The sequence below is a fragment of the Dipodomys merriami genome, unplaced genomic scaffold, assembly GCF_024711535.1.
Source record: "Dipodomys merriami isolate MVZ:Mamm:240054 unplaced genomic scaffold, mDipMer1.0.p SCAF_43, whole genome shotgun sequence".
Lineage (NCBI taxonomy): Eukaryota > Metazoa > Chordata > Mammalia > Rodentia > Heteromyidae > Dipodomys > Dipodomys merriami.
The window spans coordinates 5,105,001-6,258,433 of NW_027205937.1; positions in this window are offsets into that span (position 1 = coordinate 5,105,001).

Here is a 1,153,433-nt window from a genome sequence, read left to right on the forward strand (position 1 = left end):
GTTAGGACTAGCTTGAGTGTTAGGGTGAGGTTTAGGGTGAGAGTGAGTGTTAGGTTTAGGTTAGGGTTCGGGTGAGGGTAAGGGTTAGGTTGAGGGATAGGGTGAGTGTGAGGGTTAGGGTTTGGGTGAGGATTAGGGTGATTGTGAGGTTTAGTGTGATGGTTAGTGTTAGGGTGAGGGTTAGGGTTACAGTTAGGGTTAGGGTGATGTTTAGTGTGAGGGTGAGGGTTATGGTGAGGGTGAGGTTTCGGGTGAGTGTGAGGGAAAGGTTTAGGGTTAGGTTGAGGGTTAGGGCTAGTGTGAGGGTTAGGATAAGGGTTATGGTTAGGATTAGGTTGTGGATAATATTTAGGGTGAGGATTAGGGTGAGTGTGATTGTTAGGGTGAACGTTAGTGTTACGGTAAGGTTTAGGTTGAGGGTTAGGGTGAGAGTGAGGGTTAGGGTTAGGGTGAGGGTGAGGGATAGGATGAGGTTTCGGGTTAGGGTTAACATTAGGGTTAGGGTGAGTTTGAGGTTTAGGGTTAGGTTTAGGGTTAGGGTGAAGTCTAGTGTGAGGGTGAGGCTTAGGGTTAGGGTTAGTTTTAGGGTTAGTGTGAGGGTCAGGGTGAGGGTTAGCTTTAGGGTTAGGGTGAGGTTTAGGGTGACAGTGAGGATTAGGGTGACGGTGAGGGTTAGGTTTAGGGTGGGGGTGAGGGTGAGGTTGAGGGTGAGGCTGAGGGTAATGTTAGGGTGAGGGTGAGGGTTAGGCTGAGGGTACGGGTTAGGGTTAGGGTTAGGCTGAGGGAGAGGGTTAGGGTGAGTGTTAGAGTTAGGGTTAGGGTGAGGGGGAGTGTTAGGTTGAGAGTTAGGGTGAGTGTGAGGGTAAGGGATAGGGTGAGAGTTAAACTGACAGTGAAGGTTAGGGTTAGGGTTAGGGTGAATGTGAGGGTTAAGTTTAGGTTTAGGGTTAGTGTTTGGGTGAGGGCTAGGTTGAGGTTGATTGTTTGGGTGAGGGTGATGGTTAGGATTAGGGTTAGGGTTTGGGTGAGGCTGAGGGTGAGGCTAAGGGTGAGGGTGTGTGTGAGGGTTAGGGTTAGCTTTAGGGTTAGTTATAGGGTGAGGGTTAGGGTGATGGTAAGGGTTAGGGTGAGGGTTAGGGTGAGGGTGAAGTTTAGGGTTAGGGTGAGGGTTAGGGTTAGTGTGAGGGTTAGGTTGAGGATAAGGGTTAGGATGAGGTATAGGGTGAGGTTGAGGGTTAGGGTTAGGGTTAGGGTAAGGATTATGGTTCAGCTTAGGGTTAGTTTTAGGGTTAGGATGAGGGGTAGGTTGAGGGGTAGGATTACTGTTAGGGTGAGGATTAGAGTCAGTGTGAGGGTTAGGGTTAGGGTAAGGGTTAGGTTTAGGTTGAGCGTAAGGGTTAGGTTGAGGTTTAGGGTGAGGGTGAGGGTTAGGGTTAGGGTTTGGGTTAGGGTGAGGGTTAGGTTTATTGTTAGGTTATGGTTAGGGTGAGGGCTAGGGTGAGGGTGCGTGTTAGGTTGAGAGTGACGGTGAGGGTGAGGATTTCGGTTAGGTAAGGGTCAAGGTTAGGGTTAGGGTGAAGATTACTGTGAGGCTGAGGGTTAGGATAAGCGTTAGAGTTAAAGTGAGGGTTAGGAATAGGGTTAGGGTGAGGGTTAGAGTTATAATGATGTTTAGGTCAAGGGTGAGGTTTAAGGTGAGTGTGAGGTTTCGGGTGAGGGTGAGTCGTAGGGTGTGGTTTAGGGTTAGGGTTAGGGTGAGGGTTAAGGTGACAGTGAGGCTTTGGGTTAGTGTTAGGGTTAAGGTGAGGGTGAGGGTTATGGTTAGGGTTAGGATTAGGGTTAGGATTAGGCTGAGCAGTAAGGTTAGGGTTAGGGTGTGGGTAAGGGTTAGTGGGAGGGTTATGGTTAGGGTGAGGGTAAGATTTAGGGTGAAAGATAGGGTGAGAGTTAGTGTTAGGAGTAGCGTGAGTGTTAGGGTGAGGGGTAGGGTGAGGATTAGGGTTAAGGTTAGGATTATGTGAGGGTGAGGGTTAAGGTTAGGGTTAGGCTGAAGGTTAGGATTACGGTGAGGGTGAGGGTTATTGTTAGGGTTACGGTTAGGATGAGGTTGAGGGTGATGGTTAGAGTTAGGGTTATGGTTATGGTTAGGTTGAGGGGATGGTGAGAGTTTCCAATAAGTCAGGGTTAGGGTTAGGGTGAGGATTAGGGTGAGGGTGAGTTTTAAGGTGAGGGTTAGGTTTAGGGTTAGGGTTAGGGTTACGGTAAGGGTTAGGGTGATGTTTAGTGTGAGGGTGAGGGTTAGTGTGAGGGTGAGGTTTCAGGTAAGGATGAGGGTTAAGTGTGGGTGAGGGTTAGGGTTAGGGTGAGGGTTAGGGTGACGGTGAGAGTTAGGGTGAGTGTGAGGTTTATTGTTAGGTTTAGGTTAAGGATGAGGTTTAGGGTTAGGGTTAGCGTTAGGGTGATGGTTAGGGTGAGGATTAGTGTTAGGGTTAATGTGGGGGTTAGGTTAAGTGTGATTGTTGGGGTGAGGGTTACTGTTAGGATGAGGTTGAGTGTAAGGTTTAGGATATGGGTTAGGGTGAGTGTGAGGGTTAGGATGAGGTTTAGGATTAGGGTTAAATTTAGGGTTAGGTTGAGGATAAGGGTTAGGGTGAGGGTTAGGGTGCGTGTGAGGGTTAAGGTTACCTTTAGGATCAGGGTGAGTTTTAGGGTGAGGTTTAGGGTTAGGTTGAGTGTGAGGGTGAGAGTTAGGGTTAGGTTTAGGGTGAGAGTTAAGGTGACGGTGAGGGTTAGAGTGAGGGTGAGGGTTAGTGTTAGGGCTAGGGTGAGGATTAGGATGAGGGTTAGAGTTAGGGTTAGGGTGAGGTTCAGGGTGCGGGTGAGGGTTAGGTTTAGTATTAGAGTTAGCATTAGGGTTAGGCTTAGGGTGAGGGTGAGTGTGAGGGATAGGGTTAGTGTTAGGTTTAGCATTAGGGTTAGCGTTAGGGTGAGGGTTGGTTGAGAATTTCCATCAGGTAAAGGTTATGGTGTGGGTTAGGGTTAGGGTTAGGGTTAGGGTCAGGGTTAGGCTGAGGGATAGGGTTAGGTTTTGGGTGAGGGATACGGTGAGGATGAGTGTGAGGGTGAGGGTTAGTTTGAGGTTGAGGGTTAGGGTGAGGTTTTGGGTTAAGGTTGGGTTAGTATTAGTGTGAGGATTAGGGTTAGGGTTTCGGTTAAAATTAGGTTGAATGTAAGGATTAGGGTGAGGTTTAGGGTGAGAGTGAGGGATAGGGTTAGCTTTAGGGTTAGGCTGAGTTTGAGGGTGAGTGTGAGGGTTAGGGTTAGGGATTGGTTTAGGGTCAGGTTTGGGATTAGTGTTAGGGTTAGGGTGAGGTTTAGGGTTAGGGTTAAGTTTAGGTTAAGTTCACTGTTAGTGTTAGAGTTAGGGTAAGGTTGAGGTTAAGGGTGCAGGTTAGGGTAAGGGTTAGGTTGAGAATTAGGGTGAGGGTTAGGGTGAGGATTAGGGTTAGGATGAAGGATAGGGATAGGGTTAGGGTGAAGTTTAGGTTTAGTGTGAGGGTTAGGGTTAGGGTTAGGTGGAGGTTTAGGGTTTGTGTGATCTTTAGGTTGAGGGTGATGGTTTGTGTGAGTGTGAGGCTTCGGGTGAAGGTGAGGGTTAGTTTGTGGGTGAGGGGGAGGTTTACGGTGAGGATTAGGGTGACGGTGAGAGTTAGGGTGAGGGTGAGGGTTTAGGTTAGGTTTAGTGATAGGGTGAGGTGTAGGGTTAGGGTTAGTGTGAGGGTTAGGGTTAGGGTTTAGTTAGTATTTGTTTGAAGATTAGGGTTAGGATTAAGTTTAGAGTTGGGTTTTGGGTAAACGTTAGGGCGAGGTTTAGGGTGAGGGTGAGGCTTAGGATTAGCTTTAGGGTTAGGGTGAGTTTTAGGGTGAGGTTGAGGGTTAGGGTTAGGGATAGGATTAGTGTTAGGGTTTGGGTTATTGTTAGGGTTAGGGTGAGGGTTAGGGTTTGGGTTAAGGTTAGGTTAAGGTTACTGATATGGTTAGAATTAGGGTAAGAGTGAGGGTGAGGCTTAGGGTTAGGGTTATGGTGAGGGTTATGTGAGTGCGAGGGTTAGGGTTTGGATTAAGGTTATGGTTAGGGTTAGGTTTAGGGTTAGGGTGAAGTTTAGGGTGAGCGTGAGTGTGAGGGTTAGGGTTAGTATGAGGGTTAGCGTGAGGGTGAGTGTAAGGGTTAGGGTGAGAGTTAGTGTGAGGATGAGGTTTAAGGTTACGGTTAGCGTTAGGGTGAGGGTTAGGGTGAGTGTTAGGGTTAGGGTTAGGGTGAGGGTGAGGGTTGGGGTGAGTTTGAGGGTTAGGGATAAGGTGAGGATTAGTGTTAGGATTAGTGTTAGGGTTAGGGCTAGGGTGAGTGTGAGTCTTAGGTTTAGGGTTAGAGTTAGGGTGAGGGTTAGGCTTAGGGTGAGGGTGAGTGTTAGGTTTAGTGTGAGGGTTAGGGTTAGGGTTATTTTTAGGGTTAGGGTTATGCTTAGGGTATGGGTGAGGGTGAGGATTAGGGTTAGGATTAGGGTTAGGGTTAGGTTTAGGCTGAGGCTGAGGGTGAGGGTGAGGGTAATGTTTATGGTTAGGGTTAGGGTGAGGGCTAGGGTGAGAGTGTGGGTTAGGGTTAGGGTGAGGGTGAGGGTGAGGGTTTTGGTTAGGTAAGGGTTAGGGTTAGGGTGAGGATTAGGGTGAGTTGAGGGTTAGGTTTACCGTGAGGTTAGGGGTAGGGTGAGGGTTATGGTTAGGGTGATGTTTAGGGTGAGGGTGAGGGTTAGTTTTAGGGTGAGAGTTAGGTTGACGGTGAGAGTTACGGTGAGGGTGAGGGTTAGGGTTATGTCTAGGGTTAGGGTTAGGCTGACTGTAAGTGTTATGGTGAGGCTTAGTCTGAGGTTTAGGGTTAGGGTTAGGATGAGGGTTAGGGTGAGTGGAAGGGTTAGGGTTAGGGTTATGGTGAGGTTAAGGGTTAGGGTTAGGGTTAGGGTGAGGAAAAGGGTTATGGTGAGGGTTAGTGTTAGGTTGAGAGTGAATGTTAGGTTTAAGGTTAGGGTTAGGGTTAGGCTTAGGCTTAGGGTGAGGGTGAGTGTGAGGGTTAGGGTGAGGGTTAGGGTTAGGTTTATAGTGAGGACAAGGGTTATGTGATGTTTAGTGTGAGGGTGAGGGTTAGGGTGAGTGTGAGGGTTCGGGCGAGGGTGAGGTTTAGGGTGTGGGTGAAGGTTAGGGTTACGGTGAGGTTGAGGGTGACGGTGAGGGTTAGTGTGAGGGTGAGAGTGAGGGTTAGGATTAACGTTAGGGTGAGGTGTAGTGTTAGGATTACAGTTTGGGTGAGGGTTAGGGTTAGGATTACTGTGATGTTTAGGGTTAGGGTTAGTGTTAGAGTAAGATTGAGGGTAAGCGTTAGGGTGAGGTTTAGGGTGAGGGGGAAGGTTTGGTTTAGGGTGAGGGTTAGGGTTAGTGTGAGGGTTAGGGTTAGGTTTAGGTTAGGGTTAGAGTAAGGGTTAAGGTGAGGGTTAGGTTGAGGGTGAGGGTTAGGGTTACGTATAGGGTTATGGTGAGGGTTAGGGTTTCTGTGAGGGTTAGGGTAGTTTTATGGTTAGGGTGAGGAAAAGAGTTAGGGTGAGAGTTAGGGTCAGGGTGAGGGGTAGGGTTAGAGTTAGCTTTAGGGTGAGGTGTAGGGTTAAGGTTAGTTTGAGGGTTAGGGTTAGTGTTTATTTAGTATTTGTGTGAGGATTAGGGTTAGGGTTAGGATTAGCGTTAGGTTTAGCATAAGGGTTAGGGTGAGGAAAAGGGTTAGGGTGAGGGTTAGTGTGAGGGTGAGGGTTAGGTTGAGAGTGAGGGTTAGGTTTAGGATTAGGGATAGGGTTAGGCTTAGGCTTAGGGTGAGGGTGAGTGTGAGGGTTAGGGTAAGGGTTAGCATGAGGGTTAGGGTTAGTGTGATGTTTAGGGTGAGGGTGAGGTTTTCGGGTGAGGGTGAGTGTTCTGGTTAGGGTGAGTGTTATGTTGTGGGTGAAGGTTAGTGTTAGGGTGAGGGTGAGGGTGACAGTGAGGGTTAGGGTGAGGGTGAGAGTGAGAGTTAGGGTTAATGTTAGGGTGAGGGGTACGTTTAGGGTGAGAGTTAGGGTGAGGTTTATGGTGAGGTTTAGGCTTAAGGTTAGAGTTAGGATTAGTGTGAAGATTAGGATTAGGGTTAGGGTTAGAGTTAGGTTGAGGGTAAGGTTTAGGGTGAGGTTTAGGGTGAGGGGGAGGGTTAGGGTGAGTATGAGGGTTCAGGTGAGGGTGAGGGTTAGGGTGTGGGTGAAGCTTAGGGTTAAGGTGAGGGTAAGGGTGACGTTGAGGGTTAGGGTGAGGGTGCGAGTGAGGGTTAGGATTAACGATAGGGTGAGGGGTAGGGTTAGGATTACAGTTAGGGTGAGGGTTAGGGTGAGGTTTAATGTTAGGGTTAGAGTTAGGATTATTGTGATGATTAAGATTAGGGTTCGGGTTAGGGTTAGGGTTAGGTTAGGGTTAGACTAAGGGTTAAGGTGAAGGTTAGGTTGAGGGTGAGGATTAGGGTTAGGTTTAGGGTTATGGTGAGGGTTAGGGATTGTATGAGGGTTAGGGTAGTTTTATGGTTAGGGTGAGGAAAAGAGTTAGGGTGAGATTTAGGGTGAGGGTTTGTGTGACAGTGAGATGTAGGTTGAGGGTGAGGGTTAGGGTTAGAGTCTGCGTTAGGGTGATTTGTTGGGTTAAGGTTAGTGTGAGGGTTAGGGTTAGGGTTTAGTTACTATTTGTGTGAGGTATAGGGTTAGCGTTAGGGTTAGAGTTAGGTTTAGCGTAAGGGTTAGGGTGAGGTTTAGGGTCAGGGTGAGGGTTAGGGTGAGCATTAGGTTAGGGTGAGGATTAAGGTTAGAGTTAGGGTGAGGGTTAGGTTTAGGGTGAGGGTGAGGGTTACGGTGTGGGTGAGGGTGAGGGTGAGGTTGAGGTTTAGGGTGTGGGTATGGGTTAGGTTTAGTGTGAGAGATAGGTGGACAATGAGGGTTATGTTGAGGGTGAATGTTAGTTTTAGGTTTAGTGTTAGGGTTAGGGTGAGGATAAGGGCTAGTTTGAGGCTTAGGCTCAGAGTTAGGGTTACAGTTAGGATCAGGGTTAGATTGAATGGGAGGGTTAGGGTTAGGGTCAGCGTGAGGGTAAGGGTTAGCTTGAGGCTTAGGGTGAGGGTTAGGGTGATGAAAAGGGTTAGGGTGAAGGTTAGTGTAAAGGTGAGGGTTAGGTTGAGAGTGAGGGTTAGGTTTAGGATTAGGGATAGGTTTACTCTTAGGCTTAGGGTGAAGGTGAGTGTGAGGGTTAGGGTGAGGGTTAGGGTAAAGTTTAGCGTGAGGGTTAGGGTTAGTGTGATATTTAGGGTGAGGGTGAGGTGTAGGGTGAGGGTTCGGGTTCGGGTTAGGGTGAGGGTTAGGTTGTGGGTGAACGTTACTGTTAGGGTGAGGGTGAGGGTAACAGTGAGGGTTAGGGTGAGGGTGAGATTGAGGGTTAGGGTTAACGTTAGGGTGAGGGCTACGGTTAGGGTGAGAGTTAGGGTGAGGGTAATGGTGAGGTTTAGGCTTAGGGTTAGATTTAGGATTAGTGTGAAGATTAGGGTTAGGGTTAGGGTTTGAATTAGGTTGAGGGTAAGGGTTAGGGTGAGGGGGAGGGTTAGGGTTAGCATCAGGTTTAGGGTGAGTTTTAGGGTGAGGGTGAGGGGTAGGGTTAGGGTTAGGGTTAGTGTTAGGGTTAGGGTGAGAGTAAGGGTTAGGGTTAGGGTTAGGGTTATTGTTAGGGTTACAGTTAGTGTGAGGGTTATGTTGAGGTTTTGGGTTAGTGTTAGGTTCAGGTTTAGGATGAGGGTGAGGGGTAGGGTTAGTATTATGGTTATGGTTAGGGTTAGGCTGAAGGTGAGGGTAGGGGTGAGGGTTAGGTTTAGGATTAGGTTTAGAGTTAGGGTTACCATGAGTAAAAGGTTTAGGTTGAAGTTTAGGGTGAGGGTGAATGTTAGGGTGAAGGTGAGGCTTAGGTTTAGGTTTATGATTAGAGTTAGGGTTAGGCTTAGGGTGAGGGTGTACCTTAGGGTGAGGGTGAGTGTTAGGGTGAGTGTGAGTGTTCGGGTGAGGGTGACGGTTAGGGTGTGGGTGAGGTTTAGAGTTAGGGTGAGTGTTAGAGTGATGGTGAGGTTTTGGTTGATGGTGACGTTAGGGTTATGGTTAGGGTTATGGTTAGGGTGAGAGTAAGGGTTAGGATGAGTGTTAGGGTGATGGTGAGGGTGAGGGTTAGGGTTAACGTGAGGTTTAGAGTTAGGCTTAGGTGTAGAGTGAGGGTGAGTGTGAGGGTTAGGGTTAGGTTTAGGGTGAGGATTAGGGTTAGGATGAGGATTAGGGTTAGGTTTAGGGTTAGGGTGAGGGTGAGGTTGGGCATTAGGTTTAGGGTTAGTGTTAGCCTGAGGGTGAGGGTTAGGGTTAGGATTAGGTTTAGGGTTAGGCTGAGGCTGAGGGTGAGGGTGAGGGTTATGGTTAACATGTGGTTTAGAGTTAGGCTTAGGTTTAGAGTGAGGGTTTGGATTTGGGTAGGGTGAGGATGAGGTTTCGAGTGAGGTTCAGGTTTAGGGTTAGCACTAGGGTTAGGGTGAGTTTGAGGGTGAGGGTTAGGGTTAGGGTGAGGGTGAGGGTCAGGGTGAGGGGTAGGGTTAGGTTCAGGGTTAGGGTTAGTGTGAGAGTTATGGTTAGGGTTCGGATTAGGGTAAGGGTTAGGGTGAGGGTTAGGGTGAGTGTGAGGGTTAGGGTTAGCGTTAGGGTTAGGGTGAGCTTTAGGGTGAAAGTTAGGTTTAGTGTTAGGATTAGGTTGAGGGTGAGGGTGAGGTTTAGGGTTAGGTTTAGGGTTAGGGTTAGGGTTAGTGTGAAGATTAGGGTTAGGTTTAGGGATAGGGTGAGGGTGAGGGTCAGGATTAGGTTTAGGTTTAGTGTTAAGGTGAGGGTGAGGTTGAGCGTTAGATTTAGGGTTAGGGTTAGGGTGAGGGTGAGGGTTAGGGTTAGGTTTAGGGTTAGGGTTAGGCTGAGGGTGAGGGTGAGGGTGAGGGTTATGGTAAGCGTGAGGGTTAGACTTAGGCTTAGGTTTAGGGTGAGGGTTAGGGTTAGTGTTAGGTATAGGCTGAGGGTTAGGGTGAGAGGAGCGTTAGGCTGAGGTTTAGGGTTTCGCTGAGTTATTGTTAGGGTTAGGGTTAGGGTGAGGGTGAGGGTGAGGGTTAGGGTTAGGGTGAGGGTTAGGATTACGGTTAGGGTTAGGGTGAGGTTTAGGGTGAGGGTGAGGGTTAGGGTGAGTGTGAGGTTTCGGTTGGGTGTGGGGTTATGGTGAGGGTGAGGGTTTGGGTTAGGGTGAAGGTTAGAGTGACGATGAGAGTTAGGGTGAAGGTGATGTTTAGGGTTTGGTTTAGGTTTGGGGTGAGGGTTAAGGTAAGGGTTAGTGTTAGGGTCAGGGTTAGGGTGAAGGGTATGGCTAAGGTTAATGTGAGGGTTAGGTTTAGTGTGAGGGTTAGGGTGAGGGTTAGGGTTAGGATAAGTCTCAGGGTAAGGGTTAGGTTGAGGGTCAGGGTGAGGGTGAGGGTTATGGTAAGGTTTAGGATTAGGGTTAAATATAGGGTTAGGCTGAGGATAAGGTTTGGGGTGAGGGTTTTGGTGCGGCTGAGGGTTAAGTTTACCGTTAGGATCAGGATGAGGGTTAGGGTGAGGGTCAGGGTTAGGGTGAGGGTTAGGGTTAGGGTTAGGTTGAGGATGAGGTTTAGGGTTAGTGTTAGGGCGAGGGTTAAGGTTAGGTTGAGGTTTTGGTTTATGTTTAGTGTTAGGGTGAGGGTGAGGGTTAGGGTTAAGGTTAGGGTGAGGGTTAGGGTGAGGGTGAGGGTGAGGGTTAGGTATAGCATTAGGGTTAGGGTTAGGGTTAGGCTTATGGTGAGGGTGAGGGATAGGGTTATTTAGGGTTAGTGTTAGGGTTAGGGTTAAGGTGAGGGGAGGGTGAGAGTTTTGTTATATAAGGGTTATGATGTGGGTTAGTGTTAGGCTTAGGTTTAAGCTGAGGTTTAGGATGACGGAGTTAAAGTTAGGGTTAGGGATAGGGTGAGGGTGAGGGTGAGGGTAAGGTTGAGGTTGAGGATTAGGGATAGGGTTAGGGTGAGGAGCAGAGTTAGCCTTAAGGTGAGTGTTACGGTTAGTGTGAGGGTTAGGGTTAGGTTTAGGGTTATGTTAAGGGTAAGGGTTAGGGTAAGGGTTAGGGTGAGGGTGAGGGTTATGGTTAGGGTGAGGGCTAGGGTGAGGGTGATGTTCAGGGTTAGGGTTAGGGTTAGTATTTAGGTGAGGGTAAGGGCTAGGGTGAGGTTGAGGGTGAGGTTTAGGGTGAGGTTTAGGGTGAGGGTTTGGTTGAGGGTGAGGTTTAGGGTTTGGGTGAGGGTTAGGGTTAGTCTGACGGTTAGGGTTAGGGTTATGGTAAGGGTTAGGGTTAGGCTTAGGGTTAGGTTTAGGGTTAGGATGAGGGTTATGTTGAGGGGTATGGTTACTGTTAGGGTGAGATTTAGGGTCAGTGTGAGAGTTAGGGTTATGTTAAGGGTTATTGTTAGGTTGAGGGTAAGTGTTAGGTTGAGGGTTAGGGTGAGGGTGAGGGTGAGGGTTAGCGTTAGTTTTAGGGTTTGGGTGAGGGTTAGGGTGAGGTTTAGGTTTAGGGTAAGGTTGAGGTTTAGGGTGAGTGTTAGGGTGAGGGTAAGGTTTAGAGTGATGGTTAGGGTGAAAGTGAGGGTTAGGGTTAGTGTGAGGGTGAGGGTTAGGGTTAGGGTTAGGGAGATTTTTAGTGTTAGGTTTAGGATTAGTGTTAGGGTGAGAGTTAGGGTTAGGATTAGGGTAATTGTTAGGGTTAGGGTGAGGGTGAGGGTGAGGGTTAGGGTTAGGGTTAGGGTGAGGGGGAGGGGTAGGTTTAGGATTAGTGTAATGGTTAGGCAAAGGGTGAGGGTGAGGGTGAGGGTTGGGTTTAGCCTGAGGGTTAGAGTTAGGTTTAGGATAAGGGTTAGGGTATGGGTTAGGTTTAGGTTGAGGGTTAGGGTAAGGGGTAGGATTAGGGTTAGTGTGAGGGTTAGGGTTGTTGTTTGGGTTAGGGTTAGGGTTAGGATTAGTCTGAGGGTTAGGGTGAGGGTGAGTGATAGTGTTAGGGTTAGGGAGAGGGTTAGGGTTAGTGGGAGGGGTAGGGTGAGGTTTAGGGTGAGGATTAGGGTGACGGTGAGGGTTAGGGTTTGGGTTAGGCTGAGTTTGAGGGTGAAGGTGAGGGTTTGGGTTAGGTTAGGGATAGGGTTAGGGTTAGGGTGAGGCCTAGGGTGAAGGTGTGTGTTTGGGTGAGGGTGAGGGTGAGGATTTCGTTAGGTAAGTGTCAGGTTTAGGGTTAGTTTGAGGATTAGGGTGAGGGTTAGGGTTAGGGTGAGGGTTAGGTTTAGGGTTAAAGTTAGGTTTATGGTGAGGATAAGGGTTAGGGTGCGGGTGAGGGTTAAGGTTACCGTTAGGATCAGGGTGAGTGTTAGGGTTAGGTTTAGGTTGAGGTTGAAGATTAGGTTAGGGTCAGGGCGAGATTTAGGGTTAGGGTAAGGTTAATTGTTATGTTTACGGTTAGGGTGAGAGTGAGGGTGAGTGTGAAGGTGAGGGTGAGGGAGGGTTAGGTTCAACATTAGGGTTAGTTTTAGGGTTAAGCTTAGTGTGAGGGTGAGTGTGAGGGTGAGGGATAGGTTTAGTTAGGGTTATGGTTAGGGTGAGGGTTAGGCTGTGGTATAGGGTTAGGGTTAGGTTTAGGGATAGGGTGAGTGTGAGGATTAGTGTGAGGGTTAGGGTTACAGTTAGGGTGAGGGTAAGGGTTAAGGTGAGCGTTTGAGTTAGGGTTAGGTTGAGGTTTAGGGTGAGGGTGAATGTGAGGGTTAGGTTTAGGATGAGGTTTAGGTTTAGGGTGAGGTCTAGGGTTAGGGTTAGTGTTAGGGTGAGAGCTAGGGTGAGGGTGAGGTTTAGGGTTAGGGTTAGTGATGGGTTGTGGATTAGAGTTAGGGTTAGGGTTAGGTTGAGGGTTAGGCTGAGGGGTAGGTTTTGGGTTGGGGGAGGGTTAGGTTAGTGTGAGGTTAGGGTGAGGGTTAGGGTTATGGTGAGGGTGAGGGTAAGGGTTATGGTGAGGGTGAGGTTTAGGGTTAGCGTTAGGGTTAGGGTGTGAGTTGGGGTAGGGTTTGGGTTAGGGTTAAGATTATGTTGAGGGTGAGGGTTATGGATAGGGTTAGTGTGAGGTTTAGGTTTAGGGTTATGATTAGGTTTAGGGTTAGGGTGAGGGTTAGGTTTAGGGTGAGGTTGAGGTTGAGGGTTAGGGTTAGCATTAGGGTTAGGGTTAGGGTTAGTGTTAGGGTGAGGGTGAGGGTGAGTGTTAGATTTAGTGTTAGGCTTATGGTTAAGGTCAGGGTTAGGGTTAGGGTTAGGTTGAGGGTTAGGGTTAGGGTTAGGGTGAGTGTTAGAGTGACGATGAGGATTAGGGTGAGGGTGAGGGTTAGGTTGAGGTTTGGAGTTTGGGTTAGGATAAGGGTTAGGTTTAGGTTTACAGTAAGGATTAGTTTGAGTTTTAGGTTTAGGGTTAGGGTTAGGTTGAGGGCTAGTTTTAGGGACAGGGTTAGGGTTAGGGATAGTGTGAGGATTAGGGTTCAGGTTAGGGTTAGGTTTAGGTTTAGACTGAGGTGTAGCGTTAGGTTTAGGGTGAGGGTTAGGTTTATTGTGAGGGTTAGTGTTAGGGTTAGGGTTAGGTTGAGGGTAAGGGTTAGGGTGAGATTTAGGGTGAGAGTGAGGCTTAGTTTATCATTAGGGTTAGGCAGAGGGTTAGGGTAAAGTTCAGTGTTTGGGTGAGTGTGAGGTTGAGGGTTAGGTTTACAGTGAGGTTTAGTGATAGGGTGAGGGTTAGGGTGAGGTTGAGGGTGAGGGGTAGGTTTAGGATTAGGGTTATGTTTAGGGTTAGGCTGAGGATGAGGGTGAGGGAGAGGGTGAGTGTTAGGTGTAGGGTTAGGGTAAGGGTTAGGGTGAATGAGAGGCTTAGGTTTAGGGTTAGGATGAGGTTGATTGTTAGGGTGAGAGTGATGGTTAGGGTTACTATTAGGTTAGGGTGAGGGCCAGGGTGAAGTTGAGGTTTAGGGTTAGGGTTAGGTTTATAGTGAGGGTTAGGGTTAGGTTTAGGGTGAGGGTTAGTGTGAGGGGTAGGGTTAGGGTGAGGGTTAGCGTTAGGGTTCGGATTAGGGTGAGGTTAAGGGTGAGAGTGAGGGTTAGGGTTAGTGTAAGTGGTAAGGTGAGGGTTAGGGTTAAGGTTAGGTTAAAGGTTAGGGTGAGGGCGAGGGTTAGTGTTAGGTTGATCTTAGGGGTGCGGTTTAGGGTTAGGGTTATGGTTAGGGTTAGGGTGAGCGATAGTGTTAGGTTTAGGGTTAGAATGAGGGTTCCTGTTAGGATTAGGGTGAGGTTTAGGGCTAGGTTTAGGGTGAGGGTTAGGGGTAGGTTGATGTTTAGGGTGAGAGTTAGTGTGATGGTGAGTGTTCAGGTGAGGGTGAGGGTGATGTTTAGATTTAGGGTGAGGGTTAGAGTTTTAGGGTTAGAGTTAGGGTGAGGCATAGGGTTAGATTTAGGGTTAGTTTTAGGGTGAGGGTTAGGGTGAGGGTAAGTGTTAGGATGAGGGTTAGGGTGAGCCTGAGGTATTTAGGGTTAGGGTGAGGGTTAAGCTCAGTGTGAGGGTTTTGGTTTAGATTAGGGATAGGTTGTGGGTAAGGGTTAGGATGAGAGTTAGGGTTAGGGCAAAAGTTAGGGTGAGGGATAGGGTTAGGTTTAGGGTTAGGATGAGGGTTAGATTGAGGGGTAGGTTTAGTGAAAGTGTGAGGATTAGGGTTAGTGTTAGGTTTAGGGTGAGTGTTAGCCTGAGGGGTAAGTTTAGTGTTAGGGGGAGGGTTAGGTTTGTATGAGGGTTAGGGTGAGTTTACGATGAGGGTTAGGGTGAGGGTAAGCGTTAGGGTGAGGGTTAGGTTGAGGGTAAATATTAGGTTGAGGGTTAGGGTGAGAGTGAGTGTTTGGGTTAGCGTGAGTGTTAGGTTGTGGGTTAGTGTTAGGGTTATTGTGAGGGTAAGGGTTAGGGTGAGTGTTAGCGTGAGGTTGAGGTTTAGGGTTAGGATTAGGTTTAGGGTTAGGGTTAGGCTGAGGGTGAGGGTGAGGGTGAGGGTTAGGGTTAGAGTTAGGGTGAGGGTTAGGTTTAGTGTGAGTGTTAGGGTGAGTGTTAGGGTTAGGGTGAGAGTGTGAGGTTGACGTTTAGGGTTAGGGTTAGTGTTAAGGTGAGGGTTAGGGTGAGGGTTAGGGTTATGGTTAGGGTTAGTTTTAGGGTGAGGTTTAGGGTGTGTGTTAGGGTTAAGGTTAGGGTTAGGGTGAGAGTTAGTGTGAAGGTGAGGGTAAGGGTGAGGGTGAGGTTTATGTTTAGGGTGAGGATTAGGGTAAAGATTAGGGTTAGGGTGAGGGTGAGGGTTAGTGTGTGGTGAGGATGAGGGTTAGGGTGAAGGTTAGGATGAGGGTGAGACTTAGGGTGAGGGTGAGGGTTAGGGTGAGGGTTAGGGTGAGGGTTAGCATTAGTGTGAGGTATAGGGTTAGGTTTAGGTTGAGGGTTAGAGTGACGGTTAGGGTTCGGGTTGAGTTAGTATGACTGTGAGGATTAGGATTAGGTTTAGGTTTAGAGTTAAGTTAAGGGTAAGGGTTAGGGTGAGGTTTAGGGTAAAGGTGAGGTTTAGGGTTAGCGTTAGGTTTAGGCTGATTTTAGGGTGAGGGTGAGGGTTAGGGTTAGGGATTGGTTTGGGGTTACGGTTAGGATTAGTTTTAGGGTTAGGGTGAGTTTTAGGTTTAGGGTTAAGGTTAGGTTAAGGTTACTGTTAGGGTTAGAGTTAGGGTAAGGTTGAGGGTGGGGTGAGGGTTAGGTTTAGGGTTACGGTGAGGGTTAGGGTGAGGGTTTGGGTGAGGGTGAGAGTTAGGGTTAGGATGAAGATTAGGGTTAGGTTTAGGGTTAGGCTTAGGGTGAATTTTAGGGTGAGGGTGAGTGTGAGGGTTGGGGTTAGGGTTAGGGTGAGCATTAGGGTGATGGTGAGTGTTAGGTTGAGGGTGAGGGTTAGGGTTAGGTTTAGGTATAGGGTGAGGATTAGGGTGAGGGTTATGGTGAGAGTTAGGGTTAGGGTTAGTGTTAGGGTGTGGGCTAGGGTGAGGGTGAGGGTTAGGGTAAGTTTTAGTGATAGGGTGAGGATTAAGGTTAGGGTTAGTGTTAGGGTGAGTGTTAGCCTGAGGGGTAGTGTTAAATTTAGGAGGAGGGTTAGGTTAGTTGAGGGTTAGGATGAGGGTTAGGATTAGGGTTAGGTTGAGGGTAAGCGTTATTGTGAGGGTTAGGTTGAGGTTGAGGGTGAGGGTTAGGTTTATGATTAGGGTTAGGGTTAGGTTAATCTGAGGGTGAGGATGAGGTTTAGGGTTAGGGTGAGGGTGAGGGTAAGGGTTAGTCTGAGGATTAGGGTGAGAGTGATGGTAAGGGTTAGAGTGAGTGTTAGGCTTAGGGTGAGGTTTGGGGTTAGGGTTAGGGTTAGGGTGAGGGTTAGGGTGAGGTTTAGGTTTAGGGTTATTGTGAGCGTTAAATTACTGTGAGGGTTAGGGTTAGGTTTAGGGTTAGAGTGAGGGTAAGGGTTAGGGTGAGGGTTACGGTGAGAGTGAGGGGTAGAGTTAGCGTGTTAGAGTAAGGTTTAGGGTGACTGTTAGGGTTAGGGTCAGGGTTAGGTTTAGGGGTAGTGTTAGGTTGAGTGTTAGGGTTAGGGTGAGTTTTAGGGATATGGTAAGGGTTAGGGTAAGTTTGAGGTTGAGGGTTAGGATTAGGGTGAGGGTTAGATTTAGGCTGAGGGTGAGGGAGAGGGTTAGGTTTAGGATTAGGGTTATGGTTAGTGTGAGACTGAAGGTTAGGGTAAGGGTGAGGGTGAGGGTGAGGGTTAGGGTTAAGGTTAGGGTTAGGGTGAGTGTGAGGGTTATTGTTAGGTACAGGGTTACTGTTAGGGCTAGGGTGAGGGTGAGAGTTAGGGTTAGTTTTAGGGTGAGAGTTAGGTTGAGGGTGAGGTTTAGGGTTGGGGTTAGGTTGTCGGTTAGGGTGAAGGTGAGGGTTAGGTTGAGGGTGAGTGTTGGGTTTAGGTTTAGGAATAGGGTGAGGATTAGGGTTAGGGGGTGTGTTAGGGTTAATGTGAGGGTTAGGTTGAGTGTGAGGGTAAGGTTTAGGGTGAGAGTTAAGTTGAGGGTGAAGGTTAGGATTAGGGTTAGGGTGAGGGTGAGGGTGAGGGTTAGGTTTAGTTTTAGGGTTAGTGTTTGGGTGAGGGCTAGGTTGACGGTGAGTGTTAGGTTTAGTGTGAGGGTTAGGGTTAGGGTGAGGGTAAGGTTTAGGGTGAGAGTTATGGTAAGAGTGAGTGTTAGGGTTAGCGTGATTATTATGATGTGGTTTAGACTCAGGGTTCGAGTGAAGGTGAGGGTTAGGGTTAGCGTTAGGGTTAGGGTGAGGTTTAGGGTGAGGTTGAGGGTTAGGCTTAGGGATAGGGTTAGTGTTAGGGTTACGGTTTGGGTGAGGAAAATGGTTAGGCTGAGGGTTAGGGTTACGGTGAGGGTGAGGGTGAGGGTGAGGGTGAGGGTTAGGGTGAGGGTTTGGGATAGGGTAAGGTTTAGTGTGATATTTAGGGTGAGCGTGAGGTTTTGGGTGAGTTGGAGGGTTCGGGTGAGGGTGAGGGTTAGGGTTAAATTTAGGGTGAGGGTTAGCGGGACGGTGAGGGTTACGGTGAGGGTGAGGGTTAAGGTTAGGGTTAGCGTTAGTGTGAGGGTTAGGGTTAGGGTTAGGGTTAGTGTGAGGGTTAGAGTTAGGGTTAGGTTTAAGTTTTGTGTGAGATTTATGGTTAAGTTTAGGGTTAGAGTTAGGTTGAGGGAAAGGGTTATGGTGAGGGTTAGGTTTAGCGATGAGGTTAGTGTTAGGTTTAGGGTTTGGGTTATTGTTAGGCTTAGAGATAGGGTGAGGGTGAAGTTGACGGTTAGGTTTAGCGTTAGGTTTAGGGTGAGGGTGAGCGTGACAGTTAGGGTTAGGATTAGGTTCAGTGTTAGGTTTTTGCTGATTGTGAGGGTGAGGATGAGGGTGAGGGTTAGGGTTAGGTTTATCTTTAGGGTTAGGGTTAGGGTTAGGTTGAGGGTGAGGTTGAGGTTGAGGGTGAAGGTTAGGGTTAGGGTGGCGATGAGGGTAAGGGTGATGGTGAAGGTTAGGGTGAGGGTGAGGGTTAGGGTTATGGTAAGAATAAGGGTTAGTGTGAGAGTTAGGGTGATTGTGAGGGTTGGGGTTAAGATTAGCGTGAGAGTTAGGTTTACGGTGAGTGTTAGGGTTAGGGTTAGGTTGGGTTGAGGGTTATTTTTAGGGTGAGGTTTACTTTTAGGGTTAGGGTTAGGGTGAGTGTGACTGTGAGGGTTGGAGTTAGGGTTAGTGTGAGGGGTAGGGAGAGGGGTAGGATTAGGGTTAGGGTTAGGCTTAGGGTGAGGATTAGGGTGAGGGTGAGGGTTAGCCTGAGAGTTAGGGTTAGGGTGAGTGTTTGGGTTTCGTTTAAGGTGAGTGTTAGGGTTAGGGTGATATTTACGGTGAGGGTGAGGGTTAGGGTGAGGGTGTGGTTTAGTGTAAGGGTGAGGGTAAGATTATGGGTGAGGTTTAGGGTTAGGGTGAGGGGTAGTTGAGGTGTAGGTTTGGGATTAAGGTGAGGGTTAAGGTTAGAGATAGGGTTAGGCTTAGGTTTAGAGTTAGTGTGAGGATAATGGTTAGGGTCAGGATTAGGAAGATGGTGAGAGTTAGGGTTAGCGTTAGCCTTAAGGTGAGATTAAGGGTTAGAGTTAGGGTTATGGTGAGGGTGAGGGTGAGGGTTAGTGTTAGGGTTAGGCTGAGGGTGAGGGTGAGGGTTATGGTTAGGGTGATGTTTAGGGTTATGGTGAGTTTGAGGGTTCTGGTGAGGGTGAGGGTTAGGGTGTGGGTGAGGGTTAGGATTAGAGTTAGCTTTAGGGTGAAGGTTAGGGTTTTGGTTAGGAGTAGGGAGAGGGATAGGGTGAGGGTTATGGATAGGGTTAGTGTTAGTGTGAATATTAGGGTTAGGGTTAGTGTTAGGGTTGGGATGAGGGTAAGGTTTTGGGTGAGGTTTAGGGTGAGTGTGAAGGTTAGGATTAGCATTAGGGTTAGGGTCAGGGTTAACGTTAGAGTTAGGTTTAAGGTAAGGATTAGGGTTATGGTTAGGGTTAGAGTTAGGGTGAGGGTGAGGGTGAGCGTCAGGGTGAGGGTGAGGATTAGGGGTAGGGTTAGGGTGAGTGTTAGGGTTAAGGTTAGAGTCAGGGTGAGGGTGAGGGTTAAGATAAGGATCATGTTTAGGGTGAGGGTTAGAGTGATGGTTAGGGTTAGGATGAGGGTTAGGGTTAGGGTTAGCCTGAGGGTAAGGTGAGGGCTAGGGTGAGGGTGAGGGTGAAGGCTAGGGTTAGGATTAAGGTTAGGGTTTGGGAGAGGCTGAGATTGAGGGTGAGTGTGAGGTTTAGGGTTAGGGTGAGCTTTAGTATTAGGGTTAGGGATAGGGGAAGTTTAGGGTTAGGGTTAGTTTGAGGGTTAGGGTTAGGTTGAGGGTTAGAATGAGGGTTAGGTTTAAGATGAGGTTTAGGGTGAGGGTGAGGGTTAGGGTTAGGTTTAGGGTGAGTGTTAGGTTTAGTGTGAGGGTTAAGTTTAATAGGTTGTGGGTCAGGATTAGGTTGAGGGTGATGTTTAGGGTGAGGGTGAGGGTTTGGGTGAGGGTTTAGGTAAGGGTTATGTTTAGGGTTAGGGTTAATGTGAGGGTTAGGGTTAGGGTTAAGGTTAGGGTGAGAGCAAGGTTTAGGGTGAGGGTTAGGTTGATGGTGAGGGTCACGGTTAGCGTTAGCGTGAGGGTTAGGTTTAGGGTGAGGGTTAGTGTTAGGGTTAGGGTAAGGGTGAGGGTGAGAGTTAGGGTTAGGGTTAAGGTTAAAGTTAGGGTGAGGGTCAGGGCTAGGTTTAGGATTAGGGTTAGGGTTAGGGTGAGGCTTAGAAGGAAGGTGAGGGTGAGGGTGAATGTTAGGTTTAGGATGAGGTCTAGAGTTAGGGTTAGGGTTAGGGAGAGGATTAGGATGATGTGTTAGGTTAGGGTAGGGTGAGGGTTAGGGTTAGTGTGAGGGTTAGAGTTAGGTTTAGGCTTAGGTTTTGGTTGAGGGTAAGGGTTAAGTTGAGGGTCATGGGGAGGGTGAGGGTTAGGGTTAGGGTTAGGGTGAGGATTAGGTTGAGGTGTAGGTTTAGGTTTAGGGTGAGAGTTAGGGTGAAGTGTAGGGTTAGGGTAAGGCTGAGGGTTAGGTTTAGAGTTAGTGTGATGGTTAGGTTTAGGGTTAGGCTTAGCCTGAGGGTAAGGGTTAGGTTGTGGTTTTGGGTCAGGGTGAGGGTTAGAGGTAGTGTTAGTGTTAAGGTGAGGGTTAGGGTTAGGGTTAGGGTTAGGGTGAAGGTTAGGGTGAAGGTTAGGGTTAGTGTGAGGATTAGGTTTAGGGTTAGGGTTAGGGTGAGGGTAAGGGATAGGGTGACGGTTAGTGAGAGAGTGAGTTGTCAGGTTAGGATTAGGATTAGGGTGAGGTTGAGGGTGAGGGCTAGTGTTAGTGTGAGGGTAAGGGCAAGGGTGAGGGTTAGGGTTAGGGTTAGGTTTATGATGAAGGTGAGAGTGAGGGTGAGAGTTAGGGTTAGGTTAGGGTTAGGTTGGGGTTAGGGTTAGGTTTAGGGTGAGGGTGAGTGTGACGTGAGGGTTAGGGCTCTGATGAGGTTTAGGGTTAGGGTTAGGCTGAGGGTGAGGGTGAGGGCTACGGTGAGGGTGAGGCTATGGTGAGGGTGAAGGTTAGGTGAGTGTGAGGGTGGGGTTGAGTGTGAGGGTTTCGGTTAGGTAAGTGTTAGGGTTAGGCTTAGGGTGAGGATTAGGATGAGGGTGAGATTTAGCGTGAGAGATAGGGTTATGGTGAAAGTTTTGGTTAGGGTTAAGGTGAGGGTTAGGGTTAGGTTGATGTTTACGTTGATGGTTACAGTGAGGTTGTGGTTTCGTGTGAGTTTGAGGGTTAGTGTGTGGGTGAGGGTTAGGTTTAGGGTGATGGTTAGGGTGAGGGGTAGGTTTAGGATTAGGGTGAGGTTTAAGGTTAGTGTGAGGGTTTGGCTGAGGGTTTCGGTTAATGTGAGGATAAGTATTAGGGTGAGGGTTAACGGGATGGTGAGGGTTAGGGTGAGGGTGAGGTTTAGGCTTAGTGTTAGGGTGAGGTTTAGGGTTAATGTGAGGGTTAGTGTGAGGGTGAGGATAAGGGTTAATTAGAGGGTTAAGATGAGTGGGAGTTTTAGTTAGAGGGTTAGTGTTAGGGTGAGGGTTAGGGTGAGGGGTAGGTTTAGGATTAGGGTGAGGTTTAAGGTTAGTGTGAGGGTTAGGCTGAGGGTTTTGGTTAATGTGAGGATAAGTGTTAGGGTGAGGATTGGGGGATGGTGAGGGTTAGGGTTAGCGTTAGGGGTAGGATGAGGGTTAGGGTTAGAGTTCGGCTTACAGTGAGGGTGAGGGGAAGGTTAGGTTTAGGGTTAGTGTTAGGGTGAGGGTGAGGGTGAGGGTTAGGGTTAGGGTAATGTTTAGGGTGAGGGTGAGGGTTAGGGTGAGGGTGAGGGTTCTGGTTAGGGTGTGAATGAGGGGTAGGGTTAGAGTGAGGGTTTGGTTGACGGTGACGGTTAGGGTGAGGGTAAGGTTTAGGGTTAGAGTTAGCGTTAGGTTGAAGGTTAGGGTTAGTGTTAGGGTTATTGTGAGGGTTGGTGTGAGGGTTACGGTTAGGGTTAGTGTTAGTGTGAGGATTAGGTTTAGGGTTAGGGTTAGGGTATGGATGAGGGTAAGGGTTAGGGTGAGGTTTATGGTGAGGGTGTAGGTTAGGGTTCCGTTAGGGTTAAGGCGAGGTTTAGGGTGAGGTTTAGGGTTAGAGTTAGGTTTAAGGTAAGGGTTAGGTTTAGGTTTAGAGTTAGGGTGAGGGTGTGGGAGAGTGTTAACGTGAGAGCGAGGGTTAGGTTTAGGGTTAGGGTGATTGTTAGGGTGAGGCTGATATTTAGTTTGAGGGTGAGGGTGAGGGTGAATGTTAGGCTTAGGGTGTGGATGAGGCTTAAGCTTAGCGTGAGTGTTAGGGTGACAGTGAGAGTTAGGGTGAGTGTTAGTGTGAGGTTTTAAGTGGGGGTTAGGATTAGGGTAAGATTTAGGGTTAATGTGAGGGTTAGGGTTAGGGGTAGTGTGAGGGTTAGGGTAAGGATGAGAGTTAGGGTTAGTGTTAGGGTGAGGGTGAGGATGAGGGTTAGGGTAAGGGTTAGGTTTAGGGTGAGGGTGAAGGTGAGGTTTAGGGTTAGTATAAGTGTTAGGGTTAGGGTTAAGCTGAGGGTGAGGGTGAGGGCTGGTTTGAGGGTGAGAGTAAGGGTGAGGGTTAGGTTGAGCTTGAGGGTGAGGATTTTCGTTATGTCATGGTTAGGATGAGGGTTAGGGTGAGGATTTGTTTGAGGGTGAGGGTGAGGGTTAGGTTTAGGATTTGGGTTAGCGTTAGGGTTAGGCTGAGGTTGAGGGTCAGGGCTAGGGTCAGTGTGAGGTTTAGGGTTAGGATTAGGGTTAGGGTTAGGGTTAGGTTGAGGGTGAGGGTGAGGGATAGTGTTAGGGTGAGCTTCAGGATTAGGTTTAGATATAGGGGAGGGTTAGGGTTAGGGATAGGTTGAGGGTTAGGGTTAGGGTTAGGGTTAGGTTGAGTTTTAGGGTTAAGATGACGGTTAGGGTGAGGGTGACGGTTAGAGTAAGGTTTAGGGTGAATGTTATATTTAGTGTGAGGGTTTGGTTTAGGGTTAAGTTTAGTATCAAGTTGAGTGTCAGGGTGAGGTTGATGGTGATGTTTAGGGTGAGGGTGAGGGTTTGGGTGACGGTGAGGGTTAGGGTTTGGGGGAGCTTTAGGGTGAGGGTTAAGGTAAGGGTTAGGTTTAGGGTTAGGGTTAATGTGAGGGTTAGGGTTAGGGTTAGGGTGAGACCAAGTTTTAGGGTGAGGGTTAGGGTGATGGTGAGGGTCAGGGTTAGCGTTAGCGTGAGGGTTAGGTTTATGGTGAGGGTTAATATTAGGGTTAGGGTTTGGGTGAGGGTGAGGGTTTGGGTTAGGCTTAGGTTTAGAGTTAGGGTGAGGGTCAGGGCTAGGTTTAGGATTAGGGTTAGGGTTAGGGTGAGGCTGAGAATGAAGGTGAGGGTGAGGGTGAATATTAGGTTTAGGATGAGGTTTAGAGTTAGGGTTAGGGTTAGGGAGAGGATTATGGTGAGGTGTAGGTTTAGGGTTAGGGTGAGGGTTAGGGTTAGTGTGAGGGTTAGAGTTAGGTTTAGGGTTAGTGTTAGGTTGAGGGTAAGGCTTAGGTTGAGGGTTAGGGGGAGGGGGAGGGTTAAGATAAAGGTTAGGGTTAGGGTGAGTATTAGGGTGATGTTTAGGTATAGGCTTAGGGTGACAGTTAGGGTTAGGGAAGCGTTAGGGTTAGTGTGAGTGTTAGGGTTAGGGTTAGGGTTAGGATTAGGCTGAGGGTAACTGTTAGGTTGAGATTTAGGGTGAGGGTGAGGATTAGGGTTAGGGTTAGTGTGAGAGTTAGCATGAGGGTCAGGGTGGGGGTTAGGGTTAGGGTGAAGGTTAGGTTGAGGGTTACTGTTAAATGTTAGGGTTAGGTTTAGGGTGAGGTTAAGGTTTAGCTTGAGCGTTAAGCTTAGGGTTATGGTGAGGGGTAGGTTGAGAGTTAGGGTTAGCGTGAGGGTGTGGTTTAGGTAAAGAATTCGGGTTAGGGTTTGTGTTAGGGTTAGGCTGAGGTTTAGAGTGAGGCTGAGGGTTAAACTTAGGGTGAGGATTACGGTTAGTGTTAGTGTTAGGGTTAGTGTGGGTGTGAGGGTTAGGGTTAGGATTAGGTTGAGGGATAGGTTTAGGTTTAGGGTGAGTGTGAGGGTTAGGTTTAGGGTTCATGTTCCGGTTAGGGTGAGGGTGAGGGAGAACGTTATATATAGGATTAGGTTTAGGGTTAGTGTTAGGCTTAGAGTGAGGGTGAGGGTGATGGTTAGGGTTAGGTGAGGGTTAGGATTAGGGTTAGGTTTAGGGTTAGGGTGAGGTTTAGGGTGAGGGTGATGTTTACTGGGAAGGTTAGGGTGACGGTGAGGGTTAGGCTGAGGGTGAGGGTTAGGGTGAGGGTTAAGGTGAGGTTTAGGGTTAGTGTGAGGATTCGGAGTAGGGTTAGAGTTAGGGTGAGAGTAAGGGTTAGGGGGAGGGATAGGGAGAGGGGGAGGGTTGGAGTTAGGGTTAGGATTTAGTGAGGGTGAGGATGAAGGTTAGGGTTAGGTTGAGTGTTAGGTTTAGGGTTAGTGCGAGGGTGAGCATTAGGGTTAGGGTGAGGGTGAGGGTGAGGGTGAGGGTTAGGGTTATGGATAGGGTTATGTTGAGGGGATGGTGAGAGTTTCCTTTAGGTAAGGGTTAGGGTTAGGGTGAGGGTGAGGATTAGGGTGAGGGTGAGTTTTAGTGTGAGGGTTAGGGTTAGGGTGAGGGTTAGGATTATGGTTAGGGTTAGGGTGATGTTTAGGGTGAGGCTGAGGGTTAGGGTGAGTGTGAGTTTTCGAATGAGTGTGGTGTTATGGTGTGGGTGAGGGTTTGGGTTAGGGTGAAGGTTAGAGTGACGGTGAGGTTTAGGGTGAGGGTGAGGTTTAGGGTTTGGTTAGGTTTGAGGTGAGGGTTAAGTTTAGGGTTAGGGTTAGTGTCAGGGTTAGGGTGAAGGATACGGCTAGGGTTAATATGAGGGTTAGGTTTAGTGTGAGGGTTAGGGTGAGGGTTAGGGTTAGGATGAGGCTGAGGATAAGGGTTAGGTTGAGGGTTAGGGTGAGGGTGAGGGTTAAGTTAATGTTTAGTATTAGGGTTAAATTTAGGGTTAGAGTGAGGATAAGGGTTAGGGTGATGATTTCGGTGCGGGTGAGGTTTAAATTTACCGTTAGGATCAGGATGAGGGTTAGGGTGAGGTTTAGGGGTAGGCTTGGGTTGAGGTTGAGAGTTAGGGTTAGTGTTAGGGCGAGGGGTAGTGTTAGGTTGAGGTTTAGGGTTATGTTTAGTGTTAGGGTGAGGGTGAGGGTTAGGGTTAAAGTTAGGGTGAGGATGAGGGTGAGAGTGAGGGTTAGGTATAGCATTAGGGTTAGGTTTTGGGTTAGGCTTACGGTGAGGGTGAGGGATGGGGTTAGTTAGGGTTAGTGTTAGGATTAGGGTTAGGGTGAGGGGAGGGTGAGAGTTTTTGTTATATAAGGGTTTTGGTGTGGGTTAGTGTTAAGCTTAGGGTTAATGTGAGGTTTAGGCTGACGGATATTGTTAAAGTTAGGGTGAGCGATAGGGTGAGGGTGAGGCTGAGGGTTAGGTTGAGGTTGAGGGTGAGTGTTAGGGTGAGGGTTAGGGTTATGGTTAGGGTTAGGGTGAAGGTTAGGGTTAGTGTGAGGGTTAGGTTTAGGGTTAGGGTTAGAATGAGGTTAAGGTTTAGTGTGAATGTTAGCATGTCGGTGAGGGTTAAAGTTAGGATCAGGATTAGGGTGAGGGTGAGGGTGAGGATTAGGGTTAGTGTGAGGGTAAGGGTAAGGGTGAGGGTTAGGGTTAGGGTTAGGGTGAGGGTGAGGGTGAGTGTGTGGGTGAGGGTTAAGGTTAGGGTTAGGGTTAGGGTGATGGTGAGTGTGTGGGTGAGGGTGAGAGCTAGGTTGAGGGTGAAGTTTATGTGAGTGTGAGGGTGAGGTTGAGTGTGAGTGTTTTGGTTAGTTAAGGGTTAGGGTTAGGGTTAGGGCGAGGATAAGGGTGAGGGTGATTTTTAGTATGAGAGTTAGGGTTAGGGTGAGGGTTTGAGTTTGGGTTAAGGTGAGGGTTAGGGTTAGGCTGATGTTTACGGTGAGGGTGAGGGTTAGGGTGAGGGTGAGGTTTCTTGTGTGGGTGAAGGTTAGGGTTTGGGTGAGGGTTAGGGTGAGAGTGAGGGGTAGGGTGAGGGGTAGGTTTAGGATTAGATTGAGGGTAAAGGTTAGTGTGGGTTAGGCTTAGTGTTACGGATAGTGCGAGGATAAGGTTTATGGTGAGGGTTAGGGTTAGAATTAGAGTTAGGGTTAGGGTTAGCCTGAGGGTGAGGGTGAGGGCTAGGGTGAAAATTAGTTTTAGGGTTACGGAGAGGCTGAGAGTGAGGTTGAGGTTGAGGGTCAGGTTTAGGGTGCGTTTTAGGTTTAGGTTTAGACTTCGGGTTAGGTTGAGGGTTAGGGTTAGTGTTAGAATGAGGTTTAGGGTTAGGATGAGGGTTAGGGTGAGGGTGAGGGTGAGCCTTAGGATTAGGGTTAGGGTTAGGGTTAGGATGAGGGTTAGGTTGAGGGTTAGTCTTAGGGTTAGTGTTAGAATTAGGTTGAGGGTTAAAGGGAGGGGAAGGATTAGGGTAAGGTTTAGGGTTAGGGTGAGGATTAGAGTAAGGTGTAGGTATAGTTTTAGCGTGAGAGTTTCCTTGATGGGAAGGTTTCGGTTAGGGTGAGGGTTAGGGTTAGTGTGAGGGTTAGGGTTAGGGTTAGGATTAGGATGAGGGTAACTGTAAGGTTGAAATTTAGGTTGAGGGTGAGGGTTAGGGTTAGTGTTAGGGTTAGGGTGAGAGTTAGCATGAGGGTTAGGTTTAGGGTTAGGATTAGGGTGAGGGTTAGTGTTAGGGTTAGGGTGAGGGTGAAGGTTAGGGTGAGGGTAAGGATTAGCGTGATCGTTAGGGTTAGGGAGAGGTTGAGGGTTAGGGTGAGAGTTAGGGTTGGTGTTAGGGTGACGGTTAGGGTGATGTTTAGGGTGACGGTTAGGGTGAGAATTCGGGTTATGGTGTGTGTTAGGTTTAGGCTGAGGGTTAGGGTGAGGGTGAGAGTTATAGTTAGGGTGCGGGTTAGGGTTAGGGTGAGGGTTAGGTTGAGGGTTAAGGTAAGGTTTAGGGTTAGGGTTAGGGTTAGTTTTAGGGTTAGTGTGAGGTTTAGGGTTAGGGTTAGGGTTAGGGTGAGAGTAAGGTTTAGGGTGAAGTTTAGGGTGATATTGAGGTTCAGTGTTAGCGTTAGTGTGAGGGTTAGGTTTAATGTGAGGTTTAGTGTTAGGTTTAGGGTTAGGGTTATGGTTATGGTTAGGTAGAGGCTGAGATTGAGGGTGAGGGTGAGGGCTAGGGTTAGGATTAGGGTTAGGGTTAGGGAGAGGCTGAAAATGAGGGTGAGGGTGAGGGTTAGGGTTAGGATGAAATTTAGGGTTAGAATGAGGATTAGGGTGAGGGTGAGGTTTAGGGTTAGAATTAGGGTTAGAGTTAGGGTGAGGGTGAAGGCTAGGTTTAGGATTAGGTTTAGGGTTAGGGTGAGGCTGAGAATGAAATTGAGGGTAAGGGTGAATATTAGGATCAGGATGAGTTTTAGAGTTAGGATTAGGGTTAGGGAGAGGATTAGGGTGAGGTGTACTTTTAGAGTTACATTATGGGTTAGGGTTAGTGTGAGGGTTAGAGTTAGGGTTAGGCTTAGGGTTAGCTTGAGGGTAAGGTTTAGGTTGAGGTGTAGGGGGAGGGTTAGTGCTAGGTTTAGTGTTAGGGTGAGGATTAGGGTGAGGTGTAGGTTTAGGATTAGGGTGAGATTTAGGGTGAGGGGTAGGGTTAGGGTTAGGCTGAGGGTAAGGGTTAGGTTGAGGTTTGGGGTGAGGGTGAGGGTTATGTTTAGGGTTAGTGTGATTATTTGGGTGAGGGTTAGGGTTATGGTTAGGGTTAGGGTGAAGGTTAGTTTTAGTGTGATGGTTAGGTTTATGGTTAGGGTGAGGGTGAGTGTAAGGGTTAGGGTGAAGGTTAGAGTGAGGGTGAGGGTTAAGGTTAGGATAGGATTAAGGTGAGGGTGAGGGTGAGGGTTAGGGTCAGTGTGAGGTTAAAGGTAAGAGTGAGGGCGAAGTTTAGGGTTAGGGTTAAGGTGATGGTGAGTGTGTGGGTGAGGGTTAGTGTTACGGTTAGGTTTAGGGTGATGGTGAGTGTGAGGGTGAGGGTTAGGGCTAGGATTGCTGTTAGGGTTAGGGTTAGGCTGAGGGTGAGGTTGAGGGCTAGGTTGAGGGGGAAGTTTAGGTGAGTGTGAGGGTGAGATTGAGAGTGAGGGTTTCGGTTAGGTAAGGGTTAGGTTTAGGGTTAGGGTGAGGATTAGGGTGTGGGTGAGATTTAGTGTGAGAATTATGGTTAGGGTGAGGGTTTGGGTTAGGGTTAAGGTGAGGTTTAGGATTAGAGTGATGCTTACGGTGAGGGTGAGGGTTAGGGTGAGGGTGAGGTTTCGTGTGAAGGTGAAGGTTAGGATTTGGGTGAGGGTTATTGTTAGGGTGAGGGTTAGGGTGAGGTGTAGGTTTAGGATTAGGGTGAGGGTTAAGGTTAGTGTGAGGGTTAGGATTAGGGTTACTGTCAGTGTGAGGTTAAGGGTTAGGGTGAGGTTTAGGATCAGGATTAGGTTTAGGGTTAGGGTTAGCCTGAGGGTGAGGGTTAGGGCTAGGGTGAGGGTGAGGGTGAGGGCTAGGGTTAGGATTAGGGTTAGGGTTAGGGAGAGGCTGAGAGTGAGGGTGAGGGTGAGGTTAGCGTTAGGGTGAGTTTTAGGGTTAGGTTTAGGGTTAGGGTTAGGTTGAGGTTTAGTGTTAGGGTTAGTGTTAGGATGAGGCTTAGGGTTAGGATGAGGGGTAGGGGGGAGGGGTAGGGGGAGGGTTAGGGTTATAGTTAGGGTGAGGGTGAGGGCGAGGTTTAGGATTAGGTTTAGGTTTAGTGTGAGGCTGAGAAGGAAGGTGAGGGTGAGGGTGAATGTTAGGTTTAGGATGAGGTTTAGATTTAGGGTTAGGTTTGGGAAGAGGATTACGTGAGGTGTAGGGTAAGGGTTAGGGTGAGGTTTAGGGTTAATATGAGGGTTAGGCTTAGGGTTACGTTTAGTTTGAGGATAAGGTTTAGGTTGAGGGTTAGGGCGATTTTGAGGGTTAGGGTTAGCCTTAGGGTTTGGGTGAGGGTTAGGGTTAGAGTTAGGGTTAAGGTGAGGGTGAGTTTGAGGGCTAGGTTTAGGGTTAGTGTTAGGGTGATTGTGAGGGAGAGCGTTAAGTTTAGGTTTAGGTTTAGGGTTAGGGTTTTGCTTAGGGTGAGGGTGAGTGTTAGGGTTAGGTTTAGGGTGAGTGTTAGGTTTAGGGTAATGTTTAGGGTGAGGGTGAGGGTTCTGGTGAGGGTGAGGGTTCTGGTGAGGGTGAGGGTCAGGGTGTGGGTGTGTGGTAGGGTTACGGTGAGGGTTTGGTTGACGTTGACTTTTAGGGTGAGGGTGAGGGTTAGGGTTAGAGTTAGCGTTAGGGTGAAGGTTAGGGTTAGTGTTAGGGTTAGGATGAGGGTTAGGTTGAGGGTTACGGTTAGGGTGAGTGTTATTGTGAGTATTAGGGTTAGGATTAGGGTTAGGGTTTGGATAACGGTAAGGGTTAGGGTGAGTTTTAGGGTGAGGGTGAAGGTTAGGGTTAGTGTTATGGTTAGGGTGAATGTTAGGGTGAGGTTTAGGGTTAGATTTAGGTTTAAGTTAAGGGTTAGGGTTAGGGTTAGGTTTAGAGTTAGGGTGGGGTGAGGGAGAGGGTTAACGTGAGAGTGAGGGTTAGTTTTCGGGTTCAGTTGATGGTTAGGGTGAGGCTGATATTTAGGGTGAGGATTAGGGTTCGGGTGAGGGTTACAGTTAGGGTGTGGGTGAGGCTTAAGCTTAGAGTGAGTGTTAGGGTAACGGTGAGAGTTATGGTGAGCGTGAGGGTTAGGGTGAGGTTTAAGACGAGGGTTTGGGTTAGGGTAAAGGTTAGGGTTAATGTGAGGGTTAGGGTTAGGGTTAGGTTGAGGGTTAGGGTAAGGGTGAGATTTAGGGTTAGGGTTAGGGTAGGGGTGAGGGTGAGGGTAAGGATAAGGTTTAGGTTTAGAGTGACGGTGTTGGTGAGGGTTAGGGTTAGGGTTAGTCTGAGGGTGAGGGTGAGGGTTAGGTTGAGGGTGAGAGTTAGGGTCAGGGTGAGGGTGAGCTTGAGGGTGAGGATTTCTGTAGGTAAGGGTTAGGATGAGGGTTAGGGAGAGGATTAAGGTGAGGGTGATGTTGAGGGTTAGGGTTAGGATTAAGGTTAAGGTTAGGGTTAGCCTGAGGGTGAGGTTGAGGGCTAGGGTGAGGGTGAGGCTGAGGGCTAGGGTTAGGATTATGGTTAGAGTTAGGGAGAGGCTGAGATTGAGGGTGAGGTGTAGGGTTAGGTTTAAGGATAGGTTTAGGTTGAGGGTTAGGGTTAGTGTTAGGATGAGGTTTAGGTTTAGCATGAGGGTTAGGGTGAGGGTGAGGGTTAGGATTTGTATTAGGGTTAGGGGTAGAGTTAGGGTGAGGATTGGGCAAGGTTTAGGATTCGGGTTAGGGTTAGGGTGAGGCTGAGCAGGAAGGTGAGTGTGAATATTAGGTTTAGGATGAGGTTTAGATTTAGCGTAAGGGTTAGGAAGAGGTTTAGGGTGAGGTGTAGGGTTAGGGTTAGTATGAGGGGTAAGATTAGTGTGAGGGTTAGAGTTAGTGTTAGGCTTAGAGTTAGGTTTAGGGTAAGGGTTAGGTTGAGGTTTACGGGGAGTGTAAGGGTTAGGGTTAGGGTAAGAGTGAGGATTAGGGTGAGATGTAGGTTTAGGGTTACGGTGAGAGTTAGGGTGAGGCGTAGGGTTAGGGTTGGGGTTAGGTTAGGGTTAGGGTTAGTGTGAGGGTTAGGGTTAGGGTTAGGCTGAGGGTAAGGGTTAGGTTGAGGTTTAGCGTGAGGGTAAGGGTAAGGTTATGGTTAGGTTCAGGGTGAGGGTTTGGGTGAGAGTTAGGGTTAGGTTTAGGGATAGGGTGAGCGTTAGGTTGAGGGATAGTGTTAGGGTTAGGCTTAGGGTGAGTTTTGGGGTGAGGGTAAGGTATAGGGTGAGCCTTAGGGTTAGGGTTAAGGTGAGGGTTAAGGTGAGGATTAGGGTTAGTGTTTGTATTAAGCTTAGGATGAGGGTTAGGGTGAGGGTGAGTGTTAGGGTTAGGGTTAGGTTGAGGGTTAGGGTTAGGGTGAGTGTTAGGGTTAGGCTGAGGGTTAGGGTGAGGGTGACGTTTAGGGTTAGGGTTAGGGTTATGGGTAGGGTGAGGGTGACTGAGAGCTTTAGGTATAGGATTACTTTTAGGGTTAAGGTTAGGGTTAGCATTATGGTTGGATTAAAGGTAAGGGTTAGGTTGAGGGTTAGAGATAGGGTAAGGGTTAGGGTAAGTGTTTGGGTTACTGTTAGGGTTAGGGTTAGGTTGAGGGTTAGGGTGAGGATTACCGTTAGGGTCAGCGTTAGTGTAAGGGTGAGGTTTAGGTTGAGGGTGAGGATTAGGATTCGGGTTACGGTGAGGGTTAGGGTTAGTGTGAGGGTTAGTGTTAGGGTTAGGTTTAGGGTGATGGTTAGGGTCAGGGTTAGGGTTAGGGTGAGTGTGAGGGTTAGGGTGAGGGTTAATGTGAGGGTTAGGTTTAGGGTGACTGTTATGGTGAGGGTAAGGGTTAGCGTGAGCGTTAGGGTTAGGGTTAGGTTGAGGGGTAGGCTGAGATTTAGGGTTAGTGTTAGTGTTAGGGTTAGGGTTAGGGTGAGGGTTAGGGTGAGAATTCGGGTTAGGTTTTTTGTTAGGGTTAGGCTGAGGTTTAGGGTGAGGGTGAGGGTTATAGTTAGGGTGAGGATTTTTAGCGTTAGGGTTAGGGTTAGTGTGAGGTTAAGTGTTAGGTTAGGGTTAGGTTGAGGGTTAGGGTTTGGGTTAGCGTGAGGGTGAGGGTTAGGGTTAGGGTACCATTTCCGGTTAGGGTGAGGGTGACGGAGAGCATTAGATATAGGATTAGGTTTCGGGTTAGTGTTAGGCTTAGAATGAGGGTGAGGTTGAGGTTTAGGTTTAGGTGAGGGTTAGGATTAGAGTTAGGTTTAGGGTTAGGGTGAGGTTTAGGGTGAGGGTTCATGTTAGGGTTAGGGTTAGGGTTAGTGTGAGCAGTAGGGTTAGGGTTAGGGTTAGGGTGAGGGTAAGGGTTAGGGTGATGTTTAGGGTGAGGTATAGGGTTAGTGTTAGGGTTAGGCTGTGATTTAGGGTGAGGGTTAATGTTACTGTTAGGGTTAGGGTGAGTGTGACGGTTAGGGTGAGGGTTAGGGATAGGATTAGGGTTATGGTGAGGGCGAGGGTGACGGTTAAGGTGAGGGTTAGCGTTAGGGTTTGGGTTACGGTGATGGCAAGGGTGACGGTTAGGGTTAGGGTTAGGGTTAGGTGAGGGTTAGTGTTAGGGTGAGGATTAGGGTTAAGGTTAGGGTGAGCGTTAGTGTTAGTGTTAGTGTTAGGGTGAGGGGTAGGGTGAGGTTTAGGGTTAGTATTAGGGTTAGGGTTAAGGTTAGTGTGAGGTTAGGGTTAGGGTAAGGGTTAGGGTGAGCGTTAGTTTTATGGTTATGGTGAGGTGTAGGGGGAGGGTTAGGGTTAGTGTTATGTTTAGGGTTAGTTTTAGGGTGAGGCTTTTGGTTAGGGTTATTGATAGGGAGAGGATTTGGGTTAGGGTTAGGGTTAGGGTTAGGGTGAGGGTTAGGCTGAGCGGTAGGGTTAGGGTTAGGGTCAGGCTTACGTTAGGGCTAGGGTTAGGGTTGTGAGGGTGAGAGTAAGGGTGAGGGTGAAGGTGAGGGTGAGGGTGAGGGTGAGGGTTTGGGTTAGGCTTAGGGTGATGGTGGACGTTAGTGTTAGGGTTAGGGTTAGGATTAGAGTTAGGTTGAGGGTGAGGGGGAATTTAGGTTTAGGATTAGGGTTACAGTTAGGGTTAGGCTGACGTGAGGGTGAGGTTGAGGATTAGGGTTAGGGTGAGGGTTAAGTTTAGGGTTAGGTTTAGGGTGATCATTAGGGTTATTGGAGGGTTTGTTTTAGGATTAGGGTGACGGGTAGGGTGAGTATTAGGTTTAAGTTTAGGGTTAGGTTTAGGTTGAAGTTGAGGGGTATGGTGATGTTTAGGGTTAGGTTTAGGTTAGGGTTAGTGGAGGGTTAGGATGAGGGTTAGGTTGAGGGTTAGGGTTAGGGTTAGGGTGAGTATTAGGGTTAGGGTTAGGTTTAGGGTTAGGGTTAGGGTTAGGGTGAGGGTTAGTGTGAGGGTGAGGGTTATGGTTAGAGTGATGTTTAGATTGATGGTGAGGGTAAGGGTTAGGGTGAAGGTTAGTGTTAGGGTGATGGTCTGGGGTAGGGTTAGGGTTAGGGTGATGGTTAGGGTTCAGGTTCGTGTTAGGGTTAGGGTTAGGGTTAGTGTGAGCATTAGGGTTAGGGTTAGGGTTAGGGTTATGGTGAGGGTAAGGGTTAGGTTGAGGTTTAGGGTGAGGTTTAGGGTTAGCGTTAGGGTTAGGGTGTGGGTTAGGCTGAGGGTTAAGGTTACTGTTAGGGTTAGAGTGAGGGTGATGGTTAGGGTTAGGGTTACGGTAAGGGTTAGGGTTAGGGTTAGGGTTAGGGTGAGGGCGAGAGTGACGTTTATGTTTAGGGTTACGGTTAGGTGAGGGTTAGTGTTAAGGTGAGGTTTAGGGTTATGGTTAGGGTTACGCTAAGGCTTAGGTTTAGTGTTAGGGTTAGGGTGAGGGTTAGGGTTATGTTAAGGGTTAAGGTGAGCGTTAGTGTTAGGGATAAGGTGAGGGGTAGGGTTACAGGTAGGGTTAGTGTTAGGGTTATGGTTAGGGTTAGGGTGAGGCTTACGGTTAGGGTAAGGGTTAGGTTGAGCGATAGTTTTAGGGTTAGAGTGAGGTGTAGGGTGAGGCTTAGGGTTAGTGTTAGGGTTAGGGTTAGGTTTAGGGTTAGGGTTAGTGGTAGGGTTAGGGTTAGGGTGAGGGTGAGGGTTAGGGTTAGGCTTAGTGTGAGGGTTTGGTTTAGTGTTAGGTTTAGTATCAGGATGAGGTTCAGGGTTAGGGTTAGCGTAAGGGTTAGGGTTAGGTTGAGTGTGAGGATTAGGTTTAGGAGTAGGTTTTGGGTTAGGATTTTGCTTAGGGTGAGGGTTAGGTTTAGGGTGAGCTTTTGGTTTAGGGTTATGTTGAGGGTTAGGTTGAAAGTGATGTTTAGGGTGAGGGTGAGTGTTCAGGAGATTGTGAGTGTTAGGGGGAGGGTTAGGGTTAGGATGAGAGTAAGGTTTAGGGTGATGGTTAGGGTATTGGTGAGGGTCAGGTTTAGCGTTAGGGTGAGGGTTAGGTTTAAGGTGAGAGTTAGTGTTAGGGTTAGGTTTAGGGTGAGGGTGAGGGTTAGGCTTAGGGTTAAGTTTAGAGTTAGGGTGAGGTTGAGGGCTAGGTTTATGATTAGGGTTAGGCTGAGAATTAAGGGGAGGGTGAGGATGAATGTTAGGTTTAGGATGAGGTTTAGAGTTAGGGTTAGGGTTATGGGGAGGATTAGGGTGAGGTGTAGGGTTAGGGTTAGGGTGAGGGTTAGGGATAGTGTGAGGGTTAAAGTTAGGCTTTGGTTTATGGTTATGTTGAGGGTAAGGTTAGGTTGAGGGTTAAGGGGAGGGCTAGGTTTAGGGTTTGGTTTAGGGTGAGGATCAGGGTGAGGTGTAGGTTTAGGTTTAGGGTGAGAAATAGCCTGAGGGGTAGGGTTGGGGTTAGGGTCAGTGTGAGGGTTACGCTTAGTGTTAGGTTTAGGCTGAGGGTAAGGGTTAGGTTGAGGTTTGGGGTGAGGGTGAGGGTTAGGGTGAGGGTTAGGGTTATGGTTACGGTTAGGGTTTAGGTTATCATTAGTGTGAGGGTTAGGTTTAGGGTTAGGGTTAGGTTGCGGGTGAGGGTAAGGGTTAGGTTGAAGTTTAGCCTGAGTTTGAGATTTAAGGTTAGGATTAGGAATAGGGTGAGGGTGAGGGTGAGGGTTAGGATTATTGTGAGGGTAAGGGTAAGGGTGAGGTTTAGGGTTAAGGTTAGGGTGAGGGTGAGGGTGAGTGTGTGGGTGAGGGTTAGGATTAGGGATAGTGTTAGGTTTAGGGTGAGGGTGAGTGGGAGGGTGAGGTTTAGGGCTAGGATTGGGGTTAGGGTTAGGTTTAGGCTGAGGGTGTGGATGAGGGCTAGGTTGAGGGTGAAGGTTAGGTGAGTGTTAGGGTATGGTTGAGTGTGAGGGTTTCGGTTAGGTAAGGGTTAGGGTTAGGGTTAGGGTGAGGATTAGGGTGAGGGTGAGGTTTAGCCTGAGAGTTAGTGTTAGGGTGAGTGTTTGGGTTAGGGTTAAGGTGAGAGTTAGGATTAGGGTGATGTTTACGGTGAGGGTGAGGTTTCGTGTGATGGTGAGGTTTAGGGTTTGGGTTAGTGAGACGATAAGGGTTAGGGTTATGGTGAGGGTTACGGTTAGCTTTAGGGTTAGGATGTGGGTTAGGGTTATAGTTAGGGTTAAGGTGAGGGTGAGGTTTAGTTTTATGGTTAGGGTGAGGATTAAGGTAATTGTGAGAGTTAGGCTTAGGGTTACGGTTAGTGAGAGGATAAGGGATAGGGTTATGGTGAGGGTTAGGGTTAGCAGTAGTGTTAGGGTGTTGGTTAGGGTTAGAGTTAGGATTTTGGTGAGGGTGAGGGTGAGGGTTAGGTTTAGTGTTAAGGTTAGGTTGAGGGTGAGGGAGAGCTTTAGGTTTAGGATTAGGGTTAGGATTAGGGTTAGGCTTAGGGTGAGGGTGAGTGTTAGGGTTAGGGTTAGGGTTAGGGTGAGGGTTAGGGTTAGGGTGATGTTTAGGGCGAGGTTGAGGATTAGGGTGTGGGTGAGGGGTAGGGTTAGGGTTAGGGTTAGGGTTAGGTTTAGGGTTAGGGTTAGGGTTAGGGTGTGGGTGAGGGGTAGGGTTAGGGTTAGGGTTAGGGTTAGGGTTAGGGTTAGGGTGATGGTGACGATTAGGGTGAGGGTGAGGGTTAGGGATAGAGTTAGCGTTAGGGTGAAGGTTAGGGTTAGGGTGAGGGTTAGGGTGAGGGTTAGGTTGAGGGTTTAGGTTAGGGTGAGTGATAATGTGAGGATTAGGGTTAGAGTTAGGTTTTGGATGAGGTTAAGTGTTAGGGTGAGGTTTATGGTGAGGGTGAAGTTTAGAGTTAGCGTTAGAGTTAGGGTGAGGGTTAGGGTGAGGTTTAGGTTTAGAGTTAGGTTTAAGGTAAGGGTTATGGTTAGGGTTAGGGTTAGAGTTAGGGTGTGGGTCAGGGAGAGTGTTAAAGTGAAAGTCAGGGTTAGCATTAGGGTTCGGGTGATGGTTAGGGTTCGGGTGATGTTTAGGGTGAGGGTGAGGGTTTGGGTGAGGGTTACGGTTAGGGTGTGGGTGGGTGAGGCTTAAGCTTAGGGTGAGTGTTATGGTGACGATGAGTGTTACGGTGAGGGTGAGGGTTAAGGTTAGGGTTAAGTTGAGAGTTAGGGTTATGGTTAGGGTTAGGGTGAGGATTAGGGTAAGAGTGAGAGTTAGGGTTAGTGTTAGGGTGAGGGTGAGAGTTAGGGTAATGGTTAGGGTTAATGTGAGGGTTAGGGTTAGGGTTAGGGTGAGAGTTAGGGTAAGGATGAGAGTTAGGGTTAGGGTTAGGCTGAGGGTGAGGGTGAGGGCTAGGTTGAGGATGAAGGTTAGTTGAGTGTGAGAGTGTGGTTTGTGTGAGGGTTTCCGTTAGGTAAGGGTTAGGGTTATGGTTAGGGTGAGGATTAGGGTGAGGGTGATGTTTAGCGTGAGAGTTGATGTTAGGGTGAGGGTTTGGGTTAGAGTTAAGTTGAGGGTTAGGGTTAGGGTGATGTTTACGGTGAGGGTGAGGGTTAGGTTGAGGGTGAGATTTCCTGTGAGTGTGAAGGTTAGGGTTTGGGTGAGGGTTAGAGTTAGGGTGAGGGTTAGAGTGAGGGGTAGGTTTAGCATTAGGGTGAGGGTTAAGGTTAGTGTGAGGGTTATGCTTAGGGTTACGGTTAGTGTGAGGATAAGGGTTAGGGTGAGGGTTAGGGTTAGGATTAGGGTTAGGGTTAGGGTTAGCCTGAGGGTGAGGGTGAGGGCTAGGGTGAGGGTGAGGGTGAGGGCTTGGGTTAGGATTAGGGTTAGGGGTAGGGAGAGGCTGAGAGTGAGGGTGAGGCTGAGGGTTAAGGATAGTGTGAGTTTTAGAGTTAGGTTTAGGGTTAGGGGTAGGTTGAGGGTTCGGGTTAGGGTTAGTGTTAGGATGAGGTTTAGGGTTAGGATGAGGGTTAGGGTGAGGGTGAGGGTTAGGGTTAGTTTAAGGGTTAGATTTAGGGTGAGGGTGAGGGCTAGGTTTAGGATTAGGGTTAGGGTTATGGTGAGGCTGAGAAAGAAGGTGAGCGTGAGGGTGAATATTAGGTTTAGGATGAGGTTTAGAGTTAGGGTTAGGGTTAGGGAGAGGATTATGGTGAGGTGTAGGTTTAGGGTTAGGGTGAGGGTTAGGGTTAGTGTGAGGGTTAGGCTTAGGGTTACGGTTAGTTTGAGGATAAGGGTTAGGGTGAGGGTTAGGGTGATGGTTAGGGTTAGGGTTAGCCTTAGGGTTAGGGTGAGGGTTAGGGTTCGAATTAGGGTTAAGGTGAGGTTGAGGTTGAGGGTTAGGTTTCGGGTTAGGCTTAGGGTGAGGCTGAGTGTTAGGGTTAGGGTTAGGGTGAGGGTTAGGTTCAGGGTGATGTTTAGGGTGAGGGTGAGTGTTAGGTTGAGGGTTACGGTTATGGTGAGTGTTAGGGTTCATGTTAGGCTTAGGGTGAGTTAACGTGAGGGTTAGGGTGAGGGTTAGGTTGAGGTTTACAGTTAGGTTTAGTGTGAGTATTACGGTTAGGGTTAGGTTTAGGGTTAGTGTGAATGTAAGGGTTATTGTGAAGTTTAGGGTGAGGGTGAAGTTTATGGTTAGCATTAGGTTTAGGTTGCAGGTTAGTTTTAGTGTTATGTTTAAGTTAAGGTTTAGGGATATTGTTAGGTTTATAGTTAGGGGGAGGGTGAGCGTGAAGGTTAGCGTGAGTGTGAGGGTTAGGTTTAGGTTTAGGGTGAGGGTTAGGGTGAGGGTGATGTTTAGGGTGAGGGTTATGGTGACGGTGAGGGTTAGGGTGAGGGTGAGGGTTAGGGTGAGTGTTTAGGTGAGGGTTAGTGTTAGGGTTAGGGTTAGTGTGAGGATTAGAGTTAGGGTTAGACTTAGGGTGAGAGTAAGGGTTAGGGTCAGGGTTAGGGTGAGCGTGAGGGTAGGGGTAGCATTAGCGTGAGGGTTACTGTTAGGGAGAGGTTTAAGATTAGGGTTAGGTTTAGGAATAGGTTGAGGGTTAGGGTTAGGATTAGTGTTAGGATGAGGGTTAGCGGGAGGGGTAGGGTTAGGGTTAGGGTGAGGGTTAGGGTTAGTGTGAGGGTTATGGTTAGGGTTAGCGTTAGGGTTGGGTTGAGGGTAATGGTTAGGCTGAGGGTTAGGGTTAGTGTTAGGGTTAGGGTGAGGGTGAGGGTTAGGGTTACGGTTAGAATGAGAGGTAGGGTGACGGTAATTATTAGGGTCAGGGTTAGAGTGAGGGTGAGGTTTAGGGTTAGGGTTAGGGTAAGATTTAGGGTTAGGTGAGGGTTAGGTTTAGAGTTAGGACTAGGGTGAGTGTGAGGGTTAGGGATAAGGTTAGGATTACAGTTAAGGTGAAGCTGAGGGAGAGCATTAGGTTTAGGATTAGGGTTAGTGTAAGGATAAGGCTTAGGGTGAGCCTGAGGGTGAGGGTGAGTGTTAGGGTTAGGGTTAGGGTTAGGGTTAGGCTTAGGGTGATGTTTTGAGTGATGTTGAGGGTTAAGATGAGGGTGAGTGTTCGGGTGAGGGTGAGGGTTATGGTGTCGGTGAGGGGTAGGTTTAGGGTGAGGGTTACAGTTAGGGTTAGGGTGAGTGTGAGGATTAGGTTTAGGGTTAGTGTTAGGTTTAGGTTGACGGTGATGTTTAGGGTGAGAATGAGGATTAGGCTGAGGTTAAGATAAGGGTTAGCGTTAGGTTTAGTGTGAGGGTCAGGGTTAGTGTTAGAGTTCAGGTGAGAGGAAGGGTTAGTGTGAGGGTTAGAATGAGGGTGCAGTTTAGGGTTAGCGTTAGCATGAGGGTTAGAGTTAGTGTGAGTGTTAGTGTTAGGATTAGGGTTTGGGTGAGCGTGAGTGTTAGGGTGAGGATTAGGGTTAGTGTTAGGTTTAGGGTGAGGGGTAGGATTAGGATTAGGGTTCGGGTGATGATGAGAGTGAGGGTGAGGGTGAGGGTGACTGTTAGGGTGAGGTTTAGGGTTAGGTTTAAGGTTAGGGTAGGGTTGAGCGCTAGGGTTAGGTTTAGGGTTAGGATGAGGGTTAGGGTGAGGAGTAGAGTTAGGGTGAGTTTTAGGGTTAGGGTTAGGGTTAAGGTGAGGGTGAGGGTTAGAGTAAGTGTTAGGGTGAGAGTTGGTTTTAGGGTTAGGGTGAGTGGTAGGGTGAGTGTTAGGCTTAGAGTTAGGGTTAGGGTTAGTTTTAGGGTGAGGTTTAGGGTTAGGGTAAGGGTTAGAGTGAGCGTTAGTGTTAGTGTTAGGGTGAGGTGTAGGGTGAGGGTTAGGGTTAGTTTTAGGGTTAGGGTTAGGGTTAGGGTGAGAGTTTGGGTTAGTGTTACTGATAGGGTGAGGATTAGGGTTAGGGTTAGGCTGAGGGTTAGGCTGAGGGGTAGGCTTAGGGTTAGGGACAGGGTTGGGTTAGTGTGAGGTTTAGGGTTAGGGTGAAGGTGAGGGTAAGGTTTAGGGTGTGGGCTAGTGTGAGGGTGAGGGTGAGGGTTAGTTTTAGGGTGATTGTTAGGGTTAGGGTTAGGGTTAGGTTGAGGGTTAGGGTTTGGGTTAGGGTTAGGATGAGTGTTAGGGAGAAGGGTACCGTTAGGCTTAGGGTGAGGGTTAGGGTTATTGGAGGGTTAATGTTAGGGTTGGGGTGACTGATTCGGTGAGTATTAGGGTTAGGGTGAGGGTTAGGGTTAGGGTGAAAGTGAGGGGTATGGTGATGGTTAGTTTTAGTGTGACATGTAGGGTTAGTGGAGGGGTAGGGTTAGGGTTAGGTTGACGGTTAGGATTAGGGTTAGGGTTATGGTGAGGGTTAGGGTGAGGTTGTGGGTTAGGGTTAGGGTTAGGGTACGGGTTAGGGTTAGGGTTAGTGTAAGGAGAAGGCTTTAGGTTGAGATTTAGGGTTAGGGTTATTTTTAGGGTTAAGTTGAGGGTGAGGGTTAAGTTTAGTGTTAGGGTGAGGTTTAAGGTTAGGGTGAGGGTTAGGGTTAGAGTTAGCATTAGGGTGAGGGTTAGGGTTAGGGTTAAGGTTAGGGTTACAGTTAAGTTGAAGCTGAGGTTGAGCGTTAGTTTTAGGATTAGGGTTAGGTTTAGGATTAGACTTAGGGTGAGCCTGAGGGTAAGGGTGAGTGTTAGGGTTTGGGTGAGTTTTAGGGTTAGGGTTAGGGTGAGGGTTAGGCTTAGGGTGATATTTTGGGTTAGGGTGAGGATTAGGGTGACGGTGATTGTGAGGGTGAGTGTGAGGTTTAGGGTGTGTGTGAGGGGTAGGTTAGGAGTGAGGGTTATAGTGACGGTGACGGTTAGGGTGAGGGTGAGGGATAGGGATAGGGTTAGTGTTACAGTGAAGGTTAGGGTTAGTGAAAGGGTTTGGATGAGGTTTAGGGTGAGGGTTATGGTTAGTGTTAGTGTTAGTGTGAGGATTAGGGTTAGTGTTAGTGTTAGGGTTAGGGTGAGGGTAAGGGTTAGGTTGAGGTTTAGGTTGAGGATGAAGGTTAGGTTTAGGTTTGGGATGAGGGTTAGGGTTAGTTTGAGGGTTGGGGAGAGGGTTAGGGTTAGGGTTAGGGTTCGGTTGAGGGTAAAGGTTAGGTTGAGTGTTAGGGTGAGGGTTAGGGTTAGTGTTAGGGTTACAATGAGGCTTAGGGTGAGGGATAGGGTTAGGGTTAGTGTTATGTTGAGGGGTAGGTAGAGTTAGTGTTAGTGTTAGTGTTAGGGTTTGGGTAAGGATTAGGTTTAGGTTTAGCATTAAGGTTAGGGTGAGGGTTAGGGTGAGGGTTAGGGTTAGGTTAGTTTTAGAGTGAGGTTGATGTTTAGTGTGGGAGTTAGGCTTAGGGATAGGGTGAGGTTGAGTGTGAGGGTGAGGGTTAGGGTTAGGGTTAGGGTGAGGGTGAGTGTTAGGTTTAGGGTTAGGGTTAGGGTGAGGGTTAGGGTGAGAGTAAGGTTTAGGTGAGCGTTAGTATTAGGGTTAGGGTGAGGGGAAGGCTGAGTTTCGGGGTTAGGTTGAGGGTTAGGGTTAGTTTGAGGGTTATGGTTAGGGTTAGTGTTAGGGTGAAGGCTAGGTTGAGGGTGAAGTTTAGGGTTAGGCTTAGTCATATCGTGAGGATTAGGGTTAGATTTAGGGTTAGGCTGATGGTTAAGATGAGGAGTAGATTTAGGGAGGGGTGAGTGTTAGGTTAGTGCGAGGGTTAGGGTTAAGGTGAGAGTGAGGGTGAAGGTAAGGGTGAGGGTGAGTTTTAGGGTGAGGGTGAGGGTTAGGATTAGCATTAGGGTTAGGCTGAGTGTTAGAGTGAGGGTTAGGTTTAAGATCAGGGTGTAGATAAGGGTTAGGCTTAGGGTGAGTGTGAGGGTGAGGGTGAGGGTTAGGGTGAGTGTTAGGTTTAGGGTTAGGGTGACGGTTAGGGTGAGTGTGAGGGTTCGGGAGAGTTATGAGGGTTAGTGTGTGGGTGAAGGTTAGGGTTAATGTGAGGGTTAAGTTTAGGTTGAGGGTGAGGTTTCTGTTTATGTTTAGGTTTAGGGTTAGGGTGAGAGTAAGGGTTAGGGTGAGGATTAAGGTGAGGATGAGGTTTAGGGTTAGCATTAACATGAGGAGTAGGTTTAGGGTGAGGTTTAGGATTAGTGTTAGGTTTAGGGTGAGGTTGAGGGTTAGGGTTAGGGTTAGGGTTAAGGTTATGGTAGGCGGAGGATGAGGGTGAGGGTGAGGGTAAGTGTTAGTTTTAGGATTAGGTTTAGGGTTAGGGTTAGGCTTAGTATGACGGTGAGTGTGAGGGTTAAGGTGAGGGTTAGGGTTAGGGTGAGGGTGAGGGTTAGGGTTAGTTTGATGTTTAGAGTGAGGGTGAGGGTTAGGGTGGGGGTGAGTGTGAGGGTTTGTGTGAGAGTGCTGGTTCGGGTGAGGGTGAGAGGGTGTGTGTGATGGTTAGTTTGAGTGTGAGGGTTCGGGAGAGTTATGAGGGTTAGTATGTGGGTGAAGGTTAGGGTTAGGGTGAGGGTTAAGTTTAGGATGAGGGTTACATTTATGTTTAGGTTAAGGGATATTGTGAGAGTAAGCGTTAGGGCGAGGGTTAAGGTGAGGATGAGGTTTAGGTTTAGTATTAACGTCAGGGGTAGGTTTAGGGTGAGGTTTAGGATTAGGGTTAGGTTTAGGGTGAGGGTGAGCATTAGGGTTAGGGTAGGCGGAGGATGAGGGCGAGGGTGAGGGTGAGTGTTAGGTTTAGGATTAGGTTTAGGGTTAGGGTTAGGCTTAGGGTGAGGGTGAGTGTGAGGTTTAAGGTGAGGGTTAGGTTAGGGTGAGGGTGAGGGTTAGGGTTAGTTTGATGTTTAGAGTGAGGGTGAGGGTCAGGGTGGGGGTGAGGGTGAGATTTGGGGTGAAGTTTAGGTGACAGTGAGGGTTAGGATTAGGTTTAGGCTTAGCGTTAGGGTGATAGTTAGGGTTAGGTTTAGGGTGAAGTTTAGGGTTCAGGTTAGTTTTAGTGTTAGGGTTACTGTTAGGATTAGGGTTAGGGTTGGGGTTCTGGTTAGGGTGAGGGGAAGGGGGATGGTAAGGGTATGTGTGAGGGTTAGGTTGAGGGTGAGGGTTAGGGTTAGAGTTAGCTTTAGGGTGAAGGTTAGGTTTAGGGTTAGAGTTAGGTTGAGGGTTAGGGTGAGGGTTACCGTTAGGTTTAGTGGTAGTGTGAGGATTAGGGTTAATGTTAGGGTTAGGGTTTGATGAGGGTAAGGGTTAGGGTGAGGTTTAGGGTGAGGGTGACGTTTTGGGTTAGCGTTAGCAGTAGGGTGAGGGTTAGGGTGAGGTTTAGGATTAGAGTTATGTTTTATGTAAGGGTTAGGGTTAGGGTTAGAGTTAGGGTGAGGGTGAGGGAGAGGGTTAACGTGAGAATGAGGATTAGGTTTAGGGTTCGGGTGATGGTTAGGATGAGGCTGAAATTTAGAGTGAGGGTGAGGGTTCCGGTGAGGGTTATTCTTAGGGTGTGGGTGAGGCTTAAGCTTAAGATGAGTGTTAGGGTGACCGTGTGAGTTAGGGTGAGGGTGAGGGTTAGGGGGATGGTTAAGGTAAGTGTTAGGTTTAGGGTAAGGGTTAGGGTTAGTGTGAGGGTTAGGGTTAGGGTGAGGGTTAAGGTGAGTGTTAGGTTTAGGGTAAGGGTTAGGGTTAGTGTGAGGTTTAGGGTTAGGGTTAGGGTGACGGTTAGGTTAAGATTGAGGTTTAGGGTCAGGGTTAGGATGAGGGTGAGGGTGAGAGTTAGGGTACGGGTTAGGTTTAGGGTGAGGGTGAGGGTAAGGATTAGGGTTTGGATTAGGGTTAGGGTTAGGGTTAGTTTGAGGGTGAGGCTGAGGGCTAGGTTGAATGTGAGAGTTAGGATGTGGGTGAAGTTGATCTTGAGGGTGGGATTTTCGGTTAGGTAAGGGTTAGGATGAGGGTTAGTGTGAGGATTAGGGTGAGGGTGAGGGTGAGGGTTAGTTTTAGGATTAGCGTTGGGGTTAGGGTTAGGCTGAGGGTGAGGTTCAGGGCTAGGGAGGGTTAGCATTAGGGTTAGGTTTAGGGTGATTTTTAGGTTTAGGGCGAGCGTTTGCTTTTGTTTTAGTTTTGGGATGATAGGGTCAGGTGTAGGGTTAGGGTAATGGTTAGGGGTAGGGTGAGGGTGAGGGTGAAGTTTAGGATTAGTGTTAGGGTTAGGATTAGGATTAGGGTAAGGGTTAGGTTTAGAGTGAGAGTTAGGTTTACGTTTAGGGTAAGGGTTAGGTTTAGGGTGAGAATTAGTGTGAGGTGTAGGTATAGGTTTAGGGTTAGAGTTAGGTTGAGGGGTAGGATTAGGGTTAGGGTGAGGTTTAGGGTTAGTGTGAGGGTTAGGGTTAGGGTTAGGATTAGGCTGAGGGTAACTGTTAGGTTAGGTTTAGGGTGAAGAATAGGTTTTGGGTTTGTGTTAGTGTTAGGGTGAGGTTTAGGGTGAGGGTGAGGGTTATAGTTAGGGTGAGGGTTATGGTTAGTGTTAGGGTTAGGTTTAGTGTGAGGGTGAGTGTTAGTGTTAGGCTTAGAGTTAGGGCGAGGGTGAGGGTTAGGGTTATGTGAGAGTTAGGTTTATGGTGAGGGTTAGGGTGAGGGTGATGTTTAGAGTGAGGGTGAGCGTGACGGAGAGGTTTAGGGTGAGGGTGAGGATTAGGGTGAGGGTTAAGGTGAGGGTTAGGGTTAGGGTTAGGGTTCGTGTGAGGATTAGGGTCAGGGTCAGAGTTAGGGTGAGAGTAAGTGTTAGGGTGAGGGTTAGAGTTAGTGTGAGGGTTAGTGTTAGGGTTAGGATTAGGCTGAGGGTAACTTTTAGGTTGAGGTTTAGGGTGAGGGTTAGGGTTAGGATTAGGGTTAGGGTTTGTGTTAGGCTTAGGTTGAGGTTTAGGGTGAGGGTGAGGATTATAGTTAGAGTGAGGGTTATGGTTAGTGTTAGGGTTAGGTTTAGTGTGAGGGAGAGTGTTAGTGTTAGGCATAGAGTGAGGGCGAGGGTGAGGGTTAGGGTTAAGTGAGGGTTGGGTTAGGGTGAGGTTTGGGTGAGGGTGATGTTTACAGTGAGGGTGAGGGTGAAGGAGAGGTTTAGGGTGAGGGTGAGGGTTAGGGTGACGGTTAAGGTGAGGGTTAGGGTTAGGGTTCGTGTGAGGATTAGTTTAGGGCTATAGTTAGGGTGAGAGTAAGGGTTATGGTGAGGGTTAGGGTGAGCCTGAGGGTTGGCGTTAGCGTTAGCGTGAGGTTTAGTGTTAGGGACAGGTTTATGGTTAGGGTTAGGGTTACGATTAAGTTGAGGGTTAGGGTTAGAGTTAGGGTAAGCGTAAGTGTTAGGGTGAGGGTTAGGGTTAGTGTGAGGGTTAAGGTTAGGGTTAGCGTTCGGGTTGGGTTGAGGTTCAGGGTTAGGGTTAAGGTTAGGCTTAGGGTTAGCATGAGGGTTAGGGTGAGGGTTAGGTTTAGGGTGTGGGTTAGAGTGAGAGGTAGGGTGAGGGTAAGGATTAAGGTCAGGGTTAGGGTGAGAGTCAGGGTTAGGGTTTGGGTTAGGGTGAGGGGTAATGTAAGTGTTTGGGTTAGTGTTAGGTTTAGGGTTAGGGTGAGGTTTAGGGTGAGGATTACGGTTAAGGTTAGCATTAGTGTTAGGGTGAGGTTTAGGGTGAGGGTCAAGGTTAGGGTTCAGGTTAGGTTGAGGGTTAGGGTTAGTGAGAGGGTTAGGGTTAGGGTGAGGGTAAGGGTGAGGTTAAGGGTGAGGCTGAGGGTTAGTGTGAGGGTGAGGGTTAGTGTTAGCCTTAGGGTTAGTCTGAGGTTTAGGGTGAGAGTTAGGTTTAGGATTAGGGTTACAGTTAGGGTTAGGCTTAGGGTGAGGGTGAGGGTGAGAGTGAGGTTAGGGTGTGGGTAAGGTTTAGGTGTAGGGTGACAGATAGGGTTAGTGTGATGTTTAGCGTGAGGGTGAAATTTAGGGTGAATGTGAGTGTTCGGGTGAGGGTGATGGTTAGGGTTAGGGTGAGGGGTAGGGTTAAGGTGAGTGTTAGTGTGAAGGTGAGGTTAGGGTTATGTTTAGGTTAAGGGTTAGTTTGAGAGTAAGGGTTAGGGTGAGTGTTAGAGTGCGGGTGAGGTTTAGCGTTAGCGTTAGCATGAGTGATAGGGTTAGGGTGAGGGTTAGGTTTAGGGTTAGGTTTAGGGTTAGGGTGAGGGTTCGGCTGGGGGTAGGGTTAGGTTTAGGGTGAGTGTTAGGTTAGTGTGAGGATAAAGGTTAGGGTTAGGTTTACAGTTAGGTTGTAGGTGAAGGTGAGAGCTTGGGGGAGGATTAGGGTTGGGGTTAGGGTTAAAGTTAGGCTGAAGATGAGGGTGTGTTTGAGGGTGAGTGTTAGGTTAAGGATTGGGATTCGGGTTTGGGGTAGGCTTATGGTGAGGGTGAGGGTGAGGGTTAGGGTGAATGTTAGGGTTAGGGTTAGGTTTAGGGTTAGTGTGATGTTTATGGTGAGGGTGAGGATTAGGGTGAGGGTGATGGTTAGGGTGAGAGTGAGGGTTCGGGTGAGGGTGAGGGTTAGGGTGTGTGTGAGGGTTAGGGTTAGGGTGATGGTTAGGGAGAAGGTGACAGTTAGGTTTAGGATTAGGTTTAGTATTAGGGTGATGGTTAGGGTTAGGGAAAGGGATATAGGGTTCGGATTCGGTTTAGGATTATGGTTAGGGTTAGTGTGAGGATTAGGGTTAGGGTTAGGATTAGGGGTAGAGTGAGGGTGAGGGTTAGGGTTAGGGTTAGCCTGTGGGTTAGGGAGAGGGTGAGGGTGAGGGTGAGGGTTAAGGTTAATGATAGGGTGAGGATTAGGGTTATGGTTAGACTTAGCGTTAGGGTTAGGCTGAGTGTTAGAGTGAGAGTTAGGTTTAGGATTAGGGTTACAGTTAGGGTTAGGGTTAGGATGAGGGTGAGGTTGAGGGTGAGTTTTAGGGTGAGGGAAAGGGATAAGGTTAGGGTGATGGTTAGGGTTAGTGTAATGTTTAGGGTGAGGGTGAGGGTTAGGATAAGTGTGAGGGTTCGGGTGAGGATGAGGTTTAGGGTGTGCGTGAGAGTTAGTGTCAGGATCAGTTTTAGGTTTACAGTGAGGGTTAGGGTGATGGTGAGGGTTAGGCATATATTTAGATTTAGGGTTATGGTGAGAGTAAGGGTTTGGTTGAGGGTTAGGTTGAGGTTGAGGGTTAGGGTTAGCGTTAGCGTGAGGGTTAGTGTTAGGGTGAGGGCTAGGGTTAGGCTGAGGGTTAGGTTTAGGGTTAGTGATAGGGTGAGGATTAGGGTTAGTGTTATGGTGAGGGTGAGGGTTAGGCTGAGGATTAGGGTTAGGGTTAAGGTGAGGGTTAGGTTATTGTTAGGGTTTTGGTTATGGTTATAGTGAGGGTGAGGTTAAGGTTTAGGGTGAGGGTTAGGTTGAGGGTGAGGGTGAGGTTTAGGGTTAGGGTTAGAGTTAGGGTGAGGGTGAGGGCTAAGTTTAGGATTCGGTTTAGGTTTAGGGTTAGGCTGAGGGTGAGTGTGAGGGTGAAGGTGAGTGATAGGTTTAGGATGAGGGTTAGGGTTAGATTTAGGGTTAGCGTGAGGGTGAGGGTGAAGGTTACGGTGAGGGCTAGGGTTAGGGTTAGGGTGAGGGTTAGGATTAGTGTGATGTTTAGGGTGAGGGTGAGGGTTAGGTTGAGGATGAAGGTGAGGGTTAGGGTGAGAGTGAGGGTTCAGTTGAGGTTGAGGTTTAGGGTGTGTGTGAGGGTTAGAGTTAGCGTTAGGGTTAGGGTTAGTGTTAGGCTTAAATTGAGGGTGAAGGTCAGGGTTAGGTTTATTTGAGGATTAGGGTTAGGCTTAGGGTTAGGGTTAGGGTGATGTTTAGGGTGACGGTGAGGGTTAGGGTGAGGGTGAGGGTGAGGAAATGGGTGAGGGTTAGGGTTAGGGTGAGGGTGAATGTTAGGTTGGGTGAGGGGTAGGGTTAGGGTTAAAGTTTGGGTGACATTGAGGGTTAGGATGAGTTTGAGGGTTAGGGTTACGGTTTGCGTTAGGGAGAAGGTTAGGGCTAGGTATCGGTTTAGGTTGAGGGTTAGGCTGAGGTGTACAGTTAGGATAAGTGGGAGGATTAGGGTTAGGGTTAGGTTTAGGTTTAGGGTGAGTGTAAACGCTGGGGTGAACTTTAGTGTTAGCGTTAGGGTTAGGGTGAGGGTTAGGTTCAGATTTAGGTTTAAGGTAAGGGTTAGCGTTAGTGTTAAGCATAGAGTTAGCGTGAGGTTGAGAGTGAAGTTTGGCGTGAGTGTGAGGGTTAGGTTTAGGGTTAGGGTGAGGTTTAGGGGGAGGGGGAGGGTTAGGGTGAGGGTTACGGTGAGGGTTAGGGTTAGGTTTAGGTTTAGGATGAGGGTTAGCGTGAGGGGTAGTGTTAGGGTTAGGATGAGGTTTAGGGTTAGTGTGAGGGTTCAGGTTAGGGTTACGGTTAGGGTTGGGTTGAGGGTTAGGGTTAGGCTTAGGGTTAGAGTTAGGGTGAGGGTTAGGGTGAGGGTTAGGGTTAGGGGTAGGGTTAGGGTTAGTGTTAGAATGAGAGGTAGGGTGAGGGTAAGGATTAGGTTTAGGGTTAGGGTGAGGGTGAGGGTTAGATTTAGGGTGAGGGGTAGGGTAAGGGATAGGGTTAGGGTTAGCTTTAGTGTTAGGGGGAAGTTTAGGGTGAGGGTTAGGGTGAGGGTTAGGGTGCGGGTTAGGGTTAGTGTGAGGGTTAGGGTTAGAGTTAGTGTGAGGGTCAGGTTCATGGTTAGGGTTAGGGTTAGGGTGAGGTTGAGGGTGATGATGAGAGTTAGGTTTAGGATTAGGTTTTGGGTTAGGATTAGGCTAAGGGTGAGGGTTAGTGTTAGGGTTGAGGGCTAGGGTGAGGCTGAGGGTTAGGGTTAGGGACAGTGATACGGTGAGGATTAGGGTTAGAGTTATGTTTATTGTGAGATTTAGGCTGATGGGTAGGGTTAGGGTTAGGGTGAGGTTAAGGTTAGTGTGAGGGTTATTGTTAGGGTGAGGGTGAGGGTGAAATTTAGGATGAGGGTGAGGGTTAGAGTTAGCATTAGGGTTAGGGTGAGAGTTTGGGTGAGTGTTAGGTTTAGGATTAGTGTTAGGGTTAGTGTTAGGCTTAGGGTGAGGGTTAGGGTGAGGGTTAGTGTTAGGGTTACGTTGAGGTTTAGTGTTACTGTGCTGTTTAGGGTGAGGGTGAGGGTTAGGATGAAGGTGAGGGTGAGGTTTAGGGTGAGAGTGAGGTTTCGGGTGAGGGTGAGGGTTAGGGTTTGTGTAAGGGCTAGGGTTAGGGTGATGGTTAGGTTGACTGTGAGGGTTAGGGTTAGCGTTAGGGTTCGCATTATGGTGATGGTTTGGGTTATGTTTAGGGTTAGGGTGATGTTTAGGTTTAGGGTTCATCTTAGGGTTAAGTTAAGGGTTAGTGTGAGGATTTGGGTTAGGTTTAGGGTTAGGGTGAGAGTAAAGCTTAGTCTGAAGTTTAGGGTGAGGGTTAGGGTTAGCGTTAGGTTTAGGGTGTTGGTTAGGGTGAGGGTTAAGATTACTGTTAGGGTTAGGGTGAGGGTGACGGTTACGGGGAGGGTTTCAGTGAGGGTTAGGGTTAGGGTTGGGTAAGGTGAGGGTTAGTGTTAGGTTGATGGTTAGGGTTAGGGTTAGGGTGAGGGTGATGGTGAGGATTAGGGTAAGGGTTATGGTGAGCGTTAGTGTTAGGTTTATGGTGAGGGTTAGGGTGAGGTTTAGGGTTAGTGTTAGGGTTAGGGTGAGTGTTAGTGTTAGGGTAAGGGTTAGGGCGAGCTTTAGTGTTTGGTTAGGGTGAGGGGTAGGGTGAGGGGTAGGGTTAGTATTAGTTTTAGGGTTAGTGTTAGTGTGAGGGTTAGGGTTATGTTAGGGTTAGGGTGAGGGTGAGGGTTATGGTGTGGTTGAGAGGTAGGGTTAGGGTGAAGGGTTGGGTGCCAGTGAGGGTTACATGAGTTTGAGGGTTACTGTTAGGGTTAGCGTTAGGGTGATGGTTAGGGTTAGGGTTCGGTTTAGGTTGAGGGTTAGGTTGAGGTATACAGTTAGGGTTAGTGGGAGGATTAGGTTTAGGGATAACTTTAGGGTTAGGGTTTGTGTAAGGGTTAGTGTGAAGTTTAGGGTTAGCATAGGGTTAGGGTGAGGTTCAAGTTTAGAGTTAGGTTTAAGGTAAGGGTTAGGGTTAGTGTTAGGGATAGAGTTAAGGTGAGAGTGAGGCTGAAGGTTAGCGTGAGTGTGAGGGTTAGGTTTAGGGTTAGGGTGAGGGTTAGGCTGAGGGTGAGGGTTTGGGTGAGGGTTAGGTTTAGGGTTTGTGTGAGGCTTAGGGTTAGGGTGAGGGTTAGGGTGATGGTGAGGGTTAGGCTGAGGGTGAGGTTTGGGGTGACGGTTAAGGTCAGAGTAGGTTTAGGTTTAGTGTTAGTGTCAGGATTAGGGTTAGGGTTAGAGTTAGGGTGAGAGTAAGGGGTAGGGTGAGGGTTAGGGTGAGCGTGAGGGTTGGGGTTAGTGTTAGCATGATTGTTAGTGTTAGGGAGAGGTTTAGGTTTAGGGTTAGGATTAGGGTTAGGTTGAGGGTTAGGGTTAGGGTTAGGGTTAGAATGAGGGTTAGCGTGAAGGGTAGGGTTAGGGTTAGGGTGAAGGTTATGGTTAGTGTGAGGATTAAGGTTAGGGTTAGGTTTAGGTTTGGGTTGGGGGACGGGTTAGGTTGAGGGTTAGGGTTAGGGTTAGGGTGAAGGTTATGGTTAGTGTGAGGATTAAGGTTAGGGATAGGGTAAGGTTTGGGTTGGGGGACGGGTTAGGTTGAGGGTTAGGGTTAGGTTTAGGGTTAGGTTTAGGGTTAGGGTTAGGGTGAGGGTTAGGGTTATGGTTAGGGTTAGAATAAGAGGTATGGTCAGGTGAAGGATTAGGGTCAATGTTGGGGTGAGGGTGAGGGTTAGGGTTAGGGTGAGGGGTAGTGTAAGGGATAGGGTTATAGTTAGGGTTAGGGTTAGGGCAAGGGTTAGGGTGAAGATTATGGTTAGGGTTAGTATTATTGTTAGGGTGAGGATTAGGGTGAGAGTGAGGGTTAGGGTTTGGGTTAGGGTTAGGGTCAGGGTCAGGGTCAGGGTTAGGTTTAGGGTTAGGTGAGGGTGAGGATGATGGTGAGGGTCATGTTTAGGATTAGGTTTTGGGTTAGGATTAGGCTAAGGTAGAGGGTTAGTGTTAGGGTGAGTTCTAGGGTGAGGGGGACATTTAGCCTTACAGTTAGTGATGGGGTAAGGATTAGGTTTAGAGTTAGGGTTATGGTGAGTTTTAGGCTGTTGTGTATGGTTAGTTTTAGGGTGAGGTAAGGTTAGTGTGAGGGTTAGGGTTAGGGTTAGGATGAGGGTGAGGCTTAGGGTGAGGGTGAGGGTTAGGGTTAGCATTAGGGTTAGGGTGAGAGTAGGGTGGTTGTTAGGTTTAGGTTTAGTGTTAGGGTTAGTGTTAGGCTTAGGGTGAGGGTTAGGGTGAGGGTTAGGGTTAGTGTTAGGTTGAGGTTTAGTGTTACTGTGATGTTTAGAATGAGGATGAGGGTTAGGATGAGGGTGAGGGTGAGGGCTAGGGTGAGTGTGAGGTTTCGGATGAGGGTGAGTGTTAGGGTTTGGGTGAGTGTTAGGGTTAATGTGATGATTAGGTTGACAGTGAGGGTTAGGGTTAGGGTTAAGGTTACCGTTACGGTGATGGTTTGGGTTATGTTTAGGTTTAGGGTGATGGTTAGGGTTAGGGTTTGTGTGAGGGTTAGGGTAAAGGCTAGTGTGAGGATTAGGGTTAGGGTTAGGTTTAAGGTTAGGGTCAGGGTAAAGGTTAGGGTGAGGTTTAGGGTGAGGGTTAGGGTTAGAGTTAGGGTTAGGATGTGGGTTAGGGTGCGGGTTAAGGTTACTGTTAGGGTTAGCGGGAGAGTGATGGTTAGGGTGAGGGTCAGGGTGAGGGCTAGGTTTAGGGTTACAGTTAGGGTGAGGGTCAGGGTAAGGTTTAGGGTTAGGGTTAGGTGAGGGTTAGTGTTAGGGTGATGGTTAGGGTTAGGGTTAGAGTTAAGTTGAGGGTGAGGATTAGGGTTAGATTGAGCGTTAGTGTTAGGGTTAGGGTGAGGTGTAGGGTGTGGGTTAGTGTTAGTGTTAGGGTTAGTGTTAGGTTTAGGATGAGGGTTAGGGTTAGGGTAAGGTTTAGGGTGAGCTTTAGTGTTAGGGTTAGTTTGAGGATTAGGGTTAGGGTTAGTGTTAGGGTGAGGGCTAGTGTTAGGGTTAGGGTTAGGGTTAGGGTTAGGTTTAGGCTTAGAGTGAGGGTTAGGGTTCGGGTTAGGTTTAGGGTGAGGGTGAGGGTTAAGTTTAGGGTTAAGGTGAGGTTTTAGGTTAGGGTGAGGATTAGGGTTAGAGTTAGGATTAGAATGAGGGTTAAGGTTAGGGTTAAGGTTAAGGTGAGGCTGAGGGAGAGTGTTAGGTTTAGGATTAGGGTTAGGGTTAGGCTTAGGGTGAGCGTGAGGGAAACTGTGCGTGTTAGTTTTAGGGTGAGGGTTAGTGTTAGGTTTAGGGTGAGGGTTATGATTAGGGTGATGTTTTTGGTGAGGGTTAGGGTTAGGATGAGGGTTGGGGTTAGTGTGATATTTAGGGTGAGGGTGAGGGTTAAGGTGAGGGTGAGGGTCAGGGTTAGGGTGAGAGTGAGTGTTCAGTTGAGGGTGAGGGTTAGGGTGTGTGTGAGGGTTAGGGTTAGGGTGATGGTTAGGGTAACGGTGAGGGTTAAAGTTAGGATTAGTTTTAGCATTATGGTGATGGTTACGGTTAGGGTTAAGGTGATGGTTTGTTTCCGGTTAGGGGTAGGGTTAGGTTTAATGTGAGGATTAGGATTAGGGTTAGCATTAGGGTGAGTTTGAGGTTAAGGGTGAGGGTGAGGCTTAGGGTGAGCTTAGGGTTAGGCTGAGGGTTAGGGTGAGGGTTAGGTTTAGGATTTGGTTTATGGTTAGGATTAGCCTTAGGGTGAGGGTGAGGGTGAGGGTGAGGGTTAGGATGAGGATAAGTGTAAGGGTTTGGGTGACCTTAGGGTTAGTGTGAAGTTTAGGGTGAGGGAAAATGTTAGGGTGAGTGTGAGTGTACGGGTGAAGGTGAGGGTTAGGATGTGGGTGAGGTTAGGTTTAGGTTTAGGTTGAGTGTTAGGGTTAGGGTGAGGATTAGTGTGAGGGTGAGGGTTAGGGTTATGGGTAGGTTTAGGGTTAGGTTGAGAGTAAGGTTTAAGGTGAGGTTCAAGGTGAATGTGAGGGTTAGGTTTAGCGTTCACGTGAGGATTAGGGTTAGGGTGAGGGCTACGTTTAGGTTTACGGTTAGGGTGAGGTTGAGGGTGAGGCGTAGGGTGAAGGTTAGGGTTAGGTTTAGGTCTAGGGTTAGTGGATAGTTAGGGTTAGGGTTAGTTTTAGGGTTAGGGTTAGGGTTAGGGTGAGTGTTAGGGTGAGGGTTAGGGTGAGGGTTAGGGTTAGGTTTAAGGTGAGGGTAGGGTGACGGTGAGGGTTAGGGTTAGGTTTAGGGTGAGCGTAAGGGTTTGGTTTAAGTTAAGGGTTAGGGTAGGGTGAGGGTTAGGTTTAGAGTTAGGTTTAGGTTTAGGCTTAGGGTTAGGGGAAGTGTGAGGATTAGCGTAAGGGTTAGGGTTAGGGGGAGGTTAAGGATTAGGATGAGGTTTAGGGTGAGGGTTAGGGTTGGGGTTAGGGTTAGGGTGAGGATTTGGGTTAGTGTTAGGGTTAGGGTGAGGTTTACTTATAAGGTTAGGGATATGGTGAGGGTGAGGCTGAGGGGTTGGATTAGATTAAGGTTAGAGTTAGGTTGAGCATCTGGGTGAGAGATATGTTTTGTATTAGGTTTAGTTTTAGGGTTAGTCTGACGGTGAGGGTAATGGTGATGGTGAGGGTTAGGGTTAGGGCGAGGGTTAGGTTTTGGGTTAGGATTAGAATGAGGGTTAGGCTGAGGGGTATGTTTAGGGTTAGGGTGAGGGTTAGGGCTAGTGTGAGGGTTAGGGTTAGGGTTAAGCTTAAAGTGAGGGAAAGGGTTAGGGTGAGGGTTATTTTGAGTGTGAGGGTTAGTGTTAGTGTTAGGGTTAGGGTGATGGTGAGGCTTAGGGTTTAGCATTAGGGTGAGGAGTATGGTTAGGGTTAGGCTTACGATTAGGGTGAGGGTAAAATTGACCATTTGGCTGAGGGGTAGCATTAGGTTTAGGGTAAGGGTGAGGATAAGGGTTAGGTTTAGGATTAGGGTTGTGGTTGGTGTTAGGCTAAGGGTGACGGTGAGGGTGAGGGTTAGGGTGAGGGTAAGAGTTAGGGTTAGGGTGAAGGTTAGGGTTAGTGTGAAGTTTAGGTTGAGGGTAAGTGTTAGGGTGAGCGTGAGGTTTCAGGTGAGGTTGAGGGTTAAGGTGTGGGTGAGGGTTAGGGTTAGGGTGAGGGTTAGGTTTATGATTTTGTTTAGAATGAGAGTGAGGGTTAGGGTTAGGGTTACGCTTACACTTAGGCTGAAGGTGAGGGTGAATCCAGGGTAAGGATTAGGGTTAGGGTTAGGGTTAGTTGGAGGGTGAGGTTGAGTGTGACAGTGAGGGTGAGTGTTAGGTTTAGGATTAGGGTTAGGGTGAGGGTTAGACTTAGGGTGAGGGTGAGGGTGAGGTTGAGGTTTAGGCTGAGGGTTAGGGTTGGGGTTATTGTGAGGGTTAGGGATAGTGTGATGTTTAGTGTGAGGGTGAGCGTTAGGGTGACGGTGGGGCTAAGGTTTAGGGTGAGAATGAGGGTTCTGGTGAAGGTCAGGGTTAGGTTTTGGGTGAGGGTTAGATTTAGGGTGATGGTTAGTGTGACCGTGATGGTTAGGGTTAGGGTTAGCGTTAGGGTGAGAGTTAGGCTTAGGGTTAGGGTTAGGGTGATGGTTAGGTTTCAGGTTCGGGTTCGGGTTAATGTTAGGGTTACTGTGTGGATTAGGGTGAGGTTAAGTGTTAGGGTGAGGTTTAGGGTGAGGGTTAGGTTTAGCGTTACGGTTAGATTGTGGGTTCGGGTGAGGGTTAAGGTTAGTGTTAGGGTTAGGGTGAGGGTGACGGTTAGGGTCAGGGTTACGATTAGGGTTAGGTTTAGGGTTAGTGTGAGGATGAGGGTTAGGGTTAGTGTTAGCATGAGGGTTAGGGTTAGGCTGAGGGTGAGGGTTAAGTTTAGGGTTAGGGTGAGGTTGAGAGTGAGGTTTAGCGTTACAGTTAGGGTGAAGGTGAGGGAGAGCATTAGGTTTAGGATTAGGATTAGGGTAAGGCTTAGGTTGAGGGTGAGGGTGAGGGTGAGCCTGAGGGTTAGGGTTAGGGTTAGTGTTAAGGTGCATGTTAGGTTTAGGGTTAGGGTGAGGGCAAGTTTGAGGGTTAGGGTTAGAATTAGTTTTAGGTTAAGGTTTAGGGTTAGGGTTAGGGTATGTGTTAGGGTGAGGATTAGTGTGAGGGTTAGGGTTAGGGTGAGGGTGAGGTTTAGGGTGAGAGTTATGGTTATGGTTAGGGTTAGGGTGAGGGTGAGGGATAGTGTTAGGTTTAGGGTTAGGGTGAGGGTGAGGGGTAGTGTTAGGGTTAGGGTGAGGGTGAGGGCTAGTGTTAGGGTGAGGGTTAGGGTTAGGGTTAATGTTCGGGTGAGGACTAAAGTGAGTGTGAGGGTTAGTGTTAGCGTTAAGGAGAGGGTGATGTTTAGGGTTAGGGTTAGGGTTCGGATGAGGGTTAGGCTGAGGTGTAGGGTTAGGGCTAGTGTGAGTGTTTGGTTAGTGTGAGGGTTAGGGTTAGGGTGAGGGTTATGGTTAGGCTTAGGGTGAGGGTAAGGGTTAGGGTGAGGGTTAGGGTTAGAGTTAGGTTTAGGGTAAGGGTTAAGGTTAGGCTTAGGTTAAGGGTTAGGGTAAGGCTGAGGGTGAGGGTGAGGGTTAGGGTTAGGATAAGGGTTAGGGTTGGGGTTAGGCTGAGGGTGAGGGTGAGGGTGAGGGTTAGGGTTAGGAATAGTTTTATGGTTAGGGTTAGGCTGAGGGTGAGGGTTAGGGTTAGGTTTAGGGTTAGGTTTAGGGAAAGGGCTAGCCTGAGGGTGAGGGTTAAGGTGAGGGTGAGGGTGATGGTGAGGGATAGGGTGAGGGTTAGGTTTAGAGTAAGGGTTGGGTTTAGGATAAGGGTGAGGATTAGGGTTATTGTTTGGGTTAGGGTAAGGTTTAGTGTGAGGGTGAGGGTTAGATTTAGCATTAGAGTTAGTTTTAGTGTTAGGATGAGGGTTAGGGTGAGGGTGAGGTTTAGGGTGAGTGTTAGAGTTAGGGTTAGGGTGAGGGTTAGGGTTAGTGTGATGTTTAGGGTGAGGGTGAGAGTTAGGTTGAGTATGAGAGTTCGGGTGAGTTTTCAGGTGAGGGTGAGGGTTCGTGTTAGGGTGAGGGTGAGTTTTAGGGTTAGGGTGAGGGTTAGGGTGAGGGTGTGGGTAGGGTTATGGTTATAGTTAGGGTTAGGGTGACAGTACGTGTTAAGGTGAGGATTAGGATGAGGGTTAGCGTTCGGGTGAGGGTTAGGGTTAGGGTTAGGGTTAGGGTTAGGATGAGGGTGAGGGTTAGTGTGAGGGCTCAGGTTAGGCTTAGGCTTAGATTGAGGGTATGGGTTAGGGTTAGGTTTAGGCTGAGGGTGAGGTTAAGGTTGAAGGTGAGGGTTAATTTTAAGGTGAGGGTGAGGGATAGTGTTAGGGTTAGGGATAGAGCTAGGGTGAGGGTTAATTTTAGGGTTAGTGTTAGCCTGAGGGTTAAGCTGAGAGGTAGGGATAGGGTTAGGTTGAGGTTAGGGTTAGTGTGAGGGTTAGGATGCGGGTGAGGGTTAGATTTATGATTAGGGTGAGGGTTAGGGTTAGTGCGATCGTTAGGGTGAGGGTGTGGTTTAGGGTGAGGGTGAAGGTGAGAGTTAGGATGAGGATGAGGATTCGATTGAGGGTTAGGGTTTGGGTTAGGGTTAGGGTTAGGGTTAATTTGAGTACTAGGGTTAGGGTTAGGGTTAGATGTAGGGTGAGGGTAAAGGTTAGGGTGAGGTTTAGGTTGAGATTTAGGGCTAGAGTTAGTGTTAGGTTGAGGGTTAGGGTGAGGAGTGGGGTTGGTGTTAGGGTTAGGGTGAGGGTCAGGTTTAGCGTTAGGGTTAGGGTGAGGGTTAGGGTTAGAGTGAGATTTAGGGATAGGGTTAGGATTAGGGTGAGGGAGAGGGTTAGGATTAGGGTTAGGTTTAGAGTTAGGGTGAGGGTGATGATGAGGGTGAGTGTTAGGGTTAGGATTAGGGTTAGGGTTATGCTGAGGTTGAGTTTAAGGATTAGGGAGAGGTTAAGTGTTAGTTTCAGGATTAGGGTTAGGGTTAGGGTAAGGGTTAGTATGAGGAGTAAGGTAGGGGCTAAGTTTAGGGTGAAGGTAAGTTTTAGGTTGAGGCTTGGTGTGAGGGTGAGAGTTAGGTTTAGGTTTAGGGTGAGGGTAAGGGTTATGGTGAGGGTTGGAGTAAGGGTAGGTTTAGGGTAAGGGTTAGGTTTAGGGTGAGGGTTAGGTTGCGGGTTAGTGTGAGGGTTAGGTTTAGGGTGAGGGTTAGGATTAGTGTGAGGGTTAGGGTTAGGGTGAGGGTTAGGGTGTGGGTTAGGGTTAGGGTTAGGGATTTGGTGAGGATGAGGGTTAGGTTAAGGGTTAGGGTCATTGTGAGGGTTAGAGTTAGGGTTAGGGTGAGAGTTATGTTTAGTCTTAGGGTGAGGGTAAGAGTTAGGGTTAGGGTTATTGTGAGGGTTAGGTTGAGGGATAGTGTAAGAGTTAGGTTTGTGGTAAAGGTTAGGGTTAGGATTAGGTTTATGATTAGGGTTAGGCTGAGGGTGAGAGTGAGGGTTAGGTTTAGGATAAGGGTTAGGGTTAGGGTTAGGCTGAGGAAGAGGGTGAGGGCTAGGGTTAGGATTAGTTTTAGGGTTACGGTTAGGCTGAGGGTCAGGGGGAGGGGGAGGGGGAGGGATAGGGTTAGGTTTAGGGTTAGGGTGAGGGTTGGGTTTAGGGTAAGGGTGAGGGTTAGGGTTATTGTTAGGCCTGGGGTAAGGTTTAGTGTGAGGGTGAGGGTTAGATTTAGGATTAGGGTTAGGGTTAGGGTTAAGTTGATGGTTAGGGTGAGGGTGAGTTTTAGAGTTAGGGATAGGGTGAGGGTTAGTGTGATGTTTAGGGTGAGGGTGATGCTTAGGGTGAGTATTAGGTTTCGGGTGAGGGGGAGGGGGAGGGGAGGGTTAGTGTTAGGTTGAGGGTTAGGGTTAGGGTGAGGGTGTGAGTAGGGTTATGGTTATGGTTTGGGTTAGGGTGAGAGTAAGTGTTAGGGTGAGGGTTAGGATGAGGCTGAGCGTTCGGGTGAGGGTTAGGGTTAGGGTTAGGGTTAGGGTTAGGCTGAGGTTGAGGGTGAGTGTGAGGATTACGTTGATAGTGTTCTTGTGATTTTTAGGGTGAGGGTGAAGATTAGGGTGAGGGTGAAGATGAGGGTTAGGATGAGGGTTCGGTTTCGGGTGAGGATTAGTGTTTGGGTTAGGTTTAGGGTTAGGGTTAATTTGAGTATTAGGGTCAGGGTTAGAGTTAGGTTTAGGGTGAGGGTAAGGGTTAGGGTGAGGTTTAGGGTGAGATTTAGGGTTAGCGTTAGGGTTAGGGTGAGGGTTAAGATGAGGATTGGGGTTGGTGTTAGGGTTAGGGTGAGGGTGAGGGTTAGGTTTAGGCTTACGTTGAGAGTTAGGGTTAGGGTGAGGTTTAGGTATAGGGTTAGGGTTAGGGTGAGTGTGAAGGTTAGGATTAGGGTTAGGTTTAGAGTTAGGGTCAGGGTGATGGTGATGGTGAGGGTTAGGTTTAGGATTAGTGTTAGGGCAAGGTTTAGGCTGACGTTGAGGTTAAGGATTAGGGAGAGGTTAAGTGTTAGTTTGAGGGTTAGGGTTAGTGTGAGGATTAAGGTAGGTGTTAGGGTTAGGATGAAGGTAAGGTTTAGGGTGGGGCTTGGGGTGAGGGTGAGATTTAGGGTTAGGTTTCGAGTGGGGGTTAGGTTGAGGGTTAGGGTTAGGGTGAGGGTAAGGGTTATGGTGAGGGTTGGAGTGAGGGTAAGGGTTAGGGTTAGTGTGAGAGGTAGGTTGTGGGTTAGGTGAGGGTTAGGTTTTTGGTGAGGGTTAGTATTAGTGTGAGGGTTAGGGTTAGGGTGAGAGTTAGTGTGACTGTTAGGTTTAGGGTGTGGGTGAGGGTTAGGGTTAGTTTTAGGGTGAGGATGAGGGTTTCGTTAAGGGTGAGCGTTAGGGTGAGGGTTAGAGGGAGGGTTAGCTTAGTGTGGGGGTTAGATTTAGGGTTAAGTTGAGGGTAAGGGTTAGGGTTAGGGTGAGTGTGAGGGTTAGGGTTAGCATTTGGTTTACCGTAAGAATTAGGGTGAGGGTTAGGTTTAGGATTTCGGTTATGTTTAGGGTTAGGCTTAGGGTGAGGGTTAAGGTTAGGGTAAGGTTTAGATTTAGGGTGAGGTTTAGGTATAGTCTTAGGTTTAGGGTGAGGGTGAGGTTGAGGTTTAGGATGAGAGTAAGTTTTAGGGTGAGAGTTAGGGTGAGGTTTAGTGTTAGGGTTACGGTTACGGTGAGGGTAAGGGTTAGGTTTTAGTGTTAGGGTGAGGTTTAGGGTGATGGTGAGGGATAGGGTGAGGGTGAGGGTGAGGGTTAGGGTTAGGGTTAGGGTATGGACTAGGGTGAGGGTGAGAGTTAGGGTTAGGTTTAGGGTGAGGGTTAGGGTGAGGGTGAGGTTTAGGGTTAGTGTTAGGGTGAGGGTCAGGCTGACTGTGTGGTTTAGGGTGAGGGTGAGGTTTAGGGTTAGGTTTAGGGATTGGGTGAGGATTAGGTTTAGGGTGAGGTTTAGGATGGGGTGTAGGGTTAGGGTTAGGGTGAGGGTTAAGGTTAGTGTGAGGGTTAGGGTTAGGGTTAGGGTGACTGTAAAGGTTAGAGTGAGGCTTATGGTTTGTGTCAGCGATAGGGTTAGGTTGAGGAAAACGGTTAGGGTGAGGGTTTGGGTGAGGGTGACGGTTAGAGTGTGGGTGAGGATCAGTGTGAGGATTAGGGTTAGGGTTAGGATTAGGGTTAGTGTGAGGGTTAGGGTGAGGGTTATGTTTAGGGTTACGGTTAGGGTTACAGTGAGGGTAAGGGTTAGGGTGAGGTTTACGGTGAGGGTTACAGTTATGGTTAAGGTGAGGGTTACGGTGACAGGAAGGGTTAGATTTATGTTGAGCGTTAGAGTTAGGGTGAGGGTTATGGTGAGGGTTAGGGTTAAGATGAGCTTGAGTGTTAAGTTTAGTGTGATATTTATGTGTGGGTTAGGGTTAGTGTTAGGGTGAGGGTTAGGGTGAGGGTAAGGGTTAGGGTGAGGTTTAAGTTGAGGTTTAGGGTTAGGTTTAGGATGAGAGTTACAGTGATGGGAAGGGAGGATTATAGTGAGTGTTAGGGTTAGGGTGGAGCTTAGGGTGAGGATTATGGATAGGGTTAGGGTTAAGATGAGGGTGAGGGTTAGGGTAAGTGTGATATTTAGGGTAAAGGTGAGGGTTAGGGTGAATGTGAGTGTTCAGCTTAGGGTGAGGTTTAGGATGTGGGTGAGGGTTAGTGTTAGGCAGACGGTGAGGGTTCGGGTGAGGGTGAGTGTTAGGGTTAAGGTTAGCTTTAGGGTGAGTGGTATGTTTAGGTTTAGGGTTACGGTGAGGGTTAGGGTGTGGTTTAGGGTTAGGGTTAGGCTTAGTGTTAGTGTAAGGTTTAGGGTTAGGCTTAGGGTTAGAGTTAGGTTGAGGTTAAGGTTTATGGTGAGGTTTAGGGTGAGCGTGAGTGTTAGGGTTAGCATTGGGGTTAGGGTGAGGTTTAATTTGAGGGTGAAGATGAGGGTTAGGGTTAGGCTGAGGGTTAGGGTTACGGTTAGCGTTAGTCTTAGGGTTAGGGTGAAGGTTAGGTTTAGGGTTAGGGTTAGGGTTATTGTTAGTTTTAGAGTTAGGGTAAAGGTGAGAGTGATGGTGAGGTTTAGGTTTAGAGTTAGGTTTTGGTTGAGGGTGAGTGTGAAGGTTAGGTTTAGGTTTAGGTTTTGGGTTAGGCTGAGTGTGAGGGTGTGGGTAAGGTTTAGGTTTAGTATGATATTTAGGGTAGGGTGACAGTTAGAGTGAGTGTGAGGCTTCAAGTGAGCATGCGGGTTAGGTTGTGGCTGAGGGTTAGGGTGACGGTGAGTGTTAGGTTGATGGTGAGGGTTAGGGTGAGGTTGAGGGTTAGGGTTATGGTTATGGTTAGTGTTAGGGTAAGAGAAATGGTTAGGGTGATGGTTAGGGTGAGGTTGAGGGTTAGGGTTAGCGTTAGCGTCAGGGTTAGGGTTAGGTTTTGGGTTAGGGTGAGGGTTAGGGTGAGGGTTATGTTTAGAGTTAGGGTGAGTGTTAGTGTGAGTAATAGGTTTAGGGTTAGGGTTAGAGTGAGGATGAGGGCTAGGGTTAGGATTAGAGTTAGGGTTAGGATTAGGTTGAGGGTGCGGGTGAGGTTGAGGTTTAGGGTTAGGGTGAGGGTGAGGGTGGTTAGGGTTAGTGTTAGAGTTAGGCTGCGAGTAAGGGTTAGGGTGAGGGTAGAGTCAGGTGGAGGGTTAGGGTTAGCATTAGCTTTCGCGTTAGCATGAGGGTTAGGCTGAGGGGTAGGGTTGGGGTTAGGATGAGGGTTAAGATTACAGTGTGGGTTCAGTTTAGGGTTAGGGTTAGGATGAGGGTTAGGCTGCGGGGTTCCGTTAGGTTAGGGTGAGGGTTAGGGTGAGGGTAAGGGTGAGATTAAGGGTTAGGGTAAGGGTTAGGGTGAGGGTTAGGGATAAGGTGAGGGTTATTGTTAGGGTTAGGGTTAGGGCTAGGTTTAGGATTAGGGTGAGGTTTAGGATTAGTGTTATGGTGAGGGTTAGGCTGAGGGTTAGGTTTTGGGTTAGGGTGAGGGTTATGGATAGTGTGTGGGTTAGTGTTCGGTTTAGGGTACGAGTGAGGGTAAGGGTTAGGTTGAGGGTTCGATTAAGGGTTAGGGTGACAGTGAGGGTTAGGATGAGGGTGAGGGTTAGGTCTAGGTTTAGGGTGAGGGTAAGTTTTATTGTTAGGTTTAGAGTGAGGTTGAGGGTGACGGTTAGGGATAGGGTTAGGATTAGGGTTAGGCTGAGTGTTAGGCTGAGGGTTAGGTCTAGGGTGAGGGTGAGGGTTATGGTTAGCTTTAGGGTGAGGGTTAGTGTTTGGCTTTGGGTTAGGGTGAGGGTTAGGATGTGGGTTATGGTTAGGGTTAGTGTTAAGTTTAGATTTAGTGTGAGGATTAGGGCTAGGTTTAGGGTTAGGCTTAGTGTGAGGGTAAGGTATAGGTTGAGGTTTATTGTGAGGTTGAGGGTTAGGATTAGGGTAAGTGTTACAGTTAGGGTGAGGGTGAGGGTGAGAGCTAGGTTTAGGTTGTGGGGTAGGGTTAGGGTCAGAGTCAGGGTTAGTGTGAGGGTTAGGGTTAGGGTTTGGTTTAGGGTGAGGGTAAGGGTTAGGGTGAGGGTTAGTTTTTGTGTGAGCATTAGGGTTAGGGATAGGGTTAGGGTGAGGAAAAGGTTTAGGGTGAGGGTTAGGGTTATTTTTAGGGTTAGAGTTAGGTTGAGGGTGAAGGTGAGAGTAAGGTTGAGGGTTTGATTTAGATTTAGGTTTAGGGTGACGGTGAGGGTGACGGTTAGACTTAGGTTTAGTTTTAGGGTTGGGTTTAGTCTGAGGATGAGTGTGAGGGTGAGTGTTAGGGTTAGTGTGATATTTAGCAGGAGGGTGATGGTTAGGGTGAGAGTGAGGGTTCGGTTGACGATGAATGTTAGGCTGATGGTGAGGGTTAGGGTTAGGGTGAGAGTTAGGGTTATGGTTAGGTTTAGAGTTATGGTGAGAATAAGGGTTAGGGTGAGGGTTAGGGGGAGGTTGAGGGGTAGGGTTAGGGTTAGCATGAGGTTTAGGGTTAGGGTGAGAGTTAGGGTAATGGTTAGGTTTAGAGTTATGGTTATGGTGAGAGTAAGGTTTAGGGTGAGGGTTATGGTGAGGTTGAGGGTTAGGGTTAGCGTTAGCATGAGGGTTAGGGTTAGGGTGAGTGTTAGGATTAGGGTTAGGGTTAGGTTGAGGGGGAAGTTTAGGGTTAGGGTTAGGTTTAGAGTTAGGGTGAGGGTGAGCATGAGGACTAGGCTTAGAATTAGGTTTAGGGTTAGGCTTAGGCAGAAGGTGAGGGTGAGTGTGAGCGTGAGGGTTACAGTAAAATTTAGGGTGAGGTTTAGCTTTATGGTTAGTGTTAGGGTGAGGGTTAGGGTGAGGGTTATGGGTAGGGTTAGGGTTAGGGTTAGGGTTAGTGTGAGGATTAGGGTTAGGGTTATTGTTAGCGTTAGGGAGAGGGTAAGTGTTTGGGTGAGGTTTAGGGTGAGGGTTAGTTAAGCGTTTTTGTTAGGGTGAGGGTGAGAGTTAGGGTGAGGTTTAGGTTTAGTGTTAGGGTTAGGGAGAGGGTGAAGATTAGGGTTAGGGTGAGTGTTAGAGTTAGGGTGAGGTTTTCGGATAGAGTTAAGATTAGGTAAGGGTGAGGGTGAGGGTTAGGATTAGGGTTAGTGTTAGAGATAGGGTGAGGGTGAGGGTGAGGACTAGGATTAGGTTTAGGTTTAGGGTTAGGGTTAGGCTCAGTGTGCGGCTGAGGGTGGGGGTGAGGGTTACAGTTAGATTTAGGGTGAGGTTTAGCTTTAGGGTTAGTGTTAGGGTGAGGGTTAGGGTGAGGGTTAGGGGTAGGGTTAGGGTTAGGGTTAGGGTTAGTGAGGATTAGGGTTAGGGTTACTGTTAGGTTTAGGGAGAGGGTAAGTGTTAGGGTGAGCTTTAGGGTGAGGGTTAATTTAGCGTTTTTGTTAGGGTGAGGGTGAGAGTTAGGGTGAGGTTTAGGTTTAGTGTTAGGGTTAAGGAGAGGGTGAAGGTTGGGGTTAGGTTGAGTGTTAGAGTTAGGGTGAGGTTTTGGGATAGAGTTAAGGTTAGGGTAAGGGTGAGGGTGAGGGTTAGGATTGATAGAGTTTGGGTGAAGGTGAGGGTGAGTGCTAGGATTAGAATTAGGGTTAGGATTAGGTTTAGGCTGAGGGTGAGGCTTAGGTTTAGGGTGAGGTGTAGGTTTAGGTTTAAGGTGAGGGTTATGGTTTGTGTTAGTGTTAGGGTTAGGGTTAGGGTTAGTGTGAGGATTATAGTTAGGGTTAGGGTAGGATGAGGGCAAGGGTTAGGGTGAGGGTTAGGGTGATGGTTAGCATAACTGTTAGGGTTAGGGTGAGTGTGAGGTTTAGGTTTAGGATTAGGGTGAGGACTACTGTGAGTGTGAGTTAGGGTTAGGGTTAGGGTGAGGGTTAGGGATATGGTGAGGATTAGGGTTAGGGTTAGGGTTACGGTGAAGGTTAAGGTGCGTGGTAATGTGAGGGTTAGGGTGCGTGTTAGGGTTAGTGTTAGGGTTACAGTTAGGGTTAGGTTTAGGGTTAGGGTAAGGCTTAGGGTGAGGGTTAGGGTTTGTGTGAGCATTAGGGTTAGGGTTAGGGTTAGGGTGAGGGTTAGGGTTATTGTTAGGGTTAGTGTTATGTTGAGTGTGAGGGTGAGGGTAAGGGTGAGGGTTTGTTTTAGTGTTAGATTTAGGGTGAGAGTGAGGGTGACGGTTAGGGTTAGGTTTAGTTTTAGGTTTAGGTTTAGGCTGAGGGTGAGGGTTAGCGTTAGTGTGATGTTTAGGGTGAGGGTGAGGTTTAGGGTGAGAATGAGGGTTTGGGTGATGGTGAGGGTTAGGTTGATGGTGAGGGTTAGGTTTAGGTTTAGTGATACAATTAGGGTGAGGGTGAGGGTTAGGTTTAGGATTAGGATAAGGGTTAGGTTTAGGCTGAGGGTGCGGCTGAGTGTCTTGGTTAGCGTGAGGGGTAGGGTTAGGGTTAGAGTGAGGGTTTCGGTTTGGGTTAGGGTAAGGGTTAGGTTTAGGGTTAGGGTGAATGTTATAATTAGTGTTAGGATTAGGATGAGGTAGAGTTTAGGGTGAGGTTTAGGGTGATGGTTAGCATAACTGTTAGGGTTAGGGTGAGGGTTAGGGTTAGGATTAGGGTGAAGGCTACTGTGAGGATTAGAGTTAGGGTGAGGTTTAGGGCTTGGGTTAGGTTGACGGTGACGGTGAGGGTTAGGGTGAGGTTAAGGGTTAGGTTTAGGGTTAGGGATAGGGTGAGGATTAGGGTTAGGTTTAGGGTTAGGCTGAGGGTTAGGGTGCGGGATAGGGTTAGGGTTAGGTTAAGAGTTAGGGTTAGTGTGAGGGTTAGGGTTAGGTTTAGGTTTAGGGTGAGGGTAAGGCTTAGGGTGAGGTTTAGGGTTTGTGTGAGCATTAGAGTTAGTGTTAGGGTTAGGGTGAGGGAAAGGGTTAGGGTGAGGGTTAGGGTTATTGTTAGGGTTAGTGTTAAGGTGAGTGTCAGGGAGAGGGTAAGGTTGAGGGTTTGTTTTTGTGTTAGGTTTAGGGTGAGGGTGAAGGTGACCGTTAGGGTTAGGTTTAGTTTTAGGCTGAGGGTGAGGGTGAGGGTGAGGGTTAGCGTTAGTGCGATGTTTAGGGTGAGGTTGAGGTTTTGGGTGAGATTGAGGGTTCTGGTAACGGTGAGGGTTAGGTTGATGGTGAGGTTTAGGGTTAGGGTGAGTGTTAGGGTTAGGGTTATGGTGAGAGTAAGGGTTAGGATGAGGGTTAAGGTGAGGGTGAGGGTTAGGGTTAGCCTTAGCATGAGGATTAGGGTTAGGGTGAGTTTTAGGGTTAGGTTTAGGTTGAGGGTGAGGGTTAGGCTTAGGTTTAGGGTTAGAGATATGGTGAGGGTGAGGGTGCGGGCAAGGTTTAGGATTAGGTTTAGGGTTAGGGTTAGGCTGAGAGTGAGAGTGAGAGTGAGTGTTTCGGTTAGCTTTAGGTTGAGGTTTAGGGTTTGGGTTACATTTAGGGTGAGGGTTAGGGTGCGGGATAGGGTTAGGGTTAGGGTGAGAGTTAGCGATAGTGTGAGGATTAGGGTTATGTTTAGGTTTAGGGTGAGGGTAAGGCTTAGGGTGAGGGTTAGGGTTAGGGTTAGGGTGTGGGAAAGGGTTAGGGTTATTGTTAGGGTTAGTGTTAGGGTGAGTGTGAGGGAGAGGGTAAGGGTGAGGGTTTGTTTTAGTGTTAGGTTTAGGGTGCGGGTTAGGGTGACGGTTAGGGTTAGGTTTAGTTTTAGGCTGCGGGTGAGGGTGAGGATGAGGGTGAGGGTTAGTGTTAGTGTGATGTTTATTGTGAGGTTGAGGTTTTGGGTGAGAGTGAGGGTTCTGGTAACGGTGAGCGTTAGGTTGATGGTGAGGTTTAGGGTTAGGGTGAGGGTTAGGGTTATGGTTAGGGTTAGGGTTATGGTGAGAGTAAGGGTTAGGGTGAGGGTTAAGGTGAGGGTGAGGGTTAGGGTTAGCATTAGCATGAGAGTTAGGGTTAGGGTGAGTGTTAGGGTTAGGTTTAGTTTGAGGGTGAGGGTTAGGATTAGGTTTAGGGTTAGAGTTAGGGTGAGGGTGAGGGCCAGGGTTAGAATTAGGTTTAGGGTTAGGGTTAGGCTGAGGGTGAGAGTGAGATTGAGTGTTACGGTTAGATTTAGGGGGAAGTTTAGGGTTAGGGTTACGTTTAGGTTGAGGGTTAGGGTGAGGTTTATGAGTAGGGTTAGTGTTAGGGTTAGGGTTATTGTGAGGAATAGGGTTAGGGTTAGGGTGAGGCTTAGGGTTAGGGTGAGTTTTGGGGATAGGGTTATGTTTAGGGTGAGGTTGAGAGTGAGGGTTAGGATTAGGGTTAGTGTTAGAGTTAGGGTGAGGGTGAGGGTAAGTGTTAGGGTTAGGGTTAGGATTAGGGTAGGGTTAGGGTTAGGCTGAGTGTGAGGGTAAGTGTGAGGCTGAGGGTTAGGGTTAGGATGAGGGTTAGGGTTTGGGTTAGGGTTAGGGTTAGGGTTAGGGTGAGGTTTCGGTTTAGGGTTATAATTAGGATGAGAGATAGGCTGAGGGGTCCGGTTAGGGTTAGGGAGAGAGTTAGGGTTAGTGTGAGGGTTAGGGTTAGGGTTAGGTTGAGGGTAAGGGTTAGGGTGAGGTTAGGGTGAGGGTTAGGGTGAGGGTTAGGTTTAGGTTTAGGGTTAGAATTACGGTGAGGCTTCAGGTTATGTTTATGGTGAGGGTTAGTGTGTGGGTTTGTGTTCGGGTGAGGGTTAGTGTGAGGATGAGGGTGAGTGTTAGAATTAGGCTTATTTTTAGTGTTACAGTGAGGGTGAGACTGAGGTTTATGGTAAGTTTTAGGGTTAGGGTGAGGGCTACTATGAGGGTTTGGGTGAGGATGAGGCTGAGGGTGAGGTTTTCGTTTAGGTAAGGTTTAGGGTTAGAGTTAGGGTGAGGAATAGGTTGAGGGTGAGGGTTAGTGTGCGGGTTAGGTTTAGGGTGAGGTTTAGTGTTATGGTTAGTGTTAGGGTGATGTTTAGGGTGAGCATGAGGGTTAGGGTGAGGGTGAGGGTGAGGGTGAGAGTACGGGTGATGTGAGGTTTAGTGTGACTGTGAGGGTTAGGGTGAGGGTGAGGGTTAGGATTAAGTTTAGGTTTAGGGTTAAGGTGAGGGTTAGGATGAGTGCTAGGTTGAGGGTTAGGGTTAGGGTTAGGATGAGGGTTAGTGTGAGGGTGAGGGTTAGGTTTAGGGTGAGGGTTACAGTTAGGGTGAGGTTTAGCGTGAGATTGAGGGTTAGGGTTAGGGTTAGGGTTAGGTTGAGGGTAGGGTGAGGGTTAGGTTGTGGGTTACGGTTAGTGTTAGGGTGAAGGTTAGGGTGAGGTTAGGGTTAGGGTTAGGGTTAGTTTTTGTGTGAGGATGAGGGTTAGGTTGAGGATTAGGTTGAGGGTGAGGGTTAGGATTAGCTTTAGGGTTAGGGTTAGGGATAGTGTGAGGATTAGGGTTAGTGTGAGGGTTAGGGTGAGGTTTATGTTGAGGGTGAGGTTTAGGGTTAGCCTTAGGGTCACAGTGAGCGTTAGGGTGAGTGTTAGGGATAGGGTGAGGGTTAGGATTATGTTTAGGTTGAGGATTAGTTTTAGTGTGATGTTTATGGTGAGGGTGAGTGTTAGTGTGAGGGTGAGGATGATGGTTAGGGTTAGGGTTAGGGTTAGGTTTAGGGTGAGAGTGAGGGTGAGGGTGAGGTTTAGGGTTAGTGTTAGGGTGAGGATTAGGGTTAGGGTTAGGGTTATGGTGAGGGTAAGTCTTAGGGTGATGTTGAGTTTTAGGGTACTGTAAGGGTAAGGGTGAGGGGTGGTGTGAGTGTAAGAATTAGGGTTAGGGTGAGGGTTATTGTTAGGGTTAGGGTGGGGGTTAAGTTTAGGGTGTGGTCTAAGGTGAGGGTGAGTGTTAGGGTTAGTGTGAGGGGTAGGGTTAGGGTTAGGGTGAGGGTTACGGTTAGTATGAGGGTTAGGGTTAGGTTTAGGATTAGGGTTAGTGTGAGGATAAGGGTTAGGGTGAGGGTTAGGTTGAGGTTGAAGTTTAGGGTTAGCGTTAGGGTTGGGGTTATCGTTAGTGTTATGGTGAGGGTTAGGGTGAGTCTTAGGGTTAGGGTGAAGTTTAGGTTGAGGGTGAGCCTTAGGTTTAGGTTTAGGGTGAGGGTTAGGGTGAGGGTTAGAGTGGGGGTTAGTGTTAGGGTGAGGTTTAGGCTTAGGATTAGGGTTACGGTGAGTTTTAGGGTTAGGGTTATGGTTAGGGTAAGGGTTAGGGTTAGGATTAAGGTTAGATTGAGGGTTAGGGTTATTGTTAGGGTTAGGGTTAGGGTGAGGGTGAGGGTGAGGGTTGTCGTTAGGGTTAGGGTTAGTTTCAGGGTGATGGTGGGAGTGAAGGGTAAGTTTAGGATTAGGGTTATGGTTAGGCTGAGGGGAAGGCAGAGGATGAGGGTGAGATTTAGGGTTAAGGTTAGGTTTAGAGTTACGGTGAGGGCTAGGGTGAGGGTGAGGGTTAGGTTGAGGGTTATTGTTAGAGTGAGGGTTAGGGTGAGGCTAAGTGTTAGGGTTCGGGTGAGGGTTCGGGTGACGGTGAGTGTGAGGGTGAGGTTGAGATTTAGGGTGTGACTTAGGTTTCAGGTTAGGGCGAGGGTTACAGTGAGGTTTAGGGTTATGGTTAGGGTTAGGTTGAAGGTGAGGGTTAGGGTTAGGTTTAGGGTTAGGTTGAGGGTTAGGGTTAGGTTTAGGGCTAGGGTGAAGGGTAGAGTTTGGGTTAGGGTGAGGGTTAGGGTTAGTGTGAGGGTTTGGGTTAGAGTTAGGGTTAGGGTGAGGGTTAGGTTTAGGGTTAGGGTGAGAGTTAGTTTTAGGTACTGTTTAGCGTGAGGGTGAGTGTTAGGGTGAGGGTTAGGTTTAGGGTGATGTTTAGGGTTAGGTGAGGGTTAGGGTTATGGTGTGGGTTTGGGTTTAGTTTAGGTTTCGGGTGAGGGTGAGGGTTACTGTTAGGGTTAGGTTGGGGGTTAAGGTTAAGGTGAGGTCTAGGGTGAAGGTGAGGGTTAGGGTGAGGGTTAGTGTGAGGGTTAGGGTTAAGGTTAGGGATAGGGTTAGGGTTAGGTTTAGGTTTAGTGTGAGGATAAGCGTTAGGGTGAGGGTTAGGTTGAGTGTGAGGGTTAGAGTTAGGGTTAGGGTTAGTGTGAGGGTTAGGTTTAGGATTAAGGTTTGGTTTTTGGTTAGGGTTATTTTTAGGGTTAGTGTTAGGGTTTGGGTGAGAGTGAGGGTGAGGTTTGGTGTTAGGGTTAGGGTTAGGGTTAGGGTGAGGGTGGGGGTGAGGGTTAGGTTTAGGTTTTGGGTTAGGTTTAGGCTGAGGGGGAGGGGGAGCTTTTGGGTTAGGGTGATGTTTTGGGTTAGGGTTAGGTTTAGGGTTACAGTGAGGGCTAGATTGAGGGTGAGGGTTAGATTGAGGGTGAGGTTGAGGGTGAGGCTGAGGGTGAGGGTTAGGTTTAGGGTGAGGGTTAGGTTTAGGGTTAGTGTTAGGGTAAAGTTTAGGGTTATGGTGAGGGTTAGGGTAAAGGTTTGGGATAGGGTGAGTGTGAGGATGAGGGTCAGGGTTAGGGTTAGGGTGATGGTTAGGGTTAGGGTGAGGGTTAGGGTAAGGGTTAAGGTTAGGGTGAGGGTTAGGGTTTGGTTTAGGGTGAGTGTTAGGGTTAGGTTTAGGGTTAGGGTGAGGGTTAGGGTTAGGGTTAGGGTTAGGGTGAGGGTGAGGGTAAGGGCGAGGGTGAGGGTTAATTTTAGGGTTAGCATGTGGGTAAGGGATAGGTTGAGATTTAGTGTTAGGGTTAGGGTGAGGGTGTGGGTAAGGATGAGGCACAGAGAGTCCGTTTGCACAAACGTCAAATAAACTCCTCTTGTTATTGCATCTCCCGGCCTGGATTCTGAGTTTCTGGGGCGCCCTCCCGTTGAGGAAAGTATCCCAGGAGTCTGGGGTCTTTCATTTGGTACGTTGGCCGGGAACCAGGCTCCCCCAAAGCCCAGATACCAGGACCGGCAGGAGGTAAGATAGAGCTCTTGTCTTTTGTGTTTGTCGTGTTCATTTTATGTTTTGGGGATCCAAAAGTGCCTGTACAGGAAGTGTGTGGTGAACCAGAGGGAAAAGCAGACTTGCCCACTACCCTGGTCCCGCCCTGGGCTTCTACCCCAGGTGCGTGAATTTGTGGTGGACTAGAGGGAAAAGCAGACCTGCCCACGACCCTAGTCCTGCCCTGCAGTCCAACTCCAGGTTTGCGAGGAGGGGGAACGAGATCCGAGTGTCTCTGTGTTAGGGGGAGTTAAGGCACGGACGGCCTCTCCCTTCTGAAGTTTCTCTCCTCATTTGTGCTCACTCGGGGACCGCGCGGCGTTTTTCTAGTCTTGTCTGTGTCTGTCTGACGTTAATTGTCTTTGGTGTTTGTTTTGTGACTTTCCAGGAAATGTGTCAACAAGCGATTCCACTCCTAGGACACCTGAGACCTTGTCCTAGTTCGTTTAAAAACAAAAACCGCTGGTTCTGCTTTTGTAACTTGCTTGTTTGTCAATTATGAAGCTGCCACTGACCACCTGCGAGTGGCCTCAGTTAGATCTCAGCTTTGGGCCTTGGCTCGGGGGGGGGGGGTCTCAACGTGGGGGAGAACCTGTTAGTCTGAGGGGATGGCCGCTAGGGACTTCTTTCCCTTGCCACAAGATGAGTGGCAATTCTCCTCCGCCTTGGAAGGCCCCTGGGTCAACGTCTGCAGGAATCTAAGAGAAAAATCCTCTGGAGGTGAGTAGGGGTCTTGAGTCCCCTGGTAAGTGAATGGTGGTGAGATGTCGCCCCATTCACTGAGACCTGATTTTGTCTTTGTGGCCAGTTGTTTGTCTTGTTTACTTTAGTGTGTGTGTTTGTTTTGTGTTTTCTGGGGTAGGGAAGTTCTGGGTGAGTGTGGCAGGCTCACCTATCAGACTCTGGATTCAGCTTGCTGAGTGAGAACAGCACAGAGTTCCGGTAGGGATAAACTGGGGCCCATTAGTCCCCAACTCAGCCTTCAGTTCTTGTCTAGTTCTGTTTTAGAATTGGTACCAGTTTTAAATGTGGATCCTTGGTTTTTGTGTTTATCTGTGTTTTTGTTATTTATTTGAACATCTCTGGGGAAATAAAAGTTCCAGCGGGTCTTGGTCACAGACCTGCTATGCCCACCCCCCCCCTGAGGCATGGAAGGTTACTGGGCTAGTTTGGTTCCCCTCAAGCCTCAGGCTGCATTTTCTCCTTGTGGAGGCTGACAGCAGGGAGGGTGTAGAAGGCTGTGTGCCTAGTTTGGATTTTTTCAGCTAGTCCTGACAATGTAACAATTTGTAAAGTGCTCTTGTCTATCTGTGTGAGTGTTTTGTGTGTGCCTGTGAACGTGTTCAAAGATAAGAATTGTCAGCATGCTGTAACAATTGGGTGAGTTTAAATTTAAAATTCAAAAGGTTATGAGGTTTGGACATTACAAAAATTCTAAAAAAATCTTCACATTGTTTTAAATGGCTTTTTAAAGATTTTTTTAACTTGCAAATTAAAAAATCTGGTATTATAAAAAACTAATATTTTAAATGCATAAGACTGTTTATACTGTAATCACATTATCTAGCTTAACAAAATGCATTGGCTGTTTGGGATCTGGTTCCCTTGGCTAAAATTTGGGATAAATATTAAAAATTTAAATGTAAAGGTTAGTTTAACACTGTCAAAGATGTTACCTGTTCTGTCTGTCTAAAAACTGTGTATTTCATTCAGGAACCAAGAAAAGAGACGGGGAAAAACTTAGAAGCCAACAGAAGACCTATGTTTAGGGATAAGGGGTGAACAAGCAGAAGTGCAGTTCAGCTAGTCATGCATGGTGGGACAGGTCCTGGGAAGAGTCCATGCATGGTGAAAGAGGGCAAGCTGGCACAAACGCAGTTCATCTAACCCTAAAGAGTCAGATTGGGTGCGTACCCATTCCATAGAAGGGGCTGAGTGGCCCATCTTTGTTCTTTCTTTTCCCTGCAGATAGACACTAAAAACATGATGGTTAAAATGAGTGATGTGATGATATGATTAGTATTGCTAAAACTTCCCCTTGGATGTGTTAACATTAAAATTGGAAAGGCCTTAAAAAAAGGGTTAAAAAGTTATTTATATAATGTGACTTGCTTTTAATGTTTTACAATTAGGATGTTTTTAAAAGTCAGAAAGACACTAAGTCTAGCTTTTTGGTTCAGTTATGATGATTGTTATTTTCGCATTAAGGAAAAATTGTCATTTGAGTTTAAAAATCTTAATGTGTGTCTGTTTTAAAACAAGCAACTAAGAGGCAATGAGTGACACTTGGCCTCAAGATTTCAAGGGATCTTTTCAAAATGCAAATAAGAGGTTTTAAAAAAAATTAGGAATGGATTTTTGGATATAAAGTTTAAATGTAAAATTGTTCTTAACATTGGCTTCAGTGTACACAAAGGAAAAAATTAGGATTACCAAAATAATTGCTATTCCAGTTTGCTCTTATAGGTTGTTTTTTTTAAGTTTCCAGCAAGCCCAGAGCAAAGCACAGAGGATTCTTAAAAGTTTGTCAGATGTAACTTTGACTCTTAATAAGTTTCAGGTAATAGCATGCTTAAAACCTACTTCTATGTTGACCACCTTGTTGCTTATAATTGGAGTAAAATGGCCTTTTATAAGACTCACTGATCTGCAAACTGGTTCAAAGCTAGGCCTGGCACAAAAAGGTTCCTGTGAGACTGTCACCTCTATTCAGCCAGCAGAGTACTAGCCCTGGACTGAAGAGTCAGGGGACAGTACTCAAGCCCCAAGCTCGAGACTCACAGTGGCAGAGTACTAGCCCTGGACTGAAGAGTTAGGGGACAGCATTCAAGCCCCGAGTCTGGGACTCAAAGTGGCAGAGTGCTAGTCTTGAGCTGTAGAGCTGAAGGGACAGTGCTCAAGCCCCGAGTTCAAGTACAGCGACCAGCTAAAGGGAAATGTCAATCAGGCATTTTTCCCAATGTGAAGAAGACACTCCTGGGACAAAAGCAATGGAGTAGCATCCAGAGGCAGTAAGCCACTGCTTGGATGGCAGAAATGTCAGATCCTAGAGTCACTTGTGCGTGGCCCTTCAAAACTGGTCAGAGCCGGGAGGTCATAAAAAGAGTTTATAAGCATGCCAAATGTCCATGACTATCTACCTTGTAAGGGACAGGAACTTGCCAGTCTTCTGTGATAGTAAAAGCCAATGTTATAAAATGTGGGGGATAGTTTAAATCTCAACCCCTTTATGTGCCAAAAGCTCTAATTGAGCTGACACTAGTTACATGAAGTTCATCTGCTCAGGAAAAAGTTTGTAAACCTGAGAGTGTGTTTCTATTTGATATCTGTCTAAAGGCCTGCAAAGGTAACTTAGGCATTGTTTGGGATCATTAGAGATCACATTGCTAAGCCATCTAGAAAGATGCTTTTGCAAACCAGAGTGCTAAACAAGTTACACTGATGTAGCCGGAAAAAAAGGTCTGTGCAGTTGTCAAAAGTTAAATATTGTTCTAAATGACATCTAACCCTGATTGCCTCTTTGTAAAATAGGCTAAGGTTATAGGTTCCTGGCTAGGTAAGATCAACAAGTTACAGAAGATGGACCTTCCCCATTCTACCCCCATTTTAAGATCAAGGGTCCAGAGTCAGTTTTGGAGAAATGAGGCAAAATAGATAAAATAATTTTTTTAAAAAGGCATAAAAATAGTGTTAACAGTTGTCGGTGTACAAGGTGTAAAGACTGCATCTGTCAGAGATGGCTACAAGACTAAGCCTTCTGAGCCTTCTGTGTCTATTTACAAAAATATCTGGTTAGAAAAAAAGTTGTGATTTTGGTAAATTGTCCTGGACTATTGTTTAAAGATCTTAAAAATCAGCAGGATCAAAGCCTGCCAAGCATATGCAATGTATTTTTAACCAGTCTGTGTAAGAATTTACAGCCGAGCATGAGGTGTGAAACTCCCTTGGAGCCACTGAGAGATCCTGCTGCTGCTGCTGCTGCTGCTGCTGCATACCCTAATGGGTAAAGTTCAAAGACGGCCTGACAGCCACCTGGAGAAACTCCTGCCTGATTCCATCACCTGAGTCTGCTTCCTGGTTGACTGCTGCTAAATCTAAGATCTTGTGGGACATTCTTTTGGGTGATATCCAGAAACCCTCTCTTCCCACAGTGGATATTGAGGACAAGGATATCACTGGCTGGCTTGTCTTAGGCACTTCAGTGCATAGTGACTGAAAATCCACTCTATGGTCACAGCCTAGTTTAGCTCTGGTAATAACCTGAGTGTGTTATCAATGAAAATTGTAAAGGAGAGGGGGGTAGTAAAGAAAGCCTTGGAAAAGGAATTATAAAGGAGAGGGGGGTAGTAAAGAAAGCCTTGGGAAGGGAATTGGGGAAAAATTGGTATCCCCTTTAGATAAGAAAGGATTTAAAAAGTAAGGATTGTCTTTAATTGTTTGGAAAAGGGAAAGAAGACAAACCTCAGAAAGTTTAAGTATGTAGCAAATGGTATGTAGCAAATGTGTATGTCACAAATGGTATGAGTATGTCTTAAAATTGGAGCTTACAAGTACAACTGGTATAAAATTAAGTTAACTGTGATACACGGAGGCAGGACTGGTAAAAAGAAAATGTAAGGGGCTCTGGTATTGTTACTTTTGTTACAATTGGACCTTGTATACTCAACAGACTGATGTCTTTTCTAAAAGAGAAAAATCAGCGCAGTCCATCTATTAGTTCTGAGGTCTCAATACCAAGCACTGAGAAAAACTGACACCCCACAAAATAATATAGAGACACCCTAAATTTTAAGATTAAAATTACTCCAGAGAAGAAGTGGGGAATGAAGAATCAGAAAAATTAGGGCTGCGTCCATTTTACAATTTACTAACTGCTGACTCTGCTTCTGTAAACTTGCTTGCTTGAGCTAACACCAACCCCCACCCCCTGGAAATAAGGAATTGGGTAAAGTCCAGGTGTCGGCCCCAGGACAAGGTCAGTGGTCGTAGATAAAGAACAGACAGTACGTGTTCCTCAGTTCCCATTTAGAAATTTCCCAGACAGGACCTTGAGATAACGACCACCTGGCAAGACCACAAGCTAAGCCAAATGTCAACCAATCTTAGGCCTGTAACCATGTAAACCCCCTTTAAACCAACCATGGGCCAGTCATTTTACGAAGAGTGTTACAAAATTTCCCGCGTGGCAAAGTGATTGTTGGCGTATATGATGACCTTTAAATGGACCAATCATGGGATGCTTTGTGTTATGCATTAATCTTGTGGTTTTTGCGTTTAAAAGAAGGCTTGTAACCGCTGCTCGGGGCTCCCTGTCTGCTCAGGACAGAGAGTCCGTTTGCACAAATGTCAAATAAACTCCTCTTGCTTATTGCATCTCCCGGCCTAAAGTCTGAGTTTCTGGGGCGCCCTCCCGTTGACGAAAGTATCCCAGGAATCTGGGGTCTTTCAATGGTTAGTGTGAGGGTGAGGTTGAGGGTTAGGGTTAGGATTAGGTTTAGTTTTAGGGTTAGGCTGAGAGAGAGGGTGAGGGTGAGGCTGAGGGTGAGGTTTATGTTTAGGGTTTGGGTTAGGGTGAGGGCTAGTGCATGGGTGAGGGTGAGGGTTTCGGGTAGGTAAGTGTTAAGGTTAGGGTGAGGATTAGGGTGAGGTTGACGGTTAGTGTGAGTTAGGGTTAGGGTGAGGGTTAGGGTGACTGTGAGGGTTAGGGTGAGGGTAAGGGTGAGGGTAAGGGTTAGGGTAAGGGTTAGGGGGCTGGTGAGGGTTAGGGTTAGCATTAGTGTTAGGGTCAGGATGAGGGTTAGGGTGAGGTTTAGGGATAGGGATAGGGTTAGGATTAGGGTTAGGGTTAGAGTTAGGGTGAGGGTTAGGCTGAGGGGTAGGGTAAGGGTTAGGGTGAGGGTTAGGTTTAGTGTGAGGATTAGAGTTAGGTTTAGAGTTAGGGTGAGGGTAAGGATTAGGCTGTGGGTTAAGGTGAGTGTGAGGGTTAGGTTTAGCATTAGGGTTAGTGTTAGGGTGAGGGTTAGGATTAGGGTCAGGGTTAGGGTGAGGGTGAGGGTGAGGATTAGGGTTACTCTTAGTTTGAGTGTTTGGGTTAGGGTTTGGGTTAGGGTGAGGGTGAGGGTGAGGTGAAGGTTTCGGTTAGGTAAGGGTTATGTTTAGGTTAGGGTGTGGATTAGGTTGAGTGTGAGGGTTAGATTGAGGGTTAAGTTTAGGGTGAGGGTTAGGGTTAGGCCTAAGGTGAGGGTTAGGTTTAGTGTGATGTTTAGGGTGAGGGTGAGGGTTAAGGTCAGGGAAAGGATTAGGGTTAGAATTAGGGATAGGGTGAGGATTAGTGTTAGTGTGAGGGTTAGAGTTAGGGTTAGGGTTACTGTGAGCATAAGGGTTAGGGTGAGGGTTATGGTGACTGTGCGGTTAGGGTTAGCCTTAGGGCTATGGTGAGCGTTAGGGTGAGAGTTAGGGTTAGGGTGACGGTTAGGGTTATATTTAGGTTGAGTATTAGGTTTAGTGTGATGTTTATGGTGAGGGTGAGTGTTAGTGTGAGGGTGAGGATGAGGGTTAGTGTTAGGTTTAGGTTTAGGTTTAGGGTGAGAGTGAGGGTGAGGGTGAGTATAAGGGTTAGTGTTAGTGTGAAGATTAGGGTTACAGTTAGGGTTATGGTGAGGGTAAGTCTTAGGGTGAGGTTTAGGGTGAGGTTGAGGTTTAGGGTTAGCGTTAGGGTAAGGGTGAGGGTTGGTGTGAGGGTTAGAGTTAGGGTTAGGGTGAGGGTTATGGTTAGGGTTAGGGTGAGTGTAAGAATTAGGTTGAGGGTTCCGGTGAGGTTGAGGGTTAGGGTTATCATTAGGGTTAGGGTGAGGTTAGGGTTAGGGTGTGTTTATTGTGAGGTTGAGTGTTAGGCTGAGGGGGAGGTTGAGGGTTAGGTTTAGGGTTAGGGTTAGGTTTAGGGTTAGGGTGAGAGTCAGGGTGAGGGAGAGGGTTAGTGTTCAGATGCGAGTGAGGGTGAGCATTACTCTTAGGGTTATGGTGAGGGTTAAGGTTAGGTTGAGGGCTCGGGTGAGGGTGAGGATGAGGGTGAGGGTGAGTGTGAGGGTTTTGGTTAGGTAAGGATTAGGGTTAGGGTTATGGTGAGGATTAGCATGATGGTGAGGTTTACGTTGAGGGTTAGGGTTATGGTGAGGGTTAGGGTGAGGGTTAGGGTGAGGGTTAGGGTTAGGGTTAGGGTGAGGGTTAGTGTGAGGTTTAGGGTTAGGGTTAGGTTTAGGGTGAGGGTGAGAGTTAGTGTTAGAGTTAGGGTGAGGTTAAGTTTAGGGTGTGGGTTAGGGTGATGGTGAGGGTTATGGTGAGGGTGAGGGTGAGGGTTTCTGTTAGGTAAGTTTTAGGGTTAGGGATATGGTGAGGATTAGGGTGAGGGTGAGGGTTAGGTTGAGTGTTAGGGTAAGGGTGAGGGTTAGGGTAAGGTTTAGGGTGAGGGGTAGGGTTAGTGTGATGTTTAGGGTGAGGTTGAGTTTTAGGTTTAGGGTGAGGGTTCGGGTTAGGTTCAGGTTAGGGTTAGGGTGTATTTATGGTGAGGATGAGTGTTAGGGTGAGGGTGAGGTTGAGCGTTAGGTTTAGGGTTAGATTTAAGGAGAGAGTGAGGATGAGGGTGAGGTTTAGTTTTCGGGTGAGGGTGAGGTTGAGTGTGAGGGTTAGGGTGAGGGTGAGGGTTTCGGTTAGGTAAGTGTTAGGGATCGGTTATGGTGAGGATTATGGTGAGATTGAGGGTTAGATTGAGGGTTAGGGTTAGTGTGAGAGGTAGGTTTAGGGTTAGGGTTATTCTGAGGGTTAGGTTTAGGGTTAGATTTACGGTTAGGGTGAGGATAAGGGGTAGGGTGAGGGTTAGTTTGAGGGTGATGGTTAGGGTTAGCTTTAGGTTTACAGTTAGTATTAGGGTTAGGATGAGAGTTAGTGTTAGGATGAGGGTTAGGTGGAGCACGAGGTTTAGGGTTAGGTTTAGGTTCAGGGTTAGGATTAGGATTTGGGTGAGGGTTAGGTCAGGGTTAGGTTTAGGGTTAGGGTGAGGGATAGTGTTAGGTTTAGGATGAGGGTTAAAGTTAAGGTGAGGACTAGGGTGAGTGTGAGGATTAGGGTGAGGGTAAGGGTGAGTGTTTCCGTTAGGTAAGGTTTAGGATTTGGGTTATGGTGAGGAATAGGGTAAGGGTGAGGGATAGGTTGGGGGTTAGGTTAAGGGTGAGGGTGAGGGTTAGGGTTAGGGTTAGGGTGAGGGTTAGTTTTAGGTTGAGGGTTAGGATTAAGTTTAGGGTTAGGGTTAGGGTTAGTGTGAGTGGTAGGTTTTGGTACGGTGAGGTTTAGGGTTATGGTTAGCGTTAGGGTGCGGGTGAGGGTGATGTTGAGTGTTAGGTTTAGGATTTTGTTTATAGTTAGGTGAGTGTTAGGTTTAGTGTGAGGGTTAGGGATAAGTTTCGGATTAGGGAAAGTGTGAGGATAAGGGTTAGGGTGAGGGTTAGTTTGAGGGTGAAGTTAAGGGTTAGCGTTATGGTTGGAGTTAGCGTTAGGGTTAGGGAGAGGGTTAGGGTGAGTGTTAGGGTTGGGGTGAAGTTTAGCTTGAGGGTGAGCGTTATGGTTAGGTTTAGGTTGATGGTTAGGTTTAGGGTTAGGTTTAGGTTGAGGGTTAGGGTTAGGGTTAGAGTGAGGGTTAGTGTTAGTGTGAGGGTTAGGGTTAGGATTAGAGTTACAGTGAGTTTTATGGTTATGGTTATGGTTAGGGAAAGGGTTAGGGTTAGGATTAAGGTTAGATTTAGGGTTATGGTTATTGTTACGATTAGGAGTAGGTTTAGGGTGAGGGTGAGGGTGAGGGTGGGCATTAGGGTTAGGGTTAGGTTTAGGGTGATGATGGGGGTGAGGGGTAGATTTAGGATTAGGGTTATGTTTAGGCTGAGGGTGAGGCAGAGTGTGAGGGTTATGTTTAGGTTTAGAGTTATGGTGAGGGCTAGGGTGAGGGTGAGGGTGAGGTTGAGGGTTAGGTTTAGGGTGAGGGTTAGTGTTAGAGTTAGAGGGACGGTTATTGTTAGGTTGATCTTTAGGGTGAGGCTGAGTGTTAGGGTTCGGGTGAGTGTTCAGGTGAGGGTGAGTGTGAGGGTGAGGGTGAGGTTTAGGGTGTGGCTTAGGGTTAGGTTTTGGGTGAGGGTTAGGGTGAGGTTTAGGGTTAGGGTCAGGGTTAGGTTGAAGTTGAGGGTGAAGGTTAGGGTTAGGGTTAGGTTGAGGTTTAGGATTATGTTGAGGGCTAGGGTGAGGGTGAGGGTTAGGTTGAGGGTTAGGGTTAGGGTTAGGTTTAGAGTTAGTGTTAGGGTGAGGGCTAGAGTTTGGGTTAGGTTGAGGGTTAGAGTTAGTGTGAGGGTTTGGGTTAGAGTTAGGGTTAGTGTGAGGTTAAAGTTTAGGGTGAGGGTTAGGGTGAGGGTGAGGGTTAGGTTTATCGTTAGGGTTAGGGTGAGGGTTAGGGTTAGGGTGATGTTTAGGGTGAGGAGAGGGTTAGGGTGAGGATGAGGGTGAGGTTTAGAGTTATGGTTAGCGTTAGGGTGCGGGTGAGGGTGATGTTGAGTGTTAGGTTTAGGATTTTGTTTATAGTTAGGTGAGTGTTAGGGTGAGGGTAAGTATTCGGGTGAGGGTGAATTTTAGGGTGTGGTTGAGGGTTAGGTTTAGGGTGAGGATTAGGGTTAGGGTTTGGGTTATGGTGAGGGTAAGTATTAGGGTGTGGTTTAAGGTGAGGTTGAGGTTTTGTTTTAGCGTTTGGGTTAGGGTGAGTGTTAATGTGAGGGTTAGGTTTAGGTTTAGGGTGATGGTGAGGTTTAGAGTTAGGGTTAGGTGGAGGGTTAGGTTTAGGATTAGGGTGATGGTAAGGGTTAGGTTGAGGGTTAGGGTGAGTTTGAGTGTTAGGGTTAGCATTATTGTTAGGGTGAGAGTGAGGGTTAGGGTGAGGGTTAGGGATAGGGTTTGGGATAGGGTGAGGATTAATGTTAGTTTGAGGGTTAGCGTTATATTTAGTGTGAGGATAAGTGTTAGGGGGAGGGTTAGGGTGAGGGTGAGTGTGAGGGTTTCAGTTACGTAAGGGTTAGGGTTAAGGTTATGGTGAGGATTAGGGTGAGGGTGCTGGTTAGGTTGAGGATTAAGTTTAGGGTTAGGGTTCGTGTAAGGGTTAGGGATAGGGATAGGGTTAGGTTGATGGTGGGGGTGAGATGTAGGTTTAGGATTAGGGTTAGGGTTAGGCTGATGGTGAGGGGGAGGGGGATGGGGAGGTTTTGGGTTAGGGTTAGGGTTAGGTGATGGCTAGATTGAGGGTGAGTGTTAGGGAGAGGATGAGGGTGAGGGTGAGGGTTAGGGATAACTTTAGGGTTAGGGTGAGGGTTAGCGCGATTGTTAGGTTTAGGTTTTGAGTTAGAGTGAGAGTGAGGGTTAGGGTCCAGTTTAGGAAAAGGGCTAGGGTTAGGGTTAGGGTGAGTTTTAGGGTTAGGGTTAGGGTTAGGTTGAAGTTGAGAGTAAGGGTTAGGGTGAAGTTGAGTGTTAATGTTAGCATTAGGGTTAGGGTGAGAGTGAGGGTTAGGGTGAGGTTTAGGTTTAGAGTTAGGGATAGGGTGAGGATTATGGTTAGTGTAAGGGTTAAGGTTAGGTTAAGAGTGAGGATAAGTGTTAGGGTGAGTGTTAGGGTGAGGGTTAGCATTAGGGTGAGGGTTAGTGTTAGTGTTAGGGTGATGGTTAGGGTTAGGTTTAGGGTTAGGGAGAGGGTGAGGGTTAGTGATAGGGTTCGGGTGAGGTTTAATGTTATGTTGAGGATTAAGGTTAGGGTGAGGGCTAGGGTGAGGGTGAGGGTTAGGGTGAGGGTGAGTGTGAGTGTTTCGTTTAGGTAAGGGTTAGATTTAAGGTTATGATGAGGATTAGGGATAGGGTGAGAGTTAGAGTGAGGGTTAGGGATAGGGTGAGAGTTAGAGTGAGGGTTAGGGTTAGGGTTAGGGTTATGGTGAGGGTTAGGGTGAGGGTTAGGTTTAGGGTTAGGGTTAGGTTTAGGGTGGGTGTTAAGGTTAGGGTGAGGTCTAGGGTGAGGGTGAGTGTTAGGATGAGGGTTACGTGAGGGGTAGAGTTAGGGTTATGGTAAGGTTGAGGGTTACGCTGAGGGTGAGGGTGAGGGTTAGGCATAATATTAGGGTTAGGGTGAGTGTTAGGGTGAGGGTTAGGTTTACCTTTAGAGTTAGGGTGAGGGCGAGGGGTAGGTTTCGGGTTAGGGATAGGGTTATCGTTAGGGTTAGGGTGAGGTTTAGGGTTAGTGTTTGGTTATGTTGAAGGAGAGGTTGAGCGTTAGGGTTAGGGTTAGGTTGAGGATTAAGTTGAGGGTGAGGGTTAGGTTGAGGGTTAGTATTATGGTGAGTGTTAGGGTTGGAGTTAGGGTGAGGGTTAGGGTTAGGGTGATGTTTAGGGTGAGGATTAGGGTTAGGGTGAAGGTGAGGGTTCGGGTGAGTGTGAGTGTTCGGGAGATGGTGAAGGTTAAGTTGTGGGTGAGGATTAGGTTACGGAGCAGTGTTAGGTTGACAGTGAGTGTTAGGGTGATGGTGAGGGTTAGGGTTAGGGTTAGGGTTAGGGTGAGTGTTAGGGTTAGGGAAAGGGTAGGGTTAGGGTCAGTGTTAGGGTTAGGGTTAGGGTGAGGTTGAGGGTTCGGGGGAGTGTGAGTATTCAAGTGAGGATGAGGGTTAGAGTGTGGGTGAGGGTTAGGTTTCAGCTGAGTGTTAAGGTGATTGTGAGGGTTAGGGTTAGGGTAGCATTAGGTTTAGGGTGAGGGTTACGTTGAGGGTTAGGGTTAGGGTGAGTGTTAGGGTTAGGGTGATTTTTCAGTTGAGGTTGAGTTTTAGGTTCTGGGTGAAAGTTAGGGTTAGGGTGAGGATTAGGGTTAGGGTTAGGTTTAGGGTTATGGTGAGTTTAAGGGATAGGTTGAGGTTTCGTGTGAGGATGAGGGTTATGGTTAGTGTTAGGCTTAGGATGAGGGTTAGGCTTAGGGTGCGGGTTAGGTTGACAGGGTTAGGGTGAGGGTGAGGGTGAAAGTTAGGGTTAGGGTTAGGATTACAGTTAGGGTGAGGGTGAGATTAGGGTTAGAATTTGGATTAGTGTTAGGGGTAGAGTGTGCGTGAGGGTGAGGTTTAGGGTTAGGATTAGAGTTAGGGTGAGAGTGAGGGTGAGGTTCAGTGTTAGGATTAGGGTTAGGGTGAGTGTTAGGGTTAGGTTTAGGGTTAGGGTTAGGGTTAGGGTGAGTGTTAGGGTTAGGGTTAGGATGATGTTGAGGGTTCAGGTGAGTGTGAGTGTTCGCGTGAGGGTGAGGGTTAGAGTGTGGGTGAGGTTTAGGTTTCGGCTGAGTGTAAGGTGAAGGTGAGTTTTAGGGTTAGAGTTAGCGTTATGGTTAGGGTGAGGGTTACGGTGAGGGTCAGTGTTAGGGTGAGTGTTAGGGTTAGGGTTAGGCTTAGGGTTAGGGTGATATTTAGGGTGATGGTGAGGGTTAGTGTGAGGGTGATGGTTAGGGTTAGGGTTAGGGTGAGGTTTAGATTTAGTATTAGGGTTAGGGTTAGGGTTAGGGTGAGTGTTAGGGTGAGGGTGAGGTTTCAGGTCAGGTTTAGTTTTGAGTTTTGGGTGAGAGTTAGTGTTAGGGCGAGGATTAGGGTTAGGTTTAGGGTTAGGGTTAGGGTGAATTTAAGGGTTAGGGTGAGGTTTAGGGTGAGGCTGAGGGTTACGGTTAACATTAGGTTTGGGGTGAGGGTTAGGGTTAGGTGAGGGTTAGGGTGAGGTTTAGGGTTAGGGTGAGAGTGAGGGTGAGGGTTAGGGTTAGGGTTAGGGTTAGAGTTAGGTTGTGGGTTAGACTGAGGGTGAGAAGTTGGATTAGGGTTAGGGTTAGTATTAGGGTGAGGTTGAAGGTTAAGATTATATTTAGGGTGAGAGTGAGGGTGAGGTTCAGTGTTAGGATTAGGGTTAGGGATAGGGTTAGGGTGAGGATACGGGTAAATGTTAGGGTTAGTGTTAGGCTTACGGTTACTGTGAGTACACGGGTTAGGGTGAGGTTTAGGGAGAGGTTGAGGGTTAGGGATGGGTGATGTTTAGGGTTAGGGTTAAGGTGATGGTTAGGGTTAGGATGAGATTTAGGGTGAGGGTTAGGTTTAGGGTTAGGGTTAGAGTGAGGGTTAGGGTTAGGTTTAGGATTAGGGTGAAGGTGAGGGTTAGTGTTAGGGTTAGGGTGAGGTTAAGGTTAGGATGAAGGCTAGGGTGAAGGTGTTGCTTAGGGTGAGGGTGAGCGTGAGGTTGAGTGTTTCTGTTAGGTAAGGGTTAGGGTTAGGGTTATGATCAGGATTATGGTGAGGGTGAGGTTTAGGTCGAGGATTAGGTTGAGGTTGAGGGTTAGGGTTAGTTTTAGGGTGATGGTTGGGGTTAGGGTGGTGTTTAGTGTGAAGTTGTGGTTTACTGTGAGTTTTAGGTTTCGGGTTAAGGTTATTGTATGGTTTAGGGTTAGGGTTAGGGTGAGGGAGAGGGTAGGGTTAGCGTTAAGGTTAGTGTGATGGTGGGGGTGAGGGGTAGGTTTAGGATTAGGGTTAGGGTTAGGCTGAGGACTAGGGTGAGGTTGAGGGTGAGGGTGAGGGTTTATGTTAGGTAAGGGTTACGGTTATTGTCAGGTTGAGGATTAGGTTGAGGTTGAGGGTTAGGGTCAGGGTGAGGGTTAGGGTTACCCTTTTGGTGAGGGATAGGGTTAGGGTGAGGTTTAGGGTGAGGGTGAGTGTTAGGGTGAGCGTTAGGGTTCGGGTGAGGTTGATGGTTAGGGTGTGGGTGAGGGTTAGGCTTAGGGTGAGGTTTAGGGGGTCGGTGAGGGTTAGGTTGACTGTGAGGGTTAGGGTTAGATTTAGGGTGAGAATTAGGGTTCGGGTTAAGGTTAGGGTGAGGTTTAGGGTGAGGGGTAGTGTTAGGGTTAGGGTGCGGCTTAGGATTAGTTTGAGGGTTAGGGTTAGGTTTAGGGTTAGGTTGAGTGTAAGGGTCAGCGTGAGGGTTAGGGTGAGGGTAAGGGTTAGGGTGAGAGTTAGGGTGAGGGTAAGGGTTAGGGTTAGCGTTAGGTTTAGGGTGAGTGTTAAATTGAGGGTTAGGGTTTGGGTTAGATTTAGGGTTATTGTGAGGGTTAGGGTGAGGGTTAGGGTTCTGTTTAGGCTTAGGGTGAGGGTGAGGGTTAGGGTTAGGTTTAGGGTAAAGGTTAGTGTGAGAGTGAGGGTGAGGGTGAGGGTGAGAGTTTCTTTTAGATAAGGGTTAGGGTTAGGGTGAGGATGAGGGTGAGGGTGAGGATTAGGGTGAGAGTGAGGGTTAGGTTGAGAGTTAGGGTTAGGTTTACGGTTCGGGTGAGGGTGAGGTTGAGGCATAGGTTTAGGGTTAGGGTTAGATTTAGGGTGACGTTGAGGATTAGAAATAGGATTAGGTTTAGGGTTAGAGTTAGGGTGAGGTTGAGGGTGAGGGTGAGGGTTAGGGTTAGAGTTAGTGTGGGGGTGAGTTGAGGGTTACTGTTAGGATTAGGGTTAGGATTAGGGTTAGGGTGAGGGTGAGCGTGAATTTTAGGGATAGTGTTAGGGTTAGGGTTATTTTGAGGATAAGGGTTAAGTTGAGGGTTAGGTTGAGGGTGAGGGTGAGGGTGATGGGTAGGCTGAGGTTGAGGGTTAGGGTTAGGTTTAGGGTGAGTGTTAGGGTTAGGGTTAGGTTGAGGCTTAGGTTTAGGGTGAGGTTTAGGGTTAGGGTGAGTGTTAGGGTTAGGGTTTGGTTTAGGGTGAGAGTGAAGTTTAGTGTTAGGGTTACGGTGAGGGTTAAGTTTAGGGTGAGGGCTAGGGTGTGGGTGAGGTTTAGGGTGAGGGTGAGGGTGAGGGTGAGGGTTTCTGTTAGGTACGGTTTAGGGTTAGTGTTATGGTGAGGATTAGGATGAGGTTTAGGTTTAGTTTGAGGGTTAGGGTGAGGATGATGGTGAGTCTTAGGGTTAGAGTCAGGGTGAGGGTTGGGGTGAGGGGTAAGGTTATTGGTAGGGAGAGGATTAGGGTTAGGGTTAGGGTTAGAGTCAGGTTTAGTATGAGGATAAAGGTTAGGGTGAGGGTTAGGTTTAATGTTAGGGTTAAGGTTAGGGTTAGGGTGAGTTTTAGTGTTAGTGTTAGGGTTAGCATTAGGGTGAGTGTTGGAGTTAGGGTTAGGGTAAGTATTAGGGTGAGGGTGAGGGTTAGGGTTAGGGTTAGGTTGAGGTTTAGGGTTAGGGTTAGGTTTAGGGTGAGGGTTAGGTTTAGGGTTAAGGTGAGGGTGAGGGTTCTGTTGAGGGGTAGGTTTAGGGTTAGGGTAAGGTTTAGCGTTAGGGTGAGGGTTAGGGTTAGGTTTAGGGTTAGGTTGAGGGTGAGTGTGAGGGTGAGGGTTAGGGTTAGGTTTAAGTGAGGGTTGAAGTGTGGGTGAGTGTTAGGGTTAGGGTGACCGAGAGGGTTAGAGTGAGGGTGAGGATTAGGGTTAGGTTTAGGGTGAGGGTTAGTGTTAGGGTTAGGTTCAGGCTTAGGCTGAGCGTTAGGGTGAGGGGTAAGTGTTAGACTTAGGGTGAGGGTTAGTGTTAGTGTGAGGGTTATGGTTAGGGTTAGACTTAGGGTTAGTGTATGATTAAAGGTTAGGTTGAGGGTTAGGGTGAGTGTGAGTGTTAGGGTTACCGTTAGGGTTAGGTTGACGGTTAGGGTGAGGGTTAGGTTTAGGGTGAGTATTAGTGTGAGAGTACTTTTTAGCATGAGGGTGAGGGTTTGGTTGAGGGAGAGGGTTAGGGTTAGATTTAGGGTTAGGGTGAGGGTTAGGCTTAGGGTTAGGGTGAAGGTCAGGTTGAGGGTTAGAGTTAGTGTTAATTAAGGGTTAGGGTTAGGGTGAGGATTAGGTTGAGGGTGAGGGTTAGGTAGAGGGTTAGGGTTAGGGTGAGGGTTAGGGTAGGGGTTAGGGTTAAGGTTAGGGTTAGGTTGATGTTTAGGTAAGAGTGAGGGTTCGGGTTCGGGTGTGGGTGAGGGTTAGATTTCGGCTGAGTGTTATGGTGACGATGAGGGTTAGGGTGAGGTTGAGCATTAGGGTTATGATTAGTGTTAGGGTGAGGGTTAGAGTTAGGGTTAGTCTTAGGGTGTGGGTTAGGGTGAGGGTTAGGGTTAGGGTTAGGGTCAGGTTTAGGTTTAGTGTGAGGGTTAGGGTTAGGTTATGGTTAGGGTTTCTGTTAGCATAAGGGTGAGGGTGAGGGTTAGGTTGAGGGTGAGGTTGAGTGTTAGGGTTAGTGTTAGCGTAAGGGTGATGATTACGGTGAGTGTTAGGGTTAGGGTGAGTGTTAGAGTCAGGGTTAGGGTGAGGGTTAGGTTTAGGGTGTTATTTAGGGTGAGGGTGAATATTAGGCTGAGGGTGATGGTTAGGGTTAGGGTTAGGGTTAATGTTATGGTGAGGGAGAGGTATAGGATTAGGGTTAGGGTTAGGGTTAGGGTGATTGTAAGGTTTCATTTGATGTTTCGGGTGAACTTGAGTCTTAGGGTTTGGGTGAGGGTTAGTGTTAGAGTGCATATTATGGTTAGGGTTAGGGTCAGGGTTTTATTGAGTTTAAGGTTTAGGGTGAGGTTTATGGTGAGGGTTAGGGTTAGGATTAGCGTGAGGGTTAGGGTGAGGGTTAGGGTGAGGGTTTGGGTTAGGTTTAGGCTGAGGGTTAGGGTGAGGGTTAGGGTTAGGATGAGGGTTATGTTTAGGGTTAAGGTGAGTGTTAGGTTGAGAGTATTGCTTAGGGTGAGGTTGAGGGTCAGGGTGAGGGTGAGGTTGAGTGAGAGTGTTAAGGTGACAGTGACGGTGACGGTGACGGCGAGGGTTAGGTTTAGGGTTAGGGTTAGGGTGAGGGTGAGGGTTAGGCTTAGGATTGGGGTTAGGGTTAGGTTTAGGCTGAGGGTTAGGGTGAGCGTGAAGTTTAGGGTGAGGGTGAGGGTGATGGTGAATGTTAGGGTTAGGATTATGTTTAGAGTGAGATTTAGGGTTAGGGTTAGTGTGTGGGTGAGGGTTAGGTTTCGGATGAGTATTAGGGTGACGGTGAGGGTTAGGGTGAGTGTGAGGGTTAGGGTTATGGTTATGGTTAGGGTCAGGTTTAGGTTTAGGGTGAGTGTGAAGGTGAGGGTTAGGTTTAGGATTAGTCTTAGGTGTTTGGTAAGGCTTAGGGTGAGTGTGAGTGTGAGGGTCAGAGTTAAGATTGGGGTGAGAGTTATGGTTAGGTTTAGGGTTAGGTTGAGGGTGAGGGTGAGGGTTAGTTTGTGGGTGATGATCAGGGTGATGGTGAGGGTGAGGTTTAGGTTTAGGTAAGGTTTAGGGTTATGTTTAGGGTAAGAGTGAGTGTGAGGGTGAGGGGTAGGTTGAGGGTGATGGTGAGGTTGAGGGTGAGGGTGAGGGTTAAGGTTTGGGTTAGGGTTAGGGTTAAGGTTAGGGTGAGGGTTAGGGTTAGGGTTATGGTTAGGATGACGGTTAGGCTGAGGTTTAGGGTTAGGGTTAGGATGAAGGTGAGGGTTAGGATTAGGATTAGGGTTAGGGTCAGTTTGAGCATTAGGGATAGGTTTAGGGTTAGGGAAAGGGTTTGTTTAGGGTTAGGTTTAGAGTTAGGGTTAGGGTGTGGGTGAGGCTTAGGGTTTGGATTAGGGTTAGTGTTAGGGTTAAGCTGAGGGTGAGATTGAGGGTGAGTGTGATGGTTAAGGTAAAGGTGAGGATTAGGATTAGGGATAGGGTTAAGGGTTAGGTGAGAGTTACGTTTAGGATTAAGTTTTATATTAGGGTTAGGCTGAGGGTTAGGGTTAGGGTTTGTGGGAGGGCAAGGGTTACGTTGAGGGTTAGGGTGAGGGTGATGGTTAGGGTTAGGCCTTAGGGTTAGTGTGAGGGTGAGGGTGAGGGTTAGTGTTAGGGTTAGGGTTAGGGTTAGGCTGAGGGTAAGGGTTAGGGTGATTTTTAGGGTGAGGGTTAGTGTTACGGTTAGGGTTAGGGCTAGGGTGAATGTTAGGGTGTGGGTCAGTGTTAGGGCGAGGTTTATGGTGACAGTGAGGGTTAGGGTCAAGGAGAGGGTTAGGGTTAGGGTTAGGGTGAGGGTTAAATTTAGGGTGAGGGCTAGTGTGTTGGAGAGGTTTAGGGTGAGGGTGATGGGTAGGGGTAGGTTTAGCGTTAGGGTTAAGGTTAGGCTGAGTGTTCGGGTTAGTGTGAGGGTGAGGGCAAGTTTTAGCATTAGGGTTAGGGTTAGGTATAGGGTTAGGGTGAGGGCGAGGGTGAGATTGAGGTTGAGGTTAGGGTTAGGGATAGGGTTAGGCTGAGGGTGGGGGTGAGGGTGAGGGTGAGGTTGAGGGTTATGGTTAGTTTTAAGGTGAGGGCTAGTGTGAGGGTGAGGGTTAGGGTGATCTTTTGGTTGAGGATTAGGGTGAAGTTGAGGTTGAGGTTGAAGATGAGGGTTAGGTTTAGGGTGAGGATTAGGTTTAGGGTTAGGGTGAGGGTTAGGATTAGGGTGATGTTTAGGGTGAGGGTGAGAGTTAGGGTGAGGGCGAGTGTGAGGATTAGAGTGTAGGTGATTGTTAGGGTTGGGTGAGGGTTAGTGTGACGGTGATGGTCAGGGTGAAGTTGAGGCTTAGAGTTAGGGTTAGGGTGAGGTTTAGGGTTAGGTTTAGGGTGAGGGGTTAAGTGAGGGGTAGGTTAAGCTTTAGGGTGAGTGTTAGGGTTAATGTGAGGGTTAGGGTTAGGCTTAAGGTTAGTGTGAGGGTAAGGTTTAGGGTGAGGGTTAGGTGGAGAGTGAGGGTTAGGGTTAGCCTTAGTGTTAGGGTGAGGTTTAGGGTGAGGGATAAGGTGAGGGTTAGGGTTAGTATGAGGGTGAGGTTTAGAATTAGTTTTAGGGTGAGGGTTAGGGTTCGGTTGAGGTTTAGGGTAGTGTTAGGGTCATGGTGAGGGTGAGGGTGAGGGTGAGTTTTAGGGTGTGGATGATGGTTAGGGTTAGGGTGAGGGTTATGGTGATGTTGAGGGTTAGGATTAGGGAGAGGTTTAGGGTTACGGTGAGCATTAGGGTGACGGTTAGGTTTAGGTTTAGTGTGAGGATTAGGGTTATGGTAAGGGTTAGGGTGAGGGTAAGGGTTAGGGTGACTGTTAGGTTGAGAGTGAGGGTTAGGGTTAGCGTTAGGGTTAGGGTGAGGTTTAGTGTGAGGGATAAGGTGAGGGTTAGGGTTAGTATGAGGGTGAGGGTTAGAATTAGTTTTAGTTTGAGCATTAGGGTGAGGGTTAGGGTTAGGGTTAGTGTGAGGATTAGGTTTAGGGTTAGGGTTATGGTGAGGGTAAGGGTTAGGGTGAGGTTTAGTTTAGGGTTAGGGTTAGGGTTAGGGTTAGGTTTATACTGAGGGTTAGGGTGAGTGTTAGGGTTAGGTGGAGGGTTAAGGTTAGGGTGAGGGATAGGGATAGGGTGAGGGTGAGCGTGAGGATGAGGGTGAGGGTTTTGGTTAGGTTAGGGTTAATGTTAGGGTTATTGTGAGGATTAGGGTGAGGGTGAGGGTTAGGTTGAGGTTTAGGATTATGGTGAGTGTTAGGGTTAGGTTTAGGTTGAGGGTTATTGTTAGGGTTATGTTTAGGGGGAGAGGGAGCATTTGAGTGAGGGTGAGGGTTTGGGTGAGGGTGAGGGTTAGGGTTAGGATTAGGGTCAAGATTAGGATTAGGGTTAGGGTTAGGGTGAGGATTAGTGTGAGGGTTAGGGTGAGGTTTAGGGTTAGTGTGAGGGTTAGGGTTAGGGTTATGGTTAGTGTGAGGATAAGGGTTAGGGTGAGGGTTAGTTTGAGGCTGAGGGTTAGGGTTAGCGTTAGTGTTAGGGTGAGGGTTAGGGTGAGTTTTAGGGTTAGGGTGAGTGTTAGGGTTAGGGATAGGGTTAGAGTTAGGGTGAGGGTGAGGTTAAGGGTGAGGGATAGGTGTAGGGTTAGTGTCACGACCACCTCGACCAGCAAGGAAGACGCGACCCGGGATTCTTCTCAATGCGGTTTATTCAGGACCTTGTTACAATCTTCTCTCCTGCTTCTCTCCTGCCTGCTTCTTCCCACTTCTCTCTGCCCCCTGCACCCGCGCTCCGGTTATAAGCCTCCTGGATGGCCAATCCCTAAGCGCCACGTGGCATATACCGATAGGTTCGCAAACACGGAAGCAAACTAGGAGCCAAGTCATAGCCATATAAGGAGTTGTTTTTACAGAGAGCACTCGTCACCGGGAAGACGGAAGGTGGGAGCCACTGCCATCTTACCAAGGAGTTACAATATTGCTTTTGTGGCCGCTCCATACGGCCGCGCCGTCTTTGATCGCGGCTCCCGCAGCCTCTCCACAGTTCCCCCTTTTTTGTTTTATTAAGCAAAAGGTAAGAGTAGAGGTTGGGCCTCTGTCTAAAACATTAATGAGAGGACCTTGCACTGGTCTTCGCCTGAGGGGCGCCTTCCCCAATGATGACCAGGCCCGTCCGATGCCTTTTTTGCAGAGGTGGGATCTCGGGCATCAACCCACTTGCAACCCAACATGCTCTTCTTGGGCTCACGCCAGGGAGTGATTCCCAAGTGCAGTGCATTTGCCTCGCACCCTGTGCTATTCCTTTAACGTGGCAAGCCACGGGTAAGGGGACTGTCTGGCCTCAATGGCAGTGAAGGCCTGGACCACCGTAGCCATACTCCTGCACTGCAAGCCCCTAATCCGGCATATGCACCACAGGCACAGCAAGATCACCAATGCCAGGATACCAATAAGGGAGCCCATTCCCACCCACTCCTTCAAATGATCCACAGCTGTCAAAATCCAGGAGGAAACATCTTGTAACAGGGCATCATCCATCCGGGTAGAGTTTATTGCGACAATGGCCAATCGTAGCTGCAACATCAATTGGTCGAATTCCCCCGTCCAGTTGCCTAAAAGATAACTTGACAGTTGTTTAGACAAATTTGCTGCTTGGGTAGAGTTATAATACTGAATAGCAGTAATACAAAGCCCTTCATATTTTTGAACACATCCCAGCTGAGACAACTGCCACAGGATATCAACTTGCTCCTGCACAAGGTCAACCCTTTGATTTAACAGCATCAGTCCTCCTTTTAATTGTGCACCGGCCGCTTGTTGTAAATCCATAGCTCTAGCTGTAGTAGCCGACAAGTTATTTAAAGTCTGAGCCGTCTGCACAGTATGTGACATGGCGACAGCGGCAGCCGTCGCACCCGCAGCAGCCACAGCTATAGCAGTTACAATGGCCGCAGTGATGCCAAAATCTCTCTTATGCCTAAACAAGGTTACAGCTTGAGAAGCATCTACTGGCACAGGCACCCAACGTGGGATCCGTGTAACTATAGCTAACGGATACTGAGAACTCCAGCAGGTAGCATAATAGCAGGTTTCATTAGTGCAAGCACATACATCATCTGAGCATATAGAGGTGTTGTTAATTACCAAAAACACAAAAGGGGAAACCACACACACGGGTGTAGGCTGATAGCTAAATACCATATAATTCTTACTAAAATGACAATTGGCACCCACAGTACGGGCAGTACTAGTCAAATTGCAAGCTATGTTTGCTATAAAAAAGTGACCTCCTTGCAGCATAACTATAGGTTCGGCCTGCAAGCAACTTCCATTAAGACCACATAACATCCAATTATTAAAGGGATTAATTCCAGCCCAGAATTGTACACTAGCATTGGACAAAACACTAGGGGAGAATGAAAAACGCTCAGACTCATCAGCCCAAACAGCGCGTCGTGATTGGCGACCTGTCCAAGGCCAAGCCTCCCCCATATGGTCAGGAGAGCAAAAAGGGGCCTATTTAGGTTGCTTTACAATCCACGGGTCAGTACTTAACTTTAAGCTTTCATAATATCTGCCTAAGACAGTACCAACAAATCCAGTAGCATTTGCCCAAACCTCAGTTGATCCAGATTCCCATACCAATATCTAAAATAAGCGGCCGGGGAACGAGTCAAGGCCATGCAACTACCATTAAGGGTCACATCACTTACGCAAAAGCATAGCGTGCCCATCAAGCTAATATTTCTAGCTTCACCTATCCCTGCTATTTGTTTATCCTCTGGGTAAAAGGGAAGGTTAAGAGTCTTATTTGTAGTGAAAAATCTAGGGAAAAGAGAGGCATCATGTCTCACGGGCATGGGCCTCGGGAATGCAGACAGTATCCCCCATCTCGCTACCATCTGCCCCTGTTGGATCATCAGGAGCTGTATGATCAGCAACGCAATCTTTTGTTTCTTCCGTGTTCCGTTCATCTTGGACTCGCCGCACAAGTCGTTCGGGCACCCACACTGGATCCGAACGATTTTGAGGAAAAAACACAAACAGATCCTCGTGCCCATTCCAGCACGGGGTTAGGCCCGTTCCAGAGGCCCGTGAGCACATCCTTCCACAAAGCCGATCCTAAGGCCGAAGGAATGGAACAGTTATGCCTATCCACCGCTGAGCGACCAGCGTTATCCAAATTCAAAAAATTTAGGGTGAAAAGTGTCATGGCTATTCTTTGTCTTGTTGTAGCCACCAGGGGTCCAGCTCCCCCTTTTTGTTTTATTAACATTTCCTTGATAGTACGATGAGTTATTTCCACAATTCCTTGTCCTTGAGGGTTATAGGGCAGTCCATGCACCAGGGTAACACCCATTTGAGTGCAAAAGGAAACAAAGCGCTGCCCAGTATAGGCTGGACCATTATCAGTTTTTAGCTGTTTTGGCATTCCCCAGGCCGCCCACGCTTCCAGGCAGTGAGATATTACATCAGTAGCCTTTTCCCCTGACAGGGAGGGTGGCAAGTATAACACCCGAAAAGGTGTCAACAGAAACATGTAGATATTTTAAGCGGTCAAATTCTGGTACATGAGTTACATCCATTTGCCATACTTGTAAGGGTTTTAAACCACGTGGATTAACTCCAAACGTAGGGGGCTTATGGTAAATAATACATCGGGGACACTCCTTTACCACTTTACATGCATCCGCTCTAGAAAGGGAAAAGCGGCTTTGTAAAGTCCTGGCGTTTATATGAAATTTGGCATGAAAATCTTTTGCTAAGTCAACAGAAGAAGCATGGAGCGCCCACTCAGCACGAGTGTGTGCATCAGCCAGGGCATTACCCTTTGGCAGTGGTCCTGGGAGGCTCGTATGTGCTCGAATATGCATTGGAAAAAAGGGTTCCTTGCGTTGCCATATAAGGGATTGTAGCAAGGTAAAAGGAGCTAGAACAGAACTGGTAGCCTTTATTGTACCAACCGCTTCCAATATTTTTAAATCATTTATTACATAGGCTGAATCTGATATTAAATTAAAGGCACAAGGGAAAGCTTTAAATACTTCAATTACAATCATCAACTCAACAATCTGTGGGTTACCAGGGACAAATTGATGCTGCACGGGGTCTTTGTTACCTGCGACATATACCCCGCATCCCATTTTGGAACCATCTATAAAAATATTTATAGCCCCTCCAATAGGCTTTTGGGCAGTTACCTTTGGAAAAATCACTGGATGTTCCTTTACAAATCTCAGTAGGGGGTCTTTGGGCAAATGATTATCAATATCTCCTGGAAACATGCATCTCAAAATGGACCAATTATCAATAGTGGCACATAAAGTCTGAACTTGGTAGGCATTGTAGGGAACAATGATGGAGTGTGGATAAATTCCAAAAAATTGTAAACTCTGTTGAACTCCTTGCAGAGCTAAGCCCGCCACCGCCTCAGGGTAATAGTCCAGCGCCTTTCCGGGGGAAACATGAGAGTGTAACCACATCAACGGCCCCTCTTGCCAAAGTACCCCAGTTGGTTGGGTCTCAGTGGGAAGAATGCATAAATCAAAGGGTTGGTCATCTTGTAGCCTGTTTAAACAGGCAGCACTTAAAGCCTCCTCCACCCTTTTGAGAGCAAATCGGGCGCTCTCAGTCAGGTCTCGTGGGGAGTTTAAATCTATATCTCCTTTTAACATATCAAAAAGGGTTTTAATTCATAATTTGGCAATTTCAAATACTCCCTTATCCAATTAATATCCCCCAACAATTTTTGAAAATCATTTAAAGTCTTTAAGTTATCTTTTCTCAGGGTCAATTTTTGGGGCATGATGGACCTGGGATGTATCTTAGCTCCCAGGTACTCCACCACTCTGCCTGTTTGTATTTTTTCTGGTGCTGGATAAAAACCCTGTTCCCTTAAGGCAAAAACCAATTCTGCATAGTCCTTTTGTAACCCAGCTTCTTCCTTATGAGCTATCAAAATGTCATCCATATAATGGACCACCCTGAGTTCAGGATGCCGTTCTTTAACAGGAGCTATAGCCCTGCCGACAAACAGCTGACACATAGTGGGGCTGTTGGCCATACCCTGAGGCAGCACGACCCACTCATATCTTTGGTCAGGTTCTTCATGGTTACAGGAGGGCACAGTAAAGGCAAAACGTTCACAATCAGCAGAATGCAAGGGGATAGAAAAGAAACAATCTTTTATATCTATTACCATAATAGGCCAATGGGCAGGGAGTGCAGAAAGCAAAGGTAACCCTCTTTGTACAGGGTCCATAATTTGCATTTGTGCGTTTATGGCACGCAAATCATGAAGTAATAGCCATTTACCCGACTTCTTTTTTATCACAAATATTGGAGTATTCCATGGTGAAACTGAGGGTCTCACATGGCCCAGGGCTACTTGTTCTTCTACCAGTTTATGAGCGGCTAAAAGCTTTTCGGAGGATAGAGGCCACTGAGCTACCCATACCGGTACCTCCGTCTTCCAGGTAATGGGAACTTGATTCTCAGCGGCCCCTATGAAAAACCCAGCCCATGTCTATCAAGGTTTTGGTGGACATCAATAGGCTCTTTACAGCCTTGCAAGTTTTTTCCCAGTCCATGCCCTGGGCAGTAGCCCATTTGTAACATCATTTCCTTTGAGGTAGGAGAATATTCATTACTAAGGCAAAACCCCATCTCTTTTAGTAAATCTCGACCTCACAGGGAGACAGGCAATTCTAAAACATAAGGCTGGATGTTTCCAGAGTGTCCCTCTCCATCCTTCCAGTTGAGGGGTCTTGCACTTATGTCAGGGGCTTTGGCATAGCCCAACCCTCTCAGGGTTTGTTCTGAGGCCTGCAATGTTCTGAGGCCACCTTCTCGGCCAGTCCTTTTTGGCAATAATGGTACGATTGGCCCCTGTGTCTAACAGTCCTATAATCATTTTTCCTTCAATCTCCAGCTTAAGCGTGGGTCTCTGGTCTAAATCCAGGGCTAGGTACACTGACTCAATTCCGGAGGAGCCAAAACCCTTTTTACCTCTCTCAGACTGTATGGCAGGAAATTTTTCATGTAGGCTAGGCAGGAGTAACAATTGGGCAATTCTGTCTCCAGGGGAAATTGCTACAATACCTTTTGGAGCTTCTACCATGATTTTAACTATACCTGTGTAATCTGGGTCAATAACTGCTGGGTGAATTTTAAGCCCTCTAAGAGTAATGGAAGACCGGCTAAGTAGTAACCCCACTGTGCCCCGTTCTAGAGGACCTTGAAAATCTGACTCTATCAACTGAACGCCCATTTGCGGGGTTAGTACGAGTCTGGTAGTGGCACGGAGGTCCAGAGCCTGTAGTGGCTCTCCGCGGTTCTTGGGATGCCTCAGGGTAGGCCATCCTTCTTGGGAAATTTCCTCGTTTGGGCTCTCCATTGCCCCATACATTTGCGGGCCCTGGGGACAGGGGCCCCTGTGCCCGTTTTTTGGCTGCATGATGGGGCCCAAGGCCTGGCCATTAATATCTTTGACTGATCTACATTCATTGGCCCAACGCTTTCCTTTCTTACATCTGGGGCACAGCCTTGGCTGTTTACTCGTTTTAACTCCTCCAGCCCTTCCGGTTCCTTTTCTCTCTGGGCAATCTCTCTTAAAATGACCAGCTTAACAAACTTAAATCATACTCCAGATGTCACTCCAGAGCCACCCCGCCTATTTGAATACTGGAGTACTGCGGCAGCAAGGCCTGTATTAGTTAGAGGTCCTCCCAGCTCCCTGCACACTTTCATCCATGCCTCCAACCCTCTATTTTTATACGGGGTAATGGCGGCTTTGCATTCTTTGGTGCATTGCTCATAGACTAATTGTTTTATAAGAGGCATAGCCATGTCAGGATTCCCAAAAATTCTGCATGCTGCTTCCACCATTCTCGCCACAAAATCTGAAAAAGGCTCGGTAGCCCCTGCAGGATCTTGGTGAGATTGCCGCTAACTTCCCCCTTATTTGGTAGTGATTTCCATGCCTTAATGCAAATATCATTCATCTGTTGATACACTTCAGGGGGATATCCTATCTGAGCATTAGCAAGGCGGCCTTATCCTAGGAACATGTCTCTCTCCCAAGCCTGACATCCGTTCGCTTGATTGATGGCTGCCTGTTCATTACAAAATTCCAGCATAAATGCCCTCCAATCCAAGTATTGGCCTGGACTCAAACATGCCCGTGCTAGGCTTGCCCAATCAGAGGAGGTCATGCAATATCTCTTTATAGCTTCCACTTGAGCTATGGTAAAAGAGGCTGTAAGCCCATACGTCCGAACAGACTCAACCAGGGACTTAATTACCTTAAATTATAGAGGGTCATGGAATCTCTGTTGATTATTGTCTTGAAAAACTGGGAAGGCGAGTTCTGCTCGAGCAGTTCGCCAAGTGTCCGGGCAAAATGTGTGCCCATTGGCTCCATGTTGATATGGAGGAGGAGCTAAAGGGGTCTGACCGGAAGTTCTTTCTATGTCCTCATTAAGTGCAGGTTGGCTTAGCTTATGTTCCCCTTGTTTTATACAGCTCCTTTTCATCTGTTGAATAAGTGCTCTCACTTCTTCCTCCTCTAACTCGCTGGAACTCCCTCTTTCCGATTTTAGCTTGGACAGATCTGGGTATAGTCACCACCTTTTGCCTTGTTCACTGTCTCCCTTTTCACTGATCGCCTTCTCTGACCTCTCCTCCTGTAACTGCTCCAGTGCTGACTGTCCATTTTCTATAATCTCACAGCGGCTCTGATCCTCCAAGCAGCCACTAATCAATCTCCAAATGGGGCGGACTCCTGCTTTAGTGTGCCCTGTTCATAGGCAAAGTCCAAATCCCTCCCTAATTTATCCCATGAGGCTATTGTAAGGCTCCTGGACACTATGAACCAAGGAGCTACAATGTTGCATTCTTCAAGGAACCTCTGTAAAGTACCCTTCTTTAACTTTAGTCCTTTTGAGCGTATTAGCTCTTCCAGGGCCAGAAAAATTGGATGTGATGTCGCTGCACCAATCATAGTTATTAAATATTTTATTTTTTGTTACTTTCACTTTAGGCCTGTATTTTATTTCTTCCCGGGTTTCTGCTCTCTCTTTTATCTACAGAAAAGAGCCCGGTATTATGCCCGGTTTAATCGCGGATTCCCACTTCACCTGGGAACTTACTCTTGTCGCAGATTCCCCCTTTTCCTGGGAACTTACTGGTGCACCACCCTGCCTGCAAAGAGTTCTGAATTCCCCATATGGGCCAACAGCTGTCGCGACCACCTCGACCAGCAAGGAAGACGCGCCCAGGGATTCTTCTCAATGAGGTTTATTCAGGACCTTGTTACAAGCTTCTCTCCTGCTTCTCTCCTGCCCACTTCTTCCCACTTCTCTCCGCCCCCCCGCCCCCCCGCACTCCGGTTATAAGCCTCCTGGATGGCCAATCACGAAGCGCCACGTGGCATATACCAATAGGGTCACAAACACGGAAGCAAACCAGGAGCCAAGTCATAGCCATATAAGGAGTTGTTTTTACAGAGAGCACTGGTCACCAGGAAGACCGAAGGCGGAGCCAGTGCCATCTTACCAAAGAGCTACAATGTTGCTTTTGCGGCCCCGCCTTACGGCCGTTCCGTCTTTGGTCACGGCTATCCCAGCTCTCCACAGCTTACGGTTAGGGTTAGGGTTAGAGTGAGTGTGAACGTGAGGGTTCGGGTTCGGGTTAGGTTGAGTGTTAGGGTGTGGTTGAGGGTTAGGGTTAGTATGAGGATTAGGGTTAGGCTTAGTGTTAGGGTAATAGTGAGCTTTAGAGTTAGAGTGAGGTTTAGGGTGAGGGTGAGGTTGAAGGTTAGCAATAGGGTTAGGGTGAGGATTAAGGCAAGGGTTAGGTTTTGGGATAGGGTGAGGGTGTGGGTTAGGTTTAGGATTAGGGTTAGGGTTAGAGTTTTGGTGAGGCTGAGGGTGAGAGTTAGGGTTGGGATTAGGGTTACAGTTATTGTTAGGGTTAGGGTTAGTGTTAAGTTGAGTGTGGGTGTAAGAGTTAGCATTAGGGTTATGGTTAGGATTAGGGTGAGGGAGGGGGTGAAGGTTAGGTTTAAGATTAGGGTTAGGGTTTGTGTTAGGCTGAGGGTGAGGGTGAGGGTTAAGGTTAGGATGAGGGTTAGGTTTAGGGTTAGGATGAGGGTTAGGGTGAGGGGTAGGGTTAGGGTTAGGGTGAGGGTTAGTGTTATGGTTAGGGTTAGGGTAAGAGTGAGGTTTAGAGTTAGTGTTAGGGTGAGGTTTAGGTTTAGGGTGAGGGCTATGGTGAGGGTGAGGTTTAGGGTGAGTGTGAGGGTGAGGGTGAGGGTAAGGGTTATGATTTCCGTTAGGGTTATGGTAATGCTGAGGGTGCCAGTGAGTGTGAGGGTGAAGGTTAGGGTGAGGGTTAGGGTTATGTTGAGGGTGAGGTTGGGTGAGGGTGAGGGTTATGGTGAGAATGAGGGTGAAAGTGAGGGTTTCGGTTAGGTAAGAGTTAGGGTTATTGTTAGGGTGAGGATTGGGTTGAATGTAAGGATTAGTGTGAGGGTAAGGGTTAGGGTGAGGGTTAGGGTTAGGTTTAGGTTTAGGGTGAGGGTTAGGGTTAGGGTGAGGGTGAGGGTTAGGGTGAGGGTGAGGGTTACGGTTAGTGTTAGGGTGAGGGTGAGGGTTAGGGTGAGGGGTAGGGTTAGGGTTAGTTTGAGGGTTAGGTTTACTGTGAGGGTTAGGGTTAAGGTTAGAGTTAGGGTTAGTGTGAGGTTAAAGGCTAGGGTGAGGGTTAGGGTGAGGGTGAGGGTTAGGGTTAGGGTTTGGGGTTGGGTGAGTGTGAGTGTGAGGGTGAGTGTTAGGGTTAGGGTTAGGTTTAGGGTTAGGCTGAGGGTGAGGGTGAGGTTGAGTGTAAGGGTTAGGTTTAGGGTTAGGGTTAGGGTGAGGGCTAGGTTGAGGGTGACTGTTAGGGTGAGATTGAGGGTGAGTGTGAAGGTTTTGGTTAGGTAAGGGTTAGGGTTATTGTTAGCGTCAGGTTTAAGTTGAGGGTGAGGTTAGTGTGAGGGTTAGGGTTAGGTTGAGGGTTACGGTTAGAGTTAGGGTGAGGGTTAGGTTTAGGGTGATGTTTAGGTTGAGGGTAAGGGTTAGGGTGAGAGTTAGGGTTCGGTTGAGAGTGAGGGATAGGGTGTGGTTGAGGGTTAGCATTAGGGTGAGGTTTAGGGTGACGGGGAGCGTTAGGGTGAGTGTGCTAATTAGGATTCGTTTTCGGGTGATGGTTAGGGTTAGGGTTAGGGTGAAGGTGAGGTTTAGGTTGAGGGGTAGGTTTAGGGTTAGTGTGAGGGTTAGGGTTAATGTTAGGGTTAGGGTGATGGTTATGGTTAGGTTTAGTGTGTGAATAAGTGTTAGGATGAGGGGTAGGGGGATGGTGAGGGTTAGGGTTAGTGTTAGAGATAGGGTGATGCTTAGGTTGCGGGTTAGGGTTAGGGTTAGGGTTATGGTGAAGATTAGGGTGAGTGTTAGGGTTAGGTTTAGGGTGAGGGTTATAGTTAGTGTGATATTTAGGCTGAGGGGGAGGTTTAGGGTGAGGGTGAGGGTTTGGGTGAGTATGAGGGTTAGGGTTAGGGTTAGGGTGAAGATTAAGATTAGGGTTAGAGTTAGTGTGAGTTTTAGGGTTAGGGTGAGTGTTAGGGTTAGGGTTAGGGTGAGGTTTAGAGTTAGGGTGAGGAATAGGGTTAGGATTTTTATTAGGCTGAGTTTTAGGGTTAGGTTTAGGTTTAGGGTGAGGGTGAGGGTTAGTGTTAGGTTTAGGGTGTGGATTAGGGTGAGGTTTAGGGTTAGGGTGAGTGTTAGTGTTAGGGATAGTGTTAGGGTGAGGGTGGGGGTGAGGGGTAGGTTTTGGATTAGGGTTAGAGTTTGGGTTATCCTGAGCGGGAGAGGAGGGTGAGGGTGAGGTTTAGGGTTAGGGTTAGGATGAGGGCTAGGGTGAGGGTGAAAGTTAGGGTGAGGATGAGGGTGAGGGTGAGTGTTTCGTTTAGGTAAGGGTTAGCGTTATTGTTTGGGTGAGGATTAGTTTGAGGGTGAGGGTTATTGTGAGAGTTAGGGTTGAGTGACTGTTATGGTAAGGGTTTTCATGAGGGTAAGGATTAGTGTGAGGTTTAGGGTGAGGGTGAGAATTTGGGTGATGGTTAGGGTTCCGGTGAGGTTGAAGTTTAGGGTGTGCGTGAGGTTGAGGGTTAGGGTGACGTTGAGTGTTAGGGTGAATGTGAGGGTTAGGGATAGGTTTAGGGTGAGTGTTATGGTTAGGGTTAGGGTTAGTGTGATGGTTAGGGTGAGGGGTAAGGTTAGGGTTAGGGTTAGGGTGAGGGTTAGGTTTAGTGTGAGGGTTAGGGTTAGGGTTACTGTTAAGGTTAGGGTTAGTTTCAGGGTAAGGTTTAGAGTGAGTGTTAGGGTTAGGGTAAGCGTTAAGGTTAGCATTAGGTTTAGGGTGAGGGTTAGGGTGAGGCTTAGGGTTAGGATTAGGGTTAGGGTGAGGATTAGGGTGAGGGTTATTTTTAGGCTTATTGTTAGGATGACGGTGAGGGTCAGGGTGAGGGTGAGAGTGAGGGTGAGGGTTTCGTTTATGTAAGGGATAGGGTTAGGGTTCGGGAGAGGATTAGGTTGAGGGTGAGGGTTAGGTGGACGGTTAGGATTAGGGTGTCGGTTAGAGTTAGGTATAGAGTGAGGGTTAGGGTTAGGGTGAGGTTTAGGGTAGGGTTAGCATGAGGGAGAGGGTTTGGGTGAGTGTGAGTTTTAGGGTGTGGGTGACGGTTAGGTTTAGGGTTAGCTTAAGGTGACGGTGAGGGTTAGGGTAAGGGTGAGGGTTAGGTTTAAGGTGAGTGTTAGGTTGAGGATTAGGGTTAGGATTAGTGTGAGGATTAGGGTTAGGGTTAGGGTTATGGTGCAGGTAAGGTTTATGGTGAGGTTTAAGGTAAGGTGAGAGTTAGGGTTAACGTTAGGTTTAGGGTGAGTTTTACGGTGAGGGTTAGGTTTAGGGTGAGGGTTAATGTTAGGTTGATGCATCAGTAAGGGTGATTGTTAGGGTGAGGGTGAGGGAGAGGATGAGAGTTTTGGTTAGGTAAGGGTTAGGTTTGTTGTTAGGGTGAGGTTTAAGTTGAGGGTGAATGCTAGTGTGAGGGTGAGGGTTAGGGTGAGGTTTAGGGTTAGAGTTAGGGTGAGGGGTAGGATTAGGGTGATGTTTAGGGTGAAGGTAAGGGTTAGGGTGAGGGTGAGGGTTCGGTTGAGAGTGAGGGATAGGGTATGGGTGAGGTTTAGGGTTAGGGTGAGATTTAGGGTGACGGTGAGTGTTAGGGTGAGTGTGTGGGTTAGGCTTAGGTTTCGGGTGAGGGTTAGGGTTAGGGGGAGGGGGAGGTTTAGTGTGAGGGGTAGGTTTAGGGTTAGGGTGAGGGTTAGGGTTAGGGTTATGGTTAGTTTTAGTGTGAGGATAGGTGTTAGGATGAGGGTTAGGGTGAGAGTGAGGGTTAGGGTTAGGTTTAGGGTAAGGTATATGTTTAGAGTGAGGGTTAGAGTTAGGGTTAGGATTAGGGTTAGAGTGAAGTGAGAGTTAGGGCTAGTGTTAGGAATAGGGTGACCGTTAGGTTGAGAGTTAGGGTTAGGTTTAGGGTTAGGGTGAGGGTTAGTGTTAGGGTTAGGTTTAGGGTAAGTTTTAGAGTTAAGGTGAGGGTTAGGGTTAGGGTTAGGGTTGGGGTGAAGTGAGTGTTAGGGTTAGCGTTAGGGTTAAGGCGAGGGTTAGGGTGAGGGTTAGGGTTCGGGTGAGGGTTAGAGTTATGGTTAGGGTTAGGGTAAGGTTTAGGGTTAGGGTGTGGGTTAGGGTTAGGGTGAGGATTAGCGTGAGGGTGAGGGTTAGGTTGAGGGTTAGGTTTAGGGTTAGGGTTAGAGTGAGATTTAGGGTTAGGGAGATGTTTAGGGTGATGCTGAGTGTTAGGGTGAGGGTGAGGGTTCGGTTGAGTGTGAGGGTTCGGGTTCGGGTGAGGGATCAGGTGTGGGTTAGGGTTAGGTTTAGGGTAACTGTGAGGGTTAGGGTAAAGGTGAGGTTTAGGGTTAGGGTTATGGTGAGTGTTAGGGTGAGGGTTAGGGTTAGGGTGAGGGTTAGTGTTAGGATTATGGTTAGGGGTAGGGTTAGGCTGAAGGTGAGCATAAGGGTGAGTTTGAGAATGAGGGTTAGGGTTAGGGTGAGGGTTATGGTTAGTGTGAGGGTTATGGTGAGGTTTAGGGTGAGTGTTAGGTTTAGGGGTAGGTTGAGGGTTGGGGTAAGAGTTAGAGTTAGGGTGAGGGTTAAATTGAGGGTGCGGGTGAGGGTTAGGTTTATGGTTAGGGTGAGGGTGAGGTTTTGGTTTAGGATTATGGTTAGGGTTAGGGTTAGGCTTAGGTTGAGGTGAGGGTGAAGTTGAGGGTTAGGGTTTGGGTGAGGGGTGGGGTGAGGGTGAGGTTTAGGTTGAGGGTTAGGGTTAGGATGAGGGTTAGGGTCCGGGTAATGTTTAGGTTGAGGGTGAGGGTTAGTGTGAATGTGAGGGTTCGTGTTCGGGTTCAGGTTCGGTAAGGATGAGGGTTAGGGTGTGGGTGAGGGTTAGGGTTGGGGTGAGGGTTAGGGTGATGATGAGCGTTAGGGTGAGGGTGAGCGTTAGGGTTTTGGTTAGTGTTAGGGTGAGGGTTAGGGTTAGGGTTAGGATTAGGGTGAGGGTTATGGTGAGTGGCAGGGTTAGGGTTAGGGTCAGGTTAGGGTTAGTGTGAAGGTTAGGGTTAGGGTTAGGGTTAGTGTTAGGAGACGGGTGAGAGTGAGGTTTTGGGTGAGGGTGAGGGTGAGGGTGAGGGTTAGGATTAGGATTAGGGTTAGGATTAGGGTGAGGTTTAGGGATAGGTTTAGGGTTATGGTGAGGGATTGTTTAGGGTTAGGTTTAGAGTTAGGGTGAGGGTGAGGGTGAGGGTTAGGGTTTGGATCATGGTTAGTGTTAGGGTTAGACTTAGGATAAGGTTGAGTTTGAGTGTGAGTGTTAGGGGAAGAGTGAGTGTTAGGTTTAGTCTTAGGGTTAAGGATGAGGTGAGGGTTAGGGTTAGGGTTAAGTTTAATATGAGGGTTAGGCTGTGTTAGCTTTAGGGTTCATGTATGGGTAAGGGTTAGGGTGAGGGTTAGGGTGAGGGTTAGGGTGAGGGTTAGTGTTACTCTTAGTGTTAGGGTTAGGGTAAGGGTAAGGGTTAGGGCTAGTTTAGGGTGAAGGTGAGGGTTAGGGTGAGGGAGAGGTTTAGGGTGAGGGTGACTGGTAGGGGTAGGGTTAGGGTTAGGGTTAGGTTTAGGCTGAGGGTTAGGGTTAGTGTGAGGGTGAGGGCTAGTTTTTGCATTAGGGTTAGGATTAGGGTTAGGGTTAGTGTGAGGGGGAGGGGGAGGTTGAGGTTGAGGTTAGGGTTAGGATTAGGGTTAGGCTTAGGGTGGGGGTGAGGGTGAAGTTAAGGGTGAGGGTTAGGGTTAATTTTTGGGTGAGGGTTAGGGTGAAGGTGAGGGTGAGGGTGACGGTTAGGGTGAGGGTGAGGATTTCGGTTAGAAAAGGCTTAGGGTTTGGGTTAGGATGAGGATCAGGGTAAGTGTGCGGTTTAAGGTGATGGTTAGGGTTAGAGTGAGGATTAGGGTTAGGGTGTAGGTGAGGGTTATGGTTAAGTTGAGGGTTAGGGTGACAGTGAGGATTAAGGTGAAGGTGAGGGTTCGGGTTAGGGTGAGGGTGAGGGTGAGGGTTAGGGTTAGGGTGAGCTGTTAGGTGAGGTGTAGGGTAAGGGTTGGGGTGAGGGTTAGGGTTAATGTGAGGGTTAGGGTTAGGTTTTGGGTTAGTGTTAGGATAAGGGTTAGGGTGGGGGTTAGGTTTAGAGTGAGGGATAGGGTAAGCTTTAGTGTTAGGGTGAGTGTGAGTTTTAAGGTGAGTGTAAGGGTGAGGGTTAGGGAGAGGGATAGAGTTAGGTTTAGTGTGAGGTTAAATGTTGGGATGAGGATTAGGGTGCGCGTGAGGGTTAGGGTAAGGGTTAGGGTTAGGGTGAGTGTTAGTGTTAGGATTAGGGTTAGGTTTAGGGTTAGGGTTATTGTTAGGGCTAGGGTTAGGGTCAGGGTGAGTGTGAGTGTGAGGGTTAGCGTTAGGGTTAGGGTTAAGATGAGGATGAGTGTGAGTGTTGGGGTTAGGGTTAAAGTTAGGCTGCGGGAGAGGCTTTGGGTGAGGGTAAGTGTTAGGTTTAGGGTTACGGGGAGGGCTAGGTTGAGCGTGAGTGTTAGTGTGAGAGTAAGTGTGAGGGTGAGGGTTTCGGTTAGGTAAGAGTTAGGGTAATTTTTAGGGTGAGGTTTAAATTGAGGGTGAGGGTTAGTGTGATGGTTAGGGTTAAGGTGAGGGTAAGGTTTATAGTTAGGTTGAGGGTTAGGGTTGGGGTGATGTTTCGGGTGAGGGTGAGGGTTAGGGTGAGGGTTAGGGTGAGGGTGAGTATGAGGGTTAGTGTGTGGGTGATGGTTAGGATTACGGTGAGGGTTAGTGTGATGGTGAGAGTTAGGTTGAGTGTGAGGGTTAGGGTTAGGTTTTGGGTGAGGCTTAGGGTTATTTTTAGAGTGATGGTGAGGGTTAGGGTGAGGTGTAGGGTTAGGGTTAGGGTGAGGGTTAGGGTTAGTGTGAGGGTTAATGTTAGGATTAGCATTAGGGTAAGGTTTAGGGTTAGGGTGAGGGTTAGGGTTTGGGTTAAGGTTAGGGTTAGTGTTAAGGTTAGGGTTAGGGTTAGGGTTAGGCTTAGGGTCAGGTTAGTGTGATGGTGAGGGTTAGGATGAGGGTGAGGTTTAGGGTTAGGTTTAGGGTGAATGTTAGGGTGAGGGTTAGGTTGAGGGGTAGGGTAGGGTTAGGGTGAGCCTTAGGGTTAGTGTGAGGGTTAGGGTTAGGTTTAGGGTTAGGGTTAGTGTGAGGTTAAAGTTAAGGGTGAGGGTTATTGTGAGGGTGAGGGTTAGGGTGTGGTTTAGGTTTAGGGTTAGGGTCGGGTTAGGGTGACATTGAGGGTTAGGGTGACGTGAGGGTTAGGGTTAGTGTTAGGGTCATTGTTAGGGTGAGGGTTAGGTTGAGCGGTAGGGTTAAAGTTAGGGTGAGGTTTAAGGTGATGGCTAGGGTGAGGTTGAGGGTTTCGTTTAGGTAAGGCTTAGGGTTATTGTTAGGGTAGGTTTAGTTTGAGTTTGGGGGTTAGTGTGAGGTTTAGGGTTAGGGAGAGGGTTAGGATTAGAGTTAGGGTGAAGGTTAGGTTTAGGGTGATTTTTAGGGTGAGGGTGAGGGTTAGGGTTTGGGTTAGAGTTCAGGTTCAGGGGAGGGTTATGTTATGGGTAACCCTTAGAGTGAAGGTTAGGGGGACGGTGAGGGTTAGGGTGAGGGTGTGGGTAAGCGTTATGTTTAAGGTGATGGTTAGGGTTAAGGTTAGGGTGAGGGTGAGGGTTAGCGTGAGGATTAGGATTAGGGTTAGTGTGAGGGTTAGGGTTAGTGTGAGGGTTAGGGTTAGGTTTAGTGTGAGGATAAGGGTTATGGTGAGGGTTAGGGAGAGAGTGAGTGTTAGGTTTAGCGTTAGGGTTATTGTGAGATTTAGGAAGAGGGTTAGGGTTAGGATGAGAGTTACGGTTAGGGAGATGTTTTGGGTGAGGTTGAGGGTTAGGGTGAGGGTTGAGGGTGAGGGTGAGCGTTAGGGTGAGTGTGAGGTTGTGGCTGACGGTGAGGGTTAGGGTTAGGGTTAAGGTTAGAGTGAGGGTGAGGTTTATTGTTAGGATTACGGTTAGGGTTATGGTTAGGCTGAGGGAGAGGCTGAGGGTTAGTGTTAGGGTTAGGATCAGGGTTAGGGTTAGGGTGAGGGCTAGGGTGAGGGTGAGGGTTAGGTTAAGGGTGAGGTTGAGCCTGAGTGTTAGGTTTAGGGTTAGGGTTAGGCTGAGGGCGAGGGTGGGGTTGAGGGTAATGTTTAGGGTTAGGGTTAGGGTTAGGGTGAGGATTAGGTTGAGGTTGATGTTTAGTGTGAGGGTTAGAGTGAGGATTAGGGTTAATGTGATGTTTCGGGTGAGGGTGAGGGTGAGGGTGAGGGTTAGGTTTCGGTTCCACATGAGGGTTAAGGTGTGTGTGAAGGTTAGTGTTAGGGTGAAGGTTAGGGTGACGGTGCGGGTTAGGGTGAGGTTGAGGTATAGGATTATGTTTAGGGTGAGAGTTAGCATTAATGTTAGGGTTAGGGTGAGGGGTAAGTTGAGGGGTAGGGTTTGGGTTAGGGTGAGGGTTATGGTTAGTGTGACGGTTAGGTTTAGGTTTAGGGTTAGTGTGAGGATAAGTGTTATGGTGAGGGTTAGGATTAGGGTGAGGGTTAGGGTTGGCATTAGGGTTAGGGTGAGGTTTAGGGTGAGGGTTAGGGTGAGGGTTAGTTTAAGGGTTAGGGTTAGTCTGAGGGCGAGGGTGAGGGTTATTGTATGGGTTAGGGTGAGGGTTAGATTTAGTTTGAGGATTTGGTTTAGGGATAGAATTAGGGTTAGTGTGAGGTTAAAGTTTAGGGGGAGGTTTAGGGTTAGGTTGAGGGTTAGTGTTAGGATTAGGTTTAGGGTTAGGGTTAGGGTTAGGGTTATGGTTAGTGCTAGGGTTAGGGTAAGGGTGAGGGTGAGGGTGAGGGTTACCCTTAGGGTTAGAGTTAAGGTGACGATGAGGGTGATATTTAGGGTTAGGTTTAGGGTTAGCCTGAGGGCGAGGGTGAGGGTGAGGTTAAGGGTAAGGGTTAGGGTTAGGATGAGGTCTAGGTTGAGCCTGAGTGTTAGTGTGAGAGTGAGGGTGAGGGTGATGGTTTCAGTTAGGTAAGAGTTAGGATTATTGTTAGGGTGAGGTTGAAATTGAGGGTGAGGGTTAGTGTGAGGGTTAGGGTTAGGGTGAGGGTAAAGTTTATATTTAGGTTGAGGGGTAGGGTTAGGGTGATGTTTAGGGTGAGGGTGAGGGTTAGGGTGAGGGTTAGATTTAGGGTAAGTGTGAGGGTTAGGGTGTGGGTGAGGGTTAAAGTTACGGTGAGGGTTAGTGTGACGGTGAGGTTTCGGTTGAGTGTGAGGGTTAGGGTTAGGTTTTGGGTGAGGGTTAGGGTTAGTTTTAGGGTGATGGTGAGGGTTAGGGTGAGGTTTATAGTTACGGTTAGGGTGGGGGTTAGATTCAGGGTTTAGGGTTAGGGTGAGGGTGAGGGTTAGGGTTAGCGTTAGGGTTAGGATGAGGGTTAGGATGAGGGTTAGGGTTAGGGTTAGGGTGAGGGTTAAAGTTAGGGTTAGGGTTAGCTCAAGGTTTAGGGTTAGGGTTAGGTTTAGGGTGAGGATTAGGGTGAGGGTGAGGGTGAGGGTGAGGTTTCAGGTGAGAGTGAGGTTTAGGGTGTGGGTTAGAGTTAGGGTTAGAGCCAGGTTAGGGTGACGGTGAGGGTTAGGGTGAGGGTGAGGTTTAGGGTTAGGGTTAGGGTGAGTGTTAGGGTTAGTGTGATAGTTAGGGTTACGGTTAGGGTTAGGGTGAGGGTGAGGCTTAGGGTTAGCGTTAGGGTTATGGTGACTGTTAGGTATAGGGTTAGGGTTAGGGTGAGGATTAGGGTGAGGGTTTGAGTGAGGGTTAGGGTTAGTGTTAGGGTTAGGATGAGGGTTAGGCTGAGGGTTAGGTTTAGGGTTAGGGTTAGAGTTAGGGTTTAGCTTAGGGTAAGGTTTAGGGTTAGGATTAGGTTTAGGGTTTAGTTTACAGTTTTTGTTAGGGTTAGGGTTAGGGTTAAGTTGAGTGTGAGTGTGAGGGTTAGTATTAGGGTTATGGTTAGGATTAGTGTGAGGGAGAGGGTTAAGGTTAGGTTTAAGATTAGGGTTAAGGTTTGGGTTAGGCTGAGGGTGAGGGTGAGGTTGAGGTTGAGGGTTAGGGTTAGGTTCAGGGTTAGTGTTACTGTTATGATGAGGGTTAGGTTGAGGGGAAGGTTTAGGGTTAGGGTGAGGGTTAGATTGAGGGTTAGGGTGAGGGTTAGGTTTAGGGTTAGGGTGAGGGTTATGATTAGGGTGAAGTTTAGTGTGAGGGTTAGGGGTAGGCTTAGGGTGAGGGTTAGTGTTAGGGTGAGAGTTAGGGTTAGGGCTAGGGTGAGTGATAGGGTTAGGTTTAGTGTTAGTGTGAGGGTTAGGGTTAGCATTAGGTTTAGGGTTAGGGTTTCAGTTATTGTTAGGTTTAGTGTTAGGGTTTGGTTGAGGTGAGGGTAAGGGTTAGCATTAGGGTTACGGTTAGTGTTAGGGTGAGTGAGGGGGTGAGGGTTAGGTTTAGGATTAGAGTTAGGGTTAGGGTTAAGCTGAGGCTGAGGGTGAGGGTGAGGGTGAGTGTTATGGTTAGGGTGATGATTAGGGTTAGGGCTAAGGTGAGCGTTAGGGTGAGGGGTAAGGTTAGGCTTAGTGTGAGGGTTAGGGTTAGTGTGAGGGTTAGGGCTATGTATAGGGTTAGTGTTAGTGTGAGGATAAGGGTTAGGTTGAGGGTTAGGGTGAGGGTGAGGGTTTGTGTTAGGGTAACGGTAAGGGTTACATTGATGGTTAGGGTGAGGGTCATGGTTAGGGTTAGAATTAAAGTTAGGATTAGTGTGAGGGTGATGGTGAGGTTTTGGTTGAGGGTTTCGGTTAGGCAAGGGATAGGGTTAGGTGAGGATTAGTGTGAGGATGAGGGTTAGATTGAGGGTGAGGGTTAGAGGTACGGTGAGGGTTAGGGTTGGCGTTAGGGTGAGGGTTAGGTTTATGGTGATGTTTAGGTTGAGGGTGAGGTTTCGGGTTCGGGTGCGGGTGAGGTTTAGTGTGTGGGTAAGGGTTAGGGGTCGGGTGAGTTTTAGGGTGATGGTGAGTGTTAGGGTGAGGGTGAGGATTAGGGATAGGGTTAGTGTTAGGGTGAGGGTTAGGGTTAGTGTGAGGGTTAGGGTTAGGTATAGGGTTAGGGTTAGTGTGAGGATGAGGGTTAGGGTGAGGGGTAGAGTTAGGGTTAGGGTGAGGGTTAGGGTGAGGTTTAGGTTTAGTGTTAGGGTGAGGGTTATGGGTAGGGCTAGGGTGAATTATATGGTTAGGTTTAGGGTTATTGTGAAGGTCAGTGTTAGGATTAGGTTTAGGGTTTGGGTTACGGTAAGTGTGAGGGTGAGGGTGATTTTGAGCTTTATTGTTAGTGTTAGGGTTAGGGTGAGTGTGAGGTTTAGGGTTAGGGTTAGGGTTTAGTTAAGGGTTTGGCTGAGTGTGAGGGTGAGTGTGAGGGTTAGGGTTAGGGTTTGGGTGAGGGTTAGGGTTAGTGTGAGCGTTAGGGTGAGGGTGAATTTGAGGGTCAGGTTTAGGCTGACTGTGACAGTGAGGGTGAGGGTTAGGGTAAGGATTATGTTTAGGGTGAGTTTTAGTGTTAGGGTTAGAGTTAGGGTGAGGGTTAGGGTTAGGATTAGGGGTAGGATTAGGGTTATTGTTAGAGTTAGGGTTAGTGTTAGGGTTAGGGTTAGGGTAAGGGTTAGGGTTAGGGTTAGGGTTAGGGTTAGGGTTAGGGTAAGGGTGAGGGTTAGGGTTAGGATTAGGTTTAGGATTAGGGTTATTGTTAGAGTTAGATTTATGGTTAGTTTATGAGTGAGGCTTAGTGTTAGGGTTAGGGTGAGGTTTAGGTTTCGGGTGAGGGCTAGGTTGAGGGTGAGTTTTAGGGTGAGTGTGAGGGTGAGGGTGAGGTTAAGGGTTACGATTTTGTTTAGGCTTATGGTAAGGCTGAGGTTGACAGTGAGGGTGAGGGTGAAGGTTAGGGTTAGGGTTAGGGTTAGGGATAAGGTGAGGTCTAGGGTGAGGGTGAGCGTTAGGGTGAGAATGAGGGTGAAGGTGAGGATTTCGGTTAGGTAAGAGTTAGGGTTATTGTTAGGGTGAGGATTAGGTTAAATGTGAGGGTTATGGTAAGGGTTCGGTTTAGGGTTAGGGTAAGGGTTAGGTTAAGGGTGAGGGTTAGGGTTAGGATTAGGGTTAGGTTAAGGTTTAGGTTTAGGGTGAGGGTTAAAGTTAGGGTTAGGGTGAGGGTTAGGGTTAGGGTTAGGTTTAGAGTGAGGTTTAGGGTTAGGGTTAGGGTTTGGGTGAGGAGTAGGGTAAGGGTTAGGGTAAGTGTTAGGGTTATGGTGAGGTTTAAGGTGAGGACTAGGGTTAGGGTGAGGGTTAGGTTGAGGGTTAGGGTGAGGGTGAGGTTTAGGCTGAGGCTGAGGGTTAGGGTGAGGGTGAGGGTTCAAGTGAGGGTGAGGGTTCGATTGAGGGTGAGGGTTAGGGTGTGGGTTCGTGTTAGGTTTAGGGTGAGGCTTAGAGTGATGATGAGGGTTAGGGTGAGTGTGAGTATGAGGTTTAGGGTTATGGTGAGATTTAGGGTTAGGTTTAGGGTTAAGGGGAGGTTTAGGGAGAGGGTTTGGGTTAATGTGAGTGTTAGGGTTAGGTTTAGAGTAAGGGTTAGTCTGAAGATAAAGGTTAGGGTGAGGGTAAGGGTTAGGTTTAGGGTAAGGTTAGGCTTAGGGTGAGGGTTAGGTTTAGGGAGATGTTTAGGGTGAAGGTGAATGGTAGGGAGAGGGTGAGGTTGAGGATGAGGGTTAAGGTGATGCTGAGGGTGAGGGTGACGGTGAGGGTTATGATTAGGGTGAGGGTGAGGGTTAGGGTTAGGATTAGGGTTAGGTTCAGGGTTAGGTTGAGAGTGAGGGTGAGGGTTGGGATTAGGATAGGGTTAGTTTGAGGGTTAGGGGGAAGGTGAGTTTAAGGGTGAGGGTTAGGTTGAGGGTGACTGTGAGGATGAGGGTTAGGGTTAGGATTAGGGTTAGCATAGGGTGAGGGTTAGGATTAGGGTGAGGGTGAGGATGAGGGTTATGGTTAGGGTTAGGGTGACGGTTAGGATTAGGGTTAGGGTGAGGTTTAGGGTGAGGGTTAGGGTTTGGCTTAGGGTTAGGGTGAGGGTTAGATTTAGGTTTAGGGTGAGGTTTAGTTTTAGAGTGAGGTCTAAGGTGAGGGTGAGGGTTACAGTGAGTGTGAGGGTGAGGGTGAGGGTTTCAGTTGGGTATGGGTTAGGGTTAGGGTTAGGTTTAGAGTGAGGGTTAGGTTTAGGGTGAAGGTTCAGGTGAGGGTTCGGGGTCGGGTGATGGTGAGGGTTATAGGTTGTGAGTTAGGGTTAGGTATAGGGTGAGGTTTAGGCTGATGGTGAGTGTGAGGGGGAGGGTTAGGTTTAGGTTGAGGGTTAGGGTTAGGTTTAGGGTTAGGGTGAGGGTGAGTGTGAGGGATAGGGTCAGTGTTAGGGTTAGGATGAGGTTTAGAGTGAGGGTGAGTGTTAGCATTAGGGTTTGGGTTAGGGTAAGGGTGAGGGTGAGGGTGAAGGTTAGTGTTAGGATTAGATTTAGGGTTATGGTAAGACTGAGGATGAGGGTGAGGGTGAGGGTGAGGGTGAGGGTTAGGTTTACGGTTAGGGTGAGTGCTAGTGTGAGGGTGAGGTTTAGAGTGGGGGTGAGGGTGAGGGTGAGGTTTTCACTTAAGTAAGGGTTAGGGTTTTTGTTAGTGTGAGGATTATGTTGAGGGTGAGGGTTACTGTGAGGGTTAGTGTTAGGGAGTTTTAGGGTTAGAGTTACGGTGAGGGTTAGGGTTAGGGTGATGTTAAGGGTGAGGGTGAAGTCGAGGGTGAGGTTTAGGGTTGAGGTTAGGGTGAGGTTTTGGGTGTGGGAGAGGGTTAGAGTTAGGGTGAGGTTTATGGTAAGGGGTAGGGTTTGGCTTAGGGTTAGGTTGAGGTTGAGGGTGACGGTTAAGGTTAGGTTTAGTATGACAATAAGGGTTAGGGTGAGGGTTAGGGTGAGGGTGAGGTTTAGGGTTAGCGTTAGGGTTGGGGTGAGGTTTAGGGTTAGGGTTACGGTGAGGTTTAGGGTGAGGGTTATTTTTAGGGTTAGTGTTAGGCTGAGGGTGAGGGTGAAGGTTAGGTTTAGGGTTAAGTTCAGCGGGAGGGTGAGGGTTAGGTTTAGGATTAGGGTTAGGGTTAGGCTTAGGGTGAGAGGGTGAGGGTTAGGTTTAGGATTAGGGTTAGGTTTAGGGTTAGGCTTAGGGTGAGGGTGAGGGTGAGGGTTATGTTTAGGGTGAGGATTAGTTTAGGTTTAGGGTGAGGGTTAGGATTAGGGTGATGTTCAGGGTGAGGGTGAGGATTAGAGTTAGGTTGTGGGTGAGGGTTAGGCTTAGGGCGATGGTGAGGGTTAGGGTGAGGGGAGGTTTAGGGTTAGGCTTAGCATTAGGGTGAATATAAGAGTTAGGGTGAGGGTTAGGGTTAGGGATGGGGTGAATTTGAGGTTGAGGTTGAGGGTTAGGGTTAGGTTTATGGTGAGGGTTAGGGTGAGGTTGAGAGTTAGTGTTAGGGTTAGTGTTAGTGTGAGGAAGAGGGTGAGGGATAGGTTTAGGAAAAGGGTTAGGGTTAAGGTAAGGGGGAGGATTAGGGTGAGGGTGAGGGTTCAGGTGAGGGTGAGGGTTAGGGTGTGGTTGAGGATTGGGGTTAGGGTGAGGGTTAGGGTGAGGATTAGGGTGATGGTGAGGGTTAGGGTGAGGGTGAAGCTTAGGGTTTCGGCGAGCGTTAGGGTGAGGGTTAGGCTTAGGGTTATGGTTTGGGTTAGTGTGAGGATTAGGGTTAAGGTTAGGGGTTGGGATATGGTGAAGTTAAGGGTTAGGGTGAGCTTTAGGGCGAGGGTGAGGGTTAGGGTTAGGATAAGGTTTAGGGTGAGGGTTAGGTTTAGGTTTAGGGTTAGGATTAGGGTGAGGGTGAGGGTTAGGGTTAGGGTTTGGATGAGGGTTAGGGTTAGGGTGAGTGTTACAGATAGGGTTAGGGTTAGGGTGAGGGTGAGGGTGACAGTTAGGGTTAGGGTTATTGTTACGGTGAGGGTGAGAGTGAGGGTGAGGTTGAGGGTTAGGGTTAGGGTTAGTGTTACGTTTAGGGTAAGGGTGAGGGTTAGGGTTCAGGTGAGGGTTCAGGTGATTGTGAAGTTTAGGGTGTGGCTGAGTGTTAGGTTTAGGGTGAGGTGAGTGTTAGTGTGAGGGTGAGTGTTAGGGTTAGGGTGAGCGTTAGGGTGAGGGTTAGGTTTAGGGTTACGGTTCTGTTTAGTGTGAGGATTAGGGTTAGGGTTAGGGTTAGGGATATGGTGAAGGTAAGGGATAGGGTGAGCTTTAGGTACAGGGTGAGGGTTAAGTTTAGTGTTAGGTTTAGGATAAGGGTTAGGGTGAGGGTTAGTTTAGGGTTAAGGTTAGAGTGAGGGTGATGGTTAGGGTTAGGGTTCGGTTGAGGGTTAGGTTTAGGGTGAGGGTTAGGTATAGGTTTAGGGTTAGGGTGAGGGTGAGGGTGAGACTTAGGGTTAGGGTTAGAGTTACGGTGAGGGTGAGAGTGAGGGTTAGGGTGAGGGTAGTTTTAGGTTAAGGGTTAGTGTTTGGCTGAGGATGAGGGTGAGGGTGAGGGTGAGGGTGAGCGTTAGGGTTAAGTTTAGGGTTATGATCAGGGCTAGGGTGAGGGTGAGGGTTAGGGTGAGTGTGAGGAAGAGGGTTTTGGTTAGGTAAGGTTTAGTGTTAGTGTTAGGGTGAAGATTAGGGTGAGGTTGAGGGTTAGGGTGAGGGTTAGGGTTAGGGTTAGTGTTAGGGTTAGGGTTATATTTAGGGTGAGGGTGAGGATTATGGTGACGGAGAGGGTATGCATGAGGGTTAGGGTTAGGGTGTGTGTGAGGTTTAGGTTTAGGGTGAGTGTTAGGGTGATGGTGAGGGTTACGGTGAGGGTTAGTGTTAGGGATAGCACTAAGGTGAGGGTAAGGGTTAGGGTGAAGGTTAAGGTGAGGGTGAAGTTTAAGCTTAGGTTTAGGGTTAGGATTAGGGTGAGGGTTAGAGTTAGGCTTAGGGTAAGGGTAAGGCTTATGATGAGGGTTAGGTTGAGGTTGAGGTTTAGGGTTAAGGTTAAGGTTAGTTTTAGCATTAGGGTTAGGATGAGGGTAAGGTTAGGGTGAGGTTTCCGGTTAGGGTTAGGGATAGGGTGAGGATTAGGCTTATGGTTAGGTTTAGGGTGAGATTTAGGCTGAAGGGTAGTGTTAGGGTTAGTGTGAGGGTTAGGTTTACTGTTAGGGTTAGGATTAGGGTTAGGGTGAGGGTTAGTTTGAGGGGTAGGTTAAGTTTTGGCTGAGGGTTAAGTTTAGGGTTAGGGTGAGGTTAAGGGTTAGGGTGATGTTTAAGGTGAGGGTTCGGGTGAGGTTGAGGGGTAGGGTGTTGTTGAGAGTTAGGGCTAGAGTGAGTTTTAGGCTGATGGTGAGAGTGAGGGTGAGGGTTAGGGCGAGGGTGAGTGTTCGAGTGAGGGTTCCTGTGAGGGTGAGGGTTAGGTTGTGGGTTAGGGTTACGGTTAGGGTTCGGGTTAGAGTGAGGCTTAGGGTGAAGGTGAGGGTTAGGGTGAATGTGAGGGTTAGGGTTAGGGTTACGGTGAGGGTTAGGTTTAGGTTTAGGGTGAGGGTTAGTTTGAGGGGTAGGTTAAGTTTAGGGTGAGGTTGAGGGTTAGTGTGAGGGTTAGGGTTAGGATTAGGTTTAGGGTAATTTTGAGGATAAATGTTAGGGTGATGTTTAGGGTGAGGGTGAGGGTTAGGGTTAGGGTTAGGTTAGGATTAGGGTGAGGTTTAAGTTTAGGTTGAGGGTTAGTGTGATGGTGAGTGTTAGGGTTAGGGTCAGGGTGAGGGTTAGGTTTAGGATTAGGGTTAGTTTTAGGGATAGGCTGAGAGTGAGGGTGACGGTGAGGGTGAGGGTTAGGGTTATTGTTAGGGTGAGGGTTAGGGTTAGTGTGAGGGTTAGGGTGAGGGTGACGGTTAGGGTGAGGGTGAAGGTGAGGGTGAGTGTTAGGATTAGAATTAGGATTATGGTGAGTTTTAGGGTTAGGGTTAGGTTGAGGGTGAGAGTTAGGGTTATGATTAGGGTTAGGGTTAGATTTAGGGTAATTATTAGGGTTAGGGTTAGGGTTAGGGTGAAAGTGAGGCTGAGGGTTAGAGTTAAGTTTATTGTTAGGGTTAGGGTGAGGGTGAGGGTTAGGGTTAGGATTAGGGTTAGGGTTAGGGTTAGGCTCTGGTGAGGTTGAGGGTGAGGGCTCGGTTTAGGTTTAGGTTTAGGGTTAGGGTGAGTGCTAGTGTGAGGCTTAAGATTATGGTGAGGGTGAGGATGAGGGTTTTGGTTAGGGAAGCTTTAGGTTTATTGTTAGGGTGTTGATTAGCTTGAGGGTGAGGGTTAATGTGAGGTTTAGGGTTAAGGTGGAGGTTAGTGTTAGAGTTAGGGTGAGGGTTAAGGTTAGGATGATGTTTAGGGTGAGGGTGAGGTTTAGGGTGAGTGTTAGGTTTCGGGTGAGGGTGAGGGTTAGTGTGTGGGTGAGGGTTAGGGTGAGGGTGAGGGTTAGGGTTTGGTTTAGGTTAAGGGTTAGGATTAGGGTTAGGATTAGGGTGAGGGGTAGTGTGAGTGTTAATGTAAAGGTTAGTGTGATGGTTAGGGTTAGTGTGAGGGTTAGGGATAAGTTTAGTTTTAGAGTTAGGATAAGTGTTAGGGCTAGGGTTCGGGTTCGGGTTAGGGTTAGGATTAGCATTAGAGTTAGGGTTAGCGATAGGGTAAGGTTTAGGATTAGGATGAGGGTTACGGTTAGGGTTAGGGTTAGTGTTAGGGTGAGGGTGAGGTTGAGGGTTCGGGTTAGGTTTAGGGTTATGGTGAGGCTGAGGGTAAACGTTAAGTTTAGGATTAGGGTTATGGTTAGGGTTAGGGTTAGTCTTAGGGTGAGGGTGAGGGTGAGGTTGAGGCTTAGTGATAGTGTTAGGCTTAGGGTGAGGGTTAGCATGAGCATTAGGCTGAGGGTTAGTTTTAGGTTTAGTGTAAGCGTTAGCGTTAGTTTTAGGGTTAAGATGTGGTTTAGGGTTAGGTTTAGGGTTAGGATAAGGGATAGGCTGAGGGTTAGGGTTAAGGTTAGTGTGAGGGTTAGGTTTAGGGTTAGGGTTAGGGTTAGGGTGAGGGTAAAGTTTAGGGTGAGGGTTAGGGTTAGGCTTATGGTGAGGGTTAGGGTGAGGGTTAGGGTTAGGTTTATGGTGAGGATTAGGGTGAAGGTTAGGGTGAGGGTTAGGGTTAGGGTTAGGGTGAGGGTTAGGGTGTGGGTAAGGGTTAGTGTGAGGGTTAGGATGAGGGTGAGGGTTAAGTTTAGGGTGAGGGTAAGGGTTAAGGTGAGGGTTAGGGTGAGGGTGAGGGTTAGGGTTATCATTAGGGTACGGGTGAGGGTGAGGCTTAGTGTGAGGTTTAGAGTTAAGGTTCGGGATAGGGTGAGGACTAGGGTTAGGGTTAGATTTAGGGTGAGGGTTAGGCTGAGTTGTAGGGTTATTGTTAGAATGAGGTTTAGGATTACTATGAGCTTTACGGTTAAGGTTAGGGTTAGGGTGAGGGTAAGGTTTAGGGTCAGGGTTAGGGTTAGGGTGAGGGTTCGGGTGAGGATTCGGGTTAGGGTGTGGGGGACGGTTAGGGTTAGTGTGAGGGCTAGATTCCGGTTAAGGGTTAGGGTGAGGGTAAGGGTTAGGGTTAGGGTGATTCTAATGTTGAGCTTTAGGGTTAGGGTTAGGGTTATGGTGAGTTTGAGGGTTAGGGTTAGGGTTATGGTGAGGGTGAGAGCTGAGGTGAAGCTGAGGGTTAGTGTGAGGTTGAGGTTGAGGGTTAGGATTAGGAATAGGGTTAAGGTTAGGGTTAGGAGGAGTGTTAGGTTTAGTGTTACATTTAGGTTGAGGGTTAGCGTTAGGGTTAGGGTTAGGGTTAGGTGAGTTTGAGGATGAGGCTTAAGGTTAGGATTGGGGTTAGGTTTAGGTTTAGGGTGAGTGTTAGGGTGAGGGTTAGGGTTCTGTGAGGGTGAGGCTTAGGGTTTGGGTGAGGGTTAGGGTTAGGGTGAAGTTATGGTTAGGGTTACTGTAAGGGTTATGTTGAAGTGAAGGGTTATGGTGAGGTTTAGTGTGAGGATGAGGGTTAGGGTTAGGGTGAGGCTTAGGGTGAGAGTTAGGTTGAGGTTTAGGGTTGGGTTTAGGGTTAGGTTGAGGGTGAGGTATGGGGTGAGGGTTACGTTTAGGGTGAGGGTTAGGGATAGTGTTAGGGTGAGGGTGGGGGTCAGGGTGAGTGTTAGGGTTAGGTTTACGGTTAGAATTAGGGTGAGGGTGATGGTTAGGATTAGGGTTAGGATTAGGGATAGGATTAGGGTGAGGGTGAGGGTTAGGGTTAGGGGGAATGTTAGGGTTAGTGTTACAGTTAGGGTGAGGGTTAGCGTTACTGTTAGGGTTAGGATGAGCATTATTCTGAGGGATAGTTTTAGGGTTAGTGTGAGCGTTAGGGTTAGATTTATGGTTAAGATGAGGTTTAGGTTTAGGTTTAGGTTTAGGATAAGGGATAGGCTGAGTGTTAGGGTTAAGGTTAGTGTGAGGGTTAGGTTTAGGGTTAGGGTTACGGTTAGGGTGAGGGTAAAGTTTAGGGTGAGGGTTAGGTTTAGGGTTATGGTGAGGGTTAGGGTGAGGGATAGGGTTAGGTTTATGGTTAGGATTAGGGTGAAGGTTAGGGTGAGGGTTAGGTTTAGGGTTAGGGTTAGGGTGAGGGTTAGGGTGTGAGTAAGGGTTAGGGTGAGGGTTAGGGTGAGGGTGAGGGTTATGGTTAATGTTAGGTTTAGGATTAGTTTGAGGGTAAAGGTTAGGGTGAGGTTTAGGGTGAGGGTGAGGGTTAGGGTTAGGGTTAGGATTAGGGTGAGGGCTAGGGAGAACGTGAGGGTTAGTTTGAGGGTTAGGGTGAGGGTTTCTTTTAGGTAAGGGATAGGGTTATGGTGAGGATTAGGGTGAGGGTGAGGTTTAGGTTGAAGGTTAGAGTTTGGGTGAGGGTGAGGGTGAGGATTAGGTTGAGGGTTAGGGTGAGGGTGAGGGTTAGTGTTAGGGTTAGGGTTAGATTGAGGGTGAGCATTAGTGTGAGTGTGAGTGTTTGGGTTAGTGTGAGTGGGAGTGTGAGGATTAGGTTTAGGGTTAGGGTGAGAGTTAGGCTGAGGGTGTGGGTGAGGGTTAGGTATAGGATTAGGGTTAGGGTTAGGGTTAGGCTTAGTGTGAGGCTTCAGGTTCGGGTTCGGGTTAGGGTTAGGTTTAGGGTGAGGGTTCGGGGTAGAGTTAGGGTTAGGGTTAGGATGAGGGTTAGGGTTAGGATGAGGGTTAGGCTGAGGGTTAGTATTAGGGTTAGGGTAAGGGTTAGGGTTAGTGTGAGGATTAGGGTTAGGGTTCGGGTTAGTGTGAGGGTTCGAGTAAAGGTTGAGGTTAGGGTGTGGGTGAAGATTATGGTTAGGTTGAGTGCTAGCCTTAGGTTTAGGGTGAGTGTGAGGGTGAGGTTTAGGGGTAGGGTTACTGTTAGGTTGAGGGTTAGGATTAGGGTTAGGGTTAGTGTGAGGGATAGGGTGAGGTTCAGGGTTAGGGTTGGGATGAGGGTTAGGCTGAGGGTGAGGGTTAATGTGAGGGTGAGGGTGATGGTTAGAGTTAGGGTTAGACTTAGGTGAGTTTGAGGATGAGGATTAGGGTTAGGATTAGGGTTAGGTTTAGGGTTACAGTGAGTGTTAGGGTGAGGGTGAGGGTTCGGTTAGGGTGAGGCTTAGGGTTTGGTTGAGGGTTAGGGTTAGGGTGAGGATTAGGGTTAGGGTTACTGTAAGGGTTATGTTGAGGTGAAGGGTTATGGCGAGGTTTAGTGTGAGGATGAGAATTAGGGTTAGGGTGAGGGTTAGGGTGAGACAGGGTGAGTGTTAGGGTTAGGTTTACGGTTAGAATTAGGGTGACGGTGATGGTTAGGATTAGGGTTAGCATTAGGGTTAAGTTGAGGGTGAGGGTGAGGGTAAGGGTTAGGGTGAGGGTTAGGGTGAGTGTGAGGGCTAGGGTTAGCATTAGTGTAAGGGTGAGCGTGAGGCTTAGTGTGAGGGTTAGAGTTAAGGTTAGGGATAGGGTGAGGGTTAGGGTTAGTGTTACTGTTAGGGTGAGGGTTAGTCTGAGGGGTAGGGTTACTTTTAGGATGAGGTTTAGGTTTAGTGTGAGGTTTATGGTTAGGGTTAGGTTTAGGGTGAGGGTAAGGTTTAGGGTTAGGTTGAGGGTTCGGGTGAGGATTCGGGTTACGGTGTGGCTGACGGTTAGGGTTAGTGTGAGGGCTAGATTCCGGTTTAGGGTTAGTGTGAGGGTAAGGGTTAGGGTTAGGGTGATGCTAATGGTGAGTGTTAGGTTTAGGGTTAGGGTTATGGTAAGGGTGAGAGCTGAGGTGAGGCTGAGGGTTAGTGTGAGGTTGAGGTTGAGGGTTAGGATTAGGAATAGGGTTATTGTTAGGGTTAGGATGAGTGTTAGGTTTAGTGTTACGGTTAGGGTGAGTGTTAGCGTTAGGGTTAGGTTTAGGATGAGCTTTAGGCTGAGGGTTAGGTTTAGGGTTAGTGTGAGTGTTAGGGTTAGGGTTAGCATTAGGTTTAGGGTTAAGTTTAGGATGAGGGTTAGGGTTAGGTTTACGGTTAGGGTGTGGGTGAACGTGAGAGTTATGTTTAGGGTTAGGCTGAGGGTTAGTGTTGGGGTGAGGGCTAGGGTGAGTGTGAATGTTAGGTTGAGGGTGACGATGAGGGTGAGGTTTCCGGTTAGGTAAGGGTTATGGTTAGGTTTAGGGATTAGGATGAGAGTGAGGTTTAGTGTTATGTTGAGGGTTAGGGTGAGGTTGAGGTTTAGGGTTAGTGTTTGGATGAGGGTTAGGGTTAGGGTAAGATTGAGGGTGAGGATGAGGGTGAGGGTTAGTGTTAGAGTTAGTGTGAGGGTTAGGGTTACCGTGAGGGTTAGGGTTAGGTTTAAGTTTAGGGTGAGGGTGAGGGTGAAGGTTATGGTTAGGGTTAGGTTTAGTATGAGGGTTAGGCTGAGGGTTAGGGTTAGGGTTAGTGTAAGTGATAGGGTTAGGGTTGCGTGAGGGTTAGGGTTAGGTTTAGGGTTAGGGTTATCGTTAGGGTTAGGGTCAGATTAACATGAGGGTTAGATTTAGGGTTACTGTTAGGGTGAGTACTAGGGTGTGGGTAAGGTTTAGGGTGAGGGTTAGGGTGTAGGTAATGGTTAGAGTAAGGGTTAGGATGAGGGTGAGGTTTAGGGTTAGGCTGAGGGTGAGGTTTAGGGTTAGGCTTAGGGTGAGGGTAAGGGTTAGGGTAAGTGTTAGGGTGAGGGTGAGTTTTAGGTTTAACATTAGGTTTACCGTTAGGGTTAGGATGGGTGTTAGGGTTAGGGTGAGGGTCAGGCTGAGGGTGAGGGTCAGGGTGAGGGTGAGTGTGACTGTTAGTGTTAGGGTTAGTGTGACGGTTACTCTTAGGGTGTGGGTTAGGTTTAGGTTGAGGGTTAGGGTTAGTTTAAGGGGTAGGGTAAGAGTTTGAGCTACGGTTAGGCTTAGGGTCAGGGTGAGGGTTAGGGTTAGGGTGAGGTTTAGGATGAGGTTGAGTATTAGTGTGAGGGTGAAGGTGAGGGTGAGGGTGAAGGTTAGGGTGAAGGTCAGGGTGAAGTTGAGGGTGAGGGTTTGGGTTAGGGTTAGGGTTACGGTGAAGGTGAGGGTGATGGTTAGGTTAGGATTAGGGTTAGTGTTAGGGTTAAGCTGAGGGTAAAGTGTGAAAGTGAAGGGTGAGGGTTAGGGTTAGGGTTAGGGTGAGGGTTAGTGTTAGTGTGAGGTTTAGTGTGATGGTGAGGGTCAGGGTGAGGATGAGGTTTAGGGTTAGGATTAGGGTTGGGGTGAGTTTTAGGGTTAGGGTTAGAGTTAGGTTTAGGTTTAGGGTTAGGGTTATTTTTGGGTTAGGTTTTGGGTTAGGGTGAGGGTGAAGCTTAGCGTTAGGGTTAGGGTTAGGGTTAGAGTGAGGGTGGGGTTGAGGTTTAGGTTTAGGATTGGGTTTAGGTTTAGGGTAAGCGTGAGGGGGAAGGGGAGGTTGAGGTTGAAGGTTAGGGATAGGGTTAGGTTTAGGGTGAGGGCTAGGATGAGAGTGAGGGTTAGTGTGAGAGTTAGGGTGAGCGTTTCATTTATGTAAGGGTTAGGGTTAGGGTGAGGATTACTTTGATGGTGAGGGTTAAGCTGAATTTAGGTTTAGGTTGAGGGTTAGGGTTAGGGTTAGGGTGACGGTTATGGTTAGTGTGATGTTTAGGGTGAGGGAGAGGGTGAGGCTTATGGTGAGGGTGAGGGTGAGAGTGAGGGTTAGGTTTAGGTTTAGGGTGAGGATGAGGGTGAGGGTTAGGATTAGACATAAGTTTAGGGTTAGGGTTAGGCTGAAGTTGAGGGTAAAGTTGAGGGTGAAGGTTAGGTTTAGGGTTAGGATTAGGGTTAGGGAGAGTGTTAGGGTGAGTGTGAGTGTTTGGGTGAGAGTGACGGTTAGGTTGTGGGTGATTGTTATGGTTAGTGTGAGGATTAGGGTTAGGTTTAGGGATAAGGTTATGCTGAGGGTAAGGGTTAGGGTGAGTTTTAGTGTGAGGATGTGGGTTAGGGTTAGTATTAGGGTTAGGGTGAGGTTTAGGATTAGGTTTAGGGTTAGGGTGAGGGTGAGGTATAGGGTGAGGGTTAGGGTTAGGGTGAGGGTGAGGTATAGGGTGAGGGTTAGGGTTAGGGTGAGGTTTAGGGTTAGGGTTAGGTTTAGGGTGAGAGTTAGGGTGAGGTGTCGGGATAGGGTTAGGGTGAGGGTTAGGGTTAGGGTTATGGTTAGTGTGAGGATAAGGATAGGGTGAGGGTTAGGGTGAGGGTGAGGGTTAGGGTTATCGTTAGGGTTAGGGTTAGGGTTAGGGTGAGGATGAGTGTTCGGGTGAAGGTTAGGTTTATGGTTCGGGTTAGGGTGAGTGTTAGGGTGTGGGTAAGTGTTAGGGTGTGGGTTATGTTGAGGGTGAAGGTTAGGGTTCGGGTGAGGGTAAGAATAAGGATGAGTTTTAGGGTGAGGTTGAGGGATGGGGTGAGGGTTTGGGTTAAGGTTAAGGATAGGTGAGGATTTGGGTTAGGGTTAGGTTAAGGGTGAGGTTTAGGCTGAGGGGTATGGTTAGGGTTAGGGTGAGGGTTAGGCTTAGTGTGAATGTTACGGTTAGGGTTAGGGTGACAGTAAGATTTAGCATGAGGTTTATGGTGAGTGTGAGTTTTAGGGTTAGCATTAGGTTTAGGTTTAGGGTGAGTGCTGGGTTAGGTTTAGGGTTAGGGTTAGGGTGAGGGTGAGGGTTAGGGTTAGGGTTAGGTTGAGGGTTAGTGTTAGGGTTAGGGCTAGGATGAGGATGAGGGTTAGGATGAAGCTCAGATTTGTGTTTAGGTAAGGGTTAGGTTTAGGGTTAGGTTGAGCATTAGGGTGAGGGTGTGGGTTAGGGGTAGGGTGAGGGTGAGGGTGAGGGTGTGTGTTAGGATGAGAGTTAGTGTTAGGGTAGGGTGAGGGTGAGGGTGAGGTTGAGGGTTAGGGTTAGGCTTAGTGTGAGTGTTAGGGTTACAGTGAGGGTTAGGGTTAGGGTGAGGGTTAGGGATAGGTTTAGGGTGAGGGTTAGGTTTATGGTCATGTTTAGTGTGAGGATGAGGTTTAGGGTGAGGGTGAGAGTTAGTGTTAGGTTTACGGGTAGGAATAGGGTTAGCATTAGAGTTAGGGTTAGGGTTAGCCTGAGGGTAGGGTTGAGGGTTAGGGTTAGGATAGCATTTAGGGTTAGGGTAAGGCTGAGGGGGAATGGGAGGTTGAGGGTGAAGGCTAGGATGAGGGTGAGGTCTAGGTTGAGGTTGAGGGTGAGTTTGAGGGTTTCAGTTAGGTAAGGGTTAGGGTTAGGGTGAGGATTAGGGTGAGGGTGATGGTTAAGCTGAGGTTAGGTTTAGGGTGAGGGTTAGGGTTAGGTTTAGGGTGATGTTTAGGGTGAGGATGATGGTTAGGGTGAGGGTTAGGGTTAGTGTTAGGGCGAGAGTTAGGGTTAGGATGCTGTTTATTGTGAGGGTGAGGGTTAGGGTGAGGTTGAGGGTTCGGGTTAGGGTTAGGTTTAGGGTGAGTGTGAGGGTGAGTTTAAGGATTAGGAATAGGTTTAGGGTTAGGGTTAGGCTGAAGTTGAGGGTCAGGGTGAGGTTGTAGTTTAGGGATAGGGTTAGGGTTAGGTTTAGGGTGAGGGTTACGGTTAGTGTGAGGGTTATGTTTAGGGTTAGGGTTAGGGATAGGGTGAGCATAAGGGTTAGGGTGAGGGTTAGGGTGAGGGTGAGGTTTAGGGTTACGGTTAGGTTTAGGGTGAGGGTTAGCGTTTGGGTGATGTTTAGGGTGAGGGTGAGGGTTAGGGTGAGGATGAGGGTTCAGCTGAGGGTGAGGGTTCGGATTAGGGTGAGGGTTAGGGTGGCGGTGAAGGTTAGGGTGAGTATTGGGTTTAGTTTTAGAGTTAGGTTTAGGGTTCTCTTTAGGGTTACAGTTAGAGTGAGGTGTAGGGATAGGGTTAGGGTGAGGGTTAGGGTTAGTGTGAGGGTTAGGGTTAGGGTTAGGGTTAGTGTGAGGATAAGGTTTAAGGAGAGGGTTAGGATGAGGGTGAGGTTTAGGGTTAGTGTTAGGGTTAGGGTAAGAGTTAGGGTGAGGGTTAGGTTTAGGGTGAGGTTGATTGTTAGTGTGAGGGTGAGGGTGAGGCTGAGTTTTGAGGTGAGGGTGAGTGTGAGGGTGAGTGTGAGGGTGAGGCTTAGGGTTAGGGTTAGGGTTAGGGTGAAGGTGAGGGTGAGCGTTAAGTTAGGGTTAGGGTTACGGTTAGGTATGGATGAGGGTGAGTGTGAAAGTGATGGGTGAGGGTTAGGGTTAGGGTTAGGGTGAGGGTTAGTGTTAATGTGAGGGTTAGTGTGATGGTGGGGGTCAGGGTGAGGCTGAGGGTTGGGGTTAGGATTAGGGTTAAGGTGAGTTTTAGTGTTATGGTTAGGGTTAGGTTTAGGGTTAGGGTTAGGGTGAGAGTGAAGCTTATCGTTAGGGTTAGGGTTAGCGTTAGAGTTTGTTTTGGGTTGAGGGTTCGGTTTAGGATTATGGTTAGGTTTAGGGTAAGGCTGAGTGGGAAATTTAGGTTGAGGGTGAGGATTAGGGTTAGGGTTAGGTTTAGGGTGAGGTCTAGGATGAGGGTGAGGGTTAGGGTGAGGGTTTCAGTTATGTAAGTGTTAGGGTTAGGGTGAGGATTCCGGTGATGGTGAGGGTTAAGCTGAGTTTAGGTTTAGGTTGAGTCATAGGGTTAGGGTTAGGGTGAAGTTTAGGGTTAGTGTGATGTTTAGGTTGAGGGTGAGGGTGAGGCTTAGGGTGAGGGTGATGGTGAGGGTGAGGGTTATGCTTAGGGTTAGGGTGAGGGTGAGGATTAAGATTAGGAATAAAGTTAGGGTTAAGGTTAGGCTGAAGGTGACGGTCAGGGTGAGGGTGAAGGTTAGGTTTAGGGTTAGGATTAGGGTTAGGGAAAGTGTTAGGTTGAGGGTGAGTGTTTGGCTGAGGGTGAGGGTTAGGTTGTGGGTGAGCATTATGGTTAGGGTGAGGATTAGGGTTAGGGTTAGCGTTAAGGTTATGGTGCGGGTAAGGGTTAGGGTGAGGTTTAGTGTGAGGATGTGGGTTAGCGTTAGTGTTAGGATTAGGGTGAGGGTTAGGGTGAGGTTTAGGGTTAGGATTAGGTTTAGGTTGAGGGTGAGGTATAGGTTGAGGGTTAGGGTTAGAGTGAGGGTTAGGGTTAGAGTTAGGGTTAGGGTGAGGGTTAGGATGAGGTTTAGGGTTAGGGTTAGGTTTAGGGTGAGGGTGAGTTATAGGTTGAGGGTTAGGGTTAGAGTGAGGGTTAGGGTTAGGGTTAGGGTTAGGGTGAGGGTGAGGGTGAGTGTTAGGGTTAGGTTTAGTGTTAGAGTTAGGGTTAGGCTGAGGGTGATGGGGATGGTGAGGGTGAGGGTTAGGGTTAGGATAAGGGTTAGGGTTAGAGTTAGAGTGAGAGTTAGTGTTAGGGTTAGGGTTAGGGTTAGGATAAGGGTTAGGCTGACGGTTAGGGTTAGGATTAGTGTGAGAGTTAGGGTTAGGGTCACGGTTAAGGTCAGGTTTAGGGTGAGGATAATGGTTAGGCTGAGGGTTATGGTTAGGATTAGTGTGAGGTTTAGGATTAGGGTTAGGTTAAGGGTGAGGATGAGGCTTAGGGTTAGGGTGAGGGTTAGGGTGAGGGTGAGTGTTAGGGTTGGGCTGAGGATTAGGGTGAAAGTTGGTTTAGGGTAATGTTAGGGTGAGGGTTATTGTGTGGGTAAGTGTTAGGGTGAGGGATTGGTTGAGGGTGAGGGTTTGGGTTAGGTTGAGTGTAAGGGTTATGGTGAGGATTAGGGTGAGAGTGAGGGTTCGGTTTAGCATTAGGGTTAGGGTGAGGGTGAGGGTTAGGGTGAGTGTTTGTGTTCAGGTTAAGCACAGGGTGAGGATTAGGGTTAAGGTTGGGTTTAGGGTGAGGGTTAGGCTGCGGGATAGGGTTAGAGTTAGTGTTTGGGTTAGGTTTAGTGTGAGGGTTAGGGTGAGTGTAAGGTTTAGGGTTAGAATGACGGTTAGGGTTAGTGTTAGGATGAGGGTTAGGGTTAGGTTGAAGTTTAGGGTGAGGGTGAGGGTGAGGCTTAGAATTAGGGTTAGGGTAAGGGTTAGTGTTAGGGTGAGGGCTAGGGTAATGGTAAGGGTTAGGGTGAGGTTGAGTGTGAAGGTGAGGTTTTTGGTGAGGTATGGGTTACGGTTAGGGTAAGGGTGAGAATTAGGGTGAGGGTGGGGGTGAAGGTTATGGTTACGCTTAGTGTTAGGGTAAGGTTTACGGCTAGTGTGAGGGTTATGGTTAGTGTTAGGGTTAGGGTTATGGTGAGGTTAGCTTTAGGGTGAGGGTTAGGGTTAGGGTTAGTTTGAGGGTTATGGTTAGGGTGATGTTTAGTGTGAGGGTGAGGGTTAGGGTGAGGTTGAGTGTTCGGGTCAGAGTTAGGGTTAGGTTTAGGGTTATGGATAAGGTTAGGTTGAGGGTAAGTGTTAGGATGAGGGTTAAGGTTAGTGTGAAGTTTAGGGTTAAGGTAAGGGTTAGGGTTTGGGTTAGGGTTAGGCTGAGGGTAGGGTTAGGGTTAGGGTTAGGGTTTGGACGAGGGTTAGGCTGAGGGTTAGGTTTAGGTTAGGGTGAGGGTTAGGGTTAGGGTTAGGGTGAGGGTGAGGGTGAGGGTTAGAGTTAGTGTTAGGTTTAGGGTTAGGATAAGGGTTAGGCTGAGGGTTAGGATTAGGGTTAGTGTGAGTGTTAGGTTTAGGGTTAGTGTTTGGGTTAGGTTGAGGGTAAAGGTTCTGGTGAGGGTAACGGTTAGGGTGAGGTTTAAGGTCAGGGTGAGGGTCAGGATTAGCTTTAGGGTTTGGGTGAGGGTTAGGGTTAGAGTTAGGTATAGGGTGAGGATTACTGTTAGGGTTATATTAGGGTGAGGGTTAGGCAGAGGGGTAGGTTTAGGGTTAGGGTTAGGGTGAGGGTTAGGGTTAGGGTTAGGATTAGGGTGAGGCTGAGGGTGAGGTTAAGGGTTAGGGTGAGGTTTAAGTTGAGGTTGAGGTTTAAGGTTAGCATTCGGATTAGTGTTACGGGGAGGGTTAGGGTTAGGGTTAGGCATAGAGTGAGGAAGAGGGTTAGTGTTAGCATTAGGGTTAGGATAAGGTATAGTGTAAGGGTTAGGGTTAGAGTTAGGATTAGGGTTATGGTTAGGGTTAAGCTGAGGGTGGGGGTGAAGGTGAGGGTGAGGTTTAGGGTTAGGGTTAGGTTTAGAGTGAGGGCTAGAGTGAGGGTGTGGGTTAGGATGAAGGCATGGGTGAGGGTGAGGGTTTCGGTTAGGAAAGGCTTACAGTTAGGGTTAGGGTGAGGATTAGAGTGAGGGTGAGCTTTAAGGTGAGGATTAGGGTTAGTGTGAGCATTAGGGTTAGGGTTAGGGTTAGGGTTATTGTTAGATTGATGTTTAGGGTGAGGGTTAGGGTTAGGGTGAAGGTGAGGCTGAGGGTGAGTGTAACGGTGTAGGTGAGGTTTAGGTTTAGGGTGAGGGTTAGGGTGACTGTGAGGGTTAGGGTGAAGGTTAGGGTTAGGGTTAGGTTTAGGGTGAGGTTTATGATTAGGTTAAGGGTGAGGGGTAGGGTGAATGGTAGGGTTAGGGTTAAGGTGAGGATGATTGTTAATGTGAGGGTTAGGGTTAGGGTTAGGGTTAGTGTGAGGAAAAGCTTTAGGGTGTGTGTTTTTGTGAGAGTGCGGGAAAGGGTTAGCGTTAGGGTTAGGGTGGGGCTTAGACTTAGGGTTAGGTTTAGGGTTAGGATAAGGGTTAGGCTGAGGTTTAAGGTTAGGGTTAGTGTGAGTGTTAGGTTTAGGGTTAGGGTTTGGGTTACGTTGAGGGTAAAGATTAGGGTGAGGCCTAGGGTGAGGGGGAGGATTAGGGTTAGGATGCGGATTAGGGTGAGGGTTAGGCTTAAGGTAATGGTTAGGATTAGGGTGAAGTTTAGGGTGAGGGTTAGGTTTAGGGTTAGTTTAGGATGAGGGTTAGGGTGTGGGTAAGTTTTATGGTGAGGGTTAGGGTGAGGGTGAGGGTTGGGTTTAGTATTAGGGTTAGGGTGAGAGTGAGGGTTATGGTGAGGGTTAAGGTTAAGATTAGGGATAGGTTGAGGATTAGGGTTAGGGTTAGGTTTAGGGTGAGGGTTAGGCTGAGCGTTAGGGTTGGGGTTAGGGTGAGGCTTAGGTTTAGTGTGAGGTTTAGGGTTAGCTTTAGGGTGACTGTTAGGTTTAGTGTGAGGGTTAGGGTTAGGGTTAGGGTGAGGGTAAGAGTTAGGTTGAGGGTGAGGTTTAGTGTTAGCATTAGGTTTAGGGTTAGGGTTAGGATGAGGGTTAGGGTTAGGGTGAGGGTGAAGTGAGGGTGAGGGTGAGTGTTAGGGTTAAGTTTAGTGTGAGGGTTAGGTTTAGGGTGAGGGTTAGGTATAGATTAAGGGTTAGGGTGAGGGTTAAGTTTATGGTTATGTTTAGGGTTAGGGTGAGAGTTAGGGTGATGTGCCGGGATAGGGATAGGGTGAGGGTGTTTGTTAGTGCGAGTATAAAGTTTAGGGTGAGGGTTAGGGTGAGGGTGAGGATTAGGGTTAGCGTTAGGGTTAGGGTGCGGGTTAGGGTGTGGATGAGGGGGAGGGTGAGTGTGAGGGTGAGGGTGAGGGTTAGGTTGTGGTTGAGGATTAGGGTTAGGGTGAGGGTTCGCATTAGGTTTAGGTTTAGTGTGAGTGTAAGGGTTAGTGCTGGATTACGGTTAGGTTGAGAGTTAGGCTTAGGGTTAGGGTTAGGGAGAGGGGTAAGGTTAGGGTTAGGGTGAGATTTAGGGTGAGTGTTAGGGTTCAGGTAATGGTGAGGGTGACCCTAACCCTCACCCTAACCCTCACCCTAACCCTTACACTAACGCTAACCCTCACAATCACCCTAAACCTCACCCTTACCCTTACCCTCACACGAACCCTTTCCCTAACCCTAACCCTAACCCTAACTATCACCAGAACACTCACCCTCACCCTAACCCTCACACTCACACTAAACATCACCCTAAACCTAACACTCACCCTAAACCTAACCCTCACCCTAACCCTAACCCTCAACTTAACCCTAACACTCACACTAACCCTCACCCTCACCCTCACCCTCACCCTCACCCTCACCCTCACCCTAAACTAACCCTAACCCTCATCCTAACACTCACCCTCACCCTCACCCTAACCCTAACCCTAACCCTAAGCCACACGTCAACCTAATCCTCACCCTAACCCTAACCCTAACCTTTACCTAAACAAAAACCTCACCCTCACCCTCACCCTAACCCTCACCCTCACCCTAGCCCATACCCTAACACTAACCCTCAACCTAACCCAAACCCTTATCCTCACCCTAACCCTAACCCTAAACCTAAACTGAACCCTAACACTCATCCTAAACCTAACTCTAAACCTAATGCTAACCCTAAAACTCACACTCACCCTAATCCTCACCATAACCCTTACTGTCACCCTAACCCTAACGCTAAGCCTCACACTAAACCTAACCCTAACCCAAATCCTCATCCTATCCTTAACCTTAACCCAAAACCTTACCCTATCCCTCATCCTCATCCTAACCCTCACACTTATCCTTACCCTCACCAAACCCTAACCCTCACCCTCAACCTAACCCTCACCGTAACACTTTCCCACACCCTAACACTCACCCTAACCCGAACCATAAACCAAAACTTCATTCTAACCCTCAACCTAACCCTAACCTTAACCCTCACCATAATATTCAACCTAAACTTTACCCTCACCCTAACACTTACCCTAACCCTAAACCTAACCCTCAGACTAACCCTAACCTCAACCCTAACCCTCAACCTCACCTTTATCCTAACCCTAAACCTAAACCTAACCCTCACCCTAAACCTAACCCTAACCCTAACCCTACCCTCACACTAACCATAACCTTAACACTCATAACCCTAACCCTAACCCTAACCCTCATTTTAACCCTAACCCTCAACCTCACCCTCCACATCACCCTCAGCCTAACCCTAATCCTAAGCCTAATCCTAACCCTAATCGTAACCCTCACCCTCAACCTCACACTAACTCTAAACCTAAACCTAAACCTAACACTCACCCTCACCCTCACCCTAACCCTAACTGTATCCCTAACCCTCACCCTAACCCTATCCCTCACCCTATACCTCACCCTCACCCTAACCCTAACCCTAACCTGAACCTGAACCTGAACCCGAACCCGAACCCGAACCCTAACACTCACCTTAACCCTAACCTTATCCCTAATCCTAAACCTAACCCTCACCTTCAAACTGACCCTAACTCTAACCCTAAACCTAAACCTGACCCTCACTCTCACCCTGACCCTAATCCTCACCCTCACCCTAAACATCAAACTAAACCAAAACTCAGCTTAACCCTCAAGCTGACCCTAACCCTAACAATAACCCTCTCCTTCACCCTAACCCTCACTGTCACCCTAAATCTCGCCCTAACCATTACCCTCAGCCTAAACCTTACCCTAACCCTAACCCTAACAGTAACACTAACCCTCACCCTAACAATCATCCTAACACTTACCCTAACTCTCACCCTAACCCTAACCCTAACGCTAACCCTAACACTAACCCTCACCCTAACCCTCACCCTAACCCTAAGGCCTAACCCTAACCCTCACCCTCACCCTAACCCTCACCCTAACCCTTACCGTCCCACGAACCCTAACCCTAATCCTCAGCCTAACCCTCATATTAAACTTAATCCTAACCCTAACCCTCACCTTACCCTTAACCCTAACCCTAATCCTAAACCTCACCTTAACCCTACCTCTCACACTCACCTTCAACCTCACCCTCAGCCTAACCCTAACACTATTGCTAATCCAAACCGTAACCCTCACCCTCACCCTAACTCTAAACCTAACCCTAAACAAGCCCTCACCCTAACCCTAAACCTATCCCTAAACAAGACCTCACCCTAACCCTAAACCTATCCCTAAACTTCCCCCTAACCCTAATCCTAATCCTAAATCTAAATCTCACCCTCACCCTCACCCTCACCCTAACCCTAACCCTCACCCTAACCTTAACTGTAACCATAACCTTAACCCTCACCCAAACCCTAACCCTCACCCTCACCCTCAACCTCACCATCACCCTCAACCTACCCCTCACCCTCACACTCACTCTAACCCTAATCATAACCCTAAACCTTACCCTAAACCTAACCCTCAACCTCACCATCACCCTCACCATCACCCTCAACCTAACCCTCACACTCACCCTCAACATAAACCTAACCCTAACCATAACCCTCAACCTAATCTTTTTTTTAATTTAATTTAATTTTATTTGTGAACATACTGTACAGAGTGGTTACAATTTCATGGGCAGGATAATGCGTACATTTCTTACCAAGCATTGCAGCCTCCTCCTTTGGTTTAGCATTCTTACCAAACACCTAAGCCTAATCCTAAAACTAACCCTCACCTTCACCCTCACCCTAAACCTAAATCTGATCCTAACCCTAACCATAACCCTAACACTCACACTCACCCTATCCCTCCCCGTAACCCTAACAGTCAGCCGAAACCTCACCCTCACCCACACCCTAACCCTAACCCAACCCTAAAACTCACCCTAAACATAATCCTAACCCAAACATTCACCATCACCCTCACCCTCACCCTAACCCTCACCCTCACCCTCACCTTCAGCCTAAACCTAACCCTAAACCCAATCCTAACCCTCACCGTCAACTTAACACTAACCCTCAACCTCAACCTCACCCTAACCCTCACCCTCACCCTAAGCAGTACTCTCACCCTAACCCTCACACTAACCCTAACAAAAACCCTCATCCTAACCCTAACCCTCACCCTAACCCTCACCCTAAGCTAACCCAAAGCCTCACTCTAACCCTCACCCTAACCCTAACGCTAACCCTAACACTAACCCTCACCATAAACCTCACCCTAACCCTTAAACTCAACAAAACCCTGACCCTAAACCTAACCCTAATATGCACTCTAACGCTAACCCTCACCCAAAACCTAACACTCAATTTCACCCAAATCATCAACCGAACCCTTACAATCACACTAACCCTAACCCTAACCCTAATTCTATAACTATCCCTCACCCTAACCTTAACCCTAACCCTAACCCTAACCATCACCCTCACCCTAACTTTCACCCACACCCTAAATAACAACTTAAACCTAAGCATCAACCTAACCCTAACACTCACCCTAAATCTAACACTCATGGTAAACCTCACCCTAACCCTAACACTAACCCTAACCCTCACTCTCAACCTAACCCTCACCCTCACCCTTATCCTAACAATAACCCTAACCCTCACCCTAACCCTAACCCTCACCCTAACCCTAACCCTCACCCTAACACTAACCATAACCCTAACGCTCACAATCACCCTCACCTTCACCCGAACCCTCATCCTCACCAGAACCCTCACTCTCACACTAAACATCAACCTAACCCTAACTTTCACCCTAACCCCGACCTTAACCCTCACCCTAAACCTAACCCTCTGCCTAACCCTCACCCTCAACCTGATCCTCACCCTAACCCTAACCCTAACCCTTAATTAACCCTAACCCTAACCCTCAACCTGACCCTCACCCTAACCCTATCCCTAACCCTCACCCTAACGCTAAACAGTACACTCACACTAACACTCACCCTAAACCTAACCCTCACCCTAACCATCACCCTAACCCTAACAATAACCCTAACACTCACACTCACCCTAACCCTCACACTAACCTTTAACCATACACTAACCCTAAGTCTAATCCTAAACATAACTGTCACACTAACAATAACCCTCACCCTAACTCTAATCCTAACCCTCACCCTAACCCTCACCCTAAGCCTAAACCTAACCCTATCACTAACCCTCACCCTAACCCTAACCCTAACCCTCACCCTCACCCTAACCCTCACGGTCACCCTAACCCTAACCCTTACCCACACTCTAAACCTCACCCTAAAACTAACACTAACCCTCACCCTCACCCTCACCCTCAACCTAACACTAAACCTAACCCTAAGGCTCACCCTAACCCTAACCCTTACCCTAACCTTAAACCTAACCCTCAACCTAATCCTAAACCTAAACCTAACCCTAATCCTAAACCTCAACCTAAACCTAACCCTAACCCTCACCCTAAAACAAATCCTTACCCTAACCCTAACCCCAACACTCACCCTAACGCTAACCCTAACACTAACCCTCACCCTCACCCTCAACCTAACCCTAACCCTAACCCTAACCCTAATCCTAACCCTCACACTCACCGTCACCCTCATCCTCAACCTCACCCTCACCCTAACTCTCACTCTCACCCTAACCCTAACCCTAAAGCTAAACCTCACCCTCACACTCACTCTAACCCTAACCCTAACCCTAACAATAACACTAACCCTAACCCTAACCGTAATCCTAACAATAACACTCACCCTAACCCTAACACCCACCCTAAACTTAACCCTCAACATCAACCTCACTCTAACACTAATGCTAACCCTAACCCTCACCCTAACCCTTATCCTCACACTAACACTAACACTATACATAACCCTAACCCTCATACTAACCCTAACCCTCACCTTAAACCTAACCCTACCCCTCCTCCTAACATTCCCCTAACCCTAACCCTAATGCTAACCCTCACCCTAACCATAATATTAACCCTAACTCTCAAACTCACCCTAAGCCTCACTGTCACCCTAAAACTCACCCGAACCCTAACCCTCACCCACACCCTAATCCTCATCCTCACCGAACCCTAACCCTCACCCACATCCTAACCCTCATCCTCACCGAACCCACACCTGAACCCTCACCCTCACCCACAGCCTCAACCGAAACATCACCCTAACCCTAACCCTCACCCTAATCCCCACCCTAACCCTCACCTTAACCCTAACCCTCAACCTAAACCTCACTCCCACCTTACCCCTCACCCTAACCCTATCCTTCAACCTCACCCTCACCCTCACCCTAAGCCTAACTCTAACTCTAACCCTAATCCTAAACAAAACCTCACCCTAACCCTAAAACTAACCCTCACCGGCACCCTCAACCTAACCCTAAACTTAAACCTAACCCTCACCCTAACTCTAACGCTTACCCTGACCCTCACCCTACCCTTAAACCTAACACTCAGCCTAAACCTCATCCTAACCATCAAAGTAACCCTAACCCTCACCCTAACACTAACCTAACCCTCACGCTCACCCTCACCCTCACCCTCACCGTCAGCCTAACCCTAACCCTAACCCTAATCCTAACCCTAAACCTCACCCTCACCCTAACCCTCCCCCTAACATTTAACCTCACACTAACCCTAACCCTAAACCTAACCCTAACACTCACACTAACCCTAACTTTCAGCCTAACCCTAACCCTACCCCTCAACCTAACCCTCACCCTAAACCTAATCCTCACCCTAACACTCACCCTGACCCTTGGCCCAAACCTCACCCTTACCCTAACTCTCACAATTACCCTAAACCCAACCTAACCCTAACCCTAACCAACACCCTCACCCTCACCCAAAACAGAACACTCAGAATAACACTCACCCTCACCCTCACCCTAACCCTCATCCTCACCCTAAACCTCAGCCTAACCCTAACCCTCATCCAAACTCTAAACCTTACCCTAACCCTAAACCTAACTCTAACACTAACCCTGACCCTAACCCTCACCCTAACCATCGCCCTAATCATAACGATAACCCTAACCCTTACTTCATACTAAACTTAACCCTAACCCTAACCCTCACGCTAACCCTAACCCTAACCCTAAACCTAACCCTAAACCTTACCCTAACTCTAACACTAACCCTCACTCTAACAATAACGCTAACCCTAACCCTCAACCTAACCGTCACCCTATCCCTAACGCTAACCCTAACCCTCACCCTCACCCTAACCCTCATCCTAGCACTTAACCTCACAATAAACCTAAGCATAACCCTAACCCTAACCCTCACCTTAACAGTAACCCTCACCCTAACCCTAAACCTACCCCTCACCCTAATCCTCACCCTCAATCTAACCCTAAACCTAACCCTCACCTGAAAACTAACACTAACCCACACATTCACCCTAAATTTCACCATCACCCTAAATCTTACCCTAAACCTAACCCTCACCCATAACCTAACCCTCACTCTCAACCGAACCCTAACCCTCACCCTAACCCTTATCCTCACCTTAAACATCACCCAACCCTACCCCACATCCTTAATCTAACCCTAACCCTCACCCGAAACCTAACTCACCCTCAACTTAAACCTCACCCTAATAATAAGCCTAACCCTTACCTAACCGAAAACCTCACCCTCACCCTCAATCTCACCCTAAAAATTACCCACAACCTAGCCCTCAACCTAACCCTAACCCTAAACCTAAACCTTACTCTCAACCTCACCCTCGCCCTCAGCCTAACCCTTACCCTAACCCTAACCCTAACACTCACCCTCACCCTCACGCTCACCCAAAACCAAACCCTAAACTTAACCCTAACACTAAACCTCACCCTAACACTAAACCTACCTTTAACTTCACACTAACCACAACTCTAACCCTAACCCTAATCTTCACAGTAAACCTAACCCTCAACCTAACCCTAACCCTACTCCTCACACTAAGCCTCACCCTCACCTAACACTAAGCCAAAACCTCAACCTCACCCTAACCCTCACCTTCACCCTAACCCTAACCCTAACCCTCACCCTCAACCGAACCCTCATCCTCACCGAAACCCTCACCCTCACCATAAACCTCACCCTAACCTTTATCCTCATACTAACCCTAACTCTAACCCTAACCCTAACCCTAACCCTCACCCTAACCCTAACCCTAACCCTAACCCACACCTTAAACCTAACCCTAACCCTCACCCTCACCCTAACCCTCACCGTCACTTTAACCCTCACAATAAATCTAACACTAACCCAAAGTGTAACCCTCCCCATCACCGGAACACTCATCCTCACCCGAACCCGAACCCGAACCCTAACCCTCAGCCTCACCCTAAACATCACCCTAATTATAACCCTCAAACTAACCCTCACCCCCACCCTAATCGTCACCCTAACCCTAACCCTAATCCTTACCTAACCGAAAACCTCACCCTCACACTCAGCCAAAACCTCACCCTAACCATAGCCCTCACCCTAAATCTAAACCTCACCCTAACCCTAACCCTAAACCTGACCCTCACCCTCACACTAAACCTAACCACATCCCTAAACCTCAGAATAAACCTAACCCTTACCCTTACCCTAACCCTAACACTCACACTCACCCAAACCCTCACCCTAAATCTAAACCTAATCCTAACCCTACACTTCACCCTCACTCTCACCGTCACACTCACCCTAATCCTAAACCTAACCCTAACACTAACCCTAAAGTTTACTCTCACCCTAACCCAAAAAATAACCATAAACCTAACCTTAACCCTAATCCTAACCCTAACCCTCAACCTTATCCTAAGCCTAACCCTAAAAGTCACCCTAAACCTAATCCTAACCCTATCACTCACCATCACGCTCACCCTTACCCTGACCCTCATCCTCACCTTCACCCTCACCCTCAGCCTAAACCTAACCCTAAACCTAATCCTAACCCTAACCCTCAACCTCACCCTAACCCTAACCCTAAACCTAACCCTCACTGTGACCGTCACCCTCACCGTCACCTTAACACTCACCTTCAACTCACCCTCACCCTAAACCTCACCCTCACCCTAAGCAGTACTCTCAAACTAACCCTCACCCTAAACCTAACCATAACATTCATCCTAACACTAACCCTCACCCTAAACCTCACCCTAACCATAACCATAACCCTTAACCTCACCCTCACCGTAAGCCCCACCCGAACCTGCAACCTCACACTAACCCTAACTCTAACCCTAACCCTACCCCTCACCCTAACCCTCAGCCTAAACCTAATCCTAAACATAAACCTCACCCTCACCCTAACCCTCAACCTCAACCTAACCTTGACCCTCACCCTCACTCTAACCCTCACTCTCCCCCTAACCCTCACCCTAACTCTAACCCTAACCCACAAAAGAAACGTCACCCTCACCCGATCCCTCACGCTCACCCGAACCCTGAATCCCACTCCAACACTCAGCCTCACCCTAAAATTCACCATAACTCTAACTCACAATCTAACCCTAACCCTAACTCTCATCCTAACCCTAACCCTCAACCTAAACCTCACCCTCACACTAATCTTCACCTTAACCCTAACCCTAACCCTTACCTAACCAAAACCCTCACCCTAACCCTCACCCTCACTCTCACCCTAACCCTCACACTATTCCTAACCCTAACCCTCACCCTAACCCTAACTCTAACCCTCATCCTCACCCTCACCCTCACCCTCACAGTAACTCTAACCCTAACCCTACACCTCACCCTAACCCTCACCCTAACCCTAATGCTAAACTAACCCTCACCCTATCCCTAACCCTAACCCTCAGCCTAACCCTAACCCTTACCCTTACCCTAACTCTAACACTCTCACTCACCCTAACCCTCACCCTAAACCTAAACCTAAACCTAACACTAAAATTCACCTTCACCCTCACTGTCATCCTCTGCCTAACCCTAACCCTAACCCTAATCCTAACCCTAACCCTCACCCTCACCATCAACCTAAACCTAATCCTAACCCTTACCCTAACCCTAAACTTTACTCTCAACCTATACCTAACAATAACCCTAACCCTAACCCTAATCCTAACCCTAACCCTCAACCTAACGCCAAACCTAACGCTATAATTCCTCCTAACCCTAATCCTAAACCTAACACTCACCATCACCCACACGCTCACACTAACCCTCACCCTCACCCTCAACCTCAGCCTAAACCTAACCCTAACCCTAATCCTAACCCTAACCCTCAACCTCACCCTAGCCCTAACCCTAAACCTAAACCTCATCGTAACCATCACCCACACCGTCACCTTAACACTCAACCTCAAACTCACCCTCATCCTAAGCAGTACTCTCACCCTAACCCTCACCCTAACCCTTATCATAAGCCTCATCCTAACTCTAACCCTCACCCTAACCCTCACCCTAACCCTAACCATAACACTTACCCTCACCCTAAACCTAACTCCAACTCTACCCTTCAACCTCAAACTAACACTAACTCTAAGCCTAACCCTAACCCTCACACTAACACTAACCCTCAACCTAACCATAAATCTACCCCTCACCATAACCCTCAGCCTAAACCTAACACTAACCCTAAACCTCACCCTCACCCTAACCCTAAACCTTACCCTCAACCTAACCCTAACCCTCACGCTCACCCTAACCTTCACTTTCACCCTAACCCTCACCCTAACCCTAACCCTAAACCACAAACTAACCGTCACCCTCACCCGAACTCTCACCATCACCCGAATGCTCAATCTCACCCCAACCCTCAGCCTCACCCTAAACATCACCCTAACCCTAACCCTCACTCTAACCCTAACCCGAACCCTCACCCTAACCCTAACCCTCAACCTAAAACTCAACCTCACCATAATCCTCACCCTAACCCTAACTCTAACCCTAACCTAAACGAAAACCTCACCCTCACCCTCACCCTCACTATCACCCTAACCCTCACCCTAACCCTAACCCTCACCCTCAAACTCACCCTCACAGTAACCCTAATCCTAAACCTAACCTTCACCCTAACCCTCACCCTAACCCTCACCCTAACCCTTATGCTAAACCTAACCCTTACCCTCCCCCTAACCCTCAACCTAGCCCTTACCCTCAACCTAAACTTAAACCGAACCCTAAACCTCAGAGTCACCCTAACCCTCACCGTCACCCTAAACCTCATACTTACCCTAAACCTCAGCCACACCCGATCGCTCAACATCACCCGAACCCTAACACTCACCCTAAACCTCACCCATAATCTAAACCTCAGTCTAACCCTAACCGTCACCAAAACCGTAATGCTAACCCTCACCCTAACACTAACCCTGACACAAACCCTCACCCTCAACCTAATCCTCACCCTAAAAATATCCCTAACCCTTACCTAACCGAAACACTAACTCTCAACCTCACTCAAAACCTCACCCTCATCCTAGCACTCACACTAACCCTAACCCTAACCCTAACCCTAAACCCCACCCCCACTCTCACCCTCACCCTCAGCCTAACCCTAACCCTGACCATAAACCTAACGCTAACCATCAACCTCACCCGAAACCTAATCATAAACCTAACCCTAACAATAACCCTAACCCTAAACCTAAACCGAATCCTATCCCTAACCCTCACTCTATACCTAAACCTAACGATAAAACTCACCCTAATACCAATTCTAAACCTAACCCTCACCGTAAACCTAACCCTCACGATAACCCTTACCCTAACACTCACCCTAACCCTAAACCTCCCCCGAACCCTAATGCTAACGCTAACCCTCACCCTCAACTTAACCCTCACCCTAACCCTCACACGAACCCTAACCCTACCCTCACACTAACCATCACCCTAACCCTGACCCTCACCATAACACAACCCTATCCCTAACCCTCACACCCACCCTCCCCCAAACACTCACCCTAACCCTCACCCTGAACCTAAACATCACACTAAACCTAACCCTCACCCTCACCCAAAACCTAACCTTCAACCTAATGCTCACCCTTAACCTAATCCTCACCATACCCCTAACCCTAACTCTTACATAACCGAAAACCTCACCCTAATACTCACCCTCACCCTAAACCTCACCCTCACAATAGCCCTCACCCTAACCTTATCTCTCACCCTAAACCTAACACTAAATCTCACCCTCACCCTATACCTAAGCTTAACCCTAAACCTCATCCTATCCATCAACCTAAACTAAACCTAAACCTAACGCTCACCTTAAACCTCAAACTAACCCGAAACCTCAACCTCAACCTAACCCTCACCCTCACCCTCACCCTCCCCCTAACCCTCACTCTAACCCTTATCCTCACACTAACCGCAACACTAATCCTGACCCCAACCCTAACATTCACCCTCACTCTCACCCTAAGCCTAACCTTAACCCTAATCCTAACACTAACCCTCAACCGCACACTCACCCTAAACCTAAACCTAACCCTAACCCTAACCCTAACCCTAATGCTAACACTAACCCTAATCCTCACCCTATACCCAACTCTAACCCTAACCCTCACCCTAACCCTCACCCTCAACCTAACCCTAATGATAACCCTAACCCACACCCTCACCCTTATCCTTACCCTCAACCTAATCCCAACCCTCATCCTCACCCTAACCCTAAACCTAACTCTAACCCTCACCCTAAAACTCATCCTAACTTTAACCCTAACTCTAACCCTAAACCTCATTCTATCCCTAACCCTCAAACTCACCCTAACCCTCACCCTAACCCTTATCTTCACCATAACCCTAACCATAACCCTAAGCTTAACCCTCACACTATACCAAAACCTAACCCTCATCCAAACGCTAAAACCTAACACTAAACCTAAACCGCACCCTAACCCTAAACTTCACCCTAAGCCTCAGCCTCAGACTAAACCTATCCCTAAACCTAATCCTAACCCTAACCCACAAACTCAGATTCACCCTAACTCTGACCATAACATTAATCCTAAACTTCCCCCTCTCCCTTACCCTAACCCTAACCCTTACCCTAACCCTAAACCTACCCCTCACCCTAATCCTCAGACTCCCCCTACCCCTAACCCTCCCCCTCCCCCTATCCCTAACCCTAACTCTCACCCTAAACCTAACCCTAACACTCACCCTAGTCATCACCATAAACCTAATCCTAACCCTAACCCTAACCCTCAACCTAACAGACACCCTAACCCTAAAGCTAATCCTAACCCTCACCCTCACCCTAACCCTCATCCTAACACATATCCTCACACTAAACCTAACCATAAACCTAACTCTAACCCTCACATTAACCCTACACCTCACCCTAACCCAAAACCTACCCCTCACCCTAACACTCACCCTCAACCTAATCTTCACCCTAATCCTAACCCTAACCATTACCTGTCTGAAAACCTCACCTTCACCCTCACCGTAACCCTCACCCTCACTCTAGCCCTCACCCTTACCCTAGCCCTCACCCAAACCCTAACCCTAAACCTCAAACTCACCCTCATCCTAGCCCTCACCCTCACCTTAAACAGTTCCCTAAACCTAACCCTCACCCTAACCATAACCCTAACCCTCACCCTAAACTTTAAAAATACACTAACCTTAACACTATCCCTAACCCTAACCCTCACACTAAACCTAACCCTCACCCTAATCCTCACCCTAACCCTAACCCTAACCCTAACCCTAACTCTCACTCTCACCCTAACCCTCACCTACACCCTAACCCTCACCCTAACCCTAACCCGAACCCACACTCTAACCCTCACCCTCACCCTCACCTTCACCCTCACCCGAACCCTATCCCTCAGCCTCACCCTAAACATCTCCCTAACACTAACCCTCACTCTAACAATAACCGTAACCCTCACCCTAACCCTTACCCTCAACCTAACAATCACCCTCACCCTAATCCTCACCCTCACTCTAACACTAACACTTACCTAACCGAAAGCCTCACTCTCACCCTCACTCTCACCCTAACCCTCACCTTAACCCTAACCCTAAACCTCAGACTCACTCTCAGCCTAAGCCTAAACCTAACACTCACCCTAACCTAACCATAAACCTATCCCTCACCCTAAACTTCACCCTAACCCTAACGCTATCCCTAACCCTTAACCTCACCATAAACCTCACCCTAACCCTTACCCTCAACCTAACACTAACACTCACACTAACCCTAACCCTCACCAAAACCCTAACCCTAACACTCACCCTTACCCTAACCCTCACATTAACCCTCACCATCAACGTAATCCTCACCCTAACAATAACCCTAACCCTTACCTAAACGAAACCCTCACCCTCACCCTAATCCTCAGCCTCACCCTCACCCTCACCCTAAACCTAAACCTACCCCTAACTCTAAACCTCACCCTCAACCTCCCCCTCCCCCGCAGCCTAACCCTAACCCTAACACTAATCCTAAACCTAACCCTCACCCCCACCCTCACCCTAAACCTAACCCTAACCTTAATGCTAACCCTCACCCTCAACCTCACGGTAACCCTAAACCTAACAATAATTCTAACCGTAACCCTAATCCTAACCCTAACCCTCACCCTAACCCTAATCCTAACCCTAAAACTCACCCTAACACTAATCCTAACCCTAACATTCACCCTAACCCTAACCCGTACTCCAACCCTAGCCCTAACCCACACCCTAAACCCTATCCTCACACTAAACCTCAACCTATCCCTAACGCTAACCCTAACCCTCACCCTAAACCTAACCCTCACCCTAGCCCATACCCTAACACTAACCCTCAACCTAACCCAAACCCTTATCCTCACCCTAACCCTAACCCTAAACCTAAACTGAACCCTAACACTCATCCTAAACCTAACTCTAAACCTAATGCTAACCCTAAAACTCACACTCACCCTAATCCTCACCATAACCCTTACTGTCACCCTAACCCTAACGCTAAGCCTCACACTAAACCTAACCCTAACCCAAATCCTCATCCTATCCTTAACCTTAACCCAAAACCTTACCCTATCCCTCATCCTCATCCTAACCCTCACACTTATCCTTACCCTCACCAAACCCTAACCCTCACCCTCAACCTAACCCTCACCGTAACACTTTCCCACACCCTAACACTCACCCTAACCCGAACCATAAACCAAAACTTCATTCTAACCCTCAACCTAACCCTAACCTTAACCCTCACCATAATATTCAACCTAAACTTTACCCTCACCCTAACACTTACCCTAACCCTAAACCTAACCCTCAGACTAACCCTAACCTCAACCCTAACCCTCAACCTCACCTTTATCCTAACCCTAAACCTAAACCTAACCCTCACCCTAAACCTAACCCTAACCCTAACCCTACCCTCACACTAACCATAACCTTAACACTCATAACCCTAACCCTAACCCTAACCCTCATTTTAACCCTAACCCTCAACCTCACCCTCCACATCACCCTCAGCCTAACCCTAATCCTAAGCCTAATCCTAACCCTAATCGTAACCCTCACCCTCAACCTCACACTAACTCTAAACCTAAACCTAAACCTAACACTCACCCTCACCCTCACCCTAACCCTAACTGTATCCCTAACCCTCACCCTAACCCTATCCCTCACCCTATACCTCACCCTCACCCTAACCCTAACCCTAACCTGAACCTGAACCTGAACCCGAACCCGAACCCGAACCCTAACACTCACCTTAACCCTAACCTTATCCCTAATCCTAAACCTAACCCTCACCTTCAAACTGACCCTAACTCTAACCCTAAACCTAAACCTGACCCTCACTCTCACCCTGACCCTAATCCTCACCCTCACCCTAAACATCAAACTAAACCAAAACTCAGCTTAACCCTCAAGCTGACCCTAACCCTAACAATAACCCTCTCCTTCACCCTAACCCTCACTGTCACCCTAAATCTCGCCCTAACCATTACCCTCAGCCTAAACCTTACCCTAACCCTAACCCTAACAGTAACACTAACCCTCACCCTAACAATCATCCTAACACTTACCCTAACTCTCACCCTAACCCTAACCCTAACGCTAACCCTAACACTAACCCTCACCCTAACCCTCACCCTAACCCTAAGGCCTAACCCTAACCCTCACCCTCACCCTAACCCTCACCCTAACCCTTACCGTCCCACGAACCCTAACCCTAATCCTCAGCCTAACCCTCATATTAAACTTAATCCTAACCCTAACCCTCACCTTACCCTTAACCCTAACCCTAATCCTAAACCTCACCTTAACCCTACCTCTCACACTCACCTTCAACCTCACCCTCAGCCTAACCCTAACACTATTGCTAATCCAAACCGTAACCCTCACCCTCACCCTAACTCTAAACCTAACCCTAAACAAGCCCTCACCCTAACCCTAAACCTATCCCTAAACAAGACCTCACCCTAACCCTAAACCTATCCCTAAACTTCCCCCTAACCCTAATCCTAATCCTAAATCTAAATCTCACCCTCACCCTCACCCTCACCCTAACCCTAACCCTCACCCTAACCTTAACTGTAACCATAACCTTAACCCTCACCCAAACCCTAACCCTCACCCTCACCCTCAACCTCACCATCACCCTCAACCTACCCCTCACCCTCACACTCACTCTAACCCTAATCATAACCCTAAACCTTACCCTAAACCTAACCCTCAACCTCACCATCACCCTCACCATCACCCTCAACCTAACCCTCACACTCACCCTCAACATAAACCTAACCCTAACCATAACCCTCAACCTAATCTTTTTTTTAATTTAATTTAATTTTATTTGTGAACATACTGTACAGAGTGGTTACAATTTCATGGGCAGGATAATGCGTACATTTCTTACCAAGCATTGCAGCCTCCTCCTTTGGTTTAGCATTCTTACCAAACACCTAAGCCTAATCCTAAAACTAACCCTCACCTTCACCCTCACCCTAAACCTAAATCTGATCCTAACCCTAACCATAACCCTAACACTCACACTCACCCTATCCCTCCCCGTAACCCTAACAGTCAGCCGAAACCTCACCCTCACCCACACCCTAACCCTAACCCAACCCTAAAACTCACCCTAAACATAATCCTAACCCAAACATTCACCATCACCCTCACCCTCACCCTAACCCTCACCCTCACCCTCACCTTCAGCCTAAACCTAACCCTAAACCCAATCCTAACCCTCACCGTCAACTTAACACTAACCCTCAACCTCAACCTCACCCTAACCCTCACCCTCACCCTAAGCAGTACTCTCACCCTAACCCTCACACTAACCCTAACAAAAACCCTCATCCTAACCCTAACCCTCACCCTAACCCTCACCCTAAGCTAACCCAAAGCCTCACTCTAACCCTCACCCTAACCCTAACGCTAACCCTAACACTAACCCTCACCATAAACCTCACCCTAACCCTTAAACTCAACAAAACCCTGACCCTAAACCTAACCCTAATATGCACTCTAACGCTAACCCTCACCCAAAACCTAACACTCAATTTCACCCAAATCATCAACCGAACCCTTACAATCACACTAACCCTAACCCTAACCCTAATTCTATAACTATCCCTCACCCTAACCTTAACCCTAACCCTAACCCTAACCATCACCCTCACCCTAACTTTCACCCACACCCTAAATAACAACTTAAACCTAAGCATCAACCTAACCCTAACACTCACCCTAAATCTAACACTCATGGTAAACCTCACCCTAACCCTAACACTAACCCTAACCCTCACTCTCAACCTAACCCTCACCCTCACCCTTATCCTAACAATAACCCTAACCCTCACCCTAACCCTAACCCTCACCCTAACCCTAACCCTCACCCTAACACTAACCATAACCCTAACGCTCACAATCACCCTCACCTTCACCCGAACCCTCATCCTCACCAGAACCCTCACTCTCACACTAAACATCAACCTAACCCTAACTTTCACCCTAACCCCGACCTTAACCCTCACCCTAAACCTAACCCTCTGCCTAACCCTCACCCTCAACCTGATCCTCACCCTAACCCTAACCCTAACCCTTAATTAACCCTAACCCTAACCCTCAACCTGACCCTCACCCTAACCCTATCCCTAACCCTCACCCTAACGCTAAACAGTACACTCACACTAACACTCACCCTAAACCTAACCCTCACCCTAACCATCACCCTAACCCTAACAATAACCCTAACACTCACACTCACCCTAACCCTCACACTAACCTTTAACCATACACTAACCCTAAGTCTAATCCTAAACATAACTGTCACACTAACAATAACCCTCACCCTAACTCTAATCCTAACCCTCACCCTAACCCTCACCCTAAGCCTAAACCTAACCCTATCACTAACCCTCACCCTAACCCTAACCCTAACCCTCACCCTCACCCTAACCCTCACGGTCACCCTAACCCTAACCCTTACCCACACTCTAAACCTCACCCTAAAACTAACACTAACCCTCACCCTCACCCTCACCCTCAACCTAACACTAAACCTAACCCTAAGGCTCACCCTAACCCTAACCCTTACCCTAACCTTAAACCTAACCCTCAACCTAATCCTAAACCTAAACCTAACCCTAATCCTAAACCTCAACCTAAACCTAACCCTAACCCTCACCCTAAAACAAATCCTTACCCTAACCCTAACCCCAACACTCACCCTAACGCTAACCCTAACACTAACCCTCACCCTCACCCTCAACCTAACCCTAACCCTAACCCTAACCCTAATCCTAACCCTCACACTCACCGTCACCCTCATCCTCAACCTCACCCTCACCCTAACTCTCACTCTCACCCTAACCCTAACCCTAAAGCTAAACCTCACCCTCACACTCACTCTAACCCTAACCCTAACCCTAACAATAACACTAACCCTAACCCTAACCGTAATCCTAACAATAACACTCACCCTAACCCTAACACCCACCCTAAACTTAACCCTCAACATCAACCTCACTCTAACACTAATGCTAACCCTAACCCTCACCCTAACCCTTATCCTCACACTAACACTAACACTATACATAACCCTAACCCTCATACTAACCCTAACCCTCACCTTAAACCTAACCCTACCCCTCCTCCTAACATTCCCCTAACCCTAACCCTAATGCTAACCCTCACCCTAACCATAATATTAACCCTAACTCTCAAACTCACCCTAAGCCTCACTGTCACCCTAAAACTCACCCGAACCCTAACCCTCACCCACACCCTAATCCTCATCCTCACCGAACCCTAACCCTCACCCACATCCTAACCCTCATCCTCACCGAACCCACACCTGAACCCTCACCCTCACCCACAGCCTCAACCGAAACATCACCCTAACCCTAACCCTCACCCTAATCCCCACCCTAACCCTCACCTTAACCCTAACCCTCAACCTAAACCTCACTCCCACCTTACCCCTCACCCTAACCCTATCCTTCAACCTCACCCTCACCCTCACCCTAAGCCTAACTCTAACTCTAACCCTAATCCTAAACAAAACCTCACCCTAACCCTAAAACTAACCCTCACCGGCACCCTCAACCTAACCCTAAACTTAAACCTAACCCTCACCCTAACTCTAACGCTTACCCTGACCCTCACCCTACCCTTAAACCTAACACTCAGCCTAAACCTCATCCTAACCATCAAAGTAACCCTAACCCTCACCCTAACACTAACCTAACCCTCACGCTCACCCTCACCCTCACCCTCACCGTCAGCCTAACCCTAACCCTAACCCTAATCCTAACCCTAAACCTCACCCTCACCCTAACCCTCCCCCTAACATTTAACCTCACACTAACCCTAACCCTAAACCTAACCCTAACACTCACACTAACCCTAACTTTCAGCCTAACCCTAACCCTACCCCTCAACCTAACCCTCACCCTAAACCTAATCCTCACCCTAACACTCACCCTGACCCTTGGCCCAAACCTCACCCTTACCCTAACTCTCACAATTACCCTAAACCCAACCTAACCCTAACCCTAACCAACACCCTCACCCTCACCCAAAACAGAACACTCAGAATAACACTCACCCTCACCCTCACCCTAACCCTCATCCTCACCCTAAACCTCAGCCTAACCCTAACCCTCATCCAAACTCTAAACCTTACCCTAACCCTAAACCTAACTCTAACACTAACCCTGACCCTAACCCTCACCCTAACCATCGCCCTAATCATAACGATAACCCTAACCCTTACTTCATACTAAACTTAACCCTAACCCTAACCCTCACGCTAACCCTAACCCTAACCCTAAACCTAACCCTAAACCTTACCCTAACTCTAACACTAACCCTCACTCTAACAATAACGCTAACCCTAACCCTCAACCTAACCGTCACCCTATCCCTAACGCTAACCCTAACCCTCACCCTCACCCTAACCCTCATCCTAGCACTTAACCTCACAATAAACCTAAGCATAACCCTAACCCTAACCCTCACCTTAACAGTAACCCTCACCCTAACCCTAAACCTACCCCTCACCCTAATCCTCACCCTCAATCTAACCCTAAACCTAACCCTCACCTGAAAACTAACACTAACCCACACATTCACCCTAAATTTCACCATCACCCTAAATCTTACCCTAAACCTAACCCTCACCCATAACCTAACCCTCACTCTCAACCGAACCCTAACCCTCACCCTAACCCTTATCCTCACCTTAAACATCACCCAACCCTACCCCACATCCTTAATCTAACCCTAACCCTCACCCGAAACCTAACTCACCCTCAACTTAAACCTCACCCTAACAATAAGCCTAACCCTTACCTAACCGAAAACCTCACCCTCACCCTCAATCTCACCCTAAAAATTACCCACAACCTAGCCCTCAACCTAACCCTAACCCTAAACCTAAACCTTACTCTCAACCTCACCCTCGCCCTCAGCCTAACCCTTACCCTAACCCTAACCCTAACACTCACCCTCACCCTCACGCTCACCCAAAACCAAACCCTAAACTTAACCCTAACACTAAACCTCACCCTAACACTAAACCTACCTTTAACTTCACACTAACCACAACTCTAACCCTAACCCTAATCTTCACAGTAAACCTAACCCTCAACCTAACCCTAACCCTACTCCTCACACTAAGCCTCACCCTCACCTAACACTAAGCCAAAACCTCAACCTCACCCTAACCCTCACCTTCACCCTAACCCTAACCCTAACCCTCACCCTCAACCGAACCCTCATCCTCACCGAAACCCTCACCCTCACCATAAACCTCACCCTAACCTTTATCCTCATACTAACCCTAACTCTAACCCTAACCCTAACCCTAACCCTCACCCTAACCCTAACCCTAACCCTAACCCACACCTTAAACCTAACCCTAACCCTCACCCTCACCCTAACCCTCACCGTCACTTTAACCCTCACAATAAATCTAACACTAACCCAAAGTGTAACCCTCCCCATCACCGGAACACTCATCCTCACCCGAACCCGAACCCGAACCCTAACCCTCAGCCTCACCCTAAACATCACCCTAATTATAACCCTCAAACTAACCCTCACCCCCACCCTAATCGTCACCCTAACCCTAACCCTAATCCTTACCTAACCGAAAACCTCACCCTCACACTCAGCCAAAACCTCACCCTAACCATAGCCCTCACCCTAAATCTAAACCTCACCCTAACCCTAACCCTAAACCTGACCCTCACCCTCACACTAAACCTAACCACATCCCTAAACCTCAGAATAAACCTAACCCTTACCCTTACCCTAACCCTAACACTCACACTCACCCAAACCCTCACCCTAAATCTAAACCTAATCCTAACCCTACACTTCACCCTCACTCTCACCGTCACACTCACCCTAATCCTAAACCTAACCCTAACACTAACCCTAAAGTTTACTCTCACCCTAACCCAAAAAATAACCATAAACCTAACCTTAACCCTAATCCTAACCCTAACCCTCAACCTTATCCTAAGCCTAACCCTAAAAGTCACCCTAAACCTAATCCTAACCCTATCACTCACCATCACGCTCACCCTTACCCTGACCCTCATCCTCACCTTCACCCTCACCCTCAGCCTAAACCTAACCCTAAACCTAATCCTAACCCTAACCCTCAACCTCACCCTAACCCTAACCCTAAACCTAACCCTCACTGTGACCGTCACCCTCACCGTCACCTTAACACTCACCTTCAACTCACCCTCACCCTAAACCTCACCCTCACCCTAAGCAGTACTCTCAAACTAACCCTCACCCTAAACCTAACCATAACATTCATCCTAACACTAACCCTCACCCTAAACCTCACCCTAACCATAACCATAACCCTTAACCTCACCCTCACCGTAAGCCCCACCCGAACCTGCAACCTCACACTAACCCTAACTCTAACCCTAACCCTACCCCTCACCCTAACCCTCAGCCTAAACCTAATCCTAAACATAAACCTCACCCTCACCCTAACCCTCAACCTCAACCTAACCTTGACCCTCACCCTCACTCTAACCCTCACTCTCCCCCTAACCCTCACCCTAACTCTAACCCTAACCCACAAAAGAAACGTCACCCTCACCCGATCCCTCACGCTCACCCGAACCCTGAATCCCACTCCAACACTCAGCCTCACCCTAAAATTCACCATAACTCTAACTCACAATCTAACCCTAACCCTAACTCTCATCCTAACCCTAACCCTCAACCTAAACCTCACCCTCACACTAATCTTCACCTTAACCCTAACCCTAACCCTTACCTAACCAAAACCCTCACCCTAACCCTCACCCTCACTCTCACCCTAACCCTCACACTATTCCTAACCCTAACCCTCACCCTAACCCTAACTCTAACCCTCATCCTCACCCTCACCCTCACCCTCACAGTAACTCTAACCCTAACCCTACACCTCACCCTAACCCTCACCCTAACCCTAATGCTAAACTAACCCTCACCCTATCCCTAACCCTAACCCTCAGCCTAACCCTAACCCTTACCCTTACCCTAACTCTAACACTCTCACTCACCCTAACCCTCACCCTAAACCTAAACCTAAACCTAACACTAAAATTCACCTTCACCCTCACTGTCATCCTCTGCCTAACCCTAACCCTAACCCTAATCCTAACCCTAACCCTCACCCTCACCATCAACCTAAACCTAATCCTAACCCTTACCCTAACCCTAAACTTTACTCTCAACCTATACCTAACAATAACCCTAACCCTAACCCTAATCCTAACCCTAACCCTCAACCTAACGCCAAACCTAACGCTATAATTCCTCCTAACCCTAATCCTAAACCTAACACTCACCATCACCCACACGCTCACACTAACCCTCACCCTCACCCTCAACCTCAGCCTAAACCTAACCCTAACCCTAATCCTAACCCTAACCCTCAACCTCACCCTAGCCCTAACCCTAAACCTAAACCTCATCGTAACCATCACCCACACCGTCACCTTAACACTCAACCTCAAACTCACCCTCATCCTAAGCAGTACTCTCACCCTAACCCTCACCCTAACCCTTATCATAAGCCTCATCCTAACTCTAACCCTCACCCTAACCCTCACCCTAACCCTAACCATAACACTTACCCTCACCCTAAACCTAACTCCAACTCTACCCTTCAACCTCAAACTAACACTAACTCTAAGCCTAACCCTAACCCTCACACTAACACTAACCCTCAACCTAACCATAAATCTACCCCTCACCATAACCCTCAGCCTAAACCTAACACTAACCCTAAACCTCACCCTCACCCTAACCCTAAACCTTACCCTCAACCTAACCCTAACCCTCACGCTCACCCTAACCTTCACTTTCACCCTAACCCTCACCCTAACCCTAACCCTAAACCACAAACTAACCGTCACCCTCACCCGAACTCTCACCATCACCCGAAGGCTCAATCTCACCCCAACCCTCAGCCTCACCCTAAACATCACCCTAACCCTAACCCTCACTCTAACCCTAACCCGAACCCTCACCCTAACCCTAACCCTCAACCTAAAACTCAACCTCACCATAATCCTCACCCTAACCCTAACTCTAACCCTAACCTAAACGAAAACCTCACCCTCACCCTCACCCTCACTATCACCCTAACCCTCACCCTAACCCTAACCCTCACCCTCAAACTCACCCTCACAGTAACCCTAATCCTAAACCTAACCTTCACCCTAACCCTCACCCTAACCCTCACCCTAACCCTTATGCTAAACCTAACCCTTACCCTCCCCCTAACCCTCAACCTAGCCCTTACCCTCAACCTAAACTTAAACCGAACCCTAAACCTCAGAGTCACCCTAACCCTCACCGTCACCCTAAACCTCATACTTACCCTAAACCTCAGCCACACCCGATCGCTCAACATCACCCGAACCCTAACACTCACCCTAAACCTCACCCATAATCTAAACCTCAGTCTAACCCTAACCGTCACCAAAACCGTAATGCTAACCCTCACCCTAACACTAACCCTGACACAAACCCTCACCCTCAACCTAATCCTCACCCTAAAAATATCCCTAACCCTTACCTAACCGAAACACTAACTCTCAACCTCACTCAAAACCTCACCCTCATCCTAGCACTCACACTAACCCTAACCCTAACCCTAACCCTAAACCCCACCCCCACTCTCACCCTCACCCTCAGCCTAACCCTAACCCTGACCATAAACCTAACGCTAACCATCAACCTCACCCGAAACCTAATCATAAACCTAACCCTAACAATAACCCTAACCCTAAACCTAAACCGAATCCTATCCCTAACCCTCACTCTATACCTAAACCTAACGATAAAACTCACCCTAATACCAATTCTAAACCTAACCCTCACCGTAAACCTAACCCTCACGATAACCCTTACCCTAACACTCACCCTAACCCTAAACCTCCCCCGAACCCTAATGCTAACGCTAACCCTCACCCTCAACTTAACCCTCACCCTAACCCTCACACGAACCCTAACCCTACCCTCACACTAACCATCACCCTAACCCTGACCCTCACCATAACACAACCCTATCCCTAACCCTCACACCCACCCTCCCCCAAACACTCACCCTAACCCTCACCCTGAACCTAAACATCACACTAAACCTAACCCTCACCCTCACCCAAAACCTAACCTTCAACCTAATGCTCACCCTTAACCTAATCCTCACCATACCCCTAACCCTAACTCTTACATAACCGAAAACCTCACCCTAATACTCACCCTCACCCTAAACCTCACCCTCACAATAGCCCTCACCCTAACCTTATCTCTCACCCTAAACCTAACACTAAATCTCACCCTCACCCTATACCTAAGCTTAACCCTAAACCTCATCCTATCCATCAACCTAAACTAAACCTAAACCTAACGCTCACCTTAAACCTCAAACTAACCCGAAACCTCAACCTCAACCTAACCCTCACCCTCACCCTCACCCTCCCCCTAACCCTCACTCTAACCCTTATCCTCACACTAACCGCAACACTAATCCTGACCCCAACCCTAACATTCACCCTCACTCTCACCCTAAGCCTAACCTTAACCCTAATCCTAACACTAACCCTCAACCGCACACTCACCCTAAACCTAAACCTAACCCTAACCCTAACCCTAACCCTAATGCTAACACTAACCCTAATCCTCACCCTATACCCAACTCTAACCCTAACCCTCACCCTAACCCTCACCCTCAACCTAACCCTAATGATAACCCTAACCCACACCCTCACCCTTATCCTTACCCTCAACCTAATCCCAACCCTCATCCTCACCCTAACCCTAAACCTAACTCTAACCCTCACCCTAAAACTCATCCTAACTTTAACCCTAACTCTAACCCTAAACCTCATTCTATCCCTAACCCTCAAACTCACCCTAACCCTCACCCTAACCCTTATCTTCACCATAACCCTAACCATAACCCTAAGCTTAACCCTCACACTATACCAAAACCTAACCCTCATCCAAACGCTAAAACCTAACACTAAACCTAAACCGCACCCTAACCCTAAACTTCACCCTAAGCCTCAGCCTCAGACTAAACCTATCCCTAAACCTAATCCTAACCCTAACCCACAAACTCAGATTCACCCTAACTCTGACCATAACATTAATCCTAAACTTCCCCCTCTCCCTTACCCTAACCCTAACCCTTACCCTAACCCTAAACCTACCCCTCACCCTAATCCTCAGACTCCCCCTACCCCTAACCCTCCCCCTCCCCCTATCCCTAACCCTAACTCTCACCCTAAACCTAACCCTAACACTCACCCTAGTCATCACCATAAACCTAATCCTAACCCTAACCCTAACCCTCAACCTAACAGACACCCTAACCCTAAAGCTAATCCTAACCCTCACCCTCACCCTAACCCTCATCCTAACACATATCCTCACACTAAACCTAACCATAAACCTAACTCTAACCCTCACATTAACCCTACACCTCACCCTAACCCAAAACCTACCCCTCACCCTAACACTCACCCTCAACCTAATCTTCACCCTAATCCTAACCCTAACCATTACCTGTCTGAAAACCTCACCTTCACCCTCACCGTAACCCTCACCCTCACTCTAGCCCTCACCCTTACCCTAGCCCTCACCCAAACCCTAACCCTAAACCTCAAACTCACCCTCATCCTAGCCCTCACCCTCACCTTAAACAGTTCCCTAAACCTAACCCTCACCCTAACCATAACCCTAACCCTCACCCTAAACTTTAAAAATACACTAACCTTAACACTATCCCTAACCCTAACCCTCACACTAAACCTAACCCTCACCCTAATCCTCACCCTAACCCTAACCCTAACCCTAACCCTAACTCTCACTCTCACCCTAACCCTCACCTACACCCTAACCCTCACCCTAACCCTAACCCGAACCCACACTCTAACCCTCACCCTCACCCTCACCTTCACCCTCACCCGAACCCTATCCCTCAGCCTCACCCTAAACATCTCCCTAACACTAACCCTCACTCTAACAATAACCGTAACCCTCACCCTAACCCTTACCCTCAACCTAACAATCACCCTCACCCTAATCCTCACCCTCACTCTAACACTAACACTTACCTAACCGAAAGCCTCACTCTCACCCTCACTCTCACCCTAACCCTCACCTTAACCCTAACCCTAAACCTCAGACTCACTCTCAGCCTAAGCCTAAACCTAACACTCACCCTAACCTAACCATAAACCTATCCCTCACCCTAAACTTCACCCTAACCCTAACGCTATCCCTAACCCTTAACCTCACCATAAACCTCACCCTAACCCTTACCCTCAACCTAACACTAACACTCACACTAACCCTAACCCTCACCAAAACCCTAACCCTAACACTCACCCTTACCCTAACCCTCACATTAACCCTCACCATCAACGTAATCCTCACCCTAACAATAACCCTAACCCTTACCTAAACGAAACCCTCACCCTCACCCTAATCCTCAGCCTCACCCTCACCCTCACCCTAAACCTAAACCTACCCCTAACTCTAAACCTCACCCTCAACCTCCCCCTCCCCCGCAGCCTAACCCTAACCCTAACACTAATCCTAAACCTAACCCTCACCCCCACCCTCACCCTAAACCTAACCCTAACCTTAATGCTAACCCTCACCCTCAACCTCACGGTAACCCTAAACCTAACAATAATTCTAACCGTAACCCTAATCCTAACCCTAACCCTCACCCTAACCCTAATCCTAACCCTAAAACTCACCCTAACACTAATCCTAACCCTAACATTCACCCTAACCCTAACCCGTACTCCAACCCTAGCCCTAACCCACACCCTAAACCCTATCCTCACACTAAACCTCAACCTATCCCTAACGCTAACCCTAACCCTCACCCTAAACCTAACCCTCACGCTAACCCATATCCTCACACTAACCCTAACCCTAATCTTAACCTTAACCTTTACCCTCACACTAAACCTCATCCTAACCCTCACCCTAACCATAACCCTACCCCTCACACTAACCCTCACCCTAACCCTAACACTAATACTAACCCTTACCCTAAATCTAACCCTAAGCCTAACCCTCAGCCTCACCCTCAAACTCACCCTAACACTCACCCTCACCCTAACCATCACTCAAACCTTAACTCTCAACCTAAAACTAACCCTAATCCTCACCCTCACCCTAACCCTCAAACTAAACCAAAACCTTGTCCTAATCCTCACCATAACACTAACCATAACCCTTACCCAACAGAAACCCTCACCCTCACCATAAACCTCACCCTCCCAAGCCCTCACTCTAAACTTAACCCACACCGTAAACCTAACACTAACCCTCACTCTCACCCTAACCCAAACCCAAACCCTAACCCTCACCCTAACACTCACACTAATCCTAAACTTCACCCTAACCCTAAACCTCACCTAAACCCGAACCCTAACCCTCACCCTAACCCTAACGCTAACCCTCAACCTCAGCCTACCACTCACCCTCACACTCACACTCACCCAAACCCTCAACTTAACCCTTATCCTCACATTAACACTAAACCTAACATTCACCCTCACCCTCACCCTCACCCTAACTCTAACCCTAACCCTAACTCTCACCCTCAACCTCACCCTAACTCTAACCCTAAACTTAATCCTATTTCTAATCCTCACCCTCTCCCTAAATCTAACCCTAACCCCAACCCTATACCTCACCCTCTCCCTCACCCTAACTGTAACCCTAAACCTAACCCTCAACCTAAACCTCACCCTCACCTTAATCCTCAGCCTAACCCTAACCCTTACCTAAACGTTTCCCTCACCCTCACCCTCAATCTCACCCTAATCCTTACCCTAAACCTAACCCTAAAACACACCCTCACCCTCACCTTCAGTCTAACCCTAACCCTATCCCTCACCCTAACCCTCACAATAAACCTAAATCTAACCCAAAACCTAACCCTCAATATAACCCTCACCCTAAACCTAACACTAACCCTAACCCTTATCCTCACCCTAGCTCTCACCCTAAACTTTACCCTCACCCTAACCCTCATGCTGAACCTTACCCTCAACGAACCCTAACCCTAACCCTAACCCTCATACTAATCCTAATCCTCACCCTACCCCTAACCCTACCCCTCACCCTAAACCTCACCCTAATCTTAACCCTAAACTTAATTCTCACCCTAAATCTACCCTAACCCTCACAGTCACCCTAACCCTCACCGACACCCTAACCCTCACCCTAACCTTAACCCTCACCCACACCCTAACGCTCAAACGCACCCGAACCCTAACGCTCACCGTAACACTCACCCTCACCCTAAACCTCACCCTAAGCCCAACCCTCACCAAAATGGTAACCCTAACACTCACCGTAACCCTAACCCTCACACTTATACTCACCCTCAACCTAATCCTCACCCTGACAATAACCTTAACCCTTACCTAACAGAAACCCTCACCCTCACCCTCACCCTCAACCTCACCCTAGCTCTCAGCCTAACCCTAACACTAATCCTAAAACTACCACTCACCCCCACCCTCACACTAACCCTAATGCTAACCCTACCCTCACTCTCACTATAACCCCAACCCTAACCCATACAATAACCCTAACCCTAACACTAAAACTCACACTAAACCACATCTTCACCTTAACCACCACCCTAAACACAACCCTCATCCTAAACCTCACCCTAACCCTCAACCTCAAACTAACCCTCAACCTAAACCTTACCCTCACCTTAATCCTCACCCTCACCCTAACCCTCATCCTCACCCTAGCCCTCAACCTAACCCTAAACCTAACCCTCAGCCTCACCTTCAACCTAACCCTAACCCTAACCCTCAGCCTCATCTTCAACCAACGTAAACCTGACCCTAACCCTAACGAAAACCCTATCCCTAACCCGAACCCAAAACCTCACACTCACCCTAACTCTAAACGTAAACCTTACCCTCACGATAACCCTCACCCTAACCCTAACGTTATCCCTAACCCTCACACTCACCCTCACCCTCACCCTCACCCTAATCCTCAACCTCAACCTAACCCTAACGCTAACCCACAACCTAACCCTCAAAATAACCCTAAATCTAACCCAAACCCTAACCCTCAATGTAACCCTCACCCAAAACCTAATGCTAATCCTAACCCTTACCCTCAACCTCACTCTCACTCTAAACCTTACCCTCACCCTAACCCTCACCCTGACCCTTACCTCAAACTAACCCTAACCCTAACCCTAAACCTCAAACTTATCCTAACCCTCACCCTAACCCTAACCCTACCCCTCACCCTAAACCTCACCCTAACCTTAACCCTAACACTAATTCTCACCCTAAATCTAACCCTAACCCTCAACGACACCCTAACCCTCACCCTAACCCTAACCCTCACCCACACCATAACGCTCAACCTCACCCGAAACCTAACGCTCACCCTAACACTCACCCTCACCCTAAACCTCACCCTAACCCTAACCCTAACAAAAACGGGAATCCTAACCCTAACCCTCACACTAACCCTTACCCTCAACCTAACCCTCACACTACCCCTCACACTAACCCTCATCCTAACCCTCACCCTCAACCTAAACCTAACCCTAACCCTAACCCTCACCCTAACCCTCACCCTAACCCTAAACCTAACCCTAACCCTAACCCTCTCTCTCACCCTCCCCTAACCCTAATCCTCATCCTAACCCTCACCCTCAACCTAATCCTCAGCATAACCCTAAACCTAACCCTTACTTAAATGAAACCCTCACACTCAGCCTCACCCTAACCCTCACCCTCACTCTAGCCATCACCCTAACATTAATCCTCAACCTAACATTAACCCTCACCCGAACCCTATCACTAACCCTCACCCTCTCCCTAACCCTAACCCTAACCCTAGCTATCACCCTAAACCTAACCCTAACCCTCAACCTAACTCTCACCCTAAACCTAATGCTAACCTAAACCCTCACCCTCACCCTAACCCTCACCCTAACCCTTATCCTCACACTAAACCTAACCCTAACCCTCACACTAACCCTAATCCTCACCCTATCCCAAACCCTAATCCTAACCCTCACCCTAACCCTCACTCTGACCCCAACCCTAATGCTAACCCTCACACTCAAACTCACCCTAACCCTCAAACTAACACTTACCCTCACCCTAACCCTAAACCTAACCCTCCCCCTATCCCTAACTCTAAACATCACACTCACCCTAACTCTAAACCTAACCCTATCCCTCTCACTAACCCTCACCCTAACACTTACGCTAACCCAAAACCTCAACCTCACCCTAAACCTCACCCTAATACTTACCCTCACCATAACCCTAACCCTAACCCTAATCCTCACCTTAAACCTAACCCTCACCGACACCCTAACATTCAGCCTCATTCGAATCCTTACCCTCACCGTAACACTCACCTTACTCTAAACAAAATCCTAAACCTAAACTTCAACATGACCCTCAGCCTCACACTAACGCTAACCCTAACCCTAAACCTCACCCTCATCCTCACCCTAACCCTCACCTCACCCTAAATATCACTCTAACCCTCACCGTAACCTTGACCCTCATGCTAAACAGTACCCTAAACCTAACTCTCACCGTAACCCTAAACCTAAACCTAACTCTCACCCTAACCCTCACCCTAACCCTAAACATAACCCTAACCCTCACACTCACCCTAACCCTCTCCCTAAACTTTAACCTCACACTAACCCTAACTCTAACCCAAAACCTCACACTAACACTAACCCTCACCCTAACCCTAATTCTACCCCTCACCCTAACCCTAACTCTAAACCCAAACCTCACCCGAACCCTCACCCTAATCCTCCCCCTCACCTTAGCCCTCAACCTAACACTAAGCCTCAACCTAACTCTAACCCTAACCCTCACCCTCACCTTCAACCTAACACTAACCCTAACCCTAAACCTCACCGTTATCCTCACCCTAACCCTAACCCTTAGCCACACCCAATACCTCACCCTCACCCTCACCCGAACCCGAACCCGAACCCTCACCCGAACCCTCACCTGAATCCTAACACTCAGCCTCACCCTAAACATCAACCTAACCCTTACCCGCACTCTAACCCTAACACTAACCCTCACCGTAACCCTAACCTTCAACCTAACACTCACCTTCACCCTAGCCCTCAATGTAACTCTAAACCTAACCCTAAACCTAAACCTCCCCCTCCCCCTCTGCCTTCCCCTCAGCCTAACCATAACCCTAATCCTAAAACTACCCCTCACCCCCAACATCACCCTAAACGTTACCCTAACAATAACGCCAACCCTCACCCTCACACTCACCATAACCCTAACCCTATCAATAACCCTAACCATAAAACTCACCATAACCCTAATCCTAAAACTAACCCTCAACCTAACCCTCAAAGAAAACCTAACCCTAACCCTGACCATGAACGTAAACCCTACCCTAACGCTCACCCTCAACCTAAAACTCACCCTAACCCTAACACTCACCCTAACCCTCACCCTAACCCTAATGTTAACCCCAACCCTCGCGCTAACCCTAAATTTCACCATCAACCTAACCCTCACCCTAACCATTATCATCACATTAAACCTAATCCTAAACCTAACCCTAACACTCACACTAACCATAACCCTCACCCTAACCCTAATCCTACCCCTCACACTAGCCCTCACCCTAAACCTCAACCTAATCCAAACCCTCAACCTAACCCTCACCCTAACCCTAAACCTAATCCTCACCCGAACCCGAACCTGAACCCTCACAATAACCCTCAACCTCACCCTAAACATCACCCTTATACTAACCCCCACTGTAATCCTAACACTCACCCTCACCCTTAACCTAACCATCAAACTAACACTCACCCTCATACTGATCCTCACCATAACCCTAACCCTAAACCTTACTTACTGAAACACTCACCCTCACCCTGACCCTAATCCTCACCCTCATCCTAGCCCTCACCTTAACCTTAACCCTCACCCTAACCCTAACACTAACCCTCACCCTCACCCTAAAACTAACCCTAATCCTAACCCTCAAACTAAACCTCACCCAAACACTAACCCTAACCCTAACCCTCACCCTAACCCTCACCCTAACCATAACCCTAACCCTAACCCTCAACCAAACCCTCACCTTAACCCTAATGCTAACCATTAACCTAACGCTAACCCTAACCATCATCCTCAAACTATCCCTCACCCTAACCCTTATCCTCACACTAACCCTAAACCTAAATCTAACCCTAGCACTCACCCTCGCCCTAACCCTCACCGTCACCTTAACCCTCACAATAAACCTAACACTAACCCACACCCTAATCCCCCCTCATCCGAACCCTGATCCTCACCCGAAACCTCAACCTCACCCTAAACATCACCCTAACCCTAACCCTCAAACTATCCCTCACCCCCACCCTAATCGGCACCCTAACCCAAACCTCACACTCACCCTAAACCTCACCCAAAATCTAAACCGATTCCTAACCCTATACTTCAACCTCACCCTCACCGTCACCCTCAGGTAACCCTAACCCTAACCCTAATCCTAACCCTAACACTAACCCTAAACTTTACTCTCACCCTAACTAACCCTAACAATAACCCTAAACCTAACCCTAACCCTAATCCTAAACGTAACCCTCAACCTTATCCTAAACCTAACCCTAAAAGTCACCCTAACCCTAATCCTAACCCTAACACTCACCCTCACCCTCACCCTAACCTTAAACCTAACCCTAACCCTAACCCGAAACTTTACTCTCAACCTAAACCTAACAATAACCCTAACCCTAACCCTAACCCTAATCCTAACCCTAACCCTCAACCTAACTATAAACCTAATGCTAAAATTCACACTAACCCTAATCCTAACCCTAACACTAACCATCACCCACACCCTCAACCTAACCCTCACCCCCACCCTCACCCTCAGTTTAAACCTAACCCTAATCCTACCCTCAACCTCACCCTAACCCTAACCCTAAACGTAACCCTCACCGTCACCGTCACCCTCACCGTCAACTTAACAGTCACCCTCAACCTCACCCTCACCTTAAGGAGTACTCTCACCCTACCCCTCACCCTAAGCAGTACTCTCACCCTAAACTCACCCTAACCCTAACCATAACACTCACCCTAACCCTAACCCTCACCCTAACCCTCACCCTAACCCTAACCATAACACTTACACTCACCCTAAACCTAATCCCCAACCTAACCTTCAAGCTCAAACTAACCCTAACTCTAACTCTAACCCTAACCCTCCCACAAACACTAACCCTCAACCTAACCCTAACCCTACCCCTCAGCCTAACCCTCAGCATAAACCAAACTCTAACCCTAAACCTCAGTCTCACGCTAACGCTAACCCTCACCCTAACACTAACCCTCACACAAACTCTCACCCTCAACCTAATCCTCACTCTAAAACTATCCCTAACCCTTACCTAACCGAAACACTTACTCTCATCCTCACCCTCACCAAAAACCTCACCCTCATCCTAGCAGTCACACTAACCCTAACCCACTCCAACACGCTGCCCCTCCCCCTCAGCCTAAACCTAACCCTGACACTAAATCTAACGCTAACCCTCACCATCACCACAACCCTAACCCTAAACCTAACCCTAACAATAACCCTAACCCTAAACCTAAACCTAATCCTATCCCTAACCCTCACTCTATGCCTAAACCTAACGATATAACTCACCCTAACACCAATTCTAAAGCTAAACCTCATCCTAAACCAACCCTCACCCAAACCCTAACCCTAACACTCACCCTAAAACTAAAACTCACCCTAACCCTAACGCTAACCCTAACCCTCACCCTCAACTTAACCCTCCCACTAACCCTTATCCTCACACTAACACTAACCCTAACCCTAACCCTCACACTAACCCTAACCCTCACCCGAACCCTAAATCTACCCCTCACACTAACCCTCACCCTAACTCTGACCCTAATGCTAACCCTCACCATAACCCAACCCTAACCCTAACCCTCACACCCACCCTCCCCTGAACCCTCACCCTAAACCTCACCCTCACCATAAACATCACCCTAAACCTAACCCTCACCCTAACCCTAGCCCTAACCCTAACCCTAACCTTTAACCTAATGCTCACCCTCAGCCTAATCCTCAACATACCCCTAACCCTAACTCTTACATAACCGAAACCCTCACCCTCAAACTCACCCTCACCCTATCCCTCACCCTCACAATAGCCCTCACCCTAACCTTAACTCTCACCCTAAACCTAACACTAACTCTCACCCTCAACCTAAACCTATGCTTAACTCTAAACCTCATCCTATCCATCAACCTAAAAATAACCCTAAGCCTAAAGCTCACCGTAAACCTCAAACTAACCCTAACCCACAACCTCACCCTAACCCGCACCCTCACTCTCAGCCTCACCCTAACCCTCAACCTAACCCTGATCCTCACACTAACTGTAACCCAATTCTGACCCTAACCCTAACATTCACCCTCACTCTCAACCTAACCCTAACCTTAACCCTAATCATAACACTAACCCTCAACCGCACACTCACCTTAACTCTAACCCTAACCCTAACCATCACTCTCACCCTCACCCTAAACCTAAACCTAACGCTAACCCTAACCCTAACTCTAACGCTCACACTAACCCTAATCCTCACCCTATTCCCAACTCTAACCCTAAACCTCATCGTAAACCTACTCCTCACCCAAACCTTTATCCTCACACTAACCCTAACCCTAACTTTAACCTTAACCCTCACACTAACCCTCACCCTCACCCTAAAACTAACCCTAAACCTCACACTATCCCTCACAATAAACCTAACCTTAATACTAACCCTCACCCTAAACCTAACCCTAAGCTTAACCCTCACCCTCACCCTCAATCACACCCTAACACTCACCCTCACACTAAACAACCCCCAAACCCTAACTCTCACTCTAAACCTAACCGTAAACCTCACCCTCACCATAACCCTCAAACTAAACCAAAACCACATCCTAATCCTCACCATATCACTAACCCTAACCCTTACCTAACAGAAACAATCACACTCACACTCACCCTAACCCTAATACCAACCTTCATCCTCAAGCTAACCCTCACCCTAACGCTTACCCTCACCCTAACCACCACCCAAACCCTAACCCTAACCCTAACCCTAACCCTAAAACTCACCCTATCCCTAACCTTCAAACTCACCCTAACCCTCACCCTAACCCTTACCCTCACCCTAACTCTAACCCTAACACTAAGCTTAACACTTACACTAAACCAAAACCTAACCCTCAGCCTAACCCTCATCCAAACCCTAACCCTAACCCTAACCCTAACCCTAAACCTAAACCGCACCCTAACCCTAAACCTCACCCTAAGCCTCAGCCTCAGCCTAACCCTACCCCTAACCCTAATCCTAACCCTAACCCACAACCTCAGATTCACCCTAACTCTAACCATAATATTAATACTAAACCTCACCCTCACCCTCACACTAACCCTAACCCAAACTCTCACCCTAAACCTCAGCCTAACCCTAACGCTAACCCTAACCCTCACGCTCACCCTAAACCTCAGCCTAACCATTAAACTCACCAAAACCCTGACCCTAACCCTAACCCTAATATGCACCCTAAGGCTAAACCTCACCCAAACCCTAACACTCAAGGTCACCCGAATCCTCAACCAAACGCTTACACTCAACCTAACCCTAACCCTAACCCTATATCTATAACTCACCCTAACATTAACCCTAACCCTAACCCTAACCATCACCATCACCCTAACATTCAACTTCACCCTAAATATCACCCTAAAGCTAAACCTCACCGCAACCCTAACGCTAACACTCACCCTCACCCACACTCTAAACCTCACCCTTAACCTAAGCATATCCCTAACCCTCACCCTCACCCTCAACCTAATCCAAAACCTAAAACTAACCCTCACCCTAACCCTAACCCTTAACCTAACGCTAAACCTACCCCTCACCCTAAACCTCACCCTTAACCTAACGCTAACCCTAACCCTCACCCGAAACCTAACCCTAACCATAAACCTCAACTTATCCCTAAACCAAAACTTCACCATAACCCTAACCCTAAACCTAACCCTCACCCTCACCCAAACCCTCACCCTCACCCTAAACCTCCCCGTCACCCTGAGCATCACCCTTACCCTAACCCTCACCATACACCTAACCCTAACACTCACCCTAAACCTCACCATAAACCTAACCCTAACCCTAACCCTAACCCTCAACCTAACCATCACCCTATCCCTAACGCAAACCCTAACCCTCACCCTCACCCTAAACCTCATCCTAAAACTTACCCTCACTCTAAACCTAACCCTAAACCTAACCCGAACCCTCACATTAACCCTACCCCTCACCCTAACCCTAAACCTACCCCTCACCCTAAACCTCACCCTAACCCCAAACCTAACCCTCAACCGAAACCTAACCCTAACCCGTACACTCACCCTAACGCTCACCGTCATACTAAACCTCACCCACACCCTAACCCTCACTCTCAACCGAACCCTAACCCTCACCCTAACTGTAACCCTCACTCTCACCCTAAACAACACCCTAACCCTCACAATAACCCCTACCCTAATCCTCACCCTAACCCTATCCTCAACCTAACACTCATCGTCAACCTAATCTTCACTCTAATCCTAACCCTAAACATTACCTAACCAAAAACCTCACCCTCACCGTCACCGTAAGCCTCAACCTCACCCTAGCCCTCACCCTTACCCTAGCCCTCATCCAAACCCTAACCCTAACCCTCAACATCACCCTCACACTTAACCTCACCCTCACCTTAAACAGTTCCCTAACCTTAACCCTCACCCTAACCATAACCCTAACCCTCAACCCAAACCTAACCCTAACCCTAACCCTAAGGATAACCCTACCCAAACACTCACCCTAACCTTTAACCATACACTAACATTGACTCTATCCCTAACCCTAACCCTCACACTAAACCTAACCCTCACCCTAACCCTAATCCTAACCCTCTCCATAATCCTCACCCTAACCCTAACCCTAACACTAACCCTAGCCCCCTCACCCTAATCCTAACCCTCACCCTCACCCTAACTCTCAACGACACCCTAACCCTCACCCTAACCCGAACCTGAACCCACACTCTAACCCTCACCCTCACCCTCACCCGAACACGAACCCGAACCCTATCCCTCAGCCTGACATTAAACATCACCCTAACCCCAACCCTCACTCTAACAATAACCCTAACCCTCACCCAAACCCTAGCCCTAAACCTCAACCACACCCTCATCCTTACCCTCACCCTCACCTTAAACAGTTCCCTAACCCTAACCCCCACCCTAACCATAACCCCAAACCTCACCCCAAACCTAACCCTCACCTTAACCCTAAGGATGACCCTACCCAAAACCTCACCCTAACCTTTAACCATAAACTAACATTAACTCTATCCCTAACACTAAACCTCACACTAAACCTAACCCTCACACTAACCCTAAACCTAACCCTCACCCTAATCCTCACCCTAACCCTAACCCTAACCCTAACCCTAACCTTAGCCCTCACCCTAACCCAAACCCTCACCCTCAACCTCACCCTAACCCTAACCCGAACCCACACTCTAACCCGAACCCGAACCCGAACCCGAACACAAACCCGAACCCTATCCCTCAGCCTGACCCTAAACATCACCCTAAGCCTAACCATCACTCTAACAATAACCCTAACCCTAACCCTAACCCTTACCCTCAACCAAACCCTCACCCTCACCCTAATCTTCACTCTCACCCTAACGCTAACCATTACCTAACCGAAAGCCTCAGTGTCACCCTCACTCTCACCCTAACCCTCACCCTAAACCTAACCCTAAACCTCAGACTCACTCTCAGCCTAAGCTTAACCCTATCCCTCACCCTAACATCACCCTAACCCTAACACTAACCCTAACCATTACCCTCACACTAAACCGCACCCTAAACCTTACCCTCAACCTAACCCTAAACCTAACACTCACACTAACCCTAACCCTCACCATAACCCTAACCCTACATGTCACCCTAACCTTCACCATAACCCTAACCCTAACCCTCACCATAAACCTACCCGTAAACCTCAGTCACCCTAACCCTCGCCGTCACTCTGAACCTCACCATAAACCTAACCCTCACCCACAGCCTAACGCTCAATCTCACCCTCACCCTAACACTCACCCTAAACCTCAACCTAAACCTAACCCTCACCAAAACCCTCACCCTAACAATCACCCTTACCCTAACCCTCACACTAAACCTCACCCTCAACCTAATCCTCACCCTAACAATAACCCGAACCCTTTCCTAAATGAAACCCTCACCCTCACCGTCACCGTAAGCCTCAACCTCACCCTAGCCCTCACCCTTACCCTAGCCCTCATCCAAACCCTAACCCTAACCCTCAACATCACCCTCACACTTAACCTCACCCTCACCTTAAACAGTTCCCTAACCTTAACCCTCACCCTAACCATAACCCTAACCCTCAACCCAAACCTAACCCTAACCCTAACCCTAAGGATAACCCTACCCAAACACTCACCCTAACCTTTAACCATACACTAACATTGACTCTATCCCTAACCCTAACCCTCACACTAAACCTAACCCTCACCCTAACCCTAATCCTAACCCTCTCCATAATCCTCACCCTAACCCTAACCCTAACACTAACCCTAGCCCCCTCACCCTAATCCTAACCCTCACCCTCACCCTAACTCTCAACGACACCCTAACCCTCACCCTAACCCGAACCTGAACCCACACTCTAACCCTCACCCTCACCCTCACCCGAACACGAACCCGAACCCTATCCCTCAGCCTGACATTAAACATCACCCTAACCCCAACCCTCACTCTAACAATAACCCTAACCCTCACCCAAACCCTAGCCCTAAACCTCAACCACACCCTCATCCTTACCCTCACCCTCACCTTAAACAGTTCCCTAACCCTAACCCCCACCCTAACCATAACCCCAAACCTCACCCCAAACCTAACCCTCACCTTAACCCTAAGGATGACCCTACCCAAAACCTCACCCTAACCTTTAACCATAAACTAACATTAACTCTATCCCTAACACTAAACCTCACACTAAACCTAACCCTCACACTAACCCTAAACCTAACCCTCACCCTAATCCTCACCCTAACCCTAACCCTAACCCTAACCCTAACCTTAGCCCTCACCCTAACCCAAACCCTCACCCTCAACCTCACCCTAACCCTAACCCGAACCCACACTCTAACCCGAACCCGAACCCGAACCCGAACACAAACCCGAACCCTATCCCTCAGCCTGACCCTAAACATCACCCTAAGCCTAACCATCACTCTAACAATAACCCTAACCCTAACCCTAACCCTTACCCTCAACCAAACCCTCACCCTCACCCTAATCTTCACTCTCACCCTAACGCTAACCATTACCTAACCGAAAGCCTCAGTGTCACCCTCACTCTCACCCTAACCCTCACCCTAAACCTAACCCTAAACCTCAGACTCACTCTCAGCCTAAGCTTAACCCTATCCCTCACCCTAACATCACCCTAACCCTAACACTAACCCTAACCATTACCCTCACACTAAACCGCACCCTAAACCTTACCCTCAACCTAACCCTAAACCTAACACTCACACTAACCCTAACCCTCACCATAACCCTAACCCTACATGTCACCCTAACCTTCACCATAACCCTAACCCTAACCCTCACCATAAACCTACCCGTAAACCTCAGTCACCCTAACCCTCGCCGTCACTCTGAACCTCACCATAAACCTAACCCTCACCCACAGCCTAACGCTCAATCTCACCCTCACCCTAACACTCACCCTAAACCTCAACCTAAACCTAACCCTCACCAAAACCCTCACCCTAACAATCACCCTTACCCTAACCCTCACACTAAACCTCACCCTCAATCTAATCCTCACCCTAACAATAACCCGAACCCTTTCCTAAATGAAACCCTCACCCTCACCCTAAACCTCAGCCTCACACTCACCCACACCCAAAACCTAAACCTAACCCTAAACCTCACCCTCAACCTCCTCAAACCCCACAGCCTAACCCTTACCCTAACACTAATCGTAAACCTAACCCTCACCCCAACCCTGACCCTAAACCACCCTCACCCTCACCCTAACCCTAACGCTAAAACTCGCCCTAACACTAATCCTAACCCTAACACTCACCCTAATCCTAACCCCCACTCTAACCCTATCTCTAACCCTCTCCCTAAACCTAATCCTCACCCTAAAGCTCACCCTAACCCTAATGCTAACCCTAACCTTCACCCTAAACCTAACCCTCACCCTAACCCTTATCCTCACACTAACCCTAACCCTAACCTTAACCCTCACACTAACCCTCACCCTCACCCTCACCCTAACTCTAACCCTAACCCTCACACTAATGCTCACCTCAACCCTAACCCTAATAGTAAGCCTCACCTTAAACCTAACCCTAAGCCTAACCCTCACCCTAACCCTCAAACTAAACCAAAACCTCATCCTAATCCACACCATAACACTAACCCTAACCCTTACCTAACAGAAACCCTCACCCTCACCCTCACCCTCACCATAAACCTCACCCTCACCCAAGCCCTCACCCTAAACTTAACCCTCACCGTAAACCTAACACTAACCGTCACTCTCACCCTAACTCAAACCCTAAACCTAACACTCACCCTAACCCTAAACCTCACCCTAACCCTAACCCTTACACTCACACTAACCTTAAACCTAACCCTAATCCTCCCACTAACCCTAATACTAACCCTAAACCTCAAACTCACCCTAACCCTCACTGTCACCCTAACCCTCACTCTAAACCTAACCCTCACCCAAACCATAACCCTCACCCTAACCCGAGCATGTAACCTCACCCTAACCCTCACCCTCAACCTAAATATCATCCTAACCGTAACCCTCACCCTAAAACTAACCATAAACCTCACCTTCAATCTAACCTTAACCGTAACTTTAACCCTAAACCTAACCCTCATCGTAACCCTCACCCTAACACTCAGGCTAACCCTAACCCTCACTCTCACCCTAACAATCACCCTAAAACTTACTCTCACCCTAAACTTAAGCCGAACCCAAACGCTCACACTAAACCTAACCCTCACCATAACAATAAAGCTAACCCTACCCCTCACCCTAACCCTAACCCTCACCCTAATCCTAAACTTAACCCTAGCCCTCAACATCATGCTAGCCCTCACCTTAACCCTAAACCTAACACTAACCATACAACTAACCCTAAAACTAACTCTAACCCTCACCCTCACCCTCACCATTACCCTCACCCTAACCCTCACCCTCACCCTACCCTAACCCTAAACCTTACCCTCACCCTAACAATAACCCTAAACCTAACTCTAACCCTCACCCTCACCCTAAGCCTAACCTGAACCCTAACCCTCACCCTCACCCTAACTCTAAAGCTATCCCTAAACCTCACCCTCACGCTAAACCTCATCCTAACCCTTTTGCTCACCATAGCTCTAACCCTAACACTAACCCTAACACTCACATTAACCCTAACCCTCACTCTAACCTTAACCCTAACACTCAACTTCACCCTAAACCTCACTCTCACCCTAACCCTAACCCTAACCCTAACCCTAACCCTAACCCTAACCCTCATCTACACCCTCACACTCACTTTCACCCTCACCCTCACCCTAACCCTCACCTCAACCTAAACATCACCCTAACACTAACCCTCACCCTAACCCTAACCCTAACCTCACCTTAACCCTAACCCTCACCTTAAACCTGACCCTCACACTAACTTTCACCCTAACCGTCACCCTCACCATAGCCCTCACCCTAAAACCTTCACACTAACCCTCATCCTCCCTTGAACCCTAACCCTAAAAATCAGCCTAACCCTCATCCTAAACCTAACCCTAACCCTATCCCTCACCCTAATCTTAACCCTAACCCTAATCCTAACGCTCACCCTAACCAGAACCCTCACCCTCCAACTCAAGCTCAACCTCAATCTAACCCTAACCCTAACCCTAATTCAAACTTCACCCTCACCCTCACCCTAACTCTAAAGCTAACCCTAAGCAAAACTCTCACCCTAACACTAACCCTGTCCCTAAACCTCACCCTAACCCTAACCCTAATCCTTAACCTAACCCTCACCCTCAACCTAAACTTACCCTCAACATATTCCTAAGCCTAACCCTCATCCTAACCCTCATCCTAACCATAAACCTCACCCTAACCTTAACCCTAAACCTAACTCTCACCCAAACCCTTACCCTCACCCTGACCCTCAACATCACCATCACTCTCACCCTAACCATAACCCTAAATCTCACAATAAACCTAAATCTGACCCTCACCCTCACCATCACCCCAAGCCTAACCCTATTACTAAACCTAATCCTAAACCTAAATCTCACCCTCACCCTCACCCTAAACCTAAATCTCACACTAACCCTAACCATAACCCTAGCCCTCACCCTAACCCTTACCCTCACCATCACCTCAACCCTAACCCTCAACCTAAACCTAAACCTAAACCTAACCCTCACCCTCACCCTCAATCTAACCCTAACCCTAAACCTAACACTCACCCAAACCCTAAACCTAGACCAAATGCTATCCCTAACCCTCCCCTCACCCTAAACCTCATTCTAACCCTTACGTTTACCCTAACCCTCACCCTCACCCTAACCCTAACTCTAACACTAAACCTCACCCTAATCCTGGCCCTAAACCTAAACCTAAACCTAACCCTCACCGTAACGCTCACTCTAACCCTCAAACTAAACCTAACCTTCACCCTCACGCTAACCCTCACCCTAAACCTTACCCTCACCCTAACAATAACAGTAAACCTAACTCTAACACTCACACTCATCCTAAGCCTAACGTAAACCCTAACCCTCACCCTCACTCTCACCCTAACTCTAACGCTTTCCCTAAAACTCACCCTCACCCTAAACCTCATCCTAACCCTTACCCTCATCCTAACAATACCCTCATCATAACCCTAACCCTAACCATAACCTTAGCCCTCACCCTCACCCTAACCCTTACTGTCACCTTAACCCTCACTCTAAACCTAACCGCCACCCACACCCTAAAACTCACCCAAACCCGAACCCGAACCCTCACCCTTACCCTAGCCCTACCCTAAACCTCACCCTATACCTAAACCTCACCCTAAACCTAACTCTATCCATCACCCTCATACTAACCCTAACCCTCACCTTAACCCTCACCTTAACCTTCACCCTAACGCTAAGGCTAACCCTAACCCTCACTCTCACCCTAAACCTCACCCTAAACCTTATCCTCACACTCACCGTAACCCTAACCCTAAACCTCACATAAACCCTAACCCTCACCCTAACTCTAAACCTACCCCTCACATTGTCCCTCACCCTAACCCTAACCCTATCCCTCACTCCAACCCTAACCCTAAACTTCTCCTTCACCCTAACTCTCACCGTCACCCTAAATCTTACCCCAACCCTAAACCTCACCTACACCCTCACCCTCACCCTCACCCTAACCCTCACCCTAACCCTAACCTTAATCCTCACATAACCCTAACCCTCACCTTAAACCTCACCCTCACTGTAATCCACACCCTAACCCTATCCCTAAGTCTTTCCTATCCTACACCCTCACCGTCACCCTAAACCTCACCCTAACCCTAACCCTCACCTTAGCCCTCACCCTAAAACTAACCCTAACCCTAACCCTCACCCTCAACCTCACCCCCAACTTCAGGCTAACCCTAATCCTAACCCTAACCCTAACCCTCACCCTCACCCTCAACTAACCATAGCCCTAACCCTAACTCTAATGCTAAAACTAGCCCTGACTCTCACCCTAACCCTAATCCTAACCCTAACCTTCACCCTAACCCTAATACTAACCCTAAACCTCTACCTCAACCTAACCGTCACCCTAACCCTTACCCTCACCCTCAAACTCATCCTAACCCTAAATCTAACCCTAACCCTGAACCTCACCCTTACCCTCACCCTAAAGCTAACCCTAAGCCTAACCCTCAGCCTAACCCTCACCCTAAACCTAACCCTTGACCTAATCCTCTTCCTATCCCTAACCCTAACCCTAACCCTTACCCTAACCTCAGCCTCACCATAACACAAATGCTAACATTAACCCTCAACCAAATCCTAACACTCAACCTCACCCTTACCCTCACCCTAACCCTAACCCTAACCCTAACCCTCACACTAAACCTAACTCTTACCCTAAAAATAACGCTAACAATACCACTCACGCTAACACTGACCATAACAATAAACCTCACCCTAATACTAATCTTAACCCTAGCCCTCAGCCTCACCCTAGACCTCACCTTAATTCTAAACCTAACACAAACCATAAAATTAACCCTAACCATAACTCTCACCCTCACCCTCATGCTCACCATCAACCTCAACATAACCCTCACCCTCACCCTCTCCCTAAACCTAACCATAACCCGAACCCTCACCCTAAAACTAACTCTGAACCTCACCCTCACGCTAACCCTATGGCTAACCCTAAACCTAAGCCTAAACCTAAACCTAAACCTAAACCTCACCCTCACACTAAACCTAAACCTCACCCTAACCCTAACCCTAACCCTAGCCCTCACCCTAACCGTTAACCTCACTGTCACTCTAACCTTCACATTAACCCTAACACTCACCCTAACCCTAACCCTATCCATCACCCTCACCCTCACCCTAACCCTAACCCTAACCCTCACCCTAACCCTAACTCTAAACCTAATCCTACACCTCAACATAACCCTCACACTCAACCTAACCCTAACGGTTACCCTACCCCTCACCCTAATATTAACCCTAACCCTAAAGCTATCCCAAACATTCACCTTCAACCTAACCCTCACTCTAAGCCTTACCCTCACCTTAAACCTAACCCTAACCCTAAACCTAAACCTCACCCTAAACCTAACCCTAACCCTATCCCTCACCCTAACTCTTACCCTCACCGTCACTCTAACCCTCTCCCTAACCATCAAACTCACCCTAACCCTAACGCTAACCCTCACCCTCACCCTCACCCAAACCCTAAACCTAACCCTAATCCTCACCTTAACCCCAACCCTAACCATAACTCTCAACATAACCCTCACCCTCACACTAACCCTAACCGTAACCCTAACCCTCACTCTAACCCTAACCCTAAACTTAATGCTATCCTTCACCCTCACCCTCACCCTAAATCTCAGTCTAACCCTTACCCTCACCCTAACTCTAACCCTAACCCTTAAACTAAACCTCACCCTAGCCCTCAGCCTAAACCTAAACCTAATCCTAACCCTCAACCTAAGGCTCACTCTAACCCTCACCCTAACCCTAACACTCACTGTCACCCTAACCCTCACCCTAAACCTTTCGGTCACCCTAATCCTAACCCTAACCCTAAGCTTAACCCTCACACTAACCCTATGCCTCCCTCTAACCCTAACCCTAACCCTCAGCCAAACCCTCTTCCTAACCATAACCCTAAGCCTAACTCTAAGCCTCATGCACACCCTAAGCCTAACCTGAACCCTAACCCTCACCCTCAACCTCACCCTAACTCTAACACTATCCCTAAACCTCACCCTCACCCTAAACCTCATCCTAACACTTACCCTCACCGTAACCCTAACCTAACCCTAATCCTCACCACAACCCTAAACCTCAACTTCACCCTAACCATCACCGTCACCTTAACCCTCACCCTTACCCTTACCGTCACACACACCCTAAAACTCACCCTCACACAAACCCTCATAGTAACACTAACCCTCAACTTAACCCTCACCCTAACCCTCACCCTAACCTTAACGCTAACCCTAACCCTCACACTCACAATAAATCTCACCCTAACCCTTACCCGCACCCTAACCCTAACCGTAAGCATAACCCTCACACAAAACCTAACCCTCACCCTAAACCTAACAGTAACCCTCAGCCAAACCCTCTTACTAACCCTAACCCTAACCCTAGCCCTACCCCTCAACCTAACTCTAACCCTACCCCTAACCCTAACCCTGACCCATACCCTAACTCCAAAACTATACCTAACCCTCAAACTAACATTAACCCTCACAATTACCCTAACCCTAACCCTCACCCTAACCCTAAACCTCACACTCACCCTCACACTCATCCTCAGCCTACCCCTAAACCTAACCCTAATAATAAACCTAACCCTTACACTCACCCTCCCCCTAACTCTAACCCTAACCCTAACCCTGACCCTCACAATAACTCCAACACTATACCTAACCCTCAAACTAACATTAACCCTCACAATTACCCTAAACCTAACCCTCACCCTAACCCTAACACTAACCCTAATGCTATCCCTAACCCTCACCCTCACCCTAACCCTAACACTAACACTAAACCTCACCCTAACCCTCAACCTAACGCTAAACCTAAACCTAACCCTCACCCTAACGCTCACCCCAACCCTCAACTTAACCCTAACTCTCACCCTAACCATAAACCTTACCCTAAACCTTACCCTCACCTTAACACTAACCCTAACACTAACCCTAACACTAACTCTAACCCTCACCCTCACCCTAAGCGTAACATGAACTCTAACCCTCACCCTAAATCTAACGCTATCTCTAAACCTCACCTTCACCCTAAACCTCATTCTAACCACTACGCTCACCATAACCATAACCCTAAACCTAATCCTAATCCTCACCGCAACCCTAACCCTCACCCTCACTCTAACCCTCACGGTCACCTTAAAGCTCACCCTAACCCTAACCGTCACCCACACTCTAAAACTCACCCTCACCTAAACCCTCACACTCACCCTAACCTTACCCTAAACCTCAACCGCACCCTCACCCTCAACCTTATTGTAACCTTTGCCCTCACCAAAACATTATCCATAAAACTAACCCTAATCCTCACCACAACCCTAACCCTCAACCTCACCCTAACCCTCACTGTCACCTTAACCCTCAACCTAACCCTAACCGTAACACACACCCTAAAACTCACCCTCACCCTCAAGCTCACCCTCACCATAACCATATCATAAACCTCAACCTAAACCTAACCCTCACCCTAAACCTAACTCTAACCCTCATCCTCATACTAACCCTAACCCTCACCTTAACCCTCACCCTAAAGCTAACACTAACCCTAACCCTCAATCTCAAACTAAACCTCACCTTAACACTTATGCTCACACTAAACAGAACCGTAACCCAAAATCTCACATTAACCCTAACACTCACGCTAACCCTAAACTTACCCCTCACCCTACCCCTCACCCTAACCCTAACCCTAACCCTCACACTAACCCTAACCCTAACCCTCACATTGACCCTAACCCTCACTATCATCCTCACCTAACCATCACTCTAACCCTTACCCTCACCCTAAACCTCACCCTAAACCTAACCCTAACACTAACACTAAACCTGACTCTAACCCTCACCCTAACCCTCAACCTAAACCTAATCCTCACCTTAATGCTCACCCTAACCCGCAACCTAACCAAAATCCTCAGCCTCACACTCACCCTAACCCTCACCCTAAACTTTACCCTCACCATAACCCTAACCCTTACCCCAACCCTCAGCCAAACCCTCTTCCTAACCCTAACCCTAAACCTAACCCTAAGGCGAACCTTCACCCTCACCTTAACCCTACCCTAAACCTCACCCTAACCCTAACACTCAACTTAAACCTAACTCTAACCCTCACCCTCATACTAACCCTAGCCCTCACCTTAACCCTCACCCTAACCCTAAAGCTCACCCTAACCATCAGTCTAACCCTATCCCTCACCCTAACCCTAACCCTAAAGCTCACCCTAAACAACACCCTAACCCTAACCCTCTCCCTAACCTTAACTTTAATCCTCACATAACCCTATCCCTCACCTTAAACCTCACCCTCACCCTAATCCTCACCCTAAATCTAACCCTAAGCCTTTCCTAACTGAAACCCTCTCCTCACCCTGACCCTCACCCTATCCCTCACCCTCACCATAGCCCTCACCCAAAAACTAACCCTAACCATAACCCTCACCCTCAACCTCACCACCAACTTCAGCCTAACCTTACCCCTAAACCTAACCCTAAACCTAACCCTAACCCTCACCCTCACCCTCACCCTCACCCTAATCCTAACACTAACACTAAAGCTAACACTAGCCCTCACCCCAACCCTAACCCTAATCCTAACCCTAACCCTCACCCTAAACCTAATACTAACCCTAAACCTAAACATCACCCAAACTCTCACCGTAACCATTACCCTCACCCTCAACCTCAAACTAACCCTAACTCTCACCCTAACCCTAACCCTAACACTACGCCTCAGCTTAAACCTCTCCCTATATCTAACCCTAACCCTAATCCTCACAGTATAGCTAACCCTAATCCTCACTCTCACCCAAAACGTCCCCCACACCGTATCCCTAATGCTAAGAAATAAACCTCAACCTCAACCTGAACCTCGCCCTAACCCTTACCCTCACCTTAACCCTATCTCTCACCTTCCCCCTAAGCTTAAACCTAACCCTAACCCTAATCCTCACACTAACCCTAACTCTCATCCTATACCTAACCGTATATGTCTCCCTAATGCTAACTTTAACCTAACTCTAACCCTAAACCACAACCCAAACCTAACACTAACCCTCACCCTAATCCTCACCCTAAACCTAAGCCTAACCTTAACCCTAACATTACAGGCATCCTTACCCTTACCCTCCCCCGAACCCCAACCCTAACCCTAACCATCAGCCTAACCATCATCCTAACCCTAACCCTAACCCTAACCCTCACCCTAACTGTAACCCGAACCCTAACCCTAATCCTCACACTAACCATAACCCTCACCCTAAACCTAACCGTACACATCACTCTAACCCTAACTTTAACCTAACCCTAACCCTAACCTTCACCCTAACCCTTACCCTAAACCTAAACCTCAAATTCACCCTAACCCTGACCTTCACCCTAACCCTCACTCTAACCGTAAAGCTCAGCCACACCCTAACCCTCACCCTAACCACCCTAACCCTAACCCTAACCCTAACCCTTACCCTCACCCTAACCCTAACCCTAACCCAAATCTAAACCTCACCCTAACCCTAACCCTAACCCTAACCCTCACCCTAACCCTTACCCTCACTGTCACTCTAAACCTCACCCTAACCATAACCCTCATCCTAAACCTAACCCTAACCCTACCCCTCACCCTAACACTAATCCTAACCGTAACCCTAACCCTCAATATAACCCTCAACCTCACACTCACCTTAACCCTAACCATAACCCTAAACCTCACGCTAACCATAACCTTAACCCTAATGCTATCCTTTACCCTCACCCTCACCCTAAATCTCACTCTAAACCTTATCCTCACCCTAACCCTAACCCTAAAACTAAACCTCAACCGAACCCTCACCTTAACCCAAAACCTAACCCTAACCCTTAACCTAACGCTCACCCTAACCCTCACCCTACCCCTAACACTCACCGTCACCCTAACACTCAACCGAAAACTTTCTCTCACCCTAATCCTAACCCTAACCCCAAGCCTAACCTTCACAATAACCCTATCCCTCCCACTAACCCTAACCCTAACCCTCAGCCAAACTCTTTTCCTAACCTTAACCCTAATCCTCAACCTAAACCTAACATTAAACCTAAACCTAATTCTCACCCTAAACCTAAACCTCACTCTCACCTTCACCCTCACCCTCAGGCTAACACTAACCCTAACCCTAATCCTTACCTAACGGTCACACTCACCCTAAACCTAACCCTGACCCTCACCCTAACCCCAACCCTATCCCTAACCCTCAACCTAACACTAACCCTCAACCTAAACCTTAACCTAACCCTCACCCTAACCCTAACCCTAGCCCTAATGCTATCCCTAACCCTCACCCTCACACTAACCCTCACTCTAATTCTTACCCTCAACCTAACCCTCACGCAAACCCTAAACCTAAACCTAACGGTCACGCTATCCCTCAACCTAAACCTAAAGCTAACCCTAACCCTCACTCTCACCCTAATCCTCACACTAACACTTTTCCTCATAGCAACCCTAACCCTAACCCGCACATTAAGGCTAACCCTCACCCTAACAGTAACCCTAAACTTCACCCTACCCCTCACCCTAACCCTAAACCTAACTCTTAACCTATCCCTAACCCTAACCCTCAACTTCACCCTAACCCTCACTTACACCCTCACCCTCACCCTCAGCCTAAACCTAACCCAAACCCTAAATCTGATCCTCACCCTAAAACTAAACATCACCCTCACCCACACCCTCACCCTCAGCCTAACCCTAACCCTAACACTAATCCTAACCCTAACACTCACACTCCTCCTCACAATAACTCTAACCCTAATCCTAACGCTGACTTTCACCCTAACACCAACCCTATCCCTAACCCTCAACCTAACCCTAACCCTTACCCTAACCCTAATACTGAACATCACCCTAACCCTAACACTAACCTTAATTCTAAACCTCACCCTCAACCTAAGACTAACGTGAACCCCAACCCTCACCCTAACTCTCACCCAAACACTAACGCTGTCCCTAAACCTCACCCTCACCCTAGACCTCATTCTAACCCTGACCCTCACCATAACACTAACCCTAACCCTAACCATAATCCTATCACAACCCTAACCCTCTCCATCATCTTAACCCTCACCCTAACCCTAACCGTCACTGACACCCTAAAACTCACCCTCACCCGAACCCTCACCATCACCATAACCTTACCCTAAACCTCACCCTAAACGTAACCCTCATCCTAAACCTAAATCTAACAATCACCCTCATACTAAACCTAACCCTCACCTTAACCCTCACCCTAACCCTAACACTAACCCTAAAAATCGATCTCACACTAACCCTCACCCCAAACCTTATCCTCACACTAACCCTAACCCTAACCCTAACCCTCATGTTAAGCCTAACCCTCACGCTAACCCTAACCCTACCCCTCACCCTAACCATAACCCTAACACTCACCTTCACCCTAACCCTCACCCTAACACTCATCCTCACCCTAAACATCACCCTAACCATAACCCTCCCCCTAACCCTAAACCTAATCCTCACCCTAACCCTAACCCTCACTTTAAACCTCACCGTCACCCTAATCCTCACCCTAACCCTAACCCTAAGCCTTTTCTAACTAAAACCCTCAACCTCACCCTAATCCTCACTGTAACACTCACACTCAACATAGCCCTCACCCTAAAACTAACCCTAAACCTAACCGTCACCCTCAACCTCACTCCCACCATCAAGCTAACCCAAACCCTAACCATAACCGTCACCCTAATCCTAAACCTAATGCACCCGTAAACCTGAAACTCACTCTAAACCTCACCCTAACCCTTACCTGCAACCTCAACCTCAACCTAACCCTAACACTCACCCTAAACCTAACCATAACCCTACACCTCAGCCTAACCCTCACTCTAACCCTTACCCTCAACCGAAACCTAACCTTAACCATCAGTCTAACCTTAACCCTAATCCTACCCCTAACCCTCACCCAAACCCAAACCTCAACCTCAACCTCAAGCTCAACCTCAGCCTAACCCTAACCCTAATCCTAATTCAAAACCTAACCCTCACCCTCACCCTAACTCTAAACCTAACCCTAATCAAAACACTCACGCTAAACCTAACTCTATGCCTAAAGCTCACACTAAACCTAAACATAACCCTAAACCTAAACCTCCCCCTCACCCTAACACTTACCCTCACCCTAACCCTAAGTCTAACCCTCAACCAAACCCTAAACCTCACCATCACCCTCAACCTCACCATCACACTCATCCTAACACTCACAATCACCCTCAATATAAACCTCACCCTAACCCTAACCATAACCCTAACCCTCACCCTAAACCTAACCATCACCCTCACTCTCACAGTGAACCTCACCCTCACCCTCACCCTCACCCTAAGTCTAACCCTAAACCTAATCCTAATCCTAAACCTAACCGTCACCCTCACCCTCACCCAAACCTAAAACTCAGTCTAACCCTAAGCCTAACCCTTACCCTCACCGTCACCATAACCCTAATCCTCAACATAACCTAACCCTAATCCTAAACCTAACCCTCACCCTCACCCTCACCCTAAACCTAACCCTAGCCCTCACCCTAACCCTTACCCTCACCGTCAAGCTAACCCTCACCCTAACCCTAACCCTCACCCTAACCCTAACCCTTAACCTAACCCTCACTCTCACCCTAACCCTAACCCTAAACCTAAACCTCACCCTTACCCTATTCCTAACCCTAAACCTAACCCTCAACATAACCCTGACCCATACTGTCACCCTCACCCTAACTGCAAGCCTAACACTCCCCTAACCCAAAACCTAACCCTAATGCTATTTCTAACCCTCACCCTCACCCTAACCCTCACTCTAACACTTACCCTCACCCTAACACTAACCCTTACCCTCACCCTAAACCTAAACCTCACACTAACCCTAACCCTAACCCTACCCCTCAGCCTAACCCTCACCCTAAACCTAACCCTAACCCTAATTCTCACCCTATACCTAACCCTATCCCTTACCCTCACCCTAACCCTAACAGTAACCCTAATCCTCACACTAAACCTGACCCTCACCCTAAAAATAACGCTAACCCTACACTTCACCCTAACACTCACCCTAAACTTAATCCTCACCCTAATCCTAAACTTAACCCTCGACATCAGCCTCACCCTAGCACTAACCCAAACCCTAAACCTAAAACTAACAATAACCCTAACCCTAAACCTAACTCTTACCCGCACCCTCATCCTCACCATCACCCTCATCCGAATCCTCACCCTCAACCTCACCCTAAACCTTACCATAATCCTAACCCTCACCCTAAACCTAAATCTGACCCTCACCCTCACCCTCAGCCTCAGCCTAACCCTAAACCTAAGCTTAATCCCAAAACTAACTCTCACCCTCACGCTCACGCTCACCCTAAACCTAAACCTCACCCTAACCCTAACCCTAACCCTAGCCCTCACCCTAACCTTACTCTCACTGTCACTCTAAACCTCACATTAACCCTAACACTCACCCAAACCCTAAACGTAAACCTCACCCTCATTCTCACCCTAACCTTAACCCTAACCCTCACCCTAACCCTAACCCTAATCCTAAACCTAACCCTACAACTCAACATAAGCCTCACCCTCAACCTAATCCTAACGGTTACGCTAATCCTCACCCGAAACTTAACCCTAACCGTAATGCTATCCCTAAACTTCACCCTCACCGTAACCCTCACCCTAACCCTTACTCTCACCTTAATCCTAACCCTAAACCTAAACCTAAAACTCATCCTAAACCTAACCCTAACCCTATCCGTCACCCTAACTCTTACCCTCACCGTCACTATAGCCCTTACCCTAACCATCACCCTCACCCTAACCCTAACCCTAAACCTCACCCTCATCCTCACCAGAACCCTAACCCTAACCCTAACCCTCACCCTAACCCTCAGCCTAACTGTAACTCTTAATCATAACCCTCACCCTCAACCTCACCCTCACCCTAACCTAAGCCAAAGCCTCACCCTAACCCTAACCCTAAACCTAATGCTATCATTAACACTCACCCTCACCCTAAATCTCACTCCAAACCTTACCCTCACTCTAACCCTAACGCTAACCCTAAAACTAAACCTCACCCTAACCTTCATCCTAACCCTAAATCTAACCCTAACCCTCACCCTAACGCTCACCCTAACCCTCACACTAATCCTAACACTCACCGTCACACTAACACTCACCCTAAACCTTTCCCTCACCCTAATCCTAACCATAACCCTAAGCCTAACACTCACACTAACCCTATCCCTCATGTAAACCTAACCCTAACCCCCAGCCAAAGCTCTTCCTAACCCTAAACCTAACCCTAACTCTAACCCTCACCCTCACCCTTAGCCTAACCTGAACCATAACCCTTACCCTCACCCTCACCCTAACTCTAACGTTATCCCTAAAGCTCACCCTCACCCTAAACCTCATCCTTACCCTTACCCTCACCATAACCCTAACCCTAACCCTAACCCTAATCCTCACCGCAACCCTAAGCCTCACCCTCACCCTAAACCTCACTGTCACCTTAACCCTCACCCTTACCCTAACTGTCACTGACACCCTAAAACTCATGCTCACCTGAACCCTCACCCTCACCCTAAACTTATCCTAAACCCCAGCCTAACCCTAACACTCACCCTAATCCAAAGTCTAACGCTCACCCTCATACTAACACTAACCCTAACCCTAACCCACACCCTAAACCACACACTAAACTTAACGCTAACCCTAACCCTCACACTCACCCTAACCCTCATCCTTACTCTTACCCTCAACCTAACTCTAACCCTAACCCTAACCCTCACACTAAACCTAACCTTCACCCTACCCTAATATTAACACTAACCCTAACCCTCAACATAAGCCTCACCCACACCCCTACGCTAACCTTAACCGTAAACTTAACCTTCCCCGTAACTCTAACCAAAACCCTAATGCTATCCCTAAAACTCACCCTCACCCTAACCCTCACTCTAACCCTTACCCTCACAATAACCCTAACCCTAAAACTAAACCTCATCCTAACCCTCACCCAAACACTAAACCTAAACTTAACAATGACCCTAAAGTTCACCCTAACCCTCACCCTAACCCTAACCCTCACAGTGACACTAACACTGACCCTAAACCTTTCCCTCACCTTAATCCTAACCCTAACCCTAATCCTAACCCTCACTCTAACAATAACCCTCACCCTAAACCTAACATTAAACCTCAGCCAAACCCTTTTCCTAACCCAAACCACAAACCTCAACCTAATCCTAACCCTAACCCTCAACCTAACCCTAACCCTAATCCTAAACCCAAACCTCACCCTAACCCTAAATCTCACACTCAGCCTCACTCTCACCCTCAGCCTAACCCTAACCCTAACCCTAATCCTAAATCTAACCCTCACACTCAACCTCACCCTAACTCTAACCCTAACCCTAAACCTGACCCTCACCCTAACTCCAACCCTATCCCTAACCCTCAACCTAACACTAAACCTCATCCTTAACCTAACCCTAACCCTCACCCTAACCGTAACCCTAACCCTAATGCTATCCCTCACCCTCACCCTCACCCTAACCCTAGCACTAACACTAAACCTCACCCTAACCCTCACCCTAACCCTAAACCTAAACCTAACCCTCACCCTAACGCCACCCTAACCCTCAACTTAACCCTAAACATCACCCTAAACCTAACCTCAACCTAAAACTTACCCACACCCTAACACTAACCCAACAGTAACTCTAACCCTCACCCTCACCCTAAGCCTAACCTGAACTCTAACCCTCACCCTAACTCTAACACTATCCCGAAAACTCAACCTCATCCTAACCCACATCCTCACCAAAACCCTAACCCTCACCCTAACCCTAACGCTAACCCTCACCTTCACCCTAACCCTCACCGTCACCCTAACGCTCACCCCAACCCTAACCCTCACCTAAACCATCACCCTCAACCTAACACTCACCCTCACCCTAAACATCACTGTAAACCTAACCCTCACCCTAACCCTAATGCTCACCTTAAACCTCACCCTCACCCTAATCCTCACCCTAATCCTAACCCAAAGACTTTCCTAAATAAAACCCTCACCCTCACCCTCACCCTCACCCTACCACTCACCCTCAACCTAGGCCTCACCGTAAAACTAACCCTAACTCTAACCCTCAACCTCAAACTCACCCCCACCTTCAGCCTAACCCTAACCCTAAACCTAATCCTAAACCTAACCCTAAACCTCACCCTCACCCTCACCCTCATCCTAAACCTAACCCTAACGCTAACCCTAATGCTAACACTAGCCCTCACCCCTACCCTAACCCTAATCCTAACCCTAACCCTCACCCTAAACCCAATGCTAACCGTGAACCTAAACCTCACCCTAACGCTCAATCTAACCCTTACCCTCACCCTCAACCTCACCCTAACACTAACCCTAACCCTCACCCTAACCCTAACCCTAACACTACCCTTCAGCCTAAACTTCACCCTAAACCTAACCCTAACCCTAATCCTCTCCCTATAGCTATCCCTAACCCTAACCCTCCCCCTAACCCTCCCCCTCACCGTAACCCTAATGCTAACATTAACCCTCAGCCTCACACTAAACCTTGCCCTAACCCTTACCCTCACCTTAACCCTATCCTTCACCTTCACCCTAAGCTTAACCCTGACACTTACCCTAATCCTCACACTAACCCTAACCCTCACGCTAAACATAACCGTACATGTCAACATAACGCTAACTTTAACCTAACCCTAAACCTAACCCACACCCTAACCCTAACACTAACTCTCACACTAATCCTCAGCCTAAACCTAAGCCTAACCTTAACCCTCATATTATACTCACCCTTACCCTTACCCTCCCCCGAACCCTAACCCTAACCCTCAGCCTGACCCTCATCCTAACCCTAACCCTAACCCTAACCCTCACCCTAACCTTTACCCTAACCCTAAACCTAATACTCACACTAACCCTAACCCTCACCCTAAACATCACTGTACACGTCACCCTGACCCTAACTTTAACCTAAGCCTAACCCTAACCGTCATCCTAACCCTAACCCTACCCCTAAACCTCAAACTCACCCTAACCCTCAATCTAACCCTAACCGTCACCTACAACCTAAGCCTCACACTAACCCGAATCCGAACACTCAACCTAACTGTCACCCTCATACTAAATATCACCTTAACCATAACCCTCACCCTAACATTAACCCTCATCCTAACTTTAACACTAACCCCAACCTTAAACCTAACCCTCAAGGTAACCGTCACCCTAACACTCAGGTTAACCCTAACCCTGACTCTCACCCTAACCCTCACCCTAACCCTAACCATTAGCCTAACCCTCACACTAAACCTAACTCTAACCCTAATCCTAAACTTAACCATAGACCTCAACCTCACCCTAGCCCTCACCCTAACCCTAAACCAAAACTAACCATAACCCTAAACCTAAACCTAACTCTTACCCTCACCCTCACCCTCACCATCACCCTCACCCTAACCCTCACACTCACTCTCACTTTAAACCTAACCCTAAACCTAACCCTCAACCTAAACCTAACTGTGACCCTCACCCTCATTCTCACCCTCACCATAAGCCTAACCCTAAACCTAAGCCTAGTCCAAAAATTAACCCTCACCTTCACCCTCAACCTAAATCTAAACCTCACCCTAACACTAACCCTAAACCTAGCCCTCAACCTAAGCCTTACCCTCACCTTCACTCTAACCCTCACCCTAACCATAACCCTCACCCTAACCCTAACCCCAAGCCTCACCCTCACCCTCAACCTAACCCTAACCCTCACGCTAACCCTAAACCTAAACCTAACCCTAAACCTCAACATAACCCTCAACCTCACCCTAACCCTAACGGTAACCGAAACACTCACCCTAACCCTAACCCTAACCCTAATGCTGTCCTTAAACCTCACCCTCACCCTAAATCTCAGTCTAACCCTTGTCATCACCAAAACACTAACCCTAACCCTAAAAGTAAAACTCAACCTAACCATCACCTTAAATCTAAACCTATCCCTAACGCTCAACCTAACGCTCACCCTAACCCTAACACTCACCATTAACCTAACACTCAACTTAAAACTTTCCCTCACCCTAATCCTAAACCTAACCCTAAGCCTAACCCTCACACTAACCCTATCCCTCACCCTAACCCTAACCTGAACCGTCAGCCAAAGCTCTTCCTAACCTTAACCCTAACCCTCAACCTAACAATAACCCTAAACCTAATTCTCACAATAACCCTAAACCTCACCATCACCCTCACCCTCACCCTCAGCCTAACCCTAACCCTAACCCAAATCCTAACCCGAAACCTCACACTCATCTTCACCCTAACTCTAACCCTAACCCTAACCCTGACCGTCAACCTAACCCCAACCTTATATCTAATCCTCAACCTAACTCTAACCCTCACCCTAAACCTTACCCTAACCCACACCCTAACCCTAAACCTAATGCTATCCTTAACCCTCACCCTCACCCTTACCCTCATTTAACTCTTACCCTCACCCTAACCTTCAGCCTAACACTAAACCTAAACCTAACCCTAACCCTTATGCTCACCCTATACCTCAACCTAACCCTAACGCCAACCCTAACCGTCACTCTCACCCTAATCCTCACACTAACCCTTATCCTCAGAGTAACCCTAACCCTAACCCTAACTCGCACATTAACGCTAACCCTCACCCTAACCCTAACCCTACCCTTCACCTACCATTCACCCTAACCCTAAACCTAATCTGCACCGTCACCCTAACCCTCACCTACACCCTCACCCTCCACTTCAGCCTAACCCTAACACTAACGCTAAACCTGACCTTCACCCTAACCCTAAACCTCACCCTCACCTACACCCTCACCCTCAGCCTAACCCTAACCCTAACACTAATCCTAACCCTAACCCTCACACTCCCCCTCACAATAACTCTAACCCTAACCCTAACGCTGATTTTCACCCTAACACCAACCCTATCCCTAACCCTAATCCTAGCCGTAACCCTCAACCTAACCCTAACCCGAAACCTGACCCTAACCCTAACCCTAACACTAAGGCTAACCCTAACCCTCACCCTCACCTTAACCCTCATTCTAACCGTTACCCTCACAGTAGCCCTCACCCTAACCCTCACACTAACACTAACACTAAACCTCACCCTAACCCTCAACCTAACAATAAACCTAAACCTAACACTCTACTTAACGCTCACCCTAACCCTCAACCTAACCCTAACCCTCCCACTCACCCTAACCCTCACCCTAAACCTTACCCTAACCCTAATCCTAACCCTAACCCTAACTCTGTCCCTCACCCTGAACCTAACCCAAACCTGAAACCTAACGCTTACCCTAACCCTCACGCAAAATCTAACGCTGTCCCTAAACCTCACTCTCACCCTAAACCTCATTCTAACCCTTACCCTAACCATAACCCTAACGCTAACCCTAATCCTATTGCAACCCTAACCCTCACCCTCACCCTAAATGTCACCGTCACCTTAACCCTCACCCTCACCCTAACCATCACGCACACCCTAAAACTCACCCTCACCAGAATCCTCACCCTCACCATAACCTTACCCAATACCCTAAACATAACCCTCACCCTAAACCTAACTCTAACACTCACCCTCATACTAAACTTAACCCTCAACTTAACCCTCACCCTAACCCTAACGCTAATGCTAACCCTAAATCTCAACCTAACCCTCACCCTAACCCTTATCCTCACACTAACCATAACCCTAACCCTCACCCTAAACCTGATTCTGACCCTCAACCTCACCCTCATACTAAGCCTAACCCTACACCTAAGCCTAATCCTAAACCTAACCATCACCCTCAAACTCACCCTAAACCTAAACCTCACCCTAACCCTCACCCTACACCTCAACATAACCCTCACCCTCAACTTAATTTAACGGAAAACCTAACTCTCACCCTAAGCCTAAACCTAACCCTCACCATCACCTTAACCCTAACCCTAACCCTAACCCTCACCCTAACCCTATCCCTAACCGTAACACTAACCCTCACCATAACCCTAACCCTAAGCCTAATGCTATCCCTAACCCTCACCCTCACCCTAAATCTCACACTAACCCTTACCCTCACCCGAACCCTAACCCTAACCATAAAACTAAACCTCACCCTAACCCTGACCCTAAACCTAACCCTCTCCCTAACGCTCAGCCTAACCCTAACACTCACAGTCACCCAACCCTCACCCGAAAACTTTCCCTCACCCTAATTCTAACCCTAACCCTAACCCTCATTCTAACCCTATCACTCACCCTAACCCTAACCGTAACCCTCAGCCAAACCCTCTTCCTAACCCTAACCCTAACACTAACTCTAACCCTCACCCACACCCTAAGCCTAAACTATCCCTAAACCTCACCCTCAACCTAAACCTCATCCTAACCCTTACCCTCACCATAACCCTATCCAAAACCCTAACCCTAATCATGACCGAAAAGCTAACCCTCAACCTCACCCTATCCCTCACCGTCACCTTAACACGCACCCTTACCCTAACAGTCACCCACACCCTAAAATTCACCCTCACCCGAACCCTCACACTCACCCTAAACTTACCCTAGCCCTCACCCTAACCATTCCCCTCACTGTCACTCTAACCCTCACATTAACCCTAATTCTCACCCTAACCCTAACCCTAAACCTCAACCTCACCCTCACCCTAACCCTATAACTAACCCTCAACCTAACCCTAAAGCTAAACCTAACCCTACACCTCAACATAACTCTCACCCTCAACCTAAACCTAACGGTAACCCTAACCCTCACCCTAACCCTAACCCTAACCCTAAAGCTATCCCTAACTTTCACCCTCACCCTAACACGCAGTCTCACCTTTACACACACCCTAACCCTAACCCTCACCCTAAACCTAAACCTCACCCTAACCCTAACCCTCACCCTAAACCTAAGTATAACGCTCACCCTCATACTAAACCTAACCCTCAACTTAACCCTCACCCTAACCCTCACCCTAACCTTATCGCTAACCCTAACTCTCACACTCACCCTAACCCTAACACTAACCCTAAACCTCACACTAAACCTAACCCTCACCCTAACCCTAACCCTAAACCTAATCCTCAACATAACCCTCACCCTAACTCTAACCTAAACCCTAATTCTATCCCTAAACCTCACCCTCACCCTAACCCTCACTCTAACCCTTACCCTCACCCTAACCCTAAACCTAACCCTAACAATCACCCTAACCCTCAACCTAACCTAACCATCACATTCACCCTAACATTGACCCTAAACCTTTCCCTTACCCTAATCTTCACCCTAACCCTAACCCTCAACCTAACCTTAACCGTACACTTCACTCTGAACCTAAGTCTAACGCTCACCCTCATACTAACACTAAATCTCATCTTAACCCTCACCCTTACCCTCACCCTAAACTTAACGCTAACCCTCACCCTCACCCTAACCCTAACCCTAACCATAAACCTAAACCTCCCCCAACTCTAACCTAAACCCTAATGCTATCCCTAAACCTCACCCTCACCCTAAACCTCACTCTAAGCCTTACCCTCACCCTAACTCTAACCCTAACCCTGAAACTAAACTTCATCCTAACCCTCACACTAACCTAAACCTAACCCTAACAATCACCGTAACGCTCACCCTAACCCTAACCCTACAATCACCCTAACACTGACCCTAAACCTTTCCCTTACCCTAATCCTAACCCTAACACTAATCCTAACATTTACTCTAACCCTAACCCTCACCCTAAACATAACCCTCAGCAAAACCCTCTTCCTAACCCTAACCCTAACCCTCAACATAATCCTAACCCTAACCCTCAACATAATCCTAACCCTAACCCTCAACCTAACCCTCACCCTAACCCTAAACCTCATCCTCACCCTCACATTCACCCTCACCCTAACTCTAACCCTAACCCTAACCCTGACACTCACCCTAACTCCAACCCTACCCCTAAACTTCAAGCTAACACTAACCCTCACCCTTACCCTAACCCTAACCCTCACCGTAACGCTAACCCTAACCCTAATGCTATCCCTAACCCTCACCCTCACCCTAACCGTAACACTAACAGTAAACGTTACCGTAAACCAAACCCTAACCCTAAAACTAAACCTAAACCTCACCCTAACGATCACCCTAACCCTCAACTTAACCCTAACCCTCACCCTAACACTAACCCTCACCGAAAACCTTACCCACACCCTAAAACTAACCCTAACACTGACTATAACCCTCAGCCTCACCCTAAGCCTAACCGGAGCACTAACCCTCACCTAACCCTAACGCTAACCCTAAGCCTCATCCTAACCCTAACCTTTAAACTAAACTTTACCCACACCCTAACACTAACCCTAACCCTCACATTAACCCTAAACCTTACCCTATCCCTAACCCTACCCCTCACCGTAACCCTCACCCTAATCCTAAACCTAAACCTCACCCTAAACCTAACCCTAACCCTCACCTTCACCCTAAACCTCACCTACACCCTCACCCTCACCCTCAGCCTTACCTTAACCCTGAACCTAAACCTAACCCTCACCCTAAACCTAAACCTCACCCTCACCTTAACCCTCACCCTCAGCCAAACCCTAACCCTAAACCTAATCCTAACCCTAATCCTCACACTCACTCTAACCCTAACCCTAACCCTAATCCAAAAGCTGACTTTCACACTAACCCCAACCCTCTCTCTAACCCTCAACCTAACACTCACCCTCAACCTAACCATAACCCTAACCCTAACCCTAACCCTCACCCTAACCCTCACACTAAACCTTACCCTCACCCTAACCCTAATCCTAACACTAACCCTCACCCTCACCCTCACCCTAAGCCAACCTGAACCTTAACCCTCACCCTAAAGCTCACCCTAACTCTAACGCTATCCCTAAACCTCACGCTCACCCTAAAGCTATTCCTAACCCTTAAACTCACCACAGCCCTAACACTAACCATAACACTAATCCTAACCGCAACCCTAACCCTCACACTCACCCTAACCATCACTGTCACCTTAACCCTCACCCTAACCCTAACCATCACCCACACCCTAAAACTCACCCTCACCCGAAACCTCACACTCACCCTAACCTTACCCTAAAAGTCATCCTAATCCTAACCCTCACCTTAATTCTAATACTAAACCTCACCCACATACTAACACTAACCCTCACCTTAACCCTTACCCTAACCATCACCCTAACCCTAACGCTAACCCTAACACTCACTCAGACCCTAAGCCTCACCTTAACCTTATCGTCACACAAACGCTAACCTAACCCTAACCCGCACATTAATGCTAACCCTCACCCTATCCCTAACCCAACCCCTCACCCTACCCCTCATCCTAACCCTAACCCTAACCCTAACCCTAACCTTCACCTTCACCCTAAACCTCACATACACTCTCACACTCACCCTCAGCCTAACCCTAAAACTAACCCTAAACCTAACCCTCACCCTAACCCTAAACTTCACCCTCACCCTCAAACTTACCCTCAGCATAACCGTAACCTTATCCCTAATCCTAACCCTAACCCTCACATTCACCCTCACCCTAACTCTAACCCTAACCCTAAAGCTGACTTTCACACTAACCCCAACCCTATCCCTAACCCTCAACCTAATCCTAACCCTCACTGTAACCCTCACCCTAACCCTCACCCTAACCCTAACCCTAAATCTAATGCTAACCCTAAACCTCACCCTCACCCTAACCACAACCATAACGCTAACCCTCAACCTAAACCTAACCCTAACCCTAATGCTAACACTAAACCTCACCCTCACAATAACCCTCATCCTAAAACTTAATCTCAACCTCACCCTCACCCTCATCCTAACCCTAACCCTAACCCTCACCCTAACTTTCACACTAACCCTAACCCTAACCCTACCCCTCAGCATAACCCTCACCCTAAACGTAACTCTAACCCTAAGCCTCAGCCTATCCCTAACCCTAACCCTAAACCTCATCCTAACCTTCACCCTCACCCTAACAATAATGCTAACCCTAACCCTCAACCTTACCCTAACCCTCGCCCTAACCCTTACCTTGTCAATAACCCTATACCTCACCCTCACCCTAACCCTCATGCTAAACCTTACGGTCACCCTAATCCTCACCATAAACCCAACCCTAACCCTAACCCTAACGTCACCCTAACCCCCACCCTAACTTTCACCCTAACCCTCACGCTAACCCTAACCCTCATTCTCACCCTAACCCTCACCCTAACCCTTATACTAACACTAACACTAATCCTAATCCTAACCCTATCCCTCACACTAAGCCTAACCCTCACCATAACCCTAACCCTACCACTCAAACTATCCCTCACCTTAACCCTAACTCTAAACCTCACACTAAACCTAACCCTAACACTAATCCTGACACTAACCATAAACCTAACCCTATCCCCAGCCTTCTCCCTAAACCTCACCCTAATTCGAAACCTATCCCTAACCCTCATGCTAATGCTACCCCTAACCGGAACCCTAAACCTTACCCTAACCCTCTCAGACACCCTAACTCTCACCCTTAAAATCATCTTCACCCGAACACTCACCCTCACCATAAACCTCACCCTCACCCTAACCTTAAAAAGAATCCAAACCCTCACACTAACCTAACCCTCACCTTCACACACACCCTCACATTCATCCTCAACCTAAACCTATCCCTAACACTAACACTAACAATAACCCTCACCCCTCACCCTCACAATCACCCTTACCCTAACCCTCACCCTAACACTAACCATAACCCTCATCCTCACCCTAACGCTAACTCTAACCTAACCCTCGCCCTAACCCTCACACTAACACTCACGATAATCCTAACCCTCACTCTCACCCTAACCCTCACCGAAACACTTACTTCACCCTAACCCTAACACTAACCCTCACAATAAACCTAACCCTCACCGCAACTCTAACGCTAAACCAAACCCTAATCCTAAACCTAACCCTCACACTTACCCTCACCCTAAGCCTAACCCGAACCCTCACTTTGACCCTAACCCTCAGCCTCAAATGAAACATCACACTAACCCTAACCCTCACCCTAAACCTTACCCTAACCCTCACCTAAACCTAACCCTCTTCCTAACCTAAATCTAATCCTAACCCTCACCTTCACCCTAGCTCTCATCCTAACCGTAATCCTAACAATAAACATAAACCTAACCCTAAAGCTCAAGCTAACACTAACGCTAACACTCACCCTCACCCTTACTCTAACCTTAACCATAACCCTCACCCTCACCCTCACCCTAAGCCTTACCCTAAGCCTCACCCTCACACTAACCCTCACCCTAATCCTTATCCTCATCCTAACCATAACCCTAACCTTCACCCTTACCCTAACCCTAACCTTAACAATAACCCAAACCCTCACGGTAAACCTAAACCTCACCATAACCCTAACCCTCTCCCTCACCCTAACAGTGACCCTAATTGTAACACTCACCCTAACCCTCACCCTCAACCTAACCCTCACCCTCAACCTCAACCTAACCCTCACTCTCACCCTAAACATCACCCTAACCCTAACCCTCACCCTCGTACTAACCCTAACCCTAACCCTAACCCTCACCCTAAACTTACCCTAAACCTAACGATAATCCTAACCCTCACCCTCAACCTAAACCTCACCCTAACCCTTATCCTCACACTAATCCTAACCCTAACACTAACCCTAACCCTCACACTAACCCTAAACCTCCCGCTAACCCTAACAATACCCCTCACCCTAACCCTCACCCTAACCCTCACGCTAAACCTAACCCTCACCCTAAACCTAACCCTAACCCTCACAATTACACTAATGCTCACCATCACCCTAACACTCATCCTAACCCTAACCTTCACCCACATCCTAACCATCACCGAAATCTTAACCCCAAACCTCACCCTAAACCTAACACACACGAACCCTCAATCTCAACCTAATCCTCACCCTAAAAATAACGCTAACCCTTACCTAACAGAAATCATCACCCTCAACTTCACCCTAACCCTCACCCTCATCCTAAACCTAAACCTCAACCTAACCCTCTCCCTAACTCTAACACTAACGCTAACCCTCACCCTCACCATAACCCTCAACCTAACCCTATCCCTACACCTCACAATAACTCTCACAATAACCCTAACCCTAACCCTAAACCTCACCCTAACCCTAAACCCAAACCTAAACCTCAAGCACACCCTCACCATCACACTAACTCTCACACTAACCCTAACCCTCCCCCTAACCCTAACCCTAACCCTCATACTTACTTTCAACCTCACTCTCAGCCTAACACTAACCCTAAACTTAATCCTAACCCTAACCCTCACACTCACCCTAAAACGAACCCTAAGCCTCACCCTCAACCTCACCCGCACCCGCACCCTCAATCTAACCCTCACCCTCACCCTCACCCTCACACTAACCCTCAACCTCACACTAAACATCAACCTACACCTAACCCTCATCCTAAACCTTACCCTCACACTAACCACAACCCTAACCTTAAACCTCACCCTAACCATATCCCTAACCCTAACCCTGACCCTAACCCTAACCCTAAAGCTAACTTCCACACTAACCCCAACCCTAACCCTCACCCTAACCCTCACCCTAACCCTAAACCTAACCCTCATCCAAACCGTAAACCTCACCCTAACCCTCAACCTAAACTTTAACCTCAATGTAACCCAAACACTAACCCTAAGCCTAACACTCACACTAACCCTAAGCCTAACCCTCAGCCTAACCCTCATCCTAACCCTAACCCTAACTGTAACCCTCACCCTCACCCTAACCCTCCCTAACCCTAACCCTTACCATAACCCTAAACTTAACCCTAACACTCACCATAACCCTAACCCTAACGCTAAACCTAACCCTCACACTAACCCTAAACCTAACCCTCAGCCTAACCCTCATCCTAACCCTAACCCTAACCATAATCCTCACCCTCACCCTAACACTAACCCTAACTCCAAACCTCAAAATAACCCTAACTCTAACGCTAACCCTAACCCTCACACTAACCCTAACCCTAACCCTCAGCCTAAACCTCATCCTAAACCTAACCCTCACCCTAAAACTTACCTTCACCCTAACCCTATCCCTAAACCTAAACCTAACCCTAACTCTCACCCGAGCACTCCCCCTCACCCTAAACATCACACTCACACTAAAAATTGCCCTAACCCTAATCCTCACCGTAACCCTAACCCTCAACGTAACCCTAACCCTAACCCTAACACTAACCCTCACCCTCACCCTCACCCTCACCCTCACCCTAAACCTCACCCTATCCCTCATCCTAACACTATCCCTCACCATAACCCTAACACTAAAACTCACCCTCAACCTCACCCTAACCCTAAACCTAACCCAAACCCTCATCCTAACACTATCCCTAAACCTAATGCTAACCCTAAAACTCACAATCACCCTAACCTTCACCCTAAACCTTACCCTCACCCTAACCCTAACCCTAACCCTCACACTAAACCTAACCCTCAAATTAACTCTAACCCTACCCCTTAGCCTAATCCTCACCCAAAACCTAACCCAACCCTAATCCACAACCTATCCTTAACCTTAATCCAAACCCTCACCCTAACCCTCACACTCACCCTAACCCTAATGCTAACCCTAACACTCACACTCACCCTAACCCTCACCCTACCCTGACCCTAAACCTAACCCTCGTCCTCAACCTAACCCTCACCCTAACACTTACCCACTCCCTAAACCTAACCCTAACCCTAAACCTCACCCTCACTCTAACAATAATCCTCAACTTCATCCTCGCCCTAACCCTCACCCCAACCTTTACCCTGACCCTAAACTTTATCCTAACCCTAAACCTAACCCTCACACTAACCCTAACCTTAACCCTCAGCCTATAACTTATCCTAACGGTAAGCCTAACCCTAACCCTCACCCTAACCCTAACCCTAACCATAACCCTCACACTAACCCTAACCCTCACACTAACCCTAACCCTAACCCTCAGCCTAAGCCTCATTCTAACCCTAACCATAACCCTAACCCTTACCCTCATCCTAACCCTCACCATAACCCTAACCCTCACCCTCACACTAACACTTAACCTAACCTTTATCCTCAAACTAACCTCAAATCTAATCCTAAACCCAAAACTCACACTAACCCTAACCCTAACCATCAGCCTAACCCTTATTCTAACCCTAAACCTAACCCTAAACCTCACCCTAACCCTAACCATAACCCTAATACTAACACTAACCCTCACCCTAACACTCACACTAATCCTCACACTCACCCAAACCTCACCCTAAACCTACGCCTATCCCTCTCCATAACCCTCACCCTAACCCAAACCCTCAAACTAACAATAACTCTACCCCTAAGCCACACCCTCACACTGACCCTAAATCTATTGCTAACCCTCACGCTAACCCTAATCCTCACCCACACCATAACCCTCATCTTTACCCTCACCCGAACACTCACCTGAACACTCATCCTCACCCTGAACCTCATGCTCACCCTAAGCATCACCCAAACCCTAACCCAAACAATAACCCTAACCATATCCCTAACCCTCACCCTCACTCTCACTCACACCTTAACCCTTACCCTCAACTTAACCCTAACCATTAACCTAACCATAACCCTCACACTAAGAGTAACCCTCACTCTAACCCTAATCCTAAACCTAACCGTAAACTTCACTCTCACGCTGAACGTCACCCTCAGCCTAAACCTAAACCTAACCCTATTCCTAATCCTAACCCTCACCCTCACCCTAAACCTCAACCTAAACCTAACCCTCACCTAAACCCTCAACCTCAAGTTCACCCTGAAACTAAACCTAACCATAACCCTCACGCACACCCTCACCCTCACCCTCACACTAACCCTAACCCTCACCTTAACCCTCATCCTCACCCTAAACATCACCTTAAACCTAACCCTCACCCTAACCCTAACCCTATCCCTCAACGTAAACCTAAGCTCAGCTTAACCCCCACCATCACCCTAATCCTATCCCTAACCCTAACCCATACCTAACAGAAACCCTCACCCTCACTCTAACCATCACCCACACCCTAGCCCTCACCCTAAAACTAACCCTAATCCTAACCCTCAAGCTCAACCTCCCTTTCACCCTCAGCCTTACCCTAAACCTAACCTTAATCCTAACCCTAACATGCAACACCACCCTAACCCTAACCCTAACCTTAATCCTAACACTAAACCTCACCTGCACCCTCAACCTAACCCTAAACCTAACCCTAACAATAACCCTAACCCTAGCCCTAACCATAACCGTAACCCTAAAACTAACCCTAATCCTAATCCTAACCTTAAACCTCACCCTCACACTCATCCTAAACGTCACCCTCACCCTGACCCTCACCATAACACTAACCATCACACTAACACTAAACCCTAACCCTCACCATAAACCTAAACCTAACCTAAATCCTCACCCTATCCTTAACCATAACCCAAACCCTCACCATAACCCTCACTCTCACCTAACCCTAATGCTAACCCTAACCCTAAACCTCACCCTTAACCTCACCCTAACCTTACCTTCACTCTAACCTTAACACTCACCCTCAAACTAACCCTCACCCTAACACTTACCCATACCCTAACCCTCACCCTAAACCAAATGCTAACCCTCACCCTAAATTTAACCCTAACCCTAAACCTCACCCTCACCCTAACCCTCACCCTCACCCTAACCATAACCCTATCCGTAACCCTAAACCTCACACTAATCCTAACCATAACCCTCACCCTCACCAACACCCTCATCCTCACCCTAACCCTCATCCTAATACTCACACTCACCCTCACCCTCACCCTAACCCTAACCCTAACCCTAATCCTCACCCTCACCCTAATTCTAACCCTGAACCTGACCCTTAACCTTACCTAACCAAAAACCTCACCCTCATCCTCAACCTCATCCTAAACCTCACCCTCTCCTTAGACCTCACCCTAACACTAAAACTCACCCTAACCTGAACCCTAACGCCGATCCTCACCCTAACTTTAACCCTAAACCTAAACCTCACACTCACCCTAACCCTCACCCTGACCTTTACCCTCATCCTAAACCTAACCCTAATCCTTACCCTAACCAGTAAACTAACCCTAAACCTAACCCTCAACCTAACCCTCATCCTAACCCTAATCCTAACCCTAACCCTCACCCTCACCCTGCCCTAAACCTAACCTTCACCCTAAACCTAACCGACACCATCCCCCTCCCCATCACCCTCAGCCTAATCCTTATCCTAACCCTAATCATAAACCTCACCCTCACACTCACCCTAACTCTAATTCTAAACCTAACCCTAACACTCACCGAAAGCCTCACCCTAACCCTAACCTATCCCTATCCCTCACCCTAACCCTAACACTCTCCCTATACCTCACCCTCACCCTAACCCTAAACCAAACCCTAACCCTCACCCTAAACCTCAACCTAACTCTAACACTAACCCTAACCCTCATCCTCACACTAAACCTCACCCTAACTCTTACACTCACCATAACCCTAACCCTTAACCTAACCCTAATCCTCAACCTAACCCTAACCCTCACCCACACCCTAACTCTCAACCTGACCCGAACCCTTACCCTCACCCTAACACTCTCCCTAACCCTAACCTAACCCTAATGCTAAACCTAACCCTCACCCTCAAACTCACCCCAACCCTAAACCTAACCTTAACCCTCACCCTAACCCTAACCCTAACCCTCACGATCACCCAACAACTCCCCTTAAACCTAACCCTACCCCTCACCCTAACCCTAACCCTAACCCTCAACCTAACCTTAACCCTACCCCTAACCCTCACCCTCATGCTAAACCGAAACCTAATGCTAACTCTCACCCTAACCCTAATCCTCACCCACACCCTATCCCTCACCCTCACCCGAACCCTCACCCGAACCCTCATACTCTCCCTAACCCTCAACCTCACCCTAAACATCACCCAAACCCTAACTCTCATCCTAATCCTAACGCTACCCTAACCCTCACCCTAACCTCACCTTAACCCTTACCCTCACCCTATCCCTAATCTTAAGCCTAAGCATAACCCTCACACTAACCATAACCCTCACTCTAACCCTAATGCTAACCCTCACCCTAAACTTCACCTTCACTCTAACCCTCACCCTCAGCCTAAAGCTAACCCTAACTCTATTCCTAATTCTATCTCTCACTTCAACCAGACCCTAAACCTAACCCTAAACCTCACCCTCACCATGACCCTCACCCTAACTCTCACCCTCACCCTCACACTTTCCATCAACATCACACTAAACATCACCGTAACCCTAACACTCACCCTAACCCTAACCCTCACCGTAATGCTAACCCTCACCCTAACCCTCACCCTAACCCTAACCCTCACCGTAATGCTAACCCTCAACCTAACCCTCAACCTAACCCTAAACCTAATCCAAATCCTAACGCTAACATTAACCCTCAACTTAACCCTAAACCTCACACTAACCCTTACCCTCACCATAACCCTAACCCAAACCCTAACCATACCCCTCTGCCTAACCCACACCCCAAACCTAACCCTGACCCTAAGCCTAACCCTAAACCTCACTCTAACCCTAACCCTATCCGTAAACCTAACCCTCACACTAATCCTAACCATAACCCTCACCCTAACCAACACCCTCATCCTCACCCTAACCCTCATCCTAACACTCACCCTCACCCTCACCCTCACCCTAATCCTAACCCTAACCCTAACCCACACCCTCACCCTAATTCTAACCCTGAACCTGACCCTAAACCTTACCTAACCAAAAACCTCACCCTCACCCTCACCCTCATCCTAAACCTCACCCTAGACCTCACCCTAACACTAAACCTCACCCTAACCCTAACCCTAAATCTAACCCTCACCCTAACCCTAACCGTCAACCTAACCCTAACACAAACCCTACCCATCACTCTAATCCTCACCCTAAACCTAACGCTAAGCCTAACCCTTTCAATAAGGCTGACCTTAACAGTAACCCTCATCCTCATACTAAACATCACCATAAAGCTAACCCTCACCCTAACCCTAACGCTAACCTCACCCTAACCCTAACCCTCAACCTAACCCTCACACTCCTCTAAACCTCAACCTAATCCTAACCCTACCCTTCAAACTAACCCTAACCCTAACCCTTACCTAAACGAAACCCTCACCCTCACCCTCAACCAAACCTTCACCCTAACCCTAGCCCTCACTCTAACCCTAAACCTACGCCTCACCCTAATCCTCACCCTAACCATTACCCTCACCCTAACCCTAACCCTCTCCCTCACACTAACCCTAACCCTCACCCTAACCCTAACCCTACACCTTACACTAACCCTCACCCTAACCCTAAACCTCACCCTAAACGTAACCATAACCCTCACCCTCACCCTAACCCTCACAGTCAAACTAACACTCAACCTAACCTTAACACTCACCCACATTCCTAACACTCACCTTCACCCTAACCCTAAACCTCACCCTAAACATCACCATAACCCTAACCCTCACACAAATCCTAACCCTAACACTCACCCTAACCCTAACACTCACACTAACCCTCAACCTCAACCTAATCCTCACCCTACAAATAACCCTAACCCTTACCTAACCGAAACCCTCACACTCACACTCACCCTAACCCTCAACCTAATCCTATCCCTAAACCTCACCGTAACTCTCACCCTAACCCTAACGCTAACCCTAAACCTCACCATAACCCTAACCCTAAATCTAACCCTCATCCTCACCCTAACACTCACCCTCACCCTAACACTCCCCGTCACAATATACATCACCCTAACACTAACCCTCAGCCTAACCATAACCTAAACCTAATCCTAACACTAACCCTCACCCTCACCCTCACCTCAAACATAACCCTATCTGAAACCCTAACCGTGACCCTCATCCTAAACCTCAGCCTCACTCTAACTCTAATGCTAACCCTACCTCTCACCCTCACCCTAACCCTCACCCTAAACCTCACCCGAACCCTTACCCTCACCATAACCCTAACACTAATTCTAACCCTAATCCTCACCCTAACCCTAAACCTCGCCCACAACTTAACCCTCATCGTCACCCGAACCCTCACCCTCAAGCTAACCCTAACCTTAACCCTAACCCTAAACCTAATCCTCACCCTCACCCTAACTCTCACCCTCACCATAAACATCACCCTAACCCTAACCCTCACCCTAAACCTAATCCTAACCCTAACCCTAAACCTAAATCTCACCCTAATGCTCACCCTATCCCTAACGCTACACCTCACCCTGATCCTAACCCTCACCTAATCCTTATCCTCACACTAACCCTAAACCTAACCCTAGCCCTCAAACTAACCCTAATCCTCACCCTATCCCTAACCCTCACCCTAACCCACACCCTCACCCTAACCCTAATGCTAACCCTACCTCTCACCCTCACCCTAACCCTCAACCTAAACCTCACCCTAACACTTACCCTCACCCTAACCCGCAAACTAATACTAACCCTAACCCTAACGCTCACCCTAACCACCCTAAACCTAACACTAACCCTGATCCTCACCTTCACCCTAACCCTCACCCTAACCCTATCCCTAAACTTAACCCTAACCCTAACTCTGACCTGAAAACTCACGCTCACCTAACCCTCACACTAAACATCACCTTAACCGTAAAATTCACCCTAACACTTACCCTAATTCTAACCCTAACCGTCACCGTAATCCTAACCCACACATTAACCCTAATCATAACCCACACCCTCACCCTCGCCCTCACCCTCACCCTAACCCTCATCCTAACACTAACCCTCACCCTCACCCTCACCCTCACTCTAATGCTAAACCTAACCCTAATACTCACCCAAACACTCACCCTAACCCTAACCTATCCCTATCCCTCACCCTAACTCTAACCCTCTCTCTATACCTCACCCTCACCCTAACCCTAAACCAAACCCTAAACCTCACCCTAAGCCTAAGATTAACCCTAACCCTCATCCTCACACTAAACCTCACCCTAACGCTTAGTCTCACCATAACCCTAACCCTAAACCCAACCCTAATCCTCACCCTAACCCTAACCCTCACCCACACCCTAATTCTCAACCTGACCCGAACTCTTACCCTCACCCTAACACTCTCCATAACCCTAACCTAAAACTAATCCTAAACCTAACCCTCACCCTCAAACTCACCCAAACCCTAAACCTAACCCTATCCCTCACCCTCACCTTAACCCTAACCCTCACAATCACCCTACAACTCCCCCTAAACCTAACCCTACCCCTCTCCCTAACCCTAACACTAACCCTCAACCTAACCCTAACCTTTCCCCTAACCCTCACACTCACACTAAACCTAAACCTAACGCTAACACTCACCCTAACCCTAATCCTCACCCACACCCTATCCCTCACCCTCACCCTCACCCAAAACCTCATCCTCTCCCTAAACCTCAACCTCACCCTAAACATCACCCAAACCCTAACCCTCACCCTAATCCTAACCCTAACCCTAACCCTCACCCTAACCCTCACCCTAACCCTTACCCTCACCCTATCCCTACTCATAACCCTAATCATAACTCTCCCACTAACCATAACCCTCACTCTAACCCTAATGCTAACCCTAAACCTAACCTTCACCCTCACCCTCACCCTCACCCTCAGCCTAATACTAACCCTATCACTATTCCTAATTCTATCTCTCACCCTCAACCAGAACCTAAACCTAACCCTAAACCTCACCCTCAACATGACCCTCAACCTAAAGCTCACCCTCACCCTCACACTTACCATCAACATCACCCTAAACATCACCCTAACCCTATCCCACACCCTAACCCTAACCCTCACCATAATGCTAATCCTCACCCTAACCCTCACCCTAACCCTAACGCTAACCCTAAACCTCACCCTCACCCTAAACCTCACCCTAAACCTTATCCTCACAGTAACCATAAGACTCACCCTAACCCTAACCCTCACCCTACTCCTAACCCTAAACCTAACCCCCACCCTCACCCTAACACTCACCGTCACCCTAACCCTCACCCTAAGCCCAACCCTCAAGCAAACCCTAACCCTCACCCTCACCCGAACATTAACCCTCACCCTAACACTCCCCCTCACCCTAACCCTCACCCTCACAATAAACATCACCTTAATCCTACCCCTCAGCCTAACCCTAACCCACTACCTAACCCTAACCCTCAACCTGATTTTCAGCCTAAACCTAACCCTGGCCATAACCCTTGCCCTAACCCTAAGCGTCACCCTAAACTTAACTCTCACCCTACCCCTAACCCTCACACTAACCCTAACCCTAACCCTCACCCTCACCTCACCCTCACCCTAACCCTAACCCTAATCCTAATCCGAACCCTAACCTTAACCCTCAACTTAACCCTATACCTCAAGCTAAACCTTACCCACACCATAACCCTAAACATAACCCTAACCCTACCCCTCAGCCTAAGCCACACCCCAACCCTAACCCTGTCCCTAAGCCTAACCCTCAACCTCACCCTAACCCTAACCCTAACCGTAACCCTAACCTTCACACTAATCCTTACCATAACCCTCACCCTCAACAACACCCTCATCCTCACCCTAACCCTCATCCTAACACTCACCCTCACCCTCACCCTCACCCTCACCCTAACCCTAACCCTAACCCACACCCTAATTCTAACACTGAAACTGACCCTAAACCTTACCTAACCAAAAACCTCACCCTCACCCTCACCCTCATCCTAAACCTCACCCTCACTCTAGACCTCACCCTAACACTAAACCTCACCCTAAACCTCACCTTAAGTCTAACATTCAGGCAAGCCCTAACCCTCACCCTCACCCGAACATTCACCCTCACCTTAACACTCCCCCTCACCCTAACCCTCACCCTAACAATAAACATCACCTTAATCCTACCCCTCAGCCTAAACCTAACACACTACCTAACCCTAACCCTCACCCTTACCTTCACCCTAAACCTAACCCTGGCCCTAACCCTTACCCTAACCCTAAGCGTCACCCTAAACCTAACTCTCACAATAATCCTAAACCTCACACTAACCCTAACCCTACCACTCACCCTCACGCTCACCCTCACACTAACCCTAACCCTAATCCCAATCCTAACGCTAACATTAACCCTCAACTTAACCCTAAACCTCAAGCTAACCCTTACCCTCACCATAACCCTAAGCCAAACCCTAACCTACCCCTCAGCCTAACCCACACCCCAACCCTCACCCTGACCCTAAGCCTAACCCTCATCCTCACCCTAACCATAACCCTAACCGTAACCCTAACACTCACACTAATCCTAACCATAACCCTCACACTCACCAACACCCTCATTCTCAACCTAACCCTCATCCTAACACTCACCCTCACCCTCACCCTCACCCTCACCCTAAACCGAACCCTAACCCACACCCTCACCCTTATTTTTACCCTGAACCTGACCCTAAACCTTACCTAAACAAAAACCTCACCCTCACCCTCACCGTCTTCCTAAACCTCACCCTCACTCTAGACCTCACCCTAACACTAAACCTCACCCTAACCCTAACTCTAAACCTAACCCTAACCCTCACCCTAACCCTCACGCAAAACCTACCTATCAATCTAACCTTCACCCTAACCCTATCGCTAACCCTAACCCTTTCCCTAAGGCGAACCTTAACAGTAACCCTCACCCTCATACTAAACATCACCCTAACGCTAACCCTCACCCTAAACCTAACGATAACACTCACCCTAACCCTAACCCTCAACCTAACCCTCACACTCCCCTAAAACTCACCCTAAACATAACGCTCCCCGCAACTTAACCCTAACCCTAACCCTTACCTAAACGAAACCCTCAATCTCACCCTCAACCTCAACCTAACCTTCACCCTCACCCTAGCCCTCACCCTAACCCTAAACCTACCCCTCACCCTACCCCTCACCCTAACCTTTACCCTCAAACTAACCCTAACCCTATCCCTCACACTAACAATTACCCTAACCCTAACCCTACCCCTCACACTAACCCTCAACCTAACCCTAAACCTCACCCTAAATGTAACCATAACCCTCACCCTCACCCTAACCCTCACAGTCACCCTAACACTCAACCTAACCTTAACCCTCACCCAAACCCTAACCCTCACACTCACCTGAACCATAACCGTCACACTAAACCTAAACCTCATCCTAAACATCACCCTAACCCTAACCCTCACCCAAATCCTAAACCTAACCCTCACACTCACACTAAACCTCAACTGTAACCTAATCCTCACCGTAAAAATAACCTTAAGACTTACCTAACAGAAACCCTCACCCTCACACTCACCCTAACCCTCAACCTAACCCTATCCCTACACCTCACCGTAACTCTCACCCTAACCCTAACGCTAACCCTAAACCTCACCATAACCCTAACCCTAAATCTAACCCTCATCCTCACCCTAACCCTCCCCCTCACAATATACATCACCCTAACGCTAACCCTCAGCCTAACGATAACCCTCACCCTAACCCTAAACCTAATAATAACACTAACCCTCACCCTCACCCTCACCTCAAACATAACCCTATCCGAAACCCTCATCGTAACCCTCATCCTAACCCTCAGCTTCACCCTAACTCTAATGATAACCCTACCTCTCACCCTCACACTAACCCTCACCATAAACCTCACCCAAACCCTTAACCTCACCATAACCCTAACCCTAACACTAACCCTAATCCTCACCCTAACCCTAAACCTGGCCCACAAGCTAAACCTCACCATCACCTGAACCCTCATCCTCACCCTAACACTCACACTAACCCTAACCCTAACCCCAATCCTAACCCTCACACTCACCCTCAACCTAACCCTAACCCTAAACCTAAACCTAAACCTAATCGTCACCCTCATCCTAACTCTCACCCTAACACTCACATTCACCATAAACATCACCCTAACCCTAACCCTCACCCTAAACCTAACCCTAACCTTAACCCTAAACCTAAATCTCACCCTAACGCTCACCCTATCCCTAACGCTAACCCTACACCTCACCCACCCACACCCTCACCCTAACTCTAATGCTAACCCTCTCTCACACTCACCCTAACCCTCACCCTAATGCTCACCCTAACGCTTACCCTCACCCTAACCCGCAAACTAACACTAACCCTAACCCTAACGCTCACCCTAACCGTCACCCTAAACCTAACACTAACCCTCATCCTCACCCTCACCATAACCCTCACCCTAACCCTATCCCTAAAACTAAGCCTAACCCTAACTCTGAACTGAACACTCACGCTCACCCTAACCCTCACAGTAAACATCACCCTAACCAAAAAATTCACCCTAACACTTACCCTAATTCTAACCCTCACCCTCACCCTAACCCTCACCATAATCCTAACCCGCACATTAACCCTAATTCTAACCCTGACCCTGACCCTGACCCTCACCCTAACCCTCATCCTAACACTAACGCTCAACCTCACCCTCACCCTCCACATAACCCTAACCCAAACCCTAACCCTAACAGTCACCCTAAACCTAACCCTAACCATTACTTAACCAAAATCTTCACCCTCACCATTACCCTCCACCTAAATCTCAACATCTCTCTAGCACTCACCCTAACACTAACCCTCACACTAACCCTAACCCTAACCCTAACACTCATCCTAATTCTAACCCTAAACCTAATTCTAACCCTAAACCTCACACTCACCCTAACCCTCACCCTAACACTTACCGTCACCCTAACCCTAATACAAACCCTCACACTAAACCTAAACCTCACCCTTAACCTAACCCTAACCCTCAGCCTAAGTCTAACCCTAACCCTAACCCTAACCCTAATCCTTACCGTATCCTTAACCTTAAACCAAACCCTGACACTATCCCTCACTCTCAACCTAACCCTCACCCTTACCCTTAACCTCACACGAACCCTAACACTCACCCTCAACCTAACCCTCACCCTAACACTTACCCACACCCTAACACTCACCCTAAATCTAACCATAAACCTAAACTTCATCCTAACCCTCAATCTAACCCTTAGACACATCCTCACCCTAACCCTCACCCTAAACTTTACCCTCACACTAACACTTACCCTAACCCTAAAACTAACCCTCACACTAACCCTAACACTAACCCTCTGCCTAACCCTTATCAAAACCCTAAACCTAAACCTAACCCTCATCCTAAACCTAATCCTAACCCTAACCCTAACACTCACACTAATCCTAACCATAACCATCAGTCTAAATCTCACCCTAAACCTAACCATAACCCTAACCCAACCCTAACCCTAACCATAACAATAACATTCAACCTCCCCTTCTCCCTCAGTCTTACCATAACCCTAACCATAATACTAATACTAACACTCAACCCCACTCTCACGCTAACCCTAAATCTAATCCTAAAGCTAAACCTCAACCTCAGCCTAACCCTAACGCTAATCCTAACCCTAACACTCACCCTCACACTCACTCTCACCCTCTAAGCCTAAACCTAACCCTAATTCTCACGGTCAACCTCACACTCACCCTAACTCTCACCTTCATCCTCACCCTAACACTAACCCTAGCCCAATCTCTCACCCTCACCCTCACACTAACCCTAAACCTAACCCTAAACCTCACCATAACCCTAACGCTAAATCTAAACCTCACCCTCATTGTAACACTCACCATCACCATAACCGTCACCTTAACACTAACCCTCAATCACACCCTAACCCTCACACTCACCCGAACCCTCACCCTCACCCAAACACTCATCCTCACCCAAAACCTCACCCTCACAATATACATCACCGTAACCCTAAACCTCAGCCTAACACTAACCCTCATCCTATCCCTAAACATAATCCTAACACTAACCCTCACCCTCACCATTACCCTCCACCTAAATCTCACCCTCTCTCTAGCACTCACCCTAACACTAACCCTCACACTAACCCTAACCCTAAACCTAACCCTAACCCTAACCCTAACTCTCACCCTAACCCTAACCATAAACCTTACCCTCAAGTTCACCCTAAAACTCACCCTGAGGTTTTATCCTCATACTAACCCTAACTCTAACCCTATCGCTAACCTTCACACTAACCCTAACCCTCTCCCTAACCCTAATTGTAACACTCACCCTCAACCTAATCCTCACCGTCACCCTAACCCTCACCATAAACCTAACCCTAAACCACACCCTAACCCTCACCCTCACCCTCACCCTCAAAACGAACCGTCACCCTCACCCTAAGCCTCAGCTTCACCTTAAACCTCACCCTAATCCTAACCCTCAATCTAACCCTAACCCTAACTCTCACACTAACCCTAACACTGAAACAAACCCTCACCCTCAACCTAACCCTCACCCTAACCCTAAGCTTAATCCTTACCTAACTGAAAACCTCATCCTCACACTCACACTCACCCTAACCCACAACCTCACCATAGACCTCACCCAAAACCTAAACCTCACCCTAACCCTAACCCTAACCTCTACCCCACCCTCACCCTCACCCTAACCCTAACCCTCACCCTAACCCTAACCCTCACCCTAACCCTCACAATAAACCTAACCCTAAACCACACCCTAACCCTCACCCTCACCCTCACCCTCACCCGAACCGTCACCTTCACCCTAACCCTACCCTTCACCATAAACCTCACCGTAACCCTAATCCTAAACCTATCCCTTACCATAACCCTAATCCTAAACCTCACCCTAACCCTCACCTTAACCCGAACCATAACACTAACCCTCGCCCAAAACCTAATGCTAACCATAACACTCACCCTCACCCTAACCCTTATCCTCACACTAACCCTAACCCTAACCCTCACCCTCACCCTCACCCTCACTCTCATCCTCATCTTAAACCTTACACTAACCCTAATCCTAACCCTAACACTCACCCTCACCCTAAACTTCAACCTAAACCTTATTCTCACTCTAACCCTAAACCTAAACCTCACCATCACCCTCACGCTAATTCTAACCCTAAACTTAACCCTCAATCTAACCCTAACACTTACCCTAACACTAACGCTAACCCTAACACTAACCCTCACCCTAACCCTAAACCTAACCCTCACATTCACCCTCACCCTCACCATAACCTAACCCTAACCCTAAACTTCACCCTAACGCTCACCCTAAACCTAACGATAAGCCTTACCCTCATGGTAACTCTAAAACTCCCCCTAAGCTTTATCCTCATACTAATCCTAAGTCTAACCCTAACACTAACTGTCATACTAACCCTAACCCTCTCCCTAACCCTAACCCTACCCCCCTACCTAACCCTCACCCTAACCCTAAACCTTACCATAACCCTCACCCTAACCCTAACCCTCACTGTCACCCTAACCCTCACCATAAACCTCACCCTAAACCACAACCTAAACCTCACCTTCACCCTCACACTCACCCGAACTGTCACCATCAACCTAACCCTCAGCCTCACCCTAAACATCACCCTAAACCTAACCCTCAATCTAACCCTAACCCTAACCCTCACCCTAACCCTAACACTCAAACTAACCATCAACCTCAACCTAATTCTCACCCTAAACCTAACCCTAATCCTTACCTAACTGAAAACCTCACCCTTACCCTCACATTCACCCTAACCCACACCCTCACCCTAGTCCTCACACTAAACCTAAACCTCACCCTAACACTTATCCTAAACCTCACAATCACCCTCACCCTAACCCTAACCCTAACCCGAAACCTTACCCTAACCCTCACCCTCAACCTAACCCTCACCCTAACCCTAAACCTCAACCTAAACTTCACCCTAACCCTAAACCTCACCCTAACCATAATCCTAACCCTTACCTAAAGGAAACCCTCACCCTCACCCTCACACTCACCCTAACCCTCAACATCACCATAGCCCTCACCCTAAGCCTAAACGTAACAATAAACCTTACACTCAACTTCACCCTAACCCTAACCCTAACCCTAACCCTCACCCTAAACCTCACCCTAATCATAATCTTAACCCTAACGATAACCCTCAACCTAAATCTAATCCTTACCCTAACACAAACCCTAACCCTAAATCTCATCCTAACCCTAACCCTAACCCAAAACCTCACCCTGACCTAACCCTCACCTTAACCCTAACCCTAACACTAACCCACACATTAAACCTTTCACTAACCATAACCCTCACCCTTACCCTAAGCCTCACCCAAACCTTATCCTCACACTAATCCTAACCCTAATCCAAACCCTCACCCTCATCATCACCCTAACCCTAACCCTTACCCTCACCCTCACCATCACCCTACCCTAAAACTAACCTAAACCCTCACCCTAACCCTAACACTTACCCTACCCTAATCCTAACCCTCACACTAACCCTCACCATCAACCTCATCCTCACCCTAACCCTAACCCTAACCCTTACCCTAAGCCAAACCCTTACCCTAACCCTCACCCTCAGCCTAACCCTAAACCTAAACCTCACTCTAAACCTAAACCTAACCCTAACCGTACCCCTTACCCTCACCCTAACCATAACACTAAGCCTAACCCTCAATCTCACCCTCACCCTAAACTTAAACCTAACTCTCACACTCACCCTAAACCTAATCATAAACCTAACCCACACCCTCACTGTCACCTTCACCCTAAACCTCACTGTCAACCTCACCTTCATCCTCACCCTCAAAGTAACCCTAACCCTCACTCTAACCCTAACCCTAACCCTCACCCTCACCCTCACCTTTACCCTAACCCTAAACCACAACCTAAACCTCACCTTCACCCTCACACTCACCAGAACTGTCAACCTCACCCTAACCTTCAGCCTCACCCTAAACATCACCCTAAACCTAACCCTCAATCTAACCCTAACCCTAACCCTCACCCTAACCATCAACCTCAACCTAATCCTCACCCTAAACCTAACCCTAATCCTTACCTAACTGAAAACCTCACCCTTACCCTCACGTTCACCCTAACCCACACCCTCACCCTAGTCCTCACACTAAACCTAAACCTCACCCTAACACTTATCCTAAACCTCACAGTCACCCTCACCCTAACACTAACCCTAACCCGAAACCTTACCCTAACCTCACCCTCAACCTAACCCTCACCTTAACCCTAAACCTCATCCTAAACCTCACGCTAACTATAACCCTAACCCTTACCTAAAGGAAACCTTCACCCTCACCCTCACACTCACCCTAACCCTCAACATCACCATTGCCATCACCCTAAGCCTAAAGGTCACAATAAAGCTTACACTCAACTTCACCCTAACCCTAACCCTAACCCTAAACCTCACCCTAATCCTGACCCTAACCATAATCTTAACCCTAACGATAACCCTCAACCTAAATCTAATCCTTACCCTAACACTAACCCTAACCCTAAATCTCACCCTAACCCTAACCCTCACCCAAAACCTCACCCTGACCTAATCCTCACCTTAACCCTAAGCCTAACACTTACCCACACATTAAACCTTTCACTAATCCTAACACTCACCCTTACCCTATGCCTCACCCAAACCTTATCCTCACACTAATCCTAACCCTAATCCTAACCCTCACCCTCACCATCACCCTAACCCTAACCCTAACCCTAACCCTCACCCTAACCCTAACACTTACCCTACCCTAATCCTAACCCTCACACTAACCCTCACCCTCACCCTAAACCTACACCTACCCCTCACCCTCAAACTCACCCTCACCCTAACCCTAACCCTAACCCTTAACCTAACCCAAACCCTTACCCTAACCCTAACCCTATCCCTCACACTAACACTCACCCTCAGCCTAACCCTAAACCTAAACCTCACTTTAAACCTAAACCTAACCCTAACCCTACCCCTTAGCCTCACCCTAACCCTAACACTAAGCCTAACCCTCAATCTCACCCTCACCCTAAACTTAAACCTAACTCTCACACTCACCCTAAACCTAATCCTAAACCTAAGCCACACCCTCACTGTCACCTTCACCCTAAACCTCACCGTCAACATCACCTTCACCCTCACCCTCAAAGTAACCCTAACCCTCACCCTAACCCTAACCCTAAACCTCAACCTCACACTCACCCTTACCCTAACCCTAAACCACACCCTAAACCTCACCTTCACCCTCACACTCACCCGAAGAGTCAGGCTCACCCTAACCCTCAGCCTCACCCTAAACATCACCCTAAACCTAACCCTCAATCTAACCCTAACCCTAACCCTCACCCTAAACCTAACACTCAAACTAACCATCAACCTCAACTTAATCCTCACCCTTAACCTAACCCTAATCCTTACCTAACTGAAAACCTCACCCTTACCCTCACATTCACCCTAACCCACACCCGCACCGTAGTCCTCACACTAAACCTAAACCTCACAATAACACTTACCTAAACCTCACAATCACCCTCACCCTAACCCTAACCCTAACCCGAAACCTTACCCTAACCCTCACCCTCAACCTAAACCTCACCCTAACCCTAAACCTCTACCTAAACCTCACCCTAAACCTAAACCTCACCCTAACCATAACCTTAACCCTTACCTAAAGGAAACCCTCACCCTCACCCTCACACTCACCCTAACCCTCAACATCACCGTAGCCCTCACCCTAAGCCTAAACGACAGAATAAACCTTACACTCAACTTCACCCTAACCCTAACCCTAACCCTAACCCTCACCCTAAACCTCACCCTAACCATAATCTTAACCCTAACGATAACCCTCAACCTAAATCTAATCCTTACCCTAACCCTAACCCTAACCCTAAATCCCACCCTAACCCTAACCGAAAAGCTCACCCTGACCTAACCGTCACCTTAACCCTAAACCTAACACTAACCCACACATTAAACCTTTCACTAACTCTAACCCTCACCCTTACCCTAAGCCTCACCCAAACCTTATCCTCACAGTAATCCTAACCCTAATCCTAATACTCACCCTCACCATCACCCTAAACCTAACCCTAACCCTAACCCTCACCCTAACCCTAACACATACCCTACCCTAATCCTAACCTTCACATTAACCCTCACCCTCACCCTAACCCTAAACCTAACCCTCACCCTCAACCTTACCCTAACCCTAACCCTAACCCTAACCCTAACCCTAACCCTAACCCTAACCCTAAACCTACCTCTAACCCTAACCCTAACCCTAACCCTCACCCTAACCCTAACCCTCACCCTAACCCTAACCATAACCCTAACCTCACCGTCAACCTCAACTTCACCATAACCCTCAAAGTAATCCTAACCCTCACCCTAACCCTAACCCTAACCCTCACCCTCACCCTCACCCTTACCCTAACCCTAAACCTAAACCTAATCCTCACCCTAACCCTCACACTCACCCTAAACCTTACCCTCACCATCACCATCACCCTCACCCTAAACCTCACCCTCAACTTCACCCTCAACTTAACAGTCACCCTCACCGTGAACATCACCCTAACCTAACCCCCACCCTCACCCTCACCCTAAACCTAACCCTCACCCTAACCCTAATGACAAACCTTACCCTCATGCTCACCCTAAAACACACCCTAAGCTTTTTCCTCATACTAACCCTAACTCTAACCCCAACGCTAATCGTCACAGTAACCTAACCCTCTCCCTAACCTTAATCCTACCCCTCAACCTAACTGTCACCCAAAACCTAACCCTAACCCTAACCCTTACCCTAAACCTAAACCTCACCCTCACCCTAACCCTCACCTTCACACTAACGCTTACCATAAACCTAACACTAAACCACACCCTAACCCTCACCCTCACCCTCAAACTCACCCGAAACGTCACCCTCACCCTAGCCCTCAGCCTCACCCTAAACCTCACTCTAACTCTAACCCTCAATCTATCCCTAACCCTAAACCTCACCCTAACCCTAACATTCAAACCAAACCTCACCCTCAACTTCACCCTCAGCTTAACCCTCATCCTCACCGTAAACATCACCCGAACCCTAACCCTAACCCTAAACCTAACCCTAACTCTAACCTTCTACCTAACCCTAACGATAAACCTTACCCTCATGCTAACCCTAAAACTCACCGAAAGCTTTATCCTCATACTAAACCTAACTCTAACCCTAACGCTAAACATCACACTAACCCTAACCCTCGCCCTAACCCTAATCCTACCCCTCAACCTAACCCTCATTGTAAAGCTAAACCTATCCCTAACACTCACCCTAAACCTATCCCTCACCGTCACCCTCACCATAACACTCACTGTCACCAGAACCCTCACCTAACCCTAAACGACACCCTAACCCTCACCCTTACCCTCACCCTCACCCTAACCCTAACCCTAACCCTAACCTAACCCTAACCCTAACCCTAACCCTAACCCTAAACCTAACCCTATCCTAACCCTAACCTTAACCCTAACCCTAACCCTAACCGAAACCCTAAGACTCAAACTAAACCTAACCCTACCCCTCACCCTCACAATACCCCTAACCCTACTCCTAACACTGATTCACACCCTCACCCTCACGCTCACCCTAACCCTAACCCTCACCCTAACTCTCATCCTAAACCTAACGCTAACCCTAACCCTCACTTTCACCCTAAACCTCACCCTAACCCTGACCCTCACCATAACCTTAAACCTAACCCTAATCCTCACACGAAACCTAACCCTCGACCACACCCTAACCCTCACGATCAACCGAATCCTCATCCTCACCCGAACACTCACACTAACTCTAACCCTAACCCTTATCCTAAACATAACCCTCATCCTCACCCTCACCCTAAGCCTAAACCCTAACCCTAAACCTAACCCACACCCTCAACCTAACCCTCACCCTAACCCTATCCTTAACCCTAACCCTAACCCTAACTCTGACCTGAACACTCACCGTCACCCTAACCATCACACTAAACATTACCATAACCCTAACCCTCACCCTAACCCTTTCCCTAATCATAAACCTCACCCTAACCCTAAACCTCACCGAAACCCTTACTCTCACATTAACCCTAACCCTAAGTCTCACCATCACCCTCACCCTCACCCTAAGCTTAACCCTCATCCTAACACTAACCCTCACCCTCACCCTCACCCTCAACCTAACCCTAACCATATCCCCGACCCTAACCCTCACCGTAACCCTAACCCTAACCCTAACCCACACCCTCAACCTAATATTCACCCTAAACCTAGCCCTAACCCTTATCTAACCAAAAACTTCACCCTCACCCTTACACTCACCCTAAACTTCACCCTCACTCTAGCACTCACCCTAACACTAACCCTCACCCAAATCCTAACCCTAACCCTCACCCTAACCCTAACCCTGACCCTAACCCTCACCGTAACCCAAAGGCTAACCCTAAACCTAACCCTCACCATACCCCTCACCTTATCCCTTACCCAAACCCTAATACCCAACCTATCACTAATCCTAACCCTAATCTTAACCCTAAACCTCACCCTCACGCTAAACCTCATCCTAACCCTTACACTCACACTAATGCTAACCCTAACGCTAACCCTCACCCTAATCCTAACCCTCAACCTCACCCTAAGCCTAACCTTAACCCTAACCCTAATCTTAAATCTAACCCTCACTGTCACCCTAACACTAAGCCTAACCCTCACCTTCACCCTAACCCTCATCCTAACCCTAACCCTAACCCTCACCCTAACCCTATCCTTCACCCTCACCCTAACCCTCACCATCACACTAACACTCCACCGAATCTGAACACTCACGCCCTAACACTCACCCTCTCAGGAACCGTTACACTCACCCAAAATCTCACCCTCACCCTAACTCTAACCCTCACCCTAAACCTAACCCTAAACTTAACCATCATCCTAACCCTATCCCTAACCTTCACCCTAAATCTAACCCTCAAACTAACCCGCACCCTCACCCTAATCCTCAACCTAACCCTAACCCTAAACCTTACCTAAGTCAAAACCTCACTCTCAACCTCACCCTCACCCTCAAACTAACCCTCACCTTCACCCAAGCCCTCACCCTAATCCTACCCCCCACCCTAACCCTAAACCTAACCCTCACCCTCACCATCACCCTCACCGTCACTCTAACCCTAACCCTAAACCTAACCCTAACCCTCACCCTCACCCTTCCCTCACCCTCATACTAAAAATGACCCTAAACCTTACCCTCACCCTAAACCTTACACTGACCCTAACACTCACATTAACCTAACCCTCACCCTAACCCTAAACCTACATCTCAGCCTAAATCACACCCTAATCCTAACCCTAAACCTCACCCTACACCTCACCTTAACCCTTACCCAAAACCTAATACTCAACCTATCACTAATCCTAACCCTAATCTTAACCCTAATCCTCACCCTCACCCTAACCCTCACCCTAACCCTTACACTCATTTTAATGCTAACCATAACCCTAACACTCAGCCTAATCCTAACATTCACCCTCACCCTAAGAGTAAACTTAACCTTAACCCTAATCCTAAATCTAACCCTCACAGTCACCCTAACCCTAACCCTAACCCTCACACTCACCATAACCCTAACCCTAACCCTCACCCTGACACTCACCCTAACCCTAACACTAACCCTAACCTTCACCCTCACACTAACCCTCACCCTAACCCTTATCCTCACACTAAACCTAACTCTAGCCCTAACCCTAAACCTCACACTATCCCTAACGCTCACCATAACTCTAACCCTACACCTCACCCTAACCCTCACCCTAACCCTCACCCTAATCCTCACCCTAACCATAACACTTACCTAACCGAAACCCTCACCCTCATCCTCAACCTAGCCCTCACCCTAACCCTAACCCTCACCCTGACCCTCACCCTCAACCTCAGTCGAACCCTAAACCTAACCTTATTCCTAACCCTAACCCTCACTCTCACACTCACCCTAACTTTAACACTAAACCTAACCCTAACCCTCACCCACACCCTAACCCTCACCCTCTCGTGCACCCTCACCTCACCTGAAACCTCGCCCTCACCCTAACCCTCAAACTGACTCTAAACATAACCCTAACCCTAACCCCCACCCTAACCCCCAAAATAACCCTCAACCTCAACCTAATGCTCATCCTAACCCTAACCATAACCCTTACCTAATTGAAACAATCACCCGCACCCTCACCCTCAACCTCAACCTAAACCTCACACTCACCCTAGCCCTCAAGTAACCCTAACCCTCACCCTAACCCTAAACCTCACCCTTACCCTCACCATTACCCTAACCCTAAGCCTAAACCTCACCCTAACCCTAACCCTAACCCTAATGCTAAAGCTAATCCTCACTCTCACCCTAACCATCAGCCTAACACTTACCCTCATAATAAACCTTACCCTAACCCTAACATTCACACTAAACCTAACCCTCACCCTAACCCTAAGCCTTGCCCTCAGCCTAAACCTCAACCTATCCCTAATCATAACCCTAATCCTCACCCTATCCCTAAGCCTAACCATAACCCTCACCCTAACCCTCACTTTAACACTTACCCAAACCCTAATAATCACCCTATCACTAATCCTAACCCTAACCCTAAACTTCAACCTCACCATAACCCACACCCTAACCCTTACCCTCACCCTAATGCTAACCCTAACCCTAACCCTCACCCTAACCCTAAACCTCACTGTCACCCTAACACTCACCCGAACCGGAACCCTCACTCACACCCTATCCCTCACCCTCACCGTAAACATCACCTTAAGCCTAACCTTCACCATAACCCTAACCGTAACCCTCACCCTAAACCTATCCCCCACCCTTACCCTCACTGTAACCCTAAGCCTAACCCTAAACCTCACCCTCATCCTAACCCTCACCGGCACCTTAACACTAACGGTAAACCTAACCCTAACCCTAACCCTCAACTTAACCCTCACCGTAACCCTAATCCTAACCCTAAACCTCACCCTCACCCTAACCCTCACAATCACCCTAACACTCATCCCAACCCAAACTCTCAGCCACACCCTAACCCTCACCTTCTCCTGAAACTCACCCTCACCCGAAACCTCACCCTCATCCTAAAATTCACTCTCACCCTATCCCTAACCTAACCCTAACCCTCACCCTAACCATAACCTTAACCCTTATCCTCACCCTCACCTTAACCTTAATCCTAAACCTAATTCTAACCCTAACCCTCACCCACAGTCTAACCATCACCCTAACCCTTACCCTCACCCAAATCCTTAACCTAACAATAAATCAAATTAAACCTAAACTTCACCCTAACCCTAACCCAACCCCTCAGCCTAAACCTCACACTCACACTATCTCTAAACCTAATCCTCACCCTATCCCTAACCCTAACCCTAACCCTCACCTTAACCCTCACCTTAACCCTTACCCAAACCCTAATCCTCACCCTATCACTAATCCTAAGCCTAACTCTAACCCTCAACCTCACTCTAAACCTCACCCTAAACCTTACCCTCACCCTAATGTTAACCCTAACCCTAACCCTCACCCTAATCCTAACCCTCATCCTCACCCTCACCCTAACCTTAAACTTAATCCTAAATCTAACCCTAACCCTAACACTTACCATCACACTAACCCTAACCCTCACCCTAACCCTAACCCTCACCCTCATAACACTCACCCTAACCTTAACACTCACCTACACGCTAAACCTCCCCCTAACCCGACCCATAAACCTCACCCTAAGCCTCACCCTCACCGTAAACATCACACTTAACCCTAACACTCACCCTAAATCTAACCCTAACCCTCACCCTAACCCTAACCGTAATTCACACCGTCACTCTCACCCTCACCCTCAACCTCACCCTAACCCTAACCCTAACCCTCAACCTCATCCTAAACATCACACTAACCCTAAAGCTCAACCTAACCCTAATCCTCACCCTAACACTCATCCTAAACCTAACTATAACCCTGACCTTCACCCTCACTCTAACCCTCATTCTAACCCTTATCCTCACACTAACCCTAACCCTCAAACGAACCCTAACCCTCAGCCTTACCCCAATACTACCCCTCACCCTAACCTTCAACCTAACACTAACCCTAATACTCACACTTACTCTAACCTTCACCCTAACCCTAACCCTTAACCTAAACCTCACCCTAACCCTAACGATAACCCTAATCCTCAACTTCACGCTATCCCTCACCCTAACACTTATCCTCACACTAACCCAAACCGTCACACTAACCCTAACGCTCACCCTAACCATAACACTTACCCTCAACCTAAACCTAACCATAACCCTAAACCTAAACCTCACCCTCAACCTAACCCTCTCCCTAACCCGTACCGTCACCCTAACACTAACCCTAATCCTCACACTAACCCTAAACCTCACCCTCAACCTAAAACTCACCCTCACCCTCACCCTAACACTCACCCTAACATTAACACTAAACCTAATAATAAACCTAACCCTCATGCTCACCCTCAACCTAACACTAACCCTAACCCTAACGCTAACCCTCACCCTCACCGTAACGCTCACCCACACCCTAAACATCACCCTAACCCTAACCCTCACCCGAACCTTAAACCTAACCCTCATCCTAAACCTAACCCTCACCCTAAGCCTCAACATAACCCTAAGCCTATACCTAACCCTCACCCACACCCTAACCCTCACTGTCACCCTAACACTCACAGGAACCCGAACCCTCACCCACACCCCTAACCTCACCCTCTCCTGAACCTCACCCTCACCTTAAACCTCACTCTTATCCTAACCCTCACCCTCACCCTACCCCTTACTTAACCCTAACACTCACCCTAACCCCAAACTTAACCCTCACCCTCACCTTCAACCTCACCCTAACCCTAACACTAACTCTAAACCTCACCATAACCATAACACTAAAACTAATTCTAACCCTAACCCTCACCCTAAGCCTAAACATCACCCTAACCTTAAACCTCACACTAACCCTCACTCTCACCCTCACCCTAAACCTACTCCACAGCCTAACACTAATCCTAAACCTAGCCCTAACCCTAACCCTCACCCTAACCCAAACCTTCATCCACACCCTCACCCTCAGCCTAACCCTAACCCTAATATTAATCCTAAACCTAAGCCTTACCCACACCCTCATCCTAACTATAACCCTAAAACTATACCTAACCCTCACCCTCACCTTCACCCTCACCCTCATCCTAACCCTAACCCAAACCCTAACCCTAATACTCGCCCTCACCCTCACACTAACCCTAACCCTCGCCCTCATTCTAAACATCACCCTAACCCTAACCCTCAACCTAAACTTAATCCTCACCCTAACTCTCACCCTAAACCTAACAATAACACTTACCTTCACCCTCACTCTAACCCTCACTCTACACCTTATCCTCACACTAACCCTATCCCTCACACGAACCCTAACCCTCAACCTTACCCCAACACTACCCCTCACCCTAACCCTCAACTTAACTGTAACCCTAATACTCACACTAACTCTAACCTTCACCAGAAACCTAACCCTCACCCTAACCCTCACCTAACCCTAACGATAACACTAACCATCACCCTCACCCTAACCCTCACCCTAACCCTCACCCTAACCCTTATCCTCACACTAACCCTAACCCTAACACTAACCCTAACACTCACCCTAACCCTAATCCTTACTCTCAATGTAAACCTAACCATTACCCTAAACTTAAACCTCACACTAACCCTCACCCTCACCCTAAACCTACCCCACAGCCTAACACTCATCCTAAACCTAACCCTAACCCTAACCCTCACCCTAACCCAAACCTTCACCCCCAACCTCACCCACAGCCTAACCCTAACCCTAACCCTAATCATAAACCTAACCCTTACCCACACGCTCACCCTAACTATAACCCTAAACCTATTCCTAACCCTCACCCTCACCCTCACCCTCATCCTAACCCTAACCCAAAACCTAAACCTAACACTCACTCTCACCCTAAGCCTAACCATAACCCTAAACCTCAACCTAACACTACCCTAACACTAATGCTACACTTAACCCTCACACTCAGACTAACCATCACCCTAACCCTTACCCTCACCTTAAACCTTACCCTAAGCCTAACACTCACACTAAACCTAACCCTCACCCTAACCCTAAACCACCTGTGAGCCTAAACCTCACCATAATCCTAGCCCTAACCCTAATCCTCCCCATCCCTAACCCTAAACCTAACCTTCACCCAAACCATCAGCTTATACCTTACCCAAACCTAATCCTCAACCTATCACTAATCCTAACCCTAACACTAACCCTAACCCTCACCCTAATCCTAACCCTCACCCTAATCCTACCCCTCACCATAACCCTAAGCATAACCCTAACACCAATCCTAAATCTAACCCTCACCGACACACTAACCCTAACCCTAAACCTAACCCTCACACTCACCCTAACCCTCACCATCAGACTAACCCTCACCCTAACCCTTATATCACACTGAACCTAAACCTATTCCTAACCCTAACCCTCACACTAATCCTAACCCTCACCCTAACCCTAACCATACCCCTCAACCTAACCCTCACCCTAACAATCACACTATCCCTCACCGTAAACCTAAACCTGAACCTCACCAGAACCCAAACACTAAACCTCACCCTAAAACTCACCCTCACCATAAACATCACGCTAACCCTAACACTCACCATTACTCTAACCCTAAGCCTCACCTAAAATATAACTCTAACCGTTTCCCTCACCATCACACTCAACCTCAACCTAAACCTCACCCTCACCCTTACACTCACCCTCACCCTAAACATCACCCTAACCCTAACCCTCACTCTAACGCTAACCCTAAACCTCACCCTAACCCTAACACTCACCTTAACCCTCAACTTAACCCGAACAATAACTCTAACCCTCTTCCCTCACACAAACCCTCACCCTAACCGTTATCCTCACACTAACCCTAACACTCACACTAACCCTAGCCCTCACCCTATCCCTAACCCTAACCCTATCCCTCAACCTAACCCTCACCCTCACCCTAAAACTAATGATAACTCTAACCCTCACCTTAACCCTAAACCTCACCATAACCCTTACACTCATCCTAACCCTAAGTCCCACCCTCAAACTAAACCTCACCCTCACCCTTACCCTCACCCTAACCCTAACCCTAACCTTAACCCTCACCCTAATCCTAACCTCACCCTCACCCTCATACTCAACCTCAGCCTAAGCCTAACCCTAACCCTAACCATAATCCTAAACCTAACCCTCGCCCTCAGGCTCACCCTAACCATAACCCTAACCAACACCCTCAACCTCACCCTGAGCCTAAATCTATCCCTAACACTCACCCTAAATCTAACCCTCACTCTAACCCTAACTCTAACCCTCAGCCTCACCCTAAGCCTAACCCGAACCCTAATCCTCACTCTAACCCTAACCCTAAATCTAACACTCTCCCTAACCCTCACCCTCACCCTAAACCTCATCCTAACCCTTAACCTCACCATAACCCTAACCCTAAACCTAACCCTAATCCTCACCCTAACCCTAACCCTCACCCACACGCTAACACTCACCCTCACATTCACCCTAACACTCAGCCAAACCCTAAACCTTACCCTAATCCTAAATCTAACCCTCACGCTGACACTCACCCTAAACCTAACCCTAAACCTAACCCTACCCCTCACCCTCTTCCTAACCCTAACCCTAACCATAATGCTAACCATATCCCTTACCCTCACCCTAAACCCCACCCTAACATTTATCCTCACACTAACCCTAACCCTAACACTAACCCTCACACTAAACCTAACCCTCACCCTAATCTTAACCCTACCACTCAACCTAAGCCTCACCCTAAACCTAACCCTAACCTAACCCTCACCATAACCCTAACCCTAACCCTCACCGTCACACTCACCATAACCTTCACCCTAACCGTCACCTAAACCCGAAACCTGACCCACACCATAACCCTCACCCTCTCATGAACCTCACCCTCACCTTACCCACATCTTAACCCTTACCCTCACACTAACGCTAACCTAACCCTAACCTTCAACCTCACCCTAACCCTCGTTGTCCCCCTAACCCTCACCCTAAGCCTAACCCTCACCCAAACCCTAAACCTCACCCTAAGCCTAACCCAAATCCTATCCCTAATCCTAAACTTAACCCTCACTCTAAGCTCAAACCTCAAACTAACCCTAACCCTCACCGTCACACTAACCCTCACCGTCACCCTAACACTCACCCGAACACGAACCCTCACCCAGACACTAACCCTCACCCTCCCCCGAACCCTCACCATCACCCTAAACATTAACCTACTCCTAACGCTCACCCTAACCCTAAACCTAACCCTCACCCTTACCCTAAGCGTCATCGTCATCCTATCACTCACACGAATCCGAACCCTCACCCACACCCTTAACCTCACCCTCATCCTAACCCTCACCCTCACCCTAAACATCACCCTACCCCTAACCCTGACCCTAACCCTCACCCTCACCCTAACACTCAAAATAAACCTCAACCTCACCCTAACCCTAACCCTAAACCTTACCTAACTGAAAAGCTAACCCTCAACCTCACCCTCATCCTCACCCACAGTCTAACCCTCAACCTCACCATAGCCCTCACCCTAACCCTAAAACTCACCCTAACCCCAAACCTAACCCTCACCCTGACCCTAAACCTAACCCTAACCCTAAAACTCACCCTAACCCTAAACCTAACCCTAAAGCTAAAGCTAATCCTCACCCTCACACTAAACATCACCCTAAACTTTACCATCACCCTAAACCTTACCCTAACCCTAACACTCACACTAAACCTAACCCTCACCCTAAACCTAAACCTACCCCTCAGCCTAAACCTCAACCTAACCCTAATCCTAACCCTAATCCTCACTCTATCCCTAACCCTAACATTAACCCTCACCCTAACACTCACCTTAACATTTACCCAAACCCTAACCCTTACCCTATCCCTAACCCTAACTCTATCCCTCACCCTAAACCTCACGCTCACCCTAACACTAATGATAACCCTAACCCTCACCCTCACCATAACACTTACCTCATCCTAACCTTAAGCCTCACCCTCAGCCTGAACCTCACCCTAACCCTTACCCTCACCCTAACCCTAACCCTCACCCTAACCCTAACCTCACCCTCACCCTCACCCTCAGCCTCAGGCTCAGCCTCAGCCTAAGCATAAACCTAACCCTAACCATAATCCTAACCCCAACCCTCACCCTCAGCCTCACCTTTACTCTAACCCTAACTCTAAACCTAACCAACAACCTAACCCTCACCCTAACCCTAACCCTATCCCTAACACTCACCTTAAATCTAACCCTCAGCCTAATCCTAACTCTAACCCTCAGCCTAGCCCTAAGCCTAACACGAATCCTAAACCTCACCCTAACCCTCATCCTAAATCTAACGCTATCCCTAACCCTCAGCCTCACCCTAAACCTCATCCTAACACCCTCACCATAACCCTAACCCTAACCCTAACCCTAATCCTCACCCTAACTCTAACCCGAACCCACACCCTAACACTCACACTCACCCTAAACTTCATTCTAACACTCACCCAAACCCTAACCCTAACCCTAATCCTAAGCCTAACCTTCACGCTCATCCTCACCCTAAACCTCACCCTATCACTTATCCTCACACTAACCCTAACCCTAACCCTAACCCTCACACATTCCCTAACCCTCATCCTAACCCTAATCCTATCCCTCAACCTAAACCTCACCCTAAACCTAACCCTAACCCTAAACCTCAACTTAACCTTAACCCTAACCCTAACCGACACCTTCACCCTAACACTCACCGTCACCCTAACACTCACCCGAACCGGAACCCTCACCCACAACCTAACCTTCGTCCTCTCCTGAACTTCACCCTCATCCGAAACCACACAGTCACCCTAACCCTCACCCTCACCCTAAACTTCATCCTAACCCTACCCATCACCTTAATCCTAACCATCAAACTAAGACTCACCCTCACCGTAATGCTCTACCTAACCCTAACCCTAACACTTACCTAACTGCAACCCTAACCCTCAACCTCACCATCAACCTCAGCCTAATTCTCACCCTCACCCTAGCCCTCACCACAAACCTAAACAATACCCTAACCCTAACTCTAACCCTCACCCTCACCCTCACCCTAACCGTTACTCTAAGCCTAAACCCCACCCTAACACTAGCCCTAACCCTAATGCTTACCCTAACCCTCACCCTCACCTTACCTCACCCAAACCCGTACCCTAACCCTAACACCCACACTAAACTTAACACTCAACCTAACACTAAACCTCCCCCTCAGCCTAAATCTCAACCTAACCCTCACCCTAACATTCACCTTAACTGTTACCCAAACCCTAATCTTCACCATATCAATAATCCTAACTCTAGCCCTAACCCTAACACTCACCCTCACACTAAACCTAACCCTAAAACTTATCCTCACCCTAATGCTGATCTTAACCCTAAACCTCATCCTAATCCTAACCCTCACCCTCACCTTCACCCTCACCCTAAGCCTAACCATAACCCTAACCCTAATCCTAAATCTAATCCTCACCCTCACCCTAACACTAACCCTGACCCTGACCCTCACCTTACCCTCACCCAAACACTTACCCTCACCTTAACCCTCACCCTAACTCTAAAGCTAACCCTAACCCACACCATCACCCTAATAATAATGCTAAGCCTAACCCTCACACTAACACTACCCCTCACACTAACTCTCACACTAAACCTTACCCTAACACAAACCCTCACAGTCACCCTCACACTAACTCTAACCCTAACCCTAATCCTCAGACTAGTCCACACTCTCAACCTCACCTAACCCTAAGAATAACCCTAAAACTCACCCTAAAACTCACCCCCACCCAAACATTAATGCTAACCCAAACCCGAACCCGAACCCTAACCCTTACCCTCACCCTAATGCTAACCCTATCCTTAACCCTCACCATAATCATAAATCTCATCCTCACCCTAAGCATAACCTTAACCCTAACCCTAATCCTAACTCTACCCCTCACTATCACCTTAACCCTAACCCTAACACTAACCCTCACCTTCACCCTAATCCTAAACCTAAACCTCACCCTGACCCTCACCCTAACCCTCACAGCCTAACCCTCACACTAACCTTAACAATACCCCTCACCCTAACCCTCACCCTAATCCTAACCCTAACCCTCACCCTAATCCTCACCCTATCCCTAACATTTACCTAACCGAAAACCTAACTGTCACCCCCACCCTAGCTCTCACCCTAACACTAACCCTAACCCTAACAATCACACACACCCTCACCCTCACCCTCACCCTCACCCTCAGTCTAAACCTAAACCTCACCCTAATCCTAACCCCAAGCTTCACCGTCACCCTCACCCTAACCGTAACCCTAACCCAAACCCTAAACCTCATCCTCACCTTCAACCTCACCCTAACACTAACCCTAACCCTAAGCTTCCCCCTAACCCTAAACCTGACCCTAACCCTAACCCTCACCCTAACCCTAATCCTAAACCTAACACTAACCCTAACGCTCACCCTCACCTTACCCTCATCCTAACACTTACCCTCACACTAACGCTAAACCTAACCCTAAACTTCACCCTCACCCTTAATCTCATCGTCTCCCTAACCCTCATCCTAAGCCTAACCCTCACAAACATGCTAATCCTCACCCTAAACCTAACTTTAACCCTCACCCTAAACCTAACCGTAACTCTCACCCTAACCCTGACTCTAACTTAAGCCTAACACCCTCAACTTAAGCCTAATCTGAAACCTAACCATCACCCTAACCCTCACCCTAACTCTATCACTATCCCTAACCCTCACCCTAAGCCTCATCCTAACCCTTACCCTCACCATATAACAAAGCCTAAACCTAATCCTCACCCTATCCCTAAACCTCACCCATCACCTAACAGTCAACCTCATCCTCACCCTCACCCTAACACTCACCCTAACTCTATCCCTAACCCTAATCCTAAACCTAACCCTCACGCTCACCCTCAACCTAAACCTAACCTTAAACCTAACCCTAACCCTCACCCTCACCCTCACCCTAAACATCACCCTAATCCTAACCCTCACCCTAACCCTAATCGTAACCCTCACCCTAACCCTAACCCTCACCCTAACCCTAACCGTAACACTCACCCTAAACCTAAACATCAACCTAACCCTCACTCTAAACCTAAACGTAACCCTCACCCTAACCCTAACGCTAACCCTAACCCTCACCCTCAACCTAAACCTTACCCTAACACTTATCCTCACACTAACCCTAACCCTAAACCTAATGCTAACCCTACCCCTCAAACTAAGCCTCAACCTAAACCTAACACCAACCCTAACCCTCACTGTAACCCTAAAACACACCTTAAACCTCACCCTCAACCTAAAACTCACCATCACCCTAACACTCACCCGAACCCGAACCTCACCCACACCCTAACCCTCACCCTCTCCCGAACCCTCACCCTCACCCAAAAATTCACCTTCACCCTAACCCTGACCATCACCCTAAACATCACCTTAACCCTAACCCTTACCCTAACACTAACCCTCACCCGAACCCTAACCCTAAAACCAAGCTTCACACTCAACCTAATCCTTATCCTAACCATAACCCTAACCCTTACCTAATTGAAACCCTCATTCTCAACCTCAGCATCACCCTCAGCCTTACTCTCACCCTCACCCTAGCTCTGACCCAAAACCTAACCCTCTACCTAACCCTAACCCTAACCCTCACCCTCACCCTCACCCTAAACCTCACCCTCACCTAAGCCTCACAGTAACCCTTACCCTCAACCTAAACCTTACCTTAACCCTTACCCTCACAATAATGCTAACCCTAACCCTAACTCTCACCCTAATCCTAACCCTCAACATAACCCTCACCCTGACCCTCACCCTCACCCTAACCCTAATCCTAAATCTAATTCTCACCATCAACCTAACCCTAACCCTAAACCTAAACTTTACCCTCACCCTCAGCCTAACCCTAAAACTAACTCTCATCCTAACCCAAAGGCTAACCCTAACCCTCACCATCACACTAACCCTACCCCTTTCTCTAACCCTAACCTTCACAATAAACCTAATGCTAACCCTAACCCTAAACCTAATCGTCACCCTAACCCTAACCCTCACCCATCTCCTAACACTCACCCTCACCCTCACCCTAACACTCACCCTAACTGTAAACCTAACCCTAATCCTAAACCTAACCCTCAAACTCAACCTCACCCTCAACCTAACCCTAAATCTAACACTAACACTCACCCTCACCCTCACCCTAACCCTCAACCTCACCCTAAACATCACCATCTTCCTAACCCTCACGGTAACCCTAACCGTAACCCTCACCCTAACCCTATCCGTAAACCTCACCCTAAGCCTAACCCTCACCCTAGCCCTCACCCTAACCCTAATGATAACCCTAACCCTCACCCTCACCCTAAACCTCACCCTAACACTTATCCTCACACTAACCCTAACCCTAACCCTAATCTTAACCCTCAAACTAAGCCTCACCCTAAACCCAACACTAACCCTAACCCTCACTGTAACCTTAACCCTAACCTTAACCCTCACCCTCACCCTAAACCTCACCGTCACCCTAACACTCACCGGAACCCAAACCCTCACACACACACTAACACTCACCCTCTCCCAAACCCTCACCTTCACCGGATACCTCACCTTCACCCTAACCCTGACCATCACCCTAAATATCACCCTAACCCTAACCCTTACCCTACCCCTAACCCTCACCTGAACCCTAACCCTCAAACTAAGCCTCACCCTCAACCTAATCCTCATCCTAACCCTAACCCTAAGCTTTACTTAATTGAAAACCTCACCCTCAACCTCACCATCACTCTCAGCCTAACTCTCACCCTCAACCTAGCCCTGACCCTAAACCTAACCCTCACACTAACCCTAAACCTTACCCTCACTCTCACCCTCACCCTCACCCTAAGCCTCACCCTAACCCTTATCCTAACCCTAAACCTTACTCTAACCCTCACCCACACACTAAAACTCACCATTACCCTCACATTCACCCTCACCCTAAACCTCACCCTCACCCTAATCCTAAACTTAACCCTAATCCTTACCCTAACCCTAACCTTAAACTTCACCCTCACCCTCACTCTAATCCTAACCCTAACACTAACCCTAATCCTCTCCCTCAACTTAACCCTCACCCTAACCCTAACCCTAACACTAACCCTCACCCTAATCTTAACCCTCATCCTAAACCTAAACTTCCACCTCACCCTCACCCTAAACCTGGCCCTAACAGTAACGTAAAACCTCACTCTTACCTTAACCCAAACCCTACCCTTATCCTCATCCTAAACCTAACCATAACCCTAATGCTAACTCTCACACTAACCCTAACCTTCAACCTAAACCTAACCCTCAGCCTAGCCTCACCCTAACCCTAAACATTACCCTCACCGTAAACCTAACCATAACCCTAACCCTCACACGAACCCTAAACCTCACCAAAACCCTAACCCACATCCTCACCCGAAACTTCACCCTAACCCTAACTGTTCTCCACAGCCTAAACCTCACCCTAACCCTAACCCTAATCCTCACCCTATCCCTAACCCTAAATCTAACACTCACACTACCACTCAGCCTAACCCTCAACCTAACCCGCACCCTCACCCTAACCTTCAGCCTTACCTTACCGTCACCATAACCCTATAACTCACTCTCACCCAAAACCTCACCCTAAACCTTACACTCACCCTAACCCTGACCCTAACCCAAACCCTAACCCTAACCCTAAACTTCACCATAACCCTCAGCCTAAACTTATCACTAACCCTCACCCTAACCCTAACCCTAATCCTAACACTCACCCTGACACTAAATCTCACTTTAACCCTAACGTTAACCCTAACCCTCACCCTCACCCTAACCTTAACCTTAACCCTCACCCTAACTCTTACCCTCACCCTCACCCTAACTCTAACACTAACCCTCAGCCTGACCCTCATGCTAACGCTCACTCTCACCCTAAACATCATCCTATCCCGAACCCTCAGCCTAACCCTAACCCTAACCCTCACCCTCACCCTTAACCTTACCCTTGTCCTCACAATAAATCTAACCCTATCCCTTACCTAAACGAAACCCTCACCCTCACCCTAACCTTCAACCTAACACTAATCCTCACCCTATCCCTTACTGAAACCGAATCCTCACCCTAACCCTCACCCTCACCCTAACCATAATGCTAACCGTAACCCTCAACCTCACCCTAACCTTCACCCAGCCCTAATCTTCAACATAATCGTATCCCTCACCCTAACCCTAACCCTCACCCTAACTCTCACGCTCACCCTAATAGGCACCTTAATTCTAACCCTCATCCTAACCCTAATTCTCACCCTCACCCTAATCCTAACCCTAAAACTCACCCTAAGACTAATCCTCACCCTACCATTCACCATCACCCTAACCCTCTGCCTAAGCCGAACCCTCAACCACACCATAATCCTAAACCTCACGTGAACCCTCAACTTAACGCTAACACTCACCCTCAAACTAAACATCAGCATAACCCTAACAATCACCCAACCCTAACCCTAACCCTCAGGGTAACCCTAACCCTCACCCTCACGCTCACCCTCACCCTAAGACTAAACCTAACCCCAACCCTAATCCTAAACTTAAACCACACCCTCAGCCTCAACCTAACCCTAAACCTACCCTGAACCCTCACCCTCACCCTCACCCTCACCATCACCCTGATCCTAACCATAACCATAACCCTCATCCTAACCCTAAACATTACCCTATCCTAACCCTAACCCTTACCCTAATCCTAATCCTAACCCTAACCCTCACCCTCACGCTAACACTCACCCTAACACTTATCCTAAAACTAATCCTAATCTTAACCCTAACCTCACACTAACCCTAACTGTCAACCTAACCTTAACATTACCACTCACCCTAACCCTCAACCTAACCCTAAACCTAACCCTGATCCTCAACATAACCCAAACCCTAACCCTCACCCTCACCCTAACCCTCACCCACACCCTAACCCTCACCCTCACCCGAAACCTAAACCTCACCCTAACCCTCACGCTCACCCTAAACATCACCCTAAACCTAACCCTCACCCTAACTCTAACACTAACCTCAAACTTAACCCTCAACCTAATCAACACCCTAACAATAATCCTAAACCTTCCCTAACCGAAAACCTCACCCTCAACCTCTCACTAATCCTAACTCTCACACTAGCACTCACCCTAACCCTAAACCTAAACCTAACACTCACCCTCACCCTCACCATCACCCTGAGCCTAACCCTAACCCTAAACCTAATCCTAACCCTAACCCTCACCCTCACCCTCACCCTAATCCTAACCATAACCCTAAATCTAACCCTCACGCTCATCTTCACCCTAACCCTAACCCTAACAATTACCTTAAACCTAACCCTAACCCTAATCCTAACCCTAACCCTAACTCTCACCCTAACCCTAACCCTAACCCTAACCCTAAAACTCACCATAATCCTAATCCTGATCCTAACACTCAACCTCAACTTCACCCTCACCCTAAACTTCACCCTCACCCTCACCCTCACCCTAACCCTCACACTAACCTTAACCCTCATCCTAACCCTAACCCTAAACCTCACGCACACCCTCACACTCACCGTCACACTCACTCTCAGCCTAACCCTAAAACTAACCCTAATCCTAACCCTAACCCTCACCCTGACCCTAACACTAACAGTCACCATCACCCTCACCCTCACCCTAAACATCACCCTAAACCTAATCCTCACCGTAATTCTCAACCTAACCCTCACCCTAACCCTCACCCTCACCCTAACATTCACCCTAAATTTTATCCTCACAATTACCCTAACCCTAATTGTGGACCTAACCCTCACACTAACCCTAACACTCACCCTCACACTCAGCAACAGCCTCAACCTCACCCTAAACCTAACCTTTACCCACAGCCTATAACCCCCACCCTCACCCTCACCCTCACCCTCACGTGAACCCTCACCCTAACCCTAATCCTCACTATAACCCTAACCCTAACACTAACACTAACAGTAACCCTTACCTAACCGAAACACTCACCATCACCCTCACACTCACCGTAACCCGCACCCTCACAGTAGCCCTCAACCTAAACCTAAATCTCACCCTAACCCTAAACCTAACCCTCACCTTAACCATAAGCCTAACCCTAACCCTCACCCTAAACCTCACCCTAACACTATCCCTAACCGTAAACCTAAACCTCACCCTAACCCTCACCTTCACCCTAACCCTAAAACTTTCCCTAACCATGAACCCTCACCCTAATCCTTAACCTCAACGTGACCCTAAACCCAACCCTAACCCTAACCCTCACCCTAACCCTAACCCTAACCCTAAACCTAAACTTCACCCTCACCCTAACTCTCACCCTAACACTTACCCTCACCCTAATGCTAACCCTAACAATAACCCTCAAACCAACCCTCACCATCACCCTCATGCTAACCCTCACCAAAACCCTAACCCTCACCCTAACCCTCACTCTAACCCTAACCCTCAACCACACCCTAAACCTCATCCTCACCTGAACCCTCACACTCACCCTAACCCACACCCTTACACTAACCCTAACCCTAATCCTAAACCTAACCCTCACCCTCATCCTCACCCTAACACTAACCCTAACACTCTCACCCTCACCTTAATCCTCACCATAAACCTAACCCTAACCCTCAATCTCACCCTCACCCTAACCCTATCACTAACCCTAACCATCACCCTAACCCTAAACCTTACCCTAACCCTAAACCTTACCCTAACCCTCACCTTAAACCTAGCGGGAACACTAACCCTCTCCCTCACGTTAACCCTCACCCTAACCCTTATCCTCACACTAACCCAAAACCTAACACTAATCCTAACCCTCACAATAACCCTAAACCTCAGCCTAACCCTAAACTTAACCTCACCCTAACCCTTACCCTCACCTTAACGCTAAACCTAACCCTAAACCTCCGCTCACCCTAACCATCACCATCGCCGTAAACCTCACCTTAAGCCTAACCCTCACCCACAAGCTAACACTAATCGTCATCCTCAACTTGAACATCACCCTAACCCTAACCCTCACCCTAAACCTAAGCCTAATTCTCATCCTAAACCTAACTCTAACCCTCAACCTAACCCAAAGCCTAACCATAAAAATAACACTAATCCTAAACGTATCCCTCACCCTCACTCCCAACCTAAGCCTTAGCCTAAGCCTAACCCTAATCCTAACACTAACCCTCACCCTAACCCTAAACCTAACCCTAAAACTCACTCACAACCTCAGTCTAACCCTTACCCTAAACTTAATCCTAACCCTAACCCACACCCTCACCCTAAACCTCACCCTAACCCTTATCATCACACTAAGTCTAACCCTAACCCTCACAATCACCCTCAACCTAACCCTAACCCTAAATTTAACCCTCACTCTAACCCTAATTCTTACCCTAAACCTAACCCTCACACTAACCCTCACCCTAACCCTTATCCTAACATTAACCCTCACCCTAACCCTAAACCTCACCCTAACCCTAAACTTAACCCTCAGCCTAAACCTAATCCTCACCCTCACCCTAATCTGCACCCTAATCCTAACACTTACTTAACCGAAACCCTCACCCTCACCCTCAACATCACCCTAACCCTAACCCTCATCCTAACCCTGACCTCACACTAACCCTAATAGTAAACCTAACCCTCACACTAACCCTAACACTACCCCTCAGCCTAAACCTCACCCTAAACATAACCATAACCCTATTCCTCACCCTATCCCTAACCCTAACCCAAAACCTCACCCTAACTTTACCCTCACCCTATCCCTAATGCTAAACCTAACCCTCAAATTTACCCTAAACCTCACCCTCACCCTAACTCTCAATATAAGACTTACCCTTACCCTAACCCTAACACTAACCCTCACCCTAATCCTAACCCTAACCCTAACCCTAAACTTCACCCTCATCCTAACCCTCACCCTAACCCTCTCCATCAACCTAACCCTCAACCTAAGCCTAAACCTCATCCACACCCTAACCCTAACCCTCACGTGAACCCTCACTGTCATCCTAATCCTCACCCTCACCCTAAACATCACCCTAAACCTAACCCTCACCCTTATCCTAACCCTCACCCTAACCTTCAACCTCACCCTAATCCTCACCCTAACACTAACCCTTTCCTAACCCAAACCCTCTTCCTCACCCTCATCCTAACCCTCACCCTCACCCTAGTCCTGACCATAACCCTAACCCTAACCCTAACTCTCAACCTCAATCTCACACTCACCCTCAGCCTAACTCTCACCCTTAACCTATCCCTAATCCTCACCATCACCCTCACTCTCACCCTCACCATAACTCTAACCTTAAACCTAAATCTCACCCTCACCCACATCCTAAACCTAACCCTATCCCTAACCCTCACCCTAAGCCTAACCCTCACCCAAAACTTAACCCTAACACTCACCCTCACCCTAACCATAAACCTAAACCTAACCCTCAACCTAACCCTTATTCTAAACCTAACACGAACCCTCACCCTCAACTTCACCCTAAATCTCATCCTAACCCTTACCTTCACCATATCCCTAAACTTAACCTAAACCTAATCCTCACACTAACCCAAACTGTAACCCTAACCTTAAACCTCACCCTCACCCTAAGCCTCACCATCACCCTAACCCTCAACCTAACCCTAAAACTCAGCCACACCAAAAACCTCAGCCTCAACGGAACACTCACCCTCACCCTAATCCTCACCCTTACCTAACCCTAACCCTAATCCTAAACCTAATCCTCACCCTCATCCTCACCGTAACACTAACGCTAATACTAACCCTCAGCCTCAAGCTAACCCTCACCCTCACCCTAACCCTCATCCTAACCCTTATCCTCACACTAACCCAAACCCTAGCACTAATCCTAACCCTCACAATAACCCTAAACCTCAGCCTAACCCTAAACTTAACCTCATCCTAATCCTCACCCTAACCCTTTCCCTCACCCTAACCCAAACCCTCACCCTAAACCTAAGCCTAATCCTCATCCTAAACCAAACTCTCACCCTCACCCTACCACTAAGCCTAACCCTAAAAATAACACTAATCCTAAACCTATCCCTCACCCTCACTCTCAACCTAAGCCTAACCCTAACCCTAACCCTAATCCTAACACTAACCCTCACCCTAACCATAAACCTAACCCTAAAATTCACCCTCACCCTCATACTAACACTTACCCTAAATCTAATCCTAACCCTAACCCACACCCTCACCCTAAACCTCACCCTAACCCTTATCCTCACACTAAGTCTAATCCTAACACTCACCCTCAACCTCACCCTCAACCTAACCCTAACCCTAAACTTAACCCTCACTCTAACCCTAATTATTACCCTAACCCTAACCCTCACACTAACCCTCACCCTATCCCTTATCCTAACATTAACCCTAACCCTAACCCTCAACCTCAGCCTCACCCTACCCATCTGTGTAACCCTAAACCTCACCCTGACCCAGAACTTAACACTAAGCCTAAACCTAACCCTCACCCTCTCCCTAATCTGCACCCTAAGCTAACAATTACCTAACAGAAACCCTCACCCTCACCGTCAACATCACCCTCACCCTAACCCTCACCCTAACCCTGACCTCACCCTAACCCTAACCCTAATCCTAACCCTGACAGTAAACCTAATCCTCACACTAACCGTAACAATACCCCTCAGCCTAAACCTCACCCTAAACATAACCATAACCCTAATCCTCACCCTATCCCTAACCCTAACCCGAAACCTCACCCTAACCTTACCTTCACCCTAACCCTACTGCTAAACCTAATCCTCAGCTTAACCCTAAACCTCACCCTCACCCTAATCCTCAATATAAGCCTTACCCTTACCCTCACCCTAACCCTAACCTTCACCCTAATCCTAAACCTAACCCTAACCCTAAACTTCACCCTCATCCTAACACTCACCCTAAACATTACCCTCACCCTAATGCTAACCCTAACACTAACCCTCACCCTAACGCTCTCCATCACCCTAATCCTCAACCTCACCCTAAACATCACCCTAACCCTAAACCTCACCCTTATCCTAACCTTCACCCTAACCTTCAACCTCACCCTAATCCTCACCCTAACACTAACCCTAACCCTTACCTAATCAAAACCCTCTTCCTCATCCTCACCCTTACCCTCACCCTCATTCTAGCCCTGACCATAACAATAACCCTAACCCTAACTCTCACCCTCACTCTCATTCTCATCCTCAGCCTAACCCTAACCCTTAACCTATCCCTAACCCTCACCCCCAACCTCACTCTCACCCTCACCAAAACTCTAACCCTAAACCTAACACTCACCCTCACCCTCACCCAAACCCTAACCCTATGCCTAACCCTCACCCTAAGCCTAACCCTCACCAAAACCCTAACCCTAACACTCACCCTCACCCTAACCCTAAACCTAAACCTAAACCTCAACCTAACCCTTATTCTAAACCTAACCCTCACCCTAACCCTCACCATAACACTAACCCTAAACCTAAACCTAACCCTCACCCTAACCCTCACTGTCACCATACACTTCACCCTAACCCTAATCCTCACACTAATCCCAAATTAACCCTAACCCTAACCCTCACCCTAACCCTCACCCTAACCCTAAACCTACCCCTCACCTAACCCTAACCCTAATCCTCAACCTAACACTAACCCTCACTCTCACCCTCACCCTCAGCCTGAGCTTAACCCTAACCCTAACGCTAATCCTAAACCTAATACTCACACTCTCACAAACCCTAATACTAATCAGAACCCTAATACTAACCCTCACCCTCACTCAACCTTAGCCTAACCCTAAACCAAACAATCACTGAAACCCTAACCCTAACCCTAATCCTAACCCTAACCCTCACACTAACCCTAAACCTAACCCTATAATTCACCCTAACCCTAAACCTAACCCTCACACCTAACACTAACCCTCACCCTAAGCCTACCCCTAAACCTCACCCTAAACTTCACCCTAACCCTAACCCTCACCCTAACCCGAAATCTAACCCTCACCCTAACCCTCACCCTAACCCTAACGCTACCCTCAAACTAACCCTCATCCTAACCGTAACACTGACACTCACCCCAAACCTAACCCTCACCCTCACCCTCACCCTCACCCTGAGCCTCACCCAAACCCTAAACCTAATCTTAAACCTAACCCTCACCCCCTCCCTCACCCTAATCCTAAACATAAGCCTAATGCTAACCCTCACACTTACACTCAACTTAACCCTAACCCTAACCCTAACAATAACTGTAACCGTAACCCTAAACCTAATCCTAACCCTAACCCTCACCCTCAGCCTCACCAACACTCTAACCCTAATACTAATCCTAAGCCTAACCCTCACCCTCACACTATCCCTAAACCTAAACCTCACCCTAATCCTCAACCTAACCCTATTGCTAACCCTAAACCTCACCCTCACTCTAAACCTCATTCTAGCTCTAAAGCGCACTATAACCCTAAGCCTAACCCTAAACCTAATCCTCACCCTAACCGTAACCTTCAATGACACCCTAACACTCAACCTCACCAGAAACCGAACCCTCATGTTCACACTCAATCTAACCCTAACCCTACCCTAACCCTACACTTAACCCTCACCCTCACCCTCACCCTCACCCTCACCCTCACCCTAACCCTAACCCTAACACTCACCCTCACCCTAAATATCACCCTAACCCTAACCCTAAAACTAACCCTGACCGTAACCATCACCCTAACCCTAACACTAACCCTAACACTCACCCTCACCCTAAACCTCATCCTCACACTAACCCTAAACCTAACCCTAACCCTCACACTATCCCTAACCCTCACCTGAACCCTAAACCTACCCCTCATCTTAAACCTCACCCTAACCCTAACAATAAAGCTAACCCTAACCCTAATCCTAACCCTCTCCTTCACCCTAACACTCACCATCACACTAAAACTTACCTGAATCCTAACCCTCACCCACACACTAACCCTCACCCCCACCCTCACACTCACCCTCACCCTCACCCTCACCCTAACCCTCACCCTCAACCTAAACATCACCTAAGCCTCACCCTAATCCCAACCCTAACCCTCACCCTAACACTAACCCTCACCCTCAATCTTACCCTCATCCTCACCCTAATCCTCACCCAAACCCTATCCCTTACCTAAATGATACCCTCAACCTCACCCTCACCCTCACCCTCACACTAACCCTAACCCTAATGCTAACCCTAACCCTGACCCTCACGCTAACCATCCCCGTAACCCTTACTCGTACTCTAAACCTAACCCTCATCCTAACCCTAACTCTTATCCTCACACTAACACTAACCCTATACATAACCCTAACCCTCACACTAACCCTAACCCTCACACTAACCCTAACCCTACCCCTCACCCTAACCCTAACTCTAACGCTAACCCTCACTCTAATCATAAACTGAACCCTAACCCTCAACCACACCCTAACCCTCATCCTCACCGGAAACCTCACCCTCACCCTAACCCTCACCCTCAACCGAAACATCAACCTAACCCTAACCCTCAACCTAACCCCAACCCTAACCCTCACGCTAAACCTAACACTCAAGGTAACCCTCACCCTCACCCTAAACCTCACCCTAACCCTAACCCTTCCCTAACCGAAACCTCACCCTCACCCTCCCTCTCACCCTCACCCTAACGCTCACCCTCACCTTAGCCCTCGCACTAACCCTTACCCTCAACCTAATCCTAACCCTCAACCTCACACTCACCCTAACACTAACCAAAGCCTAACCCTCACCCTAAACCTAACCCTAACCCTAATGCTAACCCTAACCCTCATCGTCAATCTAGCCCTCAGCCTAAACCTAACTCTCAACCTAAACCTAACCCTCAACCTCACACTCACCCTCACCCTAACCCTGAACCCAAACTTCACCCTCACCCTAACCCTCAGCATAACGCTTACACTCACCCTAATCCTAACCTTAATCCTACCCCTCACCCTAAACGTATCCGTCAATCTACCCTCACCCTCACCCAAAGCATAGCCCTAACCCTAACCCTAATCCTAAACCTTACCCTTACCCTTACCCTAACCCTAACCCTAACCCTCACCCTAAACCTCACCCTAACCCTAAGACAAAACCTAACCCTCACCCTAATCCTAACCCTCAACATAACCCTTATCCTCACACTAACCCTAACCCTAAATCTTACCCTAACACTAACCCTAACCCTCACCCTAACCCTAACTCTACCCCTCAGCCTAACCCTCACCATAACCCTAACACACAACCACAACCTCACGCTAACCTTAACCCTCAACTTCACCCTAGCCCTCACCCTAAACCCAACCCTAATCCAAACCCTAACACTAACCCTCAGCCTCTCCCTCAGCCTAACCCTAACTGTAACCGTAATCCTAACAATAAACCTCACCCTAACCCTAACCTTAAACCTAACCCTAACCCTCACAGTCACCCTCACCCTCACACTCACCATAACACTCACCCTCACCCTAGACCCGCAACCTAACCCTCAACCTCACCCTAAACATCACACTAACCATAATCCTCATCCTAACCCTAACCCTCTTCTTAAATCTCACAATAACCCTAACGCTAACAGTAACCCTCACCCTCTTCCTAACCCTCACCATAACCCTTATGCTCACACTAAACCTAAACCTAACCCTCACACTAACCCTAAAACTAACCCTCACCCTAACCCTCACCGTCACTCTAAACTTCACCCTAACACTCATCCATAACCTAACCCTCACCTGAACCCTCACCCTAACACTCACCCTCACCCTAAACATCACCCTAAACCTAACCCTCACCCTAACTCTAACCCTAACCCTCACCCTAACCCTAAACCTCACACTAACCCCCACACTCAACCTAAACCTCACCCGAAAAATAACCCTAACCCTTACCTAACCGAAACCCTCAAACTCACCCTAGCCCACACCTTAACACTCACCCTATCTTTAACCCTGACTCTCACCCTCAACCTCAGCCTAATCCTAACCCTTAACCTCACACTCACCCTCAGCCTCAGCCTAACCCAAACCATAACCTTAATCCTAAACCTAACCCCCAACCTCACCCTAACCCTAACACTAACCCTAACGCTAACCTTCACCATCACACTCACCCTCACCCTAACCCTCAACCTCAACCTCACCCTCACCCTAACCCTCACACTAACCCTAACCTTCATCCTAACCCTAATCCTAACTCTCTCGCTCACCCTCACCCAAAACCTCACCCTTAGCTCAACCCTAACCCTGACCCTAATCCTAACCCTAACCCTCACCCTCGCCCTAACCCTCATCCTAACCCTAATCCTAACCTTCAACCTAACCCTAACCAACACCGTAATCCTCACCTAACCCTCACCCTCACCCTGACCCTCATCCTAAACTTTAAAATCACACTAACCTTAACCCTAACCCTAACACTAACACTCACACTAACCCTAACCCTCTCCCTAACCCTAAACCTACTGATCAACCTAACCCTCACCCTAACAATCACCCTAACACTAACCCTAACCCTCACCCTCACCCTAACCCTCAATGTCACCCTAACCCGACTCTAATCCTAAACCTAACCCACACCCTAACCCTCACCCTGACCTGAAACCTCACCCTCACCCAAAACCTCACACTCATCCTAAAGCTCGCCCTCACCCTAAACATCACCCTAACCATTACTCTCACTGTAAACGTAACCCCAACCCTACCTTAACACTAACCCTCAAACTAACCCTCATCCTAACACTAACCCTCACCGTAAACTTTAACCTCACACTAACCGTAACCCTACCACTAACCCTAACCCTCACACTAACCCTAAGGCTTACCTAAACCTAACCCTACCCCTCAACCAAAACCTCACCCTAACTTATACCCTAACCCTAACCCTCACCCTCACCCTAACCCTCACTCTCAACCTAACCTGACGCTAAACCTAACCCACACCCTAACTCTCAACCTCACCTGAACCCTCACCCTCACCCAAACCCTCACCCTAATCCTCACCCTTACCCTAACTCTAACCCTAAACCTTACCCTAACCCTACCCTAACCCTAAACCTTACCCTAACCCTAACCGTAACTCTAACCCTCACCCTAACCCTACCCTAACCCTAACACTTACCCTAAACCTCAACCTAACCCTAAGGCTAACCCTAACTCTCACCCTCACCCTAAACCTAACCCTAACCCTAACCCTCACTCTAACCCTAAACATTACCATAACCCTATCCCTAACCCTAAACCTCACATTAACCCTCACCCTCAATTTAAACCTCACCCTAACAATAACCCTAACTCTTACCTAACCGAAAACCTCACCCTCACCCTCAATCTCACACTAACCCTCACGCTCAACCTAGCCCTCAACCTAACCCTAACCCTAACCCTTACCCTCACCCCCAACCTCGCCCTCAGCCTAATCCTATCCCTAACACTAACACTCAACCTCATCCTCACCCTAACACTAACCCTAACGCTATCCCTCACCCTCACACTCTACCTAACCCTAACCCTAGCCCTAACAATAACCCTAACCCTAACCCTAATTCTCACACTAAAACTAACCCTCACCCTAACCCTAAACCTAACCCTCACCCTAACCATCACCCTCACCCTAACACTAACGCTATCCCTAACCCTCACCCTAAACCTAACCCTAATCCTTACACTCACCCTCACCATCGCCCTCAGCCTAACCCTAACCCTAACGCTAACCCTCACCCTCACACTCACCCTATACCTAACCCTAGCCCTAACAATAACCCTAACCCTAACCCTAACCCTGATCCTAACAATAACCTCACCCTAACCCTAACCCTAACGCTAATCCTAACCCTTAAACTCACCCTAACACACACCTTAAATATTTCCCTCAACCTAACACTAACCCTAACCCTCACACTAAACCTGACCCTCAAACTAACCCTAACCCTAACCCTCACCCGTACCGTCACCCTAACCTTAACCCTTACCCTAACACTAACCCTCACCCTAAACATATCCCTAACTCTCAAAGTCACCCTAAGCCTCACCGTCACCTTAACACTCAACCTAACCCTCAACCTCACCCACATGTTAATGCTCAAACTCACCCTAACCCTAACCCTCACACTCACCCTAACCCTCAACCTAACCCTTAACCTCAACCTGACCCTAACCCTAACCCTAACCCTAAACCTCACACTAACCCTAACCCTCACACTAAACCTAACCCTACCTCCCACTCTGACCCTCACCCTCACCCTAAAACTAACCCTCACCCTAACCTTAACCCTAACCCTAACCCTCAACCTCACCCTCACCCTAAACTTAACCCTAACTCTCACACTCACCCTAACCCTAATCCTAACCCTAACCCACAGCCTCACTGTCACCCTCACCCAAACCCTCACCGTCAACCTCATCTTCACCCTAACCCTCAAACTAACCCTAACCCTCACCCTCACCCCAACTCTAACCCTAAAACTAATCCTAATCCTCACCCTAACCCTCATCCCCACCCTAAACCTAATCCTTAAGATCACCCTCACCCTCACCCTTATCATAACCCTCACCCTCAACTTCACCCACAGCTTAACCCTCACCCTCACTTAAAACATCACCAGAACCCTAACCCTCACCCTAAACCTAACACTAACCCTAACCCTCACCCTATCCCAAACGATAAACCTTACCCTCATGATCAGCCTAAAACTCACCATAAGCTTTGTCCTCATACTAACCCTAATGCTAACCATCACACTAACCCTAACACTCTCCCTAACCCTAGTCCTACCCGTCAATCTAACCCTCATCGTAAACCTAAACCTAACCCTAACCCTCATCCTAACCCTAACCCGAAACCTCACACTCACCCTAACCCTCACCACCAACCTAACCCTCACCATAAACCTAACCCTAAACCACACCCTAAAAATCACCCTCACCCTCACCCAAACCGTCACCCTCACCGTAACCCTCAGCCTCACCCTAAACATCACCCTAACCCTGACCCTCAATCTAACACTAACCATAACCCTCACCTTAACCCTAACACTCAAAATAACCCCCAACCTCAACCTAAACCTCACCCTAACCGTAACTCTAACACTTATCTAATTGAAATCCTCACACTCATCCTCACACTCAACCTAACACTCACCGTCACTGTAGCCCTCAACCTAAACATAAACATCACAATAACCCTCACCCTCACCTTCACCCTAAACCTAACCCTAACCCTAAGCCTCACTCTAAGCCTCAACCTAACCCTAACCCTGACCATAACCATAACCCTCACCTTAACTCTAACCCTCAACCTCACCATCAGCCTAACCCACATCCTAAACCTAACCCTAACTCACAACATAACCCTCTAACTCAGCGGAACCCTCAACCTCACCTGAAACCTCACCCTCACCCTAACCCTCAGCCTCACCCTAAATATCACCCTAACCCTAACCCTAACCCTCACTCTAAACCTAACCCTAACGCTAACACTAACCTAACCCAAAACCTTACCAAACCGAAAACCTCACCCTCAACCTCACACTCACCGTAGCCCTCACCCTAAAACTAAACCTCACCCTAAACCTAAACCTAACCCTCACCCTAACCCTTACCCTAACCCTCACCCTAAACCTCACCCTAACCCTAACCCTAAAACTAACCCTAACTCTCACCCTAACCCTCACCCTCACTCTAACACTAACTCTAACCCAAACGCTCACCCTCACCCTAACCCTAACCCAAACCCTCACCCTCACCCTAACCCTAATCCTAACCCTCAACCTGACCGTCACCCTCACCCTCATCCTAACAATTACCATAACCATAACCCCAACCCTAACCCTCAGCCTCAACCTAACACTATCCCCAACATTCACCATCACCCTCACCCTCACCCTCAACCTCATCCTAAACCTCACCCTCACCCTAACCCTCACTTTCACCCTAAACATCACCCTAAGCCTCACCCTCAACCTAACCCTAACCCTTACACTAACCCTAAACCTAAACCTAACCCTCACCCTAAACCTAACCCTAACCGTCACCCTCAGCCTAACCCTAAACCTTACTCTAACCCTAATCCGAACCCTCACCCTAACCCTAACCCTAACCCTAACCCTAACCCCCACCTTAACCCTAATGCTAACCCTAACTCTCACCCTCACCCTAAACCTGACCCTAACCCTTATCCTCACACTAACACTAACCCTAAACCTCACCCTCACCCTAAACCTCACACTAAACCTAACTCTCACCCTAGACTTAAGCCTTACCCACACGCTCACCCTCACACTCAGCCGAACCCTAAACCAAACCCTAATCCTAACTCTAACCCTCACACTCATGCTAACACTGACCCTAACAATAACCCTCACCATCACACTCACTCTCACCCTCATCCTAATCCTCATCCTCAACCTCACATTCACCCTAACCCTCACCCAAACCCTAACCCTAACCCTCATGCTAACCCTAACCCTAACTCTAACCCTAAACCTAACCCTCACCCTTACCCCAACCCTCACACTGACGCTCAGCCTCACCCTCAGCCTAACCCTAACCTTCACCCTCACCCTCACCCTAAATGTCACCCTAACCCTAACCCTCACTGTAACCCTAACCCTCACCCTAACATTAACCCTAACATTTACCCTAAAACACACACTAACACTCACCCTCATCCTAACCCTCAAACTCCCCCTAAGCCTCAACATAACCCTTGCCATCACCCTAAACCTAACCCTCGCCCTAACACTAACCCTCATCCTAACCCTAACCCTAATCCTAATCCTAACCCTAACCCTCATCCTCAGCCTCACCAAAACTCTAAGCCTAACCCTAATCCTAATCCTAACCCTCACCCTCACCCTATCCCTAAACCTAACCCTTGCACTAATCCTCACCCTAACCCTATTGCTAACCCTAAATCTCACCCTCACCCTAAACCTCACTCTAACTCTAAAGCTCACTATAAACCTAACCCTAACCCTGACCCTAATCCTCACCCTAACCCTAAACCTCAACCACACCCTAACACATAACCTCACGCTCACCCTAACCCTAACCCTAATCCCAAACCTAAATCTCACCCTCAACATCACCCTCACCCTAAACCTCAACCTGAAACTCACCTTCACACTAACCCTCAAACGAACCCTAACCCACACCCTCACCCTCACCCTCAGCCTAACCCTAAACCTAACACTAATCCTAACCCTAACCCTCACCTTCAACCTAAACATAACCCTCAACATCACCCTCAACCTCACACTCACCCTAACCCTCAACCTCAATCTCACCCTAACCCTAATATTCAACCTCACCCTAAAAATCACCCTAACCCTAACCCTCAACCTAACCATAACCTTTACCCTAACCCTAACCCTAACCCTCATCCTATATTTTATCTTCAGACTAACCCTTACTCTAAACTTAACCCTAACACTCACACTAACCCTAACTCTCTCCCTAACCCTAAACCTACCCCTCAACCTAACCCTCACCCGAACTCTAAACCTAACCCTTAATCTCACCCTAACCCTATCCCTAACCCTCACCGTCACCCTAACCCTCATCGTCACTCTAACCCTCACCCTAAACCGAACAATAACCCACACCCTAACACTCACCCTCACCGGAAACCTCATCTTCACCTAAACCCTCACCCTCACCCTAATCCTCAGCCTCACCCTAACCCTTACCCTAACCCTAACCCTCAACCTAATCCTCACCCTAACCCTAATGCTCACCCTAAACATAAACCTAACCATTACTAAGGGAAACACTCACCCTAAACCTAACCCTAACCCTAAGACTAAACCTCACCCTAACCCTTACCCTAAACCTCACCCTCACCCTCACCCTAACCCTAACCCTAACCCAAAACCTCAACCTAACCCTAATCCTAACCCTAACCATAACTCTCAACCTCACACTAACCCTCAACCTAACCCTTACCCTCAACCTGACCCTAAACCTAACCCTAAACCTAACCCACCCACTAACCCTAACCCTCACAATAACCCTAACCCTACTCTCACCGTAACCCTCCCCCTCACCCTAACCCTAAACGTAAACCTAACCCTAACCTTCCCATTAACTCTGACCCTAACACTCACCCTAAACCTAACCCTCACACTAACCCTCACATTAAACCTAATCCTCACCCTAACAATAACCCCAACTCTTACCTAACCAAAACCATCACGTTCACCCTCATTCTCACCCTAACACTCACACTCACCCTAGCCCTCACCTTAAACCTAACCCTAACCCTAACCCTAATCTTCACCCTCACCCTCACCCTCACCCTCAGCTTCACCCTAACCCTAACCCTAATCCTAAACCTAACCTTCAACCTAACCCTCACCCTAACCCTAAACCTAAAACTAAGCTTCACCCTCACCCTCACCGTCACCCTCAGCCTTACCATAACCCTAACCCAAATCGTAACCCTTAAACTCACACTCACCCTCACACTCACCCTTAACCTAACCCTCACCATAGCCCTCACCCTGAACCTAAACCTCAACATAACCCTAATCCTAAACCTCACTTTTACCTTAACCCTAAACATAAACCGAACCCTGACAATAACCCTAACCCTAAACCTAATCCTAACTCTAACCCTCATCCTAACCCTAAGCCTATACCTAAAACTCTCCCTAACACTAATCCTAACCCTAACCCTCACCCTCACTATCACCGTCACCCTAACCCTGAACCTCAAGCTCACCCTCACCCTAACACTCACCATCACCCTAACCCTCACCCTAACCCTAACCCTCAACCACACCCTAACCCTCACACTCACCCGAACCCTAACACTCACTTTCACCCTAACCCTCACCCTCACAATATACAACACCCTAACCCTAATCCTCAGCCTAATCCTAACCCTCATCCTAAACCTAAACCTAATCCTAACACTAACCCTCACACTCACCCTAACCCTATCCCTAACCCTCACCCTAACCTTCACCCTAACCATCAAACTCACCCTTACTCTAATGCTAACCCTACTTCTCACCCTCACACTAACCCTCACCCTAAACCTCACCCTAACCCTTACCCTCACCATAACCCTAACCCTAACTCTAACCCTAACCCTCACCCTCACCCTCAAGCTAACCCTATCCCTAACCCTAAACCTTAACCTAACCCATACAGTGACCCTAACCCTAACCCTGACCCTAACCCTCACCTTAAACCTAACGGTAACCCTAAACCTCACACTAACCCTAACCCTCAGCATAAACCTAAACATGACCTCAACCTCACCGTAAACCTAACTCTAACCCTAACTCTAACCCTAACCCTAACCCTCACACTAACACTAAACCTAACCCTAAAACTCACCCTAGCACCAATCTTAACCCTAATCCTCACCCTAGCCCTAACCCTCACCGTAACCTTAACCCTAACACTCACCCTAACCCTAAAATTAACCCTAACCCTCACGCTAACCCTAACGCTAACCCTAACTCTCACCTTCAACCTAACTCTTACCCTAACCCTTATCGTCATAATAACCCTAACCGTAACCATAACCTTCACACTAACCCTAACCCTCACCCTAATCCTTACTGTCACCCTAACCCTAACCCAAACCCTCACACTAAACCTAAACCTCATACTTAACCTAACCCTACCCTTCAGCCTAACTCTAACCCTAAACCTAACCCGAACTCAAATCCTCACCCTATCCATAACCTTAAACCAAACCCTCACCCTATCCCTCACTCTAAACCTAACCCTCACCCTTACACTTACCCTTACCCTCACCCGTACCCTAACACTCACCCTCACCCTAACCCTCACCCTAACACTTACCCACACCCTAACACTCACCCTAAATCTAACCATAAACCTAACCTTCACCCTAACCCTCAATCTAACCCTTAGGCTCAACCTCACCCTAAACTTTACCCTCACCCTAACACTTACCCTAACCCAAAACCTAACCCTCACACTAACCCTAACTCTAACCCTCTGCCTAACCCTTATCATAACCCTAAACCTAACCCTAAAACTCACCCTAAACCTAAACCTAACCCTAACCCAAACCCTCACACTAAACCTTACCATAACGATCAGTCTAAACCTCATGCTAACCCTAACCATAACCCTAACCCTAATCCTAACCATAACCGTCAACCTCCCCTTCCCCCTCAGCCTTACCCTAACCCTAAACCTAATCCTAACCCTAACATTCAACCCCACTCTCACCCTAACCCTAAACCTAATCCTAAGGCTAAACCTCACCCTCAGATTAACCCTAACCCTAATCCTAACCCTAACACTCACCCTAACACTCACCCTCACCCTCACCCTAAGCCTAAAATTAACCCTAACTCTCACCCTCACCCTCACCTTCAGCCTAACTCTCACCTTCATCCTCACCCTAACACTAACCCTAACCCTCACCCTCACACTAACCCTAAACATAACCCTAAACCTCACCATAACCCTTACGCTAAATCTAAAACTCACCCTCACCCTAACATTCACCATCACCCTAACCCTCACCCTAATCCTAACCCTCAACCACACCCTAACCCTCACACTCACCCAAACCATCACCCTCACCCTAACACTGACTCTCACCCTAACCCTCACCCTCACAATATACATCACCCTAACCCTAACCCTCAGCCTAACCCTAAACCTCATCCTAACCCTAAACCTAATCCTAACACTAACCCTCACACTCACCCTAATCCTATGCCTAACCCTCACCCTAACTTTCATCCTAACCATCAACCTCACCCTAACCCTAATGCTAACCATATCTCTCACACTCACCCTAACCCTCACCCTAACCCTCACCCTAACCCTTACCCTCACCATAACCCTAACCCTAACTCTAACCCTAATCTTCACCCTCACCCTCACCCTCAGACTAACTCTCTTCCTCATCCTCATCCTAATACTAACCTTAACCCTAACCCTAACCTTCACCCTCACCTCACACTAACCCTAACCCTAACCCTAACCCTCACCCTCACCCTCAAACTAACCCTATCCCTAACCCTAACCCTCAACCTAACCTTAACTGTGACCATAAACCTAACCCTCACCCTAACCCTCACCTTAAACCTAACGGTAAACCAAACTCTCACACTAACCCTAACCCTCAGCATAACCCTAAACCTGACCCTAACACTTATCCTCACACTAACACTAAACCTAACCCTCACCCTCACCCTAACCCTCACACTAAACCTAACCCTCACACTAGACCTAAGCCTTACCCGCACCCTCATCCTCACACTCAGCAGAACCCTTAACCAAACCCTAATCCTAACCCTAACCCTAACCTTCACCCTCACCCTCACCCTCACTCTCATCCTATCCCTTACCATAACCGTAACCATAAACCTAATCCTCACATTCACCTTAAACCTAAACCTAACCCCAACATTCACCGTCACAGTCACCTTCACCCTCACCATCACGCTAAACATCACCCTAAACTTAACCCTCAACCTAACCCTAACTCTTACACTAACCCTAACCCTAACCCTAACCCTCACCCTAACCCTAATGCAAACCCTAACTCTCACCCTCCCCCTAAACCTCAACCTAACCCTTATCCTCACACTAACCCTAAACCTATCCCTCACCCTCACCCTCACCCTAACCCTAACCCTAAACGTAACCCTCACTCTAACTTTAACAATTACTCTAACCCTAACCCTAACACACACAATAACGCTCACCCTACCCCTTATCCTCACACTAAGCCTAACCCTCACACTAACCCCAACTTTACCTCATACCATAACCCTCACCCTCACGCTAACCCTAAACCTAACCGTAACCCTAACCCTCACAATAATTCTGACTCTAACACTCACCCTTACCCTAACCCTCACCCTAACCCAAACCCTTACCCTAACCCTACCCCTACCCCTCACCCTCAGCCTAACCCTAAACCTCATTCTAAATCTAACCCTAACCCTTAACCTCACCCTAACACTAACCCTAACCCTAACCCTAATCCTTACCTAACTGAAGCACACACACTCACCCTCAGACTAACCCTAAACCTCACCCTCACCGTAGCCCTCACCCTAAACCTAAACCTCAACCTAACCCTAAACCTCACCCTCACCCTCACACTAACCCTAACCTAACCTAACCCTCACCCTAAAACTCACCCTCACCCTAACCCTAACCCTAACCCTAAAACTCACATTAATCCTCACCCTAAACCTAACGCTAACACTAAACCTTACACTCACCCTAACCCTCTACCTAACCCTTACCCTCAACCTCTCACCCTAACACTAACCCTAACCCTAACACTCACCCTAACCCAAACCCTTACCCTAACCTTAACCCTACCGCTCACACTAACCCTCAACTTCAGCCTAAACCTAAACTTAAATCTCAGTCTAAACCTAACCCTAACCCTAACCCTTACCCTCACCCTAATCCTAACCCTAACCCTAACCCTAACCCTCACACTAACCCTAACCCTCACACTAACCCTAACCCTACCTCACACCGTAACCCTCACCCTCACCCTAACCCTAAATCTAACTCTCACCCTAAACCTCACCCTCACCCTCATCCTCACCCTCACCCTAAACCTAACCCTCACCCTAACCCAAACCCTTACTGTAACCATAACCCTACCCCTCACCCTCAGCCTAACCCTAAAACTAAACCTCACTCTAAACCTAACCCTAATCCTAAACCTAACCCTTACCCTCACCCTAATCCTAACCCTAAACCTAACCCTAACCCTCACACTAACCTTAACCCTACCTCTCACCGTAACCCTCACCCTCACCCTAACCCTAAACCTCACACTAACCCACACCCTAACCCTAACTCTGACCCTAACACTCACCCTAACCCTCACCCTCACACTAACCCTCATATTCAACCTAATCCTCACCGTAAAAATAACCCTAACTCTTACCTAACTGAAGCCCTCAGGTCTACCCTCATTCTCACCCTAACACTAACACTCACGCTAGCCCTCACCTTAACCCTAACCCTAATCCTAACCCTCATCTTCAGCCTCACCCTCACCGTCACCCTCAGCCTAACCCTAACCCTAACCCTAATCCTAAACCTAACCCTCAACCTCACACTCATCCTAACCTTAACCCTAAATCTAACCTTCAACCTCACTCTCACCGTCATCCTCAGCCTTAACATAACCCTAACCCAAATCTTAACACTTACCCTCACCCTCACCCTCACACTCACCCTAAACCACACCCTCACCATAGCCCTCACCCTAAACCTAAATCTCACCCTAAACCTAACCCTAAACCTCACTCTTACCCTAACCCTAACAATAACTCAAACCCTAAGCCTAATCCTAACCCTAACCCTAACCATAAACCTAAAACTCACTGTAACCCTAATCCTAAACCTATCCCTCAAACTCACTGTCACCGTAACCCTAACCCTGACCCTCAACCTCACCCTCACCTTAACCCTCACAGTAACCCTAACGCTCACCCTAACACTAATCCAAACCCTCACACTCACCCTAACACTAACCCTAACCCTAACAATAATGCTCACCATCATCCTCACCCTAATCCTCACTGTAACACTAACCCAAACCCTACCCCTCACCCTAAACTTCACCCTAACCCTAACCCACTCCCACACCCTAAACCTCATGCTATCCTGAACCCTTACCCACAACCTAGGACTCACCCTCACCCTAAACATCACCCTCACACTCACCCTAATCCTAACTCTAATACTAACCCTCAACCTAACCCTAAACCTCACCCTCACCCTCACCGTCAGACTAACCCTCACCCTAAACCTAACCCGACCCCTCACATTAATCCTCTCCCTAACTCTAAAGCTAACCCTAACCCTCACCCTCACACTAACACTCAACCTAAACCTTACCCTCAACCCGATCCAAACGCTAACCCTAACACTCACACTAACCCTAACCCGCACACTAATCCTAACCATACTTCTCACCCTAACCCTAACACTCAAACTAACCCTCACCCTCAACCTAATCTTCACCCTAACCATAACCCTAACCTTTACCTAAGGGAAACCCTCCCCGTCACACTCACACTCACCCTAACACTCACCATCACCGTAGCCCTCACCCTAAACCTAAACGTCACACTCACCCTCACCCTCACCTTAACCCTAACCCTAAACCTAAACCTAACCCTCACCGTAACCCTAAGACTTACATTAAACCTAAATCTAACCCTCACACTAACCCTCACCCTAACTCTAACCCTAACCCTAACCCTCACACTCACCTTCACACTAAACCGAAACCTAACCCAAACCATCACCCTAACCCAAAACCTTACCCTAACTCTAAACCTAACCCTCACCCCAACCCTCACCCTCAGCCTAACCCTAAACCTAAACCTCATTCTAAACCTAACCCTAAACCTATCCCTAACCCTTACCCTCACCCTCACCCTAACCCTAACCGTAATCCTTACCTAACTGAAAACATCACCCTCACTCTCAGACTCACCCTAACACACAACCTCACCATAGCGCTCACCCTAAACCTAAACCTCACCCTCACCCTCACCCTCACCCTCACCCTAACCCTAACCCTAACCCTAACCTAACCCTCACCCTAAACCTCACCCTCAACCTCACTCTAAACCTAAACCTAACCCTCACATTAAACCTCACTCTAACCCTAACGCTAGCCCTCACCCTCACCCTAACACTCAAACTAACCCTTACCCTCAACCTGACCCTAACCCTAACCCTAACCCTAACCCTCACACTAACCCTAACCCTCACCCTAACTCTGACCCTAACACTCACCCTAACCCTCACTCTCACACTAAACCTCACATTCAAACTTATCCTCAACCTAACATTAAACTCTTCCCTAACCGAAACCCTCACCGTCACCCTCAGCCTAACCCTAAACCTTACCCTAATCCTAAACCTAACCCTCAACCTCACCCTCACCCTAACAGTAACCCTAATCCTAAACTTCACACTCACTCTCACCGTCATCCTCAGACTTACCATAACCCTAGTCCAAATCATAACCCTTACCCTCACCCTCACCCTCACACTCACCCTAAACCACACCATCACCATAGCCCTCACCCTAAACGTAAACCTCACCCTAAACCTAACCCTAAACCTCACTCTTACCCTAACCCTAACCCTAACCCTATCCCTAACAATAACCCAAACCCTAACCCTAATAATAACCCTAAACCTCACCCTAACCCTAACCCTAAACCTAAAAGTCACCATAACCCTAATCCTAACCCTAACCCTCACCCTCACTGTCACCATCACCCTAACCCTAACCCTAACCCTAACCCTCACCCTAACCCTCACACTAACCCTAACTCTCACCCTAAACCTAACCCTAACCCTCACACTCACCCTAACCCTAACCCTAACCCTAAGAATAACGCTCACCCTCATCCTTAACCTAACCCTCACTGTAACCCTAACCCTAACCGTACCCCTCACCCTAAAATTCACCCTAACCTTAACCCACTCCCACAACCTAAACCTCATGCTAACCTCAACCCTAAACCTCACCTAGCCCTCACCCTCACCCTAAACATCACCCTCACCCTCACCCTAATCCTAACCCTAACCCTAACCCTCAACCTAACCGTAACCCTCACCCTCACCCTCACAGTCAGCCTAAACCTCACCCAAAGCCTAACAATAATCCACAACCTAACCCTCACCCGAACCCGAACCCTCACCTGAACCCTCACCCTCACCCTAACCCTCAGCCTCACACTAAACATCTCCCTAACCCTAACCCTCACTCTAAACCTAACCATAACCCTCACACTAACCATAATCCAAACCCTTACCTAACTGAAAACCACACCCTCACCATCACACACCCTAACGCTCATCCTCACCATATCCCTCCACCTAAACCTAAACCTCAACATAACCCTAACCCTAACCCTCACTCTAACCCTAATCCTAAACCTTAACCTCACCCTAAATCTCACCCTAACCCTAACCATAACCCTAACCCTCATCCTCACCCTCAACCTCACCCTCATAATATCCCTTACCCTAACCGTAAACATAACCATAAACCTCACCTTCACCGTAAACCTAAACCTAACCCAACATTCACCGTCACAATCACCTTCACCCTCAACCTCACACTCACAATCACCATCACCCTAAACAGCACCCTAATCCTAACCCTCAACCTAACCCTAACCGTTACACTAACCCTAACCCTAATCCTAAACCTCAACTTAACCCTAACCCTAACACTCACCCTAACCATAATGCTAACCCTAACACTCACCCTCACCCTAAACCTCACCCTAAACTTTATCCTCACACTAACCCTAAACCTAACCCTCACCCTCACCCTCACCCTAACCCTAACCGTAAACTTAACCCTCACTCTACCCTTAACAATTACTCTAACCCTAACCCTAAACCTCACACTAACCCTCACCCTAAACCTATCCTCACACTAACCCTAAGCCTAAACCTCACCCTCACCCTCAACCTAACCCTAACCTGAAACCTAAACCTCACCATAACCATAACCCTTTCTCTAACCCATAAAATAACCCTTACACTAACCCTAACCCTAACACTGACACTAAGCCTCACCGTAACCCTAAACCTAACCCTAACCCTCACCTTCACCCTCACCATAACCCTAAACTAAACCTGAAACTTACCCTAACCAAAACCCTAACCCTACCCCTAACCCTCACCCTCACGCTAACCCTAACCCTAACCCCAACATTCATTGTCACCCTCACTCTCACCCTAACCCTCACAGTCACCCTTCACATCTCCCTAACACTAATCCTCAACCTAAACCTAACACTTACACTAACCCTAACCCAAAACCTAACCCTCACGCTAACCCTAACTCTAACCCTAACTCTCACCCTCACCCTATCCCTACCCCTAAACCTAACCATAACCCTCACCCTCACCCTAACCCTAGCCCTAACTCTAACCCTAAACCTCAGCCTAACCCTAAACCTTCCCCTAAACCTAACCCTTACCCTCACCTTCACCTTCACACTCACCCTAAACCACACCCTCACTGTAGCCCTCACCCTAAACCTAAACCTCACCCTAAACCTAACGCTAAACCTCACCCTCATTCTCACCCTAACCCTAACCCTAACCCTCACACTAACCCTCACCCTCAACCTAACCCTCATACTCACCCTAACCCTAACCATAATCCTAACCCTCACATTAATCCTCACCCTAACCCTAAAGCTAACCCTAACCCTCACCCTCACATTAACCCTCAACCTAACCCTTACCATCACCCTGACCCTAACCCTAACCCTAACCCTCACACTAACCCTAACCCTCACACTAACCCTAACCCAACCTCTCACCCTAACCCTCACCCTCACCCTAACGCTAACCCTAACCGTAACCCTCAACTTCACCCTAACCCTACCCCTAACCCTAACCCTAACCCTCACCCTCACCCTAACCCTAGCCCTAACCCTAACCCTATCCCTCAACATAATTCTAAACCTTCCGCTAAACCTAACCCTAACCCTCAACGTCACCCTAACCCTCATTATAAACCTAATCATAAACCACAACCTAGCCCTCACCCTTACCATCACCCAAAGCTTCACCCTCACACTAACCCTCACATTCAACCTAATCCTCACCCTAACATTAAACCTAACTCTTCCCTAACCGAAACCCTCAACTTCACCCTCATTCTCACCATAACCCTCAAACTCACCCTAGCCATCACCTTAACCCTAACCCTAACCCTAACCCTAATCTTCACCCTCAGCCACAGCATCACCCTCAGCATAACTCTCACCCTAACCCTAGTCCTAAACCTAACCCTCAACCTCATCCTCACCCTACCCCTAAACCTAAACCTAACCTTCACCCTCACCCTCACTGTCACCCTCAGCCTTACAATAACCCTAACCCAAATCGTAACACTTACCCTCACCTTCACACTCACACTCACCATAAACCTCACCCTCACCATAGGCCTCACCCTGAACCTATACCTCACCCTAAAACTAACCCTAAAACTCACTCTTACCCTAAGCCTAACCCAAACCCAAAAATAAACCTAACCCTAACCCTAATTCTAAATCTAACCCTCATCCTAAAACTAACCCTATATCTAAAACTCACCCTAATCCTAATCCTAACCCTAACACTCACCCTAACCCTAACCCTAACACTAACCCTAACCCTAACCCTAACCCTCACCACCACCCTCACACTCAGCCTAAGTCTTAACCAAACCCTAATCCTAACCCTTACCCTCACACTCACCCTAACCCGAACCTTCACGCTCACAATAACCCTCAGCCTCAGCCTAAACATTACCCTAACCCTCAATATAACCCTACCCCTAACCCTTTCCCTAACCCTAACCCTAAAACTAAACCTCACCCTCAACCTAATCCGCACCCTAACCCTAACGCTAATCCTTACCTAACTGAAAACCTCACCCTCACCCTCACACTCACCCTAACCCACACGCTTACCATAGCTCTCAACCTAAACTGAAACCTCACCCTAAACCTAACCCTAAACCTCACCCTCACCCTCACCCTAACCCTAACCCTAACCCTCACCCTCACATTAACCCTCAACCTAAACCTTACCCTCAACTTGACCCTAACCCTAACCCTAACCCTAACATTAACCCTAAACCTCACACTAACCCTAACCCTATCTCTCACCCTGTCCCTCACCCTCACCCTAACCCTAAACCTAACCCTCACCCTAACTCTAACCCTAAACTTCACCCTAACTCTCACTCTCACACTAACCCTCACATTCAACCTAATACTCACCCTAACATTAAACCTAACTCTTCCCTAACCGAAACCCTCACCTTCACCCTCATTCTCACCCTAACCCTCACACTCACCCTAGCCCTCACCTTAACCCTAACCCTAAACCTAAATCTAACCTTCACCCTCACCCTCACCATCACCCTCAGATTAACTCTAACCCTAACCCTAGTTCTAAACCTAACCCTCAACCTCACCCTCACCCTAACCCTAACACTAACCCTAACCTTCACCCTCACACTCACTGTCACCCTCAGCCTTACCATAACCCTAACCCAAATCGTAACCCTTACCCTCACCCTCACACTCACACTCACCCTAAACCTCACCCTCACCATAGCCCACACCCTGAACCTAAACCTCACCCTAACCTAACCCTAAACATCACTCTTACCCTAACCCTAACCCTAAACCTAACAATAACCCTAACCCTAAACCTAATTCTAAATCTAACCCTCATCCTAACACTAACCCTATACCTGAAACTCACCCTAACACTAATCCTAACCCTAACACTCACCCTCACTGTCACCGTCACCCTAACATATAACGAAACCCTAATTCTAACCCTAAACCTCACACTAATCCTAACAATAACCCTCACCATCACCCTCACCCTCACCCTCACCCTAACCCTCATTCTCAAACTCAGCCTAACCCTAACACTCACCGTCACCTAAAACTCCACCCTAACCCTAACACTCACCCTAACCCTAAACCTATCCCTAACACTCACCCTCACCTTAACCCTAAACCTAAACCTAACTGTAAACCTAAACCTAAACCTAACCCTCACCCAAAATGTTATCCTCACAATAACCCTAACGCTAGCACTCACCCTCACATTCACCCTAACCCTAAACCTAAACTTAACCCTCACTCTAAACTTAACACTTACTCTAACCCTAATCCTAACCCTCACACTAAACCTCACCCGAACCCTTATCCTCACACTAACCCTAAGCCTAACCCTCAACCTCACCCTCACCCTAACCCTAACCTGAAACCTAACCCTCAACCTAACCCTAACCCTTACACTAACCCTAACACTAACCTTCACACTAAGCCTCACCCTAAACCTAAACCAAACCCAAACCCTCAACTTCACCCTCACACTGACCCTAAATCACACCCTCACCGTAGCCCTCACCCTAAACCTAAACCTCACCCTAACCCTAACCCTAAACCTCACCCTCTCCCTCACCCTAACCCTAACCCTAACCCTCACACTAACCCTCACCCTAATGCTAACCCTAAACCTAACCCTCACATTAATCCTCACCTTAACCCTAAAGCTAACCCTAACCCTCCGCCTCACACTAACCCTCAACCTAACCCTTACCTTCAAACTGACCCTAACCCTAAACTTAATCCTCACCCTAACCCTAACACTCACACTTACCCTAACCCTACCTCTCACACTAACCCTAACACTGAAACTAACCCTCACCCTCAACCTAATGCTCACCCTAACCATAACCCTAACCTTTACCTAAAGGAAACCCTCCACCTCACACTCACACACACCCTAACACTCACCATCACCGTAGCCCTCACCCTAAACCTAAACATCACACTAACCCTCACCCTAAACTTCACCCTAACCCTAACCCTAACCCTCACTCTAACCCTCACCATAACGCTAACCCTAACACAAACCCTCACCCTCACACTAACCCTCACCTTAACACTAACCCTAACACTAACCCTCACCGTAAACCTAACACTAACCCTAACCCTCACCCTCAACATAAACCTCACCCTAGCCCTTATCCTCACACTAACCCTAACCCTAAGGCTAACCCTCATTCTCACCATCACCCTAACACTAACACTAACCCTCATCCTCATCACCACCCAAACCCTAACCCTAACTAACACCCTCATCATCACACTAACCCTAACCCTAACACTAACCCTGACCCTAACCCTAACACTTACCCTAACCCTAACACTAACACTCACCCTAACCCTCACCCTCACCCTAACATTAACACTAACCCTCACCCTCACCCTCACACTCACACTCACTCTAACCCTAACCCTCACCCTAACCCAAAACTTTACCCTAACCCTAACCCTACCAGTCACCCTAACTCTCACCCTCAGCCTAACCCTAAACCTAAACCTCATCCTAAACCTAACACTAACTCTAACCCTTACCCGCACCCTAACCCTAACCCTAAACCTAATACTTACCTAACTGAAAACCTCAGCCTCACCCTCAGTCTCACCCTAACCCACACCCTCATCGTAGCCCTCACCCTAAACCTAAACCTCACCCTAACCCTAACGCTAAACCTCACCCTCACTTTCACCCTAAACCTAACCCTAACCCCAACCTAACCCTCACCCTAATCCTCACCCTCACCATAACACTAACCCTAAACCTCACCCTCACATTAATCCTCACCCTAACCCTAACGCTAACCCAAAAGCTCAACCTCACCCTAACCCTCAACCTAACCCTTAACCTCAACCTGAACCTAAGCCTAACCCAAACCCTAACCCTCACACTAACCCTAACACTCACACTAACCCTAACCCTATCTCTCACCGTAACCCTCACCCTCACCTTAACCCTAACCCTAAACCTAACCCTCACATTAATCCTCACCTTAACCCTAAAGCTAACCCTAACCCTCAGCCTCACAGTAACCTCAACCAAACCTTACCCTCAACCTGACCCTAACCCTAGCCCTAACCCTCACACTAACCCTAACCCTCACACTAACCCTAACCCTACATCTCACCCTAACCCTAACCCTAATACTCATCCTAACCCAAACCCTTACCCTAAGCCTAACCCTACCCTCACCCTAACCCTCACCCTCAGCCTAACCCTAAACCTAAACCTCACTCTAAACCTAACCATAAACCTAACCCTAACCCTTACCCTCACCCTAATACTAACCCTAACCCTAACCCTATTCCTTACCTAACTGAAAGCCTCACCCTCACCCTCACACTCACGCTAATCCACAACCTCACCATAGCCCTCACCCTAAACCTAAACCTCAACCTAAGCTTAACCCTAACCTTTACCAACAGTAAACCCTCCCCCTCACACTCACACACACCCTAACACTCACCATCACCGTAGCCCTCACCCTAAACCTAAACGTCACTGTAACCCTCACCCTAACCTTCACCCTAATCCTAAACCTAACACTAACCCTCACTCTAACCCTCACCCTAACCCTATCCATAACCCTAACCATAACCCTCACCCTAACTCTAACACTTACCCTAACACTAAGTCTAACCCTAAATCTCATCCTAACCCTAAACCTAACCCAAACCCTGTCGCTCACACTAAACCTCAGCTTAACATTAACCCTAACACTAACCCTCACCATAAACTTAACAGTAACCCTAACCCTCACCCTCAACCTAACCCTCACCCTAATCCTTATCCTCACACTAACCCTAACACTAAGGCAAACCCTCACCCTCACCCTCACCCTAACACTGACCCTAGCCCTCAACCTCACCATCATCCTAACCCTAACCCGAACCCTCAACCTAACCATAACCCTAAATCTCACCCTCGCATTAATCCTCACCCTAAACGTAACACTAAACCGAACCCTCACCCTCACCCTAACCCTCACATTAACGCTTATCCTAACACTAACACTAACCCTAACCCTAACCCTCATCCTCACCATCACGCTAACCCTAACCCTAAACCTAACCCTAACCCTCACCCTAACCCAAACCCTCACCCTAACCCTAACCCTAACCCTCACACTAACCCTCACCCTGACCCTAACCCTAACCCTCACCCTCACCCTCACCCTCACCCTAACCCTAACCCTAACCCTCACACTAACCCTCACTCTAACCCTAACCCTAACCCTAAACCTCACCCTCACCCTAACCCTAACCCTCACCCTAAAACAAACCCTTACCCTAACCTTAATCCTAACCCTCACCCTAACCCTCACCCTCAGTCTAACCCTAAACCTAAACCTCACTCTAAACCTAAACCTAACCCCAACCATAAACCTGACCCTCACCCTAATCCTAAACCTAACCCTAATCCTTACCTAACTGAAAACCTCACCCTCACCCTCACACTCACCCTAACCCACACCCTCACCATAAACCTAAACCTCAACCGAAACTTAACCCTCACCCTCACCCTAACCCTAACCTAACCCTCACCCTATCCCTCACCCTCACCCTAAACCTAACCCTAAACGTAACCCTCACATTAATCCTCACCATAACCCTCACCCTAACCCTCACCCTAACACTCATGCTAACCCTAACCCTAAACCTCACTCTCACCCTAACCTTAAACCTAACACTTACCCTCACATTAATCCTAACCCAAACCCTAACCCTAACCCTCACACTAAACCTAACCCTCCCCCTAACCCTAACCCTAACCCTAACCGTCACCCCCTAACCCTAACCCTAACCGTAACCGTCACCCTAACCCTCAACCTAACCCTTACCATAACCCTATCCCTCAACCTCACCCTATCCCTCAGCCTAACCCTTAACCTCACATTCACCTTAACCCTCACACTAACCCTAACCCTTACCCTAACCCTAACCCTATACCGCACCTTCACCCTCACCCTCAACTTCAGCCTAACACTCACAATAACCCTAAACCTAACCTTAACCCTAAATCGCACCCTACAGGTAACCATAACCCTAACCCTAACGCTCAAACTTACCCTAACGCTCACACTAACGCTGACCCTCACCCTAAACCTCACCTTAACCCTAACCCTAACCCTAACCCTAAACCTAAACTTACCTAAAACCTCACACTCAACCTCAATCACACACTAACACTCACCCTCACACTAGCCCTCACCCTAACCCTAACCCAAAGCCTAATCCTAAACCTCACCCTCACCTTCACACTCAATCTCACCCTCAGCTTAACCCCAATGCTAACCCTAATCCTAACCCTCACCCTCACCCTAACCCTAATACTAACCCTGACCATCACCCTTACCCTAACCCTAACCCTAACCCTAAACCTCACCAGAACACTAATCCGAAGCCTAATTCTAACACTCAGACTAACACGCACCATAATCCTAACCCTAACCCAATCCCTAAAGCTCACCTTTACCCTAACCCTCACCCTAACCCTTGCCCTCAACTTAACCCTAACCCTATTCCTAAACCTCACAGAAATGCGAACCCTAACCCAAACCCTAACCCTAAACCTCACCCTCACCCTTAGCTTTACCCTAACCCTAATCCTAATCCTAACCCTAACCCTCACCCTAACACTCAACCTAACACTCACGCTAACCCTAACCCTCACTCTCACCCTAACTTGAACCCTAATCCTTACCCTTACCCAAATTCTAACACTAACCCTAACCCTCACACTAAACCTAACCCTCCCCCTAACCGTAACCCTAAACCTAACCCTAACCGTCACTCTTACCCTAACACTCAACCTCACCCCATCCCTCACACTAACCCTTAACCTCACCTTCACCCTAACCCTCACACTAACCTTATTCTCACCCTAACACTATCCCTATACCGCACCCTCACCTTCACCCTCAACCTCAGCCTAACCCTCACAATAACCCTAACCCTAACCTAACCCTAAATCTCACCCTAAACCTCACCCTAACCCTCACCCTCAACCTCACTCTAACTACCCCTAAGCCTCACCTACACACTAACCCTCAACCTAAGCCTAAGTCTCACCCACACCCTAACATTCACACTCATCCGAACCGGAACACTCACCTTAACCCTGAACCTCACCCTAAACATCAACTGAACGCTAACCCTCAACCTAAACCTAACCCTAAACCTAACCCTCACACTTACCCTCACCCTCACCCTAAGCCTAACCCTAAGCCAAACCCTAATCCTAAACCTTACCCTCACCCTCACCCTAACCCTAACCCTAACCCTAATCCTCACCTTCACCCTCACCCTAAACCTAACCCTAACCCTAAACCTAAACCTCACCCTAAGACTCACTGTCGCACTAAGCCTATCCCTAAATCTCAACCTCAACCTAACGCTATCCCTAACCCTAACCCTCACCCTAAACCTCACCCTAACCCTAACGGTAACCTGAACCCTCACTGGCACCCTAATCCTCACCCTAACCCTTATCCTCACCCTAACCCTAAATTTAACCCAAATCCTAACCCTCACCCTAAAACTCACCCTCACCCTAACCCTCACCCTAACCCTTACACTCAGCCTTGTCCTATCCCTAACGCTCCCCCTAACCCTCACACTAAACCTAACCCTCACGCTAAACCTAACCCTACGACTCACCTTAACCCTCACCCTCAACCTAATCCTAACCGAAACCTAACCCTCACCCTCACCCTCACCCTAACCCTAACCTAAAACCTAACCCTCACCCTCACCCTCACCCTAACCCTAAACCTAACACTAACCCTCACCCTAACACTAAACATCACCTTAAACCTAACCCTAACCCTCACTCTCACCCTAATCCTAACCCTAAACCTAACTCTCACCCTAACCCTCACCCTAATCCTAATGCTATCCCTAAACCTTATACTCACCCTAACACTCACCCTAAACCTTACCCTCACCCTAACCCAAACCATAACCGTCACACTAACCCTAACCCTCACCCTAACACTAACCCTATATCTTACACTACACCTCACCCTAACCCTAACCCTCACCCTAACCCTAACCCTACATCTTACACTACACCTCACCCTAACCCTAACCCTCACTCTAAGCCTAACCCTCACCCTCACCCTCACCCTAACCCTTACCCTCAACCTAATCCTCACCCTAACCTTAACCCTAACATTTACCTAAACGAAATCCTCAGTTTCACCCTCACGCTCATGCTAACCCGCACTCTCACCATGGCTCTCACCCTAACGCCAACCCTAACTCTCACCCTCATCATCACCCTCAACCTCAGCATAACCACAACCCCAAAGTCACAATAACCCTCACCTTCACCCTAACAATCACCCTCAACCTCACCCTCACCCTAACCCTCACCCTCACCCTAGCCCTCACTCTTAACCTTACCCTCACCTAACCCTAACCCTCACACTAAACCTAACCCTCACCCTAACCCTAAGCTTCACCCTGAACCTAGTCCTCGCCCTAACCATAATCCTAACCCTAATCCTCATCCTAACGCTAACATTCACCCTCACCCTAAACATCACCCTCACCCTCACCCTCACCCTAACCCTAACCCTAAACCTCACCGTCACACTAAGTCTCACCCTAACCCTTACACTCACCCTCACCCTAACTTTCAAACTAACCCTAACCTACACCCTAACCCTAACTCTAACCCTCACCCTCACCCTCACCCTCAGCCTAATACTAACCCTAACCCTAATCGTATCCCTTACCCTCAACCTCATCCTACCCTAAAACTAAGCTTAAACCTCAACCTCACCCTCACCCTGAACTTCACCCTCCTCCTAACAATCACCCTCACCCTCACCCTATCCCTAACCCTAACCCTCTCCATCACCCTATCCCTCAACCTAACCGTTACCCCAACACTAACAATCAACCTCACCCTATCCCTCCCCTAACCCTTAACCTCACCTTCACCCTAATCATCAAACTAACCCAAACCCTCATCCTAACCCTATCCCTATCCTGCATCCTCACCCTCAACCTCAACCTCAGCCTAAACCTCACAATAACTCTAACCCTAACCCTAACCCTAAATCTCACCCTACAATTCACCCTACTCCTAACCCTAACCCTAAACCTCAACCTCACCCTAACCCTCACCCTAAAACTTAACCTCAACCTAACCCTCACCGTAACCCGAACAATAACCCTAACCTTCACTCTAACCCTCACAATAACCCTAAGCCTAAACCTAACCCTCAACCTAAATGTCACCCTAATACAAACACTAACTGTAACCCTCAACCTAAACCTAATCCTAAACCTAACCCTCAAACTCACCCTAACTCTCACCCTCACCATAACCGTCACCATAACCCTAACCCTCACCCTCACCTTAACCCTAACCCTCACCCTCACCCTAACCCTATCCCTAACCTCACCCTCATCCTAACCCTCACCCTTACCTTTAGCTCACGGTAACCCTAAACCTAACCGTAACCCTAACCCTCAAACTAACACTAAAGCTCACACTAACCCTAACCCTACCCCTCACCCTAACCCTCAACCTAAACCTAACCTTAACCCTAACCCCCACCCTAACCCTAACCCTCACCGTAACCCTCACCCTCACTCTCACCCTCACCCTCACCCTAACCCTAAACCTAGCCCTCACCCTAACCCTCAACCTAACCGTTACCCCAACCCTAACACTCAACCTCACTGTATACCTTATCCTAAACCTTAACCTCACCTTCACCCTAACCAACACACTAACCCTAACCCTCACCCTAACCCTATCCCTATCTCGCAACCTCACCCCCACCCTCAACCTCAGCCTAACCCTCAGAACAACCCTAACCCTAACCCTAAATCTCACCCTACCACACACCATAACCCTAACCCTCACCCTCAAACTCATCCGAACCCTCAACCTAACACTTACCCTCAACCTAACCCAAACCCTAAACCTAATACTAACCCTAACCCTCATTGTAACCCTCACAATATCTCCAAGCTTAAACTACCCCTCAAACTATACCTCACCCTAACCCAAAACCTAACCGTAACCCTCAATCTTACCCTAACCCTCACCCTCACCCTAACCGTCACCCTAACCCTAACCCTCACTCTCACCCTAGCCCTCACCCTCACATTAACACTAACAGTAACCCTAACCCTAACGCTAACCCTCACCCTAACCCTCCTCCTCCCCCTCACCCTAACCCTAACTCTCACTCTCACCCTAACCCTATCCCTAATCCTCACCCTCATCCTAAACCTCACCCTTACCCTTAGCTCACGGCTACCCTAAACCTAAGCCTAACCATAACCCTCACCCTAACTCTAAGGCTCACACTAACCCTAACCCTACCCCTCACCCTAACCCTCAACATAAACCTAACCCTAACCCTAACACTCACCCTAACCCTCACCCTTAACCTCACACACACCCACACCCTAACACTAAACCTAGCCCTCACCCTAACCCTCAACCTAACCATTACCCCAACCATAACACTCAACCTCATCCTATACCTCACCCTAAACCTTAACCTCACCTTCACCCTAACCATCACACTAACCCTAATCCTCACCCTAACCCTATCCCTATCTCGCACCCTCACCCACACCCTCCACATCAGCCTAACCCTCACAATAACCCTAACCCTAACCCTAACCCTAAATCTCACCCTACAACTCAACCTAACCCTCAACCTCACCCTAACCCTCACACTAACACTTACCCTCAACCTAACCCTCACCCTAACCTTCATTGTAACCCTCACAATAACCCTAAGCCTAAACCTAACCCTCAACTTAAACGTCACCCTAACCCAAAACCTAACCGTAACCCTCAACCTAACCCTAATCCTAAACCTAACACTCAACCTTACCCTAACCCACACACTCTCCCTAACCCTCACCCTGACCCTAACCCTCACCCTCACCCTAACCCTCACCCTCACATTAACATTAACAGTAACCCTAACCCTAACGCTAACCCTCAACCTAACCCTAATCCTAACCTAACACTCAACCTTACCCTAACACTCACACTCTCCCTAACCCTCACCCTAACCCTAAACCTCACCCTCACCCTAACCCTCACCCTCACATTAACACTAAAGGTAACCCTAAACCTAACGCTTACCCTCAACATAACACTTCCCCTCACCCTCACCCTAACCTTAACTCTAACATTAACGTTAACCCTAATCCTAAACCTCACCCTAGCCCTCACCCTCACCCTGATCCTCACCCTCACCCTAGCCCTCACCCTGACCCTCACTATAATCATTATCCTCACCCTAGCCCTAACCATAACCCTAATCCTAACCCACACACTAACACTAACCCTCACCCTAACCCTGCACTTATCCCTCACACTAACCCTCAAAATAACCCTCACCCTCAACCTCACCCTAGCCCTAACCCTCACCATAACCCTAAGCCTCATTCACACCCTAACACTCAACCTAAACCTAAGCAACACTCACACCTTAACCCTCACCCTCACCAGAACCCGAACCTTCACACTAAACCTGACCCACACCCTAAACATCAACCTAACGCTAACCATCACCCTAACCCTAACTCTCACCCTCACACTCACCCTCACCCTAAGCCTAACCCTAACCCTCACCCTATCCCTAACCCTAAACCTAAACCTCACCCTAATCCTAACCCTCCACTTCAACCTAACACTAACCCTAACCCTAAACCTAACCATGACCCTAATCCTCACCATAAACCTAACGGTAACCCTAACCCTCACCTGCATGCTAACCCTCACACTAACCATTATCCTCACCATGACCCTAATGTTAACCCAAATCCTAACCTCACCCTAACCCTTTCCCTCAACCTCGTCTGATTCCTAAACCTCACCCAAACCCTCACAGTAAACCTAACACTCACCCTAACCCTAACCCTACCCCTCACCCTACCCTTCACACTAACCCGAACCCTAACCCTAACCCTCACCCTCACCCTAACCTCCACCGTCATCCTAACCCTCTCCCTAAAACTAACCCTCACACAAACACTAACCCTCACCATTACCTGAAACCTCACCCTCACCCTAACAATCAACCTCACCCTAAACATCACCCTAACCCTAACCCTAACCATAGCCCTCACACTAACCCTAACCCTGACCCTAAACCACACCCTCAACCTAACACTCACCCTAACCATTACGCTCACCCTATCGCTAAACCTAACCCTAAACCTAACCCTCACACTACTCTAACCCTCACCTTAAACCTAACCCTACTCCTCAGCCTAACCCTCATCCTAACCCTAAACCTCAACCTAACCCTAACCCTAACCCTCACCCAACCCTAATCCTCACACATACCCTAACCCTCACCCTTACCTGAAACCTCACCCTCACCCTAAACATCACCCTAACCCTAAACCTAACCCTAGCCCTCACACTAACCATAACCCTGACCCTAAACCAAACCCTCACCCTAACACTCACCCTAACCATTACGCTCACCCTAACCCTAAACCTAACCCTATCCCTAACCCTCACCCTAACCCTAACCCTCACCCTCACCCTCACTATAACCCTCAACCTAACCCTAACCCTCACCTTAACCCTCACCGTAATCCGAACTCTAAACCTAACCCTCACACTATCTCTAATCCTAACACACAACCTCATCGTAACCCTGACCGTCACCCTAAACCTCAACCTAAACCTAACCTTCACCCACACATTAAACCTCACCATCATCCGAACCCGAATTCTCACCCTAACCCACACTCTAACCCTAAACCTAACCCTAATCCTAGCAGTAATCCAAACACTAAACCTCACCCCAACGCTAACCCTAACACAAACCCTCACCATAAATCTTATACTAACCCTCATCCTCAGCCTAAACCTAACACTAACCCTAATCCTGCACCTAAGCCTCACCAACACCCTCACCCTAACTATAACCCTAAACCTATCCCTAAACCTCACCCTCACCCTCACCCTCAACTTCACCCAAGCCAAACCCTAACCCTCACCCTAATTCTAACCTAAACCTCACCTTCACACTCACCTGAAGCCTAACCATAACCCTTACACTAATCCTAAAACCTAACCATCACCCTCACCCTCACCCTAACCCTAAACCTAACCCTAACCTTAACCCTCACCCTTACCCTCACACTAACCATAACCCAAACCCTATCCCTTACCCTCACCCTAACTCTAACCCTCACCCTAACCCTAACCCTAACACTCACCCTCATCCTAAACCTAACCCTAACCCTCAACCTCACCCTCACCCTAATACTAAAAGTAAACCTAACCCTCACCCTAACCCTAACCATCACCCTAAACCTAACCCTCACCCTCGCACAAACTCTCACCCTAACCCTTACCCTCATCCTAACCCTAACACTAATCCTCACAGTAATCCTAACCCTAACCCTAACCCTCACCCTAACCCTCACCCTCACCCTAACACTAATGCTAACATTAACCCTCAGCCTCACCCTAAACTTCGCCCTAACCCTTACCTTCACCTTAACCCTATCCCTCACACTCACCCTAACCCTCACTCTAACCCTTATGCTCACCCTAACCCTCACGCTAACCCTATCCCTAATCCTAACACTACCCTTCAACCTAACCCTCAACCAAAACCTAAGCCTAAACCTAACCCTAAGACTCACGCTAACCCTTACCTCACAGGAACATTAACCCTAACCCTCGGCCTAACCCTCATCCTAAATCTAACCCTAAACCAACCATCACCCTGACCTTAGCCCTAACACAAACCCTAACTCTAACCCTAACACTAATCTTCACCCTCACCCTCACACTTACCCTAAGCATAAGCTAACCCTAACCGTAATCCAAACCTTAAACCTAACCCTCACCCTAACTCTAAACTTAACCCTAAACAAAACTCTCACCCTAACCCTAACCCTATGTGTTACCCTCACCCTAAACCTAATTCAAATCCAATACCTGATCCTTACCTTACCCTAACCCTTACCATCACCCTAACCCTAACCCTCAGCCTAACTCTCATCCAAACACTAACCCTAACACTAACCCACACCCAAACGCTAACCCTCACCCTCACCCTCACCATCACCCTTATCCTAACAGTCACCTTCACCCTCACCCTAACCTTAACTATAACACTGACCCTAACCCTAAACGTAAGTCTGAACCTCACCCTCACCCTCAACCTAAGCCTAAACCTACACCTAAGCCTAATCCTGAACCTAACCCTCACCCTCAACCTAAACCTAACCCTCACCCTAACCATAAACCTCACCCTAACCATAACCCTAACATTAAGCTCACCCTCACATTAACCCTAACCCTAACCATAACCCTCAACCTAACCCACACCCTAACCCTAATGCTAACACTAAACCACACCCTCACCCTAAACCTAACACTAAGCCTAACCCTCACCCTCAACCTAAACCTAACTGTAATGCTAACCTTAACCCTCTCCCTCACCCTAACCCTCACTCTAACTCTTACCCTCACCCTAACACTAACACTAAACCTCACTCTAGCCCTCATCCTAACCCTAAACCTAAACCTAACCCTCACCCTAACGCTCAACCTAATCCTCAACCTAACACTAACCCTCACCCTTTCCCTAACCCTCACCCTAAACCCTACCCTCACCATAACCCTAAACCTAACCCTAACCCTAACCCTCAACCTAACCCTAACCTTAACCCTAAACCTAACCCTCACCGGATCCCTAACCCTCACTCTCACCCTCAGCCTAAACCTCAACCTAAACGTAATCCTAACCCTAACCCTCATCTTCACCCTAACTCTAACCCTAACACTACCCTGACCCTGACCTTAACCCCAACCCTCACTTTAACCCTGACTCTCACCCTCACCCTAACCCTAACTCTCACCATAACCCGAACGCTAACCCAAACACTCACGCTCACCCTAAATATCACCCAAAACCTAACCCTCACCTACATCCTAACCCTCACTCTCACCCTCACCCTCACTCTCACCCTCACTCTAAACATAAGTCTAAACCTAACCCTCACCCTAACCCTAACCCTAATCCTCACCCTAACCCTAACCCGCACCTTAAACCTCAACCTAAACCTAAACCTCACCCCAACCCTAACCCTAAGACTTTCCTAACCGAAACCCTCACCCTCACCCTAATCCTCACTCTAACCCGCACCCTCCCCCTAGCCTTCACCCTAAACCTAACCTAAACCCTAACCCTCACCCTCACCCTCACCCACAACCTTAGACTAAACCTAACCCTAAACTTAATCCTAACCCTAACCCCAAACCTCACTCTCACCCTAACTTTAACTCTAACCCTAACCCTAACTCTAATGCTCACACTAACCCTAACCCTCACCCTAAACCTAACCCTAAAACTAACCCTCACCCTAACCCTAACTCTAACCCTAATGCTAACACTAAACCTCAACCTCAACCTAACCCGCACGCTAACACTTACCCTAAACCACAAACTCACCCTAACCCTCACCCTAAACCTTACCCTAATCCTCAACCTAACCCTAACCCTAACCCTCACCCTAACCCGACCCATCAGCCCCACCCACACCTTCAATGTAACCCTAACCCTAATCCTCAACCTATCCCTAATCATAACTCTAATCCTCACCCTAAGCCTCTCCCTCGCCATAACCCTAATGCTAACATTAACCCTCAACCTCACCCTAAACAGCGACCTAACACTTATCCTCACCATAACCCTATCCCTCACTCGAAACCTAACCCCCAGCCTAACCCTTACCCTCACCCTAACCCTCACCCTAACCCTAACCCTAAACCTAACACTAACTCTCACCCTAACCCTCACCCTAACCCTAAGGCGAACCCCAACCCTTACACTCACCTTACCCTCAACCTAACCCTTACCTTCACCCGATCCCTAAACCGAACCCACAGCGTAACCCTCATCCTAACCCTATCCCTAAGCCTAACACTCACCCCCAAACTAACCCTAACCCTAACCCTCACCTTAAACCTCACCCTCACCCTAATCCTCACACTAACCCTAACCCTAAGCCTTTCCTAAGTGAAAGCCACAGCCTCACCCTAACCCTCACCCTAACCCTTACCTTAAACTTCACCCTCAACCTAACCCTAACCCTATGCCTATCCTATCTGAAACCCTCACCCTCACCATAACCCTCCCCCTTAACCTCCCCCTCCCGACAGCCCTCACCCTCAACTTAACCCTAACCCTAACCCTCACCCTTAACCTCATCCTAATTCTAACCCTAACCCTAACCCTAACCCTAACACTAACACTAACCCTCAACCTAACCATCACCATAAAACTAAACCTAACCCTAATCCTCAACCTGAGGTTCACTCTCACCCTAACCCTAACCCTAATACTCACCCTCAACCTAACCCTCACCCTAAACCTTACCCTCACCCTAACCTAAACCCTAATCCTAACACTAACCCTCATACTAAACCTAACACTCACCCTAACCCTAACCCTAAACCTCAGCCTAAACCTCATCCTAACCCTAACCCTAACCCTCAACCTAAACCTAACCCTCACCCTAACCCTAACCCTCAACCTCACCCTCACCCTCACTCTCAGCATTAATAATAACCCTAACCCTAATCCTAAACCTAACCCTCACCCTCAACCTCACCCTAACTCTAACCCTAACCCGAACCCTGAACCTCACCCTAAACCTAAACCTATCCCTGACACTCACCCTAACCCTAAGCCTCACCCTAAACCTAACTCTAAACCTCACCCTCACCCTAATCCTAAACCTCACCCTAACCATCACTCTAACCCTAATGCTAACCCTAAACCTCACCCTCACCATAAACCTAACCCTAACCCTTAACCTCACCATAACCCTAACCCTAACCCTAATCCTCACACATATCCTAACCATAACCCTCACCCTAAACCTAACCCTCACCCTAACCCTAACCCTCACCCTAACCCTAACCCTAACCCTCACCCGCACTCTCACCCTAACCCTAAACCTAACACTCATCCAAACCCTAACACTCACCCTCACCATCAACTTCACCATCACCCTCACCCTAACCCTCAAAATCACCCCCACCCTAACCCTAAACTTAAACCTAACGATCACCATAAACCTAATCCTCAACCTCACCCTCACCGTCACAATCAACCTCACCCTAACCCTCACCCTCACCCTCACCCTAAACCTAACCATAAACATAACCCTCACCCTAAACCTAACTATGACCCTCACCCTCACCCTCACCCTAAGCCTAACCCTACACCGAAGCCTAATCCTAAACCTAACCCTCACCCTCACCCTCACAGTAAAGCTAAACGTCACCCTAACCCTAACCCTAACCCTAGCCCTTACCCTAACCCTTAACCTAATCGTCACTTAACCCTAACCATAACCCTAACCCTAAACCTCACCCTCACCCTAACCCTAACCCTAAAACTAACCCTAACACTCACAATCACCCTAAACCTAACCCTAACCCTCACCCTCACCCTAACCCTAACCCTAAAGCTAACCCTAACACTCACAATCACCCTAAACCTAACCCTAACCCTCACCCAAACACTAACCCTAAACCTAATGCTATCCCTAACACTCACCCTCACCCTAACCCTCACTCTAACCCTTACCCTCAGCCTAACACTCAGCCTAACCCTAACCCTAACACTAACACTAAACCTCACCCTACCCCTCGCCCTAACCCTAAACCTACATAAAACGCTCACCCTAACGCTCACCCTAACCCTGAACTTAACGCTAAACCTCACCCTCACCCTAACCCTCACCCTAAAACTTACCCTCACCCTAAACATATACCTAACCCAAATTCTAAACCTCACACTCACCCTAAGCCTAACCCGAACCCTAACCCTCACCCTAACCCGCACCCTAACTCTAACCCTACCCCTAAACCTCACCCTCACCCTAAACCTCATCCTAACCCTTAACTTCACCATAAACCTAACCTTAACCCTAACCCTAATACTCACCGTAATCCTTGCCTTCACCCTCGCAATAACCCTCACCATCACCTTAACCGTCACCCTAACACTAACCATCACCCACACCCTAAAACTCACCTTCACCACAACCCTCACACTCACCCTAACCCTACCGTAAACCTCATCCTAAGTCTAACCCTCACCGTAAACCTAACTCTAACCCTGACCCTCATACTAACCCTTACCCTCACCTTAACATTCACCCTAAACCTCACCCTAACATTAACGCTAACCTTAACCCTCACTCTCAGCCTAACCCACACCCTAACCCTTATCCTCACACTAACGCTAAACCTAACCCTCATATTAACCCTAACCCTGACCAGAACCCCTCAACCTAACCCTCACCCTAACCCTAAACCTAACCCTCACGCTAACCCTAACCCTAAACCTAACCCTCACCCTAAACCTAACCCTAACACTAATGCTAACCCTAAACCTCAACCTCACCCTTAATCTCACCCTAAACCTCACCCTAATCTTTACCCTCACCCTCAACCTCACCCTAACCCTAACCCTAACCCTAATCCTCACACATATCCTAACCATAACCCTCACCCAAAACCTAACCCTCACCCTAACCCTAACCCTCACCCTCACCCTAACCCTAACCCTCACCCTCTCTCTCACCCTAACCCTAAACCTAACACTCATCCAAACCCTAACACTCACCCTCACCATCAACCTCACCATCACCCTCACCCTAACCCTCACAATCACCCTAAACCTAACCATAACCCTCACCCAAACCCTAACCCTAATCCTAATGCTATCCCTAACACTCATCCTCAACCTAACCCTCACTCTAACTCTTACCCTCAGCCTAACACTCAGCCTAACCCTAACCCTAACACTAACACTAAACCTCAACCTAACCGTCACCCTAACCCTAAACCTAAATCTAACCCTCACCCTAACGCTCACCCTAACCCTCAACCTAACCCTAAAACTCACCCTCACCCTAACCCTCACCCTAAAACTTACCCTCACCCTAACCCTATACCTAACCCTAATTCTAACCCTCACCCTCACCCTAAGCCTAACCCGAACCCTAACCCTCACCCTAACCCTCACCCTAAATCTAACGCTACCCCTAAACCTCACCATCACCCTAAACCTCATCCTAACCCTTACCTTCACCATAAACCTAACCTTAACCCTAAGCCTAATACTCACCGTAATCCTTACCTTCCCCCTCACCATAACACTCACCATCACCTTAACTGTCACCCTAACCCTCACCATCACCCACACCATAAAACTCACCCTCACCAGAACCCTCACACTCACCCTTACCCTCCCCTAAACTTCACCCTAAATCTAACCCTCACCCTAAACCTAACTCTATCCCTGACCCTCATACTAACCCTTACCCTCACTTTAACATTCACCCTAAACCTCACCCTAACTCTAACGCTAACCCTAACCCTCACTCTCAGCCTAACCCACACCCTAACCCTTAACCTCACACTAACGCTAACCCTAACCCTCACATTAAACCTAACCCTGACCATAACCCGTCACCCTACACCTCACCCTAACCCTAAACTTAACCCTCACCCTAACCCTAACCCTAAACCTAACCCTCACCCTAAACCTAACCCTAACACTAATGCTAACCCTAAACCACAACCTCACCCTAAACCTCACCCTAACCATAACCCTCACCCTAACCCTCACCCTATCCCTAACCCTAACCCTAACACTAACCCTAACACTAACACTCACCTTAACACTCACGCTAACCCTAAGCCGAACCCTAACCCTCACCCTCACCTTAACCCTGACCGTAACCTTTAACCTCACCCAAAACCTAACCCGAGCCCTCAGCCCAACCCTCATCCTAACCCTACCCCTAACCCTAACCCTCACACTCACCCTAACCCTAACTCTATTCCTCACCTTAAACCTCACCCTCACCCTAATCCTCACACTATCCTAACCCTAATCCTTTCCTCAATGAAAGCCTCAGCCTCACCCTAACCCTCACCCTAACCCTCACCTTAAACTTCACCTTCATCCTGACCCTACCCCTACCCCTATCCTAACTGAAACCTTCCCCCTCCCCCTAACCCTCCCCCTTACCTTCCCCCTCCCCCTAGCCCTCACCCTAAACCTAAACCTAACCCTCAACCTCACCCTAACTCTAACCATAACCCTAACCCTTACCCTTACCCTAAGCCTAACACTAACACTAACACTCACCCTAATCATCACCCTAACCCTAAACCTAACCTAACCCCCAACCTAATGCTCACTCTCACCCTAACCCTAACCCTAATCCTCACCTTCATCCTAACCCTCATCCTAACCCTTACTCTAACCCAAACCTAAACCCTAATCCTAACACTAAACCTAAACCTGACCCTAACCCTAAACCTAACCCTGACCCTAACCCTAAACCTAACCCTCAGCCTAAACCTTATCCTAAACCTAACCCTAAACCTCAACCTAAACCTAAACCTAACCCTCACCCTAAGACTCAACATCACGCTCACCCTCAACCTCAGCTGAAACCTAACCCTAAACCTAATCATAAACCTAGTCCTCACCGTCAACCTCACCCTAACTCTAACCGTAACACTAACCCTGAACCTCACTCTCAAACTCAGCTTCAGCCTAACCCAAACCCTAACCCTAATCCAAACCCTAAACCTCACCCTCACCCTCACCCTAATTCTAAACCTAACTCTAACCAAAAGCCTCACCCTAACCTAACGCTATCCCTAACCCTCTTCCTAACCCTAACCCTAATCCTAATCCTAACCCTCACCCTTAACCCAATCCTTACCCACATGCTAACCTTAACCCTCAAACTTACCCTTACCCTCACCCTCACCCTAACCCTAACCCTCAGCCTAACCCTCATCCTAACCCTAATCCTAAGCCTAACCCTCACCCAAACCTTAACCCTCACCCTCAACATCAACCTCACCCTAACCCTAACCCTCACAATCACCCTCACCCTAACCTTAACTCTATCCCTAAAACTCACCCTAATCCTAACCCTCACCCTCACCATCAAACTCACCCTAACCCTCACCCTCAACCTCACCCTAAAACTTACCATAATCCTAACCCTCACTCTAAACCTAACTATGACCCTCACCCTCACCCTCACCCTAAGCCTAACCCTACACCTAAGCCTAATCCAAAATCTAACGCTCACCCTCACCCTAAATCTAAAACTCACCCTAAACCTAACCCTAACCCTAGTCCTCACCCTAACCCTTACTTTACTGTCACCCTAACACTAACCTTCACTTTAACCCTAACCCTCACCCTCACCCTAACACTAACCCTCACCCTCACCATAACCCTAACCCTAAAGCTACCCCTAACACTCACAATCACCCTAAACCTAAGTCTAACCTTCACCCAAAAGCTATCTCTAACCTTAATGCTATACCTAAACCTCAACCTCACGCTAACCCTCACTCTAACCCTTACCCTCAGCCTAACACTCACCCTAACCCTAACACTAACTCTAACACTAATCCTCACCCTAAACCACACCCTAACCCTAAACCTACATATATCACTCACCCTAAAGCTCAAGCTTACCCTCAACCTAAGCCTAACCTTCACCGTCACCCTAACCCTAAACCTAAACCTTACCCTCACCCTAAACCTATACCTAACACTAACTCTAACCTCACCCTCACCCTAAGACTAACCCAAACCCTAACCCTAACCTTAACCCTGACCCTAACTCTAACGCTACCCCTAAAAGTCACCCTCTGTAGGGAGCCGAGGCGAGACTCCACCCACTCCCTTGCAGCTTTGAGGTTTCCACCCCTAACGGTGCTTGGTGGGAGGCCTGGGCTGTGCGCGTGCACGAGCCAGGTAGAGTTCCCAGCCAATCCCATGACACCTGGTGACGGTGAAAGGCAGGCGACCAACGATAGAAAGACCCGTGTTCCAATTCCCTATATAAGCGGCTGTGTTTCGGGTGCACGCTCTCTTGCGCCCAAGCTCTCCTACAACTAAAAGGCTCTCCAATAAAGCGTGATCTGAGACGACTCCTGGTGTGGTGGTCGTTTTTCCTCGCTGGTCGAGTAGACGGTAACTACAACTGGTGCCGAAACCCGGGAACAAACCAGGGACGGGACCCGCGCGAGAGGCCGAATCGGAGCCAGAACTCAACACGCGGAGAGGAGACGTCGGTAAATATCCCCCGGTATGCTGTTCACTGTAGATTTAGATATTTATTGGTTGCTTGCATTGCTTCTTCCCTTGTGGCTTGTCTTTTTGATGGTGCGCACTTGCCTCGAGGGGGGAGGGTTTGATTTAATCCAGGAAGGATGCAAAGTACTAACACGGCATCAGGATAGTCTATCAGAGTCAGCATACAGTAATGGGGAGGAAAAGAGGCCTAAAAGAAAAAGGGAAAAAAGAGAAAAGGATCCTAAAGAATTAAAGCAAGAGGGGCTGCAGCCCTCACAAAAGGAGAAGGGTTTCAGAGAGGAGGGGGTCTCAAGGAGACTCCCGCGCCCTTCTTTAAAAGCAAACCGGTTCTCAGCCTTACATGTGGAAGGGCGGGACCAAGAATATAGTAATCTTGTGAGTGATTCAGAGGAAGAAATGTTAGAGGAGGAGGGAGAGCAGCTAGATCCAGCTGATAGTGAAGAGTTAGAAGAGGCTGCGGCAGAGCACGTGGCAGACAGATATGGAGGGTGGCGCCCCCTAGGGGTGGGAGTACCGCAGCAGCCAGGGAGAGGAAACGGAGCTGCCCCTCACCCGTCGGCCCCCCCGCCGTGCCTGCCAGCAGGGAAGAGTCACTTTATAAAAGGCAGCACCTGGTCGCCATTAGCGGCCGCTTTTCCAGTCTTTGAAAATCCAATTACTAGTTAGAGAATTCTTGAGCCGGTTTCCTACTCCCAGTTAAAAGATTTAGTTGAGGCAGTCAGGACTTATGGAGTGACGGCCAATTATAACACTGCCTTGCTTCAAAGGCTAACTATTAATGCTATGATTCTGTGGGAGCAAAAACTGTTCAATATTTTCCTGAATTAGTGGCTAAACAGGCAATTTTGATCTGAGAAGAAAAAAATAAAAATAAAAATAATAAAAATAAAAAAAAGGCAATTTTGGGTATAAAGTATTGTTTGATGCACTTTGCAAAAATTCCAGATAAATTAATTATTCCATACACCCGTGAACAAGTTGAAATTTTAGCAGCCACAATGGATATGTGGGCAATTCTTGTTTGCTCATTTCCAAATGTAATTGATAATCATTATCCTAAGCATCCTCTGCTTGCCATAGTTAACAAAAATTTAGTGTATTTTCCTGTTGTCACTTCAAAGGAGCCCTTGGCTGATACTCTAACCATCTTTACGGATGGATCAAAATCTGGACAAGGTGCCTTTTTTGTTCAAGGACACAAACAGCCGGTAGTCTTTAATTTTCGGCCGAATGTCCCACAGGCTGTTGAATGTTTAATTGTGCTTGAAGTTTTTAAAAGATTTGATCAACCTTTTAACTTATTTTCTGATTCATTATATGTTGTAAATGCCGTTGCTTCTCTTGAAGTTGCTGCTTCAGTTAAGCAGGCCAGTACAATTTCTAATGTTTTGTTACAGATTCAGTCCCTTATCTTAAACAGAAAACATCCTTTTTATATTGGACATATTCGCGCCCCCTCTATGTTACCGGGCCCAATGGCAAAGTGTAATGATTTGGTGGACCAGGCAACTCGGGCTGTGGCTCTGGTCGCTGCTGATCCTGTAGAATTGGCAAAAGACTTTCATAGATTGTATCATGTACCTGCTAATACCCTTAGGAAAAGATATAATTTGTCCAGGCATGTGGCAAGAGATATTGTTAAAGCCTGTAAATCTTGTGTTACCTTTCTTCATCCTCCCCATGTGGGGGTAAACCCCAGGGGGTTGAGACCAAACGCCCTATGGCAAATGGATGTTACTCATCTGACAGAATTTGGTAAGTTGAAATATTTACATGTGTATGTGGACACCTTTTCCGGTGTCATTCATGCCACACCTTTGGCAGGAGAAAAGGTGTCTCACGTCAGAATACACTGCTTAGAAGCTTGGGCAGCTTGGGGAAAGCCCCTTAGACTCAAGACGGATAATGGCCCTGCTTATACTTCCCATGGTTTTCGCGCCTTTTGCGCACAAATGCAGGTTGCCCACACCACCGGATTGCCCTACAATCCTCAAGGACAAGGTATAGTGGAAAGAGCTAATAGAAGCATAAAAGAAATGCTTCAAAAACAAAAAGGGGGAGTTGCTGAGTCCGCGTCACCCAGGGAAAGACTTTCTCTTGCGCTCTTTACCCTTAATTTTTTAATTCTAAATGACAACAATCAGTCTGCCGCAGATCGGCATATGACAAGAGACTCCATGGATACTAAAGACATGGTTATGTGGAAGGATGTTATTAATAATAAATGGTATGGACGGGATCCGGTAATAACGAGATCCAGGGGAGCTGTTTGTGTTTTTCCACAGAGTCAAGAAGTACCTCACTGGGTGCCAACGAGACTGACCAGGCCGGTGGAGACTGCAGCAGAACCCGCTCTTGAAGATGCAGCTGATCTTCCTGCTGTTAGCAACAGTGCTAATAGCAATCCCTGTGATAGCTAAACCAATGATGCTGTGGGCTGTTACAATTTACTGACTGGATTGCCTCTGCGGTGTCCTTTTCCAAAGAGTGGGTGGGAGTCGGAATGTTTTTAGCCTGCTGCTTGGGAGGATGCGTGGTCTGCCTATGGTTGGTCTGTCGCCTTCGAGCCCAAACCAGAAGGGACAAGGTTGTTATCTCGCAAGCATTAGCCACTTTGGAGAGTGGATCCTCACCCCAGATTTGGCTGTCGGCCCTAAGAGGCAGTTAAGCCTTACCATTCTGCATAGCCTTAGCACCCCGAGGGATCAGGGGATCCCATTGCACCGGGACAGGTATGCAATTTGCAATTTGGGACAGGGTGCAAGGCAAGTGCACTGCACTTGAGATGGTTCTCATCTCCTCAAGAAGAGCATGCTGGGTTGCAAGTGGGTTGATGCCCAAGATCCCACCTCTGCAAAAAAGGCATCGGACGGGCCTGGTCATCACTGGGGAAGGCGCGCCCCTCAGGCGAAGGCCAGTGCAAGGTCCTCTCATTAATGTCTTAGACAGAGGCCCAACCTCTACTCTTACCTGTTGCCATAAAACAAAGAAGGGGGAATTGTAGGGAGCCGAGGCGAGACTCCGCCCACTCCCTTGCAGCTTTGAGGTTTCCACCCCTAACGGTGCTTGGTGGGAGGCCTGGGCTGTGCGTGTGCACGAGCCAGGTAGAGTTCCCAGCCAATCCCATGACACCTGGTGACGGTGAAAGGCAGGCGACCAACAATAGAAAGACCCGTGTTCCAATTCCCTATATAAGCGGCTGTGTTTCGGGTGCACGCTCTCTCGCGCCCAAGCTCTCCTACAACTAAAAGGCTCTCCAATAAAGCGTGATCTGAGAAGACTCCTGGAGTGGTGGTCGTTTTTCCTCGCTGGTCGAGTAGACGGTCACTACAACCCTCAACATAAACTTCATCCTAAACCTTACCCTCACCATATCTCTAACCTTAACCCTAACCCGAATACTCACCGTAATCCTTACCTTCACCCTCACCATAACCCTCACCATCACCTTAACCATCACCCTAACTTTAACCATCACCACACCCTAAAACTCACCCTCACCAGAACCCTCACACTCACCCTAACCCTACCCTAAACCTAACCCTAACTATAACCCTCACCCTAAACCTAACTCTAACCCTCATCCTCATACTCACCCGAAGCCTCACTTTAAACATCATCCTAAACCTCACCCTAACACTAACTCTAACCCTAAACCTCACTCTCAGCCTAACCAACACCCTAACCCTTATCCTGACACTAACGCTAACCCTAACTCTAACCCTCACATTAACGCTAACCCTCACCCTAACCCCTCACCCTACCCCTCACCCTAACCCTAAACCTAACCCTGAACCTAACCCTAACCTAACCCTATCCCTCAGCCTAATCCTCAACCTAAACCTAACCCTAACACTAATCCTCACCCTATCCCTAACCCTAACCCTAACCCTCACCCTAACCCTCACCCTCACCTTAACACAAATGCAAACATTAACCCTCAGCCTCACCCTAAACTTCGCCCTAACCCTTACCTTCAACTTAACACTATCCCTGACCCTCACCCTAACACTTACCCTAACCCTTACACTCACCCTAACCCTCACACTAACCCTAACCCTAAACCTAACACTACCCTTCACCCTAACCCTCTCCCAAGACCTAAGCCTAAACCTAACCCTAACATTCACCCTAACCCTTACACTCACATGAACACTAATCCTAACCCTCAGCCTAACCCTCATCCTAAACCTAACCATAACCCTAAACCTCACACTGACCTAAGCCCTAACCCTCACCCTAACCCTAACCCTCACCCTCACCTTCAACCTCACCCTCAGCCTAACCCTAACCCTAACCCTAATCCAAACTCTAAACCTCACCCTCACCCTCACACTAACAGTAAACCTAACCCTAAGCAAAACCCTCACCCTAACTGTAACCATATGCCTAACCCTCACCCTAACCCTAACCCTAATCCAAAACCTAACCCTCACCCTCACCCTAAGCCTCACCCTCACTCTAATCCTAACCCTAACCCTCTGCCTAACTCTCATCCTAACCCTAACCCTAAATAATCCAAACCCTAAAGCTGACCCTCACCCTCAACATCACCATCACCCTCACCGTAACCCTCACCCTCATCCTCACCTTAACCCTAACCACAACATTACTCTCACCCTAAACCTAACCCTCACCCTCACCATCACCATCACCCTTACCCTAACAATCACCCTCACCCTTACCCTCACCCTCACCCTAACCCTAACCCACACGGGCACCCTCACCCTCAACCTAACCCTAACCCTAACCCGCACCCTTAGCCTAACACTAAAACTAATGCTAACACTAAACCTAAACCTCACCCTCAACCTCACCCTAAACCTAAGCCTAACACTCACCCTAACCCTAACCCTAATGCTATCCCTAACCCTCACCCTAAAACTCATTCTAACCCTTACTCTCACCCTAACCCTCTCCATAACCCTAACCCTAACACTAACACTAAACCTCACCCTAACCCTCAGCCTAACCCTAAACCTAAACCTAACCCTCAGTCTAACGCTCAACCTAACCCTCAACCCAAGCATAACCCTCACCTTCACACTAAACCACACCCTAAACCTTATCCTCACCATAACCCTAACCCTAAACCTAACCCTAAACCTCAACCTAACCCTAACCCTAAACCTAAACCTAACCCTCACCGGAAACCTAACCCTCACCCTCACCCTAAGCCTAACCCTAAACCTAACCCTTATCCTAAACCTTACCCTCAAACTCATGGTGACTCTAACCCTAACCCTAAACCTGACCCTCCCCCTCCCCCTAACCCTAACCTTCACCCTAACCATAACGCTAAACCTAACCCTCACACTCACCCTAAATATCACCCAAACCCTAAAGCTCATCCTAACCCTAAACCCAATCCTCACCTACACCCTAACACTCACTCTCACCCTCACCCTCACTCTCACCCTCACCCTAAACCTCACCCTCACCCTAACCCTCACCATAACCCTAACCCTAATCCTCACCCTAACCCTAACCCTAACCTTAAACCTCACCCTCATCCTAAACCTCACCCCAACTCTAACCCTAAGCCTTTCCTAACTGAAACCATCACCCTCACCCTAAACCTCACCCTCACCCTAACCCTCACCATAACCCTTACCCTCACCCTAAACTTAACACTAATCGTAACACTAAGCCTCACACTAAACTTAAACCTCACCCTAACCCTAGCCCTAAACCTCAGCCTAAACCTCATACTAAACCTAACCCTAACCCCCAACGTAAACCTAAACCTAACCCTCACCCTAACCCTAACCCTCAACCTTACCCTCACCCTCACCCGCAGCCGAAACCTAACCCTAAACCTAATCCTAAACCTAACCCTCACCATCAACCTCACCCTAACTCTAACCCTAACCCAAACCCTGAACCTCACCCTAAGCCTAAACCTATCCCTAACACTCACCATAACCCTAACCTTCACCCTATACATAACCCTAAACCTCACCCTCACCCTAATCCTAAACTTAACCCTAACCATCACTCTAACCCTAACGCTAACCCTAACCCTCACCCTCACCATAAACCTCACCCTAACCCTTCCCCTCACCATAACCCTAACCCTAACCCCAATCCTCACACATATCCTAACCCTAACCCTCACCCTAACCCTAACACTAACCTTAACACGAACCCTCACCCTCACCATCACCCTAACCCTAGTCCTCACCCTAAACCTTACCCTCAACCTCACCCTAACCCTCACCCTCACCGAAAACCTAATGCTAACATTAACCCTCAACCATACCCTAAACCTCGCCATAACCCTTCCCTCACCTTAACCCTATCCCTCACCCTCACCATAACCCTCATCATAACCTTTACCCTTAGCCTAACCCTCACCCTAACCTTACCCCTAACCCTAACACTAATCCTCACTCTAACACTCACCCGAAACCTAAGCCTCAACTTAACCCTCACATGAACCCTCACCCTAACCCTTTCACTCACCCGAACCCTAACCCTAACCCTCAGCCTAACCCTCATCCTTACCCTAAACCTAACCCTAACTCTTACCCTCACCCTCACTCTCACCCTAACCCTAATCCTAATACTAACCCTCACCCTCACCCTATCCCTAACCCTAATTCAAACTCTTAGCCTCACCCTGACCTTCACCCTTAGCCTAACCCTACACCTAAGCCTAATCCTAAACGTAACACTCACCCTCACCCTAATCCTAAAACTCAACCTAACCCTAACCCTAACCCTAGCCCTCACCCTAACCCTCACACTAATTCTTTCCCTCACCCTCACCCTAAGCCATACCCGAACCCTAACCCTGACCCAAACCTTCACCCTAAATCAACTATATCTCTAAAACTCACACTCACCCTAAACCTCATCCTAACCCTTACCCTCAACATAAGCCTAACCCTAAACCTAATCCTCACAGTAATCCTAACCCTCACTCTCACCCTAACCCTCACCGTCACCTTAAACCTCACCCTAATCCTAACCATCACACACTCCCAAAAACTCACCCTCAAACGAACCGTCACCCTCACCCTAACCCTACATTAACCTCACCATAACCCTTACCCTCACCCTAAACCTAACTCTAACCCTCACCTTCATACTAACAATAACCCTAACCCTCACCTTAACCCTCACCCTAATCCTCACCCTAACCCAAAGACTAACACTTACCCTCACTCTCACCCTAAACCTCACCCTAAACCTTATCCTCACACTAAACCTAACACTAACCCTAACCCTCAAATTAACCCTAACATCCAACCTAACCCTAAACCTACCCCTCCCCCTAAACCTAACCCTAACCCTCACCTTCACCCTAAACCTCACCTTCACCCTAACCCTCCCCCTAACCCTAAACCTCACCTAAAACCTATCCCTCACCCTCAACCTCACCCTCACCCTAAACATCACCCTAAACCTAACTCTCACCCTAAACCTAACACTTATCCTCACCTTAACAATAACCTTAACCCTCGCCTTAAACATCACCCTCACCCTAACCCTAAACTTAAGCCTTTTCTAACCAAAACCTTACCCTGACCCTAACCCTGACCCTAACCATCACCCTCACCTTAGACCTCACTCTAAAACGAACCCTAACCGTAACCCTCACCCTCAACCTCACCCTCACCCTAAGTCTAACCCTAACTCTAACCCTAATCCTAAACGGAACTGTAATCCTCACCCTCACCCTCACCCTAACCCTACCCTAACCCTTACCCTAATGCTAACACTAGCCCTCACCCTCACCCAAACCCTAACCCTAACCCAAACACTCACCCTAACCTAACCCTAAACCTAAACCTAACCCTCAACTTAGCCCTCACCCTAACCCTAAGCCTAACCCTACTCCTCAGCCTAACCCTCACCCTTCACCTAACTCCAACCCTAATCCTCACCCGATCCCTAAACCTAACCCTAACCCTCACCCTAACCTTAAACTTCACCATAACCCTAATGCTAAAAATAACCCTCAACCTCAACCTAAACCTGTCCCATACCCTTACCCTCATCTTAAACCTACCCTCACCCTCACGCTAACCCTCACCCTAACCCTTACCCTCACCCTAAACCTCACCCTAACCATAAGCCTAACCCTCACCCTCAACATAACCCTAACCCTCACCCTAACCCTTACCCTCACTCGAACCTAAACCTCAGCCTAACACTCATCCTAACTCTAATCCTAATCCTTACCCTAACTGTAACCCCAACACTAACCTTAACCCTCACCCTTACCCTAAACCTCACCCTCACCCTCACCCTCAACCTCAGCCTCAGCCTAACCCAAACCTAACCCTAATCCAAACCCTAAACCTCACCGGCAACCTCACACTAACTCTAAACCTAACTCTAACCAAAACCCTCACCCTAACCCTAAATTTATCCCTAACCCTCTCCTTAACCCTAACACTAATCCTACTCCTAACCCTCAACCTCAACCTAATCCTTACACTCACCCTAAACCTAACCCTCACCCTAACCCTTACCCGAAACCCTCACCCTAACCCTAACCCTCAGCCTAACCCTCAGCCTAACCCTATCCCTAAATCTAACCCTCACCCAAACCCTAACCCTCAACACACCATCAACCTCACCCTAACCCTCAAAATCACCCTCACCCTCACCCTAATCCTAACCCTCAACATCACCCTCAACTTCACCATCACCCTCAACTTCACTATCACAATCACCCTAACGCTCACCCTCAACTTCAACCTAAATCTTACCATAACCCTAAACCTCACCCTCAACCTAACTATGACCCTCACACTCACCCTCATCCTAAGCCTAACCCTACACCTAAGCCTAATACTAAACCTAACCCTCACCCTCAACCTCACCCTAAACCTAAACCTCACCCTAACCCTAACCCTAAACCTAGCCCTCACCATAATCCTTAACCTCACCATCACCCTAATCCTAACCCTCAGCCTAACCCTAACCCTCACCTTCACCCTAACCCTAAACATAAAGCTAACACTAACACTCACAATCACCCTAAACATAACCCTAACCCTCACCCAAACACTAACGCTAACCCAAATGCTATCCCTAACCCTCACCCTCACCCTAACCCTCACTCTAACCCTTACCCTCAGCCTAACACTTAGCCTCACCCTACCACTAACACTAACACTAAACCTCACCCTAACACTCACCCTAACACTAAACCTAAACCTAACCCTCACCCTAACGCTTACCCTAACCGTCAACCTAACACTAACCCTCACCCTCACCCTAACCCTCACCCTAAACCTTACCCTCACCCCAAACCTATACCTAAACCTTACTCTAAGCCTCACCGTCACCCTAAGCCTAACCTGAACCCGAAACCTCACTCTAACCCTCACCCTAACTCTAACGTTACCCTTAAACCTCACCCTCATCCTAAACCTCATCCTAACCCTTACCCTCACCATAACCCTAACCCTAACCCTAACCCTAATACTCACTGTAATCCTTACCCTCACCCTCATCCTAACCCTCACCATCACCTTAACCGTCACCCTAACCCTAACCATCACCCACACCCTAAAACTCACCCTCCCATGAACCCTCACCCTCATCCTAACCCTACCCTAAACCTCACCCTAAATCTAACTCTCACCCTTAACCTAACTCCAATGCTCACCCTCATACTAACCCTAACCCTCATCTTAACCTTCACCCTAAACCTCACACAAACCCTAACGCTAATCCTAACCCTAACTCTCAGCCTAACCCACAACCTAACACTTAACCTCACACTAACGCTAACCCTAACCCTAACCCTCACATTAACACAAACCCTCACCCTAACCCCTCACCCTACCCCTCAAGCTAACCCTAAATCTAACCCTCACCCTAACCCTAACCCCAAACCTAACCCTCACCCTAACCCTAACCTTAACCCTAATGCTAACCCTAAAAATCAACCTCACCCTAACCTTTAACCTCACCCTCAACCTCACCCTAACCCTAAACTTAACCATAAACCTCACCCTATCCCTCAGCCTAATTTAATCTTAACCCTACCCCTCAGCCTAATCCTCAACCTAAACTTAAACCTAACACTAATCCTCACCCTATCCCTAACCCTATCCCTAATACTCACCCTCACCTTAACACTAATGCTAAAATTAACCCTCAGCCTCACCCTAAACTTCGCCCTAACCCTTACCTTCACCATAACCCTATCCAACACCCTCACCCTATTCCTCACCCTGAACCTTACACTCACCCTAACCCTCACGCTAACCCTAACCCTAACCCTACCAGTACCCTTCACCCTAACCCTCACCTGAAACCTAAGCCTAAACGTAAACCTAACCCTCACCCTAACACTCACCCTAACCCTTATGCTCGCACGAACACTAACCCTAACCCTCAGCCTAACCTTCATCCTAAACCTAACCCTAACCCTAACCCTCACCCTGACCTTAGCCCTAACACAAACCCTAACATTCACCCTAACCGTCACCCTCACCCTCACCCTCAACCTCACCCTCAGCCTAACCCTAAACCTAACAGTAATCCAAACCCTAAACCTCACCCTCACCATCACCCTAACTGTAAACGTAACACTAAGCAAAACCCTCAGCCTAACCGTAATCCTATGCCTAACCCTCACCCTAACCCTAACCCTAATCCAAAACCTAACCCTCACCCTCACCCTAACACTCAACTTCATCCTAATCCTAACCCTAATCCTCAGCCTAACTCTCATCCTAACCTTAAACCTAACCGACATCCAAACCCTAAAGCTCACCCTCACCCTCAACATAACGATCACCCTCACCTAAACCCTCACCCTAACCCTCCCGCTAACCCTAACCATACCCTTACCCTCACCCTAAACCTAACCCTCAACCTCACCCGCACCATCGCCCTTACCCTAAAAATCACCCTCACCCTCACCCTAACCCTAACCCTTAACCTCACCCTAAACCTCACACTAACCCTAACCATAACACTAATAATAAACCTCACCCTAACCCTCAGCCTTAACCTAAACTGAAACCTAATCCTCACCCTAACGCTCACCCTAACCCTCAACCTAACCCTAACTGTCACCCTCAACCTGACCCACACCCTAAACCTTATCCTCACCATAACCCTATCCCTGACCCTAACCCTAAACGGCAACCTAACCCTAACCCTAATCCTAAACCTAACCCTCACCGGAACACAAACCCTCACTGTCATCCTCAGTCTAACTCTAAACCTAACCCTAAACCTAACCCTAACCCTTACCCTCACCCTAACTCTAACCCTAACACTACCCTGACCCTCACCCTAAACCCAACCCTCACCCTAACCCTGACCATTAACCTCACCCTAACCCTAACCCTCACTCTAACCCTCACCCTAAACCTAACGCTAACCCTAACACTCACACTCAATCTAAATATCAACCAAACCCTAAGCCTCACCCTAACCCTAAACCTAACACTCACCTACACCCTAACACTCACCCTAACAGTCACCCTCAATCTCACCCTCACCCTAAACATGACCCTAACCATAACCCTCACTGTAACCCTAACCCTAATACCCAACCCAACCCTAACCCACACCTTAAACCTCACCCTCACCATAATCCTCACCCCAACCATAACCCTAAGCCTTTCCTAACTGAAACCCTCACCCTCACCCTAATCCTCACCCTAACCCTCCCCCTCCCCCAGCCCTCACCCTAAAATTAACCCAAACCCTAACCCTCACCCTCACCTTCACCCTCAACCTCAGCCTAACCCTAACCCTAACCCTATTCCTAACACTAACCCTAAACCTCACCCTTACCCTAAACCTAACCCTAACCCTAATGCTAACACTAGCCCTCACCCTCACCCTCACCCTAACCCTCACCATAACCCTACACCTCAGCCTAACCCTCACTCTAAAACCAATCCTAAAACTAATCCTCACCCTATCCCTAATCCTAACTCTAACCCTCACCCTCATCATAAGCCTAATGCTAACATTAACCCTCAACCTCACCCTAAACCTTGTCCAACACTTACCCTCATCATAACCCTATCCCTCGCCCTCACCCTAACCCCCACCCTAACCCTTAACCTCACCCTAAAACTAACCCTCACCATCAACCTCACCCTAACTCTAACCCTAACCCAAACCCTGAACTTCACCCTAAATTTAAACTTATCCCTAACACTAACCTAACCCTAACCCTCACCCTAAACCTAACCCTAAACCCCAACCTCACCCTAAACCTAACGCTAAGCCTAACCGGCACCCTACCCTAACCCTAACCCTCACCCTAAACCTAACGCTAAGCCTAACCGTCAACCTCACCGTAACCCTCACCCTATACCTTATCTTCACACTAACCTTAACCCTAACCCTAAGCCTCAATCTAACCCTAACCCTCACCCTAACCCTAACACTAACCCTAACATGAACGCTCACCCTACCCTTCACCCTAACCCTAGTCCTCACCCTAACCTTTACCCTCAACCTCACCCTAACCCTCACCCACACCGTAAACCTAATGCTAACATTAACCCTCAACCATACCCTAAACCTCGCCCTAACCCTTCCCTCACCTAAACCCTAACTCTCACCCTCATCATAACCCTCACCCCAACCGTTACCCTCAGCCTAACTCTCAACCTACACTTAACCCTCACCCTAACCCTAACCCTAACCCTAACCCTCACACTAACCTTAATGCTATCCCTAACCCTAACCCTCACCCTAGTCCTAGCCCTCACCCTCACCCTCAAAATCACCCTAATTCTAAACCTAACCCCAACCAAACCCACACTCTAATCCTAACCCTATCCCTAACCCTCACCCTAACCTTAACCCTAATCCTAATTCTAATCCTCCACCTAAACCTTACACTGAACCTAACCCTAACCCTAACCCTCAGCCTAACCCTCACCCTAAACTTAACCCTAACCCTAACCCTCACATTAACCTTAACCCTCACCCTAATCCTAACCCTCACCCAAAAACTAACCCTCACACTCACCCTCATTCTCATCATCAACCTCAACCTAACCCTCACCCTCACCCTCACCCTAAACCTAAGCATAACCCTAACCCTCACCCTAAACCTAACTCTGACCCTCACCCTCACCTTCACCCTTAGCCTAACCCTACAGCTAAGCCTAATCCTAAACTTACCACTCACCCTCACCCTAATCCTAAAATTCACCCTAACCCTTAACCTAACCCTAGCCCTCACCTTAACCCTTACCCTCACTGTCACCCTAAACCTAACCCTCACTCTAACCCTAACCCTCATCTAAACCCTAAGCCTCAACCTCACCCTAACCCTAACCCTCACCCTCAATCTCACCCTAAACCTAACCCTAATCCTAACCCTCACCCTCACCCTCACCCTAACCCTAAACAAATGCTAACCCTAACCCTCATCCTCACCCTAACCCTAATCCTAATGCTAACACTCACCCTAAACCTAACCCTAACACTAATGCTATCCCTAACACTCACCCTCACCCTAACACTCACTCTAACCCTCACCCTAACCCTCACCATCACCCTAACCATAACCCTAACCCTAACATTAAACCTCACCCTAACCCTCACCCTAACCCTAAACCTAAACCTAAACTTCACCCTAATGGTCACCCTAATCCTCAACCTAAACCTAACCCTCACCCTCCCCCTAACCCTCACACTAAATCTTATCCTCAACCAAACTCTAACCCTAACCCCAAATCTTACCCTCACCCTCACCCTAAGCCAAACCTGAAACGTAACCCTCAACCAAACCCTCACCCTAACTCAAACTATATCCCTAAAACTCACCCTCCACTAAACTACATCCTAACCCTTACCCTCAACATAAGCCTAACACTAACCCTAACACTAATCCTCACCATAATGCTAACCCTCACCCACACCCTAACCCTCACCATCATCTTAACCCTCACCCTAACACTCACCATCACCAACACCCTAAAACTCACCCTCACCCTCACTCTAACCCTAGCCTAAACCTCACCCTAATTCTAACCCTCACCCTAAACCTAACTCTAACCCTCACCCTCATACTAACCCTAACCCTCACCTTAACGTTCACCCTAAACCTCACCCTAACCCTAAAGCTAACCTTAACCCTCACTCTCAGCCTAACCCACACACTAACCCTTATCCTCACACTAACGCTAACCCTAACCCTCACATTAAACCTAACCCTGACCATAACCCGTCACCCTACAACTCACCCTAACCCTAAACCTAACCCTCACCCTAAACCTAACCCTAACACTAATGCTAACCCTAAACCTCAACCTCACCCTAAACCTCACCCTAAACCTCACCCTAATTTTTACCCTCAACCTCAACCTCACCCTAAACCTCACCCTAACCATAACCCTCACCCTAACCCTCACCCTATCCCTAACACTAACCCTAACACTAACACTCACCCTAAAACTCACGCTAACCCTAAGCCGAACCCTAACCCTCACCCTCAGCCTAACCCTGACCCTAACCTTTACCCTCACCCGAACCCTCAGCCCAACCCTCATCCTAACCCTAACCCTAACCCTAAAACTCACAGTAACACTCAACCTATCCCTAACACTATCCCTAACCCTCATCCTCACAGGAAACCTCACCCTAATCCTTAAACTCACCATAACCCTAACCCTAATCCTAACCCTAATCCTCACCATAACCCTAACCCTCATGCAGACCTAACCCTCAACCGAACCCTCACCCGAGCCCTCAACTTAACACACAACCTAACCCTAATATTAACCCTAATCCTAAACCTAACCCCCACCTTCAAACTCACCCTAACTCTAACCCTAACCCTCAATCTCACCATCGCCCTAATCCTCACACTCAAGCTAAACTTTACCCTAACCCTAACCCTAGCCCTAAACTTCACCCTCACCCTGACCCTCAACCTCAGCCTAAACCTAAACCTAAACCTATTCCTAATCCTAACACTTACCCTCACATTCAACCTAAACCTAACCCTAACACTAACCCTCAACCACACACTCACCCTCACCCTAACCCTCACCCTCACCCTAACCCTCACCCTCACCCTAAACTTCACCCTAACCCTAACCCTCACCCTAACCATAACCCTAACCCTCACCTTAAACCTAACCTCAGCTTAAACCTCACCCTCACCCTAATCCTCACCCTAAACCTAACCCTTACCTAAACGAAACCCTCACCCTCACCCTCACCCTCAACCTAACCCTAAGACTAACAGTAACCCTAACTCTAACCCTAACCCTAACCCTAAAACTCACCCTAAACCTAACTCTAAATTTCACCCTTCCCGCACCATCACCCTAACCCTCACACTAACCATAACCTTAACAATCAGCCTAAACCTCATCCTAACCCTAAACCTAATCCTAACCCTCAACCTAACCCTAAACCTCACCTTCAGGTTCACCCTCACCCTCACCCTAACCCTAACCCTAACACTAACCCTCATCCTCAACCTCACCCTCACCCTCACCCTAACACTCAACCTCATGCTAACCCTCACCCTAACCCTAACCCTAACACTAACCCTAACCCTCACCCTAACCCTATCCCGACACCTCACCCTAACTACCACCCTAACCCTAACCCTAACACTAACCCTCACCCTAACCCTAACCCTCACCCTCACCCTAAACCTAAGCCTCAACAACACAGTAACCCTCACCCTCACCTGAACCCTCACCCTCACCCGAACACACCCTCACAATAAACATCACCCTAACCCTAACTCTCACCCTAACACTAACCCTAAACCTCACCCTAAACCTAAGCCTCAACCTAACCCTTACCCTCACCCTGACACTCACGCTAACCCAACCCTAACCCTAACCCTCACCCTAAAACTTACCCTAACCATAACACTCACCCTGAAACTAACACTCCCCCTAACACTAACCCTCACACTATACCTAAACCTAACACTCATCCTCACCTTCTACCTCCCCCTCACCCTAACCCTTACCCTCATCCTTAAACCTAATGCTAACCCTAAAACTCACCCTCAGCCTAACGCTCACCCTAACCCTTACCCTCACACTAACGCTAACCCTCAGACTAAACCTATCCCTCACCCTTAACCTAACCCAAAACCTCACACTAAACCTAACAATCACCCTAATCCTAACCCTACCCCTCATCCTAACCCTCACCCTACACCTAACCCTAACCCTAATCCTCACCGTATCCGTAACCTTAACCATAACCTTCACCCTAACCCTAACCCTCACCCTCACCCTAAATCTAACCCTCAACCTAAACTTCACCCTAACCCTAACCCTCACCCCAACCCTAACCCTCACCCTAATCCTAACCTCAGCTTATCCCTCACCCTCACCCTAATACTCACCCTAAACCTACCGTTACCTAACCGAAACCCTCACCATCACCCTCATCCTCGCCCTAACCTTAACCCTAACAATAACCCTAACTCTAAACCTAACCCTAACCCTAAAACTCACCCTAAACCTAATCCTAACCCTAACCCTCACTCTCATCCTCACCCTCATTCTAACACTCACACTCAACCTGACCTTCACCATCACACTAACCCTCACAATTACCCTAAACATCACCCTAACCCTACCCCTCACTCTCATTTTCTCCCTCACCCTAACCCTAACAATAACCCTAACCCTCATCCTCAACCTCACTTGCACCCGTACCCTCACCCTAAACCTCACCCTCACACTAACCCTCAACCTCACCCTAAACCTAACGCTAAGCCTAACCGTCACCCTAGCCTAACCCTAACCCTCACCCTAAACCTAACGCTAAGCCTAACCGTCAACCTCACCATAACCCTCACCCTATTCCTTATCTTCACACTAACCTTAACCCTAACCCTAAGCCTCAATCTAACCCTAACCTTCACCCTAACCCTATCCCAACACCTAACCCTAACACTCACCCTAACCCTAACACTCACCTGACCCTCACCCTAACACTAACCCTAACTCTAACCCTCACCATGACCCTCACCCTCACCCTAAACACCACCCTCAACCTAAACCTAACCCTAAACCTAACCCTCACCCTCACCCTAGCCCTCACCCTAACCCTCACCCTCACCCTAACCGTAAACCTAACCCGCACCCTCACCCTAACCCTCCTCGTCACCCTAACCCTCACCCTAATCCTAACCCTCAACCACACCCTAACCCTCACACTCAACCGAACCCTCACCCTCACTCGAACACTCACCCTCACCCTCAGTATAAACATCTACATAATCCTAACTCACACCCTAACACTAACCCTTACCCTCACCCTAATCCTAAGCCTCAACTTAACCCTAACCCTCACCCTGACCCTCACCCTAACCCTCACCCTCACACTAACCCTTAACCTCACCCTAAATATCAACCTAACCCTAACCCTCACCCTCACCCTATCACTAACACTCATCCTAACACTAACGCTAAGCCTAACCATCACCCTCACCCTAACCCTAATGCTAACCCTAAACCTCACTCTCACCCTAACCCTAAACCTAACCCTTACCCTCACCCTCACCCTAACGCTCACTCTAACACTTACCCACATCCTAAATCTCACCCTAACCCTAACCCTAAACCTAACGCTCAACCTAAACCTTACCCTAACCCTAAACATAACTCTACTCATAACCCTCATCCTAACCCTCACCCTAAACCTAAACCTCACCCTCACACTAACCCTCAACCTCACCCTAAACATCACCGTAAACCTAACCCTCGCCCTCACCCTAACCCTAACACTCACCCTAAACCTAATGCTAAGCCTAACCATCACCCTCACACTAACCCTTTTCCTCACACGAATCCTAACCATAACCCTAACCCTCAATCTAACCCTAACCCTCACCCTAACCCTATCCCGACACCTCAACCTAACTCTCACCATAACCCTAAACCTAACCCTAACCCTCACCCTAACCCTCCCCGTCACCCTAACACTCACCCTAATCTTAAGCCTCAACCACACCCTAACCCTCATCCTCAACTGAACACTCACCCTTACCCTAACCCTCACCATCACAATAAACATCACTGTAATCCTAACTCTCACCCTAACACTAACCCTAACACTCACCCTAACCGTAAGCCTCAAACTAACCCAGGCCCTCACCCTGACCCTCACCCTAACCCTCACCCTCACACTAACCCTCATCCTCACCCTAAACATCACCCTAACCCTAACCCTCACCCTAACCCTACCGCTCACCCTAAGCCTTACCCTAACCCTAAACATAACCCTACTCCTAACACTCATCCTAACCCTCACCCTAACCCTAACCCTCATCCTCACCCTAACACTCACCCTAAACTTTACCCTCAACCTAACCCAAACACTAACCCTAAACCTAACACTCACACTAACCCTAACCCTAACCCTCAGCCTAACCCTTATCCTAAACCTAACCCTAACCCTAACCCTAAACCTCACACTCACCCTAACCCTAAACCTAAACCTCACCCTAAACCTAACCTCAGCTTAACCCTCATGCTCACCCTAATCCTCACCCTAAACCTAACCCTTACCTAACTGAAACCCTCAACGTCACCCTCATCCTCACCATAACCCTACCCCTAACAATAACCCTAACTCTAAACCTAACCCTAACCCTAAAACTCACCCTATACCTAATCCTAACACTAACCCTCACCCTATCCTCACTCTCATTCTAACACTCACTCTCACCCTGACCCTCACCATCACACTTACCCTCACACTTACCCAAAATGTCACCCTAACCCTACACCTCACCCTCACTTTCACCCTCACCCTCACACTAACCCTAATCCTAACCCTCATCCTCAACCTCAGCCGCACCCGTACCCTCACCCTAACCCTCACCCTCACACTAACCCTCAACCTCACCCTAATTATCAGCCTAACCCTAACCCTCACCCTCACCCTAACCCTAACCCTCACCCTAAACCTAATGCTAAGCCTAACCGTCACCCTCACCCTAACCCTGACCCTAAACCTTATCCTCACACTAACCCTAACCCTAAACCTCACCCTAACCCTATCCCAACACCTCACCCTAACTCCCAACCTAAGCCTAACCCTAACCCTAACCCTCACCCTCATCCTAACCGTAAACCTAACCCTAACCCTCACCCTAACCCTCCTCATCACCCTAACACTCACCCTAATCCTAAGCCTCAACCACACCCTAAACCTCACCCTCAACCATACCCTCACTCTCACTCGAAAACTCACCCTTACCCTAACCCTCACCCTCACAATAAACATCACCATAACCCTAACTCACACCCTAACACTAACACTAACCCTCACCCTAACCCTAAGCCTCAACTTAACCCTCACCCTCACCCTGACCCTCACCCTAACCCTCACCCCCACACTAACCCTCACCCTAACCCTAACACTAAACCTCAGCCTAACCCTCATCCTAACACTAACCTGAACCCTAGCCTTCACACTCAACCTTACCCTAACCCTAACTCTAACCCTCACTCTAACCCTAAACCTCACCCACACCTTAACCCTCATCCTAACACTTACCCTCAACCTAACCCTATCCCAACCCTAAATATAACCCTAACTCTCACCCGAACACTCAACCTCACCCTAATCCTCACCCTCACACTAAACATCACCCTAACCCTAACTCTCACCATAAAACTAAACCTAACCCTCACCCTGACACACACCCTAATCCAAACATAACCCTAACACTCACCCTAAATCTTACCCTAACCCTAACGCTAACCCTAACCCGAACCCTAACCCTAACCCACACCCTCACCCTAATCTTCACCCTAACCCTAACCGTAACCCATACCTAACCTAAAACCTCACCCTCAACCTCACCCTCACCCTAACCCTCACCCTCACCCTAAACCTAACCCTAACCCTAACCCACACCCTCACCCTAATCCTCACCCTAAACCTAACCGTAACCCATACCTAACCTAAAACCTCACCCTCACCCTCACTCTAACCCTCACCCTCACCCTAGCCCTCACCCTAACAATAACCCTCACCCTAACCCTAATCCTAACTCTCACCGTCACCCTCTCCCTAACCCTAAACCTAACCCTAACCCTCATCCTAACAATAACTCTAACCCTAATTCTCACCCTAAACCTTAAACTCACCCTCAGCTTCACCTTAAACCTTACTGTCACACTAACCTAACATTAACCCTCACACTAAACCTAATCCAAACATTAACTCTAACCCTACCCCTCAGCCTAACCCCCACCCTAAACATAAACCTAACCCTAACACTCACCCTGTCCTTAACCTTAACCCAAACACTCACCCTAACCCTCACTCTCACCCTAACACTAATGCTAACCCTAAACCTCACCCTCACCCTAAACCTCACCATAACCCTTACCCTCACCCTAACCCTAACCCTCACCCTCAACCTATCCCTCACCCTAACACTTAGCCACACCCTAACTCTTACGCTAACCATAAACCTAAACCTAAACTTCACCCTAAACCTCACCCTAACCCTAAACGTCACCCTCACCCTAAACATCACCCTAACCTTTACCCTCACCCTAACCCTTATCCTAACCCTAAACCTAACCCTCACATTAACCCTAACCCTAAACCTCATCCTAAACCTTATTCTAACCATAAACCTAACCCTAACCCTCACCCTAACCCTAACCCTAACCCTCAAACTAATCCTAAACATAACTGTCAGCCTAAAGATAACCATAACCCTAAACCTCACCCTAACCCTAACCCTAACCCTAACCCTCAAACTAATCCTAAACATAACTGTCAGCCTAAAGATAACCATAACCCTAAACCTCACCCTAACCCTCATCTTAACCCTAACCCTCACCCTCACCCTCAACATCACCCTCAGCATAACCCTAACTCTAACCCTAAACCTAACCCTAACACTCACCCTCACCCTCAATCTAAGCCTAACCCTAACCCTAACCCTCACCCTAACCTTATCACTAACCCTAACCCTCATCTTCACACTAAACCTCACCCTAACACTTACCCTCAACATAACCCTATCTCTAACCCTAACCCTAATCCTCACCCTAACCATAATCCTCACCGAGAACCTAACACTCACCCTCATCCGAACCCTCACAGTCATCCTAACACTCTTCCTAATCCTAATCCTAAATCTAACCCTAACCTTCACCCTCAACCTGACACTCACCTTCAGCCTAACCCTAGCCCTAACCCTATTTCTAATCCTAACCCTCACCCTCACTCTCACCCTAAACCTAACCCTCACCCTAAACCCTCACCTATACTCAGCTTAACGCTCACCATCACCATAATCCTCACCCTAACCCTAAACCTTACCTAACTGAAACCCTCACCCTAACCCTCACCCTCACCCTAGCCCTCACCCTAAACCTAACACTTACACTAACCCTCACCCTCAAACTACACTTCCCCCTCAGCCTTACCGTAAAACTAAACCTAATGCTAAACCCTACCCTCAAACCCACCCTCACTCTAACCTAACCCTAACCCTAACGCTAAGCTTCACCCTCAACCTAACCCTAAAACTAAACCTAACAATAACCCTAACCCTAACCCTAACCCTAAAACTCACCCTAACCCTAATCCTAACCCAAACTCTCATCCTCACCCTCAACCTCATTCTAACCTTCCCCATCACCCTGACTCTCAACATCACACTAACCCTCACACTAATCCTAACCCTCACCCTAACTTTAACCCTAACGCTCACCCTTCACTTTCACCCTCACCCTCAGCCTAACCCTAACCCTAAACCTAATCCTAACCTAACCCTCACACTCACCTTCACCCTAACTCTAACCCTAACCCACACCCTCACCCTAACCCTCACACTAACCCTCAACCTCACCCTAAATCGCAACCTAACCCTAATCCTCACCCTAACACTAACCCTAACACTCACCCTAACACTAACCGTGACCCTAACCCTTACCCTAACACTAACGATAACCCTAAACCTCACCCTCACCCTAACCCTCACCCTAACCCTCACCCTAACCCTTATCCTCACACTAACCCTAACCTAACCCTAACCCTCATATTAACACTAACTCTCACCCTAAACCTATCCCGACACCTCAACCTAACTCTCACCCTAACCCTAAAGCTAACCCTAATGTTCACCTTTACCCTAACTCTAAACCTAAACCTGACCCTCACCCTTACCCTCAAATTCACCCGATCCCTCACCCTAACCCTAACCCTCAACCACACCCTAACCCTCACCCTCACCCTAACCCTCACCCTCACGTGAACTCTCACCCTTACCCTAACCCTTACCATCACAATAAACATCACCCTAACACTAAATCTCACCCTCACCTTAACCCTTACCCTCACCCTAACCCTAACCATCACCCTCAATCTATCCCTCACCCTAACACTAACCCAAAACCTTACCCTAACCCTTACCCTAACCCTAACCCTCACCCTAACTGTAACCGTTACACTAACCTTAACACTAACCCTCACCCTCACCCTCACCCTCACCCTCACCGTAACACTAACCCTCATCGTAACCCTAACGTTAAACCTAATGCTAACCCTAAAGCTCATCCTTACCCTAACCTTTACCTCAACCTAACCCAAACGCTAACCCTAAACCTAACACTCACATGAACCCTAACCCTAATCCCCAGCCTAAACCTTAACCTAACCCTAACCCTCACCCTCACCCTCACCCTCACCCTCACCCTAACACTAACCCTCATCCGAAACCTAACGTTAAAACTAATGCTATCCCTAAAGCTCATCCTTACCCTAACCTTTACCTCAACCAAACCCAAACCCTAACCCTAAACCTAATACTCACACTAACCCTAACTCTAACCCTCAGCCTAACCCTTATCCTAACCCTAAACATAACCCTAACACTAACCCTCACACTCACGCTAACCCTCATCCTAACCCTAACCTCACCATAAACCTAACCCTCACACTAACCCTAACCCTAACCCTTACCCTCACCCTAACACTAACCCTAACCCTAACCCACACCCTCACCCTAATCCTCACCCTAACCCTAACCGTAACCCATACCTAACCTAAAACCTCACCCTCACCATCACCCTAACCCTCACCCTAACCTTAGCCCTCACCCTAGCACTAACGCTCACCCTAACCCTAATCCTAACCCTCACCGTCACCCTCACCTTAACCCTAAACCTACCCCTCAGCCTAACCCACACCCTAAAACTAACTCTAACCCTAATCCTCACCCTATCCCTAAACTTAACCCTAACCCTCACCCTAACCCTAACCCACAACCTAACCCTCATGCTAAGCCTAACCCTAACCCTCAACCTAAGCCTAACCCTAAACCTAACCCTCACCCTAACCCTAAACATAACCCTAACCCTAACTGTCACTCTAATCCTCACCCTGACCCTAACCCTCAACCTCACCGTAACCCTCACCCTTGCCTTTACCCTCAACCTAACCCAAACCCTATCCCTAAACCTAACACTCACACTAAGTTTAACCCTAACCCTCAGCCTAACCCTTACCCTAACCCTAAAACTAACCCTAACCTTCAGCCTAACCCAATCCCTAACCTTAACTCTAACCCTCACACTAACCCTAAACCTAACCCTCAGACTAACCCTCACCCTAACCCTAACGGTAACCCTAACCCTCACCCTCACCCTCACCCTAACCCTACCCCTACCCCTAAACCTAACCCTCATCCTTAATATCACCTTCACCCTCAGCCTAAACCTAATCCTTTCCCTAGTCCTAACCCTCACCCTCACCCTAACACTAAACCTAACAGTCTCCCTCACCCTAACCCTAATTCTCATCCTAACACTAATACTCACCCACAACCTAACCCGAACATGAACCCGAACCCGAACCCGAACCCTTACAATCAACCTACCCCTAACCCTAACCCTAATCTTAAACCTAACCCTCACCATCAAACTCACCCTAACCCTAACCCTAACCCTCACCCTCACAATAAACCTCACCCTCATCCTATCCCTCACCGTAACACTAACCCTAACCCTAACCGTCAACCTAATGCGAACCCTATTCCTAAACCTCACCCTCCCACTTACCCTAAACCTAACACTAACCCTCACCCTAACCCTCACCCTCACCCTAAACATCACCCAAACCTTAACCCTTACCTTAACCTAACCCTATCCCTCACCCTAATCATAACCCTCAACCTAACCCTCAACCTCACGCTAATCCTCACCATAACCCTAACCCTTGCCTAAAAGAATCCCTCACCCTAAACCTCACACTAACCCTCTCCCTAAAATTAGCCCTCAACCTAAACCTATCTCTAGCCCTAACGCTCACCCTCACCTTCACCTCACCCTAACCCTTACCCTCACCCTAACCCTAACTCTAACACTAATCATGATCCTCACACTAACCATAACCCACACCCTAACCCTAACACTAAACTGCACCCTCACCCTGACCCTTACCCTCAGCCTAACCCTAACCCTATTCCTAATACTAACCCACACATGCAACCTCACCCTAAACCTAACCCTAACACTAACCCCCACCCTCACCCTCAACTCACCCTCAACCTAAACCTAAACCTAACCAAAACCATAACAATAACACTCATCCTAACCCTAACCCTCACCCTAACCCTCACCCTAAATCTTACATTCACCATCACGATCACCCTCACCCTAACCCTTACCCTCACCCTAACCCTAACCCTAACCATAAACCTAACCCTCAAAATAAACATAACCTTCACCCACACCCTAACCGTCAATCTCACCCTCACCCTCACCCTCAACCTAAACCTTACCCTCACACTAAACCTAAACCTAACCCTAACCCTAAACCTAACCCTAACACTCACCATACCCCTTACCCTAACCCTAACTCTAACCCTAACCCTCACCCTCATCCTAACCCTCATCGTCACCCAAACAATCAGCCCAACCCTAAACCTCACCCTCACAATAAACATCACCCTAACCCTAACCCTCAACCTAACGCTAACCCTAACCCTAACATTAACCCTAACCCTAACTCTCACCCTGACCCTCACCCTAACCCTAACCCTAAGCGTAAACCTCACCTTAACCCTTACCCTAACACTAACCCACACCCTAAACCTAGCCTTCACCCTTACCCTAATCCTAACCCTCACCCTCACCCTCACCCTAACCCTAACCCGAACCTTAATCCTATCACTAACCCTCACCCTCACCCCCACCCTTACCCTAACCCTAATCCTAACCCTCACCCTAACCCTCACGAAACCCTAACCCTCACACTAACCCTAACCCTTGTCCTCAACCTCAACCTAAACCTACCTCTAACATTACCCCTCACCCTAATCCTCACACTAACACCCACGCTAATCCTAACCCTCACTCTCACCCTAACCCTCAACCTAACACTTACCCTCACCCTAGCACTAACCTTAACCCTCACACTAAACCTAACCCTCACCCTAACTCTAACCCTAAACCTAACCCTAATCCTAAACCTAACGCTCACACTCAAACTCACCCTAAGCCTAACCGTCACCCTAAATCTCACCCTCAACCTAAACATCAAGCTAACCCAAAACCTCACCCTAAACCTAATCCTAACCCTCACCTTCACCCTAGCCCTCATCCTAACCCTAATCATAACAATAATCATAACCCTAACCCTAAAACTCACCCTAACACTAATCCTAACGCAAAACCTCACCCTCTTCCTCACCGTCACCCTAACCTTCACTTTCAACCTCACCCTCACCCTAACCCTCACACTAACCCTAAACCTCACCCTAAACCTACCACTAACCCTCACCACTAAACCTAACCCTAACCCTCACCCTCACCCAAACGCTCAAACTCAGCCTAACCTAATCCTAACCCTAAACCTAAACCTAAACCTAACACTCACCCTCTGCCTAACTCTAACCTTAAACCTCACCCTCACCCTCACCCTCACCATAAACCTAAGCCTAATCCTAAACCTCACCCTCACCTTAACCCTTACCCTAAACCTTACCCTCATCCTAACCCTAACCCTAACACTCACCCTCACCTTAAAACTAACCCTAACCATAACACTCACCCTCAACCTAACCCTCAACCTCACCCTCAACCTAACCCTCACCCTCACCCTAAATATCACCCTAACCCTAACCCTCACCCTAACACTAACACTAACCCTAACCCTAACACTAGCCCTAACCATAACCCTAAACCTCACCCTCAAATTAACCCTCACACTAAACCTTATCCTCACACTAACCCTACCTCTAACCCTAACCCTACCCTCACACTAACCCTAACCCTCACACTAACCCTAAACCTACCCCTCACCCTAACCCTCCACCTAACCCTTACCCTAACCCTAACACTTTCCCTAAAGCTAATCCTAGTAAACATTACCCTAACTCTAACCCTCACCCTAACCCTAACCCTAATCTTAAACCTGAACCTAAACCTCAACCTCCCCCAATCCTCACCCTAACCCTAACCCCAACACTTACCTAAACGAAACCCTCACCCTCACCCTCACCCTCAACCTAACCCTCACCCGAACCCTTACCCTCAACCTAAACCTAAACCTAACCCTCACCCTATCTGTAACACTCACGGTAACGCTAAACCTAGCCCTCAGCCTACCCCTCACCCTAACAATCAGCCTAACCCTAACCCTCACCCTAAACCTAACCCTAAACCTCACCCTCACCCTAACCCTCACCATTACCCTAACACTCAACCTAACCCTAACCCTAACCCTATCCCTATCGCTAACCCAATCCCTTACCCTCACCCTAACCCTCACCCTAACCCTAACACTAAACTTCACACTATCCCTAACACTTACCCTAACCCTCACCCTCACCATAACCCTGACCTTAACCCTATCGCTACTCCTCACCCTAACTCTCAACCTAACCCTAACCCTAATCCTCACCCTATCCCTAACCCTCAATGACACCCTAACCCTACCATCACCCGAATGCTCTTCCTCACCATAAAACTCACACAAAACCTAACCCTAACCGTAATCCTAAACCTAACCCTCAACCTCAGCCTCTCCCTAAGCCTAACACTCACCCTCACCATAAACATCACCCTAATCCTAACCATCACCCTAAACCTATCCCTAACCCTCACCCTAACGCTCACACTATCCCTAACGCTAACCCTACACCTCACCCTCACCCTAACTCTCATGCTAACCCTTATCCTCACACTAACCCGAACAGTAACCCTAACCTTAACCCTCACACTAACCCTAATCCTCACCCAATTCCTAACCCTAACACTAAACCTCATCCTAACCCTCACCCTCATCCTAAGGCTAATGCTAACCCTAACTCTCACCCTAATCCTCACCCTCACCCTAAATCCCACCCTAACCCTTACTCTCACCCTAACCCGCAGACTAACCCTAACCCTAAACCTAACGCTCACACTAACCCTCAACCTAACCCTCACCCTAACACTTACCATCACACTAACCCTATCCCTCTCCCTAACCCTAACCCTAACTCTCACCAGAGCACTCACCCTCACAGAAAATCTCACTCTCACTCTAAACATCACCCTCAACCTAACCCTCACCCTAACCCTAACCCTAACCCTCACCCTAACCCTAACACTCACCGTAACCCTAACCCTCACACTAAGCCTAACCCTCACCCTCAAACTCACCCTCACCCTCACCCTAACCCTAACCCTCATCCTAACATTCACCCTCAACCTCACCCTCACCCTAAACCTAACACAAAGCCTCACCCTAATTCTCACCCTGAACCTGACCCTAAACCTTACCTAACCAAAAACCTCACCCTCACCCTAAAACTCACCATCACCCTAGCCCTCACCCTAACACTATCCCTCACCCTAACCCTAACCCTACAATTCACCCTCACCCTAACCCTAAACCTAAACCTATCCCTAACACTCATCTTAACCCTAATCATAAACCTAATGATAACCCTAAACCTCACACTCACCCACTAACCCCAACACTACCCCTCAGCCTAACCCTCACCCCAAACCTACCTCTAACCTTAATACTTATCCTATCCTTAACCTTAACCCAAACCCTCACTCTAACCCTCACCCTGACCCTATCCCTCACCGTAACCCTTACCCTCACAATAACCCAAACCCTAACCCTCCCCCTAAACCTCACCCTAACACTTACCCTAACCCTAACCCTAATCCTAACTCTCACCCTCACCCTCACCTTAACCCTCACCGTAAACCTAACCCTCACCCTCACCCTAATTCTCACCCTGAAGCTGACCCTAAACCTTACTTAACAAAAACCTCACACTCACCCTCAACCTTAACCTCACCCTCAACCTAAACCTCACGCTAGCCCTCACCCTAACACTAACGCTAAGCGTACACATCACTCAAACCCTCACCTTAACCCTAACGCGAACCCTAACACTTTCCATAAGGCTAACCCTAACAGTAACACTCACCCTCATACTAAACATCACCCTAACGCTAACCCTCACATTAACCCTAACCCTAAACCTCACTGTAACCTTAACCCTCAACCTAACCCTCACACTTCCCTAAAGCTCAGCCTAAACCTAACCCTAACCCTTACTTAACGGAAACCATCACCCTAACCCTCACCCTCAACCTAACCCTCACCCTCAACCTAACCCTAACCCTATACCTCAGCCTAAACCTCACCCTCACCCTCACCTTCACACTAAACCTAACCCTAAAACTCACACTTATTCTAACCTTCACTCTAACCCTAACCATATCCCTCCCACTAATCCTCTCCCTAAATCTCACCCTAACCCTAACCCTCAAACAAAACCTAACCATAACCCTCACCCTCACCCTAAACCTCACATTCACCCTAACACTCAACTTAACCATAACCCTCCCCCACACCCTAACACTCACCATCACCCGAACCGGAACCCTCACCCTAACTCTAAACCTCACCCTAAACATCACTCTAACCCTAATAGTCAACCAAATCCTGACCCTAACCCTCACCCTAAAACTAACACTCACACTAACCCTCAACCTCAACCTAATCCTCAAACTAAAAATAACCCTAACCCTTACCTAACCGAAACCCTCACACTCACACTCACCCTAACCCTCACCCTCACCCTAACCCTCACCCTATCCCTAACTATAACCCTAACCCTCACCCTCACCCTAACCCTCACACTAACCCTAACCCTACACCTTACTGTAACTCTCACCCTAACCCTAAACCTCACCATAACCCTAACCAAATATCTAACCCTCACCCTCACCCTAACCCTCACCGTCACCCTAACCCTCACTCTAACCCTAACCCTCAACCACACCCTAACACTCACTCTCACCCGAACCCTCACACTCACCCTAACACTCACCCTCACCCTAAACCTCACCCTCACAGTATACATTACAAAAAGCCTAACACTCAGCCTAACCTTAACCATAACCCTAACCCTAATCCTAACACTAACTCTCATCCTCACCCTCACCCTCACCCTAACACTAACCCTAAACCTAACCCTCACCCTTACACTCATCCTATCCCTCAACCTCACCCTAACTCTAATGCTAACCCTACCTCTCACCCTCACCCTAACCCTCTCCCTAAACCTCACCCGAACCCTTACCCTAACCATAAACCTAACATTAACTCTAACCCTAATCCTCACCCTAACCCTATCCCTTGGCCACACTCTAAAACTCACCATCACCCAAAAACTCATCCTCACCCTAACACTCACTCTAACCCTCACTCTAACTCTAATCCTAAACCTAACCCTCACCCTCACCCTCAACCTAACCATAACCCTACCCTAACCCTTAAACTAACCCTCACCCTCACCCTCACCCTCACCCTCACCCTAAAACTCACCCTCACCATAAATATCACCCTAACCCTAACCCTCATGCTAAACGTAACCCTAACCCTCACCCTAAACCGAACCCTCACTCTAACGGTCACTATCCCTAACGCTAACCCTACACCTCACCCTCACACTAACCCTCACCCTAAACCTTATCCTCACCCTATCCCTAATCCTCACCCTAACCCTCACCCTCACCCTAACTCCAATGCTAACCTTACCTCTCACCCTCACCCTAACCCTCACCCTAAACTTCACCCTAACCCTTATCCTCACCCTAACCCGCAAACTAACCCCAACCCTTACCCTAACGCTCCCCCTAAACGTCACCCTAACCCTAAACCTAACCCTAACCCTAATCCTCACCCTCACCCTTACCCTCATCCTAACCCTATCACTAAACCTAACGCTAACCCTAACTCTGAAATGAACACTCACGCTCACCTGAACCCTCACATTAAACATCACCCAAACACTAACCCTCACCCTAACCCTTACCCTCATCCTAATCCATGCCCTAACTCTAACCCTCACCATAACCCTAACCTTCACATTAACCCTAACCCTAAACCTCACCCTCAATCTCACCCTCAAGCGAACCATAACCCTCACCCAAACACTAACCCTCACCCTCAACCTCAATCTAACACTAACCCTTATCTAACTGAAACCCTCATCCTCACCCTCACCCTCACACTCACCCTGATTCTAGCAATCACCCTAACCGTAACCCTAACCCTCACCCTCAACCTCCCCTTCCCCCTCAGCCTTACTCTAAACCTAACCCTAATCCTAACTCTAACCCTCAACCCCACCCTCCTCCTAACAGTAACACTAACCCAAATGCTAACCCTCACCCTCATCTTCACCCTAACCCTAACCCTAACAATAACCCTAACCCTAATCCTAACCCTAACCCTAAAACTCACCCTAACCCTAATCCTAACCCTAACCCTCGCCATCACCCTCACCCTCATTCTAACTCTCAATCTCATCATGACCCTCACAATCACAATTACCCTCACAATAACCCTAACCCTCACCTAATACTAACCCTGTACCTCAACCTCACTTTCTCCCTCAACTTCAGCCTAACCCTAACCCTAACCCTAATCCTAACCCTAACCCTCACCCTCACCCTAACCCTAACCGTAACTCTCATCCTCAACCTCACCCTCACCCACCCCTAACCCAAACCCTCACCCTCACCCTCACCCTCACACTAACCCTCAACCTCACCCTAAAAATCACCCTAAACCTTACACTCACCCTAACCCTAAACCTAACCCTCTCCCTTACCCTAACCCTCACCCTCACCCTAATGCTAATCCTACCCATCACTCTAACCCTCAACCTAAACATAACGCTAACCTTAACACTTTCCTGAAGTTTAACTCTAACAGTAACCCTCACCCTCATGGAAATCTCACCCTAACGATAACCCTCACCCTAACCCTAACCATAACTCTCACCCTAACCCTAACCCTCAACCTAACCCTCACACTCCCCTAAACCTCATCCTAACCCTAACCCTAACCCTTATCTAACCGAAAACCTCACCCTCACCCTCAACCTAACCCTCACCCTCACCCTAGCCCTCACCCTAATCCTAACCCTAACCCTCACCCTAACGCTAACCCTCACCCTAACCCTAATCCTTACCCACACCCTAAACCTCACCCTCATTCAAACCCTCACCCTCACCTGAACCCTAATCCTCACCATAACTCTCAACCTCACCCTAAACATCACCCAAACCCTAACCCTCACCCTAACCCTAACCTTAACCCTAAAACTCACCCTCACCCTAACCCTTACCCTAACAGTTACCCTCACCCTCACCCTAAACCTAACCCTAAAGATAACCGTCAGACTAACCGTAACCCTCACCCTAACCGTAACACTACCCTTAAAGCTAACCCTAAACTTCAAGCACAACCTGACCCTCAACCTCAGCCTAACCCTTACGCTAACCCTACTCCTAATCCTAACCCTCACCCTCACCCTAAACCTAACCCTAACCCTAACCCTAAACCTCACCCTCACCCTTACCCTCACCCTAACCCTCACCCTTACAATAAACATCACCCTAACCCTAACTCTCACCCTAACGCTAACCCTAACCCTCACCCTAAAACTAACCCTCAACCTAACCGTAACCCTCACCCTGACCCTCACCCTAGCGCATCCCTAACCCTAATCCTCACCCTATCACTCACCCTAACCCTAAACCTAACACTAATCCTAAACCAGCCCTCACCCTCAAACTAACCCTGAAACTAACACTAACACTAACCTTCTCACTCACACTCACCCTAATCCTCAAACTCACTTTAAACCTCACCCTAACACTACCTCTACCCCTCTCCCTAACCCTCACCCTAAACCTACCCCTAACCATATCCATAACCCTACCTCTAACCGTCACCCTCACACTAACCCTAAACCTAACGCAAACCGTAACCCTAACACTAATCCTCACCCACAACCTAACCCTCACATTCACCCGAACACTCACCCTCAACCGAAAGGTCATCCTCACCCTAATCCTCACCCTAACACTTATCCTCACCCTAACCCTAACACTAACCCTAACCATAACCCATACACTAACCTTTAATCTCACACTAAGCCTAACCCTAACCCTAAGCCTAAACTTCAACCTCACTCTGACCCTCAACTTCAGCCTAACCCTAGCCCTAACCCTATTCCTATTCCTAACCCTCACCCTCATCCTCACACTAACCCTAACCCTCTCCTGCACCCTCACCCTCACCCTAACCCTCACCCTCACCCTAAACCTCAACCTCACCCTAAACATCACCCTAACCCTACCCCTAACCCTACCCCTCAACCTCCGCTTTCCCCTCAGCCTTACCCTAACCCTAACCCTAATCGTAACCCTAACACTCAACCCCACCCGCACCCTAACCCTAACCATAATCTTAATGCTAACCCTCGCCCTCACCTTCACCCTAACAATAACTGCAACCCTAACCAAAACCCTAACTCTAACCCTAACCCTACCCTAAAAGTCACCCTAAACCTAACCCTAACCCTAACCCTCACCCTCATTCTAACCCTCACCCTCACCTGACCCTCACCATCACACTAACCCTCACATTAACACTAACCCTCATCCTAACCATAATCCTAACCCTCACCCTCACTTTCACCCTCACCCTTAACCTAACACGAAACCTAACCCTAATCCTAACCCTAACCTAACCTCACCCTAACACTAACCCTAACCCTCACCCTCAACCTCACCCTCAACCGCACCCTCACACTAACCCATACTCTCACACTCACCCTCACACTAACCCTCAACATCACCCTAAACTTCACCGCAAACCTAACCCTCACCCTAACCCTAACCCTAACACTCACCCTAACCCAAACCCTCACCTTAATCCTAACGCTAACCCTAACTCTCACCTTCACCCTAACCTTCACCCTAACCCTTATCCTCACATTTACCCTAACCCTAACCCTAACCCTCACACTAACAATAAACCTCACCCTAACCCTATCCCGACACCTCACCTTAAATCTCACCCTAAACTAAACACTAACCCTAACCCTCACCCTAACCCTAACCCTCACCCTCAACCTAACACTCACCCTCACCCGAACATTCACCCTCACCATAACACTCACTCTCACAATAAACATCACCCTAAACCTAACTCTCACCCTAACAGTAACCCTAACCCTCACCCTAAAACTAACCCTCAACCTAACCGTAAGCCTCACTCTTACCCTCACACTAACCCAAACCTAACCCTAACACTCACACTAACACTCAAACTAACCCTAACCATAACCCTAATCCTAAACCTAACCCTCAACATCAAATTCACCCTAACCCTAAACCTAACCCTAACCACCACCCTCACCCCAACTCTCATACTCACCCTAAACCTCACCCTAATCCTACCCATACCCCTCTCCCTAACTTAACCCTAACCCTAACCCTACCGCTAAACCTAAACCTCACACTAACACTAAACCTAACGTTAACCTTCACCTTAACCCTAATCCTCATCCACACCCTAACCTGAACGCTCACCCGAACCCTCTCCCTCACTCGAACCCTCATCCTTACCCTAAACCTCATCGTCACAATAAACATCACCCTAACCCTAACTCTCACCCTAACACTAACCCTAACTCTCACTGTAACCCTAACCCTCACCCTAACACTAACTCTCACCCTGACCCTCACCCTACCCCTAACCCCAACCCTCACCCTAAACCTTACCCTAACCCTAAACCTCACCCTAAACCTAGCCCTCACCCTAATACTAAGCTTCACACTAAACCTAACCCTAACACTCACCCTCAACCTCACCCTCGCCCTAACCCTAAGTCTCATCCTAACCCTAACCTTAATCCTAATGCTAACCCTAAACCTCAATGTCACACTAACCCTAACCCTGACCCTCACCCTAACCCTAAACCTAACCCTCACCCTCACCCAAATATTCACCCTCATCCTACCCCTCAACCTCACACTAACCCTAAACCTAACCCTCACCCTCACCCTCACCCTAACCCTAACCCTCACCCTAACCCCAACATAACCCTAAACTTAACCCTCATCCTCACCATAACCCTAACTCTAACCCTAACCCTCACCCTAACCCTCACACAAACACTCACGCTAATCTTAACCCTCACTCTCACTCTAACCCTCACCCTAATATTTACGCTCACCCTAATCTTAACCCTCACACTAAACCTAACCCTCACCCTAACTCTAACCCTTAACCTAACCCTAATACTAAACCTAACCCTAACATTCATCCTCACCCTAAGCCTAACCCTCACCCTCACTCTCAACCTAACCCTCACCCTCAAACTAAACATCATCCTAAATCTAACCCTCACCCTAAACCTAACACTAACCCTCACCCAAAACCTTAATTCTCATCCTATTCCTAACCCTAAACCTCATCTTCAGCCTAGCCCTCATCTTAACCCTAATCCTAACAGTAACCAAAACCCTAACCCTAAAATTCACCCTAACCCTAATACTTAAACTAACCCTCACCCTCTTCCTCACCATCACCCTAACCTTCACCCTCAACCTCACCCTCACCCTAACACTCACAATAACCCTAAACCTCAACCTAAACCTAAACCTAACGTCACCCCTAAACCTAACCCTAACCCTCACCCTCACCCAAACCCTCAAACTCAGTCTAACCCACACCCTAACCCTAATCCTAAACCTATCCCTAACACTCACCCTCACCCTAAACCTCACCTCAACCCTCATCCCCACCCTCAGCCTAACCCTAACCCTTATCCTCACCCTAAACCTCACCCTAACCCTTACCCTCATGCTTTCCCTAAACCTAACGGTCACCCTCACCCTAACCCTAACCCTAACAATAACCCTCACCATCAACCTAACCCTAAAACTCACCTTCACCCAAACCCTAACCCTAACCGTAACCCTCACCGTCATCCTCACGCTAAACATCACCCTAACCCTAACCCTCACCCTAACCCAAACCCTAACAGTAACACTAACCCTCACCCTAACCGTAATGATAAACCTAAACCTCACATTCAACCTAACACTCACCCTAACACTTATCCTCACACTAACCCTAAATCTCACCCTAACACTCACCCTAACCCTACACCTAACCCTCACCCCAACCCTACCCCTTAACCTAACCCTCAACCTCCCCTAATCTTCACCCTAACTCTAACCCTAACCATTACCTAACGAAACCCTCACCATCAACCTCACCCTCAACCCGACCCTCACCATAACCCTAACCCTAACCCTCACCCCAAACCTAACCCTCACCCTAACCCTAAACCTAACTCTCACCCTAACCCTCACCTTAACCTAACTCTAACCCTCACCCTAAACCTAACCCTCACCCTGAACCAAAACTTACCCCTCACCCTAACCCTCAAACTAACCATCACCCTAACCCTAACACTCAGGCTAACTCTCAAACTCACCCTAAACGTCACCGTCAACGTAACACTCAACCTAACCCAAACCCTTACCCACACCCTAACCCTCACACTCACCCGAACCCTAAACCTTACCCAAACCCTAAACCTCACCCTAAACATCACCCTAACCCTAAACCTCACCTGAACCCCCACCCTGACAATTAACATCACCCTAACCTGAACCCTCTACCTAACCCTAAACATCACCGTGATCCTCACCCTAACCCTAATCCTAACCCTCAACCTAACCCTTACCGTAACCCTAACCCTCACCCTAAACCTAACCTTCACCCTAACTCTAAACCTCACACTAAACCTAACCTTAACCTTCACCCTCACCCTCACCCTCACAATACCCCTAACCCTAACCCCAATCATAAAAGTGAACCTCACCCTCACCCTCACCCTAAACCTAAACCTAACCCTAACCCTCACCCTAAACCTCATCCTAACCTTAACGCTAACCCTAACCATCACCTTCACCCTAAACCTCACCCTAACCCTTACCCTCACCATCACCCTAAACCTAACCCTAATCCTCACCTAAACCCTAACCCTTGCTCACGCCCTAACCCTCACCATCACCCGAACCCTGTCCCTCACCCGAACACTCACACTAACTCTAACCCTAACACTTATCCTAAACCTAACCCTCACCCTCACCCTCACCCTAAGCCTAACACTAACCCTATCGCTAAAAGTAACCCTCAACCTCACCCTAAACCTAACCCTCACCCTAACGCTCACCCTATCCCTAACGCTAACCCTACACCTCACCCTCACCCTAACCCTCAACCTAACCCTTATCCTCACACTAACCCTCACCCTAACACTAACAGTAACCCTCACACTATCCCTAATCCTCACCCTATCCCTCACCCTGACCCTAACCCTAACCCAAAACAAAACCCTCACCCTCACTCTCACCCTAACACTCACCCTCAGGATAAACATCACCCTAACGGTAACCCTCATCCTAAACCTAACCCTAACCCTCACCCTAAACCTAACCCTAAACCTCACCCTAACTTCACCCTATTCCTAATGTTATCCCTAGACCTCTCCCTTACCCTAACCCTCACCCTAACTCTAAACCTCACACTAACGCTAACCCTAACCCTGACCCTCAACCCTCACCCACACAATACCCCTACAACAAAACCTAATCCTTACACTAACCCTCACCCTCACCATCACCCTCAAAATACCCCTACCCCTAAACCTATTCCTAACACTAACCCTCACCCTCACTCTAACCCTAAACCCTCACCCTAAACCTCACCCTAACCCACATCCTAATCCTAACGCTAACCCTAACCCTAAACTTCACCCTAAACCTCACCCTAACAATAACCCTCACCATAACTTTAACCCTAACCCTAACCCTAATCCTCACCCTAACCATAACGCTCACCCACAACCTAACCCTCACCCTCACCCGAAAACTCACCCTAGCCCTAACACTCTCCCTAACCCTATTCCTAACACTAAACCAAACTTCACCCTCACCCTGACCCTCACCTTCAGCCTAACCCGAACCCTAACCCTATACCTAATCCTAACCATCACCCTCACCCTCACCCTCACCCTATCCCTCAACCTCATTCTCACTCTAAACATCACACTAAATGTAACCCTCACCCTAACTCTAACCCTACCCGTCAACCTAAACCTAAACTCAGCTTAACCTCACAATCACCGTAATCCTCAACCTACCCTAACTCTTACATAACTGAAACCCTCACCCTAACCCTCACCGTAACCCTCACCCTCATCCTAGCCCTCACCCTAAATCTAACCGTAACCCTAACCCTCACCCTCAACCTCCCCTTACCCCTCAGCCTTACCCTAAACCTAACCCTATCCCTAAACCTAACCCTCAACCCCACCCTCACTCTCAACCTAACCCTAACCCTCACGCTAAGCTTCACCCTCACCCTAACCCTAATCCTAAACCTAAAGATAACCCTAAACCTAACCCTAACCCTAACCCTAACCCCAAAACTCACCCTAACCCTAATCCTAACTCATCCTCACCCTGACCCTCACCATCACACTAACCCTCACACTAACACTAGCCCTCACCCTAACCCTAACCCTTTCCCTCACCCTTCACTTTCACCCTCACCCTCAGCCTAACCCTAACCCTAATCCTAATCCTAAACTAACCCTCACCCTCACCTTCACCCTAAACCTAAGCCTAAGCCTAACCCTCACCCTCACCCTCACCCTGACCCAAACACTCACCTTAAACCTCACCCTCACACTAACACTCAACCTCACCCTAACCCTCACCCTAACATTAAACCTAACACTCAGCCTAACGCTAACCCTCACACTAAACCTAATGCTAACCCTAAACCTCACACTCACCCTAACCCTCACCCTAATCCTTATCCTCACACTGACCCTAACCTTAACCTTAACCCTCACACTAACCCGAACCCTCACCCTAACCCTATCCCGACACGTCACTCTAACTGTAACCCTATCCCTAACTCTAAGCCTAACCCTATCCCTCACCCTAACCCTCACCGTCACCCTAACCCTCACAGTCACCCTAACCCTCACCCTCACCCAAACACTCACCATCACCCTAACCCTCACCCTCACAATAAACATCAGTTAACCCTAACCCTCACGCTAACACAAACCCTAACTCTCACCCTAACCCTAACCCTCAACCTAAACCTAACCCTCACCCTGACCCTGACCCTAACACTAAACCTTAACCAAACCCTTACCCTAACCCTTAGCCTAACCCTAACCCTCACCCTAAACCTAACCCTCACCCTAACAGTAACCTTCACACTAACACTATCACTAACCCTCACCCTAACCCTCACCCTGACACTCACCCTAACCCTAAACCTCAACCTCAACCTAAACCTAACCCTCAACCCCACCCTCACTCTAAACCTAACTCTAACCCTAACACTAAGCTTCACCCTCACCGTAACCCTAAACCTAAAACTAAAAATAACCCTAACCCTAAACCTAACCCTAACCCTAACCCTAAAACTCACCCTAACCCTAACCCTAACCCTAACTCTCATCCTCACCCTGACCCTCACCATCACACTAACCCTCACACTAAACATAAGCCTCAGCCTAACCCTAACCCTAAACCTCACCCTTCACTTTCACCCTCACCCTCAGCCTAACCCTAACCCTAACCCTAATCCTAAACTACTCCTCACCCTCACCTTCATCCTAACCCTAAGCCTAAGCCTAACCCTCACCCTCACCCTCACCCTCACCCTCACCTTAAAGCTCATCCTCACCCTCACCATCACACTAACACTCAACCTCACCCTAAACCTCACCCTAACCCTAACCCTCACCCTAATACTAACCCTAACACTCACCCTAACGCTAACCCTCACCCTAACCCTTACCCTAACCCTATCGCTAACCCTAAACCTCACCCTCACCCTAACCATCACCCTAATCCTTATCCTCACACTAACCCTAACCTTAACCCTAACCCTCACACTAACCCTAACCCTCACACTAACCCTATCCCGACACCCCACTCTAACTGTAACCCTAACGAGCACCCTAACCCTAACTCTAAACCTAACCGTAACCCTCACCCTAACCCTCACTGTCACCCTAACATTCACCCTAACTCTAACCCTCACCCTCACCCGAACACTCACCCTCACCCTACCCCTCACCCTCACAATAAACATCACCTAACCCTAACCCTCACGCTAACACAAACCCTAACCCTCACCCTAACCCTAACCCTCAACCTAAACCTAACCCTGACCCTGATCCTGACCCTAACCCTAACCCTAAACCAAACCCTTACACTAAACCTTACCCTAATCCTAACCCTAACCCTAACTCTAACCCTACCACTCAGACTCACCCTAACCCTAATCTTCACCCTAACCATAACCCTCACCCTAACCCTAACCCTCAACCTCCCCCTCACCCTAATCCTAACCCAACACTAACCCTAACCTTCACCCTCATTGTAACACTCACCCTAACCCTTACTCTCATCCTCACCCTAACCCTAACCCTATCCCTAATCCTAACTCTTTCACTAACCCTAACCTTCACCCTAAACCTTAGCCTATCCCAAACCCACAGCCTAGCCTCAACCTAATCCTACCCCTTACCCTCACTGTAAACCGAACCATAACCCTAACCCTCACACTAACCCTAACACTCACCCAAACCCTAACCAACATCTTCAACCGAAACTTCACCATCACTATAACCCTCACCCTCACAATAACTCTCACCCAAACCCTAACCCTAAATGAAAACCTATCCCTCACACTAAACCTATTCCTCACCCTAACCCTTCCCGTACCCCTCAGGCTAACCCCCACCCTAACCCTAACCCTAATCCTAAACCTCACCCAATCTCTAACCCTAACCCTAACTCTCACACACACCCTAGCCCTCACACTAACCTCACACTAACCCTAAACCTAACCCTTACCCTAACCATAACCCTAAACCTCACACTAACCCTAACCCTCACCCTAAACCTGACCCTACCCCACAGCCTAACCCTCATCCTAAACCAAAACCTAACCCTAACCCTCACCCTAACCCTAACCCTAAACCTAAACCTAACCCTCACCCTAACTCTAACCCTCACACTCACCCTCACATTCAGCCAAACCCTAACCCAAATCCTAAACCTAACCTTCACTCACACCCTCACCCTAAATATAACCCTAACCCTAACACTAATCCTCACCCTCACCCTCACCCGAACTCTCACCCTCACCCTAAACCTCACCCTAACCCTCACCCTCACCCTAAACATCACCCTAACTCTTATACTCACACTAAAACTAACTCTAATCCTAAACCTAACCCTCACTCTAACCCTAACCCTCACCCTAACCCTAAAGCTACCCCTCACCCTAACCCTAACCAAAGCCTAACCCTCACCCTAATACTAACCCTAACCCTAATGCTAACACTAACCCTCTCCCTCAATCTAGCCCTCACCCTAACCCTAACCCTCAACCTAACCCTAACCCTCAACCTCACCCTCTCTCTCAAACTAACCTTAAACCTAACCCTCAACCTCACCCTAACCCTCACCCTAACCCTTACCCTCACCCTAATTATAACCTTAACCGTACCGCTCGCCGTAACCGTAACCCTCAATCTCACCCTCACCCTCACCCTAAGCCTGACCATAACCCTATCCCTAATCCTAAACCAAACCCTCACCCGCAACCTCACCCTTACCATAAACCTAAACCTTATCCTCACCCTAAACCTAAACCTTACCCTAACCCTTACCCTAACCCTAACCCTAACCCTCACCCTAAACTTCACCCTAACCCTAACGCCAACACTAACCCTCACCCTCATCCTAGCCCTCATCATATCCTTATCCTCACACTAACCCTAACCCTAAACCTAACCCTCACACTAACCCTAACCCTCACCCTAACCCTAACCCTACCCCTCACCATAACCCTCACCCTAACCCTAACATTAACTCTAAATCTCACCCTAAAAATAACCGTAATCCTCACTCTCACCCTAACACTCACCGTCACCCTAACCTTAACCCCAACACTAACCCTCACCCACACCCTAACCCTCACCTGAAACCGAACCCTAACCCTCACCCTAACCCTCACCCTAAAAATCACCCTATCCCTAACCCTCACCCTAACTTTCACACTAAACTTCAACTTCAACCTAATCCTCACCCTAACCCTAACCCTTAACCTAACCCTTACCCTCATCCCCACCCTCGCCCTACGCCTAACCCTAAACCACACCCAAACCCTAACCCTAATGCTCACCCTCATCATAACTCTCACCCTAACCCTTACCCTCACACTAAACCTAACCCTAACCCTCATGCTAACACTCACCCTGATCTTAACCTCACCCTAAACCTCACCATAACCCTAACCCTAATTCTAACCCTAACGCTTAGCCTAACCCTCACCCTCACACTAACCCTAATCCTAACCCTCATCCTAAAACTAACCCTAATATTAACCCTCACCCTAACACTCACCTTCACCCTAACCCTAACACTAAAAATCACGCTAACCCAACTCCTAACCCTAACCATCACACTCACCCTAAACTTCACACTATCCCTAATCCAAACCCTAACCCTAACCCTAACCCTCAACCTCACCCTCAGCCTCGTCCTCAGCCTAACACTAACACTAAACCTAATGCTAATGCTAAGCCTCACCCTCACCCTAACCCTAAAACAAACCCTAACCCTCACCCTCACCCTTACCCTCAAACTCACCCTCACCCTAACTCTCACCCTCACCCTCACCCTAACCCTAACCCTAACCCTAACACTCACCCAAACCTTAACCCTCACCCTAAAGATAATCCTAACCCTCACCCTCACCCTCACGCTAATCCTCACCCTAACCCTCACCCTCACCCTAAACCTAACCCTAATCCTAACCCTCACTCTAAACCTATCCCTCCCCCTAATTCTCAATCTATTCCTAACCCTAAATCTAACCCTCACCCTCACCCTAACCCTAACCTAACACTAACACTAACCCTCAACCTAACTCTCATCCTAAAACTCACGCTGACCCTAAACCTCACGCTCACCGTAAGCCTCATCCTAACCCTTACCCTCACCCTAACTCTAACCATAAACCTAACCCTCACACTCATCATAAGCCTTAACCTCACCCTTATCCTCACTGTAAACCTAACCCTAACCATAAGGTTTAGCCTAACCCTCACCCTCACCCTAACCCTAACCCTAAACCTCATCCTAACACTAACCCTCACCCTAACACTCACCCTCACCCTCACCCTAACCCTAACGCTCACCCTAAACCTAGTCCTAACCCTAACCCTCACTCTTACCCTTACCCTCAACCTAAACCTTACCGTAACCCTAACGCTAACCCTAACCCTCACCCTCACCTTAACGCACACCCTAACCCTTATCCTGACCCTAACACTAAACTTAACTCTAATCCTAAACCTCACACTAACCCTAACCCTCACACTAACCCTAACCCTATCCCTCACTGTGACCCTAAACCTCATCCTAAGCCTAAATTTAACCCTCAGACTAACCCTCACCTTAAGCCTTAACCTCACCCTAATCCTGTCCCTAAACCTCATCTTCACACTAACCCTAACCCTAACCCTCATCCTAACACTCACCCTAACCCTAACACTCACCCTAACCCTAACACTCACCCTAACCCTAAAACTACCCCTATCCCTAACCCTCACCCTAAACCTAACCCTCAAGCTAAGCCTTACCCTCACACTCATCCTAACCTTAACCCTCACCCTAACCCTCACACTAAACCTAACCCTCACCATAACCCTAACCCTATTCCTCACCATAACCATCACCCTAATGCTAACCCTAACCCTAATCCTAACCCAAAACCTTACCTAACCAATACACTAACCCTCACCCTTACCCTCAACCACACCCTAACCCTCACCCTGACCCTTACACTCACCCTCACCCTAAACCTCAACCTCACCCTAAACATTACAATAACCCTAACTCATACCCTACCCCTTACCCAAACCCTCACCCTAACCCTCACCCTCACACTAACGCTCAGCCTAATTCTAACCCTAAACCTCAAGCTCATACTAAATCTCACCCTAATCCTTACACTCGAACTCACCCTAACCTTCAAACTAACCCTAACCTACACACCCTAACCATAACCCTAAAATTCACCCTAAACTTCAGCCTCACCTTCAGCCTAACACTAAACCTAAACCTAATCCTAACCCTAACCCTAACCCTAACCCTAATCCTAAACCTAACCCTCAACCTAAGCCTCACCCTAAACCTAACCCTAATGCTAACCCTGAGCCTAAATATCATCCTAACCCTAAACCTAACCCTCACCCTAAACCTAACCTTCACCATAACCCTAACCCTCACCCCCAACATCACCCTAAACCTTTCCTAACCCTAACACTAACACTCACCCTAACCCTCACCTTAACACTTACCCTCACCCTAATCCTAATCCTAAACCTCACCCTCACACTAAACCTAAACCTAACCCTAACCCTCACCCGAATCCTCAACCTAATTCTAACGCTCAACCTAACCCTAAAACTACCCCTCAACCCACCCCTCACCCTCACCCTAAACCTTACCCTAACCATTAACCTCACCCTCACCCTAACATTAACCCTCACGCTAACTCTCACACTAAACCTCACCCTCACCCTAACCCTAAACCTATCCCTCAACCTAAACCTCACCATAACCCTAACCCTAACCCAAACATTACCTTACCAAAACCCTCACCATCAAACTCACCCTCACCCTAAACCTCACTCTCAACCCTAATCCTAACCCTAATCATATTCCTAACCCTCACCCTCACAGTAAACTAACCCTAGCCCTAACCCTCACCCCAACCCTCAACCTAACCCTAAAGCTCACCCTAATCATAACCCTCACCCTCACACTAACCTTAATCCTAACCCTAACCCTCACCCTAAAACTCACCCTAACCCTAACCCTCACCCTCACCCTCACCCTAAACCTTTCCTAACCCTAACAATAACCCTCACCCTAACCATCACCCTAACACTAACCTTAACCCTAACACTCACCCTAACCCTAAGGCTCACCCTAAGCCTCACCCTAAGCCTTATCATCACCCTCACCCTCACCCTAAAACTTTCCTAAACCTAACACTAACACTCACCCTAACCCACACCCTAACACTTACCCACACCCTAATCCTAACTCTAACCTTCACCATCACACTAAACCTAACCCTAACCCTAACCCACACCTGAACCCTCAAGCTAACCCTAACGCTCAACCTAACCCTAAAACTACCTGTCAACCTAACCCTCACCCTCACCCTAACCCGCACATGAAACATCACCCTCACAGGAACCCTAACCCTAACCCTAACCCCTCACCCTAAACCTCACCCTAACCCTAATCATAACCCAACACTTACCTAACCAAAACCTACACCCTCAACCTCCCCCTCAACCTAAACCTCACCCTCAACTTAGCTGTCACCCCAACCCTAACCCTAATCATAATCCTAACCCTCACCCTCACAGTACCCTAACCCTAACCCTAACACTCACCCTAACCTTAACCCTCACCCTAACCCTCACCATAAACCTAACCCTAACCCTAACCGTCACCCTCACCCTAACCCTCACCCTAACCCTAATTCTAACCCTAACCCTAAACTTAACACTCACCCTAACCCTCACCTCACCCTAAACCTAACCCTAACCCTCACCCTAAGACTAACCCTAACCCTAACCCTCACCCTCACACTTACCTTCAACCTAACCCTTACCCTAACCCTGACGCTAACCCTAACCCTCACCCTAACCCTCACCCAAACCCTTATCCTCACCCTAAACCTAAACTTAACCCTAATCCAAACCCTCACACTAACTCTAAGCCTCACCCTAACCCTATCCCTATCCCTCACTCTAAACCTCACCCTAACCTTCACCTTCACCCTAGCCCTCACCCTCACCCTAAACCTCACGCTCACCCTCAACCTCACCCTAAAACTTACCCTCACACTAACACTAACCCTAACCCTAATCCTAAACCTAACCCTTACCCTCAACCTCACCCTAACCCTAACCCTAACCCTCACCCTGACACTGAACCTCATCCTAACCCTAACCCTAATCCTATTCCATACTCTCACCCTTACCCTCAGCCAATCCCTAACCTTCACCCTAACCCTCACCTTCACCATAATCCTCACACTAACCCTAACCCTAACACTTTCCTAACTAAAAAACTCATCCTTTCCCTAAGCCACACCCTCAACCTCAACCTGAACCTAACCTAACCCTAACTCTAACCCCACACTCACCCTCAACCTAAACCTAACCCTAAAAATAACCCTAACCCTTACACTCACACTAATCCTAACCCGAAACCTAACCCGAACCCTAAACCACACCCTAACACACACCTTCATACTAACCCTAAGCCTCAATCTAACCCTAACCCTAAAACTTACCCTAACCGACACCCTCACTTTAGACCACACCCTAACCCTAATCCTAACCCTAATCCTCACCCTAACCCTAACACTCACCCACACCCTAACCCTCATCCTCAACCTAACCCTCACCCTAACCCTAACCCTAAACCTCACCCTCACACTAACTCTCACCCTAACCCTTACACTCACCCTCAACCTTACCATCACACCAAAACTAAACTACACCCTAACACTAATCTTAACCCTCACCCTCGACCTCACCCTCACCCACAGCCTAACACTAACCCTAACCCTAATCCCAAGCCTAATCCTCATCCTCACCCTCACATTCACCCTAACCCTAACACTAACCCTCACCCTCACCCTCACCCTAAACCATTCCTAACCCTAACACTAACCCTCACAATATCTCTCACCCTAACACTTACTCTCACCCTAATCCAACCCTAACCCTCACCCTCACACTAAACCTAACCCTAATGCTCAACCTAACCCTAAAACTACCACTCAACCTAACCCTCACCCTCACCCTAACCCTCAACCTAACCCTTAACCTCACACTTATCCTAACCTTAACCCTCACCCTAGCCCTCACACGAAACCTCACCCTAACCATAACCATAACCCTAATCCTAACCCAACCCATACCTAAACAAAACCCTCACCCTCAACCTCACCCTCACCCTAAACCTCACCCTCAACCTTACCCTAACACTAATCCTAACCCTAACCCTCACGCTCACAGTAACCTAAACCTAATCCTAAGCCGCGCCCTAACCCTCACCCTAACCCTAAAGCTCACTCTAACCCTAACGCTAACCCTCAAACTAACCCTAACCCTAACACTAAACCTCACCCTAAAGCTCACCCTAACACTAACCCTCACCCTAACCCTCACCCTAACACTAACCCTCACCCTCACACTCATCCTAAAACTTTTCTAATCCTAACCTTAACCCTCACCCTCACACTAAACCTAACCGTAACCCTAACCCTCACCCAAACACTCAACCTAAACCTAACGCTCAACCTAACCCTAAAACAACCCCTCAACCTAACCCTCACCCTCACCCTAACCCTCACCCTAACCCTTAACCTCAACCTTACCCTAACCTTTACCCTCACCCTAACCCTCACCCTAAACCTCACACTCACCCTAACCCTAACCCTACCCCTCACACTAAAACTCTACCTAATCCTAACCATACCCCTAAACCTAACCCAACTCTTACCTAACCAAAACCCTCACCCTCAACCTCACCCTCACCCTAATCCTCACCCTCAACCTAGCTGTCACCCTAACCCTAACCCTAATCCTAACCCTAACCCTCACCCTCACAGTAACCTAACCCTAATCCTAACTCTCACCCTAACAGTAACCCTAACCTGAAAGCTCACCCTAATCCTAACCCTCACCCTCACACTAATCCTAACCCTAACCCTAACCCTCAGCCTAACCCTCACCCGAAAACTAACCCTCACCCTCACACTCACCCGAAACTTTTCCTAACCCTAAAACTAGCCCTCACCATCACCCTAAACCTAATCCTAACCATAATCCTCACCCTCACCCTAACCCTAACCCTCACCCTAACTTTCACCTAACCCTAACCCGCACCCTCACCCTACCCTAAACTTTTTCTAAACCTAAGAGTAAACCTCACATTAAACCTCACCCTAACACTTACCCTCACCCTAACCCTAACCCTAACCCTAACGCTCAACCTAACACTAAAACTACCCTCAACCTAAACCTCACCCTCACCCTAACCCTCACCATAATGCTTAACCTCACCCTTACCCTAACAATTACCCTCACGCTAACCCTCACACTAATCTTCACCCTCACCCTAACCCTAACCCTAAACTTCACCCTAAACCTCACCCTAACCCTAACCCTAACTAATCCTAACCCAACACTTACCTAACCAAAACCCTCACCCTCAACCTCACCCTCACCCTAAACCTCACCCTCAACCTAGCTGTCACCCTAACCCTAACCCTAATCCTAACCCTAATCCTCACCCTCACAGTAACCTAAACCTAACCCTAACACTCATCCTAACCCTCACCCTAACCCTAACGCTATCCCTAACCCTAAACCTACGGCTCAACCTAATACTCACCCTCACACTAACTTTCACCCTAACCTTAACCCTCACCCTCAACCTCACCCTAAACCTTTATTAAACCTAACACTAACCCTCACCCTAACCCTCACCCTAACACTTACCCTCACCCTAATCCTAACCCTAACCATCACCCTCACACTAAAAGTAACCCTAACCCTAACCCTCACCCGAACCCTCAACCTAACCCTAATGCTTAACCTAACCCTAAAACTACCCCGCAACCTAACCCTCACCCTCACCCTAACCCTCACCCTAACCCTTAACATCAACCTTACCATAACCTTTACCCTCACCCTAACCCTCACCCTAAATCTCACACTCACCTTAACCCTAAACCTACCCCTCACCCTAACCCTAACCCTAACCCTAATCCTAACTCAACTCTTACCTAACCAAAACCGTCAGCCTCACCCTCACCCTCACCCTAAACCTCACACTTAACCTAGCTGTCACCCTAACCCTAACCCTAATCCTAACCCTAACCCTCACCCTCACAGTAACCTAATCCTAACCCTAACACTCACCCTAACCCTCACCCTCAACCAAACGCTCACACTAACCCTAAACCTGCGCCTCAACCTAACCCTCACCATCAACCTAACCCAGAACCTCACCCTCAACCTTACCCAGAACCTCACCCTCAACCTAACCTTAACCCTCACCCTAATCCTCACACTAAACCTAACCCTCACACTAACCCAAACCCTACCCCTCAAACTACCCCTCACCATAACCCAAACCCTAATCATAATCCTAACCCAACCCTTACCTAACCAAAACCCTCACCCTCAACCTGACCCTCACACTAAAGCTTAACCTCAACCTAGCTGTCACCCTAACCCTAACCCTAATCTTAAACCTCACCCTCAAGTTAACTCTCACCCTAAACCTTACCCTCATCCTCACCCTCACCCTAACCCTAACCCTAACCCCCACCATCACCCTAAACATCTCCCTGAACCTAACCCTAACCCTCAACCTCACCGTAGCCCTCACCCTAACCCTAACCCTAAGCCTAAAACTCCCCCTCCCCCTAACCCTAATGCTCACCCTCACCCTAACCCTCACCCTAACCCTTACCCTCACACTAACCCTAAATCTCATCCTTACCCTAACACTCATCCTAAACCTTAACCTCACCCTAACCCTCACCCTCACTCTAATCCTGAGCCTAACCCTAACCCTAACCTTAACCCTCACACTAACCCTCACCCTCACCCTCACCCTAACCCTAACCCTAACCCTCACCTCGCACTTACCTTCAACCTAAATCTTACCCTAACCTTGACGCTAACCCTAACCCTCACCGTCACCTTAACCCTCACCCTAACCCTTATCCTCACCCTAACCCTAAACTTAACCCTAATCCAAACCCTCACACTAACTCTAACCCTGACCCTAACTCTATCCCTATCCCTCACCCTAAACCTCACCCTAACCTTCACCCTCACCCTAGCCCTCAACCTCACCCTAAACCGCACGCTCACCCTCACCCTCACCCTCACACTTACCCTCATGCTATCCCTAACCCTAACCCTAATCCTAAACCTAACCCTTACCCTCAACCTCACCCTAACCTTAACCCTAACCCTCACCCTCACACTCACCTTCACCCTAACCCTAACCCTAATCCTATCCTGAACTCTCACCCTAAACCTCACCCAAAACCTAACCTATACCCTAATCCTCACAGTCACCATAATCCTCACCCTAACCCTAACCCTAACACTTTCCTAACTAAAACATTCACCCTCACCCTAACCCTCACCCTCAAACTCACCCTAACCTAACCCTAACTCTAACCCTCACACTCACCTTAGCCCTCACCCTAACCCTAATCCTAACCATAATCCTCACCCTAACCCAACACTCACCCGCACCCTAAACCTCAGCCTCAACCTAACCCTCACCCTAACCCTAACCCTAAACCTCATATTCACCCTCACACTCACCCACAGCCTAACACTAACCCTAACCCTAATCCTCACCTGCAGCCTAATACTAATCCTAAACCTTCCCCTCAACTAACCCTTATACTCACACACACCCTAACCCTTACCCTAACCCTGATGTTAACCCTAATACTCACCCTCACACAAACCCTCACCCTAACCCTTATTCTCACCCTAACCCTAACCCTCACTGTAACCCTTACGCTCACACTAACCCTAACCCTAACCCTCACCCTCACACTCACCTTCAACCTCAACCTAAACCACACCCTCACCCTAATCCTAACTCTAAATATGACCCTCACCCTGAACCTAACCCCCAACCTAATCCTAACCCTAACCCTAAACTTAACCCTCACCCTCACCCTAACCCTAACACTAAACATACCTCTCAACCTCACACTCACACTAACCCTAAACCTAACCCTAAACATAAAAATAACCATAAACCTAACCCTAACACTAACCGTCTCACTAAGCCTTACTCTCACACTAACCCTAACTGTAGCCCTCACCCTAACCCTCACCCTCAGCCTAACCCTCACCCTAACTCTAAACCAAAGCCTCACACTCATCCTAACCATCTCCATAACACTAAACCTGAACCTCACCCTCACCCTAACCCTAATCTCACCCTCACCCTAAACCTAATCCTAACCCTAATTCTCACTTAACCCTAACCCTCACCCTCAGACTAACCCTCACCCTCACCCTAACCCTCACCCTAACCCTAACCCTAACACTAAACCTAAACATCACTTTCACCCTAACCCTCACACTAAACCTAACCTTCACCCTAACGCTAACCCTAACCCTCACTCTCACCCTCACCCTCAGCCTAACCCTAACCCTAACCCTAATCCTAACCCTAAACCTCACCCACACCCTCACCCTCTCCCTAAACCGCACCCTAACCCTCACACTAACCGTTACCCTCACCCTCATCCTAACCTTAACCGTACCCGAACCCCAACCCGAAACCAAACCCTAACCCCCATCCTCACCCTTAATATAACCCTAACCGTAACCCTCACCGTACCCCTAACCCTAAACATCTGCGTAAACCTAACCCTCATTCTAGCCCTCACCCTCACCCTAATGCTCACCCTAACCCTAACCCTAACACATTCCTAACTAAAACACTTACCCTCACTCTCACTCTCACCCTAACCCTTACCCTCACTAAACCTAACCCTCACACTCACCCTAACCCTCACCCTCTCCCTAACCCGAACTTTACCCTCAGCCTAACCCTAATACTAACACTAACCCTCACCCTCACCCTAACCCTTACTCTCACTCTAACCCTAACCCTCACCCTAAATCTTACCCTCACCCTAATCCTAACCCTAACCCTCACCCTCACCTTAATCCTAACCCTAAACCTCACTCTAACCCACAAATTAACCCTATGCTCACGCTAACCCTCACCCTACACCTCAACCTAAGCCTCATCCTAAACCTAAACCTAACCCTCACCCTAACCCTAACCCTCACCCTAACACTAGCCCTAAACCCTCACCCTCACACTCACACTCAGCCTAATCATAAACCTAACCAAAAACCTAACCCTAACCCTCACCCTCACCCTCAACCTCACCCTAACCCTAACACTAAACATAACTCTCTCCCTCAAACTCACCCTCACCCTAAACCTAATTCTAACCGTAAAAATAACCCTAAACCTAACCCAAACCCTCTCACTAAACCTTACCCTCACACTAACCCTAACCATAACGTTCACGCTAACCCTCAAACTCACCCTAAACCTAACCCTCACCCTCACCCTAACCCTAACCCTCACCCTCACCCTAGCCCTCACCCTAACCCTAATCCTAACCCTAATCCTCACCGTAAACCTAACCCTCTCCTTCACACTAACCCTCACCCTCATCCTAACCCTCACCCTCACCCTAACCCTAACCCTAACCCTCCTTTTCACCCAACCCTCATACTAAACCTAACCATCACCCTAATTCTTAACCTAACGCTCACCCTCACCCTCACCCTTATCCTAACCCTAACCCTAACCGTAATCCTAAACCTCACTCTCACCCTCACCCGAACCCTAATCCTAACCCTCATCCTCACACTCACCCTCACCCTCAACCTAAAACTAACCCTCACCCTAACGCTAACATTGACCCTCAACCCAACATTAACCCTCACCCTAACCCTCACCCTCAACCTCAACCTCCCCCCTACATCACCCTAACCCACACCCTAACACACATCCTCACACTAACCCTAACCCTCACTCTAATCTTAACCCTAACCCTTACCCTAAACCTCACCTTCACCCTAGCCCTCAACCTAACCCTAATCCTATCCCTAATACTCACCCTAACCCTAACACTCACCCTCACCCTCAGACTCACCCTCACCCTAACTCTAACCCTAACCCTAACTCTAAAACTCACTCTCAAAATAACTCTCACACTAACCCTTACACTCACACTCACCCTAACCCTCAATCTAACACGAATCCTAAACCTCATGCTCACACTAATTTTCAACCTAACCATTACACTCACCCTCACCCTAACCATCACACTAACTCTAACCTACACCCTAACCCTAAACTTAACCCTCAACCTCACCGTCACCCTCAACCTCTGCCTAACACTAACCCTAACCCTAATCCTAACCCTACCCCACACCCTCACTCTCACCCTAACCCTAACCTAACAATAACCCTCACCCTCACCCTCAACCTCAACCTCAACCTCAACCTCACCCTCACCCTAACCCTCACTCTCACCCTCACCGTAACCCTAAACTGAATCCTAACACTTACCCTAACCCTAACTCTCACACTCACTCTAACCCTCACCCTAACCCACACACAAAACCTAACCATCCCCCTAAGCCTAACTCTAACCCTCACCCTCACCATCATCCTCAGCATAACCCTAACCCCAACCCTAACACACACCCTCACCCTAAATCTCACCCTCACCCTAATCTTCACCCTAACCCTAACCCTAACCCTAACCGTAGCCTTCACCCTCACCCTAACCCTAATCCTAAAGCTAACCCTAAACCTTACCCTAAACCTAAGGCTAACTCTAACCCTCACCCTCACCCTAAACCTCTTCCTAACTCTGACACTCACTCTAACCCTAACCATAACCCTCACACTAATCCTAACCCTTACCCTAACCCTAAATTTCAACCTAACCCTCATCCTAACCATAACCCTCACCCACACCCTAATACTCACCCTCATGCCAACACTCACCCTAACCCTAAACCTCACCCTCACCTTAATCATCACACTAACCCTAACCCCCACCCTAAACCTAACCCTAACCCTCATCCTCAACCTCATCCTCACACTCACCTAAACCTAAACCTAAACCTAAGCCTAAACCTAACACTAGTCCTAAACCTAAATCTCACCCTAACCATCACCCTAACGCTAACCCTAAACCTAAACTTAACCCTCACCCTCACCATAGATATCACCCTAACCCTAACCCTCACCCTAACCCTCAACCTAACCCTTACTGTCCCCTTAAACCTAACCCTCACCCTAACCCTAACACTCACCCTAACCCTTACACTCACCCTAACCCTAACCCCAACGCTAATCCTAACCCTCAGACTAACCATAACCCTAAACCTAACCCTAACCCTACCGCTCACCCTAACTGTAAACCTAACCTTAAACCTAACCCTAATCCTCAAACTAACCCTAAATCTCACCCTCACCTTCACTCTAACTCTAACGTTAACCCTAACCCTAAACATCAGACTAAACCTATACCTCACCATAACCATAATCCGACCCCTCAGACTAACCCTCACCCTAAACCTCACCCTAACACTCAGGCTAACCCTAACCCTCACTCTAATCCTAACATTCACTCTAACACGTACCCTCACCCTAACCCTAATCCTAACCCTCACCCTCACCCTCACCCTCAGCCTAACCCTAACCCTAATCCTAACCCTAACGCTCACCCTCACCCTCACCCTAACACTAACCCTAACCCTAAACTTCACCCTCAGCCTCACCCTCAACCTAAACCTCATCCTCACTCTCACCCTCACCTTAAACCTAACGCTAACCCTCACCCTAACTATAATTCTCACCCTAACGCTAACCCTAACACTCACCCTCAACCTTAGCGTAACCCTAACCCTTACTCTCATCCTAACCCTCACCGTAACCGAAATGCTAACACTAAACCTCACACTCACCCTATCCCTCACTGTAACCATTACCCTCACTGTAAGGGTAAACTTAACCCTTACCCTTTCGCTCAGACTAAACCAAATCCTCCACCTAACCCAAACCCTACCCCTCAGCCTAACCCTCACCCTAACACTAAACCTAACCCTAATCCCTAAACCTAACCCTAACCTTCACCCTCACCCTAGCTCTCACCGTATTGGTAGCCCTAACCCTAACCCTCACCCTCATCCTAACCCTAACCCTAAAGCTCACCCTGACCCGAACCCTCACCCTAATCCAAACCCTAATTCTAACACTAACCCTTACTTTCACCCACACCCTCACCCTAACCTTAACCTAACACTAACCATCACCCTAACCCTCAACCTAACCCTAAACCTAACCCTAAGCCTCAACCTAATCCTCACCCTAAACATTACCCTAACCCTCACCTTCACCCTAACCCTCACGCTAACCCTTACCCTCACCCTAACCCTAAACCTAATCTTAAACCTATCCCTCACACTAAAGCTAACACTCACATTAACAGTAATCCTACCCCTCACCCTAACTCTCATCCTAACCCTAACCCTAAACCTAACCTAACCCTCACCCTCACTCTAAACCTAACCCTAACCCTCACTGTAACAAAAACCCTCACCCTCACTCTCTCCCTCAGTCTAAGCCTCACCCTAACCCTAATCCTAACACTAACTCTAACTTTAATCCTAACCCTAAACCTCACCCTCACCCTCACCCTAACTCTCTTACAAAAACCTAACTCTAAACCTCACCCTAAATCTAACCCTTACGGAACCCCAAACCTCACCCTCACACTCACCTTAACCCTAACCCTAACACTAACCCTCACCCTCCTCCTAATCCTAATCCTAACCCTAACCCTCACCCTAAACATCACCCGAATCCTAGGGCTAACTCTAACCTTCACCCTCACCCTAAACCTCTCCCTAACCCTTACACTAACCCTAAACCTATCCTAACCCTAACCCTAACCCTCACACTAATCCTGACCCTAACCCTAACCCTAACCTTAAACTTCACCCTAACCCTAAACCTAACCCTCACCCTCACCCTAACCCACAACACTAACCCTCACCCTCACCCTAACTCTCACCTTAAACCTAACCCTCACCCACACCCTGACTCTCACCCTCACCGGAACACTCACCTTAACCCTAAACCACACCCTCACTCTAAACATCACCCTAACTCTAACCCTAACCTCACGCTAAACCTAACCCTCGCCCAAACCCTTACCCTCACCCTAATCCTAACCCTAAACCTCACCTTATCCCTAACCCTAACCCTTAACCTCACCTTAACCCTAATCCTCTCCGTAACCCTAACCATCCCCCTAACCCTTACCTTCACGCGAACATTAACCCCAACCCTAAGCCTAACCCTCACCCTAACTCTAACCCTAACCCTAAGACTAACTCTAACCCTCACCCTCACCCTCACCCTAAACCTCTCCCTAACCCTTACACTAACCATAAACCTAACCTAACCCTAACCCAAACCCTCACACTAAACCTAACACTAACTCTAACCCTAACCATTACCCTCAACCTTACCCTAAGTCCAACTCTAACCCTAACCCTCACACTAACACTAACCATCACCTTAAACCTAAACCTAACCCTAACCCTAACTCTAATCCTCACACTAATCCTAAACCTCACCCTAACCCTAACATTCACCCTAACCCTCACCCTCACCCTCAACCTCATCCTCACCCTCAGCCTAACCCTAACCCTAACCCTAATCCTAACCGTAACACTCACCCTCACCCTAACCCTAACCCTAAACCTAACCCTCAGCTTCACGCTCACCCTCAGGGTAACCCTCAGCCTCACCATCACTCTCACCCTAACCAAAACCCAAACCATAACACTCACCCAAACCCTAAACCTCACCCTAACCCTAACCCTAAACTTCACCGTCAACCTCACGCTCACCCTAACATTAACCCTCACCCTAACCCTAAGGCTAACTCTAATCCGCACCCTCACCCTAAAACTCTCCCAAAACCTTACACTCACCCTAACCTTAAACCTAAACCTAACCCGCACACTAATCCTAACCCTAATCCTAACCCTAAATTTCAACTTAACCCTAACCGTAACTGTAACTCTCACCCTCACCCTAACCCTCACCGTCAACCTAACCCTCACACTCACCCTCATACTCACTCTAACCCTAACCCTAAAACTCACCTTCACCCTAAGCCTCACACTAACCCTAACCCTCACCCTAACCCTAACCCTAAACTTCAACCTCACCCTAACACTAATGGTCCCCCTTAATCTAAACCTCAGCCTAACACTTACCCTCACACTAACCCTAACACTTACCCGCACCCACACACTCATCCTAACCCTTAACCTCACCTTAATCCTCACCCTAACTCTAACCCTAACCGAAACCCTAACTCTCACCCTAACCCTAACCCTAACCCTTATCCTCACCTTAACCCTCACACTTACCCTCACCCTAACCCTAACCCTAACCCTCACCCTCACCCTTACCCTCAACCTGAACCTTACCCTAACCCTAACGCTAACCCTAACACTCACCCTCACCATAATCCTCACCCTAAACCTTATCCTCAGTCTAATCTTAACCTTAAGCCTAATCCTAACCCTCACACTAACCTTAACACTCACCATATCCCTAACTCTATCCCTCACACTAACCCTCACCCTAACCCTCACCTTAGCCTTCACACTCACCCTAACCTTTACCCTCACCCTAACGTTAACCCTAACCCTAATCCTAAATCCAACCCTCACCCTCTCGCTCACCCTAACACTAACCCTAACCTTCACCCTCAACCTCAACCTCACCCTAACCCTAACCCTAACCCTCAAACTAACCCTAACCCAGACCCTAAGCCTAACCCTAACCCTCACCCTCACCCTCAACCTAACCCTAACCCTAACACTCACCCTAACCCTCACATTAACACTCATGCTAACCCTAAACCTCAATCTCACTCTACCCTCATCCTAACCCTTACCGTCTCCCTAACCCTATCCCTAACCATAACCCTCACACTAAACCTAACCCTCACTCTGACCCTAACCCTACCCCTGACACTAACCCTAAACCTAACCCTAATCTGCATCCTCAACCTAACCATTACCCTCACCCTAACCCTCACCCTAAAATTAACACTAACCCTAACCCAAACCTTAACTTTAAACATCACCCTAACCCTTACCCTAAGCCTAACCCTCACCCTCATCCTAACCCTCACCCTAATAATTACTGTCATCCTAACCCTAACCCTAAACCTAACCCTAACCCTCACCTTAACTTTTACCCTCACTCTAACCCTATCCCTAACCCTAAAAATACCCCTCACCCTAACCCTCATCCTAACCCTAACCATAACCCTAATCACCACCCTGACCCTAACCCTAACCCTAACCCTAACCGTCACCCTCACCCTACCCTAAACTTCTGAGACAACCTCACCCTCACCTTCACCCTCACCCTCACCCTAAACCTCACACTCACCCCAGCCCTCAGCCGAACACTAATCCTAACCCTAACCCTCACCCTCACCCTAATCCTAACCCTATCCCTAACCCTCACACTAACCCTAACCCTCACACTAACACTAAGCCTGCCCCTCACACTAACCCTCATCCTAAACCTAATATTTACCCTCACCCTCACCCTAAACCTAACCCTAACCCTCACAGTAACCCTAAACCTCACACTCACCCTCAGCCTCAACCTAACCCTACCCGTCAAACTAAAACTCATCCTAACCCGAAGACTAACCCTAACACTCACACTAATCCTAAACCAAACCCTAAAACTCACCCTCACCCTCACTAACAGCCGAACACTAAACCTCACCTTAACCCTCAACCTAGCCTAACCCTCACCTACATCCTAAATCTCACCCACACCCTCACCCTCACCCTAACCCTCACCCTAACCCTTACCTTCAGCCTAACCCAAAACCTAACCCGAACATTAAACCTAACCATCACCCTAACCCTCACCCTCACGCTAACCTTAACCGAAACCTAACCCAAACCCTACCCCTCACCCTAACCCTAACCCTCACCCTCATCCTAACCCTGACCGTTACACTTACCCTCACGGTAGCCCTAATCCTAATTCAAACCCTCACACTAACCCTACCCCCTCACACTAACTCTAACCCTACCCCTCACCCTAACCCACATCCTAAATCTAATGCTAACCCTAACACTCACCCTAACCCTAATCCTGACCGTAACCCTCACCCTCACACTCACCCTCACCCTCACCCTAGCCCTCACCCTAATCCTAACTCTAACCCTAACACTCACCCAAACCCTAAATCTAACACTAACCCTAAACCTTAACCTCAAACTCAACGTCACCCTAACACTCACCCTAACCCTATCCCTAAACCACACCCTAACCCTCACCCTCACCCGAACCCTCATCCTAAACCTAACTCTAACCCTGACCCTCACGCTAACCCTAACCCTCACCCTCATGCTCAGCCTAACCCTAAGCCAAACTCTAATCGAACCCTCAGCCTCACTCTCACCCTCACCCTAACCCAAACACTAATCCTAACCCTAAGCCTCACCTTCAGACTCACCCTAACCTTAAACCTAAATCTAACCCTCAACCTAACCATAACCCTCACCCTAAACCTAACCGTGACCCTCACCCTAACCCTAACCCTAACCCTAACCCTCATCCTCTCCCTAACACTCCCCCATACCCCTAATCCTATCGCTAACCCTCACACTCATCCTAACCCTCACACTTTCCCTTACCCTCACGGTAAACCTAATGCTAACCCTAACCTTATCCCTCACAATAACCCTAGCCCTCACCCTAACCCTCAACCTAAACCTAACCCTAATCCTAACTCTCACGCTAACCCTAAACCTCACCTCATGCTCAGCCTAACCCTAACCCAAACCCTAATCCTAACCCTAAGCCTCACCCTCAGCCTCACCCTAACCCTAAAAGAAAACCTAACCCTCACCCTAAACTCTCCTCCTAACCCTAACCTTAACCCTAACCCTAACCCCAAACCTCACCCTAAACCTCACCCTAACCCTAAAAATGACCCTAACCCTCACCCTCACAATAACCCTCACCCTAAACCTTAACCTCACCCTAATGCTCACACAAACCTTAACCCTAACCCTCATCCTCAACCTAACCCTAACTCTCACATGAATCCTCACCTCACGGTTACCCTCACCCTCACCCAAAACATCCCCCTAACACTTACTATCACCCTAACCCTAACCCTAACACTCTCCCTAAACCTAACCCTCGCTCTAACACTCAAACTCACCCTAACCCTCAACTTAACCCTTACCCTCACCCTAACCCTAACTCTAAAACTCTCCCTAAACCTAACCTTAAACATCACCCTAACCCTAACCCTCACTCTCATCCTAACACTCAGCCTAACAATTACCCTAACCCTAACCCTAACTGTAACACTAACCCTCACCCTCACCTAACCCTTACCCTCTCCCTAACCCTAACCCTAACCCTACCCCTCACCGTAACCCTCATGCTAACACTAACCTTAACAGTACTCCTCAACCTGACCCTAACTCTAACCCTAACACTAACTCTAACCCTCACACTCAAGCTAACACTCTAACCCTTACCCTATCCTAATCCTTACCGACACCCTAACCATCACTCTCACCCTCACCCTAAACCACACTCTCACAGTAGCCATCAGCCTAACCCTAACCCTAACCTTAACACTCACCCTAATCCTAACCCTCACCCTAACCCTCACCTTCATCCTAACCCTCACAATAACCCTTACCCTCAACCTCAAACTAACCCTAAACCTAACCCTCACACTTACGCTTACCCTCACCCTAACCCTCACCCTCACCCTTTCCCTAAACCTATCCCTCACCCTAACCCTCACCCTCACCCTAAACATGACCCTAATTCTGACCCACACCCTAATCCTAAACCTAAACCTCACCCTAATGCTAAACCTCACCCTAAACTTCAACCACACTCTAATCCTCACCCTAACCCAAACCCTAAATCTTACCCTAACCCTAATCCTCACACTCACCCTCAGCTTAAGCCAAACCCTAACCCTAATCCTAACACTAACTTTCATCCTCACCCTAAACCTAATCCTAACCGTTACCCTAACCCTCACCCTCATCCTCATCCTAACCCTAACCCAAACCCTAACCCTAACCCTAACCCTCAAACTAACCCTAACCCTAACCCACACCCTAACCGTCATCCTAACCCTAACACGAACCCTAACACTAACTTTCATGCTAGACCTCACCCTAAACTTAACCCTAATCCTAACCCTCATCCTTACCCTAACCCTCAGCCTAACAATTGCCCTCACCCTCACCCTAAACCTAACCCTCACACTAACCCGAAATTTCACCCAAGCCCTCACGACAACCCTAATCCTAGCCATCACCCTAACCCTAACGCTAACCCTCACCCATACCCTAAGCCTCACACTCACGCTAACCCTCACTGTCAACCTAACCCTCACCCTAACCCTAACCCTCACCCACACCCTATCCCTCATCTTCACCCTCAACTTCAACCTCACCCTAACCCTCACACTCAACCTAACCCTATCTCTCACCCTCATCCTAAGCCTCACCCTAAACATTACCCTCACCCTAACCATAACCCTAAACCTAACCCTCACACTAACCCTAACCCTCACCGTAACCCTAACCCTAACCCTCACCCTAACCCTCATCCTGACTCTAATCCTCACCCTAAACCTAACCCTAAGCCTAACCCTCAGCCTCACCATAAACCTCACCGTCACTCTAACACTCACCCTAACCCTAACCCTCACCCACACCCTAACCCTTAACCTCACTCTCACCCTCACCCAACACCTCACACTTAACCAACCCCCACAGTAAACCTAAACCTAAATCTTACCTAACCGAAAACCTCACCCTCACCCTAACACTAACCCTAACCCGCACCCTCAACCTAACTCTCACTCTAAACATTAACCTCAACCTAATCCTCACACAAAACCTAACACTAACCCTCATCCCCACCCTAACCCTCACCCTCACTCGAACCCTCAACTCACGGTAACCCTCACCCTCACCCAAAACATCACCCTAACCCTAACCCTCACCCTAACCATAATGCTAACCCTCTCCGTAAGGCTAACCCTCCCTCTAACCCTCAAACTCAACCTAATCCTCACCCTAAACATAACCCTAACACTTACCTAACCCAAAATCTCACCCTCACCCTCACCTTAACACTCACCCTCACTGTAGCCCTCAGCCTAACCCTAACCCTAACCCTAAAACTCACCCTCACACTCACCCTCACCCTCAGATTATACCTAACCCTAAAACTAATCCTAATCCTACACTTCACCCTGAACCTCACCCTCACCCTAACCCTAACCCTCACCCTAACCCTAACCCTAAACCAAACCCTAACCCTCACCCTAACTCTAAACCTCACCCTAACCCTTACCCTAAACCTAACTGTAAACCTAACCCTCACCCAACCCCTCAACCCAACCCTAACCTAACCATCACCCTCACCCTAAACTTAAACCTCACCCTAACCCTCATCCTAAACCTATCCCTAACACTAACCCTAACCCTCTCCCTAACCCTCACCCTAACCATAATCCTAACCTTAAACTTCACCCTAACCCTAACACTCACCTCATTCTAACCCTCAACGTTAACCTTACCCTCACCCTAAATCTAACACTAAACCTAACCCTCACCCTCAACCTAACCCTAATTCTAAACCTCACCCTAACCCTAATCCAAACCCCAAAACTCACCCTCACCCTAACTTTCACCCGAACCCTTACCCTCACCTTAACCCTCACAATAACAATAACTCTAACCCTAACCCTAACCCTAACCCTCACACTAACCCTAACCCTAAACCTAACCCTAAACATAACCCTAACCCTCACCCTCACCCTAACCCTAAAACGCACCCTCATCCTAACCCTCAACCTAACCTTTACCCTCACCCTAACCCTAACTCTAACACTCTCCCTAACCCTCAAACTCAACCTAACCCTCACCCTGAAACTTATCCTCACCCTAAACCTCAAGCTAAGCCTAACCCTAACACTAACACTAACCCTAAACATAAACATTACCCTAAACCTAACCCTCACCCTCATCCTAACACTCAGCCTAACAATTACCCTAACCCTAACCCTAAACGTAACCCTAACCCTGACCCTCACCAAACACTTACCCTCACCGTAAACCTAACCCTAACCCAACGACTCGCCCTAACCCTCATGCTAACCCTAACCTTAACAGTAATCCTCACCCTGACCCTAAACGTAATCCTAAATCTAACCCACATCCTCACCCTAACACTCTAACCCTCACCCTACCCTAATCCTCAACGACACCCTAACCCTCACCCTCACCCTCACCCTAAACCTCACCCTCACATTAGCCATCAGCCTAACCCTAACCCCAAACCTAACACTCACCATAATCCTAACCCTAACCCTAACTCTCACCTTTACCTAACCCTCACAATAACCCTTACCCTGAACCTAAAACTAACCCTAAACCTAACCCTCACACTAAACCTTACCCCAACCCTAACCCTCACCCTCACCCTAAGCCTAACCCTCACCCTAAGCCTCACTCTAATCCTAAACCTAACCCTAAACCTCACCCTCATCCTAACCCTCACCCTTACCCTTACCCTCACGGTAACCATAACCCTAACGCTAAACCTAACCCTCACACTAACTCTAACCCTCACACTAACACTCACCCTCAGTCCAACCCTAACCCTCACACTAAAACTTACCCTCACCCTACCCTAACTCTAACCCTAACCCTAACACTCACCAAAACCGTAACCCTAACACTAACACTAAACCTAACCCTAACCCTCACCCTCACCCTAACACTAACCCTAAACTTTACCCTAAACCTAACCCTCAAACTCACTGTCACCCTAACACTCACCCTAACCCTTACCCTCACCTACACCCTAACACTCACCCGAACACTCACCCTCACTCTAAACCTCACCCTCACACTAAACATCACCCTAACCCTAACCCGCACCCTAAACCTAACCCTAACCGTCACGCTCACCCTAAAACTAACACTCAACCTCACCCTAACTCTAAGCCTAACGCTAACCCTAACACTAATCCTAAACATAACACTCACCCTCACACTAAACCTAAACATATCACTAAACCTCACCCTCACACTCACCCTAAACCTAACACTAACCATCATCCTCACCCTAACCCTAAACAAAACCCAACCCTAACCCTCACCCTAACCCTAACCCTCATCCGCACCCTAACCCTCACCCCAACCTTAACCCTAAACTTCATCCTCACCCTAACACTCACCCTCACCCTAAACCTATGCCTAACCCTCACCCTCAACCTAAACCTAACCCTGAAACTAACCATCACGCTAACCCTAACCCTCACCATCACCCTCAGCCTAACCTTAACCCAAATCCTAATCCTAACCCTCAGCCTCACCCTCACCCTCACCCTAACCCTAACCCCAACCATAACCCTCACCCTCACCGTCACCCTCACCCAAACCCTAAACCTAACCCTAACACTCACCATAACCTAACCATTACCCTCACCCTAATCCTAACCCTAACCCTAACCCTTACCCTAAACCTAACCCTAACATTAACGCTAACCCTCAAGCTAAACCTAAACCTAAGCTTAACCCTAATGCTAACCCTCCCCCTCCCCCTAACCCTCAACCTAACACTTCCCCTCATCCTCACCCTAACCCTCACAATAAACATAACCCTCACCCTAACCCTACCACTAACCCTCACCCACACACTCACGCTCACCCTCAGCCTAACCCTAACCCTAACACTAATCTTAACACTAACCCTCATCCTCAGCCTCAAACTCACCCTAACCTTAAACCTAACCCTCACCCTAACCGTAACCCTGACCCTAACATTAACCATAACCCACAGCCTATCCCTCACCCTAACCCTAACCCTCCCCATAACCCTAACCTTACCACTCACCTTAACCCTTATCCTAACCCTATGCCTAACCGTAACACTCAACCTAACCCAAACCCTAACCCTAACACTCATCCTCACCCTCAGCCAAACCCTAAACCTAACTCTAATCCTAACCCTATAACTCACCCTCATCCTCACACTAATTCTAACCCTAACCCTAACCTTAACCCTCAACCTCACCCTAACCCTAACTCTAATTTTCACCATAATCCTAGCCCTCACCCGAACCCTAACCCTAACCATCACCCTCACCCTAAATCTAAACCTCACCCTAACCAGCAACCTAACCCTAACTCTAAACCTAAACCTAAACCTCACCCTAAACCTCACCTTAACCCTTACCCTCACTCTAACCCTAACCTTAACCCTAACCCTCACACTAATCCTAACCTTCACTTTAACCTTAAGTATACCGCTCATCCAAACCCTCACCCTAACATTAATACGAACCCTAAACTTCACCCTAACCCTAACCTTAACACTCACCCTCACTCTAACCCTCCCTGTCATACTAACCCTCACCTTTAACCTAACCCTCACCCACAACCCAACCCTCACCCTCACCCTATACCTAACCCTAACCCTAACCCGAATCCTCACCCTCAACCTCACCCTCAACCTAACCCTTACCCTAACCCTCACACTAACCCTCACCCTAACACTCATGCTAAACCTAAACCTCACTCTCACCCTACCCTCATCCTAACCCTGACCCTCACGCTAAATCTATCCCTAACCATAAAACTCACACTAAACCTAACCCTCACCCTAACCCTACCCCTACCCCTCACACTATCACTAAACCTAACCCTAACCCTAAACCTCACCCTAACCCCAAGACTAATCCTAAACCTCACCATCACCCTAGCCCTCACCCTAACCCGAATCCTAACCCCAACCCTCACCCTAACCCTAAAACTCACCCTAACCCTAAACCTCACCCTCACCCTAACCCTTACCCTAAACCTAACCCTAACATTAACCCTAACTCTCACCCTAAACCTATCCCTTAACTTAACCCAAACCCTCACGCTAACCCTCACCCTAACCCTAACCCTAACCCTCCCCCTCATCCTTAACCTGAACCTAACCCTTACCCTCATCCTCACCCTAACCCTCACAATAAACCTATCCCTCTTTCTAACCCTAAAACTAAGTATCACTCGCACCCTCACACAGACCCTCAGCCTAATCCTAATCCTAACCCTAATCCAAACACTAACCCTCACCCTCACCCTCAACCTAACCCTAACCCGAACACTAACCCTCCCCTCACACTCACCCTCACCCTCAACTTAAACCTCAGCCTCACCCTCACCCTCAACCTAACCCTAACAGTAACCCTAAAAAGCACACTAAACCTAACCCTGACCCTAAACCACAACCTAACCCTTACCCTCACCCTAAACCTCAACCTCACTCTAGCCCTTACCCTAATCCTAACTCTAATCCTAACCCTCACCCTAACCCTAACCCTCACCCTAACCCTAACCCTCACCCTAACCCTCACCCTCATCTTAAACATCAACCTAAACCTTATCCTCATCCTCAACCTAAACTTCACACTAACCCTAACCCTCACCTTAACCCTAATCCTACCCCTCTCCTTAAACCTCATGCTAACCCGAAGCCTAACCCTAACACTCACCGTAACCCTAACCCTAAAACTAACACTTAATTCTGACCCTCAGCCTAACCCTAACCCTAACCCTAATGCTAACCATATTCCTCACCCTCACACTCACCCTAATGCTAACCCTTACACTAAGCCTAAATATACCCCTCACCCTAACCTACACCCTAACCCTAAACCTAACCCTAACCCTCACCCTCACCCTCACCCTCAGTCTAAACCTAACCCTCACCCTAAAGCTAACCTTCACCCTACCCTAACCCTCACACTACCCCCAATTCTAACCCTGACCCTAACCCTAACCGTAACCCTAACCCTAAACCTCACCCTCACCCTTACCCTCAATCTCACCCTAACCCCCACCCTAACCCTAAACATCACCCACACTCTAACCCTCATCCTCATCTGAACACTCACCCTACCCCTAATCCTAACCCTTACCCTAAAAATCACACTAAACCTAACCTTCAACCTAACCCTAGCACTAACTCTCACGCTAAACTTTACCCCCACCCGAACACTCACCCTCACCCTGATCCTCAGCCTAAACCTAAACCTAAACCTAAACCTCACTCTAACCCTAATCCTAACCCTAAAGCTAACCCTACCCTAAACCTAACCCTCAACCTCACCCTAACCGTAACCGTAACCCTCACACTAAACCTAACCCTCACCCTTACCCTAACCCTCACCCTCACCCTAACCCTAACCCTCACCCTCAACCTAATTCTAACTGTTACCCTTACCCTCACCCTCACCCTAACCCTCATACTAACCCTAACCCTAAACCTAACCCTAACCCTAACCCTAATCCTCACACTAAACCTAAACCTCAACCTAACACTAACCCTAACCCTAAACTTCACCCAAACACTTACCCTCAACCTAACCCTAATCTTAACCCTAACCTGATCCCTCAGAGTAAAACTAATACTCACACTAAACCTAACCCAAACCCTCAGCCTAACCCTCAACCTAACCCTCACCCTTATCCTCACCAAACCCTAACTTTAACCCTAATCCTAAACCTCACACTAACCTTAAACCTCACCATAACCCTAACCCTATCCCTCACACTAAACCTCACCCTAACAATAACCCTAGCACTCACAATTACCCTAAACTTTACCCTCACCCTAACCTTAACGCTAACCATAATCCTAAATCCAACCCTCACCTTCTCGCTCATCCTAACACTAACCCTAACCCTGAACCTCAACCTCACCCTCACCCTAACCCTAACCCTCACACTAACCCTAACCCAGACCCTAAGCCTAACCCTAACCCTCACCCTCACCCTCAACCTAAACCTAACCCTCACACTAACCCTAACCCAGACCCTAAGCCTAACCCTAAACCTCACCCTCACCCTCAACCTAACCCTAACCCTAACACTCACCCTAACCCTCACATTAACATTCATGCTAACCCTAAACCTCAATCTCACTCTACCCTAATCCTAACCCTTATCGTCACCCTAACCCTATCCCTAACCATAACCCTCAAACTAAACCTAACCCTCACTCTGACCCTAACCCTACCCCTCACAATAACCCTAAACCTAACCCTAATCCACATCCTCAACCTAACCCTTACCCTCACCCTAACAATCTCCCTAAAATTAACCCTAACCCTAACCCAAACCTTAATCTTAAACATCACTCTAACCCTTACCCTAACCCTAACCCTCACCCTCATCCTAACCCTCACCCTAACAATTACCGTCATCCTAACCCTAACCCTAAACCTAACCCTCACCCTCACCTTAACTGTTACCCTCAATCTAACCCTATCCCTAACCCTAAAACTACTCCTCACCCTATCCCTGATCCTAACCCTAACACTAACCCTAATCCCCATCCTGACCCTAACCCTAACCCTAACCCTAACCCTCACCCTAACCCTAGCCCTCAGCCTAACCCTAAACCTAACCCTAACACTAACCCTAAGCATCACCCTCACCTAATCCTCACCCTCACCCTAACCTTAAGCCTAACCTAAACACTCACCCTAACACTCAACCAAACCCTAACCCTAACACTAACCCTAACCCTCACCCTAACACTAACCTTTAGCATAACCCTAAGCCTCAACATACCCTAACCCTAACTCTAACCCTCACACTATCCTTACACCTCACACTAACTCTAACCCGACCACTCACCCTAACCCTCACCCTAAACCTAACGCTAACCCTAACACTCACCCTAACCCTAATCCTAACCCTAACCCTCACCCTTACACTCACCCTCACACTCACCTTAAACCTAAGCCTCAGCCTCAACCTCAACGTAACACTAAACCTAACCCTAACCATCAACCTAACGGTAACCCTGAACCCAACCATAACCCTAACCCACACCCTAACACTCACCCTAACCCTAACCCTCACCCTAACCCTCACCCTCACCCTAACCCTAAACCTAAACCTCCCCCTAAACCTAACCCTCACCTTAAATCTAACCGTAACCCTCACCCAAACTAACCCTTGCCCTAAACCTAACCCTTATCCTAAACCTAACCCTAATATAAACCCTAACCCTCACCCTAAATCTAAACCTAAACTTAACCCTAAACCTCACCTAATCCTTACCCTCATCCTCACCCTAACCCTCACAATAAACCTAACCCTCTTTCTAATCCTAACACTAACCCTCACCGTCACCCTCAAGCTCACCTTAAGCCTAACCATAACCCTCACCCTAACCCTCACACTAACCCTAACACTAACACTCACCCTCACTCTATCCCTAACTCTAACTCTCACCCTAACCCTAACCCTAACCCTAACCCTCACCCTCACCCTCACCCTAACTCTAATCCTCACCCTAAACCTCAACCTAACCCTAACACGAACCCTAACCCAAAACCTCACCCTCACCCTAATCCTAACCCTAAACCTAACTCTTACCCTAAACCTAACTCTAACATTAACACTAACCCTCACCCTAAACCTAACCCTAAACTTAACCCTAACCCTCACCCAAACCCTAACCCTTACCCTAACCCTCCCCCTCCCCATAACCCTCAACCTAAAACTTACCCTCATCCTCACCCTAACCCTCACCCTAAACCTAACACTAAACCTCACCCTCGCCCTCACTCTAACTCTCACCCTAACCTTAACCCTAACCTACACCCTCACCCTAAATCTAAACCTCACCCTAACCTTCAAACTAACCATAACTCTAACAATAACCCTAAACCTCACCCTAAACCTTACCTTCACCCTAACCCTAACCCTAACCCTAACCCTAACCCTCATCCTCACCCTATCACTCCCCCATCCCCCTAACCCTATCCCTAACCCTCACCCTCATCCTAACCCTCACCCTTTCCCTTACCCTCACGGTAACCCTAATGCTAACCCTAACGCTATCCCTCACAATAACACTAAGGCTCACACTAACCCTAACCCTAACCCTCACCCTAAACCTCAACCTAAACCTAACACTCACCCTAAACCTAACCCTCACCCTCACCCTCAACCTCACCTTCACCCTAACCCTAAACCTAGCCCTCACCCTAACCCTCAACCTAAACCTAACCCTAACCCTAACTCTGACACTAACCCTAAACCTCACCCTCATGCTCAGATTTACCCTAACCCAAAACCTAATCCCATCCCTAAGCCTCCCCCTCAACCTCACACTAACCCAAACCCTAATCCAAATCCTTAGCTTCAGCCTCAGCATCACCCTAACCCTAAAACTAACCCTAATCATCACCAAAACCCTAACCCTCACCCTAAACATAACCATGGCCCTCACCCTAACCCTAACCCTTACCCTAAACCTAACCCTAACATTAACCCTAACCCTCACCCTAAACTAACCCTAACCTTAAACCTAACCCTCATGCTAACCCTCACCTTAACCCTAACCCTAACCCTAACCCTCCCCCTCACCCTATCCCTCAACCTATTCCTTACCCTTATCCTCACCCTATCCCTCACAATAAACCTAACCCTCACCCTAATACTAAAACTAACCCTCACCCTCACCCTCACGCTCACCCTCATCCTTACCCTAAGCCTAAGCCTAAGCCTAACCCTAACCCTAATCTTATCCCTATTCCTCACCCTCTCCTTCACCCTAATTCTAACCCTAACCCTAACCCTCACCCTCACCCTAAACCTAACTCTAACACTCACCCTAACCCTAACACTCACCCTCAGCCTAACACTAACCCTCACCCTCACCCTAACTCTAAACCTCACCATAACAATCAACCTAAACCTAACTCTAACCCTAACCCTTAACCTCACCCTAAACTTCACCCTAACCCTTACCCTCATTCTATCCCTAACCCTAACCCTAACCCTCACACTAATCCTAACCCTCACCTGAACCCTAAAATTACCCCTCACCTTAACCCTCACCCTAACACTAATACGAACCCTAGCCATCACACTAACCCTAGCCTTAAACATTGTCTTCACTCTAACCCGCCCCGTCAACCTAACCCTCACCCTAAACCAACCCTCACCAACAACCCAACCCTGACCCTCACCCAACCATCACCTTATCCCTAAACCTAAACCTAACCCTCAAACTAACATTCATGCTAAGCTTAAAATTCAAGCTCACCTTACCCTTATTGTAACCCTTAACCTCACCCTAACACTATCCCTAACCATAACCCTCACACTAAACCTAACCCTCACCCTACCCTAACCCTAACCCTCACACTAACCCTAACCATAACCCTAATCCGCACCTTCAACTTAACCCTTAAACTCACCCTAAACCTCACAATCACCCTAACCCTAACCCTAACCCTAACCTAAACTTTAAACATAACCCTAACCCTAACACTCACCCTCATCCTAACCCTCACCCTAAAAATTACCCTTACCCTAAACCTAACCCAAACCCAAACCCTCACCCTCACCCTAAACTTAACCTCACCTTAACCCTAAACCTAACCCTAAACCTACCCCTCACCCTAACCCTCATCCTAACCCTTACCATAACCCTCATCCTCAACCTGACCCTAAACCTAACCCTAACCATAACCCTAACCCTCACCCTCACCCTAACCCTAGCATCCCCCGAACCCTCACCCTACGCTAATCCTCACCTACAGCCTAACCCTCACCCACACCCTCACCCTCAGCCTAACCCTCACCCTAAACCTAGCCCTCAACCTAACCCTAACCCTAACCCTAACCCTCACACTAACCCTATCCCTCACCGTAACCCTCATCCTAAAACTAACCCTAAACCTCTCCCTCACCCTCAACCTCAATCTATCCCCAAACCTAGCCCTCACCCTAACCCTCATGCTAACCCTAACCATAACCCTAACACTCAAACTAATCCTAAACCTAACCCTAAAGCTCACCCTCAGCCTAACACTAACCCTCACCCTAAGCCTTAACCTCACCCTTCCCTAACCATAAACCTAACCTTAACCCTCACCCTCAAGCTAACACTCACCCAAACCCTAACCCTAACCCAAACCCTCACCATACCCCTCACCTTCACCATAAGTCTAACCCTAACCCTTACACTAATCCTAAACCTAAAACTCACACTCAGCCTTTCCCTAAACCTAACCCTCACCGTAACCCTAAACCTAACCCTAAACCTCACACTCACTCTCACCCTAACCCTAACGCTAACCTAACCTTAAACATCAACCTAACCCTCACCCTAACCCTAACCCTCAACCTCACCCTAACCCTCACCCTAACCCTTACCCTCACCCTAACTCTAACCCTTAACCTAGCCCTCACACTAACCCTAACACTCACAATAATCTTAACCCTAAAATTCAACCTAACTCTCATCCTAACCCTAACCCTAACCCGAATCCTCACCCTAGCCCTAACACTAACCCTAACCCTCACCCGCATCCTAATTCTCACCTTCCCGGTAACCCTCAGCCTAAAGCTAACCCTCACCCATACCCTAAAAATAAGCCTCACCCTCACCCTAACCCTAACCCTCACGCTCACCCTTGTCCTCACCCTAAACCTAAATCTAACCCTCACCCTAAACCTCACCCTAATTCTCACCCTCAACCCATCCCTTAGCCTCACCTTTATCATCACCCTGACTCTAAACCTCTCAACCCTAACCTTAACCTTAAACATCACCCTAACCCTAACACTAATCCTAAACCTAACCCTAACCCTCACCTTCACCCTAACCCTTAACCTCACTCTAAACCTAACCGTAACTCTCACGCTAACACTCATCCTAAATCTAACCGTAAACCTAACACTCAAACCTCATCCTGATCCTAACACTAACCCTCCTAACACTAACCTTTACCATCACCATAACCCTCACCATAACCCTCACCGTCACCCTAACCCTCACCCTAACTTAACCCTCACCGACACTCTAACCCTGACCCTCAACCTCACACTCACCCTCACCTTAGACCTCACCCTAACCCATACCTTAACCCTAACCCTCACCCTACCCTAACTGTAACCCTAACCCTAACCCTAAACCTAACACTCACCCAAAGCCTAACCCTAACACTAAAACCCTAACACTAACCCTAAACCTAACCCTAACCCACATGCTCAACCTAACACTCAACCTATTACTTACCCTAAACCTAACCCTCAATCTCACTGTCACCCTAACACTCACCCTAACACTAAACCTCACCAACACCCTAAACCTCACCCTCACTCTCACCCTCACCCTCACCCTAACCCTCACCCTCACACTAAAAATCACTCTAACCCTAACCTGCTCCCTAACTCTAACCCTAACCCTCACCGTAACACTAACCCTCACCCTCAACATAACCCTAAGCCTAAGCCTAACCCTAACACTAATCCTAAACCTAACACTCACCCTTACCCTAACCCTAAACCTATCAGTAAACGTCACCCTCACACTCACCCTAAACCTAAGCCTAACCCTCACCCTCACCCTAAACATAATCAAAACCCTAACCCTTCACCCTAATGCTAAACCTAACCCTAACACTCACCCTAAACCTAACCCTCCCCCTAAACCTAACCCTAAACTTAACCCTAATCCTCACCCTAACCCTAACTCTCACCATAACCCTAACCCTCATCCTCAAGCTAACACTCAGCCTCAGCCTAACCTTATCCCTAACCCTCACCCTCATCCTAACTCTCACCCTTACCCTTACACTCACGGTAACCCTAACCCTAACCCTAACCCTAACCCTCACCCTAACCCTAGCCCTCAGCCTAACCCTAAACCTAACCCTAACACTAACCCTAACCATCACCCTCACCTAATCCTCACCCTCACCCTAACCTTAAGCCTAACCTAAACACTCACCCTAACACTCAACCAAACGCTAACCCTAACACTAACCCTAACCCTCACCCTAACACTAACCTTTAGCATAACCCTAAGCCTCAACATACCCTAACCCTAACTCTAACCCTCACACTATCCTTACACCTCACACTAACTCTAACCCGACCACTCACCATAACCCTCACCCTAAACCTAACGCTAACCCTAACACTCACCCTAACCCTAATCCTAACCCTAACCCTCACCCTTACACTCACCCTCACACTCACCTTAAACCTAAGCCTCAGCCTCAACCTCAACGTAACACTAAACCTAACCCTAACCATCACCCTAACGGTATCCCTGAACCCAACCATAACCCTAACCCACACCCTAACACTCACCCTAACCCTAACCCTCACCCTAACCCTCACCCTAACCCTAACCCTAAACCTAAACCTCACCCTAAAATAACCCTAAACTTAACCCTAAACCTCACCCTAACCCTAACCCTAATCCTAACCCTCCACCTCACCATAACCCTCATCCTACACCTTACCATCATCCTCACTCTAACCCTCACAAGGTACCTAACCCTCACTCTAAACCTAACTCTAACCCTCACCCTCACCCTCATGCTCACACTCAACCTAACCCTAACCCTAACACTAATCCAAACTCTAACCCTCACTCTCACCCTCATCCTAACCCAAACCCGAACCCTAAACCTCACCCTCACCCTCACCATAAAACTCAGCATCAGCCTCAACCTCATCCTAACCGTAACACTAACCTGCACCCTAACCATAACCCTGTCCCTAACCCTAACCCTAATCCACACCCTAACCCTCACCCTCACCTTCACCCTCACCCTCACCCTCACCCTCAACCTAGCCTTCACCCTAACCCTAAATCTAACTCTAACCCTAACCCTAACTCTAACCCTCTCCCTAACCCTCAGTGTCATCCTAACCCTCACAAAAATCATTACCATCACCCTAACCCTAACCCTCACACTAACCTGAACCCTCACCCTAATACAAACCCTACCCCTCAACTTAACCCTCATCCTAACCCTAAGCTTAAACCTAACACTCATCCTAACCCTAAGCCTAACACTCAACCTGCCCCTCATCCTAACCCTAACTCTAACCCAAATCCTAACCCTATTCCTCACCCTCACCATAACCCTAATTCTAACTCTAACACTAACCCTAACCCTCAGCCTCACCCTAACCCTAACTCTAACTCTCATCCTAACCTTAACCCTCACTCTAACCCTAACCCTAACCCTAACCCTCACCCTCACCCAACACTAAACCTCACCCTAAGTCTCAAACTAACCCGAACTCTACCCCTAAACCCAAACCTCACCCTAATTCTCACCCCAAACCTTACCCTCACTCTAAACCTAACCCTAATGCTAACCCTCACACTAATCCTAACCCTCACCCTAACCCTAACTATAACCCTCACCCTAATCCACACCCTAACACTAATACGAACCCTATCCATCAACCTAACACTAACCTTAACCCTAGCCCTCACCCTAAACCTCACCGTCACCCTAACCCTCACCCTACCCTAACCCTCACCGACACTCTAACCCTCACCCTCAACCTCACACTCACCCTCACCTTTGCCCTCAGCCTAACCCAAAACCTAACCCTAGCCCTCACCCTACCCTAGCCCTAACCCTAACCCTAAACCTTACAGTCACCCAAAGTCTAACCCTAATACTAACCCAAAACCTAACCCTAAACCTCACGCTCACCCTAAAACTCACCCTAGCACTTACGCTAAACCTAACTCTCAAACTAACCGTTACCCTAACACTCACCCTAACCCTTACCCTCACAAACACCCTAACCATCACCTTCACTCGAAACCTAACCCTCACCCAAACCCTCACCCTCACACTCAAAATCATCCTAACCCTAACCCGCTCCCTAACCCTAACCCTAAACATCACCCTAACCCTAACCCTCACCCTCAAACTAACGCTAAGCGTAACCCTAACCCACACACTAATCCTAAGCCTAACACTCACCCTCAGCCTAACCCTAAACCTATCAGTAAACGTCACCCTCACACTCACCCTAACCCTAACCCTAACCCTCACCATCACCCTAACCCTAATCAAAACCCTAACCCTTCACCTTAACGCTAAATCTAACCCTAACCCTCACCCTAACCGTAACCCTTACCCTAACCCTAACCTTCACCCTCACACTCACCCTTACCCTCACGGTAACCCTAACTCTTACCCTAACCCTAACCCTAACCCTCAAACTAACACTAAGGCTCACACTAACCCTAAGCAAAACCCTCACCCTAACCCTCAACCTAAACCTAACCCTAACCCTAACCCCCACCCTAAACCTTACCCTCACCCTAACCCTCACATTCACCATCACCCTCACCCACATCCTAACCATAAACCACCCCTCACCCTACAACTCAACCTAAACCTAACCCTAAACCTATCCCTCACGCTAACCCTAACCCTCACCATCACCCTCAGCCTTGGCCTCAGCCTAACCCAAACCCTAATACTAAACCTAAGCCTAACCCTCACCCTAACCCTAACCCCAAACCTAACCCTCACCCTAACCCTCAGCCTCAGACTCAGCCTAACCCTAACTCAAAAACTAAACCTACTCTAAGCCTCAGCCTCAGCATCACCCTAACTCAAACCCTAATCCTAACCCTAAGCCTCACCCTAACCCTCACCCTAACCCTAACCCTAACCCAAACCCTCACCCTAAACCTAACCCTCACCTTAAATCTAACCATAACCCTCACCCTAACTAACCCTTGCCCTAAACCTAACCCTTACCCTAAACCTAACCCTAATATAAACCCTAACCCTCACCCTAAATCTAACCCTAAACTTAACCCTAAACCTCACCTAATCCTTACCCTCATCCTCACCCTAACCTTCACAATAAACCTAACCCTCTTTCTAATCCTAACACTAACCCTCACCCTCACCCTCAAGCTCAACCTAAGCTTAACAATAACCCTCACCCTAACCCTCACCCTAACCCTAACGCTAACACTCACCCTCACTCTATCCTTAAATCTAACTCTCACCCTAACCGTAACCCTAACCCTAACCCTCAAACTTACCCTAACTCTAAACCTCACCCTAAACCTCAACCTAACCCTAACTCTAACCCTAACCCTAAACCTCACCCTAAACCTCACCCTAACGCTCACCCTGACCCTAACACGAACCCTAAACCAAAACCTCATCCTCACCATAAGCCTAACCCTAACCCTAACACTAATCCAAAACCTAAACTACACCCTCAATATAACCCTAAACCTAATGCTCACCCTAACCCTAACCCTAATCCTCACCATCACCCTAACCCTCACAGTCTCCCTAACCCTCAACCTCAACCTCACCCTCACCCTAACCGTCACCCTTACCCTACCCTCAGCCTAATCCTAACCCTAACCGTAACCCCCACTCTAACCCTAAGCCTAACCCTAACCCTCACACTAACCCTAACCCTCACACTAACCCTAACCCTACCCCTCACACTAACCCTCATTCTAAACCTAACCCTAACCCTCACCCTCAAACTAACCCTAACCCTAACCCTCACCATAACCCTAAACTTCAACCTCACTTTCACCCTTAACCTCACCCTAACCCTACCCCTCACCCTAAACTTCATCCTAACCCTAACCCTAACCTTAATGCTCACAATAATCCTAAACCTTACACTAAACCTCACCCTCACCCTCACCCTCAGCCTAACACTAACTCTCACCCTAACCCTCACCCTACCCTAACCCTCACGGACACCCTAAACCTCACCCTCACCCTCACCCTCACCCTAACCCTCACCCTCACCCTAGCCCTCAGCTTAACCCAAGCCCTAACCCTAACCAAACACTAACCCTCACCCTAACCCTCACCCTCATGTAACCCTACCCCTAACCCAAACCCTCACCCTAACACTCAAACAAACCCTAACCCTAACACTAACCCTAACACTCACTATAACACTAACTTTAATCCTAACCCTAACCCTCATCCTACCCTTATAATAACCCTAAAACTAACCCTAACCCTGTCCCTCACCCTAACCCTAACCCTAACCCTCAAACTCATCCTAACCCTCACAGTTACACTTACCCTCACGGTTAAACCTAAACCTAATCCTATCACTCACACTAACGCTAACCCTCACACTATCCCTAACCCTACCCCTCACCCTACCTCTCATCCTAAACCTAACACTAACCCTAACACTCACCCTAACACTTAGCCTAACCCTCACCCTAACCCTAACTTTCACCCTCACCCTCACACTAACCCTAATACTACACCTCACGCTAACCTTCATCCTAACCCTAACCCTTACACTCACCCTAACCCTAACCCTCACCCTAACCCTCACCCTCACCCTCACCCTAACCCTCAACCTAGCCCTCACCTTAACCCTGAACCTAAAACTACCCTAACCCTAACACTCACGCTAACCCTAAACCTCACCCGCACCCTCAACCTAAACATAACTCAAACCCTAAACCTAACATTAAGCCTCACCCTAAACCTAACCTTCACCCGAAACCTAACTGTAACAATCACCATAAGTGTAACCCTTACCCTAACCCTAACCCATACCCTAAATTTAACCCTACCATTAACCCTAACCCTCACCCTAAACCTAACCCTAAACTTGACCCTAACCCTCACCCTAACCCTCGCCCTAACCCTAACCCAACCCCTAAACCTCCCCCTCCCTCTAACCCTCAACCTAATCCTTACCCTCATCCCCACCCTAACCCTCACCCTAACCCTAACACTAACCCTCACCCTCACCCTAACCCTAATTCTAACTCTCACCCAACCCTAACCCTCAGCCTAACCCTCACCCTCACCCTCACCCTCATCCTAACTCTAAACCTCACGTTAAACCTTAACCTAACCCTTACTCTAACCCTATCCTTAAACGTCACCCTAAACCTCACCCTAACCCTTACCCTCACTCTTACCCTAACCCTAACCCTAACCCTCACACTAATCCTAAACCTCACCTTAATCCTAACTATACCTCTCACCCTCACACTCACCCTAAAACTAATATGAACCCTAACCATCACCCTAATACTTACCTGAACCCTCGCCCTCACTCTAACCATCACCGTCAACCTAACCCACACCTTTACACGAACCCTCTCCCAAAACCCAACCCTCACCCTCACCCAACCCTCAACCTATCCCTAAACCTAACCCTAACCCTCGCCCTAACACTCATGCTAACCCTAAACCTTACTCTCACCCTACCCTCATCCTAACCCTTACCCTCAACCTAACCCTATCCCTAACAATAATCCTCACACTAAACCTAACCCTCACCCTTACCCTAACCCTACCCCTCACACTAAACCTAACCGGAATCTTAATCTGCACCCTCAACCTAACCCTTACCCTCAGCCTAAACCTCACCATCACACTAACCCAACCCTAACCCTAAACTTCACCTTAAACATCACCCTAACCTTAACCATCACCCTCATCCTAACCCTCACCCTAACAATTACCCTCACCCTAACCCTAAACCTAACACTAACCCTCACCTTCAAACTAACCCTTAACCTCAGCCTAACCCTAACACTAACCATAAACTTAACACTCACCCTCACCCAAACCCTCACCTCCGCCCTAACCCTCACCCTACCCTAACTCTCAGAGACACCCTAACCCTCACCCTCACCATCACCCTCACCCTAACCCTCACCCTTACCCTAGCCCTTAGCCTAACTCTAACCCTAACACTAAACCTCACCCTAACCCTAACCCTAACCCTCACACTAACCCTAACCCTCACACTCAACCTAAGCCACCCGTTACCATAACCCTCATCCTAAACCTAACCCTAACCCTCACCATCACACTAAACCTAACCCTCACCCTCACCCTAACCCTAAACTTCACCCTCATCCTCACTCTCAACCTAACCCTAACCCTAACTCTCACTCTAACACTCATGCTAAAGCTAACCCAAACCCTATTACTCACACTAATGCTTAACCTAACCCTAAACCTCAATCTCACCCTACTCTCAGCCTAACCCTAACCCTAACCCTCACCCTAACCCTAAGCCTAACCCTAACCCTCACACTAACCCTAACACTCACACTAACCCAAACCATACCCCTCACATTAACCCTCAACCTAAACCTCACCCTCAGCCTAACCCTAACCCTAATCCTAATCCTAACCCTAACTCTCACCCTTACCCTCACCCTCAACCTCATCCTAACACTAAAGCTACCCTTCACCCTAACCTTCAACCTAAACCTAAGCATAAACCTAACCCTCACGCTAACCCTAGCCCTCACTCTCACCCTCAGCGTAAACCTAACCCAAACCATAATCCTAACCCTAACCTCACCATCACCCTAACACTAATCCCAACCCTAAACCTCACCTTCACCCTAACCCTAAACCTAACCCTAACCCTCACCCTAAACCTAACCGTAACCCTAAACCTAACCGTAATCCTCACCCTAACCCTAACCCTAACCCTAAACCTTACCCTAAACATAACCCTAACATTAACCCTAACCCTCACCCTAAAAGTAACCCTAAACTTAACCCTAAACCTCACCCTAACCCTCACCCTATCCCTTACCCTAACCCTAACTCTCTCCGTCACTCTAACCCTCAAACTAACCCTTACCCTCATCCTCATCGTAACACTCACAATAAACCTAACCCTCACCCTAAACCTAACACTAACCCTCCCCTCCCCCTCACGCTCACCCTCAACCTAACCCTAACCCTAACATTAATTGAAACACTAACCCTCACCCTCAACCTAACCCTGACCCGAGTCCTAACCCTCACCCTCACACTCACCCTCACCCTCACCTTAAAACTCAGCCTCAGCCTCAACTACATCATAAACCTAACCCTAAACCTCACCCTAATCGTAATCCTCACCATAATCCTAACCCTGACCCACAATCTAACACTCAACCTCACCCTAACCCTAAACTTAGCCCTCACCCTAGCCCTCACCCTAACCCTAACCCTAACCCTAACCCTCTCACCCTCAACCTAACTATAACCATAACACTTAGCCTCACCCTCAGCCTAACCCTAACTCTAGGCCTAATCCTAACCCTATTCCTCCCACTCTCCCTCACCCTAATTATAACCCTGACCCTAACTCTAACCCTCAAACTCACCTTCACGATAAAGCTCTCCCTAACCCTAACCTACACCCATACCCTAAACCTAAGCCTCAACCTCAACCTCAACCTAACCTTAACCCTCACCCTTGTCCACACCCCAAACCTAACCCTAAACCTAACACTAATCCTCACCCTCAACCTAACCCTTAACCTCACCCTAACTCTCACCCTGACCCTAACCCTAACCCAAGCCCTAAACTTAATCTTAAACAACACCCTAACCCTCAGCCTAACCCTAACTCGCACCGACATCCTAACCCTCACGCTAACAATTACCCTCAACCTAACCCTAAACCTAACCGTAACCCTGACCCTCACCCTAACCCTTAACCTCACCCTAACCCTAACCCTAACACTCACCCTAACAGTTAACCTAAACCTAACCGTGACCCTAAACCTCACCCTGAACCTAACACTAACCCAACTAACACTAACCCTCACGCTCACCCTAACCCTCAACCTCACCCTAACCCTCACCCTTACCCTCAACCTCACCCTAAACCTAAACCTACCCCTCACCCTACCCCTCAACCTCAACCTAACCCTAAACCTATCCCTCACGCTAACACTAAAACTCACCCTTGGCCTCAGACTAAACCTAACCCAAACCCTAATCCTAACCCTAAGCCTAACCCTTACCCTCACCCTAACACTTACCCTCACCATCACCCTCACCCTCAACCTAAACATAAACCTACCCCTCACCCTACAATTCAAAATAAACCTAACCCTAAACCTATCCCTCACGCTAACCCGAACCCTCACCCTCACCCTCAGCCTCAGCCTAACCCAAACCCCCATCCTAACACCAAGCCTAATCCTCACCCTAACCCTAACCCCAACCCTAACCCTCACCCTCACCTCACCCTCAGCCTCAGCCTAACCCTAACTCAAACCCTAATCCTAACCCTAAGCCTCACCCTAACCCTCACCCTAACCCTAAACCTAAACCTAACCCTCACCCTAAACCTAAACCTCACCCTAAATCTAACCCTAACCCTCAACCTAATTCTAACCCTTGCCCTAAACCTAAGCCTTACCCTAAACCTAACCCTAATATTAACCCTAAACCTCACCCTCAATCTAACCCTAAACTTAACCCTAACCCTCACCTAAACCTTACCCTCATCCTCACCCTAACCCTCACAATAAACCTAACCCTCACTCTATCCCTAACAATAACCCTCACCCTCACCCTCAAGCTCACACTCAGCCTAACCATAACCCTCACCCTAAACCTCACCCTAACCCTAACACTAACCCTCACCCTCACCCTAACTCTAAACCTCACCCTAAATCTCTACCTAACCCTAACTCTAACCCTAACCCTAATCCTCACCCTAAACTTCACCCTAACCCTCACCCTCACCCTAACCCTAACCCTAACCCAAACCCTCAGCCTCACCCTAAGCCTAACCCTATCCCTAACCCTAATCCTAAACATCACCCTGACCCTCACCGTCACACTAACCCTCACCCTCGCCCTTATCCTCATCCTAACCTTCACCCTCACCCTACACTCAGCATAACCCTAACCCTAACCCTAAACCCTACCCTAAACCTAAGCCTAACCCTAACCCTCACACTAACCCTAACCCTCACACTAACCCTAACCCTACCCCTCACACCAACCCTCATCCTAAACCTAACCCTAAAACTCACCCTCAACCTAACCCTAACACTAACACTCACCATAACCCTAAACTTCACCCTCACCCTCACCTTCAACCTAACCCTAACCCTACCCCTCACCCTACACCTCATCCTAATCCTATCCCTAACACTATCACTCACACTAATACTAAACCTAACCCTAAACCTCACCCTCATCCTCACCCTCAGCCTAACACTAATCCTCACCCTAACCCTCACCCTACCCTAACCCTCAACGACATCCTAAACCTCACCCTCACCCTCACTCTAACCCTCATCCTCATCTTAGCCCTCAGCCTAACCCAAACCCTAACCCTAACCTAACACTAACCCTCACCCTAACAATCACCCTTTCCTAACCCTATCCATAATCCAAACCCTCACCCAAACACTCAAACAAACCCTAACACTAATACTAACCCCTACACTCACCCTAAAACTACCCTTAAGCCTAACCCTAACCCTCATCTTACCCTTACAATAACCCTAAAACTAACCCTCACCCTATCCCTCACCCTAACCCTAACCCTAACACTATCCCTCAGCCTCATCCTAACCCTCACGGTTACAATTACCCTCACGGTAACCCTAACCCTAACCCTATCACTCACACTAACCCTACCCCTCACACTATCCCTAATACTACACCTCACCCTAACCCTCATCCTAAACCTAACACTAACTCTAACAGTCACCCCAACCCTAAGCCTAAACCTCACCCTAACCCTAACCCTCACCCTCACCATCACCCTCACCCTAATCCTACATTTCACCCTAAACCTCATCCTAACCCTAACTCTAACCCTTACACCCACCCTAACTCTAACCCTCACCGTAACCCTCCCCCTCCCCCTCCCCCTCCCCCTCCCCCTCACCCTCACCTTAACCCACAACCTAGCCCTCACCTTAACCCTCAACCTAAAACTAACCCTAATCCTAACCCTACCACTCAATGTAACCCTTACCCTAACCATTAATCTAAAACTAATCCTCTCCCTAACCCTAACACTAACCCTGACCCTAAGCCTCATCCTACGCAACATGCTTACCCTTACCCTCACGGTAACCGTATCCCTAACCCTAACCCTCACACTATCCCTAATCCTACCCCTCACCCTAACGCTCATCCTAAACCTAACCCTAACCTTCAACCTCATCCTAAGCCTAAACTTAACCCTTACACTTACCCTAAACCTCACCCTCACCCTCAACCTCAACCTATCCCTAAACCTACCCCTCACCCTAACCCTCATCATAACCCTCACCCTCACCCTAACAATCACCCAAACCCTAAACCTAACACTAACCTTAACCCTCCTCCTAACCCTCACCCTTACCTTAACCCTAACCCTAACCCAAACTCTCACACTACCACTCACCCTCACCCTAAGCCTAATCCTAAAACTAACCTGAAATATCACCCTAACCCTCACCTAACCCTAACACTCACCCTCATCTTAACCTCACCTTAAACCATATCCTCACCCTAAATCTAACCCTAACCCTCACCCTAACCCTGTAGGGAGCCGAGGCGAGACTCCGCCCACTCCCTTGCAGTTTTGAGGATTACCACTCCAGACGGTGCTTGGCGGGACGCCTGGGCTGTGCGCGTGCGCGAGCCCGGTAGTGTCCCCAGCCAATCCCATGACACCTGGTGACGGTAAAAGGCAGGCGACCAACAATAGAAAAGACCCGTGTTCGAATTCCCTATATAAGCGGCTGTATTACGGGTGCACGCTCTCTCGCGCCCAAGCTCTCCTACAACTAAAAGGCTCTCCAATAAAGCGTGATCTGAGAAGACTCCTGGAGTGGTGGTCGTTTTTCCTCGCTGGTCGAGTAGACGGTCACTACATAACCCTATCTCTAACCCTTACCCTCAAACTAAACCTCACTCTTACGCTTACCCTCACTGTAACCCTAACCGTAAACCTCACACTAATGCTAAGGCTCACACTAACCCTAACCATACCCCTCACCCTAAACCTCAACCTAAACCTAACCCTAACCCTAACCCGCACACTAAACCTTACCCTCACCCTAACCCTCACCCTCACCCTAGGCCAAACCCTAACCCTACCCCTAACGCTAACACTCACCCTATCTCTAAACCTCAACCTAACCCTCAGCCTCATCCTAACCCTCACCTTAACCCTTACCCTCACCCTAAGCCTAACCCTAACCCTAACCCTAAATTTAACCCTACCATTAACCCTAACCCTCACCCTAAACCTAACCCTAAACTTGACCCTAACCCTCACCCTAACCCTCGCCCTAACCCTAACCCAACCCCTAAACCTCCCCCTCCCTCTAACCCTCAACCTAATCCTTACCCTCATCCCCACCCTAACCCTCACCCTAACCCTAACACTAACCCTCACCCTCACCCTAACCCTAATTCTAACTCTCACCCAACCCTAACCCTCAGCCTAACCCTCACCCTCACCCTCACCCTCATCCTAACTCTAAACCTCACGTTAAACCTTAACCTAACCCTTACTCTAACCCTATCCTTAAACGTCACCCTAAACCTCACCCTAACCCTTACCCTCACTCTTACCCTAACCCTAACCCTAACCCTCACACTAATCCTAAACCTCACCTTAATCCTAACTATACCTCTCACCCTCACACTCACCCTAAAACTAATATGAACCCTAACCATCACCCTAATACTTACCTGAACCCTCGCCCTCACTCTAACCATCACCGTCAACCTAACCCACACCTTTACACGAACCCTCTCCCAAAACCCAACCCTCACCCTCACCCAACCCTCAACCTATCCCTAAACCTAACCCTAACCCTCGCCCTAACACTCATGCTAACCCTAAACCTTACTCTCACCCTACCCTCATCCTAACCCTTACCCTCAACCTAACCCTATCCCTAACAATAATCCTCACACTAAACCTAACCCTCACCCTTACCCTAACCCTACCCCTCACACTAAACCTAACCGGAATCTTAATCTGCACCCTCAACCTAACCCTTACCCTCAGCCTAAACCTCACCATCACACTAACCCAACCCTAACCCTAAACTTCACCTTAAACATCACCCTAACCTTAACCATCACCCTCATCCTAACCCTCACCCTAACAATTACCCTCACCCTAACCCTAAACCTAACACTAACCCTCACCTTCAAACTAACCCTTAACCTCAGCCTAACCCTAACACTAACCATAAACTTAACACTCACCCTCACCCAAACCCTCACCTCCGCCCTAACCCTCACCCTACCCTAACTCTCAGAGACACCCTAACCCTCACCCTCACCATCACCCTCACCCTAACCCTCACCCTCAACCTAAACCTCACCCTTACCATTACCCTCACTGTAACCCTAACCCTAACCCTCACACTAATGCGAAGGCTCACACTAATCCTAACCATACCCCTCACCTTAACCCTCAACCTAAACCTAACCCTAGCCCTAATCCCCACACTAACCCTTACCCTCACCCTCACCCTCACCCTCACCCTCACCCTCACCCTAACCCACACCCACACCCTAGCCCAAACCTAACCCTAAACCTAACGCTAACACTGACCATAACTCTAATTCTCAACCTAACCCTCAGCCTCATCCTAAACCTCACCCTAACCCTTTCCCTCACCCTAAGCCTAACCCTTACCCTACCCCTAACCCTCACCCTAACCCTAACCCTACCCTCACCTTAAACCTCATCCTAAACCTAAGCCTAAATGTAATACTAACACTAATCCTAACCCTAACCTTAACACTCACTCTCACCCTCAGCCTAACCCTAACCCTAATCCTAATCCTAAACCTATTCCTCAACCGCATCCTCACCCTCATTCTAACCCTAACCTAACCCTAAATTTCACCCTCACCCTAACCATAACTCTAACTCTCACCCTAACCCTAACCCTCATCCTAAACCTAACCCTAACCCTCACACTCACCCTAACTCTAAACCTCACCCTATCTGTAATCCTCACCCAAAACCTCAACCTAAACCTCACCCTAACCCTTACCCTCACTCTAACCCTAACCCTAACCCTATCCCTCACACTAATCCTAACCCTCACACTAACCCTAAATATACCCCTCACCCTAACCCTCACCCTAACACTAATACAAACTCTAACCATCACCCTAACCCTAACCTTAACCCTCGCCCTCACTCTAACCCTCCCCGTCAACCTAACTCTCAATTTTACCCTAACCCTCACCCACAACCCAACACTCACCCTCACCCAACCCTCACCTTATCCCTTAACCTAACCCTAAACCTCACCCTAACACTCATGCTATCCCTAAACTTTACTCTCACCCTACCCTAATCCTAACCCTTACCCTCGCCCTCACCCTATCCCTAACGATAACCCTCACACTCAACCTAACAACCCTCACCCTAAACCTAACCCTACCCCTCACACTAACCCTAACCGTAATCCTAATCTGCACCCTCAACCTAAACCTTACCCTCACCCTAACCCTCACCCTCACACTAACCCAACCCTGACCCTAAACTTCACCTTAAACATCACTCTAACCCTAACCCTCACCCTCATCCTAACCCTCACCCTAACAATTACCCTCACCTTCACCCTAAATCTAACCCTGACGCTCACCCTAACCCTTACCCTAATGTTAACCCTAAACCTAACGCTAAACCTACCCGTCACCATAACCCTCAATCTAACCCTAACTGTAACCCTAATCCTCAAGCTGAAACTAACCCTAACCATTACCGTAACCCTAATCCTCACCCTCACCCTAACCCTCATCGTCCCCCTAACCCTCACCCTACCCTAACACTCACCGACACCCTAAACCTCACCCGCACCCTCACCCTAGCCCTCAGCCTAACGCTAACCCTAACCCTAACCCTCAACCTAACCCTAAACCTACCCTAACCCTCATACTAACCCTAACCCTCACCCTCACCCGCTACGTAAACCTAACCCTACCCCCCACCCTAAACCTCATCCTAACCCTAACTCTAACCCTAAACCTCACACTAATCCTAAACCTAACCCTAAACCTCACCCTCACCCTCACCCTCAGACTAACACTAACCCTCACCATAACCCTTACCCTCACACTTCCTTAACCCTAACCCTATAACTAATCCTAAACCTAACGCTCACCCTCATTTTATCCATGAACCTAACTCTCACCCTAAGCCTAACCATAACCCTCATCCTAACCCTAACCTTAAACATCACCCTAACACTCACTCAAACCTAACCTTCAGGGACACTCTAACCCTCACCCTCAACCTCACCCTTTCCCTCACCCTCACCCTCACATAAGCCATCAGCCTAACTCAAACCCTAAACCTATCCCTCACCTTAACTCTAACCCTCATCCTAACCCTCACCCTCATCCTAAACCTCACCATTACCCTTACCCTCACGGGAAAACTAACCCTAAACCTAACCCTAACCCTCACACTAACCGTAACACTCACACTATCCTTAACCCAAACCCTCACCCTAACCCTCATCCTATCCCTAAAGCTAACCCTAATCCTCACCCTCAGCCTAACACTCACCCAAACCCCAACCCTAACACTAACCCTATCCCTCACCCTCACCCTAACGCTAATCCTTACCCTAACCCAAACCCTCACCCTTCCCCTCACCCTCACCCTAAGCCTAACCGTACCACTATTCCTAAACCTAACCCTCACCCTCACCCTAAACCTAAACCTAACCCTCACCCTCACCCTAAACCTAAACCTAACACTCACCCTCACAATAACCCTAACCGTCACCCTCACCCTCAACCTAAACCTAACCCTTACCCTCACCCTAAAAGACACCCTAAACACAACGGTAACCTTAAACCTCACCCTCATCCTAACCCTCACCCTAACCCTTACCCTCACCGTATCCCTAATCCTATCACTAAACCTAACCCTCACACTTACCCTAACCCTCCCCCTAACAATACCCTAACCCTCACCCTAACCCTAACCCTAACGATAACCATAACCATAACCCTAACCCTCACCCTAACCCTTACCTTAACACTAACCCTAATCCTAAACCTAACACATACACTAACCCTGACCCTCACCCGAAACCTCACCCTCACCCTAACCCTAACACTAACCATAACCCTCAACCTAACCCTCACCCTAAACCTAACCCTCACGGTAACCCTAACCCTCACCCTCATCCTTACACTCAACCTTAACCTTACCCTCATAGTACTCCTAAACCTAACCCTAACCCTAAACCTCACACTAACCCTAACCCTCACACTATCCCTAACCCTACTTCTCACTCTAACCCTCATCCTAAACCTAACCCTAACCTTCACCCTCACCCTAACCCAAGAGCTAACCATCACTTTTACCCCAAACCTCACCCTCACCCTCACCCTCAACCTAACCCTTAACCTACCCCTCACCCTAACCCTCATCATAACCCTAACCCTAACACTAACACTCACACTAAACCTAAACCTAAACCTAAACCGCACCCTCACCCTCACCCTCAGCCTAACACTAACCCTCACCCTAACCCTTGCCCTCACCCTTCCCTAACCCTAACCCTATCCCTCACCCAAACCCTCATCCTCATCCTAACACTCACCCTTACCCTTACCTTCACGGTAACCCTAAACCCTACACTAACCCTAATCCTCACACTAACACTAAGGCTCTAACCCTAACCCTAGCCCTCACCCTAACCCTCAACCTAAAGCTAACCCTAACCCTAACCCTCACCATAAACATAACCCTCACCATAACCCTCACCCTCACCCTCACCCTCACCCTCAACCTAAAATTAGCCCTCACCCTAACCCTCAACCTAAACCTAACCCTAAGCCTAACCCTCTTGCTAACTCTAATGCTCACCCTCACCCTCAGCCTAACCCTAACTCAAACACGACTCCTAACCTAAGGCTCACCCTCAACCTCACCCAAACCCAAACCCTAATCCTAAACCTAAGACTCACCCTCACACTTACTCTAACCCTAAACCTACCCCTAACCCTCACCCTAAACCTAACCCTCACCCTAAACCAAACCATAACCCTCACCCTAACCCTAACCCTTACCCTAATCCTAACCCTTACCCTAAACCTAACATTAACCCTAACACTCACCATTAACCTAACCCTAAACTTAAGACTAAGCTTCACCCTAACACTCACCCTAACCCTAACCCAACTTTAAATCTCCCCCTCACCCTAACCCTCAACCTAATCCTTACCCTCATCCTCACCCTAACCCTCACAATAAACCTAACCCTCACCCTAACCCTAACACTAACCCTCACCATCACCCTCACGCTCACCCTCAGCCTAACCCTAACCCTCACCCTAAACCTAACCCTAACCTTAACCCTCACCCTCACCCTAATCCTCAACCTAAACCTTACCCTCATCCTCACCATAACCCTCACCCTAACCCTAACAGTAACCCTCATCCTCAGGTTAACCCTAACTCTAACTCTCACGCTATCCCTAACCCTCACCCTAACCCTAACCCTAACCCTCACCCTCACCCTAATTCTAAACTCACCCTAACCCTCAGCCTAATCCTAACTCTAAGCCTAACCCTAAACCTCATCATAAACCTCACCCTAAACCTTACCCTCTCTCTAACCCTAACCCTAACCCTAACCCTCACAATAATACTAACCCTCACACTAACCCTAATTATACCCCTCACCCTCACCCTCACACTAACACTAATACGAACCCTATCCATCACCCTAAACCTTACCTTAACCCTCGCCCTCACTCTACCCCTCCCCGTCAACCTAACCCTCACAATTACCCTAACCCTCACCCACAACTCAACCCTCACCCTCACAAAAACCTCACCCTATCCCTTAACCTAACCCTAACACTCACCCTAACACACATGATAACCCTAAAACTTAATCTCACCCTACCCTCATCCAAACCCTTACCCTCACCTTAACTCTATCCTTAACGATAATCATCACAGTAAACCTAACCCTTACCCTAACCCTAACCCTACCCCTCACACTAACCTTAACCGTAACCCTAATCGGCAACCTCACTCTAACCCATACCCTCACCCTAACCCTCACGCTCACCCTAACCCTAACCTTAACCTTAAACATCACCCTAACCCCAACCCTCAATCTCATCCGAACCCTCACCCTAAAAATTACACTCACCCTAACCCTAACCTAACCCTAACGCTCACTTTCACCCTAACACTTACCCTCAACCTAACCCTAACCGTAACCCTAAACTTACCCCTAAACCTCACCCTCACCCTAACCCTCACTGTCGCCCTTACCCTCACCCTACCCTAACCCTCACCGACACCCAAAACCTCACCCTCACCCTCACAATCACCCTAATCCTCACCCTCAACATAACCCTCAGCCTAACCCTAACCCTAAACCTAACCCTCACCCTAACCCTAACCCTAAGCCTCACATTAACCCTAAACCTCAAACTAAACCTAACCCTGCTGCTCAACATAACCCTCATCCTATACCTAACCCTAACCCTCAACCTCACACTCATCCTAACACTAACCCTCACCCTAACCCTTACCCTCACCCTTCCCTAACCCTAACCCTCACCCTCACCTTAACACTCACCAAAACCCTAACCCTAACACTAAACCTAACCCTCAGCCTAACCCTAAACCTAACCCTAACACTAACCCTAACCCTCAGCCTAACCCTAAACCTAACCCTAACCCAAAACCTCACCCTACCCCTCACCCTCACCCTAAGCCTAATCCTAACCCTAACACTAATCCAAAAACTAAAGCTCACCCTCACCCTATCCCTAAACCTAACACTAACACTAACCCTAATATTAAACATCACCCTAAACCATACCCTAACCCTAACCCTCACCCTCATCCTAACCCTCTCCCACAACCTAAACCTCACCCTAACCCTTACCCTCACCCTAATTCTAACCGTATACGTAACCCTCACCCTAACCCTAACCATACCACTAACCTAACCCTAATCCTAAGGTTTAAGGTTAGTGTTAGGGTTAGGGTTAGGTTGAGTGTTAGGGTTAGGGTTAGGTTTCGGGTTAGGGTTAGGGTGAGGGTAAGGGTTAGGGTGAGGGTTAGAGTGAGGGTGAGGGTTAGGGTAAGTTATAGGTTTACGATTAGGGTCAGGGTAAGTGTGAGTGTTAGGGTTAGTGTGAGGGTTAGTCTGAAGGGTTATCCGCACCCTAACCCTAACCGTAGCCCTCACGCTAACCCTCATCCTATCCCTAAACCTAACCATAACCCTAACTCTAAACCTAACCCTTACCTAAAGAAAACCCTCACCCTCAGCTTCACCCTAACCCTAACCCTCAACCAAACCCTAACATTTACCCTAACCCTAACCCTCACCGAAACCCTAATCCTCTCCCAAACCCTAAACCTAACCCTTACATAACTCAAACTCAAACCCTCACCCTCACCTAACCCTAACCCTACCCTTCAGACGAACCATCACACTAACCCTAACTCTCACACATACCCTGACCCTAATCCTAAACCTATAACTTACCCTAACCCTCACCCTCACTCTAACCCTCACCCTAACCCTGATCCTCACCCTAACCCTAACCCGAAACCTAACCCTAACCCTAACACTCAACCTAACCCTAACCCTAACCCTAACCTTAAACCTCACCCTAACCTTCACACTATCCTAATCATAAAACTAACACTAACCCTCACCCTACCCCACACCCAACCCTAACCTCACCCTAAGCCTCAACCTCACCCTAACGCTAACCCTAACCCAAACCCTCACACTTCTGCTCACCCTCACCCTAAGCCTAACCCAATCACTAACTCAAATCCTAAACCTAACCCTACCCTTCACTCTAAACCTCATCCTAACCCTAAACCTAACCCTAACACTCACACTAATCCTATACCTAAACCTAAACCTCACCCTCACCCTCACCCTCACCCTGAGACTAACCCTAACTCAAACCTAATCCTAAATCTAAGCCTCACCCTCACCCACACCTTAACTCAAACGCTAATCCTTACCCTAGCCTCACCCTCACCCTCACCCTAATCCCAAACCTAAATCTGGCCCTCACCCTAAACCCAACCCTCACCCTAACCCTAACCCTTACCCTAAACCTAAACCTTATCCTAAAACTAACAATAATATTAAAACTAACCCTCACTCTAATTCTAACCCTAAACTTAACCCTAACCCTGACCTAATCCTTAATCTCATCAAAACCCTAATCCTCACAATAAACCTAACCCTAACCCTAACCCTAACCCTAACCCTAACCCTACCCCTCACCCTAACCCTCAACCTAAACCTAACCCTCACCCTCACCCTAACCCTCACCCTAACCCTAACACTAACCCTCACCCGCACTCTATCCCTAAATCTAACTCTCACCCTCACCCTAACCCTCACACTTACCCTCACCCTAACCCTAAACCTCACCCTAAACCTCACCCTAACCCTTACACTCACTCTAACCCTAACCCTAACCCTAATCCAAACACTAACCCTCACCCTCACCCTCAACCTAACCCTAACCCGAAACCTAACCCTCACCCTCACACTCACCCTCACCTTCACCTTAAAACTCAGCCTCAGCCTGAATCTCACCCTAAACCTAATCCTAACATTAACCCTCACCCTAACCATAATCTTGACCCAAACCCTGACCCTAACGCACACCCTAAACCTCAGCCTCACCCTAACCCTCACGCTAACTCTCACCCTCACCCTAGCCCTCACACTAATCCTAACTCTAACCCTAACCCTCACCCTAAACCTAAACCTATCAGTAAACCTCACCCTCACACTCAACCTAACCCTAACGCTAACCCTCACCCTCACCCTAACCCTAAACAAAACCCTAATCCTAAACCGCACCCTACCACTCACCTTAACCCTTAACCTAAGCCTAACCCTCAACCTGAACCGAACTCTAAATCTAACCCTAAGCCACACCCTAATCAAAATCCTCACCCTAACCCTAACCCTAACCCTCATCCTCACCCTAACAGTCACCCTCACCCAAACCCTAACCCTAACCCTCAGCCTCATGCTAACCCTCACCGTTACCCTTACCCTCAAGGTAACCCTAACCCTAACCCTAACCCTCACACTAACACTAAGGCTCACACTAACCCTAACGCTACCACTCACCCTAACCCAAAAGCTAAACCTAACCCTGAACCTAAACCTCACCCTAACCCTTACCTTCACCCTCACCCTCACCCTCATCTTCACCCTCACCCTAACCATAAACCTACCCCTCTACCTAACCCTCAACCTAAACCTAAACCAAACACTAAGCCTCACGCTAACCTTAACCCTCACCTCAACCTCAGCCTAACCCTAACCCAAACCCTAATCCTAAACCTAAGCCTCATCCTCACCCTCACCCTAACCCTAAACCTACCCATCACCCTAATGCTCACCCTAAACCCAACCATAACCCTCACCCTAACCCTAAACCTAACTCTAAACCTTACCCTAAACCTAACCCTAACATTAACCCTAACCCTCACACTAAAACTAACCCTAAACTTAACGTTAAACCTCACCCTAACCCTCATCCTAACCCTAACCCTCACCCTCCCCCTAACCCTCAACCTACCCCTTACCCTCATCCTCACCCTAAACCTCACATTAAACCTAACCCTCACCATCACACTCATGGTCAACCTCAGCCTACCCTAACCCTAACACTAATACAAACACTACACCTCACCCTCACCCTCAAACTAACCCTAATCCGAACCCTAAACCTCACCCTGACACTCACCCTCACCCTCAAATTAAAACTCAGCCTCAGCCTCAACCTCACCCTAAACCTAACCATAACCATCACCCTAAATGTAACCCTGACCCTAACCCTAACCCTAACTCACACCCTAAACTTCACCCTCACCCTCATCCTCACCCTAAGCCTCACCCTCACATTAACCCTCACCCTAACCTTCACCCTAACCCTAGCCCTCACCCTAACTCTAACCCTCGACCTAATCCTCAGCCTCATCGTAACACTCACCCTAACCCTTACCCTCACCCTAACCCTAAACCTCTCCCTAACCCTAACCCTCACCCTAACCCTAACCCTACCCCTCACCATAACCCTCATCCTAACCCTAAGCCTAACACTAACACCCTAACCGTAACCCTAACCCTAGCACTCACCCTCACCCTCAGCCTAATCCTAACCCTAACCCTAATCCTAACCCTATTCCTCACCCTCACCATCACCCTAATTCTAATCTTAACCCTAAACCTTACCCTCACCCTAACCCTAACCCTGACCCTAACCCTAACCAACACCCTAACCCTCACCCTCACCCTCACGCTAACCCTCACCCTAACCCTAACCCTATCCCTCAACTTAACCCTCATCCTAACCCTAAGCCTAACCCTAACACTCACCCTAAATATAACCCTAACCATAGCAATCACCCTGACCCTCAGCCAAACCCTAACCCTAACCCTAACCCTGTTCTTCACCCTCACACTCACCCTAATTCTAACCCTAACCCTAACCCTAACTCTACCCCTTATCATAACCCTCACCCAAACCCTAAACCAAACCCTAACCATCACCCTGACCATCACCCTCAGCCTAACCTTAAACCTCACCAAAAACCTTACGCTCACCCAACCCTAACCTTAACCCTAACCCTAACCCTAACACTCTCCCAAACCCTATCTTTAACACTAACCCTAAAACTAAACCTAACCCTAACACTAATCCTAAACCTAACACTCACCCTAAGCCTAAACCTAACAGTAAACCTCACCCTTACCCTCACCCTAACCCTAAACCTAAACCTCACCCTCACCCTAACCCTAACTCTAAATCTCACCCTAACCCAAACCCTCACCATAAACCTATTCCTTTTTTTTTTTTTTTTCATCTTCATAAAAATATAATTTTAATCTTTCCCTTCAGGTAATTCTTATGCTTTCAATTGAAAAAGTAATCAGAATTCTATCATATAAGATATTATCTTAACCTGCAATTCCAACTCATAGTGAATAATTTTCATAAACATTTATTTTAATTAGCTAAGTTCCTATCTTCCTAATTGATCTTTTGTTTTGTCTCTCTTATTTTTTCTTGTTTTGAGGGGTATCCCTCTCACTGTCTTACTTGATTTTCTTTTTAAATTAATTGATTGATTGATTTTTACTGTCAAGGTGATGTACAGAGGGGTTATGGTTATATAACTAAGGTAATAAGTACATTTCTTGTCAAACTTTTATGCCTTCCCTCATTGTTCTTCTATTTTCCCTGGTCCCAAGTTGTACAGATCGTTTCCAACATATTGTCTTGCATCTATCACTGGTGCATTGGTTCCCCTCCTTGTCCTCATCTTACCATTCTGGTATTCCCTTCCCTTCCCTACTTCAAATAAATGTATATGCAATACAAAGGTACTAAAATCAAATACAGTGACAACAGGGGATACACCATAGGGGAAAGAGCATACAAAAGAAACAAAAAAGTCACATAGTAATTAAAAACAACAACAAAGAAAAACCTCTTGTGTCCATGTCTTTGAGTTCATTTCACTTAGCATCATCTTTTTTTTTTTTTTTTTTTAATTGTATTTTATTTTATTTGAGAACATACTGTACAGAGGGGTTACAATTACATGGGCAGGATAATGCATACATTTCTTACCAAGCATTGCAGCCTCCTCCTTTGTTTACCCTTCACTTCCCTTCCCCGCCTCCCCCCTCCCCCCACCCAATTTTACCCCCCTCCCCCCACCCAATTATACCCCCCTCCCCCCCCACACCGAAATTGTAAAGCTGGTTTTGACATGACATTTTGTACTTCTCATTGTTGCAACAGGTCCCCCTGAATCCTTAAACGACTTGTTTGTCCCCATCTCCTCCACACGTTATACTGACATCAAATATAGTGAAAGCGGGGGTTACACTGTGGGGGAGGGACATACAAAGCAACAAAGAAATAATCTTATAAATGCATTAGAAACACATGCATGAAAGAAACAAAAACATTAAAATACATATTTAAGGGTTCATTTTCCTAACATCACAATATCTGGCCTTTTCTGCTTGACTCATACCTATACTAGATATTGCAAATAAGGGAAACCATGGGACCTATGCTTCTTTGGGCCTGGCTTACTTCACTTAATATAATTTTTTCCAAACCTTTCCATTTCCTAACAAATGGGGAAATGTCATTCTTTCTGATGGAGGCATAGAATTCCATTGTGTATATATACCACATTTTCTTGATCCATTCATCTACTGAGGGGCATCTGGGTTGGTTCCATATCTTAGCTATGGTAAATAATGCTGCAATAAACATAGTTGTGCTGGTAGCTTTAGTGTGGTCTTGTTTGTAAACATTTGGGTAAATGCCCAAAAGTGGGATTGCTGGATCATAGGGGAGATCTATGTGAAGTCTTTTGAGGAACCTCCATACTGCTTTCCAAAGTGGTTGAACAAGTTTACATTCCCACCAACAATGAAGTAAGGTTCCTTTCTGTCCACATCCCCTCCAGCATCTGTTGTTATTAGAGTTCTTGATTTTTGCTGTTCTAACTGGAGTGAGGTGATATCTCAATGTTGTTTTGATTTGCATTTCTTTTATGGCTAGGGATGTTGAACATTTCTTCATGTGTCTATTGGCCATCCTTCTTTCTTCTTCAGAGAAGCTTCTCTTTAAGTCTTTCGCCCACTTATTTATTGGGCAGTTGTTTCTTTGAGGATTTGTTGTTGAGTGGTTTAATTTTTTGAGTTCCAAGTATATTTTTGATATGAGACCTTTGTCCGTTGTATGGCTAGTAAAGATCTTCTCCCAATCGGTGGGCTTTCTATTGATCTTGCCAGCTATGTCATTTGCCCTGCAGAAGCTCTGCAATCTTATGCAATCCCATTTGTCCAACCTTTCTTTGATTTGTTGTGCTTCCGGGTCTCTATTCAGAAAATTTCGACCTGAGCCAAGGAGACCTAGGGTTTCTCCTATTCCATCCTGTAATGTTTTCAGAGTGTCTGCTTTGAGTTCAAGGTCTTTGATCCATTTGGAGTTGATTCTGGTGCAGGGTGATATATAAGGATCTAGCTTTAGTTTTCTACATGTAGTTAACCAATTTTGCCAGCACCATTTACTGAAGAGGCTGTCTTTCTTCCATTCTATTGTTTTAGCTTCCTTATCGAAGATTAGATGGCTATAGGTCTGTAGGTTCATTTCTGGGTTTTCAATTCTATTCCATTGGTCCTGAGGTCTGTTCTTATGCCAATACCAAGCTGTTTTGATTACTATGGCTTTATAGTAGAGTTTGAAATTTGGTATTGATATTCCTCCAGCAGTGTTCTTTCCGTTGAGGAGCGTTTTTGCTATTCGGGGTCTTTTATTGTTCCATATGAATTTTTGGATTGCCTCCTCTATTTCCTTGAAGAATGAGGGTGGAATTTTGATAGGTATCGCGTTGAATTTGTAGATAGCCTTGGGAAGTATTGCCATTTTCACGATGTTAATCTTGCCAATCCAGGAGCATGGGAGGTTTTGCCATTTTTTAAGTTCTGTGTTGATTTCCTTTTTCAAGATTTTAAAGTTTTCATCATAGAGGTCCTTCACTTCTTTGGTTAAGTTAATTCCTAGGTATTTTATTTTTTGTGGGGCTATTACAAATGGAGTTGCTTTCCTAATTTCAGCCACACTTTTCTCATTGTTGGCATATAGAAAAGCCATTGATTTTTGGGGGTTAATTTTATAACCTGCTACTTTGCCAAAGTTTTGAATCAGCTTGAGTAATTTGGGAGTGGAGTCTATGGGATTCTTTAAATACAAGATCATGTCATCTGCAAAGAGGGAAAGTTTTATTTCTTCTTTCCCTATTTGGATCCCCTTTATGTCTGCATCTTGCCTTATTGCTGTAGCTAGGCATTCTAATACTAGATTGAAGAGAAGTGGAGAGAGTGGGCATCCTTGTCTTGTTCCTGAGTTAAGAGGAAATGGCTTTAGTTTTTCACCATTGAGTATAATGCTGGCTGTAGGTTTGTCATATACAGCCTTTATTGTATTGAGGAATGTTCCATGGATTCCTAATTTTTCCAGAACCTTCATCATAAAGGGGTGTTGGATCTTGTCAAATGCTTTTTCTGCATCTATTGAGATAACCATGTGGTTCTTATTCTTGCTCCTGTTGATGTGATGAATAATATTAATTGATTTGCGTATATTGAACCAGCTTTGCATCCCTGAAATGAATCCTGTTTGATCATGGTGTATGATTTTTTGGATGAATTGTTGAAGTCGATTGGCCAAAATTTTGTTGAGAAGTTTTGCATCAATGTTCATCAAAAAAATGGGTCTATAGTTTTCTTTCTTTGATGAGTCCCTGCCTGGTTTTGGGATGAGGGTTATGATGGCTTCATAGAATGTGTTTGGTAGTGAGCTTTCTCTTTCAATTTCATTGAAGAGTTGGAGGAGTATTGGTGTGAGCTCTGCTTTGAAGGCCTTGTAAAATTCCGCTGTAAAACCATCTGGTCCTGGACTTTTCTTAGCTGGGAGGTCTCTTATTGCTGTTTCTATTTCAATGGTTGATATGGGCCTGTTAAGCTGGTTTAACTCATCTTGGTTTAGTTTTGGCATGTCAATATTTGCTAGGAAAAGGTCCATTTCTGTCAAGTTCTCAAACTTATTAGCATAAAGTTTAGAGAAGTATTCCCTTATAATGTTCTGAATCTTGGTTGTTTCCGTGGTGATGTTTCCATTCTCATCTCTGAGTTTATTAATTTGGGTGTGCTCTCTCCTTTTTCTGATAAGGTTTGCTAAGGGTCTGTCGATTTTGTTAAGTTTTTCGAAGAACCAACTCTTTGTTTTGTTGATTCTTTCTATAGTTTTTTTGGATTCTAATTCATTTAATTCTGATTTAATTTTGATTATTTCTTTCCGTCTACTGGATTGGGGTTTATCTTGCTGCTCTTTTTCAAGGAGGTTTAGATGTGTCATTAAATTGTTAGTTTCCGATCTCTCCAATTTGTTGATGTAGGAGCTCAGAGCTATAAACTTGCCTCTGAGTACTGCCTTTGCTGTGTCCCAGAGGAGCTGGTAATTTGTGTGTTCATTTTTGTTGAATAGCATGAACATTTGAATTTCCTTTCTAATCTCTTCCATGACCCACTCATGATTCAGTAGTGTGTTGTTCAGCCTCCATGTGATACCGGACTTTCTTTGGTGGCTTTTGGTGTTGAGTTCTAATTTTATTCCCTTGTGGTCAGAGAGAATGCAAGGTATAACTTCAATGTTTCTGAATTTAGACAAGTTTGCTTTGTGGCCTAAAATGTGGTCTATTTTAGAAAACGTTCCATGTGCTGCTGAGAAGAACGTGTATTCTGATGCTGCTGGGTGAAATGTTCGGTAAATGTCTGTTAAGTCTAGTTGATCTATGCAGCTGTTTAGATCTGCGGTTTCTCTGTTGAGTTTTTGCCGAGTTGATCTATCTAGTGGGGAGAGTGGTGTGTTAAAATCCCCAACGATTAATGTCTTTGGATCTATCTGGGATTTGAGGGAAAGTAGTGTTTCTTTGATAAATTTGGGTGCTCCATTGTTTGGCGAATAGATATTTAGAATTGTAATATCCTCCTGAAGGAGAGATCCTTTAATTAGTATGTAGCGACCTTCTTTATCTCTTCTCACGAATTTTAATTTGAAGTCTATTTTATCTGATATTAGGATTGCAACTCCCGCCTGTTTATGAGGGCCGTTTGCTTGGTAGATTTTGTTCCAGCCTTTAACCTTGAAAATATGTTTGTTTTTACGGGCAAGATGTGACTCCTGCAGGCAGCAGATAGAAGGGTCTTGTTTTTTAATCCAACTAGACAGTCTATGTCGCTTAATTGGAAAGTTCAGTCCGTTAACGTTAAGAGATAGGACTGAGAGGTATTTGGGAGTTCCTGCCATGTTATCCACCTTCTTGGGGGCTGTGAAAACTGGGTTCTTCCTAAGGTTCTTGGATTCTCCGTTTGTGTGCAGTTTCTTGGCCTTTGTTGCGTTCTTGTTGGTTTTCTATGTGTAGGACATCTTTAAGAATCTTTTGCAGGGCTGGTTTGGTGGAGATGTATTGTTTCAATTTTTCTTTGCTATGGAAGGTTTTTATTTGGCCTTCAGTTATGAAGGAGAGTTTAGCTGGGTACAGTATTCTTGGTTGATAGTTGTTTGTTTTTAGGGCATGGCATACGTCATTCCAGGCTCTTCTTGCTTTGATTGTCTCTGCTGAGAAATCTGAGGTAATTCTAATTGGTTTCCCTTTATAGGTGATTAATCTTTTCTCCTTGACAGCTTTAAGGATCTTTTCCTTGGTCTGGGTTGATCCTGTGTGGATTATAATGTGACGGTGGGATGTCCTATTCTGGTCTGGTCTATTTGGGGTTCTAAAAGCTTCTTGTATCTGAATAGGCCTATCTTTTTGTATGTTTGGGAAGTTCTCTGCTAGGATCCTGTTAAACAAATTTCCTAGACCATTAACTTCTGTTTCTAGGTGCTCCTCTACACCCATTATCCTTAAATTGGGCCTTCTGATGGTGTCCTCCAGGTGTTGGATAGACCTATCATATTTCTTGGACTTGTCTTGGATGGTTGTATGTTCTTTCTCTATAATATCTAGGCTGTCTTCAATCCCTGAGATTCGATCTTCTGCATGGTCTAACCTGCTGTCAAGACTCTCTACTTTGTTTTTTATCTCTTTTCCTTCTACTTGGTCAGCTTTGATGGCTTCAAGTTCTTTGTTGTAGCTCTGTTTTAGGTCTTGTATGAATTTCTTTACTTCCTTAATTTGGTGTTCAGTGTTTGTTCTCAAATCACTTAGTTGATTGGTTATGGTTTCTTTGGACTCCCATTCCTTCTGTTGGGTTCCATTCAACATTCCCTTTGTGGTCTCCCTGACTTCCTTCAGCTCTTTGTTAATGGATTCCATGAATGTCTTTAGTGATCTTTGTGTATTCTCTACCTGGTCTCTTAATTCGTGAATTACTCTTTGATTAGTTTCCTCCCTTCTGTGGGATTCCTGCAGTTCTCTTTGAGTGTTCTCTGCCTGCTCACGCCATTCCTCCCTTTCTCTTTGAGTATTCTCAAGTTGTTCATGCAAATCCTGTATCAGTTTTTGAGAAGCTTCCTCACGCTTATGATATTCCTGTATAAACTTCTGGGATGCCTCCTCTCTCTCCCTATCACGCTCATACAGAGTCCTTTGTACATTGTCAAACTTCTCGTTTATCATGTTTGCTATTAGTGTTTGTAGAGCTATTTGGGAACTCTCCTCTGGGTTATTCTTTATCTGTTCTAATCCCTGATTATCAAGGTTGGGAATTGAGATACCCGAATTTGCCATTTTTCTTGTGTTTTTCCGGCTTACTCGGCCCATTTGAGATAAAGATTGCACCAGTTTTGTGCTAGAACACTATCTTAAGGCAACCATCAACCAAAGTTTGCATTTGTACAGTCAATAGTCTACAGATACAATCTAGTTCAACAGATACATCTATTCAACATCAAACGACTATATGTTAAAGGACTTCGAACCGCAGAAAAGAATTTGGAAAACCAGAAATTATTAGGATTAGTAAGAGATGTGGGTAAAAAATAGGAATAGATTGGTGTGGGGAGGCACAAGGAGAGTTAACTATGTCCTACTCACAGTGCAGGAAATGGGTTGGGTAGGATGCAAGTAGAGAGAGAGAGAAAAAGAAGAGACGGAAAGGGGTATAAAGAGAGACCAGAAAAAGAATAGAAACGTAAAAATTAATGTTATTATAGAGGTTAAAAGACCGTCTATTTAGAGAGGAATGTGAATATGTTCAGAGAAGGGGAGGGACATTGAGGAGATGTGAAAAGCTTTAAGGGAGAAGAAAAGATCAGAAGTTCAGTAGAGCTAGATAAAAAACAAAAAGATAATTAAGAAAGAAAGAAAAAGAGAAAGAAGACAAGAAAAGAAAGGAAAACTCTCATTCACGTAATTCTGAAATAAAAATTATAAGATGAGAAAAAAAAGTTACTGGAAAACAATTATTTTTTCAGAAGAGGCAAAAATTAAAGATTGATAAAAGTTTTAGAAGGGAAAAAAATTTATATACATATATATATATATATATATATATATATATATATATATATATATATAAGGTAACAAAAAACAAAAAACAAGCAAAAAAAAGAAAAGAAGAAGAAGAAAAAAAAGAGAAAAAAAAAAAGAAAAAAAAAAGAAGAAAAAAAAAAGTCTTTTGATTTTTTTTTTGTTTTGTTTTTTTTTTGTTTTTGGGGGGGGAGGAGTGGGAAGAATCCTGTATCTCCCTTTTGTCTGCAACCAGTCTCTTGGAGTCTCTGGTCAGCTTGAGGTCCTGTGGCTTGATTGGTTTCTTAAGTCAGTTGGTTGGAAGAGGCAGAAAAATGCTCTGCTTTACCCAAGATTTTGAGATCCCCCTCCCAGGTTAGTTTTCTGGGAGGGTGGTCTGCTTTGAGAGTCACAAAAGAGGGGGATGTGGTGATGAGGCTAGGTTCTGGGTGGAGTTGAGGCCTTTCAGCAAACAGTAGCTTTTCCCTGGGGCTATTTTGTGATAACTCACAGCGCCCAGCCTGGAGCCATTCTCAGGGTTTCTGTTTTTCAATTGATTGTGGTGGCTGCTAGAGGGAGGGGCAGCCTCTGGCTCTGGTTACCCAGTGAGGCTAGGCTGGCGCCTGTGCTGGGTGACTTTTCCCTGGATGGAGCTGAGTCTGGCAGGTCACTTCGGCGTTAAGTTCTTGTGACCTGCTAAATGACTCATTTTATTCCAAGGCCTGAGCTGAAGCTAGCAGCAACTCCGAGCTTTGTCGGTATCCAAGATGGAGATCACCGGTGCTGGGGGGGGAGGGGTGGCCTTCCTTCCTCTGCTCCCTGAGGAGTGAGGATGTCGGGCTTGTACTCACGCTGAGTCTTGGGTCCTGGGTCGTCTCTGGTGCCGAGTCTTGGATCCTGGGTCGTCTCTGGTCTGCAAGCTGCAGGGTGAAGATGTCCGCTCTTTGTTGGTTCTTGCTGGTGTTGAGTAGAATCCGCTCGCCAGCTGCGTCTGGCTCCTTCGTCCCGGACTCTCTGTGTGAGCGCTCAGGTATGGCCCCCGGCTGTGGTCTCTGCCGCTTGCGACCCTGTCGCCGCCGCCGCCGCCGTGGCGGCTGCTGGCGACCACTTGCCTTGGCTTCCCCTCTCTTGTCTAACTCTCTGTCCTGTGATGGCACACTTGGTGTGATTCTCTGGCTTAGGACTGTTCACTGGAACTCTAAAGCTGCTTTCTATGCGAGAGCTTGTTCAGATTCCAGCTTCTCCTCCGCCATCTTCCCGGAACTCCCCCATAAACCTATTCCTAACCCGCACCCTCACCCTAACTCTAAACATCACCCTAACCCTCAACCTAACCCTAACTCTAAACCTATGCCTCAACCTCAACCTAACCACACCCTAACCCTTAGGCTCACCCTAACCCTAACCTTATGTCTAACCCTCACACTATTCCTAACCCTCACCCTAACCCTAACCATGCCCCTCACTCTGACCCTCACCCTAGCACTAATACTAACCCAAACCATCACCCTAACCCTAACCCTAAACCTCAACCTCACTCTAACACTCCCTGTCACCCTAAACCTCACACTTAACCTAACCCTCACCCACAACCCAAACCTCACCCTCACCAAAAACCTCACCCTATACCTAACTCTAACGCTATCCCTCACCCACAACCTCACGTTCACCCTCACACTAACCCTCACCCTCACCCTAAACATCACCCTAACTCTAACCCTCAACCTAATCCTAAACCTAAACCTCACCCTAAAGTTAACCCTCACCCTAAACTTCACCCACACTCTAATCCTAACCCTAACCCTAACCCTAGATCTTACACTAACCCTAACACTAATCCTCACCCTAACCCTCACCCTCAACCTAAACCAAACCCTAACCCTAATCCTAACCCTAACTCTCACCCTCACCATAAACCTAACCCTAATCTTTACCCTAACCCTCACCCACATCCTTAACGTAACCCTAACCCTAAGCCTAACCCTAACCCTCAAACTAACCCTAACCCTAACACTCACCCTAACCCTCATCCTAACCCTAATCCGAACCCTAACCCTAATCCACATACTAGACCTCAACCTAACCTTAACCCTAATCCTAACCCTCATCCTTAACCTAACCCTCAGCCTAAACATTGCTCTCACCCTCACCCTAACCCTAACCCTCACACTAACCCGAAACTTCACCCTATCCATCACGATAACCCTAATCCTACCCCTCACCCTAACCCTAACCCTAACCCTAACGCTAACCCTCACCCGTACAATAAGCCTCACCCTCATGCTAAACCTCAATGTCAACCTAACCCTCACCCTAATCCTAACCCTCACCCACACCCTAACCCTCATCTTCAACCGTACCTAACCCTAACACTCACCCTAACACTAACCCTCACCCTAAACATAACCCTGACCCTAACCGTAACTCTCACCCTCATCCAAAACCTCATCCTAAACCTTATCCTCACCCTAACCCTAACCCTAAATCTAACCCTCACCCTAATCCTAACCCTAACCCTCACCCGTACCCTTATCCTGACCCTAATCCTCACCCTAAACATAACCCAAAACTTAACCCTCAGCCTCACAATAATCCTCATCTTCACTCTAACCCTCACCCTAAACCTAACCCTCACCCACACCCTAACCCTCAACATCACCCTCACCCTCACCCAAAACCTCACCCTTAACCTAGCCCTCACCGTAACCCTAACCCTAAACCTTACCTAAACGAAACCCTCACACTCACACTCACCTTCACCCTAACCCTAACCCTCACCCTCAACCTAACACTTACACTCACCCGAACCCTCAGGCTAACCCTAACCCTCACCCACACCCGCACCCTCACGGTCACCCTCACCCTAACCCTAACCCTCAAGCTTATCCTAACCCTTACCCTCACCCTAACCCTCATCCTCACCCGAACCCTCACCTCAGGGTAACCCTCACCCTCACTCAAAACATCACCCTAATCCTAACCATCACCCTAATCCTATCCCTAAACCTCACCCTAATCCTAACCCAACATGTAACCTTCAAATTCACCCTAATCCTCACTCTAACCATAACCCAAACCCTTATCTAACCGAAACCCTCATCCTCACCCTCACCCTCAACCTAGCCCTAACTCTCATCCTAACCCTAACCTTAACCCTAACTCTCACCCTAACCCTAAACCTAAACCTCACCCTCACCAAAACCTAACCCTAACCCTCACCCTAAACCTAAAACTAACCCTAAACCTCACCCTCAACCTAACCCTCACCCTAAATCTTAACCTCACCCTAATCCTCACACAAACCCTAACCCTAACCCTCATCCTCACCCTAACCCTCACCCTCACTCGAACCCTCACCTCACGGTAATCCTCAACTTCACCCAAAACATCACCATAAAACTATCCCTCACCCTAACCATAACCCTAAACCTATCCCTAAGGCTAACCCTCCCTCTAAACCTCAAACTCACCTTAATACTCACCCTAATCATAACCATAACACTTACCTAAACGAAACTCTCACCCTCACCCTCACTCTCACCCTAAACCTCATCTTCACTGTAGCCCTCAGCCTAACGCTAACCCTAACCCTAACTTTCAACCTCACACTCACCCTCACCCTAAAACTATCCCAAACCTAAAAACTAATCCTAACCCTAAACTTGGCCCTGACCTTCACAATCACCCTAAAGCTAACACTAACCCTCACCCTAACCCTAACGCTCACCCTAACCCTTACCCTAGCCCTAACCTTAAACCTAACCCTCACCCTACCCCTCACCCTAACCCTAACCCTAAACATCACCCTCATCCTAAACTTCACCCCAACCCTTACTGTCACCCTAACCCTCATCCTGAACCTATCCCTAACACTAACCCTAACCCTCACCCTAACACTCACCCTAAACCTAATCCTAACCTTAAACATTACGGTAACCCTAACACTCACCTCATCCTAAACCTCAACCTAACATTTACCCTCACCCTCACTCTAACCCTAAACCTAACCCTCACCCTCAGCCTAACCCTAACTCTAACTCTCACCCTAACCCTAACCGTCACCCTAAACCTAATCCTAACCCTAACCTACACCCTAAACCTTACCCTCACACTAACCCTCACACTAACCCTAACTCTAAACCTAACCCTAACCCTAACACTAACCCTAACCCTAACCCTAAACATCACCCTAACCCTCACCCCAACCCTAAACCTCACCCTCATCCTAACCCTCATCTAACCCTTACCCACACCCTAAACATAACCCTAACCCTCACACTAACCTTAACCCTCACCCCAACCCTAACCCTACCCTTCATCCTAACCCTCATCCTGACCCTAATCCACATGCTAAACCTAACCCTAACCCCAACCCTCATCCTCACCCTAACCCTAACCCTAACCCTAACCCTCACCCTATCCCTAACCCTCACCCTAACCCTAACCCTCACACTAACCATATCCCTCACCCAAACCCTAACCCTACCCCTCATTCTAACCCTCATCCTGACCCTAATCCTCACGCTAAACCTAACCCTAACCCCAAACCTCAGCCTCACCCTAACCCTCATTGTCACTCTAACCCTCACCCTAACCCTAACACTCACCCACACCCTAACCCTCAACCTCACCCTCACTCTCACCATAAAACTCACCCTTAACCTAGCCCTTACCCTAACCCTAATCCTAATCCTTACCTAACTGAAACCCTCACCCTCAACCTCACCCTCACCCTAACCATATCCCTCACCTTCACCCTAACACTTACCCTCACCCTAACCCTAACCAAACCCCTCAACCTAATCCTCTTCCTGACCCTAATCCTCACCCTAAACCTAACCCTAAACCTAACCCTCAGCCTCACCATAAACCTCACCGTCATTCTAAGCCTCACCCTAAACCTAACCCTCACCCACACCCTTACCCTCAACCTCACCCTCACCCTCACCCAAAACCTCACCCTTAACCTAGCCCTCACCATAACCCTAACCCTAAACCTTACCTAACCAAAACCCTCACACTCACCCTCACCCTCACCCTAACCCTAACCCTCACCTTCACCCGCACCCTCACGGTCACCCTCACCCTAACCCTAATCCTCACCCTCACCCTAACCCTTACCCTCACCCTACCCCTCACCCTCACCTGAACGCTCACCTCAGGGTAACCCTCCCCCACACCCAAAACATCACCCTAAACCTAACCATCACCCTAACCCTAAGCCAAAACCTCACCATCAACCTAAACCTCCCTCTAACCCTCAAATTCACCCTAATCCTAACCATAACCATAATCCTAACCCTTACCTAACCGAAATCCTCACCCTCACACTTACCATCAACCTAACCCTCACCCTCACAGTAGCCCTCAGCCTAACCCTAACCCGAACCCTCACCCTCACACTCACCCTCACCCTCAGACTATCCCTAACCCTAAAACTATTCCTAACCCTAAACTTCACCCTGACGCTCACCCTCACCCGAAACGTAACCCTAACCCTCACCCTAACCCTAATGCCCATTCTAACACTTACCCTAACACTAACCGTAAACCTAACCTTCACCCTACCCCTCACGCTCACCCTAACCTTAACCATCACCCTCACCCTAACCTTCAAACTAACCCTTACCCTCACCCTAACCCTCATCCTAAACCTATCCCTAACACTAACCCTAACCCTCCCCCTAACCCTAATCTTAACCTTAAACATCACCCTAACCCTAACAGTCAAGTCATCCTAACCCTCAACCTAAACCCAAACACTCACCCTAAGTCTAAACCTCACCAAAACCCTAACCGTAACCCTAAACCTCACCCACACCCTAAGCTTCACGCTAACCCTTACCCTCACACCAACCCTCACACTAACCCTACCTATAAGCCTAAACCTAACCCTCACACTAACCCTAACCCTAACCATAACCATAAACATCACCCTAACCCTCTCCCTCACCCTAACCCTAAACCTCACCCTCATCCTAACCCTCAGGCTAACCCATACTCTCACCCTAACCCTAACCCTCATCTTGAACCTAATCCTCACCCTAAACCAAACCCTAACCCTAACCCTCAGACTCACCCTAACCCTCACCGTCATTCTAACTCTCACCCTAACCCTAAACCTCACCCACACCCTAACCCTCAACCTCACCCTCACTCTCACCATAAACCTCACCCTTAAATTAGCCCTTACCGTAACCTTAACCCTAAACCTTACCTAACTGAAACCCTCACCCTCACCCTCACCCTCACCCTAATCATAACCCTCACCCTGACCCTAACACTTACCCTCACCCTAACCCTCACGTTAACCCTATCCACCCTCACTCTCACCCTCACGGTCACAGTCACCCTAACCCTAACCCTTACCCTCACCCTAACCCTCACCCTCACCCTCACCCTCACCTCACGGTAAACCTCACCCTCACCCAAAACATCACCCTAAACCTAAACGTCACCCTAACCCTAACTCTAACTATCACCCTAACACTAACCCTCCCTCTAACCCTCAAACTCACCCTAATTCTCAATCTAAACATAAGCCTGACACTTACCTAACCCAAACTCTCCCCCTCACCCTCACTCTCACCCTAACCCTCACCCTCACTGTAACCCTCAGCCTAACCCTAACCCTAACCCTAACCCTCACCCTCACACTCACACTCACGGTGAAACTATTCCTAACCCTAAAACTAATCCTAACCCTAAACTTCAACCTGACCCTCACCCTCACCCTAACCCAAACCCTCAACCTAACCCAAACCCTCACCCTAACCCTAACCCTAACCCTAATCCAAACCCAAACACTAAACCTCACCCTAAACTTTACCCGAACCCTAACCGTAAACCTAACCCTCACCTTACCCCTCACCCTAACCCTAATTCAAACCATCACCCTAACCCTTACACTCACCCTAACCCTCGTCCTAAACCTATCCCTAACACTAACCTTAAACCTCACCATAACCCTCACCGTAACCTTAATCCAACCTTAAACATCACGCTAACCCTAACACTCACCTCATGCTAACCCTCAACCTAACACTTACCCTCACCCTAACTCTAACCCTAAACCTAACCCTCACCCTCAACTTAACCCGAACTCTAACTCTCACCCTAACCCTAATCCTCACCCTAAACCTGACCCTATCCGAAACACTCACCCTAAGTCTAAACCTCACCCTAACCCTAATCCAAACCCTAAATCTCACCCTCACCCTAACCTTCACCCTAACTTTTCCCTCACCCTAACCCTCACACTAACCCTAACTCTAACCCTAACCCAAACCCTCACATTAAACCTAACCCTAACCCTAACCCTAAACATCACCATAATCCGCACCCTCACCCTAACCCTAAAACTCACCCTCATCCAAAACCTCACCCTAACACTTACCCTCACCCTAACCCTTACCCTCACCCTAAACCTAACTCTAACACACTCCCTAACCCTCACCCTCCTTCTAACCCTCAAACTCAACCTAACACTCACCCTAAACCTTATCCTCACCCTAACCCTCAAGCTAAGCCTAACCCTAACACTAACACTAACCCTAAACTTAAACATTACCCTAACCCTAACCCTCACCCTCATCATAACCATCAGCCTTACAATTACCCTTCCCCTAACCCTAACCGTAACCATAACCCTCACGCTCACCTAACCCTTACCCTCACCGTAAACCTAACCCTAACCCAACCCCTCACCCTAACCCTCATGCTAACCCTAAATTTAACAGTAATTCTCACCCTGACACTAAACCTAACCTTAACTCTAACCATCATTCTCACCCTAACACTCTAAACCTCACCCTACCCTAATCCTCACTGACACCCTAACCCTCACACTCACCCTAACCCTTACCCTCACAGTAGCCATCAGCCTAACCCTAACCCTAACCCTAACACTCACCATAATCCTATCCCTCACCCAAACTCTCAACTTTATCCTAACCCTCACAATAACCCTTACCCTCAACCTAAACCTAACCCTAAACCTAACCCTCACACTAAACCTTACCCCAAACCTAATCCTCACCCTCACCCTCACCCTAACCCTAACCCTCACCCTAAGCCTCACCCTAACCCTAACCCTAACCCTAACCCTCAGCCTCATCCTAACAATCCCCCTTACCCTTACCCTCACGTTAACCCTAACCCTAACCCTAAACCCAACCCTCACACTAACTCTAACCCTTACACTAACACTCACCCTCAGTCTAACCCTAAACGTTACCCTCACCCTACCCTAACACTAACACTAACCCTAACACTCATCAAAACCCTAACCCTAACACTAACCTTAAAACTAACCCTAACCCTCACCCTCACCCTAACACTAACCCTAACCCTTACCCTAAACTTAACCCTCAAACTCACTGTCACCCTAACACTCACCCTAACCCTAACCTTCACCCACACCCTAACCCTCACCTGAAAACTCACCCTCAACCTAAAACTCACCCTCACACTAAACATCACCCTAACCCTAACCCGCACCCTAAACCTGACCCTAAACCTCACCCTCACCCTAACCCTAAACCTAACCCTCAACCTCACCCTAACTCTATGCCTAACCCTAATCCTAACACTAATACTAAACATAACACTCTCACACTAAACCTAAACCTATAACTAAACCTCACCCTTACACTCACTATAAATCTAACACTAACCCTCACCCTCACCGTAACCCTAAACAAAACCCTAACCCTCACCCTAACACTTAATCTAAACCTAAACCTCAACCTCACCCTAAGTCTAAACCTAACCATAAACCTCTCCCTAACCCTAACACTCACCCCAAACCTAAACCTAAATTTCATCCTCACCCTAACACTCACCCTCACCCTAAGCCTATCCGTAACCCTCACGCTCATAATAACCCTCAACCTTACCCTTACCCTCACGTTACCCCTAATCCTAACCCTAAAGCTAACCCTCACACTACCACTAAGGCTCACACTAACCCTAACAGTACCCTCACCCTAACCCTCAACTTAAACCTAATTCTAACCCTTACCCTCAACATAACTTTAACCCTCACCCTAACCCTCAACCTCCCACTCACTCTCACCCTTAACCTTACCCTTAACCTACCCCTCACCCTAACTCTCAACCTAAACCTAACCCTGAAACTAACCCTCACGCTAACCCTAACCCTCACCCTCATCATCAGCCTAACCCTAACCCAAACCCTAATCCTAAGCCTAAGCCTCACCCTCGCCCTCACCCTAACCCTAACCCCAACCATAACCCTCCCCCACCACCTCCCCCTAACCATAAACCTAACCCTAACCTCACCTTAACATAACCATTACCCTCACCCTAATCCTAACACTAACCCTAACCCTAACCCTTACCCTAAACCTAAACCTAACATTAACCCTAACCCTCAAACTAAACCTAACCCTAAGCTTAACCCTAACCCTAACCCTCCTCCTCACCCTAAATCTCAACCTAATCCTTACCCTCATCCTCACCCTAACCCTCACAATAAACTTAACCCTAAGCCTCATCCTCACACTCACCCTCACCCTCACTTTAAACCTCATTCTCAGCTTCAACCTCATCTTAACCCTCACCCTAACCGTAACCCTGACCCTAACATTAACCATAACACACACCCTAACCCTCATCCTAACCCTAACCCTAACCCTAACGGTCACCCTCACCCTAAACCTAACCCTAACCCTAACCCTCAACCTAACCCAAATCCTCACCCTCACCCTCTCCTTCACCCTCAGCCTAACCCTAACCCTAACTATAATCCTAACCCTATAACTCACCCTGACCCTCACGCTAATTCTAACCCTAAACCTAACTTTAATTCGAAATCTCACCCTAACCCTAACTCTAACTTTCACGCTAATGCAAACACTCAACCGAACCCTAACCCTAATCGTCACCCTCACCTTAAATCCAAACCTCACCCTAACCTCAACCTAACCCTAACTCTAACCCTAACCCTAAACCTCACCCTAAACCTCACACTAACCCTTACCCTCACTCTAACACTAACCTTAACCCTAACCCTTACACTAATCCTAAACCCTCACATTAACCCTATCTATACCCCTCACTCTAACCCTCACCCTAAACCTCAACCTCACCTGAACCCTCACCCTAATACTAACGCTAACCCTAACCTTCAACCTAACCCTAACCTTAACCCTGTCCCTCACTCTAACCGCCCCTGTCAAATTAACCCTCGCCTTTAACCTAACCATCACCCACAACCTAACCCTCACCCTCACCCTAACCCTCACCCTATCCCTAACCCTAAACCTAAGCCTAACCCTGACCCTCAACCTTACCCTTACCCTAACCCTCACACTAGCCCTCACCCTAACACTCATACTAACCCTAAACCGTACTCTCACCTTACCCTCATCCTAACCTTACCCTCACACTAACCCTATCCCTAACCATAACACTCACACTAAACCTAACCCTAACACTAACCCTAAACCTACCCCTCACACTAACCCTAAACCTAAACCTAACCCTAAACCCCACCCTAACCCTAAGCCTAATCCTAACCCTCACCCTCACCCTAGCCCTCACCCTAACCCTAATCCTTACCCCAACCCTCACCCTAAACCTAAAACTCACCCTAAAACTAATCCTCACCCTCACCCTAAACCTTACCCTAAACCTAAGCCTAACATTAACCCTAACTCTCACCCTAAACCTAACCCTTAACTTAACCCAAACCCTCAACCTAACCTTCATCCTAACCCTAAACCTAAACCTAACCCTCCCCCTCCCCCTAACCCTAAACTTAACCCTTACCCTCATCTCACCCTAAACCTCACAATAAACCTATCCCTCACTCTAACCCTAACACTAAACATAACCCTCACCCTCACCCTAACCCCTCAGCCTACCCTAATCCAAACACTAACCCTCACCCTCACTCTCAACCTAAGCCTAACCCAAACCCTAAACCTACCCTCACACTCAATCTCACCCTCACCTTAAACCTCAGCCTCAGCCTCACCCTCAACTTAACCCTAACCTTAACCCTAACACTCCCACTAACCCTAACTGTGACCCTAACCCTAACACTAACCACACCCTATCCCTCACCCTCACCCTCACCCTCACCCTAAACCTCAACCTCACCCTAAACCTCATCCTCATCATAAACATCACCCTAAACCTTATCCTCACCCTCACCCTAAACTTCAAACTAACCCTAACCCTCACCCTAACCCTAACCCTACCCCTCACCTTAAACCTCATGCTAACCCTAACACTCATCCTAACCCTAACCCTAACCCTAACACTCATTCTGACCCTCAGCCTAACCCTAAAGCTAACCCTAATGCTAACCGTATTCCTCACCCTCACACTCACCCTAATTCTAACCCTAACCCTAACCCTAACCGTAACCCTCACCCTCACCCTCAGACTAAACCTAACCCTCACCCTAAAGCTTACCCTCACCCTACCCTAACCCTAACCCTAACCCTAAACCTAACTCTCACCCAAACCCTAATCCTAACATTAAACCTAAACCTAACCCTAACCCTCACACTCACCCTAACACTCACCCTAATCCTTACCCTAAACCTAACACTCAAACTCACCGTCACTCTAACACTCACCCTAACCCTAACCCTCACCCCTACCCAAACCTGAACCCTCGACCTAACCATCACCCTCACACTAAACATCACCCTAACCCTAACCTGCACCCTAACCCTAACTCTCAAACTCAGCCTAAACCTAACCCTCACCCTAAACCATACCCTAAACCTAACACTCACCCTCACCCTAACCCTCATCCTTACCCTTACCTTCACCCTCACCCTATAAGTAATCCTAACACTAACCCTCACCATAACCCTCATCCTAACCCTAAACCAAACCCTAAACCTCACCCTAACCCTCACCCTAACCCTAACCCTAACCCTCACCCTCAACCTAACCCTCACACTAACACTTACCTTCACCCTAACACTAACATTAACCTTCACATTAACCCTACCCCTCACCCTAACCCTCATCCTAACCCTAACCCTAACCCTAACCGTCACCCTCACCCTAAACCTAACCCTAACCCTAACCCTCAACCTAACCCAAATCCTCACCCTCACCCTCTCCCTCACCCTCAGTCTAACCCTAACACTAACCGTAATCCTAACCCTAACCCTCATCCTCATCATCACCCTAACCCTCAACCTAAATCAAACCCTAAACCTAACCCTCACCCTAACCCTAACCCTCACACTGACCCTTAACGCTAACCCTAAACCTAACTCTCACCTTCACCCTAACCCTAAACAAAACCCTAACCGTAAATCTCACCCTACTCCTCACCCAAACCCTTAACCTACCCCTAATCCTCAACCTCACCCTAACCCTAAAACTAACCCTCACCCTCACCGTAACCCTAACCCTCACCCTAACCCTAACCCTAAACATAATCCTCACCCTAACACACACCCTCACCATAAACCTATCCCTAACCCTCACCCTCATCCTAAGCCTAACCCTTACCCTTACCCTCACGGTAACCCTAACCCTAACCCCAATCCTAACCCTCACACTAACACTAAGGCTCACACTAACGCTAACCCTACCCCTCATCTAAACCTCAACTTAAACCTAACCCTAAACCTAACGCTCACACTAACCCTCACCCTCACCCTCAGCCTAAACCTAACCCAAACCCTAATCCTAAACCTCAGCCTCACCCTCAACCTCACCCTCACCCTAAACTTAACCCCAACCCTAAACCTCACCCTCACCCTCACCCTAAAATTAAACCTAACCCTAACCCTCACCCTAACCCTAAACCTCACGCTAAACCTAACCGTAACCCTCACCCTAACCCTAACCCTTACCCTTACCCTAAACCTAACCCTAACATTAACCCTAAACCTCACCCTAAACCTAAACCTAAACTTAACCCTAACTCTCACCCTAAACCTCACCCTAACTCTAACCCTAACCCTCCCCCTCACCCTAAACCTCAACCTAACCCTTACCCTCATCCTCAACCTAATCCTCACAAGAAACCTAGCCCTCAACCTAACCCTAACACTAAACCTCACCCTCACCCTGACGCTCACCCTCACCCTAACCCTAAACCAAACACTAATCCTAACACTAAACCTCACCCTCACTCTCAAGCTAACCCTAAACCGAACCCTACTCCTGACCCTCACACTCACCCTCATCCTCAAGTTAAACCTCAGCTTCAGCCTAACACTAACCATAACCCTTCCCCTCACCCTAACACTTAAACTAACCCTAAACCTCACCCTCACACTAACTCTAAACCTAATCCTAACCCTCACCCAAACCGTAACCCTGACCCTAACACTAACCATAACTCACACCCTAACCCTCACCCAAACTGTAACCTTCACCCAAACCCTAAACCTACCCCTCATCTTAACCCTTATCCTAAACCGAAGCCTAACCCTAACATTCACCATAACCCTAACCTAACCCTAACACTCTCCCTCAACCTCAGCATAACCCTAACCCTAACTCTAATAATAAACTTATACCTGACCATCACCCTCACCCTAATTCTAACCCTAAACCTAACCCTAACCCTCACCCTCAATCTAACCCTAACTCTAACTCTCACCCTAACCCTAACCCTCACACTAACCCTATCCCTAACCGTCACCCTCACCCTAAATCTAAACCTTACTCTAACCCTCAACCTAACCCTAACCCTAAACCTAAACCTAAACCTCACCCTAACCCTTACCCTCATTCTAACCCTAACCCAACCCTAACCCTCACACTAATCCTAACCCTCACACTAATCCTAACCCTCACCTCAACCCTAACTATACCCCTCACCCTAACCCTCAACCTAACCCTCACCCTAACATTAATACGAACCCTAACCTTTACAGTAACCCTAACCTTAACCATCGCTCTCACTCTAACCCTCCCTGTCAACCTAAACCTCACCTTTACCCTAACCCTCACCTACAATCCAACCCTCCCCGTCACCCAAACCCTCACCCTATCCCTAACCCTAAGCCTAATCCTAACCCTCACCCTCAACCTCACCCTCAACCTAACCTTAACACTAAACCTCACAGTAACTCTCACCCTAACACAAATGCTAACCCTAAACCTCACTCTCCCCCTACCCTCATCCTAACCCTTACCCTCACCGTAACCCTATCCCTAACCATAACACTCACACTAAACCTAACCCTCACCCTACCCTCACCCTAACCCTAAGCCTAACCCTAACCCTCACCCTAACCCTAAACCTCACCCTAACCCTAACACTCACCCTCACCCTAACCCTTACTCTAAACCTAACCCTAATATTAACCCTAACTCTCACCCTAAACCTAACCCTTAACCCTCACCCTCACCATAAACCTCACCCTAACCCTAACCCTAACCCTAACCCTGCCCCTCACCCTAACCCTAAACCTAACCCTTACACTCATCCTCACCCAAACCCTCACCATAAACCTATCCGTCACCCTAACCCTAACACTACCCATCACCCTCACATTCACCATCACCCTCAGCCTAACCCAAACCCTAACCCTGATCCAAACACTAAAACTCACAGTCACCCTAAACCTAACGCTAACCCAAAACCTAACCCTCCCTTCACACTGACCCTCACCCTCACCTTAAACCTCAGCCTTAGCCTCACCCTCAACTTAACCCTAAACTTAACCCTAACAAGCACACTAACCATAACCCTGACCCTAACGCTAAACCACACCCTAACCCTCAAGTTCACCCTAACCCTCAACCTCACCATAGCCCTCACCCTAATCCTAACTCTAACCCTAACCCTCACCCTAACCCTAACCTTCACCCTAACCCTCACCCTCATCCTAACCCTCACACTAAACCTTACCCTCACCCTAAACCTAAACTTCACACTAACCCTAACCATCACCCTAACCCTAACCCTACCCCTCACCTTAACCCTTATCCTAACCCTAAGCCTAACCCTAACACGCACCCTAAACCTAACCCTAACCCTAACACTCATTTTGACCCTCAGCCTAAACCTAAACCTCACCCTAATCCTAACCCTATTCCTCACCCTCACACTCACCCTAATTCTAACCCTAACCCTAACCCTAGCTATACCCCTCACCCTAACCCTCACCCTAACCCTAAACCTAACCCTAACACTCGCCCTCACCCTCACCCTCATCCTAGGCCTATCCCTCACCCTAAATCTTACCCTCACCCTACCCTAACCCTAACCCTAAACCTAACCCTAACACTCACCCAAACCCTAATCCTAATACTAACACTAACCCTAACCCTAACCATCACCCTCAACCTAACACTCACCCTAACACTTACCCTAAACCTAACACTCAAACTCACTGTCACTCTAACACTCACCCTAACCCTAACCCTCACCCGCACCCGAACCCTCACCCTCACCTGAACGCTCACCCTCAACCTAACCATCACCCTCACACTAAACATCACCCTAAACTTAACCCTCAACCTCACCCTAACCCTAACTCTAACTCTCACCCTAACCCTAACCCTCACCCTAACCCTAACCGTTACCCTCACCCTAAATCTAAACCTCACCCTAACCATCAACCTAAAACTAACTCTACCCCTAACATTAAACCTCACATTAAACCTCATCCTAACCCTTACCCTCACTCTAACCCTAACCCTAACCCTCACACTAATCCAAACCCTAACCTTAACACTTGCCCTCACTCTAACCCTCCCTGCCAACCTAACCCTCACCTCTAACTTAACTGTCACCCACAATCCAACCCTCACCCTCACCCAAACCCTCACCCTATCCCTAACCCTAACCCTAACCCTAACCCTAACCCTCAACCTCACCCTCAACTTTACCCTAAACCTAACCCTCACACTAACCCTCACCCTAACACTCATGCTAACCCTAAACCTCACTCTCACCCTACCCTCATCCTAACCCTTACCCTCACCCTAAACCTATGCCTAAGCATAACACTCACAATAAACCTAACCCTCACCCTAAACCTAACCCTACCCCCCACTCTGACACTAAACCTAACCTTAACACTAAAGCTCACCCTAAACCTAACCTTCACCCTCACCCTAACCCTAACCCTAAACCTAACTGTAACCCTAACCCTCATACTAACTCCCATCCTAACCCTAAAGCTAACCCTAACCCTCACCCTAACCCTAACCCTAACCCTAAACCTAACCGTAACCCTCACCCTAACCCTAACCCTAACCCAACCCTTACCCTAAACCTAACCTGAACATTAACCCTAAACCTCACCCTAAACCTAAAACTAAACTTAACCCTAACTCTCACCCTAAAGCTCACCCTAACCCTAACCCTAACCCTAACTCTCCCCCTCACCCTAAACCTCAACCTAACCATTACCCTCATCCTTACCCTAACCCTTACAAGAAACCTAACCCTCACACTAATCCTAACACTAAACCTTACCTTCACCTTCACGCTCACCCTCAGCCTAACCCTAAACCTAACACTAGTCCAAACACAAACCCTTAACCTCACTCTCAAGCTAACCCTAACCTTAAACCTAACCCTGATCCTCAACTTCACCCTCAACCTCACGTTAAACCTCAGCTTCAGCCTCAACCTCACCTTAAACCGAACCATAACCCGAAACCTCACGCTAACTCTAAACCTCAACCTAACCCTCAACCTAACCCTCAACCTAACCCTAACTCTAACCCTAACCATCAGCCTGACCCTGGTCCTCACCCTAACCCTAACCCTCACCCTAACTCTAACCCTCACCCTAACCCTCACCCTCATCCTAACCCTCACCCTAACCCGTACTCTTACACTAACCCTAGGCCTCACCCTAACCGTAACCCTACCCCTCTCTTTAACCCTCATCCTAACTCTAACCCTAACCCTAACACTCACCCTGAGCCTCAGCCTAACCCAAACCCTAACCCTCATCCTAATCCTAAAACTAACCCTCACCCTCACACTCACCCTTATTCTAACTCTAACCCTAACCCTAACTATACGCCTCACCTGAAACCTCAGCCTAACCCTAAACCTAACCCTAAGCCTCACCCTCACCCTCAGCCTCAGCCTAACCCTAACCCTCACCCTAAACCTTACCTGCACCCTACCCTAACCCTAACCCTAACCCTAAATTTCACCCAAAACCTAAACCTCACACTAACCTTAAATCTAACCCTAAACCTCACCCTCACCCTAACCCTTACCCTAAACCTAACCCTCAAACTCACCGTCACTCTAACATTCACCCTAAACTTAACCCTCACCAACAACCTAACCCTAACCCTACCCTCACCCTTACCCTAACCCTCACAGTAACCCTTACCCTCACCTTAACCCTAACATTGTACCTCACACTAACCCTAACCCTCATCCTAACCATAACCCTATGCCTTACCCTACCCCTCATCCTAACCCTACACCTAAACCTAACACTCACCGTCAACCTCGCCCTAAACCTAACCCTCCCCCTATCCCAAAACCTCACCCTCACCCTCACCCTCAGTCTAACCCTAACCCTAAACGTACCCTTAACCCTAATCCTAACCCGCATCCTCACCCTAACACTCACCCTCACCCTAAACCTATCCCTAACCCTCACCCTCATCCTAACCCTCATCCTTACACTTACACTCATGGTAACCCTAACCCTAACACTAATCCTAACCTCAAACTAACATTAAGGTTCACACTAAGCGTAACCCTATCTCTCACACTTACCCTCAACCTAAAAGTAACCCTAACCCTAAACCTCAACCTAACCATAAACCTCAGCCTAACCCTCACCCTCAACCTCACCCTAAACCTGAACCTAACCCTCAGGCTAGCCCTTAACCTAAACTTAACCCTAACCCTAACACTCACGCTAACCCTCACCCTCACCCTCAGCCTAAAACTAACCGAAACACTAATCCTAACCCTAAGCCTCACCCTCACCCTCACCCTCACTCTAACCCTAATCCCAAACCTAACCCTCACTCTCACCACCACCCTAACCCTAAACCTAACCCTATCCCTCACCCTAACCCTAACCCTCACCGTAAACCTAACCGTAACCCTCACCCTAAACATAACCCTAACCCTAACCCTTACCCTAAACCTAAACCTAACATTATCCCTAACCCTCACCCTAAACCTAAACCTAAACTTAACCCTAACCCTCACCCTCACACTAACCCTAACCCTCACCCTCACCCTAACCCTCAACCTAACCCTTACCTTCATCCTCACCTTAACCCTCACCATAAACTTAACCCTCGACCTCAACCTCACGCTCACCCTCTGCCTAACCCTATCCCTAACACCAATCCAAAAACTAATCCTCACCCTCAAGTTAATCCTATCCCGAACCCTAACCCGAACCCTCACACGCAATATCAAACTCACCTTAAACCTCAGCCTCAGCATCAACCTCACCCTAACCCCAACCATAACCCTTACAAAAGCGAATCCCTGATCCTAAATCTAACCCAAAACCCACACACTAACCCTCACCCTCACCCTCACCCTCACCCTAACCCTCACCCTCACCCTAGCCCTCAACCTAACCCTAACCCTAACTCTAACTCTCACCCTAACCCTAAATTTCACCCTAACCCTAAACCTAACACTCAACATCACCCTAACTCTAAACCTCATCCTAACCCTCAACCTAATGCTAACTCTAGCCATAACCCTAAACCTCACCCTAAAGTTCATGTTAACCCTAAACCTAACTCTCACCCTACCCTCATCCTAACCCTTACCCTCACCCTAACCCTATCCCTAACCATAACCCTCACACTAAACCTAACCCTCCCCCTAACCCTAAACCTAACCCTCACACTAATCCTAACCCTAAACCTAATCTGCACTCTCAAGTTAACCCTTACCCTCACCCTAACCCTCACCCTAACCCTAACCCTAATCCAAACCCTAACCTTAACCTTAAACATCACCCTAACCCTTACCCTAATCCTAAACCTCATCCTCATCCTAACCCTCACCCTAACAGTTACCCTCACCATAATCCTAAACCCTACCCTCACCTTCACCATAACCCTTAACCTCACTGTAACCCTAACCCCAATCATAAAACTACCCCTCACCCTAAGCTGCATCCTAACACTAACAGTAACCCTAATCCTCACCCTGTCCCTAACCCTAACCCGAACCCTTACCCTCACCCTCAATCTAAATATCACTGTCACCCTAACCCTCACCCTCACCCTCACCCTCACCCTCACCCTCACCCTAAACCTCACCCTCACTCTAGCCCTGGCATAACCGTAAACCAAACCCTAATCATTACCCTAACCCTAAACCTAACCCTAACTGTCACACTAACCCTAACGTTAACCCTAACCCTAACCCTAACCCTCACACTAACCCTCATCCTAAACCTAACCCTAACCCTCATGCTCATCCTAACCCTAACACTAACCCTCACCCTAACCCTAAACCTCACCATCACCCTCACCCTCAACCTAACCCTAAACCTACCCCTCAACCTAAACCTCATCCTAACACTAACCCTAACCCTAACACACGCACTAATCCTAAACCTAACACTAAACCTCACACTCAACCTCATCCTCACCCTAAGCTAACCCTACACTTCACACTAAACCTCATCCTAACCCTAACCATAACCCTAGCCCTAATCGTCACCATCACCCTAAACCTAACCCTAACACTTACCCTCAACCTAAACCAAACCCTCACCCTCACCCTCACCCTCAGTCTAACCCTAACCCTAACCGTAATCCTAACCCTAACCCTCACCCTCACCCGCACCCTATCCTCACCCTAAACCTAACCCTCACCCTAACCCTAACCCTCACCCTAAACCTCACGCTAAACCTAACCCTAACCCTCACGTTCACCCTAACCCTAAACTAAACCCTAACCCTAAACCTCACCCTACCCCTCACACAAACCCTTAACCTAACCCTAATTGTAACCCTCACCCTAACCCAAAAACTAACCCTCACCCTCACACAAACCCTAACCCTCACCCTAACCCTAACCCTAACCTTCATTCTCACCCGAACACTCACCTTCACCCTAAACATATCCCTAACCCTCACCCTCATCCTAACCCTCACCTTTACACTTACCCTCACTGTAACCCTAACCCTAAACCTAATCCTAACCCTCACACTTACACTAAGGCTCACACTAACCCTATCCCTACCCCTCACCCTAACCCTTAACCTAAACCTAAACCTGACCCTAAACCTCACTGTCACCCAAACCCTCACCCTACCCTAAACCTCAGTGACACCCTCACCCTCACCTTCTCTCTCAACCTCACCATAAACCTCACCCTCACCCTAGCCCTCAGCCTAACCCTAACCCTAAACCTATCCCTAACCCTCACAATAACCCTAACCCTCACACTAACCCTAACCCTACCCCTCACACTAACCCTCATCCTAAACCTAACCCTAACCTCACCCTCACCCTTACCCTAAAAATAACACTCACCCAAACACTAAACCTCACCCTCACCCGCAAACTCAACCTAACTGTAACCCTACCCCTTACACTAAACCTCATCCTAACCCTAACCCTAACCCTAACACTCACACTAATCCTAAACGTAGCCCTAAACCTCACCCTCACCCTCACTATCAGCCTATCACGAAACCTCACCCTAACCCACACCCTAGCCTAACCCTCACCTACACCCTAAACCTCACCCTCACCCTCACCCTCAGCCTAAGCCTCACCCTAAACCTAGCCCTCAGTCTAACCCATACACTAACCCTAACACTAACCCTAACCCTCCCCCTAACCCTCACCCTCACCCTAAACCTAAGCCTAAGCCAAACACTCACCCTAACACTCAACCAAACCCTAACCCTAACACTAACCCTAACCCTTACTCTAACACTAACCTTTAGCCTAACCCTAACCCTCACACTACCCTAACCATAACCCGAACCCAAACCCGAACCCTAAGCTCACCCTCATCCTCACCCTAACTTTAATCCTCACCCTAACCCTCAACCTAATCATAACTCTAACACAAACCCTAAAACTCACGCTAAACCTCACCCTAATCCTTACCCTCATTCTAACCCTAAACCTAACCCTAACCGTCACACCAATCCTAACCTTCACCCTAACCCTAACTATACCCCTCACCCTAAACCTCACCCTAACACTAATACGAACCCTAACCATCACCCTAACTCTAACCTTAACCCTCACCCTCACTCTAACCCTCCCCGTCAATCTAACCCTCACCCTTACCCTAGCCCTCACCCACAACCCAACCCTCAACCTCACCTAAACCCTCACCCAATCCCTAACCATAACCGTAAACCTAACCCACAACCTCAACCTCACCCTCACAATAACCCTAACCCTAACCCTCATCCTAAGCCTAACCCAGACCCTAACACTAACCCTAAGCCTAACCCTCACCCTCACCCTAACACTTACCCTAACCCTAAGCCTAATCCTAACCCTCACCCTCACCCTAACCCTCACCCTCACCCTCAAACTCACCCTAACCCTCACCCTTACACTACTCCTCACCCTAATCCTAACTTTGACCCTAACACTCACCCAAACCCTAACAACAACACTAATCCTAAACCTAACCATCAAACACACCATCACACTAACACTCACCCTAATCCTAATTCTCACCAACGACATAACCCTCACCCTCACCCGAACACGAATACTCACCCTACACCTCACGCTCACACTAAACATCACCTAACCCTAACCCGGACACTAACCCTAACACTAACACTCATGCTATCCCTAACCCTCAACCTCACCCTAACCATAAGCCTCAGCTTAACCCTAAACCTCACCCTCATCCTAACCCTCACCATTCCACTTACCCTCACGGTAAGCCTAACCCGAACTCTAACCCTCACACTAACTATAACTCTCAAACTAACCCTAACCCTACCCCTCAACCTAACCCTCATACTAAACCTAACACTAACCCTAACACTCACCCTAACACTAATCCTAACCCTAACTCTCACCCTCACCCTCACCCTCACCTTCACCTAAAACCTCAGCCTCAGCCTCAACCTCAACCTAACCCTAACCCTAACCATAACCCTCACCCTAATGGTAACCCTGACCCTAACCCTAACCCTAACCCACACCCTTACCCTCACCCTCACCCTCACCCTCAAACTAACCCTCACCCTCAACCTAGCCCTCACCCTAACCCTAACTCTAACCCTAACACACACCCAAACCCTAAATCTAACACTCACCCTAACCCTAATCCTCACCAAAACCCTAACCTACACCCTCACCCGAACCCTCATCCTAAACCTAACCCTAAACCTAACCCTCACGCTAACATTAACCCTCACCCTCATGCTGAGCCTAACCCTAAGCCAAACTCTAATCGAAGCCTAAGCCTGACCCTCACCCTCACCCTAACCCAAACACTAATCCTAACCCTAAGCCTCACCCTCAGCCTCACCCTAACCCTAAGCCTAAATCTAACCCTCACCCTAAACATTACCCTCTCCCTAAACCTAACAGTGACCCTCACACTAACCCTAAGCCTAACTTTAACATTCACCCTAACCCTAAACCTAAGACACACCCTGACCCTCAGCCTAACCCTAACCCTAACCCAAATCTGAACCCTATTCCTCATGCTCACACTCACCCTAATTCTAAACCTAACTCTAACCCTAAATATACCCCTCACCCTAACCCTCACCCTAACCCTAAACCTAACCCTATCCCTCATCCTCACCCTTACCCTCAACTAAACCTAACCCACAGCCTAAAACTTACCCTCACCTTACACTAACCCTAACCCTAACCCTACCCCTAACACTCACGCAAAACTTAACCCTAACACTAACCCTAACCCTCACCCTCACCCTAACACTCACCCTAACCCTTACACTAAACCTAACCCTCAAACTCACGGTCACCCTAACACTCACCCTAACCCTAACTCTCACCCACACCCTAACCCTTAGCCTCACCCGAACTCTCACCCTCACCCTAAACCTCACCCTCACCCTAAACATCACCCTAATCCTAACCCCCACCCTAACCCTAACCCCCAACCTAACCCTAACCCTAAACCTCAACCTAATCCTAATCCTCACCCTCACCCTTAACCTAAGCGGAACCCTAAGCCTAACACTAATCCTAAACCTAAAACTCACCCTCACCCTAAACCTAAACCTATCAGTAAACCTAACACTCACCCTCACCCTAAACCTAAACCTATCAGTAAACCTCACCTCACACTCACCCTAACCCTAATCCTAACCCTCACCCTCACATTAACCCTAAGCAAAATCCTAATCCTAAACCTCACCCTACCCCTCACCCTAACCCTTAACCTAACCCTAACCCTCACCCTCAAACTCACCTTCACGCTAACCCACACACTAAGCCTAGACTTTACCCTAAAACTAACTCTAACCCTAAACCTCACCCGAACCCTAACCCTCACTCTAAACCTACTCCTACCCCTCACCTTAACCCTCATCCTAACCCTAAGCCTACACCTAACACTCACCCAATCAATAACCTTAACCCTAACACTCAACCTGACACTCAGCCTAACACTAATACGAAACCTAACCATCACCCTAAACCTAACTTTATCCTTCGCCATCACTCTAACCCTCCCCTTCAACCTAACCCTCACCTTTACCCTAACCCTCACCCACAACCCAACCCTATCCCTAACTCTAACCATAACCTAACCCTCACCCTCAAACTCACTCTCACCCTAACCCTAAACCTAACCCTATCATAACCCTAACCCAGATCCTAACCCTAACCATAACCCTCACCCTCACACTCACCCTAACCCTAACCCTAACCCTAACCCTAAGCCTAATCCTAACCCTCACCTTCACACTAGCCCTCACCCTAACACTAATACTAACCCTAACCCTCACCCTAAACCTAAACCTCCCCCTAACCCTAACCCTCACACTAACCCTAAACCTTACCCTAAACATAACGCTAACATTAACCCTAACTCTCACCGTAAACCTAAACTTTAACTTAACCATAATCCTCACCCTAACCCTCAACCTAACACTAACCCTAAACCTAACCTTCTCCCTCACCCTAATCCTGAACCTAACCCTTACACTCATCCTCACCCTAACACTAAAAATAAAGCTAACCCTCACCCTAACCCTAACACTAACATTCACACTCACCCTCATGCTCACCCTAACCCTAACACTAATCCAAACACTAATCCTCACGCTTAAGCTCAACCTAACCCTAACCCGAACTCTAACCCTCACCCTCACACCAACCTTCAACCTCACCTTAAACCTCATCCTCAGCCTAAACCTCACCCTCACCATAACCCTGACCCTAAACCCAAACCTAACCCACCCCCTAACCCTCCCCCTCACCCTCCCCCTAAACCTCACCCTCATCCTAGCCCTCACCCTAATCCTAACTCTAACCCTAAACCTCACCCTAACCCTAATCTTCACCCTAATCCTCACCCTCACCCTAACCCTTATCCTCATCCTAACAGTAACTCTCAACCTAACCCTAAATCTACACCTCACCTTAAATTTCATCCTAGTCCTAAGCATAACCTAACACTCACCCTAACCCTAACCCTAACCCAAACACTCACCCTGACCCTCAGCCTAACCCTAACACTAACCCTAATCCGAACCCTATTCCTCACCCTCACACTCACCCTAATTCTCACCCCTAACCCTATCTATACCCCTTACCATAAACCTCATCCTAACTCTAAACCAAACCCTATCCCTCACCCTCACCCTCACCCTAACCCTAAATCTAACTCTCACCCTAACCCTAACCCTCACCCTAAACCTAACCCTAACCATCACCCACAACCTAACTCTAAACCTCACCCTAACACTCAACCTAACCGTAACTCAAAGCCTAACCCTAAACCTCACCCTAAACCTCAACCTAACCCTTATGCTCACTCTAACCTTAACCCTAACCATCACACTAATCCTAACTCTCACCTTAACCCAAACTATACCCCTCACCCTAACCCTCACCCTAACAAAAACTATCCATCACCCTAACCCTACCCTTAACCTCGTCCTCACTCTAAACCTCACCTTCAATCTAAACCTCACCTTTACCCTAACCCTCACCCACAACCCAAACCTCACCCTCACCCAAACCCTCACCATAACCCTAACCCTAACCCTAACTCTCACACTAACCCTAACACAGATCCTAAGACTAACCCTAACCTTCACCCTCACCCTCACCCTAACCATAACCCTAACACTCACACTAACCCTCACATTAACACTCATGCTAACCCTGAAACTCAATCTCACTCTACCGTCATCCTAACCCTTACCGTCACCTTAACCCTATCCGTAACCATAACCCTCCCACTAAACCTAACCGTCACTCTAACCCTAACCCTACCCCTCACACTAACCCTAACCCTCACCCTAAAATTAATTCTAACCCTAACCCAAACCTTAACCTTAAACATCACCCTAACCCTTACCCTAACCCTAACACTCACCCTCTTCCTAACACTCACCCTAACAATTACCGTCATCCTAACCCTAAACCTAAACCTAACCCTCACCCTCACTTTAAACGTTACCATCACAATAACCCTAACCCTAATCCTAAAACTACCCCTCACCCTAAACCTCATCCTAACCCTAACCATAACACTAATCCGCACCCTGACCCTCACCCTAAACCTAACCCTCACCCTCACCCTAGCCCGCACCGTCACCCTAACCCTCACCCTACCCTAACCCTCAGCAACACCCTCACCATCACCTTGACCCTCACCCTCACCCTAAACCTCACACTCACTCCAGCCCTCAGCCTAACACTAACCCTAACCCTATCCCTCACCCTAAACCTAAACCTAAACATATCCCTAAACCTCACACTATCGCTAACCCTCACACTAATACTAACCCTACCCCTCACACCAACCCTCATCCTAAACCTAATCCTAACCCTCACCCTCACACTAACCCTAACCCTAACACTCACCCTAACCCTAAACCTCACCCTCACCCTCACCCTCAACCTAACCCTAACCCTACCCCTCACCCTAAACCTCAACCTAACCCTAACCCTAACCCAAACACTCACACTAATCCTAAACCTAACCCAAAAAATCACCCTCACCCTCACTATCAGCCTAACACTAACCCTCACCCTAAACCTCACCCTAACCCTAGCCCTCAGCCTAAACCAAACCTAACCCTAACACTAACCCTAACACTCACCCTAACCCTCACCCTCAACCTAACCTTAAGCCAAACCCAAACACTCACCCTAAAACTCAACCAAACCCTAACCCTAACACTAACCCTAACCCTCAACCTAGCACTAACCTTTAGCCTAACCCTAAGCCTCAACCTACCCTAACCATAACCTGAAACCTAAACCGAACCCTACCCCTCACCCTAACCCTAACCCTAACCCTAACCCTAACCCTAAACCTCATTCTAACCCTCACCGTTACACTTACTCTCACGGTAACACTAAACCTAACTCTAACCCTCACATTAACCCTACCCCTGACACTAACCCTAACCCTACCCCTCAACCTAACCCACATTCTAAACCTAACGCTAACCCTAACACTCACCTAACCCTAATCCTAACCCTCACACTCACCCTCACCCTCACCTTAAATCTCAGCCTCAGCCTCAACCTCAACCTAACCCTAAACCTAACACTAACCCTCACCCTAACGGTAATCCTGAGCCTAACCTTAACCCTAACCCACACCCTAACCCTCACCCTCACCTTCACTCTCACCCTAACCATCACCCTCACCCTAGCTCTCAACCTAATCTTAACTCTAATCCTAACACTCACCCAAACCCTAACTCTAACACTAACCCTAAATCTAATCCTCAAACTCAACATCACCCAAACAAACACCCTAAACCTAACCCTAAAACACACCCTAACCTTCACCCTTACCGGAACCCTCATCCTAAACCTAACCCTAAACCTAACCCTCACGCTAACCCTAACCATAAACCTCAGCGAAACCCTCTTCTTAACCCTAAACCTAACCCTAACGCCTAACACTAAGCCAAACGCTAATCGAACCCTAAGACTCACCGTCACCTCACCCTAACCCAAACACTAATCCTAACCCTAAGCCTCACCCTCAGCCTCACCGTAACCCTAAACCTAACTCTAACCCTCACCCTAAACATAACCCTCACCCTAAACCTAACCGTGACCCTCACCCTAACCCTAAACATAACCCTTACCCTAAACCTAACCCTAACATTAACCCTAACCCTAAACCTAAACCAAACCCTAACCTTAACCCTAAACCTCACCCAAAACTTAACCCTAACCCTAAACCTCCCCCTCCCCCAAACCCTCTACATAAACCTTACCCTCATCCTCACCCTAACCCTCACCCTAAACCTAACACTAAACCTCACCCTCACCCTATACCTTACTCTAACTCTCAACCTAACCCTAACACTCACCCTCACCCTAAACATAACCCTCTTCCTCACCGTAACTCTAAACCTCACCCTAACCCTCAACCTAACCCTAACGCTAACAGTAACCCTAAACCTCACCTTAAATCTCACCCTAAACCTAACCCTCACTCTAACCCTAACCCTCACACCAATTCTAACCTTCACCCTAACCCTAAATATACCCCTCACCCTAAAACTCACCCTAACACTAATACAAAACCTAAACATCACCCTAAACCTAACCTTAACCCTCGCCCTCACTCTAAGCCTCCCAGTCAATCTAACCCTCACCTTTACCCTAACCCTCACCCACAACCCAATCCTCACCCTCACCCAAACCCTCACCTTATACCTAACCCTAACCCTAAACCTAATCCACACCCTGAATCTCACTCTCACCCTAACCCTAAACCTAGCCCTCACCCTAACCCTAAACCAAACCATCACTCTAACGCTAACACTAACCCTAATCCTCACCCTCACACTCACCCTAACCCTAACCCGAACCCTAACTCTCAACATAACCCTCAATCTCATCCTAACCCTAACCCTAACCATAACCCTCACCCTATACCTAACCCTAAACCTAATTCTATCCCTAACCCTCAGCCTAACCCTAACCCTCACCCTCACCCTATCCCTAATTCTAAACCTAAACCTCACCCTAACCATAACCATAACCCTAACCCTAACCCTCAACATATCCCTCAGCCTTACCCTCACCCCAACCCTAACCCCAACCCTAACCCTCACCCTAACGCTAACCCTAACCCTACTGCTATTCCTAACCTTCACCCTCACCCTAACCCTCATTCTAATCCTTACTCTCACCCTAAACCTAACTCGCACCCTAAACCTTACCCAAAACCTAACCCTGACCCTAAGCCCAACCCTAAACATCACCCTCATCCTAAGCCTATCCCTCACCCTAACCCTCAACCTAACCCTCACCCTTACCGTAACCCTAACACTATCTCTAAAACAAACCTCATCCTAACCCTCACCCTAACCCTAAACGTAACCCTAACCCTCACCCTAATGCTCACCCTAACCCTCACCCTAACCGTAACCCTCACAGTCATCCTAAAACGCACCCTAAACCTTTCCCTCAGCCTAATACTAACCCTAACCCTAATCCTAACCCTCACACTAACCCTAACCCTCACCCTAACCCTAACCATAAACCTCAGCGAAACCCTCTTCTTAACCCTAAACCTAACCCTCAACCTAACCCTAACCCTAACCCTCAACCTAACCCTAACCCTAAACACCTAACCCTAACCCTAACCCTAAACCTAACACTAAACCTCACCCTCACCCTCAGCCTAACGCTAACCGTAACCCTAATCCTAACCCTAACAATCACACTCATCCTCACTCTAACACTAACCCTAATCCTGACCCTCACTCTAACTCCAAACCTATCCCTAACCCTCAACCTAACACTAACTCTCACCCTTACGCTAACAATAGCCCTCACCCTAACCCTAACTCTAATGCTATCCCTCACCCTCACCCACACCCTAACAATAACCCTAACACTAAACCTCACCCTAACCGTCACCCTCAACATAAATCTAATATTAACATTAACCCTCAACCTCACCCTAAATCTCGCCTTAACCCTAACCGTCACCTTAACCCTATCCCTCACCCTCACCCTAACCCTCGCCTTAACCCTTACCCTCACACTATGGCACAACCTCACCCTAACCCTCACCCTAACCCTTATCCTCCCCCGAACCCTAAACCTAACCGTCGGCCTATCCCTCATCCTAAACCTAACCCTAACTCTCACCCTAACCTTAACCCTAACCCTAACCCTAACCCTAACCCTAACCCAAACCCTCACCCTCAGCCTCAACCTCAACCTCAGCCTAATCCTAACTCTAACCCTAATTCAAACCCTAACCCTCACCCTCACCCTAACTCTAAACCTAGCCCTAACCAAAACCCTCACGCTAAACCTAACCTTATCCCTAACCCTCACTATAACCCTAAACCTAATCCTAATCCTAACCCTCACCCTCACCCTACTCCTTAACCTCACCCTAACCCTGACTAACCCTCATACTAACCCTAACCCTAACCTCACCCTCATACTAACCCTCACCCTAAACCTTACCCTCACCGTAACCCTAATCCTATCCCTAACCCTAACCCTCAATCTAAACCTAACTCTCACCTACACGCTAACCCTCACCCTAACACTCACCCTCACCCTCAACCTGACCCTCAACCTAAACATCGCCCTAACCCTAACCCTCATTCTAAATCTAACCCTAAATCTCACCCTAACCCTAACCCTCACCTTAAACCTCACCCTCAACCTAATCCTCACTCTACCCTTAACCCTAAGCCTTTCTTAACTGAAACCTTCACCCTCACCCTAAACCTCACCCTAACCCTCACCCTCACCCTAAAACTAAACCTAACCCTAACCCTCAACCTCAACCTCACCGCCACCCTCAGCCTAACCCAAACCCTAACCCTAAACCAAGCCCTAACCCTAACCCTCACCCTCACCCTCACCCTAATCCTAACCCTAAACCTAACCCTAATGCTAACACTAGCCCTCAGCCTCACCCTAACCCTCACCCTCACTGTAACCCTAATGCTAACATTAACCCTCAACCTCACCCTAAACCTCGCCCTAACCCTTACCCTCACCTAAACGCTAACCTCTCATTCTCCCCAACCCTCACCCTAAGCCTTACCCTCACCCCAAAGCTCACCATAACCCTAAGCCTAACCCTCGACTCACCCTCATCCAAAACCTGACCCTAACCCTTACCCTCACCCGAACCCTAACCCTAACCCTCAGCTTAAACCTCATCCTAACCCTAACCATTACCCTAACCCTCAACCTAACCATAACCCTAACACTAACCCAACCCTCACCCTCACCCTAACTCTCACCCTCACCCTCACGCTCAACCTCATCCTCAACCTAACCCTAACTCTAACCCTAACCCTCACCCAAACCTTCATCCTGACCCTTACCCTCAACCTCAACACCACCCTCACCCTAACCCTCCCCCTCCCCCTCAACCTAACCCTAACCATATCCCTAACCTTCACCCTAAACCTAATTCTGACCCTCACACTCACCCTCCCCCTCAGCCTAACCCTACACCTAAGCCTAATCCTAAACCTAACCCTCACACTCAACCTCACCCTAAACCTAATTCTCACCCTAATGCTCATCTTAACCCTAAACCTCCCCCTCCCCCTAACACTCACCCTAAAGCTTACCCTCACCCTAACCCTAATCCTAACCCTAACTGTAACTCTCACCATCACCCTAAGCCTAACCCGAATCCTAACCCTCACAATAACCTTCACCCTAACTCTATAGCTATCCCTAAACCTCACCCTCACCCTAATCCTCATCATAACCCTTACCCTCACCATAACCCTAACACTAACCCTAAGCCTAATCCTCACTGTAATCCTTAACCTCACCCATAACCTAACCCACACCATCACCTTAACCCTTACCCTATCCCTAACCATCACGCTCACCCTAAAATTCACCCTCACCAGAACCCTCACCCTCATCCGAACCCTACTCTAAACCTCACCCTAACCCTAACCTTCACCCTAAACCTAACTCTAACCCTCACCATCATACTAACACAAACTCTCACCTTAAACTTCACCCAACCCTCACCTTAAACCTAACGCTAACCCTAACCCTCACCCTCACCCTAAATATCACCCTAACTCTAAACCTAACCATAACCCTCACATTAAAACTCTAACACTCCCCCTATCCCTAAACATACCCCTCACCCTACCCCTCACCCTAAACCTAATCCTAACCCTCACCTTAACCCTAGCCCTAACCCTCACCTTGATGTAACCCTAGCCCTAACCCTCACAGTCACCCTAACCCTAACCATCACCTACACCCTCACCCTAACCATCACCCTCACCCTTACACTCAATCTCACCCTAAACATCACCCTTACCCTCACCGTCACCCTAAACCTAACTCTCACCCTAACCCTAACCCTAACCCTCACCCTAACCCTAAAACTAACCCTCACATTAACCCTAACCCTAACACTAATGCTAACCCTAACCCTCAACCTCACCCTCACCCTCACCCTCACCATAACCCTAACCCTAACTCTAACCCTCACCCTCTCTCTAACCCTAACCCTAATGCTATCCTTAAACCTCACCCTCACCCTAACCCTCACTCTAACCCTTACCCTCACCCTAACCCTCACCCTAACCCTCACAATAACCCTAACACTAACCCTAACATTAAACCTCACACTAAACCTCACCCTAACACTAAACCTAAACATAACCCTCACCCTAATGCTCACCCTAACCCTCAATCTAACACTAATCCTCACCCTCACCCTAACCCTCACCCTAAACCTTACCCACACCCTCACCCTAACCCTAACGCTAACTCTAAGCCTCACCCTCACCCTAACCCTAACCTGAAGCCTAACCCTCACTCAAACCCTCACCCTAATTCTAATGATATCCCTAAAACTCACCCTCATGCTAAACCTCATCCTAACATTTACCGTCAACATATCCCTAACCCTAACCCTAACCCTAATCCTCACCGTAATCCTAACCCTCACCCTCAACCTAACCCTCACTGTCACCTTAACCCTCACCCTAAACCTAACCATCACAGTCTCCCTAAAATTCACCCTCACCCTGACCCTAATCCTACCCTAAACCTCACCGTAACCCTAACACTCACACTAACCCTAACACTAACCCTAACGCTTACATTAGCCATAACCCCAAAACTAACCCTAAACCTACCCCTCACCCTACAACACCCCTAACCGTAATCCTAACCCTCACCCTAACCCTAACCCTAACCCTCACCTTCAAACTAGCCCTCAACCTAACCCTAAACCAAACCTAAACTCTTATCCTCAACTTCAACCTCAGCCTCACACTAAACATTACCCTAAAACTAACCCTCACAATAACCCTAACCCTAATCCTCACCCTAATCATAACTATGACCCTCACTCTCACCCACACCCTAAGCATAACCCTACACCTAAGCCTAATCCTAAACCTAACCCTTACACACTCACTAAACCTAAACCTCACCCTAACCCTAACCCTAACCCTAAAGGTAACCCTAACACTCACCATCACCCTAACCGTAACCCTAACCTTCACCCAAACTCTAACCCTAACCTTAATGCTATCCCTAACTCTCACCCTCACCCTAACCCTCACTCTAACCCTTACCCTCACCATAACACTCACCCTAACCCTAAACCTAACACTTATAGTAAACCTCACCCTAACCCTGACCCTAACCCAAAACCTAAACCTAAACCTCAACCTAACGCTCACCCTAACACTCAACCTAACCCTAACACTAACCCTAACCCTAACCCTCCTCCAACCCTCACCCTAACCCTAACCCTAACATTAAACTTTAGCCTAATGCTCACACTAAATGTAACCCTAACCCTAATCCTCACCCTATACCTAACCCTAAACCTAAACCTCACCCTAACCTTCACCCTCGCCATAAATCTAATGCTAAAATTAACCCTCAAAACCATCCTAAACGTCGTCCTAACCCTTACCCTCACCTTAAACCTATTGCTCACCCTCAACCTAACCCTCACCTTAACGCTTACCCTCACCCTAAACCTCACCCGCACCCTAACACTCACCCGAAACCTTACCCTCCCACAAACCCTCACCCTAACCGTCAGCCTAACCCTCATCCGAAACCTAACCCTATCCCTAATCCTCATCCTAACCTTAACCCTAACCCTAACCCTAACCCTAAAACTCGCCCTCACCCGAACCCTAACCCTAAACTTAACCCTCACCCTAACCCTAACCGTCACCCACACCCTAAAACTCACCTCACCCGAAACCACACCCTCACCATAACCTTACCCTAAACCTCACCCTAAACCTAACCCTCACCCTACACCTAACTCTAACCCTCACCCTCATACTAACCCTAAACCTCACCTTAAAACTCACCCTAACCCTCACCCTCAGCCCCAACCTCAACCTCACCCTAACCCTACCACTAACCCCAATTCAAACATTAACCCTCACCCTCACCCTAACTCTAAACCTAACCCTAACGAAAACCGTCACTCTAAGCCTAACCTTATCCCTAACCCTCAACCTAAACCTAAACCTAATCCTAAACCTAACCCTCACACTTACCGTAACCTTTATCCTCACCCTAACTCTAAGGCTAACCCTCAGCCTAACCCTCATACTAACCCTAACCCTAACCCTAACCCTCACCCTAACCTTAACCCGAACCCTAACCCTAACCCTCACCCAAACCCTAAGCCTCAACCTCACCCTCAACCTCACCATCGACCTGACCCTATCCCTCACACTCACCCTCACCCTTACCCTAACCATAACCCTTACCCTAACCCTAAACCTAACCATCAACCTCACCCTCACCATGACCCTCACCCTAACCCTCACCCTCATCCTAACCATAACCCCAACCCTCAACCTAAAACTAACTCTGACCCTCACCCTGACTTTCACCCTAAGCCTAACCCTACATCTAACCCTCACCCAAACAGTAACCCTCACCCTCACCCTCAACCTAACCGTCACCCTCACCCTAACCCTCACACTCACCCTCACCCTAAACCTAACCATAACACTAAACCTCACCCTAAACCTAACCATCACCCTCACCCTCACCATGACCCTCACCCTAATCCTCACCCTCTTCCTCACCCTAACCCTAACCATAACCCTAACGCTCACCCTAAACCTAACTGTGACCCTCATCCTCACCTTCACACTAAGCCTAACCCTACACCTAAGCCTAATCCTAAAACTAAGCCTCACTCTCACCCTCACACAAACCTAAAACTCAGCCTAAACCTAAGCCTAAACCTAGCCCTCACCCTAACCCTTACCCTCACCATCACCCTAACCCTAATCCTCAAACTAAACCTAAACCTCACCCTAACCCTCAAGCTCAACCTCATCCTAACCTATCCCTATCCCTCACCCTCACTCCAACCCTAACCCTAACCCTATCCCTAATGCTAACCCTAACCCTCACCCTCACCCTCACCTTAACCCTAACCCTAAGACTAACCCTCAACCTAACCCTAACCCTAATGCTATCCATAACCTTCATCCTCACCCTAACCCTAAAACTAACACTAACACTAAACCTCTCCCTTACCCTCACCCTAACCCTAAACCTAAACCTAACTCTCACCCTAACGCTCATCCTAACCCTCAACCAAATCCTAACCCTCACCCTCACACTAACCCTCACCCTAAACCTTAACCTCACCCTAAACATAACTGTAATCCTAACTCTAACCCTCACACTCACCCTTAGCCTAACCTGAACCCTAACCCTCACCCTAACTCTAACGCTATCCCTAAATCTCACCCTCACCCTAAACCACATTATAACCCTTACCAACACCATAATCCTAAACCTAATCCTCACCCTCACCCTAAGGCTCACCCTCACCCTAAGGCTCACCCTCACCTTAACCCACACTCTACACCTAACCGCCACCCACACCCTAAAATTCACCCTCACCCAAACACTCATCCTCACCCTAACCCTACCATAAACCTCACCCTAACCCTAACCCTCACCCTAAACCTAACTCTAACCCTCACCCTGATACTAACCCTAACCCTCACCTTAATCCTCACCCTAACACTCACACTAACACTAACGCTAACCCTAACCCTCACCCTCACACTAACCCTCACCAAAACCCTTATCCTCATTCTAACCCTAAACCTAACCCTAACCCTCACAATAACCCTAACCCGCACCCTAACCCTAACCCTACCCCTCACCCTACCACTCACCCTAACACAAACCCTAACACTCACTCTAAACCTAACCCTAACCCTCACCTTCACCGTAACTCTCACCATAACCCTAACCCTCACCTCAACCCTAACCATCACCTACACCCTCACTCTCACCGTCTTCCACACCTAACACTCACCATCACCCTAAACATCACCCTAACCATAACCCTCACCCTAACCCTAACCTTAATCAACACATAACCCTAACCCTCACGTTAAAGCTCACCCTCACCTAAATCCTAACCCTAAACCTTTCTTAACCGAAACCCTCATTCTCACCCTAAACCTCACCCTCATACTAGACCTCTCCCTAAAACTAACCCTAACCCTAAACCTCACCCTCAACCTCACCCCACCTTCAGTCTAACCCTAAACATAAACCTAATCCTAACCTGAAACCTAACCCTCAACCTCACGCTCACACTAACTATAACCCTAAACCTAAACCTAATGCTATTTCTAGCCCTCACCGTCACCCTAACCGTCACCCTAACCCGAACCTGAACACTCATCCTAATCCAAATGCTAACCCTAAATCTCAACCTCACCTAACCCTCACCCTAAACCTTACACTCACCCTAACCCTAAACCTAATCCTAAACCTAACCCTCACCCTAACCCTCAAACTAACCCTAACCCTAACCCTACCCCTCAGCCTAACCCTCACCCTAAACCTAACCCTAACCCTAATCCTCACCCTATACCTAACCCTAACCCTCACCCTAACACTCACCCTCACCGTAAACCTAATGCGAACATTAACCCTCAACCATACCCTAAACCTCGCCCTAACCCTTCCCTCATATTAACCCTATCCCTCACCCTCACCATAACCCTCACCCTAATCGTTACCCTCAGCCTCACCCCCAACCTAAACTTAACCCTAACCATAACACTAACTCTCACACTAACCCTCACCTGAATTCTAAGCCGAAACCTAACCCTAACCCTAACGCTCAACCTAACCTTAACGCAAACCCTAACCCTAACCCTCACCCTAAACCTAACCCTCACCCTCAGCCTCACCCTCACCCTCAACCTAACTCTAAACCTAACCCTAAACAAAACACACACCCTAATCCTAACCCTATCCCTAAGCCTCACCCTAAACTTAACCCTAATCTTAATCCTAAACCTCAAACTTAACCTTACCCTCACGCTAACCCTAATGCTAACCCTCAGCCTAACCCTCACCCTAACACTAATCCTATCCCTAACACTCACCCTAACCTTAACCCTAACCCTAAAACTAACCCTCATCCAAACACTAACCCTCACTCTCACCCTCAACCTCACCATCACCCTCACCCTCACCCTCACCCTAACCATAACCTTAACCGTCACCCTAAACCTAACCCTCACCCTCAACCTCACCCTCATCATCAACCTCACCCTAACCCTCACCAATACCCTCACCTAACCCTAAGCATAACCCTAACCCTCACCCTAAACCTAACTGTGACCCTCACCCTCACCTTCACCCTTAGCCTAACCCTACACCTAAGCCTAATCCTAAACCTAACACTCACCCTCAACCTAATCCTAAAACTCACCCTAACCCTAACCCTAACCCTAACCCTCACCATAAACCTTACCCTTCCCCTGACCCTAACCCTCACCCTAACCCTAATCCTAACCCTCACCCTCAACCTAACACTAACCCTAATGCTAACCCTAACCCTCACCCTCACCCTAACCCTAATCCTAAACCTAACACTCACCCTAAAACTAACCCTAATCCTAATGTTATCCCTAAAACTCACCCTCATCCTAAAACTCATGCTAACCCTTACCCTCACCCTAACCCTCATCCTAACGCTAACCCTAACCCTAACACTAAACCTCACCCTAACCCTCACCATAAACCAAAACTTAAACCTAAACCTCACCCTAACGCTCACCCTAACCCTCAACCTCACCCTAACCCTCACCCTCACCGTAACCCTCACACTAAAACTTACCCTTCACCTTAACCCTAACCCTAACCCTAACTCTAACCCTCACCCTCACCCTAAGCGAAACCCGACCCCTAACCCTCACCCGAACACTCACCCTAACTCTAACTATATCCCGAAAACTCACCCTCACCCTAAACCTCATCCTAACCCTAACCCTCAACATAAGCCTAAGCCTAACCCTAACCCTAATCCTCATAATCCTAACCCTCACCCTCATCCAAACCCTCACTGTCACCTTAACTCTCACCCTAAGCCAACCCATCACCCACTCCCTAAAACTCACCCTCAACCGAACCCTCACCCTCACCCTGACCATACCCTATACCTCACCCTAACCCTAACCCTCACCCTAAACCTAACTCTAACCCTCAACCTCATACTAACCCTAACCCTAACCCTGATCTTAATCTCCAACTTATCCTCACCCTAACCCTTTGATTAACCCTAACCCTCACTCTCACCCTAACCCTCAACCTAACCCTTATCCTCACGCTAACACTAACAGTAACCCTAACCCTCACAATAAACCTAACCCCCAACCTAACCCTAAAACTACCCCTCCCCCTCCCCCTCCCCCTAAACCTAACCCTCACCTTCACCCAAACCCTTAACTTCACCCTAACCCTCAACCTCACCTACACCCTAACCCTCACCCTCAACCTCACCCTCAGCCTAAACATCACCCTAACCCTAAAACTCACCCTAAGCCTAACCCTAATCCTCACCCTAACCATAAACCTAACCCTCACCTTAAGCATCACCCTCACTCAAATCCTCACCCTAACCCTAAACTTAAGCCTTTCCTAACCGAAACCCTGACCCTGAACGTGACCCTAACCCAAACCCTCACCCTAACTTAACCTTAACACTAATACTAACCCTAAACCTCAACCGCACCCTAAAACTCCGCCTAACCCTTACCCTCACCCTCAAACTCACCCTAACCCTAACCCTAACCCTAACCCTAACTCAACCTAACCCTCACGCTACCCCTAAACCTAACCCTACCCCTCAGCCTAACCCTCACCCTACACCTAAACCCAAGCCTAATCCTCACCCTATCCCTAACCCTAACCCTCACCCTAAACCTCACCCTCACCATAACCTTAATGCTAAAAATTACCCTCAACCTCACCCTAAATCTCGCCCTAAACCTTACCCTCACCTTAACCCTACATTCACCCTCACACTAACCCTCACCCTAACCCTTACCCTCAACATAAAACTCACCCTAACACTAAGCCTAACCCTCACCCTCACCTTCACCCTAACCCTCACCCTAAAAATTACCCTCACTCGAACCCAGACCCTAACCCTCAGCCTAACACTAAACCTAACCCTAACCCTCACAATAACCTTAACCCCAACACTAACCCTAACCCTCATGCTCACCATAAGCCTAACCCTCACCCTCACCCTCAATGTCAGCCTCAGCCTAACCCTAACCCTAACCCTAATACAAACCCTAAACCTCACACTCACCCTCACCCTAACTTTAAACCTAACTCTAACCAAAACACTCACCCTAACACTAACCCTATACCTAAACCTCTCCCTAACCCTGACCCTAAACCTAACCCTAACCCTCACCCTCACCCTAACCCTATCTCTCACCCTAACTTTTACCCTCAACCTAACCCTAAACCTAACCCTCAGCCTAACCCTCATCCTAACCCTAACTCTAAACCTAAACCTCACCCAAACCCTAACCCTCACCCTCATCCTCAACCTCAAAATCACCCTCACCCTAAACCTAACCCACACCCTAAACCTAAAAATAACCCTAACACTCACCCTAAACCTAACTATGACCCTCCCCCTCCCCCTCACCCTAAGCATAACCCTACACCTAAGCCTAATCCTATACCTAACCCTCACCCTTACCCTAAACCAAAACCTCATCGTAAACCTAACCCTAAACCTAGCCCTCACCCTAACCTTAACCCTAAAGCTAACCCTAACAATCACCATCACCCTAACCCTAACCCTAACCCTCACCCAAACTCTAACCCTAAACTTAATGCTATCCCAAACTCTCACCCTCACCCTAACCTTCAATCTAACCCTTACCATCACCCTAACACTCACCCTAACCCTAAACCTAACACTAACACTAAACCTGAATCTAACCGTCACCCTAACCCTAACCCTAAACCTAACCCTCACCCTAACGCTTACCCTAAACCTCAAACTAACCCTAACCCTCACCCTCACCCTGATTCTCAACCTAAACCTTACCATCACCATAACCCTATCCCTAACCCTAACTCTAACCCTCACCCTCACCCTAAGCGTAACCCGAACCCTAACCCTCACCCTAACCCTCACCCTAACTCTAACGCTACCCCTAACCCTCACCCTCACCCTATCACTCACCCTCAGCCTAACCCCAACCCTAATCATAATCCTAAACCTAACCCTCACCCTCAACCTCACCCTCACCCTAAATCTAACCCTAAACCTCACCCTCACCCTATCCCTAACCCTCACGTAACCATCACTCTAACCCTCACACTAACCCTAACCCTCACCCTCACCATAAACCTCACCCTAACCCTTACCCTCACCATAATCCTAACCCTAAACCAAATCCTCACACATATCCTAACCCTAACCCTCACTCTAATCCTAACACTAACACGAACCTTCACCCTAACCATCACCCTAGCCCTAGTCCTCACCCTAACCCTTACCCTCAACCTCACCCTAACCCTCACCCTCACCGTAAACCTAATGCTAACATTAACCCTCAACCATAACCTAAACCTCGCCCTAACCCTTCCCTCACCTTAACCCTATCCCTCACCCTCACATAACCCTCACCCTAACCGTTACTCTCAGCCTAACCCTCAACCTAAACTTAACCCTAACCCTAAAACTAACCCTCACCAGAAACCTAAGCCTAAACCTAACCCTCAACCTAACCTTTCACTCACCCGAACCCTAACCCTAACACTCAGCCTAACCCTCATCCTAACCCTAACCCTAACCATAAACCTCACCCTAACCTTAATGCTAACCCTAACCCTCACCCTAACACTCACCCTAAGCTTAATGCTAACCCTAACCCTAAACCTCACCCTAACCCTAAGCCTCACCCAAACCCTAAACCAAACCCTAAGCCTAACCCTCATTCTAACCCTATCCCTTACCCTAACCCTCACCCTCACCCTAACCCTAACCCTAAGCCTTTCCTAACTGAAACCCTCAGCCTCACCCTAACCCTCACCCTAACCCTCACCTTAAACTTCAACCTTCATCCTCAGCCTAACCCTAAGCCTATCCTAACTGAAACCCTCACCCTTACCCTAACCCTAATCGTCACCCTAACCATAACCCTAACCCTCACCTTAAAAAACACCCTCACCCTAATCCTCACCCTAACCCTAAACTTAAGCCTTTCCTAACCGAAAACCTCACCCTGACCCTAACCCTCACCCTAACCTTCAACCTCACCCTAGCCCTAACCCTAAAACTAACTCTAACCCTAACACTCACCCTCAACCTCACCCTCACCCTCAATATAACCCTAAACCTAACCTTAATCCTAAACCTAAACGTAATCCTCACCCTCACCTTCACCCCAACCCTAAACTCTATCCTAATGCTAACACTAGCTCTCACACTCAACCAAATCCTAACCTTAACCCAAACCCTCAGCCTAAAATAACCCTAACCCTAACAATCACCATCACCCTCACCCTAACCCAAACCATAATCAAAAAGCTCACCCTAAACCTAACTCTGACCCCCACCCTCACCCTAACCCTAAGCCTAACCCTAATGTTCATAGAAACACTAACCCTCAACCTAACCCTTAACCTCACCCTAAACGTAACCCTAAACCTAACCCTCACACTAACCCTAACCCTACCCAGCACCCCAAACCTCACCCTAACCCTAACCCTAATCCTCACCCTATCCCTAACCCTAAACCTAAACTTCATCCTCACCCTGAACCTCACCGTCACCGTCACCCTAACCCTCAGCCTAAGCCTAAGCCTAACCTTTACCCTCTCCCTAACCCTCACCCTCACCCTAACCCAACCCTAACTCTCACACTTACAGTTGCCCTCACCCTAACCCTAAACCTAAACCTCACCCTCACCCTCACCCTAACCCTAATATTCAGCCTAACCATCACCCTAAACCTCATCATAAACCTTACCCTCATCCTAAACCTAACCCAAACCTTAAACTTCACCATAACCCTAGCACTCACCCTCACCCTCACCCTAAATGTAACACTAAGCCTAATCCTAAACCTCACCCTCACTGTACACCTCACCCTATAACTTACCCTAAACCTAAGCCTAACCCTAAACCTAACCCCAATCTTCACATTAAACCTAACCCTAACTCTAACCCTAAACATACCCCTCATCCTAAGCCTCACCCTAACCCAAACCTTAACACTAACCCTCACCCTAAAGCAAACCATAAACCTCACCCTCACCCTAGGCCTAACCCTCAGCCTAACCCTAACCCTAGCCCTAATCCTAACCCTATCCCTCACCCTCTCCTTCAACCTCATTCTAACCCTAACAATAAACCTTACCCTCACCCTAACCCTAGCCCTAACCCTCACCCTCATCCTAACCTTCACCGTCACCCTAACCCTCAATAGAACCCTCACCCTAACCCTTAACCTCACCCTTACCCTAACCCTAACAATAATCCACACACTAACCGTAACCCTCACCCTAACCCCAAACCTAACCCTCATCCTAACCCTAACCCTAAACCTAACCCTCAACCTAATCTTAACCCTAGCCCTAAACCTAACCCTAAACATAACCCTAACCCTATCCTTAACCCTCACCCTAACCCTCACCCTAACCCTTACCTCACCCTAACCCTAACCTTAACCCACAACCTTACCATAACCCTCATTTAACCCCAACTTACCCCGCAGCCTAACCCTCATCCTAACCCTAACCCTAACCCTAACCCACACAGTAACCCTAACCCTCACCCAAACCCAACCCTACCACTAAGCCTAACCCTCATCCTTACGCTCAAGCTAAAGCTAACCATAACCCTCAACCTTACCCTAAACCTCACCCTAAACCCTTATTCTCACCCTAACCCTAATACTAACCCTAACACTCACCTTCACCCTAACCCTAACCCTCACCTTCACCCGCACCCTCAGCCTAACCCTAACCCTAACTTTAATCCTAACCCTAGCCCTCACCCTCACCCTCAACATCACCCTAACACTCATCGTCACGCTAACCCTCACCCAAAACCTAACCCGCACCCTCACCCGAACCCTCACACTCACCCTAACCGTCACCCTACCCTAAATATCCCACTAAAACTAACCCTTACCCTTACCCTCACCCTCAGCCTAAACCTAAACCTAAACCTAACCCTAACCCTAAAACTAAACCTCACCCTCACCCTCAACTTTACCCTAATTCTAACCCTAAAAATAACCCTAACCCTAACCCTAACCCTAACCTTCACCCTATCCCTAACACTAACCCTAACCCTAACCCTCAGCCTAACCCTGACCCTCATCTTCACACTCACCTTAAACCTCACCATAAGCGCAATGCTATCCCTAACCCTCATGCTCAACCTAAACCTCACCATAAACCTTAACCTCAACTATCTCTAACCCTAAACCTAACCCTAAACCTCACCCTAACCCTAACCCTAAACCTAATACTCAAGTTCATCCTAACCCTCACCCTAACCCTAAACCTAACCATTCCACTCACCCTAATGCTAACCCTAACCCTAACCCTCACCCTCACCCTAAGCCTAACCCACACCGTCACCCTAAACCTCACCCTAACCCTAACCCTCACCCTCACCCTAAGCCTCAACCTCACCTGAACACTCACACTCACCCTAACCCTCACCTTCACCTTAAATATCACACTAACCCTAACCCTCAACATCATCTTAACCCTAACCATAACCGTAATCCTCACCCTAAGCCTCACCCTAACCCTAAAGCTCACCATAATCCTCCCTTCCCCTCACCATAAACTTCATGCTAAACCTAACCCTAACCCTCACCATAAACCTCACCCTAACCCTTACCCTCACCCTAACCCTAACCCTCAACCTAATCCTAAAACTAACCCTCACCCTAACCCTCACCCTAACCCTAACCCACACCCACACCATAACCCTCACCCTCAACCAAACCCTATCCCTCAACCTAATACTTATCCTAACCCTAACACTAACCCTAGCATTCACCCTCACCCTGACCCTCACCCTCAGCCTAAACCTAACCCTAACCCTTTTCCTAATCCTAACCGTCACCCTCACCCTCACACTAACCCTAAACCAAACATTAACCCTAACACTCCCCCTCACCCTAGCCCTCACCCTAAACCTCAACCTCACCCTAAACATCACCCTAACCCTACCCCTCACCCTAATCTTAACACTAACCCTAACCCTAACCCTCACCCTTAACCTCGTTCCCCCTCAGCCTTACCCTACGTCTAACCCTAATCCTAACCCTAACACTCAACCAAACCCTCACCCTAACCCTAACCTTAAACCTAAGGCTAAACCTCGCCCTCACCCTCACTCTAACCGTAAAAATAACCCTAACAATAACCCTAATTCTAACCCTAACCAGAACCATAAAACTCACCCTAAACCTAATCATAACCCTAACCCTAACTCTCACCCTCACCCTCATTCTAACCCTCACCCTCACCTGATCCTCACCATAACACTAACCGTCACACTAACCCTAACCCTCACCCTAACCCTAACCCTAACCCTCACCCTAAATTTCACCCTCAACCTCAGCCTAACCCTAACCCTAAACCTAATCAAAACCCTAACCCTCACCCTCACCCTAACCATAATCCTACCCCTCACCCTCAACCTCAACCTCACCTGCAACCTCACCTATCCCATACCCTCAACCTCACCCTCACACTAACCCTCAACATTGCCCTAAACATCACCGTAATCTACCCTCACACTAACCCTAACCCTCACCCTAACTCTAAACCTCACCCTCACCCTAACCTCCACCCTAACCCTTATCCTCACACTAACCCTGACCCTAACCTTCACACTAACCCTAAACCTCACCCTGACCATATCTTGACACCTCACCCTAACTCTCACCCTAAGCCAAATCCTAACCCTAAAACTCAACCTAACCCTAAACCTAAACCTAACCCTCACCCTCACCCTAACCATCACCGTCACCCTAACACTCACCCTAACCCTAAACCTCAACCACACCCTAACCCTCACCCTCACACAAACCCTCCCCCTCACCCGAACACTTGCCCTCACCATAACCCTCACCCTCACAATAAACATCACCCTAACCCTAACTCTCACCCTAACAATAACCCTAACCCTCACCCTAAAACTAAACCTCAACCTAACCATAACCCTCAGTCTGACCCTCACCCTAACCCAACCCTAAACCTAATCCTCACCATAACACTCACCCTAACTCTAACCCTAACCCTAATCCTAAACCTAACCCTCATCCTCAAACTCACCCTAAACTTAACCCTAAACCTAATCCTCACCCTCACCCTCACCCTAACCCTAACCCTAAACTTAACCCTAACCCAACACTTAACCCTCAACCTCACATTAACCATAAAGGTAACGTTAACCCTCACCCTAACCCTAGTCCTCACTCACACCCTAACCCTCAAACTCACCTGAACCCTCACCCTCAACCGAACCCTCATCCTCACAATAACCCCGATCCTAAACATCAACCTAACCCTAAAACTCACCTAACCCTAACCCTAACCATCACTCTCACCCTAACCCTTATCCTCACCCTAACCCTAACCCTAACACTGACCATAACCCGCCCACTAGCCGTATCCCTTACCCTAACCCTAACCCTAAACCTAACCTTCATCCTCACCCTGACCCTCACCCTCAGCCCAACACTAACGCTAACCCTATTCTAATCTTAACCTCACCCTCACCCTAAAACTAACCCTAACCCTAACCCTCACCCTAACCCGAAACCTCATCCTAACCGTAACTATAACCCTCACCCTAATCCTATCCTCTGCTAATCCATCAACCTCACCCTAATCCTCACCGTAACCCTTAACTAACCGAAACCCTCACCCTCACCCTCACCCTAACATTCACACTCACCCTAGCCCTCACAGTAACCCTTACCCTAACCCTCACCCTCAACCTCCCCTTCCCCCTCAGCCTTACCCTAACCCTAATCCCAATCATAACCCTAACCCTCAACCCTCACCCAAAACCTAACCCTAAACCTAACTCTAACGCTAACCCTCACCGAAACCCTAACCCTCACACTAACCCTAACCCTCACCCTAAACCTCACCCTCACCCTAACCCTCACCCTAACCCTAACCATAACCATAACCCTCACACTAACCGTAATTCTCACCTTAACCCTAACCCTAACCCTAACCCTAAATTTCAACCTCACCCTAACACTCAACCTCAGGCTAACCTTAACCCTAACACTATTCCTAATCCTAACCCTCACCCTCACCCTCACCCTCACCCTAACCCTAACCCTAACCCTCACCCTCACCCTCACCCTCACCCTAACCCCCATCCTCACAGTAAACATCACCCTAACCCTAAATCTCACCCTAACACTAACCATAAATCTCACCCTAAAACTAACCCTCAAACTAAGTGTAACCCTCATGCTGACCCTCACCCTAACCCAACCCTAACACTAACCCTTACTCTATCACTCACCCTAACCCTAACCCTAACCCTAATCCTAAACCTAACCCTCACCCTCAAACTCACCCTAACACTAAGCCTACACCTCTCCCTAACCCTCACCCTAACCCTACCACTAACCCTAAACCTAACCCTAACCCAACCCTTAACCCTCATCCTCACACTAACCATAAACCTATCGTTAACACTCACCCTAATCCTAACCCTCACCCTACGCTGAACCCTCACCCTAACCGTAACCGTAACCCTCACCCTAAACCTAACCTCAGCTTATCCATCACCCTCACACGAATCCTCACACTCACCCTACACCTCACCCTAACCCTAACCCTAAACCTAACCTTCAACCTCCCCTTCCCCCTCAGCCTTACCCTAACCCTAAACCCAATCATAACCCTAACTCTCAACCCTCACCCAAACCCTAACACTAACCCAAATCCTAACGCTAACCCTCACCGAAACCCTAACCCTCACCCTAACCCATACCCTCACCCTAACCTTAACCTTAACCATAACCTCACACTAACCGTAACTCTCACCCTCACCTTAACCCTAACCCTAACCCTAAACTTCACCCTCACCCTGACACTCAACCTCAGCCTAACCCTAAACCTAACCCTATTCCTAATCCTAACCCTCATCCTCAACCTCACCCTAACCCTAACCCTAACCCTCACCCTCACCCTCACCCTAACCCCCATCCTTACAATAAACATCACCCAAACCCTCACCCTCAGCCTAACACTAGCCCTAACCCTAATCCTCACCCTACCCTCACCCTCAACCAAACCCTAACCCTAACCCTCACCCTCAACCTCACCCTCACCTGCACCCTCAACCTAACCCATACCCTCACCCTCACCCTCACACTTACCCTCAAGGTAACCCTAAACATCACCGTAAACCTAAACTTCACCCTAATCCTAACCCTAAGCCTGCCCTAACGCTCACCCTCACCCTAACCGTAACGCTAACCCAAACCCTCACCCTGACCCTAACCCTAACCCTAACCCTACCCCTAAACGTAAACCTCACACTAACACTAAGCCTAAGGTAAACCTTCACCCTCAGGCTAATCCTCCCCCACACCCTAACCCTCACCATCACCCGAACCCTCACCATCACCCGAAACCTCATCCTCAACCTAACTCTCAGCCTAAACATCACCCAAACCCTCACCCTCACCCTAACCCTCACCCTCAACCTAACCTTAAACCTCATCCTAATACTTATCCTCACCCGAACACTAACCCTAAAATTCACCCTCACCCTGACCCTCACCTGAGCCTAAACCTAACCCTAACCCTATTCCTAATCTTAAGCATCACCCTCACCCTCACCCTAAACCTAACACTAACACTAACCCTAACCCTCACCCTCACCCTCATCTTAGCCCTCACCCTAAACATCAACCTCACCCTAAACATCACCCTAACCCTAACCCTCACCCTAATCCTAACCTTGACCCTAACCCTAAACCTCACCTTCAACCCCCCTACTCCCTCAGCCTTACCCTAACCCTAACCCTAATCCTAACCATAACACTCAACCCCACCCTCACCCTAACGCTAACCCTAATCCTAAGGCTAAACCTTGCCCTCACCCTCACCCTAACCGTAACGATAACTCTAACAATAACCCTAAACACAACCCTAAAACTCACCCTAAACCTAATCCTAACCTTAACCCTCAATCTCACCCTCACCCTCATTCTAACCTTCACCCTCACCTGCCCCTCACCATAACACTAACCGTCACCCTAAACATAACCCTCACCCTCACTTTCACCTTCAACCTCAGCCTAAACCTAACCCTAACCCTAATCAAAACCCTAACCCTCACCCTCACCCTAACCATAATCCTAACCCTCACGCTCAACCTCACCCTCACCTGCACCTTCACCCTAACCCATACCCTCAACCTCACCTTCACACTAACCCTCAACCTCACCCTAAACATCACCGTAATCCTAAACCTCACACCAACCCTAACCCTTACCCTCATCCTAACCCTAACCCTCACCCTAACCCTAACACTCACCCTCACCCTAACCTTCACCCTAACCCTTATCCTCACACTAACCCTGACCTTAACCTTCACACTAACCCTAAACCTCACCCTGACCCTATCCCGACACCTCACCCTAACTCTCACCCTAAGCCAAATCATAACCCTAAACCTCATCCTAACCCTAACCCTAACCATCACTCTCACCCTAACCCTTATTCTCACCCTAACACTAACCCTAACCATAAGCTTCACCCTCACCCTCACCCTCAGCCCAACATTAACACTAAACGTATTCTTAATCCTAACCTCACCCTCACCCTAAAACTAACCCTAACCCTAACCCGAACCCTCACCCTAACCGTAAACGTAACCCTCACACTAAACCTAACCTCAGCTTATCCATCACCCTCACCGTAATCCTCAAACTAAACCTAACCATTACCAAACCCAAACCCTCACCCTCACCCTAACCATAACCCTCACCGTCACCCTAGCCCTCACCATAACCCTAAACCTCACCCTAACCCTAACCCTAACCCTAAACCTTTCCCTAACCCTAACCCTAACAGTAACCCTCATCCTCATACTAAACATCACTCTAACGCTAACCCTCACCTTAATCATAACCATACCCTTCACCCTAAACCTAGCCCTCAACCTAACCCTCACCCTAAACCTCACCCTAACCATACCCCTCACACTAACCCTAAGCCTCAACCTAACCCTAACCCTAACCCTAACCCAAATCTTCAAACTCACCCTGACCCTCAACCTCAGCATAACCCTAAACCTAACCCTTTCCCTAACGCTAACCCTAACCGTAAATGTCACCCTCATACTAAACATCACTCTAACACTAACCCTCACCCTAATTATAACCCTCACCTAAGCCTATCCCTCAACCTAACCCTCACCCTCCCCTAACCCTTACACTAACCCTAACCCTCACCCTAACCTTAACCCTCACCCTCACTTTCAACCTCACCCTCAGCCTAACCCTAACCCTAACCCCAATCCTAAACCTAACCCTAACCCTTACCCTAACCCTAACCTAACCCTCAACCTCAACGTCAATCTCACCCCCACTCTCAACCTAACCCTCACCCTCACACTCCCCCTCACAGTAACCCACAACCTCACCTTAAACATCACCCTAACCCTAACCCTCCCCCAACCCTAACCCTAACTGTCAACCTAACCTTAACCCTAACCCTAGCGCTAAAAGTAACCCTCACCCTAACCCTAACCGTTACCTTCACACTAACTCTAACTCTAAACCTAACCCTCACCCTAACCTATCCCGACACCTCAACGTAACTCTCACCCTAACCCTAACCCTAAACCTAACCCTCACCCGCACCCTAACCCTCACCGTCACCCTAACCCTCACACTAACCCTAACCTTCAACCACACACTAACCTTCACCCTCACCCGAACCCTCAGACTAACCGAAAACTCACCCTCACCCTAACCCTCACCCTCACAATAAACATCACCCTAACCCTAACTCTTACCCTAACACAAACCCTAAACCTCTACCTAACCCTAACCCTCAACCTAACCGTAACCCTCACCCTGACCCTCACCCTACCCCTAACCGTAACTCTCACCCTAACCCTTACCATAACCCTAAACCTCACCCTAAACCTAATCCTCACCCTAACACTAACCCTCACACTAAACCTAACCCTAACAGTCACCCTCACCCTAAACAACACCCTCATCCTTTAGGTTTAGGGTTACCTCACACTCACCCGAAGCCTAAACCTAACCCTTATTCAAACCGTAACCATCACCCTAAACCTATCCCTCGTCCTACCCCTAACCCTCACACTAACACTAACCCTAACCCTCACCCTCAACCTCACCCTCACAATACCCCTAACCCTAACACTAATCCTAACACTAAACCTCCCCCTCACCCTCACCCTAACCCTAACCCTCACCCTAACACTTAACCTAACTCTAACACTCACCCTAAACCGAACCCTCACCCTAACACTAACCGTCACTCTAAACCTAAACCTAACACTCATCTTCAACCTCTACCTCACCCTCTCACCCTAAACCTAATCCTCATCCTTACCCTAACCCTAAAGCTAATGCTAACCCTAAATCTCACCCTCAGCCTAACCCTCACAATATCCCTTACCCTCACCCTAAACCTAACCCTAACCCTAAAGCTAATGCTAACCCTAAATCAATCCCTCAGCCTAACCCTCACGCTATCCCTTGCCCTCACCCTAAACCTAACCCTAACCCTCACACTAAACTTAACCCTCACCCTAACCCTAACCCTAAACCTCAGACTAAACGTAACCTTCACCCTAATCCTAACCCTACAACTCAACCTAACCCTCACCCTAAACCTAACCCTAACACTAATCCTCACCCTATCCCTAACCTTAACCCTCACCCTCACCCTCATCCTAACCCTAATGCTAACCCTCACCTTCACCCTCACCCGAACCCTCACCCTAACCCTAAACCTCACCATAACCCTAAAACTCACCCTCACCCTAACACTTACCCACAACCTAAACCTCACCCTAACCCTAACCATAAACCTAACCCTCACCCTAACCATCACCCTAACCCTAACGATAACCCTAAACCTAAACCTCAACCTAACATCACCTTAACCCTAATCCTCACCCTCACGCTATCCCTCACCCTAATCTTTACTCTCAACCTAACCCAAACCCTAACCCTAAACCTAAAACTCACACTAACCCTAACCCTAAACCTCAGCCTTATCATAACCCTAAACCTAACCCTAATCCTAACCCTCACCCTAACCCTAACCCTAACCTTAACACTCACCCTAACCCTAACCCTAAACCTCAGCCTAATGCTCGTCCTAAACCTAACCCTAACCCTAACCCTCACCCTCACCCTAACCCTAACCCTAACCCTAACCCTCACCCTAACCCAAAACTTAACACTCACCGTAACCCTCATCCTAACACTTACCCTCAATCTAACCCTAACCCTAACCCTAAACCTAACCTTATCTCCCACCCAAACACTCACCCTGACCCTAACCCTCAACCTCACACTAAACATCACCCTAAACCTAACACTCAACCTAACCCTAACCCTAACCCTCACCCTAACCGTAACCTCACCATAACCCTAACCCTCACACTAACCCTAACCCTAACCCTCACACTCACCCTAATGCTAACCCTAACCCTAACCCACACCCTCACCCAAATCCTCACCGTAACCGTAACCGTAACCCATACCTACCCGAAAACCTCACCCTCACCCTCATGCTCACCTTAACCCTCACCCCCCCTAGCCCTCACCCTAACACTTACACTCACCTTAAACCTAATCCTAACCCTCACCCTCACCCTCACCCTAACGTAAACCTAACCCTAACACTCATCCTAACACCAACCCCAACCCTAATTCTTACTCTAAACCTTAAACTCACCCTAACCCTCACCCTAAACCTTACTGGCACTATAACCCTAACCCTAACCCTCACACTAAACATAACCCAAACACTATCTCTAAAACTATCCCTCAGCCTAACCCTCACCCTAAACCTAACGCTAACCCTAATCCTCACCCTGTCCTTAACCTTAACCCAAACACTCACACTAAACCTCACCCTCACCCTAAACCTAAGGCTAACCCTAACCCTCACCCTCAGCCTAAACCTCACCATAACCCTTACACTCAACCTAACCCTAAATCTCACCTTCAACCTATCCCTCACCCTAACACTTACTCACACCCTAACACTCACCCTAACCCTAAACCTAAACCTAACCTTCACTCAAATCCTCACCCAAACCCTAAACATCACGCTTACCCTAACCCTCACCATAAACTTTAGCCTCACCCTAACCCTTAACCTAACCCTAAACCTAACCCTCACACTAACCCTAACCCTAACCCTCAGCGTAAACCTTATCCTAACCCTAAACCTAACCCTAACCCTGACCCTAACCCTAATGCTCACACTAATCCTAACCCTAACAATCAGCCTAACCCTTTCCTAATTCTAACACTAACACTAACCCTCACCCTAACCTTAACCCTCATCCTAACCTCAACCCTCACCCTCACCCTCATCACCCTCAGTATCACTCTAGCACTAACACTAAACCTAACCCTAACACTCACCATCAACTTCACCCTAACCATAACCCTAACCCTAACCCTCACCCTATACCTCACCCTCACCCTATCCCTAAACCTAACCCTATCCCTCACACGAACATTCACCCTAACCCTAACACAAACCCTAAACCACATCCTCACACTAAACCTCACCCTATCCCTAACCCTCACCATAACCTTAACCCTAACCCTAACCCTAATCCTCACCCTAACCATAACGCTCACCCACAACCTAAACCTCACCCTCAGGCAAACAGTCACCCTCACCCTAACACTCTCCCTAAATCTAATCCTAACCCTAACCCTAACCCTAACGCTCACACTGATCCTCAATTTCAGTCTAACCCGAACCCTAACCCTATTCATAATCCTAACCCTCACGCTCACGCTCACCCTAAATCAAACCCTAACCCTCACCCTCACCCTCACTCTAAACATCACGCTAACCCTAACCCTCACCCTAACCCTAACCCTCACCCTAAGACTAACCCTAAAACTCACCCTAATGCAAACTCTCACCCTAACCTTTACCCTAACCCTAAAACTAACCCTAAACCTAACCCTCACCCTAACCCTCACCCTATCCCTTATCCTCACACTAACCCTAACCCTAACCCTCACACTAACCCTAACCCTCACCCTAAACCTGTCCCGACAGCTCACCCTAACTCTAACCCTAACTAACACCCTAACACAACTCTAAACCTAACCCTAAACCTCTCCCTAAACCTCACCGTCACCCTAACCCTCACCGTAACCCTAACCCTCACCCTAACCCGAACAATCACCCTTACCCTAACCCACACCCTCACCTTAAATATCACCCTATCCCTAACTCTCACCCTAACCCTAACCCTAACTCTCACCCTAACCCTAACCCTCAACCTAAGCCTAACCCTCACCCTGACCCTGACCCTAACCCTAACCCTAACCCAAACCCTTACCCTAACCATTACCCTAACCCTAACCCTCAACCTAAACCTAACCCTCACCCTAACAGTAACAGTCACACTAACCCTAACAGTGAACCTCACCCTCACCCTCATCCTGAACTTCACCTGAACCCTAACCCTCATCTTAACCCTAACGGTAAAACTAATTCTAACCCTAAATCTCAACCTCACCCTGTAGGGAGCCTAGGCGAGACTTCGCCCACTCCCTTGCAGCTTTGAGGTAACCACCCCAGACGGTGCTTGGCGGGACTCCTGGGCTGTGCGTGTGCACGAGCCAGGTAGAGCCCCCAGCCAATCCCATGACACCTGGTGACGGTGAAAGGCAGGCGACCAACAATAGAAAGACCCGTGTTCCAATTCTCCTATATAAGCGGCTGTGTTTCGGGTGCACGCTCTCTCGCACCCAAGCTCTCCTACAACTAAAAGGCTCTCCAATAAAGCGTGATCTGAGAAGACTCCTGGTGTGGTGGTCGTTTTTCCTCGCTGGTCGAGTAGACGGTCGCTACAACTGGTGCTGAAACCCGGGAACGAACCTGGGACGGGACCCGCGCGAGAGGCCGAATTGGAGCCAGAACTCAACACGCGGAGAGGGGACGTCGGTAAATATCCCCCGGTATGCTGTTCACTGTAGATTTAGATATTTATTGGTTGCTTGCATTGCTTCTTCCCTTGTGGCTTGTCTTTTTGATGGTGCGCACTTGCCTCGAGGAGGGAGGATTTGATTTAATCCAGGAAGGATGCAAAGTACTAACACGGCATCAGGATAGTCTATCAGAGTCAGCATACAGTAAGGGGGAGGAAAATAGGCCTAAAAGAAAAAGGGAAAAAAGACAAAAGGATCCTAAAGAATTAAAGCAAGAGGGGCTGCAGCCCTCACAAAAGGAGAAGGGTTTCAGAGAGGAGGGGGTCTCAAGGAGACCCCCGTGCCCTTCTTTAAAAGCAAACCGGTTCTCAGCCCTACATGTGGAAGGGCGGGACCAAGAATATAGTAATCTTGTGAGTGACTCAGAGGAAGAAATGTTAGAGGAGGAGGGAGAGCAGCTCGATCCAGCTGATAGTGAAGAGTTAGAAGAGGCTGCGGCGGAGCACGAGGCAGACAGATATGGAGGGTGGCGCCCCCTAGGGGTGGGAGTACCGCAGCATCCAGGAAGAGGAAACGGAGCTGCCCCTCACCCGTCGGCCCCCCGCGCCGTGCCCGCCGGCAGGGAAGAGTTACTTTATAAAAGGAAGCACCTGGTCGCCTTTAGCGGCCGCCTTTCCAGTTTTTGAAAATCCCATTACTAATGAGAGAATTCTTGAGCCGGTTTCCTACTTCCAGCTTAAGGATTTAGTTGAGGCAGTCAGGACTTATGGGGTGATGGCTAATTATACCACTGCCTTGCTTCGAAGGCTAACTATTAATGCTATGATTCTGTGGGAGCAAAAACTGTTCAATATTTTCCTGAATTAGTGGCTAAACAGACAATTTTGGTCTGGAAAAAAAAAAAGAGAAAAAATAAAAAAAAAAAAAGAGGCAATTTTGGGTATGAAGTATTGTTTAATGCATTTTGCAAAAATTCCAGATAAATTAATTATTCCATACACCCGTGAACAAGTTGAAATTTTAGCAGCCACAATGGATATGTGGGCAATTCTTGTTTGCTCATTTCCAAATGTAATTGATAATCATTATCCTAAGCATCCTCTGCTTGCCATAGTTAACAAAAATTTAGTGTATTTTCCTGTTGTCACTTCAAAGGAGCCCTTGGCTGATGCTCTAACCATCTTTACGGATGGATCAAAATCTGGACAAGGTGCCTTTTTTGTTCAAGGACACAAACAGCCGGGAGTTTTTAATTTTCGGCCGAATGTCCCACAGGCTGTTGAATGTTTAATTGTGCTTGAAGTTTTTAAAAGATTTGATCAACCTTTTAACTTATTTTCTGATTCATTATATGTTGTAAATGCCGTTGCTTCTCTTGAAGTTGCTGCTTCAGTTAAGCAGGCCAGTACAATTTCTAATGTTTTGTTACAGATTCAATCCCTTATCTTAAACAGAAAATATCCTTTTTATATTGGACATATTCGTGCCCACTCTATGTTGCCGGGCCCGATGGCAAAGTGTAATGATTTGGTGGACCAGGCAACTCGGGCTGTGGCTCTGGTTGCTGCTGATCCTGTAGAATTGGCAAATGACTTTCATAGATTGAATCATGTACCTGCTAATACCCTTAGGAAAAGATATAATTTGTCCAGGCATGTGGCAAGAGATATTGTTAAAGCCTGTAAATCTTGTGTTACCTTTCTTCATCCTCCCCATGTGGGGGTAAACCCCAGGGGGTTGAGACCAAACGTCCTATGGCAAATGGATGTTACTCATCTGACGGAATTTGGTAAGTTGAAATATTTACATGTGTCTGTGGACACCTTTTCTGGTGTCATTCATGCCACACCTCTGGCAGGAGAAAAGGTGTCTCACGTCAGAATACACTGCTTAGAAGCTTGGGCAGCTTGGGGAAAGCCCCTTAGACTTAAGACGGATAATGGCCCTGCTTATACTTCCCATGGTTTTCGCGCCTTTTGCGCACAAGTGCAGGTTGCCCACACCACCGGATTGCCCTACAATCCTCAAGGACAAGGTATAGTGGAAAGAGCTAATCGAAGCATAAAAGAAATGCTTCAAAAGCAAAAAGGGGGAATTGCTGAGTCCGCGTCCCCCAGGGAAAGACTTTCTCTTGCGCTCTTTACCCTTAATTTTTTAATTCTAAATGACAACGATCAGTCTGCCGCAGATCGGCATATGACAAGAGACTCCATGGATACTAAAGACATGGTTATGTGGAAGGATGTTATTAATAATAAATGGTATGGACCGGATCCGGTAATAACGAGATCCAGGGGAGCTGTTTGTGTTTTTCCACAGAGTCAAGAAGTACCTCACTGGGTGCCAACGAGACTGACCAGGCCGGTGGAGACTGCAACAGAACCCCATCTTGAAGATGCAGCTGATCTTCCTGCTGTTAGCAACAGTGCTAATAGCAATCCCTGTGATAGCTAAACCAATGATGCTGTGGGCTGTTACAATTTACTGACTGGATTGCCTCTGCGGTGTCCTTTTTCACGGAGCAGGTGGGAGTCAGAATGTTTTTAGCCTGCTGCTTGGGAGGATGCGTGGTCTGCCTATGGTTGGTCTGTCGCCTTCGAGCCCAAACCAGAAGGGACAAGGTTGTTATCTTGCAAGCATTAGCCGCTTTGGAGAGTGGATCCTCACCCCAGATTTGGCTGTCGGCCATAAGAGGCAGTTAAGCCTTACCATTCTGCATAGCCTTAGCACCCCGAGGGATCAGGGGATCCCATTGCACCGGGACAGGTATGCAATTTGCAATTTGGGACAGGGTGCAAGGCAAGTGCACTGCACTTGAGGAGATGGTTCTCATCTCCTCAAGAAGAGCATGCTGGGTTGCAAGTGGGTTGATGCCCAAGATCCCACCTCTGCAAAAAAGGCATCGGACGGGACTGGTCATCACTGGGGAAGGCGCACCCCTCAGGTGAAGGCCAGTGCAAGGTCCTCTCATTAATGTCTTAGACAGAGGCCCAACCTCTACTCTTACCTGTTGCCATAAAACAAAGAAGGGGGAACTGTAGGGAGCCGAGGAGAGACTCCGCCCACTCCCTTGCAGCTTTGAGGTAACCACCCCAGACGGTGCTTGGCGGGACTCCTGGGCTGTGCGCGTGCACGAGCCAGGTAGAGCCCCCAGCCAATCCCATGACACCTGGTGACGGTGAAAGGCAGGCGACCAACAATAGAAAGACCCGCATTCCGATTCTCCTATATAAGCGGCTGTGTTTCGGGTGCACGCTCTCGCGCCCAAGCTCTCCTACAACTAAAAGGCTCTCCAATAAAGCGTGATCTGAGAAGACTCCTGGTGTGGTGGTCGTTTTTCCTCGCTGGTCGAGTAGACGGTCGCTACATCACCCTACGCCTCACCCGAAGCCTCACACTAACCCTTACCCACACCCTAACCCTGACCCTAAACCTAACCCTAAACGTAACACTCACCCTAACCCTAACATAACCCTAACCCCAACACTCACCCTAACCCTCAACCTAACCGTATCCCTCACCCTCACGCTAACCCTCACACCAACCTTTACCCTCAACCTAACCCAAACCCTAACCCTAAACCTAACACTCACACTAACCCTAACCATAACCCTGACCCTAACCCTAACACTCACCCTAACCCTCCCCCGTACCATCAACCTCTACGTCAGCTTAAACCTAATCATTACCCTAATCCTAACCCTCACCCTTAACGGCACCCTAACTCTAACCCTAAACTGCACCCTCACCCTAACCCTATCCCTAACCCTAGCCCTCAACCTACACCTCACCCTCACCCTAACCCTAAACCTAACCCTAACCCTCATCCTAACCCTCACCCTAGCACTAACACTAACACTAACCCTTATCATTACACTAAACCTTACCCTCAACATAACCCTAATCCTCATCCTCACCCGAAACCTCACGTTCACCCTAACCCTCAACCTAACCCTAACCCTAACCCTAAACCTAACCCCAACCCTAATCCTAAACCAAAACCTCACCCTCAAACTAACCCTAACCCTAAGCCTAAACCTCACCCTCACCCTCACAATAACCTTCACACTCAACCTAACACTCACCCTAACACTAACCCTAACACTCACTCTAACACTAACCCTAAACGTATCCCTCAACCTAACCCTAAACCTAGCCCTAACCCTCACCCTCACACTTACCCTAAACCTAACGCTAACCCTCACCCAAACCATAACCCTCACCTTAACCCTAACCCTCACCTTAGCCCTGAGCCAAACCCTAACCCTCACCTTCACGCTAATCTTCACCATAACCCTAATGCTAAACTTACCCCTCAACCTCACCCTAACCCTCATCATAACCCATACCCACAACCTAAATTTACCCTAAACGTAACCCTCACCCTCTACCTAACCCTAATCCTAACCATTACCCTAAGCCTAACCCTCACCCTAATCATCACCCTAACCCTCACCCTAAACCTAACCCTCAGCCTCACCCTAACACTCACCCAAAACTATACCCTCAACCTAACCCAAACCCTAACCCTAAACCTAACAGTCACCCTAACCCTAACCCTAACCCTCAGCCTAGCCCTTATCCTAAACCTAATTCTAACCCTAAAACTAACCCTCACCCTAACCCTAACAATAACCCTAAACCTCAGCATAACCCTAAACCTCACCTTCACCCTAACCCTCTCGCTAACCCTTACCCTCAACATAAACCTATCCCCAACCCTAAACCTAACCCTAAATCTCAACCAAAAACTCAACCTCACCTTAACCCTCACCCTCACACCAAAAATCACCCTAAACCTAACCCTCAACCTAACTCTAACCCTAACCCTCACCCTCACTCTCACACTCACCCTAACATTAACCCTAACCCTAAACCTCACCCTCACCCTATCTATCCCTCACACTGACCTTTACCTCACCCTAACCCTTATCCTAACCCTAAAAATAACCCTCACACTAACCCAAACCCTAACCCTCAGCCTAACCCTTATCCTAACCCTAAACCTAACCCTAACCCTAAACCTCACACTAACCCTCATACTAACACTCAACCTAACCCTCATCATAACCTTAATTCTAACCATAACCCTAACCCTCACCCTAACCCTAAGCCACAGCCTCACCCTCTCCATCACCCTAATCCTTAGCAAAATCCTAACCCTAATCCTAACCCTCACCCTCACCCTAAATCTAATGCTAAACCTAACCCTACCACTCACCCACACCCTAACCTTAAACCTATCATTATAGCTCACCTTAACCCTAATCCTCACCCTATACCTCACCCTCACACTAACCATAAACCAAACCCTAACCCTCATCCTAACTCTCACCCTAACCTTAACCCTAACCCTAACCCTCACACTCACCCTAAAACAAACCCTAACCCTATCTCTAACACTCACCCTCACACTAAACCTAAACCTCTCTAACCCTAACCCAAACCCTAATCCTCACACACACTCTAACCCTCACCTTCACCTTCCCCCTGACCCACACCCTTGCCCGAACCCTCTTAATCACCCTAAACCTCAACCTCACCCTAAACATTATCCAAACCCTGACCCTCACCCTACTCCTCACCCTGAACCTAAACCTCAAACTAACGCTCACCCTAACCCTTACCCTCACCCTATCCCTAAGCATAACCATAACCATACCCTCACTCTAACCCAAACCCTAACCCTAACCCTAACCCTAACTTTCAACCTCACCCTGACCCTCACCCTCAGCCTAACCCTAACCCTAACACTATTCCTAATTCTAACTCTCACCCTCACCCTCACCCTTAACCTAATCCTATCGCTCAACCTCACCCCTACCCTCACCCTCACCCTCACACTAACCATCAACCTCACCCTAAACATCACCCTAACCCTAACCCTCAACTTAACCCTAACCCTAACCCTCACACTAACCTTCACCCTAACCCTAATGCTAACCCTAACCGTCATCCTCACACTAAACCTCACCCTAAACCTTATCCTCACACTAACCCAAACCCTAAGCCTAACCCTCACACTAACCCTGACCCTCACCCTAACCCTATACCGACAGCTCATCCTAACTCTCACCCTAACATTAACCCTAACCCTAACTCTCACCCTAACCCTAACTCTAAACTTAACCCTCACACTCACCCTAACCCTCACCATCACCCTAACCCTCACCCTAACACTAACCCTCAACCATACCTAAACCCTCACCCTCACCCGAACCCTAACCCTCACACAAACACTCACCCTCACCCTAACCCCTCAACCTCATAATAAACATCACCCTAATCTTAATTCTCACCCTAACCCTAACCCTAACCCTTACCCTAAACCTAACACTCAACATAACACTAACTCTCAACAAAACCCCCAACCTAACCCTTACCTTATCCCTAACCCTCAACCTAAACTTAACCCTCACCCTAACACTAACCCTCACACTTAACCCTAACCCTAAACCTCACCCTCACCCTCAACCTAAACCTAAGCCTCATCCTAACCCTAACGGTAAACCTAATGCTATACCTCAACCTCACCCTCACCCTAACCCTCACCCTAATCATTACCCTCAACCTAACCCTAACCCTAACCCTCACACTAAACCTAACCCTCATCCTAAACCTAACCCTACCCCTCAGCCGAACCCTCACCCTAAACCTAACCGTAACCCGAAACCTCATCCTAACCTTAACCTTAACCATAACCATCACACAACCCCTCACCCTCATCCTGACCCTCATGCTAACCCTAAAACTCACACTCACACTAACCTTCACCCTAAACCTTACCCTCACCCGAAACCTAAACCTCACCCTCATCCTAACCCTCACCCTAACCCTTACCTACACCCTAACCCTCACCCTAAGCCTAACCCTAAACCTAACCCTCACCCTAATCCTCACCCTAAACCTTACCCTCATTCTAACCCTAACCTTAACCGTCAACCTCACCCTCACCCTAACCCTTACCGTAACCCTTACCCTCAATCTAACGTTCACCCTAACCCTAACCTTAACCCTCACCCTCACCCTAAAACTAAGCCTAATCCTAAATCTAACCCTCACCCTAACCCTAACCCTAACACTCACCCTAAACCTTCCGCTACCCCAAACCCTAACCCTCACCCTGAACCTCACCCTAATCCTAACCATAACCCAAAACCTCACCCTCAAACTAACCCTCACCCTAACCCTTAACCTCACACTAACCCTACCTCTAACCCTAACCCTTATCCTCACACTAACCGTAATCCTCACCCTAAATCTAAACCTACCCCTCATCCTTAACCTCAACCTAATCCTTACCCTAACCCCAACCCATTCCCTAAAGCTAACCCTAATATTAACCCTAACCCTCATACTAAACATCACCCTAACGCTAACCCTCACCCTAACCCTAACCCTAACCCTCACCCTAACCCTAACCCTCAACCTAACCCTCACGCTCCCCTAATCCTCACCCTAACGCTAACCCTTCCCTAAACGAAACCCTCACCCTCACACTCACATTCAACCTAACCCTCAACCTAACCCTTACCCTCAACCTAAACCTAACCCTAACACTCACCCACCCCTAACCCTCACCCTAACGCTAAACCTACCCCTCACCCTATCCCTCACCCTAACCCTGAGCCTAACACTAACCCTCACCCTAAACCTAAAGATGACCCTCACCCTCACCCTAAAACTCACCGTCACCCTAACACTCAATCTAAACGTAACCCTCACCCAGACCCTAACCCTCACCCTCATCTGAACCCTAACCCTCACCCTAACACTAAACCTCACCCTAAACATCTCCGTAACCCTAACCATCACCGAAATCCTAACCCTAACCCGCAGCCTAACCCTAACATTCACACTAACCCTCAATCTAAACATAATTCTCACCCTAAAAATAACCCTAACCCTTAACTAAACGAAAACCTCACCCTCACCTTCACCCTAACCCTCAGACTGACCCTAGCCATCACCCTAACCCTAACCCTAACCCTATCCGTTACTGTCACCCTAAGCCTCACCCTCACCCTAACCCTAACCCTCACCCTAACAGTCACCCTATCCCTAACGCTAAGCCTAACCCTCACCCTCATCCTAACCCTCACCCTAACTATATCCCTACACCTCACCCTAACTCTCACCTTAACCCTAACCCTAACCCTCACCCTAAACCTAACCCTCAACCTAACCCTCACCCTCACTCTTAAACTCACCCTCACCGTAACCCTCACCCTAACCCTAACCCTCAAGGACACCATAACCCTCACCCTCTCCCGAACCTCCAACCTTAACCTAACACTCTCCCTCACCCAAACCCTCACCCTCACAATAAACATCACCCTAACCCTACCCCTCAGCCTAACCCTAACCCTCTACCTAACCCTAAACCTCACCCTAATCCTCACCCTAACAATAACCCTAACCCTAAACCTCACACTAACCCTTAACCTAACCCTAAGCCTCACCCTAAACCTAGCCGTCACCCTACCCCTAACCCTCACACTAACCCTAAACCTCGCCCACATCCTAACCCTCACCATTACCCGATAGCTCATCCTCACCCTAACATTCACACTAACCTTAACCCTAACCCTAATCCTAAACCTAACCCTCAACCTCACACTCACCCTCACCATAAGCCTAAACCCAGCCCTAAACCTAAACCTAACCCTCCCCCTCACCCTAAACCTAACCCTCACCCTAACGCTTATGTTCACACTAACCCTAACCCTAATCCTAACGCTAAACCTCACACTAACCCTAATCCTCACCGTATCCCTAACTCTAACCCTAACCCTAACATTAACCCTAAACCTAATCCTCAACCTCACCCTCACCCTAACACTCCCCATATCCCTAAGCCCAATCCTACACCTCACCCTCAACCTAACACTCAGGCTAACCATTATCCTCAAACTAACCCAACCACTAATCCTAACCCTAACCCTCACACAAACCCTAATCCTCACCCTATCCCTTACACTAACCCCAACCCTCATCTTAACCCTCACCATCACCCTAAGTCTAATGCTAACCCTAACTCTCACCCTCACACTAACCCTCACCCTAAACCATACCCTCGTCCTAACACTAACCCTCACCCTCACCATAAATCTCACCCTAACCCTTATTCTCACCTTAACACGCAAACTAACCCTAACACTAACACTAACATTAAACCTCACCCTAAACCTCACCCTCAAACTCACCCTAAGACTCACCCTAACACTTACCCTCACACTAACCCTATCCCTGTCCCTAACCCTAACCTTAACTCTCACCAGAACACTCACCCTCACCGTAACCCTCACTCTCACTCTAAACATCACCCTAAACCTCACTCTCACCCTAAGCCTAACCCTAACCCTCACCCTAACTCTAACACTCACCGTAACCCTATCCCTCACACTAACCATAACCCTCACCCTCACCCTCACCCACATACTCACCCTAACCCTAATCCTCATCGTAACACTCATGCTCACCCACACCCTCTTCCTAACCCTCACCCAAACCCTAACCCACACCCTCACTCTAATTCTCACCCTGAACCTGACCCTAAACTTTACCTAACCAAAAACCTTACCTTCAACCTCTTCCTCATCCTAACCCTCACCCTCACTCTAACCCTCACCCTAACCCTATCCCTACACCTCACCGTAACTCTGACCCTAACCTTAACGTTAACCCTAAACCTCACCATAACCCTAACCCTAAATATAACCCTAACCCTAACCCTAACCCTCAACCTCACCCTAACCCTAAACCTAACCGTCACTCTCACCCTAACCCTAACCATAAACCTAAACCTAACACTCATCCTAACCCTAATCCTAAACCTAATTCTAACCCTAAACCTCACACTCACCCTAACCCTCACCCTAACATTTACCGTCAGCCTAACCCTAACCCTAACCCTCACACTAACCCTAACCCTCACACATAACCTAACCGTACACCTCAGCCTAACCCTGACCCTAAACCTAACCCTAACCCAAATCCTCGCCCTATCCTTAATCTTAACCCAAACCCTCACCCTTATCCCTCACTCTCACCCTAACTCTCACCCTTACCCTTACCCTCACCCGAACCCTGAGACTCACCGTCACCCTTACCCTCACCCTCACACTTATCCACACCCTAACACTCACACTAAACCTAACCATAAACATAAATTTCACCTTACCCTCAAAATAACCCTAAGCCTCACCCTCAACCTAACCCTCACCCTAAACTTTACCCTCACCCAAACACTTACCCTAACCCTAAACCTAACCCTCATACTAACCCTAAATCCAACCCTCAACCTAACCCTTATCATAACCCTAAACCTAACCCTAACCCTCACCCTAACCCTAACCCTAACCCTAACCCTGACCTTCACCCTAGCCCTCATCCTAACCCTATTCCTAACAATAACCCTAACCCTAACCCTAATACTCACCCTAACACTAATCCTAAAGCTAACCATCACCCTCTTCCTCACCCTCACCCTAAACTTCACCCTCAACCTCACCATCACCCTAACCCTCACACTAACCCTAACCCTCACCCTAAACCTAACCCTCACCCTGACCCCTAAACCTAACCCTAACCCTCACCCAAACCCTCAAGCTCAGCCTAAACCTAAACCTATCCCTAATCCTAAACCTAACCCTAACACTCACCCTCACCCTAACCCTAACCTTAAACCTCACTCTCAACCTCACCCTCACCATAAACCTAAGCCTAATCCTAAACCTCACCCTCACCCTAACCCTCACCCAAACTCTTACCCTCATCCTAACCCTCACCGTAAACCTCACCCTCACCCTCACCCTAACCCTAACCATAACCCTCAACCTCAACCTAACCTTCACCCTAAGCCTAACCTTAACCCTCACCCTCACCCTCACCCTCACCCTAAACCTAAGCCTAATCCTATACCTAACCCTCACCCTAACCCTCACCCTAACCCTAACGCTAACACTCACCCAAACCCTTCCCCTACCCCAAACCATATCCCTCACCCTAAACCTCACCCTAATCCTAACCATAACCCAAAACCTCACCCTCAAACTAACCCTCACTCTAACCCTTATCCTCACACTAACCATACCTCTAACCCTAACCCTTACCCACACACTAACCCTAACCCTCACCCTAACCCTCAACCTAACCCCTAACCTAACCCTAGCCCTTTCCTTAAAGGTAACCATAATATTAACCCTAACCCTCATATTAAACATCACCCTAAGGCTAACCCTCACCCTAACACTAACCCTAACCCTCACCCTAACCCTAACCCTCATCCTAACCCTCACCCTCCTCTAATCCTCAACCTAACCCTAACCCTTACCTAAACGAAACCCTCACCCTCATCCTCAAACTCAACCTAAACCTCAACCTAAACCATAACCTCAACCTACACCTAACCCTAACACTCACCCACCCCTAACCCTCACCCTAACGCTAAACATACCCCTCACCCTAACCCTCAGCCTAACCTTTACTCTCACCCTAACACTTACCCTAACCCTAAACCTAACCCTCACAGTAACCTTAACTCCAACCCTCAGCCTAATCCTTATACTAAACCTACCCCTACCCCTACCCCAAACCATAACCCTCACCCTAAACCTAACCCTAATCCTAACCCTAATCCTAAAACTCACCCTCATCCTCATTCTAACTCTAAACCTAAACCTAAACCTAACACTCAACCTCACCCTCCCCCTCAACATGAGTCTAAACTTAACCTTAAACCTAAACCTAATCCTCCCCCTCACCCTAAACCTAACCCTCACCCTAACGCTCACCCTATCCCTAATGCTAACCCTACACCTCACCCTCCGCCTAACCCTCACCCTAACCCTTATGTTCACACTAACCCTAACCCTAATCCTAACGCTAAACCTCACACTAACCCTAACCCTCACCGTATCCATCACTCTAACCCTAACCCTAACATTAACCTTAAACCTAACCCTCACCCTCACCCTCACCCTAACACTCACCCTCACCATAAATATCACCCTAACCCTAACTGTCACCCTAAAACTAACCCTAACACTCACCCTAAACCTAACCCTCACACTAAGGCTTACCCTATCCCTAATGCTAACCCTACACATCATCCTCAACCTAACCCTCACTCTAACCCTTATCCTCACTCTAACCCTAACCCTAACCCTAACCCTCACACTAACCCTAAACCTCACCCTATTCCTAACACTCACCATAACCCTCACCTTCACCCTAACACTAATCCAAACTCTACATCTCATCCTCACCCTAACCCTCACCCTAAACCTCACCATAACCATCATCCTAACCCTAACCCTACCCCTCACCCTAACCCTACCCCTCACCCTCACCCTATCCCTAACCCTAACCCTAAACCTAACTCTGACCTGAACACTCAGGCTCACCCTAACCCTAACCCTCATCCTAACACTAACACTCACCCTCAACCTCACCCTCACCCAAGCCCTCAGCCTAACCCAAACCCTAATCCTAACCCTCACACTAACTCTAACAATCACGGTAATCCTAACCGTCACATTAATCCTAACCCTAACTCTAACCCTCACCCTCACCCTCACCCTAACCCTAACCCTCATCCTAACCCTAACCGACACCCTCACCCTAATACTCACCCTAAACCTAGCCCTAACCCTTACCTAACCAAAAACTTCACCCTCACCCTTACCCTCACCCTAAACCTGACTCTCACCCTAGCACTCACCCTAACACTAACTCTCACCATATCCCTAAACCTAACCCTCACCCTCACCCTAAACCTAACCATAAACCTAACCCTAACACACATACTAAACCTAACCCTAATCCTAATTCTAACCCTAAACCTCACACTCACCCTAACCCTCACACTAACACGTACCGTCATCCTAACCCTAATCCTAACCCTCACACTCAACCTAACCCTCACACTTAACCTAACCCTACCCCTCAGCCTAAACCTCACCCTAAACTTAATCTTAACCCAAACCCTCACCCTATCCTTCACTCTCACCCTAACCCTCACCCTTACCCTTACCCTCACCCGAACCCTAAGACTCACCCTCACACTTACCCTCACCCTAAAATTTACCCACACCCTAACACTCACACTAAACCTAACCATAAAACATTCACCTTACCCTCAATCTAACCCTAAGCCTCATCCACACCCTAAACCACTCCCTAAACTTTACCCTCACCCTAACACTTACCCTAACCCTAAACCTAACCCTCACACTAACCCTAACTCCAACCCTGAGCTTAACCCTTATACTAACCCTAAACCTAACCCTAACCCTCACCCTAAACCTAACCCTAACCCTAACCCTAACCGTCACATTAAACCTAACGCTAACCCTCAGTCTAAACCTCATCCTAACCCTAAACATAACCCTAACCCTAACCCTAAATCTTAACCTCATCCTAACCCTAACCTTCACCCTCACCCTCCCCATCACCCTCAGCCTAACCCTAATCTTAACCTTAATCCTAACCCTCACCCTCATCTTCATGCTAACTCTAACCCTAAACCTAAACCTAACACTCACCCACATTCTCACCCTAACCCTAAACGTATCCCTAACCCTGTCCTTAACTCTAACCCTCACCCTATACCTTACCTTCACCCTAATCCTAACCCTGACCCTAACCATCACACTAACCCTCACCCTAACACTAACACTAACCCTAAACCTCATCCTCACACTAAACCTCACCTTAACCCTTACCCTCAGCATAAACCTAAACCTAACCCTAACCCTAATCGTCACCCTAACACTCACACTAACCCAAACCCTAAACCTAATCCTAAACCTAACCCTCACCCTCAAACTCACATTAACACTAACCCTAACCCTAACCTTCACCCTCACCCTCACCCTAACCCTCACACTCACCCTAAACTGCACCCTAACCCTACACCTCCCCCCTCCCTAACTCTCACCCAAACCCTCAGCCTAACCCTCAACCTAACCCTAACCCTACCCCTAACCCTCACCCTCACACTAACACTAAACCTAAGGCTAACCATCACCCTAAACCTAATCCTCACCCACACCCTAACCCTCACCCTCACCCTCACCCTCACCCTCACCCGAACCCTCATCCTCACATTAACCCTCACCCTTACCCTAAACATCACCCAAACCTTAACCCTCACCCTAACCCTAACCCTAACCCTAACCCTCACCCTCACCCTAACCCTCACCCTAATGTTACTCTCTCCCTAACCCTAACCCTAACCCTATCCATAACGCTCCCACTAACCATAACCCTCACCATAACCCTAAACATAAGCATAAACCTGACCCTAACCTTCACCCTCACCCTGACCCTCACCCTCAGCCTAACCCTAACCCTAACTCTATTCCTAATCCTAACCCTCACCCTCACCATAAACCTAACCATTACCCTAACCCTCACCCTCACCCTCACCCTCGACCTCACCCTAATCCTCACCCACACACTAACCCTCACCATCACACTAAACATCATCATAACCCTAAACCTCTCCCTAATCTTAACCCTCAGACTCACCTTAATCTTCACTGTAACCATAACCCTTACCTAACGGAAACCCTCATCCTCACGCTCAACCTCACCCTCACAATGAACCTAGCCCTCACCCTAACCATAACCCTTACCCTCACCCTCAACCTCCCCTTACCCCCCAGCCTTACCCTAACCCTAATCCTAATCCTAACCCTAACCCTCCACCCCACCCTCATTCTAACACTAACACTAACACTAAAGCTGACCGTCACCCTCACCCTCACCCTAACCCTAACCCTGACAATAACCCTAACCCTAACCATAACCTTAACCCTAAAATTCACCCTAAACCTAATCCTAACCCCAACCCTCACCCTCAATCTCACCCTCATTCTAACCCTCACTCTCATCCTGATCCTCAAAATCACACTTACCCTCACACTAACCCTAACCCTCACCCTCACCCTAACCCTAACCCTCACCCTCACTTTCACCCTCAACTTCAGACTAACCCTAACCCTAACCCTTATCCTAACTCTAACCCTCACCCTCACCCTAAACTTAACCCTAAACCTCACGCTCAACCTCACCCTCTCCAGCCCCCTCGCCCTAACCCTCACCCTCACCCTTACACTAACCCTCAACCTCACTCTAAATATCACCCTAAACCTAAACCTAACACTAAACCTAACCCTATACCTCACCCTAACCCTAATCCTCACGCTAACCCTAACGGTAACCCTACCCATCACTCTAACCCTCACCCTACCCCTAACGCTATCCCTAACCCTTTCCCTAAGGCTAACCCTAACAGTAACCCTCAACCTCATACTAAACATCACCCTAACACTAACACTCACCGTAACACTATCCCTAATCCTCACCCTAAACCTGAACCTCAACCTAACCATCACACTCCCCTAAACCTCAACCTAACCCTACCTAATTGAAAACATCACACTCACCCCCACCCTCAACCTAACCCTCACACTCACACTAGCCCTCACCCTAACCCTCACCCTAACCCTATCCCTAACCCTCACACTAACCCTAACCCTCACCCTAATCCTAAACCTACCCCTCACCCTAATCCAAACCCTACCCCTCACCCTCAACCTAACCCTCACCATTACCCTAACACTCAAACTAAACCTAACCCTCACCCACACCCTAACCCTCACCCTCACCCTAACCCTCACCCTAACCCTAAACCTCACCCTAAACATCACCTAAACCCTAACCCTCACCCAAATCCTAACCGTAACCCTCTCCCTAACCCTAAAACTAACACTAACCCTCAACCTCAAACTAATCCTCACCCTAAAAATAACCCTACCCCTTACCTAATGGAAACTCTCACACTCACACTCACCCTAACCCTCACCATCAACCTAACCCACACCCTATCCCTAACGCTAAACATAACCCTCAACCTGACCCTAACCCTCACATTAATCCTATCTCTACACCTCACCGTAACTCTCACTCTAACCCTAACCTTAACCCTAAACCTCACCATAACCCTAACCCTAAATCTAACCCTCACCCTCACCCTAAACCTCACCCTCAAAATATACATAACCCTAACCCTAACCAACAGCCTAACCTAACCCTCACCCTAATCCTAACACTAATCCTAACACTAACCCTAAACCTCACCATAACCCTAACCCTAAATCTAACCCTCACCCTCACCCTAAACCTCACCCTCAAAATATACATAACCCTAACCCTAACCAACAGTCTAACCTAATCCTCACCCTAATCCTAACACTAATCCTAACACTAACCCTTACCCTCACACTCACCCTCACCCTAACTCTAACCCTAACACTCACCCTAACCCTCACCCTAACCCTCACCCTCACCCTAACTCTAATTTTAACCCTAACTCTCAGCCTCAGCCTGACCCTCACCCTAAACCTCACCCTAACCCTTACCCTCACCGTATCCCTAACCCTAACTCTAACCCTAATACTCACCCTAACCCTAAACCTCGCCCACACCCTAACCCTCACCATCACCCGAACCCTCATCCTCACCCTAACACTCACAATAAACCTAACCCTAACCCTAATCCTAGACCTAACCCTCACCCTCAACCTAACCCTAACCCAAAACCTAAACCTAAACCTAAACCTCACCCTCACGCTCACCCTCACACTAACACTCACCCTCACCATAAACATCACCCTAACCCTCACCCGAATCCTCACCCTCACCCTAAGCTTAGGGTGAGGGTTAGTGTTAGGTAGAATGTTAGAGTGAGGGTGAGTGTTCGCTGAGGTTGAGAGTTAGGGTGTGGGAGAGGGTTAGTGTTAGGGTTAGGATTAGGGTTAGGGTTAGGGTTATGGTATGAGTAAGGGTTACGATGAGGTTTAGTGTGAGGATGAGGGTTAAGGTTAGTGTTAGGGTTAGGTGAGGGTTAGGGTGAGGGTTAGGGTGAGGGTGAGGTATAGGGTGAGAATTAGGGTTAGGGTGAGGGGTAGGGATAGGGTTTGTTAGGGTTAGGTTGACCATTAGAATTAGGGTGAGGCTGAGGGTGAGGGTTAGGATTAGGGTTACGATTAGGGTTAGGCTGAGGGTGATGCGGAGGGTGAGGGTGTGGGTTAGGGTTCGGGTGAGTGTTAGGGTTCGGGCACGGTGAGGGTGAGGGTTAGGGTTAGTATTAGGGTTAGGATGAGGGTTAGGTTTAGGGTTAGGGTGAGGGTTAGTGTGAGGGTTACGATTAGGGTTAGGGTTAGGTTTAGGGTTAGGATAAGTGTTAGGCTGAGGGTTAGGGTTAGGGTTTGTGTGAGGGTTAGTTTTAGGTTTAGGATGGGTAAATGTCCGGGTGAGGGTGAGGGTGAGGATGAGGTTTAGGGTTAGGGTGAGGGTAAGAGTTAGGGTGAAGTTTGGGGTAAGGTTGAGGATTAGGGTGAGGGTGAGGGTTAAGATGAGGTTAGGTTTAGGGTGAGGGTTCAGGTTAGGGTTACGGTGAGTGTTAGGGTAGGGTGATGTTTAGGGTGAGGATGAGGGTTAGGGTGAGGGTGAAGGTTAGGGTGAGGGTGAGGGTGAGGGTGAGGATTAGGGTTAGGGTTAGGTTTAGTTTTAGGGTGATGGTGAGGGTGAGGGTTAGGAATAAGAATATTTTTAGGGTTAGGTTTAGGCTGAGGGTGACTGTCAGGGTGAGGGTCAAGGTTAGGCTTAGGGTTTGGGTTAGGGTGAGTGTTATGGTTAGTGTGAGGGTTATGGTTAGGTTTATGGTTAGGGTTAGAGTGAGGTGTAGGGTGAGTGTGAGCGTTAGGGGGAGGGGGACCGGGAGGGTTAGGGTTACGGTTAGGGTGAGTTTGAGTGTGAGGGTTAGGTTTAGGATTAGGGTTAGGTTTAGGGTTAGGGTGAGTGTTAGAGTCTGGGTGAGGGTTCAGGTGAGGGTTAGGGTTAGTGTGAGGGTGAGGTAAAGGGTGAGATTTAGTGTTTGGGTGAGGTTGAGGGGGAGTGTTTGGGTGAGGTTGAGGGGGAGTGTTTGGGTTAGGTTTAGCTATAGAGTTAGGGTGAGGGTGAGGGTGAGGGTAGCGATTAGGGTTAGGATTAGGGTTAGTTTGGCTGAGGGTGATGGGGAGGGTGAGGGTTAGGGTTAGGATTAGGATGAGGGTTAGGGTTTAGGTTAGGGGTAGGATGAGGTTTAGGCTGAGGTTTAGGGTTAGGGTTAGTGTGAGGGTTAGGGTTAGGGTTAGGGTGAGGGTTAGAGTTAGGTTTAGTATGAGTTTTAGGATTAGTGTTAGGGTAAGGGTTAGGGTGAGGGTAAAGCTGAGGGTGAGGTTTAGCGTAAGGGCGAGGGTAAGCGTTAGGGTGAGTGTTAGGGTGAAAGTTAGGTTTAGGGTTAAAGTTAGGGTGAGTTTTAGGGTTATGGTTAGCGTGAGGGTTACTGTTAGGGTGATGTTTAGGGTGAGGTTGAGGGTTAGGGTGAGGGTGAAGGTGAGGGTTAGGGTGAGGGTGAGCGTGTGGGTGAGGGTGAGTGTTAGGGTTAGGTTTAGGGTTAGAGTTAGTGTTTGGGTGAGGGTTAGGGTTACGGTGAGGATTAGGGTTAGGGTTAGGGTTAGGGTGAGGGTTAGTTTTAGGGTTAAGGTTAGGATGAGGGTTAGGCTGAGGGTTAGGTTTAGGGTTAGTGTGCGTGTTAGGGTTAGTGTTAGGTTGAGGGTTAGGGTGAGGGTTAGGGTGTGGGTAAGTGTTAGGGTGAGGATTAGGTTGAGGGTGAGGGTTAGGGTTAGGGTTAGGATGAGGATTAGGGTCAATGGTGAGGGTTAGTTTTGCGGTGAAGTTTAGAGTGACAGTGACGGTAAGGGTTAGGGTGAGGGCTAGGGTTAGGGTTAGGGTTAGAGTGAGGTTTAGTTTTAGGATTAGAGTTAAGGTTAGGGTGAGTTTAAGGGTTAGAGTGAGTGTTAGGGTTAGGGTGAGGTTTTGCTATAGCATTAGGTGTAGAGTTAGGTTGAGGGATAGGGTTACGGTTAGGGTTAGCGTGAGGGTGAGGGTTATGTTTAGTGTTAGAGTTAGGGGTAGGGTTAGGGTTAGGGTGAGTGTTAGGGTTAGGGTTAAGTTTAGGGTGAGGGTGAGGGTTAGGTGTGTGTTATGTTGTGTGTAAGGGTTAGGTTTACAGTGAGGGTTAGGGTGAAGGTTGGGGTTAGGTTGAGTTTGAGGTTTAGGGTTAGGGTTAGGGTTAGTGTGAGGATTAGGGTTAGGATTAGGCTTAGTGTGAGGGTAAGGGTTAGAGAGAGGGTTAGGGTAAGGGTGAGGGTTAGGATTTGCATTAGGGTTAGGTTGAGGGTTAGGGTGAAGTTTAGGGTTAGTTTTAGGGTTAGCGTTAGGGTGAGGGTTAGAGTTATGGTTAGGGTGAGGCTTAGGGTGAGGGTTAGGGTTAGGGTTAGGGTAAGGTTGAGTGTGAGGGTGAGGGTGAGGTTTAGGGTTAGGTTTAGGTTTAGGGTGATGGTGAGGGTTAGGTTTAGAATTAGGGTTAGGTTTAGGGTTAGGCTAAGGATGAGGGTGAGGGTGAGGGTGAAGGTTAGGTTTAGTGTGAAGATTAGTGTTAGGGTTAGGATTAGGGTGAGGGTTAGGTTGAGGGTGAGGGTTAGGGTAAGGGTGAGGTTTAGGGTTAGGGTTTGCGTTAGGGTGAGGGTTAGTGTTAAGGTTAGTATTAGGGTAAGGTTTAAGGTGAGGGTTAGGGTTATGGTTAGGTTTAGGGTTAGTGTGAGGATTAGGGTTAGGGTGAGGTTTAGGTTTAGGGTTAGGGTTGGGGTGAATTTGAGGGTGAGGTTTAGGGTTAGGCTTAGGTTGATGGTTAAGCCTACGGTGAGGTTTAGTTTGAGGGTGAGGGTAAGGGTTAGGATGAGGGTTAGGGTGAGGGTGAGGGTTAGGCTTTGCATTTGGGTTAGGGTTAGGGTGAGGGTTTGATTTAGGGTTAGGGTTTGGGCGATGGTTAGGTTGAGGTTTAGGGTTAGGGTAAGGGTTAGGTTTAGGGTTAGGGTTTGGATTAGGGTTAGGGTGAGGTCTATGGTGAGGGTGATGTTTAGGGTTAGGGTTAGGGTGAGGGTTAGGTTTAGGGTGAGTTTTATGGTGAGGGGTAGGTTTAAGGTTAGGGTTAGGGTGAGGGTTATGTTTAGTGTGAGTTTAGGGTTAGGGTTAGAGTTAGGTTTAGGGTAAGTGTAAGGGTTAGGCTGAGGGTTAGACTGAGAGAGAGGGTTAAGATTAGCATGAGTGTGAGTTTGAGGGTTAGGGTGAGTTTCAGGGTTAGGGTTCGGGTGAGGGTGAGTGTTATGGTAGGGTGAGCGTGAGGGTTAGGGTTAGGGTGACGTTTAGGTAAGGATGAGGGTTAGAGTGACAGTGAGGGTTCTGGTGATGGTGTGGGTTACGTTGTCCGTGACGGTTAGATTTAGAGTGAGGGTTAAGGTGATGGTGAGTTTTAGTGTGAGGGTGAGGATTAGGGGTAGGATTCAGGTTAGGGTGTGGTTTAGGGTTAGGGATACTTTTAGGGTGAGGTTTAGGATGAGGGGTATGGTCCGGGTTAGGGTGAGGGTTAGGGTTACTGTGAGTGTTAGGGTTAGGTTTAGGGTTAGTGTTAGGATAAGGGTTAGGGTGAGGGGTAGGGTGAGGGTGAGTGTCAGGGTTAGCCTTAGGGTTAGCGTGACGGTTGGGGTGAGGTTGAGGTTTAGTGTTAGGGTTAGGATGAGTGTGAGGTTAAGGGTTATGGTTAGAGTGAGTGTTAGGGTTAGGGTGTGGGTTAGGGTTAGGATTAGGTTAAGGGTGAGGATGAAAGTGAGGTTTAGGTTTAGGTTTAGGATGAGGGTGAGGGTGAGGGTTAGGTTTAGGATTAGGGTTCAGGTTCGGGTTAGGCTTAGGGTGAGGGTGAGATTAAGGCTGAAGGTTAGGTTTAGGGTGAGGATTAGGTTTAGTGTTAGTGTTAGGGTGAGGGTGAGGGTTAGGGTTATGGTGAGGGTTAGGGTGACGTTGAGGGTTCGGGTGAGTGTGAGCATTAGGGTTAGGTTTAGGGTGAGGGTTATGTTTAGGGTGATGTTTAGCTTGAGGGTGAGGGTCAGGGTGAGATTGAGGGTTAGGGTTGGGTGAGGGTTAGAGTTAGAGTGAAGGTTAGGGAGGGATTAGGGTTAGAGTTAGACTGAGGGTGAGGGTGAGGTTGAGGGTGACGGTTTGGTTTAGGTTGAGGGTTAGGTTTAGGGTTAGGGTGAGGGTAAGCATGAGGGTTAGGGTTAGGGCTAGTATGAGGGTTAGGACGAGGGGTAGGATTATCATGAGGGTGTGGGTTAGGGATACTGTGAGGGTTAGGGTTAGGGTTAAGTTTAGGTTTAGGGAGACGGTAAGGGTTAGCGAGACGGTAAGGGTTAGCGTGAGGGTTAGGTTGAGGTTGAGGGTTAGGGTTAGGGTTAGGGTGATGGTTATGGTGAGGGTTAAGGTTAATGTTAGGGTTAGGGTTAGAGTGAGGGCTTGGGTGAGGGTAAATGTTAGGGTGAGGATTAGGGAGAGTGAGAGTTAGTGTTAGGGTTAAGGTTAGGGTTAGGATGAGGTTTAGAGTGAGGGATTGGGTTAGGGTTAGGGTTAGTGTTAGGGTGAGGGTTAGGGTCAAGGTGAAGGATAGGTTTAAGCTTAGGGTTAGTGTTAGGGTGAGTGTGAGGCTGAGGGGTAGGGTTAGGATTAGGGTGAGTGTTAGGTTTCGTGTGAGGTTTAGGGTTAGTATTAGGGTTAGGGTTAGGGTGTGGGTGAGGTTTAGGTTTAGAGTTAGGTTTAGGGTGAGGGTGAGAGTGAGGTTTAGGGTTAGGATTAGGGTTAGGCTTAGGCTCAGGTTTAGTGTGAGAGTAAGAGGGAGGGTTAGGGTTAGGGTTCGAGTTAGGGTTAGGGTGAGGGTGAGGGTTAGGGTTATGGTGAGGTTTAGGGTTAGGTTGAGGGTTAGGGTTAGGTTTAGAGTTAGGGTGAGGGGGTGGGTGAGGTTGAGGTTTTGGGTTAGGGTTAGGGTTAGGGTTAGGGTGAAGGTGATTGTTTAGTTTAGGATTACGTTTAGGATTAGGTTTATTGAGTGGTTGATCGTTAGAGTTATTGTTAAGTTTAGGGTGAGGGCTAGGGTGCGGGTCAGGGTGAGGGTGAGAGTGAGGGTGAGGGTTTCGCTTATGAAAGGGTTAGTTTTTGGTTAGGTTGTGGATTAGGTTGAGGGTGAGATTTAGGTTGAGTGTTAGGGATAGGGTGAGGGTTGGAGTTAGGGTTAGGGTGAGGGTTAGGGTTAGGTTTAGGGTGATGTTTAGTATGAGGTTGAGGGTTAGGGTGAGGGTGAGGGTTAGGATGAGGGTTATGGATAGGGTTATAATTAGGGTGAGGGCTACAGTGAGGTTGAGGGTTAGGGTTAGGTTTAGGGAAAGGTTGAGAATTATAGTCAGGGTTAAGGTTAGGGTGAGGGTTAGGCTGAGGTGTAGGGTTAGGGTTAGGGTGAGGTTTAGGGTTAGGGCATGGTTAGGTTTAGGGTTAGGGTAAGGGTTAGGGTGAGGTTTATGGTGAGTTTGAGGTTTAGTTTTAGCATGAGGATTAGGGTGAGGGATAAGGTGAAGGTTAGGGTTTGGGTTATGGTTAATGTGAGAGTGAGGGTTAGGGTTAGGTTGAGGTTTAATGTTAGGGTGAGGGTTAGGGTTAGGGTGTTGGTGAAGGTGAGGCTGAGGGTTAGGATGAAGGTGAGGGTGAGGGTGAGGTTTAGGGATAGGGTTAGGATGACGGTGAGGCTGAGGGTTAGGGTTAGGATTATGGTTAGGGTTAGTGTTAGGTTGAGGGTGAGGGTGAGGATGAGGGTTAGGGTTAGGGTTAATGTGAGGGCTAGCGACAGGGTGAGAGTTAGGGTTAAGCTTAGGGTGAGAGTAAGGTTTAGGTTTAGGATTAGGGTTAGGTTTAATTGAGGGGTAGGTTTAGGGTTAGTATGAGTTTTAGGTTTAGTGTGAATGTTAGGTTTAAGTTTAGTGTTAGGATTTCTGTGTGAGTGAGGGTCAGGGTGAGGGTTAGGGTGAGGGTTAGGTTTAGGATGCAGGTTAGGGTTAGATTCAGGGTTAGGGTTAGGGTGAAGTTTAGGTTTAGGATTATGGTTAGGGTGTGGGCTAGGGTGAAGGTGAGGGTTAGGGTTAGCTTTAGGGTTAAGGTGAGGGTTAGGGTTAGGTTTAGGGTTAGGGTTAGTGTGAGTTGCAGTTTTAGAGTTATGGTTAAAGTTAGGTTTAGTGTGAGTGTTAGGGTTAGGTTTAGGTTTAGGGTGAGGCTATGGTTTAGGGTGAGGGTGAGGTTTAAGGTGAGAGTGAGTGTTAGGGTTAGCATGAGTGTTAGGGTGAGGGTTACTGTTAGGGTTAGTGTTAGGGTTAGGGTTAGGGTGAGGGTGAGGGATAGTGTTAGAATTAGGATTAGGGTTAGGGTTTATATTAGAGAGAGGTTGACTTTGAGGGTTAGGGTTAGGGTGACAGTGCGGGTCAGGGTGAGGGTTTGGGTTAAGGTTAGGTTTAAGGGTAGGGTGAGGATTAGTGTTAGGGTTCTGTATAGTGTGAGGGTTAGGCTGAGGGATAGGGTTACCTTTAGGGTGAGGGTAAGGTTTAATGTGAGAGTTAGCGTTAGGGTTAGTGTTAGGGTGAGTGTTAGGGTTAGGGTTAGGTTTAGATTTGGGGTTATTGTTAGGGTTAAGGTGAGGGTGATGTTGACAGTGAGGGTGAGGTTTAGGGGTATGGTTAGGATTAGAGTGAGTGTGGGAGAGAGGGTTAGGGTTAGAATTAAGATTAGGGTTAGTGTTAGGCTGAGGGTGAGTGGGAAGGGGAGGGGAAGGTTAGGGTTAGGGGTAGGTTTAGTGTTAGGGTTATGGTGAGAGTTAGGGTTAAAGTTATTTTTAGGATTAGGGTGAAGGTGAGGGTGAGGGTTCAAGTGAAGGTTAGGGTTAGGTATAGAGTTAGGATGAGGGCTAGGGTGAGTGTGAGGTTTAGGTTTATGGTTAGGGATAGGGTGAGAATTAGGGTTAGGGTTAGGGTTAGTGTGAGGTTGAGGTTTAGTCTGAGGGTTACGGTTAGGTTTAGGGTTAGGTTTAGGCTTAGGGTGAGGGTAAGGGTTAGGGTGAGGGTTAGGGTTAGGGTGAGGTTTAGGGTTAGGTTTCGGGTAAGGGTTGGTTGAGGGTTAGGGTTAGTGTTAGGGTTAGTGTGAGGGTGAGGGTTAGGCTTAGGGTTAGGGTGATGGTGAGAGTGAGGCTGAGCATTAGGGTGAGGGTGAGGGTGTGGGTGAGTTTGAGGGTTAGGGTTAAGGTGAGGGTAAGGGTAAAGATTAGGGTAAGGCTTTGGGTTAGGATTAGGGTTAGGCTGAGGATGAGATTTAGGGGGAGGTTGATTGTGAGGGTTAGGGTAAGGATTAGGGTTAGGATTAGGGTTAGGCTGAGGATGAGCTTGAGGGTGAGGGTGAGGGTTAGGATTAGGGTTAGGGTGAGGGTTAAGGTTAGTTTGAGGGTTAAGGTGAGTGTAAGGGTAAGGTTTAGATTGAAGTTAGGGTGAGGCAGAGGGTTAGGGTTAGGGTGAGGATGTGGGTGGGGTTAGGATGAGGGTTAAGTTTAAGTTTAGCGTTAGGGTTAGGGTGAGGGTTAGGGTTAGTGTGAGGGTTACGGTTAGGTTGAGGTTTAGGGTTAGGATTAGGGTTAGCCTGAGGTGTAGGTTTAGGGTGAGGGTTAAGGTTAGTCTTAGGGTTAGGGTGATGGTTAGGGTTGAGTTGACAGTTTGGGTTAGGGTGAGGGGTAGGTTTAGGGTTACGGTGAGGCTTAAGTTTAGTGTGAGTGTTAGGGTGAGGATAAGGTTTCGGGTGAGGGTTTGCTTGACAATGAGGGTTAGGTATAGCGTAAGTGTTAGGGTGAGGTTTAGATTGAGGGTTAGGGTTAGGGTTAGGGTGAGGGTGAGGGTTACAGTTAGGGTTAGGGTGAAGATAAGGGTTAGCGTTAGCTTTAGTGTGAAGGTTAGGTTTAGGGTTAGGATTAGGGTTATTGTTAGGGTTAGGTTAAGGCTGAGGGTGAGGGTGAGGTTGAGGTATTGGTTAGGTTTAGGGTTAGGGTGTGGGTGAGAGTGAGGGATAGGGTTTGGATTTGAATTAGGGTTAGGGTTAAGCTGAGGGTGAGGGTGACAGTGAGGGTTAGGATTACGGTGAGTGTTAGTGTTGGGATTAGGTTGAAGTTTAGGGTTAGTGTGATGGTGAGGGTTAGGGTTAGGGTGAGGGGTAGGGTTAGGGATAGGATGAGGGTTAGGGTTAGTGTGAGGGATAGCGTTAGGGTTAGGATGAGGGTAAGGGTTAGGGAGAGGGTTAGGGTGAAGTTGAGGTTTAGGGTTAGGGTGAGGGTAAGGGTTAGGGTGAGGCTTAGGGTGTGGGTTAGGGTTAGGCTTAGGGTTAGGGAGAGTGCTAGGGTGAGGGTGAGAGTTAGGGTTAGGTTTAGCGTTACGGTTTGCCTTAGGGTGAGGGTGAGGGCGAGGGTGAGGGTGAGAGTGAGAGTTAGGTTTAGGATTAGTGTTAGGTTTAGGGTTAGACTTAGGGTGAGGGTGAGGGTGAGGGTAAGGGTTAGGATGAGGGTTAGGGTTAGGGTTAGGGTGAGGGTTAGGTAAAGGTTGATGTTTAGGGTGAGGGTGAGGGTTAGGTTTAGGGTTAGGATTAGGGTGAGTGTTAGGGTTAGGGTTAGGGTTACGGTGAGTGTGAGGGTTAGGATGAGGGTTAGGGTTAGAGATAGGGTTAGGTTGAGGGTTACGGTTAGGGGGAGGATTAGTGTTAGTGTTAAGGTGAGGGTGAGGGTGAGGGTTAAGTTTAGGATTAGTGTTAAGGTTAGGGTTAGACTTAGGTTGTGGGTTAGGGTGAGAGTGAGGTTTAAGTTTAGGGTGAGGGTTAGTGTGTGGGTGAGGGTTAGGATTAGGATGAGAATTAGGGTGACAGTGACGGTTAGAGTGAGCGTGATGGTTAGGCTTAGGATTAGGGTGATGTTAGGGTTAATGTTAGGGTTAGGGTGAGGGTGAGGATAAGGGTTAGACTGAGGGTTAGGATGAGTGGGAGCTTTAGGGGTAGGGTGAGGATTAGGGTGAGAGTTAGGGTTATGGTTAGGTTAGGGTTAGGGTGAGGGTTAGGGTTATTGTTAGGTTTAAGGTTAGGGAAAGTGTTAGGGTGAATGTTAGGTTTAGGGTGAGGGTTAGGTATAGGGTGTGGGTTAGGGTTAGAATGAGGGTTAGGGTTAGGGCGAGGTTTAGGGTTAAGATTATTGTTAGGGTTATGGCTAGGGTGAGGGTGAGTGTTAGGGTTAGGCTTAGGGTTAGGGTGAGGGTTAGGGTTAGGTTTAGGCTTAGGGTTAGCCTGAGGTGTAGTTTTAGGGTTAGGGTGAGGATTAGGTTTAGTGTGAAGTTTAGAGTTAGTGTTAGGGTTAGTGTGAGTGTTACGGTGAGGGTTAGGGTAATGGTTATTGTTAGGATTAATGTTAGTTTTAGGGTTAGGGTTAGGTTGAGGGTGAGTGTGACGTGGGGGTGAGGTTTAGGGATAGGGTTAGGTTTAGAGTGAGGGTGGGAGTGATGGTTAGGGTTAGTATTAGGATTAGGGTTAGGGTTAGGGTTAGGCTGAGGATGAGTGGGAAGGAAAGGGGGGAGGGTTATGGTTAGGGGTAGGGTTAGGGTTACAGTGAGAGTTAGGTTAAAGTTATTATTAGGATTAGGGTGAGGGTGATGGTGAGTGTGAGGGTTCGGGTGAAGGTTAGGGTTAGGGATAGAGTTAGGGTGAGGGCTAGGATGAGTGTGTGGGTTAGGGTTATGGTGAGGGATAGGGTGAGAATTAGGGTTAGGGTTAGGGTTAGGGTGAGGGTTAATCTGAGGTGTAGGGTTAGGGTTAGGGTGAGGGTTATGTTAATTCTGAGGTTTACGGTTAGATTTGGTGTTAGGTTAGGCTTAGGGTGAGGGTAAGGGTTAGGGTGAGGGTTGGGGTGAGGGTGAGGTTTAGGGTTAGGTTTAGGGTGAGGGTTGGGTGAGGGATAGGGTTAGGGTTAGGGTTAGGGTGTGGGTGAGGTTTACGTTTCGGGTTAGAGTTAGGGTGAGGGTGAGAGTGAGGCTAAGGGTTAGGGTGAGGGTGAGGGTTAATCTCAGGTGTAGGATTAGGGTTAGGGTGAGGTTTATGTTAAGTCTGAGGTTTACGGTTAGATTTTGGGTTAGGTTAGGCTTATGGTGAGGGTAAGGGATAGGGTGAGGGTTAGGGTGAGGGTGAGTTTTAGGGTTAGGTTTAGGGTGAGGGTTGGGTGAGGGATAGGGTTAGGGTTAGAGTTAGGATGTGGGTGAGGTTTACGTTTAGGGTTAGAGTTAGGGTGAGGGTGAGAGTGAGGCTAAGGGTTAGGGTGAGGGTGAGGGTGAGGGTGAGTTTTAGGGTTAGGGTTAAGGTGAGGGTAAGTGTGAGGATTATGGTAAGGATTTGATTTAAGATTAGTGTTAGGTTGAGGGTGAGCTTGAGGGTGAGGGTGATGTTTAGGGGTAGGTTTAGGGTGAGGGTTACGGTTAGGTGTAGGGTTAGGGTTAGGGGCAGGGTGAGGGTTAGGGTCAGGGTGAGGGTTACGGTTAGGGTGAGGGTGAGGGTGAGGGCTAGGGTGAGAGTGAGGGTTAGGCTGAGTGTGAAGGTGAGGGTTAGGGTTAGCATAAGGTTTAACTTTAGGGTTAGGGTGAGGATTAGGACTTGAATATTAGGGTGACAGTAAGCGTTAGTGTGAGGGTTAGCGCTAGGGTTAGGGTGAGGATGAGGTTTAGTGTGAGCGTGAGGGTTAGGGTGAGAGTCATGGTTCGGGTCAGGGTTAGGGTTAGGGTTAGGGTGAGGGTGAGGTTGAGGGTTAGGGTTAGGTTAGCGTTAGGGTTAGGGTGAAGGTGAAGGTGAGTATTAGTGTGTGGGTTAGGGTTAGAGTTAGCATTAGGGTAAGGATGAGAGTGAGAAGTAGGTTTAGGATTAGTGTTAGGTTTAGGGTTAGGCTTAGGGTGAGGGTGAGGGTGAGGTTTAGGGTTAGGGATAGGGTTAGGGTAAGGGTGAGGGTTAGGCTTAGGGTGATGTTTAGGGTTAGTGTTAGGGTTAGGGTGAGTTTTAGGGTTAGGGGTAGGGTTAGGTTTAGGGTTAGGGTTAGGGTGAGGGTTAGGGTTAGGGTTAGGCTTAGGCTGTGAATGAGGGTGAGGGTGAGTGTTAGGTTTAGGGTGAGGCTTAACGTTAGGGTTTAGGTGAGGGTTATCTTTAGGGTGATGTTTAGGGTGAGGCTGAGGGTCAAAGTGAGAGTTAGGGATAGGTTGTGGGTGAGGGTTAGGGTTATGTTGAGGGTTAGGTTGACGGTGAGGGTGAGGATTTGGGTTAGGGTTAAGGTGAGGTTTAGGGTTAGTGTTAGGGTTAGGGTGAGTGTTAGGGTTAGGGTTAACATTAGGATTAGTGATAGTGTTAGGGTTAGGGTTAGGGTTAGGGTGAGGGTGAGGGTTAGGGTTAGGGATAGGATGAGGGTTACGGTGAAGGTTAGGGTTAATGCTAGGGTTAGGGTTAGGGTTAGGGTGAGGGTGAGGGTTAGGGTTAGTGTTAGGATGAGGGTAATGTTTAGGGTGAGGGTTAGTGTTAGTGTTAGGTTTAGGGTGAGTGTTAGGGTGAGAGTCAAGTTTAGGATTAGTGTTAGGATTAGGGTTAGGCCTAGGGTTAGAGTGAGGGTTAGGTTGTTGGTGAGGGTTAGGTTTATGGTGAGGGTGAGGCTTAGGTTTAGGATTAGGGTTAGGCTGAGTGTTAGGGTTAGGGTTAGGTTTAGGGTGAGGTTTAGGGTGAGGTTTAGGGTTAGGGTTAGGTTTAGGATTAGTTTGAAGGTTAGGGGGAGGTTAAGGTTTAGGGTCCTGGTTAGGGATCGGGTTAGGGTTATGGTTAGGTTTAGGTTGCAGTTTAGAATCAGGGTTAGGGTGAGGATTAGTCTGACGGGTAGTGTAAGGGTAAGGCTGAGGGTTAGATTTCGTGTAAGAGTTAGGGATAGGGTTAGTGGTAGGGTGAAGTTTAGGGTTAGGGTTAGGGTGAGGATATGGGTTGGTCTGAGGGGTAGGGTAAGGGTTTGGGTGAGGGTTAGGTTTAGGGTTATTTTTAGTGTTAGGGTGAGGGTGAGGGTGAGGTTGAGGGTGAGGGTGAGGTTGAGGGTGAGGGTTAGGGTTAGGGTGATGGTTAGGGTGAGGTTTAGGGTTAGGGTTAGGGTTAGGCTGAGGATTAGAGTGAGGGTTATGGTGAGGTTAAGCTTTAGGCCTTGGGTTAGGGTGAGGGTTAGGATTATGGTTAGGTTTAGGGTGCATGTTAGGGTCAGGGTTAGTGTGAGGGTTATGCTGAGGGGTAGGGTAAGGTTTAGGGTGAGGGTTAGATTTAGTGTGAGGCTTAGGGTTAGGGTTAGGTTTAGTGTTAGGTGAAGGTTAGGGTTAGGGTGAGGGTGAGGGTTAGGCTGAGGAATAGGGAAAGGGTTGGGGTGAGATTTTGGGTTAGGGTTAGGGTTATTGTTAGTGTTCAGGTGAGGGTGAGGGTGAGGTTGAAGGTGTGGGTGAGTTTTAGGGATAGGGTTAGTTTTAGGGTGAGGGTGAGATTGAGGATTAGGTATAGGATTAGGATTAGGGTTAGGGTTAGGCTGAGGATGAGAGTGAGGGGTAGGGGGAGAGTAGGGTTACAGTTAGGGGTAGGTTGAGGATTAGGGTGAGGGTTAGGCTGACGGGTTAGGGTTAGGTTGAGCAATAGGTTTAGTGTGATTTTTAGGGTTAGTGATAGGTTTAGTGTGATTGTTAGGGTTAGGTTTAGGGTTAATGTTAGGGTTAGGGTGAGAGTTAGGGTTAGGGTTAGGGTTAGGGTAAGGGTGAGGGTTAAGGTTACGCTTTGGGTGAGGGTGAGGGTAACGGTTATGCTGAGGGTGAGGGTGAGGGTGAGGGTTAAGTGTAGGGATAGTTTGATGATTAGGGGTAGGATTAGTGTTAGGGTGAGTGTTAGGCTGACGTGTAGGGTTAGGTTTAGTTTGAGAGATAGGTTTAGTGTGATAGTTAGTGTTCGGGTTAGGGTTAATGTTAGCGTTTGGATGAGGGTTAGGGATAGGTTTAGGTTTAGGCTGAGGGTGAGGGTTAGGGTTAAGTGTAGGAAGAGGGTTATGGTTAGGATTAGGTTGAGGTTGAGGTTGAGGATGAGGGTTAAGGATAGTGATAGGTTAAGGGAGACGGTGAGGTTGAGGGTTAGGGTTATGTTTTGGGTGAGGGTTAGATGTAGGGTGAGGGATAGGGTTAGGGTTAGGATTAGGGTTAGGCTGAGGGTGAGGGTGAGGTTTAGGTTTAGGGTTAGGGTTAGGTTTAGGGTGATGGTTAGTTTTAGATTTAGAATTACTTTTAGGGTTAGTTTTAGGTTTATGGTGAGGATGAGGGTTAGGGTTAGGGTGAGGGTTAGGGTTTTGGGGAGGGTTAGGTTTAGGGTGATGTTTAGAGTGAGGGTGAGGGTTAGGGGAAGGGGAAGGGGGATGGAGAGTGTGTGAGTGTTGGTTAGGGTTAGGGTTCGGGTGAGATTTAGGGTGACGGTGAGGGTAAATTTGAGCGTGAGTGTTAGGGATAGAGTTCGGGGGAGGTTTATGGTTAGGGTTAGGGTGAGGGTTTGGGTGTGGCTTAGGTTTAGGGTGAGGTTTAGGGTGTGAGTGAGGGTGAGGGTGAGGGTTAGTGTTACGGTTAGGGTTACTGTGAGGGTGAGGGTTAGGTTTAGGATTAGTGTTAGGGTTAGGGTTAGGCTTAGGTTGAGAGTGAGGGTGAGGGTGAGTTTTAGGGTTAGGATGAGGGTTAGGTTTAGGGTGATGGTGAGAGCTCAGGTGAATGTGAGTGTTAGGGTTTGGTGAGGGTTAGGTTTAGGGTGAGGGTTAAGTTGAGGGTGAGGGTTAGGTTTAGGTTAAGGGTTATGGTGAGGTTTAGGGTTAAGGTTAGGTGTAGGGTGAGGGTTAGGGTGAGGGTTAGGGTGAGGGTTAGGGTTAGGGTGAGGTTTAGGGTGAGGGTGAGGGTAAAGGTTAGTGTTACAGTTAGGGTTAGTGTGAGGGTGAGGGTTAGGTTTAGGATTAGTGTTAGGGTTAGGGTTAGGCTTAGGTTGAGAGTGAGGGTGAGGGTGAGTTTTAGGGTTAGGATGAGGGTTAGGTTTAGGGTGATAGTGAGAGCTCAGGTGAATGTGAGTGTTAGGGTTTGGTGAGGGTTAGGTTTTAGGTGAGGGTTAAGTTGAGGGTGAGGGTGAGGGTTAGTTTAAGGGTTATGGTGAGGTTTAGGGTTAGGGTTAGGTGTAGGGTGAGGGTTAGGTTGAGGGTTAAGTTTAGGGTTAGTTTTAGGGTAAAGGTTAGGGTTAGTGTGAGGTTTAGGTTTAGGGTTAGGGTTAGGATAAATGTAAGGGTGAGGTTGAGTTTTAGGGAGAGGGTGAGGGTTAGGGTTAGCTTTAGGGTTAGGGTCAGGGTTAGGATTAGGGTGAGGGTGAGGTTGAATGTTAGGATTGGGTTAGGGTTAGACTTACGGTGAGGGTGAGGGTTAGAGTTAGGATTAGGGTTGGGGTTATGTTTAGGCTGGGAGTTAGGGTGAGGATGAGGGTTAGGTTAAGGGTGAGGGTTAGGGTCAGGGTTAGTGTTAAGATTATTGTAAGTGTTAGGGTTAGGGTGAGGGTTAGGATGAGGGTTAGGGTGAGGGGTAGATTTAAGGCTAGGGTGAGGGTTAGGTTTCATTTGAGGGTTAGGTTTAGGGTTAGGGTTAGGGTTATGGTGAGAGTAAGGTTTAGGGTTAGGGTGAGGGTTAGGAATAGGGTTAGGATTAAGGTTAGTGTCAGGGTTAGGGTCAGCCTTAGGGTGATGGTTAGGGTTAGGGTTAGGGTTAGGGTGAGGTTAAGTTTCTGGGTGAGGTTTAGGGTGAGGGTGAAATTTAGGTTTAGGATGAGTGGAAGGGTGAGTTTTAGGGTTAGTGTTAGGTTTAGGGTGAGCGTGTGCAAGAGGTTTAGGGATAGGGTGAGGATTAGGGTTAGGGTTAGGGTCAGTGTGAGTTTTAGGCTGAGTGGTAGGGCTAGGGTAAGGTTGAGGGATAGTTTTATTGTGAGGGTGAGGTTTAGGGTTAAGGCTAGTGTGAGGGTGAGGGTTTGGGTGACGCTATGGGTTAGGGTGATGGTTAGGGTGAGGGTTAGGGTGAGTGTGAGTGTGAGGGTTAGGGGTAGGATTAGGTTTAGGTTTAGGGTTAGTCTGAGGGTGAGGGTGAGTGTTAAGGTTAGGGTTAGATTTAGAGTGCGCCTGAGGATGAGGGTTAGTGTTTGGATTAGGGTTAGGCTGAGGGTGAGGGTGAGGCTGAGGGTGAGGGTTAGTGTTAATGTTAGGGTTAGGGTGAAGGTGAGGGTTAGGTTTAGATTTAGTGTTAGGCTTAGGGGTAGGCTTAGAGTGAAGGTAAGGGTGAGGGTGAGGGTTAGGTTTAGGGTGAGGGTTAGGTTTAGGGTGAGGGATAGGGTTTGGATTAGGGTGAGGGTTATGGTCAGGGTGAGGGTGTGGGTAAGGTTTAGGATTAGTGTGAGGGTTTGGTTTAGGCTTAGGGTGAGTGTGAGGGTGAGGGTTAGGGTTAGGGTGAGTTTTGGGGTTAGGGTTACGGTGAGAGTTCGGTTTAGGGTGATGTTTAAGGTGAGGGTTAGGGTGAGGGTAATGATTAGGGTTAGCGTTAGCGTTAGGGTTAGTGTGAGGGTTAGGTTTAGGGTTAGATTAAGAGTTAGGGTGAGGTTGAGGGTTAGGGTTAGTGTTAGGGTGAGCATTAGAGTTAGGGTTAGGGTGAGGGTGAGGTTTCGGGTCAGGGTGAGGATTAGATTGTGGGTGAGGTTTAGGTTTAGGGAGAGGGTTAGGTTGACAGTGAGAGTTAGGGTAAGGGTGAGGGTTAGGGTTAGATTTAGTGTGAGGGTTAGTGTTAGGGTTTGGGTTAGGTTTACTTTGAGGGTTAGGTTTAGGTTTACGGTTATATGTGGTTTACTATTAGGGTGAGGGTTAGGGTTAGTGTTAGGGTTAGGGTGAGGGTGAGGGTTAGGGTTAGGTTTAGGGTCAGGGTGAGGGTGAGGGTTAGGTTTAGGAATAGTGTTAGGGTTATGATTAGGCTTAGGGTGTGTGTGAGTGTGAGGGTGAGGGTTAGGTTTCAGGTGAGGGTTAGGTTGAGGGTTAGGCTGAGGCTTAGGGTGAGGGATAGGGGTAGGGGTAGTGTGAGGGTTAGGTTGAGGATTAGGGTTAATGTTAAGGATAGGATTAGGGGGAGGGTTAGTTTGAGGGTGAGATTTAGCGTTAGGGTGAGGGTTAGGTTTGGGGTTACAGTGAGGGTTATGTTTGAGGGTAAGTGCTACGGTTAGGCTTAATGTGAGGGTGAGGGTTAGGATTAGGCTTAGGGTTAGGGTTATGCGGAGGGTCAGGGTTAGGTTTAGGGTGAGGGTGAGGGCTAGGTTGAGGGTGAGGGTGAGGGTTAAGGTTAGGGATAGGGCGAAGATTAGGGTTAATATTAGGGTTAGGGTGAGGGTTAGAGTTAGGCTGAGGGTGCAGTTGAGGGTTAGGGTTAGGTTTACCTTTAGGGTGATCATGAGGATGAGTGTTAGGGTGAGGATTTATTGTTAGGATTCGGCTTATGGTGAGGGTGAGTGTTAGGGTTAGAGTGAGGGTTAGGGTTACGTTGATGTTTAGGTTGAGGGTGAGGGTTTGGGTGAGGGTGAGTTTTCCGTGAGGTTGAGGGTTAGGGTGTGGGTGAGGTTTAGGATTAGGGTTAGTATGAGGGTGATGGTGAGGTTTAGGGTGAGGGTGATTGTTAGGGTTACGGTTAGGGTTAGTGTGAGGTTTAGGGTTAGGGTTAGGTATAGAGTGAGGATTAGAGTGCTTGGTTGGGTTAGGGTTAGGGTTATTGTGAGGGTTAGGGTTAGGGTTAGGGCTAGGTTGAGGTTAAGGGTTAGGGTGAGTGTTAGGGTTAGCGTTAGGGTTAGGGTGAGGAATAGGGTGAGGGTTAGGTTTAGGGTTATTTTAAGGGTTAGGTTAAAGTTGACGGTTAGAGTTAGGCTTAGGGTGAGCGTTTGGGTTAGGGTTAGGTTTAGGGTGAGGTTTAGGGTTAGGGTTAAGGTAAGGGTTAGGATAATGATTAGGGTGAGGGATAGGGTGAGGTTGAAGTTTAGGGTTAGGGTGAGGGTTAGGTTGAGGGTTAGGGTTAAGTTTAGGTTTAAGGTCAGGGTTAAGTTGAGGGTTAGGGTTAATGTTAGGGTGAGGGTTAGAGTGACAGTGAGGGTTAGGCTTTGGGTTAAGGTTAGGGTACGGGTGAGGGGTTGGGTGAGGATTAGGATTAGTTTTAGTGTGAGGGGTTGTGTGAGGGTTAGGATTAGTGTTAGGGTGAGGGTGAGGGTTAGGATTTGTGTGAGGTTTAGGGTTAATGTTAGGGTTAGGGTGAGGGTAAGGGTTAGGGTTAGGTTGAGGGTTAGGTTTAGTGTGAGTGTTAAGGTTAGGGTTCTCGTTAGGGTTAGCGTGAGGTTAATGGTTAGGGTCAGGGTTAGGGTTAGGTTGAGGCTTAGTCTGAGGGGTAGGTTTAGGGTGAAGGTGAGGGTTTGGGTGAGGGTGATGGTTCGGGTCAGTGTAAGGGTTAGGGTTTGGTTGAGTGTTATGTATAGGGTGAGTGTAAGGGTGACGGTGAGTGTTAGGGTGAGGGTTAGGTTTAGGTTTAGGGATAGGTTTAAGGTCAGGATGAGGAGTTGGGTTAGGTTTCGGGTGAGGGTTAGGTTTAGTGTGAGGGTTAGGGTTAGGGGTAGGGTTCGGATGAGGTTAAGGGTTAGGGTTATATTTAGGGTGAGGTTTAAGGTGATTGTGAGGGTTAGGGTTAGGGTTACGGTTAGGGTGAGGGTAAGAGTTAGGTTGATTGTTAGGTTTAGGGTAAGGGTTAGGGTTAGCATTAGGGTTAGGATGAGGGTTAGGGGGAAGGTTAGGTTTAGGGTTAGTGTTAGGGTGAAGGTGAGGGTGAGGGTTAGGTTTAAGTTTAGGGTTTGAGTTAGGATGAGGGTTAGGGTGAGTGTGAGGGTGAGTGCTAGGGTTAGGATTAGGGTTAGGGTGAGGGTTAGGCTGAGGGTGAGGTTGAGGCTGAGGGTGAGGTTTAGGGTTAGGGTTTGGTTAGGGTTAGCATGAAGGTGAGGGTTAGGTTTAGGATTAGTGTTAGCTTTAGGGGTAGGCTTAGGGTGAGGGTAAGTGTGAGGGTGAGGTTTAGGGTTAGAGTGAGGTTTCGAGTAAGGGTGAGGTATAGGGTTAGGCTTAGGGTTAGGGTGAGGGTTAGGTTTAGGGTTAGGATTAGGGTGAGGGATAGGTTTAGGATTTGTGCTGGATTAGGGTTAGGCTCAGGGTGAAGGTGAGTGTGAGGGTGAAGGTTAGGGTTCGGGTGAGTTTTCGGGTTAGGGTTAGGGTGAGGGTTAAGGTTAGAGTGATTTTGAGGTTGAGGGTGAGGATTAGGGTTCTGGTGAGTCTGAGGTTTAGGGTTTGTTTGAGAGTTAGGGCTAGGATGATGGTTATTTTGACAGTCAGGTTTAGGGTCATGGTGAGGGTTAGGACTAGGGTTAGGTTGAGGGTTAGGGTGAGGTTTAGTGTTAGGGATAGGGTGAGTGTTGGGGTAGGGTTAGGTTTAGAATGAGAGTTAGGTTAAGGTTTAGGGTTATGGTTAGGGTGAGGTTTAGCTTGAAGGGCAGGGTTAGGTTTAGTTTGAGAGTTAGTGTTAAGTTTAGGGTTAGGGTGAGGACTAGGGTGAGGGTGAGGGTGAGGGTTAGTGTTAAGGATAGGGTGAGTATTAGGGTTAGGTTTAGGGTAGGCTGATGGGTAGGGTTAGGGATAGGCTGTGGGATAGGTTTAGTGTGTGGGTTAGGGTTAGGTTTAGGGTTAATATTAGGGTTAGGCTAAGGGTTAGGGTGAATTTTAGGGTTATGGTGAAGTTTAGGTTTAGCATTCGGTTTAGGATGAAGGTTAGGGTGAGGCTAAGGGATAGGGTGAGGTTAAGTGTTAGGGTGAGGGTCAGGCTGAGGGTGATTGTTAGGGTAAGGATTAGGCTTATGAGGAGGGGTAGGGTTAAGTTTAGGGTTAGTGTGAGTGTTAGGTTAAGGGTTTTTGTTAGTGTTAGGGTTAGGGTTAGGGTGAGGGTTAGGGTCATGGTGAGGGTTAGGGTTAGGGTGAGGGTTAGGGTCATGGTGAGGGTTAGGGTTAGGGTGAGGGTTAAGGTTAAGTTAAATGTTAGGTTGAGGGTTAGGGTCGGTATGAGGGTGAGGGTTAGGGATACGGATAGGGTGAGGATTAGGGTTAGGCTTATGGTTAGGGTAAGGGTTAGGCTGACGGTTAGATTTAGGGTTAGGCTGAGGGATTGGATTAGTGTGAGGGTTAGGGTTAGGGTTAGGGTTATTTTTAGGGTGAGTTTAAGTGTTAGGTTGAGGGTTAGAGTTAGGTTGAAGTTTACGGTTAACATTCGGTTTATGATGAGTGTTAGTGTGAGGGTTAGTGTTCGGGTTAGTGTTAGGGTGAGGGTGAGGGTTAGGGTTAATGTTAGTGTGAGGGTTAGTTTTAGGTTGAGGCTAAGGGTTGGGGTTAGGGTAAAAGTGTGGGTGAGGGTGAGGGTGAGGTTTAGGGTGAGTCTGAGGGTGAGGGTTACAGTTAGGCTGAGGGTGAAGGTGAGCGTTAGGGTTAGGGTTAGGTTTAGGGTGAGCGTGAGGGTGAGGGTTAGGTTTATGGTTATGGTTAGGGTTATTGTGAGGTTTAGGATTAGAGTAAGGGTTAGGGTTTAGGTAAGTGTGAGGCTGAGGTTTAGGGTGAGGGTGAGGGCTAGGGCTAGCGTTAGGGTTAGGGTGAGGGATAGTGTGAGGGTTAGGAGTAGGGGTAGGTTGAGGTTGAGAGTTAGGGTTAGGGTTAGTTTGAGGGTTAGAGTTAAGGTGAGGTTTAGGGTTAGGATAGGGTTAGGGTGAGGGTGAGTGTTAGTGTTAGGGTTGGGTTAGGGTTAGAGTTAGGATGATGGTGAGGATTAGGGTAAGGATTAGGGTTAGGGTGAGTTTTAGGCTGGGGGTGAGGGTGAGGATGAGGGTTATGTTCAGGGCGAGGGTTGGGGTTAGGAGCAGGGTTAGGGATAGGGTGAGTGTTAGGGTTAGGATGAGGGATAGGTTGTGGGGTAGAGTTAGAGTTAGTGTGAGGGGTTGGTTTAGTGTGAGGGTTAGGTTTAGGGTTAGGTTTGGGGTTAGGGTTAGGGTGGGGGTGAGGGTTAGGGTTATGATGAGATTTAGGTTTAGGGTGAGGGCTAAGGTGAGGGTGAGGGTTGGAGTGAGTGTTTGGGTGAGGATCAGGGTTAGGGTTAGGGTTAACTTTAGGATGAGGGTTAGGATGAGGGTGAGGGCTAGGGTTAGTGTTACGCTGAGGGTGAAGGTGAGTGTGAGTATGAGGGGTACGTTTAGTTTCGGTTGAGGTTTAGGGTTAGGGTGAGGATTAGGGTTAGGGTTAGAGTGAGGGTTAGGGTTACATTGATGTTTAGGGTGAGGGTGAGGGTTTGGGAGAGAGTGAGGTTTCGGTGAGTGTGAGGGTAGGGTGTGGGAGAGGTTGAGGTTTAGGGTGAGTGTTAGGGTGAATGTGAGGGTTAGGTTGAGGGTGAGTGTTAATGTTACGGTTATGGTTAGTGTGAGGTTTAGGGTTAGGGTTAGGGATAGAGTGAGGGCTAGGGTGCTTTGTTGGGTTAGGGTTAAGGTGAGGGTTAGGGTTAGTGTGAGGTTTAAGGTAAGGGTTAGGGTTAGGGTTAGGGCTAGGGTGAGTTTAAGGGTTAGAGTGAGGTTTAGGGTGAGGGTGAGGGTTAGGTTTTGTGTTAGGTTTAGTGTGAGGGTTAGGGTGAGGTTTAGGTTTAGGGTTAGATTAAGGGTTAGGGTGAATATGAGGGTTAGGGTTAGGGTTAGGGTGAGGGTTAGGGTTAGGGTTAGGGTTAGGGTGATGGTAAGGGTGATGGTTAGGTTTAGGGTTAGGGTGAGAATAAGGCTAAGGGTGAGGGATAAGGTGAGGGTGAGGGTTAGGTTTAGGGTTAAGTTTAGTGTGAGGTTTAGGTTGAGGGTTAGGGTTAGGGTGAGGTTTAGGTTGAGGGTTAGGGTGAGGGTCAGGGTTAGGGTTAGGTTTAGGGTGAGGGTTAGGTTGAAGGTTACGGTTAGTGTTAGGGTGAAGTTTAGGGTGACGGTAAGTGATCGGCTTAGTGTTTGGGTTAGGGTACGTTTGAGGGGATGGGTGAGGTTTAGGGTTAGGGTGAGGGTGAGGCTTAGGGTTAGGATTTGTTTTGGGGTTAATGTGAGGGGTAGTTTGACGGTAAGGTTTAGTGTGAGGGTTAGTGTGAAGATGAGGGTTTGGGTTAGGTTTAGGGTGAGGGTTGGGTGAGGGTTAGGGTTAGGGTTATGGTGAGGGTTAGAGTTACTGTTAGGGTTAGGGTTATGTTTAGGGTTAGGGTGAGGGTTAGGATTAGTGTGAGGGTTAGGGTTAGGGTTAATATTAGGGTTACGGTTTGGGTAAGGGTTAGGGTTAGGTTGAGGTTTAGGGTTAGTGTGAGGGTTAGGGTTAGGGTTTGTGTTAGGGTTTGAGTGAGGGTAAGCGTTAGGGTGAGGGTTAGTATGAGATTGAGGGTTAGCATTAGGTTTAGGGCTAGGTTTAGGTTGAGGACTGGGTAAGGTTGAGGCTTAGGCTCTGGGGTAGTTTTGGGTGAGGGTGAGGGTTAGGGTGAGGATACAGGTGAGAGTAAGGGTTAAGGTATGGTTGAGGTTTAGGGTTAGGGTGAGTGTTAGGGTGAAGGCGAGGGTTAGGGTGAGGGTTAGGTTTACGGTTAGGGATAAGGTGAAGGTTAGGGTGAGGGTTTGGGTTAGGGTTAGGGTGAGGGTTAGGTTTAGTGTGAGAGTTAGGGTTAGGGTGAGGTTAAGGGTTTGGAAGATGTTTAGGGTGAGGGTGAGGGTGAGGGTTAGCGTGTGGGTTAGGGTTTGGGTTAGGTTGAGGGTTAGGTTGACAGTGAGAGTTAGGGTAAGGATTAGGGATAGGGTTAGGTTTAGGGTGAAGGCTGGGTTAGGTTGAGATTTAGGTTGAGGGGTAAGGTTAGGGTAAGGGTGAGGTTTAGGATGAGGATACGGTTGTGGGTAAGGGTTAAGTTATGGTTGAGGGTTAGGGTTAGGGTGAGTGTTAGGGTGACGGTGAGGGTTAGGGTGAGGTTTAGGTTTGGGTTAGGGATAGGGTGAAGGTTAGGGTGAGGGTTTGGGTTAGGGTTAGGGTGAGGGTTAGGTTTAGTGTGAGAGTTAGGGTTAGGGTTATGGTTAGGGTGAGGTTAAGGGTTTGGAAGATGTTTAGGGTGAGGATGAGGGTTAGGGTCAGGGTGAGGGTTAGCGTGTGGGTTAGGGTTTGGGTTAGGGTGAGGGTTTGTTTGACAGTGAGAGTTAGGGTGAGGGTGAGGATTAGGGTTTGGTTTAGGGTTTGGGTTCGGGTTAGGGTTTGTGTTAGGGTTAGTTTGAGGGTGAGGGTTAGGTTTAGGGTTAGGTGGGGGTTACGGTTAGGGTGAGGGTTAGGATTAGGGTTAGGGATAGGGTTAGGCTGAGGGTGAGGGTGAGTGTAGGGATGAGGGGTAGGTTTAGGTTTAGGTTGAGGTTTAGGGATAGTGTGAGGTTTAGGGTTAGGGTTCGAGTGAGGGTAAGGGTTACGTTGATGTTTAGGTTGAGGGTGAGGGTTTGGATGTTGGTGAGGTTTAGGTTTAGGGTGAGTGTTAGGGTGACTGTGAGGGTTAGGGTGAGGGTGAGTGTTAGGGTAACGGTTAGGGATAGTGTGAGGTTTAGGGTTAGGGTTAGGGATAGAGTGAGTGTTAGGGTGCTGGGTTGGGTTAGGGTTAGGGTGAGGGTTAGGGTTAGTGTGAGGGTTAGGTTTAGGTTTAGGGTTAGGGATAGGGTGAAGTTAAGGGAAAGGGTGAGGGTTAGGTTGAGGGTGAGGGTTAGATTTTGCTATAGGGTTAGAGTGAGGGTTAGGTTGAGATTTAGGTTTAGGTTTAGATTAAATATTAGGGTCAATGTGAAGGTTAGGGTTAGGGTTACGGTGAAGTTTAGGGTTAGGTTTAGGCTTAGGGTGAGGGTAAGTGTAATGGTTAGAGTTTGGATGAGAATAAGGGTTAGGGTGAGGGATAGGGTGAGGGTTAGGGTGAGGGTTAGGGTTAGGGTTATTTTAGGGTGAGGGTTAGGTTGAGGGTTAGAGTTAGTGTTCGGGTGAGGGTGAGGGTACGGGTGAGGGTAAGGGTTAAGTTTTGGTTGAGGGTTAGGCTTAGGGTGAGTGTTTGGGTAACGGTGAGGGTTAGAGTAAGGCTTAGGTTTAGGGTTAGGGATAGGGTGAAGGTTAGGGTGAACGGTTGGGTTAGGGTTAGGGTGAGGGTTAGGTTTACTGTGAGGGTTAGGGTTAGGGTTAGGGTTAGGGTGAAGTTAAGGTTTAGGGTGAGGTTTAGGTTCAGGGTGAGGGTTATCATTAGCATTAGGGTTAGTGGGATGGTTAGGGTGAGGTTTGGTTTAGGGTTAGGTTAAGGGTTAGGGTGAGGGTGAGTGTTAGTGTTAGGCTGAGGGTGAGGTTTAGGGTTAAGTTTAGGGTATGTGTGAGGATTATGTTTAGGGTGAGGGTTAAGGTGATGGTGAGGGTTAGGTTTAGGGTTCGGGTTAGGGTGAGTGTTAGGTTGAGGGTTAGGGTTACGTTTAGATTTAGGGTGAGGGTTAGGTTGAGGGTTAGGGTTAATGTTAGCTTTAGGTTTTGGGTGAGGGTTAGGGTGACAGTGAGGGTCAGGGTTAGGGTTAGGGTTAGGTGTCGGTGAGGGTTAGGTGAGGGTAAGTGTTAGGGTGAGGGTTAGGGTGAGTGTGAGGGTGAGGGTTAGGGTTAGGATTAGGGTTAAGGTTAGGGTCATTGTTAGGCTGAGGTTGAGGGTGAGGATTAGGTTTAGGTTTAGGTTTCGGGGGAGCTTGAGTGTGAGGGTTAGCTATAGTGTGAGGATTAGGGTTAGAGTTAGGGTCAGGATGAGGGATAGGCTGAGGAGTAGGTTTAGGATTAGGTGAGGGATAGGTTTATTGTGAGGGTTAAAGGTAGGGTTAGGGTTAATGTTAGGGTGAGGGTATGAGTTAGGGTGAGGGTTAATGTTAGGGTGATGGTTAGGGTTAGCATGAGGGTGCAGGTTAAGTTTTGGATTGGTGTTAGGTTTAGTGTTAGGGTTAGGATGAGGGTTAGGTTTAGGTTTAGGGTAAGGGTAAGGGTGAGTGTGAGGGTTAGGGTTTGTGTGAGTTTTAGGTTTAATGTGATGGTTAGGGTGACGGTGAGTGTTAAGATGAGGGTGAGGGTTAGGGTTAGGGTTAGGGTTACGGTGAGGTTTAGGTTTAGCGTTTGGTTTAGGGTGAGGGTTAGGGTGAGTGTTAGGGTTAGGGTTAGGGTTAGGGTTATGGTTAGTGTGAGGTTTAGGTTTAGGATTAGGTTTAGGGTAAAGGTAAGAGTGAGGGTGAGGTTTAGGGTGAGGGTGAGGGTTAGGGTTAGTGTTAGGGTTAGTGTGAGGCTTAGTGTGAGGGTTAGGATTAGTGTTAGGTTGAGTTTGAGTGTTAGGGTTAGAGTTAGTGTGAGGGTTATGGTTAGGTTGAGGGGTAGGGTTAGGATTAGGGTTAGGGTGAGGGTGAGAGTGAGGGTTATGGTTGGGTTAGGTTTAGAGTTAGGGGGAGGGTGAGGGTTAGGGTTAACTTTTGGGTTAGTGTTAGGGTTAGTGTTAGGCTTAAGGTGAGGATGAGAGTGAGATTGAGGGTTAGGGTTAGGGTTAGGTTGAGGGTTAGGGTTAGTGTGAGGGTTAGGGTTAGGATGAGGGTTAGGGTGAAAGGGAGGTTTAGTGTAAGTGTGAGGGTTAGGGTTAGGGTTAGGGTGAGAGTGAGGTTTAGTATCAGGGTGAGGGTTAGGGTTAGTGTGAGGGTGATTGTTATGGTTAGGGTTAGGAGTAAGTGAGGGTTAGGGTTAGGGTGATGGGTAGGTTTAGGGTTAGGGTGAGGGTTAGGGTTAGGGTGATGTTTAGGGTGAGGGTGAGGTTTAGGGTGAAGCTGAGGGTGAGGGTGAGGGTGAGGGTTAAGTTGTGGGTGAGGGTTAGGTTTAGGGTGAGGGTTAGGGTAAGGGTGAGGATTAGGGTTTGGGTTAGGGAGAGGGTTAAGGTTAGGGTTAGGGTTATCTTTAGTGTGAGACTGAGGGTTAGGTTTAGGGTTATTTGAGTCTTACGTTTATGTATAGAGTTAGGGTGAGGATAAGGGTTAGGGTGAGGGTGAGGGTTAGGATTAGGGTTAGTTGAGGCCTACGGTTAGGGATAGGGTTAGGGATAGGCTTAGGGTTAGGTTGGGGGTGAGGGTGAAGTTTAGGGTTACGGTTAGGATTAGGGTAAGGGTGAGGGTGAGGGTTAGATTTAGGATTAGTGTTAGTGTTAGGGTTAGGCTTATTGTGAGTGAAAGGGTGAGGGTGAAGTTTAGGTTAATGGTGAGGTTTAGGGTTTGGGTTAGGGTGATTATTAGGTATAGGTAGAGGGTTAGGGTTAATATTAGGGTTAGGGTCAGGGTGAGATTTATGGTGAGGGTGAGCGTTAGGTTTAGGGTGAGGGTCCGGCTTATGGTTATGATTAGGATGTGGGTGAGGGTTAGGGTTGGGTTAGGGTTAGAGTTAAGGTGAGGGTGAGGGTGAAATTTAATGTTAGTGTGAGGGTTAGGGTGAGGGTTAGGGTTAGGGTGTGGGTGAGGGTTAGGTTTGGGTTAGGGTTAGAGTTAGGGTGAATGTGAGGGTGAGGGTTAGGTTTAGGGTGAGAGGTATGGTGAGGGTTAGGGTTAGGTTTAGACTGAGGGGTAGGGTTAGGTTTAGGTTGAGGGTGAGAGCGATGGTTTTGGTTAGGTAAGGGTTAGGGTTGGGGTTACTGTGTGGTTTAGTATGAGGGTTCGGTTGAGGGTGAGGGTTGTGGTGATGGTTAGGGTTAGGGTTAGGGTTAGGGTGATTGATTGGTTTAGGGTTAGGGTGAGGGTTAGGGTTAGTGTGAGAGTTAGGGTTACGGTTAAGGTGAGTGTAAGGGTTTGGGTTAGCGTTAGGGTGAGGGTTAGGGTTAGGATTAGCGTTAGGGTTATTGTCAGGTTTAGGGTGAGGTTTAAGTTTAGGGTTACGGTAAGGGTTAGGGTTAGGGTTAGGGTTAGGTTTAGTTATAGGGTGAGGGTTAGGGTTAGTTTTAGGGTTTTGGTGAGGGTGAAGGTAATGTTTAGGGTGAGGGATTGGATGAGGGTGAGGGTTAGGGTTAGGGATAGGGTGAGGGTGAGGGTTAGGTTGAGGGTTAGGGTGATGGTGAGTTTTGAGGTTATTGTTATGGTTAGGGTGAGGGTTAGGCTGAGGTTGATGTTGAGGGTGAGCGTTAAGGTGAGGGTTAGGGTTAGGGTGAGGGGGAGGGTGAAGTTTAAGGTTTGAATTAGGGTTAGGTTTAGGGTTAGGGTGAGCTTGAGTTTGAGGGTGAGGGTGAGGGTTAGATTTAGGTATAGGGTTAAGTTTAGGGTTAGGGTTAGGGTGAGGGCTAGGTTGAGGGTGAGGGTTAAGGTCAAGCTGAGGGTTAGTGTTAGAATGAGAGTTAGGGTTAGGGTGAGGGTTAGGTTTAGGGTTAGGGTTAGGGTGAGGTTTAGGGTTAGTGTTAGGTTTAGGTTGAGCGGGAGGGTGAGGGTTAGTGTTAGGATTAAGTTAGGGTTAAGGTTAGGCTGAGGGTGAGGTTGAAGCTGAGGTTTAGGGTTAGATTTAGGGTTAGGGTTAGGGCGAGTATAAGGGTGAGGGTTAGGTTTAGGATTAGTGTTAGGGTTCAGGTTAGGCTTAGGGTGAGGCTGAAGGTGAGGTGGACGGTTAGTGTTAGGGTGAGCGTTAGGTTTAGGGTGAGGGATAGGGTGAGTGTTAGGGTTAGGGTGAGTTTCAGGGGTAGGGTGAGGGTGAGGGTGAGGGTTCAGTTTAGGATTATCGTTATTTTTAGAGTTAGGCTTACGATGAGGGTGAGGGTTAAATTTAGGGTGAGGGTTAGGTTGACAGTGAGGGTTAGGGTACGTGTGAGGTTTAGGGTTAGGCATAGGGTGAGTGTGAGGGTTAGGATCAGGGTTATGTTTAGGGTTAGTGTGAGGGTGAGGGTTAGGGTTAGGGTGAGGTTTTGGGATTGGTTAATGTTAGGGAGAAGGTGAGGGTGAGGCTTAGGATTAGGGTTAGGGTTAGAGTTAGGGTGAGGTTGAGAGTTAGGGTTAGGATTAGGGTTAGCGTTAGGGTTAGTTTGAGGGTGAGGTTAAGGGTGAGGGTTAGAGTTAGGGTTGGGGAGAGGGTTAGGGTTAGGGTTAGGGTAAGTATGAGGGTTAGGCTGAAGGGTAGGGTTAGGGTTAGGGTGAGGGTTAGGGTTGGGGAGAGGTTTAGGGTTAGGGTAAGGATGAGGCTGAAGCTGAGGGGTCGAGTTTGGGTTAGTGTGAGTTTTAGGTTTAGGGTTATTGTTAGGGTAAATGTAAGGGTAAGGGTGAGGTTTAGGTTGAGGTTTACGGTGAGGGTGAGGGTTAGGGTTACCGTTAGGGTTAGTGTGAGGGTGACTTTGAGGGTTAGGATTAGGGTTAGGTAGAGTTTGAGTTTTAGGGTTAGAGTTAGTGTGAGGGTTAGGGTTAGGGTGAGGTTTAGGGTTAGGGTGAATGTGAGAGTGAGGGTTAGGTTTGGGTTAGGGTTAGAGTAAGGGTGAGAGTGAGGGTCAGGGTTAGATTTAGGCTTAGGGTTACTTTTAGGCTGAGGGTGAGGGTGAGGATGATGGTTAGGTTTAGGGTGAAGTTTAGGGTTATAGGTAGGGTCAGAGTTAGGGTGAGTGTTAGGGTGAGGGATAGGTTTAGGATGTGGTTTAGGGTAAATGGTAGAGTTAGGCTTAGGGTGAGGTTTAGGTTTAGTGTTTGGGTTAGGTTTAGGATTAGGATTAGGGTGAAGGTGAGGTAAGGTTTGGGGTGAGCGTTAGGAAGAGGGTGAGTGTTAGGGTTAGGCTTAGGGTTAGGATGGGTGTTAGGGTGAGGGTGAGGGCTAGGGTTAGGCTGAAGGTTAGGGTGAGCATTAGGGTGACGGATAGGGTTAGGGTTAGGGTGAGGTTTAGGGTGAGGGCAAGTTTTAAGCTGAGGGTTAGATTGAGGGTGAAGGTTAGGGTTAGGGTGAGGGGAAGGGTGTGGTTTCGGGTTAGGGTTAGGGTTAGGCTGAGGAGTAGTTTTAGGGTTAGTGTGAGGTTGAGGGTGAAGTTTTCATTTAGGTAAGGGTTAGGGTTAGGGTTAAGGTGAGGATTAGGGAGATGGTTCGGGTGAGGGTTCTGGTTAGGGTTTGGGTGAGGGTTAGGATTAGTGTGAAGGTTAGGGTGACAGTAAGGGTTAGTGATGGTGATGGTGATGTTTAGGTTTACGTTTAGTGTTAGGGTTAGGGTTAGGGTTAGGGTTAGGTTGAGGGATAGCATTAGGTTTAGGGTTAGGGTGAGGGTTAGGGTTAGGGTTTCGGTTAGGGTGAGGGTGACCGTTAGATTTAGGATTAGTGATAGGGTTAGGGTTAGGCTTAGGGTGAGGGTGAGGGTGAGGGTTAGGGTTAGGTTGAGGTGAGGGTGACTGTGAGGGTTAGGGTAATTGTGAGGGTTAGGGTTAGGGTTAGGGTAAGGGTGAGGGTTAGGATCATGTTTAGTCTTTTGGTTAGCGTGAGGGTGAGGGTTAGCGTTAGGGTTAGGGTGAGGGTGAGGGTGAGGCCTAGGGTTAGGATTAGGTTGACAGGTAGGGTTAGGGTAGGGTTAGGCTTAGGGTTGGGGATAGGGTGAGAATTGGGATGAGGGGTTGGGTTAGGGTTAAGATGAGGGTTAGGTTTAGTGTGAGAGTTACAGATAGGGATAAGATTAGGGTTAGGGTGAGGATAAGGGTTAGGGTGAGGGTGAGGGTGAGGTTTAGGATTAGCTTTAGTGTTAGGGTTAGTGTGAGTGTTAGGATGAGGTTTAGGTTTAGGGTTTGGATAAGGGTTAGATTGAGGGTTAGGGTTAGGGTTAGGGTTTGGGTGAGGGTGAGGGTAATCTTTATGATGAGGATTAGGGTGATGTTGAGTATTAGGGTTAGGTTTAGGGTTAGGGTGAGGGTGAGGGTTAGATTTAGGGTTATGGTGAGGTTTAGGGTGAGGGTTAGGATTAGGTTTAGGTTTAGGGTGAAGGTTAGGGTGAGCGTGAGGGTTAGGGTTAGGGTTAGGTTGAGGGTTAGGGTGAGGTTTTGGTTGAGGGTGAGGGTTAGGGTTAGGGTGAGGGTTAGGATTAGTATTAGGGTTAGGGTGATGTTTAAGATAGGGTGAGGCTTAGGGTGAGGGTGAGGGTGAGGGTGACGGTGTGGGTGAGGTTTAGGTTTATGGTGATGGTTAGGGTGACTGTGAGGTTTAGGGTGAGTGTGAGGCTTATGGTTAGGGTTAGGTTTAGTGTGAGGTTTAGGGTTTGGGTTAGGTTTAGGGTGAGGGTTAGGGTAAGGGGTAGGGTTATTATTAGGGTGAGGCTTAGGTTTAGTGTGAGGGTTAGGGTTAGGGTTAGGGTTAGGGTGAGGCTGAGGGTGAGGGTTAGTTTTAGGATTAGGGTTAGGGTTAGGGTTAGACTGAGGGTGAGGGTTAGGTTTAGGGTTAGGGTTAGGGTGAGGATGAAGGTGAGGGTTAGGTTTATTATTAGTGTTAGGTTTCTGGTTAGGCTTAGTTTGAGTGTGAAGGTGAGGTTGAGGTTTAGGCTTAGGGTGAGGGTTAGGGTTAGGATTAGGGATAGGGTTAGGGTTAGGCTTAGGGTGAGGGTGAGGGTTAGGTGTAGGGTTGGGTGAATGTGAGGGTCAGGGTTAGGTTTCGGATTAGTGTTATTGTTAGGGTTAGGCTTAGGGTGAGGGTGAGGGTGAGGATTAGGGTTAGGGTGACGTTTAGGTTGACAGTGAGGGTCAGGGTAAGTTTGAGGGTTATCCTTAGGGTTAGGCTGAGGGTTAGGATTAGGGTTAGGTTTAGGGTTAGTGTGAGGGTGAGGGTTAGGGTTTGGGTTAGGTAAGGGTTAGGGTTAGGGTTAGGTATAGGGTGAGGGTGAGGTTTAGGTTTAGGATGATGTTTAGGGTGAGGGTGAGGTTTAGGGTTAGAGTGAGGGTTCGGTTGAGGGTGAGCCTTAGGGTGTTGGTTTGGGTTAGGGTTAGGGTGAGGGTTAGGGTGACAGTGAGTGTTAGGGTGAGGGTGAGCGTTAAGTTTAGGGTTAGGGTGAGGGTCCATTTTAGGGTTAGGGATAGGGTTAGGGTGAGGATTAGGGTTAGGGTTAGGTGAGGCTTACAGTTAGGATGAGGCTTAGAGTTAGTGATAGGGTTAGGATGAGCGTGAGGTTTAGGGTTAGGGTTAGGTTCAGGGTGAGGGTGAGGGTGAGGGTTAGATTTCAGATTAGTGTTAGGGTTAGCCTTAGTCTTAGGGTGAATGAGAGGGTTCGGTTGAGGTTTAGTGTAAGGGTGAGGTTTAGGTTTAAGGTTAGGTTGATTGTTAAGGTGAGGCTTAGTGTTACGTTTAGGGAAAAGTTTAGGGTGATGGTTAGGGTTAATGTTATGATTAGGGTTACAGGGAGTATTAAGGTGAGGTTGAGGATTAGTGTTAGGGTTAGCGTTAGGGTTAGGGTGAGTGTGAGGGTTAGGGTTAGGTTAAGGGATAGGGTGTGGGTTAGGCTGATGGGTAGAGTTAGCGGTAGCTTGAGGGATTGTTTTATTGTGAGGGATACTGTTAGGATTAGGGTGAGAGTAAGGGTTAGGATGAGGGTTAGGGTGAGGATGAGGGTTAGGGTTAGGGTTAGGGTTAGGGTTAGGGTTAGGGTTAGGGTTAGAGTTAGTGTGAGGGTCAGGGTTTGTGTGAGTGTTAGGGATAGGTTTAGGGTTAGGGTGAGGTTAAGGGTTAAATTTAGTATTAGGTTTATGTTTATTTTTAGGCTTAGGGGGAGTGGGAGGGGGAGGCGGATGGTTAGGGTGAAATTTAGGTTGAGGGTTAGGGTGAGGGATTGTGTTAGGGTTAGGGTGAGCGTTATTTTTAGGTTGGTGTTTAGGGTGAGGATGAGTGTTAGGGTGAGGGCGAGGCTTAGGGTGAGGGTGAGGGTTAGGGTGTGAGTGAGAGTCAGGGTTAGGCTGAAGCTTAGGGTGATGGTGAGGGTTAGGGTTAGTGTGAGGGTTAGCGTTAGGGTGAGGTTTAGGTTTAGGGTAAGTGTAGGGTGAGTGTTAGGGTGAGGGTTAGATTTAGGTTTAGGGTTAGGGTTACTGTTAGGATTAGGGTTAGGGTTACGGTCATGTTGAGGGTAAGCATTAGGGTGAGGTTTAGGGTGAGGGTTAGGTTTAGGATTAGGGTTTGGGTTAGGATTAGGCTTAGCGTGAATGCAAGTGTTAGGGTTGGGTTTAGGGTGATTGTTAGGGTTTGTGTGAACGTTAGGGTTCGGGTTAGAGTGAGGGTCAGTGTGAGGGTGAGGGTTAGGGTGAGATTTAGGTTTAGGTTTAGGGTGAGGATTAGGGTTAGTGTGATGTTTAGGGTGAGGGTGAGGGTTAGGGTGAGATTGAGGGTTCGGGTGAGGGTTCGGGTGAGGGTGTGGGTGAGGGTTGGGGTTAGGGTGAGAGTTAGGGTTAGGGTGAGGGTAAGGGTTAGGTTTAGGGTGAGGGTTAAGCATATGGTTAGGGTTAGGGTGAGTCCGAGGTTGAGGGCTAGGTTTAGTGTTAAGTTTAGGGTGAGGGCGAGGGTTAGGGTGAGGGTGAGGTTTAGGGTTAGGGTGAGGGTGAGAGTTATGGTTAGGGTTCGGTTTAGGGTGAGGGTTAGGTTTAGGGTTAGGTTTAGGATGAGGTTTAGGCTAAGGAGTAGGCTTAGGGTTAGGGTGAGGGTTAGGGTTAGTATGAGGGTTTGGGTTAGGTTTAGGGTTAATATTAGGAAGAGGGTTAGGGTTAGGGTAACGTTTAATGTTAGGGTTAGGCTTCTGGTAGTGTTAGGGTTATGGTGAGGGTAAGGGTAAGGGTGAGGGTTAGGGGCAGGTTTAAGATTAGGGTTAGGGTTAGGCAGAGGATCAGGGGGAGGTTTAAGGTGAGGGTGAAGGTTAGGGTTAGGTTGAGGGCTAGACTGAGTGTAAGGGTTAGGGTGATGGTGAGGGTGAGGGTTTCGTTTAGGTAATGGTTAGGATTAGGGTTAGGGTGAGGATTAGGTTGAGGGTGATATTTAGGGTGCGGGTTAGGGTTAGGGTGAGGGTTAGGTTTAGGATTAGGGTTAAGGTGATGTTTAGAATAGGGTGAGGGTTAGGGTTAGGGTGAGGGTGAGGGTGAGGGAGTGGATGAGGTTTAGGTTTATGGTGATGGTTAGGGTGACTGTGAGGTTTAGGGTGAGTGTGAAGCTTATGGTTAGGGTTAGGGTTAGTTTGAGTTTTAGGGTTTGGGTTAGCTTTAGGGTGAAGGTTAGAGTAAGGGGTAGGGTTATTGTTAGGTTGATGCTTAGGTTTAGTGTGAAGGTTAGGGTTAGGTTTAGTATTAGGGTTAGGGTGAGGGTGTGGGTGAGGATTAGTTTTAGGATTAGGGTTAGGGTTAGGATTTGGCTTAGGGTGAGTTGAGCATTAGGGTTAGGGTTAGGGTGAGGGGTAGGGTTTGTGTGAAGGTTAGGGTTAGGTTTAGGGTGAGGTTGAGGGTGAGGTTGAGGGTTAGGTTTAGGGTTTGGTTGAGGGTTAGGTTTAGTGTGATGTTTAGGGTGAGGGTGAGGGTTAGGGTGAGTATGAGGATTCGTGTGAGGGTTACTTTGTGGGTGACAGTTGGGGTTAGGGTGAGAGTTAGGGTGACGGTTAGGGTTAGGGTGTGGGTGAGGGTTAGGGAGAGGGTAAGCGTTAGGGTGAGGGGTAGGGTTATGGTTAGGGTTAGGGTGAGGTTTAGGGTTAGGGTTACGGTTAGTGTGAGAATTAGGGATAGAGTTAGGGTTTTAGTTATGTTGAGGGTAAGGTTTAGGGTGAGTTTTAGGTTGAGGGTGAGGGTTAGGTTAAGCGTTAGTGTTAGGGTGAGGGTTAGGGAGAGGGTTATTCTTAGGGTTAGGGTGAAGGTGAGGGTTAGGGTTAGGGTTAGCATTGGGGTGAGGGTTAGGTTTAGGTGAGAGTAAGGGATATAGTTAGGGTTAGGGTGAGAGTGAGTGTGAGGGTTAGGGTGAGAGTTAGGGTTAGGGTTACGGATAGGGATAGGGTGAGGGTTAGGTTTACGGGTAGGGTTAGGATGAGGGTTAGGGTTAGGGATAGGGTTAGGGTTAAGATTAGGGTGAGGGTTATGGTTCGGGTAAATTTTAGGGTTAGGTTTAGGGTTATTGTTAGTGTTAGGGTTAGGGTGAGGGTGAGGTTGAGTGTGTAGTTGAGGGATAGGATTAGGGTTAGTGTGATGGCTAGGGTGAGGATTAGGGTTAGTGTGAGGGTGAGGTTGAGGTTTTCGGTTAGGGTTAGGGTTAGGATGAGAGTTAGGGTTAGTGGAGGGTTAAGGTTAGGCTTAGGTTTAGGATTAGGGTTAGGGTAAGGGGTAGGGTGAGTGTTAGGGTCAGGGTTAGGGTTAGAGTGAGGGTTAGGGTGAGAGTGAGGGTTAGAGTTAGTGGAGAGTTAGGGTGAGGGTAAGTGTAAGGGTTAGGTTTAGGGTTAGGTTGAGAGTTAGGGTGAGGGTGAGGGTTAGGGTTAGGGTGAGTGTTTGGGTTAGGGTGAGGGTGAGGGTTAGGTTGTGGGTGAGGGTTAGTTTTATGGTGACGGTTAGGGTGAGGGTTATGGTGAAGGTTACGTTTAGGGTTAGGGTGATGGTTAAGGTGAAGTTGAGGGTTAAGTTTAGGTTTAGGCTGAGGTTTAGCATTTGTGTTAGGTTTAGGGTGAGGGTTAGGGTGAGGGGTAGGGTTATTGTTAAGGTGAAGGTTAGGTTTAGTGTGAGGGTTAGGGTTAGGTTTACGGTTAGGGTGAGGGTGAGGGCAAGGGTTAGGGTGAGGTTTAGGGTTAGGGTTATTGTTAGGGTTAGGGTTAGGGTGAGGGTGAGGGTGGGATTGAGGTTTAGGGTTACGGTTAGTGTGAGGATTAGGTTTTTTTTAGGGTTAGGGTTAGTGTTAAGTTGAAGGTGAGGGTTAGGGTGAGATTGTGGTTGAGGGTAAGCGTTAGGGTTAGGGTGAGGGTTAGGGAGAGTTTTAGGGTTAAGGTTAGGGAGAGGGTAAGGTTTAGGGTTAGGGTTAGCATTGGGGTGAGGGTTAGGGTTAGGGTGAAGGTTAGTGTGAGGATTAGGTTTAGGGTTAGGGTTAGGATGAAGGTGTGTTTTAGGGTTATGTTTAGGGTGAGGGTAAGGGTTAGGGTGAGGCTTAGGTTGAGGGTTAGTTTTAGGGTTAGGATGAGGGGTAGGATGAGGGGTAGCTTTAGGGTTAGGGTGAGCATTAGGGTTAGGGTGAGGATTAGGGTGCTGGTTAGGGTCAGGGTTAGAGTTAGGGTGAGGTTGAGGGTTAGGGTTAGGGATAGGTTTAGGGTGAGGGTAAGCGTTAGGGTGAGGGTTAGGTTGAGTGTGAGGGTTAGGATATGGGAAAGGGTAAGTGTTAGAGTGAGGGTTATGGTGAGGGTGAGGTTTAGGGTTAGCATTAAGTTTAGGGTGAGGGTTATGGTGAAGGTTACAGTTAGTGTTAGGGTGATGGTTAAGTTGAAGTTGAGGGTTAGGGTTAGGGTTAGGCTGAGGTTAAGCATTTGGGTTAGGGTTAGGGTGAGGGGTAGGGTTATTTTTAAGGTGAGGGTTTGGTTTAGTGTGAGAGTTAGGGTTAGGGTTAGGGTTAGGGTTAGGTGAGAGCAAGTGTGAGGGTGAGGTTTAGGGTTAGGGTTATTGCTAGGGTTAGGGTTAGGGTTAGGGTGAGGGTGGGATTTATGTTTAGGGTTACGGTTAGTGTGAGGAGTAGGTTTAGTTTAGGGTTAGGGTTAGTGTTAGGTTGAGGGTGAGGGTTAGGGTGAGGGTGTGGGTGAGGGTAAGCTTTAGGGTTACGGTGAGAGTGAGAGTTAGGGAGAGGGTTAGGTTTAGTGTTAGGGAGAGGATGAGGTTTAGGGTTACGGTTAGCGTTGGGGTGAGGGTTAGGGTTAGGCTGAGGGGAAGTGTGAGGGTTAGGGTTAGGATGAAGTTGAGGTTTAGGGTTATGTTTAGGGTGAGGATAAGGGTTAGGGTTAGGCTTAGTTGAGGGTTAGTTTTAGGGTTAGGATGAGGGGTAGGATGAGGGGTAGCTTTAGGGTTAGGGTAAGCATTAGGTTTAGGGTGAGGATTAGGGTGATGGTTAGGGTTAGGGTAAGGGTTAGGGTGAGGTTGAGGGTTAGGGTTAGGGTTAGTTTTAGGGTGAGGGTAAGGGTTAGGGTGAGGGTTAGGTTGAGTGTGAGGGTTAGGATATGGGAAAGGTAAGTGTTAGAGTAAGGGTTATGGTGAGGGTGAGGTTTAAGGTTAGCATTAAGGTTAGGAAGACGTTAGGGTTAGGGTTAGGGTTAATGTGAGGGTGAGGGTTAGGGTTAGGGTGAGGAGAAGGGTTAGGGTGAGGTTTATGGTGAGGGTTAGGGTTATTGTTAGGGTTAGGGTTATGGTTAGGGTGAGGGTGGGATTGAGGTTTAGGGTTAGGATTAGAGGGAGTGTTAGGATTAGTTTTAGGGTTAGGGTTAGTGTTAGGTTGAGGTTGTGGGTTAGGGTGAGGGTGAGGGTTAGTTTTAGTGTGAGGGTTAGGTTGAGGGTTAGTTTGACGGTAAGGGTTATTGTGATTGTTAGGGTTAGGGTTAGTCTGAGGTTGAGGGTGAGGGTGAGAGTTAGGTTTAGGGTTAGTGTTATGGGTAGGGTTAAGGTGAGGACTAGGATGAGGGTGAGGGTTAGGGTGAGGGTGAGGATTTCCGTTAGGTAAGGATTAGGTATATGGTTAGGATGAGGATTAGGCTCAGAGTGTTGGTGAGGGTTAGGGGTAGGGTCAGTGTTGGGGTGAGGGTTCGGGTTAGGGTGTGGGTGAGGGTTAGGGATAGGGTGAGTATTAGGGTTAGTGTGAGAGTTAGGATTATGGTTAGGATTAGGCTTAGGGTCAGATGTAGGTTGAGGTTAGGGTAAGGGTGAGGGTTAAGGTTAGGGTGATGTTTAGGGTGAGGGTGAAGTTTAGCCTGATGGTGAGGGTGAGGGTGAGGGTGAGGGTTAGCGATTGGGTGAGGACTAGGTTTAAGCTGAGTGTTAGGGTGATGGTGACGGTTAAGGGGAAGGTGAGGATAAGGGTTAGGGTTAGGGTTAGAGTGAGGGTGAAGGTTAAGGTTAGCGTTAGGGTTAGGGTGAGGGTTACGATGTTGGTTAGTGTTGGAGTTACGTTTAAGGTAAGGGTTAGGGTTAGGCTTCACTTAGGGTTAGGGTGAGGATGAGGGTGAGGTTTAGGGTGAGGTTGACGGTTAGTTTTAGGTTTAGGGTGAGGTTTAGTTTGAGGTTTAGGGTGAGGGGTAGGGTTAGGGTTAGAGTGAGGGTGAGGGTTAGACTTAGGGTTAGGACTAAGGTGAGGGTTAGGGTGAGGGTAAGTGTTAGGGTAAGTATAAGGATGAGGGTGAGGGTTAGGGGTAAGTTTACGGTGAGGGGTAGGGTTAGGGTTACTTTAAGGGTTAGGGTGAGGATTAGAATTAGGGTGAGCATAGGGTCAGGGTGATGGTTAGTGTGAGGGTGAGGATGAGGGTTGGGGTTAGGATTAGGGTGAAGCTTAGGATGTGTGTGAGGGTTAGGGTTAGTGTTAGGGTTACTGTGAGGGTGAGCGTGAGAGTTAGGGTTAGGGTTAGGGTTAGGGTGAGGTTGAGGTTGAAGGTTAGATTTAGGATTAGGGTTAGGGTTAGGATTAGGCTTAGGATGAGGGTGAGGGTGAGGGTTCTGTTTAGGGTGAGGGTTAGGTTTAAGGTTAGGGTGAGGGTTAGTGTGAGGATTAGAGTTAGGGTTAGGGTTAGGGTGAGGTTGAGGGTAAGGGTTAAGGTTAGGTTTAGTGTGAGGGTAAGGTTCGGGTGAGGGTTAGGGTTAGGGTTAGGGTTAGGGTTATTGTGAGGGTTAGGTTTAGGGTTAGGGTCGGGGTGGGATTGAGGTTTAGGGTTTGGGTTAGTGTGAGGGTTAGGTTTAGGTTTAGGGTTAGGTTTAGTGTTAGGGTTAGGGTGAGGGTTATGGGGAGAGTGTGGGTGAGGGTAAGGGTGAGTGATAGGGTTAGAGTGAGGGTTAGGTTGAGGTTTAGTGTGACGGTAAGTGTTATTGTGAGTGTTAGGGTTACGGTTAGGCTGAGGTTGAGGGTGAGGGTGAGGGTGAGGGTTAGGATTAGTGATAGGGTTAGGGTTAGGGTGAGGGCTAGGAAGACGGTGAGGGTTAGGGTGAAGGTGAGGGTGAGGGTGAGTATTTCAGTTTGGTAAGGCTTAGGGATAGTGTTAGGGTGATGATTAGGCTGAGGGTGAGGGTTAGGGTGAGGGTTAGGTTTAGGGTGAGGGTTAGGGTTTGGGTTAGGGTGAGGGTTAGGGTTAGGGTGATGTATAGAGTGAAGTTGAGGGTTATGGTCACTGTGAGGGTCCGGGTGAGGGTGAGGGGTAGGGTGTGGTTGAGGTTTAGGATTGCGTTGAGGGTTTGGGTGATGGTGAGGGTTAGAGTTACAGGTATGGTTAGGATAAGGGTTAGGTTTAGAGCTAGGTTTAGGGTTAGTGTTTGTATTAGGGTGAGGGTAAGTGTTAGGGTGAGGGTGTGGGTGAGGTTGAGGGTGAGGGTTAGGCTTACACTGAGGGTTAGGTTGAGGGTTAGTGTGATGGTAAAAGTTATTGTGAGTGTTAGGGTGAGGGTGTGGGTGAGGTTGAGGGTGAGGGTGAGGGTGAGGGTTAGGTTTAGGGTGAGGGTGAGGGTGAGGGTTAGGGTTACGGTTAGGGTGAGGGCTAGGATGAGGGTGAGGGTTAGGGTGAGGGCGAGGGTGAGGGTGAGGATTTCGGTTAGGTAAGGCTTAGGGATAGGTTTAGGGTGAGGATTAGGCTGAGGGTGACGGTTAGGGTGATTGTTAGGGTTAGGGTCAGGATGAGGGTTTGGGTGAGGGGGAAGGTTAGGTGAGGGTTAGGATCAGCGTGAGGGTTCGGGTGAGGGTTCGGGTTAGGGTCTGGTTGAGGTTTAGGATTACGTTGAGGGTTAGGGTGATAGTGAGGGTTAGGGTTAGGGTTATGGTTAAGGTGAGGATTAGATTTAGGGTGACTGTTAAGGTGAGAGGTAGGGTTAGAATTAGGGTGAGGGTTTTGTTTAGTGTGAGGGTTAAGTATAGGATTAGGGTGAGGGTAAGGTTTAGGGTGAGGGTTAGAGTGAGGGTGAGGGTTAGGGTTAGTATAAGGGTTAGGGTTACAATTAGGTTTAGGGTGAGGGCTAGGGTGAGGGTGAGGGTTAGGATTAGGCTTAGGGTTAGGGTGAGGTTTGGGGAAACGGTGAGGGTTAGGGTTAGGGTGAGGGTTAGGGTTAGTGTGAGAGTTAAGGTTAGGGATAGGGTTAGGGTTAGGTTGAGGGTAATGTTAAGGGTGAGGGTGAGGGTGAGGATTAGGGTTAGCGTTAGTTGTAGGGTGAGGGTTAGGATGAGGGTTAGGTTTAGGGTTAAGTTGAGGTTGAGGGTTAGGGTTAGAGTTAGTGTGAGGTTTATGGTTAGGGTGAGGGTTAGGGTTAGGGTTAGTGTTATGCTGAGGGTGAGGGTGAGGGTTAACTATAGGGTTAGTGTTAGGGTTAGGATTAGGCTTAGGGCGAGGGTGAGGTTGAGATTGAGGATTAGGTTTAGGGTTATGTTGAGGGTTTGAGTGACAGTGAGGGTTAGTGTAAGTGTGACGGTTAGGGTTAGGGTTAGGGTGAGGGTGAGGGTTAGGATCAGGGTTAGGCTTGGGGTTAGGGTTAGTGTGAGGGTGAGCGTTAGGGTTAGGGTCAGGGGTAAGTGAGGCTGAGGGTTATGGCTAGGATTGGTGTTAGGGTTAGAGTTAGCCTGAGGCTGAGTGTGAGGGCTAGGTTGAGGGTGAAGGTTAGATGAGTGTGATGGTGAGGTTGAGTGTGAGTGTTTTGGTTAGGTAAGGGTTAGGGTTTGGGTTAAGGTGATTGTTAGGGTGAGGGTGAGGTTTAGCGTGAGAGTTAGGGTTAGGGTGAGGGTTTGGGTTAGGTTTAATTTGACGGTTAGGGTTAGGGTGATGTTTACGGTGAGGGTGAGGGTTAGGGTGATGGTGAGGTTTCGTGAGAGGGTGAGGGTTAGGGTTTGGGTGAGGGTTAGTGTTAGATGAGGGTTAGGTTTATTATTAGGGTGAGGGTTAAGGTTAGTGTGAGGGTTAGGCTAGGGTTACGGTTATTGTGAGGATCAGGGTTAGGGTGAGGGTTAGGGTGATGGTGAGGGTTAGGGTTAGTGTTCGGGTTAGGGTGAGGGTTAGGGTTAGAGTTAGGGATATGGTGAGGGTAAGGATGAGGGTTAGGTTTAGTGTTAGGTTTAGGGTGAGGGTGAGGGAGAGAGTTAGGTTGAGGATTCGGGTTAGGGTTAGGGTTAGGCATAGGGTAAGTGTGAGTGTTAGGGTTAGGGTTAGGGTGAAGGTGAGAGTGAGGTTTAGGGTAATGTTTAGGTTTAGTGTGATGGTGATGGTGAGGGTTAGGGTTAGCATTAGGGTTAGGGTTAGGGTTTGGCTGAGTGGGAGGGTGAGGGTTAGGTTGAGGGTGAGAGTTAGGGTGAGGGTGAGGGTGAGCTTGAGGGTGAGGATTTCGGTTAGGTAAGTTTTAGGATGAGGGTTAGGGTGAGGATTAGGGTGAGGGTGAGGGTGAGTGTTAGCGTTAGGATTAGTGTTAGGGTTACGGTTACCTGAAATTGAGGGTCAGGACTAGGGTGAGGGTGAGGGTTAGGGTTAGGATTAGAGTTAGCCTTAAGGTTAGGCTGAGGGTGAGGTTGAGGTCTAGGGTGAGGGTGAGGGCTAAGGTTAGGATTAGGGTGAGGGTTATGGAGAGGCTGAGAGTGAGGGTTAGGGTTAGGGTGAGTTTTAGGATTAGGGTTAGGGATAGTGGAGGGTTAGGTTTAAGGTTAGTTTGAGAGTTAGGTTTAGGGTTAAGGTTATGATGAGGGTTAGGTTTAAGATGAGGGTTAGGGTTAGGGTTAGGGTAAGGGTTAGGGTTAGGGTGAGGGTGAGTGTTAGGTTTAGGATTAGGGTTAGGGTTAGGTTTAGGCTTAGGGTGAGGAATAGGTTTAGGGTGAGGGTTCGGTTTAGGGTTAGGGTGAGGGTGAGGGTTAGGGTGAGGGTTAAGGTTAGAGTTAGGGTTAGGGTTAGGGTTAATGTTAGTGTGAGGGTTAGGGTTAGGGTGTCAGTAAGGTTTAGGGTGAGGGTTAGGATGATGGTGAGTGTCAGGGTTAGCATTAGGGTGAGGGTTAGGTTTAGGGTGAGGTTTAGTTTTAGGTTTAGGATTAGGGTGAGGATGAGTGTGAGGGTTAGGATTAGGGTTAGGCTTAGACTTAGGGTGAGGGTGAGGACTAGGTTTAGGATTAGGGTTAGGTTTAGGGTGAGGCTGAGAATGAATGTGAGAATGAAGGTGAGGGTGAATGTTAGGTTTTTGATGAGGTTTAGAGTTAGGGTTAGGGTTAGGATTAGGGTGAGGATTAGGGTGAGGTGTATGTTTAGGGTTAGGGTGAGAGTTAGGGTGAGGGGTAGGGTTAGGGATAGGCTTAGGGTTAGGTTGAAGGTTAGGGAGAGGGTGAAGGTTAGGGTTAGCGTTAGGGTTAGGGTGAGGATTAGGGTGAGGTGTACGTTTAGGTTTAGGGTGAGAGTTAGGGTGAGGGGTAGGGTTAGGGTTAGGGTGAAGGTTAAGGTTAGGTTTAGTGTTAGTGTTAGGGTTAGGTTTAGGTTGAGGGTAAGGGTTAGTTTGAGGTTTGGGGTGAGGGTGAGTTTTAGGGTTAGTGTTAGGGTTAGGGTGATGGTTAGGGTTACGTTTAGGGTTAGGGTGAAGTTTAGGATCAGTGTGACGGTTAGGTTTAGGGTTAGCGTTAGGTTGAGGTTAAGGGTTACTGTGAAGGTTAGGGTAAGGGTGAGGGTTAAGTTTAGGATTAGGATTATGGTGATGGTGAGTGTGAGGGTTAGGGTTAGTATTAGTGTTAGGGTAAGGGTGAGGGTTAGGGTTAGGGTTAGGGTTAGGTTTAGGGTTAGGGTGATGGTGAGGGTTAGGTTTAGGATTAGGGTTAGTGTTAGGGTTAGGCTGAGGGTGAGGTTGAGGGCTAGGTTGAGGGTGAGGGTGAGGTTGAGGGTGAGGGTGAGGTTTAGGGTTAGGGTGAGGGGTAGGTTTAGTATTAGGGTGAGTTTTAATGTTATTGTGAGGGTTTCGCTTAGGGTTAGGGTTAGTGTGAGGATAAGGGTTAGGGTGAGGTTTAGGGTACTGGTGTGGGTTAAGGTTAGAGTTAGGGTTAAGGTGAGGTTTAGGGTGAGTGTAATGGTTAGGGTTAGTGTTAGGGTGAGTGTGAGATTTAGGGTTAGGGTTAGGGTGAGCGTGAGTGTTAGGGTGAGGTTTAGGGATTGGTTTAGGATTAGGGTGAGGGTGAGGGTGAGTGTTAGAATTAGGGTTAGGATTATAGTTAGGGTGAGGGTGAGGTTGAGAGTTAGGGTTAAGTTTAGGGTTAGTGTTAGGGTTAGGCTGAGGGTCAGGGTAAGGGTGAGGGTTAGGATTAGGGTTAGGGTGATGGTTAGGGTCAGGTTTAGTGTTAAGATGAGGGTTAGATTGAGCGATAGGTTTAGCGTTAGGGTGAGGGTTAGGGTTATTGTGAGGGTTAGGGTTAGGGTTAGGTTTAGCGTGAGAGTAAGGGTTAAGGTGAGGGTTAGGTTGAGGGTGAGGGTTAGGGTCATGTTTAGGGTTATGGTGAGGGTTAGGTTTTGTGAGGGTTAGGGTTAGGGTTAAGGGTAGGGTGAGTGTAAGGGTTAAGGTGAGGGTTAGGTTGAATATGAGGCTTAGAGTTAGGTTTAAGGTTATGGTGATGGTTAGGGTTTGTGTTAGGGTTAGGGTTAGGGTTAGGGTGAGGAAAATGGTTAGGTTGAGTGGTAGGGTGAGGGTGAGGTTGAGGGTGAGGTTGAGGGTTAGGTTTAAGATTATTGTTAGGTTTAGGTTTAGGCTTAGGTTGAGGGTGAGTGTGAGGATGAGGGTTAGGGTGAGGGTTATGGTTTGATTTTGGGTTAGGGTTAGGATGAGAGTTAGGTTGACGTTGAGGGTAAGGGTCAGGGTGAGGGTTAGGGGTTGGGTTAGCGTTAGGGTAAGGGTTAGTGTTGGGTTTAGGGCTAGGGTGAGGTTTAGGTGAGGGTTAGGCTTCGGTTTACATTAAGTGTGAGGATTAGGGTTAGGGTTACGGTTAGAGTTAGGTTGAAGTTAAGGTTTATGGTGAGGGTGAGGTTTAGGGTTAGTATTGGGGTTAGGGTGAGTATTAGGGTGACAGTGAGGGTTAGGGTTAGGTTTAGGTTTAGAGTTAGGGTTAAGCTGAGGGTTCGGATAGGGGTTCAGGTGACGGTGAGAGTTAGGGTGTGTGTGTGTGGATTAGGGTTTGGGTGAGGGTTAGTGTGACGGTGCGGTTAGGGTTATTGTGAGGATTAGGGTGAGGATGAAGTTTAGGGTTATGTTTAGGGTTAGGGTGAGAGTAAGTGCAAGGATGAGGTTTAGGGTTAGGGTGAGTCATAGGGTGAGGGTGAGGGTTAGCGTTAGCGTTAGCTTGAGGGTTAGGGTTAGGGTTAGGATTAGGGATAGGTTGAGGGTGAGGGTTAGGTTTAGAGTTAGGGTGAAGGTGAGGGGAGGGTGATGGTTATGATTAGCATTAGGGTTAGGGTTAGGCTGAGGGTGAGAGTGATGCTTAGGGTTAGGGTTAGGGTGAGGTGTAGGGTTAGGGTTAGGGTGAGGTGTAGGGTTAGGGTTAGGGTGAGGGTTAGGTTTTGTGTGAGGATTAGGGTTAGGATTAGGGTTAGGGTTAGGGTGAGGTAAAGGGTTAGGTTGAGGGTTAGGGTAAGTCTGAGTGTGAGGAAGAGGGTAAGGGTTAAGTTTAGGATTAGGGTTAGGGTTAAGTTTAGGCTTAGGGTGAGGGTGAGTGTGAGGGTGAGGTTTAGGGTGAGGGTGAGGTTTAGGGTGAGGGTTCGGGTTCGGTTGAGGGTGAGGGTTAGTGTGTAGGTGAGGGTTAGGGTTAGGGTGATGGTTAGGGTGAGGGTGAGTTTTAGGTTTAGGGTTAGAATTAGCGTTAAGTGAGGTTTAGTTTTAGGTTTAGGGTAGGTTTGGGGTTAGGGTGAGGGATATGTTTAGAGTTATGTTTAGGGTTTGTGTGAGGATTAGGGTTAGGGTTAGTTTGAGGATAAGGGTTAGAGTGAGGTTTAGGGTGAGGTTAGGATTAGTGTTAGGGTTAGGGAGGGTTAGGGTAAGGGTTACTGTTAGTGTTAGGGTTCGTGTGTGGCTGAGCTTTAGGGTTAGGGTGAGGGTTAGGGTTAGGGTGAGTTTTAGGGTTTGGGTTAGGTTTAGGGGAAGGGGGTCTGTGAAGTTTAGCATTAGGGTTAAGGTTAGACTTAGGGTGAGGATGAGGGTGAGATTTAGGTTGAGGGTGAGGATTAGGGTTAGGGTTCGGTTTAGAGTTAGGGTTAGGCTGAGGGGGAGGGTAATTGTGAGGTTGCGGGTTAGGTTAAGATGAGGGTTAGGCTTAGGGTTATGGAAAGGATGAGGTTTAGGACTAGGATTAAGGTTAGGATGAGAGTTAGGCTGAGGGTAGGGTTAGGGTGAGGGTTAGGGTTAGTGTGAGGCTTAGGTTTACGTTTAGAGTTAGGGTGAGGATAAGGTTTAGGATGAGGGTTAGGGTGAGGGTGAGTGTTTGGTTTAGGGTTAGGGATAGGGTGAGGATTAGAGTTAGGGTTAGGGTTGGGTGATGGGTAGGTTGAGAGGTAGGGTTAGGGTTAGGGTGAGCGTTAGGTTTAGGGTGAGGGTTGGGGTGAGGGTGAGTGTTAGGGTTAAGCTTAGGGTTAGGGTGAGGGGTAGGGTTTGTGTGAGGGTTAGGGTTAGGGTTAGGTTGAGGAAAAGGGTTAGGGTGAGGATTAGAATGAGCGAGAGTTTAAGGGTGAGGGTGAGGGTTAGGTTTAGGATTTGGGTTAGTGTTAGGGTTAGTTTTAATGTGAGGGCCAGAGTGAGGGTAAAGGTGAGGTTTAGGGTGAGGGTTTGGGATAGGGTTAGGGTGAGTGTTAGGGTGAGTGTGATGTTTAGGGTGAGCGTGAGGGTTTGGGTGAGTATGAGGTTTCGGGTGAAGGTGAGGGTTAGGGTGTGGATTAAGATTAGGGTTAGAATGAGGGTTAGGGGGATGCTGAGGGTTAGGGTGAGTGGTAGGGTTAGGTTTAGGGTTAGGGTGAGGGTTAGGGTTAGGTGAGGTTTATGTTTAGGATGAGAGTTAAGCTAGGGTTAGGGTTAGGGTTAGGGTGAGGCTTAGGTTTAGTGTTAAGCTTAGGTTTAGGATTAGGTTTAGGGTGAGGATAAGGGTTAGGATGAGGGTTAGTGGTAGGGTGAGTGTTAGGGTTAGGGTTAGGGTTAGGGTGAGGGTGAATATTAGGGTTAGGGTCAGGGTCAGGCTTAGGGTGAGGGTGAGGTTTAGGTTGAGGTTGAGTGTTAGGTTTTGTGTTAAGGATAGGGTGAGGATTAGTGTTAGAGTTAGGGTTGGGTGAGGGGTAGGTTGAGGGGTAGGGTTAGGGTTAGAGTGAGGGTTAGGGTTAGGGTGAGGGTTGGGGTGAGGGTGAGGGTTAGGTTTAGGCTTAGGGTTAGGGTGAGGGGTAGGGTTTGTGTGAGGGTTAGGGTTAGGGTTAGGGTTTGGGTTAGGTTGAGGAAAAGGGTTAAGGTGAGAGTTTGGGTGAACGAGAAGGTAATGGTGAAGTTGAGGGTTAGGTTTAGGATTAGGGTTAGGTTTAGGGTTAGGCTTAGTGTGAGTGCGAGAGTGAGAGTTAGTGTGAGGATTAGGGATAGGGTTAGGGTGAGGGTTAGTGTTAGTGTGATGTTTAGGGTGAGCGTGAGGGTTTGGGTGAGTATGAGGGTTCGTGTGAGGTGAGGGTTAGGGTGTGATTTAGGGTTAGGGTTAGGATGAGGGTTAGAGGGACGGTGAGGGTTAGGGTGAGGGTGAGGGTTAGGGTTAGGGTTAGCGTTAGGGTGAGGTGTAGGGTTAGGTTTAGGGTTAGCGTGAGGGTTAAGGTGAGGGTTAGTGTTAGGCTTAGGTTCAAGGTTAGTGTGAACATTAGGGTTAGGTTTAGCGTTAGAGTTAGGTTGAGGGTAAGGTCTAGTTTGAGGTTTAGTGTGAGGGTGAGGTTTAGGGTAAGCGTTGGGTTTTGGGTTAAATTTAGGGTTAGGGTTATTTTTAGGGTTAGATATAGGATGAGGGTGAGGGTGAGAGTTAGGTTTAGGGTTAGGTTTATGGTAAGGGTGATGGTGATGGTTAGGGCTAGGATTAGGGTTAGTGTTAGGTTTACACTGACTGTGAGGGTTAGGGTTAGGCTTAGGGTTAGGTTTAGGGTTAGGGTTAGGCTGAGGCTGAGATTGATGGTGAGGGTGAGCGTTAGGGGTACTCTGAGGGTGAGGGTGAGTGTGAGGTTTAAGGTGTGATTGAAGGTTAGGATTAGGATGATGGTGAGTGTTAGGGTGATTGTGAGGGTTACGGTGGGGGTGAGTGTTAGGTTTAGTTTTAGGGTTAGTGTGAGGTATATGGTTTGGATTAGGGTTAGGGTGAGGGTTAGGTTGAGGGGTAGGGTTATTTTTAGGGTGAGGGTTAGGGTTAGTGTGAGGGTTAGTGTTAGTTTTAGAGTGAGGGTGAGGGTAATGTTTAGGGTGAGGGTTAGGGTGAGGGTGAGGGTTGGGTTAGCATTGTGGTTAAGGGGAGGGTTAGCTTGAGGTTGAGGGTTAGGGTTGGTATGAGGTTTAGGTTGAGGGTTATGGTTAGGGTTAGGGTGAGGGTTAGGGTGAGGGTGAGGGTAGGATGAATGTTAGGGTTAGGTTTTGGGTTAGGATTAGTGTAGGGTTAGGGTGAGGTTTAGGTTGAGGGTTATGGTTAGGGTTAGGTTTAGGGTGAGGGTGAAGGTGAGGGTTAGGTTTAGGGTTAGAGTTAAGGTGAGCTTGAGGGTGAGGGTTAGGATTACGGTTAGGGTTAGTCTTAGGCTTAGGGTGAGAGTGAGGTTGAGGGTTAGGGTTACGGTGAGTGTTAGGGTGAGGTTTAGGCATAGGGTTAGGGTGAGGAAAAGGGTTAGGGTTAGGGTTACGGTGATGTTTGGGGTGAGGGTGAGGGTTAGGATGAGGGTGAGTGTGAGGGTGAGAGTCATTGTGAGGGAGAGGGTTAGGTTTAGTTTTAGGGTTAGTATGAGGTTTAGGGTTTGGGTTAGGATTAGGGTGAGGGTTAGGGTGAGGGTAGGGTTATTTTTAGGGTGAGGGTTAGGGTTAGTGTGAGGGTTAGGGTTAGGGTTTCAGTTAGGGTGAGGGTACGTTTTGGGGTGAGGGTTAGGGTGAGATTGAGGGTTCGGGTTAGCATCATGGTTAGGGGGAGGGTTAGGGTTAGGATTAGGGTTAGGTTGAGGTTGTGGCTTTGGGTTAGTGTTAGGGTTAGGGTGAGAGTGAGTTTGAGAGTTATGTTTAGGGTGAGGGTGACGAGAGCATTAGGTTTAGGATTAGGGTTAGAGTTAGGCTTAGGCTTAGGATGAGTGTGAGTGTAAAGGTTAGGTTGAGGGTTATGGTGATGGTGAGGTTTAGGGTGAGGGTGAGGGTTTGGATTAAGGGGAGCGTTAAGGTTGTTATTAGGGTTAGGGTGATTGCTAGCGTGAAGTTGAGGGTTAGTGTTAGGTTGACGGTTAGGGTGAGGTTTAGGTTTAGAGTTTGCATGAGTGTTAGGGTGAGGTAAGGGTTAGGGTGAGCGTTAGGGTTAGGCTTAGTGTGAGGATTATGGTGAAGTTTCGGGTTAGTGTTAGGCTTAGGGTTAGAGGCAGGTTTAGGGTGAGGATTAGGTTTAGGGTTAGCCTTAGTATTAAGGTTAGGGATACGGTGAGGGTGAGGGTTAGAGTTAGGGTGACGGTTAGGGTTAGGGATAGGGTGAGGGTTATGGTTAGGGTTAGTCTTAGGGTGAGAGCAAGCGTGAGGGTGAGCTTTAGGGTTAGGGTTAGTGATAGGGTGAGGATTAGGGTTAGGGTTCGGATTAGGGTGAGTGTTAGGCTGAGGGGTAGGGTTAGGGTTAGGGTGAGAGTTAGGTTAGTGTGAGAGTTAGGGTTCGGTTTTGGTGAGGGTGAGGTTTAGGTTTAGGGTTAGGGTTAGAGTTAGGGTGAGGGTGAGGGTGAGTGTGAGCATTAGAGTTAGGCTGAAAGTGATTGTGAAGTTTCGGGTGAGGGATTGGTTTAGGGTTACGTTGAGGGTTAGGGTGAGTGTTAGGGTGAGGGTAAGGGTAAGGGTTACTGTGAGGGTTAGGGTGAGGTTTAGGTTTAGGGTCAGGTTGTGGTGTAAGTTTAGGGTTAGAGTGAGTGTTAGGGTTAGTGTGAGGATTAGATTTATGGTTAGGGTTAGTGTGAGGATAAGGGTTAGGTTGATGGTGAGGGTTAGGGTTAGCGTTAGGATTGAGATGTGGGTTAGGGTGAGGGTTAAGGTTAGGGTTAGTTTGAGGCTTAGGGTTAGGGTTAGAGTGAGGTTTAGGGTTAGGGCGAGGGTTAGGGTTAGGGTTAGGATGAGGGTGAGGATGAGGGTGAAGGTTATGGTTATGGTTAGTGTGAGGGTGAGGGAGAGCATTAGGTTTAGGATTAGGGTTAGGGTTAGGGTTAGGCTTAGGGTGAGTTTGAGTGTGAGGGATAGGGTGAGGTTTAGGGTTACGGTGAGGGTTAGGGTTAGGTTTAGGTTTAGGATGAGTGTTAGGGTGAGCGTTAGGGTTAGTGTGCGTGTTAAGGTTATTGTAATGCTTAGAGTTAGATTGAGGCTAAGGTTTTGGTTGAGGGTTAGGGTGAGGGTGAGGGTTAGGGTTAAGGTTAGGGTTAGCGTCAGGATTAGGGTTAGGGTTAGGGTTAGGGTGAGGGTTAGGTTTAGAGTTAGGGTGACGTTTAGGATGAGGTAAGGTTTAGGGTGAGCGTTACGGTTATGGTTGGACTTAGGGTTAATGTGAGGGATAGGGTGAGGGTGAGGGTTCGGGTTAGGGTGAGGGTTAGCAATAGGGTGAGGGTTATGGTTAGGGTTAGTGTTAGGGTGTGAGCATGGCTGAGGGTGAGGGTTAAGATGAGGGTTATGGTTAGGGTTACTGTGAGGGTTAGGGTGAGGGTGAGGTTGAAGGTTAGGATTAGGTGTAGAGTTAGGGTGAGGTATAGGGTTAGGGTTAGGGTGAGGTTTAGATTTAGTGTGAGGGTTAGGGTTAGGGTTAGGTTTAGTGTGAGAATAAGGGTTAGGGTGAGGGATAGTTTGATGGTGAAAGTTAGGGTTAGGGTTAGGGTTAATGTGAGGGTTAGGGTGAAGGTTATGGTTAGGTTTCAGGTTATGGTGAGGATTAGGTTTAGGGTTAGGGTGAGTTGTAGTGTTAGGATGAGGGTTACAGTTAGGGTTAGGGTGAGGGTGAGGGGACGGTGACGGTGAAGGTTACGGTTATGATTAGGTTGAGGGTGAAGTAGAGCCTTAGGTTTAGGATTAGGGTTAGGGTTAGGGTTAGGGTTAGGCTTAGGATGAGGGTGAGTGTAAGGGTTAGGGTGAGGTTTATGTTGAGGGTGAGGTTTAGGATGAGGGTGAGGATTTGGGTTAGGATTGTGATTAGGGTTAGGGTGAGTGCTTGCGTGAAGTTGAGGGTTAGGGTTAGGTTGAGGTTTAGGGTGAGGGTTAGGTTTAGAGTTAGGGTGAGGGTTAGGGTGAGGTAAGTGTTAGGGTGAGCGTTAGGGTTAGGGTTAGGGTGAGGATTAGGGTGACTGTTAGGGTTATTGTTAGCGTTAGGGTTAGGGGGAGGTTTTGGGTTAGGATTAGGATTAGGGTTAGCCTAAGCGTTATGTTTAGGGATATGGTGAAGGCGAGGGTTAGGGTTAGGGTGAGGGTTATGGATAAGGTTACGGTTAGGGTTAGGGTTAGTCTTAGGATGAGGGTGAGTGTAAGGGTTAGGGTGAGGTTTATGTTGAGGGTGAGGTTTAGGATGAGGGTGAGGATTTGGGTTAGGATTGTGATTAGGGTTAGGGTGAGTGCTTGCGTGAAGTTGAGGGTTAGGGTTAGGTTGAGGTTTAGGGTGAGGGTTAGGTTTAGAGTTAGGGTGAGGGTTAGGGTGAGGTAAGTGTTAGGGTGAGCGTTAGGGTTAGGGTTAGGGTGAGGATTAGGGTGACTGTTAGGGTTATTGTTAGCGTTAGGGTTAGGGGGAGGGTTTGGGTTAGGATTAGGATTAGGGTTAGCCTAAGCGTTATGTTTAGGGATATGGTGAAGGCGAGGGTTAGGGTTAGGGTGAGGGTTATGGATAAGGTTAGGGTTAGGGTTAGGGTTAGTCTTAGGGTGAGAGCAAGGGTGAGGGTGAGGGTTAGGGTTAGTGTTAGTGATACGGTGAGGATTAGGGTTAGGGTTCGTGTTAGGGTGAGTGTTCAGCTGAGGGGTAGGTTTAGGGTTAGGTTGAGGGTTAGGTTAGTGTGAGGGTTAGGGTTAGGTTTAAGCTGAGAGTGAGGGTTTGGTTTAGGGTTAGGATTAGAGTTAGGGTGAGTGTTAGGGTGATGCCTAGGGTTAGGATTAGGGTTATGGTTAAGGTTAGGCTTAGGGTGAGGGTGAGCTTTAGGGTTAGGCTGAGGGTGAGGGTTAGGTTTAGGGTGAGGGTTAGGTTTAGGTTTAGGGTATGGGTTAGGGTGGACATTAGGGTGAGGGTTAGGTTTAGGGTAACTCTGAGGGTTAGGTTTAAGGTTAGGGTTAGTTGTAGGGTTAGGGTTAGTGATAGGGTGAGGTGTAGGATTAGCCTTAGGGTTAGGGTGAGTGTTAAGCTTAGGGGTAGGTTTAGGTTTAGGGTGAGTGTTAGGGTGAGGTGTAGGGTTAGGGATAGGCTGTGGGTTAGGTTTAGGGTTAGTGTGAGGGTTAGGTTTAGGGTTAGTGTTAGGCTGAGGGTAAGGGTTAAGTTGAGGTTTTGGGTGAGGCTGAGGGTTAGGGTTAGGGTTAGGGTTAGCATGAGGGTTAGGGTGAGGGTTAAGGTTATATTTTGGGTTAGGTTGAAGGTTAGTGTTAGTGTCAGTGTTACGTTTAGGGTTAGGGTTAGGGTGAGGGTAAGGGTTAGGGTAAAGGTTAGTGTGAGGGTGAGGGTTAAGTTTAGGATTAGGATTAGGGTGAGGGTGAGGGGGATTGCTAAGGTTAGTGTGAGGGTAAGGCTAAGGGTGAGGGTTAGGGTTAGGGTTAGGGTTAGGTTTAGGGTTAGGGTGAGGGTGAGGTTGAGGGTTAGTGTTAGGTTTAGGGTGAGGGTGAGGGTGTTGGTTAGGGTTAGGGTTAGGGTTAAGTTTAGGTTTAGGGTGAGGGTGAGTGTGAGGGTGAGGGTTATGTCTAGGATTAGTTTTAGGGTTAGGGTTAAGCTGAGGGTGAGAGTGAGGGCTAGGGTGAGGGTGATGATTGGGTGAGTGTGAGGGTGAAGTTCAGTGTGAGGGTTTCGGTTATGTAAGGGTTAGGGTTAGGGTTAGGTTGAGGATTAGGGTGAGGGTGAGGGTTAGCTTGAGAGTTAGGGTTAGGGTGAGGGTTTGGGTTAGGGTTAAGTTGAGGGTTAAGGTGAGTGTGAGGGTTAGGCATAGGGTTACGGTTAGTGTGAGGATAAGTGTTAGAGTGAGTGTTAGGGTGATGGTGAGGGTTAGGGTTATCATTAGGGTTAGTATGAGGGTTAGGTTTAGAGTTAGGGTTACAGTGAGGGTGAGGGTTAGATTGAGGGTTAAGGTGAGGGTTAGGTTTAGGGTTAGTGTGAGGATTAGGGTTAGGGTTAGAATAAGGGTGAGGGTGTGGTTAGGGTTATGGTTATGGTTAGGGTGAATGGTAGGGTGAGGTTTAGGGTTATGGTTAGGGTTAGGGTGAAGGTTAGGGTTAGTGTGAGGGTTAGGTTTAGGGTTAGGGTTAGGTTGAGGGTGAGGGTTAAGGTTAGGATTAGGATTAGGGAGAGGCTGAGGGTTAGGGTTAGTGTGAGGGTAAGGTTAAGGGTGAGGTTAGGGTTAGGGTTAGGCTTAGGGTTAGGATGAGGGTGAGGGTGAGGGTGAGGGTGAGAGTTAGGGCTAGCATTGGGGTTAGGGTTAGGGTTAGGCTGAGGCTGAGGGTGAGGGCTAGTTTGATGGTGATGGTTAGATGAGTGTGGGGGTGAGGTTGAGTGTGAGGGTTAGGTTAGGCTTAGGGTGATGGTGGGCGTGAGTGTTAGGGTTAGGGTTAGGATTAGAGTTCGGTGAGGTTGACGGTGAAGGTTGGTTTAGGATTAGGGTTACAGTTAGGGTTAGGCTGACGTGAGGGTGTGGGTGAGGATTAGGGTTAGGGTAAGGCTTAGGGTTACGGTTAGGGTTAGGGTGATGGTTAGGGTTATTGGAGGGTTTGTGTTAGCGTTAGGGTGAAGGGTAGGGTGAGTGTTAGGTTTAGGGTTAGGTTTAGGTTTAGGGTGAAGGTGAGGGGTAGGGTGATGGTTAGGGTTAGGGTTAGGTTTAGGTTTAGTGGAGGGTTAGGGTGAGAGTTAGGTTGAGGGTTAGAGTTATGGTTAGGGTTAGGGTGAGTGTTGGGGTGAGGTTTAGGTTGTGGATTAGGGTTAGTGTTAGTGTGAGGGTTAGGGTGAGGGTGAGGGTTAGGGTTAGGGTTAGGGTTAGATTGATGTTGACGGTTAGAGTTAGTATTAGGGTTAGGGTTAGGGTTAGGGTTAGAGTGACTGTAAGGGTTAGGGTGAGGGTTATGGTTTGTGTGAGTGATAGGGTTATGGTTAGGAAAAGGGTTAGGGTGAGGTTTAGAGTGAGGGTTAGGGTTAGAGTGAGGGTGAGGGTGAGTGTGAGGATTAGGGTTAGGGTTAGGATTAGGGTTAGTGTGAGGTTTAGGGTGAGGGTTAGGTTTAGGGTTACTGTTAGGGTTAGGGTGAGGGTAAGGGTTAGGCTGGGGTTTAGGGTGAGGTTTATGGTTAGGGTTAGGGTGAGGCTTAGGGTGAGGGTTAGAGATAGTTTTTGGGTTAAGATGAGCGTGAGTGTTAGCTTTAGTGTGATATTTAGGGTCAGGGTGAGGGTTAGTGTCAGTTTGAGTGTTCAGGTGAGGGTGAGGGTTAGGTTGTGGGTAAGGGTTAGGGTTAGGGTGAGGGTTAGGGTGAGGGTTAGGGTGAGGCTTAGGGTTAGGGTTAGGTTTAGGGGTAGGCTTAGGGTGAGGGTAAGGGTTAGGGTGAGGTTTAAAGTGAGGGTTAGGGTTAGGTTTAGGATGAGGGTTAGGGTGAGGGGAAGGGAGGATTATGGTGAGCTTTAGGGTTAGGGTAAGGCTTAGGGTGAGGAATAGTGTTATGGTTAGGATTAAGATGAGGGTGAGGGTTAGGGTTAGTGTGATATTTAGGGTGAAGATGAGGGTTCGGTTGAGTGTGAGTGTTCAGGTGAGGGTGAGGGTTAGGGTGTGGGTGAGGTTTAGGGTTAGGGTGAGGGTTAGTGTGATGGTGAGGGTTAGGGTGAGGGTGAGGGTTAGGATTAGGGTTAGCGTTAGGGTGAGTGATATGGTTAGGGTTAGGATTAAGGTGAGGGTTAGGGTGATTTTTAGGGTTAGAGTTAGGGTTAGCGTTAGTGCGAGGATTAGGGTTAGAGTTGTGGTTATAGTTAGGTTGAGGTTAAGATTTATGGTGAGGTTTAGGGTGAGCATGGGGGTTAGGGTTAGCATTGGGGTTAGGGTAAGGTTTAAGTTGAGGGTGAAGTTGAGGTTTTGGGTTAAGCTGAATGTTAGGGTTAGGGTTATGGTTAAGGTGAAGGTTAGGGTTAGGGTTAGGGTTAATGTTAGGTTTAGATTTAGGGTAAAGGTGAGGGTGAGGTGAGGTTTAGGTTTAGGTTTAGGTTTAGGGTGAGAGTGAGGGTGAGGGTTAGCTTTAGGTTTAGGTTTAGGGTTAGGCTGAGCGTGATGGTGTGGGTAAGGGTTAGGGTTAGTGTGATATTTAGGGTAGTGTGACGGTTAGGGTGAATGTGAGGGTTCGGGTGAGGGTGCGGGTTAGGTTGTGTGTGAATGTTAAGGTGACGGTGAGTGTTAGGGTGATGGTGAGGGTTAGGGTGAGGGTGAGGGTTAGGGTTATGGTTATGGTTAGGGTTAGTGTGAGAGTAATCTTTATGCTGAGGGTTAGGGTTAGGTTGAGGGTTAGGGTTAGCGTTAGCATCAGGTTTAGGGTTAGGGTTTGGGTTAGGGTGAAGTTTAGGGTGAGGGTTATGGTTAGAGTTAGAGGTAGGGTGAGGGTTAGTGTGAGGATTAGGGTTCGGGTTAGGGTTAGGGTTAGGCTGAGTGTAGGGGTGAGGTTGAGCATTAGGGTTAGGGTGAGGGTGAGGGTTAGGGTTAGTGTGATGTTTATGGTGAGGTTGATGGTTAGGGTGAGAGTGAGATTTCGGGTGATGGTGAAGGTTAGGTTGATGGTGAGGGTGAGAGTTAGGGTTATGTTTACGTTTAGGGTTATGGTGAGGGTTAGGGTGAGAGTGAGCATTAGGGTTAGCGTTAGCATGAGGATTAGGGTTTGGGTGAGTATTAGGGTTAGGGTTAGGGTTAGGTTGAGGGGGATGGTTAGGGTTAGGGTTAGGTTTAGAGTTAGGGTGATGGTGAGGTTGAAGGCTAGGGTTAGGATTAGGTTTAGGTTTAGGGTTAGGCTGAGGGTGAGGGTGAGGTTGAGGGGAGGTTTACAGTTAGATTTAGGGTGAGCTTTAGCTTTATTGTTAGTGTTAATGTGAGGATTAGGGTGAGGGATATGGATAGGGTAGGGATAGGGTTAGGGTTAGTGTGATTATTAGGGTTAGGGTTAAGTTTAGGGTTAGGGTGAGGGTGATAATTAGGGTGAGGTTTAGGTTTAGTGTTAGGGTTAGGGAGAGTGTGAAGGTTAGGGTTAGGGTGAGTGTTAGTTTTAGGGTGATGTTTTGGGATAGGGTTAGGTTTAGGGTAATGGTGAGGGTGAGGGTTAGGATTAGGGTTAGTGTTAGAGTTAGAGTGATGGTAAGGGTGAGTCTAGGGTTAAGATTAGAGTTAGGGTAGGATGAGGGCAAGGGGTAGGTTGAGGTTTAGGGTGATGTTTGGCATAACTGTTAGGTTAGGGTGAGGGTGAGGTTTACGGTTAGGATTAGGGTGAGGGCTACTGTGAGGGTGAGAGTTAGGGTTAGGTTTAGGGTGAGGGTTAGGGATAGGCTGAGGATTACGGTTAGGGTTAGGGTTAGGGTGAGGGTTAAGGTGCAGGGTAGGGTTAGGGTTAGTGTGAGAGTTAGGCTTAGTGTGAGGGTTATGGTTAGGGTTAGGTTTATGGTAAGGGTAAGGCTTAGGGTGAGGCTTAGGGTTTGTGTGAGCATTAGGGTTAGGGTTAGGGTTAGGTTGAGGAAAAGGACTAGGCTGAGGGTTAGGGATATTTTTAGGGATATTGTTAGGGTGAGTGAGAGGGTGAGGGTAAGTTTAAGGATTTGTTTTAGTGTTACGTTTAGGGTGAGGTTGAGGGTGACGCTTAGGGTTAGGATTAGTTTTAGGATTACGTTTAGGCTGAGGGTGAGGGTGAGGGTGAGGGTTAGCGTTAGTGTGATTTTTAGGGTTTAGGGTGAGGTTTAGGGTGACAGTGAAGGTTTGGGTGACGGTGAGAGCTAGGTTGATTTTGACGTTTAGGGTTAGGGTGAGGGTTAGGGTTAGGGTTAAGGGTAGGGTTATGGTGAGAGTAAGGGTTAGGGTGACCTTAGGGTGAGGGTGAGGCTTAGGGTTAGGGTTAGCGTTAATGTGAGGTTTAGGGTTAGGGTGAGGGTTAGGGTTAGGGTTAGTGTTAGGTTGAGGGTGAGGGTTAGTGTTAGTGTTAGGGTTAGAGTTAGGGTGAGGGTGAGGGTGAGGGCTAGGGTTAAGATTAGGTTTAGGATTAGGCTTAGGCTGAGGGTTAGGGTGAGGGTTATGGTTAGATTTATGGTGAGGTTTAGGGTTAGGGTTACATTTAGGGTTATTGTGAGGATTAGGGTTAGTGTTATGGTTAGGGTTAGGGTGAGGGTAAAGTTTAGCGTGAGGTTTAGGGTGAGGGTTGAGTTAGCGTTAGGGTTAGGGTGAGTGTTAGGGTGATGTTTAGGTTTAGTGTTAGGGTTTAGCTGAAGGTGAGGGTTAGGGTTAGGGTTAGGGTGAAGTTTTGGGATGGAGTTAGGGTTAGGGTGAGGATGAGGGTGAGGGTTAGAATTAGAGTTTGTGTTAGAGTTAGGGTGAGGGTGAAGGTAAGGGTTTGGGTTAGGGTTAGGATTACGGTAGTGTTAGGGTTAGGCTGAGGGTGAGGGTAAGTGTGAGGGTGAGTGTTAGGGTTAGGATGAGGGTTAGTTTTAGCGTTAGGGTTAGGATTAGGTTGAGAGATTGGATGAGGAATCGGTTTAGGGTTAGGGTGAGTGTTAGGGTTAGTGTGAGGGTTAGGGTTAGGTTTGGGTTGAGGGTAAGGATTAGGTGAGGTTAGAGTGAGGGTTAGGGTGTCGGTGAGGGTTAGGGTGAGGGTTCAGGTTTGGGTTTGGGTGAGGGTTAGGATTAGTGTGAGGGTTAGGATTTGGGTGAGGGTTAGGATGAGGTGAGGGTTAGAGTTAGGGTTAGGGTGAGGGTTAGGGTGACGGTGAGGGTTAGGGTGAGGATGAGGGTCATGGTTAGTGTTAGGGTGAGGGTTAGGGTGACGGTGAGGATTAGGGTGAGGGTGAGGGTTAGGGCTAGGGTGAGGGTTAGGGTGAGTGGTAGGGTTAGGGTTAGGGTTAGGTTGAAGGTTAGGGTTAGGTTGAGGCTTAAGGTTAGGGTGAGGGTTAGGATTAGGGTGAGGTTTTGGGTTATGGTTAGGGATAGGGTGAGGATTAGGCTTAGGGTTAGGGTGCAAGTTAGGTTAAGGACTAGGGTAAGGGTTAGTGTTAGGATTATGGTGACGGTTAATGTGAGGTTTAGGGTTAAGTTTAGGTTTAGGGTGAGGGTGACGGTTAGGGTTAGGGTTGGGATTAGGTTTAGTGTTAGTTGAGGGTTTGGGTTAGGGTTAGAGTTAGTGTTAGGGTTAGGTTTAGGGTGTGGATTAGGGTTAGGATGAACTTTAGGGTTAGGGTGAATCCTTTTGTTAGGGTTATGGTTAGGTTTAGGGTGATGGTATGGGTTAGGGTTTATGGGTTAGGGTGAGCATTAATTAAGCGTTAAGGTTAGGAGTAGGTTTAGTGTGAGGGTTAGGTTTAGTGTTAAGGTTAGGGTTAGGATTAAGTTAAGGGTTAGGGTTAAAGTGAGGTTTAGGGATAGTCTTAGGATTAGGGTGAGGGTGAGGTTTAGGATTAGGGTTAGGGTTAGATTTCAGGTGAGAGTGAGGGTTAGGTTTAGGTTTAGGGTTAGGTTTAGGGTTAGGCTGAGGGTGAGGGTAAGTGTGCTGGTGAGGGTTAGGGTTAGGATGAGGGTTAGGGTTAGGGTTGGGTTAGGGTTAGGATTAGGGTTAGGGTAAGGGCGAGGGTGAGGGTGAGATTTATGGTTAGGTATAGGGTGAGAGTTAGGGTGAGGGTGAGGATTAGGGTTAGTGTTAGAGTGAGGGTAAGTGTGACGGTTTGGTTAAGGTTGAGCGTGATGTTTAGGGTTAGGTTTAGGGATAGGGTGAGGATTAGGTTTAGGTTTAGGGTTACGGTGAGGGTTAGGGTGGGGGGTAGGGTTTGGTTTAGGGTGAGGGTTAAAATTAGTGTGAGGGTTATGGTTAGGGTTAAGGTTTGGGTGACTGCAAGGGTTAGGGTGAGGATTATGGATAGTGTGAGCGATAGGGTTAGGGTTAGGGTTAGGGTGAGGAAAAGGGTTAGGGTGAGGTTTAGGGGAAGGGGGAGGATTAGAGTGAGGGTGAGGGTTAGTTTGAGGATTAGAGTAAGGGTGATGATTAGGGTTAGTGTGAGGGTTAGGGTGAGGGTTAGGTTGAGGGTTAGGGTGAGGGTGAGGGTAAGTGTTAGGGTGAGGTTTACAGTGAGGGTTAGGGTTAAGGTTAGTATGAGGGTTACGGTGAGGGAAAGGGCCAGGTTTATAGTGAGCTTTAGGATTAGGGTGAGGGTTAAGGTTAGGGTTATGGTTAAATGAACGTGAGGGTTAGGTTTAGTGTGATATTTAGGGTCAGGGTGAGGGTTAGTGTTAGTGTGAGTGTTCAGGTGAGGGTGAGGGTTAGGGTGTGGGTGAGGGTTATGGTTAATGTGAGGGTGAGAGTTATGGTTAGGGTGAGGTTTAGGGTTAGGGTTAGGGTTAGTGTGAGGGTTAGGGTAAGGATTAGGGTGAGGTTTAAGGTGAGGGTTAGGGTTAGCTTTAGGATGACAGTTACTGTGAAGGGAAGGGAGGTTTATGGTGAGCGTTAAGGTTAGGGAGAGGCTTAGGGTGAGGGTTAGGGTTACTGTTAGGGTTAGGATGTGGGTGAGGATTAGGGTTAGTGTGATATTTAGGGTGAAGGTGAAGGTTAGGGTGGGTGTGAGGGTTAGGGTTAGGGTGAGGCTTAGGGTGAGGGTTAGGGTTAGGGTTAGGATGAGGGTTATGTTCAGGGTAAGGGAGGTTTATGGTGAGCGTTAGGGTTAGGGGGAGGCTTAGGGTGAGGGTTACGGTTAAGGTTAGGGTTAGGATGACGGTGAGGATTAGGGTTAGTGTGATATTTAGGGTGAGGGTGAGGGTTAGGGTGAGTGTGAGTGTTCAGGTGTGGGTGAGGGTTAGGTTGTGGGTGAGTGTTATGGTGACGGTGAGGGTTAAGGTGACGGTGAAGTTTAGGGTGACTGTGAGGGTTAGGGTTAGGGCTATCGTTAGGGTGAGTGGTATGTTTAGGGTTAGTGTTAGGGTGAGGGTTAGTGTGATGATTAGGGTTAGGTTTATTGTTAGGTTTAGTGTGAGGTTTAGGTTAAGGGTTAGGGTTAGAGGTAGGTTGGGGTTAAGGTTTATGGTGAGTTTTAGGGTGAGTGTGAGGGTTAGGGTTAGCGTTGGTGTTAGGGTGAGGTTTAAGGTGAGGGTGAGGATGAGGGTTAGGTTTAGGCTGAGGTTTAGGGTTAGTGTTAGTGTTACGGTGAGGGTTAGGGTTAAGGTTATTGTTAGGGGTAGATTTAGGTTAAGGGTGAGGGTGAGGGTGACGTTTAGGTTTAGGGTTAGGTTTAAGGTGAGGGTGAGGGTCAGAGTTAGTGTACGCGTGAGGGTTAGCGTTAGCGTTAGCGTGAGGGTTAGGCTAAGGGTGAGTGTTAGGGTTAGGGTTAGACTTAGGTTGAGGGTGAGGGTTAGGGTTAGGGTTCGGTTTATATTTAGGGTAAGGGTGAGGGTGTGGGCTAGGGGTAGGATTAGGTTTAGGTTTAGGGTTAGGCTAAGGGTGAGGAGAGGGGGAGGGGGAGGGTTACGGTTAGATTTAGTGTGAGATTTAGCTTTAGGGTTAGGGTTATGGTGAGGGTTAGGGTGAGGTTTATGGGTAGGGTTAGGGTTAGGGTTAGGGATAGTTTGAGGATTAGGGTTAGGGTTACATTTAGGGTTAGTTTGAGGGTAAGGTTTAGGGTGAGGGTGAGGTTAGTGTTAGGGTTAGGGTGAGGGTGAGGGTTAGGTGAGGGTTCAGTTCAGTGTTAGGGTTAGGGTCAGGGTCAGGGTTCGGTTCAGGGTGAGTGTTAGGGTTAGGGTGAGGTTTTGGTATAGGGTTAGGTTTAGGGTGAGGCTGAAGGTTAGGATTAATTTTAGTGTTAGAGTTAGGGTGAGGGTGATGTTGAGGGCTAGGTTTAGGAGTAGGGTAAGGATTAGGGTTAGACTGAGCATGCAGCTGAGGGTGAAGGTTAGGGTTAGTGTGAGGAGTAGGGTTAAGGTTAGAGTGAGGGTTACAGTTTGGATTAGTGTTAGGGTTAGTGTTAGGTTTAGTGTGAGCGTTATAGTTAGGTTTATGTTTAGGATGAGGATAAAAGTTACGGTGTGGTTTAGGGTGATGGTTAGCATAAGTTTTAGGGTTAGGGTGAGGGTTAGGGTGAGGATTAGGGATAAGGTGAGGATTAGGGTTAGGGTTAGGGATAGGCTGAGGGTTAGGGTGTGGGATAGGTTTAGGGTTAGGGTGAGAGTTAGGGTTAGTAATGAGGGTTAGTGTTAGGTTTAGGTTTAGATGAGGGTAAGGCTTAGGGTGAGGGTTAGGGTTTGTGTGAGCATTAGGGTTAGGGTTAGGGTGAGGAAAAGGGTTAGGGTTAGGGTTAAGGTGAGGGTGAGTGTTAGTGTTGGTGTTAGTATGAGGGTTAGGGTTAGGGTGACTTTTAGGGTTAAGTTTAGGTTGAGGGTGAGGGTTAGGGTTAGGGTTAGTGATAGAGTTACGATGAGGGTGAGCGTGAGGGCTAGGGTTAGGATTAGGTTTAGGGTTAGGGTTAGGCTGAGGGTGAGAGTGAGAGTGAGGTTTAAGGTTAGATTTAGGGTGAGGTTTAGGGTTAAGTTTTAGGGTGAGGGTTATGGTGAGGTTTATGGGTAGGGTTAGGTTTAGGGTTACTGTGAGGATTAAGGTTAGGGTTACGGTTATGGTTAGGGTGAGGGTAAGGGTTAGGATGAGGTTTAGGGTGATTGTTAATTAGCGTTAGGGTTAGGGTGAGAGTTAGGGTGAGGGTTAGGTTTAGTGTTAGCATTAGGGTGAGGGTGAGGGTTAGGGTTAGGGTTAGGGTGAGGGTGAGAGTTAGGATGAGGTTTTGGGATAGGTTTAGGGGTTTGGGTGAGTTTGAGGGTGAGGGTTAGTATTAGGGTTAGTGTTAGAGTTAGGGTGATGGTGAAGTTGAGGGTTAGGGTTAGGGTTAGGCTGAGGGTGAGAGTAAGTGTGAGGATGAGGGTTAGGTATAGAATGAGGTTTAGTGTTAGGGTTAGGGTTAGATTGAAGGTTAGGTTTAGGGTTATGATTAGGATGAGAGATAGGCTGAGGGGTCGGTTTAGGGTTAGGTGAGTGTTAGGGATAGTGTGAGGGTTAAGGTTAGGGTTAGGGTTAAGTTGAGGGTAAGGGTTAGAGTGAGGATAGAGTGAGGGTTAGTGTGACGGTGAGCGTTAGAGTGAGGGTGAGGCTTAGGGTTAGTGTTAGGATGAGGGCTAGGGTGAGGGTGAGAATTACGGTTAGGGCTATGGTGAGAGTTAGGATGAGGGTTAGAGTTAGGGTTAGCTTTAGGGTGAGGATTAGGTTGAGGTTTAGAGTTAGGGTTAGTGTGAAGGTTAGGGTTAGGGTTAGGTTTAGGGTTCGGGTGAGGGTACGGGTTAGGGTGAGGTGTAGGGTGAGGGTGAAGATTAGGGTTAGCCTTAGGGTTAGGGTGAGGTTTAGGTTAGGGTTAGGTTTAAGTTAAGAGTTACGGTTAGGGTTAGGGTAACAGTTAGTGTGAGGGTGAGGTTGAGGGTTAGCGTGAGGGTGAGGGTTAGATTAAGGGTTATGGTGAGGGTTAGCCTAAGGGTGATGTTTAGGGTGAGCGTGTGTGTTCGGGTGAGCGTTAGGGTTAAGGTGTGGGTCAGGCTTACGGTTTGGTTGAGGGTTAGGGTGATGTTGAGTTTTAGGGTGATAGTGAAGTTTAGTGTGAGGGTTAAAGTGACGCTTAATGTTAGGGTTATGGTTAGTGTGAGCATTAGGGTTAGGGTTAGGGTTAGGTTGACAGTAAGGGTTAAGGTGAAGTTTAGGTTGAGGGTGAGGTTTAGGGTTAGCGTTAGCGTGAGGGTTAGTGTTAGGGTGAGGTTTAGGGTTAGAGTTAGGGTTAGTGTTAGGTTGAGGGTTAGGGTTAGGATGAAGATTAGGGTGAGGGGTAGGGTTAGGCTTAGGGTGAGGGTGAGGGGTAGTGTGAGGTTAGCGTTAGGGTTAGAGTTATGTTGAGGGTAAGGTTAGGTTGAGGGTTAGGGTGAGGGTGATGGTTAGGATTAGGGTTAGGGTGAGGGTAATGGTTAGGGTTAGGGTGAAGGTCAGGATTAGAGTGAGGGTTAAGTTTAGTGTTAGGGTTAGGTTGAGGGTGAGGGTTAGTGTTAGGGTGAGTGTTAGGGTTAGGGTGAGGTTTTAGTATAGGGTTAGGTTTAGGGTGAGGGTGAATGTTAGGATTAGGGTTACTGTTAGAGTTAGGGTGAGGGTCACGGTGAGAGCTAGGTTCAGGATTAGGGTAAGGGTTAGTGTTAGTCTGAGGGTGCACCTGAGAGTGGGGCTGAGGGTGAGTGTTAGTGTTAGTGTAAGTGTTAATGTGAGGGTGAGGGTTAGGGTGAGTTTTAGGGTTAGGGTGAGGGTTAGTTTTAGGATGAGGGTTACGGTGAGGGGAAGGGAGGTTTATTGTCAGCGTTAAGGTTAGTTTGAAGCTTAGGGTGAGGGTTATGGTTAGGGTTAGGGTTAGGATGAGGGTGAGGGTGAGGGTTAGTGTGATATTTAGGGTGAAGGTCATGGTTAGGGTGATTGTGAGTGTTCAGGTGAGGGTTAGGGTGAGGGTTAGGGTGAGGGTTAGGGATAGTGTGAGGGTGACGGTAAGGGTTAGTGTGAGGTTTACTGTGAGGGTTAGGGTTAGGGTTAGGATAAGGGCTACGTTCTGGGAAAAGGAGGTTTATGGTGAGCGTTAGTGTTAGGGTGAGGCTTAGGATAAGGGTTAGGGTTACGGTTAGGATTAGAATGATGCTGAGGATTAGGGTTAGTGTGATATTTAGGGTGAGGGTGTGGTTTAGGGTGAGTATGAGTGGTCAGGTGTGAGTGAGGATTAGGTTGTGGGTGAGGGTTAGGGTTAGGGTGAAGTGAGGGTTAGGGTGAGGGTGAGGGTTAGAGTTAGGGATAGCGTTAGGTTGAGTGGTATGTTTAGGGTTAGGGTTAGGGTGAGGATTCGTTTTAGGGTTACGGCTAAGGTTAGTTTGAGGGTAAGGTTTAGGGTGAGTTTTAGGGTGAGGGTGAGAGCGTTAGGGATATGGTGAGGTGAGTGTAAGGGTGAGGGTTAAGTTTAGTGTTAGGGTTGAGGGGGAGTGTGAGGGTTAGGGTTAGGTTGAGTGTTAGGGTTAGGGTGAGGTTTTGGTATAGGGTTAGGTTTAGGGTGAGGGTGAGGGTTAGGATTAGGGTTAGTGTTAGAATTAGGTGAGGGTGATGCTGAGGGCTAGGTTTAGGGTTAGGGTAATGGTTAGGGTTAGGCTGAGGGTGCGGCTGAGGGTGCGGCTGAGGGTGAGTGTTAGGGTTAGTGTGAGGGCTAGGGTTATGGTTAGGGTGAGGGTTATAGTTAGGGTTAGGTTTAGGATGAGGATAAATGTTAGGGTGAGTGTTAGGGAGATGGTTAGCATAACTGTTAGGGTTAGGGTGAGGGTTAGGGTTAGGCATAGGGATAGGGTATGGATTAGGGTTAGCGTTAGGGTTAGGCTGAGGGTTAGATTGTGGGATAGGGTTAGGGTTAGGGTGAGAGTTAGGGTTAGTAATGAGGGTTAGGGTTAGGTTTAGGTTTAGGGTGAGGGTAAAGCTTAGGGTGAGGGTTATGATTTGTGTGAGCATTAGGGTTAGGGTGAGGAAAAGGGTTAGGGTGAGGTTTAGGGTTATTGTTAGGGTTAGTGTTATTGTGAGTGTGACGGTGAGGGTAAGGGTGAAGTTTTGTTCTAGTGTTAGGTTTAGGGTGAGGGTGAGGGTGACGGTTAGGGTTAGGTTTAGTTTAAAGCTGAGGGTGAGGTTGAGGGTGAGGGTGAGGGTTAGTGTTAGTGTGATGTTTAGGGTGAGGGTGAGGTTTAGGGTGAGAGTGCGGGTTCACGTAACGGTGAGGGTTATCTTGATGGTGAGGGTTAGGATTAGGGTGAGGGTTAGGATTATGGTTAGGGTTAGGGTTATGGTGAGAGTAAGGGTTAGGGTGAGGATTAAGGGGAGGGTGAGGTTTAGGGTTGACGTTAGCGTGAGGGTTAGTGTTTGGGTGAGTGTTAGGGTTAGATTTAGGTTGATGGTGAGGGTTAGGGTTGGGGTAGTGTTAGAGTTAGGGTGAGGGTGAGGGTGAGGGCTAGGCTTAGGATTAGGTTTAGGTTTAGGATTAGGCTGAGGGTGAGAGTGAGAGTGAGGGTTAGGGTTAGATTTAGGGTGAGGTTTAGGGTTAGGGTTAGGGTTAGCGTGAGGGTTACGGTGATGTTTAGGGGTAGGGTTAGGGTTAGGTTTAGGGTTATTGTGAGGATTAGGGTTAGATTTCCGATTAGATTTAGGGTGAGGGTAAGGGTTAGGGTGAGGTTTAGGGTGAGGGTTAATTAGCGTTAGGGTTAGGGTGAGAGTTAGGGTGAGGATTAGTTTTAGTGTTAGTGTTAGGGTGAGGGTGAGGGTTAGGGTTAGGGTTAGGGTGAGGGTTAGGTTTCCGAAGAGGTTTTGGGATAGGGTTAGAGTTATGGTGAGGTTGAGGGTGAGGGTTAGGATTAGGGTTAGTGTTAGAGTTAGGGTGAGGTTGAAGGTAAGGGTTAGGGTTAGGTTTAGGATTAGGGTAGGGTTAGGGTTAGGCTTAGGGTGTGGGTAAGTGTGAGGATGAGGGTTAGGGTTAGGATGAGGGTTAGAGTTAGGGTTAGGGTTAGGTTGAGGGTTAGGTTTAGGGTTATGATTAGGATGAGAGATAGGCTGAGGTGTCGGGTTAGGGTTTGGGTGAGGGTTAGGGTTTGTGTGAGGGTTAGGGTTAGGGTTAGGTTGAGGTTTACAATTAGGGTTAGTGTGAAGGTTAGGTTTAGGGTTAGGTTTAGGGTTAGGTTTAGGGTTAGGGTGAGGGTACGGGATAGTGTGAGGTGTAGGGTGAGGGTGAAGTTTAGGTTTAGCCTTAGTGTTACGGTGAGGTTTAGGTTTAGAGTTAGGTTTAAGGTAAGGGTTACGGTTAGAGTTAGGGTTAGAGTTAGGGTGAGGGTGAGGGTGAGGGTTAGCATGAGGGTGAGGTTTAGGTTTAGGGTTAGGGTGAGGTTTAGCCTGAGGCTGATGTTTATGGTGAGAGTGTGTGTTCAGGTAAGGGTTAGGGTAGGGTGTGTGTGAGGCTTATGGTTAGGTTGAGGGTTAGGGTGACGGTGAGGGTTAGGGTGAGTGTGAGGTTTAGGGTGAGGGTTAAAGTGAGAGTTACGGTTAGGGTTAGGGTTAGGGTTAGGTTGACAGCAAGGGTTAATGTGAAGTTTAGGTTGAGGGTTTGGTTTAGGGTTAGCGTTAGCGTGAGGGTTAGTGTTAGGGTGAGGTTTAGGTTTAGGGTTAGGGTTAGTGTTAGGTTGAGGGTTAGGGTTAGGGTTAGGATGAGGGTTAAGGTGAGGGGTAGGGTTAGGCTTAGGGTGAGGGTTAAGGGTAGTGTGAGGGTTAGCGTTAGGGTTAGAGTTATGTTGATGGTAAGGGTTAGGTTGTGGGTTAGGGTGAGGGTGATGATTAGGGTTACGGTTAGGGTGAGGGTGAGTGTTAGTGTTAGGCTTTGGATGAGGGTTTGGTTTAGGGTAATGCTAGGTTAGGGTGAGGGTTAGGGTTAGGGTTAGTGTGAGAATTAGGGTGAGGGTGAGGGTGAGGACTACGGTTAGGATTAGTGTTAGGGTTAGATTTAGGCTTAGGGTGAGGGTGAGGGTGAGTGTTAGGTTTAGGTTTAGGGTTAGAGTTAGTGTTAGGCTGAGGGTGAGGGTGAGGGTGAGGGTGAGGGTTAGGATGAGGGTTAGCGTGAGGGTTAGGGTTCGGGTGTGGGATAGGGTTAGATTTACTGTTAGGGTGAGGGTGAGGGTTAGGGTGAGGTTTAGGGTGAGCATTAGGTTTAGGGTTAGGGTAATGGGTAGAGTGAGGGTTAGGTTTAGTGTTAGGGTTAGGGTTAGGATTAGGGTGAAGGTTAGAGTTAGGTTTACTGTTAGGGTGAGGGCTAGGGGGAGGGTGAGTTTTAGGGTTAGGGTTAGTGATAGGGTGAGGATTAGGGTTAGGGTTACTGTTAGGGTGAGTGTTAGGCTGAGGGTTAAGGATAGGGTTAGGGTGAGGTTTTGCTTAGTGTGAGGTTTAGGGTTAGGGTGAGGTTGAGGGTAAGCCTTAGGGTTAGGCTTAGGGTGAGTGTGAGTTTTAGGGTTAGCGTTTGATTTACGGTGACAGTTAGGGTGAGGTTTAGGTTTAGGATTACGGTTATGGTTAGGGTTAGGCTTAGGGAGAGTGTGATGGTGAAAGTGAGGGTTATGTTGACAGTGAGGGTTAGGGTAATGTTTAGGGTGAGGGTGAGGGTTAGGTTTAGGGTTAGGGTGAGGGTTAGGTTTAGGGTGAGTGTTAGGGTGAGGGTGAAGGTCAAGGTTATGGTTAGGGTTAGGGTTAGGGTGAGAGTATGTGTTAGGGTGAGAGTTAGGGTGAGGATGAGGGTTAGTGTTAGCGTTTGCTTGAGGTTTAGTATTAGGGTGAGGGTTAGTTTTAGGGTTAGGATTAGGGTGAGGATGAGGGTTAGGGTCAGGGTTAGGGTTAGAATTAGGGTGAGGATGAGGGTGAGGACTAGGGTTAGGATTAGTGTTTGGGTTAGGGTTAGGCTGAGGTTGAGGTTGAGGGTGTGTGTTAGGTTTAGGATTAGGGATAGGGTTAGGGTTAGGCATAGGGTGAGGGTGAGGGTTAGGGTTAGCGTTAGTGTGATATTTAGCATGAGGGTAAGTTTTAGCGTGAGAGTGAGGGTTCCAGTAACGGTGAGGGTTAGCTTGATGGTGAGGGTTATGGTTAGGGGGAGGGTTAGGGTTATGGTTAGGGTTAGGGTTACGGTGAGACTAAGGGTCAGGGTGAGGGTTAAGGTGAGGGTGAGGTTTAGGGTTGGTGTTAGCGTGAGGGTTAGGGTTTCGATGAGTGTTAGGTTTAGGTTTAGGTTGAGGGTGAGGGTTAGGGTTAGGGGTAGTGTTAGAGTTAGGGTGAGGTTGAGGGTGAGGGCTAGGGTTTGGATTAGGTTTAGGTTTAGGGTTAGGCTGAGGGTGAGAGTGAGAGTGAGGATTACATTAGATTTAGGGTGAGGTTTAGGGTTAGTGTTAGGGTTAGGGTGAGGGTTAAAGTGAGGTTTATGGGTAGGGTTAGGGTTAGGGTTAGGGTTATTGTGAGGATTAGGGTTAGGGTTACAGTTAGTGTTAGGGTGAGGGTAAGGGTGAGGGTGAGGGTTAATTAGCGTTAGGGTTAGGGTGAGTGTTAGGGTGAGGGTTAGATTTAGTGTTAGTGTTAGGGTGAGGGTGAGGGTTAGGGTTAGGGTTAGGGTGAAGGTTAGGGTTAGGATGAGGTTTTGGGATAGGGTTAGGGTTAGGGTGAGGTTGAGGGTGAGGGTTAGATTTAGAGTTAGAGTTAGTGTGATGGTTAGGGTTAGGGTTAGGGTTAGGGTTAGAATTAGGGTGAGGGTGAGGGTGAGGGCTAGGTTTAGGATTAAGGTTAGGGTTAGGGTTAGGCTGAGGGTGAGGTTGAGGGTGAGGGTGAGGTTTAGTTTTAGATTTAGGATTAGGGTTAGGGTTAGTGTTAGGCTTAGGGTGAGGGTGAGGGTGAAGTTGAGGATTAGGGTGAGGGTTAGGTTTAGGGTTAGGGTGAGTGTTAGGGTTAGTGTGATGTTTAGAGTGAGAGTGAAGGTGTGCATGAGAGTTAGGTTGAGAGGGAGGGGTCAGGTGAGGGTGAGGGTTAGGGTGTGTGTGAGGGTTTGCGTTAGGGTGATGGTTAGGTTGACGGTGAGGGTTAGGATTAGAGTTAGGGTTATCGTTAGGGTGACAGTTATGGTTATGGTTAGGGTTAGGTTGATGGTTAGAGTTAGGGTTAGGGTTAGGGTTAGTTGAGTGTAAGGTTTTTAGGGTGAGGGTTAGGGTTGGCGTTAGGGTTAGCGTGTATGTTAGGGTGAGGGTAAAGGTTAGTGTTAGGATTAGGGTGAGGGTGATGGTTAGGGTGAGGTTTTGGCTACGGTTAGGATTAGGGTGAGGTTGAGGGTTAGGATTAGGGTTACCGTGAGGGTTAGGGTTATGGTGAAGGTTAGGATTAGAGTTAGGCTTAGGGTGTGGGTTAGATTTTGGTTTAGGTGAGGGTTAGAATTAAGGTGAGGGTTAGGGTTTGAGTGAGCCTTAGGGTTTGGGTGAGGAAAAGGGTTAGGGTGAGGGTGAGGGTTTGGTTTAGGCTTAGGGTAAGGGATAGCTTTACGATTAGGGTGAGAGTTAGGGTTAGGGTACTGGTGAGGGTTAGGGTGAGGATGAGGGTTAGGTTTAGGCTGAGGGTTAGGGTTAGTGTTAGGGTTAGGGTGAGGGTTAGGGTTAGGGTTATTGTTAGGGTTAGATTTAGGTTAAGGGTGAGGGTGAGGGTGAAGTTTAGGTTTAGGTTTAGTTTTAGGGTGAGGGTGAGGGTCGGGGTTAGTGTAAGGGTGAGGGTTTGGGTTAGTGTTAGCGTGAGGGTTAGGGTAAGGGTGAGTGTTAGGTTTAGGGTTAGGGTTAGGTTGAGGGTGAGGGTTAATGTTAGGGTTCCATTTATAATTAGGGTGAAGGTGAGGGTGAGGGCTAGGGTTAGGATTAGGTTTAGGTTTAGGGTTAGGCTGAGGGTGAGGGTGAGTTTGAGGGGGAGGGTTATGGTTAGATTTAGGGAGAGGTTTATTTTTAGGGTTAGGTTTACGGTGAGGTTTAGGGTGAGGGTTATGGGTAGGGTTAGGTTTAGGTTTAGGGCTAGTGTGAGGGTTAGAGTTATGGTTACGGTTAGGGTTAGTTTGAGGGTAAGGTTTAAGGTGAGGTTTAGGGTGAGGGTGAGGTTAGCGTTAGGGTGAGGGTTAGGGTGAGTGTTAGGGTGAGGGTTAAGTTTAGTGTGAGGGTTAGGGTGATGGTGAGGGTTAGGGTTAGGGTGAGTGTTAGTATTAGGGTGAGGTTTTGGTATAGGGTTAGGTTTAGGGTGAGGATGAGGGTTACATTAGGGTTAGTGTTAGAGTTAGGGTGAGGGTGATGGTGAGGGCTAGGTTTAGGATTAGGGTAATGGCTAGGGATAGGCTGAGGTTGCGGCTGAGGATGCGGCTGAGGGAGAGGGTTAGTGTTAGTGTGAGGCGTATGGTAAGGGTTAGGGTGAGGATTACGGTTTCATTTAGGGTTAGGGTTAGGGTTAAGGTGAGGGTTATAGGTAGGGTTAGGTTTAGTATGAGGATAAAGGTTAGGGTGAGGGTTAGGGTGATGTTTAGCACAACTGTTAGGGTTAGGGTGAGGGTTAGGGTTAGGTTTAGGGATAGGGTTTGGATTAGGGTTAGGGTTAGTGTTAGGCTGAGGGTTAGGGTGCGGGATAGGGTTAGGGTTAGGGTGAGAGTTAGGGTTAGTATTGAGGGTAGGGTTAGGTTTAGGTTTAGGGTGAGGGTAAGGCTTAGGTTGAGGGTTAGGGTTTGTGTGAGCTTTAGGATTAGGGTTTGGGTTAGGGTGAGGGTAAGGCTTAGGGTGAGGGTTAGAGTTATTGTTAGGGTTAGTGTTAGGGTGAGTGTGATGGTGAGGGTAAGGGTGATGGTTTGTTTTAGTATTAGGTTTAGGGTGAGGGTAAGGGTGACCGTTAGGGTTAGGTTAATTTTAAGCTGAATGGGAGGGGGAGGGTTAGCATTAGTGTGTTGTTTAGGGTGAGGGTGAGCTTTAGGGTTAGAGTGAGGGTTCGGGTAACGGTGAGGGTTAGCTTGATGGTGAGGGTTATGGTTAGGGTGAGGTTTTGGGTTATGGTTAGGGTTAGGGTTCTGGTGAGATTAAGGGTTAGGGTGAGGGTCAAGGTGAGGGTGAGGGTTAGTGTTGGCGTTACCGTGAGGTTTAGGGTTTGGTTGAGTGTTAGGTTTAGGTTTAGGTTGAGGGTGAGGGTTAGGGTTGGGGTTAGTGTTAGTGTTAGGCTGAGGGTGAGAGTGAGAATGAGGGTTACAGTTAGTTTTAGGTTGAGGTTTAGGGTTAGGGTTAGGGTAAGGTTGAGGGTGAGGGTGAAGTTTATGTGTAGGGTTAAGGTTAGGGTTAGTGTTATTGTGAGGATTAGGGTTAGGGTTACGGTTAGGGTGAGGGTGAGGGTAAGGGTTAGGGTGAGGTTTAGGGTGAGGGTTAATTAGCGTTAGGGTTAGGGTGGGATTTAGGGTGAGAGTTAGGTTTAGTGTTAGTGTTAGGGTGAGGGTGAGGGTTAGGGTTAGAGTTAGGGTGAGGGTTAGGTTTAGGATGAGGTTTTGGTATAGGGTTAGGGTTAGAGTGAGGTTGAGTGTGAGGGTTAGATTTAGGGTTAGAGTTAGGGTGAGGATTAGGTTTAGGGTTAGGGTTAGGGTTGGAGTTAAGGTGAGGGTGAGGGAGAAGGCTAGGGTTAGTTTTAAGTTTAGGGTTAGGTTTAGGATGAGGGTGAGGTTGAGGGTGAGGGTGAGGTTTAGTTTTAGATTTAGGATTAGGGTTAGTGTTAGGGTTAGGCTTAGGGTGAGAATGAGGGTGAAGGTGAGGGTTAGGGATAGGGTTAGGGTGATGGTTACGGTTAGGGTTAGGGTTAGGGTTAGATGAGTGTAAGGGTTAGGGTGAGTTTTAGGGTTGGCTTTAGACATAGGGTGTGTGTTAGTGTGAGTGTTAAGGTTAGTGTTAAGGTTAGGGTGAGGGTAACGGTTAGGGTGAGGGTTTCGGCTAGGGTTAGGATTAGGATGAGGGTGAGTGTTAGGGTTAGGGTTAGAGTGAGGGTTAGGGTTAGGGTGAAGGTTAGGATTAGAGTTAGTATTAGGGTGTGGGTTAGATTTAGGGTTAGGTGAGGGTTATTGTGAAGGTGACGGTTATGGTTTGAGTGAGCCTTAGGTTTAGGGTAAGGAAAAGTTTTAGGGTGAGGGTGAGGGTTTGGTTTAGGTTTTGGGTAAGGGTTATCTTTAGTATTAGTGTGATGGTCAGTGTTAGGGTACAGGTGAGGGTTAGGAAGAGGGTGAGGGTTAGGGTTAGTGTTAGGGTGAGGTTGACGGTGAGGGTTAGGGTTGGGGTTTGAGTTAGTGTTAGGGTTAGGGTTAGTGTTAGTGTTAGGTTCAGGGTGAGAGTTAGTGTTAGGTTGTACGTTAGTGTTAGGGTTAGGTGTAGGGTGAGGGTGAGGATGAGGGTTAGGGTTATGGTTAAAGTTAGGTTGAGGGTGAGGGATAGGTTTAGGATTAGGGTTAGGGTTAGTGTGAGGCTGAGAATGAACGTGAGGTTGAGGGTGAAGGTTAGGTTTAGGGTGAGGTTTAGGGTTAGGGTTAGGGTGAGTTTTAGGGTTAGTGTGAGGTTTAGAGTTAGTTTTAGTGTTAGGGTTAGGTTGTGGGTAAGGGTTAGGTTGAAGGTTAGGGGGATGATGAGGGTTAGGTTTAGGGTTAGGTTTATTGTTAGGATGAGGATTAGGTGAGGGGTAGGTTTAGGGTTAGGTTGAGGACTAGGGTGAGGGTGAGGGTGAGGCTAGGGTTAGGGTTTCCGTGAGGGGTAGGGTGAGAGTAAGGGTTAGGGTGAGTGTTAGGGTTAGGATTAGGGTTAGGCATAGTGTGAGAGTTAGGGTTAGTTTTAGGGTTAGGGTTAGGGTGAGGGTTAGTGTGAGTATTAGGTTTAGGGTTTGCATCAGGGTTATTGTGAGATTTATGGTAAGGGTGAGTGTTAGGGTTTGGGTTAGGGTGAGGGTTAGGGTTAGGGTTAGGTTTAGGGTGAGAGTGAGGGTCAGGGTTAGTTTTAGGGATACGGTTAGGGTGACGGTGAGAGAGAGCGTTAGGTTTAGGATTAAGTTTAGGGTTAGTGTTAGTCTTAGGGTCAGGGTGAGCGTGAGGATTAGGGTTAGCATTAGGGTTAGGGTTAGGGTTATGGTGATGTTTAGCATGAGGGTGAGGGTTAGGGTGAGGGTTATGGTGAGTGTTAGGGTGAGGGTGAGGGTTAGGGTGATGGTGAGGGTTAGGCTGTGGATGAGGGTTAGGATTAGGGTGAGGGTTTGGGTGAAGTTTGGGGTTTCGTTTAGGTTTAGGGTGAGGTTTAGGTTGGGGTTTAATGTTAGGGTTATTGTTAAGATTGGGGTTAGTGTTCGGTTTAGAGTTAGGGTGAGGGTAAGATTTAGGGTGAGTTTTAAGTTGAGGGTGAAGGTTAGGGTTAGCGTTAGGGTTATTGTGAGGGTTAGGTTTAAATTTAGGTTTAAGGTAAGGGTTATGGTTAGAGTTAGGGTTAGAGTTAGGGTGAGGTTGAGGGTGAGGGTTATCGTGAGGGTGAGGTTTAGGTTTAGGGTTCAGGTGACGGTTAAGGTGAGAGTGATGTTTAGGGTGAGGGTTTGGGTTCCGGTGAGTGTTAGGGTTAGGGTGTGGGTGACGCTTAGTGTTAGGGTGAGGGTTAGGGTTACGGTAAGTGTAAGGGTGAGGGTGAGGGTTAGAGTGAGGGTTAAGATGAGGGTTAATATTAGGGTTAGTGTGAGGGTTAGGGCTAGGGCTAGGGTGAGAGTAAGTGTTAGGGTGAAGGTTAGGGTGAGGGTTAGGGTTATGGTTAGCATTAGCATGCAGTGTAGTGTTAGGGTGAGGTTTAGGGTTAGGGTTAGGGTTAGCGTTAGGGTTAGGTTGAGGTTTAGGTTTAGCGTTAATTTTAGGATGAGGGGTAGGGTGAGGGGTAGGGTTAGGGTTAGGTTGAGGTTTAGGTTTAGTGTGAGTGTTAGTGTTAGGGTGAGGGTGAGGGTTAGGGTTAGGATTAGTGTTAGGTTTAGGGTTAGGGTTAGAGTGAAGATATGGGATAGGGTGAGGTTTAGGTTGAGCGTTAGGTTAGCGTTAAATTTAGGATTAGGTTTAGTGTCAGGATTAGGTTTAGTGATAGGGTTAGGGTCAGAGTGAGGGTGAGGGTTAGGGTTAGGTATGGGTTAGGTTTTAGGTGAGGTTTAGGGATAGTCTTAGGGTTAGGGTAAGGGTGAGGGTTAGGATTAGGGTTAGGGTTAGAGTTCCGGTGAGAGTGAGGGTTAGGCTTAGGATTAGGATTCGTGTTAGGGTTAGGCTGGGGGTGAGGGTAAGTGTGATGGTGAGGGTTAGGGTTAGGATGAGAGTTAGGGTTAGGGTTACAGTAAGGGCTAGGGTGAGGGTGAGAGTTAGTGTTAGGTTTAGTGTGAGCGTTAGGTTGAGGGTGAGGGTTAGGGTTAGTGTTAGGGTGAAGGTCACGGTAACGGTGTGGTTATGTTTAGGGTGAGGTTTAGGCTTACGTTTAGGCATAGGGTGAGGATTAGGTTTAGGTTTAGGTTTAGTGTGAGGGTTAGCGAGGGGTTAGCGTTAGGGTTAGGGTGAGGGTTAAAGTTAGTGTGAGGGTTATGGTTAGGGACAGAGTTAGGGTGAATGTAAGGGTTAGGATGAGGGTTATGGTTTGTGTGAGCGATAGGGTTAGGGTTAGGGTGAGGGTGAGGAAAAGGGTTAGGTTGAGGGTTGGGGGAATGGGAGGGTTAGAGTGAAGGTGAGGGTTGGGGTGAGGATTACGGTTAGGGTGAGGATTAGGGTTAGTGTGAGGGTTAGGGTGAGGGTTAGGTTGAGGTTTAGGGTGAGGGTAAGGGTTAGGGTGAGGTTTAAGGTGAGTGTTAGGGTTAGGGTTAGTATGAGGGTTACGGTGAGGGGAGGGTCATGTTTATGGTGAGCATTAGGTTTAGGGTGATGCTTAGGGTGAGGGTTACGGTTAGGGTTAGGGTTAACATGAACTTGAGGGTTAGGTTTAGTGTTATATTTAGTGTTATATTTAGGGTGAGGGTGAGGGTTAGGTTTAGGATGAGGGTTAGGGTTAGGGTTAGCGTGAGGGTGAGGGTGATGATAAGGGTTAGGGTTAGGTTTATGGTGAGGGTTAGGGTTAGTTTTAGGATGAGAATTACAGTGAGGGGAAGGGAGGTTTATGGTGAGCGTTAAGGTTAGGGTGAGGCTTAGGGTGAGGGTGAGGGTTAGGGTTAGGTTTAGGGTGAGGATGAGGACTAGGGTTAGTCTGATATTTAGGGTGAAGCTAAGGGTTAGGGTGAGTGTGAATGTTCAGGGAAGGGGTAGGGTTAGGGTGTGGGTGAGGGTTAGGGTTAGGGTGAGGGTTAGGGTGAGGGTTAGGGTGAGGGTTAGGGTGAGAGTTAGGGTTAGGGTGAGGGTGACGGTAAGGGTTAGTGTGAGGTTTACGGTGAGAGTTAGTGTTAGGGTTAGAATGAGGGTTACGTTCAGGGGAAGAGAGGTTTATGGTGAGCGTTAGAGATAGGGTGTGTCTTAGGACCAGTGTTAGGGATACGGTTAGGGTTAGGATGATAGTGAGATTTAGGGTTAGTGTGATATTTAGGGTGAGGGTGAGGGTTAGGGTGAGTGTGAGTGTTCAGGTGTGGGTGAGGGTTAGGTTTTGGGTGAGGGTTAGTGTTAGGGTGAGGGTTAGGGTGACGGTGAGTGTTAGGGTGAGGGTGAGGGTTATGGTTAGGGATAGCGTTAGGTTGAGTGGTATGGTTAGTGTTATGGTTAGGGTGAGGTTTAGGGTGAGGATTAGGGTTAGGGTTAGGGTTAGGGTTAGTGTGAGGTTTAGGGTTAGGTTAGGGTTAGAGTTAGGTTGAGGTTAAGGTTTATGGTGAGTTTTAGGGTGAGCGTGAGGGTTAGGGTTAGCGTTAGGGTTAGCGTGAGTTTTAAGGTGAGGGTGAGGATGAGGGTTAGGTTTAGGCTGAGGGTTAGGGTTAGTGTTAGGGTTAGGGTGAGGGTTAGGACTAGGGTTATTGTTAGGGTTAGATTTAGGTTAAGGGTCAGGGTGAGGGTGAGATTTAGTTTTAGGGTTAGGTTTAGGGTGAGGTTGAGGGTGAGGGTTAGTGCAAGGGTGAGGGTTAGGGTTAGCGTTAGCGTGAGGGTTAGGGTAAGGTTGAGGGTTAGAGTTAGTGTTAGGGTTAGGTTGAGGTTTATTGTTCGGGTTAGGATTAGGTTTAGGTTTAGGGATAGGCTCAATATGAGGGTGAGTGGGAGGGGGAGGGTTACAGTTAGATTTAGGGTGAGGTTTAGCTTTAGTGGTAGGGTTAGGGTGAGGGATATGGATAGGGTTAGGGTTAGGGTTAGGGATAGTGTGAGGATTAGGGTTAGGGTTACGGTTAGGGTTAGTTTGAGGGTAAGTTTTAGGGTGAGGTTTAGGGTGAGGGTGAGGTTAGCGTTAGGGTGAGGGTGAGGGTGAGGGTTAGGGTGAAGGTTAAGTTTAGTGTTACGGTTAGTGTGAGGGTGAAGGTTAGGTTTAGGTTGAGTTTTAGGGTTAGGGTGAGGTTTTGGTATAGGGTTAGGTTTAGGGAGAGCGTGAGGGTTAAAATTACGGTTAGTGTTAGATTTAGTTTGAGGGTGATGGTGAGGGCTAGGTTTAGGAATAGGGTAATGGTTAGGGTTAGGCTGAGGGTGTGGCTGAGGGTCGGGATGAGTGTGAGGGTTAGGGTTAGTGTGAGGGGTAGGGTTAGGGTTAGGGTGAGTGTTACTGTTTGGTTTAGGGTTATGGTTAGAGTTAGGGTGAGGGTTATAGTTAGGGTTAGGTTTTTGATGAGGATAAAGTTTAGGGTGAGGTTTAGGATGATGGTTAACATAACTGTTAGAGATAGGGTGAGGGTTAGGGTTAGAATTAGGGATAGTGTTTGGATTAGGTTTAGGTTAGGGTTAGGCTGATTGTTAGGGTGCGGGATAGGGTTAGGGTTAGGATGAGAGTTAGGGTTAGTAATGAGTGTTAGGGTTAGGTTTAGGTTTAGGTTCAGGGTAAGGCTTAGGGTGAGAGTTAGGGTTTGTGTGAGCATTAGGGTTAGGCTTAGGGTTAGGGTGAGGAAAAGGGTTAGGGTGAGGGTCAGTGTTATTGTTAGGGTTAGTGTTAGGTTGAGTGTGAGGGTGAGGGTTTGTTTTAGTGTTAGGTTTAGGGTGAATGTGAGGGTGACAGTTAGGGTTAGGTTTAGTTTTAAGCTGAGGGTGAGGATGAGGGTAAGGGTGTGGGTTAGCGTTAGTGTGATGTTTAGGGTGAGGGTGAGGTTTAGGGTGAGAGAGAAGGTTCGAGTAATGGTGAGGGTTAGCTTGATGGTGAGGGTTATGGTTAGGATGAGGGTTAGGGTTATGTTTAGGGTTAGGGTTATGGTGAGAGTAAGGGTTAGGGTGAGGTTTAAGGTGAGGGTAAAGGTTAGGGTTGGTGTTAGCGAGAGGGTTAGGGTTTGGGTGAGTGTTAGTGTTAGGTTTAGGTTGATGGTGAGGGTTAGTGTTAGGGTTAGTGTTAGGGTTAGGGTGAGGGTGAGGGTGAGGGCTAGGGTTAGAATTAGGATTAGGTATACGTTTAGGCTGAGGTTGAGAGTGAGAGTGAGGGTGACAGTTAGATTTAGGGTGAGGTTTAGGGTTAGGGTTCGGGTGAGGGTGAGGTTTAGGGTGAAGTTTACGAGTAGGTATAGGGTTAGGGTTAGGGTTATTGTGAGGATTAGGTTTAGGGTTACGGTTATGGTTAGTGTGAGTGTCAGGGTTAGGGTAAGTTTTAGGGTGAGGGTTAATTAGCGTTAGGGTTAGGGTGAGAGTTAGGGTGAGGGTTAGGTTTAGTGTTAGCTTTAGGGTGAGTTTGAGGGTTAGGGTTAGGGTTAGGGTGAGGGTTAGGTTTAGAATGAGGTTTTGGGATAGGGTTAAGGTTAGGGTGAGGTTGAGGGTGAGGGTTAGGATTAGGGTTAGTGTTAGAGTTAGGGTGAGGGTGAAGGTAAGGGTTAGTGTTAGGATTAAGATTAAGTTAGGGTTAGGGTGAGGCTGAGGCTGAGGGTAAGTGTGAGGATGAGGATTAGGTTTAGGATGAGGGTTAGGGTTAGGGCTAGGGTTAGGTTGAGGGTTAGGGTTAGGGTTATGATTAGGATGAGAGATAGGCTGAGGTGTCGGGTTAGGGTGACGGTGAGGGTTAAGGTTAGTGTGAGGGTTAGGTTTAGGGCTATGGTTAGGTTTAGGGTGAGGGTGAGGCTTAGTGTTAGTGTTAGGGAGAGGGCTAGGGTGAGGGTGAGAATTAGGGTTAGGGTTATGGTGAGAGTTAGAATGAAGGTGAGGGTTAGGTTTAGGATGAGGGTTAGGGTGAGGGGTAGGGTTAGGCTTAGGGTGAGTGTTTGGTTGAGGTTTACAGTTATTGTTATTGTGAAGATTAGGGTTAGGGTTAGGTTCATGGTTATGGTGAGGGTATGGATTAGGGTGAGGTGTACGGTGAGGGTCTCGTTTAGGGGTAGCCTTAGGGTTATGGTGAGGTTTAGGTTTAGAGTTATGTTTTAGGTAAGAGTTATGGTTAGAGTTAGGGTTAGAGTTAGGGTGAGGGTGAGGGTGAGGTTTAGCGTGAGGGTGAGGGTTAGGTTTAGGGTTAGGGTTAGGGTCAGCCTGAGGATGATGTTTACGGTGAGCATGAGCGTTCTGGTGAGGGTTAGGGTTAGGGTTAGGGTGTGGGTGTGGCTTACGGTTAGGATGAGGGTTAGGGTAACGCTGAGGGTTACGGTGAGGGTGAGGTTTAGGGTGAGGGTTAAAGTAAGGGTTACGTTTAGGGTAAGGTTTAGGGTTAGCATTAGCATGAGGGTTAGTGTTAGGGTGAGGTTTAGGTTTAGGGTTAGGATTAGAGTTAGGTTGAGGGTTTGGGTTAGGGTTAGGATGAGGGTTAAGGTGAGGGGTAGGGTTAGGGGTAGTGTGAGGATTAGCCTTAAGGTTAGAGTTATATTGAGGGTAAGGTTTAGGTTGAGGGTTAGGGTGACGGTGATGGTTAGGGTTAGGGTTAGGGTGAGGGTGAGTGTTAGTGTTAGGCTTGGGATGAGGTTTTGGTTTAGGGTTAGTGTTAGCTTAGGGTTAGGGTTAGGGTTACAATTAGGGTGAGGGTGAGGGTGAGGACTACAGTTAGGATTTGTGTTAGGGTGAGGGTGAGGGTGAGTGTTAGGTTTAGGATTAGGGTTAGGGTTAGTGTTAGGCTCAGGGTGAGGGTGAGGGTGAGGGTGAGTGTTAGGGTGAGGGTTAGGTTTAGGTTTAGGGTGAGGGTTACGGTTAGTGTGATGTTTAGGGTGAGAGTGAGGGTTAAGGTTAGGGTGATGTTTAGGGTTAGGGTTAGGTTGAGAGTAAGGGTTAGTGTGAGGGTTAGAGTGAGGGTGAGGGTAAGGTTAGATTTTGTGTGAGGTTTTGAGTTAGTGTGAGGATTAGGTTAAGTGTTAGGTTTACGGTGAGGGTTAGGGTTAGGGTTAGAGTTAGGGTGAGGGTGAGGGTGAGGGCTAGGTTTAGGATTAAGTGTAGGGTTAGGGTTAGGCTGAGGTTGAGGGTGAGGGTGAGGGTGAGTGTTAGATTTAGGATTAGGGTTAGGTTTAGTGTTAGTCTTAGGGTGAGGGTGAGGGTGAAAGTGAGGGTTAGGGTGCAGGTTAGGTTTAAGGTTAGGGTGAGGGTTAGGCTTATTGTGATGTTTAGAGTGAGGGTGAATGTGTGGATGTCGGTTAGGTTGAGAGTGAGGGTTCAGGTTATGGTGAAGGTTAGGGTTTGTGTGAGGGTTATGGTTAGGGTGATGTTTAGGTTGATGATTAGGGTTAGGTTTAGGGCTAGGCTTAGCTTTAGGGTGATGGTTAGGGTTAGGGTTAGGGTTTGGGTGATGGTTTGGTACGGGTTAGGGTTTTGGTTTAGGGTTAGTGTGAGTATTAGGGTTAGGGTTAGGGTTACCGTTAGGGTGAGGGTACGTTTAGGGTGAGGTTTAGGGTTAGCGTTAGGTTTATGGTGTGGGTTAGGGTGAGGGTTAAGGTTAGTGTTAGGGTTAGGGTGAGTGTGACGATTAGGGTGAGCGATACGTTTAGGGTTAGGGTTAGGGTTAGGTTAAGGGTGAGGGTGAGGGTGAGGGTTAGGTTTAGGGATAGCATGAGGGTTAGGGTTAGGGTTAGTGTGTGGGTTAGGGTTAGGGTTAGGGTTAGGGTGAGGGTGAGGGTTGGGGTGAGGGTTAGGGTGAGCATTATGTTTTGGGTTAGTGTAATGGGTAGGGTGAGTTTTAGGGTTAGGGTCAGTGATAGGGTGAGGATTAGGGTTAGGTTTAGGGTTAGGGTGAGTGTTAGGCTGAGGGTTAAGTTTAGGTTTAGAGTGAGGGTTAGCTTAAGTTGAGGGTTAGGGTTAGGTTGAGGGTGAGGGTGAGGGTTAGGGTTTGTGTTAGGTGTAGAGTAAGTGTTAGAGTGAGGGTTACAGTGAGTGTGAGGTTTAGGGTAAGCGTTTGCTTGAGGTTTAGGGTTAGGATGAGGGATAGATTTAGTGTTAGAATTAGCTTAAGGGTGAGGGGTAGGGTTAGGGTTTGGGTTAGAATTAGGGTGAGGGTGAGGGTGAGGCTACGGTTAGGATTAAGGTTAGGTTTAGGCTGAGGGTGAGGGTGAGGTTTAGTTTTAGATTTAGGATTAGGGTTAGGGTTAGTGTTAAGATTAGAGTGAGGTTGAGGGTTTAGGTGAGGGTTAGGTTGAGCGTTAGGGTTAGGATTAGGGTGAAGGTTAGGGTTAGTGTGATGTTTAGAGTGAGGTTGAGGGTGTGGGTGTGGGTTAGGTTGAGAGTGAGGGGTCAGGTGATTGTGAGGGTTAGGGTGTGTGTGAGTGTTTGGGTTAGGGTGATGGTTATGTTGAAGGTGAGTGTTAGGGTTAGAGTTAGGGTTATCGTTAGGGTGATGGTTAGGTTCAGGGTTAGGGTTAGTTTGATGGTTAGGGTTAGGGTTAGGTTTAGGGTTAGGGTGAGTGTAAGAGTTAGGGTGAGGTTTAGGGTGAGGGTTAGGGTTGGCGTTAGTGTTAGGGTGTGTGTTAGGGTGATGGTTAATATTAGAGTTAGGGTTAGGTTGAGGGTCACGGTTAGGGTGAGGGTTTTTGCTAGGGTTATGATTACGGTTAGGGTGAGGGTTAGGGTTAGGGTTACCGTGACGATTAGGGTTAGGGTGAAGGTTTGGATTAGAGTTAGGCTTAGGGTGAGGATGCGGGTGTGGGTTAGATTTAGGGTTAGGTGAGGGTTAGTGTTAAGGTGAGGTTTAGGGTTTGAGTGAGCCTTACGTTTATTGTTGGGAGCCAAGAAAGTGTATGGAAAGATAAGATTCCTCCAGCCCTAAGCAAACTACATTTGGCTAACCATAAATATTCCTCCAGCCCTCAGCAGACAACATTTGACTAACCATAAACATTTCTCTTATCTCCAGCCCTCAGCAAATGGCGCCTGGCTAATCATAAATATTTCTTAGAACGACTAGCACAACGGCCAAAGCATGACCCATCCCTGACCCCCAGAATTCTCACCCTTGCTTCTGCAAAGTTTTTTCATGCTTTCCTTTCCCCTGTCCCTCCCTTACTTTAATAAAGCAGAACTTGACGCGACTCAGACTGACTTTGTCTTTCTTTATGCGCTTGGTCTCATTTCTCTTTCACCACCATGGTTCTTAGGAGGTGCCTCCTCGAGTCTAATGAATAACTGAACCTGCTGGACGGGTCAAGTGGCGCCCAACGTGGGGCTCGAGGCGTGGTGAACTACCCGACGGCGCTGGAGATGGGGATCCCCAATCATTTAATGGTAGAGACGCCCACATCACATCACTCGTGCACCATGGGAAGTCTTGAGGTAAGTTTGCCGCAATTAACCATGGGAAAAGCAGGCTTTATTTATAAAGGAAATGAAGGAAGCTCTTAGGGAGAGAGGAATAAGAGTAAAAAGAAAGGATCTTGTAAATTTTTTTTGTTTTGTTGGGAAAAATGTTCTTGGCTAATTTTGAGTGGCCCCGACATTCATCCCCTTACCTGGAGTAAAGTAGGGAAAAATATTAATGATTTAGAGGCTAAAGGAGAAGAAATTCCCGAGGCCTTTTTTAGTTTTTATGGGATTATCAGGGACATTTTAAAAGAGGTAGAAAAGGGAAGAGATGGTGCCCGCTTATTGATTTTAACGGAGGACACCTGCTGCCTCATGAATGGAATAGGATTGTACAATCGGTCCGGACCAGAGGTCAATATTTAACCTGGAAGGCTGAATTTATAGATAAGGCAGAGGCTCAGGCTATCATAAACAAAAACATGTTCAGATGGCCACTCCCATCTGAAGTTGCTTTTTCTGTTTGCAGTCCTTCGACTGCCGCGCAGCACCTGTCTGGTTTCCTCTGTTTCTGTTTAGTGTTAATTGTCTCTTTTGTCTGTCTTGTTGTCCTTAAAGGGAAGGGGCGGCAACTAACAACCCCCTTAAGTCTGACTTTAGATCACTGGAAAAAAGTTACAGCTCGAGCCCAGATTGTCAGGTTTTAGGAACTTGCTTTTTATCAATTATGAAATTGCCACTGACCACCTGCGAGCGGCCCCAGTTAGATCTCAGCCTTGGGCCTTGGTTCAGGGGGTCTGAGTGTGGGGGAGAACCTGTCAGTCTGAGGGGATGGCCGCTAGGGATTTTTCTTTTCCCTTGCCCCAAGATGACTGGGAATTCTCCTCCACCTTGGAAGGCCCCTGGGTCAACGTCTGCAGGAATTTAAGAGAAAAAATCCTCCGGAGGTGAGTAGGGGTGTTGAGTCCCCTGGTAAGCGAATGGTGGTGAGATGTCGCCCCATTCACTGAGACCTGATTTTGTCTTTGTGGCCACTTGTTTGTCCTGTTTAGTGAGTGTGTTTGTTTTATGTTTTCTGAGGTAGGGAAGACTTGGGTGAGTGTGACAAGCTCACTCAGCAGACTCTGGATTCAGCTTGCTGAATGAGAACAGCACAAAGATTCAAAAGACTAATTCGTGAATTGTCTTTCTAGGTAAGCAAGCTCTGGGAAAATGAAGCCCAACAAAGGTACCTGGTTTAAAAGAAATACTGTCTTAAATTTGGTTTAAAAGAAATACTGTCTTAAATTTTTGTTTAAAAACTTTAAAAGGTGTACATACAACTGATTTTGATTTTTGCGCACTTTAAGATCTGTGTGAGTGTTTTGTGTGTGTCTGTAAACGTGTTCAAAGATAAAAATTGTCATCATGCTGTAACAATTGGGTGAGTTTAAATTCAAAATTCAAAAAGTTATGAGGTTTGGACATTGACAAAAAAATCTTCGCATTGTTTTAAATGGCTTTGTAAAGATTCTTTAACTTGCAAATTAGAAAATCTGGTATTTTAAAAGAATAATGTTTTAAAATGCATAAGACTGTTTATACTGTAACCAAGTTATCTGGCTTAACAAAAATGCATTGGCTGTTTGGGATCTAGTTCCCTTGGCTAAAATTTGGGGATAAATATTAAAAATTTAAATGTAAAGGTTAGTTTAACACCGTCAAAGGTGTTACTTGTTCTGTCTATCTAAAACTGTGTATTTCATTCGAGAACCAAGAGATAAAAAAAGGGAAAACTTAAAAACCAACAGAAGACCTTTAGGGGTAAGGGGTGAACAAGCACAAGTGCAGTTCAGCTAGTCATGCATGGTGGGACAGGTCCTGGGAGAAGTCCACGCATGGTGAAAGAGGGCAAGCTGGCACAAACGCAGTTCATCTAACCGACTCTTTAAGTCAGATCGGGTGTGTGCCCATTCCATAGAAGGGGCTGAGTGGCCCATCTTTGTTCTCTTTTTTCTCTGCAGATAGACACTGAAAACATGGTGGTTAAAATGAGTGATGTGATGATCTGATTAGTATTGCTAAAACTTCCCCTTGGATGTGTTAACATTAAAATTAGGAAGGCCTTAAAAAGAGGGTTAAAAAGTTATTTATATATTGTGGCTTACTTTCAATTATGTTCTACAATTAGGATGTTTTTAAAAGTTATAAAGGCGTTAAGTCTAGCTTCGTGGTATAGTGATGGTGACTGTAATTCTTGCATTAAGGAAAAATTGTCATTTGAGTTTAAAAAACTTAATGTGTGTCTTTTTTAAAACAAGCAACCAAGAGGCAATGAGTGACACTTGGCCTCAAGATTTCAAGGGATCTTTTCAAAATGCAAATAAAAACTAAAGTATAAAATAGTAAAGGTGATTAATAAGAGGTTTTAAAAAAATTAGAAATGGATTTTTGGATATAAAGTTTAACTGTAAAATTGTTCTTAACATTTGCCTCAAAGTGCACAAAGAAAGAATTAGGATTACCAAAATAATTTCTAATCTAGTTTGCTCTTATAGGTTTTTTAAGTTTCCAGCAAGCCCGGAGCAAAGCACAGAGGATTCTTACAAGTTGTCAGATGTAACTTTGACTCTTAATAAGTTTCAGGTAAGAGCATGCTTAAAAGCTACTTCTATGTTGACCACCTAGTTGCTTTTAATTGGAGTAAAATGGCCTTTTGTAAGACTCATTGATCTGCAAACTGGTTCAAAGCCAGCCCGGGCACAAAAAGGTTCCTGTGAGACTGTCACCTCTATTCAGCCAGCAGAGTACTAACCCTGCACTAAATAGTCAGGGGACAGTACTCAAGCCCCAAGCTCAAGACTCAAAGTGGCAGAGTGCTAGCCTTAAGCTGTAGAGCTGAGGGACAGTGCTCAGGCCCCAAGTTCAATTCCAGCAACCAGCTAAAAGGAAATGCCAATGAGTCATTTATCCCAATGTGGAGAAGACACTCCTGGGACAAAAGCAATGGAGCAGCATCCAGAGGCAGTAAAGCCACTGCTTGGATGGCAGAAATGTCAGATCCTAGAGTCATTTTGTGGCCCTTCAAAACTGGTCAAAGCCGGGAGGTCATGGGAAGAGTTTGTAAACATGCCTAATGTCCATGACTATCTACCTTGTAAGGGACAGTAACTTGCCAGTCCTCTGTGATAGTAATAAAAAGCTAATGTTATAAAATGTGGGGGATAGTTTAAATCTCAACCCCTTTATGTGCCAAAAAGGTCTAATTGGCAGCTCTAATTGAGCTGACACTAGTTACATGAAGTTCATCTGCTCAGGAAAAAGTTTGTAAACCTGGGAGTGTTTTTCTATTGATATCTGTCTAAAGACCTGCAAAGGTAACTTAGGCATTATTTGGGATCATTAGAGATCACATTCCTAAGCCATCTAGGAAGATGCTTTTGCAAACCAGATTGCTAAACAAGCTACACTGCTGTAGCCGGGGAAAAGGTCTGTGCAGTTGTGAAAAGTTAAACATTGTTCTTAATGACATCTAACCCTGATAGCCTCTTTGTAAAATTGGCTAAAGTTATAGGTTCCTGGCTAGGTAAGATCAACGCCCCTAAAGTGAGCTTGAAGAAGTTACGGAAGATGGACCTTCGCCCTTCTACCCCCATTTTTAAGATCAAAGGTCCAGAGTCAGAAATTTTGGAGAAATGAGGCAAAATAGATGAAAAAAAGGCATAAAGAATAGTGTTAATTGTTGTAGGTGTTCAAGGTGTGGAGACTGCATCTGTCAGAGATGGCTACAAGACTAAGCCTTTTGAGCCTTCTGTGTCTATTTACAAAAATATCTGGTTAGTAAAAAGAGTTGCTATTTTGGAAAATTGTCCAGGGCTATTGTTTAAAGATCTTAAAAACCAGCAGGATCAAAGGCTGCCAAGCCTATGCAATGTATCCTTAACCAGTCTGTGTAGGAATTTACAGCCCAGCATGAGGTGTGACAGTCCCTTGGAGCCACTGAGAGACCCTGCTGCTGCTGTTGCTGCTGCTGCTGCTGCTGCTGCTGCTGCTGCATACCCTGATGGGTAAAGTTCAACGACGGCCTGACAGCCACCTGGAGGAACTCCTGCCTGATTCCATCACCTGAGTCTGCATCCTGGTTGACTGCTGCTAAATCTGAGATCTTATGGGACATTCTTTTAGGTGATATCCAAAAATCCTCTGTATTCCCACAGTGGATACTGAGGACGAGAATATCACTGGCTTGCTTGCCTTAGACACTTCAGTGCATAGTGACTGAAAATCCACACAATGGTCACAGCCTAGTTTGGCTCTGATATGGTAATAACCTGAGTGTATTATCAATGAAGGTAATATGCTTAGCCTTAAAATCTAGCAAGCTTCTGCATCACAGTGGTGCCTTAAGGCAGTTCTAAGATAAAGGTTCCACAAGCCAAAGGAAAATTGGGCAGTTTTTAAATTCTAGCCACAAAGATGCTCAAGAAATTGTAAAAAAAAAAAAAAAAAAAAAAAAGGTAGTAAAGAAAGCCTTGGAAAGGGAATTGGGAAAATTTAAAAAGTAAGGATTGTCTTTAAGACAAACCTCAAAAAGTTTAAGTATGTAGCAGATGGTATGAGTATGTCTTCAAATTGGAGCTTACAAGTAAAGCTGGTATAAAATTAAGTTAACTACGATACACGAGTCAGTACTGGTGGAAAAAAATGTAAGGGGCTCTGGTACTGTTACTTTTGTTACAATGGGACCTTGTATACTCAACAGACTGGTGTCTTTTGTAAAAGAAAAAGATCAGCGTAGTCCGTCTATTAGTTCTGAGATCCAAATACCAAGCATTGAGAACAACTGACAACCCACAAGATAATATAGAGACACCCCTACGACTGAGATATGAACCCCCTAAATTTTAAGATTAAAATTAGCCCAAAGAAAAAAGAGGGAATAAAAGATTAAAAATTAGAGTTACATTTTACAATTGCTAACTGCTGGTTTTGCTTCTGTAAACTTGCTTGTGCTAGCACTGACCCTTCCCCTCCCTGGAGATATATAAAAAGTTTCGGAGTCTAGATGTCGGCCCTGGGACAAGCTCTGTAGTCGTAAATAAAGGGCTAACAAGTAAATTCCCCAAATGGCCAAATGGGACACAAGGTAAGGAACAAAGAGTATGTTCCTCTGCATTCCTGTGTAAAAATTCCCGATTTAGGGGGCTCAAAATAAGGGCCATTTGATGAGCCCAGCAGAGTAGGCCAAGTGTTAATCGATCACAAGCCTGTAACACTGTAGATTCCCTAACACTTACCGCCCAGAGTGACTACCTCAGTTTGATCATCCGCGCTAATTGTTTTATTGCAAAGAGTGTTATAAACTTCCCCAGGTAGTATGACATTGATGATGGGATATCCTCCTTTTCCCTGTGCAACAATGTTATTAATGTTTCTGCTTCTCTATGCTCACAACAGAGCCAGGTTTTTGTTTGTGGCAATAATATGGCCTACACTGTACTTCACCAAAATTGGACAGGGCTCTGTATTCCAGCTATTTTGCTCCCAGACATTGACTTGATTTCCAGAGATGAGCCAGTACCCATTCCTGACTTTGATTATTTTGTTCCCCGACATAAAAGGGGGGTGCAATTTATTCCCCTACTGATAGGACTTGGAGTGGCTGGTGCTTTAGGCACTGGGACTGCAGGATTAGCCACTGCTGTCTCCTCATACTCCCAGCTTTCACAACAATTAGCTGATGTTATTACTAAAGTTTATCAATCTGTTAAAGATCTTCAGGATCAGTTAGATTCATTAGCTGAGGTGGCTTTACAAAATCGCAAAGGTTTAGATCTTTTAGCTGCTGAAAGAGGTGGCATTTGCTTAACTTTACAGAAAAAGTGCTGTTTTTATGCCAATAAGTCTGGCATTGTAAGAGATCGAGTTTAAAAACATCAGGAGGAGATTGAAAGACGGTGACACGAGTTTTTTGAGCGCCCTATTTGGGCTGCTTGAGGGGGACTTTTAACCTATGTACTTTCCCTCCTGGGTCCCCTTGTTGGATTACTTTTGCTTGTTTCCTTTGGCCCTTGGGCTTTTCAGCGCCTTAAGCGCTTTATAAAAAATCAAATAGATTCTGCTCTTCCAAAAATTTGATCTAGGTGCATTATCATCGCTTGGAGACTCAGGAGGACCCCACGGAGCACACCGCAGCCACCCCTAGAGAAGGACTGCAAATCCATACACTTCTTCCCTAATGATTCCTAAAAAAGCTAGAAAACATCCAATGGTGGGAGTATTATGAAGCTTACCCTGGGTAGCACTACATATAGAGGCCGTACAGGCTGGCTCAACAAGGCATGTAGCCAGTGGTAACGTGGCCCTCCATACAGCCTAAGATAGGATGTTTTCTCATAACCTACCTTTGGAAAATTTGTTGATAAAACAGGTGCATGGCTTGCTATAACCCAGGGGAAACCTTCCCCCTGAGGATGATGCCTTTTCTCTTACAGATGCAGCTAGAACTCCAGACTTGGTGCTTCCTGTCTGAATTTATTAAATAACAGATTAATCTCTGGTCTTCTAAGCCCATACAGGTTCATCACCATCACCTCAATATGGCGGACTAAGGCATTGAGATCGAGCATTTACCCTAGGCTTTTAATTAGTCCTTTGCCGTGAGCTTGTTCCAGTGGGAAACAGCCCCCCTTTTCTTTTTCTTATTTAGAAAATCTTTCTTCTTATTCGTAACTTCTGACCATTCAACGGGAAAGACCTTTTGGCATAAGGGATAAGTTCACCCCTCCTCCTATAGGCCCCTCCGCTTGGAGAAGGATGCACCTATGGGAGGAAGAAGAAATGTTCTAATCAAGGGTGCAGGTAAGACTGCAGGGGGATGGATTCGCGATATCCCAAAACCCAAGACCCCTGAGTGTCAAGCTCTGGTGCTTGACGGTTGGCATTCATAAACAAGAGCCGTCTCCTCAAAAAACATGCCAAGGCCTGTAAAACTCCCCTCCCCTAGTGAGGACGCTCACTCGGGAGTGGAAAAAAACCCTGGGCCCATAGAGGAACAGAGCCTCTGTCACCCCCTTAAAAAGAGCAGCCAACAATTGATGGTCAATTTTCTAAATAAGAAAGGGGGATTTGTTGGGAGCCAAGAAAGTGTATGGAAAGACAAGATTCCTCCAGCTCTAAGCAAACTACATTTGGCTAACCATAAATATTCCTCCAGCCCTCAGCAGACAACATTTGACTAACCATAAACATTTCTCTTATCTCCAGTCCTCAGCAAATGGCGCCTGGCTAACCATAAATATTTCTTAGAAAGACTAGCACAACGGCCAGAGGAAAAGCATGACCCATCCCTGACCCTGGGACTTCTCACCCTTGCTTCTGCAAAGTTTTTTCATTCTATCCCTTCCCCTGTCCCTTCAGGTATATAAACCCTGCCTCACTTTAATAAAGCAGACCTTGACGCCACTCAGACTGACTTTGTCTTTCTTTATGCGCTTGGTCTTGTTTCCCTTTCACCCCCATGGTTCTTAGGAGGTGCCTCCTCTAGTCTAACGAATAACTGAACCTGCTGGACGGGTCAGGTTAGGGTGAGGAAAAGGGTTTGGGTGAGTGTCAGGGTAAGGGTTAGGGTTAGGGTGAGGGTTAGGGTTAGGTTTAGGTTTAGGGTAAGGGTTAGCTTTAGGATTAGGGTGATGGTTAGGTTTAGGGTACAGGTGAGGGTTAGGGTGATGGTGAGGGTTAGGGTTAGGGTGAGGGTGACAGTTAGGGTTAGGGTTGGGGTTAGGGTTAGTGTTAGGTGATGGTTAGTGTTAGGGTTAGGGTTAGTGTTAGGGATATGGTCAGGGTGAGGGTTAGTGTTAGGGTGAATGTTAGTGTTAGGGTTAAGTTTAGGGTGAGGGTGAGGATGAGGGTTAGGGTTAGGGTTAGGGTTAGGGTGAGCATGAGGGATAGGTTTAGGATTAGGGTTAGGGTTAAGGTGAGGTTGAGAACGAAGGTGAGGGTGAGAGTGAAGTTTAGGGTTAGGGTGAGGTTTAGTGTTAGGGTTAGGGTGAGGTTTAGGGTTAGTCTGAGGTTTAGAGTTAGTGTTAGGGTTAGGGTTAGGTTGAGGGTAAGGGTTAGGTTGAGGGTTAGGGGGAGGATGAGGGTTAGGGTTAGGGTTAGGTTTAGGTTTAGTGTTAGGATGAGAATTAGGTGAGGGGTAGGTTTAGGGGTGGGTTGATGACTAGGGTGAGGGTGAGGGTGAGGCTAGGGTTAGGGTTACAGTGAGGGTTAGGGTGAGAGTAAAGTTAGGGTGAGTGTTAGGGTTAGGATTAGGGTGAGGTATAGGGTGAGAGTTAGGGTTAGATTTAAGGTTAGGGTTAGGGTGAGGGTTAGGGTGAGTATTAGGGTTAGGGTTTGCGTCAGGGTTAGGGTGAGGTTGTTAGGGTTAGGGTGAGGGTGAGGGTTAGGGGTAGGTTTAAGGTTACGGTTAGAGTGAGGGTGAGAAAGAGCATTAGGTCTAGGATTAAGTTTAGGGTTATTGTTAGCCTTAAGGTCGGGGTGAGGGTGAGGAATAGGTTTAGCATTAGAGTTGGGGTTAGGGTTAGGGTGATGTTTAAGGTGAATGTGAGGGTTAGGGTTAGGGTGAGGTTTAGGGTGAGTTTTAGGGTGAGGGTGAAGTTCAAGGTTATGTTTATGGTTAGGGTTAGGGTTAGACTAAGTGTTAGGCTGAGAGTTAGGGTGAGCATGAGGGTTAGGGTTAGGGTTTCCATGAGGTTTAGTATTAGGGTGATGGTTTGTTTTAGGGTTAGGATTAGCGCGAGGGTGAGGGTTAGGGTTAGAGTTAGGGTAAGGGTGAGGATGAGGACTAGGGTTAGGATTAGTGATAGGGTTAGGGTTAGGCTGAGGGTGAGGGTTAGGGTGAGTGCTAGGTTTCGGATTAGCGTTAGGGTTAGTGTTAGGCTTAGGGTGAGGTTGAGGGTGAGGGTGATGGTGAGGTTGAGAGTTACCGTTAGGGTTAGGGTCAGGGTTAGTGTTAGTGTGATATTTAAGGTGAGGGTGAGGGTTAGGGTTAGGGTTAGTGTTTGGGTTAGGGTTAGATTAAGGTTTAGGGTGAGGGTTACCATGAGTGTGAGGGTTAGGGTTAGCGTTTCGTGAGGTTTAGTATTAGGGTGAGGTTTAGATTAAGATTAGAGTTAGGGTAAGGGTGAGGCGTAGGGTTAGGTTTAGGGTTAGAATTAGGGTGAGAGTGAGGGTGAGGGCTAGGGTTAGGATTAAGGTTAGGGTTAGGGTTAGGCTGAGGGTGAGTGTGAGTTTTAGTTTTAGATTTAGGATTATGATTAGGGTTATTGTTAGGCTTAGGGTGAGGGTGAGGGTTTAGGTGAGGGTTAGGGTGAGGGTTAGGGTTAGGGTTAGGGTCAGGGTTAGGGTTAGTGTGATGTTTAGAGTGAGGATGAGGGTGTGGATGAGGGTTAGGTTGAGAATGAGGCGTCAGGTGAGGGTGAGGGTTAGAGTGTGTGTGAAGGTTTGGGCTAGGGTTATCGTTATGTTGATGGTGAAGTTAGGGTTAGAGTTAGGGTTATATTTAGGGTGATGGTTAGGGTGAGGGTTAGGGTTAGTGTGATATTTAGGGTGAAGGTGAGGGTTAGGGTGAGTGTGAGTGTTCTGGTGAGGGTTAGTTTAGGGTGTGGGTGAGGGTTAGGGTTACGATGAGGGTTAGGGTGAGGGATAGGGGTAGGGTGAGGGTGACGGTAAGGGTTAGTGTGAGGTTTACTGTGAGGGTTAGAGTTCGGGTTAGGATGAGGGTTACGTTCAGGGGAAGTTAGGTTTATGGTGAGCGTTAAGGTTAGGGTGAGGCTTAGGATGAGGGTTAGGGTTACGTTGAGGGTTAGGATGACAATGAGGTTTAGTGTTAGTGTGATATTTAGGGTGAGGATGAGGGTTAGAGTGAGTGTGACTGTACAGGTGTGGGTGAGGGTTAGGTTGTGGGTGAGGGTTAGGGTTAGGGTTAGACTGAGGGTGAGGGTGAGGGGGATGGTTACGGTTAGATTTAGGGTGAGGTTTTGCTTTAGAGTTAGGGTTACCGTGAGGGTTAGGGTGAGGGTTATGGGTAGAGTTAGGGTTAGGGTTAGGGCTAGTGTGAGGATTAGGGTTAGAGTTACAGTTAGGGTTAGTTTGAGGGTAAGGTTTAGGGTGAGGTTTATGGTGAAGGTGAGGTTAGAGTTAGTGTTAGGGTTAGGGTGAGGGTTAAGTTTAGTGTTAGAGTTAGGGTGAGGGTGAGGGTTAGGTTTAGGTTGAGTGTTAGGGTTAGGGTGAGCTTTTGGTATAGGTTTAGGTTTAGTGTGAGTGTGAGGGTTAGGGTTAGGGTTAGTGTTAGACTTAGGGTGAGGGTGATGGTGAGCGCTAGGTTTAGAGTTAGGGTAAGGGTTAGAGTTAGGCTGAGGGTGCGGCTGAGGGTGAAGGTTAGGATTAGGTGTGGGTGAGGGTTACCGTTTGGGTTAGGGTTAGGATTAGGTTTAGGGCTATGGTGAGGGTTATAGTTAGGGTTAGGTTTAGGATGAGGATAAAGGATAGGGTGGTGGTTAGCATGTTAGGGTTAGGGTGAGGGTTAGGGTTAGGTTTAGTGATAGGGTGAGGATTAGGGCTAGGGTTAGTGTTAGGTTTAGGGTTAGGGTGTGGGATAGGGTTAAGGTTAGGGTGAGAATTAGGGTTAGTAATGATGGTTAGGGTTAGGTTTAGGTTTAGGGTGAGGGTTAGGCTTAGGGTGAGGGTTAGGTTTGTGTGAGTATTAGGATTAGCGTTAGGTTTAGGGTGAGGAAAAGGGTTAGGGTGAGGGTTAGGGTTATTGTTAGGGTTAGTGTTAGGGTGAGTGTGAGGGTAAGCGTGAGGGTTTGTTTTAGTGTTAGGTTTAGGTTAAGGGTGATGGTGACGGTTAGGGTTAGGTTTAGTTTTAGGCTGAGGGTGAGGGTGAGGGTTAGCGTTAGTGTGATGTTTAGGGTGAGGGTGAGGTTTAGGGTGAGAGTGAGGATTATGGTTAGGGTTAGGGATATGGTGAGAGTAAGGGTTAGGGTGAGGGTTAAGGTGAGTGTGAGTGTTAGGGTTGGCGTTAGCGTGAGGGTTAGGGTTAGGGTGAGTGCTAGGTTTAGGATTAGGTTGAGGGTGAGGGTCAGGGTTAGGGTTAGTGTTAGACTTAGGGTGGGGGTGAGGGCGAGGGTAAGTGCTAGGGTTAGGATAAGGTTCAGGTTTAGGGTTAGGCTGAGTGTGACAGTGAGAGTGATGGTTACGGTTAGATTTACGGTGAGGTTTAGTGTTAGGGTTATGGTTAGGGTGAGGGTTAGGGTGAGGTTTATGGGTAGGTTTAGGGTTAGGGTTAGGGTTATTGTGAGGATTAGGGTTAGGGTTACGGTTAGGGTTAGGGTGAGGGTAAGGTTTAGGGTGAGGTTTAGGGTGAGGGTTAATTAGCATTAGGGTTAGGGTGAGAGTTAGGGTGAGGGTTACGTTTAGTGTTAGGGTGAGGGTGAGGGTGAGGGTTAGGTTTTGGGTTAGGGTTAGAGTAAAGGTTAGGATGAGGGTTACAGTGGTGTGAGGGTTAGTGTTAGCGTTTGCATGATGTTTAGGGTTAGGGTGAGGGTTAGATTTAGGGTTAGAGTTAGCTTAAGGAAGAGAGGTAGGGTTAAGGTTAGGGTTAGAATTAGGGTGAGGGTAAGGGTGAGGGCTAGGTTTAGGATTAAGGTTAGGGTTAGGCTGAGGGTGATTGTGAGGTTTAGTTTTAGATTTAGGATTAGGGTTAGGGTTAGTGTTAGGCTCAGGGTGAGGGTGAGGGTTTAGGTGAGGGTTAGGGTGAGGGTTAGGGTTAGGTTTAGGGTGAGGGTTAGAGTTAGTGTGATGTTTAGAGTGAGGGTGAGGGTGTGCATGTGGGTGAGGTTGAGAGTGAGGGTTCAGGTGAGGGTGAGGGTTAGAGTGTGTGTGAGGGTTTGGTTTAGCGTGATGGTTATGTTGAAGCTGATGGTTAGGGTTAGAGTTAGGGTTATCGTTAGGATGATGGTTAGGGTTAGGGTTAGGGTTAGTTTGATTGTTAAGTTTATCGTTAGGGTTAGTGTGAGTGTAAGGGTTAGGGTGAGGTTTAGGGTGAGGGTTAGGTTTGGCGTTAGGGTTAGGGTTTGTGTTAGGGTGAGGGTTAAGGTTAGTGTTAGGGTTAGGGTGAGGGTGACGGGTAGGGTGAGAGTTTCCACCAGGGTTAGGATTAAGGTGAGGGTGAGTTTTAGGGTTAGGTTTACCATGAGTGTTCGGGTTAGGTTGAAGGTTAGGATTAGAGTTAGGCTTAGCGTGAGGTTGAGGGTGTGGGTTAGATTTAGGGTTAGGTGATGGTTAGTGTTAAGGTGAGGGTTAGGGTTTGAGTGAACCTTAGGTTTAGGGTGAGGAAAAGGGTTTGGGTGAGGGGCAGGGTTAGGGTGAGTGTTAGGGTGAGGGTGAGGGTTAGTTTTAGGTTTTGGGTAACGGTTAGCTTTAGGATTAGGGTGAGGGTTAGGGTTAGGGTACTGGTGAGGGTTAGGGTGATGGTGAGGGTTAGGGTTAGGGTTAGGGTTAGGGTTGAGGGTGACGGTTAGGGTTAGTATTGGGGTTAGGGTTAGTGTTAGGTGAGGGGTAGTGTTAGGGTTAGGGTTAGTGTTAAGGTTAGGGTCAGGGTGAGGGTTAGTGTGACAATTAATGTTAGGGTTAGCGTTAGGGTTAGGGTGAGGGTTAGGGTGTGGGTGAGGGTTAGCGTTAGGGTGAGGGTTTGGGTTAGAGTGAAGGTTAGGTTTAGGGTTAGTGTGAGGCTGAGGGCTAGAGTGAGGTGAAGGTTATGGTTAGGGTTAGTGCTAAGGTGAGGATTAGGGTTAGAGTTTGGGTTAGTGTGTGGTTTAGGCTGAGGTGTAGCCTTTGGTTTAGGGTTCGGGTCAGGGTGAGGGTTAGGTTTAGGATTAGGGTTACAGTTAGTGTTATGCTTAGGGTGAGGGTGAGGGTGTGGGTTAGGGTGAGGGTAAGGGTTAGGGTTAGGGTGACGGTTAGGTTTAGTGTGATGATTAGGTTGATTGTGAGGATTAGCGTGAGCATGAGGGTTCGGGTGAGGTTGAGGGTTAGTGTATGGGTGAGGGTTAGGTTTAAGTTGAGGGTTAGGTTTTTGGTTTGTGTTAGAATGAGGGTGAGGTTTAGGGTTAGGGTTAGGGTTACAGTTAGGTGAAGGTGAGGGTGAGGGCCAGGGTTAGGATTAGAGTTAGGGTTAGGGTTAGACTGAGGGTGAATGTGAGTGTGAGTGTGAGGGTGAGTGTTAGGTTTAGGATTAGGGTGAGGGTTAGGTTTAGGGTTAGGGTGAAGTTTAGGGATAGTGTGATGTTTAGTGTGAGGGTGAGGGTTAGGGTGTGATTTAGGGTGAGGGTTAGGGTTAGGGTTAGGGTTACGGTGAGGGTTAGGGTGAGGGTTAGGGTAAGGGTTAGGGTGAGGTTTAGGGTAAGGGTTAGAGTGAGGGTTATTTTTAGTGTTAGTGTAAGGGATAGGTTTAGGGTGAGAGTGAGGGTGAGGGTCAGGTTTAGCATGAGGATTAGGGATAGGGTTAGAGTTAGGTTGAGGGTGAGGGTGAGGTTTAGATTTAGCGTTAGGGTCAGAGTTAGGGTGAGGTTGAGGGTGAATTTTAGGGTTAATATGAGAGTTAGGTTTAGGGATAGATTGAGGGTGAGGGTGAGGGTGAGGGTTAGGCTTAGTGTGAGGGTTAGTATTAGGTTTCGGTTTCTGGTAAGGGTTGGAGTGAGGATTAGGGTTAGGGTTAGGATGAGGTTTAGGCTGAGGGGTATAGTTAGGGTTAGGGTGAGGGTTAAGGTTAGTGTGAGGGTTAGGGTTATGGTTAGGCTGAGGGTTAGGTTTAGGGTTAGGATTAGGGAGAGTTTGAGGGTGAGGATGAGGGGTAGGGACAGGATTAGGGTGAGGTTTAGGTTTAGTGTAAGTGTTAGGGTTAGTGTGAGGGTTAGGGTGAGGAGGAGGGTTAGTGTGAGAGTGAGGGTTAGGGTGCTGGTTATGGTAAGGTTTCGGGTTAGGGTTAGCGTTAGGCTTAGGGTTTGGGTTAGGGAGAGGATTACATTGAGTGTTACAGTTAGGGTTAGGGTGAGGTTGAGTGTGTGGGTGAGGGGTAGGGTTAGGGTTAGGGTGAGGTTTAGGTTTAGTGTAAGTTTTAGGGTTATGGTTAGGGTTAGGGTGAGGGTTAGGGTGTGGGAGAGGGTTAAGTTTAGGGTTTCGGTGATGGCTAGGGTGAGGGTTAGTGTTAGGGTGAGGTTTAGGGTTAGGGTGAGGGTGAGGATTACGGTTAGGGTTAGGGCTATGGTGAGCGTGAGGGTTAAGTTTAGGATTATGGTTAGGTTTAGGGTTAGGCTGAGGGAAGGGGGAGGGAGAGGGTTAGAGTTAGGTTTATGTTTAGGATGAGGGCTTGGGTGTGGCTTTGGGTGAGGGTGAGGGTTTCGGTTAGGTAAGGGTTTACTTAGAGTTAGAGTGAGGAGTAGGTTGAGGATGAGGGTTAGGTTGCGGATTAGGTTTAGGGTGAGATTTAGGGTTAGGGTTCGGTTTAGGGTGATATTTAGGGTGAAGGTGAGGGTTAGGGTGAGGGTGAAGGTTAGGGTGTGGATGAGGGTTAGGTTTAGAGTTAGGTTTAGGGTTATTGTTAGGGTTAGGGTGACGGTTAGGGTTAGTGTTAGGGTCAGGGTGAGGCTAGGGTGAGGGTTAGGGTTAGGGTTAGGGTTAGGTTTAGGGTGAGGCTTAGCGGTAGGTTTAGGGTTAGGATTAGGTTAAGGTGAGGCTTAGGCTGAGTGTTAGGGTTAGGGTTATTGTGAGGGTACGGTTAAGGTTTAGGGCAAGGTGTAGGGTGAGGTTGAGACTTAGGGTTAGGTTAAGAGTTAGTGTGAGGGGTATGGTGAGGTTTAGGGTTAGGGTGAATGTTAAGTTGAGGCTTATGTTTAGGGTTAGGGTTAGGTTGAGGGTTAGTTTGAGGGTGAGGGTTAGAGTTAGGTTGAGGTATAGGGTTAGGGTGTGGCTTAGGTTTAGGATTAGGATTAGGGTGTGGTCTAGGGTGAGGGTGAGGGTTAGGGATAGTGTGAGGGTAAGGGTGATGGTTCGGGTGACGGGTAGGGTTGGGGTTAGGCTGAGGCTTAGGTTTAGGGTGAGGTTTAGAGTTACGGTTAGGGTTATGGTTAGGCTGAGGATAAGGGTTAGTGTGAGGATTATGGTGAGAGTGAGGGTTAGGTTTAACATGAGTGTTAGGGTGAGTGTTAAGGTGAGGGGTAGGGTTAGGGTTAGGATTAGGGTGAGGGTGAGGTTTAGGGTTAGAGTTAGAGTGAGGGTTAGGGTTAGGGTTTCGATTAGGGTTAGGGTTAGGGTGAGGTTTAGAGTTAGGATTAGGCTTAGGATTAGTTTATTGTTAGCGTCAGAGTTATTGTTAGGATTAGGGTTAGTGTGAGGGTGAGAGTGAGGATTAGGCATAGGGCTAGGTTTAATGTGAGGGTTAGGGTGAGGGTTAGGTTTAGGTTTAGGGGGATGGTTAGCGTTAGTATTAGGATGAGGGTTAGGCTGAAAGGTAGAGTTAGGGTTAGTTTGAGGGTGAGGGTTAGAGTGAGCTTTAGCGTTAGGGTTAGGGACAGGGTGAGGGTGAAGTTTAGGGTTAGGATTAGGGTTAGGGTTAGGGTTAGGCTGAGCTGAGTGGGAGGGGGAGGGGGAGGATGAGGGTTAGAGTTAGGGTTATGTTTAGGGTGAGGGATAGGGTGTGGCTTTGCGTGAGAGTGAGGGTTTCTGTTATGTAAGGGTACAGTTAGAGTTAGAGTGAGGATTAGGTTGAGGGTGAGGGTTATGGTGCGGGTTAGCGTTAATGTGAGGTTTAGGTTTAGGGTTAGGCTGAGGGTAAGGGTTAGGGTGAGGATTATGGAGAGAGTGAGATTTAGGGTTAGTGTGAGTGTTAGGGTGAAGGTTAATGTGAGGGTTAGGATTAGGGTTAGGTTTAGGGTTAGGGTGAGGTTTAGGTTTAGGATTAGGGTGAGGTTTAGAGTTAGGGTTAGTGTTAGGGTTAGTGTTATTGTTAGCATTAGGGTTATTGCTTGGGTTAGGGTGAGGTTGAGGATGAGGGTGAAGATTAGGGTTAGGGCTAGGTTTAGGATGAGGGTGAGGGTGAGGGTTAGGGTTAGGATGAGGTTTATTATTAGTGTAAGTATTAGGGTTCCGGTTGGGGTTAGGGTTATGGTTAGGGTGAGTGTAAGGGTTAGGGTGAGGGTTAGGGAGAGAGTGAGTGTTAGGGTGCCAGTGAGGCTAAGGTTTAGGGTTAGGCTTAGCGTTAGCGTGAGGCTTATGGTTAGGGTTAGGCTTAGACTTAGGCTTAAGGTTAGTGTTAGGGTTAGGGAGAGGGTTAGAATGAGTGTTAGGGTTAAAGTTAGGGTGAGGGCTAGGGTGTGGGATTGGGTGAGAGTGAGTGTGAGGGTGTGGATTAGGGATAGGATTAGGTTGAGGTTTAGGTTTAGTGTAAATGTTAGGGTTAGGTTTAGGGATAGGGTGAGGGTTAGGGTGTGGGAGAGGGTTAAGTTTAGGGTTAGGGTGATGTTTACGGTGAGGGTTAGTGTTAGGGTGAGGGTTTGGGTGAGAGTGAGGGTTAGGGTGTGAGAGACGGTTAAGTTTAGGGTTAGGGTGACAGTTAGTGTGAGGGTCAGGGTTTGGGTTAGGGTTAGGGTGAGAGTTACGGTTGGGTTAGGGTTAGGGTGAGGGTGAGGGTGAGGGTGAGGGTTAGGGTTAGGATTAGGGTTAGGGTTAGGGTTAGACTGATGTACGGTTAGAGTTAGGGTTAGGGTTAGGATTAGGGTTAAGGTGTGGGTTTGGGTTAGGGTGAGTATGAGGTTGAGGGTTTCAGTTAGGTAAGGGTTTAGTTACAGTTAGAGTGAGGATTAGGTTGAGGGTGAGGGTTAGGGTTTGGGTTAGGGTTAGGGTGAGGTTTAGGGTTAGGGTTAGGTTTAGGGTGATATTTAGGTGAGAGTGAGGGTAAGTGTGATGGTGAGGGTCTGGGTGAGGTTGAGGGTTAGGGTGTGGATGAGGGTTAGGTTTAGGGTGACTGTGAGGATTAGGGTGAGGGTTAGGGTTAGGGTTAGGCTGAGGGTAGGATGAGGGTTAGGGTTATGGTTAGGGTTAGGGTGAGGGTTAGGGGTAGGGAAGGTTAGGTTTAAGGTAAGGATTAGGGTTAAGGTGAGGATTAGTGTGAGGGTTAGTGTGATGGTAAGGGTAAGTGTTAAGTGGAGGTTTAGGGTGAGCATGAGACTTAGGATTAGGATTAGGGTTAGGGTGATGGTTAGGGTTAGTGTTAGGGTTAGGATGAGGGTGAGTGTTAGGGTTAGTGTTAGTGTTAATGTGAGGTTTAGGGAAAGGATTACGGTTAGGTTGAGAGTTAGGGTGAGGCTTATGGTCAGTTTTAGGGTTAGGGTGAGTGTTAGGATGAGGGTGAGTGTTAGGGTTAGGGTTAGTGTTAATGTGAGGTTTAGGGTGAGGATTACGGTTAGGTTGAGAGTTAGGGTGAGGCTTATGTTCAGGTTTATGGTTAGGGTGAGGGTTAGGTTGAAGGTGAGGGTTAGTGTTATGGTGAGGGTTAGGGTAACAGTGAGGGTTAGTGTTAGGATTAGGGTTAGGGTGAGAGTAAGGGTTAGGATTAGGGTTAGGGTGAGGGTTAGGGTTAGGATAAGGGTTAGGGTGAGGGTTAGGGTAAGGTTTCGTTTAGGCTTAGGGTTAGGGTGAGGGTTAGATTTAGGGTTAGGGATAGGGTTAGTGTTAGGGTTATTGTTAGGTTAGGGTTAGGGTTAGGGTGAGGGTAAGGGTGAGGATTATGGTTAGGGTTAGGTTTAGGATGAGGGTTAGTGTGAGGGTTAATGATAGGGTTACGGTGAGTGTTAGGGTTAGTGTTTGAGTTAGGGTGAGTTTTAGGCTGAGGGGTAGAGTTAGGTTTAGGGTGAGGGTTAGGGTAATTTTGGGGGTTAGCATTAGGTTTAGGGTGATGGTTAGAGTGAGGGTGAGGGTTAGGATTAGGTTTAGGGCTACCTAGCGGGATAAGGGTAAGGGTTAGGGTTAGGGTGAGGGTGAGGGTGAGGGGTAGGGTTAGGATTAGGGTAAGGATTAGGTTTTGTCTCACACGGTTAGGGTGAGGAAAAGTGTTAGGTTGAGGTTTAGGGTGAGGGTTAGGGAAAGGGTGAGTGTTAGGTTTAGGATTAGGGTTAGGGTTAGGGTTAGGCTTAGGGTGAGGTTGAGGGTGAGGGTTAGGTTGAAGATTAGGGTGAGGGTTAGGGTTAGTGTGATGTTAAGGATGAGGGTGAGGGTTTGGGTGAGTGTTCGGGTTCGGGTGAGTGTTCGGGTTTGGGTGAGGGTTAGGGTTAGGGTTAGCAACAGGGTGAGGGGTAGGGTTAGGTTAGGGTGAGGGTGAGGGTTTGGGTTAGGGTTAGTGTGAGATTTAGGTTTAGGGTTAGGGTTAGGTTGAGGGTTAGGGATAGGGTTAGGGTTAGGGTGAGGGTGAGCCTGAGGGTGAGGGTTAGGGTTAGGGTTAGCATTAGAGTTGGTTTGAGGGTGAGTTTTGAAGTTAGGATTAGAGTTAGGATTAGGATTAGTGTGAGGGTTAGGGTGAGGATGAGCGTTAGGGTTAGATTTAGGGTTAGGGTGAGAATTAGGGTTCAGTTTTGGTTTAGGGTTAGGGTTAGAGTTAGGGTTATTGTGAGTGTCAGGGTTAGGATTAGGGTTACAGTGAGGGTGAGGGTGAGGGGTAGGGTTAGTGTCAGGTTGAGGTTTAGTTTTAATGTATGTGTTAGGGTTAGGGTTAGGGTAAGGGTAAGGTTTAGGTTGAGGGTTAGGTTGAGAGTGAGTGTTAGGGTTAGTGTGAGTGTTAGGGTGAGGGTTAGTGTCAGGGATAATGTTAGGGTTAGGTGTAGTTTTAGGGTTAGGTTGAGGGTGAGGGTTAACTTTAGGTAAGGGTCAAAGTTAGAGTTATTGTGAGGGTAAGGTTGACTGTGAGGGTTAGTGTGCGGGTTAGGGTTAGGGCGATGTTTAAGGTGAGGGTGAGGTTTAGGGTGAGAGTGAGGGTTCAGGTGAGGGTGAGGGTTTGGGTGTGGGTGAGGGTTAGGTTTAGGATGACTGTGAGTATTAGGCTGAGGCTGAGGGTTAGGTTTAGGGTGAGGGTTAGGGTGAGGGGTATGGTTAGGGTTTAGGTGAGGGTTAGGGTTATTGTGAGGGTTAGTGTTAGGGTTAGGGTGAGGCTGTGGGTTAGTTTTAGGGTGACAGTTTGGGTTAGGGTGAGGATTAGGGTGAGTACGAGGGTTAGGGTTAGGATTAGGCTTAGGGTGAAGTTAGGGTGAGGGTCACGGTTAGGGTTAGGGTGAGGTTAGGGTGAGGGTCACGGTTAGGGTTAGGGTGAGGTTAGGGTGAGGGTCACGGTTAGGGTTAGGGTGAGGTTAGGGTGAGGGTCACGGTTAGGGTTATGGTGAGGTTAGGGGGAGGGTTACGGTTTGTGTGAGGGTTAAGATTAGGGTTAGGTTTAGGGTGAGGGTTAGGGTAAGAGTTCGGGTGATGGTGAGGTTAAGTTTTAGGCTGAGTGTTAGGGTGAGGTTGAGACTTAGGGTTAGCACTAGGGTTAGGGTGAGGGTTGGGGTGAGGGTTAGGGTTAGGATTAGGGTGAGGGTGAGTGCTAGGGTTAGGTTTAGGGTTAGTGTGTGTGTTAGGGTGAGGGTTAGGGTTAGCGTGTGTGTTAGGATGAGGGTTAAGTTGAGGTTTAGGATTTGGGTTAGGATTAGGGTGAGGGTGAATTTAGGGTTATGGTTTTAGGGTTAGAGTTAGGGTTAGGGTTAGGGTTAGGGTTAAGGTGAGGGTGCGGGTGAGGGTGAAGTTTAGGGTTAGGGTTAAGGTTAGGATGAGGGTTAGAGTTAGGGTTAGGCTGAGAGTGAGTTTGAGGGTGAGGGTGATGCTTAGGGTTTGGTTGAGGGTTAGGGTTAGGATTTGTGTTAGGGTTAGTTTGAAATTTGGTGTTAGGTTTAGGTTTAGGGTGAGGATTAGTGTTTCCATTAGGGTTAGGGTGAGGGTGAGGGTGAGGGTGAGTGTTAGGATTAGTATTTGGGTTAGGTTTAGGGTTAGGCTGAGGATGAGGGTGAGGGGGAGGTTGAAGCTTAGGTTTAATCTTAGGATTAGGGTTAGGCTGAGGGCTGGGTGAGGTGAGGATTAGGGTGAGGGTGAGGTTTTCAGTTATGTAAGGTTTTGGGTGAGGGTTAGGGTTAGTGTGATGTTAAAGGTGAGGATGAGGGTTTGTGTTAGGGTTAGGGTTAGAGTTCAGCTGTGGGTGTGGGTGAGGATTAGGGTTAGGGTGAGTGTTAGGTTTAGGGTTAGGCTGAGGGTTAGGGTGAAGGTTAGGGTTAGGGTGAGATTTTGGGTTAGGTTTCCGGTTAGGTTAAGTGTGAAGATTATCGTTAGGTTAAGGATGAGGTTTAGGCTGAGGTGTGGTGTTAGGGTTAGGGCGAGGATTAGGCTTAATGTGAGGGTTAGGATTTGGGCTAGGGTGAGGGTAAGGTTTAGGATGAGGTTTAGGGTGAGTGTGAGTGTTAGGGTTAGGGTTATGTTTAGGGTGAGGCTTAGGGTGAGGGTTAGGATTAGGGTTAGGTTTAGGGTGAGGGTGAGGGTTAGGGTTAGGTTTAGGTTTAGGGTGAGGGTTAGGGTTAGATTTAGGGATAAGTTGATGGTTAGGGTTAGGTTTACGTTTAAGGTTAGGGTTAGAGTTAGGGTTAGGGTGAGTGTTAGGGTTAGGATTATGGTTAGGGTGAGGGTGAGGGTGAGGAATAGGATTAGGGTCAGGATGATTTTTAGGTTTACTGTAAGTGTTAGACTTAGGGTTAGGTTTAGGGTAAGTGTAAGGTTTAGGGTGAAGATTATGGTGAGAGTGAGGGTTAAGGTTAGCGTGAGTGTTAGGGTGAGGGTTAGTATATGGCTTAGGCTTAAGGTTAGGTTTAGTGTTAGGGTTAGGATGAGGATGAGTGTTAAGGTTAGGTAAGGGTTAGGGTTAGAGTTAGGGTGAGGACTAGGTTGAGGGTGAGTGTTAGGGAGCGCGTTAGGGTTAGGGTGAGGTTTAGGCTTATGGTTAGGGTTTGTGTGATGTTTAAGTTGAGGGTGAGGATTAGGGTGAGGGTGAGGGTTTGGTTGAGGGTGAGGGTTAGTGTGTGGGTGAGGGTTAGGTTTAGGGTGAGGTTTAGGGTGACTGTGAGTGTTTGGCTGAGGGTGATGTTTAGGTTTAGGTTTAGGTTTAGGGTGAGGGTTAAGGTGAGGGGAATGGTTAAGTTTAGGGTGAGGTTTAGGTTTAGTGTGAGTGTTAGGGTGAGGGTTAGTGTGAGGGTGAGGGTTAGGGTTAAGGTGAGGGTTAAGATGAGGGCTAGGGTGAGGGTCAGGGTTAGGTTTAGGGTGAGGGTTAGGGAGAGGGTGAGGGTTAGGTTTCGGGTGAGAGTTGGGATTAGGGTGAGCGTTAGGGTGAGTGTGAGTGTTATGGTTAGAGTTAGGGTAACGGTGAGGTTAGGGTGAGGTTTTGGGTTAGGGTTAGGGTGAGGGTGAGGGGTAGAGTGAAAGTTGGTTTTAGGTTTAGAGTTAGGGTTAGGGTTATGATCAAGGTTAGGGTGAGGTTTAGGGTTAGCATTAGGGTGTGGGTTGCGGTGAGGGTGAGGGTTAGGGTAAGGGTGAGTCTGGTGTTTAGATTTAGGTTTAGTGTGAGGGTTAGTGTGAGGGTTAGGGTTAGCCTTTATGTTAGGGTGAGGTTTACGATTAGGGTTAGGTAGAGCATTAGGGTTAGGGTTTTGGTTAGGGTTAGGGTTAGTGTGAGGGTTAGAGTAAGGGTTGGGTTTAGGCTGAGGTAAAGGTTTAGGGTTCTGGTTAGGGTTAGGGTTAGGCTGAGAGTGAGGTTGAGGTTGAGGGTGAGGATTAGGGTTAGGTTGAGGTTTTAGGGTAAGGGTTAGGGTTAGGGTGAGGGTGAGTGTGAGGGTGAGGTTTAAGGTTAGGGTGAGGGTGAGGGTTAGGGTTAGGGTTTGGGTAAGGGTTAGTGTGAAGTTTAGGGTTAGGGTTAGGGTGAGGTTGAAGGTTAATATTAGCGTTAGGGTTATGGTGAGGATTAGGGTGAGGTTTAGGGTTAGAGTTAGGTTTAAGTTAAGGATAAGGTCAGGGTTAGGTTTAGAGTTAGGGTGATGGTGAGGGTGAGGTTTAGCGTGAGGCTGAGGGTTAGGTTTCGGGTTTGGGTTCGGGTTCGGGTTCGGGTTAGGGTTAGGGTGAAATTTAGAGTAAGGGTGAGGGTTAGTGTTAGGGTTAGTGTTAGGTTTACAGTGAGGCTAAGGGTGAGGGAGAGTTTTAGGTTTAGGATTAGGGTTAGGGTTAGGGTTATGTTTAGGGTGAGGGAGAGGGTTAGCGTGAGGGTGAGGGTTCTGATGAGGGTTAGGGTTAGGGTGTGGTTCAGTTATAGCGTTAGGGTGACCGTTTGGGTGACGGTGATGGTTAGGGTGAGAGTGAGGTTTAGGCTTAGGGTTAGCATTAGTGTGAAGTTTAGGGTTAGTTTTAGGGTTAGGATGAGGGTTAGGGTGAGGGTTTCAGTTAGGGTTAGCATTAGGGTTAGGGTTATTTTTAAACTGAAGTTTAGGTTTAGGGTTAATGTTAGGGTGAGGGTTAGGGTTTAGGGTGAGGGTTAGCGTTAGGGTGAGGGTTTAGGGTAAGGGTTAAGGTGATGGTGAGGGTGAGGGTTATGGTGAGGGTGAGGGTGAGTGTTAGGGTTGGGGTTAGACTTAGGGTGAGGCTGAGAGTGAGAGTTATTGTTCGGATTAGATTTAGGGTTAAGGTTAGGCGGAGGGTGAGGTGAGGGTTAGGGTTAGGGTTATGGTGAGACTGAGGTTTTGGGTGAGGATGAGGGTTAGGGTGAGATTTTGGATTAGGATTAGGGTTAGGGTGAAGGATATGGTGAAGGTGAAGTTTAGAGTTAGGTTTAGGGAGAGGTTGGTGGTTAGGTTTAGTGTGAGATTTAGGGTTAGTGTTAGGGTGATCATAAGCGTTAGGGTGAGGGTTAGGGTGAGAATGAAGGTTAGGGTTAGCGTGAGTGTTAGGGTGACGATTAGGTTGAGAGTTAGGGATATGGTTAGGTTTAGGGTTAGGGTGAGGGTGAGGGTGAAGGTTAGCGTTAGGTTTAGCGTGAGGGTTAGGGTTAGGTTTAGGGTTACGGGCAGGGTTAGGTTTGTCTGAAGTTTAGGGTGACGTTGAGGGTTTGGGTTAGGGTTAGAGTCAGGGTTAGGTTGAGGGAGAGGTTGAGGGTTAAGGTTAGTGTGAGGGTTAGTGTAAGGGTGAGGGTTAGGTTTAGGGTTAGGGTGAGAGTGAGGGTGAGGTTTAGGGTTAGGGTTAGCTTTAGGGTGAAGGTGAGGTTTAGGGTTAGGATTAGGGTTAGGGTTAGAGATAGGCTGAGGGTGAGGGTGAGAGCTAGGGTGAGGGTTAGGGTTAGGTTGAGAGTGAGGGTGAGGTTGAAGGTGAGGGTTTCGTTTAGGTAAGGGTTAGGGTTAGGGTTAGGGTGAGGATTAGGATGAGGTTGAGCATTAGCATGAGGGTTAGGGTGAGGGTGAAGTTTTGGGTTTGGGTTAAAGTGAGAGTTAGGGTGATGTTTATGGTGAGGATGAGGTTTAGATTGAGGGTGAGGATTCTGGCGAGGGTGAGGGTTAGTGTGTGCGTGAGGGTTAGGGTTAGGTTGAGGGTTAAGCTGCATGGTAGCTTTAGGGTTAGTGTGTGGTTTAAGCTTAGTGTGAGGGTTAGGCTTAGGTTTTGGGTTAGTGTGATCATAAGGGTTAGGGTGAGGTTTAGGGTTAGCGTTAGGTTTACTGCGAGGGTTATGTTGAGTGTTATGGTTATGGTTAGGGTGAGGGTTAGTGTTAAGATGAGGTTTAGGGTTAGAGTTAGGGTTAGGGTGAGGGTGACGGTTAGGGTTAGTTTTACGGTTTGGGTGAGCGTGAGGGAGAGCTTTAGGTTTAGTTTTGGGGTTAGTGTTAGGGCTAGGCTTAGAGTGAGTTTAACGGTTAGGTTTGGGTGTGGTTGAGTTGTAGGGTTAGGGTGAGGGTTTGGGTGATGGATACGGTTAAGGTGAGGGTGACGGTTAAGGTTAGTGTTAGTGTTAGGGTGAAGTTTAGGGTTAGGGTGAGGGTTAGGGTGAGGGTTAGGGTAAGGTTTACGGGTAGGGTTAGCCTTAGGGTTAGGGTTATTTTTAGGTTGAAGTTTAGGTTTAGGGTTACTCTTAGTTTGAGTGTGAGGGTTAGGGTTAGGTTTCCGTTGAGGGTTAGTGTTAGGGTGAAGATTAGGGTTATGGTTAGGGTGAGGGTGAGGGTGAGGGTGAGTTTTAGGGTTCAGGTTAGGGTTAGGGTGAGATTGGGGGTGAGGGTGAGGTTGGGGGTGAGGGTTAGGGTTATTGTGAGGGTGAGGTTTAGGGTTAGGATGATTGTTAGGGTGAGAGTTAGGGTTTGGTTTAGGGTTCGTGTGAGGGCTAAGCTGAAGGTGAGGTTTAGGGTTAGGGTTAGATTTAGCGTGAGCGTAATGGTTAGGTTTAGTGTTAGTTAGGTTTAGTGTTAGTGTGAGCGTAAGTTTTTGGGTGAGGGTTAGGATGAGAGTGAAGATTAGGGTTAGCGTAATTGTAAGGGTGACTGTTATGTTGAGATTTAGGGTTAGGGTTTGGATAGGGTTAGTGTGAGGGTTAGGGTTAGGGTTAGGGTGAGTGTTAGGGTTAGGGTTAGGGTTAGGGTGAGGGTTAGGGTTAGGTTTAGGGTTAGGTTTAGGATTAGGCTGAGGTAGGGTGAGGGGTAGGTTTAGGGTGATCTTTTTAGTTTTAGGGTGAGGGATAGGGTGAGGGTGAGGGTTAGGGTTAGGGTGAAGGTGAGTGTGAAGTTGAGGCTTGGGGTGAGTGTGAGGGTTCTGGTGAGGGTGAGGGTTTGGGTGTGGGAGAGGGTTATGTTTAGGGATATGGTGACGGTTTGGGTTAGGGTGATATTTAGGGTGAGGGTGAGGGTTAGGGTGAGTGTGAGGGTTAGGGTGTGATTGAGAGTTAGTGTTACGATGAGATTTAAAGTGAGGGTGAGTGTGAGGGTTAGCGTTAGTGTTAGGGTGAGGTTTAGGGTAAGTGATAAGGTTAGGGTTAGGGTTACTGTTAGGGTGAGGGTTAGGGTTAGTATGAGGGTGAGTTTTAGGGTTAGGGGGAGGTTTAGGGACAGAGTTAGGATTAGGGTGAGGGTGGGGTGAAGGTTAGGGTTAGGTTTAGGGTAAGAGTTAGTGTGATGGTGATGGTGAGGTTTAGGGTGTGGGTGAGAGTTAGCATTACGGTGAGGTTTAGGGTGAGGTTGAGCGTTAGGTTTAGCGTTAGGATTAGGGTGAGGGAAAGGGTGAGGTTTAGAGTCAGGATTAGAGTTAGGGTTAGGTTGAGTGTTAGGGTTAGGATGAGGGTTCAGGTTAGGTTTAGGGTAAGAATGAAGGTTAGGCTGAGGGGTATGGTTAGGGGAAGGCTGAGGGTAAGGGTTAGGTTTAGGGTGAGTGTTAGGATTAGGGTTAGGGTTAGGATTAGGGTGAGGGTTAGGGTTAGGTTTAGGGTTAAGGTGAGGGCTAGGGTGAAGTTGAGGGTTAGGGTTAGATTTAGGGTTACGATTAGGGTAGGGTGAGGGTTAGGTTTAGGGTTAGGGTTAGGAAGAGGGTGAGGGTGAGGGTTAGGGTGAGGGTTGGGTTTAGGGTGAGGGTGAGGGTTAGGATGAAGGTTAGGGTTAGGGTTAGGGTGAAGGTTAGGCTGAGGATTAGGGTGAGGGTTAGGGGTAGTGTGAGCGTGAGGGTTAGGGTTAGGTTTAGGGTGAGGTTTAGAGTTAGGGTTATGGTGAGGGTTAGGGTTAGGCTGAGTTTTAGGGATAGAGTTAGGGTAAGGTGAGGGTGAGGGTGAGGGTTAGGTTTAGAGTTAGTGTGAAGGTGAGGGTGAGTGTTAGGTTTAGGATTAGGATTAGCGTTAGGTTTAGGATGAGGGTGAGGGTAAGGTTTACGTTTAGGTTGAGGGTTAGGGGAAGGTTTAGGTTGAGTGTTAGGGGTAGAGTTAATGTTAGGATTAAGGTGAGGGTTAGGGTTAGGTTTAGAGTTAAGTTGAGGTCTAGGTTGAAGGTGAGGGTTAGGCTTAGGTTTAGTGTTAGGGTTAGGTTGAGGGTGAGGGTTAGGGTTAGGGTTAGGGTTTTTGTTAGGGTTTGGGTTAACGTGAGGGTTGGGGTTGGGGTGATGGTGAGGGTTATGGTTAGTGTTAATGTTAGGGTTATTATTAGTGTTAGGGTTAGGGTGATGTTTAGGGTGAGGGTGAGGATGTGGGTGAGGGTTAGGTTTAAGGTTAGGGTTACGGTTAAGGTTAGGCTGAGGGTTAGGGTTAGGGTTAGGGTGAGGGTTAGGGTGAGGGTGAGGGCTAGGGTAAGGTTGAGTTTTAGGTTGAGGGTGAAGGTGAGGGTTACGGCGAAGGTGAGGTTTAGGGTGAGGGTTAGGTTGAGGGTAGGGTGAGAGTTAAGTTTAGGGTGATATTTAGGGTGAGCGTGAGGGTTATTGTGAGTGTGAGGGTGAGGGTGAGTGTGAGGGTAAGGACTAGGTTTAGGGCTACGGTTAGGGTGAAGGTGAGGGTGAGGTTGAGGCTTAGGGTTCTGGCTCAGGTTAGGTTTAGGGTTAGGGTGAGGGTTAGTTTTAGGTTGATGTTTAGGATGAGGGTGAGTGTTAGGGTGAGGGTTAGGTTGTGGGTGAGGGATAGATTTAGGATGAGGGTTAGGGTGACGGTTAGAGTTAGGGTGAGGGTGAGTGGTAGGTTTAGGGTTAGTGTTAGGGTGAAGTTTGGGCTTACGGTTACGGTTAGGTGAGGGTGAGGTTGAGGGTTAGGGTTAGGGTTAGTGTGAGGATTAGGGTTAGTTTTTGGGTGAGGGTGAGGGTAAGGTTTAGGGTGGGGTTTAGGGTGAGGGTGAGGTTGAGGGATAGGTTTAGGGTTATCGTGAGGGTGAGGTTTAGGGTGAGGGTGATGGTAAGGGTTAGGTTTAGGGTTACAGTTAGTGTTAGGCTGAGGGTGAGCGTTAGCGTTTGGGTGAGGGCTAGGGTAAGGTTGAGTTTTAGGCTGAGGGTGAATGTGAGGGTGAGGGCGAAGGTGAGGTTTACGGTGAGGGTTAACTTTAGGGTAGGGTGAGGGTTAAGTTTATGGTGATGTTTAGGGTGAGCGTGAGGGTTAGTGTGAGTGTGAGGGTGAGGGTGTGTGTAAGGGTGAGGGTTAGGTTTAGGGCTACGGTTAGGGTGAGGGTGAGGCTTAGGTTTAGGGCTCAGTTTAGGTTTAGTGTTAGGGTGAGGGTTAGGTTTAGGTATATGTTTAGGATGAGGGTGAGTGTTAGGGTGAGCGTGATGGTTCGGGTGAGGGTGAGGGTTAGGTTGTGGGAGAGGGATAGATTTAGGGTGAGTGTTAGGGTGATGGTGAGTGTTAGGGTGAGGGTGAGTGTTACGGTTAGGGTTAGCATTAGTGTGAAGTTTAGGGTTACGGTTACGGTTAGCTGAGGGTGAGGTTGAGGGTTAGGGTTAGTGTGAGGATTAGGGTTAGTGTTCGGGTGAGGGTGGGTGTAAGGTTTAGGGGGAGGTTTAAGGTGAGGGTGAGGTTGAGGGTTAGGGTTAGGGTTATCGTGAGGGTGAGATTTAGGGTGAGGGTGAGGGTAAGGGTTAGGTTTAGGGTTACTGTTAGTGTTAGGCTGAGGGTGAAGGTTAGGGTTAGCTTGAGGGCTAGGTTTAGGCTTAAGGTTAGGATTAGGGTGAGGGTTACCGTTAAGGTGATGTTTAGTGTGATCATGAGGCTTAAGGTGAGTGTGAGGGTTAGGGTTTGGGTGAGGGTTAGGTTGAGGCTTAGGGTTATGGTTAGGGTTAGGGTGACGGTTAGGGTTAGGGGTATATTTAGGGTGAGGGTGAGGGTTAGGGTGAGTGTGAGTGTTAGGTTGTGGGTGAGGGTTAGGGTTACGGTGAGATTTACGGTGAGTGTTCCGGTTAGTGTTCGGGTTAGGGTTGGGTTGAGGGTTAGGGTGAGTGTTAGATTTAGTATTAGAGTTAGGGTTAGGATTAGGCTGAGGGTGAGGATGAGGGTGAGGGTGAGGTTTAGGGGAATGGTTATGGTTAGGTTTAGGGTGAGGGCTAGGGTGAGGGTGAGGGTTATGGTGAGTGTGAAAATGAAGGTGAGGGTTTCAGTTAGGTAAGGTTTAGGGTTATGGTTAGGGTGAGGGTTAGTTTTAGGGTGATGTTTAGGTGAGGCTGAGGGTTAGGGTGAGAGTGAGGGTGAGGGTGAGGGTTAGGGTTAGGGTTAGGTTTGGGGATAGGCTTAGTGTGATGGTTAGTGTTAGAATGAGGGTTCGGTTTAGGGTAAGTGTTAGGATGAAGTTTAGGCTGAAAGGTATGGTTAGGGTAAGGCTGAGGGTTAGGGGTAAGGTTAGGGTGAATGTTAGGTTTAGGGTAAAGATTAGGATTAAGGTGATGGTTAGGGTTAGGTTTAGGGTTAAGGTGAAGGCTAGGGAGAAGATGAGGGTTAGGATTAGGGTAAGCGTTAAGGTTAGGTTTAGGGTTAGGTTGAGGGTGAGGGTTTGGGTTAGGGTGAGGGTTTGGGTTAGGGTTCGAATTATTGTTAGTGTTAGGGTTAAGGTGAGGGTTAGGGTGTGGGTGAGGGTTAGGGTTAGATTTAGGGTTAGGCTGAGGGTGAGGGTTAGGTTTAGGGTGAGAGTTACGGTTAGGGTGAGGGCTAGGGTGAGGGTGAGGGTTAGGCTGGTGGTGAAGGTGAGGTTGAGGGTGAGGGTGAGGATTAGAGTGAGGGTTAGTGTTAAGTTTAGGGTTAGGGTTATGGTTAGAGTGATGTTTAGGGTGAGGGTGAGTGTTAGGGTGAGTGTGAAGGTTGGGATGAGGGTGAGGATTAGGGTGTGGGTGAGGGTTAGGGGGAGGGTTAGGGTTAGGTTTAGGTTTAGGGTGAAGGTGAGGGTTAGGCTTAAGGTTAGGTTGAGGGTTAGGGAGATGGTTAGGGTTAAAGTTAGGGTTAGGGTTATATTTAGGGTTAGGGTTAAGGTTAGGGTGATGGTGAGCGTGAGGGTGAGGGTTAGGGTTAGGTTTAGGGTTAGGCAGAGTGTGAGGTTTAGGGTTTGGGTAAGGGTTAGGGTTTGGGTAAGGGTTAGGGTTTGGGTGAGGGCTAGCGTGAGGGTGAGGGTTAGGCTTAGGGTGAAGGTGAGGGTGAGGGTGAGGGTGAGGATTAGTGTGAGGGTTAGTGTTACAGTTATTGTGAGGGTTATGGTTAAGGTGATGTTTAGGGTGAGGGTGAGGTTTAGGGTGAGTGTGAGGGTTGGGGTGAGGGTGAGGGTTAGGGTGTGGGTGATGGTTAGGTTGAAGTTTTGGGTTCTGTTTAGGTTGATGGTTAGGGTTAGGGTTAGGGTGAGGGTTAGGGTGAGGGTGAGGGTGAGGGTTAGGGTTAGAGTTATGGTTAGGGTTAGGGTGTGGGTGAGCATTAGAGTTAGGATTAGGTTTAGGGTGAGACTGAGTGTGAGGGTTAGGTTTAGTGTGAGGGTTAGGATTAGGGTGAGGGCTAGGGTGAGGGTGAGGTTTAGACTGAGGGTAAAGTTGAGGATGAGGGTGAGGGTGAGGATTAGGGTGAAGGTTAAGGTTAGTGTGAAGGTTAGGGTTAGGGTGCGGTTTAAGGTGAGGGTGAGGGTTAGGGTGAGTTTGAGGTTTGGGGTGAGGGTGATGATTAGGATGTGGGTGTGGGTTAGGGTGAGGTTTAGGGTGTGGGTGAGGGTTAGGGTGAGGGTTAGGGTTAGGGTGATGTTTAGCGTGAGGGTGAGGGTGAGGGTGAGTGTGAGGGTTCAGGTGAGGGTGAGGGTTAGGGGTGCGTGAGGGTTTGTGTTAGGTTGAGGTTTAGACTGGGGGTGAGTGTTATTCTTAGCGTTAAGCTTACGGTGCGTGATAGGGTGAGGGTTAGGGTTAGGGTTAAGTTTAGTGTGAGGTTGAAGGTTAGGGATAGTAATAGGGTGAGGGTTAGGGTTACGGTGAGGGTTAGGGTTAGGGTTAGGGTTAGGGTGAGGGTTGGGGTTAGGATGAGGTTTCGGGTTAGGCTTAGGGTTAGGATGAAGGTTAGGTTGAGGGGTATGGTTAGGGTTAGGGTGAGGGTGAGGGTGAGGGTGAGGGTTTCAGTTAGGTAAGTGTTAGGGATAGTGTTAGGGTGAGGGTTATGGTTAGGGTGACGTTTATCGGGAGGGTGAGGGTGAGGATGAGGGTTAGTGTGAAGGTGAGTTTTAGGGTAAGGATGAGGGTTCGGGTGAGGGTTAGGTTTAGGATGAAGTTTAGGCTCAGGGGTATGGTTAGGTTTAGTCTGATGGTTAGGGTTAGGGTTAGGGTGAGTGGTAAGGTGGGAGTGAGGGTTAGGGTGAGTGTGAGGTTTAGGGTTTGGGTTATAGTTAGGGTTAGGGTTAGGGTGAGGGTGCGGGGAGGGTGAGGGTTATGGTTAGGGTTAGGCTGAGGGTGAGGGTTAGGGTTAGGGTGGTGCTTAGGGTTAGGGTTAAGGTGAGGTTTTGGGTTAGGTTTAGGGTTAGGGTGAGGGTGAATTTGAAAGTGAGGGTGAGGGTTTCGGTATGGTAAATGTTAGGGTTAGGGTTCAGGTGAGGACTAGGTTAGGGTGAGGGTTAGCCCGAGGGTTAGGTTTAGGGAGAGGTTTAGTGTTAGTGTTAGGGTGAGGGTTAGGGGAAGGGTTAGCCTTAGGGTTAGGTTATGGGTGAAGTGTAGGTTTAGGGTGAGTGTTAGGGTTACAGTGAGGGTTAGGGTGAGGTTGAGGGTTAGGGTTCGGGTTAGCGTTAGGGTGAAGTTTAGGGTAAGGTTTATGGTGAGGTCAGGTGGAGGGTTAGGGTTAGGTTTCAGTTAGTTTGAGGATTAGGTTTAGGTTTAGGGTTAGGGTTAGGGTGAGGGTAAGTGTTAGGGTGAAGGTTAGGGTGAGGGTGAAGGTTATGGTTAGGGTGAGGGTTATTGTTAGAGTTAGGATTAGGGTAAGAGTTAGCGATAGGGTTAGGGTTTGAGTTAGCGTGTGGGTGAGGGTGAGGTTTAGGGTGAGGGTGAGGGTTAGGGTTAGGTTTAGGGTTAGGGTTAGTGTTAGGGTGAGGGTTAGGCTGAGGGTGAGGGTTAATATTAGGTTGAGGTTTAGGCTTAGGGTGAGGGTTAGGGTTAGAGTCAGGGTTAGGGTGTGGGTTACGCTTAGAGGTAGGGTTAGATTGAGGGCTAGGGTGAGGATTAGTGTTAGGGTTAGTTTTAGGGATTGTGTGAGCATTAGGATTAGGGTTATGGTTATGGTGAGGCTTAGGCTGAGGTGTAGGCTTAGGGTTAGGGTGAGGGTTAGGATTACTGTGATTGTTAATGTTAGGATTAGGGTTAATGTTAAGATGAAGTTAAGGGTTAGGGTTAGTGTTAGGGTGAGGGTGAGAGTTAGAGTTAGGTTTAGGGTGAGGGTGAGGGTTAGGGTTACGTTTAGGGTTAGGGTTAGTGTTAGGGTGAGGTTTAGGCTGAGGGTGAGGCTGAGGGTGAGGGTTAATATTAGGTTGAGGTTTAGGCTTAGGGTGAGTGTTAGGGTTAGAGTTAGGGTTAGGGTGTGGGTTAAGGTTAGGGTTAGGGTTAGGTTGAGGGCTAGGGTGAGGATTAGGGTTAGGGTTAGTTTTAGGGATTGTGTGAGCATTAGGATTAGGGTTATGGTTATGGTGAGGCTTAGGCTGAGGGGTAGGCTTAGGGTTAGGGTGAGGGTTAGGATTACTGTGATTGTTAGTGTTAGGATTAGGGTTAATGTTAAGGTGAAGTTAAAGGTTAGGGTTAGTGTTAGGGTGAGGGTGAGAGTTAGGGTTAGGTTTAGGGCGAGGGTTACCGTTAGGGTGAGGTTTAGGGTTAGGGTTACGGTGAGGGTGAGGGTGAGGTTTAGGGTGAGTGTGAGGGTGAGCGTGAGGGTTGGGGTTAGTGTTAGGCTTAGGGTGAGGGTGAGGGTGAATGTTAGGGTTAGGTTTATGGTGAGAGTGAGGCTTAAGGTGAGGGTGACGGTAAGGGTTAGGTTTAGGGTTACTGTTAGGGTTAGGCTGAGGGAGGTTAGGGTTAGTATGACGGTTAGGTTTAGGGTGAGGGCTAGGTTGAGAGTGAGGAATAGGGTGAGGGTGAATATGTGGGAAAGGGTGCAGTTGAAGGTGAGAGTGAGGGTGAGGGTTAGGGTGAGGGTTAGGGTTAGGGTTAGGGTGAGGTTTAGGGTTAGGGTGAGGTTTAGGGTGATGTTTAGGATTAGCGTTAGGGTTAGGGTGAGGTTTAGGTTGAGTGTTAGGGTTAGGGTTAGGGATAGTGGGAGGGTGAGGGTTAGAGTTAGGGTTAGAGTGAGGGTTATGGTTAGGGTGAGGCTTAGGGGTAGTTAGGGTTAAGGTGAAGTTGATTGGTGACGGTTAGGTTTAGGGTTAGGGTTAGAGTTAGTGTGAGGGTGAGGGTGAGGGTTAGGGTTAGGATTAGAATTAGGGTTAGGGTTAGGCTAAGGTTGAGGGTGAGTGTGAGGGTGAGGTTTAGGGTTAGGGTGAGGGTTAGGGTTGGTGTTAGGGTTAGGCTGAGTGTGAGGGTGAGGGTTAGGGTTAGGGTGAAGGTGAGGTTTAGGGTTAGGGTTAGGGTTAGTGTTTGGTTTATGGTTAGGGTTAGGTTTAGTGTTAGGGTGAGGGTTCGTGTTCGTGTTATGGAGTGGTGAGGGTGAGGGTGAGTGTTAGATTTAGTATTAGGTTTAGGGTTAGGATTAGGCTGAGGGTGAGGATGAGAGTTAAGGTGAGGGTTAGGGAAAGTGTTAGGATTAGGTTTAGGGTGAGGGTGAGGGATTTGGTGAGGGTGAGGTTGAAGTTGAGGGTTTCTTTTAGGTAAGGTTTAGTGTTAGGGTTATGGTGAGGGTTAGTTTTAGGGTTATGTTTAGGGTGAGGCTGAGGGTTAGGGTGAGTTTGAAGGTGAGGGTGAGGGAGAAGGTTAGGGTAAGTGTGAGGGTTGGGGATAGGTTTAGTGTGAGGGTTAGGATGAGGGTTAGTCTGAGGGGTATTGTTAGGGTAAGGATGAGGGTTAGGGTTAGAGTTAGGGTGAGTGTTAAGTTTAGGGTTAAGGTTAGGATTAGGGTGAGGGTTAGGGTTAGGTTCAGGGTTAAGGTGAAGGCTAGAGAGAAGGTGAGGGTTAGGTTTAGTCTTAGCCTTAGTGTTAGTGTTAGGGTTAGGGTGAGAGTGGAGTTTCGGGTTAGGGTGAGGGTTTGCGTTAGGGTTAGGGTTATTGTTAGGGTTAGGGTTAAGCTGAGGGTTAAGTTTCGTGTGAGGGTTAGGGTTAGGGTAAGGGTTAGGGTGAGGGTGAAATTTATGGTTAGCGTGAGTGTTAAGGTGAGGTTTAGGGTGAGGGTTAGTGTGAGGGATAGGGTTAGGGTTAGGGTGAGTTTTAGCATTAGGGTGAGGTTTAGGGATAGAATTATGGTTAGGGTGAGGGTGAGGGTGAGGGTTAGGGTTAGGGTTAGAGTTACTGTGAGGGGGAGGAGGAGGTGTAGGGTGAGTGTTAGGGTGAACATTAGGGTTAGGGTTAGGATTAGTGTGAGAGTGAGGGTTATCGTAAGGGTTAGTGTGAGTGTTAGAGTTAGGATGAGTTTTAGGGATAGAGTTAGACTTAGGGTGAGGGTGAGGGTGAGGCTGAGGGTTAGGGTAAGGCTTAGATTTAGTGTGAGGTTGAGGGTGTGGGTTAGGGTTAGGATTAGGATTAGGGTTAGTGTTAGACTGATGGTGAGGGTGAAAGTGAGGTTTAGGGTTATGGTGAGGGTTATGGGTAGGTTTAGGTTTAGGCTGAGGGTGAGGGTGAGTGTGAGGGTTAGGTTTAGGGTGAGGGTGAGGGTTAGGTTTAGGGTTAGGGTTAGTATGAGGGTTAGGGTTAGGGTGAGGGTAAGTTTTAGGGTGAGGGATAGGGTGACGGTGAGACTTAGGGTTAGCATTAGTGTTAGGTTGAGGGTTAGGGTGAGGGTTATGTTTAGGGCAAGGGTGAGTTTATGGATTAGGGTTAGGGTTAGTGTGAGGTTTAGGGTGAGGGTTAGGTTTTGGGTTAGGTTGAGAGTTAGGGTTAAGATTAGGTTTAGGTTTAGGGTCAGGGTTAGGCTTAGGTTGAAATTTAGGATGATGGTGAATGTTAGGGTGAAGGTGAGTTTGAGGGTGAGGGTTAGGGTGAGGGTCATGGTGAGGGTGATTGTGAGGGTTATTTTTAGGGTTAGGGTTAGGGTGAGTGTGAAGGTTAGGGTTAGGATTAGGGTTTGGTTAAAGGTTAGGCTGAGTATGATGGTGAGGGTGAGGGCTAGGTTTAGTGTGAGGGTTAGGGGGAGGGGGAGGTTGAGGGTCATGGTTAGGGTGATGGTTACAGTGAGCGTGAGGTTTAGGGTTAGGATTAGGGGTAGGGTGAGTTTTAGGTTTAGGTTTAGGGTTAGGGTGAGGGTTAGGGTTAGGATTAGGATTAGGGTTAGGGTTAACATTAGGGTTATGGTTAGTGTTAGTGTGAGTGAAGGGGTGAGGGTTAGGTTTAGGGTTAGGGTTAGGTTTAGGGTTAGGCTGAGGATGAGGGTGAGGGTGAGGGTGAGGGTTAGTGTTAGGGTGTGGGTTAGCGTTAGGGTTAGAATGAGGGTTAGGTTGAGGGTTATGGTTAGGATGAGGGTTATTGTTAGGTTTAGGGTGAGGGTTAAGGTGAGGGTTAGGGTGAGGGTTAGGGTTAGGGTTAGGTTTAGGTTTAGGGTGAGGGTTAGGGTTAGGAGGAAGTTTAGGTTGACGGTGACGGTTAGGGTAAGGGTGAGTTCGAGGGTGAGGGTGAGAGTGAGGGTGATGGAGAGGGTGATTGTGAGGGTTATTGTTAGGGTTAGGGTTAGGGTGAGTGTGAAGGTTAGGGTTAGGATTAGGGTTTGGTTAAAGGTTAGGCTGAGTATGAGGGTGAGGGTGAGGGTTAGGGTTAGGGTGAGGGTGAGGTCTATGGTTAGTGTGAGGGTTAGGTTGAGGGTGAGGTTGAGGGTCAGGGTTAGGGTGATGGTTACAGTGAGGGTGAGGTTAAGGGTTAGGATTAGGGTTAGGGGGATTTGTAGATTTAGGTTTAGGTTTAAGGTGAGCGTTAGGGTTAGGATTAGGGTTAGGGTTAGGGTTATTTTTAGGGCTAGGGTTAGGTTTAGGGTTAGGGTAAGAGTGAGGTTTAGGGTTAGGCTTAATGTGAGGTTTAGGTTTAGGGTGAGGTCTATGGTGACGGTGAGGTTTAGGGTGAGTATGAGTGTGAGGGTGAGGGTAAGGGTTACGATTTGGGTGAGGGTTATGATAAGGCTGAGGGTGACGGTAAGGGTGAGGGTGAAGGTTAGGGTTAGGGTTAGGGTGAGGGTTTGGGTTAGGGTTAGGCTGAAGTTGAGGGTGAGGGTAAAGGTTAGGTTTAGGGTTAGGGTGAGTATTAGGGTTACATTGAGGTTTAGGGTGATGGTGAGTTTGAGGGTGAGGATTAGGTTGAGGGTGACTGTGAGGGTGAGGGTTAGGGTTTGGATTAGGGTTAGGCTTAGGATTAGGGTTAGGGTGATGGTGAGGGTGAGGGTTATGTTTAGGGTTAGGGTAAGGATTAGGGTTAGGATGAGGGTTAGGGTGAGTGTGAGGGTTAGGGTTAGGTTAAGGTTTAGGGTTAGGGTTAGGTTTTGAGTGAGGGTGTGGGTTAAGGTTAGGGTGAGGGTGAGGGGCAGGTTTAGGGTTAGAGTAAGGGTAAGGGATAGGGTGAAGTTTAGGTTTAAGTTTAGGGTTAGGTTGAGAGTGAGGGTGAGGTTTAGGGTCAGGGTTAGGGTGAGGGTTACAGTGTGGGTGAGGATTAGATTTAGGGTGAGGTTTAGGGTGACTGTGAGGTTTAGGGTGTCCGTGAGGGTTAGGGTTAGGGTTAGGATTAGGGTGAGGGTTAGCGTTAGGTTTAGGGTTAGTGTGAGGTTTAGGGTGAGGTGTATGGTTAGTGTTAGGGTGAGGGTTAGGTTAGTTTGAGGGTTAGGGTTAGGTATAGTGTTAGGGTTATGGGAGGATGAGGGTTACGGAGAGGGTGAGGGTTTGGGTTAGCTTTAGGCTTAGGCTGAGGGTTACGGTGAAAGTTAGGGTTAGGTTTATTGTTAGGGTTAGGGTTAGGGTGAAGTTTAGGTTTAGGGTGATATTTTGGTTGAGGGTGAGGGTTAGGTTCGAGGGTTAGGGTTAGGGTGAGGGTGAGGTTCAGTGTTAGATTTAAGGTTAGGGTTAGGGTGAGGGTTAGGGTTAGGGTGAGGTTTAGGGTGAGGCTGAGGTTTAGGGTGAGGTTGAGGGTCCAGGTGAGTTTGAGGGTGAGGGTTAGGGTGTGGGTTAGGGTTAGGTTTAGGGTGAGGGTTAGAGTTAAGATGAGGTTTAGGGTGAGGGTGAGGGTTAGGGTTAGGGTTAGGTGAGGTTAAGATTTAAGTTTAAGGTTTGGGTGAGGGTTAGGGTGAGGGGTAGGGTTAGGTTTAGGTTTAGTGTTAGTGTGAGGATAAGGGTTAGGGTTAGGTTTAGGTTGAGGTTGAGGATTAGGTTTAGCTTTAGGTTTAGGGTGAGTGTTAGAGTGAGGGTTAGGTTAAGGTGTGGGTTTGGGGTAGGGTTAGGTTGAGGGTTAGTGTTAGGGTGAGTGTTAGGGTTAGGTTTAGGGTTTGGGTTAGTTATAGTGTTAGGTTCAAGGTTAATGTGAGGGTTAGCGTTATGATTGGGTTTAGGGTTAGGGTTACAGTTATTGTTAGGTTTAGTTTGAGTGTAAGGGTGAGGGTTAGGTTTAGGATTAGATTGAGGGTTAGGGTTAGGGTGATTTTCAGGGTGCGGCTGAGCATTAGGGTGAGGTTGACAACTCTGGTGAGTGTGAGGGTGAAGGTTAGGTTGTGGTTTAGGGTTAGGTTTATGGTGAGGGTTAGGGAGACAGTGAGGGTTAGGGTTAGGTTTAGGGTAAGGGTTAGGGTTAGGGTGAGGTTTAGGTTCAGGGTTAGGGTTAGGGTGAGGGTGATGGTGAAGTTGAGGTTTACGGTTAGGGTTAGGGTTAGGGTGAGGGTTAGGTTTCAGGTTAGGGTTAGGTTGAGGGTGAGGTTGAGTGTTAGGGTTAGGGTTAGTCAGAGGATAAGGGCTAGGGTGAGGGTTAGTGTGAGGGTTAGGGTAAGTATTAAGGTGAGAGTGAGGGTTAAGTTTAGGTTTAAGGTTAGGGTGAGGGTGAGGGTGAGGTTTAGTGTTAGGGTTAGTGTGAGGATATTGGTTAGGGTGAGGTTTAGGGTGAGGGGGAGAGTTAGGGTTAGCATTAGGTTTAGGGTGAGGTTTAGGGTTAGGCTGAGGGTCAGGTTTAGGCTGAGGGTTAGGGTTAGGGTGAGTGTGAGGTTAGGATTAGGGTTAGGGTTAGTGTAAGGGTTTGTCTTAGGTTGAAGGTTAGGGATAGGGTGATGTTTGGGGTGACAGTGAGGGTTAGGGTGAGGGTGAGGGTGAGGGTGAATGTTAGCATTAGGGTTAGGGTTACGGTGAAACTGAGGGTTAGGGTTAGGGTTATGGTTAGGTTAAAGGATAGGATGAGGTTGAGGGTGAGGATGAGGGTGAGGGTTAGGGTTAGGGTTAGGGTGAGGGTGAGGGTTATGGTGAGGGTTAGGTTTAGGGTTAGGGTGAGTTTAGGGTGAGGGTTAGGGTTAGGGTGAGGGTAAGGGTGAGGTTTAGGGTGAGGATTAGGATGAGAGTGAGGGTTAGGTTGAGGTTTAGTTTTAGGGTGTGGTTTAGGCTTTGGTTTAGGCTGAGGGTTAGGTTTAGGGTGTGGGTGAGGGTGAGTGTTAGTGTTTGGGTTATGGGTAGTGTTAGGCTGAGGGCGAGGGTGAGGATGAGGGTTAGGGTTAGGGTTACGTTGAGCGTGAGGTTTTGGGTGAGGCTGAGGGTTCGGTTGATGATGAGGGTTAGGGTGTGAGTGAGGGTTATGGTTCGGGTGAGTTTTTGGGTGACGATGAGTGTTAGGGTTTAGAGTTAGGGTGAGCGTGAGGGTGAGGGTTAGGGTTAGTTTTAGGAAGAGGGTGGGCTTGAGGGTTTGGTTTAGGTTTAGAGTTAGGGTTAGGATTAGGCTTAGGTGGAGTTTGAGGGTGAGGGTGAGGGTTAGGGTTTTGGTGAGGGGAAGGGTTAGGGTTAGGGTTAGGGTGAGCGTAAGGGTTATGGTGATGGTTAGGGTGAATGTCATTTTTTGGGTTGGCATTAGGGTTAGGGTTAGTGTGAGCGTTAGGTTGAGGGTTAGAGTGAGGTTGAGGATGAGGGTTTCGGTTAGGTAAGGGATAGGTTTAGGGTGAGGATTAGGGTCAGGGTGTGGGTTAGGTTGAGGTTGAGGGTTAGCATGAGGGCTAGGGTGAGGGTCAGCATTATGGTGAGTGGGAGGGCGAGGTGATGGTGAGGGTTTCGGTTAGGTAAGGGTTAAGGTTAGGGTGATGATAAGGGTGAGGGTGAGGGATAAGTTGAATGTTAGATTTAGGGTGAGGGTTAGTGTTGGGGTTAGGGTGAAAGTTAGGGTTAGGGTGAAGTTTAGGTGCAGCGTGTGGGTTAATGTGAGGGTTCGGGTTCGGGTTATGTTGAGGATGAGGGTTAGGTTGTGGGTGAGGATTAGGGTTCGGGTGAGTTTTAGGGAGATGGTGAGGGTTAGGGTGAGGGTGAGGGTTAGGGTTAAGGTTATGATTAGGGTGAGGGTTAGCATTAGGTTTAGGGTTAGGATGAGGATTAGGGTGAGGGGTAGGGTTAGGGTTAGGGTTAGTGTGAGGGTTAGTGTTATGTATAGGATCATTGTTAGTGTAAGGATAAGGGTTAGGTTTAGGGTTAGGGTGAGGGTTAGGGTTAGGGTTAGGGTTAGCGTTAGGGTTAGGTTGAGATTTATGATGAGGGTTAGGGTTAGGGTGAGTGTTAGGGTTAGGGTTAGGGTGATTGTTAGGGTTAGGGTGGTATTTAGGGTGAGGGTTAGTTTAGTGTGAGGGATAGGGTTATGTATAGGATTATTGTTAGTGTGAGGATAAGGGTTAGCGTTAGGGTTAGTGTTAGGTTGAGGGTTAAGGGTAGGGTTAGGGTAAGACTTAGGTTTAGGGAGAGGTTTAGGGTTAGAGTTAGGGTGAGGATGGGGTTGAGGGTTTGGTTTAGGATTAGGGTTAGGTTTAGGGTTAGGCTTAGGACGAGGTTGAGGGTGAGGGGTAGGGTTAGGGTTAGGGTGAGGGGTAGGTTTAGGGTTAGGGTGAGGTTAAGGGTTACGGTGATGGTTATGGTGAGGTTCACGGTTAGGGTTAGCATTAGGGTTAAGGTAAGGCTTAGGGTGAGGTTTAGGGTGAGGGTTAGGGTTAGCAGTAAGGTTAGGGTGAGGGTGAGAGTTAGGGTTAGGGTTAGAGTTTTGCTGAGGCTGAGGGTTAGGGTTAGGATTATGTTTAGGTTAGGGTGAGGCTGAGGGTGAGGGTGAGGATGAGTGTTTGGGTTAGGATGAGGGTTAGGGTTAGGGTTTGGTTTAGGATGAGCATTAGGCTGAGGCTTAGGTTTAGGGTTAGTGTGAAGGTTAGGGTTAGGGTTAAGGTAAGTGTGAGGGTAAGTGTTACGGTGAGGGTTAGGGTGAGTTTGAGGTTTAAGGTTAGGGTGAGGTTTAGGTTCATGGTTAGGGTTAGGGTGAGGTTTAGTGTGAGGGTTATGGTTAGGCTTAGGGTTAGTTTTAGCGTGCCATTAGGGTGAAGGTAATGGTAAGAGTGAGGGTTTTTGTGAGGGTGAGGGTTAGGGTTAGGGTGAGGGTATGGGTAAGGGTGAGATTGAGGGTGAGGGTTAGGTTGAATGTGAGCGTTAGGGTGAGGGTGGGGGTTAGGGTTAGTTATAGGGTTAGGGTTAGTGTTAGTGTGTGGGTGAGAATGAGGGTTAGAATTAGGATTAGGGTTAGGATTAGAGTTAGGGTGAGTTTGAGGGTGAGTTTGATGTTTAGGGTTAGCATTAGGGTTAGGGTGAGGGTGAAGGTGAGGGTGAGGGTTTCACTTAGGTGAGGGTTAGTATTAGGGTGAGGATTAGGGTGAGGATGAGGGTTAGATTGAGGGTGAGGGTTGGGGTTGGGGTTTGGGTGAGGGTTAGTGTGAGGGGTAAGGTTCGGGTTAGGGTGAAGGTTAGGATTAGAGTGAGGGGTAGGGTTAGTGTTAGGGTTAGTGTGAGTGTGAGGGTTAGGGTGAGGGTGACAGTGAGGTTGAGGATTAGGGTTAGGGTGAGAGTTAGGGTTAGGGTTAGGTTTAGGGAGAGGGTTAGATTTAGGGTGAGGGTGAGGGGTAGGTTTAGGGTTAGGGTAAGGGTTAGGGTTAGGGTGAGTATTAGGATTAAGGTGAGGGTTAGGGAGACTGTGAGGGTTACCGTGAGGTTGAGGGTTAGGATTAGGGTTAGGATTAGTGTTAGGGTTAGCTTGAGGTTTAGGGTAAGATCTAGGGTTAGTCTTAGCGTGAGGGTTATGTTATTGTGTGGGTTAGGGTTAGGTATAGGGTTAGGGTTAGTGGGAGGATGATGGTTAGGATGAGGGTGAGGGTATGGGTGAGCATTAGGGCTAGGATGAGGGTTACGGTGAGGGTTTGGGTTAGGGTTAGTGTTAGGGTTAGGGTTAAGGTGAGGGTTAGGGTTAGGATGATATTTAGGGTGGGCTTGAGGGTTAGGTTTAGGGTTAGGTTTAGGGTGAGGGTGAGGGTGAGGGTTAAGTTTAGGGTGAGGGTGAGGTTGAGTGTTAGGGTTAGAGTTAGTGTTAGGGTGTGGGTAAGGGTTAGGGTTAGGGTTAGGGTAAGGGTTAAGTTTAGGGTGAAGGTTAGTGTTAGGGTTAGTGTGAGGGTTAGGGTTAGGGTTAGGGTAAGACTTAGGGTTAGGGTGAGGGTAAGTGTTAGGGTTAGGGTGAGGGTTAGGGTGAGGGTTAGGTTTAGAGTGAGGTTTAGGGTTAGGGTTGGGGTGAGGGTGAGGGTTAGGGTGAGGGGTAAGGTTAGGGTTAGGGTAAGGGTTTGGGTTAGGGTGAGGGTTAGGGTTAGGGTTACGGTTAGGGTGAGGGTGAGCATGAGGGTTAGGGTTAGGTTTCGTTTTAGGGTGAGGTTTAGTGTGAGGTTAGGTTTCGGGTAAGTGTTAGGGCTAGGGTGAGGGTTAGGGTTAGGGTTAGGTTTAGGGTGTTGGTGAGGGTGAGGTTTAGGGTTAGGGATAGGGTTAGCGTGAGGATACGGGTTAGGGTGAGGGTGAGGGTTCGGGTTAGCATTAGGGTTAGGGTTAGTATTAGGGTGAGGCTTAGTGTTAAGGTGATGTTTAGGGTGAGGTTTCGGGTGAGGGTGACGGTTCCGGTGAGGGTGAGGGTTATTGTTAGGTTTAGCATTAGGGTGAATGTTTGGATTAGGGTTAGGTTTAGGGTCAGGGTTAGTGTGAGGGCTAGGGTGAGTGTTAGGGTGAGGGTTAGTGTGAGGGTTAGGGTTAGGGTTAGGTTTAGGGTTAGTGTGAGGATAAGGGTTAGGTTTAGGGTTAAGTTGAGGGTGAGGGTTAAGGTTAAGTTTTTGGTTCGTATGAGGGTTAGGGTTAGTATTAGGTTTAGGGTTAGGGTTACAGTTATTGTAAGGGTTAGGGTTGAGTGTGAGGGTGAGGGTTAGCATTAGGGTTATGGTTAGGATTAGGATGAGCGAGGCGTTGAGGTTTAGGTTTAAGATTAGGGTTAGGATTAGCGTTAGGCTGAGGGTGAGGGTGAGGATGAGGGTTAGGTTTAGGGTGAGGGTTAGGTTTAGGGTTAGGATGAGGGTTAGGTTGAGGGGTAGGGTTAGGGCTAGGGTGAGGGTTAGGGTCAGGGTGAGGGTCAGGGTGAGGGTTAGGGTGAGCTTTAGGTTTAGGTTTAGGGTTAGGGTTAGGGTGAGATTTAGGGTTAGGGTGAGGATTAGAGCTAGGGTGATGGTTAGGGTGAGGGTGAGGGTTAGGGTGAGGGTTAGGGTAAGGGTTTGGTTTAGGGTTATGGTGAGGGTTATGGTAAGGATTAGCTTTAGGGTTAGGTTTAATGTGAGGGTGAAGGTGAGGGTTAGTGTTAGGGTAAGGGTGAGTGTTTAGGTTGAGGAGTAGGGTGAGGGTGAGGGTTAGGGGGAGGGGGAGGGGGAGCATTTTGGGTAGGAAATTGATACGCTTTCAGTTACGGTGAGGATTGGGTTGAGTGTGAGGGGTAGGTTGAGGGTTAGGGTTAGGGTTAGGGTGAGGGTTAATGTTAGGGTGATGTTTAGGGTGAGGGTTAGGGTGAGGGTTCAGGTGAGGGTGAGGGTTTGTGTTAGGGTTAGGATTAAGGTGAGGGTTAGGATTAGGGTTAGGTTTAGGGTCAGGGTTAGTGTGAGGGGTACGGTTAGTGTTAGGGTGAGGGTTAGGGTTAGTGTGAGGGATAGGGTTATGGTTAGGTTTAGGGTTAGTGTGAGGATAAGGCTTAGGGATAGGGTTAGGTTGAGGGTGAGGTTTAGGGTTAGATTTAGGGTTAGGATGAGGGTTAGGGTGAGGGTTATATTTAGTGTGAGGGTTAGGGGTAGGGTTATGGTGAGGGTTAGTTTTAGGGTGAGGGGCAGGGTTAGGTTTAGGTTTAGGGTGAGTTATAGGGTTAGGTTTAGGGTTATTGTGAGGGTTAGCGTTATGATTAGGTTTAGGGTTAGGGTTACAGTTATTGTTAGGGTGAGGGTTCGGGTTAGGTTGAGGGTGAGGGTGAGGGTTAACTTTAGGGTTATGGTTAGTGTTAGGGTGAGTGAGGGGGTGAGAGTTAGGTTTAGGTTTAGGGTTAGGTTTAGGGTTAGGCTGAGGCTGTGGGTGAGGTTGCAGGTGAGGTTTAGGGTTAGGGTGGGGGTTATGGTTAGGGTTAGAGTTAGAGTTAGGGTGAGGGTTATGGTTAGGATGAGGGTTATTGTTAGGTTTAGGGTGAGGGTTGGGGTGAGGGTTAGGGTGAGGGTTAGTGTTAGGGTTAGGTTTAGTGTTAGAGGGATGGTTAGGTTTAGGATGAAGTTTAGGGTGACGGTGAGGGTTAGGGTGACTGTGAGGATGAGGGTGAGGGTTAGGGTGAGGGTGAGGGTGAGGGTGATTGTGAGGGTTATTGTTAGGTATAGGTTTAGGGTGAGTGTGATGGTTAGGGTTAGGATTAGGGTTTGGTTAAGAGTTAGGCTGAGTGTGAGGTTGAGGGGTAGGGTTAGGTTTAGGGTTATGGTGCGGGCTAGGGTTAGTTTGAGGGTTAAGGTGAGAGTGGAGTTGAGGGTCAGGGTTAGGTTGAGGGTTAGGGTGAGTGTGATTGTGAGGGTTATTGTTAGGTATAGGGTTAGGGTGAGTGTGAAAGTTAGGGTTAGGATTAGGGTTTGGTTAAGGTTTAGGCTGAGTGTGAGGGTGAGGGTGAGGGTTAGGGTTAGGATTAGGATTAGGGTGAGTTTTAGGTTTAGGGTTAGGGTTAGGGTAAGGGTTAGGGTTAGGATTAGGGTTAGGGTTAGGGTTATTTTTAGTGTTAGGTTTAGGGTTAGGGTTAGGGTAAGAGTGAGGTTTGGCGTTAGGGTTATTGTGAGGTTTTGGTTTAGGGTGAGGGCTATGGTGAGGGTGAGGTTTATGGTGAGTGTGAAGGTGAGGGTGAGGGTAAGGGTTACGATTTGGTTGAGGGTTATGGTAAATCTGAGGGTGACGGTGAGGGTGAGGGTGAAGGTTAGGTTTAGGGTTAGGGTTAGGTTGAGGGTGAGGTTGATGGTTCGGTTTACAATTAGGGTTAGGGTTAGTGTTAGATTGAGGGTTGGGGTTAGGGTGATGTTTAGGGTGAGGCTGAGGGTTACAGTGAGGGGTAGCATGAGTGTGAGTGTTAGGGTGAGAATGAGGGTGAAGGTGAGTGTTTTGGATAGGTAAGAGTTAGACTTATTGTTAGGGTGAGGATTAGGTTGAATGTGAGGTTTAGTGTGAGGGTTAGGGTTAGGGTGGGGGTTAGGGTTAGAGTTAGGGTGAGGGTTAGGGTCAGGGTTAGGGTGAGGGTGAGTGTGAGGGTTAGGGTGAGGGTGAGGGTTAGGGTTAGGGTTAGGGTAGGGTTACGATTTATGTGAAGGTTAAGATTAGGGTTAGGTTTAGGTTGAGGTGAGGGTGAGGGTTAGGGTGAGGGTTAGGGTGAGGGTGAGGGTTAGGGTGAGGGTGAGGGTGAGGTTTAGTTTTAGGGATAGAGTGAGGTTTAGGTTTAAGCTCAGGGCTACGGTGAGGGTGTGGGTTACAGTGAGTGTGAGGGTGAGGGTGATGTTTTCAGTTAGGTAATGATTAGTGTTAGGGTTAGGGTGAGGATTAGGTTGAGGGTGAGTGTTAGTTTGAGGGTTAGGTTTAGGGTGAGAGTTAGGGTTAGCGTTAGATTGAGGGTTGGGGTTAGGGTGATGTTTAGGGTGAGGCTGAGGGTTACAGTGAGGGTGCCGGTTCGGGTGAGGTTTAGGGTGTGGTTTAGGGTTAGGTTTATGGTGAGGATTAGGGTGATGGTGAGTGTTATGCTGAGGGTGAGGGTGAGGATTAGGGTTAGAGTGAGGGTTAGGATTAGGGTTAGGTTTACGTTGAGCGTTAGGTTGAGGGGTAGGATTAGGGTCAGGGTGAGGGTTAGGGTTAGTGTGACAGTTAGCGTTAGGGTTAGTGTTAGGTTTAGCAGGAGGATAAAGCTTACGGTAACTTTTAGGGTGAGCGTGAGGGTAAGGTTTATCCTTAGGGTTAGGGTGAGCTTTAGGGTTAGAGTTAGGTTTAGGGTGAGGTTGCGGGTTAGGTTTAGGGTGACGTTTAGGGTGACCGTGAGGGTTAGGGTGTGGGTGAGTTTGAGGGTAAGTTTTAGGGTGAGGGTGAGGGTGAGGGTGATGGTGAGGGATATGGTTAGGATTAGTCTTAGAGTGAGTGTGAGGGATAGAGTTAGGATTAGAGTTTGGTTAAGTGTTAGGCTGAGTGTGAGGGTGAGGGTGTGGTTTAGGGTTAGGGTTAGGGTGAGGTCTAGGGTTAGTGTGAGGGTTAGGGTGAGGGTGAGTTTGTGGGTCAGGGTTAGGGTGACGTTGACAGTGACAGTGAGGGTTAGGGTTAGGATTAGGGTTATGGTGAGTTTTAAGTATAGGTTTAGGGTTAGGGTGAGGGTTAGATTTAGAATTAGGGTTAGGGTTAGGGTTATTATTAGGGTTAGGGTTAGGGTAAGAGTGAGGTTTAGGATTAGGTTTACGGTGAGGTTTAGGTTCAGGGTTAGGGCTATTGTGAGGGTGAGGTTTAGGGTGAGTGTGAGGGTGAGGGTGAGGGTAAGTGTTACGATTTGGGTTACGGTTATGGTAAGGCTGAGGGTGATGGTGAGGGTGAGGGTGAAGGTTAGGTTTAGGGTTAGGGGTAGGGTGAAGGTGAGGTTGAGGGTTAGGTTTAGGAATAGGGTTAGGATTAGAGTTAGGCTGAGGGTGATGGTGAGGGTGAAGATTCGGGTTAGGGTTTGGATTAGGGTTAAGGTGAGGGCTAAGGTGAGTGTGAGGGTTAGGGTGAGAATGAGGGTGAAGTTGAGGGTTTCGTTTAGGGAAGAGTTAGGTTGAATGTTAGGGTGAGGATTAGGTTGAATGTGAGGGTTAGTGTGAGGGTGAGGGTCAGGATGAGTGTTAGGGTTAGGGTTAGGTTTAGGGTTATGGTGAGGGTGAGGGTTAGGGTGAGAGGTAGGGTTAGGTTTAGTGTGAGGGTTAGAGTTAGTGTGAGGGTTAGGGTTAGGGTTAGGGTCAGGTTGAGGATATAGGTTAGGTTGAGAGTTAGAGTGAGGGTTAGGGTTAGGGTTAGCTTTAGGGTTAGGGTAAGGTTTAGGTTTAGGGTGAGGGCTACAGTGAGGGTGTGGTTTAGGGTGAGTGTGAGGGTGATTGTGAGGTTTTCAATTAGGTAATGGTTAGGGTTAGGTTTAGGGTGAGGATTAGGTTGAGGGTGAGGGTTAGTTTTAGGATTATGGTTAGGTATATAGTGAGGGTTAGGGTGAGGGTTAGGGTTAGGGTTAGGTTTAGGATAAATTTTAGGGTTAGGGTGAGGGTTAGGGTTAGTGTTAGGGCTAGGGTGAGGGTGAGGGTGAGGGATAGGTTTAGGGTTAGTGTTATGGTGAGGGTGAGGGTTACGGTTAGGGTTAGGGTTAGTTTGAGGGTTAGGTTTAGGTTTAAGGTTAGTGTAAGTGTTAGTGTTAGTGTAAGTTAGGCTTAGGTTGAGGGTTAGTGTTAGGGTGATGTTTAGGGTGACTGTGAGAGTTATGGTGAGCGTGATGGTGACAGTGAATGTTGAGTTTAGGGTTAGTGTTAGGGTGAGGGTGAGAGTTAGGGTTATGGGTAGGGTTTTGGTTAGGGTAATGGTTAGGGTTAGGGTGAGGGTAAGGTTCAGGTTTAGGTTTAGTGTCAGGGTGAGGTTGAAGGTGAGGGTTAGGGTTAGGTTTATGTTTAGAGTGAGGCTTAGTGTGAGTGTTAGTGTTAGGGTTAGTGAAAGGGATATTTTAAAGGTTAGTGAAAGGGTTAGATTTAGGGTGAGGGTTAGCTTTCAGGTTAGGGTTAGTGTGAGGGTGATGTTGATGGTTAGGATTAGGGTTAGTGTGAGGATAAGGGTTAGGGTGAGTGTTATTGTGTGGGTTAGGGTTTGGGTTAGAGTAAGTGTTCAGTTTAGAGTGAGGGTAAGTTTAGGGTTAGGTTTAGGGTGAGGGTGAGGGTGAGGTTTAGGGTTAGTGTGAGGATAATGGTTAGGGTGCGGTTTAGGGTGAGGGTGAGTGTTAGGGTTAGCATTAGGGTTAGGGTTAGGGTTAGGGTTAGGGTTAGGGTTAGGTTTAGGGTTTAGTTGAGGGTTAGGGTTAGGGTTAGGGTTCGTGTAAGGGTTAGGGTTAGGTGGAGGGTTAGGGTTAGGGTGATCTTTAGGGTGACGGTGAGGGTGAAGATGACAGTGACGGTGAATGTTGGGGTTAGGCTTAGGATTACGTTGAAGGTGAGTGTTAGGGTTATGGTTACGCTTAGGGTAAGGGATAGGATGAGAGTGAGGGTGAGGGTGAGGTTGAGGGTTAGGGTTAGGGTTAGGGTGAGGGTGAGAGTTAAGGTTAGCGTTAGGGTTAAGGTGAGGATGAGGGTTAGGGTGAGGGTTAGGGTTACGGTTAGGATTAGGATTAGGCTGAGGTTTATGGTGAGGGTTAGGGTGAGGGTTAGGATTAGGGTGAGAGTTAGTGTTAGGGTTATGTTGAGGTTTAGGTTTAGTTTGAGGGCTACGGTGAGGGTGAGGGTTAGGGTGAGTGTGAGGTTGAGGCTGTGGTTTTTGGTTAGGTAAGTGTTTGGGTTATGGTTAGTTTTAGGGTTATGATTAGGTTTAGAGTGAGGGAGATGATTAGTGTGAGGCTGATGGTTATGGTGAGGGTGAGGGTTCAGGTGAGGTTGAGGGTTCGGGTTCGGGTGAGGGTTAGGTTGTGGGTTAGGGTTAGGTTTATGGTGAGGGTTAGGCTGACGGTGAGGGTGAGGCTGAAGATTAGTGTTAGGGTTAGGCTGAGGGTTAAGGTGAGGGCTAGCGTGAGTGTGAGTGTTAGGGTGAGAATGAGGGTGAACGTGAGGATTTCTGTTAGGTAAGGTTTAGGCATATTGTTAGGGTGAGGATTAGATTGAATGTGAGGGTTAGTGTGAGGGTTAGGTTTAGGGTGCGTGTTAGGGTCAGAGTTAGGTTGAGGGTTAGGATTAGGGTTAGGGTTAGGGTTAGAGTGAGGGTGAGGGTTACGGTGAGAAGTAGGGTTAGGTTTAGTGTGAGGGTTAGGGTTAGTGTGAGGGTGAGGTTTAGGTTTAGGGTTAGGGTTAGCATTAGGGTTAGGGTGAGGTTTAATGTGAGGGTTAGGTTTAGGTTTAGGTTTAGGGTGAGTGTTAGGTTGAGGGTTAAGTTAGGGTTAGGGTTAGGGTTAGGGTGAGGGTGAGGGTGAGGTTTAGGGTGTGGGTTAGGGTGAGGTTTAGGTTTAGTGTAAGGGCTACGGTAGGGTGTGGATTAGGGTGAGTCTGAGGGTGAGGGTGAGGTTTTCACTTAGGTAAGGGTTAGGGTTAGGGTTAGGGTGAGGATAAGGGTTAGGTTTAGGATTAGGGTTAGGTTTAGGGTGAGGTTTAGGTTTAGGGTTAGGCTGAGGGTGAGGGTTAGGGTGAGGAGTAGAGTTAGCGTTAGGGTAAATGTTTGGGTTAGGTTGAGGGATAGGGTTAGGGTTAGGGTAAGGGTGAGGGTGAGGGTTAGGGTTAGGGTTAGGGTTAGGGTGAGGGTGAGATTGAGGGTTAGTCTTAGGGTTAGTCTGAGGATAAGGGTTAGGGTGAGCGTTAGTGTGAGGGTTAGGGTTAGGTTTAGAGTAATTGTTAAGGTTAGAGTGAGGGTTAAGTTTAGGTTTAGGGTTAGGTTGAGGGTGAGGGTAAGGGTTAGGTTTAGGGTTAGTGTCAGGATAATGATTAGGGTGAGGTTTAGGGTGAGGGTGAGTGTTAGGGTTAGCATTACGGTTAGGGTGGGGGTTAAGGTTAGTGTTAGGGTTAAGGTTAAGTTGAGGTTTAGGGTTAGGGTTAGGGTTAGTGTAGGGGTTAGGGTTAGGTTGAGGGTTAAGTTTAGGGTGATGTTTAGGATGACGGTGAGTGTTAGGGTGAGGCTGAGTGTGAAGGTGAAAGTGACGGTGAATGTTGGGGTTAGTGTTAGGGTTACCGTGAAAGTGAGGGTTAGGGTTATGGTTATGGTTAGGGTAAGGAATAGGATGAGGGTTAGGGTGAGGTTGAGGGTGAGGGTGAGGGTTAGGGTTAGGGTTAGGGTTAGGGTGAGGCTGAGAGTTAGGGTTAGCGTTAGTGTTAGGGTGAGGGTGAGGTTTAGGGTGAGGGTTAGGGTTAGGTTAGGGTTAGGGTGAGGGTTAGGGTAGGGTTATGTTGAGGTTTAGGTTTAGGGTGAGGGCTACGGTGAGGATGATTGTTAGGGTGAATGTGAGGGTAAGGGTGTGGTTTTCAGTTACATAAAGTTTTGGTTATGGTTAGTGTTAGGGTTATGGTTAGGTTTAGAGTGAGGGTTAGGGTTAGAGAGATGTTTAGTTTGAGGCTGAGGGTTAGGGTGAGGTTGAGGGTTCAGGTGAGGTTGAGGGTTTGGGTTCGGGTGAGTGTTAGGTTGTGGGTTAGTGTTAGGTTTAGGATGAGGGTTACACTGACAGTTAGGGTGAGCGTGAGGGTTAAGGTTAGTTTGAGTGTTAGGGTAAGGGTTAGGATTAGGGTGAGTGTGAGGGTGATGTTTAGGGTGAGGGTCAGTGCGAGGTGAGGGTTAGGGTTCAGGTTAGCATGAAGTTTAGGGTGTGGGAATGGGTTAGGTTTAGGGTGAAGTTTAGGGTGAGGGGTAGGGTTAGGGTTAGTGTTATGGTGAGGGTTAGGATGAGGATGATGGTGAGCGTTATTGTTATGGTTAGGGTTAGAGTTAGGTTTAGTGTGAGGGTTAGGGTTAGGGTTAGGGTGAGGGTTAGGGTTAGTGTGAAGGTGAGGTTGAGGGTCAGGGTTAGGGTGACAGTGACTGTGAGGGTGAGGTTTAGGGTTAGGATTAGGGTTACGGTGAGTTTTAGGTTTAGGTTTAGGGTTAGGGTTAGGTTTAGGTTTAGGGTTAGGTTTTGGGTTAATGTTAGGGTTAGGGTTAGGGTTAGGGTTAGGGTAAGGGTAAGGTTCAGGGTTAGTGTTAGGGTGAGTGTGAGGGTGAAGGTGACGGTTAGGGTTAGGTTTAGGGTTAGGGTGAGGCTTAGTGTGAGGTTTAGGGTTAGGGTTAGTGTAAGGGTTAGGGTTAGCGTGAAGGTTAAGTTTCAGTTTAGGGTTAGGGTGAGGGTGAGTTTGAGGGTTAGGCTTAGTGTTAGGGTTAGGGTGAGGGTGAGGGTGACGGTTAGCATTACGGTTAGTGTGAGGATAAGGGTTAGGGTGAGGGTTAGGGTTAGGTTTAGGTTTTGAGTTAGGTTTAGGTTTAGGGTTAGGGCGAGGGTAAAGGTTTTCATGAGGGTGAGGTTGAGGGTGAGGGTGGGGGTGATCTTGAGGGTTAGATTTATGGTGAGGTTGAGGGTTATGGTGAGGATTAGGGTTAGTTTTAGGGATAGGGTAAAGGTGAGGGTGAGGGTGAGGGTGAGGGTTAGGGTTAGTTTTGGGTTAGGGTGAAGGTGAGGTTGACGGTGAGTGTTAGGGTGAGGTTGACAGTGAAGGTGTGGGTTAGGGTTAGGATTAGGGTTAGGGTGAGTGTGAGAGTTAGGGTTAAGTTTAGGGTGAGGGTGAGGTTGAGCGTTAGGGTTAGGGTAAGGGTTAGGTTGAGGGTAAGGCTTAGGTTTAGGGTTAGGTTAAGCGTTAGGTTTAGGGTGAGGGTTAGATTTAGTGTTAGGTTGATGGTTAGTGTTAGGGTTAGGGATAGGGTAAGAAATAGGGTTAGGGTGTGGGTTAGTGTTTTGGTTAGGGTGAGGGTGAGGGTTAGGGTTAGGTTTAGGTTTAGGGTGAGGGTTAGGGTTGGGGTGAAGTTTAAGGTGATGGTGAGGGTTAGGGTGAGGGTGAGGGTGAGGGTTAGGGTGAGGGTGAGGGTGAGGGTGATGATGAGGTTTATTGTTGGATTAGGGTTAGGGTGAGTGTGAGGTTTAGGTTTAGGGTTAGGGTTTGGTTAAGTGTTAGGCTGAATGTGAGGGTGAGGGTGAGGGTTAGGGTTAGGGTTAGAGTGAGGTCTATGGTTAGTGTGAGGGTTGGGGTGAGGGTGAGGTTGAGGGTCAGGGTTAGGTTTACTTTTATATTGAGGATAAGGCTTAGGGTTTGCATTAGGGTCAGGGTGAGTTTTAGGTATAGGATTAGGGTTAGGATTTGGATTTGAATTAGGATTAGGGTTTAGGGTTACGGTTATTGTTAGTGTTAGGGTTAGGGTTAGGGTAAGAATGTGGTTTAGGGTTAGGGTGAAATTTAGGTTCAGGTTTAGGTCTATGGTGAGGGTGAGGTTTAGTGTGAGTGTGAGGGTGAGTTTGAGGGTAAGGGTTACGATTTGGGTTAGGGTTATGGTAAGGCTGAGGTTGATGGTGAGGGTGACGGTGAAGATTAGGGTTAAGGTTAGGGTTAGGGATAAGGTGACGCCTAGCGTGAGTGTGAGTTTTAGTTTGAGAATGAGGGTGAAACTTAGGGTTTCGGTTAGGTAAGAGTTAGCGTTATTGTTAGTGTGAGTATTAGGTTGAATGTGAGCGTTAGTGTGAATGTTAGGGTTAGGGTGAGTTTTAGGTTCAGAGCTAGTCTGAGTGTTAGGGTTAGGGTTAGGTTTAGGGTTAGGGTGAGAGTGAGGGTTAGGGTGAGAGGTAGGGTTAGGGTTAGTGTGAGAGTTAGGATTAGTGAAAGGGTTAGGGTTAGGGTCAGGTTGAGGGTAAGGGTTAGGATGAGGGTTAGGGTGAGTGTGAGGGTTAGGGTGAGGGTTAGTTTAGGGTTAGGGTTACGGTTAGGGTGAGGGTTGAGGGTGAGGTTTAGGGTTAGGGTTAGGGTGAGGTTTAGGTTTAGGGTGAGGACTACGGTTCGGGTGTGGGTTAGGGTGAGTCTGAGGGTGATGGTGAGGTTTTCAGTTAGGTAAGGATTAGGGTTAGGTTTAGGGTTAGGGTTAGGGTGAGGGTAAGGGTTAGGGTTAGGGTTAGGTTTAGAGTGAGGTTTAGGTTTAGGGTTAGGCTGAGTGTGAGGGTTAGGGTGAGGGGTAGGGTTAGGGTTAGGGTTAGGGTTAGGGTTAGGGTGAGGGTGAGGGTGAGGTTTAGGGTTAGAGTTAGGATGAGGATTAGTTTGTGGATGAGGGTTAGTTTGAGGGTTAGGGTTAGGGTGGGGGTTAGGTATAGGGTGAGATTGAGGGTTAGTATTAGGGTGTGGTTTAGGGTGAGCCTGAGGGTTAGGGTGAGGGTGACAGTTCAGGTGAGGGTGAGGGTGAGGGTGAGGTTTAGGGTGTGGTTTAGGGTTAGGTTTATGGTGAGGGTTAGGGTGACGGTGAGGGTGATGGTGAGAGTGAGGGTTAAGTTTAGGGTTAGGGTGAGAGTTAGGGTTAGGGTTAGGTTTAGGGTGAGGGTTAGATTGGGGTGTAGGATTAGGGTTAGGGAGAGGGTTAGGGTTAGTGTGACGGTTAGCCTTAGGGTTAGTCTTTGAGTTAGTATGAGGCTAAAGCTTAGGGGGAGTTTTAGAGTGAGCATGAGGGTAAGGTTTATCGTTAGGGTTAGGGTGACGTTAGGGTGAAGGTTAGGGTTAGGGTTAGGGTTAGGGTGAGGGTGAGGGTTTGGGTTAGGTTTAGGGTTAGGGTTAGGGTGAGGGTTAGGGTTAGGGTTAGGGTAAAAGTTAGGGTTAGAGTGAGGTTTAAGTTTAGGGTTAGAATTAGGGTGATGGTGAGGGTGAGGATTAGGGTTAGGTTTAGAGTGGGGATAGGGGTTAGGGTGAGGTTTAGGGATAGGGTGAGTGTTAGGGTTAGGATTAGGTTTTTGGTAAGGGTTAGGGTTAGGATTAGTGTTAGGGTGAGGTTTTGGTTGAGGGTTAGGGTTAGGGTTAGGATTAGGGTGAGGATGAGTGTGAGGGTGATGGTTAGGGTTAGGTTTAGGGTGAGGGCTAGGGATAGTGTGAGGGTTATGGTGAGGGTGAGGTTGAGGTTCAGGGTTAAGGTGATGGTGACAGTGAGAGTGAGGTTTAGCGTTAGGGTTAGGATTAGCGTTAGTATTGGGGTTAGAGTTAGGATTAGGTTTAGGTTTAGGGTTATTGTTAGGGTTAGGGTTAGTGTTAGGTTTAGGGTAATAGTGAGGTTTAGGGTTAGGGTTAGGGTGAGATTTAGGTTCAGGGTGAGGGCTAATGTGAGGGTGTGATTTAGGTTGAGTGGGAGGGTGAGGGTGAGGTATTCAGTTAGGTAAGGATTAGGATTAGGGTTAGGAAGAGGATTAGGTTTAGGGTGAGGATTAGTTTGAGGGTTAGGGTTAGGGTGACGGTAAGGGTTAGGGTTAGATTGAGGGTTAGGTTTCGGGTGACGTTTAGGGTGAGGCTGAGGGTTAGGGGGAAGGTGACAGTTCAGGTTAGGTTTAGGGTGAGGGTTAGGGTGTGGTTTAGTGTTAGGTTTATGGTGAGGGTTATGTTGACGGTGAGGGTTAGGGTGAGGGTGAGGTTTAGGGTTAGGGTAAGGATTAGGGTTAGGGTTAGGTTTAGGGTGACAGTTAGGTTGAGGGGTAGGATTAGGGTTAGGGAAAGGGTTAGGGTTAGTGTGACCGTTAGCTTTAGGTTTAGAGTTAGGGTTAGTATGAGGATAAAGCTTAGGGTGAGTTTTAGGGTGAGCATGAGGGTAAGGTTTATCGTTAGGGTTAGGGTGAGGGTTAGGTTTAGGGTTAGGGTGAGGGTGAGGGTTATGTTGAGTTGTAGGGTTAGGGTTAGGTTTAGGGATAGGGTGAGTGTTAGGGTTAGGGTGAGGGTGAGGTTGAGGCTTAGGGTTAGGGTTAGTGTTATTGTTAATGTTAGGGTGAGGGTTAGAGAGACTGTGAGTGTAAGGGTTAGTGTGAGGGCTAGGTTTAGGGTTAGTGTTAGGGTGAGGTTTAGGTTTAGGTTGAGAGTGAGAGTGAGGCTTAGTTTTAGGACTAGGCTTATGTTTAGGGTTAGGTTGAGGGTCAGAGTTAGGTTTAGCGTGAGGGTTAGGGTTATGGTTAGGGTGAGGGTGAGGGTGAGGGTTAGGGTGAGGGTCATGGTGAGGTTGAGGTTGAGGGTGAGATTTAGATTTAGGTTTAGGGTTATGGTTAGTTTTAGTTTAGGGTTTGGATGAGGGCTAGGGTGAGGTTGAGGTCTAGGGTTATGTTTAGGATTAGGGTGAGGGTTAGGTTTAGTGTGAGGGTTAGGGTTACAGTTAGGGTTAGTGTGAGGGTAAGAGTTAGGGTGAGTTTTAGGGTGAGAGTCAGGGTTAGGGTTAGCCTGAGTGTTAGGGTGAGGGTTACGGTGAGGTTTAAGTTTAGTGAGAGTGAGGGTGTGAGTTATGGTTAGGGTTAGGGTTAGTGTGAGGGTTAGGGTTAGATTTAGGGTCAGTGGTAGGGTTAGGGTGATGTTTATGGTGAGGGTGGGGCTTAGGGTGAGGTTTAGGTTTGGGGTGAGGGTGAGGTTTAGTGTGTGTGTGAGGGTTAGGATTAGGGTGAGAGTTAGGGTGACGGTGAGGATTAGGATGAGGGTTAGGTTTAGGGTTAGGGATAGCGTGAGGATTAGGTATAGGTTTAGTGTTAGGGTGAGGTTTAGGCTGAGGGGTGGGGTTAGGGTTAGGGTGAGAATTAGGTTTAATATAAGTTAGTGTTAGGTTAAGGATTAGAGTGAGGGTAATGGTTAAGGTGATTGTTAGGCTGAGGGTGAGGGTTAGGGTTTGAATGAGGTTTAGGGTTATGGTTATGGCGAGGTTTAGGGTTAGGGTTAGGGTTAAGGTGAGGGTGAGGGTGAGGGTGAGGTTTATGGTGAGGGTGAGGGTTAAGTTAGGGTGAGGGTTAGGATCAGGGTGAGGTTTCGGGTGAGGGTGAGGTTCAGGAGAGCATAAGGGTTAGTGTGTGGGTGAGGGTTCGGGTTCCGGTGAGTGTTAGGGTGACAGTGAGGGTTGGGTGAGGGTGAGAGTTAGGTTTAGGCTTAGGGTTACAGTGAGGGTTAGGGTGAGGGTTAGATTTAGGCTGAGGGTTAGGGTTAGGGTTCGGGTGAGGGTTAGGGTTAGGCTGATGTTTAGGGTGTGGGTGAGCGTTCGGGTGACGTGAGGGTTAGGGTTAGTTTTAGGGTTAGGGTTAGGGTGAGGGTGAGCATGAGGGTTAGGTTTAGGATTAGGGTTAGGGTTAATGTTAGGGTGAGTGTTAGGGTGAGGGTGAGGGTGAGTGTAAGGTGGAGGGTGAGGGTTAGGTTTAGTGTGAGTATTAGGGTTAGAGTCAGTGTGACGGTACGGGTTAGGGTGAGGGTTAGGGTGAGGGTGAGGTTTAGGTTAAGGGTTATGGTTAGGTTTAGGTTGAGGGTAAGTGTTAGGGTTAGGGTGAGTGTTAGGTTTAGTGTGAGGGTTTGGATTAGTGTGAGGATAAGGGTTAGGGTGAGGGTTAGGGTGAAGATGAGGGTTAGGGTTATAGTTAGGGTTAGGTTGAGGTTTAGGTGAGCGTTAGGTTTAGGGTGAAGGTTAGGGTTAGTGTGAGTTTTAGTGTTAGGTTAGGTTGAGGGTTAGGGTGAGGGTTAGGGATAGTGTGAGGATAAGGGTTAGAGTGTGGGTGAAGTTAAAGGTTATAGTTAGGTTTAGGGTGAGGGTTAGGGTGAGGGTTAGGGTTAGGTTGAGGGTTAGTGTTACGTTTAGAGTGAGTGTTAGGGTTAGGGTGATGTTAAGGATGAGAGTGAGGGTTAGAGTGAGGGTGAGGGTGAGAGTGAGGGTGTGAGTTATGGTTAGGTTTAAGTTTAGGGTGAAGGGTAGGGTTAGATTTAGGGTGAGTGTTAGGGTTAGGGTGAGGTTTACGGTGATGATGAGGCTGAGGGTGAGGTTTAGGGTGAGGGTGAGGATGAGGTTTAGCGTGTAGGTGAGTGTTAGGATTAGGGTGAGAGTTAGGGTGACGGTAACGATTAGGGTGAGGGTGAGGGTTAGTGTTGGGGTGAGGGTTATGGTTAGTGTGAGGGTTAGTGTTAGGGTTAGGTTTAGGGTTAGTGTGAGGATAAGGGACAGGTTGAGGGTTAGGTTGAGGTTGAGGTTTAGGGTTTGTGTTAGGGTTAGGGTGAGTGTTAGGGGGAGGGTTAGGGTTAGATTTAGGATTAGGTTTAAGGTTAGGGTTAGGCTTAGGGTGAGGTTGAGCATGAGGGTTAGGATTAGGGTGAGGGTTAGGGTTAGGGTTTGCATTAGGGTGAGGGCAAGGTTTAGGGTGAGGGTTAGGGTGAGGGTGAGGGTTAGAATAAGGTTTAGGATTAGTGATAGGGAGCGGATTAGGGATTGGGTAAGGTTGAAGGTGAGGGTTAATGTGAGGGTTAGGGTTAGGGTTAGGGATATGGTGAGGATTACGTTTAGGGTAAGTGTTAGGGTGAGGTTTAGGTTGAGGGGTTGGGTTAGGGTTAAGGTGAATATTAGGTTTAATGTGAGTTTTTGTTAGTTTAAGGATTAGGGTGAGGGTAAGGGTTAGGGTGATGGTTAGGCTGAGGTGAGGGTTAGGGTTAGAATTAGGGTTAGGGTTAAGGTGAAGGTGAGGGTGAGGGTGAGGGTGAGGTTCAGGAGAAGGTGAGGATTAGGGTGTGGGTGAGGGTGAGGGTTCGGATGATTGTTAGGGTGACAATGAGGGTTAGGGTGAGGGTGAGGGTTAGGGTTAGGCTTAGGGTTCCAGTGAGGGTTCCGGTGAGGGTTAGGGTTAGGGTGAGGGTTACGGTTAGGTTTAGGTTGACGGTGAGGTTTAGGGTGAGGGTGAGGGTTAGGGTTAGGCTTAGGGTTACGGTGAGGGTTAGGGTGAGTGTTAGGGTTAGGGTGAGGGTTACGGTTAGCGTTAGGGTGAGGGTAAGGGTTAGGGTGATGTTTAGGGTGAGGGTGCGGGTTAGGGTGAGGGTGAGGGTTACGTTTAGGTTTAGGGTTAGGGTTAGGGTGAGGGTGAGCATGAGGGTTAGGTTTTTAATTAGGGTTAGGGTTAGTGTTATGGTGAGTGTTAGGGTGAGGGTGAGGGTGAGGATGAGTGTGAGTGTTAGGGTGAGGGTGAGGGTTAGGGTTATGGTGAGGATTAGGGTTAGGTTTAGTGTTAGGGTTATGGTGAGGTAAGGGTTAGGATGAGGTTTAGGGTTATGGGTAGGGATAGAGTTAGAGTTAGGGTGAGGGTTAGGGTGAAGATGAGGGTTAGGGTTAGAATTAGGGTTAGGGTTAGTGTTAGGGTGAGGTTTAGTGTTAGTGTTAGGGTTAGGGTGAGGTTGAGGGTGAGGGTTAGGGTTAGGGTGAGGGTTAAGGTTCTGTGAGGGCTAGGGTGAGGGTGAGGGTCAGGTTGACGGTGAGGGTGAGGGTGAGGGTTTCAGTTAGGTAAGGGTTAGGGTTATGGTGATATTAAGTGAGGGTGAGGGTTAGGGTTTGGGTGAGGGTTCAGGTTCGGGTGAGTGTTAGGGTGACGGTGAGGGTTAGGATGAGGGTGAGGGTTAGTGTTAGGGTTAGGGTTCTGGTGAGGGTTAGGTTAGGGTTAGGTTTCGGGTGAGGCTTAGGTTGAGAGGTAGGTTCAGGGTTAGGGTGAGGGTTAGAGTTAGCGTTAGTGTTAGGGTGAGCGTTAGGGTGAGTGTTAGGGTTAAAGTGAGGGTTAAGGTTAGTGTTAGAGTGAGGGTTAGGGTTAGGGTGATGTTTAGGGTGAGGGTGAGGGTTAGCGTGAGGGTGAGGTTTAGGGTAAGTTTTAGGGTTAGTGTAATGGTGAGGGTGAGCATGAGGGTTAGGTTTAGGATTAGGGTTAAGTTTAGCGTTAGGGTGAGTGTTAGGGTGAGGGTGAAGGTGAGGGTGAGTTGAGTGGTAGGGTCTGGGTGAGGGTTAGGGTTAGGTTGAGGATTAGGGTTAGGGTTAGTGTTAGTGTTATGGTGAGGGTAAGGGTTAGGATGAGGTTTAGGTTGAGGGTGAGGGATAGGCATAGTTTTAGCGGTAGGGTGAGGGTGAGGATGAGGGTGAGGAATAGGGATAGGATTAGGGATAGGGTGAGGTTTGGTGTTTGTGTGAGTGTTAGTCTCAGTGTGAGGATAGGGTTAGGGTGAGTGTTAGGGTTCAGGTTAGGCTTATGGTGAGGATGAGGTTTAGAGTTAGTGTTAGGGTGAGGTTTACGGTTAGGGTAAGTGGTAGGGATAGGTTTAGGGTTAGGGTGAGGCTGAGGGTGAAGGTTAGTGTTAGGATTAGGGTTAGGTTTATGTTTAGGCTTAGGCTGAGGCTGAGGGTGAGGGTGAGCTTAGGGTAGGGTGAGGGTTAGGGTTAGGGTTAGGATTAGTGTGAGGGTAAGTTTGAGGGTAAGGTTTAGGTTGAGTTTTAGGTTGAGGCTGAGCCTTAGGGTTAGAATGAGGGTCAGGTTTAGGGTGAGGGTTAGGGTAAGGTGAGGGTTAGGGTTATCATTATTGTTATAGGGGGAGGGTGAGGGTTAGGGTTAGGAATAGGGTGAGGTTTAGGGTTAGTGTGAGTTTTAGGGTTGTGTGAGGATAAGGTTTAGGGTGAGGGTTAGTGTAGGGTGAGGGTGAGGGTTTGGTTTAGGTTTAGAGTGAGGGTAGGGTTAGGGTGATATTTAGGGTGAGGGTGAATGTAAGGGTGAGGGTGAGGGTGAAGGTGAGGGTGAGGTTTAGGTTGAGGGTGAGAGTGAGTTTGACGGTTACTGTTAGGGTTAGGGTTAGGGTGATGGTTAGTGTTAGAGTTAGGGTGAGGGTTAAGGTTAGGGTGATGTTTATGGTGAGGGTGGGTTTTTACGTGAGGTTTAGGGTTCGGGTTCGGGTGAGGTTTAGGGTTAGGTTGAGTGTGAGGGTTAGTGTGAGTGTTAGGGTGAGAGATAGGGTGAGGGGAAGGGTTAGGTTTAAGGTGAGCGTTACGGTTAGTGTGAGGGTAAGGGTTTTGGATAGGGTTAGGTTTAGTGTGATGATAAGGGTTAGGGTGATGATTTGTGTGATGGTGAGGATAAGGGTTAGCGTTAGAGTTGGGGTGAGGGTTAGGGTGAGCGTTAGGGTTACTGTTCGGGTGAGGGTTAGGGTGAGAATTAGGATTAGGGTTAGCATGAGGGCGAGGGTTAGGGTTAGTTTTAGTGTTAGGGTGACAGTGAGGGTTAGATTTAGGATTAGGGTTAGGATTAGGCTTAGGGTGAGTGTGAGGGTAAGGGTGAGGTTTAGGATTAGGGTGAGGTTTAGGGTTAGGGTTAGCATTAGGGTGAGGGTAAGGGTTAGGGTGAGGGTTATGGTGGGGATGAGCGTAAGGGTTAGGGTTAGGGTTAGGAATAGTGATAGGGTGTGGATTAGGGTTTGGGTAAGTGTTAAGGTGAGGGTTAGCATGAGGGTTATGATTAGGCTTAGGGATAGGGTGAGGATTAGAGTTATGGTTAGGGTTAGTTTGAGGTTTAGGCTGAGGGGTAGGTTTAGGGGTAGGGTGAGGGTTAGGTTTAGTGTGAGTGTTAGGGTTATGGTAAGGTTTGGGGTGAGGGTAAGTGTTAGGGTGAGGGTGAAGATTATGTTAGCATTAGGTTTAGCGTTAGGGTTAAGGTGAGTGTTAGGTTTAGGGTTAGGGTTATTGTAAGGGTGAGGGTGAGGGTGAGGTGAGGGTTAGGATTAGGGTGAGGTTTAGGCTTAGGGTGAGGGCTATGGTGAGGGTGAGGGTTAGGTTGAGGTTGAGGGTGATGGTGAGGCTGGTTGTTTCAGTTAGGTAAGGGTTAGGGTTACGGTTATGGTGAGGATTAGTGTGAGGTTGAGGGTTATTTTGAGGGTTAGGTTTTGGGTGAGGTTTATGGTGGGGGTTAGCGTTAGGGTTATGTTTAGAGTTAGGGTGAGTTTTAGGTTGAGAGTGAGGTTTTGGGTGAGGGTGTGGGTTCAGGAGAGGGTGAGGGTTAGTGTGTGGGTGAGGGTTCAGGTTCGGGGGAGTTTTAGGGTGATGGTGAGTGTTAGGGATAGTGTGAGAGTTAGGGTGACGGTGAGGGTTAGGGTGAGGGTGAGGGTTAGGGTTGCGGTGAGGGTTAGGGTTAGTGTGAGGTTAGTGTTAGGGTTACGGTTAGGGTTAGTGTGAGGATAAGGGTTAGGGTGACGGTTAGGGTGAGGTTGAGAGTTAGGGTTTGCGTTAGGGTTAGGGTGAGGGTTAGGGAGAGGGTTAGAGTTAGATTTAGGATTAGGGTGAGGGTTCAGGAGAGGGTGAGGGTTAGGGTTTGGGTGAGCATTCGGGTTCGGGTGATTGTTAGGGTGATGGTGAGGGTTCGGTTGAGAGTGAGGGTTAAGATTAGGGTTAGGGTTACAGTGAGGGTTAGGTTTAGTGTTAGGTTTAGGATGCGGCTTAGTTTGAGGGGTAGGGTTAGGGTTAGGGTTAGGGTTAGTGTGAGGATAAGGGTTAGGGTGAGGTTTAGGGAAAGGTTCAGATTTAGGGTTTGCATTAGGGTTAGTGTGAGGGTTAGGGTGAAGGTTAGGGTTGGATTTCGTGTTAGGTTTAAGGTTAGGGTTAGGCTTAGGGTGAGGGTGAGGATGAGGGTTAGGTTTAGGGTGAGGGTGGGGGTTAGCGTTAGGGTTAGGGTGAGGGTTAGGGTGAAGGTGAGGGTTAGGCTTAGGTTTAGGGTTAGGGTGACAGTGAGGGTTAGATTTACGATTAGGTTTATGGTTAAGGTTAGGCATAGGGTGTGGGTAAGTGTTAGGATTGGGGTGAGGTTTAGCATTAGAGTGAAGGTAAGGGTTAGGGTTGAGTATTTTGGTTTGGGTAAGGGTTAAGGTGAGGGGTAGGGTGAGGGTTAGGGTTAGCCTTGGCTTAGGGTTATGGTGAGGGTTAGGGTGAGGTTTAGGTTTAGGGTGAGGGTTAGGTTTAGGGTGATGTTTAGGGTGTGGGTGAGCGTTAAGATGAGGGTGAGGTTTAGGGTAAGTTTTAGGGTTAGTGTAATGGTGAGGGTGAGCATGAGGGTTAGGTTTAGGATTAGGGTTAAGTTTAGCGTTAGGGTGAGTGTTAGGGTGAGGGTGAGGGTGAGGGTGAGGGTGAGTGTTAGGGTGAGGGTGAGGGTTAGGGTTAGGTTGAGGATTAGGGTTAGGGTTACGGTTAGGGGTATGGTGAGGATTAGTGTTAAGATAAGGTTTAGGGTGACGGGTAAGAATAGCATTAGAGTTAGGGTGAGGGTTAGGGTGCGGGTTAGCTTGAGGGTTAGGCTTATGGTTAGGGTTACGGTTAGGGTGAGGGTTAGTGTTAGAGTTAGGGTGAGTATTAGGGTTAGGGTGATCTTTATGGTGAAGGTGAATTTTAAAGTGAGGTTTAAGGTTCGGGCGAGGGTGAGGTATAAGGTTAGGTTTAGGGTGAGGGTTAGTGTGAGTGTTAGGGTGAGTGTTAGGGTGAGGGGCAAGGTTAGGTTTAGGGTGAGCCATAGGGTTAGTGTGAGGGTTACGGTTAGGGATAGGGTTCGGGTTAGTGTGATGATAAGGGTTAGGGTGATGGTTAGTGTGATGGTGAGGGTAAGGGTTAGCGTTAGGGTTGGGGTGAGGGTTAGGATGAGCGTTAGGGTTAGGGTTAGGGTGAGGGTGAGGGTTAGGGTTAGGGTTAGGGTTAGGGTTAGGGTGATGGTGAGGCTTAGTTTAGGATTAGGGTTGGGATTAGTCTTAGGGTGAGGGTGAGGGTTAGGTTTAGGCTTAGGGTTAGCATTAGGGTTAGGGTTAGAGTGAGGTTTAGGGTTAGTGTTAGGGTTAGGATAATGGTGGGGGTGAGGGTGAGGTTTAGGGTTAGGGTGAGGGTGAGGTTTCGGGTGAGGATAAGGGTGATGGTGAGGGTGAGGGTTAGGGTGTGGGTGAGCGTTCAGGTTCGGTTGAGTGTTAGGGTGACGGTGAGGATTAAGGTGAGGGTGAGTGTTAGGGTGACGGTGAGGGTTAAGGTGAGGGTGAGGGTTAGGGTTAGTGTGTGGGTTAGGTTTAGTGTAGGGTTAAGATTAGGTTGAGGGTTAGGCTTAGTGTGAGTGTTAGGGTCAGGGTAAGTTTTAGGCTGAGGGTGAGGGTTAGGATGATGGTTACCGTGAGGGTGAGGGTTAGGTGTAACATTAGGGTTAGGGTTAGGTTTAGGGTGAGTGTTAGGGTTAGGGTTAGTGTTAGGGTGAGGGTGAGTGTTAGGGTTAGGGTGAGGGTGAGGGTGAGGGTGAGGATTTCAGTTAGGTGAGGTCTAGTGTTTCGGTTAGGTTGAGGATTAGGTTGAGGTTGAGGGTTAGTTTGAGGGTTAGGGTTAGGGTTAAGGTTAGGGTTAGGGTGAGGGTGAGGTTTAGGTTTATATTTAGGTTTAGTGTTAGGTTAGGGTGAGGGTGAGGTTTCTGGTGAGAATAAGGGTTTGGGTGAGGGTGGGGTTAGGGTGTGGCTGAGCGTTCAGGTTCGGTTGAGTGTTAGGGTGATGGTGAGGTTGAAAATGAGGGTGAGGTTTAGGATTAGGGTTATGGTGAGGGTTAGGGTTAGGTTTAGGGTTAGTGTGTGGGTTAGGTTGAGGGGTAGGGTTAGGGTTAAGGTGAGCATTAGGGTTAGTGTGAGGGTTAGGGTTAGGGTTAGTGTGAGGATAAGGGTTAGGGTGAAGTTTAGGGTGAAGGTTAGCGTTAGCATTAGGGTTAGGGTAAGGGTTATTGTAAGGGTTAGGTTTAGGTTGAGGTTTAGGGTAAGGGTTATGGTGAGGGTTAGGGTTAGGGTGAGGGTGAGGGTTAGGGTTAAGGTTAGGATTAGTGACAGGTTGAGGATCAGGGTTGGGTAAGGGATAATGTGAGTGTTTGGGTGAGGGTTAGGCTTAGGGTTAGGGATAGGGGTAGGATTAGGCTTAGGGTTAGGCTTAGGGTGAGGTTTAGGCTGAGGTGTAGGTTTAGGGTTAGGGTGAGGTTAGGTTTAGTATGAGTGTTAGGGTTAGGGTAAGGATTAGGGTGAGGGTAAGGGTTAGGGTGATGGTTAGTCTGAAGGTGAGGGTTAGGTGTAGCATTAGGTTTAGGGTAGGGTTAGGGTGATGGTTAGGGTTAGGGTTAGGGTGAGGGTGAGGGTGAGGGTGAGTGTTAGGGTTAGGATTAGGGTGAGGGTAAGGGTTATTTTGAGGGTTTGGGTTAGAATGATTGTTAGGGTTAGGGTTAGGGTTAGGTTGAGGAGTAGGTTTAGGGTTAGGGTGAGGGTTAGGGTTAGTGTGAGGGTTAGGGTTAGGTTTAGGGTTAGAGTGAAGATAAGGGTTAGGGTGAGGTTTAGGGTGAGGCTGAGGGTTAGGTTTAGCCTTAGGTTTAGAGTGAGGGTTAGGGTTAGGGTGAGGGTGAGGGTTAGGGATAGGGTGATGTTTACAATGAGGTTGAGTGTTAGGGTGAGTGTGAGGGTTAGGGTTAGGATTTTGTTTAGGGTTAGAGTTAGGATGAGGGTTAAGTTTAGTGTTAGGGTTAGGGTTAGGTTTAGGATGAGGTTTAGGGTTAGAGTTCGGGAGATGGTAAGGGTAGTGTGACATATAGGGTGAGCTTGAGCCTTAGGTTTAGGCTTAGGGTTAGGGTGAGGGTTAGGGTGAGTGTTAGTGTTAGGGTTAGGTTTAGGGTTAAGGTACAGTTTAGGGTCGGAGTAAGGGTTAATGTGAGGGTTAGGGTGAGGGTGATGAATAGGTTAAGTTGAGGGTTAGGGTTACTGTTAGGGTGAGGGCTAAGGTTATTGTGAGTTTTAGGTTTAGGGTTAGGGTTAGGTTTTGGGTGAGGGTTGGGATTAGGTTTAGGTTTAGGGTTAATGTTAGTGTGAGGGGTAGGGTTAGGGTTAGGGTGAGGGTTAGAGTTAGTGTGAGGGTTAGGTTTAGTGTGAGGGTTAGGGTTAGGGTGAAGGTAAGGGTTAGCGTTAGGGTTGGGGTTAGCGTTAGGGTTAGGTTGAGGTTTAGGTTGAGGGTGAGCGTTATGATTAGGTTTAGGTTAATGGTTAGGATTACGGTTAGGTTTAGGGTGAGGGTTAGGGTGAGAGTTAGAGTGAGGGTTAGTACTAGGGTGAGGGTTAGTTTTAAGATTAGGGTTACGGTGAGTTTAAAGTTAGGGTTATGGTTAGGGTAAGTGTTAGGGTTAGGATTAAGGTTAATTTTAGGGTTAGGTTTATAATTAGGGTTAGATTTTGGGTGAGGGTGAGGCTGAGGGTTGGCGTTAGGGTTAGGCTTAGGTTTAGGGTCATGGTGGGGGTAATGGGTAGGTTTAGGAATAGGGTTATGGTTAGGATGAGTGGAAGGCAGAGGGTGAGGGTGAGGTTTAGGGTTAGGTTTAGGTTTAGAGTTATGGTGAGGGCTAGGTTGAGGGTGAGGTTTAGGTTGAGGGTTAGGCTTAGGGTGAGGATTAGGGTTAGGATTAAAGTGAGGAATAGGGTTAGGTTGATGTTTAGGGTGAGGGTTAGGGTTAGGGTTAGTTTGAGGGTTAGGGTTAGGTTGAGAGCTAGGGTGAGTGTGAGTGTTAGGGTGAGGGTTAGGGTGAGGTTTAGGTTTAGATTTATGGTTAGGTTGAGGGTTAGGGTCAGGGTGAGGGTTAGTGTTATAGTTAGGGTTAGGATGAGGGTTAGGGTGAGGCTTAGGTTTAGGTTGAGGGTTAGGTTTAGGTTTAGGATGAGAGTTAGGGTTAGGGTACTGTTTAGCGTGAGGGTGGGGGTGAGGGTGAGGGTGAGGGTAAGCATTAAGGTTATTGTTAGGTTTAAGGTGAGGGTGGGGGTGAGGGGTAGGTTTAGGATTAGTGTTAGGTTTAGGGTTAGTCTTAGGTGGAGGGTGAGGGTGAGGGTGAGGTTTAGGTTTACTGTTAGGGTTAGGGTGGGTGTTTAGTTTAGGGTGAGGTCCAGGGTGAGGGTGAGGGTTAGGGTGAGGGTTAGTGTGAGGGGTAAGGTTAGTATTAGGGTTAGGGTGAGTGTGAGGGATAGGGTGAGGGTTAGGTTTAGGGTTTGGGTTAGGGTGAGGATTAGGGTTAGTGTGAGGGTTAGTTTAGGTTTAGTGTGAGGATAAGTGTTAGGTGGACCGTTAGGGTGAGGTTGAGGGTTAGGGTTAGCATTAGGGTTAGGGTGGAGTGTAAAGGTGACAGTTAGCTTTAGGTTGAGTTTTAGGGTTAGGATTAGGGTGAGGGTTAGGGTTAGGGTTAGGAAGAGGGTGAGGGTTAGTTATAGGGTTAGGGTGAGGGTTAAGATTAGCGTGAGGGCTAGATTGAGGGTGAGGGTTAGTGTGAGGGTGAGTGTGAGGGTTCGGTTAGGTAAGGGTTAGGGTTAAGGTTATGGTGAGGATTAGGGTGAGAGTGAGTGTTAGTGTTAGGGTTAGGGTGAGGGTTAAGTTTAGGGTGAGAGTTAAGTTTAAGGTGAGGGTTAGAGTGAGGGTGAGTGTTAGGGTGAGGGTGAGGGTTTTGGTTAGAGTTAGGGTTAGGGTTAGTGTGAGGTTAAAGTTTAGGGTGAGGTTTAGTGTGAGGGTGAGTGTTAGGGTTATCGTTAGGGTTAGGGTGAGAGTTAGGGTGAGGGTTAGGTTTAGGGTTAGGGTGAGAGTTAGGGTTAGGGTACTGTTTAGAGTGAGGGTGAGGGTTAGGGTGAGGTTTAGGGTTAGGGTGATGTTTAGGGTGGGATGAGGGTTACAGTGAGGATGAGGCTGAGGGTTAGGGTTAGGGTTAGCGATAGTGTGCGGGTGAGGGTGATGTTGAGGGTTAGGCTTAGGATTTTGTTTAGAGTAAGGTGAGTGTTAGGGTGTGGGTAAGGATTCGGATGAGGGTGAATTTTAGGGTGGGGGTTAGGGTTATTTTTAAGGTGAGGATTAGGGTTAGGGTTAGGGTTATAGTGAGGGTAAGTATTAGGGTGAGGTTAAGGTGAGGTTGAGGTTTGGGTTAGCGTAAGCGTTAGGGTGAGGGTTAGTGTAAGGGTTAGGTTAGGTTTCATGTTAGGGTGAGGGTGAGTTTTAGAGTTAGGGTTAGGGGGAGGGTTACGTTTAGGGTTAGGGTGATGGCAAGGGTTAGGGTGAGGGTTAGTGTGAGTTTGAGTTTAGGTTTAGCATTAGGGTTAGGGTGAGAGTGAGGGTTAGGGTGAGGGTTAGGATTTTGGTTTGGTATAGGGTGAGGATTAGGGTTAGTGTGAGGGATAGGGTTAGGTTTAGTGTGAGGATAAGTGTTAGGGGGAGGGTTAGGTTGAGGGTGAGGGTGAGATTTTCGGTTAGGTAAGGATTAGGGTTAAGGTTATGGTGAGGATTAGGGTGAAGGTGGGGGTTAGGTTGAGGATTAGGGTTAGGGTGAGGGTTTGGGTGAGGGTTAGGGATAGGTTTAGGGTTAAGGTGATGGTGGGGGTGAGGTGTAGGTTTAGTAATAGGGTTAGGGTTAGACTAAAGGTGAGGCGGAGGTTGAGGGGGAGGTTTAGGGTTAGGTTAGGGTTAGGTGAAGGCTAGGTTGAGGGTGAGCGTGAGGGAGAGTGTGAGGGTGAGGGTGAGAGTGAGGGTTAGGGATAACTTTAGGGTTAGTGTGAGGGTTACCATGAGGGTTAGGTTTAGGTATTGAGTTAGGGTGAGGGGAGGGTTAGGGTTCAGTTTAGAGATATGGTTAGGGTTAGGGTTAGGGTGAGGTTTAGGGTGAGGGTTAGGGTTAGTTTGAAGGTGAGAGTAAGTGTTAGGGTGAAGTTGAGTGTTAGGGTTAGCATTAGGGTTAGGGTGAGCGTGAGGGTTAGGGTGAGGGTTAGGGTCAAATTTAGGGATAGGGTGAGGATTACTGTTAGTGTGACGGTTAGGGTTAGGTTTAGTTTGAGGATAAGTGTTAGGCTGAGGTTTAGGTTGAGGGAGAGTGTTAAGGTTAGCATTAGGGTTCGGGTGAGCGTTAGGGTGAATGTTAGCGTTATGGTGAGGGTTAGGGTTAGTGTTAGGGTGATGGTTAGAGTTAGGGTCAGGGTTAGGGAGAGGGTGAGGGTTAGTAATAGGGTTCGAGTGAGGGTTAATTTTAGGTTGAGGATTAAGTTTAGGGTGAGGTCTAGGGTGAGGGTGAGGGTTAGGGTGAGGCTGAATGTGAGGGTTTCCTTTAGGTAAGGGTCAGGGTTAAGGTTTTGGTGAGGATTAGGGTGAGGTTGAGGATTAGAGTTAGGGTGAGGGTTAGAGTGAGGGTTAGGGTTATGAATAGGGTTATGGTGAGGGTTAGGGTGAGGGTTAGGGTTAGATTTAGGTTTAGGGTGAGGGTGAGGGTTAGTGTTAGGGTTAGGGTGGGGGTTAATGTTAGAGTGAGGTCTAGGGTGAGGGTGAGGGTTAGAATGAGGGTTAGTGTGAGGCGTAATGCTAGGGTTAGGTTGAGGATGAGGGTGAGCGTGAGGGTGAGGGTGAGGGTTAGGGATAACGTTAGGTTTAGGGTGAGGGTTAGCGTGAGGGTTAGGTTTAGGTTTAGAGTTAGGGTGAGGGTGAGGGTAAGGGTGAGGGTGAGGGTAGGGTTAGTGTTTAGGGTTAGGGTGAGGGTTGGGGGTGAGTAGTAGGTTTAGGATTAGGGTTAGGGTTAGGCTGAGGGCTAGGGTGAGGTTGAGGGTGAGGGTGAGGGTTTCTGTTAGGTAAGCATTATGGTTATTGTCAGGGTGAGGATTAGGTTCACGGTGAGGTTTAGTGTGATGTTTAGGGTTGGGGGAGTGTTAGGGTTCCCGTTTTGGTGAGGGTTAGGTTTAGGGTGACGTTTAGGGTGAGGGTGAGTGTTAGGGTGAGCGTTAGTGTTCAGGTGATGTTGAGCGTTAAGTTGTGGATGAGGGTTAGGGTTAGGGTGAGGGTTAGGGTGTCAGTGAGGGTTAGGGTGACTGTGAGGGTTAGGGTTAGATTTAGGGTGAGAATTAGGGTTAGGTTTAAGTTTAGGGTGAGGTTTAGCGTGAGGGGTAGGGTTAGGGTTAGGATTATGTTGCGGGTTAGGGTTAGGGTTAGGTTGAGGGTAAGGGTCAGCAAGAGGGTTAGGGTGAGGGTAAGAGTTAGAGGGAGAGTTAGGGTGGGGGTAAGGGTTAGGGTTAGCGTTAGTTTTAGGGTGAGGGTTAAATTGAGTGTTAGGTTTTGGGTTAGATTTAGGGTTATTGTGAGGGTTAGGGTGTGGGTTAATATTAGGGTTAGGTTGAGGGTGAGGTTTAGGTTGAGGGTGAGGGTGAGGCTGAGGGTGAGGGTGAGGGTTAGGGATAACTTTAGGGTTAGGGTGAGGGTTAGCGTGAGGGTTAGGTTTACGTTTAGAGTTAGGGTGAGGGTGAGGGTTAGGGTTCGTTTTAGGGATAGGGTTATCATTAGGGTTAAGGTGAGGTTTAGGGTAAGGGATAGGGTTAGGTTGAAAGTGAGGCTGAGGGTTAGGTTTAGGGTTAGGATGAAGATGAGGCTGAGGGTTAGGGATAGGGTTAGGTTGAGGGCTAGGGTGAGGGTGAGGGTTAGGGTGAGGGTGAGGGTGAGGGTGAGGGTTTTGATAAGGTAAGTGTTAGGCTTAGGGTCAGATTGAGGATTAAGTTGAGGGTGAGGGTTAGGTTGAGAGCTAGGGTTAGCGTGAGTGTTAGGGTTGGGGTTAGGTTGAGGGTTAAGGTTAGGGTGATGTTTAGGGTGAGGATGAGTGTTAGGGTGTAGGTGAATATTCGGGTGAGTGTGAGTGTTCGGGAGATGGTGAAGGTCAGGGTGTGGGTGAGGATTAGGTTACGGAGTAGTGTTAGGGTGAGGGTGAGGGTTAGGGCTACAGTTAGGGTTAGGGTGAGTGTTAGGGTTAGGTTTAGGGTTAGGTTTAGGGTCAGTGTTAGGGTTAGGGTTTGGGTGAGGTTGAGGGTTCGGGTGAGTGTGAGTGTTCAGGTGAGTGTGAGGGTTAGAGTGTGGGTGAGGTTTAGGTTTCGGGTGAGTGTTAGGGGGATGGTGAGGGTTAGGGTTATGGTTAGTGTTAGGGTTAGGGTGAGGGTTACATTGAGGGTTAGGGTTAGGGTGAGTGTTAGGGTTAGGGTGATGTTTAAGTTGAGATTGAGTTTTAGGTTGTGGGTGAGAGTTAGGGTTAGGGTGAGGATTATGGTTAGTGTTAGGTTTAGGGTTATGGTGAGTTTAAGGGATAGGGTGAGGATTAGTGTGAGGTTGAGGGTTATGGTTAATGTTAGGGTTAGGGTGAGGGTTAGGCTTAGGGTGCGGTTTAGGGTGACAGTTAGGGTTAGGGAGAGGGTGAGGGTGAAAGTTAGGTTTAGGGTTAGGGTTAGAGTTAGGGTGAGGGTGAGAGTAGGGTTAGAATTTGGATTAGGGTTATGGTTAGAGTTAGGGTGAGGTTGAGGATTAGGGATAGGATTAGAGTTAGGGTGAGAGTGAGGGTGAGGTTCAGTGTTAAAATTAGGGTTAGGGTTAGGGTTAGGGTGAGTGATAGGGTTAGGGTCAGGGTTAGGGTTAGGGTTATGGTTAGGGTGAGTGGTAGAGTTCGGGTTAGGGTGAGGTTGAGGATTCGGGTTAGTGTGACTGTTCGTGTGAGGGTGAGGGTTAGAGTGTGTGTGAGGGTTAGGTTTCGACTGAGTGTTAGGATGATGGTGAGTATTAGGGTTAGATTTAGCGTTCCGGTTAGGATGAGGGTTACGGTGAGGGTTAGTGTTAGGGTGAGTGTTAGGGTTAGGGTGAGGGTTAGGGTTAGGGTGATATTTAGGGTGATGGTGAGAATTAGTGTGAGGGTGATGGTTAGGGTGAGGGTTAGGTTTAGAATTAGGGTTAGGGTTAGGGTTAGGGTGAGTGCAAGGGTGATGGTGAGGTTTCGGATGAGATTGAGTTTTGGGTTTTGGGTGAGAGTTAGGGTTAGGGCGAGGATTAGGGTTAGGTTTAGGGTTAGGGTTAGGTTGAGTTTAAGGGTTAGGGTGAGATTTAAGGTGATGGTGAGGGTTATGGTTAGCGTTAGGATTGGGTTGAGGGTTAGGTTTAGGGTGCGGGTTAGGGTGAGGCTTAGGGTTAGGCTGAGAGTGAGGGTGAGGATTAGGGTTAGGGTTAATGTTAGAGTTAGGGTGAGTGTGAGACTGAGGGTTAGAATTTGGATTAGGGTTAGGGTTAGAATTAGGGTGAGGGTGAGGGTTAGGATTAGAGTTAGGGTGAGAGTGAGGTTGAGGTTCAGTTTTAGGATTTGGGTTAAGGTTAGGTTTAGGGTGAGGATACGGGTGAATGTTAGGATTAGGCTTAGGGTTAGAGTTAGGGTGAGTGTTAGGGTTCAGGTTAGGGTGAGGATGAGGATTCGGGTTAGTGTGAGTGTTCGTGTGAGGGTGAGGGTTAGAGTGTGGGTGAGGGTTAGGTTTCGGCTGAGTGTTAGGATGATGGTGAGTATTAGGGTTAGATTTAGCGTTATGGTTAGGGTGAGGGTTACGGTCATGGTTATTGTTAGGGTGAGTGTTAGGGTTAGGGTGAGGGTTAGGTTTAGGGTGATATTTAGGGTGATGGTGAGGGTTAGTGTGAGGGTGATGGTTAGGGTGAGGGTTAGGTTTAGGATTAGGGTTAGGGTTAGGTTTAGGGTGAGTACAAGGCTGAGGGTGAGAGTTAGGGTTAGGGCGAGGATTAGGGTTAAGTTTAGGGTTAGGGTTAGGGTTAGGCAGAGGGCTAGGGTGAGGTTGAGGGTGACAGTGAGGGTGAGGTTTTCTATTATGTAAGGGGTATGTTTATTGTCAGTGTGAGGATTAGGTTGAGTGTGAGGGTTAGTGTGAGGGTTCGGGTTAGGGTGAGTGTTAGGGTTACCGTTTTGGTGAGGGTTAGGCTTAGGGTGAGGTTAAGGGAGAGGGTGAGATTTAGGGTGAGCGTTAGGGTTCTGATGAGGTTGAGTGTTAGGGTGTGGGTGAGGGTTAGGTTTAGGGTGAGTGTTAGGGTGTCGTTGAGGGATAGGGTGACTGTGAGGTTTAGGGTTAGATTTAGGGTGAGAATTAGGGTTAGGGTTAAGGTTAGGGTGAGGTTTAGGGTGAGGGGTAGGGTTAGAGTTATGGTGAGGGTTAGGATTAGGTTGAGGGTTAGGGTTAGGGTTAGGGTTATGTTGAGGGTAAGGGTCAGCATGAGTGTTAGGGTGAGGGTAAGGGTTAGGTTGAGAGTTAGGGTGAGGGTAAGTGTTAGGGTTAGCGTTAAGTTTAGGGTGAGGGTTACATTGAGGGTTAGAGTTTGGGTTAGATTTAGGGTTATTGTGAGGGGTAGTTTGAGGGTTAGGGTTAGGGTTAGGGTTAGGGTTAGGCTAAGGGTGAGGGTGAGGGTTGGGGTTAGGTTTAGGGTAAGGGTTAGGGTGAGAGTGAGGGTGATGGTGAGGGATTCGTTTAGGTAAGGGTTAGGTTGAGGGTGAGGATTAAGGTGAGAGTGAGGGTTAGGTTGTGGGTTAGGTTAAGGGTTATGGTTAGGGTGAAGGTAATGTTGAGGTATAGGTTTAGGGTTAGGGTTAGATTTAGGGTGAGGGTGAAGATTTGATATAGGATTAAGAAGAGGGTTAGAGTTAGGCTGAGGTTGAGGTTGAGGGTTAGGGTTAGGGTTAGAGTTAGGGTGAGGGTGAGGGTGAGGGATAGTGTTAGGATTAGGGTTAGGGTTAGGGTTTGGGTGAGGGTGAGGGTGAATGTTAGGGTTAGGGTTAGGGTTATTGTGAGGATAAGGGTTAAATTGAGGGTTAGGGTGAGGGTGAGGATGAGGCTGAGTGGTAGAGTGAGGTTGAGGATTAGGGTTATGGTTAGGGTGAGGGTTAGGGTTAAGGGTTAGGGTGAGGCTTAGGGTTAGGGTGAGGTATAGGGTTAGGGTGAGTGTTAGGGTTAGGGTTTGGGTTAGGGTGAGAGTGAGGGTTAGTGTTAGTGTTACAGTGAGGTTTAAGTTTAGGGTGAGGGCTTGAGTGAGTGTGAGGCTTATGGTGAGGGTGAGGGTGAGTATGAGGGTTTCTTTTAGGTAAGATTTAGGGTTAGTGTTATGGTGAGGATTAGGATGAGGTTTTGGTTTAGTTTGACGGTTAGGGTGAGGGTGAGGGTTAGGGTTAGGTTTAGGGTGAGAGTTAGGGTTTGGATGATGTTTAGGGTGAGGGTGAGATTTAGGGTGAGTTTGAGGGTGAGGGTGAGGGTTAGGCTTAGGGTTAGGTTTAAGGTGAGGATTAGTATTAAGGTTAGGGTTAGGGTGAGGGTTAGTGTGAGGGTTAGGGTTAGGGTTAGGGTGAGGGTGAGGGTTAGTGTGAGGGTTAATGTTAGGGTTAGGATTAGGGTTAGTGTGAGGATAAGGGTTAGGGTGAGTGTTAGGTTTAGGGTGAGGTTTAGGGATAGCGTTAGGGTTAGGGTGAGGTTTAGGGTGAGGATTAGGTTTAGGGTGAGGGTTATGGTTAGGATTAGTGTTAGAGTGAGTTTTAGGTTTAGGCTTAGGGTTAGGGTGACGGTTAGGTTTAGGATTAGGGTTAGGATTAGGGTTATTGTTAGGGTTAGGGTTAGGGTGAGGGTGAGGGTGAGGGTGAGGGTTAGTGTTATGTTTAGGGGTAGGTTTAGGGTGAGGGTGGGGGTGATGGTTAGGTTTAGGATTACTGTTAGGTTTAGGGTTAGGCTGCTGGTGTGGGGGAGGTTGAGGGTGAGGTTTAGGTTTAGGGTTAGGTTTAGGTTTAGGGTGAGGGTGAGTTTGAGGCTGAGGTTTAGGGTGAGGCTGAGGGTTTCGTTTAGGTAAGGGTTTGTGTTATTCTTAGGGTGAGGATTAGGTTGAGGCTTAAGGTTACTGTGAGGGTTAGGGTAAGGGTTAGGGTTAGGGTTAGGGTTTTGGTGAAGGTTAGGTTTAGGTTGAGATTTAGGGTGAGGGTGACGTTTGGGGTGAGGGTTAGGGTGAGGGTGAGGGTGAGCGTTAGGTTGTCAGTGAGGGTTAGGTTTAGGGTGAGGCTTAGGGTGACAGCGAGTGTTAGGGTGTCTGTGAGGTTTAGGGTTAGGTTTAGGGTGAGGGTTAGGGTTAGGTTTATGCTGAGGTTAGGGTGACGGGTAGGGTTAGGGTTATGGTGAGGTTTAGGGTTTGTGTGAGTGTTAGGGTTAGGGTTAGGTTGAGGGTAAGGGTTAGGGTGAGGTTTAGGGTGATGGTAAATGTTAGGGTTAGCGTTAGGGTTATGGTGAAGTTTATGGTGAGGGTTAGGTTTATGGTTAGGTTTAGGGTGAGGGTTAGGGAAATGGTTAGGTTTAGGGTTAGGCTAAGAGTGAGTCTAAGGCTTAGGGTTATGTTTAGGGTGAGGGTTAGGGTGAGAGTGAGGGTGAGGTTGAGGCTTTCGGTTAGGTAAGGGTTAGTGTTAGGGTGAGTGTGAGGATTAGGGTGAGGGTGAGGGTTAGGTTGAGGGTCAGTGTTAAGGTTAGGGTTAGGGTTAGGGTGAGGATTAGGGTGAGGGTTAGGGTTAGGGTTAGGGTGAGGGTTAGGTTTAGTGTGAGGGTTAGGGTTAGGGATAGATTTAAGCTTAGCGTGAGGGTTAGGGTGAGGTTTTGGGTAGGGTTATCCTTAGAGTTAGGGTGAGGTTTAGGTTTGGGGTGAGGGTTAGGGTTATGGTTAGGTTGAGGGTTAGGGTAAGGGAACTGTTGAAGGTGAGGTTTAGGGTTAGGGTGAGGGTGAGTTTGAGGGTTAAGGGTAGGTTTTGTTGAGGGCTAGGGTAAGGCTGAGAGCTAGGGTGAGGGTGAGTGTTACAGTGAGGGTGAGGGTGAGGTTTTCGGTTAGGTAAGGGTTAGGGTTAGGATTAGGGTGAAGATTAGGTTTCGGTTGAGGTTTAGCTTGAGAGTTAGGGTTAGGGTGAGGGTTAGGATAGGGGTTATTGTGAGGGTTAGGGTGTTGCTTAGGGTGAGAGTGAGGTTTAGGTTTAGGGTGAGGGTTAGGATTCGGTTGAGAGTGAGGGTTAGGGTGTGGGTGAGGGTTAAGATTAGGGTGAGGTTTAGGGTGACGGTGAGCGTTAGTGTGAGTGTGCAGGTTAGGGTTAGGTTTCAGGTGACGGTTAGGTTTTGTGTTAGGGTGAGGGTGAGGTTTAGGGTGAGGGGTAGGTTTAGGGTTAGGGTGAGGGTTAGGGTTGATGTGAGTGTAAGGTTTAGGGTTATGGTTTGGTTTAGTTTGAGGATAAGTGTTCGGATGAGGGTTAGTGTGAGGGTGAGGGTTAGGGTTAGTTTGAGGTTTAGGGTGAGCGTTAGGATTAGGGTTAGATTTAGGTTGATGGATAGGATGAGGTTTAGGGTTAAGCTTAGGTTTAGAGTGAGGGTGAGAGTTAGTGTTAGGTTTAGGGTGAAAGTTAAGGTTAGGGTGAGGGCTAGGGTGAGGGTGAGGCTTAGGGTGAGGGTGAGGTTGAGGGTGAGGGTTTCGGTTATGTAAGATTTAGGGATAGGGTTATGGTGAGGATTAGGGTGATGGTGAGCATTAGGTTGAGGGTTAGGGTTAGGGTGAGGGTTAGGGCTATGGTTAGTGTGAGGGTTAGGTTTTGCGTGATGTTTAGGGTGAGGGTGAAGGTTAGGGTGAGGGGGAGGGGGAGGGTGGGTGTGATGGTTAGGGTTAGGGTTGGGTTATGGTGAGGGTTAGCATTAGTGTCAGAGTTACGTGAGACTTCGTGTGAGGGGTAAGGTTAGGTTTCTGGTGAGGGTTAGGGTTGGTGTGAGGGTTAGGGTTAGGGTTAGGTTTAGTGTGAGGATAAGGGTTAGGGTGAGGGTTAAGTTGAGGGTGTGAGTTAGCGTTAGGGTTAGGGTGAGGTTTAGGGTTAGGTTGAGAGTTAGGGTTAGGGTTAGGGTGAGGGTTAGGTTTAGGGTGAGGGTTAGGTTTAGAATTGGTGTTAGGGTGAGTTTTGGTGTTTCGTTTAGGTATAGGGTGAGGGTTAGGGATAGGATTAGGTTTAGGTTTAGGGTTAGGGTTATTGTTAGGGTAAGGTTTAGGGTTACGGTTGGGGTGAGGGTGAGGGTTAGCGTTAGGGTTAGGGTCAGGGTTAGGATTAGGCTGAGGGGAAGGGGGAGAATGTAGGTGAGGTTTAGGGTTAGGGTTAGGGTTAGGGATAGTGTGAGGGCTAGGATGAGGGTGAGGTTTTGGGTGAGGGTGAGGGTGAGGGTAAGTTTTTCGGTTAGGGAAGGGATAGGGATATTGTTAGGGTGAGGATTAGGTTGTGGGTGAGGGTTTGTGTGAGGGTTAGTCTTAGGATGAGGGTTAGTGTTATGGTTTTGGTGAGGGTTAGGGTTAGACTGAGGTTTAGAGTATGGGTGAGGTTTAGGGTGAGTATTAGTGTTCGGGTGATGTTGAGTGATCGTGTGTGGCTGAGGTTTAGGGTAAGGATGAGGGTTAGGGTGATGGTGAGGTTTAGGGTGACTGTGAGGGTTAGGGTTAGGGTTAGGTTGAGGGTTAGGGTTAGGGTGAGGGTTACGGGTAGGGTTAGGTTTAGGGGTAGCATTAGGGTTAGGGAGAGGGTGAGCATGAGGGTTATGTTAGCGTTACGGTTAGGTTTAGGGTGAGGGTTAGGTTTAGGGTTAGGGTTACTGTGAGGATGAGGGTGAGGGTTAGGGTTAGGGTTAGGGCTAGGGTGAGGGTTTGGGTGACAGTGAGGGTGAGGGTGAGGATTTCGTTTAAGTAAGGGTTAGGGTTAGGGTTAGGGTGAAGTTTAGGGTGAGGTTGAGGTTTACGTTCAGGGTTAGGGTTAGGGTGAGGGTTAGGGTTAGGGTTAGAGTGAAGGTTAGGGTTAGGGTGATGTTTAGGGTGAGGCGGAGGGTTGGGGTGAAATTGAGCGTTCTGGTGAGGCTGAGAGTTCGGGTGAGGGTGACGGATAGTTTGTGGGTTAAGGTTATGGTTAGGGTGAGGGTTAGGGTGACAGTGAGGGTTAGGGTGAGGATGAGGGTTAGGGTTAGGGTGAGGGTGAGAGTTAGGGTTAGGGTGAAGGTGAGGGTTAGGGTTAGGGTGAGGGTGAGAGTTAGGGTTAGGGTGAAGGTGAGGGTTAGGGGTAGGGTGAGGGTGAGGTTTAGGGTTAGGTTTACGTTTAGGCTCAGGGTTAGTCTGTTGGGTAGCGTTAGGGTTAGGTTGAGGGTTAGTGTTAGTGTGAGGGTTAGAGTTAGGGATTGAGTTAGGCTTAGTTTAAGGTTGAAGGGTAGGGTGGGGGTTAGGGTGAGGGTGAGGGTAAGTGCTATGTTTATGGTTAGGTTGAGGGTTAGGGTGAGGGTTCGGTTAGGATGAGGGTTATGTTTAGGGTTAGGGTGAGGGTTATGGTGAGAGTAATGCTTAGGGTGAGGGTGAGGTTGAGGGTGAGTGTTAAGGTGACGGTGAAGGTGACCGAGACGGTGAGGTTTAGGTTTAGGGTTAGGGTTAGGGTGAGGTTGAGGATTAGGGTTAGGATTATGGTTAGGGTTATGGTTTAGGCTGAGGGTGAGGGTGAGGGTGAGGGTTAGGTTTAGGGTGAGAGTGTAGGTGATGTTGAATGTTAGGGTTAGGATTAGGGTTAGGGTAACTTTTAGCGTTAGGTTTAGCTTTAGCTTGAGGGTTAAGGTTAGGGTTAGGATTAGGGTTCAGGTTAGGGTTAGGGTTATTTTTAGGTTTAGGTTGAGAGTAAAGTTTAGAGTTAGGGTTAGGGTTAGAGTTAGGGTTAGGGTGAGGGTGAAGGTGAGGGTTAGGGTTAGGATTAGGGTTAGGGTTAGGTTTAGGCGGAGGGTGACAGTGAGGGTGAGGGTGAAGTTTACGGTTAGGATTAGATTTAGGTTTAGGGTGAGGGTTAGTGTGAGTTTGAGGGTTAGGGTTAGGGTAAGGGTGAAGGTGAGGGTAGCGTTAGGGTTAGGGTGAGGGTGAAGGTGAGGGTTAGGGTTTGGGTTAGATTTAGGGTTATTGTGATGGTTAGGGTGAGGGTTAGGGTTAGGGTTAGGGTTAGGCTGAGAGTGAGGGTGAGGGTTAGGGTTAGGTTTATGGTATAGTTAGGATGAGAGTGAGGTTGAGGGTGAGGGATTTGTTTAGGTAAGGGTGAGGATTAGGGTGAGGGTGAGGGTTAAGTTGAGGGTTAAGGTGAGGGTTTCGGTTAGAGTGAGGGTGAGGTTGAGGAATAGGGTTAGGGTTAGGGTTAGATTTAAGGTGAGGGTGAGGATTAGAAATAGGATTAAGTTTAGGGTTAGAGTTAGGGTGAGGTTGAAGGTGAGGGTTAGGGTTAGGGTTAGACTTAGGGTGAGGATGAGTGTTAGTGTTACGATTAGGGTTAGTGTTAAGTTTAGGATGAGGGTGAGGGTGAATGTTAGGGTTAGGTTTAGGGTTAGGGATATTGTGAGGATATGGGTTAAGTTGAGGGTGAGGGTCAGGGTGAGGGTGAGTGGTAGGGTGAGGTTGAGGGTTAGCGTTAGGTTTAGGGTTATGGTGAGGGTTAGGTTTAGGGTTAGGGTTAGGGTTAGGGTTTGGTTTAGGTTGAGAGTTAGGGTTAGTTTTAGGATTATGGTGAGGGTTAAGTTTAGGTTGAGGGCTTGGGTGAGGGTGAGGTTTATGGTGAGGGTCAGGGTGAGGGTGAGGGTTTCTGATAGTTAAGGGTTAGGGTTAGTGTTATGGTGAGGATTAGGATGAGGTTTTGGTTGAGTATGAGGGATAGGGTGAGGGTGAGGGTTAGGGTTAGGTTTAGGGTGAGAGATAGGTTTTGGGTGATATTTAGGGTGAGGGTGAGAGTTAGGGTGAGCTTGAGGGTGAGGGTGAGGGCTAGGCTTAGGTTTAGGTTTAGGGTGAGGGTTAGTATTAGGGTTAGGGTTAGGGTGATTGTTAGTGTGAGGGTTAGGGTTAGGGTTAGGGTGAGGGTGAGGGTGAGGGTTAGTGTGAGGGTTAATGTTAGGGTTAGGGTTAGGGTTAGTGTGACGATAAGTTTTAAGGTGATGGTTAGGTTTACGTTGAGGGTTAGGGTTAGCGTTAGGGTTAGGGTGAGTTTTAGTGTGAGGATTAGGTTTAAGGTGAAGGTTAGGGTTAGGGTTAGAGTGAGGGTTAGGCTTAGGTGAGGTTTAGGGTTAGGATTAGTGGTTAGGGTTAGGGTTATTTTTAAGTTTAGTGTTAGGGTGAGGGTGAGGGTGAGGGTGAGGTTTAGCTTTAAGTTTAGGGTTAGGTTTAGGGTGAGGGTGGGTGTGAGAGATAGGTTTAGGATTACTGTTAGGGTTAGGTTTTGGCTGCGGGGGAGGTGGAGGTTGAGGGTGAGGTTTAGGGTTAGGTTTAGGTTTAGAGTGAGGGTGAGTGTTTTGGGCGACGGTAAGGGTTAGGGTGAGGGTTAGGGTGAGGATGAGGTTTGGGATTAGGGTGAGGGCAAGGATAAGGGTGAGGGTTAGGTTGAGGGTACGGGTTAGGTTTATCATTAGGGTTAGCTTGAGGGTGAGTGTTAGGGTGAGCGTTAGGGTTAGAGTTGGGTATAGGGTGGGGATTAGGGTTAGGGTTAGGGTTAGGTTTAGGTTTAGGTTTAGGGTTAGGGTTAGGTTTAGGTTTAGGGTGAGGGTGAGAGTGAGGGTTAGGGTTAGGGTTAGAGTTAGTGTGAGTGTGCGGTTGAGGGTTAGTGTTAGGATTAGGGTTAAGGTTAGGGTTAGGGTGAGAGTGAGGGTGAATGTTAGGGTTAGTTTCAGGATTAGGGTTACGATTAGTGTGAGGATAAGCGTTAGGGTGAGGGTTAAGGTGAGGGTGATGGTGAGGGTTATGTTGAGGTTGAGGGTTAGGGTTAGTTTGAGGTTTAGGGTGAGCGTTAGGGTTAGGGTTAGATTTAGGTTGATGGATAGGATGAGCTTTAGGGTTAAGCTTAGGTTTAGGGTGAGGGTGAGATTTTGTGTTAGGTTTAGGGTGAGAGTTAAGGTTAGGGTGAGGGCTAGGGTGAGGGTGAGGCTTAGGGTGAGGGTGAGGTTGAGGTTGAGGTTTTCGGTTATGTAAGAGTTAGGGTTAGGGTTATGGTGAGGATTAGGGTGAGGGTGAGCATTAGGTTCAGGGTTATGGTTAGGGTGAGGGTTAGGGTTAGGTTTAGGGTGAGGGTTAGGTTTATGTGTGATGTTTTGAGTGAGGGTGAGGGTCCGGGGGAGGTTGGGTGTGAGGATTATGGTTAGTGTTGGGTTATGTTGAGGGTTAGCATTAGGGTCAGGGTTAGGGTTAGGGTTAGTGTGAGGGGTAGGGTTAGGGTTCGGGTGAGGGTTAGGGTTAGTGTGAGGGTTAGGGTTAGAGTTACGGGTAGTGTGAGGATAAGGGTTAGGGTGAGGGTTAAGTTGAGGGTGAGGGTTAGCGTTATAGCGTTAGGGTTAGTGTGAGGTTTAGGATTAGGGTGAGTGTTAGGGTTAGCGTGAGGGTGAGGGTTAGGTTTAGGGTGAGGGTTAGGTTTAGAATTGGTGTTAGGGTGAGTTTTAGCGTTAGGTTTAGGTATAGAGTGAGGCTTAGGGATAGGATTGGGTTGAGCTTTAGAGTTAGGGTTATTGTTAGGGTTGGGTTTAGGGTTAGGTTTGGGGTGAGGGTGAGGTTTAGCGTTAGGGTTAGGGTCAGGGTTAGGGTTAGGCTGAGGGGGAGGTGGAGGGTGTGGGTGAGGATTAGGGTTAGGGTTAGATTTAGGGTTAGTCTGAGTGCTAGGATGAGGGTGAGGTTTTGGGTGAGGGTGAAGGTGAGGGTAATAGTTTAGGGTAGGTAATTGTTAGGGATATTTTTAGAGTGAGGATTAGCTTGAGGGTGAGGGTTTGTGTGAGGGTTAGTATTAGGGTGAGGTTTCGCCTTACGGTTTTGGTGAGGGTTAGGGTTAGACTGAGGTTTAGAGTATTGGTGAGGTTTAGGGTGAGAGTTAGGGTTCGGGTGATGTTGAGCGATCGGGTGTGGCTGAGGTTTAGGGTAAGGATGAGGGTTAGGGTGATGGTGAGGTTTAGGGTGACTGTGAGGGTTAGGGTTAGGGTTAGGTTGAGGGTTAGGGTTAGGGTGAGGGTTACGGGTAGGGTAAGGTTTAGGGGTAGCATTAGGGTTAGGGAGAGGGTGAGCATGAGGGTTATGTTAGTGTTACGGTTAGGTTTAGGGTGAGGGTTAGGTTTAGGGTTAGGGTTACTGTGAGGATGAGGGTGAGGGTTAGGGTTAGGGTTAGGGTTAGGGTGAGGGTTTGGGTGACAGTGAGGGTGAGGGTGAGGATTTCGTTTAAGTAAGGGTTAGGGTTAGGGTTAGGGTGAAGTTTAGGGTGAGGTTGAGGTTTACGTTCAGGGTTAGGGTTAGGGTGAGGGTTAGGGTTAGGGTTAGAGTGAAGGTTAGGGTTAGGGTGATGTTTAGGGTGAGGCTGAGGGTTGGGGTGAGATTGAGCATTCTGGTGAGGCTGAGAGTTCGGGTGAGGGTGATGGTTAGTTTGTGGGTTAGGGTTAGGGTTAGGGTGAGGATTAGGGTGACAATGAGTATTTGGGTGAGGGTGAGGGTTAGGGTTAGGGTGAGGGTGAGAGTTAGGGTTAGGGTGAAGGTGAGGGTTAGGGGTAGGGTGAGGGTGAGGTTTAGGGTTAGTTTTAGGTTTAGGCTGAGGGTTAGTCTGAGGGGTAGCGTTAGGGTTAGGTTGAGGGTTAGTGTCAGTGTGAGGGTTAGGCTTAGGGATAGAGTTAGGGTTAGTTTAAGGTTGAAGGGTAGGGTGGGGGTTAGGGTGAGGGTGAGGTTTAGGGTGTGGGTGAGGATTAGTGTTAGGGTGAGGGTTAGTGTTAGGGTTAGGGTTAGTGGGAGGGTGAGGGTTAGGGATAGGGTTAGAATTAGGTTGAGGGTTAGGGTTAGGTTTAGTGTTAGGGTGAGGGTTAGGGTTAGGATTATAGTGAAGGTAAGGTTTAGGGTGAGGTATGGTGTGTGGATAAAGGTTAGGTTTAGTGTTAGGTTTAGGCTGAGGGTTAGGTTGACGCTTAGGCTTACATTTAGTATTAGGGTGAGGTTGAGGTATAGGGTGAGGGTTAGCGCTAAGGTGAGGGTTAGGGATAGGGTTAGGGTGAGGGTGAGGGTGAGTGTTAGGTTTAGAGTTAGGGTGAGGGTGAGGGTGAGGGTTAGGAATAGGTAAGTATTAGGGTTAGGATGAGGGTGAGTGTGACAGTAAGGGTGTGGGTTAGGGTTAGGGTCAGGGTAAGGTATAAGGTTAGGGTTAGGGGGACGTTTAGGGTGTGCGTAACTTTTACGGTGAGGGTTAGGGTGAGGGAAAAGGTTAGGGTGAGGGTTAGGGAGAGGTGGAGGGTTAGGGTTAGCATTAGGGTTGGGGGAGGGTGAGGGTTGGGGTTAGAGTTCAGATTGGGGATAGGGTGAGGATTAGGGTTAGAGTTACTTTTAGGGTGAGGGTTAGGATGAGGGGTAAGGTTAGGATTAGGGTGAGGGTTAGATTTAGTGTGAGGTTTAGGGTTAGGTTTAGGGTGAGGGATAGGTTTAGTCTGAGGGTTAGGGTTAGGGTTAGGGTGAGTGTAAGGTTTAGGGTGAGGGTTAGGCTGAGGGTGAGATTTAGGGTTAGCATTATGTTTAGCGTTAGGGTTAGGATGAGGGTTAGGGTTAGGGTTAGGTAGAGGTTGAGGAAGAGTGTTAGTTTTAGGTATAGTGTGAGGGTTAGTGGTAGGGTGAGGGTTAGTTTTAGGGTGAGTGTTAGGGTTAGGGTAAGGGTTAGGGTGAGGTTTAGGGTTACGTTTGGGTTAGGGTGAGTTTCAGGGTGAAGGTTAGTGTTAGGTTGAGGCTTAGGGTTACGTTGAAGGTTAGGGTTAGTGTTAGGGTGAGATTTAGGGTTAGGGTGATGTTTATTTTGAGGGTGAGGCTGAGGGTAAGGGTGAGTGTTCGGGTGAGGGTGAGGGGTCGGGTGAGGGTGAGGGTTAGGGTGTGTTTGAGGCTTAGGGTTAGGGTGAAGGTTAGGGTGACGGTGAGGGTGAGGGTTAGGGTTAGGGTTAGGATTAGGGTGACAGTTAGGGTGAGGTGTCGGGATAGGTTTAGGGTGAGTGTTAGGGTTAGTTTGAGGGTTAGAGTTCGGGATAGGGTTAGTGTGATTTTAAGGATTAGGGTGAGGGTTAGGGTGATAGTGAGGCTTAGGGTTAGTGTTAGGGTTAGGTTTAGGGTGACCGTGAGGTTTAGGGTTAGGGTGCTGTTTAATGGGAGGTTTAGTGTTAGTGTGAGTGTGAGGGTGAGCGTGAGGGTTAGTGTGAGGGTGCGGGAGAGGGTGAGGTTGAGGATAAGGGTTAGGGTTGGGGTTAGGGTGAGGGTGAGGGTGAAAATGAAGGTGAGGGTTAGGATGAGGTTGAGGGTTAGGTTTAGGGTTAGGGTTAGGATGAGGTTTAGCCTGAGTGTTAAGGTTATGGTTAGTGTGAGGGTTAGGGCTAGGGTGCGGGTGAGGGTGAGGTTTAGGCTTAGTTTTAGGGTGAGTTTTAGGGTTAGTGTTAGAGTTAGTGTTAGGGTTATTGTTAGGGTTAGGGTTAGGTTGAGGGTCAGGCTGAGGGTTTCATTTAGGTAAGGGATAGGGTTAGGGTGAGGATTAGGGTGATGGTGAGGGTTAAGCTGAGTTTAGGTTTAGGGTGAGGGTTATGGTTAAGGTTAGGGTGATGTTTAGGGTGAGGGTGAGGGTGAGGTTGTGGGTGAGGGTTAGGGTTACGGTTATGTTTAGGTTGAAAATGTGGCTAAGCGTTAGGATTAGGAATAGGGTTAGGGTTAGGATTAGTCTGAGTTTGAGGGTCAGGGTGAGGGTGAATGGTAAGGTTAGGTTTAGGGTTAATTTGAGAGTTACGGAGAGGTGTAGGGTTAGGGTGAGTGTGAGGATTAGGGTGAGGGTGAGAGTGAGGGTTAGGGTTAGGGTTAGGGTTAGTGTTAGGGTGAGTTTGAAGGTGAGTGTTAGGTTTAGGATTAGGGTTAAGGTTAGGATTGGGGTGAGTTTTAGGGTGAGGGTAAGGGTGAGGGTGAGGGTTAGTGTGTGCATGAGGGTTAGGGTTATAGTGAGGATTAGGGTTAGGATTAGGGTTAGGGTTCTGGTGAGCTTAAGGATTAGGCTGAGGTTTAGTGTGAGGATGAGGGTTCGGGTTGGTGTTAGGGATAGGGTGAGGGTTACGGTGAGTGTTAGGGTTAGGGTTAGGGTTAGGGATACGGTTAGGATTAGGGTGAGGGTGATTGTGAGTGTTAGGGTTAGGTTTAGTGTTAGAGTTAAGGTGAGGGTGAGGGTGAGTGTTAGGATTAGTTTTAAGATTAGGGTTTGGCGGAGGGTGATGTGGAGGGTGAGGGTGAGGGTTCGGTTAGGATGAAGTTTAGTGTTAGGGTTAGGGTTAGATTTAAGTTTAGGTTGAGGGTTAGGGTTAGGTTTAGGGTTAGGATAAGGGTTAGGTTGAGGGTTAGGTTCAGGGTTAATGTGAGGGTTAGGTTTAGGGTTAGGGTAAGTGTTAGGGTGAGGGTAAAATTTAGGGTGAATATTAGGGTGATGGTGAAGGTTAGGTTTAGGTTGAGTCTTAAGGTGCAGGTAAGGTTTATGGTTTGAGTTAGAGTTAGTGTTAGCGTGTGGGTAAGTGTTAGGGTGAGGGTTAGGTTGAGGGTGAGGGTTAGGGATCAGGTGAGGGTAAGGATAAGTGTGAGGGTTATGGTGAGGTTGAGGGATAGGTTGAGGGTTTGGGTTACGGTTAGGGATAGGATGAGGATTTGGGTTAGGTTTAGGTTTAGGGTGAGGGTTAGGATGAGGGGTAGCGATAGGGTTAGGGTGAGGCTTAGGTTTAGTGTGAGGGTTATGGTTATGGTTATGGTTATGGTTAGTGTGAAGATAAGGGTTTTTGTGAGGGTTAGGGTGAGGGTGAGGTATAGGGTTAGCGTTAGTGATAGGGTGACATTAGGGTGAGGGTTAGGGTTAGGTTTAGGGTGAGGGTTAGGGTTCGGTTTAGGATGAGGGTTAAGGTTAGGGTGACGTTTATGGTGAGGGTGAGTGTTGGGGTGAGGGTGAGTGTGAGGGTTAGGTTTTTGGTTAGGGTTAGGGTGAGGGTGAGGTATAGGTTGAGGATTAGGGTTAATGTGGGGGTTAGTGTTAGAGTTAGGGTGAGGGTTAGTGTGAAGATAAGGGTTAGGGTGAGGGTTAGGGTGAGGCTGAGGTGTAGGTTTAGCTTTAGCGATAGGGTGAGCGTTAGGGTTAGAGGAGGGTTTGGTTTAAGGTGAGGTTTAGTGTTAGGGTAGTTTTAGGGTGAGGGTTAGGGGTAGGGGTAGGCTGAGCATCAGGGTGAGGGTTAGAGTTAGGTTGAGGGTTAGGTTTAGGGTGAGGGTTAGGGTTAGTGTTAGGGTGAGAGTTAGGTTTATGTTGATGTTTATTGTGAGGGTGAGATTAGGGTGAGGTTGACTGTTCGCGTGAGGTTGAGGGTTCGAGTGAGGGTGAAGGATAGGGTGTGGTTGAGTGTTAGGTTTAGGGTGAGTGTTAGGGTGACAGTGAGGATTAGGGTGAGGGTGAGGGTAAGGTTTAGGGTTACGGTTAGGGTGACGGTTAGGGTTAGGGTTAGGGTTAGGTGAGAGTAAGGTTGAGGTGTCGGGATAGGGTTAGGGTGAAGGTTAGGGTTAGGTTGAGGGTTAGTGTGAGGATAAGGGTTAGGGTGAGGGTTAGGTTGTGGGTGAGGTTTATGGTTCGTGTTAGGGTTAGGGTTAGGGTGAGGGTGAGGGTTAGGGTTAGGTTTAGGTAGAGGGTTAGGTTTAGGGTTAGAGTGAGGGTTAGGTTTAGGGTGATGTTTAAGGTGAGGTTGAGGGTTAGTGTGAGGGTGAATCTGAGGTTGAGGGTTAGGTTGAGGGTCCGGGTGAGGGTGAGGGTGAGGATGATGGTTAGGGTTAGGGTTAGGGTGAGGTTTATGGTTAGGGTTAGGATTAGGGTTAGGGTTAGAATTAGGCTGAGGGTGAGGGTGAAAGTGAGGGTGAGGGTTAGGGTTAGCGTGAGGGTTAGGGTTAGTCTGAGTGTTAGGGGAGGGTGAGGGTTAGGTTGAGGTGTAGGGTTAGGGGGAATGTTAGGGTTAGAGTGATATTTAGGGTGAGGGTGAAGGTTAGGATGATGGTGAGGGTGAGGGTGAGGGTGACGATTAGGGTTAGGGTTAATTTTACGGTGATGGTGAGGGTGAAGTTTATGGTTAGGGTTAGGGTTAGGGTAAGGGTTACGGCTAATGTGACGGTTATGGTTAGGGTTAGGGATAGGGTTAGGGTGAGGATAAGTGTTAGGGTGAACGTTAGGGTGTGGGTGAATGTTAGGGTTAGGGTTAGGGTGAGGGTTAGGTTTTGCGTGATATTTTGGGTGAGGGTTAGGCTGAGGATGAGGGTTCGGGTTATTGTTAGGGTTCACGTGAGGTTGAGGGTTAGGCTGTGGGTGAGGATTAGGGATAGGGTGAGGGTTAACGTTAGGTTTATGGTTAGTGTGAGGGTGAGGGGTAGGGATAGGGTTAGATTTGGGTTTAGGGTTAGGGTTAAGGTGAGGGTGAGGTTTAGGGATAGGGGAAGGGATAGGGTTAGGTTGAGGTTTGTGGTGAGTGTGAGGGTTAGCGTGAGAGTGAGGGTGAGGGTTTGGCTTAGGGTTAGGGTTAGGGTGAGGATTAGGGTGAGGGGGAGGGTTAGGGTGAGGGGGAGGGTTAGGGTTAGATTTAGAGTTGGGATGAGGGTTAGGCTGAGGGTTAGGGTTAGGGTTACTGTGAGGTTTTGGGTTAGGGTTAGGGTTACGGTTGTGGTTATGGTTAGGGTTAGGGTTAGGGTTAGGATAAGGGTTAGGCTGAGGGTTAGGGTAAGGTTTAGTGTGAGTGTTAGGTTTAGGGTTAGGGTTTGGGTTAGGTTGAGGGTAACGTTTAGGTTGAGGGTAAGGGTGAGGGTGAGGTTTAGGGTTATTGTGAGGGTTAGGGTCAGGGTTAGGCTTAGGGTTGTGGTTAGGCTTAGGGTGAAGTTTAGGGTGAGAGTTAGTTTTAGGGGTAGGGTGAGGGTTAGGGTGTGGGTAAGTGTTAGGGTGAGGGTAGGGTGAGGGTAAGGGTTAGGGTTAGGGTGACGGCAAGGTTTAGGGTGATGGTTAGGTTTAGTGTGACGGTTAGGGTTAGGGTGAGGGTGAGGTTTAGGGTTAGCATTAGGTTTAGGGTTTGGGTTAGGATGAGGTTTATGGTTAGGGTGAGGTTGAGGTTGAGGGTGAGGGTGAATGTTAGTGTTAGGTTTAGTATGAGGGTTAGTCTTAGGAGAAGGTTAGGTTTAGGGTGAGGGGTAGGGTTAGGTTGAGGGTTAGGATTAGGTTGAGGGTTAGGTTTAGTGTTAGGGTGAGAGTTAGTGTTAGGGTGATGGTCATTGTGAGGGTCACGTTTAGGGTGCAGCTGAGTGTTCAGGTGAGGGTCGAGATCTGGTGAGGATGAGGGTTAGGGTGTGGTTGAAATTTAGGGTTAGGGTGAGGGTTAGGGTGATGGTGAGTGTTACGGTGAAGGTGAGGGTTAGGCTTAGGTTTAGGGTTAGGGTGAGGGTTAGGGTTACTTTTAGGGTTAGGGTGAGTTGTCGGGATAGGGTTAGGGTGTAGTTTAGGGTTAGTGTGAGGGTTTGGGTTAGGGTTAGGTTTAGTGTGAGGATAAAGTTTAGGGTGAGGGTTAGGGTGAGGGTTAGGGTGAGGGTGAGGGTTAGGGTTAGGGTTAGGGTTACAGTGAAGTTTAGGGTTAGGGTGAGGCTTAGGATTAGGGTTAGGTTGAGGGTTAGTGTTAGGGTGATGTTTAGGGTGAGGTTGAGAGTTAGTGTGAGGGTGAGGTTTAGGTTGAGAGTGAGTGTAAAGTTTAGGGTTAGGATGTGGGTGAGTGTTAGGGTTAGGATTAGGGTTAGGGTTAGGGTTAGGCTGAGGGTGAGGGTGAAGGTTAGGGTGAGGGTAAGGGTTAGGGTGATGGTTAGGGTCAGGTTCAGGGTGAGGTTTAGGATGAGGGTGAGGGTGAGGGTGAGGGTTTGGGTTAGGTTAAGGGTTAGGGTGAGTTTTATGGTTAGGGTTAGGGTTAGGGCTAGGGTCATGGTTATTTTTAGGGTTAGGTTTAGGGTTAGGATGAGGATGAGGGTGAGGGTTAGTGTTAGGGTTAGGGTTAGGGTTAGGGTAAGGGTGGGGTTGAGGGTTAGGGTTAGGATTAAGGTTAGGTTTAGGGTAAGGCTTCGGGGGAAGGGGAGGTGGAAGGTGAGGATTAGGTTTAAGGTTAGGTTTAGGGTGAGGGCTAAGGTGAGGGTGAGTGTTAGGGTGAGGATATGGGTCTCGGTTAGGTTAGGATTAGGGTTAGGGTGAGGATTAGGGTGAGGGTGAGTGTTAAGGTTAGTTTTAGGGTGAGGGTTAGGGTTAGGGTTATGGTGAGTGTTAGGGTTACGGTGATGTTTAGGGTGAGGATGAGGGTTAGGGTGAGGGTGAGGGTTAGGATGAGAGTGAGGGTGAGGGTGAATGTGAGTGTTAGGTTTAGGTTTAGGTTTAGGCTGAGGGTGAGGGTGAGGGTTAGGAATAAGAAGAGGGTTAGGGTTATGTTTAGGCTGAGGGTGACGGTCAGGTTGAGGGTGAAGATTAGGCTTAGAGTTAGGGTTAGTATGAGGGGCACGGTTAGTTTGAGGGTTATGGTTAGATTTATGGTTAAGGTTAGGGTGAGGGTTAGGGTGAGGGTGAGGGTGAGGGTTTGGGTTAAGGTTCGGGTTAGGTTTTGGGTTATGATTTGGGTGATGTTTAGTGTGAGGGTTCGGGTTAGGGTGAGGATGAGGTTTCGGGTGAGGTTGAGTTTTCGGGTGAGCATGAGGGTTAGGGTGTGGGTGAGGATTAGGGTTAGGATGAGGGTTAGCGTTAGGTTTAGGGTTAGTGTGTGGGTGAGTGTTAGGGGTAGGGTTAGTGTTAGGTTGAGTGTTAGGATTAGGGTGAGAATTATGGAGTGGGGTGGGGGTAGGGTTAGGTTGAGGTTGTGGTGAGTGTGAGGGTTAGGGTGAGGTGAGGGTGAGGGTTAGTGTTAGGATTAGAGTTAGGGTTAGGGTTAGGGTGAGGGTAAGGGTTAGGTTTAGGGTTAGGATAAGGGTTAGGCTGAGGGTTAAGGTTAGGGTTAGTGTGAGTGTTAGGTTTAGGGTTAGTGTTTGGTTTAGGTTGAGCGTAAAGTTTAGGATGAGTGTTAGTGTGAGGGTGAGGGTTAGGGTGAGCTAAGGGTTAGGGTTATGGTTAGCGTTAGGGTGAGGGTGAGGGTGAGGGTTAGGTTTATTGTTAGGGTTAGCGTGAGGGTTAGGATGTGGGTAAGGGTTAGGGTGAGGGTTAGGGTGAGGGTGAGGTTTAGGGTTAGGGTGTGGGTAAGGGTTAGGTTGAGTGTTAGGGTGAGGGTGAGTGTTCGTGTGAGGGTTAGGGTTCGGGTGAGGGTGAGGGTTTGGGTGTGGTTATGGGTTAGGTTTACGGTGAGGTTTAGGGCGTCCGTGAGTGTTAGGGTGAGGGTGAGGGTTAGGTTTAGAGTGAGGGTTAGTGTTATGCTTAGGGTGAGGGTTAGGTTTAGAGTGAGGGTTAAGGTTAGGGTTATGGTGAGAGTTAGGGTGAAGTGTCGGGATAGGATAAGTGTGAGGGTTAGGGTTAGAGTGAAGGTTAGGATTAGGTTTAGGGTTAGTGTGAGAATAAGTGTTAAAGTGAGTGTTAGGGTGAGGGTGAGGTTTAGGGTTAGCGTTAGGGTTAGGGTGAGATTTAGGGTGAGGGTTAGCGATAGGGTGAGGTTTAATGTTATGGTTAGCGTGAGAGTTAGGGTTAGGGTGAGGTTTAGGGTGAGGTTGAGAGTTAGTGTGAGGGTGAGGGTGAGGGTTAGGGTGAGGGTGAGGGTGAGGGTTAGGATTACGGTGAGGATTAGGGTTAGGGTTAGGGTTAGGGTTAGGTTTAGGTTTAGGGTTAGGATGAGGGTTAGGCTGAGGGTTAGGTGTAGGGTTAGTGTGCGGGTTAGGGTTAGGGTTAGGTTTAGTTTATGGTTAAGTTTATGGTTAGGGTGAGGGTTAGGGTGTGGGTAAGTGTTAGGGTGAGGATTAGTTTGAGGGTGAGGGTTAGGATTAGGGTGAGGGTAAGGTTTAGGCTGAGGGTTAGGGTGAATTTGAGGGTTAGGGTTAACATTAGTGTTATGGTGAGGGTGAGGTTTAGGGTGAGGGTTTGGGTTAAGCTTAAGGATAAGTTAAGGATTAGGCTTGTGTTAGGTTCAGGGTGAGGTTTAGGCTGAGGGGTAGAGTTAGAGTTAGTCTGATGGTTAGGTTTAGTGTGAGGTTTAGGGTTAGGATTAGGGTGACGGTAATGTTTAGGGTGAGGGTTAGGGTGAGTGTGAGTTTTAGGGTTAGCAGTAGGGTTAGGGTTAGTGTTAGGATGAGGGTTAGAGATAGGTTGATGGTTAGGGAGAGTTTGAGGGTGAGTTTGAGTGTTACGGTTAGGGTGAGGGTTAGTGTTAGGGTGAGGGATTGGTTGAGCGTGAAGTTTAGGGTGAGGGTGAGGTTGAGGGTGAGTTTTTCGGTTAGGTAAGGGTTAGGGTTAGGGTTAGGTTGAGGATTTGGGTGACCGTGTGTGTTAGGGTTAGTGTTAGGGTTAGGGTGAGGGTGAGGATGAGGCTGATAGTTATTGTTAGGATGAGGGTTAGGGTTAGGATTAGGGTGAAGGTGAGGGTGAGGGTGAGGGTTATGTTAGGGTTAGTGTGACTGTTAGGGTTACGGTGAGTGTTAGGGTTAGGGTGAGGGTTAACCTGAGGGTGAGCTTTAAGGTGAGGATTAGGGTTAGGTTGAGCATTATGGTTAGGGTTAGGGTTATTGTTAGATTGATGTTTAGGGTGAGGGTGAGGGTTAGGTTGAAGGTGAGCGTGAGGGTGAGGGTGAGGGTGTAGGTGAGGTTTAGGGTTAGGGTAAGGTTTAGGGTGACTGTGAGGGTTAGGGTGAAGGTGAGGGTTAGGGTTAGGGTTAGGGTGAGGGTTACGGTTAGGTTTAGGGTGAGGGGTAGGGTGAAGGCTAGGGTTAGGGTTAGGGTGAGGGTGAGGATAATGTTTAGGGTGTGTGTTATGGTGAGAGTGAGGGTTAGGGTTAGTGTTAGGGTTAGGGAGGGGGTTAGGGTTAGGGTGAGGGTTCGGGTGAGGGTGAGGGTTAGGGTTAGGTTTAGGTTTAGGGTGAGGGTTTTGTTTAGGTTTAGGGTGAAGGTAAGCTTTAGGGGCAGGGTTAGGTTTTGGGTGAAGGTTCGGGTGAGAGTGAGGGTTTGGGTGTGGGTGACGGTTAGGGTTATGGTGAGTGTTAAGGTGACGGTAAGCGTTAGGGTGAGGGCGAGGATTAGGGCTAGGGTGAGCATTAGGGTGAGTGTTAGGGTTAGGGTTAGTGTGAGGATTAGGGTTAGGGTTACAGTTATTGTTAGGATTATGGTGAAGATGAGGGCTAGGGTGAAAATGAGGGTTCGGGTTAAGGTTAAGATGATGGTTAGGGTTAGGTGAGGGTTAGGGTTAGGTTTAGGGTGACGGTTAGGGTTAGTGTGTTGTTTAGGTTGAGGGTGAGGTTTAGGGTGAGTGTGAGTGTTTGGGTTAGGTTTAGGGTGAGGGTGAATGTGAGGGTTAGGTTTCGGATTATGTTTGGTTTAGGGTTAGATTTGGGGTGAGGGTTAGGTTTAGTATGCGGGTTAGGGTTAGGGTTAGGTTGAGGGTAAGTATTTAGGTGAGGGTTAGGGTGAGAGTGAGGGTTAGGATTAGCGTGAGTGTTAGTGTGAGTTTTAGGGTGAGGGTTAGGTTTAGAGTTAGGGTTAGGGTGAGTGTGTGGGTTCTGGTTAGGTTTAGGGTGAGGGTTAGGTTTAAGGTGATGTTTAGGCTGAGGGTGAAAGTTAGGGTTAGGGCTAGAGTGAGTGTGAATGGGAGGCTGAGGGTTAGGGTTAGGGTTAGGGTTAGGGTAAGTGTGAATTTGAGGGTGAGGGTTAGGGTTATTGTTAGTGTTAGGGTTAGTGTGAAGGTGAGGGTTCGGATGAGGGTGATATTTAGGGTGAGAGTTAGGGTGCCTCTGAGAGTTAGGGTAAGTGTGATGGTTCAGGATTGGGGTAGCATTAGCCTGAGGGTTAGTGTTAGGGTTAGGATTAGGGTGAGGGTTAGGGTGAAGGATGGGGATAGGGTTAGGGTTATGGTTAGTGTGAGTATTAGGGTTAGCATTAGGGTTAGGGTGAGGGTTAGCGTTAGGGTTAAGATGAGGGTTAGGGTGAGAGGTAGGGTTAGGTTTAGGGTTAGATTTAAGGTTTGGTTGAGGATGAGGGTTATGGTTAGTGATAGGGTGAGGATTAGTGTTAGGGTTAGGGTTAGGGTGAGGGTTAGGATGAGGGTTAGGGTTAGGATTGGGGTTAGGGTGAGGGTTAGTGTGAGGGTTAGGGTCAGGGTAAGGATTAGGGTGACGGTGAGGGTGAGGATAAGGGTTAGGGTGAGGTTTAGGGTGAGTTTGAGGTTTAGATTTAGCATTCAGATTAGGATTAGGGTGAGGGTTAGGGTAAGGGTTAGGCTTAGAGTGAGGGTGAGGGTAGTGTTAGCATTAAGCTTAGGATTAGGTATAGTGTAAGGGTTAGGGTTTGGAGTAGGGTTATGGTTATGGTTAGTCTGAGGGTGGGGGTGAAGGTGAGGGTGAGGTTTAGGGTTAGGGTTAGGTTTAGGGTGAGGGCTAGGGTGAGGGTGTGTGTTAGGATGTGGATATGGGTGAGGGTGAGGGTTTCGGTTACGAAAGGCTTACGGATAGGGTTATGGTGAGGATTAGAGTGAAGGTGAGCTTTAAGGTGAGGATTAGGGTTAGGGTGAGCATTAGGTTTAGGGTTATTTTTAACTTGATGTTTAGGGTGAGGGTTAAGGGTTAGGGTGAATATGAGGGTGAGGGTGAGGGTGAGGGTGAAGTTGAGGGTTAGGGTTAGGATTAGGTTGAGGGTTATGATTACATTTAGGGTGAGGGATAGTGTGAAGGCTAGTGTTAGGATTAGGGTGAGGGTGAGAGTTAATGTGAGGTTTAAGGTTAGGGTTAGTGTTAGTGTGAGGATAAGGTTTAGCGTGTGAGTTATTGTGAGAGTGCGGGATAGGGTTAGCGTTAGGGTTAGGTTTGGGGTTAGGGTTAGGGTGAGTGTTCGGGTTCATTTGAGGGCTAGGGTTAGGGTTAGGTTTAGGGTGAGGGTTAGGGTGAGGTTTAGGGTGAGGGTAAGCGTGAGGGGCAGGGTTAGGTTTTGTGTGAGGGTTCAGGTGATGGTGAGGGTTAGGGTGTGGGTGACGGTTAGGGTTAGGGTGAATGTTAAAGTGACGGTAAGTGTTAGGGTAACGGTGAGGATTAGGGTTAGGGTTAGCATTAGGGTGTGTGTTAGGGTTAGGGTTAGTGTGAGGATTAGGTTTAGGGTTAGGTTTAGAGATATGGTGAGAATAAGGATTAGGGTGAGGTTTAGGGTGAGGGTGAGGGTTAGGGTGAGGGTTGGGGTTTGGGTGAGGGTTAGGGTGAGGGTTAGGTTAGGGTGAGGGTGAGGGTGAGGGTTAGGGTTAAGGTGAGGGTGAGGGTTAGGTTTAGCATGAGGGTTTGGAATAGGGTTAGGTTTAGTGTGAGAGTTAGGGTTAGGCTTAGTATTAGAGTTAGGGTGATTTTAAGGCTTAGGTTGAGGGATAGGGTGATGTTTAGGGTTAGGCTTAGGGTGAGGGTGAGGGTAAGTGCTAGGGTGAGGGCTAGGTTATAGGTAGGGTTTGGGTGAGTGTTAGGGTTATGGTGAGTGTGAGTGTGAGTGTTAAGATTAGGCTGAGTTTTATTGTTAGCATGAGGGTTATGGATAGGGTTAGGGTTACGGTGAGGGTTAGGGTTAGGGTTAGGTTTAGAGTTAGGGTGTGGGTGAGGGTGTGGGTTAAGGTTTGGATTAGTGTTAGGGTAAGGGTTAGGGTGAGGGTTAGGCTGAGGGGTAGGGTTAGGGTTAGGGTGAGGGTGAGGATAAAGTTGACTGTGATGGTTAGGATTTGAGTGATGTTTAGCGTTAGCATTAGGGTTAGGGTTAGGGTTAGTGTGAGTGTTATGATTAGGGTTAGGGTTAGGGTGAGGGGTAGGGTTAGCATTAGGGTTAAGGTTAGGTTTAAGTTGAGGGTTGGGGTTAGGGTAGGGTTAGGGTGAGTGTGAGGGTGAGGGTTAGGGTTAGGGTTAGGGTGAGTTTTAGGGTTAGGGTTAGGGTTAGGTTTAGGGTTAGAGTGAGGCTTAGGTTGAGGGTTAGTGTTAGGGTGAGGGTTATGGTGAGGGTGAGGGTGAGGGTAAGGGTTAGGGTGAGGGTGAGGTTTAGAGGAAGTTTTAGCGTTAGAGTGAAGATTGGGTTAGTGTTTGCATTAGGGTTAGGGTTAGGCTTAGTGTGAGGGTTAGGGTTAGGGTTAGGGTGAGGGTGAGGATGAGGTTAAGGGTTAGGGTTAGGTTTAGGGTGAGGGCTAGGGTGAGGGGGAGGGTTTAGCTGAGGGTTACGTGGAGGATGAGGGTTTCGGTTAGGAAAGACTTAGTGTTAGGTTTAGTGTGAGGTTTAGGGTGAGGGTGAGGTTTAAGGTGAGGATTAGGGTTAGTGTGAGGATTAGGGTTAGCGTGAGGGTGAGGGTTAGGGTTAGGGTGATATTTAGGGTTTGGGTGAGGTTTAGGGTAAGGTTGAGGGTGAGGGTGACGGTGTGGTTGTAGGTTGGGGTTAGGTTTAGGGTGAGGGTTAGGGTGACGGTGATGGTTAGTGTGAAGGTGAGTGTTAGGGTTAGGGTTAGGGTGAGGGTAAGGGCTAAGTTTAGGGTGAGGTTTACGTTTAATGTGGGGGTTAGGTTTAGGGTTAGGATTACTGTGAGGATAAGGTTTAGGGTGTGGATTAGGGTGAGAGTGAGGGTTAGCGTTAGCGTTAGGTTAGGGTGTGATTTATTGTTACGGTGAGGGTTATGGTGAGGGTTAGGGTTAGTTGGAGGCTTTGTGTTAGTGTTCGGGTTAGTGTGAAGATATGGGTTAGGGGAAGGTTTAGGGTGAGAGTGAGGGTTAGGGTTAGCATTAGGTTTAGGAGGAGGTTTGTGGTGAGGGTTAGGGTTAGGGTGACGTTGAGGGTTAGATTCAGGTTTAAGGTGTGGGTTAGGTTTATGGTTAAGGTAACGGTGAGGGTGAGGGTGAGGGTGAGGGTGAGGGTGAGGTTTAGGGTGTTGGTGACGGTTCGGGTTAGGGGGAGTGTGAAGGTGAGTGTGAGGGCTAGGGTTAGGGTTAGGGTTATGATGAGGTTAAGAGTTAGGGTGAGGTTTAGGGTGAGGGTGAGGATTAGGGTTAACGTTAATGTGGTGAGGTTTAGGGTGACGGTTAGGGTTAGGGTCAGGGTGAGGGTGAGGGTTAGGGTTAGGGTTAGGGTGAGGGTTAGGATTAGGGTGAGGATTAGGGATAGGGTTAGGGTTAGGATGAGGGTTAGGCTGAGAGTTAGGTTTAGGGTTAGAGTTAGGGTTAGAGTTAGGGTGAGGGTAAGGGTTAGGGTGAGGGTTAGGGTGAGTTTGAGGGATAGGGTTAGGGTTAGGTTTAGTGTGGGCATTAGGGTGAGGTTTAGAGTTTGGTTTAGGATAAGGGTTAGGGTGAGGATTAGGGAGAGGATAAGGGTTAGGGTGAGGGTGAGGGTGGGTGTTTAGGGTAGGGTGAGGGTATGGTGAGTGTGAGGGTTAGGGATAGCATTAGGGTTAAGGGTAGGGAAGGGTGAGGGTTAGGGTTAGGGTTAGGGTGAAGTTTAGGGTTAGGGTTAGATTTAGAGTGAGGGGGAGGTGAGGTTTAGGGTTTGGATTAGAGTTAGTGTTAAGGTTAGTGTGAGGGTTAGGTTGAGGGGTAGGGTTAGGGTCATGGTGAGGGTGAGGGTGAGGTGTAGATTTAACATCAGTGTTTCAGTTAAGGTTATGTTGAGGGTTAGGGTTAGGGTAGGTTAGGGTGAGTGTGAGAGTGAGCGTTAGGGTTAGGGTTAGGGTCATGGTTAGGGTAAGGGTGAGGGTTAGTGTTAGGGTGAGGTTGAGGGTGAGGGATAGGGTTATGATGAGGGTAAGGATTAGGGTGAGTGTTAGGGTTATGGTGAGGGTGAAGGTGAGGGTTAGGTTTAGGATTAGGGTTAGGGTCAGTGTGAGGTTTTGGGATAGGTTTAGGGGTAGGGGTAGTGTTAGAATTAGGGTGAGGTTGAGGGTGAGGGTTACGATTTGGATTAGTTTTATGTTTAGGTTTAGGCTGAGGGTGAGTTTGAGTGTGAGTGTGAGGGTTAGGGTTAGGGTGAGTGTTAGGATTGGGGTTAGGGTTAAGGTTAAGGTGAGGGTTAGGGTTAGGGTTAGGATGAGGGTTAGGCTGAGGGTTAGGGTTAAGGTTAGGTTGAGGGAAAGGTTTAGGTTGAGTGTGAGGGTTAGTATTACGCTTAGAGTTAGGGTGAAGTTTAGGGTGAGGGTTAGAGTTTGGGTTAGGTTTAGGGTTAGGGTGATGGTTAGGGTGATTGTTAGGGTTAGGGTGAGGGTGAGGGTGAGGGTAAGGCTTAGGTGAGGTTTAGGGTGAGGGTGAGGGATAGGGTTTTTGGTGAGGGTGAGGGTTAGGGCGAGGTTTAGGGTGAGGGTGAGGGATAGGGTTATGGTGAGGGTAACGGTTAGGGAGAGGTTTAGGGTGAGGTTGAGGGTTAATGTTAGCATTAGTGTTACGGTGAGCGTGAGGGTTAGGGTGAGGGGTAGGATTAGGGTTAGGGAGAGGGTGAGGATTAGGGTTAGGGTTAGGGTTAGGGTGAGGGTTAGGCTGAGTGTTAGGTTTAGTGTAAGGTTTAGTGTGAGGGTTAGGGTGAGGTTTAATGTTAGGTTTAGGTTTAGGGTGAGGTTAAGGATGAGGGTAAGGTTTAGGGTGAGGGTTAGAGTGAGGTTGTGGTTTAGGGTTAGCATTAGGGTTAGGGATAGGGTTGGGCTTAGGGTTAGTTTTAGTGTTATGTTTAGGTATAGGGTGACATTGAGATAGAGGGTTAGGTTTAGGGTTAGGTTTAGGGTGAATTCTATGGTCATGGTGAGGGTTAGTGTGAGGGTGAGTGTTTCGGTTAGAAAAGGCTGAGGGTTAGGGTTAGTATGAGGATTAGAGTGAGGGTGAGGTTTAAGGTGAGGGTTAGGGTTAGGGTTAAGGTGAGGGTGAGGGTGAGGCTGAGGATTAGGGTTAGGGTTAAGATTAGGGTTAGGGTTAGGACAGGCTGAGCGTGGGGGTAAGGGTGAGGCTTAGGGTGTAGGTGAGGTTTTGGGTGAGGGTGAATGTTAGGGTGATGGTGAGGGTTAGGGTGAAGGTGACGGTTTCAGTTAGGGAGATGCTTAGGGTGAGGGATAGGATGAGGGGTAGCGTTATATTTAGGATGAGCGTTATGGTTAATGTGTGTTTTAGGTTTAGGTTTAGGGTTAGAGTGAGAATAAGGTTTAGGATGAGGGTTAGGGTGAGAGTGAGGGTTAGAGTTAGCATTTCGGCTAGGGTGAGTGTTAGGGTGAGGGTTAAGGTGAGGGTGAGTGTGAGGGTTCGAGTTAGGCTTAGGGTGAGGGTTAGGGTTAGGTTGAGAATTAGGGTAGGGTAAGGGTGAGGGTGTGGGTCTGGGTGATGGTGAGTGTTAGGATGTGGGTGAAGTTTTGGGTTAGGGTGAGGGTTAAGGTGACAGTGAGTGTTTGGGTGAGGTTGAGGGTTAGGGTTACGGTGAGCATTAGGGTGAGGGTTATGGTTAGGGTTACTGTGAGGATTAGGGTTAGGGTTAGGGTTATGGTGAGGGTAAGGGTTAGGGTGAGGTTTAGGGTGAGGGTGGGGGTTAGGGTTAGCATTAGAGTTAGGGTGAGGGTTAGGGTGACGGTGAGGGTTAGACATAGTTTTGGGGTTAGGGTCAGGGTCAGGGTTAGGGTTAGGTTTAGAGTTAGGGTGAGGGTGAGGGTTAGAGTTAGGATTAGGGTGAGGGTTAGAATTAGGATTAGGGTTAGGGTTAGGGTTAGTCTGAGGGAGAGTGTGAGGGTGAGGGTGAGGGTTAGGGATGGGGTGAGCGTTAGGGTGAGAGTTATGGGTAGATTTAGGTTGAGGGTTATGGTTAGGGTTAGGAAGAGGGTTTGGCTGAGGGTTAGGGTTTGAGTTTGGCTGATGGTTAGGGTTCGTGTGAAGGTTAGGGTGAGTGTTAGTGTGAGAGTTAGGTTTAGGGAGAAGGTTAGGGTGAGGGTTAGGTTTAGGGTGAGGGTTAGGTTTAGGGATAGGGTGACGATAAAATTTAGGGTGAGGGTTAGGGTGAGGGTGAGGGTTGGGGTTAGGATGAGGGTTTGTATGAGCGTTAGGGTGAGGTTTAGGGTTAGGTTTAGGGTTAGGCTGAGTTTTAGGGTGAGGTTTTATGTTAGTGTTAGGGATAGGGTTAGGGTGAGGGTTAGGGTGAGGGCAAAGGTTAGAGTCAGGGTTAGGTTGAGTTTGAGGGTAAGGGATAGCATTAGGGTAAGTGTTACCTTTAAGGTGAGGGTTAGGGTTAGGGTTAGGATTAGGGTGCAGGTGAGGGTTTTGGTTATCATTAGGGTTAGGGTTAGGGTTAGGGTGAGGGTTGGGTTAGGGTGAGGGTTAGGGTGAGTGTGAGGGTGAATGTGAGGTTTTGGGTTAGGGTGAGGGTTAGGATTAGGGTGGGGGTTATGTTTAGGGTGAAGGTGAGGGTAAGGGTTAGGGTGAGGGCTAGATTTAGGGTTAGGGTTAGGGTGAGGTTTAGGTTTCGGGTGAGGGTGAGGGTGGGGGTAATTTTTAGGATTAGGCTTTGCTATAGGCTTAGACTTAGGGTGAGGGTGAGGTTGAGGGTCAGATTTAGGTTTAGGGTGAGGGTTAAGGTTATGGTTAAGGTTAGGGTGAGCCTGAGGGTGAGGGTTAGGCTGAGGGTGATGCTGAGGTTGACAGTTAGGGTTTGGGTGAGGGTTAGGGTGAGAGTGAGTTTTAGGGTTAGCGTTAGGTTTAGGGTGAGGGTTATGGTGAGGGTTCGGGTTAGGGTTAGGCTGAGGGTTAGAGTTAGGGTTAGGGTGAGGATTAGGATTGGGGTGAGGGTTAGGGTTATGATTACAGTGAGAGTGAGGGTGAGGGTGAGAGTGAGTTTTAGGGTTTGGGTGACGGTTAGGGTTAGGTGGAGGGTTAAGTTGAGGATGAGGATTAGAGTGATGGTGAGGATTAGGGTAAGGGTTGAGGGTTAGGTTTAGGGTTATTATGAGGATTAGGGTTAGGGTAAAGGTTATGGTGAGGGTAATGATTAGGGTGAGGTTTAGGGTAAGGGTGAAGTTTAGGGTTAGGGTGAGTGTGAGGGTTAGTTTTAGCGTGAGGGTTAGAGATAGGGTTAGGGTTAGGGTTAGGGTGAGAGTTAGGGTTAGGGTTTGGATTAGAGTTAGGGTGAGGGTGAGGGTGAGGATTAGGTTTAGGATTAGGGTTACGGTTAAGTTTAGGCTGAGGATGAGGGTGAGGGTGAAGCTGAGGTTTAAGTTTAGGATTAGGGTTAGGGTTAGGGTTAGGGTCAGGGTTAGGGATAGCGTTAGGGTTAGGGTGAGTGTTAAGGTTAGCTTTAGGGTTAGTGTTAGAGTGAGGGTGAGGGTGAGGGTTAAAGTTAGTGTGAATGTTAGGGTGAGGATGAGGTTTAGGGATAGCATTAGGGTTAGGATTAGGGTTAGGGTTAAATTGAGTTTTAGGGTTATTGTTAGGGTGAGGGTGAGGGTTAAGTTTAGGATTAAGGTTAGGTTTAGGGTGAGGGTTAAGGATAGAGTTAGGGTTAGGGTGAGTTTTAGTGTTAGGGTGAGGGTCAGGGTTAGAGTTAGAGTGAGGGTGAGGGTTAAAGTTTGGATTAGGGTTAGTGTTAGGGATAGACTGAGGGTGAGGGTGAGGGTTAAGTGTAAGGTGAGGTTTAGGGTGACGGTGAGGTTTAGAGATAGCATTAGGTTTAGGTTTATGGTTAGTGTTAGGGTGAGGGTGATATTTAGATTTAGCATTGGGGATATGGTTAGGGTTAGGTTGAGTGTGAGGCTTAGGGTAGGGTTACGGTGAGTGTGAGGTTGAGGGTTAGGGTTAGGGTTAGGGTGAGGGTGAGGGTTAGGGTTAGGGTGAGGTTGAGGGTAATGGTTAGCGTGAGGACTAGGGTTAGTGTGATGGTTAGGGTGAGGGTTCATGTTAGGGTTAGTGTTAGGTTTATGGTGAGGGTTAGGATTAGGATATGTGTGAGAATTAAGATTAGTGTTAGGGTTATGTTGAGGTAAGGGTTGGTGTGAGGTTTATGGTGACATTGAGGTTTAGGGTTAGCATTAGGGTGAGTGTGATGGTTAGGGTGAGGGTTAGGGTTAGGGTGAGGGTGAGGTTTAGGGTTAGGTTTAGGGTGAGGGTTAGGGTTAGGGTGAGGGTTAGGGATAGGTTTAGGTTTAGGGTGAGGTTCAGGGTTAGGATTAGGGTTAGAGTTAGGGTGAGGATGAGGGTGAGGATTAGCTTTAGGATAAGGGTTAGGGTTAGGGTGAGGCTGAAGTTTAGGCTGAGGGTGAGGGTGAGGGTGAGGGTTAGGGTGACAGTTAGGGTTAGGGTTAGGGTTGGTTTAGGTTGAGAGTTAGGGTTTGGGTTATGATGAAGTTTAGGCTGAGGGTTAGGGTTAGGTTTAAGGTGAGGGTTAGGTTTAGTGTGAGGTTTAGTGTTAGGATTAGGGTTTAGTTTAGGGTGAGGATAAGGGTTAGGGTGAGGGTTAGCGTGAGGGTGAGGGTTAGGCTGAGGGTGAGGATTAGGGTTAGATTTAGGGTTAGGGTGAGAGTGAGCGTTAGGTTGAAGGGTAGGGTTAGGTTTAGAGTTAGGGTGATGTTTAGGGTGAGGGTTAGTGTTAGTGTTAGAGTTAGGGTTAGGGTGAGGTTTGGGGTTAAGGTTAGAGTTAGGGTGAGGGTGGGGATGAGGGTTAGGGTTAGGTTTAGGTTTAGGGTGATGGCTAGGATGAGGGTGAGGATAGGGGGGAGGGTTAGGGTGAGGGTGAGGGTTTCAGTTAGGATAGGTGTAGGGTTATGTTTAGGGTGAGGGTGAAGTTCAAGTTGAGGGTTAGGGAGACGGTTAGGGTGAGGCTGAGGGTTTCAGTTAGGACAGGCTTAGGGTTAGGGTTAGGGTGAGGATTAGGGTGAGGGTGAGGTTTAAGGTGAGGGTTAGGGTTAGGGTAAGGGTGAGTGTGAGGGTTAGGGTGAGGGATATGGTTAGGATGAGGGATAGGTTTAGGATGAGGGTTAGGCTGAGGGTTCGTGTTAGGGTTTGGGTGAGGGTAAGGGTTAGGGTGAGGGTTAGGGTGAGGGTGAGGTTTAGGGTTAGGCTTAGGGTTTGGATGAGGTTTAGGGTGAGGGTAGGGGTTAGGGTGGGAGTTAGGGTGAGGGTAAGGAATAGGGTTATGGTGACGGTAAGTGTTAGGGCGAGGTTAAGGGTGAGGTTGAGGGTTAATGTTAGAAATAGGGTTATGGTGAGGGTGAGGGTTAGTGTGAGGGTTAGAGTTAGGATTAGGACAGGGTAAGGATTAGGGTTAGGGTTAGGTTTAGCGTGAGGGTTAGGCTGAGGGTTAGGGTTAGGTTGAGGGTTAGGTTTAGGGTTAGGGTGAGAGTTAGGGTAAGGGTTACAGTTAGGGTTAGTGTGAGGTTGAGGGTGAGGGTAAGTGTTAGGGTGAGGGTAGGGTGAGGTTGAGGGTGAGGGTAAGTGTTAGGGTGAGGGTTAGGGTGAGGTTGAGGTTTAGGATTAGCATTAGGGTTAGAGTTAGAGTTCGGGTGAGGGTTAGGGTTGGGGTTAGGGTTAGGGGGAGGGGGAGGTCTAGTGTTAGCATTAGGTTTAGGGCTAGGATTAGAGTTAGGCTTAGGGTGAGGGTGACGTTTAGGGTTAGGGTTAGGAATAGGGTTAGGGTTAGGGTTAGGCTGAGGTTGAGTGTGAGGGTGAGGTGAGGGTTAGTGTTTGGGTTAGTTTTAGGGTGAGGACTAGGGGGAGGTGGAGGTTTAGGGTGAGGATTAGGGTGAGAGTGAGTTTTTTAGTTAGGAAAGGCTTAGGGTTAGGGTTGGGGTCAGGGTTAGGGTGAGGGTGAGGTTTAAGGTGAGGGTTAGGGATAGGGTGAGGATTAGGGTTTTGGTTAGGTTGACGGTTCGGGTTAGTGTTATGATTAGGGTGAGGGTGAGAGTGAGGGTGAGAGTGAGTGTGCGGTTTAGGTTGTAGGTGATGGTTAGGTTTAGGGTTGGGGTGGGGTTTAGGTTTTGGGTGATATTTAGGGTGAGGGAGAGGGTTAGGGTTAGCGTTAGGGTTAGGGTGAGGGTTAGGATTAGGGTGAGGGTGAGGGTCAGGGATAGGGTGAGGTTTGGGGCTAGACTGAGGGTCAGCATAGTGTTAGGGTTAGAGTTAAGTTTTGGGTGAGGGTTAAGGTTAGGATTAGGTTTAGGATTAGGGTTAGGCTGAGGGTGAGGGTGAGGGTTAGTGTCCTGGTGAGAGTTAGGTTTAGGGTTAGGGTTAGGGTTAGGTTGAGGGTGAGGGTTAGGGTTAGGGTTATGGTGAGGGTAAGGTTTAGGGTGAGGGTTAGGGTAACGGTGATGGTTACTGTTAGTTTGAGTGTTAGGGTGAGCGTTAGGGTGACGGTTAGGTTTAAGTTTAAGGTTAGGCTGAGGGTTAGGGTGAGGTTTAGTGTTAATGTTAGGATTAGGGTTAGGGTGAGTGTTAGGGTTAGGTTAAGGGTTAGAGTGAGGTTTACGGTTAGGGTGAGGGTTAGAGATAGCATTAGGGTTAGGATTAGGGTGAGCGTTAGGTTTAGTGTTAGGGTTAGGGTGAGAGTGAGCGTGAGGGTTAAGGTTAGGGTGAGGATTGGGTTAGGGTGAGGATTAGGGTTAGGGTGAGGATTAGGGTTAGTGTGAGGGTGAGGATTAGGGTTAGGTTTAGGATTAGGCTTAAGTTTAGGGTTTGGCTTAGGTTAAGGCTGAGGGTGAGGGTCAGAATTTGGTTTAGGGTGAGGTTTATGGTTATGGTTATGGTTAGGGTGAGGGTGAGGGTGATTGTTAGGTTAAGGGTGATGGTGAGGGTGAGGGTGAGGGTTAGGTTTAGGGTGAGGGTTAGGGTTATGGTTAGGGTTACGGTGAGGGTGAGGGTGAGGGTTAGGGTGAGAGTGATGGTGAGGTTGAGAATGAAGGAGAGGGATAGCTTTTGGGTGTGGGTTAGGGTTAGGTTTAGGATAAGAGTTAGACTGAGGGTTAGGGTTAGGGTTATCGTGAGGGTAAGGGTTAGTTTGAGGGTGAGGGTTAGGTTTTGGATTATCTTTAGGGTTAGGGCGAGGATTAGTCATAGGGTTAGGGTTAGGGTGAAGGATTTGCTTAGGTTTAGGTTTAGAGTTAGGGTGAGGGTGAGGATGAGGTTTAGGGTTTGGATTATGGTTAGGGTTAGGGTTAGGCTGGGGGTGCGGTTGAGGTTGAGGGTGAGGGTTAATGTTAGTGTGAGGGTTGTATTTTGTTTTAGGGCTAAGATCAGTATGAGGGTTAGGGTTAGGGTTAGGTTTAGGATGAGGGTTAGGCTGAAGGTTAGGGTTAGTGTTCGTGTGAGGGTAAGGGTTAGGGTGAGTGTTAGGGTTAGGTTTATGCTTAGGTTTCAGATGAGGGTTAGGGTGAGGTTTAGTGTTAGTGTTAGGGTTAGGGTTAGCGTGAGGGTTAGGGTGAGTGTAAGGTTTAGGGTGAGGGTTAGGGTGAGGGTGAGGGATAGGGTTAAATTGAAGGTATGGGTTAGGGCGAAGCTTAGGGTGAGGTTGAGGGTTATTGTTAGTATTAGTATTAAGGTGAGGGTGAGGGTTAGGGTGAGGGTTAGGGTTAGGGTTAGGGATAGGGTGAGGATTAGTGTTAGGGTTAGGTTTAGGTTGAGGATTAGGCTGAGCGGTATGATTATGGTTAGGGTTAGGGTGAGGGTTAGGGTGAGGTTTATGCTTAAGGTTAGGGTTAGGGTGAGGTTGAGGGTGAGGGTAAAATTTAGGGTGAGGTTTAAAGTGAGGTTGAGGTTTAGGGTTAGCATTAGGGTTAGGGTTAGCTTGAGGGTTAGGTTCAGGGTTATGGTTAGGGTGAGGGTGAGGGTTAGGTTTAGGGTTACGGTGAGGGGTAAGGTGAGGGGTTAGGGTGAGGGTTAGGGTTAATGTGAGGGTTAGGGTTAGGGTTAGCTTTAGTGTGAGAATAAGGGTTAGGGTGTGGGTTAGGCTGAGAGTGAGGGTTAGGGTTTGCATTAGGGTTAGGTTGAGGTTTAGCGTGAAGGTTAGAGTTAGGTTGAGGTTTAGGGTAGGGTTAGCGTTCAGGTTCGGTTTCAGGTGAGGGTGAGTTTTAGGGTGTGGGTGATGGTTAGGCTTAGGGTGAGGGTTAAGGTGATGGTGAGGGTTAGGTTTAGGGTTAGGGTTAAGGTTAGAGTTAGGGTGAGGGTTAGGGTTAGTGTTATGTTGAGGTTTAGGTTTAGGGTGAGGGCTTCGTTGAGGATGAGGGTTGGGGTGAGTGTGAGGGTGAACGTGAGGTTTTCGGTTAGGTAAGGATTTGGGTTATGGTTAGTTTTAGGGTTAGGGTTAGGTTTACAGTGAGGGTTAGGGTTAGGGTGATGTTTAGTGTGAGGCTGAGGGTTAAGGTGAGGGTGAGGGTTCAGGTTCGGGTTCGGTTTCAGGTTCGGGTTCGAGTTAGGTTGTGGGTTAGGTTTAGATTCAGGGTTAGGATCAGGCTGAATGTGAGGGTGAGGGTGAGGGTTACGATTAGGTTGAGGGTTAGGATTAGGGTTAGCATCAGGGTGAGGGTGAATGTGATGTTTCGGGTGAGGGTGAATGCTAGGGTGAGGATTAGGGTTCAGGTTAGCGTGAGGTTTAGGGTGTGGGAATGGGTTAGGGTTAGGGTAAAGTTTAGGGTGAGGGGTAGGGTTAGGGTTAGGGTTACGGTGAGGGTTAGTGTGAGGATGATGGTGAGCGTTATTGTTAGGGTAAGGGTTAGGTTAGCGTGAGTGTGAGAGTTAGGATTAGAGTTAGGGTGAGGGTTAGGTTTAGTTTGAGGGTTAGGGTGAGGGTGAGGTTGAGGGTCAGTGTTAGGGTGATGGTGACAGTGAGGGTGAGGGTTAGGGTTAGGATTAGAGTTACGGTGAATTTTAGGTTTGGGGTTTGTGTTAGGGTGAGGGTTAGGGTTAGGCTTAGGGTTAGGGTTAGGGTTATTGTTAGGGTTAGGGTTAGGGTAAGAGTGAGGTTTACGGTTAGGTTTAGGGTGAGGTTTAGGTTTAGGGTGAGGGCTATGATGAGGGTGTGGTTTAGGGTGAGTGTGAGGGTGAGGGTGAGGGTAAGGGTTACGATTTTGGTTAGGGTTATGGTAAGGCTGAGGATGACGGTGAGAGTGAGGGTGAAGGTTAGGTTTAGGGTTAGGGTTAGGGTGAAGGTGAGGTTGAGCGTTAGATTTAGGATTAGGTTTAGGGTTATGGTTAGGCTGAGGGTAACGGTGAGGGTGAGTGTGAAGATTAGGGTAAGGGTTAGGGTTAGGGTTAAAGTGAGGGCTAGCGTGAGTGTGAGTGTTAGGGTGAGAATGAGGGTGAACGTGAGGGTTTCGTTTAGGTAAGAGTAAGGGTTATTGTTAGGGTGAGGATTAGGTTGAATGTGAGGGTTACGGTTAGGGTTAGGGTTAGCGATAGGGTGAGGGTTAGGGTTAGGGTTTGGGTGAGGATGAGGGTGAGGTTTAGGGTTACGGTTAGTGTGAGGTTTAGGTTTAGGGTGAGGGCTAGGGTGATGGTGTGTTTTAGGGTGAGTGTGAGGGTGAGGGTGAGGTTTTCAGTTAGGTAAGGATTACTGTTAAGGTTAGGATGAGGATTAGGTTGCGGATGAGTCTTAGTTTGAGTGTTAGTGTTAGGGTGAGGGTTAGGGTTAGAGTTGCATTGAGGATTAGTGTTAGGGTGATGTTTAGGGTGAGCCTGAGTGTTAGGGCTAGGTTGAGGTGAGGTGGAGGTGAGGTGGACGGTGAGGTTGAGGGTTATGGTGTGGTTTAGTGTTAGGTTTATGGTGAGGGTTAGGGTGACGGTGAGGATTAGGGTGAGGGTGAGGGTTAGGGTTAGGGTGAGGATTAGGGTTAGGGTTAGTGTTAGGTTTAGGGTGACTGCTAGTTTGAGGGGTAGGATTAGGGTTAGGTAGAGGGTTAGGGTTAATGTGATGTTTAGCGTTAGGGTTAGAGTTAGGGTTAGTATGAGGATAAAGTTTAGGGTGAGTTTTAGTGTGAGCGTGAGCATAAGGTTTATCGTTAGGGTTAGGGTGAGGGTTAGGGTTAGGGTTAGGGTTAGGGTGAGGGTGAGGGTGAGGGTTAGGGTTAGGTTTAGGGTGATGTTTAGGGTGAGGTTGAATATTAGGGTGAGTGTGAGGTTGAGGGTGAGGGTTAGGGTGATTGTGAGGGTGAGGGTGACGTTGAGGGTTATGTTTAGAGTGAGGGTGAGGGTTAAGGTTAGGATTAGGGTTAGGGTGAGGTTTAGGCTGAGGGTGAGGGTGAGGGTGGGTGTTAGGGTGAGGGTTAGGGTGAGGGTTCAGGTTAGTTTGAGAGTTAGGGTGAAGGTGAGTTTGAGGGTGAGGGTGATGGTGAGGGTGACGGTGAGGGTGAGGATTAGGTTTAGTATTAGGGTTAGGTTAGGGTGAGGGTTAGTTTAGGGTTATGGTTAGGGTGAGGGTCAGGGTGATGGTTAGGGTTAGGTTAAGGGTGAGGGTTATAGTTAGAGTAAGGGTTAGCGTTAAGGGTGGGTTGGGGGGAGGGTTAGGGTTAGGGTTAAGTTTAGGGTAAGGGTTAGGGTTAGGGTGAGGGTTAGGTTTAGGGTTAGGGTGAGGTTTCAGTTAGGGTTAGGTTTATGGTGAGGGTTAGGTTTTGGTATAGGGTGAGGGATAGTGTTAGTGTTAGGGTGAGGATTAGTGTTAGGGTTAGGTTTAGGGTTAGGGTTATGGTTAGGGTTAGGGTGAGGTTTACGGTGCGGGGTAGGGTTAGGGTTAGTGTAAGGGTTAGGGTTAGGGTGAGGGTTTGGTTCAGGGTTAGGTTTAGGTTGAGGGTGAGGGTGAAAGTGAGGGTTAGGTTTAGGGGTACGGTTAGGGTGAGAGTTTGTGTGACAGTTATGGTTAGGGTTAGTGTAAGGGTGAGGGTTAGGTTTAAGGTTAGGGTTAGTGTGAGGATAAGGGTTAGGGTGTGGTTTATTGTGAGGTTTAGGGTTAGGGTTACGGTAAGTGTTAAGGTTAGAGTGAAGGTTAAGTTTAGTGTTAGGTTTAGAGTGAGGCTGATGGTGAGGGATAAGGTTCGTGTTAGTGTGAGGATAAGGGTTAGGGTGAGGTTTTGGGTGAGGGTGAGGGTTAGGGTTAGCATTAGGATTAGGGGTGAGGATTAGGATTTAGCTTAGTGTTAAGGTTAGGCTGAGGGTGAAGTTTAGCGTGAGGGGTAGGGTTAGGGTTAGGGTGAGGGTTTGGTTCAGGTTTAGGTTTAGGTTGAGGGTGAATGTGAAGGTGAGGGTTAGGGTTAGGGTTACGGTTAGGGTAAGAGTGTGAGTGTTATGGTTAGGATTAGTGTAAGGGTTAGGGTTAGAGTGAGGGATAGGTTTAAGGTTAGGGTGAGGGTGAGATTGAGCATTAGGGTTTGGTTTAGTGTGAGGATAAGTGTTAGGGTGTGGGTTAGTGTGAGGGTTAGGGTTAGGGTTAGGGTAAGTGTTAAGGTTAGAGTGAGGGTAAAATTTATTGTTAGGGTTAGATTGAGGGTGAGGGTGAGGTTTAGGGTTAGTGTTAGTGTGAGGATAAGGGTTAGGGTGAGGTTTAGGGTGAGGGTGAGGGTTAGGGTTCGCATTAGGGTTAGGGTGAGGGTTAGAGTTAGGTTTAGGGTTAGGGTTAGGGTGAGGGTTCGGATTAGGTTTAGGGTAATGTTTAGGGTTAGGCTGAGGTTTAGTGTTAGGGTTAGGGTTAGTGTGAGGCTGATTGTGAGGGTTAGGTTTAGAGTTAGGGTGAGGGTTAGGTTTAGGGTTAAGTTTAGTGTAAGGGTTAAGGTTAGGTTGAGGGTTAGGGTTAGACTGATGTTTAGGGTGACAGTGAGGTTTAGTGTGAGGGTGAGGGTGAGGGTGAGGTTTAGTGTGAAGGTGAGTATGAGGGTGAGGGTGAAGGTGCATGTTGCGGTTAGGGTTAGGTTTAAGGTGAGGGTTATGGTTGGGTTTATGGTTAGGGTAAGGTTTAGGATGAGGGTGAGGGTGAGGGTGAGGTTGAGGGTTAGGGTTAGTGTTAGGGTGAGGGTGAGGATTTGGGTTAGGGTTAGGGTTATGGTGAGGGTGAGGGTTAGGGTGAGTGTGAGGTTCAGGGTGAGGGTTAGGGTTAGGGTTAGGGTGAGGGTTAGGGTTACGTTTAGGGTTAGGGTGAGGTTTAGGTTTAGGGTGAGGGCTACGGTGAGGATGAGGGATAGGGTGTGTGTTGGGTGAGGGTGAGATTTTCGGTTAGGTAAGGGTTTGGGTTAGGTTTAATGTTAGTGTTAGGATTAGGGTTAGAGTGAGGGTTAGGGTTAGTGTTAGGGTGATGTTTAGGGTGACGCTAAGGGTTAGGGTTTGGGTGAGGGTTCAGGTTAGGGTGAGAGTTCGGGTGAGGTAGAGAATTAGGTTTTGGGTTATGGTTAGGTTTAGGGTTTGGGTTAGGCTGATGGTGAGGGTGAGGGTGAGGTTTAGTGTTAGGTTGAGGGTAAGGGTTAGGGTTAGAGTGAGGGTGAGGTTGATGTTTAAGGTGAGGGTGAGTGCTAGGGTGAGGTTTAGGATTCAGATTAGGGTGAAGTTTAGGGTGTGGGAGAGGGTTAGGGTTAGGGTGAAGTTTAGGGTGAGGGGAAGGGTTAGGATTAGAGTTAGGGTTATGGTAAGGCTGAGGGTGACGGTGAGGGTGATGGTGAATTTTAGGGTTAGGATTAGTGTGAGGGTGAAGTTGAGGGTTAGGTTTAGGATTAGGGTTAGGTTTAGTGTTAGACTGAGGGTGCTGGTGAGGGTGAGGGTGAAGATTAGGATTAGGGTTAAGTTTAGGGTTAAGGTGAGGGCTAGGGTGAGTGTGAGGGTTACTGTGAAACTGAGGTTGAAGGTGCGGCTTTCGGGTAGGTAAGAGTTATGGTTCTTGTTAGGTTGAGGATTAGGTTGAATGTGAGGGTTAATGTGAGGGTTAGGGTTAGGGTGAGGTTTAGGGTTAGATTTAGGGTGAGGTTTAAGGTTAGGGTTAGGGTTAGGGTGAGGGTGATGGTTAGGGTGAGAGGTAGGGTTAGGATTAGTGTGAGAGTTAGGTTTAGTGTGAGGGTTAGGGTTAGGGTTAGTGTTAGGGTCAGGTTGAGGGTAAGGGTTAGGTTGAGGGTTAGGGTGAGGGTGAGGGTTAGGGATAGCGTTAGGGTTAGGGTGAGGATTAATGTGAGGGTTAGGTTTAGGTTTAGGGTTACGGTGAGGTTGAGGGTAAGGGTGAGGGATAGTGTTAGGGATTGTGTGAGGATAAGTTTTAGGGTGAGGGTTCACGTTAGGGTTAGGGTTAGGTTGGGAGTGAGGTTTAGGCTTAGGGTTAGGGTTAGTGTGATGGTGAGGGTTAGCGTGAGGGTTAGTGAGAACGTTAGCATTAGGGTGAGGGTAAGGGTTAGTGTGAGCGTTAGGTTGAGGGTGAAGTTTAGGGTTAGGGTTAGGGTTAGGATTTGGGTGAGGGTGAGGGTGAGGTTGAGGGTTAGGATTAGGGTGAGGGTTAGGGTTAGTGTGAGGGTTATAGTTATGGTTAGTGTTAGTATGAGAATAAGGGTTAGGGTGAGAGTTAGGTTGAGGTTGAGTGTTAGGGTTAGCGTTAGGGTTAGGGTGAGTGTTAGGGTGAGTTTTAGGGTTAGGGTGAATGTGAGGGTTAGGGTGTGGTTGAGGGTTAGGTTTAGGGTGAGGATTAGTGTGATGGTGAGTGTTAGGGTGGGGGTGAGGTTTAGGTTTAGCGTTAGGGTTATGGTGAGGTTTAGGGTTAGGGTTAGGGTGATGGTGGGGGCGAGGCTGAGGGTTTTTGTTAACGTAAGCGTTAGGGTGAGGGTAAGGGTTAGGGTGAGGGTTCGCGTGAGGGTTAGGGTTAGGGTGAGTGTTAGTGTTAGGGTTAGGGTGAGGGTTAGGGCTAGGGTGAGGATTATGGTTAGGGTTGGTGGTAGGGTGAGTGTTAGGGTTACGGTTAGGGTTAGTGTGAGTGTGAGAGTGAGGGTTAGAGTTAGTGTTAGGGTTAGGTTTAGGGTGTGGGTGAGGTTATGTTTAGGGTTATGCTGAGGGTTAGGTTTAGTGTGAGGGTTAGGGTTACCGTTAGGTTTAAGGTGAGGGTTAGGGTGAGTGTTAGAGTTAGGGTCTGGGTTAGGTTTAGGGTGAGGGTTAGGGATAGGGATAGGGTTAGGTTAAGGATGAGGTGTCAGGGTGAGGTTTAGGGTTAGGGTTAGTGTGAGGGTGAGAGGTATCGTTAGCATTAGAGTAAGGATGAGGGTTAGGGTTAGGATGAGGGTTAAGGTGAGGGTGAGGGTGAGGGTGAGGCTTAGAGTTAGAGTTAGGGTTAGGGTTATGGTGAGAGTAAGGGGTAGGGTGAGGTTCAGTGTGAGGGTTAGTGTGAGGGTGAGAGGTAGGGTTAGCATTAGAGTTAGGGTGAGGGTTAGGGTTAGGATGAGGGTTAGGTTGAGGTTTAGGGATGGGGATAGGGTGAGGTTGAGGGTTAGTGTTAGGATTAGTTTTAGTGTTAGGGTGAGGGTTAGGGTTAGGCTGAGGGTTAGGGTTAGGGTGATGTATATTGTGAGGTTGATGGTTAGGGTGAGGGTGAGTGTTAGGGTTCGGGTGACGGTTCGGGTGAGTGTAATGGTTAAGGCGTGGTTCATGGTTAGGGTTAGGATGAGGGTTAGGGTGATGGTGAGTGTTATGGTGAGGGTGAGGTTTAGAGTTAGCTTTAGGTTTATGGTGAGGTTTAGGGTTAAGGTTAGGGTTAGTGTGAGCGTGAGGGGGAGGGTTAGGGTTAGGGTTAGTGTTAGGGTGAGGAAGAAGGTGAGAGTTAGGCTGAGGGTGGGTGTGAGGTTGAGAGTTAGGTTTAGGTTTAGACTTAGGGTGAGGTTGAGAGTGAGGGTGAGGGTGAGTGTTATGGATAGGATTAGGGTTCAGGTTAGGCTGAGGGTGAGGGTTAGTTTTAGGATTAGGTTTAGGGTTAGGGTGAGAGTGGTGTTGAGTGTTAGTGTTAGGATTAGGGTTAGGTTTAGGGTAAGGCTGAGGGCTAAGAGGAGGTTAAGGGTTATGGTTATGGTTATGGTTATGGTTAGGGTGAATGTTATGGTTAGGGTTAGGGTGAGGTTTAGACTAATGGTTATGGTTAGGTTTAGTGTGACGTTTAGGGTTAGTGTTAGGATTAGGTTTAGGGTGAGGTTTAGAGTTAGGTTTAGGGTTATGATAAGGGTTAGGCAGAGCGTTAGATTTGGGGTAAGTGTGAGGGTTAGGTTTAGGGTTAGAGTAAATGTTAGTGTGAGGGTAAAGTTTAGGGTGAGTGTTAGGGTGAGGGTGAGGCTAAGGGTTAGATTGAGGGTTAGGGTGAAGGTTAGGTTTATGGTTAGATTTAGGGTGAGTGTTATTGTGTGTGTAAGTGTTAGGGTGAGGGTTAAGGTGAGGGTGAGTGTTAAGGTTCAGGTCAGGGTAAGGTTAACTGTGAGGGTTAGGTTGAGAGTGAGGGATAGGTTGAGGGTTTGGTTTAAGGTTAAGAATAGAGTGAGGATTTGGGTTAGGTTTAGGTTTAGGTTTAGAGTTAGGCTGAGGGGTAGGGTTAGATTAACGGTGAGGCTTAGGTTTAGTGTGTGGGTTTGGATTAGGGTTAGGGTGACGGTAAGTGTTAGGGTGAGGGTTACAGTGAGTGTGAGATTTAGGGTTAGAATTAGGTTTAGGGTTAGGGTTAGGATGAGTGTTAGGGTTAGGTTTATTGTTAGGGTTTGGGTGAGGGCGAGGGTTAGGGTTAGGGTTAGGGTGAGGTTTAGTGTAAGCGTGAGTGCTAGGGTGAGGGTGAGGTTTAGGGGGAGGGTAATGGTGAGGGTGAAGTTTTGGGTTAGGTAAGGGTTAGAGCTAGGTTTAGGGTGACTATTAGGGTTAGGGTTTGGGTTGGGGTTATGTTGAGGGTGAGGATGAGGGTGAGGGTTAGTGTTAGGATGAGGGTTAGGGTGATGGTGAGGGTGAGGGTGAGGGAGAAGGTTAGGGTTAGGGTTAATGTGCGGGTTAGGATTACGGTGACGGTTATGGTTAGGGGGAGGTTTAGAATTAGGGTAAGTATTAGGGTGAAAGTTAGGGGTAGGGTGATATTTAGTGTGAGGGTTAGGGTGAGCGTGAGTTTTCAGGTCAGAGTTAGGGTTAGGGTTAGGTTTAGGGATAGGGTTAGGGTGAGGGTTAGGGTGAGGCTGAGGGTTAGGGTTAGTGTTAGGTTTAGGGTGATGGTTAGGGTGAGCGTTAGGGTTAGGGTTAGTGTTAGTTTGCGGGTTAGGGTGAGGGTAAGCGTTAGGGTGAGATTTAGTGTGAGGGTGTGGGTTAGGGTGAGGGTTAGGGATAGGGTGAGGATTAGGTTTAGTGTGAGGATAAGTGTTAGGCTGAGGGTTAGTATCAGCGTGAGGTGTAAGGTTAGAGTTAGGGATAGGGTGACCGTTAGGGTGAGGTTTAGGTTTAGGGTTAGGGTTAGGGTTAGGTTTAGAGTGAGGGTAAGGGTTAGGGTGATGTTTATGGTGAGGGTGAGTGTTAGGGTGAGAGTGAGGGTGAGGGTGAGGATTAAGTTTAGGGTTAGGGTTAGGGATAGGGTTAGGTTGAGCATGAGGGTGAGGGTGAGGGTTAGGTTTAGGATTATTGTTAGGGTTAGGGTTAGTGTGAGTGTTAGGGTGAGGATGAGGGTTCGGATGATGCTGAGTGTTAGGGTGTGAGTGAGGGTTAGGGTTAGTGTGAGGATTAGGGTTAGATTTAGGGTTAGTGTTATGGTGAGGGTAAGGGTTAGGGTGAGGTTTAGGGTGAGGTTGAGAGGTAGGGTTAGCATTAGAGTTAGGGTGAGGCTGAGGGTTAGGATGAGGGTTATGTTTAGGGATAGGGATAGGGTTATGTTTATGGTGAGGGTGAAGGTGAGAGTTAGTGTAAGGATTAGGATTAGGGTTAGGGTTAGGATGAGGGTTAGTGTTAGAGGGATGTATATTGTGAGGGTCAGTGTTAGGGTGAGGGTTCGGGTTCGGGTGAGTGTGAGGGTTAGGGTGTGGTTGAGGGTTAGGGTTAGGGTGAGGGTTAGGGTGATGGTGAGTGTTAGGGTGAGGGTGAGGTTTAGATTTAGCATTAGGGTTCTAGTGAGGTTTAGGGTTAGTGGTAGGGTTAGTGTGAGGGTGAGGGTGAGGGTTAGGGTTAGGGTTAGTGTTAGTGTGAGGATGAAGGTGAGTGTTAGGCTGAGGGTGAGGGTGAGGTGAGAGTTAGGGTTAGGTTTAGGCTTAGGGTGAGAGTGAGAGTGAGGGTGAGGGTGATGGTTAGGGTTAGGTTCGGGTTAGGATTAGGCTGAGGTTTAGTTTTAGGGTGAAGTATATTGTGAGGGGAGGGTTAGGTTGAGGGTTAGATTTAGGGTTAGGGTTATGGTGAGGTTTAGGGTGAGGGCTAATATGAGGGTTAGTGTGAGGTTGAAGGTGAGGGTGAGGTTTACGGTTAGGTAAGGGTAAGGATTAGGTTTAGGGTGAGGATTAGGGTGACGGTTAGTGTTAGGATAAGGGTTAGTTTTAGGGTTAGGTTAAGGGTGAGTGTGAGGGTGATGGTTAGGGTTAGGTTTATTTTGAGGGTTAGGGTTACGGTGAGGGTAGGGTTAGGGTGACGGTTAAGGTTAGGGTTAGTGTGAGGGTTAGTGTTAGGGTGATTTTTGGTGTTAGGGTGTGGGTTAGGGTGAGGGTGAGTGTTCAGGTGAGAGTTAGGGCTAGGTTTAGGGTTAGCAATAGGGTTAGGTTGAGGGTAAGAATTAGGGTGAGGGTTAAGTTGAGGGTGAGGGTTAGGGTTAGGGTTAGTGTGAGGGTTAGGGTTAGGGTTAGGATTAAGTTTAGGGTTATGGTGTGGGTCAGAGTTAGGGTTAGGTTTAGGTTTAGGATAAGGGATAGGCTGACGGTTATGGTTAGGTTTAGTGTGAGTGTTAAGTTTAGGGTTAGGGTTTGGGTTAGGTTGAGGGTAAAGTTGAGGGTGATGGTTAGGGTGAGGGTGAGGGTTAGGGTGAGGGTGACGGTGAGTTTGAGGGTCAGGGTTAGGGTGTGGTTGAGCGTTAGGTTTAGGGTGAGGGTTAGAGTGATGGTGAGGAATATGGTGAGGGTGAGGGTTAGCTTTATGGTTAGGTTTAGGGTGAGTGTTAGGGTGAGTGTTTGTGTTAAGGTTAGGGTTAGGGTTAGGGTGAGAGTTAGGGTGAGGTGTCGGATAGGGTTAGGTGGTGGGTTAGCGTTAATGTGAGGGTTAGGGTTAGGGTTAGATTTAGTATGAGGATAAAGTTTAGGGTGAGGTTTAGGGTGAGAGTGAGGGTTAGGTTTTACGTTAGGGTTAGGGTGAAGGTTAGGATTAGGTTTAGGGTGAGTGTTAGTGTTAGGGTGAGGTTGAGGGTTAGTGTGAGGGTGAGTGTGAGGGTGACGGTTTGGTTGAGGGTCCAGTTGAGGTTGAGGTTAAGGGTGAGTGTTAGGGTTAGGGTTAGGGTGAGGGTGAGGTTTAGGGTTAGGATTAGGGTTAGGGTAAGGGTTAGGCTGAGGGTGAGCATGAAAATTTGGGTGAGGGTTAAGGTTAGGTTTAGGGTGACGGTTAGGGTTAGTGTGATGGTTAGTGTGATGGTGAGGGTCAGGGTGAGGGTGAGGATAAGGGTTAGGGATAGGGTGAGCATTAGGCTTAGTGTTAGGATAAGGGTTAGTGGGAGGGTGAGGGTTAGGGTTAGGGTTAGGGTTAGGGTGAGGGTGAGTGTGAGGGTGAGGGTTAGTGTTAGGGTTAGGGTTAGGGTTAGGGTGAGGGTGGTGTTGAGTGTTAGGGTTAGGATTAAGGCTAGGTTTAGGGTAAGCCTGAGGTGGAAGGTGTGGTTGAGGGTGATTGTTAGCATTAGGGTTAGGTTTAGGGTGAGGGCTAGGGTTAAGTTGATGGTAAAGGTGAGGGTGAGGCTTTCGGTTAGGTAAGGGTTAGGGTTAGGGATAGGATTAGGGTGAGGGTGAGGGTTAATCTGATGTTAGGTTTAGGGTGAGGGATAGGGTTAGGGTTAGGGTGAGGGTTAGGTTTAGGGTGTTTAGGGTCAGGATGAGGGTTAGCGTGAGTGTCAGGGTTAGGGTGACGTTTAGGGTGAGGGTGTGGGTGAGTGATAGGATTAGGTTTAGGTTTAGGGTGAGTGTGAGGGTGAGGGTGAGATTTAGGATTAGGAATAGGGTTAGGGTTAGGTTTAGGCTGAGGGTGACGGTCAGGGTGAGGGTGAAGGTTAGTTTTAGTGTTAGGGTGAGGGTGAGGGTTACGGTTAGTGTGAGGGTTATGGTTACGTTAATTGTTAGGGTTAAGTTGAGGGTAAGGGTTAGGTTGTGAGTTAGGGTGAGGGTGAGGGTGAGGGTTAGGGATAGGATTAGGGTTAGTGTTTGGGTTAGGGTTTGGGTGATGTTTAGGTTGAGGGTGAGGGTTAGGGTGAGGATGAGGGTTCAGGGGTGGGTTCTGGTGAGGGTGAGGGTGTGGTTGAGGATTAGGCTTAGCATGAGGGTTACAGTTAGGTTTAGGGTAAGTGTGAGGGTGAGGGTTAGGGGTAGAGTTAGGGTTAGGTTGAGGGTTAGGTTTAGGGTGAGGTTTATGGAGAGGGGTAGTGGTAGGGTTAGGGTGAGGTTTGGGTGAGTGTGAGGATTAGGGTGAGGGTTAGGGTGAGGGTGAGTGTTAGTATTAGGGTTAGGGTTAGGGTTAGGGTTAGGGTTAGGATTAGGGTAAGGCTGAGGCTGCTGGGGAGGGTGAGGGTGTGGTTTAAGGTTATTGTGAGGGTTAGGGTTAGGGCATGGTGAGGGTTAGGGTTAGGGTTAGGATTAGGGTTATGATGAGGGTTAGGTTGAGTGTTAGTGTTAAGGTTAGAGTTAGTTTGAGGGTTAGTTTTAGGGTTAGGATACGGGTTAGGGTGAGGGTAAAAGTCAGAGTGAGAGTTAGGGTGAGGGTGAGGTTTAGGATTAGAGGTTAAGTTAGGGTGAGTGTTAGCATTAGGGTTAGGGTGACGGTTAGGTTGTGGGTGAGTGTTAGGGTTAAGGTGAGGGTAAGGGTTAGGTTGAGGTTTAGGGTGAGGGTTAGGGTTAGCATTATGTTAGGGTTAGTGTTAGGATGAGGGTTAGTGTAAGTATTAGTGTTAGGTTGAGGGTGAGGGTGAGGGTTTGGGTTACTGCTGGAGTGAGGGTTAGAGTTAGTGTGAGGGCTAGTGTGAGGTTGAGGGTTAGGGTGAGGTTGAGGGTGAGGGTGAGTTTTTCGGTTAGGTTAGGGTTAGAATTAGGGTTAGGGTGAGGATTAGGGTGAGGGTGTGGGTTAGGGTTAGGTTTCGGGTGAGGGTGAGGGTGAGGTTTGGGTTAGGATGAGGTTGAGGGTTAGGGTTAGGGTGAGAGTGAGGGTGAGGTGCGGGTTAGGGATAGGGTTAGTGTGAGGGTTAGGGTTACTGTGAGGGTTAGGGTTAGGGTGAGGGTTAGGGTTAGGATTAGGGTGAGAGTTTGTGTTAGGGTGATTTTTTGTTTGAGGTTGAGGGTTAGGGTGAGGTTGAGTGTTCGAGTGAGAGTTAGGGTTAGGTTTAGTGTCAAGGATAGGGTTAGGTTGAGTGTAAGGTTTAGGGTGAGTGTTAGGTTGAAGGTGAGTGTTAGGGTTAGAGAGAGGGTTAGGGTTAGTGTTAGGTTTAGGGTGAGGGTGAGGGTAAGGATTAGGATTAGGGTAAGGATTAGGGTTAGGCCGAGGGTTAGGATTAGGGTGAGGGTGAGGTTGAGGGTGAGGGAGAGTGTTAGGGTTAAGTTTAGTTTGAGGGATATTGATAGGGTGAGGGTTACGTTTAGGGTGAGGGTTAGGGTTAGGGTAAGGATTAGGGTGAGGTTTAGGGTTAGGGTTAGGGTTAGGGTTAGGGGGAGAGTTAGGTTGAGGTGCCGTAATAGGGTTAGGGTGAGGCTTAGGGTGAGGGTTAGTATTACGGTGAGGGTTAGGGTGAGGGTTAGGGTAAGGGTCAGGGTTAGGGTGATGTTTAGGGTGATGTTGATGGTAAGTGGGAGGGTGAGGGTGAGGGTTAGGGTGAGGGTCATGGTGAGGGTGAGGGTTAGGGTTAGGGTTAGGTTGAGGTTGAGGTTGAGAGTTAGAATTAGAAATAGTGTTAGGGTTAGCGTTAGGCTGAGGGTGAGGGTCAGAGCGACGGTGAAGGTTAGAGTTAGGGCTAGCATTAGGGTTAGAGTGAGGGTTATGGTTAGTGTGAGGGTTATGGTTAGGGTTATGATTAGGAATAGGGTGAGGGTAAGGATTAGGGTGAGGTTTAGGATGAGGTTTAGGGTTAGGGATAGGATTAGGGTGAGTATTAGAGTTTGGGTGATGTTTAGGGTGAGGTTGAGGGTTAGGGAGAGGATGAGAGTTCGGGTAAGGGTTCGGCTGAGGGTGAGGGTGAGGGATCAGTGGGGGTGAGGATTAGGGTTAGGGTGAGAGTTACCGTTAGGTTTAGGTTTAAGGTGAGGATGAGTGTTAGGGGTAGGGTTAGTGTTAGGTTGAGGGTTAGGGTTAGGGTTAGGGAGAGGGGTAGGGTTAGGGTTAGGGGGAGTTTTAGGGTGATTGTGAGGGTTAGGGTGAGGGTGAGGGTGAGGGTTAGGGTTAGGGTTAGGGTGAGTTTGATTGTGAGGGTTAGGTTTAGGATTAGGTTTAGGTTAGGGTTAGGCAGAGTGTTAGGGTGATGGTGAGGGTGAGGTTCAGGATGAGGGTTAGGGTGTGGGTGAGGGTTAGGTTTAGGGTTAGGGTTACGGTTAGGTTTAGGATGAGGGTTAGGGTTACGGTGATGTTTATGGTAAGGATGAGTGTTATTGTGAGGGTGAGGGTGAGGGTTAGGTTTAGGGTTAGGGTTAGTGTGAGGGTGAGGGTGAGTCTTAGGTTTAGGGTTAGCCTTATGGTTATGGTTAGTGTGAGTGTTAGGGTGAGGATGAGGTTTCGGGTCATGGTGAGGGTTCGGTGTAGGCGAAGGTTAGGGTTAGGGTGAGGATTAGGGTAAGGGTTAGGGTTAGGGTTATAGTGAGGGTAAGGGTTAGGGTGAAGTTTAGGGTGAAGGTGAGGTTTAGGGTTAGCGTTAGGGGTAGGATGAGGGTTAGGGTGATTGTTAGAGTTACGGTTAGGGTTAGGGTTAGGGTGAGGTTAAGGGTTAGTGTTAAGATTAGGGTTAGGGTTAAGATTAGGCTGAGCATGAGGGTGAGGTTTAGGGTGAGCGTTAGGGTTAGGATTAGGTTTAGTTTGCAGGTTAGGGTTACGGTTAGGTTTAGGGTTAGGGTTAGTGTGAGGGTAAGGTTAAGGGTGAGGGTTAGGGTGAGGGTGAGGGTGAGGGTGAGGGTTAGAGTGAGTGTAAGGGATAGGGTGAGGCTTAGGGTGAGGGTGAGAGTTATGATTAGAATTAGAGTTAGGGTGAGGGTTAGGGTTACGGTGAGCGATAGGGTTAGGGTTAGGGTTAGGGTGAGCATTAGGGTTAGTGTGAGGATAAGGCTGAGGGTGAGGTTTAGGGTGAGGATAAGGTGTAGGGTGAGGTTTAGGGTGAGGGTTACGGTGAGGTTGAATGTGAGGGTTAGGTTTAGGGTTAGTGTGAGGGTGAGGTTGAGGGTTAGGTTTAGGATTAGCTTTATGGTTATGGATAGTGTGAGTGTTAGGGTGAGGATGAGGGTTTGGGTGATGGTGAGATTTAGGGTGTAGGCGAGGGTTAGGATTAGCGTGAGGATTAGGGTAAGGGTTAAGGTTAGGGTGATGGTGAGGGTAAGGTTTAGGGTGAGGTTTAAGGTGAAGATGAGGTTTAGGGTTAGCGTTATGGTTACGGTGAGTGTTAGGGTTAGGGTTAGGTTTAGGGTGAGGGTGAGGGTGAGTGTTAAGATTTAGGTTAGGGTTAGGGTGAGTGTTAGGTTTAGGGTGAGGGTTAGCTTTAGGGTAAGGGTTAGGGTTAGGATTAAGTTTAGTGTTAGGATTAAGGTGAGGGTCAGGGTGAGGGTTACTGTTATGTTGAGGGTTAGGGTTAGGCTGAGGTTTAGGGTTAGGGTGATATTTATTGTGAGAGTGAGGGTTAGGGTGAGCATGAGTGTTAGGGTGAGAGTGAGGGTTTGGGTGAGTTGAGGGTTAGGGTGTGCTTGAGGGTTAGTTTTAGGTTTAGGGTTAGCGTGAGGGTTAGGGTTATGGTTAGGGTTAGGGTGAGAGTTATTGTGAGGTGTAGGGATAGGGTTAGTTTAAGGGTGAGGGTTCTGGTGAGCATTAGCGTTAGGGATAGGGAGAGGGTTAGGTTGAGGTTTAGGTTTAGGGTGAGGGTGAGGGTTAGGGTGAAGGTGAGGGTGAGGGTTTCTGTTATGTAAGGGTTAGCGTTATTTTTAGGGTGAGGATTAGGTTGAGGTTGAGGATTAGTGTGTGTGTTAGGGTTAGGGTGAGGGTTGGGGTTAGGATTTGGGTGAGGGTTAGGGTGTGGGTGAGGGTTAGGGTTAGGTTGAGTGTTAGGGTGAGGTTTATTTTGAGGGTGAGGGTTAGGATTATAGTTGGGGTTAGGGTAAGTATAGGGTGAGGGTTAGGTTTAGGGTTAGGGTGAGGGTGAGGGTTAGAGTTAGGGTGATGTTTAGGGTGAGGGTGAGGGTTAGGGTGAGGATGAGGGTGAGGGTTAGTTTGAGGGTGAGGGTGAGGGTGAGGGTTACATTTAGGGTCAGGGTTAGGGTGAGGGTGAGGGTTAGGGTTAGGATGAGGATTAGGTTTACTGTGAGGGTTAGGGTTATGATTACAGTTAGGGTTAGGGTGAGGGTGAAGGTTAGGGTAACTGTTAGGATGAGGTTAAGGGTTAGGGTCAGGGTTAGGGTGAGGGTGAGGCTTAGGGTAAGGCTTAGGGTGAGGGTGAGGTTTAGGGTTAAGGTTAAGGTTAGGGTGAGGGTGAGTGTTAGCGTTAGGGTTAGGGTGAGCTTTAGGTTTAGGTTTAGGTTTATTGTTAGGATTACAGTTAAGATGAGAGCTAGGGTGAAGTTGAGGGTTAGGGTTAGGGTTAGGGTTAGGATGAGGGTTAGGTTTAGGTGAGGTTTAGGGTTAGTGTGAGGGTTTAGGGTGAGGGTTAGGGTTAGTGTGATGTTTAGTTTGAGGGTGAGGGTTAGGGTCAAGGTGAGGTTTTGGGTTAGGTTTAGGGTGAGGGTAAGTGTGATCGTTATGTTTAGGATTAGGGTTAGATTTAGGGTTAGCGTTGAGGTGAGGGTTAGGTTTAGTGTGAGGGTTATGTTTAGGGTTAGGGTAAAGTTAAGTATTAGGGTGAGAGTGAGGGTTAGGATTATCGTGAGTGTAAGTGTGAGGGTTAGTGTGAGGTTTAGGTTAGAGTTAGGGTTATGGTGAGGGTGAGGGTTATTGTTAGGGTTAGGGTTAGGTTGAGTGTGAGTGTGAGGGTGAGGGTGAAGGTGAGGGTTAGGGTTAGTGTGAGGGTTTGGATTATTTTTAGAGTTAGGGTGAGGGTGAGGATTAGGGTGAGGATGAGGGTTCTGGTGGGGATGATGTTAAGGGTGAGAGTTAGGGTGTCTGTGAGGGTTAGGGTAAGGGTGAGGGTTCTAGTTAAGGGTAGCATTAGCATGAGGGTTAGGGATACGGTTCGAATTAGGGTGAGGTTTAGGGAGAAGGATGGGGATAGGGTTAGGCTTATGGTTAGTGTGAGGATTAGGGTTAGGGTTAGGGTTAGGGAGAGGTTTAGAGTTAGGGTTAAGGTGAGGATTAGTGTGATAGGTAGGGTTAGGGTTATGGTGAGGGTTAGGCTTAGTGTGAGGGTTAGGGTTAGGGTTAGGATTAGGGTTAGGGTGTGTATAAGGGTTAGGGTGAGGGTTAGTTTGAGAGTGAGGGTTAGGGTAAGCGTGAGGGTTAGGGTGAAGGTTAGAGTGGGGGTTAGGGTGAGGGTTATGGTTAGGGTTAGAGTTGAGGATTAGGGTGAGCGTAAGGTTTAGCATGAGGGTTAGGGTGAGGGTGAGGTAAAGGGTTACGGTCAGGGTAAGGGTTAGGGCGAGGGTTAGGGTAAGGTTGAGGGTTAGGTTAGCATTTTTATTAGGGTGAGGGTGAAGGTTAAGGTGAGGTTTAGGTTTGGGGTTAGGGATAGGGTGAGGATTAGGGTTATGGTTACGTTTAGGGTGAGGGTTAGGCTAAGTGGTAGGGTTAGGGTTAGGGTTAGTGTGAGAGTTAGGGTGAGGGTTATGGTTTGGGTCAGGTTAGGATGACGGTGAGGGTGAGGTAGAGGTTAAGTTTTAGGGTGAGAGTTAGTGTGAGGGTGAGGTTTAGGGTTAGCATTAGGGTTAGGGTTAGGGTTAGGTTGAGGGTTAGCGTTATGGTTGTGGTTAGGGTGAGTGTGAGCTTTAGGTTTAGCATTAGGGATAGGGTTAGGGTTAGGGTGAGGTTTACGGTTAGGCTTATGTTGACTGTGAGGGTGAGGGTTAGGTTTAGGATTAGGGTTAGGGTTAGGGTTAGGCTGAGAGTGAGGGTGAGGGTGCGGATGAGGGTTAGGGTAAGGGATAGGTTTAGCGTGAGGGCGAGGGTCAGTGTGAGGGGTAGGGTTAGGGTTAGGGTGAGGGTGAGAGTTTTGGTTAAAAAAGGGTTACGGTTAGGGTTATGTTGAGGATTAGGGTGAAGTTTCCGGTGATAGTGAGGGTTAGGGTTAGTGTGAGGGTTAGGGTTAGGGTGAGTGTTAGGGTGACGGTGAGGGTTAGGGTTAGTGTAAGGGTTAGGGTTAGGGTGAGTGTTAGGGTGACGGTGAGGGTTAGGGTGAGGGTTATGGTGAGGGTGAGGGTTAGGGTTAGGGTTAACGTGAGGGTTAGGGTGAGGGTTAGGGTGAGGGGCAGGGTTAGGTTTAGTGTGAGGGTTAGGGTTAGTGTGAGGCTTAGCGTTTGGGTTAGGGATAGTGTGAGGATAAGGGTTAGGTTGAGGGTCAGGGTGAGAATGATAGTTTGGGTTAGCGTTAGGATTAGGGTGAGGGTTATGGTGATGGTTAGGGTTAGATTTAGGGTTAGTGTGGGGGTGAGGGTTAGAATTAGTATTACTGTGAGGGTTAGGGTTGGTTGAGGGTTAGAGGTAGGGTTAGGTTTAGTTTGAGGGTTCGGGTGAGGGTTCGGGTGTAGGTGAGTGTTAGGGTCTGGGTGACGGTTAGGGTTAGGGTGAGGGTTCACGTGACAGTAAGGGTTAGGGTGAGGGTGAGGATAGGGTTAGGGTGATTGTTAGGGTTTGGGCGAGGGTTAGGGTTAGTGTGAGGATTACGGGTAGGGTTAGGGTTATGCATATGTTGAGGGTAAGGGTTAGGGTGAGGTTTAGGGTGAGGGTGAGGGTTAGGGTTAGTGTTAGGGTTTGGGTGAAGGTTAGGGTGAGGTTTAGGGTTAGGGTGAGATTGAGGGTGAAAGTTAGGGTTAGGGTTAGTGTGAGGTTTAGGGTTAGGATGAGGGTTAGGGATAGGTTTAGGGTTCTGGTGAGAGTTAGAGTAAGGGTTAGAATTAGAGTTAGGGTGAGGATATGGCTTAGGGTGAAGTTTAGGGTTACGTTGAGGGTTAGGGTGAGGGTGAGGGTGAGAGTAAGTGTTAGGGTGAGTGCTAGGGTTAGGCTTATGTTTTGGGTGAGTGTTAGGTTTATCGAGAGTGTGAGGGTGAAGGTTAGGTTTAGGATTAGTGTTAGGGGTAGGGTGAGGCTTATGGATAGGGTTAGGGTTAGGGTGAGCATTAGGCTGATGGGTTGTGGTAGCGTTAGGGTGAGGGTGAGAGTAAAGTTAACGGTGATGGTTAGGGTTTGGGTGAAGATTAGGGATAGCATTAGGATTAGGGTTAGGGTTAGGGTGAGTGTTATGGTTAGGTTTAGGGTGAGGGTGAGGGTTTCTGTTAGGAAAGGCTTAGGGTGAGGGTGAGGGTAATGGTGAAGGTGAGGGTATAGTTGAGGGTTAGGGTTAGGTTGAGGGTAGGTTGACGGTGAGGGTTAGGGTGAAGTTGAGGGTTAGGGTTAGGGTGAGGGTGAGGGCTAAGGTTAGGTTTAGGGGGAGGGTTAGGGTTAATGTGAGGGTTAGGGTTAGGGTTAAGGTTAGTGTGAGGATAAGAGTTAGGGTGAGGATTAGGGTGAGATTGAGGGTTAGTTTTAGTGTTAGGGTTAGGGTGAGCGTTAGGTTGAGGGTTAATGTGAGGTTTAGGGTTAGTATGAGGGTGAGTGTTAGAGTTAGGTTTAGGGTGAGGGTTAAGTTTAGGGTGAGGTTTAGTGTAAGATTATGGTGAGGGTGAGAGTTCGGGTGATTGTGAGTTTTAGGGTGTGGGTGACGGTTAAGGTTAGGGTAAGGGTTAAGGTGATGGTGAGGGTTAGAGTGAAGGTGAGGGTGAGGGTTAGGGTTGTGGTAGGATTGGTGTTAGTGTTAGGGTTAGGGTTATGGTGAGGGTAAGGGATAAAATGAGGTTTAGGGTGAGGGTGAGGTTTAGGGATCAGCGTTAGAGTTAGGGTGAGAGTTAGGGTGAGGGTTAGGGTTAGGGATAAGTTAAGGTTTAGGGTGAGGGTTAGGGAGAGGGTACGGGTTAGGGTTAGTTTGAGGATTAGGGTGGGCCTTAAGGACAGTGTTAATTTTAGGTTTAGGGTTAGGTTGAGGGTTAGGGTGAGGTTTAGTGTTAGTGTTAGGGTTAGGTTTAGGATGAGGGTTAGGGTGAGGGTAAGGGTTAGAGTGAGGGTTAGGGTAAGGGTGAGGGTTAGGGTTAAGCATTAGGGTTAGGTTTAGGGTTAGGGTGAGGTTTAGGGTTAGGGTTAGGGTTAGTTTGAGGGTTAGGGATAGGGTTGGTGTTAGGATCAAAGTCAGCTTTAGGGTTAGGGTTACAGTTAGGGTTAGTGGGAGTGTGAGGGTTAGGGTTAGGATTAGGGTTAGGGTTAGGTTTAGGCTGATTGTGAGGCTGTGGGTTAGGGTGAGGTTTAGGGTTAGGGTGAGGGTCAGGTTTAGGGTTAGGGTTAGGGTTAGACTGAGGGTAAGGGTGAGTTTGAGGCTGAAGGGCAGGGTTAGGGTTAGGGTTAGCATGAGGGTTAGGGTTAGGGTTAGGGAGGGGTAGGGTGAGGGGTAAATTAGGGTTAGTGTGAGTTTTAGCATTAATGTGAGGGTTAGGGTTAGGGTTAGGATTACTGTGAGTATAAGGGTTAGTTTGAGGATTAGAGTGAGAGTGAGGGTTAGGGTTAGCATTAGGGTTAGGTTGAGGGATCAGGTGAGCGTTTGGTTGAGGGTTAGGTTTAGGTTTAGGGTTAGGGTAAGGATTAGGGTGAGGGTAAGATTTAGAGTGAGGGTTAGGGTGAGAGTGAGAGTTAGGGATAGCATTAGGGTTAGGATTAGGTTTAGGTTGAGGGTTAGAGTGAGGGTTTGGGTGACGGTGAGGTTTAGGGTGAGGTTGAGGTTTAGGGTTAGGGTTAGGGTTAGGGTTAGGATGAGTGTTAGGGTTAGGTTTAGGTTAAACTTAGGGTTAGGGTGACATGTACGGTTAGGTTTAGGGTGAGGGTTAGGGTTAATGTGAGGATTAGGGTTAGGGTTACGATTAAGTTTAGGTTGAGGGTTAAGGTTAGGGTGAGGGTTAGGATGAGGGTTAGGCTGAGGGTTAGGGTTAGGGTTCAGGGGAGGGTAAGGGTTAGGGTGAGGGTTAGAGTAAGGTTAAGGTAAGGGTTAGGGTGAAGATGAGGGTTAGGATTAGGATTAGGGTTAGGGTTAGGGTGAGGGTTAGGGATAGGGTTAGGGTGAGGGTTTTGGTTATATTTAGGTTCAGAGTTAGGTTGAGGGTGAGTGTGAGGTTTAGCGTTTGGATTAGGTTTAGGCATAGGCTTCAGCTGAGGCTGAGGTTGAGTGTGAGGGTGAGGGTTAGGGTTAGGGTTAGGGTTAGGGTGAGGGTGAGGGTGAGTGCTAGTGTTAGCCTTAAGGTTTGGGTTAGGGATAGGGCTAGGATTAGGGTGATGGCTAGGGTGAGCGTGAGGGTTAGCGTGAGGGTTTCAGTTAGGAAAGGTTTAGTGTTAGGGGTAGGGTGAGGATTAGGGTGAGGGTGAGTTTTAAGGTGAGGGTTATGGTTAGGGTGAGGATTAGGTTTAGGGTTAGAATCAGGGTTCGGGTTAGTGTGATGTTTAGGTTGAGGGTGAGTTTGAGGGTGAGGGTAAGGTTTAGGGTGAAGCTTAGGGTGTTGGTGAGGGTTAGGTTTAGGTTGAGTTTTAGGGTGACGGTGGGGTTTAGGATGAAGGTGAGGGTTAGGGTCACTTTTATGGTGAGTGTTAGGGTGAGGCTTAGTGTGAGGATTAGGGTTAGGTTTAGGGTTATGGAGAAGGTAAGGGTTAGGGTGAGGTTTAGGGTGAGGGTGAGGGTTAGGGTTACCGTTAGAGTAAGGGTGAGGTTTAAGGTGAGTGTTAGGGTTAGGGTGAGGTTGAGGTTTAGGTTTAGGGTGAGGGTTGAAGTTAGGATGAGTGTCATGGTTAGTGTTAGAGTTAGAGTTAGGGTGATGGTGAGGGTTAGGGTTCAGATTAGGGTTAGGGTTAGGGTTAGGCTGAGGGTTAGGGTGAGGGTTTGGTTTAGGTTGAGGGTTAGGTTTAGGGTTATTTTTAGGGTTAGTTGTGTGTTTGGGTTAGGGTTAGGAAGAGGGTTTGGCTGAGGGTTGGGGTTAGGTTTAGGGTTATGGTGAGGGTAAGGTTTAGGGTGAGGGTTAGGGTGAGGGTAAGGGTGAGGATTAGGGTTAGGTTGAGGGTTAGGATGAGCATTAGGGTGAGGGTTAGTTTTAGGTTGAGGGTGAGGGTGAGCGTTAGAGTGAGGTTTAGTGTTAGTGTTAGGATTAGGGTTAGAGTGAGGTTTAGGGTGAGGGTAAGGGATGGAGTGATGGTTAGGTTGAGGGTGAGGGTGAGGGTGAGGGTGATGGTGAGGGTTAGGGTGAGGGTGAGGGTTTTAGTTAGAAAAGGCTTAGGGATAGGGTTCGGGTAGGGATTATGGTGAGGGTGAAGTTTAAGGTGAGGGTTAGGGTTAGGGTGAGGATTAGGATTAGGGTTAGGGTGAGGGTGGGTGTTAGGGTGAGGTTGAGGGTGATGGTGAGGGTGAGGGTGTAGGTGAGGTTTAGCGTTAGGGTGAGGGTACGGTGACGGTGAGGGTTAGGGTGAAGGTGAGGGCTAGGGTTAGGGTTAGGGCGAGGGTTAGGGTTACGGTTAGGGTCAGGGGTAGGGTGAAGGATGGGGTTAGGGTTAGGGTGAGGGTTAGGGTTAATGTGAGGTTTAGGGTTAGGGTTAGGTTTACTGTGAGTAAAAGGTTTAGGGTGAGGGTTAGGGTGAGATTGAGGGTTAGGGTTAGCGTTAGGTTTAGGGTAAGGTTTTTTTTTTGTTTTTTTTTTTTGTATTTTTATTTTTTGAGTCCAGTCATGGGGCCTGAACTCTGGGCCTGGGCGCTGTCCCTCAGCTCTTCAGCTCAAGGCTAGCACTCTACCACTTGAGCCACAGCGCCACTTCTGGCTTTTATTCTTATGTGGTGCTGGGGAATTGAACCCAGGGCCTCATGCATGCAAGGCAAGCACTTTACCACTGAGCCACCTTCCCAGCCCCTAGGGTAAGGTTTAGGGTGAGGGTTACGGTGAGTTTTAGGGTTAGTATGAGGATGTGGGTTAGAGTTAGGTTTAGGGTGAGTGTTAGGTTTAGGGTGAGGTGTTGGGTAAGGTTATGGTGACAATGAGGGTTCAGGTGAGGATGAGTTTTAGGGTGTGGGTGACGGTTAGGGTTAGGGTGAGGGTTAAGGTGACGGTGAGGGTTAGGGTGAGGGTGAGGTTTAGGGTTGTGGTGAGGATTAGGGTTACGGTTAGGGTTAGGGTTATTGTGAGGTTATGGGATAGAATGAGGTTGAGGTTGAGGTTGAGGGTGAGGTTTACGGACTGCGTTACATTTTGCGTGAGGGTTAGGGTGAGGGTTAGAGTTAGGTTTAGGGTTAGGGTTAGGGTGAGGGTTAGGTTTAGGGTGAGGGTAAGGGTGAGGGTGAGGGTTAGGGTTAGGTTGAGTGTTAGGGTGGGCGTTAGGGTGAGTGTTAGGTTTACTTTTAGGGTTAGGGTGAGGGTTAGGGTATGGTTTAGTGTTAATGTTTGGTTTAGGGTTAAGGCTTGGGTTAGGGGGAGGGTAAGGGTTAGAGTGAGGTTGAGGATTAGGGATAGCATTAGGGTTACGGTTATGTTTAGGGTGAGGGTTAGGGTTATTGTTAGGGTGAGGATTAGGATTAGGTTGAGGGTTAGGAATAGGGCTGGGGTTTGTGTGAAAGTCAGCTTTAGGGTTAGGGTTAGAGTTAGGGTGAGCGTGAGTGTGAGGGTTAGGGTTAGGATTAGGGTTAGCGTTAAGGTTAGGCTGAGGGTTAGGTTCAGGGTTAGGCTGAAGGTGAGGGTGAGGGTGTAGGTGAGGGTCGGGGTGAAGGTGAAGGTTAGGGTAAGGTTTAGGGTGAGGATAAGGTTTAGGGTGAGGCTTAGGGTGAGAGTGAGTGTTAGGGTTAGCGTTAGGGTTAGGGTGATGGTTAGGATGAGGGTTAAAGTGAGAGTTAGTGTTGGTATGTGGGTGAGGGTTAGAGTTAGAATTAGGGTTAGGTTAGGATTAGGATGAGGTTTAGGCTAAGGTTAGGGTGAGTGTGAGGGTTCGGGTGAGGGTGAGCTTTAGGGTGTGGGTGATCGTTAGGGTTAGGGTGAGGGTTAAGGTGACGGTGATGTTTAGTGTGAGTGTGAGGGTTAGGAATGCGGTGATGATTAGGGTTAGGGTTAGGGTTATGGTTATGGTGAGTGTAAGGGTTAAGAATAGCTTTAGGGTGAGCATGAGGTTTAGGGATAGCGTTAGAGTTAGGGTGAGGGTTAGGATTCTGGTTATGCTTAGGGTGAGGGTGAGGGTTAGGATGAGGTTTAGTTTAAGTTTTAGGGATAGAGTTAGGGTGAGGGTAATGGTTAGAGTGAGGGTTAGGGTGAGGGTGAGGTTTAGGGATAGCATTAGGATTTAGGTTAGAGTTGGGGGAGGGTTAGGTTTACGGTTAGGGTTAGGGTGAGGGTGAGGTTGAGGGTTATGTTGAGTGTTAGGGTCAGGGATAGTGTTAGGGTGAGGGTTAGGTTTAGTGTGAGGGTTAGGGTTAGGGTGAGGGTAAGTGTTTGGGTGAGAGTTAGGGTGAGTGTGAGGGTTAGGGTTAGCGTTAAGGTTAGGGTGAGGTTTAAGTTGAGGGTTAATGTTACTATGAGGGTGAGCGTTAGACATAGCTTTAGCGTGAGTGTTAGGGTTAAGGTTAGGTTGAGGGTTAGGGTTAGGGTTAGGAAGAGGGTTTTGCTGAGAGTTACGTTTAGGGTTAAGGTGAGTGTTAGGGTTAGAGTAAGGGTTAGGATTAGGGTTAGGGTTAGGATTAGGGGAAGGGAAAGTTTTAGGGTCAGTATTAGGGTGACTGTGAGGGTTAGGGTTAGGGTGAGGTTTAGGGTGATTGTTAGGGTTAGGTTTCGGGTTAGGGTGAGGTTAAGGCTTAGAGTGAGGGTTAGGGTGAGGGTGAGGTTCAGGGATAGTATTAGGGTTTATGTTAGTGTTAGGGGGAGGTTTAGGTTTATATTTAGGTTTAGGGTGAGGGTGAGGGTGAAGGTTATGTTGAGGGTTAGGGTTAGTGTTAGGGTTAGGGTAAGGGTTAGGGTTAGGGTGAGGGTGAGTGTTAGGATTAGTGTGAGGGTTAGGGTTAGGGTTAGTGTTAGGGTGAGGGTAAGGGTTAGGGTGAGGGTTAGGGTGAGTGTGAGGGTTAGGGTTAGCGTTAAATTTAGGGTGAGGATTAGGGTGAGTGTTAAGTTGAGGATTAGGTTTAGTATGAGGGTGAGCGTTAGGCTTAGGTTTCGGGTGAGGGTTAGGGTTAGGGTGAGGTTTAGGTTTAGGTTGAGGGTTAGGGTTAGGGTGTGGGTAAGGGTTAGAGTGAGTGTTAGGGTGAGGGTGAAGTTTAGGGATAGATTTAGGGTTAGGGTTAGGGTGAGGGTTAGGGTTAGTGTTAGGGTGAGAATTAGGGTTAATGTGAGTGTTAGAGTGACAGTGAGGGTAAGCGTTAGGGTGAGGACTAGGGTAAGTTTCGGGTGAAACTGAGGGTTCGGGTGAGGGTTAGTTTTAGGGTGTGGGTGACTTTTAGGTTAAGGGTGAAGGTTAAGGTGACGGTGAGTGTTAGCGTGAGGTGAGGATTAGGTTTGCGGTGAGGATTAGGGTTAGGGTTATGAATAGGTTTATGGTGAGATTAAGGGTTAGGATGCGGTTTAGGGTTAGGGTGAGGTTTAGGCATAGCGTTAGAGTTAGGGTGAGGGTGAGGGTGAGGGTGAGGGTTAGGGTTCAGTTTAGGCTTAGGGTGTGGGTGAGGCATAGACTTAGTGTTAGGTTTAGGATTAGGTTTAGGGTTGGCTGAGGGTGAGGGTGAGGGTTAGGTTTAGGGTGAGGTTAGGCTTAGGTTTAGGATGAGGGTTAGGGTGAGGGTGATGTTCAGGGTGAGGGTGAGTTTTGGGTTAGGTTGTGGGTGAGGGTTAGGCTTAGGGTGAATGTTAGGGAGATGGTGAGTGTTAGGGTGAGGGAAGGCTTAAGGTTAGGGTTAGCGTTAGGGTGAGGGTAAGGGTTATGGTGAGGGTTAGGGTGAGGTTAGGTTTAGGGTTAGGCTGAGGGTTAGGGTTAGTGTGAGGGTTAGGGTTAGTTGTAGGGTTTGGGTTAGTGTGAGGATAAGGGTTATGGTGAGGGTGAGGGTAAGGGTTAGGTTTAGGTTTAGGTTGAGGGTTAGGGTGAGGGTGAGGGTTAGTGTTAGTTTTAGTGTTAGGGTGAGGATGAGGGTCAGGTTTAGGTTTAGGATTAGGGTTAGAGTGAGGGTAACGGTGAGGGTTTGGTTGAGCGTGAGGGTTGAGCTAAGGGTGAGAGTTAGGGTGTAGCTGAGGGTTAGGTTTAGGGTGAGGGTGAGGGTTAGGGTGAGGTTGAGGGTTTGTATTAGCATTAGTGAAGATGAGGGTGAGGGTTAGGTTGAGGATTAGGGTTATGGTTAGGGTAAGGGTAAGGGTGAGGGTTAGGGTGAGGGTGAGGGTTCAGGTGAGGTTGAGGTTTAGGGTGTGGCTGAGTGTTAGTATTAGGGTGAGGATTAGGGTGATGTTGAGGGTTAGGGTGAGGGTGAGGGTTAGGGTGAGCGTTTGGGTGAGGGTTAGGTTTAGGGTTATGGTTTGGTTAGGGTTAGGTTTAGGGTTACGGATATGGTGAAGGTAAGGGTTAAGGTGAGCTTTCGGGTGAGGGTGAGGGTTAAGGTTAGTGTTAGGTTTAGGGTAAGGGTTAGGGTGAGGGTTAGGATTAGGGTTAGGGTTAGGGTGAGGGTGAGGTTTAGGGTTAGGGTTTGGGTGAGTGATAGGGTTAAGGTGAGGGTTAGGGATAGGGTTATGGTGAGGGTGAGAGGTAATGTTAGGGTTAGAGTTACGATGAGGGTGAGAGTGAGGGTGAGGGTGAGGGTTGGGGTTAGGTTAAGGGTTAGGTTTAGGCTGAGGGTGAGGGTGAACGTTAGGGTGAGGGTGAGGCTTAGGCTTAGGGTTAGGGTTATGGTCAGGGCTAGGGTGAGGGTGAGGGTTAGGGTGAGGGTGAGGAAGAGGGTTTCGGTTAGGTAAGGGTTAGGGTTAGTGTTAGGGTGAGGATTAGTGTGAGGTTGAGAGCTAGGGTGAGGGTTAGGGTGAGGCTTAGGGATAGGGTGATGTTTAGGGTGAGGGTGAGGATTAGGGTGACGGTGAGGGTTCACGTGAGGGTAAGGGTTAGGGTGTGGGTGAGGTTTAGGCTTAGGGTGAGGGTTAGGGTGATGGTGAGTTTTAGGGTGAGGGTTAGTGTTAGGGTTAGCGTTAGGGTGAGGGTACGAGTTAGTGTGAGGGTTAGGGTGAGGGTGAAGTTTAGGGTTAGGGTTACGGTTAGGATTATGGTCAGGGTTAGGGTTAGGGTTAGGGTAAGGGTAAGGCTTAGATTGAGGGTTAGGATGAGGGTGAGGTTTAGGTTTAAGGTGAGGGTTAGGTTTAGCATTAGGGTTAGGGTGAGGGTAAGGTTAGGGTGAGGTTTCGGCTTAGGGTTAGGGATAGGGTGAGGATTAGTGTTATGGTTAGGTTTAGGCTGAAGGGTAGTGTGAGGGTTAGGTTTACTGTTAGGGTTAGGATTAGGGTTAGGGTTAGGGTGAGGTCAGGGTTAGGGTGAGGGTTAGGGTTAGGGTGCTGTTGAGGGTGAGGGTGAGGGTTTCGGTTAGGTAAGTTTTAGGGTTAGGGTGCAGATTAGGGTGAGGGTGAGGGTTAGGTTTAGGCTGAGGGTTAAATTTAGGGTTAGGGTGAGGTTTAGGGTTAGGGTGAGGGGTAGGGTGAGGGTGAGGCTGAGGTTGAGTGTTAGGATTAGGGTTATTGTTAGGATCAGAGTTAGGGTGAGGGTTAGTGTGAGGGTTAGGGTTAGGGAAAGAATTAGGGTTAGATTGAGGGTTAAGTTTAGGGTTAGGTTTAGGTTGAGGGTGACGGTGAGGGTTAGGATTAGACTTAGTGTGAGGATAAGGGTTCTGGTGAGGTTTAGGGTGAGGGTGTGGTTTAGGGTTAGGATTGGGTTTAGGGTAAGGTTTAGGATGAGGGTGAGGGTGAGGGTGAGGGTGAGGGTTAGGGTGAGGGTTGGGGTTAGTGTGAGTGTTAGGGTTAGGGTGAGGTTGAGTGTCAGGTTTAGGGTGAGGATGACGGAGAGAGTGAGGATTAGGGTTAGGACTAGGATTAGGGTGAGTTTTAGGGTTAGGTTTAGGGTTACGGTGAGGGTTAGTTTTAGGATTAGGGTTAGGGTTAGGTTTAGAGTTATTGTTATGGTTAGGTTTAGGGTTAGCATAAGAATGGGGGTTAGGTTTAGTGTGAGGGTTAGGTTTAGGATTACAGTTATGGTGAGGGTAAGGGTGAGGTTTAGGGTTAGGATTATGGTTGGTTTAGGGTCAGGTGAGGGTGAGATTGAAAATTCTGATTAGCTTTAGGGTTAGTTTTAGGGTGATGACTAGGGTGAGGGTAAGGTTTAGGGTGACATTGAGGTTGAGGGTGAGGGTTAGTGTGAGGTTTAGGGTGAGGATGAGAGTTGGGGTTAGAGTTAGGGTGAGGGTTAGGGTTAGGGTAAGGGTTAGAGTGAGTGTTAGGGTTAGGGTTAGGCTTAGTTTCATGTTGAGGGTAAGGGTTAGGTTGAGGGTTATGGTGAGGGTTACTTTTAGGGTTAGCTTTAGGGTTATGGTGAGGGTGAGGATTAGAGTGAGGGTTAGGGTTACGGTTATGGTTAGGGTTAGGGTGAAGTTTAGGTGAGGGTAACGGTTAGGGTTAGGGTTAGGGTGAGGTTTAGGTTTAGGGTGACGGCTAGGGTGAGTGGGAGGGTTATGGTGAGTGTGAGGGTTAGGGTGTGGGTTAGGGTTAGGTTTACGGTGAGGTTTAGGCTGACAGTGAGTGTGAGTTTGAGGGTTAGGTTTAGTTTGACGGTTAGGCTTAGGTTTAGGGTTAGGGTGAGGGTGAGGGTGAGGGTGAGGGTGAGGGTTAGGGATAGTGTTAGGGTTAGAGTGAGGGTTAGGGTGAGGGTGAGGGTTAGCTTTAGGGTTAGGTTTAGGGTAAGGGTGAGGGTGAGGGTGAAGGTTAGTGTTAGGATTAGATTTAGGTTTATGGTAAAGCTGAGGGTGAGGGTGAGTGTGAGGGTTAGGTTTAGGGTTAGGGTGAGGGCTAGTTTGAGGGTGCGGTTTAGATTTGAGGTGAGGGTGAGGGTTTAGCTTAGGTAAGGGTTAGGGTTATTGTTAGGGTGAGGATTAGGTTGAGGGTGAGGGTTAATGTGAGGGTTAGGCTTAGGGAGTGTTAGGGTTAGAGTTAGGGTGAGGGTTAGGGTTAGGGTGAGGTTTAGGGTGATGGAGAGGGCTAGGGTGAGGGTTTGGGTTCAGGTTAGGTTGAGATTTATGTTGTCGGAAAGGGTTAGGGTTAGGGTGTGGTTTAGGGTGAGGGGTAAGTTTAGTGTTAGGGTTTGGGTGAGGGTGAGGGTGAGGGTTAGGGTTAGGGTTAGTATGAGAATAAGGGTTAGGGTGAGGGTTACGGTGAGTGTGAGGTTTAGGGTTAGCAGTAGGTTTACGGTGAGGGTTAGGGTTAGGGTTACGGTGAGGTTTAGGGTGAGGGTTATTGTTAGGGTTAGGGTTAGCGTGAGGTTGAGGGTGCAGGTTATTGTTAGGTTTAGGTTTAGGGTTAGGGTTAGGGTTAGGCTTATGGTGAGTTTGAGGGTGAGGGTTAGGTATAGGATTAGAGTTAGGGGTAATGTTAGGCTTAGGGTGAGAGTGAGGGTGAGGGATAGGTTTAGGATTAGGGTTAGGGTTAGGGTTAGGATTAGTGTGAGGGTGAGGGCGAGGGTTAGGTTTAGGGTGAGGATTAGGTTTAGGGTGAGGGTTAGGTTTAGGGTGATGTTCAGGGTGAGGTTGAGCATTAGGATTAGGTTGTGGCTGAGGGTTAGGCTTATGGTGAGGGTTAGGGCGATGGTGAGGGTTAGGGTGAGGGGATGTTTAGGGTTAGGGTTAGGGTTAGGGTGAGGGTAAGGGTAAGGGTTAGGGTGAGGGTTAGGGTGAGGTTAGGTTTAGGGTTAGGCTGAGGGTTAGGGTTACTGTGAGGGTTAAGTTAGTGTTAGGGTTTGGGTTAGTGTGAGGATAATGGTTAGGGTGAGGGTTAGGTTTAGGGATAGATTTAGAGTTATGGTGAGGGTTAGCGTTAGGGTTAGGGTTATTGTTTGGGTTAGTGTGAGGGTCAGGTTAGTGTTAGAGTTAGGGATATGGTGAAGTTAAGGGTTAGGGTGAGCTTTAGGGTGAGGGTGAGGGTTAGGGTTAGTTTTAGGTTTAGAATAAGGGTTAGGTTGAGGGTTAGGTTTAGGTTTAGGGTTAGGGTGAGGGTGAGTGTTAGGGTTAGGGTTTGGGTGAGGGTTAGGCTTAGGGTGAGGGTTAGGGATAGGGTTAGGGTTAGGGTGAGGGTGAGGATGGGAGTTAGGGTTAGGGTTAGAGTTATGGTGAGGGTGAGAGTGAGGGTGAGGGAGAGGATTAGGGTTAGGTTAAGGATTAGGTTTAGGCTGAGGTGGAGGGTGAGGGTGAGGGTGAGAGTTAGTGTTAGGGTTAGGGTTATGGTCAGGGCTACTGTGAGGGTGAGGGTTAGGGTGAGGTTGAGGAAGAGGGTTTCGGTTAGGTAAGGGTTAGGGTTAGTGTTAGGGTGAGGATTAGGATGAGGTTGAGGGTTAAGGTGAGGGTTAGGGTGAGGGTGAGGAAGAGTGTTATGGTGATGTTTAGGGTGAGGGTGAGGATTAGGTTGACAGTGAGGGTTCGCGTGAGGGTTAGAATTAGTGTGTCGATGAGGTTTAGGCTTAGGGTGAGGGTTAGGGTGATGGAGAGGGTTAAGGTTTGGGTTTGGGTTTGGGTTAGCGTTAGGGTGAGGGTAAGGGTTAGGATGAGGTTTAGGGTGAGGTTGAAGTTTAGGGTTAGGGTTGGGGTTAGGATTAGGGTGAGGGTTAGTGTTAGAGTTAGGGTAAGGGTAAGGCTTAGATTGAGGGTTAGGGTGAGGTTGAGGTTTAGGGTTAAGGTGAGGGTTAGGTTTAGCATTAGGGTTATGGTGAGGGTAAGGTTAGGGTGAGGTTTCGGCTTAGGGTTAGGGATAGGTTGAGGATTAGGCTTATGGTTAGGTTTAGGGTGAGGTTTAGGCTGAAGGGTAGTGTTAGGGTTATTGTGAGGGTTAGGTTTACTGTTAGGGTTAGGATTAGGGTTAGGGTTAGGGTGAGGTCAGGGTTCGGGTGAGGGTTAGGTTTAGGGGGATGTTGAGGGTGAGGGTGAGGGTTTCCGTCAGGTAAGTCTTACGCTTAGGGTGCAGATTAGGGTGAGGGTGAGGGTTAGGTTTAGGCTGAGGGTTAAGTTTAGGGTTAGGGTGCGGTTTAGGGTTAGGGTGAGGGGTAGGGTGAGGCTGAGGTTGAGGGTTAGGGTTAGGGTTACTGTTAGGGTAAGGGTTAGGGTGCGGGTTAGTGTGAGGGTTAGGGTTATGGTAAAAATTAGCGTTAAAGTGAGGTTTAAATTTAGGGTTAATATTAGGTTGAGGGTAAGTGTGAGGGTTAGGATTAGACTTAGTGTGAGGATAAGGGTTTGGGTGAGGTTTAGGGTGAGGGTGTGCGTTAGGGTTTGGTTTGGGTTTAGGATAAGTGTTAGAATGAGGGTGAGGTTGAGTTTTATGGTTAGCTTCAGGGTTAGGGTGAGGGTTAGTGTTAAGATTAGGGTTAGGGTTAACGTTAGGCTTAGGTTGAGAGTGAGGGTGAGGGATAGGTTTAGGATTAGGGTATTGTTAGGGTTAGGCTTAGGGTTAGGGTGAGGGTGAGTGTTAGGTTTCGGATGAGGATTAGGCTTAGGTTTAGAGTGAGGGTTATGGTTAAGGTGATGTTCAGGGTGAGGATGACGATTAGGGTTAGCTTGTGGGTGAGGGTTAGGCTTAGGGTGAGGTTTACAGCGATGGTGATGGTTAGTTTGAGGGGAGGTTTAGGGTTAGCGTTAGCGTTAGTGTGAAGGTAAGAATTAGGTTGAGAGTTAGGGTGAGGTTAAGATTACGGTTAGGCTGAGGTTTAGGGTTACTGTGAGGGTTAGGATTAGTGTTAGGGTTTGGGTTAGTGTGAGGATAAGGGTTATGGTGAGGGTTAAAGTGAGGGGAACGTGAGGGAGAGGGTTAGGTTTACCGTTAGTTTTAAGGTGTGGGTTAGGGTTGTGGTAAGGTTTAGGGTTAGGTTGAGGGTTAGGGTTAGTGATAGGGTTAGGGTGAGGGTGAGTTTGAAGGTTAGGTTTATGTTTATGGTGAGGGTTAAGGTGAGGGTGAGAGTTAGTGTTAGGGTTACTGTTATGGTGAGGATGAGGGTGAGGTTTAGGTTTAGGATTAGGGTTAGGGTTAGTGTAAGTGTGAGGGTTAGGGTGAGGATGAGGTTTCAGGTGAGGGTGAGAGTTAGGGTGTGTTTGAGGGTTAGGGTTAGAGTGAGGGTTAGGGTGAGGGTTTGTGTGATGGTGAGGGTTAGGGTGAGGGTGATGGTGAGGGTTAGGTTGAGGGTTAGTGTTAGGGTTAGCGTTTTGGTGATGGTAAGGGTTAGGGTGAGGGTTAGGTTGAGGGTGAAGTTTAGGTTTAGGGTTAGTGTTAGTGTTAGGGTGAGGGTGAGGGTTAGGGTAAGGGTTAAGGTTAGGGTTAGGCTTAGGGTTAGGGTGAGGTTAAGGGTGAGGGTTAGGGTTAGGCTTAGGGTTAGGGTGAGGTTTAGGTTTACGGTGAGGGCTATGGTGAGGGTGCGAGTTAGAGTGAGTGTGAGGGTGATGGTGAGGGTTTCAGTTAGGTAAGGGTTAGGGTTAGGCTTAGGGATAGGGTTAGAGTGAGGGTTAGGGATAGGGTGAGGGTTCACATGAGGGTGAGGGGTCGGGGGAGCGTCGGGCTTATAGGGTGTGGGTAAGAGTTAGGTTTACTGAGTGTGAGGGTGATGGTGAGTGTGAGGGTGAGGGTTGGGGTTAGTGTGAGGGTTAGGTTTAGGATTAGGGTTAGGGTAATTGTGAGGATAAAGGTTTGGGTGATGGTTAGGGTGAGGGTGAGGGTTAGGGTGAGGGTTAGGGTTAGGTTTAGAATTAGAGTGAGCTTTAGGTTTAGGGTGAGGTTGAGGGTGATGGTGACTGTTAGGGTTAGGGTCAGGGTTAGGGTCAGGGTTATGGTGAGGCTTAGGGTTAGTGTGAGGTTTAGGGGGAGGGGGAGGGGGAGGGTGACGGTTAGGGTGAGGGTGAAGTTAAGGGTGAGTGTTAGGATTAGGATTAGGATTATGGTGAGTTTTAGGGTTAGGATTAGGATTAGGGTGTGGGTTAGGATTAGGATTAGTGTTAGGGTAAGGTTTAGGGTAATTGTTAGGGTTAGGATTAGGGTTAGGGTGAAGGTGAGGGTGAGGGTTAGAATTAGGGTTATGGTTAGGGTTAGGGTGAGGGTGAGGGTGAGGGTTAGGTTTAAGATTTGGGTTAGGTATAGGGTTAGGCTTAGGGTGAGGGAGAGGGTGAGGGTATGGGTTAGGATTAGGTTTAGGGTCAGTGCTAGTGTGAGGGTTAGGATTAGGGTGAGATTGAGGGTGAGTTTTTCGGTTAAGGAAGGTTTAGGGTTTTTGTTAGGATGTAGATTAGGTTGAGGGTGAGTGTTAATGTGAGGCTTAGGATTAAAGTGGAGGTTAGTGTTAGAGTTAGGGTGAGGGTTAGGTTTCGGGTGAGTTTGAGGGTTAGGGTGTGGGTGAGGGTTAGGGTGAGGCTGAGTGTTAATGTTTGGTATAGGTTGAGGGTTAGGGTTAGGGTTAGGGTTAGGGTGAGGGGTAGGGTGAGTGGTAATGTTAAGGTTATGGTGACAGTTAGGGTTAGTGTGAGGGTTAGGGTTAAGATTAGGGTTAGGGTTAGGATAAGTGTTAGGGTGAGGGTTAGGGTGAGGGTGAGGTTTAGGGTGAGGCTTAGGGTTAGGATTAGGATTAGGGTGAGGGTTAGGATTAGGATTAGGGTAAGTTTTAGGATTAGGAGGAGGGTTATGGTTAGGGTTAGGGTGAGGCTGAGGGTGATGGTGAGGATGAGGGTTCGGGTTAGGTTTAGTTTTAGGTTGAGGCTGAGGGTGAGGGTTAAGATTCGCATTAGGGGTGGGGTTAGGTTTAGTCTTAGAGTGAGGGTGAGGGTTAGGGTTACCCTGAGGTTGAGGGTTAGGGTTAGGATGATTGTTCGGGTTAGGGTGATGTTTAGTTTGAGGGTGAGGGTTAGCGTTAAGTTGAGGTTTAGGATTATGGTGTAGTTGACGGTTAGGCTTAGGGTGTGGGTTAGGATGAGGTTTAGGGTTAGGGTGAGGGTTAGAATTAGGGTTACTATTAGGGTGAGCATGAGAGTTAGGGTGAAGGTTAGGGTTAGGGTGAGGGATACGATTATGTTGAAGGTAAGGGCTGTGTGAAGTTTAGGGTGAGGTTGAGGGTTTCGGTTAGCATTATGGTTTGGGTGAGGGTGAGGGTTAGGGTGAGGATTCTGGTTTAGTTTAGGGATAGGGTGAGGATTAGTGTTAGGGTGAAGGTTAGGGTGAGAATAAGGGTGAGGGTGAGGGTTTCGTTTAGGTAAGGGATAGGGTTAGGTGTAGGGTGAGGATAAGTGTAAGGTTGAGGGTTAGGGAGAGGGTTAGGGTTAGGGTTAGTCGGAGGGTTCGGGTTAAGGTGATGTTTAGGGTGAGAGTGGGCATTAGGGTGAGGGTTAGGCTGAGGGTTTGGGTTAGAGTTAGGGTGAGGGTGAGGGTTAGAGTTAGGGTGAGGGTTAAGGTTAGGGTTAGGGTTAGGGTGAGGGTTAGGGTTAGGGTTAGCGTTAGGGTTAAGGTGAGGTTTAGTTTCAGGGAGAGTGTTCAGGTTAAGGTTAGGGTTTGTGTGAGGGTTAGCATGAGTGTTAGGGATAAGGTTAGGGTGAGGGTTATGTTGAAGTTTAGGGTTAGTGTTAGGGTTTGGGGTAGGGTGAGGGTTAGGGTGAGTATCAGGGTTAGGGTGAGGGTTAGGGTGAGAGTGAGTTATAGGGTTATGGTGACGGTAAGGGATTGCTGAAGTTTAGGGTGAGGGTGAGGGTTAGGTTGAGGTTTAGGCTGAGTTTTAGTGTGAGGGTTAGTGTAAGGGTTAGGGAAATGGTAAGGATTAGGTTTAGGGTTAGGGTGAGGTTTAGGCTGTGGAGTAGGGTTATTGTTAGGGTGAAGGTTTGTGTGAGGATGTGGGTTAGGGGTTGGGTGAGTGTTAGGGTTAGTGTGAGGGTTAGGTTTATGGTTAGGGTTACGGTGAGGGTAAGGGTTAGGGTTAGAGTGAGGCTAGGCTGAGGGTTTCGGTTAGGGTTAGGTTTAGGGTGAAGGTTAGGGTTCGTGTGAGAGTTCGCATTAGGGTTACGGTTAGGGATACGGTGAGGATAAAGGTAGGTGAGGGTTAGGGTGAGGGTGAGGATTTAGGTTAGTGTTAGGGTTAGCTTTAGGATGAGGGTGATGGTGACGTTTAGGTTTAGGATGAGGGTTAGGATTAGGGTGAGGGTTAGTGTTAGGGTTAGGGTTAGAGTGAGGGGTAGGGTGAGGGTGAGGGTTAGGATTAGTGTTAAGGTTAGGATTAGGTTTAGGGTGAGGGTGAAGCTTAGAGTTAGGGTGAGGGTTAGGGTTAGGATTAGGGTGAGGGTGAGAGTTACGATTAGGGTTAGTGTTAGGGTAAGGTCTAGGGTGAGGGTGAGGTTTAGGGTGAGGATGAGGGTTTAGTTTAAGTAAGGGTTAGGGTTAGTTTAGAATGAGTATTAGGCTGAGGGTGAGGGTTAGGGTGATGTTTTTGGTGAGGTGAAGTTTCGAGTGAGGTGGAAGGTTAGGGTTAGGGTTAGTGTGAGGGTTACTTTAGGTTTAGGGTTAGGGTGAGGGTGAGGGTGAAGGTTAGGGTGAGTGTGATGGTGAGGGTGAGGGTGAGGGTTAGGGTTAGGGTGAGGGTTTGGGTTAGGGTTAGGGTTAGGGTGAGTGTGAGCGTTAGGGTGAGGATGAGGTTTCAGGTGAGGGTCAGGGGGAGTGTGAAGTTTAGGGTTAGGGTTAATGTTAGAGTTAGGGTGAGGGTTTGGGTAAGGGTTATGTTTAGGATTAGGGTTAGGTTTCGGGTTACGCTAAGGGTGAGTGTGAAGGTGAGGGTGAGGGTTAGGGTTAGGGTGAGGGTGAGGGTTAGGGTTAGGTTGAGGGTGAGGGTTAGGTTTAGGGTTAGGGTTAGGATGAGGGTTAGGCTGTGGATTAGGGTTAGGGTTAGTGTGAGGGTTAGTGTAGTGTGAGTTTTAGGGTTAGGGTAAGGGTTAGGGTTAGGATTAGGAAAGGGTTAGGGTGAGGGTTAAGTTGAGTGTGAGATTCAGGGTTAGGGATAGTGATAGAGTTTGGTTAAGGTGAGGGCTAGGGTGAGTGCGAGTCTTAGGGTTAGGGTTATGGATAGGGTGAAGCTTAGGTTTAGGGTTAGTGTTAGGTTGAGGGTTAGGCTGAGGGTAGGGTTAGGGTTAGGGTGAGTGTTAGGTTTAGTGTGAGGGTTAGAGTTAAGGTTAGGGATAGGGTCAGGATTAGGGTTAGGGTTAGGGTGAGGTTTCGCCTCTGGAGTAGAGTTGGGGTTAGGGTGAGGGTTAGGTTTAGTGTGAGGGTTTGGTTTAGGGTTAGGGTTAGGGTTAGGGTTAGGATAAGTGCAAGTCTTAGGGTAAATGTTAGAGTGATGGTGAGGGTGAGGATGAGGGTTAGGGTGAGTGTTAGGCTTAGTGTGAGGGTTAGGGTTAGGGTTGGGGTGAGGGTTAGGGTGAGGGTTAGGGTGAGGATGAGGGTAAGGGTTAGGGTAAGGGTTACAGTGAGATTGAAGGTTATGGTTAGTGTTAGGGTTCGGATTAGGGTGAGGGTGAGGTTGAGGGTTAGGTTTAGGGTGAGGGTTAGGGATAGTGTGAGGTTGAGGGTGAGGATTATGTTTACATAAGTGTTAGGGTTAGGGTGAACATTAGGGTACGGGTGAGGGTTAGTGTTCGAGTGAGGGTGAGTGTTAGGGTGTGGGTGAGGTTTTGGGTTATTGTGAGGGTTAGCGTTAGGTTTAGGGTGAGTGTGAGGGTGAGGCTTAGGGGAAGTGTTAGGGTTAGGTTGAGGGTTAGGCTTAGGGTTAGGGTTAGGGTGAGGGATTGGGTGAGGGTGAAGTTTAGGGTTATGGTTAGGTTTTGGGTGAGGGTTAGCGTTTGGGTTATATTTAGGGTGAGGGTGAGGGTTATGGTGAGTATGAGGTTTCAGGTGAGTGTGAGGGTTCGGATGAGGGTGAGGGTTAGGGTCTGGGTGAGGATTAGGGTTATGGTGAGGGTTCGCATTAGGTTTAGGGTTAGTGTGAGGGTGAGGGTTAGGGGAAGTGTTAGGATTAGGTTGAGGGTTAGGGTTAGGGTGAGGGTTAGGGAGAGGGGTAGGGTTAGAGTTTGGGTGAGTTTAAGGGTGAGTGTAAGGTTTAGAATGAAGGTGAGGGTGAGGGTGAGGGTTAGGGCTAGTGTTAGAGTTAGGGTGAGTTTGAGTGTGAGGGTTATGTTTAGGATTAGGTTAGGGTTAGGGTTAGGGTTAGGGTGAGTGTTAGGATGAGGTTGAGAGTTAGTGTGACAGAGAGATTTAGGGTGTGGGTGAGAGTTATGGTTAGTGTTAGGATTAGGGTTTGGGTTAGGTTTAGGGTTATGGGGAGGGTAAGGATTAGGGTGAGGTTTAGTGTGAGGATGAGGGTTAGGGTGAGGGTTAGGGTGAGGGTTAGGGTTAGGGTTAGGGTGAAGGTGAGGGTGAGGTATCGCATGAGGGTTACAATCAGGGTGAGGTTTAGGGATACGTTTAGGGTTAGGGTGAGGGTGAGGGTGAGTGTTAGCGTTAGGTTTAGGTTTAGAGTTAGTGTGAGGGTGAGGGTGAGGTTTAGGATTAGTGTTACGATTAGGGTTATGCTGAGGGTGATGGGGAAGGTGAGGGTGAGGGTTAGTGTTAGGATGAGGGTTAGGGTTAGGGTTAGGGTTAGGGTTCTGGTTAGGTTTAGCATGAGGTTTAGACTGAGGTTTAGGGTTTAGTTTTATTGTGAGACTTAGGGTTAGGATTAGGGTTAGGGTTAGAGTGAGGTTTAGGGTTAGGTTTAAGTTTATGATAAGGGGTAGGCTGAGAGGGTTAGAGTTAGGGTTAGTGTGAGGGTTAGGGTTAGGGTTAGGGTAAGTGTTAGGGTGAGGGTAAAGGTTAGGGTGAGGGTTAGGGTGAGGGTGAGGCTTAGAGTTAGAATGAGGTTTAGGGTGAAGTTTAGGTTTATGGTTAGATTTAGGGTGAGTGTTAGGTTGTGGGTAAGTGTTAGGGTGAGGGTGAGTGTTAGGGTTCCGGTGAGGTGAAGGGTAGGGGTGAGGGTTAGGGTGACAGTGAGGGATAGGGTGAGGGTTTTTGTTAAGGTTAAGGATAGGGTGAGGTTTTGGATTAGGTTTAGGTTTAGGGTGAGGGTTAGGCTGAGGGAAGTTTTAGGTTAAGGGTGAGGGTTAGGTTTAGTGTGAGGGTTAGATTTAGGGTTAGGGTGACGATAAGTGTTAGGGTGTTGGTTAGGGTGAGTGTGAGGTTTAGGGTTAGAATTAGGTTTATGGTTAGGGTTAGGATGAGTGTTGGGGTTAGGTTTATGGTTAGGGTTAGGGTGAGGGTTAGGGTTAGGATTAGGGTGAGGGTTAGTGTTAGGGTGAGTGCTAGGGTCAGGGTGAAATTTAGGGTGAGTGTAAGGGTGAGGGTGAAGTTTTTGCTTAGATAAGGGTTAGGGCTAGGTTTAGGGTGAATATTAGGTTGAGGGTGTGGGTTAGGGTTAGGGTTAGGGTTAGGGTTAGGTTGAGGTTGAGGGTGAGGGTGAAGGTGAAGCTTAGTGTTAGGATGAGGGTTAGGGTTAGGGTGAGGGTGAGGGTGATGGTGAGGCTTAGGGTTAGAGTTAATATGAGTTAGTGTTTCAGTGAGGGTTAGGGTTAGGGCGAGGGTTAGGATTAGGGTAAGGGTTAGTGTGAGGGATAGGGATAGGGTGATGTTTAGTGTGATGGTTAGGGTGACCGTGAGTGTTCAGGTCAGAGTTAGCGTTAGGGTTAGGGTTAGGGATAGGGTTAGGGTGAGGGTTAGGATGAGGATGAGGGTTAGGTTTAGGGTTAGGCTTAGGGTGAGTCTGAGGATGAGGGTTATGTTTAGGATAAGGGTTAGGGTTAGAGTTAGTGTGAGTGTACGGGTGAGGATGAGGATTCGTCAGATCTTGAGGGTTAGGGTGTGGGCGAGGGTTAGGGTTAGTGTGAGGATTAGGGTTACGGTTAGGGTTATGGTGAGGGAAAGGGTTAGGGTGAGGTTTACGGTGAAGTTGAGGGTTAGGGTTAGCGTTAGGTTTAGGATGAGGGTTAGGGTGAGGGTTAGGGTTAGGGTGAGGGTGAGTTTGAGGGTGAGGGTCAGTGTTAGGAGTAGGGTTAGGGGTATTGTGAGGATGAGGGTGAGGGTTAGGGTTAGGGTTAGGGTTACGTTAAGAGTTAGGGTGAGGGTCAGGGTGAGGCTTAGTGTTAGGTAGAGGGTTAGGGTTAGGCTGAGGGGTAGGTTTAGGGTGATGTTAATTGTGAGGGTTCAGGTGCGGTGAGGGTTAGGGTTAGGGTGATGTTTAGGGTGAGGTTTATTGTTAAGGTAATATTTAGGTTTTGGGTGAGTCTGAGGGTTAGGGTGTGGGTGAGCGTTTGGGTTACGTTGATTGTTAGGTTGACGGTGAGGGTTAGGGTGACGTTCAGGGTTAGGGTTAGGTTTAGGGTGAGTGTTAGTTTTAGGGTGTGGGTTAGGGTGAGGGGTAGATTTAGGTTTAGGTTGAGGGTTAGGTTCAGGGTGAGGGTTACTGTTATGTTTAGGGTATGATAAGGGTTATGGTGAGGGTTAGGTTGAGGGTGAAGTTGAGGGTGAGGGTTTCATTTAGGTAAGGGTTAGGGTTAGAGTTATGGTGAAGATTAGGGGAGGGTGAGGTTTAGGTTGAGTTGTAGGGTTAGGGTGATGTTAGGGTTAAGGTTAGGGTTAGGGTTTGGGTTAGGGTTAGAGTTAGGATGATGTTTAGTATGTGGATGAGAGTTAATGTTAAGGTTAGCGTTAGGGAAAGAGTTAGGGTTAGAGTTAGGGTGAGGGTTAGGGTGAGATGTAGGTTTAGGGTTAGGGTGAGGGTTAGGGTTAGTGTGAGGGTAAGGGTTAGGGTTAGAGTTAGTGTGAGCATAAATATTAGGGTGCGGGTTAGGGATAGGGTTAGGGTTTGGGTTAGGGTGAGGGTTAGGGTTAGGGTGATGTTTAGGGTGAGGGTGAGGGTTAGGGTGAGGGTGAGTTTGAGGGTTATTTTGAGGGTGAGGGTGAGGGTTACGATTAGTGTTAGGGTTTCGGTGAGGGTGAGGGTTAGTGTTAGGGTGATGGTTAGGGTTAATGTTAGGGTTAGGGTTAGGGTGAGGGTGAGGGTTAGGGTTAGGGAAAGGATGAGGGTTAGGGTTAGGGTGAAGGTTAAGGTGAGGATAAGGTTTAGGCTTAAAGCTGAGTGTGGGGGTGAGGCTGAGTTTTAGGGTTAGGTTTTGGATTAGGGTTAGGGTTAGGGTTAGGGTTAGGCTGAGGTTGAGGGTTTGGTTGTGGGTGAGGGTTAGGGTTAGGTTTAGGTGTCAGGGTTAGGGTTAGGTTTAGGTTGAGTTTTAGGGTTAGTGTGAGTGTTAGTGTGAGGGTGAGGTTGAGGTTGAAATTTAGGGTGAGGGTGAGGAAGAGGGTGAGGGCTAGCGTTAGGATTTGGGTTAGGGTGAGTTTTACGGTTAGGGTTAGGTTTATTGTTAGGATTAGGGTTAGGATGAGGTCTAGGGTGAAGAAGAGGGTTAGGGTTAGGGATAGGATGAGGATTAGGTTTTTGGGTGAGGGTTAGGGTTAGTTTTAGGGTGACGGTAAGGGTTAGGGTGATGTTTAGTTTGAGGGTGAGTGTTAGGGTGAGGGTGAAGGTGAGTGTTAGGCTTAGGGTGAGGGTGAGTGTGAGGGTTAGGTGTAGGATTAGGGTTAAGTTAAGGGTTAGAGTTAGGGTGAGGGTTAGGATTAGTGTGAGGGTTAGTGTGAGGGTAAATATTAGGGTGAGTTTTAGAGTTGTAGTGAGTGTTAGGATTAGCGTGAGTGTTAGTGTGAGGGTTAGGATGAGAGTTAGGGTGAGGGTGAGGGTTAGGGTGAGGGTGAGGTTGAGGGTTAGGTTGAGGGTGAGGGTGAGGGTGATGGTGATGGTTACGATGAGGGTTAGTGTTTGGTTGAGGGTGAGGGTTAGGGTTAGGGTGATGGTTAGGGTTATGGTTAGGGTGAGGGTGAGGGTTAGGGTTACGGAAAGGATGAGAGTAAGGGTTAGGTTGAGGGTTAGGAGGAGGATAAGGTTTAGCGTTAGGCTGAGGGTGGGGTTGAGGGTTAGGGTGAGGGTGAGTTTTAGGGTTAGGTTTAGGATTAGGGTTAGTTGTTAGGGTTAGGTTGAGCTTGAGGGTTTGGGTGAGGGTGAGGGTTATGGTTAGGTTTAGGGGTGAGAGTTAGGGTTATGTTTAGGTTGATTGTTAGGGTTAGGGTGTGTGTTAGGGTGAGGGTGAGGTTGAGGTTGAAGTTTAGGGTGAGGGTGAGGAAGAGGGTGAGGTTTAGCGTTAGGATTAAAGTTAGGGTGAGTTTTAGGCTCAGGGTTAGGGTTATTGTTAGGATTAGGTTTAGGATGAGGGCTAGGGTGAAGATGAGGCTTAGGGTTAGGGATAGGATGAGGATTAGGGTTTTGGGTGAGGGTTAGGGTTAGGATTAGGGTGATGTTTAGGGTTAGGGTGATGTTTAGTTTGAGGGTGAGGTTTAGGGTAAGGCTGAGTGTTAGGTTTAATGTGAGGGTAGGGTTAAAGTTAGGGTTCGTGTAAATATTAGGGTGAGGGTTAGAGTGAGAGTGACTGTTAGGATTAGCCTGAGTGTTAGTGTGAGGGTTAAGATGAGAGATAGGTTTAGATTGAGGGTGAGTTTGAGGGTTAGGGTGAGTGTTAGGGTTAGGTTTAGTCTGAAGGTTAGTGTTAGGGTGAGGGTTAGGTTCAGGGTGAGGTTTAGGATTAGGGTAAGGGTTAGGTTGAAGGTTAGAGTTAGGGGTAGGGTGAGGGTCAGTGTGAGGGTTAGGGTTAGGCTGAGGGTTAGGGTTAGGGTGAGGGTTAGACTTAGTGTTAGTGTGAGACTTAGGGTTAGGCTGATGTTTATTGTGAGGGTGAGTGTTAGGGTGAGGGTGAGTGTTCGGGTGAGGGTGAGGCTTTGGGTGATGCTGAAGTTTAGGGTGTGGTTGTAACTTAGCGTTAGAGTGAGTTTTAGGGTGACAGTGAGGGTTAGGGGAGGGTGAGGGTTAGGTTTAGGGGTAAGGTTAGGGTGAGGCTTAGGGTTAGGTTTAGGATTAGTGTGAGAGTTAGGTTGAGGTGTTGGGGTAGGGTTAGGGTGAGGGTTAGGGTTAGGGTTAGGGTTATTGTGAGGATAAAGTGTTAGGGTGAGGGTGAGGGTTAGGGTGATTTTTAAAGTGAGGTTGATGGTTAGTGTGAGTGTGAGTGTGAGAGTGAGGCTTAGGTTGAGGGTGCGGGTGAGGTTGAGGTTGAGAGTGAGGGTTAGGGTTAGGGTTAGGATGAGGTTTAGGGTTAGGGTTAGGAATAGGGTTATGGTTAGGGTTAGGGTGAGGGTTAGGGTTAGTATGAGGGTTAGGGGAGGGTGAGGGTTGGGTTGAGGGTTAGGGTTAGGGTGAGGGTTAGGGTTATGATTAGGGTGAGGGTTAGCGTTAAAATGATGTTTAGTATGAGGTTGAGGGTTACTGTTAGGGTTAGCGTTAGGGAAAGGGTTAGGGTTAGGATTAGGGTGAGGTTTAGGGTGACGGGTAGGTTTAAGGTTAGGGTGAGGGTAAAGGTTAGTGTGAGGGTAACGGTTAGGGTTAGAGTTATGATTAGTGTGAGGATAAGTGTTAGGGAGAGGATTAGGTTGATGGTTAGTTTTAGGGTTAGGATTAGGTTTATGGTTAGGTTTAGGCTGATGGTGACGGTGAAATTGAGGGTGAGAGTTAGGGTTAGGGTGAGTGTTACGGTTAGTGTTAGGTTTAGTGTAATGATGAGGGTCAGGGTGAGGGTGAGGGTTAGAATGAGGGTGAGGTTGAGGGTGATGTTTAGGGTTAGAATGAGGGTTAGGTTGAGTTTTAGGTTTAGGTTTAGGGTTAGGGTTAGGCTTATTGTTAGGGTGAGGGTGAGGGTTAGGGTGAGGGTGGTGCAGAGGGTTAGGGTTAGGATTGGGGTTAGGGTTAGGGTAAGGCTGAGGGGGAAGGGGAGGTTGAGGGTGAGGGTTAGGGTTAGGGTGAGGGTGAGGGTTAGGTGCAGGGTTAGGGTTAGGTTGAGGGTTAGGTTTAGGGTTTGGGTTAGGGTGAGAGTTAGGGTGAGGTGTCAGGATAGGGTTAGGGTGAGGTTTAGGGTTAGGTTGAGGGTTAGGGCTAGGGTTAAGGTTAGAGTTAGTGTGAGGATAAGGGTTATGGTGAAGGTAAGGGTGAGGGTGAGGTTTAGGGTTAGCGTCTGGGTTAGGTTGAGGGTTTGGTTTAGGGTTTCGGTTAGGGTTAGGTTTAGGGTGAGAGTTAGGTTTAGTGTCATGTTTAGGCTGTGGTTGAGGGTTAGTGTGAGGATGATGGTGAGGTTGAGGGTGAGGGTTCGGGTGAGGGTGCAGGTGAGGGTGAGGTTTTGGGCGAGGGTTAGGGTGAGTGTTAGGGTTAGTTTTGGGGGGAAGGGAAAGGGTTAGGGTTAGGATTAGGGTTAGGGTTAGGGTTAGGCTGAGGGAGAGGTTGAAAGTGAGTGTAAGGTTTAGGGTTAAGGTTAGGATTAGGGTGAGTTTTAGGTTTAGTGTGAGGGTTAGGGTCAGGTGAGGGTGAGGTTTAGAACAAGGGTGAGGTTGAGGGTGAGGGTTAGGGTTAGGATTAGGTTTAGGGTGAGTTTTAGGGTTAGGGTTAGGGTTAGAGTTAAGGTTATTGTTAGGGTTACAGTTATGGTTACGAAGAGGGTGTGGACAAGGGTTAGCATTAGGGTTACGGTTAGGGTTAGGGTGAGGGTGGGGTTGAGTGTTAGGGTTAGGGTTAGGGTTAGGGTTTATGGTGAGGTTTAGGCTGATGGTGAGTGTGAGGGGGAGGGTTAGGGTTAGGTCGAGGGTTAGGGTTAGGGTGAGTGTTAGGGTGAGGGTGAGGGTGAGGGTTCAGTTGATGGTTAGGGTGTGCATGAGGGTTATGGTTATGGTGAGGATTAGGGTTAGGATTAGGGTTGGGGTTCTGGTGAGCTTAAGGACTAGATTGAGGTTTAGTGTGAGGATGAGGGGTTGGGTTAGTGTTAGGGGTAGGATGAGGGTTACGGTAAGTGTTAGGGTTAGGGTAAGGGTTAGGGTTAAGGATACGGTTAGGGTTAGGGTGAGGGTGATTGTGACTGTTATGGTTAGGTTTAGGGCTAGAGTTAGGGTGAGGGTGAAGGTGAGTGTTAGGATTAGGGTTACAATTAAGTTTAGGCTGAGGGTGATGTGGACGGTGAGGGTGAGGTTTAGGGTTAGGATGAGGGTTAGTGTTAGGGTTAGGGTTAGGTTTAAGTTTAGGTTGAGTGTTAGGGTTAGGTTTAGGTTTAGGATAAGGGTTAGGCTGAGGATTAGGGTTAGGGTTAATGTGAGGGTTAGGTTTAGGGTTAGGGTAAGTGTTAGGGTGAGGGTAAAGTTTAGGGTGAATATTAGTGAGACGGTGAAGTTTAGGGTTAGGTTGAGGTTTAGTGTTAAGGTTAGGGTTATGGTTCGTGTTAGGGTGAGTGTTAGCGTGTGGGTAAGTGTTAGGCTTAGGGTTAGGTTGAGGGTGAGGGTTAGGGTTCGGGTGAGGGTAAGGATAAGGGTGAGGATTAGGGTGAAGGTGAGGGATAGGGTGAAGGTTTGGATTAAGGTTAAGGATAGGATGAGGATTTGGGTTAGGGTTAGGTTTAGGGTGAGGGTTAGGCTGAAGGGTAGTGTTAGGGTTTGGGTGAGCCTTAGGTTTAGTGTGAGGGTTAGGGTTATGGTTATGGTTAGGGTTAGTGTGAGGATAAGGGTTATTGTGAGGGTTAGGGTGAGGATGAGATGTAGGGTCTGCGATAGTGATAGGGTGACGTTAGGGTGAGGGTTAGGGTTAGGTTTAGGGTTAGGGTCAGGGTTCGGTTTAGGATGAGGGTTAAGGTTAGGGTGATGTTTATGGTGAGGGTGAGTGTTGGGGTGAGGGTGAGTGTGAGGGTTAGGTTTTCTGTTAGGGTTAGAGTTAGGGTGAGGTATAGTGTGAGGATTAGGGTTAATGTGAGGGTTAGAATTAGTGTTAGGGTGAGGGTTAGTGTGAGGTGTAGGTTTAGCGTTAGCGATAGGGTGAGCGTTAGGGTGAGGGTTAGGTTTAGGCTGAGGGTGAGGTTTAGGGTTAGGGTTAGGGTTAGGCTTAGGGTGAGGGTGAGGGTGAGGGTTCAGTTTATGATAAGAGTTAGGGTTAGCTTTCCTGTGAGTTTTAGGGTGAGGATGAGGGTTCGGGTGATGGTGAGGGTTAGGGTGTGGGCGAGGGTTAGGTTTACGGTGAGGATTAGTGTTAGGGTTAGCGTTAGGGTTAGGGTTAGGTTTAGGGTTATGGTGTTGGTAAGTGTTAGGGTTAGGTTTAGGGTCAGGGTTAGGTTTAGGGTAAGGGTTAGGGTAAGGGTTAGGGCAAGTTTTAGGGTTAGGGTGAGGGTCGGAGTGAGGGTTAGGTTTAGGTAGAGGGTTAGGATTTGGCTCAGGGGTAGGGTTAGGGTGATGTTTATTGTTAGCGTGAAGGTTAGGGTGAGGGTGAGTGTTAGGGTGAGTGTGAGGGTTCGGGTGAGGGTTAGGGTTAGGGTGATGTTTAGTTTGAGTTATAGGGTTAGGGTAAGTTTTAGGCTTCGGGTGAATATGAGGGTTCGGGTTTGGGTGAGGGTTTGGGTTAGGTTGAGTGTTAGGGTGACAATGAGGTTTGGGGTGAGGGTGAGGGTTAGGGTTAGGTTTAGGATGAGGGTTAGGGTTATGGTGAGGGGTAGGGTTAGGATTAGGGTGAGGGCTAGGGTGAGTGTGAGGGTTAGTATGAGGGTGAGGGTGAGGGTGAGGCTTCGTTTAGGTAAGGGTTAGGGTTAGAGTTAGGGTGAGGATTAGTGGATGGTGAGGGTTAGGTTGAGGGATAGGGTTAGGGTGACGGTTAGTGTTAAGTTTAGGGTGAGGGTTAGGGTTAGTTTGATGTTTAGTATGAGGGTGAGGATTCCTATTTGGGTTAGCGTTAGGGAAAGGGTTAGATTAGGGTTAGGGTTAGGGTGAGGGTTAGGGTTAGTGTGAGGGTAAGGGTTAGGGTTAGAGTTAGGGTAAGTGTGAGGATAAGTGTTAGGGTGAGGGTTAGGTTGTGTGTGAGTGTTAGGTTTATCGTTGGGGTTAGGGTGAGGATTAGGGTGACGGTTAAGTTAGGGTTACAGTTTGGGTTAAGGTGAGGGTTAGGGTTTGAGTGATGTTTATGGTGAGGGTGAGGGTTAGGGTGAGGGTGAGTTTGAGGGTGAGGGTTAGGGTTAGGTTTAGGGGTGAGGGTTAGGGTTAGGTTGAGGCTTAGGGTTAGAGTGAGGGTTAGGGTGAGGGTGAAGTTTAGGGTGAGGGTGAGGAAGAGGGTGATTTTTAGCGTTTTGATTAGGGTTAGGGAGAGTTTTTGGGTTAGGGTTAGGGTTTTGTTAGGATTAGGGTTAGGATGAGGGCTAGGGTGAAGATGAGTGTCGCTACCGCCTCGACTAGCAAGGAGACGCGACACTGGACTCTTGTCTCTGCCGTTTATTCAGGACCTTTTTTTAATCTTGTGACCCCAACCCCGGGGAGAATTCCCACAGCCTTAAGTACCCGCTGGGTAGCCAACCCTGATATGCCACGTGGGAACCACCAATAGGTTCAGGTGCGCGGAAGCAAGCCAGATTCTTTGCCTTAGCCATATCAGGAGTTGTTTACCACGAGAGCACTCGCCATCGGGAAGGCGGAGGGCGGAAACCGGCACCATCTTCCAGGTGCGGCCTCTCGCAGCTCTCTACAGTTCCCCCTTTTTTGTTTAAAGAACACAGATGAGAACAGAGGTCTGATGCCTGTTGTGCAATTGCAAGGACTGCATACAAGCCTTCTCCCAGAGGGCGCCTTCTCTAGGGATGACTCAGCCTGTCCATTGATTCGTTTTTCACAAGGACGGGAAAAGGCGAATCGAACCCGTGTGCAATCAAACATGCTCTCCTCGAGGGCAAAACTCATGCCTCTCGACTGCAGTACTTTGGCTTTGGAATCTGTGTTCATTGTTTTAGGGTGGCAAGCCACGCTTAGGGGGACTGACCTGCTCCAATGACTGTAAAGGCTTGGATAATCATGGCTGCACTGCGACGCTGAGAACCTCTAATTTGGCAAATGCACCACAGACATACCAAGGAGGCTAACACCAGAAGGCCTATCAGGGCTCCCAAACCCGCCCCCTCCTTGAGATGAATCATAGCAGCGGAGATCCATGAAGATAACCCCTCCGCCAATCCGGCATCCACTCGGGTCGAGTTCACCATGACGATGGCAACCCTGAGCTGTTCCATCAGGCTGTCGAACTCCCCAGTTCAATTACCTAAAAGATAACTAAACAACTGTTTAGACAAATTTGCAACGTTTTTTAAATAGGTTTTTTCCTGGGCCTGAACTCTGGGTCTGGGCGCTGTCCCTCAGCTCTTCAGCTCAAGGCCAGCGCTCTACCACTTGAGTCACAGCGTCACTTCCAGCTTTTTCTTTTTGCTTATGTGGTGCTGAGGAATTGAACCCAGGGCCTCAGGCATGCAAGGCAAGCGCTCTACCACTGAGCCACCTTCCCAGCCCCTTTTCTTCTGGGTTAATTGCACCACAGCAGCAGCTAATCCAGCATTAATTAGTGGTCCGCCCAGCTCTCTGCAAACTTTCATCCATGCTTCTAGTCCCCTGTTCTTATATGGGGTTATGGCGGCTCTGCATTCCTTAGTGCACTGCTCGTAAACAAGTTGTTTAATTAATGGCATGGCTGCGTCTGGGTCACCAGAAATTCTGCCAGCAGCCTCGACCATACGGACAACAAAGTCCGAAAACGGCTCCATAGAGCCCTGCAGGATTTTGGTGAGATTGCCACTCACCTCGCCTTTATTTGGTAAGGCCTTCCATGCCTTTATGCCAATTTTATTGATTTGTTCATAAACTTGAACCGGGTAGCCTATCTGCTGATTGGCGAATCTCCCCTGTCCAAGCAGCATATCTCTGTCCCAAGCTGGGTTTCCCCCAGCCTGATTGGCCGCAGCCTCTTCACTAGCAAATTCAATCAAAAAAGCCTTCCAATCTAAATACTGACCTGGGCTCAAACAAGCTCGTGCGAGCCCACTCCAATCACCGGGTGTCATGCAGTGTCTGTTTAGGGCCTCCACCTGGGCTACAGTAAAGGAGGCCGTGATTCCGTATGTCCGCACAGACTCAGCTAAAGATTTTATCACCTTAAAATCTAAGGGTTCATGATACCGCTGTCCCTGTGGATCCTGAAATATTGGACAGGCTAGATGTAACTCGGTTCTGACCGCTTTCCACACGCCTGGGCTGAAAGAACAGCCGGGGCTGCCACTTCCGGGGTCCTCCGCATAGAGCGGAGGGGCCGAAGGTGTGGGGCGGTGCACGGAGGGTGTGCATTCGTCTTTATCTGGGTCATCTCTCTCCTTCCTTTTCCTCCTCTTTCTTATCTTTGTTTTTTCTATTTGTTCTATGAGTGATTGTAGTTCCTCTGAGTCTGTAGACTCAGAGGTCTCTAGTTCGGCAAAATCAGGGCATGACCCCCCCCTGCTCTCCTCCTTTTCGCTGTCTGCCCTTTCTGATCTTTCTTCCTGCAGCATTTCTAAGGCGGCCTGACCATTCTCTACCGCCTCACTGCAACGCTGGTCCTCGAGACAGCCTCTTATCAGTTTCCATATTGGTCTCACTCCGCTCTTAAGCGTTCCTTGTTCAGAGGCAAAATCTAGGTCCCTCCCTAGTTTCTCCCAAGAGGCCACCATGAGGCTTCCAGAGACAGCGAACCATGGGGCAACGGTGTCACATTCATTCAAAAATCTCTCTAAAGTACTCTTTTTTATTTTTAACTTTTTTGAGTGCAGTAGCTCATTGAGAGCCAAAAAAATTGGGTGCGAAGAAGAAGCGCCCATGTTTTAAACATTTAAAGCTGGTAAACAAACTTTTATTTTCACTTTTGGCTACTCTATTGACTAGCCCCGGGTTCTCACTCTCTATCTACCGAGAAGAGCAAAAATCCCCCCGCTCTTGTGGCGGATTCCCCTTTTACCTGGGAACTTACTCCCCGCTCTTGTGGTGGATTCCCCTTTTACCTGGGAACTTACTCCCCGCTCTTGTGGCGGATTCCCCTTTTACCTGGGAACTTACTCCCCGCTCTTGTGGAGGATTCCCCTTTTACATGGGGACTTACCCCCGCTTTTGTCGCGGATTCCCCTTTTACCTGGGGACTTACCGGTGCACCACCCTGACCGCAGAGAGTTCTGAGTCCTCGTTGGGGTTATGGCTGAGTCCCCGTACGGGCCACCACGTGTCACTACCGCCTCGACCAGCAAGGAGATGCGACACTGGACTCTTGTCTCTGCCGTTTATTCAGGACCTTTTTTTAATCTTGTGACCCCAACCCCGGGGAGAATTCCCACAGCCTTAAGTACCCGCTGGGTAGCCAACCCTGATACGCCACGTGGGAACCACCAATAGGTTCAGGTGCGCGGAAGCAAGCCAGATTCTTTGCCTTAGCCATATCAGGAGTTGTTTACCACGAGAGCACTCGCCATCGGGAAGGCGGAGGGCGGAAACCGGCACCATCTTCCAGGTGCGGCCTCTCGAAGCTCTCTACAGATGAGGTTTAGGGTTAGGGGTAGCATGAGGGTTAGGGTTTTGGATGAGGGTTAGGGTTAGGTTTAGGGTGAGGGTTAGGGTTAGTGTGATGATTAGTTTGAGGGTGAGTGTTAGGGTGATATTGAGGGTGAGGGTTAGGCTTAGGGTGAGGGTGAGTGTGAGGGTTAGTTTTAGGATTAGGGTTAGGTTTAGGGTTAGAATTAGGGTGAGGGTTAGGTTTAGTGTGAGGGTTAGGGTTAAGGTTAGGGTGAGGGTAAATATTAGGGTGAAGTTTAGGGTGAGAGAGAGGGTTAGGATTTGCTTGAGTGTTAGTGTGAGTTTTAAGGTGAGGGTTAGGGTTAGAGTTAGGATTAGGGTGAGGTTGAGGGTTAGGGTTAGGGTTATGGTGTGGGGTTAGTTTTAGGGTGAGGGTTAGGGTGAGGGAGAGGGTGAGGGTGAGGGTTAGGTTTAGTGTTAGTGTGAGGGTTCGGGTTAGGGTTCGGGTTCGGGTTCGGGTTCGGGTGAGGGTGAGGGTTAGGGTTAGGGTGAGGGTCAGCGTTAGGATTAGTGTGATCTGGAGGTTTAGCTTTAGCATTAGGATTAGGGTTAGAGTTAGGATGAGAGTTAGGGTTAGGGGAAGGGTGAGGTTGAGAGTGAGTGTTTGTGTTAGGGTTAGGTTTAGTGTGGGGGTTAGTGTTAGGGTGAGGGTTAGATTTAAGTTGAGGTTTAGTGTTAGGGTAGGTTTAGGGTGAGGGTTAGGGTTAGGCGTAGGGTGAGGGTCAGGTGAGGGTTAGGGTTAGGTTCAGGGTTAGGGTTAGGGTGAGGGTTAGGGTTAGCGTTAGGGTGACAGTTAGGGTTAGGTTGATGTTTATTGTGAGGGTGAGGTTTAGGTTGAGGGTGAGTGTTCGAGTGAGAGTGAGGATTCGGGTGAGGGTGAAGGTTAGGGTGTGGTTGAGGCTTAGGGTTAGGGTGAGTGTTAGGGTGATGGTGAGGGTTAGGGTGAGGGTGAGGGTTAGGTTTAGGGTTAGGGTAGGGTTAGTGTTAAGATTCGGGTGAGAGTGAGGTTGAGGTGTCGGGATAGGGTTAGGGTGAAGATTAGGGTTAGGGTTAGGGTTAGTGTGAGGATGAGGCTTAGGGTTAGGGTTAGGGTGATGGTTAGTGTTATGGTGATGTTTAAGGTGAGTTTGTGGGTTAGTGTGTGGGTGAGTCTGAGGGTGAGGGTTAGGTTGAGGGTGGGGTGAGGTTGAGGTTGAGGATGATGTTTAGGCTTAGGGATAGGGTGAGGGTTAGTGTTAGGGTGATTTTTAAGGTGAGGTTGTGGGTTAGTGTGAGGGTGTTAGGGTGAGGGTTAGGTTGAGGGTGGGGGTGAGGTTGAGGTTGAGGGTGATGGATAGGGTTAGGTTTAGGGTGAGGTTTAAGGTTAGGGATAGGATTAGTTTTAGTGTTATTGTTAGGCTGACGGTGAGGGTGAAAGTGATGGTGAGGGTTAGGGTTAGTGTGAGGATTAGGGTTAGTGTGAGGGTTAGGGGAGGGTGAGGGTTAGGTTCACCTTTAGGGTTAGGGTGAGGTTTAGAGTTAGGGTAATATTTAGGGTGAGGGTGAAGGTTAGGGAGAGAGTGAAGGTTATATTTAGGGTGAGTGTAAGATTTACGGCTAGTGTGACGGTTATGGTTAGTGTTAGGGTTAGGGGTAGGGTGAGGATAAGGGTTAGGGTGAGGGTTAGGATTAGGGTTAGGGTTAGGGTGATGGTTAGTTTTTGGGTGATGTTTAGGTTGAGGATTAGGGTGAGGATGAGATTTCGGGTGAGGGTGAGGGTTCAGGTGAGGTTGAGGGTTAAGTTGTGCGTGAGGATTAGGGTTAGGGTGAGGGTTAACTTTAGCTTTAGGGTTAGTGTGAGGGTGAGGGTTAGGGGTAGGGTTAGGGTTGGTGTTAGGGTTAGGGTTTGGGTTAGGGTGAAGGCTAGGGAGAGGGGTAGGGGTAGGGTTAGGGTGCGGTTTAGGGTGAGTGTGAGGGTTAGTGTTAGAGTGAGGGTGAGGGTTAGGCTTATGGTTAGGGTTAGCCTGAGGGTGAGTGTGAGGGTCAATGTTAGTATGAGGGTTAAGGTTAGGGGTATTGTGAGGGTGAGGGTTAGGGTGAATTTTAGGTTTAGGGTTAGTTTGAGGCTTAGGGTTCGGTTTAATGTGAGGTTTAGGCTTAGCGTGAGGATTAGAGTGAGGGTTAGGGTTAGGGGTAGGTTTAGGGTGAGTGCGAGGGTTAGGGTTACGTTTAGGGATAGGGTGAGGATTATGTTTAGGGTTAGGTTTAGGGTGAGGTTTAGGCTGAGGGGTAGGTATAGGATAGGTTGAGTATTAGGTTTAGTGTGAGGATTAGGGTTAGGGTTAGGGTGGCAGTAAGGGTTAGGGTGAGGGTTAGGGTGAGTGTAAGTTTTAGGGTTAGAATTAGGGTTATGGTTAGTGTTAGGATGAGGGTTAGGGTTAGGTTTCCTGTTAGGGTGAGGGTGACCATGAGGGTTAGGATTAGGGTTAGGCTGAGGGTTAGCATTAGGTTGAGGTCTATGGTGAGCGTGAGGGTTAGGGTGAGGGAAAGGGTGAGGGTGAGGTTTTCGTTTAGGTATGGGTTATGGTTAGGGTTAGAGTGAGGATAAGGTGAGGGTGTGGATTAGTGTTAGGGTTAGGGTTAGGGTGAGTGTGAGGGTTAGGGTTAGGGATAGTGTGAGGGTTTGGATTACGGTGAGGTTAGGGTTAGGGTTTGGGTGAGCGTTAGGGTTAGGGTGATGTTTAGTGTGAGGTTGAGGGTTAGGGTGAGGGTGAGGGTTAGGGTGAGGATTAGGGTGTGGGTGAGGGTTAGGGTTAGGGTGAGTTTTAGGTTGAATGTGAGGGTAAGTGTTAGGAATAGGAATAGGATTAGAGTTAAGGTTAGGCTGAGGTGGAGTTCAGGGTGAGGGTTAAGTTTAGGGTTAGGGTTAGGGTTAGGTTGAGAGTTATGGAGAGCTGTAGGGTTAGGGTTAGGGTTAGTTTTAGGGTGAGGGTGAGAGTGAGGGTTAGCTTTAGGGTTAGGGTTAGAGTTAAGGTGAGTTTGAAGGTGAGGATTAGTTTTAGGATTAGGGTTAAGGTTAGAGTTAGGGTGGTGTTAGGGTGAGGGTTCAGGTGAGGGTGAGGGTGAGGATTTGGGTGTGCATGAGGGTTAGGTTTATGGTGAGGATTAGGGTTCGGTTTAGGGTTAAGGTTCTGGTGAACTTAAGGATTAGGCTGACGTTTAGTGTGAGGATGATGGTGAGGGATAGTTTTAGGGATAGGGTGAGGGTTACGGTGAGTGTTAGGGTTAGGGTGAGGGTGAGGGTGAGGTATAGGGTGAGGCTTGGGGTTAGGGTGAGGGTTAGGGATACAGTTAGATTTAGGGTGAGGGTGATGGTGAGTGTTAGGGTTAGGTTTAGGTTTAGAGTTAGGGTGAGGTTGAGGGTGAGTGTTAGGATTAGGGTTAGGCTGATGGTGATGTGGAGGGTGAGAGTAAGGGTTAGGGTTAGGATGAGGGTTAGTGTTAGGGTTAGGGTTAGGTTTAGGTTTAGGTTGAGTGTTAGTGTTAGGTTTAGGGTTAGGACAAGGGTTAGGCTGAGGTTTAGGGTTAGGGTTAGTGTGAGGGTTAGGTTAAGGGTTAGGGTAAGTGTTAGGGTGAGGTTAAAGTTTAGGGTGAATATTAGGGTGACGGTGAGGTTAGGGTTAGGTTGAGGGTTAGGTTGAAGGTTAGGTTTAAGGTTCGGGTTAAGGTGAGTGTTAGGGTGTGTGTAAGTGTTAGGGTGATGTTTAGGTTGAGGGTGAGCTTTAGGGTTCGGTTGTGGGTAAGGATAAGTGTGAGGGTTAGGATGAGGGTGAGGGTTAGGGTGAGGGTTTGGGTTAAGGTTAAGGATAGGATGAGGATTTGGGTTAGGGTTAGGTTTAGGGTGAGTGTTAAGGTGAGGGGAGGTTTAGGGTTAGGGTGAGTCTTAGGCTTAGTGTGAGGGTTAAGGTAAGGGTTAGGGTGACAGTAAGGGTTAGAGTGAGGGTTAGGGTGAGTGTGAGGTTTACGTTTAGCATTAGGTTTAGGGTTAGGGTTAGGATGAGTGTTAGGGTTAAGTTTAAGGTTAGGATTAGGGTGAGGGTGAGGTTTAGGGTTAGGGTTAGTTTGAGGTTTAGTGTTAGGTGTGGGCTAGGGTGAGGGTAAGGGTGAGGTTGAGGGTGAGGGTGAGGTTTTTGGTTAGGTAAGGTTCAGGGTTAGGGTTAGGTTGAGGATTAGGTTGAGGGTGTGGGTTAGGATTGGTGTTAGGTTTAAGGTGAGGGTGAGGGTGAGGGTTAGGGAGAGGGGCAGGGTTAGGGTTAGGGTGCGGTTTAGGGTGAGTGTGAGGGTTAGGGTGAGAGTGAGGGTGAGGGTTAAGCTTATGGTTGGGGTTAGCCTGAGGGTGAGGGTGAGGGTGAGGGTCAGTGTTAGGATTAGGGTTAAGGTTCGGGGTATTGTGAGGGTGAGGGTGAGGATGAGTGTTATGTTTAGGGTTAGTTTGAGGGTTAGGGTTAGGGTGAGGGTTAGGTTTAGTGTGAGGTTTAGGGTTAGGATGAGGATTAGGGTGAGGGTTAGGGTGAGGGGATGGTTTAGGGTGAGTGTGAGGGTTAGGATTATGTTTAGGGATAGGGTGAGGATAAGGTTTAGGGTTAGGTTTAGGGTGAGGGTTAGGCTGAGGGGTAGGTATAGGGTAGGTTGAGTGTTAGGTTTAGTGTGAGGATTAGGGTTAGGGTTAGGGTGACGGTAAGGGTTAAGATGAGGGTTAGGGTGAGTGTAAGTTTTAGGGTTAGAATTAGGGTTATGGTTAGTGTTAGGATGAGGGTTAGGGTTAGGTTTCCTGTTAGGGTGAGGGTGACCATGACGGTTAGGATTAGGGTTAGGTTGAGGGTTAGAGTTAGTTTGAGGACTAGGGTGAGCGTGAGGGTTAGGGTGAGGGAGAGGGTGAGGGTGAGGTTTTCGTTTAGGTATGGGTTATGGTTAGGGTTAGAGTGAGGATAAGGTGAGGGTGTGGATTAGTGTTAGGGTTAGGGTTAGGGTGAGTGTGAAGGTTAGGGTTAGGTTTAGTGTGAGGGTTAGGATTACGGTGAGGTTAGGGTTAGGGTGAGGGTTGGGGTTAGTGTTAGGTTGAGGGTTAGGGTTAGGGTGATATTTAGTGTGAGGTTGAGGCTTAGGGTGAGGGTGAGTGTTCGGGTGAGAGTTAGGGTTAGGTTTAGTGTAAGGGATATGGTTAGGTTGAGGGTAAGTTTTTAGATGAGGGTTAGGGTGAGGGTGATGGTTAGGTTTAGGGTGAGGGTTAGGGTTAGGGTTAGGGTGAGGTTAAGTTTTAGGGTTAGGGTGAGGGTGAGCGTTAGGGTTAGGGTTAGGGTTAGGGTTAGGACGAGGGTTAGGCTGATGGTTAGGGTGAGGTTTAGGGTGAGGTTTAGGGTTATGGTTAGGGTTAGGGTGAGTGTGAGGGTTAGGGTTAGGGTTAGGTTTAGGGTTAGGATAAGGATTAGGCTGAGGGTTAGGCTTAGGGTTAGTGTGAGTGTTAGGTTTAGGGTTAGGGTTTGGGTTAGGTTGAGGGTAAAGTTTAGGGTGAGTGTTAGTGTAAGGGTGAGGGTTAGGGTGAGGGTGAGGGTTAGGATGAGTGTTAGGTTTAGGGTTATGGTTAGGCTTAGGGTGAGGGTTAGTGTGAGGGTTAGGGTGAGGGTGAGGTTGAGTTTCAGGGTTACTGTGACGGTGACAGTGAGAGTGAGGGTTAGAGTTAGGATTAGGATCAGGGTGAGTTTTAGGTGTAGGTGTAGGGTTAGGATTTGGGTTAGAATTAGGATTAGGGTTAGGGTTAGGGTTATTGTTAGGGTTAGGGTTAGGGTTAGGGTAAGAATTAGGTTTAGGGTTAGGGTTAGGGTGAGGTTTAGTTTCAGGGTGAGGGCCATGGTGAGGGTGAGGTTTAGGGTGAGGGCTACGGTGAGGGTGTGGGTTAGGGTGAGTCTGAGGGTGAGGGTGAGGTTTTCAGTTAGGTAAGGATTAGGGTTAGGTTTAGGGTTAGGTTTAGGGTGAGGGTAAGGGTTAGGGTTAGGGTTAGTTTTAGAGTGAGGTATAGATTTAGGGTTAGGCTGAGGGTGAGGTTTAGGGTGAGGGGTAGGGTTAGGGTTAGGGTGAGGGTTTGGGTTAGGGTGAGGGTTAGGGTTAGGGTGAGGGTGAGGGTGAGGGTGAGGGTTAGGTTTAGGGTTAGTGTTAGGGAGAGGGTTATTTTGAGGGTTAGGATTAGGGTTCGGGTGAGCGTGTGGGTGAGGTTGAGGGTTAGGTTTAGGGTTAGGGTTAGGGTGAGGGTTATTTTGAAGGTTAGGGTTAAGGTTAGGGTAAATGTTAGGGTTAGGGTGAGTGTTACATTTAGGGTTATGGTTAGGGTGATGGTGAGGGTGAGCGTAAGGGTTAGGGTTAGGGTGATGTTGAGGGTGAGGGTTAGGGTTTGGGTTATGCTTAGTGTGAGGATAAGGGTTAGGGTGAGGGTTAGGGTGAGGGTGCGGGTTAGGTGTAGTGTTAGGTATAGGGTGAGGGTTAGTGTTAGGGTTAGTGTTAAGGTGAGGGTTAGGGTGAGGTTGAGGGTTGGTGTTAGGGTTAGGGTTAGGGTGAGATTTAGCTTAGGGTTAGGGTTAGGCTAAGGGTTAGAGTTTGGTCGAGGGTTATGTTTATAGTTAGTGTTAGGGTTAGGTTGAGGGTTAGAGTGAAGGTTGGGGTTAGGGTTAGGGTTAGGGTGAAGGTGAATGTGAGGGTTAGTGTGACGTTTAGGTTTAGGGTGAGGGCTACAGTGATGGTAAGTGTTAGGTTGAGTGTGAGGGTGAGGTTGAGGGTTTCCGTTAGGTAAGGGTTAGGGTTATGGTTAGGGTGAGCATTAGGTTGAGGGTGAGGGTTAGTTTGAGTGTTTGAGTTAGGGTGAGGGTTAGGATTAGGGTTAGATTGAAGGTTAGGCTTAGGATGATGTTTAGGGTGAGGCTGAGTGTTACGGTGAGGGTGAGGGTTGGTGTGAGGGTGAGGGTGAGGGTTGGGGTGTCATTTAGGGTTAGGTTTATGGTGAGGGTTAGGGTGACGATGAGGGTTAGGGTGAGGGTGAGGGATAGGGTTAGGTTTAGGGTTATGTTTACAATGAGGGTTAGGTTGAGGGGTAGGTTTAGGGGTAGGGAGAGTGTAAGTGTTAGTGTGACGGTTAGAATTAGGGTTAGAGTCAGGGTTAGTATGAGGCTAAAGCTTAGAGGGAGTTTTAGAGTGAGCATGAGGGTAAGGTTTATCGTTAGGGTTAGGTAGAGTGTTAGGGTTAGGGTTAGGGTGAGGGTGAGGTTTACGGAGAGAGGGAGAGTTAGGATTAGTGTGAGGGTTAGGGTTAGTGTGAGGGTTAGGGTTAGGGTTAGGGTTAGGGTTAGGGCCAGGTTGAGGGTAAGGGTTAGGTTGAGGGTTAGGGTGAGGGTGAGGGTTAGGGTTAGCATTAGGTTTAGTGTGAGGATTAATTAATGTGAGGGTTAGGTTTAGGGTTAAGGTTAGGGTGAGTGTGGGGGTTTGGGTGAGGGTTAGGTTTAGGTTTGGAGTGAGGGTTGGGGTTAGGTTTAGGGTTAGGGTGAGATTTAGCTTAGGGTTAGGGTTAGGGTAAGGGTTAGAGTTAGGTTGAGGGTTATGGTTATAGTTAGGTTTAGGGTTAGGTTGAGGGTTAGAGTGAGGGTTTGGGTTAGGGTTAGGGTTAGGGTGAAGGTGAGGGTGAGGGTTAGTGTGACGTTTAGGTTTAAGGTGAGGGCTACAGTGATGGTGAGTGTTAGGTTGAGTGTGAGTGTGAGGGTGAGGGTTTCCGTTAGGTAAGGGTTAGAGTTATGGTTAGGGTAAGGTTTAGGTTGAGGGTGAGGGTTAGTTTGAGTGTTAGGGTTAGGGTGAGGGTTAGGGTTAGGGTTAGATTGAGGGTTAGGTTTAGGGTGATGTTTAGGATGAGGCTCAGTGTTATGGTGAGGGTGAGAGTTGGGGTGAAGGTGAGAGTGAGAGTTAGGGTGTCGTTTAGGGTTAGGTTTATGGTGAGGGTTAGGGTGATGGTGAGGGTTAGTGTGAGGTTGAGTGTTAGGATTAGGGTTAGGGTGAGGTTTAGGGTTAGTGTTAGCTTTACGATGAGGGTTAGGTTGAGGGGTAGAATTAGGGTTAGGGAGAGGATTAGGGTTAGTGTGACGGTTAGTGTTAGGGTTAGAGTTAGGGTTAGTATGAGGATAAAGCTTAAGGTGAGTTTTAGTGTGAGCATGAGGGAAAGGTTTATCGTTAGGGTTAGGTATAGAGTTAGAGTTAGGGTTAGGTTTTGGGTGAGGGTTAGGGTTTGGGTGATGTTTATGGTAAGGGTGAGTGTTAAGCTGAGGGTGAAGTTGAGGGTGAGGGTTAGGATGAGGGTGAGGGTGAAGGTGAGGGTGAGGGTGATCTTGAGGTTTAGGTTTAGGGTGAGAATTACAGTTAGGGTGAGGATGAGGGTTAGTTTTAGAGTGAGGCTTAAGGTGAGGATGAGGGTGAGGGTTAGGGTTAGTTTGAGGGTTAGGGTGAAGGTGAGGTTGACGGTGAGTGCTGGGGTGAGTTTGTCAGTGAGGGTGTGGGTTAGGGTTAGGATTAGGGTTAGGGTGAGTGTGAGAGTTAGGGTTAAGTTTAGGGTGAGGTTGAGGTTGAAGGTTAGGGTTAGGGTTAGGTTTAGGGTGAGGGTAAGGTTTAGGTATAGGGTTAGGGTAAGCGTTAGGTTTAGAGTGAGGGTTAGAGTTAGTGTTAGGTTGAGGGTTAGGATTAGGGCTAGGGTTAGGGTAAGAGTTAGGGTTAGGGTGAGAGTGTTTGGTTTAGGGTGAGGGTTAATGTTAGGGTTAGGTTTAGAGTGAGGTTTAGGGTTAGGTTTAGGGTGAGGGTGAGGGTTAGGGTTAGGTTTAGGGTTAGGGTTAGGGTTGGGGTGAAGTTTAGGGTGATGGTGAGGGTTGGGGTGAGGATGAGGTTGAGGGTGAGGTTTAGGGTGAGTGTGAGGGTGAGGGTGATGGTGAGGGTTATTGTCAGGATTAGGGTTAGGGTGAGTGTGACCGTTAGGGTTAGCATTAGGGTTTTGTTAAGTGTTAGGCTGAATGTGAGAGTCAGGATGAGGGTTAGGGTTAGGGTTAGGGTGAGGGTTAGTGTTAGTGTGAGGGTTAGTGTGAGGGTGAGGTTGAGTGTCAGGGTTAGGGTGACGGTGACAGTGAGGGTGAGGGTTAGGGTTAGGATTAGGATCAGGTTGAGTTTTAGGTTTAGGGTTAGGGTTAGGATTTGGGTTAGAATTAAGATTAGGGTTAAGGTTAGGGTTAGTGTTACGGTTAGGGTTAGGGTTAGTGTAAGAATGAGGTTTAGGTTTAGGGTTAGGTTGAGGTTTAGGTTCAGGGTGAGGGCTATTGTGAGGGTGAGGTATAGAGTGAGTTTGAGGGTGAATGTGAGAGTAAGGGTTACGAATTGAGTTAGGGTTATGGTAAGGCTAAGGGTGACGTTGAGGGTGAGTGTGAAGATTAGGGTTAGGGTTAGGGTTAGGGTTAAGATGACGGCTAGTGTGAGTGTGAGGGTTAGGTTGAGAATGAGGGTGAACTTGAGGGTTTCGGTTAGGTAAGAGTCAGGGTTATTGTTAGGGTGAGGATTAGGTTGAATGTGAGGGTTAGTGTGAATGTTAGGGTTAGGGTGAGTGTTAGGGTCAGAGTTAGGATGAGGGTTAGTGTTAGGGTTAGGTTTAGTTTTAGGGTTAGGGTGAGGATGAGGGTTACGGTGAGAGGTAGGGTTAGGGTTAGTGTAAGGGTTAGGGTTAGTGTAAAGGTTAGGGTTAGGGTTAGGGTTAGGGTCAGGTTGAGGTTAAAGGTTAGGTTGAGGGTTAGGGTGAGTGTGAGGGTTAGGGTTAGAATTAGGTTTAGGGTGAGGATTAATGTGAGGGTTAGTTTTAGGGTGAGGGTGAGCGTTAGGGTGATGGTTAGCGTTAGGGTTAGGGTGAGGGTGAGGGTGAGGTTTAGGGTTAGGGCTATGGTGAGGGTGAGGTTTAGGGTGAGGGTGTGGGTTAGGGTGAGTCTGAGGGTGAGGGTGAGGTTTTCAGTTAGGTAAGGATTAGGGTTAGGGTTAGGGTTAAGTTGAGGCTAAGGGTTAGTGTTGGGGTTAGTGTTAGAGTGAGGTTTAGGTTTAGGGTTAGGCTGAGCGTGAGGGTTAGGGTGAGGGGTAGGGTTAGGGTTAGGTTATGGGTTTGGGTTAGGGTGAGGATTAGGTTTAGGGTGAGGGTGAGGATGAGGGTGAAGGTGAGGGTTAGGTTTAGGGTTAGGGTCAGGGTGATTGTTTTTGTGAGGGTTAGTGTAAGGGTTAGGGTAAGTGTTAGGGTTAGGTTGAGTTTTAGGGTTAGGGTGATGGTGAGGGTGATCGTAAGGGTTAATGTTAGGGTGATGGTGAGAGTGAGGGTTAGGTTTAGGGTGAATTTTAGGGTGATGGTGAGGGTTAACGTGAGGGTGAGTTTGAGGGTGAGGGTTAGGGTGAGTGTGAAGGTTACTGTTAGGATTAGGGTTAGGGTTCGGATTCGGGTTTGGGTGAAGTTTAGGGTGATGGTGAGGGTTAGGGTGAGGGTGAGATTTAGAGTTAGGGTTAGGGTAAGGATTAGAGTTAGGGTGAGGGTTATCGTTAGGGTTAGTGTTATGGTTAGGGTGAGGTTTAGGGTGAGGGTTAGGGTTAGGGTTAGGGTTAGGTTGAAGTTGAGTGTAAAGTTTATTGTGACGTTTAGGCTTAGGGTGAGGTCTACGCTGATGGTGAGTGTTAGGGTGAGTGTGAGGGCGAGGGTGATGGTTTCCGTTAGGTAAGGGTTAGGGTTATGTTTAGGGTGAGGTTTAGGGTTAGGGTGAGGTTTGGGTTGAAATTTAGGTTTAGGGTGAGGTTTAGGGTGAGGGTGAGGGTTAGGGTAAGAGTTTGGGTTAGGGTTAGGGTTATGGTGAGGTGGATTGTGAGGTTTAGGGTAGGGGTTAGGGTGAAGTTTAGGTTTAGGATGAGGGCTATGGTGAGGATGTGGGTTAGGGTGAATGTGAGGGTAAGGGTGAGGTTTTCAGTTAGGTAAGGATTAGGGTTAGGTTTAGGGTGAGGCTTAGGTTGAGGGTGAGGTTTAGTTTGAGTGTTAGGGTTAGGGTGAGGGTTAGGGTTAGGGTTAGATTGGGGGTTACATTTAGGGTGATGTTTAGGGTGAGGCTGAGGGTTAGGGTGAGGGTGAGGGTGATTAGTGTGGGGGTTTGGGTTACGGTTAGGGTAAGGGTTAGGTTGAGGGTTAGGGTTAGGCTTAGGGTCGGGGTTAGGTTTTTGGTGTGGGTAAGGCTGAGGGGTAGGTTTAGGTTTAGGGTTAGGGTTATGGTGAAGGTAAGGGTTAGGGTGAGGTTTAGGGTTAAGTTGAGGGTTAAGGTTAGTGTTAGGATTAGGATTAGGTTTAGGGTTAGGATGAAGGTGAGGTGAGGGTGAGGATTAGGGTTACGGTTAGTGTGAGGGATAGGGTTAGTGTGAGAGTTAGGTTTAGGGTGACGCTTAGGGTTAGGGTGAGGGTTAGGGTCAGGGTTAGGTTGAGGGTGAAGGTCAGGGTGAGGGTTAGGGTTAGGTAGTGGGTTCAGTTTAGGCTGAGGTGTAGGATTAGGTGATGTTTATTGTGAGGGTGAGGGTTAGGGTGAGGGGGAGTATTGGGGTGAGGGTGAAGGTTCGGGTGAGGGTGAGGTTTAGGGTGTGCTTGAGGGTTAGGGTGAGGGTTAGAGTGACGGTGAGTGTTAGGGTGAGGGTGATGTTTAGGTTTAGGGTTAGGTTTAGGGTTAGGTTTAGGCTTAGGGTGAGACTTATGGTTACTGTGAGGATAAGATTTAGGTTGAGGGTTAGGGTGAGGGTGAGGTTTAGGGTTAGCGTTAGGTTTAGTGTGAGGGTTAGGGTGAGGGTTAGCATTACGGTGAGGGTTAGGGTTAGTGTGAGGTTTAGGGTGATGTTGATGGTAAGTGTGAGGGTGAGGGTGAGGGTTAGGGTGAGGGTCATGGTGAGGGTGAGCGTTTGGGTTAAGTTTAGGGTCTGGTTGAGGGTGAAAGATAGAATTAGGAATAGTGTTAGGGTTAGCGTTAGGCTGAGGGTGAGGGTCAGGGTGAGGGTGAAGGTTAGGGTTAGGGTTAACATTAGGGTTAGAGTTATTAGAGTTATGGTTAGTGTGAGGGTTATGGTTATGGTTACGATTAAGGAAAGGGTGAGTGTAAGGATTAGGGTGAGGTTAGGGTGAGGGTTAGGGTTAGGGTTAGGATTAGGGTGTTAGGTTTTGGGTGATGTTTAGGGTGAGGTTGAGGTTTAGGGAGAGGATGAGGGTTCGGGTGAGGTTGAGGGTGAGTGTGAGGGTGAGGGATAGGGTGTGGGTGAGGATTAGGGTTAGGTTGAGAGTTAGCGTTAGGTTTAGGTTTAGTGTGAGGGTGAGGGTTAGGAGTAAGGTCAGGGTTAGGTTGAGGGTTAGGGTTAGGGTTAGGGAAAGGGGTAGGGTTAGAGTTAGGGAGAGTTGTAGGGTGATTGTGAGGGTTAGGGTTAGGGTGAGGTTTAGGGTTAGGGTTAGGGTTAGGGTTTGGGTGAGTTTGAGGGTGAGGGTTAGGTTTAGGATTAGGGTTGGGTTAGGGTTAGGGAGAGTGTTAGGTTGAGGGTAAGGGTTCGGGTCAGGTTGCGAGTTAGGGTGTGGGTGAGGGTTAGGGTTAGGGTGAGGATTTGGGTTAGGGTAAGGGTTAGGGTTATGGTGAGAGTAAGGGTTAGGGTGATGTTTAGTGTGAGGATGAGGGTTAGGATTAGTGTTAGGGTTAGGGTGAGGTTTAGGGTGAGGATGAGGGTTAGGATTAGGGTTAGGGTGAGGGTGAGGTATAGGGAGAGTGTTAGGGTAAGGGTGAGGGATAGGGATAGGTTTGGCTTAGGGTGAGGGTTTCGGTGAGTGTTAGGGTTAGGTTTAGCATTAGAGTTAGGGTGAGGGTGAGGGTGAGGTTTAGGATTAGGGTTAGGATAAGGATTAGGCTGAGGGTGATGGGGAGGGTGTGGGTGTCGGTTAGGGTTAGGGTGAGGGTTAGGTTTAGGGCAGGGTGAGGGTTAGGGTTAGGGTTAGGATTAGGGTTAGGATGAGGGTTAGTTTGAGGGTTAGGGTTAGGGTTAGTGTGAGGGTTAGGGTAAGGTTTAGCATTAGGTTTAGGATGAGGATAAAGGTCAGGTTGAGTGTTAGGGAGAGGGTGAGGTTTAGGGTTAGGGTTAAGGTTAGGGTGAGGGTTAGCATTATGGTTAAGGTGAGGGTTAGGGTATGGGTAAGTGTTAGGTGAGGGTTAGTTTGAGGGTGAGGGTTAGGGTTAGGACGAAGGTAAGTTTAGGGTGAGGTTTAGGGTGAGGTTGAGGGTTTGGTTTAGCATTAGGGTTAGGTGAGTGTGAGGGTTGTGGTGGTGGTTTGGGTTATGTTTAAGGATAGGGTGAGGATTTAGGTTAGGTTTAGGTTTAGGGTGAGTGTTAGGGTTAGTGTGAGGGTTAGTGTGATGGTGAGGGTCAAGGTGAGGGTGAGGGTTAGGATGAGGGTGAAGGTGAGGGTTAGGGTTAGGATTAGAATTAGGGTGAGTTTTAGGGTTAGGGTTATGGTTAGGGCTAGGGTTAGGGTTATTGTTAGGGTTAGGTTTAGGGTTAGGGTGAGGGTGCAGGTGAGGGTTAGTGTTAGTGTTAGGGTTAGGGCTAGGGTTAGGGTTAGGGTGGTGTTGCGTGTTAGGGTTAGGATTAAGGTTAGGTTTAGGGTAAGGTTGAAGGGGAAGGGGAGGTTGAGCGTGAGGGTTAGGATTAGGGTTAGGTTTAGGGTGAGGGCTACGGTACGGGTGATGATTACGGTGAGGGTGAAGATTTCGGTTAGGTATGGGTTAGGGTGAGGGATAGGATTAGGGTGAGGGTGAGGGATAAGCTGAGCTTAGGTTTAGGGTGAGGGATAGGGTTAGGGTTAAGGTGAGGGTTAGGTTTAGGGTGATGTTTTGGGTGAGGATGAGGGTTAAGGTGAGTGTTAGGGTTAGGGTGAGGGTGAGGGTGAGGGTGTGGGTGAGGGTTAGGGTTAGGTTTAAGTTCAGGGTGAGGGTGAGGGTGACGGTGTGGGTGAGGGTTAGGTTTAGGTTTAGTTTTAGGTTGAGGGTGAGGTTGAGGGTGAGGGTTAGGATTAGGAATAGGGTTAGGGTTAGGTTTAGGCTGAGGGTGACGGTCAGGGTGAGGGGGATGGTTAGGGTTAGGGTTAGGGTGAGGGTGAGGGTTACGGTTAGTGTGAGGGTTATGGCTAGGTTAATGGTTAGGGTTAAGTTGAGGGTAAGGTTTAAGGTGTGAGTGAGGGTGAGGGTGAGTCTTAGGGATATGGTTAGGGGTATTGTTTGGGTTAGGGTTTGGGTGATGTTTAGGGTGAGGATTAGGTTTAGGATGAGGATGAGTGTTCGGGTGAGGGTTCGGGTGAGGGTGAAGGTAAGGGTTAGGGTGTGGGTGAGGATTAGGGTTAGCGTGAGGGTTAGCGTGAGGTTTAGGGTTAATGTGAGGGTGTGGGTTAGGGGTAGAGTTAGGCTTACTTTGAGGGTTAGGGTTAGGGTTAGGGTTATGGAGAGGGGTAGGGGTAGGTTTAGGGTGAGGTTTGGGTGAGTGTGAGGATTAGGGTGAGGGTTAATGTTAGTATTAGGGTTATGGTTACGGTTAGGGTGAGGGTTAGGGTTAGGTTTAGGGTTAGGATAAGGGTTAGGCTGATGGTTAGGGTTAGTGTGAGTGTTAGGTTTAGGCTTAGGGTTTGGGTTAGTTTGAGGATAAAGGTTAGGTTGAGGGTTAGTGTGAGGCTGAGGGTTAGGGTTATGTTGTGGGTGAAGGTGAGGGTAAGGGTTAGGGTTATGGTTAGGGTTACGGTGAGGCTTAGGCTGAGGGTTAGGGTTAGGGTTAGTGTGAGGGTTAGGTTTAGGGTTAGGGTTAGGTTTAGGGTTAGGATTAGGGTTAGGATAATTTATAGGCTGAGGTTAGGGTTAGGGTTAGTGTGAGGGTTAGGTTTAGGGTTAGGATAAAGTTTAGGGTGAGGGAAAAGTTTGGGGTGAGGGTTAGGGCGAGGGTGATGGTTAGGGTTATTGTTACGGTGAGGGTGAGGGTTAGGGTTAGGGTTAGGTTTAGGGTGTGGTAAGTGTTAGGGTGAGGGTTAGGTTTAGGGTCAGGGTAAAGGTTAGGGTTAGGGTTAGGGTGAGTGTGAGGGTCAGGGTTAGCATTAGGGTTAGGGTGAGTGTGAGGGTTAGGGTGAGGGTTTGGATTAAGGTTAAGGATAGTGTGTGGATTAGGGTTGGGTTAGGTTTAGGGTGAGTGTTAGGCTAAGGCGTAGGGTTAGAGTTAATTTGAGGGTTCGGTTTAGTGTGAGGGTTTGGGCTAGGGTTAGGGTGTCGGTAAAGTTTAGGGTGACAGTTAGTGTGATTGTGAGTTTTAGGGTTAGCATTAGGTTTAGGGTTAGTGTTAGGATGAGGGTTAGGGTTAGGTTTAGGGTTAAGGTGAGGTTGAGGGTGAGTTTTAGTGTTAGGGTTAGGGTGAGGGATAGTGTTAGGATGAGGGTTAGGGTGAGGGTGAGGGTGAGGGTTAGGGTTAGGGTTAGTGTTAGTGTTAGGGTTATGGTGTGGGTTCTGGTGAGGGTTACGGTGAGTTTTAGTGTTAGGGCAATTTTTAGTGTGAGGGTGATGTTTAGGGTGAGGGTGAGTGTTCGGGTGAGAGTTCGGTTTAGGTTTATGTTTAGGGATAGGATTAGGTTGAGGGTAAGGTTTAGGTTGAGGGTTAGGTTTAGGATGCGGTTTAGGCTGAGGGTTAGGGTGAGGGTTAGTTTGAGGGTTAGGGTTTGCGTTAGGGTTAGGGTTATTGTGAGGATTACGGTTAGGGTTAGGGTTAGGATGAGGGTTAGGCTGAGGGTTAGGGTTAGGTTTAGTGTGAGGATTAGTGTTAGCGTTAGGGTTAGGGTTATGGTGAGTGTTAGGGTTAAGTTAAGGGTTATGGTGAGGGTTAGGGTTAGGGAGGGTTAGGGTGAGGGTGAGGGTTTCAGTTAGGGTTAGGGTTAGGATGTGGTTTAGGCTTAGTGTTAGTGTGAGTGTTAGGCTTAGGGTTAGTGTTTTGGTTAGATTGAGGGCAAAATTTGCGTTGAGGTTTACGGTTAGGATGAGGGTTACATTTAGGTTTACGGTGAGGGTTAGGGTGAGGGTTAGGGTTAGGGTTATGGTTATGGTTCTGGTTAGGTTTAGTGTAGGGATTAGTGTGAACGTCAGCTTTAGGTTTAGGGTTAGGGTCAGGGTTAGGGTTAGGGATAGGGTTAGCGTGAGGTTTAAGGTTAGGTTTGTGGTTAGTGTGAGGGTAAGGTTTAGGGTGAGGGTTTGGGGTAGGTTGATGTTTAGTGTGAGGTTGAGGTTTAGTGTGATGGTGGGGGGAGGGTGAGGGTTAGGTTGAGGGTGCGGGTGAGTGTGAGGTTGAGGGTGAGGCTTAGGGTTAGCGTTAGGATGAGTGTGAGGTTTAGGGTTAGGATTAAGTTTAGGGTTTGTGTTAGGCTGAGGGTGAGGTTGAAAGTAAGTGTGAGGGTTAGGGTTAGGGTTAGGGGGAGGGTTAGTGTGATGGCGAGGGTGAGGTTGAGGTTTAGGGTTAAGATTAGGTTTAGGGTGAATTTTAGGGTTAGGGTTAGGTTAGGATAATTGTTTGGATTAGGGTTTGGGTGAGGGTGAGGGTGAGGGTGAAGGTGAGGGTTAGGGTGACGGTGAGGGTTTCGGTTAGGTAAGGGTTAGGTTTTGGGTGAGGATTAGGGTGAGGGTGAAGGTTAAGCTGAGGTTAGGTTTAGGGTGAGGGTTAGGGTCAGGGTGAGGATTAGGGTTAGGGTTTGTGTGATGTATAGGGTGAGGGTGAGTGTGAGGGTTACGGTTAGGGTTAGGTTTAGGGTGAGGTTGAGGGTGAGGGTTAGGAATAGGAATAGGGTTAGGGTTTGGGTTGGGCTGAGGTTGAAGGTCAGTGTGAGAATGAAGCTTAGGGTTAGGGTTAGGGTTAGGGTGAGGGTTACGTTTAGTGTGAAGGTTATTGTTAGGGTTAGGGTTAGTTTTAGGGTTAGGGTGAGGTTTAGGTTGTGGATGATGTTTAGGGTTTAATGTTGGGGTTAGGGTGTGTGTTAGGTTATGGGTGATGTTCAGGGTAGGGTGAGGCTTAGGGTGAGGAGGAGGGTTCTGGTGAGGGATGGGGTCGGGTTCGGGTGAGGTTTAGGGGTGGGTTAGGATTAGCGTTAGGGTTAGGGTGAGGATTAGGGAGAGTGGAAGGGGTAGGGTTAGGGTGAGGTTTAGGATGTGGGTAAGTGTTAGGGTGAGGGTTAGGGTGAGGGTGAGGGTTAGGGTTAGAGTGAGGGTAAGGGTTAAGTTGAGGGTTAGGGTGAAGTTTAGGGTGAGTGTTTGGGTTAAGGTTAAGGATAAGGTGAGGATTAGTGTTAGGGTTAGGGTTAGGCTGAGGGTTAGGCTAAGGATTAGCGATAGGGTTAGGGTGAGGGTTAGGTTTAGTGTGAGGGTTAGGGTTAGGGTTAGGGTTAGGGTGACTCTAACGGTTATGATGAGGTTTAGTGTGTGAGGTTTAGGGTTAACATTAGGTTGAGGGTTAGGGTTAGGATGAGTGTTAGGGTTAGGGTTAGGGTTATGGTTAAGGTGAGGGCTAGGTTGAGGGTGAGGGTGAGGTTGAGGGTGAGGTTTTCAGTCAGGTAAGTGTTAGGGTTAGGGTTAGGGTGAGGATTAAGGTGAGGGTGTGGGTTAAGGTTAGGGTTAGGGTTAGGATTAGGGTGAGCGTGAGTGTAAGGGTTAGGGTGAGTGTGAGGGTGAGGGTTATGGTTAGGGTTAGTGTGAGGGTTAGGGTTATAATTAGGGTTAGGGTTAAGGTGAGGGTTATGGTTAGGGTTAGGGTGAGTGTTAGGGTTAGGGTGATGTTTAGTGTGAGTGTGAGGGTTAGGGTGAGGGTGAGTGTTCTGGTGAGAGTTAGGGTTAGGGTTATTGTTAGGGATAGGGTTAGTGTAGGGGTAAGGGTAAGGGTGAGGGTCAGGTTGAGGGTGAGGTTTAGGGTTAAGATGAGGGTTAGGGTTAGGGTAAGTGTGAGGGTGAAGGTGAGGGTTAGGGTGAATGTTAGGCTTAGGCTTAGGTTTAGTTTGGGGGTTAGGGTGAGGGTAAGTGTTGGGGTGAGGTTTAGGTTGAGGGTGAAGTTTAAGTTTAGGGTGTGTGTTGGGGTGATGGTGAGAGGGTTAGAATTAGAGTAAGGGTGAGGGTGAGGGTTAGGGTGAGCGTTAGGGTTAGGGTTAGGTATAGGGTGAGCTTTAGGGTTAGTGTGAGGATAAGGGTTAGAGTGAGGGTTAGGGTTAGGGTGAGGGAGAGGTTTAGTGTTAAGATTAGGGTTAGGGTTAGGATTAGGTTGAGCGTGAGGGTGAGTGTTAGGGTGAGCGTTAGGGTTAGGATTAGGTTTATGGTTAGGGTTAGGGTTATGGTTAGGTTTAGGGTTAGGGATAGGGATAGGGTTAGTTTGAGGGTAAGGGTAAGGGCGAGGGTTAGGGTGAGGTTGAGGGTTAGGGTGATTGTAAGGGATAGGGTGAGGGTTAGGGTGAGGATGAGAATTAGGGTTAGCATTAGAGTTAGGGTGCGGGTGAGGGTTAGGTTGAGCGTTAGGGTTAGGGATAGGGTGAGCATTAGGGTTAGTGTGAGGATAAGGGTTACGGTGAGGGTTAGGGTGAGAGGAAGGTGTAGGGTGAGGGTTAGGGTTAGATTTAGGGTGAGGGTGAGGATTAGGGTTATGTTTATGCTAAGGATGAGTGTTAGGGTGAGGTTGAGGGTGAGGGTTAGGTTTAGGGTTAGGGTTAGTATGAGGGTGAGGTTGAGGGTTAGGTTTAGGTTTAGCTTTATGGTTATGGTTAGTGTGAGTGTTAGGGTGAGGATGAGGGTTCGGGTGATGTTGAGGGTTAGGGAGTAGGCGAGGGTTAGGGATAGGGTGAGGATTAGGGTAAGGGTTAGGGTTTGGGTTATGGTGAGGGTAAGTGTTAGGGTAAGTTTTAAGGTGAAGATGAGGGTTAGGGTTAGCATTAGGGTTACGGTTAGGGTTAGGGTGAGGTTGAGGGTTAGTGTTAAGATTAAGGTTATGGTTAAGGTTAGGGTGAGGGTCAGGGTGTGGGTGAGGGTTAGGTTTATTGTTAGTGTGAGGGTTAGGCTTAGGGTGAGTGTTAGGTTTAGGGTGAGGGTTAGGTTTAGGGTAATGTTTAGGGTGAGGGTGAAGGTTAGGATTAAGGTTAGGTTTAGGGTGATGGTGAGGGATAGATTTAGGATTAGGGTTAGGGTGAGGGTGAGGGTGATGTTGAGGGTGATATTTATTGTGTCAGTGAGTGTTAGGTTGAGGATGAGTGTTAGGGTTCGAGTGAGGGTTCGGGTGAATTGAGGGTTAGGGTGTGCTTGAGGGTTAGGTTTAAGTTTAGGGTTATGGTGAGGGTTAGGGTTAGTGTTAGGGTTAGCGTGAGATTTATTGTGAGGTTTTGAGATAGGATTAGGTTGAGGGTTAGGGTGAGGGTGAGGGTTACCATTAGCGTTAGGGTTAAGGAGAGGGTTAGGTTGAGGTTTAGGTTTAGGGTGAGGGTGAGGGTTAGGGTGAAGGTGATGGTGATGATTTCTGTTAGGTAATGGTTAGCGTTATTTTTAGGGTGAGTATTAGGTTGTGATTGAGGGTTAGTGTGAGAGTTATGGTAAGGTTGAGGGTTGGGGTTAGGATTTGGGTGAGGGTTAGGTTGTGGGTGAGGGTTAGGGTTAGGTTGAGTTTTAGGGTGATGGTGTGCATTAGGGTAATTGTGAGGGTTAGGTTTGAGTTTAGGTTGAGGGTTAGATTTAGAGTGAGGGTCAGGGTGAGGGTTAGGGTGAGGGGTATTGTTAGGGTTAGCGGGAGGGTTAGGGTTAGTGTGAGGGTTAGGGTTAGTGTTAGAGTTAGGGTTAGTGTGAGGATAAGGGTTAGGGTGAGGTTTAGGTTAAGGGTGAGGGTTAGGATTATCGTTAGGATTAGGGTAAGTTTAGGGTGAGGGTTAGGGTTAGGTTTAGGGTTAGGATGAGGGTGAGGGTCAAGGTTAGGGTGATGTTTAGGTTGAGGGTGAGGGTTAGGTTGAGGGTGATGGTGATGGTGAGGGTTAGGGTGAGGGTTAGGGTTAGGGTTAGGGTGAGGTTTAGGTTTACTTTAAGGGTTAGGGTTATTGTTAAGTTTAGGGTTAGTGTGAGGATGAAGGTTAGGGTTACGGTTAGGATGAGGTTAAGGTTTAGGGTGAGGGTTAGGGTGAGGGTGAAGCTTAGGGTAATGCTTAGGGTGAGGGTGAGGGTGAGGGTTAGGGTGAAGTTTAGGGTTAGGATTAGTGTGAGGCTTAGGGTTAGGTTTAGGGTGAAGGTAAGTATTAGGGTGAGGGTTAGGGTGATAGTGAGGGTAAGGATTATCGTGAGTGTTAGTGTGAGGGTTAGGGTGAGTGTTAGGTTAGAGTTAGGGTTAGGTTTAGGGTGAGGGTGAGTGTTAGCGTTACTGTTAGGTTGAGCTTTAGGGTTAGGTATAGGTTTTTTGTTAGGATTACGGTTAGAATGAGAGCTAGAGTGAAGGTGAGGTTTAGGGTTAGGTTTAGGTTAGGATGAGGGATAGGTTTAGGAGAGGATTAATGTTAGGTTTAGGGTGAGGGTTAGGGTTAGTGTGATGTTAAGTTTGAGGGTGAGGTTTAGGGTCAAGTTGAGGGTTCGGGTTAGGCTTAGGGTCAGGGTAAGTGTGAGGTTTAGGTGTAGGATTAGGGTTAGGTTTAGGGGTAGAGTTGCAGGGAGGGTTGGGTTTAGTGTGAGGGTTAGGGTTAGGGTTAGGGTGAAGGTAAGTATTAGGGTGAGGGTTAGGGTGATAGTGAGGGTTAGGATTATCGTGAGTGTTAGTGTGAGGGTTACGGTGAGTGTTAGGTTAGAGTTAGGGTTAGGGTGAGGGTGAGGGTTATGGTTAGTGTTAGGGTTAGGGTTAGGTTAAGGGTGAATGTGAGGGTGAGGGTTAGGGTTATTGTTATTGTTAGGGTTAGGGTTAGGTTGAGAGTGAGTGTGAGGGTGAGGGTGAAGGTGAGTGTTAGGGTTAGTGTGAGGGTTTGGATTATTTTTAAAGTTAGGGTGAGGGTGATGGTAAGGGTGAGAGTTAGGGTGTCTGTGAGTGTTAGGGTAAGGGTGTGGGTTCCGGTTAGGGGTAGCATTAGCATGAGGGTTAGGGATAGGGTTCGAATTAGGGTGAGGTTTAGGGAGAAGGATGGGGATAGGGTTAGGGTTATGGTTAGTGTGAGGATTAGGGTTAGGGTTAGGTTTAGTGTGAGGTTTACACTTAGGGTTAAGATGAGGGTTAGGGTTAGGGTTAGGATTAGTGTTAGTGTGAGTATAAGGGTTAGGGTGAGAATGAGGGTTAGGGTTAGCCTGAGGGTTAGGGTTAAGGTTAAAGTGGGGGTTAGGTTGAGGGTTAAAGTTAGGGTTAGGGTTGGGGTTAGGTGAGGATTAGGGTGAGCATAAGGTTTAGCATGAGGGTTAGGTGAGGGTGAGGTATAGTGTTATGGTCAGGGTAAGGGATAGGGCGAGGGTAAGGGTAAGGTTGAGGGTTAGGGTTAGCATTATTGTTAGGGTGAGGGTGAATGTTAGGGTGAGGTTTAGGGTTAGGGTTAGGGATAGGGTGAGAGTTAGGGTGAGGGTTAGAGTGAGGGTTAGGGTTAGGATGAGGGTTAGGGATAGGGTTGGGCTTAGTGTGAAAGTCAGCTTTAGGGTTTGGGTTAGAGTTAGGGTGAGGGTGAGTGTGAGGGTTAGGGTTAGGATTAAGGCTAGTGTTTGGGTTATGCTGAGGGTAAGTGTGAGGGTGAGGGTGAAGTTTAGGGTTAGGGTGAGGGTTAGATTTAGGGTTAGTTTTAGGGTTACGCTGAGGGTGAGGGCGAGAGTGTACGTGAGGTTTAGGGTGAAGGTGAAGGTTAGGGTTTGGGTGAGGGTTAGGTTTAGGGTTAGGATGAGGGGTATGGTGAGGGGTAGGGTTAGGGTGAGGGTGAGGGTTAGGGTAAGGTTTCGTGTTAGTGCTACGGTTAGGGTGAGGGTGAGGTTTAGGGATAGCATTAGGGTTAGCGTTAGAGTTGGGGTGAGGGTTGGGTTAGGGTAAGGGTGAGGGTTAGTGTTAGTTTGCGGGTTAGGTATAGGGTTGGAGTTAGGGTCAGGGTGAGGGTTAAGGTTAGGGTTAGATTTAGGGTGAAGGTGAGGGTGAGTGTGAGGGTGAGGGTGAGTTTTAGGTTTAGGGTAAGGGATAGGTTGAGGGTTAGATTTAGTGTTAGGTTGAGGGTTAGGGTTAGGATTAGGAAGAGGGTTTGGCTGAGGGTTACAATTAGGGTGAGGGTTAGGGTTAGAGTAAGGTTTAGGATTAGTGTTAGGATTAGGATTAGGGTAAGGGAAAGGTTTAGGGTCAGTATTAGGGTGACTGTAGTGTTAGGGTTAGGGTTAGGTTTTGGGTGAGCGTTAAGGTGATTGTTAGGGTTAGGTTTAGGGTTAGGGTGAGGGTTAGGATGAGGTTTAGTTTCAGGGTTAGGGTTAGAGTTAGGGTGAGGGTAACGGTTAGAGGAAGGGTTAGGGTGAGGGTGAGGTTTAGGGATAGCATTAGGGTGTAGGTTAGAGTTAGGGGGAGTGTTAGGTATACGGTTAGGTTTAGGGTGAGGGTGAGGGTGAGGGTTATGTTGAGGGTTAGGGTTAGGGGTTAGGGTGAGGGTTAGGTTTAGTGTGAGGGTTAGGGTTAGGGTTAGGGTTAGGGTGAGGGTAAGGGTTAGGGTGAGGTTAGGGTGAGTGTGAGGGTTAGGGTTAGCGTTAAGGTTAGGGTATGGGTTAGGGTGAGGGTTAAGTTGAGGGTTAGTGTTAGTATGAGGGTGAGCGTTAGACTTAGGTTTAGGGTGAGGGTTAGGGTTAAGGTTAGGTTGAGGGTTAGGGTTAGGGTTAGGAAGAGGTTTTAGCTGAGGTTTATTTTATGGTTAGGGTGAGGGTTAGGATTAGAGTAAGGGTTAGGGTTAGGGTTAGGGTTAGGATTAGGGTAAGGGAAAGTTTTAGGGTCGGTGTTAGGGTGACTGTGATGGTTAGGGTTAGGGTGAGTGTTAGGGTGATTGTTAGGGTTAGGTTTCGGGTTAGGGTGAGGGTAAGGGTTAGAGTGAGGGTTAGGGTGAGGGTGAGGTTTAGGGGTAGCATTAGGGTTTAGGTTAGAGTTAGGGGAAGGGTTAGGTTTATGGTTAGGGTTAGGGTGAGGGTGAGGGTGAGGTTTATGTTGAGGGGTAGGGTTAGGTTTAGGGTTTCGGTTCAGGTGAGGGTTAGGTTTAGTGTTAGTTTTAGGGTTAGTGTGAGGGTAAGGGTTAGGGTGGGGGTTAGGTTGAGTGTGAGATTTAGGGTTAGCTTTAAGGTTAGCGTGAGGGTTAGGGTGAGGTTTAAGTTGAGGGTTAGGGTTAGTATGAGGGTGAGCGTTAGAATTAGGTTTAGGGTGAGGGTTAGTGTTAGGGTGAGGTTTAGGTTTAGGGTGACAGTTAGGGTTAGGGTGTGGGTAAGGGTTAGAGTGAGTGTTAGGGTGAGGGTGTTGGTTAGGGATAGCTTTAGTTTTAGGGTTAGGGTTAGGGTGAGGGTTAGAGTTACCTTTCGGGTTAGGTTGAGGTTGAGGGTTATGTTGAGGTGTAGGTTTAGGGTTAGGGTGAGGGTTAGTTATAGGGTTAGGGTGAGGGTAAGCGTGAGAGTGAGGGTTAGGGTTAGGGTGAGAATTAGTGTTAATGTGAGGGTTAGAGTGACGGTGAGGGGAAGGGTTAGGGTGAGGACTAGGGTAAGTTTCGGCTGAATGTGAGGGTTCGGGTGAGGGTGAATTTTAGGGTGTGGGTGACTGTTAGGGTAAGGGTGAGGGGAAAGGTGACGGTGAGGTTTAGGGTGGGGTTGAGGGTTAGGTTTGCGGTGAGGATTACGGTTAGGGTTATGGATAAGGTTATGGTCAGGGTAAGGGTTAGGATGGGGTTTAGGGTGAGGGTGAGGTTTAGGGATAGCGTTAGAGTTAGGGTGAGGGTGAGGGTTAGGGTTCAGTTTAGCCTTAGGGTGTGGGTGAGGGTTAGAGTTAGGGTTAGGGTTAGGGTTAGGAAGAGGGTTTGGCTGAGGGTTACGGTTAGGGTTAGGGTGAGGGATAGGGTTAGTGTGAGGGTTAGGGTTAGGGTTATATTTAGGGTGAAAGAAAGGTTTAGGGTGAGGGTTAGGGTGACGGTGAGTGTTAGGATTAGGCTGAGCGTTAGGGACAGGGTTAGGATTAGGGTGAGGGTTTGGGTGAGGTTTAGTTTTATGGTTAGGGTTAGGGTTTGGGTGAGGGTAAGGGTTAGAGTGAGATTTAGGGTGAGGGTCAGGGTTAACGATAGCATTAGTGTTAGGGTTAGGGTTATGGTGAGGTTTAGTTTTATGGTTAGGGATAGGGTTAGGGTGAGGGTTAGGGTTAGGGTTATGGTTAAGGTGAGGGTGAGGGTTAGGTTTAGGCTTAGGCTGAGGGTTAGGTTACCGTTAAATTAGGTTGAGTGTGAGGGTTATCTTGAGGTGTAGGGTGAGGTTTAGGTTTAGGGTGGGTTTGAGGGTGAGGGTTCATTTTAGGATTAGGCTTAGGTTTAGGGTTAGGCTTAGGATGAGGGTGAGGTTGAGGGTCAGAGTCAGGTTTAGGGTGAGGGTTATGGTTATGGTTATGGTTAGGGTTAGGGTGAGGGTGAAGGTTAGGGTGAGGGTGATGGTGAGGATGAGGGTGAGGTTGAGAGTTAGGTTTAAGGTTAGGGTTATGTTTTGTTTTAGGCTTAGGGTTAGTGTGAGGGCTAGGGTGAGGCTGAGGTCTAGGGTTAAGTTTAGGATTAGGGTGAGGATTAAGGTTACGGTGAGTGTTAGGGTGAGGGGTATGGTTAGGGTTAGGGTGAAAGTGAGGGTGAGGGTTAGGGTTAGGGTGGGGGTTAGGTTTAGGTTGAGGATTAGGTTTAGAGTGACAGTGAGGGTAAGGGTTAGGTGAGAGCTAGGGTTAGGCTTAGGGTTAGGCTGAGTTTTAGGTTTGGGTGAGGGTGAGGGTGAGGGTTAGGTTCAGGATTAGGCTTAGGTGTAGGGTTAGGCTTAGGGTGAGGTTGAGGGTGAGGGTCAGAGTTAGGTTTAGGGTTATGGTTAGGGTTAGGGTGAGGGTGAGGGTGAGGGTTAGGGTGAGGGTCATGGTGAGGGTGAGGGTGATGTTTAGGATTAGTGTGTGGGTTAGTTTTATGGTTAGGGTTAGGGTGAGGGTGAGTGTGAGGAGTAGTGTTAGGGTTAGGGTGAGGGTTAGGTTTAATGTGAGGGTTAGGTTTAGGGTTAGGGTTAGTGTGAGGATAAGGGTTAGGGTGAGGGTTAGGTTGAGATTGAGGGTTAGGGTTAGCGTTAGTGTTAGGGTCAGGGTTAGGGTGAGGGTTAAGGTGAGGGTTAAGGTTAGTATGAGGGTGAGTGTTAGAGTTAGGTTTAGGGTGAGGGTTAGGTTTAGGGTGAGGTATAGGGTAAGGTTATGGTGAGGGTGACGGTTCGGGTAAGGGTGAGTTTTAGGTGTGGGTGATGGTTAGGGTTAGGGTGAGGGTAAAGGTGACGGTGACGGTTAGGGTGAGGGTAAAGGTTAGGGTTGCGGTAGGATTAGGGTTAGGGTTAGGGTTAGGGTTATGGTGAGGTTAAGGGTTATAATGAGGTTTAGGTTCAGAGTGAGGTTTAGGGACAGCTTTAGAGTTTGCGTGAAGGTTAGGGTGAGGGTTAGGGTTCAGGTTAGGGTTCGGTTGAGGGTGAAGGATAGAGTTAGCGTTAGGGTTAGGATTCGGGTTAGGGTTCGGGTTAAGGTTAGGTTGAGGGTTAAGGTTAGGGTGAAGGTCTGGGGGAGGGTTACGGTGAGGGTAAAGGTTAGATGAGGGGTAGGGTGATGGTGAGGGTTAGGGTTAGCCTTAGGGTTAGGGTTAGGGTTAGGTTGAGGTTTAGGGTTAGGTTAAGGTTGAGGGTTAGGGTTAGGATGAGGGTTAGGGATAGGGTTGGTGTTAGGGTGAAAGTCAGCGTTAGGGTTAGGGGTAGAGTTAGGTTGAGCGGGAGCGGGAGGGTTAGGGTTAGGATTAGGGTTAGGGTTAGGTTTAGGCTGAGGGTGAGGGTGTGGGTGAGGGTGAGGTTTAGGGTTAATGTTAGGGTTATGATGACGGTGAGGGTGAGGGTGTAGGTGAGGTTTAGGGAGACAGTGCAGGTTAGGGTTAGGGTTAGGGTTAGGGTGAGGGGTAGGGTGAAGGGTGGGGTTAGACTTAAGGTGAGGGTTATCCTTAATGTGCGTGTTTGGTTTAGGGTTAGGGTTACTGTGAGGATAAGTGTTAGTGTGAGGATTACGTTGAGAGTGACGGTTAGGGTTAGCGTTAGGGTTAGGTTGAGGGATAGGTTGAGCGTTAGGTTTAGGGTTAGGTTTAGGTTTAGGGTTAGGGTGAGGGTAAGTGTTAGAATGAGGGTAAGGGTGAGGGTGAGGGTTAGGGATAGCATTAGGGTTAGGGTTAGGGTGAGGGTTACGGTAAGGTTTAGGGTGAGGGTTAGAGTTAGGTTGAGGGTTAGATGTAAGGTTGGGGTTAGGGTGAGAGTCAGGATTACAATTGAGGTTAGAGTTAGGGTGAGGGTGAGTGTGAGGGTTCGGTTTAGGATTTGTGTTAGGGTTAGGGTTAGGCTGAGGGTGAGGGTGAGTGTGAGGGTGAGGTTTATGGTTATTGTGAGAATTAGGTTTACGGTTAGGGTTAGGGTGAGGGTTAGGGTTAGGGTTAGGAAGAGGGTTTGGCTGAGGTTAGGGTTAGGGTTAGGGTGAGGGATAGGGTTAGTGTGAGGGTTAGTCTTAGGGTTACGGTTAGGATTAGAGTGAGGGAAAGTTTTAGGTTGAGGGTTAGGGTGATGGTGAGTGTTAGGTTTAGGGTGAGCATTAGGGTGAGGGTTAGGTTTAGGTTTAGGGTTAAGGTGAGGGTTAGGTTGAGGTTTAGTTTTAGAGTTAGGGTTAGTGTTAGGGTAAGGATAAGGGTTAGAGTGAGATTTATGGTGAGCGTGAGGGTTAAGGATAATATTAGGGTTAGGGTTAGGGTTAGGGTGAAGGTTACGGTTACCGTTAGGGTTAGGGTGTGATTGAGGGTTATGTTGAGGTGTAGGGTTAGGTTTAGGTTTAGGGTTAGGGTGAGGGTTAGGGTTAGGGTGAGGGTGAGGGTGAGGCTAAGGTTTAGGGTTAGGGTGAGGGTTAGCGTTAGGGTGAGGGTTAGAGTGAAGGTGAGGTTAATGGGTAGGTTGAGGGCTAGTTTTAGGGTTAGTGTTAGGTTGAGGTATAGATTTAGGTTGAGGGTGAGGGTGAGGGTTAAGTTTTGGACTAGGCTTAGGTTTAGGGTTAGGCTTATGGTGAGGGTGAGGGTCAGAGTTAGGTTTAGGGTGAGGGTTAGGGTTATGGTTAGGGTTAAGGTGAGGGTGAGTGTGAGGGTTAGTGTGAGGGTGATGGTGAGAGCGAGGGTGAGGGTGAGAGTTAGGTTTAGTTTTAGGGTTATGGTTAGTTTTAGGTTTAGGTTTAGGGTGAGGACTAGGGTGAGGTTGATGTCTAGGGTTAAGTTTAGGATTAGGGTGAGGGTTAGGTTTAGTGTGAGGGTTAGTGTGAAGGTTAGGGTTAGGGTGAGGGTAAGAGTGAGGTTGAGGGTTAGGGTGAGAGTGAGGGTTAGGGTTAGCCTGAATGTTAGGGTGAGTGTTACGGTGAGGGTTAGGTTTAGGGTTACGGTTAGTGTTACGTTTAGGTTGAGGTTGAGGTTGAGGGTAAGGGTTAGGGTGAGGGTTAGGGTGAGTTTGAGGTTTAGGGTTAGCATTAGGGTTAGGGTTAGGGTGAGGGTTAGGGTTAAGGGTAGGGGTAGTTTGAGGGTGGGGGTGAGGTTGAGGGTGAGGGTTAGGTTTATGGTTAATTTTAGGGTGAGGGCTAGGTTGAGGTTGAGGGTTACTGTGAGGGTTAGGGTGAGGATGAGGTTTTTGGTTAGGCAAGGCTTAGGGTTAGTGTTAGGGTGAGGATCAGGTTGAGAGTGAGATTTAAGGTGAGGGTTAGGGTTAGGGTGAGGATTAGGGTTAGGGTTAGGGTGAGTGTTTGTAGCGACCGTCTACTCGACCAGCGAGAAAAAACGACCACCACACCAGGAGTCTTCTCAGATCACGCTTTATTGGAGAGCCTTTTAGTTGTAGGAGAGCTTGGGCACGAGAGAGCTTGCACCCGAAACATGGCCACTTATATAGGGAATAGGAACACGGGTCTTTCTATTGTTGGTCGCCTGCCTTTCACCGTCACCAGGTGTCATGGGATTGGCTGGGGACTCTACCTGGCTCGCGCACGCGCACAGCCCAGGCGTCCCGCCAAGCACCGTCTGTGGTGGTTACCTCAAAGCTGCAAGGGAGTGGGCGGAGTCTCGCCTCGGCTCCCTACAAGTGTTAGGTTTAGGATGATGTTTAGGGTGAGGATGAGTGTTAGGGTGAGGGTTAGGGTGAAGGTGAGGATTAAGGTTATGGTTAGGGTGAGTGCTAGGGTGAGGGGTAGGGTTAGGGTTAGGGTGAGGGTTAGGGTTAATGTAAGGGTTAGGGTTAGGGTTAGGGTTAGTGTGAGGATAAGGGTTAGGGTGAGATTGATTGTTAGGGTTAGCTTTAGGGTTAGGGTGAGGGTTAGGGTGAGGGTTAAGGTGAGGGTTAGGTTTAGTATGAGGGTGAGTGTTAGATTTAGGTTTAGGATGAGGGTTAGGATTAGGGTGAGGTTTAGGGTAAGGTTATGGTGATGGTGAGGGTTCGGTTGAGGGTGAGTTTTAGGGTGTGGGTGACAGTTAGGTTTAGGGATAGGGTTAAGGTGATGGTGAGGGTGAGGGTGAGGGTGAGGGTTAGGGTTGAGATAGGATTATGGTTATGGTTAGGGTTAGGTTTATGGTGAGGGTCAGGGTTAGGATGAGGCCTAGGGTGAGGTTGCAGTTTAGGGACAGCGTTAGTGTTAGGGTGAGGGTTGGGGTTCACGTTAGGGTTAGGTTGAGGTTGAGGATTAGAATTAGGGTTAGGTTTAGGGTTAAGGTGAGGTTTAGGATTAGGGTTAGTGTGAGGGTTAGGGTTAGGTTGAGGGTTAGGGATAGGTTTCGTGTTAGGGTGAAAGTCAGCGTTAGGATTAGGGTTAGAGATAGGGTGAGGGGGAGTGTGAGGTTTAGGGTTAGGATTAGGTTTGGGTTAGGGTTAGGCTTAGGGTGAGGGTGTGGGTGAGGGTGAGGTTTAGGGTTAGGGTGAGGGTCAGGTTTAGGGTTTGGGTTAAGGTTAGGCTCAGGGTGAGGGTGAGGGTGTAGGTGAGGGTTAGGGTGAAGGTGAGAGTTAGGGTTAGCATAGGGTGAGGGTTAGGTTTAGGGTTAGGGTGAGGGGTAGGGTGAAGGTTAGGATTACTGTTAGGGTGAAGGTAAGCGTTAATGTGCGGGTTAGGGTTAGGGTTGCTGTGGGGAAAAGGGTTAGTGTGAGGATTAGGGTGAAAGTGAGATTTAGCGTTAGCGTTAGGTTTAGGTTGAGGGATAGGGTGACCGTTAGGGTGAGGGGTAGGTTTAGGTTTAGGGTTAGGGTGAGGGTTAGGGTAAGAGTAAGAATTAGAGTGAGGGTTAGGCTGAGGGTGAGGGTTAGGAATAGCATCAGGGTTAGGTTTAGGGTTAGGGTGAGTGTGACAGTTAAGGTTAGGATTAGGGTTAGGGTTACGGTTAGGCTGAGGATGAGGGTGAAGGTGAGGGTGAGGTTTAGGGTTAGGGTGAGAATAAGGTTTAGTTTTAGGGTTAGGTTGAGGATTAGGGTAAAGGTTAGGAAAAGGGTTTGGCTGAGGTTTAGGGTTAGGGTTAGTGTGAGGGATAGGGTTATTGTGAGGGTTAGGATTATGGTTAGGGTTAGGATTAGGGTGAGAGAAAGTTTTCGGTTGAGGGTTAGGGTGACGGTGAGTGTTAGGGTTAGGGTGAGGGTTAGGGTGAGCGTTAGGGTGAGGGTTAGGTTATGTTTTGGGTTAATTTGAGGGTTAGGTTGAGGTTTAGTTTTAGGGTTAGGGTTAGGGTTAGGGTTAGGGTGAGGGTAAGGATTAGAGTGAGATTTAGGGTGAGGGTGAGGGATAAGGATAGCATTAGGGTTAAGGTAATGATTAGGGTGAGGGTGAGGGTTAGGGTTAAGGTTAGGGTTAGGGTGAGTTTGAGGTTCAGGGTTATGTTGAGGGTTAGGGTTACGGTTAGGGTTAGTGTTAGGGTGAGGGTTAAGGTTAGGGTTAGGTTTGGGATGAGGGTTATGGTTAGGGTGATGGTTAGTGTGACGGTGCGGGTAAGGGTTAGGGTGAGGGATAGTGTTAGGTTTAGGGTTAGGGAGAGCTTTAGATTTAGGGTTAGGGTTAGGGTTAGGGTGAGGGTAAGGGTTAGGATTAGGGTTAGGGTTAGGGTTACGGTGAGGATTAGGGTGTGGCTGAGGTTTAGGGTTAGAGTGAGGTTTAGGGTGACGGTGAGGGTTAGGGTGAATTTGAGGTTTAGGGTTAGGGTAAGGGATAGGGTGAGGGTTAGGGATAGGGTTAGGTTAAAATTAGGGTTAGAGTGATGTTTACAGTTAGGTTTAGGGTTAGGGTTAGGGTTAGTGTGAGGTTTAGGGTTAGGGTTAGGGGTAAGGTTAGGGTGAGGGTTAGGGTTAGGGTTAGGGTTAGGATGATGTTTAGGCTGAGGGTTAGGATTAGGGTTCAGGGGAGGGTAACGGTAAGGGTGAGTGTAATGTGAGGGTTAAGGTTAGGCTTAGGTTTAGGGTGAGGCTTAGTGTTAGGGTTAGGTTGTGATTTAGGGTTAGGTTAAAGTTAGCGTTAGGGTGACATGTACGGTTAGGTTTAGGGTGAGGGTTAGGGTTAGTGTGAGGATTAGTGTTAGGGTTATGGTTAAGCTTAGGGTGAAGGTGAGGGATAGAGTTAAGGTGAGAGTAAGGGTTAGGGTGAGGTTTAGGTTGAGGTTGAGGGTTATTTGTTAGCATTAGGGATACGGTGAGGGGGAGGTTTTGGGTGAGGGTGAGGGTTAGGTTTAGCTATACTGTGAGGATTGGGGTTACGGTTAGGTTTAGGGTGAGGGTTAGGGTGAGGGTTAGGGTTAGGGTTAGGATTAGTGTTAGTTTGAGGTTGAGGGTGAGGGTAAGGGTTAGCGTGAGCGTTAGGGTGAGGTTTAGGTTTAGGGTTAGCATTAGGTTTAGGGTGAGGGTTACGGTTAGGATTAGTGTTATGGACGGGGTGAGGGCTCGTGTTAGCTTTAGTGTTAGTGTTGGGATTAGGGTTAGGGTGAGGGTGAGTGTGAGGGTTAGGGTTACGTTTAGGATTAGGTTTAGGGTTAGGGTTAGGCTGAAGTTGGGGTTGACGTTTAGGGTGAGGGTTAGGGTTAGGGTTAGTTTTAGGGTGAGGGCTTGGGTGAGTGTGAGGGTTAGGTTGAGGGTGAGGGTTTTATGATAGTAAAGGCTTAGGGTTAGGTTTAGGGTGAGGATTAGGGTGAGGGTGAGGTTTAATGTGAAGGTTAGGGTTATGTGAGGATTAAGGTTAGGGTTAGGGTGAGGGTTAGGGTTAGGGTGATGTTTATGGTGAGGGTGAGTTTTAGGGTGAGGGTGAGCATTAGGGTGAGCGTTAGGGTTAGGGTTAGGGTGAGGGATAGGGTGAGACTGAGGGTTAGGGTGAGCTTAAGGGTTAGGGTGATGGTTAAGATGAGGGCAAGAGTTAGTATGAGGGTGAGGGTTAGAGTTAGGTTTAGGGTGAGGTTTAGGGTTAGGGTGAGGTTTAGGGTAGGGTTAGGGTGAATGTGAGGGTTCGGCTTAGGGTGAGTTTTAGGGTGTGGGTGGCGGTTAGGGTTAGAGAGAGGTTTAAGGTGATGGTGAGGGTTAGGGTGAGGGTGAGTTTTAGGGATTTGGTTAGGATTAGGTTTAGGGTTATGTTTAGGTTTACGGTGACAGTAAGGGTTACGATGAGGTTTAGGGTGAGGGTGAGGTTTACGGATATGGTTAGAGTTAGGGTGAGGGTTAGGGTTCAGGTTAGGCTTAGGGTTAGCATGAGGGTAAGGAATAGGTTGAGGGTGAGGGTGAGGGGGAGGATTACGGTTATGGTTAGGGTTAGGTTGGGGGTGAGGGTGAGTTTTAGGATGAGGGTGATGGTGAGGTTGAGGGTGAGGGTGAGGGTTAGGGTTTGGGTGATGGTTAGGGTTAGAGTTAATGTTAGGGTGAGGGTTAGGGTTAGGGTTAGGGTTAAGATGAGGGTTAGGCTTAGGGTTAGGGTGAGGGTAAGTGTTAGGGTGAGGGTGAGGGTTAGGCACAGGGTTAGTTTTAGGGTTAGGGTGAGAATTTTGGTTAGGCTTAGGATTGGAATTAGAGTGAGGGTGCGGGTTAGGGTTTGAATAAGTGTTAGGTTTAGGGTTAGGCTGAGGTTTAGGTTGAGGGTGAGGGTGAGGCTTAGGGTGAGGTTGAGGGATAGGGTTATGGTTATGGTTAAGGTTAGGGTGAGGATTAGGGTTAGGGTTAGTTTTAGGATGAGGTTTAGGATGTCGGCTAGGTTTAGGGTTCGTGTGAAGGTAAGGGTTACGGTTAAGGTTTAGGGTGAGGGTGAGGGTTAGGGTTAGCGTTAGAGTAAGGGTGAGGTTTAAGGTTAGTGCTAGGGTTAGGGTGAGGGTGAGGATTGGGGTTAGGCTGAGGGTTGGGGTTAGGGTGAGGGTCAGGGTTAGTGTTAGTGTTAGAGTTAGGTTGATGGTGAGGGTTAGGGTTCAGATTAGGGTTAAGTTTAGGGTTAGGCTGATGGTTAGGGTGAGGGTTAGTTTTAGGGTGAGTTTTAGGTTTAGGGTTAGGGTTAGGTTTAGTTTGAGTGTTAGGTTTAGGGTTAGGAATAGGGTTTGGCTGAGGGTTGGGTTAAGGGTTAGGGTTATGGTGAGGGTATGTTTTAGGGTGAGGGTTAGGGTCAAGGTGAGGGTTAGTGTTAGGGTTAGGGTGAGGGGTAGACTGAGGGGTAAGGTTAGGGTTAGCGTGAGTGTTAGGGTTAATGTGAGAGTTTGGGTTAGGGTTCGGGTTAGTGAGAGGATAAGGGTTAAGGTGAGGTTTAGGTTGAGATTGAGGGTTAGGGTTAGCGTTAGGTTTAGGGTTGAGGGTTAGGGTGAGGGTTAAGGTGAGGGTTAGGGTTAGTATGAGGATGAGGGTTATAGTTAGGTTTAGGGTGAGGGTTAGGTTTAGGGTGAGGTTTAGGGTAAACTTATGGTGAGGGTGAGCTTGTAGGTGAGGGGGAATTTTAGGGTGTGTTTGACGGTGAGGGTTAGGTTGAGGGTTAAGGTGATAGTGAGGGTTAGGGTGAGGTTGAGGGTTAGGTTTGTGGTGAGGATTAGGGTTAAGGTTAGGGGTAATGTTATGGTGAGGGCAAGGGTTAGAATAAGGTTGAAGGTGAGGTTTAGGGACAGCGTTAGAGTTAGGGTGAGGGTTAGTGTGAGGTTTAGGGTTCAGGTTACACTTAGGGTGAGGTTGAGGGTTAGAGTTAGGGTTAGGATTAGCGTTAGGGTAAGGGTAAGTTTTAGGGTGACGGTTAGGTTTAGGGTGAGGTTTAGGGTTAGGTTTAGTGTTAGTGTTAGGGTTAGGGTTATGGTGAGGGTTAGGGTGAGAGTAAGGGTTAGAGTGAGGGTTCGGGTGAGGGTGAGGGTTAGGGATAGCATTAGCGTTAGGGTGAGGGTTAGGTTTAGGCTAAGGGTGAGGGTTAGGGTAAGTTTGAGGGTTAGGGATATGGTTGGGGTTAGTGTGAAAATCTGCTTTAGGGTTAGGAATAGAGTTAGGGTGAGTGTGAGTGAGAGGGTTAGGGTTAGGATTAGGGTTAGGCTGAGGGTGAGAGTCAGGGTGAGGGTGAGTTATAGGGTTAGGGTGAGATTTAGGTTTAGGGCTAGGTTTAGGGTTATGTTGAGGGTGAGGGTGAGGGTGTAGGTGAGGGTTAGGGTGAAGGTGAGGGCTAGGGTTAGGTTTAGAGTGAGGGTTAGTGTTAGAGTTAGGGTGAGGGTTAGGTTGAGGTGTAGGGTTAGGGTTAGGTTGAGTTTTAGCGTTAATGTGCAATTTAGGGTTAGGGTTAAGTTTAGTTTGAGGATAAGGGTTAGGGTGATGGTTAGGGTGAGGGTTTAGGTGAGCATTAGGGTTAGTTTGAGGGTGAGTGTTAGAGTTAGGTTTAGGGTGAGGGTTAGGGTTAGGTTGGGTTTAGGGTAAGGTTAGGGTGAGTGTGAGAGTTTAGGTGAGGGTGAGTTTTAGGGTGTGGGTGAGGGTTAGGGTTAGGGTGAGCGTTAACGTTACGGTGATTGTTAGGGTGAGGGTGAGGGTTAGGGTTGCGTTGAGGATTAGGATTAGGGTTAGGGTTATGGTTATGTTGAGGGTAGGTGTTAGGATGAGGTTTAGGGTGAGGATGAGGTTTAGAGATAGCGTTAGAGTTAGGTGAGGGTTAGAGTTCAGGTTAGGCTTAGGGTAAGAGTCAGGGTTAGGGTTAGTGTTAGGGTTAGTGTTAAGGTGAGGGTAAGGTTTAGGGTAAGGGTTAGGTTTAGGGTGAGAGTTAGGGTTAAGTTGAATGTTAGGGTGAGCGTTATGGTGAGAGTTAGGTTTAGGTTTAGGGTTAGGGTGAGGATTAGAGTGAGGTTTAGTGTTAGTGTTAGGGTTAGGGTGAGGGTGAGGTTTAGGGATAGCATTAGGGATAGGGTTAGGGTTAGGGTGAGGGTTAGGGTTAGGGTAAGGGTGAGGGTTAGTATTAGGTTGAGGGTTAGGGATAGGGTTGGAGTTAGGGTGAGGGTCAGGGTTAGGGTGAGGGTTAGAGTTAGGGTGAGGGTGAGTTTGAGGTGTAGGTTTAGGTTTAGGGTTAGGTTTAGGGTTAGCCTGAGGGTGAGGGTGATGTTGAATGTGAGTGCTAGGATGAGGGTGAGGTTTGGGGTGAGGGTGAGAGTAAGTGTTTCGGTTAGGTAAGGGTTAGGGATATTTTTAGGGTGAGGAATAGGTTGAGGGTGAGGGTTTGTGTGAGGTTTAGTGTTAGCGTTACAGTTTTGATGAGGGTTAGGTTTAGACTGAGGTTTAGAGTATGGGTGGGGTTTAGGGTGAGTGTAGGGTTCGGGTGATGTTGAGCGATTGGGTGTGGCTGAGGTTTAGGGTAAGGATGAGGGTTAGGGTGACGGTGAGGGTTAGGGTGACTGTGAGGGTTAGGGTTCGGGTTAGGGTTAGGTTGAGGGTAAGGGTTAGGGTGAGGGTTAGTGGGTGGGTAAGGGTTAGGTTTAGCATTAGGGTTAGGGAAAGGGTTAGGGTGAGGTTTAGGTTAGCGTTACGGTTAGGGTGAGTGTTAGGGTTATGGTTAGGGTTACTGTGAGGGTGAGGGTGAGGGTTAGGGTTAGGGTTAGGGTGAGGGTTAGGGTGATAGTGAGGGTGAGGGTGAGGGTTTCGGGTGAGGATTAGGGTGAGGTTGAGGTTTAGGTTGAGGTTTAGGGTTAGGGTTAGAGTTAGGGTTAGGGTTAGGGTGATATTTAGGGTGAGGCTGTGGGTTGGGGTGAGATTGAGTGTTCGGTTGAGGGTGAGAGTTCGGGTGAGGGTGACGGTTAGTTTGTGGGTTAAGGTTAGGGTTAGGGTGAGGGTTAGGGTGAAAGTGAGGGTTAGGATGAGGGTTAGGTTGAGCGGTAGGTTTAGGGTTAGGTTGAGGGTAAGGGTTAGGGTTAGGGTGAGGTTGAGGGTTAGAGTTAGGGTGAGGGTGAGGTTTAGGGTTAGGGTTAGGTTTAGGCTGAGGGTTAGGTTGAGGGGTAGGTTTAGGGTTAGGTTGAGGGTTAGTGTTAGTGTGAGGGTTAGGGTTCGGGTTAGAGTTAGGGTTAGTTTGAGGTTGAAGGTTAGGGTGGGGGTTAGGGTGAGGGTGAGGTTAAGTGTTATGGTTAGGGTTAGGGTGAGGGTTAGAGTGAGGATTAGATTTAGGATGAGGGTTATGGTTAGGGTTTGGGTGAGAGTTAGGGTGAGAGTACTGCTTAGGATGAGGGTGAGGTTGAGGGTGAGTGTTAAGGTGACGGTGTGGGTGACGGTGACAGTGAGGTTTAGGATTAGGGTTACGGTTAGGGTGAGATTGAGGGTTAGGGTTAGGATTAGGGTTAGCATTAGGTTTAGGCTGAGGGTGATGGTGAGGGTGAGCATGAGGGTTAGGGTGAGGGTGTGGGTGATGATGAGTGTTAGGTTTAGGATTAGGGTTAGAGTGAATTTTAGCGTTAGGTTTAGCTTTAGATTGAGGGTTAGGGTTAGGATTAGGGTTAGGATTAGGGTTAGGGTTAGGATTAGGGTTAGGGTTAGGCGGAGGGTGCCAGTGAGGGTGAGGGTGAAGTTTAGGGTTAGGATTAGGTTTAGGTTTAGGGTGAGGGTTAGGGTGAGTGTGAGGGTTAGGTTTAGGGTAAGGGTAAGGGTTAGGGTTAGGCTGAGGGTTAGGGTCAGTGTTAGGGTGAGGGTTAGTTTAGCATTAGGGTTAGGGTTACGGTTAGGGTTAGGGTTAGGTTTACTGTGAGGGTGAGGGTGAGGGTTAGGGTTAGGGTTAGGGTGAGGGTTAGGGTGAGGGTGAGGGTTTCAGTTAGGTAAGGGTTAGGGTTAGTGTTATGGTGAAGATTAGGGTGAGGGTGAGCTTTAGGTTGAGGTTTAGGTTTAGGGTGAGGGTTAGGGTTAGGGTTAGAGTGAGGGTTAGTGTTAGGGTTATGTTTAGGGTGAGGCTGAGGGTTGGAGTGAGATTGAGGTTTCGGGTGAGCGAGAGGTTTTGGGTGATGGTGACTGTTAGTTTGTGGGTTAGGGTTAGAGTTAGGGTAAGGTTTAGGGTGAGAGTGTGGTTTAGGGTGAGGGTTAGGGTCAGGGTTAGGTTGAGGTTGAGGGTTAGGTGTAGGGTAAGGGTGAGGGATAGGGTTAGGTTGAGGGTGAGGTTTAGGGTTAGGATTAGGTTTAGGCTGAGGGTTAGGGAGAGGGGTAGGGTTAGGGTTAGAGTTAGGGTTAGTGTAAGGTTGCAGGTTAGGGTGTCGCTTAGGGTGAGGGTGAGGTTAATTGTTATGGTTATGATTAGGGTGAGGTTTAAGGTGAGGGTTAGTGTTGAGTGTTATGGTTAGGTTTAGGGTGAGGGTTAGGGTGAGTGTACTGCTTAGGTTGAGGGTGAGTTTTAGGGTGAGGGTGAGTTTGAAGGTGAGTGTTAAGGTGACAGTGAGTGTGACAGTGACTTGTGGGTTAGGTTTAGGGTTAGGGTTAGGGTGAGGTTGAGAGTTAGGTTTAGGATTAGGGTTAGGGTTAGTTTTAGGCTGAGGGTGAGGGTGAGGGTGAGGGTGAGGGTTAGGGTGAGGATGAGGGTGATGGTGAGTGATAGGGTTAGGATTAGGGTTAGGGTGACTTTTAGGGTTAGGTTTAGAATTGGTTGAGGGTTAGTGTTAGGATTAGGGTTAGGGTTAGATTTAGGGTTATTGTTAGGGTTAGGGTGAGAGTAAAGTTTAGTGTTAGTGTTAGAGTTACGGTTAGGGTTAGGGTGAGGGTGATGGTGAGGGTAAGGGTGAAGTTTAGGGTTAGGATTATGTTTAGATTTAGGGTGAGGTTTAGGGTGAGTGTGAGGGTTAGGGTTAGGGTAAGCATAAGGGTTAGGTTTAGGCTGAGGTTTAGGGTTATCGTTAGGTTTAGTGTGAGGGTGAGGGTGAGGTTTAGGGTTAGGGTTAGGGTGAGGTTTAGATTTAGGATGAGGGCTATGGTGAGGGTGAGGTTTTGGGTGAGTGTGAGGTTGAGGTTTTCGGTTAGGTAAGGATTAGGGTTAGGGTTAGGGTGACAATTAGGGTGGGGGTGAGGGTTAGTTTGAGGGTTAGGATTAGGGTGATGTTTAGGGTGAGGCTGAGGGTTAGGGTGAGGGTGAGGGTGAGGGTGAGCATGAGGGTTCGGGTGACGGGGAGGGTTAGGGTGTGGGTTATTGTTAGGTTTATTGTGAGGGTTAAGGTGATGGTGAGGGTTAGGGTGAGAGTGAGGGTTAGGGTTAGGTTTAAGGTGAGGGTTAGGGTTAGGGTTAGGGTTAGGGTGAGGGTTAGGGTTAGGGTTAGAGTTAGGGTTAGAATAAGTATAAAGGTTAGGGTGAGGTTTATGTTGAGGGTGAGGTTTTGGGTGAGGATGAGGGTTCGTTTGAGGGTTCGGGTTATGGTGTGGGTTAGGGTTAGGGTTAGGGATAGGGTGACGGTTGGGTTGAGGGTTAGGGTGAGGGTTAGTGTTAGGTTTAGGGTAAGGTTTAGGGTTAAGGTGAGGGTTAGGGTTAGGGTTAGGGTTAGGGTTAGTGTGAAATGAGGGTTAGGTTTAGCGTTAGGATTAGGGCGATGTTTAGTGTGAGGGTTAGGGGTAGGGTTAGGGTTAGAGTTAGGGTTAAGGTTAGGGTAAGGTTTAGGGTTAGGGTGAGGGTTAGGCTTAGGCTGAGGATTAGGGTGAGGGTGAGGTTTACGGTGAGGTTGAGGGTGAGTCTGAGGGTTCGGGTAAGGGTGTGGGTTAGGGTTATGGTTAGGTTGGGGTTAGGGCAACTGTGAGGTTTAGGGTAAGGGTGAGGGTTGGCGTTAGGGTCAGGGTGAGTGTTAGGGTGAGGGTTAAGGTTAGGTTGAGGGGTAGGGTTTGGGTTAGGCTGAAAGTTAGGGTTAGTGTGAGGGTTAGGGTTAGGGTTAGGGTTAGAGTTAGTGTGACGTTAAAGGTTAGGGTGAGGGTTAGGGTGAGGGTGAGTGTTAAGGTTAGGATTAGGTTTAGTGTTAGGGTTAGGCTGACGGTGAGGTTGAGGGTGAGGGTGAGCGTGAACTGTTAGGTTAGGGTTAGGGTGAGGGTTAGTGTTAATATGATGGTTAGGATGAGGTTTAGGCTGAGTGTTAGGTTTAGGGGTTGGGTGAGGGTTAGGGTAAGGGTTAGAGTTAGGGTGAGGGTTAGGTTTAGCTTTAGGGTTAGGTTGAGGGTGAGGGTGAGGGTTAGTTTTAGGGTTAGGGTGAGGATGAGGGTGAGGTTTGGTTTAGAATTAGGGTTAGAGTTAGGGTTAGGCTTAGGGTGAGGGTGAGGTTGAGGTTGAGGGATAGGGTTAGGGTGAGGGGTAAGCTGAGGGTGAGGTTTAGGTTGAGGTTTAGGGTTAGGGTGAGGGTTAGTGTGGGGATTAGGGTGAGGGTTAGGGTTAGGGCAATATTTAGATTGAGGCTGAGGGTTAGGGTTCGGGTTTGTGTTTGGGTTCGGTGAGGTTGAGGGTTAGGGTGTGGGTGATGGTTAGGGTTCGGGTCAGTTTTAGGGTGACGGTGAGGATTAGGGTGAGTTTGAGTGTTAGGGTTAATATTATGGGTAGGGTGAGGGTTAGCGTTAGGTTTAGGGTTAGGGGGAGTGTTAGGAGGAGGGTTAGTGTTATGGTTAAGGTGAGGGTTAGGTTAGTGTGAGGGTCAGGGTTATGTATAGGGTTAGTGTTAGTGTGAGGATAAGGGTTAGGGTGAGGCTGAAGTTTAGGGTTAGCATAAGGGTTAGAGTGAGGTTTATGGTGAGGGTTAGGGTTAGGTTGGGTGTTATGGTTAGGGTTAGGGTGAGTGTTATTGTTAGGATTATGGTTAGGGTTAGGGTTATTGTTATTGTTAGGGTTAGGGTTAGGGTTAGGGTGAGTGTGAGGGTGACGTTTAGCTTTAGGTTTAGGGTTAGGTTGAGAGTGAGTGTTAGGGTCAGGGTGAGGTTGAGGGTGAGGGTGAGGGTGAGGGTTAGGATTAGGTTTAGGGTTAGGGTTAGGGTTAGGGTTAGGTTGAGGGTGAGGGTGAGGGTTAGTGTTAGGGTTAGCGTTAGGGTGAGTGTTGGGGTTACGGTTACGGAAAGGATTAGGTTTAGGGTGAGGGTGAGGGTTAGGTTTTGGTTGAGGTTTAGGATTAGGGTTAGGTTTAGGGTGAGGGTTAGTGTTAGGTTTAGGGTGAGGGTTAGGGTTAGGTTTAGTGTTAGGTTGAGGGTGACGTTGAGGGTGAGGGTTAGTGTTAGGTTTAGGGTGAGGTTTAGAGTTGGGTGAGGGTTAGGGTTAGTGTGAGGGTTAGGTTAGGGGTTCGTGTGAAGGTTAGGGTCATGTTGATGTTTAGTGTGAGAGTGAGGTTGAGGGTGAGGGTGAGGGTGATGGTGAGCGTTAGGGTTATGGTTAGTGTTAGGGTGAGGTTTAGGTTTAGGGTTAGGTTCAGGGTTAGGGTTAGTGTGATGGTTAAGTTTAGGATTAGTGTTAGGAAAGGGTGAGGGTGAGGATTAGGGTGAAGATGAGGGTGAGGGCTATGGTTAGTGTTAGGGTTAGGGTGATGTTTACCATGAGTGTTAGAGTTAGGGTGAGTGTTAGGGTTAGGCTTAGGGTGATGGTTAGGTTTAAGTTGTTATTTAGGTTGAGGGTGAACTTTAGGGTGAGGGTGATGGTTAGGTTTAGGGTTAGGGATAAGGTTAGGGTGAGGGATAGGGATAGGATTAGGGTTAGTGTTAGGGGTAGGGTGATTGTAAGGGTTCGCTTGATGATTCGGGTGAAATCGAGTGTTAGGTTTTGTGTGAGGGTTAGTGTTAGAGTGCATATTAGGGTTAGGGTTAGTGTCAGGGTTTTGTTGAGTTTAAGGGTTAGGGTGAGGTTTATGGTGAGGGTTAGGGTTAGGGTTAGCATTAGGGTTAGTGTGAGGGTTATAGTGGGGCTTTGGGTTAGTTTAGGGTGAGGTTTAGGGTGAGGGTTAGGGTTAGGATGAGGGTTTTGGTTAGGGTTAGGGTGAGACTTAGGGTGAGAGTACTGCTTAGGGTGAGTGTGAGGGTTAGGGTGAGGGTGAGGTTGAGAGTTAGTGTTAAGGTGACGGTGAGGGTGAGGGTTAGGTTTAGGGTTAGTGTTAGGGTGAGGGTGAGGGTTAGGGTTAGGATTGGGTTTAGGGTTAGGTTTAGGCTGAGGGTGAGGGTGAGGGTGAGGGTTAGTGTGAGGGTGAGGGTGATGGTGTGTGTTAGGGTTAGTATTATGTTTCGGGTGGGTTTTAGAGTTAGGATTGGGGTAGGGTAAGGGTGAGAGTTAGGATTTGGCTGAGTGTTAGGGTGACGGTGAGGGTTAGGGTGAATGTGAGGGTTAGGGTTATGGTTAGGGTTAGGGTTTAGGTTTAGGGTGAGGGTGAAGATGAGGGTTAGTTTTAGGATTAGGCTTAGGTGTTTGGTAAGAAGGGTAAACCAAAGGAGGAGGCTGCAATGCTTGGTAAGAAATGTACGCATTAACCTGCCCATGTAATTGTAACCACTCTGTACAGTATGTTCACAAATAAAATTAAATTAAATTTGAAAAAAAGATTAGGGTGAGGGTTAGGGTTAGGGTTAGGGTTAGGCTGAGGGTGAGGGTGAGGATTAGGTTGAGGGTGATGGTGAGGGTGATGGTGACCTTGAGGGTTAGGTTTAGGGTTATGGTTAGGGTTAGAATGAGTGTGAGGGTGAGGGGTAGGGTGAGGGTGATGGTGAGGTTGAGGGTGAGGGTGAGGGTTAGGGTTTGGGTGAGGGTTAAGGTTAGGGCTAGGGTTAAGGTTAGGGTGAGTTTTAGGTTTAGGGTTAGTTTTAAGATGATGGTTAGGCTGAGGGTTAGTGTTAAGGTTAGGTTGAGGGTGAGGTTTAGATTTAGGATTAGGGTTAGGGTTAGGGTGAAGTTTAGGGATAGTTTTAGGGTTAGGGTGAGGGTTTGTTTAGGGTTAGGGTTAGAGTTAGGGTGAGGGTGAGGGTGAGGGTTACGGTTTGGATTAGCAATAGTGTTAGTGTTAGGCTGAGGGTGAGGTAGAAGGTGAGTGTGAGGGGTAGCGTTAACGTGAGGTTTAGGATTAGGGTTAGGGTTAAGGGTAAGGTGAGCGTTAGGGTTAGGATTAAGTTTAATATGAGGTTTAGGCTGAAGGTTAGGTTTAGGTTCGATGGAGGGTAAGGGTTAGTGTGAGGGTTAGGGTGAGGGTGAGGGTTAGGGTTAGGCCTTAGGGTTAGGGTGAGGGTTAGGGTGAGGGTTAGTGTTAGGGTTAGGGTTAGCATTAGGGTTAGGGTGAGGGTTAGGGTAAGGGTTAGGGTGATTGTTATGGTGAGGGTTAGTGTTACTGTTAGGGATAGGGTTAGGGTAAGGGTTAGGGGGAGGTTTAGGGTGACAGTGAGGTTTAGGGTGAAGGGGAGGGTTAGGGTTAGGGTTAGGGTGAGGTTTTGGGTTAAGCTGAGGTTTGGTTTAGGGTGATGTTTAGGGTGAGGTTGAGCGTTCGGTGAGGGTGAGGGTGTGGGTTAGTGTTAGGGTTAGGTTTAGGGTGAGCGTGGTTGTGAGGTTTAGGATTACAAATACATTTAGGGTTAGGGTTAGGCTGAGGGTAGGGGTCAGCATGAGGGTGAAGTTTAGTGTTAGGGTTAGGGTTAGAGTGAGGGTGAGGGTTAAGGTTAGTGTGAGGATTATGATTAGTGTTAAGGTTAGGTTTAGGGTGAGGGGAAGGGTTAGGGTGAGGTTAAGGGTGAGGGAGAGGGTTAGGGTTAGGGATAGGTTTAGGATGAGGGCTAGGGTGAGGGATAGGGTGTAGGTAAGGTTTAGGGTGAGGGTTAGGATAAGAGTGAGGTTTAGTTTTAGGGTGAGGGTAAGGGTTAGCGTGAGGGTTATGGTGAGGGTGAGATTTAGGGTTACCATGAGGGTTAGGGTGACGGTGAGGGTTAGGGTTAAGTTTAGGGATAGGGTGAGGATTAGGTTTAGGGTTGGGTTTAGCGTGAGGGTTAGGCTGAAGGGTAGGTTTAGGGTTAGTTTGAGTGTTAGGTTTAGTGTGAGGATTAGGGTTAGGGTTAGGTTGAGGGTAAGGGTTAGGGTGAGGGTGAGTTTTAGGGTTAGCATTAGTTTTACCGTTAGGGTTAGGATGAGGTTTAGGGTTAGGGTGAGGGTGAGGGTGAGGGTTAGTGTTAGGGTTAGTTTGACGGTTACTGTTATGGTGAGGGTTAGGTTTAGGGTGAGGGTTAGGTTTAGGGTAAGGGTTTGGGATAGGTTTAGTGTTAGGGTGAGGGTCAGAGTGAGTGTTAGGTTTAGGTTGAGGGTTAGGTTTAGGGTGAGGGTTAGGGTTAGGGTTAGGGTGAGAGTTAGGTTTAGGGTGATGTTTATTGTGAGGGTGAGGGTTAGGGTGAGGCTGAGTGTTCAGGTGAGGGTGAGGGTTAGGGTGAGGGTGAAGGTTAGGTTGTGGTTGAGGGTTAGGGTTGGGGTGATGAATAGGGTGACGGTGAGGGTTATGGTGAGGGTTAGGGTTAGGTTTAGAGTTAGGGTTAGGGTGAACGTTACGGTTAGGGTTAGGGTTAGGGTGAGAGTTAGGGTGAGGTGTCGGGATAGGGTTAGGGTGAGGGTTAGGGTTAGTGTGAGGAAAAGGGTTACGGTGAGGTTTAGGGTAATGGTGAGGTTTAGGGTTAGCGTTAGGGTTAGGGTAAGGGTTTGGGTGAGGTTTTGCGTTAGGGTGAGTGTTAGGGTAATTGTTAGGGTGAGTGTTAGGGTTAGGGTGCGGTTTAGTGTGAGGTTGGGTGTTAGTGTGAGGGTGAGGGTGAGGGTTAGGGTTTAGGTGAGGGTTAGGTTGAGGGTTAGGGTTACGTTTAGGGTTAGGGTGAAGCTGAGGGTGAGTGTTAGGTTTGGATTAGGGTTAGGTTTAAGGTTAGGCTGAGGTTGAGGTTGAAATTGAAGGATGAAGGTTAGGGTTAGGGTTAGGGAGAAGGTTAGGTTTAGTGTGAGGGTTACTGTGATGGTGAGAGTCAGGGGGAGGGGTAGTGTTAGAAGGAGGGTGAGGGTGAGGATGAGGGTTAGGGTTAGGATTAGGGTTAGGGTGAGTTTTAGGGTTAAGGTTAGGGTTAGGGTTATTGTTAGTTTAGGTTTAAGGTTAGGGTGAGGGTGAAACTTAGCGATAGTGTTAGCATTAGGGTTAGAGTGAGGGTGGGGTTGAAGGTTAGGGTTAGAATTAGGGTTAGATTTAGGTGAGGGTTAGGGTGAGGTTGAGTGTCAGGGTGAGGGTTTCAGTTAGGAAAGGGTTAGGGTTAGGGTGAGGATTAGGGTGATGGTGAGGGTTAAGCTGAGTTTAGGTTTAGGTTGAGGGTTGGGTTAGGGTGAGGGTGAGGTTTAGGCTGATTTTGAGGGTCAGGGTGAGATTGAGTGTCAGGGTGAGGGTTTCAGTTAGGAATGGGTTAGGGTTAGGGTGAGGATTAGGGTGATGGTGAGGGTTAAGCTGAGTTTAGGTTTAGGTTGAGGGTTGGGTTAGGGTGAGGGTGAGGTTTAGGCTGATTTTGAGGGTCAGGGTGAGGTTTAGGGTTAGGTTAGGGTGAGGTTGAGTATGCGGGTTAGGATTAGGACTAGGGTTAGTTTTAGGGTTAGGCTAAATTTGAGGGTCACTGTGAGGTTGAAGGTTAGGGTTAGTGTTAGAGTTATGGTTAGGGAGATTGTTAGGGTGAGGGTGAGTGTGAGGGTGAGGGTTAGGTTGTCTGTGAAAGTTATGGTTAGGGTGATTATTAGGGTTAGTGTTAGTGTTAGGGTTATGGTGATGGTAAGGGTTAGGGTTAGGTTTAGGCTTAGGATAAGGGTTAGGCTGAGGGTTAGAGTTAGGGTTAGTGTGAGATTTAGGTTTAGGTTTAGGATAAGGTTTAGGATGAGGGTAAAGTTTAGGGTGACAGTTAGGGTGAGGGTGAGGGTTAGGGTTAGAGTGAGGGTTAGGGTGAGGGTTAGGGTGAGGGTTAGGTTTAGGGTTATGTTTAGGGTTATGGTGAGTTTTAGGGTGAGGTTTCGGTTTAGGGTTAGTGTTAGGGTGAGCTTTAGGGTGTGGGTAAGTTTTAGGGTGAGGGTTAGGGTGAGGGTGAGTGTTAGGGTGAGGGTGAGGGAAAGGATAAGGGTGAGGGTAGGGTTAGGGTGAGGGTTAGGCTGAGGGTGAGATTTAGGGTTAGCATTAGGTTTAGGGTTAGGGTTAGGATTAGTTTGAGGGTTCAGTTTCGGGTTAGGGTGAGGGTTATGGTTTGGTTTACGATTAGGATAAGTGTAAGGCTGAGGGCTATGGTTAGGCTTAGTGTGAGATTTAGGTTTAGGTTTAGAATAAGGGTTAGGGTGAGGGTAAAGCTTAGGGTTAGAATTAGGTTTAGGGTGAGGGTGAGTGTTAGGGTTAGTGTTAAGTTTAGGGATAGGGTTAGGGTTAGGGTTAGTGTTAGGGTTAGGGTGAGTGTTAGGATGAGGGGTAGGGTTAGGATTAGGGTGAGTGTTAGGTTTAGTGTGAGGTTTAAGGTTAGAGTTAGGGTGAGGGTTAGGTTTAGTCTGATGGTTAGGGTTAGGATTAGGGTGAGGGTAAGGGTTAGCGTGAAGGTTAGGCTGAGGTTGAGATTTAGGGTCAGCATTAGGTTTAGGGTTAGAGTTAGGGTGAGAGTTAGGGTTAGGGTGAGGGTGAGGCAGAGGGTGAGGATGAGTGTTAGGTTTAGGTATAGTGTGTGGGTTATTGTTAGAGTGAGGGTTAGGTTTCACGTGAGTGTTAAGGTTAGGGTAGGGGTTAGGGTGAGTGTTAGTGTTTGGGTTGGGTTAGTGTGAGTGTCAGGGTGTGGGTTAGGGTTAGGTTGAGGCTTAGGTTTAGGGTGAAGTTTAGGGTTAGTGTTAGGGTGAGAGCTATGGTTAGGGTGATGTTTATTGTGAGGGTGAGTGTTAGGGTAAGGGTTAGTGTTCGGGTGAGGGTTCAGGTTTGGTTTCAGGTGAGGGTTAGGGTATGGTTGAGGCTTAGGTTTAGGATGAGGGTTAGGGTGATGGTGAGGGTTAGGGTGACGGTGAGGGTTACGTTTATGGTTAGAGTTAGAGTGAGGGTTAGTGTGAGGATAAGTGTTAGACTGAGGGTTAGGGTGAGGTGTCGGGATACGGTTATGGTGAGGGATAGGGTTAGTGTGAGGGTTAGGGTTATGGTTAGGGTTAGTGTGAGGATAAGGGTTAGGGTGAGGGTGAGGGTTAGGGTTAGGGTGATGTTTAGGGCGAGGTTAAGGGTTTGTGTGAGGGTGAGGGTGAGGGTGAGGGTTAGGGTTAGGCTGAGGGTGAGGGTGAAAGTGAGGGTGAGGGTTAGGGTTAGGGTGGGGTTAGGGTTAGTGTGAGGGTTAGTGTGACGGTTATGGTCAGAGTGAGAGTGAGGGTTAGAATGTGGGTGAGGGTGAGGGTGAGGGTTAGGGTTAGGATTAGGTTTAAAGTGATTTTTAGGGTTAGTGTTAGGGTTAGAGTTAGGGTTATTGTTAGGGTTAGAGTTAGGGTTTAGGTGAGGGTGAGGGTTTCGTTTAGGTAAGGGTTAGGTTTAGGGTTAGGATTAGGGTGAGGTTGAGGGTTAAGCTGAGGTTTGGTTTAGGGTGATGGTTAGGGTTAGGGTTAGGCTGAGGTTTAGGGTTAGGGTGATGTTTAGGGTGAGGGTGAGGGTGAGGGTTAGGGTGAGGGTGAGGGTTACAGTGAGGATTAGGGTGAGGGTGAGAGTTAGCTTTAGGGTGATGTTTAGGGTGAGGTTGTGGGTTTGTGTGAGGGTGAGGGTGAGTGTGAAGTTTAGGGTGAGAGTGCGCATGAGGGTGCGGTTGAGGATGAGGTTTAGGGTTAGGCTTAGGGTGAGGGTGAGGATTAGATTTAGGATTAGTGTTAAGGTTAGAGTTAGGCTGAGGGTGAGGGTGAAAGTGAGGGTGAGGGTTAGTGTTAGGGTGATGGTTAGGGTTAGTGTGAGGGTAAGTGTGACGGTGATGGTCAGGGTGAGAGTGAGGGTTAGAATGAGGGTGAGGGTGAGGGTGAGGGTTAGGGTTCGTATTAGGTTTAGGGTGATTTTTAGGGTTAGTGTTAGGGTGAGAGTTAGGGTTATTGTTAAGGTTAGAGTTAGGGTTAGGGTGAGATTGAGGGTGAAGGTATCGTTTAGGTGAGGGTTATGTTTAGGTTGAGGATTAGGGTGAGGTTGAGGATTAAGCTGAGGTTAGGTTTAGGTTGATGGTTAGTGTTAGGGTTAGGCAGAGGTTTACGGTTAGGGTGTTGTTTAGGGTGAGGGTGAGGGTGAGGATGAGGGTTAGGGTGAGGGTGAGGGTGTGGGTGAGGGTTAGGGTTAGGTTTAGGGTGAATGTGAGGGTAAGAGTTAGGATTAGGAATAGCGTTAGGGTTAGGGTTAGGCTGAGATTGAGGGTCAGGGTGATGGTGAAGTTTAGGATTAGTGTTAGGTTTAGGGTGAGAATTACGGAGAGGGGTAGGGTTAGGGTGAGGTTTAGGGTGAGTGTGAGGATTAGGGTGAGGGTGAGTGTGAGGGTTAGGGTTAGGTTTAGGGTTAGAGTTAGGGTGAGTTTTAAGGTGAGTGTTAGGTTTAGGAGTAGGGATAATGTTAGGGTTAGGGTGAGTGTTAGGGTTTGGGTTTGGGTTCGGGTTCGGCTGAGGGTTAGGGTTAGGGTTAGGGTGAGGGTGAGTGTTAGGGTTAGGTTTAGGGTTAGATTTAGTGTGAGGGTGAGGGTGAGGGTTACAATCAGGGTTAGGATTAGGGTTAGGATTAGGGTTAGGCTGAGGGTGATGTGGAGGGTGAGGGTGAGGGTTAGGGTTAAAATGAGGGTTAGGGTTAGGGTGAGGGTTATGAGTGTTAAGGTTATGGTTGGTGTGAGGTTTAGGGTTAGGGTTAGGGTTAGGTTTAGGGTGAGGGTTAGGTTTAGGTTTAGGGTTAGGATAAGGGTTAGGCTGAGGGTTAGGGTTGAGGTTAGTGTTAGTCTGAGGGTTAGGTTTAAGGTTAGGGTAAGTGTTAGGGTGAGGGTAAAGTTTAGGGTGAATATTATGATGAGGGTGAAGGTTAGGGTTAGGTTGAGGGTTAGGGTGAAGTTTTGGTTTATGGTTCGTGTTAGGGTGAGTGTTAGGGTGTGGGAAAGTGTTACGGTGAGGGTTAGGTTGAGGGTGAGGGTTAGGGTTTGGGTGAGGGTAAGGATAAGGGTGAGGATTACGGTGAGGGTGAGAGTTTGGGTTAAGTTTAAGGATAGGATGAGGACTTGGGTTAGGGTTAGGTTTAGGGTGAGGGTTAGGCTGAGGGGTAGGTTTAGGGTTATGGTGAGGGTTAGGTTTAGTGTGAGGGTTAGGGTTAGGGTTAGAGTGACAGTAAGGGTTATGGTGAGGGTTTGGGTGAGTGTGAGTTTTAGGGTTAGCATTAGGTTTAGGGTTAAGGTTAGGATGAGTAATAGGGTTAGGTTTAGTGTTAGGGTTAGGGTGAGGGTGAGGTTTAGGGTTAGGGTTAGGTTGAGGGTTAGTGTTACGGTGTGGGCTAGGGTGAGCGTGAGGGTTAGGGTGAGGATGAGGGTGAGGTTTTTGGTTAGGTAAAGTTTAGGGTTAGGGTTAGGTTGAGGATTAGGGTGAGGGTGTGGCTTAGGTTTAGGGTTAGGGTTACGGTGAGGGTGAGGGTGAGTGTTAGGATGAGGGTTATGGTTAGTTTAGGGTGAGGTTGAGGGTGAGGGTGTGGCTTAGGTTTAGGGTTAGGGTTACGGTGAGGGTTAGGGTTAGGGCAAGGGTTAGGGTTAGGTTTAGGGTGAGTGTTAGGTTTAGGGTGATGTTTAGTGTGAGTGTGAGTGTTAGGGTGAGGGTGAGTGTTCTGCTGAGAGTTAGGGTTAGGGTTAGGGTTAGGGAGAGGGTTAGTGTGAGGGTAAGGGTTAGGGTGAGGGTTAGGGTGAGTGTGAGGATTAGGGTGAGGGTGAGTGTTCTGCTGAGAGTTAGGGTTAGGGTTAGGGTTAGGGAGAGGGTTAGTGTGAGGGTAAGGGTTAGGGTGAGGGTTAGGGTGAGTGTGAGGATTAGGGTTAGGGTCAGGGTTAGGGTTAGGTTTAGGGTTAGGGTGAGGGTGAGGGTTAGGGTGGTCTTTAGGGTTAGGGTTAGGGTTAGTTTGCGGGATAGAGTGAGTGTAAGGTTTAGGGTGAGATTTAGGTTGAGGGTGAGGGTTAGCCTTAGGGTGAGGTTAAGGGATAGGTTGAGGGTTAGGGTGATGGTGAGAGTTAGGGTTAGCATTAGAGTTATGGTGAGGGTGACGATAGGGTGAGGGTTAGGGTTAGGGTTAGGGATAGGGTGAGGATTAGGGTTAGTGTGAGGGTTATGGTTATGGTTAGGGTTAGTGTGAGGATAAGGGTTATGGTGAGGGTTAGGGTGAGGGTGATGTGTAGGGTTAGGGTGAGGGTTAGGTTTAGGCTGAGGGTGAGGGTTAGGTTTAGGGTGAGGGTGAGGGTTAGGTTTAGGGTTAGGGTTAGTGTTAGGATTAGGGTGAGTGTGAGGGTTAGGTTTATGATAAGGGTTAGGTTTAGACTTAGTGTGAGTGTTAGGGTGAGGATGAGGGTTCAGGTGATGATGAGGGTTAGGGTGTGGGCGAGGGTTAGGGTTACGGTTAGGATTAGGGTTGGATTAGGTTTAGGGTTATAGTGAGGGTAAGAGTTAGGGTTAGGTTTAGGGTGAAAGTTAGGATTAGGGTAATGATTAGGGTGAGGGTTTGTGTGAGGGTGAGGTTTTGGGTTCCCTAACAATAACCATAACCATAACCCTCACCCTAACCCTTATTCTACACCTAAACCTCACCCGTAACCTAACCCTCACCCTAACACTAACCCTCACACTAAACTTAACCCTATCACTCACCCTCACCCTCAACCTCACCCTCACCCTAACCCTAACCCTCATCCTAACCCTTACCCTAAACCTAATGCTAACACTAAACCTCACCCTCACCCTAAACCTTACCCTCACCCTAACCCTAACCATAACCATAACCATAACCATCACCCTCACACTTATTCTAAACCTAACCCTCACCCTAACACTAACCCTCACACTAAACTTAACCCTAACACTCACCCTCACCCTCAACCTCACCCTCACCCTAACCCTAACCCTCATCCTAACCCTAACCCTAAACCTAATGCTAACTCTAAACCTCACCCTCACCCTAAACCTTACCATCACCCTAACCCTAACCCTAACCCTCACACTAAACCTAACCTTCAACCTAACGCTAACCCTAAACCTCACAGTAAACCTAAGCCTCACCCTAACCCCAACCCTAACCCTCAGCCTAACCCTCTCCCTAAACCAATCCCTAACCCTAATACTCACCCTATCCCTAACCTTAACCTTAACCCTCACCATAACCCTCACTCTCACCCTAACCCTATACTAAACCTAACCTTCACCCTCACCCTCACCCTCACCCTAACACTTACCCACACCCTAACCCTCACCCTAAACTAACCCTAAACCTAACCCTCACCCTAAACTTCACCCTAATCCTAACCATTACCTGAAGCCTAACCCTCACCCTCACCCTAGGCCTCACCCTAAACTTTACCCTCAATGTAACCCAAACCCTAATTCTAAACCTAACACTCACACTAACCCTGACCTTAAACCTCAGCCTAACCCTTATCCTAACCCTAAACCAAACCCTAAGGTTAACTCCCACCCTAACCCTAACGCTAACCCTTAACCGCACTCTCACCATAACTGACACCCTAAAGCTTATCCTCACACTAACCCTAACCCTCACCCTAAACCTCACATTAACCCTCACCCTCACCCTAAACCTAACCCTAACCCTCACCCTACCCCTCACCTTAAACCTAATCATAACCCTCACCCTAAACCTAACCCTAACCCTCACCTTCACCCTAACCCTCACAGTCACCCTAACTAACCCTCACCCTCACCCTAAACCTCACCGACACCCTCACCTTCACCCTCAGCCTCACCTTCATCCTAAACCTAACCCTCACCCTAAACATCAATCTAACAATAACCCTAACCCTAATGCTCACCCTAACCCTAATCCTCACCTTATAGCTCACCCTCACTCTAAGCCTCACCCTAACCCTAACAGTAAGCCTTTCCTAACCGAAACCCTCACCCTCCTCCATGCCCTCATCCTAACCCCCACCCTCACTCAAGCCCTCACTCTAAACCTAACCCTAACCCTAACCCTCACCCTCACCCTCACCCCCACCCTCAGCCTAATCCTAACCCTAACCCTAACCCTTACACTATACCTTATCCTAACCCTAATGCTAAAACTAACCCTCACCCTCACTGTAAGCCTAACCCTAACCCTAACCCTCACCCTAACCCTAATCCGAATGCTAACCTTAAACCTCAACCTCACCCTAAAACTCATCCTAACCCTTACCCTCACGTTCACCTTCACCCAAATCCTAACCCTAACCCTAACCTCACCCTAACCCTAACCCTAAACCTACCCCTCTGCCTAATCCTCACCCTAATATAACCCTAACAGTAATCCTCACCCTATACCTAACCCTCACCCGAACCTTCACCCTAAGCCTAACCCTAACTCTAACCCTCACCCAAACCATCACCTTAAAAATCACCCTCACCCTCATCCTCACCCTAACCCTAACCATAATCCTTTCCTAACCAAAACCCTCACCCTCACCCTAACCCTCACCCTACCCCTCACACTGACCCTAGCCTTCACTCTAAACCTAACCCTTACCCTAACCGTCATCCTCACCCTCACCCTCAACCTCAGCCTAACCCTAACGCTAACCCTAAACCTAACCTTATCCCTCTCCCTCACCCTCAATCTAACACCAACCGTAATCCTCACCCTAACCCTAACACTAACCCTAATGCTATCCGTAAACCTCACCATCACCCTAACCCCAACCATAACCCTAACACTCAACCTAACCCTAACACTAACCCTAACCCTAATTCTAACCCTTAACCCATTCCACACCATAACCCTCACCCGAACCTTCACCCTAAGCCTAACCCTAACCCTCACCCTCACCCAAACCATCACCTCACACTTAACCTCACCCTCACCCACATCTTCAGCCTAACCCTAACACTAACCCTAATGCTATCCGTAAACCTCGCCATCACCCTAACCCCAACCATAACCCTATCAATCAACCTAACCCTAACCCTAACCCTAACCCTAATTCTAACCCTAAACCCATTCCACACCCTAACCCTCACCTGAACCTTCACCCTAAGGCTAACCCTAACCCTAATCCTCACCCAAACCATCACCTCACACTTAACCTCACCCTCACCCACATCCTCATCCTAACCCTAACCCTAACCATAATCCTCACCCTAACTCTCACACTAACCCTAACCCTACCCCTACACCTCAGCCTAACCCTCACCCTAACCCTTACACTAACCCTAATCCTCACCCTAACCGTCACCCTCACCCTAACTATAATGCTAACCCTAACCCTCAACCTCACCCTAAACCTCGCCCTAACACTTACCCTGACCATAACACTATCCCTCACCCTCACCCTAATCCTCACCCTAAAATATATGCTCACCCTAATCCTCAGCCTAACCCTAAACTTAACCCTAACCCTAAACCTCACCCTTACCCCCACCCTAACCTTCACCCTAACCCTCACGCTAACCCTAACCCTCACTCTAACCGTAACCCTCACCCTAACCCTTATCCTCACACTAACCCTAACCTTAACCCTAACCCTAACCCTCACACTAAGCCTAACATTCATCCTAAACCTAACCCTTCCTCTCACCCTAACCCTAAACTTTACCCTAAAGCTAACCCTCACCCTAACCCTAATGCTAACCCTAATCCTCTAACCATAACACTAACCATAACATTAACCCTATCCCCATCCTTCACCCTAACCCTCACCCTAATCCTAACTCTAACACTAACCCTCACGCTAATGTTACCCCTATCCCGATCCATCACACTTACCCTAACCCTCACAGACACCCTAACTCTCACCCTAACCATCACCCTCACAAGAACCCTCACCCTCAGACTAACCCTAACACTAAAAATAACCCTAACACTCACCCTCAACTTCACCCTTACCCTAACCCTAACCCGAACCCGAACCCTCACGTTCACACTCACTCTAACCCAAACCCTAACTTTCACCCTCACCATAAACATCACCTTAACCGTAACCTGAACCCTAACCCTAACCATAACCCTCACCCTCACCCTAACCCTAACTATAACCCTAACCTTCACCCTAAACCTCATACTAACACTCACGCTAATCCTAACCCTCACTCTCACCCCAACCCTCACCCTAATACTTACCCTAACCTTAACCCTAACCCTAACCCTCACACTAAACCTAACCCTCACTCCAAATCTAAGCCTAAACCTAACCCTAATCCTAAACCAAAACCTCACACTCACCCTCAACCTAAGCTTAACCCGAACCCTTGCCCTCACCCTAAAACTAAACCTCAACCTAAACCTATCCCTAACCCTCACCTAACCCTGAACCTCATCCTAACCCTAACCCTAACCCTCACCTTCACCTTAGCCCTCATCGTAACCATAATCCTAACAATAACCCTAACCCTTACCCTAAATCTCACCCTAACCATAACCCTAACACTCACCCTCACCCTAACCCTAAACTTAAACCTAACCCTCAATCGCACCCTCACCCTAAGCCTAACGCTAAGCCTAACCCTCACCCTAACATTCACCCTAAACCTTTCCCTCATCCTAATCCTAACAATAACCCTGACCCTTACCCTAACCCTAAAAAGAACCCTAACCCTCACAGTAAACCTAACCCTCACGCTAATCCTAAACCTCACGCTCTCCCTAACCCTAACACTAACTATAACCCTCACCCTCACCCTCACCCTCAACCTAACCCTCACCCTCATCCTCACCCTAACCCTCACCCTCACCCTAAACATCACCCTAACCCTAAACCTCACCCTCACCCTAAACCTAACCCTAACCCTAACACTCACCCTAACCTCACCCTAACCCTAATGATAATCCTAATCCTCAACACTCATCCTAAACCTCACGCTAACCCTTATCCTCACACTAACACTGACCCTAACCCTAACCCTCACACTAACTATAACCCTCACCTTAACCTTAACAATACCCCTCAACGTAACCCTCACACTAACCCTAAACATAACCCTAACCCTTTCCCTAACCCGAAGCTTAACAGTAACCCTCACGCTCATACTAAATATCACCCTAACGCTAAGACTCACCCTAACCCTATCCCTGAACATAACCCTCACTCTACCCTAATCTTCACCCTAAACCTCACCCTAACCCTAACACTAACCGTACCCTCATCCTCACACTAAACCTCACCCTAACCCTTATCCTCACGATAACCCTAACCCTAATCCTAACCCTAATCCTTACCCTAAACCTAACCCTCTCCCACACCCTAACCCTCAACCTCACCCTCACCCTCACCCTCACCCTAACACTCTCCCTAAACCTAACCCTAACCCAAATCCTGAACCTAATCCTCACCCTGAAACTCACCCTAACCCTAAGCATAACAATAACCATAACACTAACCCTCACCCTCTCCATCACCCTAACCGTCACACTCAGGCTAAAACTCACCCTAACGCTAAACCTACCCCTCTCCCTAACCCTAACACACAACATAACCCTAACCCTACCCCTAACCCTCACCCTCACAAGAAACCTAAACCTAATGCTAACCCTCTCCCTAAACCTAATCCTCACCCATACGCTCACCCTCACCCACACCCGAACCAGCATCCTCTCCCTACCCCTCAACCTCACCTTAAACATCACCCAAACACTAACCCTCACACTAATCCTAACCCTATCCCTAACCCGCACCCTAACCCTCACCGTAACACTTACCCTCACCCTATCCCTAATCATAACCCTAACCACAACCCTCACACTAACCTTAACCCATACTCTAACCCTAATCCTAACCCTAACCCTAACCTTCAAACTCACCCTGACCCTCACCCTCATCCTAACCCTAACTCTAACACTATTCCTAATTCTAACTGTCAGCCTCACCCTCACCCTAAACATCACCCTAACCCTCACCCTCACCCTGACCCTCACCCTATCCCTCACCCTCACCCTCACATTAACAATCAACCTCACCCTAAACATCAGCCTAACCCTAAACCTCACCCTAACCCTCACCCTAACCCTCACCCTAACGCTAAACCTCACCCTAACCCACTCTAACCCTAATGCTAACCATAACCCTCACCCTCACCCTAAACTTCACCCTTAACCTTATCCTCACAATAAACCTAACCCTAAGCCTAACACTCACACTAACCCTAACCCTCACCCTAAACCTATCCCGAAACCTCATTCTAACTCTCAAACTAACCATAACCCTAACCCTAAACCTCAACCTAACCCTAACTCTAGACTTAACCCTCACCCTCACCCTAAACCTCACTGTCACCCTAACCCTTACCCTAACACTAACTCTCAACCACACCCAAACCCTCACCCTCACCCTCACCCTAACACTCACACGAACACTCACCCTCACCCTAACCATCAACCTTATAATAAACATCACCCTAACCCTAACTCTCAGCCAAACCCTAACCCTAACCCTTACCTAACCCTAACCCTAAACCTAACCCTCACCCAAACACTAACCCTCACACTAACCCTAACCCTAACCCTCACCCTCAACCCTAAACCTAACATTCATTCTAAACCTATAGGTAAACCTAATGCTAAACCTAAACCTCATCCTCACCCTAACGCTCACCCTAACCCTAACCCTACCCCTCAGCCTAACCCTGACGCAAAACATAACCGTAACCCTAATCCTCACCCTAAACCTAACCTTTACAATAACCCTCACTCAACCCCTCACCCTAAACCTCATGCTAACCAGAACCCTCACCCTCACACTAACCCTCACCCTAACTCTTATGTTCACCCAAAACCTAAAACTCACCCTCATCCTAACCCTGACCCTAACTCTTAACTACACCCTAACCCTCACCCTAAGCCTAACCCTAAACCTAACCCTCACCCTAACCCTCACAGTAACCCTAAACATAACCCTAACCCTCACCCTAAACTTTACCCTCAACCTAACCCAAACCCTAAACCTAACACTCACACTAAACCTAACCCTAACCCTCAGCCTAACCCTTATCCTAACGGTAAAACTAAGCCTAACCCTCACACTAACCCTAACCCTAACCCTCAGCCTAACCCCCAACCTAACCCTAACCCTAATCCTAACCCTGACCCTCCCCCTCACCCTATCCCTAACCCTAAACCTAACCCTCACCCTAACCCTAACCCTCACCCTTACCATTACCCTAACCCTCAGCCTAACCCTAATCCTTAACCTAATCCTAACACTCACCCTCACCCTCACCCTAAACCTATCCCTAACCCTCACCATAACGCTAACCCTCACCCTATACCTCAACCTCAACCTAACCCTAAACCTAAACCTAACCCTTACCCTAACCCTAAAACTAACCCTAAACCTCATCCTCACACTATACCTCACCCTAACCCTTACCTTCACCATAACCCTAACCCTAACCCTACCCCTAATTCTAACTCTAACCCTAACACTCACCCACATCCTAACCCTCACTCTCACCCGAACCCTCACCCTCAACCTAACACTCAACCTAATCCTAATACTAACCCTAATACTAAACCTAACCATCACCCTCAAACTTACCCTAACCCTAACCCTAACCCTCACCCTCACCCTCACAATAACCCTCACCCTCACTCTAACCCTCACCCTAACCCTAACCCTCAACCTAATGTTAACCCTATCCCTAACCGTCACTCTCCCACTAACCCTAACGCTAACACTAACCCTCACCCGATACCTAATCCTCACCTACACACTAACCCTCTCCCTCAAACGAACCCTCACCTTTCCCCCAATACTCATCCTCAACCTAAACCTCAACCTCACCCTAAACTTTCACCCAAACCCTAACCCATACCCTAAACCTAACCCTAACCCTCACCCTAACCGTAAAACTCAACCTAAATCTCAACCTCACGCTAATCCTCACCATAACCGTAACCCTTAGCTAAAAGAATCCCTCACCCTAACCCTCACACTAACCCTCACACTCACCCTAGCCCTCAGCGTAAACCTATCCCTAACCCTAACCCTCAGCCTTACACTTAACCTCACCCTACCCCTTACCCTCACCCTAACGCTAAACCAAACACTAATCATAATCGTCACACTAACCGTAACCCTCACCCTAACCCTAACCCTAACCCTAACCCTAAACTTCACCCTCACCCTGACCCTTACCCTCAGCCTAACCCTAACCCTAACCCTATTACTAATCCTAACCCTCACACGCACCCTCACCCTAAACATCACCGTAAACCTAACCCTCAACCCAAGCCTAAGCCGAACCCTCCCCCTAAACCTAACCTCCTCTTAACCCTCACCCTCAACCTAATCTTTGCCCTAACCCTAACCCTAAGGTAAATGAAACCCTCAACCTCACCCTCACACTAACCCTCACCCTCACCCTAGCCCTCAACCTAAGCCTAACCCTAACACTTACCCTCAACGTCACACACCCAAACCCCCTCAGCTTAAACCTAACCCTTACCATAACCCTAACCCTAACCCTCACCATCACCCAAAATTTCACCCTAACCCTTACCCTCACCTTGACCCTAACCCTAACACTAAACCTCACCCTCACCCTCACCCTAATACTAACCCTAACACTATCCCTAACCCTCACCCTAATCCTAACCCTAACATTAACCCTAACCATCACCCTCACCCTAAACCTCACCTTAACACTTACCCTCACCCTCAACCTAAACCTAACCCTAACCATAACCATAACCATAACCATAACCCTCACCCTAACCCTAACCCTCACCCTAAACCTAAACCTCTCCCTCACCCTAAACCTAATCCAAACCCTAACAATAACCCTCACCCTCACCCTCACCCTAACCATCACCCTAATACTTACACTCACCTTCATCCTTACCGTAATCCTCACCCTCACGATCACCCTAACCCTAACCCTAACCCTAAACATAACACTCACCGTAAACCTAAGCTTCATCCACACCCTAAACGTCACTCTCAACTTCACCATCACCCTTACCCTTACCCTCACCCTAAACCTAACCCTAAGATTAACCCTCACCCTCATCCTAACCCTCACCCTCATCCTAAAAATCACCCTAAACCTAAACCTCACCCTCACAATAAGCATCACCCTAATCCTAACCCTCAACCTAACGCTAACCCTAACCGTCACCCAAACCCTAACACTTAACCTAACCCTAACTCTCAACTTGACCCTCACCCTCAACCTAACCCTAGCCCTAACCATCACCCTAACACTTACCCTAAACCAAAGCCTCATCCTAAACCTAGACCTCACACTTACCCTAACCCTAACCATCACCCTCACCCTCAACCTCACCCTAAAACTTACCCTAACCCTAAATTTCAACCTTACCCTGACCCTTACCCTCAGGCTAACCCTAACCCTAACCCTATTCCTAATCCTAACCCTCACACGCAACTTCACCCTAAACCTAACCCTAACACTAACCCTCACCGTCACCCACACCCTCAACCTCACCCTCACCGAACGCTCACCCTCACCCTAAACCTCACCATAACCCTAACCCTCACACTAAGCCTAAGCCTAACCCTCACCCTAAGCCTAACCTCAGCTTAACCCTCGCCCTCAACCTAATCTTCACCCTAACCGTAACCCTAACCCTAAGGTAAATGAAACCCTCACCCTCACCCTCACACTTACCCTCACCCTCACCCTATCCCTCACCCTAACCCTAAACCTAACACTTACCCTCAACCTTGCCTTCCCCCTCCCGCTCAGCCTAAATCATAACCATAACCATAACCCTAACCCTAACCATCACGCAAACCTTCACCCTAACCCTTACCTTCACCCTGACCCTAACCCTAACCCTAAACCTCACCCTCACCCTCACCCTCACGGTAATACTAACCTTAACACTAACCCTAACCCTCACCCTAATCCTAACCCTAACACTAACCCTAACCCTCACCCTCACCATAACCCTCACCCTAACCCTTACCCTCACCCTCAACCTAAACGTAAACCTAACCATAACCCTCAACCTAACCCTAACCCTCTCATTCTCCCTCACCCTAATCCAAACCCTAACAATAACCCTAAAATTTACCCTCACCCTAACCCTCACCCTAACTCTTATACTCACCCTCACCCTTATCATAACCCTCACCCTCACAATCACCCTAACCCTAACCCTTACCCTCACCCTAAACATAACCCTAACCCTAAACCTAACCCTCACACTAATCCTAAGCTTCACCCACACCCTAACCGTCACTCTCACCCTCACCCTCACCCTAAACCTTACTCTCACTCTAAACCTAACACTAACCCTAACCCTAATCCTAACCCTAACGCTCACCATACCACTCACACTAACCCTAACTCTAACCCTTAACCTCACACTCATCCTAACCCTCACCCTCACCCGAAAAATCACCCTAAACCTAAACCTCACCCTGACAATACACATCACCGTAACCCTAACCCTCAACCTAACGCTAACCATAAACCTCACACTAAACCTAACCCTCACCCAAAACCTAACACTCACCCTAACCCTAACTCTCACCTTGACCCTCACCCTAACCCTAACCCTCACCCTAACCCTTACCCTAACCCTAACCCTCACCCTAAACTTAGCCCTCACACTTACCCTAACCCTATCCCTCACCCTCACCCTCATCCTCACCCTAACCCTAAACCTAACCTTGATCCTATCACTAAACTTCACCCTCACCCTCACCCTAACCCTCACACTCACCCTAACCCTAAACCTAACCCTCATCCTAAACTTCACCCTAATCCTAATTATTACCCTAAGCCTAACCCTCACCCTAATCCTCACCGTAACCCTAAACCTCACCCTCATCCTAACCCTCACCCTAAATTTACCCTCAACCTAATCCAAACCCTAACCCTAAACCTAACACTCACACTAACCCTAATCCTCATCCTCAGCCTAACCCTTATCCTAACCCTAAACCTAACCCTAATCCTAACCCTCACCCTAACCCTAACACTAACCCTAACCCTACCCGTCACACTAACCATAATCATAACCCTCAGCCTATCGCTAATCCTAACCCTAATCCTAATCCTTACCCTCACCCTAACCCTAAACCTAACTCTCACCCGAACACTGAACCTCACCCTAACCCTCACCCTCACACCAAAAATCACCCAAACCCTAACCCTCACCCAAACCCTAACCCTCACACTAACCCTAACCCTAACCCTCACCCTCACCCTCACCATAAACCTAAACCTAACACACATCCTCACCCTAATCCTCATCCTAACCCTAACCCTAACCCTTACATAACCTAAAACCTCACTCTCACCCTCACCCTCACCCTAAACCTCAACCTCACACTAGCCCTCACCCTAATTCTAACCCTCACCCCAGCCTTAACCCTAACCCTCCCCTTATCCCTCCCCCTAAAACTAATCCTAACCCTAACCCTCATCCTAACACTAACGCTAAACCTAATGCTAACCCTAAAACTCACACTCACCATAACCCTTACCCTAAATCTTACCGTCACCCTAAACCTAACCCTAACCCTCACACTAACCCTAACCCTCAGACTAACTCTAAACCTACCCCTCGACCTAACCCTCACCCTAAACCTAACCCTAACCCTAATCTTCAACCTATCCTTAACCATAACCAAAACCTTCACCCTAAACCTCACCCTCACCCTAACCCTAATGCTAAACCTAACCCGAAACCTCACACTAACCCTCACCCTAATCCTTACCCTCACCCTAACCCTAACCCTCACCCTCAACCTAAACCTCACCCTAACACATACCCAAACCCTAACTCTCACCCTGACTTTACCCTCACCCTCACCCTTAGCCTAAACCTAAAACTAGCCCTCACACTAACCCTAAACCTAACCCTTAGCCTAAACCTTATGCTAACCCTAAACCTAACCCTAACTCTCACCCTAAACCTAACCCTAACCCTAACACTAACACTAACCCTTACACTAACCCTAACCCTAACCCTCAACCTAACCCTAATCCTAATCCTAACACTCACCCTCACCCTGCCCTAACCCTATCCCTCACCCTAACCCTAACTCACAGTCTAATCCTCCCCATCACGCTCAGCCTAACCCTAATCCTAACACTAATCCTAAACTTGATCCTCACCCTCACCTTAACTTTAACCCTATCCCTATTCCTCACCTTTACCCTAACCCTCACCCTATACCTCACCCTCACCTTAACCCTAAACCAAACCCTAAACCTCACCCTAACCTTCACCCTAACCCTAACACTAACCTTACCGTCATCCTCACATTAAACCTCACTCTAACCCTTACTCTCACCATAACCCTAACACTAATCCTTACCCTAAACCTAAACCTCTCCAACACCCTAACTCTCAACCTCACCCTCCCCCTCACCCTCACCCTAACACTCTACCTAACCCTAACACTAACCCTAATCCTAAACCTAACCCTCACCCTCAAACTCACCCTAACCCTAACCCTAACCCTCACCCTCACCCTCACCATCACCCTAACCATCACACTCACCCTAAAACTCACCCTAAACCTAACCCTACCACTCTCCCTAACCCTAAACCTCAACAAAACCCTAACCCTCCCCCTAACCCTCCCCCTCACAAGAAACCTAAATCTAAAGCTAATCCTCACCCTAACCCTAATCCTCACCCACACCCTCACTCTCACCCTCACCCGAACCATCAGCCTCTCCCTACCACTCAACCTCACCCGAAACATCACCCAAGCCCTATCCCTCACCCTAATCCTAACCCTAACCCTAACTCTCACCCTAACCCTTACCCTCAACCTATCCCTAATCGTAACCATAACCATAACCCTCACAAAAACCGTAATCCTCACTCTAACCCTAATTCTAACCTTAAACCTAAACTTCACCCTCACCCTGACCCTCACCCTCAGCCTAACCCTAACCCTAACACTATTCCTAATTCTAGCTCTCAGCCTCACCTTCAGCCTAATCCTAAACCTAACCGCACCCTCACCCTGACCCTCACGCCAACCCTCACCCTCACCCTCACATTAACCATCAACCTCACCCTAAACATCACCCTAACCCTAAACCTCACCCTAACCCTAACCCTAACCCTCGCCCTAACGGTAACCCTCAACCTAACCCTCACTCTAACCATAACGCTAACCCTAACCCTCAACCTCACACTAAACCTTATCCTCACACTAACCCTAACCCTAAGCCTACCCCTAACACTAACCATAACCCTCACCCTAACCCTATGACGACACCTTACCCTAACTCTCACCCTAACCATAACCCTAAAGCTAAACCTCAACCTAACCCTAACTCTAGACTTAACAATGACCCTCACCCTAACCCTCACCGTCACCCTAACCCTCACCCTAACACTAACCCTCAACCACACCCAAACCCTCACCCTCACCCTCACCCTAACCCTCACACGAACACTCACCCTCACCCTAAACCTCAACTTTATAATAAACATCACCCTAACTCTAACTCTCACCCTAACCCTAACCCTAACCCTTACCCTAACCCTAACCCTCAACCTAGCACTAACCCTCACCCTGACCCTCACCCTAACCCTAACCCTAACCTCACCCTATCCCTTACCCTAACCCTAACCCTTACCCTAAATCTAACCCTCACCCTAACACTAAACCTCACACTAACCCTAACCCTAAACCTCACCCTCACCCTAAACCCAACCCTCACCCTAACGCTAAACCTAAGCCTAACCATAAACCTCATCCTCACCCTAACCATCACCGTCACCCTAACACTCAACCTAACCCTGACCCTCACCCACACCCTAACCCTCACCCTCACCTGAACTCTAACCCTCACCTTAACCCTAAACCTCACCCTAAACATCACCCTAAGAATAACCCTCACCCAAATCCTAACCCTAACCCTCACTCTAACACTAAAGATCACACTAAACCTCAATCTCAACATACTTCACACCTTAAAAATAACCCTAACCCTTACCTAACAGAAACCCTCATCCTCACCCTCACCCTCACCCTAACCCTCACCCTCACCCTAGCCATCACCCTAACCTTAACCCTAACCCAATCCCTAACGCTAAACCTATCCCTTACCCTCATCCTACCCTCACCCACACCCTAAAACTAACCCTCACCCTAAAATTCACCCTATCCCTAACTCTAACACTAACCCTAACCCTCATCCTAACCCTCACCCTAACCCTATCCCTACACCTCACCCTAACTCTCACCCTAACCCTAACCTTAACCATCACCCTAACCCTAACCCTAAACCTAACCCTCACCCTCACCCTAACACTCACTCTCAGCCTAACCCTAACCCTCAAGCACACCCTAACCCTCATCCTCACCCAAACCTTCACCCTCACCCTAACACTCTCACTCACCCTAACCCTCACCCTCACAATAAACATCACCCTAACCCTACCCCTCAGCCTAACCCTAAACCTCTACCTAACTCTCACCATCACCCTGACTCTCACCCTATCCCTAACCCTAACCCTAACCTTCACACCAACCCTTAGCCTAACCCTAAGCCTCACCCTAAACCTAGCCCTCACCCTAACACTAACCCTCACAGTAAACCTAACCCTAACCCTCACCTTCACCCTCACCCACATCCTAACCCTAATCCTAATCCTAACACTAAAGAACACCCTCACCCTGACCCTCACTGTAACCCTAACCCTAACCTTAACGCTAACCCTCATCCTAACACTAACGCTAACCATAACCCCCACCTTAACCTAAACCTCACCCTAACCATCACCCTCACCATAACCCTAACCCTAACCCTAACCCTAATCCTCACCCTAATCCTAACCCAAGCCCACATCCTAACCCTCACCATTACCCGAACGCTCATCCTCACCCTAACACTCACACTGACCCTAACCCTTACCCTAATCCTAAACCTAACCCTCAACCTCACCCTCACCTTAAGAATAAACCTAGCCCTAACCCAAAACCTAACATTCACCCTAACCCTAAACCTAAACTTCACCCTAACGCTCACCCTATCCCTAACGCTAACCCTACACCTCACACTCAGCTTAACCCTCACCCTAACACTTATCCTCTCACTAACCCTAATCCTAATTCTAATGCTAAACCTCACACTAACCCTAATCCTCACACTATCCCTCACTCTATCCCTAACTCTAACATTAACCCTAAACCTAACCCTCACCCTCACCCACACCCTAACACTCACCCTCACCATAAACATCACCCTAACCCTAATCCTCACCTTAAACCTAACCCTAACCCTCACCCTAAACATAACCCTCACCCTAACACTCACCCTAACCCTAACTCTAACCCTACACCTGACCCTCACCCTAACCCTCACGCTAACCCTTATCCTCACACTAACCAAAACACAAATCCTAACCCTAACCCTCACACTAAGAGTAATCTTCCCCCTATCCATAAACCTAACCCTAACCCTCACCCTCACCCAAAGTCTAATGCTAACCCTAACTCTCACCCTCACCCTAATCCTCACTTGAAACCTTACCAACATCCTAAACGTAACCCTCACCCTCACCCTAAATCTCATCCTAACCCGCAAACTAACCCTAACCCTAAACCTAACGCTCACCCTAACCCTAACCCTCATCATAACCCTAAGCCTCACACTCACCCTAACCCTTACTCTCACACTAAGCCTATTCCTGTCCCTAACCCTAACCCTAACTCTCACCATAACACTCACCCCACCATAACACTCACTCTCACTCTAAATATCACGCTAAACCTAACACTCACCCTAAGCCTAACCCTAAACCTCACCCTAACCCTAAACCTCACCGTAAACCTACCCCTCACCCTAACCCTAACCCTCACACTCACCCTCACCCACACCATTACCCTAACCCTAACCCTCATCCTAGCACTCACCCTCACCCCCACACTCACCCTCACCCTAACCCTAACCATAACCCACATTCTCACCTCAATTCTCACCCTAACCCTAACCCAAACCCTCACCCTAATTCTCATCCTAACACTAACGCTAACCCTAACCCTCACCTTCATCCAAACCTCACCCTAACCCTTACCCTCACCATAACCCTATCCCTAACCCTAACCCTAATCCTCACCCTAACCCTAACTTTCGCCCACATCCTAAACCTCACAATTACCCTAACTCTCATCCTCACCTTAACACTCACACTAACCCTAACCCTAACCCTAATCCTAAACCTAACCCTCAACCTCACCCTCACCCTAAGCCTAAAACTAGACCTAACCCTAAACCTAAACCTCACCCGCACCCTAAACCTGACCCTCACCCTAATGCTCACCCTATCCCTAACGCTAACCCTACACCTCCACTCAGCCTAACCCTCACCCTAACCCTTATCCTCACACTAACCCTAACCCCAATCCTAACGGTAAACCTCACACTAACCCTAATCCTCACCTTATCCCTCACTCTAACCCTAACACTAACATTAACCCTAAACCTAACTCTCACCCTCAACCTCACCCTAACACTCACCCTTACCATAAACATCACCCTAACCCTAATGCTCACCCTAAACCTAACCCTAACCCTCACCCTAAACTTAACCCTCACCCTAACACTCACCCTATCACTTATGCTCACCCTACAGCTCACCCTCACCCTAACCCTCACGGTAACCCTTATCCTCACACTCACCCAAACACTATACCTAACACTAACCCTCACACTAACACTAATCCTCACCCTATCCCTAACCCTAACCCGAACCCTCACCCTAAACCTCAACCTCACCCTAAGTCTAATGCTAACCCTCACTCTCAATCTCACCCTAACCCTCACCCTAAACCTTAGCCTCATCCTAACCCTAACCCTCAACCACACCCTAAAACTCACCCTAACCCTTACTCTCACCCTAACCCGCAAACTGACCCTAAACCTAACCCTAAACCTAACCCTAACCGTCACCCTAACCCTAACCCTCACCCTCATTCTAACCTTCACCCTAACCCTTACCCTCACACTAACCCTATGCCAATCCCTAACCCTAACCCTAACTCTCACCAGAACACTCACCCACACCCTAAACCTCACATTCACTCTAAACACCTTAAACCTAACCCTCACCCAAACCCATACCCTCACCCTAATTCTCACCCTGAACCTGACCCTAAACCTTACCTAACCAAAAACCTCACCCTCACCCTCACTGTCACCATAAAACTCAACCTCACCCTAGCACTCACCCTAACACTAACCCTCACCCTAACCCTAACCCTACCCCTCACCCTCACCGTAACCCTAACCCTAAACATAACAATAAGACTCATCCTAATCCTAAACCTAAATCTAATTATAAACCTCACACTCATACTAACCTCACCCTAACCCTTACCATCACCCTAACCCTAACCCTAACGCCCACACTAAACCTAACCCTAAGTCTAAACCTAACCCTACCCTTCAGCGTAACCCTCACCCCAAACTTAAACCTAACTTTAATTCTCACCCTATCCTTACCCAAACCCTCACACTAACCCTCCCCCTCACCCTAAACCTCACCCTAACACTTACCCTCACCCTAACCCTAACCCTCACCCTCACCCTAACACATATCCACAACTTAACCCTCACCCTAACCCTAAACCTAAACCTAACCTTAATCCTCACACTCACCCTCACCCACACCCTCACCCTAATCCTAACCCTCATCCTAACACTCACCCTCACCCTCACCCACACCCTAACTCTAACCCTAACCCTAACCCACAACCTCAACCTAATTCTCACCCTGAACCTGACCCTAAAGCTTACCTAAACAAAAACCTCACCCTCACCCTCACCCTCAACCTAAACCTCATCCTCACCCTAGCCCTCAAACTAACCCTAACCCTAACACTAAACCTAACACTAAACCTCACCCTCACGCTCACCCTCACCCTAACCCTAAACCTAACCCTTACCCTCACCCGAACCCTCATCCTAACCCTCACCCTCACCCTAACTCTAATGCTAACCCTACCTCTCACCCTAACCCTAACCCTCACCGTAAACCTCACTCTAAACCTTACCCTCACCATAACCCTAAACCTAAATCTAACCCTAATCCTCACCCTAACCCTAACCCTCGCCCATACCCTAACCCTAACCATAAGCTGAATCCTCATCCTAACACTAACACTCACACTAACCCTAACCCAAACCCTAATCTGAAACCTAACCCTCTCCCTCAACCTGACACTCAACCTAACCCTAACCATAACCCTAACCCTAAACCTAACCCTCAACCTCAACCTGACCCTCACCCTAACACTCACCCTCACCATAAACATCACCCTAAACCTAACCCTCAGCCTAACGCTCACCCTATCCCTAACGCTCACCCTATCTCTAACGCTAACCTTACACCTCACCCTCAACCTAACCCTAACTCTAACCCTTATCCTCACACTAACCCTCACCCTAACCCTAACCCTCACACTTAACCTAATCCTGACCCTATTCCTAACCCTCACCCTAACCCTCACCCTCACGCTAACACTCATGCTAACCCTGCCTCTCACCCTCCCCCTAACCCTCACCCTAAACCTCACCCTAAACCTTACCCTCACCTTAACCCTTAAAATAACCCTAGACATAACCCTAACGCTCACCCTTTCCCTCGCCCTAACCCTAACCCTCACCCTCACCCTAAACCTCACCCTAACCTTATGCCTAACCCTAAACCTAACCCTAACTCTGACCTGAACACTCACGCTCACCCTAACCCTCACACTAAACATCACCCTATCCCTAACCCTCACCCTAATCCTTACCCTAATCCTAACCCTCATCCTAAACCTAATTCTCACCCTGAACCTGACCCTAAAGCTTATCTAACCAAAAACCTCATCCTCACCCTCACCTGCAACCTCAACCTAAACCTCACCCTCGCCCTCACCATAACCCTAACCCTCACCCTCACCCTAATGCTAAACCTACCCATCACTCTAATCCTCACCCTCACCCTAACCCTAACCCTTACTTAACCGAAAACCTCACCCTCACCCTCAACCTCAACCTAACCCTCACCCTCATCCTAGCCCTCACCCTAACACTAAAACTACCACTCATCCTAACCATCACCCTAACTCTAACACTCACCCTAACCCTAACCCTAACCCTCAAACTAACCCTAACGCTCATCCTAACCCTAACCCTACCCCTCACCCTAACTCTCACCCTAACTCTCACCCTAACCCTCACCCTCACCCTAAACCTAACCATAATCCTCACCCTCACCCTAACCATAACAGGCACCCTAACAGTCAATCTAACCCTAACCCTGACCCACAACTTAAACCTCACCCTCATCCGAAAGCTAACCCTCACCCTAACCCAAAACCTCACCCTAAACATCACACTAAACCTAACCCTCACCCAATTCCTAACTCTAACCCTCACACTCACCCAAACCCTAACCCTCACCCTATCCCTAACGCTAACCCTAACCCTCACCCTCACACTAACCCTCCCCCTAACCCTATCCATATACCTCACCGTAACTCTCACCCCAAACCTAACCATAACCCTAAACCTCACCATAACCGTAAACCTAAATCTAACCCTCACCCTCACCCTAACCCTCACCGTCAACCTAACCCTCACCCTAAAACTAACCCTCAACCACACCCTAACCCTCACACTCACCCGGACCCTCACCCTCACCCTAACATTCACCCTCACCCTCACAATATACATCACCCTAACCCTAACCCTCAGCCTAACCCTAACCCTCACCCTAACCCTAACCCAAAACTTAACACTAAACCTCACCCTCACCCTCACCCTCACCCTAACCCTAAACCTAACCCTCACCCAAACCCTCATCCTAACCCTCATCCTCACCCCAACTCTAATGCTAACCCTACCTCTCACCCTCACCCTAACCCTCACCCTAAACCTCACCCGAACCTTTACCCTCACCATAACCCTAACCCTAACTCTAACCCTAATCCTCACCTTAAACATAACCCTCACCCACACCCTAACCCTCACCATAAGCTGAACCCTACCCTCACTCTAACACTCACACTAACCCTAAACCTAACCCTAACCCTAAACCTAACCCTCAACCTAACGCTCACCCTATCCGTAACGCTAACCCTACACCTCACCCTCAACCTAACTCTCACTCTAACCCTTTTCCTCACACTAACCCTAACCCTAACCCTCACACTAAGCCTAATCCTCACCCTATTCCTAATCATCACCCTAACTCTCACCCTCACCCTACCAGTCATGCTAACCCTCACCCTCACCCTCAACCTAACCCTCACCCTAAACCTCACCCTAAACCTTACCCTCAGCCTAACCCTTAAAATAACCCTATACCTAACCCTAACGCTCACCCTATCCCGCACCCTAACCCTAAAACTCACCCTCACCCTCACCCTAACCCTATCCCTAATCGTAACTCTGACCTGAACACTCACGCTCACCCTAACCCTCACACTAAACATCATCCTATCACTAACCCTCACACTAAACCTTACCCTAATCCTAACCCCCACCCTAACCCTAAAAATCACCGTAACCCTAACCCTCACAATAACCCTAACCCTAACGCTCACCCTCACCCTCACCCTCACCCTAACCCTCTTCCTAACACTAACCCTCACACTCACCATCACCCTCAAACGAACCCTAACACTAACCCTACCCTAACCCACACCTTAACACTAATATTCACCCTAAACCTAGCCCTAACCCTTACCTAACCAAAAACTTCACCCTCACCTTTACCCTCACGCTATCCCTCACCCTCACCGTAGCACTCACCCTAACAATAACCCTCACCCTAACCCTAGCACTAACCCTCACCCTCACCCTAACCCTAACCATAAAACGAACCCTAACACTCATCCTAACCCTAACCCTAAACCCAATTCTAACCCTAAACCTCACACTCACTCTAACCCTCACCCTAAACCTAACCCTAACCCAAATCCTCACCCTATCCTTAACCTTAACCCAAAACCTCACCCTGTCCCTCACTCTCACCGTAACCCTCACCCTTACCCTTACCCTCACCCGAACCCTAACACTCACCCTCACCCTAACCCTCACCCTAACACTTACCACAACCTAACACTCACCTTAAACCTAACTATAAACCTAACTATAAACCTAACTTTCACCTTACCCTCAATCTAACCCTCAGCCTCACCCTCACCCTAACCCTCACCCAAATATTTACCCTCACCCTAACACTTACGCTAACACTAACCCGAACCCTTACCCTCATCCTAACCCTAACCTCACCCTCACCCTCTCCATCACCCTCAGCCTAACCATAATCCTAACCCCAATCCTAACCCTCACCCTCACCCTAACTCTAACCCTAAATCTAACCATAACAGTCACCCTCACTCTCACCCTAACCCTAAACGTATCCCTAACCCTGACACTAACTCGAAACCTCACCCTGTACCTCACCTTCACCCTAATCCTAACCCTAACACTCATCCTCACACTAAACCTCAAACTAACCCTTACCCTCACCATAACCCTAACCCTAACCCTAACCCGAATCCTCACCCTAACCTTAATCCTCATCCACACCCTAACTTGAACCTGAACCCGAACCCGAACCCTTACACTGACACTCACCCTAACACTAACACTAATCCTAAACCCATCCCTAACCCTCAAACTACCCCTAAACCTAACCCTAAACCTAACCCTCCCCATCACCCTCACCCTCACCCTCACACTCACCCTAAACCTCACACTAACCGTACCCGTACCCTTCTACCTACCCGTCTCCCAAACCCCAACCCTAACCCTAACCCTCAACTTAACCTTAACCCTACCTCTAACCCTCACCCTCACACTAACCCTAAATCTAAAGCTAACCCTCACCCTAACCCTAATCCTCACCCACATCCTAACCCTCACATTCACATTCCTAAGCCTAACCCTCACCCTCACCCTCACAATCACACTATCCCTCAGCCTAAACCTAACTCTCACCCTCACCCTAACCCTAATGCTAACCGTAACTATCACGCTCAACCTAACCTTCACCCTAAACCTCCCTCTAACCCTTACCCTATCACTAACCCTAACTCTAATACTAATCCTCACCATAAACTAACCTTAACACTAACCCTCACCCTCATCTGAACCCTCACCCTCACCTGAACCATCATCCTTACACTAAACCTCACCCTAAACATCACACAAACCCTAACACTCACCCTAACCCTTACATTAACCCTAAACCTCAACCTCACCCTAACCCTCACCCTAACACTTACCCTCACCCTAAACCTAACCCTAACCCTAACCCTCACACTCACCCTAAACCTCACCCTAACACTACCCCTATCCCTCTCCCTAACCCTCACCCTACCTACCCCTAAACCTAACCATAACCCTACCCGTAACCCTCACCCTCACAATAACCCTAAACCTAACGCTAACCCTCACCCTAAACATCACCCAAAACCTAATCCTCACCCTAACCCTAACCCTATCTCTAACCCTCACCCTAACCCTCACCCTAAAACTTATCCTCACCCTAACCCTAACCATAATCTTCACTGTCACCCTGACCCTCACCCTCAGACTAAACCTAATCCTAACCCTATTCCTAAACCTAATCCTCACCTTCATCCTAATCCTAAGCCTAACCCTAACCCTTAACCTCAACTTCCCCCTCACCCTCACCCTAAACCATACCCTCACCCTCACCCTGAAACTAACCCTCAACCTCACCCTAAACATCACCGTAAACCAAACCTTCACCATAAACCTAACGCTAACCCTAACCCTCACGCTCACCCTAACCTACACCCTAAACCTTATCCTCACACTTACCCTCACCCTAAACCAACCCTAACCCTCACACTAACCCTAAACCTCACCCTAACCCTATCCCGACACCTCACCCTAACTCTCACCCTAAACAATCCCTAACCCTAAACCTCACCCTAACCCTCAGCCTCACCCTAAACCTCAGCCTCACCCTAAACCTCAACGTCATGCTTACCCTCACCCTAACCCTAACCATCAACCACACCCTAACCCTCACCCTCACCAAACCCTCACCCTCATCTGAGGTCTCGCCCTCACCCTAACCCTCACACTCACAATAAACATCACCCTAACCCTAACTCTCACCGTAACACTATCCCTAACCCTCACCATAAAACTAAACCTCAACCTAACCGTAACCCTCACTCTGACCCTCACCTTAACCCAACCCTAATCCTAACCCTCACTCTAACACTCACCCTAACCTTAACCCTAAACCTTATACTCACCCTAACCCTCACCATAACCCTTACCCTCATCCGTTCCCTAACCCTATCCCTCACCCTCACCCTAACCCTAACCCAAACACTAACCCTAACCTTCACCCTAACCCTAACCCTCACCCTCACCCAAACCCAAACTTAAACCGTAACCCTCACCCTCACCGTCACCCTCAACCTAACATCAACCTCACCCTCACCTAACCCTTACCCTCACCCTAAGCATCAACCTAAACCTAACCCTCACATTAACCTAAATCCTAACCCTCTCCCTAACCCTAACGATAAACCTAACCCTCACACTCAAACTAACCCTCACCCTAATATTTATCCTCACACTAACCCTAACTCTAACCCTAACCCTTACCCTCACACTAACCCTAACCCTCACCCTAACCCTAAACCTAACTCTAACCCTAGCCCTCACCCTAACCCTAACCCTAACCCTTTCCCTAACGCTAACCCTAACATTAACACTCACCCTCATACTAAACATCACTCTAACGGTAACCATCACCCTAACCCTAACCATAACCTTCACCCTAACCCTAGCCCTCAACCTAACCCTCACCCTCACCTAATCCTCACCCAAACTCTAACCCTAACCCTTACCTAAATGAAACCCTCACCTTCACCCTCACCCGCAACTTAACCCTCACCATAAACCTTACCCTCACCCTAAACCTAACTCTAACCCTCAGCCTAAACCTAAACCTCACCCTAACCCTAAACCTAACCCTCACCCTAACCTTCATCCTAACCCTCACCCTAAACCTAACCCTAACCCTCAAACTCACCCTAACCCTCACTGTCACCCTAACACTTAACCCAACCTAAACTCTCACCCGAACCCTAAACCGTATGCTAACCCTAAACCTCACCCTAAACATAACCCTAACCCTAACCTTCAACCGAACCCTCACCCTCACAATAAATATCACACTAACCCTACCCCTCAGCCTAACCCTAACCCCCTACCTAACCCCAAACCTCACCCTGACCCTCACTCTAACCCTAACCCTCAACCTAACCCTTACCCTAAAACTAACCCTCAACCTAAACCTCACCCTCACCCTCACAATAACTCTAACCCTAACCCTAATACTAACACTGAACCTCACCCTCATCCTCACCCTAACCCTAACCCTAAACCTAAACCTTACGCTCAGTCTCACCCTAACCCTCACTTCCACCACAAACCTCACCCTAAACCTACCCCTACCCTCTCCCTAAAAATCATCCTAACCCTAATCCTAACCCTTACCCAAACCCTAATCCTTACACACACCCTAACCCTCAAACTCACCTGAAGCCTCACCCTCACACGAACCCTCAGCCTCACCCTAAACCTCACCCAACACTAGCCCTCACCCTAACCCTAATCCTAACACTCACCCTAAACCTCACCTTAACCCTTATGCTCACCCTAACCCTAACCCTAACACTAGCCATAACCCTCACACTAGCGGTAAACCTTACCCTAACCCTAACCCTAACCATAACCTTCACCCTCACCCTCACACTAAAACTAACCCTAACCCTCACCCTCACCCTCACCCTCGCCCTCACCCTCAACCTAACCTACACCGACACCCTTAATATCACCCTAACCCTAATTCTCAGCACAACCCTATACCTCAACCTAACCCTAACCCTCCCCTTACCCTCACACTAACCCTAACCCTCACCCTAATCCTAACTCTCACCCTCACTTTCACCCTCACTCTAAGCCTAAACCTAACCCTAACCCTAATCCTAACCCTAACCCTAAACCTCACCCTAACCCTAAACCAAACCATCACCCTCAACCTCACCCTCACCCGCACTCTCAACCTAACACTCACCCTCACACTGACCTTTACCCTAAACCTCAACCTCACCTTAAACATCACACTAACCCTAACCTCACTCTAACCCTAACCCTCACCCTCACCATAAACCTAACCCTAACCCTAAGGCTAAACCTAAACCTCACCCTCGCCCTAACCCTAAACCTAACCCTAACTCTAGCCCTAACCCTAACCCTCAACCTAACCCTAACCCTAAACCTAACCCTCACCCTCACCCTAACCCTCACGGTCACCCTAACACTCACCCTAACCCTAACCCTCAAATTAAACCTAACCCTGACCCTAACTCTAACCCTCACACTAACACTAACCCTAATCCTCTACCTCACACTCACCCTCAAAATACCCCTAACCCTAACCCTAATCCTAACACTGACCCTCACCCTCACAATCAACCTAACCCTAACCATAACCCTAACCCTTACCCTCACTCTCACCCTAACCCTCAAATTCAACCGAAATCTCACCCTACTCCTACCCCTACCCCTCTCCCTAACCCTCACCCTAACCATAAGCCTAACCCTACCCCCAAACCTAACCCTACCCCTAACCCTCACCCTCACACTAACCCTAAACCTAAAGTAAACCCTCACCCTAACCCTAATCCTCACCCACACCATAAGACTCAACCTCACCTGAAGCCTCACCTTCACCCGAACCGTCATCCTCAAACTAAACTTCAACCTAAACATCATCCAAACCCTAACCGTCACCCTAACCTAACCCTAACCCTCACCCTCACCCTAACCCTCACCCTAACCCTTATCCTCACCCTAACACTAACTCTAACAATAACCATAACCCTCACACTAGCCGTAAACGTTACCCTAACCATAACCCTAACCATAACCTTCACCCTCACCCTCACCCTAAAACCAACCCTAACCCTAAACCTCACCCTCACCCTCGCCCACACCCTCACCCTAACCTTCAACCTCACCCTAAATATCACCCAAACCCTAACCCTCACCCTAATCCTACACCTCAACCTAACCCTCACCGTCCCCTAACGCACACACTAACCCTAACCCTCACCATAACCCTAACCCTCACCCTAATCCTAACCCTCACCCTCACTTACACCCTCACTCTAAGCCAAACACTAACCCTGACCCTAATCCTAACCCTAACCCTAAACCTCACACTAACGCTAACCCAAACCACCTCCCTCAACCTCACCCTCAGCTGCACCCTCACACTCACACTCACCCTTACCCTAACCCGCAACCTCACTTTAAACATCACCCTAACCCTAACCCTCGCCCTAACCCTAACCTTAACCCTCACCCTAACCCTAACCCTAACCCTAACGCTATACCTAAACCTCACCCTCACCCTAACCCTAACCCTAACCCTTATCCTCACACTAACACTAACCCTAACCATCTCCCTCACCCTAACCCTCAATCTAACCCTAATCCACCACCATAACCATAACCCTAACACTCATCCTCACCCTAACCCTAACTCTAACCCTAACATTCACCCTAACCCTCACACTAACACTCACGCAAATCATAACCCTCTATCTAACCCTCACCTTCACCCTAATATTTACCCTCACCCAAACTTAACCCTAACCCTCACACGAAAACTAACCCTCACCCTAACTCTAACCATAAACTTAACCCTAATCCTAAACCTCACCCTCACACTCACCCTCACCCTATGCCTAACCCTCACCCTAACACTTACCCTCAAACTTAACATCACGCTAACCCCAACCCTCATCCTAACACTAACCCTAACCGTAAATCTAACCCTAAACCTTACACTCACCCTAACCCTCACCCTAACCCTTACTGTCACCTTAACACTAACCCTAACCCTCTCACTAAACCTAACCCAAACACTAACTCTAACCTTACCCCTCAGCCTAACCCTCATGCTAAACCAAACCATAACACTAATCCTCACCCTGTCCTTAAACTTAACACAAACACTCACCCTAACCCTCATCCTCACCCTAACCCTAATGCTAAACCGAAACCTCACCCTCACCCTAATCCTCACCATAACCCTTACACTCACAACCTAACCCTAACCCTCACCCTCAACCAATCCCTCACCTAACACTTACCCACACCCTAACCCTGACACTTACTTTAACCCTAACCCAACATTCACCCTAATCCTCAGCCCAACCCTAACACTCACCCTCACCCTAACCCTCACCCTAACCTTAATCCTCACCCTACCCCATAACCTAACACTAAACCTAACCCTCACACTAATCCTAAACATAACCCTCAGCCTAACACTTATCCTAACCCTAAACCTGACCTTAACCCTGACCCTAACCCTAACTCTCACACTAATCCTAACCCTAACCGTCAGCCTAACCCTTATCCTAAGCATAACTCTAACACTAACCCTCACCCTAAACCTAAACCTAGCCCGTATTCTAACCCTAACCCTCACCCTCACCATCCCTATCACCCTCAGGCTAACCCTAACTCCAACACTAAACCTAACCATAACACTCACCCTCACCCTCACCCTCACCCTCACCCTAACCCAAACCCTAACCCTAACCCTAACCCTCACCCTAACCCTCACCATAATCCCAACAATAAACCTAAAGCTCACACTCAACCTAACCCTCACCCTAACACTTATCCTCACACTAACAATAACTCTAACCCTAACCCTTACCCTCACACTAACCCTAAACCTCACCCTTACCCTAAACCTACCGCGCACCCTAACCCTCACCCTAAACCTAACCCAAACCCTAACACTTTCCCTAATGCTAACCCTAATAGTAACCCTCACCCTCATACTAAACATCAAACTAACGCAAATCCTCACCCTAACCCTAACGCTAACCCTCACCATAACCCTACCCCTCAACCTAAACCTTACCCTCCCCTAATCCTCACCCTAACTATAACGCTAACCCTTATCTGAACGAAGACCTGACCCTCACCCTCACCCTCAAGCTAACCCTTACCCTCACATTATCCCTCACCCTAAACCTAACCATAACCCTCACGCTCACCCCAAACCTCATCATCACCCTAACACTCAACCTAACCCAAACGCTCACTCACACCCTAACCCTCACACTCACCCGAAGCCTAAAACTTACGCTAACCCTAAACCTCACCCTAAACATCACCCAAACCCTAACCCTCAACCGAACCCTCATCCTCACCCTAAGAGTCACCCTCACCCTAAACTTCACCCTCACAATAAACATCACCCTAACCCTACCCCTCAGCCTAACCCTAACCCACTACCTAAACCTAACCCTCACCCTGACCCTCACCCTCACCGTAACCCTAACCCTAACACTCACCCTAACCCTTACCCTAACCCTAACCCTCACACTAAACCTAACCTTAACCCTTACCCTTACCATAACCCTAAACCTAACCCTAACCCTAACCCTAACCCTCACCTTCACCCTAATCCTCACACTGACCCTTAACCTCACCATAACCCTAACCATAACCCAACCCTAATCCTCACCGTAAACCTAACCCTTGCCCACAACCTAACCATCACAATCACCCGAACCCTCATCCTTAACCTAACACTCACACTAACTCTAACCCTAACCTTTATCATAAACTTAACCCTCGCCTTCACCCTCACCCTAAGCCTAATCCTAAACCTAACCCTTAACCTAACCCTCACCCTCAAATTAACCTAACCCTCACCCTAATGCTCACCCTATCCCTAATGCTAAACCTACCCTTCAACCTCACCCTAACCCTCACCCTAACCCTTATCCTCACCCTAACCCTCACCCGAACACTAACACTAACCCTCACATTAAAACTAATACTAACCCTATACCTCACCCTAACCCTAACCCTAACCCAAAACCTAACCCTCACACTCACCGTAACCTTCATCCTAACACTTACCCTCAACCTAACACTATCCCTAACCCTCACCGTATCCTTAAACCTCAATCTAAACCTGACCCTCACCCTAACCCTACCCCTAAACCAAACCCTTACACTAAACCTAAACCTCACCCTAAACCTAACCCTCTGCATAACAGTAACCATCACACTATCCCTAACACTAAGCCTCACCCTCACCCTCACCCTCACCCTCACACTAACCATAACCCTCACCCTAACCATAACAGTAAACCTAATGCTAACCCTAAAACTCACTCTCACCCTAACCCTCACCCTAACCCTAACCCTTACCCTAACCCTCACCCTAACCCAATCCCGACACCTCAAGCTAACTCTCATACTAACCCTAAACCTAACCCTAACACTAACCCTAACCCTAAACCTAAAACTAAACCTCACCCACACCCTAAAACTCACCCTAAGCCTAACGCTCAACCACACCCTAACCTTCACCCGAACACGAAACCTCACCCTAACACGAACTCTCACCCTCACCCTAACCCTCACCCTCACAATAAACATCCCACTAACCCTAACTCTCACCATAACACTATCCCTAACCCTCAACCTAACCCTAACCTTCATCCTAACCCTAACCCTCACCCTGACCCTCAACCAACCCCAACCCTAACTCTCACCCTAACCCTTACCATAACCCTAAACCTCACCCAAAGCCTAATCCTCACCCTAACACTAACCCTCACACTAAACCTAACCCTAACATTCACCCTGACCCTCAAACTCACCCTCACCCTAACTCTCACACTCACCCGAAGCCTAAACCTTAACCTAACCCTAAACCTCACCATAAATATCACCCTAACTCTAAACCTCACCCGAACCTGAACCCTCACCCTAACACTCACCCTCACACCAACCTTCACCCTCACAATAAACATCAACCTAACCCTACCGCTCAGCCTAAACCTATCCCTCTACCTAATCCTAACCCTCACCCTGACCCTCACCGTAACCCTAACCCTAACCATAACCCTCACCCGAAAACTTACCCTAACCCTATCCCTCACCCTAAAACTAACCCTCACCCTAAACCTAACCCTCACACTAACACTAACCCTAACCCTCACCCTCACAATACCCCTAAACCTAACCCTAATCCTAGCACTAATCCTCACCCTCATCTTCACCCTCACCCTAACCCTAACTCTCAATTTAACCCTCATCCTAACCCTAATGCTAACCCTAACCCTCACCTTCACCCTAAACCTCACCCTAAACCTTACCCGCACCATAAACCTAACCGTAACCCTAACCCTAATCCTCACCCTAACCCTGACCCTCGCCCACACCCTAACCTTCAACATCACCCAAACCCTCGTCCTCACCCTAACACTCACACTAACTCTAACGCTAACCCATATCCTAAACCTAACCCTCACCCTCACCCTCACCATAAGCCTAACCCTAACCTTAATCCTAAACCTAACCCTCACCCTTACCCTAAACCTAACCCTCAACCTAACGCTTTCCCTATCCCAAATGCTAACCATACAGCTCACCCTCACCCTAATCCTCACCCTAAGCGTAAACCTAACCCTTACCTAAACACAAACCTCACCTTCACCCTAACCCTCATCCTCATCCTAGCCCTCACCCTAACATTAACCCTCATCTAATCCTAACTCTAACCCTCACCCTCACCCTAACCCTAACCCTACACCTAACCCAGCACTCATCCTAACCCTAAACCTAAACCTAATGCTAACCCCAAAACTCACACTCACCCTAAACCTCACGCTAAACCTTACTGTCACCATAACCCTAACACTCACACTAAACCTAACCCTCACCCTAACCCTAACCCTACCCCTCAGCCTAACCCTCACCCTTAACCTAAACCTAAGCCAAATCGTCCCCCTATCCTTAACCTTAACCCAAACCCTCACCCTATCCCTCAACCTCACACTAACCCTAAACCTAATCCTCACACTATCCGTAACCCTAACCCTAAGACTCACACTCACCCTACCCCAAACCTTCACCAAACTCTAACCCTATTCCTCACCCTAAATCTCACCCTTAACATATCCCTCACCATAACCCTTACTTAATCCTAACCCTAACCCTAACCCTAAAACTCACACTACCCTAACCCTCACACTAACCTTAAACCTACTCCACAGCCTAACCCTCATCCTAACCCTAACCCTAACCCTAACCGTAACCCTCACCCTCACCCTCAACCTAACGCTAACCCTCACCCTCACCTTCACACTCACCCTTAGCCTAAACCTAAACCTAACCCTAATCCTAAACCTACCCCTCACCCACACCCTCACCCTAACCCTCACACGCCCCCTCAACCTCACCAAACCCTTACTCACACCCTAACGCTCAGACTCACCCTATCCTTAACCCTAACCCTAACCCTCACCCTAACCCTAATCCTCACACTCACCCTCACCATCACACTCACCCTAACCTTCACCTTCACCCTCACCATCACCCTTACCCTAAACTAACCCTCACGCTAACCCTAACCCTAACCTTACCCCTCACTCGAACCTCCACCCTTACCCTAAACATCACCCTATCCCACTCACCTTAACCCTCACCCTCACCCTAAAACTCAACCTCACCCTAGACCTTACCCTAACCCTAACCCTAAACGTAACCCTCACCCTCACCCTCACCTTAAGCCTAACCCTAAGACCCACCCTAATCCTAACCCTCACCCTAACCCTAACCTTCACCCTCACCCTCACCCTAATACTAACCCTAACACCAACCCTAACCCTCACCCTCACCATAACCTTCACCCTAACGCTAACTCTAACACTAACCCTCACTCTAATCCTAACCCTCACCCTAAACCTAAACTTCACCCTCAACCTCACCCTAAACCTAACCCTAACACTAACATAAAACCTCACCCTTCCCCTCCCCCTTCCCCTACCCTTATCCTCACCTAACCCTAACCCTAACCCTAATCCTAACTCTCACACGAACCATAACTTTCACCCTAAACCTAACCCTAATCCAAACCCTCAGCCTAGCCTCAACCTAATCCTAACCCTTAGCCTCACCGTAACCCTAACCATAACCCTAACCCTCACACTAACAATAACCCTCACACAAACACTAACCCACATCCTCACCTGAAGCTTCAACATCACCCTAACCCTCACCCTCACAATAACCCTCACCCTAACCCTAACCCTAACGGGAAACCTAAACTTCACATTAAACCTAATCCTCACCCTATCCCTAAACCTAACCCTAACCCTCAAACACACCCTTGCCCTCACACTCACCTCACCCTAACCCTAAAAATAACCCTTACCCTAACCATAACCCTAAACCTCACACGAACCCTAACCCTCAACCTAAACCTTACCCTCACCCTAACCCTAACCCTTACCCTAACACTAACCCTAAACCTCACACTAACCCTAACCCTCACCCTAAACCTGACCCTACCCCACAGCTTGAACCTCATCCTAAACCAAACCCTAAACATAACCCTCACCCTAACTCTAACCCTAACCTTAAACCTAACCCTCACCCAACCCTAAACCTCACTCTCACCTCACACTCAGACAAACCCTAACCCTAATCCTAAACCTAACCTTCACCCACACCCTCACCCTGACTATAACCCTAACCCTAACACTAATCCTCACCCGCACCCTCACCTGAACTATCACCCTCACCCTAAACCTCACCCTAATCCTCACACTCACCCTAACCATCACCCTGTTATCCTCACACTAAACCTAACTCTAATCCTAACCGTAACCCTCACACTAACCCTAACCCTCACCCTTAACCCTATCCCTCACCCTAAACCTATCGCTACCCCTCACCCTTACACTCACCCTTACCCTAATCCTAACCCTAAACCTCAACTTTGACCTAACCCTAAACCTAACCCTCATCCTCACTCTAACCCTCACCGTCACCCTGACACTCACGCTAAACCTAACCTTCACACACACCCTCACCCTCACCCTCACCCTCACACTCACCCTAACCCTCACCCAAACCCTGACCCTCAGCCTAACACGAACCCAAACCCTAACCCTCACACTAACCCTAATTCTCACCCTAAGCCCATCCCTAACCCTAACCCTAACACTCAACATCACCCTAACCCTAACCTTAAACCTAACACTCACCTCACCCTAAACCTCTCACTAACCCTAATCCTAAACCAAACCCTCACCCTAACACTCAACCTCACCCTCACCCTCAACCTCATCATAACCCTCACCCTAACCCTAACCCTAACCCTAACTCTCACGCTAACACTAACCCTAAAACTCCCCCTCACTCGAACTTTCACACAAACCCTAAACATCACCCTAACCCAAACCCTCACCTTAATCCTCACCCTCAAACTAATCCTCACCCTAACCTAACCCAAAATCTTACCTAAACTAAACACACACCCTCACCCTCAACCTAACCCTCACACTAACCCTAACCCGAACCCTAATCCTCTCATTAACCCTAACCCGAACCCTAACCCTAATACTAAACCTCAGCCTAACACTGATCCTAACCCTAACCCTAACCCAAACCCGAACCCTCAACCTAAACCTAACCCTAACCCGAACCCGAACCTGAAGCCTCACCCTAAGCCTAACACAAACCCTAACCCTAATCCTAAACCTAACACTCACCCACACCCTCAGCTTAACTCTCACCCTAACCCTAACCCTAATCCTCACACTCCCACTCACACTCACCTAAACACTCACACTTACCCTAACGCTCACCCTGACTCTAACCCTAACCCTAGCACTAACCCTCACCCTCACCCTAACCCTCACCCTAATCCTCACACTCACCCTCACCCTAACTCTAACCCTCAAACTAAATCTCACCCTCGCGCTAATCCTCAACATAACCCTATCCCTTACCTAAAAGAAAACCTCACCCTAATCCTCACACAAACCCTCATGCTCACCCTAGCCCTCACTCTAATCCTAACCCTAACCCTAACCCTCACCCTCACCCTAACCCTCACCCTAACCCTCAACCTCAAACTAATCCTAAACTTAACATTAACCATAACCTACACAGTAATCGTAACCCTCACCCTAAGCCTAACACTATCACTAAGCCTCACCCTCACCCTCACCCTCACCCTCAGCCTAACCCTAACCCTATTCCTAATCCTTACCATCACCCACACGCTCACATTAACCCTCACCCTCACCTCAGCCCTCACTCTCACCCTAACACTATCCCTATCCCTAACCCTAACCCTAACCTTCACCCCATACCTCACCTTCACCCTAACCCTAACACCAACACTAAACCTCACCCTAACTCTCACCCTAACCCTCACCCTAACCCTAACCATCATCGTCACATTAACCTCACCATAACCCTTCACCTCAACTTAACCCTTACAGTAAACCTAACCCTAATCCTCACCCAAACCCTAACCCTCATCCAAACCCTAAGCCTCACCCTCACCGAACCCTCACCCTCACCCTAACACTCACCCTAACCCTAACTGTAACCCCAATCCTAACCGTAAGCCTCATCCTCAAACTCACCTAACCCTAACCCTAACCCTAACCCTAACCCTCACCCTCACCCTCACATTAACCCTCACCTTCAGCCTAACCGTAACCCTAAACCTCACCATAACCCTCAAACTAACGCTAACCCTAATCCTAACCCTCAGCCTAACGGTAACACTACCCCTGACGCTCACCCTCATACTCACCCAAAACCTAACGCTAGCACTCAACCTAAACCTAATCCTCAAACACACCCTAACTCCCACCTTTACTCGGACCCTGATCCTCACCCTCACTCTCATCCTCACCCTAACCCTAACCCTAACCCTCACCTAACCCTAACCCTCAACCTAAACCTCACCCTCGCCCTAATGCTCACCATAACCCTATCCCTTACCTAAAAGAAACCCTCACCCTAACCCTCACACTAACCCTTACCCTGATCCAAACCCTCACCCCAACCCTAACCCTACCCCTAACCATCACACTCACACTCACCATAAACCTAATTCTAACCCTCAAACTAAGCCAAATCCTCACCCACACCCTAACACTCACCCTCACTCGAACCTTCACCCTCACCTGAACCCTAATCCTCACCCTACCCCTAACCCTTACGTAAAAAATAATCCTCACCCTCAACCTCACACTAACAGTAACCCTACCCCTAGCCCTCACCCTAACCCTCAACCTCACCCTCAACCTCACTCTCTGCCTAACCCTAACTCTAACCCTAACCCTCAAAATTACCCTCACCATAACCCTAACCCTAAACCTAATCTTCAACCTAAACCTAACCCTGACCCTAACCCTAACCCTCAACCTCCTCCTCACACTCACTCTAACCTTCCTCACCCTAACCCTAACCCTCACCCTCACCCTAACGCTAACCATAACACTCAGCCTAACCCTCACCATTAATGCTCACTCTCACCCTAAACATCACCCTAAACCGAACCCTCAGCCTACTCCTAACCCTAACCCTCACTCTAACCCTAAACCTCACCCTTATCCTCACCCTAAACCTAACCCTATCCCTTACCTAAAATAAACCCTCACCCTCACCCTCACCCTAACCCTCACCCTAAAACTAATCCTCACCCTATCCCTAACCGAAACACAAATCCTCACCCTAACCCTCACCCTCACCCTAACCATAATGCTAACCCTAACCCTCAACCTCACCCTAACCTTCACTCAGCCTTTACTTTCAACATAATTGTATCCCTCACCTTAAAACTAAATCTCACCCTAACTCTCACGCTCACCCTAATAGTAACCCTAACTCTAACCCTCACCCTAACCCTAAACCTCACCTTAACACTAACCCTCACCCTCACCCTAATCCTAACCCTAAAACTCACCCTAATGCTAACCCTCACCATAACACTCAACGTAACCCTAACCCTCAACCTAAACCTAACCCTCAACCACACCATAATCTTAAACCTCATGCTAACCCTCACCTTAATGCTAACCCTCACCCTCAAACTAATCATCACCGTAACCCTAACAATCACCCTAACCCTAACCATAACCCTCAGGGTAACCCTCACCCTCACCCTCACCCTAAGACTAACCCTAACCCTAACCCGAACCCTAATCCTAAACTTAACCTTTACCCTCAGCCTCACCATAACCCTAAACCTAACCCGAAAACTCAACCTCACCCTCACTCTAACCCTAACCCTAACCATAAACCTCATCCTAATCCTAAACCTTACCCTATCCCTAACCCTAACCCTCACCCTAATTCTAACCCTAACCCTAACCCTCACCCTAACCCTCACACTCACCCGAACCCTCACCCTAACACTTATCCTAACCCTAACCCTAATCTAAACCCTAACCCTCACACAAACCCTAACCGTCACACTAACCTTAACATTAACACTCACACTACCCCTCACCCTAATCCTAACCCTAACCCTAACCCTCACCCTCACCCTAACCCTTATCCTCACACTAACATTAACTCTATACATAACCCTAACTTTCACACTAATGCTAACCCTCACCCTAAGCCTAACACTACCCCTCACCCTAACCATAATATTAACCCTAACCCTCATCCTCACCCGAATACTCACGGTCACCCTAAAACTCACCCGAACACTAACCCTCACTCACACCTTAACCCTCATCCTCAGCGAACCGGAACCGGAACACGAACCCTCAGCTTCACCCTAACCCTCACCCTCAACCTAAACATCACCCGGACCCTAACCCTAACCCTAACCCTAACCCTCAACCTAAACCTCAACCTCACCCTACCCCTCACCCTAACCCTAACCCTCAACCACACCCTCACCTCACCCTAAGCCTAACCCTAACACTAACCCTAATCCTAACCCAAAACCTCACCCTCACCCTAACCCTAAACCTAACCCTCACCCGCACCCTCAATTTAACCTTCACCCTAACTCTAAACCTTACCCCAACCCTCACCCTACCCCTAAAACTAACACTCACCCTAAACCTCACCATAACCCTCACACTAATCCTAACCCTCACCATAACCCTAACCCTCACTCTCAACTTCACCCTCACTTTCACCTTCATCCTAACCCTACCCCTAACTCTAATCCTAACCCTAACCCTCACCCTAACCATAACCCTCACCCTAACACTCACCCCTAACCCTAACCCTCACCCTAAACCTAACCCTCACATTTACCCTAACCCTAACACAAACCTGAAACCTCACCCTCACCTGAACCCTCACACTCACCCGAAACCTCACCCTCACCCTAACACTCAGCCTCAACCTAAACATCACCCTAACCCTAACTCTCACTCTAACCCTAAACCTGAACCTAAACCTAAACCTAACCCTCAACCTAACCCTCACCCTCACCAATCCTCACAATAACCCTAACCCACACCATAACCCTAAACCTTACCCTGACCCTAATCCTAACTCTAACCTTCACCCTAACCCTAACCCTCACCTTAACCCTCGCCTTAACCCTAAAGCTAACCGTAACACTCAATTCACCCCAACCCTAACCCTAACCCTAACACTAACCCTCACCTAAACTCTAATCCTTCCCCTAAACGTAACACTAACACTAACCCTCACCCTAACCCTAAACCTAACCCTAACTCTCAACCTAACCGTCACCCTATCCCTAACACTAACCCTAATGCTCACTTCACTCTAAACCTAATCCTAACCCTAACCCTCACCCTAACCATAAACTTTACCCTAAACCTAACCCTAAGCCTCACCCTCACCCTAACCCTCATCCTAACACTTATCCTTACACTAAAACTAACGATGACCCTAACCCTAACCCTCAAATGAACCCTAACTCTCACCCTAACCCTAAACCTCCCCCTCACCCTAAACCTCACCCTCACCCTAACCCTAACCCTCACCGAAACCTAACCCTAACCCTCACACTGACCCTAACGCTCACTGTCACCGTAAACCTCACCCTAAACCTAACCCTCACCCACACCCTAACCCTCACTCTCAACCGAACCCTAACCCTCACCCTAACTCTTACCCTCACCCTAAACATTACCTTAACCCTACCCCTCACCCTAACTCTAACCCTAACCCTCACCCTAACCCTAACCCAAACAATAGCACTCACCCTCAACTTAAACCTCACCCTAACAATAAACCTAACCCTTACCTAACCGAAACCCTCACCCTCACCCTCACTCTCACCCTAACCCTCACCCTCAAACTAGCCCTCACCCTAAACCTAACCCTTACCTAACCAAAACCCTCAACCTCTCCCTCACCCTCACCCTAACAATCACCCTCACCAATGCCTCAACCTAAACTTAACCCTCACCATAAACTTAACCTTCACCCTAAACCTCACCCTAAACCTAACGCTAACCCTAACCCTCACCCTACCTTAAACCTTACCCTAAACCTTACCTGCACCATAACCCTAACCCTAACCCTAATCCTCACACTAACCCTAACCGTAATCCTCAACCTAAAGCTCACCGTAAACCTAACCCTCACCGTCACCTTAAGCTCACCCTAACCCTAACCGTCACCCACACCCTAAAACTCACACTCACCCAAACCCTCACCCTCGCGCTAACCCTACCCTAAAACTCACCCTAACCCTAACCGTCACTCTATACCTAACTCTAACCCTCACCCTTATCTAACTGTCCACCTAACCCTCACCCTGAACGTAATACTCTCCCGAACCCTAACCCTATCCCTTACATAACAGAAATCCTCACCATCACTCTCACCCTAACCCTGACCCTAACCCTGACCCTCACCGTCATCCTAACACTAACCCTAAACCTAACCCTCAAACTAACCCTCACTCTAACCCTAATCCTAAACCTAAGCCTCACCCTAACCCTCACCCTAACCCTAACGCTAACCCTAACGCTTACCCTAACCCTAACACTCACTCTAAACCTTACCCTCAAACTAACCCTATCCCTAACTGTAATCCTAAACCTAACCCTCACACTAACCCTAACCCTCACCCTAAACCTAACCCTAAATCTACCCCTCACCCTAACCATCACCCTAACCCTAACCCTAACCCTAAACCTCAACCTAAACCTATCCCTAACCCTCACATTCATCCTAACCCTCACCGTCACCCTAAACCTCAAACTCACCCACACCCTAACGATAAACCTCACCGGAACCCTAACCATCACCCAAAATCTCACCCTCACCCTGAACCTCACACTAATCCTTACCTTCACGAAAACCCATACCCTAACACTCACTCAACCCTATCTCTCACACTGACCCTCACCCTCAATCTAATCCTCACCCAAACAATAACGCTAACCCTTACCTAACAGAAACACTCACCCTCACCCTCATCCTCACCCTAACTTTCACCCTCACCCTAGCCTTCATCCTAACCCTAACCCCAAACCTCACCCTCATCCTCATCTCTCCCTCAGGATATCCCAAACTCTAACCCTAATCCTAAACCTACCCCTCAACCCCACCCTCACCCTAACCCTAACCCTAATCCTAACACTAACACTCACCCTAACCCTAAACCTCACCCTAATCCTAACACTAAACCTCACACTCACCCTAACCCTAAACATAACCATAAAACTCAGCCTAACAAAAATCCTAACCCTATTCCTCACCCTAACTCTAAACCTCACCCTAACCCTATCCTAACACTCACCCTAACCCTAAAACTCACTCTAACCCTCACCCTAACTCTAACGCTAACCCTAACCCTCACCCTCAAACTAACCCTCAACCTAACCCTTATCCTCACACTAACCCTAACCCTAAACCTAACCCTAACCCTCACTCTAACCCTAACCCGAACCCTAACCCGAACCCTACCCCTCACACTAACCTTCACACTAACTTTAACCCTTTTCTAAACATTCACCCTAACCATAACCCTAACCCTCACACTCACCCAAGCCCTCACCCTCATCCTAACCTTCCCCCTCACCCTAAACATCACCCTAACCCTAACCCTCACCCTAAACTTAACCCTAACAGTCACCCTAATCCTCACCATAACCCTAACTCTAACCCTAACCCTCAACCTAAGCGTCACCCTATCCCTAACTCTAACCCTAACACTCACCCTCACCCTATCCCTCATCCTAACACTTATCCTCACACTAAACCTAACAATAACCATAACCATAACCCTCATATTAACCCTAACCCTCACACTAACCCTAAACCTACCACTCACCCTAAACCTCAACTTCACCTTAACCCTAACCTTAACCCTCACCCCAAACCTAACCCTAACCCGCACACTCACCCTAACACTCACCGTCACCCTAAACCTCACCCTAATGCTAACCCTCACTCACACCCTAACCCTCACTCTCAACCGAACTCTAACCCTCACCCTTACCCTTACTCTCAACCTAAACATCACCCTAATCCTAACCCTCACCCTAACTCTAACCCTAACCCTAACCCTCAACCTGACCCTAACCCTCACACTAACCCTCACCCTCAACTTAAACCTCACCCTTACAATAACCCTAACCCTTACCTAACCAAAACCCTCACCCTCACCCTCAATATCACCCTAACCCTCACCCTCAACGTAGCCCTCACCCTAACCCTAACCCTAAACCTAACACTTACCCTCAACCTCACCCTCGCCCTCAGCCTAACCCTAACCCTAACCCTAACCCTAACACTCACCCTCACCCTCACGCTCACCCAACCCCAAACCCTAAACCTAACCCTAACCCTCACCCTCAGCCTAACCCTCACCCTAGCCTTTAACCTCACGCTAACCCTAACTTTAACCCTAACCCTAACCCTCACAGTAAACCTAACCCTCAACCTAACCCTAACCCTACCCTTCACCCTAACCCTCACCCTCACCCTAACACTAAACCTAACCCTAACCCTTACCCTAACCCTAACCCTCACACTAACCCTCACATTCATCCTAATCCTCACCCTAAAAATAACCCTAACTCTTACCTAACTGAAACCCTCAACTTCACCCTTATTCTCACACTAACCCTCACCCTCACCCTAGCCTTCACCTTAACCCAAACCCTAACCCTAACCTTAACCTTCACCCTCATCCTCCCTGTCACCCTCAGCCTAACCCTAACCCTTACCCTAATCCTAACCCTTATCCTCAACCTAACCCTAACCCTCACCCTAACCTTCACCCTCACCCTCACCGGCACCCTCAGCATTACCATAACTCTAACGGAAATCGTAACCCTTACCCTCACCCTCACCCTCACACTCAGCCTAAACCTCACCCTCACCATAGCCCTCACCCTAAACCTAAACCTCACCCTAACACTAACTCTAAACCTCACTTTTACCCTAACCCTAACCATAACCCTAACCCTCACCCTAACCCTAACCCTACCCCTCACCCTAACCCTACCCCTCACCCTAACCCTAATCCTAACCCTAACCCTCACCCTCACCCTCAGCCTAACACAAACCCTAACCCTAATGTTAAACCTAACCCTCACCCCCTCCCTCACCCTAATCCTAACCATAACTCTAATGCTAACTCTCACACCCACACTCAAATTAACCCTAACCCTAACCCTAACAAGAACTGTAAATCTAATCCTAAACCTAACCCTCACCTTCAGCCTCACCAAAACTCTAACCCTAACGCTAATCCTAAACCTAACCCTCACCCTCACCCTATCCCCAATCCTAACCCTTGCCTTAATCCTCACCCTTACCCTATTGCTTCAACCTTCAACCTCACCCTCACCCTAAACCTCACTCTAACTCTAAAGCTCACTATAACCCTAACCCTAAGCCTAATCCTAATCCTCATACTAACCCTAACCCTAACCCTAAGCTGTGGAGAGCTGCGGAAGCCGTGACCAAAGATGGCATGCCCGTAAGGCGCGGCCACAAAAGCAACATTGTAGCTCCTTGGTAAGATGGCGCTGGCTTCGCCTTCCGTCTTCCCGGTGACGAGTGCTCTCTGTAAAACTATGACTTTGCTCCTGGTTTGCTTCCGTGTTTGTGAACCTATTGGTATATGCCACGTGGCGCTTCGGGATTGGCCATGCAGGAGGCTTATAACCGGAGCGCGGGGGGGGGGGGGGGGGGGGCGGGGGGGGGGAGCGGAGAGAAGTGGGAAGAAGCGGGCAGGAGAGAAGCAGGAGAGAAGCTTGTAACAAGGTCCTGAATAAACTGCATTGGGAAGAATCCCGGGTCGAGTCTTCCTTGCTGGTCGAGGTGGTCGCCACAGCTGGCGGCCCGTACGGGGAATTCAGAACTCTCTGCGGTCAGGGTGGTGCACAGGTAAATTCCCAGGAAAAGGGAGAATCTGCAACAAGAGGGGGGGTAAGTTCCCAGGTGAAGTGGGAATCCGCGATTAAACCGGGCATAATACGGGGCTCTTCTCTGTAGATAAAAGAGAGAGCAGAAACCCGGGAAGAAATAAAATACAGGCCTAAAGTGAAAGTAACAAAAAATAAAATTTTTAATACCTATGATGGGCACCGCGATGTCACATCCAATTTTTCTGGCCCTGGAAGAGCTACTACGCTCAAAAGGACTGAAGTTAAAGAAGGTTCCTTGAAGAATGCAACATTGTAGCTCCTTGGTTCATAGTGTCCAGGAGCCTTACAATAGCCTCATGGGAAAAATTAGGCAGAGATTTGGACTTTGCCTATGAACAGGGCACATTAAAGCAGGAGTCCGCCCCATTTGGAGATTGATTAGTGGCTGCCTGGAGGATCAGAGCTGCTGTGAGATTATAGAAAATGGACAGTCAGCACAGGAGCAGTTACAGGAGGAGAGGTCAGAGAAGGCGATCAGTGAAAAGGGACACAGTGAACAGGGCAAAAGGGTGCGACTATACCCAGATCTGTCTGAGCTAAAATTGGAAAGAGGGAGTTCCAGCGAGTTAGAGGAGGAAGAAATGAGAGCACTTATTCAACAGATGAAAAGGAGCCGTATAAAACAAGGGGAACGTAAGCTAAGCCAACCTGCACTTAATGAGGACATAGAAAGAACTTCCGGTCAGACCCCTTTAGCTCCTCCTCCATATCAACATGGAGCCAATGGGCACACATTTTGCCCGGACACTTGGCGAACTGCTCGAGCAGAAGTCGCCTTCCCAGTTTTTCAAGACAATAATCAACAGAGATTCCATGAGCCTCTAGAATTTAAAGTAATTAAGTCCCTGGCTGAATCTGTTCGGACGGATGGGCTTACAGCCTCTTTTACTGTAGCTCAAGTGGAAGCTATAAACAGATATTGCATGACCCCCTCTGATTGGGCAAGCCTAGCACGGGCATGTTTGAGTCCAGGCCAATACTTGGATTGGAGGGCATTTTTACTGGAATTTTGTAATAAACAGGCAGCCATCAATCAAGCGAACGGACGTCAGGCTTGGGACAGAGACATGCTCCTAGGATAAGGTCGCTTTGCTAATGCTCAGATAGGATATCCCCCTGAAGTGTATCAACAGATAAATGATATTTGCATTAAGGCATGGAAATCACTACCAAATAAGGGGGAAGTTAGCGGCAATCTCACCAAGATCCTGCAGGGGGCTACCGAGCCTTTTTCAGATTTTGTGGCCAGAATGGTGGAAACAGCAGGCAGAATTTTTGGGAATCCTGACATGGCTATGCCTCTTATAAAACAATTAGTCTATGAGCAAAGCACCAAAGAATGCAAAGCCACCATTACCCCGTATAAAAATAGAGGGTTGGAGGCATGGATGAAAGTGTGCAGGGAGCTGGGAGGACCTCTAACTAATGCAGGCCTTGCTGCCGCAGTACTCCAGTATTCAAATAGGCGGTGGGGGGGGGGGCTCTGGAGTGACATCTGGAGTATGTTTTAAGTGTGGTAAGGCTGGTCATTTTAAGAGAGATTGCCCAGAGAGAAAAGGAACCGGAAGGGCTGGAGGAGTTACAACGGGTAAGCAGCCAGGGCTGTGCCCCAGATGTAATAAAGGAAAGCAATGGGCCAATGAATGTAGATCGCTCAAAGATGTTAACGGCCAGGCCTTGGGACACATCATGCAGCCAAAAAACGGGCACAGGGGCCCCTGTCCCCAGGGCCCGCAAATGTATGGGGCAATGGACAGCCCAAACGAGGAAATTTCCCAAGAAGGATGGCCTACCCTGAGGCATCCCAAGAACTGCGGAGAGCCACTACAGGCTCGGCGGGACTGGACCTCTGCACCAGCACCAGACTCGTACTAACCCCGCAAACGGGCGTTCAGTTAATAGAGTCAGATTTTCAAGGTCCTCTAGAACGGGGCACAGTGCGGTTACTACTTGGCCGGTTTTCCATTACTCTTAGAGGGCTTAAAATTCACCCAGCAGTTATTGACCCAGATTATACAGGTATAGTTAAAATCATGGTAGAAGCTCCAAAAGATATTGTAGCAATTTCCCCTGGAGACAGAATTGCCCAATTGTTACTCCTGCCTAGCCTACATGAAAAATTTCCTGCCATACAGTCTGAGAGAGGTAAAAAGGGTTTTGGCTCCTCTGGAATTGAGTCAGTGTACCTAGCCCTGGATTTAGACCAGAGACCCACGCTTAAGCTGGAGATTGAAGGAAAAAGGATTATAGGACTGTTAGACACAGGGGCCGATCATAGCATTATTGCCAAAAAGGATTGGCCGAGAGGGTGGCCTCAGAACATTACAGGCCTCAGAACAAACCCTGAGAGGGTTGGGCTATGCCAAAGCCCCTGACATAAGTGCAAGACACCTCAACTGGAAGGATGGAGAGGGACACTCTGGAAACATCCAGCCTTATGTTTTAGAATTGCCTGTCTCTCTGTGGGGTCGAGATTTACTCAAAGAGATGGGGTTTTGCCTTAGTAATGAATATTTTCCTACCTCAAAGGAAATGATGTTACAAATGGGCTACTGCCCAGGGCATGGACTGGGAAAAAACTTGCAAGGCTGTAAAGAGCCTATTGATGTCCACCAAAAACTTGATAGACATGGGCTGGGTTTTTCATAGGGGCCGCTGAGAATCAAGTTCCCATTACCTGGAAGACGGAGGAACCGGTATGGGTAGCTCAGTGGCCTCTATCCTCCAAAAAGCTTTTAGCCGCTCATAAAATGGTAGAAGAACAAGTAGCCCTGGGCCATGTGAGACCCTCAGTTTCACCATGGAATACTCTAATATTTGTGATAAAAAAGAAGTCGGGTAAATGGCTATTACTTCATGATTTGCGTGCCATAAACGCACAAGTGCAAATTATGGGCCCTGTACAAGGAGGGTTACCTTTGCTTTCCGCTCTCCCTGCCCATTGGCCTATTATGGTAATAGATATAAAAGATTGTTTCTTTTCTATCCCCTTGCATTCTGCGGATTGTGAGCGTTTTGCCTTTACTGTGCCCTCCTGTAACCATGAAGAACCTGACCAAAGATATGAGTGGGTCGTGCTGCCTCAGGGTATGGCCAACAGCCCCACTATGTGTCAGCTGTTTGTCGGCAGGGCTATAGCTCCTGTTAAAGAACGGCATCCTAAACTCAGGGTGGTCCATTATATGGATGACATTTTGATAGCTCATAAGGAAGAAGCTGGGTTACAAAAGGCCTATGCAGAATTGGTTTTTGCCTTAAGGGAACAGGGTCTTTATCCAGCACCAGAAAAAATACAAACAGGCAGTGTGGTGGAGTACCTGGGAGCTAAGATACATCCCAGGTCGATCATGCCCCAAAAATTAACCCTGAGAAAAGATAACTTAAAGACTTTAAATGAGTTTCAAAAATTGTTGGGGGATATTAATTGGATAAGGGGGTATTTGAAATTGCCAAATTATGAATTAAAACCCTTTTTGATATGTTAAAAGGAGATATAGATTTAAACGCCCCACGAGACCTGACTGAGAGCGCCCGATTTGCTCTCAAACGGGTGGAGGAGGCTTTAAGTGCCGCCTGTTTAAACAGGCTACAAGATGGCCAACTCTTTGATTTATGCATTCTTCCCACTGAGATCCAACCAACTGGGGTACTTTGGCAAGAGGGGCCGTTGATGTGGTTACACTCTCATGTTTCCCCCGAAAGGTGCTGGAGTATTACCCTGAGGCAGTGGCGGGCTTAGCTCTGCAAGGAGTTCAACAGAGTTTACAATTTTTTGGAATTTATCCACACTCCATCATTGTTCCCTACAATGCCTACCAAGTTCAGACTTTATGTGCCACTATTGACAATTGGTCCATTTTGAGATGCATGTTTCTAGGAGATATTGATAATCATTTGCCCAAAGACCCCCTACTGAGATTTGTAAAGGAACATCTAGTGATTTTTCCAAAGGTAACTGCCCAAAAGCCTATTGGAGGGGCTATAAATATTTTTACGGATGGTTCCAAAACGGGATGCGGGGTATATGTCCCAGGTAACCAAGACCCCGTGCAGCATCAATTTGTCCCTGGTAATCCACAGATTGTTGAGTTGATGATTGTAATTGAAGTATTTAAAGCTTTCCCCTGTGCCTTTAATTTAATATCAGATTCAGCCTATGTAATAAATGCTTTAAAGATATTGGAAGCGGTTGGTACAATAAAGGCTACCAGTTCTGTTCTAGCTCCTTTTATCTTGCTACAATCCCTTATATGGCAACCCAAGGAACCGTTTTTTCCAATGCATATTCGAGCACATACGGGCCTCCCAGGACCACTGACAAAGGGTAATGCCCTGGCTGATGCACACACTCGTGCTGAGTGGGCGCTCCATGCTTCTTCTGTTGACTTAGCAAAAGATTTTCATGCCAAATTTCATGTAAACGCCAGGACTTTACAAAGCCGCTTTTCCCTTTCCAGAGCGGATGCACGTCAAGTGGTAAAGGAGTGTCCCCGATGTATTATTTACCATAAGCCCCCTACGTTTGGAGTTAATCCACGTGGTTTAAGACCCTTACAAGTATGGCAAATGGATGTAACTCATGTACCAGAATTTGGCCGCTTAAAATATCTACATGTTTCTGTTGACACCTTTTCGGGTGTTATACTTGCCACCCCCCTGTCAGGGGAAAAGGCTACTGATGTAATATCTCACTGCCTAGAAGCGTGGGCGGCCTGGGGAATGCCAAAACAGCTAAAAACTGATAATGGTCTGGCCTATACTGGGCAGTGCTTTGTTTCCTTTTGCACTCAAATGGGTGTTACTCTGGTGCATGGACTGCCCTATAACCCTCAAGGACAAGGAATTGTGGAAAGAACTCATCGTACTATCAAGAAAATGTTAATAAAACAAAAAGGGGGAGCTGGACCCCTGATGGCTACAGCAAGACAAAGAATAGCCATGACACTTTTCACCCTAAATTTTTTGAATTTGGATAACGCTCAGCGGCGGATAGGCATAACTGTTCCACTCCTTCGGCCTTAGGATCGGCTTTGTGGAAGGATGTGCTCACGGGCCTCTGGAACGGGCCTAACCCCGTGCTGGTATGGGCATGAGGATCTGTTTGTGTTTTTTCCTCAGAATCGTTCGGATCCAGTGTGGGTGCCCGAACGACTTGTGAGGCGAGTCCAAGATGAATGGAACACGGAAGAAACAAAAGATTGCGTTGCTGATCATACAGCTCCTGATGATCCAACAGGGCTAGACGGTAGCGAGATGGGGGATACTGTCTGCATTCCCGAGGCCCATGCCCGTGAGACATGACGCCTCTCTTTTCCCTAGATTTTTCACTACAAATAAGACTCTTAACCTTCCCTTTTCCCCAGAGGATAAACAAATAGCAGGGATAGATGAAGCTAGAAATATTAGCTTGATGGGCACGCTATGCTTTTGCTTAAGTGATGTGACCCTTAATGGTAGTTGCATGGCCTTGACTCGTTCCCCCGCCGCTTATTTTAGATATTGGTATGGGAATCCGGGATCAACTGAGGTGTGGGCAAATGCTACTGGATTTGTTAGTACTGTCTTAGGCAGATATTATGAAAGCTTAAAGTTAAGTACTGACCTGTGGATTGTAAAGCAACCTAAATGGGCCCCTTTTTGCTAGCCTGACCGTATGGGGGAGGCTTGGCCTTGGACAGGTTGCCAATCACAACGCGCTGTTTGGGCTGATGAGTCTGAGCGTTTTTCATTCTCCCCTAGTGTTTTGTCCAATGCTAGTGTACAATACTGGGCTGGAATTAATCCCTTTAATAATTGGCTGTTATGTGGTCTTAATGGAAGTTGCTTGCAGGCCGAACCTATAGTTATGCTGCAAGGAGGTCACTTTTTTATAGCAAACATGACTTGCAATTTGACTAGTACTGCCCGTACTGTGGGTGCCAATTGTCATTTTAGTAAGAATTATACGGTATTTAGCTATCAGCCTATACCCGTGTGTGTGGTTTCCCCTTTTGTTGTTTTTGGTAATTAACAACACCTCTGTATGCTCAGATGATGTATGTTCTTGCACTAATGAAACCTGCTATTATGCTACCTGCTGGAGTTCTCAGTATCCGTTAGCTATAGTTGCACGGATCCCATGTTGGGTGCCTGTGCCAGTAGATGCTTCTCAAGCTGTAACCTTGTTTAGGCATAAGAGAGATTTTGGCATCACTGCGGCCATTGTAACTGCTATAGCTGTGGCTGCTGCGGGTGCGACGGCTGCCGCTGTTGCCATGTCACATACTGTGCAGACGGCTCAGACTTTAAATAACTTGTCGGCTACTACAGCTAGAGCTATGGATTTACAACAAGCGGCCAATGCACAATTAAAAGGAGGACTGATGCTGTTATATCAAAGGGTTGACATTGTGCAGGAGCAGGTTGATATCCTGTGGCAGTTGGCTCAGCTGGGATGTGTTCAAAAATATGAAGGGCTTTGTATTACTGCTATTCAGTATTATAACTCTACCCAAGCAGCAAATTTGTCTAAACAACTGTCAAGTTATCTTTTAGGCAACTGGACGGGGGAATTCGAACAATTGATGTTGCAGCTACGATCGGCCATTGTCGCGATAAACTCTACCCGGATGGATGATGCCCTGTTACAAGATGTTGCCTCCTCGATTTTGACAGCTGTGGATCATTTGAAGGAGTGGGCGGGAATGGGCTCCCTTATTGGTATCCTGGCATTGGTGATCTTGCTGTGCCTGTGGTGCATATTCCGGATTAGGAGCTTGCAGGGCAGGAGTATGGCTGCGGTGGTCCAGGCCTTCACTGCCATTGAGGCCGGACAGTCCCCCTACGCGTGGCTTGCCACGTTAAAGGAATAGCACAGGGTGCGAGGCAAACGCACTGCACTTGGGAATCACTCCCTGGTGTGAGCCCAAGAAGAGCATGTTGGGTTGCAACTGGGTTGATGCCCTAGATCCCACCTCTGCAAAAAGGCATCGGACGGGACTGGTCATCACTGGGGAAGGCGCCCCTCAGGCGAAGACCAGTGCAAGGTCCTCTCATTAATGTTTTAGACAGAGGCCCAACCTCTACTCTTACCTTTGCTTAATAAAACAAAAAAAGGGGAGCTGTGGAGAGCTGCGGGAGCCGCGACCAAAGACAGCGTGGCCGTAAGGAGCGGCCGCAACAGCAACATTCTAACTCCTTGGTAAGATGGCGCTGGCTTCCACTTTCCATCTTCCCGGTGACGAGTGCTCTCTGTAAAAACAACTCCTTATATGGCTATGACTTGGCTCCTAGTTTGCTTCCGTGTTTGCGACCCTATCGGTATATGCCACGTGGCGCTTAGGGATTGGCCATCCAGGAGGCTTATAGCCGGAGCGCGGGTGCAGGGGGCGGAGAGAAGCGGGAAGAAGCAGGCAGGAGAGAAGCAGGAGAGAAGCATGTAACAAGGTCCTGAATAAACCGCATTAATAAAAATCCCAGGTCGTGTCTTCCTTGCTGGTCGAGGTGGTCGCGACATTAACCCTACACCTAACCCTCACCTTTACTCTCACCCTCACCCTAACTCTAACCCTATCCCTAACCCTAACACTCACCCTAACCCTAAAACTCACCCTAATGCTCACCCTAACACTAACGCTAACCCTAACCGTCAGCCTCAACCTAACCCTCACCCTAACCCTTATCCTCACACTAACCATAAACCTAACCCTAATCCTCACACTAACACTAACCCTCACGCTAACCCGAACCCTACCCCTCACACTAAACCTCACCCTAACCCTAACCCTAATCATAACCTTCACCTTAATCCTAACCCTAACCTTCACCCTCACCCAAACCCGCACCCTCACTCTAATGCTCCCTCTCCCCCTAAACATCACCCTAACCATAACCATCACCCTAAACCTAACCCTAAAACTCACCCTAATCCTAAACCTTAAACTAACCCTCACCCTCACCCTTATCCTCAGAATAACCCTAACCCTAACCCTAACCTAAACAAAACCCTCACCCTCACCCTCACCCTCACGCTCACCTTCACCCTCTCCCTACCCTCACACTAACCTTAACCCTCCCAGTAACCCTACCACTCACCCTAACCCTCAGCCTAAACCTAACACTAACCCTAACACTCAACCTAACCTAAACCTCACCCCAACCCTTACCCTCAACATAACCCTAAACCTAACACTAATCCTCACACTAACCCTAACCCTAACCCTCACCCTACCGCTCTCCCTAAAACTGATTCTAACCCTCACCCTCATACTAACCCTAACCCTCACCTTATCCCTCACCCTAAACCTCACCCTAACCCTAAAATTCACCCTAAAAATAATCCTAACCCTAACAATCACCATCACCCTCAACCGCACCCTAAACCTCACCCTCACCCTAACCCTCAGCCTAAACCTAACCCTAACCCCAATCCTAAACCTAACCCTCACCCTCACCCTAAACCTAACCCTAAACCTAACCCTCACCGTCACCCTCAACCTCACCGTCACCTTAAAACTCACACTTAACCTCACCCTCACCCTGACCCTCACCTTCACCCTAAGAAGTACTCTCACCCTAACCCTCACCTTAACCCTAAATATAACCCTCATCATAACCCTAACCCTCACCCTAACCCTCACCCTAACGCTAACCCAAACCTTTACCCTAACCCTCACCCTAACCCTCTCGCTAATCCTAACCCTAACCCTCACCATAAACCTCACCCTAACCCATAAACTCACTAAAACCCTGACCCTAAACCTAACCCTAATATGCACTCTAATGCTAACCCTCACCCAAACCCTAACACTCAAGGTAACCCGAAACATCAACCGAAATCTTACAATCACCTTAACCCTAACCCTAACCCTAATCCTATACCTATCCCTCACCGTAACCTTAACCCTAACCCTAACAGTAACCATCACCCTCACCCTAATATTCACCCTCACCCTAAATAACACCCTAAACCTAACCATCACCCTAACCCTGAACCTAACACTCACCCTAAACCTAACACTCACCGTAAACATCACCCTTACCCTAACACTAAACCTAACACTCACCCTCACCCTCAACCTAACCCTCACCCTCACCCTTATCCTAAAACTAACCCTAACCATAACTCTAACCCTACCCCTCACACTAACCCTAAACCTGACCCTAACTGTAATCCTAACCCTCACCCTAAGCCACACCCTAACACTAATCCTAACAGTAAATCTCACCCTAACACTAACCATAAACCTAACGCTCACCCTCACCCTAACCCTCATCATCACCATAACACTCAGCCGAAAACTAACCCTCACCCACAACCTAACCCTCACCCTCACCCTCAGCCTAAACCTAACCCTAACCCTCACCCTAACCCTCACAATTACCCTAAATCTAACCCAAACCCTAACCCTCAATTTTACCCTCACCCTAAACCTAATGCTAACCCTAAACCTTACCCTCACCCTAACTCTCACCCTAACCCTTACCCTCACCCTATCCCTCACGCTGGCCCTTACACTCAACCTAACCCTAACCCTAACCCTCAAACTAATCCTAACGCTCACCCTAACCCTAACCCTAACCTCACCCTAAACCTCACCCTAACCTTAACCCTAATCCTAATTCTCACCCTAAATCTAACCCTCACCCTCACAGTTAACCTAATCCTCACCGACACCCTAAACCTCTCCCTAAACCTAACCCTCACCCACACCCTAATGCTCAACCTCACCCGAACACTAACGCTCACCCTAACACTCACTCTCATCCTAAACCTCACCCTAACCCTAACCCTCACCAAAACGGTAACCCTAACACTCACCCCAAACCTAACCCTCACCTTCAACCTAATCCTCACCCTGACAAAAACCATAAACCTTACCTAACAGAAACCCTCACCCACAACCTCACCCTAGCCCTCAGCCTAACCCAAACCTAATCCTAAACCTACCCCTCACCCCCAGCATCACACTAACCAAAACGCTAAACCTACCCTCCCCTCACCCTAACCCTAACCCTAAACCATACAATAACCCTAACCCTAACCCTAAAACTCAAACTAAACCACACCTTCACACTAAACAACACCCTTACCCCAAAACTCACCATAAAACTTACCCTAACCCTCAACCTCAACCTAACTCTCAACCTAAACCTCACCCTCACCCTAATCTTCATCATAACCCTAACCCTAAACCTTACCTAACCGAAACACTCACCCTCACACTCACCCTCACCCTAACCAACACCCTCACTCTAGCCTTCATCCTAACCTTAACCCTCACCCTAACCCTAACACTAACCCTCACCCTCACCCTAATCCTAAACCTAACCCTAACCCTCACCCTAACCCTCATGCTAACCCTAACCCTTACCTTAACCCTAACCCTAACCCACACAATAACCCTAAACCTCAAACTCTCCCTAACCCTCACCCTAACCCTTATACTCACAGTAATCCTAACCCTAACCCTAACACTTACCCATATCCTCACCCTAACCCTATCCCAAACCCTAATCCTAACACTGAACCCTCACTCTCACCCTAACTCTAATCTTAACCCTCACCCTCACCCTAATTCTATCCCTAACCCTAATCCAAATTCTCACCCTCAGTCTGACCCACACCCTAACTCTAACCCTAACCCTAACCCTAACCCTCACCCTCACTCTCACCCAAACCCTAAACCTCACCTTAACCCGCACCTAACCCTAACCCTCACCCCAACCCTAATGCTAACCGTAACCCTCACCCTCACCCTAAACCTCACCCTATCAGTTAAACTCACCCTAACCCTAACCCTAAACCTAACCCTAATCCTCTCCCTAACCCTAACTCTCAACCAAAACCCAAAACTAAACCTCACCCGAAACCTCACCCTCACCCTTACACTCACCCTAACCCTTATCCTAACCCTAATACTAAACCTAACCCTCACCCTAACCCTAACCCTAACCATCACCCTCACACTAACCCTCACCATCACCCTAAATATCACCCTAATCCTAAACCTCACCCTAACCCTAACACTAACACTAACACTAACACTAACACTAACCTCAACCTAACACTAACCCTCAGCGTAACTCTCTCCCTAACCGTAACGCTAAATCTAATCCTAATCCTCACCATCAACCTAACACTCAGCCGAAACCTAACCCTCACCCACACTCTAACCCTCACCCTCACCCGAACACTCACACTCACCCGAACCCTCAACCTCACCCTAACCCTAAACATAACACTCACCCTAAACCTAACCCTAACCATAAACCTAACCCTAACACTCACCCTAAACCTAAGCCTAACCCTAATCCTAACACTGAACCTCACCCTCACTCTCACCCTAACTCTAATCCTAACCCTAAACCTCACCCTCACCCTAACTCTATCCATATCCCTAATCCAAATTCTAACCCTACACTCACCCTCACCCTAACTCTAACCCTAACCCTAACCCTAACTTTCACCCTCATCCTCACCGTAACCCTAACTCTCACCCTAAACCTAACCCTAACCCTAAGCCTCACCCTCACCCTAAAACCATAACCAAAACCTATAACCATAACCCTCAACCTCACAGTAAATCTCACCCTATCCCTTAAACTCACCATAACCCTAACCCTAACCCTAATCCTCACCCTAACCCTAATTCTCACCGGAAACCTAAAACTCAACCTCAACTGAAACATCACCCTAACCCTAACACTCACCCTAACCCTAACACTCACCCTAACCCTAACCCTCAACGTAACCCTCACCCTAAACCTAACGCTAACCTAAACCCTAACCCTCACCAACCCCTTAACACTCAGCCGAAACCTAACCCTCACTCAGACTCTAACCCTCATCCTCACCTGAACACTCACACTCACCTGAAACATCAACCTCACCCTAATCCTAACCCTAACACTGACCCTAACCCTAACCCTAACCCTAACACTCACCCTAATCCTAACCCTCACCCTCACCCTAACACTATCTGTCACCCTAACACTGCTCTGTAACCTAATCCTCACCCACAACTTAACCTTCACCATCTCCAGAACACTCACACTCACCCGAACCCTCACCTTCACCCTAACCCTAATCCTCACCCTAAACATAACCCTAACCCTCACCCTCAACCTCGCCCTCACCCTCACCCTAACCCTAACCCTCAACCTAATCCTAACCCTCAACCTAAACCTCACCCTCACCTTAATCCTCAACCTAACACTAACCCTAACACTTACCTTATCAAAACCCTCACACTCACCATCACTTTAGCCCTGAACCTAACCCTAACCTTAACCCTCATCCTCACCTTCAACCTAACCCTAACCCTAACCCTCAGCCTTACCTTCAACCTAACCCTAACCCTAATCCCCAAACCTCACCCTAACCCTAACGATAACCCTATCCCTAATCGGAAACCTAACCATCACCCTCACCCTAACTCTAAACGTAAACCTAACCCTCACGCTAACCCTAACCCTAACCCTAACGTTATGCCTAACCCTCACCCTCCCTCTCCCCCTCCCCCTAACCCTCATCCTCAACCTAACCGTAACACTACCCCTCACACTAACCCTCATCCTAACCCTCACCCTCACCCTAGACCTCACCCTAACCTTAACCCCCACCCTTACCCTATCACTAACCCTCACCCTCACCCTAAACCTAACCCTAACCCTTACCCTCACCCTAACCCTCAACATAACCCTAACCCTCACCCTAACCCTCACTCTAACCCTCACCCTATCCCTAATCCTCAACCTAACCCTCACCCTCACCCTAATACTCACCATAACCTTAAATCTAACCCTTACCTAAACGAAACCCTCACACTCACCCTCACCCTAACCCTCATCCTCACCTTAGCCCTCACCCTAACCTTAATCTTCAAACTAACATTAACCCTCACCCGAAACCAATCACTAACCCTCACCCTCTCCCTAACCATAAACCTAACCATCACCCTAACACTAACACTAACCCTCACCCTAATGCAAACCCTCACCCTAAACCTCACCCTAACACTTATCCTCACAGTTAACCTAAACTTAACCCTCACACTAACCTTAATCCTCTACTTATCCCTAACTCTAACCCTAACCCTCACCCTAACCCTCACTCTCACCCTAACCCTAATGCTAACACTAACACTCAACTTCACCCTAACCCGTACTCTCACCTTCAACCTAACCCTAACCCTAACCATAAACGTCACCCTAACCCTAACCCTAACCCTATCCCTAAACTGAACCCTAACCCTCACTCTCACTCTAACTCAAAACCTAAAACTAACCCTCGCGCTAACCCTCACCCAAACCCTAAAGTTATCTCTAACCCTCACCCTCACCCTCACCCTCACCCTCTCCCTAACACCCTCAACCTAGCCCGCACCTAACCATAACCTAACCCAAAACCTCCCCGTCCACCTGCCCCTCACCCTAAGCCTAACCCTAACCCTAATCCCAAACCTACACCTAACCCCCACCATCACCCTATCCCTAACCCTCACCCGAACCTTCACCCTAAACCTAATCCTCAACCTAACCAGCAACCTCACCATAATCCAGACCATAACCTTAACCCTAACCCTTACGTAATTGAAACCCTCACACTCACCCTCACCCTAACCCTCCCCCTAACACTGATCCTCACACTAAACCTAACCCTAACCCTCACACTAACCTTAATCTTCACCCTATCAAACACTAACCCTAACCCTCACCCTAACCCTCACACTCATCCTAACACTAATGCTAACCCTAACACTCAAACTCACCCTAACCCTCACCCTAACCCTTACCATCACCCTAACTCTAAATCTAACCCTCCACCTAACCCTAACTCTAAACCTCACCATCACGCAAAACCTAAACCTAACCCTAACCCTCACCCTAACACAAACGCTAACCCAAAACCTCAACCTCACCCTAAACCACACCCTAATACTCACCCTCACCATAAGCCTAACCCTAACACTAATCCTCACCCTAAAACTAACCCTCAATCACACCCTAAAATTCACCCTCACCAGAATACTTACCCTCACTCTAACACTCACCTAACTATATACAAAATCCTAAACCTAACACTCAACATTACCCTCACCCGCACCCTAACACTAAACATAACCCTAACCCTCACCCTCATCCTCAGCCTAACCCTCACCTCACCCTAAACATCACCCTAACCCTAACCCTCACCCTAACCATCACCCTAACCCTAATGATAAACCTAACCCTCAGCCTCACCCTAAACCTCACCCTAAACTTTAACCTCACAATAACCCTAACTCTAACCCAAACCCTCACACTAACTCTAACCCTCAACCTAACCCAAACTCTACCACTCACCCTAACCCTCACCCTAACCCTAATTCTAAACCTAACCCTAACCCTAGCCCTCACCCTAACTCTCAACCTCACCCTAGCCCTCAACATAATCCTAACCCTCAACCAAACCCTAACCATAACCCTCACCCTCAACTTCAACCTAACCCTAACCCTAACCCTAAACCTCACCCTAACCCTCACCCAAAACCTAACCCTAAGCCACACCCTAAACCTCACCCTCACCCTCACACTCACCCTCACCTGAACCCTCACTCGAACCCTAACACTCAGCCTCACCCTAAACATCAACCTAACAATAACCCTCACTCTAACTCTAACACTAACCCTCACCCTAACCCTAACCCTCAACCTAACCCTTACCCACACCCTAGCCCTCACCGTAACTCTAAACCTAACCCTAACCCTAAACCTAACCCTCAACCTCTGCCTCCCCCTCATCCTAACCATTACCCTAATCCTAAATCTACCCCTCACCCCAACCATCACCCTAAACCTAACCCTAACCCTAATGCCCACCCTCACTCTCACCCTCACCCTAACCCTAATCCTAACAATAACCATAACCCTAAATCTAACCTTAATCCTAACCCTAACCCTTACCTTAACCATAACCCTAACCCTATAACTCACCGTAACTCTAATCCGAACCCTAACCCTCACACTAACATTAACCCTCACTCTAACCCTCACCCCAACCCTCAACCTACACCTAACCCTAAACCTAACCATGAACCTAAACCTAACCATAACGCTCACCCTCAAGTTAAACTTCACCCTAACCCTAACACTCACCCTAACCCTCACCCTAACCCTAACGCTCACCCCAAACATAACGCTAACCCTAAACTTCACCCTCAACCTAACCCTCACCGTAACTCTTATCCTCACAATAACCCTAATCCTAAATCTAACCCTTATTCTCACACTAAGGCTAATCCTAAACTTATCCCTAACTCTCACACTATCCCTAAGCCTCACCTAAACCTAAACCTACCACTCTCACTAACCCTAACCCTAACCCTAAAATTAATCCTAATCCTCAACCTAACACTAACCCTCACCCTAATCCTCACCATTACCCAAACCCTAAACCTTACCTAACGGAAACACTCACCCTTAGCCTCCCTCTAATCCTCACACTCACCCTAGTCCTCACCTTAACTTTAAACCTCACCCTAACCATAACACTATCCCTCTCCTCATCCCTAAACCTAACCCTGACCCTAACCCTCACCCAAACCCTAACCCTAACCTTAACCCTGAACCTAAACCTAACCCTAACCCTCACCCTCCACCTAACCCTGATCCTAACCCTAACCCTCACCATAACCCTAATGCTAACCGTAAACCTAACGCTAACCCTAACCATCACCCTCAAACTAACCCTCACCCTAACCCTTACCTCACCCTAACCGTAAACCTAACCCTAACCCTAACCCTCACAATAACCCTAAACCTCACCCTAACCCTAACCCTACCTCTCACACTAACCCTCACCCTAACCCTCACCCTAACTCTAACCCTCAGGCTAAGCCTCACTGTCACCATAATCCTCACCATAACCCTAACCCTAATCCTTACCTAATGGAAACGCTCACCCTCACCCTAACCCTCACACTCAACCTTACCCTCACCCGAAAACTAACCCTCACCCTCATCCTCATTATCTCCCTAACTCTAACCCTAAATCTAACCCACAACCTCACCTTCACCCTAACACTCATCCTCACCATAAATACACCCTAACCCTAACCCTCACCCTAACCTGAACCCTCACCCAAACCTAACACTCAACCTGACCCTAAACATCACCCTAATCCTAACCCTCTCCCTAACCCTTACCCTAACCCTCACCCTTACACTAACCCTCAACCTAACCCTCACCCTCATCCTAATCCTGACCATAACCCTAACCTTAAAACTTACCTAACCGAAACCCTCACCCTCACCCTCACCATAACCCTCACCATCACCCTAGGCCACACCCTAAACTTAACCCTCACCCTAACCCTAACACTAACCCTCATGCTCACACTAAACCTAACCCTAACCCTGAAACTCACACTAACCCTCACCCTAACCCTAACCATAACCCTAACCCTAACCCTCTAACCCTCACCATAACCCTCACCATAACCCTAACCTCACCATAAAACTCACCATTATGCTAATCCTCACCATAACCTTAACCTTAACCCTTACCTAACCAAAACCCTCACACTCACCCTCACCCGAACCCTCACCCTCCCCTGAGCCCTCAAACTAACCTTAACCTTCACCCTAAACTTAACCCTCACCATAACCCTAACAGTAATGCTCACCCTCACCCGCATCCGAACCCTAACCCTCTCCCTCACCCTCACTCTCACCTTAACCCTAAACCTAAACCTAAATCTAAACCTAACCCTCAACCTCACCCTCTGCCTAACACTCACCCTCACAATAAACACACCCTAACCCTCACCTCACCCTAACCCTAATGATAACCCTAACCCTCAACCTCACCCTAACCCTCACCCTAATTCTTACACTCACCCTAACCCTAACCTTAACCCTCACCCTAACCCTAACTCTAACCATCACACCAACACTCACCTTTACCCTAACGCTCACCCTAAACCTCAGCCTCACCCTAAACCTCACCCTAAGACTTACTCTCACCATAACCCTAACCCTAACCCTAATCCTCACCCTAACACTAACCCTAACCCTTACCCTCACCCTCACTCTCACCCTAAACCTAAACCTAACCCTAACCCTAACCCTCATCCTGACCTTCACACTAACACTCACCCTCACCATAAACATCACAAGAAACCTAATACTCAACCTAAATATAACCCTAAACCTCACCCTAACCCTAACCCTCACCCTAACGCTCACCATAACACTAAGGCTAACCCTAACCCCCACACTTACCATAACCCTCACGCTAACCCTTATCCTCACAGTAACCCTCACCCTAACCCTCACACTAACCCTAAACCTCACCCTATCCATAATCCTAACACTAACCCTAACCCTAACCCTCACCTTCACCCTAATCCTCAACCTAACCCTCATCCTCACACTAACCCTAACCCTAACCCTAACCCTCACACCAACACTAATCCTCACCCTATCCCTAATTCTAACCCTGATCCTTTCCCTCACCTTAACCCTCACCCTCACCCTAAACATCACGCTAAACCTAACCCTCACCTTATGCCTAACCCTAACCCTCACCCTAACCCTAACGTTCAATTTAACCCTCACACTCAACCTAATCCGCACCCTAACCTAAACATAACCCTTACATAACCGAAACCTTCACCTCACCCTCACCCTTACCCTAACCCAATCCCTAACCCAAACCCTCAAACTAACAGTAACCCTAATCCTCACCCTCACCCTCACCCTAACCCTAACCCTAATCCTAACACTCACCCTAACACTAACCCTAATGCTAAACCTAAGCCCCACCCTCACCCTAACCCACAGCCTAATCCTTACCCTAATCCTAACTCTAAACCTAACCCTAATCCTCACACTAAACCTAACCCTCACCCTAACCCTTACCCTACCCCTCAGCCTAACCCTCACCCTAACTCTAACCCTAACCCTAATCCTAAACCTATCCCTAAACCTCACCCTAACCCTCACCCTGACCCTAACCCTAATGCTAACCCTAACCCTCACCAGCACCCTAACCCTCACCCTAACCCTTACCCTCACCCTCACCCTAACCCTAACCCTCACAGTCACCCTAACCCTCACTCTAACCCTAACTCACACACTAACCGTCAACCTCACCCTAATCCTCACCCTAACCGTAACACTTACCTACACGAAACCCTCACCCTCACCCATACACTAGCCCTCACCCTATCCCAAACCCTAAACGTAAACCTCACCCTCAGCCTCAGCCTCACCCTCTCCCTCAGCCTAACCCTAAACCTAAACCTAATCCTAACCCTAAGCCTCAACCTCACCCTCACACTAACCATTGAAAGACCCCAGACTCCTGGGATACTTTCGTCAACGGGAGGGCGCCCCAGAAACTCAGACTCCAGGCCGGGACATGCAATAAGCAAGAGGAGTTTATTTGACGTTTGTGCAAATGGACTCTCTGTCCCTAGCAGACAGTGAGCCCCGAGCAGCGGTTACAAGCCTTCTTTTAAAGGCAAAAACCACAAGATTAATGCATAACACAAAGCATCCCATGATTGGTCCATATACTCCAACAATCACTTTGCCACGCGGGAAATTTTTTAACACTCTTTGTAAAATGACTGGCCCATGGTTGGTTTAAGGGGGGTTTACTTGGTTACAGGCCTTTGATTGGTTGACATTTGGCTAAGCTTGTGGTCTTGCCAGGTGGTCGTTATCTCAATGTCCTGTCTGGGGAATTTCTAAATCGGAACTGAGGAACACATACTGTCTGTTCTTTATCTACGACCACTGACCTTGTCCTGGGGCTGACACCTGGGCTCTGAGACTTTACCCAATTCCTTGTTTCCGGGGGGGCGGGGGGGTTGGTGTTAGCTCAAGCAAGCAAGTTTAAAGAAGCAGAGTCAGCAGTTCGTAAATTGTAAAATGGACGCAGCCCTAATTTTTCATTCCCCACTTCTTCTCAGGAGTAATTTTAACCTTAAAATTTAGGGTGTGTCTACATTATTTTGTGGGGTGTCAGTTGTTCTCAGTGCTTGGTATTGAGACCTCAGAACTAATAGATGGACTGCGCTGATTTTTTTCTTTTAGAAAAGACATCAGTCTGTTGAGTATACAAGGTCCGATTGTAACAAAAGTAAGAGTACCAGAGCCCCTTACATTTTTTTTTACCAGTCCTCCCTCCGTGTATCACAGTTCACTTAATTTTATACCAGTTGTACTTGTAAGCTCCAATTTTAAGACATACTCATACCATTTGCGACATACTCATACCATTTGCGACATACTCATACCATTTGCTACATACTTAAACTTTCTGAGGTTTGTCTTCTTTCCCTTTTCCAAACAATTAAAGACAATCCTTACTTTTTAAATCCTTTCTTATCTAAAGGGGATACCAATTTTTCCCCAATTCCCTTCCCAAGGCTTTCTTTACTACCCCCCTCTCCTTTATAATTCCTTTTCCAAGGCTTTCTTTACTACCCCCCTCTCCTTTACAATTTTCATTGATAACACACTCAGGTTATTACCATACCAGAGCCAAACTAGGCTGTGACCATAGAGTGGATTTTCAGTCACTATGCACTGAAGTGACTAAGACAAGCAAGCCAGTGATATCCTTGTCCTCAATATCCACTGTGGGAAGAGAGGGTTTCTGGATATCACCCAAAAGAATGTTCCACAAGATCTTAGATTTAGCAGCAGTCAACCAGGAAGCAGACTCAGGTGATGGAATCAGGCAGGAGTTTCTCCAGGTGGCTGTCAGGCCGTCTTTGAACTTTACCCATTAAGGTATGCAGCAGCAGCAGCAGCAGCAGCAGCAGCCGCAGCAGCAGCAGCAGGATCTCTCAGTGCCTCCAAGGGACTGTCACACCTCATGCTCGGCTGTAAATTCCTACACAGACTGGTTAAAAATACATTGCATAGGCTTGGCAGGCTTTGATCCTGCTGATTTTTAAGATCTTTAAACAATAGTCCAGGACAATTTACGAAAATCACAACTTTTTTACTAACCAGATATTTTTGTAAATAGACACAGAAGGCTCAGAAGGCTTAGTCTTGTAGCCATCTCTGACAGATGCAGTCTTTACACCTTGTACACTGACAACTGTTAACACTATTTTTTATGCCTTTTTTAAAAATTATTTTATCTATTTTGCCTCATTTCTCCAAAACTGACTCTGGACCCTTGATCTTAAAATGGGGGTAGAAGGGCGAAGGTCCATCTTCTGTAACTTGTTGATCTTACCTACAGGAACCTATAACCTTAGCCTATTTTACAAAGAGGCCATCAGGGTTAGATGTCATTTAGAACAATATTTAACTTTTGACAACTGCCCAGACCTTTTTTTCCGGCTACAGCAGTGTAGCTTGTTTAGCACTCTGGTTTGCAAAAGCATCTTTCTAGATGGCTTAGGAATGTGATCTCTAATGATCCCAAACAATGCCTAAGTTACCATTGCAGGCCTTTAGACAGATATCAAATAGAAACACACTCTCAGGTTTACAAACTTTTTCCTGAGCAGATGAACTTCATGTAACTAGTGTCAGCTCAATTAGAGCTTTTGGCACATAAAGGGGTTGAGATTTAAACTATCCCCCACATTTTATAACATTGGCTTTTACTATCACAGAGGACTGGCAAGTTCCTGTCCCTTACAAGGTAGATAGTCATGGACATTTGGCATGCTTATAAACTCTTTTTATGACCTCCTGGCTCTGACCAGTTTTGAAGGGCCACGCACAAGTGACTCTAGGATCTGACATTTCTGCCATCCAAGCAGTGGCTTACTGCCTCTGGATGCTCCTCCATTGCTTTTGTCCCAGGAGTCTCTTCTTCACATTGGGAAAAATGCCTCATTGGCATTTCCCTTTAGCTGGTCGCTGGACTTGAACTCGGGGCCTGAGCACTGTCCCTCAGCTCTACAGCTCAAGGCTAGCACTCTGCCACTTTGAGTCCCAGACTCAGGGCTTGAATGCTGTCCCCTAACTCTTCAGTCCAGGGCTAGTACTCTGCCACTGTGAGCCTCGAGCTTGGGGCTTGAGTACTGTCCCCTGACTCTTCAGTCCAGAGCTAGTACTCTGCTGGCTGAATAGAGGTGACAGTCTCACAGGAACCTTTTTGTGCCCGGGCTGGCTTTGAACCAGTTTGCAGATCAGTGAGTCTTATAAAAGGCCATTTTACTCCAATTAAAAGCAACAAGGTGGTCAACATAGAAGTAGCTTTTAAGCATGCTCTTACCTGAAACTTATTAAGAGTCAAAGTTACATCTGACAAACTAGTAAGAATCCTCTGTGCTTTGCTCTGGGCTTGCTGGAAACTTAAAAAAAAAAAATCCTGCCGGGCGCTGGTGGCTCACGCCTGTAATCCTAGCTACTCAGGAGGCTGAGATCTGAGGATCGCGGTTCAAAGCCAGCCCGGACAGGAGAGACCTTGAGACTCCTATCTCCAATAAACCACCAGAAAACCGGAACTGGGGCTGTAGCTCAAGTGGTAGATCACTCGCCTTGAGCTGAAGAGCTGAGGGACAGCGCCCAGGCCCAGAGTTCAAGCCCCAAGGCCGACCAAAAAAAAAAAAAAAACACCCTATAAGAGCAAACTGGAATCGCAATTATTTTGGTAATCCTAATTTTTTCCTTTGTGTACATTGAGGCCAATGTTAAGAACAATTTTACATTTAAACTTTATATCCAAACATCCATTCCTAATTTTTTTTTGAGCCTCTTATTTGCATTTTGAAAAGATCCCTTGAAATCTTGAGGCCAAGTGTAACTCATTGCCTCTTAGTTGCTTGTTTTAAAACAGACACACAATAAGATTTTTAAACTCAAATGACAATTTTTCCTTAATGCGAAAATAACAATCATCATTACTGAACCAAAAAGCTAGACTTCGTGTCTTTATGGCTTTTAAAAACATCCTAATTGTAAAACATTAAAAGCAAGTCACATTATATAAATAACTTTTTAACCCTTTTTTAAAAGGCCTTTCTAATTTTAATGTTAACACATCCAAGGGGAAGTTTTAGCAATACTAATCAGATCATCACATCACTCATTTTAACCATCATGTTTTTAGTGTCTATCTGCAGGGAAAAGAAAGAACAAAGATGGGCCACTCAGCCCCTTCTATGGAATGGGTACGCACCCAATCTGACTCTTTAGGGTTAGATGAACTGCGTTTGTGCCAGCTTGCCCTCTTTCACAATGCATGGACTCTTCCCAGGACCTGTCCCACCATGCATGACTAGCTGAACTGCACTTCTGCTTGTTCACCCCTTATCCCTAAAGATAGGTCTTCTGTTGGCTTCTAAGTTTTTCCCCGTCTCTTTTCTTGGTTCTTGAATGAAATACACAGTTTTTAGACAGACAGAACAGGTAACATCTTTGACAGTGTTAAACTAACCTTTACATTTAAATTTTTAATATTTATCCCAAATTTTAGCCAAGGGAACCAGATCCCAAACAGCCAATGCATTTTGTTAAGCCAGATAACTTGATTACAGTATAAACAGTCTTATGCATTTAAAATATTAGTTTTTTTAAATACCAGATTTTCTAATTTGCAAGTTAAAAAAAACTTTAAAAAGCCATTTAAAACAATGTGAAGATTTTTTTAGAATTTTTGGTAATGTCCAAACCTCATAACCTTTTGAATTTTAAATTTAAACTCACCCAATTGTTACAGCATGCTGACAATTCTTATCTTTGAACACGTTCACAGACACACACAAAACACTCACACAGATAGACAAGAGCACTTTACAAATTGTTACATTGTCAGGACTAGCTGAAAAAGTCCAAACTAGACAGAAAGCCTTCTACACCCTCCCTGCTGGCAGCCTCCACGAGGAGTAAATGCAGCCTGAGGCTTGAAGGGAACCAAACTAGCCCAGTAACCTTCCATGCCTCGGGGGGGGGGGGTGGGCATAGCAGGTCTGTGACCAAGCCCAGCTGGAACATTTATTTCCCCAGAGATGTTCAAATAAATAACAAAAACACAGATAAACACAAAAACCAAGGATCCACATTTAAAATTGGTACCAATTCTAAAACAGAACTAGACAAGAACTGAAGGCTGAGTTGGGGACTAATGGGCTCCAGTTTATCCCTACCGGAACTCTGTGCTGTTCTCATTCAGCAAGCTGAATCCAGAGTCTGCTGGGTGAGCCTGCCACACTCACCCAGAACTTCCCTACACCAGAAAACATAAAACAAACACACACACTAAAGTAAACAAGACAAATAAGTGGCCACAAAGACAAAATCAGGTCTCAGTGAATGGGGCGAAATCTCACCACCATTCACTTACCAGGGGACTCAACACCCCTACTCACCTCCGGAGGATTTTTCTCTTAGATTCCTGCAGACGTTGACCCAGGGGCCTTCCAAGGGAGAGGAGAATTGCCAGTCATCTTGGGGCAAGGGAAAGAAGTCCCTAGCGGCCATCCCCTCAGACTGACAGGTTCTCCCCCACGTTTAGACCCCCCCGAGCCAAGGCCCAAGGCTGAGATCTAACTGAGGCCACCCGCAGGTGGTCAGTGGCAGATTCATAATTGACAAACAAGCAAGTTACAAAAGCAGAACCAGCGGTTTTTGTTTTTAAACGATCTAGGACAAGGTCTCAGGTGTCCTAGGAGTGGACTCGCTTGTTGACACATTTCCTTGAAAGTCACAAAACAAACACCAAAGAAAATTAACGTCAGACAGACACAGACAAGACTAGACAAACGCCGCGTGGTCCCCAAGTGAGCACAAATCAGGAGAGAAACTTCAGAAGGGAGAGGCCGGCCGTGCCTTAACTCCCCCGAACACAGAGACACTCGGATCTCGTCCCCCACCACGCGAACCTGGAGTAGGACTCCAGGGCAGGACTAGGGTAGTGGGCACGTCTGCTTTTCCCTCCAGTCCACCACAAATTCACGCACCCTGGGGTAGAAGCCCAGGGCGGGACCAGGGTAGTGGGCACGTCTGCTTTTTCCTCTGGTCCAACACACATGTCCTGTACAGGCACTTTTCGATCCCCAAAACATGAAATGAACACGACAAACACGAAAGACAAGAGCTCTATCTTACCTCCTGCCGGTCCTGGAATCTGGGGTTTGGGGGAGCCTGGTTCCCGGCCAATGCACCAAATGAAAGACCCCAGACTCCTGGGATACTTTCGTCAACGGGAGTGCGCCCCAGAAACTCAGACTCCAGGCCGGGAGATGCAATAAGCAAGAGGAGTTTATTTGACGTTTGCGCAAATGGACTCTCTGTCCCGAGCAGACAGGGAGATCCGACCAGCGGTTACAAGCCTTCTTTTAAAGGCAAAAACCACAAGATTAATGCATAACACAAAGCATCCCATGATTGGTCCATTTAAAGGTCATCATATACGCCAACAATCACTTTGCCACGCGGGAAATTTTGTAACACTCTTTGTAAAATGAATGGCCCATGGTTGGTTTAAGGGGGGGTTACATGGTTACAGGCCTATGATTGGTTGACATTTGGCTTAGCTTGTAGTCTTGCAAGGTGGTTGTTATCTCAAGGTCCTGTCTGGGGAATTTCTAAATGGGAACTGAGGAACACGTACTGTTTGTTCTTTATCTATGACCCCTGACCTTGTCCTGGGGCCGACACCTGGGCTCTGAGACTGTACCCAATTGCTTATTTCCCGGGGGGTGGGGGTTGGTGTTAGCTCAAGCAAGCAAGTTTAAAGAAGCAGAGTCAGAAGTTAGTAAATTGTAAAATGGACGCAGCCCTTTTTTTTCTAATTCTTCACCATAACCTTAACCCTAAGCCTAACCCTCATCCTTACCCACATCCTCACCCTAACCCTAACACTAACCCTCACCCTAACCCTCACCCACACCCTAAACCTAAAATTAGCCCTCACCCTCGCCCTTAACCTCACCCTCACCCTAAACCTAACCCTAACTCTAAACCTCACCCTAACCCTAAACCTTAACCTAACCCTAAACCTAACCCTAACACTCACCCTAAACCAAACCCTAACCCTCACCCTAACCCTAACCCTTACGCTAACCCTCACCCTAACCCTAACCATCACCCTAACCCTAACCCTAACCCTCATCCTCACACTCACCCTATCCCTAAACCTTATCATAACCCTCACCCTAACCCTAATCCTTACCTTAACACTAACCATAAATCTTACCCTCACCCTAACACTAACACTAACCCTAACCCTAACACTCACCCTAACCCTCACCCTAAACCTAACGCTTAACCTAACCCTCACCCTAACCATTATTCTCACAAAAACCCTAACCCTAACCCCATCCCTAACCCTCACACTAACTCTAACCCTCACCATAACAGTGACTCTAACCCTCACCCTAAGCCTCACCCTCACTCTAACCCTAACCCTATCCCTCACCCGAAACCTAAACCTAACCCTCACCCTAACAGTAACCCTCATTCTAACCCTAACCCAAATTTCACCCTCACCCTAAACCTAACCCTAACCCTAATCCTAACCCTCACCCTAAACCTAACCCTCACCCTCAACCTCACCCTCACCCTAACCCTCACCCTCAACCTAGCGCTCAATGTAACCCTAAATCTAACCCTAACCCAAAACCTCACCATAACCCAAAACCTCCCCCTCACCCTCACCCTAAACCTAACCCTAAGACCAACCATCACCCTCACTCTCACCCAAACCCTAAACCTATCCCTAAAAATAACCCTAATCATAACCCAAACTCTAATCCTAAACTTAACCCTCACACTAAACCAAACCCTAGCTCTAACCCTCACCTTCAACCTAAACCTCACCCTAACCCTTATACTCACACTAAACCTAAACCTAATCCTAACCCTAACGCTAAACTTAACCCTAACCCTCACACTAACCCTAACCCTCACCCTAATCCTAACGCTACCCCTCACACTAACCCTCAACCTAACCCTCACCCTCACCCTAGACCTCACCCTAACCTTAACCCCCATCCTACCCCTAACACTAACCCTCACCCTCACCTTAAACCTAACCTTAACCCTAACCCACACCTTAACCCTAACCCTCACCTCACCCTAAACATAAACCTAACTTTAAACTTCACCCTAACCCTCACCCTCACGCTAAAGAGTACCCTAAACCTAACTCTCACCGTAACCCTAAACCTAACCCTCACCCTTACCCTCACCCTAAACCTAACTCTAACCCAAACCCTCACACTAACCCTACCCCTCACCCTAACCTTAACTCTACCATTCACACTAGCCCTCAACCTAACCCTAACCCTCAACCTAACCCTAACCATAACCCGCACCCTCAACTTCAAACTCACCCTAACCCTAACCCTAAACCTCACCATAACCCTCACCCTAAACCGAAATCTAAGCCACACCCTAAACCTCACATTCACCCTCACACTTACCCTCACCCTCACCCGAACCCGAACCCTAACACTCAGCCTCACCCTAAACATCCACCTAACCCTAAATCGCACTCTAACCCTTACCCTAACCCTCACCCTAACCCTAACCCTCAACCTAACCCTCACCCTAGCCCTCACCGTCACTCTAAACCTAACCCTAACCGTAAATCTCACCCTCACCCTCTGCCTTCCCCTCAGCCTAACCATAACCCTAATCCTAAACCTAACCTTCAACCCCAACATCACCCTAAACCTAACCCTAACGCCAACCCTCACCCTCACCCTCACCCTAACCCTAAACCTAACAATAACAATAACCCTAAACCTAAATCTAAACTTAATCCTAACCCTAAACCTTACGCTAACCATAACCCTAACCCTAAAACTCACTGTAACACTAATCCTAACCTTATCCATCACCCTAACACTAACCCTCACTCTAACCCTAACCCTAACCCTAACCCTAACCCTAACCCTAACCCTAACCCTAACCCTAACCCTAACCCTAACCCTAACCCTAACCTAAACCTAACCCTAAGGCTCACCCTCAAGCTAAACCTCACCCGAACCCTAACACTCACCCTAACCCTCACCATAACACTAACGCTAACCCGAAACCTAACGCTAACCCTAAACTTCAACCTCAACCTAACCCTCACCCTAACCCTTATCCTCACATTAACCCTAATCCTAAACTTAACCGGAACCCTCATACTAACCCTAACCCTAATACTAATCCTAAAACTCACCCTAACCCTAACCCTACCCCTCACACTAACCCTAACCCTAACTCTCAACCTCACCCTAGACCTCAACCTAAATTTAACCCCCACCCTAACCCTAACAATAACCCTCACCCTAACCCTAACTCTTACCCTCACACCTACCCTCACCCTTACCCTAACGCTAACCCTAAACCTCAACCTCACCCTAAGACTTACCCTCACCATAACCCTAACCCTAACCCTAATCCTCACCCTAACACTAACCCTAACCCTCACCCTAAACCTCACTCTCACCCTAAACCTAACCCTAACCCTAACCCTAACCATCATCCTCACGCTCACACTAACACTCACCCTCACCATAAACATCACACTAAACCTAATCCTCAAACTAAGCATAATCCTAACCCTCACCCTAAACCTAAAACTCACCCTAACGCTTACCGTGACCCTAAGGCTAACCCTAACCCTCACCCCCAACATAAACCTCACCCTAACCCTTATACTCACAGTAACCCTAAACCTAACCCTAACCCTAACCCTCACACTAACCCTAATCCTAACCCTATCGCTAACACTAACCCTAACACTAACCCTAAACCTCACCCTCAACCTAATCCTCAACCTAACCCTCATCCTCACACTAATCCTAACCCTAACCCTAACCCTCACACTAACACGAATCCTCACTCTATCCCTAATTCTAATCCTACTAATTTCCCTCACCTTAACCTTCACCCTCACCCTAAACATCACGCTAAACCTAACCCACACCCTAACCCTAACCCTCAATCTAACACTCACCCTCAACCTAATCCTCACCCTAACTTAAACATAACCCTTACCTACCCGAAATCTTCACCTCACCTTCACCCTAACCTAAACCCTAAACCTAACCCTCAACCTAACACTAACCCTAATCCTCACCCTCACCCTCACCCTAACCCTAACCGTAATCCTAACCTTCACCCTAACCCTAACCCTAATGCTAAACCTAACCCTCACCCTCACCCTAACACACACCCTAATCATTACCCTGACACTAACCCTAAGCCTAACCCTAATCCTCACACTAAACCTAACCCTCACCCTAACCCTTATCCTACCCCTCAGCCTAACCTTCACCCTAACTCTAACCCTAACCCTAATACTAACCCTATACCTAACCCTAAACCTCACCCTAAACCTCAACCTCACCCTAACCCTAATGCTAAACCTAACCCTCACCAGCACCCTAACCCTCACCCTAATCCTTATACTCACCCTAACCCTAAACCTAACCCTAACCCAGACAGTCACCCTAACCCTTACCCTAACCTTAACTCTCACACTAAACGTCACCCTCACCCTAATCCTCACCCTAACCCTAACACTTACCTAACCGAAACCCTCACTCTCACCCATAAACTAGCGCTCACCCTAACCCAAACCCTAAACGTAAACCTCACCCTCAGCCTCAGCCTCACCCTCTCACTCAGCCTAATACTAAACCTAAACCTAATCCTAACCCTAACCCTCAACCTCACCCTCACACTAACCATAAACCTAACCCTAAACCTAACCCTCATCCTTACCTCGACCCTCACCCTAATGCTAACACTAAGCCTCACCCTAACCCTCACCCACACCCTAAGCCTAAAATTAACCCTCACCCTCACCCTTACCCTCACCCTCACCCTAACCCTAACCCGCACCCTAACCCTAACCCTAAACCTAACACTAACACTCACCCTAAACCAAACCCTAATTCTCAGCCTAACCCTAACCCTTACCATAACCTTCACACTAACCCTAACCATCAACCTAATCCTAACTCTAACCCTCACCCTCACACTCACCCTATCCCTAACCCTTACGCTAACCCTCACCCTTACCCTAAAACTTACCCTTACAATAACCCTAAACCTTACACTCACCCTAACACTAACCCTAACCCTAACACTCACCCTAACCCTCACCCTAACCCTAACACTTAACCTAACCCTCACCCTAACTATTATCCTCACACTAAGCCTAACCCTAACCCCATCCCTAACCCTCACACTAACTCTAACCCTCACACTAACACTAATGCTACCCGTCACCCTAAGCCTCAACCTCATTCTAACCCCAACCCTAACCCTCACCCGAAACCTAAACCTAACACTAACACTCACCCTAACCCTCACCGTCACCCTAACCCTCACTCTAACCTAAACCTCACACTAACCCTAACCCAACGCTCACCCTCATCCTAACCCTAACTCTAACCCTAATCCAAATCCTCACACTAAACCTAACCCTCTCCTTCACCCTCACCCTCACCCTCACCCTCATCCTAGCCCTCACCATAACCCTAACCCAAACCGTAACCCAAAACCTCACCCTCATACTCACCCTCCCCCTCAGCCTAAACCTAACCCTAATCCTAAACCTAACCCTCACAACCACCCTCAACCTAACCCTAAAACTAACCCTAACGCCAACCCTCACACTCACCCTCACCCAAACCGTAACCCTAACCCTAACTATAACCCTAACCATAACCCTAAACCTAATACTAAACCTAACCCTCACACTAAACCTAACCCTAACCCTAAACCTCACACTCAACCTAACCCTCACCCTAACACTTATCCTCACACTAACTCTAACCCTAACCCTCACACTAACCCTAACCCTCACCCTAATCCTCACGCTACCCCTCACACTAACCCTCACCCTAACACTCATCCTCACCCTAGACCCCACCCTAACCTTAACCCCCACCCTAACCCTAACACTCCCCCTCCCCCTCACCCTACACCTAAACCTAACCCTAACCCACACCTTAACCGTTACCCTCACCTCACCCTAAACATCACCCTAACCCTAACCCTCACCCTCACGTTAAACAGTACCCTAACCCTAACTCTCACCCTAACCCTAAACCTAACCCTCACCCTAAAGCTAAACCTCACCCTAACCCTCAACCTAACCCTCACCCTAACCCTAACCAAAACCCTAACCCTCACCCTCACCCTTACCCTCACCCTAAACTTTAACCTCACATTAAACCTAACTCTAACCCAAAACCTCACACTAACCCTTACCCTCACCCAAACCCTAATTCTACCCCTCACCCTAGCCCTAAACCTAAACCTAACCCTGAACCTAACCCTTAGCTCACCTTCAACCTAACCCTAACCATAACCCTAACCCTCAACGTAAACCTCACCCTAACCTGAAACCTAATCCACACCCTAAACATCACCATCACCCTCACACTCACCCACACGCGATCCCTCACCCGAACCCTAACACTCAGCCTCACCCTAAACATCAACCTAACCTTAACCTCACTCTAAACCTAACCCTAACCCTAAACCTCACCCTCTCCCTCTGCCTCCCCCTCAGCCAAACCATAACCCTAATCCTAAAACTAACACTCACCGCCACCATCATCCTAAACCTAATCCTAACCCTAATGCCAACCCTCACCCACACCCTCACCCTAACCCAATCCCTAACCCTAACAATAACTCTAACCCTAAATCTAACCTTAATTCTAACCCTAACCCTTACCCTAAACATGACCCTAACCCTAAAACTCACAGTAACCCTAATCCTAACCCTAACCCTCACCCTAACACTAACCCACACTCTAACCCTCAACCTAACCCTCACCCTAAACCTAACCCTAACCCTAACAATCAACCTAAACCTAACCCTAACGCTCACCCTCAACCTAAACCTCAACCTAACACTAACACTCACCCTAACCCTCACCCTAACACTAACGCTAACCCTAAACTTCACCCTCAATCTAACCCTCACCCTAACCCTTATCCTCACACTAAACCTAATCCTAAACCTAACCCTTACCCTCACACTAACCCTAACCCTCACCGTAACCCTAACCCTACCCCTCACACTAACCCTAACCCTAACCCTAACCCTCATCCTAACCCTAAACCTAAACCTAAACCTAATCCTCACCCTCACCCAAACCCTCACCCTCACCTTAACCCTCTACCTAACGCTAAACATCACTTAACACTAACCCTCACCCTAACCCTAACCCTCACCCTCAATATTAACCTAACCTGCAACCTAAGCCTCACACTCACGCTAATCCTCACCATAACCCTAACCCTAAACCTTACCTAACGGAAACACTCAGCCTCACACTCACCCTAATCGTCATGCTCACCATAGCCCTCACCTTTACCTTAACCCTCACCCTAACACTAACACTAACACTCACCCTCACCCTAAACCTAACCCTAACCCTAACCCTCACACTAACCCTCACCCTAACCCTAATCCCAACCCTAAACCTCACCCGAACCCTAACACTCACCCTAACCCTCAACCTAAACCTAACCCTAACCCTCACCCTCAACGTAACCCTAAGCCTAACCCTAACCCACACACTAACCCTAACGGTAACCGTAAAGCTAACGCTAAACCTAACCATCACCATCAACCGAACACTCACCCTAACCTTTATCCTCACACTAACCCTAACCCTCACACTAATCCTAACCCTCACCCTAACCCAAACTCTACCCCTCACACTAACCCTAACCCTCACACTAACCCTAACCCTCACCCTAACCCAAACTCTACCCCTCACACTAACCCTAACCCTCACACTAACCCTAACCCTATCCCTCAAGCTAATCCTCACTCTCTCCCTAATCCTCACCATAACCCTAACCAAAACCCTTACCTAACCGAAACCTTCACCCTCACCCTCACTCTAGCCCTCACCCTAACCTTATCGCTCAACCTAACCTTAACCCTCACCCTAACCCTCTCACTAACCCTCACCCTCTCCCTAACCCTAACCCTAGCCCTAACCCTCACTCTAATCCTAACCCTAACACTCACCCCAAAGCTAACTCGCCCCCTAACCTTAACCCTAATGCTAACCCTAACACTTACCCTCACCCTAACCCTCCACCTAACATTTATCCTCACACTAAACCTAACCCTAACCCTCACACTAACCCTAAACCTCACCCTATCCCAAACACTAACCCTAACCCTCACCCTAACATTCACTCTCACCCTAACCCTAATGCTAACCCTAACACTCAAACTCACCCTGACCCTCACCCTAACCCTTACCCACATCCTAACCCTAAACCTAACCCTTACCATCACCATAACTCTAAACCTCAACCTCCCAAGAACCCTAAACCTAAACCTAACCCTCACAATAACCCTCACCGTAAAACAAAACGCTAACAAAAACCTCAACCTCACCCTAAACCTCACCCTAATACTTACCCTCACCATAACCCTAACCCTAACCCTAAACCTAACCTAAACCTAACCCTCACCCACACCCTAAAATTCACCCTCACCCGAATCCTTACCCTCACCCTAACACTTATCTTACTCTAAACCTAATCCTAAACCTAACCCTCAAGGTAAAACTCATCCGCACCCTAACCCTAATCCTAACCCTCACCCTCATCCTCACCCTAACTCTCACCTCACCTTAAACTTCACCCTAAACCTAACCCTCACCCTCATCCTCACCCTCACGCTAAACAGTACCCTAACCCTAACTCTCACCCTAACACTAAACCTAACCCTCACCCTAAACCTAACCCTCACCCTAACCCTCACCCTAACCCTAACGATAAACATAACCCTCACCCTCACCCTAACCCTCACCCTAAACTTTAACCTCACACTAACCCTAACTCTAACCCAAATCCTCACACTAACCCTAACCCTCACACTAACCCTAAATGTACCCCTCACCCTAACCATCACCCTAACCCTAACTCTAAACCTATAACTCACGCTAACCCTCACCCTCTCCCTAGCCCTCAACCTAACCCTAACCCTCAACGTAAACCTAAGCCTAACCCTCACCCTCACCTTCAACCTAACACTAACCCTAACCCTAAACCTCACCCTAACCCTATCCCTAAGCCACACCTAAACCTCACCCTCATCCTCACACTCACCCTCACCTGAACCCTCATCCGAACCCAAACACTCAGCCTCACACTAAACATAAACCTAATCCTAACGCTCACTCTAACCCTAACACTAACCCTCAACCTAACCCTAACCCTCAACCTAACCCTCACCCTCACCCTAGCCCTCACTGTAACTCTAAATCTAACCCTAAACCTAAACCTCACCCTCACACTCTGCCTCCAACTCAGCCTAACTATAACCCTAATACTAAACCTAACCCTCACCCGCACCATCACCCTAAAGCTAACCCTAGCCCTAACGCCAACCCTCACCCTCACCCTCACCCTAACCCTAACCCTAGTCCTAACAATAACCCTAACCCTAAATCTAACCTTAATCCTAACCCTAAACCTTACCCTAACCTTAACGCCAACCCTAAAACTCACCATAACCCTAATCCTAACCCTAACCCTCAACCTAACACTAACCCTCACTCTAACCCTCACCCTAAGCCTCACCCTAAACCTAACCGTAACCCTAACCATCAAGCTAAACCTAACCCTAATGCTTACCCTCAACATAAACCTCACCCTAAACCTAAAACTCACCCTAACCTTCACCATAATCCTAACGCTAACCCCAACATTAACGCTAACCCTAAACTTCACCCTCAACCTAACCCTCACCCTAACCCTTATCCTCACACAAACTCTAATCCTAAATCTAACCCTAATCCTCACCATAACCCTAACCCTAACCGTCACCCTAACTCTCAAACTAACCCTAACCCTAACCTTTACCCTAAATGTAACCCTCACCCTTACCGTAATGCTAGGCCTGACCCTCACCCTAACCCTCACCCTGAACCTCAACCTCACCTGAACCCTAACCCTCACCTCACCCTCACTCTCATCCTAAACCTAAACCTAACCCTAACCCTAACCCTAACCAAAACCCTCATCCTCACCCTCACCCTAACACTCACTCTCACCATAAACATCACACTAATCCTAATCCTCAACCTAACCCTAAACCTAGCCCTCACACTAACACTAATCCTCACCCTATCCCTAATTCTAACCCTAAAACTTTCCCTCACCAAAACCCTAACCCTAACCCTAATCCTCGCCCTCAACCTAACCCTCACCCACAACCTAAAATTCACCCTCACCCTAACCCTTAGCCTCACCCTATCATTCACCCTAACCCTAACCCTAATCCTAAACCTAACACTCACCATCAAACTCACCCTAACCCTAACCCTAACCCTAACCCTAAACCTCACACTCACCTTAACCCACACTCTCACCTTAAACATCACGCTAAAAGTAACTCTCACCTTAAGCTTAACCCTAACCCTCACCCTAACGCTAACCATCAATTTAAACCTCACCCTCAACCTATTAATCAGTCTAACCTAACCATAACACTTACCTAACCGAAACCCTTACCTAACCCTCACCCTCACCCTAACCCAAACCCTAACTCTAACCCTCATCCTAAACCTAACCCTAATCCTCACCCTCACCCTAAACCTAATCCTAATCCTAAACCTCACTCTAACCCCAACCCTAATGCTAAACCTAACCCTCACTTTCACCCTAAACCACACCCTAAGCCTTACCTTCAAACTAACCCTAAGCCTAAACCTAACCCTCACATTAAACCTAATCCTCAGCCTCAACCTCACCCTCTCCCTCAGCTTAACCTTAAAACTAAACGTAATCCAAACCCTAGCCCTCAACCTCACCCTCAAACTAACCGTAACAATAACCCTAACCCTAAACTTCATCGTTACCCACACCCTCACCCTAACCCTAACCCTAACACTCACCCTAAACCAAACCCTAACCCTCACACTAACCCTAATCTTTACCCTAACACTAACCCTAACCCTAACCCTAATCCTCACCCTAAGCCTACCCCTAACCCTCACCCTCATACTCACCCTATCCCTAACCTTTACCCTAACCCTCACCCTAACCTTAAACCTTACCCTAACACTAACGCTAACACTTACCCTCACCCTAAAACTACTCCTAACAATAACATTCACACTAACGCTAACCCTAACCCTAACGCTTAAACTAACCCTCACCCTTAACCCTCACCTTAACCCTTATCCTCACACTAACCCTAACACTAACTCCAACCCTAACCCCCACACTAAACTTAACCCTCACCCTAAGCCTAACCCTCACTCTAACCCTAAACCAAACCCTCACCTGAAACCTAACCCTAAACCTCACACTCACCCTAACCTTCACACACACACTAACCCTCACCCTCATCCGAACCCTAACACTCACCCTAACCCTAACCCTCAAATTAACCCTCACCCTCAACTTAATCCTCAATAACCATAACCATTACCTAACCGAAACCCTCAGCATCACCCTCACGCTCACACTAACACTCAACCTCACCCTAGACCTCACCCTAACCTTAACCCTAACCCTAACCCTCACCCTCACCCTAAACTTTAACCTCACATTAACCCTAACCCTAACTCTCACACTAAACATAACCTTCAACCTAAACCTAACCCTACCCCTCAACCTAACCCTCACCCTAACCCTAACTCTAACCCTAAGCCTCACCCTAAACGTAACCCTAACACAAACCCTAAACCTCACACTCACCCGAAACCTCAAACTTCACCCTAACCTTCATCCTCCCCCTAAACCTCACCCTAACCCTAAACCTCACCCTAAACCTAACCCTCAACCTAACGCTCACACTCACCCTAATCCTCACCCTAACCCTAAGCCTAACCGTTACTGAAACGAAACCCTCAACCTCACCCTCACTCTCACCCTTACCCTCACCATAGCCCTAAACCTAACTCTCACCCTAACCCTATCTCTAACCCTAACTCAAACCCACAAGCTAACACTCATCCTAACCCTAATGCTAACCCTAAACCTTACCCTCCCCCTAACACTCACCCTAACCCTTACCCTCAAAGTAACCCTAACCCTATACTTAACCCTAACACTCATACTAACCCCAACACTCACCCTAACCCTAACCCTACCCCTCAGCCTAACCCTCACCCTAACCCTAACCCTCACCCTAAAACTTACCCTCACCCACACCCTAACGCTCAAACTCACCCTCACACTAACCCTCACCCTAAGCCTCTCCCTCACCCTAAACCTCACGTTAACACTAACCGTCACGAAAAACCCTAACCCGAACCCTCACCCAAACTCTAACCCTCACACTAAGCCTCACACTCAACCTAATCCTCACCATAACAATAACCCTACCCCTTAACTAACTGAAAGCCTCACCCTCACCCTAACACTCACCCTACCACTCACCCTCAACCTAGCCCACACCATAACCCTAACCCGAACCCTAAACCTAAACCTCACCATCACCCTAACCTCCCCCTCAGCCTAACCCTAACCCTAATCCTAAACCTACCCTTCACCCCCACCATTACCCTAACCCTAACCCTAACCCTAATCCTAAACCTAACCTTCTCCCCCACCTTCACCCTAAACCTAACCCTAAACCGAATGCTACCCTCACCCTCACCCTCACCCAAACCCTAACCATAACCATAATCCTAAACCTGACCTTAACCCTAACACTAACCCTAACCCTAAAACTCACCATAACACTAATCCTAACCCTATCCCTCACCCTAAACCTAACCCTCACCCTCACCCTAACCCGCACCCCAACACTACCCCGAACCCTAACTCTCAACCTAAATCTAACCCAAAACCTCACCATCAAACTTACCCTCACCCTAAACCTAAAACTCACCCTAAACCTCACACTAACCCTAACGTTAACCCTAACCCTCAGCCTCAACCTAACCCTCACCCTAACCCTTATCCTCACTCTATCCCTAACCCTAAGCCTAATCCTAACTCTCACACTAACCTTAATTCTCACCCTAACCCTAACCCTACACCTAATCCTGACCCTCACTCTAACCCTAACCCTCACCCTCACCCTCACCCTCACCCTCACCTTCACCCTAACCCTCACCCTCAAGCTAGCCCTCACCCTAACCCTAACATTCACCCTAACTCTAACTCTAACCCTCACGCTCATCCTAACCCTAACCCTCACCATAAATCTAACCCTTATCCTAACCATAAACCTCATCCTAATCCTCACCATAAACCTAAACCTAACCCTTACGTAACAGAAACCCTCATGGTCACCCTCAACCTCACCCTAACACGCACCCTCACCCTAACCCTCACCCTCACCCTCACCCTCACCCTCAGCCTAAATCTAACCCTAAGCCTAATCCAAATCCTAACCCTCTCCCTCAACCTCAACCTCACTCTAAACCTAACATTAAAGAAAACCCTCACCCTAACCCTAAGCCTATCCCTAACCCTCACCCTCACCCTAACCCTAACCCAAAAACTGAGCCTAACCTTCATCCTAACCCTAACCCTAACCCTAACACTCACCCTAACCTTAACCCTCACCCTAACCCCAACCCTCATCCAAAAACTAACCATTACCCTCACCCTAAACCTCACCATCACCCTCACCCCAACCCTCACCCTCACAATCACCCTAACCATAACCATAACCCTAACCCTCACCGTAAGCCTAATCCTCACCCTAACCCTCACCCTCACCCTCACCTTCACCGTCAGCCTAAATCTAACCCTAAGCCTAATCCAAATCCTAACCCTCACCCTCACCCTCAACCTAACTCTAAACCTAACATTAAACAAAACCCTCACCTTAACCCTAAACCTATCCCTAACCCTCACCCTCACCCTAACCCTAACCCAAAACCTGAGCCTAAACTTCATCCTAAACCTAACCCTAACCCTAACACTCACCCTAAACTTAACCCTCACCCTAACCCTAACCCTCACCCAAAAACTAACCATCACCCTCACCCTAAACCTCACCATCACCCTCACCCTCACAATCACCCCAACCCTAACCAAAACCCTAACCCTCACCCTAAGCCTAACCCTCACCCTCACCCTCACCCTCACCATCACCCTAAACCTAACCCTCAACCTCACCTCACCCTAATCCTAACCCTAAACTTAACCCTCTCCTGAAACCTAACTTTGACCCTCAACCTCACCCTCACCCTAAGCATAACCCTACACCTAAGCCTAATCCTAAACCTAACCCTCACCCTCACACTCACCCTCATTCTAAACCTAAACCTACCCTAAGCCTAAATATAACCCTAACCCTCACCTTCACCCTAACCCTCACCATCACCCGAACACTCACCCTAACCCTTTCTCTCAACCTAACCCTAATCCTAACCCTAACCATCACACTAAGCCTAAACCTCACCCTAACCTTAATCCTAACCCTCACACTAACCCTCACCATAACCCTAACCCTAACCCTCAACCTAAAACTAACCCTAACCCTAAGAGTCACCCGAAACCTCACCGTCACCCGAAACCTCACCCTAAACCTAACCTTCACCTACAGCCTAACGCTGAACCTCACCCTAACCCTCACCCTAAACCTCACCCTCACCCTAAACCTCAACCTAACCCTAACGCTCACCAAAACCCTAACCCTAACACTCAACTTAACCCTAACCCTCACCCTCAACCTAATACTCACCCTAACAATATCCGTAACCTTTACTTAACCGAAACTCTCATCCTCACCCTAAACCTCAACCTCACCCTCAAACTCACCCTAACCTTAACCCTAAAGCGAACCCTAAACCTCACCAAAACCCTCACCCTAACTATAACCCTAAACCTATCCTTAACACTCACCCTCACCCTCACCCTCATCCTAACCCTAATCAAATCCTAACCCTAACCCTCATGCTCACACTTACCCTAACTCTAAACCTAACCCTAACCCTCACCTTAACCATAAACCCCAACGAAAACATAACTCTCACCCTCACCCTAATCCTAATCATAACATTAACCCTAAACCTACTCTTCAGGCTCACACTAACCCTCACCCTAAAACTTACCCTCACCCTAACCCTCACCCTCACCCTTACCCTCACTCTAACCCTTACCCTCACCCTAACCCTAACCCTACCCCTAACAGTAAACCTCACCCTAACCCTCACCCTAACCCTAAAGCTAATCCTAACCCTCACCCTAATGCATACCCTAATCCTCGCCCTAACCCTCACCCTCACCCTCACCCTAACCCTAACCCTAACCCTAATCCTAACCCTCACACTAAGCCTACCCTTCACCCTAACCCTCAGCCACAGTTTCTTCCTAACCCTAACACTAACACTCAAGCTAACCCTAACCCTAAACCTAATCCTCACCCTAACACTAACCCTAACCCTCACCCTCATCCTCACCCTCAGGTTAACTCTAAACCTAACACTAATCCTAACACTAACGCTAACCCTAACCATCACTCTCACCCTTAACCTCACCCTAAACTTTATCCTCACACTATCCCTAACCCTAACCCTCACATTAAACCTAAACCTCACACTAACCCTAACCCTAAACCTCACCTTATCCCTCACCCTAACCCTAACCCTATCTCTCACCTTCACCCTAACTTTAACCCTAACCCTAACCCTAAACGTCACACTAAACCTAAACCTCACCATAACCCTAACCCTAACCCTCATCATAACCCTATTCATCACCCTCACCCTAACCCTCACCCTAACCCTAAGCCTAACCCTAAGCCTCACCCTTACCCTAATCCTCACCATAACCTTACCATCTCCCAAACTCTAACCCTAACCCTCATCCTAAAGCTAACCCTGAACCTAACCCTCACACTAACCTTAACCCTCACCCTCACCTTAACCCTAAACATAATCCTATCCCTAACCCTCACCCTCACCCTAACACTCACTCTTAATGTAAACATCACCCTAACCCTAACCCTCACCCTCACCCTAACCCTAACCCTCACCCTAACCCTAAGGCTAACCCTAACCCTGAGTCTCACCCTAAACCTCACCGTAACACTTATCTTCACACTAACCCTACACCTAACCCTAAAACTCACACTAACCTTAACCCTCACCCTAACCCTAACCCTACGCCTCAACCTAACCCTAACCCTGAGACTAACCCTCACCCTAACCTAAACCCTCAAAATAACCCTTAACCTCACTGTAATCCTAACCCTAACCCTAACCCTAACACTTACCTAGCTGAAACACTCACCCTCACCCTGAACCTCAACCTAAACCTCACCCTCAACCTATCCCTCACCCTAACCCTAACCCTCACTCAAATCTTAGCCCTACCATTCACCCTCACCCTCACCCTCACCCTAAACCTAACCCTCACCCTCACCCTAACCATACCCTAAACCTAATGCTACACCTAACCCTCACCCTCAGACTAACCAACACCCTAACCCTTACCCTCACCCTAACCCTTACCCTAACCCTAACAATCACACTAAACCTAACCCTCCCCCTAACCCTAAACCTACACCTCAGCCTAAACCTCACCCTAATCCTAACCCTAACCCTAATCCTTCCCCTATCCCTAACCCTAAACCTAACCCTCACCCAAATCCTCACTTCATCATTTCTCAAAATCTGATCCTCAACCTATCACTAATTCTAACCCTAACCCTAACCCTCACCCTCACCCTCACCCTAACCCTCACCCTAACCCTTACCCTAAACCTCAACCTAAACCTAACCCTTACCCTAACCCTCACCCTAAACCTAATGCTAACCCTAACTCTCACCCTAAACTTCACCCTAAACCTTAGACTCACACTAACCCTAATCCTAACCCTAACCTTCACACTAACCCTAACGCTCAACCTAACCCTAACCCTACCCCTCAACCTAACCCACACTCTAACCCTAAACCTAACCCTAACCCTCAGCCTCACCCTAAACCTAACCCTCACCCTCATCTTCTTCCTTACCATCAACCTAACACTCAATCGAACCTGAACGCTCACCCACACCCTAACCCTCACCCATACCCGAACCCTTATCCTCAACGGAAACCTCACCCTCATCCTAACCCTAACCCTCAACCTAAACATAACCCTAAACCTCACCCTCACCCTAAAAATAATGCTAACCTTAACCCTAACCCTAACACTCAAACTAACCCTCACCCTCACCCTAATCCTCAACTTAAACCAAATCCTAAACCTTACCTAAATGAAACCCTCAAGTTCACCCTCACCCTCACCTTCAACCTAACCCTCACCATTACCCTAGCCCTAACCCTAACCCTAACCCTCACCCTCACCCTCACGCTAACACTAACCCTAATCCTTACACTCACCCTAACGATAACCCTAACCCTAATGTTACACCTAACACCCACCCTCACACTAACAATCATCCTAACCCTCACCCTCACCCTAAACCTTACCCTGACCCTAACACTCACACTAAGCCTAACCCTAACCCTAACCCTAACCCTACCCCTCAAGCTAACCCAAACACTAACCCTAACCCTAACTCTAACCCTAACCCTGACCCTAACCCTCATTCTCACCTTAACCCTCACCGTCACCGTAACACTCAACAGAACCTGAATGCTCACCCATACCCTAACCCTCACCCTCACCTTCACCCTTATCCTCACTGGAAAACTCACCCTCACCCCTAACCCTAAACCTCACCTTCACCATTACCCTAACCCTAACCCTAACCCTCACCCTAACCCTAACCCTAATGCTAACCCTAATGCTAACCCTAATCCTCACCCTCATCCTAAACATCACCCTAAAACTTACCCTCTCCCTAAACCTTACCCTAACCCTAACACTCTCACTAAACCTAACCCTCATGCTCACTCTCACCCTAAGAATAATCCTAACCCTAATTCTAAATCTAACCCTCACCGTCACCCTAACCCTAACCCTAACCCTAACCCTCACCCTCACCCTAACCCTAACCCTAACGCTCACCCTAAACTTCACCCTAACCCTAACGCTAACCCTAACCCACACCATCACACTAACCATCAACCTAACCCTTATCATCACACTAAACCTAACCCTATCCCTAACCGTAACCCTCACACTAAACCTAATGCTCACCCTTACCCTAAAACTACCCCTCAGCCTAACCCTCATTCTAAAACTCACCCTAACCCTCACTCTAAAATTAAACCTAAACCTCACCCTCACCCGAAACCTAAACCTCACCCTAAACCTCACCCTCACCATAATCATCAACCTAACCCATACACTCACCCTAACTCTAACCATAAACCTCACCCTCACCCTAACCCTAAACTTAACCATAACCCTCACCCTCACTCTCACCCACACCCTAAAGCTCACCCTTGCCCTCACCCTCACTCTTACACTCACCCTCACCCTAAACATCACCCTAACCCTAACCCTCACTATAACCCTAACCCTAAACCTCACCATAACCCTAACCATAACCGTAACCCTCACCCTCACTCTCACCCTCAACCTAAAATTCACCCTCACAATCACCCTCACCCTTACACTCACCCACAACCTAAACATCACCCTAACCCTAAACCTCACTCTAACCCTAAACCTAACCCTCACCCTAAACCTAACCCTCAGCCTAACCCTCAACCTATCCTGAATGATAACCTAAACCTCACCATCAACCTAACCCAAACCCTAACCCTTATCCTCACACTAACCCTAACACTCACACTAAGAATCCCTCACCCTATCCCTAACCCTTACCCTATCCCTCACCCTAATCCCCACCCTCACCGTAACAAAAATGCTAACCCTAACCCTAACCCTCAACCTAACTCACACCCTAACACTTACCTTCATCCTAACCCTAAGCCTAACATTCAACCTAAACCTCACCCTAACACTTACCCTCAGCCTAACCCACAGCCTAACCCTCACCCTAAACCTAACCCTCACACTTACACTAAACCTAAACCTAACGCTAACCCTAACCCTCACCCTAAGCTTAACCTCACCCTCACCCTCACGCTAACCCTAATCCTAACACTCACCCTAAACCTAATGCTAACCCTAAACCTCACCATCACACTAACCCTCACCCTAACTCTTATAATCACACTAACCCTACCCCTATCCCTAACACTAACCCTGACACTAAACCTAATGCTCACCCTAAACCTAACAATACCCCTCAGCCTAACCCTCATTCTAACACTCACCCTAACCCTCACCCTAAACCTAAACCTAAACCTCAGCCTCACCTGAAACCTAAACCTCACCTTAAACTTCACCCTCACCGTAAACATCAACCTAACCATAACACTCACCCTAACTCTAACCCTAAACCTGACTCTAACCCTCACCCTAACCGTAAGCTTCACCCGAAACCTAACCATCACCCTAAACCTCACCCTAACTCTAACGCTATCGCTAACCCTCACCCTCACCCTAAACCTCAACCTAAACCTTACCCTCACCATAAACCAAACCATAAACCTAATCCTTACCCTAAACCTAAATCTCACCCATCCCCTAACACTCACCTTCACCCTGATCCTCACCCTAACTCTAACCCTAACCCTAATCCTAAACCTCTCATGCTCACCCTCAACCTAACCCTAACCCTAAACCAACCCGAACCCTCACACTCACCCTAACCCTCACCCTCACCCTAAACATCACCCTAATCCTAAACCTCACCCTAACCCTAAACTTAACCCTCACCCTAACCCTAACCATAACCCTCACCCTAACCCTCACCCTCACCCTAACCCTCAACCTAAACCTCATCCTAACACTTATCCTCACACCAACCCTAAACCTAACCCTAACACTAACTCTCACTAACCCTAACCCTCACTGTATCCCTAACCCTAACCTTAACGCTCACCCTCACCCTAAACCTCACAGTCACCCTAACACTCATCCGAACCAGAACCCTCACACACAACCGAAGCCTCACCCTCTCCCGAACCCTCACCCTCACCTGAAACCTCACCTTCACCCTAACCCTGACCCTCACCATAAACAGCACCCTAACCCTAACCCTTACCCTAACACTAACCCTCACCCGAAACCTAACCCTCAAACTAAGCCTCACCCTCAACCAAATCCTCATCCTAACCCTAACCCTTACCTAATTGAATCCCTCACCCTCAACTTCACCATCACCCTCAGCCTAACTCTCACTGTCACCCTAGCCCTGACCCTAAACCTAACCCTCACCATAACCCTATACATAACCCTCACCCTCACACTCACCCTAACCCTCACCCTCACCCTAAGCTTCACACGAACCCTTACCTTCACCCTAACCCTTACCTTAACCCTTATCCTCACACTAATGGTAACCTAACCCTAACCCTCACCCTAATCCTAGCCCTCACCCTTACCCTCACCATCATCCTAAGCCTAACCCTAACACTAATCCTAAATCTAACCCTCACCATGACCCTAACACTAACCCTCACCCTCACCCTCACCCTAACCCTAAACCTAACTCTCACCCTAACCCTCACGCTAAACCTAACGCTAACCTTAACCCTCACCATCACACTAACCCTCACACTAACACTTATCATCACACTAACCCTACCCCTATCCCTAATCCTAACCTTCACACTAAACCTAATGCTCACCCTAAACCTAAACCTACCCCTCAGCCAAACCGTCATCCTAACAGTCACCCTAACCGTCACCCTAAATCTAACCCTAAACCTCACCCTCACCCGAAACCTAAACCTCACTCTAAACCTCACCCTCACCAAAATCATCAACCTAACCCTAACACTCACCCTAACTCTAACCCTAAACCTCACCCTAATCCTAACCCTAACCATAACCCTCACCCTCACTCTCACCCACACCCTAAACCTCACCCTCACCCTCACCCTCACTCTTACACTCACCCTCAACCTAAACATCATCCTAACGCTAACCCTCACTCTAACCCTACCCCTAACCCTCACCATAACCCTAACCATAACCGTAACCCTCACCATCACTCTCACCCTCACCCTAAATCTCATCCTCATCATCACCCTCACCCTTACACTCACCCACACCCTAAACATCACCCTAACCCTAACCCTCACTCTAACCCTAAACCTAATCCTCACCCTAAACCTAACCCTCAGCCTAACCCACAACCTATCCCGAACCATAACCTAACCCTCAACATCAACCTAACCCTCACCCTAACCCTTATTCTCACACTAACCCTAACACTCACACTAACCCATTCCCTCACCCTATCCCTAACCCTTACCCTTTCCCTCACAGTAACCCTCACCCTCACCCTAACACTAATGCTAACTCTAACCCTAACCCTCACCTTAACCCACACCCTAACAGTTACGTCATCCTAATCCTAAGCCTAACCCTCAACCTAAACCTCACCTCAAACCTTACCCTCAGCCTAACCCGCAGCCTAACCCTCACCCTAACCCTAACCCTCACACTTACACTCAACCTAAACCTAACGCTAACCCTAACCCTCACCCTAACCCTAATCTCACCCTCACCCTCACCCTAACCCTAACCCTAACCCTCACCCTAACCCTCACCCAAACCCTAATGCTAACCCTAAACCTCACCATCACACTAACCCTCACCTTATCACTTATCATCACACTAACCCTACCCCTATCCCTAACCCTAACCCTCACACTAAACCTAATGCTCACCCTAACCCTAACACTACCCCTCAGCCTAACCCTCATTCTAACACTCACCCTAACCCTCACCCTAAACCTAAACCTAAACCTCAGCCACACCCGAAACCTAAACCTCACCCTCACCATAAACCTCAACCTAACTTTAACACTCACCCTAACTCTAACCCTAAAAATCACCCTAACCCTAACCCTAACCGTAACCCTCACCCTCACTCTCACCCTCAACCTAAACCTCACCAACACCCTAACCCTCACCCAAACTCTACCGCTAACCCTAAACTTCACCCTCACCCTAAACCTCACCCTAACACATAGTCACATTAACCCTAACCCTAACCCTAACCCTAATCCTACCTCTGAAACTAAGCCTCACCCTAAACCTAACACTAACCCTAACCCTCACTATAACCTTAACCCTAACCTTAACCTTCACCCTCACCCTAACCCTCACCGTCACCATAAAACTCACCCGAACCCGAACCCTCACACACACCATTACCCTCAACCTCTCCCTAACCCGAACCCTCACCCGAAAGCTCAACTTCATCCAAAACCTGACCCGCACCCTAAACATCACCCTAACCCTAACCCTTACCCTAACCCTATCCCTCACTCGGACCCTAACCCTCAAACTAAACCTCACTCTGAACCTAATCCTCATCCTAACCCTAACCCTAAACCTTACCTTATTGAAACCCTCACCCTCAGCCTCACCATCCCCCTCAGCCTAACCCTCACCCTCACCCTAGCCCTGACCCTAAACCTAACCCTCACCCTAACCCTAACCCTAACCCTAACCCTCACTCTCACCCTAACCCTAACCCTCACGCTCACCCTAAGCCTCACCCTAACCCTTACCCTCACCCTAACCCTTACCCTAACCCTTGCCTTGACAATAATGCTAAGCCTAACCCTAACCCTCACCCTAATCCTAACCCTCACCCTCACCCTCACCCTCATCCTAAGCATAACCCTGACCCTAATCCTAAATCTAACCCTCACCATCACCCTAACCCTAGCCCTAAACCTAAACCTCACCCTCACCCTAACACTAACCCTAAACCTAACCCTAACCCTACCCCTAAAACAAAGCCTCACCCTAAACCTAACACTAACACTAACCCTCAATGTAACCCTAATCCTAACCTTAACCCTCACCCTCACCCTAACCATCACCGTCACCCTAACACTCACCCGAACCCGAACCCTCACACACACCCTAACCCTCACCCTCTCCCGAACCCTCACCCTAACCTGAAACCTCACCTTCAACCTAAGCCTGATCCTCACCCCAAACATAACCCTAACCCTAACCCTCACCCCAACCTTAACCCTCAAACTAAGCCTCACCCTGAACCTAATCCTCATCCTAACCCTAAACCTAACCCTTATCTTTTTGAAACCCTCACCCTCAACATCACCCTCAGCCTAAATTTCACCATCACCCTAGCCCTGACACTAAACCTAACTCTAAATCTAACGTTAACCCTAACCCTCAGCATCACACCAACCCTCACCCTAACACTTATCATGACACTAACCCTACCCCATCCCTAACCCTAACCCTCACACTAAACCTAATTCTCACCCTAACCCTAACCCTACCCCTCAGACGAACCCTCACCCGAACACTCAACCTAACACTCACCCTAAACCTAACCCTAAACCACACCTTCACCCAAATCCTGAACCTCACCCTAAACCTCACCCTCAGCATAAACATCACCCTAACCCTAAAACTCATCCTAACTCTTACCCTAAACCTCACCCTAACCGTAACCGTAATCATAACACTCACCCTCACTCTCACCCTCACCCTAAACCTCAACCACAACCTAACCCTCACCCTTACACTCACCCTCACCCTAAACATCATCCTAACCCTAACCCTCAATCTAACCCTACCCCTAACCCTCACCATAACCCTAACCATTACCGTAACCCTCACCCTCACACTCACCCTCATCCTAAAACTAACCCTCACCATCACCCTCATCCTTACACTCACTCTCACCCTAAACATCACCCTAACCCTAACCCTCACTCTAACCCTAAACCTAACACTCACCGTAACCCTAACCCTCAGCCTAACCCTCAACCTAACCCAAAAGATAACCTAAACCTCACCCTAACCCTCACCCTCAGAGTAACCCTTATCCTCACAATAACCCTAACACTCACACTAAAGCTATCCCTCAACGTATCCCTAATGCTATCCCTCTCCCTCACCCTAACCCTCACCCTCAAGCTAACACTAATGCTAACCCTAAACCTAACCCTCACCCTAAACCTCACCCTAACCCTTACCCTCATCCTAACCCTAAGCCTCACCCTCAACCTAAACCTCACCCTAACTCTTACCCTCAGTCTAACCCGCAGATTAACCCTCACCCTAACCCTAAACCTCACCCTTACCCTCACCCTAAATCTAACACTAACACTAACACTCAACCTAACACTAACCTCACCCTCACCCTCAGCCTCAGCCTCAGCATAAGCTTGACCCTAATCCTAATCCTAATACTAACCCTAACCCACAACTTCACCCTCACCCTAACCCTAACCCTACACCTAACCTTCACCCTAAACCTGACTCTAACCCTCAACCTAACCATAAGCCTAACCCGAAACCTAACGCTCACCCTAACCCTCACCCTAATTCTAACGCTATCCCAAACCCTCACGCACACTCTAAACCTCAGCCTAACGCTTACCCTCACCATAACCCAAACCCTAACCCTAAACCTAATCCTAACCCTAACACTAAACCTCACCCATGCCCTAACACTCACCCTCACCCTCACCCTCACCCTAACACTCACCCTAACTCTAACCCTAAACCTAATCCTAAACCTAACCCTCACACTCACCCTCACCCTAATCCTAACCCTAAATCTAACCCTAACCCTCACCCTCACCCTCACCTTCAACCTCACCCTAAACATTACCCGAATCCTTACCCTCACCCTAACCCTAACCTTAACCGTAGCCCTCACCATAACCCTAACGCTAACCCCAACCCTCACCCTCACCCTAAACCTCACACTAGCACTTATCCTCACACTAACCCTAACCTTAAACATAACCCTAACCCTACCCCTCAAAGTAAGTCTCACCCTAAACCCAACACTAACCCTAACCCTCACTGTGACCCTCACCCTAACCTTAATGCTCACCCTCAACCTAAACCTCACCGTCACCATAACACTCACCCGAACTCGAACCCTCACACACAGCCTAACCCTCACCCTCTCCCGAACCCTCACCCTCACCCGAAACCTCACCTTCATCCTAACCCTGACCGGCACCCTAAACATCACTCTAACCCTAACCCTTCCCCTAACCCTAACCCTCACCCGAACCCTAACCCTCAAACTAAGCCTCACCCTGAACCTTATCCTCATCCTAACCCTAACCCTAACCCTTACCTTATTGAAACCCTCACCCTCAACCTCACCATCACCCTCAGCCTAAATTTCACCCTCACCCTAGCCCTGACACTAAACCTAACCCTCACATTAACGCTAACCCTAAACCTCATTCTCAAACTAACCCTAACACTCACCCTCACCCTAACCCTCACTCTAACCTTTACCTTCACCCTAAACATCACCCTAACCCTAACCCTAACCCTAACCCTAACACTAACACTAAACCTCACCTTAACCCTCACCCTAACCCTGAACCTAAACCTAACACTCAGCCAAACTCTCACCCTAACTCTCAACCTAACCCTAACCCTCACCCTCAACCTAAACCTCACCCTAAACCTTATCTTCACCCTAACCCTAACCCTAACTCTAATCCTCACCATCAACCTAAGCCTAACCTGAACCCTAACCCTCACCCTAAACCTCATCATAATTCTAACGCTATCCCTAAACCTCATCCTCACCCTAAACCTCACCCTAACCCTTACCCTCATCATAACCCTAACCCTAACCCTAAACATAATACACACCGCAAACCTAACCCTCACCCTCACCCTAAACCTCACCGTAACATTAACCCTCAGCCTAACGCTAACCGTCACCTACACCCTAAAACTCACCCTCACCTAAAACCTCACCCCCACCCTTACCTTTCCCTAAACATCACCCTAACACTAACCCTAAACCTAACTCTAACCCTCACCCTCATACTAACCCTCAACCTCACCTTAACCCTCACCCTAACTCTCACCGTAACTCTAACGCTAACTCTAACCCTCATTCTTACCCTAATCCTATCCCTAAACCTTATCCTCCCACTATCCCTAACCCTAACCCTAACACTCACATTAACACTAACACTCACCCTAACCCTAACCCTACCCCTCACCATAAACCTAACCCTAACCCTCACACTAACCCTAACCCTAACCCTCAACTTCACCCTAACACTCACTGTCACCCTAAGCCTCACCATAACCCTAAACCTCATCTACACCCTCAACCTCACCTTCACCCTCACCCTCACCCTAACCCACACCCTCACAATAAACATCACCCTAACCCTAACCCTTACCCTAACCCTAACCCTAACCTCACCTTAACCCTAACCCTCACCTTAAACCTCACCCTCACCCTAATCCTCACCCTAACCCTAACCCTAAACCTTTCCTAACCGAAACCCTCACCCTCACCCTAACCCTAATCCTCACCCTAGCCCTCACCCTAAAACTATTCCTAACCCTAACCCTCACCCTCAACATCACTCTACCCTCAACCTAACCCTAACCCTACCCTCACCCTAACCCTAACACTAACCCTAATGCAAAACTTAAACCTCAACCTCACCCTAACCCTCCCCCTCACCCTTAGCATCAACCTCAACCTCAACACTAACCCTCACCCTAAAACTAATTCAAACCCTAATCCTCACCCTCACCCTAACTCTAAACCTAACACTAACCATAAAACTAACCCTAAACATAACTCTGACCCTCACCCTCACCCTCACCATCAACCTCACCATAACACTCACCCTCACACTCACCCTAACCCTAACCATAACCCAAACCCTCACCCTAAAACTAACTCTGACCCTCACCCTCATGCTCACCCTACGATTAACCCTAAACCTAAGCCTAAACCTAAACATAAACCTCAACCTCACACTCACACTAAACCTAAATCTCACCCTAACCCTAACCCGAACCCTAGCCCTCACCCTAACCCTTACCCTTACCGTCACTCTAACCCTCAACCTAACCTTCACCCTCACCCTAACTCTAACCCTAACCTTCACTCTCACCCTCACCTTAACCCTCACCCTAACCCTAAATTTCACCCTAACCCTCACCCTAACCCTAAGCCTAACCCTAATGCTATTTCTAACCCTCACCCTCACCGTAAACTTCAATCTAACCCTTACCCTCACCCTGACCCTAACCTTTACCCTCACCCTAAACCTAACCCTCACCCTAACCCTCACACTAAAACTAACCCTAACCCTACCCCTCAGCCTAACCTTCACCCTAAACCTAACCGTAACCCTAATCCTCACCCTATATCTAACCCTAATCTTACCCTCACCCTAAGAGTAACCCTAACCCAAACCCTCACACTAAACCTAACCCTCACCCTAACAATAACGCTAACTCTACCCCTCACCCTAACCCTCACCCTCACCCTCTGCCAAAACGTAACACTGAACCTCGCCCTCAACCTCACCCTAAACCTAAACCTCACCCTAAACCTAACCCTAATCCTAGACCTCACGCTAACCCTTACCCTCACCGTCACTCTAACCCTAACATTAACCCTAACACTCACACTAACCCTCACCCTCACCCTACCCCTAACCCTAACCCTCACCCTAACCCTAACACTAACCCTACACCTCTACATAACCCTCACACTCAACCTAATCCTAACTGTAACCCTAAGACTCACCCTAACCCTAACCCTAACCCTAATGCTATTCCTAACCTTCACCCTCACCCTAACACTCATTCTAACCCTTATTCTCACCCTAAACCTAAACCTAACCCTAAACCTAAATCTCACCCTAAACCTATCCCTAACCCTAACCCTAACCCTAACCCTAACCCTAACCCTAATGCTATCCTTCACCCGCACCCTTGCCATAAATCTCACTCTAACCCTTACCCTCACCCTCACCCTAACCCTAACCCTAAAACTAAACCTCACCCTAACCCTAAACCTAACCGTAACCCTCACCCTAAGGCTCACCCTAACCCTCACCTTAACCCTAACACTCACTGTCACCCTAACCCACACCCTAAACCTTTCCCTCACCCTAATCCACACTAACCCTATCCCTCACCCTAACCCTAACCTTAACCCTCAGCCAAACCCTCTTCCTAACCCTAACCCTAACCCTAACTCTAACCCTCACCCTCACCCTAAGTGTAACCTGAACCCTAAACCTCACCCTCACCCTCACCCTAAATCTAACGCTATCCCTAAACCTTACCCTCACCCTAAACCTCATTCTAACACTTACCCTCACCATAACACTAACCCTAACCCTAATCCTCACCACAACCCTAACCCTCACACTCACCCTTATCCTCACCGTCACCTTAAACCTCACCCTTACCCAAACCGTCAACCACGTCCTAAAACTCACCCTCACCAAAACCCTCACCCTCACCCTAAACTTACCCTAAACCTCACCCTAACCCTTACCCTCACCCTAAACCTAAGTCTAACGCTCACCCTCATACTTACCCTAAACCTCAACTTAACCCTCACCCTAACCCTCACCCTAACCTTAACCTCACCCTAAGCCTAACATGAACTCTAACCCTCACCCTAACTCTAACGTTATCCCTAAACCTCTCCCTCACCCTAAACCTCATCCTAACCCATACCCTCACCATAACCATAATCCTAACCCTAACCATAATCCTCAACACAACCCTAACCCTCACCCTCACCCTAACCCTCACCGTAACCTTAACCCTCACCCTAACCCTAACCGTCTCCCACACCCTAAAACTCACCCTCACCTGAACCATCACACTCAACCTAATCTTACCCTAAACCTCACCCTAACCCTACCCCTCACCCTTAACCTGAACTCTAAACCTCACCCTTATACTAACCTTAACCCTCACCTAAATCCTCACCTTAACCCTCACCCTAACCCTAACGCTAACCGTGACACTCACTCTCACCCTAAACCTCACCCTAACCCTTATCCTAACTCTAACCCTAACCCTAACCGTCACATTAACCCTTACCCTCCCCCTAACCCTAACCATACACCTCATCCTATACCTCACCTTACCCCTAACCCTAAATCTCACCCTAACCCTAACCCTAACCCTCACCTTCATCCTAACCCTCAACTACACCCTCACCCTCACCCTCCGCCTAACTGTAACACTAACACTAAACCTAACCCTCACCCTAACCCTAAACCTAACCCTCACCCTCACCCTCACCCTCACCCTAATCCTAACCCTAACCCCCACACTCACCCTCACCCTAACTCTAACCCTAACCCAAACTCTGACCCTCACCCTAACCTCGACCACATCCCTAACACTCAACCTAAGAGTAAACCTTACCCTACCCATAAGCATAACCCTCACCCTAACCCTAAACCTAACCCTAATGCTATCCCTAGCCATCTCTCTCACACTAACCCTCACTCTAACCCGTACCCTCACCCTAACCCTAAACCTAAAACTAACCCTCACCCTAACGCTCAACCTAAACCTAAAACTAACCCTCACCCTAACGCTCAACCTAACCCTCAACCTAACCCTAACCCTCAACCTCACCCTCACCCTAACCTTCACCCTAAACCTTACCCTCACCCTAACCCTAACCCTAATCCTAACTCTAACCCTCAAGCTCACCGTAAGCATAACCTGAACCCTAACCCTCAGCCTAACCCTCCCCCTAACTCTAACGCTATCCCTAAACCACACCCTCACCGTAAAGCTATTCCTAACCCTTACACTCACCATAACCCTAATCCTAACTCTAACCCTAATCCTCACCACAACACTAACCCTCACACTCACCCTAACCCTCATCGTCACCTTAACCCTCACCCAAACCCTAAATGTCACCCACACCCTAAAACTCACCCTCACCCGAACCTTCACACTCACCCTAACCTTACCCTAAACTTCATCCTAACCCTAAACCTCACCCTAATTCTAACTCTATCACTCGCCCACATACTAACCCTAACCCTCACCTTAAACCTCACCCTAACCATCACTCTAAACCTAACGCTAACCCTAACCCCCTCTCTCACCCTAAGCCTCACCCTAACCCTTATCCTCACACTAACCCTAACACTAACCCTAACCTGCACATTAAGGATAACCCTCACCCTAACACTAACCCTACCCCTCACCCTAACCCTAACCCTAACCCTCACCCTAACCCTAACCCTCACCTTCACCCTAACCCTCACCTACACCCTCACCCTCACTCTCAGCCTAACCCTAACCCTAACCTTAATCCTAACCCTAACCCTCACACTCACCCTCACCCTAACTCTAACCCTAACCCTAAAGCTGAATTTCACACTAACCCCAAACCTATCCCTAAACCTAACCCTCACCTAACCCTAAACCTAACACTCACCCTAGCCTTAACCCTAACCCTAACCCTAATGCTATCCCTAACCCTCACCCTCACCCTAACACTCACTCTATCCCTTACCCTCACCCTAACCATCACCCTAACCCTAACACTAACACTAACAATAAACCTCACCCTAACCCTAAACCTAAACATAACACTCACCCTAAAGTCCACCCTAAGCCTCAAACTAACCCTAACCCTCACCCTCACCCAAACCCTAATCCTAAAACTTACCCTCACCCTAACGCTAACCCTAACCCTAACTCTAACCCTAAAACTCACCCTATGCAAAACCTGAACCCTAAACCTAAACCTAAACCTCACCCTAAGTCTAACGCTCTCCCTAAACCTCACCCTCACCCTCAAGCTCATTCTAACCCTTGCTCTCACCATAACCCTAACACTAACCCTAATACTAATCCGCACCGCAACCCTAACCCTCACCCTCACCCTAACCCTCACTGTCAGCTTAACCCTCACCCTAACCCTAAAAATCACCCACACCCTGAAACTCATCCTCACCCTCAAGCTCACCCTCACCATAACCTTACCCTAAATCTCACCTTAAACCTAACCCTCACCCTAAACTTAACTGTAACCCTCATCCTCATATTAACACTAACCCTTACCTTAACCCTCAACCTAAACCTCACTCTAACCCTAAAGCTAATCCTAACCCTCAATCTCACCCTAATCCTTACCCTAACCCTTATCCTCACACTAACCCTAACCCTAACCCTCACCTAACCCTAACCCTACACTTCACCCTACCCCTCACCCTAACCCTAACCATAACCCTAACCCTCAACTTCACCCTAACCCTCACTGTCACCCTAACCTCACCCCAAACCTAACCCTCACGCTCAACATCACCCTCACCGTAACACTCACCCTCCCCCTAAAAATCGCCCTAACCCTAACCCTCACCCTAACCCTAACCCTAATCCTCACCCTAACCCTAACCCTCACCTTAAACCTCACCCTCACCATAATCCTCACCCTAACCCTAACCCTAAGCCTTTCCTAAACAAAACCCTCACCCTCACCCCAACCCTCATCCTCAGCCTCACCCAAAGCCTAAACCTACACCTAAGCCTAATCCTAAACCTAACACTCAACCTCAACATAACTGTAAACCTAATCCTCACCTTAACCCTCAACCTAACCCTAACACTCACCCTCAAACTCACGCTCACCCTAAACATTACGCTCAGCCTAACCCTAACCTTAAAACTAACTGTAACCCTCACAGTCGCCCTAAGCCTAACCCGAATCCTAACCCTCACACTAACTCTCACCCTAACTGTCACCCTAACTCTAAGGCTATCCCTAAACCTCACCCTCTCCCTAAAACTCATCCTAACACTTACCCTCACCATAACCCTAACCCTAACCCTAACACTAATCCTCACAGTAATCCTATCCCACACCCTCACCCTAACCCTCACCTTCACTTTAACCCTCACCCTAATCCTAACAGTGTCGCCCACCCTAAAACTCACCCTCACCCTCACCCTCACCCTCACCCTCACCCTAACCCTACCCTAAACGTCACTCTAACCCTAACGTTCACCCTAAACATAATTCTAACACTCACACTCATCCTAAAACTAAACCTCAACTTAACCCTCACCCTAACCCTCACCCTAAACCTAACGCTAACCCTATCCCTCACCCTCACCCTAAACCTCAAGTTAACCCTTATCCTCACAATAACCCTAACCCTCACCCTAACCCTCACATTAACCATAACACAAACGCTAACTCAAAACCTCCCCCTCATCCTACTCCTCACCCTAACCCTAACCCTAACCCTCAGCCTAACCCTAACCCTAACCCTCACCTTGATCCTAAGCCTCACCATCACCCTCACCCTCACCCTCACCCTCAGCCTAACCATCACTGTAACCCTTACCCTCACCCTAAACCTCACCCTAACCCTAACCCTAACAATAACACTAAACCTGACTCTAACCCTCACCCTAACCCTCAACCTAAACCTAATCCTCACCCTAATGCTCACCCTTACCCTCAACTAACCCTAATTCTCACCCTCAACCTCACCTTAAACCTTACCCTCACCATAACCCTAACCCTAACCCCAACACTCAGCCAAACCCTCTTCCTAACCCTAACCCTAACACTCAAACTAAATTTAACACTAACCCTAAACCTAACCCTCACCCTAAAACTCACCCTCACACCAACCCTCAGCCTAACCCTAACCCTAACCCAAATCTTAACCCTAACGCTCACCATCACCCTCACCCTCACCCTCACTCTCAACCTAAACATCACTCTAAACCTTACCTCACCCTAAACCTCACCCTAACCCTAACCCTAACACTAAACCTGACTCTAACCCTCAAACTAACCCTCAACCTAAACCTAATCCTCACCCTAATGCTCACCCTAACCCTCAACCTAACCCTAATCCTCACCCTCACCCTCACGCTAACCCTCACCCTAAACCTTACCCTCACCATAACCCTAACCCTAACCCCAACCCTCAGCCAAAACCTCTTCCTAACCCTAAACCTAACACTCAAACTAAACCTAACCCTAACCCTAACCCTAACCCTCACCCTAAAACTAACCCTCATCCTAACCCTCAGCATAACACTATCCCTAATCCTAATCTTAACCCTAACCCTCACCATCACCCTAACTTTAACTCTAAAACTAACCCTGAGCCTCACACTAACACTAACCCTCACCCTAACCCTAACACTCATCCAACCCTAACCATAACACTCACCTTAAACCTCACCCTTACTCTAACGGTAACCCTAACCCTCACCCTCACCCTAAACCTCTCCCTAAACCTTAACCTCTCCTTCACGCTAAACCTAACCCTAATCCTCACACTAAGGCTCACCATAACACTCACCCTAAAAATAACCCTAACCCTCACCTTCACCCTAACCCTCACTGTCACCCTATCCCTCACCCTAAACGTAACCCTCAACTACACCCTAACCCTCACAGTAACCCTCACCCTCACCCTCACCCTCAACCTATACATCACCTTAACCCTAACCCTCATCCTCACCCTAAGCCTAATCCTCACCCTAACCATAAGCCTCACCTTAATACTGACCCTCAACCTAATCCTCACCCTACCCCTAAACCTAAGCCTTTGCTAACCAAAACCCTCACCCTCACCCTAACCCTCACGCTAACCCTCACCCTCACACTAGCCCTCACCCTAAAACTAACACTAACCCTAAACCTCACACTCAACCTCACCACCAAACTCAGCCGAACCCTAACCCTAAAAATAATCCTAGCCCTAACCCTAACACTAACCCTCACCCTAACCCTAACCCTAATGCTATCCTTAACCCTCACCCTAAACCTAAAACTCACTCTAACCCTTGCTCTCACCCTAACCCTAACCGTAAAACTAAACCTCACCCTAACCCTCACCCTAACCCTAACCCTCACCCTAACGTTCACCCTAACCCTCACCCTAAACCTAACCCTCAACTTCGCACTCCTCAGCCTCAGCTGAACTCTAACCCTAACCCTATTCCAAACCCTAAAACTCACTCTCACCCTCACCCTAAATCTAAACCTAACTATAACCAAAACCCTCACCTTAACCCTAACCCTATCCCTAACCCTCACCCTAACCCTCAGCCTAACACTCATCCTAACCCTAACCCTAAACCTCCCCTGAACCTTAATCCTAACCCTAACACTCACCCTCACATTCAACCTCAACATCACCCTCACCTTAGCCCTCAAACTCACTCTCACCCTAACCCTAACCATAACCATAACCCTAACCCTAACCCTAAACCTAACCCTTACCCTCACCCTCCACATCACCCTCACCCTAACCTTCAACCTCACCCTACACTAACCCTAACCATAAACCTAACCCTCACCCTACACCTAACTCTGATCCTCACCCTCAACCTCACCCTAAGCCTAACCCTACACCTAAGCCTAATCCTAAACCTGACCCCTCACCCTCACACTAGAACTAAACCTCACCCTAATCCTAACCCTAACCCTAGCCCTCACCCTAACCCTTACCCACACCTCACCGTAACCCTAACCCTCACCCAAACCCTAACACTCACCCTAACCCTAACCGATACCCTCACCCTAAACCTCACCCTAAGCCTAAACTTAACCCTCACCCTAACCCTAACCCTAAACCTAAGCCTAACCCTAAACCTCCCCCTCACCCTAACCCTCACCCAAAACTTTAATCTCCCCCAAACCCTAACCCTAGCTGTCAGCCTAACCCTCATCCTAAAGCTAACCCTAAACCTAATCCTCACCCTAACCTTAACCGTAAACCTAAACCTATCCCTCACCCTCACCCTAACCCTCACACTCAGCCTCAACCTAAACCTCAGCCTAACCCTAAACCTAACCCTTATTCAAACCCCAACTCTCACCCTCACACTAATTCTAATGCTAACCCTAACCCTAAACCTAACTCTATGCCTAATCCTCACCCTAAACCTAACCCTAATCCTAAACTAAACCCTCACCCTCACCCTACCCCTTACCCTCACCATAACCCTAAGCCTAAGCCTCAGCCTAACCTTCATCCTAACCCTAAACCTAACCCTAACCCTCACCCTAAACTTAACCCTAACCCTATACCTCACCCTCACCCTCAACCTCACCATCACCCTCACCCTCAACCTAACCCTCACCCTCACCCTAACACTAAACATAACCCTAACCCTCACCCTCACCCTCACCCTAAAACTTACCCTCATGCTAACCGTAAGCCTTACCTGAAACCTACCCTCACCCTAACTCTAACCGTATCCGTAAACCTCACCCTCACCCTAAACCTCATCATAACCCTTACTGTCACCATAAACCTAAACCTAACCCTAAACCTAATCCTCACCAAAACCCTAACCCTCATCCTCACCCTTTACCTCACCGTCAACTTAACACTCACTCTAACCCTAATCGCCACCCACACCCTAAAACTGACCCTAACTCGAACCCTCACCCTCACCCTAACCCTACCGTAAACCTAACCCTAACCCTAACGCTCACCCTAAACCTAACTCTAACCCTCACCCTCATACTAAACATAACCCTCACCCTAACCCTCACCCTAACATTAACGCTCACCCTAACCCTCAGTCTCACTATCCCTCACCCTAACCCTAACCCTAACCCTCTCCCTAACCCTCACCCTAACACTCACCCTCACCCTAAACATCACCCTAAACCTATCCCTCACCCTAACCCTAACCTTAATCCTCACATAAACCTAACCCTCACATTAAACCTCACCCTCACTCTAATCTTCACCCTAAACCTAACCCAAAGCCTCTCCTAACCGACACCCTCACCCTCACCCTAACACTCACCCTAACCCTCACCCTCACCCTAGCCCTCACCGAAAAACTAACCCTAACCCTAAACCTCACCCTAAACCCTAACCCCACCTTTAGCCTAACCCTAACCCTAACCCTAATCCTAAACCTAACCCTAAATCTCAGCCTCACCACCACCCTAATCCTAACCCTAACCCTAACTCTAACCCTCACCCTCAACCTAACCCTCACCTGAACCTTAACCCTAACCCTAACTCTCACCCTAACTCTAACGCTGTCCCTAAACCTCACCCTCACCCTAAACTTCATTCTAACCCTTACTCTCACCATAAGCCTAACCCTAACCCCAACCCTAATCCTACCGTAACCCTAACCCTCACCCTCACCCTAACCCTCAACATCACCTTAACCCTCACCCTAACCCTAACTGTCACCCAAAACCTAAAACTCACCCTCACCCGAACCCTCACCCTCACCATAACCTTACCCTAAACCTCACCCTAAAGTTAAACCTCACCCTAAACCTAACTCTAACACTCAACCTCATACTAATACTAACCCTCACCTTAACCCTCATCCTAACGCTCACCCTAACCCTAACGCTAAAACTAACCCTCACCCTAACCCTTATCCTCACACTAAACCCAACGCTAACCCTGACATTAACCCTAACCCTCACACTAACCCTAACCCTACCCTTCACCCTAGACCTCACCCTAACCCTAAACCTAACCCTCACCTGACCCTAACACTAACTCTCACCTTCACCCTAACCCTCACTGTCACCCTACCCTCACCCTAACCCTAACCCTCACCTAGACCCTCACCCTCACCATCACCCTCACCCTCACCCTAACACTCACCCTCACCCAAAACATCACCCTAACCCTAACCCTCACGCTAACCTTAACCCTAATCCTCACCCTAACCCTAAACCTCACTTAAAGCTCACCCTCACCCAAATCCTCACCAAAACCCTAACCCTAAGCATTTCCTAAGCGAAACCCTCACCCTCACCCTAACCCTAACCGTAACACTGACCCTAACCCTAACCCTAATGCTATCCTTAAACTTCACCCAAATCCTAACCCTCACCGTTAACTTTACACTCACCCTCACCCTCACCCTACCCCTACCCCTCAGCCTACCCCTCACTTGAACCGTAACCTAACCCTAATACAAACCCTAACCCTCACACTCAACCTCACCCTAAAACTAAACCTAAACCTAACCCTAACCCTCACCCTAACCCTAAGCCTATCCATAAGCCTCACCCTAAACCTAACCCTAATGCTAAACCTAACCTTCACCCTAACCCTCTCCGTAACCCTTATACTCTCCCAAAACCTAACCCTAACCATATCCCTCACCCTAACACTTACCCTCACCCTCTTCCTAACCCTAATCCTCAACCTCACCCTAAACTGCACCCTAAACCATACCCTCACCCTAACTCTAATCTAACCCATACTCTAACACTCAACTTAACCCAAAACCTATCCCTAACCCTCATTCTAACCCTAACCCTCACACTAACCCTAACCCTAACTCTCATCCTAACCCTCACCCTAACCATAAACTTCACCCTTACCCTCACCCAAAACCTAACACTAACCCTAACCCTCACCCTCACCCTAAACCTCACCCTAAACCTTACCCTCAACATATCCCTAACCCTAACCCTAACCCTAATCCTCACACTAACCCTAACCCTAACCCTCACCCTAACGCTCACCCTAACCATAATCCTCACCCTCACCCTTACACTTACTGTAACCTTAACCCTCACCCTAAACCTAACCGTCACCCACACCCTAACCCTCACCTTCACCCGAACCCTCACCCGAACCCTCAAACTAACCCTAAATCTAACCCTAACACTCAACCAACCCTAACCCTGACCCTAATCCTGACTCTAACCCTCACCCTCACCCTAACCGTAACCCTAACCCTAACCCTCACCATAACCCTCACACTAATCCTAACGCTAACCCAAACCCTCACTCTCACCCAGAACCTCACCCTAACGCTTATCCTCACAGTAACCCTGCCCCTCAACCTAACCCTCAATTTAACCCTAACCCTAACCCTCACCTTAACCCTAACCCTAATCCTCACCCTCACCATAACCCTCACACAAATGCTCACCTTCACCCTAACCCTCGCCATAACCCTAACCCTCACACTAACCCTAACCCTCACCCTCACCAGATCCTTCACCCTAAGCCTAACCCTAAACCTAACCCTCACCCTAATCCTCACTTTAAACCTCACCCTCACCCTAATCCTCACCCTAACCCTAACCCTAACCCTTTGTTAACCAAAACCCTCACCCTAACCCTCACACTACCCCTCACACTGACCCTCGCCCTCACTCTAAACCTAACCTTTAGCCTAACCCTCATTCGAACAATCACCCTCACTCTCAGCCTAACCTTAACACTAACCCTAATCCTAACCCTAACCCTCACCCTCACCCTCAACATAACCCTAACCCTAACCCTCACCCTAACCCTAACCCTAACCCTAATGCTAACCCTAAAACTCACCCTCACCCTAACCCCAACCATAATGCTAACCCTCAACCTAAATCTAACACTAAACCTAATGCTAACCCTAAACCACACCCTTACACTAACCCTCACCCTAACACTTAACCTCAACCTCACCCTCACCCTCATCCTAACCCTAACCCTAAACCTAACCCTCACCCTAACTCTCACACTAACCCTAACCTAACCCAACCCCTCACCATAACCCTCACCCTAAACGTAACCCTAAACATAATCCTCACCCTATCCCTAACCCTAACCCTTAACCTCACCCTAACCTTCACCCTCACCCTAACAATAATGCTAACCCAAGCCCTCAACCTTACCCTAACCCTCGCCCTAACCCTTACCCTGACCATAACCCTATACCTCACCCTCACCCTAACCCTCATGCTAAACCTTACGGTCACCCTAAACCTCACCCTAACTTTCACCCAAACCCTCACGCTAACCCTAACCCTCACTCTCACCCTAAACCTCACCCTAACCCTTATACTCACACTAACCCTAATCCTAACCCTAACCATAACCTTACCACTCACCCTAACCCTCACCTTAACCCTAACTCTAAACCTCACCCTAACCCTAACACTAACCCTAATCCTCACACTAACCATAACTCTAACCCTATCCCCTTCCTTCACCCTAAACCTCACCCTAATCCGAACCCTATCCTTAATCCTGAAGCTAATGCTACCCCTAACCCGAAACCTCACCGTCACCCTAAACCTCACAAAAACCCTAACCCTAAAAATAATCCAAAACCTCACACTAACCCTAACCCTCACCGTTACCCTCAGCCTGACCCTAAGCCTAACCCTAGCCCTAACCCTAATCCTAAACCTAAACCTCACACTCACCCTCACCCTAACCCTAACCCTAACCCTAACAATAAACTTAACCCTCACCCTCACATTCCTCCTTACCCTAACCCTAACCATAACCCTAACAATAACCATCACCCTCACCCTAACCCTAACTCTAACCTAACCATCACCCTAACCCTCACACTAACACTCACGATAATCCTAACCCTCAAGCTCACCCTAACCCTCACCCTAATACTTACCTTCACCCTAACCCTAACCCTAACCGTCAAACTAAACATAACCATCACCCCAACTCTAACCCTAAACCTAACCCTAATCCTAAACCTAACCCTCACTCTCACCCTCAACCTAAGCCTAACCCGAACCCTCACCTTGACCCTAACCCTCACCCTCAACCTAAACATAACACTAACCCTAACCCTCACCCTAACATTAACCCTAACCCTAATCTAAACCTAACCGTCTTCCTAACCCTTACCCTAACCCTCACCTTCACCCAAGCTCTCATCCTAACCGTAATCCTAACAATAAACATAAACTTAAATCTAAAGCTCACTCTAACCCTAACGCAAACACTCACCCTCACCCTAACACTAAATTTAACGCTAAGCCTCACCCTCACCCTCACCCTAAGCCTTATCCTAACCCTCACCCTCACCCTAACCAGCACCCTAAAGATTACACTCATCCTAACCGTAAACCTAACCTTCACCCTCACCCTAACCCTAACCCTAACAATAACCCTAACCCTCACAGTAAACCTTACCCTCACCCTAATCCTAACCCTCACCCTCACACTAACACTGACCTTAACTGTAACCCTCACCCTCACCCTCACCCTCAACCTAACCCTCACCCTCATCCTCACCCTAACCCTCACCCTCACCCTAAACATCACCCTAACCCTAACCATCACCCTAACCCTAACCCTAACCCTAATCCTCACCCTAAACTTACCCTAACACTAACGATAATTCTAAACCTCACCCTCAACCTTAAGCTCAGCCTAACCCTTATCCTCACACTAACCCTAACCCTAACCCTTACCTTACCCTCACACTAACCCTAAGCCTCCCGATAAACCTAAAAATACCCCTCACACTAACCCACACCCTAACCCTCACCCTAACCCTAACCCTCACTCTAAACACAATCCTACCCCTCAACCTTACCCTAACCCTCACCGTCACCCTAACACTCAACCAAATCCTAACCTTAACCCACACCCCTTAACACTCACACTAACCCTAAACCTCAACCTAATCCTCACCCTAAAACTAACGCTAACCCTTACCTAACAGAAACCCTCACCCTCAACTTCACCCTATCCCTCAACCTCACCCTAAACCGAAGCCTCAACCTAACTCTCTCCCTATCCCTAACGCTAACCCTAACCCTCACCCTCACCCTAACCCTCAACCTAACCCTATCCCTACACCTCACAATAACTCTCACCCTAAGCCTAACCCTATCCCTAACCCTCACCCTAACCCGAAACCTAAACCTAACCCTCAAGCACACCCTAACCGTCACCTCACCCGAATCCTCACACTAACCCTAAAACTCACCCTCACTCTAACCCTCAACCTAACCCTAACCCTCCCACTAACCCTTACCCTAAAGCTAAACCTCACCCTAAACCTAACACTCACCCTAACCCTAACCCTCACACTAACACCCTAACGCTCACCCTCACCCTAACCCTCACCCTAACCTAAACCCTAATCTTAACACTAACCCTCACCCTCACCCTAACCCTTAACCTAACCCTAACTCTCACCCTAACCCTCATCTTCATCCTAAACCTCACCCTAACCCTCATCTTCATCCTAAACCTCACCCTAACCTTTACCCTCACCGTAACCCTAACCCTAAACCTTACCCAAATCCTTACCCTAACCCTAACCCACGCCTACACCCTAACCCTCACCATCACCCGAACCCTCATACTCACCCTAACACTCACACTAACCATAACCATAAAGCTAATCCTAAACCTAACCCTCAACCTCACCCTCACACTAAACCTAACCCTCACCCTAACCCTAACGCTAACCCTCAGCCTAACCCTCAGCCTAAACCTAACCTTAACCCTAATCCTCACCTTATCCTTAACCTTAACCCAAACACTCACCCTAACCCTTACCGTAACCCTCAACCTAACCCTTACCCTCACCCTAATCCTAACCCTCACCCTCACACTAACCCTCACCCTAACACTTACACATGCCCTAAACCTCAGCCTAACCCTACCCCTACCCCTCTCTCTAACCCTCCCCCTAACCCTAACACTAACCCTCATCCTAACCCCCCCTAAACCTAACCATAACCCGAACCTTCACCCTCACCCGAACCCTCATCCTCACCCTAACCCACACGCTCACCCTGAACATCACCCAAACCCTAAGAATCACTCTAACCCTAACACTAACCCTAAACATCATCCTCACCCTAACCCTCACCCTAACCCATATCCTCACCCTTACATTAACCCTACACCTAAACATAACCTTCACACTAACCGTAACCCTTACCCTAAACCTAACATTAACCCTAACCCTAAGCTTCACACTCACACTGACCTTCACCCTCAGCCCAACCCAATCCCTAACCCTGTTCCTAATCCTAACCCTCACCCTCAACCTAAACCTAACCCTAACCCTCACACTCACCCTAACCCTAACCCTCACCCCCACCCTAAACATCACACCAAACCTAACCCTCACCCTAACCCTGACCCTTACCTAACCGAAACCCTCATCCTCACCCTCACCCTAAACCTCACTTTCACCCTAGCCCTCACCCTAACACTTAGCCTCACAGTAACCCAAACCATAACCTAACCCTCACCCTAACCCTATCCCGACACCTCACCTTAACTCTCCCCCTAACCCTAACCCTAATCCTCATCATAAACCTAACCCTAAACCTAAACCTGACCCTCACCCTAACCCTCAACGTCACCCTAACCCTCACCCTAAACCTAACCCGCAAGCACACCCTAACCCTCACATTTACCCGAACCCTAACCCTAATCCTCACAATAAATATAACCTTAATCCTAACACTAACACTAACAGTCACCCTAACCCTAACCTTCAACCTAAACCTTAACCTAAACCTAACACTCGAACTAAACCTAACCCTAACCCTAACAATTACCCTCACACTAAAACTAAACCTAACACTCAACCTCACCCTCACCCTCAACCTCACCCTCACCCTAACCCTAACCCTCATCCTCACCCTAACCCTAAACCTAATGGTAACCCTAAACCTCACCCTCACCCTCACACTAACCCTCACCCTAACACTTACCCTCACCCTAACCCTAACCCTAACCCTCACACTAAACTTAACACTCACCCTAAACCTAACCCTGAACCTCACACTCTATCTTACCCTCACCCTAAACCTATCCAAACCCCTCAGCCTAAGCCTCACCCTAATCCTAAACCTAACTCTAATCCTAACTGTATCCCTAACCTTAACCATAACCTTCACCCTAACACAAATCCTCACCCTAACCCTAATGCCAAACCTAACCTTCACCCTAACCCTCACCCTAAACCTTACCCTCACCCTAACCCTAACTCTATACCTAACCCTCTCCCTAATCCGAACCCTAACTATAACCATAACCCTAACCATAACCCTCACCCTAAACTTTACCCTCAACCTAACCCAAACCCTAAGCCTAAACCTAACACTCACACTAACCCTAAACCTGACCCTCAGCCTAACCCTTACTCTAACCCTAAACCTAACCCTAATCCTCACCCTAACCCTAACCCTAAACCTAATTCTAACACTAACCCTCAACCTAACCCTCACCCTAATCCTCACACTCCCCCAAACCTCATCCTAACCCTACCCCTACCCCTCTCCATAACCCTCACCCTAACCCTAAACGTCAACCTAAACATAACTCTACCCCAACCCTCACCCTCACACTAACCTTAAACCTAACGCTAACCCTCATGCTAACCCTAATTCTCACCCACACCCTAACCTTCACCCTCACACACACCCGAACACTCACCCTCACCCTCATCCTCACCCTAACCCGAACACTCATCCTAAACATCACCCAAACCCTAAACCAAAACCTAACGCTAACCCTATCCCTAACCCTCACCCTCACCCTCACCCTAACTCACACCCTAACCCTTACCCTTAACTTAATCCTAACCATTAACCTAACCATAACTCTCACACTAACCGTAATTCTCACCCTCACCCTAACCCTAACCTTCAACCAAACCCTGACCGTCACCCTCACCCTGACCGTCACCCTCACCCTAACCCTAATCCTAACCCTATTCCTAAACCTAACCCTCACCCTCACCCTCACCCTCACCCTAAACTAAACCTAACCCTAACTTTCACCAACACCCTCACCCTGACCCTCAAATTAACCCTAACCCTCATCCTCACCCTACACATCACCTTAAACCTAAACCTCACCCTAACCCTAACCCTATCCCTCACCCTAAACCTAACCTCAGCTTAACCCTCACCCTCACCCTACTCCTCTCCCAAACCCTAACCCTTACCTAACCGAAACCCTCACCCTCACCCTAATCATCACCCTCACCCTATCCCTCATCCTAAACCTAATCCTATTCCTAACCCTCACACTCAACCTCCCCTTCCCCCTCAGCCTTACCCTGAACCTAACCTTAACCCTGAACCTAACCCTAACCCTAACACTACCCCTCACCCTCACCCAAACTTTCATGCTCACCCTCAGCCTAACCCTAAACCTAACCCTAATCCTAAGCCTAACCCTCACCCTCAACCTAAACCTAACCCAAACACTCACCCTCAACCTCACCCTCACCCTCACCCTCAATCAAACCCTCACTCTCACCCTCATCCTCACACTAAATCTCAACCTCACCCTAAACATCACCCTAACCCTAACCCTCACCCTAAACCAAATCCGAACTCTCTCCCTAATCCTAAACCTCACCCTAACGCTAAACCTAACCCTCACTCTCATGCTAACCCTCACCCTAACCTTTATCCTCACACTAAACCTAACCCTAAGCCTAAACCTCACACTAACCCTAAACCACACCCTAACCCTATCCCGACACCTCACCCTAACTGTCACCCTAATCCTAAACCTAAACACTCACCCTAACCCTAACCCTAAAGCTAACCCTCACCCTCACCAGAACTCTCACCATCACTCTAACACTCACCTGAACCATAACACTCAACCACACCCTAACACTCACCCTCACCCTCACCCTCACCCGAACACTCACCCATACCCTAACACTCACCCTCACAATAAAAATCACCCTAACCCTAACTCGAAACCTAACACTAAAAGTAACCCTCAACCTAACCCTAAAACTCAACCTAACCCTAACACTCACCCTGACCCTGACCCTAACCCTAACCCTAACCCTCACCCTAAACCTTACCCTAACCCTAAACCTCACCCTAAACCTAACCCTCACCCTAACACTAACCCTCACACTAAACCTAACCCTAACACTCACCCTCACCCTCAACCTCACCCACACCGTAACCCTAACCCTCATCCTAACCCTAACCCTAAACCTGATGCTAAACCTAAACCTCACCCTCACCCTAACCCTAACCCTAACCCTCACACTAAAACTAACCCTCACCCTAATGCTAACCCTAAACCTCAAACTAAACCTAACCCTAACCATAACCCTAAACCTAAACTCAGACTAACCCTCACCCTAAAACTTACCCACACCGTAACTCTCACCTTAACCCTAAATCTAACACTGACCCTAAACCTCACCCTAACCCTATCCATAACCCTAACACTAACCCTCACCCTAACCATCACCCTAACCCTAAATCTCACCCTCACCCTAACCCTCAACCTAAACTTTACCCTCAAACTAACCCAAACCCTAACCCTAAACCTAACACTCACAATAACCCTAAGCCTAACCCTCAGCCTCACCCTTATCCTAAGCCTAATCCTAACCCTAACCCTAACCCAAACCATAACCGAAACCCTAACCCTATCCATAACCCTCATACTAACCATAACACTGAACCTCAGCCTAACCCTCATCCTAACCCTAATCCTAACCCGTACCCTCACCCTCACCCTAACCCTAACACTATCCCAAACCCCGAACCTAACCCTAACCCTCACCCTAACCCTTACCCTAAACCTAACCCTAACTCTCACCCGAACACTCACCATCAACCTAACCCACACCCTAACACCAAAAATCACCCTAACACTAACCCTCACCCTAACCGTAACCTTAAATCTCACCCTAACCCTACCCTCACCGTAACCCTGACCCGCACACTAAACCTAACCCTAACCCTAACCCTCACACTCACCCTAAAACTCACCTTAACCTAACCCTACCCCTCTCCCTAACCCTAACCCTAACCCTCAACCTAACCCTAACAATACCCCTAACCCTTTCCCTCACACTAAACCTAAACCTAATGCTAACCCTCACCCTCACCCTAATCCTCACCCACACCCTAACCCTCACCCTCAAGCGAACTGTCACCCTCACCTGAACCCTCATCCTCACCCTAACCCTCAATCTTATCCTAAACATCACCCAAACTCTAACCCTCACCCTAATCCTAACCCTAACCCAAACCTTCACCCTAACACTCACCCTAACCCTTGCCCTCACACTATCCCTAATCGTAACCCTAACCAAAACCCTCACACTAACCCTAACCCTCACTCTAACTCTAATCCTAACACTAACCCTAAATTTCACCCTCATTCTCACCCTCAGCCTCAGCCTAACCCTAACCCTAACACTATAAATAATTCTAACTCTCACCCTCACCATCACCCTAAACCTAATCCTAACCCACACCATCACCCCTACCCTCACCCTAACCCTCACCCTCACCCTCACACTAACCATCAACCTCAACCTAAACATCACCATAACCATAACCCTCACCCTAACCTTAACCCTAACCCTCACCAGAATGCTAACCCTCACCCTAACCCTCAGGCTAAACCTTATATTCACACTAACCCTATACCTAAGCCTAACCCTCACACTAACCATAACCTTAAACCTACCCTGTACCGACACCTCACCTTAATTCTTACCCTAACCCTAACCATCACCCTTATCCTAACTCTAAACTTAACCCACACCCTCACCCTAACCCACACCGTCACCCTAACCCGCACCATAAACCTAACCCTCAACCACACCCAATCCCTCACCCTCACCCGAACCTAACCCTCACACGAACACTCACCCTCACCCTAACCCTCAACCTCACAATAAATATCACCCTAACCCTAACTCTCACCCTAACCCTTAACTTAACCCTTACCCTAACCCTAATCCTAACCCTCACCTCACCCTCACCCTAAAAATAACCCTCATCCTAAACATAAGGGTCAGCCTAATACTAAACCAAACCTCACCCTCACAATAACCCTCACCCTAACCCTTACCCTCAACCTAACCCTAACCCTAACCCTCATAATAAACCTAAAACTCAACCTAACCCTAACCCTCACACTAAACCTAACCCTCACCCTAACCCTAACCAGACCCCTCAGCCTAACCCTAACCCTAAACCTAACCCTAACCCTAATCCTCACCCTATCCCTAACTTTAACCCTAACCCACACCCAACGCCTCACCCTCACCCTAACCCTCATGCTTACCCTAACCCTCAACCTCACCCTAACCCTCACCCTGACCCTTACCCTCACCCTAACCCTAAACCTCACCCTCACCCTAACACTCACCCTAACCTTTACCTACAACCTAAACCTCACCCTAACCCTAAACATAGCCCTAAACCTAACCCTCACCCTAACCCTCATCATTACCCTAAACCTCATCCTAACCTTTACCCTCAACCTAAACCAAACCCCAACCCTAAACCTAACACTCACACTAACCCTAACCCTAATCCTCAGCGTAACCCTTATCCTAAACCTAAACCTAACCCTAACCCTCAAACTAACACAAACCCTAACCATAACGCTAACCTTCACACTAACCCTAACCCTAACCCTCAGCCTAACCTTCACCCTCACCCTAACCCTAACCCTAAACCTCACCCTCACCCTCACCCTAACCCTAAACCTAAACCTAACCCTCACCGTAACCCTAACCCTAACCCTCAACTTAATGCTAACCCTTCCCCTAATCCTCAACCTCCCACTAAAACTAACAATAACACTAACCCTTACCCTAAACCTAATCCTCACCCACACCCTAACCCTCTCCCTCACCCGAACCCGCACCCTTCCCAGAACACTCATCCTTACCCTAACTCTCACCCTCACCCTAAACATCACCCAAACCCTAACCCTTACCCTAAACCTAACCCTAACCATCACCCTAACCATATCCCTTAACCTAACCCTCAACTTCATGCTAATCCTCACCATAAACCTAACCCTTAGCTAAAGGAGTGACTCACCTTAACCCTCACCCTAACCTTTACCCTCACCCTAGCCCTCAGCCTAAACTTACCCCTAACCCCAACCCTCACCCTCACCCTTGACCTCACCCTAATCCTTACCCTCATGCTAAACCTAACCCTAACACTAATCATAATACTCACACTAACCGTAACACTCACCCTAACCCTAAACCTAAACCTAAACCTAAACTTCACCCTCACCCTGACCCTTTCCTTCAGCCTAACCCTAACCCTAACCCTATTCCTAATCCTAACCCTCACACGAACCCTCACCCTAAACCTAACCCTAACACTCACCCTCACCCTCACCCTCACCGAATGCTCACCATCACCCTAAGCCTAACCCTAACCCTCACCCTAAACCTAACCTCAGCTTAACCCTCATCCTCAACCTAATCTTCACACTAACCCTAACCCTAAGGTAAATGAAACCCTCACTCACACCCTCACACTAACCCTCACCCTCATCCTAGCCCTCACCCTTACCCTAACCCTAACAGTTAACCTCAACCTCACTCTCCCCCACCACCTCAGACTAAACCTAACTCTAACCATAACCCTAACCCTAACCCTCATCTACACCCAAACCTTCACCCTAACCCTTACCCTCACACTTACCCTAACCCTAACCCTAACGCTCACACTCACCCTAATAATAACCCTAACACTGACCCTAAACCTCACCCTAATCCTAATACTAACACTAACCTAACCCTAACCATCACCCTCACCCTAACCCTAACCCTCAACTTACCCTAACCCTCTCCCTCACCCTCACCCTAATCCAAACCCTAACAATGACCCTAACACTCACCCTCACCCTAACCCTCATCTTAACCCTCAACTTCACCCTCACCCTGACCCTTCACCTCAGCCTAACCCTAACCCTAAACCTATTCCTCATCCTAACCCTCACACGCACCCTCACACTAAACCTAACTCTAACAGTAACCCTTACCATCACCCTCACCCTCACCCTCACCGAACGCTCACCCTCACCCTAAACATCACCCTAACCCTAACCCTCACCCTAAGCTTAAACCTAACCCTCACCCTAACCCTAACCTCACCTTAACCCTCACCCTCAACCTAATCTTCACCCTAACCCTAACCATAAGGTAAATGAAAATTAACCCACACTCTCAAACTAACCCTCACCCTCAACCTAGCCCTCACCCTTACCCTAACCCTAACCCTTACCCTCAAACTCACCCTCCCCCTCCCCCTCAGATTAAACCTTACTCTAACCATAACCCTAACCCAAACCCTCACCATTAACCAAACCTTCACCCTAACACTTACCCTCAGGCTTACCCTAACCCAAACCCTAACACTCACCCTCACCCTAATACTAACCCTAACACTAACCCTAACCCTTACCCTAATCCTAATCCTAACCCTCACACGCACCCTCACCCTAAACCTAACCCTAACACTAACCCTCACCCTCACTCTCACCCTCACCGAATGCTCACCCTCACCCTAATCCTAACCCTAACCATCACCCTAACACTAACCTCAGCTTAACCCTCATCCTCAACCTAATCTTCACACTAACCCTAACCCTCAGGTAAATGAAACCCTCACTCACACCCTCACACTAACCCTCACCCTCATCCTAGCCCTTACCCTTACCCTAACCCTAACCCTTAACCTCAAACTCACCCTCATCCACCACCTCAGACTAAACCTAACTCTAACCATAACCCTAACCCTAAACTTCACCATCACCCAAACCTTCACCCTAACCCTTTCCCTCACACTTACCCTATCCCTAACCCTAACCCTCACCCTCAACCTAATACTAACCCTAACACTGACCCTAACCCTCACCCTAATCCGAATCCTAACACTAACCCTAACCCTCACCCTCACCCTAACCCTAACCCTCAACTTACCCTAACCCTCTCCCTCACCCTCAAACCCTAACAAGGACCCTAACCCTCACCCTCACCCTAACCCTCATCGTAACCATAAACTTCTCCCTCACCCTGACCCTTAACCTCAGCCTAACCCTAACCCTAAACCTATTCCTCATCCTAACCCTCACACGCACCCTCAACCTAAACCTAACCCTAACACTAACCCTAGCCCTCACTCTCACGCTCACCCTCACCGAATGCTCACCCTCACCCTAAACATCACCCTAACCCTAACCCTCACCCTAAGCCTAAACATAACCCTCACCCTAACCCTAACCTCAACTTAACCCTCACCATCAACCTAATCTTCACCCTAACCCTATCCATAAGGTAAATGAAAACTAACCCAAACCCTCACACTAACCCTCACCCTCACACTTACCCTAACCCTAACCCTTACCCTCAAACTCCCCCTCCCCCTCCCCCTCAGACTAAACCTAACTCAAACCATAACCCTAACCCTAACCCTCACCATCACACAAACCTTCACCTTAACACTTACCCTCACGCTTACCCTAACCCAAACCCTAACACTCACCCTCACCCTAATACTAACCCTAACACTAACCCTAATCCTTAACCTAATACGAATCCTAATACTAACCCTAAACCTCACCCTCACCCTAACCCTCACCCTAACCCTTACCCTCACCCTCAACCTAAACCTAACCCTAACAAAAACCATAACCATGACCCTCACCCTAACCATAACCCTCACCCTCACCCTCACCCTAACTCTCTACCTCACCCTCACCCTAATCCAAAACCTAACAATAACACTAACCCTCACCCAGACCCTAAGCCTCACCCTAACTCTTACACTCACCCTCACCCTTACCATAACCCTCACCCTCACAATCACCATAAGCCTAAACCTTATCCACACACTAACCCTAACCCTAACCCTAAACCTAACCCGCACACTAACCCTAACCTTCACCCACACCCTAAACATCACTCTCTCCATCACCCTCACCCTAATACTTATCCTCACCCTAAACCTAACCCTAACACTAATCCTAACCCTAATGCTCACAATACCCCTCACCCTAACCCTAACTCTAACCATAACCCTCACCCTCATCCTAAACCTCACCCACACCTGAACAATCACCCTAACCCTAAACCTTACCCCCACAATAAACATCACCCTAACCCTAACCCTCAACTTAACGCTAACAATAACCCTCACCCTAACTCTAACACTCAACCTAACCCTACTCTCACCCTGACCCACACCCTAACCCTAACCCTAAACCTAACCCTCCCCTACCCCTTACCCTAACCCTAACCCTCACCCTAAACCTAGCCCTCACACTTACCCTAACCCTAACCCTCATCCTCACCCTCACCCTCACCCTAACCCTGACACTAATCCTATCACTAACCCTCACCCTCACCCTAAACCTAACCCTAATCCTAAACCTAACCCTCACTCTAACCCTCACTGTAACCCTAACCCTCACACTAACACAAACCCTTACCCTCACCCTCACTCTAAACCTACATCTAACCCTAAACCTCACCCTAACCCTCACACTAACACTCACACTAATCCTAACCCTCACTCTCACCTTAACCCTCAACCTAACACTTACCCTCAACTTAACCCTAACCCTAACCCTCACACTAAATCTAACCCTTCCTTAATTCTAACCCTAAACCTAACCCTAATCATAAACCTAACCCTCACACTCACCCAAACCCTACCTCTCACCCTCAACCTAAACATCACCCTAACCCTAATCCTCACCCTCACCTAACACTAACCCTCACCCAAAACCGTAACTCTCATCCTAAACCGAAACCTAACCCTTACCTTCATCCTAGCCCTCATCTTAAACCTAATCCCAACAATAACAGTAAACCTAAACCTCAAACTCTCTCTAACACTTATCCTAACGCTAACCCTTACCCTCTTCCTCACCCTCACCCTAACCTTCACCATCAAACTCACCCTCACCCTACAACTGACACCAACCCTATCCCTTACCCTACACCTAACTCTAACCCTCACCCCCAAACCTAAACCTAACCCTCACCCTCATCCAAACCCTCAAACTCAGCCTAATCCTAACCCTAACCCTAATCCTAAAAATAACCCTAACAATCACCCTCACCCTAACCCTAACCTTAACCCTCACCCTCACCTAAACCTAAGCCTAATCTTAAACTCACCCTAACCCTAACCCTCACCCTAAACCTTACACTCATCCTAACCCTAACCATAACCCTCACCCTCACCCTAACCCTAACAGTAACCCTCACCATCAATCTAATCCTCACCTTCACACTCTACCTAATCCTTCCCCTCACCCTAACCCTAAACCTAACCTTAACCCTAACCCTCACCCTAACCCACACCCTAAAAGTAATGATAACCCTAAACCTCACCCTCAACCTATCCCTCAACCTAACTCTAACACTCACACTAACCATCACTTGCAACATAATTCTAATCCCTAAAAATTACCCTAACCCTTACCTAACCGAAACTTTCACCCTCAACCTCACCCTAACCCTCACACTCACCCTAGCCCTCACCCTAAACCTAAACCTAACCCTATACCTAACGCTAATCATATCCCTTATCATCACCCTAAACTTCCCCATCACCCAAACCCTAACAATCACCCTAACAGTCACCCTATCCCTAACGCTAAACCTAACCCTAACTCTCACCTGACCCTAACCCTAACCCTATCCCTACAACTTACCTTAACTCTCACCCTAACACCAACCCTAACCCTCACCCTAAACCTAACCCTATACCTAACCATCACCCTCACCCTAACACTCACCATCACCCTAACCCTCACCCTAACCGTAACCCTCAATCATACCCTAACCCTCACCCTCACCCGAACATTCACCCTCACCCTAAGATTCCCCCTCAACCTAACCCTCACCATCATAAAAACATAACCCTAAAACTACCCCTCAGCCTAATCCTAACCCTCTACCTAACCCTAACCCTCACCCCGAACTTCACCCTAAAACTAACCCTAACCCTAACCCTCACCCTAATCCTAACCCTCACCCTGACCTTCACCCTAACCCTAACCCTAAACCTAACCCTCACCCTTACCCTTACCCTAACCCTAAGCATCACCCTAAACCTAACTCTCACAATAACTCTAACCCTCACACTAACCCTAACCCTAACCCTCACTCTCACCCTCACCTAAACCTAATCCTAAATCTAACACTAACCTTAACCCTCAGCTTAACCCTAAACCTGACCCTAACCCTTACCCTCACCATAACCCTAACCCTAACCCTAACCTTACCACTCAGCCTAACCCTCACCCCAAAACTAACCCTGATCCTAAGCCTAACCCTAACAATGATCCTAAACCTAAAACTCAATGTAACACTTACCCTCACACTAATCATAACCATAACCCTCACCCTCACCAGCACCCTCACCCTCACCCTCACCCTCACCCTAACCCTCATCCTAACACTCACCCTAACCCTAAGGCTCACCCTAAACATCACCCTAACCCTTACCCTAACCCTAACCCTCACCGTCACCGTAAACCTCACCCTAACCCTAACCCTAACACTAACCCTAACCTTAACTCTGACCTGAACACTCATGCTTACCCTAACCCTCACATTAAACATCACCCTTATCCTAACCCTCACCCTAAACCTTACCCTAATTCTAACCCTCACCGTAATCCTAACCCCCATATTAACCCTAACACTCAGCCTCACCCTCACCCTCACCCTCAACCTGACCCTAATCCTAACACTAACCTTCACCCTCTTCCTCACCCTCAACATAACCCTAACCCTAACCCTAACCCTAATATTCACCCTAAACCTAGCCCTAACCCTTACCTAACCAAAAACTTCACACTTACCATTACCCTCACCTTAAACCTCACCTTGACACTAGCACTCACCCTAACTCTTACCCTAATTCTAACCCTCACCCTAACCCTAACCTTCACCGTAATCCTAACCCCCACATTAACCCTAACACTAACCATCACCCTCACCCTAACCCTCATCCTAACACTAACTCTTCCCCTCCCCCTCAACCTCAACATAACCCTAACCCTAACTCTAACCCTAATAGTCACCCTAAACCTAGCCCTAATCCTTACCTAACCAAAAACTTCACCCTCAACATTACCCTCACGCTAATCCTCACCCTCACCCTAGCATTCACCCTAACACTAACCCTCACTCTAACCCTAACCCTAACCCTCGCCCTCACCCTAACCGTAACCATAAACCTAACCCTAACACTCATCCTAACCCTAACCCTAAACCTAATTCTAACCCTAAACATCACACTCACCCTAACCCTCACCATAACACTTGTCACCCTAACCCTAACACAAACCCTCACACTAAACCTAAACCTCACCCTTAACCTAACCCTACCCCTCAGCCTAACTGTCATCCTAAACCAAAACCTATCCCAAATTTTCACCCTATCCTTAAACTTAAACCAAACCCTCACCCTATCCCTCACTCTCAACCTAACCCTCAAACTTACCCTTACCCTAACCCGAACCCTAACACACACCATCACCCTAACCCTCACACTAATACTTACCCACACCCTAACACTCACCCGAAATCTAACCATAAACCTAACCTTCACCCTAACCCTCTATCTAACCCTTAGCCTCACCCTCACCCCAATCCTCACCCTAACCTTTACCCTCACCCTAACACTTACTCTAACCCTAAACCTAAACCTCACACTAATCCTAACACTAACCCTCTGCCTAAACCTTATCATAACCCTAAACCTAAACCTAACACTCATCCTAAACCTAATCCTACCCCTAACCCTAGCCCTCACACTAAACCTAACCATAACCATCAGTCTAAACCTCACTCTAACCCTAACCCTAACCCTAAACCTAACCATAACCATAACCTTCAACCTCCCCTTCACCCTCAGCCTTACCCTAACCTTAACCCTAATCCTAACCCTAACAATCAACCCCACTCTCACCCTAACCCTAAACCTAATCCTAACGCTAACCCTAGCCCTCACCCTCACCCTCAGCCTAAACCTAACCCTAACACTCACACTCACCCTAACTCTCACCCTCACCCTAAGCCTAAACCTAACCCTAAATCTCACCCTCACCCTCACCCTCAGCCTAACTCTCACCTTCATCCTCACCCTAACACTAAACCTAAACCTAACCCTCACCCTCACCCTCACACCAACCCTAGCCCTAACCCTAAACCTCACCATAAACCTAACGTTAAATTTAAACCTCACCCTCACCCTAACACTCACCGTAATCCTAACCGTCACCCTAATCCTAACCCTCAACCACACCCTAACCCTCACACTCACCCGAACCCTCACCCTCACCCTAACACTCACCCTCACCCTAACCCTCAGCCTCACAATATACATCACTCTAACCCAAACACTCAGCCTAGCTTAACCCTCTCCGTAACCCTAAAACTAATCCTAACACTAACCCTCACCCTCACCCTCACCCTCAACCTCACCCTAACCCTATCCCTAACCCTCAACCTAACCCTCATATTAACCCTCAGCCTCACCCTAACTCTAATTCTAACCCTACATCTCACCCTCACCCTAACCCTCACATTAAACCTCAACCTAACCCTTGCCCTCACCATAACCCTAACCCTAACTCTAAGCCTAAGCCTCACCCTCACCCTCACCCTCAGGCTAAATCTCAACCTCATCATCACCCTAACACTAACCCTAACCCTAACCCTAACCCTCACCCTCACACGAACCCTAACCCAAACCCTCAGCCTCACCATAACCCTAACCCTGACCCTAAACCTAACCCTCACCCTAACCCTCACCTTAAACCTAACGGTAACCCTAACCTTCACACTAACCCTAAACCTCAGCATAACCCTAAACATAACCTCACCCGCACTCTCAACCTCACCCTAAACCTAACACTAACCCTAACTCTAACCCTAACTCTAACCCTCAAGCTAACACTAAGCCTAACCCTAAAACTCACCCTACCAACAATCCTAACCCTAATTCTCTAGCCTAAACCCTCACCCTAACGCTAACCCTAACCCTCACCCATACCTAACCCTAACCCTCAGTCGAACCCTCACCCTCACCCTAATCCTCACCCTAACCTTAACCCGGAACCTAACCCTCACATTAATCCTCACCCTAACCCTAACGCTATCCCTAACCCTCACCCTCACCATAAGCCTCAACCTAACCCTTACCCTCAACATGACCCTAACCCTAACCCTAACCCTAACCCTGACACTAACCCTAACCCTCACACTAACCTTAACCCTACCTCTCACCCTAACCCTCAACCTCACCCTAAACTTAACCCTCACCCTAACCCTCACCCTAACTTTAACCCTAACCCTCACCCTAACACTACCCCTCACACTAAACCTCACATTCAACCTAATCCTCACCCTAACAATAACCCTAAATCTTACCTAACCGAAACCCTCACCTTCACCCTCATTCGCAGCCTAACCCTCACACTCACCCTAGCCCTCACCTTAACCCTAACCCTAACCCTAACCCTAATCTTCACCCTCACCGTCACAGTCACCTTCAGCCTAACACTAACCCTAACCTTAAACCTAAGCCTTCCCCTAAACCTCAACTTCACCCTAATCCTAACCCTAACCTTCACTCTCACCCCCATCGTCACACTCAGCCTTACAATAACCCTAACCCAAATTGTAACTCTTAACTTCACCCTCACCCTCACCCTAAACCTCACCCTCACCATAGCCCTTACCTTAAACCTAAACCTCACCCTAACCCTAATCCTAAACCTCACTCTTATCCTTACCCTAACCCTAACTCTAAAAATAACCCTAACCCTAAACCTAATCTTAACCCTATTCCTCACCCTAACCCTAACCCTAAACCTAAAACTCATCCTAACCCTAATCATAACCCTAACCCTCACACCCACTGTCACCATTACCCTAAAACTGACCCTCAACTTCACCTTCACCCTACCCCTCACACTAGCCCTAAGCTTCACCCTAACTCTAACCCTAGCCCTCTCCCTCACACTCAGCCTAACCCTTAACCAAACCCTAATCCTAAAGCTAACTCTCACCCTCACCGTCGCCCTAACCCTAACAATAACCGTCACCATCACCCTCACCCTCACCCTTAACCTAAACCTAACCCTAACCCTACCCCTCACCCTAAACTTCACCCTAAGCCTAACCCTCTCCCAAACCCTGAACCTCACCCTAATCTGAACCCTAACCCTCATGCTAACCCTCACCCTCACCCTAAACATCAGGCTCTCCTTCACCCTAACCCTAACCCTAATCCTCAACCTAACCCTAACCCTCAACCTCACCCTCACCATCAGCCTAGCCCACACCCTAAACCTAACCCTAACCGAAAACATTACCCTCTTCCTCACCCGAAGACGAAACCTCACCTTAACCCTCACCCTCACTCTGACCCTCAGGAATAAACTAAGCATCACCCTAACCCTAACCCTAACCCTCATTCTAACCCTAAACCTAACCCTAACACTAACCCTAACCCAAACCCTTACCTAACCGAAAACCTCACCCTCACACTCATACTCACCCTCACCGTAGCCCTCAACATAAACCTAAAACTCACCCTTACCCTAAACCTAACACAAACTCTCACCGTCACAATAACGCTAACCCTAACCCTCAACCTCACCCTCACCCTCAATCTCATCCTAACACTTACCCTAACCATAAACCCAACCCTAACCCTCACCGTCACCCTAACCCTAAACCTAACCTCAACATTCACCTTCACTCTCACCATCACACTCACCCTCACCATAAACCTCACACTCAAACTCACCCTCACCCTAACCCTCACTGTTAACCTAAACATCACCCTCAATCTAACCCTCAACAAAAACCTAACCCTTACACTAACCCTAACCCTAAACCTAACCCTAACACTAACCCTAACCCTAAATCTCAACCTCACCCTCACTCTAACCCTAACACTAATCTTAACCCTCACTCTAACCTTAAGACTTACCCTAACCCTAACCCTAATCCTCACACTATCCCGCACCTTTAACTTATCCTCACACTAACACTAACCCTAACTCTCAACCTCAACCTCGCCCTAACCCTAACCTTAAACCTAACCCTCACCCTAACCCAAACACTTAGACTAACCCTAACCATAACCCTCACACTCTCTCCCTAAACGTAACCCTAACGCTAACCCTCACCTTCAACCTAAAGCTAACTCTGAACCAAACCCTCACCCTAACCCTAAACCTTACCCTAATTCTAACCCTAGCCCTCACCCTAAACCTCAACCTCACCCTAACCCTAACCATAACCCTAAATCTAACCCTAACCCTAATCCTCACCCTAACACTAACTTTATCCCTCACCCTATACCAAACCCTAACCCTCACTCTAACCACACCCTAAACGTAACCCTCACCCTAACCCTAACCCTAACCCACACCCTAACACTAAACCTTACCCTAAACCTAACCCTAACCCTAACCCTAACCCTCACCCTCACCCTAACCCTAACCCTAACCCTAACCCTCAACCTACCCTAACCCTAATCCTAACCCTAACCCTCACCCTCACCGTCACCCTCACCGTCACCCTCACCCTCAAACTCACCTTAAGCCTAAACTTCAAACTAACCCGAACGCTCACACTAACCCCAACCCGAACCCACACCCTCACCCTCACCCTCAGCCTAACCCAAAACCTAACACTAATCCTAACCGTAACAATCATCCTCACCCTAAACATAAACCTAAACCTCACCATCAGCCTCACCCGCACCCTAACCCTCACCCTCAACCTCACCCTCACCCTAATATTCAACCTCAGTCTCAACATCACCCTAAACCTAACCCTCAACCTAACCCTCAACTTTACCCTAGACCTAACTCTAACCCTCACCCTAACCTTTATCTTCAGACTAATCCTTACTGTAAACCTAACCCTAACCCTCACACTAAACCTAACCCTCTCCCTAACCCTATCCCTACCCCTTACCCTAACCCTCAACCTAACCCTAAACCTAACCCTTAACCTCACCCTAACCCTAACCCTAAACCTAACCCTAACCCTCACCCTCACACTCACCATCAGCCTAACCCACACCCTAAACCTAACGATAACTCAAAACCTAACCCTCTAACTCACCAAAACCCTCACCCTCACCTGAACCCTCACCCTCAACCTAACCCTCATTGTCACTCTAACCCTCACCCTAAACTTAACCATAACCCACACCCTAACCCTCAACCTCACTGGAACCCTCACCCTCACCTGAACCCTCAACCTCACCCTAACCCTCAGCCTCACCCTAACCCTCACCCTAAACATAACCCTCAACCTAACCCTCACCCTAACCCTAATCCTCACCGTAACCATAAACCTAACCGTTACCTAAGGGAAACACTCACCCTCTCCCTCACACTCACCCTAACCCTCACCATCACCATAGCCCTCACACTCAACCTAAACCTCACACTAACCCTCACCCTCACCCTCACCCTAACCCTAACCCTAACCCTCACCCTAACCCTAACCCTAACGCTCACGGTAACTCTTAGCCTTACCCTAACCCTAACCCTAAACCAAAATATCAACCTAACCCTAACCCTTACCCTAACCCTCACCCTCACCCTAACCCTAAACTTAACCCTAACTCTCAACCAAACCCTAACCCTTAACCTAACCATAATCCTAACCCTCACCCTAACCCTCACCTTAAACCTAAACCTAACATTAAAACTCAACGTGAACCTAACGCTAACCGTAACCCTCACCCTCACACTAACCCTCACCCTAAACCTTATCCTCACACTAACCCTAACCCTAAACCTAACACTCACCCTCACCATCACCGAAACCCTAACCCTAACCCTAATCTTCACCCTAACCCTAATACCCCAACCCTAACCCTAACCCTCACACTAACTCTCACCCTAACCCTAAACCTAATCCTAAACGCCACCCTCACCCTAACCCTAACCCTAAACCTAACCCTCACCCTAACCCTAACCCTCACTCTCACCCTCAGCCTAACCCAAAACAAACCCTAATCCAAACTCTAACCCTAATACAAACCCTCACCCTCACTCTCACCCTCACCCTACCTCTAAACCTAACCCTAAACAAAAACATCACCCTAACCCTAAACCTATCCCTAACCCTCACCCTAACCCTAAACCTAATCCTAATCCTAACCCTCACCCTCACCCTAACACTTACCCTAACCCTAACTCTAACACTATCCCTCAGCCTAACCCTCCTCCTAACCCTAACCCTAAGCCCAACCCTCACCTTAACCTTAACCCTAACACTAACCCTATCCCTCACACAAACCCTAACCCTCACCCTCACCATCAACCTCACCATCACCCTCACCCTACCCCTCACCCTGACCCTCACCCTAACCCTAAACATAACCCTATACCTTACCCTAAACCTAACCCTCACCCTCACCCTCACCCTTAAACTCAACCTCACCCTAAGCAATACTCTCACCCTAACTCTCACCCTAACCCTAACTATAACCCTCGTCCCAACCCTAACACTCACCCTAACCCTCACCCTAACCCTAACCATAACACTTATCCTCATCCTCACCCTAACACGAACCCGAACCTTTAACCTCAAAATAAACCTAACCCTAAGCCTAACCCTCACCCTCACCCTAACCCTCACCCTCACCCTCAACCTAACCCTAACCCTCACCCTCGACCTAACCATAACCCTCATCCTCACTCTAACCCTCACTGGCACCCTAACCCTCACCCTAAGCCTACCCTAACCCACAAACTAACCATCACACTCACCGCAAACCTTCCCCGAACCCGAACCCTCAATCTCACCCCAACCCTCAGTCTCAACCTAAACATCACCGTAACCCTAACCCTCACTCTATCCCTAACCGTAACCCTCACCCTATCCCTCAACCTAAACCTCACCCTCACCCTAATCCTCACCCTAACCGTTACCCTTACCTAACCGAAACACTCACCATCACCCTCCCTCTCACCCTAACCCTCACCCTAAGGCTAACCCTAACCCTCACCCTCACCCTCACCCTCACAGTAACCCTAACCCTAAACCTTACCCTCACCCTAACCCTGACCCTAACCCTAACCCTAACCCTAAAACTCACCATAACCTAAATACTAACCCTAACCCTTACCCTCACCTTAACCCTCACCCTAATCCTTACCCTCAACCTAACCATAACCCTAACCGTAACCCTCATTGTCAAGGTATCACTCACCGTCACCCTAATCCTCATCCTTACCCTAAACCTCACCCACACCCAATCGCTCTAGATCACCCGAACCTTAACACTCATCCTAACCCTCACCTATACTCTAAACCTTACTCTAAACCTAACCCTCACGAAAACAGTAATGCTAACCCTCACCCTAACACTAACCCTCACACAAACCCTCACCTGCATCCTAATCCTCACCCTAACACATACCTAACAGAAACCCTTGCCCTCACACTCACTCTCGCCCAAAACTTCACACTCACCCTAGCCCTCACACTAACACTAACGCTAACCCTAACCCTAAACCTCACCCACACTTTCTCCCTCCCCCTCAGCCTAACCCTAACCCTGACCCTAACCCTAACGCTAACCCAAACCCTCACCCTAACCCTCACCCTAACCCTAACCCTAACCCCCACCCTCACCCTAAACCTCACCCTAACCCTTAAACTCAACAAAACCTGACGTTAACCCTAACCCTAATATGCATCCTAACGCTAACCCTCACCCAAATCCTAACACTGAAGGTCACCCGAATCCTCAACCGAACCCTTACACTCACCCTAACCCTAAACCTAACCCTAATCCTATACCTATCCCTCACCCTAAACTTAAACCTAACCCTAACCCTAACAATCACCCTCACCCTAACATTTACCCTCACACTAAATATCACCCTAAACCTAACCCTCACCCTAATCCTGACCCTAACCCTAAACACACCTCTCACCCTCACCCTAACACTAACCAAAACCTAACCCTCACCCTCACCCTAAAATTCATCGTCACCCTAACACTCAGCCGAATCCTAAACCGCACTCACACCCTAACCCGAACCCGAACCCGAACCCTCACTCTCACCCTAAACATCACCCTAACCCTAACCCTCACACTAACCCCTACCATAACACTCAGCCTAACCCTACCCCTCAACCTAATATTCACCCACAACCTAATCCTCACCCTAACCCTAACCCTAACCCTAACCCTTACCTAACCAAAACCCTCACCCTCACCCTCTTTCTCACCCTCACACTAGCCCTCAACCTAACCCTAACCCTCACCCTAACCCTAACTCTAACATTCAACCTCACCCTCACCCTAACCCTAAATCTAACCCTCACCCTCACCCTAACCCTAACCCTAAGCCTAAACCCTAAATCTAACCCTAAACATCACCCTCACCCTAACCCTAACCCTCACGCTAAACAGTATCCTAACCTTAACCCTCACCCTAACCCTCACCCTAAACCTAACTCTCACCCTCACCCTCACCCTAATCCTAACTATAACCTTAACACTCACCCTCTTGCTAACCCTCAACCTAACCTGTAACCATAAACTAACCCTAAGTCTAACCCTAACCCTAACCCTCACACTAACACTAACCCTCACACTAACCCTAAAACTACCCCTCACCCTAAACCTACCCCTAACACTAATCGTAACCCTAACACTAACCCTCAGCCTAACCCTAACAATAACCCTAACCCTCACCCTCAACCTAACCCTAAACCTAACCCTAACTCTCAACCTAACCCTAACCCTTACCCTAACCCTAAACCCAACCCTCACCCTAACCCTCACCCTAACCCTAACCCTAACCCTAACCCTCACCCTAAACCTAACCCTAACCCTAAACCTCAACCTAACCCTAAACCTAACACGCACCCTAAACCTAACCCTTACCCTAACCTTAACCCTAACCCTCACCCTAAAGCTAACTCTAACACTAACTCTCACCCTCACCATCACCCTAACCCTAACACTAATCATAACAATAATCCTAACCCTAACCCTCACCCTCACCATCACTCTCACCCTAATCCTAACCCTCAAACTCACCTTCACCCTTACCCTCAAAGGAACCCATATGCTCACCCTAATCCTAACCCAAACCCTCACCCTCACCATCAACGTCAGCCTAACACTAAACCTAAACCTTATCCTAACCCTAACGCTCACATTCACCCTGAACCTAAACCTCACCGTCACCGTCACCCTCACCCTCACCCTCAACCTCACCCTCACCCTAACCCTAACCTTAACCCTAACCCTAACCCTAAGCTTCACCCTAAACCTCACCGTAACCTTTATCCTCATTCTAACCCTAACTCTTACCCAAACCCTAACCCTCACACTAACCCTATACCTAACACTAAAACTCACCCTAACACAAATCCTAACCCTAATCCTCACCCTAGCCCTAATCCTCACCCTAACCCTAACCCTAACAATCACCCTAACCCTAAAACTCACCCTAACCCTCACTTTAACACTAACGCTAACCCTAACCCTCAACCTAACACTCAACCTAAACCTTATCCTCACACTAACCCTAACCCTAACCCTAACACTCACACTAACCCTAACCCTCACCCTAACTCGAACCCTCCAGCTCACACTAACCCTCACCCTAACTCTAAATCTAATCCTAAACTTCACCCTAACCCTAACCCTAAACCTCACCCTCACCTAAACCGTCACCCTCACACTAACACTAACCCTGACACTAAGCCTAACCCTAACCACCTCTTTCACCCTAACACTCACCCTTACCCTTACCCTCACACAAACCCTAACCCTAACACTCAGCCTAACCCTCATATTAAACTTAACCCTAACCCTAAACCTCAATTTACCCTTAACCCAAACCCTAAACCTAAATTTCACTCTAACCCTCACCGTCACCCTAACACTAACACTAATCCTCACCCTAACCTCACCCTAACCCTAACCCTAAACCTCACACTCACCCTAACCCTCACCCTAACCCCAAATCTCACCCTAAACCTAACTCTCACCCTCTCCCTAACCCTCACCATAAACCTAACCTTAACCCTCACCCTAGCCCTCATCTTAACGCTCACCCTAACCCTAACCCTCACCCTCACCTTAACCCTAACCCAAACCTCACACTAACCCTAAAACTCACCCTAACCTTAACCATACCCCTCACCTTAACCCTCACCCTAAACCTAAACCTAACCATCAATCTCAGCCAGTCACCCTTACCCTCACCATAAAACTAACCCTCACCCACACACTAACCCTCACCCTCAACCAAACCCTCACCCTCACCCTAATCCTCACCCTCAACTTAAATATCACCAAAACTGTAACCCTAAGCCTAAACCTCACCCTAACACTAACCCGCTCCCTAACCCTCACCCTCAACCTAGTCCTCACCATAATTCTAAACCTAAACCTTCCCTAACCTTAACACTCATCCTCATCCTAACCCTAACACTAAACCTAACCGTAACCCTAAGTCTCACACTAACCCTCACCCTAACACTCACGCTAACCCTAACCTTCACTCTCATCATAAACTTCATTTTAAAAGTTATAATTACCCTAAACATAACCCTAACCCTAACACTTACAGTAAAACTAAACCTTACCCTGACCCTAACCCTATCCCTCACCCTCACCCTCATCCTCACCCTAACCCTAATCCTAACCCTAACACTCACACTAACCCTAACTCTAACCCTAACCTTAAACGTAAACCTAACCGTAACACTCACCTTAACACTAAACCTAACCCTAACCCTCACCCTAAACCTAACCCTAACCCTCACCCTAACCCTCACCCTAACACTTACCTTAATCCTAACCCTAAACCCTAAGCCTCACCCTAACCATAATCCTAACCCTAACACTCACACTCACCCTAAACCTCAACCTAACCCTTACCCTCACCCTAACCCAAATCTTAACCCTCACACTAACCCTAACCCTCGCCCTAGCCCTAACACTACTCCTCAGCCTAAACCTCATCCTTATCCTAACCCTAATCTTCACACTTAACCTAACCCGAAACCTATCCCTAAACCTCACCCTAACCCAAACCCTCAACCTCACACTCACCCTCAGCCTAACCCTAAACCTTTCCCTAATATTAACCCTAACCCTCACACTCACCCTCACCCGAACTCTAACCCTAAACCTAACCCTAACTCTCAAACTCACCCTCAACCTAACTTTAACCCTAACCCTAAACCTAAGCCTCACCCTCACCCTCACCCTCAACTTAACCCTAACCCTATCCCTAACCGTCACTCTAACCCTAACCCTAACCCTATCCCTAAACCTCACCCTAACCCTAACCAAAACCCAATCCCTAAACCTAAAACTTACCCTCACGCTAACCCTAAAACAAACCCTAATCCTCACACTAAACCTAACCCTAACCCTAACCCTCAAGCTAACCCTAACCTAACCCAAACCCTCAACCTATTTCTAACCCTAACCCTAACCCTCACCCTCACCCTAAACCTCACTGTCACCCTAACCCTCACCCTACCCCTAACCCTCACCCACACCCTAACCCTCACCCTCACCCGAACCCTCACACTCACCCTAACCCTCATCCTCACCCTTAACATCACACTAACCCTAACCCCTCCCTAACCCTTACCCTAACCCTAACCCTTACCCTCACCCCCTTCGCTAACCCTAACCCTAACCCTAATACTCACCCTCAACCTAACATTCACCCTAACACTAACACTATCCCTCAACATAAATCTTACCCTAAACCTCACCCTCAACCTAGCCCAAACCCTAACCCTAACCCTCAACCTCACGCTCAATCTCAGCATAACCCAAACCCTAACACTAATCCTAACCCTAAACATCACCCTCACCCTCACCCTAAACCTAACCCTAACCCTCAACCTGACACTCACCCACTCCCTCACCCTAATCCTCACCCTCAACCTAACCCTAACTTTAACCCTCACCCTCACCCTAACCCTCACCCTCACCTTAAATCTCACCTTAAACCTTACCCTCACCCTCAGCCTAACCCTCACACTTACGCTAACCCTGAACCTAACTCTAACCCTAAACCTCACCCTCACCCTAACTGTATCCTTAAACCTAAACCTAACCCTCACCCTCACCCTAACCCTAATGCTCACCCTAAACCTATGCCTAACCCTAAACCTCACCCTCACCCTAAACCTAATGCTCACCCTCACACTAGCCCTCACCCTAACCCTTACCATCACCACCTCACTAACCCTCATCCTAAACCTACCCTAACCCTAACACTCACTCACACCCTTACCCTCAACCTAAGCCTTACCCTAACCCTAAATCTAACCCTAACCATCACCCTCAACCTAACCCTCACCCTAACCCTTATCTTCACCCTAACCCTAATCTTAATCCTAATCCTAACCCTCACACTAACCCTATCCCTCACCCTAACCTTAACCCTATCCCTCACCCTAACACTCACCCTCACCCTCACCCTCAGCTTAAACCTACCCCTAACCCTAAACCTAAACCTAAACCTCACCCTTCCCCTCCCCCCTAATCCTAAACTTAACGCTCACACTCACACTCAACCTCACCTTAAACCTCACCTTCACCCTAACCGTAACCCTAAAACTCACCCTCACCCTAAACCTAACGCTCACCCTAACCCTTACCCTAAACCAAATCCTAACACTTTTCCTCACCATAAACCTCATCTTAACCCTAAGTCTAACCCAAACCCTCACCCTAACCATAAACCCTATAACCCTAACCCTCACCCTAACCCTAACCCTCACCCTAACCTTCACCCTAACCCTAACCCTAACCATCACACTAACCCTAACCCTCACCTTAACCCTAACCCTAACGCTCACCATCACCCTAACAATATCCCTAACCGTAACCGTAACTCTCACCCTCACCCCAGCCCTCAACTTAACCCTAAAACTAACCCTAAACCTCACCCTCACCCTAATCCTTACACTCACACTAACGCTAAATCTCACCCTTACCCTAAAACTCATCCTAAAACTGAACCTCACCCTAAAACTCACCCTCACCCTCACCCCAACCATAACCCTAACATTAACCCTAACCCTAATCCTAAACCTCACCCTAGCCCTCACTCTCACCCTGATCCTCACCCTCAACCTAGCCCTCACCCTAAACCTCACCCTAATCATTATCCTCACCCTAACCCTCACACTAACCTTAACCCTCACCCGAACCCTAACTCTACCCCTCAGCCTAACGCTCATACTAACACTGAACCTAACCCTAACCCTCACCCTTACCCTAACACTCACCCTCACCCTAAACCTAACCCTAACACTAATCCTCACCCTCACCCTCACCCTAACACTAAGCCAAACCCTAACAATAACCCTAAACCTAACCCTAAATCTAACGCTCACCCTAACCCTAACCTTAACCAAACCCTAAGCCTAACCCTCACACTAACCCTAACACTAACCCTCACCCTTACTCTATCCCTAAGCCTAACCCTAACCCTCACCTTAACCCTCACCCTAACACTCATGCTAACCCTAATCCTAATCCTTACCTAACTGAAAACTTCACTCTCACCCTACACCTCCCACTCACCCAGCCCTCACCCTAACCCTAACCCTAAGTCTAAACCTAACCCTTAACCTAGTCCTCCCATTCCCTCTCACACTCAGCCTAACCATAAATCTAACCCTAATACTAATCCTAACCCTCAACCTCACCCTCACCCTAACACTAATAGGAACACTAACCATTACCCTAAACCTAAACCTAACACTAAACTTCAGACTAACCATAACACAAACCCTAACCCTAACCCTCAACCTAACCATAACCCTCACCCTCACCCTCAACCTCACTCTCAGCCTAACCCTAACCCTAACCCTAATCCTAACTCTAAAATTCACCCTAACCCTAACCCTAACAGAAACTCTACCCTAACCCTCAACCTAACCCGAATCCTTATCCTCACCCTCACATTAACTTTAACCCTAAACCTAACCCTAACTCTAACCCTCACCCTAACCCTAACACTAAACGAAACCCTAACCCTAACCCTCACCCTAACCCTAACCCTCACCCTAACCCTCACCCTAAACCTAATGCTCACCCTAAACCTCACCCTCACCCTCACCCGCACCCTCATCCTAACCCTAACCCTAACCCTAACCCTTACTCTAACCCTCACCGTAATCCTAACGCTAAACTCACCCTCACCCTAATCCTAACCCAAATCCTAGCCCTCACCTTAACCCTCACCCTAACACTCACACTAACCCTAACCCTAATCCCACACTCACCCTCACCTTAAAACTAACAATAAGCCGAACACTCACCCCAACCCTCACCCTAATCTTACTGCTAACCTTAAGTCTCAACCTCACCCTAACTCTCAGGCTAAAACTTACCCTCACCCTCACCCTAACACTTACCCTAAACCTCACCTCAACCTAAGCCTCACCCTAACCCTAAACCTAACCCTCACCCTAACCTTCATTTTAACCCTAACCCTAAACCTAAACCTAACCTTCACCCTCACTCTCACCCTAACCCTCCCCCAACCCTCACCCTAACCCTAAACTTAACCTAAACCCTCACACACACCCTAACCCTCACCCTAACCTCAACATAACCTAACCGTGATCCTCACCCTAAGCTCACCCTAACCCTAACTCTAACACTCAAACTCACCCTAACCCTCTCCCTAACCCCAACCCTCACCCCACCCCCAACTCTCACCCTCACCCTCACCCTAAACCTAAACCTAACCCTCACCCTAGCCCTCATCGTAAACCTCACCCTAACCCTAACCTTCACCCTCACCCTAACCTTCAACATAACCCTCACCCTCAAACTCACACTAAGCCTAACCCTAATCCTAAACCTAACACTCACCCTGACCCTATCCCTCACCATAAAGCTCAACCTAACACTTTGCCTCACCCTAACCGTGTGAGACAATCCCTAACCCTCACCCTAATCCTAACCCTACCCACACCCTCAACCTCTTCCTAACCCTAACCCTAACCCTATCCTTTAACCTTACCCCCCTTGGTAACCCTAACCCTAAACCTAACCCTCACCCTCACCCTAACTTTAACCCCCACACTAACCCTAACCCTCACCCTAACCCTAACTCTAACCCTCAGCCTAAAACTCACCCTAACCCTAGCCCTAACCCTAACACTCACACTAACCCTAACCCTAATCCTCACCCTCACCCTCATCCTAAACCTAATCCTAACCCTAACCCCCACCCTCATCCTAACTCTACCCCTCACCCTCACCCTAACCCTAATCCTAACCCTTACCCTACCCCTTACCCTCAACCTCACCCTAACCCTAACCCTAAATCTAAACCTCACCCTAACCCTCACACTAAACTTTACTCTCACCCTAACCCTGACCCTAACACTAACCCTCACACTAACCCTAACCCTCACCCTAGCCCTAACTGTACCACTCAGCCTAACCCTCATCCTAAAACTAAGCCTAACCCAAACCCTAACTCTAAACCTCACCCTAACCCAAACCCTAACCGAAACCCTAAAACTCACCCTCACCCTAAACCTAACCCTAATCCTAATCCTCACCTTAACATTCACCCTAACACTCACACTAACCCTAAACCTCACTGTCACCATAATCCTCACCCTAGCCCTTACGCTCAGCCTAACCCTAACCCTAAACCTCACATTAACCCTAACCCGCACCCTAACCCTCACCCTCAACCTAATCCACACTCTAACTCTAACTGAAACCTTACCTAACCGAAACCCTCACCATCACCCAAACCCCCACCCTAGCCCTCACCCTAAACATAACGCTAACTCTAAACCTCATCCTCCCCCTCCCCCTCCCCCTCCCCCTCACCTCAGCCTAACTGTAACCCTAACCCTAATGCTAACCCTAACCGTCTCCCTCACCCTCACCTTAACCGGAAACCTAACCGTAACCCTCACCCTCACCCTAACCCTAACCCTCACCCTAACAGTAACCCTCACACTAACCATCACCGAAACCCTAAACTTAAACCTCTCCCATGCCCTAACCCTCACCGTAACCCTAACCTTAACCCTAACACTTACACTAAACCTAAACGTCACCCTAAACCTAACCCTACCCCTCACCTTCACATTCACCCTCACCCTAACGCTAACACTCACTCTAACCCTCTCCCTAACCCTAACCCTAACCGTAACCCTAAGCCTAAGCCTAACCCTAATAATAAGCCTCATGATAACGCTAACCCTAACCCTAAACGATACCCTCACCGGCACCCTAACCCTCACTCTCACCCTAACCCTCACCCTAACCCTTACCCTCACCCTAACTTTAACCCTAATCCTAACACTTACACTAAACCTAAACCTCTCCGTAACCCTAACCCTACCACTCACCCTGACCCTCAACCTCACCCTAACCCTAACCCTAAACTTAACACTCACTCTAACCCTTTCCCTAACACTAACCCTAAACCTAACCCTAACCCTAACCCTCACCCTCACCCTAAACCTAACCCTCACCCGCAACCTAACCCTCACCCTATCCCTAACACTAACCCTCACCCTAACCCTAACCGTACCCCTCATCCTAAACTTCATACTAACCCTAACCCTAATCCTCACCCTAAACCTTGTCCGAAACCGAACCCTAATCCTAACTCTCAACCTAACCCTAACCCTCACCCTGACACTCACCCTCAGCCTAACCCTAACCCTAACTCTAATACCAACCCTAAACGTCACCCTCACCCTCACCCTAACTCTAACCCTAACCCTAACTCTAAACCTTACCCTCACCCTCAACCTAACTCTAACCGTAACACTAACTCTCACCCAAACACTAACCCTATCCCTAACCCTCATGCTAACCCTGACCCGAACCCTCACACTCACCCTAAATCTCACCTTCACCCTAACCCTCGCCCTAACACTCACCCTAACCCTAATGCTACCTCTAACAATCACCCTTACCCTAACCCTAATTCTAACCCAACCCTCACAATAATGCTAAACCTAACCCTACCCCCCCTCACCCTAACACTCACAATCACTCTAACAATCACCCTAACCCTAAACATCACCCATGGCCTAATTATCTCCCTCACATGAACCCTCACACTCACTCTCACTCTCACCCTCACACTAAACATCACACTAATCCTAACCCTCAGCCTAACCCTAACCTTAACCCTCACCCTAACACTCACCCTCACCCTCACCCAAAGCCTAACCCTAACCCTAACCCTAATCCTTAACCTAACCCTCACCCTCATCCTAACTCTCACCCTAACATCACACTAACACTTTTCCTCACCCTAACTGTAATCCTCACACAAAACATACACCTCACCCTAAACCTAACCCTACTCCTCACACTCACCCTCACACTAATCCTAATTCTAACGCTAAACCTAAACCTCACCCTCAACCTCACCCTAACCCTAATCCTAACCCTAAACCTTACACTCACCACTACCCTATCCCTAACTCTAAACCTAACCCTAACCCTCACCCTAACCTTCACACTAACTCTAACTTCACCCTAACCTGATCCCAACCCCTCAGCCTAACCCTCACCCTAACCCTATCCCTACACCTCAGCCTAACCCTCATCCTAACACTAACCCTACCTTAACCCTAACCCTAACCCTATCCCTAACCCTAACTCTAACCCTCATCCTTACCCTTACCCTCACCCTCAGCCTACCCCTAACCCTTACCCTTAACTTCAACCTAACCCTAACCCTAACCGAAACCTAAACCTAACCCTCCCCCTAACTCTAACCCTAACCCTCACTCTAAGGCTAACTCTAACCCTCACCCTCACACTAACCCTCACCCTAAAACTCAACCTAACACTTTGCTTCACACTAACCATAACCCTCACAAAACTCCTAACCCTCACCCTCACCCTCACCCTAACCCAAACCCTAAACCTAACCCTCACTGTAAACCTCACCCTAACCCTTACCCTCACCCTAACCCTAACCCTAACCCTCATGCTAACGCTAAATCTACTGCTCAGCCTAACCCTCCTCTTAACACTAACCCTAAACCTAACCCGCAACCTAACCCTAACCCTTACCCTCACCCTCCCCCCCACCCTCACCCTAAACCTAAACCTAACCCTAATCCTCACCCTCACCCTAAATCTAACACTAACCCTAACAATAACCCTTAAGGAAAACCTAACCCGACCTCTAACTCTGACCCTCACCCTAACCCTAACCCTAACCGAAACCTAAACCTAACCCTCTCCCTAACCCTAACCCTAACACTCACCCTCACCCTAACCCTAACCCTAACCATAACCATAACCCTCAACCTAATGCTAACCTTCACCCTAACTCTAACTCTCACCCGCATTCTAACCCTCACCCTAAATTTAACCCTAACCCTTATCCTCACCCTAACACTCACCCTAACTCTAACCCTCTCCCTACCCCTCACACTAACTCTAACCCTAACCCTAACCCTATACCTAACCCTCACCCTAAACATCACCCTAACCCTCACCCTAACCCTCCCAGTAAACCTAACCCTCCCCCTAACGCTAACCTTAACCCTATCTGTCAGTCTAACCCTCAACCTACCCGTTACCCCAACCCTAACACTCAACCTCACCCTTTCCCTCACCCTAACCCTTAACCTCACCTTCACCCTAACCATCACACTAACCCTAACCCTCACCCTAAACCTATCCCTATCCCGCACCCTCATCCTCACCCTCAACCTCAGCCAAAACCTCAAAATAACCCTAACCCTAAACCTAAACCTAAATCTCACCCTACAACTCACCCTAACCCTAAACCGAACCCTAAGACTCAACCTCACCCTATCCCTCACCCTACCACTTACCCTCAACCTATCCCTCACCCTAACCCTAACACTAACCCTAACCCTCACTCTATCCCTCACAATAACCCTAAGCCTAAACCTCAACCTAAACGTCACCCTAACCCAAACCCTAACCATAACCCTCAACCTAACCCTAATCCTAAACCTAACCCTCAACCTCACCGTCAACCTCACTCTCACCCTCACCCTCACCCTAACCCTAACCCTCACCGTCACCCTCACCCTAATGGTAAGCCTAACCCTAACCCTAATCCTGAACTTAACCCTCAACCAAACCCTCCCGGTAGCCCTCACCTTAACCCTAACCCTAACATTAACCCTAACCCTAATCCTAAACCTCACCGTAGCCCTCACCCTCACCCTGATCCTCACCCTCAACCTAGCCCTCACCCTAACCCTCACCCTAATCTTTATCCTCACCCTAACCCTAACCTTAACCCTAATCCTAACCCATACACTAACACTAGCCCTCACCCTAACCCTGAACTTTTCCCTCACCTTAACCCTCACACTAACCCTCATCCTCAACCTCACCCTATCCCTAAGGCTCACCATAACCCTAAGCCTCACCCACACCATAACCCTCAACCTAAAACTAAGCCTCACCCAAACACTAACCCTCACACTCACCCGAACACGAACCCGAACCCTAAACCTGACCCTCACCCTAAACATCAACCTAACGCTAACCCTAACCCTAACCCTCACCGTAACCCTAACCCTCACCCTCACCCTCACCCTTAACTTAACACTAACCCTAATCCTAAACCTTACCCTCACACTCACCCTAACCCTAAACCTCACCCTAACCCTAACGCTCGCACTAACCCTAACCCTAACGCTCAACCTCAACCTATCGATAACCCTATCCCTAACCCTGAACCTAACCATCACCCTAAATCTAACGGTAACTCTAACTCGCACCCGCACCCTAACCCTCACCCTAACCCTTATCCTCACCATAACCCTCACCGTCATCCTAACCCTCACCCTCACCCTAACCCTCACTGTCAACCTATCCCTCACCCTAACCCTAACCCTCACACACCCTAACCCTTACCCTTACCCGAAACCTCAGCCTCACTCTAACAATCTCCTTCACCCTAACATTATCCTAAACCTAAACCTAACCCTAGCCCTCACCCTAACTCTAACCCTAACCCTTACCTAAAGGAGACAATCACCCTCCCCTAACCTAACCCTAACCCTAACCCTAACCCTGACCCTGACCCTCACCCACACCCTAACCCAAACCCAAACGCTAACCCAAACAATAACCCTAAACCTAAAACTCACCCTAACCCTAACCCTCATCTTCACACTGACTCTAATCATAACCCTAACCCTTACCTAACGGAAACCCTCACTCTCCTCTCATCCTTAACCTTACCCTCACCCTTACCCTAAACCTCACCCTCACCCAAACCCACACCATAACAATTACGCTAAATCTAACCCTCACTCTCACCCTAACCTTCACGCTAACCCTTACCCTCACCCTAATCCTAAACCTAACCCTAACCCTAACCATAACCATAACCATAACCCTCAACCTCACTGTAAACCTCACCGTAAACCTCACCCTCATCCAAACCCTCATCCTAACACTCACGCTAACCCTAACCCTCACTCTCAACCTAACCTTCCCCCTAACCCTTAACCTCACCCTAATCTTAACCTTAACCCTAACCCTCACCCTAACCCTACCCTTAACCCTAACCCTCACCCTAATCCTCAACCTAACCCTAACCCTAACCATAATCCTCAACCTCACCCTAACCCTCACCCTAACCCTTACACTCACCCTCAGCCTAACACTCACACTAACCCTAACCCTAACCATAACCATAACCCTCACCCTAACACTCACAATAGACCTAACCCTAACCCTAACCCAATCCTCAGATTAAACCTAACCCTCACCTTAACCCTCACCCTAACCCTAGTGCTAAACCTCACCCTCACCTTATCGCTAATCATAACCCTTACCCTCTCCCACACCTTAACCCTCACCCTCACCCGAACAGTCTTCCTCACCCTAAACTTCACACTCACCCTAAACCTCACCCTCAACCTAACGCTCACCCTAACCCTAACCCTAACCCTCACCTTAACTCTTACCCTCACCCTAATCCTCACATCACCTTAATCCTCAAAGTAACCCTAACCTTAATACTTACCCTAAACCTAATTCTCAATCTAACACTCACCTTCACATTCACCCTAAACCTCATCCTCAGCCTAGCCCTCACCCTAACCCTAACCCTATCCCTACCCTCACCCTCACCCTCAACTTCACCCTCAGCCTAACCCTAACCCTAACCTAGCCCTAACCCTCACCCTAAACCTAACTGTACCCCTCACATTTACTCTAAAACTAACCCTAACCCTAAAACTAACCCTCACACTAACCCAAACCCTCACTCTAACCATGACCCTACCACTCACCCTAATACTCCTCCTAACCCTAACCTTAATGCTAACACAATCCCTCACCCTCACCCGCACTCGCTCCCCCAGTCTAATCCTAATCCTAACCATAATGCCAACCCTAAACCTCACCCTCACCCTAAACCTAAACCTAACCCTAACGCTAACCCTCACCCTCACCCTCAACCTAACACTAACCCTATTCCTAACAATCACCCTAACCCTAAAGCTAACCCTAACCCTAACCCTAAACCTCACCTTCAACCTAATCTTAAATGTAACCCTAACCCTAACCCTGACCCTAACCCTCACCCTCAGCCTAACCATAATTCTGAGCCTAATCCTTACCCTAACCCTAGCACTATCCCTAACCCTAACCAGTCACCCTAACCCTCAGCCTCACCCTAACCCTCACCCTAACCCTTACCCTCACACTCATCCTAACCTTAACCTTCACCCTAACCCTCACACTAAACTTAACCATACCCCTAAGCCTAACGCTACCCCACAACATAACCCTCACCCTAACCCTAACCCTAAACCTAATCCTAACCTTAACCCTTACCTAACCAAAAACCTATACCTCACCCTCACCCACAACCCAAAACGCACACTAACCCTCACCCTCACCCTAAACATGACCCTAACCCTAACCCTCATCCTAGCCCTAATCCAAAACCTCAGCCTAACTCTAACCCTCCCTCAAACCCTCAATTTCACCCTAATCCTAACCCTAATCCTAAGCCTAACACATTCCTAAATAAAACTCTCCCTCACCCTCACCCTCACCTTAACCCTCACTCTAAACCTAGCCCTCACTCTATCCCTAACCCTAACCCTCACTCTCTTTTCACCTTCACCCTCAACCTCAGCCTAACCCTAATCCTAACCCTAACCCTAACCCTTACCCTAACCCTAAACCTCACCCTAAACCTCACTCTAACCCTAACCCTAACCCTAACCCTCACACTAACCCTCACCCTAACCCTAACCCTCACCCTAAAAATAACCCTCATCCTCACCCTAACCCTCACCCTCACCTTAACTCTCACCCTAAACCTTACCCTCACCCTCACCCTCACCCTAACCCTCACACTTACCCTAACACTGAACCTAACCCTAACCCTAACCCTCACCCTCACCCTAACCCTAATGCTCACCATAACCGTTAGGCTAAAACTAAACCTCACCCTCACCCTAACCCTCACCCTAACACTCACGCTAACCCTAACCCTCATTCTCAACCTAACCTTCCACTAACCCTTACCCTCACCCTAAACCTAACCCTAACCCTAACCCTCACCCTAACCCTACCCCTACCCCTAAACCTAACCCTCACCCTAATCCTCAACCAAACCCTAACCGTAAACCTAACCTTCTACCTCACCCTAACCTTTACATTCACCCTCATCCTAACACTCACTCTAACCCTAACCCTCACCCTAAACCTAACCCTAAACCTCACCCTCTGCCACACCTTCAGCCTAACACTTACCCTCAACCTAACCCTCAGCCTAACCCTATCTCTAACCATAACCCTCATCCCAACCCTCACAATAGACCTAACCCTAACCCTAACCCAACCCTCAGACTAAACCTAACCCTCACCCTAACAATAACGCTAAACCTCACCCTCACCTTATCCCTAATCCTAACCCTTACCTTCTCCCACACCCTAACCCTCACACTCACCCGAACAGTCACCCTCACCCTAAACTTCACGCTCACCCTAAACCTCACCCTCACCCCAACCCTCACCCTAACCCTAACACTTACCCTCACCTTAACACTTACCTTCACCCTATCCTCACATCACACTAATACTCAACTTAACTGTAACCTTAAAATTTACCCTAACCCTAACCCTCACTCACACCCTCACCTTCACCTTCACCCTAAACATCACCCTCAGCCTAGCCCTCACCCTAACACTAACCCTAAACCTACCCTCACCATCACCCTCAACCTGACCCTCAGCCTAACCATAAGCCTAACCCTAATCCTAAGAGTAACGCTGACCCTCACCCTCACCCTCACCATAACCCTAAAACTAACCCTAACCCTAAGACTTACCCTCACACTAAACCTATCCCTAACCCTAACCATGAACCTTCCCCACACCCTAACACTCATCCTAACACTAACCATAACCCTAACCCTCAACCTCACCCTCAACTTAACCCTAACCCAAACCCTCACACTCACCCTCACCCTCACCCCCAGTCTAATCTTAACCCTAACCCTAATGCTAACACTAAACCTCACCCTCACCCTCACCCTAACCCTAACCCTAACGCTAACCGTCACCTTCACCCTCACCCTAACACTAACCCTAACCTTAAACAATAACCCTAACCCCAACACTAACCCTAACAATAACCCTAAACCTAACCCTAACCCTAACCCTAACCCTCACCCTCAGCCTAATCTTAAAACTAACCCTAACCCTAACCCCAACCTGAAACTTAACCCTAATCCTAACCCTAACCCTAACCCAAACACTCACCCTCATCCTAACCATAATGCTCACCCTTATCCTAAGCCTAACCCTAAACCAGTTACCCTAACCCTCACCCTCACCCTAATTCTCATGCTAACCCTTACCCTCACCCTCATCCTAAACTTAATCCTCACCCTAACCCTCACACTAAACCTAACCCTAAACCTAAGCCTAAACCTAACACCAAACATAAACCTCACCCTAACCCTAACCCTAAACCTAATCCTAACCTTAACCCTTACCTAACCAAAACCCTAAACCTCACCCATACCCTCACCCCCACCCACACCCCAACCCTCACCCTAACCGAAACCAAAACCCAACCCTAACCCTCACACGCACCCTCACCCTAAACATGACCCTAACCCTAAACCTCATCCTACCGCTAATCCTAACACTCAGCCTAATGCTAACCCTCACTCTCACCCTAGCCCTCACTCTAACGCTAACCCTAACCCTAACCCTCACCCTCTCCTTCACCCTCACCCTCACACTCAGTCTAATCCTAACACTAACTCTAATCCTAACCCTAACCTTAAACCTCACCCTAACCCTAACCCTCACCCTAACCCTCATTCTAACCCTAACCCTAACCCTAACCTAACCCTCACACTAACCCTCAACCTAACCCTAAGCCTCACCCTAAAAATAACCCTCACCGTCACCCTAACCCACACCCTAAACTTAACTTTCGCACTAAACCTTACCCTCACCCTCACACTAACTCTCACACTTACCCTAACCCAGAACCTAACCCTAAACCTCACCCTCACCCTATCCGTCTCCTTAATCCTAAGCCTAAACCTCACCCTCACCCTAAAACTAATGCTCACCCTAACCCTTAGCCTAAACCTAAAGTTCACCCTCACCCTAACCCTAATGCTCACCCTCACCCTCACCCTAACCCTAACCCTAACCCTCACCCTCACCCTAACCCTCACCCTAATCCTACCCTAAACCTAACCCTCACCCACACCCTTACCCTCAACCTAAGACTTACCCAAAACCTAACGCTAAACCTAACCCTCACCCTAACCCTCACCCTCACCCTCACCCTCAGCCTAACACTAACCCTAACCCTAATCCTAAACCTAAACCTCACCCTAACCTTACCCTAACACTCACCCTCACACTAACCTTCACCCTCACCCTAACCCTAACCCTAAAACTCACCCTCAACCTAAACGTAACGCTCACCCTAACCCTCACCCTAAACCAAACCTTAACACTTACCCTCACACTAACCCTCACACTAACTCTCACCCTAAACCTAACTCTAAACCAAAACCTAACCCTAACCATCACCATAACCCTAACCTTAACCCTAAACCTCACCCTAACCCTAACCCTCACCCTCACCCTAACTCTAACCCTCACCCCCACCTAACTCTTTCCTAACCCTAACACTAACACTCACCCTAACCCTCACCCTAACCCGTACCCTCACCGTAATCCTAAACCTAACCCTCAGCCTCACACTAACCCTCACCCTAAACCTAACCCTCAACCGAACCCGAACTCTAACCCTAACATTCACCCTAACACTAACACTATCCCTCAACATAAATCTTACCCTAAACCTCACCCTCAACCTAGCCCAAACCCTAACCCTAACCCTCAACCTCACGCTCAATCTCAGCATAACCCAAACCCTAACACTAATCCTAACCCTAAACATCACCCTCACCCTCACCCTAAACCTAACCCTAACCCTCAACCTGACACTCACCCACTCCCTCACCCTAATCCTCACCCTCAACCTAACCCTAACTTTAACCCTCACCCTCACCCTAACCCTCACCCTCACCTTAAATCTCACCTTAAACCTTACCCTCACCCTCAGCCTAACCCTCACACTTACGCTAACCCTGAACCTAACTCTAACCCTAAACCTCACCCTCACCCTAACTGTATCCTTAAACCTAAACCTAACCCTCACCCTCACCCTAACCCTAATGCTCACCCTAAACCTATGCCTAACCCTAAACCTCACCCTCACCCTAAACCTAATGCTCACCCTCACACTAGCCCTCACCCTAACCCTTACCATCACCACCTCACTAACCCTCATCCTAAACCTACCCTAACCCTAACACTCACTCACACCCTTACCCTCAACCTAAGCCTTACCCTAACCCTAAATCTAACCCTAACCATCACCCTCAACCTAACCCTCACCCTAACCCTTATCTTCACCCTAACCCTAATCTTAATCCTAATCCTAACCCTCACACTAACCCTATCCCTCACCCTAACCTTAACCCTATCCCTCACCCTAACACTCACCCTCACCCTCACCCTCAGCTTAAACCTACCCCTAACCCTAAACCTAAACCTAAACCTCACCCTTCCCCTCCCCCCTAATCCTAAACTTAACGCTCACACTCACACTCAACCTCACCTTAAACCTCACCTTCACCCTAACCGTAACCCTAAAACTCACCCTCACCCTAAACCTAACGCTCACCCTAACCCTTACCCTAAACCAAATCCTAACACTTTTCCTCACCATAAACCTCATCTTAACCCTAAGTCTAACCCAAACCCTCACCCTAACCATAAACCCTATAACCCTAACCCTCACCCTAACCCTAACCCTCACCCTAACCTTCACCCTAACCCTAACCCTAACCATCACACTAACCCTAACCCTCACCTTAACCCTAACCCTAACTCTCACCATCACCCTAACAATATCCCTAACCGTAACCGTAACTCTCACCCTCACCCCAGCCCTCAACTTAACCCTAAAACTAACCCTAAACCTCACCCTCACCCTAATCCTTACACTCACACTAACGCTAAATCTCACCCTTACCCTAAAACTCATCCTAAAACTGAACCTCACCCTAAAACTCACCCTCACCCTCACCCCAACCATAACCCTAACATTAACCCTAACCCTAATCCTAAACCTCACCCTAGCCCTCACTCTCACCCTGATCCTCACCCTCAACCTAGCCCTCACCCTAAACCTCACCCTAATCATTATCCTCACCCTAACCCTAAACTTAACCCTAATCCTAACCCACAAACAAACACTAACCCTCACCCTAACCCTGACCTTATCCCTCACCCTAACCCTCACACTAACGCTCACCCTCACCCCCACCCAGCCGTAACGCTCACCATAAACTAAGCCTCACCCACACCCTAACACTCAACCTAAACCTAAGCCTCAACCACACCCTAACCCTCATCCTCACCCAAACCCAAACCTTCACCCTAAACCTGACCCTCAGAATAAACATCAACCTAACGCTAACCCTCAACCTAACCCTAACCCTAACCCTCACCCTCACCCTAAGCCTAACCCTAACCCTAATCCTAAACCTTATCCTCACCCTCAACCTAAACCTAACCCTAACCCTAACCCTCAACCTCAACCTAAAGCTAACCCTAACTCTAACCCTGAACCTAAACATCACCCTAAACCTAATGGTAACCCTAAACCTCACCCGGGCCCTAACCCTCAGCCTAATCCTTATCCTCACCCTAACCCTCCCAGTCATACTAACCTTCACCCTAACCCTAACCCTCACACAAACTGTAACACTCACTCTAAGCCTAACCGTCACACACACCCTAACCCTTACCCTTACCCGCAACTTCACCCTCACCCTAAAAATTACCCTCACCCTAAACATCACCCTAACCCTAACCCTAAGCCTACCCTCACCCTAAATCTAACCATAATCCTTACCTAAAGGAGACCATCACCATTCCCTCACCCTAACCCTAACCCTCACCCTCAACCTCACCCTCACCCTAATCCTTACCCTCACCCTAACCCTAACCCTAAACCTAATCCTAAACCTAACCATCACCCTCACACTCACCATAACCCTAACCCTAACCCTCACCTTCACTTTACCAACACCCTAACTCTAACCCTCACCCTAAACCTACCCCTAACATTAACCCTCACCCTCACCCTTACCTTCAACCTATACTTTTCCCTAAATCTAACGCTAAGCCTAACCCTTACCCTCACACTAACCCTCACCCTAACCCTTATCCTCACCCAAATCCTGACCTTAACCCTAATCCTAACCCTCCCACTAACCCTACCATTCACCCTAACACTAACCCTATCTCTCATCATAAACCTCACCCTAACCCTCACCCTCAACCTTGCCTTCACCCTCACCATAACCCTCAACCTATCCCCCAACCTAAACCTCAACCTAACCCACATCCTCATCCTAGCCCTCACCCTAACCCTAACCCTAACCCTTACCTCACCCTAACCCTAAACCTTACCCTCACCCTCACCCTAATCCTGACCCTAATCCTAAACCTAACCCTCAACTTCACACTCACCATAACCCTAATGCTCACTCTCATCCTCACCCTCACCCTAACTCTAACCTTAACCCTCAACCTCACCCTAAACCTAATGCTCACGTTAATCCTCAACCTAACCCTAAACCACACCCTCACCCTAAGCCTAATGCTCACGCTCACCCTAAACCTCCTGCTAACCCTTACCCTCACACTAACCCTAAACCTCACCCTCACCCTAACACTCAACCTAGCACTTAACCTCACGCTGACCCTCACCCAAACCCTAATCCTAAACCTCACCCTAACCCTCACCCTAACACTAACCCTTACCCTCACCCTCACCCTCACCCTCAGCCTAAACTAAACCCTAAACCTAAACCTAACCATAACCCTCACCCTCACCCGCACCTAAACCTAACACTAACACTAAACCTAAACCTCACACTGAAACTCACCCTCACCCTAAACCTAAACCCTAAAAATTACCCTAACCCTAAACCTGACACTAAACCTAACCCTCACACTAACCCTCACCCTCACGCTAACCCTAAACCTCACCCTAACCCTAACCCCAACCGACACCCTCACCTTATCCCTAACCCTAAACCTAATCCTAAACTTAGTCCTCACCCTAACCTTAACCCTCAACCGTACACTAACCCTCACCCTCACCCTAACACTCACCCTAACCCTAATCCTAAACCTAACCCTCAAACTCACACTCACCCTAACCCAAACCTAACCCTCACCCTCACCTTAACCCACACCCTAACCCTAAGCCTAACCATAACCCTAACCCTAACCTTAACTCTCATAACACTCACCTCACTCTAACCCTAACTCAAAACCTCACATCAACCCTATCCCTAACCATAACCCTCACCCTCACCCTTACCTTTAACCTAACACTTACCCAAACCCTGACATTAAGCCTAAACCTTACCCTCAGCCTAACCCTCACCCTAACACTTAGCCTCACCCTAACCCTAATCTTAACCATACTCCTCACCCTCACACTAACCCTAACATTCACCCTAACACTAACCCTATACCTCACCCTAAACCTCACCCTAACCCTCACCCTCATTATAGCCCTCACCCTAACCCTAACCCTCATCCTCAACCTCACCCTCACTCTAACCCTTACCCTCAACCTAACCCTAACCCTATCCCTAATCTTAAACCTAACCCTCACACTCACACTCACCCTAACCCTAACACTAACCCTCACCCTCACCCATACCCTCACGCTAACTCTAACCCTCACCCTCACCCTCACCGTAACCCTCTCCCTAACCCTAACCCTAACCCTCACCCTCACCCTAACCCTAATGCTCATGGTAATGCTAACCCTAACCCTAAACCTCACCCTCACCCTAATCTTAATGCTCGCCCTCACCCCAACCCTCCTCCTAACCCTTACCATCACACTAACCCTAAACCTCAACCTCACCCTAACACTCACCCTAGCACTTAACCTCACCCTAACCCTCACCTTAAACCTAACCCTAACCCTAACGCTCACCCTAACCCTCACTCTAACACTAACCTTAACCCTCACCCTCACTCTAACTCTCAGCCTAAACTTAACCCTAAACCTAAACCTAACCCTAACCCTCACCCTTACCGTCACCCTAACCCTAACACTAACACTAAACCTAAACCTCACACTCACCCTAAACCTAACCCTAACCCTAAAAATAACCCTAACCCTATCTATCACACTAAACGTAACCCTCACACTGATCCTAACCGTACCCCTCACCCTAAACCTCACCCTCACCCTAACTCTAACCCTCACCCTAACCCTAACCATAACCTCAACCCACACCCTCACCTTAGCCCTCACCCTAACCCTAATCCTAACACTAATCCTCACCCTAAACCTAACCCTCACCCTCAAACTAACCCTCATCCTCACCCTAAACCTCAACCTAAACCTAACCCTAACATTATCCCTCACTTTCACCCTAACCCTCACACTAACCCTAACCTTCACCCTAACCCTAAACCTAAACCTCACCCTCACCCTCACCCTCAGCCTAACCCAAACCCTAAAACAAATCCCAAACCTAAACCTCACCCTCACCCTAACCCTTACCCTAACACTCACCCTCAACCTAGTTGTCAACCTAACCCTAAAACTAACACTCACCCTAAACCTCACCCTATCCCTCACCCTAACCCTAAAACTCACCCTCACCCTAACCCTAATGCTCACCCTCACCGTAACCCTCACCCTAATCCTTACCTTCACACTAACCCTAACGCTCACCCTCACTCTAACGCTCATCGTAACACTTAACCTCACCCTAATACTCACCCTAAATCTAACCCTAATACTCACCCTAACCCTACCCCTAAACCTAAACCTCACCCTCACCCTTACCCTCAACATAATACTTATCCTAACCCTAACACTAACACTAACCCTAACCTTCACCCTAAACCTTAGCCTAAACTTTATCCTCTCCCTAACCCTAAATTTAACCCTATTCCTAACCCTCAACCTAACCTTAACTCTAACCCTCACCCTCACCCTACACGTCTCCCTCACCCTAAACCTAACCCTCACCCACGCCCTAAACCTAATGCACACGGTAATCCTAACCCTAACCCAAAACTTCACTCTCACCCTAACCCTAATTCTCACGCTCACCCTAAACCTCCTGCTAAGCCTTACCATCACACTAACCCTAAACCTCAGCCTCACCCTAACACTAAACCTAAACCTCACACTGACACTCACCCTCACCGTAAACCTAACCCTAACCCTAAAAATAACCCTAACCCTCACACTCACCCTAACCCTATCCTTCACCCTAAACCTAATCCTAATCCCAACCCACACCCTGAACTTTGCCTTCACCCTAACCTTAATCCTCACCCTCACACTAACCCTCACCCTCACCTAACCCTCACCCTAAACCTAACCCTAATCCTAACCCTAACATTCACACTAACCCTTACACTAACCCTAAGCTTCACCCTAACCCTAAAAGTAACAACCACCGTCAGCCTCACGCTCAGCCTAACCCAAACCCTAACAATAATCCAAACCCTAAACCTCACCCTCACCCTCACCCTAACCTTCACCCAAAACCTAAACCTAACCCTAACTCTCACCCTAACCCTCAACCTAACCCTAACCCTCACCCTCACCCTAACCCTTACCGACACCTTAATTCTCACCCTAACCCTTACCCTCACTCTCACCCTAACCCTCACACTTACCCTAACCCTGAACCTAACCATAACCCTAAAACTCACCCTCACCCTAACCATCTCCTTAAACCTAAACCTAACCCTCACCCTCACTCTAACACTAATGCTCACCCTCACCCTAAACCTAACAGTAAAGCTCACCCTCACCCTAACCCTAATTCTCACCATGAACCTAACCCTAACCCTAACCCTCACCCTAACACTTACCCTCACCCTAACCATAAACGTAACCCTCATCCTAAACCTAAACCTAACCCTAAACCTAACCCTCACACTCACCCTAACTCTCACCCTAACCCTTACCCTGACACTCTCCCTAACAATCATACTAGCCCTAACCCTCACCCAAACGCTAACCCTAACCCTCACCCTCACACTAAACGTCTCCCTTCCGTATCCCTAACCCTCACCCTCACCCTAGTTCTCACCCTAACCCTAACCCTAACCCTAATCCTCACCCTCACCCTAACCCAATTGCTCACCCTCACCCTCACCCTTAGCCTCACACTAACCCTAATGCTCACCCTTACCCTAACACTCATCCTAACCCTGAAGCTCTCACTAACCCTCACCCTAAACCTATCCCTAACCCTAAACCTCACACTAACCCTAACCCTCACTCTAACCCTAATCCTACCACTAAGCCTAACCCTAAACTTAACCCTCACCCTAAACCTCACACTCACCCTAACCCTAACCCTGACCCTAACCCTACCCCTAACCCTAAACCTCACCCTCACCCTTACCTTCAACCTAAACCTTTCCCCAAACCTAAAGCTGACCCTAAACCTCACCCTCACCCTAAACCTCACCCTATCATTTATCCTCAACTTAACCTAACCTTAACCCTTATCCTAACCCTCACACTAACCCTAACCCTCATCCTAACCCTAACACTATTCCTCACCCTAACCCTCCCCCTCCCCCTCACCCTCAACCTAACGCTTAACCTCACCCTAACCCTAACCTTAACCCTAATCCTAACCCTCACACTAACCCTAACCCTCACCCTAACCCTCACCCTCACTCTCATCCTCCCCCTAACCCTAACCCTAACCCTCACCCTCACCCTAACCGTCTCCCTAACCCTAACCCTAAGCCTCAACTTCACCCTAACCCTTACCCCAACACTTTCTTAACTAAAACACTCAGCCTCAGGCTAACCGTCACCCTCAACCTCACCCTAAACTAACCCTAACACTAATCCTCACTCTCATCCTCAACCTAACCCTAACCCTAAAGATAACCCTGACCCTAACACTCACACTAAACCTAACCCTCACCCTAAACCTAACACTATACCTCACGATCACACTAACTCTCACCCTAATCCTTACACTCACCCACACCCTAAACATGACACTAAACCTAACCTACACCCTAACACTAACCTTAAATCTCTCCCTCAACCTCACCCTCACCCTCAGCCTAACAGAAACCCTAACCCTAATCCTAACCCTAACCCTCACCCTCATCCTCACCCTCAACCTCACCCTAACCCTAAACCTAACACTCACCCTAACCCTAACCCTCACCCTAACCTTAACCCTAGCGCTCAACCTCACCCTCACTCTCATTCTAAACCTCACCCTAAACCTTACCCTCACCCTAACTCTAACAGTAACCCTAACCCTCACACTAAACCTAACCCTCACCCTTACCCTAAACCTCAATCTCACCCTCACCCTCACCCTAACCCTAACCCTCACCCTAACCCTAACCCTAAAACTAATGCTAACCCTAAACCTCATCCTCACCTTAACCCTCAACCTAACCCTTACCCTCACGCTTACCCTAATCCTAACCCTAACCCTAACCCTCACTCTAAACCTAACACTCACCCTAACACCAACCCTATCCCTCAGCCTAACCCTTATCCTAACCCTAACCCTAATCCTTGCACTAACCCTTTCCTAACCTTAACCCTAACCATCACTCTAAAGCTCACCCTTAACCTTACCCTCACCCTAATCCTAACCCTAACCCTGACCCTCACACTAATCCTAACCCTAAACCTAAGCCTCACCCTAATCCTCACCCTAACACTCACCCTAACCCTAACGCTCACACTAACCCTAAACCTACCCCTAACCCTAACCATCACACTCACCCTAACCCTCACCCTAATCTTAATCCTCAGAGTAACCCTCACACTAAACCTAACCCTCAAGCTAACCCTAAACCTACCCATCACCCTAACCCTCACCCTCACCCTAACCATAACCCTAACCCTAACTCTAACACTCACCCTAAACCTAACACTAACACTCACCCTCACCCTAACCCTAACCCTCACCCTCAACCTTGCTCTCAGCCTAAACCTCACCCTAAACCTTACCCTCACCCTAACTCTAACCCTAACCCTCACACTAAACGTAGTCCTCACCCTTACCCTAACCCTCACCCTCATCCTCACTCTAAAACTTACCCTAAACCTAAACCTCACCCTAACCCTAACCCTAACCCTAATGCTAAACCTAACCCTCACCCTCACACTAACCCTAACCCTAACACTTTCCCTCACGCTTACCGTAATCCAAACCCTAACCCTAACCCTCATTCCAAACCTAACCCTAACCCTAACACTAACCCTACCCCTCAGCGTAACCCTCACTCTAACCCTAACCCTAATACTCGCCCTAACCCTTTCCTAACCCTAACGCTAACCGTCATCCTAACCCTCACCCTAACCCTTACTAATCCTAACCCTAACCCCAACGCTCACACTAAACCTAAACCTACCCCTCACCCTAACTCTCACCCTCACACTAACCCTCACCCTAACCCTTACACTCACCCTCACCCTAACATTAACCTTCACACTAACCCTCACACAAAACCTAACCCTCACCCTAACCTTAAACCTACCCCTTACCATAAACCTCAACCTAACCTTAACCCTAACCCTAATCCTAACCCTAACCCTTACCTAACCAAAACCATCACCCTCAATCTCACCCTCAACCTAAACCTCACCCTCAACCTAGCTGTCAACCTAACCCTAACACTAATCCTAAACCTAACCATCATCCTCACCATTACCGTAACTCTAATGCTCACCCTAATCCTCACCTTAACCCTTACGCTCACCCTAATGCTAACCCTAACCCTCAACCTCACACTAACCCTAACCCTAACACTTTACCTCATGCTTACCCTAATCCTAACCCTAACCCTAACCCTCACCCTAACACTAAACCTAAACTTCAGCATAAGCCTCACTTTAAACCTAACCCTAATCCTCGCCCTAACCCTTTCCTAACCCTAACCCTAACCGTCACCCTAACCCTCACCCTAACCCTTACCCTCACCCTAATCCTAACCCTAACCCTCACCTTCAAACTAACCCTAACCCTAACACTAACCCTCACCCTGAGCCTCACTGTAACCCCAATGCTCACACTAACCCTAAACCTACCACTCACCCTATCCCTCACGCTCACCCTAACCCTCGCCCTAACCCTTACCCTCACCCTCACAGTAACATTAACCCTCACAGTAACCCTCACACTAAACCTAACCCTCACCCTAACCCTAAACCTATGCCTTACCCTAAACCTTACCCTAACCCTAACCCTAAACCTAATCCTAACACTAACCCTTACCTAACCAAAACCCTCACGCTCAATCTCACCCTCACCTTAAACATCACCCTCAACCTAGCTGTCACCATAACCCTAACCCTAATCCTAACCCTAACCATCACCCTCACCATTAAGCTAACCCTAAACCTCACCCTAATGATCACCTTAACCCTTGCAGTCACCCTAATCCTAAACCTAACCCTCACCCTCACACTAACATTAACTCTCACCCTAACCCTCACCCAAACCCTAACGCTCACCCTAACCCTAAACCAACCCCTCAACCTAACCCTCACCCTCACCCTAACCCTTACCCTAACACTAACCCTAACCCTCACCCTAACCCTAAACTTAACCCTAATGCTAACCCTACCAATCACCCTCACCCTAACCCTCACCCTAACCCTTACCCTCACGCTAACCCTAATCCTAAAGCTAATCCTAAACCTGACTCTAAACCTAACCCTCACCCTAACACTCACCCTACCCCTCAGTCTAAACCTCACCCTAACCCTAACCCTAATACTCGCACTATACCTAACCCTAACCTTAACCCTACCCTCACCCTCACCCTAAGCCTAATGCTATCCCTAACACTCACCTGTATCCTAACCCTCACCCGAACTCTAACCTAACCCTCACTTAACCCAAACACTCACATTCTCCCTAACCCTCACCCAACCCTAATGCTAAACCTAATCCTCACCCTCACCCTAACCCTCACCCTAACCCTTATTCTCACCCTAACCCTAACCCTCAACATAACGCTTACCCTCACCCTAACCCTAACCCTAACCCTCACCCTCACCCTCACCCTCAACATCATGCTAAACCTCATCCAAACCTAACCCTAACACTAACACTCACCCTCACCCTAAGCCTAACCCTAAACCTCACACTAAACCTAACCCTATACCTCAACTCACCCTAGCCCTCACCCTAACCCTAATCCTCACACTCAACCTCACCCTCACCCTAAACCTCACCATCAACCTAGCTGTCACCGTAACCCTAAACCTAATCCTAAACCTAAACTTCACCCTCACTGTTACCCTTATCCTAACCCTCACCATAAACCTCACTCTAACCCTCACACTCACCCTAATCCTAACCCTAACGCTCAACCTCAACCTAACCCTAACCCTAACCCCAAACCTCACCCTAACCCTAACGCTCACCCTAACCCTAAACCAACTCCTCACCCTAACCCTCACCCTCACCCTAACCCTCACCCTAACCCTCATCCTTTCCCTTACACTCACCCTCTCCCTAACCTTAACCCTCACCCTACCCCTCACGTTAAACCTAACACTCACCCTAACTCTAAATCTAACAGTCATACTAAACCTCAACCTAACCCTAACTCTAATCCTAACCCTAACCATTACCTAACCGAAAACCTCACCCTCAACCTCACCTTCACCCTAAACCTCACCCTCAACATAGCTGTCGCCCTAACCCTAAACCTAATCCTAACCCTAACTATCACCCTCACAGTTAGCCTAAACCTAACCCTAACCCTCACCCTCACCTTAACTCTCACCCTAACTCTAACCTTCACCCTCACCCTAGCCCTCACCCTAACCTTCACCCTAAACCTCACCCTCACCCTAACCCTAATGCACACCCTCAACCTAAACCTCACCCTAACCCTTACCCTCACACTAACCCTAACTCTCACCCTCACGCTAACACTCATCCTAATTCTTAACCTCACCTTAATCCTCACCCTAAACCTAAACCTAACCCTAACCCTCACCCAAACCCTAACCCTCACCCTAACCCTACCCCTAAACCTAAACCTCAACCTCACACTTACCCTCAACATAATACTTACCCTAACCCTAAAGCTAACCCTAAAACTCACCCTCACCATAACACTCAGCCTAACCCTTATCCTCACCCTGAACCTAACCTTAACCATAATCCTAACCCTCACACTAACATTAACACTCACCCTACCCCTAACCCTATCCCTCACCCTAAACCTCACCCTAACCCTCACCCTAACCCTCATCCTAAACCTAACCCTAATCCTAACCCTAAAACTCACATTCACCTTCACCCCAACTCTACTCCTAATCCTAACACTAAACCTCACCCTAACCCTAACCCGAACCCTAACCCGAACCCAAACCATAACCCTCATACTAACCCTAAACCTAAACCTAACCCTCACCATCACCCTAACCCTAACCCTCACCCTCACCCTAAACCGCACCATCACCCTAACCCTGACCCTAACCATAACCCTCACCCTAACCCTACTCTACTCCTCACCCTAAAGCTCATTCTAACCCTAACACTAAAGCTAATCCTCAAGTAAACCCTAACCCTAGCCCTAACTCTAAACCTCACCCTCATTTTTACCCTCACCCTAACACTCACTCTCAGCCTCACCCTAACCCTAAACATAATCCTAAACCTAGCCCTTACACTCACCCTAACCCTAACTCTAACCCGAATGCGAACACTTACCCTCACCCTCACCCTAATCCTCACTGTAACCCTTACTTTCCCTAAACCTAACCCTAAACCTGACCATCAACCTCACCCTAATCCTAACCCTAACCCTCACTCTAACCTAAACCTCACCCTAACCCTTACCCTAACCCACAACCTCAACCTGACACTCACCCTAACCCTAACAATCACCGTAACCCTAATCCTCACACTAACCCTAACAGTAACACTAACCCTAAACTTCACCCTACTCCTCCCTCTAACCCTAAACCTAACCCTCACCCTCACCGTACCCCTTACCCTAACCCTAACCCTAAACCTCACCCTCACCCTAAACCTCACCCTAACCCTCACCCTCACCCTAAACCTAACACTCACCCTAACCCTCAACAAAACCCTAACGCTAACACTAACCCTCACTCTAACCCTCACTCTAAACCTAACCCAAACCCTCACCCTCACACTAACCCACAACCTAACCCTTACCCTCAACCAAACCCTAACCCTAACAGTAAAACCAACCCTCATAATATCCCTAACCCTCACCCTAACCCTAACCCAACCCCTAACCCTAACCCTCATCCTAACCCTAACACTAGCTCTAACCCTCACCAACTCCCTAACCCTCACCGTCTCCCTAACCCTCACCCTAAACCTAAGCCTCACCCACACCCTAACCCTAACCCTCACAGGAGCCCTCAACCTCACCCTAAACATTACCCTCAACCTAACTCTCACCCTACACCTAAACCTAAACCTCACCCTCAACTTAACACTCACCCTCACCCTCACACGAACTCTAACCCTAAGCCTAACCCTAACCTTAACCCTTACCTACAACCTAACTCGAACCCTAACCTTCACCCTAACACTAACCGTAACCCTAACCCTAACCCTCACACTAACCCTAATACTAACCCTCACCCTAACCCTTACCGGAACCATAATTCTAACAGTAATCCTAAGGCTAAACCTCACTCTCAACCTCAGCCTCACCCTAACCCTAACCCTAACACACCCCTCCCCCTCCCCCTCCCCCTCCCCCTCAGCCTAACACTAAACCTAACAATAATCCTAATCCTAACCCTCACCCTCACCGTCACCCTCACCGTCACCCTCACCCTAAACCTAATGCTAAAAATAACCCTCAACCTAAACCTAACCTTAACTCTAACCCTCACACTAAACCTAACCTTCACCCTAACCCTAACACTAACCCTAACCCTCACCCTAACCCTCACCCTGACCCTAAAACTAACCCTCACCCTAACCCTCAACAAAACCCTAACGCTAACACTAACCCTCACTCTAACCTTCACCCTAAACCTAACCCAACCCAACCCCTAACCCTAACCCTCATCCTAACCCTAACCCTAACTCTAACCATCACCGTCTCCCTAACCCTCACCATCTCCCTAACCCTCACCCTAAACCTATGCCTCACCCACACCCTAACCCTCACAGGAACACTCACCCTCACCTTAAACATTACCCTCAACCTAACCCTCACCCTACCCCTAAACCTAAACCTCACCCTCAACATAACCCTCAACCTCACCCTCACACTAACTCTAACCTTAACCCTAACCCTTTCCTAAAACCTAACTCTAACCCTTACCTTCACCCTAACCCTAACCCTAACCCTAACCCTAACCCTAAACCTCACACTAACCCTAATACTAACCCTCACCCTAACCCTTACCATAACCCTAACTCTAACAATAATCCTAACCCTAAACCTCACTCTCAACCTCACCCTCACCCTAACCCTAACCCTAACCCTCCCCCTCCCCCTCTCCCTCCCCCTCATCCTAACTCTAAACCTAACAATAATACTAAATCTAACCCTCAACCTCACCGTCACCCTCACCCTAAACCTAATGCTAAAAATAACCCTCACCCTAACCCTAACTCTAACCCTCACACTAAACCTAATCTTCACCCTAATCCTAACACTAACCCTAACCCTCACCCTGACCCTCACCCTCAGCCTAACTCTAACCCTAACAAAAATCCTAAAGCTAACCCTCACCCTTACCCTCACCCTAAACCTAACCTTCACCTTAACCCTAATCCTAACCCTAAACCTAACCCTCACGTTCAACCTCACCCTTACCCTCTGCCTAACTCTAACCATAACAATAATCCTAAACCTAACCATCACCCTCACTCTCAGACTCAACCTAACCCTAACCTTAATCCTCAACCTCACCCTCAACCTCACAGTAAACCTAACAATAAAAATAACCCTAACCCTAACCCTAACCCTCACCCTAACACTCACACTCACCCTAAGCCTACCCCTAAACCTAAACCTCAACCTCACCCTTATCCTCAACATAATACTTACCCTAACCCTAACCCTAACCCAAACCCTCACCCTCACCCTAACCCTCAGCCTAAACTTTATCTTCTCCCTAACCCTAACCCTAACCCTAGACCTAAACCTAACCCTAACTCTAACCCTAATTCTAACCCTTACCCTAACCCTAACACTAACACTAAAACTCACTCAAACCCTAACCCTATCCCTCACCATACCCCTCACCCTAACCTTCACCCTCACCATCACCCTATCCCTCACCCTCACCTTAAACTCAACCGTAAACCTATACCTCACCTTCACCCTAGCCCTCACCCTAACCCTAATGCTCACACTTACCCTCACCCTCACCCTAATACTTACCCTCACCCTAACCCTAACCCTAACCATAATCCTAAACCTGACCCGCACCCTCACCCTCAACCTCACCCTAACTCTAACCCTCACCCTCACCCTCACCCTAACCCTAAACCTACACCTCTCCCTAAAACTAACTCTCGCCCTAACCCTCACCCTAACCCTCAACCTCAACCTAACCCTACCCCTACCCCTCACCCTCACCCTCACCCTCACCCTAACACAAATCCTAACCCGAACCCTCACCCTAAACCTCACCCAAACCCTAACCCTCACCCTAACTCTCACCCTCACCCTAATCCTCACCCTAACCTTAATCCTACCACTTTCCTAACTAAAACACTCACCCTCAACCTCACCCTCAACTCAACCTTACCCTAACCTAAAACTAACTCTAACCCTCACACTCACCCTCAAATAAACCTAACCCTAGCCCTCACACTGAACCTTAACCTCACCCGGACCCAAAACCTAACACACACCCTAACACACACCCTCACACTAACCCTAACCCTCACTCTAACAAAACCCTAAACCTAACCCTGACCCTCAACTTTACCGTAGCCCTAACCCTAACACTAATCCTAACTCTAATCCTCACCCTAACCCTAACACTCACCCTCACCCTAACCCTCACCCTCACGCTAACCCTCACCCAAATCCTAACCCTAAAACTCACATTCACACTAATTCTCACCCTAAACTTTAAATTCACGCTCACCCTAACCATCTCACCAACCCTAACCTACACCCCAACCCTAACCCTAACCTTAACCCTAACCATCATCCTCACTCTCACCCTCACCCTAACCCTAACCATAATCCTAACCCTAAATCTCAACCTAACCCACACCATAACCCTAACGCTAACCCTAACCCTCACCTGCACCCTAAACCTCACCCTCAACCTAGCCCTCACAATAACCCTAACCCTAATCCTTACTCTAACCCTCACCCTCACCTTAATTGTCACCCTAACCCCTACCCTCACCCTCAACCTAACATTCACACTAATGCTAACCCTGACCCTAACACTCACCTGCAACCTAACCCTCACCCTAACCCTAACTCTAACCCTCATTCTCACCCTAGTCCTCACCCTACCCCTAACCCTAACCCTAAACCTCACCTCACCCTAACAGTAATGCTCACCCTCACCCTAACCCTCAGCATAACCATTACCCTCACACTAACCCTAACGCTCACACTCACCCAAACAATCATCCCTACCCTTAACCTCACTCTGACCATCACCCTAACCTTAACCCTAACCCTAAACTTCACTCTCACCCTCACCCTAAACCTAACCTTCATCCTAACCCTAACCGTAACACAAACCTTAACCCTCACCCTAACCCTAACCATAACCCTAACCCTCACACTAACCCTACCCCTACCCCTAACCCTCAACCTCACCCTTGACCTCAACCTAAACCTTACCCTAATCCTAACGCTAAGCCTAACCCTCAACCTCACCCTATCCCTCACTCTAACCCTTATCCTAACCCTAACCGTAAACCTAACCCTAAACCTAACAGAAACCTCAAACCTCACCCTACCCGTAACCTTCAACATAACCATAATCCTAACCCTCACACTAACCATACCACTAACCATAACCCTCAACCTCACCCTTGACAGCAACCTAAACCTTACCCTAACCCTAACGCTAAGCCTAAACATCACCCTCACCCTAACCCTCACTCTAACCCTTATCCTCACCCTAACCCTAACCTTAACACTAATCCTCACCCTCACACTAACCCAAACCCTCAACATGACCCTAACCCTATCCCTCACCCTAACCCTCACCCTAACCCTCACTCTCACCCTAGCCGTCACCCACACCCTAAAAATTACCCTCACTCTAACCTTAACCCTAAACCTAATCCAACACCTTACCCTCACCCACACCCTCACCCTAACCCTAACCCTAACCCTCTACCTCACTCTCACCCTCACCTTAGCCCTAAACCTAAATATCACCCTAACGCTAACGCTCGCCCTAACCCTAAGTCTAACCATCAACCTCACACTAAACCTAACCCTAACCCTCACCCTCAAGCTCACCCTAACCCTAACTCTAATCCTAACCCTAACAGTTAACTTCACCCTTACCCTAAACCTAACCCTAAACCTCACCCTCACCTTAACTCTCACCTTAACCCTTACCCTCACCCTCAACATAACCCTCAAACTAACCCTAAACCTCAATCGAACCCAAACCCTAAACCTCACCCTCACCCTCACCCTAGCCCTCACCCTAACCCTAACCCTCAAACTAACCCTCAACCTCACCCATACCCTCACCCTAAACCTTACCCTAAACCTAATGCTAACCCTAATCCTCACCTGCACCCTAACCCACACAGTAACACTTATCCTCACCCTAACCCTAAACTTAACCCTAATCCTAACCCTCACACTAACACTAATCCTCACCATAATTCTAACCCTATCCCTCACACTACCCATCACCCTAACCCTCACCCTCACCCTAGCCTCACCCTCACCCTAAACCTTATCCTCACCCTAAACTTCACCCTAATCCTAATCCTAAATCTAACCCTCACCCTCACCCTCACCCTAACCCTAACTCTAACCCTCACTCTCACCCTCACTCTCACCCTAACTGTAATCCTAATCCTCACCTTAACCCTAACCCTTGCCCTTACCCTAAACCTAACTCTCAACCTCACACAAAACCTAACCCTAAACCTCCCCCTCCCCCTCACCCTAACCCTAACACTAATCCTAACCCTATCTCACACCCTAACTCTCACCCAAACCTTAACCCTCACACTAAAACTCACCCTCACCCTAATTCTCACCCTAACCATAACCCTAACACTTTCCTAACTAAAACAGTAACCCTCACTCTCACCCTCACCATCAACCTCACCCTAACCTAACCTAAAGTCTAACCCTCACACTCACCCTCAACCTAACCCTAACCCTAAAAATAACCCTAAACCTAACCCTCACACTATACCTAACCCGAAACCTAACCCGAACCCTAACCAAAACCCTAACACACACCCTCATCCTAAACTTAACCCTCAATGTAACCCTAACCCTAACCCTAACAGTAACCCTCACCCTCACGCTCAACGTAGCCCTCACCCTCACCCTAATCCTAACCCTAATACTCACCCTAACCCTAACCCTCACCCTAACCCTAACCTTCACCATCACCCTACCCCTAAGCCTAATCCTAACCCTCACCCTCACCATGGACCACACCCTAACCCTAATCCTAACTCTAACACTAACCCTCACCCTCACTCTCAACCTCAGCCTAAACCTTACCCTAACATTCACAATAACCCTTACCGTCACACTAACCCTCAACCTAACCCACACTCTAACACTAACCCTAACTCTAAACCTAAACTTAACCCTCACACTAACCCTAACCCTAAACCTCAATCCTACTCTCAACCTAACCCTTAACCTAACCCTAACAATAACCCTAACCCTAACTCTCATCCTAACCCTCACCTTAAACCTTACCCTCCCGCTAACCCTAAACCTCACCCTCACCCTAACCTTAACCCTACCCTCACCCTAACCCTAATGCTAACCCTAAAACTCAGCCTCAACATAGCCCTCACCCTAACACTTAGCCTTTCCCAAATCTTAACCCTCACACTCACCCTAACCCTAAACCTAACCCTAACACTCACCCTAACCCTAACACTCAACCTAACCCTAAACCTAACACTCACCCTCACCCTCACCCCACCCTACACCGCAACTTAATCCCCACACTCACCCTAATCCTGAACCTAACCCTAACCCTCACACTGAACCTCAACCCTCACCCTTAACCTAAAGCTTATCCTAAATCTTACTCTCACCCTAACCTGAACCCTCAGCCTTACCAACAACCTAACCCTCACCCTAATTCTTACCATCACCCAAACCATAACCCTAACCCTAACACTTAACCCTCACCCTCAACCTAGCCATCACCCTAACCCTAACCTTCACCCTAAACCTAACCCTAACAATAACTCTAACCCTAACCCTCACCCTAAACCTTACCCTCACCCTAACGCTAACCCTCACAATCACCTTAACACTCACCATAACACTTACCCTCACATTCACCCTAAGCCACACTCCAAACCTAACCCTCACCCTAACCCTAATTCTAACCCTCACCCTCACCCTCAGCCAAACCCTAAACATGACCCTAACCCTCACCCTCACCCTAAACCTCAGCCTCACCCTAATCCTCACACTAACCCTAACCATCACCCTCACCCTCACCTTAACCCTAACCCTAACGCTCACCCTCATCCTAAACCTAACACTAATCCTAACCCTCACACACCCCCTAACCCTCATCCTAACCCATATCCTCACCCTAACCCTAAACTTAACCATAACGCTCAACCTAACCCTTACCCTCAGCCTCACCCTAACCCTAACCCTCACCCTAACCCTCACACTAAACCTAACACTTTCCCTAACCCTAACCCTACCCCTCACCCTAACCATCAACCTAACAATAAACCTCACCCTAAGCCTAACCCTAACCCTCACCATCAACTCCTCCTAACCCTCACCATCACCCTAACCCTCACCCTAACGCTCACCCTAACCCTAAACATAACACTAATCCTAACCCTAAACCTCACCCTAACCCTCACATAACCCTAACGCTAAACTTAACCCTCACCTGCACCCTAACGCTCACCCCATCCCTTATCCTTACCCTCACCCTAAACTTAACCCCAAATCTGACCTTCAACACCTCCTCCCCCAACCCTAAACCTAAACCTAACCCACATCATAACCCTAAACGTCACCCTAAACCTAAACCCAACCCTCACACACCCCTCAACCTAATGCTAACCCTAATCCTCACACTCACCCTCGCCCTCACACTAACCCTAACCCTAACTCTAACTCTCACCCTAACCCTAACCCTAACCCTAATTCTCAACCTACAACTCATCCTGACCCTAACCCTAACACATACCCTCACCGTAACCCTCAACCTTACACATACCCTCACCCTAACCCTCACCCTCACCCTCACCCTAACCCTAACCCTCAACCTAACCCTCACAATAACCCTAATCCTAACCCTAACATTCAAACTTACCCTCACATTTATCTTAAACCTAATCCTCAATCTCACCCTAAACCTTACCCTAACCATAACCCTAACCCTAACTCTAAGTCTCACACAAACCCTAACCGTAACCTCACCCTAACCCTAACCCTACCACTCAACCTACCCCTCAACCTAACCCTAACCGTAACCATAACTCTGTCCCTAACCCTAATCCTAACCCTCACCCTAACCCTCACAATAACCCTAATCCTAACCCTAACATTCAACCTAACCCTCACATTTAACTTAAACCTAATCCTCAACCTCACCCTAACCCTTACCCTAACCATAACCCTAACCCTAACTCTAAGACTCACACTAACCCTAACCCTAACTTCACCCTAACCCTAACCTAACCCTCAACCTAACCCTCAACCTAACCCTAATCCTAACCCTAACTCTCACCCTAACCCTAAACCTAACCCTCACGCTAACCCTAACCCTCACCCAAACCCTACCCTTCACCATCACCCAAACCCTCAACATGAACTTATCCCTCACCCTCACCCTATACATAACGATAACCATAACCCTTACCCTAACCCTAACCCTCACCCTAAACTTCAGCCTCATCCTAGACCTCACCCTAACCCTAACCCAAATACTAAGCCCAACCCTCACCCTCACCCTCACTTTCAACCTCATCCTAAACCCTACCCAAACCCTCACACTAACCCTAACCCTCACCCTAACTCTCACGCTCAGCCTAATACACACCCTAACCCAATCCCTAACCCTTACCTAACTGAAATCCTCATCCTCACCCTAAACCTCACCTTAACCATCACCCTCATCCTAGCCCTCAACCTAACCCTAACCCTTACCCTCATCCTAAACCTAACCCTAACCCTCAACCTCACCCTCAGCCTAACCCTAACCGAAACACTAATCCTAACCCTAAACCCAACCCTCAACCTAACCCTGAACCTAACCCTAACCCTCACTCTCCCCTTAACCTAACCCTAACCCTAACCCTAACACTAACCCTAACACTCACCCTAACCCTAACCCTAACCGTCACAGTAACCCTAACCCTCACCATCAGCATAACCCTAACCCTCACCCACACGCTACACCTCACACTCACCCGAACGCTCACCATGAATTTAACCCTCACCTTCACCATATACATCACCATAACCATAACTCTCACCCTAACACTAACCCTAAACCTCACCCAAACCCTAACCCTAACCCTAAACCTCACCCTCAGCATAATCCTCATCCTAACCTTATCCTTAAACTTTACCTAACCGAAATCCTCACCCTCACCCTAACCTCACCCTAACCATCACCCTAATCCTACCGATCACCTTAACCCTAAACCAAACACTAATCCCAACCATCACCCTCGCCCTCACCCTCATCCTCAGCCTAAACCCCACCCTAACTCTTACCATAACCCTAATCCTCAACCTAACCCTCACCTTCAGCCTAATTCCCACCCTAACCCAATCCCTAACCCTTACCTTACTGAAATCCTCATCCTCACCCTAACCCTCACCTTAACCATCACCCTCAACCTAGCCCTCACCCTAAACCTAACCCTAACCCTTACCCTCACCCTAAACCTAACCCTAACCCAAACCTCACCTTCAGCCTAACCCTAACCCAAACACTAATCCTAACCCTAAAGCTGACCCTCACCCTAATCCTGAACCTAATCCTAACCCTCACACTCCCCTCAACCTAACCCTAACTCTAACCCTAAACTTAATCCTAACCCTAACACTCACCCTAACCCTAAACCTAACCCTAACCCTCACCCTAACCCTAACCCTACCCCTAACCCTCACCATCACACTAACCCTCACCCTAAACCTAACCCTCACCCACACCCTACCCCTCACCCTCACCCGAACACTCACCATGAACTTAACCCTCACCCTCACCATATACATCACTCTAACCCTAACCATCACCCTATCCCTAACCCTAAACCTCACCCTAACACTAACCCTCACCCTAAACCACACCCTCAACCTAATCCTCACCCTCACTGTATCCATATCCTTTACCTAAACGAAATCGTCACCCTCACCGTACCCTCAACCTAACCATCACCCTCATCCTAGCCCTCACCCTAACCATACACCAAACACTAACCACAACACTCACCCACACCCTCACCCTCACCCTCAGCCTAAAACTCACCATAACCCTCATGCTAACCCTCTACCTCAGCTTAATCCACACCCTAATCCAATCCCTAACCCTTACCTAAATGAAATCCTCACCCTCATCCTAACCCTCACCTTAACCATCACCATCCACCTAGCACTTACCCTAACCCTAACCCTCACCCTCAACCTCACCCACACCCTCACCCTGAACCTCAACCTCACCCTAACACTAAACCTAATCTTAAACATAAACCTCACACTAAACCTAACCCTAGACCTCAATCTCACCCTCAAGCTAACCCTAAAAATAAACCTAACAATAATCCTAACCCTAACACTCACCCTAACCCTTATCCTCACCCTCACCCTCAGCCTAACCCTAACCCTTACCCTCACCCTCACCCTCAGCCTAACCCTAACCCAAACACTAATCCTAACCCTAAACCTAACAGTCACCCTAACCCTAAACCTAAATCTAACCCTAACCCTAACCCTAACCCTCACTCTAACCCTCACCCTAACCCTAACCCTCACCCTAACACTAACCATAACCCTAACCTTCACAGTCACCCGAACCCTAAGCCTAATCCTAACCCTCACCCTCACCCTAGCCCACACCTGAACCCTAAGACTAACTCTAATGCTAACCCTCACCCTCACCCTCAACCTCAGCCTAACCCTAACCCTAACACTCACAATAACAATTACCGTCACACTAACCCTCAACCTAACCCTCACAATAACCCTAATCCTAAACCTAACATTCAACCTAACCCTCACATTTATCTTAAACCTAAACCTCAACCTCACCCTAACCCTTACCCTAACCATAACCCTAACCCTAACTCTAAGTCTCACACAAACCCAAACCCTAACCTCACCCTAACCCTAACCATACCCCTCAACCTAACACTCAACCTAACCCTAACCCTAACTCTCACCCTAACCCTAACCCTAACCCTCACCCAAACCCTACCCTTCACCATCACCCGAACTCTCAACATGAACTTATCCCTCACCCTCACCCTATACATCACCATAACCATAACCTTTACCCTAACCCTAACCCTCACCCTAAACCTCACCCTCAGACTAATCCTCACCCTAACCGTATACCTAACCTTTACCTAGCCAAAATCTTCACCCTAACCCTAACCCTCACCCTAAACATCAGCCTCATCCTAGACCTCAACCTAACCCTAAACCACATACTAAACCCAACCCTCACCCTCACCCTCACTTTCAACCTCATCCTAAACCCTACCCTAACCCTCACCCTATCCCTAACCCTCACCCTAACCCTCACCCTCAGCCTAATACACACCCTAACCCAATCCCTAACCCTTACCTAACTGAAATCCGCATCCTCACCCTAACCCTCACCTTAACCATTACCCTCATCCTAGCCCTCACCCTAACCCTAACCCTTACCCTCATCCTAAACCTAAACCTCACCCTCAACCTCACCCTCAGCCTAACCCTAACCGAAACACTAATCCTAACCCTAAACCCAAACCTCAACCTAAACCTGATCCTAACCCTAACCCTCACTCTCCCCTCAACCTAACCCTAACCCTATCAATAATCCTAAACCTTACACTCACCCTAACCCTAACCCTAACCCTCACAGTAACCCTAACCCTCACCATCAGCCTAACCCTAACCCTCACCCACACGCTACACCTCACACTCACCCAAACGCTCACCATGAACTTAACCCTCACCCTCACCCTATACATCACCACAACCATAACTCTCACCCTAACACTAACCCTAAACCTCACCCTAAACCTCACCCTAACCCTAACCCTACCCCTAAACCTCACCCTCAGCAAAATCCTCATCCTAAACCTCTACCACAGCTTAATCCACACCCTAATCCAATCCCTAACCCTTACCTAAATGAAATCCTCACCCTCACCCTAACCCTCACCTTAACCATCACCCTCAACCTAGCTCTCACCCTAACCCTAACCCTCACCCTCAACTTCACCCACACCCTCACCCTAACCCTCAACCTCACCCTAACACTAAACCTACCCCTAAACCTAACCCTCACACTAACCCTAAACCTAGACCTCAATCTCACCCTCAAGCTAACCCTAAAAATAAACCTAACCCTAAGCCTAACCCTCACCCTAACCCTTACCCTCACCCTCACCCTCAGCCTAACCCTTACCCAAACACTAATCCTAACCCTAAACCTAACCCTCACCCTAACCCTAAACCTAACTCTAACCCTAACCCTAACCCTAACCCTCACTCTAACCCTCACCCTAACCCTAACCCTCACCCTAACCCTAACCATAACCATCACCCTCACCATCACCCTAACCCTAAGCCTAATCCTAACCCTCACCCTCACCCTAGCCCACACCCTAACCCTAACTCTAACTCTAATGCTAACCCTCACCCTCACCCTCAACCTCAGCCTAACCCTAAACCTAACACTCACAATAACCCTTACCGTCACACTAAACCTCAACCTAACCCACGCTCTAACACTAACCCTCACCCTCACCCTCACCCACACCCTCACTCTAACCCTCACCCTAACACTAACCCTAACCCTTACCCTCAACCCCACCCTAACCATGACCCTAACCCTAACCCTCACCCTAACCCTCACCCTATCCCTAATGCTCACCCTTACCATAAACCTACCCCTCACCCTAACCCTCATCCTAACTAAACCTAACCCACAACCAAAGCCTCACCCTAACTCTTACCCTCACACTAAACGTTACCCTAACCCTCACCTTCACCCTAACCCTAACCCTAAACCTCACCCTTACCCTCACCCTAAACCTGATTCTCAACCACACCCTAACGCAAGCTCTAAAACAAACCCTCATCCTCACCCTAAACAGCACCCTCACCCTAACCCTCACCCTATTCCTAAATCTAACCTAAACCGTAAACATAACCCTCACCCTCACAAACATCCTAAGCCTAATGCTAACCTTAATGGTAAACCTAAACCTAACCTTCACCCTCACCCTCACCCTAACCCTAAACCGAACCCTAAGCCTAACCCTCACCCTCACTCTAACCCTAATCCTAACACTATCACTAACCCTCACACTCATCCTAACCTTCACCCTAAACCTAACCCTAACCCTCACCCTCACCCTAAGCCTCACCCTCACCCTCACACTAACCCTAAACCGAACCCTAAGCCTAACCCTCACCCTCACCCTAACCCTAATCCTAACACTATCACTAACCCTCACTCTCATCCTCACCTTCACCCTAAACATCAACCTAACCCTAACCTTCACCCTAACCCTCACCCTCATCCTAAACATCACCTTCACCCTAAACCTCACCCTAAACCTAAACCTAACAGTCAACCTCACCCTAAAACTCACCCTCATCCTCACCCTAACTGTAAACTATCCCTAACCCTAACCCTTACTTTAAACCTAACTCTAAAACTAATCCTCACCATAAAACTCACCCTAACCCTAACGCTAACATTAACCTCACCTTCACCATAAACCTCACCATAATCCTTACCCTCACCCTAAGCCTACCCTAATCCTAATCCTCACATTAACCCTCACCCTAATCATAATCCTCAACCTAACCCTCACGCTAACCCTAACCCAAACCTTCTCCCAAATGTTAACCCTAACCTTAACCCTCACCCTCACACTCACACTCACCCTTAACGTCACAGTTACCCTATCCCTCACCCTAACCCTAGCCCTCACACATACCCTAACCCCCAAGCCTCACAAGAACCCTCACCCTAACCTAACCCTCACTCTCACCCTCACCCTAAGCCTAACCCTCATCATAATCCTAAATCTCACTCTATCCTTAATCCTCACGCTAACCCTAAACTTCACCCTCACCATAACCCTCACCGTAACACTAACCCTCACCCTAACCCTAACCCTCACCCACACCCTTAACCTCACCCTCACCCGAACACTCACCCTCACCCTAACCCTCAGCCTCACCCTAAACCTCACCCTCAGACTAATCCTCTACCTAATCCTATCCCTAAACCTTACCTAACCGAAATCCTCACCCTCACCCTCACTCTCACCCTAACCCACACCCTCATCCTAGCCTTCATTCTAACCCTAACCCTAACACTAACCCTAAACCTCACCCTCACCCTCACCCTCAACCTCATCCTAACCCTAACGCTAACACTCACAATAACCCTTACCATCACACTAACCCTCAACCTAACCCTCACTCTAACCCTAAACCTCACCCACACCCTCACCCACACACTCACCCTAATTTTCCCCCTCACCCTAACACTAACCCTAACGCTTAACCTAAAAATAACCCTTACAATAACCGTAAACCTAAAACTCAATCACAACCTCACCCTAACCCGAAAACTAACCCTAACAATAACCTTAACCCTAAACCTCACCCTACCCCTCACCCTAACCCTAACCCGAACCCTCACCCTAACCCTCACCCTAACCCTAACCCTAAAACTCACCCTAACCCTCACGCTAACCCTAACCCTACACTCTCGCTAATACTAATGCTAACCCTAAACCTCACCCTCTCCATAACTGTCACCCTAACACTTAGCCTTTCCCAAATCCTAACCCGCACAATCACCCTAAACCTCAACCTAAATCTGACCCTCACCCTAACCCTAACCTTAACCCTAACCCTCACCCTAACCCTAATGTTCATTCTAAACCTAACCCTACTCCTCACCCTAACCCTCATTCTAACCCTCAAACTAACCATCAACCTAAGCCTCACCCTAACCCTTACCCTCACCCTAAATGTAACCTTAACCCTCACCTTCACCCTAACACTAACCCTAACCCTAACCCTAATACTAACCCTCACCCTAAGCCTCACCCTAACCCTAAGCCTCAACCACACCCTAACCCTAACCCTCAACCGAACACTCATCCTCACCATAAACATCACACTCACCCTAACCCTCACCCTAACCCTAAAACTAACCCTCACCCTAAACATAACACTCACCCTCACCCTCATCCTAATCCTAATCCTAACCCTAACCCTAACCCTAATCTTAACCTAAACCTCACATTTACCCTCACCCTAACCGTAACCCTAACCCTGACCCTCACCCTCACCCAAACCTTAACACAAACCCTATCCCTCACACTCATCCTAACCTTCACCCTAATACTAACCCTAACCCTCACCCTTACCCTAAAGCTAAGCTTAATCCTAATCCTCACTCTCACCCTCACCGTCACCCTCAGCCTAAATCTAACCTTAACCCTAATCATCAACCTAACCCTCACCGTCGCACTCACCCTAAACTTAACCGTAACCCGAATCCTCACACTCACCCTCACCTTCACCCTAAACCTTACCCTAATTCTAACCCTCACCCTAACCCTAACCCTAACCGTAAAAATAACCGAACACTCAGCCTAACCCTAAGCCTAACCCTTCCTCTCACCCTAACCCTCACTCACACCCTAAACCTCACCCTAACCCTTACCCTCATCCTAACCCTAACCCTAACGCTAACGGTAAGCCTCACTCTAAACCTAACCATCACCCGAATCCTAACCCTATCAGCTACCCTAACCCTCACCCTAACCTTCACCCTAACCCTAAACCTCACTCTCACATTAGCCCTCACCGCAACCCTAACCCTAACCCTAAACCTCACCCTAACCCTAACCCTCACACTCACCCTAACCCTCACCATAACCCTAACCCTAACTCTAACCCTCAGCCTAACCATCACCCTAAACCTAAACCTAACCCTACCCTCACCCTAACCCTCACACTAACCCTAACCCTGCCCCTAACACTCACCCTCACCCTAACGCTTACCCTCGTCCTCACCTTAACCCTCACACTAACCCAAACAATCACCCTAACCATAACCCTCACCCTCACCTTCACTGTCACCCAAATCTCAGCCTAACACTAACCCAAACTATAATCCTAACCGTAATCCTCACTCTTAACCTCACCCTCACCCTAAAACTAACACTCACCCTTACCCTCACCCTAACACTAAACCACCTCTTAACCCTAAACCCAACCCTCACCCTCACCGTTATCCTAACCCTAACTTTAACCCTCAACCTCACCCTAACACTCACCCTAACCCTAATGCTAACCCTAACCCTTACCTCACCCTAACTATCACCCTAATCCTTACCCTCTGCCAAACCCTAACCCTAAACCTAAACCTCAACGTTACATTAAACCTCATCCTAACCCTAACCTTAACAATTATCATAACCCTCAAACTAAACCTAACCCTCACCCACACCCTACCCATCACCCTCACCCTAATCATCACCCTAACCCTAGCCTTAACCCTAAACCTAATCATCACCCTCACCCTAACCCTAACACTCACACTAAACCTAAACCTCACCCTCACCCTAACACTCACCCTAACCCTAACCCAAACCCTCACCCTAACCCTCACCCTAACCGTAACACTAACCCTAAGCCTCAACCTAAACCAAACCCTAACCCTCCGCTAACCCTTAACCTAACCCTATTCCTAACCTTCACCTTACGCCTCACCCTCAACCTAACCCTAACCCTAACCCTAACCGAAACGTAACTCTCACCCTCACCCTCACCCTCACCCTCAGCCTAATCCTTACCCTAACCCTAATGCACACACTAACCCTAAACCTCACCCTAACACTAACCCTACCACTCATCCAAACGCTCACCCTAAACATAACCCTAACACTAACCCTAACCCTAACCCTAAGCCTAACTCTAACCCTCACTCTAAACCTAAACCACACCCTCACCCTCACCCTCAGCCTAACGTTATCCATCACCCTCACCCTATCCCTCACCCTAAGCCTTAACCTCAACCTAACCCTGACTCTAATCTTAACCCTCAACCTCACCCTAAACCTCACCCTAACCCTAACGCTACACCATACCTCACTTTCATCCTAACCTTCACCTTAACCCTCACCCTCACCCTAAACTACACCCTCACCCTAACCCTCAGCTTCGCCCTAAATTTCACACACACCCTAACCCTAACCCTCATCCTCACCCTCACCCTAAACCTAAACCTAACCCTAACCCTATTCCTCACCCTCACCCTAGCCCTCAACCTAACCCTAATCCTAACCATCACCCTCACTATAACCCTAATGCTAACCCTAACACTCACCCTATCCCTCACCCTCACCAAACACTAACCCTCATTCTAGACCTAAACCTAACTCTAACTCTCACCCTAAACCTAACCCTCAACCTAACCGTTCCCGGAACACTAACACTCACCCTCACTCTAAGGCTCACAGTAACCCTAACCCTCACCCTAAACCTAACTTGAAAACTCACCCTCACCCTAACCCTCACCCTAATCCTAACCCTAACCCTCACCCTCACCCTAACCCGAAACCTAGCCATCAGCCTAACACCATCCTAACCCTAAACCTCACCCTCACCATAACCCTAGTGCTAACCTTAACCCTCACCCTCACCTTAACCCTCACCCTAACCCTTACCCTCACCCTAAACCTAACCCTCACCCTAACCCTAACCCTACCCCTCACCCTAACCCTCACCCTAAACCTAACCCTCACCCTCACCCTAACCCTAATGCTCACCCTAACCCTAATGCTCACCATCACCCTAATCCTCACCCTAACCCTAATGCTCACCCTCACACTAACCCTCCCCCTAACACTAACCCCGACCCTAACCCTCAGCCTCACCCTAACCCTAATGCTAACCCTAACGCTCACCCTCACTCTAACCCTCACCCTAAACCTTACCCTCACCCTAACCCTAAACATAACCCTCACACTAACCATAACATTCACCCTAAGCCTCAGCCTAAATCTAAACCACACCCTCACCCTCATCCTCACACTAACCCTCACCCACACCCTAACTCTCACCCTCACCTGAAACCTCACCCTCACCCTAACCCAACCCTAACCCTTAAAAAACGGAAACTCTCATCATCCCCTCACCCTAACCCTAAACCTAACCCTAACCCTCAATCTCACCCTAACCCTTACCCTAATGCTAACCCTCACCCTAACCCTAACTATAACCCTCAGCCTAACCCTAACCTTCACCCCCACCCTCACCTAATCCTAACCCTAACCCTCACCCTAATCCTCACACTCAACCTATCCCTCACCCTAACCCTTTCCCTCAACCTAACCCTAAACCTAAACCTAACCCTCACCCTCACCCGAACCCTCACCCTAACACTCAAGCAACTCCTAATTTCATTCTCACCCTAACCTTCACCCTAACCCTTACCTTCACCCTAAACCTCAATCTAACAATAACCATAACCCTCACACGAAACCTAACCCTCATTCTAACCCTAACCCTAACCCTCACCATAACCCTCACCCTAACTTTAACCCTAACCCTAACCCTAGCCCAAACCCTCACTGTCAGACTAACCCTAACCCTAACCCTAACCCTCAACCACACCTTACGCCTCAATCTCACCCGAAACCTCACACTTACCCTAACCCTCACCCTCACCCTGAACATCAACCTAACCCTAAACCTCACCCAAACCCTGTCCCTTCCTCACCCTAAACCTAATGCTCACCTAACCCTCACCCTCACCCTAATCCTCACCCTAACCCTAAACCGGACCTATACCTAACCGAAATAATCACTCTCACCCTCACCCTCACACTAACCCGCACTCTCACCTAGCCCTCACCCTATTCCTAATACGTACACCAAACCCAAGCCTCACCCTAACCCTCAACCTCAGCCTAACCCTAACACTAACCCTCACAATAATCCTCACCGTCACCATAACCCTTACCCTTACCCTCACCCTAACCCTCACACTAACCCGAAACCTGTCCCTAACCCTCACTCTAACCCTCACGCACACCCTCACCCTCAGCCTAAAACTAACCCTAAACTTAACCCACACACTAAACCTAACCCTCACACTAACCCTAACCCTATCCCTCACCCGAACCCTCACCCTAATACTAAACCTCACCCTCACATTTACACTAACCCTAACCCTCACCCTCACCCTAACCCTAATGCTAACCCTAACCCTGACCATCACCCTAAACCTCACCCTAGCCCTTACCCTCACCTGAACCCGAACCCCAAACCTAAACCTAACCCGAACCCTCACCCTAATCCTCACCATAACCCTAACCCTAAACCTCACACTTACTCTAACCCTCTCTGTCACCCTAACCCTCAATCTAACCCTAAACCTAACACTCACCCTCACCCTAACCCTCACACTAAACCTAACCATAATCCTCACCCTCACCCTATCATTAACCCTATCCTTAACCCTATCTCTCAGCCTAACCCTCACCCTAAACCTAACCCTAACCCTAACCCTTACCATAACCCTTATGTAACGGAAATTCTCACCCTCCCCTCACTCTAAACCTAAAGTTTTCACTAACTCTAACACTAACGCTCACCCTCACTCTCACCCTCACCCTCTCCCTAAGCCTAAGCCTAATCCTAACCCTAATCCTAATCCTAAATCTAAACCTCACCCAAAACCTCACCCTAACCCTAAACCTACCGCTAAGCCTCACCCTAACCCTAAATCTCGCCCAGCCCTAAGCCTAAACCTAACCCTCAACCTAAACCTAAACCTAACCATAACCCTCACCCTAACACTCACCCTGATCCTAACAGTAAAGTTAACCCTCACCCACACACTAACCCTCACCCTAACATTTATCCACACCCTAACCCTAAGTTTAACCCTAATCCTAAACCTCACCCTCACCCTCACCCTTAACCTAACCCTAACCCTCACCCTCACCCTAACCCCCACCGTGACCCTAAACTACATACTCACCCTAACCCTAACCCTCACCCTCACCCTCACCCTAACCCTAAACCTAATCCTAACCCTAACCCTCACCCTCACCCTAGCCCTCACCCTAACCCTAACCCTAACCATCACCCTCACCCTAACCCTAATGCTAACCTTAACCATCACCCTAATCCTCACCCTCCCCTAACCCAAACACTAACCCTCTCCCTAAGCCTAACCCTAACCCTAAATCTCAGCCTCAACCTAACCCTCAACCAAACCATTCCTGGAACCCTAAAACTCAACCTCACTCTAATGCTCACCGTCACCCTAAACCTCACCCTAAACCTAAATCTAACACTAACCCTCACTGTAACCCTCACCCTAACACTAACCCTAACCCTCACCGTCACCCTGTCCCTCACCCTAACCCTCACCCTAACACTAAACCTCACACTAAACCTAACCCTCACCATCACCCTAACCCTATCGCTTACCCTCACCCTAATGCTCACCATCACCCTAACCCTCACCCTAAACCTAACCCTCCCCCTCACCCTAGCCCTCCCCCTAACCCTAACCCTAACCCTAACCCTAACCCTAACCCTCCCCCTAACCCTAACCCTGACCCTCACCCTAACCCTAATGCTAATGCTAAATCTAAACCTCACCCTACCCCTCACCCTCACACTAACCCAAACCCGAACCCTGACCCTAAACCTAACCCTAACATTAACCCTAACAATCACCCTCACCCTCACCCTCAGCCTAAACCTAACCCTATTCCTAATCCTAACCCTCACACTCACGCAAACACTAACCCTAAATTTAACGCTCACCGCCAAACTCACCTTAACCCTAAACCTAACGCTAACCCTCACCCCAACCCTAACTCTCACCCCAAACCTAACACTAACCCTAACCCTCACCCCAAACCTAACCCTATCCCTCACCTTCACCCTCAACCTAATACTAACCCTAACCCTCACCGTAACCCTAACCCTCACCTTAAACCTAACGCTAACCCTAACCCTCACCCTCACCCTAACCCTCACCCTAAACCTTATCCTCACCCTAAACCTAACCTTAACCCTCACACTAACCCTAACCCTCACACTAACCCTAACCCTCACACTAACCCTAACCCTTCCCCTCACCCTAACCCTCACCCTAAACCTAAACCTCACCCTCACCCTCACCCTAACCCTCACCCTCACCCTAACCCTCACCGTCACCCTAACCCTCAGCGTAAACCTAGCCCTCACCCTCACCCTCACCCTAACCGTAAATCTAATCCTAACAGTCATCCTCACCCTAAACCTAATGCTAACCTTAACCCTAACCCTATGCCTTAGCCTAACCCTCACCCTAAACCTAACCGTAACCCTAACCCTTACAATAACCCTTATCTAACGGAAACTCTCACCCTCCCCACACACTAAATTTAATCCTAACCCTAACCCTAACCCTAACCCTAACCCTAAACCTAATGCTAATTCTCACCCTTGCACTAACCCTCGCACTAACCGTAACCCAAACCCTAACCCTCACGCTCAACCTAAACCCAACCCTAACCCTCACCCTAACGGTCACCCTGATCCTAACGGTAACCTTAAGCCTCACCCACACCCTAACACTCACCCTAACCCTTATCCTCACCCTAACCCTAAATTTAACCCTAATCCTAACCGTCAAACTAACCCTCAACCTCACCCTCACCCTCACCATAACCCTAAGCCTCATCCTCACCCTAACCCTCACCATCACCCTAAACCTCACCCTCATCGTAACCCTAAACCTCATCCTCACCCTCACCCTAACCCTAAACCTAATCCTAACCCTAACCCTCACACTCACCCTAACTCTCACCCTAACACTCACCTGAAACCGAACCCGAACCCTAACCCTAATGCTAACCCTAAACCTCACCCTATCCCTCACCTTCACCCTAACCTAAACACTAACCCTCACCCTGACCCTAACTCTAACCCTAACTCTCACCCTCACCCTAACCCTCAACCTAACCATTCCCGGAACCCTAACTCTCACACTCACTCTGACCCTCACCGTCACACTCACCCTCACCCTATACCTAATCCTAACACTCACCCTCACCATCACCCTCACCCTCACCCTATACCTAAACCTAACCCTCACCCTCACCCTATCCCTCACACTAACCCTAACCCTATCCCTCAGCATAGACCTCATCCTAACCCTTACTCTAAACCTAACCCTTTCCATAACCATTATCTAACGTAAACACTAACCCTCCACTCAGCCTAACCCTAAACCTAACACTAACTTTAACCCTCACCCTCACCCTCAGCCTCACCCTAACCCTAAACCTATCGCTAAACCTCACCCTAACCCTAACCCTCGCCCTAAACCTAACCCTAACTATAACCTAACCCTCAAACTCAACCTAACCCTAACCCTAACACTCACCCTAACCCTCACCCTGACCCTTACCCTCAGCCTAATCTCAACCCTAACCCTCACTCTACCCCTCACACTAAACCTAACCCTCCCCTAACCCTAACTCTACCCTTCACCCTAAACCTCACCCTAACCCTAACCCTCACCTTAACCCTAAGCCTAACCCACACCCTAAACCTAAACCTACCCCTAAACCTAACCCTCACCCTAACCATCACCGTCAACCTAACCCTCATCCTAACCCTAACACTCACCCACAGCCTAACCCTCACTCTCACCCGAATCCTCACCTTCACTCTAACCCTCACACTCATCCTAAACATCACCCTAAAACTAAACGTGACCCTAACCCTCACCCTAACTTTAACCCTCACCCAAAACCTCACCCTCAACCTAATCCTCACCCTCACCCTAACCCTAACCGTTACCTAACGGAAACTCTCGCCATCCCATCACCCGAACCCTAACCATAACCCTAAACTTCACCCTCACCCTCTCCCTCACGCTAACCCTAACCCTAACCCTCAGCCTAACCCTAACCTTCACCTTCACCCTCACCTAATCCTAACCATAACCCTAACCATAACCCTCACACTCACACTTTCACTCAACCTAATCCTTACCCTCACTCTCACCCTAACCCTCGCCCTAATTCTCATGCTACTCCTAACACTCACTCACACCCTAACCTTTACCCTAAGCCTTACACTCACCCTAACCCTAACCATAACCCTCACACTTACCCTAACCCTCACCCTAACCCTAACCCTACACCTCAACCTAACCTTCATCTGAACCCTCACCCTAACCCTAACCCTAACCCTCACCCTAACACTAACTCTAACACTAACCCTGACCCTAACCCTCACACCAACACTCACTCTAATCCTCAAACTAAACCTTACTCTCACCCTAAACCTAACCCTATCCCTCACCATAACCATTAACCTAACCCTCACCCTAAACCACCAAATAATCCTTACCCTCACCCTAAACCTAACCCTAACCCTCACCCTGAACCTCAGCCTAACTCTTACCCTCACACTAACCCTAACCCTCGCCCTCACCCTATCCCTCACCCTAACCCTAACCCTATCCTTCATCCTAACCCTTACCCTAACCCTTACTCTAAAACTAACCCTTACCATAGCCCTTATCTAACGGAAAATCTAACCCTACACTCACCTTAACCCTAACCCTAACACTAACCCTAACCCTCACCCTCACCCTCACCCTCATTTTAAGCCTAACCCTAACACTAACCTAATACTAAATCTAAACCTCACCCTCACTCTCACCCTAAACCTAAACCTAACAATAAACATCATCCTAACCCTAACCCTCGTCCTAACCATAACCCTAACCCTAACCCTCAAACTCAACCTAACCCTAACTCTAACCCTAAACCTAACTCTCACCCTAACCCTCACCCTAACCCTTACCATCAGCTTCATCCTAAACCTAACCCTCACCCTAACCCTCCCACTAACATTAACGATCACCCTAACTCTAACTCTAACCCTCACACTCACCCACAAACTCACCCTAACCCTCAACCCAACACTCACCCAAACCATAACCCTCACCCTAAACCTAACCCTCACCATAACCCTAACCCTAACACTTACCCTCACCCTAACCCTAATCCTATTCTTCAGCCTCACTGTAACCCTAAAGCTAACACTAACTCTCACCCTAAAACTCACCCTAACCCTCACCCTGATCTTAACTGTAACCTTAACCCTCACCCGCACCCTAATACTCACCGTAACCCTTATCCTCAACCTAACCCTAAATTGAACCCTAATCGTAACTCTCACACTAACCCTAACCCTCAAACTCAGCCTCACCCTCACCCTAACCCTAACCCTCACCCTCACCCTAAACATCTTCATCACCCTAACCCTCATGCTAACCCTAAACCTAACACTCACCCTCAACATCACCTTAACCCTAAACCTAAACATAACCCTATCCCTCACCTTAACGCTAGTCCTCACCCTAATCCTAACTTAACCCTCACCCTCAACCTAACCCTAATGCTAACCCTAACCCTAACCCTCACCCTATCCCTCACCCTCACCCTAACCGAAACCCTAAACCTCACCCTAACCCTAACCCTAACCATCAGCCTAACCCTCAACCTAATCGTTACGGTAACCCAAATGCTAACCCTAACACGCTAACCCTCACCCTGACCGTTACCCTCACCTAACCCTAACCTTAACCCTAATCCTAACCCTCACACTAACCCTAACCCTCACCCTAACCCTAACCCTGCTCCTCACCCTAATCCTAACCCTAACCCTCACCCGAATATTCACTCTAACCCTAAACCTCACCCTCACTCTAACCCGCACTGTCAACCTAACCCTCAACCTAAACCTATCCCTAACACTCACCCTCACCCTCACCTTCACCCTAACCCTGACCCTATCCATCACCCTAAACCTAAACATATCCCTCAGCCTATCCCGCACCCTAACCCTAACACTAACCAAATCCCTTACCATAACCCTTATCTAATGAAAACTCTCACCCTCCCCTCACCCTAACCCTAAGCCTAACACTAACCACAACCCTCAAGCTCACCCTCACCCTCCCCCTAAGCCTAACCCTAACCCTAACCCTAATCCTAATCCTAAATCTAACCCTCACCCTCACCCTCAACCTCACCCTCACCCTAACCCTAAACCTAACGCTAAACCTCACCCTTACAATAACCCTCGCACTAAACCTAACCCAAAACCTAAACCTCAACGTCAACCTAACCCTAACCCTAATCCTCACCCTAACACTCACCCTGATCCTAACCGTAAACTTAACCCTCAAGCACACCATAAACCTCACACTAACTCTTATCCTCACACTAAACCTAACTTTAACCGTAATCCTTACCCTCACATTAACCCTCATCCTCACTTTCACCCTCACCCTAACCCTAACCCTAAAGCTCACCCTAATCCTAACCTTCACCTTGACCCTAACCCTCACCCTAACCCTAACCCTAACACTCACCCTCACCTTCAACCTAAGCCAAAACCTAACCCTAACCCTAACCCTAACCCTCACCCTAGCCCTCACCCTAACCCTAACACTAACACTCACCCTCACCCTACCCCCTAATGCTAACCCTAACCCTAACCCTCACCCTATCCCTCAACCTCACCCTAACCCAAACCCTATCCCTCAACCTCACCCTAACCCAAACCCTAACCCTAAACCTAACCCTTACCCTAACCCTCACCCTAACCCTCAACCAAACCTTTACTGTAACCCAAACGCTAACCCTAACACTCAACCTCACCCTAACCCTCACCCTAAATATTATCGTCACCCTAACCCTAAATTAAACCCCAATCTTAATCCTCACACTAAACCTAACACTCACCCTAACCCTATCCCTGCTCCTCACCCCAACCCTAAACCAAACTCTCACCCTAATCCTCATTCTTGCCCTAACCCTAAAACTCACCCTCACTCTAACCCTCAACTTCACCCTAACCCTCACCCTAACCCTAACCCTAACACTCACCCTCACGCTAAACCTCACCCTAACCCTAACCCTAACCCTCACCTTCACCCTATCCCTCACATTAAACCTAAACCTATCCCTCAGCCTAACCCACACCCACACCCTAACCCTAACCCTAAGCCTTACCATAACCCTTATCTAACTAAGACTATCACCCTCCCTCACCCTAACACTAACCCTAACACTAACCCTAACCCTAAACCTATCCCTCACCATAATCCTCACCCTAACCCTCACCCTAACCCTCACACTAATACTTACCCTCACCCTACCCCTAACCCTAACCCTCACCCTAAACCTAACCCTAACTCTTACCCTCACCCTAACCCTAACACTCACTCTCACCCTAACCCTCACTCTAAACCTGAACCTACCATCACTCTAACCCTAATGCTAAGGCTAAACCTCACCTCACCCTAACCCTCACCCTAACCCTAACCCTCACCCTAACCCTAACCCAAACATTCACTGTCACCCGAACCCTCACCAAAAGCCTAACCCTCACCCACACCCTATGCTTCAACCTCACCCAAGCGCTCACCGTCACCCTAAACAATACCCTAACCCTCAAACTCACCCTAAGCCTAGCCCTAACCCTCACCCTCACCTTAACTCTCACCCAATCCCTTACCCTCACCCTCACCCTAACCCTCCCACATACACTAACAATTACCCTAACCCTAACTCTAAACCTCAAACTCACCCTCAACCTCATCCTAAACCTAACCTAACCCTAACCCTCACCCTCACCCTAACTCTCCCCCTCCCCCTAACCCTCACCCTCACACTACCCCCAAAACATCATCCTCACACTAACCCTAACCCTCACCCTAACACTCACCCTAACCCTTATCCTCACCCTAACCATAACTTTAACACTAATCCTAAACCTCACACTAACCCTCACTCTCACCCTCACCCTCACCCTTACCCTAACCCTAACACTCACCCTCAGCCTAACCATCACCATCACCCTAAACCTCACCCTAACCCTAATGCTAACCCTTACCCTCACCCTCATCATAACCCTAATGCTAACCCGAACCCTAGCCCTCACCCGATCCCTCACCCTCACCCTAACCCAAACCCTAACCCTCAACCCTAATCCTAATACAAACCCTAACCCTCACTCTCACCCTCACCTTAAATCTAACCCTATACCTAAACCTCACACTCAACCTCACCCTAACCCTAACAGTAACCTTAACCTTAAGCCTAACCCTCACCCTAACATTAACCCTAACACTTACCCTCACATTAAACCTAACTCTCAACCTAACCCTAAACCTACCCCTCAGCGTAAACCTCACCCTAATCCTAACCCTAAACTTTATCCTCTCCTTATCCCTAGCACTCACCCTAATCCTAACCCTCGCCCTGACCCTAAAACTCATCCTAACCTTAACCCTAACACTAACCCTCAACACACGCCTCACCCTAAACCTCAACCTAACCCTAACCCTAACCCTAAACCTAACACTCACACTCACACTAACCCTCACCCTAACCCTAACCCTAACCATCATGCTGACCCTCAAATAAACTCTAATCCTAAACCTAACCTTCACCCTCACCCTCACCCTAACCCTCATCCTCTACCCTCACCCTCAGCCTCACCCTATCCCTAACCCTAAACCTAACCCTCACACTAACACTAACACTAATCCTGACCCTAACCCTAACCCTCACACTAACCCTAACACTGACGTTACCCCTCACCCTACCCCTCACCCTAACCATCTTCCTAACACTAACCCTAACCCTAACCCTAACCCTCACCCTCATTCTAACACTAACACTGAACCTAATCCTCACCCTATCCCGAACAATCACCCTAACCCTCAACCTCACCCTAACACTCACCCTAACCCTTACTCTCACCCTAACCCTCATCCTCACCCTAAACCTCACCCTAACCCTTACCCTAATACTAAACCTCATCCAAATCCTAACCCTAACCCTAAACTTAACCCTCACCCTCACCCTAACACTCACCCTAACCCAACCCTAACCCTCACCCTAACTCTAACCCTAACCCAACCAAAACCCTCAGCATCACCCTAACCCTCACCCTAACCCTAACCCTCAACCACACCCTAACCCTCACCCTCACCCTAACACTAACCCTAAACCAGCCTAACTCTAACCCTAACCCAACCCCAAACCTCAAGATCAACCTAACCCTAACCCTAACACTAACCCTCAAACACACCCTAAACCTCACACTCACTCAAACCCTCACACTCACCCTCACCCTCACCCTAAGCTGAACACTCACCCTAAACCTAACCCTAAACCTAACCCTCACCCTAACCCTTACGCTAACCCTTACCGTCAACCTACCCCTCAGACTAAACCTAACCCTTACCCTAACCCTAACCCTATCCTTCAACCTAACACTCACCCTAACCTTAACCCTAACCCTCAACCTAACCATAATTCTAACCCTCACCCTCACCCTAGCCCTCACCCTCATCTGAACTCTCACCCTCACACTAACACTCACCCTCACCCTCAACATCACCCTAACCGTAACCCTAACTCTAACCCTTCCCCTAACCCTCACCATGACCCTAACCCTCACTGTAACCCTCAACCTCAAACTAATCAGCACCCTAACCCTAACCCTAAACTTTACCTAACCCAAAACCTCACCCTCACGCTCACCCTCACCCTAACCCTTACCCTCACAATAGCCCTCACCCTAACCCTAACCCTAAACCTCACCCTCAAACTCACCCTCACCATCAGCCTAACCCTAAACCTACACCTAATCCTAATCAGAACCCTCACCCTCACCCTCAACCTAACCTAACCCTAACAATAACCCTCACGCTAAACCTACCCCTCACCCTACCCCTCACCCTAACACTAACTTTAACCCTCTCCCTCACCCTAAACTTCAACCTAACACTTACCCTCACCCTACCCCTCACCCTAACACTAACTTTAACCCTCTCCCTCACCCTAAACTTCAACCTAACACTTACCCTCACCCTAACCCTCACTCTAACCCTAACCTTAACCTTAAACATGACCCTAACCCTCACCCTAACCCTAACATTAACCCTCATACTAAACCACTCCCTAAACCTCACCCTATCCCTAACCCTAAACCTAACCATAACTCTCACACTAACCCTAACTCTCACGCTAACCATAACATTACCCCTCACCTTAACCCTCATCCTAACCCTAAACTTAGCCCTAACACTCACCCTAATCCTAATCCTAACCCTAACCCTCACCCTCACCCTAACACTCACCGTCACGCTAACCCTCAGCCTAACCCTAAGCTTCACCTATACCCTAACACTCACCCTCAACTTCACACTCACCCTCACTCTAACCCCCACCCTCACACTAGCCCTTACCCTAAACCTAGCCATAACCCTAAACGAAACACTCACCCTAACCCTCACCCTCAACCTAAACCTTATCCTCAACCTAAGCCTCACCATAACCATAAACCTCACCTTCACGCTCACCCTCAAGGTCACCCTCACTCTAACCCTGACCCTAACCCTTACCCTCACCCTCTGCCTCAGCCTAACCCTAACCCTACCCTCACCCTCACCCTCACCCTAACCCTATACCTAACCCTAACCCTAACCCTCACCCTCACCCTCACCCTCAACCTAACCCTAACCCTAACCCTCACACTCAGGCTCACCCTAAACCTAAACCTAACCCTAATCCTCACCTTCACCCTCACCCTCACCCTAAACCTAACAATAAAGCTAACGCTAATCCTAACTGTAACCCTAATCCTAAGCCTAAACCTCACCTTACCAGAACCCTAACCCTAACCCTCACCCTAATCCTAAACATAAACCTCACCCTCACACTAACCCTAACCCTAAACCTAAACCTCACACTAAACCTAAACCTCACCCTTACCCTAAACATCACCCTATCCCTAACACTAACCCTCACCTCCACCCTAATCCTCACCCTAACCCTTACCCTCACCCTCACCCTAACAATGACACTAAGCCTAACCCTAAACCTCACGCTAACCCTAAGCCTCACCCTCACCCTAAACCTGACACTAACCCTAACCCTCAATCTAACCCAAAACTTAACACTTAACATAACCCTCAACCTCAACCTCAGCCTAACCCTAACCCTAACTCTAATCCTAAACCTCACCCCCACACTCACACTAACCCTCTCCCTCACCATCACCCTCACCCTCACCCTATCCCTAATTCTAACCATAACCCTGAACATAGCACTAGCCCTCACCCTAAACCTAACCCTCACACTAACTCTAACCCTCACACTCAGCCTCACCTTCACCCTCACCCTAACGCTCAAACTAATCGTAACCCTAACCCTCACCCTAAAACTAACCCTAACCCTAAACCTAACACTCACACTAACTCTAACGCTCGCCCTCTTCCTAACCCTATCCCTAACCCTAACACTCCCCCTCCCCCTCACCCTTACCCTTGCCCTTAGCCTAACCCTAACGCTAATCCTTATCCTAACCCTAAACCTCACTCTCACCTTCACTCTAAACCTAACATTAAAACTCACATTCCCCCTCCCCCTCCCCCTCACCCTAAAAATAACCCTAACCCTAACCCTAACCCTCATCCTAACCCTAAACATAACCCTAATCCTAACCCTCCCCTTCCCCCTCACCCTCAACCTCAGCCTAACACTAACCCTAATAATAATCCTAACCCTAATCATCACTCTCCCTCACCCTAAACCTAACCCTAACCCTAAACCTCACCCTCAACTTCACACTAAACCTAACAATAATCTTAACCCTAACCTTAACTCTAAGCCTAACCCTCACCCTAACATTAACCCTAACCCTAACCCTCACACTAAACCTAACACTCAAACTAACCCTAAACCTATCCCTCAGCCTAAACCTCACGCTAAACCTAAGCCTAATCTTAATCCTTTCCGTATCCTTAACCCTAAGGCTAAACCTCACCCTCAACCTAGTCATCACCCGAACCCTAACCCTAAAACCTAAACCTCACCCTAACCCTAACCCTCACCCTATCCCTAATACTTACCCTGAACCTAACCCTCATCCTAACCTTAATCTTAACCCTAAAAATCACCCTAACCATAACCCTAACCCAAACCCTCACCCTACGCCTCACCCTAACCATTACCCTAACCCTAACCCTCACCCTCACCCTAAACCTAATCCTCACCCTAAACCTTACCCTCACCCTAACCCAAACCCTAACCCTAACACTCACCTTAACTCTAATCCTAAACCTAACCCTCACCCTCACCGTCACCCTAACCTTAACCTTAAACCTCATGCTAACCCTTACCTTAACCCAACAAAAACACTCAGCGTCACCCTAAAGCTAACACTAACCCTAACCCTCAACAACACACTAACCCTCACCCTCACCGAAACCCTCACCCTGACCCTCACACTCAACCTAAGCCGAACACGCACCCTAACCCTAACCCTAACCCTAAACCTCACCATAACCCTAATATTAACCCTAAACCTCACGCTAATCCTCACCCTCACCCTCACCCTCATTCTAACCCTAACCCTAACCCTAATCCTAACCCTAACTCTCACCCTCACCCTAACACTAATCCAACCCCAACCCTCACCCTAACTCTAACCCTAACCCAACCGCAACCCTCACCGTCAATCTAACCTTAACCCTAACACTAAACCTCCACCACACCCTAACACTCACCTTCACCCGAACCCTTACCCGAACACTCACCCTAAGTAGAACACTCACCCTAAACCTAACCATATACCTAACCCTTACCTTAACCCAAATTTAACCCTAAACCTCACCCTAAACCTAACCCTCACCATAACCCTAATGCTAACCCTCAAACTCACCCTAACCCTAATCCTAACACTAACCCTCACCCAAATCCTAACCCAAACCCTCACACTCACCCTAACCATCACGGTCACATTAACCCTCACCCTAAATCTAAGCCTTACCTGCTCCCTAACACTCACCCTCACCGAAACACTCACCCTTACACTAAACCTCACCCTGGCCCTAAACATCACCTTAACCCCAACCCTGACCCTAACATTAACCCTAAACCTCACCGTAACCCTAAACCTCATCCTCACCTTCACTCTCATCCTAAGCTTAACGCTAAACATAACATTAATCCTAATCCTAACACTAATTCACACCCTCACCCTAACCGAAACCCTCTCTCTAAACCTAACCCTAACCCTCACCCTCACCCTAACCCTCACCCTAACCCTAACACTAAACCTCACCCTAACTCTAACCCTGACCTTAACCCTCACCCTAACCATTACTCTCACCCTAACCCTAACCCTAACCCTAATCCTCACACTAACCAAACCATCACCCTAAACCTAAACCTACCCCTCACCCTAACATTCACATTGTCCCTAAACCTATCCCTAACCCTCACCCTAAACAAAACCCTAACCCTCACCCATATCCTAACCCTCACCGTCAACCTAACCCTCACCCTAACCCTAAACCTAACACTCACGCTAACGCTTACCCTCACCCTAACCCTCACTCTCACCCCAATTATCACCCTAACCCTAACCCTTACCTAACAGAAAAACTCACCCTCATCCTCACCCTCACACTAATCATCACCCCCACCCTAACCCTAACCCTAACCCTAACCTTAACCCAAACCAACAACCTCATCCTCACTCTAACCCTAAACGTAACCGTAACCCTCACCCTAACACTCACCCTCAACCTCACCCTGACCCTCACACTCACCCACAACCTAAGCCTAAAGCTAACCTTAACCCTAAACCTCACCTTCACCCTAACCCTAACCCTCACCCTTACCCTCACCCTAACCCTCACACTAAACCTAACCCTCAACCTAACCCTAACTCTCACACTCATGCTCACCCTATACCTCACCCTCACCCTCACACTCACCATAACCCTAACCCTAAACTTAATCCTCACCCTAACCCTAACCCTCACCCTAAACTTAACCCTAACCTTCATCCTCACCCTCTCCCTAACGCTAACCCTAACCCTCACTCTAACTCTAAGGATAACACTAACACTCACCCTCACCCTAACCCTCACCCAAACCATTAACCTCACCCCAACGCTAACTCTAACCCTAACCCTAACACTCACACTAAACCTAAACCTCACCCTAACTGTAACCCTCAACCTCACTCTAAACCTCACACTAACCCTAGCCCTCAAGCTAACCCTAAAGCTAATACTTAACATAACCCTCTACCTCACCGTCAGCCGAACCCTAAACCTAACCTTAATCCTAAACCTAACCCTCAACCTCAACCTCACCCTAACCCTCACCCTCACCATCACCCTCACCCTCACACTAAACCTAACCCTAACCATAACATTCACCTTAGCATTAACCGTCACGGTAACCTTTACCCTAATCCTCAAACTCACCCTCACCCTCACCCTAAACCTAACCCTAAACGTAACCCTCATACTAACTCTAACCCTCACCCTCACCCTAAACCTAACCCTAACCCTAAACCTCCCCCTCCTCCTCGCAGTCCCCTTAAACCTAAAAATAACCCTAACCCTAACCATCATCCTAACCCTAATCCTAACCCTAATCCTAACCCTCCCCCTCCAGATCACCCACACCCTCATCCTAACCCTAACCCTAATCCTAATCCTAACCCTAACCCTCACTCACACCCTCACCCTAAACCTAAACCTAAACCTATTCCTCACCCTTACCCTCATCCTCACCCTCACCCTCACCCAGAGCCTAACAATAACTATAACTCTGACCTAAACCCTAAGCATAACCCTCAACCTAACCCTAACCCTAACCCTAAACCTCACACTAAACCTAATCCTCAACCTAACCCTAAACCTTCCCCTCAGCCTAACCCTCATGCTAACCCTAACCTTAAACATAATCCTCTTTCTATCCGTAAACCTAACCCTAACCCTCACCCTCACCATTGTCCTCACCCTAAACCTAACCCTAAACCTAACCCTCACCCTAACCCTAACCCTCACCCTAACACTAACCTAACCTTAACCCTAATTCTAACCCTCACCCTAAACCAAACCCTCACCTTATGCCTCAACCTAATACTAACCCTAACTCTAAACCTCACCCTCAACCTAACGCTCATCCTAACCCTTAACCTCAACCTAACCCTCACCATAACCCTAACCCTAACCCTAACCTTACTAACCCTCACCTTAACTCTAAACCTAAACCTAACCCTCCCCCTCACCCTAGCCCTCACTGTTACCCTCACCCTCATCCTATCCCTAACCCTAACCCTAACCCTAACACTAACCCTAACACTCACCCAGACCCTAACACTAATCCTCAGTCTAACCCTACCAATCACCCTACCCCTCACCTGACCCCTCACCCTAACCATCATCCTAACCCTAACCCTAACCCTAACCCTAACCCTCACCCTCAGTCTAACCCTAACCATAAACCTAATCCTCAACCTATCCCTAACACTCACCCTGACCCTCACCCTCACCTTACCTCTCACCCTAAGCCTTACCCTCACCCTAACCCTCACCCTAAACCTAAACCTCATGCTAACCCTCAGCCTAATCCTAACCCAAATCCTCACCCTCAACCTAACCCTCACAGTCACCCTAATCCTAAGCCTAACCCTAACCATAACCATAACCCTGAACCTCACACTAACCCAAAACTTAACCCTAAACCTCACGCTAATCCTCACCCTCACACTCACCCTCAATCTAACGCTAACACTAACCATAATCCTAACCCTAACCCTCATACTCACCCTCACCCTAAACCTAACCCTAACACTAAACCTCACCCACACCCTCACCCTCACCCTAACCTTCACCCTAACCCTAACAATAACCTTAATCCTAACCTTAACCCTAAACCTAACCCTCACACTAACCCTAACCCTTACCCTACACCTCACCCTACGCTTAACCCTAACCCTCAACCACACCCTAACCCTCACCCTCACCAGAACCCTCACCCGTACCCTCACCCTAAACATCACCCTAAAGGGAACCCTCACCCTCACCCTAACCCTAACCCTCAACCTAACCTTAACCCTAATCCTAACCCTAATCCTCACCCTAATCCTAACCCAAACACTCACCATCTCCCTGACACTCACCCTAACCTTCTCCCTCACCCTAACCCTCACCCTAACTCTTACCCTCACCCTAATCCTCACCATAACCCTAACCCTCACCCCAACCCTCACCATAACCCTAACCATAAACCTAACCCTCAACATAACCCTCACTCTAACCCTAAACTTAACCCTCACCCTCACACTAACCCTAACCATCACACTACCCCTCACCGTACACCTCACCCTAACCCTAAACCTAACCCTAACCATAACCCTCATAATCACCCAAACCCTAACCCTAACCCTAAACCTCACCCTACACCTAACCTTAACCCTAAACCTCATGCTAACCATAACCTTAACCCAACCAAAACACTCAGCTTCACCTAACCCTAACCCTAACCCTAACCCTCAAACACACCCTAACCCACAACCCTCACCGAAAACCTCACCCCCACCCTCACCCTCAACCTAATCCGAACACGCACTATCACCCTAACCCTAACGATAAACCTCACTGTAACCCTAACCTTAACAAACCTCACGCTAATCCTCACCCTCACCCTCACCCTCAGTCTAACACTAACCCTAACCCTAATCCTAAACCCAACTCTCACCCTCACCCTAAAAATAACCCTAACCCAACGGTAATCCTCACCCTAACTTTGACACTAGCCCAACCCCAACCCTCACCATCACCCTAACCCTAACGCTAACACTAATCCTCATCCACACTCTAACCCTCAACCGAACCCTCACTCGAACCCTAAGCAGAACACTCACCCTAAACCTAACCATACACGTAAAACTTACCCTAACCGTTACCTTAACCCTAAATCTCACCCTAAACCTAACGCTCACCATAACACTAATGCTAACCCTCAAATTCACCCTAACCCTAATCCTAACACTAACCCTCACCCAAATCCTAACCCAAACCCTCACACTCACACTAAACCTCACGTTCACATTAACCCTCAACCTGAACCTAATCCTTACACACTCCCTAATACACACCCTCACCCGAACACTCACTGTCACACTAACCCTCACCCTCGCCCTAAACATCACCTTAACCCCAACCTTCACCCTAACATTAACCCTAACCCTCACTGTAACCCTAAACCTCATCCTCACCCTCACCCTCATCCTAAGCTTAAACCTAAACCTAATGTTAATCCTAATCCTAACCCTAAACCACACCCTCAACCTAACCCTAACCCTCACTCTAACCCTAACCCTAACCCTCACCCTCACACTAAACCTAACCCTAACCCTAACCCTAACCCTCACCCTAACCCTAACACTAAGCCTCACCTTAACTCTAACACTCACCCTAACCCTCACCCTAACCATTACCCTCACCCTAAGCCTAACCCTAACCCTAATCCTCACACTAACTTAACCATCACCATAACCCTAACCCTACCCCTCACCCTAACACTCACACTGTCCCTAAACCTAACACTAACCCTCAACCTAACCATAACCCTAACCCTCACCTTCATCCTAACCTTCACCGTCAACCTAACCCTCACCCTTATGTAACCATCGCTCAATCCCTAATCATCACCCTAAACCCAACCCTCACCCTAACCCTAACACTCACGCTAACCCTAACCATCACCCTAACACTCACGCTAACCCAAATCTTCACCCTAACCTTAACACTTACCTAACAGAAAAACGCACCCTCATCCTCACCCTCACACTAACCCTCACCCCCACCCTAGCCCTCACCCTATCCCTAACCTAAACCCTAACCATGACCCTCACCCTCACTGTTAGACCTGACTCTAACCCTCACCCTAACCCTCACCCTCACCCTCACCCTGACCTTCAAACTCACCCCACCATAATCCTAACGCTAACCCTAACCCTAAACCTCACCCTCACCCTAACCCTCACCCTAACCCTAATCCAAACCCTAACCCTCACCCTCACCCTAACCCTTATGCTCACCTAACCCTATCACTCAACCTCACTCTAACCCTCACCTGAACCATTAACCTCACCCTAACCCTAACTCTAATCCTAACGCTAACCCTCACACTAAACCTAAACTTCACCCTAACTGTAAGCCTCACCTCACCTTAAACCTCACACTAACCCTTACCCTCAAGCTAACCCTAAACCTAACCCTTAACATCACCCTCAACCTCAACCTCAGCCTATCCCTAAACCTAACCCTAATCCTAAACCTAACCCTCACCCTCACCATCACCCTAACCCTTATGCTCACCATCACCCTCACCCTCACGTAATCCTTAACACTAAACATAACCCTCACCCTAACCCTAACCCTCACCATAACCTTAACCCTAAACCTCATCCTCACCCTCACCCTAACCCTAACCCTAACCCTTAACCTAACTCTCATACTAACTCTAACCCTTACCCTCTCCCTAACCCTAATCCTAACCCTAACCCTTCCCGTCCCACTCACCCTCGCCCTCAGGCTAATCCTAACCCTAAAACTCACTCTCACCCTCACCCTTAACCTAACCATAACCCTAAACCTCCCCCTCCCTTCCCCTTATCGCAAACCTAATAATAACCCTCCATAATCCTAACCCTAATCCTAACCCTACTCCTAAGCCTCACTCTCACTCTCAACCTAAACCTAAAACTAACCTTAATCCTCACCCTTACCCTCATCCTTACCCTCACCCTCACTCTAACAATAACCTTAACCCTGACCTTAACCCTAGGCATAACCCTCACCCTAACACTAAACCTAACCCTAAACCTCACACTAAACCTAACCTCAACCTATCCCTAAACCTACCCCTCAGCCTAACCCTTATCCTAACCCTAAACCTAACCCTAATACTCTCCCTCTCCGTAACCCTAACCCTCACCCTCACCATAGTCCTCACCCTAACCCTAACCCTAAACCTAACCCTCACCCTAACCCTAACCCTCACCCTAACCCTAACACTCAACCTGACCTTAACCCTCACCTAACCTTAACCCTAACCTTAACCCTCACCCTAACCCAAACCTTCAACCTACGCCTCACCCTAATAGTAACCCTATCTCTAATCCTCACCCTCAACCTAACCCTCACCCTAACCCTTACCCTCAACATAACCCTCACCCTAACCCTAACAGAAACCATAACCCTAACCCTCACCCTAACCCTAACACTCACCCAAACCCTAACACTAACCTTCAGCCTAACCATAACCCTCACCCTACCCCTCACCCTAACCATCATCTTAACCCTAACCCTAACCCTAACCCTTACCCTCAGTCTAACCCTAACCCTTAACCTAATCCTCACCCTATCCCTAACACTCATCCTGACCCTCACCCTCACCGTACTTCTCACCCTAAACCTTATCCTCACCCTAACCCTCACGCTCACCCTAACCCTAAAACTAAACCTCACACTAACCCTCAGCCTAACCTTAACCCTAAACCTAACCCTCACCATTACCCTCATCCTAATCCTAACTCTAACACTCACCCTCACCCTAAACCTCACGATAACCCTTACCCTCACCCTAAACCTAAACCTAACCCTAACCCTAAAACTAACCCTCACACTAACTCTAACCCTCATCCTACTCCTCACCCAACCCCTCACCCTAGCCCTCATCCTAACCCTAACCCTAAGCCTAACCCTCACCCTCAGCCAAAGCCTAAACCTAACCCTTATCCTAACCCAAACCTTCACACTCATCCTCACATTCACCCTCAGTCTAAACCTAACCCTAACCTTAATCCTAAACTTAACCCTCACCCTCACCCTAACTGTAACCCTAACACAACCTTAATCCTCACCCTAACTCTAACCCTAATCCAACCACAAACCTCACAGTCACCAGAAACCTCATCCTAACCCTCACACTCACCCGAATAATCAGCCTCACACTAATCCTCACTTTAGCCCTAATCATCACCTTAACCCTAACTCTCACCCTAATATTAAAACTAACCCTCACCAAACCCTAAATCTCACCCTCATCCTCACCCTCACCCTAAGCCTAAACCTAAACCTAATATTAATCCTAATCCTAAACCTAACCCTCACCCTCACCGTAATCCTAACCCTCACCCTAACCCTAACCCTAAGTCTCACCCTCACCCTAACCCTAAACCTAACCATAAACCACATCCTAACCCTAATCCTAACCCTAATCCTAACCATCATCCTCAACCTCACCCCCACCCTCAGACTAACCCTAAACCTAATCCCAATCCTAACCCTAACCCTCACACTCACCCTCAACCTAAACCTAACACTAACCCTAAGCCTCAACCACACCCTCACCCTCAAACTCACCTTCACCCTCACCCTAACAATAACCTTAATCCTAACCTTATCCCTAAACCTAACCCTAAACCTAACCCTCACACTAACCCTAACCCTCACTCTACCCCTAACCCTAACCCTCAACCACACCCTAACCCGAACCCTCACCCGAACCCTCACCCGAACTCTCACCCTAAACATCAACCTAAACGGAACCCTCATCCTAACACTAACCCTAACACTCACCCAAATCCTAACCCTAACACTAACCCTAACCCTCAACCTAATCCTCAACCGAACCCTAACCCTAACCCTAAACCTAACACTCACCCTTACCCTAACACTACCCCTCTCGCTAAACCTCAACCTATCCCGAACCCTAACCCTAATCCTCACCCTCACCCTAACCCTAACCCTCAACCTAAACCTAACCCTCACCCTAATCCTCACCCTCACCATAATCGTCTGGCTAACACTAAACCTAACCATTACTTAACCCAAAACCTCACCCTCAGCCTCACGCTAACTCTATCCCTAACACTACCCGTGAGCCTAACCTTAAGCCTAACCCTAACCCTCACCCTCAACCTGATCCAAATCCTAACCCTAACCCTTAGCCTAACCCTCACCCTCACCCTAACCCTCACCCTAACCCTTACCCTCACCCTAACCCCAAACCTAACCCTAACCCTAACTCTCACACTAACCCTAACACTCACCCTAACCCTAACCATAAAATTAAAACTAAACCTTAACCTAACCTTCACCCAAACCATAACCCTAACCCAAACCCTAACCCTAACCCTCACCTACCAGTCACCCTAACCTTAACCCTAATCCTAACCCTCAACCTACCACTCACCCTAATCCTAACCCTAAACCTAACCCTCATCGTCACCCTAAACCTCACCCTAACACTTATCCTCACCCTACTCTAACCCTAACCCTAACCCTAACACTCACCCAAACCCTAAGCCTAACACTAACCCTAACCCTCACCCTAAACTTCACATAACCCTAAACCTAACCCTAACCCTCACAATAACCCTAAACCTAACCCTAACTTTAACCCTCACACTAAACCTAACCTTCACCCGAAACTTAACTCTACCCCTCACCCTAACCCTCACCCTAATCCGACCCCTCACCCTAACCATCACTCTAACCCTAAAACTAATCCTCACCCAACCCTATCACTAAACCTAAACCTCACCGTAACCTTCACCCTCACCCCCACGCTAACCCTCACCCTAAACCTAACCCTAACATTAACCCTAACCATCACCCTTACCCTATTCCTAAACCTAAACCTTACCCTAACCCTGACCCTAATTCTCACCCTAATCCTAATCTTAACTCTCACCATTACCCTCACCCTAACTCTCACCCTCATGCTAACACTAACGCTAACCCTAATCATCACCCTAACACTCACCCTAACCCTAATGGTAACCCAAAGACTCACCCTCAACCTAACCCTCACCCGAACCCTCACATTCACCCTAAGCCTAACCCTAACCCTCACACTAAACCTCACCCTCACCCTAACCCTAACTCTACTACTCAGCCTAAACCTCACCCTAACCCTAACCCTAAACCTAACCCTCATCCTACCACTCACCCTAAACCTAAAGCTAAACCTAACCTTCACTGTCACCCTAAATCTAACCCTAATCCTTGTCCTCACCTTACTCTAACCCTAACCCTAAACCTAACCCTCACCCTAACCCTAACACTCACCCAAACCCTAAGCCTAACACTAAACCTAACCCTCACCCTAAACTTCACCTAACCCTAACCCTCACAATAACCCTAAACCTAACCCTAACTCTAACCCTAAACCTCACCCTAACCCTAAACCTCACCCTAACCCTTACACTCACACTAACCCTCACCCTAACCCTAACCTTAACCCTCACCTTAGCGCTCACCCTTAATCTAACCCTAACCCTAAACCTCACCCTCACCTTCACCCTCAGCCAAAACCTAACCCTAACCCAAACCCTAACCCTAACCCTAACCCTCACACTAAACCTAACCCTCACCCTAACACTAAACCTAACGCTAACCCTAACCCTAACCCTCACACTAAACGTAACCCTCAAGATAACCTTAACCCGATACCTCAGCCTAACCCTCACCCTAACACTAACCTTAGCCTTAAACCTCACCCTATCCCTATCCCTAACCCTAACCATCAACCTCAACCTAGCCCTCACCCTAACACTGCTCCTAACCCTAACACTCAACCTAACCCTCACCCTCACCCTAAATGTAACCCTCACCCTCATTCTCACCGTAACCCTCACCCTCACCCGCACCCTCACCCTCAGTCTAACCCTAACCCTCACCCTAACCATAAACCTAACCCTCACCCTCACCCAAACTCTAACCCTAAGCCAACCCTAAACTTCACCCTAACTCTAACCCTATCCGAACCCTAACCCTCACCCTAACTCTGACCCTAACGCAACCCTAACCCTCATGCTAACCCTAACCATTACCGAAAACCTTTCGCTAATCTTCACCCTAACCCGAAACCTAACCCAACCCTCACCCTAAAACTCACCCTAAAACAAACGCTAACCCTAAACCTCACTCTCAACCTAAACCTCACCCTAACCATTATCCTCACCCTAACGCTGATCCTAACCATTACCGTAACCCTCACACTACTCCTAACCCTCACCGGAACCCTAACCTTCACCCTAACCCTAACCCTAACACTGCAACTCACACTATCCCTATCCCTAACCCTAAACCTCAACCTAACCCTACCCCTCAGCTAACACTAACCCTAACTCTCACCCTCACTGTCACCCTAAACCTCACCCTAACCCTAACCCTCAACCACAACTTAAACCTCAACCTCACACGAACCCTCACCCTCATCCTAACCCTAAACATCACCCTAAACCGAACGCTAACCCTAACCCTAATTCTCACCCTAAACCTAACCTGCACCTTCACCCTTACCCTCACCCTCACCCTAAGCCTTACCCTCACCCTAAACCTAACCCTATCCCTCACCTTCACCATGACCCTAACCCAAACAATAAACCTTACCCTAACCCGAACCCTCACCCTAACCCTCACCGTCACCCTAACCCTAACCCTCACCGTCACCCTAACCCTAACCCTAACTTAACCCGCACCCACACCCTAACACTCAACCTCACCGGAACACTCACCCTCACACTAACCCACACCCTCAACCTAAACCTCACCCTAATCTTAACCTTCACCCTAACCCTAACCCTAACCCTCACCCTAACCCTAACCCTAAACCTCAAACTCACCCTAACCCTATCCCTCATCCTCACCCCACACTAAACCTAAACCACACCCTAAGCCGAACCCTAACCCTAACCCTAACTTTCACCTTAATCCTCACCCTTACCTAACCATATACCTCACCCTAACCCTAAACCTAACACTAACCCTAACCCTCACCCTAAGCCTAACCCTTACCTAACCCTAACCCTCACCCTCAGCCTAATCCTAAACCTGACCCTCACCCTTACCCTCACCCTCAGCCTAACCCTAACACTAACCCTCACCTTCACCCTCAGACTAACACTAAACCTAACCCTAACACTAATCCTCACCCTCACCCTTACCAGAACTCTAAACGTAACCCAACCCTAACCCTCACCCTAACTCTAACCCTAACACAAACCTAAGCCTCCTCTAACCCTAAACCTAACCCTAAACCTTACGCTAACCCTTACCCTCACCAGAGACTTAACCCTAACCCTAACCCTCTACCTAACCCTCAACGTAACCCTCACTCTAACCCTAAAGCTAACCTAACCCTCACCCTCACCCTAAACCTCACCCTAACACTTATCCTCAGCATAACCCTGAGACTAAACCTAACCCTAACCCACAAACTAATCCTAACCATAACCCTAACCCTAAATTTCCTCCTAACCCTCAACCTCACCCTAACACAAATCCTCACCCTCTCCCTAACCCTAACCCTAACCCTCACACTATCCCTAACCCTAATCCTTATCAGCACCCTAACCCTAATGCTAACCCTAACCCAAAACATCACGCTAAACCTAACCCTCACACTAACCCTAACCCTAAACCTCACCCTCACCCTAACCCTCAACCTATCCCTTACCCTCAGCCTAACACTAACTCTAACCCTAACACTAACCCTCACACTAAACCTATCCCTCACCCTAAACATAACCCTAAACCTAACCCTTACCTTCAGCCTAACCCAAACCCTAACACTAATCCTAACGTAACACTCACCCTCAGGCTCACCCTAAACCCAGCCCTAAACCTAACCCACACCCTAACTCTAAAGCTAAAAATAAGCTTATCCCTAATCCTAACCCTGAACCTCACACTAACCCTAACCCTAACCCTCATCATAAACCCAACCCTAACCCTAACCCTCACCCTAACCCTAAGCTTAATCCTCACCCTCAACCTTAATCTAAACCTACCACTAACCCTCACACTAAACCTAACCCTCACCCTTACCCTAAACCACACCCAAACCCTAACTCTCACCATCACACTAATCCTCACTCTAAACCTTACCGTCACCCTCAAATTTACCCTCAAACTAACCCTAAACCACAACCTAAACCTAACCCTAACCCTCACCATCACCCTCACCCTCAGCCTAACCCTAACCCTAACTCTAACCCTAAACCTCACCCTAACGCTAAACCTCACCCTAACCCTTACACTCACACTAACCCTCACCCTAACTCTAACCTTAACCCTCACCCTTAATCTAACCCTAACCCTAACCCTCACCCTCACCTTCACCCTCAGCCTAATCCTAACCCTAACCTTAACCCTAACCCTAACCCTCACACTAAACCTAACCCTCACCCTAATACTAAACTTAACCCTAACTCTAACTCTAACCCTCACACTAAACGTAACCCTCATGATAACCCTAACCCTATACCTCAGCCTAACCCTCACCCTAACACTAAACTTAACCTTAAAACTCACCCTATCCCTAACCCTAACACTAACCCTCAACCTCACCCTAGCCCACACCCTTTCACTGATCCTAACCCTAACACTCACCCTAACCCTCACCCTCACCCTAAACGTAATCCTCACCCTCGCTCTAACCGTTACCCTCACCCTCACCCTCACTCTCACCTTCAGCCTAAACATAATCGTAACACTAATCCTAACCCAAACCCTCACCCTCACCCTCAATCTAACTCTAAACTTAACCCTAATCCTAAACCTCACCCTAACCCTAATGCTCACCCTAACCCTCACCCTCACCCTAAACCTCACCCAGTCCCTTACTTGAACCCTACTCCGAACCTTAACCTAACCCTAACCCTCACACTAATCCTAACCCTCAACGTAACCCTAATCCTACACCTCACCCTAACCCTCACCCTAACACTAACCCTAAAACTAACAATTACCGTAACCCTAACCCTAATCCTCACCCTCACCCCAACCCTCATTGTCACCCTAACCCTCAACCTAATCCTAACCTTCACCCACAAACTAACTCTCACCCTCACCCTCACCCTCACCCTCACACTAATCCGCAACCTCATGCTATACATCATCCTAACCATAACCATCACCTTAACCCTAAACATATCCCTCACCCTAACCCTAACCCTCACCGTAACCCTCACGCTCAGCCTAACCCTCTCCATAACCCTAAACATAATCATAACCATAACTCTCACCGTTAACCTCACCCTAACCCAAACCCTTTCCCCCACCTTCAACTTCAGCCTCACCCTCAGCCTAACCCTAACCCTAACCCTTAATCCTACCCTAACCCTAACCCTAAATCTAAGAATAAACCTAACCCTAACCCTATCCCTCACGCTAACCCTAATCATAACATTAACCATAACCCTCACCCTAACCCTCACCGTAACCCTAAACATACCCCTCACCAAAACCCTCATCCTAAACCTAACCCTTACCCTTACCGTCACCATAAACCAAACTTTAATCCTTAACCTAACCCTAAACCTAACCCTCACCCTCACCCTAAGCCTCACCCTAAACATTACACTAACCGTAATCCTAACCCTAACGGTAACCCTCACACTAAACCTTACCCTAATCCTATCCCTAAACCTAACCCTCACACTAACCCTAACCCACACCCTACACCTAACCCTACCCGTCACGCTAACCCACACCCTATCCCTGACACTAACCTAACCCTCACACTAAGCCTAACCCTCACCCTCACCCTCACCCTAAAACTAACCCTACACCTCACCCTAACCCTCATGCTAACCCTAACCCTAACCCTAACACTCACCCTAACCCTAAACCTTACCCTAACACTCACCCTCACCCTCATCCTCAGACTAAACTTAACCCTCACCCTAAACCTTACCCTCACCATACCCTAACCATAATCCTAACCCTAACCCTAACCCTAAACCTAACACTCACCCAAAACCTAACCCTAACCCTCACCCTCACCCTAAACCTCACCCTAACCATTATCCTCACCCTAACGCTGATCCTAACCCTAACCCTAACCCTCACACTAATCCTAACCCTAACCCTAATCCTCAATTTCACCCTAACCCTAATCCTAACCCAAACAGTAACCCTCACCCTAATCCTTACCCTCATCCTAACACAAACTCTAACCTTAAGCCTACCACTCACACTAAAACTAAACCTCACACTAACCCTAAACCTACCCCTCACCCTAACCCTAAACCTAACCCTAAACCTAAACCTTACCCTCACCCTAAGCCTAACCCTAACACTCACCCTCACCCTAAGACACACACTGACCCTAACCTTCACCCTAACCCTAACATTAACCCTCACATTAACCATAACCCTAACCCTAACCCTAACTTTATCCCTCACCCTAACCATAATGCTAAAACTAACCCTCATCTGGACCCTAAACCTCACCCTAACCCTTACCCTAAACCTAACCCTAACCCTACCCTAACCCTAACCCTCAGATTAAACATAACCCTCTCCCTAACCATAACCCTACCCTTCAGCCTAACCCTCACCCTATCCCTAAACCTAACCCAAAACCTCAACCTCACCCTAGCCCTCACCCTAATTCCAACCCTATCCCTAAACCTCACCCGAACCATCAGCCTCACCCTAACATTCACCCTCATCCTAAACGTCACCCTAAACCTAACCCTAGCCCTCACCCTAACCCTAACCCCAACCCTCAACCTAACCCTAACCCTCACCCTTACACTTACCCTCACCCTAATCCTCAACCTAAACCTAAACCTAACCCTTACCTAACCGAAACCCTCACCCGCACCCTCACCCTAACCCTGACCCTCAGCCTAGCCCTCACCCTAACCTTCACACTAATCCCAAACCCTCAACCACACCCTCAACCTCACCCTCAGCCTAACCCTAACCCTATCACTAATCCTAAACCTAAACCTCACCTTCAGCCTAACCCTAACCCTAACCTTCACCCTAACTTCACCCTCACCCACACCCTCACCCTAACTCTAAACCTAACCCTAACCCTCACACTAACCATAAACCTGAACCTAACCCTAACCCTAACCCACACCCTAACCCTAACCCGAAACCAAACCCTCACCCTAACCCTCCCTCTTATTCTCACACTCAACCTTAGCCTAAGCCTAACCCTACTCCTAATCCTAACCCTAAAATTCACTCTCACCCTCACCCTAAACCTAACTCTAACTCTAAACCTCACCCTCACCCTGAACCTCAGTCTAACCCTAACCCTAACCCTAATCCTAATCCTAAACCTCACCCTCATCCTCACCCTAACTCTAACCCTAATCCAACCCTAACCCTCACGCTAACTCTAACCCTCACCCAAACCTAACCCTCACTCTCAACCTCAATCTAACCCTAACCTTAACCCTAACTCTCACCCTAACCCTTAGCCAAACCCTAATACTAACCTTCACCCTAACCCAAACCCTCACCCTAAACCTAACCCTGACCGTGACCCTAGCCCTCACCCTAACCCTAACCCTAACCCTAACCCTCACCCTAACCCTCATCCTAACCCTAACCGTAACCCTAAGCCTCACCCTATGCCTCACCCAAACCATAACCCTAACCCTAACCCTCACTCTCCCTAACGCTCACCCTAACCCTTACAATCTCCCTAATCCTCACCCTAACCCTAACCCTAAAACTAATCTTAAGCTTCACAGTAACCCTCACGCTAAACCTAAAAATAACCTTCACCCTCAACCTAACCCTCATGCTAACCCGTACCACTTCCCTAACCCTAACCTTAACCCTAACCCTAAACCTCATAGTAACCCTAACCCTCACCCTAACCATAACCCTACCCCTCAACCTACCGTCATCCTACCCCTAACACTAACAGTCACGCTTAACCTCACCCTCACCCTAAAACTAACCCTCAACCTAATCCAAACCGCCACCCTCACCCTCACCCTCATCCTCAGTCTATCCCTAACACTAACCCTAATCCTCACCCCAACCCTCACCCTCACCCTAAATATAACCCTAATGCAACCCTAACTCTCACTCTAATTCTAACCCTCACCCAAACCTAACCCTCACCCTCAACCTCAATCTAACCCTAAACTTAACCCTAACTCTCACCCTAAACCATACCCTCACCCTAACCCTTACCCTAAACCTAAACCTAAACCTAACCCTAACCCTCACACTAATCCTAATGCTAACCCTAACACTAACCCCCACCCAAACACTAAAACTAACCCTAACCCTAACCCTAATCCTCACACTCACCCTAACCCTCACCGTCACCCTAACCCTAACCCTAACCCACACCATAACCCTCACTCTCACCCTGACCTTCAACCTCACGCTAAACATCACCATAAATATAATCCTCACCCTAACCCTAACGCTAAGACTCACCCTAAACCTAACCCTCACCCTCAACCTCACCCTCACTCACATCCTAATCCTAACCCTAACCCTAACCCTCACCCTCACCCTAACCCTAAACCTAACCCTCACCCTAACCCTAATCCTCACCCTAACCCTAACGCTATCCCTAACCCTAAACCTCAACCTCACCCTCACCCTAAGCCTAACCCTCAACCTAACACTAATCCTAAAACTGTCACTCTCACCTTAACCCTCACCCTAACCCTAACCTAACCTTAAACCTAACCCTCACCCTAAACCTCACCCTAAACTTAACCCTAACCCTAAACCTCCCACTCACCCTAAACCTCAACCTAACCCTTATCCTAACCCTCACCCTAACCCTCACATTAACCCTAACCCTCACCCTAACCATAAGCATAAACCTTACCCTCACACTCATTGTCACCCTCAGCCTAACCCTAACCCTAACCCTAACTCTAACCCAAACCCTCACCCTCACCCTCACCCTAACTCTAACCCTAATTAAACCATAACCCTCACTCTAGCTCTAACCTTCAACCAACCCTAACCCTCACCCTCAACCTCAATCTAAACCTAACCTTAACTCTAACTCTCACCCTAACCCCAACCCTCACCCTAACACTTACCCTCACCCTAACCCTCACCCTAAACCTAACCCTCACCCTAAACCTTAACCTAACCCTCACCCTCACCCAAATCCTCAACATCTCCCTAACCCTCACCATAACCCTAACCCTCACCCACAACTTAACCCTCACTCTCACCCTGACCCTCACCCTCATGCTAAACATCACCCTAAACATAACCCTCACCCTAAACCTAACCCTCACCCTAAACTTAACCTTAACCCTCACCCTCACCCTAACACTCACCATCACCCTTACCCTCACCATATCCCTAACCCTCACACACAACCTAACCCTCACTCTCACCCTGACCCTCAGCCTCAAGCTAAACATCACTCTAAACATAACCCTCATCCTAAACCTAACCCTAATCCTCACACTCACCCTAACCCTCACCATCACCCTATCCCTCACCATAACTCTAACTCTAACCCACACCCTAACCCTCACACCCACACTGACCCTCACCCTAAACCTTAACCTCACACTAAGCCTAACCCTAACCCTAAACCCTAACCCTCAGACTAAAACTAACCCTCACCCTAACACTAACCATTCCCCTCAGCCTAAACTTCACCCTAACCCTAACTGTAACCCTAATTCTCACCGATCCCTAACACTAACCCTAACCCTCACACTCACCCTATCCCTCAACCTAACTCTAAACGATACCCTAACCCACACCCTCACCCTCACCCTCAAACTAACCCTCGCCCTCATCCTTAACATCACCCTAACCCTATCCCTCACCCTAACCCAACCCTAACCCTCACCATAACCCTAACCCTCACACTAACCCTCTCCCTCAACCAAATCCTCACCCTAACCCTAACACTAACACTTACCTATCGGAAAACCTCACTCTCACCCTCACCCTCACCCTAATCATCACCCTCACAATAGCCCTCACCCTAACCTTAACCCAACCCTAACCCTAACCCTCAAACTCACCCAAACCCTCAGTGTAACCCTAACACTAACCCTAATCCCAACCCTAACCCTCACCCTCACATTAACCCTAACCCTAACACTAACCCTCACCCTCCCTCAAACCCTCACCCTAACCCTAACCCTAACCCTAAACCTCACACTAACTCTCACCCTCACCCTCACCCACCCACTAACCCTTACCCTAACCCTAAGCCTAACTCTCACCCTCACCCTAAAACTCACCCTAAACCTTACCCTCACCCTAAACCTAACCCTAACCCTAACCCTCACTCTAACCTAACCCTTCCCCTCTCCCTTACCATAACCTTAACCCTAACCCTAACCCTCACAGTAACCCTAACCCTCACCCTAAACATAACCATACGCCTCAATCTAACCCTCAGTCTACACCTTACCCTAACCCTTTCGTTTACCCTAACCCTAACCCTCACCTTAAAAAAAAACCATCACTCTCACCCTCACCCTGACCCTCAGTCTAACCCTCACCCTAAACCTAAACCTAACCCTAACCCTCACCCTCAACCTCAGCCTAACTCTAAACCAAATACAACCATAACCCTCACTCTAATTCTAATCCTCACGCAACCCTAACCCTCACCCTCAACATCATTCTAAACCTAATCTTAACTCTAACTCTCACCCTAACCCTAACCCTCACCCTAACACTTACCCTCCCCCTAACCCTCACCCTAAACCTAACCCTCACCCTAAACATAACCCTAACCCTCACACTCACACAAACCCTCACCATCACCCTTATCCTCACCATAACCCTAACACTCACCCACAGTCTAACCCTCACTCTCTCCCTTACCCTCACCCTTATTCTAAACATCATCCTAAACATAACCCTCACCCTCACCCTAACCCTAAACCTAAACCTCACCCTAACCCTAACTCTCACCCTAACCCTCACTCTAAAGCTAACCCTCACCCTAAACCTAGCCCTCACCCTCAACCTAACCCTCACCCTATCGCTTAACCTCAAAATAACCGTCACCCCAACCTTTCCCTATCACTCAGCCTAACCCTCACCCTCACCCAAACCCTAACCTTCACCCTAACACTAACCCTAACCATAACCCTAAGCCTCACACTAAATCTAACACTCACCCTAACCCTTACCCTACCCCTCAGCATAACCTCACACTAACACTGACCCTAACATGCACCCTAAACCTAACCATAATCCTAAGCCTCCCCCTAACACTAGCCCTAACCCTTACCCTCACCCTAACCCTCACACTAATCCTAAGCCTAAACCTAACCCTAACCCTAAACTTCACCCTAACCATCACCCGCAACCTAACCCTCAGCCTCAACCTCACCCTCACCCTCAACGTCACGCTCACCCTCACCCTAACCCAAACAATAACTCTAACCCTAACCCTAATGCTAACCCTCACCCGAACCCTTACCCTACCCCTCAGACTAACCCTCACCCTCACCCTAACCCTAACCCTAAACTTCACCCTAACACTAACCCTAACCCTAACTCTTACAAGAAATCTAACCCTCACCCTAACACTTACCCTACACCTCAGCCTAATCCTCACCCTAACCCTGACACTAAACTGCACTCTAAACCTAACCATAAACCTAACCCGATCCCTAACCAGTACCCTAACCCTTACCCTCCCCCTAACCCTCAAACTAATCCTAAGCCTAACCCTATCACTAAACCTCACCCTAAACCTCACACTAACCCTAACACTAACCCTAACCCATAGCCTAACCCTAATCCTAAACCTAAGCCTCATACTCACCCTAACCCTCACATTCTCCCTCACTCTCACCCTAGGACTAACCTTAATCCTAACACTAATCCTAAACTTACAACTCACCCTAACACTCACCCTAAACCTAACCCTAACACTAACCCTCACCCTAATCCTTACCCTCATCCTAACACTAACCCTAACCCTCAACCTCACCCTAACCCTAACCCTATCCCTAGCATTAACCCTAACCTTCACCCTAACCCTCATCCTATCCCTAAACCTAACCCTTACCCTCACCCTAACCCTAACCCTAACCCTCTCACTAATCCTAATGCTAACCCTAACCCTAACCCTCCCCCTAACCCTAAAACTACCCCTAACCCTCACCCTAACCCTAACACTCACCCACACCCTAATCCTCATTCTGACCATGACCCTCACCCTCTCCATAAACATCACCCTAGACATAACCCTCACCCTACCCTAACCCTAAGCCTCACCCTAAACCTAACCCTCACCCTCACCCTCATTCACAGCCTAAGCCTAACCCTAACCCATCCCTCAACCTAACCCTAACCCTAAACGTAACCCTCCCCCTAACACTAAAACTCACCCTAACCCTAACACTAACCCTAAACATCACCCTAACCCTAACCCTCACCCTTACCCTAACCCTATCCCTAACCCTAAATCTCACACTCACCCTCACCCTAAGGCTAACCCTAAACCTAACACTAATCCTAAACCTACCTCTTACTCTCATCCTTACCCTAATGCTAACCCTAACCCTAACCCACACACTAATACTCACCTTCACCATCACCCTAACCCTAATGCTAACCTAATCCTAACCCTCATCCTCACCCTAACCCTAACCCTAACCCGAACCAGAACCGTCACCCTCACCCTAACCCTCACTCTCACACTAAACCTCACCCTCACCCTAACCCTAGCGCTAATCCTCACACTAACACTTACCGTCACCCTAATCCACAAGTCACCCTAATCCTCACTCTAAACCTAAAGTTAAACCTTATGCTAACCCTAACCCTCACCCTCACCCTCACCTTCACCCTCAGCCTAACCCTCACCCTCAACCTAGCCATCACCCTAACCCTAACCCTAACCCTAACCATCACCCTGAACCTAACCCTCACACTCACCCTAACACTAACCCTAAACCTAACCGTAACCCTCACCGTAAACCTACCCCTAAACCTCACCCTCACCCTCAAGCTCACCCTCAACCTAACCCTAATCTTAAACCAAATCTTTCCATAATCCTCACACTTATCCTCACCTTAACCCTAACCAAACTCACCCTCACCCTCACCCTAACCCTTAGCCTCACTCTCAGAGTCACCCTAACTCTAACCCTAACACTAACCCTCACCCTCACCCTAACCCTAACCCTAAACCTATCCCTCACCCAACCCTCACCCTAAACCTAACCCTAAACCTCACCCTCAACCAACCCTCACCCTAACCCTTACTCTCACCCTAAGCCTAATCTAACCCAAAACCTAACCGTAACCCTCAGAAATAACATAACCCTCACCCTAACCCTAACCCTACACCTGAGATTAACCCTCACCCTAAATCTAACCCTAACCCTAATTCTCACCCAATCCCTCTTCATAACCCTAACCCACACACTCATCCTAGCCCTCACCCTAACTCTATCCCTAACCCTAACCTTCAGCCTAAACCTCACACTCACCATCACCCTCACACTAATCCTAAAAATAACTTTAACATAACTCTCATTGTAACTCTAACCCTACCCCTAACCCTAAGCCTCCCCCTCTCATTCCCTCTCATCCTCAGCATAACCCTAACCCTAATCCTAATACTAACCCCAACCATCACTCTCACCCTCACTCTAAACCTAACCCTATCCCTAAACCTCACCCTCCGTCACCCTCACCCTCACCCTAACCCTAACACAAACCCTAACACTAACACTAATCCTAACAATAACCCTCACCCTAACCCACACCCTAACACTCACACTAACCCTTACACTAACCCTAAACCTCACACTAAACCTAATACTCACCCTAACCCTAAAACTACCCCTCATGCTAACCCTAACCCTAACACTCAACCTAACCCTAAGCCTAACCCTAACACTCACCCTCAACTTAGCCCTAACCCTAACAATAATCCTAACCCTAAACCTCACCCTAACCCTAACCTTCATTCAAACCCTAAACCACACCCTATACCTAACCCTCACCCTAACCCTAACATTCACCCTAAAAGTTTCCCTAAAGGTAAACTTAACAATAACCCTAATCTTCACCATAACCCTAACCTAACATTAACCCTAACTCTCACCCTAACCCTAACCCTAAACCTCCCACTCATCCTAACCCTCAGCCTAACACTTATCCTCACCCTCACCCTAACCCTGACATTAACCCTAACCCTCACCCTAACCCTTACCCTAACCCTAACCCGATCATTAACCCTAATCTTCACCCTAACTCTAATCCTAAACCTAACTCTAACCCTGCCCCTCACCCTAAATCTCAAAGTAATCCTTACCCTCACCCTCACCCTAAGAATCACACTAACTTTATCCCTCACCCTAACCCTAAACCTAACCCTCACCCTCACCCTCACCCTCAGCCTAACACTAACCGTAACCCTAATCCTAACCCTAACCCTCAGCCTCACCCTCATCCTAACCCTATCCCTAAACCTCACCCTTACCCTCACCCTCACCCTAACCCTCACCCTCACCTTCATCCTCACCGTAACCCTAACCCTAATCCTAACCCTCACCTTAACAATAAACCTCACCCTAACCCAAACCCTCACCCTCATATTAACCCTAACCCTAACCCTAACCCTCACTTTAACCCTCACCCTAACCCTCAGGCTAAAACTAAAACTCAAACTCACCCTAACACTCACCCTAACCCTTACCCTAACCCTAACCCTAACCCAACCCTAATCCTAACCCTCAACCTAACCCTAACAATACCCCTCAGCCTAACCCTCACCCTAAACTTAACCCTAACTATAATTCTCAACCTATCCCTTACCCTAACCCTAACCCTCAACCTCACCCTAGCCCTCACCCTAATTCTAACCCTATCCATAACCCTAATCCTAACCCTCACCCTCAGCCTAACCCTCACCCTTATCCTAAATATCACCCTAAGCCTAACCCTCACCCTCACCCTAACCCTAACCCCAACCCTCAATTTATCCCTAACACTCAACCTAAATCTCACCCTCACCCTAGTTCACAACCTAACGCAAAAACTAACCCTTACATAAGCGAAAGCCTCAACCTCACCCTCACCCTCATACTGACCCTCACCCTAGCCCTCACCCTAAACTTAACAATAACTCTAATGATCAACCACTCAATAAACCTCATCCTAACCCTAATCCTAAACCTAATCCTAAACCTAACAATCACCTTCAACCTAACCCTAACCCTAACCATAAACCTAAACCTCAACCTCACCCACACCCTCACCGTAACCCTAAATCTAACCCTAACCCTCAACCTAACCCTAAACCTGACCATAACCCTAACCCTCACCCTCACCCTAATCCTAAACCGAACCCTAACCCTAACCCTCCCTCTTACTCTCACACTAAATCTGAGCCTAAGCCTAACCCTAATCCTAATCCTAAACATAAAGCACACTCTCACCCTCACCCTAAACCTAACTTTAACCCTAAACCTCACCCACACCCTCACCCTCAACTTCACCCTAATCCTAATCCTAACCCTAACACTAACCCTCACCCTCACCCTAACCCTAACCCTAACTCGAACCCTAAACCTCACACGAAACCTAACACTCACCCTAACCCTAACCCTATCGCTCAGCCTAACACTCGCCCTAACACTTACCCTAACCCTAATCCTAACCCTGACCCTAACCCTAACCCTCACCTAAACCTAACCCTCACCCTGACCCTAATCCTCACCCTAACACTAACCCTAACCCTAACCCAATCCCTCACTCTAACCCTCAACTTAACCCTAACCTTAACCCTAACACTAACCCTCACTCTCCCTAATCCTCACCCTAACCTTTACCCTCACCCAAAACCTCACAGTAACCCTAACCCTAACCCTAACATCAACCTTAACCCTCACGGTAACCATCACCCTAACCCTAACACTAACCCTCAGCCTCAACCTAACGCTCACGCTAACCCTTACCGTCTCCCTAACCCTAACTTTAAACCTAACCCTAACCCTCAAAGTAACCCTAACCCACACCCTCACCATAACCCTACCCCTCCACCTAACCCTCATACTACCCCTAAGCCTAACACTCATGCTTACCCTCACCCTAACCCTAACCCTAAATTTCAACCTAACCCAAACCGTCATCACCCTCACCCTCACCCTCACCCTCAGTCTAACCCTAACCCTATTCCTAATCCTAAGCCTAACCCTCACCCTCACCCTCACCCTAACTCTAACCCTTATCCCACCCTAACCTTCACTCTAACTCTAACCCTCACACAACCCTAACCCTCATTCTCACCCTGACCCTCACCCTCAAGCTAAACATCACCCTAAACATAACCCTCACCCTAAACCTAACCCTAATCCTCACACTCACCCTAACACTCACCATCACCCTAACCCTCACCATAACCCTAAGCCTCACCCACATCCTAACCCTCACTCTCACCCTGACACTGACCCTCATGCTAAACATCACCCTAAACATAACCCTGACCCTCAACCTAACCCTAAGCATCACCCTAAACCTAACCCTCACCTTCACCCACACCCTCACTCACAGCCTAAGACTAACCCTAACCCTAAACCTCACACTCACCCTAATCCTCACCCTAACCATTAACCTCACACTTACCCTAACCTTAACCCTAACACTAACACTCAGACCAAACCTAAACCTCACCCTAACCCTAACCATTCCCCTCAACATAGCCCTCACCCTAACGCTCAACATAACCCTAACCCGCACCCGAACACTCACCCTCACCCTAAACCTCACCCTCATCCTAAACATCAACCTAACCCTATCCCTCACCCTAACCCTAAGCCTAAACCTCACCCTAACCCAAATCCTCACCCTCACCCTAATCCTCATCTTAATCCTAAACCTAACCCTTACCTAACAGAAACCCTCACCCTCACCCTCACCCTAACCCTCACCCTCACAATAGCCCTCACCCTAACCTTAGGGTTATTGTGAAGGTTAGGATGAAGGTGAGGGTTAGGGTGAAGTTTAGGATTAGGGTGAGTGTTAGGGTTAGGGTTAGAGTTAGGCTGATGGCTAGGGTGAGGGTGAGGGTTAATGTGAGGGTGAGGGTGAGGGTTAGGGTGTCGGTGAGGATTAAGGTAGGGTGAGGGTTAGGGTGTTAGGGTGAGGGTGCAGTTTAGAGTTAGGGTTAGGTTTAGGATTATGGTCAGGGTGAGGATTACTGTTAAGGTTAGGGTTAGCATGAGGGTTAGGGTGAGGGGTAGGGTTAGGGTTAGGGTTAGGTTGAGGGTAAGGCTTAGGTGAGGGTGAGAGTTAGGGTTATGGTTAGGGTTAGGTTTAGGGTAATTATTAGGCTGAGGGTTAGGATGAGGGTGAGGGTTAGGGTTAGGGTGAGGGTTAGGGTGATGTTTAAGGTTAGGGTTTTCGTTAGTGTTAGGGTTAGGCTTAGCGTGAGGGTTAGGTTGAGGGTATGGTTTAGGGTGAGGGTTAGGGTGAGTTTGAGGGTTAGAGGGAGGGTTAGGGTTAGGGAGAGGGTTAGGCTTAGGGTGACAGTTAGGGTTAGGGTTAGGGTGACGGTTAGGTTTAGGGTGATGTTTTGGGTGAGGCTGAGGGTTACCGTGCAGTGAGGGTTCGTGTGAGGGTGAGGGTTAGGGTTAGGGTTCGGGTAAGGGTTAGGGTGAGGGTGAGGGTTAGGATTAGGGTGCGGGTGACCATGACGGTGAAGGTGAGGGTGAGGGGAAGGCTAGCGTGAGGGTTAGGGTGAGGGTAAGTGTTAGGGTGAGGGTGAGGGTTAGGGATAGAGTGAGGGTGAGGGTTTTCGTTAGGTAAGGTTTAGGGTTAGGGTTACGGTGCGGGCTACGTTAAGGGTGAGGTTTATGGTGAGAGAGAGGGTAAGGTTGAGGGTTAGGGTGTGGGTGAGAGTTAGGGTTAGGGTGAGGGTTAGAGTGATGGTGAGGGTTAGGGTAAGGCTGAGGGTTAGGGTTAGTGTTAGGTTTAGGGTGAGGATTAGGGTCAGGATGAGGGTTAGGGTGAGGGGTAGGGTTAGGGTTAGGGTGAGGGTTAGGGTTAGGGTTAGGGTCAATGTTAGAGTGAGGGTAAGGGTTAGGGTGAGTGTTAGGATGAGGGTGATGTTTAGGGTTCGCTTGAGGGTGAGGGTGAGGGTGATGTTTAGGGTTAGGGTTAGGATTATTTTGAGGGTTAGGGTTAGGTTTAGTGTCAGTGTTAGGGTGAGGGTAAGGGTTAGGGTGAAGGTTAGGGTGATGGTGAGGTTTAGGGTTAGGTTTAGGGTTAGGGTGAAGTTTAGAGTTCTTGTGAGGGTGAGGGTTAAGTTTAGCTTTAGGGTGAGGGTTAGGGTTAGGGTGAGAGTTAGAGTTAGGGTTAGGGTTAGGGTGAGGGTGAGGTTTAGGGTTAGACTTAGGGTGAGGTTAAGGGTTAGGTTGAGGGTTAGGATGAGGTGAGGGTTAGGGTTAGGGTGATGTTTAAGGTTAGGATTAGGGTTAGGGTGAGGGTTTGGGTGAGGGTTAGGGTTAGTGCTAGAGTTAGGTTTAGGATGAGGGTTAGGTTGAGGTTAAGGTTTAGGGTGAAGTTTAGGGTGAAGGTGATGGTTAGGGTTAGGGTTAGGGTGAGGGATAGGGTGAGGTTTAGGTTTAGGGTTAGGGTTAGGGTAAGGGTTATGGTTAGGGTTAAGGTTAGGGTGATGGTGAGGGTTAGGGTTAGGGTGAGGGTGAGGGTCTGGGTGAAGTTTAGGGTTAGGGTTAGGTTTATGGTTAGGGATAGTCTGAGGGTGAGGTTGAGTGTGAGGGTGAGGGTTAAGTTTAGGGTTAGGGTTAAGCTCAGGGCTAAGGAAAGGGTGAGGGTTAGGGTGAGAGTGAGGGTAAGGGTGACGGTTTTGGTTAGGTAAGAGTTAAGGTTATGATTAGGGTGAGGATTAGGGTGAATTTGAGGGTTAGATGGAGGGATAGCGTTAGGGCGATGGTTAGGTTTTGGGTTAGTGTGAGGATTAGCGTTAGGGTGATATTTTGGGAGAGGTTGAGGGTTACCGTGAGGTGAGGGTTCGATTGAGGGTGAGGGGTAGGGTGAGGATGAGGGCTAGGTTTAGGTTTTTTTGAGGATTAGGGTGAGGTTAAAGTTTAGGGTGAGGGTTAGGTTGAGGGTGAGGGTTAGGGTTAGTGTTAGGGTTAGGGTGAGGGTTAGGGTGAGGGTTAGGGTTAGGGTTTGGGTGAGGGTGAGGTTTAGGATTAGGGTTATTTTGAATGTTAGGGTTAAGGTTAGGGTTACGATGAGATTTAGGGTTAGGTTGAGGGTGAGGGTGAGGTTGAGGGTTTCGGTTAGGTAAGGTTTAGGGTTATGATTATGGTGAAGATTAGGGTGAGTTTGAGGGTTAGAGGGAGGGTTAGGTTTAGGGTGAGATTTAGGGTTACGGTTAGGGTGACAGTTAGGGTTAGGGTGATATTTTCGGTGAGGGTGAGGGTTACCCTGAGGTGAGGGTGAGGGTGAGGGTGAGGGTTAGGGTGAGGCTAAGGGTTAGGGTGAGGGTGACGGTTAGGGTTGGGTGATGGTGACCTTGAGGGTGTGGATTAGGGTTAGGGTTAGCGTGAGGGATAGGGTGAGGGTAAGTGTTAGGGTGAGGGTGAGGTTTAGGGTTAGGGTGAGGGTGAGGTTGAGGGTGAGGGCTCTGGTTAGGTAAGGTTTAGGGTTAGGGTTACAGTGAGAGCTAGGTTAAGGGTGAGGTTTTGGGTGAGGGTGAGGGTGAGGTTGAGGGTTAGGGCGTAGGTGAGGGTTAGGGTTAGTGTGAGGGTTAGAGTGACGGTGATTGTTAGTGTCAGGCTGAGGGTTCGGTTTAGGGTTAGGTTTAGGGTGTGGATTAGGGTCAGGATGTGGGTTACGGTGAGGGGCAGTGTTAGGGTTAGGTGAGGTTTAGGGTTAGTGTGAGGAATAGGTTTAGGGTTAGGGTTAGGGTGAGGGTAAGGGTTAGGATGATGTTTAAGGTTAAGGTTAGGTTTAGGCTTAGGGTTAGTGTGAGGGTTAGTGTTAGGGGTAGTGTGAGGGTTAATGTGAGGGTAAGGGTTAGGGTGAAGGTTAGGGTGAAAGTGAGGGTTATGGTTAGGGTTAGGGTGAGGGTTAGTGTTAGGGTGAGTGTTAGTGTTAGGTTGAGGGTTAGGTTAGGTTAGGGTTAGGGTGAGATTGAATGTGAGTTTGAGGATTAGGGTTAGGTTAGGGTTAGGGTGAGGGTGAGCTTTAGGGTGTGGGTGAGGATCAGGGTTAGGGTTAGGATTAGGTTGAGGGTTAGGTTGAGGTTTAGGGTGAGAGTGAGGGTTTGGGTGAGGTTTTGGTTTAGGGTGAGTGTTAGGGTTAGTGTTACGCTAAGAGTTATTGTTAGGGTGATGTTCAGGTTTAGGGTGAGGGTTAGGGTGAGGGTGAGGGTTCGGTTTAAGATGAGATTTACGGTGTGGGTGAGGGTTAGGTTTAGGGTGAGGGTTAGGTTTACAGTGAGCTTTAGCGTGAGGGTTAGGCTTAGTGTTAGTGTGAGAGTTAGCATTAGGGTTAGTGTTAGGGTTAGGGTGAGGGGGAGGATTAGGGTTATCATGAGTGTTAGGGTGAAGTTTAGGGTTAGAGTGAGGGTTAGGGTTAGGGTGAGGGTGAGGGTAATTGTTAGGCTGAGTGTTAGGGTGAGGATGAGGGTTAGGTTTAGGGTTAAGTTTATGGTTAGGTCTAGTGTGAAGGTTAGGGTTAGGGTTAGGGTGAAGATTAGGGTTAGGTTTAGGGTGAGGAATAGAGTGTGGGTGAAGATTAGGGTGAGGGTTAGCGTTAGGGTGAGGTTTAGGTTTAAGATTTGGGTAAGGTTTAGGGTTAGCCTGAGGGTGAGGGTGCAGGTGAGAGAGTGGGTTAGGGTTAGGTTTAGGGTTAGGGTTAGGCTGAGGGTGAGTGTGCAGGTTAGGTTTAGGGTGAGAGTTAGGGTTATGTTTACGGTTAGGGTGAGGGTGAGGGTTAGGGTGTGGGTGAGGGTTAGGGTGACGGTGAGGGTTAGGGTGACGGTGAGGATTTGGGACAGGCTGAGTGTTAGGTTAGGGTTAGGGTTAGGGTGAGGGTTAGGGTTGACGGTTTGGTTGAGGTGTAGGGTTTGGGTTTAGTTTAGGGTGAGGGTGATGGTGAGGCTGAGGGTTAAGGTGAGAATGAGGGTGAGTGTGAGGGAGAAAGTTAGGCTTAGGTTTAGGTTTAGGGTGAGGGTGAGGGTGAGGGTGAGGGTTAGTGTTAGGATTAGGGTTAGGGTTAGGATTAGGCTGAGGGTGATCTTTAGCGTGAGGGTAAGGGTTAGGGTTAGGGTTATGGTGATGGTTAGTGTTAGTGTGAGGGTTAACGTGAGAGTGAGGATAAGGGTTAGGTTGAGGGTTAGGGTGAGAATAAGTTTTAGGGTTAGGTTTAGGTTTAGGTTTACATCAGGGTTACGTTTAGGGTGAGGGTCAGGGTTAATGTTAGGGTTATGGTTAGGGTAAGGGTTAGGATGTGGTTGAGGTTTAGGGTTAGGGTGAGGTTTGGGGTTCATGTGAGGGTTAGGGTAAGGTTTAATGTTAGGGTGAGGGCTAGGGTGAGGGTGAGCATTAGGATTAGGCTTAGGGTTAGGGCGATCGTTAGGTTTATGGTTAGGGTGAGTGTGAGGGTCATGGTGAGGGTTAGGGTTAGGTTTAGGTTGAGGGTTAGGGTTAGTTTGAGGGTAAGGTTGACGGTGAGGTTAAGGTTTAGGGTGAGGATTAGAGTGAGGATGAGGGTTAGGGTTAGGGTTAGGATTAGGGTTAGGGTGAGGGTTAGGGTAAGGGTGAGGGTTAGGTTTAGTGTGAAGGTTAGGGTTAGGGTTAGGTTTAGGGTGAGGGTGAAGTTTAGGCTTAGGGTTAGGTTGAGGTTTAGGGTTAAGGTTGGGGTTAGGGTGAGGTTTAGGGTTAGGGTTAGGGTTAGGTTTAGGGTTAGGATTACGGATAGGGTTATTGTTAGCTTTAGAATTAGGTTTAGGGTGAGGGTTAGGTTTAGTGTGAGGGTTAAGTTTAGAGTTAGTGTTATGCTAAGTGTAAGGGTTAGGGTGAGGGTTAGGGTGAGGGTGAGGTTTAGGGTTAGGTTTAGGGTGAGAGGTAGGGTTACGGTTAGCATTAGGGTTAGGGTGAGTATAAGGATTAGGGTTAGGGATAGTGTGAGGTTTAGGGTTAGGGTTAGGGTGAGGGTGAGTGTGAGGGTGAGGATTAGGTTTAGGGTTATTGTTAGGCTGAGGGTGAGGGTGAGGGTTAAGGTTAAGTTTAGGGTGAGCTTTAGGGTAAAGGTGAGGGTTAGGTTTAGTGTTAGTGTTAGGATGAGGGTGAGGATGAGGTTAAGGGTGAGCTTGAGGCTGAGGATTAGGGTTAGGATTAGTGTTAGGTTTAGGGTTAGGCTGAGGGTAAGTTTGATGGTGAGGGTTAGGTTTAGGGTTAGGGTTAGTGTGAGGGTAAGTGTGAGGGTGAGGGTAAGGTTTAGGGTGAGGATTAGGCTGAGGGTGTTAGAGTTAGGATTAGGGGGAGGCTTAGTGTAAGGGTGAAGAATAGGTTTAGGGTTAGGGTTAGGATAAGTTTTAGGGTTAGGATTAGGGATAGGGGTATTGTTAGCTATAGAGTTAGGGTTAGGGTGAGGGATAGGGTGAGCCTGAGGGTGAGGGTTAGGGTTAGGATTAGTGTTAGGTTTAGGGTTAGGCTGAAGGTAAGGGTGAGGGTGGGGGTGAGGGTTAGGGTTAGGGTTAGTGATAGGCTGAGGGCGAGGGTTAGGGATAGGTTTAGGTGAGGGTGAGGGTTAGGGTTAGATTTAGGGTTAAGCTTAGGTTGAGGGTTAGTGTTAGGGTTAGGGTGGGGGTGAGGAATAGGGTTAAGGTAAGGGTGAGGATTAAAGTGAAAGTTAGGTTTAGGTTAGGATGAGGGTTAATTTGAGGGTAAGGGTTAGGGTAAGGGTTAGGGTGAGGGTGAGGGTGAGGCTTAGGGTTATTGTTATTTTGAGGCGTACTGTGAGGGTGAGGGTTAGGGTTTCGGTTAGAGAAAGGGTTAGTGTGAGGGTGAGGGTTAGGGTTTCGGCTAGAGTAAGGTTTAGAGTGAGGGTGAGGGTGAGGGTTAGGGTTAGGCTGAGGGTTAGTTTCAGGGTAAGGGTTAGTGTTAGGATGAGGGTGAGGCTTAGGTTCAGGGTTAGTGTTAGCTGAGGGCTACTGTAAGGTTGAGGATTAAGGTTAGGGTTAGGGATAGGGTCAGGTGTAGGATTAGTGTTAGGGTTAGTGTGAGGGTTAGACTCAGGGGTAGGTGTAGGGTTAGCATGAGGGTTAGGTTTAGTGTGAGGGTTAGGATTAGGGTTAGGGTTAGTGTTAGGGTGAGGGTTAGGTTTAGTGTGAATGTTAGTTTTCGGGTTCAGGTTAGGGTGAGGGTAAGGTTTTGGGTAAGGTTTAGGGTGAGGGTGAGTATTAGGGTTAGGGTGAGGGTCAGGGTGAGGTTTAGGGTTAGGGTTAGTTTTAGGGTGAGGGTTAGGGTTAAGGTGAGGGTTAGGTTTAGGGTTAGTGTTAGGGTGAGGGTGAGGTTGAGGTTGAGGGTCAGCTTGAGGGTGAGGGTTAGAGTTAGGATTAGTGTTAGGTTTAGGGTTAGGCTGAGGGTTAGGGTAAGTGTGAGGGTAATTGTGAGGGTGAGCGTAAGATTTAGGGTGAGGATTAGGGTGAGGGTGAGGGTTAGTGTTTGGTTTAGGATTAGGGTGAGGGTTAGGGTAAGGGTGAGGAATAGGTTTAGTGTGAGTTTTAGTGTTAGGGTTTGGGTAAGGTTTACGTTAGGATTAGGGATAGGGTTATTGTTAGCTTTAGAGTGAGGGTGAGGGTGAGGGTTAGGGTGAGCCTGAGGGTGAGGGATAGGGTTAGGATTAGTGTTAGGGTTAGGGTTAGGCTGAAGGTATGGGTGAGGGGGGGTGAGGGTTACAGATAGGGTTAGGGTTAGTGTGAGAGTTAGGGTTAGAGTTAGTGTTAGGCTGAGGGTAAGGGTTAGGGTGAGGGTTAGGGTGAAGGTGAGGGTTAGGGGTAGGGTTAGGGTGAGGGGTAGGGTTAGGGTTAGCTTTAGGGTTAGGGTGAGGATAAGGATTAGCGTTAGGGATAGTGTGAGGTTTAGGTTTAAGTTTAGGGTGAGGGTGAGGGTGAGGGTTAGGGTTAGGGTTAGTGTTAGGCTGAGGGCGAGGGTGAGGGTTAGTGTTAGGTTTAGGGTGAGGGTGAGGTTTAGGGTTAGTGTTAGGCATAGAGTGAGGGTTAGGGTTAGGTTTAGGGTGAGGTTGAGGGATAGGTTTAGGGTAAGGGTGAGGATTAAAGTGAAAGTTAGGTGTAGGTTAGAGTGAGGGTTAGTGTGCGGGTAGGGGTTAGTGTGAGGGTTAGGATGAGGGTGAGGGTTAGGCTTACGGTTAGTTTTATGGTGATGCGTAGGGTGAGGTTGAGGGTTAGGGTTTCGGTTAGAGTAAGGGTTAGTGTGCGAGTGAGGGTGAGGGTTAGGGTTAGGCTGAGGGTTAGGTTCAGAGTGAGGGTTAGGGTTAGGGTTAGTGTGAGGGTTTGTGTTAGGGTTAATGTTAGCTGAGGGCTAGGGTAAGGTTGAGGGTTAGGGTTAGGGTTAGGGATAGGGTGAGGTTTATTGTTAGTGTTAGGGTTAGTGTGAGGGTTAGACTCAGGGGGAGGGTTAGGGTTAGCATGAGGATTAGGTTTAGTTTGAGGGTTAGGAATAGGGTTAAAGTTAATGTTTGGGTGAGGGATAGGTTTAGTGTGAGGGTTAGCGTTAGGGTTCAGGTTTGGGTGAGGGTAAGGTTTCGGGTGAGGTTTAGGGTGACGGTGAGAGTCAGGGTTAGTATTAGGGTTAGGGTGAGGGTTAGGGTGAGGGTTAGGTTTAGGGTTAGGTTTAGGGTGAGGGTGAGGGTGAGGGTTAAGATTAAGTGTAGGGTGAGCGTTAGGGTTAAGGTGAGGGTTAGGTTTAAGGTTAGAGTTAGGGTGAGGGTGAGGATGAGGTTGAGGGTGAGCTTGAGTGTGAGGGTTAGGGTTAGGATTAGTGTTAGTTTTTAGGGTTAAGCTGAGGGTGAGTGTGATGGTGAGGGTTAGGTTGAGGGTTAGGTTGAGGGTTAGGGTTAGTGTGAGGGTAAGTGTGAGTGTGAGGGTAAGATTTAGGGTGAGGATTAGGGTCAGGGTGAGGGTTAGTGTTAGGGTTAGGATTAGGGTGAGGGTTAGGGTAAGGGTGAGGAATAGGTTTAGTGTGAGGTTTCGGGTTAGGTTTAGGGTAAGGTTTAGAGTTAGGATTAGGGATAGGGGTATTGTTAGCTTTAGAGTTAGGGTGAAGGTGAGGGTTAGCGTGAGCCTGAGGGTGAGGGTTATGGTTAGGATTAGTGTTAGGGTTAGGGTTAGGCTGAAGGTATGGGTGAGGGTGGCGGTGAGGGTTACAGATAGGGTTAGGGTTAGGGTTAGGGTGAGAGTTAGGGTTAGAGTGATGGTTAGGGTTAGAGTTAGTGTTAGGCTGAGGGTAAGGGTTAGGGTGAGGGTTAGGGTGAAGGTGAGGGTTAGGGGTAGGGTTAGGGTGAGGGGTAGGGTTAGGGTTAGCGATAGTGTGAGGTTTAGGGTTAGGGTTAGGGTTAGGGTGAGGGTGAGGGTGAGGGTTAGGGTTAGGGTTAGTGTTAGGCTGAGGGCGAGGGTGAGGTTGAGGGTTAGGTTTAGGTATAGGGTGAGAGTGAGTGTTAGAGTTAGGGTTAGGGTTAGGCTTAGGGTGAGGGTTAGGTTTAGGGTTAGGGTGAGGGTGAGGGATAGGTTTAGGGTAATGCTGAGGATTAAAGTGAAAATTAGGTTTAGGTTAAGGTGAGGGTTAGTGTGAGGGTAAGGGTTAGGGTAAGGGTTAGGTTGAGGGTGAGGGTGAGGCTTAAGGTTATTGTTATTGTGAGGCGTACAGTGATGGTGAGGGTTAGGGTTTCCGTTAGAGTAAGGGTTAGTGTGAGGGTGAAGGTGAGGGTTAGCGTTAGGCTGAGGGTTAGGTTCAGGGTGAGGGTTAGGGTTAGGGTGAGTGTGAGGGTTAGGGTTAGGGTTAGTGTTAGCTGGGGGCTAGGGTAAGGTTGAGGGTTAGGGTTAGGGTTAGGGATAGGGTGAGGTTTAGGGTTAGGGTTAGGGTTAGTGTGAGGGTTAGACTCAGGGGTAGGGGTAGGGTTAGCGTGAAGGTTAGGTTTAGTGTGAGGATTAGATTTAGGGTTAGGGTTAGTGTTAGGGTGAGTTGTAGGTTTAGTATGAGGGATAGGGATAGGGTTCGGTTTAGGGTGAGGGTAAGGTTTTGGGTGAGTTTTAGGGTGAGGGTGAGTGTTAGGATTAGTATTAGCGTTAGGGTGAGGGTTAGGGTGAGGGTTAGGTTTAGGGTTAATTTTAGGGTGAGGGTGAGGTTGAGGCTTAGTGTTAAGTTTAGGGTGAGCGTTAGGGTTAAGGAGTGGGTTAGTTTTAGGGTTAGTGTTAGGGTGAAGGTGAGGATTAGGTTGAGGGTGAGTGTGAGGTTGAGGGTTAGTTATAGGGTTAGGTTGAGGGGTAGGGTTAGTGTGAAGGTAAGTGTGAGTGTGAGGGTAAGATTTAGGGTGAGGATTAGGGTGAGGGTGAGGGTTCATGTTAGGGTTAGGATTAGGGTGAGGGTTAGGGTAAGGGTGAGGAATAGGTTTAGTGTGAGGTTTGGGGTTTGGGTTAGGGTTAGGGTGAGGGTGAGGATTAGGGTTAAGGTTAGTGTGTGGGTTAGGTTTAGGGTTAGGTTTATGGTGAATGTTAGGGTTAAGGTTAGGATTAAGGTGAGGGTTAGGGTTAGGTTTAAGGTGAGGGTTAGGGTGAGTGTGAGGGTTAGGGTTAGAGTGAGGTTTAGGGTTTGGGTGAGGGTGAGGGTTAGGGTTAGGGAGAGTGATAGGGTGAGGGTGTGAGTGAGAATTAGGGTTAGGTTTAGGGTGAGCATTAGGGTAAGTGTTTCGGTTAGGTTTAGGGCTACAGTAAGGGTGAAGTTTAGGGTGAGGTTTAGGGTGAGGGTTAGTGTTAGGGTTAGGGTTAGGGTGAGGGTTACGGTGAGGGTTAGGATGAGTGTGAGGGTTAGGGTTAGGGTGAGGATTAGAGTTAGCATGAGGGTTAGGGTTAGGGTTAGGGTAAGGGTGATGGTGAGGGTTAGGTTTAGGTTGAGGTTTAGGGTTAGTGAAGGGGTTAGGGTAAGGGTTAGTATGAGCATTAGGGTGAGGGTGAAGGTTAGGGAGAGAGTTAGGTTTAGAGTGAGGTTTAGATTTAGGATTACGCTGAGGGTTAGGTTTAGGGTGATGTTTAGTGTGAGGGTGAGGGTTAGGGTGAGGGTGAGAGTTCGGGTAAAGATGAGGGTTAGGGTGTGGGTTCGATTTAGGATTAGGGTGAGGGTTAGGGTGAGGGTTAGTGTTAGGGTTAGTGTTAGGGTAAGGGTTAGGGTTAGTGTTAGGGATACAGTTAGGGTGAGTGTTAGGGTTAGGGTGAGGTCTAGGGTGAGGGTTAGGTTTAGAGTAAGGTTTAGGTTTAGGGTTAGTGTGAGGGTTAGGATGTGGGTGAGGTTTAGTGTTAGGGTGAGTGTTAGGGTGATGTTGACAGTTAGGGTGAGTTTTAGGGTTAGGGATATGGTTAGGGTGTGGGTTAGGGTTAGGGTTCGTGTTAGACTGAGGGGTAGGGTGAGGGGTATGGTTAGGGTTAGGGTGAGGATTAGGATTAGTGTGAGGGTAAGTGTTAGGTTTAGGGTTAGGGTGAGGGTAAAGGTTATGGTGAGGTTTCGGCTGAGTGTGAGGTTTTGGGTTAGCATTAGTGTTAGGTTGAGGGCTAGGATGAGGGTTAGGGTTAGGGTTATGATTAGGGTGAGGGTGGGGGTTAGGGTTTGGGTTAGGTTTAGGGTGATGGTTATGGTGAGGGTCATGGTTAGGGTGAGGTTAAGGGTTAGGGTTAGTGTTAGGTTGAGGGTGAAATTTAAGGTTAGGCTTAGGGTTAGGGTGAGGGGTAGGGTGATGTTTACGGTTCGGGTTAGGTTTAGGGTTAGAGTGAGGTTTAGGGTGAGGGATAGGGTTAGTGTTTGGGTTACAGTTAGGGTGAGTGTTAGGGTTAGGGTGAGGGTTAGGATTAGGTTTAGGGTAGGGTGAGTGTAAGTGGTAGGGTGAGGGTTAGGTTTAGGCTGAGGGTGAAGGTGAGGGTGAGGGTTAGGTTTAGAGTTAAGGTTAAGGTGAGTGTTAGGGTTAGGTTAGGGTTAAGGTGAGGGTTAGGGTGAGCTGTAGGGTTAGGGTTAGTGTGAGTGTAAGGTTGAGGGTTATGGTTAAGGTGAGGGTGAGGGTTAGGTTTAAGGATAGGGTTGCAGTTATGGTGAGTGTTAGGGTTAGTGTGAGGGTTAGGGTTAGGTTTAGGATAGGGTGAGTGTAAGGGGTATGGTGAGGGTTAGGGTTAGGCTGAGGGTGAAGTTGAGGGTGAGTGTTAGGGTTAGGGTTAAGGTTAAGGTGAGGGTTAGGGTTAGGTTAGGGTTAGGATGAGGGTTAGGTTGAGGTGTAGGGTTAGGGTTAGTGTGAGTGTAAAGTTGAGGGTTAGGGTTACAGTGAGGGTGAGGGTTAGGGTTAGGTGTAGGTTTAGGGAGAGTGTTAGGGTGTGGATGAGTGTTAGGGAAAGTGTTAGGGTGAGGGTGAGGGTTCGCATTAGGGTTAGGTTTAGGGTTAGGGTTAGGGTGAGGTTTAGGGTGAGGGTTAGGATTAGTGTTAGGGTTAGGTTTTGGGTGAGTGTTAGGGTTAGTTTGAGGCTTCGGTTTACTGTTAGGATTAGGGTAGGGTGAGGTAAAAGCTTAGGGTGAGGGTTAGGGTTAGGCTGAATGTTAGGGTTAGGATTAGGTTTAGGTTTAGGGTGAGGAAGAAGGTTAGGGTGAGGGGTAGTTTTAGCGTTAGGGTGAGAGTGAGAGTGAGGGTGAGGGTGAGTGTTAGGGTGAGGGTTAGGGTGAAGATGACGGTTAGGATTAATGTTAGGTTTAGGTTGAGAGTTAGGGTGAGTGGTAGGGTAAGGGTTCGAGTGAGGGTTAGGGTTAGTGTGAGAGTTAGTGTTAGTGTTAGGGTTAGGGTTACTGTGAGGTTAAGGTTAAGGGTGAGGGTTAGGGTGAGCGTGGGGGTTAGGGTTAGGGTTAGGGTGAGAGAGTATTAGGGTGAGGATGAGGGCTAGGGTTAAGGTTAGGGTTAGGGTGAGGGTTAGGGTGAGGGATAGGGTTAGGTTTCGGTTTATGTTGAGGGTGAGTGTTAGGGTTAGGATGATGGTTAGGGTAAGGTTTAGTGTTAGGGTGAGTTTTGGGTAAGGTTTAGGGTGAGGGCGAGGGTGAGGATTAGGGTTAGTGTAAGAGTTAGGGTGAGGGTGAAGGTTAGGGTTAAGGTTAGGGTCAGGTTTATGGTTAGTGTTAGGGTTAGGTTTATGGTGAGTGTTAGGGTTAGTGTGCAGTTTAGGATTAGGGTTAGGGTTAGGGTTAGGGAGAGTGTAAGGGTTAGGATGAGGGTTAGCGTGAGGGTGAGGATTAAGGTGAGGGTGAGAGTGAGGGTTTCGTTTAAGTAAGGGTTAGGTTTGGTTTAGTGAGAGGATTAGCGTTTGTTTGAGGGTTAGGGTGTGGGTAAATGTTAGGGCTAGGTTGAGGGTTAGGGTTAGGCTGAGGGTGAGCATTAGGGTTTCGGTTAAGTAAGAGTTAGGGTTAGGGTTATGGTTATGGTTAGGGTTAGGGGTAGGTTGAGTGTTAGCATGAGGGGTAGGGATATGGTTAGGGTGAGGGTTAGTTTTAGGGTGAGGGTTAGGCTTATTGATAGGATTAGGGTTAGGTTGAGGTTAAGAGTTAGGGTGAGTTTTAGGATGAGGGTGAGGTTTAGGGTTAGCGTTAGGGTTAGGGTGAGGGTTATTGATAGTGTTAGGGTGAGGGTTAGTTTTACGGTTAGGTTAAGGGTGAGTGTGAGTGTGAGGTATAGGGTTTGGTTTATGGTGAGGGTGAGGTTGAGGGTTAGGTTTAGGTTCAGTGTTACTGTTAGGGTTAGGCTTAGGGTTATGGTGAGGGTGAGGGTTAAGGTTAGGTTGAGCGGTAGGGTTAGGGTTAGGGTGATGATTAGGTTTAGGTTTAGGGTTAGGGTGAGAGTGAGTGGTAGGTTGAGGATGAGGGTTAGGGTTAGGGTTAGGGTTAGGTTTAGGGTTAAGGTGAGGTTGATGGTTAAGTTTAGGGTTAGAGTGAGGATTAGTGTTAGGGTTAGGGTTTGGGTGAGGGTAAGTGTTAGGATTAGCATTAGGATTAGGGTGAGGTCTAGGGTGAGGGTTACGGTTAGGGTTAGGTTTAGGTGAGGGTTAGGGTGAGGGTTAGAGTTAGGGTTAGGGTGAGGGTGAGGGTTGTTGTTAGGATTAGGGTTAGTTTTAGATTTGGGATAAGGGTGAGGGAGAGGTTGAGGGTTAGGATTAGGATAAGGGTTAGGGTGGGGGTTAGGTTTAGTGTGAGGTTCAGGTTTAGGGTTTGCATGAGGGTTAGGTTTAGGGTGATGTTTAGGGAGATGGTGAGTATTAGGGTGAGGGTGAGGTTTTGGGTGAGGGATAGGATGTGTTTGAGGGATTGGCTTAGGGTGAGGGTTGGGGTTAGTGTTCGTGTTAGGGTGAAGGAAAGGTTGAGGGGTATGATTAGGGTTAGGGTGAGGATTAGGATTAGTGTGAGGGTATTGTTTAGGGTTAGGGTGAGGGTAAAGTTTAGGGTGAGGTTTAGGGTGAATTTGAGGTTCTCGGTTAGCGTTAGGGTTAGTTTGAGGGTTAGAATGAGGGTTAGGGTTAGGGTTATGTTTAGAGTGAGGGTGAGTGTTAGGTTTAGTGTTAGGTTTAGGGTGATGATTAGGGTGATGGTTAGGGTTAGGGTTAGGGTTAAGGGGATAGTTAGGTTGAGGTTTAGGGTTAGTGTTATGGTTTCGGTGAGGGTGAGGGTGAGTGTTAGGGTTAGGGTGAGTGTTTGGGTTAGGTTTAGGATTTGGGTAGGGTGCGGGTAAGGGGTAGGGTGAGGGTTAGGGTTAGTCTGAGGGTGAAGGTTAGGGTTAGGGTTACGCTGAGTGTTAGTTTTAGGGTTAAGTTTAGGATGAGGGTTAGGGTGAGGGATAGGGTTAGGGTTAGGGTGAGGGTGAGGGTTAGGGTTAGGGTGAGGGTGAGGCTTAGGGTTAGGTTGAGGGTTAGGGAGAGGGTGAGGCTTGGGGTTAGGGTGAGGCCTAGGGAGAGGGTTAGGGTGAGGGTAGGGGTGAGGTTTAGGGTTAGGGTTAGGTTTAGGTTGAGACTTAGGGTGAGGAGTAGGGTTAGGGTAAGTGTGAGCCTTAGTGTTAGTGCGAGAGTTAGGTTTAGGGTTAGGTGAGGGTTACCGTGAGGGGAATGGTAAGGGTGAGGGTTAGCGTGAGGGTTAGGGTTAGGGTGAGGGTGAGTGCTAGGGTGAGGTTGAGGGTTAGTTTAGGGTTAGGGTGAGGGTTAGCGTGAGGGTTAGGTTTAGGTTTAGGTTTAGGGTGAGAATGAGTGGTACGGTGAGGATGAGGGTTAGGTTTAGGTTTAGGGTTAGGTTTAGGGTTAGGGAGTGGGTGAGGGTTAGGGTTCGGTTAAGGGTTACGGTGAGATGTAGGGTGAGGGTTAGGGTTAGGGTTTTGGTTAGGGTTAGAGTGAGGGTGAGGGTTAGGGTTAGGGTAAGGGTGAGTGTGAGGGTGAGGTTTAGGGCTAGGTTTAGTGTTAGGGTGAGGGTGAGTGGTAGGTTAAGGTTTAGGATTAGGGTTAGGCATAGGGTTAGGATGAAGGTGTGGGTTATGGTTATGGTGAGGGTTAGGGTTAGGGTGAGGGTGAGGGTTAGGGTTAGGGTGTTGTTTCATGTGAGGGTGAGTGTTAGGGTGGGTGTGAGGGTTCGCGTGTGGGTTAGGGTGTGGGTGACTTTTAGGGTTAAGGTGAGTTTTAGGATGACAGTGAGTTTGAGGGTTAGGTTTAGTGTAAGGGTAAGGGTGAGTGTTAGCTTGAGGGTTATGGTTAGGGTTAATTTTAGGGTAAGTGTTAGGGTTTGGGTGAGTGTTAGGGTTAGGGTTAGGGTTAGAGTTAGGGTAGGGTGAGGTAAGGTTTAGGGTGAGGGTTAGTGTCAGGCTGAGGGTGAGGGTGAGGTTGAGGTTTAGGGTTATGTTTAGGGTTAGGGTGAGTGTAAGTGTTAGTGTTATGTTTAGGATGAGGGATAGGATTAAGGTTAGGTTGAGGGTGAGGGTGAGGTTTAGGGTTAGGGTGAGTGTTAGGGTTAGTGTTAGGTTTAGGATGTGGGTTAGGGTGAGGGGTAGGGTTAGGATTATTGGGAGGGTTAAGTTTAGTGTGAGGCTTAGGGTTAGGTTTAGGGTTAGGGTGAGGGTTAGCGTTAGGGTTATGGTTAGGGAAGGGTGAGGGTTAGGGTGAGGTTTAGGGTTAGTGATAGGGTTAAGTTTAGGGTGAGTGTTAGTGTTAGTATGTGTGTTAGGGTTAGGGTTAGGTTTAGTGTTAGGGTGAGTGTAAGTGTTAGCGTGAGGTTTAGGCTGAGGGTGAGGGTTAGGACAAGGTTTAAGTTTAGGATTAGGGTCAGGGTGAGGGTGAGCGTTAGGGTCAGTGAGAGGGGTCGGCTGAGGGGTAGGGTTAGGGTCAGGGTTAGGGTGAGTTTGAGGGTTAGGTTTAGGGTTAGGGAGAGGATTAGGTTTTGGGATAGGTTGAGGGTTAGTGTGAGAGGTAGGGTTATGGTTGGGTTGAGGGTTAGGGTTAGTGTGAGGGTTAGGTTTAAGGGTAGGATTAGGGTGAGGGTAAGTGTTAGGGTGAGGGTTAGGATGAGGGTGAGGTTTAGGGTTAGTATGAGGGTGAGGGTTAGGTTTTGGATTAGTGTTAGGGTTAGGCTTAGGCTTAGTGTGAGGCTGAGGGGTAGGGTGATGGAGTGGGTTGGGGTTAGGTTTTGGGTGAGGGTTAGTATGAGGCTTAGTGTAAGAGTTAGGGTTAGGGTTTGGGTGAGTGTTAGGGTGAGGGTGAGGATTAAGATTAGGTTTAGGGTTAGGGTGAAATCTAGGGTGAGGGTTAGGGTTAGGGTTAGGGTGAGTGTGAGGGTTAGGGTTAGGTTTAGGAGGAGGGTTATTTTGAGAGGTAGGGTTAGGGTTAGTGTGAGGGTTAGGGTTAGTGTGAGGTTTAGGGTTAGGTTTAGGGTTAGGGTTACCATGAGGGTAAGGGTAGGGGTGAGGGTTAGGATGAGTGTGAGGGTTAGGATTAGGGTTAGGGTGAGGGTTAGCCTGAGAGGTAGGTTTATGTTTGGGGTGAGGGTAAGGTTTATTGTGAGGGATAGGTTTAGGATTAGGGTTAGGTTGAGGGTAACGGTTAGGGTGAGGGTTAGGATGAGGTTGAGCATTAGGGTAGGGTGAGGGTTAGGGTGACGGTGAGGGTTAAGTTGAGGGTTAGGGTTAAGTTGAGGGTTAGGGTGAGGGTTTGGGAGAGGATGACATTTAGGGTTAGGGTTAGGGTGAGTGAAAGGATTAATGTGTTAGGGTTAGGATGAGGATTAGGGTTAGGTGAGGGTGACGGTGAGTGTGAGGGTTTCCCTTAGTAAGGGTTAGGTTTATGTTTAGGGTGAGGATTAGGGTGAATTTGCGCGTTAGAAGGAGGGTTAGCGTTAGGGTTAGGGTGAAAGTTAGGTTTAGGCTGATGTTTTGGGTGAGGGTGAGTGTGAGGTTGAGGGTTAGGGTGAGGGTGAGGGTTAGGGTTAGGGTGAGTGTGATCGTGAGGGTGAGGGTGAGGGTTAGTGTTAGTGTGAGGGTTAGGATGAGGGTAAGTGTTAGGGTGACGGTGAGGGTTAGGGTTAGGGTGAGGTTGAGGGTTTCGGTTAGGTAAGGGTTAGGGTTAGTGTTAGGGTTATGGTGAGGACTAAGTTCTGGGTGAGTTTTAGGGTGAGGGTGAGGGTTAGGGTTAGGGTTAGGGTCAGGTTGAGGAGTAGGTTGAGGGGTAGGGTAGAGTTAGGGTGAGGGTTAGGGTTAGTGTAAGTGTTAGGTTTAGGATTAGGGTTAGGGTTACCGAGAGGTTAAGGATAATTGTGAGGGTTAGGGTGAGCATGGGGGTTAGGATTTGGGTTAGGGTGAGAGTGAGTGTTAGGGTGAGGATGAGGGTCAGGTTTAGTGTTAGGGTGAGGGGTAGGGTTAGGATGAGGGTTAGGGTGAGTTTGGGGTTGGTGTTTGGGTGAAGACAAGTGTGAGGGTTAGGGTTAGTGTAAGATTTAGGGTGAGGGTGAAGGTTAGGGTTAGTGTTAGGGAAAGAGTGAGAGGTAGGGTGAGTGTTAGGGTTAGGGATATTGTTAGGGTTAGTGTGAGGGTTAGGGTGAGGTTTAGGGTTAGTGTTAGGTTTAGGGTTAGGGTGAGTGTTAGGGTTAGTGTGAGGGTTAGGATTAGTGCTAGGGTGAGGGTTAGGGTGAGAGTAAGTGTTAGGGTGAGGGTTAGGGTGAGGGAGAGGGTTAGGGTTAGGGTTAGGGTGAGGGTGAGGGTCAGGGTTTCCTTGATGGAAGGGTTAGGTTTTGGTTTCGCGAGAGTTTTAGCGTTTGTTTGAGGGTTAGCCTGAGGGGTAGGGTTATGATTAGGGTGAGGGTTAGTGTTAGGGTGAGGGTTAGGTTTAGTGATAGGATTAGGGTTAGGGTGAGGGTAAGGGTTAGGGTGAGTGTCAGGATGAGGGTGTGGTTTAGGGTTAGCATTAGGGTTAGGGTGAGGGTTAGGGTGAGGGTTAGGTTTAGGGTTAGGGTGAGGGTTAGGGTTAGGGTTAGGGTGAGTGTGAGTGTGAGGTTTAAGGTTAGGTTTAGGGTTAGGTTGAGGGTGAGGGTTAGGTTTAGTTTTAGTGTTCCGGTTAGGGTTAGGCTTAAATTTATGGTGAGGGTGAGGGTTAGGGTTAGGTTGAGGGGTAGGGTTAATGTTAGGGTGAGGATTAGGGTTAGTGTGATGTTTAGGGTGGGGGTGAGGGTCAGGATGAGGGTGAGGGTTAGGTTGTGGGTGAGGGTTAGGGTGACGGTGAAGTTGAAGGTTAGGGGTAGTATAAGGGTTAGGGTGAGTGTTAGGGTGAGGTTGAGGGTTAGGGGTAGGGGTAGGGTGAAGGGTAGGATGATGGTTAGGGTTATGGTTAGGGTTAGGGTTACGGTGAGGGTTAGTGTGAGGGTTAGGGTTAGTGTTAGGTTTAGGTTTTGTGTTAGTGTTAGGGTTAGGGTGAGTGTTAGAGTTGGGGTTATGGTTAGGGTATTGTGAGGGTAAGGTTTAGGGCGACGGCTAAGGTTAGGCTGTCGGTGAGGGTGAGTGTGAGTGTTAGGGTTAGGGTGAGTGTTAGCGTTAGGGTTAGGGTTAGGATGAGGGTTACTGTGAGGGTAATGTTTAGGGTGAGGATTAGGGTGACGGTGAGTGTTAGACTTAGGGTTAGGCTTAGTGTTAGGGTATAGTTGAAGGTGAGGGTTAGGGTTAGGATTAGGGTTAGTCTGAGGGTGAGGGTGAGGGTTTTGGTTAGGCGCAGGTTTAGGGTTAGGTTTAGGGTGAGGGTTAGGGTTAGGGTGAGGGTTAGCCTGAGGGTGAGGGTTAGCGTTAGGGTTAGTGTTAAGGTGAGGGTTAGGGTGAGTGTTGTGATTAATGTTAGGGTTAGCCTTTGGGTGAGGCTTAGGGTTAAGTTTAGGGTTACTGTGAGAGTGAGGGTTATGGTATGATTAGAGTGAGGGTTAGTGTTAGGTTGAGGGTGAGGGTGAGGTTGAGTTTGAGGGTTAATGTTTGGGTTAGGTTTAGGGTGAGTGTGAGGGTGAGGGTTATGGTTAGTGTAAGGGTTAGGGTCAGGGTTAGGGAGAGAATTAGATTGAGCGTGAGGAATAGGGTGAGGGTTAGGCTTAGGGTGAGGGATAGGTTTAGGTTTAGGTTGAGGGTTATGGTTAGGATGATGTTCAAGGTGAGGGTGAGGGTTAGTGTGAGGGTGAGGGTTCCTTTGAGGGTGAGAGTTAATATGTGGGTGAAGGTTAGGATTAGCGTGAGTGTTAGTGTGAAAATGAGGGTTGGGGTGAGGGTGAGGATTAGGGTTAGGGTTATGGTGATGGTTAGGATTAGGGTTAGTGTTAGAGTGAGGGTTCGGGTGAGCTGTAGGATTAGGGTTAGGTTGAGGGTTAGGATTAGTAGGTTTATGGTTAGGTTGAGGGTTCGGGTTAAGGTGAAGGTAAGGTTTTGGGTGAGGTTTAGCGTGAGGGTGAGGGTGAGGGTTAGAGTGAGGTTTATGTTTAGGGTTAAGGTTAGAGTTAGCTTGAGGTTGAGTGTGAGGGTTAGTGTTAGGATGAGAGTTAGGATTAGGTTTAGGCTGAAGGTGAGGGGGCGTGTGACGGTTAGGGTTTGGGTTAGGGTTAGTCTGAGGTTAGGTTTAGGGTTAAGGTTAGGGTTACGTTGAGATTAAGTGTTCGGGTGAGGTTTAGGATGAGGGTGAGGTTTAGGGTTAGGGTAAGGGTGAGGGTTAGGTTGAGGGTGAGGGTTAGGTTGAGTTTGAGTTTTAGGGTGAGGATTAGGGTGAGGGTTAGGTTTAGAGTTAGGGTGAGGGTGTGGGTTAGGGTTAGGGTAAGGGTTAGGTTGAGTGTTAGGGTGAGGGTGAGGTTTAGAGTTAGGGTTAGGGTTAGTGTGAGGGTAGGGTGAGGGGTAGGTTTAGGGTTCGGGTTAGGGTTAGTGTGAGGGTTAGGGTTAGGGTTAGGGTTAGGGTGAGTGTTAGGTTTAAGGTTATGGTGAGGGTTAGGGTTAGGATTAGGGTAGGGTGTGTGTGAGCGGGAGGGGGAGGGTTAGGATTAGGTTTAGGATTAAGGTTAGGGCAAGTGTGAGGGTTAGTTTTAGGGGTAGGGTTATGTTTAGTTGAGAGTTGGGGTGATGTTTAGGTTTAGTGTTAGGGATAGGGTTAGGATGAGTGTTAGGGTTATTGTGTGGGTTAGGATTAGGGTTAGGTTTTTGGATTGGGTAAGCGTAAGGGTTAGGGTGAGTGTTAGGGTGAGGGTGAGGGATAGGCTAAGGGTTAGGATAAGGATTAGGTTCAGGATGAGGGTGAGGGTTAGGGTTATTGTGAGTTTTAGGGTGAGGGGTAGGTTATAGTTATGGTTAGGGTTAGGGTGAGGGTGAGGGTGAGGGTTTCGGTTAAGTAAGGGTTGAGTTTAGGGTTAGGCAGAAGATTAGGGTGAGGGTGAGGATTAGGGTGAGGGTTAGGGTTAGGGATAGGTTGAGAGTTAGCGTGAGGCGTAACCTTAGTGTTAGGGTTATGTTTAGGGTTAGGGTTAGGGTTATGGTGAGGAATAGGGTCAGGATAAGGTTAGGGTGAGGGTGAGGGTGATGGTGAGGGTTAGGTTTAGTTTTAGGTTGAGGGTTAGGGTTAGTGTGAGGTTTAGGTTTAGGGTTAGGCTGAGGGTGAGGGTTACAGTTGGGGTTATGTTTAGGGTGATGGTGTGGGTTATTCTGAGGGAGAGGGTTCCGGTGAAGGTAAGGGTTAGGGTGTGGGTGAGGTTTAGCGTTAGGGTGAGGGTTAGGGTGATGGTGCGGGTTAGGGTTAGGGTTAGCGTTTGGCTGTGGCTGAGGGTGAGGGAGAGGGTTAGGATTAGTCATACAGTGAGGCTGAGTGTTAAGTTTAGGGTTAGAGTAATGCTTAGGGTGAGGCTTATGGTTGGGGTTAGGTTTAGAGTTAGGTTTAAGAATAGGGTGAGGGTGAGGGTGAGGGATAGGGTTAAGGTGAGGATGAAGGTTAGGGTTAGGGTTAGGTTTAGGGTGATTGTGATGTTGAGGGTTAGGGTTAGGGTTAGCGTAAGGATGAGGGTGAGTGTGAGATTTAGGTTTAGGGTTAGTGTTAGATTTAGGGTTAGGCTTAGGGTGAGGGTGAGTGTGTGGGTGCAGGTTAGGTTTAGGGTGATGTTTAGGATTAGGTTAGGGTGAGGGTTAGGGTTATTGTGACGGTGAGGGTTAGGGTGAAGGTGAGGGTTACGTTGAGGTTGAGCGTTGAGGTTAGGGTGAGGATGAGGGTTACGTTTAGGTTGAGTGTGAGGGTTAGGGTTAGGGTTAGGGTGATGGTTATGATTAGGGTTAGGGTGAGGATTACCCTTAGGATGAGGGTGAGGGTGAGGGTGAGGATTAGATTTAGCTTGAGGCTTAGTTTTAGGGTTAGGTTAAGAGTTCGGTTTAGGGATATGTTTATGGTTAGGGTGAGGGTGAGGGTTCCTGTGAGGGTGAGGTTTAGGGTGTGGTTGAGGGTGAGAGTGAGGGTGAAGGTTAGGTTTACGGTTAGTGTTAGGCTGAAGGTGAGGGTGAGGGAGAGGGTTAGGTTTAGGATTAGGGTGAGGGTGAGGGTTAGGCTTAGGGTGAGGGTTTGGGTTAGGGTTACTGTGAGGGTGAGTGTGACGGATAGTGTTAGGGTTAGGGTTAGGTTTAGGTTTAGGGTTTAGGTTATAGTTAGTGTGATGTTTAGGGTGAAGTTGTGGGTTAGTGTGAGGGTGAGAGTTCAGGTGAGGGTCAGAGTTATGGTGTGGGTGAGAGTTAGTTTTAGGGTGAGGGTTAGGGTGACGGTGAGGGTTAGGGTGGGGTTGAGCGTTAGGTTTAGGATTAGGGTGAGGGTTAGGGTTAGGTTGAGTGTTAGGGTTAGGGTGAGGGTGAGGGTTAGTGTTAGGCTGAGGGTGAGGGTGAGGGAGAGGGTTAGGGTTAGGCTTAGGTTGAGGGTGAGTGTTAGGGTTAAGGTTAGTTTTAGGCTTAGGGTGAGGGTTAGGGTTTAGAGTTAGGGTTAGGGTGAGGGTGAGGGTGAGGGTGAGTGTGAGGGTTGTGGTTAGGTTTAGGGTGATTGTGACGGTGAGGGTTAGGGTTAGGATTAGGGTTTGAGTTAGGGTGAGGTTTAGGCTAAGGGTGAGGGTGAGGGTGAGGGTTAGGGTTAGGGTGAGGTTTAGGTTTAGGTTTAGGGTGAGTTTTAGGGTTAGGGTGATGTTTAGGGTAAGGAAGTGCGTTAGTGTGAGGGCGAGTGTTCGGGTGAGGGTGAGGGTTAGGGCATGATTGAGGGTTAGGTTTAGGGTGAGGGTTAGGGTTAGGGTGAGGGTTAGAGTGACGGTGAGGGGTAGGGTGATTGTCAGGGTTATGATTAGGATTAGGGTGAGGATGAGGGTTTGGTTTAGAGATAGGGTTAGGGTGAGCGTTAGGATTAGTGTTAGGGTGAGTTTTAGAGTTAGGCACAGGGTTATTGTAAGGATAATTTTTAGGATGAGTTTTAGGGTGAGGGTGAGGGTTAGGGTTAGTATTACGTTTAGGGTGAGGGTTATTGTGAGGGTGAGGGTGAGGGTTAGTGTTAGGGTTAGGTTTCTGGTGAGCGTGAGTGTTAGGGTATGTTTTACGGTTAGGGTTATTGTTAAGGGAGGGTTAGATTTGGGTTAGATTTAGAGTTAGGTTGAGGGTTAGAGTTGGGTTTGGGTTAGAGTTAGGGTGAGGATGAGGGTGAGTCTTAGGGTTAGGATTAGGATTAGGGTGAGGGTGAAGGTGAGGGCTAGGATTAGGGTTAGTGTTAGGCTGAGGGTGAGGGTGAGGTTTAGGGTTAGGATTATGGTGAGGGTGAGTATTAGGTTTAGGGTTAGTGTTAGGGTGAGGTTGAGGGATACGTGTACGGTAAGGGTGAGAATCAAGGTGAAAGTTAGTGTTAGGTATAGAGTGAGGGTTAGGGTAAGGGATGGGGTGATGTTTATGGTGAGGGTGTGGGTTAGTGTGAGGGTTAGGGTTAGGGTTAAGGTTAGTGTTACGGTGAGCGTGAGGGTTTGGGTTAGGGTGAGGGTTAGGGTGATGGTGAGGGTTTGCGTGAGGTTGAGTTTTAGGGTTAGGGTTAGGGTGAGGGTTAGGGATAGGTTGAGTGTTAGGATTAATGTTCCGGTGTGGGTTAGGGTTAGGGTTAGGGTGAGGGTTAGGCTTAGTGTGAGGGTGAGGTTGAGAGTGAGGTGTTAGGTTTAGGGTGAGGGTTAGGGTTAGAGTTAGGATGAGGGTTCGGTTTATGGTGATATTTATGATTAGGGTTCTGGTGAGGGTGAGGTTTAGGGTGTGGTTGAGGGTTAGGATTAGGGTGAGGGTAAGGGTGACAGTGAGAGTGAGGGTTAGGGTTAGGGTTAGTGTAAGCTGAGGGCTAGGGTGAGGTTGAGGTTTAGGTTTAGGGTGAGGGTTAGTGTGAGTTTTAGGCTCAGAGGTAGGGTTAAGGTTAGAGTGAGTGTTAGGTTTAGGGTGAGGGTGAGTTTGAGGGTTAGGGTTTTTAGGCTGAGCATTAGGGTTAGGATGAGGGTTATGGTTAGGCTTTGTGTCAGGGTGATGGTGAGTTTGAGGCTTAGGGTGAGGGGGAGGGTGAGGGTTAGGGTTAGATTTAGAATGAGGTTTAGGGTTAGGCTTAGGGTGAGGTTGATAGTGAGGGTTAGGTTTAGGGTAAGGTTGAGGGTGGGGGTGAGGGTTAAGGTTAGGCTTAGGGTTAGGGTTAGGTTGATGGTTAGGTTTAGTGTGAGGGTTATTGTTAGGGTTAGTGTTAATGTTAGAGTGAGGTTTAGGGTTAGGCTTAGGGTGAGGTTGATGATGAGGGTTCGGCTTAGGGTAAGGTTGAGGTTGGGCGTGAGGGTTAAGTTTAGGCTTAGCTTTAGGGTTAGGTTGATAGTTAGGTTTAGTGTAAGGCTTAGGGTTAGGGTTGGGGTTATGGTTAGGGTGTGGGTAAGTGTTAGGGTGTGGGTTAGGGTGAGATTGAGGGTTTGGGTTAGGGTTAGTGTGAGGGTTAGGCTTAGGGTTAGCTTTAGGTTTAGGGTGAGGATAAGGATTAGGGTAAGGGATGGTGTGAGGTTTAAGGTTAGGGTTAGGGTGAGGGTGAGTGTTAGGGTGAGCGTTAGGGTGAGGTTTAGGGTTAGGGTGAGGGTGAGGGTGTGGGTGAGGGTTAGGTTTAGGGTTTGGGTTTACCTTCGGTTGAGGGTGAGGGTGAGTTTTAGTTTTAGGGTTAGTCGTAGGTTTAGGTTTAGCCTTAGGGTGAGGGTGAGGGTTAGGATTATGGTGAGGGTTAGGGTAAGGGTGAGGGTGAGGGTTACAGTTAGGGTTATGTTTAGGGTGAGGGTGTGGGTTAGTGTGAGAGTGAGGGTTCGGGTGAAGTTAAGGGTTAGGGTGTGGGTGAGGGCTAGCGTTAGGTTGAGGCTTAGGGTGAGGCTGAGGGTTAGGGTGTGGTTGAGGGATAGGATTAGGTTGAGGGTTAGCGTTAGGGTTAAGGTTAGGGTGAGGGTTAGGGTTAGGGTTAGTGTTGGGCAGAGGGTGAGGGTGAAGGTGAGGGAGAGTTTTAGGATTAGTCATACGGCAAGGGTGAGTGTTAAGTGAGGGTTACGGTTAAGCTTAGGGTGAAGGTTATGGTTAGGGTTAGACTTGTGGTTAGGTTAAAGGTTATGTTTAGGGTGACGGTGAGTAATAGGGTTAGGGTGAGGGTGAAGGTTAGGGTTACGGTTAGGTTTAGGGTGATTTTTATGGTGAGGGTTAGGGTTAGTGTTAGGGTTAGCGTAAGGGTGTGGGGGACGGTGTGATTTAGGTTTAGGGTTAGTGTTAGGTTTAGGGTTAGGCTTAGGGTGAGGGTGAGGGTGAGGGTGAGGGTTAGGGTTAGGGTGAGGTTTCGGATTAGGGTTAGAGTTAGTGTTAGGATTAGGGTGAGGTTTAGGGTGACGGTGAATTTTAGGGTGAGGTTGAGCGTTAGTGTTAGGGTGAGGGTGAGGGTTTGGGTTTGGTTGAGTGTGAGGGTTAGGTTTAGGGTTAGGGTGAGGGTTAGGCTTAGGATGAGGGTGAGGATTAGATTTAGCTTGAGGGTTAGTTTTTGGGTTAGGTTAAGAGTTCAGTTTAGGGAGATGTTTAGGGTTAAGATTCGGTTGAGGGTTCCGGTGAAGGTGAGGTTTAGGGTGTGGTTGTGTTTGAGGGTGAGGGTGAAGGTTAGGGTTATGGTTAGTGTTAGGCTGAAGGTGAGGGTGAGGGAGAGGGTTAGCTTTAGGATTAAGGTGAGGGTGAGGGTTAGGCTTAGGGTAAGGGTGAGGGAGAGGGTTAGGGTTACTGTGAGGGTGAGGCTGAGGGATAGTGTTAGGGTTAGGTTTAAGGTTCGGCTGAGGGTGAGGGTGAGAGTTAGGTTTAGGGTTAATCTTAGGTTTAGGTTTATGCTTAGGGTGAGGGTGAGGGTTAGGGTTAGGGTGAGTGTTAGGGTTAGGTTTAGGGTGTGGGTTAGAGTTAGTGTGATGTTTAGGGTAAGGGTGTCGGTTAGTGTGAGGGTGAGTGTACGGGTGAGGGTAAGGGTTTTGGTGTGGGTGAGGGTTAGCTTTAGGGTGAGGGTTAGGGTGAGGTTGAGCGTTACGGTTAGGATTAGGGTGAGGGTTAGGGTTAGGTTGAGTGTTAGGGTTAGGGTTAGGGTGAGGGTTAGTGTTAGGCTGAGGCTGAGGGTGAGGGAGAGGGTTAGGGTAATGCTTAGGGTGAGGGTGAGTGTTAGGTTTAGGGTTAGTGTTAGGCCTAGGGTGAGGGTTAGTGATAGGGTTAGAGTTAGGGTTAGGGTGAGGGTGAGGGTGAGGGTGTGCGATAGGGTTAGGCTTAGGGTGAGGTTGAGGGTGAGGGATAGGGTTGGGGTTAGGTTTTTGGTGATTGTGATTGTGAGGGTTAGGGTTAGGTTTAGGGTTAGAGTTAGGGTGAGGGTTAGGCTTAGGGTGAGGGTGAAGGTGAGGGTTAGGGTTAGGCTGAGGTTTAGGTTTAGGTTTAGGGTGAGGTTTAGGATTAGGGTGATGTTTAGGGTGAGGGAGTGCGTTAGTGTGAGGGCGAGTGTTCAGGTGAGGGTGAGGATTAGGATGTGATTGAGGGTTAGGTTTGGGGTGAGGGTTAGGGTTAGGGTTAGGGTTAGAGTGACGGTGAGGGGTAGGGTGATTTTCAGGGTTAGGATTAGGTTTAGGGTGTGGATGAGGGTTTGGGTTATGGTTAGGTTTACTGTGAGGGTTAGTGTTAATGTTAGGGTCAGGGTTATTGTAAGTATAAGGGTTAGGATGAGGTTTAGGGTGAGGGTGAAGGTTAGGGTTAGGGTTAGGGTTAGTGTTAGGGTTAGGTTTCTGGTGAGCGTGAGGTTTAGAGTATGGTTTAGGGTTAGGGTTAGGGTTAAGGGAGGGTTAGATTTGGGTTAGGGTTAGAGTTAGGTTGAGGGTTAGAGTTGGGTTTGGGTTAGACTTAGGGTGAGGGTGAGGCTGAGGCTTAGGGTTAGTATTAGGATTAGGGTTAGGTTGAGGGTTAGTGATAGGGTTAGGGTTAGGGTGAGGGTTAGGGTGATGGTGAGGGTTAGGGTGAGGGTGAGGGTTAGGTTTAGGATTAGTGTTAGGGTTAGGATTAGGATTAGTTTGAGGTTTAGGGTTAGGGTTAGGGTCAGCGTTAGGGTGAGGATAAGGGTAAGGGTAAGGTTTAGGGTGATGTTGAGTGTTAGGGTTAGCGTTAGGGTTAGTGTGAGGCTTAGGGTGAGGGTTAGGGTTAGGTTTCGGTTGAGGGTGAGGGTTATGGTAAGGTTTTGGGTTCGTGTTAGCGTTAGGGTGATGGATAGGGTTGGGTTAGGGTTAGAGTTAGGGTGAGGTTTAGGTTTGGGTTTAGGGTTAGAGTTAGGGTGAGGGTGAGGGTGAGGGTTAGAGTTAGAGTTAGGGTTACTGTGAGGGTTAGGGTTAGGGTAAGTGTTAGGGTAATGGTTAGGATGAAGGTTAGGGAGAGAGGTAGGGTTATTGTTAGGGGGAGGGTAATATTGAAGGTTCAGTTTCGGTGTTTGATGAGGGTTAGCATGAGAGTTAGGGTTAGGATTAGGGTTAGGGAGAAGTATAGGGATAGGATAAAATTTAGGGTTAGGTTTAGGGTAGGGTTGAGTGTTAGGGTTAGCGTAAGTGTGAGGAGTAGGGTGAGGGTTATGTTTAGGGTTACGGTTAAGGTGAGCTTTAGGGTGAGGGTTAGGTTTAGGGTTTGGGTTAGGGTTAGGGTTAGGGTCACGGTGAGGGTTAGGGTTAGGGTGAGGGTAAGGGTTAGGGTGAGGGTTATGGTGAGATTGAGGGTTAGGTTTAGCGTGAGTGTTAGGGTGAGGGTTAGTGTGAGGGTTAGGTTTAGGGTTAGTGTGAGAGTTAGCGTGATGGTAAGGGTTAGGGTTAGGGTTAGTGTTAGGGTAAGGGTTATGATTAATGTTAGAGTTAGGGTTAGTGTGAGAGTTAAGGTTTGGGTTAGGGTTAGGGTGAGGATGAGGATTAGGGTTAGGATTAGCGTTAGATTTATGGTTAGACTGAGTGAGAGGGTGAGGGTTAGGGGTAGGGTTAGAGTTAGGGTTAGGGTGAGGGCTAGAGTGTGCGTGAGGACTTGGGTGAGGGTGAGGGTGAGGGTGAAGGTTAGGGTTAAGGTAAGGGTTAGGCTTAGGTTTAGGGAGAGGATTAGGGTGGGGATGAGTTTTAGGGTTAGGTTTATGTTTAGGGTGAGGGTTAGATTTTGGGTTAGGGTAAGCCTTATGGTTAGGATGATGTTTAGGGTGAGGCTGAGGGTTAGGGTGAGGGTGAGTGTTGGGGGGAGGGTGAGAGTTACGGTGTGGGTGCGGGTTTAGATTTGGGTGAGGGTTAGGGAGAAAGTGAGGGTTAGGCTGAAGGTGAGTATTAAGGTTAGGGGTAGGGTGAGTGTTAGAATTAGGGTTAGTGTTAGGGTGAGTGTTAGGGTGAGGGGAAGGACTAGGGTTAGGGTGAGGGTTAGGATAAGTGTGAGTGTTGGGTTTAGGTTTAGGGCTCGGGTTAGGTGAGGGTAAATGTTTTGGTGAGGTACAGGGTGAGGGTTAGGGTGAAAGTGAGGGTTAGGCTGTCGGTGAGTATTAAGGTTAGGGGTAGGGTGAGGGTTAGAATTAGGGTTAGTGTTAGGGTGAGGGTTAGGGTGAGGGGAAGGATTAGGGTTAGGCTGAGGGTTAGGATAAGTGTGAGTGTTGGGTTTAGGTTTAGGGTTCGGGTTAGGTGAGGGTAAGGGTTTTGGTGAGGTTTAGGGTGAGGGTTAGGGTTAGAGTTAGGGTGCGGATGAGGGTGAGGTTTAGGGTTAGGATTAGTGTTAGGGTAAGGTTTAGGCTGAGGATGAGGGTTACTGTTAGGGTGAGGGTGACAGTTAGGGTGTGAGTTAAGGTTAGTTTTAGTGTTAGGGTGAGGGCTAGTGTGAGGGTGAGGGTAAGGGTTAGGGTTAGGGAAAGGGTGAGGTTTAGGGTTAGGCTGAGGGGTAGGCTGAGGGGTAGGGTTATAATTAGCGTGAGGGTTAGGTTTAGTGTGAGGGTCAGGGTTAGGTTTAGGGTTAGGGTTAGGGTGAGTGTTAGGTTTAGTGTGAGGGTTAGGGTTAGGGTTAGGTTAGGGTTAGGGTGAGGATTGAGGTGAGGGTTAGTGTTAGAGTTAGGGTTAGGGTGAGGGATAGGTTTAGGAATATAGTGAGGTTTACAGTTATTGTGAGGGTTAGGGTTAGGCTTAGGGTTACCATGAGGGTAAGTGTAAGGGTGAGGGTTAGGATGAAGTTAAGGGTTAAGTTTAGGGTTAAGATTAGGGTTTCGGTTAGGGTGAGGGGTAGGTTGAGGTTTAGTGTTAGGGTTATGTTTAGGGTAGGGTGAGGGTTTGGGTGAGGTTTAGGGTTAGTGTTTGGGTTAGGGATAGGGTGAGTGTTAGGATTAGTGTGAGGTTTAGGGTTAGGGTTAGGTTTAGGGTGAGGGTAAGGTTTATGGTGAGGGTAGTGTTAGGATGAGGGTGAGGGTTAGGGTGAGGTTTAGGGTTAGGTTTAGGCTTAGTGCGAGTGTTAGGGTTAGGGTTAGGGTGAGGATGAGGTTTAGGGTGAGGGGTAAGGTTAGGGTAACTTTTAGTTTGAGATTGAGGGTGAGGTTTAGGGTTAGGTTGTGGGTTAGAGTTAGGGTTAGGATGAGTGTGAGTGTTAGGGATAGGTTTAGGATGAGGGTTAGGGTGAGGGCTAGGGTAGGGTTATTGTGAGCATTAGGGTTAGTGTGAGGTTTAGGGTTAGGATTAGGATTAGGGTTACCATGAGGGTAAGGGTGAGGGTGAGGTTTAGGATGAGGTTGAGGATTAGGGTTAGGGTTAAGGTTAGGGTGAGGGTTAGAGTGAGGATGAGGGTTATGGTGAGGGTAAGGGTTATTGTGAGGGTTAGGTTTAGGTTTAAGGTTATGTTGAGGGGAAGGGTTAAGGTGAGGGTTAGGATGAGGGTGAGGATTACGGTGAGGGTTAGGCTTAAGGTGAGAGTTAGGTTTAGGGTGAGGGCTAGGGTGATCGTGAGGGTTAGGAGGAGGGGGAGGGGGAGGTTTAGTTTTAGGGTATGGGTGAGGGTTAGGGTTAGGTTGAAGATTACCGTGAAAGTGACAGGGTGAGGGTGAAGGTCAGTGTTAGTGATAGGGTTAGGGTGAGGATTAGGATTAGGGTTAGGGTTAGGATTAGGGTTAGGGTGAGTTTTGGGGTTAGGGGTAGGGTGAGGCTTAGGGTTAGTGTGAGGGTTAGGGTAAGGGTTAGGGTGATGTTATGGTTAGGGTTAGTTTTAGGGTTAGGGTGATTGTTAGTGTGAGGTTTAGGGTTACGGTTATGTTTAGGGTGAGGTTTAGGGTGAGGGTAAAGTTTAGGATGAAGGTTAGGGTTGTGGTGCGAGTTAGGGTTAGGATTCGGGTGAGGGGTTGGGTGAGGGTTAGGTTTAGGCTTAGGGTTAGGGTAAGGGTTAGGGTGAGGTTAAGTTTTGGGGGAGTGTTAGGGTTAGGGTTAGGGTTAGCCTGAGGGTGACGGTCAGGTTGAAGTTTAGGGTTAGGATTAGGTTAGGGTTAGAGATAGACTGAGGATGAGGGTGAGTTTGAGGGTGAGGATTAGGCATCTGGATAGGGTGAGGGTGAGGGTGAGTGTGAAGGTCAGAGTTAGGGTGAGAGTGAGGCTGAGGGTTTGGGATTGGTGAGGGTTAGGGGTATGATTAGGGTGAGGATTAGGGTGAGTTTGAGGGTTAGAGGGAGTGTTAGGTTTAGGGTGAGGGTTAGGGTTAGTGTGAGGATTAGGTTGAGGTTAAGGGTTAGTGTGAGGGTGAGTGTGAGTTTGAGTATTAGGTTTAGTGTTAGGGTTAAGGTGAGGGTGAGGGTTAGGGTTTGTGTGATGGAGAGGTTTTCGTTTAGGGTTAGGGTGAGTGCTAGGATTAAGGTTAGGGTGAGGATGAGGGTTAGGGTTAGGGTGAGGGTGAGGGTGAGGGTGAGATTTAAGGTAACTGTTGGGGTTAGGGTGAGGGTGAGGGATCGGGTTAGGATTAGGTTTAGGGTTAGGGTTAGGCTGACGGTGAGTGTGAGGTTGAGAGGGTTAGGGTAAGTGTTCGGGTTATAATTAGTGTGAGGATTACAGTGAGGGTGAAATTTAGGGTGAGGGTTAGAGTTAGGGTGAGGTTTGGTTTTAGGATTAGGGTGAGGGTTAGAGTAAGGTTGAGGTTTAGGGTGAGGGTGAGTGTAAGGGTTAGGGTGTGGGTTAGGGTTAGGATTAGGGTTATGGCGAGTGTTAGGATGAGGGTTAGGGTTAGGGTTAAGGTTAAGGTGAGGTTGTGTGTTAGTGTAAGTGTTAGGGTTAGGTTGAGGGTTAAGGTGAAGTTTAGAGTTATGTTGAGGGTGAGGGTTAGGGTTAGGTTTAGGGTGAGGGTTAGGGTTAGGGTGAGAGTTAGAGTTAGCGTTAGGGTGAGGGTGAGGTTTAGGGTTAGGTTTGGGGTTTGAATTAAGGTGAGGGTGAGGTTGAGGAATAGGGTTAGGATTAGGTTTAGAGTTAGGGTGAGGGTTAGAGTGATGTTTAGCTTTAGAATTTGGGTTGGGGTAAGGGTGAGGGTCAGGGTGAGTGTTAGGGTTAGGGTGAGTGTTAGGGTTAGGGTGAGGGTTAGGTTGAGGGTAATGGTGAGGTTGAAGGTTAGGGTGAGAGTTACGGTTAGGGTTATTGTTTGAGTGAGGTGTAGGGTGAGGTTTAGGTTTCGGATTAGTATGAGGGTTAGGGTTAGGGTGAGGATAAGTTTTAGGGTGAGGCTTAGTGTGAGGGTTGGGGTAAGGTTTAGGGTAAGGTTTAGGGTGAGATTTAGGGTAAGTAATAGGGTTAGGGTGAGGGTTAGGCTGAGCAGTATGGTTAGGGTGAGCGTTAGGGTGAGGGTTAGGTTTAGGGTTAGGGTGAGGTTAAGGGTTAGTGTGAGGGTGAGGGTTAGGTTTTGGTTTAGGGTGAGGGTAAGGGTTAGGTTGAGGGTTAGGATGAGGGTAAAGATTAGGGTTAGGGTGACGGTTAGGGTGATGTTTAAGGTTAGGGTTAGGGTTAGCGTTAGGGTTAGGTTGAGGGTTAGGGTGAGAGTAAGTGTTAGGTTGAGGGTGATGGTTAGGGTGAGGTTTAGGGTTAGGGTTAGGGTTAGGTTCAGGGTGCAGACTTGGGTGAGGGTGAAGGTTAGCGTGAGGGTTATGGTTAGGGTTAGGTTTAGGGTGAGCATTAGGGTTAAAGTTAGGGTTAGGATGAGGGTTAAGGTGAATGGTAGGATTATGGTTTGCGAGAGGGTTAGGGTTAGTGTGAGGGTTAGGTTTAGGGTTATGGTTAGGGTGAGGGTAAGGGTAGGTGTGAGGGTAAGTTTTAGGGTGAAGTTTATGGTTAGGGTTAGTGTTAGGGTGTGGGGTAGCGTTAGGGTGAAAGTGAGGTTGAGAGTTAGGTTTAGGGTTAGTGTTAGGTTTAGGGTTAGGCTTAGGGTGAGGATGAGGTTTCGGGTGAGGGTTAGGATTAGGGTGATGGTTAGGATTAGGGTTAGGGTGAGGGTTATGTTTAGGGTGATGTTTAGTGTGAGGGTGTGGGTTCATGTGAGGTGAGTTTTCGGGTGAGGGTGAGGGTTAGTGTGTGGGTGAGGGTTAGGTTTAGTGTGAGGGTTAGGGTTAGTGTTAGACTTACCGTGAGGCTAAGTGTAAGGGTTAGGATGAGGAAGAGGGTTAGGTTCAGGGTTTCGGTTAGGGTGAGGGGTAGGGTGATGGTTAGGGTTAGGGTTATGTTTAGGGTAGAGTGAGGGTTAGGGTGAGGTTTAGGGTTAGTGTTTGGTTTAGGGTTAGGGTGAGTGTTAGGGTTAGTGTGAGGGTTTGTTTATGGTTAGGTTTAGGGTTAGGGTGAGGGTTAGGGTTAGGGTGAGGGTTAGTGTTAACATGAGGGTGAGGGTTAGGGGGATATTTAGGGTTAGGGTTACGTTTAGTGTGAGTGTTAGGGTTAGGGTTAAGGTGAGGATGAGGTTTAGGTTGATGGGTAAGGTTAGGGTTACATTTAGGGTGAGGTTGAGAGTGAGGTTTAGGGTTAGGTTGAGGGTTAGGCTTAGGGTTAGGGTGAGGGATAGTGTGAGGATGAGGGTTATGGTGAGGGTAAGGTTTATTGTGAGGGTTAGGTTTAGCTTTAGGGTTAGTTTGAGGGTAATGGTTAGGGTGAGGGTTAGGATGAGGGTGAGGATTAGGGTGAGGGTTAGGCTTAGGTTGAGGGTTAGGTTTAGGGTTAGGGCTAGGGTGAGGTTGAAAGTTTGGTTTAGGGTATGGGTGAGGGTTAGGGTCAGGTTGAGGATTACCGTGAAGGTGAGGGTTAGGATGAGGGTGAAGTTTATGGTTAGTGTTAAGGTTAGGGTGAGGATTAAGTTTAGGGTTAGGGTTAGGATGAGGGTTAGGGAGAGTGGTAGGGTTAGGGTTAGGGTGAGGGTTAGGGTTAGTGTGAGGGTTAGGGTGATGTTAAGGTTAGGGTTAGGGTTAGGGTTAGGGTGATTGTTAGTGTGAGGGTTAGGGTTATGTTTAGGTTTAGGGTGAGGGTTTGGGTGAGGGTAAAGTGTAGAATGAAGGTTAGGGTGGTGGTGAGGTTTAGGGTTAGGGTTAGGGTCAGGGGTAGGATGAGGGTTAGGTTTAGGCTTAGGGTTAGGGTAAGGATTAGGGTGAGGTTAAGAGTTAGGGTGAGGGTTAGGTTTAGGGTTAGGGTTAGGGTGAGGGTGAAGGTCAGGTTGAAGTTTAGGGTTAGGATTAAGTTCATGGTTAGGGATATGCTGAGGATAAGGGTGAGTGTGAGGGTGAGTGTTAGGCATCTGGATAGGCTGAGGATGAGGGTGAATGTGATGGTTAGTGTTAGGTTGAGAGTGAGGCTGAGGGTTTGTGTTTGGTGAGGGTTAGGGGTATATTTAGGGTGAGGATTAGGGTGTTTGAGTATTAGAGAGAGGGTTAGGGTTAGAGTGAGGGTTAGGTTTAGGGTGAAGATGAAGGTTAGGGTTAGGGTTAGGGTTACGTTTAGGGTTAGGGTGAGGGTTAGGGTTAGGGTTATGGTGAGGGTTAGGGTTGGTAAGAGGGTTAGGGTTATTTGAAGTTCAGGGTTATGGTGAGGGTGAGGGTAAGTGTTAGGCTGAGGGTTAGTTTGAGGGTGAGGGTTAGGATTAGGGTTAATGATAGGGTGAGGTCTAGGGTGAGGGTTAGGTTTAGGGTTCGGGTTAGGTTTAGGATGAGGGTTAGGGTTAGGGTTAGGGTTAGGGTGAGGTTGAGGGTTAGGGTTAGAGTTAGGTTTAGGGTGAGGTTTAGATTTAGGTTGAGGGTGAGCGTTAGGGTTAGGTTTAGGGTGAGGGTTACGTTTAGGGTGAGAGTTAGAGTTAGGGTTAAGGTGAGGGTGAGGTTTAGGGTTATGTTTGGGGTTCGAATTAAGGTGAGGGTGAGGTTGAGGAATAGGGTTAGGATTAGGATTAGAGTTAGGGTGAGGTTTAGATTGATGTTTAGTTTTAGGTTTAGGGTTAGGGTGAGGGTGAGGGTTAGGTTGAGGGTAAGGGTGAGGGGGAAAGTTAGGGTGAGGGTTACCGTTAGGGTTAGGGTTTGAGGTGTAGAGTGAGGTTTAGGTTTAGGGTGAGGATTAGGGTGTGTTTGAGTGTTAGAGGGAGGGCTAGGGCTAGGGTGAGGTTTAGGGTTAAGATGAAGGTGAGGTTTAGGGTTAGGGTTAGTGTGAGGATTAGGTTGAGATTAAGGGTTAGTCTTAGGGTGAGGGTGAGGTTGAGGGTTAGTTTTAGTGTTAGGGTTAAGGTGAGGTTTAGGGTTAAGGTGAGGGTTAGGGTGAGGGTTAGGTTTGCGTAACTGTGAGGTTTTGGGATAGGGTTAGGGTGAGTGTTCGTGTTAAGGTTAGGGTTAGGATGAGGGTTAGGTTTAGGATGAGGTTGAGGGTTAGGGTGAGGTTTAGGTTTAGGTTTAGTTTTAGTGTGAGTGTTAGGGTTAGGGTTAGGGTGAGTTTGAGGGATAGAGGGAGGTTTAGGGTTAGGGTGAGGGTTAGGGTTAGGGTTAGGGTGAGGGTTATGGTTAGTGTGATGTTTTGGATGATGGTGAGGTTTACCATGATGTGAGGGTTCGGGTGAGGGTTCGGGATAGGGTGAAAGTAAGGGTTAGGGAGAGGATGAAGGTTATGGTTAGGGTGAGGGTGACCGTGAGAGTGAGGGTGACAGTGAGGGTTAGGGTTAATGTGAGGGTTAGCGTGAGGGTAAGTGTTATGGTGAGGGTGAGGTTTAGGGTTAGGGTGAGGGTGGGTTGAGGGTGAGGGTTTCTGTTATGTAAGTTTTAGGGTTAGTGGTACGGTTATGGTGAGGTCTAGGTTGACGGTGAGGTTTAGGGTGAGGATGAGGGTGATGTTGAGTGTTAGGGTGTGGTTGACCATTAGCCTTAGGTTGAGGGATAGGGTGACCATGAGTGTTAGGGTGAGGGTGAGGTTTAGGGTTAGAGTTAGGGTTGGGGTGAGAATTAGGATCAGGATGAGGGGTAGTGTGAGGGTTAGGGTTAGGGTTAGGGTGACGTTTAGGGTTAGTCTGAGGGTTAGGCTTAGGGTTAGCTTTAGGGTTAGGGTTAGTGTAATGGTAAGAGTTAGGGTGAGGGTTAGGATGAGGGTGAGGTTTAGGGTTAGGGTGAGGTTTAGGGTTAGTGTGAGGGTTAGGCTTAGTGTTAGGGTTAGGGTTAGGTTTAGGTTGAGGGTTATGGTTAGGGTTAGGGTTAGGATGAGGGTGAGGGTTAGGGTTAGGGTGAGGGTGTGGGTTAGGGTGATGTTTAGGGTTTGGGTTAGTGTTAGGTTTAGGGTGAGGGTTAGGTTGAGGTTTAGGGTTAGGGTTAGAGTTAGGGTTAGTGTGAGGGTTAGGGTGAGGGTAGGGGTTAAATTCAAGGTGAGGGCGAGGGAGAGGGTTAGGGTTAGCGTTAGGCTTACGGTTAGGTTTAGGGTGAGGGGTAGGGTTAGGGTTATGGTGAGCGTTAGGATTAGTGTGAGGGTTAGGGCTAGTTTGAGGATTAGGTTTATGGTGAGGGTCAGGGTAATTGTTAGGCTGAGGGTGAGTGTTAGGATTAGGTTTAACGTTAGGATGAGGTCTAGGGTGAGGGTTAATTTTAGGGTTCGGGTTAGTTAGGATGAGGGTTATGGTGAGGGTTAAGTTTAGGGTTAGTTTGAGGGTTCGGGTTAGGTTTACGGTTAGGTTTAGGGTGAGGGTGAAGGTGAGGGTTAGAGTAACGGTTACAGTTAGGGTGAGGGTGAGGGTTAGGATTAGGATTAGGGTTAGGGTTAGGGTTAGGCTGAGGGTGAGGGTGAGGATGAGAGGGTTAGGGTAAGGGTTAGAGTTATGGTTAGGGTGAGGATTAGTGTGAGGGTCAAATTTAGGGTGAGGGTTAGTGTTATGGTGAGGTTTTGTTTTAGCATTAGGGTGAGGGTTTGGGTTAGGGTGATGTTTGAGGGTGAGGGTGAGGGTTAGGTTTAGGGTGTGTGTTGGGAGCCAAGAAAGTGTGTGGAAAGATAAGATTCCTCCAGCCCTCAGCAAACTACATTTGGCTAACCATTAATATTCCTCCAGCCCTAAGCAGACAACATTTGACTAACCATAAACTTTTCTCTTATCTCCAGCCCTAAGCAAACGCGCCTGGCTAACCATAAATATTTCTTAGAAAGACTAGCACAAAGGCCAAAGGAAAAGCATGACCCATCCCTGACCCGGGGACTTTTCACACTTGCTTCTGCAAAGTTTTTTCATTCTTTCCCTTCCCCTCTACCTTCGGGTATATAAACCCTGCCTCACTTTAATAAAGCAGACCTTGACACGACTCAGACTGACTTTGTCTTCTTTATGCGCTTGGTCTCTTTTCTCTCTCGTCCCCATTGGTTTTTAGGAGGCGCCTCCTCGAGCCTAACGAATAACTGAACCTTCTGGATGGGTCAAGTGGCTCCCAACGTGGGGCTCGAGGCACGGTGGTCTGCCAGACGGCGCTGGAGACGGGGATCCCCAATAATCTAAGGGTAGAGACGCCCACATCGCATCACTCATGCACCGCGTTAAGTCTTGAGGTAAGTTTGCCGTCCCATAAACCATGGGCAAGATCTTGTCTAAAGAGCCATTATTTATAAAGGAAATGAAGGAAGCTCTTAGGGAGAGAGGAATAAGAGTAAAAAGAAAGGATCTTGTAAAAATGTTTTGTTTTGTAGTGGGAAAAATGTCCTTGGCTAATTTTGAGTGGCCCGGACATTCATCCTCTTACCTGGAGTAAAGTAGGGAAAAATATTAATGATTTAGCGGCTAAAGGAGAAGAAATTCCCGAGGCCTTTTTTAGTTTTTATGGGATTATCAGGGACATTTTAAAAGAGGTAGGAAAGGGAAGAGATGGTGCCCGCTTATTGATTTTAATGGAGGACACCTGCTGCCTCATGAATAGAATAAGATTGTACAATCGGTCCTGACCAGAGGTCAATATTTAACCTGGAAGGCTGAATTTATAGATAAGGCAGAGGTTCAGGCTATCATAAACAAAAAACATGTTCAGATGGCCACTACCATCTGAAGTTGCTTTTTCTGTTGCAGTCCTGTGTTCCTCTGTTTCTGTTTAGTGTTAATTGTCTCTGTTGTCTGTCTTGTTGTTCTTAAAGGGAAGGGGCGGCAACTAACAACCCCCTTAAGTCTGACTTTAGATCACTGGAAAAAAGTTACAGCCCGAGCCCAGATTGTCAGGTTTTAGGAACTTGCTTGTTTGTCAATTATGAAATTGTCACTGACCACCTGTGAGTGGCCCCAGTTAGATCTCAGCCTTGGGCCTTGGTTCAGGGGGTCTGAGGGTGGGGGAGAACCTGTCAGTCTGAGGGGACGGCCGCTAGGGATTTTTGTTTTCCCTTGCCCCAAGATGACTGGGAATTCTCCTCCGCCTTGGAAGGCCCCTGGGTCAATGCTTGCAGGAATCTAGAAAAAAGAAAAAAGAAAAAAAATCCTCCGGAGGAGAGAATAGGAGTGTTGAGTCCCCTAGTAAGTGAATGGTGGTGAGATGTCGCCCCATTCACTAAGACCTGATTTTGTCTTTGTGGCCACTTGTTTGTCTTGATTAGTGTGTGTGTTCATTTTATGTTTTCTGAGGTAGGGAAGATTTGGGTGAGTGTGGCAGGCTCACTCAGCAGACTCTGGATTCAGCTTGCTGAATGAGAACAGCACAAAGATTCAAACGACTAATTAGTGAATTGCCTTGCTAGATAAGCAAGCTCTGGGAAAATAACGCCCAACAAAGGTACCTAGTTAAAAGAAATCCTGTCTTAAATTTTTGTTTAAAAACTTTAAAAGGTGTACGTACAACTGATTTTGATTTTTGCGCGCTTTAAGATCTGTGTGAGTGTTTTGTGTGTGTCTGTGAACGTGTTCAAAGATAAAAATTGTCAGCAAGCTGTAACAATTGGGTGAGTTTAAATTTAAAATTCAAAAAGTTATGAGGTTTGGACATTGACCAAAAAAAAAAAAATCTTCGCATTGTTTTAAATGGCTTTGTAAGGATTCTTTAACTTGCAAATTAGAAAATCTGGTATTTAAAGACTAATGTTTTAAAATGCATAAGACTGTTTATACTGTAATCAAGTTATCTGGCTTAACAAAAATGCATTCGCTGTTTGGGATCTAGTTCCCTTGGCTAAAATTTGGGATAAATATTAAAAATTTAAATGTACAGGTTAGTTTAACACTGTCAAAGATGTTACCTGTTCTGTCTGTCTAAAACTGTGTATTCCATTCGAAAACCAAGAGAAGAGATGGAGAAAAACTTAGAAGCCAACAGAAGACCTTTAGGGGTGAGGGGTGAACAAGCCGAAGTGCAGTTCAGCTGGTCATGCATGTTGGGACAGGCCCTGGGAGGGGTCCACGCATGGAGAAAGAGGGCAAGCTGATGCAAACACAGTTCATCTAACCCTTAAGAGTCAGATTGGGTGTGTGGCCATTCCATAGAAGGGGCTGAGTGGCCCATCTTTGTTCTCTCTTTTCTCTGCAGATAGACACTGAAAACATGATGGTTAAAATGAGTGATGTGATGATCTGATTAGTATTGCTAAAACCTCCCATTGGATGTGTTAAAATTAAAATTAGGAAGGCCTTAAAAGAGGGCTAAAAAGTTATTTATATAATGTGGCTTACTTTCAATTATGTTCCACAATTAGGATGCTTTTAAAAGTTATAAAGGTGGCCGAGCGCCGGTGGCTCATGCCTGTAATCCTAGCTACTCAGGAGGCTGAGATCTGAGGATCGTGGTTCAAAGCCAGCCTGGGCAGGAGAGACCGTGAGACTCCTATCTCCAATAAAGCACTAGAAAAACCGGAAGTGGCACTGTAGCTCAAGTGGTAGAGCGCTCGCCTTCAGCTGAAGAGCTGAGGGACAGCGCCCAGGCCCAGAGTTCAAGCCCCACGACCGCCAAAAAAAAAAAAAAGAAAAAAAAAGTTATAAAGATGTTAAGTCTAGCTTCGTGATATAGTGAAGGTGACTATAATTCGTGCATTAAGGTAAAATTGTCATTTGAGTTTAAAAATCTTAATGTGTGTCTGTTTTAAAACAAGCAACCAGAGTTCCGGGAAGATGGTGGAGGAGAAGCTGGAATCTGAACAAGCTCTCGCATAGAAAGCAGTTTTAGAGTTCCAGTGAACAGTCCTAAGCCAGAGAATCACACCAAGTGTGCCATCACAGGACAGAGAGTTAGTCAAGAGAGGGGAAGCCAAGAAGACACATCTGAGCGCCTGCCAGCAGCTGCCGCTGCGGTGGCAGGGTCACGGCGGCCACCACCGCTGCGGGGTCATACCTGAGACACAGAGAGTCTGGGATGAAGGAGCCAGACGCAGCGGACGAGCGGATTCTACTCAACACCAAAAAGAACCGACAAGGAGCGGACATCTTCATCCTGCAGTTTGCAGACCAGAGACGACCCAGGATCCAAGACTCGGCGTGAGTACAAGCCCGAAGTCCTCACTCCTTCTCAGGGAGCAGAGAAGGGAAGGCCACACCTCCCCCCCCAGCACCGGTGATCTCCATCTTGGATACCGACAAAGCTCGGAGGAGCTGCTAGCTCCAGCTCAGGCCTTGGAATAAAAGGAGTCATTTAGCAGGTCACAAGAACTTCACGGCGAAGTGACCTGCCAGACTCGGCTCCATCCAGGGAAAAGTCACGCAGCTCAGGCGCCAGCAATTGGATTGGCTTTCCTCACTGGGTAACCAGATCCAGAGGCTGCCGCTCCCTCTAGCAGCCACCACAATCAATTGAAAAACAGAAACCCTGAGAATGGCTCCAGGATGGGCGCTGTGAGTTTTATCACAAAATAGCCCCAGGGAAAAGCTACTGTTAGTTGAAAGGCCTCAACTCTACCCAGAACCTAGCCTCATCACTGCATCCCCCTCTTTTGTGATTCTCAAAGCTGATCACCCTCCCAAAAAACTAACCTGGGAGGGGGATCTCAAAATCTTGGGTAAAGCAGAGCATTTTTCTGCCTCTTCCAACAAACCGACTTAAGAAACCAATCAAGCCACAGGACCTCAAGCTGACCAGAGACGCCAACAAGAGGCTGGTTACAGACAAAAGGGAGATACAGGATTCTTCCCACCCCTCCCCCCCAAAAAAAATCAAAGGACTTTTTTTTTCTTTTTTTTCTTCTTCTTCTTTTCTTTTTTTGTTTGTTTTTTTTTGTTACCTTATATATATATATATATACATATATATATATATATATAAATTTTTTCTCTTCTAAAACTTTTATTAATATTTAATTTTTGCCTCTTCTGAAAAAATAATTGTTTTCCAGTAACTTTTTTTTTCTTTCTCCCCTTACAATTTTTATTTTAGGAATATGTGAATGAGCGTTTTCCTTTCTTGTCTTCTTTCTCTTTTTCTTTCTTTCTTAATCATCTTTTTGTTTTTTGTCTAGCTCTACTGAACTTCTGATCTTTTCTTCTCCCTTTCCCATCCTCAAAGTTTTTCACATCTCCTCTATGTCCCTCCCTTTCTCTCAACATATTCACATTCCTCTCTAAATAGATGGTCTTTTAATCTCTATAATAACATTAATTTTTACGTTTCTATTTTTTTTCTGGTCTCTTTTCATTCCCCTTTCCTTTTCTTCTTTTTCTCTCTCTCTCTACTTGCATCCTACCCAACCCATTTCCTGCATTGTGATTAGGACATATTTAACTCTCCCTGTTCCTCCCCACACCAATCTATTCCTATTTTTTACCTACATCTCTCCCTAATCCTAATAATTTCTGGTTTTCCAAATTCTTTTCTGCGGTTCGAAGTCCTTTAACATATAGTTGTTTGATGTTGAATAGATGTATCTGTTGAACTAGATTGTATCTGTAGACTATTGACTGTACAAATGCAAACTTTGGTTGATGGTTGCCTTAAGATAGTGTTCTAGCACAAAACTGGTGCTATCTTCATCTCAAATGGGCAGAGTAAGCCGGAAAAACACAAGAAAAATGGCAAATTCGGGTATCTCAATTCCCAATCTTGATAATCAGGGATTAGAACAGATAAAGAATAATCCAGAGGAGAGTTCCCAAATAGCTCTACAAACACTACTAGCAAACATGATAAATGAGAAGTTTGACAATGTACAAAGGACTCAGTATGAGCGTGATAGGGAGAGAGAGGAGGCATCCCAGAATTTTATACAGGAATATCATAAGCGTGAGGAAGCTACTCAAAAAATGATACAGTATTTGCGTGAACAACTTGAGAATACTCAAAAAGAAAGGGAGGAATGGCGTGAGCAGGCTGAGAACACTCAAAGAGAACTGCAGGAATCCCACGAACGCGAGGAAGCTAATCAAAGAGTAATACAGGAATTGAGAGACCAGGTAGAGAACACACAAAGATCAATAAATGCATCCATAGAACCCATTAACAAAGAGCTGAAGGAAGTCAGGGAGACCACAAAGGGAAAGCTGAATGGAACCCAACAGAAGGAATGGGAGTCCAAAGAAACCATATCCAACCAACTAAGTGATTAGAGGACAAACACTGAACACCAAATTAAGGAAGTGAAGAGATTCATACAAGACCTAAAACAGAGCTTCAACAAAGAACTTGAAGGCATCAAATCTGACCAATTAGAAGGAAAAGAGATAAAAAACAAAGTAGAGAGTCTTGACAGCAGGTTAGACCATGCAGAAGATCGAATCTCAGGGATTGAAGACAGCTTAGATATTATAGAGAAAGAACATACAACCATCCAAGACAAGTCCAAGAAATATGATAGATCTATTCAACACCTGGAAGACACCATCAGAAGGCCTAACTTAAGGATAATGGGTGTAGAGGAGCACCTAGAAACAGAAGTTAATGGTCTAGGAAATTTGTTTAACAGGATCCTAGCAGAGAACTTCCCAAACATGCAAAAAGATAGGCCTATTCAGATACAAGAAGCCTTTAGAACCCCAAATAGACCAGACCAGAATAGGACATCCCACTGTCACATTATAATCCACACAGGATCAACTCAGAACAAGGAAAAGATCCTTAAAGCTGTCAGGGAGAAAAGGGTAATCACCTATAAAGGAAAACCAATAAGAATCACCTCAAATTTCTCAGCAGAGACAATCAAAGCAAGAAAAGCCTGGAATGATGTATGCCATGCCCTAAAAACAAACAACGATCAACCAAGAATACTGTACCCAGCTAAACTCTCCTTCATAACTGAAGGCCAAATAAAAACCTTCCACAGCAAAGAAAAATTGAAACAATACATCTCCACCAATCCAGCCCTACAAAAGGTTCTTAAAGATGTCCTACACATAGAAAACCAACAAGACCACAATAAAGACCAACAAACTGCACCCAAACTGAGAATCCAAGAACCATAGGAAGAACCCAGTTTTAAAGCCCCCAAGAAGGAAGATAACATGGCAGGAACTCCCAAATAACTCTCAGTCCTATCTCTTAACGTTAACGGACTGAACTCTCCAATTAAGCGACATAGACTGTCTAGTTGGTTTAAAAATCAAGACCCTTCTATCTGCTGCCTGCAGGAGTCACATCTTGCCCGTAAAAACACACACATTTTCAATGTTAAAGGCTGGAACAAAATCTACCAAGCAAACGGCCCTCATAAACAGGGGGGAGTTGCAATCCTAATATCAGATAAAATAGACTTCAAATTAAAATTCGTGAGAAGAGATAAAGAAGGTCGCTACATACTAATTAAAGGATCTCTCCTTCAGGAGGATATTACAATTCTAAATATCTATTCGCCAAACAATGGAGCACCCAAATTTATCAAAGAAACACTACTTTCCCTCAAATCCCATATAGATCCAAAGACATTAATTGTTGGGGATTTTAACACACCACTCTCCCCACTAGATAGATCAACTCAGCAAAAACTCAACAGAGAAACCGCAGATCTAAACAGCTACATAGATCAACTAGACTTAACAGACATTTACCGAACATTTCACCCAGCAGCATCAGAATACACGTTCTTCTCAGCAGCATATGGAACATTTTCTAAAATAGACCACATTTTAGGGCACAAAGCAAACTTGTCTAAATTCAGAAACATTGGAGTTATACCTTGCATTCTCTCTGACCACAAGGGAGTAAATTTAGAACTCAACACCAAAAGCCACCAAAGAAAGTCCGGTATCACATGGAGGCTGAACAACACACTGCTGAATCATGAGTGGGTCATGGAAGAGATTAGAAAGGAAATTCAAATGTTCATGCTATTCAACAAAAATGAACACACAAATTACCAGCTCCGCTGGGACACAGCAAAGGCAGTACTCAGAGGCAAGTTTATAGCTCTGAGCTCCTACATCAACAAATTGGAGAGATCTGAAACTAACAATTTAATGACACATCTAAACCTCCTTGAAAAAGAGCAGCAAGATAAACCCCAATCCAGTAGACGGAAAGAAATAATCAAAATTAAATCAGAATTAAATGAATTAGAATCCAAAAAAAACTATAGAAAGAATCAACAAAACAAAGAGTTGGTTCTTCGAAAAAATTAACAAAATTGACAGACCCTTAGCAATCCTTATCAGAAAAAGGAGAGAACACACCCAAATTAATAAACTCAGAGATGAGAATGGAAACATCACCACGGAAACAACCAAGATTCAGAACATTATAAGGGAATACTTCTCAAAACTTTATGCTAATAAGTTTGAGAACTTGACAGAAATGGACCTTTTCCTAGCAAATATTGACATGCCAAAACTAAACCAAGATGAGTTAAACCAGCTTCACAGGCCCATATCAAGCATTGAAATAGAAACAGCAATGAGACCTCCCAGCTAAGAAAAGTCCAGGACCAGATGGTTTTACAGAGGAATTTTACAAGGCCTTCAAACAGAGCTCACACCAATACTCTTCCAACACTTCAATGAAATTGAAAGAGAAAGCTCACTACCGAACTCATTCTATGAAGCCATCATAACCCTCATCCCAAAACCAGGCAGGGACTCATCAAAGAAAGAGAACTATAGACCCATTTCTTTGATGAACATTGATGCAAAACTTCTCAACAAAATTTTGGCCAATCGACTTCAACAATTCATCCAAAAAATCATACACCATGATCAAACAGGATTCATTTCAGGGATGCAAAGCTGGTTCAATGTACGCAAATCAATTAATATTATTCATCACATCAACAGGAGCAAGAATGAGAACCACATGGTTATCTCAATAGATGCAGAAAAAGCATTCGACAAGATCCAACACCCCTTTATGATGAAGGTTTTGGAAAAATTAGGAATCCGTGGAACATTGCTCAATACAATAAAGGCTGCATATGACAAACCTACAGCCAGCATTATACTCAATGGTGAAAAACTAAAGCCATTTCCTCAACTCAGGAACAAGACAAGGATGCCCACTCTCTCCACTTCTCTTCAATCTAGTATTAGAATGCCTAGCTACAGCAATAAGACAAGATGCAGACATAAAGGGGATCCAAATAAGGAAAGAAGAAATAAAATTCTCCCTCTTTGCAGATGACATGATCTTGTACTTAAATGGTGAAAAACTAAAGCCATTTCCTCTTAACTCAGGAACAAGACAAGGATGCCCACTCTCTCCACTTCTCTTCAATCTAGTATTAGAGTGCCTAGCTACAGCAATAAGACAAGATGCAGACATAAAGGGGATCTAAATAGGGAAAGAAGAAATAAAATTCTCCCTCTTTGCAGATGACATGATCTTGTACTTAAAGAATCCCATAGACTCCAATCCCAAATTACTCAAGCTGATTCAAAACTTTGGCAAAGTATCAGGTTATAAAATTAACCCCCCAAAATCAATGGCTTTTCTGTATGCCAACAATGAGAAAAGTGTGGCTGAAATTAGGAAAGCAACTCCATTTGTAATAGCCCCACAAAAAATAAAATACCTAGGAATTAACTTAACTAAAGAAGTGAAGGACCTCTATGATGAAAACTTTAAAATCTTGAAAAAGGAAATCAACACAGAACTTAAAAAATGGCAAAACCTCCCATGCTCCTGGATTGGCAAGATTAACATCGTGAAAATGGCAATACTTCCCAAGGCTATCTACAAATTCAACGCGATACCTATCAAAATTCCACCCTCATTCTTCAAGGAAATAGAAGAGGCAATCCAAAAATTCATATGGAACAATAAAAGACCCCGAATAGCAAAAACGCTCCTCAACGGAAAGAACACTGCTGGAGGAATATCAATACCAAATTTCAAACTCTACTATAAAGCCCTAGTAATCAAAACAGCTTGGTATTGGCTTAAGAACAGAACTCAGGACCAATGGAATAGAATTGAAAACCCAGAAAGGAACCTACAGACCTATAGCCATCTAATCTTTGATAAGGAAGCTAAAACAATAGAATGGAAGAAAGACAGCCTCTTCAGTAAATGGTGCTGGCAAAATTGGTTAACTACATGTAGAAAACTTAAGCTAGATCCTTATATATCACCCTGCACCAGAATCAACTCCAAATGGATCAAAGATCTTGAACTCAAAGCAGACACTCTGAAAACAATACAGGATGGAATAGGAGAAACCCTAGGTCTCCTTGGCTCAGGCCGAAATTTTCTGAATAGAGACCCGGAAACACAACAAATCAAAGAAAGGTTGGACAAATGGGATTGCATAAGGTTGCAGAGCTTCTGCAGGGCAAATGACATAGCTAGCAAGATCAATAGAAAGCCCACCGATTGGGAGAAGATCTTTACTAGCCATACAATGGACAAGGGCCTCATATCTAAAATATACTTGGAACTCAAAAAATTAAACCACCCAACAACAAATCCTCAAAGAAACAACTGCCCAATAAATAAGTGGGCGAAAGACTTAAAGAGAAACTTCTCTGAAGAAGAAAGAAGGATGGCCAACAGACACATGAAGAAATGTTCAACATCCCTAGCCATAAAAGAAATGCAAATCAAAACAACATTGAGATATCACCTCACTCCAGTTAGAACAGCAAAAATCAAGAACTCTAGCAACAACAGATGCTGGAGGGGATGTGGACAGAAAGGAACCTTACTTCATTGTTGGTGGGAATGTAAACTTGTTCAACCACTTTGGAAAGCAGTATGGAGGTTCCTCAAAAGACTTCACATAGATCTCCCCTATGATCCAGCAATCCCACTTTGGGGCATTTACCCAAATGTTTACAAACAAGACCACACTAAAGCTACCAGGACAACTATGTTTATTGCAGCATTATTTACCATAGCTAAGATATGGAACCAACCCAGATGCCCCTCAGTAGATGAATGGATCAAGAAAATGTGGTATATATACACAATGGAATTTTATGCCTCCATCAGAAAGAATGACATTTCCCCATTTGTTAGGAAATGGAAAGGTTTGGAAAAAATTATATTAAGTGAAGGAAGCCAGGCCCAAAGAAACATAGGTCCCATGGTTTCCCTTATTTGCAATATCTATTATAGGTATGAGTCAAGCGGAAAAGGTCAGATAATGTGATGTTAGGAAAATGAACCCTTAAATATGTATTTTAATGTTTTCGTTTCTTTCATGCATGTGTTTCTAAAGCATTTATAAGATTATTTATAAGATTATGTCCCTCCCCCACATTGTAACCCCCGCTTTCACTATATTTGATGTCAGTATAACATGTGGAGGAGATGGGGACAAACAAGTCGTTTAAGGATTCAGGTGGACCTGTTGCAACAATGAGAAGTACAAAATGTCATGTCAAAACCAGCTTTACAATGTCGGTGTGGGGGGGAGGGGGGTATGATTGGGTGGGGGGGAGGGGGGAGGCTGGGAAGGGAGGTGAAGGGTAAACAAAGGAGGAGGCTGCAATGCTTGGTAAGAAATGTATGCATTATCCTGCCCATGTAATTGTAACCCCTCTGTACAGTATGTTCTCAAATAAAATAAAATAAAATAAAATAAAATAAAAAATAAAATAAAATAAAACAAGCAACCAAGAGGCAATGAGTGACACTTGGCCTCAAGATTTCAAGGGATCTTTTCAAAATGCAAATGAAAACTAAAGTATAAAATATTAAAGGTGATTAATAACAGGTTTTAAAAAAATTATTAGAAATGGATTTTTGGATATAAAGTTTAACTGTAAAGGTGTTCTTAACATTGGCCTCAATGTGCACAAAGGAAAAATTAGGATTACCCAAATAATTGCTATTCTAGTTTGCTCTTATAGGTTTTTTAAGTTTCCAGCAAGTCCAGAGCAAAGCACAGAGGATTCTTACAAGTTTCTCAGATGTAACTTTGACTCTTAATAAGTTTCAGGTAAGAGCATGCTTAAAAGCTACTTCTATGTTGACCACCTTGTTGCTTTTAATTGGAGTAAAGTGGCTTTCTATAAGACTCATTGATCTGAAACTGGTTCAAAGCCAGCCCGGGCACAAAAAGGTTCCTGTGAGACTGTCACCTCTATTCAGCCAGCAGAGTACTAGCCCTGGACTAAAGAGTCAGGGGACAGTACTCAAGCCCCAAGCTCGAGGCTCACAGTGGCAGAGTACTAGCCCTGGACTGAAGAGTTAGGGGACAGCATTCAAGCCCCGAGTCTGGGACTCAAAGTGGCAGAGTGCTAGCCTTAAGCTGTAGAGCTGAGGGACAGTGCTCAGGCCCCGAGTTCAAGTCCAGCAACCAGCTAAGGAAAATGCCAATGAGGCATTTATCCCAATGTGGAGAAGACATTCCTGGGACAAAAGCAATGGAGGAGCATCCAGAGGCAGGCCACTGCTTGGATGGCAGAAATGTCAGATCCTAGAGTCATTTTGTGGCCTTTCAAAACTGGTCAGAGCCGGGAGGTCATAAAAAGAGTTTGTAAGCATGCCAAATGTCCATGACCATCTACCTTGTAAGGGACAGAAACTTGCCAGTCCTCTGTAATAGTAAAAAGATAATGTTATAAAATGTGGGGAATAGTTTAAATCTCAACTACTTTATGTGCCAAAAACTCTAATTGGCAGCTCTAATTGAGCTGACACTAGTTACAGGAAATTCATCTGCTCAGGAAAAAGTTTGTAAACCTGAGAGAGTGTTTCTATTGATATCTGTCTCAAGGCCTGCAAAGGTAACATAGACATTATTTGGGATCATTAGAGATCACATTCCTAAGCCATCTAGGAAGATGCTTTTGCAAACCAGAATGCTAAACAAGCTACACTGCTGTAGCCGGAGAAAAGATCTGTGCAGTTTTCAAAAGGTAAAATATTGTTCTTAATGACATCTAACCCTGATAGCCTCTTTGTAAAATAGGCTAAAGTTATAGGTTCCTGGCTAGGTAAGATCAACGCCCCTAAAGTGAGCTTGAAGAAGTTACGGAAGATGGATCTTTGCCCTTCTACCCCCATTTTTAAGATCAAGGGTCCAGAGTCAGAAATTTTGGAGAAATGAGGCAAAATAGATGAAAAAATGTCATAAAGAATACTGTAATTGTTGTAGGTGTTCAATGTGTGGAGACTGTCAGAGATGGCTACAAGACTAAGCCTTTTGAGCCTTCTGTGTCTATTTACAAAAATATCTGGTTAGTAAAAAGAGTTTTGATTTTGGTAAATTGTCCTGGGCCATTGTTTAAAGATCTTTAAAACCAGCAGGATCAAAGCCTGCCAAGTCTATGCAATGTATCCTTAACCAGTCTGTGTAGGAATTTACAGCCCAGCATGAGGTGTGACAGTCCCTTGGAGCTACTGAGAGACCCTGCTGTTGCTGCTGCTGCTGCTGCTACATACCCCAATGGCCTGACAGCCACCTGGAGGAACTCCTGCCTGATTCCATCATCTGAGTCGGCTTCCTGGTTGAATGCTGCTAAATCTAAGATCTTGTGGGACATTCTTTTGGGTGATATCCAGAAACCCTCTCTTCCCACAGTGGGTACTGGGGACAAGGATATCACTGGCTTGTTTGTCTTAGGCACTTCAGTGCATAGTGACTGGAAATTCACTCTAGGGTCACAGCCTAGTTTGACTCTGATATGGTAATAACCTGAGTGTTTTATCAATGAAGATAATACTCTTAGCCTTAAAATCTAGCAAGCTTCTGCATCACAGTGGTGCCTTAACGCTGTTCTAAGATAAAGGTTCCGCAAGCCAAAGGAAAATTGGGCAGTTTTAAACTACAGCCACAAAGATGCTCAAAAAATCGTAAAAAAAAAAAAAAAAAAAAAAAAAAAAAGAGGATAGTGAAGAAAGCCTTGAAAAAAAAGGGGGGGCTCTGGTACTGTTACTTTTGTTACAATCGGACCTTGTATACTCAACAGACTGGTATCTTTTGTAAAAGAAAAAGATCAGCGTAGTCAGTCTATTAGTTCTGAGATCCAAATACCAAGCATTGAGAACAACTGACACCCCACAAGATAATATAGAGACACCCCTACGACTGAGATAAGAACCCCCTAAATTTTAAGATTGATATTAGTCCAAGGAAAAATGGGGGAATAAAAGATTAAAAATTAGAGTTATATTTTACAATTGCTAACTGCTGGTTTTGCTTCTGTAAACTTGCTTGCGCTAGCACTGACCCTTCCCCTTCCTGGAGATATATAAAAAGTTTCGTAGTCTAGATGTCAGCCCTGGGACAAGCTCTGTAGTCCTAAATAAAGGGCTAACAAGTAAATTCCCCAAATGGCCAAATGGGACCCAAGATAAGGAAGAAAGAGTATGTTCCTCCACATTCCTGTGTAAAAATTCCCGATTTAGGGGGCTCAAGATAAGGGCCATTTGATGAGCCCAGCAGACTAGGCCAAGTGTTAATCAATCACAAGCCTGTAACACTGTAGATTCCCTAACCCTTACCTCCCAGAGTGACTACCTCAGTTTGATCATCCGCGCTAATTGTTTTTTTGCAAAGAGTTTTATAAACGTCCCCAGGTAGTATGACATTGATGTTGGGATATCCTCCTTTTCCCTGTGCAACAATGTTATTAATGTTTCTGCCTCCCTATGCTGACAACAGAGGCAGGTTTTTGTTTGTGACAATAATATGGCCTACACTATACTTCCCCAAAATTGGACAGGGCTCTGTATTCCAGCTATTTTGCTCACAGACATTGACTTGATTTCCGGAGATGAGCCAGTACCCATTCCTGACTTTGATTATTTTGTTCCCCGACATAAAAGGGTGGTACAATTTATTCCCCTACTGATAGGACTTGGAGTGGCTGGTGCTTTAGGCACTGGGACTGCAGGATTAGCCACTGCTGTCTCCTCATACTCCAAGCTTTCACAACAATTAGCTGATGATAATACTAAAGTTTATCAATCTGTTAAAGATCTTCAGGATCAGTTAGATTCATTAGCTGAGGTGGCTTTACAAAATTGCAGAGGTTTAGATCTTTTAACTACTGACAGAGGTGGCATTTGCTTAACTTTACAGGAAAAGTGCTGTTTTTATGCCAATAAGTCTGGCATTGTAAGAGATCGAGTTAAAAAACCTCAGGAGGAGATTGAAAGACGGCAACATGAGATTTTGAGCACCCTATTTGGGCTGCTTGGGGGGGACTTTTACCCTATGTTCTTCCCCTTCTGGGGCCCCTTGTTGGATTACTTTTGCTTGTTTCCTTTGGCCCTTGGGCTTTTCAGTGCCTTATGTGCTTTATAAAAAATCAAATAGATTCTGCTCTTCCAAAAAAATTTGATCTCGGTGCATTATCATCGCTTAGAGACTCAGGAGGACCCCACGGAGCACACCGTGGTCACCCCTAGAGAAGGACTGCAATTCCATACATTTCTTCCCTAATGATTCCCAGAAAGCTAGAAAATATCCAATAACGGGAGTATTATGGAGCTTACCCTGAATAGCACTACATACAGAGGCCATACAGGCTGGCTCAACAAGGCATGTAGCCAGTAGCCTAAGACAGGATGTTTTCTTATAACCTACCTTTGGAAAATTTGTTGATAAAACAGGTAAATGGCTTACCACAACCCAGGGGAAACCTTCCCCCCGGAGGATGATGCCTTTTCTCTTACAGATGCAGCTAGAACTCCAGACTTGGACCTTCCTGTTTGAATTTATTAAATAACAGATTAATCTCTGGTCTTCTAAGCCCATACAGGTTCATCATCATCACCTCGATAGGGCGGAATAAGGCATTGAGATTGAGAATTTACACTAGGCTTTTAATTAGTGCTTTGCCGTGAGCTTGTTCCAGTGGGAAACAGCCCCCCTTTTTTCTTTTTCTTATTTAGAAAATCTTTCTTCTTATTCCTAACTTCTGACCATTCAACGGGCAAGACCTATTGTCATAAGGGATAGGTTCACCCCTCCTCCTATAGGCTCCTCCGCTTGGGGGAGGATGCACCTATGGGAGGAAGAAGAAATGCTCTAATCAAGGGTGCAGGTAGGACTGCAGGGAGATGGATCCGCGAGATCCCAAAACCCTAGACCCCTGAGTGGCAAGCCCTGGTGCATGACGGTTGGCATGCATACCCACAAGCCGTCTCCTCAAAAAACATGCCAAGGCCTGTAAAAGTCCCCTCCCCGAGTGAGGATGCTCGCTCAGGAGTGGAGAAAAACCCTGGGCCCTTAGAGGAACAGAGCCTCTGTCACCCCCTTAAAAAGAGCAGCCAACAATTGATGGTCAATTTTCTAAATAAGAAAGGGGGATTTGTTGGGAGCCAAGAAAGTGTATGGAAAGATAAGATTCCTCCAGCCCTAAGCAAACTACATTTGGCTAACCATAAATATTACTCCATCCCTAAGCAGACAACATTTGACTAACCGTAAATATTTCTCTTATCTCCAGCCCTAAGCAAACGGCGCCTGGCTAACCATAAATATTTCTTAGAAAGACTAGCACAACGGCCAAAGGAAAAGCATGACCCATCCCTGACCCAGGGACTTCTCACACTTGCTTCTGCAAAGTTTTTTCATTCTTTCCCTTCCCCTCTCTCTTCGGGTATATAAACCCTGACTCACTTTAATAAAGCAGACCTTGACAAGATTCAGACTGACTTTGTCTTCTTTATGCGCTTGGTCTCTTTTTTCTCTCGTCCCCATTGGTTTTTATGAGGTGCCTCCTCGAGCCTAACGAATAACTGAACCTGCTGGACGCGTCAGGTGTGGGTTAGGGTTAGGATTCGGGTTATGATGAGAGTCAGGGTGAGGCTTAGGGTTAGGGTTAGTGTTAGGGTGAGGTTGAGGGTTAGGGTTATAGTTAGGGTTAGGGTTATAGTTAGGGTTAGGTTGAGGGTTAGGGTGAGGTTTAGAGGTAGGTTGAGGGTGAGGGTTAGGGTTAGGTTTAGGGTGAGGGTGAGGTTTAGAGTTAGGTTTGGGGTTTGAATTAAGGTGAGGGTGAGGTTGAGGAATAGGGTTAGGATTAGGGTTAGGGTTAGGGTGAGGGTTAGAGTGATGTTTAGCTATAGGTTTAGGGTTAGGGTGAGGGTTAGGGTGAGTGTTAGCGTTAGGGTGAGGGTTAGGGTGAGGGTTAGGTTGAGGGTAAGGGTGAGGTTGAAGGTTAGGGTTAGGGTTAGTGTTAGGTTTAGGGTTTGAGTGAAGAGTAGGGTGAGGTTTAGGTTTCGGATTAGTGTGAGGGTTAGGGTTAGGGTGAGGGTAAGTTCTAGGGTGACAGGGTAAGGTTTAGGGTAAGGTTTAGAGTGAGTTTTAGGGTATGGAATAGGATTAGCGTGAGTGTTAGGCTGAGCAGTAGGGTTAGGGTGAGGGTTCGGGTGAGAGTTACGATGAGCGGAAGGATTAGGGTTAGTGTGAGAGTTAGAGTGAGGTTTAAGGTTAGGGTTAGGGTTAGGGTTAGGTTGAGGGTTAGGGCGAGGATGAGGGTTAGGTTGAGGTTGAATGTTAGGGTGAGGTTTAGGGTTAGGGTTAGGTTTAGGTTTAGGCTGAGGGCTAGGATGAGGGTGAGGGTTAGGGTGAGGGTTATGGTTAGGTTTAGGTATAAGGTGAGTATTAGGGATATGGTTAGGGTTAGGATGAGGGTTAAGGTGAGTGGTAGGGTTAGGGTTAGGGAGAGGGTTAGGGTTAGTGTGAGGGTTACGTTTAGGGTTACAGTTAGGGTGAAGGTAAGGTTAGGGGTGAGGGTAAGTTTTAGGGTGAAGTTTAAGGTTAGGGTTCGGGTTAGGGTGTGGAGTAGCTTTAGGGTGAAGGTGAGGGTGAGAGTTAGGTTTAAAGTTAGTGTTAGGTTTAGGGTTAGGCTTGGAGTGAGGGCGAGGGTGAGGGTTAGGATTAGGGTGAGGGTTAGGGTTAGGGTTAGGGTGAGGGTTAGGTTTAGGGTGATTTTTAGTGTGAGGGTGTGCGTTCGTGTGAGGTGAGTTTTCGGGTGAGGGTGAGCGTTAGTGTGTGGGTGAGGGTTAGGGTTAGGGTGAGGGTTAAGGTTAGAGTTAGGGTGAGGGTTAGGGGTAGGGTTTGGGTGAGGGTTAGGATTAGGGTGATGTTTTGGGTGAGGGTGAGGGTTACCATGAGGTGAGGGTTCGGGTGAGGGTTTGGGATAGGGTGAAGGTAAGGGTTAGGGAGAGGGTGTGGGTTATGGTTAGGGTGAGGGTGACCGTGAGAGTGAGGGTTAGGGTGAGGGTAAGTGTTAGGGTGAGGGTGAGGGTTAGGGTTAGGTTGAGGGTGGGGGTGAGGGTGAGCGTTTCAGTTAGGTAAGGGTTAGGGTTAGTGTTACGGTTATGGTGAGGGCTCGGTTGGGGGTGAGGTTTAGGGTGAGGATGAGGGTGATGTTGAGGGTTAGGGTTTGTATGAGCGTTAGGGTTAGGGTGAGGGTTAGGGTGACCGTGAGGGTGAGGGTGAGATTGAGAGTTAGTTTTAGGGTGAGTATTAATGTCAGGATGAGGGGTAGTGTGAGGGTTAGGGTTAGGGTTAGGGTGAGGTTTAGGGTTAGTGTGAGGGTTAGGCTTAGGGTTAGGGTTAGGGTTAGGGTGAGGGTGAGGGTAAGGCTTAGGGTGAGGGTTAGGATGAGGGTGAGGGTTAGGGTTAGGGTGAGGTTTAGTGTTAGTGTGACTTTTAGTCTTAGGGTTAGTGTTAGGGTTAGGGTTAGGGTGAGGGTAAGGGTGAGGGTGAGGGTTAGGATGAGGGTGAGGGTTAGGGTTAGGGTGAGGTTTAGTGTTAGTTTGAGGGTTAGGCTTAGGGTTAGGCTTAGGGTTAGGTTGAGGGTAAGGGTTAGGGTGAGGGTTAGGATGAGGGTGACGGTTAGGGTTAGGATGACTTGCGGGTTTGGGTCATGTTAGGCTTAGGATTAGGGTAAGGTTTAGGGTGAAAGTTAGGTTGAGGTTTAGGGTTAGAGTTAGAGGGGGTTTGTGTGAGGGTTAGGGTGAGTGTAAGCGTTAAAGTGAAGGTTAGGGTGAGGGTGAGGGTTAGGGTTAGCATTAGGGTTACGGTTAGGGTTATGGTGAAGGGTAAGGTTAGGGTTATTGTGAGTGTTAGGGTTGGTGTGAGGGTAAGGGTTAGTTTAAGGTTAGGGTTATGGTGAGGGTGAGGGTAAGTGTTAGGGTGAGGGTTAGGTTGAGGGTGAGGGTTAGGATTAGGGTTAACGTTAGGGTGAGGTCTAGGGTTCGGGTTAGGGTTCGGGTTCGGGTTAGGGTTAGGATGAGTGTTAGGGTTAGGGTTAGGGTTAGGGTGAGGTTGAGAGTTAGGGTTAGAGTAAGGGTTAGGTTGAGGGTTAGGGTGAGGTTTAGAGTTAGGTTGAGGGTGAGCGTTAGCGTTAGGTTTAGGGTGAGGTTTACGGTTAGGGTGAGAGTTAGAGTTAAGGGTTCGGGTGAGGGTGAGGTTTAGGGTTATGTTTGGGGTTCGAATTAAGGTGAAGGTGAGGTTGAGGAATAGGGTTAGGATTAGGCTTAGAGTTAAGATGAGGGTTAGAGTGATGTTTAGGTTTAGGTTAAGGGTTAGGGTGAGGGTGAGGGTTAGGGTGGGTGTTAGGGTTAGGGTGAGGGTTACCGTTAGGGTTAGGGTTTGCGGTTTAGGGTGAGGTTTAGGTTTAGGGTGAGTTTGAGGGTTAGAGGGAGGGTTAGGGTTAGGGTGAGGGTTAGGGTTAGGATGAAGATGAGGTTTAGGGTTAGGGTTAGTGTGAGGATTAGGTTGAGGTTAAGGGTAAGTGTGAGGGTGAGGGTGAGGTTGAGGGTTAGGAGAGGGTTAGGGTGACTGTTAGGGTAGGGTTAAGAATAGGGTTTGGGTGACGGTGAGGGTTTGGGATAGGGTTAGGGTGAGTGTTAGTGTTAAGTTTAGGGTTAGGATGAGGGTTAATGTTAGGATGAGGGTTAGGGTTAGGGTGAGGGTGAAGGTTAGGTTTAGTTTTAGTGAGTGTTATGGTTAGGGTTAGGGTGAGTTTGAGGGCGAGAGGGAGGATTAGGGCGAAGGGTAGTTTCAGGTTTAGGGTGAGGCATAGGTTGAGGGCGCGGGTTAGGGTGAGGGTAAGTTTTAGGGTGAGGTTTAGGGTGAGTGTTAGGGTGAGTGTGAGGATTAGAGTTATGGTTAGGGTCAGGGTGAGGGTAGAGTGAGGGGTAGGGTTAGGGTTAGGGTGAGGGTTTGGGTTAGGGTTAGGGTTAGGTTTTGGGTGATTTTTAGGGTTAGGGTGAGGGTTAGGTTTAAGGTTAGGGTAGTATGAGGGTCAGGTTTAGGGTGAGTGTTAGGGTTAGGCTGAGGGTGAGGTTATGGGTGAGGGTTAGTGTTAGGGTTAGTGTTACGGTTAGTGTTAGGCTTAGGGTTAGGGTTAGGATGAGGGTTAGGTTGAGGGGTAGGGTTAGGAATAAGGTGAGGGTGTGGGTTTGGTTAGGTTTAGGTTGAGGGTTAGGGTAAGGTTTAGGTTATGTGCTAATCTTAGGATTTGGGTGAGTGTTAAGGGTATGGTGAGGGTTAGTGATAGGGTAGGATTAGGATAAGACTTAGGGTGATGGTGAGAGTTAGGTTGAGGGTTAGTGTGAGGGGTAGGGTTAGGGTTAGGGTGAAAGTTAAGTTTACTGTGAGGGTTAGAGTTAGGTTTAGGGTTAGGTTTAGAGTGAGGGTAAAGGTTAGGTTGAATTCTAGGGTGAGAGTGAGGGTTAGGGTTAGCATGAGTGTTAGGGTGGGGTTTAGTGTGAGAGTTATTTTTAGGGTTAGGTTGAGGGTTAGCGTGAGGGTCCGGGTTAGGTTTAGGGTTAGTGTTAGGGTGAGGTTTAGGTTGAGGTTTAGCATTAATGTTAGGGTGATTTTTAGGGTGAGTGTTAAGGTTAGGGTTAGGATTAGGGTGAGGGTGAAGATTATGGTTAGGATTAGCTTTAGGGTAAGTGTTAAGCTTAGGGTTAGGGTTAGGATGAGGGTTAGGGTGAGGGGTAGGGTTAGGATTAAGGTGAGGGTGAAGGTGAGGGTGAGGTTTCGGTTTAGGATGAGGGTGAGGGTTAGGTTAGGGTTAGGTTGAGGTTTAGGTTGAAGTTTAAGGTTAGTGTTCGGCTTAGGGTTTGGGTGAGTTTTAGGGTTATGGTGAGGGTTAGTGTTAGGGTAGGATTAGGATAAGGGTTAGGGTGAGGGTTAGGTTTAGGTTGAGGTTTGGGGTGAGGGGTAGGGTTAGGGTTAGGGTGAAGGTTAGATTTAATGTGAGGGTGAGAGTTAGGGTTAGGTTTAGGTTTAGGGTGAGGGTAAGGATTAGGTTGAAGTTTAGGGTGAGAGTGAGGGTTAGGGTTAGCATGAGTGTTAGGGTGAGGTTTATTGTGAGGTTTAGGTTTAGGGTTAGGGTGAGGTTTAGAGTGAGGATAAGGGTTAGGTTAGGGTTAGAGTTAGGTTATGGGTTAGGGTTGATGTTTGGGTTAGGATTAGGGTGAGTGTTAAGGTTAGGGTTAGGGTGAGGGTGAGGGTGAGGGTTATTGATGGATTAGCGTTAGGGTTATGGATAGGCTTAGTGTGAGATTGAGGGTTAGGTTTAGGGTTAAGTTGAGGGTTAGGGTTAGTGTGAGGGTAAGGGTGAGGGTGAGATTAAGATTTAGGGTCAGGGTGAGGGATAGGTTTAGTGTGAGGGTTAGGGTTAGGGTTAGGGTGAGAGTGAGGATTAGGTTTATTGTTAAGGAAAGGGTTAGGGTTAAGTTTAGGGTGAGGGTTCGGGTTCGGGTTAGGGTTAGTGTGATGTTTAGGATTAGGGTTAGGGTTAGGGTTATTGTTTGCTTTAGAGTTATGTGAGGGTTAGGGTTAGGGTTAGGTTTAGGGTGAGCATGAGGGTGAGGGTTAGGGTTAGGATTAGGATTAGGTTAGGGTTAGGCTGAGGGTAAGGTTGAGGGTGAGGTTGAGGGTTAAGATTAGGCTTAGGGTTAGGGTTAGTGTGATGGTTAGGTTTAGTGTGAGTGTTAGGGTTAGGGTTACGGTTATGGTGTGGGTAAGGTTTAGGGTGTGGTTTAGGGTGAGGGTGGTGTTTAGGTTTAGTGTGAGGGTTAGGGTTTGTTTGAAGGTTAGGTTTAGGGTTAGCATTAGGGTTAGGATGAGGATAAGGATTAGGGTTAGGGATGGTGTGAGGTATAGAGTTAGGGTTAAGGTGAGGGTGAGGGCTAGGGTGAGGTTTAGGGTTAGGGTGAGGGTGAGGGTGTCGGTGAGGGTTAGGGTTAGGGTTAGTGTAGACTGAGGGTGAGGGTGAGGGACAGGGTTTGGTTTAGGACTAGGGTTAGGGTAAGGTTTAGATTTAGTGTTAGGGTTAAGCATACGTTGAAGTTTAGGTTTAGGTTTTCGGTTAGGGTTAGGGTTAGGTTGAGGGTGAAAGTGAGGGTGAGTTATATGGTTAGGTTGAGGGTGAGGGATAGGGTGAGGGTTAAGGTTAGTTTAGGGTGTGGAAGAGGGTGAGGGTTAGGGTTAGGTTTAGGGTTAACCTTCGGGGAGGGGGAGGGTGAGTGTAAGGTTTAGGGTTAGTCCTAGGTCTAGGTTTAGGCTTTGGGTGAGGGTGAGTTTGAGGGTTAGAGTTACAGTTATGCTTAGGGTGAGGGTGTGGGTTAGTGTGAGGGTGAGTGTTCAGGTGAGTGTAAGGGTTAGGGTGTGAGTGAGGTTTAGCGTTAGGGTGAGGTTTTGGGTGATGGTGAGGGTTAGGGTGAGGTTGAGGGTTAGGGTTAGGGTTAGGGTTAGGGTGAGGGTGAGAGTTAGTGTTAGGGTTAATGTTTGGCTGAAGGTGAGGGTGAGGGAGATGAATAGTGTAAGGCTTAGGCTGAGGGTGAGTGTTAGGGTTAGGATTAGTGTTAGGCTTAGGGTTCGGGTTCGGGATAGGGTTAGTGTTAGGCTTAGGGTGAGGGTGAGGGTGAGGGATAGGGTTATGGTGAGGGTGAGGTTGAGGGTGAGGTTTAGGGTTAGGGTTAGGTTTAGGGTGATTGTGAGGGTGACGTTTAGGGTTAGGGTTATAGTTAGTGTGAAGGTGAGGGTGAGAGTTAGGTTTAGCGTTAGTGTTCGGTTTAGGGTGAGGCTTAGGGTGAGGGTGATGGTGAGATTGAGGTTGAGGGTTAAGGTTAGGGTTAGGGATAGGGTTAGGGTGAGGGTGAGAGTTAGGTTTAGGGTTAATGATAGGCTGAAGGTGATGGTGAGGGAGATGAATAGTGTAAGGCTTAGGGTGAGGGTGAGTGTTAGGGTTAGGGTTAGTGTTAGGCTTAGGGTGAGGGTTCGTGATAGGGTTAGTGTTAGGGTTAGGGTGAGGGTGAGGGTGAGGGATAGGGTTATGGTGAGGGTGATTGTGAGGGTGAGGTTTAGGGTTAAGGTTAGGTTTAGGGTGATAGTAAGGGTGAGGTTTAGGGTTAGGGTTAGAGTTAGGGTGAAATTGAGGGTGAGAGTTAGGTTTAGGTTAGTGTTCGGTTTAGGGTTAGGTTTAGGGTTAGTGTTCGGTTTAGGGTTAGGCTTAGGGTGAGGGTGAGGGTGAGTGTAAGGGTTAGAGTTAGTCCTATGTCTAGGTTTAGGCTTTGGGTGAGTGTGAGTGTGAGGGTTAGAGTTAGGTTATGTTTAGGGTGAGGGTGTGGGATAGTATGAGGGTGAGAGTTCAGGTATGGGTAAGGGTTAGGGTATGGGTGAGGGTTAGTGTTAGGGTGAGGGTTAGGGTAACGGTGAGGTTTAGGGTGAGGTTGAGGGTTAGGGTTAGGGTTAGGGTTAGGGTTAGGGTGAGGGTGAGAGTTAGGGTTAGGGTTAATGTTAGGCTGAAGGTGAGGGTGATGGAGATGGATAGTGTAAGGCTTAGGTTGAGGGTGAGTGTTAGGGTTAGGGTTAGTGTTAGGCTCAGGGTGAGGTTTCAGGATAGGGTTAGTGTTAGGTTTAGGGTGACGGTGAGGGTGAGGGATAGGGTTATGGTGAGGGTGAGGTTTAGGGTTAGGGTTAGGTTTAGGGTGATTGTGAGGGTGAGTTTTAGGGTTAGGGTTAGAGTTAGGGTGAAGGTGAGGGTGAGAGTTAGGTTTAGGGTTAGTGTTCGGTTTAGGGTTAGGCTTAGTGTGAGGGTGAGGTTGAGGGTGAGGGTTAGGGTTAGGGTGAGGTTTAGTGTGAGGGATTGGCTTAGTGTGAGGGTGAGTGTTCTGGTCATGTTGAGGGTTATGGTGTGGGTGAGGTTTAGGTTTAGGATGAGGGTTAGGGTGACGGTGAGGGTCAGCGTGAGGTTGAGCATTAGGGTTAGGGTTAGGGTTAGTTTGAGTGTTAGGGTTAGGTTTAGGGTGAGGGTTAGGGTTAGGTTGAGGTTTATTGTGTAATTTAGTGTTCGAGTTAAGATTAGTGTGAGGGTTAGTGTTAGGGTTAGGGTCAGGTTTAGGGTAAGGATAACGGTTAGGGTGAGGGATAGGGTGAGGATAAGTGTTAGGGTGAGGTTTAGGGTTAGGGTGAGTGTTAGGGTTAGGGTTAGGGTAAGCGTGAGGTGTAGGGTGAGGGTTAGGGTTAGGATTACGATTAGGGTGAGGGTTAAGTTTAGGTTTGGGTTAGCGTTTGGGTTAGGGTCAGGGTGACGGTTTGGGATAGGGTGACCATTAGGGTTAGGGTGATTGTTAGGTTTAGGGTTAGGGATAGGTTTAGGGTGAGGGTTAGGTTTAGGTTTAGGGTTAGGGTTAGGGTTAGGGTGAGGGTGAGGGTGAGGGTTAGGGTTAGGGTTAATGATAGGGTCAGCGTGATGGTGAGAGTTAGGTTTAGGGTTCGTGATAGGTTTACAGATAGGCTTAGGGAGAGGGTGAGGGTGAGGGTGACGATTAATGTTAGGGTGAGCGTTAGGGTTAGGTTGAGGGTGAGGGTTAGAGTGAGGTTGATGCTTAGGGTGAGGGTGTTGGTTAGTGTGAGGGTGAGTGTTCAGTTGAGGGTGAGGGTTAGGGTGTTGGTGAGGGTTAGGGTTAGAGTGAGGGTTAGGTTTAGGGTTAGGGTTACAGTGAGTGTTAGGCTTAGGCTGCGGGTGAGGGTGAGGTGTGGGTTAATATTTACGGTGAGGGTTAGGGTTAGGGTTAGGTTGAGGGTTCTGTTTAGGGTGATGTTTCGGGTGATGGTGAGGGTTCGGTTTAGGGTGAGTTTTAGGGTGTGGTTGACAGTTAGTGTTACGGTCACGGTTAGGGTGAGGTTGAAGGTTAGGGTGCCATGAGGGTTAGGGTTAGGGTTAGAGTAAGGGTGAGGGTTTGGATCAGGTTAGGTTTAGGGTGAGGGTTACAGTGAAATTTAGGGTTAGGGTAAGGGTTAGGGTTAGGATTAGTGTGAAGGTTATGTTTAGGGATAGGGTGAGGGTAGGGTGAGGGTTAGGTTTAGGGTGAGGAATAAGGTTAGGGTGAGGGTGAGGGCTTGGTTTAGGGTTAGGGTGAGGGAGAGGGTTAGGGTTAGGGTGAGGTTTAGTGTTAGTTTGGGTTAGGGTTAGGGTTAGGGTTAGGGTTAGGGTTAGGGTTAGGGTTTAGGGTTAGGGTTAGGGTTAGGGTTAGGGTTAGGGTTAGGCTTAGGGTTAGGTTGAGGGTAAGGGTTAGGGTGAGGGTTAGGATGAGGGTGACGGTTAGGGTTAGGATGACTTGCGGGTTTGGGTCATGTTAGGCTTAGGGTTAGGGTAAGGTTTAGGGTGAAAGTTAGGTTGAGGTTTAGGTTTAGAGTTACAGTTGTGGTTAGTGTGAGGGTTAGGGTGAGTGTAAGCGTTAAAGAGAAGGTTAGGGTGAGGTTGATGATTAGGGTTAGCATTAGGGTTACGGTTAGGGTTATGGTGAAGGGTAAGGTTAGGGTTATTGTGAGTGTTAGGGTTGGTGTGAGGGTAAGGGTTAGTTTAAGGTTAGGGTTATGGTGAGGGTGAGGGTAAGTGTTAGGGTGAGGGTTAGGTTGAGGGTGAGGGTTAGGATTAGGGTTAACGTTAGGGTGAGGTCTAGGGTTCGGGTTAGGGTTCGGGTTCGGGTTAGGGTTAGGATGAGGGTTAGGGTTAGGGTTAGGGTTAGGGTGAGGTTGAGAGTTAGGGTTAGAGTAAGGGTTAGGTTGAGGGTTAGGGTGAGGTTTAGAGTTAGGTTGAGGGTGAGCGTTAGCGTTAGGTTTAGGGTGAGGGTTACGGTTAGGGTGAGAGTTAGAGTTAAGAGTTCGGGTGAGGGTGAGGTTTAGGGTTATGTTTGGGGTTCGAATTAAGGTGAGGGTGAGGTTGAGGAATAGGGTTAGGATTAGGCTTAGAGTTAAGATGAGGGTTAGAGTGATGTTTAGGTTTAGGTTAAGGGTTAGGGTGAGGGTGAGGGTTAGGGTGGGTGTTAGGGTTAGGGTGAGGGTTACCGTTAGGGTTAGGGTTTGCGGTTTAGGGTGAGGTTTAGGTTTAGGGTGAGGTTTAGGGTGAGTTTGAGGGTTAGAGGGAGGGTTAGGGTTAGGGTGAGGGTTAGGGTTAGGATTACGATGAGGTTTAGGGTTAGGGTTAGTGTGAGGATTAGGTTGAGGTTAAGGGTAAGTGTGAGGGTGAGGGTGAGGTTGAGGGTTAGGTTTAGTGTAAGGGTTAAGGAGAGGGTTAGGGTGAGTGTTAGGGTAGGGTTAAGAATAGGGTTTGGGTGACGGTGAGGGTTTGGGATAGGGTGAGGTGGTGGGTTAGTGTTAGGGATAGTGTGAGTGTTAGTCTTAGGTTGAGGGTGAGGGTGAGGGTTAGGCTTAGGGTGAGGGTTAGGGTTAGGGTTAGTGTGAGGGTTCGGTTTAGGGTGTTGTTTCAGGCTAGGGTGAGGGTGAGGGTTCGTTTGAGGGTGATGTTTAGGGTGTGGTTGATAATTTTGGTTAGGGTGAGTTTTAGGGTGATGGTGAGGGTTAGTGTTAGAGTTAGTGTTCAGGTTAGGGTTATGGTGAGGTTTTTGGTTAGGGTTAGGTTTTAGGTGAGAATGAGGGTTAGAGTAAAATTTAAAGTTAGGCATAGGATTAGGGTGAGGGTTAGGGTTGGGTTAGGGTTAGAATTAGGGTGAAGGTGAGGGAGAGGGTTAGGGTTAGGATTAGGGATAGGGTTAGGGTTAGAATGAGGGTGAGGGTGAGGGTTAGGGTAAGGGTTAGTGGTAGGGTTAGGGTGCGAATTAGGGTGAGGGTGAAGTTTAGGGTGAGTCTTAGGGTTAGGGTGAGGTTTAGGTTTAGGGTTGGGGTTAGAATTAGGCTGAGGGTGAGGATTAGGGTTAGGATTAGGGTTAGGGTTAGGGTTAGGCTGAGGGTGAGGTTGAGGGTGAGGTTTAGTATTACGGTGAGTGTTAGGTTTAGTGTTAGGGTTAGGATGAGTGTTAGGGTGAGTGGTAGGGTTAGGTTAGGGTGAGGATGAGAGTTAGATTGAGTGTTAGGATTAGTGTGAGGTTTAGGGTTAGGGTTAAGGTTAGGGTTACGGTGATGGTAAGGGTTAGGGTGAGGGTTAGGATGAGGGTGAGTTTTAGGGTTAGGGTTACGGTGATGGTTACGTTGAGTGTGAGTTTTAGGGTGAGTGTTAGGTTTAGGGTGAGGTTTAGGGTGAGGGTCAGGGTTAGGGTTAGGGTGAGGTTGAGTGTTAGGGTTAGGCGAAGGGTTAGGGTCAGTGTTAGGGTGAGCGTGAGGGTGAGGGATAGGGTTAGGGTTAGGGAGATGGTTAGGGTGAGGGTTAGGGTTAGGGTTAGAGTTATGGTGAGGGTTATGGCGAGCACTAGGATTAGAGTTAGTGTGAGGGTGAGGGTAAGGGTGAGGTTAAGTGTTAGGGTGAGTGTTAGGGTGAGGGTGAGGGTTAGGTTTAGTGTTAGGGTTAGGGTGAGGGTTAGGGTGATGGTTAGGTTTAGGGTGAGTGTTAGGGTGAGGGTTAGGTTTAGTGTTAAACTTAGGGTTTGAGTGATGGATATGGTAAAAGTTAGTGTTAGTGTTAGGCTTAGGGTTTGGCTGAGTGTTAGGGTTAGGGTCAGGCTTAGGGTAGGGTGAGGATAAAGATTAGGGTAAGGGTTAGGGTGTGGATTAGGGTGAGGTTGAGGGTTAGGGTTAGTGTGAGGGTTAGGGTTAGGCTTAGAGTTATGTTTATGGTGATGGTGTGGGTTTGGGTGAGGGATAAGATTAGGGTTAGCGTGAGGTCAAGGGTTAGGGTGAGGGTTAAGTTGAGTGTAAGTATTAGGGTTATGGGGAGCATAAGAATTAGGGTTAGGGTTAGTGTGAAGGTTAGGGTTAGGGTTAGGGTGAGGGTGAGGGTTAGGGTGAGGGTTAGGATGAGGTTTAGGGTTATGTTGAGGGTGAGGGTGGGGGTGAGGTTTAGGGTTACGGTTAGTGTTAGGCTGAGGGTGAGGGTGAGGCAGAGGGTTAGGTTAAGGACTAGGGTGAGTGTGAGTTTTAGGCTTAGGGTGAGGGTTAGGGTTAGGGTTAGGGTTATGGTGAGGGTGAGGGTGAGGTTGAGGGTTAGGGTTAGGGTGAGGGTTAGGGTTAGGGTTAGGGTGAGTTTTAGAGTTAGGGTGATGTTTAGTTTGAAGGTGTGCTTGAGTGTGAGGGTGAGTGTTCGGGTGAGGGTGAGGGTTAGAATGTGGGTGAGGGTTAGGTTTAGGCTGAGGGTTAGGGTGACGGTGAGGGTTAGGGTGAGGTTGAGCGTTAGGGTTAGGGTTAGGTTGAGGGTTAGTGTTAGGCTGAGGGTGAAGGTGAAGGAGAGCGTTAGGTTTAGGCTTAGGGTGAGGGTGAGTTTTAGGGTTAGGGTTAGTGTTTGGCTTAGGGTGAGGGTTAGGGACAGGGTTAGGGTTAGGGTTAGCGTGAGGGTGAGGGTGAGGGATAGGGTTAGGGTGAGGGTGACGTTGAGGATGAGGGTTAGGTTTAGGGTGATTGTGAGTGTGAGGGTTAGGGTTAGGGTTAGGGTTAACGTTAGGGTGAGGTTGAGGGTGAGAGTTAGGTTTAGGTTTAGTGTTAGGTTTAGGGTTAACTTTGGGCTGAGGGTGAGGGTGAGGGTGAGGGATAGGGTTAGGGTGAGGTTTAGGTTTAGGGTTAGGATTAGGGTTAGGGATAGGATGAGTGTTCGGGTGAGAGTGAGAGATAGGGTGTGGGTGAGGTTTAGGGTGAGGTTGAGGGTTAGGGGGACGGTGAGGGTTAGGTTTAGGCTTAGGGTGAGGGTTAGTGTCAGGGTCAGGGTGAGGGATGCTCTTAAGTTGAGGGTTAGGGTTAGGGTGAGGGTTAGGGTGACGGTGAGGGGTAGGGTGAGTGTCAGGGTTAGTATTAGGTTTAGGGTGAGGGTGAGGGTTTGGTTTAGGGTTAGGGTTAGGGTTAGGGTTAGGGTGAAATTTAGGGATAAGGTTAGGGTTAAGGTTAGGATTAGTGTGAGGGTTAGTGTTAGGGTTAGGTTCAGGGTTATTGTTCGGATAAGGGTTAAGGTGAGGTTTAGGTTGAGGGTGAGGGTTAGAGTTAGCATTACGGTTAGGTTGAGGGTTAGGGTGAGGTTTAAGGTCAGGATTAGTATTAGGGTTAGGTTTCTGGTGAGGGTGAGGGTTAGGGTATGGTTTAGACTTAGGGTTAGGGTTAGGGATGGGTTAGATTTGGGTTAGGGATAGAGTTAGTTTGAGGGTTAGAGTTGGGTTTGGGTTAGAATTAGGGTGAGGACGAGAGTGAGGGTTAGGTTTAGGATTAGGATTAAGGTGAGGGTGAATGTGAGGGTTAGCATTAGGGTTAGTTTTAGGCTGAGGATGAGGGTGAGGGTGAGGTTTAGGCTTAGGATTAGGGTGAGGGTGAGGGTTAGGGTTAGGATTAGTGTTAGCTGAGGGCTAGGGTGAGGTTGATGTTTAGGGTTAGGGTTAGGGATAGGGTGAGGTATAGGATTAGAGTTAGGGTTAGTGTGAATGTTAGGCTCAGGTGTAGGGTTAGGGTTAGCGTGAGCTTTAGGTTTAGTGTTAGTTTTAGGATTAGGGTTAGCGATTGTGTTAGCGTGAGGGTTAAGTTTAGTGTGCGGGGTAGGGTTATGGTTAGCGTTATGGTGAGGATATGGGTTCAGGTGAGTGTAAGCGTGAGGATGAGTGTTAGCATTAGTATTAGGGTTAAGCTTAGGGTTAGGGTGAGGGGTAGGGTTAGGTTTAGGCTTAGGGTTAGGGTGAGGGTGAGGGTGAGGGTTTTTAGGGTGAGCCTTAGGGTTAGGGTGAGGGTTAAGTTTAGGATTTGTGTTAGGGTGAGGGTGAGGGTGAGGTTGAGTGTTAGGGTGAGTGTGAGGGTGAGGGTTAGTATTAGGATTAGAGTGAGTGTTAGGTTTAGGCTGAGGTTGAGTTTGATGGTGAGGGTTAGGTTTAGGGTTATTTTGAGGGTTACGGTTAGTGTGAGGGTAAGATTTAGGTTGAGGTTAAGATTTAGGGTGAGGATTAGGGTGAGGGTGAGGGATAGGTTTAGTGTGATCGTTAGGGTTATGGTTAGGGTTAGGGTGAGGTTGAGGTTTAGGGTTAGGGTTAGGGAGAGTGTTAGGGTTAAGTTTAGGTTAAGGGTTATGGATCGGGTTAGGGTAGGGTGAGGTTTAGGATTAGGGTAATTGTTAGTTTTAGCTTCATGTGAGGGATAGGGTTAGGGTTAGGTTTAGGGTGAGCATGAGGGAGAGGGTTAGGGTTAGGATTAGGATTAGGGTTAGGGTTAGGCTGAGGGTAAGGTTGAGGGTGGGGGTGAGGGTTAAGGTTAGGATTAGTGTTAGGGTTATGGGGATTGTTAGGTTTAGTGTGAGGGTTAGGGTTAGGGTTAGGGTTACAGTTAGGGTGTGGATAAGGGTTAGGGTGGGGATTAGGGTGAGGGTTAGGGTTAGGGTTATGGTTAGGTTTAGGCTTAGTGTGAGGGTTAGGGTTAGGGTTACCATTAGGTTTAGGGTGAGGATAAAGTTTAGGGTTAGGAATCGTGTGAGCTTTAGGGTTAGGGTGAATGTGAGGATGAGGTTGAGGATGAGGTTGAGGTTTAGGGTTAGGGTGAGGGTGAGGGTGCAGGTGAGGGTTAGGGTTAGTGTTAGGTTGAGGGTGAGTATGAGGGAGAGTGTTAGGTTTTAGATTAGCGTGAGGGTGAGAGTTAGGTTTAGGTTTAGGGTTAGGTTTAGGGTTAGGGTGAGGGTGACGGTGAGGTTGAGGAATAGGGTTAGGGTGATGGTGAGGGATAGAGTGAGGGTTCAGGTTAGGGTTAGGGTGAGTAAGAGCGTAAGGGTCAGGGTTAGGTTTAGGATTAACCTTCGGGTGAGAGTGAGGGTGAGAGTTAGGTTTAGGGTTAGTCGTAGGTTTAGATTTAGGCTTAGGGTGCGGGTGAGGGTGAGGGTGAGTGTTAGGGTTAGGGTGAGGGTTAGGGTTAGGGTAAGGGTTAGGGTTAGGGTGAGGGTGAGGGTTAGAGTTAGGGTAATTGTTAGGGTGAGGGTGTGGGTTAGAGTGAGAGTTAGTGTTCGGGTGAGGGTAAGGGTTAGGGTGTGTGTGAGGGTTAGCGTTAGGGTGAGGGTTAGGGTGACAGTGAGGTTTAGGGTGAGGTTGAGTGTTAGGGTTTGGGTTAGGATTAGGGTTAGGGTGATGGTGAGAATTAGGGTTAGGGTTAATGTTAGGCTGAGGGTGAGGGAGATGTATAGTGTAAGGCTTAGGGTGAGGGTGAGTGTTAGGTTTAGGGTTAGTCTTAGGCTTAGGTTGAGTGTAAAGGACAGGGTTAGTGAGTTGAGGGTTAGATTTACGGTGTAGATTAGGGTTTGGGTTAGGGTGAGGGTTCGTTTAGGGTGATGTTTCGGGTGAGGGTGAGGGTGAGGGTGAGTTTTAGGGTGTGTTTGAGAGTTAGGGTTAGGGTAAGGGTTAGGGTGACAGTGAAGGTTAGGGTGAGTGTGAAGTTTAGGGTTAGGGTTAGAGTTAGGGTGAGGGATTGGGTTAGGTTTAGGTTTAGGGAGAAGGTTAGGGTGAAATTTAGGGTTAAGGTTAGGATTAGTGTGAAGGTTATTGTTAGGGTTAGGGTCAGGGTTATTGTGAGGATAAGGGTTAGGGATAGTTTTAGGGTGAGGGTGATGGTTAGTGTTAGAGTTAGTGTTCGGGTTAGGGTTAGGGTGAGGGTTAGGTTTAGGTTTAGGTTTCAGGTGAGAATGAGGGTTAGGGTAAAATTTAGGGTTAAGGATAGGATTAGGGTGAGGGTTAGGGTTGGGTTAGGGTTAGAGTTAGGGAGAAGGTGAGGGTGAGGTTTAGGGTTAGGATTAGGATTGTGTTAGGGTTAGAATGAAGGTGAGTGTGAGGGTTAGGGTTAGGGTTAGAGTTTAGGTTTTGGTTGAGGATTAGGGTGAGGGTTAGGGTTTGGGTTAGGGTGATGGTTAGGGTTAGTGTGAGGGTTAGGTTTAGGGTTAAGGTTAGGTTCATGGTGAAGATAAGGTTAGGGTGAGGGTTAGGATGAGGGTGAGGTTTAGGATTAGTGTTATGATGAGAAAGAATGTTAGGGTAAAGTTTAGTGTTTGGGATAGGATTAGGGTGAGATTTAGTGTTGGGTTAGGGTTAGAGTTAGGGTGAATGTTAGGGTGAGGGTTAGGGTTAGGATTAGTTTTAGGGTTAGGGTTAGAATGAGGGTGAGGGTGAGGGTTAGGGTAAGGTTTTGGGTGAGTGAAAGTATAGGTTGAGGGTTATGGTGAGGGTTAGGATTAGGGTGAGGCATAGGTTGAGGGTTAGGGTTGCATTTACCTTTAGGGTGAGGGTAAGAGTGGATTATGTTTGAGTTAGGGTTTCAGTTAAGGGCAGGGTGAGCGTTAGGGATAGGGTGAGGGTTAGGGTAGGGTGATTGTTAGGTTTAGGGTTAGGGATAGGTTTAGGTTGAGGGTTAGGATTAGTTTTAGGGTTAGGGTTAGGGTTAGAGTGAGGGTGAGGGTGAGGGTTAGTGTTAGGGTTAAAGATAGGGTCAGCGTGAGGGTGAGAGTTAGGTTTAGGGTTAGTGGTAGGTTTAGGGATAGGCTTAGGGAGAGGGTGAGGGTGAGGGTGAGGATTGATGTTTGGGAGAGGGTTATGGTTAGGGTTAGGGTGAGGGTTAGAGTTAGGGTGATGTTTAGGGTGAGGGTGTTCGTTAGTTTGAGGGTGAGGTGAGGGTTAGATTTCCGGTGAGGTTTCGGGTTAAGGTTAGGTTTAGGGTGATGTTTTGGGTGAGTATGAGGCTTTGGGTTAGGGTGAGTTTTAGGGTGTGGTTGAGGTTAAGTTTTAGGGTCAGGGTTAGGGTGACGGTGAGGGTTAGGGTGTCGTGAGGGCTAGGGTTAGGGTTAGAGTGAGGGTGAGGGTTTGGGTTAGGTTGAGGGTTAGGGTGAGGGTTAGGGTGAAATTTAGGGTTAGGGTTTGGGTTAGTGTGAAGTTTATGGTTAGTTTTAGGGTGAGGGTAGGGTGAGGGGTAGGGTTAGGGTGAGGGTTAAGGTTAGGGTGAGTGTGAGGGTTAGGGTTAGGGTTAGGGTTATGGTGAGGTTTAGCGTGAGGGTTAGGGTTAGGGTTAGGGTGAGGGTGAGGGTTAGCGTGAGGTTAAGGGTTAGGGTTCGTATTAGGGTGAGGGTAAAGGTTAGATTTAGTGTTAGGGTTAAGTTTAAGGTTAGAGTTAGGGTGAGGGTTATGGTGAGGGTTAGGTTTAGTGTTAGGCTTGGGTTTGGGTGAGGTTAAGGGTAAATGTTAGGGTTAGCGTTAGGCTTAGTGTTTGGGTGAGTGTTAGGTTTAGGGTTAGGGTTAGGCTTTGGGTAGGGTGAGGATAAGGTTTAGGGTAAGGGATAGGGTCAGGGTGGGGGTTAGGTTTAGGTTTTAAGTTAGGGTTAGGTTTAGGACTAGGGTTATGGATAGGGTGAGGGTTAGTGTGAGGTTTAGCTTTGTGTTAAGGTTAGGGTTAGGGTGAGTGTTAGGGTTAGTATGAGGGTTAGGGTTAGGGTTAGGTTTTGGGTTAGGGTGAGGGAAGGGTTAGGGTGAGGGTTAGGGAGACGGTGAGGTTTAGGCTCAGGGTTAGGTTATGGATTAGGTTCAGTTTGAGGGTGAGGTTTAGGTTAGGGTGAGGGTTAGGGTAAAGTTTAGTGTGAGGCTGAGGGTGAGGTTTAGTGTTAGGGTTAGTGTTAAGCTGAGGGTGAGGGTTAGGGAGAGGGTTAGGGATAGTCTTATGGTGAGGGTGAGGTTTAGGTTTAGACTTAGGGTTAGGCTTAGGGTGAAGTTAAGGCTTAGGGTTAAGATTAGCTTTAGGTATAGGGTGAGGGTGAAGGTGACGGGTAGGGTTAGGGTGAGTGTGAGGTTTAGGTTTAGGGTTAGATTTAGGGTGGTTCTGAGGGTGAGGGGTTGTGTGAGGGTTAGGGTTAGCGTTAGGGTGAAGGTGAGGGTGAGAGTTACATTTAGGGTTAGTGTTATGTTTAGGGTTAGGCTTAGGGTGAGGGATAGGGTTAGGGTGAGGGTGAGGGTGAGGGTTAGGTTTAGGGTGATTCTGGGGGTGAAGTTGAGGGTTAGGGTTAGGTTGATTTTTAGGGTTAGGGTTAGGTTTAGGGAGAGGTTTAGGGTTATGGTTAGGGTTAGGGTGAGGGTGAGGTTTAGGCTTAGGTTGAGGTTGAGTGTGAGGGTGAGGGTTAAGTTTAGGGTGAGGGTAAGGGTTAGGATTAGGGTGAGGGTTCGGTTTAGGGTGATGTTTCGGGTGAGGGTGAGGGTGAGGGTTCGGTTGAGGGTGATGTTTAGGGTGTGGTTGATGGTTAGGGTGATGATGAGGGTTATGGTGACCGTGAGGGTTAGGGTGAGGGTGAGGGTTAGGGTTAGGTTTAGGGTGATTCTGGGGGTGAGGTTGAGGGTTAGGGTTAGGTTGAGTTTTAGGGTTAGGGTTAGGTTTAGGGTGAGGTTTAGGGTTATGTTTAGGGTTATGGTTTGGGTGAGTGTTAAGCTTAGGGTGAGGTTGAGTGTGAGGGTGAGGGTTAGGTTTAGGGTGAGTGTAAGGTTTAGGGTTAGGGTGTGGGTGCGGTTTAGGGTGATGTTTCCGGTGAAGGTGAGGGTTCGGGTTCGGTTGAGGGTGATGTTTAGGGTGTGATTGAGGGTTATGGTTAGGGTGAGGGTTAGGGTTAGGTTTAGGGTTAGGGTGAGGGTTTGGGTTAGGGTTAGGCTTAAGGTGAGGTTTAGGATGAAATTTAGGGTTATGGTTAGGGTTAGGATTAGTGTAAGGGTGAGGTTTAGGGTTAGCATTAGCCTTAGGGTGAGTTTTAAGCTGAGGGTTAGGTTTAGGTTTCGGGTGAGGGTGTGGGTTAGGGTAAGGTTTAGGGTTAGGGTTATGGTTAGGGTCAGGGTTAGGGTTAGGAAGAGGATTAGGGTTAAGGTTAGGGTTATTTTCAGGGTTAGGGTAAGGGTGAGGGGGAGGGGGAGGGGGAGGGTTAGGGTTAGGGTTAGGTTTAGGGTGAGGGTGAGAGTGAGGGTTAGGGTTAGGATTAGGATTAAGGTTAGGCTTAGGCTGATGGTAAGCTTGAGTGTGAGAGTTAGGTTTTTTGTTTGGGTTAAGGTTATTGTTAGGGTTTGAGTAGGGCTAGGTTTAGGGTGAGGGTTAGAGTGAGGGTAAGTCTTAGGGTGTGTTTTAGGGTGAGGATGAGGATTAGGATTAGGGCTAGGGTTAGGGTGAAGACAAGGGTGAGGGTTAGTGTTAGGGTTTGGGTTATTTTTAAGGTGAGGGTTAGGATGAGGGTTAGGGTGAAGGTTAGGTTGAGGGTTAGGTTTAGGGTTAGTTTGAGGGTTACGGTGAGGGTGAAGGTGAGGGTGAGTGTGAGGGTTACGGGTAGGTGTAGGTTTAGGGTGAGAGTTAGGGTTAGGAATAGGTTAGGGTTAGGCAGAGGGTGAGGGTGAAGGTGAGTTTTAGGTTTGGGGTGTTAGTGTTAGGGTTAGGGTGAGGATTAGGTTGAGGTTGAAGGTAAGGTTGAGGGTTAGGGTTAAGGTGAGGTTTAGGTTTCGGGTTAGGGTAAGGGTTAGGGTTAGGGTGATGTTTAGGGTGAGTGTGAGGGATAGGGTGAGGGTGAGGTTTTGGTTGAGGTGAGGGTTAGGGTGTGGATGAGTGTTAAGTTTAGGGTGAGGGTTAAGGTGATGCTGAGGGTTAGGGTGAGGGTTTTTATTATGGTTAGGGTGAGGGTTTGTGTTACAGTTCGTGTTAGGGTGAGGGTTAGGGTGAGGGGCATGGTTGGTTTTAGCGTGAGGGTTAGGAGTAGTGTGAGAGTTAGGGTTTTGTTTAGGGTTCTTGTGAATTTAAGGGTTAGGGTGAGGTTTAGCGTGAGGGTGAGGGTTTGGGTTAGCATTAGGATTAGGTTGAGGGTTAGGGTGAGTGTTCGGGTTAGGATTATGCTTAGGTTAAGGGTGAGGGTTAGGGTTAGGGTTAGGATGAGGGTTAGGGTTAGGGCGAGGGTGAGGGTTAGGGTTAGGGTTACGGTGAGGGTGAGGTTGATGGTGTGCGTTAGGGGTATGGTTAGGGTTAGAATTAGTGTGAGGGTGAGTGTGAGTATTAGGGTTCAGGTTAGGGTTAGGCTGAGGGTGAGGTTGAGGTTGAGGTTTATGGTTAGTGTTAGGGTGAAAGGTCGGGTTAGGGTTAGGGTGAGGATGAGGGTGAGGGTGAGGTTTAGAGTTAGGTTTATTGTGAAGGTTAGGGTTAGGGTTAGGTTTAAGCTGAGGATTAGGGTGTGGGGTAGGGTTAGAGTTAGGGTTTGGATTAGGGATAGTGTGAGGTTTAGGGTTACGGTGAGGGTAAAGGTAAGATGAGGTTGAGGATGAGTATGAGGTTTAGGGTTAGGCTTTGGGTGAGGGTTATGTAGTGAGTGAGGGTGAGGGTGAGGGTGAGTTTTAGGGTGTGGGTTAGTGTTAGGGTTAGGGTTAGGTTGAGGGTTAGGGTTAGGGGGAGGTTAGGGGGAGGGGTAGGGTTAGGGTTAGTGTTAGGGTTAGTGTGAGGGTTAGGGTTAGGTTTAGGCTTAGTGTTAGGTTTAGGGTTAGGGTGAGGTTTAGGGTTAGGCTGAGGGTGAGGGTGAGGGTGATTGTAAGGGTTAGATTTAGTGTTACGGTTAGTGATAGGGTTAGTGTTAGGGTTAGGTTGAGGGTTAGGGTGAGGGTTAGGGTTATTGTTAGGCTTAGGGTTTGCGTGAGTGTTATGTTTAGGGTGAGGCTTAGTGTTAGGCTAGGGTTAGGGTAAGGGTTAGAGTGAGGTTTAGGTTTAGGTTTAGGGTGAAGGATAGGTTTAGTATGAGGGAATGAGTTTGGGTTAGGGTTACGTTTAGGGTGAGAGTAATGGTTAGCTTGAAGCTTAGGGTTAGAGGGAGGTTTATGGTTAGGGTGAGTGTTAGGGTGAGGGTTAGTGTGAGGGTTAGGTTTAGGGTTAGTGTGAGGATTAGTGTGAGGGTGAGGATTAGGGTTAGGTTTAGTGTTAGGGTGAGGGTTAAGTTGAGGGTTAGGGTTAATGTTAGGGTTAGGGTTAGGGTGAGTGTTAAGGTTAGGGTTAGTTTTATGTTGAGGGTGAGGGTTATGGTGAGGATTAGAGTTAGGGTTATGTTTAGGCTGAGTGTGAGAGTGAGGGTTATGGTTAGAGTTAGAGTTAGGGTTAGCGTGAGGACTAGCGTGAGCGTGAATCTTAGGGTGAGGGTGAGGGTTAGGGGGTGAGGGTTAGGGTAAGGGAAAGGGTTAGGGTTAGGTTTAGGGAGAGGTTTAGGGTGGGGGTGAGTGTTAGGGTGAGGGTTAGGGTTAGGGTGAGGATTAGGTTTAGGATTAAGGTGAGGCTAATGGTTAGGATGATGTTTAGGGTGAGGGTGAGGGTTGGGTTGAGGGTGAATGTTAGGGTGTGGGTGAGGTTTAAGGTTAGGGTGAGGGTTAAGGTGACAGTGAGGGTTAGGCTGTGGGTGAGGATTTAGGTTAGGGTTAGGGTCAGGGTTAGGGTTAGTGTTACTGTGAGGGTTACGGTAAGGTCTAGGATTGGGGATAGGGTGAGTGTTAGGTTTAGTGTGAGTGTGGGGGTTAGGTTTAATGTGAGGGTTGGGGTTAGCGTTAGCAATAGGGTGAGTGTTAGGGTTCAGGTTAGGTTTAGAGTTAGGGTGAGCCTGAGGGTGAGGTTTAGGGTTAGGATTAGTGTTAGGGTTAAGTTTAGGCTGAGGGTGAGGGTGAAGGTGAGGGTTACTGTTAGGGTGAGGGTGACGGTTAGGGTGAGTGTTAGGGTTAGTGTTAGTTTTAGTGTGAGGGCTAGTGTGAGGGTAAGAGTAAGGTTTAGGGTTAGGGATAGGGTGAGGTTTAGGGTTAGAGTTAGGGTTAGCGTGAGGGTTAATCTGAGAGATACTCTTAGGGTTAGCGTGAGGGTTAGGTTTAGTGTGAGGGTTAGGGTTAGTATTAGGGTTAGGGTTAGGGTGAGGGTTAGATTTAGTGTGAGGGTTAGGGTTAGGGTTAGGGTGAGGGTGAGGGTTGAGGTGAGGGTTAGTGTTAGGGTTAGGTTTAGTGTGAGGGGTAGGTTTTGAGTTATAGTGAGTGTTAGGGTTAGTGTGAGGGTTAGGGTTACCGTGAGGTGAAGTGTAAGGGTGAGGGTTAAGATAAGGTTAATTGTTAGGGTTAGGTTTAGGGTTAGGTGGAGGGGTAGGGTTAAGGTTATGGTTAGGGTAGGGTCAGGGTTAGGGTGAGCTTTAGGGTTAGTGTTAGGGTTAGGGTTATAGTGAGTTTTAGGGTTAGTGTGAGGGTTAGGGTTAGTGTTAGGTTTATGGTTAGGGTGAGGGTAAGGGTCAGGGTGGCTGTTAGTGTTAGGATGAGGTTGAGAGTGAGGGTGAGTTTTAGGGTTAAGTTTAGTTTTAGTGTGAGTGTTAGGGTTAGGGTTAGCGTTAGGATGAGGGGTTGGGGTAGGGTTATGTTGAGGGTGAGGGTGAGGCTGAAGTTTGGGTTTAGGTTTAGGGTGAGGGTTAGGGTTAGGGTTAGTGTGAGGGTTAGGGTTAGTGTGAGGATTAGTGTTAGTGTTAAGGTTAGGCTTATGGTGGGGGGAAGGTTAAGGGTGAGGGTTAGGATGAGGTTTAGGGTTAGGGTTAGGGTGAGTGTTAGGGTTAAGGTAAGTGTTAGGATGAGGGTGAGGGTTAGGTTGAGGTTGAGGGTGAGGGTTTCGCTTAGGTAAGAGTTAAGGTTATGGTTAGGGTGAGGATTAGGGTGAGTTTGAGGGTTAAAGGGAGGTTTAGGGTGAGGGTTAGGTTTAGGTTTAGGGTGAGGGTTAGGTTTAGGTTGATGTTTTGGGTGAGGTTGAGGGTTACCGTGAGTTGAGGGTTCTTGTGAGGTTTCATGTTAGGGTGAAGTTAAGGGTTAGCGTGAGGGTGAGGGTTAGGGTTAGGGTGAGTGTGACCGTGAGATTGAGGGTGAGGGTGAGGGTTAGGGTGAGGTTTCTGGTTACGGTTAGGTTTAGCCTTAGGGTGAGGCCTAGGGTGAGGGTGAGGTTTAGGATGAGGGTGATGGTTAGGGTTAGGTTGAGGGTTAGCGTTAGGGTGAGGATAAGTTTTAGGGTGAGCGTTAGGGTTAGTGTTACTGTAAGTTTTAAGGTGAGTTTGAGGTTGAGGAATAGCGTTAGGGTGAGTGTTAGGCTGAGCAGTAGGGTTAGGGTGAGGTTTATGGTGAGGATTAGTTTTAGGGTTAGGGTGAGGGTCAGGGTTAGGGTTAGGGTGAGGTTTAGGGTGATGTTAAGGTTAGGGTTAGGGTTCTGGTTAGGGTGAGGGTGAGGGTTAGGGTGAGGGTAAGGGTTAGGTTGAGGGTGAGGGTTAGGGTTAGGTTTAGGGTTAGGTATAGGGTGAGGCCTAAGGTGAGGGGTAGTGTTAGGATGAGGGTTACCTTGAGGGTGAGGATTAGGGTGAGGGTGAGTGTTATGGTTAGGGTTAGGGATAGGGTGTGTATTATGTTAAGGTTAAGGTAAGGATGAGGGTTAGTGTGAGTGGTAGGGTTAGAGTTAGGGTGAGGTTGAGGGTTAGGGATAGATTTAGGGTTAGGTTGAGGGTGAGAGTTAGGGTGAGGATAAGTTTTAGGGTGAGCATTAGGGTTAGGGTTACTGTAAGTTTTAGGGTGAGTTTGGGGGTGAGGAATAGCGTTAGGGTGAGTGTTAGGCTGAGCAGTAGGGTTAGGGTGAGGTTTATGGTGAGGGGTAGTGTTAGGGTTAGGGTGAGGTTAAGGGTTAGGGTTAGGGTGAGGTTTAGGGTGATGTTTACGGTTAGGGTTAGGGTGAGGGTGAGGGTTAGGATGAGGGTAAGGGTTAGGTTGAGGGTGAGTGTTAGGGTTCAGATTAGGGATAGGCTTAGGGTGAGGTCTAAGGTGAGGGTTAGGGTTAGGGTGAGGGTTACCGTGAGGGTGAGGATTAGGGTGAGGGTAATTGTTATGGTTAGGTTTAGGGTTAGGGTGAGTATTAGGGTTAAAGTTGAGGTTAGGATGAGGGTTAGTGTGTGTGGTAGGGTTAGGGTTAGGGTGAGGTTGAGGGTTAGGGTTAGAGTTAGGGTTAGGTTGAGGGCTAGGTTGAGGTTTAGAGTTAGGGTGAGGGTGAAGTTAGGGTTAGGTTTAGGGTGAGGGTTACGGTTAGGGTTAGAATTAGAGTTAGGGTTAGGTTGAGGGTGAGGTTAAGGAATAGGTTTAGGATTAGGGTTAAGGTAAGGGTGAGGGTTAGAGTGATGTTAAGGGTTAGGGTGAGGGTGAGGGTTAGGATGAATTTTAGGGTTAGGGTTAGGTTTACGGTGAGGGGTAGGGTGAGGGTTAGGTTTAGGCTTAGAGTTAGGGTAAGGCTTAGGGTGAGGTTAAGTGTTAGGGTGAGGGTTAGGGTTAGGGTGAGGGTGAGAATGAGGGTCAGGATGAAATTTAAGGTTAGGATTAGGTTTAGATTTAGGGATAGGCTGAGTGTGAGGGTGAGTGTGAGGGTGAGGGTTAGGCATAGGGATAGGCTGAGGTTGAGGGTGAGTGTGATGTTGAGGGTTAGGGTGAGAGTGAGGGTGAGGGTGAGCGTTTGGGTTAGGTAAGGATTAGGGTTATGTTTAGGGTGAGGAATAGGCTGAGTTTGAAATTTAGGGGGAGGGTTAGGATTAGGGTGAGGGTTAGGGTTAGGGTTAGTTTGATGGTTAGGGTTTTGGTGAAGTTTTGGGTGAAGTTGAGGGTTACATTGAGTTGATGGTTCGGGTGAGGGTGAGGGTTAGGTTGAAGATGAGGGTGAGGGTTAGGGTTAGTGTGAGGATTAGGTTGAGGTTAAGGGTTAGGCTGAGGGTTAGGGTTAGATTAGCGTAAGTGATTGGGTGACGGTGAGGTTTAGGTTTAGGGTTAGGGTGAGTGTTAGGGTTACTATAAGGGTTAGGATGAGGGTAAGGGTTAGGGTGAGGGTGAGGGTGAGGGTTTCGCTTACGTAAGATTAGGGTTATGGTTAGGGTGAGGATTAGGGTGAGTTTGAGGGTTAGAGGGAGGGTTAGGATTAGGGTTAGGGTGAGGGTGAGGGTTAGGTTTACGGTGATGTTTTGGGTAATGGTGAGGGTTACCGTGACGTTACGGTTCATGTGAGGGTTCAGGTTAGGTTGAAGGTTAGAGGTAGGGTGAGTGTGATGGTTAGGGTTATCGTGAGGGTTAGGGTGAGGGTAAGTGTTAGTGTGAGGGTGATGGTTAGGGTTAGGGTGAGCGTGAGGGTAAGGGTGAGGGTTTCGTTTAGGTAAGGTTTAGTGTTACGTTTATCGTGAGTGCTAGGTTGAGGGTGAGATTTAGGGTGAGGATGATGGTGATTTTGAGGGTTAGGGTGTGGGTGAGCATTAGGGTTAGGGTGAGGGTTATGTTGACCTTGAGTGTTAGGGTGAGGGTGAGGGTTAGGGTTAGGGTTAGGGTGAGGTTTGGGTTAGTGTGAGTGTTAGGGTTAGAGTTAGGGTTAGGTTAGGGTGAGGGTGAGGGTAAGGGTTAGGGTGAGTTTTCGGATGACGATGAGGGTTAGGTTTGGGTTAGGGTTAGGCTGAAGGTTAGGGTTAGGGTGAGGTTTAGGGTGAGGGTAAGGCTTATGGTGAAGTTTAGGTTGAGGCTGAGGTTTAGGTAGTAGTTAGGGTTAGGGTGAGGGTTAGGGTTACGTTGAGGGTTAATGTAAGGGTGAGGCTGTGGTTGAAGGTGAGGGCGACGTGTAGGTTTAGTTTGAGGGTTAGGGTGAGGGTAAGGGGTAGGGTGAGTGTTAGGTTGATGGTGAGAGTGAGAGTGAGGGTTATGGTGAGATTTTGGGTTAGGGTGAGTGTTAGGGTTAGGGTTAGGCTGAGAGTTAGGGGTACGGTGATGTTTAGGGTGAGGGTGAGGGTGGAGTTCGGGTGAAGATGAGGGTTAGGGTGTGGGTGAGGGTTAGGGTTAGGGTGAGGGTTAGGGTGACAGTGAGGGTTAGCGTGAGGTTGAGGTTTAGGGTGAGGTTTAGGGTTAGGGTGAGTGTAATTGTTAGGCTGAGGATTAGGTTGAGGTTGAGGGTTTGGTTTAGGCTTCACGATAGGGTGAGGTGTAGGGTTAGGGATAGGGTTAGGGTTCAGGTTAGGGTTAGGATGAGAGTTACGGTGAGCGTTAGGTTTAGGGTATGTTTGAGGGTTATTGTTAGGGTTAGATTTAGGGTTAGAGTGAGGTTGAATGTGAGGGATAGGGGAACGGTTAGGTTTAGGGTTAGGTTGAGGGTGAGGGTGAGGGTTAGGATTAGATTTAGCGTTAAGGTAAGGGTTAGGGTTAGGGTGAGAATTAAGGTGAGGGTAAAGCTTAGGTTGAGAGTTAGGGTTAGGGTGAGGTTTAGGTTTAGGATTAGGGTGAGGGTTAGAGTTAGGGTGAAGTTTAGGGTGAGGGTGAGGGTTAGGGTTAGGGTGTGGTTTAGGGTTAGGATTAGGGTTAGGGTGAGGGTTAGGGTGAGGGTTAGGGTTAGGTTTAGGGTTAGGGTGAGGTTGAGTGTTAGGGTTAGTAGATTCAGGGTTAGGTTGAGGTTTAGGGTGAGGTTTAGAGTGAGGGTGAGGTTGAGGGTTAGGGTTAGGTTTAGGTTGAGTGTTAGATTTAGGGTGCGGTTTAGTTTTAGGATGAGGGTTAGGGTGAGGGTTCGGGTGAGTGTTAGGGTTAGGGTTAGGGTTAGGTTGACGGTAAGGTTGAGGGTAAGTGTGAAGGTGAAGGTTACGGTTAGGGTTAGGGTTAGGGTTAGGGTTTGTGTGAGGTGTAGTGTGAGGTTTAGGTTTAGGGTTAGTGTGAGGGTAAGGATTAGGGTTAGGGTGAGTTTTAGGGTGATGTTTACGTTTAGAGTTAGTGTTAGGGATAGGGTGAGGGTTAGGGTGAGGGTAAGAGGTAGGTTGAGTGTGAGGGTTAGGGTTAGGTTTACATTTAGGCTTAGGGTGAGGCCTAAGGTGAGGGTTAGGGTTAGGGTGAGGGTTACGGTGAGTGTGAGGATTAGGGTGAGGGTGATTGTTATGGTTAGGATTAGGATTAGGGTTAGTATTAGGGTTAAGGTTAAGGTTAGGATGAGGGTTAGGGTGAGTGGTAGTGTTAGGGTTAGGGTGAGGTTGAGGGATAGGGTTAGAGTTAGGGTTAGGTTGAGGGATATGTTGTGCTTTAGATTTAGGGTGAGGGTGAAGGTTAGGGTTAGGTTTAGGGTGAGGGTTAGTGTTAGGGTGAGAGTTAGAGTTAAGTTTAGTTTGAGGATCAGGTTGAGGAATAGGTTTAGGATTAGGGTTATGGTTAGGGTGAGGGTTATAGTGATGTTTAGGTTTAGGGTGAGGGTGAGGTTTAGGGTGTGTGTTAGGGTTAGGCTTAGGGTGAGGCCTAGGTTGAGGGTGAGGGTTAGAGTGAGGGTGAGGTTTAGGGTTAGGGTGAGGGTTAGAGTTAGGGTGAGGATAAGTTTTAGGGTGAGCTTTAGGGTTAGTGTAAGTTTTAGGGTGAGTTTGAGGGTGAGGAATAGGGTTAAGGTGAGTGTTAAGCTGAGCAGTAGGGTTAGGGTGAGGGTTAGGGTGAGGTTTAGTGTTAGGGTTAGGGTGAGGGTTAGGTATTAGGATTAGATTGAGGGTTAGGTTGATGTTTAAGGTTAGGGTTAGCGTTAGGGTTAGGGTTAGGGTGAGGGTTAGGTTGAGGGTAAGTGTTAGGTTGAGGGTTAGGCTTAGAGTGAGGCCTAAGGTGAGGGTTAGGGTTATGGTTAGGGTTACTGTGAGGGTGAGGATTCGGGTGAGAATTAGTGTTATGGTTAGGGTTAGGGTTAGGGTGAGTATTAGGGTTAAGGCTAAAGTTAGGATGAGGGCTAGGGTGAAGGTTAGGTTTATGGGTAGGGTGAGGTTGAGGGTTAGGTGAGAGTTTGGGTTAGGTTGAGGGATAGGTTGAGGTTCAGAGGTAGGTTGAGGGTGAAGGTTAGGGTTAGGTTTAGGGTGAGGGTTAGGGTTAGGGTTAGATTTAGTGTTAGGATTATGTTCAGGGTGAGGGTAAGGAATAGGTTTAGGATTAGGTTAAGGTTAGGGTGAGGGTTAGAGTGATGTTTAGGTTTAGGGTTAGTGTTAGGGTGAGGGTGAGGGTTATGTTGAGGGTAAGGGGGAGGGTGAATTTTAGGGTGATGGTTAGGGCTAGTGATAGGGTTTGAATGAGGTGCAGGGTGAGGTTTAGGTTTAGGGGTGGTGTGAGAATTGGGGTTAGTGTGAGGATACGTTTTAGGGTGAGGGTTAGGGTTAGGATTATGATGAGGGTGAGAGTTAGGGTTAGGGTTAGGGCTAGGGTGAGGATGAGGGTGAGGGTTAGGGTGAGGGTCAGAGTGGGGTTATTTTAGGGTGATTGTGAGGGTGAGGGTTAGGGTTAGGGTAAGGTTTAGTGTAAGGGTGAGTGTGAGGGTGAGAGTTAGGTTCAGGGTTAGTGTGAGGGTTAGGGTGAGGGTAAGTTTCAGGGTGAGGTTTAGGGTGTGTGTTACGGGGAGAATGAGGGTTAGGGTGAGGTTTTGGGTTAGAATGAGTGTTAGGGTTCTGGTTAGGCTGAGAGTCAGGGTTAGGGTGATATTTAGGGTGAGGGTGAGCGTTAGGGTGAGAGTGAGGGTTCGGGTGAAGATGAGGGTTAGGGTGTGGTTGAGAGATAGGGTTAGGGTGAGGGTTAGGTTGAGAATGAGGGTTAGTATGAGGGTGAGGGTTAGGGTGAGGGTTAGCATTAGGGTTAGGGTTAGGGTTAGTGTGAGGTGTAGGGTTAGGGTTATGGTGAGGGTTATGTTTAGGGTGAGGGTTTGTGTTAGTGTGAGGTTTAGGGTTAGGGTTAGGGTGAGGGTGAGGGTGAGGGTGAGGTTGATGGTTAGGGTTAGGTTTAGGATTATGTTGAGGGTGAGGGTTAAGGTTCGAGTTAGGGTTAGGCTAAGGGTTAGGGTTAGGGTTAGGTTTAGTGTTAGAGTTAGGGTCAGGGTGCGGGTGAGTGTGAGGGATAGGGTTAGGGTGAGGGTGAGGGATAGGGTGAGGGTTAGGGTTAGGGTTAGGGTGAGGTTGAGGGTGAGCATTAGGGTTAGCCTTAGGGTTAAGGTTCGGATGAGGGTGAGAGTGAGAGTTACATTTAGGGTTAGTCTTAGGATTAGGTTTAGGCTTAAGGTGAGGGTGAGTTTGAGGCTTAGGATAACGGTGAGGGTTAGAGTTAGGTTTAGCGTGAAAGTTAGACTTAGGATGATGTTTAGGGTGAGTGTGGGGTTAAAGTGACGGTGAGTGTTTAGGAAATGGTATGGGATAGGGTGTGGATGAGGGATAGCGTTAGGGTTAGGGTTAGGGTTTGGGTTAGGGTTAGGGTGAGGGTGAGTGTGAGGGTTTGGGTTAGGGTTAGTGTTAAGCTGAGGGTTAGGGTGAGGGAGAGGGATAGGGTTAGGTTTAGGCTTAGGTTGAGGGTTAGGGTTAGGGTTAGGGTGAGGGTGAGGGTGAGGGATAGGGTTAGGGTGAGGGAGAGGATTAGAGTGAGGGTTAGAGTGGGGTTAGTTTTAGGGTGATTGTGAGGGTGAGGGTGAGGGTTAGGGTAAGGGGTAGTGTAAGGGTGAGGGTGAGGGTGTGGGTTAGCGTGAGAATGAGGGTTAGGGTGAGATTTTGGGTTAGAGTGAGTGTTAGCGTTCGGGTTAGGCTGAGAGTTAGGGTTTGGGTGATGTTGAGGGTGAGGGTGAGCGTTAGCATGAGAGTGAGCGTTCGGGTGAAGATGAGGGTTAGGGTGTGGGTGAGGGTTAGGGTTAGGGTGAGGGTTAGGTTGAGAATGAGGGTTAGTGTGAGGGTGAGGGTTAGGGTGAGGGTTAGCGTTAGGGTTAGGGTTAGGGTTACGGTGAAGGGTAGGGGTAGGGTTATGGTGAGGGTTAGGTTTCGGATGAGGGTTAGGGTTATTGTGAGGGTTAATGTTAGGGTGAGCGTGAGGGTAATTATTAGGCTGAGGGTTAGGTTGAGTGGGAGGGTTAGGATTAGGGTTAACGTTAGGGTGAGGTCTAGGGTGAGTGTTAGGCTTAGGATGAGTGTTAGGGTGAGGGTTAGGGTTCAGGTTAGTTTGAGGGTTAGGGTTAGGGTTAGGGTAAGGGTTAGGCTGAGGGTGAAGGTGAGGGTTAGGGTAACAGTTAGGGTTAGGGTTAGGGTGAGGTTGAGGGTTAGGGTTAGGGTTAGGTTTAGGCTTACGGTGAGTGTGAGGATGAGAGTTAGGATTAGGGTTAGTGTTAGGGTGAGGATTAGGGTGAGGGTGAAATTTTGGGTGAGGGTTAAGGTTAGTGTAAGTTTTAGGTTTAGGATTAGGGTGAGGGTTAGAGTTAGGGTGATGTGTAGGGTGAGGGTAAGTGTTAGAGTTAGGGTGAGGGTTAGGGTTATGGTGAGGGTGAGCATGAGAGGGTTTCGGTTAGGCAAGGGATAGGGTTAGGGTTAGGGTTAGGGTTAGGGACAGGTTGAGTGTTAGCGTGAGGGGAAGGGTTATTGTTAGGGTGAGGTTTAGGGTTAGTGTGAGGGTTAGATTTAGGAATAGGTTTAGGATTACGGTGAGGGTAAGGGTTATGGTCAGTGTTAGGATGAGGGTGAGGTTTAGGTTAGCGTTAGGGTTAGAGGAAAGTTTAGGGTGAAGGTTAGGGTTAGGTTTAGGGTGAGTGTTAGCGTTAGGGTTAGGGTTAGGGTTAAGGTGAGTGTTAGGTTTAGGGTTAGGGTTAGGGTGAGTGTGAGGGTGAGGTTTAGGGTTAGTTTTAGAGTGAGGGTGAGCATGAGGGCTAGGCTTAGGATTAGTTTTTGGGTTAGTGTTAGGCTTAGGCTTAGGGTAAGGGTGAGGGTTAGGGTTAGGGTGAAGTTTAGGGTTAGGGTAAGGGTGAGGGTGAGGGTTAGGTTTAGGGTTCGGGTTAAGGTTAGGTTTAGAGTTAGGTTGAGGTCTAGGGTTAGGGTGATGGTGAGATTTTGGGTGAGGGTTAAGTTTTGGGTGAGTCTTAGGGTTAGGGTGAGCATTAGGTTGTGGGTGAGTCTTAGGGTTAGGGTGAGGGTTAGAGTGGCGGTGAGGGTTAGAGCGAGGGTTTGGGTTAGAGTTTGTGTTAGTGTGAGGGTTAGGGTGAGGGGTATTGTTAGGGTTATGGATAGGGTGAAGGCGGGTTTTAGGGTGAGTGTGAGGGTGAGGGTTTAGTTTAGGAAAATTTTATGGTTAGGTTTAGGATGAGGAATAGGTTGACGATGAGGGTTAGGGTGAGTGTTTGGTTCAGGGTGAGGGTTAGGGTTAGGGTAAAGGTTAGGGTGAGCATTAGGGTGAGTGTAAAGGGTAGGATGAGGATTAGGTTTAGAGTTAGGGTTAAGTTTTGGGTGAGTGTTAGGGTTAGGGTTAGGGTTATGTTTAGGGTTAGGGTGAAGGTTAGTGTGAGGGTTAGGTTTAGTGTGAGGGTTAGATTTTGGGTGAGTGTTAGGGATAAGTGTGAGAGTTAGGGTTAGGGTTAGGTTAGGGTGAATGTAAGGTTTAGGGTGGGGGTAAGGGTTAGGTTGAGGGTGAGGTTGAGGGTGAGTGTTAGGGTTTGGTTTAGGGTTAGGGTGAGTGTCAGGGTTAGGGTTAGGGTTAGGATGAGGGTTAAGGTGAGGGTTAGGGTTAGGGTCAGTGTTAGGGTGAGGGCTAGGGTGAGGGTGAGTGTGAGGGTTAGTGTTAGTTATAGTGTGAGGCTTAAGGTTACGGTTTGGGTTAGGGTGAGGCTTAGGTTGAGGGGTAGGATTAGGGTTATTGTGAGGGTTACATTTAGTGTGAGGGTTAGTGTTAGGTTTAGGGTTAGGGTGAGGGTTAGGTTTAGTGTAAGGGTTTCGGTTAAGGATAGTGTTAGGGTTAGGTTTAGGCTGACGTTTAAGGTGAGCGTTAGGGTGAGAGTTAGGGTTAGGGTTAGGTTAAGGGTGAGGGTTAAGATGAGTGTTAAGGTTAGGTTAGGGTGAGGGTTAATGTGAGGGTAAGTGTTACGGTGAGGGTTTGGGTTAGGGTGAGGGTTAGGTTTAGGGTGAGGTTTAGGGTTAGGGTTAGGCTTAGGCTTAGGCTTAGAGGGAGGGTGATGGTGAGGGTTAGGGTTAGGGTTAGGTTGAGGTTTAGGGTTAGTTTGAGGGTAAGTGTGAGGTTGAGTGTATGGTTTAGGGTGAGGATTAGGGTGAGGGTGAGGGTGAGGGTTAGGGTTAGGGTTAAGGTGAGTGTTAGGGTAAGGGTGAGGGTTAGGTTTAGTGTGAGGATTAGGGTTAGGTTTAGGTTTAGGTTTAGGGTGCGGATTAGAGTTAGGGTTAGTGTGAGGGTTACGGTTAGTGTTGGGGTTAGTTTGAGGGTTAGGGTCAGGTTTAGGGTTAGCGTTAGATTTAGGGTTAATATTAGGGATATGGTTATTGTTAGTTTTAGAGTTAAGATGAGGGTTAGGGTTAGGGTTAGTGTTAGGGTGAGCCTGAGGGCGAGGGCTAGGGTTAGGATTACTGTTAGGGTTAGGATTAGGGTGAAGGTAAGTTTGAGTGTGGGGATGAGGGTTACTGATAGGGTTAGTGTTAGGGATAGTTTTAGGGTGAGGGTGAGGGTTAATGTTAAGTTTAGGGTGAGGGTTAGGGTGAGGGTGAGGGTTAGGATTAGGGTTAGTGTTAGGATGATGGTGAGAGTGAGTTTGAGGGTTAGGGTGAGGTTGAGGGTTAAAGTTAGGGTTAGGATTAGGGTCAGTGTTAGGTTGAGGGTGAGGTTGATGGTGAGGTTTAGGTTACGGGATAGGTTGAGAGTTGGGCTTAGTGTGAGTGTAAGGGTGAGGGTGAGGGTGAAGGTTAGTGTTAGGGTTAGGGTGAGGGTGAGGGTTAGGGTAAATGTGAGGGATAAATTTAGTGTGAGGGTTAGGGTTAGGGTAAGAGTTAGGGTGAGGGTGAGGATTAGGGTTAGGGTGAGGGTGAGGGTTATGTTTAGGTTTACGGTTAGGGTCAGGTTTAGGTTTAGGGTTAAGGTGAGGGTTAGGATGTGGGCGAAGGTTAGGGTTAGGGTGAGGTTTAGGGTGACTGTGAGGGTTAGGGTGAGTGGTTGGGTTAGGGTTATGTTTAGGGTGAGGGTTAGGGTTAATGTTCGTGTTAGGGTGATGGTTAGGGTGAGGGATATGGTTAGGGTTAGGGTGAGGGTTAGGATTAGTGTGAGGGTTAGGGTTAGTGTTACGGTGAGAGTAAAGTTTAGAGTGAGGTTTAGGGTGAGTGTGAGGTTTTGGGTTAGGATTAGAGTTAGGTTGAGGGTTTGGATGAGGGTTAGGGTTAGGGGTATGGTTAGCGTGAGGGAGAGGGTTAGGGTTTTGTTTAGGTTTAGGGTGAGGGTTAGGGTGAGGGCGATGGTTTGGGCGAGGTTCACGGTTAGGATGAGTTTTAGTATGAGGGTGAGATTTAGGTTTAGGGTTAGGTTTAGGGTGAGGGGTAGGGCAATGGTTATAGTTAGAGTTAAGGTTAGTTCTAGGGTGAGAGTTAGGGTTAGTGTTAGGTTTACAGTTAGGGTGAGTATTAGGGTTAAGGTGAGAGTTAGGTTTAGGGTTAGGGTTAGAGTAGGGTGAAGGTTAGGATGAAGGTTAGGGTTATGGTTAGGGTGTGGGTGAGGGTGAGGTTTTCGGTTATCTTTATGGTTAGCTTGAGGGTTAGGATGAATGTTAGGGTTAGGTTATAGTTAGGGTGAGGGTGAGATTTAGGGTTTGGGTTAGGTTTATGGTGAGGGTTAGGGTGCGGGTGATCGTTAGGGTGAGGATAACGGTTAGGGTGAGTGTTAGGGTGAGGGTGAGATTTAGGGTTAGGGTTAGGGTTAGGGTGAGGGGTAGGTTGATGGTTACAGTTAGGGTTAGGGTTATTTTTAGGGTGAGGGTTAGGGTTAGTGTTAGATTTACTGTTAAGGTGAGTGTTAGGGTTATAGTGAGGGTTAGGGTTACGTTTTGGGTAGGGTAGGGTGAGGGTATGGGGTAGGGTAAGGATTAGGTTTAGGCTGAGGGTGAGGTTGAGGATTAGGGTTAGTGTTAGGGTTACGATGAGTGTTAGGGTTAGGGTTAGTGTTAGGATGAGGGTTAGGGTGAGGGTTAGGGTTAGGGTTAGGTTGAGGTTGAGGGTGAGGGTGAAGTTTAGGGTTAGGGTTAGGATTAGGGAGAGGGTTAGGGTGAGGTTGAGGATTAGGAGTAGGTTTAGGGTGAGGGTAAGGGTGAGGGTTAGGTTAAGTGTTAGGGTTAGGAAGAGGGTGAGGGTTAGGGTGAGGTTAAGTGTTAGGGTTTATATTAGGGTGAGGGTGTGATTTAGGGTTAGGATTAGGGTTAGGGTGAGGGGTAGGGTGAGGTTTAGGTTTAGGGTTCGGGTTAGGGTGAGGTTTAGATTGAGGGTTAGGGTTAGTGTTAGGGTTATGTTTTGGGTGAGTGTTAGGTTTAGGGTGAGGGTTCGGGTTAGTTTTAGGGTAAGGGTAGGATGATGGTAAGATTAAGGGTGAGGGTAGGGTGATGGTATGGTTTAGGGTGAGGGTTAGCGTGAGGGTGAGGGTTAGGGTTAGTGTTAAGGTGAGGTTTAGGGTGAGAGTTATGGTTAATATTAGGGTTAGGGTTAGGGTGAGGGTTATGTTTAGTGTGAGGTTAGGGTTAGGTTTAGGGTCAGTGTTATTGTGAGGGCTAGGGTGAGGATGAGGTTTACAGTTAGGGTTAGGGATAGGGTTAGGCTTAAGGTTATGGTTAGTGTTCGGGTGAGGGGTAGGCTGAGCGGTAGGATTAGGGTTATTGTGAGGGTTACATTTAGTATGAGGGTTAGGGTTTGGTTTAGTGTAGGGGTGAAGGTTAGTTTTAGTGTGAGGGTTTCAGTTAGTGCTAGGGTTAGGGTTAGGTTTAGGCTGACGTTTAAAGTGGGCGTGAAGGTGAGTGTTAGGTTTAGGGTTAGGTTAAGGGTGAGGGTTAAGGTGAGAGTTAAGGTTAGGGTTAGGGTGAGGGTTAGGTTGAGTGTTAGGGTTAGGGTGAGTGTTAGGGTTAGTGTGAGTGTTAAGGTTAGGCTTAGGGTTAGGAAGAGGCTTAGGGTGAGGGTGAAGGTGAGGGTTAGGGTTAGGGTTAGGTTGATCTTTAGGGTTAGGGTGAGTGTTAGGCTGAGGAGTAGGGTTAGGGTGAGCATGAGGGTTCTGTTTAGTGTGAAGGTTAGGGTTAGGTTGAGGGTTAGGTTTATTGTGAGGGTTAGGTTAGGGTTAGATTCATGTTGAGGGTGAGGATTAGGGTTAGGGTTAGCATGAGGGTTAGGGTTAACATTGGGGTTAGGGTGAGCGTAATGTTTAGGGCGAGGTTTAGGGTGAGGGTGAGGTTTGGGGATAGCGTTAGGGTTAGGTTGAGGGTTAGGATGAGGGTTAGGGTTAGGGTTATGCTTAGGGTGAGTGTGAGAGTTAGGGTTTGGGTTAGGATTAGGGTGAGGGTTAGGGTGTGGGTTATGGATAGGGCGAGTGTAAGGTTTAGGGTGAGTGTTAGGTTGAGGGTGAGATTTAGGGTTAGGGTTAGGTTTAGTGTCAGGGGTAGGGTGATGTTTACAGTTAGGTTTAGGGTTAGTTTAACGGTAAGGGTTAGGGTTAGTGTTAGGTTTAGAGTTAGGGTTAGGTCGAGGGTTAAGGTTAAGGTTAGGGTTATGGTAGGGTGAGGGTAAGGGGTAGGGTGAGGATTAGGTTTAGGCTGAGTTTGAGGGTGAGGGTGAGGATTAGGGTTAGGCTTAGTGTTACGATGAGTGTTAGTGTTAGGGTTAGGGTTAGATGAGTGTCATGGTGAGGGTTAGGGTTAGGTTTAGGCTGAGGTAAATTTTAGGGTTAGGGTGAGGGTGAGTGTTAGGGTAGGTTTAGGGTTAGGGAAAGGGTTAGGATGAGGGTGACGGTTAGGGTGATGGTAAATGTTAGGGTGAGTGTTAGGGTGAGGCTGAGGGTTACGGATAGTATTAGGGTTAGGGTGAGGTTTAGGTTGAGGGTTAGGGTTAGTGTTGGCTTAGGGTTTGGGTGAGTATTAGGTTTAGGGTGAAGGTTTGCATTAGTGTTAGTGTTAGGATAGGGTGAGGGTAAGGTTTAAAGTGAGGGTTAGGGTGCTGGTGAGGGTGAGGGTGAGGTTGAGGGTGAGCGTGAGGGTTAGGGTTAGGATGAGGGTTAGGATTAGGGTTAGGTTTATGTTGAGGGTTAGGGTCAGGGGTAGGGTAAGAGGTAGTGTGGGGTTTAGGGTTAGTGTGAGGGTTAGGGTTAGTGTTAGGGTTAGGGTGAGGGTGAGTGTTAGGGTGAGGATGAGGGTTAGGTTTAGAGTTAGGGTGAGGTTTAGGGTTAGGTTTCTGGTTATAGTGAGGGTGAGTGTTAGGGTTAGGCTGAGGGTTATGGTCAGGGTTAGGGTTAGGGTGAGGGATAGGGTGTCCTTTAGGATTAGGTTTAGGGTTAGGGTGAGTGATAGGGTTAGTCTGAGGGTTAGCATTAGGGTTAGGATTAGGGTTACTGTGAGGGTAAGGTTTATTGTGAGTGTTAGGGTGAGGGTGAGGGTTAGGGTTAGGGTTAGGTTGAAGGTGTGGTTGAGGGTGAGGGTTTCGGTAATTTAAGGTTTAGGTTTAGGGCTAGCGAGAGGATTAGCGTTTGGGTGAGGGTTAGGGTGAAGGTAAGTGTTAGGGTTAGGGTGAGCGTTAGGGATAGGGTGAGGGTGAGCATGAGGGTTTCGGTTAGGTAAGAGATAGGGTTAGGGTTAGGGTTAGGGTTAGGGATAGGTTGAGGGTTAGCGTGAGGCGTAGGGTTTTGGTTAAAGTGAGGGTTAGGGTTAGTTTGAGGGTTAGGTTTCGGGATAGGATTAGGATTAGGGTGAGGGTAAGGGTTAGGGTTAGGGTTAGGATGAGGGTGAGGTTTATGGTTAGCGTTAGGATTAGGGTGAGTGTTAGGGTGAGGGTTAGGGTTAGGCTTAGGGTTACGGTGAGGGCTAGGGTTATTGTTAGAGTGAAGGTTAGGGTTAGGGTTAGGGTTAGGGTGAGGGTTAGGGTTAGGGTGAGTTTGAGAGAGGCTGAGTGTGAGGTTTAGGCTGAGGCTGAAGGGTCTGGTGAGGTTTAAGGTATGGGTGAGAGTTAGGGTTAGGGTGAGTGTTAGTGTGACCTTGAGGGTGAGGATTAGGGTTAGGTTAAGGCTTAGGGTGAGTGTTAAGGTGAGGGTTAGGGTTAGGGTTAGGGTGAGGGTGAGGTTGATGGTGAAGTTGAGGGTTAGGATTAGGTTTAGGGTTAGCTGTAGGCTGAGGGTGAGGGTGAGTATATGGATAGGGATAGGGTTAGGGTGAGTGCTATGTTGAGGGTTTGGGTTAGGGTGAGGGTGAGGGTTTGGGTTAGGTAAGGGTTAGGGTTATGGTTAGGGTGAGGATTAGGTTGAGTTTGAGTGTTAGAGGGAGGGTTAGCTTTAGGGTGAGGGTTAGGGATAGGGTTAGGGTGAGAGTTAGGCTTAGGGTGATTTTTTGGGTGAGGGTGAGTGTTAGCGTGATTGTGAGGGTTTGGGTGAGTGTAAGGGTTAGGGTGAGGATGAGGGTTAGGGTGAGGCTAACCCTAAGCATTAGGGTTTGGGTGAGGGGGAGAGGTAGGGGGAGGGGTACTGTTAGGTTAAGGGTTAGGGTTACTGTGAGGGTTAGGGTGAGGGTTAGGGAGAGGGTGAGGGTTAGGGATAGTGTTAGGGTTAGGGTGAGGGTTAGGGTGAGGGTTAGGGTTAATGGAGGGTGAGAGTTAGTGTGAGGGCTAGGGTTTGGGTGAGGATTAGATTTTGGGTGAGGTTAGGTTGTGAGTGAGTCTTAGTGCTAGGGTGAGTGTTAGGGTGACGGTGAGGGTTAGGGTGAGGGTGTGGGTTAGGGTTCGTGTTAGGGTGAGGGTTAGGATGAGGGTTAGGGTGAGGGGTATGGTTAGGGTTATGTATAGGGTGAGGGTGGGTTTTAGGGTGAGGTCAGGGCGAGAGTTTGGTTTAGGTAAATGTTATGGTTATGTTTAGGGTGAGGATTAGGTGAGTGTTAGGGTGAAGCTTAGGGTCAGGGTGAGGGTTAGGGTGAGAGTGAGGGATAGGGTGAGGGTGAAGTTTTGGGTGAGGGTTAGGGTGTGGGTGATGGTTAGGGTTAGGGTGTGGGTGATGGTTAGGGTTAGGGTGAGGGTTAGGGTGACGGTGAGGGTTAGGGTTACGTTTAGGGTGAGGGTTAGGATTAGTGGGAGGGTTAGGGTTAGCTTTAGGGTTAGGGTGAGGGTAAGGTTTAGGGTGAGGTTGAAGGTAAGGGCGAGGGTTTGGGTTAGAGTTAGGGTTAGGTTGAGGGTTAGGGTGAAGTTTAGGGTTAGGGTTATGGTTAGGGTGAGGGTAAGGTTTAGGGTGAGGGTTAGGGTGAGAGTCAGGTTTAGGGTGAGGATTAGGTTTAGTTTAAGGGTTAAGTTTAGGGATAGGGTTAGGGTGAGGGCTAGGGTGAGGGTGAAGTTTAGGGTGAGGGTGAGGGTTTGGGTTAGGTAGAGTTAGGGTGAGGATTAAGGTGACGGTGAGGGTTAGGGTGAGGGTTTGGGTCAGGGTGAGGGTTAGGGTTGGGGTTAGGCTGAGGTTTAGGGTTACGGTGAGCTTTAGGGTGAAGGTGAGTGTTAGGGTGAGGCTGAGAGGTCGGGTTAAGGTGAGGGTTAGTCTATTTGTGAGGCTGAGGTTTAGAGTTAGGGTTAGGGTGAGGCCTAGGGTTTGGGTTAGTGTTAGGGTTAGGGATAGGGTTAGGGTGAGGGTTAGGTTGAGAGTTAGGGTGAGAGTTAGGGTGAGAGTTAGGTTTAGGGTTAGGGTGAGGTTTAGGGTTAGGTTCAGAATGAGGGTTAGGGTTAGGGTGAGGGTTAGGGTTAGGGTGAGTGTAAGGGTTAGTGTGAGGGTTAGGTTTAGGTTTAGGGTGAGGGTAAGTGAGGGTAAGTATTAGCATCAGGGTGAGGATTAGGGTGAGGGTTAGGGTTAGGGTGAGGTTTAGCGTTAGTTTGAGGGTAAAGGCGAGGGTGAGGTTAAGGTTTATAATTAGGATTAGGGTAAGGGTGAGGATTAGAGTTAGGGTTACGGTAAGGGTTAGGGTAACGGTGAGGGATTGGTTTAGTGTGAGAGTTAGGGTTAGGGTTAGGTTTATGGTGAGGGTGAGGATTAGGGTTATGGTAAGTGTGAGGGTTAGGGTTAGGGCTGGGTTTAGGGTGAGGTTTAGGGTTAGGATTAGGGTTACGGTGAGGTTTAGGGTTAGGATTAGGGATAGGGTTATTGTTAGCTTTAGAGTTAGGCTGAATGTTAGGGTTAGTGTTAGGTTTAGGATGAGCCTGAGCGTGAGGGTTAGGGTTAGGATTAGTGTTAGGGTTAGGGTTAGGCTGAGTGTGGGTTTGAGGATTACAGATAGGGTTAGGGTGATGGTTAGTTTTAGGGTGAGTGTTAGGGTTAGGGTTAGAGTTAGGGTTAGGCTGAGGGTAAGGGTTGGGTGAGGGTTAGCATGAGGGTGAGGGTGAGGGTTAGGGTTAGTGTGTGGGTTAGGGTTAGTGTGAGGGTTAGCGTAAGGGTTAGTATTATGGATAGGGTGAGGATAAGGATTAAGTTTAAGGATAGTGTGAAGTTTAGGGTTAGGTTAGGGTGAGAGTGAGAGTGAGGGTGAGGGTGAGGGTAAGGTTAGTGTTAGGGTTAGGGGGAGGGGGAGGGGGAGGGTTATGGTTAGGGTTAGTGTTAGGCTGAGGGTGAGGTTGAGAGTGAGGTTTAAGGTTAGGTTTAGGGTGATGGTGAGGGTTAGAGTTAGGGTTAGGTTTAATCTTAGGGTGAGGGTTAGGGTTAGGGTAAGGATTAGGGTTAGGATGAGGGTTAGGGATAGGGTAAGGGTAAGGGTGAGGATTAAGGTGAAAATTAGTTTAAGGTTAGGGTGAGGGTTAGTGTGAGGGTAAGTTTTAGCGTGAGGGTTAGGGTGAGGGTGATACTTAGGCTTAGAGATATTGTTGTTGTGAGGCGTAGGTTTAGGGTGAGAGTTAGTGTTTTGGTTAGAGTGAGGGTTAGTGGGAGGGTGGGTTTTACCGTTAGGGTTAGCCTGAGAGTTAGGTTCAGGGTGAGGGTTAGGGTTAGGTTGAGTGTTAGGGTGAGGGTGAGGGTGAGGGTTAGGATTAGGGTTATTGTTAGCTGAGGGCTAGGGTGAGTTTGAGGGTTAGGGTTAGGGTTAGGGATAGGGTGAGGTATAGCATTAGTGTTAGGGCTAGTGTGAGGGTTAGGCTCAGAGGTAGGGTTAGGGTTAGCATGAGGGTTAGGATTAGTGTGAGGGTTAGGGTTAGGGTGAGGGTAAGGGTTCAGATGAGAGTTATGGTGAGGGTGAATTATAGGGTTAGGTTTAGGTTTAGGGTGAGGGTGAGGGTGAGGGTTAGGGTTAAGTTTAGGGTGAGCTTTAGGGTTAGCGTGAGGTTTAGGGTTAGGGGTAGTGTTAGGGTGAGTGTGAGGGTGAGGTTGAGAGTTGGGGTGAGGATGAGAGTGAGGGTTAGTGTTAGGATTAGGGTTAGGCTGAGGGTTAGGCTGAGGGTACGGGTGATGATGAGGGTTCGGTTTAGGGTTAGGTTGAGGGTTAGGCTTAGTGTGATGGAAATGGTGAGGGTGAGGGTAAGGTCTAGGGTGAGGATTAGGGTGAGGGTGAGGGTTAGTGTTAGGGTTAGGGTTAGGGTGAGGGTTAGGGTAAGGGTGAGGGATAGGGTGAGGTTTAGGGTTAGGGTTAGGGTGAGGTTTAGGGTTAGGGTTAGGGTTATTGTTAGCTTTAGAGTTATGTGAGGGTTAGGGTTAGGGTTAGGATTAGGGTGAGGGTGAGGGTGAGTGATAGGTTTAGCATTAGGGTGAGGGATAGGGTTAGGGTTAGGGTGAGGATTAGATTTAGGGTGATGTTTACGGTGAGGGTGTAGGTTAGTGTGAGAGTGAGTGTTTGGGTGAGTGTGATGGTTAGGGTGTGGGTGAGGGTTAGGGTGAGGGTTAGGGTTAGGGTGAGGCTTCGGGTGAGGTGGAGGTTTAGGGTTAGGATTAGGGTGAAGGTTAGGGATAGGTTGAGTGTTAGGGTTAAGGTTAGGGTGAGGATTAGGGTTAGGGTTAGCGTTAATCTTAGGGGCAGGGTGAGGGTGAGAATGAGGTTTAGGTTTAGGGTGAGGGTTAGGGTTAGATTTAGGGTGAGGGTTCGGTTTGGGGTGATGTTTATGATTAGGGTGAGGGGGAGGGTTCTGGTGAGGGTGAGGATTAGGGTCTGGTTTAGTGTTAGGGTTAGGGTGAGGATTAGGGTTAGTGTTAGCTGAGTGCTATGGTGAAGTTGTTGTTTAGGGTTAGGGTTACGGATAGTGTGAGGTGTAGGATTTGAGTTAGGGTTAGTGTGAGTGTTAGGCTCAGGGGTAGGGTTAGGGTTACCATGATGGTTAGGTTTATTGTGAGGGTTAGGGTTATGGTTAGGGTTTGTGTCAGGGTGAAGGTTAGGTTTAGTGTGAGGGGTAGGTTTAGGGTTAGGGTTAGGGTGAGGCTAAGGTTTCGGGTGAGGTTGAGGGTGATGGTGAGTGTTAGCGTTAGTATTACAGTTACGGAGAGGGTTAGGGTGATGGTTAGGGTTAGGGTTAGGTTTAGGGTTAGGGTGAAGTTGAGGGTTAGGGTTTTATGGTGAGCGTTAGGTTTAGGGTGAGGGTTAGGGTTAGGGTTAGTGTTAGAGTGAGGGTGAGAGTGAGGTTCAGGTTTAGCGTGATGGTGAGGGTGATGGTTACGATTAGGTTTAGAGTGAGGGTTAGGGTTAGGCTGAGGGTGAGGTTGATGATGAGGGTTAGGTTTAGGGTTAGGTTGAGGGTTAGGGTTAGTGTGAGGGTAAGGGTGAGTGTGAGGGTAAGATTTAGGGTGAGGATTAGGGTGAGTGTGAGGGATAGGTTTAGTGTAAGGGTTAGGGTTAGGGTTAGGGTTAGGGTTAGGTTGAGGGTGAGGATTAGGGTTAGGGTTAGGGAGAGGTTTCGGGTTAGGGTTAAGTTTAGGGTGAGGCTTAGTGTTAGGTTTAGGTTTAGGGTGTGGTTTAGCATTAGGGTTAGGGTTAGGTTTATAGTTAGCTTTAGAGGTATTTGAGGGTTAGTGTTAGGGTTAGGTTTAGTGTGAGCATGAGGGTGAGGGTTAGTGTGAGGGAAAGGGTGAGGGTGAGGGTAAGATTTAGGGTGAGGATTAGGTTGAGGGTGAGGGATAGGTTTAGTGTGAGGGTTAGGGTTAGGGTTAGGGTTAGGGTGAGGGTGAGGATTAGGGTTAGGTTTAGAGTGACGTTTAGTGTTAGAGTTAAGTTTAGGGTGAGGCTTAGGGATAGATTTAGGTTTAGGGTGTGGTTTAGCATTAGGGTTAGGGTTAGGGTTATTGTTTGCTTTAGAGTTATGTGAGGGTTAGGGTTAGGGTTAGGTTTTGGGTGAGAAAGAGGGTGAGGGTTAGGGTTAGAATTAGGTTTAGGGTTAGGGTTAGGCTAAGGGTAAGGTTGAGGTTGGGGGTGAGGGTTAAGTTTAGGCTTACGCTTAGGGTTAGGTTGACGGTTAGGTTTAGTGTGAGGTTTAGGGTTAGGGTTAGAGTTTTGTTTAGGGTGTGGGTAAAAGTTAGGGTGAAGGTTAGGGTGAGGGTGAGGGTTAGGGTTAGGTTGAGGGTTAGGGTTAGTTTTAGGGTTAGGGATAGGGTTAGATTTATGGTTAGGCTGAGGATAAGGATTAGGGTTAGGGATGGTGTGAGGTTTATGGTTAGGTTTAGGGTGAGGTGAGGGTGAGGCTGAGGGTTAGGGTGAGGCTGAGGTTTAGGGTGAGGATGAGGTTGCTGTTGAGGTTTAGGGTTAGGGTAAGTGTTAGGCTGAAGGTGAGGGTGAGAGAGAGGGTTAGCTTTAGGATTAGGGTGAGGGTGAGGGCTAGGTTTAGGTTTAGGGATAGGCATAGTTTGAGGGTTAGGTTTAGGTTTAGGGTTAGGGTGAGGGTTAGGGTGCGGGTGAGGGTGAGGAATAGGGTTAGGGTGAGGGTGAAGGATAGGGTGAGGTTTAGGATTAGGGTTAGTGTGAGGAAGAGGGTGAGGGTTAGGCTTAGGATTAGGGTTAACCTTCGGGTGAGGGTGAGGGTGAGAGTTAGGTTTAGGGTTTGTAGTAGGTTTAGGTTTAGGTTTAGGCTTAGGGTGAGTGTGAGGGTGAGGTGAGGGTTAGGTTTAGGGTGAGGATGAGCGTTAGGGTTAGGGTGAGGTTGAGTTTGGGGTTGAGAGTTAAGGTTAGGCTTAGAGTAAGGGTTAGGGTGATGGTTAGGTTTAGTGTGAGGGTTAGCAATAGCGTTAGAGTTACTGTTAGGCTGTGGGTAAGGATTAGGGTGAGGGTTAGGGTGAGGGTGAGGGTTAGGGTTAGGTTGAGGTTTAGGGTTAGTGTGAGGGTTAGGGTTAGGCTTAGCTTTAGGTTTAGGCTGAGGATAAGGATTAGGGTTAGTGATGGTGTGAGGTTTAGGATTAGGTTAAGGTGAGGGTGAGGGTGAGGGTGAGAGTTAGGGTGAGGTTTAAGGTTAGGGGGAGGGTGAGGGTTCAAGTGAGGTTTAGTGTTAGGATAAGTGTTAGGCTGAGGGTGAGGGTGAAGGAGAGCATTAGGTTTAGGATTAGGGGGAGGGGGAGGGTTAGGTTTAGTGTTAGGGTTAGGCATAGGTTGAGGGTTAGATTTAGGTTTAGGGTTAGGGTTAGGGTGAGGGTGAGGTGAGGAATAGTGTTAGGGTGAGGGTGACAGATAAGGTGAGGGTTAGGGTTAGGGTTAGGGTGAGGAAGAGGGTGAGAGTTAGGGTTAGGCTTAGGGTTAACCTTCTTGTGAGGGTGAGGGTAACAGTTAGGTTTAGGGTTAGTGGTAGGTTTAGGTTTATGCTTAGGGTATGTGTGAGGGTTAGGGTTAGAGTTATGGTTATGTTTAGGGTGAGGTTGAGGTTGTGGGTGAGTGTTAAGGTTTGTTTTAGGTTTAGGGTTAGGGTGAGGGTTAGGTTTAGTTTGAGGTTTATCATTAGGGTTAGAGTTACGGTTAGGCTGTGGGTAAAGGTTAGGGTGAGTGTTAGGTTGAGGGTGAGGGTTAGGGTTAGGTTGAGGGTTAGGGATACTGTGAGGGTTAGGGTTAGGGTTAGCTTTAGGGTTAGGCTGAGGATAAGGATTAGCGTTAGGCATGGTATGAGGTTTAGGTTAAAGTTAGGGTGAGGGTGAGGGTGAGGGTGAGAGTTAGGGTGAGGTTTAAGTTTAGGGTGTGTGTGAGGGTGCAGGTGAGGTTTAGAGTTAGGGTAAGTGTTAGGCTGAGAGTGAGGGTGAGGGAGAGGGTTAGGTTTGGGATTAGGTTGAGGGTGAGGTTTAGGTTTAGTGTTAGGGTTAGGAATAGGTTGAGGGTTAGGTTTAGGTTTAGGGTTAGGTTTAGGGTTAGGGTGAGGGTGAGGGTGAGGGATAGGGTTAGAGTGAGGGTGAAGGTTAGGGTGAGGGTTAGGGTTAGTGTTAGGTTTAGAGTGATTGTGAGGGTGAGGGTTAGGGTTAGGGTTAGTTTAAGGGTGAGGATGAGTGTGAGATTTAGGTTTAGGGTTAGTGTTAGGTTTAGGGTTAGGCTTAGGGTGAGGGTTAGGATGACAGTGAGGGTTAGGGTGAGGTTGAGCGTAAGGGTTAGTGTGAGGGTGAGGGTTAGGGTTAGGGTGAGGGTTAGTGTTAGGCTTAGGTTTAGAGTGAGGGTAAGGCTTAGGATGACGGTGAGGGTTAGATTTAGTGTGAGGGTTAGTGTTAGGGTTAGGTTGAGGGTTCGGTTTTGGGTGATGTTAAGGGTTAGGGTTTGGGTGAGGGTTCTGTTGATGGAGAGATTTAGTGTGTGGTTGAGTGTTAGGGTTATAGTGAGGGTTAGGGTGATGGTGAGGTTTAGGATGAGGCTGAGGGTTAGTATTAGGGTTAAGGTTAGGGTGAGGTTTTGGGTTAGGGTTAGGGTTAGGGTGAAATTTAGGGTTAGGGTTATGTTTAGGGTTAGGATTAGTGTGAGGGTTAATGTTAGGGTTAGGGTCAGGGTTAGAGTGAGTATAAGGGTTAGGGTGAGTTTTAGGGTGAGCGTGAAGGTTACGGTTAGTGTTAGGGTTAGGGTGAGGTTTAGGGTTAGGGTTAGGGTGAGAGTTAGGTTTAGGATGATGTTTAGGGTTAGGGTTTCGTTTAGTGTGAGGGTGAGTTTTCAGGTGAAGGTGAGGGTTAGGGTGTGGGTGAGGGTTAGGTTTAGTGTGAGGGTTAGGGTGATGGTGAGTGTGAGAGTTAAGTTGAGGGTTAGGGTTAGGGTGACGGTTAGGGTGAGGTTGAGTGTTAGGGTTACGGTTAGGGTTAGGGTGAGGGTTAGGGTTAGGGTTAGGTTTACAGTGAGTGGTAGGCTTAGGGTGAGGATGAGGGTGAGGTGAGGGTTAGATTTATGGTGAGGGTTAGGGTTAGGGTTAGGGAGAGGGTTCCGAGTAGGGTGATGATTCGAGTGAGGGTGAGGATTCGTTTGAGGATGAGTTTTAGGGTATGGTTGAGGTTTAGTGTTAGGGTGAGGATTAGGGTGATGGTGAGGGTTAGTGTGAGCATGAGGGTTAGGGTTAGGGTTAGAGTTAGGGTGAGGGTTTGGGTTAGGTTTAGGTTTAGGGTTAGGGTTAGGATGAAATTTCGGGTTAGGGTTAGGATTAGTGTGAAGGTTAGGGTTAGGGTTAGGGTCAGCGTTAGGGTGAGGTTTAGGGTGAGGGTGAGGTTTAGGGTTAGTGTTAGTGTTTGGGTGAGGGTTTGGGTTAGGGTTAGGGTTAGGGTTAGGTTTCGGGTGAGAATGAGGTTTAGGGTAAAATTTAGGGTTAGGGATAGGATTACGGTGAGGTTTGTTTTGGGTTAGGGTTAGAGTTAGGGTGAAGGTGAGGGTGAGGGTTAGGGTTAGGATTAGGGTTAGGGTTAGGGTTAGAATGAAGGTGAGGGTGAGGGTTGGGGTAAGGGTTAGTGTTAGGGTTAGGGTGAAAATTAGGGTGAGGGTGAAATTTAGGGTGAGTGTTAGGGTTAGGGTGAGGTTTAGGTTTAGGGTTAGGGTTAGAATGAGGGTGAGAGTGAGGTTTAGGGTTAGGATTAGGGTTAGGGTTAGGTTTAGACAGAGGGTGAGGTTTAGGGTTAGGGTTAGTGTTAGGGTGAGTTTTAAGGTTAGGGTTAGTGTTAAGATGTGGGTTAGGGTGAGGGGTAGGGTTAGGGTTAGGGTGAGGATCAGGTTGAGATTGACGGTTAGCGTTAGGGTTATGGTAAGGGTTAGGTTTTGGGTTAGGTTTAGGTTGAGTGTTTGGGTGAGGGTTAGGGTTAGGGTTAGGGTGAGGGTTAGGATTATTGTGAGGGATAGGATTAGGGTTAAGTTTATGGTTACAGTGAGGGTAAGGTTTAGGGTGAGGGTTAGGATGAGGGTGAGGTTTATGGTTAGGTTTAGGGCAAGAATGAGGGTTAGGGTAAAGTTTAGGTTTAGGGATAGGATTAGTGTGAGGGTTAGTGTTGGGTCGGGTTACAGTTAGGGTGAATGTGAGTGTGAGGGTTAGGGTTAGGATTAGGGTTAGGGTTAGGATCAGAATGAGGGTGAGGGTGAGGGTTAGGGTAAGGGTTAGTGGTAGGGTTAGGCTGAGGATTTGGGTGAGGGTGAAGTTTAGGGTGAGAGTTATGGTTAGGGTGAGATTAAGGTTTTAGGGTTAGGGTTAGTATTAGGGTGAGGGTGAGGTTTATGGGTAGGATTAGGGTTAGGTTTAGGGTTATTCTGAGGGTGAGGTTTAGGGTTAGGGTTAGTGTTAGTGTGGGTGTTAGGGTTAGGGTTAGGGTGAGGATGAGGGTTAGGGTGAGGGGTAGGTTTAGGGTTAGGGTGAGGATAAGGGTGAGATTGAGGGTTAGGGTTAGTGTTATGGTGAGTTTTAGGGTTAGGGTTATGAAGAGGGTTAAGGTGAGGGGTAGGGTTAGGTTTAGGGTGAGGATTAGGGTGAGATTGACGGTTAGTTTTAGTGTTATGTTGAGGGTTAGGGTTTTGGTTAGGGTTCGGTTGAGGGTTAGGGTGAGGGTGAGGGTCAGGGTTAGGGTTAGTGTTAGGGTTAGATTGAGGGTTAGGGTTAGGGTTAAAGTTAAGGTTATGGTGAGGGTAAGGTTTAGGGTGAGGGTGAGGGTTAGGGTTAGTGTGAGGGTTAGAGTTAGGGTTAAGGTTAGGCGTATGGTTAGGGTAAGGGTTAGGGTGAGGGTTAGGTTGAGGTTGAGCCTTAGGGTTAGGGGTAGGGTGAGAATGAGGTTTAGGGTAAAGTTTAGGGTTAGAGATAAGATTAGGTTGAAGGTTAGGTTTGGATAGGGTTAGAATTAGGGTGAAGGTGAGGGTCAGGGATAGGGTTAGGATTAGGTTTAGGGTTAGGGTTAGAATGAGGGTGAGGGTGAATGTTAGGATAAGGGTTAGTGGTAGGGTTAGGGTGAGGATTACGGTGAGGGTGAAGTTTAGGGTGAGTGTTAGGGTTAGGGTGTGGTTTAGGTTTTAGGGTTAGGGTTAGAATTAGGGTGAGATTCAGGTTTAGGGCTAGGTTTAGGGTTAGGGTTAGGGTTAGGCTGAGGGTGAGGTTAAGGGTGATGTTTAGGGTTAGGGTTAGTGTTAGGGTGAATGTTATGGTTAGGGTTAGTGTGAGGATGAGGGTGAGATTGAGGGTTAGGTTTAGGGTTATGATGATGGTTAAGGTTGGGCTTAGGTTTAGGTTGAGTGTTATGGTGAGGGTGAATTTTAGTGTGAGTGTTAGGGTTAGGGTGAGGGTTAGGGTTAGGGTTAATTTTAGGGTTATGGTGAGGGTATCGTTTAGGATGAGGGTTAGGATGTGGGTGAGGTTTAGGGTTAGGGTTAGTGTGAGAATGAGGGTTAGGGTGAATTTTAGTGTGAGTGTTAGGGTTAGGGTGAGGTTTCAGTTTTAGGTTTAGGGTTAGAATTATGGTGAGGGTGATGGTGAGGTAAAGTTTTGGTTTAGGGATAGCATTAGGGTGAGGGTTAGGGTTGGGTTAGGGTTAGAGTTAGGGTGAAGGTGAAGGTGAGGGATAGGGTTAGGATTAGGGTTAGGGTTAGGTTTAGAATGAGGATGAGGGTGAGGGTTAGGGTAAGGGTTAGTGGTAGGGTTAGGGTGAGGATTAGGGTGAGGGTTAGGGTTAGGATGAGGGTTAGGGTGAGGGAAAGGGTTAGGGTTAGGATGTGTATGAGGGTGAGATTGAGGGTTAGGTTTAGGGTTATCGTGAGGGTTAGGGTTACGGTTAGGTTTAGCTTGAGGGTTAGGGTGAGGGTTAGGGTTGCAGTTAAAGTTAGTGTTACGGTGAGGGTGAGGGTTACGGTGAGTGTGAGGTTTAGGGTGAGGGTTAGGTTTAGGGTTAGGGTGAGTTTGAGGGTTAGGTTTAGGCTAAGGGTTAGCTTGAGTGTTAGGTGCGGGTGAGGTTTAGAATTAGGGTTAGGGTTAGGGTGAGTGTAGGGTGGGGGGTAGTGTTAGGGTTAGGGTTAGGGTGAGGGTTAAGTTTAGGGTTAGGTTTAGGCTTAGGTTGAGGGTTAGGGTTAGGGTTAAGGTTAGGTTTAGGGTTAGGGTGTGGGTTACGGTTAGGTTTAAGGTGAGTGTTAGGCTTAGGGTGAGGGTGAGGGTTAGGTGAGGGTTAGATTTATGGTGAATGTTAGGGTTATTGTTAGGGAGAGCGTTCAGTTTAGGGTGATGTTTCGGGTGAGGGTGAGTTTTATGGTTTGGTTGAGGGTTCGGGTTAGGGTGAGGGTTAGGTTGAAGGTGAGGGTTAGTATGAGCGTGAGTGTTAGGGATAGGGTTAGAGTTAGGGTGAGGTTTTTGGTTAAGTTTAGGGTTAGGGGGAGGTTTAGGGTGAAATATAGGGTTAGAGTTAGGGTTTGGGTAGGATTAGTGTGAAGGTTAGGGTTAGGGTTAGGGTCAGGGTTAGGGTGAGGGTAAGGGTTAGGCTGAGGTTTAGGGTGAGTGTTAGGTTTAGGGTTAGCATTAGTGTTCGAATGAGGGTTAGGGTGAGGGTTATGGTTAGGGTTCGGATTCAGGTGAGAATAGGGATAGAATTAGGGTGAGGGTTAGGGTTGGGTTAGGTTTAGAATTAGGGTGAAGATGAGGGTGAGTGTTAGGGTTAGGATTAGGGTTAGGGTTAGGGTTAGAATGAGGGTGAGGGTGAGTGTTAGGGTAAGGGTTAGTGTTAAGGTTAGGGTGAGATTAGGGGGAGGGTGAAGTTTAAGGTGAGTGTTAGGGTTAGGGTGAGGTTTAGGTTTTGGGTTAGGGTTAGAATTAGGGTGCAGGTGAAGTTTAAGGTTAGGATTAGGGTTAGGTTTAGGGTCCGGCTGAGGGTGAGATTGAGCCTGAGGTTTAGGTTTAGGGTTAATGATAGGGTGAGTCTTAGGGTAAGGTTTAGGGTTTTGATGAGGGTTAGGGTGAGGGGTAGGGTTAGGTTTAGGGTGAGGATGAGCGTGAGATTGAGGGTTAGGGTTAGGCTTATGGTGAGGTTTAGGGTTAGGTTTATATTTAGATTGAGGGTTTGGGTGAGGGTTAGGTTTAGTGTTAGGGTGAGGGTTAGGGTTTGTGTTAGGGTTAGGGTTAGGGTTAACGTTAGGGTTAGGGTGAGGGTGAGGGTTAGGGTGAGTGTGAGGTTTAGGGTGAGGGTTAGGTTTAGGGTTAGGGTGAGATTGAGGGTTAGGTTTAGGCTAAGGGATAGAGTGAGTGTTAGGGTGAGGGTGAGGTTTAAAGTTATGGTTAGGGTTAGGGTGAGGTTAGGGTGAGGGGAAGGGTTAGGGTGAGGTTTAAGTTTAGGTTTAGGGTTAGTGTAAGGGTTAGGGGTAGTGTGAATGTTAGGGTTAGGGTGAGGGTTAGTGTTAGGGTTAGGGTAGGGTGAGGGTAAGGGTTAGGTTGAGAGTTAGGATAGGCTGAGGGGTGAGTGTGAGTGTGAGGGGAAAGGTTAAGGTTAGTGTTACATTTAGTGTTAGACTTAGGGTTAGGGTTAGGATGAGTGTTACGGTGAGTGGTAGGGTTAGGATTAAAGTGAGGGTGAAGGTGAGGGCGAGGTTGAGGGTTAGGTTGAGGGTGAGGGTTAGGGTTAGGTTTAGGGTGAGTGTTTGGGTTAGGGTTAGGGTTATGGTGAGGTGTAAGGTGAAGGTTAGGGTTAGGGTTTGGTTTAGGTTCAGGGTTACGTTTAGTGTTAGGCTTAGGGTTTGTGTGAGTGTTAGGGTTTGCTTTAGTGTTAGGCTTAGGTTAGGGTGAGGATAAGGTTTAGGGTAAGTTTTAGGGTTTGGGTGACGGTGAGATTTAGTGTTAGGGTTAGGGTGAGTGTTAGGGTTAAAGTTAGGGTTAGGATGAGGGTTTAGTTTAAGGTGAGGGTGAGGGTGAGGGTTTCGCTTAGGTAAAGGTTATGGTTATGGTTATGGTGAGCATTAGGGTGAGCTTGATGGTTAGAGGAGAGGTTAGGGTTAAGATGAGGGTTAGGGTTAGGGGTAGGTTTAGGGTTAGGGTGAGGATCAGGGTGAGATTGACGGTTAGTGTTAGGGTTATGGTAAGGGTTAGGTTTTGGGTTAGGTTTAGGTTGAGGGTTAGGTTGAAGATAAGGGTTAGGGTGAGGGTGAGGGTTAGTTTTAGGGTGAGGGTGACCGTGAGAGTGAGGGTGACAGTGAGGTTTAGGGTTAGTGTGAGGGTTAGGGTGAAGTTAAGTGTTAGGGTGAGGGTGAATTTTAGGGTGAGGATGAGGGTGAGGTTGAAGGTTAGGGGGTGGGTGAGTGTTAGGGTTAGGGTGAGGGATAGGGTAACCGTGAGGCTTAGGGTGAGGATGAGGGTTAGGTTTAGGGTTATGGTTAGGGTGAGTATTAGGGTCAGGATGAGGGGTAGTGTGAGGGTTAGGGTTAGGTTTAGGGTAGGTTTAGGGTTAGTGTGAGGGTTAGGCTTAACTTTAGTTGTAGGGTTAGAGTTATGGTGAAGGTAAGGATTAGTGTGAAGGTTAGGATGAGGGTGAGGATTAGGTTTAGGGTGAGGGTGTGCGTTAGGGTGCTGTTTAGGGTTAGGGTTAGGGTTAGGGTTTGGTTTAGAATGAGGGTTAGGTTTAGGTTTAGTGTTAGGGTTAGAGTTAGGGTTATTGTGAGATTTAGGGTGAGGGTAAGGGTTGAAGTGAAGCTTAGGGTGAGGGTGAGGGTGAGGGTTAGTGTTAGGGTTATGGTTAGGCTTAAGGTTAGCCTTAGGGTGACGGCTATATTGACTGTGATGGTTAGGTTGAGGGTGAGGGTTTGGGTTAGGTAAGGGTTAGTGCTATGTTTAGGGTGAGGATTAGGTTGAGTTTGAGTGTTAGGGTAAGGTTGAGGGTTAGGGTTAGGGTTAGGGTGAGGGTTAGAATTACCGTGATGTTTTGGGTGAGGGTGAGGGTTAGCGTGAGTGTGACGGTGTAGGTGAAGTTTAGGGTTAGGTTAAGGGTGAGGATTAAGGTGAAAGTTAGGGTTAGGTTTAGGGTGACGGTTAGGGTGAGGGATAGGGTTACGCTTAGGATGAGGGTTAGGGTTATGTTTAGGTTTAGGGTTAGGGTGAGGGTGAGGGATAGGGTTAGCGTAAAATGAGGGTTAAGGTTAGGGTTAGGATGAGTGTTAGGGTTAGGGTGATGTTTAGGGTGAGGTTGTGGGTTAGTGTGAGAGTGAGTGTTTGTGTGAGTGTGACGCTTAGTGTGTGGGTTAGGGTTAGGGTTAGGGTGAGGGTTAGGGTGACGGTGATGGTTAGGGTGAGGTTGAGGTTTAAAGTTAGGATTAGGGTGAGGGTTAGGGATAGATTGAGTGTTAGGGTTAAGGTTAGGGTAAGGGTTAGGTTTTGGGTGAGCATTAGGGTGAGGGTTATGCTTAGGGGGAGAGGAGGGGGAGGGTAATGGGGAGGGTTAGGTTTAGGATGAGGGTTAGGGTTAGAGTTAGGGTGAGGGTTCGGTTTAGGGTGATGTTTATGATTAGGGTGAGAGTGAGAGTTCTGGTGAGGGTGAGGTTTAGGGTGTGGTTGAGTGTTAGTGTTAGCATGAGAGTTGGGGTGACGGTGAATGTGAGGGTTAGGGATAGGGTTATTGTTAGCTGAGGGCTATGGTGAGGATGAAGTTTTGGCTTAGGTTTAAGGATAGGGTGAGGTGTAGGATTAGGATAAGTGTTAGTGAGAGTGTTAGGCTTAGTGGTAGGGTTAGGGTTAGCATGGGGGTTAGGTTTAGTGTGAGGGTTAGGGTTAGGGTTAGTGTTAGGGTGAGGGTGAGGGTGAGGGTGAGGTTGAGTGTTAGGGTGAGGGTGAGGGTGAGAGTTAGGGTTAGGATTAGAGTGAGGGTTAGGGTTAGGCTGAGGGTGAGGTTGATGGTGAGGGTTAGGGTTAGGGTTAGGTTGAGGCTTAGGGTTAGTGTAAGGGTAAGGGTAAGGGTGTGGGTAAGATATAGGGTGAGGATTAGGGTGAGGGTGAGGGATAGGTTTAGTGTGAGGGTTAGGGTTAGGGTTAGGGTTAGGGTGAGGGTGAGGATTAGGGTTAGGGATAGGGAGAGGTTTAGGGTTAGGGTTAAGTTTAGGGTGAGGCTTAGGGTTAAGGTTAGGTTTAGGGTGAGGTTTAGCATTAGGGTTAGGGTTAGGGTTATTGTTAGCTTTAGAGTTATGTGAGGGTTAGGTTTAGTGTGAGCATGAGGGTGAGGCTTAATGTGAGGGTAAGGGTGAGGGTGAGGTTAAGATTTAGGGTGAGGATTAAGGTGAGGGTGAGGGATAGGTATAGTGTGAGGGTTAGGGTAAGGGTTAGGGTTAGGGTGAGGGTGAGGATTAGGGTTAGTGTTAGGGAGAGGTTTAGAGCTAGGGTTAAGTTTAGGGTGAGGCTTAGGGTTAGGTTTAGGTTTAGGGTGTGGTTTAGCATTACGTTTAGGGTTAGGGTTATTGTTAGCTTTAGAGTTATGTGAGTGATAGGGTTGGGTTAGGTTTAGGGTGAGCATGAGGGTGAGGGTTAGGGTTAGGATTAGGATTAGGGTTAGGGTTAGGCTGAGGGTAAGGTTGAGGTTGGGGTTGAGGGTTAAGTTTAGGCTTAGGGTTAGAGTTAGGGTGATGGTTAGGTTTAGTGTGAGGGTTAGGGTTAGGGTTAGAGTTATGTTTAGGTTGTGGGTAAGAGTTAGGGTGAAGGTTAGGGTTAGGGTGAGGGTTAGGGTTAGGTTGAGAGTTACGATTAGTGTGAGGGTTAGAGTTATGGCTGGCTTTAGGGTTAGGCTGAGGATAAGGATTAGGTTTAGGGATGGTGTGAGGTTTAGGGTTAGCGTTAGGGTGAAGGTGAGGGTGAGGCTGAGGTTTAGGGTGAGGCTGAAGGTTAGGGTGAAGGTGAGGGTGCGGGTGAGGGTAAGGGTTAGGGTAAGTGTTAGGCTGAGGGTGAACGTGAAGTAGAGGGTTAGGTTTAGGATTAGGGTGAGGGTGAGGGTTAGTTTTAGGATTAGGGATAGGCATAGGTTGAGGGTTAGGTTTCGGTTTAGGGTTAGGGTGAGGGTTAGGGTGAGGGTGAGGGTGAGGAATAGGGTTAGGGTGAGGGTGATGGATAGGGTAAGGTTTGGGTTTAGGGTTAATGTGAGGAAGAGGGTGAGGGTTAGGGTTAGGATTAGGGTTAAGCTTTGGGTGCAGTTGAGGGTGAGAGTTAGGTTTAGGCTTAGTAGTAGGTTTAGGTTTAGGCTTAGGGTGAGGGTGAGGGTTAGGGTTAGGATTAGGATTAGGGTTAGGGTTATATTTAGGGTGAGGTTGAGGTTGGGGCTGGGGGTTAAGGTTAGGCTTAGGGTTAGGGTGAGGGTTAGGTTTAGTTTGAGGGTTAGCGTTAGGGTTAGAATTATAGTTAGGCTACGGGTAAGGGTTAGGTTGAGTGTTAGGGTGAGGGTGAGGATTAGGGTTAGGTTGAGGGTTGGGGTTAGTGTGAGGGTTATGGTTAGGGTTAGCTTTAGGGTTAGGCTGAGGATAAGGATTAGGGATAGGCATTGTTTGAGGTTTAGGTTAGGGTTTGGGTGAGGGTGAGGGTGAGGGTAAGAGTTAGGGTGAGCTTTAAGTTTAGGATGAGTGTAAGGGTGCAGGTGAGTTTTAGAGTTAGGGTAAGTGTTAGGCTGAGGGTGAGGGAGAGGGTTAGGTTTGGGATTAGGGTGAGGGTGAGGTTAGGTTTATTGTTAGGGTTAGGCATAGGTTGAGGTTTAGATTTAGGGTTAGGGTTAGGGTTAGGGTTAGGGTTAGGGTTAGGGTGAGTGTGAGGGTGAGGAATAGTGTTGGGTTAAGGGTGACGGATAGGGTGAGGGTTAGAGTTATGTTTAGGGTGAGGAAGAGGGTGAGGGTTAATGTTAGGATTAGGGTTGGGAGAGGGTTAGAGTTCGGGTTAGGGTGAAGAAGAGGGTGAGGGTTAGGGTTAGGATTAGGGTTAACCTTCGGAAGATGGTGAGGGTAAGAGTTAGGTTTATGGTTAGTATTAGGTTTAGGTTTAGGCTTAGGGTAGGGGTGAGGGTGAGGGTGAGGGTTAGAGTTAGGGTTATGTTTAGGGTGAGGGTGTGGGTTAGTGTGAGGGTGAGTGTTCGGATGCGGGTAAGGGTTATGGTGTGGGTGAGGGTTAGCGTTAGGGTGAGGGTGAGGCTTAGGTTTAGGTTAATTTGAGGGTGAGGGTGAGGGATAGGGTTAGGGTGAGGGTGAAGTTTAGCGTGAGGGTTAGGGTTAGGGTTAAGTTTAGGGTGATTGTTTGGGTGAGGGTTAGGGTTAGGGTTAGGGTTAGGGTTAGTGTAAGGTTGAGGGTGAGTGTGAGATTTAGGTTTAGGGTTAGTGTTATGTTTAGGGTTAGGCTTAGGTTGAGGGTTAGGATGACGGTGAGGGTTAGGGTGACGTTGAGCATTAGGGTGAGGGTTAGGGTTAGGTTGACTGTTAGTGTTAGGGTTAGGGTTTATTGTAAGGGTAAGTCTTAGGATGACGGTGAGGATGAGGGTGAGGGTTAGATTTAGTGTGAGTGTTAGTGTTAGGGTTAGGTTGAGGGTTCGGTTTAGGTTGATGTTAAGGGTTAGGGTTCGGGTGAGGGTTCGGGTGACGGTGAGGTTTAGGGTGTGGTTGAGTGTTAGGGTTAGGGTGAGGGTTAGGATGATGGTGAAGGTTAGGATGAGGCTGAGGGTTAGCATTAGGGTTAATGTTAGGGTGAGGTTTTTGGTTAGGTTTAGGTTTAGGGTGAGGGTTAGGCTGAAATTTAGGGTTAGGGATATGTTTAGGGTTAGGATTAGTGTGAGGGTTAAGGTTAGGGTTAGGCTCAGGGTTAGAGTGAGTAATAGGGTTAGAGTGAGGTTTAGGTTGAGCGTGAGGGTTAGGGTTATTGTTAGGGTTAAGGGTGAGGGTGACGGTGAGGGTTAGGGTTAGCATCAGGTTTCTGTTGAGGGTGAGGGTTAGGGTAAGGTTTATTGTTAGGGTTAGGCTTAGTGGAGGGTTAGGTTTGGGTTAGCGTTAGAGTTAGGGTGAGGGTTGGGGTTAGAATTAAGGTTAGGGTGAGGGTGTGGTTGAGAGTGAGGGTTAGAGTTCGGTTAGTGTTAGGCTGAGGGTGAGGGTGAGGGTGAGTGTTAGGGTTAGGAATAGGATGAGTGTTAAAATTAGAGTTAGGGTTAGGGTTAGGCTTAGGATGAGGGTTAGGTTTAGTGTTAGGGTTAGGGCCAGGGTTAAGGTTAGGGTGAGGGTCAGGGATACAGTTTGGGCAAGGGTGAGGATTAAGGTGAAAGTTAGGGTTAGGGTTAGGGTTAGGGTGAGGGTGAGGGATAGGGTTAGGGTAAGGGTTAGGGTTAGGGTGAGGGTGAGTGTTAGGGTGAGGTTTAGGGTAAGGATTAGGGTGAGGGTTAGGTTTAGGTTGATGTTTAGGGTGAGGGTGTGTGTTAGTGTGAGGGTGAGTCTTCGGGTGAGAGTGAGGGTTAGGGTGTGGTTGAGAGTTAGGTTTAGGATGAAGGTTAGGGTGAGGTTGATGGTTAGAGTTAGGTTTAGTGTGAATGTTAAGGTTAGGTTGAGTGTGAGGGTTATTGTTAGGGTTTGGGTGAGTGTTAGGGTTAGGGTTAGGGTTTTGGTCAGTGTTAGGCTTATGGTGAGGTCGAGTGTGAGGGTTAGGTTTAGGGTGAGGGTGACGATTACGTTTAGGATGAGGGTTCGGTTTAGGGTGTTGTTTAGGGTTAGGGTGAGGATGGGGGTTTGGGTGAGGGTGAGGTTTAGGTTGTAGTTGAGGGTTAGGGTTAGGGTGAGGGTTAGGGTGACAGTGAGGGTTCGGGTGAGGGTGAGGTGAGGGTAAGGATTAGGTTTAGGGTTAGGGTTACGGTTTGGTTTAGGGTGAGGGTGAGGTTTAGGGTGCAATTTAGGGTTAGGGTTAGGATTACGTTTAGGATGAGGGGTCGGTTTAGGGTGTTGTTTAGGGTTAGGGTGAGGATGGGGGTTTGGGTGAGGGAGAGGTTTAGGTTGTAGTTGAGGGTTAGGGTTAGGGTGAGGGTTAGGGTGACAGTGAGGGTTCGGGTGAGGGTGAGGGTAAGGATTAGGTTTAGGGTTAGGGTTAGGGTTTGGGTTAGGGTGAGGGTGAGGTTTAGGGTGCAATTTAGGGTTAAGGTTAGGATTAGTGTGAGGGTTAGTGTTAGAGTTAGGGTCAGGGTTAGGGTGTAGATAAGGGTTAGGGTGAAGGATAGGGTGATGTAAGGGATAGGGTTAGGGTTTGGGTAAGGCTGAGGCGTAGGGTGAGGTTTAGGGTTAGGGTTAAGGTTACGGTGAGGGTTAGGTTGAGAGTTAGGACTATGTTTGGTTTAGGGTTTGGGTTAGGTTCAGGGTGAGGGTTAGAGATAGGGTGAGGGTTAGGGTTAGGGTGAGTGTTGGGTTTAGGGTTAGGGTTAGTCTTAGGGTGAGGGTTAGGGTTAGGTTTAAGATTAGGGTTACTTTTAGTGTGAGAGTGAGGGTGAGGGTTAGGGTTAGGGTTAACGTTAGGGTCAGCTTGAAGGTGAGAGTTAGGTTTAGGGTTAGTGATAGGTTTAGGGTTAGGCTTAGGGAGAATGTGAGGCTGAGGGTGAGTATTAATGTTAGGTTGAGGTTTAGGGTTATGGTGACGGTGAGGGTTAGAGTTAGGGTGAGGTTTAGGGTGAGGTTGCTCATAAGTGTAAGGGTGAGTGTTCGGTTGAGGGTGAGTGTTAGGGTGTTGGTGAGGGTTAGGGTTAGGTTGAGGGTTAGGGTAATGGTGAGCGTTAGGGAGATGTTGAGGGTCAGGGTTAAGTTTAGGGTGAGGGTTAGGGTTAGGGTGAGTGTGAGGGTGAGGGTGAGGGTTAGCGTTAAGCTTAGGGTGAGGGTGAGGGTTAGTGTTAGGATTAGGGTTAGGGTTAGGGTGAGAGTGAGGGTGAGGGATAGGTAAGGGTGAGGGTGAGGGTGAGGGTTAGGTTTAGGGTAATCATGAGGGTTATGGTTAGGGTTAGGGTTAGGGTTAGCGTTAGTGTGAGGGTGAGGGTGAGAGTTAGGTTTAGGGTTACTGTTAGGTTTAAGTTTAGGCTTAGGGTGAGGGTGAGGGTGAGGGTTAGGGTTAGGGTTAGTGTGAGGTTAAGGGTTAGGGTTACGGAGAGGGTTAGGGTTAGGGTGATGTTTAGGGTTAGGGTTTCGTTTAGTGTGAGGGTGAGTTTTCAGGTGAAGGTGAGAGTTAGGGTGAGGGTGAGGGTTAGGTTTAGGGTGAGGGTTAGGGTGATGATGAGGCTAAGGGTTAAGTTGAGGGTTAGGGTTAGGGTGAGGGTTTGGGTGAGGTTGTGTGTTAGGGTTACGGTTAGGGTTAGGGTGAGGGTTAGGGTTATGTTTAGGGTTGCGGTGAGTGGTAGGCTTAGGGTGAGGTTGAGCATGAGGTGAGGGTTAGATTTACGTTGAAGGTTAGGGATGGGTTAGGGAGAGGTTTCGGTGTAGGGTAATGTTTCGGTGAGGGTGATGATTCTTTTGAGGATAAGTTTTAGGGTGTGGTTGAGGGTTAGGTTTAGGGTTAGTGTTAGGGTCATGGTGAGGGTTAGTGTGAGCGTGAGGGTTAGGCTTAGTGTTAGAGTCAGGGTGAGGGTTTGGGTTAGTTTTAGGGTTAGGGTGAGGGTTAGGGTGAAATTTTGGGTTCGGGTTAGAGTTAGGGTTAGGATTAGTGTGAAGGTTAGGGTTAGGGTTAGGGTCAGGGTTAGGGTGCGGTTTACGGTGAGGGTGAGGGTTAGCGTTAGTGTTCGGGTGAGGGTTAGGGTATGGGTTAGGGTTAGGGATAGTTTTCGGGTGAGAATGAGGTTTAGGGTAAAGTTTAGGGTTAGGGATAGGATTCCAGTCAGGTTTAGGGTTGGGTTAGGTTTAGAGTTAGGGTGAAGGTGAGGTGAGGGTTAGGGTTAGGATTAGGGTTAGGGTTAGGGTTAGAATGAGGGTGAGGATGAGGGTTAGGTTAAGGGTTAGTGTTAGGGTTAGGGTGAGAATTAGGATTAGGGTGAAGTTTAGGGTGAGTGTTAGGGTTAGGGTGAGGTTTAGGTTTAGGGTTAGTGTTATAATTAGGGTGAGGGTGAGGTTTAGGGTTAGGATTAGGGTTAGGGTTAGGGTTAGACTGAGGGTGAGGTGGAGGGTGAGGTTGAGGGTTAGGGTTAGTGTTAGGGTGAGTTTTAGGTTTAGAGTTAGGGTTAAGATGAGGGTTAGGGTGAGGGGAAGTCTTAGGGTTAGGGTGAGGATCAGGGTGAGATTGACGGTTAGTGTTAGGGTTATGGTGAGGGTTGGGTTTGGGTTAGCTTTAGGTTGAGGGTTGGGGGAGGGTTAGGGTTAGGGTTAGGGTGAGGGTTAGGATTAGTGTGAGGGTTAGGGTTAGGGTTAAGGTTAGGGTTACAGTGAGGGTAAGGTTTAGGTTGAGGGTTATGATGAGAGTGAGGTTTATGGTTAGGGTGAGAATGAGGGTTAGGATAAAGTTTAGGTTTAGGGATAGGATTAGTGTTGTGTCGGGTTACAGTTAGGTTGAAGGTGAGTGTGAGGGTTAGGGTTAGGATTAGGGTTAGGGTTAGGGTCAGAATGAGGGTGAGGGTGAGGGTTAGGGTAAGAGTTAGTGGTAGGTTAGCGTGAGGGTGAAGTTTAGGGTGAGTGTTAGGGTTAGGGTGAGAATTAGGGTGAGGTGAAGTTTAGGGTGAGTGTTAGGTATAGGGTGAGGTTTAGGTTTAGGGTTAGGGTTAGAATTACGGTAAGGTTGAGGTTAAGGTTTAGGATTAGTGTTAGGGTTAGGGTTAGACTGAGGGTGAGGTTGAGGGTGAAGTTTAGGTTTAGGGTTAGTGTTAGGGTGAGTTTTAGGGTTAAGATGAGGGTTAGGGTGAGGGGTAGGTTAGGTTTAGGGTGAGGATCAGGGTTAGTGTTAGGTTTATGGTGAGGTTTAGGGTTTGGGTTAGGTTTAGGTTAAGGGTTAGGGTTAGGGTTAGGGTGAGGGTTAGGATTAGTGTGAGGGTTAGGGTTAGGGTTAAGGTTAGGGTTACGGTGAGGGTAAGGTTTAGGGTAAGGGTTAGCATGAGGGTGAGGTTTATGGTTAGGGTTAGGGTGAGAATGAGGGTTAGAGTAAATTTTAGGTTTAGGGATAGGATTAGGGTGAGGGTTAGGGTTGGGTAGAGTTACAATTAGGGTGAAGGAAAGTGTGAAGGTTAGGGTTAGGATTAGGGTTAGGGTTAGGATCAGAATGAGGGTGAGGGTGAGGGTTAGGGTAAGAGTTAGTGGTAGGTTAGCATGAGGGTGAAGTTTAGGGTGAGTGTTAGGGTTAGGGTGAGAATTAGGGTGAGGTGAAGTTTAGGGTGAGTGTTAGGTATAGGGTGAGGTTTAGGTTTAGGGTTAGGGTTAGAATTACGGTAAGGTTGAGGTTAAGGTTTAGGATTAGTGTTAGGGTTAGGGTTAGACTGAGGGTGAGGTTGAGGGTGAGGTTTAGGTTTAGGGTTAGTGTTAGGGTGAGTTTTAGGGTTAGGGTTAGGGTTAAGATGAGGGTTAGGGTGAGGGGTAGGTTAGGTTTAGGGTGAGGATCAGGGTGAGATTGGCGGTTAGTGTTAGGTTTATGGTGAGGTTTAGGGTTTGGGTTAGGTTTAGGTTAAGGGTTAGGGTTAGGGTTAGGGTGAGGGTTAGGATTAGTGTGAGGGTTAGGGTTAGGGTTAAGGTTAGGGTTACGGTGAGGGTAAGGTTTAGGGTAAGGGTTAGCATGAGGGTGAGGTTTATGGTTAGGGTTAGGGTGAGAATGAGGGTTAGAGTAAATTTTAGGTTTAGGGATAGGATTAGGGTGAGGGTTAGGGTTGGGTAGGGTTACAATTAGGGTGAAGGAAAGTGTGAAGGTTAGGGTTAGGATTAGGGTTCGGGTTCAGGTCTGAATGAGGGTGAGGGTGAGGGTTAGGGTAAGGGTTAGTGGTAGGGTTAGGGTGAGGATTAGGCTGAGGGTGAAGTTTAGCGTGAGAGTTAGGGTTAGGGTGAGATTAAGGTTTTAGGGTTATGGTTAGAATTAGGGTGAGGGTGAGGTTTAGGGTTTGGATTAGGTTTTGTTTTAGGTTTAGGCTGAGGGTGAGTTTGAGGGTGAGGTTTAGGGTTAGGGTTAGTGTTAGTGTGAGTGTTAGGGTTAGGGTTTGGGTGAAGATGAGGGTTAGGGTGAGGGGTAGGTTTAGGTTTAGGGTGAGGATGAGGGTGAGATTGAGGGTTAGGGTTAGTGTTAGGGTGAGTTTTAGGGTTAGGGTTAGGGTTAGGATGAGGGTTAAGGTGAGAGGTAGATTTAGGGTTAGGGTGAGGATCAGGGTGAGATTGACGGTTAGTGTTAGGGTTATGGTTAGGGTTAGGGTTTCGGTTAGGGTTAGGTTGAGGGTTAGGGTGAAGGTTGGGGTTAGGGTTAGTGTGAGGGTTAGGATTAGTGTGAGGGTTAGGGTTAGGTTAAAGTTTAGGGTTACGGTAGGGGTAATGGTTAGGGTGAGGGTTAGGATGAGGATGAGTTTTAGGGTTAGGTTTAGGATGAGAATGAGGGTTAGGGTAAACTTTAGGTTTAGGGATAGGATAAGGGTGAGGGTTAGGGTTGTGTAGGGTTACCGTTAGGGTGAAGGTGAGTGTGAGGGTGAGGGATAGGATTAGGGTTCGGGTTCGGGTCAGAATGATGGTGAGGGTGATGGTTAGGGTAAGGTTTAGTGGTAGGGTTAGGGTGAGGATTAGGGTGAGGGTGAAGTTTAGGGTGACAGAGTTAGGGTGAGGTTTAGTTTTAGGGTTAGGGTTAGAATTAAGGTGAGGGTGAGGTTTAGGGTTAGGATTAGTGTTAGGTTTAGGGTTAGAATGAGGTTGAGGTTGAGGGTGAGGTTGAGGGTTAAGGTTAATGTTATGGTGAGTTTTAGGGTTAGGGTTAGGGTTAAGATGAGGGTTAGGGTGAGGGGTAGGTTTAGGGTTAAGGTGAGGATCAGGGTGAGATTGACCGTTAGTGTTAGGGTTATGGTGAGGTTCAGGGTTTGGGTTAGGTTTAGGTTGTGGGTTAGGGTGAGGTTTAGGGTTTGGGTGAGGGTTAGGATTAGTGTGAGGTTTAGGGTTAGGGTTAAGGTTAGGGTTACGGTGAGGGTAAGGTTTAGGGTGAGGGTTAGGATGAGGGTGAGGTTTATGGTTAGGTTTAGGGTGAGAATGAGGGTTAGGGTAAAGTTTAGGTTTAGAGATAGGATTAGAGTGAGGGTTAGGTTTGGGTAGGGTTACAATTAGGGTGAAGGTGAGTGTGAGCGTTAGCGTTAGGATTAGGGTTAGGGTTAGGGTCAGAATGAGGGTGAGGGTGAGGGTTAGTGTAAGGGTTAGTGGTAGGGCTAGGGTGAGGATTAGGGTGAGGGTGAAGTTTAGGGTGAGTGTTAGGATTAGGGTGAGATAAAGATTTTAGGATTAGGGTTAGAATTAGGGTGAGGGTGTGGTTTCGGGTTAGGATTAGGGTTAGGGTTAGGCTGAGGGTGAGGTTGAGGGTGAGGTTTAGGGTTAGGGTTAGTGTTAGTGTGAGTGTTAGGTTTAGGGTTATCATTAGAATGAGGGTTAGTGTGAGGGGTAGGTTTAGAGAAAGGGTGAGGATGAGGGTGAGATTGAGGGTTAGGGTTAGGGTTATGGTGAGGGTTAGGGTTAGGGTTTGGTTTCGGTTGAGGCTTTGGGTGAGGGTTAGTGTTAGGGTTAGGGTGAGGGTTAGGGTTAGGGTTAAAGTTAGGGTTACGGTGAGAGTGAGGGTTAGGGTTATTGTGAGTGTTAGGGATAGGGTTAAGGTTAGGGGTATGTTTCTGTGCAAGGGTTAGTTGAGGATTAGGATGATGATGAGGCATAGGGTTAGGGTTAGGGTGAGGATGAGGGTTAGTGTAAAGTTTAGGGTTAGGGTTAGGATTAGGGTGAGAGTTAGGTTTGTGTACGGTTAGAATTAGGGTGAAGGTGAGGGTCAGGGTTAGGGTTAGGATTAGAGTTAGGGTTAGCGTTAGAATGAGGGTGAGGGTGAATGTTAGGGTAAGGGTTAGTGGTAGGGTTAGGGTGAAGGTGAAGTTTAGGATGAGTGTTAGGTTTAGGGTGAGGTTTAGGTTTTAGAGTTAGGGTTAGAATTAGGGTGAGATTGAGGTTTAGGGGTAGGTTTAGTGTTAGGTTTATGGTTAGGCTGAGGGTGAGGTTAAGGGTGATGTTTAGGGTTAGGGTTAGTGTTAGGTTGAGTGTCATGGTTCGGGTTATTGTGAGGATGAGGGTGAGATTGAGGGTTAGGGTTAGGGTTATGATGAGGGTTAGGGTTAGGCTTAGGTTTAGGTTAAGGGTTATGGTGAGGGTTAGGGTTAGGGTTAGTGAGAGGGTCAGGCTTAGTGTGAGGGTTAGGGTTAGGGTTAAGTTTAGGTTTACAGTGAGGGTATCGTTTAGGGTGAGGGTTACAATGACGTTGATGTTTAGGGTTAGGTTTAGGGTGAGAATGAGGGTTAGGGTGAAGTTTAGGGTGAGTGTTAGGGTTAGGGTGAGGTTTAGGTTTTAGGTTTAAGTTTAGATTTAGGGTGAGGGTGAGGGTGAGGTAGAATTTAGGTTTAGTTATAGGATTAGGGTGAGTTTTAGGGTTGGGTTACGGTTAGAGTTAGGGTGAAGGTGAAGGTGAGGGTTAGGGTTAGGATTAGTTTTAGGGTTAGGGTTAGAATGAGGGTGAGGGTGAGGGTTAGGGCAAGGGTTAGTGGTAAGGTTAGGGTCAGGATTAGGGTGAGGGTTAGGGTTAGGATGAGGGTTAGGGTGAGGGGAAGTGTTAGCGTTAAGGTGAGGATTAGGGTGAGATTGAGGTTTAGGTTTAGGTTTATGGTGAGGGTTAGTGTTAGGATTAGGTTTAGGTTGAGGGTTAGGGTGAGGGTTAGGGGTATGGTTAGGGTGAGGGTTAGGATTAGTGTGAGGGTCAGGGTTACGGTTAAAGTTAGGGTTACGGTGAGGGTGAGGGTTTCGGTGAGTGTGAGGTTTAGGGTGGGGTTTTGGGTGAGGGTTAGGGTTGGGGTTAGGGAGAGGTTGAGCATAGGGTTAGGCTAAGGTTTAGGGTGAGTGTTAGGTGCGGGTGAGGTTTAGAGTTATGGTTACAGTTAGGGTGAAGTTAGGGTGAGGGGTAGGGTTAGGGTTATGGTTAGGGTGACGATTAAGTTTAGGGTTAGGGCTAGCGTGAGGTTAAGGGTTAGGGTGAGTGTTCAGGTGAGGGTGAGGGATAGGTTTAGTGTTAGGGTTAGGTTGAGGGGTAGGGTGAGGGTAAGGTTTAGGGTAAGGGTGAGGGTGAGTTTTAGGCTTAGGTTTAGTGTTAGGCTTGGGGTTTGGGTGAGGGTTAGGGTTAGGTTTAGGGTTAGGCTTTGGTTAGGGTGAGGACAAGGTTTAGGATAAGGGTTAGGGTGAGGGTGGGGGTTAGGTTTAGGTTTAGGTTTAGGGTGAGTGGTAGGGTGAGGGTTAGGTTAGGTTTCGGGTTAGGATTAGGGTTATGTTTAGGGTGAGGGTTTGTGTGAGGTTTAGGTTTAGTGTTAGGGTTAGGGTTATGGAGAGTTTTAGGGTTGGTATGAGGGTTACGGTTAGGGTTAAGTTTTGGGTTAGGGTGAGGGTAAGGGTTAGGGTGAGGGTTAGGATGATGGTGAGGTTTAGGCTAAGGTTTAGGATAGGATTAGGGTCAGGTTGAGGGTGAGGGTTAGGGTTAGGTTGAGGGTTAGGTTGAGGGGTAGGGTTAGAGTTAGGGTTAGGGTGAGGGTGAGGGTGAGGGTTAGGGTTAGGTTTAGGGTGAGGCTGAAGGTGAGATTTAGTGTTAGGATTAGTGTTAAGCTGAGGGTGAGGGTGAGGGTTAGGATTAAGGTTAAGTTTAAGGTTAGGGTGAGGGTTAGGTTTAGGTTTACGGTGAGTGTTAGGCTTAGGTTGAGGGTGAGGGTGAGGTGAGGGTTAGATTTACGGTGAGGGTTACGGATACTGTTAGGGAGAGCTTTCGGTTTAGGGTGATGTTTTGGGTTCGGGTTCGGCTTCGGGTGAGGGTGAGTTTTATGGTGTGGTTGAGGGCTAGGGTTAGGGTGCTGGTTAGCGTGATGGTGAGGGTTAGTTTGAGCCTGAGGATTAGGGTTAGGGTTAGAGTTAAGGTGAGGGTTTATTTTAGGTTTGGCTAGGGTTAGGTTGAGGGTTAGGGTGAAATTTAGGGCTAGAGTTAGGGTTAGGTTAGGATTAGTGTGAAGGTTAGGGTTGTGTTAGGGTTAGAATTAGGGTGAAGATGAGGGTGAGGGTTAGGGTTAGGATTAGGGTTAGGGTTAGGGTTAGAATGAGGGTGAGGGTGAGGGTTAGGGTAAATGTTAGTGGTAGTGTTAGGGTGAGAATTAGGGTGAGGGTGAAGTTTAGGGTGAGTGTTAGGGTTAGGGTGAGGTTTAGGTTTAGGGTTAGTGTTAGAATTAAGGTGAGGGTGAGGTTTAGGGTTCGGATTAGGGATATGGTTAGGGTTAGGCTGAGGGTGAGTTTGATGGTGAGGTTTAGCTTTAGGATTAGTGTTAGGGTGAATGTTAGGGTTAGGGTTCGGGTGAAGATGAGGGTGAGATTGAAGGTTAGTGTTAGGGTTATGGTGACTGTTAGTTTTTGCTTAGGTTTAGGTTGAGGTCTAGTGTGAGGATTAGGGTTAAGGTTAGGGTGAGGTTTAGGGTTAGGGTTAGGGTGAGGGTTAGAATTAGCGTGATGTTTTGGGTGAGGGTGAGTGTTAGCGTGAGGGTGACGGGTTGGGTGAAGTTTAGGGTTAGGTTAAGGGTGAGGATTAAGGTGAAAGTTAGGTTTAGGTTTAGGGTGAGGGTTAGGGTTGGGTTGGATTAGTGTTAGGGTGAAGGTGAGGCTCTGGGTTAGGGTCAGGATTAAGGATAAGGTTATAGTTAGAATGAGGGTGAGGGTGAGGGTAAGGGTAAGGATTAGTGGTAGGGTTAGTGGGAGGATGAGGGTGAGGGTGAAGTTTAAGGTGAGTCTTAGGTTTAGGGTGAAGTTTAGCTTTTAGGGTTAGGGTTAGAATTAGGGTGAGGGTGAGGTTTGGTGTTAGGATTAGGGTTAGGGTTAGGGTTCGGCTGAGGTTGAGGTTGACGCTTAGGTTTATGGTTGGGGATAGTGATAGCGTGAGTCTTATGGTAAGTTTTAGGGTTAGGATGAGGGTTAGGGTGAGGGGTAGGTTTAGGGTTAGGGTGAGGACTAGGTTGAGTTTGAGGGTTAGGGTTAGGGTTATGGTGAGTAGGGTTAGGTTTAGGTTTAGGTTGAGGGTTTGGGTGTGGGTTACGTTTAGTGTTAGGGTTAGGTTAGGGTTTGTGTGAGGGTTAGGGTTAGGGTTAACGTTAGGTTTGCGGTGAGTGTGAGGGTTAGGGTGAGTGTGAGGTTTAGGGTGAGGTTTAGGGTGAGGGTTAGGGTTAAGGTTAGGGTGAGGTTGAGGGTTAGGTTTAGGCTAAGGGTTAGGGTGAGTGTTAGGGAGAGCGTGAGGTTTAGAGTTAGGGTTAGGGTGAGGGTAGGGTGAGGGGTAGGGTTAGGGTTAGGGTGAGGGTGAAGGTGAGGGTGAGGGTTAGAGTTAGACTGAGGGTGACGGATAGGGTTAGGTTTAGGGATAGGGTTAGGGTTAGGGTGAGGGTTAGGGTTAGGGTTAGGTTTATGGTGAGGTGTAGTTTGAAGGTTAGGATTAGTATTTGGTTTAGGGTCAGGGTTAGGTTTAGGGTTAGGCTTAGGGTTTGGGTGAGTTTTAGGGTTAGGTTTAGGCTTAGACTTAGGTTACAGTGAGGATAAGGTTTAGGGTAAGGGTTAGGTTTTGGGTGACGGTGAGATTTAGTGTTAGGGTTAGGGTGAGTGTTAGGGTTAAAGTAAGGGTTAGAATGAGGGTATTGGTTAGGGTGAGGGTGAGGGTTTTGCTAAGTAAGGGTTATGGTTATGGTTATGTTCAGCATTAGGGTGAGTTTGAGGGTTAGAGGGAGTTTTAGGGGTAGGGTTAGGTTTAGGGTTAGGGTAAGGGTGAGGGTTAGATTTAGGGTGATGTTTTGGGTGAGGGTGAGTGTTACCGTGAGGTGAGGGTTAGGGTTAGGGTGAGGGTAACGGTTAGGGTGAGGGTGAGGGTTAGAGTGAGGGTGAGGGTGTGGGTTAGGGTAATGTTTAAGGTGAGGGATAGGGTTAGGTTTAGGTTTAGAATGAGGGTTAGGTTTAGGTTTTGGGTTAGGGTTAGAGTTAGGGTTAGTGTGAGGTTTAGGGTGAGGGTAAAGGTCAAAGTGAAGGTTAGGGTGAGGGTGAGGGTGAGGGTTAGGCTTAGGGTTAGGGTTAGGGTGAGGGCTATGTTGACTGTGATGGTTAGGTTGAGGGTGAGGGTTTGGGTTAGGTAAGGGTTACTGTTATGTTTAGGGTGAGGATTAGGTTGAGTTTGAGAGTTAGGGTTAGGGTGAGGGTTAGGGTTAGGGTTAGGGTGATGGTTAGGATTAGCGTGATGTTTTGGGTGAGGGTGAGTGTTAGCATGAGGGTGATGGTTTGGGTGAAATTTAGGGTTAGGTTAAGGGTGAGGATTAAGGTGAAAGTTCGGTTTAGGTTTAGGGTGAGCGTTAGGTTGAGGGATAGGGTTAGGCTTAGGGTGAGGGTTAGGGTTAGGTTTAGGGTTAGGTTGAGGGTGAGCGTGAGGGATAGGGTTAGCGTTAAGATGAGGGTTAGGGTTACTGTTAGGGTGAGTGTTAGGGTTAGGGTGATGTTTAGGGTGAGGGTGTGGGTTAGTGTGAGAGTGAGTGTTTGTGTGAGTGTTACGGTTATGGTGTGGGTGAGGGTTAGGGTTAGGGTGAGGGTTAGGGTGAGGGTGAGAGTTAGGGTTAGGTTGAGGTTTAGGGTTAGTGTGAGGGTTAGTGTTAGGGTTAGCTTTAGTGTTAGGCTGAGGATAAGGATTAGTGTTAGGGATGGTGTGAAGTTTAGGATTAGGGTTAGTGTGAGTGTGAGAGTGATGGTGAGGTTTAGGGTGAGGTTTAGGGTTAGGGTGAGGGTGAGGGTGCAGGTGAGGTTTAGTGTTAGGGTAAGTGTTAGGGTGAGAGTGAGGTTGAGGGAGAGGGTTAGGTTTAGGGTTAAGGTGATGATCAGGTTTAGGTTTAGGGTTGGGGTTAGGCATAGTTTGAGGGTTAGTTTTAGGTTTAGTGTTAGTGTTAGGGTTAGGGTGAGGGTGAGGGTGAGGAATAGGGTTAGGATGAGGCTGATGGATAGGGTGAAGATTAGGGTTAGGGTTAGGATGAGGATTAACCTTCTGGTGATATTGAGGGTGAGAGTTAGGTTTAGGGTTAGTAGTAAGTTCTGTTTTAGGCTTAGGGTAAGGGTGAGAGTGAGGGTGACGGTTTGAGTTAGGGTTATGTTTAGGGTGAGGGTGTGGGTTAGTGTGAGGGTGAGTGTTAAGGTGAGGGTAAGGGTTAGGGTGTGGGTGAGGGTTATCGTTAGGGTGAGGGTGAGGGTTAGGTTTAGGTTAGCTTGAGGGCGACGTTGAGGGATAGTGTTAGGGTGAGGGTGAAAGTTAGGGTGAAGTTTAGGGCTAGGGTTAGGTTTAGGGTGATTGTGAGGGTGAGGGTTAGCGTTAGGGTTAGGGTTAGTTTAAGGGTGAGGGTGAGTGTGAGATTTAGGTTTAGGTTTAGTGTTAGGTTTAGGTTTAGGTTTAGGCTTAGGGTGTGTGTGAGGTTGAGTGTGACAGCGAGGGTTAGGGTGAGGTTGAGCTTTAGGGTTAGGGTGAGGGTGAGCGTTAGGGCTAGTTTGAGTGTTAGGGTTAGGGTAAGGGTTACGGTTAGGGTTAGGGTTTGGGTTAGGCTTACGATGATGGTGAGGGTGAGGCTGAGTGTTAGATTTAGTGTGAGGGTTAGTATTAAGGTTAGGTTGAGGTTTTGTTTTAGGGTGATCTTTAGTTTTAGGTATCGGGTGAGGGTTCGAGGGAGGGTGAGATTTAGGGTGTGGTTGAGTGTTAGGAATAGGGTGAGGTTTAGGGTCACGGTGAGGGTTAGTGTGAGGGTGAGGGTTAGCATTAGGGTTAAGGTTAGGGTGAGGTATTGCCTTAGGGTTAGGGTTAGGGTGAGGGTTAGAATGAAATTTAGGGTCATGGTTATGGTTAGGGTTAGGATGATTGTCAGGGTTCAGGTTAGGGTCAGGGTTAGAGTGAGTATAAGGGTTAGGGTGAGGTTTAGAGTGAGCATGAGGGTTATGGTTAATGTTAGGGATAGGGTGAGGGTGAGGGTGATAGTGAGGGTGAGGGTTAGGGTTAGGGTTAGGTTTCTAGCGAGGGGGAGGGTCAGGGTAAATTTTAGGGTTAGGGTTAGGCTTAGTGGAGGGTTAGGTTTTTGTTAGGGTTAGAGTTAGGGTGAGGGTTGGGGTTAGGATTAGGGTTAGGGTGAGGGTGAGGTGGAGGGTGAGGTTTAGAGTTTCTGTTACTGATAGGCTGAGGGTGAGGGTGAGGTTGAAGGTTCGGGTTAGGAATAGGGTGAGGGTGAAAATTAGGGTTAGGGTTAGGGTTAGGCTTAGGTTGAGGGTTAGGGTTAGTGTTAGTGTTAGGGTTAGGGTTAGAGTGAGGGTGAGGGTTAGGGTTAGGGTAAGGGTGAGGATTAAGTTGAACGTTACGGTTAGCGTTAGGGTGAGGGTTAGGTTGAGGGTGAGGGTTAGGTTTAGGGTTAGGGTGAGGCTTAGGGTGAGGGTTAGGGTTAGAATAAGTGTTAGTGTAAGGGTGAGGGTGAGGGTGAGGGATAGGGGTAGGGTGATGGTGTGGGTTATGGTGAGGGTTAGGTTTAGGGTGAGGTTGTGCATTAGTGTGAGGGTGTGTTCGGGAGAGGGTGAGGGTTAGAGTGGTTTAGGTTTATGTTTACGATAAGAGTTAGGGTGACTTTGAGTGTTAGGGTGAGGTTGAGGGTTAGGGTTAGGTTTGGGTTGAGGGTTAGGGTTATGTTGAGTGTGAGGGTTAGTGTAAGTGTTAGGGTTAGCGTTAGGGTTAGGGTGAGGGATAGGATTAGGTTTCCGGAGAGGGTGAGGGTTAGGTTTAGGGTGAGGGTTACAGTTAGGGTTAGGATGAGGGTTCGGTTTAGGCTGATATTTAGGGTTAGGGTGAGTGTGGGGGTTCGGGTGAGGGTGAGGATTAGGGTTAGGGTTTGGATTAGGGTGAGGGTGAGGTTTAGGGTGTAATTTAGGGTTAGTGTTAGGATTAGTGTGAGGGTTATGGTTAGAGTTAGGGTCAGGGTTAGGGTTAGGATAAGGGTTAGGGTGAGGGATATTGTGAGGGTAAGGGTTAGGGTGAGGGTTAGGGTAAGGGTGAGGCGTAGGGTGAGGTTTAGGGTTAGGGTTATGGTTAGCGTGAGGTTTAGGTTGAGGGTTAGGTTCATGTTTGTGTTAGGGTTTGGGTTAGGGTCAGGGTGAGGGTTAGGGATATGGCGAGGGTTAGTGTTAGGGTGAGTGTTAGGTTTAGGGTTATGGTTAGGCTTAGGGTGAGGGTGAAGGTGAGGGATAGGGTTAGGGTGAGAGTGAGGGTTAGGGTGAGGGTTAGGGTTAGGGTTAGGTTTAGGGTAATCGTGAGGGTGAGTTTTAGGGTTAGCTTTATGGTTAACGTTAGGGTGAGGGTGAGGGTGAGAATTAGGTTTAGGGTTACTGTTAGGGTAAAGGTTAGGCTTAGGGTGAGGGTGAGGGTGAGGGTTAGGGTTAGGGTGAGGTTCAGAGTTAGGGTTAGCGTGAGGGTCGAGGTAGGGTGATGTTTAGGTTTAGGGTTTCCTTTAATGTGAGGGTGAGTGTTCAGGTGAAGGTGAGGGTTAGGCTGTGGGTGAGGGTTAGGTTTAGGGTGAGGGTTAGGGTGATGGTGAGGGTGAGGGTGAGGTTTGAGGGTTGGGGTTAAAGTGAGGGTTAGGATGAGGTTGAGTGTTAGGGTTAGGGTTAGGGTTAAGTTGAGTGTTAGGTTTAGGTTTAGGGTTACGCTGTTAGGTTTAGGGTGAGGGTGAGGGTGAGCCGAGGGTTAGATTTATGGTGAGTGTTAGGGTTAGGGTTAGGGAGAGGGTTCGTTTTAGGGTTAGTGTGAGGGTTAGGGTAAGGTTAAGGTTAGGGTTACGGTGAGAGTAAGGTTTAGGGTGAGGGTTAGGATGAGGGAGAGGTTTAGGGTAAGGTTTAGGGTGAGAGTGAGGGTTAGGGTGAAGTTTAGGGTGAGTTTTACGGTGAGGGTGAGGTTTAGGTTTTAGGGTTAGTGTTAAAATTAGGGTGAGGGTGAGGATGAGGTAAAGTTTAAGTTTAGGGATAGGATTAGGGTGAGGGTTAGGGTTGGGTTAGGGTTAGAATTAGGGTGAAGTTGAGGGTGAGGGTTAGGTTGGGATTATGGTTAGGGTTAGGGTTAGAATGTGGGTGAGGATGAAGGTTAGGGTAAGGTTTAGTGGTAGGGTTAGGCTGAGGATTAGGGTGATGGTAAAGTTTAGGGTGAGGGTTAGGTTTAGTGTGAGGGTTAGGGTTAGGGATAAGGTTAGGGTTACGGTGAGGTTTAGCGTTAGGGTGAGTGTGAGGTTTAGGGTTAGGTTTAGGGTGAGGGTTAGGTTTAGGGTTAGGGTGTGGTTGAGCGATAGGCTTAGGCTAAGTGTTAGGGTGAGTGTTAGGGTGAGGGTGAGGTTTACAGTTATGCTTATGGTTAGGGTAAGGTGAGGGTAGGATTAGGGTGAGGGTTAAGGTTAAGTTTAGGGTTAGTGTAAGGGTTAGGGTTAGGGTGAGTGTTAGGGTTAGTGTGAGGGTTTGGGTTAGGGATAGGGTTAGGGTGAGGGTGACGGTTTCCCTTAGGTAAGGGTTATGGTTATGGTTATGTTGAGGATTAGGCTGAGTTTGAGTGTTAAAGGGAGGGTTAGGGTTAGGGTGAAGATTAGGGTTAGGGTGAGGGTGAGGGTTAGGGTTAGGGTGATGTTTTGGGTGAGGGTGAGTGTTACTGGGAGGTGAAGGTTCGGGTGAGGGTTTGGGTTACGGTGAAGGTAAGGGTTAGAGTCACGGTGAGGGTTAGGGTAAGGGTGAGGGTGACCGTGAGAGTGAGGATGAGGGTGAGTGTTACGGTTAAGGTGAGGGTGAGGGTGAGGGTGAGGGTTTCGATTAGGTAAGGGTTAGGGTTAGTGTTACGGTTATGGTGAGGGCTAGCTTGAGGATGAGGTTTAGGTTGAGGATGAGGGTGACGTTGAGGGTTAGGGGGTGGGTGAGCGTAAAGGTTAGGGTGGGTGTTAGGGTAACCGTGAGGATTAGGGTGAGGGTGAGGGTTAGGGTTAGGGTTATGGTTAGGGTGAGTATTATGGTTAGGATGAGGGGTAGTGTGAGGTTTAGGATTAGGGTTAGGGTGAGGTTTAGGGTTAGTGTGAGGGTTAGGCTTAGGGTTAGGGTGAGGGTGAGGGTGAGGGCCAGGGTTAGGGTGAGAGTTAGGATGAGGGTGAGGGTTAGGGTTAAGTGAGGGTGTGGGTTAGGGTAATGTTTATGTTTAGGTTTAGGGTTAGTGTTAGGTTTAGAATGAGGGTTAGGTTGAGGTTTAGGGTTAGGGTTAGAGTTAGTGTTAGTGTGAGGGATAGGGTGAGGTTAAGAGTTAAAGTGAAGGTAGGGTGAGGGTGAGGGTGAGGTTTAGGGTTAGGGTTAGGGTTAGGTTAAGGGCTATGATGAGTGTGAGTGTTAGGTCGAGGGTGAGGGTTTGGCTTAGGTAAGGGTTAGTGTTATGTTTAGGGTGAGGATAAGGTTGTGTTTGAGAGTTAGAGGGAGAGTTAGGGTTAGGTTGAGTGTTAGGGTTAGGGTGAGGGTGAGGGTTAGGGTGAGTGTGATGTTTTGGGTGAGGGTGAGGGTTAGCATGAGGGTGACGGTTTGGGTGAGGTTAAGGGTTCGGGTGAGGATGAGGGTTAGGTTAGGGTTAGGGTGAGGGTTAGGATTAGAATTAGTGTTAGGGTTTGGGTTATTGTTAGGTTTAGGGTTAGGTTTAGGGTTAGAGTAAGGTTCAGGGTTACGGTTAGGATGAGTGTGAGGGTGAAGGTGAGGGTTAGGGGAAGGTTTAGGTTTAGGGTGAGGCTTAGTGTGAGGTTTATGGTTAGGGTTAGTGTAAGGGTTAGGGTTAGGGTGAGGGTTAGGTTTCAGGTTAGGATTAGGGTGTGGGTGAGGTTGAGGGTTAGGCTTAGGGTTAGTGTGAGGATAAGGGTTAGGGTGAGGGTTATTGTGAGCGTTAGGGTTATGGTTAGAGTAAGTGTTAAGTTTAAAGTGAGGGTTAAGTTTACTGTCAGGGTTAGGGTAAGGGTGAGGGTGAGGTTTAGCGTAAGGGTTAGTGTGAGGATAAGGGTTAGGGTGAGGGTGAGGGTTAGGGTTAGGTTTTGAGTTAGGTTTAGGTTTAGGGTTAGGGTGAGGGTAATGGTTCGGATGAGGGTGAGGGTTAGGGTGAGGGTGGGGGTGATCTTGAGGGTTAGGTTTAGGGTGAGGATGAGGGTTAGGGTGAGGAATAGGGTTAGTTTTAGTGTTAGGGTTAAGATAAGGGTGAGGGTGAGGGTTAGGGTTAGTTTGAAGGTCAGGGTGAAGGTGAGGTTGACGGTGAGTGTTAGGGTGAGGGTGACACTGAGGGTGTGGGTTAGGGTTAGAATTAAGGTTAGGGTGAGTGTGAGAGTTAGGGTTAAGTTTAGGGTGAGGGTGAGGTTTAGGGTTAGGGTTAGGGTTAGGGTTAGGGTGAGGGTAAGGTTTAGGTTTAGGGTTAGGGTAAGAGTTAGTTTTAGGGTGAGAGTTAGAGTTAGGGTTAGGTTGAGGATTAGTGTTAGGGTTAGGGTTAGGGTACGGTTAGGGTTAGGGTGAGGGTTAGTGTTTGGGTTAGGGTGAGGGTTAGGGTTAGGTTTAGGTTTAGAGTGAGGTTTAGGGTTAGGGTTAGGGTGAGGGTGAAGGTTAGGGTTAGTTTTAGGGTTAGGGTGAGGGTTAGGGTTAGGGTGAAGTTTAGGGTGATGGTGAGGGTTAGGGTGAGAGTGAGGGTGAGGGTGATGGTGAGGGTTATTGTTGGATTTTGGTTAGGGTGAGTGTGAGAGTTAGGTTTAGGATTAGGGTTTGGTTAAGTGTTAGACTGAGTGTGAGTGTGAGAGTGATGGTTAGGGTTATAGTTAGGGTGAGGGCTAGGGTTAGTGTGAGGGTTATGGTGAGGGTGAGGTTGATGGTCAGGGTTAGGGTGATGGTGACATTGAGGGTGAGGTTTATTGTTTGGATTAGTGTCAGGGTGAGTTTTAGCTATAGGGTTAGTGTTAGGATTTGGGTTTAAATCAGGATTAGGTTTAAGGTTAGGGTTATTGTTAGGGTTAGGGTTAGGGTAAGAATGAGCTTTAGGATTAGGGTTAAGGTGAATTTTATGTTCAGGGTGAGGTTTATGTTGAGGGTGAGTTTTAGGGTGAGTGTGAAGGTGAGTGTGAGGGTAAGGATTACGATTTGGGTTAGGGTTATGGTAAGGCTGAGGTTGACGGTGAGGGTGAGGGTGAAGATTAGGGTTAGGGTTAGGGTTAGGGTTAAGGTGACAGCTAGCGTGAGTGTGAGTGTTAGGTTGAGAATGAGGGTGAACGTGAGGGTTTCGGTTAGGTAAGAGTTAGGGTTATTTTTAGTGTGAGGATTAGGTTGAATGTGAGGGTTTGTGTGAATGTTAAGGTTAGGGTGAGTTTTAGGGTCAGAGTTAGGCTGAGGGTTAGGGTTAGCGTTAGGTTTAGGGTTAGGGTGAAAGTGAGGGTTAGCGTGAGAGGTAGGATTAGGGTTAGTGTGAGAGTTAGGGTTAGTGTGGGGGTTAGGGTTAGGGTTAGGGTTAGGGTCAGGTTGAGGGTAAGGGTTAGGTTGAGGGTTAGGGTGAGGCTGAGGGTTAGGGTTAGCATTAGGTTTAGGGTGAGGATTAATGTGAGGGTTAGGTTTAGAGTTAGGGTTAGGGTGAGGGTGAGGGTTAGGGTGAGGTTTAGGGTTAGGGTTAGGGTGCGGGTGCGGGTGAGGTTTAGAGTTAGGGTTAGGGTGAGGTTTAGGTTTCGGGTGAGGGCTATGGTGAGGGTGTGGGTTAGGGTGAGTCTGAGGTTGAGGGTGAGGTTTTCCGTTAGGTAAGGATTAGGGTTAGGGTTAGAGTTAGGGTTATGGTGAGGGTATATATTAGGGTTAGGGTTAGGTTTAGAGTGAGGTTTAGGTTTAGGGTTTGGCTGACGATGAGTGTTAGGTTGAGGGGTATGGTTAGGTTTAGTGTAAGGGTTTGGGTTAGGGTGAGGTTTATGTTTAGGGTGAGGCTGAGGGTGAAGGTGAGGTTGAGGGTTAGGTTTATGGTTAGGGTTAGGGTGTGGGTTATTTTGAGGGTTAGTGTTAGGGATAGGGTAAGTGTTAGGGTTAGGGTGAGGGTTAGGGTTAGGGTTAGTGTTTGGGTGATGGTGAGGGTGAGGGAAAGTGTTAGGTTTAGGGTGATGCTGAGGGTGAATTTTAGGGTTTACCTTAGGGTTAGTGTGAGAATAAGGGTTAGGGTGAGAGTTAGCATTAATGTGAGGTTTATGTTTATGGTCAGGGTTAGGGTGAGGGTGAGGGTTATTGTGACGTTTAGGTTTAGGGTGAGGTCTATGGTGATGGTGAGTGTTAGGTTGAGTGTGAGGGTTTCCATTAGGTAAGGGTTAGGGTTATGGTTAGGTTGAGGAATAAGTTGAAGGTGAGGTTTAGTTTGAGTGTTAGGGTTAGGCTGAGGGTTACGGTTAGGGTTAGATTGAGGGTTAGGGTTAGGTTGATGTTTAGGGTGAGGCTGAGGGTTACGGTGAGGGTGACGGTTCTGGTGACGGTGAGAGTGAGGGTTAGGGTGTGGTTTAGGATGAGGTTTAGGGTGAGGTTTAGGGTTAGGGTGAGGGTAAGGGTTAGGGTTAGGTTTAGAGTGAGGTTTAGGGTTAGGGTGAGGGTTAGGGTTAGGATGAAGTTTAGGGTGATGGTGAGGGTTAGGGTGAGGGTGAGGTTGAGGGTGTGGTTTAGGGTTAGGTTTATGGTGAGGGTTAGGGTGACGGTGAGGGTTAGGTTGAGGGTGAGGTTTAGGGTTAGGGTTAGGGTGAGGGTTTTGGTTAGGGTTAGGTTTAGGGTGAGGGTTAGGTTTCGGGATAGGATTAGGGTTAGGGAGAGGGTTAGGGTTAGTGTGACGGTTAGCGTTAGGGTTAGACTTAGGGTTAGTATGAGGATAAAGCTTAGGGGGAGTTTTAGAGTGAGCATGAGGGTAAGGTTTATCGTTAGGTTTAGGGTGAGCGTTAGGGTGAAGGTTAGGGTTAGGGTTAGGGTTAGGGTGAGGGTGGGGGTGAGGGTGAGGGTTAGGGTAAGGGTTAGGGTGAGGGTTAAGGTTAGGGTTAGGGTTAGGGTAAGAGTTAGGGATAGAGTGAGGGTTAAGTTTAGGGTTAGAATTAGGGTGATGGTGAGGGTGAGGGTTAGGGTGAGGGTGAGAGTTAGGTTTGGGTTAGGGTTAGGGTTAGGGTTAGGTTTACGATGAGGGTTAGATTGAGGGTTAGGATTAGGGTTAGGGAGAGGGTTACGGTTAGTGTGATGGTTACGTTAGGGATAGAGTTAATGGTAGTATGAGGATTAAGCTTACGGTGAGTTTTAGGGTGAGCATGAGGGTAAGGTTTATCGTTTAGGTTAGGGTGAGGGTTAGGGTTAGGGTTAGGTTTAGGGTGAGGGTTAGGGTTCAGGTGATGTTTTCGGTGAGGGTGAGGGTTAGGATGAAGGTGAAGTTGAGGGTGACGGTTAGGATGAGTTTGAAGGTGAGAGTGATCTTCAGGATTATGTTTATGGTGAGGATGAGGATTAGGGTGAGGATTAGGGTTAGTTTTAGGGTTAGGGTTAGGGTGAGGGTGAGGGTAAGGTATAGGGTTTTTTTGAGAGTTAGGGTGAAGGTGAGGTTGACGGTGAGGGTTAGGGTGAGGGTGACAGTGAGGGTGTGGGTTAGGGTTAGGATTAGGATTAGGGTGAGTGTGAGAGTTAGGGTTACGTTTAGTGTGAGGGTTAGGTTTAAGGTTAGGGTTAGTTGAGGTTAAAGGTTAGTTTTAGGGTTGGGTCAGTATTAAGTTTAGGGTGAGGGTTAGATTTAGGGTTAGGGTGAGGGTTAGGGTTAGGGTTTGGGTAAGAGTTAGGGTTAGTGTGAGAGTTAGTGTTAGAGTTAGGGTGAGGGTTAGGTTTAGGGTTAGTTTTAGAGTGAGGTTTAGGGTTAGGGTGAGGGTTAGATTTAGGTTTAGGTTTAGAGTGATGTTTAGGGTTAGGGTGAGATTTACGGTTAGGGTGAAGTTTAGGGTTAGGGTTAGGGTTAGGGTGAGGGCTAGGGTTAGTGTGAGGGTGAGGTTGAGGTTCAGGGTTAGGGTGACAGTGACAGTGAGGGTGAGGGTTAGGGTTAGGATTAGGGTTTGGTTGAGTTTTAGGTATAGGTTTAGTGTTAGGATGAGGGTTAGAGTTAGGTTTAGGTTTGGGTTAGGGTTATTGTTAGGGTTAGGTTTAGGGTAAGAGTGAGGTTTAGGGTTAGGGTTAGGGTGAGGTTTAGTTTCAGGGTGAGGGCTATGGTGAGGGTGAGGTTAAGGGTGAGGGTGAGGTTATGAGTGAGGGTGAGGGTGAGTGTGAGGGTAAGGGTTAGGATTTTGAGTTAGGGTTATGTTAAGGCTGAGAGTGACTGTGAGGGTGAATGTGAAGGTTAGGTTTAGGGTTAGGGTTAGGGTGAGGGTGAGGTTGAGGGTTAGGTTTAGGATTAGGGTTAGGCTTAGGCTTAGGCTGAGGGTGATGGTGAGGGTGAGGGTAAAGATTAGGGTTAGGGTTACGGATAGGGTTAAGGTGAGGGCTAGCGTTAGTGTGACTGTTAAGGTGAGAATGAGGTTGAACGTGAGGGTTTTGGTTAGGTAAAAGTTAGAATTATTGTCAGGGTGAGGATTAGGTTGAATGTGAAGGTTAGTGTGAGGGTTAGGTTTAGGGTGAGTGTTAGGGTCAGAGTTAGGGTCAGGGTTAGGGTTACGGTTAGGTTTAGGGTTAGGGTGAGGGTGAGGGTTACGGTGAGAAGTAGGGTTAGGGTTAGTGTGAGGGTTAGGGTTAGGGTTAGGGTTAGGGTCAGGTTGAGGTTTAGGGTTAGGGTTAGTGTTGGGGTCAGGTTGAGGGTTAGGGTTAGGTTTAGGGTGAGGGTGAGTATTAGGGTCAGGATTAGGGTTATGGTAAGGGTTAGGGTTAAAATTAAGGTTATGGTGAGGTTTTGTGTGAGGGTTAGGATTAGGGTTAGGTTGAAGGTGAGGGTGAGGGAGATTGTTAGGGTTAGGGTTAGGGTGAGGGCTAGGGTTAGTGTGACGGTTAGGGTGAGGGTGAGGTTGAGGTTCAGGTTTAGGGTGACGGTGATAGTGAGAGTGAGGGTTAGGGTTAGGATTAGGGTTAGGTATACTGTTAGATTTAGAATGGGGGTTAGAGTTAGAATTAGGTTTAGGGATAGGATTATTGTTAGGGTTAGGGTTAGTGTTAGGGTAAGAGTGAGGTTTAGGGTTAGGGTTAGGGTGAGGTTTAGGTTCAGGGGGAGGGCTATGGTGAGGGTGAGGTTAAGGGTGAGTGTGAGGGTGAGTGTGAGGGTAAGGGTTACGATTTGGTTTAGGGTTATGTTAAGGCTGAGGGTGAGGGTGAGGGTGAGTGTGAAAGTTAGATTTAGGGTTAGGGTTAGGTGAGGTTGAGATTGAGGGTTAGGTTTAGGATTAGGGTTAGGGTTAGGGTTAGGGTTAAGGTGAGGCCTAGCTTGAGTGTGAGTGCTAGGGTGAGAATGAGGATGAACGTGAGGTTTTTGGTTAGGTAAGAGTTAGGGTTATTGTCAGGGTGAGGATTAGGTTGAATGTGAGGGTTAGTGTGAGGGTTAGGTTTTGGTTGAATGTTAGGGTCAGAGTTAGGGTGAGGGCTAGGGTTAGGCTTAGGGTTATGGTTAGGGTGAGGGTGTGGTTTACGGTGAGAGGTAGGGTTAGGGTTAGTGTGAGTGTTAGGGTTAGTGTGAGGGTTAGGGTTAGTGTTAGGGGTAGGATCAGGTTGAGGGTAAGGGTTAGGTTGAGGCTTAGTGTAAGGTTGAGGGTTAGGGTTAGGGTTAGGGTGAATGTGAGGTTTAGGGTGAGGGTTAGGCTTTGGGTTAGGGTGAGGGTGAGGGTGAGGTTTAGGGTTAGGTTAGTGTGCGGTTTAGGTTTAAGGTTAGGGCTACGGTTATGGTGTGGTTTAGGGTGAGTGTGAGGGTGAGGGTGAGGTTTTCAGTTAGGTAAGGATTAGGGTTAGGGTTAGGATGAGGATTAGGTTGAGGGTAAGCTTTAGTTCGAGGGTTAGGGTTAGGATGAAATTTAGGATTAGGGTTAGATTGAGGGTTAGGGTTAGGGTGAGGTTTAGGGTGAGGCTGAGGTTTAGGGTGAAGGTGACGGTTTGGGTGAGGTTTAGGGTGAGGGTTAGGGTGTGTTTTAGTGTTAGGTTTATGGTGAGGGTTAGGGTGATGGTGAGGGTTAGGGTGAGGGTGAGGGTTAGTCTTAGGGTGAGGATTAGGGTTAGGGTTAGATTTACGGTGACGGTTAGGTTGAGGCGTAGAATTAGGTTTAGGGAGAGGGTTAGGGTTAGTATGACAGTTACCGTTAGGGTTAGAGTTAGGGTTAGTATGAGGATAAAGTGTAGGGTGAGTTTTAGGGTGAGCGTGAGGGTAAGGTTTATCGTTAGGTTTAGGGTGAGGATTAGTTTAGGGTTAGGGTTAGGGCGGGGATTAGGTTAGGGTGATGTTTACGGTGAGGGTGAGGGTTAAGGTGAGGGTGAAGTTGAGGGTGAGGTTTAGGGTGAGGTTGAGGGTGAGGGTTAGGGTGAGGATTAGGGTTAGGTTTAGAGTTAGGGTAAGGGTGATGGTGAGGGTGAAGTTTAGGGTTAGAGTTACGGTGAGGGTTACAGTTAGTTTGAGGGTTAGGGTAAAGGTGAGGTTGACGGTGAGGGTTAGGGACAGGGTGACTATGAGGGTGCAGGTTAGAGTTAGGATTAGGTTTAGGGTGAGTGTGAGGGTTAGGGTTAAGTTTAGGTTGAGGGTGAGGTTGAGATTTAGGGTTAGTGTTAGGGTTAGGGTGAGGGTTAGGGTTAGGGTTAGCCTTAGGGTTAGATGTAGAGTGAGATTTAGGATTAGGGTTAGGCTGAGGGTGAGGGTTAGGGTGAGGGAGAGGTTTAGGGTTAGGGTAAAGTTTTGGGTTAGGGTGAGGGTTAGGCTAAGGGTTATGGTGAGGGTGAGCTTTAGTGTGAGGGTTAGGATTAGTGTTACGTAAGTGTTAGGGTTAGGGTTAGGGTGAAGGTTAGGGTTAGAATTAGGGTGATGGTGAGGGTGTGGGTTAGGGTTAAGGTTAGGGTGATGGTGAGGGTGAGGGTTAGGATTATCGTGAGGATAAGTTTTGGGTGAGGGTTAGAGTAAGGGTGAGGGTTATGGTTATTGTTTGGTTTAGTGTGAGGGTTAGTGTTAATGTTAGGGTTAAGGTGAGGTTTAGGGTGAGGGTGAGGTTTTGGGTTAGGGTTAGGGTTAGGGTGAAATTAAGGGTTAGGGTAAGATTTAGGGTAAGGATTAGAGTTAGGGTGAGGGTTATTATTAGGGTTGGGTTATGTTTATGGTAAGGATTAGGGTGAGGGTGAGGGTTAGGGTTAAGGTTAGGTTTAGGGTGAAGTTGAGTGTAAGGGTTATTTTGAAGTTTAGGCTTAGGGTGAGGGCTACGGTGATGGTGAGGTTTAGGGTGAGTGTGAGGGTGAGGGTTTCCTTTAGGTAAGGGTTAGGGTTATGGTTAGGGTGAGGATTAGGGTTAGGGTGATATTTAGGTTGTGGTTTAGGGTTAGGGTGAGGGTTAGGTTGAGGATGAGGGTTAGAGTCAGGGTTAGGGTTAGGGTTAGGGTGAGGGTGATTGTGAGGTTTATGGATAGGGTTATGCTGAGGTTTAGGTGTAGGGTGTGGGCTAGAGTGAGGGTGTGGGTTAGGGTAAATGTGAGGGTAAGGGTGAGGTTTTCAGTTAGGTAAGGATGAGGGTTAGAATTAGGGTGAGGATTAGGTTGAAGGTGAGGGTTAGTTTGAGTGTTAGGGTTAGGGTGAGGGTTATGGTTAGGGTTAGATTGAGGTTGAGGTTTAGGGTGAGGCTGAGGGGTAGGGTGAGGGTAACAGTTTGGGTGAGGGTGAGGTGAGGTTTAGGCTGTGGTTTATGGTTAGGTTTATGGTGAGGGTTAGGGTGACGGTGAGGGTGAGGGTGAGGGAGAGGGTTAGGGTTAGGGTTAGAGTGAGGGTTAGGGTTAGGGTTAGGGTTAGGTTTAGGGTGAGGGTTAGGTTGGGGGGTAGGATTAGGGTTAGGGAGAGGATTAGGGTTAGTGTGATGGTTAGTTTTAGGGTTAGACTTAGGGTTAGTATGACGATAAAGCTTAGGAGGAGTTTTAGAGTAAGCATGAGGGTAAGGTTTATCATTAGGTTTAGGGTGAGCATTAGTGTGAAGGTTAGTTTTAGGGTTAGGGTTAGGGTGAGGGTAAGGGTTAGGGTGATATTTAGGGTGAGGGTGAGGATTAGGGTTAGGGTTAGGTTTAGCGTGATGGTGAGGGTGAGGGTTAGGTGTAGGGTTAGTGTTAGGGTTAGGGTTAGAGTGAGTGTGAGCCTGAGGGTGACGGTGAGGGTGAGGTTGAGGGTTAGGTTGTGGTTGAGGGTTAGGGATAGGTTCGGGATTAGGGTTAAGGTTAGGGTTATAGTGAGCTTTAGAGTTAGAGTGAGGTTTAGGGTGAGGGTGAGGATTAGAGTTAGCAATAGGGTTAGGGTGAGCATAAGTGCAAGGGTTGGTTTAGGGATAGGGTGAGGTTGAGGGTTAGGTTTAGGAATAGGGATAGTGTTAGATTTTTGGTGAGGCTGAGGGTGAGGGATAGGGTTAGGATTAGGATGAGGGTTAGTGTTAGGATGATGGTTAGGGTTAGGGAAAGGGTTAGGTTTAGGGTAATGGCAAGGGCTAGGTTGAGGCTTAGGGTGACTTTGAAGGTTAGGGTTAAGGTGTGTGTTAGTGTGAGGTTTAGGGTTAATGTTAGGGTTAGGGATAGGGTGAGGGTTAGGGTTACAGTGAGGGTTAGGTTTAGGGTAACATTTAGGGTGAGGGTGAGGGTTAGGGTTAGGGTAAGGCTGAGGGTGTGGCTGAGCGTCAGTGTGAGGGTTGTTGTAATGGTGAGTGTTAGGTTTAGGTTTAGAGTTAGGGTTAGGGTTAAAAAGAGTGTTAGGGTTAGGGCGAGGGTTAGGATTAGTGTGATGTCAAGGGTTAGGTTGAGGGTTATAGTGAGTTTGAGCGTTAGGGTTAGGGTGAGTCTTAGGGTGAGGTTTAGGTTTAATGTTAGGTTTAGTGATAGGTTGAGGGTTAGGGTTATGGTTAGGGATAGGTTTAGGTTAGGTTGAGGTTGAGCGTTAGGGTGAAGGTTAGGGTTAGGGTTAGGTTTAGGGTGAGGGTGATGGTGAGGGTGAGGGTTAGGGTAAGGTTTAGCGTGAGGGTTAGGGTTAGGGTTAGCGTTAGAGTAAGAGTTAGGGTTAGAGTGAGGGTTATATTTAGGGTTAGAATTAGGGCGATGTTGAGGGTGAGGGTTAGGGTGAGGGTTAGGGTTGGGTTAGGTTGAGGGTTAGGGTTAGGGGTAGGTTTACGATGAGGGTTAGATTGAGGGTTAGGATTAGGGTTAGGGAGAAGGTTAGGGTTAGTGTGTTCGTTAGCGTTAGGGTTAGAGTTAATGTTAGTATGAGGATAAAGCTTACGGTGAGTTTTAGGGTGAGCATGAGGGTAAGGTTTATAGTTTGGGTTAAGGTGAGGGTTAGGGTTAGGGTTAGGGTTAGGATGAGGGTTAGGTTTCAGGTGATGTTTTCGGTGAGGGTGAGGGTTAGGATGAAAGTGAAGTTGAGGGTGAGGGTTAGGATGAATTTGAGGGTGAGGGTGATCTTGAGGATTAGGTTTATGGTGAGGATGAGGATTAGGGTGAGGATTAGGGTTAGTTTTAGGGTTAGGGTTAGTGTGAGGGTGAGGGTTAGGGATAGGGTTAGTTTGGGGGTTAGGGGGAAGGTGAGGTTGACGGTGAGGGTTAGGGTGAGGGTGACAGTGAGGGTGTGGGTTAGGGTTAGGATTAGGGTTAGGGCGCTCGAGAGTTAGGGTTAAGTTTAGTGTGAGGGTGCGGTTGAGGGTTAAGTTTAGGGTTAGGGTTAGTTGAGGGTAAGGGTTTGTTTTAGGGTTGGGTCAGCGTTAGGTTTAGGGTGAGGGTTAGAGTTAGGGTAAGGGTGAGGGTTAGGGTTTGGGTTAGGGTAAGAGTTCCGTTTATTGTGAGGGTTAGTGTTAATAAGGTTAGGGTGAGGGTTAGGGTTAGGGTTAGGTTTAGAGTGAGGTTTAGGGTTAGGGTGAGTGTTAGGTTTAGGGTTATATTTAGAGTGATATTTAGGGTTAGGGTGAGGGTTACGGTTAGGGTGAAGTTTAGGGTGATGGTGAGGGTTAGGGAGAGGGTGAGGTTGAGGTAGAGGGTTAGGGTGAGGGTGAGGGTGATGGTGAGGGTTATTGTTAGGATTAGCATTAAATTGAGTGTGAGGGTTAGCATTAGGATTAGGGTTTGGTTAAGTGTTAGGCTGAGTGAGAGTGTGAGGGTGAGGGTTAGGGTTAGGGTTAGGGTGAGGGCTAGGGTTAGTGTAAGGGTTAGGGTGAGGGTGAGGTTGAGGTTCAGGGTTAGGGTGACAGTGAGAGTGAGGGTGAGTGTTAGGGTTAGGATTAGGGTTAAGGTCAATTTTAGGTATAGGTTTAGGGTTAGGATGAGGGTTAGAGTTAGGATTAGGTTTAGGGTTAGGGTTATTGTTAGGGTTAGGTTTAGGGTAAGAGTGAGGTTTAGGGTTAGGGTTAGGGTGTGGTTAAGGGTGAGTGTGATGGTGAGTGTGAGGGTAAGGGTTACGATTTGGGTTAGGGTTATGTTAAGGCTGAGGGTTACGGTGAGGGTGAAGGTGAAGGTTAGGTTTAGGTTTAGGGTTAGGGTGAGGGTGAGGTTGAGGGTTAGGTTTAGGATTAGGGTTAGGGTTAGGCTTAGGCTGAGGGTGATGGTGAGGGTGAGGGTGAAGATTAGAGTTAAGGTTAAGGTGAGGGCTAGCGTTAGTGTGAGTGTTAGGGTTAGTGTGAGGGTTAGGGTCAGGTTGAGGGTGTTAGGTTGAGGCTTAGTGTAAGGTTGAGGGTTAGGGTTAGGGTTAGGGTGAATGTGAGGTTTAGGGTGAGGGTTAGGCTTAAGGTTAGGGTGAGGGTGAGGGTGAGGTTTAGGGTTAGGTTAGTGTGAGGTTTAGGTTTAGGGTGAGGGCTACGGTTATGGTGTGGTTTAGGGTGAGTGTGAGGGTGAGGGTGAGGTTTTCAGTTAGGTAAGGATTAGGGTTAAGGTTAGGATGAGGATTAGGTTGAGGGTGAGAGTTAGTTCGAGGGTTAGGGTTAGGATGAAGTTTAGGATTAGGGTTAGATTGAGGGTTAGGTTTAGGTTGACGTTTAGGGTTAGGCTGAGGTTTAGGGTGAAAGTGACGGTTCGGGTGAGGTTGAGGGTGAGGGTGAGGGTTGGGGTGTGGTTTAGTGTTAGGTTTATGGTGAGGGTTAGGGTGACGGTGAGGGTTAGGATGAGGGTGAGGGTTAGAGTTAGGGTAGGATTAGGGTTAGGGTTAGGTTTACGGTGACGGTTAGGTTGAGGGGTAGAATTAGGGTTAGGGAGAGGGTTAGGGTTAGTGTGACAGTTAGCGTTAGGGTTAGAGTTAGGGTTAGTATGAGGATAAAGCTTAGGTTGAGTTTTAGGGTGAACGTGAGTGTAAGGTTTATCGTTAGGTTTACGGTGAGGGTTAGGTTTACAGTTAGGGTGAGGGCAGGGATTAGGCTAGGGTGATGTTTACGGTGAGGGTGAGGGTTAAGGTGAGGGTGAAGTTGAGGGTGAGGGTTAGGGTGTGTGTGGGTGAGGGTTAGGGTGAGGATTAGGGTTAGGTTTAGAGTTAAGGTAAGGGTGATGGTGAGGGTGAGGGTTAGGGTTAGGTTTAGAGTTAGGGTAAGGGTGATGGTGACGGTGAGTGTTAGGGTTAGAGTTACAGTGAGGGTTACGGTTAGTTTGAAGGTTAGGGTGAAGGTGAGGTTGAAGGTAAGCGTTAGGGTGAGGGTGACTATGAGGTTGCGGATTAGAGTTAGGATTAGGTTTAAGGTTTGTGTGAGGGTTAGGGTTAAGTTTAGGTTGAGGGTGAGGTTCAGAATTAGGGTTAGTGTTAGGGTTAGGGTGAGGGTTAGGGTTAGGTTTAGCTTTAGAGTTAGATGTAGAGTGACGTTTAGGTTTAGGTTTAGGCTGAGGGTGAGGGTTAGGGTGAGGGATAGGCTTAGTGTTAGGGTAAGGTTTTGGGTTAGGGTGAGGGTTAGCGTTAGGGTTATGGTGAGGGTGAGGTTAGTGTGAGGTTTAGGATTAGTGTTACGTAAGTGTTAGGGTTAGGGTAAGGGTGAGGGTTAGGGTTAGTTTTAGGGTGATGGTGAGGGTGTGGGTTAGGGTTAAGTTTAGGGTGATGGTGAGGGTGAGGGTTAGGATTATCATGAGGATAAATTTTGGGTGAGGGTTAGAGTAAGGGTGAGGGTTATGGTTATTGTTAGGCTTAGTGTGAGGGTTAGTGTTAGTGTTAGTGTTAAGGTGAGGTTTAGGGTGAGGGTGAGGTTTTGGGTTAGGGGTAGGGTTAGGGTGAAATTAAGTGTTAGGGTAAGGTTTAGGGTAAGAATTAGAGTTAGGGTGAGGGTTATTGTTAGGGTTAGGGTTAGGGTAGGGTGAGGGTGATTGTGAGGTTTATGGTGAGGGTTATGGTGCAGTTTAGGTGTAGGGTGAGGGCTAGGCTGAAGGTGTGAGTTAGGGTGAATGTGAGGGTAGAGGTGAGGTTTTCAGTTAGCCAAGGATTAGGGTTAGAATTAGGGTGAGGGTTAGGTTGAGGGTGAGGGTTTGTTTGAGTGTTAGTATTAGGGTGAGGGTTAGGGTTATGGTTAGATTGAGGGTTAGGTTTAGGGTGAGGCTGAGGGTTAGGGTGAGGGTAACAGTTTGGATGAGGATGAGGATGAGGGTGAGGGTGAGGGTGTGGTTTAGGCTTAGGGTGATGGTGAGGGTGAGGGTTAGGATTATCGTGAGTATAAATTTTGGGTGAGGGTTAGAGTAAGGGTGAGGGTTATGGTTATTGTTAGGTTTAGTGTGAGCGTTAGTGTTAGTGTTAGGGTTAAGGTGAGATTTAGGGTGAGGGTGAAGTTTTGGGTTAGGGTTAGGGTTAGGGTGAAATTAAGGGTTAGGGTAAGATTTAGGGTAAGGATTAGAGTTAGGGTGAGGGTTATTGTTAGGGTTAAGGTTATGTTTACGGTAAGGATTAGGGTGAGGATGAGGGTTAGGATTAGTGTTAGGGTTATGGTGAAGTTGAGTGTAAGGGTTATTGTGAAGTTTAGGCTTAGGGTGAGGGCTACGGTGATGGTGAGGTTTAGAGTGAGTGTGAGGGTGAGGGTTTCCTTTAGGTAAGGGTTAGGGTTATGGTTAGGGTGAGGATTAGGGTTAGGGTGATATTTAGGTTGTGGTTTAGGGTTAGGGTGAGGGTTAGGTTGAGGGTGAGGGTAAGAGTCAGGGTTAGGGTTAGGGTTAGGGTGAGGGTGATTGTGAGGTTTATGGTTAGGGTTATGGTGAGGTTTAGGTGTAGGGTGAGGGCTAGGGTGAGGGTGTGGGTTAGGGTGAATGTGAGGGTAAGGGTGAGATTTTCAGTTAGGTAAAGATTAGGGTTAGAATTAGGGTGAGGGTTAGGTTGATGGTGAGGGCTAGTTTGAGTGTTAGTGTTAGGGTGAGGGTTAGGGTTAGGGTTAGATTGAGGGTTAGGTTTAGGCTGAGGCTGAGGGTTAGGGTGAGGGTAACAGTTTGGGTGAGGGTGAGGGTGAGGGTGAGGTTTAGGGTGTGGTTTACGGTTAGGTGTATGATGAGGGTTAGGGTGACTGTGATGGTGAGTGTGAGGGTGAGTGTTAGGGTTAGGTTTAGGGTGAGGGTTAGGGTTAGGGTTAGTTTTAGGGTGAGGGTTAGGTTCGGGGGTAGGATTAGGGTTAGGGAGAGGGTTAGGTTTATTGTGACGGTTAGCGTTAGGGTTAGACTTAGGGTTAGTATGAGGGTAAAGCTTAGGGGGAGTTTTAGAGTGAGCATGAGGGTAAGGTTTATCGTTAGGGTTAGGGTGAGCACTAGTGTGAAGGTTAGTTTTAGGGTTAGGGTTAGGGTGAGGGTAAGGGTTAGGGTGATATTTAGGGTGAGGGTGAGGTTTAGGGTTAGGGTTAGGGTTAGGGTGATGGTGAGGGTGAGGGTTAGGTGTAGGGTTAGGGTTAGCGTTAGGGTTAGAGTGAGTGTGAGCGTGAGAGTGAGGGTAAGGTTGAGTGTTAGGGTGTGGTTGAGGGTTAGGGTTAGGGTGAGGATTAGGGTTAGGGTTAGGGTTAGGGTTATAGTGAGCTTTAGAGTTAGAGTGAGGTTTAGGGTGAGGGTGAGGTTTAGAGTTAGCAATAGGGTTAGGGTGAGGATTAGTGCAAGGGTTGGTTTAGGGATAGGGTGAGGGTGAGGATTAGGTTTAGGATTAGGGATAGGGTTAGATTTTTGATGAGGCTTAGGGTGAGGGTTAGAGTTAGGATTAGGATTAGGGTTAGGGTTAGGATGAGGGTTAGGGTTAGGGCGAGGGTTAGGTTTAGGGTAATGGCAAGGGCTAGGTTGAAGCTTAGGGTAACTTTGAGGGTTAGGGTTAGGGTGAGTGTTAGTGTGAGGTTTAGAGTTAATGTTAGGGTTAGGGTTAGGGTGAGGATTAGGGTTACAGTGAGGGTTAGGTTTAGGGTGACATTTAGGGTGAGGGTGAGGGTTAGGGTTAGGGTTAGAGTTAGTGTTAGTGTTAAAAAGAGTGTTAGGGTTAGGGCAAGGGTTAGGTTTAGTGTGATGGCAAGGGTTAGGTTGAGGGTTGGGGTGAGTTTGAGGGTTAGGGTTAGGGTGAGTCTTAGGGTGAGGTTTAGGTTTAATGTTATGTTTAGTGATAGGGTGAGGGTTAGGGTTATGGTTAGGGTTAGGTTTAGGGGGCAGGTTAGGGTGAGGGTTAGTGTTAGGTTTAGGTTTAGGGTTAGGGTGAGGGTTAGGGTTAGGGTTGGGTTTAGAGTGAGGTTTAGGGTCAGGGTGATTGTTAGGGTTAGGGTGAAGTTTAGGGTGATTGTGAGGATTAGGATGAGGGTGAGGTTTTGGGTGTGGTTTAGGGTTAGGTTTATGGTGAGGGTTAGAGTGACGGTGAGGGTTAGGTTGAGGGTGAGGTTTAGGGTTAGGTTTAGGGTGAGGGTTTTGTTTAGGGTTATGTTTAGGGTGAGGGTTAGGTTTGGGGATAGGATTAGGGTTAGGGAGAGGGTTTGGGTTAGTGTGACGGTTAGCGTTAGGGTTAGACTTAGGGTTAGTATGAGGATAAAGCTTAGGGGGAGTTTTAGAGTGAGCATGAGGTTTATCGTTAGGTTTAGGGTGAGCGTTAGGGTGAAGGTTAGGGTTAGGTTTAGGGTTAGGGTGAGGGTGAGGGTGAGGGTGAGGGTTAGGGTTAGGGTTAGGGTTAGGGTAAGAGTTAGGGTTAGGGTGAGGGTTAAATTTAGGGTTAGAATTAGGGCGATGGTGAGGATGAGGGTTAGGGTGAGGGTGAGGGTTAGGGTTGGGTTGGGTGAGGGTTAGGGTTAGGGTTAGGTTTACGATGAGGGTTAGATTGAGGGTTAGGATTAGGGTTAGGGAGAGGGTTAGGGTTAGTGTGTTGGTTAGCGTTAGGGTTAGAGTTAATGTTAGTATGAGGATAAAGCTTACGGTGAGTTTTAGGGTGAGCATGAGGGTAAGGTTTATCGTTTGGGTTAGGGTGAGGGTTAGGGTTAGGGTTAGGTTTAGGATGAGGGTTAGTTTTGGGGTGATGTTTTCGGTGAGGGTGAGGGTTAGGATGAAGGTGAAGTTGAGGGTGAGGTTTAGGATGAGTTGGCGGGTGAGGGTGATCTTGAGGATTAGGTTTATGGTGAGGATGAGGATTAGGGTGAGGATTAGGGTTAGTTATAGGGTTAGGGTTAGGGTGAGGGTGAGGGTTAGGGATAGGGTTAGTTTGAGGGTTAGGGTGAAGGTGAGGTTGACGGTGAGGGTTAGTGTGAGGGTGACAGTGAGGGTGTGAGTTAGGGTTAGGATTAGGGTTAGGGCCCTCGAGAGTTAGGGTTAAGTTTAGTGTGAGGGTGCGGTTGAGGGTTAGGGTTAGGTTTAGGGTTAGTTGAGGGTAAGGGTTAGTTTTAGGGTTGGGTCAGCGTTAGGTTTAGGGTGAGGGTTAGAGTTAGGGTAAGGGTGAGGGTTAGGATTAGGGTTAGGGTAAGAGTTAGGGTTAGTGTGAGGGTTAGTGTTAGGGTTAGGGTAAGGGTTAGGGTTAGGGTTAGGTTTAGAGTGAGGTTTAGGGTTAGGGTGAGGGTTAGGCTTAGGGTTATATTTAGAGTGATGTTTAGGGTTAGGGTGAGGGTTACGGATAGGGTGAAGTTTAAGGTGATGGTGAGGGTTAGCGTGAGGGTGAAGTTGAGGGTGAGGTTTAGAATGAGGGTGAGGGTGAGGGTGATGGTGAGGGTTATTGTTAGGATTAGGGTTACATTGAGTGTGAGGGTTAGGTTTAGGATTAAGTTTTGGTTAAGTGTTATGCTGAATGTGATTGTGAGGGTGAGGGTGAGGGTTAGGGTTAAGTTGAGGGCTAGGGTTAGTGTGAGGGTTAGGGTGAGGGTGAGGTTGAGATTCAGGGTTAGGGTAACAGTGACAGTTAGGCTGAGGGTTAGGGTTAGGATTAGGGTTAGGGTGAGTTTTAGGTATAGGTTTAGGGTTAGGATGAGGGTTAGAGTTAGGATTAGGTTTAGGGTTAGGGTTATTGTTAGGGTTAGGTTTAGGGTAAGAGTGAGGTTTAGGGTTAGGGTTAGGGTGATGTTAAGGGTGAGTGTGAGGGTGAGTGTGAGGGTAAGGGTTACGATTTGGGTTAGGGTTATGTTAAGGCTGAGGGTTACAGTGAGGGTGAAGGTGAAGGTTAGGTTTAGGTTTAGGGTTAGGGTGAGGGTGAGGTTGAGGGTTAGGTTTAGGATTAGGGTTAGGGTTAGGCTTAGGCTGAGGGTGATGGTGAGGGTGAGGGTGAAGATTAGGGTTAGGGTTAGGGTTAGGGTTAAGGTGAGGTCTAGCGTTAGTGTGAGTGTTAGGGTGAGAATGAGGGTGAACGTGAGGGTTTTGGTTAGGTAATAGTTACGGTTATTGTCAGGGTGAGGATTAGGTTGAATGTGAGGGTTAGTGTGAGCGTTAGGTTTTGGTTGATTGTTAGGGTCAGAGTTAGGGTGAGGGTTAGGGTTAGGGTTAGGGTTAGGGTTAGGATGAGAGTGTGGGTTACGGTGAGAGTCAGGGTTCGGGTTAGTGTGAGTGTTAGGGTTAGTGTGAGGGTTAGGGTTAGTGTTAGGGGTAGGTTCAGGTTAAGGGTAAGGGTTAGGTTAAGGCTTAGTGTAAGGTTGAGGGTTAGGGTTAGGGTTAGGATGAATGTGAGGTTTAGGGTGAGGGTTAGGCTTAAGGTTAGGGTGAGGGTGAGGGTGAGGTTTAGGGTTAGGTTAGTGTGAGGTTTAGGTTTAGGGTGAGAGCTACGGTTATGGTGTGGTTTAGGGTGAGTGTGAGGGTGAGGGTGAGGTTTTCAGTTAGGTAAGGATTAGAGTTAAGGTTAGGATGAGGATTAGGTTGAGGGTGAGGGTTAGTTCGAGGGTTAGGGTTAGGATGAAGTTTAGGATTAGGGTTAGATTGAGGGTTAGGTTTAGGGTGACGTTTAGGGTGAGGCTGAGGTTTAGGGTGAAGGTGACGGTTCAGGTGAGGTTGAGGGTGAGTGTGAGGGTTAGGGTGTGGTTTAGTGTTAGGTTTATGGTGAGGGTGACGGTGACGGTGAGGGTTAGGGTGAGGGTGAGGGTTAGAGTTAGGGTGAGGATTAGGGTTAGGGTTAGGTTTATGGAGACGGTTAGGTTGAGGGTTAGAATTAGGGTTAGGGGGAGGGTTAGGGTTAGTGTGACAGCGTTAGGGTTAGAGTTAGGGTTAGTATGAGGATAAAGCTTAGGGTGAGTGTTAGGGTGAACGTGAATGTAAGGTTTATCGTTAGGTTTAGGGTGAGGGTTAGGTTTAGGGTTAGGGTGAGGGCGGGGGTTAGGTTAGTGTGTTTACGGTGAGGGTGAGGGTTAAGGTGAGGGTGAAGTTGTGGGTGAGGGTTGGGGTGAGGGTGAGGGTGAGGGTTAGGGTGAGGATTAGGGTTAAGTTTAGACTTAGGGTAAGGGTGATGTTGAGGGTGAGTGTTAGGTTTAGAGTTACATTGAGGGTTACGGTTAGTTTGAGGGTTAGGGTGAAGGTGAGGTTGACGGTGAGGTTTAGGGTGAGGGTGACTATGAAGTTGCGGGTTAGAGTTAGTATTAAGTTTAGGGTGATTGTGAGGGTTAGGGTTAAGTTTAGGTTGAGGGTGAGGTTGAGAGTTAGGGTTAGTGTTAGGGTTAGGGTGAGGGTTAGGGTTAGGGTTAGCCTTTGGGTTAGATGTAGAGTGAGGTTTAGGATTAGGGTGAGGCTGAGTGTGAGGGTTAGGGTGAGGGATAGGGTTAGGGTTAGGGTAAAGTTTTGGGTTAGGGTGAGGGTTAGGGTTAGGGTTATGGTGAGGGTGAGGGTTAGTTTGAGCGTTAGGATTAGTGTTATGTAAGTGTTAGGGTTAGGGTGCGGGTGAGGGTTAGGGTTAGTTTTAGGGTGATGGTGAGGGTGTGGGTTAGGGTTAAGGTTAAGGTGATGGTGAGGGTGAGCGTTACGATTATCGTGAGGATAAGTTTTGGTTGAGGGTTAGAGTAAGTGTGAGTGTTAGGGTGAGTGTGAGTGTGAGGGGGAGGGTTTATGTTAGGTAAAGGTTAGGGTTATGTTTAGGTTGAGGATTAGGTTGAGGGTGAGGGTTAGTTTGAGTGTTTGGGGTTAGTTTGAAGTTTAGGGTTAGGGTGAGGGTTATGGTTAGGGTTAGGGTCAGGTTGAGGGTAAGTGTTAGGTTGAGGGTTAGTGTGAGGCTGAGGTTTAGGGTTAGCTTTAGGGTTAGGGTGAGGATTAATGTGAGGGTTAGGTTTAGAGTTAGGTTTAGGGTGAGGGTGAGTGTTAGGGTGAGGGTTAGGGTGAGGATGAGGTTGAGGTTTATGGTTAGGGTTAGGGTGAGGTTTAGGTTTAGGTTGAGGGGTAGGGTGAGCGTGTGGGTTAGGGTGAATGTGAGGGTGAAGGTGAGGTTTTCAGTTAGGTAAGGATTAGGGTTAGGTTTAGGATGAGGGTTAGGTTGAGGGTGAGGGTTAGTTTTAAGGTTAGGGTTAGGGTGATGGTTAGTGGTAGGGTTAGATTGAGGGTTAGTGTTAGGGTGATGTTTAGGGTGAGGCTGAGGGTTAGGGTGAGAATTAACGTTCGGGTTAGGATGAGGGTGGGGGTTAGGGTGTGGTTTAGGGTTAGGTTTATAGTGAAGGTTAGGGTGACGTTGAGGGTTAGGGTTAGGGTTAGGGTAAGGTTTAGTGTTAGAGTGAGGGTTAGGGTTAGAGTTAGGGCTAGGTTTAGGGTGAAGGTGAGGGTTAGGGTTAGGAGTTGCGTTTTGGTTAGGGTAAGGGTTAGGGTTAGGGTGAGGGTAAGGTTCATGATTAGAGTAAGGGTGAGGGTGAGCGTGAATGTGAGGGTTAAGGTTAGGTTTAGGGTTAGGGTGAGGCTTAGTGTGAGGGTTAGGGTTAGAGTTAGTGTAAGGGTTAGGGTGAGGGTGAGGGTTAGGTTTCAGGTTAGGGTTAGGGTGAGGGTGAGGTTGAGGGTTAGGCTTAGGGTTAGTGTGAGAATAAGGGTAGGGTGAAGGTTAACTTGAGGGTTAGGATTAGGGTTAGAGTAAGTGTTAAGTTTAGAGTGAGGGTTAAGTTTAGGGTTAGGGTTAGGGTGAGTGTGAGAGTGAGGGTTAGGGTTAGGATTAGTGTGAAGATAAGGGTTTGGGTGAGGGTTACGGTTAGGGTTAGGTATAGAGTTAGGTTTAGATTTAGGGTTAGGTTGAGGGTGAGGTTTAGGGTTAGGTTTAGGGTTAGTGTGAGGGTCAGGATTAGGGTGAAGTTTAGGGTGATGTTGAGGGTTAGGGTGAGGCTGAATTTGAGGTTGAGTGTTAAGGTGATGGTGAGGGTGAAGGTGATGGTGAGGGTTATTGTTAGGATTAGTGTTAGGGTGAGTGTGAGAGTCAGGGATAGGATTAATGTTTTGTTAAGTGTTAGGCTGAGTGTGAGGGTGAGGGTGAGGGTTAGGGTTAGGGTTAGTGTTAGGGTTACGGTTAGGGTGAGGGTTAGGGATAGGATTAGGGTTAGGATGAGGTTTATGTATAGGGTTAGGGTTAGGATGAGGGTTAGATTTAGAATTAGGGTTAAGGTTAGGGTTATTTTTAGGGTTAGAGTTAGCTTAAGAGTGAGGTTTTGGTTTAGGGTTAGGGTTAGGGTAAGGTTTAGTTTCAGGGTGAGGGCTATGGTGAGGGTGAGGTTTAGGGTGAGTGTGTGTGTGAGGGTGAGGGTAAGTGTTATGATTTGAGTTAGGGTTATGGTAACGCTGAGGGTGAAGGTGAGGGTGAGGGTGAAGGTTAGGGTTAGGGTTAGGGTTAGGGTGAGGGTGAGGTTGAGGGTTAGTTTTAGGACTAGGTTTAGGGTTAGAGTTAGGCTGAGGGTTATGGTGAGGGGGAAGTTTAGGTTTATGTTTAGGGTTAGGGTTACGGGGAGGGCTAGGATGAGTGTGAGGTTTAGGGTGAGAATGAGGGTGAAAGTGAGGGTTTCGGTTAGGGAAGATTTAGGTTTAATGTTAGGGTGAGGATTAGGTTGAATGTGAGGGTTAGTGTGAGGGTGAGGGTTAGGGTGAAGGTTAGGGTTAGAGTTAGTGTGAGGGTTAGGGTTAGGGTTAGGGTTAGGGTTAGGGTTAGGGTGAGGGTGAGGGTTAGGGTGAGAGGTAGGGTTAGGGTTAGTGTGAGGGTTAGGGTTAGTGTGAGGGTTAGGGTTAGGGTTAGGGTCAGGTTGATGGTAAGGGTTAGGTTGAGGTTTAGTGTGAGGGTGAGAGATATGTTTAGGTTTAGGGTTACGGTTAGTTTTAGTTTTAGGGTTAGAGTGAGGGCTAGGGTGAGGTTGAGGTCTAGGGTTAATTTAGGATTATGGTGAGGGTTAGATTTAGTGTGAGGGTTAGGGTTACGGTTAGGGTTAGAGTGAGGGTAAGAGTTAGGGTGAGCGTTAGGGTGAGAGTGAGGGTTAGGGTTAGTCTAAGTGTTAGGGTGAGGGTTACGGTGAGGGTTAGGTTTAGGGTTAGGGTTAGTGTTAAGGTTAGGGTGAGGGTGATGATTATGTCTAATGTTAGGGTGAGGATTAGGGTTAAGGTGATGTTTACGTTGAGGGTGATGGTTAGGTTGAGTGTTCGGGTTCGGGTTAGGCTGTGGGTGAGATTCAGGTTTAGAGTGAGGGTTAGGGTGAGTTTGAGGTTTAGGGTTAGGGTTAGGGTTAGGGTGACGGTTAGGCTTAAGCTTAGATTAAAGTTAGGTGTTAGGGTGACATGTATGGTTATGTTTGGGGGGGGTAGGGTTAGTGTGAGGATTAGGGTTAGGGTTAGGGTTAAGGTAAGGGTGAGGGTTAGCGTTAGGGTTAGGGTTAGGATGAGGGTGAGGGTTAGGATTAGGGTTCAGGCGAGGCTAAGGATAAGTGTGAGAGTAATGTGAGTGTTAAGGTTAGGCTTAGGATTAGGGTGAGGGTTAGTGTTAGGGTTAGGGTGTGGTTTACAGTTAGGGTTAAGTTAAAGTTAGGGTTAGTGTGACATGTACAGTTAGGTTTAGGGTGAGGTTTAGGGTTAGTGTGAGGATTAGGGTAAGGGTTAGGGTTAAGCTTAGGGTGAAGGTGAGGGATAGGGTTAAGGTGAGGGTAAGGGTTAGGGCGAGGTTTAGGGTGTGGTTGAGGGTTAATGTTAGCATTAGGGTTACGGTGAGGGGGGGGTTAGGGTGAGGGTGAGGGTTAGGGTTAGCTATAGGGTGAGTATTAGGTTTAGGGTTAGGTTTAGGGTGAAGGTTAGGCTGAAGGGTATTGTTAGGGTTAGGGTTAGGTTGTGGGTTAGGGTTGGGGTGATGTTTAGGGTGAGGGTGAGTGTTATGGTGTGGGTGAGGGTGAGGGTGAGGGTGAGGATGAGGGTGTAAGTGAGGGTTAGGGTTGTGGTGAGCATTAGGGTGACCGTGAGGGTTAGGGTGAAGGTGAGGGTTAGTGTTAGGGTTAGGGTTATGGTGAGGGTATGGGTTAGGATGAGGGTTAGGGTGAGCGTTTGGTTTAGGGATAGTGTTAGAGTTAGGGTGAGGGTTAGATTTCAGGTTTTGCTTAGGGTGAGGGTGAGGGTTAGATTTAGTGTTGGGGTTAGTGATAGGGTGTGGGTAAGTTTTAGGGTGAGGGTTACGTTTAGGGTGAGGTTTAGGGTTAAGTTGAAGGTTAGGGTGAGCGTTAAGGTAAGGGTTAGGTTTAGGTTTAGGGTTAGGGTGAGGGTTAGGGTGAGGTTTAGTGTTAGTGTTAGGGTTAGGGTTAGGGTGAGGGTGAGGGTTAGGGATAGCATTAGGGTTAGGGTTAGGGTTAGGGTGAGGGTTAGGGTTAGGGTAACTGTGAGGTTTAGTGTTAGGTTGAGGGTTAGGGATAAGGTTGGAGTTAAGGTGAGGGTCAGGGTTAGGGTTAGGGTTAGAGTAAGGGTGAGGGTGAGTGTGAGGGTTTGGGTGAGGGTAAGGGTTAGGGTTAGGTATAGGGTGAGGATTAGGGTTCGGGTTAGGTTTAGGGTGAGGGTTAGGCTGAGGGCTAGGGTTAGAGTTAGGGTTAGTGTGAGGGTTAGGTTTATGGTGAGGGTAAGATTTAGGATTAGGGTGAAGGTAAGGTTTAGAGTGAGGGTTAGGTTGAGGGTGAGGGTTAGAATTAGCATTAGGGTTAGGATTTGCTTTAGGGTGAGGGTTAGGGTTAGGGTGATGTTTAGGGTGAGGATGAGTGTTAGGGTGAGGGTTAGGGTAAAGGTGAGGGTTATGGTTATGTTTAGGGTGAGGGCTAGGGTGAGGAGTAGGGTTAGGGTGAGGTACAGGGTTAGGGTTAATGTGAGGGTTAGTGTTAGGGTTAGGGTTAGTGTGAGGATAAGGGTTAACATTAGGGTTAGGATGAGGGTTAGGGTGAGGGTTAAGGTGAGGTTTAGGTTTAGTATGAGGGTGAGTGTTAGTTAGGATTAGGGTGAGGATTACGTTTAGGGTGAGTTTTAGGGTAAGGTTTTGGTGATGATGAGGGTTTGCATGAGGGTGTGTTTCAGGGTGTGGGTGAGGGTTAGGGTTAGGGTGAGTGTTAAGGTGTCGGTGAGGGTTAGGGTGAAGGTGAGCGTTAGGGTTGCGATAGGATTAGTTTTAGGGTTAGGGTTAGGGTTATGGTGAGGGTCAGGGTTAGAATGAGGTTTAGGGTGAGGGTGAGGTTTAGGGACAGCGTTAGAGTTAGGGTGAGAGTTAGGGTGAGGGTTGGGTTCAGGTTAGGGTTAGGTTGAGGGTGAGGTTTAGAGTTAGGGTTAGGTTAGGTTTAGGGTTAGGGTAAGGTTTAGGGTAAGCGTTGGGGTGAGGGTGAGGGTGAGGGTTAGGTTGAGTGTTAGGGTCGGCGTTAAGGAATGTGTTAGGTTTAGGGTTAGGGTGAGTTTAGGGTTAGGTTTAGTGTTAGAGTTAGGATTAGAGTTAGGGTGAGGGTTAGGGTGAGGGTAAGGGTTAGAGTGAGGGTTAGGGTGATGGTTAGGGTTAGCATTAGGGTTAGGGTTCGGGTTTGGGTGAGGTTTAGGGTTAGGGTTAGGGTGAGGGTTAGGGTTAGGTTGAGGGTTAGGGATAGGGTTGGTGTGAAGGTGAAAGTCAGCTTTAGGTTTAGGGTTAGATTTAGCATGAGGTGGAGTGTGAGGGTTAGGGTTCGGATTAGGGTTAGGGTTATGGTTAGGCTGAGGGTGAGGGTCTGGGTGAGGGTGAGGTTTAGAGTTAGGGTGAGGGTCAGGTTTAGAGTTAGGTTTAGGGTTAGGCTGAGGGTGAAGGTGAGGGTGTAGGTGAGGTTTAGGTTGAATGTGAGGGTTAAGGTTAAGGTTAGGTTGAGGGTTAGGTTTAGAGTTAGGGTGAGGGGTAGAGTGAAGGTTAGGGTTAGGGTTAGGGTGAGGATTAGCGTTAATGTGTGGGCTAGGGTTAGGGTTACTGTGAGGATAAGGGTAAGTGTGAGGATTAGGGTGAGAGTGAGGGTTAGGGTTAGCGTTAGGTTTAGGTTGAGGGATATGGTGAGCATTAGGGTGAGGGTTAGGTTTAGGTTTAGGGTTAGGGTGAGTGTAAGATTTAGAGTCAGGGGTACGGTGAGTGTGAGGGTTAAGGATAGCATTAGGGTTAGGGTTAGGGTTAAGGTAAGGGTTGGGTAAGGGTTAGGGTGAGGGTTAGTGTTAGTTTGAGGGTTAGGGATAGGGTTGGTTTTAGGGTGAGGGTGAGGGTGAGAATGAGGGTGAGGTTTAGGGTTAGGGTGAGAATTAGGTTTAGGTATAGGGTTAGGGTTAGGTTGAGGATCAGGGTTAAGGTTAGGAAAAGGGTTTGGCTGAAGCGTTAGGGTTAGTGTTAGTGTGAGGGATAGGGTTAGTGTGATGGTTAGGCTTAGGATTAGGGTTAGGATTAGGGTGACTGAAAGTTTTTGGTTGAAGGTTAGGGTGACGGTGAGTGTTAGGGTTAGGGTGAGGGTTAGGGTGAGCGTTAGGGTGAGGGTTAGGGTAAGGTTTAGACTTAAGTTGAGGGTTAGTTTGAGGTTTAGTTTTAGTGTTAAGATTATTATTAGGGTGAGGGTAAGGTTTAGAGTGAGATTTATGGTGAGGGTGAGGTTTAAGGATAGCATTAGTTTAGGGTTATGGTTAGGGTGAGGGTTAGGGTTACTGTTAGGGTTAGGGTGATTGTGAGGTTGAAGGTTATGTTGAGGGTTAGGGTTATGTTTAGGGTTAGGGTTAGGGTGAGGGTTAGGGTTAGGGTTAGGTTTAGGATGAGTGTTATGGTTATGGTGAGGGTTAGAGTGGCGGTGAGGGTAAGGGTTAGGGTGAGGGATAGGGTTAGGATTAGGGTTAGGGTGAGGTTTAGGTTTAGGTTTAGAGTTAGGGTTATGGTGAGGGTAAGGGTTAGGGTTAGGGTTAGGGTTAGGGTTAGGGTGAGGGTTAGGTTGTGGGTGAGGTTTACGGTTAGAGTGAGGGTTAGGTTGATGATGAGAATTAGGGTGAGTTTGAGGTTTAAGGTTAGGTTAAGGGTTAGGGTGAGGATTAGGTTTAGGGTTAGGTTAAATTTAGGGTTAGGGTGATGTGTACGGTTAGGTTTAGGGTGAGGGTTACGGTTAGTGTGAGGATTAGGGTTAGTGTTAGGGTTAAGGTTAGGGTGAGGGTTAGGGTTAGTTTTAGGGTTAGGATTAGGGTTAGGCTGAGGGTTAGGGTTAGGTTTCGGTGGAGGGGAAGCGTAAGGGTGAGTGTAATGTGATTGTTAAGGTTAGGCTTAGGTTTAGGGTGAGGATTAGGGTGAGGGTTACTGTTAGGTTTAGGTTGTGGGTTAAGGTTAGGGTTAGGTTAAAGTTAGCGTTAGCGTGACATGTACGGTTAGGTTTAGGTTGAGGGTTAGGGTTAGTGTGAGGATTAGGGTTATGGTTAGAGTTAAGCTTAGGGTGAAGTTGAGTGATAGCGTTAAGGTGAGGTTAAGGGTTAGGGCGAGGTTTAGGGTGAGGTTGAGGGTTAATGTTAGCATTAGGGTTACAGTGAGGGGGAGGTTTTGGGTGATGGTTAGGGTTAGGGTTATCTATACTGTGAGGATTAGGGTTAGTGTTAGGTTTAGGGTGAGTTTTAGGCTGAGGCGTAGTGTTAGGGTTAGGGTTAGGGTGTGGGTTATGGTAAGGGTTAGGGTTTGGATTAAGATTAGTGTTAGTTTGTGGTTGACGGTGAGGTTAAGGGTTAGGGTGAGCGTTAGGGTGAGGTTTAGGTTTAGGGTTAGCATTATGTTTAGGGTGAGGGGTAGGTTTAGGATTAGGGTTAGGGTTGGGGTGAGGGCTAGTGTTAGCATTAGTGTTAGGGTTGGGGTTAGGGTTAGGGTGAGGGTGAGGGTGAGGTTTAGGGTGAGGGTGAGGTTTAGGGATAGCGTTAGAGTTAGGGTGAGGGTTAGTGTGAGTGTTAGGATTCGGGTTAGTCTTAGGGTGACTGCGAGGGTTACAGTTAGGTTTAGGGTTAGGGTTAGGCTGAGGGTAAAGTTTAGGGTGAGGGTTAGGATTAGGGTGAGGGTTAGGGTTAGGTTGAGGGTTAGGGTGAGGATTATTTTTAGGGTTAGGTTGAGGTTGAGGGTTAGGTTTAGGATTAGGCTTAGGGGTAGGTTTAGGCTTAGGGTGAGGCTGAGTGTGAAGGTTGGGGTGTGGGTGAGGTTTCGTTTTGGAAAGGCTTAAGGTTAGGTTTAAGGTGAGGATTATGGTGAAGGTGAGGTTTTATGTGAGGTTTAGGGTAGGGTGAGAATTAGGGTTAGGGTTAGTGTGAGGGTTAGTGTGAGGGTTAAGGTGAGGGTTAGGGTTAGTATGACGATGAGGGTTAGAGTTAGGTTTAGGTTGAGGGTTAGGTTTAGGGTGAGGTTTACGGTAAGGTTATGGTGAAGGTGAGCTTGAGGGTGAGGGTGAATTTTAGGGTGTGGGTGACGGTTACGGTTAGGTTGAGTGTTAAGGTGACAGTGAGGGTTAGGGTGAGGGTGAGGGTTAGGGTGGTAGTGAGGATTAGGGTTAGGTTTAGGGTTAGGGTTATGGTGAGGACAAGGGTTAGAATGAGGGTGAGGGTGAGGGTGAGGTTTAGGGACAGAGTTAGAGTTAGGATGAGGGTTAGGGTGAGGGTTAGGGTTCATGTTTCGCTTAGGGTGAGGTTGAGGTTTAGAGTTAGGGTTAGGATTAGCGTTACGGTGAGGATAAGTTTTAGGGTGATGGTTAGGGTGTGGGTGAGGGTGAGGGTTAGGCTTAGGTTTAGTGTTAGTGTTAGGGTTAGGGTTAGGGTGAGGGTTAGGGTGAGGTTAAGGGTTAGAGTGAGGGTTAGGGTGAGGGTTAGGGATAGCATTAGTGTTAGGCCTAGGGTTAAGGTGAGGGTTAGGCTTAGGCTTAGGGTGAGGGTTAGGGTTAGGTTGAGGGTCAGGGATAGGATTGCGGTTAGTGTGAAAGTCTGCTTTAGGGTTAGGGATAGAGTTAGTGTGATGGTGAGTGTGAGGGTTAGGGTTAAGATTACGGTTAGGGTTAGAGTTAGGCTGAGGGTGAGGGTGAGGGTGAGGGTGAGGTTTAGGGTTACGGTGAGGTTTAGGTTTAGGGTTAGGTTTCGGGTTAGGCTGAGGGTGAGGGTCAGGGTTTATGTGAGGGTTAGGTTGAAGGTGAGGGTTAGGGTTAGGGTTAGGGTGAGGGTTAGGGTTAGGGTTAGGGTGAGTGTTAGGGTGAGGTGTAGGATTAGGGTTAGGGTGAGGGTTAGCGTTAATGTGCGTTTTAGGGTTAGGGTTAGGGTTAGTGTGAGGATAAGGGTTCGTGTGAGTCTTAGGGTGAGAGTGAGGGTTAGGGTTAGCGTTAGGGTTAGGGTGATGGTTAGGGTGAGGGTTAAGGTGAGGGTTAGGGTTAGTATGTGGGTGAGGGTTAGAGTTAGAATTAGGGTGAGGGTTAGGGTTTGGATGAGGTTAAGGTAAGGTTAGGGTGAGAGTGATGGTTCGGCTGAGGGTGAGTTTTAAGGTGTGGGTGACTGTTAGGGTTTGGGTGAGGGTTAAGGTGACGGTGAGGGTTAGGGTTAGTGTGAGGTTTAGGGTTGCAGTGAGGATTAGGGTAAGGTTTGGGGTTCGGCTTACGGTGAGGTTAAGGTTTAGGAATAGCTTTAGGGTGAGGGTGAGGTTTAGGGATAGCATTAGAGTTAGGGTGAGGGTTAGGGTTCAGGCTAGGCTTAGGGTGAGGGTGAGGGTTACAGTTAGGATTAGGGTTAGGGTTAGGGTGAGGGTAAGGTTTAGGGTGAGGGTTAGGGTGAGGGTGAGGGTTAGGGTTAGAGTGAGGTTTAGTATGAGGGAGAGTGTTAGAGATAGCATTGGGGTTAGGTTTAGGGTTAGGGTGAGCGTTTGGGTTAGGGTCAGGGTGAGGGTAATGTTAGGTTGAGGGTTAGGTACAGGGTAGGGGTTAGAGTGAGGGTCAGAATTAGGGTTAGGGTTAGAGTTTGGGTGAGGTTGAGTGTGAGGGTTAGGGTGTGTTTGAGTGTTAGAAATAGCATTAGGGTTAGGGTTAGGGTGGGGGTGAGGGTTAGGGTTGCGTTTAGGGTTAGGGTGATGGTAAGGGTGAGGGTTATGTTGAGGGTTGGCTTTAGGATTAGGAATAGGGTTAGGGTGAGGTTTAGGGTTAGGTTGAGGGTTAGGGTTACGGTGAGGGTTAGAGTGACGGTGAGGGTAAGGGTTAGGGTGAGGGTTAGGGGTAAGGTTAGGGTTAGGGTGAGGTTTAGGTTTAGTGTGAGGGTGAGGTTGAGGGTTAGGTTTGGTTTAGGCTCAGGTTTAGGGTTAGGCGTAGTGTTAGCCTGAGGGTGAGGGTCAGAGTTAGTTTTAGGTTGAGGGTTCGGGTTATGGTTAGGTTTAGGGTGAGGATGAGGGTGAGGGTTATGGTGAGGTTGATGGTGAGCATGAGGGTGAGGGTGAGAGTTATGGTTAGTGTTAGGGTGAGGGTTAGGGTTAGGGTGATGTTTAGGTTGAGGGTGACAGTTAGGGTGAGGTTTCATGTTCGGGTTAGGGTGAGGGTTATGGTCTGGGTGAGGGTTAGGTTTAGAGTGAGGGTTAGGGTGATGGTGAGGGTTAGGGTGAGTTTGAGGTTTAGGGTTAGGATTAGGGTTAGTGTGAGGATTAGGGTTAGGTTTAAGGTTAGTGTGAGTGTAAGAGTTAGGAAGAGAGTTAGGGTAAGGATGAGGATTAGTGTTAGCATTAGTGTTAGGGTGAGGTTTAGGGTGAGGTTCAGGGTTAGGTTTAGGGTTAGCATTAGGGTGAGAGTAAGGGTTTGGGTGAGGGTTAGGGTTAGGGTTAGGGTAAGGGTGAGGGTGAGGGTGAGGGTGAGGGTTAGGGTTAGGTTTAGGTTTAGGGTGAGGGTGAGGGGGAGGGTTAGGTTTAGGATTATGGTTATGGTTAGGGTTAGGCAAAGGATGAGTGTGAGGGTGAGGGTGAGGGTTATGGTTTGGGTGAGGATTAGTGTTAGGGGTAGGATTAGGGTGAGGATGAGGGTGGGGATTAGGGTGAGGGTGAGGGTTACTGTGTGGGTGAGGGTTAGGGTTAGTTTTAGCGTGAGGGTTAGGGTGACAGTGAGGGTTAGGGTGAGGGTGAGGGTTAGGGTTAGGGTTAGCATTAGGGTGAGGGTTAGTGTTAGGGTTAGGATTAGGGTGAGGGTTAAGGTGAGGTTTAGGGATATGTTTATGTTTAGGTTTAGTGTGAGGATTAGGGTTATGGTCAGGGTTAGGTTTAGGGTTAGGGTTAGGGTGAAGGTGAGGGTGAGGTTTAGTCTTAGGGTTAGGTTAAGAGTTAAATTTAGAGTGAAGGTTAGGGAGAGGGTGAGTGTGAGGGTAAGGGTTAGCATGAGGGTGAGGGTGAGGGTGAGGGTGAGGGTTAGGCTTTGCATTAGGGTTAGGGTTAGGGTTAGAGTTAGGTTTAGGATAAATGTAAGGGTTAGGCTGAGATTTAGGCAGAGAGTGAGGGATAGGGTTAGCGTTAGTGTGAGGGTGATGGTTAGGGTTAGGGTGAGGGTGAGGGTTATGGTTAGGGTGAGGGTGAGGGTTAGGGTTATGGTGATGTTTAGGATAAGGGTGAGGGTTAGAGTAAGCGTGACGGTTCGGTGAGGGTGAGGTTAGGTTGTGCGTGAGGGTTAGATTTAGGGTGAGGGTTAGGGTGACGGTGAGTGTTAGGGTGAGGGTGAGGGTTAGGGTTAGGGTTAGGGTTAGGGTGTGGTTTAGGGTTAGGGTTAGGTTTCGGGTGAGGTTTAGGTTGATTTGTAGGGTCAGGGTTAGGGTGAGGGTTAAGGATATTTTGAGGGTTAGGGTTAGGTTTAGGGTTGGTGTTAGGATAAGGGTTAGGGTGAGTGTTAGGGTTATGGTGAGGTTCAGGGTTAGCCTTAGGGTTAGGGTGAGGGTTAGGGTGAGGATGAAGGTTAGCGTTAGGTTTAGGGTGAGTGTGAGGTTAACGGTTAGGGTTAGGGTGAGGATTAGGTTGAGGGTGAGGGTTACGGTTAGAGTTTGGTTTAGGGTGACGTTGAGGGTTAGGGGGAGGGTGAGGTTTGTGTTGAGGGTGAGGATGAGGGTGATGGAGAGTTTTAGTGTGTGGGTGAGGGTTAGGGTAAGGTTTAGGGTGAGAGTAAGGGTTAGGGTGAGGCTTAGGGTGAGGGTGAGGATTAGGGAGAGGGTGAAAGTGAGGGTTAGGGTTAGTGTGAGGGTTAGTTTTAGGTTCAGGGCTAGGGTGAGGGTGAGAGTTAGGCTGAGAGTGATGGTGAGGTTGAGGGTGAGGGTTTCAATGAATTAAGGGTTAGGGTTAGGGCTACGATGAGGATTAGTTTGAGGGTGCGGCTTAGTTTGACGGTTAGGGTTCGGGTGAGGGTTAGGGTTAGGGTAATTGTTAGGGTTAGGGTGATGTTTAGGGTGATGGACAGGGTTAGAGTGTACGTGAGTTATCGGCTGAGGGTGAAGGTTGAGGAGAAGGTGAGTGTTATGGTGTGTGTGAGTGTTCGGTTTCGGGTGAGTGTTAGGGTGACAGTGAGGATTAGGGTATGGGTGAGGGTTAAGGTTAGGGTTAGGGTTACAGTGAGGGTTAGGGTTAGTGTTAGGTTTAGGGTGAGGCTTAGTTTGAGGGGTAGGGTAAGGGTTAGGGTTAGGGTAAGGGTTAGTGTGAGGATAAGTGTTAGGGTGAGGTTTAGAGTGAGGGTGAGGGTTAGGGTGAGGGCTAGGGTGAGGGTTAGGGTTAGGGTGAGTTATACGGATAGGGTTAGGGTGAGGGTTACTTTTAGAGTTAGGGTGAGGGTTAGGAATAGGGTGATGTTTAGGGTGAGGTTGAGGGTTAGTGTTAGATTTAAGGTTAGGTTAGGGTGAGGGTGAGTGTGAGGGTTAGGTTTAGGATTAGGGTTAGGGTTAGCGTTAGGGTGAGTGTTAGGGTGAGGGTGAGGGTGAGGGTGAGTGTTAGGAGATGGGTGAGGGTTAGGGTTAGGGTGAGGATTAGGTTTAGGGTTAGAGTTTGGGTTATGGTGAGGGTAACGTTTAGGCTGAGGTTTAGGGTGAGGGTGAGGTTTAGGGATAGCATTAGAGTTAGGGTGAGGGTTAGGGTGAGGGTTAGTTTTCAGGTTAGGCTTACGGTGAGGTTGAGGGATAGAGTCAGGGTTAGGGTGAGGGTTAGGGGTAGGGTTCGTGTTAGGGTAAGGGTGAAGGTGTGGGTTGGGGTAAGGGTTAGGGTTAGAGTTAGGTTGAGGCTGAGGTTGAGCATTAGGGTTAGGATTAGGATTAGGTTGAGGGTTAAGCTTAGGCTGAGGCTGAGGCTGAGGGTGAGGTTGATGTTAGGGTTAGGGTGAGGTTTAGGGTTAGTGTTAGGTTTAGGGTGTGGATAAGGGTGAGGTTTAGGCTTAGGGTGAAGGTTAGGCTGTGGGTTAGGCTGAGGGTAAGGGTTAGGGTGAGGTTTAAGTTGAGGGTGAGGCTTAATGTTAGGATGAGAGTGTTAGGGTAAGGGTTAGGGTTAGGGTTAGCATTAGTGTTAGGCTGAGGGTGAGAGCTAGCGTGAGGGATAGGGTGAGGGTTAGGGTTAGTGTGAGTGTTAGGGTTAGTGTGAGGATAAGGGTTAGGGTGCAGGTTAGGTTCAGGGTGAGGGTTAGGTTATCGTTCGGGTTAGGTTGAGGGTTAGGTTGAGTGTTAGGGTTAGGGTGAGGGTTAGGTTTAGGGTTAGAGTGAGGGTTAGGGTTAGGGTGATTTTTAGGGTGTGGGTGAGTGTAAGAGTGAGGGTGATGGTGAGGGTGAGTTTTAGGGTGAGGATAAGAGTAAGGGTGAGCGTTACGTTTATTGTTAGGGTTAGGGTGAGGGTTAGGGGTAGGTTTAGAATGAGGGTTAGGGTTAGGGTGATGTTTAGGGTGAGGGTGACTGTAAGGGTGAGGGTTAGGGTGAAGGTGAGGATTAGGGTGAGTTTGAGAGTGAGGGTGAGTGTTATGGTTAGGGTTAGGGTTAGGGTGAGGTTTAGGGTTAGAATTAGAGTGAGTGTTAGGGTTAGGGTGATGTTTATGGTGAGGGTGAGGTTTAGGGTGAAGTTTAGGTTTCGGGTGAGGGTGAGGTTTAGTGTTAGGTTTAGTGTGAGCGTTAGGGTGAGTGTTAGGGTGAGGGTTAGGCTGAGGGGTAGGGTGAGGTTTCGGGTGAGCATTAGGTTTAGTGTGAGGGTTAGCGTTAGGGATAGCGGTAGGGTTAGTGTGATGGTAAGTGTTAGGGTGAAGGTTAATGTGATGGTGAGGGTTAGGGTTATTGTTAGGGTTAGGGTGAGGGTTAGGGTGAGGGTTAGGGTTAGGTTTAGGGTGAGGGTGATGGTTAGGTTTAGGGTTAGTTTTAGGGTGTTGGTGAGGGTTAGATTTAGGATTAGGGTTAGGGTTATTCTTAGGGTGAGTGTGAGGGTGAGAGTTAGGATTAGGGTGAGGGTTAGGTTTAGGGTTAGCATTAGTGTGAGGGTAAGGGTTAGGGTAAGGTTTAAGGTGACGTAAAGGGTTAGGGTGAGGCTTAGGGTGAGGTTGAGGGTTAGGGTTAGGGTGAGAGTGAGGGTTAGGGTTAGGGTGAGCGTGAGCGTTAGGTGTAGTTTCAGGGCTAGGGTGAGTGTGAGAGTTAGGTTGAGGGTGATGGTGAGGTTGAGGGTGAGGGTTTCAATTAGGTAAGTGTTAGGGTTAGGGTTAGGATGAGGATTAGGTCAGGGTGAGGTTTAGTTTGACGGTTAGGTTTCGTGTGAGGGTTAGGATTAAGGTAAGGGTTAGGGTTAAGGTGAGGTTTAGGTTGAGGGTCAGGGTTATGGTGAAGGTGAGGTTTCGGGTAAGGGTGACGGTTCGAGTGAGGGTGAGGGTTAGGCTGTTGGTGAGGGTTCAGGTTCGGGTGAGTGTTCGGGTGACGGTGAGGTTTAGGTTGAGGGTGAGGGTTAAATTTAGGGTAAGGGTTCCAGTGAGGGTTAGGGTTAGTGTTAGGTTTAGGATGAGGCTTAGTTTGAAGGGTAGAGTTAGGTTTACGGTTAGGTTTAGGGGTAGTGTGAGGATAAGTGTTAGGGTGAGGTTTAGGGTGAGGGTGAGGGTTAGGGTTAGCATTAGCGTTAGGGTTAGGGTGAGGGTTAGGGTTAGGGTGAGGTTTAGGGTGAGGGTGAGAGTGAGGGTTAGGGTTAGGGTGAAGTTTAGGGTTAGAGTTAGGGTGAGTGTTAGGGTTAGGATGATGTTTATGGTGAGGGTGAGGTTTAGGGTGAGGTTTAGGTTTCGGGTGAGTGTGAGGTTTAGGGTTAGGTTTAGGGTAAGGGTTAGGGTGAGTGTTAGGGTGAGGGGTAGGCTGAGGGGTAGGGTTACGGTTAGGGTGAGGAATAGAGGTAGGGTTAGTGTGATGATAATTGTTAGGGTGAGGGTTAGTGTGATGATGAGGGTTATAGTTAGAGTTAGGGTTAGGGTGAGGATTAGGGTGAGGGTGAGGGTGAGGGTGAGGGTTAGGATTAGGGTGAGGGTTAGGGTTAGGTTTAGCATTAGTGTGAAGGTAAGGATTAGGGTAAGGTTTAGGGTGAGGGAAAGGGTTAAGGTGAGGCTTAGGTTGAGGGTGACGGTTAGGGTGAGGATTAGAGTGAGGGTTAGGGATAGGGTTAGGGTGAGGTTTAGGTTTAGGATCAAGGCTAGGATGAGGGTGAGAGTTAGGCTGAGGGTGATGGGGATGTTGAGGGTGAGGGTTTCAGTAAGGTAAGAGTTAGTGTTAGGATGAGGATTACGGTGAGGGTGAGGCTTAGTTTGAGAGTTAGGATTCGGGTGAGGGTTAGTGTTAGGGTAAGGGTTAGGGTTAAGGTGATGTTTAGGGTAAGGGTCAGGGTTAGGGTGAAGGTGAGGTTTCGGGTTAGGGTGAGGGTTCGGGAGAGGGTGAGGTTTAGGTGTGGGTGAGTGTTCGGGTTCGGGTGAGTGTTAGGGTGGTGGTGAGGGTTAGGATGAGGGTGAGGGTTAAGGTTAGGTTTAGGGTTACAGTGAGGGTTAGGGTTACTCTTAGGTTTAGGGTGAAGCTTAGTTTGAGGGGTAGGGTTAGCGTTAGGTTTAGGGTTAGGGTTAGTGTGAGGATAAGTGTTAGGGTGAGGTTTAGGATGAGGGTGAGGGTTAGGGTTAGCGTTAGGGTGAGGGTTACCGTTGGGTTAGGGTGAGAGTTGCGGTTACGGTTAGGGCGAGGGTTAGGTTTAGGGTGATGTTTAGGGTGAGGATGATGGTTAGGTGAGGGTTAGGGTGAGGGTTAGGCTGAGGGGTAGGGTTAGGATTAGGATGAGCATTAGGTTTAGTGTGAGGGGTAGGGGTAGTGGTAGGGGTAGGCTTAGTGTGAGGATAAGGGTTAGGGTGAGGGTTTGGTTGAAGTTGAGCATTAGGTTTAGTGTGAGGGTTAGGTTTAGGGATAGGGGTAGGGTTAGTGTGATGATAAGAGTTAGGGTGAGGGTTAGTGACATGGTGAGGTTTAGGGTTACCGTTACGGTTAGGGTGAGGGTTTGGGTGATGTTGAGCATTAGGTTTAGTGTGAGGGTTAGGGTTAGTGGTAGGGGTAGGGTTAGTGTGAGGATAAGGGTTAGGGTGACGATTTGGGTGAGGTTGAGGGTTAGGGTTTGCATTAGGGTTAGGGTGAGGTTTAGGGAGAGGGTTAGGGTGAGGGTGAGAGTTACGGTTGGGGGAGGGTGATGGTGAGTGTTAGATTTAGGTTTAGGGTTAGGGTTAGGCTTAGGGTGAGAGTGAGGGTGAGGGTGAGGGTTAGGATTAGGGTGAGGGTTAGGGTTAGGGTTAGCATTAGTGTGAGGGTAAGGATTAGGGTAAGGGTTAGTGTGAGGGAAAGAGTTAGGGTGAGGATTAGGTTGAAGGTGAGTTTTAGGTGAGGGTGAGGGTGAGGGTTATGTTTAGCATTAGGGTGAGGGTTAGGATTAGGATCAAGGCTAGGGTGAGGGTGAGAGTTAGGCAGAGGGTGATGGGGATGTTGCGGGTGAGGATTTCAGTAAGATTAGGGTTAGGGTTAGGGTTAGGATGAGGATTAGGTTGAGGGTGAGGCTTAGTTTGAGGGTTAGGGTTCGGGTGAGGGTTAGGGTTCGGGTGAGGGTTAGTGTTAGGGTAAGGGTTAGGCTTAGGGTTTTGTTTAGGGTGAGGGTCGGTGTTAGGGTGAAAGTGAATTTTCGGGTGAGGTTGAGGGTTCGGGACAGGGTGAGGTTTAGGTGTGGATGAGGGTTCGGGTTCGGGTGAGTGTTAGGTTGACGGTGAGGTTAGGATGAGGGTGAGGGTTAAGGTTAGGTTAGGGTTACAATGAGGGTTAGGGTTACTGATAGGTTTAGGGTGAGGCTTAGTTTGAGCGGTAGGGTTAGGGTTAGGGTAAGGGTTAGGGTTAGTGTGAGGATAAGTGTTAGGTTGAAGTTTAGGGTGAGGGTGAGCATTAGGGTTAGGATTAGGATTAGGTTTAGTGTTAAGCTTAGGGTGAGGCTGAGGCTGAGGGTGAGGGTGAGGTTAGTGTTAGGGTTAGTGTTAGGTTTAGGGTGAAGATAAGGGTGAAGTTTAGGGTTAGGGTGAGAGTTAGGCTGTGGGTTAGGCTGAGGTTAAGGTTTAGGGTGAGGTTTTGTTTGAGGGTGAGGCTTAGGGTTAGGATGAGGGTAAGGGATAGGGTGAGGGTTAGGGTGAGGGTTAGGGTTAGGTTTAGCATTAGTGTTATGGTGAGGGTGAGAGTTAGGTTGAGGGATAGGCTTAGGGTTAGGAATAGGTTGAGGGATAGGGTTAGTGAGAGTGTTAGGGTTAATGTGAGGATAAGGGTTAAGGTGCGGGTTAGGTTGAGGGTGATGGTTGGGTTATCATTCGGGTTAGGTTGGGGGTTAGGCTGAGTGTTAGGGTTAGGGTGAAGGTTAGGCTTAGGGTTCGAGTAAGGGTTAGGGCTAGGGTGATTTTTAGGGTGTGGGTGAGTGTAAAGGTGAGGGTGATGGTGAGGGTGAGGTTTAGGGTGAGGAAGAGTGTGAGGGTGAGAGTTACGGTAATTGTTAGGGTTAGGGTGAGGGTTAGGGGTAGGGTTAGAGTGAGGGTTAGGTTTAGGTTGATGTTTAGGGTTAGGGTGAGTGTAAGGGTGAGGGTTAGGGTGAGGGTGAAGTTTAGGGTGAGGGTGAGATTGAGGGTGAGAGTTACTGTTAGGGTTAGGGTTAGGGTGAGGGTTAGGGTGAGAGTTAGGGTGAGTGTAAGGGTTAGGGTGATGTTTATGGTGAGGGTGAGTTTTAGGGTGAGGTTTAAGTTTCGGGTGAGGGTGAGGTTTAGGGTTAGGTTTAGGGTGAGGTTTAGGGTGAGTGTTAGGGTGAGGGGTAGGCTGAGGGGTAGGGTTAGGTTTCGGGTGAGCATTAGGTTTAGTGTGAGGGGTAGGGTAGGGATTTAGGTAGGTTTAGTGTGATGATAAGTGTTAGGGTGAGCGTTAGTGTGATGGTGAGGGTTAGAGTTAGCGTTAGGGTTTGGGTGAGGATTAGGGTGAGGGTTAGGGTTAGGGTTAGGGTGAGGGTGAGGGTTAGGGTTAGGGTTAGGTTTAGGGTGATGGTGAGGGTTAGATTTAGGATTAGGGTTAGGGTGAGAGTGAGGGTGAGGGTTAGGGTGAGGGTTAGGGTTAGGGTGAGGGTTAGGGTGAGGGTTATGTTTAGAGAGAGGGTGAGCTTTAGTTTGAGGGTGAGGTTTCGGGTGTGGTTTAGGGTTCGGGAGATTGTGAGCATTAGGGTGTGGGTGAGGTTTCGGGTCGGCGGAGTGTTAGGGCGACGGTGAGGGATAGGGTGAGGGTTAGGCTTAGAGTTAGGGTTGGGGTGAGATTTAGGGTGAGGGTCAGGGTTAGGATTAGGATTAGGGTTAGTGTTAGGGTTAAGCTTAGAGTGAGGGTTAGGGTGTGGTTGAGTGTTAGGCTTAGGATGAGGGTTAGGGATACGGTGAGGGTTAGGGTGAGGGTGAAGGTTAGGGTTAGGGTCAGGGTTAGGGTTAGGGTGAGGGTTAGGGTTAGGGTTAGTTTTAGGTTTAGGGTGAGGGTGAGGGTGATGGTGAGGGTTAGGTTTAGGGTTAAGTTTAGGGTTAGACTGAGGGTGTGGGTGAGGGTGAGGGTGAGTTGTAGGGTTAAGTTTAGTGTTAGGGTTTAGGCTACGGTGAGTGTGAGGGTTTCTGTTAGGTAAGTGTTAGGGTTAGGGTGAGGATTAGGGTGAGGGTTAGGTTATGGTTAGGCTGAGGTTTAGGGTGAGGGGTAGGGTTAGGATGAGGGTGAGGGTTAGGAGTAGGCTGAGGGTTAGGGTTATGGTTAGCATTAGGGTGAGAGTAAGGGATAGGGTAGGATTAGGGTTAGGGTTAGGGTTAGCATTAGGATTAGTGATAGGGTGAAGATTAGGGTTTGGGTAAGTGTTAAGGTGAGGGTTAGGGTGAGGGTTAGGTTTAGGGTTAGGGATAAGGTGAGGATTAGGGTTAGGGTTAGGGTTAGGTTGAGGTTTAGGCTGAGGGGTGGTTTAGGGTTAGGGTGAGGATTAGGTTTAGTGTGAGTATTAGGGTTAGGGTAAGGTTTAGGGTGAGGTTTAGGTTTAGGGTGATGGTTAGGGTGAGGGTGAGGATTAGGGTTAGCATTAGGGTTAGGGTTAGGGTTAGGGTTAAGGTTAGGGTTCGGTTAAGGGTTAGGGTGAGGATGAGGGTTAGGGTTAGGATTAGAGTGATGTTTAGGATTAGCATGAAGGCTATGGTGAGGGTGAGGGTTAAGTTGAGGTTGGGGTTGAGGGTGAGGTTTTCAGTTAGGTATGGTTTATGGTTAGGGTTAGGGTGAGGTTAAGGGTGAGGTTGAGGGTTATTTTGAGGGTTAGGGTTGGGGTGTGGGTTAGCGTTAGGGTTATGTTTCGAGTGAGGGTGAGGTTTAGGATGAGGGTGAGGGATAGGGTTAGCGTTAGGGATAGGGTGAGGGTTTGGGTTAGTGTGAAGGTTAGGGTTAGGTTTATTGTTATGGTTAGTGTTATGGTGAGGGTTAGGGTTAAGTTGAGGGTTGGGGTTAGTGTGAAGATAAGGGTTAGGGTGCGGGTGAGGGTGAGGGTTAGTGTGAGGTTTAAGGTTATGGTTATGGTTAGTTTTAGGTTGAGGGTTAGGGTTAGGGTTAGGGTGAGTGTTAGGGTTAGTGTGAGGGTTAGGGTGAGTGTGAGGATAAGGGTTAGGGTGAGGGTGAGTGTTAGGGTTATCGTTAGGGTTAGGGTGAGTTTTAGGGTGAGGTTTAGGTTTAGGGAGAAGGGTAGGGTTAATGTGAGTTTTAGGGTTAGGGTTAGGGTGAGGGTTAGGGTGAAGGGTATGGTTGGGGTAAGGGTGAGTGTTAGGGTTCGTGTGAGGTTTAGGGTTAGTGTGAGGATAAGGGTTAGAGTGAGGGTAGAGTGAGGGTGAAGTTAAGGGTTATATTTAGGATTAGGTTGAGGCTTAAGGTGAGGTTTAGGGTGAGGGTGAGGGTGAGGTTTAGCGTGTGGGTGAGGGTTAGGATTAGGGTGAGATTTAGGGTTATGGTGAGGGTAAGGGTGAGGAAGAGGGTTAGGGTTAGGTTGAGGGTTAGGTTTAGTGTGAGGGTTAGTGTTAGGGTTAGCGTTAGGGTTATTGTGAGGATAAGTGTTAGGGTGAGGGTTAGGGTGAAGTTGAGGGTTAGTGTTTGTGTGAGGGTTAGGGTGAGTTTTAGGGTGAGGGTTTGGGTTAAATTTAGGATTAGGCATAAGGTTAGGGTTAGGCTTAGTGTGATGGTGAGGATGAGGGTTATGATTAGGGTGAGGGTTAGGGTTAGGGTTAGGATGAGTGTTAGGGTGATGGTGAGGGTTAGGCTTAGGGTTAGGGTTAGGATTAGTGATAGGGTGAGGATTAGGGTTTGGTTAAGGGTTGAGGATTAGGGTGAGGGTTAGGGTGAGGGTTAGTTATAGGGTGAGGATTAGGCTTAGGGTTAGTGTTAGGGTGAGGTTAAGGCTGACGGTTAGGGTTAGGGTTAAGGTGAGGGTTAGGTTTAATGTAAGTTAGTGTTAGGTTAAGGATTAGGCTGAGGGTAGGTAAGGGTTAGGGTGATGGTTAGGCTGAGGGTGAGGGTTAGGGTTAGAATTAGGGTTATGTTTAGGGTTAGTGTGAGTTTTAGGAAAAGTGTTAGGGTGAGGGTGAGGGTGAGGGTGATGGCGTGGGTTAGGGTTAGGGTTAGGGTGAGGGTTAGGGTTAGGTTAGGGGTAGGGTGAGGGTGAGGTTTAGGATGAGGGTGAGGTTTTGGGTGAGGGGGAGGTTCAGGAGAGGGTTAGCGTTAGGGTGTGGGTTCGGGATTTGGTTCGGGTGAGTGTTAGGGTGACGGTGAGGGTTAGGGTGAAAGTGAGGTTTGAGGTTAGGCTTAGTTTTACGGTGAGGGTTAGAATTATGGTTAGGTTTAGGGTGAGGCTTATGATGAGGGGTAGGTTTAGGGTTAGGTTGAGGGTTAGGTTAAGTTTGAGGGTTAGGGTTAGGGTTAGTGTGAGGATAAGTGTTAGGATGAGGTTTAGGGTGAGGGTGAGTGTTAGGGTTAGTGTTAGCGTGAGGGTAAGTGTTAGTGTTAGGATGAGGGTAAGGGTTAGGGTGAGGGTTACGGTTAGGTTTAGGGTGAGGGTTGGGTTTTGTTTGGTGTTTAGGTTGAGGGGCGGTTAGGGTATGGGTGATGGTGAGGGTGAGGGTTAGGGTTAGCTTTAGGGTTAGGATGAGGGTTAGGATTAGGGTTAGGGTTAGGGTTAGGGTTAGTGTGAGGGGTATGATTAGGATTAGGTTGAAGGTTAGGGTTAGTGTGAGGGTCATAGTTAGGGTTAGGGTTAGGGTTAGTGTGAGGATAAGGGTTAGGGTGAAGTTTAGTTTGAGGGTGAGGTTTAGGGTTACCATTAGCGTTAGGGTGAAGTTAAGGGTGAGGGTTAGGTTTAGCGTTAAGCAGAGGGTTAGGGTTAGGGTGAGGTTTAGGGTTAGGCTAAAGGTTAGGGTTAGGTTTAGGGTTACTGTTAGTGTTAGTCTTAGGGTTAGGGTGAGGCTGAGGGTGAAGGTAAGCGTTAAGGTTATTGTTAGGATTAGGGTGAGGGTGGGGGTGAGGGGTAGGTTTATGATTAGTGTTAGGTTTATGGTTAGGCTGAGGTGGAGGGGGAGGGTGAGGTTGATGTTTAGGGTTAGGGTTAGAGTTAGGGTGAGGATGAGGGTGAGATTGAGGTTTGGGGTGGGGGTGAGTGTTTCGGTAAGGTAAGGGTTAGGGATATTGTTAGGGTGAGTATTTGGTTGAGGGTGAGGGTTAGGGTTAGGTTGAGTGTTAGGGTTAGGGTTAGGGTGAGGGTTAGGGTTAGACTTACGGTTAGTGTTAGGTTTAATGTTACTGTTAGGGTTAGGCTTAAGGTTAGGGTGAGGGTGAGGGTGAGGGTAAGCGTTAAGGTTATTGTTAGGTTTAGGGTTAGGGTGGATGTGAGGGGTAGGTTTAGGATTAGTGTTAGGGTTAGGGTTAGGCTGAGGTAGAGGGTGAGGGTGAGGGTGAGGTTTAGGGTTAGGGTTAGGGTTAGGGTTAGGGTGAGGGTGAAGGTGAGATTGAGGTTTGGGGGTGGTGAGGGTTTCGGTTAGGTAAGGATTAGGGATATTGCTAGGGTGAGTATTAGGTTGAGGGTGAGGGATAGGGTTAGGTTGAGTGTGAGGGTTAGGGTTTTGGTGAGGGTTGGGGTTAGGTAGAGATTTAGGGTGAGGGTGAGGTTTAGGGTGAGGGTTAGGGTGAGGGTGAGGTTCAGCGTTAGGCTCTATGTGAGGGTTAGGTATAGAGTGAGGTTTAGGGTGACGGTAAGGTTTTGGGAGACTGTGAGGATTAAGGTTAGGTTTAGGGTTAGTGTTAGGGTTAGGCTTATGGTGAGGGTTAGTGTGAGGGTTAGGATTAAGGTTAGGGTTAGGTTGAGGGTAAGGGTTAGGGTGAGGGGTTAGGGTGATGGTGAGGGTTAAGGTGAAGGTGAGGGTTAGGGTTATGGTTAGGCTAAGGGGGAGGTTTAGGTTTAGGGTGAGGGTGAGTGAGGGTTAGATTTAGGATTACCCTGAGGTGTAGGGTTAGGCTTAGGGTGAGGGTGAGTTTGTGGGTCAGAGTTAGGTTTCAGGAGAGGGTGTGGGTTAGGGTTAGGATTAGGGTGAGGTGAGGATGAGGGTTAGGTTAAGGGTGATGGTGAGGGTGAGTGTGAAGGTGAGGATTAGGTTTAGGGTGAGCGATAGGATTAGGGTTAGGGTTAGGGTGAGGGTGAGGGTGAGGGTTGGGGTGTGGGTGATGGTGAGGTTGAGGGAGAGGGTGATGTTTAGTGTTTGGGTGAGGGTTAGACTTAGGGTTATGATGAGGGTTAGGCTGAGGGTTTGCGTTAGGGTTAGGGTGAGGGTAAGGGATAGGGTGAGAGTGAGGATTATGTTTAGGATTAGAGTTAGGGCTAGGGTGAGTGTTAGGGACATGTTTAGGTTTAGGGTGAGGGTTTTGTTTAATGTTAGGTATAGAGTTAGGTTGAGGATGAGGGTGAGGGTTAGGATTTGGATTAGGCTTAGGGTTATATTTAGGCTGAGGGTGAGGGTGAAGGTGAGGGTCAGGGTCAGGTTCAGGGTGAGGTTGAGAGTTAGGGTGATGGTGAGGGTATCTGTTAGGTAAAGGTTAGGTTTAGGGTTATGGTGAGGATTAGGATGAGGGTTAGGGTTAGGTTGAGGGGTAGAGTTAGGGTGAGGGTTAGGGTTAGGGTGAGGTTGAGGGTTAGAGTTAGGGTTAGGGTGACTGTTAGGGTTAGGGTGAGGGCTAGGTTGAGAGCTAGGTTGAGCGTGAGGATTAGGTTTCGTGTGAGGGTGAGGGTTAGGGTGAGGGTGAGGGTTTCAGTTAGGTAAGGGTTAGGGTTAGGGTTATGGTGAGGATTAGGGTGAGAGTGAGGTTTAACTTAAGGTTTAGGGTTAGGGTGAGGGTTAGTGTGAGGGGTAAGGTTAGGGTTAGGGTGATGGTTAGGGTTACTGTGAGGGTTAGGGTTAGGGTTAGGTTTAGGGTTACTGTGAAGATAAGGGTTAGTGTGAGGGTTAGGTTGAGGGTTATGGTTAAGGTTAGCGTTAGGTTTACGGTTATCATTAGGGTTAGGTTGAGGGTGAGGTTTAGGGTTAGGTTTAGGTTGAGTGTTAGGGTTAGGGTTAGGGTGAGGGTTAAGGTTAGGGTTAGGGTGAGGTTTAGGGTGAGGGTTAGGTTTAGGGTGAGGGTTAGTGTGAGGGTTGGGGTTAGGTTTAGGTTTAGGGTGAGGGTGAGGTTTAGTTTTAGGGATAGGGTGAGGGTTAAGGTTAAGGTGAGGGCTAGGTTTAGCATGAGGATTAGGGTGAGGGTGAGGGTAAATGTTTCAGTTAGGTCAGGTTTAGGGTTAGGGTTATCGTGAGGATTAGAGTGAGGGTGAGGTTTAGGTTGAGGATTAGGTTTAGGCTGAGGGTGAGGGTTAGGTTTAGGGTGAGGGTTAGTGTTAGGGTGAAGTTTAAGGTGAGGTTGAGGGTTAAGTTGAGGGTGAGGATGAGGGTTAGGATTAGGTTTAGGGTTAGGTTTAGGCTTAGGGTGAGGGTTAGGTTTAGGTTTAGGTTTAGGGTCAGTGTGAGGGGTAGGGTTAGGGTTAGGGTGAGGGTTAGGGTTAGTGTGAGGGTTAGGGTTAGATTTAGGATTAGGGTTAGTGTGAGGATAAGGATTAGGGTGACGGTTAGGTTGAGGGTGAAGTTAAGGATTAGGTTTAGGGTTGGGGTTAGCATTAGCGTTAGGGTTAGGTTTAGGTTGATGGTTAGGATTAGGGTTAGCTTTAGGGTGAGGGTTAGGGTGAGGGTTAGAGTGAGGGTTAGTGTTAGGGTGAGGGTTAGTTTTAAGATTAGGGTTACAGTGAGTTTTAGGGTTAGGGTTATGGTTAGGGTAAGTGTTAGGGTTAGATTTAAGGTTAGATTTAGGGTTAGGGTTATTATTAGGGTTTGAGTTTGGGTGAGGGTGAGGGTGAGGGTTGGCGTTAGGATTACAGTTAGGTTTAGGGTCATGGTGGGTGTAATGGGTAGGTTTAGTATTAGGGTTATGGTTAGGCTGAGCGGCAGGCAGAGTGTGAGGGTGAGGTTTAGGGGTAGGTTTAGGTTTAGAGTTATGGTGAGGACTAGGGTGATGGAGAGGTTTAGGTTGAGGGTTAGGGTTAGGGTGAGGTTTAGGGTGAGGCTGATTGTTAGGGATCGGGTGAGGGTTCAGGTTCGGGTGAGGGTGAGCTTTAGGGTGTGGCTTAGGGTTAAGGTTAGGGTGAGGGTTACAGTGATGTTTAGGGTTAGGTTGAAGGTGAGGGTGAGGGTTAGGGTTAGTTTGAGGGCTAGGCTTAGGTTGAGGGCTAAGGTGAGTGTGAGGATTATGCTGAGTGTTAGGGTGAGGGTTAGGTTTAGAGTTAGGGTTAGGGTGAGGGTTAGGGTGGGGTAGGGTTAGGGTTAGGGTGAGGTTTAGGGTTACTGTGAGGGTTTGGGTTAGAGTTAGGGTTAGTGTGAGGTTAAAGTTTAGGGTGAGGGTTAGGGTGAGGGTTAGTGTGAGTGGTAGGGTTAGGATTAGGGTGAGGGTTAGGGTTAGTATGAGGGTTAGGGTCAGGGTTAGGGTTCGGGTTAGTGTGAGATTAAGGGTTAGTGTGAGGGTTAGGTTGAGGGTTAGGGTTAGCTTTAGCGTTAGTGTAAGTGTTAGGTTTAGTACTAGTGTTAGGGTTATGGTTAGGGTTATTTTTAGGGTTAGGGTTAGGGTTTGGGTCAGGTTAAAGGTGAGGGTTGGAGTTAGTGTTAGGGTTAGGTTTAGGGTGAGGTTGGGGTGAGGGTTAGGTTTAGGTTTAGGGTTATTTTTAGGCTTAGGTTGTGGGTGAGGGCGAGGGTGAGGTTTAGGTTTAGTGTTTGGATTAGGGTCACGGTGAGGGCTAGGTTGAGGGTGAGGGTTAGGGTGAGGGTGAGGATGAGGGTGAGGGTGAGGGTGAGGGTGAGTGTTAGGTTTAGGGTGAGGGTTAGGATTAGGGTCAGCGTTAGGTTTAGGGTGAGGGTGACGGTTGGGTTAGGGTTAGTGTGAGGGTTAGGGTTCGGGTGAGGGTTAGGTTTTGGTTTAGGGTGAGTGTTAGGGTTAGGTTTAGGGTTAGGGTTAGGGTGAAGGTTAGGGTTAGGGTTAGGGTGAGGGTAAGTGTGAGGGTGAAGGTGAGGGTTAATTTTAGGGTTAGCGTGTGTGTGAGGGTTAGGGTGAGGGTGAGGTTGAGCGTTAGGTTTAGGTTTAGGATAAGGGTTAGGGTTAAGCTGAGGGAGAGGGTGAGGGTGAGGCTGAGGGTGTGGTTTAAGTTTATGATTGGGGTTAGGGTGAGGGCTAGTTTATGGGTGAGGGTGAGGTTTTCGTTAAGGTAAGTGTGAAGGAGAGGGTGAGGGTGAAGCTTAGTGTGAGAATTAGGATTAGGGTGAGGGTTAGGGTGACTGTGAGGGTTAGGGTTAGGGTTAGGGTGAAGGAAAGGGTTAGTGTGAGGGTTAGGGTGCTGGTGAGGGTTAGGGTTAGCATTAGGGTTAGGGATACAAGTAAGATTAGGGTTAGGGTTAGAGTTAGGGTGAGGGTTAGGCTGAGGGTTAGGGTGAGGTTTAGGGTGAGGGTTAGGTTTAGTGTGACGATTAGTGTTAGACTTAAGGTTAGGGTGAGGTTGAGTTTTAGGGTGTGGGTTACGGTGAGGGTGAGGGTTAGGTTTAGCATTAGGGTTAGGTTAGGGTGAGGGTTAGGATTAGGGTTAGGTTTAGGTTGAATCTGAGGGTGAAGATTAGAGATACTGTTAGGATGAGGGTTAGGGTTAGGGTTTCGGTTAGGGTGAGGGTGAGGGTGAGGTGAGGTTTTCGGTTAGGTAAGGGTTATGTTTAGGTTAGGGTGAGGAGTATGTTGAGTGTGAGGGTTAGATTGAGAGTTAGGGTTAGGGTGAGGGTTAGGGTTAGGTTTAAGGTGAGGGTTAAGTTTAGCGTGATGTTTAGGGTGAGGGTGAGGGTTAAGGTGAAGGAAAGGATTAGGGTTAGCATTAGGGATAGGTTGAGGATTAGTGTTAGTGTGAGGGTTAGGGTTAGTGTTAGGGTTAATGTGAGAATGAGGGTTAGTTTGAGGGTTAGGGTGAAGTTGAGGTTTAGCGTTAGCGTTAGAGTTGGGGTTAGGGATAGGGTGAGGATTAGGGTTAGTGTGAGTGTTAGTGTGAGGGTTAGGGTTAGGGTTACTGTGAGGATAAAGATTAGGTTGAGGGTTATTGTGAGGGTGAGCGTTAGGGTTAGACTTAGTGTTAAGATGAGCGTTACCATGAGGGTTATTGTTAGGGTGAGGGTTAGGTTTATGGTTAGGTTGAGGATTAGGTTTCGTGTTATATTTATGGTGAGGGTAAGTGTTAGTTTGAGGGTGTGGGTGAGGGTTAGGGTTAGGGTTAGGTTTAGGTTTAGGGTGAGAGTGAGTGTGAGGGTGAGTGTGAGTGTGAGGGTTAGGGTGAGGATTAGGGTTAGGGTTAGGGTTATAGTGAGGGTAAGTCCTAGGATGAGGTTTATGGTGACGTTGAGGTTTAGGTTTTGCGTTAGGGTAAGGGTGAGTGTTGGTGTGAGTATTAGAGTTAGGGTTAGGATTAGGATGAGGGTTCGAATTAAGGTTAGGATCAGGGTTAGGTTTAGGGTTAGGGTGAGTGTAAGAGTAAGGGCGAGGGTTAGAATGATGTTGAGGGTTAGGGTTATCATTAGGGTTAGATTGAGGGTGAGATTTAGGGTGATTGTTAGGGTTAGGGTGTGTATATTGTGAGGGTGAGTGTTAGGCTGAGGTTGAGGTTGAGGGTTAGGTTTAGGGTTAGGGTTAGGTTTAGGGTTAGGGTGAGAGTGAGGGTGAGGGCGAGGCTTAGAGTTCGGGTGCAGGTGAGGGTGAGTGTTACTGTTAGCGTTAGTGTGAGGGTTAACATTAGGGTGTGGGTAAAGATTAGGTTGAGGGCTCGGGTGACGGTGAGAGTTAGGGTGAGGGTGAATTTGAGGGTTTCGTTTAGGTAAAAGTTAGGGTTAGCGTTATGGTGAGGATTAGCGTGATTCTGAATTTTAGGTTGCATGTTAGCGTTATGGTGAGGGTTAGGGTGAGTGTTAGGGTTAGGGTTTGGTTAGGGTTAGGGTGAGGGTTAGTGTGAGGGTTAGGGTTAGGGTTAGATTTAGGGTGAGGGTGAGAGTTAGTGTTAGGGTTAGGGTGAGGGTTAAGGTTAGGGTATGGGCTAGGATGATGGTGAGGGTTATGGTGAGTGTGAGGGTGAGGGGTTCGGGTAGGTAAGGTTTAGGGTGTGGGCTATTGTGAGGATTAGTGTGAGGGTGAGGGTTAGGTTGACGGTTAAGGTAAGGGTGAGGCTTAGGGTTAGGGTTAGGGTGAGGGTTAGGGTTAGGGTGATGGTTAGAGTGAGGTTGAGGGTTAGGTTGAGGGTGAGGGTTCGGGTTAGTGTAAGGGTTAGGATTAAGTGTGTTTATGGTGAGGGTGAGTGTTAGGGTGAGGGTGAGGTTGAGGGTTAGGTTTAGGGTTAGGATTAGGCTTATTGTTAGGGAGAGAGTGAGGGTGAGGGTGAGGGTTAGGTTTCGGGTGAAGGTGAGGGTTAGGGTTAGGGTGAGGGTGAGTGTGAGGGTGAGGGTTAGCTTGAGTGTTAGGGTTAGAGTGAGGGTTAGGATGAGGGTTAGTGTGAGGGGTAGGGTTAGAGTTAGGGTGATGATTAGGGTTAGTGTGAGTGTTAGGGTTAGGGTTAGGTTTAGGGTTAGTGTGACTATAATGGTTAGGGTGGGGGTTAGGTTGAGGCTGATGGTTAGGTTTAGCGTTAGGTTTACGGTTAGCATTAGGGTTAGGGTGAGGGTTTCGGTTAGGGTGAGGTTTAGGTTGAGGATGAGGGTTAGGCTTAGGCTTAGGGTTAGAGTGAGGGTTAGTGTGAGGGTAGGGTTAGGGTTAGGTTTATGGTGAGGGTGAGGGTTATTATTAGGGTTAGGGTGAGGGTTAAGGTTAAGGTGAGGGCTAGGGTGAGCAGAGGGTTAAGGTGAGTGTGAGGGTGAGTGTTTCTGTTAGGTAAGTTTTAGGGTAATTATGGTGAGGATTAGGGTGAGGTTGAGGGTTAGGTTGAGGATTAGGTTAAGGGTGATGGTGAGGGTTAGGATTAGGGTGAGGGTTAGTGTTAGGGTGATGTTTAGCATGAGGTTGAAGTTTAAGGTGAGGGTTCGGGTTCGGGTTCGGGTTCGGATTAGGTTTAGGGTTAGGTTTAGGGTTAGGGTTAGGGTTAGTGTGAGGGGTCGGGTTAGTGTTAGGGTGAGGGTTAGGGTTAGTGTGAGGTTAGGGTTAGGTTTAGGATTAGGATTAGTATGAGGATAAGGGTTAGGGTGAGGGTTAGGTTGAGGGTGAAGTTAGGGTTAGCCTTAGGGCTGGGATTAGTGTTAGGGTTAGGGTGAGGGTTAATATGAGTGTTAGGGTTAGGGTGAGGTTTAGGTTGAGGGTGAAGTTAGGGTTATGTTTAGGTTGATGGTTAGGGTTAGGGTTAGGTTTAGGGTGAGGGTTAGGGTGATGATTAGAGTGACGGTTAGTGTTAGGGTGAGGGTTAGGGTTAGGATTAGGGTTACGGTGAGTTTTAGGGTTAGGGTTATGGTTAGGGTAAGGGTTAGGGTTAGGATTCAGGTTAGATTTAGGGTAGGGTTATTGTTAGGGTTAGGGTTAGGGTTAGGGTGAAGGTTAGGGTGAGGGTTGACGTTAGGGTTAGGGTTAGGTTTAGGGTGATGGTGGGGGTGAGGGGTAAGTTTATTATTAGGATTATGGTTAGGCTGAGGGGGAGACAGAGAGGGAGGGTGAGGTTTAGGGTTAGGTTTAGGATTAGAGTTATGGTGATGGCTAGGGTGAGCGTGTGGTTTAGGTTGTGGGTTACGGTTAGGGTGAGGGTTACGGTTAGGGTTAGAGTGAGGGTGAGGTTTAGGTTGAAGTTTAGGATGAGGCTGAGTGTTAGGGTTCTGGTTACGGTTTGGGTGAGGTTGAATGTGAGTGTGAGCGTGAGGTTTAGGGTGTGGCTTAGGGTTAGGGCTAAGGTGAGGGTTAGGGTGAGGTTTAGGGTTAGGGTGAGGTTTAGGTTGAAGGATAGGGTGAGGGTTAGTGTTAGGGTTATTTTGAGGGTTAGGATTAGGTTGAGGGCTAGGGTGAGGGTGAGGTTTATGGTGAGGGTGAGGGTTTCTGTTAGGTAAGGGTTAGGGTTAGTGTTATGGTGAGGATTAGGCTGAGGTTTTGGTTTAGTTTGAGTGTTAGGGTGAGGCTGAGGGTTAGCGTTAGGTTTTGGGTTTGGGTTAGGTTGAGAGTGAGGGTTAATGTTAGGGTTACGGTGAGGGTTAAGGTTAGGGTGAGGGCTTGGGTGAGGGTGAGGTTTATGGTGAGGGTGAGGGTTTCTGTTAGGTAAGGGTTACGGTTAGTGTTATGGTGAGGATTAGGATGAGGTTTTGGTTTAGTTTGAGGGTTAGGGTGAGGGTGAGGGTTAGGGTTAGGTTTAGGGTGTGAGTTTGGGTTTGGGTGATGTTTAGGGTGAGGGTGAGAGTTATGGTGAGATTGAGGTTGAGGGTGAGGGCAGGGCTAATGGTTAGGTTTAGGGTGAGGGTTAGTATTAGGGTTAGGGTTAGGGTGAGGTTTAGTGTGAGGGTTAGGTTTAAGGTGAGGGTGAGGCTTAGCTTTAAGTTTAGGGTTAAGTTTAGGGTGAGTGTGGGGGTGAGGGTTAGGTTTGGTATTACTGTTATGGTTAGGGTGAGGGTGCGGGGGAGGGGAGGTTGAGGGGGAGTTTTAGGGTTAAGGTTAGTTTTAGGTTTAGGGTGAGGGTGAATGTGAGGCTGAGGTTTAGTTTGAGGGTAAGGGTTTCGTTTAGGTAAGGGTTAGGGTTATTCTTAGTGTGAGGATTAGGTTGAGGCTGAGGCTTAGTGTGAGGGTCAGGGTAAGGGTGAGTGTTAGGGTTAGGGTTTTGGTGAGGGTTAGGGTTAGGTTGAGGTTTAGGAAGAGGGGGAGTTTCAGGTTGAGGCTGAGGGTTTGGGTGAGGGTGAGTGTTAGGGTTAGGTTTAAGGTGAGGGTTAGGGTTAGGGTTGTGGTGAGGGTTAGGGTGACAGGTAGGGTTAGGGTTATTGTGAGTGTTAAGGTTAGGGTTAGGTTGAGTTTAAGGGTTAGGTTGAAATTTAGGGTGAGGTTAAGTGTTAGGGTTAGCGTTAGGGTTAGGGTGAAGTTTAGGGTGAAGGTTAGGTTTATGGTTAGGGTTAGGGTGAGGGTTAGGGTGAGGGTTAGAGTTAGGGTTAGGATGAGAGTGAGTCTGAGGTTTAAGGTTAGGGTTAGGGTGATAGTGATGGTGAGGGTAAGGGTGAGGGTTAGGTTGAGGGTAATGGTTAGGGTGTGGGTTAGGGTTATTGTTAGAGTGAGTGTTAGGGTTAGGGTGATGTTTAGGGTGAGGCTGAGGGATAGTGTTCTGGTTCCGGTGAGGGTGAAGGTGAGTGTGAGGGTTAGAGTGAGGGTTCAGGTTATCGTTAGGGTGAGGGTTAGGGTGTAGGTGAGGGTTAGGGTGAGGGTGAGGGTTATGGTTAGGTTTAGGGTGTGTGCTAGGGTTAGGTTTATGGTTAGGGTTAGGGCAAGGATTAGGGTGAGGTTTAGGGTTAGGGTTAGGTTGAGGGTTAGGTTTAGTGTGAGGGTTAGGGTTAGGGATAGAGTTAAGTTTAGTGTATGGTTAAAGGTTAGTGTGAGGGTTAGGGTGAGGGTTTGGGTAGGGTTATCCTTACGGTGAGGGTGAGGGTTAGGCTTGGGGTGAGGGCTAAGGGTATGGTTAGGGTGAGGGTTAGTGTTAGGGAACTGTTTAAGATGAGGTTGAGGGTTAGGGTAAGGGTGAGGTTTACGGTTAGTGGTAAGTTTTGGGTTAGGGCTAGGGTAAGGGTGAGGGCTAGGGTGAGGGTGAGGGTTACGGTGAGGGTGAAGGTGAGGTTTACGGTTAGGGAAGGGTTAGGGTTAGGATTAGGGTGAAGATTAGGTTGAGGGTGAGTGTTAGGGTTAGGGTGAGGGTTAGGGTAGGGGTTATTGTTAGGGTTAGGGTGTTGTTTAGGGTGAGAGTGAGGGTTAGGGTTATGGTGAGTGTTAGGGTTCGGTTGAGAGTGAGGGTTAGGGTGTGGGTGAGGGTTAGGGTTAGGGTGAGGCTTAGGGTGACGTTGAGCGTTAGGGTGAGTGTGCAGGTTAAGGTTAGGTTTCGCGTGAGCATTACGGTTAGGGTTAGGGTGTGAGTGAGGGTTAGGGTGAGGGGTAGGTTTAGGGTTAGGGTGAGGGTTAGGGTTAGGGTGAGGGTTATGGTTAGGTTTAAGGTTAGCTTGAAGGTGAGGGTGAGGGTTAGGTTTAGAGTTAGGGTAAGGGTGAGGGTTAGAGTGTGGTTGAGGGTGAGTGTTAGGGTTAGTGTTACGGTGAGGGTTAGGTTTAGGGTGATATTTAGGGTGAAGGCGAATGTTAGGGTGATGGTGATTGTCAGGGTTAGGGTAGGGTTAAGGTTAGGGTGAGGTATAGGTATAGGATTCGGGTTAGGGTTAGGGCTAGGGTGAGTGTAAAGGTTCGGTTGAGGATTCGGGTTATCTTGAGTGTTAGGGTTTGGGTGAGGGTTAGCCTTAGGGTGCATATTATTGTTAGGGTTAGGATCAGGGTTTTGGTGAGTTAAATGGTTAGGCTGAGGTTTAGGGTTAGGATTAGGGTTAGGGATAGAGTTAAGCTGAGGCTGAGGCTTAGGGTGAGGTTTAGGGTTAGGGTGCGGTTTAGGTTTAGGGTTAGAGTTAGGGTTTGGATGAGGGTTAGGCTGAGGGTTAGGTTTTGGTTTAGTGTGAGGGTTAAGCTTATGGTTAGGGTTAGGGTTAGGGTGAGGGTAAGGGTTAGGGTTTGGGTGAGCGTTAGGGTTAGAGTTAGGGTTAGTTTGCGGGTTAGGGTGAGGGTAAGTTTTAGGGTATGGTTTAGCCTGAGGGTTAGTGTGAGGGTGAGAGGTAGGGTTCGCATTAGAGTTAGCGTGAGGGAGATGGTTAGGGTGAGGGTTAGGGATCAGGTGAGGATTAGGGTTAGTGTGAGGGTTAGGGTGAGGGTGAGGTGTAGGGTTTTTGTTAGGGATAAGTTGAGCGTTAGGGTGAGCGTTAGGTTTAGGGTGAGGGTTAGGTTTAGGTTTAGGGTGAGGGTTAGGGTTAGGGTGATGTTTATGGTGAGGGTGAGTTTTAGGGTGAGGGTGAGAGTGAGGATTAGGTTTAGGGTTACGGTTTGGGTTAGGTTGAGGGTGAGGGTGAGGGTGAGTGTGAGGTTTAGGATTAGAGTTAGGGTTAGGGTTAGTGTGAGTGTTAGGGTGAGGATGAGGGTTTGGGTGATGGTGTGGATTAGGGTGTCGGCGAGGGTTAGGGTGAGGGTGAGGATAAGGGTTAGAGTTAGGGTTAGGGTTATGGTGAAACTAAGGTTTCGGGTGAGGTTTAGGGTGAAGGTTAGGGTGAGGGTGAGAGATAGGGTTAGCATTAGAGTTAGGGTGCTGGTGAGGGCTAGGATGACTGTTAGAGTGAGGGTTAGGTTGAGGGTGAGTGTTAGGGTGAGTGTGAGGGTTCGGGTGAGTGTGAGGGTTAGGTTGTGGTTGAGAGTTAGGGATAGGGTGAGGGTTAGGGTGAAGGTGAGGATTAGGGTGAGGGTGAGATTTGATTTAGGGTTAGAGTTATGGTGAGGTTTATGTTTAGGGTAAGGGTTAGGGTGAGAGTTACGGTGAGGTGTAGGGATAGGGTGAGGTTTAGGGTGAGGGTGATGGTGAGTGTGAGGGTGAGGGTTTCGGTTAGGTAAGGGTTAGGGCTATTTTTAGGGTGAGGATTAAGTTGAGATTGAGGGTTAGTGTGAGTGTTAGGGTTAGGTTGAGAGTTAGGGTCAGGATTTGGGTGAGGGTTAGGGTTAGGGTGATGTTTAGGGTGAGGGTTATGGTTAGGGTGAGGGTGAGGGTGAGGATTAGGGTGTGGGTGAGGGTTAGGTTTAGGTTGAGTGTTAGAGTGACTGTAAGGTTTAGGGTGAGGGTGAGGGTTATGGTTAGGTTTAGGTTGAGGGCTAGGGTTAGGTTGAGGGTTAGGGTGTGGGGTAGGGTTAGGGTTAGTGTGAGGGGTAGGGTTAGTGTGAAGGTTAGGGTTATGGTTAGGGTGAGGGTAAGGGTTAGGTTGAGGGTGAGTTTGATGGTGAGGGTTTCCGTTAGGTAAGGTTTAGGGTTAGGTTGAGGGTGAGGTTTAGGGGAGTGTGTGTGTTAGTTTGAGGGTTAGGGGTAGTGTGTGGGTTAGGGTTAGGATTTGGGTGAGGGTTAGCCTTAGAGTGATGTTTAGTATGAGGGTGAGGGTTTCTGTTAGGGTTAGCCTTATGTAAAGGGTTAGGGTTAGCGTTAGGGTTAAGATGAGGGTTAGGGTTAGGGTTAGGTTTAGGGTGAGGGTTAGTGTTAGGGTGAGAGCTAGAGTGAGGGTGAGGGTTAGGGTTAGGGTGAGGGTTAGGGTGAGGGTGAGGGTGAGGGTGAGTGTTAGGATGAGGGTTAGGGTAGGGTAAGTGTTAGGGTGAGGGTTAGGCGACGGATAGGTTTAGGGTTAGTGTGAGGGTAAGGGTTACTGTGAGTGTTAGGGTCAGGGTGAAGGTTAGAGTGAGGGTTTGGGTTAAGGTTAAGGATAGGGTGAGGATGAGGGTTAGGGTTAGGTTTTGTGTGAGGGTTAGGCCGAGGGTTAGGGTTAAGGTTAGAGTGAGTGTTAGGTTTAGTGTGGAGGTTAGGGTTAGGGTTAGGGTGACGGTAAGGGTTAGGTTGAGGTTTATGGTGAGTGTGAGGTTTAGGGTTATCATTACGTTTAGTTATAGGGTTAGGATGAGTGTTAAGGTTATGATTAGGGTTAAGATTAGGGTGAGGGGTAGGGTTAGGGTTAGGGTGAAGGTTAGTGTTAGGGTGAGGGCTAGGGTGATGGTTTGTTTTAGGGTGAGGATGAGGTTTTTGGTAAGGTATGGTTTAGGGTCAGTTTCAGGGTGAGAATTAGGGTGAGGGTGTGGTTTATGGTTAGGGTTAGGGTGTGGGTGAGGGTGAGGGTGAGGATGAGTGTTATGATGAGGGTATTGTTAGGGTGAGAGTGTGGGTGAGTGTGAGGTTGAGGATTAGGCTTAGTGTGAGGGTTAGGGTTACGGTGATGGTTAGGGTTCTGCTTAGGGTGAGGGTTAGGTTTAGGGTGATGTTTAGAGTGAGAGTGAGCGTTACTTTGAGGGTGAGTGTTCTGGTGAGAGTTAGGGTTAGGGTTAGGGACAGGGATAGGGTTAGTGTGAGGGTAAGTGGTTGAGGGTTAGGGTGAGGGTTAGTGTGAGCATTAGGTTTAGGTTTAGGGTTAGTCTGGGGGTTAGGGTGAGAATAAGGGTTAGGGTGAGATTTAGGGTGAGAGTGAGGGTTAGGGTTATGATGAATGTAGTGTTTAGGGTGAGGGTTAGGGTGAGGGTGAGGGTTAGGGTTAGCATTAGACTTAGGTTGAGGATGAGGGTTAGGGTGAGGGTTAGAGTTAGGGTTAGGGATTGGGTGAGGATTAGGGTTAGTGTGAGGTTTAGGGTTAGGGTTAGTGTTTGGGTTAATGTGAGGATAAGGGTTAGCATCAGGGTTAGGTTGAGGGTGAGGTGTAGCGTTATCGTTAGAGATAGGGTGAGAGTTAGGGTGAGGGTTAAGTTTAGGGTGAGGGTTAGGGTTAGGTTTAGCGTGAGGGTTAGCGTTAGGGTGATGTTTATGGTGAGGGTGAGTGTTAGGCTTAAGGAGAGGCTGAGGTTGAGGGTTAGGTTTAGGATTAGGGTTAGGTTTAGGTTTAGTGTGAGTGTTAGTGTGAGGATGAGCGTTCGGGAGATGGTAAGGGTTAGGGTGTGGGCGAGGGTTAGGGTTAGGGTGAGGATTAGGTTTAGGGTTAGGTTGAGAGTTAGGGTGAGGTGTAAGGATAGGGTTAGGGTGAGGGTTAGGGTGAGGGTGAGGGTTAGGGTTAGTGTTAGGTATAGGGTGACTGTTAGGGTGAAGGTTAGGGTTAGGGTTAGGTTGAGGGTAAGGGATAGGCTTAGCGTTAGGGATAGGGTTAGGATTAGGGTTTGGGTGAGGGCTAGGGTGAGGTTGAGGTTAAAGGTGAGGGTGAGGGTGCGGGTTTCGGTTAGGTAAGGGTTAGGATTATTTTTAGGGTGAGAATTATGTTGAGATTGAGGATTAGTATGAGTGTTAGGGTTAGGAGGAGGGTTAGGGTTAGGATTTGGGTGAGGGTTAGCGTTAGGGTTATGTTTATGGTGAGGTTTAGGGTTAGGGTAAGGGTTAGGGTTCGGGTGAGGATTAGGATTAGAGTGTGGGTGAGGGTTAGGGTTAGGTTGAGTTTTAGGGTGACAGTGAGGGTTATGGTGAGGGTGAGGTTTATGGTTAGGTTTTCGGTGAGGGTTAGGAATATGCTGAGTGTTAGGGTGAGGGTTAGGCTGAGGTGCAGTTTTAGCGTTATGGTGAGTGTTAGGGTTAAGTTTAGGTTGAGGGTAAGGTTTAGGGTGAGGGTTAGGTTGAGGGTGAGGGTGAGAGTGAGGGCTTCGTTTAGGTAAGGTTTAGGGTGGGGGTTAGGGTGAGGATTAGGGGAGGGTGAGGGTTAGGTTCAGGTTTAAGGTTAGCGTGAGTTTTAGGGTTAGGGTTAGGGTGAGAGTTTGCGTTAGGGTGATGTTTACTATGAGGTTGAGGGTTTCTGTTAGGGATATATTTAGGAAAAGGTTTAGGGTTAGTGAGAGGGTTAGGTTGAGGGTTAGGGTGAGGGGTTGGTTTAGGGTTAGAATGAGGGTTAGGGTTAGTGTGAGGGTAAGGGTTAGGGTTAGAGGTAGGGTTAGTGTGAGGATAAAGGTTAGGGTGAGGGTTAGGTTGAGGGTGAGGTTTAGGGTTATCGTTAGGGTTAGGGTGAGGGTTAGGGTTTAGGGTTAGGGTTAGGGTGAGGTTTAGGGTTAGGGTGATATTTAGGGTGAGGGTGAGGGTTAGGTTGAGGATTAGGGTGAGGGTTAGTTTGAGAGTGAGGGTGAGGGTTAGGTTGAGGGTGAGGGTAAGGGTTAGGGTGAGGGTTTGGGTGAGGGTGAGGGTTAGAATTAGTCTTAGGTTTATGGTGAGGGTGAGGGTGTGGGTGAGGGTTAAGCTTAGGTTTAAAGAGAGGGTGAGTGTTAGGGTTCGGTTTAGGTTTAGGTTTGGGGTTAGGCTGAGGTTGAGGTTTTGTGTGAGTGTGAGGGTTAGGGTTAGTTTTAGGGTTGAGGGTTCGGAAAAGGTTTAGGGTGAGGGTTAGGGTTAGTGTTAGGGTTAGGGTGGGGGTGAGGTTGAGGGTGAAGGTTAGGGTGAGGGTGAGGAAGAGTGTGAGGGTTTGCATTAGGATTAGTGTTAGGGTGAGTTATTGTTAGGATTAGGCTTAGGATGAAGGCTAGAGTGAACGTGAGGGTTAGGGTTAGGTTTAGGGTGAGGTTTTGGGTTAGGGTGATGTTTAGGTTGAGGGTGAGAGTTAGGTTGAGGGTGAGGGTGAGGGTTAGGCTTAGGGTGTTTGAGTGTGAGGGTTAGGTTTAGGATTATGTTACGGTTTAGGGTTACAGTTAGAGTGAGGGTTAAGGTTAGGGTTAGGCTTCGGGTAAGTGTTAGGTTGAGGGTTAGGGTTAGAGTGAGGGTTAGGATTAGTGTGAGTTTTAGTTTGAGTGTTAGGGTGAAGGTTAGTGTTACAGGTAGGTTTAGGTGAGGGTGAGAGTAAGGGTTAGGGTTAGAGTGAGGGGTAGACTTACAGTGATGGTTAGGGTGAGTGTGAGGATTAGGGTTAGGGTTAGAGTGGGGGTGAGGGTGAGGGTTAGTTATAGGATTAAGGTTAGGGTTAGGATTAGGGTGAGGGTGAGGTTGAGGGTGAGGGTTAGGTTTAGGGTAAGTATGAGGGCTAGGTTTAGGGTGTGGGTTTGGTTTAGGGTAAGGTTTGTTGTGAGGGTTAGGGTTAGGTTTAGTGTGAGTTTTAGGGTTAGGGTGAGGGTTAGGGTTAGGGTTAGGTTGAGGATTAGGGTTAGGGTGATGTTTATTGTGAGGGTGAGGGTTAGGGTTAGGTTGATTGTTCGGGTGACGATGAGGGTTAGGATTAGGGTTGGGGTTAGATTTAGGTTTAGGGAGAGGGTCAGGTTTAGGGTGAGGGTGAGGGTGAGAATAACGGTTAGGGTGTGGGTGAAGGTTAGGGTTAGTGTGAGGTTTAGGTTTAGGGTTGCGGTTAGGGTTAGGGTAAGGGTAAGGGTTAGGGTTAGGGTGATGTTGAGGGTGAGGTTTATTTTAAGGGTCAGGGTGAGTATAAGAGTTAGCGTGAGGGTTAGGGTGATGGTTAGGGTTATTGTTAGTGTTTGGATTAGGGTCAGGGTGAGGGAGAGTGGTAGGCTTAGGGTGAGTGTTAGGGTTAGGGTGAGGGTTATGTTTATGGTTATGGTTAGGGTTAGGGTTAGGTTTAGGTTGAGGGTGAGTGTAAGGGTTAGGGTTTGCTTTAGGTTGAGGTTGAGGGTTAAGGTTAGTGTTAGGGTTACGTTTGGATGAGGGCTAGGGTTAGTTTTAGGGTTACGATTTGGGTGAATGTGAGGGTTAGGATTATTGTTAGGGTAAGGGTGAGGGTAAGGGTTTAGGGTGAAAGTTTGGTTGATGGTGAGGGTTAGTTTTAGGGTTATGGTTAGGGTTACCTTTAGGCTGAGGGGGAGGGGGAGGGGGAGGTTGAGGGTACGGGTTAGCGTTAGGGTTAGGGTGAGGGCTAGGGTGAGGGTGAAGGTTAGTGAGAGGGTGAGGGTGAGGGTTTCATTTACCTTAGGGTTACGGTTAGGGTGAAGATTAGGTTAAGGATGAGGGTTAAACTGAGTTTAGGGTTAGGGTGAGGTTAGGGTTAGGATGATGTTTAGCGTGAGGGTGAGCGTTAGGTAAGGGTGAGGTGAGGGTCAGGGTTAGGGTTAGTGTTAGGGTTAGGTTTAGGGTGAGTTTTGTTGTGAGGGTTAGGATTAGGAATAGGGTTAGGGTTAGATTTAGGATGAGGGTAAGGGTCAGGGTGTGGGTGAAGTTTAGGTTTAAGGTTAGGTTTAGGGTTAGGGTGTGTGTTATGGTTAGTGTGAGGATTATGATTAGTGTTAGGGTTAGGGTTAGGGTGAGGGTAAGGGTTAGGGTGAGGTTAAGGGTGAGGTTGAGGGTGAGGGCTAGGGATAGGTTTAGGCTGAGAGCTAAGGTGAGGGAGAGGGTTAGTGTGAGTGTAGGGTGAGGGTTTCTTTCAGGTAAGTGTAAGGGTTATGGTGAGGATTCGCGTGAGGTTGAGGGTTAGGTTGAGGGTTACGTTTAGGGTGAGGATAAGGGTTAGGTTTAGGGTAAGGGTTAGGGTTTCGGTGATGTTTAGGGTGAGGGTGTGAGTTAGGGTGAGGGTTCAGTGAGGGAGAGGGTTAGTGTGTGGGTGAGGATTAGGGTTAGGGTGAGGGTTAGTGTTAGGGTTAGCGTTAGTGGGAGGGTGAAGCTTAGGGATAGGGTTAGAATAGGTTGAGGGTTAGGGTTAGGTTTAGGGTTGGGGTGAGGGTTAGGATGAGGGTGAGGGTTATTGTGAGGGTGAAGGTGAGGGTGAGGGTTTCTCTTAGGTAAGAGTTATTGTTAGGGTTAAGATTAGGGTGAGGGTGATGGTTAAGCTGAAGTTAGGTTTAGGGTGAGGGTTAGGGTGATGGTGAGGGTGAGGGTGAGGGTTAAGGTGAGGGTTAGGATTAGGAACAGGGTTAACGTTCATTTTGGGATGAGGGTGAGGGTCAGGGTGAGAGTGTAGGTGATGGTTAGGGTTAGGATTAGGGTAAAGGTTACGGCTAGTTTGAGGGTTATGGTCAGTAAGGTTACGGAGAGGATAAGGGTTAGGGTGAGTGTGATGGTTAGGATTAGGGTTAGGGTGAGGGTTAGGGTGACCGTGAGGGTTAGGGTGAGCATGAGGGTTTGGTTTAGGGTTAGGGTTAGGGTGAGGGTTAAGGTTAGGGTTTGGGTTAGGGTGAGAGGGTGAGGTGTCAGGTTAGGGTTAGGGTGAGGTTTAGGTTTAGGGTGAAGGTTAGGGTTAGGGTTAGTGTGAGGTTAAAGGTTATGGTAAATGTTAGTGTGAGGGTGAGGGTTAGGGTTTCGGTTAGGGTTTGCTTTAGGGTGAGAGTTAGGTTTAGGGTCAGGTTTAGGATGTGGTTGAGGGTTATTGTGAGAGTGAGGTTGAGGGTGAATGTGAGGGTTATTGTGAGGGTGCGGGTGAGGGTGAGGTTGAGTGTGAGGGTTAGGGTGTTAGGGTGAGGGTTACGGTTAGGTTTAGGGGGAGGGGGAGGTTTAGGATTAGGATTAGGGTTAGGGTTATTCTGAGGGTGAGGGTGAAAGTGAGGGTACGGGTTAGGGTTAAGGTTAGGGTGAGGGTTAGGGTTTGTGTGAGCGTTACTGTGATGGTGAGTGTCAGGTGAGGGTGAGGATTAGAACGAGGGTGAGGGTGAGGGTGAGGGTTAGGGTTAAGATTAGGTTTAGGGTGAGTTTTAGGGTAAGGGTTATGGTTACAGTTAGGGTTATTGTGAGGGTTACGGTTACAGTTACAAAGAGGGTGAGGGCAAGGTTTAGCATTAGGATTAGTGTTAAGGTTATGGTGAGGGTGCGGTTGAGTGTTAGGGTTAGGATTAGGGTTATGGTAAGGCTGAGGGGGAAGTTGAGGTTGAGGGTGAGGGTTAGTCCAAGGGTTACTGTTAGGATTAGTGTGAGGGTTAGGGTGAGGGTGAGGGTGAGGGTTAGGCTTAGGTTAGGGTTAGGGTTAGGCTTAGGGTGAGGGTCAGGGTGAGGGTGAAGGTTAGGGTTAGTTTTAGGGTGAGGATAACTGTTAGGGTGAGGGTGTTGTTTAGGGTTATGTTTATCTTGAGGGTGAGTGTTAGGGTAAGGGTGAGGGTGAGGGTGAGGTTTAGGTTTAGTTTTATGGTTAGGGTTAGGTTGAGGGTGAGGGTGAGTGTGAGGGTTAGGTTTAGGATTAGGGTTAGGTTTAGGGTTAGTGTGAGTGTTAGGGTGAGGATGAGGGTTTGTGAGATGGTGAGGTTTAGGGTGTGGGCGAGGGTTAGGGTTAAGGTGAGGATTAGATTTAGATTTAGTGTTAGGGTTATGGTGAGGGTAAGGGTTAGGGTGAGGATTAGGCTGAGGGTGAGAGGTAGGGTTAGCATTAGAGTTCAGCTGAGGGTGAGAGTTAGAATGAGGGTTAGGTTGAGGGTTAGGGTTAGGGTTAGGGGTAGTGTGAGGGTGAGGGTGAGGGTGAGGATTAGTGTTAGGATTAGGGTTACGGTTAAGGTGAGGGTTAGGGTTAGGCTGAGGGTTAGGTTTAGGGTGATGTATATTGTGAGGGTGAGGTTTAGGGTGAACGTGAGTGTTGGGGTGAGGGTGAGGGTTCGGGTGAGTGTGAGGGTAAGGGTGGGGTTGAGGGTTTTGGTTAGGGTTAGGGTGAGGGTTAGGGTGAGGGTTAGGGTGAGGGTGAGGTTTAGATTTAAGGTTAGGGTTGTGGTGAGATTTAAGGTTAGGGTTAGGTTTAGGGTAAGGGTGAGAGTTACGGTGAGGTGTAGGGATAGTGTTAGGCTGATGTTTATTGTGAGGGTGAGGTTTAGGGTGAGGGTGCGTGTTCGAATGAGGGTGAAGGTTCAGGTGAGGGTGAAAGTTATGGTGTGGTTGAGAGTTAGGTTTAGGATGAGTGTTAGGGTGATGGAGAGGGTTAGGGTGAGGGTGAGGGTTAGGTTGAAGTCTAGGGTCAGGGTGAGGGTTAGGGTTAGGGTTTCGGTTAGGGTGAGAGTTAGGTTGAGGTGTCGGGATAGGTTTAGGGTGAGGGTTAGGGTTAGGGTTAGTGTGAGGATAAGGGTTAGGCTGAGGGTTAGGGTGAGGGTGAGGTTTAGGGTTAGCGTGAGGTTTAGGGTTTGGGTTAGTGGTAGGGTGAGGGTTAGGTTTAGGGTTAGTTTGAGGGTTAGTGTTAGGGTGATATTTACGGTGAGGTTGAGTGTTAGTGTGAGGGTGAGTGTGAGGGTAAGGGTTAATTTGAGGGTGCGTGTGAGGGTGAGGTTGAGGGTGAGGGTTAGGGTTAGGGTTAGGATTAGGTTTAGGGTTAGGGTTAGGCTGAGGGTGAGGGTGAAATTGAGGGTGAGGGTTAGGTTTAGGGTGAGGGTTAGGCTTAGTGTGAAGGTTAGGGGAAGGTGAGGGCTCGGTTGAGGGGTAGGTTTAGGTTGAGGGTTAGGGTTATGTTTAGGGTGAAGATTAGCGTTAGAGTGATGTTTAGAAAGAGGGTGAGAGTTACTGTTAGGGTTAGCATTAGGGAAAGGTTTAGGGTTAGGGTTAGGATTAGGGTTAGGGTTTGGGTGATGGGTAGGTTTAGGGTTAGTGTGAGGGTTAAGGTTAGTGTGAGGGTAATGGTTAGGGTTAGAGTTAGGGTTAATGTAAGGATAAGTGTTAGGCTGAGGATTAGGTTGAGGGTGAGGTTTAGGGTTAGGATTATGGTTAGGGTTAGGGTTAGGCTGAGGGTGAGGGTGAAAGTGAAGGTGAGGGTTAGGGTTAGGATGAGTGTTAGGGTTAGTGTGAGGGTTAGTGTGATGGTTATGGTGAGGGTGAGGGAGAGGGTTAGAATGAGGGTGAGGGTGAGGGTGATGTTTAGGGTTAGGATTACGGTTAAGTTGAGTTTTAAGGTTAGGTTTAGGGTTAGGGTTAGGCTTATTGTTAGCGTTAGCCTTAGGGTGAGGGTGAGGGTGTGGGTGAGGGTTAGCGTTAGTGTTAGGGTTAGGGTTAGAGTGAGGGTGGGGTTGACCATTAGGGTTAGGATTATGGTTAGGGTAAGGCTGAGCGGGAAGGGGAGGTTGAGGTTGAGGTTTAGGGTGAGGGTTAGGGTGAAGTTGAGGGTGAGAGTATCGGTTAGGTCAGGGTTAGGGTTAGGGTGAAGATTAGGTTGAGGTTGATGGTTAAGCTGAGGTTAGGTTTAGGGTGAGGGTTAGGGTTACGGTTAGGGTGAGGGTTATGGTTAGGGTTATGTTTAGGGTGATGGTGATTATTAGGGTGAGGGTGAGGCTTAGGGTTAGGGTTAGTATTAGGGTGAGGGTGAGGGTGAGGGTTAGGATTAGAAATAGGGTTAGCATTAGTGTTGGGCTGAGGGTGAGGGTCAGGGTGAGGGTGAACGTTATGGTTAGGGTTAGGATTAGGGTTAGGGTTACGGCTAGTGTGAGGGTCAGGGTGAGGGTGAAGTTTAGGTTTAGTGTTAGGGTGAGGATAAGTGTTAGGGTGAGGGTTAGGGTGAGGGTTAGTTTTAGGGTTAGGGTTAGGGTGAGGGTTAAGGTTTGGGTGATGTTTAGGGTGAAGGTTAGGGTAAGGCTGAGGGTTCAGTTGAGGGTTCGGGTTCGGCTGAGGGTGAGGGTTAGGGTGTGGGTGAGGATTAGGTTTTGGTTGAGGGTTAACGTTAGGTTTAGGATTAGTGTGAGGTTTAGGTTTAGGGGTAGGGTTAGGGTTAGGGTTAGGGTTAGGGTGAGGGTTAGGGAGAGGGGTAGGGGTAGGATTAGGGTGCGGTTTAGGGTGAGTGTGAGATTTGGGGTGAGGGTGAGGGTGAGGATTAGTGTTAGGGTGAGTTTGATGGTGAGGGTGAGCGTTAGGGTTAGGATTGGGTTACTGTGAGGGTAAGAGTGAGGGTTATGGTTAGGTTGAGGTTTAGTTTTAGGGTGAGGTTTAGGGTTAGTGTTAGGGTGAGAGTTAGGGTTAGGGTGATGTTTATTGTAAGAGTGGGGATATGGTGAGGGTGAGTGTTCGGGTGAGGTTGAGGGTTAGGTTGAGGGTGAGGGTTAGGTTTAGGGTTAGGGTTAGGGTGAGTGTTAGGGTTAAGGTTTGGGTGAGGGTGAGATTTAGGGTGAGGTGTCAGTATAGGTTTAGGGTGAGATTTAGGGTTAGTGTGAGGGTAAGGGTTAGGGTTAAGTTTAAGTTTAGTGTGAGGATAAGGGTTAGGGTGAAGGTTAGGGTGACCATGAGAGTTAGGGCAAGCGTTAGAGTTAGGGTGAGGGTTAGTTTTAGGGTGAGGGTTAGGGTTAGGGTTAGGGTGAGGATTAGGTTTACGGTGATGTTTAGGGTGAGGTTGAGGGTTAATGTGAGTGTGAGTGTGAGTGTATGGATTAGGGTGAGGGTGTGGGTGAGGGTGAGGTTGAGAGTGAGGGTTAGGGTTAGGGTTAGGTTGAGGGCAAGTGTTAGTGTGAGGGTTAGTGTGATGGTGAGGGTCAGGTGAGTGCGAGGTTTAGAATGAGGGTGAGGGTTAGGGTAAGGATTAGGTTTAGAGTGACTTTTAGGGTTAGGGTTAGGGTTATTGTTAGGGTTACAGTTACGGTTAGTGTGAGTGTGAGGGCGAGGTTTAGCATTAGGATTATGGTTAGTGCTAGGGTGAGGGTGGGGTTGAGTGTTAGGGTTATGATGAGTGTTAGGGTTAGGGTAAGGCTGAGGGGGAATGGGAGGTAGAGGTTTAAGGTTAGGGTTAGGTTTAGGTTTAGGGTGATGTTTAGGGTAATGTTGAGGTTTAGGGTGTTGGTGAGGGTTAGGGTGAGGGTGAGGGTGAGGGTGAGCATGAGGGTTAGATTTAGGGTGTGGGTGAGGGTGAGGGTTAGGGTGAGGGTGAGGGTGAGGGTGAGGGTTATGTTTTGGATTAGGGTGAGTGTTAGGGTGAGGGTTAGGTTTAGGGTTAGGCTTAGGTTGAGGGTTAGGTTGTATGTAAGGGTTAGGGTAAGGGTTAGGATGAGGATGAGGTTTAGGGTTAGGGTGAGGGTAAGGGTTAGGGTGAGGCTTAGGGTGAGGGTGAGGGTTAGGATTAGCATGAGGGTTAGTGTGAGGGTGACGGTTAAGGTGAGTGTTAGGGTTAAGTTTAGGGATAGGGTGAGGATTAGGCTTAGGGTTAGGTTTAGGGTGTGTGTTGAGGGTGTTTTAGGCTGAGGCGTAGGTTTAGGGTTAGGTTGAATGTTTGGTTTAGTGTGAGGGTTAAGGTTAGGTTTAGGGTGAGGGTAAGGGTTAGAGTGAGTTTTAGGGTGAGGATGAGCTTTAGGTTTAGCATTAGGTTTACATTTAGGGTTAGGATGAGGGTTAGTGTTAGGGTGAGGGTGAAGGTGAGGGTGAGGGTGAGGGTTAGTGTTAGGGTTAGTGTGACAGTTACTGTTAGGGTGAGGGTTTGGGTTAGGGTAAGCGTTAGGGTAAGGTTTTGGTTTAGGGTTAGCGTGAGGATCAGGGTGAGGGTTAGGTTTAGATTGAGGGATAGGGTTAGGGTGAGGGTTAGGGGTAGGGTTAGGGTGAGATTTAGGGTTAGGGTGATGTTTATTGTGAGGGTAAGGGTTAGGGTGAGGGTGAGTATTCAGGTGAGGGTGAGGGTTAGGGTGAGGGTGAAGGTTAGGGTGTGGTTGAGGGTTAGGGTTTGGGTGAGGGATAGGGTTACTGTGAGGGTTAGGGTGAGAGTTAGGGTGAAGTGTCAGGATAGGGTTAGGTTGAGGTTTAGTGTGAGGGTGAGGTTTAGGGTTAGCTTTACGGTTAGGGTAAGAGTTAGGGTGAGGGTTAGTGTTAGGGTGACTGTTAGGGTGAGTGTTAGGGTGAGGGTGCGGTTTAGGGTGAGCTTGAGTGTTAGTGTGAGGGTGAGTTTGAGGGTTAAGGTGATGGTGAGGGTCAGGGTGAGGGTGAGGGATAGAGATAGGGTTATGGTTAGGGTGAAGGTGAGGGTGAGCATTAGGTTAGGATTAGGGTTAGGGTTAGGGTTAGGCTGAGGGCGAGGTTGAAAGTGAATGGTGAGGGTTATGGTTAAATTTAGGGTGAGGGTTAGGGTTAGTGTGAGGGTTATTCTGATGATGAGGGTCAGGGTGAGGAGGAGGATTAGAATGAGAGTGAGGGTGAGGATGAGATTTAGGGTTAGGATTAGGGTTATGGTGAGTTTTAGGTTTAGATTTAGGGTTAGGCTGAGGCTTATTGTTAGGTTTAGGTTTAGGGTTAGGTTGAGGGTGAAGCTTAGCGTTAGGTTTAGGGTTAGGGTTGGAGTGAGGTTGGCGTTGAGGGTTAGGTTTAGGATTATGGTTAGTTTTAGGGTAAGACTGAGGGGGAAGTTTCAGGTGAGGGTTAGGGTTTAGGGTTAGAATTAGGGTTAGGATTAGGGTTAGGGTGAGGCTTATTTTTAGGTTTAGGTTTAGGGTTAGGTTGAGTGTGAAGCTTAGCGTTAGTGTTAGGGTTAGGGTTGGAGTGAGGGTGTGGTTGTTGGTTAGGTTTAGGATTAGGGTAAGATTTAGGGTAAGACTGAGGGGGAAGGGAAGTTTGAGGGTGAGTGTTAGGGTTAGGGTGAGGTTTAGGGTGAGGTCTAGGGTGAGGGTGAGGGTTAGGGTGAGGGTTTCAGTTAGGTAAGGGTTAGGGTTAGGGTGAGGATTACGGTGATGGTGAGTGTTAAGCTGAGTATAGGTTTAGGTTGAGGGTTTGGGTTAGGGTTAAGGTGAGGGTTAGGGTTAGGGTGATATTTAGGGTGAGTGTGAGGGTGAGGGTGAGGGTGAGGTTTAGGTTTAGGGAGAGAGTGAGGGTGAGGTTTAGGATTAGAAATAGGGTTAGAGCTACGTTTAGGCTGAAGGTGAGGGTCAGGGTGAGGGTGAAGGTTAGGGTTAGGGTTAGGATTAGGGTTAGGGAGAGTGTTAGGGTGAGGGTGAGGGTGAGGATGAGGGTGAGGGTTAGGTTGTGGGTGAGGGTGATGGTTAGGGTGAGGATTAGTGTTAGGGTTAGATTTAGGGTTATGGTGAGGGTAAGGGTTAGGTTGAGGTTTAGTGTGAGGATGACGGCTACGGTTAGTGTTAGTTTTAGGGTGAGGGTTAGGGTGAGGGTTAGGGTTAGGGTTAGTGTTAGGATGAGGGTGAGGGTAAGTGTTAGGGTTAGGTTTAGGGTTAGAGTTAGGGTTAGGCTGAGGGTGATGGGGAGGGTGATGGTGAGGGTTAGGGTTAAGGTGAGGCTTAGGGTTAGGGTTAGGGTGAGGGTTAGTGTTAGGATTAGGTTTAGGATGAAAGTTAGGCTGACGGTTAGGGTTAGGATTAGTTTGAGGCTTAGGGTTAGGGTTAGGGTAATGGTTAGGATTTGAATAAGGGTTAGGATAAGGGTTAGACTGAGGGTTAGGTTTAGGGTTAGTGTGAGGGTTAGGATAAGGGTTAGGGTGAGGGTAAAGTTTAGGGTGAGGGTTAGTGTGAGGGTGAGGGTTAGGGTTGGGGTGAGGATTAGGGTGAAGGTTAGGTTTAGGGTTATGGTTAGGGTGAGGGTTAGGGTGTGGGTAAGTGTTTGGGTGAGGGATAGGTTGAGGGTGAAGGTTAGGGTTAGGGTGAGGGTAAGGCTTATTTTGAGGGTTACAGTTTTAGGGTTAGCATTAGGGTAAGGTGAGGGTGAGGGTTAGGGTGAGTGTTTGGTTTAAGGTTAAGGACAGGGTGAGGATTTGGGTTAGGTTGAGGTTTAGTGTGAAGGTTAGGCTGAGGGGTAGGATTAGAGTTAGTGTTTGAGTTAGGTTTAGTGTGAGGGTTAGGGTTAGGGTTAGGGCGACGGTAAGGTTAGGGTGAGGGTTAGGATGAGTGTAAGGTTTAGGATTAGAATTAGGGTTAAGGATAGTGTTAGGATGAGGGTTAGGGTTAGGTTTAGGATTAGGGTGATGGTGATGGTGAGGGTTAGGATAAGCGTTAGGGTGAGGGTTAGTGTTAGGGTGAGGGCTAGCGTGAGGGTGAGCGTTAGGATGAGGGTGAGGGGGAGGGGGAGGTTTTCGGTTAGGTATGGGTTATGGATAGGGTTAGGGTGAGGATTCGGGTGAGGGTGTGGATTAGTGTTAGTGTTAGGGTTAGGGTGAAGGTGAGGGTTAGGGTTAGGGTTAGTGTGAGGTTTAGGGTTACGGTGAGGTTAGGGTTAGGGTGAGGGTTAGGGTTAGTGTTAGGTTGAGGGTTAGGGTCATTGTGATGTTTAGTGTGAGAGCGAGGATTAGGGTGAGGGTGAGTGTTCGGGTGAGAGTTAGGGTTAGGTTTAGTGTTAGGGATATTGTTAGGTTGAGGGTAAGTTTTAGGATGAGGGTTAGGGTGAGGGTGAGAGTTAGGATTAGGGTGAGGGTTAGGGTGATGGTTATGGTTAGGGTGAGGTTAAGGGTTAGGTTTAGGGTGAGGGTGAGTGTTAGGGTTAGGGTTAGGGTTAGGACGAGGGTTAGGCTGATAGTTAGGTGGAATGTTAGTTTGAGTGATAGGGTTAGGGTTGGGGTTAGTGTGAGTGTGAGGGTTAGGGTTAGGGTTAGGTTTAGGGTTAGGATAAGGGTTAGGCTGAGGGTTAGGTTTAGGGTTAGTGTGAGTGTTAGGTTTAGGGTTAGGGTTTGGGTTACTTTGAGGGTAAAAGTTAGGGTGAGGGTTAGGGTGAGGGTGAGGGTTAGGGTTTGGGTGATGGTGAGGATGAGGGTTAGGTTTAGGGTTATGTTTAGGCTTAGGGTGAGGTTTACTGTGAGGGTTAGTTTTAGGGTTAGGGATAGGGTGAGATTTAGGGTGTGGGTAAGTGTTAGGGTGAGAGTAAGGGTGAGGATGAGGGTCAGTGTTAGGTTGAGGGTAAGGTTTAGAGTGAGAGTTAGGGTGAGGGTGAGGGTTGGGGTAGCTTTAGTGTTAGGGTGAAGGTGAGTGTTAGGGTTAGGGTTAAGTTTATGGATAGGTTGAGGATTAGGGTTAGGGTTAGGGTGAGGGTGAGGGTTAGTGTGAGCGTTAGGGTTGGGGTTAGCGTGAGGGTCAGGGTTAGGTTGAGGGGTAGGCTGAGGGTGAGTTTTAGGGTTAGCCTTAGGTTTAGGGTTAGGTTTGGGATGAGTGTTAGGGTTAGGGTGACGGTGAGGTGGAGTGTGAGAATGAGTGTTAGGTTTAGGTTTACTGTGAGGGTTAGTGTTAGGGTGAGAATTAGGTTTAGGGTGAGTGTTAGGGTTAGGGTAAGTGTTAGAGTGATGGTTAGGTTTAAGGTTGGGTTAGGGTGAGGGTCAGGGTGAGGGGTAGGGTTAGGTTGAGGCTTAGGGTTAGGGTGCGGGTTAGGGTTAGGGTCATGTTTATTGTGAGGGTGAGGTTTAGTGTAAGTGTGACTGTTCGGGTGAGCGTGAGGTTGAGGGTGAGGGTGAGGGTTAGGGTGTGGTTGAGCCTTAGGGTTAGGGTGAGGATTAGGGTGACGGGGAGCGTTAGGGTGAGGGTGAGGGTTAGGTTTACGGTTAGGGTTAGGGTGAGGGTTAGGGTTAGTTTGAGGGTTAGGGTTAGTGTTAGGGTTAGTATGAGGATAAGGGTTAGGTTGAGGGTTAGGGTGAGGCTGAGGGTTAGGGTTAGCATTAGGTTTAGGGTGAGGGTTAGGGTTAGGGTGAGGGTTAGGGTTAGCATTAGGTTTAGGGTGAGGGTTAGGGTTAGGGTGAGGGTGAGGGTTAGAGTTAGGGTGATGTTTAGGGTGAGGCTGAGGGTTAGTATGAGGGTGAGGGTGAGGGTGAGGTGAGGGTTAGGGTGAGGGTGCGGGTGAGGGTGAGGTTGAGGATGAGGGTTAGGGTTAGGGTTAGGGTGAGGGTGAGGGTTATGGTTAGGATTAGAGTTAGGGTTAGGGTTAGGGTTAGGCTGAGGGTGAGGTTGAAACTGAGGGTGAGGGTTAGGGTTAGAGTGATGGTTAGAGTTAGTGTGAGAGTTAGTGTGATGTTTAGGCTCAGGTTGAAAGTGAGGGTTAGAATGAGGGTGAAGGTGAGGGTGAGGGTTAGGGTTAGGATTAGGTGTAGGGTGAGTTTTAATGTTAGGTTTAGGGTTAGAGTTATTGTTATTGTTAGGGTTATTGTTAGGGTTAGGGTTAGGTTTAGGGTGAGGTTGAGGGTGAGGGTTTCGGTTAGTTAAGGGTTAGGTTTAGGGGGAGGATTAGGGTGATGTTGAGGGTTAAGCTGAGGTTAGGTTTACGGTGAGGGTTAGGGATAGGTTTAGGGTCAGGTTTAGGTTTAGGGTGATGTTTAGGGTGAGGGTGGAGTTCAGCGTGAGGGTGAGGGTTAGGGTTAGCATTAGGTTGAGGGTTAGGGTTAGGGTGAAGTTTATTTTGAAGTTTATTTTGAGGGTGAGGTTTAGGGTTTGGGTGATTGTTCGGGTGAGGTTTAGGGTTAGAATGAGTGTGAGGGTTAGGGTTCGAGTTAGGGTTAAGGAGAGGGGTATGGTGAACATTTGGTTTAGGATTAGGATTAGGGTTAGGGTTAGGGTTAGGTTTAGGGTGAGGGTAAGTTTTAGGGTGAGGGTGAGAGTGAGAGTGGTGGTTAAGGTGTGGGTGATGGTTAGGGTTAGAGTGATGGTGAGGGTGAGGGTTTCGGTAAGGGTGAGGTTGAGTGTAAGTGTTATAGTGAGGCTTAGGTTGAGGGTGAGGTTTAGGGTTATTGTTAGGGTTTGGATTAGGGTGAGGGTGAGAGAGAGGTTTAGTGGTTAGGGTAAAGGTTAGGGTTTGGGTTAGGATTAGGGTGAGGGTGAGGGTGAGGGTGAGGGTTAGGGTTAGGGTAAGGTTGAGGTTAAGGTTTAGGTTGAAGGTTTGGGTGATGGTGAGGGTTAGGGTTAGGGTTATGTTTAGGATTAGGTTTAGGTTGAGGGGTAGGGGGAGGGCAAGGTTGAGGGTAAGGGTTAGATTTAGGGTTAGGGTGAGGGCTAGGGTGAGTCTGAGGGTTAGTTTGAGGGTGGAGGTGAGAGTTTCATTTACCTAAGGGTTAGGGTTAGGTTCAAGTTTAGGTTGAGGTTGAGGGTTAAGCTGCGGTTAGGCTTAGGGTGAGGGTTAGGGTTAGGCTTACGGTGAGGGTTAGGGTTAGGGTGATGTTTAGAGTGAGGGTGAGCGTTCGGTGAGGGTGAGGGTGAGGGTGAGGGTGAGGGTGTGGGTGAGGGTTAGTGTTAGGGTTAGGTTTAGGGTGAGGGTGCATATGAGGGTTAGGATTAGGAATAGGGTTAGCGTTAGTGTTAGGCTGAGGGTATGGGTTAGGGTGAGGTTAAGTGTGAGGGAGAGGTTTAGGGTTAGGTTAAGGGTGAGGGAGAGGGTTAGGGTTAGGGTTAGGTTTAGCCTGAGGGCTAGGGTGAGGAGAGGGTTAGTGTGAGGGTTAGGGTGAGGGATTCTTTTAGGTAAGGGTTAGGGTTATGGTGAGGATTAGCGTGAGGTTGAGGGTTACGTTTAGGGTGAGGGTTAGGGTTAGGTTTAGGGTAAGGGTTAGGGTTTGGGTGATGTTTAGGGTGAGGGTGAGGGTTAGGGTGAGGATGAGTGTTCGAGGAAGGGTGAGGGTTCGGGTGAGGGAGAGGGTTAGGGTGTGGGTGAGGATTAGGTTTCGGGTGAGGATTAGTGTTAGGGTGAGGGTTAGTGGTAGGGTGAGGGTTAGGGATAGGGTTAGATTTAGGTTGAGGGTTACGGTTAGGGTTAGTGTTAGGGTGAGGTTTAGGGTTAGGGTGCTGGTTATTGTGAGGGTGAGGGTGAGGGTTAGGGTTAGGGTTAGTGTAAGTTTGAGGGTGAGGGTTAGGTTTAGAATTAGGGTTATGTTTAGGGTTAAGTTGAGTGTTATGGTGAGGGTGAGGGTAAGGGTGAGGGTTAGGGTTAGGGTGAGAATTAGGGTTAGGGTTAGGGTAAGGGTTATGGTGAAGGTAAGGGTTAGGGTGAGTTATAGTGTGAGGATGAGGATTAGGGTTAGGGTGAGGGTTAGGGTGAGGGTAATGGATAGGGTGAGGTTAAGGGTTAGGTTTATGGTGAGGGTGAGGGTTAGGGTTAGGGTTAGGGTTAGGACGAGGGTTAGGCTGACGGTTAGGGTGAGGGTTAGGGTGAGGATTAGGTTTAGATTTAGGGTGAGTGTGAGGGTTAGGGTTAGGGTTAGGTTTAAGGTTAGGATAAGGTTTAGGCTGAGGGTTAGGTTTAGGGTTAGTGTGAGTGTTAGATATAGGGTTAGGGTTTGGGTTAGGTTGAGGGTAAAAGTTAGGGTGAGGGTTAGGGTGAGGGTGAGGGTTAGGGTTAGGGTGAGGGTTAGGATGAGGGTTAGGTTTAGGGTTATTTTTAGGCTTAGGGTGAGGGTTACTGTGAGGGTTCGTTTTAGGGTTAGGGTTAGGGTGAGGTTTAGGGTGTGGGTAAGTGTTAGGGTGAGCGTTAGGGTGAGGATGAGGGTTAGGGTTAAGGTGAGGGTAAGGGTTAGGGTGAGAGTTAGGGTATGGGTGAGGGCTAGGGTTAGCATTAGGGTTAGGGTGAGGGTGAAGGTTAGGCTTAGGGTTAAGTTTATGGATAGGTTGAGGATTAGGTTTGGGGTTAGGGTTAGGGTGAGGGTTAGGCTGAATGGTAGGATTAGGATTAGGGTGAGGGTTAGGTTTAGTGTGAGGTTTAGGGTTAGGGTTAGGTTGAGGGTTATGTTTAGTCTGAGCTTTAGGGTTAGGGTTAGGGTGAAGGTAAAGGTTAGGGTGAGGGTTAGGCGGAGGGTGAGTTTTAGGGTTAGCCTTAGGTTTAGGTTTAGCATTAGGATGAGGTTTAGGTTTAGGGTGACGGTGAGGTAGAATGTGAGAATGAGTGTTAGGTTTAGGTTTAGTGTGAGGGTTAGGGTTAGGATGAGGGTTAGGTTTAGGGTGAGTGTTAGGGTTAGAGTAAGGGTTAGGGTGAGGGTTAGGGTTAAGTTTGGGTTAGGGTGAGGGTCAGGGTGAGGGTTAGGGTTAGGTTGAGGCTTGGGGTTAGGGTGAGGTTTAGGGTTAGTGTTAGGGTGAGAGTTAGGGTTTGGGTGATGTTTAGTGTGAGGGTGAGGGTTAGGGGAAGGGTGAGTGTTAGGGTGAGGGTGAGGGTGAGGGTGAAGGTTAGGGTGTGGTTGAGGCTTAGGGTGAGGGTGAGGTTTAGGGTGACAGGGAAGGTTAGGGTGAGGGTGAGGGTTAGGTTTACGGTTGGGGTTAGGGTGAGGGTTAGGGTTAGGGTTAGGTTTAGGTTGAGAGTTAGTGTGAGGTGTCAGGATAGAGTTAGGGTGAGGGTTAGGGTTAGTTTGAGGGTTAGGGTTAGGGTTAGGGTTAGGGTTTGGGTTAGGATTAGGGTGAGGGTGAGGGTGAGGTTGAGGGTTAGCTTTAGGGTAAGGATGAGGGTAAGGTTTAGGTTGAAGGTTTGGGTGATGGTGAGGGTTAGGGTTAGCGTTATGGTTAGGGTTAGGTTTAGGCTGAGGGGTAGGGGGAGGGCGAGGTTGAGGGTAAGGGTTAGGTATAGGGTTAGGGTGAGGGCTAGGGTGTGTGTGAGGGTTAATGTGAGGGTGGAGGTGAGGGTTTCATTTACCTTAGGGTTTGGGTTAGGGTGAAGTTTAGGTTGAGGGTGAGGGTTAAGCTGAGGTTAGGGTTAGGGTGAGGGTTAGGGTTAGGCTTAGGGTGAGGGTTAGGGTTAGGGTGATGTTTAGGGTGATGGTGAGCGTTCGGTGAGGGTGAGGGTGAGGATTAGTGTTAGGGTTAGGTTTAGGTTGAGGGTGTGTATGAGAGTTATGATTAGGAATAGGGTTAGCGTTAGTGTTAGGATGAGGGTATGGGTTAGGGTGAGGTTAAGGGTGAGGGAGAGGTTTAGGGTTAGGGTTAGGTTTAGCCTGAGGGCTAGGGTGAGGAGAGGGTTAGTGTGAGGGTTAGGGTGAGGGATTCTCTTAGCTAAGGGTTAGGGTTATGGTGAGGATTAGCGTGAGGTTGAGGGTTAGATTGACGGTTACTGTTAGGGTGATGGTTAGGGTTAGGTTTAGGGTAAGGGTTAGGGTTTGGGTGATGTTTAGGGTGAGGGTGAAGGTTAGGGTGAGGATGAGTGTTCGGGGAAGGGTGAGGGTTCGCTTGAGGGAGAGGGTTAAGGTGTGGGTGAGGATTAGTGTTAGGGTGAGGGTTAATGTTAGGGTTAGGGTTAGTGGGAGGGTGAGGGTTGGGGATAGGGTTAGAATTAGGTTGAGGGTTAGGGTTAGGGTTAGTGTTAGGGTGAGAGTTAGGGTTAGGGTGCGGGTTATTGTGAGGGTGAGGGTGAGGGTTAGGGTTAGGGTAAGTTTGAGGGTGAGGGTTAGGTTTAGGATTAGGGTTAGTTTTAGGGTTAGTTTAAGTGTTCGGGTGAGGGTTCAGGTGAGGGTTAGGGTTATTGTGAGAATTAGGGTTAGGGTTAGGTTTAGGGTTATGGTGACGGCAAGGTTTAGGGTGAGGTATAGTGTGAGGATGAGGGTTAGGTTTAGGGTGAGGGTTAGGGTTAGTGTTAGAGTCAGAGTTAGGGTTAGGGTCATGTTTATTGTGAGGGTGAGGGTTAGGGTAAGGGTGAATGTTCGGGTGAGGGTGAGAGGTCGGGTGAGGGTTAGGGTTAGGGTGTGGTTGAGGCTTAGGGTTTGGGTGAAGGTTAGGGAGACGGGGAGGGTTAGGGTGAGGGTGAGGGTTAGGTTTACGGTTAGGGTTAGGGTGAGGGTTAGGGTTAGGGTGTGGTTGAGGCTTAGGTTTAGGTTGAAGGTTAGGGAGACGGTGAGGGTTAAGGTGAGGGTGAGGGTTAGGTTTACGGTTAGGGTTAGGGTGAGGGTTAGGTTTAGTTTTAGGGTTATGGTGACAGTTAGGGTGAGGTGTCGGGATAGGGTTAGGGTGAGGGTTAGGGTTAGTTTGAGGGTTAGGGTTAGGGTTAGTGTGAGGTTAAAGATTAGGGTGAGGGTTAGGGTGATGGTAAGGGTTAGGGTTAGTGTTAGTGTTAGGGTTAGGGTGACGGTGAAGTTTAGGTTCAGGGTGATGTTTAATGTGAGGTTTAGTGTTAGTGTGAGGGTGAGGGTGAGGGTGATGGTTAGTGTTAGTGTGTGGGTAAGGGTGTGGTTGAGGATGAGGGTTAGGTTTAGGGTTAGGGTGAGGGTGAGGGTGAAAATGAAGGTTAGGTTTAGGGTTAGTTTGAGGTTTATGGTTAGGTTTAGGGTTAAGATGATGTTTAGGCTGAGTGGTAAGGTTATGGTTAGTTTGAGGGTTAGGGTTAGGTTGCCGGTGAGGGTGAGGTTTAGGTTTAGTTTTAGGGTGAGTTTTAGGGTTAGGGTTAGAGTTAGAGTTAGGGTTATTTTTAGGGTTAGGGTTAGGGTGAGGGTGAGGGTGAGGGATTCGTTTAGGTAAGGTTTAGGGTTAGGGTGAGGATTAGGGTGAGGGTGAGGGTTAAGCTGAGGTTAGGTTTAAGGTGAGGGTTATGGTTAAGGTTAGGGTGAAGGTTAGGTTTAGGGTGATGTTTAGGGTGAGGGTGAGAATTACAGTGAGGGTGAGGGTGAGGGTGTGGGTGAGGGTAAGCGTTAGGGTTAGTTTTAGGTTGAATATGTGGGGAAGGGTTAGGATTAGGAATAGGGTTAGGCTTAGGGTTAGTCTGAGGTTGAGGGTCAGGGTGAGGGTGAAGTGTAGGTTTAGGGTTAGGGTTAATTTGAAAGTTACAGAGAGGGGTAGGTTAGGGTTAGGGTGAGGTTTAGGGTGAGTCTGAGGATTAGGGTGAGGGTGAGAGTGAGTGTTTGTGTTAGGGTTTGGGTTCGAGTTAGGGTGAGTTTGAAGTTGAGGGTTAGGTTTAGGATTAGGGTTAAGGTTAGGGTTAGAGTGAGTGTTAGGGTGATTGTGAGTGTTCGGTTGAGGGTTTGGGTGTGCATGAGGGTTAGGGTTATGGTGAGGATTAGGGTTAGGATTAGGGTTAGGGTTCTGGTGAGCTTAAGGATTAGGGTGAGGTTTAGTGTGAGCATGAGGGTTAGGGTTAGTGTTAGGGATAGGGTGAGGGTTATGGTGAGTGTCAGGGTTAGGGTTAGGGATACAGTTAGGGTTAGGGTGAGGGTGATTGTGGGTGTTAGGGTTAGGTTTAGGGTTAGAGTTAGGGTGAGGGTGAGGGTGAGTGTTAGGTTTAGCGTTAGGTTTAGGGTTAGGCTGAGGGTGATGTGGAGGTTGAGAGTGAGGGTTGGGGTTAGGATGAGGGTTAGTGTTAGTGTTAGGGTTAGGTTTAGGTTAAGGTTGAGGGTTAGGGTTAGGTTTAGGTTTAGGATAAAGGTTAGGCTGAGGGTTAGGGTTAGGGTTAGTGTGAGGGTTAGGTTTAGGTTTAGGGTGTTAGGGTGAGTGTAAAGTTTAGGGTGAATATTAGGGTGACGGTGAAGTTTAGGGTTAGGTTGAGGGTTACAGTGAAGGTTAGGTTAATGGTTTGGGTTAGTGTGAGTGTTAGCGTGTGGGTAAGTTAGGATTAGAGTTAGGGTTACGGTTAGGCTGAGGGTGAGGGTGAAAGTGAGGGTGAGGGTTAGGGTTAGGGTGATGTTTAGGGTTAGTGTGAGGGTTAGTGTGATGTTGCGGCTCAGGGTGAGAATGAGGGTTAGAATGAGAGTGAGGGTGAGGGTGAGGGTTAGGGTTAGGATTAGGTTTAGGGTGAAATATAGGGTTACGGTTAGGGTTAGAGTTATGGTTATTGTTAGGGTTAGGGTTAGGGTTAGGGTGGCGGTGAGGATGAGGGTTTCCGTTAGGTAAGGGTTAGGTTTAGGGTGAGGGTTAGGGTGAAGGTGAGGGTTAAGCTGAGTTTAGGTTTAGGGTGAGGGTTAGGGTTAGGGTTAGGGTGAGGGTTAGGGTTAGGGTGATGTTTAGGGTGAGGGTGAAGGTTAGGATGAGGGTGAGGGTTAGGGTGAGGGTGAGGTTTAGGGTTAGCATTAGGTTTACCTTTAGGGTTAGGATGAGGGTTAGAGTTAGGGTGAGGGTTAGGGTGAGGCTTATGGTGAGGGTTAGGGTTAGGGTAAAATTTTGGTTTAGGGTTAGGGTTAGGGTCAGGGTCAGGGTAAGGGTTAGGATTAGGTTGAGGTTTAGGATTAGGGTGAGGTTTAGGGATAGGGTTAGGTTGAGGGTAAGTCTAAGGATGAGGGTTAGGGTGAGGGTGATGGTTAGGTTTAGGGTGAGGGTTAGGGTTAGGTTTAGGTTTAGCGTGAGTGTGAGAGATAGGGTCAGGTTTGGGGTTAGGATAAGGGTTAGGCTTAGGATTAGGGTTAAGGTTAGTGTGAGTGTTAGGTTTAGGGTTAGGGTTTGGGTTAGATTGAAGGTAAAGTTTAGGGTGAGGTTTAGGGTGAGTGTGAGGCTTAGCGTTAGGGTGAGTGTTAGGTCAGGGTTAGGTTTATGGTTATGGTTAGGGTTAGGGTGAGGATTCGGGTGAGGGTTAGTTTTAGGGTTAGGGTTAGAGTGAGGTTAAGGATTAGGGTGAGGGTTAGCGTGACGGTGAGTGTTAGGGTTAGTGTTAGTGTTAGTGTTTGGTTTAGGATTAGGGTGACGGTGAGGTTTAGGGGTAGGGTGATGTTTAATGTGAGGTTGAGTGTTAGTGTGAAGGTGAGTGTGAGGGTTTGGATGAGGGTGCGGGTGAGTGTGTGTTTATGGATGAGGGTTAGGGTTAGTGTTAGGGTGAGGGTGAGGGTGAAAGTGAAAGTGAGAGCTAGGGTTAGAGTGATGGTTAGGGTTAGGATTAGGGTTAGGATGAGCTTTAGGCTGAGTGTTAAGGTTTTGGTTAGTGTGAGGGTTAGGGTTAGGGTTTGAGTGAGGGTGAGGTTTAGGTTTAGTTTTAGGGTGACTTTTAGGGTTGGAGTTAGAATTAGAGTTAAGGTTATTGTTAGGGTTAGGGTGAGGTTGAGGGTGAGGGTTTCGTTTAGGGAAGGGTTAGGTTTAGGGTGAGGATTAGGGTGAGGGTGAGGATTAAGCTGAGGTTAGGTTTAGGGTGAGGGTTATGGTTGAGTTTAGGGTGAGGGTTAGGGTTAGGGTGATGTTTAGGGTGAGGGTGAGAATTACAGTGAGGGTGAGGGTTAGGGTGAGGGTGAGGGTGTGGGTGAGGGTTAGGGTAGGGTAGGGTTTAGGTTGAATATGTGGGTAAGGGTTAGGATTAGGAATAGGGTTAGGGTTAGGGTTAGTCTGATGTTGAGGGTCAGGGTGAGGGTAAAGTATAGGGTTAGGGTTAGGGTTAATTTGAGAGTTACGGAGAGGGTTAGGGTTAGGGTTAGTGTGAGGTTTAGGGTGAGTGTGAGGATTAGGGTAAGGGTGAGAGTGAGGGTTAGGGTTAGGGTTAGGGTTAGATTTATGGTGAGTTTGAAGGTGAGGGTTAGGTTTAGGATTAGAGTTGAAGTTATGGTTAGGGTGAGTGTTAGGGTGAGTGTTAGGGTGAGGGTTCGGGTGAGGGTTCGGGTGAGGGTTAGGTTGTGCATGAGCATTAGGATTATGGTGAGGATTAGGGTTAGGATTAGGGTTAGGGTTCTGGTGAGCTTAAGGATTAGGGTGAGGTTTAGTGTGAGCATGAGGGTTAGGGTTTGGGTTAGGGATAGGGTTAGGGTTACGGTGAGTGTTAGTGTTAGGGATAGGGTTAGGTTTAGGGATACGGTTAGGGTTAGGGTGAGGGTGATTGTGAGTGTTAGGGTTAGGTTTAGGGTTAGAGTTAGGGTGAGGGTGAGGGTGAGTGTTAGGATTAGGGTTAGGATTAGGGTTAGGCTGAGGGTGATGTGAAGGGTGAGGGTGAGGGTTAGGGTTAGGATGAGGGTTAGTGTTAGGGTTAGGGTTAGGTTTAGGTTTACTTTGAGTGTTAGGTTTAGGATAAGGGTTAGGATGAGGGTTAGGTTTAGTGTTAGTGTGAGGGATAGGTTTAGGGTTAGGGTAAGTATTAGGGTGAGGGTAAAGTTTAGGGTGAATATTAGGGTGACGGTGAAGTTTCGGGTTAGGTTGAGGTTTAGGGTGAAGGTTAGGTTTATGGTTTGGGTTAGGGTGAGTGTTAGCGTGTGGGTAAGTGTTAGGGTGAGGGTTAGGTTGAGGGTGAGGGTGAGTGTGAGGGTTAGGATTTCGTTTAGTGTTAGGGTTACTGTGAGGTATAGGGTGAGGATTAGTGTTAATGTGCGGGTTAGTGTTAGTTTTAGGGTGAGGGTTAGTGTGAGGATAAGGGTTAGGGTGAGGGTTAGGGTGAAAGTGAGGTGTCGGTTTAGCGTAAGCGATAGGGTGAGTGTTAGGGTGAGGGTTAGGTTTAGGCTGAGGTTGAGGTTTAGGTTTAGGGTTAGGGTTAGGGTTAGGCTTAGGGTGAGGGTGAGAGGGAGGGTTAAGTTTATCATAAGGGTTAGGGTTAGCGTTCGTGTGAGTGTTAGCGTGAGGATGAGGGTTCGGGTGATGGTGAGGGTTAGGGTGTGGGCAAGGGTTAGGTTTACGGTGAGGATTAGGGTTGTGTTAGGGTTAGGTTTATGGTGAGGGTAAGGATAAGTGTGAGGATTAGGGTGAAGGTGAGGGTTAAGGTTAGCGTTAGGGTTAGGGTTAGTTTTAGGATTAGGGTTTTGGTAAGGCTTTGGCTTAGGTTTAGGGTGAGGTTTACGGTTAGGGTAAGGGTTAGGGTAAGGGTTAGGGTTATGTTTAGGGTGAGAGTCAGGGTGAGGGTTAGGTTTAGGTAGAGGGTTAGGGTTAGGCTCAGGGGTAGGTTTAGGCTGATGTTTATTGTGAGGGTGAAGGTTAGGGTGAGGGTGAGTGTTAGCGTGATGTTTAGGATGAGGGTTAGGGTTAGGGTTAGTTTTAGGCTTTGGGTAAGTGTGAGGGTTAATGTGAGTGTGAGGGTTTGTGTTAGGTTTTGTGTTAGGGTGACGATGAGGTTTGGGGTGAGGGTGAGGTTTCGGTGAGGGTTAGGGTGAGCGTTAGGGTTAGGGTGAGGGGTAGGGTGAGGGGTAGGGTTAGGATTAGGGTGAGGGCTAGGGTGAGGGTGAGGGTTAGGTTGAGGGTGAGGGCTTCGTGTAGGTATGGTTTAGGGTTAGATTTAGGGTGAGGATTACGGGAGGGTGAGGGTTAGTTTGAGGCGTAGGTTTAGGGTGAGGGTTAGCGTTCGGGTTAGGGTTAGGGTTAGGGTTAGTTTGATGTTTAGTATGAGGGTGAGGGTTACTATTAGGATTAGCGTTAGGTAAAGGGTTAGATTAGGTTTAGGGTTAGGGTGAGGGTTTGGGTTAGTGTGAGGGTAAGGGTTAGGGTTAGAGTTAGGGTTAGTGTGAGGATAATTGTTAGGGTGAGGGTTAGGTTGCGTGTGAGTGTTAGGTTTATCGTTGGTATTAGGGTGAGTGTTAGAGTGAGGGTTAGGGTTAGGGTTACGGTTTGGGTTAGGGTGAGGGTTAGGGTTTGGGTGATGTTTAGGGTGAGGGTGAGGGTTAGGGTGAGTGTGAGGTTGAGGGTTAGTTTGAGGGTGAGTTTGAGGGTGAGGGTTACGGTTTCTGTTAGGGTTTGGTTGAGGGTGAGGGTTAGGGTTAGGGTGAGGTTTAGGGTTAGCCTGAGGGTGAGGGTGAGGTTGAGGTTGAGGGTTAAGTGTTAGGTTGAGGGTGAGTGAAAGGGTTAGGTTTAGGATTAGTGTTAGGGTTAGGGTTATTCTGACGTTGAGGGTTTGGGTGAGGGTGAGGTTTAGGGTTAGATTTAGGGGTGAGGGTTAGGATTATGGTTAGGTTGAGGGTTAGGGTTAGCGTGAGGTTTAGGGTTAGGGTGAGGATAAGGGTTAGGGTTAGTGTGATGGTTAGGATTAGGTTTAGGGTGATGGTTAGCTTCCTTATTGAAGATTAGATGGCTATATGTCTGTAGGTTCATTTCTGGGTTTTCAATTCTATTCCATTGGTCCTGAGGTCTGTTCTTATGCCAATACCAAGCTGTTTTGATTACTAGGTCTTTATAGTAGAGTTTGAAATTTGGTATTGATATTCCTCCAGCAGTGTTCTTTCCGTTGAGGAGCGTTTTTGCTATTTGGGGTCTTTTATTGTTCCATATGAATTTTTGGATTGCCTCTTCTAATTCCTTGAAGAATGAGGGTGGAATTTTGATAGGCATCGCGTTGAATTTGTAGATAGCCTTGGGAAGTATTGCCATTTTCACGATGTTAATCTTGCCAATCCAGTAGCATGGGAGGTTTTGCCATTTTTAAGTTCTGTGTTGATTTCCTTTTTCAAGATTTTACACTTTTCATCGTAGACGTCCTTCACTTCTTTAGTTAAGTTAATTCCTAGGTATTTTATTTTTTGTGGGGCTATTACAAATGGAGTTGCTTTCCTAATTTCAGCCACACTTTTCTCATTGTTGGAATACAGAAAAGCCATTGATTTTGGGGGGTTAATTTTATAACCTGCTATTTTGCGAATGGAAGAAAGACAGCCTCTTCAGTAAATGGTGCTGGCAAAATTGGTTAACTACATGTAGAAAACTAAAGCTAGATCCTTATATATCACCCTGCACCAGAATCAACTCCAAATGGATCAAAGACCTTGAACTCAAAGCAGACACTCTGAAAACATTACAGGATGGAATAGGAGAAACCCTAGGTCTCCTTGGCTCAGGCCGAAATTTTCTGAATAGAGACCTGGAAACACAACAAATCAAAGAAAGGTTGGACAAATGGGATTGCATAAGGTTGCAGAGCTTCTGCAGGGCAAATGACATAGCTAGCAAGATCAATAGAAAGCCCACCAATTGGGAGAATATCTTTACTAGCCATACAACGGACAAGGGTCTCAGATCTAAAATATACTTGGAACTCAAAAATTAAACCACCCAACAACAAATCCTCAAAGAAACAACTGCCCAATAAATAAGTGGGCGAAAGACTTAAAGAGAAACTTCTCTGAAGAAGAAAGAAGGATGGCCAATAGAAACATGAAGAAATGTTCAACATCCCTAGCCATGAAAGAAATGCAAATCGAAACAACATTATCACCTCACTCCAGTTAGAACAGCAAAAATCAAGAACTTTAACAACAACAGATGCTGAAGGGGATGTGGACAGAAAGGAACCTTACTTCATTGTTGGTGGGAATGTAAACTTGTTCAACCACTTTGGAAAGCAGTATGGAGGTTCCTCCAAAAACTTCACATAGATCTCCCCTATGATCCAGCAATCCCACTTTTGGGCATTTACCCAAATGTTTACAAACAAGACCACACTAAAGCTACCAGCACAACTATGTTTATTGCAGCATTATTTACCATAGCTAAGATATGGAACCAAGCCAGATGCCCCTCAGTAGATGAATGGATCAAGAAAATGTGGTATATATACACAATGGAACTCTATGTCTCCATCAGAAAGAATGACATTTCCCCATTTGTTAGGAAATGGAACGTTTTGGAAAAAATTATATTAAGTGAAGAGTGAGGGTTAGGGTGACGGTGTGTGATAGTTAGGATTAGGTTTAGGGTGAGTGTTAGGGTAATGGTGAGGGTTAGGGTGAGGGTGAGGGTTAGGGTTAGGGTTTTGTTTAGGGTGAGAGTTAGGGTGAGGTATCGGGCTAGGGTTAGGTTGAGGTTTAGGGTTAGGGTGAGGGTTAGGGTTAGGGTTAGGGTTCAGCTTAGTTTGAGGATAAGGGTTATGGTGAAGGTTAGGGTGAGGGTGAGGGTTAGGGTTAGGGTTTCGGTTAGGGTTAAGTTTAGGGTTTGAGTTAGGTTTAGGGTCATGTTTAGGGTGTGGTTGAGGGTTAGTGTGAGGGTGAGGGTGAGGTTGAGGGTGAGGGTTAGGGTTAGGGTTAGGGTGAGGGTTAGGTTTAGTGTTAGGGGGAGGGTGAGGGTTAGCGTTAGCATTAGGGTTAGGGTTAGGGTTAGGCTAAGGATGCGGTTGAAAGTGAGGGTAAGGATTAGGTTTAGGGTGAGGGTTAGGGTCAGTGTGAGCTTTAGTGTGATTGTGAGGGTCACGTGATGGTGAGGTTTAGAACGAGGGTGAGCGTGAGGGGTAGGGTTAGGGTTAGGATTAGGTTTAGGGTGAGTTTTAGGGTTAGGGTTAGGGTTAAAGTTAGGGTTATTGTTAGGGTTACAGTTATGGTTACGAAGAAGTTGAGGGCAAGGGTTAGCATTAGGATTAGGTTTAGGGATATGGTGAGGGTGGGGATGAGTGTTAGGGTTAGGAATAAGGTTAGGGTAAGGCTGAGGGGGAAGGGGAGGTTGAGGGTGAGGGTTAGTGTTAGGATTAGAGTTAGGATTTGTGTGAGGTTTAGGGTTAGGGTGAGGGTGAGGCTGAGGGTTAGGCTTAGGGTATGGTTAGGGTTAGGGTGAGGGTGAGGGTGAAGGTTAGAATTAGGAATAGGTTTAGGGTTAGGGTTAGGCTGAGGGAGAGGCTCAGGGTGAGGGTGAAGGTTAGGGTTAGTGTTAGGGTGAGGATAAGTGTTAGGGTGAGGGTGAGGGTTAGGGTGATGTTTATGTTGAGGGTGAGTGTTATTGTAAGGGTGAGGGTGAGTTTGAGGTTTAGGTTTAGGGTTAGGGTTAGGGTTAGGGTGAGGTTGAGGGTGAGGGTGAGGGTTAGGTTTAGGATTAGTGTTAGGTTTAGGGTTAGTGTGAGGGTTAGTGTGAGGATGAGGGTTCCAGTGATGGTGAGATTTAGGGTGTGGGCGAGGGTTAGGATTCAGTTGAGAATTAGGTTTAGATTTAGGGTTAGATTATGGTGAGGGTAAGGGTTAGGGTGAGGTTTAGGGTGAGGGTTAGGGTGAGGGTGAGAGGTAGGGTTAATATTAGACTTAGGGTGAGTGTGAGGGTTAGAATGAGGGTTAGGGTGAGGTTTAGGGTTAGGGTTACGGTGAGGGTGAGGGTGAGGGTGAGGGTTTGTGTTAGGATTAGGGTGTAACCCTAAGGTGAGGGTTAGAGTTAGGCTGTGGGTTAGGGTTAGGGTGATGTATATTGTGAGGGCGAGGGTTAGGGTGAACGTGAGTGTTGGGGTGAGGGTGTGGGTTAGGTTAAGTGTGAGGGTAAGGGTGTGGTTGAGGGTTAGGATTAGTGTTAGGGTGAGAGTTAGGGTGAGGGTTAGGGTGAAGGTGAGGTTTAGATTTAAGGTTAGAGTTATGGTGAGATTTAGGGTTAGGGTTAGGTTTAGGGTAAGGATGAGAGTTACGGTGAGGTGTAGGGATAGGGTTAGGGTGATGTTTATTGTGAGGGTGAGGGTCAGGGTGAGGGTGAGTGTTCGGGTGAGCGTGAAGGTTCAGGTGAGGGTGAGGGTTAGGTTTAGGTCTAGGGTCAGGGTGAGGGTAAGGGTTAAGGTTAGGGTTAGGGTGAGAGTTAGCTTGAGGTGTCGGGATAGGTTTAGGGTGAGGGTTAGGGTTAGGGTTAGTGTTAGAGTGAGGATAAGGGTTAGGGTGAGGGTTAGGGTGAGGGTGAGGGTTATGGTTAGCGTTAGGTTTAGGGTTAGGTTTAGGGTTAGGGTTATGGTGAGGGTGAGGTTTAGGGTGAGAATTAGCATTATGCTTAGGGTTAGTTTGCGGGTTTGGTGAGTGTGAGTGTTCGGGTGAGATTGAGGGTGAGGGTGAGGGTTAGGTTTAGGGTGAGGGTAAGGGTTAGTGTGAGGTTTAGGGTGAGGGTGAGAGTTAGGGTTAGAATTAGAGTTAGGGTGAGGGTGAGGGATAGGGTGAGGGATAGGGCAAGGGTTAGGGATAGCGTGAGGATTAGGGTTAGTTTGAGGGTTAGGGGTAGTGTTACGGTTAGGTTTAGTGTGAGGATAAGGGTTATGATGAGGGTTAGTGTGAGTGTGAGGTTTAGGGGTAGCGTTAGTGATAGGGTAACGTTATGGTTAGGTTTAGGGTGAGGGTTAGTGTTCAGTTTAGGATGAGGGTTAGGGTTAGGGTGATGTTTATGGTGAGGGTGAGTGTTGGGTTGAGGGTGAGGTTGAGGGTTAGGTTTTCAGTTAGGGTTAGGGTTAGGTTGAGGTATAGGGTGAGGATTAGGGTTAATGTGAGGGTTAGTGTTAGTGTTAGGGTGAGGGATATTGTGAGGATAAGTGTTAGAGTGAGGGTTCGATTGAGGGTGAGCTGTAAGTTTAGCATTAGGGATAGGGTGAGCACTAGGGTGAGGGTTAGGTTGAGGCTGAGGGTGAGGGTTAGGTTTAGGGTTAGGGTTAGGTTTCAGCTTAGGGTGAGGGTGAGGGGTAGGGTGAGGGTTAGAGTTACTGTGATGGTGAGGGTCAGGGTGAGGGTGAGGGTTAGCATGAGGGTGAGTGTGAGGGTGAGGTTTAGGGTTAGGTTTAGAGTTAGAGTGAGTTTTATGGTTAGGGTTAGGGATAGGGCTAGGGTTATGGTAATTTTTAAGTTTAGGGTTAGGTTGAGGGTGAGGGTGAGGGTGAGGGTGAGCGTTAGGTTTATGGTTAGGATGAGGGTGGGGCTGAGGTTTAGGGTTAGGATTAAGGTTAAATTTAGGGTAAGGCTGAGAGGGAAGTGGAGGTGGAGGGTGAGGATTAGGGTTAGGGTTAGGGTTAGGGTGAGGGCTAAGGTGAGGGTGAGTGTTAGGGTGAGGGTGAGGGTGAGGATGTAGGTGAGGGTTAGGGTTAGGGTGAGGGTTAGGGTGACTGTAAGTGTTACGGTGAAGGTGAGCGTTAGGGTTAGGATTAGGCTTGGGATGAGGGTTAGGCGTGGGTTAGGGTTAGGGTTAGTGTGAGGTTTAAGGTTAGGGTTAGGGTTACGGTTATGGTTAGGGTTAGGGTTAGAATAAGGGTAGGCTGAGGATTAGGGTAAAGGTTAGTGTGAGTGTTAGTTTAACGGTTAGGGTTTGGGTTAGGTTGAGGGTAACGTTTAGGGTGAGGGTTAGGGTGAGGGTGAGGTTTAGGGTTAGGGTGAGGGTTAGGGTCAGGGTTAGGCTTAGGGTTGTGGTTAGGGTGAGGTTTAGGGTGAGAGTTAGTTTTAGGGTTAGGGTGAGGGTTAGGGTTTGGGTAAGTGTTAGGGTGAGGTTTATGGTGAGGGTGAGGGTTAGGGTTAGGGTTAGGTTGACGGCCAGGTTTAGGGTGATGGTTAGGTTTAGTGTGTGGGTTCGGGTTAGGGTGAGGCTGAGGTTTAGAGTTAGCATTAGGTTTAGAGTTAGGGTTAGGATGAGGGTTAGGGTTAGGGTGAGGTTGAAGTTGAGGTGAGGGTGAGTGTTAGGGTGAGGTTTAGTGTGAGGGTTAGTGTTAGGGTGAGGGTTAGGGTTAGGGTGATGGTTATTGTGAGGGTCAGGTTTAGGGTGAGGGTGAGTGTTCGCGTGAGGTTCGGTTTCTTTTGAGGGTGAGGGTTAGGGTGTGGTTGAAATTTAGGGTTAGGGTGAGGGTTAGGGTGTTGGTGAGGATTATGGTGAGGGTGAGGGTTAGGCTTAGGGATAGGGTTAGGGTGAGGGTTAGGTTTAGTTTTATGTTTAGGGTGAGAGTTAGGGTGAGTTGTCGGGATAGGGTTAAGGTGTGGGTTAGGTTTAGTGTGAGGGTTAGGGTTAGGTTTAAGTTTAGTGTGAGGATAAAGGTTAGAGTGAGAGTTAGGGTGAGGGTGAGATTTAGGGTTAGGTTGAGGGTTAGTGTTAGGTTAATGTTTAGGGTGAGGTTGAGAGTTAGTGTGAGGGTGAGGATGAGGGTGAGGTTGAGGTTGAGGGTGAGTGTTAGGGTTATGGTTAGGATGAGGGTGAGTGTTAGGGTTAGGATTAGGGTTAGGGTTAGTGTTAGGCTGAGGGTGAGCGTGAGGGTTAGGGTGAGGGTTAGGGTTAGTGTGATGGTGAGGGTCAGGGTGAGGGTGAGCGTTAGGATGAGGGTGAGTGTGAGGGTTTGGGTTAGGGTGAGGATGAGGGTTCAAGTGAGGTTGAGTTTAAGGGTGAGGGTGAGGGTTAGGATGTGGGTGAGGATTAGGGTTAGGATGAGGGATAGCATTAGGTGTAGGGCTAGTGTGTGGGTAAGGGTTAAGTGTATGGTTATGGTTAGGTTGAGTGTTAGGGTTAGGGTGAGGGTTATGGAGTGGTGTAGGGGTAGGGGTAGGTTGAGGTTGTGGTGAGTGTGAGGTTTAGGGTGAGGGTGAGGGTGAGGATTAGTGTTAGGATTAGGGTTAGGGATAGGGTTAAGGTGAGGGTTAGGGTTAGGTTTAGGGTTAGAATAAGGGTTAGGCTGAGGGTTAGGGTTAGGGTTATTGTGAGTGTTAGGTTTAGGTTTAGGGTTTGGTTTAGGTTGAGAGTAAAGTTTAGGATGGGGGTTAGTGCGAGGGTGAGGATTAGGGTGAAGGTAAGGGTTAGGGTTATATTAGGGTTAGGGTGAGGGTGAGGGTGAGGGTTAGGTTTAGGGTTAGGGTTAGCGTGAGTGTTAGGATGTGGGTAAAGGTTAGGGTGAGGGTTAGGGTGAGGGTGAGGTTTAGGGTTAGGTTGTGAGTAAGGGTTAGGGTGAATGTTAGGGTGAGGGTGAGTGTTCGTGTGAGGGTTAGAGTTCGGGTGAGTTTGAGGGTTTCGGTGTGGTTATGGGTTAGGTTTACGGTGATGTTTAGGGTGACCATGATTGTTAGGGTGAGGGTGAGGTTTAGGTTTAGAGTGAGGTATAGTGTTTAGCTTAGGGTGAGCGTTAGGTTTAGAGTGAGGGGTAGGGTTAGGGTTAGGGTTATCGTGAGAGTTGGGGTATTGTGTCGGGATAGGATTCGGGTGAGGGTTCGGGTTAGAGTGAAGGTTAGGCTTAGGGTTAGGTTTAGTGTGAGAATAAGGGTTAAAGTGAGTGTTAGGGTGAGGGTGAGGGTTAGGGTTAGCTTGGGAGTTAGGGTTAGGGTGATGTTTAGGGTGAGGTTGAGCGTTAGTGTGAGGTTGAGTGTGAGGGTGAGGGTGAGGGTTAGGATTAGGGTGAGGCTGAGGGTGATGGGGAGCATGAGGGTGAGGGTTAGGGTTACAGTGAGGATTAGGGTTAGGGTTAGGGTGAGGGTTAGGTTTAGGTTTAGGGTTATGATGGGGGTTA